The sequence below is a fragment of the Sturnira hondurensis genome, unplaced genomic scaffold (assembly GCF_014824575.4).
Source record: "Sturnira hondurensis isolate 20B ecotype Veracruz unplaced genomic scaffold, ASM1482457v3 Scaffold0002840, whole genome shotgun sequence".
NCBI lineage: Eukaryota > Metazoa > Chordata > Mammalia > Chiroptera > Phyllostomidae > Sturnira > Sturnira hondurensis.
This window is the reverse complement of record NW_028075471.1, coordinates 11,718,058-12,614,778: the sequence shown is the minus strand read 5'-3', so window position 1 is coordinate 12,614,778 and position 896,721 is coordinate 11,718,058. Positions and strand designations below refer to the sequence as shown.

General features: G+C 40.7%; 1 protein-coding gene, 1 long non-coding RNA gene and 2 other non-coding genes across 20 annotated transcripts; 1 reads left to right on the top strand and 3 right to left on the bottom strand.

The window, feature by feature from the left end:
• Nucleotides 1-134,318: 134,318 nt before the first annotated feature.
• Nucleotides 134,319-158,150, bottom strand: LOC118983422 (uncharacterized). The gene is made up of 3 exons (XR_005065723.1): nt 157,386-158,150; nt 145,726-145,731; nt 134,319-134,333 (listed from the first exon to the last, which is right to left on the bottom strand). It is a non-coding gene; the product is annotated as an uncharacterized LOC118983422 (long non-coding RNA).
• Nucleotides 145,136-759,609, top strand: MAGI1 (membrane associated guanylate kinase, WW and PDZ domain containing 1). Of its 17 annotated transcripts, none has more exons than XM_037040903.1 (25): nt 145,136-145,485; nt 519,334-519,450; nt 631,301-631,420; nt 648,760-648,966; nt 653,387-653,588; nt 664,652-664,734; nt 668,637-668,672; nt 674,160-674,217; nt 676,571-676,695; nt 679,154-679,246; nt 683,814-683,996; nt 684,546-685,166; nt 717,312-717,343; nt 726,708-726,924; nt 730,404-730,487; nt 734,357-734,448; nt 736,438-736,630; nt 738,978-739,268; nt 742,154-742,354; nt 749,531-749,624; nt 749,757-749,817; nt 750,688-750,831; nt 753,133-753,271; nt 755,282-755,370; nt 757,254-757,411. In XM_037040903.1, exons 1-25 carry the CDS (start codon nt 145,173-145,175, stop codon nt 757,308-757,310), a joined length of 3,852 nt encoding a protein of 1,283 aa, XP_036896798.1. In that variant the 5' UTR covers nt 145,136-145,172; the 3' UTR covers nt 757,311-757,411. The 17 variants fall into 17 exon arrangements, with proteins under 17 accessions (XP_036896798.1, XP_036896797.1, XP_036896783.1 ...); XM_037040902.1 differs by having other exon boundaries at nt 742,151-742,354; XM_037040888.1 differs by lacking the exon at nt 755,282-755,370 and having other exon boundaries at nt 145,137-145,485; nt 668,634-668,672; nt 717,312-717,358; nt 757,254-759,609.
• Nucleotides 212,412-212,517, bottom strand: LOC118983724 (U6 spliceosomal RNA). Its single transcript, XR_005065782.1, has one exon. It is a non-coding gene; the product is annotated as a U6 spliceosomal RNA (small nuclear RNA).
• LOC118983706 (small nucleolar RNA U13) lies at nt 303,700-303,805 on the bottom strand. Its single transcript, XR_005065772.1, has one exon. It is a non-coding gene; the product is annotated as a small nucleolar RNA U13 (small nucleolar RNA).
• Nucleotides 759,610-896,721: the final 137,112 nt, after the last annotated feature.

Sequence of the window (896,721 nt, the reverse complement as noted above, 5' to 3'; positions counted from 1 at the left end):
AGGGTGATAGTCAGGGTGAGGATAAAGGTAAGACAAGTTGAGAATCAAGTTCAGGGAAGGCTTGTGAGTGGGAAGATCAGAATCAGTATTAGCTCTGAATTATCAGAATCAGTTTGGGTAGATGGTCATGGAGAATGTAAGAGTCATGGTGGGGGTCAGTTTGAGGGTCAGTATCATGACAGCTTTTGGGACAAGGTCAGTGTGAGGCTCAGGATTAGGGTGAGAGTAAGAGTAAGGTTTAGTATGTGTTCAAAAGAGGATAAGTGTGAGGGTCAGGGTACTGAGAATATGAGAGTAAGGAACAGGCTAAAGGTCAAGTTAAGTTATGTGAAAGGAAGAGAGTTAGTGACAATGTAATTGTTGCAGTTAGGGTCAAAATCAGGGACACAGCAAGATTTAGGGTCAGGATCATGGTGAGGATCAGTTTTGGGTGAAGAATTGCTTTAAGTATCAGGTTGATGGGGTGAAGGATAGTGTCAATTAAGCATCAGTATCAGAGTTACTGTGTGGATAAACATCAGATTCAGTGTTAACATAAACATCAGGGTCAGTGTCATGGACAAGGTCATGGTCATGCTCCATGTGAGGATTAGGGTAAGCTTTAGATTCAGAGTTAGGTTTAGGGTTAGAGTGGGGTAAGTTTCACATGAATGTGAAATTGAAAGTCATGTTCAGGTTAGGGGTCAAGTTGGGATCAGGTTCAGTGTGGGGGTCGGAAAATGGTTATAGTAAAAGTCCTGTTCACGTTTAGGCATACAGTGAAGATAAACTTCAGAGTCTACATTATGGTCAGAGGCAAGTAAAAGTCAGGGTGAATGTAAGCGTATGTATGAGATTCAGAGACAGGGTCAATATGAGGTTGATGGTCAAGCTCTGAGTAGAGTGTAGGGACATGATGAAGATCAGTGACATTGTCATAGGGTTAAGGTGATGGTTAGTTTCAAGGTGTAGGTTAGTCTAAAAATCAGGTTGAGGATCAATTTTAAGGTCAGGATAAAGACATGGTCAAATAAGCTTCACAGTCAGTCATAGTAAGGGTTAAGATCATAATCAGGATAAGGAGGAGTGTTGAGACTGAGGTGAGGTTCAGGGTAAGGATAAAGTTCAGGGTGATACATTCATGGTCAGGATCATGGTCAGAGTAGGGTAGTCTATGTGACAGAGTTAGGGTGAGGTTTAACATGAGGTTATCAGGGTCAGCTTAAGTGTCAAGTACAAAGTAAAGGTGAGAGTAAGGGTCAGGGTAAGCATCAGAGCTGTGGTGAGAGCGNAACTGTTAACTGTGACAAAAAGTAACTTCTGTAGATCTGTGTATAAAATAACAAGTCATTTTACAGAAAAGGACTAAATTCTAATTTTAAATTCTAACAACTTTTTTGCTACATATGTACAAGTTGTAATAAAGAATTCATACCTTTGCCCTGGCTGGCATAGCTCAGTGGATTGAACTCAGGCCTATGAACTAAGGGGTCGCTCATTCAATTCCCAATCTAGGGCACATGCCTGGGTTGCAGACCAGGTGCCCAGTATGGGGCACATGAGAGAGAACCACATATTGATGTTTTTCTCCCTCTATTTCTCCTTCCCTTTCCCTCTCTTCTAAAAATAAATAAATAAATCTTTTTTAAAAAGAATACATATCTTTTTGTAGATGTAGAACACATGTTAGGTAGTAATTTAAAGATTTAAATGGCAGCTTTAAAATATAATTGTCAGTATACTAAATAAAGCAATATATAATCTTAAATTTATTATGTGAATGAACTGTACAACTTTCAAAAATAAACAAAAGTTTACATCCCATGCATGCATACACCCATGTCTCTCTGCAGTGCTTGTACCAGTATAATCAAGTATTTATGCTAAATACTATCTTTAATACTGTATTTTTTCTCTAGACATAAGAGACACCTAGAGTACAGAAAGTTAAAAACTACCCAGATAATTGTTATGAGTATGTATCTCATATTACTAAAAACTTTGATAAGGAAAATACAAGAATATATGTATTACTATCCAAAGGTATTTGCGCATCTTGTTAACTCATGGATATGTATGTGTAAGGATCAAGGTCAGAGATATGGTGAGAATAAGGGTAAAGTTCAGGGAGAGGGTAATGTCAGAGCCAGCATGAGAGTCATAGTAAGGGTAAAGGTCAAATTACTGTTAGAGAAAGGTGAAGGGTCAGGGTAAAAGTTAGTTTTATGGTCATGGTCAATGTCATCTTGTGGGACATGGTGATAGTTAGGGTAAAGTTTGGGATCAGATAAGGTTCAGGGTCTGCTTCAGGATAAGGGTCAAGGTTTTCATGGTAGGGTGATAGTCAGGGTGAGGATAAAGGTAAGACAAGTTGAGAATCAAGTTCAGGGAAGGCTTGTGAGTGGGAAGATCAGAACCAGTATTAGCTCTGAATTATCAGAATCAGTTTGGGTAGATGGTCATGGAGAATGTAAGAGTCATGGTGGGGGTCAGTTTGAGGGTCAGTGTCATGACAGCTTTTGGGACAAGGTCAGTGTGAGGCTCAGGATTAGGGTGAGAGTAAGAGTAAGGTTTAGTATGTGTTCAGAAGAGAATAAGTGTGAGGGTCAGGGTACTGAGAATATGAGAGTAAGGAACAAGCTAAAGGTCAAGTTAAGTTATGTGAAAGGAAGAGGTTAGTGACAATGTAATTGTTGCAGTTAGGGTCAAAATCAGGGACACAGCAAGATTTAGGGTCAGGATCATGGTGAGGATCAGTTTGGGGTGAAGAATTGGTTTAAGTATCAGGTTGATGGGGTGAAGGATAGTGTCAATTAAGCACCAGTATCAGAGTTACTATGTGGATAAACATCAGATTCAGTGTTAAGATAAACATCAGCGTCAGTGTCATGGACAAGGTCATGGTCATGCTCCATGTGAGGATTAGGGTAAGCTTTAGATTAAGAGTTAGGTTTAGGGTTAGAGTGAGTGTAAATTTCACGTGAATGTGAAATTGAAAGTCATGTTCAGATTAGGGGTCAAGTTGGGATCAGGTTCAGTGTGAGGGTCTGAAAAGGGTTATAGTAAAAGTCCTGTTCACGTTTAGGCATACAGTGAAGATAAACTTCAGAGTCTACATTATGGTCAGAGGCAGGTAAAAGTCAGGGTGAATGTAAGCGTATGTATGAGATTCAGAGACAGGGTCAATACGAGGTTGATGGTCAAGCTCTGAGTAGAGTGTAGGGACATGATGAAGATCAGTGACATTGTCAGAGTAAGGGTTAGCGTGATGGTTAGTTTCAAGGTGTAGGTTAGTCTAAGAACCAGGTTGAGGATCAATTTTAAGGTCAGGATAAAGACATGGTCAAATAAGCTTCACAGTCAGTCATAGTAAGGTTTAAGATCATGATCAGGATAAGGAGGAGTGTTGAGACTGAGGTGAGGTTCAGGGTAAGGATAAAGTTCAGGGTGATACATTCATCGTCAGGATCATGGTCAGAGTAGGGTAGTCTATGTGACAGAGTTAGGGTGAGGTTTAACATGAGAAACCTCATGTTATCAGGGTCAGCTTAAGTGTTAAGTACAAAGTAAAGGTGAGAGTAAGGGTCAGGGTAAGCATCAGAGCTGTGGTGAGAGCGAGGATGAGGGTCGAATTTAAGATTAGCAATCAGATTCAATGTTCTAGACATGGCCAGGGTGTGGCTCAGGGTCTTGTGAAGGGTAAAGTTCAGGGTGAGGTTTAGGGTCAATGTTAGGGTCAGAGTGAGGATAAGATTCATGGTCAGGTTTAAGGTCAGTGAGAAAGTTAGAATGAGAGCCATGATAAGGGTGTGGGTCAAAATCAGGGTCAGAGTGAGGATAAAGGTCAGTGTCAGAGTTAGGGTGAGTATAAGGATCTGAGTCAAGATAAGCGTTGAGGTAGGACATGTGTAAGGATTTGGGTCCAAATGAAAGGCAAGGCCAAGGTTAGATTAGTGTGAGGTTCAAAGTAAGATTCAGGGACAGAATGAAGGTAAGGGTCAGATAAGAGTCAGGATAAGGGTCTGAATGAAGGTAGGGTTAGGTTGAGAATCTGGTTCAGGGTCAGGAGCTTATTCAGCACCGAGTTAAGACTCAGGTTGAGGGTTAGGGATAGAGTCAGTGTGAGGTTCAATTTAATGGTCAGAATTCAGTCATGATGAGTGTCTGGGTCAAGATCAAGATCTTGGTGAGGGTCAGGTTCAGGATCTGAATCTTTGTGAGAATGAACTGTGGTCTTCAGAACTATACCTAGAACAGCATCCACTTTTGTGTTCCTGCAGCCCTCCTAGCAATTCCTTCAGGTCTATTGAGCCAATGCCCTGGGCTTGGGCCCAGATTCCTAAAGGCACCTCTTCATTCTCTATATGAGAAGTAAATAACTACTCAGAGCTTCCCTGGTCTTTCAGAATATCCCCTCATCTTCAGGGTGAAGCAGTACTGTGCGTGGCACTTCTGACTGTAACTATTACCCTCATGCAGTGACTTCTATCTGTGCATCAGTTGCAGGGACAAAAACAGGGCAGTTGGATTCAATGGTCCTTTCAAACTCTGTGGGAACATTTCAGGCACTTACCTTTCCAAATCTCAGGCCAGGCTTCTGATGCAGATTGCAGAATAGTGTTTCTCAGCTTTTAAAATCCATGTCCCCCACTTCTGGTCAAGCTGGAGGTATTGGTAAACACAGCTTACCTCCTCACACAACCACAACAAAAATTACAACTAGACAACAAAACAGCTATCACCAAAATTGTCAGAAAATTAAGCTGTATGGAAGTCTGACAACCAAGGAATCAAAGAAGTCGCATTCATCCAGATGGGTAGGAGGGGCAGAGATACACAGAGGTGTAGAGACATGGAGATGCCAAATGGGTGGTCCCACACCCACATGTGATGGCTAAAAATTGGGAACGATACCTCAGGAGTGAGGGATCCCAGCCCCAAACCACCAAGCCCAGGGTTCCAGTGCCAAGAATATAAGCCCCTATAGCTTCTGGCTGTGAAAACCAGTAGGGGTTGGGGCAGTGGAAGAAACTGTCAGATTCTCAGAAGTCTCCTCTTAAAGGGCCTGCAGCAGACTTAGAACTTACGCAGACTTCCTCCCTCTGGGTTTCAGCACCGGGAAACAGCTGGAAGGGCACCAGTGGCATACAGGGAGAAATTGAAGTATCTGGCACCAGGATGAGTGCTGGGGGGCAGCTTCCTCCTGGACAAAACTTCAGAGGTCAGGCAGTGGCATTGTCCCCTTTCTGAGCCCTCCCCCACACAGAGCCATGGAATGGCAATACCATATCTGAGACTTCATCAACCTGGTTCACACAGGTTGCCCCACCCAGGAGATTACCTAAGTCTCTACCCCATCCAACTTACTGGTGCACTTTTCTACAATAGGCCATGCTACTAAAACAGGGTCAAAGCAGCTCTATGTAATACATAGAAGCGAACGCAGGGAGGCTGCCAAAATGAGGTGAAAAAGAAATACAGCCAAATGAAAGAACAGAATAAAACTCCAGAAAAAGGACTAATGAGAATGGAAATAAGCAAGCTATCAAATGCCGAGTTCAAAACACTGGTTATTAGGATGCTCAAGGAACTCATTGGGTACTTCAACAGCATAAAAAGACCCAGACAGAAATAAAGGTTACACTAAATGAAATGAAGAAAAATCTACAGGGAACCATCAATTGAGGGAAGAACGACAAAATTCAAGTCAATGATTTAGAATATAAGGAAGAAAAGCATTCAACCAGAACAGAAAGAAGAAAAAAGAATTTTAAAAAATGATAGAATAAGGAGCCTCTGGGAATCTCCAAGTGCACTAGCATCTGAATCATAGAGGTGCCAGAAGAAGAGGAAGAGCAAGAAATTGAAAACTTACTTGAAAAAATAATGAAAGAAAACTTTCCTAATTAGGTGAAGGAAATAGACATATAAGTCTAGAAAGCTCAGAGAGTCCCAAACAAGTTGACCCAAAGAGGACCACAACAAGACACATCGTAAGTAAAATTCCAAAGATTAAAGATAAAAAGAGAATCCTAAAAGCAGCATGAGAAAAGCAGAGAGTTACCTACAAAGGAGTTCCCATAAAACTGTCAGCTGATTTCTCAAAAGAAGCTTTGCAGGCAAGAAAGAACTGGCAAGAAGTATTCAAAGTGGTGAAAAAGCAAGCATCTATGATCTAGATGACTCTATCCTGCAAAGCTATTGTTTAGAATGGAAGAACAAATAAAGTGCTTCCCAGACAAGGCAGAGCTACAGGAGTTCATCATCACCAAACCATTATTATATGAAATGCTAAAAGGAATATATGAGAAAAAAGAAATCAAAACTATGAACATTAAAATGGCAATAAATTTACAACTATCAACAATTGAATTTAAAGAACAAATGAAGCAAACAAGCAGAGCAGGAACAGAATCATAGATATGGGGATCATTTGAAGGGTTGTTAGCTGAGAGGGGGAAAGGGGAGAATGAGGGGAAAGGTGCAGGGATTAAGTAGTACAAATTGGTAGGCACAAAATATAAAGGTGCAAAATATTATGTTAAGAACCGTATGGGAAATGGAGAAACCGAAGAACTTATATGCATGACCCATGAACATGAGCTAAGGGAGGGATTGGGGGTACTGGCTGGAGGGGGGAAAGGAAGAAATATTGGGACAACTCTAATGCATAATCAATAAAATATATTTTAAAAATAAAATTCATGTCCCATATGGCCTAAAATACAGGTCATGATCCCATCTCCCAATTAGGCCCCTATGTCCTGGGGACCCAACTCAACTCCTGCCTGCCTTCCAGGGTCACGGAGATTCTGCAGAGCTTTAATTTCCATGATTTGTACTATGAGAGTAAGATTTAAACAATTTTTCCAAATATAAAAATTATAATAATAAATCTGCTTTTATAATAGCAAGCTCTCTTGGGCTGTCCCTTTCAGGTCTCCTCTCACTTCTCTTTTAGGCATCTCTGCTCTCATATCATTTAAAGATATTGATAATCTGCTCTACCACTGACCCTGTTCTTTTTCTTTTTGCCCTGCTTATCTGTGTGTGGTGTCAGTTTTCAGATGAGAATAAGAGTTGCTGTTAAGGCTCTATTTCTAATATATCCTTGAAAGCGGAGGTTGACTTCTTTGAGCTAAAACAAAGCAAACTGGCAGAAAAGAGAAGAGACACACAGCAGAGAGTCATCCTCAGTGAGAGTAACACATCTCAGGATGCTTGAGCATGGACATGCTGAAACGTGCACATGCATGCACACACATGTGCACACATGCACATGCATAGCATCCAGGTCAAAACAAATAAAAAGTAATACAGAGGTCCAGGGAAAGAAGGGGAAATGCTTGGAACATGATAGATACTCAACACATACTGTTGGGGGGGAGGTGGGGAAAGACCATAAGAAGAGAGGAAATGAGGAGGGAAAGCACTGAAGTTGGAGTTGGGACCTTAAACTGAAGCTTGGCTCTGCTTGATTTATTTAACTTAGTAGAAATTTGAGCTCAGCCTCTCTGAATTTTAGGTTTTTTCCCCTTGAGTGGGTGTAATATTTCCTTCCCAACTAATCTCATAAGATCACTGTAAAAATCAGGTAAAATGATACTTATGGAAGTACTTTGTAAACTGAAAATGCTATAAACAGTAAAGCCCAGCATCATTATAAGAGCTAGCATTTTGTAGAGTGCTATTTACCAGCCACTAGGACTTGCTATACTTATATTAAAGCATTTAATCTCACAACAGTTTTGCAGGTATAAACTATTATTCCTCTTCTCCATATGAAGAAACATACAGAGGTATGGTAATTTGCTGGAGGTCACACATCCAGTAAGTGGTCAACTTGGACTTGAACAAGGCCTGCTGAAGTCCTAGAGCCAATTTCCTTAGCCATTCTGCCACTTAATATGTACCCAGTGCCTTTACACACACAAAAATAAAATGAAATCTTCCTCTCAGTGTTAAACAATATTGTATCAGTCAGCTTGAGCTGCCATAACAGAATACGGTAGACTGGGTGACTTAAGCAGCAGAGATTTATTTTTTCACAGTTCTGCAGAATAGAAGTTCAAGATCCAGGTGTCCACAGGATTGGTTTCTGGTGAGGACTCTCTTCCTGGCTTGCAGATGGCTGCCTTCTTGCTGTTACCTCACATGGCCCCTTCTGTGTGCATATACTCTCCTGGTATCTCTTCCTCTTTTTATAAGGACACAAATCCCATCAAATAGGGCCCACCCTTATAATGTAACTTAACCTCAGTCCCCTCCCTAACAGCCCTATCTCCAAATACATCACATTGCTGGGTAGAGTTTCAACATGTGACTTTAGGGGGAAGGGTGGAGGGGAATACATCTCAGTCCATAACAAATAAGTAATAGAAAAATATCCTGAAAAAAAAAGTTTGTCTACATTCCCCCCAAAGAGGGAATTTCTAAAATCCCGTCAGGTCAACAGAAGCAAAATTCTTCAGCTCTCAAACCTGCCCAGATAACTGCTGTCCCATTAAGCAAAGTTATAAAGGAATGAACATTCTCTCCTGCTTGGGAGCATTCAGAACTGAAAGGCCTGTCCCTTCTGCCCCTCTTGCCAAGGATTACTATTTATAGTTTCTGGCACTTTGTGGTCCAAGGAGTAAAGATTTCTCAAACCACTTCCATGGCTTTGCAGCGTGCTACCCCTATCCTCCCCCACCACACACACACAGCCATTAGAAACTATTAGCCCTGGTTCCCATGGGGTTGGAGGGTGGGCAAGAAAAGGGAAACAAAGAGAAAGATTTACAGCAAACAAAACTGCAGGACATTTTTAAGTTTCAAAGGAAAACAAACTGTGGTTTTATCTCTGCAGTGTTTCCTGCTGAGTTTTGCTCACAACCAAGCCTTCCTCGTCTTCTCCTGAAAACTTATCAAAAAAATGATAAGTTTGATATTGATGAAGTTTGATATCAATATTGATATTGATATCACTTCATATTGACCTTCATTCTTGAGTCCTGCTTCACAGAGGTGCTGATGAGACTGAGGGCAAAGACACAAAGGCCAGACAGGTTTGTTGCCTGGATGCCAGAAACCATTAAAATGTTTTACAATTCATCTCTTTACTCATAGCAAGTAATGATAAATTACCAGCATCAATCTATCGAACAGTGTCAGGCTTCAGAAATTGGGAACCATATGCTCACATCATTGCTCTGTGCAAATAGAGACTCTAAATATACATCAATCTGGAAAATTGCATGAGTACTTATAAAAATGTGCTTTTGTCTCCCCACATGTATATCAATTCAATATATTAATAATACTGAATACTTCCGGCAAAGATGGAGGCATAGATAGACACACTGTGCCTCCTCACACAATCAATATAAGGACAACAACAATGTAGAAACAAAAAGCAACCAGCACTGACAGAAAATTGAACTGTATGGAAGTCCCACAACCAAGGAGTTGAAAAAACATTCATCTACACCAGTAGGAGGGGTGGAATCTGGCAGCCAGGTAGAGAGAAGTCTCTGCAAAGCAGTGGCAGGAAGAACCAGCAAGGCAGTGGATTGTGGAGGGGCTCAGCACACAAGGAAGCTGGTGGACCAGGTGGTCCCACATTCATGTACAGTTAAACCAGGAAAAACTGGGAAGTGAGACAGACCACTCAACTCAGGGTCCCATCATGGGGAAATAAAGCCTCAAAACACCAACTGAAAACACCTGTGAGGGTTGAGGTGCCAGGAGAGACTCCCAGCCTCACAGGAGAGTTTGTTGGAGAGACCCTCGGGGTCCTAGAATGTACACAAGGCCACCCACCCAAGAATCAGCTCCAGAGGGGCCCAATTTGCTTGAGGGAAGCAGTGGAAGGGACTGAAATCGGCAGAGAGTAGAACAAGCACCATTGTTCCTTCTTAGATCCCTCCCCAACATACAGCATCACAACCCAGTGACTTGGCTGCCCTGACCTGGTGAACACCTAAGGCACCACCCCTCACAGTGTGACAGGTGCAACCAGAACAAAAAAAATGGCCAAAACAGAAGAACAGATCAAAGCACCAGAAAAAATACAACTAAGTGACAAAGAGACAGCCAACCTATCAGATGCACAGTTCAGAACATTGGTAATCAGGATGCTCACAGAATTGGTTGAATTTGGTCACAAATTAGAGGAACAAATAAAGGCTACACTAAGTGAAATAAAGGAAAATGTACAAGGAGCCAATGGTTATGGGAAGGAAACTGGGACTCAAATCAGTGGAGTGGATGGGAAGGAAGAAAAAAGAATGAAGAAACAAGAATTCAAAAAAATGAGGAGAGGCTTAGGAACTTCCAGGACATCTTTAAACGTTCCAACATCTGAATTATAGGGGTACCAGAAGGAGAAGAGAAAGAGTAAAAAGGGGAAAACTTACCTGAACAAATAATAAAGGAGAACTCCCCCAATCTGGCAAAGGCAATAGACTTCCAGGAAGTCCAGGAAGCTCAGAGAGTCCCAAAGAGGTTGGACCCAAGAAGCAACACACCAAGGCACATCATAATTACATTAGCCAAGATAAAAATGAAGGAGAGAATCCTAGAAGCATCAAGAGATAAGGAGACAGTCGCCTACAAAGGAGTTCCCATCAGACTGTCAGCTGACTTCTCAAAAGAGACCTTACAGGCAAGAAGGAGCTGGAAAGAAGTATTCCAAGTCATGAAAGGTGAGGACCTACATCCAAGATTGCTCTACCCAGCAAAGCTTTTATTTAGAATGGAAGGGAAGATAAAGCACTTCTCAGACAAGGTCAAGTTAAAGGAGTTCATCATCACCAAGCCCTTATTATATGAAATGTTAAAGGGACTTACCTAAGGAAAAGAAAATAAAAAACATGTACAGTAAAATGACAGCAAACTCACAATTATTAACAACCACACCTAAAACAAAAACAAAAGCAAACAACTAGAACAGGAACAGAACCATAGAAATGGAGATCGAATGGAGGGTTAGCAACAGGGGAGTGGGAGGAGGAGATACAGGGGAAAGTTGCAGAGAATAAGTAGCATAGACAGTAGGTAGAAGATAGATGGGGGGGGTAAGAATAGTATGGGAAAGGTAGAAGCTAAAGAACTTATAAGTATGACACATGGACATGAACTAAAGGGGGATGTGGGTGGGAGGGGGTGTGCAGGGTGGAGGGAAGTGAAGGGGGAAATGGGACAACTGTAATAACATAATCAATAAAATAAAATAAATATAAATCTAAATTAAAAATATACTGAATAATACCATGCTGCAGCCATGCACAAAATTCCAAACTGTAGGTTTAGTTTGCAAGTTTAATGATGGCTATTTATAATCATAAAAAGGAAAAAAGTAGCCCAGTATTCAAGAGTTCTCTGGAAGATAGAATGAAGCTTGTATGTTATAGTTTTTATAGCTGGATGGTAGAGGAAAGAGAGAAATGTGGTCGAGCTTGATTTATTTCTGATAAAAATTCTAGATGGGTGTTCAGCCATCTGGGGCATAAACAAATATTCTTTACTTTGGGAACTTTCTCTGTGTGACTGTGAAATAACTCACACCCCATATTTACTCATAGTGCTAATTTCACGTTTTCTGGAAAAAAAATTAATATATTTTTAAAATTTCTCTGTTACTAAAACTTCCTTCCTGGTTGCCATAGTCAACATTAGAAGTTCTGAGCTTCTAAGACAGCAAGACTTAGAGTTGCATTTCAAGTCAACAAATACTAAGGCAGAAAAAAAGACAGCTGAAGGAGTATGTATTAAACTGACAGTATGGTCATTGGTTAGGGCCACGTTTGAACAGTTCATCATAATTTCTTTTCAAAGGTTTGAATTCACTGAAGTTTGTTAGAAAACATGTCAAACTGCTTTAGCTTTTCAATTTGGGAAAATATTAAATACATAACAGAAAAATATAAGAAATGCAAGCATCCTTTCCAACCAAAATGAACAAATGATAACATTTTATCAACTTTTCTTCAAATCTTTTCTATAAAATACATGACAAAAGTTGGAGATAAAGTTGAAATTCTCTTCATGTCCCTTGCAAGCCCCATTTCCTTGTCTGTCTCCCCCACTGCCCGCCTGCTCTAAGGTGGCTAACACTACGAACTTGGAATGTATCCTTTGACCACAAATATATGTAGTCACCAATTATGTAAGGTGTTTTTGGTATGTCTTTAAACATATATTGCTTGGTATGTCTATAAACATCTTAGTGTATAATTCTTCAACTTAATTTTTCATTGTCATTGTTCTTTCTTAAAGGCTTTTCTTCTATGTTACTTGCTGGCATTGAAAAATATGTATTAAAACTTAAAAAGTATTTCATTGTGTTCAAGTACAGTTGTCTACATTTACCACCCACCGCCCCTCCAACCCCAGCCATCCCCACTTCCCTCCCTTGCTTCAATCCCACCTTGGTCTTGTCCATGTGTCCTTTATAGTTGTTTGTGAAAATCCTTCCCCAATTCCCCCCATTATTCCCTCCCACCTCTCCTCTGGTTACTATCAGATTGTTATTAATTTGAATGTCTCTGGTTATACTTTGCTTTGCTTGTTTGTTTTGTTGACTAAATTCCACTTAAAGGGGAGATCATAGGGGAAAAGGGAATGGACTCACATGAACAAGTATAAAAGACACATGGACAATAACTAAGGGTGGGGGGTGGTAAGGGGAGGGAGGCGGGGAGCATGGGGTGGGGGGCGGGCAGGGTTGGGAATATAAGACAGAAACCTGTACTTGAACAAGAATTAAATAAAAATTATATTAAAAAAAAAAGGGGAGATCATATGGTATTTGTCCCTCACTGCCTGGCTTACTTCACTTAGCATACAGCTCTCCAGTTCCATCCATACTGTCACAAAGGATAGGAGTTCCTTCTTTCTCTCTGCTGCGTAGTATTCCATTGTGTAAATGTACCATAGTTTTTGGATCCATTCATTTACTGATGTGCACTTAGGTTGCTTCCAGTACTTGACTATTGTAAACGGTGCTGCTATAAACATTTAGGTGCATAGGTTCTTTTGGATTGGTGTTCCAGGGTTCTTAGGGTATTATCCCAGCAGTGGAATTGCTGGGTCAAAAGGCAGCTCCATTTTTAGTTTTCTGAGGAAATTCCATACTATTATCTATAGTGGCTGCGCCAGTCTTTTTTCCCACCAACAGTGCACTAGGGTTCCCTTTTCCCCACATCCTCTCCAATATTTGTTGTTTGTTGATTTGCTTATGATGGCCATTCTCACCGGTGTAAAGTGGTATCTCATTGTGGTTTTAATTTGCATCTGTCTGATGGCTAGTGAAGCTGAGCTTCTTTTCATATGTCTCTGGGCCTTCTGTACGTCATCCTCGGAGAAGTGTCTGTTCAAGTCATTTTGCTCATTTTTATTGGGTTGTCTTCCTGGATGATAGTCATGTGAGTTCTTTATATATTTTGGAGATCAAATCCTTGTCTGAGTATCATTGGCAAATATGTTCTGTTCTTATGCCACTACCAGGCTGTTTTGATTACAGTGGCTCTGTAATACAGTTTCATATCAGGTATTGTGATTCCTCCTACTTTGTTATTTTTTTCTCAAAATTGCTGCAGCTATTTGGGGTCATTTATGGTTCCATATAAACTTTTGGAAATGTTTGTTTTATATCTGTGAACTATGTCATTGCTACTTTAATAGGGATTGTGTTGAATCTATAAATTGCTTTGGGTAGTATGGACATTTTGATGATGTTAATTCTTCCAATCCATGAACACGGTACATGCTTCCATTTGTTTGTGTCTTCCTTGATTTCTTTCTTCAGTGTTGTGTAGTTTTCTGAGTACAGGTCTTTTACATCCTTGGTTAGGTTTATTCCTAGGTACTTTATTTTTCTTGTTACTATATAAAATGGGAATTTTTTCATGATTTCTGTTTCCGAAATTTCATTGTTGGTGTACAAAATGCCTTGATTTCTGAATATTAACTTTGTATACTGCTGTTTTCCCAAGTTCATTTATTAGGCGAAGTATTTTTTTGTGCAGTCTATAGGATTTTCTATGTACACTATCATGTCACCTGTAAACAATGACAGTTTTGCTTCCTCATTTCTGATTTGGATGCCTTTTATTTTGTCTTCTTGTCTGATCTCTATGCTTAGGACTTCCACTGTTGAATAGCAGTGGTGAAAGTTGACACCCTTGTCTTATTTCTGATCTTAGTGGGAAAGCTTTAAGTTTTTGCCCATTGAGTATGATGTTGACTGTAGGTCTCTAGTATATAGCCTTTATTATGAGTAGGTATGCTCTCTCTATTCCCACTTTGCTGAGTGTTTTTATCATAAATAGGTGCCGTACCTTATCAAATGCTTTTTCTGCATTTATTGATATGATCATGCCTTTTTTGTCTTTGCTTTTATGTGATGTATTACATTTATTGATTTGTGAATATTGTATCAACCTTGTATCCCTAGGATGAATCCCACTTGATTATGGTGTACCTTTTTAACATATTGCTAGATGTGGTTTGCCAATATTTTGTTCTGGATTTTAGCATCTGTGTTCATCAGTGATACTGGCCTGAAGTTTTTTTTTCTTTGTTATGTCTTTATCTGGTTTGGGGATTAGGATTTTGCTAGCTTCATAAAAAGAGTATGGGAGTTGTCCATCTTCCTGGATTTTTTGGAATAGTCTGTGAAGGACAGGGGTTAGCTCTTCCTTAAATGTTTCACAGAATTCTCCTGTGAAACCATCTGGTCCAGGGCTTTACACGTTGGAAGTTTTTTGATTGCGGCTTCAATTTTGTCAGCTGTTATTGATCTGTTCAAGCTTTCTTCTTCTTCTTCATAGAGTTTTGGAAGATCATATTTTTCTAGAAATTTTTCCATTTCACCCAGGTTTTCAAATTTTTTGGCATATACTTCTTTGTAGTAACTTCTTACAATCCTTTGTATTTCTGTGGTATCAGTTGTAGTCTCTCCTCTTTCATTTCTGATTGTGTTTATTTGGGTCCTCTCTCTTTTTTTCTTGATGAGTCTGCTTAAAGGCTTGTTGATTTTGTTTATCTTTTCAAAGAACCAGCTCCTGTATTTACTCATCCTCAGAACTGTGCTTTTAGTCTCTATATCATTTAATTCTGCTTTGATCTTGGTTATTTCCTTCCTACTACTTGTTCTTTGCTGTCTTTGTTGCTGTTCCTCAAATTCTTATAGGCATATGGTTAGGTTGTTTATTTGAAATGTTTCTGTCTTTCTTAAGTAGGCCTTTATTGCTATGAACTTCCCTCTCAGGACTGCCTTCGCTGTATTCCGTACGTTTTGGATTGTTGTGAGTTCATTTTCATTTGTTTACAGAAACTTTTAAATTTTTTCCTTGATCTCATTCTTTACCCACTCATTGTTTAATAGCATGCTAAATGTGCCTGTCTGGGATGCAGCCAGCAGGGTCACTCTGAGCTCATCCAGAGCAGGTGCGCCTTTGGAACCCAGACCCCAGCTGGGGCCACCAAGGCTAGACAGCAGATCATGGCAGGATTCCTTCCTTATAGATGATTCCCATTTGCCTACATAGAAGCTGCCTTCCCTGCTTCCCCAAGTCCAGCAAATGCCAGGCTGATCAAGCGTCCAATTCTCAGGAGCTGTCTCAGTTGGAAAACACCAAACAAAGGTCCATCTTTGAAGTGACCCAACTCTGCTAGCCAAAATGCCAATCTGAAAACTCAATTCTATTCAGTCCACTCACGTTGCCACGTGCTTTCCTGTAAGTAGAATGAAAGAGCAGCTGTCCATTAATATGATAAAGCAACAGTATCTTCCTTGCTGGCCTGTACTAGACTGCAGTTAAAGTGAATGAGCCACAGCTATTTCTAAAACTCCAGCACATAGGAGATATTCATAGTAGTGAACTATTGAACTCACTTTGTGCCTAAAATGTCAGATTTACTTATCATTACTCTTCAAGGGGTGAGTGTACAACCTGAGAGGAGTTCATGGGTGAACCCATCCAGGTCACCCACAGATCTCACTCTTTCCCATCCTCAGGTAATCAGGGAAGAAGATGGGTACATTGTGAGAAATAAAGGGGTTCATAGCAAAAGTTCCATGTGGGGCAAAAGGCAACTGTGGAGATCAATATGGAGGGGACAAGAGATGTTGCCAAGGAAGGATAAGAGGTCAAAGGAAGGGTAAGAGGGCAAACAATGAGAGAGTGAAACTAGAATATGTTGTGAGCTGTTGCTGGAAAAAGTTTCAGTATCTTCACAATTTTGCTGAGGGTCCTTAAACGCAAAGGCTATTTATTTAGTCCAGTGGCCTTGGGGAAAGTCTTTTTGTTACTTGTCATTTTCACTAAATTGCTCAGACCTATAAGACAATCTGTGTTCAGTCTAGCTCCATCAGCAGTTCAAAAATTCTGCAGGGCAGAGATCATATGAGCTGACATTCACTGTAGTACCCAACATATGAGTGTTCGCAGTTCTCGATGAACCCAGTTAACCATCTCTTTCCCTCAGTCTAGAGGGCATTTCTTTTGATAAAACATGACAGGCTTCCAAAGCCAAAGGACAGCAGAAGATTGTAGCAATTATCTGGATGACTCAGGCCATAATCTCACTTTTGCCTAAGTATGATCTTTGCCTTAATTATCTTAATAGCCAAAGGGATGCTTTATTCTTGGAATTCCAAAATTATAGGTCTAAAATGAGATCTAAGCTCATTTATCATCAGAATCATAGGCTCAGTTGTGTGGTAAAAAAAAGGGACCAGACACCTCTAAGTATAGGAGACTATTTCGTGTGACATGGGCCAAGCTCCCACTCGGAAGGTCAGTGGAAAGCGAGATCTGATGCACAGAATCCATGCCCATGGATAGGTTCTCCCATGGGGAATCAGGCCTGCATTGTACTTAGGCTGTTATGAGACTTGCTTTTGCTAAAACTCCCTCACCCTGAGTTGAAGCAGAAGTGCTTACTGTAACTTCCTAGAGTCTGTGCTAAACCTCCCCAGTATGAAGTGTAACTGGTCCAAACACTTTTCCCCTTGGCCTGCTATTGCGGTCTGGCCGCAGCAGGGTCCAGGGATTCCTGAAAGGTGGGTAAGGCATTGGCAATGGGTAACAGATGACAACATGCCTCAAAGGACAGTGAAGCTCTATTCCGTTTATTGCAAGTACAAGCAGGTTTTTATATTTTCTTTTTTGGTAGTGATTAACATTTACAGGTGCATAGCATGATCAGTTAAGCAGAAAAAATCAATACAAAGGTAACCAGGAAAAGTACACAAGTTCCCATAGTGTCAGTTATGTTAAACAAAGATTGTTTTGACCAGGAGAACCATTAATCAGACAATTTGAAATAGCTCTATGTACAGAGTTTGAATGTCTTATTGTTTATTAAAGTTCTCAGAGTTTGTCATGGGGCAAAAGGTATGCTAGACCGAGAAGAGGTTAGGAAATTCATTATAAGCTGTTGTGATATCTAGCTTAGCTATCTATCTTTCTGTCTAAAATGTTTCTTTATGTACTATGGACTCTAATTCCTTGGTAATCATTTCTATGTGCTTAGTTTGTAGTAGCTAACCAGCTTCTCCTGTTTTTTTACCTAATTCTAATTGATATATATTATTTTCAAGGTAAAGGAGGGGCTGTTACTCCAACAACTTTTAGACATTCAGGGGCTATTTCATTAGAGGGGATTTTTCCATCCTTTCAGGCAGTTCTGTGGGGAATACTAATGTTTTCCCCTGAACTGTCCTTTCCTCTTGGGTGATTTTCACAGGAATAAGTAAGTACAGTACAATGCCTATATTCAGTAGCAAGAGTAAAATAATTAAAATAAAACAGCCAATTGTTAACCCATTCTGGATGCCACGTTCTCTTCTGTGGAGATGAATTCCTTGAACTCGAGTCCTCCATGCCCAGACCTTGTCAGACAACATGGTTGGAAGAGGACGTGGCAGTCTGCAATATTCTTCTCTTTGAAGTAATTAGCAACATTCTTTCCTTTATTTTCTGTAAAGGGTAACCACCTAAAATGAACCTGTGCATAGCAAATGAGGACCCTCCTCAATGTAATGTGCCCAGAAAAGCAATAAAAGGTTGTCAAGGAAAGGGTCAGGGTGCTCTCCTCTTGAGAGAGTGGCATGCCATCCCTTTTCCTCCACAAGACTCAGTAGTCCATGTGAATTTGTCTCATGTCTCATCCATAATGTTGTGGACTCTACAAGCCAGGGTCCACGCCGTCTAAGCTTTCTTGTTTATGGGCAAGGAAGAAGATTTCTCAGCATCTTCCCTCTCTCTTCACCTTATCACTTATACTCCTTCCACAATTAAGGCAACCAAAAATAAAATCCTCATCAGATCCTACAAAATTATGAGGGGTCCCTTAAGGCAAAAACAAAAACAAAAACAAAAACAAAACAACAAAACATAAAGTCCCCTTGGATTCTTGTCTTCAAAAATATCATTTATTTTACTTGGATATAATATGATGTTAGACTTTGAGTCGAGTAAATACAAAAGTCTGAGATCTGCCTTTGCTGGCATGACTCAGTTAGTTGGAGCATTGTGCTGTAAAGAAAAGGTTGTGGGTTTTGTGTCAGGTAAGGGCATGTATGGAGGCAAGCAAGCAATGTTTTTTTTTTCTCTCTCTCCCTCTCCCCACTTCCTCTCTTTGTAAAATCAATACACATGTTAAAAAAAAATAAAAGTCTGATATCTTCTAATCTCTAACAACTTGGTTTTTGGCTGACAATTTTTCCTCAATACTCTAAAATTTCAGGTAATATTCTGTAATTGCAAGTACATTTCAGAAGACGAATTTGATTTTTTTATTTAATCAATAAGATTCAAATGTATTTGTGATTTACTAGGTTCCAAGGCATTCTCTGAATTTATTGTATAAAAGAGCAATGTGTTGTAGGAAACTCGGACGGTCACTTATAAAGGATGCCACCATCTATAGATTCCCCCACATTTACCCTTCTGGCTGTAAAAATGGTCATCATTCCTTGTCTATTATGCTTATGTAACATCTCCACACTTTTCTCAGGTTCAGTGCAAGATGCCAGAATACTAGCTCCAGTTTGCTTCTTAGAGAACTCTGTGCTGTATGTATGCATAGGTAGCTTTTCAAAACAATTACTTAGAGGTGTAACTTACTCTTATACAACAGCAAATACACAATGAAACACTACTTTTGCAACTTGACAGGTATTTTTCTTTCAAGATTAAAAATGTTATTCAGGTGTGTTTTTTCAAAGATTCCATTTATCTAAACACCATGTTCAAGCAAAAGGATCAAAGGCACTTACGTTTTTCTGATATTAAAGAATAAAGGTTTTGTGTGTATTTTTAACTTTGCCATGATTGCCATTGTGATGAATGCTTTCTGTAGACATGTACTAGATCACCTAATCTCATAGGTTAAATAATTGAATACTCAACACTACTTTCTGTGTACATTTATTTTTATATTGCAGATGAGGGAACATCCCTGGAGCAGTTCAGTAACTTTCCCAGAGAGTAGAGGGGCTGGAGCTTGGGGTTAGAGCCAGATCCATTATAAACCAACAGCCAGGTTTGCAAATAAGTGTTGTTCTTGGTGTATCAATTCCACCTCATTTAACAAATAAGCCAAGATGAGAAACCACTCACTTTCTGGGTACACTAGTGTGAGACTAGGTAGATGGAGAGGTACTGACTACATCTTTAAGGCTTCAAGTGCCATCCTCTGCAGAACAATATTTAGTGACTTTTCATAATGCATTTTCATAAGCCTGACAACATAATCTGGTTTTGGTCTTCATTTAGAGATAATGATTAATATTAATAAGTGCTCCACCACCAGTGTCTTTTCTGAGAGCCTTATCACAAGAATGAGTGAGCTTCTAGAAAGTTTGGTTCAAAATGGAAATGTTGGTATAAATGCAATAGTGAAAAAACACAGGTGTACTTGGGGTTCTAACTTAGGTGCAACTTCCCAAACTACTCTTATCCCCAAGAGTTTGGGGAGACCATGAATTTTCTGGGGAGAGCTGTTTGTCAGCCAGAAACTTCCTATCATGGAAGAATTAAATAAGTCTCATTTTGTGAACAGGGGCATCCTGTCTGTTTTCTGCTGCTTCTTCAATATTGAAGACTTAATATTGAAGTCTGGAATAAGCAGACTTATTCCAGGAAGTGCCAAAGGTTGCCAGCAAACCAGCAGAAACTCGGAGAGGGGCAGGAACAGCTTCTCCCTCACAGCCTCAGAAGGCACTGCCCCTGCCCACACCCTGATCTCATACTTCTAGGATCTGAATGTGAGACAATAAATATCTGCCATTGAGCCACCCCGTAGTCAGTGCTTTGCCATGGCAGCCCTCGCACAGTAGTCTAGAGCCAATGACCAGTCTTGCCTGGAGTTGACCCGCCCTAAAATTTTTCAATTTCCTGAACCAATAATGTTTTATTCTACTTAATTCGGTTGACTTTCTAGCACTCCCTATGTAACATTCCTCTCAAACGCTCCATCAACCCATGGAGCACCAGAAGAGGGGACCAAAGTGGTGATAGAAATAAAAGTGTGTTACCTGGGAGAGGGCGAGGGAGCTGGGAATATTTAACAAGCTGAATGACAACTCAAAGGCAGGAATCAAACAGAAGTAAGGCTATTGTCACAGAAACTCCTCGTATAAGCTCTGTGAGAGCAGGAACATTTCTCTGTGGTTCCCTGCTGTATCTCCAGTGCTTATCACATAATAGCTGCTCTGTAAATACTTGATAAACAAATGAAATGAAAAAATCTCAGAGTCCTTAGGTGCAAGCCATAGAGCTTCTTTAACAAAAATAAGGTGGGGATGTATTAAAAAGATGTTGACTAAACCAAATAGTTGCAGAGATGACTAGGGAACTTGACTGGTACACACAGCCAGGACCATAATCAAAATCATGCCACAAAACCAGTTGTGGGGACTCCGCTGCTGCTGCACCTGAACACTGGACATCTCACTTTGGGCTGTATTTGTCATTGTCACTCATGATGGAGAGAAATATTTTATAAACACTTCATAGTCTGAGCTTGGTTGACCCATAACGACCTTCTGGTCCATAGAAATAAAATATTCATGTTTTCAGGGGCTAGGCTTCATTTGGGATAGTTCTGCGACCAACTGTTCTGACAGGAAGGACTGCTTTCAATGAAGCAATAACATCTATGATTCGCTTGCTCAATGCCGGGCTCCCAGTACTAAATGATCTTCCCATTTAGTCATTCCAACAATTCCAAGGCCATGTGATGTGCCTACTATGTGTCAGGCCCTGGGGAGTGGTGTATGTATGGAGACTGAATTCTGCAACGACATCTATTTATTTATTTATTTATTTGCAGGGACATTTAATAACCTTGGTCACGTTATAAAATCCCTTTGTGCCTCCATTTCCCAGTTTATAGACTTGGACTATTAAATGACCTACCTCATAGATTCATATTAGAACTATATGAGGCACCCCTCAAAACCCAGATTTATTTATTTTAAATTGTATATTTATTCTTATGTTTAAATTTCAGTCACCTTCAAAGTACTCTCCATTTGATGCAATATACCTATCAATATCTTTTTTCACTGCTCAAAATATTTTTGAACTCGTCAATTTTGATGCCTTTTACTGCTTTCGTCATTTTTTGTTTCACCTCTTCCACATTTGTGAGCCATTTCCCTTTTGAGGACTTTTTTTTAAAAATGGAGAAACAAAAGGAAGTAACTTGGCAAGATTGGGTGAATAGGGAGGGTGGGGCATGGGAGTCATGCTGTTTTTGGTCAAAAGCTGCTGAACACTCAGCATAGTGTGGGCAGGTGCACTTGTAACTTACCCATCATGAAATGGGCAAATGCACTGAAAGGGGGTTCAAAAATTTTTCACTGAAGCCGCACATAGCCTCTTGCAACAATGCCAGCTGGTTCATTAATAGACATGGGTTTCTAGAACACTTGTCTAATGGGGAAAGCCTGTACTGCAAGGGGCCCACCTTCCAGAAGATAATTCCCTTTTTGTGGAGGTCCCCCGGTATTACTGAGTTAATAGATACAAAGTAGCTGGGAGGTGCTCGGCATATAGTACCACATGCTCCTCATCACAATCCTCAAGGCTAGTGCACCATTTTGCTGAGAGTAGTAAAAGTAGTCATAGAGTGGTTGGTCCTGGATTTGAGCAGAACTCCATCTGACACCAGATCCTAAAATCTTGGACATCAGCAAGACTGACAGTAGTAGCAAGCTGTGTTGAAATGCTTCAGTCATACCTGAGGTGTGAAAACCATAGGGAGTTTTAGGCAACAAATTACCAAAATTTTTAAAATATTTGTTCTGCTCTATTTTTGTATATGCTTACACAAATGTCTTAGCAACTTCAGTAGTTTAAAACAACTGATTAAAAAATATAAAGGCAGCCCTGGCTAGTGTAGCTCAGCAGATTGAGTGCGGGCCTGTGAACCACACGATCTCAGTTCGATTCTCAGTCAGGGCACATGCCTGGGTTGCGGGCCAGGTCCCAGCAGGGGACTCACAAGAGGCGGCCATGCATTGGTGTTTCTCTCCTCCTCTCCTTCCCTTCCCCTCTAAAGATAAATAAAATCTTTAAATATATATATATATATATATATATATATATATATATAGGCAAATAAAAGCACTTGGTTAGCATCTTGTTTAGAACCTGAAGGCAGGTTCCCAGGCTGGAAAGGAGGAAATGTGGGTTGCCCGGGTATGAGCTTCAGTGCAGCAGAGTTGGGTTGGACTTGGCCTAGATCAGCAGCAAGTGGGCCTCAGCCTGTGCTGCCCATCCCAGTAGGAACATGAGGAATATTCCTGAGGTAGGAGATAGCATAGGAAGGACTCTGAGACTGTACTGCTGTTGCTGACCAGCATCTAACATCCTGGTTACCAGGAGATGCCTTTTGGCACTTAGGTAGGAAGAAGAGTAAACCAAGGCAGGAAGGAGAGAAGCCGTTGAAATTCTATGTATCTGTTCCACTATCTGGGAAAGAAAGCTTTTGAATCTGCTTTTATCTCAAGACCTGAAAGGCTGGAAAGAGCTCACAGTACCCAAAGGAAGAAGCCCATTAATATCTTTGGGTATTCACAACCAACCCCTCCCAAGAGTGGGCACCCCTTTTACCTGTCAATCAATATTTAACCCCCTCCCCTGCCATCCTGCCAACTATATAAGTCCTCAGAATGAAGGACTGGGGGCATTTGCTACCCTGGCCTTTGGCCACCCTTGCTTTGGCCACCCTTACCCTGCTTTGTCCTGAACCTAGCCTTTCACCACCCCCACCTCAGCAAGGCCCATCAATAAACCCTGCTTGCATGCTAATAGATTTGCTGATCTGTAATTTTTAATGCATTGGCAAGAAGAACCAGGCTTTTCTCATTAACATTACTGCCCTTCTCCCCAGTAAAATATGCATAAAATTTCAGAGGGTTCATGGACCTCTGGAACCTATTTACGAGTTTCAGGTGAAGAACCTTCTCCTTGATTAGTGACTCTAAAACTTTTTAAAAGCCTGCAATAATTTTGTTTTAGTGCTACAAAAATACGATAGTCCACCTGTGCACTTGCTCCCAGTGTCCAGGAGGAATCTAATATGCACAGGCCTATGTGTAAAGGTACATGGAAACTAGATTTTCTTTCATCCAGCAAATATTTATTGAGAGTCCACTAGGCATTTGGCAGTTTCTAAAAGTTGGTGATATAGAAGTAAATGAGATGAACTAGGCTCTAGTTCTCATGGAGTAGACATTCCAGAGGCAAATTTGATACTAAACACAAAAAGCAGTATACAAAACAAAGTAGGATAAGGTCACCAAAAGTGACTGGTGGGTGGCTCTTTTAATGAAATGAGCAGGGCATGCTGGGGAGTCATTTGAGCTGACACCTAGTGGCAAGATGGAGCCAAATGTGAAGATACAAGAAACTGCACTCCAAGGTACAAGAAACAGTAAGTGCACAGGCACAAAGTAGGTAATGTACTTGGTCTCACTGAGGAATAGAGACAGGACCCACTTAGCTGGCATGCAGAAAATTAATGCTGAATGTGAGGCCTTAGTAAGTCTGTAGTGCACTAAGTTAATTTCTGAATGTCAAATTTGAATGAGCATTAATGACTACTTAGTAACTATTTAATAGATTTTTAGGAATAGACTTTCTGTATAATGAAAATATAAGAAACCAAAAGTCCTTGTAAAAAAATCAAGAAAGAACCAGTATTTCTTCAATTATTAAAGACCTTATCAGGAAGACCTATGGGCTGTTGATCAATTTTTAGGAAATGTTGAGCTACATGACTTTTTCAGGCTCAAAACCACCTCTATCAGCCAGAAGCTTAGGTTTGCCAAGCTTTTCAGCCCCACTTCAGCCCTTGCCTTCACTTGACCCATCAGATCTTCGACATCTCTAAAGTATGTTCCAAACATGTGCCTACTTTGGGAGGGAAGGCAAAATCCTGTGTTTCCCACATTCCATGTTTGGGGGGAAATAAGACTAATTACAGTTTTGACAGTAAAGTCAAAGCCCCAAAAAGAGTTTCTAAAGATGCTTTTAAAAGATAGGTTTTTCTAAAGATACCACCACTCCCATGAAAAGAGAAACGTAGAGAAAAATCAGCTTGAGAAAACATCTGCAAGTGTTTTGCCATGCCTCAGAATTTAAGGATTGTCACCATAATGGACTTATCTTAGAGCAGATAAAACCAAGGGCAGTGAATAAATAGTGAAGTGTCTGTCACCCCAAACAGCAACTATTCCACTGCAATTTAAACAAAACATCAAGGGGCAGTGGTTCCCTCAAAGTTCTAGCTATAAAGTAAAGCAAAAAGCTGGTTGCACTTAACTCTGGGTAGCTATGCATTTTTAACCCATACTGAAAGAATACAGAAGTCTTTGGGGTTATTATTTAGCTCACTCAGAAATTTAATAAATTGAACACATTAGCTTAATATCAAAGGAAGAAAAATTGAAGGTAATCCCCACTATCAGGACATCAAGGCTGCCAGACAGAAGTGAATGAACTAATTCTTATTATGCCCTTAAAGACATATGGAGAGACTAAACAGTTAGCTCTGAAGAACCATTACTGCAGTTTTTATATTGAGTGTTTGACAAAGGGCTTTCATATATTTTATTTGGTCCTCATAATGTCCTTATAGTTAGCATGTTAATGAGGAGTCTCTTCGGTTGTAAGTGTAAGATATGTAAACTTAAGCATGTATAAGCATAAAAAAGAATGTGTTGGCTTATATAAAATGTGTTACATTCAAGCCTGGCTAGATTCAGAGGCCAAAGTACCTCTCCACCTCTCTCTCTGTCTGTTTTTCTCCAACCTTCTCAGTATCTTGGCTTCATTTTTTTTAGATATTTATTTTTAGAGACGGGGGAAGGGAGAGAGAAGGGGAAGGGAGAGAGAAGGAGAGGGAGAGAAACATCAATGTGAGAGAGAAACATTGATCAGTTGCCCCTCCCATGTGCCCCTATCAGGAACAGAACCCACAACCAGGGCATGTACCTTGACCAGGAATCCAACCCATGACCTTTTGTTTTGTGGGATGACGCCCAACCAACTGAACTACACGGGTAAGGGCTTGGCTTCATTTTTTTAACACATTAATGTCATCCTTTCCTATTGTAGATGGCTTACTACAGGCAGCTAAAGCCAACACCTATCTTGCAGATTTCAGTTCTGGATAAAGCAGAAATCAAATTGTGTGGAGAGATTCTAAGTGGTCTTGCTTTGGCCCTGGACTCATACCTTGAACCAATCTCTATGGACAATGGAATGGTTTACTGTCATTGGCCAGGCTCAGGTCTATGGGTAGTGGATGTGATTGACAGTCCAACCAGAGGCACATGGTATTAGGGTTGGGGGTACTATTTCAGCAATAAAAGAGGAGTGCTGAGTAACAAAAGCTACAAACAGGCAGTGCCAATACTGGTTGCCCCATTTTTAGATGAAAAAATTTTAGCACTAGACTTGCTCAAATTAAAAGTGTCTGTTAATGATGGCCTCAAACTTCTTTAACAGAAGATTAAACATTCCATTTTCCAAGATAAATGAAGTTTCCAGTACACAGTAACACAGTGAATTAAACTCACATCAAAGTAAAAGTCTGTTACAAGATCCTTCACTGAGAATCAGTCTTACTTAGGAAGATAAGTGCAATGTGTATAAAGGAGGAAGGGTATGTGCAGTAAGTAGAGTTATCTGAATCCTTTCCATTTTCCCTCTAGACTGCAGACTTTTTAAAGAAAGAATCTGTGATTCCCTTTTTTGTAGCCTGCAGAGCTTGGCACTGATAGCAAACAGCAGTAAATGTGAGCCGAGTAAAGAGAAAAACATGAGCACCCTGTGCTTGTCCTCTTTTCCTGGGTAAATGTACACAAGTTAATATGTCACCTTCAGTGCTTTGTCCACTGATGGACAAGACTGCCCTTCTGCACTGGCAGAAACTGAAGGTGTTCAGCGGGGATTTGAGAGCAGTGCAAATAACCTAGAATCATGAATTTACAGATTATAGCTGAGTTTTAAATACCATATGATTCAACTCCTCTAATTTTATATATCAGAGAATGGATGCCATAAAATGCGTATCAAGCCCCAAATTTTCTGTGGGGGGAAGAGGTAGAAAGAAGTGTGTGGGTTGCTGTCCTTGGTTCTGAACCACTCCTCCATGCAAAGGTGCTTTTTCTAGTATCTGACACTTGTTCTCCTGTTCAGCCTCCCCTGGTGCTATGAGTTTTTATGTATTTTTGTTTCCTGGAAAGTATAAATTATTTAATACCTCCTAGAAAATATAATCAAGCCTTGTATCACAATATATAGGTTATTCCACAAATCTTTGATAGTTTCTGCACTTTTCTGACAATTATTCACTCTCTCATTCCCAGGATCTGTTTATGTCACCCAAAGTGAATCAACTTGCCCCAAGTTCATAAATTAACTAGAGGTCTCAGGACTCTTGAGCCCTCTGTTGGGTTCCCTACTACCCACGACCACACTTTACTATCTCACTAATATCTAAAAATTATATTCCAGAAGTCTTAAGATTTTTTGGTATTGCCACCTGCCTTAGACACCTGGGTGTTAATTACCTATGGCTGCATAACAAACCACCCCCAAACTAAGGGACTTATGACAACAAATGTATATTACCTTACAGTTTCTGTGGGTCAGTCAGTAATTCAGAAGCTTAGCTGAGACATTCTGGCTGAGGATCTCTCATGAAGTTGCAGTTAAGATATCAGCCTGAGCTTCAGCCAACTGAAGGCTTGTTGAAAATGGACAAGCTGTTTCCAAGGTGGTCTATTCTTTTGGCTGTCAGGATGATAGGTGGAAAGCCTCAGTTCTTCACTGTGTGAGCCTCTCAAATATTTACTTGAGTGTTCTCACAGTGTAGCAGCTGGCTTCCCCCAGAATGGGCACTTCAAGAGACTGAGGTAGAAGTAACCATGTCCTTTATGACCTGGCTTCTAAAGTCATATACTGTCACTCCCACTAGCCCAACAAACCAACCTGATACAAGGGTATGAACACTAGGAAGCTCTTTGGGGGCATCTTGAAAGCTGGTTGCCACAGCTTCTTTTATGCATTTTTATCATAGCTTTCAACCCACCATATTATCATTACCTTTTAGTTGCACACCCTTCTGTGGCAGACACAGTTGTCTGCCTACCGATAGTCATTATTCCCATTCTCCTGAATACAGAACCTGCTTTTGTTAAAGTATTAGAAAGCACTTTTTCCCCATGGGTCAGCAAACTATGGCCCATGGCCTGTTTTTGTATAATCCATGAGCTAAGTATAGTTTAAACATTTTTTAAATTTTATAAAAATTAAAACAAGAAAAGCACGAAACACAGACCACAGAGTGCACAAAAGCCTAAAATTTTTTCTGCATGTCCCTTTTAGACAAAGTTTACTCCTTCCTGATCTAAGTCCCTGATGATAATCTCATTCCCAATTGTCCTAATTTTGGCATGAAACAGATAAGGGAAGCCTACCAGACACTGAGAATCTTCTGCAAAGGAGTTTTCTACCTCATAAAAAAATACAGATACATGAGAAGATGTCCCTTATGCCTGTCATCCACCCTGCTATGGGGGGGGGGGGGTATCTGGTGAGAATGGAACTGGGGCAGCTGTTTTGAAACTGTGAGGGGAAAGCCAAAATTATTATATTCTGGAGCATCAGACCCAGATACCTGACATTAAGTTGTTCAGTTAACCAATCCTAAAACACCCTACTTCCAGATTTATGTTGTATGGGAAAATTAAAACTATCTTTAAGCCATTATCTGGGATATTTGTCACTTGCCACTGAAAACATTCTAAATTATATATACTTCCCTGTAGATAGTGAACTTTAGAGGGCAAAATGTATGTTGATCACAGAATCCCTTATTTCTACAATAGGCCTGGCATAGAATAAAGTTTTAAGTATTAGTTGTCTAAATCATAGTTTCTCAGTGTCAACACTACTGACATTTGGGGCTGGATAATTCTCAGTGGTGGGGGTTGTCCTGTACAGTATAGAAGGTAGCAGCTTCTCTGTTGCCAACCACTAGATGCTATTAATAAAATGTCCCCAGATATTTCCAAATGTCCCTTGAGGGGCAAAATCACTCCCAACTGAGAGCCACTGATGTAAATGAATGATTCTTAGGATACTAATTTCTATCATAAATTATTATGAAAAACTTCAGATTAAACATAAGGTTCAGTCAGACTGTGGTGAAGGCATAGAGGTCTTGGAGACAAGGGGTAAACTTGAGGGGGATAGTTGGGACCATAAAGACAAAGGAAGAGTGGAAGAGGGCACTGTAATCTCAGTGATGTCTCAGGCTGGCAGGGCTCAGACATCACCACTACTAGCTTCTTTTCTGGTCCTTTCTAGTATGTAGAACTTACTGGAGCATAATGAGAAAAGTTTCTTGATCAATGTCTTACACTAGTCCTGGGGATCACAAAGGATCAGATGAAAAGAAATGTGATCTTACTAATGATGTCCAGAAGGTTCAGGGAGACTGTAGCCCTTTGGGGTGAAGGTTTTGATAAAGGATGGGTGGAGGAAAGGAAGATTAGAAGATAGCACACAGCACTGACCTGTGTGGCTCAGCAGGTTGGACGTCCTCCTGGAAAACAATGGGTTGCTGGTTCAATTCACAATAAGGGCACATGCCTGGGTTTCATCCCTGGTTGGGGTGTGTATGAGAGGGCAACCAACTGATGTTTCTATCCCTTTGTTGCTCCCTCCCTTTCTCTCTTTCTCTAACAGTAAATAAATAAATAAAATCTAAAAACAAGAGAAGAAGAAGATAGCTCACAAAAATGGTTGGAAAACCACAATGCAATAATGAGAAAAATATGTCAGTATAGCAATGTGGTTCCCTGCAACATGTCTGTCTCTTTTGAAAATACAACAGAAAAGTTTCCATCAAACTGTTTTCTGTCACTTCTGGCCCCTGACAGACTGTGGCATATGCAGTGTGGTTTATCTTTGGAGTCTTCCCACTCAACTTCACCAAATGGTGGTTGTAATTATGTCAGTAAATGCCTCACAAATGACAGCTTTTTTCCTCCTTAAAAGAGTGAACACTTTCACAAGAATGTGGAGTAGACCACAAGGAAACATGTGCTGCAGGGCTTTTTGGAAGAGAAGTTAGAGAATGCAGTTCACCACTCTGGAGGCTGAGTTCCTAGAAAGAGTCTGGAACAATGAGGTGAAAAGCTAGAGTTCCAATTCAGGCTCACCAGGTGCTAGCTTTGTGACCTTTGCTAGGCAAGCCCCTCCATTGCTCTGAGACCTGGTGTTCTTAGCTGTGCATTAGGAGGATTAAACCAGAACGTCCACATGAAACAGCTTTCTTAACTGCAATAATCTAGCAAAAGTGTTTATTTGGAATCAAAGAATTGCAATTCTGGATTCTCAGGTTTGGGTAGCCATCCAAATAATGACCCACTGGGGACCAAAAACCAGAGGTATTTTTCTGAGAAAAAAATCAATGTTTGCACAAGTTGTTTACAAAGAGTTATGAGTATGCTGGAAGAAAGCTGGTTTTGGGAAAATATGAGTGGTTTATGGGACTAAGTAAAAGTGCTACTGTAGCATGTTGCAGGTGTTCTTCATAGAGTCCTTGGAATAGTTATGATTCCGTCCAGTTCATAGGTTCATGTCTCCATTTGGTGAAGATGTTCATAAACTCCATCTCCTAAATGGCCTCCTAGCTCCATTTAAAAACCTGTGACATAAATGGCTCCATTTTAGTTCACTTTTGATGCTCTCTTCCCTAGTTCTTGACCTAACTAAATCCTACCTGTTCTTCAAGACCCAGTTTAAAAGTCAGTTTCCCTATGATACAGGGTGAATTGTGTCCCCCTCATTCACACATTCAAGTCCTAACCATCAGCACCTACTTGGAGATAGAACTTTTTAAAAATTGATTTTAGAGAGAGAGAGCAAGAAGAAGGGAGAGTGAGAGAGAGAAACATCAATTTGTTGTTCCATATATTTATGCATCCATTGGTTGATTCTTGTATGTTCCCTGACTGGAGATTGAACCTGCATTGTTGGAATGTTGGGAAGATGCTCTAATCAACTGAGCTACTTGGTCAGGATCTAGAGGTTGAGCCTTTGACGTGGTAATTAAGGTGAAATGAAGACATATGAATGAACCCTAATCTAAGATGACTGGTGTTCTTAGAAGAGATTAGGACACAAACACACAAGAAAGAAGACCATGTGAAGGTAGTTGTGTGCAAGCTAAGGGGAGAGGCCTCTGAAGAAATTGTGGGGATTCATAACAAGTCACCCCAAGATGTGCAGATTGTTTTGTGCTAAAGGCAACTTTAGTAGCTACAGGCTCAAGAGAAATTTCTGCCCCTCCCTTAACCACCTAGAAGAACTTGAATAGAGACCTTACCCACAATAAGACATTATCACTTATATGGCAGGGAAAGTCTTGAATTTATCAAACACCTGTTCTTTTTATCATCATGCAGTGATTCTTTGAAGCTCCCCAGGTGTATTACCACTTACCTAGCTCAAGATGTTTTACACACCTAAATTTTCCTTTGCATCTCTAAACCTCTCCTGCGTGTGGGGTCTCTGACTCTGTCATGAATCCAGGGTTCCCATACATACGCATGTATTAAATTTGGTTATTTTTCTCTCACTAATCTGTCACATGCCTATTTAATGATTAGACCAGCCAAAAGATCCTTGAGGGTAAAGACAAGTGTGTGCCTCCCCCACAACCCTCCTGAGACCTTGATCTTGGACTTCTAGCCTCCAGAACCATGAGGAAATAAATTTCTGTTGTTTAAGCTGATCAGATGGTGGTACTTTGTTACAGCAGTCCTAACAAATTAATATACCCCAGGAGACCTTCAGTGACTTCCTGGAGACCAGCCATGATGTTTCCATACCATTCTTTATTTTTCTTTTCCAAAAACATCAGGTGGAATTGTCTGCTTTATGTTCTGTCTCCTCCTTAGTGTGTGGGTGTATATGGGTTGATGGGATGGCTTGAGGGGTAGGTGACTAAAGGTCTTGAGTCCAGGAATGGTCTGTCTCTGCATCATCAATACCTGTCTGAATGTATATGGACATATAGAGGGCATGCAGTATGTTTTCCATAGATGGATAGATAGATATGAATGAAGAAATATCATGTCAGTTATCCAGATAATTTAGACAAATATAAACTCTTTCATTGAAGAAAACATGAATTTGAAGCAGCATTTTCATAGTTTACCTAAGTTCACTAACTTCTAATAAAAGTATCTATAGATATCTATAGTATCTATAGTATCTATAAAGTATCTATAGACCTATGAAGTCACAGATTTCAAATATCCATCAACTTTGGTCCTAAAATCATTATCAGTCAAAGAAAAATTTCTGGTGGGTTTTCCATTATTTATGTATCTTGGCTCTGGGTTTTGTCATTTCTGTACCCCAATTCCCACAGGAGTCAGGAGAAGATTGTGAAAGGAGAAGATGAAAGAAAAATGAAAATTCTTGTGCATTTGGGAGTCCATAAATATCTGATCTTGGTACCTCCTGTTAGAGCTCAAACCCATTAATACTGATTGGCATGCAAAAGCAACGGGCCACTGTTTTTCATGTAACCATTGATTTGAGTGCACATTGACAGAGTTTAAAGGAATAAGTTCAAAATTAGAGAAGTTCTTTCAAAAAATGGGATCCTAGTTTATGCTTTTAGTAATTGAAATCACCCACTAGCATGCAGGCTAGTTCATCTTTTTTGATAGTAACAAACAATGGAAAGCCATGAAAAGCCAGAGGATGCAATTGTGGGGAGAAAGAAAGTTAAGAGCTTGTGGGACTTCCAGCCAAGATGGAGGTGTAGGTAAACAAACACACTGTGCCTCCTCTCACAAAATAAAGACAAGAAAAATTTAGAAACAAAATAACAACTGGAACTGACAGAAATTGAACTGTATGGAAGTCAGACAGACAAGGAGCTGAAATAAACACATTCATCCAGACTGGTAGGCAGGGTGGAGTCAGGCGGCTCAGCACAGAGGGGTTGAGGCACAAGAAGTGGTGACACCAGGCACGCAAGGCATCTCAGGTGTGTGAGATGGCAGCAGGCGGACCCTGGGCGCACAGGCAGTGGCTGGAAGACCCCAGGTGTGGAGTGGCAATGGGCAGACCCAGCAAGGCAGCAATTGTGAAGCAAGGCACTGCATACAATGCAGCTGGCTGACCGGGTGGTGGACTCACATTTGCATGCAAATAACTGGGAAGCAAGACAGATCATGCAACCCAGGGTCCCAGCACTGGGAAATAAAGCCTCAAAACACCTGTGGGGATTGACATGCAAGGAGAGACTCCCAGCCTCACAGGAGAGTTCGTTGGAGAGACCCTCAGAATCCTAGAACATACACAAGACTACCCACCCAGGAATCAACACCAGAAGGACCCAATTTGCTTGGGGGAAGCAGTGGAAGGGACTGAAATCTGGCAGAGGGTGGAGCAAGCACCATTGTTCCCTCTCAGACCCCGCCCACACACACAGCATCACAACCCAGTGACTACATTGCCCCAACCTGGTGAACACCTAAGGCTCCACCGCTATGTGACAGGCGCGACCAGACCAAAAAAAAAAAAAAATGGCTGAAACAGAAGAACAGATCAAAGCTCCAGGAATAATACAACTAAGCGACCAAGAGATAGCCAACTTGGCAGACAGACAGTTCAAAGCACTGGTGATCAGGATGCTCACAGAATTGGTTGATTTCGGTCGCAAATTAGATGAAAAAATGAAGGCTACAATAAGTGAAATGAAGGAAAATGTACAGGGAACCAATAGTAATGGGAAGAAAACTGGGACTCAAATCAATGGCATGGACCAAAAGGAAGAAAGGAACAAACAAACAGAAAAGAATGAAGAAACAAGAATTCAAAAAAATGAGGAGAGGCTTAGGAACCTCCAGGACATCTTTAAATGTTCCAACATCAAAATTATAGGGGTACCAGAAGGAGAAGAGGAAGAGGAAAAAGTGGAAAACTTACTTGAACAAATAATAAGGAAGAACTTCCCCAATCTGGCAAAGGAAACAGACTTTCAAAAAGTCCAGGAAGCCCAGAGAGTCCCAAAGAAGTTGTACCCAAAGAGGAACACACCAAGGCACATCATCATTAAGTTACCCAAGATTAAAGATAAAGAGATAATCTTAAAAGCAGCAAGAGGAAATGAGAGAGTTACCTAAAAGGAGTTACCATAAAGTTATCAGCTGATTTCTCAAAAGAAACCTTGCAGACAAGAAGGGGCTGGAAAGAAGTATTTGAAGTCATGAAAGGTGAGGACCTACATCCAAGATTGCTCTATCCAGCAAAGCTTTCATTTAGAATGGAAAGGCAGATACAGTGCTTCTCAGATAAGGTCAAGTTAAAGGAGTTCATCATCACCAAAAGCCCTTATTACAGGAAATGTTAAAGGGACTTACCTAAGGAAAAGAAGATAAAAAACATGTAGAGTAAAATGACAGCAAACTCACAATTATTAACAACCACACCTAAAACAAAAGCAAACTAAGCAAACAACTAGAACAGGAACAGAACCACGGAAATGGAAATCACATGGAGGGTTAGCAACAGGGGAGTGGGTGGAGGAGAGAGGGGAAAAAGGTACAGAAAATAAGTAGCATAGATGGTAGCTAGAAAGTAGACAGGGAGAGGATAAGAATAGTATAGGAAATATAGAAGCCAAAGAACTTGTATGTATGACCCATGGGCATGAACTAAAGCAGGGGAATGTGGGTGAGAGGGGGTGTGCAGAGTGGAGGGGAGTGAAGGGGGGAAAATGGGACAACTGTAATAGCATAATCAATAAAATATATTAAAATAAATAAAATAAAATAGTATTTGAAAAAAAGAAAGTTAAGAGCTTGAAAGTACTTCAGTTCTATCAGCTTTGTCAGCCAAGTGTTCCCTTTAATTATTATTGATTTTTTTCTGTTCTTGAAAATTTTCTATATTGTATTTGTAGTAAACTCTCTAGTAGCTACATTTATTACATTCCCTTGTTTTCCAGGTGTCTTTTTTATTTCTCTATATAATCCTACTTTCTTTTAGGCAGGCCTGATAATAACCAAGCTACCAGGTGAAAGGGTTTTCAAGGTGTGGGTGGAAAAATGTCCACCTGCACAGTTTCCATTTTACAGGATGGTGCTCATGTAACTAACCTAGGCCACAAGATGGGATTTTTAAAAAAAACTTAGGTAAGAGTAAATATCTCCAAACCTTTAATTGCATAGTATGTTATTAGCTAAATTATGCAAACCCATACACCCTAAATCAAAGACATGACTACTATAAAGAGAGTTACCTTTGGTTTCAAAACTCACTTTAACAAGCTATGAATCACAGGTTGATTTTAGAGGTAGCAAAAGTGATTAGTAGCAGTGGAATTTTTGGCCATTTATTATTGATTTTCATAATAGTTTTTTAACCCTATATGGTCAATTCAAGTTTGTCACAGAGTATTGTGCACATAGAATAATTCCTCTTAAAGTATTGCAGGGGAAAAGAGGACAGTGTATTGGGAATACATACCTGATATTTAAAATTATTTCCCTTGGGCGGAATTTATTTTATTTTAACTGAATAGATCAGTCATCCGACAGAGTGTTGGCTCCAAGCACCTTGGTGTTTTGGGATGGTGGGGAAATGGGAGGCAGACTGATCTGTAGACAAAGTCAATAAAGCAAATTTTACAAGTTTCATTGGTAATATTTTATGAATGCAGCACAGGAATTGGATAAAGTTGAGAGAATCAGGGTCAAGACTCAATTTTTGCCACTTAAACCCCATTTCTAGCCTCAGTCTGTTCATAAGTTCAAATGAAGCTTCATGATAACTACCTTATCCTACCTTTTGAAGCTGGCACAGAGCCTAAATGAGATCGCAGAAGAGCTCCTTCCAGTTTAAAGTGCACAAAAAGCTAAGAAATTACAGGCTTTCTTGATACCAAAAGGCATCATTAAATTAAAAATGATAAAGGACACAGAAGCCTCTCAGAATAAATGTCTGGAACCAGAATCTTCCAGGATTTACCAACCCTGGCCAATACATTAGAAATTAAACATCCACTACCACAGGAGGGAACTTAGGTGAATGTAGAGGCCCTTTCCCTGAATGTTAGTTAAGAATTAGGAGCTTCCGATCTAGTTCAAGCAGAGTGTGCTTTATTGGTTCATAAGTAAGGAGCTCCTGCTAACACACTAGCATAAAACATCCTCTGGAGAATCAGCCCTGGCTTTTTCTCTGGAGACCACAAACTCAAAATAATTTACATGGCACAAAATATATTTCTTCCATTCTGTAAAACAATAATGAGAAACAGCACGCTGGGTGGGAAAATGAGGAATTGAAAGGATGCAAGGGCTTCAATCTTCATTTCATTAGGCTCAAAGTTACTTACACTTGTCAGGCCCAAATTCCCTAGAAGGCAAAAACCAAAAGAACTCAGGTTTGCACAGGGCCTCTGAGGTGGGGCTGCATGTACATGGTGCCAGCATTTGCCAGCCAGTGGGTCAAAGGTTCACTCCCAAACTGTGTTGATTTTAGCTCCTGAAGCAGAATTTGTTCTATGTGTCACTGTATACTCTTGCAGTCCAGCCTCCCTGGAGGGAGTCAAGCCACTGCCCACTAGCCATTCGAGGAAGGCTTGACAGGCTATGTTCCTCCCGGTGCCCTCAACGAACATGGAGTAGCTGTGCCATTACAGTGCTTAGGTCCTTCAGCACCCCTCCATGCTGCCCCACATTCCAGCATGAGTATGGGGAAAGGGTCCCTACACTGTTGAACCTGGTCCCTTGGGTCCCAAAGCACCCTGCTGATTCGCAGAATCTTCCCAAGTCTTTGAGGAACTTCTAGTACTCTGGAGTACCTCCTGTCTTCTCTGAGACTCAAGATAAACTCATTGGCAAGGGTGGACAACAAAATTCTCTATTGTCCCTACTGCACCCCCCCCACACCGTATATAGATAGATAAATAAATCCTTACTTTCCTGTAGCCAATAAAACAAAAGCCACCTTACAGAAGAATTTGTGAATCAAAGACCTACAAGAATCAACCACTGATAATGGAAAAGAGAAGCAATATCATCTAGGTATTTACTTACAGGAATTAAAATCAAATATCTACACAAAAACTGGTACATATTTGTTGAGAAAAATATTATTCATAACAGCTCAAAGTGAAAGGAACCCAAATGCCTTTCAATAGATGAGTGGATAAATAACATGGGGTTTATTCAAATGATAGAATATTATTAAGCTACAAAAAGGAAGAAATGCAGATACATGCCACAGCTTGGATAAATCTTCAACATAGCATACTAAGTGAAAAAGCCAGATACAAAGATCACATATTGTCTGATTCCACTCACATGAAGTGTCCAGAATAGGTAAATCCACAAAGAAATAAAGGAGACTGGTGGTTATCCAGGGGAAGGGGAAAATGGGGAGTGACTGCTAACAGGTATGTGGTATTTTGTGGAATAAAAAGAACGTTTTGGAATTAGGTAGTGGTGATGGTTGTACAATTCTGTGAATACACTAGACATAACCTTTAAAAGGTTAATTGTATGGTAGGTGAATTGGATCTCAATCTTTTTTTATCCTCACCCAAGAACATGCCCATTGGCCTTAGGGAAAGGGTATGGAGAGGAGAGGGAGGGAGAGAAACATCAATGTGAACAAGAAATATTGATGGGTTGCTTTTCATATGCACCCCAAACATGGACCAAACTCACAACCTAGGCATATGCCCTGACCAGATTCAAACCTGCAACGTTTCAGTTTACAGGATGACAACCAACCAACCAAGCCACACTGGCCAGGTCTGGATTTTTTTTTTTTAATTTAAGTGAGCCCTGACCTGTGTGACTCAGTTGGTTGGGCATTGTCCCGCAAAGCTATAGGTCTGATTTGCAGCCATAGCACATAACTAGGTTGCAGGTTCAGTCCCTGGTCAAGGTGTGTGTGAAAAGCAACCGATTGATATTTCTCACATTCATGTTTCTCTCCCTCGCTTTCTCCATTCCTTCCCTTCTTTCTAAAAACAAATAAATAGAAGATGGCAGCATAGGTGAACACAGCTAACCTCCTCACACAACCACATCAAAATTACAACTAAAGTGTAGGACAGCCATCACTTAGAACCTGCAGCAATCACATTGAATGGAAGTCTGACAACTATGGAATTAAAGAAACCACATCTATTCAAACTGGTAGAAGGGTCAGAGATGCAGAACAGACTGGCCCCACAGACATGTTTAGTGGATAAAAATTCAGGAGGGGTATCTTGAGAACAAGGAATACCAGCCCTACACAAGGCCCCTCAGTTTAGGGTACCAGTGCCAAGAAGATGAGTCCCCATAATTTCCAACTGCAAAAAACAGCAGTGATTGACTCAGTAAAAGAAACTTCTGGAGTCCCAACCAGTTCCTCTTAAAGAACCCACAAACAAACTTACTCAGACTCACTCCCTCTGAGCTTCAGCACCAGGGTTGCAGTTTGAAAGGCACCCAGAGACATACAGGTAAAAACTGCAGTGGCTAGCATCAAGGAAAGAGCTGGGGAACAGCTTTCTCCCAAGCAGAAAGATGGGCAGAGCCCCAGAGATGGCAGGCAGATACCATGTTTAAGACTCCATCAACCTGGCTAACTCTGTTTGCACTGTGCTGGAGATCCCTTGAGGTTTCATCACACCCAAATTGCAACTGTTAACAGTGGCTTTTCCATATGAATGACTGGTCTTGGGTTGTACTTTATAACTTCCTAAATCTCAAACAAGCAATAGCCAACCTGAGTGAGCTGCCAGCTCCCATACCTCTTGCTAAGTGTCCCCAGCACTGGCAGCAGCCAGCCTGAATTCATAGCTTGGCTTCATCTGGGAATCTCCAAGCCCAGCACAAGTAGCAGCCATTTCAGATTGCTCTATAACTTAGCCATGGTAACCCTGGGCAAAACACAGGTTGGGGCTGAATTTGGTCTGCATCATTTGGGAAATTTCAGGGCCTATGCACCCAGTGGACAGCTACGGGCTATGCCAGAGTACTGCTATCCTGTCCCTGCACAGCTGGTTCTCCACAGAGGACTCAGGCTGGTGGACAGTGATCATAGCCAATCCGTGCAACTAACTTGCCTGGATAAGTCCCTTCCATTAGAACAGGATCCCTTGCCAATAATAGGTTATTGCCAATAACCTGCCAATAGCAACTACAGTTCAACTATGAGAGAAGGGTGTTCTCAGCCCACAAGAAGAGCACACCCAGCTTGGATGATGTGGGAGGCATGCCACTGGACCCTACAGGACACCTACTACATTAAGCCATGCTACCAAGACAGGGAGTCATAGCAGCTCTACCTATTACATAGAAACAAACACAAAGAGGCTGCCAAATTGAGGAGACAAAGAAATATGTCCCAAATTAAAGAACAAGTTAAAACTCCAGAAAAAGAACTAAACAAAATGGAGGTAAGCAATATATCACATGCATAGTTAAAAATACTGACTATAAGAATGCTCAAGAAATTTAGTGAGGACCTCAAAAGCATAAAAAAGATCCAGTCAATAACAAAGGATACACTAATTGAGATAAAGAACAGTTTACAGGGAAACAACAGTAGAGTTAAGGAAGCCGAGAATCAAATCAATGATTTTAATCATAAGGAAGCAAAAAACAACCAATCCGAATAACAAGCAGAAAATAGAATCCAAAAACAAAAAACAAAAATGGGGATAGTGTAAACAACTTCTGGGACAACTTCAAGTATTTCAACATTTGCATCATAGGGGTCCCAGGAGGAGAAAAGAAAGCAATAAAATGGAAATCTATTTGAAAAAATAATGAAAGAAAGCTTCCTGCCTAGGCTGGTGTGGCTCAGTGGATTGGGTGCTGGCTTGTGAATCAAAAGGTTCCTGGTCAGGTCACATGCCTGGGTTGTGGGCCAGGTCCCTGACTGGGGACATATGAGAGGAAACTGATGATCAATGTATTTCTCCCACATCAATATTTCTCTCCCTCTCTTTCTCCCTCCTTTCCCCTCTCTCTAAAAGTAAATAAATAAAATCTTTTTTAAAAAAAAAGAAAAGAAAACTCCCTTATTTTGTGAAGGAAATAGAAAAGCAATTCCAGGAAACACAGAGAATCCCACACAAGATGGATGCAAAGAGGTTCACTCCAAGACACATCATAATTAAAATGCCAAAGGTTAACGATAAAAAGAGAACCTGAAAAGCAGCAAGAGAAAAGCAGAGAGTTACCTACAGGGGAATTCCCATAGGACTGTCTGCTGATTTCTCAAAAGAAACTTTGTAGGCTAGAAGGGACTGGTAAGAAATATTCAAAGTCATGAAAAGCAGGGACCTACGGCCAAGATTGCTCTACCCAGCACAGATGTCACTTAGAATCAAAGGGCAGATAAAGAGCTTCCCAGACAAGAAAAAACTAAAAAATTTCATCATCACCAAACCATTGTTATATGAAATATTAAAGGGACTTATTTAAGCAAGAGAAGAAGATCAAAACTATCAACAATAAAATGGCAATAAATACATACCCATCAGCAATTAAATCTAAAAAACAAACTAATCAAACAAGAACAGAGATAGAATCATGGTTATGGGGAGTGTTTTGATGGTTTCCAGATGGGAGGGGGATGTAGGGGAATGGTGAAGAAGTGAGGAGATTAAGAGGCATAAATATATTTTGCTGGGTATACTGTGCACTTTTTTGTCCAAATTTTTGAGGGAAAAATAAGGATGCTCATTATGCATGGATAGTACAAATTCCCACTCATGATTCACAACATACATGGGAATCAGTGCTAAAACTTAGATGCACATGACACACAGCAAAACATGGTAGGTAGTTACAGAATAGCCATGGGGATGTAAAGTACAGTATAGAAAATGGTGTAGCCAAAGAACTTATACTCATGACCCATGGACATGAACATGGTTTGAAGATTGCCTGAGGGTGTTGGGGGGTGCTGGGCAGAGGGGGACAAATGAAAAAAGTTTGAACAAAGGTAATAGCATAATGAATAAATGTTTTTAAAAAAGAATGAAGCCAGCATAGAGGCAGGCCATGACCAGGGATGAGAGACAGACAGACATACCTCCTGACATGTTATAAACACCTGCACCCAGCCATGTCTGAAATTTATCCCCCTGGGCTATTCAGGTACATGAGCTAATAAATTGCCTCTTTATTATTAAATAAATAAATAAATAAAGTCTTAAAAAACATTAAAAAATTTTAAGTGAAAAATGGGGAAAAAGAATCACTAGCTCTCTCTAATTCCTTCTAACAAAGCCAGACTTGGGTTCAACAGATTCATTCTGCTACACATCCCCCCAAAGATAGCAGTGATGAGGGCAGCATAAATAAGGCTGCCCTGCCCCCAAACCCTTCACTGCCTACTCACTGATTCCTGAGCCTCTCCTGTAGAGTCATGTTCTAGTCGAAGGGTTTTTGTTTGTTTGTCTTAAATCACTGCCTGAGGATACATTTTATTGATTTTAGAGACAGGGGAAGGAAAAAAGGGAAACATTGATGTGAGAGAGAATATTAATTGGTTGGCTCCCATAGGCACCCCAACCAGAAACCAAATCCACAACCTACATACGTGCCCTGACCAGGAATTGAACCTGCAACCCTTTGATTATGGGATGACACTCCCACCAGCTGAGCCACCTGGCCAGGGCTAGTCTAAGTGTTTTAATATTTTGCTCTTACTCTACATATTTATGGAGTAATGTCTAGTATCAATCTGTTCTCTAAATGAAGACAGGAATAATACAACTCTTTCTCCCCTCAATGGGTGTCTGATTACCATGGTTTGATGGAAGCGTTGCAAAAATGAATCATTCTGTGTTTAATCTGAAATTCAAGGCTTTTTATCTCTTTGACTCTCTTATTTGAGTAGAAACTTTGAAAGATATCGGCCTTGCACATGGCCCTCATTTAGCAAAATATCTTGTGGACATAGAAAGTATTATGTAGTCATTTAGTAGTTTAATACTTACTTTGAGGGAAGCCAGAGACAGAAGTCTGAGTCAGCTGGAATCAGGCATTATTCATAGAAACAAACAAGCAAACAAACAAACAAACTCACACATTTTGTAGCCAGAATGCTTAGATTTGAAGTCCAGTTTTATCATATGGCTTTAAGCAAATTATATAAGTTTTTTATTTTAAATTTTAATATATTTTATTGACTATGCTATTACAATTCTCCCAATTTTTACTCCCCTTTATTTCCCTCTGCTCTGTAGCCCCCTTCCACCATCATTCTCCGACCTTAGTGCATGTCCATGGGTCACACATACAAGTTCTTTGGCTTCTCCATTTCTCATACTATGCTTAACCTTGCCCTGTCTATTTTCTACCTACCATTTATGCTTCTTATTGCCTGTAACTTTTCTCCCACTGAAAACCCTCCATGTGATCTCCATTTCTGTGATTCTCTTTCTTTTCTAGTTGTTTGCTTAGTTCATTTTGTTTTTCTTGGTTCAGTTGTTGATAGTTGTGAGTTTGTTGTCATTTCACTGTTCATATTTTTATCTTCTTTTTCTTAGATAAGTCCCTTTAACATTTCATATAATAAGACCTTGGAGACAATGAACTCCTTTAACTTGATATTATCTGGGAAGAATTTTATCAGCCTTTCTATTCTAAATGATAATAGCTTTGTGGGATAGAGTCATCTTGGATGTAGGTCCTTGCCTGTGTTGACTTGGAATACTTCTTTTCAGCCCCTTCTTGCCTGCAAGGTTCTTTTGAGAAATCAGTTGATAGTCTTATGGGATCTCCTTTGTATGTAACTATCTCCTTTTCTCTTGCTGCTTTGAAGATTCTCTCCTTATCTTTAACCTTGGGTAGTGTAATTATGATGTGCCTTAGTGTGTGCTTCCTTGGGTCCAACTTTTTGGGACTCTGAACTTCTTGGATTTCCTAGAAGTCTATTTTCTTTACTAGCTTAGGGAAGTTCTCCTTCATTATTTGTTTAAATAAGATTTCCTTTTCTTGCCTTTCCTCTTCTCCTTCTGGCACTCCTATGATTCAGGTGTTGGAATGTTTAAAGTTGTCCCAGGGGCTCCTAAGCCTCTCCTCACTTTTTGAATTCTTATTTCTTCATTGTATTCTGGTTGAATGTTTATTTCTTCCTTCTGTCCCAAATCATTGATTTGACTCCCTATTTCTTACCCTTTCGCTGTTGGTTCCCTGTAGGTTTTCCTTTATTTCACTTTTCATAGCCTTCACTTTTCCCTTTTTTTTGGAACCGTACTCAACCATTTCTGTGAGCATCCTCATTATCAGTGTTTTGAACTCTGCATCTGATAGGTTGGCTATCTCTTCATCACTTAGGCACTATTTTTTCACTATCTCTTCATCACTTAGTTGTTTTTTCTGGAGCTTTGATCTGTTCTTTCATTTGGGCTATATTTTTTTTTGTCTGGGTGCATCTGTTGCATAGCAAGGGGTGGAGCCTTAAGTATTCAACAGGGTGAGGCAACCCATGTTGCTTTGTTGTAGCACTATATATTGGGAAGGTATTCAAGAGGAAACAATGCTGCTTGCTTGGCTCTCAGCCAGCTTTTGGCCACTTCCCTTGCTATCCACAAGTAAATTGGTCCCTTCTGGTGCTAATTCCTGGGTGGGTGATTTTGTGTACATTCTAGTACCCTGGTGGTCTATCCAAGGAACACTTCTGTGATGCTAGGAGTTTCTCCTGCTGCCTCAACCCCCCACAGGTTTTTTCAGTCAGAGATTTTTGAGGCTTTACTTCCCTGCACTGGAATCCTGGGTTGTGTGGTCTGTCTCACTCCCCAGTTTGTCCCTCCTGGTTTATTCACAGGCAAATGTGGGACCACCCACTCCACCAGCCACTGCCTTGCCTTGAGTCTTCTCCACTCTGGCTTCCTATCTCTACCCCTTCTACTGGTCTTGATGAATGTTTCTTCTTTAACTCCTTGGTTGCCAGATTTCCATACAGTAAACTTTTCTGAAAGTTCTGATTATATTGTGTTTTTAAATTTGTTGTTGTCCTTTTTTTGGTTGTACGATGAGGAGAAAGAGGGGGCAGTATCTACCTACACATCCATATGGCCAAAGTCTATATAAGCTTTCTGTGCCTTGATTTCCACAACTGTAAAATGGGGATATTATCATATCTACCTCAACACATAGAGAAATTATATAAGTTAACACATATTATCATTGTATATGTTAAATTAAATAACAATACATACAGAGATTTTAGAACAGTGCCTGACCTGTGGTAAGCATTCAATAACATATAGTTATTCATCCCTTAGCTATTGTTATTTCAGAGAATGGCAAGAGAAAAGCCTGCCCTTTGCTGTACCTTTCTATGGAAGACTGTTGGAGAAAGCCCAAGAGGCCTGAAATTGAGGTGAACAGGTGACCTCCTCCCTCCCACAACATTTCCTCTACTTTGCCTGAAGGCTGCATGCATTACTAGGTAGGCCCCCAGAGCAAGCAGAGGCAGGTGGCTCCCAGACTGTGCTTTGCCCTGGGCCACTTAGAGCTGCTTTAAAAGTTTCCAAAAGAGGGCTCAAGAGGTGGCTCCATGGCCTGGTTGTCCCAAATCCAGCCCTAGCTAAGTGTTCTGCATCTCCCAATTGCCCCCCAACATCATAAAAAGCAAAGGGAAAATTGTGAAAAACATTCTGAACACTACTTTTACTGCTTTTTTATAAACAGAACAATCATATCATGGCACTATTGTTGACTTTTTTTGCAGTATGACAGAATAGGACACTCTAAGGGGCAACTGGAAATAACCTCCCCACGCCTTGCCCTATCTCCCCACATTGTATTGCCATTTCTGAATGCAGTTACCACTGTCTGAAGTTGTCTTCCTGATGTTCTTGTTTGCTGTAATGTAGAACCACTGATACTGCCAAATGAGGGTTTCAGGAGGGCATGGCTCTTGTCTGTCTTTCTTGTCACCACTGTATCCCCAGCACCTGGAACAGTGGCTAGCACAAAGCAGGCATCCAGTGACTCTTTCTGGAATGAATAAATGGGGTGAGCACCCCAGTGCCCAGAACTGTGTCTGTGTTCTAGACAGGTCTCTACCAATGATCACCTCTCAGAATTACTCCACACCCTACATCCAAGATTATTCTACAAAGTAAGGGGCATGTCAGAGGCTCTCTCCCACCCACCCACAGCACAAACTCATGACATCATAACTGATTAGACCTGGAGTGGACTCCTTCCCTAAGCTCAGATATTCATAATTTCTTTCTTGGAAGTTTAGGTTTGGCACTCAGAGACTGTGGTTAATAAGAGTTTATCCTTAAGGTCAAGATGGAAGTGTAAGTAAACACACTTTGCCTCTGTGCACAACTACAGCAAGAATTACAATAGACTACAAAACAAATACCACCCAGAACCATCAGAAAATCAAGCTGTTTGAAAGCCATACAAGCAATGATTTAAAGAAGCCACATTCATTCAGATGGGTGCAGACAGGGAGGCATGGAGAGGTACAGAGAGGTGGCCGAACAGTCAGTTCCACATTCATGCATTGTGGATAAAAATCTGGAGGGATACCTCAGGATCAAGCAATCCCAGGCTCAGATCATACCACCCAGCCCAGGGTTCCAGGACCAGGAAAAAAGTCCACATAACTTCTGGTTGTAAACACTAATGGGGGTTGGGGCAGTGGAAGAAACTTCAGGATTCTCAAGAGACCCCTCTTAAAAGGCTTGCAACAGACTTAGGACTCAAACAGACCACCCCCTCTAGGATTCAGCCCAGGGCAACAGCTGGAAGGGCACAAGTGGTATACCACATACAAGGGCATAAACGAAAGGGAAGAAAGTGAAGTGACGGGCAAGGGGGTGTGTGCCAGAAGATGGCCCCCTCCCAGGCAATATCCAGAGCCAGGCAGCAGCATTATCCCATCTCTGAGCCTTCTCTCACACAGAGCCACAAAGTGGTGAAATAGGTTGCCCTGCCCTGGCAACTACCTAAGGCTAAGTCTCCACCACACCCAATTTACAGGTGCCTTTTCTACAACAGACCACTGTACTAAGACAGGGAGTCAAAGCAGCTCTGCCTAATACATAGAAACAAACACAGAGAGGCTGACAAATTGAGGAGACAAAGAAATATGACCCAAACGAAAGAACAGAACAAAACCCCAGGAAAAGAACTAAACAAAACAGAGATCACCAAACTATCATATGCAGAGTTCAAAACACTGGTGATCAGGATGCTTTAAGATCATTGGACACTGCAACAGCATAAAAAAAGATCCAAGCAGAAATGAAGGCCACATTAAGTGAAATAAAGAAAAATCTACAGGGAACCAACGACAGAGGGGATGAAACGAAAATTCAAAGCAATGATTTGGAACATAAGAAAGAAAAAGCACTTAATCAGACCAGCAAGAAGAAACAAGAATTTTTAAAAAGAAGAATAGAATAAGGAGCCTCTGGGATATCTCCAAACGTACCAACATTGAATCATAGGGGTGCCAGAAGGAGAAGAGGAAGAGCAAAAAATTGAAACCTTATTTGAAAAAATAATGAAAGAAAACGTGCTTGATTTGGTAAAGGATATAGACATATTGGTCCAGGAAGCACAGAGAGTCCCAAATAAGTTGGACCCAAAGAAGACCACACCAAAATACATCATAATTAAGTTACCCAAGTTTAAAGATAAGACATGAATCTTCAGAGCAGCAAGAGGAAAGCAGACAGTTGATTACAGAGAAGTTCCCATAAAACTATCAACTGATTTCTCAATCCTTACAGGCAAGAAGGGGCTTGAAAGAAGTATTCAAAGTCAGCACCGGCAAGGACCTACATCCAAGATTACTCTATCCCACAAAACTATCACTTGGAATCGAAGGGCAGATAAAGTTCTTCCCAGATAAGATCCAGTTAAAGGAGTTTGTCATCGCCAAGCCCTTGTTATATGAAATGTTAAAGGGACTTGTCTCAGAAAAGGATAAAAACTATGAACAGTGAAATGACAACAAACTCACAACTATCAACAACCGAACCTAAAAAACAAAAACCAACTAAGCAAACAACTAGAACAGGAAGAGAATCACAGAAATGGAGATCAAATTGAGGGTTGTCATTGGGGAGGGCGAAAGGGATGAATGGGGGAAAAGTTACAGGGAATAAGAAGCATAATTGATAGGCACAAAATAGACAGGGAGAGGTTAAAAATACTATAGGAAATGGAGAAGCCAAATAACTTATATGTACAACACATGGACATGAACTAAATCAGGTGGAATGCTAGAGGGTGGGGAGTGCAGGGTGGAGGGGGATAAAGTGGAGAAAAAGACAAGACAACTGTAATAACAGAATCAGTAAAATTTACTTTTAAAGAAAGTACAAAAAGAAAAAAAGCAGAACAGTATAGGAAATGGAGTAGCCAAGAACTTATATGCATGACCCATGGACATGAACTAGAGGAGGGGATTGCTGGAAGGAATGGGGGTACCAGGCAAAGAGAGCAATGGGGGAAAATTGGGACAACTGTAATAGCATAATCAATAAAATACACTTTTTAAAAAATAGTTTTTGCTTAAACTAAGAGGCTATGTTGGTCTAGTCTCAAGTATGAGCAAAGCATAAAGCGCCAGTATGCAGCTAGAGTAAAAACAATTGCAGGGAGGCAGTGAGGAGATGAGAGCAGAGGGAGGTGGGGATAGAGAGAGAAACAGGCTGCTGAACTTCTAGCTCCTCACCTGGTCCCCTAGAACCTGATTAGGCCTTCAGCCTTGCTTGTTCCTGTTGGTCCACATTAGTTTGGCAGGGTTTCTATTTCTTGCAAACAAATAATTCCTGACTACAAAACCCTAGCACATAGAAGGCATTCATAAAATCTTTGTTGACTTGGATTCATTTTTCATTCATTAATTTGCTCACGTATTCAGCAAATCATTACGGAGCTGGACACTGAGCTACAAAGTACACATGAACCGGTATGCAAAAAGTAGACACCATCTCTGCCCATTCTGGCAGGGTGAGAGTCATTAATCAAATAAATACAAGAAGAGGAATAGTGAATTTAACTCTGTATCACACACTGCTTGCTCTTTTCTAGGTATGGTGGTAGGTTATACATAAACACCTATGTCATTGTTGATATTAAGGGGACCACAGTCTGCTCAGAATGGGAACACTCATATTGTTTTTTACCAAAGAACTGATACACATTTTATCTGATTTTCTCCTTAGATTGATTGCATGACATTGGTCTTAGAAGATGACTGTTTTATAAGCAAGTTGGTAAAACTGAGCCCCACAAGTGTTAAGTGACTTATCTAAAGCCATTGAAGCTGGTCAGAGGTAGAGCCAGAACTTAGGTGCTGTATCTTGTCTCCAAAGCCCACTGTTTTTTCTTTTCCTCCTCCTACAAAATGTTGCCTCTTCTGTGAGGCTCCAAGTGTGCACAAACCATAAACACTGTACAGCCTTGCAGAGGGCATCCAGGCAGGACTTGGCTGGGCTATTTTTAGAATAAACTCTCCCCAAATAATGCAGGCAGCACAAGGATGAGACATTTAGTCGGCTCTCTCTGCTGAAGCACAAACATGTGGTCTTAGAGAGACTCCCAACTGTGCTGGGGCTTCGATGGAGGCCCAGGGTCTTCCTGGTGGGCAGTGCCAAAGGCTGAAGTTTGCCAGGCTGCCATCCCTTCCCCGAATCTCCTGACAGCCAGGCTCTGGGGCCTGGGCTGCAGACTCAGGCACTGGCACTGCAGCGAGACGATGAGCAAGCTGGTCACACAGAGCTTCCATGAGGCTCACACTGGCTCATCACGATTATATCACAATGCTCCACAAAATCGTGCGAACCTGGGGGATTTCATTTCCCTCCATGCTTACCTCCCATTGCTGACAGAAGGATAAAAATAACCTCCTCAGAGCTATAAAAATGAATGTCAATAAAAACCCTCAGAGCTCAGTTGGTACATTGGAAGCCATAACCCTGTCTTCAGACAATCTTTCCTCAGAGGAAGATGAGATCATGAACTAACTGGGTTTTCATTTGACTTTTCCAGGCCAAGCCCAGCAGAGAAGAATGAGAGCTGCTGCCAGATCTCCCCAGGACCTCCCATGCACTGCGGTGCCTTAACTCCCACCAGGAGATGTATTCCAGCCCAGTGCCAGCTTCCGTGACACTACTTCTGGGGTCAGGCTGCGCTGGTCCCTGAGAGCACCCTGTGGTGCTCTCAGTGAAATCTAAGTTACATTCTGTCACTGTTTCTCACAGCACGGTCTGTGGAACACCTGCCTTCAGGTCAGCTTCATCAGAGTAGACATTAAGGTGACTGGATAAATCAATACTTCAGGGCAGGGGCCCCAGGAACCTTCCTTTTAAACATGCACTTCTACTAATTCTTAAGTATGATAAAGTTTGAAAACCACTATTCTGTCCTGTATGTCCCCCTGCCAGTGTGTCAGAATATGCTGCAGGTAAGTCAGTGGTTCAATCAGCTGTCCTTCTAGGTCAGTGGTTCTCTCCTTTGATACTGTCAACATTTGGACCAGGTAATTTTTGCTTGAGGGCAGGGGGTTGTCCTGTGCACTCACAGCACATTATAAGACATTTAGCACCATCCCACAATACACAGGTAATAACTACCTTCCAGTTGTGACAACCAAAAAATGGCTCTAAGCATTGACAAATGTCCCCTCCGGGCAAGACCCTCCTGCTCTTCACTGAGAAGCACTGCTCTAGGTAAGAGGTTCCCAACCCTGGCTGAGTGTTAGAATCGCTCAGGGATCTTATCTTTGTAAAAGTTGGATTATTGCACCATACCCCCCAAACTCTCATTTGTTTGATTAAGGTAGAAGCTAGGCACCTATATTTTCAAAGTTTCTCAGGTATTTCTAATGTGTCAGATTTGAGAACTACTTCTCTAGGTAGATACTTGGAGGCAAGGGCCTATTCTATTATGAAGCATGGATGGAACTATTTGAAGGCCCATGTACCATCAGGACCAGGCATGCAGATTGGACAATATGAGCCACCTCTTCCAAAGCTAGCAAATGGACAACTCCAGCCAAATACATTCTAAATTCTTCCCACCTCACCCAATATATAAACAAATTTGGTCAAAACAAGCTTAAAAATAGAATTTTTCCTGATGGCTGGGGGAACAGATAACCTCTTTTCTACTAAATAGTATGGTATAGAGATATGACAGCTGAAGAAGCTGCAGTCATCTTGGCACCGCCAAGGAAAAGGAAGTCAACCGAAGGAGCGAAAGGGCACTCAGAGGACAGCAGCTCGAGGAGGATCACAGGAGAGAGAACGGGAGCCTTGGTCCACTTGTGCGTGAATGCCACCCTGTCACTGGCCTTTTCAGTTATGTGACAAAGTAAATCATCTTTATTTTCAAGTAAGCCTGTTTGAGCTGGGTTTTCTGTTACAACTAAAGCATCCTAACTAGTATACCACTCTAAGTCAATATCCTCTTGCAGCATGATATTGCTTGAAGACTTGCTCCTTAAAGTGTGGTCTTTGCTAGAAATGCAGAATCTCAAGCTCCTCTCCAGATCTACTGACTCAGAAGCTGCATGGTAACAAGATGCCTGAGTGACTCATGTGAACATTCAAGTCCCTGAAGCAGTGACTTAGATAATCGATCTCTCAAGTACTGGACTGGGTGATCAGGAGACAATGATAAGTAAAAAAAAACAGACATGATTACTTGGCTTCTTTGTCTTGTTAGATGCCCTATTTTATACTTGGCTACACCTGATCTTCATCAGTTCATTATTTCACTCATTCAACAGATATGTAATTAGCACAACACTTATAAATTCAACAAAATTAACAAAAATATTGAGAAATAAGCAAAGAAGTGAGAGGGGGCAGTATTTTCCTTTAAAAAGCTCACTGTCTATTTGAAGGAAACAGATAGTACTTAATCACAAGCAAATGTTAAGATGCTACTGTGGAGAGATGCTTGGGGCCATGGGGGAGGATTGATGTGATCAGGGTGGTCAGACAAGCCTGTCCTGATGAGACCTGAAGGGTGAGTAGAGAAAGTTGGGACAGGTGGAAAGGGGAATACCCAAGGCAGAAGAAAGGATGACACATAGGTCATTCCTATTCAGAGAAAAGAAGGGCAAACTCAATGAGCTTCCAGAGGACAGGGGGCTTGGGATGCTGAAAGCTGAACTGGAGATGGGGAGGTTCCCGATGGGTTTGGAGGGATGGTTAAGGGCCAGGCCTTACAACACTTTAAGATCCATGTTAGGAAAAAATAAAATTGATCTTAGGAAGATTTCTCCTTTAAACCTCAAACTGTCATGAAACTGTCGATGCATTATATTTTAAATTCTCTTTTATTATGGTAAGAAAACTTAATATCAGACCTACCCTCTCCACAAATGTCTGCATATACTATGCATTACTGTTGGCTGTAGGTTGACAATGTTGTAAAGCAGATCTGTAGAGCTTATTTAATTTTAAGGAAACTTTATTCTGGTTGATTAGTAATTCCCATTTCTCCTTCCCCAGCTCCTGGAAACTACCATTCCACTCTGATTCTATGAATTTGACTCTTTAGATACGTCGAATAAGCAGAATGAGGTAGTGTTAGTCTTCCTTTCACTTAGCACAATGCCCTCAAGGTTCATCCATGGTGTTGCATTTTGCAGATTTCTTTTTAAAGGCTAAATAGTACTCTCTCGTGTGTATGTGAGTATATACATATGTGTGTGCATACACACACACAACATTTTCTTTATCCATTCTGTCAATGTCCATCTGTCAATGGGCATTTAAGTTTTTTCCACAAATTGGCTGTTGTGAATGATGCTGCCATGAATATGAGAACACTAACGTCTTGCCAAATCCTCGTTGTTATTATTTTGGCTAAATACTTAGAAGTGGTTTGTTGGATTACAGGTTAGTTCTACTTTTAACTTGTTGAGGAATAGCTACAGTGTTTTCCACAGTGGTTATACCATTTTGCATTCCCACCAACAGTGTGCAAGTGTTCCAATATCTCCACATCCTTTCTGTCCCTTCTTTTGGGGGGGGGGGTCTTTTTTGATAATAGCTACCTTGACACATGTGAGGTGATGTATCATTGTGGTTTTGATTTGCATTTTTCTGATGACTAGTGATGCTGAACATTTTTTTCATATATCTCTTGGCCATTTGTATGTCTTTGGAGAAATGTCTAATTGAGTCCTTAGCCCAATTATCAGATCATTACTATTACTACTATTAGTACTACTGAAGTTGTAGGAGCTCCTTATATATTTTGGAGCTTATTCTCTTATCAGATAGATAGTTTGCAAATATTTTCTCCCTTTCCATAGAATTCCTTTTCACTCTGTCGATTTCCTCCCTTGCTATGCAGAAAGTCATCAATGAATTTAATACAGCCCCTCCCAGCACGCACAGCTTATTCATTGAGAATGGTGCAAAACCTGAGCCCTTCCTTCAACATCTGTGATCTTATCTTTCTCCCTCTTTTCTCAACCAAGCAGAGTATACCAGCATAGTTTAGCATGTTCACACCATTCTTGTTAGTTGGGGCTGACAGGCAAAATGAAGCAGTCAGTCAGGCTGACCTGGACTGAAGAAGTCTTTACATCTTTGCTGCAAGGACCACTGAAGGTAACATCATTATTACTTGACTCTCAGCACTTTGGGCCACACACCTTGGCCCAAAGGAGGTCATAATTAGTATGTGTTGGCTGAATAACCTAGTTCAGGTTCCTTAACCATAGTGAGTCGGTTTCCCTGTCTGTAAATAGGATACTAATAGTACCTGTGTTCTAGGTTGTGTTATAGAGGTGACTCTGTGAGTACACAGCACAGTGGAAGGCATATGCCACATTTTCCCCACACCACACACAAATACATGCTCTTGAGTATGCATGCATGCACACATACGCATACATGGAATCCCAAAGGAGATAGAATGAGCAGCTAATTCCCACCACCAGCTACTGTGATCTAAAACAGAGAGCCTATTATATATTATCCAATAAGTTTTGGATAATCCAGATGGTTTTGTGAGTGGATGAAAAGATGTCCTCACTTACTACTATTTCATAGTCTCTGACTCAGTCTCGAATTCAGCCTGTTAATAGCTGCTCTTCTAGGTGCCATAGCACACATTTTTAAAAATTCATACTTCTATCATTTTAGCAGCTCAAAAGCTACCTTTTAACAAATTTATCTTTGTACTTCAAGTTCCTTTGGCTTGGAGATAAGCCTTTGTCATAGCCTCAACTTGGATTTCAGTGCCTCTGTATGGATCCATAAATGCGGAGGCTATGAATCTTGGAAAGCCTTGGGTTGGGTCTAGGCAAGACACAGATATGGCTAATGGTCACTCTCCTAATTCTCCTCCTCCCTAACCATAGACCTCTGACATGTGCTAGCCTGTGACCTTGGATAAGTTACTCAACCTGTCTGCATTTCAGTTCTTTGAATAGTAAAACATTGATCATGAGAATTATGGTAGAATGGTAGAGACAGGTGGATGGACCCCAGTTGAGCTGGGGCAGTCCTGGATTGTTTCCATTATTGCAATGTCACTATAAAAGTGTTCTGGCCTAGCAGTTAAATTAAATAGTTATTTTATTAACAGCACAGGTTTTTGCCCAGACTGGCATGGCTCAATCAGTTGGGCATCACCCAGTAAAGCAAAGGGTCCCTGGTTGAACACCCAGTTTGGGCACATGCCTGGGTTGCAAATTCGGTCCCTGGTTGGGTGTGTACAAGAGGCGACTGATTGATGTTTCTCCCTCACATCAGTGTTTCTCTCCTTCTCTTTCTCTTTCCCTGTCTCTCTCTCTCTTTCTCTCTCTCTCAAAAGCATTTGGAAAGCACAGGTTTTGCAGTTGAGCCAACTAAGATTTGAATGACAATTTCATCCCTTAGTATTGTTAGCAAGTAACCTAACATCTCTCTATCTCAGTTTGTTTATCTGGTAGATAGCGATAATAATGTTACTTTCCTCAAAGGTTATTATAGGAATGAAAACAACCTAGGTAAGAACACAGGGGACAGTAGTTGTCACCACCCTCATCCTCCCATTGGAGACTAGCCTTCAGGACTCTCTCAGTTTTAGTGTGAGAAATGCACCTCAAAGTCACATAAGCAGAAAAAAGCATTTAAACATAACACAGATGTCCAGGGGTTTTGCTAGCTTTATGTGCTGCAAGGCTCAGGTGCTAAATGATATCATCAGGAATTTGTGTTCTTCCTCCGTCTCTTAGTTCTCTTTTCCTGCATGTTGGCCATGTCACCAAAGCCTTGCTTAGATGGTAGAACAGGGAGCTGCTGAGAGCTCCAGATCTGGTGTTTAGAGATCCTGATTTGAGGAGGAGAAAGAGCCTTTATTTCCAACTATTCATGTTGGTCCTTAGAAAAGAGGACTGATTCCTATGGTTCCCCTGGGGTCCGGTATTCACCTAACCCCATATCCAGGGATACGGAGCATGCCAAATGCCCAGCCTGGGTTACATGCCCATCACATGGCAAAGGAAATGGATACCGTTGATTAATTTTTTCATCATGCAGAGTTGGAGAGAAAATGTTCCCCAGAAGGAATGGAAGCTAGACAAAAAACAGATGCCTACCACATATATCTTTAACAAAGGGTTGTTAAATTGCACTTGACCCCTAAGGCTTGTTGAGAGAGTGGTCTCTGATGTAGACACATAGAATTTATTTCAATTTCATAAGGAGCAAAATGAAGAAAATAATGGATTTGAAAAAGTAATTTTGTTCAAAATACTGAAACCACACAAGAGAATGTAGCCCATAGCAGACAATGTATCTTTGTAACTCAGTTGGTCTTGCTGCTGCTTCTCCATTTGTCCAGTGCATCCCTTATCCTCTGCTCTCTGCTCTGCTTGGGGTCTTGAGACTGGTTCAGATCAGGGGCAAGAAAGCAAGGCTAGGTAATGTACTCAGACTCTGCCTCACCAAGGTCCTGTCAGTCTCAAGCTCTCCAAGCTCTGGAATCATGTTCCCATCCCACTGATGGTTGGGAACTTCATTATGCCTGGTGGCTTCCTTAACTCTTGACTGCTTCTCTCCACAAAGGGATTAACTCAACTCCATTCTCCTTGTTTAAACTCTCGAGTATGCCATCTGTTTATGGCCAAGATTTGAACCCATAGTTTGCCTACATTAGTTTTCTGTTTTTCCCCAGTTATAAAAATAATACATGTCATTGTAGAAAAACATGAAAATACAAAAATAAAAGAACAATCATACCTAATCTTACCCCTAGATGTGATGATTACTTACATTTTGAACTATGACCTTCTATATTTTATTCTTTGCATGTAAATATATACAGAATGGGGAAAAAGTAGGCTTACAGTCATGTGAACATGAAAGTGTTTATTCTTGTATTATTATTTATTATTATCTTATTTTCCATATGAACAACCTTAAACTTACTTTTGCTCTACTCTGTATACGTACACAGATTTTTTAAAAAATAAAACAAAAGTGGAATAATTATTAGGTTTAAATTTTTTTAAGATTTTATTTATTTATTTCTAGACAGAGGGGTGGAGAGGAAGAAGGGGTGAGAAACATCAACATGTGGCTGCCTTTCTCTCGTCCCTAAACTGGGGACCTGGGCCACAAGCCAGGCATGTGCCCTGACTGGGAATTGAACTGGTGACCCTCTGGTTCGCAGGCTGGCACTCAATCACCTGAGCCACACCAGTCAGGGTAATCATTAGATTTTCCAATGGAAAGTTCTCAAAGGACAAAATGTGTAAAAATAGTTAACTATTCCTGTAAAAAATAGGTAATAGGAAGCTAATGTTTTTGGATTCTATCTCAATCATATAAAAATTACTTCATGTTTGTAGAACATTATTATTAGTATTATTATAACTTCACCTTTTTCCAAACAATTACAAATAATTATTTTAAGAGTTCTCTCATAAAGAAGTGATTTACCTTTTGAATTTTACTCAGGCTAGAAAAAATCAATGTGGGGAATTTTTTTGACTAGAACAGTTTTCCACGAATTCCTTTTTACTATCATACTAGAGGAAAAAAGAGAATTGAAATGAGATGGAAAATTTTCTAATTTCTACTTCTATCTGGAGGTGTTATATTTAGCTGTAAATGAGAACATAACAGTTTTTCTAGGTATTTCACTTTGAAAGAATTTTTAAAAACTTGCCAAGTGATGATGAGTATTTTTAAAAACACAAAAGTTATGTATTGCACACTGAATGGAATGCTAATTCAGCTACACCTGTTAACAAGGAAAAAGGATCAGGGACTCTGTATCATGGCAAGAATTGTCTTATAACTAGACCCCCAAGCATGGCTGGAACCACTCACAATGTCCTCAGCCATCAGTAGTTCCACAAAGTCAATGACCGTGAAGGCCACTTCAGTCTCTGGTGTGGACTGAATACTTGTGTCTGCCCAATATAGATAGTGAAGTTCTACCCTCAGTGTGATGGGCGGAGAGACTTAGGAGGTTATCAGTTTATGAGGTAGAGCACAGATGAGTGGGATTAGCACCCTAATAAAAAGAGACCCTAGAGTTCTCTCCCACTCTCTGTCACGTAAGGGTACAATGAGAAGCTGGCTGTCTACAACCTGGAAGAGGATGTTCACCGGAACCTGACCATGTGGCACCCTGATTGCAGACCTCCAGCCTTTCTACTGTGAAAAATTAATGTTTGTTACTTGAGCCACCCAGTCTACGGTGGTTTGTTGCAGCAGCGCCAAGTGACTAAGACGGTGCCCTTTAAAATGAATATGACCACATTTATAGATCCAAGTAATGATCTAAGATGAAGTGTTTATCCACCAAAAAGAACTGGGGAAGATTTATTCATGCAAAGCTTGTGGGGCATTTAGACTCCCACACAACCATTTCTGCGATCTGTTTTCTTCACTTTCTCCTTTCAGATGACACACATTGCCCGCCTCATAGTTTCTAATATTGCTTGGAGAAGACATGGTGGATATAGATTCTCCCCCTTGCTAATATACAGTCACCAGCCCCATTAGTTCAGTTCTTTAAACCACTTATTTTGCAGTAATTCCTAAGAGATTCCTTCTGGATTGCATCATCTCTCTGACTCATCCACCTCTGGCCTCAGGGCCCCAGAAAAGTCTCAGCCAGTGTGTACCCTACTTCTTGGACTGGACCCTTCTACCTTACACAGTCTTTGTCAATGTTGTCAGGAGCCATACTCTTTATGCTAGGGTCCATCCTATGTGTTAAATGAATTCATTTGAAGGTTCTGGAGACTGCTCCTTTCTAAGCTGCATTCATTGAAGGATTAGTTCTTCCTTACCTATTTGGCACCTATTGCACAATCTTCCGCTAATGGCATGTAGATTTTAGTCTTCGTCTAGGTGTTTTGATGGTGCTATCCACAACCTGCCTCGTCTCTTCCCCCTCACACACACACTCACGGCCCACAGCATCGTGCATGACTCAATCAGCACATTCCATTCCTCAATACACGAGGACTGGTTCAGAAAATGTGGAAGGGAGTGCAAAGCAAGGGAATTTTGAAATAGGAGATATTCCCCACAGCTCATAGTTGGGGGAAGGGGAAACGCAGATGACCTGGCTTAAGATACTTTTCATAACGATGGCAAGGTGATAGCAGTGTCCTTCCTGAAGGGAAGCAGGCTACTGTCCCAGGCAAAAGGCATAGAGACTTCCAGAGAGTGTTCAGGACCTCTTGACTCAGCCAGGGGTGTTGTACTGTGGCCTGAGAGGCAGGGGGGTGGAAGCCTGAGGGTCACTGAGGCACTCTTGCCCTGACTAAAGATGGAAGCTGAAAGAATATAAATGATATGGGGGAACTGGCAAATGTAGCACATTGTGGGAGGAGCTGGATAGGAGGTCACATAGGAAGCTCTGGGTCAGGATTTAAAATAAGGGCGGTCTGAAAGAAAAAGAGATCCTGTCATGCCGTCTATAGTGAGAGAGGTGCTCCTTCTGCTTCTCTGAGAATTCCACCACAAGGGCTGGTCCTCCATGGGAGAGAAAAAGATGCAGCCATGTACTTTGAAAGGGAGATAGCCATGAGGAGACACGGCTATGCAGGTTGCACTGTAAGAAGCAGCCATGTGGTCTGTAATAAGGAAGGAGCTGGAGTGAGAAAGAGGAGAGCCACTGGGAAACCCGCCTGGAGAACCCAGCAGCAGAGGTGATAGACCTGTGAGAGAACCAGACAAACCAAGCACGGGTTTGTGGGAGATGGCGGAATGCTGAACTGTGGCCAGAATGCTAAGACTATTGACTTTTGCTTCTCTGAAGGACAAACAGAGAAGCCGCTTTCTTGGGACGTGTGCCTTCCCGGACTTCACCATGACCCGGTGTAACATGGCACCTATTTTTCCAGGTTATTACATGTAGGTTAAGGACAATGTACCTCAGATCCTGAAGGAGAGAGCTGCTGCAAGGAGAGGATGGAGACTTTGAATCTCACCAGTGTACTTTCCAGAGAGGATGGAGAAATGTTTGTGCAGCTGGCTTAAGAACAGATAAGGACATGGGGAACTCTCGGGCTTAGTTTTGGCTTATAGCTTGGTGGGGAGCAAGGGAAGTGTTGGGTCTTGTGGGAGAACAGAGCTCTGAGTAGAAGTGCTCCCAGACCCCTCAAGGTTCGAATTCTATGAATAAAAACTTGTTTCCTTCCAACGGTAATTGTTGTGTCATGCATCAAGAATCCACGTGCACAGGCCCTGGGTTGCTGGGTTACAAATGCACATTATCTGAAAGAAGTCAGAGGGATATAATCCCTGACCTTTTGCCAGGATGATTAGGGAAGAATCTCTTTTGGTGGACTTGAATGTGTTAGTATGTAGACATAGAACATCAGCGAACACCAGCAGGGACAGCACACTATAAACGAAGCCAAGACGGAAGAAAGCAGACCTGACAACCCTACCTGAGCATTGTTGAAAAAGTGACAACTGGCCCAAAATGGAATTACGATGCTAGGCCCACATCATCAAACCAAGACTTAATACCTAATCTGATTGCAGTTTTGGCCTCTCTCAGGAATGTAACCTTTAACTAGTCAGTTTGGAATTACCTGGTCAGCCTGGTGAGGCAATAGGCCTGATACACCACTGCTGGAAGCAATCCACTCTTCCCGGGGAAACTTCCTCTTTCCACCCTCTCTTATTTCGTACAGGTCTCTGGAGCTCTTTCCTGTTTGCTAAATGGGATGCTGCCTATTTCATGGATTAAACAAAGCCAATTAGATCTTTAAATTTACCCAGTTGAATTTTGTTTTTAATAGCTTCTAGAAACAGCTATACCTAAAGCTCTAAATTTCTCTTACATGAACCCACAAGATAATAAACTACCTTTTTGTATGTGCTTAAACATGAACAGATTTTTGTCACAACTCAGTGAGAAGGATCAGCGGCAAATAACATTTATTAGGTTAAGCTCGGGGCCACAAATACTTAATTTAGTATTTTTCCTCTCATCGTTCAACAATCCCCTTGTTTTCTCATCTGTCTGCATTACTGCCAGCAATAATCTGCCTGACCCACAGCTTTGATGTTAGTGCAAAAGAAATACTCAGGTAGGAGTAAATGAATGGCACTGGGAATTCATTAATGCTTCTGACTCTCTACTGTCATCTCTTTTTTCTGATCATAATATTTATCTTTATTATATTTTTCCATTACCATTGTCATCTTTTAAATAGGTTATGCATGTGCAGCACAGCAGTTGACCATCCCTACTGCTTATTTCAGTTCTGTGATGAAGTGGCCCAGGCCTTCATTGTTTATTTAGGCGATGCAGACAGCCTCTCTCTAAATCCCAATTCAATCTCCAGTCACTGTTTTCAGGCTAGGAGGTCTAATGACTGCAAAAGAAATGTCCGCTGCTCCATATGGTACTATTGAAAGAAAATTGTTCCCAAAGAAATTCTTATCTCCTGACTAGGGCCAGGGTTGCTAAATCACAATAAATTACGGAAAAGGAAATTACAAATGTGCCTTTCTCTTTACTGGAGACATTGTTTTATCACAACTGTCAAGTCAAGCATACACCTATTTTTGAAAAGCTTTTTACATCTTCGAATGAAGCTCATATGGAGAGATAAGAGGTTGCATAATTATAGGAGCTAATGGAGCTCTGCTTTGCAAGGCAAAGGCAGGATTTCACTGTTACTTTTTTATTCATAGATGCACCAGCAGGGGATGGAGGGTAGCAAAGGCAGTTAAAAAAAAAAGGAGAGAGAGAGAGAGAGAGAGAGAGAGAGAAAGCTATGGCAACATACAGTTAAGAGAAACAACCAACAAGATCACGGAGACCTGGCAAGAGAATAAGAATCTTGAAAAGGAAAGCTGAGACTTTTAGAATTTTATTCCCCTGGGGCAGAGAAATAGAGAAAGTGACCAGGAAGGGGTAGAGATCTAGGATTCTAATTTGTTTCAACTAAATAAGCACAGTTGATCCATCGATGTTGATGTAAACTTTGATGTTTAAATGTTGCACAAAACAGGCTGTTTTTCTTTGGCTCCATTACAGGTGGTTTCAATGGACTCGGTTCCTGCTAAGTCATAGCTCACCCTGTGGATGTGCTTGCGAGGCCAGCAGGGGGCGCGCAAGATTAATGGGTGGGTTGCAAGCTTTGCAAGGCCACCTCTTCCCTGATGGAGACCTCCCAACACACCTTGTGTTGGGGAAGCTCTTTCTCCATTACTCTTTATCAACCCACCCCCCTTTTTCTACCTTTTTCCCTAGCCTCCCCTCAAAACAGCCACACTCTCCAAATCCAAATAGTCTGACTGGTTCTTTACCAAAGGGTTCACAGGGTCACGTTCTTTTGGTAGATCCCATGATGGAAGGGAAAGAAAGGCCCCAGTGTGGATCAAGAATTAAATATTATGTTGAGTGAACCCTGGCTGGTGTAGCTCAGTGGATTGAGTGCCAGCTGCAAAACAAGTGGTCACTGGTTCCGTTCCCAGTCAGGGCACATGCCTGGGTTGTGGGTCAGGGTCCCTGGTGGGGGTTGTGTGAGAGGCAATCACACATTGATGTTTCTCTCCCTCTCTTTCTCCTTCCTTTCCCCCATCTCTAAAAATAAATAAAATCTTTAAAATAAAAAAAATTATGTTGAATGAAAGAATTTTGAAGGCCAAGTCAAAAAAATCTATGATCTAATGTTAAATAAAAACAACAGGTTATAAAACTGGTAATGGTAGCTGGTAATCTGGTAACTGGTAACTGGTCATCTTTATATCAATGTATAAAGATTTTTTTTTAATTACAGCAAAGATAAAAATTTGTTAAATTAAAAGTGGTTGACTTTGAGGTGTGATGTGTGTATATAGGGATGGCATTTCAGGAATTTTTTTGCTTCATTCTGTATTTCATATGTGTGTGTGTACCCCTCCTCTCCCCACACGCTGTGTGCAGTCAATGTATAGTACACAGCTTTGATAATCACAGGGAAAATTAAAGATTACAAGTGCTTGTGTATATTTCATGTGTTCTTATGCAATATTCTCTGCTTGAAAACACCATAGGAAAGTTCAGGTACTACGGAGCACCACAGAAGGAAAGAAAGAAACTGAGCTCTTACTGAGTCCTGTGTGCTAAGGACTGTACTAAAAGCTGAGGAATAAACAGATAAATTAGACACACTCTGTGACATCAGGAAACCTACAGTCACTCACCTTGTCACACTGGCCCCATGAAGTAGATAGCACAGTCATGCAGCACTGAACAGTGGGGACACTTCTGAGGTATGCATCTTTAGGCAATTTTGGTTTTGTGTGAAAAGCTTAGAGGCCAGGTACAAAAACCTAAATGGCATAGCCTACTACTGTAATTGTATGGGCTACACTTCTGTAGGACTCACGGTGCAGAAGGCTGGTTTCCACCGGCACCACCACACATACACAAGTAACTCACTGTACTGCGGCTATCTTGTCACCAGGTGATAGGAATTTTTCAGCTTCATTATAATATTAGGGGCCACTGCTTTCTTTATACGTGGTTCCTCACTGACCAAAATGTCACTATGTGGTACTGTCTACAGGATCCTCAGTTTGACAGGCAGATTCCTATAGGTAAATGACCCAGGGCCACTTAACCATTATATGGCTCATTGGAGTAGCCCTGGATTTTCACCTCCAAAGACTCTCCTCCTTCCCAAATTTGAGTCATCACAAGAGCCGTAATTTTTGCTATCTACTACCTCACAACTATTACCTGGGTTATTTAATTAATGTTGTTCTTTATTTCAGCCTATTTTTAACTAAAATTTATTTTAAAAGAAGCTTTTCCCTGCTAATGTAAATATAAGACAGAATTATGTTCTGTAAATAAAAGATAACCATGAAATAAGCAAAATGAAAAAAAAGAAAATTATATACTTGCCCTTCTGGGGAGGCTTTGAAGCTCTCTTTGTTATATAATAGCAAGCGGCAAGTTCAAGTGAGAAGTTAAAGACACACTACCACCCTACTGAAGCTTTCTCCTGGACACAATCAGAGGGTCTGAACAAATGCTGGAAGGGAGGAGCTTTGTGTGCAATTTAATGCATATCTTAATTGATACCAACCTTAATTTCTTGATGGCTTCAAGAAATTCAGTATTTAGTGCAGAGCCAAGAAAAATATTTCAGCCAAAGCAGAACAGAGAAACCTAGCAGTCAGAAAGACAAGACTGAGTTCAAAGACTATGTAAGTCAAATTTCACTACCATGAATCTCAAGATTATGGGAGAAGCCTTTTTTTAATAACAAATTAATACTTTGAAACATCAGCATTAACTGGAACATGAAACTAAAAGCAATTTTCTTGAGAATAAAGAAGCATTTCTCATGTTTGAGAGGTATTCCATGAGAAGACAGTGCATTAAGAGAGAAAGAACGTCAATTTAGGAAACAAGTACATGTGTACTCACACCTACTCAGCAGTTTGTTACATGTATATCATACATGGTGAGTTTTTCTGGGCTTCCATTTGTTTCGTCTATAAGCTTGGGAAAAGGTGTGACTGGCTTTCTATCATGCAATGGTCATTTGCATAATATCTTAGGTTAAAGGGTAATTTTATCAAAAAGGTAAAGTAATGATTCCCATATAAATAAAAATGAATACCTGGTGAATATTTTATTTAATTTATCAGCAAAAACTACAACTCACTCAAAGGAGAATTCAAAGAACAGAGACATAAATAAATGGGAATGCTAAAATAAATGTTCCACTGAGAGAAGAGCCAGTCATTTCTTTCATTTACTCCCAAGTATTAATTTTTCCTTGCACTTACAGTCCAGACCTGGTCTGCAGAAATTAACACAATTTTTGCAAATAGCAGATTTATAATATAAGATAGGTGAACTGGAACAAATTATTCTCCTTTAAAATATTACCAATGTTGATGATTCTGTGGTAATCATCTCAATAATGGAAATGATAGGACAGGAAAAGCCTCTTCTAATTTTAAAATTACAAGAGTCTATCATCTAGCAGATTATAATGTTTATTTCTATTTTACTAAAGCTTAGTTTCAAAAGGTCAGAAGTAAATTGGAAACCAATCTGTAATAACAGTAAATAATTTCTGAAATTAAAATGCAAGAAAAAATGAGTGGATAATAAAAAAACAGAAGTAAACCAATTTTCAGTAAAATCTGAATTATATAATCCCAGGTTTTCCTTATTTAAGAAATGCTCACAAAGAATGACACAACCAAAGGTGAAAGATGACAAAAGCTCCAACTCAATGTCCTGATCAATGGCAAAGTCATTTCTGAGAATTTCTTCAAAGTGACCTACATAATTTTTAACTCATTTCTTTCCAAGTTCTTAAACAAAGAGTGTCATTTTTATACAGTAAATAAGGTCATTGAAAGTGCACTTGCTAAGCAAGTGAGTCCGTTTGTGAATGTTTGGAAGTTGATTTCTCAATTTTATTTTGCACTCAGATTTCCAATGAATCTCTATAATTCTCTTAACATGTCAGCACTGCCCTTAAGTTGGCTGGTGTTTAGAGTCTGTGTAGGGCACTTCCCAGTGACAGACCAACAACTCAACAATCCTGTCTTAGCTGCTGACACCCCCCAAGCCCTCCAATAAATTTAGCAAACAAAGCAAAGGAATATAAATGACATTTCCTTCTATTCACAAAAACTTCAATTTTTATGTTTAGTAATAAATGCAGTGTTTAACTAGGATTGGAATTTTAAATAGGCCAGTTGTTATTTACCACGGCCATGTAATAAAGTGTCAAAGGTCATCAGAACAGGATATCTGTATTCAATGAAAAAAGATAAAGGTTTTGTTTTCCAACTGGAGGGAAGCCTGCTAACACAGACTTCTAAGTATCTACAGCAGCCCTCAGCACAAAGGGTGATTTTCATGTTCTAGCCCTTCTCTCCTCCCTACTGTGGGTGACAGAAACAAACATTACAATATAACCATGTTGAGTGTCCACAACGTGTGGAATCTTACTGGCATCTTCTTATGATCATATTACACATATGCATTTTGTTTCCCGTCTTACGGGAAGAGGGTAGCTGCTGCTCCGACACTGGAATGTTGAGCCTGTGTGGGTGGTAGTTTGGGAGCCTGGGTGACATCAAGGCTTCACTTGGAACACCTTCTTGGAGTGTCCCATCTCATGACCTTCCTTCCTCACAGACTTCTCTATCATATTCTCATTATGATTCTAGCACTGTCACTTCAACCTTTGTCTTTGTATTTATTGGAAAAGGCGTGACTTTGGAGAAATACTCACCCCTCTCCCTTACAGAAAAAAAAGATATTAGAGCTTAGAGAGGTTTAGGTTGCATATGTAATAAACAGTCAATTGAATTTGAACTCACATTTACTCAGTTCCTGATCCAGTGCTCTTTCTTCCTCATAAATTACCTCCCCACTGAAAAATAATTTGGTAGTCTTTTAAAAACTGATTTTTGCCCTGGGCAGTGTGTCTCTGTAGATTGGGTCCAGCCTGTGAGGCAAAGGGTCACTGGTTTGAATCCTGGTGTAGGGCACATGCCTGGGTTGCAGGCCAGGTCCCTGGTGGGGGGCGCATGAGAGGCAACCACACATTGATGTTTCTCTTTCTCTCTTTCTCCTTCTCTCACCCTCTCTAAAAATAAAAAAAATTAAAAATGATTTTACATGTTCGTTGTAAAAATAATGCAAACTATGTAGGAAAATGCAAAATAACAAAGTAAAATTTACTCAAATTCCCACCATATACTGACTAATACTCATTTTCTAGTTTAATGCATCTTAAAAAATTGCAATCATCCAGTAATTACATTATTTTATATCTTTCTATGTTTATTAAACATGATATTAACACCATTTTCTTATTAAATACTTTAATAATATGATTGCTAATCATTGTAAATAATTCCTCTATAATAATGTATGAGTTTATATCATATATATCATACAATAATGTATGAGTTTATTTAGACCACTGAAGTGACATTTTAAAACAATCTTGATTATCAAAATCTTTTATCTTAGATATTTATTCCATAAGTAGAATTATTATATGAACAAGATATAGAATTCAGAAATTAAGGACATAGGATTTAATTATTAGCAGTTGCAAAGGGAACAGTATAAACAGCAGGCACTCCTTATACATAGAAGATAAATACCAAAAAAGTTGTATGTAATAAAGACATTAACAGTATCTGAATCCATTATAATATAGGTTTCTTACAATTAAAAAGAAAAATTTCCCACTTAGGCAACACTTACACTGTACTGAATGTCCAGATGAAAAACACAAAGTCACCTCATTTGGATGCGGCCGTCTACACAGTGTTGAGTGCAAGCATTGGTGATCTGGGCTCAGAGCCGTTTATCTCCGAAGTAAAAGGAAAAAACAGTCCCACAACACTGTAAAATGATATGCGATGGAAGATGCTTTAAACATTTCTACACGGAGTGTAAAAAAACACTGGTATGTGTGACACGAAGTGGTCTGTGTAGACCCACAGCACTCACTGACATTTTTCCACTCTCCTCTCTGTTGATGCTCATGAAAGTGGACTTGGAGTCACCTGCTCTTGCCAGTCTAACAAGAATTTTGAGGAGCCACCAGTTGCCAAATTGCACAAAGGTATTTCTGTTTGTGGCTACTAGGTAAAGGACAACAAATCATGGCATAAAAGCATTGGGGGAAAAGAACTGGCAGTAAGTTCTCAGCAGTCTCAAGAAAAAATAAATGCAGTGACATCTGAACGCTTATTGTGGCCAACAGACCTCATAGATGTAAAAATCACATTTCTCCGTACAGCTAACTTACAACCCATGAGCACTTGAGAACCGTGCTAACACTGTGTGAATTAGGATGTAACCCATAGGCAGACTGTGTCATCCAATACCACTGACAGTCTCTTGAAGCCAAAACATCAAGCCCTCACAATGCATCTTCTTTAATAAAACCTACCCTCACTAGACTGGTGTATGAGGTGAACAGACCGTCTCTACAATTTCTCCCTCTGTTATATATAAATTGCCCTCATCTGGCTAATTTCCCTGATTTTTTTTTCATTAGACTTTGCCACACTTAAAAAAAATAACCAAAATGCCTCTCCACCCCATTACCCCATGATCATATCCTTGTTATTGCCAAGGAACAACATCAACTTCTGCTGTGTGTGTAAAGGAAAGGAGAGGGGAGGGGAGGGGAGGGGAGGGGAGGGGAGGGGAGAAAGAGAGGAGCCTGAGAAGGAGAAAAGGCCCCATCACAACTTTGAGAAAATGTTTAGGAAAAATAAGGCTGCTTTATTCCACATCTAGAAAGCTGGATTTTGTAAAACTAGGCAGACACTGTTCTCTTGTCCCAAATTAAGTTATAAGCAACAAAAGATCAGTAATATTGCTATTAATCTTGGCAAGGTTGCCTTTGTTTGTCATTTAGATTTCAGCATCAATGTCACTTCAGCATCAATGTCAGAGAGCAGCCTCTGACTTCTAGGTGTAACTAGAATCTGAATTACTGTAACCACTCCCCTCATTTTACTCCTTGCATAGCTCTCATGGCTAGCTGGCACTTTCTGCAAGTGGGTATGTATGTGTAAGTGGGTAAGTGCTTGCTTTCTGGTTTTCTGTTTGCTTGCACACCAAGGACAGCTTCAAGAGAACATGCGCTTATCAGTCTCATGGCAGCAGCACAGCCGCAGGTATTGCTAGTGGCTTACTCAGGGATGCATTTAATTGTCCCCAATTTTGTTTCCACAAGCAAGTAGCCTATTAAAGGAAACAAACTAACCACAAAAATGCTATGTTTCTTAGCTCCCTTGGCCACTGCTAGGTGGACAAGAGACAGGTAAGAAGATACAAGCAGGGATTGTTGGGTGGACTTTTCAGGAAAGCAGATCATAGGGTAAGGTATCCCCTGAAACATGTGTTTTTGCTTCCTGCCTGGAAAGCAGACACCGCTGAAGGGGGAGCAACAAGCCTGGAACCACAGGGGAAGGCAGAATCAGACGGGTCCCTGGAGAGTCCTTGGAGCCACTGTACGTGTTACAGGACTGCCTGCGTCTAGACTGCTAATCACACGAGAAAAATAAAACCTTTATTTGGTTAAAGTCATTGCTTTTGGCGTTTCTATCTCTTGCTATCAAGTCATTCCTAGAAGATATATAGCAGTATTCCTAGTGCTTTGAACAGTTCCCAGCACACAGTAGAAGTTCAACCTTTATGGGAGCGAGAGGAGAGCCATTTAAGGCCATTCATAATCAAGTCTCAATAAGTACATGTTGGTGCTTGTAGATGCCAATCATATTTTTCATCTCTAAGGATGATAAATCTATTGACAAAGACATAGGAGAAAAATGGAAAAGTCCATTTTAAAAATGAGCTTTCACTCATTCATTTAGTGTTCAATGAACTCCTACTATGTACCAGGCACCAAGCTGGAGAGTGGACATAAAGCAACACATGTACAGACTCGAGTTCCTGTGCTCCTGGTGCTTCTCTTTAGTGAGGGAGGAAAGGCAATACACAATATACCTGTGTGTGTGAGAAGCTGGGTGGCAATTTAAAGAAGGCAATTAGAAAAGGCCTTCCTAAGGCGTCATCTGAGTATAGATCTGAAAGGGTGATGTGCCAATATCAGAGGACAGAGTGCTCTAGGCAGAAGGAACAGCAAGCCCATATACCTCAGGTTACCATTTTAATGACAGGCTGAAGTCAGATTGTCAACATCCCAGTCTTTTTGCCTGAGGGCTTTTCTCTGGACACTGGTGCCTGCTTTGCTCCTCCACATACTCCATGCACACACACTGACTCTCTGGAGGGCTAACCCCTGGGAGCCTATTGCACACTGGCTCCCAGACTTTGCCAGTGGATGAGGTCAACCTCCCACAGGGGAAGCTGGCTTGTAGCACAATTTTATTAGCCACCTTCCCTGTCCTAGCTCCCTTCCCAATGTCTTAGTCAGGGGTGTCCAACCTGCAGCCCGTGGGCCACATGTGGCCCAGGATGGCTATGAATTTGGCCCAACACAAAATCGTAAATTTACTTAAAACCTTTGTTTTGCTCATCAGTTTTTGTTAGTGTTTCTGTATTTAATGTGTGGCCTGAGACAGTTCTTCCAGTGTGGCCCAGAGACACCAAAGTTTGTACACCCCTATTAGAGCATCTTCTTCACTTTTCAAATGAAGGATTTACGCTGTAATCCTTGTCTCCAAGTGTGTTCCTGCAGGGACAAACCAAGAAAGGCCCCAAATTTTGGCATGCAAGGAGGCCAGTGCAGCTGTAGCTGAGGAGGGAGGTGGGGAGGGAAAGGAGTGGTAAGAGCGGACGTCAGAGAGTCAGAGGTCACAAGGCACAGGTCTGTGGGATGCTCAGACTGGACACCAGGTGGGATGGGAAGCTACTGCACGTTTGCAATGACGTGTCCTGTCCTATATTCTCGATGCTCATTCTAGCTGCTCTGCTGAGAACAGTTTGTAAAAAGTGGTAGTGTTGGAAGCAGGAAGATCTCTAAGGAAATGGTCACAAGTGATACAGGTAATAGATGATGAGGGCTTGCACCACAGTGGTGGTTCACGGCTGTGAAGCTGGTCAGAACAAGGCCTAGACACAAAGCCAAAATGATCTTCCTGTCCCTCCACACCTCAGATGAGTTTCTCCTCCAGAGAGAGCAGATGAATCATTGTGTAACCTTTTGTAAAGTATATTAAACATCAGTTGAATTCAGTATGTATGATGCCAACAATGTGCAAACATTGCTGAAGCTACAATTTGGAACAGATAGAACCAAGTAAACAGATTTGTAAGGCAAGGGCAACTACATTGGGACCCAACAGAAAGACATACACATGTGAACCAAAACTCATCTACTGAAGTGTTCAGAGTAATCCTATTACTCAAAGCCTCAAACTGAAAACCTCCCAAATATCCATAAGTAACAAAATGAATAAATTTTACCACGTGGATACTATGGGATACATGGCAATGAGATTGAATAAACTACTATAAACAATAACATATATAAATCTCACAGGCATAATGTGCAGAAAAAGAAGCCAGATACGAAACATAATTCCATTTATATGACATTTAAGAACCAGCAACACTCATCTATGCTGTTCTAAGTAAGGAGAATTCTTTCTTGGATAATAACTATTTGAGCAAGAGAGGAGCACCCAGGTGTTCGTAAGGTCTGTTTCCAGGGCTAGGCGCCGACTACCTGGGTGTGAACATGTTGTGAGAACAAAAATTCACTGAGCTGTGCACTTTTTTGCAAGTTTATGACCTATCAAAAATGTTTCAAATTCTGAAGTTCTAGAACATTTCTACACACACCTAAGTATGCATATATAAATGCAAAACTGACTTTGTATTAGGCAAAAAAGTGACAGCTGGATTATGCCATTTGTTCTGGAATTTTGTCTATTAAAACTTTATGCCAAGCAAAACAATCAACAGGTGATTTATTCTCTGAATCTTGCATGCACTTGCAATCAGAAATAACATTGAATAGGAAATAATTACTTTATTCTCATTTTCTTTCCATTACAACTGCCCTCCCCTGAAACACACATCCACACTGTGCACTGAAGTATGCCCCCCAGACCATGAGGACCGCTGCAGGTGCAGACCACTGCAGGAACCAGGCAGAAGAAACACCCACTGCTGCCTGGGGGTGGGGGGGGATGTCTAGAGGAAACTCTGTGAAGTGCGAGAATACTGGTTTCCAGCACAGGGACCCATAGTTCAGGGGTCCGTAGTTCAGGGGGTCGGTTATTAGAGGAAATAAGAGTGATGAACTAGAGGAGAGCTCACACTCTGGTGGGATTCTGTTACTCTGAACATAAGTTGTCTTATTATTTATGCTTCAATTTATCAAACTTCTGGTCATTTCCTCCAGCTCTGCAACAGCCCTAGGGGCTGAGAAGACTGAAATCCTCTTCAGAAAGGCCCAACCCTCTCTTCCTACACGACACGGCACCTTCTGTTCGCCAGCTCTTACCTGTGTGGCTGCAGCAGTAGGTTCACACCTCTCCACACTGTCTGCACCAGTTCATCCACCAGCCGAATACCATCGACAGACCTCCAGCTACGCCAGAGGGATCAGAAGAGTCACCAGCCCAGCCCACAGTCTGTGCCCACGAGATCATGAGATATAATAAAATGTCGGTGTTTTACATCCCTATGTTTTGATAAACAATGGCAATTTGATTCAAGTAGTGAATAATTGAAAGGAAATACACTGACTTTTTAGATTTTGGAAAAGACTGAGAAACTTATTACCCTCATGAGACTTACTGAATAAGATAATGGGAGTGGATCATAAAGAACCACTGGGATAAACATTTAACTTTAAACTTTGGTGATCCTGGGGCTCAGTCTTGGGTCCTCTGCTCTTCTTTGAACACTCACTCCTTTAGTGACTTTTTTTTTCAGTTTCATGGCTTTAGACATCTCTATGCCAATAACTCCCAAATTATGCATATATCTCTAGCCAGGACCTTTCTCCTAAGGCCCAGATTCACTTTTCAACTACCTCCTCAATTTCTTCCATCTGATGTCTAACAGAAATATTAACACTAACAAGGCAACACCACGCCCATTCCTCCCCTCTACCCCTCAATGCTTGTATGTGCAGTCCTCCACATCTCAGCGAATTCCCACTTCCTCTAGCCAGTTGTTCAAGCCAGAAACTTTGGAATTGTCCTTGCCTGCTCTTTTTATCTTACTGTCCATATCCTATCCACCAGAAAACCCGTTGGCTCTACTGCCAAAATGTATCCACGCTCTTTAAACTTTTATGTGATGGTCAGGCAGGGGTGGCCACAAAAAGAGACACAGGAAAGGTTCAGAAAAACAAAGTCAAGGTCCTAGGAGCACAACGCATGACACACCACACAAAGCCCTGTGAGGAACCAGGTTCTGGTCTAAGGGCTGAAGACAGGGGTATAGGGGAAACATTTAGGCAAGAGCCTTTATTAGAGTTTCTGCAAGGGATGGAAGGCAGGGAAGGATAAACAGTTTGAACAATTTTTTCAGACTTCAAACTATAAAGGTAGTCTCTAGTTGCAAGGTATCTGGTCTTGGGATGATTTTTTTCCCTATTTATTTATTTTAGAAAGAGAGAAGAAGTAGAGTCGGGGGAGAAAGAGAGAAAGAGAAACATCAGTTTATTCCACTCATCTATGCATTCATCAGTGATTCTTTTATGTGCCCTGACTGGGGATCGAACCACTATCTTGGTGTATTGGAACAACTCTCTAACCAAATCAGCTATTCAGCCAAGGCAGCCTTGGGATGATTAAGGCAGAGGAATATTGCCTTCTGGGGTGCAAGGGCCAGCTAGGTGAGGAGAAAGTATGCCTCTGGATTGTTCAGTTTACATCAATGACACACTGAGCCCTTTGCTATCTCTAAGAATTGATTAGCCTAAAAGGAACAATACCTCTGGGCCAGAAAAATTTTTTTATCATCATAGCTTTCAGAAAATAAAACATGTAAATAATACAATCCAGACCCTAGTCACTGCTAATACTTCTACTGACAATACCGTGGTCCACATCATCATCATCACTCACGTGGATTAAGCCAATACTTGGAGCCCCTGGCGGATGGAGGCCCCTCTGAGTGAATGGGAACTGCGCAGGGTGCCAACAGCACCAGTCACAGTGACATCACACAGAGTCGCCCCTATCACCCATATCATCTGACTGCACGTGTTCAAGTGCTTTCCCTTGCAGCACAGGCTCCCCACTCATTCAACAATCATAACATGAGCACCTATTCCATACCATGCACTTTCCAGGCATTGTGGACACAGGGTGAGCAAACAGGCTGTTCTCATGAAACTCATGAATATGCTCCCCCCATAATTTAGACAGGGCTATGACAGGCCTGGAATTGGCAGTGACCAGATCAATTCTTTGCCTTAGTCACACATGACTCTTCAAGTGTGACTAAAAATTGTTTTAAGTTATTTCTTTCTACTTTAAAATATTCGACCAGTCTCCAAATGAATAGGAAAATATAGAGAGAGTATAGGCTCTGGTGCCAATTCCAGTTTTGGGAGAGGGGGTTAGTTCCTCACACCAACCAATTCTCTGCAATAGCAAATGGGGGTCCTTCAGTTGAACTCCATCCTGACACTCTGCCTGAAGATAGCATCTGATTCCACAGCTGAAGTGCTCAGTCTCATAAGTCTGACCCTCATCTTTCAGACGCTGATCGTAAGCCTGCGTTGTGCTTCTGACTGACTAGCTACAAAGTGGGGGTGCCAACAATTCCTTCCAACTCAGGAGACTGGTAACAAGACCAGGTCACATCAGAGATGCTCGTAATGCCCTCCTTAGGTTTGAGTAATTTGCTAGAGTGGCACATAGAACGCAAGAGAAACACTTTTCTTTCTAGATCGCTGCCTTATTATAAAAGAATACGATGAGGGTATATCCAGATGGAAGAGCTGCACAGGACAAGTCATGGGGGAGGGGGCATGGAGCTCTCCTGTCCTGTCCTGGTTTATCACTCTCCCAGCATCTCCACATTCACCAACTTGGAAGCGCTCCAAACCCCACACTTTCAGGATGTTATGGAAGTTTCGTCATGTGGACATGACTGATCATTAACTCCGTTTTGAATACTTCTCCCTTCTCGGAAGAATGGGGGTGGACAGAAAAGCCCAAGTTTCTAATGATGGCTTGTCTTTCTGGTGACCAGCCCTCACCAGCAGTGCATCCAAAGTCCCCTCACTGGAACAAAAGATACTCCTTTTCTCCAGGAAATTACAAGGGTTTCAGGAGCCCAGTGTCAGGAATCAGGGTCAAAGTTCAAATATTACAGTAACAGATGCTTTTAGTGTTCTTATCACTTAGGAAATTACAAGGGTTTTAAGAGATCTGTGCCAGGAACTGGAGGCAGAGACCAATATATATTTTGTATTACCTCACAAAATATAAATATATACATATATGTATATGAAGTCTGTCTGAAAAAAGTACAGTCATTGTTAATATAACAAGAACAGTTTGCACGATATCAATGCAACTTGGCAGCCAAGGAGAGTGGACTGGAATGTGCATGTGTGAACAACGACAACTTCATTGTACTAGTCAATGGGGGCACTGCATGCTGTTGAGTGAGCATGTGTACTGTGTGGCTGTCACATTCAAAATGACTGAGTGAGTAAACCAAAGAATCTGCATCAAATTTTGCATTAAGCTTGAACATTTCTCCATGGAAACTATTTGGATGATTCAAAATGCTGCAGCTATGGCCAACTGGTGATTGGCAGCTTCATCACGACAATGCACCCACTCATGCATCACATCTTGTGAAGAGTTTTTTGGCAAAACATCAAGTCACCCAGGTGACTCTGCCCAGCTACAGCCCAGATTTGGCACTCTGCAACTTCTGGCTTTTCCCAAAACTAAAATCACCTTTGAAAGGGAAGAGATTTCAAACCATCAATGAGATTCAGGAAAATATGATGGGGCAGCTGATGGCAATTGGGAGAATTATGTGAAGCCCTGAGGTGCCTACTTTGCAGGGGACTGAGGCATCATTGTCCTACATACAATATTTCTTCTGTCTTCTTCAATAAATGTCTCTTTTTTTCATAGCACATGGCTGGATACCTTCTGGACAGACCTTGTATATATATATATATATGTGTGTGTGTGTGTGTATGTATATATATGTGTGTGTATATGTATGTATTTATATACACATATATGTATGTATTTATACATATATATATATATATATGTGCACATAAGAGTATGTATGTATAAATAAATACATTTCTGAGTTTTTTTCTTTTCTATCCCACCTTAAGTGTTGAAGGGACTCAGGGTGGAGACTATCCTAGCTTATCATGTTTTCTTCCTTCTTTATCTGCTTATTTCTGTGGCTGATTTCACTGGATGTCATGGCTTTAAAATCCACCTACTTCTTTGTGGACAGCTCTTGGTGAAAAAAAAAAGGAAAAATGGTAGTGGAATCACTTAGTTCTACATACTAGAAGTGAAGGAGAATATCAACTCAGATTCCACTTGAGGGTACAGTCTTATTCGTGAACTTAGAGCAGAAATTAAAAAGCCTTTATCCAAAGTGAAGTCTCCACACTGAGTAAGTGCCCAGGGTAACAAATTGATTATCCCGTCTTTTTTTATTTACACAGGGACATTTCCCACGGGAAGAATTAAAAAATATAAATGTGCTCCACTGGCCCACATGTAAGACAAGGCTCTCTAGCCCTCTTGGGCTTCTGTGAAGTAACACATTTAAACACCGCTCAGGTTAGGGCTGTTGCTCTCAGCTGGAACTCTTTTATCTCCAGGAGATATTTGGCAGTGCCCAGAGACATGTTTCATCCTTAGAGCTGGAGGGGAAGTATCACTGCCCCATATTGGGTAGAGGTCAGCGATGCTGCTAAATATCCTAAAATGCACAGGACACTCCCCAGCAACACAGAAATGATTNGTGTGTGTGTGTGTGTGTGTGTGTATATGTATGTATTTATACACACATATATGTATGTATTTATACATATATATATATGTGCACATAAGAGTATGCATGTATAAATAAATACATTTCTGAGTTTTTTTTCTTTTCTATCCCACCTTAAGTGTTGAAGGGACTCAGGGTGGAGACTATCCTAGCTTACCATGTTTTCTTCCTTCTTTATCTGCTTATTTCTGTGGCTGATTTCACTGGATGTCATGGCTTTAAAATCCACCTACTTATTTGTGGACAGCTCTTGGTGAAAAAAAAACAAGGAAAAATGGTAGTGGAATCACTTAGTTCTACATACTAGAAGTGAAGGAGAATATCAATTCAGATTCCACTTGAGGGTACAGTCTTATTCGTGAACTTAGAGCAGAAATTAAAAAGCCTTTATCCAAAGTGAAGTCTCCACACTGAGTAAGTGCCCAGGGTAACAAATTGATTATCCCGTCTTTTTTTATTTACACAGGGACATTTCCCACGGGAAGAATTAAAAAATATAAATGTGCTCCACTGGCCCACATGTAAGACAAGGCTCTCTAGCCCTCTTGGGCTTCTGTGAAGTAACACATTTAAACACCGCTCAGGTTAGGGCTGTTGCTCTCAGCTGGAACTCTTTTATCTCCAGGAGATATTTGGCAGTGCCCAGAGACATGTTGCATCCTTAGAGCTGGAGGGGAAGTATCACTGCCCCATATTGGGTAGAGGTCAGCGATGCTGCTAAATATCCTAAAATGCACAGGACACTCCCCAGCAACACAGAAATGACTGGCCCCAAATGTCAAGACTGCTGAGGTAGAAAACCTTGTCTTCTTCCCCCAACCCTCTCCATCCCCCAAATAGAGCTCTCATCCCTTCAGTGACCTTCTAAATTACACAGTCAAGAAGCTAGTAGCTTGTACAACAAGCTTTCAGTATAGGTCTCAGTTTCTGAAGGAGTTAATCTGTGAAGACCGCCCCTGATAAAGTGCACCATCTGGTATTCATACATTTGTATAGCCCGCTGCTCTTGAATCTAAATGGCCCCATGACTCATTTTAACCGGCAGAATATCACAAATGTGACACTGTGCCAGACCCAGGCCTATGCCACAGGAAGGCCTGTTTGGCCTGAGTGAGGTGCCATATAAGAAGCCCAGACTCTTGGCTAAGGAGACCAAACAGAGAGGCTTCCATAGAGAGGCCATGTGGACAGAGCTTTGCCACTGAGGGGAAGGACAGAGTGCCCCAGCTGAGCCAAGGGATCCCGTTCCAGTTAAGACATTAGCCAAGTGAGCCTGCTGAGCACCCAAATAACCAGCCCAGTGGATGCTACGGAGCAAAACTTGCCAGCTGGGTGTAGTCAGCTCACAGAATTATAAGAAATTTTTTAAAAGGCTGTTGTTTAAGCCACTAAGTTTTGAGGTAGTTTGTTGCACGGCGATAGACAAATAAAACTGTTTCTTTATCTTTAAAATGAGAAGATGGGACAAGATTGTGATATCTCAAATTCTTTTTAGCTTCAAAATCTTTGATCAAAACAAAATCTTATCTGGAAGCACAATATGTGTATTAAGAATGCTTTTTTTGGATGCAACTGACAAAAACCCAACTGAAATAATTCAGACAAGAGTGGTTTGTTTCCTCACATGGCAAGAAGCGTGAAGCCAGATGTTTGCTGAAATTAGTTCAGTGGCTCATTGAGGTCAGAATCAATGTTGTTGTGACTCCAGGCATTCATTTCATGCTTATGGCCATATGTTCACAGGGCTACTAATGTACAGTAGTGATGCACATAATGTTGGCCTTGAAAGGAGGAAGAAAGAGGAAAAGCAAGGTCAGTATCAGCCACAGGTGTCTCCTTTTAATAAAGAAGTCAACATTTCACAAAAACTTTAGCATCAAGGACTTCCCATGTTTCATGAGGTAATGCTGGGTCACATGCCGATCTGTTACTAGCCAGCAAGACTGAGAAATTAAGGGACAGAATTGTCGTGAATGAACATACTCTACAGCTTGAAGGCGGGATATTACCATTGCACACAACATCAGGGTAGAGGAAGGAAAGATTGGGGTATAAATATTGAGCAATGAATACCTAGTTTCTGAAACAATGTGAAAAGCACGAAAATTGAGCTGATTGGACTGAATTACAGGAGGAGGGGTATGATTTCTGTTCACTCAGCCTTCCCTTTATTCACTGTTGCCCCTAGCACAATGAGACCCTAAGGGGGCCTCCAAGAAGACCACAGAACTTTAGACAACCAAGTCTAAAAATCATGTGACTGTATCTTGATAGATCTTCCTGCTCTTACATTCTAGAATCTGTACAGCCAATTAATGTAATTTGTGTCAATATGATCACATTTCTGTTTTTATAGACTCTTTTTAAAAAATATTTTATTTATTTATTTTTAGAGAGAGGGGAAGGGAAGGAGAAAGAGTGGGAGAGAAACATCAATGTGTGGTTGCCTCTCATGTGTCCCCTACTGGGGACCTGGCCTGCAACCCAGGCATGTGCCCTGACTGGGAATCGAACCAGCGACCCTTTGCTTTACAGGGCTGTGCTCAATCCACTGAGCTACACCAGCCAGGGCTGTTTTTACAGACTCTTTGAAAACAGAGTTAGATGTTTCAAGATCCACTGAGGCTGTTTCTTACTGGAGATGAGTCTTTTAGTTATATTTTGATTTGGTTGTATTTCCAAATTCACAGACTCACAGTAAACAAGTATGTCAAGCTCAGTCAAAGGCCACCTAAATCATATACTAATTTAGTTGCCTAACGGATCATGTTCTATGTCCTTTGGAGAAGTCCATTTGCACATTGCTTTTTTTTTAATGCCACGATGGAGTTTAACCTTTTTAATGAAACAAAAAATAATCACACGTAAAGCTCCCATTCAGATTGGTGGATGAAAGAAAGGGAGGTAGGAAGAAAGAATGGATGATGGAGAGGACAAAAGATAACCTCTCAGAGCGTCCTGACTGACATCCAATGGGGAGAGAGCAGGAAAAGGAAACGATCATTCAGGTTCCTGAAGTGAGAAAAACATCCCTATATTAGGAGAGCTCTTGGCCAAAGGTGAAAGGAGGCTCCTTTCTCCCCCATCAGCTTTTGTGATCAATTAGCTCATTTTGTTAAATACTAAGCAACAGACTCAGAACTATGAGAGACAGTTTTTGTTAGAGCAGTTTATAACAACATCCCTTTTATTTTCCTCTCAAAATGACAGTAAATAACACATTGAAACAGATCTTCTATACCTTCTCAGAGTCTTCCCACTGCCCCTTCCTCTCTCCTTGTTGGTGCCTCATTCACAATGGGTTATTCTTCCACTTCTAGAGAGAGGATCACTTCTGAGTGGATGCCAAGGGGTTAGATTTTACAAAAGGAGGAGAGGATTAGGTTCCCATGGACCTTGGCCAGTGAGAAATGGGACTTGGTGGCAGAGAAACAGATAACTTTCCCTCTCTTTCCTCACTACTACTTCTAAGCACGCCGCCTCCAAGTAACTCTTGCAGAAAAGTACTGTGTGCAAAGCCAACAAATCTGGTGAGTGATCCACATGACTCTTCATGACTGGTTCACAGTGCAAGGCATCACGATGTTTCATACCTTTCCTTGCCTGGCTTCACTTTTCCCACAGCATAACCTCCCTGAGTTTGAACCTTCTAAATCAACGTTTTAGTGCCTTACACGTGGCTGTCCAGCTAGAGACCAAAGCATTGGAGCTAGGTGCAGCTATTTGACTAAGTTCTTGCCAAGGGGATGTGAGCAGAACTGTAATATACAAGTTCTAAAGTCTTGTTCTTAAAAACAATTTAGTATACAGTTTCCTTTCACTCTCCTGCCTTCCTTCTTTTTCTCCCTCTCCATCACCCACTCCCCGCTGGCTGGGAAGCAGCAGCAATTTAAATAGTTTGGGAGTATACAAATCAGTGATGCCTGAGCTGTTATGCCAGTATTGGATCATTCATCACGGAGGTTTTAAGTGAGAGAAAGATAAACTTTTATATTTACAATGAAAATGAATTGGGTGCCTCAAACTTTGCCTCAGGCCGTCTAAAGAATTCAAGCCAAGACCAGTAATAATCAGATATCATCTACATTTTGTTTGCCAGCTTTCTTCTTATGAACATTTTTCCCTTAAATTATACTAAATGCCCTGACTGAACAGAAGGTGCTACTCTGCCTTAGGGGGTTGCAAAATTCTCTACACGCAGACCAGCCTAGTCCATTCTGAGGAAGCAAGTGATGGTCTGGTGTGCATCATCCTCGCTGAGTCATCCTGGCTTCCTGTTACCATGACTTCACACCATCCTAGTTCCGTGGTTGAAAGTCAGAAAATCCCCCAGAACTGGGATGCCTGAAGGTCAGGATCTATATCTTTTGAAGTTAGTTCCAGGGATTTTTATACAAACACACTGTTCATCTACAACCTACATGTTAGCCAGAGTCAGCACTTACAGAAACAATATCAAAAGAATGGTGGGACGGGTTACAATTTCCCACCATTACAATTTTCCACTGTTACATTAGGAGGGTAGACACATCTGAAAACCAATTCTTCTTTAAATATATATATATATATATATATATATATATAAAGATTTTATTTATTTATTTTTAGAGGCAAGGGGAGGGAGAGAGAAAGAGAGGGAGAGAAACATTAATGTGTGGTAGCCTCTCACGTACCCTGCACTGGGAACCTGGCCTGCAACCCAGGCATATGCCCTGACAGGGAACGGAACGGGTGACCCTGTGGTTCACAGGCCTGCGCTTAATCCACTGAGCCATACCAGCCAGGGCTAAGTATATTTTATTTATTATGCTATTACAGTTTTCCCAATTTTCACCCTTTTATCTCCCCTCCACTCTGCACCCCCCAACCCTGCAGCATTGAGCAAATAATGAAGGCGAACTTCCCCAATCTGGCAAAGGAAATAGACTTCCAGGAAGTCCAGGAAGCTCAGAGAGTCCCAAAGAAATTGGACCCAAGGAGGAACACACTAAGGCACATCATAATTACATTAGCCAAGATTAAAGATAAAGAGAGAACCTTAAAAGCAGCAAGAGGAAAGGAAACAGTTACCTACAAAGGAGTGCCCATAAGACTATCAGCTGATTTTTCAAAAGAAACCTTATGAGCAAGGAGGGCCCATGTTTTCATGGGTCAAGCACCACAGCTGTAATTCAGACCCAGCTTTTCCCCTTCAGGGTGACTTTCTTTTATATCTAAGGTGATTGACAGATGACATCTAAATGCAAGCATTGATCTTCGGAGAACTGAGGAGCTGGTTTTCTTTATCTTCAAAGAGAAATGTGACAAAGATAGAAAGCATGCTCAAATTCTCATGCTATAGAGAAACACAGACTTAAGAAGCTTTCTGGCATCCATTCATTTCCTCTAATAAAAATGACTAAATGAACTATTTGGAATGGACTAGCCTGTGCCTGGCAGTGCCATGGTCTTCTGTTTTCAACTCTTTTAATATAAAAGAAAGACCACAGTAAGACAAATGGTCAAGGTCTTGGCCTGCTGAGCAGGATCAACCCAAAGTCCTCTGGCGAAATACCAAAACCTAAGGACAATATATCCGGAAATATACAGAGGTATCAAACTCATTTTCAATGGGGATCACATCAACTTAGTGGTTGCTTTCAAAGGGCTGAAATACTTTCTGGACTGTACAAATGTAACTAGTCCTTAACTGCTAAGGAGTTGAAATTACATTTGGCCCTTTGAAGGCAACTAAGCGGTTGATGTGGCCCCTGGTGAAAATGAGTTTGACACCCCTGGATTAGAGGGATTATGGAGCTGATATAACAAGGAAAAATCTTGGCCCTGGTTGGTATGGCTCAGTGGATTGAGCACTGGCTTGTGAACCAAAGGGTCACTGGTTCAATTCCCAGTTAGGGCACATGCCTGGGTTGCAGACAATGTCCCCAGTAGGGAGTGTGTGAGAAGCAACCACACGTTGATGTTTCTCTCCTTCTCTTTCTCCTTCCCTTCCCCTCCCTAAAAATAAATAAAATCTTCAAAAATATATGAATTTTTAAAAAGCATGTTGATAAAAACAATAAGATGGTGTCTATATTCTAGAACACTTGTTCTCCAATAGTGATCCCTGGACTAACAGCATTAGCATCACTTGGGAAAGTGCAAATTCTGGACTCCAACACAGCCAGATCTATTGAATCAGAAACTCTTATAGTAGATTCTAGTAACCTGTTGTAATAAGCATTCCAGGTGATTCTAATGCATGCTAAAGACTGAGAACCACTGGTCTAGAAGAAGCAGAAGGTTGCTATGCATATTTATAAAGCATAAGTGAGAGCAATGTTTCCCCTTTGTTATTCTACCACAGTCCAGGGTTATTAGTTTACAGTTGGCCAGTAATGGAAAAACCCAGCCACAATGATCTTAGGCAATTAGCAACGATTACTTCTCAGAAACTTGGATAGGGCAGGTTCCAGGACCTATGGTGAAGGCTTGACCACCACATCTTACGATTCTTTCTTGGATGTGCTGTGTTTTCAGCCTGGCTGTCAGGCAGCCGTTGCTGTTCCATGGATTATATCCAGACATAACACATCAGAGGCAAAAAGGGCCATTGCCTCTGGTATCTTGTCTCTGCAGTAAGAAAACCCTTTCTAGGAGCATCCTAGCCCCTAGCAGTCCTTCCTCATTTCTCACTGGCTAGACCTGGGTGTATGATCATTCCTCAGCTAATTATGCGACAGGAACAAGAAAGCTATAATTAGCTTAAATTAATCAGGATTCCCCCTGAGCTGAAGATAGGTTCACTGTCCCTGTAGGATGGGGGCTGAACAAAATTGAGGCCCTGCTGGTAAAGAAGAGGGGAAATGGCTTATGAATAGGCAACAAACTGCTACACTGAATCTAGGCTAATAACTACCTTTTTACACTTTTCTATAAAATGAAATTATTCATTACGGCCATGAGTAACTTATTAGATGCGTTGGAAATGGGGCCTACTGTGCTTTGTTTAGGTTTTTTCCCAAGGGTGTTCCTTGTTTTGGAAACAGCTTCCGAGTCTCAAGAGGAAGAATTGTTGTCATGCAAGGTTTTTCTTTCTTTTTTAAATATTTTGAATTTATTCCTCCTTTAACTTTTAAAACACTGTTATAACTGAATATTAAAACAAAACAATAGCAAGTAGTGAGCATATTATGATTATACTCCTACTCTCCTTTACTATTGCATATAAAACGCCAGCAGTGAGTGTCACTAGAAAGAGGTCTGACACTGACCGCCACCCCTAGGACGATGTTCAGCATCCTCATATGCTTCTCCACTGTAACAGTGCCATCCTTCCTGATTTGGGTCAAAGGTCATCAGTTCTGCCTGGTCCATTTCATCAGCCTCTTCTACTTTCTTCCTTTCAGGTAGAAGTTTTTTCCTTAGAAGATTGACAATATTGAGTGCTGACAAGACTGTGGAGTAACTGGAAATATCAACCATTGCAGGTAGGAGTATACATTGGTACAAACACTTTGAAACACCATTTGGCAGTATCTACCAAAGCTAAGCACACACTTGTCTTATCAGCAGCTCAAACTGGAAGCAATCCATATGTCTAACAACAGAAGAATGGACAAAGAATTTGTTGCATATGCACATAAATGAATACTACACAGCAGTGAAAATAGCAAGCTACTGATACTTCCTACTTCATAAATACACCTCACAGATAAAAGATTAAATGAAAGCAGCCAGACAGAAAATATACTTCTGTTATATGAAGATCAAAGACAGCCAAAATTTATCTATAGTGATTGAAGTCAAAATAGTTTTTGTTTACACTGAAAAAGAAAAACTTCATCATTCTACCAGGCAAATGGAATTAGAACAGTATAGTATTTGCAAATAAAAAGAAAACCACATGTATAGAATAGAATAGAGTCTAAAATAGACTCAAGTGTATATATGAAAAATTAGTACATGATGAAGGTGACATCTCAAATCATTAGGGCAAAATACTTTAAAAATATATTTATTTTTTAATTTTTAAAATATTTAAATAGTTTTATTTATTGAGAAAAAGACATCAATTTGTTTTCCCACTTATTTATGCATTCATTGGTTAATTGTTGCATGTCCCCTGACTGGGGATCGAACTCCCAACCCTGGCTTATCCAGATGATGTTCCAACCAACTAAACAAGCTGGCCAGGGCCAGAAGAAAGATTTTTAATAAATGGTGCTGAGATAACTGGCTAGCCAACTGTAAAACATAAAATTAAATTCATAATTCATACCATACACAAGAATAATCTCCAAATGGACTAGGTAGCCAAGTAGAAAATGGAAAAATCAAACCATAGAAGTACTAGAAGAAAATATGGCTGAATTCTTCATTAACAGTAGTGTAAGAAAAGGCTTTCCAACAATGACTCAAAATCTAGAGGCAATAAAAGCAGTATCAGTAAATGTAAATATAAACATAAATATATTTGACTATGTAAACATTTAAAATTTTCGTGACCAAAAAAATGATAAACAGAGTCAAAAAGACAACTGACAAAGTGGAAGAAGATACTCTCAACACATATCACATAGCTCAATACTACTAAAACATAAAGAACATTTAAAAATTCACTTTAGAATAATATAACCAAAGAAGGCAAAAGACCACATGAACAGACCACACACATGAATAGCCTTTAACCTTATGAAAAAAATGTTCAAACTCCCTCATAATTAGGTAATTAGAGAAATGTAAATTAAAACAACATTGAAATATTCTTTCTTACCTATCAATTTTTGAACATTAAAAATTATGATAACTCATTCTGTTAGCAAGACTGTGGGGACAATGGCTACTCTCATACGTTGCTGATGGAAGTGCACACTGGTGCAAGCCCTGTGTATGGGACTTTGGAACTATCTAACAAAACTCCGTATGCACTTACCTTTTGACCCAGCAATCTTCTTTCTAGGAATCTCTACTGAAGACACATCTTCAACAATACAGAAGTATACATGCACATTTTTACATCACAGTTTGTAGTTGCAAAATACTGGCTAATTACTTACATGACCAAATATAGAATGGTTGAGTAGCCAGGATACGTCACAAAGTGGAATGCTATGTTGCTGTTTAAAACAAAAAGAATGAAGAAAGTCTTAATGAACAGATAAAAAGTGATTTCCAGAGTATGTTTTAAGTGAAAAGAGCAAAGTACAAAAGAATATCTGTATATATTTCCAGAGTATGTTTTAAGTGAAAAGAGCAAAGTACAAAAGAATATCTGTATATGCCATCTTTCATGTAAGAAAGAAGGAGATAGAAGAAAATATATGTGCATCTGCTCACTTCTACAAAAGAAATACATGACAGGTAAAATGAAAACTAATGAAAATAGCACCCTACAGCAGATGCTCATGCATGGGGTGGAAAGAATGGAGAAACGGGGTCGGGGGTGGAACAGATGCAGGGGCAGTGACCCTTATGAGCAGAGTGCTGGAGTCTAGAACCATTTTAGTGTTTGCATTCTCAAAATATAAATACATAATTGAAATCAACAAGGATGTGGAGGGAAGCTAGTAGAATACAAATAGTAACAAATGAACCTGTGTTACTCCTGAATGACAGAATGACTGGAGGTGAGAGGCACACCAACTTTTTTTTTAAGTAACTTCTAGAAAACAGTATTTCACTATGTGTTATAACACTAAAGAACTGTTTTAGACATGGGTTAGCAATTTGGAGGCTGTCTTAGAGTATTCAAGGACTGAGCAATATATTATAGATGAGATATGGGTTTCTCACTGCCAGAGAAAAGAGTTACAAATAAGAAAATGAGGTGCTGGCTGGCATGGCTCAGTGGATTGAGTGCCAGCCTGCGAACCAAAGGGTCACCAGTTTGATTCCCAAGCTGGGCACATGCCTGGGTTGCCAGCCTAGTCCCCAGTGGAGGATGCATGAAAGGCAACCACACATTGATGCTTCTCTCCCTCTCTCCATCCCTTCCTCTCTCTAAAAATAAATAAATAAAATCTTTAAAGAAAAAGGAAAGTGAGGAAGAATAGAATGAGCTTTGTGGTATTGGATTGGCATTAGAATCATCAGTATGAACCCATGATTATATATTACATTTGCACACACACACAAAGCTACACACACAGGTAGCTGTAGAAATAAATGTAGATGTGTGTTAGTATACATGTATATATTTCCTAGTGCATTCTGGTAAGGGGATCCAGAGCAATGAAAACAATGACAAAAGTATAGCATATGGAATACAGTCAATGGTATTGTAATAACTGTGTATGGTGTCAGGTGGGTACTAGAGTTATCAGGGGATCACTTTGTAAGTTCCATAAATTGTCTCATTACTATACTGTACACCTAAAACTAATATAATATTGTATGTCAACTGTAATTTAAAAAGAGAAAGAAACTTCCAGCCAAAATGGAGGCATATGTACATATACTCTGCCTCCTCTGATAACCAAAGAAGAAAAACAAAAAAATTAAAAACAAAAATTAATCCAAACTGTCAGAAAATGGAACTGTATGGAAGCCTGACAACCAAGGAGTTAAAAAGAAATATTCATTCAAACCGCTAGGACAGACAGATATGGGCAGCTGGAGTGGAGAGGACTTGTAGCAAGGCTGCGGCTGGAGGACTGAGTGAAGCAGCAGCTGGTGGAGCAGGTTATCCCACATTTGTGTGCAGATAAACCAAGAGGAACAACTGGGGAGCGAGACAGACCACGAAACCCAGAGTTCCAGCGTGGGGAAATAAAGCCTCAAAACCTCTGACTGAAAAAACCTCTGGGGGTTGAGGCAGTAGGAGAAATTCTCAGCTTCACAGGAGAATTCACTGAAGAGACCCACAGGTTCTGAGAACATACACAAAACCACCCACCTTGGGAATGAGCACCAGAAGGGCTCAATTTGCTTGTGGATAGCAGAGACAGTGACTGGAAGCTGACTGAGAGCCAAGCAAGCGGCACTTTTCCCTCTTCAAACCCTCCCCCACATTCAGGGCCACAACACAGCAATGTGGGTTGCCCTGACCTGGAAAATACCTAAGGCTCCATCCCTTATTACACAACAGGTGTGCCCAAACAAAGAAATATGGCCCACATGAAAGAAGAGATCAACGTTCCAGAAAAAATACAAAAGCGACAAAGAGATCAACGTTCCAGAAAAAATACAAAAGCGACAAAGAGATAGCCAACCTATCAGATGCAGAGTTCAAAGCACTGGTAAACAGAATGCTCACAGAAATAGTTGAGTATGGTTGTAAAACAGGACAAAGTGAAGGCTATGAAAAGTGAAATAAAGGAAAATGTACAGGGAACCAACAGTGAAGAAAAGGAAACCAAGACTCAAATCAACGGTTTGGAAAAGAAGGAAAAAATAAGCATCCAACCAAAACACAATGAAGAAATAAGGATTCAAAAAAATGAAGAGAGGCTTAGGGACCTCTAGGACAACTTTAAATATCCCAACATCTGAATCAAAGGAATACCAGAAGGAGGAGAGGAAGAGCAAGAAAAGGAAAATTTATTTGAAAAAATAATGTAGGAGAACTTCCCCAATGTGGCAAAGGACATAGACTTCCAGGAAGTTCAGAGAGTCCCAATAAGTGGGACCCAAGGAAGCACACACTAAAGCATATCATAATTACACTACCCAAAATTAAAGATAAAGAGTGAATCTTCAAAGCAGCAAGAGAAAAAGAGACGGTTACCTACAAAGGAGTTCCCATAAGACTATCAGCTGATTTCTCAAAAGAAACCTTATAGGCAAGAAGGGGCTGGAAAGAAATATTTGAAGTTGTGAAAGATAAGGACCTACATACAAGATTACTCTTTCCAGCAAAGCTATCATTTAGAATGGAAGGGCAGATAAAGTGCTTCCCAGATAAGATCCAGTTAAAGGAGTTCATTATCACCAAGGCCTTATTATATGAAATGTTAAAGGGACTTATTTAGATAAGTCTTTCCTTTTTCCTTTCTTAGGAAAAAGGAGAAGATCAAAACTATGAACAGTAAAATGACAACAAACTCACAACTATCAGAAACAAACCTAAAAAAAATAAACGAACTGAGCGAACAGCTAGAACAGGAACAGAATCACAGAAATGGAGATCACATGGAGGGTTATCAGTGGGGAGGGGGGTGAATGGGGGAAAAACTACAGGGAATACGAAGTATAAATGGTAGGTAGAAAATAGACAGGGGGAGGTTAAGAATAGTATGGGAAATGGAGAAGCCAGAGAACTTATATACAAGACCCATGAACATGAACTGAGGTGTGGAAATGATGGTAGGAAGAGGGGTACAGGGTGGAGGGGAATAAAGGGAAGCAAAAAATGGGACAACTGTAATAGCATAACCAATAAAATATATTAAAATGTAAAAATTAAGATTAAAAGTTAAGAAGTAAATAAAAAGAAAGACAAAAGAGCCCTGGCTGGTGTAGCTCAGTGGATTGAGCGCGGGCCTGCAAACCACACGATCGCGGTTCGATTCCCAGTCAGGGCACATACCTGGGTTGCAGGCCAGTTCCCAGCAGGGGACTCATGAGAGGCAGCCATACATTGACATTTCTCTCTCTCTCCTTCCCTTCCCCTCTAAAGATAAATAAATAAAATATTTTAAAAAAAGACAAAAGAAAGGAAAGAATGATGTTCTGGTGGCAATGAGTGTATGTCATTCACAGATCATGGTCTCTATGCCATTCCCCAACAAAAGGAACCAGGGGTTTTTAAAACAATGGTTGATTCCAGGGCTGGAGGAGAGAAAGCATGAGATGATCTTGGAACTGCTCAAAAAAGGTGATGGGACACCTTGAATGGGCACAGGAGCCAACATGAAGGCACTTCCAGTAGCCAAAGCTGGGACAATTTGAGCTGTAAAATAAACACTGATGGTAATGCATTATAACACATAGAATAAAGAAACTTGCATTCATATATAAACTGATATTATTTAAAAATTAAATAAAGAAATATGGGGAAGGGGCACCTCTTCTTTACAGCAGAATTCCAGTTCATAAATGTAGAAGAAATGATGACATTAGACAATCACCTTTGTCAAAGAGTAACAATGGATGCTAAAATTAGCAAGTAAATGTGTGATAAGTAATGAGGTAGTGGCATAGTCTCAAATATCGACTAATGAGATATTTATTAATTAGAAAACAGAAAATAATAGCTTTACAGTTGAGAAATCTGGCAGACAGCACCTCTGCCATGTGTTCAAGATAATATTGGTAATTATCATGTATCTCCAGATATGTGGCACAAGAGGGGCACAATATCATGGCAGTGGCACCCTTGTAAAAAAGGCATGACCTCAATTTAATCATGAGGGAACATCACACTAACCTAAATTGAGGAACATTATAGAAAACAATGGACCAGCCCCTTAAAATGTCAGGAAGTATAGGAAGGATAGAGGCACTGTCCCAGAGTGGGGTGGACTAAAGAGCTATGGCAACAGGGTACAGTGCATGAACCTGGCTGGGATCCTGGCCTAGAAAAAGAACACTAGTGGAATAATTGGGATAAGGTCTGTAGGACAATTAGCAGTATTTTATCAATTTTAATTTCTGGGGTTTGACGATTGTTCTGTAATTAGAAAATACATTAACACTTGGAAAAAGTGGGTGAAGTTGGTAAGCAGGAATTTTTTGTTCAACTTTCAAGATATTTTTGGTAAGGTTGAGATTATTCCAAAACGAAAAGTTACAAAAACCAGAAAAGAATACTGGTTCCCCTTGGGTACCAACTGGGAGGCATGGGAGGAAACCTGGGGAACTGGAAATAGTCTCCATCTTGATCTAGCTTGGAGTATGTTGGCACATGCACATTTAAATTTCAGTGAGCACTGTGGTCAAGGTTCATGCACTTTGCTGCAGGAATGTTATTCCTCAACTTTTAAAAAAAGTGTTTAAGAAAAGAATGAAATGAACTTTGATCCAGAAAAACTGATGAACAAGCTCAGTGATTCACATTGACTCGGCTCCTCATAAAAACCCAGACACATACTACTTACAGTCATGGTGCTGTCAGTGGCTATTGCAATTCCCAGGACAGACCTCAGATGTGACATTCACAGCCCAAGCCAGCGTTTCAAGAGTGCTTACAATTGGCAGATGCTGTGTGAAGTGATTTTTTTAATTTCATTGATTATTCATGAGAAAACATTGGAGATTTTAGTAGCCCCCCCCCCTTTAAGATGAGGAAACTGAGTCTGAGGTGTGAGAAGACATTGACCACCCAGGCAGGAGCTGGCAGAGCCGGCACTTAAAGTCAGATGTGTCTGCTTCTCAGTCCTGATGTTTCCTGCTACCCCACACTGCCTCAGACATGATGATTTTGACTTGTATTTTTAAAAAATGAATTCCAAATCATTTCCATGGTTATAGTTGTTCAGCCTGTACTATGGCCATGACTTCATGATTTTTAGCTGCACTATTGCAAAAAAGAAAAGTTTAGGAACTTCACTCTTTCTAAAGAAATGTGATTTCAAATGTTTGGTGAAAGTCTTTAAGTTTAGTTTTTTATCAGCTTGATTCATTTTTCTTCTTTTCCTAACTTTTAAACTTCACTTCATTAACTTTCCTTTGAATTTAAGTTGAATGCCTATTGCTAATCCTAGTAAAATAACAGAACAAGTTCAGACAGACTCCCTGTCGAGTCAATGGGTGATGATAAAGTAAGTCCTTTGCAGAGTACTGCTTTGTATCTCTTTCCTACACATATTACAGACTGGCCTATTGCACCTCAAACATCTCCTATTCCAGTTAGTCCAGGAATCCTGAAATCATCTCACTCAAGCCACATTGTTTAGTGGGGCCATCTGTGGGGCAATGCAATCTGGGGTTTAAGACAACAGACTGTAAATCTGAAATACCTAGGTCAAGTCCTGATTTTCTCGTTCTTTTAGTGGTATGGGATGGCCTTGGGCAAGTTATTCCAGTTCCTGAAAGTCTAGTGTCCTCATCATTAAAATGAGATGACTGCTGTGACTACTGCTGCTACTACCACCGGTACTGCTACTACTAGTACTGCCGCTAGTACTGCTAATGCTACCACCGCTAGTACTGCCACTGCTATTACCACTAGCATTGCCACTTCTACTAGTACCACTAGTACTATATCCACCACTGGTATTGCTACTACATTACTGCATTATTAGCGGTAATGCTACTACAATCTATTGTTCTTGAGTTGCAGGAGTGGAAAACAAGGTCAAGCATGTAAAACACTTTGCATATTCTTTGGCACATAATTGTTGTTAACTATTATTGATTGCTGGCACTAATTCAAGCTAACTGCTATTCTACTCAGTGTTCTACTGCTCACCCAGGTGATTGTATTGAGAACCTACCATGCACAAGGCACTCTGAGGGACACAAGGAATGATCCTTTCATTGTGTCAAAGTGAAATGATTTTACTCTGGAATTCATTCTAAAGATACTTGATGTGCATCTACAATGTGCCAGCCATTGTATCAGGTTTGAGGGAAACAGTGGCATATAAAAGTCCCCATGCTCCTGAAACTTAATATTCTACTGGGAGGAAACAGGCCAAAGAAAAGTAAAGAAAGACAAGAAGATTGCAATTAGGGCAGCAAGTGAGCAGGTTTGTGTGACCGAGAGTACTGACAGAGAGTACTGGTTGAGTTGGCACAGCCCCCTGCTCCTCGCCGTCTTTCTGCCCTGACCTGGCTGAATGCTTATGTGCCCACGGAGTCCGAGCAGCCACTTTGGACAAAACGTGGATGCGGAAGGTGCAAGGTAGAGGGGCCTCCATCCTGGCACCATGCTGCCCAGCTTCTCTTGTCCTAGCCACTGCTTTTTTGTGTTTTAGTCACTCACAGCCAAGCTTAACAATACCCCCAAACAATCACTTATTCTCTTCTGAGGACTTCTCTGCTTCCAACCTTATCAAATATGGAAATCTGGAATAAAAACTCATGAAAGTAGAGAGAATGCCATGAAGTACAAACTAGTGTTAACAATTTAGACTTATTTTGTATGTAAATTTTTTATACTTATAGTAACCTGTGAATCTTTATTCCTATTCATAAACATCAAAGTAACTTTATGGATTATTTACTTCAAGCCTCATTCAAAAGATGAAAAATCACAGTCCCAGTAGTCAAGCAGCTTCTTAAATAAGTGGCCCTGCCAAGCTTTGACCCGGGTGTGAGAAAGCCTCAAGCCGCCTCCTTCCCCTCCCCCATAGTATCTCGAGGGTCAGCAGGAAAGCAGAGAAAGTGAACAGAAAAGTAAAGAGAACCATGTCAAATGATAGGAAAAGTATTAAATAAATGGCTTATGATTAAAAGGGGACAAAAGCAAGAAGAATGATGAAAATAAAAACCTGGTGGAAGCCCCGCCTCCATGGTCCTCTTGGTGGCCTGTAGTTCTATTTTTGCGGGTGAGGCACTGCCCAGAGCAGGATTCCTTCCTTACCTAGGGAAGAAAGCTCTCACACTTCGCTGTATGGCTGTCTGACCAAGTCTGCCCAAGTCTGACCACTGATGCTACTATTTTAAATAGAGTTTTACTGGCACAGAGCCATTTTCATTCATTTATGTGTTGGCTCTGGCTGCACTACAATGGCAGAGGTGAGCAGAGACCCTAAAAGCCTTATAGATTTACTTTCTGGCCCTTGACAGAAAAGTTTGCCAACCTCAGCTCTGTGGTATGGCTACAGCTTAAAAATGTTCCTGATTCTACCATAGCAGCTCCCCTATGCCATCAAGCTAAAGCACTGGGAACAATACTAAAAATCCATTCCAAGATTTTTTTCTATTTCTGAACATATGCATTCAAGGGAAACGCTGAACCTCTGTACGCTAAAGAAAACTTTACATGCTCAGCTAAACTAAACCTGCCTTTCCCTCCTGTTATGAGTGATCAGTCTGTACACCAGGAGACGCCACCGAGGATCTTGTTAACACATGCCCTTGAACGTGCCTGCCATGTTGCTTAAAATATGTCTGTAGCTTTAATTCAGTGTAAATCCACTGGAGTCATACTCCACTGAGTCACGATAAACTAAAGTGAAAGAAAATGGAGCAACTTGCCATAAGGAAGATGGCTTTTAGAACACAATCGGTAAATAGAGTGGAAAGGGCATCTCGGCTCTACTTTCGAACCAACAGGAAAGTACAGTGACCCCATTACTCAGAGCAATGTTCTCATACACTTACTCTTGGAGGGGGAACCCAGGGTTTGAATCATCTGGTAATGCACTTGCGTCGAATCTTGCAGATTTGTCAAAGGCCATAAATGAACTGTGGTTTTATCTCTTTTTCTATTTGGGGCCAGCTCTATTTTTCATCCACAGGATAAGCCACTTGAAACAGAGAGCACAGCTGGGAGGGGAAATGATCCTTCCCAAGAACCCTGAGCTCTGGGTGCGGGCCCACGCTGTTTAAAAAATAACTAGGTAAGGGACTCCAGATGCTGCCTGCAACCAGGATTTCCCTGAAACCTCCTCCAAGACAGCAGAAGCAGAAGGAGCTGCAACATTTAGTGTGTTTCTGGGGAGACCCTTTTGGGTGAAGTTTGGTTTCTGCATTGGTTCATGGCGGCCACACACATGGATGTTTGACTCCGTGTAATCCTTTTCCTGGGTAATTTCAGTCACTTGTCATTTCCGTTTCCTCTTGGCTTCAGTTGTGTGGTGGAGAGGCTTTCCTAGGGGATGCACGATCAATCTCCTGCAAATTATTCACTGGGCGGATCATGCCAGGCATGTTTCTAATCCCAGCTGGGCTTCCGAATGCCACCCAGCATGATCCCAGCAAAGCACTCCTCTGTCATTTTGTGTGCTTGGGAAATGGAAGCCAGTTTGAGTTAGTCAACTCTGCTCTCCACCTAAGAAAAAGAGCAGTATCAGATGATTAAGAAGAAAGTCTTTAGGAATAAGACACATATGGATCTGAGCATCAGTTTTGCCTCTCACTGGCCATGTGGCCTGCAGTCAGTTACTTAACTGCTCTGAACCTGTTTTCTCATCATTAAAATGAGGCGGCAATACCCACCTCCCAGGTTTGCTGCGAGGGTTAAAGAAATGCACATATACAGAGGACTTAGCTCAGATCCTTGGAATAAATGTTCATAAATGAGAGTAAAGTTCCTGCCTAGAATGGTGAAGAAAATAATATCAACAAAACGATAGAAATATGATCCAGAAACATTAACAGACAGCTCGCAGAAAAATACATGTCTCTTACCCATGTGAAAAGATGTTTGATCTCACCTATAATAGAATACTGCAAGTCAAAACTATACAAGGATATCATTTTTCACCTATCAAGTTGGCAAAAATTCAGTTCAAAAATTGCACAATGTGTTCTGTAATAAATAGTGGAATTAGGCACTTTCATGCATTGCTGGCAAGAAAGCAAAATAGTACAACCCTTTGGGAAGCTCATCAGCAAATCCCATCAAAATTAAAAATTCATTTACTTTTTTACTCAGTGATTTCACTCCTGAGATTTTTTTTACAGCTATACTTAAACTAGCATGAAGTAAAGTGACAGATAAGCTCCATTATTGATTGCAGAGTTGTATGCATGTGTGAACAAGAGGCTGGAAACATCCAAGTGTCCATGCGGAAAGGAGCACATAAATAAACCATGGCATTTTTACTCAGTATTACACAGCTGTGAAAAAGAGAATGCAGTTCTCCATGCCCCGTGAATAATCGTTGTTTATTCATCAGGACAGCTAGTACATGAAAAAGGCAGGATGCAAAAGTAATCCACATAGTATCCTCATTTCAATGTACAGAAAGGTAAATAAAAAATATATTTATAGCCCTGGCCAGGAGGCTCAGTTGATTAAGGCATTGTCCTGATGCCCAGGGGTTGTGGGTTCCGCCCCTGGTCAGGGCACATACAAGAATTAAACAATGAATGCATAAATGAGTGGAATGGTAGATCAATGTTTCTCTCTCTCAAATCAAGAAATTTAAAAAATTTTAGTGAATATATTTGTATTTGTTTATGTCTGCATAAAAATGAACAGCAGGAGGCTGTGCAAATCATAGGAATGGTTATGAGTAAGAAGCTAACAGTGGGAAGTTGGGTAGATGGGGGTCGAGAGTTAGAATAAAACTTGTGATTTTGTTTTTGATCATGTGACTGTATCATCAACTCAGATATTACAACCAAAATAAAGAACACATTTAACAAGGTGTAAAATAAATAAGGACTTCCAAAATCAGGAGCTATAGTTACATTTTCTTTCATTTTGAACATACTTCTGGTCCCATGATGGGTGGTAAACCTTGAAGACAGGGCATGTCCTGTGCAATACTATAACCTGGGTGGCCAGCCGTGTGTCTCACTCTCAGTCAGGTAATTAAGTGCACACTTTTTACTGAACCAATGAATAAAGGAATGACCTTGTGGATTTCAGGTACAAAGACAATGATCATTAGTCGACTATGAAAAACAAAGAACCAAGGAATGACATGAAAACAGGGACATTTTTATTTTTAAGACAGGAAGTAGAAAGTGACCACTGAAGTAAGAGCTCAATGACCTAAAAGGGAAAAAAGAAAGCTATAAATGTATTGCTCTGTGAACTCTATGGGTTACTTTAATGCATCTTCCTCTTAAGGATTTACATTTGAAACCGAAACATGCCCTCTCAACAAACAGGCTGGGAAGGAGGCACTTGCCTCCCCCATTGTGTTAAACCTGTGTGGGGGGAACGGGTTAGGTCGAAGAACATGTTCCTCCACAGAACATTCCACTCTTTCCTCATGACCAATCAATCCCCTAGGAGGAGCAGGGAAAAGATGGCCCCAAACAAATGACTGATAAAATAACTTCTATGCCAAGAAGCCAATAGAACAATGGGTTCATCCACATTTTTACTTCCTGGTCTACAATAATTTACATGAAATGCCATCTACCTTAGCACAGGGTGCCTGCCTGAAAGACTGGGCACCTGTATCAAATAGAAGGCCCAAATAGAACAACAGTCTCTGTTCTAACCAAACAGAAGAGTCCTTTCATAAATCACTTTCAACCTATCAGAGACCTTCTACTGAATTTCTTTTAAATCCCGGCACGTTCTCCTTTTCCCAGAGAGCCTGCCCTGCTTGTTGCTATCAAGACCAGAAAAAGACTCCAAAATAGCCGCAATAAACCTAGTGATCAGTCTACTTCTCTCTCATTTCATCCTATAACACCCTTTCATAAATGTTTCAGGAGGAAATATTTAAAGTAGCCAATGTCCTCAGAGAGTCTCTAGCTCAGGAACTGGCAAACAAATGGACTGGATGTGGTTACCCCTTGTTATCTTGCCTAGAGCAGGCATTACTAATTGATCAACTCTCTCTCTCTGAGCTTGCTTGAAGTCCTGTGGTACTTCTCGGTCCAAAGTTTCAGGTGACCTCTGTTAAGGAGCAGCAACAAACATGCAAGACGCAATAGCCCAATCCAATCACTTTTAAAACAATACAACTGAATCACAGAGGAAAAAGAGCCTTGGCCATGGTCACACAGTGGGTCAGGGATGCACCTGAAACATATTCCTCAGTAGTGTCCTTTACCGACACCAACACATGACTTGCACTCAGAAAGTGAATTATGAGTCTGTTGTATTTGTGTAGTTTCCTTTTGTTTTTCAACAGAGCTATCTTTTTCCTTAAAAAAAAAAATCCTTGCACATCAAAATGATCCTGGTTTTTGAAATAAAGAATTTACTAATCATTCCATTACAAATGATTCAGAAGTTCCTCATATCTGCTATTTAAATATAGTTTTGTTTCAGTGATAATGATCATCTTTTCCCGTTAAGTATGCTTCCTCGTCAGTGAAGGAAAGGTAATTGTTATTAAACAGGAAATGACTTCTCATCTGGGCTGACACAGGACTGTATGATGAGCTCGGACACACGAACAACACCCTCCGCTACAGCTGCACGGTGACAGGGTAAAGCCTCGGTGGCTCTTCAATCAATTTGTTACGGTGTTTGTTACATTTCAACTGGGTTTTATTTTTTCTTTTGCTTCTGCAAAATTCCTTAGAATTATGGAATGCCAGAACCAGATGGGACCTTACAATTCACCTAATTAACCAACAATGAGAGAGCGGGAGAGTCCTGGAAATGATTTGCCCAGGGTAACAGAGAAGGCCCGGGTCTCATAATTCTCAGCTCCTTCTAACCCAGCATCCCACAACCCTGAAATCTAAATGAGCAATTCTCTGTCTAGCTGATAATCCAAAACACACTCAGTTCACTAATCAAGCTTCTCATACTATTATGTGCATGTGAATCGACCTAGGGATTCTGCATTTCTAACAGCTCCCGGGTGATGCAAATGCTGCCAATCAGTCTCTCTTTAGTCAAAAGAGAACCATCTGCTTTTAGTAGAGACTCTTTATCAGATTCCAAACTAGTAAACCACATATGATCATGGTGTCAGTCAGGTTATCTCAGGCTGTTAAAAACCGGAATACAAATTTTTATTTATTTATTTAAAAGAATTTATTTGTTTATCTTTGGAGGGGAAGGGAAGGAGAGAGGGAAAGAAATATCAATGTATGGTTGCTTCTCATGCGTTCCCTGCTGGGAACTGGCCTGCAACCCAGGCAGGCACCCTGACTGGGAATAGAACCGTTATCCTTTGGTTAGCAGGCCCACACTCAATCCACTGAGCTACACCAGCCAGGGCCAAATTTTTATTTATTATGATTATTGCTTGTTAGAGAGGAAGAAGGAGGAGGAGGAGGGGAAAGAAAGAAAGAAAGAAGGAAAGAAAGAAAGAAAGAAAGAAAGAAAGAAAGAAAGAAAGAAAGAAAGAAAGAAAGAAAGAAGGAAGGAAGGAAGGAAGGAAGGAAGGAAGGAAAGAAAGAAAGAAAGAAAGAAAGAAAGAAAGAAAGAAAGAAAGAAAGAAAGAAAGAGAGAGAGAGAGAGAGAAAGAGAGAAAGAGAAAGAAAGAGAGAAAGATCAGTTTGTTCTACTTATTTACACATTCATTGGTTGCTTCTTACATGTGCCCTGACCAGGGATAAAACCCAGAACCCTGGCATATTGGGACTATACTCTTAACCAATCAAGCTACCCAGCCAGGGCTGGGATACTGTTTACACAACAATGAAGACCTACAGGAGAAACTGGCTACTTAAATGAATCAGACTTGACGAGATACAGAAAGAAGCAAATTCATTTCTCCCACTGCTGTTCTCCAACCTTGTTTGCTGAGTTCTCTCCTACCCCAGGTCAACATCTAGGGCAGATTCCACAGCCTGTTCAGGAACAGTCAAGTCGTAACAATCTCACATTCAGGTATTAAAATGTCCAATGCAGTTTTAATGTGAGAACTTCAGTGTCTTACCCAATGTAAGCTTTTCTCTGCAGTAGTTGAGGTGTAACTCCAGATGGGAAAGCAGAATTTTTGTTCCTCTCCTTACTGGGCCTCCAATTCTAATCACTCTCAGCTATTGGATCACACAGACTTGGGGCGCTGAAAGGGAGAAGAGTTTATCAAAAGAGGACAGTATTTTCTTCCTAAACTGGTGACATACAATTTCCAACACTGGCCTCTTCCCTTTTGGGACAGTTTTATGTTCCTTAGAGACTCACTGCCCCCCTCACCAGCCCAGAACGAGGGACTCTGACAGCACCCTATTTTCTTAGTCACAGCACTCTTTCACCAAGAGCTTGTGTGTCCTCTCCTGGTCTGCTCTGGGGTACAGCCCATACTGTGCATTCTGCCACATTCTTCTTTGGGGAGGGGGGTCTTTAATGAGATTCAAACGAGGTCACCAGTGCCTGTGGGCACCCGCATTCCTGGCTCACAGCTTATTCTCCATCTGCAAGGGGGCTAGAGAATAAGGGATGGTCTCTCACCTTAAAGCTTTTCCACGTAAGTCGGGTTCTGCCCTCCACCCCTACCCCCACCTCCAGGAGAAACTAGTCATGTTGTTCTAAATACATTTTCATTACTCTCCAGTAGGTGACATTTTTGCCTTTTTTTAAAAAGAATATCACTTGAAGAACTGTATAGTATAGAATGTTAATCTATAGGTCTTAAATTCCTAGAGGTGTGTATTTTAGGCTGAAGCATGTTTCCTGAGAACAGAATGGTTTTATATTTCTAATAAATTATTGCTAATCTTATTGGCATAAAGTTTGGGTAGATAGAATCAAATGATTCTTTCAATTCAGTTAATTATAGCAGTTGAGCACCCACTAATATCCAGGCACTCCTTGAAGAGTTAACAGCCTACAATTGCTATGAATTAATAATAAAAGTATTAATGGAATTTTAGTAGGTAACATTTTAATTTTTTCCCATGAAAAAATGTATTTTATGGAACATTAATCTTGTGGACCATTTATATAGTAAAAAACCAACTTATATATTATTACAGAAAGAAGCCCATAATACATTTAGTGAAAAATGTTTATAGAAGAGATTATATACAGTACATATGTATATATATATCATTTGTAAGAGTATAAGCCATAATGTTAACAAAAATGATCATTCTGAATATGGGAGAGATTTTGCTTACTAATTTATTCTTCCTATATTTCTGAATTTTTAAAAAACTATATTATAATACATTTATAATCAGAAAAAAAGGTGATTAAGAAACAAATCATGATGCCATGGAATTAAATCTTTACTTTTTTCCTTCGTAGGTGTGTTTCTGAGAACCTGCAATATCACCCTATCCAATGGAAATACTATGTGAGCCACAGGTAAAATTTTATTCTGGTAATAAATACTCAACCCAATATATCCAAAGACTATCATTTTAATATATGATCAATATAATACCACTGATGTATTTACATTCACTTTTTCCCTAAGTCTTATATATGCATGTGTTGTTGTGCCACATAATAATGGGACAGCCAATTCTGTTTTCTGGAACCTTTCCACTAGCTTTTGTACTTCAAACAGACAGCAAAATCATTAAAACATAACCAAGCAAAAGAAAGGCACACCCATGAGTTAACAGCAATTATTTTTGGAGAGTCTTTAGTTTGTAGGTTTTTAATTTCTTAAGTTGTTTGATTCTATTCAAGTAATTGTGTATTCAGAAATCTTTTAAAGATTTCTGAATACACAAAAGACCATTGAACAAAAGACCACTGTTGTTCTGTTTTTGTTTTTTAAAAAAAACTGTGTCTCCAAGGGTGTTTTCCCTGGATAAACACACCTTGGGCAAACTCTTACCTCTTACTCTTATTGCTAATTTCATTCTCTCTTGTTGGGTCAAAAGTCAGAATCTTCAGTAGCTACAGTTTTGGCTGGTCTCTGGAAGCAGAGACAGTGAGACAGGAATAAAAGTTTGCGTGTGTCAGAGCTCACTTACTGCACCCTTGAAGAACGACCAGAATTATTATTGAGCTTCTCTAAATAGTCATAATGACATATCTCAAAGGTCTAAATCATTCTAGGGTTATTCCTCTCTTTCTCCTTCTTCCCCCTGCCCACAGTAATATCTCCCGAAGGATATATTTATTGCATGGCCAGCAACGAGAGGGATGGTGTAATGTGGACCTCACAGTGCAGTGTAACAGGTGGGCCTGGGTTTGCTGTCTATGGGCTTCCATTTCCCCTGCTGTAAATTGGAGATTATAATATACAACTTACTTCATAAAATCACATCATGATTTTAGGGTAATACTTTGTATTATTGTAGTGATATTTTGTATCAAGTATCTTATACATAGAGAAAAATACATCCATCCTAAGTGCAAAGCACAATGGATCTTCAGAAATTAAAAATATACTCATGTGACAATCACCTAGATCAGAAACAACGCTTTCAGTGCCCTAGGAGCTCCCTTCCAGTCTCTACCACCAAGATTAGTTTTCTCTTGCTGTGTAACAAACAAGTTTCATGTATTAAAACAACACAATTTTGTTATCTCAGTGTCCTTAGGATTCTGGGCATGGCTGAGCTAGCTCTTCTGCTCATAAGGTGGCAATCAAAGTGTGAACTAAGGCTTGGGTCTCATCTGAGGGTGGACTCATTTTGTTGGCAGGATTTAATTCCTCTTGGCTGTATGACTACAAGTCCCCATTTTCTTGCTAGCTGTTGTCTGTACATTACTCTCAGCCCCTACAGGCTGCCTGCAGTTCTTGCCACGTGACCTCTACAGATAGTTCACACCATTGCTTTCTTCCAGGCCAGCAGTAGCTTGCCTCTCTGACTTCTGTCTCTGACTTGAAAAGCTCTCCTGAGAACTTGCCTGATCGAGTCAGGCCCCCCCAGAAAAATCTCCTACATGTTTAGGGATCTTAATTTAAGCAGTGACATCCCACCAAATCACAGGTTTCACCTGTATTCAAGGGGCAGGGATTGAACAAGTTAACAGTAGGGGCAAAGATCATGTGGCCACCTTAGGGTTCTGCCGCCACTTCATCCTCTAAAGGTAACCACTATCTGATGTCTAACATGGGAGTTTTAGCAATTTTTGAACTTTATAAAATGGAATCATACAGTTTTCCTTTTGTGTCTGCCTTTTTTGGTTCAGCATTATGTTTGTGAAATATGCTCCTTCTTCTGTGTGTAATTGCAGATGGTTTATTTCCATTGCTGCAAATGTGAATATACCACAATTTACTTACCTGTATAAAAGTTGATGGGCCTTGGTGTTGTTCCTGTCACTAACAATGTTACTATTTTTTTGGTAAGCACCTGCACACATCTCTGTTGGATGTATATTGAAGAGTAGATGGCTTGGAAACTGCCAAACAGTATTGCAAAGTGGCTTTACCAAGCTGTATAACCACCAGTAAGGCTGTTTTGAGGCTTATAAAATAAGATTATGGTAAAGAACATAGGAGAGGACATAGGATGTAGTAACAACTAAATAAAAACTAGTTTTCTCAATACTAATTAATTAATGCTGTGTGTTCTCTTCTGTTACACTATTAAAGTCTTCAAGGTATGTGTATATGGTTTATTGATACACCCTAGTGCCTCACCGAAATGTATTAAGTAGCCCAAGAAATACATCAATGTTGAATAGCTTCCTGATCAAGAAAAGCTTCTTCAGACTTGCATTGACTTTCCTTTTTCTGGCCTTGGCACTGAGGTACATAGGAGGGTTCTGAGGGATCCCCATTGCTCGGGACGGACATAGTCTGTATAGGCCTCACTGAGGAGGAAGTTTCTTTGAACAACAAGCAAGCTGGTGAGATCAAAACCAAGCGCCACAGTGTTTTGCATACAATAGCTATTTCTGGAACAAAAATACTCAGGTTGTGTCTTTGTAGGAAGAGATTTAAAGACAGGTAGTTCAGCTGGTGGGATCATCAAAGCACAAGAAATACTTTGCTTTAAACCCTTGTCTAGGGCCTGGCTGGTGTGGCTCAGTGGACTGAGCGCAGGCCAGTGGACTGAAAGGTTACTGGGCACAAGCCGAGGTTGTGGACCAGGTCTCCAAGTCGGGGGCTTGTCAGAGGCAGGCGATCTATGTTTCCCTCTCACATGTTTCTCTCCCTCCCTTTCTCCCTCCTTTCCCCCCCTCCAAAAAAATAAATAAGTGAGTAAAATCTTTAAAAACTTTACCCAGGGTAAGATTTTTGTCTTAATTAAGACAGGAAACTCAGGCCATTTAGCAGCAAGAAAATGCTAATCTTTTGTACTTACTTATCTTTTTTATTATTAGTGAATCTTTTTTTCTCTTTTAAATATTTTATTTATTTATCTTTAGAGGGGAAGGGAAGGAGAGAAGGAGAGAAGTGTCAATGAATGGTTGCCTCTGGTGAGTCCCCTGCTGGGAACTGGCCTGCAACCCAGGCATGTGCCCTGACTGGGAATCGAACCATGATGGTGTGGTTCACAGGCCCGTGCTCAATCCACTGAGCTAAACCAGCCAGGGCTATTGGTGAATCTTTTATTAAACCCAATATTAATGTAGCTCATACACCAAATGTCAGTGAATAAATACATAAAAGGGTGCATAAATGGATTTTTAAAGGATTTTTTATTATTTTTTTATTCATAAGAGAGAGACTGACTTTTGTTGTTCCACTTATTCATGCATTTACTGGCTAATTCTTTTTTTTAATTTATTTTATTTTTATTTTTATTTTTTTAAATATTTTTTTTATTTAATTCTTGTTCAAGTACAGCTTTCTGTCTTATATTCCCAACCCTGCCCGCCCCCCGCCCCATGCTCCCCGCCTCCCTCCCATTTCCGCCCCCCACCCTTAGTTATTGTCCATGTGGCCTTTATACTTGTTCATGTGAGTCCATTCCCTTTTCCCCTATGATTCTCTCCCCTCTCCCCTCTGGACCCTGTCAGCCTGCTCCCTATTTCAGTGTCTTTGGTCATATTTTGCTTGTTTGTTTGTTTTGTTTAGATCCCTGTTAACGGTGATATCATATGGTATTTGTCTTTCACTGCCTGGCTTATTTCACTCAGCATAATGCTTTCCAGTTCCATCCATGATGTTGCAAAGGGTAGTAGTTCCTTCTTCCTTTCTGCGGCATAGAATTCCATTGTGTAAATGTACCATAGTTTTTTGATTCAGTCATTGACCAATGGGCATCTAGGTTGCTTCCAGCTCTTGGCTATCGTGAATTGTGCTGCTATGAACATTGGGGTGCATAGGTTCTTTTGGATTGGTGTTTCAGGATTCTTAGGATATATTCTTGTATGTACCGTGACTGGGCATCGAACCCACAATCTTGGGGCATCAGGACAATGGGCTCACCAACTGAGCTACCCAGCCAGGGCTAAGTGGATTTTTTTTTTTTACTGTAGAAAAAAACACTGCAAGAAAACCAACCAAAATAAACAATGTTTTTTATGGTAGTCACTAGAGATAAAAAAATGAACAAGAAAATCTATTTGCAAAGTGGAAAATATTTTTAATGGTAGTCATCCGATTTCTGGCATGCTAAATAAGGAAACCAGATCAATAGCATCCCTTAAATCTAAACAGGTAACCTGTTTAAATACATAGCATCATGCACAGCACCAAATGCAGGCATGCCACCAGCCTTCTTGCTGCACCTTCACTCCAGAGTGCTTTACGTCTCATTTTTCAGGTGATATTCACACAACCATATAACACCCACAGCACTTTGCTTTCTGGTTGTGAGATTTTATCTATCTATCTTTTAAAAAAGATTTTGTTTATTTATTTTTAGAGAGAGATGAAGGGAGGGAGAAAGAAAGGGAAAGAAACATGCATGTGAGAGAAACATCAATCAGTTGCCTCTTGTATGCACCCTGACAAGGGACCTGGCCTGCAACCCAGGTATGTGCCCTGACCAGGGATCAAACTGGTGACACTTAGCTTCACAGTATGATGCCCAACCAACTTATTCACACTGATCAGAGCTCTATTTCTTTCAAACTTATTACTGTCTTTCACACTTCTTATCTTAGTTTTGATGGTAAATTGTTCATTTTCAGCCTTATTACCTTAGTTTTGATTTTTCCATAGCTTCTTTTATCCTCCAAGTTTATTGAGAAAAAATTGGCATGTATTGCTGTCTAAGGTTAAGGCATGGCTTTGGCCAGGTAGCTAAGTTGGTTAGAGCATCTTCCCCATATGCCTTAGGTTGTGGATTCACTCCCCAGTCAGGGCACATATAAGAATCCATTTTTTCAACCAATGACGATGTAAATAAGTGGAACAACTAAACTTCTGGTCAAGGTGGAGGTATAGGTAGACACACTTCACCTCCTTGCACAAACACAGAAAGAATACAACTAGATCTAAAAACAAATAACACTCAGAACCATCAGAAAATTGAACTGTATGGAAATCCAACAATCAAGGATTTAAAGAAGATACCTTCATCCAGATGGGTAGGACAGGCAGAGTTGTGGAGTTAGGTGGAGGGACACAGAGTTGTAATGTGGCACAGAGAGGCAGCACTGGTGGAACAGATGGTCCCACATTCACATGTGGTGGATAAAAATCAGAAGGCATACCTTGGGAGTCAGTCATCCCAGCCCCAGGCCAGACTGCAGAGCCCAGAGTTCTAGCACTGGGAAGATAAATTCCCATAGCTACTGGAGGTAGGAACCAGTGGGAGTTGGGGCATCAAAAGAAACTGATGGATTTTTCAGAGACTCCATTTAAAGGGCCTGCATGACCTTAGAAGGTATGCAAACTCTGGGATTTAGCACCAGGACAACAACTGGGAGGGTGCCAGTCACATATGGGAAGCGGATGAAGTGACTAGAAATGGGGCAAGTGTCAGGAAAAACTCAAGGAGCCAGGCAGCGGCACTGTTCCCTCTCTGAGCCCTCCCCCCATACAGGGCCACAAGCAGTGAAGTCGGTTGCCCTACCCTGACAATTGCCTAATGCTCTGCCCCACATATTTTACAGGTGCCTTTTCTACAATAGGCAACACTACTAAGACAGAGAGTTAAAGCAGCTCTACCTAATACACAGAAACTAACACAGGGAAGATACCAAATTGAGGAGACAAAGAAATATGGCCCAAATGAAGGAACAGATCAAAACTGCAAAAAAGAACTAAACAAAATAGAGATAGCCAACCTATCAGATGCAAAGTTTAAAACACTGGTAATCAGGATGCTCATAGAAATGATTGAGTACGGCCACAAAATAAAGAAAGAAGTGAAGACTACACAAAGTGAAATAAATAAAAATATACAGGGAACCAACAGTGAAGGGAAGGAAGTCAGGGTTCAAATCAACAGTTTGGAACAAAAGGAAGAAATAAACATTCAACCAGAACAGAAAAAAGACACAAAAATTCAAAAAAATGAGGAGAGGCTTAGGAACCTCTGGGACAACTTTAAGCTTACCAATATCCAAATCATAGGGATGCCAAGAAGAAGAAGAAGACCAAAAAATAGAAAACTTATTTGAAAAAATAATAAATAAAACTTCCCTAATTTGGTAAAGGAAATAAATGTAAAAGTCCAGGAGGCTCAGAGAGTTCCAGGCAAGTTGGACCTAAAAAGAGTCACACCAAGACACATCATAATTAAAATGCCAAGGGTTAAAGATGAAGAATCTTTTTAAAAAATATTTTATTTATTTATTTTCAGAAAGAGGGGAAGGGAAGGAGAGAAGGTGAGAAATATCAACGTGTGGTTGCCTCTCGTGTGTCCCCTCCTGGGAGCTGGCCTGCAACCCAGGCAGTGCCCTGACTGGCAATCGAACCGCAATCCTTTGCTTCACAGGCCCACACTCAATCTACTGAGCTACACCAGCCAGGGCTAAAGATGAAGAATCTTAAAAGCAGCAAGAGAAAAGTAGATAGTTACCTGCAAAGGAGTTCCCATAAGACACTCAGCTGATTTCTCAAGAAAAATCTTGCAAGCAAGAAGGGACTGGTAAGAATTATTCAGTGATGAAAAGCAATGACCTACAACCTAGATTATTCTATGCAGCACAGCTATCATTTAGAATGGAAGGGCAGAGAAAGTGCTTCTCAGACCAGGCAAAGCTAAAAGAGTTCAGCATCACCAAACTATTATTACGTGAAATATCAAAGGGACTTATTTAAGAAAAAGAAGATCAAAACTATGAACATTACAGTGGCAACAAATTCACAATTATTGACAACTGACTCTGAAAAAACAAGCTAAGCAAACAAGCAAAGCAGAAACAGAATCATAGATATAGAGATCATTTGGAGGGTTATCAGTTGGGAGGGGAATGGGGAAAAGGTGCAGGGATTATGAAGCATAATTGGTAAGTACAAAATAGAGAGGGGGAGGTTTAGGATAGTATAGTAAATGGAGAAGCCAAAGAACTGATATTCATGAGCCATGGACATCAACTAAGGCGTGGCAGGGGGAATGCTGGATGGAAGGGGGTACTGGGTGGAAAGGGGCAAAAGGGGAAAATTGGGACAACTGTAATAGCATAATCAGTAAAAATATATTTTAAAGAAACAAATGGATGTTTTTCTCTCTCTAAAAATCAATTTTAGAAAAAGGTTAAGACATACAGCATGGTGGCTTGATTTACATATGTTGTAAATTGATTAATACAGTAAGTTAACTAACATCCATCTTGTATAGCTAAAAAGAAAAGAAAGAAGAAAAGGAAAAATAGATTTTTTTGTACTTAGTTTATTTTCTTATCCAAGAGTTCATGCATGCTAATTGACTCTTTGTAACTATTTGTCATTATTCCTAATAAGGGTGATGAGTCACCAGGTTCAGCTGCTTGCTGCAAATCCTAAGGAGGCCAAGTCAAATGAAAGGGAGTAGCATTGTGGAACTCTGCAAAACCAACCATTGGCTAAACCCAAGTTCCTGCCTAGACCAAAGCTCTTCAGAAGTGGGCCAGACTTTAATCAAGGGTCAGTTAAGCCCCTTTAAACTTACAGTTCCTCTTTTGTAAAATAGGGCAAATAAAGGCATCTATCTTATAGGATATCAACATTAATTGATTTAACAGATATTTAATTCCCAATACTGCCAGGCTCTGTAAGGAAATTGATAAATACTTATTAAATGTATCATGTATTAGCTATCATTATTTTCAACACTTAATTATTTACATATCAACTATCCACTTTGTGGGAAAGTATCTGAAAGATCTGGAGTCTCAGCCATCCTCATGCTCCCCCTCTCAAGCTCGCTCACACACATATACACACACACACACACGAAAACATATACCCACTGACGACCCCTGGTGTGAATCCAACTGCTCAAGCCTATGTCCTCAATTACTGTGGTCAGAGAATGCGAACTAATTTTATGATCAGCATAAGTGCTTCCTTATTAGGAAGCCAAATATGTCACATTTCAAAATCAGAGGAAAGTTTTAGGAATTAACTGTCATTTTGATTTTCTGCCCTGCATTTTCCCTTTCATTAGTTAAGAACATTAGGAGGCAGACTTCCACCAAGATGGAGGTGTAGGTGGAAACACTGTGCCTTCTCCCACAACCAAGTTTGAATACAACAAAGGTTTAGTAAACAAAGACACAGCCAAAGAACAGAAAATTGAACTATACGGAAGTCCAATAACAACAAACCGTTCAACGGGACCGGTAAGAGGGGCTGAGCCAGCAGTGGAGCAGGGTCGGGCAGGAAAGATTCCCTGACCCAGGTGACCCAGGCAGCACGGACCCAGTGTGGGATGTGGGACAGACTGACCGAGGTCGAACATTCTTGCGCAGTGGGACAGAATGCGCGGGCCCTGGTGACTGTGGCACCTGCGGCGGCAGCGGCGGGAGCGGCGGGAGGGGGCAGATGGAACAGCCATTGCTCCTCTTTGACCCGGCCCCCACGTACAGCATCACAACCCAGCGACTGAGTTGCCCGGCTCTGGTGAACACCTAGGGCCCCACTCCTGATACGTAACAGGCACAAACAGTCCAAAAGATGGCTCAAGAAGAACTCAAAGCCCCAGAGCCAATAATTCTCAGCGACCAAGAAATAGCCAGCCTCTCAGATGCACAGTTCAAAACACTGGTCATCAGGATGCTCACAGAGCTGGTTGATTATAGTCACAAATTAGAGGAACATATGAAGGCTAAACTAATTGAAATGAAGGGAGATATCCAGGAAACAAATAGTGATTGAAAGGAAACTGGGACTCAAATCAATGGAATGGACCAGAAGGAAGAACGGAACATTCAACCAGAAAAGAATGAAGAAACGAGAATTCAAAAAAATGAGGAGAGCCTTAGGAACCTCCAGGACATCTTTCAATGTTCCAACATCTAGATTATAGGGGTACCAGAAGGGGGAAAGAAACAGCCATGAGTGGAAAACTTATTTGAACAAATAATAGAGGAGAACTTCCCCAGTCTGGCAAAGGAAATAGACTTCCAGGAAATCCAGGAAGTTCAGAGAGTCCCAAAGAAGTTGGACCCAAGAAGAAACACACCAAGGCACATCATAATTACATTAGCCAAGATTAAAATGAAGGAGAGAATCCTAGAAGCAGCAAGAGATAAGGGGACAGTCACCTACAAAGGAGTACCCATCAGACTGTCAGCGGATTTCTCAAAAGGGACCTTACAGGCAAGAAGGGGCTGGAAAGAAGTATACCAAGTCATGAAATCCAAAGACCTACAGCCAAGATTGCTTTATCCAGCAAAGCTTTCATGTAGAATGGAAGGACAGATAAAGTGCTTCTCAGATAAAGTCAAGTTCAAGGAGTTCATCATCACCAAACCCTTATTATATGAAATGCTAAAGGGACTTATATAAGAAAAAGAAGATGAAAAATATTAACGGTGAAAGGACAGCAAACTCACAGTTATTAACAACCATGCCTAAAACAAAAGCAAACCAAGAGGACAGCTAGATCAGGAGTGGAACCAGAGAAATGAAGAACACCTGGAGGGTTAGCAACAGGGGAGTGGGAGGAGGAGAAGGGGGGAGAAGGTACAGAAAATAGCATAGACGGTAGGTAGAAAATAGGTAGGGGGAGGGCAAGAATAGTAGGGGAAATATAGAATCTAAAGAACTTGAGACACGTGGTCATAAACTAAGGGGGAGAATGGTAGGGGAGGGAGTATGTGGGTGGAGGGGAATGAAGGGGGAATAGAACTGTAATGGTATAATCAATAAAATATATATATTAAAAAATAAATAAAATCTTTAAAAAAAGAACATTAGGAGGCAAATCACTAGACACATCTGAAAGTAGACATTCATTTCTACAGCAAAGGTTTTCATTCTCTTCTGTTCTCCTACTCCCCCATCTCCTGTCCCCACCCCACTCCCTAGTTCCTAGGACTCTACATGAGACTCTACATGAGACTATTTCACTACTAGACTATTAGTGAAAAAAACATTTCCGGAATGCTATTTTTTCTTTGATGGAAGAATCTTCAAATTTGCTACTGGGTTGCCAAATAAACTACAAGACACCCAGTTAAATTTAAATTTCATATGAACAATAAATACATTTTTAGCAAACATATGCCCCAAATCTGCATGTGAGATATATTCGTGCTAGCAAATGATTAGTTGCTTACCTGAAACTCAAATTTAACTGGGTGTCTTGTACTTTTATTTGCTAAACCAAGTAACGCTCCTCCAGTTACTAGTTTTCTGACCTAGAGCAAGTTACACAAACTCTGTGTTTCAGTTCTCTCATCTGTAAAAAAAAAAAAGGAATAGTAAAAGCACATTCTTCATGAAATGGCTCTAGTAGTACTTGTATTTTTCAATAAAATGTGTCTGCTTCTCTTCCTCCCAGAAACATGGTAGGACAGCCTTTTCTTTTCTGTGCAGTTAGGTGAGCCAATGGAAAGTGAGCAGAAGGAATATGCCACTTCTAGGTAGAATTTTTAAGAACCAGTCACAACGTACAGCTGTTTTTTCCACAGCTGTTTTTTCCACAGTGGCTTGCTATTTGCCAGGTACAGTCCGGGTACCTGACAGTATATGGAAAGGAGCCCTACCCCCACCCCACTACACACACACACACACACACACACACACACACACTGACCCAAGGAAGACGTGGTATGAAGGAGAAATGAACACCTACAGATTTAAACACTTTTATTTGCTAAACCCAGTCACACTAAAATTTGGGGATTATTTGTTACTGCAGCATAATTTAGCTGATTGAGTGTTATTATGAAGATTTCATAAGTAAATAATTGTTAAGCATTGAGATTATGCATGACATATAGTAGTCATGACATGAGCACTTATTAGGTTAAGAAAAAGTCAGGAACACTCTTTTGACACTAAAAAGAGATTGAGACAGGCCTTGTTTGCTGTCCAAGTTTTGGTAATAAACATTTATTGTCCAATTTTTTTTCTCCAGGCCTGAGAAATCAAATTCCCCTTTCTCTTCCACAGCATTGGGTAATAAACTTGGTAAAGTCAGCAGCATTTAGCTTAGGGAATTTCTTTAATCATTAAACAGAATTTTTATGTCTAAAACACTCTTGATATGGGTCTGCTCAAATTGCAGTGTGGGTTGTAACAGAGTTGTAGACTCGACTGCAGCTGACCAAGGCTGAACAGCCTGCAGGAGCCAGCCGCATGCACAGGGATTCAGAAAGGGCAGAGGCCCCCGTCCGAGGGGAGATGGTTCGGTTAATGAGTGTCAGAGGCATGTAATTCAGGCCGCAGTGCTCGTTCTGATCTCTCAGCACAGAGAATCACATCCGTAAACAGACCAGACTTGATTTGATGCAGCACTTTCAATCCCCAAAGAATTCTGGAAGTGTTCCGAAAGAATGCTCTTTACTGGCAACTCAGCCATGTGGAAGGCAAACAGGGGGATGTCATGTGTCCATAACTCAGGCTTTGAAGCTTCGTTACAGTCCCTGCCATCCAGAATGGGCTAGCTTGACTGGAATGCCAAGTGACTCTTCTCTGTTACAACAAATATATACATTTTTTTATATTTCAGATGAAAAGAAGTAGAGTTCATGTCAGACTCACTACAGTGATATCTAAGTATATGTGGATATACATTTACTTTCATACACTACTGAAATAAAACTTCACCAAATATTACCTACCCTTATAGGTAATGTAGTCTGAAGTTATCTGTTTAATTTCCCTTATTTTAAAAAGCTGATCACAATCTGATATGTCGATTTTACAACCAACTTATGTGTAGGATTTTAAATTTTGAAAGATATTTCACTAAAAGATAGTGAAAGGGAAAGACTCAGACACGGTGGCACGTCAATCATACCACATGTTATGACCCTAGGACAGCCACTTCACCTTACTAGGTCACCAGCCTGGATTCTTTCCGTTTTAACTGGCTGAGATTTTGATGTGTGCTACCTGTGTCTAGATCAATACAAAAATATGCTGAAAACCATCTTCATATGCTAAGACTATTTTGCTATTTCTACGTTGATTCAAAGTTGGGGATACAAGTAGGGAGAAAGGTCATGTCTCTTCAGTACTGAACACAGCTTTGGGTGGACACTAAACCAAACCAACCGCCCCCCATTTTTGGTTGTGTGTAAAAAACCCACCCTCCATTCAAATATATACACAAGAAATTACTGGTTTAAAGAGAAGACTGGTCCGCAGGCCGAGGTGGCTCAGAATGCTGAGACGGTGCTGTGGTAACCCATCATCTGCCACCTCTGGGCTCTACTTTCCTCTCTGCTGTGTTCATTCTTTTCTGTTATAGACAAGTGCCCTCTGTGTGGCCTGAGAAGATACTCATTAGCAGCTCTAAATTTCAATTCTTCTAGCCCATTATCCCAAAGGAAAAAGCACCTCTCTCCTGATTGTTTCAGCAAAAGCTCCAGGCTCCTTGTTATCCCAGCTTGGGTTACACACTTATTCCTGAAACAATCACAGTGACCAGGATAAGACATCTCTTCAGCTAGTCAAGTAGGGGTCACGCGCCAACCCCAGGAACCCTGTGATGATGTCAGACCAACCAAACTGCATGAACTTGAGAATGGCCAAAAAAAAAAAATCAAGGGGCTTTTTCCAAACGTTAGGGGCAAGAATTTTAAGTTGATAATTTAAAAAATGGCCACTGCTGATTTCTACCTACACGCACCACACACAAATCTGTATCCCCTACTCAGCCTCAAAGCACAGAGCAGAAGCTGGCCTTCTACCACTGCACTTAGAGAATACTTTTCATCAAGAGAAATCCTGATGTTTTTCTCTCCAATCACTTTCAGAAGTTAGAAACTGTCACAAGGGATTCTCTTAGTTTTCAAGTGGAAAACTCAATGTGCCATGAACTTCTGGTCATTGGCCTAAAAAGTAAAAACTCTCTTTGGGTCTTTAGAAATCAGCTCTCCAACTTCACGTCCATGACTTATAATGTCGTAATTGCCTTCATGGTTGTACTGCAGCTGCCTCTGCAAACACAGCTTAAACGAGCAGGTCACCTTGGATTAACTAATGTATTGTATTTCCAACTGATTGGCTGAGCTGCCTGAGTCTTGCACTGCAAAACATACAGAAGGAAAACACATGCACATGAAACAACTTTGACTAAACCTGACAAAAAGGAAGAAAGCACATTGGAGAAAGATGATTTGGGTGTGATTATTTGTCTTCATTGTCCTGAATACCATTTGTCTTCTGGGAAACAGTGCAAAACAGCGCTGTTTTGCACTGTTTGGGGAAACAAAACAGTGGCTTTGGGAAACAAAGCTGTGGCTTCTGGACTCTGCAGACATCATGGCTGTGCATGTGAGGAGATTAACTTTCTGAAACACAGAAAAAGACAGTGTAAGCAGTAGGATAGACTCTTTCTTTTGGCCTATTCCCTTCTCAGCCCAGACCACCAGGGCCAGAGTTTTGGCTTTTGTTTGTTTGCTTACTCTTTGTTTTCTTTCTAGTTAGCTTGGAGTAGATGTGGGGCTTTTTGTTGTTGTTATTTCTCATAGAATACTTCAGTGCCGACGGAGACAAGGCAACCTCGCCGTGGCACAAGCACATTTATCACCTCCCGGAAACTGACAGTTTTGATTTGACAACACTGTTTTGCCTTGGGCTTAAAATACAAAATGCAATAATTATCACTTTTATCAGTGCTACATATAAAACAAAGAAACTAGTGCTTTTCCCACTTTTGAGAACATTGCCCCTCCCTTCTCTTTGGCTTCTTACTTTTTTCAGCCTTCACATCTTGGCCTAAATGTCAGGCCATAGTTTCTTAAAAATTACACATAAGCAAAAGTAAACAAAATTACCATACAACCAAGCAATTCCATTTTTAGGCATGTGTCCAAGAGAAATAAAAATGTATGTCCAGACAAAATCTTATACATGAATGTTCATAGTAACATTATTCATGACAGCCCAAACTGGAAAATATCCAAAGGTTTGGATGAAAAAATGATGTCCGTGTGGCTCAGTGGACTGAGTGCCAACCTGGGAATCCGAAGGTTGCTAGTTAGATTTCCAGTCAGAGTGCATGCCTGGGTTGCAGGCCAGGTCCCCAGTTGGGGGCGTGCAAGAGGAAACAGATTGATGTTTCTCTCGCACATCAATGTTTCTCTCCCTCTTTTTCATCCTCCCTTTCTCTCTCTAAAAATAAATAGTTAAAATCTTTTTAAAATGTAATATTGCCATATAATGGGATATTATACAGCCGTAAAAAGGAAAGAAGTACACATAGATGCTACTATAATAGGCAGTTAGAGATAAATGTGAGCAGAGCAGGAAAGATGGGCCAGGTGCAGAGGGTCACCAAGGGGAGAGCCCTAGGTGTTGAGCAATGGGTAGAACTACAAGCCCTTGCATGACCACTCCCTTAAGCATTAATCCCTGAAGATGACATTGGGGCCTCAGCTGTGTTTCAGCTTCAGGCCCAGAAAAGCAACATCAGGCAGAGCAACAGATGTGGCTAACATGAACCAGCTGTAATGACTAATGACACTCTCCCTTGGCATCAGACAATCAGTGGAGGCCATGACCCTGAAAGGACACACCTGGAAAGCTAATGAGTATTCTATTGAGATCTTCCCCTGAGACCTCCAGATAAAAGCCCACAGGATGCAGGACCAAGTACCTGGAGGGGCTCTCTCTACGGAGCATGCCTTTCCTCACCCACTTCTTTCCCAGACATTCTCATTCTCTCCTGCTCTCACTCCAAATGCCTTTCTTTTTCTGTAACTTGTTTCCTGGGCCCATTCCTTCTATGGCTCACTTATTCTTCTGCAACTTCCTAAATAAACTTTCTCTTATGGTTTGAGTCTCAGCTCTGAGCCAGAACTGAACAACTGAGGTTGCTGAACTGAGGTTAACGCCCGGTGCCATCTTTCCACCACCAACACTATAACATGCATGAAACTTTAAAAACAAATTATACTACATGAAAAAAGCCAACAAATGTAGAATTGTGCGCCTAAAACCTGTATAATTTCATTAACCAGTGTCACCCCAATAAATTCAATAAAAAGGAGACAAAAGTAGATTAGTGGTTGCTCATGGCTGGAGGAAGAAACAGAAATTCACTCTAAATGGGAACGAGAGATCTTATTGGGTTTATGAGGATGTTCTAAAATTGAATTTTAGTGGTACTCATTCAACTCAGTAAATGTAATAAAAATTACTAACTTGTATAATAATAATAACAAGGCCAGGTCTTTCTTAGCCTGAGATTAAATAAAATGCCCTGGCTATTCCTTCCCTTGGCAGCTACTTTAGAAAGATTCATTACATTGCACAGGGTTTGGATTTGGTCTCAGACACAGGTGGGTTCTAGTCTCAGCTGTGCCACTTCTAGCACAATCTTGGACAAGTTGCTTGCCTTCCTTAAGTTTTTATGACTTCAGGAAACAAGTATATCAGTATTAAATTATTTTCCATAGTCTCAAAATGTGGTCTATGTTTGTGTCCTTTCTACCTGACCACACCACACACTCGGGACCTGAACTTTCATCCCTCCTGCCCAGTGTGACAGCACAGATCTGTGGGCACTGCAGCACAGTGGTGAGAACTCTGGGGCCAGGGTGCTTAGGTCTGAATCTGCTCCCCAGCTGCGGGACCATTGGCAAGTTATTTACCCACACCGTTACATCATTGGAAAATGATTGTGTGTGTGTGTGGTGGGGGATAAGATTCTTGTGAAGATTAAAAGAGATGATGCACATATATGATGTAACACAGGAGCTCCACATTGGGGAGCTGCACTTGTTTTCATGATATTCTGAAAAAACCACCCTGAGGACCAGCAGATGTTAACACGCTGTGCACATGCCATCTACTGCTCAGGTTACAGGGCAGCACCAATGGCAGCAGATCAGTGCCAGAGAGACTGTGCCCTACTTCCAGTCTTGGTGCTACTTACGGGGTTAAGGAGGGAGTAGCATGTGAAAATTCTACCCTTTTGTGATAAACACAGGAGCCTTGAGGCATGGGGGCCTGGAGGGGGCTGGGACATCCAGGTACAGACTGTTTTCCTTGTTCCTAATGGCTGCTGGGCAGGCAGCCACCTGTTCTCTGAGGTGGAGGGGCCATGTCTTCAGTTACCCCCCCCCCCACATGCCAATACACACAGACAGTGTTTAGAATAGTGTCTTGCCCATAGTAAGTGCTATGTAGGTGTCAGCTATTATTTGTATGGCCCATATCTAGACAGCTACAAATAACATACATCTGCTTTTCCTTTTACTTCCCAGAAGTGTTTGTGTTCGTTTCAGACAGGCATCGTCACCAGCCAGCACTGGTAACACTCTTCAACAGCAAAAGCTCACCTTCATTTCTGAAGAACCTGGTTGTCTGTGTTTCCCTCAACAGATTCTTTCATCTTTCACCTCAGATTCTCATCAAAGTAGGTTTTCTTTTAGTAACAACTCAACAAACTCTTTTGTACTACCATTAATTCTATTAATTTATTCATTAATTCATTGAACCATATATTTCTGTGCACTTGACCCTTGAACAACATAGATTTGAACTGCATGATCCACTTCTATGTGGGATTTCTTTCACTATGTACTATAAATGTATTTCCTCTTCCTAAGAATTTTCTTAATAATATTTTCTTTTGTATAACTTACTTTATTGTAAGAATACAGTATATAATAGATATACAAAGTATGTGTTTTTCAAAAATTGATTTTTAGAGAGAGAGGAAGGGAGACAGAGAAACATTGATTTGTTGCTTCACCCACCCATGCGTTCTCTGGTTGATTCTGCAACCTCAGTGCATCGGGCTGATGCTCCAACCAACAGAGCAACCCAGCCAGAGTTACCAAACATGTGTTAATGGACTTTCCATGTTACTGGTAAGGCTTCTGGTTCATGATAGGCTATTAGTAGTTAAGTTTTTTTTAAAGATTTTATTTACTTATTTTTAGAAAGCGGGGAAGGGAAGGAGAAAGAGAATTAGAGAAACATCAATGTGTGGTTGCCTCTCATGTGGCCCCCACTGGGGACCTGGCCTGCAACCCAGGCATGTGCCCTGACTGGGAATCAAACCAGCAACCCTTTGGTTCACAGCCCGCGCTCAATCCACTGAGCTATACCAGCCAGGGCAGTAGTTAAGTTTGGGGGAGTCAAAAGTTATACATGGATTTTCAATTGAACCCCAAATTATTCAAGGGTCAACTGTACATTAATTGAATGTCAAATGTGTGCCATTGTGCTAGGAGGTGGGCATCTGTATTCTTAACAACATTCCCAGAGTTCAACTTACAAACCTGCTTTCAAGGACCACTGCCCTGAGTCACACGTGGCAGGGAGGGAGAGTGGATTCAATTAAAGGCAGGGAGATGAGCTGGGAAGTAAGGGGTGAGGACAGAGCCAGGCCAGGAATGTGTGGTGAACAGAAACGTATTCCCCAGGATGTTCACATTCTAATCGCTTGAACATGTGAATGTTACTCGGCATGGTAAAAAGGACCCTGCAGATGTAATTAAGGATCCTGAGAGGCAGAGGCTGTCCTGCATTATACAGGTGGGCCCAAATTGTAATCACCGTATCCTTATGAGACTGAAGGAGAGGGAGATTTAAATGCAGAAGAGGAAGGTAATGTGACTAGGGATCCAGTGAGGTGGGGGGAGAGAAAAGGTGATGTGGTTGGAGGAAACAGCCGTGAATAACAAAATGCAGACAGCTTCCAGAAACCATAATGGGGGAAGAGATAGATTTTACCCCACAGCCTAAAGAAGGAACTAGCCCTTCTGATACCTTGATGTCAGACCTGTCAGACTCATTTCAGATTTCTTGCTTCTAGAATTATAAGAGAATAAATTTGTGTTGTTTTATGTCATTACACTTTTGGTTATTTTTCACAGCAGCCATACGAAATTAATACAGAGGATTTTAACAAACTAATACAAAAATATGTAGGAGTTTAAGTTTTAGCATTTTATTAGCTATGCAAGGTAGAAAATAAAGAGTAAGAGAGAAGAGGAGGTATCAAGAATGAGTGTACGGCCCTGGCTGGGTAGCTCCGTTCGTTAGTGCGTCATCTCCATCATCTCCATAGGTCAAGATTGTGGGTTCGGTCCCAGGTCATGGCACATACCAGAAGCAATCAATGAATGTCTAAGTAAGTGGAACAATAGATTAATGTTTTTTCTCTCTCCCTCTGCCTTCCCATCTCTCTAAAATCAATAAATTAAAAAAAATTTAATGAGTATAGATTTCTAATCATGGGTGGTTGCTGCTGACATCAATATTGTTGTTAAAATAACCACTAACATCAGCTCAGGCTCAAGTGCCTTATAAAAAAGTGTCTCAGTTGGCTACAAAAAAAGACACAGACTAATGCAGCAGTCAATATTTCTTAAATGAGTAAAGCCTCATTAATTGTGACAGAGGCTCAACTCAAATTTATGTTTTCTTCTTTTTGAGGAGAAAGAATTTGGGAAGCAAACGAACAGTCTAACAAGATTACCAGGGGGAATATTTAAGCTGCTAAGAAAAACAAACTGCTTTGAATCACCTTCAAACACTTGATAAGCACTATTTGCAGTCCAACTGATTTGTGAATTGCAAGTCATTCGAATTCTTTATCAAACAAGTGTCGGGGCAGACCAGGGAATGCTTTTGTAGCCTGGTTCTACTTCCTGGAAATAATAAAACTGCTTCTGTTAAAATATTTTATCATTCTAACCTTCCACTGTTCCTGGCTGGCTTTCCTCTAACAAGGTGTCAGACAACTACACTTGGATGGATCTTTTTCTTCAGAGCTGCTCCCTCACCAACTACCCTTGCCACGTATTTGGGAGTTCCCAAACCCAATTCCAATGTACGGATATGTGTGTGAGGGAGAGGGGTTTCCCCACATCACCAAGCAGTCCCAGGACACCAACTGGGTGTTCTACAATTCAACTCATTTTTGACACTATCTGCCTGGAGACACCATCTCGGGTTCACAAGCTAAGGGTTCATCCCACAAGTTTGCCCCCATTCCTCTTCAGACACCAGTCACAAAGCCCGAGGTGTTATCTGTGCTTCTTACTGACCAGGTATAAATCAGTGTTTCCCACATCCTCCTCCTTGGGTCTGATTAATTTTTTAGAGTGGTTCAAAAACTCAGAGAAACATATTACTTACCAGATTATTGGATTATTATAAAAGGGTATAACTCGGGAAAAGCCAGATGGAAAAGATGGGTAGACCAAGCATGGGGAAGGGGCATGGAGCACTGCACCCTCTGCAAGTGGGTCACTCTTTCGGGTACCCTCACATGTTTGCCACCCTGGAGGCTCTCTGGACCCTGACTTCTTTGGGGGGGGTATGGAAGCTTCATGACTTAGGCATGTTTCATTAAATCACTGGCCATTTGGAAAATGACTCAGTCCCCAATCTCTACCCTCCTCCCCTCTACAGAGGTCATGAGTGGGACTGAAAGTTCCAACCCTCAAATCACATGGTTGTCTCCCCTGGCAACCAGCCCCCTCATCCTTACTTGGGGCCCCCAAATCACCTTATTAACCTAATAAAGGCACCAAAGTTTTAGAAGCTCTGTACAAGAAGTGAGGACTAAGATCAAATATATATTTTATACCTTATCAGGGAAAACCCAGGGCTGATCCTCAAAACTACCTGTGTCCCATGTCCCAATCCAATTCGTCACCAAGACCTAACCATCTCCATCCACTTTACTTTAATGCCACCTTCAAAATTCTAGTCCAAGCTACCATTAACCATTACCTGGACAGGGAACAGGTGAAGAAACTGTAGCTGAAACTGTTCCTTCTCTGGTTTCCTGAGTGCATTGGATGCCTTGTAATTCAGCCTTCTGACAGTTGCCAGTGAGGTTTATCAAAACAAGCTGTAGCTTCTAGACTAGAGTCACATTGAATGGGTTTATTAGCTATATAGGGGCTTTAGCTCAGCCATACTCTTGCTGAGCCTCATTGTCTTCACCTACAAAACTGATAGCAGTCACTGCCTCTGAAGTTTCAGGTGAGGATTTAGTGAAAGTAAAGTGCTTCCCTTGGTACCTGCAAATAACAATGCTCAGTAAATACCAGGCGTGGTTACTATTACTACTCGGTTTGTGTACCAGCCAGTGAATTAGGACAATCTCACCCCAGTGATTATAAACATATACAGGTGTAGTGTACAACACACATTCATCTGTCTGTGTAGGTAAAACACAAATGGAGGTTTATGTCATCTTTGCTTTCCCATATTTTTTGAGGCCAGCACAATTATGAGTAGATGAAACCAATTACATTATAACCAGTCTAAATCACATATATAAAAGCAGTATTTAAAGTATGGGTAAGTGGACCATTTCAAGATTCTTCCTTTAGCTCTGGCTGAGTGGCTGAATCGGTTAGACTGGGTTGCAGGTTCCATCCCTGGTCAGGGAACAGGGGATTCAACCAGTGAGTGCGTCAATGGGTGGAAAAGCAGGTTTCTGTTTCCTTCTCTTTCTCTTTACTTTCATCTCTTTCTCCCTAGGATCAATAAATAAAACATTTAAACGATTCTTTCTTTAAGGAAGTTAATGAAATTTCTTTCCTACATCTAACATACTGTTTCCACTTATTCTATGGCCTCTGTTAAAAAAACTAAAGAAATAAAATTCAACTATACATAGAGTGGGCTATTAAGTATTCAGAAGAGCACTTAATCAGAATGTTAAGAAAGAAGTTAATTTTTAAAGGTTTTATTTATGTATTTTTAGAGAGGGAAAGGGAGGGGCAAAGAAAGGGAGAGAAACGTCAATGTGTGGTTGCAACCCCCACAATCCCTACTCAGGATTTTGCCCACAATCCAGGCATGTGCCCTGACTAGGAATTGAACCTGCGACCCCTTGGTTTTCAGGCCAGCACTCAATCCACCAAGCCACACCAGCCAGAGAGAAAAAAAGAACTAAAAATTTAGTTCTTAAACTAAAAATTTAATTTTTAGCTGATCAGATATAAACAATGAAAAGTCAAAAAGTAATGGCTACCCTGAAATCTCCATTAACTCTCTCTAAACACAAATGTGTGCCTTTATCTCACAGCAGTTCTAATCACTCAAAATGTGCTTCAAGCTGAGTAATTCAAAAGCAAAATCGCAGACTTCCAGCCAAGATGGAGGCATACATACATACATTTTGCCTACTCACACAACAAAAACAAGGACAACAACAAATTTAAAAACAAAATATAACCAAAACTTCCAGAAAATCAAACTGTATGGAAGTTTGACAACCAAGAAGTTAAAGAAGAAACATTCAACCAGACAGGTAGGAGAGGTGGAGATGAGAAGCAGCCAGGATGGAGAGGACTTGTGGCAAGGCGGTGGCTGGAGGACAGGGGTGGGCAAAGCAGCACTGGCATACAGATAAATGGGGAGGAACAACTGGGGACTAGACAAACCACACAACCCAGGGTTCCAGCATGGGGAAACAAAGCCTCAAAAACCTCTGACTGAAAAAATATCCAGGCATTGAGGCAGCAGGAGAAACTCCCAGCCTCACAGGAGACTTCACTGGAGAAGCCCATAGGGTCCTAAAATGTATACTAACCCACCCACCTGTGAATCAGCATCAGAAAGACACAATTTACTTGTGAGTAGCAGAGGAAGTGATTGAAAGATGGCCCACAGCTGAGCTAGCAGCATTGCTCCCTATCCAACCCCTCCCCCACATTCAGGGCCACAACACAGCAATGTAGGTTGTCCTGCCCTAGCAAATACCTAAGGCTTCACCCCTTACTACATAACAGGTGCACCAATATGAACAAATATGGCCCAAATAAAAGGACAGATCAAAGCTCCAGAAAAAAATACAACTAAGTGATGAAGAGATAGCCAACCTATCAGATACAGAGTTCAAAAAACTGGCAATCAGGATGCTCACAGAAATAGTTGAGTATGGTCACAAAATAGAGGACAAAGTGAAGGCTATGAAAAGTGAAATCAAAGAAAATGTACAGAGAACCAACAGTGAAGGGTAGGAAATAGGGACTCAGATCAATGGTTTGGAACAGAAGGAAGAAATAAACATTTGACCAGAACAGAATGAAGAAACAAGAATTCAAAAGAAATGAGGAGAGGTTTAGGAACCTCCAGGACAACTTTAAACATTCCAACACCTGAATCAAAGGAGTACCAGAAGGAGGAGAGGAAGAGCAAGAAAAGGAAAACTTCCCCAATCTGGCAAAGAAAATACACTTCCAGGAAGTCCAGGAAGTTCAGAGAGTCCCAATAAGTGGGACCCAAGGAAACACACACTAAGGCACATCATAATTACACTACCCAAGATTAAAGATAAAGAGAGAATCTTCAAAGCAACAAGAGAAAAGGAGAGAGTTACCTATAAAGGAGTTCCCATGAGACACTCAGCTGATTTCTCAAAAGAAAACTTACAGGCAAGAAGGGGCTGGAAGGAAGTATTTGAAGTCATTAAAGTCAAGAACCTACATCCAAGATGACTCTATCTAGCAAAGCTTTCATTTAGAAGGGAAGGGCAGATAAAGTGCTTCCCAGATAAGGTCAAGTTAAAGGACTTCAGCATCACCAAGCCCTTCTTACATGAAATGTTAAAGGGACTTATCCAAGAAAAAGAAGATAAAAAATAGGAACAGTAAAATTAGAACAAATTCACAACTATCAACAACTGAATCTAAAAAAGCAAAAGCAAAAACAAAAACAAAAACAAACTAAGCAAACAGCTAGAATAGGAATAGAATCACAGAAATGGAGATTACATGGAGGGTTTTCAGCGGGAAGGGGGAGGGAGGAGAATAGGGGAAAAGGTACAGGGAATAAGAGGCATAAATGGTAGGGACAAAACAGAGAGGGGGAGGTTAAGTATAGTATGGGAAACAGAGAAACTAAAGAACTTACATGTATGACCCATGGACATGAATGAAGGTAGGCAGATGATGGTGGGAGGGGTGGTACAGGGTGGAGGAGAAGAAAGGGGAGGAAAAAATGGGACAACTGTAATAGCTAAATCAATAAAATATATTAGAATTTAAAACTTTAAAAAGCAAAGTCTCTCAGAATCATATTTTGCAGGAAAACCTCATTAAATCAATGTGAGGGAAGTTTTGTCCAAAGTAAAGAATATTTTGTTTTTTAAACTATTAACTTCCCCCTTAAAAAAAGAGATTTTATTTATTTTTAGAGAGAGGGGAAGGAAGGGAGAAAGAGAGGGAGAGAAACATTGAGTGGTTGCCTCTCACAAGCCCCCAGAGAGGGACTGGCCTGTGCCTGAGGCAGGTGCCCTGACCAAGAGTCAGACTATCAGAACTTTGGTTTTGCAGGATGACACCCTACCCATTAAGCCACACCAGTCAGGGCCAAAGTAAAGAATACTTTTCAATGAAACGCCATTTTATTACTTTTAAAGGACTCAGGCATGGAGTTAAAATTTTTAAAAAACTCAAAGGACTGAAGAGATTATGATGGCTACTCCCCCCTACTCCATTTTGTATTTCAAAATAAAAACAAGTAAATAAAAAGAAGACCAGAGTTTACTTTCTCCACAAATGCTACATTATTGATTTTTCCCAAATATTACACATTTAATAACTTTTCAAAAAAACTTTTAGTGAACCTGCTTTGCTGGTGCCTGAGTCCATTTGGTCTGCCTACCAGGGAATTGCAACTGTAAGGAACTGTGCCTCTCAAACAAATCTGTTACAGGCTAGACCAGGATTCAAATCCCAGCTGCATCATTTGCTAGCTGTGTAATGCTAGGCTAGTTCCTAATCTCTGTCAATCATCTTGTGTGTGGTTGAAATGTAGTTGTGTGGGGATTAGAACAAGTGAACAGAAACATAGTGAGTGTCCCCTAAATTGGGTAACTAAATAATAGTACACAGCTCTTTGCAATTACCCATCACCTGTATGTAAACGATGCCTACGCATACTACTATTGATTTCATTAAGCAGCTGAAACAGGAACCCTTACAACTGTTTATTTTGTAAAAATTGGTTTCGCATATTCAGACAACAGAGAACTTTTAAAAAACTTCACAAATTTCAATTCAGCAGATTTTAAGTTCATTAATTGTTGGTATCCCAAAGTGTGGAGAGGAGGAATGAATAAAGAAGAAGATTCTTTGTGACAACCATTAAAAATAATGGAACATAACATCATGTCTGTGGATTTTAAGCATTTGGGAAATAAACAAAATGTTCTCCCCAGGAGTACGCTTGATGCCTTCTGGGAAAAGCTACTTTCCTGAGAAGGCGAAGGCTGTCAACCGCTCAGTGATTTCGTGCCCTGTCACTACATGGAGAGGATTAAAGGGGGGGGAAGAGGACATGCTGCTGTTGAACACACCTGAGTACACTTCCTGTCCCCTGTGAGAGTCACTGATTTAACAAACTCTTTGCTGGATATACTGAATACCAGCGCATTGTGTTAGAGCCAGGAGTGTTCAAACTTTTGGCGTCTCTGGGCCACACTGGAAGAAGAGTTGTCTTGGGACGCACATTAAATACATTGTGACACATAGTCACAAAAAAAATCTCAATGTTTTAAGTAAATTTACAGTTTTCGGTTGGGACACATTCACAACAGTCCTGGGCCACAAAAGGTCTGCGGGCCAGGGGTTGGACACCCCTGTGAGGACACAGTGACCAATGAGACTCATCTACGGTCCTCACTCATACGGAGCCTACGCGTGTGGAGGGGCAGAAAAGGTGCTTTTGAGGCCATTTCTTGGGCAGCGGCAAGTGCCAGGCACTGCTTACACACCACACGTGCACGGACTGCCCCGCGCTGCTGAGTCGGACGCCATGCAGTCCTCATCTCCTCTTTTGGTCGCCATCCAAAGTTGTTTACCGGAAAACAGTAACAACCAACATAACACCTACATTTCTCAAAAAAAAATGTCCATGTCATCTGTTTTAAAATGTCCCTGTGTTCTCCCAAAATGCTGATGTCATGAAAGACATAGAAAGGGTAAGGGGTCGATCAAAATGAAAGGGGGCGTAATAAAGAAATAGAATATGCAATCTTGGTCTGAATCCCGTACTGGAGAGAAAAAAATGCAGTAAAGGTCCTTACTGGATCAGTCAACAAAATTGGAATATGGCCAGTAGATGAAATAAAAGTATTGATCGGTGTTTAATTATGTGAAGTAGGTATATGTGCAGCGGTTATGTAAGAGGATGTCCTGGTGCAGAGGGAAGAAACACAGGAGAATTTAAGAGAAAGCTGGCCTGGTGAATAGGACTTAACTGCACGTGGTTTGGGAGCCAAATTTATATAAGACACATGAAAGGAGCAAAATGTTTGCAATGGGTGCATCTAGGTAGAGCTATATGAAGCTTTTTTGTACTATCTTTGTGAGGTTTCTGGATACTTGTATTTATTTACAAATAAAAGTTGTAAAACTTTGTAAATTTAAAATGTAGGGTCCCTCATAGCAGCACAAAGGTAGGGCAGAAAATTCCAAGCACACACTCTCTGCAGCTGGACATCATTAAGGATGATATCCTGTTGTGACCAGATATTAAAAGTTTGCTCTGCTATGGTGAATTTCTATGGATCTGGGCAATAAAATGAAACATTCTTCCAGTCTAGGATTTTATTATCATTCCTCTGAGAATGTATGCTTGGTCAGATATTCTTTATTTTGGCTCCAGGTCATCAGCAATTTCAGAATGTGTTTTGAAGTCCATTCATCTCTGAGCCCATGCAAATATTGAAAATGTCATTAAATTATGAAGCAGAACTGAAAAGATTTTTGTCTTGAAATTCTTTCAGTCCATTTCTATTTCCTCTCATCACTGGGAAATTTTCATTTGATATCTGAAATCCCTAATGAGCTTAGTCTCTTGATAGCTCAAACGTAACTGCCCTGATTTAAAGTTTTTCTTTAACAATGTGATTTATGCTCACTCACACACATATCTCAGCAGGTAAGGGGTTCAAAGAGCAGTCATGACTTGGGACTTTGTGAGAAATAGTTTTTTCTAGGCTCCATTATAAATGAGAAAAACAATTCTTACCTCAGAGGGGATGATGTAAGAAATAATTATCATTTGCAAAATGCCTCAAGGTCTTGAGATGAAAGGGCCATTTTGGTGTTTCAGACTCTCATTCGTATTATGGGCTTACATTTCTTTTATATTATATAGAGCACAGTCATGTTAAATGAAGCATTTCCTTAGAATCCTGTGAAGGTGGTTGCCTCATTTCACCAATTAAGCAAATTCACTTGTCTTTGGCCACAGGTGGTGTTTCTATCTGCAGAGGGAACAAATTCCTAGCCATGTTGCTACTCACTGGCTTACTGAATGAACTTTGCTAACTTCACTTTACTATTTTACTTTTACCCTCATGTTGCTATTTTAATTCCATTATACAAACTACTCTTGCTTTAGTACATTTTAATAATAACAGCATTGCCCAATAAATTCTACTGTCTTACTTTGCTGAGGCTGCTGTAAAAGTATCATAGACTGGGTAGCTTATAAACAACAAAAAGTTATTTCTCAAACATCTTGAGCCTAGAAGTCTGAGACCTGAGGGCCAGTATGGTTAATTTCTGTGAGGGCCCTCTTCTGGCTGTGCCCTTGCGAAAGAGAGGAGAGAGCTCTCTGGAGCCTTCCCATAAGGTCACCCATCCCATCATGAGGACTCCATCCTCGTGACCTATTTACCTCACAAAGCCTCTACCTCTGAATTCCATGGGAGTTAGGATTCGGGGGGGGACTTAAACATTTAGTCCAAAACACCCACTAATATTTACTGAGCACCTGTCATGTGCTAGTCCCTGAAAGTTGCTTAACAAATAGACCTAGTCACTGTCTCATGAGGCTTAAAATCAATCCAGTGGAGAAGAAAGACAAGAAATAATAATATAATAAATATTCCATTTTAAAGTTTGACATAAGACAAATAGGAAGTAAAAGAAAAGACCTGAAATTATGAAGATGGGACTTGACAGCAATTAACTTCTGTGAAATCTTTCTAGTTCTGTTTGTAATAAATGTGATCAGATTTCCTCATAGGTAAACATTCTAATAACACACTCATTTGTCAGAAGCAATGTGTCAAGGCCACAGAAAAAGTTCAGTCTCATTTTGTTAGTAATTGTTATTTTCTTAAAGTTTTAATTTTTTAAATTAAGTGTATTTTAGTGATTATGCTATTACAGTTGTCCCATCTTTTCCCCTTTGCCCCCCTCCGCCCAGTAGCCCTGTTCCCTCCAGCAATGCCCAACGCCTTAGTTCATGTCCATAGATAGTGTATATAAGTTCTTCGGCTTCTCCATTTCCTATACTATTCTTAACCTACCCCTGTCTATTTTGTACCTACCATTTATGCTTCATAATCCCTGCACCTTTCCCCCCATTTTCTGCCTTCCTCCTCCCCACTGATGACCCTCCATGTGATCTCCATTTCTGTGATTCGGTTCCTGTTCTACTGTTTGCTTTGTTTGCTTTTGTTTTGTTTTGTTTTTTTAGGTTCAGTTGTTGATAGTCGTGAGTTTGTTCTTGTTTTACTTTTCCTATTTTTTATCTTCTTCTTTTTCTTAGATAAGTCCCTTTAATACTTCATGTAAGAAAGGCTTGGTGATGATGAACTCCTTTAACTTGACCTTATCTGGGAAGCACTTTATCTGCCCTTTCATTCTAAATGATAGCTTTGCTGCATAGAATAATCTAAGTTATAAGTCCTTGCTTTTCATCACTTTGAATAATTCTTACCAGCCCCTTCTCGCCTGCAAGATTTCTTTTGAGAAATCAGCTGAGTGTCTTATGGGAACTCCTTCGTAGGTAACTATCTACTTCTCTCTTGCTGCTTTGAAGATTCTTCATCTTTAACCCTTGGCATTTTAATTACGATGTGTCTTGGTGTGGCTCTTTTTAGGTCCAACTTGTCTGGGACTCTCTGAGCCTCCTGGACTTTTACATCTATTTCCTTTACCAAATTAGGGAAGTTTTCTTTCATTATTTTTTCAAATAAGTTTTCCATCTTGCTCTTCTTCTTCTAGCACCCCCATGATTCGGATGTTGGTAAGTTTAAAGTTGTCCCTAAGCCTCTCCTCATTTTTTTTGAATTCTTGTTTTCTTTCTGTTCTAGCTGAATGTTTATTTCTTCCTTTTGTTTCAAATCATTGATTTGAATCTGGGCTTCCTTCCCTTCACTGTTGGTTCCCTTGTATTTTTCTTTATTTCACTTTGTATAGCCTTCACTTCTTTCTTTATTTTGTGGCTGTACTCAATCATTTCTGTGAGCATCCTGATTACCAGTGTTTTGAACTTTGCATCTGATAGGTTGGCTATTTCCATGTCACTTAGTTCTTTTTCTGGAGTCTTGATCTGTTCCTTCATTTGGGCCATATTTCTTTGTCTCCTCAATTTGGCATCTTCCCTGTGTTAGTTTCTGTGTATTAGGTAGAGCTGCTTTGACTCCCCAAGTGACACACCTGGTACGTTATAATGGGCGGAGCCTCAGGTATTCACCAGGGCAGGCCAACCTGCTTTATCACTTTGTGGTGCTGCATGCGGGTGAGGAGTCAGAGAGGGAACCATGTCCCTTGCTCAGCTCTCACCCGTTTTTCAGTCACTTCCACCACTTCCCATAAGCGACTGGAACCCTTCTAGCTGCTGCCCTGGTGCCAATTCCCTGAGTTGGTGGGTTGGTGCATGTTCTAGGACCCCGTGGGACCTTTAAAAGGACTCTCCTGAGAGATCGGCAGTTTCTTTTGCTGCCCCAACCCCAACTGGTTTTTACAGCCAGAGTTATGAGGCTTTATTTTCCCTGGAACTCTGGGACTCGCAGTCTGGCCTGAGGCTGGGATCACTCGCTCCAAAATTGTCCCTTCCAGTTTTTCTCTGCCGCATGTGAATGTGAGACGCCCCATTTCACGGGCTGCCTTGCCACACCACACTGCATCCTCTGCCCTGGCTGCCCATCTCTGCCCCTCCTGTCTGTCTGGATGACTGCTTCTTCTTTAATTCCTTGGCTGTTGGACTTCCATACAGTTTGATCTTCTGGCTGTTCTGGTTGTTTTTTGTTTTTAGATTGGTTGTTATCCTTTTTATGGTTGTGTGAGGAGGGGAAGCGTGTCTACCTATGCCTCCTTCTTGGCCAGAAGTCTAGTGTTTTAATATTTTTGAGAATATGATGGAATTGAACAGTGCAACTGTAGAAAAAATGCAAATGCTGAGTCAAAATTGGTTCTTAAATACTTCATTGGTAAGATTCAAGAGGAAATTAAACATTTTTCAAAAGAAAAATAAAGAACTCTACAGTAATGAATTTAGGGACACAGCATACGACCTACTGTAGTCCCTAAGAGAAAGCCTAGTTATTTACTCAATGCTTTCTACATATAGGTACTTATTACTATATCATATTTGTTGGGCTCATATTGTTGTAAGGACTTACTCAGATTAGTTCAAATAATGTGGTGATGTTGTAAGGCCCTGCAGAGAATTTTGGCAATCAAGAATTTTGGCTCTGCGGAAGAGTGATCTCAAAGGGATCCAACAAACAGAATACTCAGCCTGAAAGGTAAGAACAGGACCCATAAAGACCTGGACTCAAACGAATAGAAGATTTCTCTAGAGCAGTAGTTCTCAAAGTGTGGTCCTTCGATCACCCCATCAAAATCATCTGGGAACTTATTAGTATTGCAAATTCTCGCCTCCTCCCACCCCATCCCCAATGAATCAGAAACTCTGGTGGTGAGACCAGCACATGTTCAAGTTTGAGAACAAATACCCTAGAATGAAAGCCACTCCCTGACCTGGGTAGCCATTGGATTTGAAAACCTTGACTAGGGGTTCAATGGTTACATGATTCAGCTACTACTCTCCTTTGGTTTTGCTTCCTTAGCTGCCATGTATCTGTTTTCTCTGTATGTCAATTCAAAGAGAGAATCTGATTGGTAAAATGTTGTTACCATCATTTCTATTGGACAAAGCTCTGGAGCCAGGCCTGCTCATTGGCCACCAGCCTTGGTGGTGGCTATAGGGTAGAGTTATAGCCACTCTAACCTATAAAGTGGCTGCCTTTAGGTCCCATGCCCATGTCTGGTCTAGTCAGCTGCAGGGAACCTACACAGGCACAAACACTGGGTGAATGACCTGGAGCTGTGTCTTGCAGTAAGACATTGTGGGGAAGGTTCTCTCTTGAAAAGGACTGTTGGTCCCTTGTGTTTTTTGCTTACAAATATTAAATGATCCCTTCCAACTCAGAAAGGACTTTTGATCCTCCTCCTTTCCTGCCCAAGAGATTCAAACAGAGAAACCTGCTTCAGGAAGGAGATGTTAGCATTTTGCTTTAGTCTAATTTGAATTAAGTATGGTAAGCAAGAGGAAGTCAGGCAGGTATCTGTTAGCTAGACACAACATTCTCCCCGGGGCCCCAGCAACCATGTCCCATTGTTCCTGAGCTTTCTAGCAAGGATTTTCCTGCCAGTATATGTTCTGCTCTTCCTCAACTACCTGCAAATCACCCATTCTCACGTCTGAAATCTGATACCCTCTACCCTCCCCTTCCTCTTTGTTAAAAAATACCTTATATACCCAATGTTGGCTCACTGTCTTTGGAATTTTCATGGAATATTCATGTCTATGTGAATTCCCCATGCACATGTTAAACTTTTATTTTCTCCTGTTAAAATATTTTAATTACAAAAAACAGATATGACCCCTTCTAAGACAGTCCAAGACTAGCTGGTTTGCACTGAAACAACTGTAAAGCTGTTACATTTAAAGTCCTTTGACTACTAATGTGTGTAAATAACCACAGAGGATGGAATAGTCCTTCTTATTAGAAGTCCTATTACCTTCTCAAATAAACATGCAATGTTAGGCTCTCAAGGTAAGAATCAGCACCCAAATGTTCCCTGGCACATAGTGGGTGCTGAATAAATATTTTTTGAATAAATGAATGGATGGATTCATGAATGAGAAAAAGGAGTCCATCTATTTGTAGGGGAAAAGAGGTTTAAGTGCCAAAGAAGGCAAAAAAATAAACACTCAATTTTTAAATTATTTTCCTCAGGGTCTGAAATTTAATACTTTTGTTTCCACAGCCCATATTTATATAGACTATTGTTGAGAACATGTTATTCAGCTTTCAAACAAAGGAGCATAGACAATGCTTGTTGTAGCTTTGTATGTAATTGCTAAAAGTTGTAGCTTAAATGACTTTCCATAGAAAGTCATTTGTTAATTTGTTAATTTGGGGGGGCAGGGAGAGAAAGTTGTTATTCCATTTATGTATACATTCATTGGTTGATTTTTTTCACGTGCCTTGACTGGGAATTGAACCCACAAGCCTGGCATGTGAGGACAATATTCCAACCAACTGAGCTACCAGGCCAGGGCTCCACAGAATCTTGATTAAATAAATTACAGAACCAAAAATGGGATGATTTGGAGCTATTTCATAATTTTAAATGAATTTTCACAGAAGCCTGTGAAGGTGTTGACTAATGTTGCTTCATTTTACTGGTTAAACAAACTATTTCTGGCTCCTGTTCACAGGTAGCAATGAAATGGAGAATTAAAATGTCCAGCCATGTTTCCATATTTAGGAATCAGCTAAATATTTTCTGATATGAATCAGCCTCTGAGATTTATTTCTAAGCCAAAAAAAACAAGGGGCTAACAGCAAATTAAAAGAGAAATCTGCCCTGGCCAGGTGGCTCAGTTGATTGGAGCATTGTCCCCTACACCAAAAAGTTGTGGATTCGATTCCTGGTCAGGGCACATGACCAGGGCACATGCCTAGGTTGTAGATTTGACCCCCAGTTGGGGTGGGTATGGGAGGCAACTGATGGGTTTTTTCTCTCTCTCTCTCTTCCCCTTCCGCTCTAAAATCAATAAACATATTCTCAGGTAAAGATAAAAAAGGAGAGAAGTCTATGTACAGAATATTTTAGGAAGTTTACATGTGAAACTGTGTAAAGTAGTTAAAATGTTGCCTTTGGGAGGGAACGTTGTAGAGTATTGAAGAGTGGAATGGAAACCCTCTTCTCACTGTGTGCCCCTTTTGACTTTTGGCATTTTTTTAAAATATATTTTTTTTACTTAAAATTTCATTAATATATTTAAGGAATTAACTCTTGGAAGATCTCACTTATAACATTTAAGAGAAGATGTCATGGAGCAATTCCATCCACAGTTTGGTTTCCTTTATGTGCTGCTACATATAAATATAAATATAAATATAAATATAAATATAAATATAAATATATCATTTTGATTATGATCAAATATATTTAAATATAAATATAAAAATATAAATATAATTTTGATTATGATCAAATATATTTTGATTTTGTCAAATATGACAATATTTGTCATTTGATTATGAGGTTCCCGGTGTTTTGGGGATTTCACTGCTCTTTCCCTTTAATTCTCTTAACTCAGGCCTCTTTTGAATTTGCGATAGTCCCAGGCTGGTGTTTAGTATTGGTGGCAAAACCGGCCACCTCTGACTTAGGCCCTATAACAGTCTAGAATGAAGAGAGCATTTGTCTGATTATTCCAAGTGCAACAACCAAGGTTCATACCAATGAACCAGCCTAGGTCCCCTGTGCAGTGTTGAATTTGTGCCTTGGACAAGGTGAATAAAATGAGCTTAGAAGCTACACCTGGGATAACCTGCTTCTGTTTTGGGGAGGGAAGACTCACTTCCCCAGAACCACAGGTATCTTCAAGTGGAAGCTAAGGGCTGTAGAGGAGGAGGAAGGGGGAAGTGGGAGTCTGAAGACAAGTGTTACGTCTGCTACCCTAGTCCCCAAAGACATATATGATGCCCAAAAGACTGATCTTTCATCCTACAAAATGAGGACTTGCCTAATCTCGGCACTCTGTCCCAGAGCTCTGTTATACTTTATTTCTCTCACAGTGAAGATGGCTAGGCAATCAGTTTACTGAGTGGACAACAGGTATCTTAGGTAATGCCACACACGTTCTGGAAATGAAAGAACAATGTTGTTTTCATATCTGATAGTTTTACTCTTACTACTATGCAAATGAGCACCCATGAAGAAGGGCACTGTTGCCTGATAATGATGAGAACTCTGCTCCATTCAAATATAGCCAAGGTTTCGAGGTGCCATGTGGACGCTGCTTCTCAGTGGGAGGAGTTCTCCATGGTCACATTCAGCTTTCATCTATGGTTCTTTTAATTAATTAGTTAATTTATAAAATCCTCACCTTAGAATATGTATTGATTTGAGAGACAGAGAGAGAGAGAGAGAGAGAGAGAGATGTGAGAGAGAAACATTGATTGGTTGCCTCGTGCATGCACCCTGACTGGTGATGGAACCCACAACCCATCTGGGATGCATATGTGCCGCATTTGGGAATCAAACCCACAACTTTTTGGTGCATGGAATGACACTCCAACCAACTGAGCCACCCATCCAGGGCTATCTATGGTTTTGAAAGAGAAAATACAGCTTGGAATATTGCTGAGTCTACTGGGCTTTTCTTTAAAAATTTTTAAAAATTGATTTTAGGAGGAGGAGAAAGAAAGAGAGAAAGAAACATCAACTTGTTTCATTTATTTATGCATTCATTGGTTGCTTCTTGTGTGTTCCCTGACCAGAGACTGAACCTGCAATCTTGGTGTATGGGTAGACACTAACCAACTGAGCTTCCTGGTCAGGGCCCTGGCTTCTTCTAAATCCAGAATTTGGCAGAACCAACTATTCATAAAATCCAAGCTGCGATTTCATTATTAGGGTTTCAGATGGATGTTAGGTGGCTTGAGATGTACACCAGGCAGGTAAATGTACCAGGCTGATCTGTTGCTGTGGACCTCACGCACTCTGGGCAGGAGGGACGCAGTGGTGACAAGGCAGGGGCCCAGCCCCCAGGGGCCCGCTCCAGCACAGAAGATAGACTGTAGACATATTTACTTAAACAGTTGCATAAATACAAACTGTGGAGTGCCTGTGGGATGTGTCCCCTATGAATATCTTCCAGCTTATTCAGGTTGCTTTCCCATCATTCCCTGCAAGGCAGATGCCTGGATCTTTTATTTCTTAGAACTAGCTCTATTTCTTTCCACCCCTTTAAACACACACTGTCCCCTTTACAGGAAATACCCCACTGTTTCATTCTCCTTCACCAGGTAACCTCTTCTTCTTTGGATTTCAGTTTTAAACGATGTTTCCAAAGATTGGATCAGATATCCTTTCTAGGGCTTCAGCCCCAATTGTGTTTCTCTCTTGGTATCTACACCCCTCAGAACTACATACTTATTTGGGAGATATGTGATTACCACGTGGCTCCCCAAATAGGCTGCACGATCTGTGAAGCAGAGAGTCTTGTCTGCTGTTTTCAACCTTGTGTTTCCATGCCACACCAAGCACACTGCCATGCAGGGCCTTGGCCTTTGCTGTTCCCTCTTCCCAGAGCTTTGTCTCCCAGAGAGAGCCACCAGGCTCATTTTCTCTTCCTGACCTCCTTACACACAATAGCAAATCCCACTTTGGGCATCACGGTTCCCTTTTCCACCTTCATACCACCTATGCTATTGCTATTTAAAGACTATTTTCTCATTTCTGTATTACAACAGTAAAACATAAACTCTGTGAGGACAAACCTCTCTCAATTTTTCTCTCTAGTAGCTCAAATGCCCAACAGGTATTAGATGTTCAATAAATATTTATTCAGCGAAAGACTGAATGAACCAGTATCTAGTGCTTGGCAAATGGTTAGCACATAGCAGGCACTCAGTAACTATTTTTGAATGAATGAATGCCTGAATGAAGACATACATACACTACTAAAAAAAATATGGGGCCTTTACCCTAGTTGGAGGAGTCACATAAAGTACCTAAAAGAATAAGGGGCTCTCAGTCATTTTGATTGTGTTAATCCAATAGGCCAAATGTCAGTCAAATTTTGTTACAGTTGTGGTAAGACATGAGCAGGGATGAGAAGTCTCGTAAAAACGTGCATTCCCCAGATCTGCATTTGACCCATTCTGCTGCTCTTCAACATGTATCTATTCACTCAGCTGGCAGCCTTTGTCATCCCACAGTTTCTTGCCAAGAACAGAGATTAAAAGTGTCCTATCCAGAAATTAGTGTCAGGGTTGACCAACTGGAAGCCAGACCCTAAAGCTGTTTCTCAGCATTCCTCAGGTCCCAGGAGAGCCAGAGAGGACAAGGAGCAGGGTTGGAGGGCTGAGTTCTAGAAGTGTTCTCTCACTTACCAAGGCTGAGTTACATGGGGGGAAGAACCGTTATGTGGTATAGAGTGGAGGGAGGATCCTGTGTCAGCCTTTTGAAAGATGAATTTCACTTGCCTCTTTAAACGTTTTGGCCTTTTTGGTAACTAATGATACTAAAGCAGCTTCATGGTTTCTTTTGGAGCTGTGTTAGGATTTGCTCCATAAATTACCTAAGAATATGCCATATGCAAATACCAGAAGAAATAGCAGTCTGGATATTTGTGGCAACAGCTGAGTTATCCTCAAGGGAAAGGGTAGAGTAGGAATCTTTTTTATTAATTGATAAAGTATTTCTTATTAACTCCTAGATTCCACACCTGTTTTTTTACTTGGGAATAGGTTGGGGCCAGCTTAGAAATTTCAGTAATAGCAATTTAACATAAATTTTATTATAACTTCACATAATAGTTAGAGTGGATTGCTAGCCTCCTGTGGAAACTATTTTAAAGACCTGTTCACAGTATCACTTTCCTGGGATGTAGAAAGCCACATATGGAGATAAAAATCCGATTATCTCCCCAGACCGGATCACTTTACTTTCAATGCAATGATCACTAGGAAGATTAGCACCATTCTTTCACATACAAAGGAAAAATATAAGGAGGTAAATATTAATCATCATCACTGTTAGGCTAAGTGACAACTTACATAAAGGTATTTCATCACAGCCCTGACTGCTGTGGCTCAGTGGGCTGGGTGTCCTCCCAGGAAACAGAAGGCCATGGTTCGGCTCACAGGTTGGTGCACATGACTGGGTTGTGGCTTTGGGCTGGTCAGGGTGCGTGAGAGGCAACTGATCAATGTTTTTCTCTTGCTTCCATGCTTCTCTCCCTCTCACTCCCTCCTTCCCCTCTCTCTAGAATAAGTAAATAAATACTTAAGAATATATATTTCATCACAATAACAGCAGTAATACACAGTTAATGGATGAGGACAGTGAGCATCAGACAAGTTATAACACCTGCCTGAGGACATCATTATGAGAGAGCACGAGGCTTTGGTTCCAGAACTACCAGTTAAGGAAGGCCATGCTCTAAACAAGATGCTGTACTGGCACCAGTATTTCCTGTGATACTTCAATTTTTTCCTGTGTGTTACCTTGTTCACCCTAGAACATTTTACATTTTTTTTATTATATCACAATTTTTCATGGTGTTTTATTGAATTTAGATTAAGTGTGCATAACATAAAGTTCACCACTTTAATCATTTTAAAGTGTCCAGTTCAGCCTCGCCCAGCATGGCTCAGCTGGTTGAGTGTCATTCTACAAGCACAAGGTCACTGGTTGGATTCCCAGTCCAGGCACTTGCCTGCTTCTGGGCCGGAATCAGGCGGGGCACATGCGAGTGGCAATAAATCAATGTTTCTCTTACACATCAATGTTTCTCTCCCTCTAGTTCTCCCTCCCTTACCTTCTCTCTAGAAATAAACAAATAAAATCTTTAAGTTATACCATTCAGTTGTGTTTAGTACATTCACAAGGTTATGCAACCATCACCACTATCTAGTTCTAGAACATTTTTATCATTCCAAAGGGAATTGCATTAGGTAGCACTGTCCTTCCCTCTTTCTCCCAAGCTCCTGCTCACCACTAATTTATTTTCTGTCTCTATAGATTTGTCTATTCTACACATTTTGATTTCATATTAATGGGATCATACACTGTGTGGTCTTTTTGCATTCATCTTCTTTCACTCAACATCATGTTTTCAGGGTTCTTCACGGTAATACTATATATTACTACTTTATTCTTTATTTTTTTAGTTGAATAATATTCCATCATATGGATAATCACATTTTGTTTACACATTCATTCACTGATGGACATTCAGATGGATTCCACCTCTGGCTATTGTGATATTTCTGCCATGCACATTCATGCACATGTTTTTGTTTGTACACCTGTTCTCAGCTCTTTTGTGTATATACCCAGGAGTGGAATTGCTGGATCATATAGTAATTCTATGTTTTACTTCTTGAGGAAGCACCAAACAGTTGTCCATAGTGCCTACATCATTTTATAGTCCCACTAGTAATGTATAAAGTTTCCAATTTCTTCATATCTGCACCAACATTTCTAAATCTCTACTAAAAAATTATACTCATCCTAGTGGGTGTCGAGTGGTATCTCACTGAGATTTTGATTTGCATTTCCCTAATAACTAATAATGTTAAATAGCTTTTCATGTGCTTCAAAGTGTTTTTTAAATAAACTTAATTTTAGATTTATGGAAAAATAGTGAAGATTACATAACAACATTTTAAGAACACAATCTCTCCACCAAATATACCAGAAGGCATATTTTGAACTAGTCCTTCTTTAGTCCTTCTCTACTTTTTCTAAGAGATTTTGAACTTTTTGATAGAGAAATCTATCATTGGGAAACATTATAGTTATTAATGAAGGCTCTGATACACTTTTTATTTTGCCTACAAATGGGGTAGATAGTATTACAGTAACATTAGAAATTGATAAAGCAAGGTACATCACAGTGTGATTAAGACCATGTTCTGAACATGGTATGCATACTGGTATATCATCTCAGACAAGGTACTTTATGCCTTTGACATTCAGTCTCTTCTTCTGAAAAACGGGAATAGCATCTATCTCACAGTGTCATTATGAGGATCAAACAAGAAAAACTGTTGAGAGTACTTACCTGCAGTGTTTGGAACCCAGAAAATGACACATATACTTTGTTTTCCTTTTTTTTAAATCCTCACCCGAGGACATGCTTATTGATTTTAGAGAGATTGGGGTTGGGGGAAAACATCAATGTAAGAGAGAAACATGGGTTAGTTGCCTCTCATACATGGCCAGACCCAGGACTAAACTCACAACTGAGGCATGTGCCCTGACTGGGAATTGAACCTGCAACTCTTTGGTCTATGGGACCATGCTCCAACCAACTGAGCCACACGAGCCAGGGCTGATTGCTTACTTTTTAAAGAAAAGAGCAATCACGTAATTTGTCTGTGTTCCCATAGAATCCCCGTTTCCTCATCTGTAAAATGGAAATATTAATACTCCCTGTCTCATAGAAAGAATTAAATAAATGCATCATCTAACGCATTCACCAGACAGAGCACCTGACACAATGACCACTCACCCAAAAAGTGTTAACCACCACTGTCTATTATGGTCATGATTTCGATTAAGACAAAGACAAATTATTGTAAAGATTTAATGAGATGATAAATACAACGATTTAAGAGTGCATGACATATTGTAAATAAATATTATAATATAAATGTTATTCTTCTTTTGATTTGTTTTTCAACCATTTGAAATGTAAAATCATTCTTAGCTCACTGGTCAGTCAGTCACAAAGAGAAAGGTTAAGGAATGGATTTCACTGTGGACCATAACACCTGGCACACTGTATCGCACACAGAAAGAACAAACTTCATGAAACTTTTGTTTCCATAATGTGTATAGATATATAAGTGTGCTGGGTAGAGAAACAAAGTGCATTTCTTATTCTGAACAGCAATCGCGAAAATTTGAAAACACTAACCTAGAGAAGGATCTTAGCTATCTGGAGAGCAGCGTCAGGAAACTAGTTTGCCTTAGCAAGGGAATCACACAGCTTTGGTCATTTTAGGCTCTAGTGGTGTCAATTCAAAAGGTAAAGTCATATCAAGTAGTATGTCAAAATAAAATGAATAACTGCAAGGGAAATTGAGTCTAGTCTAAAACAGAGTACTCTAGGATTTAAGCTGAAAAAAATTGCTGTCTGTCCAATTTTTGCTCCCATCACTCAGCTATGAGTGTTCCCAGCACTCTCAGGACTCTAGAGGAAAGGTCAAAAGAATAAGGCCAAATATCTGAAAAATGCAGATGCTATGAGTTTGGAAGCAGAAACATTCCCAAGCCTATGCCAGCTTGTGTATTCACTAAGGCAGAGGGCTAACTTAATAATTAAAACTGCCGCGTCTTCCAACACTTAGCTTAATTCAGCAGTTCCCTGCTGCACGTATAATCCTTGGGGTACCCTGATTCGGCACGCTGAACTTCTCAGACAGGAGTGTCAGGCGTGTTCAGAACTCAAAGATGCTACATTTGGGCATTGACTCCACGGAGAGTTTGCTCTTGACCACTCTGGGTTTGCCTACGCCTTCCCTCGCTCGGGCAGTGGGCTGTAAAAATAGGTTTAAAATTCTAGGAATGTGCTCAATCTGAAAAATGAATTATACATTTTTGGAGGTGGTTCCTCATATATTTGCCTATTAGATTTTGTGGGGAACAATTTTCCAAAGATGGCACAGTTCAAGGATCAAGGTTGTACAGATTCCAGATGGAATAATGATCCTGAGTCATCTTCCAAAACTCTTACCTAGTGTTTGCTAAGTCAGCTTTGTATCCAGAAAGTGTTGTGCTTTATGGAACCACATCTTTGCCCTGTGGGTGACTGAGCACTCTGTGAATGGCTCCAATAAACACACCTTTGAGTACCATAATGTGATCATAAAACTGGACTTTGTCCTTCACTTTTAAAACAATTTGTATTTTAATTGTTGTTCAAGTAGTTTTCTGCCTTTTACCCCCATCCCATCCCACCGCCCCCAGCCCTCCCCGACTTCTTAAAATACTATTAAAGTAAATTAGAGAGGGAGGAGGCAAGGCTCTCTCCTAACAATGGTACCTTTAACAATCCTCCCTAATGAGCTATCCTCCAGGATCACCCCAGGCTCCCTGTCATTGAACTTACCAAACACAATTGCTTTCTTATCTGAGTACCCAATTAGGAGGTAAACATCCTCCAGAAAAAAATTATGTCCTTTAGTTTTGAACTATCAGTTCCTACTAGGAACTGATGAAATAAGAATTTAATCAACATTAGTTGAATGAATGAAAATACTATGCTGCATGAATGAATATCAACTGTCATGTGCCATCTTGGAATATTTAATTTCCTGTTTCGGTATTGCCTCAGAGAAACTAAAACTCATTTTAAAACAGTTGAAATCAGTCTTATGTAATTTAACACAGCATCTGTGTTAAACAAGTGAAACACTTGACTGGCCCCCTTTGTGAAGGGTTGGACCCTGAACAGCTGCCGGCCTCAGCAGATCTTCAAAATATCTACCCAAATGTGGCCCAACCACTGCAGCTTTGATCGAGATTGAACTGTCAGTACATTTGAGTTCTTGGGACTCTTTAACTATAGGAAAGGTGACCATGATAAGAGCCTACAGAGGACCCACCTTGCTGGGGTTTCCCTGAGTCTCCCCAAGTCCACACATACTCTGCCAGGCTTGATCAAGCAGCTGATGTGGCTTGTGACATGTGTTTATTGTCAAAGCCACTGAAAAGTAGGCAGATTCTACCTCTGCCCTCAACAATGAAAACTGAAAGCTGTAATATAGACTGAGATTTCTCTATTGTTAGTGACAATCTACTTTCTTCTGACATTGTTAAACCTAGATGATGCAAGCTGCTTGTGGCTATCCATTCCGGTCGCCTGGAGAAGGCCCATCTGGATGTAGTAGGAGAGCATGAGAGCGACAGAGCAAAGCAGAGACGAGAGTTACAGAGTGGAGGGCAGAGCCATGCTGAAGACTAGTTTCACTTCTAATGTTGCCAGTTATACAGGGTAATACATTTCCTTTTTTGCTTAAGCTAGTTCAACTGGGGTTGTCACTGGTAACCAAAACATCCTAATACAAGTAATTACTTTAGCCCCCTTGAGAATCTTAAATGATCATTACTAGCACATTGGTTAAACACATTTTGAAACATTCAAAGAATGGAATATTGCTGAGCCATGGAAAACGATAAATATAGCTCTATTTCTACAAATAGGAAAACTGATAATATATTGGTGAATGAAAAGGATGATTTTTATTCCAGATATTACCTATAAATCTCAAAAGGTGTGTGTGTGTGTGTGTGTGTAGAGAGAGAGAGATAGAGAGATAGATAGATAACTGTGTATTTGTTTTGGCCAAAGTCCAGGAAGAGATATAGCCAAATGTAAAAAGTACATATCTCTAGCTAATAGAATCTTGAATATCTTAATTTAATGCTGCCTTTTACTTATCTATTTTAAAATTGTTTGACAAAAACATATCAGTAGGGTTTTAAAAAAATATGCTTATTCCACCCTTCGTTTCAGTGAATTCAGTTCTGTTTTGGTAAAATAACTTGTTCAAGATATACAATAAGGAAGAAGAGAGATACTTTCAATAATAAAATCCTGTGCTCTTTTTAAAAAATTTATTTATTTATTTTTAGAGAGATGGGGAGGGAGGGAGAGGGGAGGGACAGAAACATCAGTGGGTGGCTGCCTCTCACATGGCTCCAACTGGGGACCTGGAGTGCAACCCAGGCATGTGCCCTGACTGGGAATTGAACCAGTGACCCTTTAATTGGCAGCCTATGCTCAATCCACCAAGCTACACCAGCCGGGACAAAAATCCTGTACTCTTTAAGCACCTATCATGTTCAAATTACTATATTGTCATAGAGTTGGTGATAAATTGAATAAAAGAGATACAAAAGTCTATAATCAAGAAAAAACAAATGTCCTGTTCTCAAGGAAATTAACAAGATTAACAAATATATTTTCAGTAGAATTACGCAGGATAACTAATATGGGATACGTAGGGTTTTTTTTTTAGTTTTATTTATTGATTTAGAGAGAGAGAGAAACATGGATCCACTGATACAGACATTCATGCACTCACTGACTGACTCTTGCATGTGCCTGACTTGGAATTGAACTGCAACCCTGGTGCATCCAGACAGTCCTCCAACCAGTCCTGAGCTACCAGGCCAGGGTGGAATACATAGTATTTTATGCAGCTTAATCATTTTGGAAATTTTAGGAGAGATTTCCATAATAAATTCTTGGGTTTCTAAAATTTCAAATCTTCTAGTTACCAATATTAAATTCTCCCATGGAAGTGAAACAGAACATAAGTCAAGATTAAATTCTCTTCCTGGAGTTCCTTCTCTGGGGTATTAAAATAATAGTGTATGTGTGTTGTCTAGGAAGGTCATAAGAATTAAGGTTTTACTTATTCTTGCCTAGCTGAAAGTACTAAAAGGAGAAAGAAATACTGTGGTCAGAGAAAACTACCCAGCTGCCTTCTGTGAGGTTCAGAACAAGTTACCGAGTGAGTCATAAAAATGCCCTCACTGCCTGCCGTTTACCTTCTATCTGACCTAATGGCATCAACCTTCTCTTTTTCTGAATCACCAGTTTGGAGTTAGTTACTATATAACATAATTATGTTGATATCTATAATGTATGCCTTTTCATGGCATTTTCCAGAAAAATCATTAAATGATAACCAATTCATATGTTTTTCTTTGCCTCACAGCTCACCAATTTATTTTCCATCCTCACATTTTCAGAAAAACGAGGTAAAACACCACTTAAAACTGCAAATATAAATTTCTTTAATCACAAATGGAGAACTTTGAGAAGAAATATATTTGGGAAAAAGAGAAGAAATGCACATTTTATATTTGTGGGTTGTTCTCTTCCCCTTAGTGGAACTAGCTATATGAAAATAAGATCTTATGTGTAGAGTTACAGTTTAGTTCTTATCTCAATCTACTGTGCTTATTAAAAGTTCACTGTTGAAATGCTAATGTAATAAGAGTCTAAGAATGTTTAGCACATAACCAGTACCACATCCTATAGATCGCCAAACACTTTAGAAATGTTTGTAAATTAATCCTGCTTACATTCTGGTAAATTATTCAATATTCAGAGCCCACAGATGGGGAATAGGAGATTGGATTCCCAAGTGGAACACTGTATTTATTCACATTAAAGGGAAGAGATAGGAAAAAACTTAGTGTGCCCACACTGTGACAGATTTAAGAGCCAAAAAAATACTGTTAGCCAAATATGCTACATGGCAGGAGGCCACAGCCAACACTCTCATAGTACAGTGTTCTGGGCACAGGTTTTGGGTCATGCCTCTGAGTTGATGTCCTAGTTTTGTTACTTCCAAGCTCTTGGGCAAGTTTCTTTACTTCCCTAGCTTCACTTTCCTCAATTGTAAAATCAAGGTCATTCATGTAAGATCAAGGTTATACCTACTTTACACAGTTGTTGTGATGCTTAAATGAAATAATGCACTTAACTATCCTGGCACAAAAGGTAAGCTTCAAAGTTTGGTATTTTATGGCATTATTTTCCCCATTGGAATGTATTACCGAAGTCATAGCCTAAGTGAGAGAAGCCAGAGCACTAGGACCCCACTTCACATCTTTTCAAGACCAATCTACTTAAAAATGAGATAACTACAAGCTCTTTCAAGAAAACAATCTGTAAATACCGTTGGTTCTAACCACCAACGGTATTTACAGAGCCTATCTAACTAGGCTTTGTATCAAAGGCCACATATCCTGAAGTTTAATGTCACTCTTCATCTATGTCCTCATGTATTCGTTCAACAAAGATGTATGGTGCACATTCCACACAAAGCCTGGGTTTAGGTGCTGAGCATTGAAAGGTTGAATTGGACATATATATCTGCCCTGAAGTTGCTTTGGATAATGGGACACGGGAAATGGACCAGGTGAAAAAGAGTAGACAGAAGAGGTCAGAGAAGGGGAGTCTTCAAAAACTTAGTGCCTGAACACTGGCAGTCTTAGCCGCTTTGGAGCATCAGCATACTTATGTGCTTGGATTCTAATATGTCTCTCTGTGCATCTCTCCCTCCTGGCCTCTGTACCCTCAGGTATCCCTTCTTCGCGTTATGTCCCATCTAAAATCTGAACGGTGAGAAATTCACTCTAAGTTCTTTCTCCTTTTCAGCTACAGGACAGCTGCAATCCTAGAGGGAAGATGATGTGCAGTGGGAGGAAGCACAGAACACTTGGTCTTGCCCATCCTTTGGACTCCTGCTGGTGGGAGTGAGTGCACTGGGGAAACAGAGAGGAGGCCACTAATTCTAGGCAGGTGGGGGATTCCTCCGCAAGCCATCAGACTACTAGAATATGGAGCGGTGGAGACGTAAGCTTTAAAGCTTACTAGTGATTTGTAGGGGAATCTGAGACTCCACTCTAAGGTGGTATGCAAAAATGTGCTTTTTTGTGGGGGGTTCGATTCAACAAAATTGTTCATTAACTAAGTACCAAGCACAGTTTCAGGAAATAGGAATATATCAATAAACCAGATTGCCATGCTCCCTGCCCTCCTGGAACTTACACTCTAGAGGAAGATGTGCAAGGGGTTTGTTCTCCCAAAGCATCTGTGATGTAAAAAACGTTCAGGAATCAAAATGCTAGATCTGTGGTTCCCAACGCTGTATCCCAGCATCACTTAAGGGGAATCTTAGAAGTCCTCAGTTTCTGATGGGCTGGATGGTTGTTTGGGCTTGAGAAGGTATGTTCTGAAGCTCCCACTCATTTTGATCCCGTCAGGTATGAGATAAACTGATTGCTTCTGAGAAGAGTATGGCAATGAAATTTTCCTCACCAAGAAGTGCCAAGAAAAACTGGCCAGTCCCTCCTTTGACAAATACTACAAGGCAATGGAATTTTCAGTTCTGGATATCTCAACAGAGAAGCATCGACGTTCTTCCCTTATATTGATTTGCTTAGGTAGCCCCCTCCAACAAGTGCTTTAAAATATTTAAATGTACTTCTATATACTAATTTAAGAAAGGAGAGGAAGAATTATCATCGCCATCTAATTTGAAACCCCAAATGATTTCCCAATTCCCTTCCCATATATTGTGATACTACTACTAATAGTAGCAGTTTTGATTATACGCCACCTAAAAAGTATTCACTTTACATGCCGGGCACTTCACAAGTGTTCGCCCATGTATACTACTAGAAACCATGTGAGGTATTGTGATGCTCACTTAACGTAAGAAACGAAGGTTCCCGGGGTCTAGGAGCTCGCTCAAGGACACAAAGAGATTGGACCAGTGGGAACCTAAACCCGGATCTCAACCCTGGCTGCTGCAGCATCCCACCCTACTGAGAGTCCATTCCACTCGCCTCCCTTATTGAGCACTTGGACTCTCTCCTGTGACCAAAGATAAACAAACAAGTTATAAATTACCGAGTAAAAATTTTGCTTGGGAAAGTGTACCGCCCAGACCGACTTGGGGAGTATTCGGGGAGGGCAGGCTTCGGGGGCAGGGTATTCTTTGTCCGCAGCTCCCCGGCTCCGACAGACTCTCACTGCACTCCTCCCCTCCTTCCCCCGCCGCCCCAGGGCGGAACCCACCCCCGGGCTGTAAATTTCAAGAGGTGGCTGCCGCGCCTACGCCCCCGCGGGCGCCAGGACGCGGGTGCAGATCCCAAACCCGCGGGTGATCCTTATCTCCGGGCTGGGGAGCGAGTCTGCAGCCTTCCCGAGTCCGCCGGAAACTTGAGCCGGGGGTAGAGATGACTGACTTCAGAAATCTTTTCTGGAAGGGCATTTAAAAAGCCCCCAACGCAGTATCACCATCTGGCTTATTTCCCTCGTCTACAGTTTTCCCTCTGTCTTAAAAAGTTGGCCCAAAGTTTAAGGGTGCGGTATCTGTGCGTGGGAGTGTGAGACGCGGTCCCAGAGGACCCCCGCCACCTCCACCTCCTCTAGCCATAGAAAAACCCAGCTCCGGGACCCAAACCCTCCCGCGCCGCGTCGGAAGCAACCTCCGCGGGCCTCCGCGTATTGGAGGAAAATGTGGGGGGGGTGTGGGGCTGGGCGGTGGACCAGCTGGGCTGGGTGACCCCTAGCAGGACCAGCCCACTGGCCGAAGGCGATTAGGAGGTTTAGGCCCGGAACAGTGTGTGAGTGTGAGGGTGAGGTGTAAGTCTCCCCCAACCCCCACCTGTTTGAAATGGTTTTAGAATGACAAAGCCAGATTAAACTGTTTCAAAAGTTGCAAACAGTTGGAGTAAAACTCGTGCTCGTCCCCCTAGCTCCAAAGGGATTTGCTGCGTCCGGGGCACTGAACGAAAAGGAAGGGATAAGAAGGGTGTGAGAGAGAAGGTAACTTGCCTTTCTCTGGAGAGTCGGTTTTAGGACCCAAAGGGAAGCACATTGGAATCTCGCTTATTGGGAAGGAGGGGTGGGGCGGGCTGGCCGGCAGACGACCGCGGGGCGCATGCGCGCGCGTCTCCCCTGCCGGCCGCTGCGCTTGGCGGCGCGGAATAGAATGAACTGTAACAAAACAAGCCGAGCCTTTGTATCTGCTTAAAGGGGCCGCAGGCACTTCCCTCCTGTCCCCCACCCCCCACCCCCACTCTGCAACAGCGTCTCCCGGGCTCCCAGCAACTGGCTGGAAGGGCTTCCCTCACCCTCGGGAACAGCCCGCCAGCGAGGACAGGAGAGCCAGGCTGGAGGTAAAGAGGAGACTTTGCATTTCTAAGAGGCAAGAAAGAAAGGAAGGAAGGAAAAAAATATAACACAAGGGGCGCAGAGTGGACTCTGGTCCCGAGGAGCACGATCCGGCGCCAGAACGTGGACCGAGAAGCACCGGAATGCAAACAAAGCTCGCGGGCGCCGGTGCAGGGCTCGCGAGGAAGCCCAGAAAGTTTGTTTTATGATGGCTTGAGTGCGCGAGTGTGTGCAGGGGAGAAAGGCTGCCAAGTTTCTCTCTCTCGTTGCGTTATTTGGAGGGAGATGTTTCTCCCATGAACCAGTGGGGGCTTGGGGGCTGCGCTGTGGGGGAGCACCTGTCTCTCATTTCATTATTTTTTCGGGGGGGGGGAGGGATATAACTCGTCATGTCGAAAGTGATCCAGAAGAAGAACCACTGGACTAGTAAGATTCACGAATGCACCCTGAAGCGGGGACCTCGGGGCGAGCTGGGGTTGACGGTGCTGGGGGGCGCGGAGAATGGGGAGTTTCTGTATGTCGGAACGGTAGCAGCGGCCGAGGCGGCAGGGCTTCCAGGCGGCGGCGAGGGCCCCCGGCTGGGCGAGGGGGAGCTGCTTCTGGAGGTGCAGGGGATCCGGGTGTCCGGCTTGCCCCGCTATGACGTGCTGGGAGTCATCGACAGCTGCAAGGAGTCCGTCACCTTCAAAGCCGTCAGACAAGGTAAGACTGGACACGCCTCGGGTTTGCTTCCAGAAAAGGGGAGCGGCCTGCGGAGTGTCTCCTTCCCCGCAACCCCCATTTAGATGTCCCTCTTCACTCCTCTTAGGGCAGCTTAGGGGGGAAATTGAGGCTGTGAGCCCAATGGTAGGTTAAATACACAAAGTTGTGGAGAGGTTGCTGGTAATTTGCCCACCTGTGTTGGGAAGAGGGGGTTGGACTTGCGCCGGGGAGCGGGGGTACTTTTCCCTGGCTGCTTTGCCAACCTGTTATCTCGGACACCAAGTGCAGCGCAGCTACGCCTGCGCCTGGAGGAGAGTTGGGGAACTGAGGCTGGGGCAGAGGGGAGGCTCTCCTGGCTCCTTGCGGGAGCACTGCAGCCTGCGCAGTGCTGCGTTCTTTTGCCAATTGTCTGAGTGCATACCTAGAGAATGGGTATGCACGAGGAGAGGACCTATGATTGTTGGACCTCCTCCGTTAGAAAATCGTTTTTATCCTGCAAACCTCCAGGTGGGTTGGGGTGCTGGATGTTCCTGAGCCAGCCTCCTGAAGATCCTGCACTCACCCCACAGCTGGATGACGCATGTGTCACCTCCGTGTGGCTGCGCAGCAAGGCGTGGGGGATGGACTGGGGGAGGGAGAGGAGGGTTACTTCTTACTTAGCTCGAATCAAGCCCCTGCCCATGCTGCCACTACTATAGGTACCAATCGCCGTCATCATCACCATCGGTGAAGGTGATAAGGGTAATCACTATTCATTGTTAACTTATTGCACGCCAGACTCGGTAAAAGTCTTTTCTTGCATTATCTTGTTCTGAGTCACAAGAATCTTGAGGTCGAGTTCTTATAAATCCCATATTCCAGATAAAGAAACTGGGACTGACATTGGTTAGGTTACTTGTCTAAGATCACAAAGATACGGAAATGAGGGGTTGAGCCCTGCTGCACAGCCTTAAGCATTGAGAAGGAAAAGGTGGGGAGCTGACCTTTGGGGAGGGGAGAGACTGATTTGTGAGGAGGGAGTGGAAACAAATTCCTCTCAGAAGTGTGTAGAGGAGTGATTGCCTCTTTGATGGCTGCAGGTCATGGGGAGCCCGTTAAATCTCAAACGTGGAGGCAGGGGGTTGTTCCTGTATCAGCAGTAAAGGCCTGCCTGGTACTATCCAGTGCCATGACACAGTTCCTCTCCTTAAAAGGGCTGGTGGAGGTGGCAGAGTGTGGTGAAAAGTTCCCATGTGTGCCTGGTATGCAGGGGTAACAGCAGCTGGAGGAACACGTCTAAGGAAAAAAAGTCTGGCTGGTCCTGCCTTGGAAGTGGGCCTGTTCCAGATGACAGAGGAGACCAGGTGGAGTAGACCTGGCTTTTTACCTTTGGGAGCTGAAGGGCTGACACTTAGCCGTGGAAAGCTCCTTCCATTTATATCCTCAGTTTCCACTTGAACACCTCTTTTAAGAAGAAGCTCTAGAGAAACCAGCCAGGGTGAACAAATTCTTCTTTCTCTGGGGTCCCATAAATGTGTACCTTGTAGTTTTTCTTTATTCTGAACTGTGAGTTAGATCTTTTCTTGCCTCAATTGCATACAAGGTAGTAAGTTCACCAAGGGAAAGGGTGCTTCATTCATTGGTTATCTCCCCAGACTTTGCCTGAGGGCCAATCCCTGGCCTCACCGGGGACTATGTCCTCACAGCTAGCTGTAAACTGGCTTTCTTGAGGTTGTTTCATAAACTGATATGTGGAAAGTATGTAGAACAGTGCCTGGCACATAGTAAGTGCTCAATAAAAATTAGCTGTTACTGTTATATTTAAATTGAATTTGAGCAGTTATTTATTTCTAAGTCTAGCTTTTAGTGTTAGAAACTTGGCTTGAGTTTCTTTTGAAACTGTAGAGGAAATACTTGGTAAAATCATTTGATGGGAGCAGCTATAGGTCTCAGTTCAGAGCCATTTCTGGAGAAAGGACTGGAAGAAGGACAGCCAAGGGTACCATCTAGTGGGGGACCTCCAGGTGTCCATTGGGTTTTGTGTGGGAGCTGGTGTTCCACATCAGGGTGCTGCATGTGCTGAGCCTCTTCCACCAGTTATCAAAGATCTGAGACGCATTGTCCCAGGGCTGCCTTGTCAATGAACTTAGCAAGGGTTGGTCAGATAATCAAGTGCCTTTGAGGTCAGACACCTCAGGGCTAGAAGGAAATGGTAGTGTCTCCAGGTGTTATGTTATTTCCCTTCCCTGGAACCTTCGTACTGCACAGGAATGTTCACCGCAGGTGCGCGTATGTAAAGCAACTCATCCTGTTGGTAGTGGGATAGAATGAAGATGTGAAGGGAGACACTCGAATGGCCTGGAATCCACTACAAAATGAAAGCTACTATTTCACGTGATAATTACATGGGCATAGTTAGCTCTTTAACGTTTTTATTACAGAAACATGGCACTATAAAGCATTTTACGGGTCTTCTGTTCCCTCTTTTACATTGAGAATATAATTTAAATCATGACAGAATTGCTCTTATTGTGTCATTACTGTGTTTTAATCATATCAGATTGTCTCTTACTTGGTACATAGTAAAAGAAAATGTTACTTTGGTGTTGTCTGCTCCCTGAGCTAGCTACACCCAGGGACCCGGGTCATTGTGGGTGCTATCTACATGGAAATGCCATGGTCTTCTTCTGGGAGAAGATTCTGCTGTTTCTGTTTAATGGCAGGCCTCTGGAATAATGCACACACCAAAATAGTCTATAGTAAACGGTATTACATGGAGCAGGACTGGATTGTAAAGGAATTAAGCTAAATGGATCTACCAGGTTGGAGTTGATTCATTTTAAAGGGAGAAGACAGTCTTTTTTTTTAATTAAATGAAAGACTGATTTTTTTAATTAAAGATTTTATTTATTTATCTTTAGAGGGGAAGGGAGGGAGAGAAGGAGAGAAATATCAATGTATGGTTGCTTCTCATGGGTCCCCTGCTGGGAACTGGCCTGCAACCCAGGCATGTGCCCTGACTGGGAATTGAACCACGATCGTGTGGTTTGCAGGCCCGCACTCAATCCACTGAGCTACACCAGCGAGGGCTGGGGAGAAGACAGTCTGTCACAAAGTACCTACAAAAATTTATATATATATATATATATATATGTGTCTGTGTGTATATATGCTATATAAATGTTATTTTAAATATAATAAAGCATATATGTATACTTTATATATTTACCTATGGTAAAATGCACAATCTTAAGTCTATGATTTGCTGAGTTTTGCCCATGTATATGCTCATGTTACATTCACCTGGATTAGGATATAGAACCCCAGAAATTTCCCTCATGTTCTTCTCCCGTCAGTTCCCCCCACGTCCTCCAGAGGCAAAGGCTATTTGATTTCTTCCACCATCAATTACTTGTTTTTGATACTATTTTGTAAATGAATTTATTGGGGGTGGCCTTTGTTAATAAAATTGCATAGGTTTGAGCCCTGGCTGGTGTGGCTCAGCGGATTGAGCGCCAGCCTGAGAACAGAAGCGTCGCTGGTTGGATTCCTGGTCCGGGCACACGCTTTGGTTGTGAGTCAGGTCCCTGGTTAGGGGCCTGTGAAAGGCAACATTACCTTGATGTTCCTGTCCCTTTCTTCCCTCCTCTCTGAAAATAAATAAAAATCTAAAAACAATCAGAGAAAATAAATAAAAATCTAAAAACAATCAGAGAAACAATTCTATAATACATCATCTGTATATTGTGTTGTGTGTCCACCACCCCACGTCACATTTCCTTCCATCAACATATAGTCCCCATTTATGAATTACTGTAGTTCATTATTGAAAGTCATGCAAATGAAATAATGTAGTGTACATGTACTCTTTGTGTCTGGCTTTTTTCACGCAGCAAAATATTTTTGGAGATTTCATATTATTGTGTGCATCATTGTTCTTTTTTATAATCGAGTAGTATTTCCTTATACATGCATACCAGTTTGTTTATAGATGTATATATGTTTTACAGAGTTTATTTATTTATTTATTTATTTATTGAGAGAGAGAGGAAGGGAAACATTGATGTGTGAGAGAAATATTGATCTGTTGCTCCTCACACTTGTAACCAGGGTCCCAGCCTACAACCCAGGCATATGTTCTGACCCAGAGTCTAACTGGGGACTTTTTGGTTTGTGGGACGATGCCCAACCCACTGAGCCACACCAGTCAGGGCTGTGTGTGTGTATTTAGAGATTTTTTTAATATAAATATTTTATTTATTTATCTTTAGAGGGGAAGGGAAGGAGAGAGGGAGAGAAATATCAATGTATGGTTGCCTCTCGTGTGTCCCCTGCTGGGAGCAGGCCTGCAACCCAGGCATGTGCCCTGACTGGGAATCAAACCGCGATACTCTGGTAGACAGATTTTTATTTATTTATTGTTTAGAGAGAGAGGGAGGAAGGGAGAAAGAGAGGAAGAGAAACATTGATCTGTAAAGGAAATATGGATTGGTTTTCTCTGTCAGGCCACATGGCAGAGAAACAACCCAGGCATGTGCTCTGACCAGTGTGACCTTCTGGTTTTCGGGATGACACCCAACCCACTAAGCCACACCAGTCAGGGCAGTTTGTTTATGTTTTTGCTCATCAATGAACATTTGGACTGTTTATCATATTTTGGCTATTGAATAATAGCTAGATGAATAAAGCTGCTATAAATGTTCCATTTGCTCCACATCTTTGCTAATCTTTTATCTTGTCTGTTTTTTTGAATTTTAGCCATTCTAGTATATGTGGAAAAAGAAAAAAACTAAGGAAATTTTGCTATAGGATGTAGCTAGTTTTTACTAAGCACTTACTTTAGAATGTGCCAGCTCCTAGGCTAAGCTAATGCTGGATGGGTATTTTGTTCTTTTTTCCTCATAACTTAGATGTTGGAAACTAAGGTCCGGAGAGTTTGGGTGGCTTTTTCATGGGTTGTACGAGTGGCAGAACTAGAGGTGGAACTTGGCTGCATTAGAGTCAAAAACCCATACTCTTAATTTACTGGGTCAGTGGGTCTCAAAGTGCAGTCCCCAGACTACTTGCATTATTATTGGGTTGGCCAAAAAGTCTGTTTAGTTTTTTTTCTGTAAAATAAAAGACAGATTTTTCATTTTCACCAATAACTTCATTGATTTGAAAATTTTGAGTATGTTGGCTATTTCCTGCTATTGGCCTCTAGTGGGTAGGGGCCGGGGTGCTGCTAAACATCTCCCAATGCATAAGACAGCCCCACAGCAAAGAATTATTTGACCAAAATGTCAATTGAACCAAGAAACTTTGCAAACCACTTTTGACACGTTCAGTCAGTCACAGCACCTTCTTCATACACTGCACCAATCTTTGTTTTTGTGTTTCAGTTGTGTTTTTTCCTTTCTTTAAATACTAAATCATAATATACTGAAAATGTTGCGTATTTTCTTTCATCTTCAATAGTAAAATGGCTGCACAAAAATTCACCAATTTTGATAAGTTTTTTTTTAAATGTATGCTGGTATGACAGCTGTCACACTAATCTATCAAAATCGCTTCAGATGAAGTTACAACTGAGCACTATTAGAGCCATCATGTGGAAAACATGTAATGGACTTTTTGGCCAACCCGGTGTCATCTGGGAACTGGTTACACATGCACATTTCCTGGCCTGCCCACATCCTCACTGATTCTGAAGCTCATGGGGGTGTAGCCTATGGGGTGTTTTAAAGAAGCCCTTGGGTGATTCCGATGTATGCTTAATTTTGAGTTACACTGCTCTAGGGTACAGACTGAGAGTGAGAAAATGACATTATCTGAGGCAGAGGACCTGGCTTCCAGGCTCGCCAGCTAGCACCGTAACTCTGGCAGGTCACCCTCTTTGGGCGCACATTTCCTCTTTCCAGAAAGAAGTGGGTTTGCCCCTTCAGGTCTTTTGCAGTCAAAATGCAACCATTCCATGAATAACCCAGACTTGAAAAGTTTAAGATAGTGTGATTGTAGTTTCCCAAACTGGTAATATTATAGGTCATGCTTACATATTTTTATAGGTGAATTTTGTGGCTTTTCAAATTACCCAGGAACCAAAATGGTCGCTCTACTTTGTTTTTGAGACAGAATGGAGACAATAAATAAGACACAATTTAAAAACCACAGCACCACCACCTGGCCCTTTTCTCACCACAATGAGGGAATTATGACCACACACAATTGAATATAGTTCTTTGTGCTTTTTTGGTATTGTTTTGATGTTATGTGTTTATTTTGACCCATTGGAATATATTACAGTAGTTTTCTAACAAAGTTCTCTTCTTATCTTAAAACACAGTGCTTTGTCTCTCTTGGTTTCCCACAAATTCTGCTTCAGTGTCTTTGGTCTTGCTCTTTCTTCCCCCCAGAGTGTCACAAGATTGACTCCTCTCCTAATGTCCCTTCAGAGATACCTTCATTGAGCTCCTTCTCCCAAGCTGTTCTGCTAAATGCCTACCAGCCAGCTCTGGTAAAGGGGAGGTCCTGCTCTGTGGCATCACTGAGCTGGGAAGAGCTGAGAGTAATCAGTTCTGTGAGAGTCCGCACTCTGCTGACCCCTTGGAAGACAGCTCCTGGAACCCTGTGCCATTCTTCTTCCTGTTCGTGTCTTTATAGCCTGGCCAAAATTTCACAGTATCTTCTGTTTCTTCTGTATTGTCTGTCTCCCCTCCCACTGGGATGCAAGGAACAGGACAACAAGTAGCTTTACTGGCTTGTTCACCCCTCTATTTCCCATTGCCTACAATAGTACCCATCAAGTCATAGGTGCTCACTAAAATTTCTTGGTTGCGTGAATGAATTTTCCAGTGTTGCTTCCTAGGTAAGTGCAGACTAGTCCATCCGCAACATATTTCCTGTTTTTCTCCCTATTTATCTTTTATTTCTTCTCATTTAGGAACATCGTATGTTCATTTTCTCATCACCAGATCTTCCATTTAGCTGGTTTCCTGTGTCTAATAATTTAGACTGAGCTACAAATAAATAAATGACTGATAGGCTTAATGAATTATATTTAAGTATTTCTGTGTTGACTCTAACTGGACTTTGTGAAGTGAAAATTCATATGTTCAGCAGGCAGGATAATGAGGGTTTTTCTGGTGATGTGGGACTGGACCTGTGTTAAGATCCATAAGAGTGACACTGTACATTTTTTTCCTTGTAGTGTTGTCTCTCTCTGTACAATTTTTCCAACAAGAGCAAATCAGATCTTTGGTACAGAAAGTCTGATTTTTTTCCTTTCCTGCTCTTAAATTGCTTTGTTTGTCTTTTTTTTTTAACTTAAACTTTCAAAAATCAATCCATGTTTGTTCCTGGTGCCAGAAGACCACTCTCTGAAGGATATTTTTGGGTTATACTTTGGAACATTCCATGGCTTTTACAAAAAATAATGCAAGGACAGGCATCTCAACGTGTGCATTGTTTCCGGGGGCCACCCTTGGCCAATGGCTGTGTTATTTAAAAATAGATTAACTTGACCTTATGATGCAATGGCATACAGTTGGTTCACTGCATTTGTTGGCATTCATTCCCCAGCTAGTTTTAGATGGCAGAATTGATGATATCCACCAAGGGGAATTAAGTGGTTTATAAGCAAAAACATTCTGACATCTCCTTACCACAAGGGTTTATGCGAAGGATGTTGCTTTATAAACGATGGTTATTTAATGCAAAACACCCGTCTGTGATGTTAGTGGTCTCTTCCTTGAGTTTGTATATATGTGTAACAGGATATACTGATTTTGTATACGCTGAGAATAAAGGCTGTCAAATTTGTTAAGGGCTGACAGTCACATCCTAAAAAAGTAGGTTACTGCGTTCCTGTCTGTCTGCATGCAGCTCATATGTGAGATCCATAACCTTGAAAAATCCCTAGTAAGTACTGGAGCTTTGCTACACTGCATCCTGTGGGTGTCTGCATTCATGTAGTATTTCTTGTGAATTTGTCATGGTGTTTCCACAGCCAAACCCCCATGATGTCAAGGACATGCTTGTCCTATCGACGACTTCTGCTTTATAGTCAAGTGTCCTGGGTCGGGTCCAGTGTGTTTGTATGTTAGCTTTCCTGGGGGCGTGTGCAAAAGTAGAAAATGTAATTTAAACAATGTCTTCTATGATTAAATCTTTTCTTTTTATAGATAAGTAATTAAATAATGGAATAACCCGTTATTTATAGTCATTTCTATAGTTCCTATCTCAGAGTGAAAGCCCAAGTCCTTACAGGGACTAGCGGGCCCCCCTGATATGGCCCATGACATTCCTTCTCTTCTGTCCTGTCTGTGATCTTCTCGGTGACACCTCTTCTGACCTCATTAAAACTGTAAGTCCAGTGCCACTTGTCATTCCCTATTCTCTTTCTCTGCTTTGTTTTACTGTATATTTGTAAATAATTTCAAAATAGGTAACTTTCTTGTTCTGTTTGTCCCTTCCCTGAGAGGGCAGGGATGTGTTCGATTCTCTTCCTTGCTGCCTCCCCAGCACTGGGAATAGTGCCTAGTGCCTTGTTGTTGTTTAAGTATTTCCTGACTTCCACTGTCAAATTTAGAACTAGAATAAATCTTTGCCCAGCTCAGTTGCCTTTAAAAATTTCCAATATTTGAAAGTCTCTGACAACTTAGGTGATTCATAATGGATCATGTTCAACTTGCTAAAGGTTTAGCATTTGCAGCCTCTGACTGGAGCAAAGTAGAGCTTAGCTGATTAGTATAGACAACGAGGACTTGAATATTCTTGAAGACAATGAGTATCGCTGGCCTTGTTGCTGAGTGTCAGGGGACTTTGCAAACTCTGTCAGCCTCAGATGGACTGTGAGAGGTTCTTCCGGGACCATCAGCGGCTGTGTGTAGAGACTTTTCATCTTCAGTGTCGTGAGAACAAGTTACGTAAGAAAATTACGTTCTTGCATCTGAGGTGTCTTTACTGCCAGTGGAGGCGTTTGGTGTGCATTTAATGGGATGCAGTTATGTTTTCCACAATAAGGCAAATCTTTCAGCCCATTATGAGACAAGCTTCTAAGCTCTCTTTATGGGCAGTGGCTTCATGGTGCAATTAAGAGGCACTTACACCCTGATTACAAGCCGTGATTCAAAATTATTACAACATATAGTCTTAAAAGGGCTGCAGTACAGTTAATAGGACTGTAAGGTAATCCACAAATATCAATTCCTCAATGTGTTGTAGATTCACAGATTTTGGACTTAGGCTGGCCAGGGTTCGAAAGGCAGGCTTTTCCACTCGTTAGCTCTGTGACCCAGGGCGAGAGTCTTCACCTTTTTGCACAAGGATTTCTCCCTCTGAAAATAGGAAGAAGAATGATACCTACTTCCTTGGGCTGATGGAAGAACATCGTGAGATTTAAGTAAACCACCTGGCACAGGGCCCAGCACATAGTGAGTTCTCAGTGAATTCTGAGTTCTCAGTGGCTTCCATTATTATTTGAATGTTCCCTGTCAGAAAGTGTTTGGAAGAGAAGAATTTCTTAGGAGATGGAGATTGTGGTACACAATTCTCTGGAGAGTGTTTCAAGTTTAGAAAAAAACCCTTATTTTTCCTCATGATTCAGATGCTGTTTTTTTTTAAAGGCCAGGAGTGGTGTAGTTCAGATAAGTAAGAAGGAGACCCCCAGACCTCATCAAGCACAGGTGGAGTTCTCAGCTGCCTGAACGTCTCCCACATTGTTGCTGGTGACAATTGATTCTAGTGATTGTCACCAGGTCCCAGGTTGAGGTAAGGCATAAAGGAGGGACAAGTTCTCTCCCTATTTTCTGGAGGTCTGGGGCAGTAACCCCGAGATGATCCTTGAGAATGTCCTTTGTTCTTTCTGGCGTCATACCTAGGTTCCCAGAGCTTAGGGAATGGCTGGGGAGACAGTGGAGCTTGGTGTTATAAGGGTTTGGAATCCATCGGACTGGCTGGGTTCAAGTTCAGGCTCTGCCAATTCCCAGCTGAGTCACCATGGGCACATTAACCTCCCAGGACCTCAGTTCTTTCAGTTGAAAAAGGGAATACTATCTACTTCATTGGGTGGTTGTGAGGATTCAGTGAGAAAATGTGTGCAAAGCAGTCCTTTGCTTGGCGCCTAAGGAGTGCTTACTGAAATACCTTCACAGGAATTAACAGCTGTGATCATTTTCACTTGTGAGATGGAGACTCATCAGTGAGTTCTTCTAAAGCAGTGTTCTCACTAGGGGAAATTTTTGCCCCCAGGGGACATTAGCAATGTCTGGAAACATTTTTGGTTGTTAACAACCAAGGGTGGGAGGTGCTACTGGCATTTAAGGAGTAGAGGCCAGGGATGCTGCTAACCGTGCTACTGTGCACAATATAGCCTCACACCAGAGAATCATTAGCCCCCAATGGCAATAAGGCTGAGGCTAAGAAACCTGCTGTATGGTACAGCTTTGTGGTGAAGACTGGGGATCTGATTTAGGAGTCACAAACTAATAGTCAAAGTATTATTTGTCGATCTTCCTTTTTTATTTAAAATTTTTAAAAATAATTAATTAATTCATTTATTTATTTTGGAGAGAGGGGAAGGGAGGGAGAAACAGAGGGAGGGAAACATCAATTTGTGGTTGCTTCTCATGCGTCCCCTACTGGGTACCTGGCCCACAACCCAGGCATGTGCCCTGACTGGGAATCCAACAGGCGACCCTTTGGTTCTCAGGCCGACACTCAATCCACTGAGCCACACTAGCCAGGGCTAAACACTTTTTTTTTTTAGTTAAAATTTTTTTCAGTTACAGTTTACCTTCAATATTATTTTGTATTAGTTTCAGGTGTGCAGCTCAGTGGTTAGACAATCATATACTTTATAAAATGTTCCCCCTGATATTTCTAGTACCTACCTGGAACCATGCATAGTTATTTCAGTATTATTGACTGTATTTCCTATTCTGTACTTTATATATCCCTGCCTATTTTGTAATCACCAATCTGTACTTCTCAGTCCCTTCACCTTTTATATCTACTACCTTCCTGCCTCTGATCTTCTGACGTGTCATTGACACCCAGTTAGGGTTTCACTTGGGTAGATGAGGTCGGTCTCATTTTAGCCATGAGAAAATTAGATGGAGAGGTCAGTGATGTATCCTGGCTCCCCGGCAGCTGACATAGGTGAGATTCCTGGTTCTAAAATTTGTATCCTTGGTTTTGTCCAGGAAAAGGACCAGGTCCTGGGGCATGTAGTCTAGACCACCAGCAGTAGGGCCAGATGGAGAAGACAAATGTGTCCACCATCCTGGGTTCTTTTATAATGAGTTTGGAGAAAGAAGACATAAGTTGTTTTGAAAGAATTTGCATTGGGGTGGGAGAAGGTGAAGCAGAAAAAGCTCTGGGCCAGATGCATAGTAATGAACTATTTGCTGCTTCTGGATTGGTTGTGGGCAACAGTCTGGAAAGTTCATGCATAAGCAAGATGTGGTGTCATCTGGTGGTCGGCTAATCCTGTTAGATAAGAACTGAAATAGCTGCCTGGAAGTGGATTCAACGTTTAAATGTACATTCAGGTATGTGAGCACTCTGTTGGTTTTGGCCCGTGGCTGTTAACTGATTAACTCTCCTCATTTCTTCTTCCCACCCTCAGCCTGCTGTAATTTAATATAGGACATTTCAGAATTTTTCTCTGGTAAGTTTCTGTATCAGCAATGTGTTGACTCCATGTCCTTTGACTGTTGCAGTCAGTGTGGGTGCACTTCTTAGAGGCCGTCTCATTGTTGCCTGAGTGCAACATGCCAGGTGGTCCCACCGAAGACTGTTAGAAGTACAACACTGATTCCTGAAGTACTTATCTGCTAGAACACACGGCGTGCTGCTCCCGAGTTTCAAGCGATTCTGCTCATTTGCCGTCTTCTGTTTCCCCTGATCTCCCTCCCAGTCCTGCTGATTCCTTCCTCCCCTACCCCTGCCAAACATTGGACTTCAAGAGTCACAGTAGGGTCCTGGATATAATTGCAGACTTGCCGCTCTTCTGTACTGGATTACATGTTTCTTGAATTCTTGAAGGCAGCATCCCTGTTTTTCAGCTCCTTGTCATCTCTGTCCTCAGTAGGAATTCAGTTAGTATTTGTTGAATTGAATTCTTTTGAGGGTAACGAGTAGGCATACTTTTAAATTAAAAAAATTCTTGCCTAAGATCCTGTTGGCTAGAAAATCCATGACTTATTTTTAAGGCATATTAAATATACTTAGCCATATGTGTGACTTTTCTGAGAAGATTTAAGATGGTTGTCTGCCAGTTGTAGCATTTTGAACTGTATAGAAAATATTGAATTAATTGTGTTGAAGGTTGCAGAGGACCTTTATTCTGGCCAGTTGTGTTCAGTGATTGAACCTATTGCTTATGTAATGTGGCCACAGAAGGCATCACTTTTGGCTTGATTTAAGTAGAGTCAGTATTTTACCACCTGGATTCTTGGCCAAGCTTTATGATTTACATCTGATAGGGGAAGCCTGTGTGTTTCCTCCTCTATTAGCCCGTTGAAGTCTGTGTAACTTGGTTAAAAATTCAAAATTCAAGATCAAGTTGTTAAAAAAGAACTTACTTTGGTTTGGAGCATGTGAGTTTTTTATTTTTATTTTTTTAAATTAAAGCATAGGCATCTAGATTACAGTTTCTAATCTTTTTTAAAAAACCTTTTAAAGATTTTATTTATTTATTTTTTAGAGAGAGGGCAAGGGAGGGAGAAAGAGAGGGAGAGAAATATCAGTGTGTGGTTACATCTCATGTGGCCCCCCACTAGGGAACTGGCTTGCAACCCAGGCATGTGCCCTGACTGGGAATTGAACTGGCGACACTTTGTTTCACAGCCTGAGCTTAATCCACTGAGCTACATCTGCCAGGGCAGTTTCTAATCTTTTTTTTAAAATTTAATTTATTTATCTATAGAGGGGAAGGGAAGGAGAGAGGGAGAGAAATATCAATGTATGGTTGCCTCTTGTGCATCCCCTGCTGGGAACCGGCCTACAACCCAGACATGTGCCCTGATTGGGAATCGAACCGCGATTGTGTGGTTCGCAGGCCCATGCTCAATCCACTGAACTACACCAGCCAGGGCTCTAATCTTTTAAAAACTCAAATAGTATTGTGACTTTGTGTGGCTGTCAGTCACTACCCATAGTTGGTCTGTGCTTCCACAGCTTATGTTTTTTCTGGTGAAATTTAATTTTGTTCCCTCATTTAAACAATGTGTGCAATATAGGAAGATGTGAATGTGAAAGAAAAATGTATCCACATTGCTCATCCACTGCAGAGAAATACAATGTGTTAATGGTATTTATACACACACAAACACACATATGTAAAACACACACAAACATATTAGATATGGTTTTTTGATAGACTTTTTGGGTGTTTTTCTTATGAAAATTGGATCATACAATGTATAGTTTTTTAGTGGGATTTTTCTTTGTCCCTAACAGTATAGCATGGGTATTTTTTATTCCCTACTTATATAGCTACCATTTCAGTGACTGGAATCAATTTTTGCTTGTATGATGACATATTAAACCATGTTTTGGTTGCATTATAATGTATTAAACCATTATATTTACTATATTATAATATATTAAAGGATGAATACTTAGGCTATTTTCAGTTTCTTATTTTTCACACACATTGATGAATGTACTTATACATATATTTTAGTGAATTCTCTAAACATTTTCTTTGGATAGATATCTAGGATTCTTGGCCCACATGAATTTTATCTTTTTAAGACTTAAATTCTTACCATTATAGTGCTCTTCAGAAAGCATGCCAGCTTGAGTTTGTGAGAGTCTTATATTTCTTTACTAATCTCAGTTATAACAGATTCTACCTAATAATAGTCAACACAAGCTCAAATACTGAGTAGATATGTTAAAAGACATTAGGGAGCAGTGGGGTCTGTGGGGAACTGGAAGGTCATATTTTGTTCAAAGAGAGCAGTTGCCACTCAGCTTCAGCTTATTGCTGTCATGTGAGAACACTGGCCCAGTATTGCCAGCTTTTTCAAATTTTCAGGAGAACCCAGGAACTTGAGTTTGTTAAAAAACGAACTTCGCCAGTTTCAAAAGGCTGGTTCAAAGTTATTTCAAAAGCGTGGATGAACCAAACAAAGCACATCTGGGAGCCATATTTGCTCCTCAGGCGACAAGCTCGCAACCTCTTATTTATGTATTTGTCTCTCTCATCTGATGTCTCTCACACTTCATCTCTGTAAGAGCAGTGATCATGTTTCTTACCCTGTCTGTATTCTCAGGGCCCAGGAGAGCGACCGACTTGCAGTGAGGGTCAGTGAGTGTGTGTCAGAGTGGATATTAAGTTCCAGAAGTGGTCTAGTTTGTCACTCTGGTCCATGGAAGTTTATTTGGGGCCCACCTGGTGATAGCTCCTCCACTTTAATTGTGAGGAGCTGGGGAGAGGGTATATTTTGACAGCTGATCATAATTCTTGGGATACTTTATCTCATGGTTCTGGTCTGCTGACTCTTAAAACAGGGTGCAAAATAGCATCCTGATGATGACATTTATATGAATATGTACTGGAAATATATAAATATATATGTGTGTATATATATTAAGGTGTATATATATGTATATATTTTTTTCTCTGCTCTTAAGTGATTTTACTGTGAAGTATATGACTTTACAAATAAGAGAATTAATGAATTTTATATACACCTTTTAGGGAGGTTTGGTTTTAAATATAGTAGGAAAGTTCCTAGTAACATGACTTGTTTGCACATTCTACAGATAAATAAGGACTCTGACCTTTATTCCAAAAGTGGATGTTTTTAGAACTTGATTAACCTCTAATATCAGTGGGCATCTGTTTTTCAGGGATAGCATTATATGGTAGAGTTTTGTTCCTTGAAAACCAATACAGCCCTTCTTGCTTCCCTGTGTGTGTCCTGGACCGTCCTGCATAATTCATGTTGAGCGCTGGGTCTGCAGCTGCGGGATGGCAAAGGGGACTCAGGTAATTCATGCCAACTTGAGTTTAGTCACTGCAGTTTGTCTATCAAGGAGCCAAGCAAGGAAGGGTCTCTGGAGACCCACACCTGGAGCCCCTCCGGGCTGTCAGCAGAAGCTGCATTATTGCCTCATGGCATGTGGTGGGATCCCCTCAGACTGTACCACACCATCTTGTGAATTTAGGGTGCGGAAAGCTCCAGGTGCAGTCCAGCAGCTAGCCACCCGTTCTTGCACTGGGGTGGGCCACATTCCTTGTGCCTTCTGAGGGGAAGGAAATATGTGTGCCTGGGTGGTAGGTGTGGATATTCGCACCTCAGAGTTTCTGTTTGTCCGTCTGCAGCTGTGCCCTGCTCAGGTCCAGACACAGTGCCGGTGTCCCCTGCACTAAGGATTGCAGCGGTCTCTTCAGACACAGTCCGAGGCCATGGAACTTGTACTTCATGGACACAGCAAGGTTCTATTTGACTTTTTAAAAGATTTTGTTTACTTATTTTTAGACAGCGGGTAAGGGAGGGAGAAAGTGAGAAAAACATCGATGTGTGAGAGAGAAACATCCATGAGTTGCCTCTCTTACACCCCGCCAACCTGGGGACTTGGCCCACAACCCACATGGGTGTTCTGATGGGGAATTGAACCAGTGACCTTTTGGTTCACAGGCCAGCATTCAATCCACTGAACAACATCCATCATGGCTCTATTTGACTTTTTAAAAAATTGTGGTAAAATATACATAACAAAATTTACCACTTACACTATTTTTAATTGTGTAGTTCAATGATATTAAGTATGTTCACCTTGTTGTACAACTATCACAACGATCCATCTCCAGAACATTTTCTTCATCCCAAACTTTGTACCCAGCAAACACCAACTCCCCTCCCCCTGTCCCTGGCAATCACTGTCCTACTGTTTGTCTGTAATTCAGACTACTCCAGGTACCCATATAAGTGGATCATACAGCACTTGTCCTTTTCTGGCCTCTTAGTTCACTTAATATATGTTTTCAGGGCTCATCCATTTTGTTGCATGTGTCTGGATATCCTTCCTTCTAAAGGCTGAATAATATTCCATCCTATGTATGTGGGGTACTTGCTTATCCATTGATCTGCCAGTGGACATTGGGGTTTTGACTTTTTCTGTCTGATTTAATCTTCTTTCTGCCCTCAGAAGCAAGGGCAGTTCGATTTTCTCCATGTCTTGGCTTCCCTTCTGCTTTTCTTCCTCTTGCATCGCCGTGTCTGCCCTTCCCAGGTCTTGCAGGGCCACCGATTGCCTGATGTTTCTAGTCGTGAGGATGGGGAATGTTTCCTTGTCATCTCTTTGGAACTTAGAGCAGTTTGGTAAGGGTATGTATGTTGGTCGTCTCATTTGAGGGGCTTTAACCCCACAATCAGCTTTGACCTGGCCAACATTCCCCCTTGCTGGTTTTGAGGCATATGATCAGTAGTTATGCTCACAGGCTTGCATTTCAAGTAGCTGGGCTCAGGCCCAGTCCCACTGCTCACCTGCTCTGTGACCTTGGGAGCGTGATTTTCCTGTGACATAGTGATAAGAACACACCTTGTATGGATTAGGGAAATGTTACAGTGAAACTCTCAGCATGGAACATAGAGCAGAGGCAGTGCAGAATAAATGCTAGTTGTGATAGTCCATTGGTCAGTTTTCCTCTTTCGAATCTGATAACTTTAATTTTTTTTTATTTATTGGTCATAGAGAGAGAGGAAAGAGGGGAAGGGGAGAGAGAGAGAGAGGCAGAGAGGGAGAGAGAGAGAGAGAGAGAAACATTTGTTGTTCCACTTATTTATGCATTTATTGGTTGATTCTTGTATGTTCCCTGGCTGGGGATTGAACCCACAACCTTAGTATATGGGGACAACATGCTAACCAACTGAATCTGATAACTTTTGATTTTAGGTTTGTGGAGGCACTGAACTGACTGTGTAATGGACTCAGAACAGTTCTGTTTAATATGCTGGAATTTTATCTTCTTTCCTGGCACTACCACCTCCTTTTAGATTTTCTGCAGCTGAATTTGTTGGACCAAATTATAGGGACCAGATTTGATAGAAACACATTCTAAGTATACTATCTGTATGTCTTCATGTTATTTCCCTTAGTTCTCTTTCTTGGGGTCTGAATTTAGTTACGACTAACTTTAAATGAGTAGTGCACAATGAAATGATTTTGGAGTCTTTAGAATTCTAGAGTGATTGGTGTCAAGATAGGAGGGTAGCGAATGCACACGGGCATTTTGCAATAAACTGGATGCATGACTGGGTCAGTTCTTTTTTTAATTGATTCTTTCAGCTGTGAGTGAGATGAAAAGGGAACAAGTAGACATTTATTGCTTATCAAAATTTATGCATGCTTTAATCTCATTTAATCCTTAATGTATGCTGTACTTTGCTGTAAGTGCTTAAAGAACTCTATCACGTATAGATGCTATCATCGTCCTCATTTTGCAGATGCAATTGAGGCTCAGAAAAGTTAAGATGTTTTCTGCTCCTGCTGGTGATGGCAGAACTGGGAGGCAAACCAGGTTCTAATGCAGGAATGATGGATACACTTAACAGCGCCGGGAGGTGGTGACCGTGTTTTCACGAATCAGTGACCAAGTGGACTTCTCTGAGATCAACAGAGCCAGAACTTCTGCCCATGTCTTTGATGCCATGCCCCAAGCTGATTTTGATTTACCACAGCCGTCTTCATTGCATCGCGTAGTACATGTCCAGTACATCTTTCCTTTCGCATTTTCCCAACCCATTTAGGAGAAGTCCTACAAATGATGCAGCACACCAGTGTGGCTTTTGTGGGGAAAGATTGTGCTTACTGGCAGTCCCACTGTATTTCTGCTTTCAAATGACCCAGGACCATGCCTCAGTTTCTTCATCCGTAGAAAGAATACTGTGCCATAGTCATAGATGTGAAGACACACTGCTGGATTCAGTGAAGTTAGTTACTACATGAAGATCCAGCCAGCACGAGGATGTGGTCTCTCTGCTCGTTGTGTCCCCGAGGAGTGAGGATTCACAGTGACCCACCGTGGGGCCAGGAGTTCCTCACAGGGTGGGCATATTCAAGACTCACTTTGACCCAGACAGGTTTCTTTTCTCAGGGCAGTGTGCCACCGTAGAACTGCAGGAGTATGTTTTTGGACCTGCAGGTTATACAGTGTAGGTCAAGTACAGGATCCCCTTGACTGGAAGGACATAGGTTGAACCTGGCCTTGGAGACCTGAAATTTGTCCTCCATAGGATTGTTTCATTTGTCCTTGCCCTAGGGGCTTATTTTATTTTTAAAGTAAATACAAAGTGAGGTAAAAGGAGATTTATAGTTGTTCGTACAGAAAAAATAATACAGTAATTAATAAATAATAATACAAGAATAAACTATGTTGGGTGTGCTCACAACTGTAAACCTACCTTGCCCCACCCTATATTTGGTTTCATGAGTCGGGAGGTGTGGTGAGGGCTGGGTGGATGAGGGACAGGCATATTCGAGTAGTGATTGCACTAGGTCGCAGGATTTTTCCCCTCTAAAAATCCAGTCTGCGCACATGTAAAGGAGTTTATATTTTATGAAAGAATCTGTATGTAAGTCAGACTAGGAGGTTTGGGGACTCTGCTGACTTCTGTTTATAAGGCGCACATACTCTGGAATGTGTTAACGGGCCTCTAGAGTCAGGCAGCTGTGGTTCTGAATCCCCTCTTCATCTCTGGCATTGGTGAGATTTATAAGGTCTTCAAGTCTCAGTTTTCTTATCTGTAAAGCACCTTCCTCACAGAATGTTTGTGAGGATTACATAAGATGGTGCATGAGAAATATTCATCAGGGTGCATAGTACTGAGTGCTCGGTACCTATTAACTATCAGTATTATTATTTGATCCAGTGAGTGATGGTAATTAGAAGCTCCATTTAAGAGCCGTGAACACAGACTTAGAAGCAGGAAAATTCCTAGTACACCCATGGCTCACATTATCTGGAGATGAGGGAACGTGCAAAAAAGGAATGGAATGAGATAAATGCTCCCTTTATCAGCTTTGCAGGATTTCAGAAGTATTTATTAACTGTTGTTCTTGATATGACTTGTAAAGTCTTTTTGGAGAGCATTTGGTAAGAATCCATCATAAATGGTAACGTTTTCACCTCATATTGCCATCACTAGAAATCTATTCTCTGGAGACACTCAGGCCTGTTGAAGGTGGGTGTAGTGCTATGTTCTCTATAGCATTGCTCATAATGACACAAAATATAAAGCTGACTTATACGAGGTCTCTCTGGAAGATATGCAGCTGTGTAATATGAATAACAGAGACATTTATTGAAGATACAAGATACGGGAAACATTATACACAGGACAATGACACCTCAGTCCCCTTCAAAGTAGGCACCTCACGCAGTTCTCCCAATTGACATCAGCTGCCCCATCGTGTTTTCCTGAATCTCATCTATGGTCTGAAATCTCTTTCCCTTCAAAGGTGATTTTAGTTTTGGGAAAAGCCAGAAGTCGTAGGATGCCAAATCTTTGCTGTAGGAATCTGAGTCACCTGGATGATTTTGTGTTTGGTCAAAAAATTCTTCACCAGATGTGATGCGCGAGCGGGTACATTGTCACGATGAAGCTGTCAATCACCAGTTGCCCATAGCTGCACCCTTCTGAATTATACAGATAGTTTCTATGAAGGGATATTCAAGCTTAGAGCAAAATTTGATGCAGATTCATTGCTGTACTCACTCAGTCATTTTGAATATGATGGCCACACAGTCCACATGCTCACTCAGAGGCATCTGGTGCCCCCACTGACTAGTACAGTGAAGTCATCATTGTTCATGCATTTGCATTCCAGTCTACTTTCTTTGGCTGCCAGGTTACACTGATGTCATGGTGTGCAAACCACTCTCATTATATTAACAATGGCTGGACTTTTTCTGGATAGACCTTGTATGTGCCATGGGTGATTAAAAGTTATGGCATCTCCCTATAGTGGCATATTCTGCTGTGAATTAAAAAGAATGAGGTTGATCATGTAAACATCTTTTGGTATATGTATTAAATTTAAAAAGCTAGAGATAGGGCAGCATCTACAGGATAATTGCACTTGTGTAACTAACTGTTCACTGAGTGATGTGGGTACATTTTTGTGTGCAGAGAGCTGTGCCCTTGGCAGCCTCTGAGTAGGGTGGCCATATGTCCTAGTTTGCTTGAGAAATACCCGATTTACACCTGTTGTTCTAGCCTAATTATTAATAGTGCCCCTTTCAGTCTTCGGTGTCTTAGTTTGGATGATGAATCATATGGTTACCTGGCCTTCCTCTGAGGATTGGGATTGGGACAAAAGTAATGGAGACTGACTGTTACACCTGTGACTTTTTGGTATAGTTTATAGCAGGCATATATTATTTTTATAAGGTAAACTGGGTATTACGGCCCTGATACATTATGTAGTGGTTCACCACGGAGCCGCCCTATGTGGTCATTAATAAGGAGGAAGTTACCGTTTTTTTGGGGGGGGGGCATCAGATATCTGAGCATGTACTTTGTTCTATTTAAATGTCTTCAGTTAACTCATTAAAGATATTTGTGGTCTGAGAAAAGTACTTAGCATTCCACATTAATGTGCTTTTTTAAAGAACTACTGGGGATTTTTGTATTTCCTTCTTTCATTTGGCTCCCAGGTCATTGAATTGAAGTTCTTCTTTAGAAAAACAACACACCTTTCAAAAAAATGTAGAAATCGTGGCCTTCCCCACCCCCAGGTTCCTCAAACATAAATTTAGACACAATGGGAGTCAAAATTATTAAATGAGCTACATACAAACTATTGACTTAGATTGGGATTTAGAACTGGCTGGGTTCCCTGTTTCTTTGCTTCCCAGTAAAACCCTAGAGGAAATGGGGATGGGCGGGAAATAGCGGACTTAAAAAACAGCAGTGATTCAGATTCACGAGACTTCATAGACACCTTTGATGTGCCAGGCACTATGTAGGCGATTTCTTATCTGTAATCCTATTTATTCTTTGCTAAAACTCTTGGAGAGTATTGTGAGTACCATTTTTATACATATGGAAACTGAGGCTCAGAAAAGCTAAGTACCTGACCCTGGTATTTGGGAATCAAATCAGGCTGCTTCGATTTGGAATTTTAGTGTTCAGTTCTCTCCACTAGTGTTTCTCAACCTCAGCACTGTTGCCATTTTGTGCTGGGTTATTCTTTATCGTTGGCAGCTGTAGTGGATGTTGTAAAATGCCAGCCCCATCTCCACCAAGTTGTAACAACCAAATAATTTCTTTAAGAAAAAGAAGATAAAAAATATGAACAGTGAAAGGACAGCAAGCTCACAGTTACTAACAACCACACCTAAAACAAAAGCAAACTAAGAGGACAGCTGGATCAGGAGCGGAACCAGAGAAATGGAGATCACATGGAGGGTTAGCAACAGGGGAGTGGGAGGAGGAGAAGGGGGGAGAAGATGCAGAGAGTGACTAGCATGGACAATAGGTGGAAAGTGGACAGGGGGAGAGCGAGAATAGTAAGGGAAATGTGTCACAAGCTAAAGAACTTGTGACACATGGACATGAACTAAAGGGGGGGAATGGGGGAGGGGGTATGCAGGGTGGAGGGGAATGAAGGGGGGGAAATGGGACAACTGTAATGGCATAATCAATAAAATATATTTTTAAAAAGTAGCTGAAAATCCTATTAGTTGATGAATGGCGCTTGGCAAATTGTTGAAGAGGTTAAAAATGCTAAACTAAGAAGACATTTCTTAATTTATTATTTTCCCCTCCTTTGTCAGATACTATTTTCTCTTTGCCCTGGTCACTCCGGGATGTGCCATAACCACAGGACTTCATTCAGAGCTATAACAAGAGGCTTGAAAAATGCTGCTTAGAATATTTTGTGACGTATTAGTGGTATTGGGCCATTGTGCCACATGTGGGTCTCTTTCTCAGCCACTTCAAGGCTCATTCCCGGGAAGCCCCTTTTAAGTGAATTAAAGTAATTAACAAAGGCTCACCATTTGCTTGTTATCTCTCATCCATTCCTGCCTTTGCTTTTCTGGAATTAGCTGATTATTACTGAGCTTTAATGTCTTTTGTTTCTGTTTCAAGAAAAGGCTGGTGATTGGTGACTTCTCATTCTATCTCTTTCTATATTTATATTTGTAAGAACAACTTGGGATGAGTGTTTTCTACATAGATTATAGTGTGTATTATTCAAATTTAGTGGATTATGGAGTAATTTGTTTGCCCCATGATAAAAAAAATAGTTTCTAATATATTACTTGTCCAGGAAAAGTTTTAGTTCAGCTTTTGAGAAATGAAAGCCTTTGTGCATTTTAAAGTTAGGTGCTTCAAGTTAGCCGATTGTTTCATTTGCTGTCATTCTTTTTAATTTCAAAGATAAAACTTTCAAACACCCATTTTGCTCTTATCCTAATTAAAACAAAAACAAATCGGGTGTAGAGCAGTTCGTATGATGTAGGGAGAATTAGAGCTAAGGAAAAAGGAAAGATTTAGTGTCTGTTGGGTATCGTATCAACTCTGTAAAGAGTTCAGTTTTTTTCAAATTTGCATATTACTTGAAAAATGAGAAGCGAAGTGGTATAGTACTATTTCTCCTTCCAGTATTTTGGTGAAGTATATGATTTGGATCACTGGAAAGCAAACTGGGATGGAGATTTGCAGACAGGACATTTGTTAGGGAATGTCTAGGAATCAGCCCGTACAGAGGGGCTGGTTGAATTGTGAGGGAACTCAGCGGAGGCCCAGGCTGACCTGCAGCAGCTTGGGAGTTGAGATGGTTCTGCAGTGTTGTCTTGAGTTGAGACGAGAGGGCCCACTTGTCAGGTCAGCTGACCCTTCGGTGTGGACTCTTTTGTGATGGGGATGTGACCTAGGAGGAGGATGCTCTCTGCAGTCATTACTGGGGGCCCTGGAGAAGTAGCACAGTGTTCATTGCATATGAGCGCATAATGCAGGCGTGTGTGTGAGTGTATTAATTTAATTGACACCGTCTTCAGTAACTTGGCCGAAAACACACATCTGGGAAGTGGATTTGTTTTGTTTTCAATTCACATTTGACTAGTTCCCAGACCTCTGCTTCTGCTGCTGTATGACTGTTGGAATGGTAGTTGCCGTAGAAAAGAGTGCGTTGGGCAGGTCCTTTCCTTTTCATGTGGCTTTACATGTGTCTGCTATAGTGTGGACACCCTTGAAGTTTGCTGAATTGGCTTTCTCCAAGATACCTTTTGCCACAGGTATGAAAGGAAAGGTAAAATCATTTGTCCTAAATGAGTCATCAGCTGGAATAAAAGTCTGAACTCTAGCCCTCTATTATATTCCCCAGCCAGAGGTGACTTTGAGCAAATTGGTGTCTCTCCAATTCCCTGGGGAGACACTTGACTCAAGGCCCTTTACCATTTAAATGCCACAGGTAACACTTGGCTTCCTCTGAGAAAGCTAACTCCAGGCCCTGTGCTTTACTGCTGGCTGGCATTGTGCACACCCCCTACAGCACTGGAATCGGACCAGCCACACACCGTTTCCTTGTTGCTTTAATCACTGCCTGCAAATCCTGAGGGCAAAGGTGTTTTGTAAATACCAAGTTGGTGGTGTCTGCGGTGTGCACAAAATAGAAGGATAGACAGTTAGTGGTTGAATAAAGCAGGGATTAGGCAGTTCCTACAACGAGTCCAAACAGAAAATTCAGAAGAAGTTAGTGTACATTTTACCAAAATTTAGTCCTTAGGGATTTTAAGGTAGGTGGCCTACTAAGGACACCTCAGTCCAGCCAAGCCATGTGTAAGTGGGGAACTTTTATGAAGTCCACCTGTTTCAGCCTTTCTTACCCTTTACCTGCTTCTACCCTTGGTCTAGGGGAGGGTTCCTTCATTCCAGCTTTAACTCAGTGAGGGTTTGAGTGCACCAGGCCTTGCTGCGAATCCGTGAACATCACCATGATATCGCCATGTTTCAAAGAGCTCAAGGTGAGTGGGGGAGCCATTTGCGAGCTGCCAGCTTGCTGTGGGGGTGATGCCCACTGGGGGCCCCGCGGAGTCAGAAGCCTGCTTAGAGCCGGAGGCACAATTAGAGCCTGAGCAAGTGACTGATCCTCCTTGTCCTTTGTTGTAAACAGGAGTTAATAGCGGCACCCACTTCATAGAGTTACTGTGACGACTTAAAATAGTAAATGTGAGGAGAGGGTTTAGCATCATTACATGCCAATGATTATTCTTACTTAATACTTGTTGTTTAGTTTCAAGAGTTAATATTCTCAAGAGGACAGGTTGAGAACCACAGTGCTGGGTAAAGTTCATATCTCTTTTACTGAGGCAAAATTATTTGTTTGACTTTATGAGAAGTTTTAAAGACTATAAAACTCCGAATAAAATCCTTGGCAATTTTCTTTCTTAGAAAGTGGAAATTTGTGTTATTTCGCATTCATCAGTGGCACCAACAGTGTCTTGTGAGGTAATTCTCATTGGCTGTTATTTTTTGTGTAGGAGCAACATAAATACTTTATGTTGGTTGTGGGTTTTGGCCTGGCGCATGGCTGATTCTTATGACCAGTCGGTGATAATGGCTGAATGACTGTGTAGATTTTTTTTTCCTGCAGTGTGATAGTGGCAAGTCACTAACCGTAGTGACGAGTAAAATTGAGCAGTTACTTTCCCAGTTACTTACCTCTCTGTGAGTCTCATTTTCATTAGCTGCATAGAACCCGTGGATATCTAGGGATCCTGACTGACTGACTCTTGGAGCATTTCTCATTCAAAGAAATAAAGTCCAGGAGCCAGCAGAAGTGATTCTGATCTTATGCCTCTCAAAGAACATTTCGAGGAACTCGGGTTCATGACTTACAAGATGTCTTTCTACTCTGCCTATTTGTCTTCAATTCAGTTCTTGGGACTTGGTAGATGCCTGGAAAGTGTCACTCTGTGTTCCTCCCTCTACCAAATCTTTCCCGGCACCCTTCCTGTGTCTCTTCTTCTCTTTTTCTTTATCCTTCAGCTGCTCTTTTCTTATGTCCCTTTACTTTCCCTTCCTCCACCCTCACACGTTGATTGCCTCTATCTGCAGAGTAAGACACAGGGGAAGGAGTAGGAGAAGGGGAAGGAGTAGGAGAAGAAGAAAGCAGCTAGGAATGGGGCTGATGCTGAGCGGGCAAGGCCAGATATTTTCTTAGCAGGTGAGGAGAGGCAAAGAAGTTGTGAAGATTTGATTCTTGAACAACAGGAGTGGGACTCTTACTTATAAAGTAAAGATGTTAGCTTAATACCTGATGGTGATCCTGGTTAGTGATACAACTGGAAACCTAGAAGATAGTCCTGTTGTGTCCTTGAAATAGAAGAAGAGGCTGGGATGTGGTTTTTAGGTTTAAGAAGGGAAAAAAGGTACTGAAAATCAAGGTATGGGATGCTCAGTGCTGACCACCTCCTCTGCCTCCCTTCCCTTCCTGTCCCCAAGAGCAGGACTGCTATGACATGCTGCTGCATTATTGAAGACTGAGGTCTCTTCTGCAACATGTCCAAAAGTCATAGGTCACATCAGCTGCAAATTAAACCAAATCCATGGCTTTGCATATGGGGCTGCTTTATAAACAGCTGCTCTCTGTATTCCATTAAAAATAAAAAAAACCTATTTAACATGATGAATTCATAGTTTCATAGATTTCATCTCAATGTCTTCTGAACTTTGGAATTATAATTTAGCAGATGTTTCAGTACCCTTGTACATTTAAATCAAATGTCAATAGGGTACAGACGGAACTAAGCTGTAATAAAACAACAAAGGTACGTGTGTCGAGGACCCTTCCAGTTGTTACCGGGACTAGTGTTTGTCATCATCACTTCAAAGGCAGGTTGGTGGATTTCTCATTCTTCTAGCTCTGGGCTGTGATCTTTTGCCTACAAAGTGTTTGCTTTAAATCTGCAATAGTCAAAGATGCCCGAGACCCAGATTTTTGCACTCAAACTTGTTTGAGGGGTTCTTTGTCAGTGGTGGTGCCATGTGGCAGATTGCATTTTCCAAAGATGGCTGCAAAACTATCTCCCATTCCACATGCTCATCTTACAACATGACCTTGACTGTCCTCCCCACATATCCCTGCTCTTGAACCTGGTCAGACCTTTGTGATTGTCTCACCAACAGAGCGTGACAGAAATCATACTGTATAACATTTGAATCAAGACCATAAAAATGCCATGTATGTCTGCATTGCTCTCTTGGGGTATTATTCTTGGAACCCAGCCTCCATGCTGTGAGGAAGCCCAAACTAGACCGTGCAGAGACCACATGGAGGGTTTTTTTGTAGGTGTTGCAGGTGATAGCTAGTGTCGACCTCTAGGCCTGTGAGTGAAGATGTTTCCTGATATTCCAGCACCTGGATGTCAGGGCACCCCCAGCTGAAGCCAGAGACACCATAGAGTCCAACCTTTTCCACTGCACTCCACCTGAATTCTTAAACCCCAGAACAATAAAATGATAGTTTTATACCCCAAAGTTTTGGGGTGGTTTGTTTTGGAGTATTAGTAATGAGAGAGAGAGAGGGGATGAGAGAATGAGAATGGATATAGAAAAAAGGCATTTCCTTCAAATGAAATCCGAATGAGATTCCCCATACCCCAGTTTGTTTTGGGGGAATATAAAGCAAGGCCTTATGAATGATTTCAGCTTGCCTCTCAGGTATAAAGGAAGTAAACATTGTCAGCTTAGAAGAGGGTAGAGGAAGATTATTATGTTGTACTCACCTTCTCTTGGTACTGTTCTATTATTAGAAACAAAAAAGTGAGAATTAGTCACCAGGTTAGCCTTAAACACACAAAGCATGTTGGTTTCTTGACATCCCATAGACCTGTTGTGTTCCCAGTTGCTTCATAACTTCCTACCCATGATGAATTTTCTAAACTAGATTTAATGGATATTTGGTAAAGAGTATTCTCTAGTAAAGAATCTTGGGCAAGAAGGGACCTTAGCAGTCACCTCATCTGTTACCTTTATCTTACAGAAACCCATGTCCAGAAAGAGTGGCTAGCCTGAGCTCTCCCAGCTAGGTAGAAGGTCCAGGTTTAGGCCCTTGACAGTCATTGTATAGGTGGCTTTTTTTTACATGCACGAGAGCTAGAAAGTGGCAGAGCTTAGACTGGGGCTGTGGCCTCCTGGTTCTCAGGACAGTGCTTCTCCTAGACATCACACTGTCTGTCAGGACGAGTGGCCTAAAGTAGGGTTTTGTGTCAATAAAGGCTCTATCTACATTCACACAAAGATTCCCTGGGAACTAATGCATTCCTTTCCTAGTGCATTAAATTTTTTTTATCTGCCTGTGAGTGATAGGAACAAATAATCTGACATAGATTTTTCCCTTTTCTGTAATGTAATAGTTTTCTCTCATGCTACTGCCCCCTTTAACCTTAGGAATCAAGCAGGCAGATCTATACTTGCCATCACACTGTGACTGGGTGGCCATTGCTGTCCTGTGTTCTGTCTTCATGTGCAGTGCCCACGGCTGGGGGGAAAGGGGCCGGAATGGAAGGAAGAGCTGGAATCGGCATTGATGGCCTTCCCGTGATGCTGCTGTGCAAGCAGGAGGGTCTTTGCGGGTTTGCATCAGGGGTCCTGTTCATCTTCACAGTTGTACAGATGTCAAAGGTATCATTTCTCTGTTCATCCTGTTTATGGCAGACAGGCCCAAGTAGTTCAAGGGGAAGTTTTGCCTAATACATGAAAGAGATTTCATATTGCCTCTGTGTGTGTGGTTATCGTTAATTCCAGTCCTGTACTAATTCTCCTTTTAGTGTCACTCATTAGAGGTAATTTACCCACCTGGACAAGTAGCCTTTCCCATGCCAGGTAAGTATCAGAGAGGCAAACTTTGAAGTGTAGTGAGTCAGTTGCACCACTTAAATAATAGTTATATTGGGATGGGTGAGTAGTAGTACCTGCTCATTTTGGAGAAGACACAGGTCTTCCTGTCCTTCGAAATGTCTTAAAAGTAAGCCCTAATTCTTGCCTAAGACCTATATCCTTACAAATAAAATGAGAGATGCCATGTTCTCTTCTGTATATTTGCATTAAAAGGAAGCAAAATATCAAGTGATTAAAATTGATAGCTTAGGGGATCCTTTATTATAGAGGCATTTAACAAAATGAGGTCTCACCTCACCCATCAAGACATTTTTTTGCCAGTTTGCTTTTTGTTTCCAAAAATGCTAATTACGGATGTTTTATTTCTAAGCTAATTACTGAAATTCATATTTTGTCTGAGGGAGTCCCTTTACCTGCAAGCTCCTTGTATTTCTTTATGAGACTCACTCTACGAAATAGAGGCAGCAGCCTCACGAACGGCTTGTGAGGGTCTGAGCACCCTGGGACTCACAGGAAGGACTGAGGCAGGAAGTGGTTCAATAAGCCTGTTGGGAACAAGGACAGAGGCCAGGGGAAGGTTTGGACCTTGCAAGTCATCTCTAGGTAGCTTTTCGTTTGATCTTCATAAGTGGTTCCAATGTCCACCTTTTTCTATGAGCTCACAGCTTGGCCTGTGGGCAAGTGATTATTTTATTAAAATTGGCACAGATGTCCACAATTTTCCATTGTTCTTCAGACTACTTGTTTTTGATTAGGCAAACACATTATTATGAAATGGACAGGAAACAGAATCTGAAGGGCAAGTAGGAGCAGTGTCGAAGGTGCTGATTGTGTGAGTCATGCAGCACGAGGACAAGTCATCTTCATGTCTTACCCATGCTGACTGCAGTGCTTTGGAGCCTCAGTTTCCTTCTCACTCACTGGACCACTGGGATGAGTAAATGAAATAGAGGGTGTGCAGCCCTTTAGACAGGGCCTAGCATGTATTGGATTCTCACTGAGGTTGGTGAACTGAGAGAATAAATATTTGCTGACCTTTTATAGAGCCTGATGTGGAAGGTTTAGGCCATGATATGAAGTATCATCCTCTTGCTGACAGGAAGTGACATTCATCAAGAGCCCAGTGCGTGCCAGGCCCTTGTACTGTTTAGTCCCTGCACAGGAGGCCCCAGGTCGGGAGCCGGGTTCTCGGCCCACCTGCTTCCTAGTTGCAATACTCCAATTTGAACACCTTTCATTTTGTCTGCCTTTGGGTGTCTTAGGTTTTATTCCCCACAAAGCCCATCATGTGTTTTTATGTAGAAGTATCAGAGTGTGTGTACAGAGGGTATTTTTGCCTCAGACGTATTAAGGTTTTTTGAACCTACTTTTAGTTCAGTAAGAAAATTTAGCTGGGGTAGGAAGAAAGTGAAGGGAAAATAGGGATTAAAACTGAACATTCCCTCCCACCCTGTTCCCTGACTCTCTCTGGAATCCTTAACAGGCTTTCCGGGAAGGAATATCAGGCTGTTTTCATTACTAAAAGAGAACAAAGCCCACTGGACAGGAGTACATTTTCTGAAGATATGGTTACTTAAGTTAACTAAAAAGTCAAGTTTTTTTACTTTTAGTTGAAATTATCTTCACTCTGTTGTTGACACTGGCTATATCAGGGGCAGATAAGTTACTCATTCGTTCATTAGTGTGGTGGGGAGCTCAGACTTCTCACAACTGGGTTGTATTTTTGAAACAGGATGCTGTTAGTTCTTGATAGCAAAAGGACTGTGGACCACTGGCATATCCTGTCACTTCTTAAAAGGGAACTTAAAAACTTGGTAATAAAGAAGGGAATAATCCAACGTTATTACATGCATCAAGAAATGATTTGAGCTTTCTGACATAAGAAAAATTATGGACTTTCCATGTGGCCTGGAAAACATTTTGAATTAATCTGATTTTAGGTCATTAAAGTATATATTAAGACAGACTTGTTTTATTCACTGAACATTTCACCATAAGGTTCTGGGTACTCTGTTAGGTGCTTCCATATTTTTTCACCCTTGGAGGAGGGGAAGGCATTGATAGATTATAACCATCTGCTCACATGAAATTTTGGTATTTCATATGTTTAGCACATTCAGATTGAGAATATCGATACCATAGATGAGAAGCATATTGGTCTCATATTTACTGGTCCTCTCCCCTTTCTGTCTGTCTGTCAATCCACCCCCCAATCTCTGGCCCAATTGTAATTTCATTAAAAAGGGATTCTTTTATAGCCACTGCCTTGAATAATAAAAGGTGAGAGTGAAAAGGTACTTATGAACTGTAACTGGGTTTTACCCCATTTAGCTGTGATTCTGTTCTCTGCTAAGAAATGAAATAATTGTAAGTACGAGATGTAAGTGAACTGTAGACCTCCTTCCATTAAATGTTTCAAGTACTGGGAACACATCAACAGTAATCCTATGAAGCTATATGCCTGGAAAGTTTATAGCCTCGTTTTTATGAGCTTCAAGGCTTTTTGCATTAGATGAAAGGAATACTACTGCCCTATAAACATTGGTATCTTAGGAGCTTAAAACTTTCACCAGCATTTCAGGAAAGAGAGGGTAAAAAACCCCCCAAACAAAAACCCAACCATCGTTGGTTTTAGGATAACCTACAAACGAAGAAATGGTGGTTACCTTTTGGTGTTACCTTTTGGGGGCTTCAGTTTCTGATCGTGTTCTTTTTTACACAAAGGGGTATATTCCAAAGCAGAAACCAAGCTTAAAACTTAAAATATTGCAGAATTTCACAATTAGTGGATTTTAGAAGTACTTAGTGATTTTTTTCATGGTTAATTCCTTTGCTAATTTGTTGATAACAAGTGAATTTGTTTCAGCAGGTATTCATTGAGAGCTTGTTGTATCGATCATGTATTGGCATAAGAATATTTTGTAATAAATCACCAAAACTTTGTGGCATCGAGCGTTAAGTATTTATTCTCACACTCCTGGGTCTACAGATTTGCTGGGGAGCTCTCTTCTGTCTTATTCTGGGGCCCAGGCTGGACTGGGCAGTGGTGTGTGGGGCAGGTTCTTCTGGTCCCCTGATGCAAAGCTTCCAGAAGGAAGAGCAGGTAGACAATGAAGCCTGGTCGTGGAGCTGACAAGATGCTGCCATTTCAGCGCATGTCCAAGGCACATCAGGGAAGTACATTGCTTCCACAGAGGTTGGAGGAGCAGGGAGAGAACCTTTGTCAAAAATAATCTAATCTACCACACCTACTATTTGCCATTTCTTGTGAGACTAGAGTTACAATGGTGAACAAAATTGAAAAAGTCCTTCCTCTTAGGGATCTTATATTCTCATTTTGGAGAGTTGGGTAGAGAGAAAAAACAGTTAAACGCATGAGCAAAAACACATTAGTTGAACAAGATAATCTCAGATAGAGGCTGGGTGATGTGGTAAAACGTGACTGGGTAAGATGTAGTCATACCATATTTTGTCACTTTTATTGAGTTCTTTAGGTCTGATGTTCTTCCCTTTCTAGTATGACATTGCTGTAGTTTTATATAATTTTTGGCAAATATGAGTTTGGGTTTGTGGATAAGGTGGTGGAGGCTTTGGTGGTTGGGATTTTCTGCGAAGTTTTGTACATGCTGGTTAGTGTAAGTGTGGATGTCTGATGTCCTTCGAAGGGGAGATCTGTGCAAACATCCATTTTAGTTACCTCCTAGATCAGACACAGTGGCCTAGAGTGTGTGAAGTGCTGTAGGCTACATAATCTACAGAAGAAAATCTAAGAAATTGTACATACCCTAATTAAATTTCTTCTTCCGTTAAGCAAAATGAGGAGCCAACAGGCTACTGGCTTTTCAGCTGTGAGAAACTGGGACTAGAATAGCCAACAAGGTGTACATCAGAGATGATGTCATTGGAACTGTGTGGTAAAACCGGAGTTGCCTGTTAGGATGTAGGCATGCTAGGCACTTGATGAGTGAACTTTTACCCTGGCTGGCTGGGGCCCTCTCACAGTTCAGGGTTGCTGATACCATCAGAAATAGCCCAGAAATAATAGGAGGAAGCTTCCTGAGTTCCCAGTACTCTGAGGGTCCCAGCTGTTCGATGCAAGCTGGAGTGTCTCGTGCTTTACCTGGCAGAGTGCTTCTGGCTCAGAACAGGACATGTGGGAGTTCTCCACCCAACCTTGACAGACGGGAGTGGAAAGGAGCAAAGCTGGTGGAAGTCTAACTTCATTTTTGGTTGCTAGACTGTCAGACTGGGAGGGTAACTTTAAGTTGGGGATTTTTTTCCCCTTAGTTTTTCATTTATAGTTATCACTAAATATATTCTAACGATGGAAAATTATGGCTTTTTACTTGCCATTTGGCAGCTGTGCCTGTATCTTTTTTTAAGTTTTTTTTGTGTATATTTTAAATTCAGTAAGATTTGAATGGAGTGGAATTATGAGGCTTAAAACAAAGTTGTCTCACTGTTAATGTAGGGTTAGCTGTAGTATAAAAAGACAAGTTATAATAGTAGCTAGCAATTATTGAGAGCTCATTGGGTGCCTTGTCCTGGAAGAAGCACTTGACAGACATAGTATCATTTTCTTTCTATCCTTCTAACCACCCTATGAGTTGGGCGCTATTACAGTTCTCGTATTATAAATGAGGAAGCCGAGGCTCAGAGAAGTTCAGCGGTTGCCCAGAGTTACCTAGCTAATGAGTGGAAGGCTCCAGATTCTAAGCCACCCCTGCATATTCCAGGGCCCAACTTTTTAGAACTCTGGTTATTTTCCTTTACTTTTTGAAAGAAGAAGAGCCTTTTAAATTGGTGCACAATCTTTCGTCTGAAAGAATCTATTCTCAGGCTTCCCAGAGCATGGACTTAGGTAGACTTGAGTGCTATGGAAACGATCGCACCTGAATAATTACGAATGGGAATAGGAGGGCCCAGCTGTGCAGTGCGTTCTCAGCTGGAAGAAATTATGGGAGGTTAAGTTTGCTGTTTTAGGAATGTGCTTGCTGGTTCTTTTATTTTCCCTCCTTTCCTGACTATAGCTGGAGTAGGATTTGAATTAATTGTTTGGGGCCTGGTAACAGACTTTGGATCTGACCCCCATCTTTAAAAAACCTTAAGGGAGCTATAAATTCCTACATGGAAAGTGGGCGAACAGTGTGTCCTCTTGTTTCTATCAGTGATACTGTTTGAAAGTATTTTTAATTTCTAATTAACTTGACCTTTCACAGGGACCAAATCTGTTTTTTATTTCTTGGTTCCCCTGTGTTGGGACAGCTCTAGCCACTTACCTTCTAATGACTCATTGTAATTATTGGCTATCACTGAACCCCTCCAGACAGGCCCTGTCGGGTAGCCAGTCCATCCGAGACCATATTGCATTTGTTATTTATGTTGCTGCTTATCTCAGCGCCTTTATGGAAATGTGTTTCTTATTGTCTCTCTGCACTAGGGAGAAGCCAAAGCTAAGTGACTCATCAGAGGGTCATGGTTCCTTCCGTGTTTGTCTGGGGCCTGCAGTGTGTAACCACTGGGGATCCGTGGGGAACAAGGCAATATTCTTGTTCCCCAGAAGCTTATATAATCGTCCTTCCTTGTCCATGGGGATACACCTCAGGACCCCCAGTGGATGCTTGAAACCACAGATAGTACTAAACCCTATATATATAATGTTTCTTCCTATACATACATACATACCTATTTTACATTTTAGTTTGTAAGTTAGGTACAGTAAAAGATGAACAGCAGTAAGTAAAAATAAAACAACAATTATAACAGTATACCGGAATAAAAGTTATGTGAAGGTGATCTCTCTCTCAAAAATCTTATTGCAATGTACTTGCCCTTGTGATGATGTGAGATGGTATAGTGCCTATGTGATGTGATGAATGAGATACTCAAAAAGGCAAGCCAATTTAAAACCTATGCATTGTTTATTTCTGGAATTTTCCATTGAGTGTTTTTGGACCATGGTAATTGTAAGTACCTGAAACCGTGGATAACGAGGGACTATTGTATGTTAGTGAAGGAGCTTCCTATCCAAGAATTCCATGCCCCTCCCATTTAGCACCTGACAGTTGAACCCTTTGTAAGCATCACTAATCAGGTTCAGCTGTGCAGGCCGTTCTAGCTGGGACCTCAGACTTGGGAGTGTGGAAGGCATTTTGCTTGGATGCTTCAGCCCAGTAGATAGCATAGGGAGCTAAGATTGAGCATCCTGCCATTCACTGTCCAAATTCCTACATGAGAATTTTGAGAATTGTGAGAAATAATTAAATGGTGGTTGTTTGTTCTAAGTCACTTACCTTTACATAGTTTGGTATACAAAAGATAACAAAAATGTATTTGGGGGATGTTTAGCTAGCACCAAGCGTGGGACCATCACTGGGCTGGTCTCTCTCCCTCAGGGGGCTTAGTGTATGGGTAGGTAGAAAGATATTTGGTACATTTTTCCAAGTTAAAAGTATTTTGGAAAGGGTAGTGGGCTCTCACAGGATGCTGAGTTCTAGAGCATTTTGTGTCGGAATGTTCCCTTTGTTCACCACTTACCATTTTGTCCGTTTAACTGCCTCCCAGCTGTGGGCTGTTCTCTTTCGTTCACATGATGACACACTTCTGGAGAGCAGGGAGGGAGTTGCCGATGTCCCCTTCTAAGGGAGCACAGACTGGAAACTAAGACCATGGATCTTACACTCAGGTGGGATTTGGTTGGCATTGACTAGTTGCGTTATTTGGGAGAATTTTACTTAACGACCTTGAGAGGGGTGTATGTGTGTGTGTGTGTGTAAGCTGTAGATAATGTTTACCACATGGAGTCTGAAAAGTATGTAAGATGATGTAGTGTAGGGTCTGATGAGGTTATATTTGTTGTTTTTTTAAAAAATATTTTTAGAGAGAGGGAAAGGGAGGGAGAAAGAAAGAGAGAGAAATGTGGATGTGGGAGAGATCCATCAATCACTAGAGTTTCACATGCATGCCCCCCACTGGGGTCCTGGCCCTCAACCAGGCATGTGTCCTCACTGGGAATCAAATCTGGGACCCTTCAGTTTGCAGGCCGGCACTCCATCCCCTGAGCCCCACCAGCCAGGACTGATGAGATTATATTTGAATTTAGTAACTCACAGGCTTACTGTGATCAACTTTCATTGAATTTGATTAGAAAAATGAAGTGTCTCCCAGAGGAGTAAAGGCTGCAGTGGTAAACAGTGTTTGGGGGCAGGCGGTGGAACCTAGAAGAGTAGTACTTGGCACTGGCGAACACCCCTCAAGCATTTGTTGAATGATGATCAGTGTGTGGTCTGTTTCTAGGTCAGTAACTGTTTAGTCAGGACTCATTGGTTCTTCTAGTTGCCGGTGGGTTAACACGACACACTGGCCTCTAGCTACCTGGGTTCTTGTTCCGCCAATGTAGGCCCACATCCTGTGGGGTGAGAGGCAGAACTGTTAGTTCCAAGTGTCATGGGGAAACTGCCATCAGATGGGTTGTCAGGAAAATTGTGAGGAGTACGCAAATTAGTAATGTGTCTTTATAACCAGCTCCATAAGCTCTGTTGCAGTGACACTTCATTAAATGGGATTTTCACTTAGACATTTCATTCCCTTCCTGGAGCATCCGGGAATAAACCTGAAATGATGGTCAGACTCTTGGAAAGAGAAGAGGATTTGTGAAAACCTGATAAGGATGATGTCCTTCCTTCCGTTGGTCCCCTTGCTGGCCTGTGGAAAACGTCGTCCATGGACTGACCAGCAGTGTCAGCATCTCCTGAGAGCTATTATTTTATTTATTTATTTTAAGAGAGGGAGGGAGAGAGGGAGAGAAACATCAATGTGTGGTTGCCTCTCAAGTGCCCCCTATTGGGGACTTGACCCAGGCATGTGCCCTGACTGGGAGTTGAACCTGAGACCTTTTGGTTTGCACTCTCTGGCACTCAGTTCACTGAGCCTCACCAGGCAGGACTCCTGAGAGGTTATTAAATAAAGAATGTCAGTCCTCTGCCCAGACCTACTATATGAGAATTTGCATTTTATCAAGATTCCCAGGTACTACCTTGAGGCAGTAAACTTATGTTTGGGAGGGTGGTTGGAAAGATTTGGTTAGAGGATCCTGGTATTGAAGGGAAGAAATGTGATGACTGTTAAACAAAAAGTGTTGCTTTTAGGCAGGTGAGATACAGTTGCTACTACACAATGAACTTTGATCACAGAGCTGTTCATTGTTTTGGCTCAGATTTTCTTCAGTACCCAGTCAATGTTATTTCATTATAGGTACTCAATGTTCCTGGGGACAGAGAGCAAATGCTTATGTTGAGTTACTCATGGGATGAACGTCTCTGTCAGGATACTGATGAGGTAGCATTTCCGTAACTGCATCCAGTCACTTTGGGCTGGGTTATTCCAAAAGTGACATTTATGAAGTGCCTGTTAAATGTCAGTTACTGTATGAGGCACCTTCTGTACATTGTTTCATTCAGTCTTATACCTTCGTGAGAACATGGAGGTTTTTTATAGGGTTAACTTGCCCCATAAAACGTCACACCTCCCATGGCATTGGGAGTGACTTTTACAACTGGTATCAGTGTATGATTTAGGGAAGAACCTAAGCCAGAAAAGAGTCTACACCAGCACTCACATTTGCTCTATCAGAGCAAAGTCTGAAATGTAGCGGTTGGTAAATATTTGAATTTAATTGCATCAGAAGCAGGCCCTGAGGCAGTCCGCTAGAGTGAGCTCTTCCAAGCTATTTCTTCAATTTCCCAGGAACGAGAAAAAGTGGTGTCTCATTCTGCATTTCCAACACCTGGATTTCTTAACTACAGTGAAGCTGTGAGAAACACGTTTACAGTACCACTGAAGAACAGTAAAACATGACATCTGAAGCAAAGGCCCCAAATGTGAGTCAGTTGGAAACCATCTTAACAAGTTTTTGCCACATTTGCATATTATTTCTAGAGGATTGGCTTGTGTTTCTGTGACTGAGTCACTTAAAAATTAAGTTTTAAGACCAAACTTTATATCACAGTCATGAATGGAAACCCACACTGTTTGCCGAGAGTGTAACACATGTGAGTCCAGGCTTCTGAGCCTGAATCCCATTGTGTCCTCATTGCAGTGTGCAGTTAACCAACAGTGATAGGTGACAAAACCCCTACAGTTCCAGACTGTGACCTTCTGAGGTCTGAAATTGGAAGGGTGGAAAGAGAATTAGAAAGGAACTAATTTTCTCACAATGTAATTTACTGTTTTTCTGGTTCTGTATGTATACCGTCTAAATTCTTCTGCACATGGGTGGATATGACTGAAGATAAATAAGTTTACACTGTTGAAATTCTTTTATTTTTAGTTTTTAAAAAATAAATATTTATTTATTTTTAGAGAGAAGTGAAAGAAGGGAGAAGGAAAGGGAGAGAAACTTCGATGTGCGAGAGATACCTCAATTTGTTGCCTCTTGCACACCCCCAACTGGGGGGTCCTGGCCCACAACCCAGGCATGTGCCCTGACTGGAAACTGAACCAGCAACCCTTCCGCCCCTGGCTGCCACTCAGTCCGCTGAGCCACACTAGCCAGGGTGGAATTCTCTGTCTAAAACCATCTCTGAGCAGGTTGTCCAGATGACAACAACTTAGGCTTCAGGAGAGTTTACTGTACTGAAGTTCACATTTATCACGTGTCTGTGTTAGGAGGCAGACTGGCTCAAAGATCCATAGTGCCCTGGCAGGCCCAGAATTTGAGGAATGAAAGTGAAGCATATCCCCGAAAATGGCCTGACAGTTAGGTTCTTAGGGGTCTAGGACAGGGATGTCAAACTAATTTTCACTGGGGACCGCATCAGCCTCGTGGTTGCCTTCCAAGGGCTGAATGGAATTTCAGCTCCTTAACGGTTAAGGTGTAGTTACATTCATACAGTCCTAAAATTATTTTGGCCCTTTGAAGGCAACTGTGAGGCTGATGTGGCCCCCAGTGAAAATGAGTTTGACCCCCCCGGTCTAGGAGTTCTCAGCTGAATGAGGAGGGTCTCCCTTACCACGGGCCATTCTTTGGCAGGCAACCATGGTAGGTGGCACTATTTATAAGCGACTTGTGCATCTGTCTAATGAAACAATCCTGAGCAGTTGATTTCGATGTTGTTCTTGCATCTGCAACCTCCTTGGCCTTTATTAACCTTTCCATTTCTGCCTTTGGCACAATGCTTATTTCCTACTTACCAGGTGTTGGTAGTACTTGGAGCAAGATGCAGAACTTGGCTGTGTCCTGGTTGACTCCTGTTCTCTCTTTCTCTTCCTTGCCTCACTCAGGTCACTGCAAAGGTCCTGATGCTGCTCCCTCCTGTGCCTGCTCCCCGCTCCCCGCTCCCCTGGAACCCTTGCAGCGGAACCCTTGCAATTCTCCTCGTTAGATAGCTAGACTTTGGTCATCCTTGTACTGATCTGTGGACCACCTGCACTATTTTTTACTTATATTTTTCTTTGAATAAAACGCCTTTTAAAGTTCAGTCTGTAAAAATAAAAAACATTATTTTTTGTACCTTGTACATGTGCTATTGGGAGCAACCTTTGACCCCTAGCAGTGGTTCTTAGCTAAAGTGTAACATTAGAGTTGCGGGGTGGGGGGAAGAGATTAAAAAATCCTGATGTATGAAGCTACACCAAATAGGTCAGAATTTCTGGGAAATGGGACATAGGTATAGAGAGTTTTTCTAAAAAGTTTCTTGGGGGGACTCTAATGTGCAACCAACCAAAACTGAAAAACACTGAGTCCGGACTATGGTCAAATAGTGCTAGTATCTTTAGTTTCTACCCACTTTAATGCATGTTTTACTCTATTTCTATATTAATCCTCTTAAAAGTGTCTTTTTTGAGACTTACTGGTTAGATAGAAATCGTCATGGTGCTCTGAATAGTGCCGGCACTCAGGACATTTTAAATGTATAGTTTTGTGATACAGCATTGGAATGAAAGTGAGGAGACTTGGGTTCTAGACTTAGTTCTGCCACTTATTAACTTGGTAATGACTACATCATCCTGAGCCCTGGTTAAGTCTGTTGTCAAATGAGAGATTAATGTATGCCGTTGATATTTCTCAGAGTCGAGTATAGGTCAATGAGAAAATGTATTTTCAGCATGTTCTGTCAACTGTCTTAAGGGTATCATGGCATATAACTCTTATTAAGGCTGGGGGATGATTAAACAATAGGGAAGGATTTGGAAATATATTTCATGCTAGTGGTAATGATTTAAAAATGACTTCTTACTGATTATAATTATAGAATATAGCCCATTTTTTCACTCTTGGGCTGCTCACAGTCCTCAGAAAAGGACAGCTGGGCTTGTCTGAATGCTTGTTGAACAGCTGCTGCTGACTACAACTAAAACAAAAACACAGCCTGACTGCAATATCTAGAGGTTCAATTCCCTTTCACTGTTGTTTCCATGTGTTTATTTGTTTTTACCAGTGTGGGTTAGTTGGCTCCGGATTTGCCCTCATTTGTGGGTGGAGTCCTTGGAAGTTGCATGTTCCCACATTATTGGTAGAAATCTTGCTTTGCAGCAGGCGCTGGCTCAGATGGAGTGATTTGGGGAAGAGAGACATCACACTCCCCATCTCCCACTGGACTTAGGGGCTGTCTGGATTCCCCCTATACCTCTGCCAGTTGCTAACATTGTCCGGAACACAGTTATGCCTAATTTAACCTTCAACTTGAAAATAGCTGGCCACTTTGGCTTTGGGAACCATAGGCTGAGAAAAAAGAAGGAGGAGGCATCTCAGACATAAATGAATACCTTGAACTTTGGAATGAGTGTAGATTTCAGTGACTTGGAGAGATTTCTGAATATTTCCACTACTTACTGACCTAGGTTTTTTATTGGATTGGAAAGTCGTAAGTTCACAATGGTAAGCTGCAAAGTTGAGAAGTTTTTGGTTTTGTTTTTCAAACTCTAAAAAAGTGTCCCGATAATAACTCACACCTGTCTCATGTCGTCAGCGCGTTTTCAGATCCATGATCTCATTTCATTTTTATAACAATATGAGGTCATTGGGAAAGGAATTTTCCTCATTTTGTACAAGTAAATGGTGGTGGCAGCTAGGGTTCAGAGTTAAGGAAGGGAGTCAGAAGGTAAATGTTTTGAGTCCTGGCTCCCGCCACTTGTTTAGCTATGTGCCATGGGGCAAATTACTTACACTCTCTGAGCCACATTTTCATGGACTATAAGAATACAGTTCATGGGCCCATGAATAAAAGGGTAATGTGGGGAAAGCCTGGCGGCTTAGCACAGAGTTGCTAGTTAATAGCTGAGGTTCAGACTGGTTAAATGACTTGCGTGGAGGACTGGCCCACGGGACTCCTGCTGTCTGACACTGGAAGGGCACCTGTCCCCACCTGCCCGAGAGCTCGCTCGCTGATGAGAGCCTGCGCTTACCCTCTCTTAAGTTTATGACATTTCAATTTAAATAATTAAACTTACAGGAATTAAAATGAAATGAAATAATAAATTTAGTTCCATAGTCATGGTAGCCACATGTCAAGAGCTCAGCAGCCACATGTGGCTGATGGCTACCGTATGGGATAGCTTGGCTAGATAGAGTGCATTCGTCACTGGAAGTGTTACTGGATGGTGTTGCTCTAGCAGGTAGGTGAACCGTGTGGCCCATAGTTTGCCTTTTGGGGGATTTGCTAAAATAGGGCCACGAAGAATCTTGGAGTTATGCTGACTAATGGTTCTAATCTTGGCTTTTCCACAAATTATCTGATTGACAATAATAGCTCCCTTACAGACTTCTTGTAAATCTTATATGAGATATTGTGTGTAGTAACTGCTCAAAAGATGGTATATACCTTTTATGTATAGCTTACCACTTGTCACAGGGCTTGTAGGTGGAGCATCTAGGTCTGCCTTAACTGCATTGCACCATCTCCTGACCTTGCAACGATGGAGACCTTAATTATGCCATTCAAAACAAGCAAGTAAAGGGATATTTTTCCTGCAGTGCTGTTTTGGCTGGAGCTGGGTTTAATCAACAGACAAGTGCCTTCACTTCTTGGCCCACTTCCCTGGGCATCTGGCCCTTTTTGAGTGACTTTGGGAAGAGGTCATGACTTAGGGAGAGGCTTTCCACGACCACTTCAGCCTGAGACCAGCCTGTGGGTTAATTCCCACCCTCTGCTTATCTCAAGGATTAAACTTGGCTAAACTTGGGCAAGCGGCATGTGCCTTCTCTTGTGTGCTATTTCATATGCAAGGTGCAGCTTCAGAAAAAAGGCAAGTTTCTGTTCTGTTACCCTTCTCCTCCTCGCCAGTGAGACAGTTCACCCCCTGTCGTGGGCAGGGTTTGAGACACTTGGGAAATTCCCATGGTGTATTCATACAGGGAAGACATGCCAAAACATGGCTATAAAAGTGATGGTGTGTTTTAAATATTTATGTCCAATAAATTAGTACTTGTAATGCATACATAATATGCCATGTGGACTGACCACCATTATTGGATAGTTATGACTTCATAAACAGTATTAATTATCAACGTCTTGGAGCATGTATAGTCCAGTCATGGGGCTCGTGTGTAAAGTTGTTATGACTGCAGTGTAATTTCCATCTTGTCAGTAGGTCAGAGTCCCAATGTCTAAGCTTAGTATGAGAATTTGCCAGATGTCTGTGACTGAGAGGCCCCAGGACTAAAAGCTCTCAGAAGCTCTCATGATAGGCCTTGTGAATGCAAGGTTTATATTATAAAATATTTTGTAAAACAATTTTAACAGCCAGGAACATGGGTATTTTCATGTGTGGGGTTTCATAAAGAAGTGGGGGTCAGGAAGCATCATAAAAAAAGCTGCTTGCTTCCTAACATGGACAGAGTTGGCAAAAGTAGGTTTTCAAGTTGTAAGTATGTGAAACAGAGTTTATTCTTGTATTATCCTTTTGCGTTAACAAAGCTATTGTAATAATCAGGACCTGCATGTCTTTTTCCATAGGAACAACTGTAACCCTACTTTTGCCCACCCCTGTACTTCCTTCCTTTCTCTTTGTTATGTGGATTGGTGATTTGGTTCTCTCAGCAGCTTCAGTAGTCACTGACGTACGGACTGCTGGTTGTCTGCTAGTCTCTCCATTGAAGCTGTGAAAATTAAATGAAGTCCTTTTAGTCCAAGAATGTAGAGTATAATGTGGCTCTCCAAGGTCTCTGTGAAATGACTGTTAAGCCACTGAAATTTGGGACTTTGCTGTCTCTTAAATTGCTCACATAATTTGGATGAAAAGAATTTGAACAACTAGACTTAGATGGCATGACTCCAAATTTGAATCCACTTCTCTAAATAAATTTTCTTTTTAGATAAATATTGTGTTTAAAAAAATCAAACTGAAGGATTTAGTGGGCAGTCTTTTAAAGAAATTATTTCCTTGTCCCTCCTCCCAGTTATCTTATTATTCCTCAGGCCCTCATTCACGCAGTCACTCAGCACACCTGATGTGGCTGGAAATGGTAGTTGAGAGCAACCACTTCCCCGCATGGGTACCTTTGCTGGATTACTTAACCTCTTTGTTTTCGGATTTGTAAAATGAGAGTATTCGTTAGTACTAATCCCAGAAGTTAATTACCACAGGTAGAGTTTAGAAGGTGGTGGGAGATTTAAATGTGTTAATGAATAGAAGGTACTTTGAGTAATACCCATTGAGGAAGTACTCAATATGTTGTCATTATCATTTTCTGTTATCATCCTCATTCTTTCATCCACTTGCTCCCTTATTCATCAAACGGTAATTAAATGCCTTTTTATTTTATTTATTATTTTAAAAAAAGATTTCATTCATTTATTTTTGGAGGGGAAGGGAAGGCAAGAGGGAGAGAAATAATCAATGTATGGTTGCCTCTCGTGTGTCCCCTGCCGGGAACTGGCCTGCAACCCAGGCATGTGCCCTGACTGGGAATAGAACCGCGATCGTCTGGTTCGCAGGCCTGTGCTCAATTCACTGAGCTACACCAGCCAGGGCTAAATGCCTTTTTAAAAGGCAGTGTGATGGATACTGGGAATCTGGTGGTTAATAAAGAGGTGATTTGCATTCATGGACTCTGAACCTAGCATTTACTTACTTTTTAAAAAATTTTCTTTACTTTTTGAAAGTTTTCTTCACTAAGATGGGAAGTATTTATTGAAACTGCCATGGCCATTTTTCATGTTTCTATCTCCTTTAACCCCTTTTTGGTACCTGCTTTTAAAAATTACCCCCTTTAAAAAATTTTTAAAATAGTTTTTTCAAAATCTGCCATTTTATTCTCAGATTAATGTGCCATGGAGAGGAGGAGGGGTTTTTCCCCGTGTTTTGCAAATGGAGCAACTTGAGGACAGAATTGTGGTTCACAGTCAGGGTCAGAGTGGGGCCTGGGCCCAGGCCTTCTGCCTCTGAGTCCAGTTCTCTGCGATAGCCCTTCCAACCTCATTTTTGGTGCTGATGGCAACCTCAGTGTTTCCTTGTTTCTTGAGCAGGTGTCACTTTTGAGATGCTTTGTGAGCCCCTTGGGTTCTGTGATGAATTGGGTTGCCATACTCTTACCGTGAGCATGTAACTAGAGGAATACTGAGAGTGTTTTCGGAACATAGGACAGGTTGTTCTTAACATTGTCTGTATGGGAGGTGGCAGGTCAAGGAAGCATTCAAGTTGAGACTTTGTTCATGAATTTAATCTCTTCTACGGTTGGCCCAAATGGCCATAGTGCCCCTTTTGGTAGCCTGATCATTTGGTCACATGCAGGGATATTCTCAGTGCCTAGTTGGAGCCAACCGATATTCAGGCACCTCCTTGTCAGAAATGTACATGATATACTATTTGGTAAAGTTAAGAATGCATATCTTTCTCAAGTCTCTTTGAAAATTCCTGTAGATAGTATATTCTGAAGGGCTCAGTAGAATTAGAATTATAGTAGTATGACTAATAAACTGTCTTAAGTTGGACTCTGTTATTTTTTTTCCTCCCTGGTACTGGGGAAGCTAAGTAGACTTCATTTCCAGTATTTGATTGTTTGTTTACTAACTCTTGGTTTGGAGAAAATGTCCTGTTGTCTCAGAACAACAGGTGCTATGGTCATAAGAAAGCAGTGAGTTCAGACAGTGAGTTGGGATAGACCCAATTTAGCTCACATTTTTTGCATCTCTGAGATGAGGTGAAAAGGATAGAGATATTCTGGAAAAACCAAGAGAGGGTGGAATGTAAAGTTGAAAAATTAAAACTTAAACAGTTAAAATAGTGCCCATTTGAACATGCTCTGTGACTTGACTTAGACTCTTAGTCAAGAAAAATGTAGTAAATGTTGCATATATTTGTAAAGATATCTACCCTGGTTTATAGATTCTTTATTCTTCATTGGCTTTTGGATAATCAGCTCAAGGGCAAGGGTATAGGAGACGGGGAGCAAATGTGTTAGATGAACATACATCATTAGTCATTGACTCCCCATCCTGGGCAGACATAGCTGCTCAGTTATTTTCCCACCAAAGGTAGATTTGTTTGCAAAGTTATTCTCACATGGAATTGGCACGTGAAATGCAAACTGTATGCTATTTATGACATGACATTTTTTAATGATGTGGTCCAGATTTTACCCATATTAAATAAACTTTTTAAATCCTCACCTGAGGATATGTTTATTTATGTTAGAGAGGAGGGGGAGAGACAAAGAAGGGTGGGGAGAGAGAGAGAAAGAGATTAATTTGTTGTTCCACTTATTTATGCATTCACTGGTTGATTTTTATATGTGTCCTGACTGAAGTTCAAACCCACAACCTTTTAGTGTACAGGACAATACTCCAACCAACTGAGCCACCTGGCCAGAAATATTAAATTAACTTAAAAGAATTATTGCCTACCTTGACCAGTGTGGCTCAGTTGGCTGGGTGTCCTTGTGCAAACTGAAAGGTTGCAGGTTCAATTCCTGGTCAGGGCACATGCCTGCGTTGTGGGTTTGGTCCCCAGATTGGAGTGGGTGTGTGAGAGGCAACCAATTGATGTTTTTCTCACACATCTGTGTTTCTCCCTTCCTTCCCCTCTCTCTAAAAATAAGTAAAATCTTTAAAAAATTATTGCCTTAGTAGAAGAATTAATGTTTGCAGAGATCCTTAGGTTCAGCTGAAAAGGTTCTATAAATACATTTATAACCTATACTAATTTTATCCATAGATGACTTGGGGAGGTGCACCTGAATTTGTCTCTTTCATCTGAATCTGGGTGAATCTCTGAGCTCTATTAGCAAAAGTATATAATTAAGGTAAAGGAATTCTAGCAGAATAGCCAGTCCTAAAATTAGATCTTGCTTTGATGCTCCCTGGGTGCAAATGCACACATCCTTGGTCCTTCCACCTTGCACGTGCTTGACGTATTTTTCTGAGGCGTGTATATTCCTTACCAGGATTTCAGCAAGTTTGGTTCTGGCTCATATTCAGGAATTGAGATTGTTTTCTCCTGTGGTTCATTAGCCATGTTTGAAATGTCAGTTGGAACCTTAGAAACTTGTTTGTATAGATAGTCTTTTAAGGATAAGTGTTACATTATTTATATTTAGCTTATGATAGCCCAACAAGCTGTTTCTTCTTTCCAGCCGTTTTTGGGTTTACCCTTGGAGTATTATGTTGTATTCATCAGCTGCCCTTTCTTTAAGTGAAAGTAGGCAATGCAGGTGAGGGCTTTTAAGCCTACCTGTCAAGGAGTACCAGCGCAGCTACAGATTCCACTCTGGCTGCTTTGGGATGGGTCCCTGAGAGTCCCTGCTGTCACTAGCATGCAACCCGCCTGAGGATTGTGCTTTAGTATCCTGAGCAAAGGGGAGGTAATAGCAGATGCCTACCTCGTAAGGTTGTCATGAGGATTAAATTGAATAACATAGCAGAGATGAATGTGTCAACTACCCCATGAAGCTTAGGATGTGAGCAATTAATCCAAAGAGATGGGCTGTCAGGTCAGGGACTAGTGTATGACAGGTAAGGCACTTGCCTTGGGTACCAAAGTTAAGGGGTACCAACAACCCCAATAATCAAGGTAACATATTTTTAAAGAGTTTATATATTGTTTTTAGAGAGAGATGGGAAGGGAGGGAGGAAGGGAGGGAGAGAAACATCGATCATTTGCTCCTAAGTAGGGACTTGGCCTGCAACTCAGGCATATGCCCTGACCAGTAATTGAACCGGCGAACTTTCAGTTTGTGGGCCAAGGCCCACGCTACTGAATCACACTAGTCACGGCTCAAGGTAATATTTTTAAAACTCAGAATTAATGGAAAGGTTTATGATGAACAAAATATCAAATTTTTAATATAGTCAGGATCCAGCCCTGCATTTGTATGTCCCTGCCTTACTCTTCACACTGTAATCCCCGTCTTGGTGGTTGCTCTGGAATGCTCTTGTTCAGGGCCAAGGGCTTGGCAGCCTTTTTTAGGAATGGTAATCAGTTTGTACTAATCCACTTTGTAGGCCAGTTAATTCTGAGTCACCAGCACATACTTTCAAGATGACTGGGACCAAGAGTGCAGTTGAACCCTGGAGTAGTGCTGAGCCCGCAGTTTGTCAGGAGACTGCTTCTGAACCCCTGGTTCCATGGCCTGCTGCCAGGACCATAGAAGCTGGGCTGCCCCAGACAGTGGAGAAATTGGTGTGTGCTATTAACACATAAGCTATTCACTTATTAAGAACTTCTTTGGACTCCATGTCATCAAGGTAAGGTATAGCTTTCAGTTCCTAAGCTGACCTGCATCCTGAAAACAAAATAAGGACCAAGGAGAGAGAAAGACTATTCCAGAAGAGCTATCAATTTTTGCTCATATTCCTGTGGATATTCTAAGGCTGTCGTGAAACAGAGGTATGTCATTAAAATTCCCTGAAGTGAAGAGAGCTATGAGTTTTAGGAGCATGTCACCAAAGAAGCTATTCAGGTTTCCATGGGGTTGCTGGGCTACATTGCTTTGAGGAAAAATAGTACTATCCTGAAGTATAAGAATAGCTAAAACCGCATGTCCCACTGAGCTGTCAGCCAACAGCTCCTGGAGGAGCCCTTCCCAGCCGCTAGAAAGGTTTTTGTTGGATAGCGGCTTGATTAAGCAACAGGCTGCTTTCCAGCCCTGGGAATGTGATCTCTCGAAGATAGAAATATTATGGCCCAAATAGAAGCTGGAATAGCAGGACAGGCTTTGTAAGTGGAGGTTGTGCCTTGCTGGATAAATTACTGTAAGAAAATTGATCCGGGCTTAATGTTCAGTTCTTATTTATTGTTCCAGAGATCTTGAAATTTTTGTGTATAGCTGTGATAACAAACAAACAAACAACCCAAAACTGGCTGTTCTCTCTAACTTGACTCCTTTCTCTGGAATTTAAGAAAATGAGTGGCCCTGGCTGGTGTAGCTCAGTGGACTGAGCGCAGGCCTGCGAACCAGATGATCGCGGTTCGATTCCCAGTCAGGGCACATGCCTGGGTTTCAGGCCAGTTCCTGGCAGGGGCCAGGTCCCAGCAGGGAATGCACGAGAAGCAACCATACATTGATGTTCCTCTTCCTCTCTCCTGCCCTTCCCCTCTAAAGATAAATAAATAAAATATTAAAAAAAGAAAAAGAAAATGAGTGACTCAATGAAATGGACATTTGAATGAAGAAAGAGGTACTTTTTGGATCCTTACCATCATTGCTCTGTGAATGAAGTGGGGTAGGGCTGAGTCACTGTGCGGGATGACTTCAGATTATACTTGCAGTGAAGAGGCTGAGAACACTGGAGGAGGATGGTGGGGGGTAGGGTCCCTGAGCTGGAGGTATTTGGGGATGATAGGAGGGAAGGAAGTGGGCCTGGTGTAGGAGATGAGTGAGCTACTTCCTCTTGCTGTTCTTCCAAGTGCTGAGCTCTGAGAGATGCAGCTGAGCAGAACAGAGAAGGTTCCTGCTTAGAGGGGGAAGGCAGATGGAGGTGGTAGTTGAAGAGCACAGATTCTGGGGTCACACACTTTGGATTTACATCCCAGTTTTACTACCTGGTAGCTGTGTGTTCGGCAAATTACTTAACCTCTGTGGGCTTCAGTGTTCTCGTTTGTAAGATGGGGCTAATGCTTTTACCTGCCTTTTTGGGTTGTTACGAGAACTAAGGTGCTTGGAACTGTCCTGGCACCCAGTAAGTCTTACACAAATTATAAGTCTTGGTTTTTATTAACTGCTATTAGTATAGAGCTTACCTTCTTATGTATACCCATATGGTATACATAATAGGTAGATAATAGGCATGCTAATAAAATAATGCAGCTAAAAATAGCAGCTGGCGATAGGGATAGCGGGGGGTGCAATATTAGATAGAGTGGTCAGGGAAGGCCCAGAGAAGCTGATATTTGAGACAGGACCTGGATTCCAGGGATTTGCCCTCTGAAGATGTGGAGCAGAGGGAGCAACACCAACAGAGTCCCTGAGGCAGAAAAGAAGCCAGTGAGTGAGGAAGAGCCAGAGGACCAGTGTGGCTCCAGTGGCACAAAAATGGGCGATGGCTCGAAGACAAGGCCATGGCCAGATCATGCTTGGCTTTGTGGATTGTGGAGATGAAGTTGGAATTTATGGTAAGGATGGTGGGTCTTCAGCTGAGCAGTGATCTGGTTTTGAAAAGGCTCCTTTGGAACCCATGCCTGAGTGTGGTCTCAGGATGAAGTCAGATGCAGCGCTGGCAGGCTGAGCGTAACATCCTTCCATGTGTGATACTGGGGCATGGGGTGTCCGCACACCACAGGGTTAGACTCTGTGGTGAGCTCTGGGGTCCTTTCCAATGCTGAGATGCCTAAAGCACAGATTAAATGGAAGCAGACCTTATAATGCCACCACACCTTTTAAGTTAAGTATTGAGCATCTCTAAAAAGGTCCAAGGTTAAGTGCTTTAATTGACATTTTGGTTTCCTAAAATTGGAATTTGAAATACTGCCCGTTGGAGTGGTTTCCATTTCTTTTTAACTTGAAATGTGCAATTGATTTCTACTTGAAAATACCTGTAGGAGATACTGCTGAGAAGGTTTGAGGATGCCCTCTACCTGTTGTTTCTTTTTAACAAAGCAAGTGTGAAAGCGTGTGATTTGATTAGGGCAGGTAATAAAGCGTCTGCTAATTTAGGATCATGCTAAATGATCCTAGATTTTTTCCTCAAAGATTTATTTTTCCCTCAAATATTTTATTTATTTATTTTTAGAGAGGGGAAGAGAGGAAGAAAGAGAGGGAGAGAAACATTGATGGGTTGCATCTCAAATACCCACGACTGGGTACCTGGCTGGCAACACAGGCATGTGTCCTGACTGGGAATTGAACTGGTGACCTTTTGGTTTGTGGGACAACACCCAACCCAGTGAACTAACTGTACCAGTCAGGACATCCTGCACAACTTCTAATACTTCTTCATGGTCACTTGTCCTTTGAGCTAAGTGTGTTTTGATTGATTCTTGTATGTAATTAAGTTTGTTTTAAAAGAGTAGCCCAGTCAAGTGCAAGAATAATGAACTGTAGTTCATGATAATTTGTTTTTGTTTTTTTTTTACCACCAATAAGCTCATCAGTGACAAAGGTTTTTAAAGTAAATTTTGTAGGGTCTACATTTTAACACTGCCCCCACCCCCATACACACATTCTGTTTAAAGGTAGTCACGTACAGTAAATTCCATTATTTGAAGGTGTTAGTAATGATTTGCTTTTTTAAAAAATTGATTTTATAGAGAAAGGAAGGTGGGGGCGGGGAGAGAAAGAGAAAGAGACAACAATTTGTTGTTCCACTTACTTATGCATTCATTGGTTTTATCTTATATGTGCCCTGACCAGATATCAAACTCTCAGCCTTGGTGTATCAGGGGTTGTGGGGCGGGGGCCGTGGGGGGCAGTGCTCTAACTGACTGAGCTACCTGGTCAGGGCCTAGTGATGATTTGCTTTAATTGTGAATAACTATGACTCAGCAGCTCTTACATGAACACATATGGGCTGACTAGGGAGGGCCCACTGAGTCGGCCGCCCACACAGAAAGATGTGGTTGAGTTCACCAAACATGCTGGCTTTTTAGCATTCAGAGTAGAACTATGATGAAACACTTGCAAAGGGCAATTTTGAAGGAACCAGGAAGGGAAGCAGCCATAAAAAAAAAAGTCTGCCCTTTGCAGGAGAGGCCCCATCCATCATTCAGCTGCAACATGTTCAGCCTGGCGTTTGTCTCTTCTTAATTCTAGTGCAAAAATATAATTTGAGGTATTGTGTATTAATCCATGCTGCCCATTGTCCCCATCCTCTGGAAATATTTAAAACGAAGAAGAATGTGCCAAGTAAAGTTACCCATGGGCTTGATCCTGTCAGGTAAGAGCTCCAACTCAGGGGAATCAACATTTGTCAGTTAGGACTTGAATTCAGTCCAAGTCTGAGTGACATTTAATTACAAGTGAAGGAGAAGAGAGAAATCATTGCGAAACTTTTCATGGTGTAAAATCCATCTTCTAATTCAGACTTGGATAATATGGTGTTTCAGAAAAGTGTTTCCTTCTATTTTATGCCTTACTAAAATGTTCTGCCTGTACACAGGCTATACACAGGCTAGAGGTGACAGACCATTTTGTGGTCTAAACTCTTTTTTTTTTTCCATTTAGGCCTAGCCTTTGCTCTAGAAAGAGAGAGGTGATTTGCAGAATTTACCGTCTGGGCACTGGTGTGTTTGCTGAGCCAAGTCCTGAATTTTTAGCATGGAAATCAAGATTCCCATGAGTAGAAGTTAGGTAGCAAGAACATTTCAATCATTTTTGGTATAGGAAAAGGAGTTGATATTTCTCCTGGATAATTCTTTTCTTTTTCATAGATATTTCTATTTTTATCTTTGTGATATAAAATGGATGGTTTGTAGAAGTTTTTGCAGCTGCGCAAAAACAACTCTGCTTACCGTGCTGTGTCAGTTTTTCTTTGCCTGAGTTTGGCTCTAGGATTTAGAAGATTTGATGATTTCAAACTTTACAGCCTGCAGAGAAGTCCCCCAATGGTTCCTGCTTCCTGTGATTCACACCCTTATACAGTCTTTTCTCACACTCTCCTAGATGTTCCTTGTGACCCCTAGTGTAGTGACCGGCAGAAGCGATGGTATGCCACTTCTGAGATTGTTATAAAATGAAAGACTGCCTTCTGTCCTGGGCAGTTTTTCCCTTCCCCCTCTCGTAGGTCCCTCCGTTTGGGGGAAGCTGTGTTGCGAGCATCCTAGTGGAGAGGCCCATGTGGTGAGGGATTAAATGAAGCCCCTGTCAACAGCCTAGTGAGTGAGCTTGGAAGGGTATTCTCCAGACCCTGCCAGCCGAGGCTGACCGCATTGCTACCGACACTTGGGAAAGGTGTGAGAGAGCTGACCCAGAACCACCAAACTGAGCCTCTCTGGGATTCCTGACCCACAGACACTGGGAGGTAATATTTTTTAAGCTAAAAAAAAAAAATTGAGATACAATCGACATACAACATTATATGCTAATTAATTTCAAGTATACAGTATAACAATTTGGTATTTGTATATATTGGAAAATGATCACCAATTTATGTATGTTTCTTCTGTTCATTCTCACAAGGTGGTATAATGACCATCCCTATTTTCCTTTTAATGAAAGTAAGATTAAACACACAATCCAGAAATCCGTGAGAATTAGAGTTGAGTTTCAAACCCAGATGTCAAGGTCTTTGTTACTCTGCTATTCATAAATGTATATACTTATGTACAGTTGCTGCATGTTTCTGCAGTTTTATAGTTTTGCCAGGACACCTTTAGTTTCACTGTTTGCTGTGTGTAAACAAAGCCCTTACAACATGGTTCGGCCCAGTTGGTGTCAGAGTATCATGTAGGCTGCAATAGTCAGAACTTTGAATGGAGTATCTTATAAAATTGTGGGTGACAGACACAAAGGGACTTTTTGGTACTTTATTTGTCAAGGTGCTAAAGATGAAAAAAAAGGAGGAGGAGGAGAGTGAGGAGACAGGAAGAGAAAATACCAGATTAGAGGCCTCAGGAAAATGTACTTCATCTCATTAAATTTTAATCAGTGTTAAGACAGGGGGCTGAGACGAGTGGGCTGATACCTCTTGGAAGGGTACCAATTCCATTACCTCTTGTCTTGATAAAGGTATTTGGCACCTCCCTGGAGGGCAGGACACTAGCGATGTTGTTTAGAGAACAGGACTTTAATCCAAGCACCACTATTTACCAGATACGTGGCCTCAGTCAAGAAGCCTACGCACTTTTGAGCTTATTTTCCCATGTATGAAATTAGAATAACTTAACATGCTTATGTTGTTTTGAGGATTGAGTATATACATATACTTGTACGTGCTCAGTAACTGTTAACCATTAGTAGTTGATTTTAACGTCCCTTGCTTGTCTGATTCTCCCTTCTCTTCCCCCTCATTATTTTTATCATGCGCAGCTTCTCTCACCCAACCCTAATCCTCCAAAGGGGTCATAACCACTTTAGCAGGAATCCATGAAATGTCAGCCTGACTAGGAACTTTAAATAAAAATCAGGGAACAGATGGTTCTGGGCAAGTAAAGTGCAGACAGGGCTGACCACCCAGGAGGATATATAACAGAAAGTAACTTCAAAGGAATAACTACTTAATTAATTAGATTGCAATTTAAATTAAAAAACACAAATGTGTTTGTTATATGCATATGAGGTACACACTGGGCAATGGAATGTTACTGCATCAGGAAGTGTTTAAAATTGCTAAGGTATAATCAGCAAAATTTCATCATTTGGTGAACATTTTTTAAAAAAATCTTCAGTGGAGGACTTTTTTTTTTTTGCTTTCAGAGAGAGAGAGAGAGACAGGCAGACGGACAGACAGACAGACATTGATATGAGAGAGAAACATCGATCAGTTGCCTTCTCATATGCATCCGAACCACGGATCAAACCTGTGACCTGGGCATGTGCCCTGATGGGGAATTTAATCTGTGACCCTTTGGCCTATGGGATGATGTTACAACCAACTGAGCTACACAGGTCAGGGCTGGTGAACATCTTTCTAACAATAGTGAGGCAATTTGAATTTCTTCTTCTTTTTTTTTTTTACAGTAGCTAACCATTTAAATTTACAACAATGAGTTTGTCATAAATCTCATTCTTAATGGTCTTCTGTCTTTCACTTCTTTTTCTACCGCTGTTGTGTGTGTTCCCACTACCTGCTGCCTTATGTCCTGCTGGTTTTCCAAGCAAGTGATGGGTCCACTTTGTCATGTGATGTGGCAGATTTAGGGATCAGTCAGGCTGCTGGGATGGAGGCAGTGGGACTGAGGGAGCCTTGACTGATCCCCTTGCCCTTATTCCCTTGAGTCAGTATTTTCTGAAGTGCTCTCCTTGGCCCCATAGGATGTTTTCCCATTTGCCCCGGCATTTACCTTCTGCTCCTTCTTGCTGGGTACACTAATGTGCTGGGTACACTTGCTGGGTATACTAATGATTATTGAGTGTGCTCAAGAGGAAGCTGTGCTGAGCTTGGGCCCTAGTGGGGTAGGGAGTTTATTCCTACTGAGGGGAATAAAATTCCAAACCATCTCCCTCCTTGGCTGCTTGGTGCAGAGGGGTAGGGAAGATGGGATTGGGTGTGGAGCTGTTTAAAGCCCAGGCAAGCAAATTGTCAGGAAGCTGGGCCGGGCTCCCCCTAGCAGGTTACAGGGAGGCACACTGTCCTGTGGAAGTGAGGGTGCTTGAGTCAGCTCCACAAATCTCTGTGTGATGACAGAGCTCCTGTGAGCCCACAGAGTTTCCCTGGTTTGATTTTTTTGAACTGCATACAAACATGTGCTTGACTTGGATGCAAATTTAATTTCCTTTCTGGGTGAAGGGCCTCGGATAGTAGAATATGTTGGCTGACAGCTCCGAGTGACTGCCAGGGGCTGCTGAAAGGAGAAATTTTAAGAAGAGAATGTTTTTTTAAAACTTTATTTATTTTTATTTTTTTAAAATTTATTTTAACTGTTGTTCAAGTACAGTTTTCTGTCTTCTACTCCCATCCCAGCTCACCCTAAGAGGAGAATGTTGAGTGAGGCCTGAAGTGCTTCAGGGAGCATTTCAAATTGGATCCTTTTACAATTAGATTGTCTCCAGGGATGATAATGAATTTTGAGGGGTGCCAGGATGTGTTTTCCTCAGGTTCAACACCACTTAAAACCATAAGCCACAGCCCCTTAAGAATGAAGCATAATTCTACGTTGGACCCGCCTTCTTTAAGGCTCTGAGGCCTAGTGGGCGTTCTGAATCACGATTCATAAAAGTACATGGTCCAGGGCATTGTATTTAAAAGAACTAATATATCTGTAATTCAAGAATACACCTGGTTCTTAACTGCCCTTGTGGCAAATATTCATTATTCTTTTATCATTCTTTTGGTTGCAAAGCTATAACCATTGAAACTCATTGTATCAGGTAGCTCTTGGTATAAACTTGCTGTGCAACAAACTGCTTCCCAAACCCACAGCCTATGTCTTGCTCACAGCCAAGATGTCTTGCTCTCAGTCATAACTTTGTGGGTGACTCTACGTTAGGCTGGTCTTTGCTCTAGAGTATGGGGTTGGGTTGGGGTCTGCTCTATTTGTTTCTTCTTTCTTCTCTGATTAGTAACTACTCTGATGTATTCTGCTCATGGTGAATCACCAGAGTGAAAGAGGGCTAGCAGACTACAAAAGCACATTTGAAGCCTCTGCTTGTGTCTTGTCATGTCCAGGAACGTTCCATTGGCCAAAGCAGAATCCCAGAATGCACGTCAATCCTGGGATTCATGGTGCAGGGAAGTGTACTCCGTCCATCTCAGAAGGACCTGAGAAGTCGCATGGCAAAGGGCATGGATGTATAATTTTAACACAGGGAAGGCATGAAGAAGAGTGAGGCTCTGTTTACTGTACTGTGTTAGGCTTTCCCAGTTTGTTCCTTCTCCCTCCTTCCCTCAGACTCCCTCCTTTTCTTTTTCCTTTTTTTTTTAAAAAAATATTTAATTTATTTATCTTTAAAGGGTAAAGGAAGGAGAGAAGGAGAGAAACATAAATGTATGGTTGCCTCTTATGCGTCCCCCGCTGGGAACTGGCCTGCAACCCAGGCATGTGCCCTGACTGGGAATCGAACCGTGATCGTGTGGTTTGCAGGCCCGTGCTCAATCCACTGAGATACACCAGCCAGGGCTTCTTCTTTCTTTTTTTTTATAGTAAAATACACATAATATTAAAATGGCCATTTTAACTATTTCCGAGTGTACAGTTCTTCCTGTGGCATTAATTACATTCACATTGTTTTGCAACCATTGCCATGGTCCATCTCCAGAACTTTTTCAACTTTTTAGAGTGATACTGTGTATCCAAACACTAACTTCCAGTTTCTTGCTCCCCCACCCCTAGCAACTGCCATTCGGCTTTATGCCTCAATGAATCTGACTACTCTAGTCATTGCATATAAGTTGACTCATACAATATTAATCTTTTGACTAACCTGTTTCACTTAATGTAATGTCTTCAATATTCATCCATGTTTTAGCATGTGCCAAAATTTCCTTCCTTTTAGAGCTGAATAATATCATTATAAGTCTATGTCAGTGGACACTTGGGTTACTTACATTTTCCGGATTCTTGCTTTTTAACAATATTTTAAATATTTTTTAATTTTTCAGTTATAGTTGACATATAATATTATGTTAGTTTCAGGTATATAACAGTGATTAGGCATTTATATTACTTAAAAAGTGATCACCCCAATAAATATCTTACCCTTCTGATACTCTACATAGTTATTACAATATCATTACTATTCTTATTTATTGATTTTAGAGAGAGAGAAAGGGAGAGAGAAACATCAATTTGTTCCACTTATTTATGCAAGTAATAAGCATAAATAATGTGCCCTGACCAAGATCACATAGAAGAAGCCAGGATCAAACTTATCACCATGAAATATTGGGACAGCACTATAACTAACTGAGCTACCCAGCCAATAAATACTATAATATTATTGACCATTTCCCCTATGGTGTATTTAACATCCCTGTGACTATTTTGTAACTGCCTATTTGCACTTGTTAATCCCTTCGCCTTTTTCACCCATCCCCACAACCCCCCTCACATCTAGCAACAATCAAAATACGCTCTGTATCTATGAGTTTGTTTCTGTTTTGTTTATTTTATTTTTTAGATTCCACATGTAAGTGAAATTGTGTGGTGTTCGTCTTTCTCTGTCTGACTTACTACACTTAGCACAGTACTACTACTAGGTCCATTCATGTTGTGGCAGATGGCAAGATTTCATTCTATTTTTTATGGCTGAATCATATTCCATTTACATACACACACTTCTTAATCCATTCATCTTTTGAGGAACACTTAGGTTGCTTCCGTATCTTGGCTATTGTAAATAATGTTGAAGTGAACATATGGATGCTTTTGCCTTTTTGAATTAGTATTTTGCATTTCTTCAGTAAATACCCAGAAGTGGAATTGCTGGGTCCTTCTTTGTCTCTTGTTATAGCCTTTGTTTTTTTAAATATATTTTATTGGTTATGCTATTACAGTTTTTCCCCCTTCGTCCCCTTCTACCCAGTACTGCCATTCCCTCCATCAACCCCTCCCTTAGTTCATGTCCATGGGTCATACATGTAAGTTCTTTGGCTTTTCCATTTCTCATACTCTTCTTAACATCCCCTTGTCTACCTTGTACCTACCGATTTTACTTCTTAATTCCTGCACCTTTTCCTCCATTCTCCTACTTCCTTGTCCCAACTGGTAACCATTCAAATAATCTCCATATTTATGAGTTTGTTTCTGTTCTGCTTGTCTGCTTAGTTTGTTTTTTAGATTCTATTGTTGATATTTGTGAATTCATTGCCATTTTAATGTTCATAGTTTTGATGTTCTTAAATAAGTCCTTTTAACATTTCAGTAATAATGGCTTGGTGATGATGAACTCCTTTAGCTTTACCTTGTCTGGGAAGCACTTTATACCTTTCCATTATAAATGATAGCTCTGCTGGATAGAGTAATCTAGCTCCTTACTTTTTATAACTTTAAATATTTCTTACCAGTCCCTTCTAGCCTGCAAAGTATCTTTTGAAAAATGAGCTCACAGTCCTATTGGAGACTCCTTTATAGGTAACTCACTGCTTTTAATATTCCAGGATATTATTTTGGATGTGGATATCATTATTGCTATCTAGAGTTATACTTTTAACCCATAAGCATAAATAAAATAGTTAAAAACACTTATATAGATATGGAATTAGTACTACCCATGTATAATGCACACCCTTATTTTTCCCTCAAAAATTTGGCTAGCAAAGCTTGTATTATGCATGGCAAAACACTGTAGTTGTAATTTGGATAGAGTTCTGGGAGGAGGTGAGCACAGTGTTTACCTCCTCTCCTTCTTGACTGGCCACTTTCCTGTTCTTTGCTGTTGAGGCCTCATTCTGCCTAGACTGGAGCCCTCTGACTTTGTTTAATAATCTTTTCCTGGTTGCATGCTGGGTCCAGCTTTGTCCATTTATGTACTCATTAATTCAGCAAATACTTCCTTAGTCCCTACTACAGGGGGGTCTGGCGCAAATAACACCCTTTTTATTACAAAATCATAAGTACATAATTCTGTCTTTTATTACAAAATCATAAGCATGCAATTCTGTAACGAATATATCACACTCAAGCACACCATATGGCATTTTAGGTGAAATGTTCAAGTTAAAACTATAAATGATCACACCCATATTATTGCTGTACCAACCGCACTCAAGCAGGCGTCCCTCCTGCCGGACCCTGTATGTCCCAGTGGCTGTTCTAAAGGAAACTGAACTCTCTCAATACCTAAAGTTGTGCTGTCCTGTTTGGTAGCCAATAGTTACATGTGGTCACTTAAATATAACTTAATGAAATGAGATAAAATTTCATTGGCAATGGTAGAATGACAACTCTCTACTTCTGAAAACTGCCCCCTTAAACCCACGAGTCTATCAAGGTGTCACCTTGTGAGTTCAAGCTTGCCATAGTTTATTTGTCAACAGGCCAGCCAATCAGCACTTGCCCTCCCTCAGCGATTCAGAAGGCAAACTGAGCAGGTAGGTTAGCTTCTGTAGGTCATTGGCAACTTTGCTTCCTAGAGGTATTTGGCAGTGGCTGGAGAGGATGTGATTTTCACAGCTGGGGAAGAGGGAGGTCCATCAGGCATCTCACCTAAACAGTCTATAATGCACAGGACAACCCCCCCCCCCCCCCAGCAAAGAACTCTGTGACTCCAAAGGCTCCTAATTCCAAACATGAGATATGTCCCTGCTCCTGATGAAGTGGTTACAAAGAAGGACAGGGGACCGAGAGCCATGCTTTTGGCATGTAGAAGAAGCTGGTTTGCAGTGAAAGAAAATGAAGCCACAGGACTGGAGATAATCCCGACCAGGTTCCCGTCTCCGCTTTCTTTTGCTGGGGTTCTGTCAAGAACCTTAGTGTTATAAACCTTCACTCTTTCACTGGAAGTATTTTGAATTGGGTTTGTTTAGCCTTTTGCTAAATGCTTCTAACAGAACAAGTTATTTAGCAGTTCTGTTCTTTAGTTACATCCTGTGTAAATTGAGTATTAGATTTACGGGAGTCCTGTGAAGTATCTAATACATAGGAGGCATTTAATTGCAGTAGGCTCACAGAGATGTTTTGACTAAACATCACATAAACTGTTAGATTCTATGTGAGTCAAATATTTTAGAAAAGCAGTGGGGCCTCATGGTATCTTAATAGAGGTTTCTGGGCTAGTGCCGATCTTAGTCCTACGTGTTTTTACTGGTAACCAAGGGGCATCAGTAAAATGTCTTTTCAGAATCTTACCATCTCAGCATGTAGATGCGGTATCTGAGGAATTTCTGCATTGCATCACTTGAAAGATCTATGTGTACTTAAAAGGAAGACCTGTGATTTTAAAGAAGACTGAGTTTNCCCCCCCAGCAAAGACCTCTGTGACTCCAAAGGCTCCTAATTCCAAACATGAGATATGTCCCTGCTCCTGATGAAATGGTTACAAATGGACAGGGGACCGAGAGCCATGCTTTTGGCATGTACAAGAAGCTGGTTTGCAGTGAAAGAAAATGAAGCCACAGGACTGGAGATAATCCCGACCAGGTTTCCGTCTCCACTTTCTTTTGCTGGGGTTCTGTCAAGAACCTTAGTGTTATAAACCTTTACTCTTTCACTTGAAGTATTTTGAATTGGGTTTGTTTAGCCTTTTGCTAAATGCTTCTAACAGAACAAGTTATTTAGCAGTTCTGTTCTTAGGTACATCCTGTGTAAATTGAGTATTAGATTTACGGGAGTCCTGTGAAGTATCTAATACATAGGAGGCATTTAATTGCAGTAGGCTCACAGAGATGTTTTGACTAAACATCACGTAAACTGTTAGATTCTATGTGAGTCAAATATTTTAGAAAAGCAGTGGGGCCTCATGGTATCTTAATAGAGGTTTCTGGGCTAGTGCCGATCTTAGTCCTACGTGTTTTTACTGGTAACCAAGGGGCATCAGTAAAATGTCTTTTCAGAATCTTACCATCTCAGCATGTAGATGCGGTATCTGAGGAATTTCTGCATTGCATCACTTGAAAGATCTATGTGTACTTAAAAGGAAGACCTGTGATTTTAAAGAAGACTGAGTTTTAATCATTTGGAAACTGTGAATCAACTTAATTTCCAAAAATCAAGAGCCTGAGACTTTGCTTTTTATTACTCAAGAGTTCCTTGATAGACTGTCCATGGAAGTGACCCATTTTTTTTCCCTGAAGGTTTTAATCAGGAGTAGTCAATCTATATGAAAGTGAGCTTTAAAGTCCTACACTAATGTACAGTATTTTATGGGATACCGCTAATTGTCATAGCTCCTTAGAAAATAATTTGGTACAAACTCACAAACAATACAATAAATACACTGTGAAGCTATACAAAATGTCCTTTCAGTGGGCTGATTTGGGATATCCATATGTAATGACTTTTATTTAAAGTAAAAAAGGGAGAATAGATGTGGAATAAAAAATTCAGATGGTACAAAAGAGTGAAAAGTCTTTGATGCCCTGACTTTTCCTAGATGGTTTTTTTTCTCTAGAAATTGTTTATACTATTATAAGTATATTCTTTTCCTCTTCCCTTTCCCTCCTTTCTTGTAATAAAGTTCACAGAAAAAATAGAAAGCAGAATATATGTGTGTATATGTATATGTGTACATGTATGCATATATACATTATGTATCCTTTGATGATATGTATGTATCAGTTTCCACTCATTATTTTCAGTTAATATTTACAGCTGTGTTTTGGAGTCCTTTTTCCATTAGCACTGAGATTGGTTTTATTCTTTTCAGTGACTTAGGTGCCCCTTCATGTCACTGTTCCATACTCAATTCATTTAACCAGTCCCCCGCTGTTGAGCATTAAGGTTCTTTCCAACTCAGGACCTGTTGTTTTTAACAAATAATGCGGCAGTGGGTAATATGTTCTTGTACCTTGATCTTTATGCACAGGGAATTGTATTTATTTATAAAGGAAAATCCCAGTAGTAGACTTTCTGCTTGAAAATGCAAATACATTTTATGGTTTTATTACACTGCCAAGTTGCCCTTCCAAAGTAAACCATTTTCTACTTTTACTACTGTATATGGACATGCCTAAAACTTCATCCCCTTGTTCCTTATCATCCTTTCCTTCCCATGTCTGTCTTCCCTTTCAAGCCCCCAGCACCAGTCTAGAAGGTGGGAGGCCTTCAGTAGAAGGTTTTTCTCAAAGAAGTATTTGGACGCAAGTCCAGGGCACATTTTGGACAGATGCAAGTCTGTCCACTTTTTGAGCACTGCTAGGACTTTCTCCCTGGACACTCACTTCTGTTCTCCTTGTTAATTGCCAGCTCAGCTGCATCTGGGTGAAACCCCTTCCTCACCCTTCCCTCCCTTTCATTCCATGGGAGGCTTTTAAGTGCTGGTATTTCTCTCTAGCACCTGAGAAGTTGAAATCTTTTCACTTGTCTTGGGTATTTGCCAGCACTAAAGATAGGCATGGTTGGCCCACTGCATTCTTAGCCATTTCAGGAGAAGCAGAGTCTGTTTGCCTGTACAGTGTCCAGAAACGGTTTCCAGATGATTGCTTTGGCCCGGCATTTCCATTGACGTTTTCACGGGGGAGATGGTTTCTCTCGCTGAGCTGGTGGGGGACCTGGGTTTCCAGCCCTCATGGTTCTCTATCTTTCCTAGCCCTTGACCCCAGTTGGAGTCACCTGTAACTTGATTCTGTGGCCTGTAGAGTGTAACTGGGACACGGTCTTTTTAATCCTCTCACCATGACATTATTGGCAGAGCCTGTCTTGAGCGGCCTACCATTTTTGAGCATGAAGTGATATTCTGAGCTCTTCCTTGCTGTCCTCCCAACATTTTATTATGAAAAATTTTAAACGTACAGCGAAGCGGAAATAATTTTGTAATGAACAGCCGTATGCCTACTAATAGATTCTGCCATAAATATTTTACTCTACTTGCTTTATTATGTAGCTAACCCTCTAGTCAGTATTTTGGGCTCTTTTAGTGTTTTTTTCTCTGGCATTTCACAGGCATTGCAATACGGGGGAGTGTGAGCTGTGGAGCCAGACTGCCTAGGTTTGATTCCTGTCTCCACTGTTTAATCCTGTGATCTTGGGCACGTTACCAAACCTCTCTGTGCCTCATTGTTTTCATCTGTTAAATGGTATTAATACTAGTGCCAACTTCATGGGGTTCTGTGAGATTAACGAGTCGGATGTCTGTAACACTTAGAACAGAGGCTATCCATATTAAGCATGTAGTATATGCCATAAAGTAAATGCTAAGTTAATATTGATTTAAAAGATTTTTGTGGGTTTTCATGGATTTTAGGGGAGAAGCCACTGTGTGTCCGATACTATGCCCGATATTTTAGGTCCATTGTTTCATTTGATCCTCAAATTATCTCCGTTTTCAGATGAGCAGCCTGAGGCCTTGCGCGTGGCAGCACTGGGATGCAGTCACAGGTCTCTTGCACTTCAGCCACCGTCTCCAGGCTTTTCCCTTTGTCTTTTACCCTCACGGTGGAGACATTGCAGGAACTCTGTGAGGTGGCCGTGATCTCTGTTGTTGGGGAAAAAAGAATCCTTTCATCTGAACTCTGGGAAACAGGTACAAGCACCCAAGGTTTTACTACTTTTCTGTGACCTTGAAGGTCAATACTGCCGAAGAAAGAACGCCTTGCTGTTTTTGTGTCTCGCTAACACACTTTCCCTTCCATTAGCATTTCCAGTTCCAGGGCCTGCTGTCTGGAGTTCTGGCTGACCTAGCCAGTCGGAATTTCCTCGGGTGTTTGGCAGTGCCTTCATCTGTCAACTGTTTAACGTCTCAGATGCTAGAAAATTACTGCTAGTTTGCCGTCCAAACTCTTTTGTTGAAAATAGGAAATAGGAAAATAATATCCCTACCGACTCTCTCATAGACCTGGATGTCTTGAGGAGAAGCCTTGCCCCAGTTGGTTACGTTAGGGTAGGGGTGTCAAACTCGTTTTCACGGGGGGCCACATCAGGTTTGCAGTTGCCTTCAAAGGGCCAAGTGTAATTTCAACTCCTTAACAGTGAAGGAGTAGTTATACTTATACAGTCCTAAAATTATTTCAGCCCTTTGAGGGCAACCATGAGGCTGATGCGGCCCCTGGTGAAAATGAGTTTGACACCCCTGCGTTAGGGTGAAAGTTTTGGCCTTGGTGAGTAACATCAGTGTCTCTGAGAAGCGGTCCACTGTAAGCTATGTTGAGCATATACATCCGCGGTACAGGGAAGATTGAAATAAAGCCCTCCCATTTTGTCTTCTCATTGGAGTTCCTGCCTCAATTCAGGTTCAGTGCTTTGCCCTTTCCCATTAATTCCAGGGGCCAGTGCGACTTTAACACTCCTCAAAGTTTACTAATTTCCCTTAATAATTGAGAGGCTATAGGTCTTAATATCATTTGGCTTTCACTGTATTTTCTTTGAGTTGCCTTATTTTTATGGCAGCTAATTCTGTATGTCTCCTTAGAAATGATAGAAGGTTTTCATTTAAAGTACATTTCATTACAAAAAAGAAACGTTTTTAAAAGTCAAGATGGAATAGTAGAGTTAGTACTGAGTTGTGGCAAAAGTCATGAGGATGGGGTGCAAATGATGGAAGTTTTTCAACGCTAATCAAGGGTGTCCAGCCTATGGCCCGAGGGCCACATGGGGCCCAGGATGGCTATGAATATGGCCCAACACAAAATCGTACATTTACTTAAAACATTGTGAGACTTTTTTTGTGTGATTTCATGTCACAATATATTAATGTGTGGCCCAAGACAACTCTTCTTCCAGTGTGGCCCAGAGATGCCCAAAGGTTGGATGCCCCTGCACTGAATGATCCCCAAGGTTGTCTGTCTGGACTCCATTGACTGGATGCTTTGGACAGAGGGAACGTTTGTCAGATATGAGGGGGGATACCCCACAAAAACCCAAATTATCTTCTGGAGGGTGGGCCCCTTGTAGTACAGGCTCCCCCTGCGAGGTGACTGTTCTAGGGACCATCTGTATCAGTGTACTAGCTGGTGTTGTTGTGAGAGGCTGTGTTTGGCCCCAGTGAATTTTTTTGAAGACTGTTTCAATGCGCCTGCTCATACCTTTCTCAGTGTTCAGCAGTTTTTGACCAAAACCGGCATGACCCCCATGTCCCAACCTCCCTGTTTACCCAATCTCTCCCCAGTCACTTTTTTTTTTTGTTTCACCAGATGAAAAAAGTCCTCAAAGGGAAACATGGAAGAGGTGGTAAAAAATGGCAGAAATACTAAAAGACATTAAAATCGATGAGTTCAAAAACTGTTTGAGCAATGAAAAAAAATGTCTCAATAGGTGTATTGCATCAAATGGAGAAAACTTAGAAGATGACTGAAATTAAAATGTGTAAGAGTAAATACACAATTTTTATAAATAAATTCTGGTTATTTTGGGTCCTCCCTCATAGTTGCATCTCTTTTGGAGATGCTCAGTGGGAAACCATTATATCCTGCATTCTATTTCTTGGCTAAGGAAAATGTGTGTGGTAAGTTCTGGCCTCCTTGGAAGGTTTTAGAGCAAGGCTAATTATGCCCTGGGGCTTTTTGGCCAAGCAGACTTGTTTTCATGAAGCGGTCCTTGGTATAATCAGCACCCAGAATAGGTGAGTTGGATGCAGAAGTTTCCAACTTCTTATGGAAATTCTTCACATTTTTTTACTTGGCCATACATCCAAGAAATGGGTACTGTAAATCTACTAGACTTGGGTGGCTTCCGAAGGCAGATGAAAATCAAAAAGTGACATCCTCAGGGAGTCCCCTGAAGGAGAATGCGGGATACGCCTGAGGGTGCACTGTTCTTAGGGATTTTGTTTAGGGAGGTAAAGGTGTGCCGCTACTCAGAAAATCTGTCTGAGCTGAGCTAGTGCTAAATAACCTGACGTTTGGAAAGGAGGGAAGGTAAGGGGAAGATCCTTGCCTTGGAAGGAGGACCTGTATGAAACTGGTATGAAACTGTTGGCAATTCATGGAGCCTCTTAAGAGTGGGAACAAATGGGAGGGGGTGGGGCATGGGGGTGGGGTTTTGAGGTGTGTGTGTGTATGTGTGTGTGTGTGTGTTTGTGTGTATGGGGGGGGAGAGAGAGAGAGGTTGAGATTGAGAGATTGAGGGATTCTCAGGTGGCTGTAAGGAGACTTTTCTTTTTCTCTCTCAGTTATAGAGGAGCCAGTGACTCGCGCCCCTTCTCTGTGAAGAGTTCTCTTTCTCTGATCGACTCCCTGACCTAGAGATCTGACACCTGTTGGGAGGGTGAAGGTGATTTATAGGAGCCTCTTTTTCGTTCTTCCTGCTCCTATCGTCTGATTTTGGTATCAGCATGGTGGGGCGTTCCTCCAACAGTATGTAGCTGTGCTGTCAGGTCAGTGGTTTTGCTCCTCTCTAGTACTGAAGGTCTTTAGGTTTTCCCATGGGTCTCTGACACTAAGGTAATTACTGGGGACCGAGTTTCACTTTGTAAAAGGGAGAGTGAAAGGACAGTCAGGGCCTTGTCATGGCAGCTACTGGGTTAATAGGTGAAAAGTGTGTTTGTTTCTGTCTACAGGGTGGTGTGTCATGGTGGCTTTGCTGAGATGTGATGTAATGAGGGCTAATGTGAACGCTCTTAGAAATGCTATTAAAAGGACTCAGGAATCCACTGTATTTCATCGGAGGCCTGGCTCAGCCATTGGCCAGCCTTATGGTCTCAGACAAGTTGCTTAAGTTTTATGACCTGCATTTGTCTAACATATAAGAAATGTTGACCTTGAGTTAACAAGTTTTATTAAGTACCTGCTGTATGCATGGCAGGGTACTAGATGTTGAGATAAATGGTGAAAAAGGTGGACAGGACTCCTGCCCTTGTGGTCTTTCCCCCTCTCATGTAGGATGACTCTAAGATTTAAGTAAAACAGTGCCTGTAAAGAGCTTGGCATAGGGCTCTTCTCAAAATTGTAAAGTAATCATTTTGGAAAAGTTTTGAACTGCTCATTCTACCTTGGGTTGTTATTATTTTAACAGCAGAACTCGGAACAAATTACTTATTTTATACATAGTGTTTTATTTTACTTTATTTTTATTACTAATTATTCAAATATATTTTATTGATTATGCTATTACAGTTGTCCCATTATCCCCTCTTGACTCCCCTCCACCTTGCACACCCCCTCCCACCCACATTCCCCCCATTTGTTTCATGTCCATGGGTCATACATATAAGTTTTGCTTCTATATTTCCTATACCATACTTAACCTCCCCTTGTCTATTTTCTACCTACCATTTATGCTCCTTATTCTCTGTACCTTTTGCCTCTCTCTCCCTGTCCCACTCCCCCGCTGATAACCCTCCATGTGATTCCAATTCTCTGATCCTGTTACTGTTCTATTGTTTGCTTAGGGTTTTCTTATTTTTGCTTTTTTTAGGTTCAGTTGTTGATAGCTGTGAGTTTGTTGCTATTTTAGTGTTCATAGTTTTGATCTTCTTTTTCTTAGATAAGTCCCTTTAACATTTCATATAATAAGGGCTTGGTGATGCTGAACTCCTTGAACTTGACCTTATCTGGGAAACACTTTATCCTTTCATTCTAAATGAAAGCTTTGCTGGATAAAGCAATCTTGGATGTAGGTCCTTGCCTGTGTTGACTTCAAATACTTCTTTCCAGTCCCTTCTTGCCTGTAAGGTTTCTCTTGAGAATCAGTCTTATGGGAACTCCTTTGTAGGTAACTGTCTCCTTTTCTCTTGCTGCCTTTAAGATTCTCTTTGTCTCTTTAATCTTGGATAATGCAATTATGATGTGCCATCACGAGTGCTTCCTTGGGTCCAACTTCTTTGGGACTCTCTGAGCTTCCTGGACTTCCTGGAAGTCTATTTCCTTTGCCAGACTGGGGAAGTTGTCCTTCATTATTTGTTCAAATAAGTTTTCCTTTTTCCCCCCCAATTTTTTTAATTTAATTATTTTTCAAGTACAGTTTTCTGTTTATTACTCCCATCCCATCCCACCCCCCGTGCTCCCCCACTCCCTCCCATTTCCACCCTTCTCAGTTGTTGTCCATGTATTCTTTATATATGTTCCTTTAAATCCCTACCCTATTTCCTCTGAAATTCCCTCCTCTCTGGTCACTGTCCGCCTGTTCTCTATTTCAGTGTCTTTGGTTATATTTTGCTTGCTTGTTTGTTTTGTTGTTTAGCTTCCTGTTAAAGGTGAGATCATATGGTATTTGTCCTTCAACACCTGGCTTACTTCACTCAGCGCAATGCTTTCCAGTTCCATCCATGCTGTTGTAAAAGGTAGAAGCTCCTTCTTTCTTTCTGCAGCATAAAATTCCATTGTGTATATGTACCATAGTTTTTTGATCCATTCATTTACTGACGGGCACCTAGGTTGCTTCCAACTCTTGGCTATTGTAAATTGTGCTGCTATGAACATTGGGGTGCATATGTTCTTTAGGATTGGTGTTTTAGGGTTCTTAGGATACAATCCTAGCAGTGGAATTGCTGGGTCAAAAGGCAAGTCCAATTTTAGTTTTCTGAGAAAATTCCATACTGTTAAAAATATGGAACGCTTCACGAATTTGCGTGACATCCTTGCACAGGGCCGTGCTACTCTTCTCTGTATCATTCCAATTTTAGTATATGTGCTGCCAAAGCGAGCACAAGTTTCCCTTTTCTTGCTGTTCCTCTTCTCCTTCCGAAAGTCCTATGATTTGGATATTGGAATGTTTAAAGATGTCCTGGAAGTTCCTAAGCCTCTCTTCATTTTTTTGAATTCTTGTTTCTTCCTTGTGTTCTGGTTGAATGTTTCTTTCTTCCTTCTGATCCACACCGTTGATTTGAGTCCTGGTTTCCTTCTCATAATTGTGGGTTCCCTGTAGATTTTTATTTTACATAATGCAACCTTCATTGCTGCCTGGGTCTTTTTTATGCTGTTGAAGTACCCAGTGAGTTCCTGGAGCATCCTGATAACCAGTGTTTTGAACTGTGAATCTGATAGTTTGGCTATCTCTTTGTTGTTTAGTTGTATTAGTTGTATGTTTTCTGGAGCTTTGAACTGTTCTTTCATTTGGGCCTTTTTTTTTAGTCTCAGCATGCCTGTTATGTAGTAAGGGGTGGAACCTTATGTGTTCACCAGGGTGGGGCAACCCATGTTGCTGCCTTGTGATGCTGTATGTGGAGTTGGGGTCTGAGGGGGAACAGTGCCCCTTGCTCCGCTCTCTGCTGATTTTCAGTCACTTTCTCCACTGCTTACAAGGAACTTGGGCCCTTCTGGTGCTGATTCCCAGGTGGGTGGGTTTGTGTATATTTTAGGACCTTGTGGGTTTCTCCAATGAACTCTCCTGTGAGGCTGAGTTTCTCCCACTGCTGCCTCAACCCACACAGGTGTTTTCAGTCAGGGGCTCTGAGGCTTTATTTCCCTGGACTGGAATCCTGGGTTTTGTGTTCTGTCTCTCTCCCCAATTGCTCCTCTTGGTTTATCTGCATGCAAATATGGGACTGCCCAGTCTGCCAGCCTCCGCTTTGCCTGCCCCAGCCTTCCAGCTGCTGCCTGTCCTCGAGTCCTCTCCGCCCGGCTACCCATCTCCACCCCTCCTACAGGTCTGGATGAATGTTTCTTCTTTAACTCCTTGGTTGTTGGACTTTCATATGGTTTGATTTTCTGTCAGTGTTGGTTGTTTTTGTTTTTAAATTTGTTGTTGTCCTTGTTTTGGTTGTATGAGGAGGCACAGTGTTTCTACCTCTGCCTCCATCTTGGCTGGAAGTCTAGAAAGACTATACACAGTGTTTTAAAAAAACTGATATTCTTTGATGTTCTTTTTTGCCTGCTCAAAAGATGAAATGTAATTTCACTGCCCATTGTGTCATGATTCTTTAATCAATGTGTTGATATAACAAAGCTCATCTTCCTAAATAACTGAGTTGGAAAGTACATTTGTGTGTGTATGCATGTGTGTGTATGCATGTGTGTGTATGTGTGCATGCATATCCTGGGAAAACTCGAGTACACTTGAATAATTTCAGAATAGTGTCTATAAGAACAAACAAGCCACATGTTCTTATTTCTTATCCTGAAACTACCAATATGGGAAAGATAGAAGATAAACAACCCTTTGATGAATATTATGCTAATTCAGGTCATGGAAAGTGCCCCAATTGAGGAATAACCTTTTCCAAGTAACTTAGCTAATTGCTTAGGTGCCTCCCAAGCTCTTAGCTATAATCCAGCAATTTCCTGTATTCTTTCTTCTGGCACAATGGAACATTCATGGTGTTTTCTGGGTAGAAACTAGTAAGGGAAGCCTGACAGGAAGGTCAGTGGGAAGAGGGATGGAGTCTGTCCTCATTGGAAAATTTGTTTCCTGAAATATGTAGAATGACGTGATTGGATGCAGTTCTGAATTATCAGTTCACCTCCTGACTGGATGGGCGATGGGGATACCTGGTTTCCACGTAGTGCCTTCTGAGAGACTGTCTAGTCCCTTAACCTTCTTTATCTCATTGGGATCTGCAAAACAGCTCTTTTAACATTATTTCCTAGCATGCCCAGCATAGTACATATACAAAGGTATTTCTGCTGTTAAAGCCAGCCATGCAGAATGCCACAAAGCAGTTTTCAGTGGAAGTTTTGTTTTGCATTGCTTCTTTAAAATTTTTTCTTTTTTCTTTCATTGATTCTAGAGAGGGAAAGGAAGGGAGAAAAAGAAGGAGAACAACATTGATGTGGGAGAGAAACACTCCTCAGCTGCTTCTTGCAGGGACCCCGACAGGGACCAAACTTTCCACCCAGGCATGTGCCCTGACTGGGAATTGAATCCATGACCTTTCTGTTTGCAGGGTGATGCCCAACCAACTGGGCCATACCGTCCAGGGCTGCTTTGTATTATTTCTTAACTTACATCAGGAATCTTCAAGATCCTAGTCAAATACCTAGTGCTGACAGTGTACAGTTCATGTGTTCATGTATAGTGTTGCCTTGAGGACCTAGACTTGAGAGTAACAATATTAGTAACTACCACACAAGAAGGGATTGACTGAATCACAGTATATTCAGAGAGGAAAGGGGAAATGCATGCTGGGTAAGTAGTACCAAGCCCAAGATGACTTTTATTTCTATACATTTGTGATGAATAGTTTGTTTTTTAGTACTCTTCCAAGGGTGTTTTTATTAATTTTGGAGAGAGAGAGGGAAAGAGAGAGACAGAGAGAAAGCAGTATTGACGTGAGAGAGAAACATCAATCAGTTGCCTCTTGTACTTGCTCCAACTTGGGGTCGAACCTGCAGGCTAGGTATGTGCCCTGACTGGGAATCAAACCTGTGACATTTTGGTGTGTGGGACGATGCTCTAACCAGCTGAGCCAGGTGGCCAGGGCTGTGTTGAATACTTTTTTGATTGGATAGAGACCACTTAGTTTTCTCTTTTTCCTTTCCGATGTATCTCAGCAAGTAGAAGTAGCCTGATGCTGGGATATGCTAGATGGAAAGAGGAGTAACTGCACTGTTTTTGTCCCTAGAAGCATGGTGTCATGAAAGTTCAAAAGTTATTCTAGGATTTCATGTTATTTCAAATCATAATAGGAGCCTGATTCATCCATCTAGCATACCCCAGTGTCAGGCTCTTTGCCATCTATCACTATTTGCCTGCCTCTTCTGCCAGGCTGGCCTGTACTCTGAGCTACCTATAACATGGAAAAGACATATGAGTCCCTGCCCACCAAGAGCTTAGAGCGTAGAGGCACAGTGGAGAAGGTCAGCAAGAGTGATGGGTTATTAACTGAACACAAAGGAGTACATGTAAGTGGGGCATTTAAGCTAATTTGTCAGAATTTTTTTCTTGAAGCCGCATAGGAGGAGGGATAGGGAAATGATGTGGAAACAAAGTGAAGAGTTGTAGGGAGAAGTGAGAGAACTGAAATGGGTGAAGGGTACGAAGAACCACCTTCCTGCATAGTTCTGCTCAAGGGCAATCTCGCATTTTGTGGACAGTGAGACCCACAGTTCCAGCTTCAGACCTGGATGATTTTCTCCTCCATGATTTCCGGATTAAATATTATCATTAAATCATGATTAGGTACTTTTCACTCTTCAGCGTCATTCCGTAGGACAGACTTGCTTTTTGTTTGGCAGCCTCACTTGATAAAGGGACCAGTGACATCTTAGTTGTCCTAGAATTGTTTGTACTTGTTACTTTGTTAGAAACTACTCTAAAGACAGATGTTTGCCCACCCTTCCCCCAGCTGTCTTCTCCAAAATATGCCGAAACCCTCATGAGGAATCTGTGAAATGTAAACTCTCACTTGGTTGTTTAAGGGTCAGTGAGGTAGCTGGAGGTTTCCCCAGGAGAAGGCTGAAGCAGAATTGTCTAGACATCACTCTCACCTTATCTAGGTGAGTCTTTCTCGGAACTTTTCCACCTGGGAAAGGAGGCTCACGGAAGAATCAGCTCGCCTGTCAGAAACTACTCTGGGATGAGTTCAGATCACTCCGGAAATGCACTGCGCCGCGCCTGTTGGTTTGGGAAGAATGGAAAGAGCTTTGTCTCTGTTTTTGTTGTTATGAGAAAATTTATTCATTTGCCCATTAAGACTTTATCAAGTGCGTAGTAAGCACAGACATTGCCCTTTGTTTTAGAGAATCAAAGATGGGCCGAAAAGGGATGCTCTTTGTGATGAATCAAATAATTGTGCAGATAAGGGTATAATGACAATTTGAGTACAGAGTTAATAGGAAAGGATCAACGGTCTAAAGAAGCAGAAGATGAAGGGACTCAACACAGGGGAAAGGGAGGCCAGGCAGGTGAAGGTTGGATGCAGTGAGCTGGAGGTAAGTCTGAGGTCTTTTTGAGAGTTGACCAGAGATGAAGGGGCTGGGGAAGAAGCAAGCTAGTTTAGTCAGTCCCAGGGTCTGTATCTTTCAGAGCTGTCATGCCCTTGGGTTTCTGGAGAGTTGTGCTTTGGCAAATGTAACAAGCACTAGAATTCTTTCTACATTGGTCAAGGGACAAAATGAGTAGTTTTGTTCACTAGGACCATGGGCATTGGCTTTTTACCTCAAATATATGGGCCATGTAGTATAGAGCCCTGGTGTCTTCTGTAGGACTACTGCAAGTAACACTGTGATGGACACAGAATACCCAATTTTACACTGGCTCAGTGTGTTTTGTGCCAGAACACTAAATGGCTTCATTATTCTAACAAGAGTTACACTTTCAAACCCTAGGCACTGTGAGTGGATGCCTGTTCTTGAAATGGATTGCATGTGTGTTGATACCACAGTAAGCAGGTGTTTATTGAGTACAAACATTGCTTAAAATACTGTTGAAGTAATTTCTCTATGGAATTGTTTCTGCATGTTAGGAATATTAAGCTAGTGTAAGAATGTCTCTCATTGTGCTACTTTTTTTTCGTTCAGACCTTAACACCTTTGTTTCGATTTACAGGTTTTAGGAATGACTTATTTTTCAGAGAGAGGTAGAGAAGTCCCCTTTCTCCATGGGGGGTGTGTTTCAGGAGCCCCAGTGGATGCCTGAAACTGCCTGTGGTACCAAACCTTATAAGTACTACGTATGCATTGTTTCCTGTGCATACATACCTGTGATAAAGTTTAACTTTGTCACAAGTATTGAACTTCTAACTTATTTAACTTTAAATAAGTCACAGGATGAGATTAACAACAATAATTAATAATAAAGTTTGACAATTGTATTAATAATATACTGTAATAAAAGTTCTGTGAATATGACCTCTTTCTCTCAACAGATCTTACTGTACTGTGCTCACCTTTTCACTAAAAATAAGTACTCTATGGCTCTTTTTGGCATGTTTGGATTGCCAGCATCACTACTCTTGGCCTTGGGAACATTGTTAAGTAAAGTAAGGGTGACTTGAACACAAACACTGCAATACCTCGACAGTGGATGTGGTAACCGGTGTGGTAACCAAGATGGCTACTAAGTGACTAATGGGTGGGCGGCATCTGCAGTATGGATATGCTAGACACAGGCATGCTTCACGTCCCAGGTGGGATGGAGATGGTGTGGTATGAGATTTCATCAAACTGGTTAGAATGACATACAATTTAAAACCTACATGTTGTTTATTTCTAGAGCTTTCTCTTCCATGTTTTTGGACTCGGTGGTGGACTGTGGGAAACTGGAACCACTGAGAGTGAAACCGTGGACGAGGGAGGGCTGCTGCGATAGGAAAGAGAGCCACAAAAATCATGAGTATGCAGTGGATGTGTCGAAGTGTCAGCCGACCAGGGTAACACAGGCCCAATCTGGAACTAGAACAGGACAGCAACCAAGAATGTCCTGTGGGTTCTGAGTGGTGTGGTTCTTGCGTTGACACTGTTCCACGAAGCAAGAGGTGGCCAGTTCGACTCCTGAGTTGCTAGCTTGGCCCTTGGTCAGACCGGGTACAAGTGGCAGCTGATCGATATTTCTTTCTCACATTGAGGTTTCTCTCCCTTTCTTTCTCTTTCCCTTTCCCTCTTCTAAAAATAAATAAAATAATTGGAAATAAAAAAGAATGCCCCTCAGGGATCACTACTGACCCCGCCCCCATCCCTCAAAGTAACCGCTACCCTGACTTCTGTCCCCACTAATGAGTTTTATTTGTTTTGGGACTTAGTGTGAATGGATACATTCATTCATTATGTAGTCTTTTGCATTGGTTTTCCTTCCTCAGTGTTATGCTCAACATAGGTTTGTCCATGTTGCACAGTTCACAGCTATAGTTCATTCATTTTCATTTTTGTAGTGTTACAGCACGAAGATAGCAACATTTGCTCACATGTTTTACTTTTGATGACATTTGCATTATTTGGAGTTTGGGGGTATTATGAATAATGCTACTAGCATTATGACTATACATGTATTTTGGTATACATGGAATGTACTTGCATTTCTCTGGGGATCAGGTCATAGAGTATAATTTGTCTAATTCTAGTAGATAATTCCAAAGAGTGTTCCCAGGTGGTGGTTCCAGTTTACATTTGCGCCAGATACGTGTTTCCATGGTTTAACATTCTCAAATCTTTAAAAAAAAAAAGGCAACTCTGGCCTGTGTGGTTCAGTGGGTTGGGCCTCGTCCTGCAGACCGAGGGGTTGCTGCTTGGTTGCTGCTTCATTCCGTCAGGGCACGTGCCCGGCTTGTGGCCAGGTCCCCGGTTGGGGCATGCGGGAGGCATCTGATTGATGTTTCTCTTGCACATCGATGTTTCTCTCCCTCTCTTTCTCACTTCCTTCCCCTCTCTCTCAAAATAAATTTTTTACATCTCAAAAACAGTTCTCATCAGCACTTAGTACTGCTAATCTTTTCATTTTAGCCATTTAAAAGTATGTCTACTTTAAAAATAATCATTATGGTGTCTTTGTCTTTTGTGGAAAAGAAGTGAAGCTGAGCTTTGGAGCCCAGAAACCTTGAATGAATTTCTCTTGTACCCTGGTTGAAGGACCACTCAGGGACTGTTTGTGACCTTAACTGAGTGTAGGGCAGTCTTCTTTGACTTTAACTTCCAGAATATGACCAGGGTCCAAGAGCCAGTGGCAAACTATGTGAACTTACATAGTTATTTAACCTTTATGAGCCTCAGTCTCCTCATCTACAAAATGGGAATAACTTTTAAGTTCCCCACAGAGTTGGTATGCAGAGTATATAAGTAAATCCACTGAAAAGCACGTACTTCCTGCCCCATAGTCATTATAGAAAAGAAGTCATGAGGCTGCTGTGAGTCACAGGAGGAAGAAGCTGGCTGCATTGCTTTGGGACACTCTGATATTTATTTTAGTTTATCTATTTTTAGGGGGAACACAGTTATTGCACTCAGAGCGTCAGACGTCAAAACCCAATATATTCTTTGTGGAGCTGCCCCATTTGTTTGATGTTCCTGTGGCTCTGTGTTGTTTTGAAGGATGGCATGTTTATGGCTCCGAGGAACCGTAAATACTTCCGGAGCCCAGGGCCACTCTGGATTTGTGTGCAGCCGACCCAGGGCCGCACGGAGAAGGAAACCATCTTCAGCTCCTGTTTTGACACAGAGGAGTTTTGTTTTTCCTTTGTCAATTCTCTGCATCCTCCACCGAGGACAAACAAACTTTCTATCCCTGGCAAATATTGTGACTGGCAGCCTGTGTCCTTGTTTTTTCCCTCTTTTACCATTGCATGGTGACCGTGGGTGGCATTTTAAAAGATCGGGGGTTGTCATTCTGATATTTGAAAGAGAGTTGTCACAGTTCCAGAAATGGAAAAGTGATGTCCAGGGAAGTGAGAACAAGATAAAATTTTTCTTTCGAGAGAAATTGTGAGGTATTTCAAGGAGGAAAAAAACAGGGGAGTCGTGAAGGCGGTTCACATTTGCTCCCCTGAGTACCCAGGTTTATCATCCCACCCCCTGAGCCTTAACAGAACTGCATCAAGGGCACGGGAGCTTTGGTTCAGGTGGCTCAATTCCTGGCTTCCCTCTGCCGGCCTCACTGGCCTTTGCCTGCTCGGCCCGGGACACTCAGCTTGAATCCAGGTGCAGGCCATGTGCAGCTTCCCAGAGGTTGACCTGGTGGACTTTCATTTGTAATTAACTAAGGTTATTTTTATTAGTTGAAAAATATATACCTAGTATGTTTTCTTTACTTATTCCCTGTCTTTCTTTTTTAAGAGGAAGTAAGGTAAGGAAAGAAGAGGCAGACAGGAGTCTAGAGGGTGGCACGGCAGCTTTGGAATTTACACTCAGGGTGTGCCTCCCTCCTCGTATCTCTTAATTACCTGCAGGGTTTCGGGCAAGTTCCTTGATTTCTCTCAGCCTCATTTGTTTCGTCTCTTTGTGGAGATGGTTACGTTAAAATGATAAATGATACAAAGCAACACTTGAGAATTGCGAAAATAGTAACAGCTGCCGTTACCTAAAGTACTTGCACACATCAGTTCTTTTAATCCTCACGACAGCCTATTGTTCGTGTGCTCCAATGTGTAGATGGGGAAACTGAGGCAGAGAGTGTTTACGTAACTTGACTAAGATTACTCAGGTAATAAGTGGCAGAGCTGGGATTTGAATGGGGGGTAGTTTAGGTGTAGAATCTGTCCTTAATCACCATGTTGCTCTTATTCCACTGTCCCTCCAAAGGACACCCCCATCTCTCTAGAGATAACCATTTCATAGTCTGCCAGAACTCTTCCTATGTAATTTGAAACAAACCTGGGATCCTGCCACTCACTGTATATGTGATCCACCTGCTTCATGATACGCTATGCCACAAACGTTCTTCCGTGGCAGCACCTATAGCTCTCCCGAGGTAACAAATTAACCTTCTTGGCAGGAGCTCGCCATCTGGCCCAGCCTCGGCAGGGCTGGCTTTCTTTCAGAGCAACCCCACTCTGGCTGGCGGGCAGCCTGGGGACTGGCTTTCTTTCCCACAAAGTAGCTTCTGAGAAAAACTGTGGGAAACAAATGACTTCAGAGGTTTTTAGAAACAAAAGTGCAAGCTCTAACAAATTTCATCTGGCCCCAAAATGTTATTACACAAAATCTTTAAAATATTTTCTTATAGGATTATTCCCCCAAGGTTGTTAATCCGAGAATGATCCAGGCCTATTAGTCCTGACTTTTTGCCCCTGATATTGGAGTTTTTTGTATTTGAGTACCAGAGCATGGGGGTTGAGGTAAAAATATTTCTCTGGAGGAAATGAGGTCATTTTATTTAATATTATAGCTACCACTGGGACTCTATCATTCCAGAAAGAGTATGGCAGTTCACACAGCCAAGAGAAAGCTTTTAAATTAGGAGAAAAGACTTTTAAAAGGTAGCAGCAGATTTTCAGAGCCACAGTATTTATCGATTGTATCTGCCCTAAAGATTCTTGCTGTAGTTAAATTTTACCTAACAAGCATTGTCTTTCTAGATGAATGGTATCGTAATATTATCTGCCTCTTTTTTCCTGTGGTTGGCATTTAAAGCCATTTTACTTTCCGTGTTAAGAGTGGCAGTTAGCGAAAATGTTCCTGTGTTGAGATTACTGTGTGAGAAAGGGAGGCTTCTCTGGCCCCAAGCAGCAAGGAGACAAACCTTCACTTGTTCCAGGGAGGAAGGAATGTGGCATTGTGTACTTGCCTCCCTGGATACACCTGTAGGGCTGGTTTTGCTGATAAAACCTCACTGCTCAGCACTTGACACAGGTTGCCTGGGCCCTGGCAATGGAGAATCAACAGTGACTGGACCGAGCAACAGAGGTTTCTGTGTCCTCTTGCTGGTTAAGTCCGGAGTATGTGTGTAATCTCTCTTAAACTGGTGTGGTGAGGTCGAAACTTGGCTTATCACTGGGCCTAGATTCCCCTGCAACATATTTCAGATAAGGGTGGAAAAATGCCAGGCCCAGCATTTGCTGCCCTAAGGTACAGAGGAACTTTTATTTTTCCTTACAGACAAAGAAAGGCATTTGTTTTAATTTTGAAAGCTGCTTGTGAATAGTCCAGAAGGCGCAAAGGTGGCCTTCCTTACCCCATCTAGGTTGAATTTTTCAGCAAGTAATTTAGGAAAGGAAAGGGGGGGTGCTAACCCCCTTTGCTCACTTGCAATGATTTAGCCTTGAGGTTCCATTGTTTGGTATTGCCAGGCTCCTTGAAAATACCTTAGGCAAGCTAGCTGATCTCTGTTGGAAGTCCACCTTGACCTCGGGCAAGTTGCCTAGCTTTTCCCTGGGTCTCAGTTTTTCTCATCTGTAAAAAGGGAATACTAATAAAAAGTAATGGCCTTGGCTGGTGTGGCTCAGTGGATTGAGCGCTGGACTGCAAACCAAAGGGTCACCAGTTCAATTCCCAGTCCGGGCACATGCCTAGGTTGTGGGCTAGGTCCCCAGTAGGGGGCACTGGAGAGGCAACCACACATTGATGTTTCTCTCCCTCTCTTTCTCCCTCCCTTCCCCTCTCTAAAAATAAATAAATAAAATCTTTTAAAAAAAGTAATAAACTCGTAGGTTGTATTAAGGATTAAGATTGTAATATTTGTAGTTCTTAGAATAGTACCTAGCACAGAAGTGTTGTAGAAGTGTTTGTGAATGAAAATGAAATGCTATAATTATACAAAGTGCCACCGAAATCTCTGTGGTCATTCTGATTGCCGAGCATTCTGACACACAGAAATTAATCATTAGATTAAAAGAGTTGGAGGGTGGGTTTTTTTTTTTTTTTGGTATGTTGTTAAAACTTTTCCCTTTTAAATGTACATTCCTTACCGCTGTTCCTGTCCCTTTGGAGGGTAAAAGTATTGGTGGAAAAAACAAGTGCAGGCGCTTCCTCAGAGTATTGGTTTGGTTGTGGTCAAAAACAGGAATTATGAGTCATGAACTCCAAATTAACCGGAATGAGCCAAGGTAAAATGACACCTCAAGGATGGGGTTCATCTTTGACAAACAGACTCCGGAACTCACCGGGTACTAAAATAACCCTCTTAACCTGGAGCCCATGCATCCCCCAGGGGGCCTGTGGATAGAGTGAGGGCATTGTCCATTTGGGTGGGGTGAAAATGACATCTCCTTTTTCCCTCACCCCTAACTGAACTTGAGCGTTTCCTTCTATTATGAATGTAGGCAACAAACCACAGCAGCATAAACAATTCCCAGGACTTTGTCATCCATAGAAACCTTACCTATTTTAGCATGGCATTACAGTTTGGTTGTGCGTATCAGTACTTAGAAGTTACACTAGTTGTTAGATTTACCGCTGTTTATTGGTATTCAGTGCCTTGACTTAGAAAAAGCACAGTTATAATTTTAAGTATTTTTAAACTGTATTTCAGTATAATTGGTTTCCTATGTATTCTTGCATATGTTATTTTATTCATTTACATATATCACTCTGAAAGGATCACAGATTTCATCCAGCTGTCAAATGAGTCCAGGCACAAAAAACATGGCACAGAGAGTTTTCAGGGAAAAGTTCAAGCTGATTGAATCTCTTGAGTGGGGCTGTCTAATAGGAATACGATGGAAGCAGCATGCAACTGAGAATTTTCTAATAGCTACTTTAAGAAGAATAAATGTCCCTGGCTGGTGTAGCTCAGTGGATTGAGCATGGGCCTGGGAACCAAAGGATCGAGGTTCGATTCCCAGTCAGGGCACATGCCTGAGTTGCAGGCCAGATCCCAATAGTGGACACATGAGAGGCAACCATACATTGATATTTCTCTCCCTCTCTCCTTCCTTTCCCCTCTAAAGATAAATAAATAAAATCTTTAAAAAAAGAAGAATAAATGGAACAAGTCACATGAATACTAATAATTTAATTTTAATAAGATTAATTTTAATTGGTTACATAAATGTAATAACCGGTTCAACTGAATCTATTCAAAATGTCATTTCAAGAGGTAGTCAATATTAAACTACCAATGAGATATTTTATATTTTTCTTCATACTAAGTCTTTGAAACTAGGTGTGTGTTTTTTACTTGGAGTACATCTGATTTTGGATGTTGTCAGTTTCCTTGGTAATGCTTGGGTCTGTACTCCCGTTTAACAGAATTTAGTTGGCAAAGTAGATTCAGGTCCAAATACAATGAAAAGTTTTCCATTAACTTTGGAGTCATTAAAATTTAAGTCAGTGAAGTTTAAAGCCTTGACTGGTGTGGCTCAGTGGGTTGGGCGACCTCTGGCAAACTGAAAGGTCACTGGTTGGATTCCTGGTCAGGGCACTTGCCTGGGTTGTGGGTCAGGTCCCCCGATGGGGTGTGTGAGAAGCAACCAACTGATGTTTCTCTCACACATCTATGATTCTCTCCCTTTCTTTCTATCTTCATTCCCCGCTCTCTAAAAATAAATAAATAAAACATTTAAAAAAACTCCAAAAGATAATATTATTTTAAAAAAAACATTAAATACAATTTACAATTCAGTTTGACAGTCACCCTGGCCCCTGCATGGGGCCCACAGCAGCCAGCTGAACTCCTGAGTCGGACAGGAGAAAGCAGGGAAGGGGCTTCCGGGGGACTTCGGTGAGACTGCAGTGTGATCCTTTGTTACCTTGTACAGTGAAGCGGGAGCTTGTTGGGATCCTCTCCTGGAGGTGTCCCCAGCATTCTGCCTGTCCCCAGACTCTCACTTCAATAAAGATAACACCGAATAGACTCTGGCTGGGGCTTTGTGTGACTCAGAGAAGGCTTTTGCAGATCAGCAGGGGGTGGAATTTTATAATTTCCATTTCGGCCTTTGAAGAGGGATTTACAAATTCTTGGAGAGGACAGATTCTATTTTTTTCCTCTTGAACAAGCTTTGGCATAATAATAGGATTTAATCTACATATGAATTTTTAGGGCTTTGTTTGTCTTACCCCATCCCCACCCACTTGGTGTCCTGCAGGACTTGATTGCATCTTGTGCCCTTCCTTTCTGGATTCCAGGTTGACCTTCCTTGACTGTCATTCACTACCTAGGGCAGGTGTAGGCTGGGTCTTAATAGTCTTTTAGGGGCTCAAGAAGATCTGCAGATCCCCATGGGGGACTTTGCCCAGGAAGGTGCTGTGAGGCTCCATGCTTCCCACTGGCTCGAGTTGTTAAAAACGCCTTTTCCTTCCCAGAGGTGAGTTTCCAAAAGTAAGCTAGGTGATTTCAGCCAACAGTAAATTAGTCACTTGGGCAGTGAGCTCTACTTTCATTTGCTAATGTGTGGGTCAGATTTGGATACTGGATATGGCTTTTTCTTTTTCTTTTTTTTTTTTTTTGATAAAACTGACAAGTTCTGAAAAAATTATGAATCAATAGAGTTGCTACTCCTGATCCAGTTTGCAGTTTCTTAGATGTCAAAGTGTAGAAACTCGGGGTGAGGAAGATGTGGAGGACGTTCTGATAATGCCAGTAGGTGAATTCTGCCCACCAGTAGTAACTCCTGGTGGATTTTGCCCTTTGGAGCGAATGTTAAACCTTTTGGCCCTTAGAAACCTGGATCCATACCTCGTACCTCAGCTGAATGTTATCCTGTGGTAGGGCTTCTGAAACAGAGTAAAAGACTTATTTCCTGCTCTTGAGGAGGTGTAGTCTTTGTAAAACGAAGCTGTAAACTTGGAAAAGTCTAAATGCTGATTGAGACAGGTTTGTCCATGGATTCTTTTTTTTTTTTTAACTCTACACCTAACAGAAACTTAGCAATTTCCCTCTAACTAGTAGTAATAACAACAGAAATAGAATTTACTGATTCCTCCCACAAATGTTTAGTGGGTGTCTGCTCTGCATGAAGCGCTGTTGTAGACACAGCAGCCAGCACAGTGGGCACACAGTTTGCCTTTGCAGCTGTGGAGCAGGTCTGATGTGGCACCTGCACACTGGCATGTGAGCGAGTCGAGTGGGTACATTTTAAAGGTGTATGTTGTCATGGCTGCAAAGGAGGTATGCTCAGGAAGTGAGCAGTGCTCTGAAGAACACAGATAGGTCAGGTGCGGACAGACTTAAAGGAGAGACAGTGGCCTGCCTTGCTTATTTTTTTCTCTCGTCTTCATTCATGCATTCTGGTCTTGTCATCTTGGGATGTGTCTCTGGGCCCTTCGAGGAGACTGGATGATGCAGTTCAGTCACTTGCTTTGGGACGGAGAATTCAGCTGCGTGATTCATTGGTAGTTATCATACTATCATCTTTGTGCCCTGGAGACTGTAATTAAAGGGCTGCTAAGAGATGTTAGGATGCTAAAATCAAAACAGATTTGAAGTGGTGAAAACAATTTAAAGCAACTTCAAACTTAACCAGTTTATACAGTCGCTTAAATATTACTTGCAGGCATTGTCAATATAAAAAAATCTCTACCGTAAACCTGTAGAGAATTTTTATGAGTTTATTTGAGCCAAACTGACAACAATTGTGGGAAGCAAAATCTCAAGGGATTGATCAAATGCTCCAGAGATTGGCAGTTTTGCAGTTTATTTTATACATTACAGCCAAAGGAGGAGGCATAGGGGTTACATGAAATCCATTAGTGATAGAGGAGGGGAGGCAGAAAGCAAAGTGGGGAAACCTCTGGGATTGGGTGAACAGTGAAAGGAGTAGACACATGTTTTTTTTAAAAGAGGTAGTTACCGGGTGGTTACCCATCACAATGAACATGACGTCAGTAACAGTGGGGATTTGGCCCTTTGCTCTAGTGGTTGTGCCCTGAGGGGTCTGGGGGAAAAGAGGAAATTACCCTGACATTCCAAAAGTGTGTTACTGTGGATGCTGAAAAACAACAGGCAGGCTCAGTTAAGGTACAGATTGGCCTTTGTCAGGGGAGCGACAAGCCCAGGGCAGGACTACACCCATGACCTGCTTTTAGCTAGAACATTTTAATTTCAGACCATCCGTGGTTGGTTACTTGGGGTCTCTGAGTTTGTAAGCTGTGGCTGGAGACGGATGTCTTTGCTTGTGGCATGCATAGGGACTTGTTTTTCAAATGTATTGAATAGTGTGCCCTTATTTTTTTAAAGGGAAGATGTCCAAAATTCAAACATGGATTTTGATTTGATTTCTTTCTTTCTTTCTTTCTTTTTTTTTCAAAATTAGACCTACCAACTTTATAAAAATTTTTGGGCTCTTGAGTCTAACACAAACTGTAGTTTAGTGAGGCTGGCCAAAAGTTACCGTAAACTCTAGTGGGCAGTTTGGATTCTATTGTAATGAAAGGGCAAAGGCAGAGGACATTTTTCTCAGGCTCTTGCAACAGGGAGAACTTTCATTAGTGAGTAAAGTCTTAAAGTAGAGAGAGAAAACGTGGAATTTTACAAAATGAGGGGATCACTGGGAAAGGGTGGAGACCTGCAGTGTGGCCCTTTGCGGTTAGTCCTCTCTCTGAAGACACAAGGGTCTCAAAGGGAGGGCGCATCTGGAGCAGGCTCCTCTGCGGGAGTTCAGGCCTTAGATCAGGTTCAGCATGGTCAGAGCGTGGCTGCCAAAGCTTTTAACAAAGGTTTCACTGACTACAGCTTTCCCTTAAAAGCTTCAACAATTCAGAAATGTGCATTTATAGTTAATGTAATATGAGCACAATAATTTTATGATAGATTGTTTCAGTGTACTCATTTGATGATTTTTAAAATATAAATATGGGATTTTTAATCCTTACAATCCATCTTATGCCTGAATTTAGAGAAATGCTATTGTTTATTCACCCTATTACCCCATCTTAGTTTGATCATCTGATTTGCTGTTCTTTTGGGGTTTTAGAAATTCCAGTCCCAGAGTTCCTTTAGATACAGCCATGAATGTGAAGGGACGTAGTGTTATCTTTGCATTTGTTGGTTTGCTTTCAGGAACTGTTTGCTGTGGCTTATGGTTCTAACTCTCCTACAACAGTAGGATTCTGTTTTCTTTAGGGACTGAAGGCAGCAAAAGCTGGGGAATTATTTTACATAACAATCAGGATAAAATGTTACTTATGTTTAAATTACTAGGAGCCTAAAGGCCTTAGGGCACCAGATATAACACAATAGAGAAAGGAGCCAATTTTCCTTGACACTGAATTGTAAATTGAAATTAATTCCTATAAAATACCTGAGGTGAAACACTTTAGTGGTAGAATTTTGAGTATAATCTTGAGCTTTCATGGTTTTGCCATTATGGATTCAACTTCAAAAGGGTGTTGTATACAATCATCTGCTAGAGAAAATGTTCTAGCTGTTGACTTTTTCCTGTAGTTCCCTACTTTGTAGGTGAAGAAATATTTCAATATTTGAAATTCCTATGTGTTTGGCTCTGTATGGCTTGTATCTTTTGTTTTTTATTTGCTCGTGCCTGGTCCTGTTTCGTCTGGAGTCAGAGCAGGGAGGGCGGTGCACTGCTGCGTGTGCGTGTTCAGGATCCCATCTTTGGGGAGTGGCTGACTGCGAAACGGCCAGGCCTGCCTACTGGTGGGCAGATGACATAACCAACAGCTCACCAGACGCCTTGCCAAGACAAATAGGACTGAGTTGTCCCCGTTGGTGGCAGCTTATGCCTGTGCTGGATTCCATTCCACCATTGGCTCTACCTTTCTCTAACCTGGAGAAGCTCGAAACTTGTATCCAAAAAAAACCACACACACACACACACACACACAAAGACTAAAACATGAGATAGTGAAGTTTTAATATTCCAAGTCTGGAAATAAATGATAAAATTCAGGAAAGCTAGGGAACCAGTTGTACCTGGCACAGAGTTCAGAGGTCAGTGTCAACAACCAGAAAGAGGTGGAGGAGGAATTGCAGTTTCTAAATGTCCCTTCACTTGTGTTTTTGGAAGGGTGAGGTAACACATTTTGTGTTCTCTTTCGTCACTTTTTCTGACTTCTAGTTCTTGCCCTTAATTCCCTGGGAGGGCACGCAGGCTTGGCAGGAAATGCTCGGGCCTCATTTTCGGAGCCCTCTCCAGGTGGCTGCTGGCCCTCTGCAGCCGGCTAATTCCACTCCCTTCCAGGGTCCCAGCCGCAGGCTGACCTGAGGGTCAGCCCGAAGAGCTGTCGCTTGTGTTTTTCTTCTTATGTAAAAAATAAATTAGACAGCAGGGGCATTTTGGCCCTTGATTTTTCCCAAATTTATGTGAGAAATAGAATTTAAATTTAAAAGAATTAAAAAAAACAATTACCACCCTAATGCTTATTTTACAAGTGTGGCTTTAGTCACTGCTCTGTTTTAGCACCTAGGGCAGAACTTGGCACATAGTAGGTACCCAGTAAATTTTCATGGAATGAATGTATGGTCCACAGTCTGCTGGCTCAGAAGCTTCTGGGTGGTCACTGCAAATGCAGATTCTTGGGCATTCCCTGGGCCTCCGGGATCAGAATGTCTAGGAGAGAGGCCAGAGAATCTGCATTTTAAATAGTCTTCTCCAGTTAGTATGTCTCCAAATTTGAGAACAGCTGACCTAATACACCATTTCTAGTTTCACTGTTGCTTTTCACACGTGTACTGTAATGTGACGATCTTACTGCCCATTACCAAGTCCACTTTCCCTACCTCACCCCAGTGATGTTGTGTAATGAATATACCAAATATAACAAATGAATGCCAGTACTGTGAATATTTACCCAGTTATTATATACTTTTTGATTATCCAACAAAATTGGCACTCTCTCTATTTAACCAATTCCCTATTGTTGGATAGCCCCCAAATTTGTTATTTTTTGAATCCTACAAAGAATAAGAAATTTAGGCATATAGTTTTTCTTTTTGTGAGCAGGCAGTATTTTTCTAGAAGTTTCTTGTAGAAAAGAGATATAAATATCCAAAGGACTTCCTTTATGGTTTTAAAATGTGTACTTATTTATTTAAAAGACTTGAAAAAGTTCTAAGTGAGGTAATGACTGTTAACTGAACTTATTGTAGTGATCATCTTACAGTATATACATGTATCAAATCATTGTGCTGTGCAGCTTAGTGAGTCCAGTGTTATATGTAAATTATATCACAGTAAAACTGTGGGGGTTAGAAATGCCAAACATCCTCCCACCTCCAAATACACACACACACACACACACACACACACACACCATCCAGTGCAGCGTCTGGCACGTAGTAGATTGTCAATAAATACTTGTTGAATAGACCAAAAATAAATGCGTGAGTGGGACAAAAACAGGAAGGGCTCTTCAAGCTTTTAGCATTTATATAGCACTCTCAATGCCTGCTGTCTTCCTTGTTTAACTAGTACATTTCTTTTTAACAGAAAAACAGTTGGGACCTCTTTTTGTGTAATGTTCACTAAGAAATTTTAAAACAGCTCAGTGGAGTAGAGCAGGGATTCCTAGGCACTGCCCTTGGGTTAGGCCTAGGTTGGGCACTCTGAGACAAGGACAGTGTTTCCCCTGGTACTCTGTTGTTTTTTTTTAATTTGAGAAATAAAATTTAGCTACAGTTTCTTAAGCTAGGTGATGCTTTGCTAATCTGTTGTAATGGAAGAAAAATGTTTCCAGGTCACAGGTAAGTTTGGAGCCTTTGGAGTTATATGTAATTATTAGATTTCTTAAATACAGAATTTCTTAAGACTTGTATTGTTTTGGGGGTATATGAAATAAACTGTTTCCCAAACTTGTTTGACTATGGAACCCTTTCTTTAATGTCTCCTAATGTCACTTCTCTATAGAATACTCTTTGGGGAATAGTAAAGTGCTATTTTTCAAACTGTAGGGCAAGATTCATGATTACTGGTAGTGAAATCCGTATAGTGGGTTACAACCAGAATTTACATATACATAAACACACACAGATATTATTGCCTCACATATGGTAGGGTATCATTTCCCAAAAGGTGTTTTGTAGGTTTGTGAGAGTGTTCCGAGAGTTCACTTGGACATTTCAAAAATGTTCCAACAGAAGAGGACATTTCAAAAGGCTTTCTTCATCCCTTCCCATCAAAAGAAAAACAAAACAACATGAAAAGACAGCCAATTTGACATGAAGAGTTCAAGCACGAACTCTGTAATTTCTAATTCAAAATCAGTAATATTAATTTTGTTTATTCAACAAACATGTAGTACTCAGCATGTGGCGACACCATTGTGAATATTTTACAAATATTAACTAATCTGATCTGCATAACATCCCTGTAGGGTGTATGCACTTCTGTTATTATCCCCATTTTATGGGTGAAAAAAGTGAAGTTCTTGCTAGCATTCTTTATGATATAATTAACTATAAAATAAGAAAGTGAAAGTAGTAATTACTTTAGTATGTATAACTCTGACCTCCTATTTAGTCATGGTAATTAAGAATCAAAACCAGAAGCCTAGCCTGTTACAGTAGAGTTGTGATCGTTGGCGATGTTCTTTCTGGCCCCGTAGTAATGGGGCTGAGGACAAAGCAAATTATGTTTAGACCCTAGAACAATCAAAGGAAGACCATTTAAAAGAAGATGATTTTCTAGAATGAATAGAACTTCTTCAAAGCTGCTTGCTCCTTTCTGGCCACTGCACGTGATAGCCAGTGATCCTCAGTAAGGAATATTCATCAGTGTCAGGATTACTCCTTATTTTGCACCTCTCTTTCTTGCAGGTGAGTGTAGAAGTGACATGTCTCAGTAATTATAACACAGTGTAAATAGTGACATGCTGAGTGGTGAGGTTCCCAGCCACAGGAGATGAAGGTGACGGGTTTAGGATGCACTACCCCCAAATATTGCACCTTGGCTTATATTTCAACCGGAAGGAGCTTGGGAAATGGCATTTGCAGGAAGGACTCTCTGCCCTTCCCCTGAGGAAGGTCATATGACCCATACCTTGACCAGAGCTGAGCCATCTGGTCAAGGATGAGACACTGGGCACCTGGAGCATCCTTATCTCCTGAGATGAAGGGAAAGACGCGGAGAGGAAAGAACAGTCTTAATGTGCCCTAGTTCGTTCCCGTTTGCTCATATCCTCTGCCACAGTGTCCAGGACTCCACTCTTCATCAAGTATTACCGATGGAAATGGGGTTCTTCCATGGAGTTGCGAGAAAAAATTTCTAGGAACTGAAGTATAGGAGGATGAGGTGTAATAGTAAGATTTTTTTGGAGCCCAAGCTAACACAAAGGACTGTCTCCAGGTGCCCAGTGTCTCGTCCTTGACCAGATGGCTCAGCTCTGTCCGCTGTGGTAGATGTTCAGCCTTGTCTTCACCAAGCCCAGAAGAAGGGCCAGGATCCAGACATGTGCCACTACTGGCATCAGCAGGGTATCTGAAGCTGCTATAGTTCAGTTCGAAACATGTCAAAGCTTATTCCAGCTCAGCGTCTGTCCCTGTCTGGCTAGTTTAGTCTCTGTTCCCTGCTGTGCTCTGGCTGGTGCCATTCTTGTGCGGGGCGATGCTTGGAGCCTCACAACTGCTATGAGAAAGAATGCAAAACCTCACAAACTAACTCGCAAATATGTGCTACCGAGAGGGGCCTTTCTTAAACTTCGATTATGTTATCTCAGGCTTGGGAAGGAGCTGGTTGTCTTTCAAACTAGCCAATCTCTTTCCTAATCCTTTGCCGGCTCCTGCTGAGACCTCCCCGTAGCCAATCCCTTTCTTAGATCTTCCAGAGGTCTGTGCCCCTTATCTAATCCGATCCTTTTCCCAGGCTAGATACCTTTCCTTTGTGGTCATCATCTTGGCTCACGTGCATGTGCCCAACCCAGGAATTGCACTCCTTTGTAATCCCCCCTCATGGCTAGCAGTGTGCCTCCCACACTCCACTCCTGTTTGGAAAACTGGTCTTGGGGGTGGACAAGTCCCCTTTGGTGGAGGATGTGACTGTCCCCTTGGGGTCTGAAGCTTTTCCTTGGGGTGAAGCTGTACCTTCAGAGTTGATCAGGTTTAGATTCAGCCAGTTTTGTTCCCTTCTCTTTTGTTAATACATCTAAGTAGCTGTGTTTGCTAACGCTAGCATTAAAAAACTCAGGTTGAACTGCTTCCTTAGGAAGGGTTTTAATTTCCTTAGGAAGGCTCCCACGTCACTTAAAATTTATATGAGCCCAGGTTGGGTTGCTCAGTTGGTTAAAACATCCTTCCAATTGGCCAATGTCATGGGTTCTATCCCCAGTCAGAGCACATGCAAGAAACAACCAATGAATGAGTAAATAAACGGAACAACAAATAGATGTTTCTCTCTATCTCTTCCACTTTCCTCTCTCTCTAAAACCAATCAATAAAAAAAACTTACCTGAAATAAATTTGTATGCTTTTCTCCTGTTAATGTTTATCTGTCTTTCGACCCAGATCCCTGGCTGAGAATTGAGAAGAGTAGAAGGAAAAGATTTTTTTCTTCCACCAGAAAGCGGAGTTCTCTGAGAAAGTTAATGCTCTTCCTTTAATGCCCCGTAACTACTGGAAAACACTGTTGATTCCTAAAGAGATTATTTTATCTGCTTCTGAGAGAAGGCAAACTCAAGAGCTTCTGACTGGAGCTGAGGCTCTCGTTCCTTGGTGTTAGCGTGGTGGTTGTTCTCCACTGGCTCTGTTTTGGTCCCCAGAGGACATTTGGTGATGTCTGGACACATTTTTTTGTTGTCACAACTCAGCGGGTACTCCTGGCACCCAGGCGGTAGAGGCCAGGGATGCTGCCCAAACATTCTGCCATGCACAATACGGTTTCCCACAGCAGAGAATTATCTAGCCACAGTGCGAATTGTGGAAGATTGGGAAAGCTTGCTTCAGAGCCATTCAGTGTAGTTCTTTCTGTCTTAGTAAACTGTCTTGGTGTTTTAACTGGGAGCCATAGAATTCGGATGATCGCGTCCTTGATTTCATTAAAATTCTTTTTCTTGGTTGGATATTGTTTCATGGCTATTTGCAAGTTTCCCGGGGCAGGGGCCGCAGTGAAGAGAAGAGGTAAGAGGTGGTGTCCGTGGGCAGGAAAATTGTTGAATTTGGACGGGGCTGTTTCCGGTTTGGTGTTTGTGAGATGTTGAGTGATCAATGCAGAAGCGTGCGCTATGAACAGACTAAATTGTGGTGACATATTTCAGGCTGTCCCAGGTTGGGGAGTGTGATAAGCCCTTTGCATATGTTTTGCTTCCTCATCATATCCAATACAATTCAAAATCTTACCTGTTTTAAAGATGAGGAAAGAATCCCAATAGACTCCCTAATTCTTTATTTAAGCGTGGCATAAATAAAAAATTCTTTGACAGGGCATTCCTAGTGTTGCTGTCCTTGTGAGCTGTGCTTTGTTCTGGAATAAAGAGAAGTGAGGTTTGGAGAATTCCTTCCCAAGTGCAACTCCGGTGAGGGAGGGCCTTCCCTCCCTGCTGGTCACCTAGCCCAGCTCTGGACATTTGGTTGTCAATGATGTGGATTCTGTTAGTAAGAGCCAAAGGGGTGGGAGGGACAATGGGCAATCTGCAGCCTTTCACCACGATACTCAAGGATTCCTTTCTCAAAGATTTTTGTTGTTGTTGTTTTGGTCACGTAAGATTCTTCATTCTTACTTTGTTTTTCTTTATGACCACAGACTGTAAAATGATCCAGACACTAAGTAATAATATGAGCAACCATTTATCAGTGGGCCACACTGTGCTCACTGATGTTCAAAGAATATGAGGAATGTCAGCTTTGCTTCCAAATCCTCATTAGCCCCAAACTTGACACCATCACTGCTTAAATCTTTTTGCTCCCCAAATCAATCACCCTCTGTTTTTGCAGGGTTTTAGATGCAGATGACACATTTTAGGGAAGATCAGAGGGGCTGCTCTGAGTGGTGGAGAAGGAGGAGTTGGTATTTTATATAGCCCATTATCACTCCAACTTAATAATTTAGATGGGCTCCTAATTGAAAGTTCACTATTGAAATATTTTCTGTGAAGTTAGAAAATGAACCATCTTCAAGACTATTTGATGGGAGTAAAAGACAGAAAACTGTACTCGAACAACAACTGAAATAAAGAAATTAAAAAAAAATGAGGTACTGATACATGCTACAACATGACAAACAACATTAATTAACCTTAAAAACATTATGCAAAGTAAAAGTAATGAGTCATAAAAGGCCACATATTGTATGTGGTCATTTATATGAAATGTTAAAAAAAAACCATTTGACAGTGTTTCTTTGGAATACTTTTAAATGATTCAGTGCATCTGTAAGGAATTGTACAGTCTATAGTTGTGTACATTTAGCTGTAGTTTGTCCAGAATTAGTAGTGGTAATCTTTCTGGTTATTGATTGTTTTCCCTCATAGTATAAACATGAAAGAGTATGAAATAATCTTGGTAGTAAAATGTAGTTTGCAGGTTTTTAAATAATAAGACTGTACATTTTGCTATTTGTCTTCCTGCCCATAGTAATAGCAATGTGGAAATACTCAGGACTTGAAAAAGGCAATTATAAAAGGGAAATAAATTCAAAAGAGTGGTGATCTGAATAGTCCATTTGCATGTGTGGTCTGTTAATTTAAAGAATAAGTAGATGGGTTTATGTTGTTCTCTTTAGTGACATAGTCAATGAAATGATTTGAGGGGTAGTCACAAAAGTATTCCTAATGGCTAGAGTCGCTTGAATTAATGAGTTGAAGAGGACAGGATGTAACAGGGGCAAAGAGTTCTCACTGTTCACCTACAATGGCTTTGACCTCAGTAAAAACGTGCCCCGCTCTCTGCTCCAAGACTCAGGCAGAACCTTCTAGTCTTTGAGGACTGCTGTCCCTTTGTGCTCTGCCATCTTACCACAATAAAGTGATTTCAGTGAATCAGTCTCATTTCAGGAAATGCTTACTGAGTCTTGGGAAAACTATAAATAAATCTTATGTCACTGTTACACTGAAGAACAAGTACATCTTGAGGCATTAGATAATTAGGCTGTCCTGCCTATGTTCCATACACGCAGTCTGCCTTCAAAGGTGCATGTGTGATACTTTTTATTTTATTTTATTCTGGGCTCTAAATTGGCCTGTCTAAATGCAGAAAGGCAAAAAGTAGCAAGTCTCACAGAATACAGGTAGTGGGGAGCTTGTCATTTTGACAGTGTCATAAGACTGAAGGCAGCATTCGGAGGTTGGTCACCCTGTCACAGGCTCTGTGTAATACTTGAATTGCCTTGAGCAGATGAGTGAGAACAGAGCCTTTGTTAAAGGCTTTTAAAAAAGGCCGCTTCAAAATCTAGCCACCCATCATCGTGTAACACTTCAGTTAACTAAGGTAAATTGAAAGAAATTATTCCTTTCCACAGATCAAGTTCTTCATTTCTCAGGGAAGCACTGTTTTTATTTTTAATTTGGATAATTAAAAAAATGCTCAGCAGCTTGAAGTTTATCTTCTTTGTACATATGTGAACTTGAGAGGAAAGTGTGATTATATTGACATTTAATATGGAATATACTTCTTAAGGTTAGGGCACATGGTAAAATATTTCATTTTTAGAAGAGTATTAACGTTGCTCATACTCTTGATTTTGACAATGTTTTTCTAAAAAACCCTAAATAAAAATAAAGTTAAATGAAAAATAGAAGAATTGCAATATATACATATACATATACACATGTATATATTTAATTAGATTGACAAGGCCTGATTTCAGTAAAATAACTTCTGGGCTAAAGTAACCATCTAACAATTTTATGCACTTTTGTTATAAATTTATCTCTTTCCCCATCTTTGAATTAAATATCACCCTTTGCAATAGCGTCTTGTTTGCCAGAAGTTGATCAAGTTGGAAGTAAAAAATAAATAAAATCAAATAAAAGTGTGGCTTAAAAGTTGTATTTAGCAGGTGAGGGACAGTGAGTTGTGGGTGTGCGTATCCAGAACAAGCCGTATAGACACACAGGGGCACAGGTGCCTCAGGTTGCCATGGCTGCCTGTGGCCATGTGTACACCCATCAGCTTCAAACTGGCCTCCAGGGGGTGTGTTCTTAGCTCTTTCTCTCCCTGTGGGCGATCAGATCACCTCCAGGAAAAAACTGACTTCCAAACAGTTTCCTGTGAGCCAGCTTGGGAAGGAGGGGATTTCCTCTGCTGAACACTGTGCCCTCTCATTCAAAACAGACAAAGACAGCGAGCCTTGGAAATTTGAGGGAAAAGGGCAAGGGAGATGTGACCAGGAAGAGCAGGCTGAGATCTGCAGACGGTTTGAAAGCATTTTCAAGGTATTAGGCTGCCATTCTTCTGACAGCTCTTGAAATCTCAAGCAGTAATACATTGCTATTGGAATTTAGATGGCAGAACATGGGACTTCCTGCCCTTTGCTGGTTTACTTTCTTGATGAGATTCTCTTTGTGGTATCACCACACTGGTGGAGGCTGTGCTTTTGGTAAGCCTTACAAACCTGTTCATCTTAAAGATGAAAGATGCTGTTCACAGAGAAAATTAGATATATATCTTTTAGCAGTTAGATTAAAATTTTGCTGAATTTTCTTGACTTTATTTTTGGTTGGCCAGGTAAATATTATTCTTCTTTCCTGTATTGGTGGCCCCACCCCTAGGTCTCTTTGCTTGCTACCCTAACTTCTGAGTCCCCTCTGTTCTATCTTTGCTATTTAAAAACAGTCAAGGAACAGGGTATTTTGGAGAATCCTCCCTCCATGACTAATCAAATTAATTGAAATGTACCCACTTCTCAGGTGAAAGATAACATATATATCTACATAAGAATTGATTTACAGTTGACCTGCTATGGATCGCAAGTCTCTACTGAAACATGTATGAATTCTGACTGCTATTTTTGCCCTTTAAAAATATTATTATTATTTTTTCCATTACCATATAGTCCCCTTATATTCCCCTCCCCACCACACTGTTGTCCATGTGCATGAGTCCTTTTTCCTTCTGCTCAATCTCTCCACCCCTTAACCTCCCCCCACACACTAGCTGTCATCTGTTCTCCATTTATCGGTCTGTCTCTGTATTGCTTGTTAGTTCAGATTGTTTGTTCATTAAGATTCCACATTATGAGTGAAATCATTTCATATTTGTCTTTCTCTGACTGGCTTATTTCACTTACCATAATGTTCTTCAGGTCCATCCATACTGTTGCAAAGGGTAAAATTTTCTTCTTTTTTTATGGCCGAGTAGAATCCCATTGTGTAAATGTCCCATAGTTGTTTTATTTGTTTATGTATTGGTGGACATTTGGGCTGCTTTTATATCTTGGGGATTGTAAATAATGCTGCAATGAGCATAAGGGTGCTTATGTTCTTTCAAATTGGAATTTTATGTTCCTTCAGATATATTCCCAGAAGTGGGATCACGGCGTCAAAAGGCAGATCCATACTGCTTTAATTTTAAAATCTTTAATTTTTTGAGGTATTTCCATACTGCTTTCCACAGTGGCTGCACCGATCTGCATTCTTACCAACACTGCAAAAGATTTTCCCTTTCTCCACATTCTCTCCAGCACTTGCTGTTTTTTGATTTATGCTGATAGCCATTCTGACAGGTGTGGGGTGATATCTCATTGTGGTTTTTATTTGCATTTCTCTGATGATGAGTCATGTTGAGCATCTTTTTATATGTCTATCATCCATTTGTATGTCCTCTTTGGAGAAGTATTTTTCAGGTCCTTTGCCCATTTTTTAATTGGCTTGTTTGTGTTTTTGGTGTTACATTTTGTAAGTACGTTATAAATTTTGGGTATTAACCCCTTATCGGCTATATTGGCGAGTATGTTCTCCCATTCAGTGGATTGTCTTTTTATTTTGTTGATGATTTCCTTTGTGTGTAAAAATATTTTAGTTTGATAAAGTCCCTTGTGTTTACTGTTTCTTTTGTTTCCCTTGCCTAGGGAGATATATCTGATAAAAAAATTCCTACGAGCAGTGTCTGAGAATTTGCTGTCTATGTTTTCTTCCAGGATATTTATGGTTTTCGGTCCAACATTTAAGCCTTTGATCCATTTTGAATTTATTCTTGCCTGTGGTATAAGAAGGTGGTCTAGTTTCATTTTTCTACATGTATTTGTCCAATTTTACCAACACTATTACTATCTTCTTTTTGCCCTGCCTTAAAAACAATTAAAAAATTTGTAGACCCTTGGAAAACTTGTTGGCCTAGGCACAATGTCTGTGGTGCTGATGGATTATGATAGTTTTTCTTAAAACCTTTCTATGGCTCTTCATTGATTTCAGGATGAAGGTCAACATCCTTAACGTGGTTCTGTATGATCTGACCTCTCTGTTTTGCTGCCTAACAAAACCACCAAAGCTTTGTGGTTTAAAAAAATAAAAACAAGCCCTGGCTGCTGTGGCTTTAGTGGATTGAGTACAGACCCTGCAAACCAAAGGGTCACAGCTTTGATTCCCATTTAAGGCACACGCCTGGGTCGCAGGCCAGGTCCCCAGTAGGGGGCACCTGAGAGGCAACCACACATTGGTGTTTCTATCCCTCTCTTTCTTCCTCCCTTCCCTTTTCTCTAAAAATAAATAAATACAATCTTAAAAATAATAAAAACAATAATTTCTTATTTCTAATGATTTTTTGGATTGGCCAGATAGTTCTTGGGCTTGTTTTACCTGGGCGGACTCATCTTTTATGTTCAATGGGAAAGGTGACTGAGCTAGATGGTCAAGGTGGTTTACCTCATTGCCTGGCCTTTGGTCCTGGCTGTTCACTGGGGCTATCCTGGTTCTTGTCCGCATGGTGTTTTTATGCCCATTAGGGCTAGACTGGCTGGCTCTCTTACTTGGTGGTGGTGTAAGCATTGCAGAATAGTGAAGGTAGAAGCAAGGACACTTGAGGCCTACGCTATGGCAGTCACACCGTCACCTTTTCCACATCTTATTGGTCAAAGCAGGTCCCACATTAGCCGAAATTCAAAAGGTAAAGAAACAGACTCCACCTCTTGATGGTATTTGTTGTAGAGAATTCGGTCTGCCAAGCCATGCCTCTGCATCTCTCCATATGTCTCCTTTCACTGCGTATTCTGGCCACTAAGTTTTTTTAGTTCCTTAAACTCAGTGTGTTCTTCAGCTTTTGGCCTGAAAATAAGTATTTCTCACCACCTGGAATATTCTTTCTCACCTGTTTTTTCCAGCTAACTGCTGCTCATACTAAAGATCTCAGCTTCATTGTCACTTAATGAGGGAACTCTTGCTTGCCCATGCCCTAGGCTTAGGGGAATATAATTCCTCTTCTATGATCTAATGATTCCCTTCGCTTTCCTTGTCATAGTATCACTCATCGCTCTTAAGAGAATGATACTAATATTATTATAATTTTATTATTATTGTTGTTATATTTTTATCTTTCCTGGTAAACTTCAAGCTGTAAGAGGCAGGACTCGTATCTATCTTGTTCTTATTGTGTGTGTAGTACCCAGCCCAGTGACTGGCTTATAATGGCTGGTTTGAGAGAAATACTTGTAGAATGCAGATCAAATTGGTGCAGATTCATTATTCGCATTTGCTCTCAAGATGATTTTGATGTTCCTTTTTAGAATATTTCATTCCATCCCCGCCATCCTCCTTTATCCCTTTCTGCTCAAAGAAATAGCCCAGTAGAAGAGGAGTTGGTGATATAATTAGGGTAGAAGCCTTTCTCTTAGACTTACTAAGCCATTAGACCTGCTAAATCACTTGCTAACATCAAATGACTGTTCGGAAAAAAAATCTTACCTGTAGTCTATAAAATAGGTGGTTACAGATACTAATTTAAGAAGGACTTTCCCTGAGCTCATCCACCCTATTATTTTCTCCTTTTCTGCACCTTATTGCATTTAGAATCAGCTTGTCACCCTAATTGCTCTCTAATTATTCCATGTGCAAGTCTCAGCTTCTCACCTAGATTTAACTCTTTGAAGAAAAAGGAATATGTTTTATACCTCATTTATTTCTTTCTTCCCAGTGCATACATACCATCATAATTAATTAGTAAACACTGGCTCCTCTGAGATGTCTTCCTTCTTTTTCACTCCAAACACTGTATTTCGTGTTTTATTTCAGAGTTTCAATGAGTGTATGTCCCAATCTGCTTGGTTGTGGTAGCCAAGCAGATTGGAACACTGTGAGGAGCTCACCACCCTCACCCCCACCTCCAGCACTTCCTGTACTCCTGCCGGTTATAGTTCATTCTCACACTGAAAGGACTGATTTTCTAAAATAAAACTGCATCTTCTTTATTTTGCATACTTTAACTTCAGAGCAAAATAAAGAAGAACAACAACAATCTCTACAATGTAAGAGGACTGACATTTGAGTCAATAAACTATGGTGGAAATGGCAGCCCGCCACTCCGAAGGCTAGGTCATTAGAGGTATTGTGGCTTCTGCTTTGCTCTTTTGGATTACCTGCTCTGGGGTGAGCCAGTTTCCACATGATGGGGATGTGAAAGCAGCCTTCTGGACTTGTCCCCGTGGCGAGGAGCCCGGTTCTCTTGCCAACAGCCATGTTATGAGCTTCTGAAAGGTAGATCTTGTAGCACCGATAAAGCCTTCAGATGACTGTAGCTCTGGCCAGCATTTTGACTCAGTGACACGAGAGCTCCTGAGCCAGAACCATCATGCTGAACTGCTCCCAAGTTCCTGACCCACAGAAACGGTGTGAGATAGTAAAGTGAGATTGTTGTTTTGGGCTACTACACTTTGGAGTAATTTGTTACACAGCAATAGAGAACTAATATGTCAACCATTTTGCATTCTCAGTGGACTCTTAAGAAAAGAAGTTAGCCTTTGTCTGCAACTGGATTGGCTGTGGTTAGCTCTGGAAAAGGTCCTCCCGCCATGTGTATTTATACAATATAACTAGTTATTGAAAGAAGTGTGATCTTCAATGGGACATTTAGTCAGATGCTACTTAGAGACAGGTAGGATGGTCTCATCTCTCATGTTATTCCTACATCATAAGATTAAAACTTTGAAAAGATAGAGTTGTTTAGTAAATGAAGCTGCTCTAGGATAGTATAGAATAATGCTTTACCTATACTTAATCATGAATCAACTTTGGTTGTGAGTAATAGCATGAGAAGGAAGGAGAATTTATTATTTAGAAAGAGGAATGGCTCATGAAACTCAAGCGTAAGGATGGAGTAGGGCCTCAGGAAGGTTCTGGAGCTGGAATAGAAAGTTGCAAGGACTCTACTTTGCCTCTTCTTTGCCTTACATGTATTTCTCTCTAGATCTTTGGTTTTCCATCTTCGAGGTGAAATTTGGAAGCACTACAGCCTCCTAACTTATTATGTGACAGTTTTAGTCACACAGAGGTTCTGTGTTCTAGTTATCCCCAAAGAATTTGGTGGCTAGATGTTCATTCCTGAGCCAGTCAGCGATTGTGTGTGAGGACAGGTAGAGATGGGAGGGTGTTGGGGGTGAGGGATGGGCTACCAGGAGCACATTCCTGTTGATGGAATGTGTCTGTTGAGGGGAAGATGGTAAAGGTGATAAGGTTCTAAAGCAGGAGCCTGTGAGACCAGCAGGCACTTGGAAAGGTATCTGCTACCAGAGGAGAGAACTTGGTTTGGAAAACTTGCTGTACCGTCTCAGCTTTATAGAGCAGCAGATTTTCACCTTATTGTTATGCAAAGCAGCGATCACCGAGAAAGCCTATCCTTTCACGTGCCCCCTTCCTCCTTCCTTCTTAGATCCTGGGTTTATACCTTTTACAACCAAGGGCTTTAGTATTTGAGAGTAAAATAATACTACATACACCCTAAAAGTCAAAATCAAAGACTCTATTGATAATGTGCTTTTATGATATTTATAAGGGAAGTCAGTGTTGTTGACCATTTATAACTGTCACCTGTAAATATGCATTTGAAAGAGTAGAGAGAATAAGAACTAATATTGTTCTGGTCATTTTGAACTTTAGTATCTCTTGGAGTTTGGGCTGAATAACTGAGACAGTTCTGATGTTTTTATTTATCACATAGGACTTAGGGTAAAGATATCTGAAATACTTCCTTGTGAACAGTATAACAAAGTAATTTCAGTACAGCGCAATTCCATAGGTCTCCATCAAGACCTTCTTTGCATTGTTTTAGGCAGAACAGAAGAGAAGATGAGCAAGAAAATGATGTAGAGATTAGATGTAAAGTGTGCAAGTTTTGAAGTGTTCTTTACTGAAAAATAAACATAATGAAAGCTTTTGAAGTGTTTGTAAATATTTCTGTCCACAAACAGGTAATTTAATGAGATTCCAAAATGCTCAGATTCCCAATATCTTAATTTATTTCTGTGGTTTATTTTTCTGCAAAGTTTGGCAACTCCAAGCTTCAATAAAGTCTTTTTATATGTGGTGATATTCCAGTGGGGAGAGTGTATTTTAAAACACATGGTTTAATTTGTGTCATAAGGCTTTTCTATGAGTGTATGTCTATGCTAATTATAGGGCTATGAAAAGTCAATTGTGAGAAAATACATGTGGATATTTTCACTGTGCTGGACCCAAAATTGTGTGTAAATTCACACATAATAGCAGGTTTCCTTGTGCCCTGGGAATAATGTGTAAGTTTTTACCCTGTAATGTAACATGAAAAGAAGTTGAAGAAAACATAAGAATGGAAGTGGTGTTTTGATAAACACTCCATCTGATTAGAGGAAGCTAGTAGTAAGGACCAAAATAAAATGGGAAAAACTTAATGCTTCCTTTGGGTACAAGCATATTTTTTTGTTATACAGAGTTTGTTTATAACAAGCTCACCTTTACATACTTGAAGTGATTTACCCTTCTAGGGCAGGTTTAAGGTGCACAAAAGTTTTCCTTTTGCTGATGAAGGAGCTAGAACTTGGTCTAGCTGCTTGCCCCGTTACATCAGGATTAGGACATGAGAGAATGGACTAGAGTTTAGCACTTCTGACCCAGCCCATTTCCCACTTATAGCCCTTTGGTGCCCTCAGCTTCTTACTCCAAATAATTACCCTGAGTAGGTTTGCTCTGAGTCCCCTTTGTTGTGGGATTTATTTTAGTTTTTCACTTTTACAGCTTTTGCAGCATGAAGAGATCTCAGCTGCTGTTGCCTCTAATTCTGTTATCAAATTGTAGTCTGGGTATGCTGGTTAATGGTTAACAACCTGCTCTGGGCAGGGAGTGCTGATTTGCAGTGTTTGCCCATTTCCATTGTGTAAATACTCCCACAAAAGCCAATATGAAGTGACTAATGTTCAGGCACAGAACACAGAGCTGGGTAGAGTTGCATACAGTTGGCTCTTTGGTGTTAATACAGGTGGCTCCTGCCACCACTGAGTTCCATACACAGTAAAATATGATGACTGATATAATAACCAAAAATGAGGGTGGATAATGGTTCATTGGGATTAGGAGTTTTAAAAGCTCTTTTACTCCCATTATTTAAGGAGCACAGTCTGAAATAAGTACTGTTACTCATCCCAGCCTTTATTTCTAAGTACTTGGATTCTCATTCTTGTTAGTCATCTCGGTAAGATCTGAGGTTATCCAAAACCTCAGAGTGGAGTTGGTTCTCAGTGGTATGTCTGAGATTCAAACCCATGTCTTTCTGATTTTAGGGTCTACATTTGTAATTATTGTAAAATATAAATAATTATTTAACTGTTTAAAAGTCAATTGCATTTCCCATAAGCGTTTTCTTTTCCAGTTGTAAATATCCGCAATTTTTATGAAATAACTCACTAGTTTATTTAGGTGAATGAGCATCTGCTAGGTGTCAGGTGTTGTTCTCTGCACTAGGGGTGTATCAGGGACCCAAACAGTAAAATATCCTTGTCTTGGTGGGGGGAGGTAGACAACAAATTCATGTAAAAGTAATGAATGTTGCTGTTAGTAGGTGAAAAAAATTAAATTAGGTGATACTATCCCCTTAGATCACTTCATTTTCAGACCTTGCGCCTTTGCTGACTGCCTCTCCTGGAAAGGATGTGCTGCGTTCAGCTGTGTTTCCTGAGCACCAGGTGTGGTCTGCCTGGCTCACTGCAGGCAGGGCTCCCTTCCCCTTCCTTCCCTTGGTTTGGTCCTTAATGGGTAAAGGCCCTTCCCTGTCCTTGGAACCGTGTCACATTTTTGGCTGGTGTTGATCTTGTGGTCGGCCTAAAACACACATCTGTTTCCAACAGGGACACCTGCCAGCCAAGCTTGGTTTTCCTCAGTGTATCATTTTACCATTGATCGAGTGAACCTACAATCGGTCCTTTATATTTATCTCTGAGGTTTCTCATTATGTAAAAACCCTGCAGGGGCAACTGATTTATTGGCAAACAAATCGGCATTTGTGGCATCTCTGTTTTTTAATGCTCCTTGAAGCAATGTTTTCTAAAGTGCAGGACTACCTGTTATACGTGAGGGATTGGCATTGAATCTCACAGTGAGGTGGTCACTCCCCCTTGTAAGTGTATGTGATAAGGTTGAGATGGTCTCCTTTGGTGCAAATGGGTCTTTAGTACCTTTAAGCCTTGCTGATATACCTGTTGAGAAAAGGCAAACAGAATGAGAGGGAAAACATGCCAATCTTGGACCTTCTACAAATGACAGTTTTTAGCTAGAAATTAATAACATTCTTTTATTTACATTGTATTTTTTAGAGCTTCCTTTTAGTTAGAGTAGGCACTACTGATTTTCATTTTGCAATAGTGAAATAAAATTAAATCTATTCATGTTAAAATGTGTCATTTAAGCAAATATGCATAAAGGATAGGTGTTTTCCAAGTGTGATACATTATAAACTTGACTTTTCAATGTCTGAAGCTTGGTTAATATTTGTCTAATGCTGCAGGGTCAGAAGTAGACATAAATCCTTTTACTAGCCCAGGTCAAAAGATAAGAAACAACATTTTAAAACCTAAAAATATCTCACCATAATCATGTAGTTGGAACAGTAGTTAAGAGCATAAACTTTGGAGCCAAGCTCTTGATTCAAATCTCTTTTTTAAAAAAGATTTTATATATATAAAACTTTAAGACCTTCCAGACCTTTAGATATATATACACACATGCATACATACATATATATGACCTTCCAATAATACAAGACCTTTCAGACCTTATATATTTTATATAATAAATATATATTTATTTATTGGCATGCTGGGTATGCTGGTTAATGGTTAACAACCTGCTCTGGGCAGGGAGTGCTGATTTGCAGTGTTTGCCCATTTCCATTGTGTAAATATATATATCTATATATTTTTTTAGAGAGGGGAAGGGAGGGAGAAAGAGGGAGAGAAACATCCATTGGTTGCCTCTCACATTCCCCCAACAGGGGACCTGGCCTTGCAACCCAAGCATGTGCCTCCACTGGGAATTGAACCAATGACCATTCAGTCTACAGGACAATGCTCAGCCCACTGAGCCACACCAGTCAGGGTTTGAATCCTTCCACTGCTAGTTGTACAATCTTGGGTATGGTACTTAATATTGTACTTGGTGCCTCAGTTTGTTCATCTGAAAAATGGGGATATAAGTATTTACCTTAGAGGGTAGTTGTAAGCATTAAGTTAGTTTATGCATTAAGGATAGCTATACCTATATAAGTGTGAGCTATTATTATTTTTTAAGGGGATGATGTTCTTCATTCATTTCCATCAGTCTAACCAATATGTCCTAGCTGTTAAAGGAGTATCACTTAGTGTTCTAGGTCATGTACATTGAAAAAGAAATAAGCCACATTGTATTAATATTAAACAAAGTTACCATTGTTTTTCTCCCAGTTTCTTATTGGAGAATTATGTTTTCGCTGGCCTTGGGTTGTTTTTACTTGTTCTTGTTGGGTCAAGGTGGGCTTTTTTATACAAAGTCTGGGCAAGGTACCGTTCATTGTCACTTTGACCTTTAAACCAATTTCTTATATATATAAGTAGTATGCAAAAACACCCCTTGGACTGAGGCCTTATATTACTTTGGGATTAAATTTCAAAGGAAATTTCAAGGGTGATTCAGTAGATGAGGAACTGGAAATTTAAAGGCGGCTTAAGTATGGATCGGCTTTCTCTTCTTCTGCCATCTCATGGTTTAATTAAAAATTCAATCTCCTGGATTATTGGCTAAGCACTTGGAAGGAGGCGGAGAGAGACGCAGGCTTGAGAAGCATATCCCTAGGTAAGCGGTGTAGGACTTGAGGTCCTCTAGTGATGGAAAGTGTTTTGTGGGACAGTGACAGGGTCAGCGTGGGGAGGTGGGCAGACAGGTGTAGGAAAGACTGGAATACATAAAGCTCAGTCGATTTATCGATTTGCCTGTCTTCTCAGAGGATTTTATGTGTGAAAATCTGCCACAATGCTCTAAAATGTTAAATAATAGTAACAGTTAACTTTAATTTAGCACTTACTTAGTATGTGCCAGACATGGTTCTGAGCACTTCACTTCACGTGTATTGACTTGTGACATCCTCACAACAGCCCACGGAGGAGGACTATGTACATGTTCTCATTTGATATATGAGGAAACTGAAGCATGCAGTGTAGGAGGTAGGGTTTCCTGAACTTACCTGATCAGAGACAGGTTCTGTGAGGCACCTTGTGAGATGAGAGACCTGGAAACCTGCTCTGATGCTCTAGCAAAGTGACTCTCACTTAGATAAGTTTGAATGTAGGGTGGCCTCACTCTGACCTCACGGTACTCGGCCTCTGGTTTCTGCCCGGGAAATGATGGCTTGTCTTAGAATCCTTGCACTGCATAGACTTGTCTCTCATGATAGTCTTGCTTGATTTGATGCTAGAAATTCTTGAAGTGGGACTCATATATCTTAAAGTGGCAGGTTTAATTTTTCAACTTGACAGTCTCCTGGATGGAGGGAACAGATCCCACTTCTGCACCCCAGCCCTTCTTCGTTTGAGAACTTGAGTAGTATCTCTTGAAGGTGAGGACTTGATATGTAGAAAGGGAAGGCAGGTTTGAATAGGGCCTGTGATCCTACTTAAGTTAATTGAAAGGGCATTGGATTAATAAGCCATTTAAATTTTCCTTCAATTAAAAGAATGCAAAAAGGGTACACACTGCACCAGGTTTTAAAATGCATGCTAATTCATTGAGAATCAAAATGGCATTTTAACAGATGGTCTTAACTTCATTTATTTATACATTTCCTTTTATTATTTTGGTGTTATACAAGTGACGAAATCATGTTGGGCAAATTACTGCCTTGCTCCCCTCTACAGCTTAGTCTAATACTTAAAAATCTCTTCAATGATTTCCTGTTACTCTTAATACAAAATCCAAATTCATTAATGCTGTCTGCAGTATCTGGCCTCTGGCTGCTGTATCTTCAGGGCTGACGCTAAGTTCAAATTGCTTCTTTGTGGGAATGAGAAAATAACACATGGAGAGGGCTACACCTTTGCCCCAACACGTTCCTTGGCCAGGTGCCCTTGTGAGGTGCATGGCCTGCACAGCTGCACAGGACTGGCCAGCCTCAGCTCATATCCCTCACAACATCCGTCATGCCCCCTGGGTAATTCTCATCACGCTTAAAAGGACTTGGTGAATGTCTCATTCTTGCTGGAGGGTAACCCCAGATTGTCATCCTGGCTGCTGCTGTATCTCTAAGAACTGGCAAATACTGGGCACCTAGTAGGCTCTTTATCATGTGTATTGTTTACGATGTGTATTGAATGCAGGCTTGACAGTTGCATGCATGGGTTGGAGGATGGGTACAAATGGAATGGATAGAGCAAGCATAGGTCTTGCATTGAAGAATGCAAAAGATCTCATTAGAGATTTTTTGCCTGGAACACATGGACCTAGGATCTTAAAATCAAACTTACAGACTGGTATGGAGAAATTAAGTTTTATCTAAGGACTTCTCGGCCTTCAGGGAGGCTGTATTTTGAAAAGCTCTTTTGTTGTGAATCTCTTGTGTTCCACGTAATCAGATGTTCCTGCTAGGAAGAAAAAGTATTATGTTTTATTGTTATCTGTAGTGTGACAAGATCTCAGCATATACATATTTGCACACTGGGGCTTCTCATGACTGTTGGAAGCGGCTGGGATTACACTAGTGGTTATTTGACACTAACCTGGTGATCTTTTGACATGTGGTTATTAATACTATCTTGCTGTTTACAGACTTTCTTCAGGCTGTAATGTTATATCACATCATCACCTTTCTCTTCCCAGGTGTATTGGTTTCCTAGGGTTACCATAACAAAGTAGGTGGCTTAAAACAACAGAAATTTGTTTTCTCACAGTTCTGGAAACTATAAGACTGAGATCAGGTGTCCGCCCGGGCCCTGCTTCCTTTGAAGGCTCTGGTAAAGACCCTTTCTTAGCTCTTCCTGGCCTGGTTGCTGGCAGTACTTGGCATCCCTTGGTTTGCAGCCTCATCATGCCAATTATGCCTCCCCACGGCTGCCTTCCTTCTGGGTCTCTGAGTGTCTTCTCTCATCTTGTAAGGGCAACAGTCACATTGGGTTTAAGGCTAACCCTAGTCCAGTGGGACCTCACCTTAATGGACAATGTCTGCAAAGGTCCTATTTATAATTAAGGTCACCTGAAGTTCCAGTTGGACATGAATTTTAGGGGAATGGGGACACTATTCAATTCAGTACACCAGGTTTCACCTCTTTTCCGTAGTGGCCAGTCCATGAGTTTAGGTCAAGGCCCTGTTGTTTTTTGTGTGACCTTGTGCATTCATGCCATCTCCTACAGTCTCAGTTTCTGTAAAAGGGGACTAGTAATGGTACCTGTTTCTTAGGAGGTTTTGAAGATTAAGTGAGGTAATGCAGAAAGCCATGTAAAATGTTGCCAGTACATGGGAAAAGCATTTAATATACTTTTGTTATTATTTCTTTCCTTTATTGGAAGCCAAATCTAAAGATATTTTCTGTTTTTTTTGTTGATTTTCCAAATCAATTCTGACTTTCTGTTTTGATCCGTTAACTTTTATTAGTAGGTTGTAGCCAATTATCAATTATTTTGATTGGTTGTTCTTTGGGTGGATCGATCACTCCTTTAGGAAGGTTTCAATAGAGGTAAGAGCTTCTTGTGTTGATTAGAGATTAGAGATTTCAATAGAGGTAAGATTGTATTGATTAGAGATTATTCCAATATGGTGGTAAAGTTTTTAAGAAAATTGTAAGTCAGTGCTAAAATATAGACTGACTTAAGAAAGTTGTCTTTTCATATCAGATTCTTTTGGCTAAACATTGGCTTGAGCTGTATTTGGGTTTTTCCCATTTGGCAAAACCATGTTAAGTAATTCTGCAGTGGGTACAAATGGTAATAAAAGTCAAAGAAATATGTTTGCATTTTCTGTGCAATTATAATCTGAACTGAACTTCGTTTGCTAGCCCAATTCTATTTCGTACTTAGTAAATGTAATATAAATTAAAACCTTTGTATCACCTGTGATAATTCAAGTTAATGTTAATTTTCATTTTGTTCTGAAATGTAAAACTAACATGTTGTTAAGAATCTGTTTAAGAGGAAGCAAAATAGACAAAATTAATTATACCATATTGTTCTAAAAATATTTTTAAGTTCCAGGAGAGAATGAAGCTTATAAATATGGAGTGGCTTGAGGTGCTTGAATCTAAAAGAACAGAGATTAGGGTTCCACCTGACCTAGGCATGATAGCCTCAAGAAGAGATGGTTCAGGATTAGAAATTCATATGGTGTTTGTATGTGACTGACAATATGACTGAAGATCCAGTATGTAGCTTAAAACTACAGAGAAGGTCAGTGTGGGAGCCCTTGTTCTTAAAGATCACTGTCTTTAATGACTGTCACAGAGGTCTTGGAGAAATGAAGGGCATGGTCTGAAGTGCATGGTTAGAAGAAGAAAACACAGCAGAATGGAGTTGGGTGCAGGGTTAATACTAACCGGGTGAAGAGTCAGTATGTGTAAATGAAGGGCGGTTTGTTTTCTGTAGCCCAAAGAGACGTAAGCAGAATTCTGCCAAATAATTGATGACATGCAAAGCTCCCTAAAATGAGATGTGATCACCTAGAAATGTGGTTCTTTCACTGATAACCGAACTTCCCAAGCCCAGGCTGGGTCATTCCAAGCAGAAGTTTACAGTGGACTCAAAGATTGGATTCGAAATTGGGCCAGGTGACCACCTAGATAATGAGTTTCCAGGATGATGACCAATGGGATACAACTGGAGAAAGTGAAAAGGGGCACAGGGATTGAAGGTTTGGGGTATTTGTCTAAGAAGTAGAGTTTCGATGTACAAGGCAGTAGCTGGATTTTAGGGAGGAGGCCAAGAGTGGGTATGGGAAAAATTATTCCAGCAGTATTTAATGGTCACTGTTAATAAGACTAAAAATTGTGGAAAATTGCATTTTTTAATAAAATAATTAAATGTATTCTCTCTAGGGAGTTGGGAGCATTTTTCTAACTTGACACAATGAATAAAACATTGAGGGGAGGGGTAGAAGGGGAGAGAGAGAATGAGAATGAATGAATGAAGGAACGAACGGGATAGATGGGAGTATATACAAGTTACCTCCTGGATGTCTTTTCTTGTATAAATATTATGGGGGTTAAGAAATGGAAAATCAAGTTTTTGTTACATACATAATTTTATTTTATTTAATTAATTTATCTTAAAAATATATTTTATTGATTATGCTGTTACAGTTGTCCCCTTCCCCCCTTCTTACCCTCCACCCTGCACACCCCCTCCCCCCCACATTCCCTCCCTTTAGTTTATTTCCATGTGTCACAAGTTCTTTAGCTTGTACATTTCCCACACTACTTTTGCCCTCCCCTGTCTATTTTCTACCTATAGTCTATGCTACTTATTCTCTGTACCTTTTCCCGCTCTCTCCTCCTCCCACTGCCCCGTTGCTAACCCTCCATGTGATCTCCATTTCTGTGGTTCTATTCCCGTTCTAGTTGTTTGCTTTGCTTAGTTTGCTTTTGTTTTAGGTGTGGTTGTTAATATCTGTGAGTTTGCTGACTTTTTACTGTTCATATTTTTTATCTTCTTTTTCTTAGATAAGTCCCTTTAACATTTCACATAGTAAGGGCTTGGTGCTGATGAACTTCTTTAACTTGACCTTATCTGCAAAGCACTTTATCTGTCCTTCCATTGTAAACGAAAGCTTTGCTGGATAGAGCAATCTTGGATGTAGGTCTTTGCCTTTCATGAGTTGGAACCCCCCCCCCCCCCCCCGCCCCTTCCTTCTTGCCTGCAAGGTCTCTTTTCAGAAATCAGCTGATAGTCTGATGGGAACTCCTTCGTAGGTGACTGTCCTATCTCTTGCTGCTTCCTGAATTCTCTCCTTCATTTTAATCTTGGGTAATGTAATTATTATGTGCCTTCGTGTGTTCCTCCTTGGATCCAGCTTCTTTGGGACTCTCTAAGCTTCCTGGACTTCCTATAAGTCTGTATCCTTTGCCAGATTGGAGAAGTTCTCTTTTATTAGTTGTTCAAATAAGTTTTCCACTTGCTCTTTTTCGTCCCCTTCTGGTACCCCTATAATTCGGATGTTGGAGTGTTTAAAGATGTCCTGGAGGTTCCTAAGCCTCTCCTCATTTTCTAAAATTCTTGTTTCTTCATTCTTTTCTGTTTGGTTGTTCCTTTCTTTCTTCTGGTCCACTCCATTTATTTGAGTCCCCAGTTTTCTTCCCATCAGTATTGGTTCCCCGTACATTTTCCTTCATTTCACTTAGTGTAGCCTTCATTTGTTCCTCTAATTTGTGGCTAAAAATCAGCCAATTCTGTGAGTATCCTGATCACCAGTGCTTTGAACTGTGCATCTGATAGATTGGCTATCTCTTGGTTGCTTAGATGTATTGGCTCTGGGGTTTGGTCTGTTCTTTTGTTTGAGCCTTTGTTTTTTTTTGTTGTTGTTGTTGTTTTTGTTTTTGGTCTGGTGGCACCTGTTATGTAGTAAGGGGCAGAGCCTTAGGTGTTCGTTGGGGCAAGCCAATTGCTGGGTTGTGATGCTGTATGTGGGGGTGCGGTCAGACAGGGAGCAATGGCCCTTGCTCCTCTCTCTCGGATTTCAGTTTCTTCTGTAGTTGGTTCCCAGGTGGATGGGCTTGTGCACATTCTAGGACGCTGTGGGTTTCTCCAACAAACTCTCCTGTGAGGCTGGGAGTCTCTCCTGGCACCTCAACCTCCACAAGTGTTTTGTATTGGTGCTTTTAGGCTTTATTTCCCGGTGCTGGGGCCCTGGGTTGCATGGTTTGTCTTGCTCCCCATTTTTGCCTGGTTTATCTGCGTGTGAATGTGTATTCACTGTCAGCCAGCGGCCTTGAGTGCCTCACTGGGTCTGACCATCGCCACCCTGCGCCTGGGGTCTGCCAGCCACCTTGCATGCCTGGGACTGCCAACCACTGCTTTTTCCTGCTGCAACCCTTGTGTACCGCCACCAACTCCACCCCTCTTACCGGTCTGGATGAATGGTTGTTGGACTTCCGTACAGTTCAATTTTCTGTCAGATCTGGTTGTTTTTTTGTTGTTTCTAAATCTTTATTGTTCTTAATTTTGGTTGTTTGAGGAAGCATAGTGTGTCTACCTATGCCTCCATCTTGGCTGGAAGTCTCATAATTTTAGAATGAGAAGTCAGCATTTTATCTCCTCGGATGAAAACAAAAATCTCCTTCAAATTCAATGAAATTAATTCACTCTTCTCCAAAGGAAATGCTGATGAAATCCTGTTGAGCAAGTGTCATAAAGACTGATAGTCTTCCCAGATCAGTGTTCATCATATTACCTGGTTTCCCATGCAGTGAAGGCCCCAGTAGGCACTCAACTGTCTGCAGAATAATATGAGACTCAAATTTTATCCCTTTTCAGCTAGTTTTCATTTTGTTTTGGAAAATGAGAAGCATTATTCTTCCTTAAGAAAAACAGAACTGCCTGTGATAAAGTTTAACACTTCAACACTTTACAGGCATTCTCTTTATCTTACATTTGTTTGTAGGTGGGGGCAATTTGAGACTATGGGCAAAAGGAGACTATGTTAAATATTCTGATTTTAAGCAATTGAATTTAAGCTGACATGTTTAGCCACCAAACATTAGAATGAGAGCAACTCATTTGTTGCCAAAAGAGAGTAGTTGAAGAATGTTGTGGAGCTAGTGTTTTCATAGATCCTCAGAAGGGAGCAATGAGCAGGTGAATGTTTTCAGCCCCAGATTTGTAATCAAGATAAGAAAAGTTAAGAGTGCTGAAAATTGACTTGACTTAGGGTGGTGAACACATAATACAATATACAGTTCATGTATTACAGAACTGTACACCCAAAACCTATATTTTATTAACCAGTATCACTCTAATAAGTTAAGTTTAAAAAAAGATTACAGAAAATTAACCTGATATAATTACTTAAGTTTATGTTTAAATCGTCAGTGTCTTTCTGGGCATTTAATAAAAATGCTTTAAGTATAGGAATTTATTTGTGATGATTCAGTGTTGTCACTGTTCTGGATTTTGGCTATTCTAATATATGTGTAGTGGTAACTCACTGTTGTTTCTCTGTAGCTTTTTATTTTTCAATTTTAAAAGTGATAACATTGCAGAAGGATAGAGAAAAAAGCAAAACCTCTTAACTCTCATCCTTAGAGTTAGTGGTTCGATGTATATCTTTCTAGCTATTTTTTGATTTATATATATATAAAGAAATACCTTTGGCCAAGTTTACAAAATAAGAATCAGATAATTTAAACACTTTTGACATTAGTAATGAAATGTAAGAAAACACTTGGCAGTCCAGATAAATTTTTAAAGTCAATGAGAAATTTTCAGGGTGATTACAATTTTGAAAAGATAAAAAGGGTATTAAATAAAAAGATAAAAAGACAGCAGTTCCTCCCTTAACGAGCTAGCTTCCCCTCACTTTTATCAGTGGGCTCTTCTGGAGCCTGTGTGTTGTGTGTAAAATACATATTGCAGCATGCATTTGAAACAAATGGTAACATATCCATGATTTTGCAACTAGCTTCCCCCCCCACTGGCAGCACACTTTGATTCAGTATAAACCAAAGCTTGATTTGCTAAGCTCTGAGCCTCTTGCTTCCAGGTTGCTTAATTATTTTTAGAATTAAGGAAACAAATGAACTGGGGTGTCCATAGGGAGGAAAGACGGGAAGCAGAAAATACCATTAGTTACCTGATAGTCATCATTTTACCAAACGAAGAGAAGGCAGTTTTCAGGAAAGCATATGGAATATGGCTCTTGGTGGAGCTACGTGCCTCTGGAAGGACACATGTGGGTAACCACAGGGGTGATTCATGGCCAGTGCAGCTGTAAACTTCTCTTTTAATTAGGGAGGAAGCACCTGTGTGTTCTTACTTGATAAGTTTTCCTCTTCCCAGTTCAGTTTCTTCAGGGATTAAAAAAAAAGGGGGCCCAACAAGTTGGAATTGAAATGTTCTGTAGTGGAGAGCATTCAATATCTTAAAACAGGCAAGAATACAGATGATCTGCTGGAAGACGAGGTGAGAATGGTGAGCTTAACGGGTATGAATTATGGACAGCAAGTGACTGCGCATATTGCCTCTTGTGTGTTTGGACCTGCGCATTTGATTTGAGTGTTTCTTTTACAGAATTATTGCTAAATGTTTGCAAGCTCTTGATCAACATTGAAGCCGTTGTTCAAATTTGAACAGTATAGAGTTGGGTTTTTTTAAAAAAAAATTATCTCCTCTGGGCATTTCCTTGAGATGGCACCAGCATCTCTTCATGACTTCTGGAAAGTGGCTGAGATTGGTCACATGGTAAGGAGCTTTTTACAAGGGAGTTTTCAGCATCATTTACCCAACAGTTTGCCGGTGAAGTTCACTCTACCCTTACCTAAATTGTTCTAAACATCACTTGTAGTAGTAACTGAAATATACCTTGTAAAAACAATGATTAACTACTATTTAATGACATGCCTGCTTTATGCTAAGACTGTGTAAGATGTATTCCTCTGTAACCCTCACTACTTCCCAAAGGATCTGGCTGGCATTATCATCTTCATTTTTTAGATGAGGAAACAGGCTCAGAAAGGTGACATACCTTGCTCAAGGTCATTGAGCAGGCATTCAACTCAGGTATGCAGTGTTGAAAGCCTGTTATGTTTGCACATACACCCTGCAAATATTCATCCACTATAAGCAAATATATTTGACACATCCGGATGATACTTTCTACTCAGTGATTTGTAAATTTAATGTGCTCTTCGGGCATTTGTAGAAAAGTAGGTTCAAACCCTCCTAAGGATGGTAGCTCTCCTACAGTCTTAGACTAGCGTCCCATGGGCAGAATTTGGACTGTACCTGTTCTGTTTTTTGGGGTTGGGGCAGTGAAGGAGGGAAGCATTGTGTTTTAATTGTATTGAGCACCAATGCCTCAAGGCTTGGCTTGTACCTTCCAGTTCTTCCTTAGTCCCCATAAGTCCTCATTTTCTTAGGCCCTGCCTACTTCTTCCCCTAAGTCTATCTGCATGGCTCGTGATGGAATTTGAATTTGTGATGGCAGAAACCATTAAATTGGGAAATATAACAATTAATGAGATTTATTAACGAATCAATTTTTGTCCTGAAATAACCATTGCTGGTATTTACATTACTCAGTATTAAACAGCGGGTTGACTTTACTACCAATTCACTTTTAACATTTTCACAGAAGGCCTTTTGTTCGTAGAATTTTTCAGCTTCTTTAAATTTGTTGAGTGTCTGTCTGCTGACCTGTGGGTAGAGTCATATGGTGCATTTCGTGAAGACTGATGTTTTATTCATTCTAATAATGTGCCCTGAGGTGACTTATCATCAGGGCATCTACTGAAGAAAAAAAAATGAAAGCAAGTTGGTTGTTTGTTCATAAGCATTAGTTGAAAAAGGAGGGTCTGTGATTTTTTTCCTCTCCTCCCTCCAGCCTTTATTTTTTTGCCAGTTGATTGTCCAGCTTAAATGAATTCCATTCTGGCCCCACATGATTATCTTCTAAATTGTGAAGGTTCCTCAAGGGCTCTGGGACTCCTGGACTGGAGAACCGGGGTACAGGGTCAGTGGTGGGACTCCCCACACCACTGTTTATGGACACCAGCTTCTCTAAATGTGATATGTTTTGAAGAAATTTCTCTTCCATGTATTTTCTTTAAAAAAACCCCAGCAAAACAGATTTTACCTACTTATTTTTAGACAGAGGGGAAGGGTGGAAGAAAGAGAGGAAGAGAAACATCAGTGTGTGGTTGCCTCTCCTGTGGCCCCTACAGGGGACCTGGCCCGCAACCCAGGTATGGGCCCTGACCAGGAATCAAACCGGCGACCCTTTGGTTCACAGGCCTGTGCTCAATCCACTGAGCCACATCAGTCAGGGCTGTTCCTTGTGTTTTCATCCTTAAATATCTTCTGCCACATTATTAGTGTCTTTCCATTGGAATACTTGTCCATAGGATGCGCTATACAAATACGTTTGGGAAGTGCTTTTAATTCTAATACCTACTTAGGAATTTGAAATATATAAGATGTTAAAGGCTCTGAGCAGGAGCATATTTAAGGAACATATTTAGTTTTGCCTAACACAGTGTCACTCAAACTTAATTGACCAGAGAATCTGTACTTCCTGTATACCACCTCCTGTCCTACAAAACAATCTGTACCTATTAGCTTTCTACAGCACACACTTTGACATTCCCTCTCTGGAGAAAGTGCCTAAGAGCATGAAACCATGTCTTCATTTTTTTGAGGGGGCCATGGCCTAATTCCAGGTTCCTTTCAATGGACCTATTTTATGAAGTGCAAGTTTGTCAAATATGAACTACTTTTTCTTTTTCAGCTAAGACATTGAAGGTTTATTTTTAAGGAAATGGTGCCATGCCTGGAGTCACAGGTGAGTGCATGCTCAAAGACCTGGCTCCTTGACGGCTTCCCGGGGATGGGTTGTACAGGGGTAAATCCTGAATCACAGTGGCTAGATGAGTCGGGGTTGTGGGCTCTGTGGATTGGCTGGGGCCAGGGTAGGGAGTAGTTGATCATTGTATCAGGTCTTGATGTCAGCCATGGCATTGTTCTGTCTGGTTTCATGAGTGTGTGGTCCATAGGGTCTAGGGTCCTTCTGTTTTCTCCGGCCTGGGGCCGAAACGCAACTGAAGTCAAGATGTACCTGAGGCTTTGTTCTTAAGACAGTTTGATGCTGATCAGAATCTGATGTCTTAAGGACTTAATGATTAAGGAGCAGAGTGGATGAACAGAAGGGAGAAAGAGTCATGTTAAAGAAATGAGTTTCTGAATGGTTACAGTTGCCCCATTTGTTTTGGTCATTCCTCACTCTTGAGGATTATAGGACAGCTGGGTACAAGTTCAGTCAAGGGTGAGGGTTAGTTTGTAGATCAAGTCAGATTTGTCTGCCCATCATGCCTCTCTTACCCTCTCAGTGTGGTTCCTGAGCCTCAGGGGGGAGCATTGTAGGTGTTTAGTTTAAAATATGAACAATTATTAATGAAGAATTGAAATTAAAGGCTTGGTAGATTCACAATGTCTATGCTAAATAAAAGGTTGTATCATTCATTCCTCATGGTGTCTGGTGGGTGACATCACCAGGTGATATGGGGACTGTGTTTCTCTTTTGATGACTCGTAATGACTGATGCTGCCGTGTATAGCAGCATGTTAGACACACGTGTGTGAATGTCAACTTAGATGGACCTTCTCTACCTCCTCTGGGTATGTTTGTTCTCGTGGTTGTAAATCTTTCCTACATAAAATAATTCCTTTTGAGTCTCATTGTAATCCTGTGAGGCAACTAAAAAAATGTTTCCCCATCTTATAAGGAAACAGGTCCATGGAGATAAGTAACTTGGTGTGTTAGTGCAGTGAATTAGGTTTTCTAGCTGCAGGTGCCCATTCTCTAAACTAACTCGACTTGTTGTGTGAGTTGAAAATACATGTATGTTACCCAATTTTTTAAAAGCCACAAGTCAGAATTTGTTACTTTGGGGCGCTTGTTTATTAGACAAAACAAGGAGCTTGACTAAAACCAGATGTGAGTTATTTTTAAGCATACCCAAATCCAAGTGATCAAATACAAATTATTCTCCACTTGCAGTAGTTTTTAATGCCTGGCTGCTGGGTTCTTTCCTCCATGCTGTTTCTGTCTCTCTGACTCCACTACCATCTGGTCAGAGCAGCGTATAACCCAGCCCCAAAGTCTGGGAACATGGTATGTATGATTCAGGCAGTGCAACTCTCTTCTTTTCTCTTTCTTTTTTAAAGAGGACAAGTTTAAAATTTTTTTTGTTTATCTGAAATAATGGACTGTTGCATTTAACTCTAAATAGTTTGTAAGACAGGGCTCATGGGCATTCAAATAGTTAGAGTTTCATAACCAGACCCAAGAGATTATATGGTTGTGGTTATTAATGGCCAGTCAAGAAGTAAAACTTCCCAAGATACAGTTACTTTCAGCCTTCCCCTCCCTGCTCTCTCCCTGCATCAAGTATTATCATTATAGTGGTTAGGAATTTAGGTTTTTTAGGAGTTTGTTCATTTAGTAGCTGTGTATGTGTGACCTTGGGTAAATAATCTCTTTTTAGCCTCGGTGTGCTTACCTGTGAAATGAAACAACTCTTCCATCCTTGTGTGCCATTTAGCACAGTGCTTTACATATAGTAAGTAGTTTGTAATGAGTAAAAAACCCTTTTATCACCATCTAGGTGGTAAATTCAGTGCTGGAAAGTCACAAGTCAGTGGGCTATAAAAAATTATGCTTTTGGCCCTGGCTGGTGTAGCTAAGTGGATTGAGCGCAGGCCTGTGAACCAAAGGATCGTGGTTCAATTCCCAGTCAGGCCATATGCCTGGGTTGCAGGCCAGTTTCCAGCAGGGGACACATGAGAGGCTACCACACATTGATATTTCTCTCCCCCTCTCCTTCCCTTCCCCTCTAAAGATAAATAAATAATAATAATAAAATCTTTTAAAAAGTTTAAAGAATTATGCTTTTGTATTTTATTTGGAAACATAGGGTAAATGAAAAGTAAGAGTACACGATAGGACTTACATGATTTTGAGAAGAGAAGGTCATGGTGTTGGGTTAGTAGCTTTGAGGGGCTTGAAAATAATCAGGGGCCGGGCTTTTGTACCTAGGTACAAGAATGACTTTGGTAAGCACATGAGTTTTAGATGTTTTAGTTGCAAGCAGCCCTAAAAAATCTACCCTGAATTTACTTTAAATAAAAAATAAACAGATGTGTTAAAAACAAATAATAGGAAGAAAGCACAGATTATAGAATCTGAGGGACACCTGAAAAATGGGAACAGAAAGGTAGAGAGACTGGGCAGCTCCAGTCTGCTGGGTGGAGGGGAGCTGATGTACCACCTGGAGGATGAATCTGTGCTAGCCATTTTCTATTTGAGATTAAAAATACATGAACAAATGTTTGAATTGTGCAGCTTGTGTAAAACTCCCAAGCAGAGCAGCCTGCCTGCTGGTCCCACGACCCATAGCTAGTGAAGAAAGGATATTTTCTTTGAACAACACTGGCTTGCTCCTACCAGGAGAAGGGAAATGGATGATGGATAGCAGTGGTCCACCATGTATGAAGGAAACCTAAAAGCAGAGACTCACCCACTATGGTAGATAGATGATGCACAGATATTTCATTCGTGATCAGGATGTTTGTGTCTAGAGAATAATGGAAGGATGGAGAGGTGGTTTGGGATTATGTCCTGAGGATAATGGGAAGCCATTATAGGGTTTTGGTGGAGGTTAAGGGTCATTTCCCATTTTTTATAGCAAGCTATTTTAAATAGTTTTAATAAGCAGTATTCTTTTCTTAGATTGGTTATCATTTCCCCTAGCTACCTCATATCTCTATGTCCCCTGTCATACTAGTTTTTGCTGATTTACTTACTGTTTTCCATGAATTTCTTTTTTTTAAATCCTCACTCTAGAATATGTTTATTGAGATGCTTATTTTTTTATTTTGTTTAAGAGAGAGGAAGGTGGCAGGTGGGGAGAGAGAGAGTGAAAGAAAGGGAGACATCCATGTGAAAGAGAAACATCCATTGGTTGTCTCCCGCGTGTGTCAGCTGGGGGTGGAATCTGCAGCCTAGGTATGGGCCTTGATGGAGAACTGAACCTGCAACCTTTTGATGTATGGGACAACATTCCAACCAACTGAGATACTGGGTCGGGGCTACACAGGTTTTTTTTTAAGGGTGTTTGTTTTTACCCTGGATAATACATTTGACAGATTTGTATATTGTCAACACAACATTGTCATTTTTTTTACATACTGGTTTTGAAATAGGTGGTGTATTTTTTATCATGGGGATAAAAATCTCCTTCCAACTTTGACATTCTCAGTCGTATCTCTTGACAAAAGTACTCCTTAAGTCTTCAGATTTATCTATTGTTTTATATTGTTATTCAGTATATAATTTCTCCAAACATAGACCTATCGTTAGGAGTTTGTGTTGTGTAGGTATTATCTGGCTTTGTGTATTTTGTTTGGAATCCCCAAACTTCTGAAATCTGACAGCAGCTGCTTTGAGAAGAGGTGGACTGTAGAACACCATTTCCATACTAACACTTCATTGCAGAGGAGAGATTTTGTGCCTGTGAATACCGTTAGAGGGTGGTCTCACGGGGAGGTCAGGCATCACCATCGGAAAATACCCTGCAGTAAAAATCCACACACTGTCCTTGGAAACAGTCACATTTGAACGTGCTTTCTAGTCATGCCTGGGATTGGCATTGTAGAGGGCCATCTCTAGAAAATGGGTCATTTTTTCAAAGTTGGAAGACATCCTGTATATTTTATAGTCATGAACTTACCACTTTTATTAAAACATTGTTGTGCATCAGCAAAGCATGTGGGGGAAGGAACAGGCTCTGCATTTCAGCTCGTGTGTTACAGACGGAAATGAGGGGCCTGTGAATGGTCATTACGGCCGATAACTGAGAGAACCTTCTAGTGATAAGGCACCTGGGTAAGACTAATCCAAGTTTTCTGGAGGGGAAATTGCACAAGGAGTCCTCATACACTTTATGTTGGACAGCTTAGTTATCAGTTTTCCTATTTCGTAAAGGGGGCTATACTGGAGATAAGTTGTAGCCACCGTTAAAAAGTCATTCCTTTTAGAAACATTAAAGTTTGTCATGGGCAGTATTGGTGGAGGAAAGAGTGTTAAACAGCAGGAAGAAACACTGGTGTTTTGTTGTTTGGAGGACATTTTCCGTGTGCATTGCCTTTGAGTGCTTCTTACTGTTTGCTACTCACGCACTAGCAATCTCACCAATATTCGGTGTCTTCTCTTATTTTAGCTTTATTTCCTTCAGGGTATATTTGTTTATGATAGGTGTGGTTTATTTATTGTGTTAACTTTGATTCGTTCTTCCTTTAATTTGGGCTCATGTGGAGGTTGCATGTCCAGTGGCTAAGAATCTCAGGTAGTGGTACACGCTCGAGAGCAGGTAATGCAGAGGGTGACAGGGTATTCCCAGAAGGCCTCTCTGAGGAAGTGGTGTTTGGGGTGAGACACAATTACAGTTCCCACCCAGGTACACGGACATTTGAAGAAAGGGTGAATGCAAAGCAAATGACAAATGTCAAAGCATTGAGCCAGGGACAAGTCTGAAAAAGCCACTGTTTGAGGAAAGTAATTGTGGCGGAGAAAGAATAGCTTGAGTCAGGCTTAAAGGACAGTGAAGTGCAGTTACCCATTAGGAATACTGGTGACGCTGAACGAGGGCTCAGGGCTGGACCACGTGAAACACCAGGTCTGTTGAAGACTTCAACCTGAAAAATGTCAAGCCTTTTGGTTGACCGTTTCCACAGAGCAGAGTAGTCTAGATTTTAAAACAATATTTGTGCTTGCTTTGAGTATGTCCTCTCTGCTTTAAAATACGCTTATATTTTGTTAGCCGGAGCCTGACTGGCAGATCTGTTAGGAGATCTAGGAAGGCGAATCTAGGAAGGCAGTGGAGTGAAAGTAGTTTGCAGGTGGTGACCTTCAAAGGATGTGGCGCCAGAGCCCGAGGTTGGAGTCTGCCTGCTGTCACTGACGGCCTGTAGGGCTTCTGACACGTAATTTGACCTTTCAAAGGCCTCAGTCTGCAAAAAGACAGTGATAGTCATCCACCTACACTGGATATCTGAAAGAGAAACGGGAGGAACTTACATAAAGTGTTTATTATTAACAGTATTACATAACATGCCATATTGGAAACCAAAGGGAGATAAGTAGTAATATTCTTAGCAGTTTGAAACGTAAGATTAAGGACCCTCTGTAGAACTAATATTATTTGATATCAAGCTGTTTTTTTTTTAATCCTTAACCTTCATCGAGTGGAGACTGTTCCCATGCTTTTGTTTTGTTTTAAGTAAATGAGAAACAAGACTCATCGTACTGAATTTGTGGGTCAATGCTAGAGACAATAGGGGAATCTCGTTTTCCTCACCACAGTTCTAGTGTGGAAGTACATTATCAAGTTCTCCTTTGTAAAACTTACTAGGAAGACCACTTTGGCTTAGATCATACTTACACTTTTCTTTGTTTTTGGTATTTCCTTTGAGAGCTTAATGAAAGCATTGTCCTCCGTGGGTGCTGAGGCCGCAGGAGGGGCCTGGGAGCCGGGGGGGGGGGGGGATATGGTTCCTTCTGCCCATTGCACCTGTCCCTCGCTCTGCAGAGCCCTGCGCCATAACTCTCTGGTCTTCTTGCTGTCCTTCAGACTGGGCTGAAACCTTTCCTTCATTCCATGTCTAATGCTAATGTCTCTCTAAGCCTACTCCTGGTGCTTCCATCTTCATGAGGCCCTCATTTGCTCCTCTGACCCACCCTGATCACTCCCATCCCTGAATTTATTTTAGGCCATGCATGTCCGCTTCCTACTCAGTTCTACATCAGTGATATTTTCTCTTAATGTAAGATGCTATCATTATTAACACATGCCTTCACGATAAGAGCATATTTTCGGGGAGAAGAATGACACACCTCTGCATTATCAGGTAATGCCCGATGCGTGTTTCAGTACATTAAAAAAACCAAGTGAGCACAAGTAAGGTTATGTTTTTAATCAGGAAATACTTTGTGCGCAAACCATTCCAGAAATTTCGTCATTGTAAGAACTCTCAGCTCTCCCTTGTACCCAGAAGCAGGAGTAGCTGGTAGACTACAGCTTGTGCTTTCCCTGCGCCCTCTGGGCAGTGCTGTGCTAAGCACCTCTGTAGGCCTGCGCCAACTGTTTTCCTTCCCCGGGCACAATGGTATAAATACAGAAATTGAGTGTCAGCATTGAGGAATTTAATAATAGTTTTACAGAGCAATTGTACCTCGGTTGACTTTAATAATAAAACTAATTATGAGTTTGTGTTTTCAGCTTTCTAATAATTCATTTTTAGTGTATATTGATACTTTTGAAAACAAGAAACGGCTGGTTCTTCCCCACCGATAGTTTGAGAACGAGTTGTCTGAAGTGGTGGTTTTCAACCCTGTCTGCACATTTAGGCTCACCTGGGGGAGCTTGTCGGGTCTCCCTGTGCCAGGGGACTTACTGCATGTTAATTAAATCAGAACCTTGGTAATGTGTAACCCAGGCATCAGTATTTCTTTTCTCTTAAAGTATCTTTTCCAAGCTCCCCTTCTTACTGTAATAGGTGATTAAGGGTGAGGTTCTCTGTATAGTGTATCTGACATTTTGCTTAGGGTTGTGTATTCTTGCTGATTTCCACAAAAGACGGGACTTTCTTTTTCCTGTTACTTGCTTAAGCTGTGTCTCAGAATGCTATCCAAAGAGGAGATGGGGCGCTTCTGGAGATGGTTAGCACCACCACCTTGCCTGTCTCTTCACCCTTATCCCGTGCCAGCTGCTTCATACACACCTGGGAATCGGTTCATGTGCCTGCCCTCGTGGGGCTTCCCGTGTCGGGGGATAGGGAGATGGGCTGTAAACCCGGTGTGACCCACATGGGTACGGGCCTGTGTGAGGCGGCGTGGTTTAAGGCCTGGAGAATGAGAAAGAGCTAAAGATGGGAATAAGAAAGAAAGGGCACTCTGGGCTGAGGGATGGTGGGAACAAAATCCTAGAAGTGGACGGACCTTGGAATGTCTCATGAGGTTGGGCCCAGGGAGAATGGTGGAAACTGGATTAGGAGGAGCAGTAGAGGACAGGCCACAGGGCCTTGAAGGCCATGCGAAGGGATTTGAAATTTGTCCGAAGGACAGTAGTCAGCTGTTGGAGGACGTTAAGCAGGCAGCGAGCTTCTTGTCCCCCAGGTTGTTATCTCCAGAGGTTGCATAACCCTTTGGAAATGCTGTAGGTAAGAAGGGCTATGAGACTGGGTGGCCTTATTGCCCTCCTAATCCTGAGACTCTGATTTCAGGTCAAGCATGCTAACTAGAAGATAAAGCAGTGCAGGTCACTCTGGCCCTCCCCAGCTCTCTTTGCTGCTGCGTACTTTGTAGAACTAAAAGCCATCAATGTGATTGTGTTTCTGTGCTGTCTGGGATTAGTTGGAAAGGTGAGAGATGAATCCAGAAGCTATTACACAATCTAGATGACTTCCCAAAGACTCTGTACTTCTTTCTAATTTGCTAGATATACATGGTTCCACAGAATTTTACATTATTGTCTGATTTTAGGCAAATCGAAAGTTAGGCTGTTTATAAAGAACATTTAGGAACTTTGAATAAAGCAAACCTATTGGCAAGGAATAAAAACAAAAACCTTTTAGGAAGTACCAGATGCCCAGGGAAGGGTATGTGTGTGTGAGTGTGAGTCTCTCTGTGTGTGTGTGTGTGTGTGTGTGTGAGAGAGAGAGTGTAGAGTTTCCTAGATTGCATTGTGCTTAATAATGACATTTCATGACTATTTTCTTTCTGCTAGGAATTTAATTCTTACTTTGTCCTGTGAAGTGGGCACTACTATTATCCTATTTTGTGGATGAGGAAAGTGTACCCTAGAGAGAAGTGACTTGCCCAGGTCACATCTAACTAGGAAATGGCGTAGTCAGAATGCAAACCCAGGTCCCACAGTTTGAACTCCTACCCACGCTTCCTGCACTGCCTTTAGACTTCAGTTAAAGGGACCCTGGCTGAATGTGGACAGATTCCGTGGCTGTTGTTACCCAATTGGGCCTGTGGCCTTGTTGGATCCATGTAGTGACCCTAAAGACCCTTTGGCTCCCTTCCTTCGATCTTTAATTTATAATTCTCATAAAGCTCCTTAGGGCAATTTTGGTTTTTACTCATATTTTCCTAGGTTAATAGTAACGTTAGAAGGTGGATAACCTCTGGTCTGGTCTATTCTTAAACTAGAATTGAGAGTGTGGTTCTCCCAGGTTGGGGAGCATGCTCAGTTTGCTCTACTCAGGTGCCAACGGAGGTCAGGCAGCCCCGCCCCTTTCGCCCCTTTCTCCCCTTTCGCCCCTTTCGCCCCTTTCTCCCCTTTCGCCCCTTTCGCCCCTTTCGCCTAGTTGCTGGAGGAGCCCTGCCTGCCTCATCCTAATTGGAATAAGGGGGAGGGAGCCACAGGCAGGTGCAGGTAAGAGATTCGGAGCTCTGAGCTCACGTTCCTCTGTTTCTTTACAGCCAAACTTGGCTCTTCTGCTTGTGATTACTGCAGGCCCTGGGTGCTTCCTGCAGGAATGAATGACTCCATAGGGGGTTTGTTTTACTTAATCAAGGGGCCTGGGCTACTCCTGCCTTCTGAAGTCTCTGTCTGGGCTGCTGACTCCCTGCATTGCCAGGAATTTCACTGTGAAGGAGCCATCTTGGCTCCTTCGGTTGTTTTTCTACTCTTTTAAAGTTGGGCTTCGTTTAGAGGGCGTCAGTCTGTGGCTCCTGTCCTTGTTAGGCACTCTGGGGGTCGGAGCAATGTTGGGGAGATCAGTCCTCTGGGGAGATCAGCCCAGAGCTTTGAGAGAGTTCTGTCCTTCAACTTTGCTTGTCTGCCTTCCTTTAGTGTGTATAGTACTAACATTCCAACCTATGAGATTGTTCAGTAACAGAAGCAAACTGAAATATCCATCCCCTACTGTCACTATATTAGAAGTTGTCATTCATTCATATCAGAAAATTCTCGCAAAGGGATTTATTATTGTATTCTTTTGTATTTAGTGTCTTAGTGGAAAATTTGGTTTGTTGACCTTTTGGAGGGAACAGTCTTGGGAGTTCTGTGTGGTAAAAGTGGTTTTTTTTTAATTAGTAAGAATGACTTTTAAAACTCAGTAGATATCTCTTGAAGTAGAATGAGCATGCACTAGTAAAAGGAATAATAATTGGAACTCTGTGGGATAGCAGGCAACTGTGGGAGGTTTTAGGCATTCTTGGATATATAAATGCAAATTCGTGGAGGTCTCTTAGGAAATGAGAACAGTAGAATTAGTTTATACAAAATTTACCAGTTTTCCCAGAAACTGAGGATTGGACCAGAGCCCTGGTATAGCCTGAAGAGCAGTTATTTGTGTATGTATTTAGATGATTTTTTCCGTTCTGAACTTAACAGAAATATTTTTCAAAATGAAGAAAACCTCGCCATTGCAGGTCGTCATATTCCATGGTGTTAGCAAGCGGTGAGTGGGAGAATGTTTTTAGTCGAAATCTCAGAACTTTATCTCAGCCAACTTTCAATTGCTTCCCTGTACAGCATTTTGCCAGAGTTTCAAACAAGACTGTGCAAGGAAGGAAAAGAATGTGGTATTCGCAGATACTGAAACACTGTGAACACAACTGATATTCTCGCCAGTTTAGTCACTCCTCTGACATTCCACAGAGGATGAACAGAACTGTCATTTGTATGTTCTCTCTTAGTTTCCATTTCTTTGGTCTGGCCCTACATCTGTTCAGGGCCACCCTGGGTTATTTGCCCTTCTTCTTCCTGTGGCCTCATCTTGTTTTTTTTCTTCTCTGTTGATTATTTTTGTTATAGAGTCTTCTGCGCAGGACTTATTATAGAGTTTTCTGTGAGTTGCAACTTGTGTAATGTTCTTGAGCCCAATAGAAAGAGGGTGCATGTGAGTATTTTATGGGTATAAGATACCTCATGGATACCCAAGCTCAGGGATGTAGTCAAGCCTTAGAAACACCCTGGGACCCAGGACTTTGGCCTTGTCAGTTTTTTCTGTAGGTATCTGTCTTTTCCCCCACAATGTGCTCTTGCTTCATTCTTCTATTGTTTTTTCTTAATTTTTTTAAAATTTATTGATTTGGAAGAGAGAGGAAAGTGGGAGACAGAGGTGAGAGAGAGGAGGGGTGGAGAAAGAAACATCAATATGTTGTTCCACTTATTTTTGCATTCATTGGTTAAATATTCTTCTCTTAAGATAGACTACCTACCATAGCAGCACTTGGCTGCCCACAGCTCCCAGCATACATTTCTTCCTCTCACAGTCTCAGCCAGACTGAGACTGGGAATCTTTTAGTCCTAGTTGTAAATTTCAGGGGGCAGAGCTCTGATTGGTCCATAAGGGCCAGGATCAACAAACTGCCAATATAGTGAGTTCCATGTAAATATGGTGGCTAGATGTGTGTCTGTTGGAGGTGTGTCTGTTGTACCCAGTAGATAGGAGTGCGACAATGGCTAAAAAATTGGAGGATGGGGCATCTGCCCAGGAACACTGTGGTTTTCCACAATTGGGTTTTATCCTTGCTTGTTGGACCTGTTACTAAGTTCCTTCCCATCCCAATTCCTACTTTAGAACCCAGTCAAGCAATAGTATTTATGTGCATGGTGTTGGGCAACCAGATATGGCAAATTAATTGCATCCAGTATACTATCACTATGTAAGCATTTATTGAGTGTCTACTATATACTAAACCCTGTTTCAAGTCTAAAATTAGACACCTAATTCATGCCTCATTTCATTTTCATCCACCCCTTTATAACCTCTTTCCAGTGATAACCCTGTGTTTTCTGTCTACCTCTCACCCATATTTATTATAGTGAGTGAGAAATCATTTGCAGGTTGGTTAGTGATATTTGATTTATACCTTTCTTTTCCTGGATAGTGGGTATGATTTTTAAATAGTAATGAATACAAAGCTGATCTGAAATTCTTATGGGCCTATATTTAATTATTCTTTTTTATCTAAGCATACAACTGATTAACTGCAAGATATGTGAAAAACCTCCCTTTCCCTATTTATTTGAAAGCAAGATGTGGATTTCTGTGGCTTTAGGGCCATTTCAGTCTTTGGACTTGACCAAGCCTTATATAGTATCTAGAAAGTTAATGCATCAGGGAGAATTTGTTTTGATTTATATTTTTTAATCCAGTTTTAACTTTAATCTGCCTTTGGAAGTCCAATTCAAAATGAAAACAAGTTAAGTGAAGTATACTATACATTGTATTAAAAATCTCTGTGGGTCATTGGTGTGTATAAGGAGAGTTAACATTGGTACCGAGGTCCTTGCTATAAATTAATTTTCCAACTTAAAAAATAAGGACTTGTTTCTTCTCTTTCCAGCCTTCTCCATGTATTCCTCTGGTACTGCTGTTTGTAAGGGATTTTAACCCAGTCATGTCAGAGGGTTGGTGGTTTTGGCACGGGTGACATTTCCGTGATCTCACAGCGCCTCGGGAAGGATCTCTTTTTTTCTGAGGTTGACGTTCCTTCTCTGTCTTCCTGTGATCTGTTTTCATTTCATGGTAAGCCTGATTTCTTCAGATGAATGATCATAAAGGTACATATTGTTAGTAAGAGTTATGGAGAGAAAATGGACTTAATAATTGTGAACTTCCTGCCTCTAATGATTGCTTTCTTGGAGCTGAATCTTTTCAGTGGGATTTCACAGTGTGAATGCATTTTCTGTTTTTGAAAGACATATTGACAATGTATGGCTTTGTCATTGGCTGCTATTGTTTTTATTCGTTGTTCTAGGTCAATATATTTTGGGGGACTATGCATAATAAATATTCCCAAATAGTAATAGGAACTTTTGCTGAAATGAATCATAAAAAGGAAGGAGCCATCAACTCACTCCTATGTTTGGTACTTACCAACACTTTGAATTTCAGGTTATCTTTTTGTTTTTGTTACATAATCACACACACACACATATGTGTTTATACAGGCCAATGTGTGTATTTAATTTTTGCATGTAAATGCCTACATTATATGATGCCACACTAAACTTGTATTTTATCGCTTTTCCTTAGGTGTGTATAGTAAAGTAATATTTATCCTCACCTTTTCTCCCTACACCCTTTTTGAAAAAGAGTTTTCAATGGGCTATTATTTGGGAAGAATAAGGGTTTGATTTTGTATGGCATAATCAACATGGGATTTCTGGGTGAAAACACATGGCAGAAATAGATATTTTGAGGATACCTTTTGAATAAGGATTCTATAGAAAGAATCATTGCACTGACTGGTATATCAGACTTTCTAGATAATGGTTAGGCTATTTGAAGCATTCATTCTTAAGAGTTCTACAGAAAGAAGGAGCTACTGATGGCTTTTTATGGAGTTAAATATTTGGATTTGGGCTCCTGAAAACAGTACACTTTTACAAGTGCTCTATGTAAAAAGCATGTTGGTGAAATGCTTAAATCAGAGGTGTCAAACTCATTTTCATGGGGTGGGGGGCCACATCAGCCTCGCGGTCTCCTTCAAAGGGCTGAATGTAATTTTAGGACTGTATAAACGTAACTAATCCTTAACAGTTAAGCAAGAGCTTGGTACTGCCGCTGGATAGAAACAGGTGCCAGGCTAGATAAAACAAGGTGGGGGGCTGGATTTGGCCCCGGGGCCTTGTGTTTGCCACCTGTAGCATAAATGCTTTCTAATGCAAAAGAGTACTGCATATTTATTACAGAAATATTAGAAAGAATAGAAAAAAAATCACCTGTAATTCCACCAATCAAATATAACCAGTGTTACCCTTTTGGTATATGTTATTTTAGATATGTATGTGTGTATAAAATTTAAATTAAAATATGTACATGTTGCTATTTGAATTTCTATTTTCTAATGTCGTGCATATGTGCCTTGTCAAAAAAGAAACCCAAGTGGTTTTACACTGTCATTTTTAAGGGTTGCTTAGTGTGCCGGGGTGTGCACATACTATCTAACTGCTTCCTTAGTGTTGGTTATCTTACTTGTTTCAGGTTTTCATGTTTCAAGTAACTTTGCGATGAACACCCTTGTAGCTAAATCTTTGCCCAACACTTTAATAATTTTCCTGGAAGATCTTCCCAGAAGTGGAATTTCTGGGTCGAAGACTTTGATGTGTCTGCTGTGAATAACTTTCTCATCAGCACTGGGCACGGTTGTGCTGTCATTGTAGTGACTCTTGTTGTTGTCATTATTTAACATCCCGATGGCTTCACTTTTGTGACTGGAACCTCAGTTTCCTTCTGTGCCTAAGTGTGTTTATTACTCATGTGTTAATTTGAGATCTGTTGCAACATTTGCCTTTTGTCCACTGACTTTAGGGAGACAGATACCACAGCTGGTATAGATGTGGTCTGTGTGCAGCTTCCCACTGTCAGCCAGGCTGTTGGGTGTCATTGATCTGATTTCCTCTGAGCATCCATTCGTGAGTGTTGCAGTGGGGTGAGTCTGTGGTCCTCTCTTGCCCTAGAGGTGTCCTGAGCAAGTGTTTCCATCTTTGAATAGCCTGAGCATCTCTGGGCTTCAAGGCAGCTAAGGAATGCTGAATAATTAATTGGTTTCCAGGGAGATATTCAATGCTATTGTTGAATATTCTTTTGGGCTTAGTGCCAATTATTACTGAAGGACTCTTTCAGAGGATAAAAGTGTTTAGTGTTTTGACAGTAGAGATGGGCATTGTTTTTCAAGGTTAACATGAAGAGAGATTTGGCATAATTTTGGAAGACGCTTCACCATGTCGATGATTTTGTTTTGGTTTTAGTCATTAACTACCTATTTGGCACTTCAAACTGTATATGATTGATTTGGGTCAGGTTATTCCCACTCATAAAGAAAGGCGTAGGATAGGTGGTCGTTAGTCATATCAAGATTCTTGTAGGGGTTTGGAAAGAAAAACCTGACCAATGTTTAAAGACAAAGTGAGTATTTACTATGCCTTGCCTTCTGGAATGAACGATAGTAATTTTGAGAATTCCAGTCTCTGGCTCTGAGGTGGCATTTTATTCTGAATCCTCAAGATGTTACTTGATCAAACCCAGACCAATAAGTGCTGTGTGTGTGTTTCATGTTGTATTCTTTAATACCTGGTCAAGGTGTTGGGTGGAGAAAAAGGGATTGAAAAGAGGCACTGGGTTTTTAAAGGAGCAATTCTGCCTCTTCTCCTTGCTGCTAACCCATTGAGGGAGACAGGGCTGATGCTGACGCTGTATTCACTCCAGCGGTGAGACAAAGGATGGATGGGCCTATTGTTGAATTATGAAAGAGTTTGTACATACTGCTCAGTTCCCCAGGAACATCACAGATACCGAAAAAAAGAGGTGTCTCGACTTGTTGTAATAAATACATTATGAAATGTCTCCGTTTCTCATCATTGTGATTATTAGTTCCATTTGGAAATGTTACAACCATGGGTGTGTGTTATTTTGACCTCAGCGAAGGCTCCATAACAACAGTGAACACTCACACTGCAGGGTTTCAAAAGGCAACAAATGTGGGTGAGGTAAGCGTCCTTGGCCTGCAGTAAAGCTGGGTTGTGAAATTTCCTGTACCAGAAGAGACATTCATAGCTGGGACCGGCACTTTCAAGGCTGTCAGTCCTGACGACTGAGAACACCCCTTTTTGACTTGTCATGAGATGGGTTGGCCCATGGGGTTGCTCAAGCATGTCCTGTTTGGGCTTCACTGGATGCTGGCACTGCTGTCCTAGGTGGTTCCTGTTCATTCCAAGGACTTTAGGTGCAGAATGCTCTTGGTATTTATTTCTCTTTTATTACACTAATCCTCAATTAAAAGCAAATAGGCTTAGTATTGATAAAGCTAAGTATATAATAGGATTTCTAATTGCTAACCTTCCAGAATGTGTTAATTCATATTTGGATATTCTTTTAACGTAACTTTTGTGGGATGATTTACTTTTCTTTATTTTTTTTAAAAAAAACATGCATGTGTCCTGACTTTCATTGAAGTAGAGCACGTTTTCAATGACATGTTTTTGAAACGATGTAATGGAAATCCCATAGAATTTGGAGTCACACAGGCTTGGTGTAGCATCTTAGTGTTGTGGCTTATTAGTTGTGTGACCTTGGGCAACTCACACAGCCTTTGAACCTCGATTTTTTCACTCATTTTTAGGAATCATATTGCTTTTTTTAGGGATTATGGCAGAAATTGAGTTAAGTGACAATATACTCTTCTTACAGAGTGACTTGGGCACTGCTTCTGGGGATGAACGGGGTGGTGGTGTCTGTGTTTTTTCTCTTTGAATCTGGGGGCTTGTGGCTATGGTGGAAGTGGCACTATGAAAATTCCAAGACAGGATTGTACAAGGGGACATGTCTTCTCCCTGATGGTCTTGGGACATTTGATTTTGGAACATAGCCAGTAGGCTGTGAGGAGGCTGAAGCAGACTCATGGAACACACTGTGGCTGGGGCATTTCATTGGCTGTCCCCTGCCGAGGCCCTGGAGGGTTCTAGCCCTGGATCTTGAGTTGCCTCTTCTTCACTGTGGATGCTCCAGGCACCAAGGAGCAGAGGCGAGACATTTCCACTGCACTCTGTACAAAATCCTGAGTCAGAAGTCATGAAAGATAAAATTATTGTTGCCTTTGAAAATCACTGATGTATAATTGACACATAATATGATAATAATTTATATGTACATAGATTGTACCTATGTACAATCATAGGTATAATGATTCCATATTTGAATATATTATGAAATGATAACCACAATAAGTGTGTGTGTATGTGTGTATGCATGTAGTTACCATGCTTTTTTAATGAACCACACAAGATGGGCATTGAGATTATAACCTGTTGAAAGCTATAAAGTTTGTTGGCACATTTGGCTTTTATAAGGAAGATTGTAGTGCACACCCATATACAGGTGTGAACATCCTCATACCAATTCCTGTGATTGTATGTCCATAGATTTACATTCTACTTCTGCTTTTGGTTTTAGCTCTGGTGGCACCTCCTCCAGGCAGTCCTACCTGACAGCCTGTTCCAGATCCTCCTATAGCTCCTTTCTTCCTGGTTAAGTGCCTCTTTTCCTGCTTCTTTTTGTACCACACACGTTTGTATCAAAGTATGTCAACTTTATTTTCCAGCCCGCCCCCCCCCCCAAGAGTTCTTTGAGGGTAAACATGGCTTCCTTTATATTTATAGCTCCACATGACACATTATAGATGCTCAGTACATATTAGTACATAGTAATTCATTTGTATATAATTCATGTGATTCATACATCTTGTATATGAGTGTGTAGATGATGGACAGATGGACGTTTACTAAAACTGAAGTCTTTATGTCTAACTTTGCCTCCTATTACTTCTCTTGCATAACACAAAATCTAATCAGAACATGGGTGTTGCATCTTGGGGTTTATATTTCTCTTTCTGGCTTTATTTTCCTCAGCTTGTGGGTTAAAATTCAGGAACGTATTTCTAATACTCTTTCACTAGATTAAGGGGAAATGTAAATGTGATGGTTCGAATTGTTCAAAGTTGTATTGTTTTTTGATAGTGTATTACTAGGAAAGTGAATAATAAAGTATTTTAATGTCAGTGTTAATTTATTAAATCCTCACACATTTTATTTGACTTAGCCATTTCTGACTGCCTTTGTTATGTGTTAAGAAGTGTATATTTATTTTATTACCAGTTTAATGAGATAAAAATTCAAAAGGGGTGGTACTCCATAATTGTTATCCAGTGACTTTGAATAACCTACACCTTTGTTTTCTTCTGGTTGCATAGAAAACAGAATGTCCATTCTACTGATTCCAAGGTATGCATTAAAAAACCAGAGAGCTCAATGGTGTGTTCTCTGGCCTTTGGAGCCTATTGCCCTGTGGAGTTAATAAATGTAAATTTACCCAATACTTTAGCTCTCAATAGATGGTGATGGCCATTATTATTTTTCTTTTCTTATTTTAAATAAGTTTGCATGGTTGTTATTTTAAGGCCTCTCAAGTTAAACTCTTCTGTTTTCCTGACATTGAAATATGACATTTGTCTCAAGTTGCAGCTCCCTGGTGAGTGTTACTCCTCTGCATCACTTGTGTTTAAAATTGGTTGGCATGAGCTTGCAATTTGTTGACAGTCTCTAGCAGTATTAAAAATAGTCCTTATTGTAGCTCATTATGTATGTGAGTAGCTGAGAGGACAGAAAAGTACGACTTTGCAATGAAAATGCTTGCAGGTATCCCTAAGCCCAGAAGAGGATGGAAGGTCTCTGCTGATCCAAAATCTGCAGCAGAAACTGCACCTCTAATTGCTTTTTTACATTGATGGAACTTTCTCTTCTCTCACACATTGTCCAGTACATAATCAGGTGTTTGTCTCCTATGCTTCGTTAATGTAGCCATTTCCCTCTGACCTGGGGCTAATTTAGTTGCTCTCCCACTCTACCAGGCATTATATTACCTAGGTCAGTGGAAAGATCACTCTGGATAGGGTGATGGTTTCCAGTCTTGTAGCATCTATGGAGTGTATGTTAAAAAAACCCCAAAATTCAGATGCTCACTTAATATCAGTTGTACTTTTAGAATCTGTTAGTTGTGTAAAAGTACTATGAATCCAGTAATGCCTATTATGTATCATATCCGTATGATATCTATTACATATATATGCATGTATATAACATTTATGTTTTAATTACATTATATATTTAGCATGTAGATCATTTTTGACATACATATAGAATCCCATACCCCTTGGAATAACTTTTCTCTCCATCAGATTTTGTGACCCACAGTCTATGGAAGCATTGGCTTTTAATGTCTTGTGCATCTTGGGCAAACTTATGTTCTCTTGTATTACTATTATTTTTAGAATGGGGGAATTAAAAGCTTTGGAAACATGTTAGAATTAAATGTGTGTGTGTGTTTACGAGTTGTAAATTAATTTTTGCATTTCGATAGTTTCTAAAACTGCTTTCATTGATATTAGAAATTTTATCCCATTTACTCCTTAAATGCTTTTATTTTCTGCTGCCATTAGCAACTTTCAGTGCACACTAGCTTAGCCTCCGAAGGATGCATTTGGATCTTCTGAGTGATGATGGGTTTCTTGAATTCTCTGGTTGCCAGTGTTAGACATGTATTAAGTGCCTGTTATATGCTCAGCACCTTCCTTGGTTCTGCCCTTGGAGATGAACGATACAGTCCTTCCTTTCTCTGCCTATCTTTGAATACCCTTGGGCTTTTGTAAGGTTGCTGAGATTAATTCTAGATGCTTAATATGGCTTCTTAGATCATGAGTTCCATGAAGATTAGGAGCACTCTTTTGTAGGAAAATGTAAAGTTGATGATGTCACACAGTTATGTGGCTGATCTTTTTACCTTTATAGTAGTGAGAATGTGATTTAGCTGATCAACTAGGTATACCTTTAATAAAAATTGGGTATTGCTAATCTAAAGAAGTGTTATTTGATGGTGTTTTTCATGAAATACAGGATACTGTATTGGACTAATGGCAGCCTGAATGATATAGTCAGTTATTGATACTGTATTATACAAACTCTCATGGTTGCTAATGTTCAGTGTATTGGACATTAACATATATTTGATATGCATCATCATTCAGTATAGTGTAGTTATGCACTTTTCTGTGTCAGTAAGTCCTCTGCAATGAAAGAATGCCTAAATTTGATAATGGGCTGCCTGCTAATGGACATCCTAATAAGGTCTTGATAAAATTCAGAGCTTGACTGAAGCTTAAAGATGGGCTTAACATCCAGGTTGAAAACACTGTCCTTCTATAGATGCCAGTGGTGACCTGTGATCCTGTGTTTAAAGTCTTAACCAGACAAGGAGTGCTTGTTTTTCTGTCCCTTTAATTTTTCATGTTTTCATTTTTCCTGTTTACCATCTCTAAGAGAAGTTATGGTATCTGTTAAAGTTAAGGAAGTTAAAGAAATAGATTTCTAGTTTATGGTGTGCTATAGTTTTTTAATGTATAGTAAAAGTTACAAGTTTATGAATTTATTTCTTTGAATTTGGAAGATTGTGGTTTTATTTGTAGATAGAAATTTCATTGTCTTCCCTGCCCCTGTCATTTTTAATTTCAGTATAACTTACAGAGTTTTAAAATATGCTTTTTTGGTAGTCTTAAAAATATTAATAAAGTAATACATGTTTGTTGCAAAGGTATATAAAGAAGAAAACTACGTTTTCTGTTACTTCCCTCTGTCCCCAACCAAAAATTCTAATCCTACAGAGGTAAATGATTTAAGATATATTTTTCAGTTTTTTTATACATACACATATACATATACATATAGTCTTTGGGATTTTTTAAAAAAATGGCAGATATTTTACTCTTGTCTGAAAATCTTTCTTTTAACTTAAACTATCCTTAATCAGTATTTTATTGTGAGTACACCCAATATTTTTATGTGTTACAGAACCCTTTGACGTTAACTAGGTACTGTATTAAATGATTAAGAAGTGACAGCTAATTTCGAGATTTTTTTTTGGAAGAGATGCATGAGATCAGATTGGAGAAATTAAATAGCTGACTGGTTCCATTGTAGTCAAGTTTTTTGTTTATCTGCCAAGATAAAGGTTTGACTGCATTAGCAGACGACCCCAAATTATAGTGGCTTCAATATGATGGAAGTTGACTTTTGTTTTATATAATGGTCCAGTCCTATAATAGTCCATGGCTAATGTGGTGGTTCTGTGGAGATGGGAACTTGGGTTCTATTCCATTTCTGCTCAACCATTAAGAGAGTATTATTGTCTTTTTTAGCCTCCATGTTCATGGGAAGGGAACAGGGAGGGCAGGTCTCTTGACATGTCTTGGAAATTACACACATCTCTCCTGCTCACATGTCATTAGACAGACCTCGTTCACATGGCCATAACCAGATGCAGTGGGAGACTTTAAGCAGGGCAACCATATGCTCATCTGAGGATTTGGAGGATGGGGAGAATGCATTTTAGTTGGCAGCTCATAGTCTTTGCTGAAGAGTATGACTTTATAATTTTGTCCAAAAGGAATCTTGAAATATTAACATTTTGCAATTAAGTAAAAATTCCATTGATGTACCAAATAGAGGTGAAAAAATGATTTTCTATTTAATTTTTTCCTTGTTTTTGTCAATTTATGTAATTTGTAAAAAATATAATTTTGCTAATAATGAGACTTTCACATGTGAATAGTTTCTGCAGAATAGATGCAAAGTAAGATTTTTCTTAGGGAATGAAACTATGTAAAAATAGGGAGATTTGGAATACAGCAGTTTATTTCTCAGTCTGATTGAAGTTTGGCCTGTTACGGTTCTAACCTATATGTAAGTGTGATGCATGATTATTCTGAAGTATCTTTGCTTTAGTTTATCACTCTTGCTTGCTCTACTTAGAAAATACAGATAAACTAAACTGTGATACTTCTACTCAAGATAACCACTGTGCAATGTTTGGTTTTTAAATAGCATATGTATATATGAGTGTGTGTGTATAAATGTATATGCAAATGTGTGTATGTTTATAGATACACACATATATGACCTACAACTGCATGAACGTTTGTCCCATAAGTTTTAACTATTGCACAGCTTGAATTTTTTTAACCATATGAGCTATGGAATGATGTCCACAGTACATGTAAAGCATCAGTTTTTTGGTCACTATTCAGATACTTATTTTACCAGTGTTTTATAATTTACTTAGTGAGTTTTATTGGTGAATATTTAGGTTTTCTTTGAACTTCTGATTTTATAAACAATACCATGGTGAATAGGTATATACAATGCTGTATATTTATCTGAATATTTCCTTGAGACAGCTATTCCATGGAGTTTTGCTTGGTGATGGAATTTGTATTTTTTAACGGTTTTTGGTGCATATCATGTTTATACAAATTTACTTACATTCTCTGCAACCCTGGAGTTTTATTTTTTATTTAAATCTTTGTTAACCTGATAGCAAAGTTCATTGTATCATAGTTCAGTATTTTCATAGGGAATTGATTCAAATTGTCTTAAATGTATTGTTTAATTTTATCCCATGCTTTGAAACTATGGCTTTTTGTATTTGAGGGAGGTACTTTTCTTCACTGTTTGCCATTTTCGTGTGTTTCTAGATGGTGGTGTAGTCAAGGTCTCCCTTTGTTCTTCCACTTCGTGTCATACAGTGTATCCTTCCGCGGTGGTAGTGAGCCTGCACTCAGATGCCTCACGTTCTTATGTTCTGTCATTAGCGTCCTGTGGTATGTGATCGTAGACAGCAAATGGCAGGGGTGGGAGAGGAGGCTGGTAGGCTTAATTTGGACAGGCCCCTCATTCTGTTGTATTGTAAATTCCGGAATTGCATTAGTTGCCCATCAACTTTAGATCCCTTTAATAATACAGCCTTCCATTCTTGTTTTCTCCATTTACCTTCCTCTTTTCAATCTCATCCTTTTTCCTGTCTTACTTGCTATTATAATCTCATTTTCTTTCACTTATTTCGGAAACAATTTTGAAAGAATTCTTTCCTTTTTTCTTTTTGGTAGTCTGGGGAATTAATACTGAAAGCCTTATTTCTTCTTAATAAACAAGAGATGTACTGTCTCCACTTGGTTTACTTGGAGAAGTCATATTTTACCAAATGGCCATAGGCGATTTATGTATTAAAAAAAAACCAAGATGAACTGTTGTTACAATTGCAGCTACCCTTTCTCCTTCTGTCCGAGGGTGAGAGATGGAAGGTAAGAACATGGAAAGGGTTAGAACAGTAGCAATCCTGATGTGTATCATGTGTTTTACAAATGGATATTCTAATACCAGTGTTCAAAGCAACAAATCTCTTCCAAAGAATATCTTTTGAAAAGTGTGAATATTAGCAATTCAGTAATTGACACATTCTGTTTAAACTGAATGGTCTTATAGCAGTAGAATCTTTGAGCAAATTGCCAGTTTCAGTGGAATTGTAGACATAAATCTTTGTTATAATTGTTCCAAGTACTTGTTTGTCTAAAAAGTATTAAAGTTTTCCTTCCTGTGACCCACCTGGCTTGTGAAAGAGATAGTCTTGTCCTTTGGGTCTCATTTCAGAATTATTATTATTATTATTTGATTTTACTGTTCTTTTTGACAAGTGCAACTTCTGCATGGGTGTATTTTCTGAAAGATTATTTTCTACTCACTGAAGTATCACAAATCCATCTTCAATAAAAGTTATGTAATGAAATAACAAAATCCTTTTTTATGGCTCTCCCTGATTTTTTGGCTTTTTCTTTAAATCCTCACCCGAGGATAAGCATATTGATTTTAGAGAGAGGGGGGAGAAGGGAGAGAGAGAGGGATAGAAACATCGATGTGAGAGAGAAACCTCTATCAGTTGTCTCTCATATGTTCCCTGACCGAACATGCAACCTAGGTGTGTGCCCTGACTGGGAATCAAACCCACAACCTTTCAGTTTACGGAATGACACTCCAAGCAATTGAGCTACACTGGCCAGGGCTTGGTTCATTTTTGATGTATGCGTTTTAACTATGTTTTTCTCATGAGAGGCCATTGTATTTTCAGAGCTGAACTTTAATCTTTTTAATATATCTTGACCCACTAAATAACTGGAATATGAAAGAAATTGGGAGGATAAACAGTTGTGTAAGTTGCTGTTGTGGGCTCCCTGAATGCTTGTAAGATGAATGTGTGCATTTTCTGCATGGAGGGGTCAGTGCACATCCCCTTTCCTTCCTCCCCTTCCCCTCTTATTCATTCTTCCTCCCTCCCTCCCTCCCTTCCTTCCTCTTTCCCCACCCCTTTTATTGGAAAAAGTCCCTTTCAGTCTTCACAGGACGGTCAACCAAGGTTCTCTGCCTTCTGATGGGAGAACATGTGACTTAAGCTAAGCCAATCAGACTCACTCTTCCTGAAACTGAAATGAAACCGAGTAATGTAAAAACTACTGACCCAGAGGTGAAAAAGGGCTTATCTCCTCCTAACCAGATCTTTAAAAATATTTTGGTTCCCGTCCTTTTTTAAGGCTGTTTCTTTAGCTTTTTATTTTATTTTGTGGCCACCTAAGAAACTTATTTTTTTAGGTTAGCATTTGTTGCTGTTGCCAGCAGAGAAGCCTGTCTGGAATATATATCTCATGATGGTTCGAAGGAGCTTTTGCAGGAGCCAGGGACTTGCCCCAGTGCCTGGAGCAAACTCACATTACTTCACCTTACAGAGAATGATACACAAATTAGAATGATCATCTAGGAATTAAAAAAATCAATCACTGCTAGGATGGAATGTTTCTTGTAGCATTTTAATGCAGTTGTTTCTTGTTGTCAAGCCAGTTGGGAAGTCTGTCCCAAACAGAAGGTTGTTGGGGAATAGAATGAGTTATTTGTATGATCCACGATTGAAACCTGGTGTCTTCTTGCCAGTGCTAGGATGGCACTGTCACCTCCCGCCCTTTCCTCTCCAGAGGCTCCCATGCCTTTTTGACCAGTGCTTACTCGGGTGCGAAGAATTTTGAGCTTTCTCTCCCATTCAGCTCACCTGCTAGGAAGTGGATCTGGATGAATTCAGAACACAAGGACTGAAGCCCTGCACCATACATTTGAGAACACATTCTCCTGTATATTTAGACTTTCATTAGGCTAAGTACAATCATTTGATATGAGCTTACTACAAATGTAAGATGAGCTCATTACACTCACATGTTAGTCCTAACTTTCTAGGATCACAACCAGATTGTCTGGGTTGGATCCTGGGTGCTTCTGAATTCTCCAGTACACTTTAGAGACAACCTCATGTTCACACTACAAAATGGCTCTTCATAGCCCTTGGCCAAGAGGAACAGCTTTATTCCCTGCCCCTTCCCCCAATTTTTCTTTTTCTGCTAAGATTTTGGAGGATACCTGGTAATAGACTAGAGGTTGGCCAAAGGATCCAGCTTTCCCCAGAAATACAGTCAGACTTAATTTCCCCACATGTTTTATGTCATGTGTCTGAGTCTGGTGGGTCTTTGGAAAGCTGGTCCCCTTGATGTTTATTTTCTTTCTTGTTACCTTCACTTTTCTCTGGGGTACCCTAACAAGCTTACCTGGTTTCTCTGATTTCAGTCTCCTCCATTCAACTTTGTTAATATGGCCTGAATAATTTTTCTAAGAAAATTCTTTGATCATAATATTCCTATGGTGAAGAATAGCGAGTGACTCCCTGTTTCTCTGCAGGGGCAGCATATCCTAGTGGTCAAGGACACTGGCTCTGGAGCTTGACTGCTTGGGTGGACAACTGTTTACCCCCTCAATTTACATTCATCTGTAAAATGGGAAACAGTAATAGTACAAGTTCGGCTGTTGAGAGAATTAAGTGACTTGATACAGGGTGGGGCGAAAGTAGGTTGACCTGTGTTCATGTGGAAAATAATACAGTAATTAATAATGGTATAAGAATAAACTCTGTTTCACATAGTTACAGCTGTAAATCTAGTTTTGCCCCACCCTGTACATCTTGAGGGGTATAATTATTATCATCTGTCTTGACTGTTGTACCTGGGACAATGAGAGCTTTGCATGTGCTGGATATTTAATCAGTAGTTGTTGGTTATCAAAGTGGCCTTCCTTGTTGTAATTTCTTTGGTTAAGTTGGATTAGCACTTGCTCAGCATCTCGTATGTGCCATATACTGTGCTAAATTTTGTCAATAGTGTATTATGAGGTTGGTTCTCTGCAGTAGCTGCCAGTGAAGGTCATCTTGAGCTCCACTTACTCCGCGAAGAACGTGAGTCTTAGAAGGTTAAGCCCCAACGTCATGCTGCTTTGCTCGTGAGGTGAGGGAGGAAGAATCCAAACTGAGATCTGTCATCTCCAAAGTGGCGCTCTCTGCTCTTTGTTCCTTTTGCTCTGTTGAGGCGCTAACAGGTGGGGCCATGGACATTTGGCCTGTGGTGTGTCTACTTTCAAATTTCCAGTTGCTGCATAAGAATTGGGCCATCTCTTGTTTTTGTAATTAATGTAAAAGCTGCAGTGTAGACTTCAAACAACTTAGAAAAAAACACAATCTTTTGGAATAAAATTTCATCTGTGTCAAAAGAACAAACAACTTTTAAATACTTATAAGCAATTTTTTGAATTGACTGAATCATTTTAAAGCAGATTCAGTGGTATATCTTGGCAGAGAGTGTAACACTGCAGTGTTTTAAAAAACAGGGTCATTCTGAATAATCATTTTGTAGGCACAGAATGGAAGGCAGAAGGTTGTTTATTGACTTGCGAAAGGCCACCTGGTATATTAACCACACAATTGGCATTTAAGCCCAAGTCTTTCAACTCCTTCTGTGCAATGTCTGCCCTGTGACCATCTTGTCCTTTAAGACAAGAGTGATTTTAAATTTATATGTGATGCTTCTTGGGAAATGAAACCTGTCTGAAATGGTATTTGGGAGGAATTGACATGTCAGGCTGGCAGGCATCTGGCTGCTACGTTTGGAAGAAGAGATGGAGGAAGATTGGTTACTTTTGTAACCATTGGGTGCCTATAGTTTGTGGATTATTTATAATTTTCAGTCTTGATATAACTGTTATTCCTTCCACCTGGGACAATCCACACCTTTTCTGGTTCTCATCTCCTCAACCCACCTACTTCAGTCTTAGTTACAGTTTAGTTCTTAGCTTAAAACTCTCCCTTGGGGAAACTCTTTTTCACCACTCTGATCTTTTCTCATTTGATCTCATCAGTGTTCTTTAGAAATTTCCTCCAAAATCCTCCTTCATTTTCTCCCTCCCTTTTCCAGTCACAAACATGTCAGAAGTCGACTTTTAATTATTCCTCTTGGCTCTACTGCCCAAGACATTTTTTTTTATGGGTGCAGTCATGATCACCAAAAATTTCTGAATGAATATATTCTACTACTGGTACAGAATATGCAGAATGTCCCCAAATATCCTGTCTACATAGAGACCCTCTCTCAAGTAGAGGATTTCGCTTGCTTGTTACTTACCCCCACCATTCCTACCCACTTAAATACAGTACATTTTTTCGTGACCAGTCAGTACTACCCTTCAGTATTTGAATAAATTCTTTAATGTGACTTCCCTTTTACGAGTGAAAAGTGCATGAGGGCAGTTTTAGTTTCTGTCTTGGTCATTGTTATACCTCTACTGCAATGTGCAGAACGAAGTAGGATCTTAGTAAATATTTGTCAGATGAGTTAACATTTCGATGAGTACATGCAAATGTGCAGGGCGTGGAAGGCTGTGGGTGAAGAGCAGAGTAGAAAGGTGAATCCGGCCAACGAGGAGCTTCTAGTCCCGTGGACAAGACAAGTAGTAAATGATAAAGTTCATTACAGGATTGACTGAATTGAAGTTTAATGGATAGAGCAAGGAAAGGGCTGAGTTGATGTCATTGACTAAGGAGTGATTGATTTCAACTGGGCTAAGGGAAGAGGAGGTGGACCTCACAGAGGAGATGACATTTAGCTTGGCCTTGAAAGACAAACTAATTTAGTTTGTGGGAGCTGGGGAAGGTGCCACAACATGACAAATTACACTTGTGTTTTTGCAGCCCTGGCCCTCTCAAATGGTCTCTGTCTAATCAGGGCCATAGAAAGATCACAGGGTTGGGAATCAGGAAACCTGAGTTTGCTTTTCTGTATCTCACTGGACTTCCGTATTGCTCACTGGACTTCTGTATCGATCTGGACTTAAGTTTATGAGTAACAGGAGGGTATTGCACATGACCTTGAAGGATGAGCTAAGACCACAGAGTGTGTAGAGGAACCACAACCTCTTGGGCTCTGGGTGTGTCACCCACTGCATGAATCCAAGGCTTTGTCAGGGTGGGTTGGGCCTGCTTAACTTGGATGAGTACTCATAGTGAATAACCACATTTTACCCATTGATCTGCCCTTGAGGCTTTGGTCTTTGTTATCCCTTCCTATATGTGGATTTGGGAATGCCTGTTGGCCTGTAGCTGAAATACCGATGTCAAGTTATAAGATACTTGGAAACTGGGGAATGAAGAAAGGAACAAGGCAGAAATGGGGACAAAACTGCATATAATTACAGTGGGGTCAATGGCCTTTACAGATCTCAAATTAGTTTGTTTTAATTATAGTACGTTCTGAGAACAGTAAATGTCCCGAGTATAAAATATAATTTCCTTATGAAATTGCCACACCTCTTTCCTTTCTCTGTTGGGAAAATGAGAAGTTTAGTCATTAGATAATCTTTGATTTTTTTCTTTTAGTTATAAAATATTATGGATTTTTCAGTGGAAGTTTGAGTAGGTGTTAATAAGTAACGAACATTGGTATGGGGAAGCACCTCCTTTTTGTTAAAACATTATTGTCTTCCCCTTTCAAAAGAGGTCTGTAATAAATTAAGTTTTCAATTTTACTGTTTGTCTCTTTATCTGGCCAACTGAAGTAGCAATCTTGGATTTTTCTCTTTTTCACTTTTTGCCCTCAAGGAATTTGCTTTCTGTTCGACGAAAGGAATCAAAGTGATGAGTTGCCAGGTTATAAAAAGCAGCTGTTTGGTTAATTATTTTTTTCTACTGTGTACATTCTTCTGTCTTCTTAGGAAGGAAGTGTTCAGTATACACACAGTAAATTGCAGGAGTTTTGCGTGTATTTATGTGTCTCTGTGTGTATGATTTTGGTTTGATTTAAGTTCTCATTTATGATGGCAGGGATCTGCTTAGTGGCAAATGTTCATATTTTTCTCTGTGTATTCACAAAGCACTTGTTGAGTATGAACTTTGCATTTAAGGCTTGAGAATTGTCGGGATTCAAAGAAGTAAATGGGTCCTTCTTTGAGATAGGAAAATAGACAATAATGCTAATCAGCACCTATTTAGTTAGTTCTTAGTGTCTGCCTGCTGAGAGCGTTAGAAACATCACTTATGCATTTAGCAAATATTCATTAATATACTTACTTTGCACCATCTACTGTTGTGGATACTGGGTGTACAACAGTGAACAGCACCCAGTCCCTGCCCTTGTAGAGATGAGGGTACAGGGGAGGAGTTAAAATGAGACCCAGAGATGTTTCATTTTCCATGAAAATGTGAAAGAGGATGAAAATGTGCCATTGTTAAATATGTATGTCCCGAGTACTATCTTGATTTTTTTTTTTAATTTAGGAGGTTACAACTATATTTTTGAATTTTCCTCTCAGTACAATGACTTCACTGTGATTTTTTCTGGTGGAGACCAATTCAGGCCCTTTCTTCCCGCCCTGGCTGCTGTTCAGTCAGGACCATCTCCCAGTGGTCTGTGGTTTCCGGCTGCCCATCAGCTCCTTAGATGTGATGTCTGTAATGCCTGCCTCTGTGCCATGGGCATTGGCTATGCTGGTCCTCCTCCCCCTTCTGTCAGAAGGGGCTTGTTTTGGGACAATAGGGGCTTGTTTTGGGACAATAGTGCGTTCAGCAATAGTTCTTGTTTGTGATCATCCTGCCAACACATCTCTCTCCTTCGGTGCTGCCACTTCCAAATACCTGATGTTTTAGCTGAATTGCAGTCTCTCAAACAGAGGAGATGAGACGGTGTGTGTACACACCATAGCCCATAGTGGCAGCCAGGGGTCACTCTTATATTGAGTACTACCACGGCAGTGACAACAACCCTCCTGCTACTACTGTTACTGCTCCATGGGTTTTTAAGGAATTTTAATTTTTCTTCCAAGACTTCTTTTTTTTTATCACATAAACAAGCCAAGAGATAATGTCATATATCCCTCAAGGATGATAAGAGGAAGAGTAGAGGGGAGAGGAGAGACTGTAATAGTAATAAGAGTGATCTCTGCAGTCAGACTCATTTCTGCCACTTAAGTTCTGTGTAACTTAAGACAAAATTGTGATCCCTTCTTGGGCTGCTTTCCTTATCTGTGAGATGGGAGTAATGATGTTCACTTCTTAGAATGTACCAGGCATTTACCCACACTGTCCACTTCAAACCCTTTAACGCTCTTTTGGGCTGTGGGAATCATCATTATTCCCAATTTACAGATGATTTTGAGTTCAGAGAAGCAAGAACTTTGCCTGAGGACAGTCAGTGTGCAGGGGGGCTGTGACCGGGACACAGGTGGTCTGGTTGCCCAGGGTTGTTATAACATGGGATGCTTTGAGCATGATGTCACTTGGCACATTGTAACACTTATTCCATGTGTAATAACATGATCACAAGCTAGTCTTTAATCATCAAAGAAGCCTGCTTCTTCCTTCGTGGAGGTCACCCTGACTTCTCTGCACAGCACTTTTATTCCCGTCTTGACATTCTGTCTGCTGCAGCTGGAGTTGGATCTGGTCTTCTCCAGTCCTTGAAGCAAAGGTAGGGTGATTGCTTTTTAGAGGTTTGACTATTGATCCTGGGACTCCCGGTGAACTGAAATTGCTTCTATTCATTCTCTGCTTCCACCTCATTTTTCTGGCTTTGCATCAACAAGTTGAGAAATGTTCTAGGAGGTTTCAGCCAGTCTCTGGTGCATTGGTGAGCTGACTCACCTCCAATTAGACTGAGGGCCTGCCTGGTGGGGATACTCTTGTTTACTTGAGGAGCTTTCTTTTTTAAGGTGGATTGATGGCAAGGAATCCATTCGGAGTGAGGTCTGTGTTGACTTTGGTCAATCCAGCTCCAGCTGGTGGAGCTCTGGCTACAGGAGCAGGCAAATGCAGCTCAGATAGGATGAACGGTGAAGCATTGGAGGAAGAAACTGCCAAATGCCAAAACCAGTTCCCACCTTCAGCTCCTCTGCCTGCCCCACCTTTTCCATAGATAAACTGAAGGCAGCATCTGCTCAGAGCTGGCCATTAAATCAGTCCAGCAGGTTCCTTTTGGCTGTGATTAGGAGCAGGGCGCTGGGCTGTTTGTAACCAGGCTGACAGTGTGGAAGCTGAGCACACTGTTTAAATGGTCACAAATGTGTTTTGCCACCATGGCAGAAAAACTTCCATTTGTCTCTGGTGTTACTCGTCTGTTGCTTTTATTCCTTCTAATTGTAGATATAATAAACACTTATGTGAGAACTGGAGAGAATAATAATTTATTTTGTCTTTATTCGGACAACCAAAGAATGGACCTACAGTCTTACATCCCATCCGTCACCTCGAAGCCTGAACACTGTTAGTGGAGAATTTCCCCCACAGTCAGGTGGCTCTGTGTATGCTGTGGTCCTGTTCTGTGACCAGTGATTCTGTTCTTGCAGGAGATAAGATTCTTTTCTGATGACTGGAAAGCTTCTGAACAGTAGTTAACTGGAAAATCCAGGCGGCTGTTTTGGTGGGAAAATGTTTCTCCTTTTTCTAACCTTACTAAATCTGTGCCTGAGAGCTAGGGCACTTATTCCAGGGGTGAAGCCTGCACTTTGTGTCTGGTTATACCCTAAGGGCGTTTCTGGGGAACCGTCCTGTGGTTGGAAGTGGAGAAAAGCACATTAACGTATCTGTGGGATTTTGAGAACTGCTCATACTTAGAGGGAGGCTGCCGGTGTTTATGGCTCTGCCTTCATTACAGTGTGCCGGTTACGTGTTGGGGGAGAGAGTTGAGCTGTGTAGGTTTCGTCTCTGGTGTGGGGCGAAGTAACTCATGTTGGTGATTATGTGAAAAATGACTTAATTTGTTGAAGGGTATTTTCTAAGTCATCTCTGAGATGATTCCATCTCATAATGATTCCATGGGGTAGATTGTGCGCTCAGTCCTCTGAATCCCAGCTCAAACTTGGACAAGGGTTTTATTTTATTTTTTTTTTTAAGATTTTATTTATTTATTTATTTATTTATCTTTAGAGGGGAAGGAGAGGGAGAGAAACATCAATGTATGGTTGCCTTTCGTGCATCCCCTGCTGGGAGTTGGCCTGCAGGGAACCAGTCTGCAACCCAGGCATGTGCCCTGACTGGGAATCGAACCACAATCCTCTGGTTCGCAGGCCCGTGCTCAATCCACTGAGCTACACCAGCCAGGGCAAGGGTTTTAATTTTGTTTTAACTTAATGTTTTTTAAGTAGTACATGTAGATAATTTTAAGAAGCTTGAAAAGTATTTTTAAGATTTATAACAAAAATAAGAGCCCCCAACATCACCCCTCTGCATGCTTCGGTAGGGCCCCTCAGAGAGTGCCCTCTTTAACTCTGTAAGCTGCTGCTTCTGGTACTTCCTTCCAGATTTACAAACCAGTTTCAAATGTAGGTGTTACCTACTCTTGTCCCTAGTAAAAAGTTGAGGTTTCATCTTCTTACTCCACCTAAAATGCACACTGTTCTTTCTCTACCCTGCTAATAATATCTGCATGTCATTATCAGCATTTTTAAATGGGTAAACATTCACAGCCATATGGTATAGTGTCATGACTTTGTATGGCATTGGTAAGTTCTTTGCTTTTCTACTTGGTTTTCCTTGTGTTCACCTCTAATTTTCCCCATGCTTTACAGCAGAACTGAAAAATGCTTCCAACATAGCAAAAATAATGAAAGAATCCTTCAGTTCCTTAAAAAAAAAACAATGCGAAAACAAAACATGCTTGGAGGCTTTTCTCCTATTGTTTTCTGTGCTCTTGTTCTGATCTGCACTGGGGTTTTTCTGTGTCCATTCTACATTTGTTTCCCTGAAGCTTCCCCTGGCAATATCCTTGAAAGGCAAAGGATCTTGACCCCTCTCAGTCAGCATTCCTCATCCACACTCTGGGGGTGTTATCTGTCTCAGGGAGTTATTGTGAGAATTGAATGAGTTAATATAGGTAAGCCAGTAGCATGAAGTAGAGTTCAGTCAGTATTAGTTACTGTTACTCTTTTTCTTTTTTATTATTCTGCTCTTCTGCATCATGTTATACTGTGATCACTAATCTGCAATGCATCTATAATAACGGGGAAATATTACAGTTGGGAGACAGCTACAAGGTAACCCTTCTCTTTACCGCGAGACCGAGAGGAGAGGTATGTGTCTCTGCCAAGGTCATGGGGCCAGTCTGGCACAGAGAGGTAGAGCAGAAAGAACTAGACCTCTGCCCCTCTTACTTCAGTCACAGTCAGGTGTTCTTTCTGTTTTCTTATGCTGCCTCAGTAGCCTGCAGGGTATTTTGTTTTGTTTTCTTTCTATTTTTAAAAAATGTCATAGCCATTTCTTGTCTCCTAATTTCTTTCTTTTAAAGAATAGAGAAGAGCTTCACTGAGGTGTAATTCAAATACCATACTGTTCACCCACTTAAATTTTATAATTCTATAGTTCTAATATATCCACAGAGTTGCAATTATTACCCAAATCTAACTTAACGTTTCATCATCTCAAGAAGACATGCTAGACCCTTTTGCTCCTACTCTACTAATTCCTATCCCTATGCAACTCCTAATCTACTTCCTGTCTCAACAGGTTTCACTGTTGTGGACATTTACATGTAAATGGAACCTACAGTATAAGGCCTTTTGTGACCAGATTTTTTTTACTTAATACAGTGTTTGCAAGACTCATCTGTGTCAGCCTTGGCTGGTGTGGCTCAGTGGATTGAGCACGAGCCTGCAAACCAAAAGGTCACCAGTTTGATTCCCAGTCATGGCACATGTCTGGGTTGTGGGCTAGGTCCCCGGTAGGGGGTGTGCTAGAGGCAACCACACATTAATGTTTCTCTCCCTCCCCTCCCTCCCCCTTTCTATAAATACATAAACACATAAATAACTAAGTTACTAATCTTTTAAAAAAGACTCATCTGTGCCAGTGATTTTCAACCTTTTTCATCTCATGGTACACATAAACTAATTACAATTCTGTGGCACACCCAAAAATGTATTTTTTGCCATCTGACCAAATAAAAAATAGTTTTGGTTCATTTACACCAGGGTGATATTGTTGTGTTGACTGTTGTCATTTTCTACATTTGACACTTGAAGGCAAAGAAGTCGGTCTCCCTGGCTGAATAGCCAGGTATTGCACGTTTCAAAAATTCTTGCGACACAGAGATTGAAAATTGCTAGTCTACATTGTAGCCTGTATCAGTACCTCCTTCCTTTTTATCGCTGAGTAGTTTTCCATTGTAGAGATACACATTTTGTTCATTCATCAGTTGATGGACATTTTGGTTATTTCCACTTTTTGCCTCTTATGACTATTAATGTACAAGTTCTATGTGGATATATGTTTCCATTTCTCATGGGGATATACCTAGGCGTGGAATTGCTGCTTCACCTGGACCCTCCACACCTAACCTTTGAGGATCTGCCACACTGTTTTCTGAAGCAGCTGCTCTGTTTTACAGTCCTGCCAGCAGTGTCGGAAGGGTCCCATTTCAGGCATTTGGAGTGGTGTCTTGTGGTGTTTGTTTGTATTTTTCTGGTGGCTAATGATATTGAGCATCTTTTTCTGTGCTTAATGGCCATTTGTATGTTTTCTTTGGAGAAATATTTATTCAAATGCTTTCCACATTTTAAAATTGTGTTGTCTCTATTAGTGAGTTGTATAGTTATATATATGACATATATATAGTTATATATATGTCATTTATGTATATGAATGACACAGTGCCTTAATGATTGGTTGTATGACTTGCAAATATTTTCTCCTATTCTGTGGGGCATCTTTTCACTGACTTGTAGGTGTCATTTGCAGCACAAACATTTTATTATCTATTTTTTTTCTTTTGTGTTGGTGCTTTTGGTTCATATCTAAGAAGGCTTTGCCTAACTCTTAGTCTTGAAGATTTACTCCTATATCTTCCTGAGAGTTTTATAGCTTTAGGTCTTATACAGTGCTTAGGTCTGGGATCTATTTTGAGTTAGCTTTTGTGTATGGTGAGAGGAAAGGGTTCTGCCTTGTTTTATTTGCATGTAGATATAAAATTGCCCCAGTACCATTTGTTGAAAAGACTGTTCTGTTCTCATTGAATTGTCTTGGCACCCTTGTTGAAAATTAATTCTGCAGGGGTTTTCACATACTGTTACGCTATCCTGCTGTCCCTCAAAGTGTGGGTGACTAATATAATAATGTGCCTGATAATAACATGAATGGGTTCTAACAATCTCCCCTGTGTGAAATCTCTGTGAGCAGAAGGAATAATCATCTTGGGGGAAGCATTGTAGGTCAAATAAGGGGAAGGTAGAGAACCAAAGTATAATATTGTGCCAACTAAAATCCATCAGCTGTGCCAGAAAATACGAACTAGGACTCAGTTTCGAGGATTACCAAAAGAACGTGATGTGGCATAAGCGCAAGCTGCCGAGCTGTGGATGAGCGTTGCGGCAAACCTGTGTAGGCCCGAGGGACTGAGAGATGCAGAGAGCAGCAGATGCGCTTGGCTGTGCTCCACTGGGCGTGCCCTGACCCACACTGTTCCCATTCCTGCACACAGGGTTGTCTCAGGTCTTGGCCGGGGACAAGTCAGCACCTCCTGCACAGCACCAAAGCCCAGCAGCTTGGCTACTGCCCCAGAGGCCTCAACACCTCTGCAGTGAAATGGATTTAGATATTTGTATTACCTTTGTTCTTTTTAAAATTGAGGTCTAGAATACATAAAGCACACTCATATTACATACAGCTTGGTTACCTTTGAACCCATGCATTCTCGTGTTGCCATGGCCCGGATCAAGGTCTGGAAGCACCTCTGAAGCTTTCCTTGCGCCTCTGCCTTCTCAAAGCTCCCTTCCCAAAGAGGTCACATTTGTTTGCCTACGTTTGGAATTCAAATAAATAAAAACTGTATAGGAAGAGGCTATGCACTTACACTCCACAGTGTAATTAATATTCCCTTATATGAATGTACCGTACTATTTATTCTTCTGCTCATAGGAATCTGTGTAGCTTGTATTTTGGGGCTCTTTTTGGTTAAAGTGCTGTATTTCTTCTTGTCCTGGTAGTGCGTCAGACATAAGCCCTCATTTCTTCTGCGCATTTACGCAGGAATGGAAGAGTTAGGTCGGATGGTGGGTATGCATTTGGCTTTAGAAGACACTACTAAGTGTATTCTGGTTTTTGATCCTCTTCTTCTGTTCACATCCCTCTCTAAGCTCTGGCTGAGAGTATGAGTGTGTTGCCAGGCAAGCATAGGTCACAGAGGGGAAAGAGGAAGAGAATTTGATAGAGACAGAAAGGGGTGGAAGGTCAGGTAATATTAAAGAAGACTGTGGCAGTTAAAATGTTAGGTGGGAGAGTATTAAGGGAAGAGAGTGAAGAGAATGACTTGGAGACAGTAAAAATTATGAGTCAAGAATACAAGTTTTCAGTCTGGATTTATTTTTATTTTTTATTTTTTGATTTTATTTATTTATCTTTAGAGGGGAAGGGAAGGAGAGAGGGAGAGAAATATCAATGTATGGTTGCCTTTTGTGCGTCCCCTGCTGGGAACTGGCCTGCAACCCAGGCGTGTGCCCTGACTGGGAATCGAACTGCGATTCTTTGGTTTGTAGGCCCGCTCTCAATCCACTGAGCTACACCAGCCAGGGCCAGTCTGGGTTTAAATTGGAGATCTTCCGCTTACTACTTGTTTAACTTCAGGAAACGTACTTCACCTGAGGCACATAGTTCTTGTCTGTAAAATGGAACAAATAGTAAGAACTTGTATCATAGCCTGAATATGAGCAGGAGATGAAGCATTGCCTCAAAGTCAGAGCTTACATTTATTGAGTGCTTCCTAGGTGCTAGTCACTGTGCTGATGTATTGAATAATTAGGTAATTTAATCTTCACCACAACTTGTGAGTTACGGACTTTTATTTCCCAGTTTATCAGCTAGGAAGCTAAAGGTCTGAGAGGCTCAGTAATGTGCCCCCTGGTCACAGAACTGGCAAATTAGTGCAGTGGGAAGTCTGATGGGTTGACATTGACACATTTATCGATTGTAGAGACTGTGGGAGTACACTGACACGTCCTTGCTTTTAGACATGAGCAAGTGAAGAACCATTGTGAATACAGGCAGGATAAATCACCATGCGATTCATCCAGGCTTTTCTGGAGTCGTCCAAGAAGGAACGGCGACTGTTGAGATGAAGGAGAAAGGAAAGTTGGCAAATCTCTTTCCGTAGTATGTAGCCTCATCTCCGGGGCAAGGTTTTGAGTTTCTTTCCCAGCACTCACGAGAACAGTTGGCATTGAGGTGATGTGGAGCAGTCCAGACCCCCTCCTGCCACTTCTGCCTGAAGTCCCCCAGCCTGCTTCTTCCGTAGTGTGCTTCCTGAGAGTGGTCGCAGGTGAACGTGCTCTTCTTTTCCCTCCCCTTTCTCTTTCTGTCTGCGCTGTGGTGGGCTGGCCTGCTCTCACATCACCCTTTGGCTGCTAACTGCTTGGCCTATGAGGTCTAGTACTGGCCTTCTAGGAAGTACCGAGGATTCCATAGTTATTTTTCTTTCTTTTCCCTTCAGCAATTCCCCAAGCCTCTTCTCTTAGTGCTATGCTCTCCCTGGGATGGACCTACTGTGTGTGGCCACACAATACCAGTACTTGGAGCGAGTCAGACATTACAGAGGTGCATGAAGAAAATGTTCACGTGCCCTGACTGGTGTGGCTCAGTGGGTTAGTCATCCCGTAAACCAAAAGGTCGCTGGTTTGATTCACAGTCAGGGCACATGTCTGGGTTGCAGGCCTGGTCTCTGGTTGGGGAGCGTGTGAGAGGCAACCCATCGACATTTCTCTCCCTCTCTTTCTCCCTCCCTTTCTCTTTCTCTAAAAATAAATAAATAAATAAAAATTTAAGAAAAAAACAAAGAAAATGTTAACACATCTCCCACCCCCTAAAATCTCAATGCTTCCTCGGTCCCACCCCAGGTGCTATCAGGTGACTGTCTTTTCACACCTACAGGAACATATAAAAGTGTAACAATCATAGCCTAAAATCTTCCCCACCTAAAATGATAGTGTCCTTATACACACAGTCCTGTCTCCCCTTCCCTCCTCTTCTCTCCTCTTTTCTGCCTGCCTCCGCCCTCCCCCAAGCCCCTACCAGCTGCTTCCCTACTTGTTCTTCCTGGTTCCTTTCCTCCTGTTCCCTACTCCCCTCATTTCAGTGAGTTGCTAGTCCGGTCCAGTCAGTGTGCCAGGGCCAAGGGACATAAAGATGCATGCAGCACTGCCCTTACACCCTGGGAGATCAAGGTCTTGTGCGGAAGTCAGATGTGAATTGTTAACTGCTACGAAGGTTTTCTTTTGTTTGTTTTGCTTTGTTATCATCTGTACAGTCCTCCTCATTCACTTAGAATGAAACAGAAGGGTCATTGGAGGCCCAGGCCTGTTGCTCCAATACTGAATTGAGCTTGGCTCCTGGGAATTAAAAAAAAAAATCCTAGTGTTTAGGCAACCTATTAAGCTAAGTTCAGTTCCTACCCTTCCCGTGTTTGTTTACTGATAATTCCAGACATCTGTCACCATTATAGGCTCCTGCCTAAAAGAAATAAATGCTCAGCATTTCTCATAGAATAAATAGCTACTTCTTAGAGGAATTGCATCTAATGAAGAATGGCTTTCCTGACCGTAGAATTGGTTTGATCTGCTGGAAGGTTAGCAGTCTATGGCTCAATATATGAAGCCAAGTAACAGTCTACAGTGTGGATTTCATTTTATGGGTTAAAGAACTGGGAAGCTCAGGAACAACTACAAAGGACACATGGACAAAACCAAGGGGAGGGTAGAAGCAAGGGAGGGAGGTGGGGATGGCTGGGGTTGGGGGCCAGTGGTAAGACAACTGTAATTGAACAACAATTAAAAAGAGGAAACAGGGAAGCTGCACTGAAGGCTTTCCCTGTGCCGGGCGTCACACCAGGTGCTCCGTGCTGTGTCTGGCCCTTGTGTGCTCAAGACCGTATGTGGAGTAGGTAGCACTGGAATGGCTGGTTGCAGGTAAGGAACATGAGGCACCAAGCAGTGAGAACCTGCATTTCAGTTCAGCTCAATTAGAAATATTTGTGGCATACCTACTATGTGCAAAGCTGTCTTATAGGCACTTGGAATGCATCAGTTAAAAATAGAGTCTTGCCCTTGGGTAGTGTGTATTCTAGTGGGGGTGGGTGGGCGGCATAGGATAGATGATAAACGATAAACGTAATCAGTGAGTGAGTGAAGTATGGTAGAAGTTGGTAAGGGCTGTGGAATCAAGAAAAGTAGAGCAGGGTCAGGGATTAACAATATCCGGGTTTAGTAGATTATGGTATTAAATGGAATAGTCCAGGTGACTTCATGGGGAAGTGGCAAGTCCAGTAAAAAGTGCAAAGTAGTCAAAAGACCCCTCTGTCCTCATTTGGCAAGGCTTTGTTGAGCTGGGTAATATAGGAATGGCTTATCCATCAGCAGTTTTTTGAAGATCATTTAGGCTCTGTGAAGTAATTAGTCATTTCAGGGAATGGTGTGGACAGATTTCTGTGGAGTTCGGAGGAGGAAAGACTGGCTGTCAGTCAGCACTCTCCCAGAGACGTATGCTGAGCCCATGCTCCATGGGTGGCCCGTGACACATGAGATTCTGAGATGTTGTCCCAGAGCACTGAGAACCTCTCCGTGAGGTACAGTGAGGCGATTAAAGCCTTGTCTTCAGAGTCAGACTACCTTTTGAATTCTTCCTCTGTGAAATGGGAATGTTAATGCTTGTGCAGAGGGTTATTGGTACGCCGATGTAAGGATTGTGGACAGCGTTGAATGTGGAGTCTGACATGTGTTGTCACAGCAGTGGTCATTGTTGTTCATCCTCATCTGCAGGATCGTTTGAGGTTTTACTCCGGACAGGATGGCTTGGGTGACAGTGAGTGGCACAAAGCTTCCACGCTGAGGCCAGGTGAGAGGAGTGTAGTAGCAACCCTCTGGCACATCCCCTTCCTCCTCCCAACACAGGCCAACTTTCCAGAACAGCATATGGACCAAAAGAACCCCCGGGGATTTTTCTCAGCAGGTGGATGTGTAAACAAACGACAGGGCCTGGAAGGGTGGCTTGGGGGTTCCTGATAGATCAGCAGTTCCAGGAGTCCTCCCTGGGACTGCCATCTGTTCCAGTCATCCCAGACTTGCCTTATCTCGAATCTACAACCCTAAGTGGAACTCAGAAAAGGAGAGTGAAGGGCAGAGGTCCCTGGGGCCGGGGTGTGGGCAGTCTTCCAGGGCGGCTGCTTGCTGTACAGCCCACTCACGTCCTTTGAGATCGCATGGGTCTGACCTGGTGATGCGAGAGCTCTTTATGGATCCAGCTCCTCAGGAATCATCCCATGACTAATTCACATAACCAGAAAACACGGCTGCCAACCGTGTGCCAGCTACTGTGTGGTGCTCAGGCGAATGCAGCTGGCAGAGGCCCTGTCCTCAGGTCGCCCCTAGCCATTTGGTAGTGATAGTTCAGGGGTCACCTGTGGGAGCTCATGGTTGGGCGATTCTAAGCACTAAGTGCTTGTGATGGGTCAGGTGGCTTTCTAAGCACTTTGTATGGGTTAAGTCATTTAAATGTTACAACAACCCCGTGAGATAGATACTGTTATCTCCAGTTTACAGATGGGGAGTAAGGCAGAGAGCGCTTATGTAACTCTCCCAATAGTGAACACTTAAAATATCAGGACATTTTCCAGACATCTGAGTTTTCAGCTTCTTTTTAAAAGGACCTGAGATGAATGGACACGGCTGGGCTCTGGTCTTGCCGGTGACAGCCAGTGGCAATTGGGTGTCTGCTTGTTCTGCTGATGGACCGTCCTCACCATCATCTACTCTGTGATACCTCCGTTTTCTCAGTGCTGGTTACCTGGCCTCTTTCGCATGTAGTGAGCAAACTTGAATTAGTTGTTTTTTAAGTTTATTTGATAAATATTGTGGCACTTCAGCCTTACAAAACAATCAGCTTCAGAAAACAGTCAAGTTCAGATGCCTGGGAGGATGGGGAATGTAGGACAGATATAGTGGGCCGTGCCCACATGGGAAATACCATCTTAAACATACAGATGAGATGCCACATCTGTTAAGTCTAGAGTCCAACTAGCATGGGCTATTCTGTTGTGACCTGGTCTTTCAAAACTGGCTCTTCTATACCCCATGGTTTTTTTTTTTTAAATCACATACCTCATTCTTAAAGAAAAAAATAAATAAAAATGTAAAGGTAGGCAATATCAACCACAACTACTTTCGTTCTCTTTTTAAAGATTTTATTCATTTATCTTTAAAGAGGAGAAGGGAGGGAGAAAGAGAGGGAGAAAAACATCAATGTGTGGTTGCCTCTTGAGAGCCCCCTGAGGGGGACTTGGCCACAACCCAAGCATGTGCCTGACTGGGAACTGAACTGGTGACCCTTTGGTTCACAGTCTGGTACCCAATCCACTGAGCCACACCAGCCAGGGCCACAACTACTTTTTATATTTATAGATAGTATACATTCACTTTACATGTCTCATATAGTTTTATATTCTATAAAATATTTATAATTTAATAGAATTTTTACATGTTTATACATATAGGGTGTATGTTTATATTATAAAATTTGAATCAAACAGTATATAGTGTTTTGAAACTTATTTTCTTCTCAGTAATGTATCATGAACATTATTCTATGTCAGCACTTGCATTTGTGGGTTTAAAAGTTTGTGAAGTGCTTTCTTTTTGGTGTACCATGATTTCTTTCTTTAACTGTTTACAATATTTCCAGATTTCTATATTGGCACACATTCTAGGTTATTTATTTGGTAAATTTACAGCAGAAAATTGTACCACCAAAGGGTATACAGTTTCCCCAACTTCTGTTTTTTTATAAACATTCCTAAATACGGTCAAACCTCAGTTTTCAAACATCTTTTGGCCTTGACCAAGTTGTTTGTGGAAAAAAAATCTTGGTTGTCTAACATAATTTCGGGTTTCGATTCTCAACCCGACAACACTTTCATGCCAACACCTGTATGACCAGTCACGTATCTTTTAGGCAGCAAAAAAGGGAGATATGGTTTTTGAATAAATTGCTTCTTGAACAGTTTAATGGAATGAATTAAATTTGAGAACTGAGGTTCCACTGTATTATTAAAGCCTCTACATATGTCTGTTAAATGTCTGTGTACGTATATATGGCAAAGTTACAGATGCTTTTGTCTGATGTATCGAAGGGATGAGCTTATGTCCATTATTGTCATAATCAGCATATACTCTTTTGTTGTTGCCATTTTGTGATGTAGTTTGGATTTTAATAGAACCTGTAGGTAGAACCTTCACATTAGTCCAATATTTCCAGTGCATTGACATGAAAAACCACCTGGTTTTCTCTACAATGTACTGGCCGACACTGAGAAACTGGAGTGGAAAGTGCTGTTTTCCCCAGTTCTGACGTAGCTGGGTAGTGCTGGATGTGGCTGGTCTGGCCACAGGCCCCTGCCCTGGGCTCCGCCACCCTGCTGTGGCTGACGGACAGCTAGGACAGTCCACACTTGGGCCTCACAGCTGCAGCAAAGCAGAGAGGCAGGCTCCTCCTTCACCTGCTCACAGAATTGTCCATTCTGTCCAGCACTTGGGGGGAGAGTGCCCTGGACTGTACCAGGGACAAAGATGAGCCTGGAATGAGTGGGGTCGTAACTGCCCCCCATATAGATACTTTTACCTTTGCCTAGAAAAATGCATTGTTGATATTTTGTGTAGTACCATCCGGGGGTGGGGGAAGTGAGAGAGAGAGAGAGAATGTGTGTGTGTGTGTGTGTGTGTGTGTGTGTGTGTGTGTTGATAGGTGGGCACAACATTTTTCCTCCATACAACAGGATTACGCTGAAAATGCTATTGATATTATGTAACCTAATTTTTCCAGTTATAGGTATATTATTTTTTCATGTATATATTCTATTGAATGTTCATTTGTTCATTCACTAACCTATTTAATAATAAAGAGGAAATACTCTACTGTCATTCATTTAATATTAGTAGGAGAGATAGATAATAATCAAATAATCATACTGCATCATACCAGTCCTGAAGGAAAGTTGCTCTGTGAGTGAACAGCAGAGGGGACTTCATCCCCGAGGGCTGGCACTGTATCTGTGACCTGAGGTACCAGATGTGGTGGTGGAGTTAGGATGGAAAAAGAGGGGACTCTACCCACTTTTCTGGTGATAACATTTCCATTTACAGCTATGTCATGATTTATGTGACAGTTTGTTTGGTGAAGGCAGGAGTAACGAAGGCTAACAACATTCACCACTCACTCACTGTGTGGCAGAAGCTTCAACTATGTGTGACAGATGCTGCTCTTGCCTTGTTTTCTAGAAGAAAAACTTGAGCCGAGGCGGTCATTTGCTGAAAACTGGAAGAACCAGGATTCCAAACCCAAGCTGGTCTTAGCCCAGCTCCTGAGCTCTTAACCACTACGGCCTGCCTCTTGCTGGCTAGCCATGCTGTTATTACAGGGATGCAAAGGAAAGAGAAGGTGAAAAGACAGCCATGTCTGAAATGAGGTGAGGAAGAGAAGAATCAAAGATGAAAAGATGTCATGCTTGGGGGCTTGCTGGTGCAAGGCATGTCCATGTGGTTTGGTGCACGAGGCCTTCCGAGGTCCACATCTGCCACCACACAAGGCCAGGCCCTGGTTTAGCGCAGGCATTGCACATGCCTGTTTATCCTGCTCTAAAAGGGTTTTCACTGGTTCCTCTGTGTCGGTTGTTAAAGGAAAGTTGGATGCACATTTTACATAGACAAAAGTAGGCACAGTCTCTGTGACTCAGCCATTGAGCCATGTTACTCTTCATTGTGAGAGCATCTCTGTTGCAGGGTGTCCCTCCCCTCTGCAAGCAAGCTTCCCCTCACCTTGAAGACCAGGTCGAATTGCCCCCACTCTGAAACTTGCCCTAGCCTCCTGGTCAGAGGTGGTTTTCCCTCTTCCCTGTTCATGCTGTGCTGTTGACTCTTTTTATTGTGACCTGTTCTGGGGTCTGTTTCCTCAGTTAGGGTATTAACAGTCCCCAGTATCTAGTGTTCATTTATACACAAGAGGTTAGGAGAGCTGCACACTTTCCGTGGGGATGAGTTGTCCATCATTTCCCTCTGAATATACAAAAGTGGGTTTGTGCACATGAAGTGTTTAGAGGTCAGAGAGGTGACACAGGATGACACTGGCCTGGCTGAGTCAGAATTGGTCAGAATCGGTAAGTAGGTGGTGGTTAGGCAAGTGAGTTCACACCTGGTCTGAGGAACTGTTCACTCCATTTTGTTGAAAAAAAGCCCTTTGTGTTGGCAAACAAAATATTCACAGGGGCTGTGCTTGGGCCCCAAGTTTCTCCTTTGTGACCTCTGCTGAGGAATATAGCATGTTGGAGAAATCTTTGAAAACTAGGAGCGGCATAAACAGGATGTAGGCATCCTCGCATCTCCCCCCAGTTGAAAGACTAGGGAGAGGAGAGCTGGCTTTCTGTCACCTTTAGTCTGAGGGTGGAGTTGGCCCCATGGTCACAGTGCTGTGGCTGACTGGCTCACCTCCTTGGAAATGCTGCTGAAATGAGGATGTTTATGAAAGCACAAGCGGTGCCCAGGCTTGGATTCTGTATGCTACTTGGGAAGTAATGAGAAAGCGAGGGGAAGTAATGATTATTGTTTGATGCTTTGAAAATGCTCAGACAGTATATTTGTCATGTCAAACCCAGTTCAAATTTATGAAGGACAGCCCCCCTCTCAAAGCAGCTGATGCTAATGGAAGAAGAGAGAAAATTACCCGCTGTTAGCCCAGTACACTCACACACACCCTGCTCATGTCCCCTGAGCATTCTGTTCAGTGGCACCGTCGGCCTTAGGGAGGGCCAGCTCCGAGCACAGTCCCAGAGGGCCCTTGCCTAGGACACCTGGCTGAGGATGCCATCACCAGGGCGAATCCCCATAGCCCCTGTTAGAAAAGGACCCAGATCCCTGTAGTCTCCCCCGAGGCCTTCTTCCCCTTTTGGGGTAGTGTGGAGGGATGGAAAGCCTGGAGGCTGCAGACCCACATACACTGGCGGCCTGTTGCCCAGCTCTTCGACTTCCAGTTCTGTCCTGCCCCATTGTCTCCATCTGTAAAGATGGCTCTGTCAGTAGTGCACTTGTCTACAGTTCTGGTACAAGGACTAAATAGAATGACATACTTAAAGCATATAGCAAGCAGCTGGCACATGGCAGGCATTTAACATATAATTGATCTCTTCTTCTTCCCCTTTTTTGAATTGGTACGAATTTCTTGCTCTGTAAGTTTGAAGAGTCCAATTGCATTTGTGATAGATGAGCTAACTTGGTGTTAGTTCATTCAGAAATGAAGATGTATTAACTCTGAAATAATTGTACAAGTCCCTGAGAAAATAGGATTTGATTTATAACTATTTTAGTGTAGGTGCAATTTGAGATTGTATATTTGCATAAAATAATTCTTGAAAATTTCCGTGTTTGCCCCCTGATCACAGGTGAGGGTTTTCTTGCAGAGATGAGAAAAGCAGGCCTTTGGTGGTTTTAAAAAGTAAAGCCTCAGGGTCATAATGTAAGTGTCCTCTTTTTTCCTCTTCTCAAAAGACAGATTGTCTCAAATATGCCCCATGAAAAGATAAAAGAGTACGGTAGAGTTCAAAGTAAAGAAATTTTTGATCCCTGTTGGGGGTGAAGCAATTATTTAATTATCTCATACTAGAACCTTGTTCTTATTATTTCATATTTATTAATAGCATTGCCCAGCCAAGCAGACTCGCAGATCAACAAGATTAAAAATTAGTTGAATGCAGCATAGGCCCATCGATGTATTGTCTCCATGGCAACTGGCTTGTGTCATAGATGTGAGCCAGGACATTTTTCCTAATCACATTGTTTAGCTCTGTAACTTACAGCATCACATCTTATCACGTGAACGTGGAGCAATGAGTTCCTTCTGTAATCATCTAGAAGCTTTTGCTATGAATTTCTGTTCAATGGTAATGATCACACTTATATTTAGGCCATTGTTAAAATACCGAACTTTTTATCATCATTTTAGAATTAACAGTGTTGAAAACACTACATTTTCATGAACCTTTATTTAATCATCAAAATGTGTGTAGCTGGGCCAATTTGTTCCCTCCTTCCTTCCCTTTCTGTCTGCTCTGAAATGCCTAAAGGAGTGTTGTCAATGTTTCCTTTGTGAAGAGAATCCAATACAGGTAAAGTCAAGCAGGACCTACCTGTATCCATCCCGTCTGCATGGGTGGAAGACTGTACCACCACCTATCTGGATTCTTAACTGCAAAGCACTGTCCCAGAGGGTCCTTTCATGCCATTTCATGAAAGGCAGCATTTCAGGTTTATGGCTTTTTGGTTTGTAGGAGAAGAAAATAATTTTCCCTTTACCCTTCTAGACTTTTGGCCGAGACCCTCCCTTCTGTAGTAAAAGGCAGATTCATAGCAGAAAAACAACAAGTTTAATACTTTCATATACATGGGCGATACCCAGGAAGACTGAGTAACGCCATGAAATGGCCCAAGCCGCCACCTTGCAAACCGTCTCCAACTGAAGACAGAAGAGAGACGCTGTGGGTGGGGAGAAGGCCAGGAGACAAGGGTATGAATATTTGCTTCTGGGCTCCTCCACTGATGTAGATAGTTTGCGTCATCTTCCTCTTCCTGGTACACAGAGCGAGACACTTACACGTGGAAATTTCTCTTGTAAATATAAATGTCTCTTATAAAAGGGTAACTTTACTCAGTTTTCAGAGCTCTTATATGTCTGTCATTTCTTTTTTTTTTTATTTTATTTTATTTTTTTTCATGTCAGACGGGTAATGTGCCAATGTTGTAACAAGGTTTGTGGGAGGCACATGTCACACACAAATGCATGAACACCCAATCATCACGCTTATGAACTACAAAAGGATCTGTGTCTGTCATTTCTTAAAAATAACCAGTTCAAGATAATTCTGTGCCAGAGAGGCGTATTTGGGGAGGCATGTGCTGTCCTTTTCAGGTTCTTCCTTGGTGGAAATACTGGACAAAAGAGCTAAAAACCACAGCTTTGCTGATCAATGTCCTACAATACATGATAAGTAAGAAAGCCCTCTGGGGAAGTCAGTGCCATTCTGCTCTGAACTGTGCTTTCTCCCATGTGAATTGGGGGTGGTGCCAATGACTTTGGCTGAAGTCATTCGAGGATTAGCAGGTTTAAATTAGAAAATAGCTGTGATAAAGTGTTCTGCTTTGCAAACAGTCTTAGGTGATAATTATGTAGTTTTATACATTTTTAAGCCGTTAAATATGAAAAATAGGACATATCTGAAATCATAGATTGCTTGGCATCATATTTGTATTTTGATGTTTCATGAACTCCAAAAGTCTTAGATTCTGTGCCATATTTTCACGTTTCTCCCTCCAAGAAACTGCTTGCCAGCCCTCACACAGACTTGTTCTACTTGCAGCTCAGAATGCCGCTGACCGTGACTCCTGCAACTGACCCAATGAACTAAGGCCAGCTCTCACTGGGAAATAGGGCTGCCCTTCTGCCAGGCGCATCTTGTGCGTCTGCAGCGGCCAGGAGCCCCGCTGAAGCTCATCACCTCTGTTTTGGTTCACTGATTCCTGTCAGGTGAACAGAGCAGTCAGGTTATATTGTTTTTCTTGTGAGCTCTGTATTTTTGGTAGACTAGTTGACAATTTCTAATTATGTCACTTGGTTTCGAGAGAAGGAAGGCTGGCTCTTTGAGCAATTTGCAGTCCCCTACCATTGGCATCCTTGAAACCCCAGCTCACCTCTGAACTCCCCTGGAGGGAGAAGGTGCTGTTCCTTCATGCTGCTGGCTGTGGCGTGCTGCTGGCTGTGGCGAGAATGACTCCAGCTTTGCAGACCTGTTGAGACCATGAGTTCCCTGCCCCACAGGGAGTTCTCAGGGTTGTTCTGGGAGCTGACCAGTGGGGGTGTGAGGGAAGGGTAATGAGTTATTTCTTGACAGCTCCCTCTGTCTGGTCTCATGGGAAAGTAGCCAGTTCCACCTTAGGGCTCAGGAGCTGAAACAGGACTTAGGTCCAGATGTTATCTTTATAGAGCCAGAGGTCCAGACCCTGTGACTGTTAGTCAGGGCTGGGCTCCTGTCTTCTGCCACCGTAGGGGTTGCTGATTACCTGGGGGAAAGGCTAGGTCTCTGAGGGGTTTAGACACACAGATGATTTCTAGAGCTAGGATTTAACGCTAAATTTGGTGAAAGGCGTCAATACAGTGGGGACAAGTTGCTCTTCAAAAAGTACTATTGACATGATGACTTACCATATGATATCCTCACTTACTCATCCGGAACATGTAGGAATGGAGAGGAGAAAAGGCTGGTGTGTTCTCCGAGACTCCTGGTTTTCCATAGTACTGCAGCATTTTGTCACCTGATGGGAAGGTGACCTTGTCATTCTCTTTGCGGGGAAGTGTGGGCAGGGAGCAGCACCAGGCTGCATGCAGTTAGGACTAAATTGGATGGGGCACCCGAGTTCCTCAACCCAGTCCTTTGGTAGACGGTTCCTTGAAGAGGGGCACCTTCAGTGTTTGTCACCATCTGCCGTTCATTTTTAGCTTCTACCTGGGAAGGCATGTTTCAAGGTTGGAGGAGTTAGGAACGAAAAAGCTGAACCCATGAGGTATCTGATAGGTACAGGAAGTTGTGAGCATATGAGGGGTGTTGAGGGAAGACCTGCACTCCATTCCTCTGGGTCTTCCGCTCTCCCTCCATTTCCTCCCTCTCCCCCGGCTGAGGGCTGTTTCCTGCACACTCTGCCTGGACCTGCCGTAGCCATTAGCCACATGTGGCTATTTAAATTGAAATACCAATATATGAAAATGAAATACAGTAAAGAAATCCTCAGTCTCTCAATCATCATGGTCAAATTTCATGTGCTCTGTAGCTACTGTAAAGGCCAATGCTCGTCTAAAATATTTCTGTCATGGCAGAAAGTTCTGTTGTCCTGCATTAGAGACAGTACACCCTGAATAGCAAAGCCTGTGTGTGTGCACGCCTGTGTGTGTGCTCACCATCAAGCCTTCCGTGCCGAGCCACAGGTCCCTGGCCCCTGAGAAGCTCCCGGTGACTATCTGTGACATGAGCAAGTGAGGGTGTCCCCACCTGGTTCTTACACGTTTACATGTGCCATCTGCCTCCTTCTGACTTCATTAACTGGATTACATTTCCTCACAGTTCTTCGATGCTGTTAATATCTTGTCTGCAGATCTCAAAGCAGACATTTCAGAAGCCCTTTTTCATTTTGCAGACCTACCGGTCTCCTACTCCCTTTGACACTTTTTACTGGGCACATCCTGTGTGCTGGCTAAAGGTGGGAAGTGCTTCAGGTATACAATTCAGTGCAGGCTAGGTGTTCTTCCTGAAGGTGTCTTACTGGAGGACGTGGTGGGAAAGCTGGGGCCTGCTGGTTTGTGTAAGTTAAGACACTTGCCTAAGAAGAGCCAGCCCTCAAGAATGCTGCAGAGCCAGTGGGCACACCTTTATCAAAACCTCAGAGCCCCCAGATGGGCGTCCTCTCACTGTGCCCTTACTGCTTCCCCGTGAGTCAGTGTTCTGACTGACCTTAGAAGCCCCTAGGGCTCTGTGTCAGGAATTGTGTTGGGATGATAATACAAAAACTCTAAAATAGTAGCCCAAACAAGATCAACATTTCTCCCAGGAAATGCAAAGTCCAGGGGATGTGGTCCAGAATGTCAGGTGCACGACAATATTACCATGTGTGCTTTCTGTCCCGCCATCCCTCTATCAGGCTCTTATCCTTACCTCACAGGAGGCTCCTGGGAAGAAACAGGAAGGGAATATGGTCTTTTAAAGAATTTTTCTTCAAGTTTCACCCAATAGCTGTGCGGACACCTCACTGCGAAGGACACTGGCACATGCAGTCTATTAGCTGGCCACTCTGCCTCCCATGAAATTGCCGCTGCCCTCCACGAGCACCGAGAGAAGAGTGAGCTCCGGGCTGTCGCCTGCAGCCTGTCACAACCTCATGGTGATATATGTTCCTTCTAGAGGCTGGGAACTCACACCCCTGTGGATTTGGGCAGGTTTTACTTGATCAGCCCAGATTTAATTACTGATTTTTATCCTTCAGGTGTGGCATATCCCCTCTGTTACTGAAACCCCAATTTTTTCTTGGGGTTTACATTGGCACAAAGAAATGCACAGACAGGAGTTTGTAGTATAGAAAGAAAACTTGTGTAATATTGGATCAGCCAGTATAGAAACCAAGCTAATGTGTGTAAGATACAGGTTATATAGGGTTAAACCACAAGACACCATGGGTTAGAAGCTCAGGGTTGTTCTGGGAGCTGACCAGTGGGGGTGTGAGGGAAGGGTAATGAGTTATTTCTTGACAGCTCCCTCTGTCTGGTCTCATGGGAAAGTAGCCAGTTCCACCTTAGGGCTCAGGAGCTGAAACAGGACTTAGGTCCAGATGTTATCTTTATGGAGCCAGAGGTCCAGACCCTGTGACTGTTAGTCAGGGCTGGGCTCCTGCTTCTGCCACCGTAGGGGTTGCTGATTACCTGGGGGAAAGGCTAGGTCTCTGAGGGGTTTAGACACACAGAGAAATGATTTCTAGAGCTAGGATTTAAAGCTAACTTGGGTGGAAGTCATAGGTACTCTCAGTTTCATCTCCAGCTGCAGCCTGCGTGTCCCCTCTTGTGTGATACCCAGCAGAGGGGTGACCTACATATGTTCCCTTCCAGGCCCCTGACCAGAGGGGTGCTGTTCAGACTGTTGAGGTGCCAGATTCTCCCTCAGTTGTGGGCTTTGTGCATTTCCTTCTCTGGACTGAGGTCCTGGGAGGTGTGGAAACTGCGGGTTGTGGGTGCAGTCCAGCCCCATGACATAGCACCCCAGTTAGTTGGCAGAGACTAGCTTTGTTTTCAAGTCGGTGCTTTGTTTGTAGAAGCCACTTCACGGGGTGCCCTCGGGCGGAGGTCCAATGCAAATTCCCCCAGGTGTTGCTCCTGGAAGTGGGGTTCCTAAGACTAGCTTTGAGGTTTTCTGTGACTGTATTTGAAAGTTATTCATTTTGCAGAAAGGGTGGTCCTTCTAAATCTGGCCTTTGAAGTCAGTTTTTATTTATCTGGTAGGCTCTTTATTTAAATTATGTGGAAATTGTGGTTGTGGAACTGCGGGCATAGGGATTCCGGAACTTGGTGAATAGAGAAAGATGCGTATCATTCACTCACTCACTCATTCATTCATTTAAAAAAATAGTTGGTTTATATATAAAGCACTAAGTTACAGGAATGGCCTACATTTTCCCTTTTATTGAATTTATTGGGGTGACATTAGTTAATAAAATTATATAGGCTTCAGGTGTGCAATTATATAATACATCATCTGTATATTGTATTTTGTGTTCATCATCCAGAGTCAAGTCCCCTTCCATCTCCATTTGTTCCACCTTGACCCCCTTCTATTTCCCCCAGCCCCTTTCTCCCTGGTAATCACCGCACAGTTGTCTGTGTTTATGAGGTTTTATGTCTGTGGTTTTTTACTAATCCCTTTCCCCTTTTCACCTTGCTCTGCAACCCCCTTCCTGTCTGATAGCTGTCAGGGATGGCATGTTTTGCATGAAAAGAGAAAGTGTGTTGCATTTATGTTTCTTTGTTTCTGTATGCTTAAAAATATGCACAGTTGTAAATAGGCTAGAATTTTAACACCACCAAACTGTTTTTGTCAGGTATTTTAAAGGGTTCTGCTTTTGTTTCCTTGACATCCAGCCGCCCTTCTTGGACAAGTCTGAGTTTCATTTATCGATCCAGAAATGCAGCCTACATTTCTCTGATATTACCCTGAGGGGGGAGGGCATTGTGGGCAGAGCAGAGAAATGGGTAAGACACATCAGAACACCCCAGCAGCTGAGAAAAGTGTGGTGTGTGTTTTAGATTTTTTGGTATTGAGATATTTGAGAGAGGGTACTTGTGTTAAAAATTTTATCAGCACAGTGTAGCCATACAAGAATGAGCTAAGCTGTTGACCCTGTTGAAACTGGAAAAGGCACGGACATTCAGGCTGCCTCTCACTACCAAACCCAATAAGCAATGACAGCGATTGAATCTTTATAGGCGCTTTATTTAGATGATAGGTGATCTGAGAAGATGGCAGGTTCATACCCTAACAGACCATCTTTCCTTTTCTTTCCAGGCCAACGTTTTTATAGCCAGGAAAAAACAAGGTGCAGTGAGGGGTTTTGAAGTTCACGGAGGATTAGGTGAAAGAAACTGCAACATTCCTGTCCTGGGCAGTTAGCTGTTCCCAGGGGCAGGTGATCATCAGTCTCTTCCCAGAACACAAAGGCCCAGATGTCTCCACTTGTCCCCAGGCTGTAATCTTCAGCAGTGCCCCAGGAGGTCGCCTGTTTTCCCAGGAGCCACTATGGGCCTTATTTGTAGTTTCTGAAACAAAAGCTTTAACATATACATTACTTTCTAGGCTTATAACTTTTTACCTTAAACTAAAATTTTCCAACTTTTGAGTCCCCTGTCACTGGCAGGAACGCACGCATCAGTGCATTGCAGAGTGCCCTTGTGAACCTGTTCCTTCGTATCACACAGTCCAGGTAATGTTTACAGTTTCCATTCAGCTGTTTGCGGCACCCGTGTAGGTGGGGCTATCTAGGGAACATCATAAATCTCAAGAGTCCTTTTTGGACCTTCAGTTATGAATCAACACAGGATGTTGACGATGTGTCTCAACAACCACAAATATTTTCTAATACTTTGCCAATAATTTCAAATATGTGTGTCAGACATGTTTTCTAACAGGTTTTTAGAAAGTGGTAATGGTAATGGATGTGTTTATATACACACGTCTAGTGTTTGGTTTCACCTGTTAGGTAGAGTTTCACCTTTGATCCACAGTCCCAAACATAATGCTGGGACAGTGGTTAAACATACAATTTGTTTTCTCATTATCCTCCTCTTCCCTTTCTGGGCAGGCTCAAATCTGATATCCATCCCAGGCAGTGGGTGTTCCCATTACTAGATGCCGTGTCACCTGGAATAACCTTGGCTAGGATTTCTTCCTCATATGAAGGAGAAAAAAGGCAGGCAGGTATAGGACCCATTGACCCAGGGATGCCTGGTGTTTAGGCTGGTCCGAGCCCCACCTGGTGGAGGAGTGGAGATCTTGCCCTCAGCCAGGTGCTCTGGGGTCCTCCCGCCATGGCTCAATGTGTTGTTCTCTTGCTTCCCTACATAAAAACCTTCCTCACACCATCTCAGCTTTTGGCCTTGTGGAGGCCAAAAGGTCATTTTCCTCTTACCCTTTTAAGTTCTTCTGTTTGGGCTAATAATCAAATTAACATGAGACAGATTAACAGGAGAAAATGTCCAAAATTTAGTATGGATTTACATGGTGGGGGCACATGAGACTATGAGACCAGTTTACACATTGGGCTGCGGAGGTTTATGTGCCGTCTGGAGCTAAGGAGAAATGGGGGGACGTTGTCTGGGAGTTCCGAGGGCAGGGAGGCGGTTCACATGGAGGGGGAAAGCAAATGTGGCTAAGTGTTTGCTGGGCCATCTGGAGCAGGGAGACGCAGAGGGGACTTCCTCGCTGACTATCACACAAGAGTTCATGTTCCACTAGAGTTCTCTGTGATGATACCTCCCTTCCTCATGCTGGTCCTCTATCTAAACTCCTTTTAGGCATTTAGGGAGGAGATCAAAGGTTTTTTCCAGAGTCTTTGTTTCTTAAAAATAACCAGCTTACAACCATCAATATCCCAAAAGACATATTTTGGAGTGGTAAACTGTGGTCCCCCTCAGCCTTCATTCACACGCCTCTCAAATTTTTCTCCTTTCCTCCTTTTCTTGTAGATCAAACTGCAGCTTCTTCCTCCCTGTGATGCACATGTCTTCAATCTTTTTGAGTAAACGTTGTTTGATATCACTGAGTGTAAACATTTGATTTCTGCTGGTATATTTTAGAAAATATTTTCAAACATACATTGCCTCATAAGTTTAAACAATAGTCCTGCCTTGTCTGTGGGAGATAAAGCTTCACGACCCCCAGTGGGTGCCTGAAATGACAGAGTACTGAAACTTGCATATGCTATGCTTTTTTCTATACATACATTCCTCTATAAGGTTTAATTTATAAGTAAGCCACAGTAAAAGATTAGCGACAATAACTAATAATAAAATAGAACAATTATAACAACAAAAGTTCTGTGAATATGCTCTCTCTCTCACTCTCTTAAAATATTGTACTGCACTCACCTCTTCACTTAAAGGAAGCTATTTTGGCTTCTCTTTGGCCTGTAATTCAGATTGCCAGCATTGCTACTCTTGTGCCTTGGGTCATTGTTAAGTAGAAGAAAGGTCACTTGAACACAAGACTGTTATACTGATAAGTGAGACTGGAACTAATGATCAGCAGTCAGGGAGCATTAACAGTGTAGGGACACTGGGCAAAGGGATGATTCACATCCTGGGTGGGACAGAGCGGGATGTGTTGAGATTTCATCATACCACTTAACAACAGCGTGCAATTTAAAACTTATGAATTGTTTCTTCCTGGAAATTTTCGCTTAATATTTTTGGACTATGGTTGACTGCAGACATTTGGAGCTGCTGAAAGTGAAACTGCAGATAAAGAGAGATTACTGTAATGTATAACTTAGCCTAACAGATTTTCCCTGACTGAAGTCTGAAAATTACACCGCGCCACTACTAACTCAACAAAATCCAGGAGTCACTGAATAGAGAAAGAAGATAATAAAGAGCTTTGTGAAAGTAATAGAAATTACTTTCCCACTGCCCTTACTACCATGCAGAGCACTTCTGCATATATAGTGTTTGAGAATGTCAGTGATGCTCACATGGCTGTTAGTTTTGTCACTGGTATAGAAATGTGGGCACTCACCAACACACCACAGAGCAAGCACTTCCTCTGTGCCAAGCATTGTGCCGGGTCCTGGAAACAACAGCAACGAACAAAGCAAAGTCCCTGCCTTCTTCTGGGCAGGGTTTTAAAATCAAGGAACCATGATGGAGGCCTGGAGAGATTAAATGATGGGGCCAACTTGATGCAGCAAAGTAGGGAGGGCGTGGACAGTGCACCCTCAGTGTTTCCGCGTCTGTGGCTCTTCTTCCTCAGTCTTGCTTATCCGTCGTTTCCACCTCTGTGCCCCCCGTAAAAACAGGCCAGAATGCTCAACCTTAATTTGACCACCTGAGTTTTCTCCCAAAAGTTGACCCAGGATTTATGTAGTAATCTGTTACGTATCTTTGTTTTAAAGTAAAACTCTTTTAGATGATGTAATGCCCCTCCCCTGTATCTTACACCCCAGAAAGATGTGTCTTGCTTATTTTGTGCTTATGGCTGTCTCTGCATTAGGGTGGCCGACCATGCTGGCTCGACCTGGGGTGAGGGTGCTTTTGGGATGCAGACTTATCTAAAACTGAGACAGTCCCAGACTGTCTGGTTGGCGGGGACTGAGTGGTTTTCCAGGTTTGCAGGACTTCGTGTGTTAACACTGGGTAAGTCTCAGACAAATTGGGACGAGTTGGTCATCCTGATTGCACACTGGCAGTGAAGGGGCCGTTCACCGTAATGGAGAACTTGACAGAGCACGAGTATCTGAGGGCAATCCCCAAGGAGGGAGTTAAAATCAGCATTATTGTTGTACAGCAACTGGGTATCCAGATGAGTTTGGCTGGTAATATTTTATTTCACTTCTAATTTCAGTCATTTTATAAGAAAATATAACAGAGCCCTCAACCATCGTTTGTTAATTTTTGATGTGTGTTTTTGCTTTGTACCAAACTAGTAAAGTAACTTATTTATCTATATTGCAAAGAAGTTCTCTAGTTTGAAGCTGAATCCTGTGAGGGAGAGCTGGTTTCCTTGGGGTTAAATATTTATACTTTCCAAAAACCAATGTGGAATCTTCAGTGGAACCTGAAAAGAAGGAAAGAAAATGCTTATTGATTTCTATTTTAGTTCAGTTAAGTTCCTTCTCTATTAGGTGTAAAGTGAAATATACCTCCAGTGTACCTTTGCAGTACTAACCATGTTGTACCCGTCTAGGAGAAGTGCTTGTCCCTTAGGAAGGAAGAGAAAAGGAAAGATGGAAGGAAGAACAGGTTACTCATTGAATAGAGTTCACTTATTGACATCTTAGCATTATTTCATTTACTCTGTATAAGCAGCTTATGAAGTAGTCCATCAGCAGTATGTGCAGTAGCAGACACAGCCGCCCCACAAATACCAGGGTTGTAAAAATAAGGTTTGTTTTGGGGTCAAGATGCATGTGCATCAAACATGTCAGTGGGTGGCGAGTAGGCCTGCTCGTCCTAGTCACTCTGACTGACACAGAGGCCTCTTCCAACATTGCAATGCACAGGGAGAAGCACGCTCTGGATGGTCTTGAACTTGTGGTCGTGTGTTTAGACTGGAAGAGACACACCGCACCTCTGCATACAACTTATTGACCAGAACTAATCATACAGCCCCGCCTTACCTATCAGAGAGGAGGCAGGGGTGTGTTTACCTTCCCTATTCCTGAAGGCTGAGGCAGAGGGCCAGAGTGCAGGAAGTCTTTTGCATTTTGAGGTAGGGAACCTGGTGCTCAGAGGATTGAGTAATTTGGCCCTGAGCACTCAATGTGTGAGAAGCAGGGTTCAAATTCAGGACTCAAACTTTGGTCCAGCAGCCAAGCTCTTAAACACTAGCTACACTGCTGCGTTTCCCCCCATTCTCTCCACCACAGATTTTTTTCTCTCAATAAATTTCAAGGTTAGTTTCTTCCTTTATTTAAGGATGTTTATTGATTTTAGAGAGAGAGGGAGGGAGAGGGGGTGGGCAGGTAACATTGATGTGAGAGAGAAGTATCGATTGGTTGCTTTGCAACGTGCCCTGACTGGATTTGAAACCTGCATCCTAGGTATGTGCCCTGACCGGGAGTTGAAGCCCTAACCTTTTGGTGTATGGGGCATTGCTCTAACCAACTGAGACACACCCGCAATGACAATTTCTTCCCTTCAATAAAAACTTCCAGCTTAGAAGGAAAACATACACACACAAACTGCATACAACATAAACTTGGTAACTCTCCCAAAGAAACTGTCATTTTCTTTATGCAAGTCATTAATTTCCGGTTCATTTTGCTTAAAGATTGCCTGTCAGCTCTTCGTAAATGTGTTATGGTGAAGCTGAGCAATAATGGGTCTCTGGGTGAGGGAAAATGTATCAAAGTAATGAAGTGGGTTGCCAGTCTAGAAGACGTCAATTGGAGCATCTAATTAAGATTGTCTGGAACCAACAGAGGCTGTGAAACATTTTAGGTCACTTCACTTTGCCCACCTTCAACTATCCCTGCTGTTACCCATTTGGTTTTCTTTACTTGAAGTTTCATTCAGGATAACACACACAGTTTCCATATTTACTGCATTTCTAGTTAACTCAGAGACATGTGGTTGGAAAAAGTGGATTTCTTCCAACTTTTTTCTTCTTGATGCTGGTCATAAATTTGGCAAGTGTCCGTCCCACCCTTTGGATAATTCTTACCCTCTGGTTATCCCTTTGGTGCTTCCATAAGGGAAGAACATGTAGTGTTTCAGAGCTACCCAAGGGCAACTGAGGTTAAAGTAAGAAATCAGCAATGTTTGAGCACCTGGTATGTGTCCAGTAAAACTGCACCTTGACTCACTAGGACTGCCAGCAAAGGAGAATTTTAACATGACTGCCTTAGTTAATGGGGTTCAAACGTTCATTAGAACTCATCCATTTTCATGTACTGTGTGAGGATTAGTCGCCATCATGGCCATCAAGGTGGAGGGAATTGCAGCATAGTCAGGACTATGCGAACAGACAGAATTGCACTTAAATCTTAGGTATGCTGCGTATCACCCCATCCTAGTTCTGGGACACGTTCCAAATTTAGTTTGAGTCTCCATCTATAAAATGGTGAAGAGCCCAGTACTTTGTGGCATTGCATCAAAGTACATTTAACTTACATGAAAGCATCTTTTCATCCTCAGCCTGATTGAATGCATGATGTTGGTGGTACCCAGGCTGTGTGTAAGTCCAGGGCATTCACACTGTCCTGGGTGTGAGTCTTGGGGATATTTTCTATTTTTTTATCCTCACCCAAGGACGTTTTTTTTCATTGCTTTTAGAGAGAGAGGAAGGAACAGGGAAGGAGAAGGAGAAAGCAATTGAAAGAAACATCAAGTAGTTGCCTCCCTTATGTGCCTGCAACCTAGGTATGTGTCCTGACTGGGAATCGAATCCACCACCCTTTGGTTATGGGACGATGCTCCAACCAACTGAGCCACACTGGCCAGGGCGATATATTTTCTATTTTTAAGGGAGTGCTCTAAGAGGCGAGAATATTTCTATTTAGATAAAAACTAAATTTGTTCAGCACTTCAGTTAGAATTACATGAATAGATTATAAATTAATGATGACTGCTTTCTTACGTAGGGTCAGTTTCTTTGACAGCAAGCATATTACTCAGATCTTAGTTTTTTGGCTCATGGGGACTTAGATTTTTAGAGGAAAAACCACCAGGTGGTGCCAGCCATTTTCTGATTAAGGGAGAAGAAATACAAACCCAGCTAAGTAGTTTCCATCCCGGATAACATTAACAACTTGGGATTTCTTAAGGCATTCCACCATCTGTCTCAGATTTAATGTTATTAAGTACATTGAAATTCTTGAGCTTTAAATCCTCATGTCAAAGGCTCTGTCTCTGATTTGTGATTTGTCATGCTATACTCTTGTAGCCTATAGGATTTTTGTATTTATAAAAAAAAGCTGCCTGTAGTGACCAGCTATTGCTTTTTGGACCCTCACATCATTAAGTGGCAGTGTTTAAATAAGTACCCACCCTTGGGTAGTAAAAATTTGGTTCAGGAAGTAGTTTAAGTAATTGTTTTAAAATCAGTGTGAAGAAATGTGTTTGGTGTTTAGTAAGCTGCTCCTCTTTTTAACCTGCAAGGAGAACAAATCAGTGTTTTCTTCCTTTGGAAAAAAGAAAGTTCTACGGGATAAAAAACAAATAAGTATCCTTGACAATTCATCCTTCCTTTCACAAATACGTATAAAATGCTGCCTCGGGGGAGGCAGTGTGCTACAATGGCTAGGACCTTGGATTTGAATCCTAGCTCCAGCCATTTCCTAGCTGCGTGAATGAAGTTGTTCAGACTCTCAGGCCTGCTGTTACCACATCTGTTGTGGGAATAATAACAGGACCTGGTCCGGGTTGCGATGAGGGAGAAAGCATAGCACACATGTTTCTACAGAGTAAATGCTCAGAACATGTTGGTGACCGTGCATGTTGGTACTTTGAGCCAGTTGGTACTTGGGATTACTATAAGGACCCTCATGGAGCTGCCCTTACGTATGTCATTAGTGGCAGAGCATCATTTATCACTGACAACCTACATGGTCCAGACCATGCCTCTGGTTTTGTAAAGGAGAACGGGTTGCTTAGAGAGCTTACACACCTTCCTAAGGTTACTCGTAGGTCAAGCTGCATTGGTGGCTCAGTCTTGTAGGCTTGCCGTGTTGCAGAGTGTAGGGTGAAATTTCCCTTTCCAGCTGTTAATTCACTGGAGAACACGTTACCTCATGGCTTGCTTCTCAGAATGACACTCATTCCAGACAGCCTGGAGTCAGCATTAGAGCTTCTAGTGAGCAGGTTGGAAACAGTACTTTTCCGTACCCGTTGCCTTCTGTTAGCGTTAGCATGCAGTGGGCAGATGCTGCATGCACAGCCACCTGGTCGTCCACGCACCTGCTCAGTTTCCCCGGGCTTTCAGCTGGTCACGCCCGGGGCTGAGTGTGGCATTGTTACCACTGCCTTGTAGTTCCGATCTCTAAATTTAGTAAGAGAATTAAGCTTTTTAAGCCTAGTCATCTACCTACTTTTCATCTCTGAACTAGATAAGGAGGACAAAAGGCTCTGATAGGCCTTGCAGGTTAATCTGTCTTCTAGACCACAGTAAAATGTTGAGTGGCATTATGAATGATATTGGAAGCAAAACAGCAAAGCTTACCTTTTGTAAATGACTATGAAGCTTCTAAAATTGAAGTGGTGATTATGGCATCGCCTGCAGTTGGAAACTAGAGAAGGCTGAGACAGGTGAGGGTCAAGAGCTAAGAGCTGCCCTGTGAGAGTGAAGGTAAAGCATCACATTCTTCCATCTGGCAGTGCAAAGACATAGCGAGGACATGGCACCTGTGTAATCGTGAGTGACATGGTTGGGACATGTGGCGATGGTGGGGCTCTGTTAGAAAGTTAAAGTGGGTAATGTAAGATCCAATGTATTGGTGATGATAACGGTACTGAACAGGTGACATGTATTGAGTGCCAGGCATTGTGCCAAAGTTAAGCATACATATCCAGTCCAGTAAGGTAGGTCTTGTATCGTATTTTATATTAGATAAAGGGGTTAGTTGACATGTATAGTAAGTGATGGAGCAGAAATAAAGTTCAGAGTTACTCCAGGGCCCATCATCTAACTACTGCACTGTGTTCCCAAGGATTTCAATTGGCAGAAGAAAGAAAGGGCTGAGCAAACTTACACACAGTCACCTAGAACGCCGATGTCTCCCTAACCTTGAAATCTGAAGTGAGAGTGGACTCGTGGCTTCCCCGTTGTGTCCTTTAGAGAAAGAGCGGTAAATGATAATCAGTGTCACTCCACCCACCATCTGGTTTTCGTGCTTTCAGAATAGGCTGAGATCTGCAGTGGGAAGCACCCCGTCAAATAAGACCAAGACCTATGTGAAGTGTGTTCCACTCACTTTCAAAGCTGCGCTTTGAGAACTGCTGCTCTGGACCTCTGTTCCCCGAAGTATGTCATTGATACTGGTTCAGTAGGACCTTTGTCGGAGATACTTGGTGTGTGGAGAGAGTTTTGAGGTTTAGCAGAGCTCCTTTGCGGGGTTCTCAGAGCTTTCAACATGGCAAGAAACCCTAGCGTTCTCCAGGAAGAGTGCATAGCTTGTCAAAATGTTTTTGACCCTGAAACTCTCTTACAGAGCTCCTCTGAGACAAGTGTTGAAAACATGTGAACAATTTGAGCTTTAATTCCCTTTGCTTCCATTACATTTGGGTTGCTTTAATGCGAAAAATACTCCGCAGAGAGAAGGCATGATGATGACTTCTACGTGAGGGACCTGATGAGGAGAGCTGGAGTGAAGGGTCTTCTGTGGGCAGAGGCTCTCGGAAATGAGTGAGTGAAGTGACAGCTGACTCAGTCTTATTTTGGCTGTGGAGGCCTCTAGCTGGGCAGATTCGTTAGTTATCTACTTCTGTATAACAAACCACGGCCAGGTTTATCAGTTTACAACAACAAACATCTTGTATTTCAGTTTCCGTGGGTTAGTAATCTGAGCATGGCTTAACCTGCTGCCTCGGCTCAAGGTTTCTGCTGAGATTGCAGTCAGGCCGCCGTCTGTTGGGGCTGCAGTGTCAGCTCAGGCCCGACTGTGGTGGTTCAGGACTGTTGTTCTAAGATCATCTTGTGGTTGGCACGCCTCAGTCCCTGGCCACAAGGACCTCTCCACACAGCGGCTGTGTAATGTGGCACCTGACTTCTTCCAGAAAGAAGGATGGGAGAGCATGACGAAGAGAACCTAAGACAGAAGAAACGATCTTTCATAACCTACCACAAGAGTGAAAATAGGGATGCATTTTTCTCGGTAGAGGAGACATGCTTCAGTTTTCAATTGTGGTGAGGAGACAGATAGTTGAACAAAAAGCTGCTGTCTCTCACTGGACATATTTCATGGTCCATGAGTAAGCAGAGAATAAAAAGGCATATATGGAAATAAATCAGGAACAGTTGGCCAGCGTGATTTTATACCCTGTTGCCACCCCAGGAACCCTGTGGGCTCTGAAGCTTAGTAGAAGGAAGGAAGGAAGGAAAGAAGGAAGGAAGGAAGGAAGGAATTACATAGCAGCATTTTGCTATAGTCCAAATTTTTCTTTTAGTAGGAAACAATAATAGGTTAAAACCACACATTTATAAAATGCAAGGGAGACAGAACTAAGAGGAGAGAACAGGTGTGAATTTATTTGCTTGATTAAACCTTTCCTACTTCCTCCGTTACCAGAGTGTAAATTATGGTGTTACAAAAGGTGGTATTGTTTATTTGCTATCTCTTATCACTCCAGGGAGGGAAAACTCAACTTCTTCCTGCTCCCTAGGAAACTGCTCCATAACTCAGAGCTGCAACATCTGTTTTAATGTTAACGAAATGGCAGTAAATTTTTATTGAGGCCAAAATTTCTGTTTAGGGAGGTCTGGAGCAGGAAGTGGGAAGGTGGAATGATAAAAATGCCTACAGTGATATTTAAATATTTAGTTATTCAAGTATTTCATTACTGGGACTGGCTTCCCTTGTGTCTACATTATCAAAATAGATGATGAACCTGTTTTTGAAATGAACTGCTGGTGTTCCTCCTGCTGTTGGTGTTGGCTCATTTTAGGTCAGTTGTGATCTGGATCATTTGTTCCCCAAATGTGAGGACCCCGCTCTCTGTGCTGGGTGTATTGTGAAATGTCTGGAGAACTTTTTGATTGTCACAAGGCCAGGGATGCTGCTAAACATCCTACCTTACACAGCAAAGCCGCCATGCTGAAGAATCATTCAGCTCTAAGTGTCAAGAGTTTCAGTTTGAGAAACCCTAGGGAAGCATGAGATTTGGGGTTAAGGCATCAGATAATAACATCAGAAAGGACATGATAGATGAGCAAAGTAGACCAACTTAGATTAGATTGTTGACAAAACCCTGTAAGTCTAAAGGAGAGAAAAGTGTTGCATAAGAGAGAGAAAATGGCAAATTTGAGTTACTTCATGCTTTATGTTCATATGCATTTTTTACATAATGCACACTGTTACCAGGAAGCAGGAGCCTGGCTGGAGCTTGGCTGTGTCTTGGGTGATCGGCTGGTTGCAGTGGCTGTGTATTTGACCTAAGCAAAAGACTAAGGCACCTACTGGTCGTGGGTGAGCTGCAGGGATGGATGTTGTGGTGGTGTGACATTGCAGATGTGTGGGCATTGCAGAATATGGCGGGCAGAAATCCAGGAGCCCCGTCCTGCCTCTGGGAGGTGGGCCAGCTGCTTGCAGAGATGACAGACAGTGCCCAGCATGGAGGTGCAAGGCCAGGGAGGTCTGCGCCCGCCTGGGAAACTACATTTTACTTGGGATTATTTCTAGCAGGAGTGTCTCCCAGGTCCCACCTGTGTCTCCATGGAACTGAGATATCACAGTGCTTCACAAGGAAACATACCTCATTCTGTCTTCCCTGGACTTTCTCATATTTTTTCTTTCTTTGCCTTCCCCATCATGTAGCCAGTGGGCCTCACCCTCTGTTTTAGAGATCGTTTAAGAAACTAGTGAAACTGCAGAAGCATTACACCATGCATGCAAAATTAGATCAGCTTTTTTTTTTTTTGGTGACCATTCAGCCTATTGTGAAATAGAGCTATTTACTCTCCTGATTCATGGAGTCAAGTTTTCAGATTTTCCAATGAATACATCATCTTCGTTCCGCTTTGTGGTGCTGTGTGCTCTTACTCAGGATGAGGCATGCCTCACTCCTGTCTGGGTCACACACTCTGCTCCTGGCAATATTGAGCTGGTAGACCGCAGCAGTGTGTGCCTGAGGTAGTGTGGGTGACGGAGAAGCCACCAAAGTACAGTATCCTGATGCTGGTGCTCGGGTTGCACAGGCAGTGCCTAGCTTGTTTGTAGCGATGGAAACTTCAGCTCTGCTTCCACCTATTCTCCATCATACCAATTTATAATTGGAGCAGGAATAAATAAAAAGCTTAATGTAATTCACAAGGGAGAAACAGGGCTGTTGAACAGAAGGGCTGAATTCTGGCTTCAAGCACAGGACAGGAGAGCCTATATATGGTACAGTGGGTACTAAAATTATAAATATAAATCATTAAATCTGCCAAATAATGGCCTATAAATACTTAGTGTGAAATAAGAATGTTCTCATTTACATTTAAGTATTTTAAATGTCTTAGTATTTCACCGTAAAAATGTAATATTAATGCAAATTTTATTTGGCAATAAAAGTAAATACACCAGAGTTATTAATTTCTTGTACACAGTCATCTATTTTCAAATATTGTCTTACCATGAATGACTTTTATCCTATTCATGAGTTCTATTTGTTACAATGGTAAGAATCAGAAAGTCAGAAAATGCAGGTGCATGGAATTAGAAAATGCATTGGCTTTGGGTTGAAAGTGAATCTTTTCTCCATTGCTTGATATCAATTAACTTGCTGGTGCATTTATTGTTGCTATTAAGAGGCCCTTCTGACACTTCTCTTCCTTCCAGACACATCTACCCAGTGAATTTTAAAATATCCTTATGATGTAACTATAATCCCTTGTTTCCTTGATGTGAGTAAAGTGATTACATAGTATCTAGCACATAATAAGCCCCTGGATAAAAAGAAAATCAATATTGTACCAAAGAGATACCCTCAGAAATACTACAGCCATATCAAAATGGAATTCTAAAAATATTCAGGTAACCCACGGGAAGGCAGAAAAAAGAAGAGAGAAAAAACAAATAAAAAATAAAATGGTAGACTTAAGCCCTAACACATCAGTAATTTCAAATGGTCTACGTGCGTAGATCAGTTTCACGACAGAGACTGGCAGGTGGACAAAAACAGAACCTAACTACACAGGTGTTCAAGACACTCATGCCAATGTAGTGGCATAGCCAGGTTCGGTGTGAAAGGATAGCGAAAGATGTATCTTGCAAACAAATAAAGAAAGCAAAGGCGGCTATATTAATATCAGATAAAGTGTATGTCAGAGGAACCAAAAGAGGGTCATTCCATGAAGTTGACATAACAATTCTAAGTGTTTATGCACCAAACAACAGGTCTGCAAACTATGCGATGGGGAAATAAAAGACAGATCCAGCATAATTGCAGTTGGAGAGTTCAGCATCCCTCTCAACAACTGATAGAACAACCAGAGAGATTTTAAGGGCATTGATATCGAATAACAGCATCATCAGCCATGAGGATTTATAAAGAACACAGTAAAAGTTCTTTTGAAACACAGGTCATATACCAAGAGTGTCCATCCCCTGAGCCATAATGCAAACCTCACTAAATTAACAAAAAACAACTGTATCATACAGAATACGCTCTCCAATCACAGTGGAATCAAAGTAGAAATCAGGGAAAGATAGCTCCAGCTCCTTGGACTTCCTGTAGTGTGCCTCGAATATGGTAAGACCGTTCACACCATTTGTAGTTTCTGTCGAGAACGTTCTTCCCTTAGATATTTTCCTAATTCTTGTTCATTCTGAGCACTAAATTCAAAACCACCTCAGAAACTTCTGTATTTACCTTATGTCAAGTAACTTCTGCCTGGCCCTCTTTCTACCATCTTCCCCCATCCCTCCACTTTTGTATCGCTTTGTCATTTTCTTCTCAGTTGTTATTACTATCCGAAGCTACTTATTTTGTTCATTTCCTTATTTATTAGCCAGTATTATGCACAAGAATCTTGGCTCCAGAACAGTAGGAAATACTGTGCTACACAGTATCCCCAGGCCCAGGGCAGAAGGTGCCGAGTGGACAGTGGGTTTGTATCACCTAGGTAGTCACGCATACTGTACTTACCTAAAGATGCTCTCCTGCTGTAGAAAGCCACAGAGGGTCATTTGTGAAAGTTAGTAAACAAACACTTTCCTGCATGCAAATGGAACACAGAGAACCAGCTTCTCGGGTTGGCTAGCATTTAGTTTCATGTATTTGAGAACCCCAACAAAGGACACTGTCATGGAAGCGTGGATTGAAATAGGTGGGATATGCTCAAAAGCATTCAGAAGTCTGCAAACTTAATGTGTGGAGAAAGGCATGTAGTTCCCTAAAGCTTGTTGTAATAATGAAATCAGAATCTACACCAGTGACTTTTAAATTCATTGGGATTTAGAAATGGATATTCTTTAGTTCATGTGGCACAGCAAAAATTTGTAAACAGATAAATGATTAACACATAGTGGTTACCCTGTTAAATAAGTATTTGAACGTATAAATGCACATTTGTGCAAAGTCACCTTCAAGGTTTTGGTTTTTCCGTTTTGAATAGGAGTTGAACATATGCTGTTGGGTGAGTTGGGAGGTTGTAAATCACGGGTGTTGGAAGCTTGGCAGGTCTAGTCCTGGCTTTGTCACTGACTTTCTTACTGGGAGATGTTGGAAAAGTCAGTTCCCTACCAGCCCTACTTATCTCACCCATAAGGATGGGAATGATGGGAGCACCACTGTAGAGTAGTAGCAAGGATTTTAAGAAAAAAATAATGCTTGTTTAATTTGTCTCTTTGACATAATTATATACTGGGGGAAAGCTGTGTGTAAGCGTCAAGCCACCACCACAGTGGATAATAATCAGACTTGAAAACTCAACAGTATCCATAATGGTGTACATCTTCATGGAAGTAGATAGAGATCCTGCTGGTTACATTTAAGGCATATGCTTTGCCTGCTTGATAGTCATTGCAGTAAATATGAAGTATCTCTCGTGTGTCTGGGTGGGGCCAAGCTGTGGAGACAGAGAAAAGAACAAGAAGTCTGGTCTCTTAAAACCAGAGAGAGATGGCCAGAGAAATGAACAGCTACAAAACACATGGTTATTTCTGGACCAGAAAGTCTAAACTCTTGTGGCAAAGAGCTAGGGGAGCATCTAGCTTTACCCATGGGTCTGGAAGGATGAGTGATGTTCCCCTGATCAAGGTGAGGCAACCAGGCAGAGTACACATGCAGAGCAGGTGGGCATGGAAGCTCCCCTGTCCAGAGAAGTGCTAGGAGTTTGGCTACAAAGGATTGCCTTTAAGCCTGTTATTATTTTCTAAACTATAGGAATGAATAAGCCCATCCCTAGTAGTTTCATTTTCTGTGTTTAGTCTTTTTTTTAGCAAAATATTATTTTTATTTTTTAATTTTATTTTAATTGTTCAAGTACAGTTTTCTGACTTTTACTTCTATCCCAGCCCTTCCCCGCAGTGCTCCCCAATTCCCTCTCATTCCAAATGCACCTTAGTTTTTGTCCATGTGTCCTTTCTTTAAAAAAAATATTTAATTATTTTCAAGTACAGTTTTCTATCTATTACTCCCATCCCATCCCCACCCTCCCATGGTCCCCCCTCCCTCCCATTTCTACCCTTCTTAGTTGTTGTCCATGTATCCTTTATATTTGTTCCTCTAAATCCCTCTCCTATTTCCCCTCAAATTCCCTCCCCTTTCCCCTCTGGTCACTGTCCCCGTGTCCCCCATGTGTCCTTTATATTTGTTTCTGTAAACCCTACCCGTTTTCCCCTGAAATTTTCTCCCCTCTCCCCTCTGGTCACTGTCAGCCTGTTGTCTGTTTCCGTGTTTTGGTTATATTTTGCTTGTTTTTTTTTGTTTTATTGTTTAGGTTTCTGTTAAATGTGAGATCATATGGTATTTGTCTTTTACTGCCTGGCTTATTTTGCTTAGCATAATGCTTTCCACTTCCATCCATGCTGTTGCAAAGGATTCCATTGTATAAATGTACCATAGTTTTCTTTCTTTCTGCTGCATAGAATTCCATTGCATAAATGTACCATAGTTTCTTGATCCATTCATTTACTGATGGGCACTTAGGTTGCTTCCAGCACTTGGCTATTGTAAATTTTGCTGCTGTGAACATTGGGGTGCACAGGTTCTTTTGGATTGGTGTTTCAGGGTTCTTATGATATAATCCTAGCAGTGGAATTGCTAGGTCAAAAGGCAGTTCCATTTTTAGTTTTCTGAGAAAATTCCATACTGTTTTCCATACTGGTTCTACCAGTCTACCATTCCAACAGCAGTGCACTAGGGTCCGCTTTTCCCCACAACCTCTCCAACACTTGTTTGTTGCTTTGTTTATGATGGCCGTTCTGACTGGTGTGAAGTGGGATCTCATTGTGGTTTTAATTTGCATCTCTCTGATAGCTAGCGATATTGAGCATGTTTTCATGTGTCTCTGGATCCTCTGTATGTCTTCCTTGGAGAAGTGTCTGTTCAAGTCCTTTGCCCACTTTTTAATTGGGTTGCTTGTTTTCTTAGAGTGGAGTCATGTGAGTTCTTTATATATTTTGGAGATCAAACCCTTATGTGAAGTATCATTGGCGAATGTGTTTTCCCATACAGTTGGTTCTGTTTTTATTTTATTGTTTGTTTGTTTGTTTATTTATTTATTTATCTTTAGAGGGTAAGGGAAGGAGAGAGGGAGAGAAATATCAATGTATGTTTGCCTCTCATGCGTCCTCCGCTGGGACCTGGCCTTCAACCCAGGCATGTGCCCTGACTGGGAATCGAACCGCAATCGTGTGGTTCGCAGGCCCGAGCTCAATCCACTGAGCTACACCAGCCAGGGCTCTATTTTAATACTGTTTTCTTTAGCCATGTTTTCTTTAGAAGCTTTTTATTTTGACGAGATCCCATTTGTTTATTCTTTCCTTTATGTCCCTTGTTCTAGGGGACATATCAGTAAAAATGTTGCTGCATGAAATATCTGAGATTTTCCTGCCTGTGCTCTCCTCTAGGACTTTAATGGTGTCCCGGCTTATATTTAAATCTTTTATCCACCTTGAATTTTTTTTTGTGTGTGTATCATGTAAGTTGGTGCTTGTGTTTCACTTTTTTTGTATGTGATGTCCAGTTCTCCCAACACCATTGGTTGAATAGGCTATTTTAACTCCAGTTTGTCTTGCTGCCCACTTTATTGAATATTACTTGACTGTAGACACTTGGGTTTATTTCAGGGCTCTCTGTTCTGTTCCATTGGTCCATGTGCCTGTTTTAATGCCAGTACCAGGCTGTTTTGATTACAGTGGCCTTGTAATACATTTTGATATCAGGTATTGTGATCTCTCCTACTTTGCTCTTCTTTCTCAAAATTATAGCAACTATTCAGGGACATTATGGTTCCATATAAATTTTTGAAGTATTTGTTCTATGTCTGTGAAATATGCCATTGGTACTTTAATAGGTATTGCATTGAATCTGTAAATTGCTTTGGGTAGTATGGACATTTTGATGATGTTAATTCTTCCTACTCATGAACACGGTATATGTTTCCATTTGTTTGTGTCTTCCTTGATTTCTTTCTCCAGTGTTGTGTAGTTTTCTGCATATAGGTCTTTTACCTCCTTGGTTAGGTTTATTCCTGGGTATTTTGTTTTTCTTTTTGCTATATCGAATGGGATTTTTTCTTGATTTCTGCTTCTGCTGTTTCATTGTTGGTACACAAAAATGCCTTTGATTTCTGGATATTGACTTTGTATTATGCTATTTTGCCAAATTCATTCATTAGGTCAAACAGTTTTTAGGTAGAGTCTATAGAATTTTCTATGTACATCATCATGTTATCTGCAGTTAATGCCAGTTTTGTTTCCTCTTTTCCAATTTGGATGCCTTTTATTTCCTTTTCTTGTCCGATCACTGTGGTTAAAACTTCCAATACTATATTGAATAGAAATGATGAAAATGGACAGTCTTGTCCATTTAAGGTTATTATTGATAGGTACTTATTTATGGCCATTTTTGTACGTGTGTTTCTTTCTCTCTCTCTCTTTTTCTTCCTTTCCTTAAAGTAGGCCCTTTACCATCTTTTGCAGAGCTGGTTTGGTGGAGGTGTATTCTTTTAGATTTCTTTTGTCTGGGAAGCTCCTTAATTGGCCTTCTATCTTGATTGAAAGCCTTGCTGGGTAAAGTAGCCTTGGTTGCAGTCCCGTGGTTCTCATGACTTGGAATATTTCTTGCCATTCTTTTCTTGCTTGGAGTGTTTCCATTGAGAAGTCAGTAGCTAAATTTATGGGGGCTCCCTTGTATGTTACTTCTTGTTTCCCTCTTGCTGCCTTTAAGATTCTCTCTTTGTCTTGAAATTTTGCCATTGAATTGAGCTATGTCTTGTGGTGGGCCTCTTTGGGTTCCTCTTGATTGGGACTCTCTTTGTTCCCTGGATTTGTGTGACCTTTTCTGTCATCAAATTGGAGAAGTTTTCCATCATTACTTTTTCAAATAGGTGTTCTATCCCTTGCTTTTCTTTTCCTCCTTCTAGTATCTCTATTATACAAATATTATTACATTTCATATTGTCTTGCATTTCTCTTAATCCCAGTGTATTCTTTCTGTACCTCTTTTCTTTTTCTTGCTCTTTCTGGGTATTTTTTTCTACTTTGTTGTCCAGCTCACTGATCCAATCTTCTGCTTTATCTGTCCTGCTTTTGATTCCTTCTGTTGTGTTGCTCAGTTCAGATATTCTGTTTCTTTCTTCATTTCCTTTTGCTCCTTGTTGATAGTTTTTTTATTTCCTTTTTAATTTTGATATAGTTTGCAGCAAGTTCATTGTAGTTTTCCTGTAGTTTCTGGTAATTCACTGTGAGCTCATTGAGCTTCCTGATAACCATTGCTTCGAACTCAATATCTGATAGTTGAGTTGCCTCTATTTCATTTAGCATTCTTTCTGAGTGTTTCTCCTTCCCCTTTATTTGAGGATTGTTTCTTTGCCTTCTCATTGTTTGTGAGACTCTTCTTGTTAGCTTCCGCTTCTTAAATTGATTTGTTCTGGCTCCCTGGGTGTGAACTTCTGTGGTAGAATACCAGTGAGATTCAGTGGTGGAGTCTCCTTTGGGTATCTTGGTGTTCACAGCTTCTACCTATTTTTTGTGATCAGTTGGAGGGAGAAGGCAAAATGGTTTAACACAGCAAGAAAGTTTTTTATGATATTTACAGTAGCAGCTGCTAGAGAAGAGAGAGGAGGTTCTTTGGCTACGTATACTGCTAACGATGATATTCCACCCAGCTAGCCACTTTTTAGAAAGGATGGAAAGAAGATAATACTCTTGTTGGGGAGGGAAGGCTTGTGAGTTGTATCTAGAAAGCAGTGAGGTTGTGGGAGGTCAGATTCTGAGGTAAGGTAAGAATGAAGGATAGTAAATAAGTGTAGTATGTGAGAATAAAGTTAACTACTACAGTAATAGAGTTCAGGAGACTATGAAGTGGGCTAAGATCTGGGAGGGGTGTTGTGTAGCGTTACAATAGTATGGAATAGCTATTATTTACAATAATATTAGAGCAACAATCATATGACAGAATCTATGAGATATAGATAACAGGAATTGGGAGTATAGACCCTTAAGTAGTATGCTAATGCAACACAAGTGACGTGAAGGACAGTAAATTAGCAATATACTATGAATGAGAGAATAGGGGAAACCTGTCAAATGATACAATATAAGCAGCCAAGCAAGGAAGACTATACAGAAAGAAGAGGAATACAAAAATACTGTTAAAATAAAAGATGTAAGAATAATGAAAAAATAATATTACAAATATGCAATAACTTGCAGTTTCTCTGTAATATCAAAGTGAAGTTTGTCTCACTGTCTCAGCTGTTAGGATGCCCCTTCTTTGGGTCCGACTCTGGTCTTTTCACAGTTCCAGGGTTTTTTTGTGTGTGTCACTTGTGGGTATTTAAAAAGAAAAAAGAAAGGGGGGGAAGCAGAAGAAGGAAAGAAGAAGAGATAAAATTGGAAAGAAAGGAAGAAAGAGTAAAATAGAAAGAAGGAAAGAGAAGCAAAAGGAATCAAGAGATATTTAAACCGTAAGAATTAAAAAATAAAAAATTACTTAAAGAAAAATCAAACAAACAAACAAAGAACCTCTGGCTGGTTTCAAAGGGGCCAAACCAGTTGTTCTGGTCTTGCTGGCTGCAACAGGCTGAGGGACATTGGTATTGCTTTTCTCCCTTCCTGACCTGCACTCAGTCAGCCTCAGGAGTACTCTCCCCAGAGCTAGCCTGGCACCTCTTTGCAGGGCCTTGGATGTGGGCTCCGGCCTTCCTAAACATGTGCTCACCCTGGGTTTACTGGTGTGGGCTCCGAGTCTTCCACAAAGCACACTCTCCCTGGGTTGCGGTCACGGGTGTGCAGCCAGGCCACCTCTGGTTGCATGGGTTCCTGCGTGTACTCTTCCTAGGGCTCTGCGTGGGTGCTCACAGCCCCTGTGTGTTTGCCACTTAGTCCTCATTCCCCTCTCTGCAACTGCCCTGGTGCTTCTCAAAACTTGTTTGGCTGGGGAGGGAGCCATTGACCCAGCTTTCTCCCACGAGCCCTGTGGCAGACCCAGCGAGCGGCGGGCTTTGGGCTGGAGCCTCCCTGGTCCCCGCCCTGATCCCTGGGTCCTTATTATCCTGAAGTACTCTCCTTACCATCTGGTTTTTCAATGTCCACTACAATTTTTGATCTCCTATTTTCATATATGCTGAGGTTCTGTTGGCTGTTTGCTCATTTCCTCTGTAGATTGGCTAGGTTTTTCTCCCATGTGTAGGGGGAAGTGGAATCTGCTCCCTCCTACCATGCCGCCATCTTCCCTCTCCTGTTTAGTCTTATTAAATATGCTAAATGCCCACTGACGTCTCACTATCATTTTGAAGATTCTCTCCTAGCTCCCCCCTTGGCATAATTTTGGGCTTAGCCAAATTGTGAGATACAAGGACTATACCAAAATGAGCTGTATTTGTAGGAACGAACATAGCAGACATCACTTCTGCCAATTAAGTGTGGTGGTGAGTGGGTCTTCAGCGGGGTTTATGTTGGTGGCTGAGCCCTCGTTTCCTGTGCAGCCATGGTAAACATTCTTCTGCGGGCAGACAGAGGTGCACTCAGAAAGAGAGGTGGTTGGGAACATCACAGAGAAAAATGCACTCAGGAGGGATGAAAACAAAATGTTAAAAATCTGTTGCTAAATGGCAGTCTGAAGTCTCTCAATACTCTCTTATAAGCAAGGCTGCCACAATTAATACTTGACATCCCCATAGTCCAGGAGTGAATAAAGTATATAAATTAGAAAATTATGGTGTACTCTTCATTGCAGTGTGGATCTTAACATCTGTGGTGACATGCTTCAGATTTGCCTTTTTCATTTAAATCTGCAACAGACACTTAAAATACCTGGCACCTTCCTTTTTTCTTCCTATCTTGTTTATGTCAATGTAGTTCAGTGTGAGCATTTTATCTAAAATTACATTCATGCACATAGGTTTTTTCCAGTAGGTGCTTCTCAAATTCTGCCTTGCCAAAATCTTTGTGGAATTTTGTTTTTCTTTGTTTGGGGCTTTCCTGCCCAAATCTAATAGCAGGAGTCATTTAGTTTTTTGCTTTTTTTTGTTCAGAATCTTGGCGTTCTTTCCCGTGGCTGCATGCCACATGTCAACAGTTAGAGGGCAATCTTAAGTGTTCCATTTTGTGTACTTTGGAAGAAGAACGGTCAGGTCCATCAGTGTGCTTGGTTATGGCGAGATGCTTTATCTCTGTACTTCTTTCCTTTATACAGTCTATTCTTTAAAGTATGAATGAACGTAACCTCACTAGTTCTGGGTTTCAGTGCATACTTCTAGTTTTTGTAAACAGTAATGTTACTTAAATGATATCGAAATTTCTCTCCAGGTTGCCCTGATCTTCCTCATAAGTAGAACTGAGGAGAGACTGAGGCTTGCTAGGGAAGCCACACTTGCTCAAGGTTGTCCGTGGAATTAGGGGGAAGTTTGAGAGCAGTGGGGCAGATGATTCTAGTTCCGTGCTAGAAGTGTGGAACATTATCAAGCATGAGAAGTCATGGCTAGGGCTATTGCTACTCCATGTAGCACGCATGAATTTAGGATGCAGAATCAGGTGTGGACTTGCTCCTCAATTCACAAATGAGGGGAAAAATCTCAAGTTCAGAGAGGCTCAGTTACTGGCCTAAAGATGCATAGCTGAGTATTGACAGTTTCTACATGCCAGACTACTGTTTACTTTTAAAGATTTTAAAAGTTACTATATAACCTTCCTAAAACCATTTAAGGTCAACACCTCTTCAGTATTTCCTGCTTGCTGGCTTCAATTTAATACTATAATCCTTTCACTTTCTTTTACACCAGAAGTCACAAGTGGGATTTGTAATAAACAATGGAGGTATTGTCATCTTTTCATACATTTTTTAACCCATAATAATAAATTGGAAGTACTGTTCTCTTGAAAAGCTTTGGGCAAGTGTTTCAGTGAATCACATGGAAACATCTGATTATTTTTAATTGACTGCATACTATACTGTCACTCGTGAACTGCATTGGAAATCGATTTCAAATGTTAGTCAGCCTTGTTGAATTGGTGTTGGTAAGGTGTGTGATACAGAGTCAGACTGGGAGCCTGGTGGAAGTAATTCCCACTGAGAGGTGATGTGTGTGGTAGCTTATTGGTTATCTGTGATTTAATATTTAGAAAATTATTTGAATTCATTTTCTTTGTTAAAACTTATCTCATGTTTTCCATGAGAACTTTCACTGGAGTCGTGGTTAAATCAATCATGGATTGATAATGAACTGAACCATACCAGTCATAGCTGCCCCAAGTTTTTTTTCTGGTAGTGACTTTTTTTTGAGTCATTCCTATTATTCCTTTTGTAATATATTTCTCAAGTGTTGCTTTAGCAGTACATAAATAGCCTCAGGTGGATGTGTAATTGTGAGAAAATCAGACTCATCCTTTAGATAAAAATGACCAAAAATGTGATGCCCTTGAGGTACCCTGTGCCACATATGGGCCAGGACGCTGATGGTGTACTTAGTCCAGGACTCTGGTTTTCGTATTATGGGTCTGGATAGTGCTGGTGGTCAAGACACAAAGGGACATTTGCACCCACGTGTGTTCCAGGTGTTCTCTGTATAAATAATTACCTCATGTGTCCGGACTACAGTTTTTCACCTGGATGTTGATGCTGTTGTGATTAATAAGACAGCAATTCACTTACAAGCACTGGTGAATCCAAGACCAGATTTGGGAGATTATGCATTTTATTAGTCCACATTACTGAAAGCACAACTTTCATGTAGGATCTGTGCCTTTTTTTTAAACCATTATAAATGCTCCTTGCGCTTGAAAAACTTGGGATCACAGGTCAGTGTTAATTATCATTGCCTTTCAGAGTGGTCTGGGGTGATTTACTATCAGTATCTTTGGTAGTGATCTCTCAGAGACTGCCCAACACCAACTGCTGTTTTCAGCATCACAGGTGGGTTCTGCAGCAACTTTTACTAAAGCGGGTTTGTAAGCAGTAGAGCGCTATGTGAGTATTATGCTTCCTTTTGATTTAAAGAACTAGGGCCTAGATGTTGAGAAATGGGTTCATTTACCCTGAGACTATCTATTAGTTTTCTATTGCTGCCAGAACAAATAACAAATTTAGTGGCTTGAAGCAATACAAATTTAGTTTACGTTTTGAAGGTCAGGAGTCTTCCATGGGTGTCACTGGGCTAATATCCAAGTGTCAGCTGGCTCTGTTCCTCTTTGGAGGCCCTAGGGTGAGATCTCTTTTCTGACTCAGTTGGGTGGTTGGCAATATGCAGTTTGTTGTGACTGGAGTGGTGAGATTCTGTTTCCTTGCTGGCTGTCAACCAAGAGCTGTTCTCAGCTGCACAAGGCCACCCATTTTCTTTAGCTCGTGGCCATTGTGAGTCCATCTTTATAGTCAGCCACAGTGGGCTGAGTTCCTTTTGCTTCTGGGAATCTCTCCTCCTCCTGTCCCCCATCTCTCTCAGCAGGAAAGGTCCACAGCTTTTAAGGACTTGTGATTAGGTGGTGCCCACTGGTTAATCCTGGATAATCTCCTCACCTCAAGGTCCTTTATTGTGTTTTCGAAGTCCTTTTGAAATGTAACGTATTCACGGGGGATGTGGGCATCTTTTGGGCATCATTATTCTGCCTACCGCAGCCTATCCATTATTTGACTTTTAAACTTGAAACCATGTTAATTTACTTAGATTTTTGCCCTTGGAATTGGAGAGCAGAGCTTTAATCAATCACTCACCACACAGCAACGTCAACAGTGCTTCCACCCTCCTAGTCCCCCATCATAGCACTCAAGAAGAGCCATTTGAAGAGGTCCAGCCACCGATTTGAGATTACACTGCCCCCAGAGAACAAAAACAATGCAGAAAGGGGCTCTAGCTGTAGATAAGTTACTACTTTCGGTTTCAGCAGTGAAAAATCTTACCATGGTGGGGTGGGCCTCCTTCCTCCTAGTGCAGCTTTAGACTTAGCCTGTGATGTTGGAACTTGATGGAGAAGTATGGACCTCCTGTGACCTTTTGAGGAAATCTGTTAAGATTTGCTGAGTTAACACTGGAAAGCAGAACTAGATAAGAACTTCCAGCTTTAGATGCAAATAGAAATGTTCCAGGTTCAGCCCCCCTTAAGCTGACTTGAAATCCATTTCTTCTTTGTTGCCAAGGAAGCAGATGGGCCCTTGTCACTGCAGAATGACGCGGGGTTAACTAATGTAGCCTGAAACCAACTCTGGTGAAGCGTGTACTTTGTATGAGTGGGTAGTTACTGCTTTACCTGGAAGGAAGTGCTCAGGGAATTTTGGGGATGGATTGAAGTCTCACATTCTAAGAGTAGATGTAATAATGATGCTGCTTCTTTGTACACATACCCCTTTTTAAAAAAAAGTACCGTAGTCAATTGGAAGGATTTTATGGGACATTAATTTATACGTTACATAAATGTGGGTAGACCTGCACTTCTGAGTACTGAAAATGAGATGGGAGAAAGCTTACCCCCCTGTAGTAATTATGTCAGCAGTCATAGGAACTTCCTCCATGCCAAGAGCGAACAGCTTGGAACTAGAAATTTAGTGTGTTGTGGAGGGAATGTAGATGAGTAAGCCTTGAAGTGAAGATGCACCTGCATGTCTGTGTTCGACCCCCTTGACATAACATCCTAGATCAAAGGCATTTGAAGGTTTCCATGGAGGCCTGCTTTGAGGCGGAAGAGTAGTGCTTAAGAGAAAGGCCTTTGGAGCAAGGGCGATTTGACTCCGCAGTTAAGTAGCTCTGTGACACTTCTGCATTATCTTATTTTGCTGTGTAAATTCTAATGATAATGTTGTCTCCTGAAGAGACCTTTTTTAAAAAAAATAGTATTGCCTGCCCTATGCCTGGTATATAGTAAAGTGATCAAAGAACGGAAGTAACATATTTTTTTGACCATAAGACACACCAAGGTTTTAGAGGTGGAAATAGGGAAAAAATTGAAGTAAAAAATGTGGTAAAATATTTACTAACATAAATAACATAATATTTCACCAATGTAAATGTAAAGCTACATTTGAACTGTAAGTCCCAAATTTGGGGGGGGGTGCATCTTATGGTCCGAAAAATAGAGTAGTCCCCTCCCCCTATCTCTTTCCTGCCTGCTGCCTTACCTCCCAGTTCAATATTATGGTATTTTTTGGGCTGTAAGACACACCGACCCACCCCCTTCTAATTTGGGAGGAAAAGGGGGGTGCATCTTTAGTCCTAATGTAGCTTTATATTTACAGTGGTGAAATATTATGTTATTTATGTTAGTAAATATTTTACCACATTTTTCTTTAAAATTTTTTACTTATTTTCCTCCTCTAAAACCTAGGTGCATCTTATGGTCCGAAAATGTGGTAACTTTCTAAAGTCCAACACATCTTTTAGGCTTTTGGTCATGAATATTGCTGTTTTGTGCTTGTATCAGGGAGAATAGAATATGTGAAGGAGAACTACCAATGTTAGTTGTAAAGATTTAGGTTTATCACCAGCACTGAGTTTTTGGGGATGGACTGGATAGAGAAAATTCTCATTTTTAAATTCTTTATGTGATCAATACCCCCTGGAGCTATGCAGTGTGTTGACCCTGGAGGTGGAATACAATTGCATAGAAAATCTCAGGGTCCTTGAACTATGGGACAGACATTGAAGCTGGGAAAATATAAATTTAACATGGATAAATTATTTCTGTCTAACATGGTGGCTGATGAAAAAATCTAGACTTCAATTTCTCAAAAACTGTGCAGGCTGAAAGTATAAGTAGCAGGAAAATGAATAATGGCAGCATTAGAATATCGCCCAAAGAATAAAACAAAATATTGAGTCCACAATGATAACGATAAATGATAGAATAGATAAATAAATGAGGAAGAAGAGACAAATCTACCTTGCAGAATAATTTCAAGTACTACAGGTTGATACTTCCACCTCTAGAGGAGGGAAGCTTAACTTGCCTCCTAAAGTGTGGTGTGGGCATAGTCACTCACATGCAAAGCTTAGAACATGGGGAATGAAAAACCAAGACTTCACAGTGGAGAAAGCTTGCAGACACCACCTAAACTAAGTGGTCAAGGTCAGCATCATCGGCGATGGGCCATGCTGATCGCACGGACTCCTAATATGATGTTACAAAAAGGATGTTTCACCCTTTGGTATTCTTTCCAAAACATAACCCTAGTCTAATCTTGAGAAAAACATCAGAGAAACCCAAATGGAAGGTCATTCTACAAGATGCCTGGCCAGTATTCAAAACTGTCAAAGTTAAGAAAAACAAGGCCAGTCTAAGAAAGTTGAATGGGGAAAAAGCAATTCCTTATTGATCAGGTAATTACCCTGGATTATGGCACCCTCAAGGGTTATGGAATGTGGCACCTTCTTGAGAAGTAGGAAGCCTTGTCAAAGGGCAGGACGCAGGGAGTGGCACCATAAATTCATGTCAGGTTAGAGCAAGTCAGGGAACGTGAGGGGAAACGGAAGAATGTTGCCAGGGGCAATGCTAATAGAATGGATCAATTTCTGTTTATTTATTTATCTATTTCCTCACCTGAGGACATATTTATGGATTTTAGATAGAAAGGAGAAGGGAGAGGGAGAGGGGTTGGGGGAGAGAAACATCCATTGATGGCCTCACACATGCCCTGACCATAACCAAATCCGTAACATTCTGGTGTGTGGTCCAGTGCTTCAAGCAACTGAGCCACATTGGCCAGGGCTGCTGTCCTTTATGTTTAAAGACGTTCTTATTCCTCTCACTAGCGTTACCATTGGTATTATGTTTAAAAGGCTTTGGAGAATAAACATTTGAAATGTGAAGTTGGTCATGTGTCCTGTCTTCAGAAGCTACAGCAAAGGATTTTTGGAGGATCAGCTTGTTAGAACATCCTGATGGCAAAACTGTCGACATCCCAATACTGTACCTTTAGAGTGATTAGAGAGGGAGGGATTAAGAAAATCCACACTAATAAATGTCAGGTTGGGCTGTCTGGTCTTCTGAGTTGGGCACAGAATATACCAAATCTTGAAGGATGTAATCAGTGTATATAATGATAGGAAAGGTTACTAAGAAAAATACTCTTTTTAATTATCGATTTTTTTTCCAAAGTGTTACCAGACTGAATAGCCATACCTAATTGGCCCAGAGCAGATGAAGGTTCTTTTGGGTGAAAACAACTTTTGAAAAGTTACAGAGAAATCTGATATCAAATCCATTTCAGAACATTTTAAAAATAATACTCTCCTCTATTTCTTATTACCCCAGTCACATTCATGTGTAAGTAGCTCATTATGCTAGTATTGCTAGTATGATAATCTCCTCTTATTTAAGTTTTGTTGTGGTCCCCTATTCATTAGGAAATCATAGCTATTCATTCCAAAAATTTTGGAGTGTTCAGAAAAGTAGGATGAAGAAACTAGAATTCACTCATAATCCTACCACTCACCAATAATATGTTTTTACCATTTCCATGTATATTTTTTCTGAATTTTTTCTATAAGGGTATGTGTGTATTACTAAAATGGGCTCATAATATAAAATACTTATGTGAAAAAGAGCCCTGATTTGATCCCTGATTTCCATGGTATATATACACCACCACCATGGTGGCTGCCCAGCTTCATACCAGTATGAAGTACGTGAAGCGGTGTTACTGTGTGAACCAGGACGTGCCAGCCTAAGCACCACACTGCTAAGGCGAAAGTTTTAAACAATGGATTTTAAGGATAGTTCTTTAGGAGAAGTATTGTTTAGGCACTAAACAGATTCTCAGAGTATTAAGAGATAAGAGAGACTGTCAGCTAGGGGGGGAACATGCCTGCTCCTCGCCAAAATGTTTAATTGATAACCTATCAGACTCTTTTTCTTTCACTGCTTCTTTTAGTTTTTCAAAACTAACCTTGTGCTTCGATTTTTAATGATAATCTTTTAAAAAAATATTTAATTTATTTATCTTTAGAGGGGAAGGGAAGGAGAGAGGGAGAGAAGTATCAATGTATGGTTGCCTCTCGTGCGTCCCCTGCTGGGAACTGGCCTGCAACCCAGGCATGTGCCCTGACTGGGAATCGAACCTCGATCATGTGGTTCGCAGGCCCACACTCAATCCACTGAGCTACACCAGCCAGGGCTAAAGATAATCTTTTAAAACATCTTAAACCAATATGTTGTTTTAAAGTAGATAATGTATTTCCTGTGTCTTTGTGCATTTTGAAGACATTACTCTCCTCTCTACTCCATGGACCTTATCTTAGGTTGTTAGTGTGTGTCTATTTGCTGGCATGGGCTAGGAACTGTAGACCATGCTTCTCCCAGGGAGCATCTGTAAATATTCAGTGTCCATTTAATCTCAAAATATATTTTAATATTCCCATGGATGCTTTGGTGTCTGGGAACAAAAGAGGTAAGATGGAAAGAAACATGGCATTTTCAGCAAGGTTAAATTATTGATAGACAAGAAGAAAAAAGACACAGCCTCTAGTAATATTGCCTGCTTTGATTAAAAACCCTAAGCTCTAAATGCTACATTAGATATGAAAGGTATTCAGGAGGAAATGGAGGGCTGATGTGTCCGTTTCTTTGTTCATGAATTAATGAATGGTGGAAAGAGGTTGGTCAGCTGACAGCAGACTGATTTTTGAGGACAGTGGTTCTTATGCAAAAACCCTTTCAACAATCCATTTGGCTTGTACATGCAACTTTCTTAATGTCTTCACGATCATTCATTTGTTTTTTAACAGCTCCAAGTGTGGGAATTAACCTTGGGCCTCGACCTGCCCATCCTTGTTTTCTTCCATCCATGCAGTGGTGGGATGCGTTCATTTACCCCTTGTAGCAAGTGCACAAATGACCCGTGTTGCTTTGGAACTTGCGAAGAGTCCTTGGTCAGCAAGGAAATGGAAAGTTGTTCAGATGCGACTTGCAAACAAGACCCACTATTTGCACACCTGCAGCTCTGGCAGTTAATTGTATCTCTCCTTCAAGATCCCGAAAGGGCTTGGGGTGAAGGCAGGGCAGGGAATGTCAAAATCATGTCAAGTTCCAAATTGGCAGTGATGGTGAGCAGTCATAGGTGGCTCAGCTAAATAACTTGTGATCTTATTTTAGTGAAAACAAATTCTTTAAAATTTTCCATGGAAGAAAATTGGTACAATAGTAACTTTTTGATTCTGTTGTACTGGGCATTATGAAGGGCACTTTATGTTTAATTCTAACACCAACTCTAGGAAACACTTAAATGTTCTTCATTTTACCCGTGAAGACACGGAGGTGAAGAAGGTTTCAACAATTCATTTAATGCCCTACCATCTGGTAGATGGCAACCCAGATTCGTACCTGGTCACTTACATTCTGGAGCCCAGTGCACACTTCTGCCTCTCACCCGGGAACACTGGAGAAGGGCTGTGCCAGGCATATGTCCGCCTTTAGAAATGTAAGTGCCATCCTCAGTACCTAGTTCTGGCTTATAGTACAGATTAAAAATTTATAGGTATAGATATCATATATACTGTATGAGTATAGTATAAACAAAGACTGATCACTATGGGTAGGGTTTTCCCCCACTTTTACTCCATTTACATAATAATGGAGATTATGTACTAAGCTGTCCGTAGAGACAAAGAGGGCCAGAATAAAAAGATGCTTTGGACAACAGCAGAGTATGCAGTGTGTATGTCAGTACCAACAGGCTGGAGAAACTTTAGCTTTATAGGACCCTCCACGTAGCTGCTACTGACCTTGGACTAGTGAAATGGATAATATGAAGTAGTGAGAATGTTCTCGCCTTCATTTAACAAATATTTCTTGAGCCTTTCTTTGTCAGAAACTGGGAATGTAACAAAAAACAAAATGGCTAAGACCCTGCTTTTGTGGAGCCCAGTTTCTGTTCCCAGAAAATGAAATGGAACATAAGGAGACTGAGAAGTATAATGAACCCATCCCTGTGTGCCCCACCCACCCCCTCTCCTCAGTATTGTCCTTCCTATTTTGGAGCAATTTGTAGATATAATTACACTTCATGTATCTTTCAATATGTGCTTGTAAGAAAGAAGGATTTAAAAAATGTAAAGTTAAAAAATTAGCTTAATATCTTACCAAATATCCTGTCAATGTTCAAATGACTAATTATCAAATGTTGTAAAATAGTTTTTTCTCTTTGAATAAGGATCTAAATAAGATCTCCATTCTGTGATGGAGTGATTGGTCCTTTATTCTTCTGGTTAAGTTCCTTCTGCATTTCCCTGCTCCCACCAAGTCTCCCTCTCTCTGCAGGTTAGTTTTGAAGAATGTGGGTTGTTTGCCATTTCATTTCCCACAATGTGGACTAGCTTGCCCCTCCTCCCATTTCAGTTCTCATGTTCCTTGATTCTCAGTGTTTTCTGTAAGTTGGTAGGTACAGATAGACACTTGCTACCTTCCTTCTTTGGGTGAATGGAAAAGGAAGTGATATGGTCAGGTTGAGATGATCCCTTTGAAATGTAAAAATAAAACTAGAAAAAAGAGTAATTGTCTCAGGGTTTGTTAGCTTATTGCAGCCCTCATTCCCCTGGCACATGCCTTAGTAAAGTTTGAGTCTACTTTTTATTATGTACCATCAACGCTGTGCTCTTAGCTGCTTCTCTTAAGTTTTGCCTCAATCCTAATACGCTAAGGCGCAGGGGCACTAAGGAAGCCCTTTGCCCAAGTAAATTAATTACAGTTTATACCATGTTTATGTTGTAGTGATAACCTGTTTTAGCTCCACATAAGAATCAAGCTTCTTACTGCATAACTTCTGAGAAGGTTGACGTGGGGAAACAGTGGGGAGTGGTACACCCAGGAGTGCTGCCTGTATAGAGCTTACAGACAAGGGTAGAGGGCACCAATCATATGACCAAATACACTGTAGCCAGTGTACAGGAGCCTCCAGTGCCTGAAATGGTGCAGGAGAATGACCTAGTCCTAGTGAGTCCATAGAAGGACCCAGGATCCCTCAGGGGCCCTAGTCCACACTTTGAGGACCACTGGTCTAGATCATTATGTTTGTTTCCTTAAATTCTGACATTCTGTAGTTCTAAGATTCTGCTGCAGAAGCTTAGACTACCTAAATTCCATGTGTAGATCGGGAGTTTGTAACCAGCACCCACTTCCTTGTCTTCTAGTAAAAAGCCTCTTAGATTTATGTTGAACCACCATGCGCCCTTCTGCTGATTTGACCTCCCAGCTTCTGGGGTGGGCATGTGGCATAAGACTGGGCAGAGAATCCCATCTCCTTGGCTGTGGTGATCGATTCAGAGATGGGCCTGTGACCTAATCAGAAGCAATTAGAGCCATTACTGTGAGTTTTGTCGATGCAGTGGGAAAAAAACGTACTGCCTCTTTTCATTTGAACTGGAGATGGTGTTGGCCTGGAGCCGCTCTCTCCATTGTACCGCCGTATAGCTCCTGAGGATGGAGCCCACAGAGATGAAAGCAAGACAGTCTGATGGTGCAAACTGTACCTCCTGACTCAAGCTGTGCCATGCTGTTAAGTGACATGTTAGTTATGTTATTTGTATAAGACAGCATAGTTCCTGGGGTTAGAGGGCTTGAGTTAGTTTGACTTTGATTTCCTGTTTCTTAGAAACCAAAGAATCCCAACTGATCTGCATGCATTTGGGGGTCCATACATGGGCTTCAGAAATTGCATTCAAGCTTTTGTGATACTCAGGAGGCATGACCCTATAGCCTCATGACCCCAGAAGGTTAAGGACCCCTGATGATGTTTCTGAACTATAGTGGAAGCTGTACACTTGACTTAAAGAGATCACTGCTCCGTCACTACCCCTTCTGCCCAGTTCCCCCTGTGACACATCACAATGTGACCGGAGGACGAACCTCACATGTCAGTGAGCAGGCTTCTACACCTGTTCCCATCTGTGGCATAAGCACCAGAGACCCATCTCCAAGGATCTCCCAGAAATGGTAATTTTATGCAGTGCAAGCTGAAGGCAGAAAAAGAATCGTTACAGTAAATAACACTACCTTCAAGTATAGGTTTTGTTTTTTCCTCTCACTTTACTTGCTTGTACAGCAGTAAAGATTTATTTTTGTTCAGGTGCTGATTGTTGGACGTTCTGGTGGGTCTGTTTAAAGGTTAATCAACTGATTGATAAATTGCAGGGATGATACCCAGAGGGGTCTAGTGGGATGCTTCTTGAGTGACATATCTGTGCATAGGTGGCATGGATGCTTAAGATATGTAAATCTGCTACACAATTTCTGTATGTGTACACAAGCTGCATTTATTCTTTAACTGTGCTTTTTGTTGTGTGATTTTGGGGCAGACTCACATGGATGGAATCAACATTGTGGAAAAAATGAGTTAACTCGATTCAGGGGATCTCCAATTCTGGCCCTCAGTGGGCATGTGCTGATCACTAGAATGAGGAATGTGAGGGTGATGGGTGGAGGCAGAGTGCATACAACTTAGGGCAGCTAATTTAGTAATTATAAAGTAGCTCAAACCCATGTTCTCGTGTTGGGGAGCATATACATTGTCAATAAAGATGGATTGAATTACTAAATGAATATGTCTTCCAGCATGAATTAAGTTGAATCAACATTATTGATTTTACATTGAGCTCATTAAACTACATTCTGGGAGGCAGTCTGCAGGAGTTTTCTGCTTTCTGGCTTCCTCCCCACTCCAATCTCCTCTGTCCCAGCTGCCAGAACAATTGTCCCATAAAACTGAAGTCTGGTTCTACCATGCTATCCAGATAAGAGTCAAAATGCCTGAACAGGAAATACAAGGCCTTCAGTGGTTACCTCTGCTCATTCTCTGGCCTCATCTTGAACACACTCCTCTCCCCTTGAGCTTACTGAACAACTTCTTCTCCTCCTCCTCCCCTCCCCCTCCCCCTCCCCTTCTTCCTCCCCCTCCCTCTTCTCCTCTTTCCATTGCCAAGTAGTAGTGCATGTCATTTTGTGGGCCAGTGATGCTCTTAACTTTTTTTACCCTCTGCTCCTTCTCTTGGCTACTTAAATTCATCCTGTGGGTTACATCAGTCTGGAGGGCCATTCCTCACTCCCACATCTGGGTGGGACCCCCACTGAATGTTCTGACAGCTGGGAGTAAGCTGTAAGGACCCTGTACTTATTTCCTTTACTGCCTTTATCAGCCCTTATTCAGCCATAAATGTATTGTATTGTATATGTATTGTTCCATCACACCAAGAAACTTAACAAGTTCATTACCAGAACTGCAGTATCTGGTATGGTGCTTGGTAAGTGGTCCCTCAATAAATGTTTGTGGAATTAAATGTTGGGGATAGATGTACAAAATAGTACAGTAAGTTCTGTGGTAGAACAATGTATGAGAATCCATAGAGGATAAATTAACCCACATTTTCTAGACTAGGACAGTGTTTGGGTAATATAGAATATAGTGCTAAAAGAATTAAAAGACTCCAGTTCTTTTTACATTCTACTTAGAAAAGGAGAGAGAGACTGCCTCATAATTTCATTTAGTTGTTCTCTGATTGCAGTTATTACATTGTGTGTTTTGGTTTTCACTGTCTAACTAGAAAGGAACACTTAGAGGAACACTTTCTCTTGCATTGGAAATGACTATTTTAGGCCAGTATCGCAGTCCAAATTTGTTTTAGGATTTGCTTTTCTTTTTTGTTAGACCATTTATCTTCTTATATATTTGCTATGTCATTTGTTTAAAAACACAGGCACCCTTTTTCTTTTTGTGAGTGTCATAAAAATGGTACTCACCAAGGCCAGAGCAGTGAGCATTACTTCGATGAGATGGAGTGGAATAGGCATAGTCCAGGAGCAGGTGTCCTCAAAGCAGGTGATGAACTGAGCCCCTGTGACATATTCAGTGTCACTGATCACTCTCCCTCTCACTTTTCTAGTAGCTACTCAGTGGTTAGTCTGGCTTCGTTTTGGAAAATGGGAGGAAGTTCACTTTTATTATTGAATTAGTGAGAAGTGTATTAGTAAGTTTTTTGGTTCTTATCTCCAGACAATTTAATTTACCAGATGAAGCTCTTGCCTGCTTTTAAATTTGTCCCATGCCCAGGTTTTAGCATGACGGTGTTGGAAAGATAAAAGTAGAACCATAGGTGATGTTTCCTTTTTGAAAGTGCTACTCAGAATATAATGTCACTTTAAATTATGGAGGTATTCACATGTGCTTACTTGTGAATTAGCTAAGGCTAATTAGCTAAGGCTTAATTAGCTGAAGTCTTTTCTAAATTGAATTCAGACATCTGATGCAAAGTTTGGTAAATCTGAGGCTTTCAAAAATATCATTTTATGGCAAAATTTAGGGAAACATATGCATTTCTGCAATTAGTCCACTGAAATGCAGTCTTGTAACATAAATGAAGTGCACAGCTTGGCACACAGGCATGTAATATACATGTAAAAACTCTTATTCTACTAAAAGTGAGATGTATTGATAGCTTTTCTAGATGGTAACTTATCTCTAAGCCCTTATATTCTTCAAGTATGATTAACTACAATATTAAAGATACTGGATGAATATATTCATAATTGCTCTCATTATATTATTAACTAATCCAGTAAGTTTCAACCTTTTTCGTCTCATGGCACACATAAACTAATTACTAAAATTCTGCAGCACACCAAAAAGTATTGTTTATTTTGCTGACCTGCCAAAACAAAATTAGGTATAATTTTGATTGATTTACACACACACAAAATAATAGTGAGCCTGGGTGGTGTAGCTCAGTGGATTGAGCGCGGGCCTCTAAACTAAAGGATCGCAGTTCGATTCCCAGTCAGGGCACATGCCTGGGTTGCAGGCCAGTTCCCAGCAGGGGATGCACAAGAGGCAGCTGTACATTGATGTTTCTCTCCTTCCCTTCTCCTCTAAAGATAAATAAAGTCTTTAAAAAATAATAATAGCGATTATCTACCCTTTTTGCTCCAAAGTGACTTTTTAAAAATCAGGAGCCTATACTTGTATATAAGAATTTCTGTTGGCTGCTGTTATTTTTTACTTGACAGTCTAAGGCAGGAATGTCAAATTCATTTTCACTGGGGGTCACATCAGCCTCACGGGTGCCTTCAAAGGGCCAAATATAATTTTAGGACTGTATAAATGTAACTACTTCTTAACTAGGGGCAAAGAGCCCAACGATGCTGCCAGGCAGAAACAAGGTGCCAGGCTGGATAAAACAAGGCTGGGGGCTGAATTTGGCCCATGGACCTTGTGTTTGCCACCCATGGTCTAAGAGAAAAGAAGTTAGTGTCCCTGACTAAATAGTCAGGTATTACATGTTTTAAAATTTCTTTAGGCATACCAGTTGAAAATTCCTGAATTAACCCAATGAGTATGTATTTGCAAAATTGAAGTAGTGTCAGAGATTTATGAGCACACATCCTAAATTCATTTCTTTGCATTATCATCACGATACAGTATATATGATGGCCATGGCTAGCAGCTGGTACTAAATCTGTGGAATTAGCTTTATATGCAGAACATTAAGAATGATCCTGAAGAGTTGTGACCTCAGAGCATATCTGGCTGAACACATTTGTCCTATTTTCAAAGGCATTAGTGCTTTTGTTCCTTCTTAGCTCCTCACAGAACCTGAATCATTAATAGAGGCCCATTCTGGAGAAGTGGTCCTGTTAACTGCGGACAGTAAGAGCCCCTCAGCTTTGCCTCTGGGCTTAGAGTGGGCATCCCTCTTCACCCATTTCAAACCAGTGAAGTGAGGCACATGGGTGTCCAGTACAATAGCATTGTTTTCGTGGGGCTATTTAAGTTTAAATTCATTAAAATTTAAAATTCATTTCCTTAGTCATGTGAGCCAGTATAGCTAGCTAGTGACTACTATCTGGGCAGTGCAGGTTGTTGGATATTTCCCTCACTGAAGGAAGTGTTTTCAGACTGCAGCTCTAGAGATTTCCAAAACCTCATTTGCTCACTTAGCTTCTATTACCATTTAAGTTCAGCCTCAAATCCTTCCAGGTGTGGTCTCTAGGACTCTGTGCAAACATCTCCCAAGTAGTGTTTAAAAATTCCTGGACTCAAGCCAATTGAAATCAGAATGGTTTGTGTGTGTGGGGGGTGAAGCTCTGGCACCAACATTAAAAAAATTCCCTTAGTGATTCCCGTCACCTGCTAACACCATTCTAGATAATAGCATTTTATTTCTTTGATGTACAAATCATTGTCCCTTGAACTTGGTGCACCTTTTTTCAAAGTACCTCCTTTGGAACCTGCTTGGAGAGAGACAATAGAATGTAATGTCTTGGGAGCCAAGCGACCCTGGGTTCTGGCTCTTACCAGCTGAGTGACTTTTGGCCAGTTACTTAACCAGTTTGAGCTTTTGTTACCTCATGTGTAAAATGTAGATAATAGTAGTACTTTTCTTGGAGCATGTGAAGATTAATTAAGATAAGTATATAAAAGAGTTGTGACAGTTCTTGGCATATAAGCCTTAATATTCTTTATAATAAAATATATTTTATGACGCATAGAATAAAATATTTAAAACATATTTATCATGTAATTTTATAATATTCTTTCTAAGATAATACTACATGATTTGTCTTCATGAATTTTTCCCTTCCTGTCAGGGAACTTTTAAATATTCTCCTTACTGTATGCACTGGGAAATCAAGATGGGGATTTGGGTCCCAGTGTTAAATGATACCCAACACTGGTACCATTTAACCAGTGTTGGGTAGATGTTTGGGGCAGGAAGGCTTCTAGAGAGTCTGTTGTATTTACCACAAGTTGCTTTCTCTGCTTTCTGGGTTAACATGGTAGAGCTGCTGAACGGGTTTGAATATGAATGCTCTTAAATGGGTGTTCTCTCTTTAGAATGACTGGGGCTGGCACCACCTCCATTCTTAGAGTGGCCAACAACTGGTTATTGGCCCTGGCCTGAATTAGGCAAGACTATCTTATTCTCAGACCAGCGGGCCCAGCCTTACCAGGTTTTGAAGAGAGAAACTCCTTTCTAGTTCCTAGAGTCACTGAGACTCCCATGAGGTTGCACAGAGAGGTTTGATGGAGGGGCAGATGTCAACTCCTGCTGTTTGATGCTAACGTATTGAATGAACCATTTTGAATAGGGGCTCTCATGGTTGCAATTGACTGGGAACTGTAGCAGGTAGGACTTAGTGATGTATCTGTGGGTCTGTGGGTTGATTTCCCCAAGTCAAAACTAAGATGCAGTTAAATTTTGTGAGCTTCATCCATCCTTTTCCTCTCTGTAGACACTAGTATTTTCTTTCAAAAGGTATGTTTTTATAAGCTGTCCATTGCAATGACAAGACTCTGAGCAACTGGTTATAAAAATGAACCATTTTATGTCTGTGTTTTAAAATGATCACATCATACTACTATAGAAATGAAACCTGAATTATCATCATTTCTCAAAGACATAAAACTCTCAAGCTCCACTTTTCCCCATAAAGGCATCTGAAAGATTCTGTGATACTCGAGTGTTCTTTGAGTGCTTCTGTGATTGGGGAAAGGTGACCCTTTGGGGTTAGTGAGGGTGTGTGGTTGCTTAAGAAATGAAGTGCTTGCTTCCTTAGGAACAAAAACAAAACAAAACAGAACAAAAAGCCTGTACATTTTGAAGAGGGATTCTTTTTGGCAAGACAGGCAATTTTTAACTATGTGTATAAAATGCTTGGATTCATGGATGCCTACGAAGATGTCTGAGCTGATGTTGGTTTCAATGGTTACATTAATGGAAGTGAGGGATTACTACTGGCTAATGTGAAACTCTAAGCTTTAGGCTGATATATATGTATTGAAAGTACTTCCATTATGGAATATTGTGTATCAGATATTGAGTTAAAAACTTTTACATGAATGATCTCAATTAACCTTCATTACCATCCTAGGAGGGAAATTTTGTTATTGTTTCTTTATGGAGATGGAATCAAGAAGGTTACACCATATTTAAGAGTTTATTAGGGATGAAAACCTCCATGTATATCAGGAAAATCTGTGCCTTTAAGTAGTAGGTACTAAAGACCCACCCTTCACTGGAACCTATTAGGTCTTTGGGGAGCTTATTACTCTTTTCAGTCTTTATGGTACATAATTTATAACAGTTGCAACATAGTTTTTAGTGCCCAACCATTTTTTGTTTCTTAAGCAATAAAACAGGGCTGTCAAACTCATTTTCACTGGGGACCACATCAGCCTTGCAGTTGCCTTGAGAGGGCCGAATGTAATTTTAGGTCTGTATCAAAGTATTTTAGGACTGTAACCACTCCTTAAGAGTTAAGTAAGAGCTTGGTGCTGCCACCAGATAGAAACAAGGTGCTGGGCCAAATAAAACAAGATGGGGGACTGGATTTGGCCCGTGGGCCTTGTGTTTGCCACCTGTGCAATAGAATAATTTCATTACACATAATTTTAGGTGGATGCCTAGTAGGTGATGCGTGGTAAATCTGGGATGAATGGGGAAGAGACCCATCCATGGGAACTCCCCACTCTCTGCTGCAGGAGATCTTTAGCTAGATCAGCCACTCCTTGAGCTGATCTAGCTAAAGGTCAAAGTGTGAAGAACCCAGGGCTTAAATATATGTATGTGTATATTTCTGGGAATGACTCCACCATGATGGGATCATTAGTTGGTTGCCATTTTCTCCCTGTTATAAGGCCATTTTATGGTTTTCGTTGTCTGGAACACCTGTGCTCCTCCAAACGCTCTGCACCTTTCTGATTATATGTGTAGGGTAAATTCGTAGAAGTGGAATTGCTGGGCCCAAGGTGTTGCATATTTTAATGAAGAGCACTAGAAAGTTTAAGACAAGTTACTCTTCTACCAGCCAAGCTAGAGACTTTTTCCACATCCTCACTATCACTCAGTAGTATATATTTTTTCTGTGTAACTGCCCATTTGATAGGTCCCAAGTAGACTCTCATTGTTCCCATTTGACTAGTTGACTGCCAGTGAAGGTGATTATGGAATCTATCACCTTCCTATTCCCTTCTTTTCTCCTCTGTTCTCTGAAGTTGCTTTTGGTCAACTTTTGCTTGAGGGTACAGTCATGCTTTGCTGTAGGATTTCTTTGGTTGGGTTGATGGTGAACAGTGAAGGGTCTTCAGATGTTACCATTCTCGCTCAGCGATGCTGGATTCATGGAAGAGCTGGGAGGAGTGGGGGTGTGTGTCTTGGTGAGAAAAGGAGAGGGGGGCTTGGAAAGCAGTCCCAGAATGCCATGCCTCTCACTCCTGGATTCTTTCACAAGAATGAAGATGTGTTCATTTCCTCAAGTGCCATTGTGACTTTGTATTTTTCCCCTTAATAAGTATAAATCAACATTTTTGTCTTTTAAAAAATGTAAACCAATTTTAACCAGTCACTTTGTGTCATTAATTTTATGTATTCTAAAATAATTTCAGAACGTAGAATGCCAAGTGCTATGGTTGACTCGTAATTATCCTATGATTTTATTCAGTCTTTGCTCACAGAGAATGTTTTTGTGGATTTACAGTCAGAGCATCATGTAACTTCACCTCTGTAGCTCTACTTGGGAGCACTGGGTCAAGAGCAGGTACTTTATCATATTTTAATAGCAATAATAACAAAACTTGTCATTTCTAGAACATCTACTTTGTGGTATTATATTGCACCTATGCTAAATCAAAAATGAGAAAAGATTGGCCAGCCTGGCAGTACATTATTATTTTCTCCTTGCATTTAAAAAATGTTTTTAAATGTTACTTGTCTAGTGAAAGGTTTTCTGAAAGCTCTTTAGATAGTTTGGCCTTGAGTTACAGAGATACACAGATGAGTTTCAGGCTGGATTAATTCAGAGATCATGAGATTACCATATTTTGCCATGTATAAGGTACAGTTTTTTTGACCAAATTTTTAAGGGAAAAATAAGGATGTACATTATACATGGGTAGTGCTAGTTCCATATCTATATAAATGTTTTTAATTCTTTTATTTACAGTTATGTGTTAAAAGTGTAACTCTAGAAAGCAATAATGATATCTGTATGCAAAATATACCCTGGAATATGATAATTGGTTTTGTTTCTAAGTATAAATACATAAATAATTGAATGAAAAATTAAGATGAAAAATTTTTCCCCCTGAAAGTTTGGGCCAAAAACGTGGGTACATATTATACATGCGAGCACATTATACACGGCAAAATATGGTAAATTTTCCCTCCCCTCTCTTGTAACTAGAAGCCAAGCTAACCATTTTCCTAGACAAATAAATATTTTTTACGTACAAGGGGAAAATAATAATGTACCACCAAGCTGGCCAGCCTTTTCTCATTTCTGACTCAGCATAAGTGCAATATAATAGCACAACGTCTGTGTTCTAGAAATCCTAACTTCTGTTAGGGTAATTTTCCCCTTCCCTTCCTCAGAGTGTCTGTGGGAGTTTGCACAAAAAGAAACAGTTTTGTGTTTATAGCTGTGTGTGAGTGTGCTTGAGTGCACATGTGTATGTAAATATACAAAAGATTTTCACATTCTCAGGAAATTAGAACATTCATATTCAGTTACAATGAATGAACTAGCTAGCAAGGAAGCTGGCTTAAGTGAAACAAGAAAAAGAGAGGGGATCTTTATTACATTGGGGTATCTCATGCCACTTAGGGCAAGAATGAGCTGGTTCTTGGAAATAGACTGGAATCTAAACCTGAAAAACCACGAGGACTTTCTCCCCCTGGTCTCTGCTTTTTTGTTTTGCTACTTTTTCTCTCTCTCTGTGGAGTGGCTTTCATGAGGAAAACATGAATAACCCTTAACTCCTTATACAGTTCCAGCCACCCATGGAGACTGACTAGCTGGCTCTCAGTCATAGTTCACATTCCCTGGAAAGGCTCTGCATTGCCAAGCTTGGGTCAGATGACTGCTCTTGGCCAGTGCGGAGCTTGGATTCCCAGTGCAAACAGGGTTGCCTTGCATGCCCCATGGAGGTCTGGCAGAAAGGCTCCTGAGAAGAGGGATCTCTTTTGGGCTTGGCAGGCAATCCAAAAGATGTCCAATATAATATGAAAAAAAAACAACCCAGCAATTAGACACTAATATCCTAGACTCTAAGCAGGAAACATTAGCAAATGTAGTCTTCATTGTTTGCTCCTGTCAGTAGAGACTGAATGATAAAAGTGAAGGGAAAAATACCATAACAATAGACGCTCAACACATATTAAGAGGCCAGGATGGAAAGGTTGCGTTGTGAAACTGTGTGGAGGTAAATAAAGTATATACAGCACACTTTTGCTTTCCTGTATACACACTTAGGTATTGTAGAACAGTTTCTGTTAGCCGAGTCTGCAGTGACTACAAATCAATTATTCCTTGAGAAGAAAAGTTTTCTTTGTGTGTGATATGGACTGAATGTACATGGCCCCTCCAAATTCATGTGTTGAAGTCCTCACCCCAACCTGGTGTTATTTGGTGGTGGGGACCTTTGGAAGGTAATTAAGTTAAGATAAGGTCCTGAGAATGGGCCCCCCGTGATGGGATGTGTCCTTATAAGAGGAGAAAGACCAGAGTTTACTCTTTCTTCACCATGTGAGGACACCATGAGGAGGCGGCTGTCTGAAAGCCAGGAAGAGAGCTCTCACCAGGAATCCAGTCAGTGGGTACCTTGATCTTGTACTTCTCTGCCTTAGGAACTACAAGAAATAAATTCTTCCTATTCAAGCTACCTGGTCTATGGTATTAGGACAGCTATAGTTGACTAAGACAATATGTAGGCATTCATTAATTCTTTGTTTAAAACCAATGGATTCGAGATCCGAACCAGTATGTATTAAGTGCCTACTCTGTGCCTGGTATTTACAAGGTAATAAGGATATTTCCCAGAGCCCTCCTAAATACAGTCTCGTGGAGGAGTAGGGTAGAAAGAATAAGCATGTACATGAAGAACAAGACAAACAAAGTAAGATATGTAGGTGCCACGAAGAACATAAATAGGTTGAGAATCAGGGGACCTGGGGAGGGAATAGGGTTGTTTCCATGCCACTATTTACAGACTGTGAAAAAGACGTCTGATGAGACGACAGGAGATCCAGACTGGAAGAATGGAAAGGATTGGGCGCACACCTTCCCATGTGGAGGGAAGGGCAGGCAGTCTATACTGCTGAGTTGTAATGAGCAAGGCTGACTGTGGTATGAATGAGGCTGGGAGATCAGAGCCTATGAGATGGTGAGTTGTTGTTGTTGTTGTTATTATTATTAATATTTTAACAAACCCACAAGCTTCATAGTGCATTTTGTAATACAAGGCTTCTATGACAACAAGCATGTACGTCTGGGGATGAGAGGTACAGAGGCCTGTGAGGTCACAGTGAAGGCAGCATCTAACTTTCTGCAGGCAGGGTGCAAAGCAAGGAAGACTGACAGCTGTCCCAGGCTGGCCGAGGTGTGTCACCAGGAGGTCTGGATGCCAGAGGGATGAGTTTCACCTAAAGCATCCGTGCCTATGGGTGTCTTGTCACGACATTCAGAGAGGCGTGGGTTGAGAAAGTCAATGCATAGGACATACGTTGAAACTGGAAAACGGGTCCCAAGGTTGACATTTAAAAAAATGTGTATACTATAAGAAAATAACTGTAGTGAGTGTTTAGTGAAGTTGCTAGGAAGGCAGCTATGTTCTTCGAGTGGTAATGCTACTTGTGAGTTATCCTGAAGTTTGGGTAGCCACATCGTTAGGTACGTGTGGGTGTGAGTGTGTATTTTGTGTAAGGAGGAGAGTGGTGGAATTTGAATTTGTATCACCCTGATCTTCTTGCCCTGTGTTGAGATTGGGCTACTTGGCTAGCCGAGGACTGTCAGTGCTCCAACGGAGGGCTGCCATCTTCCCAGGAACCGACTCCTTAGTGTCACTGAAAGCGAGGGATCCTCAGAAATTAGAGAAGGAAAATATTATCCGCTCATTTGATTCTCTCTGCGGAGCCAAGCTGGAGTTCATTTTCCATTCGTTGAGGTTACTAGTTCCTTGTTGGGAGCAGTTTCTTACTTGAGTTCCTAATCAACACTCTGATGGAACTACTCATGTTTCATTTAACAGTCTGTCTGGAAATAACCTTTTGGGGGGATGGCTAGTTCAGGTAGAGGCATTACTGCTACACAGATTGGCCTTTTAGGCGTATGGGGTAGAAATTGTGTAAAAGAGAGAGGCCTCCTGCCGACTGGACTTCAGAGGCACACTTGCCTTGATGGCATGATTTTGAAGGCCATTCGGAAGAAAGGTCCTCTTAGTCTCCCCAAAGTGCACAGTATCTGAAATCCCACCATTAGCACGCATGCTTTCCAGTTAAGGTGACTTTACCTAATCATTACAGGCAAGAATGATGCTGGTAGAAACTTCATGAATGAATTCATCTGTTGGCTATGTTTCTGGCAGAGATAAAACCATAAGATAATTGGGAAAAGAGATACTGAATTGAAGGAGAGTGATAGATGATAGATGGAGTGCGTGAGGGAGGGGAGCCCAGATGGGCACACAGGACACGTGGGAGGAGCGTTGGGGACGGGTCACGCAAGGCGAAGGCGTGCAGAAGGGCAGCAGTGGGAAAGGAACCCAGCTGAGTTTTGAAGACTGTGAGCTTTTCTAGAAAGCAGAACGTGTTTGCTATTGTATTTGCATGACCAGACTGACCTGAATGTGCACTTTTTTTTCTTCCTGCATTGCATCCCTTCCCCTTTACTTGTGCACCTGGGTGCCGCTTCTCCCAGGGCAGTCTATCCCGTACTGTGCTGCTTTCTTCCCTGGCTCCCAGACTCCACGCTGCACATTGCCCAGGTCAGCAGATGAGTGTCTGGGCTTCAGCTTGAGTTGGGTTTTCATCATAAGTGAAAGGGGCCCCCCCCACCCCCCGATTGTTCAGGATTTCTGCAGAATGTGGGGTTGAGCAGAACAAAGTAAACAGCCATTGCAAAGTGTTTCTAACCCCCACAATTAAATTGTTCTTTCCTCCCCTTTGATGTCTCTTCTCTGCCACCTTTATTGCCCCCACTTCTCTGACTTGTAAATGCTCTGTTACTTACATATTGCAAGGGAACTTAAAATGGACGGCATCTGAGAACTGAATTTCTCTGACCCTGCTAAAGGTTTATATGAATTCTTTCACCTACTTATTTATTCTCCCCTTGAAAATGGTAATAACTGTTCCTGTGCCCTGATGGCCTTAAATTTAAATGTATATCTACATTTGAGCTGCAGAAGTATCTGGAAAGAAGCTTTGGGTCCCAACATGGTCAATTACCCCAGCTTTTAGAGCGTGTCGTCCCTGTCTGTGATGGGAGTGCCCTGTGAAGACTCACACAGCACTTTTACACCACTCTGGTATGTGCATGTGTATGCGGCCTAGTATTTCTGTGTAAGTACATTTCTTAATAACAGCCCGTGGGCCGGTCTTGACCCTAATCATGGGCTCAGTTCTTTGGAATTCCCAACATCCAGCTATTTCTCTCAGATTAAATATCTGTACCTTAGATCATTCTCACCCTGGGTATCGCTCTCCTGTTCCCACCGTAAATCTCCCTTTGTTCCTTTCCTTACCCCCTTGGGTTACCCATGAGCCACGTTGTTCGTATACTTCACATGTCCCTGACGAGCTTCGGCTGGGAAGGTCATGCTTCTGCTAAGGGAGAATTCACTTACACACCCCTTCCCCCCAAATCTGGTTCTACTTAAAATGAGATTGGAAAAGCCGAGACCCATTCAGGACCTGAGTAAGTCCAGAGTGACGGGAGACCGGAACAGTCCCAACTGGTGAGGTGGTTAGAGCATGAGGCTGGAATTCTGCTGGTTTTATGAGGGTCTCACAGTGAAGTGGGACCCAAGAGTATTTAACCTGCATCGGGTACTGCTGATTGTATGTCAGCCGTTTATGTTATTTTTGTTCCCCTCCCCACAAATTCATTGTACCCAAAGTAATGGAGACTCAGTTGTCAGAGCAGTCTCATTTTAACTCCTGCTCCATCAGAAGATCCAATTATATGACCTCAAATAATTTACTCAATCTCTCTGGACAAAGATTTTGTACCTGTGACATGGGACTAATGGTATCCATCTTGAAAGTTGCTCTGAGGGTTATTGAGATTATATGAGCACATGAAGCATATGTTACTAATAGAAGCCACACAAGAGTTCCCTGTCCAGCAGCGGTCTGCTTCCACTGCCTCTACACATCGTTTATTGTGTCCTTTGCGTACCTTGTTCTTCATTTGCCTCTGTTTGGAACAGCCTGGTGCTGTGTGGGAAGAGCAGCCTCTGTGTGGAGGTGGCAATGTATAGCATGGTCGGTAAACTTGAGGATTTAAAAGTTAGATCTAGGTTTGAACCCCTGGTCAGCCTCTTACTGTTTGACAGTGAGTGGGACATTAACTGTTGAACCTTAGTTTCTTTATCTATAAAATATGAAAAATTATAGTACTTGTCTCATAGGGTTGTTTTACAGAATAAAGTATATTTACAGTTCTCAGCATAACATCTGATACAGAACACTGAATAGGTAGAGATTACGAGTGTGTTTTTTTTCTTATTACTGCTGTGGTTACTGTCCCCATCATCACTGTCATCATCATTGTCTGTGGCAGTCATCATTACAAATCAGTTGTTTTTAACCAAGGTCTGTTTTTTCTTCCAGAGGACGTGTCCAGACACGCCAAGGCGTCTGCGCATGTTTTTTGATAGTTTGGTGGGGATGCTACTGGCATCTAGTGGGTAGAGACTAGGGGCGCTGTTAAATAACCTACAGTGCACAGCACAGCCTCCCAATAAAAAAGAATGATCTGGCACTGGCCAGGCAGCTAAGTTGGTTAGAGTGTTGTCTCGATACACCAAAGTTAGGGGTTCAATCCCTGGTCAGGGCACATAGAAGAATTAAACAATGCATGTGTAAGTAAGTGGAACAGCAAATCAATGTTTCTCTCTCTCTCAAATCAATAAATAAAAATGTAAAAGAGAATGACCTGTTTCCAAGTGTCAGTAGTGTTGAGGTTGAGACACACCGATGTAAATAAAGTGTCCACACTAGTCACTGGTAACATCTGGAAATCTTTTCTTCATTTTGATGGTTTGGCATTACTGTGTTTCTCTACGCCATCTGAAAAATGCTGTTTTGCAAAATGACAAATTTAGAACTTTCTTCCTTTTTTATCTGTGTTCTGTGCCAAGCAGAGTCTGTGCCAAGCTGTGTTGAGGAGCTGATAGTGTGAGACTTCTCTGGGCGTTTATGTTGGTAAGACAGATGTTTGCTTTTCAAACTTCTTGAATGTTATATGTGGGACTTGAATGTTCTCGGAGTTGTCCTAGAAGAGGTGGAAGTGGGCTTTAGAGATGCCTTACACAGTTTGTTCTGGGTTCTTGTTAATTTAGCATTATTATCTTCATGATTTAGGTGGCCTTTATAAACTTCAGAAAAACATTGTGTGTGAAGCACTCATGTTGTCATTCCTGTGTAAAAGGAGACCATGAGGTATTTTGTTATTTGCAAAGTCTGTTTAATGAGTTATTTTGCCTTCTAACATTGTGATAGATTGACTAAGGTTTCATAAATGGAACACATTTTTTAAAATGTTTCTTTTTTTAATCCTCACCCAATGATGTGTTTATTTACTTTTAAAAAGATTTAATTTATTTATTTTTAGAGAGAGAGGAAGGGAAGGAGAAAGAGAGGGAGAGAAACGCTGATGTGAGAGATAAACATCTATCGGTAGCTGTACATGCCCCCTCCAGGGACCAAACCCTCAACCTAAGCATTTGCTCTGACCTGGAATCAAACCGGCAACCTTATACTTTGTGGGAGAGTGCCCAGTGAATGGAGCCACACCAGTCAGGGCTTGTGGGTTTCTTTATTGAGTTCAGAGACAGAGGAAGGCAGAGGGGGAGAGAGACAGACAGACAGACATTGACCCCTACTGGGGATCGAACCCTCAACCTCGGTATGTGCCCTGATCAGTAATTAAATCTGCAACCCTTTGCTGTATGGGACAGTGTTCCAACCAACTGAGCTACCCGGCCAGGGCACAAATGGAGCAGTTTTAAGATGAGGATTTTGAGGTTGTACATTGTGTCTCATCTGAGTGTGTTCTTATTGTATATTCTATTTATAGTCAATAAACATGTGAATAAAAATCATTTAAGCATTGACTATTTAGAATAAAGGTATTACAATTAAATCTGTAATACACTTGCATGTTCATGATGCCCATTATGATAAATGTCACTGATGTAATTTTAGCCCAGAGTTAAATTTTCATATTCTGATAGAATGCTGTTAGAGTCCTCATACTATTTTGAGTTCATATCACTTTGCCAGATTAAAGATATTTGCTCTCCCTAATTTAAAAAGTCAGCATATGTAACCATAGTTTTACTGAAAACCCCCTTCGCTTTTCAAGTAGCAGAAAACAAAGAAACAAACAAAAAGTGGATGAACATGTTATTAAAAGGATAAAGGAAGTGATATAGAGGGAGTCTGTTGGGGGCACGGAAAATGCTGTCTCTGTCTTTACCTGCATGAGTGAAACAGCAGGAAACATCCAGGTGTGGACTTGAAGTTTGTGTTCTGCATCATGGGGAAGTTAGATGTCAACAAAAGGTGCGTGCGTACACAGAGGAGGTGATTTTTTGAGGAGAGTTGTGAAGAGTGTGTTAGAGTCATCAAGGAAGAAAAAATGGTCAGGCATTCAGTACGAGGTCTCAGTTACCCATTCTTTCAGCCAGCTGTTCATTACTTACTTAATGGAGTGTTAGTCATATGCCAGGCATTGGGTACTGGATGGAGGCTACAGGATGAACAAAAGAAACGTGGTCCTTGCCTGAGCATTGCCGCCAGCTTACTAAGTTTTCATTGATAGGAACAATTGGCAGAACCACTGGTTTCTTGTACCACTATGGAGTGCACGGTTGAGTGGTATCTCGTAATCTTTGGAGGCCTTAAAGTCACTGCAAAGGTCCTTTTAAATTTTTCTAAAGTTCTCTCACACAAATGCTGTAGTCCCCCTTCCATTTAGTTTTGATTATATGGATAACTCATTAATTCATTCATGTGGTCAAAAATTAAAACCCCAAAGTCAAAGGGAAAATTGCTTCTATCTCCCTTTCTCCCCTCGTTGCCTCAACCAAATAGAATTAAGAATTCCCCCGTTAGATGTAACCATTTCATTCAGACCGCTGCTGAGAGAGATGGGAGGGCTCAGGGAGGAAGGAAGAGAGGGTTTGCTCAAGTTCTGAAGACAATGTCTGGCACATAGTAGGACCTCAAATAAATTTGAATTGAATGGTTATTTTTTAAATTAATGCAGCTGCTTTGAGCATTAATAAAATAGGGACTCAGTGAATTTCTTGATGTTTTTTGTTTACATGTATTTTCTTAATCTACTGATATTAAAATTTTAATTACTGTCATGATAGGTTCCACTAAACTCGAAAATGTATCTGCATATTTGGAAAAGTTGGGAGCTACTGAGCTGGAGTGTAGAGCAAATGGTGGGGGAAGTATTGGAGAGTGAGGCAGGCTGCAGGGAGATGGATAGTGATTGGGGTTTAGGGCAGGCAACCCCAAAATATGCTACTTTGACATGTGATTGTATTGAATTAAAGTTACTTACTTAAGAAACAGCTGCTACAAGATCAGTCTGATCTTCCCTGCCCTTTACCCCCGAAAGCCAGAGCTAAGTCACCCATGTGAAAGCATCCTCTTTCTTGTACCAGGAGAACTGAGGGTGTCCTTGTCAGCGGCCTTAGGGAATTCAAGGCTGTGAAATCAGTACAGACTTCTTTACTTCTTCATTGATTTGCTACCCTGAACAAAACCTGTAGTTTTTTTGTCAGATCTTCACAAATAAGTGTGGGTTTTTTTTTTTTTTTTTTTNGAGAAACAGCTGCTACAAGATCAGTCTGATCTTCCCTGCCCTTTACCCCCGAAAGCCAGAGCTAAGTCACCCATGTGAAAGCATCTTCTTTCTTGTACCAGGAGAACTGAGGGTGTCCTTGTCAGCGGCCTTAGGGAATTCAAGGCTGTGAAATCAGTACAGACTTCTTTACTTCTTCATTGATTTGCTACCCTGAACAAAACCTGTAGTTTTTTGTCAGATCTTCACAAATAAGTGTGGGTTGTTTTTTTTTTTTTTTGCCTAAAAAAGTATATAAGCAGCCTGCCTGGGTCACTTCTTGGATCCTATTTCTATGAGATATGCATATGTATAAATATTTTTTCTCTGTAAATCTGTCCTGTGTCTGTTTCATTGTTAGACCAGCCATTCAGAACTAAGAAGAGGAAGGGGAAAATTTCCCCCCTCCCAATAACACTCAGATTTGTAGAGATCTTCCTCAGACCTTGGTGATGTAGAGCTCCAGTCAAGTTTGCCTATGATGCTACTTCAGCTAAGTGATCCAACTGCCAAGATTTTTCTCCACATTTGTTAGTCACGTTGATGGAATCTAAGATCTCAGAGACCTGGCATTTTTCTAGAATGTTATGACTTGGCATTCGATCTCAAGACTTAGCTGGTTTTATCAGTTCAAAGCTTTGCGCACTCTTTTCTTTTTTGAAAACCAGTCCTGTGTGTGTTAGATCTGGAAGCACTCAAGCCATCGGTGTTGACTGCATCAGTGCTTTTGTATGACTGGAAGCTAAACACCTGCTGTTTTTGAAATCTATTTCCCCCTTGAATTTTTATGGTAGTTTCTTGCCATTTCAAAAATGAATTTTCCATTGGAAACTTTTAGATTTATGGTGTTAGCCAAAAAAAAGCTTTACCCAGAGTTGTTCTTTATCTCTTCATAAATATCTAAAATAGAAACCAGTGGGGTTTTTTTGTTTTTGTTTTTTGTTTTAGCAGTTTCCAAGATATGTAAGGTGACTGAGAAGAGGAGTTTATTAAGAACTTCCAGAGAAATTTGCCTGGATGTTGCCTTTGGCCACGACTTTCATCTCATCTCTTACTTTCATTGATCTCTTACTTTCATTGGTATCTTCCAGCATTAGGGTGTGGTCCAGGAAGGGAAGGATATAGGATGCAAAGCATAATTTGTGTTGGGAAAATGCATTTTATCCAACATGCTGTGGCCATTTTGCTCCATTTTGAGCCTGTACACTTCCGTGCAGGCTCACGGAAGTGTGTCATCAGTCCGAGGGGAAGGTTGGTACAATCTGTGTCAAAGAGCCAGCATCAAATAGCAGAAGTGGAGTGGATTTTGTCTGTGCACCATTGGTAGAGAAATATATCTGTATAATATATTTTCTTTATCTCTTCTACTGTTAGACTCTCTGTTAGAGTGTGGTGTGGACAAACTGAGGGGAGAAACCAGGGGCAGACAGCTCTGGCAATCCTCCCAGACAGGTACAGGTCTCTAGCCGTTTCATTCAGCCTAGCAGTGGGGCAGGTGTTTGCTCCCATATTTTCATTCTTCTCTCTTGTAGGTAGCACCCAGATTCTTAGGCTAAAGCCTTGAAGTTTGCTCAAGGTAATGCCTCAGTCAGTGGTGAGGTTTGGAAAATTGTTCCTCCTGTCCCACCTGTAGCATTCTGAGATTCTGGGATTCAGAGTGGAAGGTGATTGGATTAATGACTGACTGTTGGTGAGAGCTCTTGTCATTGCCACCATTGTGTGTGATTAACCTATTTATACACCATTCATTTGCTTTCTTGCCTGGGCCTGAGAAATTTTGTTAAAGATGGTCACAGATAGATTCAGCCCATACCATAGTCCATCTGTTCTGGCTAAATGGGCTTCTTGCCTTCAGCTAAGCCCACAGGGTGCCTAAATGGTATATATCCACTTGAAAATGATCAGACCCTGCGGTGATTGCCACTCCGAGCCCTGCCATCCAAAGCCCCTGTCTTCCTAAGCTTGGCTTCCCTACAGACAGTCTTCAAAGGGTGCCTTAGCCACAAAAGAAACCTGTTCCATTTAGCTGGCTGCCTGAAGAAATCATTAGGATCAGAATTTCACCTTAACATTAACTACTTTTTCAAACTCAAGTGCAGTGGTCGTTTTTTTATTGTGGTGTGCTTGAGTGGCACAGAGGCTGAGAATACAAGTTCCAGGGCCTCACCTTAGAGGCCCTGGTTTAGGAGGATTGGAGGGGAACTTACAACACTGTTTGAAGGCACCCACAGGCAGAGGTCTTGACTATGGCCTCGGCTCCCACTGCACTGTTATTACAAAGGCCTTACAGGAACACCAAGGGCGGGGGCGGGGGGTGGATATAAATGTATCAATGTGTCTATCCACATGGATATATATATAAATAAAAGTAAATTGTTTTTCTACTATGAAAGTAACGTATGTGTAGAAAACTTGGTAAATGGAAAAGCATGAAGAAGAGAGTAAACACTACCTACAAGCTATCAATAGAAATATTTATCTTATTGTTCATTTTGGGGGAAAGATGGTAAATCCTCCATCTCTTCCTCTCCTCTTTCCCATTTCTTCCTATTGGTTGTCCTCTCCCTCTGCCCTTGTGTGTTAAGAATATGTAATTATATATCTACTGATAATTTGATAATTTTTAGAGAGTCTCGCTTGTAAACTTGTTCCAATTACTGTCCCTTAAATATTGTCCAACATTAATATTTTTAACCCTGTGCTTTTTAATCACTGTCTATCATGTCACTAGGGCTAGGCTCCCTGAAGGTCAAGACCTCATTTTATTCCCAGCTGAGCCCAATGCCTGCAGCCGTGCCCATAGGTGATACTAAGTAAATATTTGAACCGTATCAGAATGTATGAATCATAATTTATGTAACCAGTCTGGTGTAGCTTGTCATTTAAGTTTCTGCCCAGTGAATATATTTATATATAGACTATATGTATTAGTATATTTATCCAACCATTTTCTTGAGAAAATTATACCTCAGGGTGGAATTCTATATCAAAGTGGAAACATCAGACTAGAAATTTTAACACAAAAAGAAACCTATTCAAATTAGCTGGAGCACAAAAGAAAATTTACCAAAGGATCCACGGGCAGCCCTTAAAGGCCAAGAACTAGGAAAAGAGCAGGCGCTGTGGGGACCTGGCCTGGTTGGTAGAAATTCGGGAACCAGGGTCCCACTTTGCATTTCCTCCTTTTCTCATTTCCTTTCATCACTTTTGGTGTCTACCCTGTTTTCCTTCTCCTCCACACCAACTTCTGTGCTTTCACACGTACAGGGTGGAAAAATGGCCATCACAGCCCTGGCTTTTTGGGATCTGTCAGCTACAGGGGTGTCCAACCTTTTGGTGTGTCTAGGCCACACTGGGAGAAGAAGAGTTGGTTCTCTTGGGCCACAAATACACAAACACTAATGAAAACTAATGAGCAAAAAAAGAGTTTTAAATAAATTCACAGTTTTGTGTTGGGCTGCATCCATAGTCATCCCGGGCCACATGTGGCCTGTGGGCTGGGGGTTGCACACCCCTGAAAGGCCTACAAGCAGACACCTAGCGTTGTGTCCCAATTCTGAATGCTGGTAGAGTGTCTGATGGGCCCAGCCTGGGTCACTTGCCTTTGGTCTGGGAGATCATGGGTTCCTCCTGTGGAGGCCGAGTCTGCAGTCGTCAGGGGCCCAGAGTGAGAAGTTGACAGGCTTGGAGGGGACAGCAAGCATAGTGAAGGGTGTCTGTGGCAAAAGCGTGGCCTGTGTAAGGCATGTTGATTTGAACATTCACTTATTGCACCCATCTCTTACCACCGTGGAACTCACAGGCTTGCCTGTGTTCCCCAGGGAGCTGAGATTGTTGGGGGATGTGCCATAATGCTTTTGAGTCAAGGCTACTATCTTCCCCACTTTATTAACTTAAGTTTAGCATTTTTTATCCTGTGGCCAATTGAACACGACTAGGACAATGTTATCGTATCAAGTTCTAAATCTATGTGTTTTGGGAAAAATAGGCTGTGTTTTTGTCTCACCTGTCGTGTCTTCTGCTTAACCAATGAAATGACTACTCAGTTGGCTTCGTCAAAAGAAGGACCATTACTCGATTTCGGAGGGGCTGGATTAAAAGCTGGCTGGATCTGGGATAGTGAAGGACTAATTTAGGCAGACCTGTTCTGGGCAAACGTTTTGATAGGCGGCCTCAGTGGGCTTCTTCTTCTTTGTCTTCTTTCCAATGACATAAAGTGCTGTAATTAATAAGGCAGTAAGATAGATTCAAAGGTCAAACAAAGCATTTTATCTTTTGTTTTTGTTTTCCCTTATTATGGTCCAGAGGTTTCATAGTTTTTATTAATTTTGAATATTGCATCTTGATTTTTAATGTTGGGTTTCTTTGGTGAAATTGGGCTGAGGGTAAGCTCGCGTTGGCTCTTGGGCAAGGTAGAACTGCTGGTCTGGAGTAAAGGAGACTGGAGTTGGAGTCCAAGTCCTGTTACTGAGTTCATGACCTTGGTTCTTTCCTTCTTTTTGAACATCAGTAATATTGTTTGTAAGACTGGGACGAGAACACTTATGTTGTGGGATGGTTGTGTGCTTGCTGGGAAAAACCGCACCTGGAAACTCTTTGTAAACCTGTAAAGTGCTCTTAACATACATGTGACTTGTGAGTCTTCCCCAAAAGGGTTTTTGGAGAATTTCTCACAGTTGTTTTCTGTGGACTTAACTTGGGCACAGTTGTGTGACAACATGGGTTAATTACTTTTTAAGGTTTCTAGTTTGACCTCAAAGAAATTTAGAAGGGTCTTGAAAATGTGGGGGGCTTTACAGGGTGGTTTCCTAAGGATCAAAATGTTTATTACATTTTTAGTGATTCGCCCGGGCTTACCTCCTTAACCTCTCTTAGTCTCTGTTCCATAGTCAGTATCAATCATACTGAACTCTCTTATTTTTTGAATTTGCTAAGTTATCCTGCCTCCAGGACTTTGCACAGGCTTTTCCTTCTGCCTTGGGTGACTTTCCTACTCATTTCAATGGCTACCTCCTTCTTCCAACTTCCCACTATATTACTGCATGCCTTTACAGTTATTATTAACCACCCAGGGTGACATTAGGAGTTCATCCTCTGTGTTCCCACAGCACCTTGGGCCTACCCTGATACTCCACGCTCTTCTCTTGTTGCCCACTTGGTGGCCCGTCTGGTTTGCAGGGCTGTGAGCTCCTAGAGGGCTCATGTGCCTGTTTGCTGGCATATCTCCAAGCACCTAGTTACATGGAGAAATTTTTAGACATATAAATGAATGATGTGTGGGAGTTAGTTCCCTTGTCGCTCAAGTCCAAAAGTGTTTTGGCATTCTATTTTAAGTTTCTGGGCTGCCTGGAACCAGCTAAGCATGACGTCTTTGTTTTGACAGTAGACTGTTCACACACAAAAAATGGCAGAGAACGCTTTTCGAGCTGTTTATTGTCCGGTGATCTGGTGTCTCATAGAGTGTGTGGCTGTGAAAATGGTCTAGTGCCTGATAAACTCTGCAGCAGCTCACCCTTCCCCTGAGTCTGCAACAGCTCATTCTTCACCTAGTTGTTAATCTCAAATGAAAAATGCCTTTAACCATTATGCCTAATTTTTGTGGTGTTGGAACTTAGTGTCAGATGTCATTTTTGCAGTTGTAAGTGGCTTGTGTGGAGAGGAAATCAGGGCCGGAATTATTATTGTCAGTGTTCTGGCGTCCAGACAGTGCTCTGATGCCAGACCGTTTGAAAAGGAGATGGTTGGAGGGGAATCCAGTTTCCACTAATGAAATGTTCTATGCTTGTGGTTTATTAAGAGATGCATTGATTGAAGACCATTAAGTAGGAAGACCAAAGATAACTCATTGAGCAAGTGTGTCAGTCAATATTAAGGGGTTCTTGGCCAAAAAATGATATTTAACACTACAGAATGTCTCTATAAACTTGTTTGAGAGAGATTTATTCTGTGAAATGACTGTGCTATATTTATTTGCTGTATAGATGAAGGGAGATAGTTTGATGTGGGTTTCAAGGCATTGTAGATAATTTTTTTTGAAAATTGAAGAAATGCATATATCACTCATTTTCATTTTCTCATCCATTTGATACATATTTATCTGGTTCCAGTTATACCAGGCATTGTTCTGGGGGCTGGAACTAGAGAGCCGAGAACCAGAGACCAAGTATTTATAACATGTTTCATTTCTTGGAATGACTTGTATTATCTTAATGAGCTTATGCTAAGTAAATAACTTTGTATAATGCGTTGTAGGGCCAGAAGGAAAAGAAATGAACCCAATGTTTTTCTATCTACCGCTTATCTATTACTGAATTTTAAACATTTACTTTTTATCTGTGTTTGTCATGATTTGTTCGGCCCATCATCGACTAGGGTAACACGTTGGTGTAAATGTATCAGATGGAACATGCTCATAACTGCCTCGCCCCCACCCCAGGCTGTGCCCTCATGCTCACACACAAGGCTGGGAATGAGGTCAAACCGGTAAATGCTGTGTTACCTGGGTAATTTAGCGCCTGCTCATTCTGTACTTATGAAGAAAGTGCCCTCTTGTGGCTGACTGGTTGTTTCACAATTCTTTCTCAAATACCTGCTTTCTTATATAAAAATTATGTATTAATTAAAGGACACGTATGGAATGTATAAGTTAAATGACATTTTTAAGAACAGCTTTATGAGATATAATTAATGTACCATCCACTTCATCCATGTAACATGTACAATTCAATTTTTTAACTACTTTTTATTGTTGTTCAAGTACAGTTGTCTCCATTCTCCCCTGCCTCTCCCCTGTACCCCGGCCATCCAAACTTCCCATCCTTGATCCTGTCCACTTTTGGTTTTGTCCATGTGTCCTTTACAGATTCAGTGTTTTTAAGAGAGTCACAGGGTTGTGCAACCATTGCCACAATCAAATTTTAGAGCATTTTGTCGGCCCCGGAAGGAATCCCATACTTATTAGTAGTTAGTTATTCCTTGTTCAACCTGCCCTCTCCTGTGCTAAGCCTTAGGAAACCACAAATCTATTTTCTGTCTGAATCAGTTTGCCTATTCTAGATAAATGGATACAAATAGATTCAGACAACATGGGGTGTTTTGTTAACTGGCTACTTTCATTTACCTTGTTTTCAGGTTGTCTATTTTGTAACATGTATCAGTACTTCATTTCTTTTTATTGCAGAATAATATCCCACTCTATGGATATACCACATTTTATTTATCTATTCATCAGTTGATGGGCATTTGGATAGTTTCTATTTTTTGACTATTATGAATAATGCTACTAAGAAAATGTATGTATGGGTTTTTGTGTATGATTTGTTTTGGGTATATATGCAGGAGTGGAATTGCTGGTCGCATCATAGCTCTGTGTTTAACTTTTTGAACTCCCAAACTGTTTTCCAAAGTGGCTGACTCATGAGGGTTTTCATTATTCCTTTTTTTAAAAAAAATTTTACTTATTTATTTTTAAAAAGAAGAGTGATAGAGCTGGCCAAGATGGAGGCGTAGGCAGACACACCGTGCCTCCTTGTACAACCAAAATAAGGACAACAACAATTTAGAAACAAAAAAAAACAACCAGTACTGACAGACAATTGAACTGTATGGAAGTGTGACAACCAAGGAGTTAGAGTAGACCAGTTCATCCAGACCGGTAGGAGGGGCAGAGTCGGGCCACCTGGCGGAGACGGCTTGCCGCAAGGTGGTGGCTGGCAGACCCCAAGCCCACAAGACGGCGGTGGATGAACGCAGTGAGGCAGTGGATTGTGGGCAGGTGCAGCGCACAAGGTGGCTGGCAAAGCAGGTGGTCCCACATTCACGCAGAGATAAACCAGGCAAAACTGGGGAGCGAGACAGACTACACAACCCAGGGTCCAGGTTGGGGGTATAAAGCCTCAAAACACTGATTGGAAACACTTTGGGGGCTGAGGTGCTGGGAGAGACTCGCAGCCTCACAGGAGTGTTTGTTTGAGAGACCCACAGGGTCCTAGAATGCACACATGCCCACCCACACAGGAACCAGCACCAGAAGGGCCCAGTTTGCTTTGGGCAGAGAGCAGAGCAAGTGCCACTGTTCCCTCTTGGACCCCTGCCCCACATACAGCGTCACAGCCTAGTGAGTGGGTTGACCTGCCTGGGCTCCACCCCTCACTAAATAATAGGCCTGTCAAAAAAAAATAGGCCCAAACAAAAGAACAGATCAAAGCTCCAGAAAAAGTACAACTAAGCGATGAAGAGATAGCCAACCTATTAGATATATGATTCAAAGCACTGGTGATCAGGATGCTCACAGAATTGGTTGAATTTGGTCACAAATTAGATGAAAAAATGAAGGCTATGCTAAGTGAAATAAAGGAAAATATACAGGGGACCAATAGTAATGGGAAGGAAACTGGGACTCAAATCAATGGAGTGGACCAGAAAAAGGAAAGAAACAACCAAACAGAAAAGAATGAAGAAACAAGAATTCAAAATAATGAGGAGAGGCTTAGGAACATCCAGGACATCTTTAAACATTCCACATCTGAATTACAGGGGTACCAGAAGGGGAAGGGGAAGAGCAACAAGTGGAAAAGTTATTGGAACAAATAATAAAGGAGAACTTCCCCAATCTGGCAAAGGAAGTAGACTTCCAGGAAGTCCAGGAAGCTCAGAGAGTCCCAAAGGAGCTGGACCCAAGGAGGAACACACCAAGGCACATCATAATTATGTTGCCCAAGATTAAAATGAAGGAGAAAATCCTAGAAGCAGCAAGAGATAAGGAGACAGTTATCTACAAAGGAGTTCCCATCAGACTGTCAGCTGATTTCTCAAAAGAGACCTTGCAGGCAAGAGGGGCTGGAAAGAAGTATTCCAACTCATGAAAGGCAAGGACCTACAGCCAAGATTGCTCTATCCAGCAAAGCTTTCATTTAGGATGGAAGGGCAGATAAAGTGCTTCTCAGATAAGGTCAAGTGAAAGGAGTTTGTCATCACCAAGCCTTTACTGTATGAAATGTTAACAGGACTTATATAAGAAAAAGAAGATAAAAAATATGTACAGTAAAATGACAACAAAGTAACAACTGTTAACAACCACACCTATAACAAAAACAAAAAATCCCTANACACCAAGGCACATCATAATTACATTAGCCAAGACCAAAATGAAGGAGAGAATCCTAGAAGCAGCAAGAGATAAGGGGACAGTTATCTACAAAGGAGTTCCCATCAGACTGTCAGCTGATTTCTCAAAAGAGACCTTGCAGGCAAGAAGGGGCTGGGAAGAAGTATTCCAACTCATGAAAGGCAAGGACCTACATCCAAGATTGCTCTATCCAGCAAAGCTTTCATTTAGAATGGAAAGGCAGATAAAGTGCTTCTCAGATAAGGTCAATGAAAGGAGTTTGTCATCACCAAGCCTTTACTATATGAAATGTTAACAGGACTTATATAAGAAAAAGAAGATAAAAAATATGTACAGTAAAATGACAACAAAGTAACAACTGTTAACAACCACACCTATAACAAAAACAAAAAATCCCTAAACAAACATCTAGAATAGGAACAGAGCCACAGAAATGGAGATCACATGGAGGTTTATCAATGGGGGAGAGGGAGGAGCAGAGAGGGGGAAATGGTATGGATAATAAGTAGCATAGATGGTAGGTAGAAAATAGGCAGGGAAGGGTAAGAATAATATGGGAAATGTAGAAGCTAGAGAACTTATAAGTGTGACACATGGACCTGAACTAAAGGAGGGGAATGTGGGTGGGAGGGAGTGTGCAGGGTGGAGGGGGGAAAATGGGACGACTGTAATAGCCTAATCAATAAAATATATATTTTTCAAAACAGAAAAGAGTGATAGAGAAATACCAGTGCATCAGTGTGTGGTTGCCTCTTGTGTGCCCCCTCACTGGGAGTTTGGCCTGCAACCCAGGCGTGTGCCCTGGACTGGGAATCGAACTAGTGACCCTTTGGCTCACAGGTTGGCACTTAATCTGCTGAGCCACGCCAGCCAGGGTGCTGGTGTTCTTTTTTGGTGTTAACTTCCCTGGTGGATGTGGAGCGGCATCCCATTGTGCTTTTCATTCCCGTTCCCCTAAGGTGTGCCGCACTGACGTTAGCATATTCTTATGTGCTCCACATAAGGTCACTTCTTTGAAGAAATACTTGACTGATTTTTTGAGTTTTTATAAATTCTACACAATGGATCCTTTCAGATACAGGTTTTTCAAGTATTTTCCCCATTTTTCTGGGCTGTCTTTTTACTTTCTTCATAGTGTTATGTAAATTTTGATGTAGTCCAGTTTATCTGTCTTTTTTTTTTCTTTAGTTGCTTATACTTTTGGTCATATCTGAGCGAGCAACAGAACCATTGCTTAAGTCAAGGTCGTGAAAGTTAGTTCTGTGTTTCCTTTAAGGGTTTTATAGTTTTTTTTTTTTACCTGTTTTATTAAGGCTTATGATCCATTAAATTACTTATAACTAGTGGCCAGTAGTAATGGTATCTGCCTCGTAAGTCCATGGGAGGACTTAATGAGATGATAGCTATACCCGGGTCAGAGTAAACACTCATTGAATGTTTATTGTTGTGGTTATCTGACCTGGAAACATACCAGATCTACTAAAACAGAGCCTTTCCAACCATCAAGGTTATACCCTAAACTGCAATTGTAAATATCAATTACTCGGGAAGGCAGATATTTTGAGGAAAACAATCATAATAAAGTGCAACTTTCAAAAGCAATTTTTTCTTTTGCTAAAACAATACATATAATTCCTTTTCAAATAGCTGATATTTTCCCCTTCCAAGAGGTTTTACAGAAAGATTCAGTAGTTAACTTCCTGTATCTGTTTCCTTCTTAGTGCTGTAACCAATTTCCGCAAACTTAGGGTCTTAAAACATACAAATTAATTGTCTTACGGTTCTATAGGTTAGAAGGCCCACAGGGTCTTAATGAGCTAAACCCAAGCAGTCTGTAGGGCTGTGTTCTCTTTTTGAGGCTGTAGGGGAGAATCTGTTTCCCTGACTTTTCCACTTCTAGAGGCTTTTTCTTTTAAACTTCTTTTTTATGGTTGTTTAGGTATAGTTTCTCCATTTTCCCTCCACCACGCTTCCCGTCCCCACCAGCCATCCCCACTTCCCACCCTGATCCTGCTCCCTTTGGTTTCATCCAGGTGTCCTTTGTACATGTTCCTGAAAACCCTCCCTCACTTCCCCTGCATTGCTCCCTCCCGCCTCCCCTCTGATTACTATCAGTTTGTTCTTAATTTCAATGTCTCTGCTTGTATTTTGCTTGCTTGTTTGTTTTGTTGACTAGGTTCCACTTATAGGTGAGATCATATGGTACTTGTCTTTTACCTCCTGGCTTATTTCACTTAGCATAATGCTCCCCAGTTCTGGTTTTTCTTCTGTTTTCAACGCTAGCAATGTTGTATCTTTCTGTGCCTTTTTCCCATAGTAGTGTCTTTCTCTGCTTCTTCTCTTTTACTTTTGAGGACCCTTGTGATTAGATTTGTCCCACTTAGATAAGCCAGGATAATGTATTTTAAGGTCAGCATAATTAGCAACTTTAATTCTCCTTTGACATATTGTAACCCGTTCACAGGTTCTGGAGATTAGGACATGGACATCTTTGGGGGCTATTGCTCTGCCTGCCATACTTCTTTCTTTTTTTTAAATTTTATTTTAATGGTTGTTCAAGTACAGTTTTCTGCCTTTTATGATTGCAGTAAACTCCTATCCCAGCCCATCCACCCATCCCTCCCCACACACTTCTCGATTACAATTTCTGTCAGCTATGGTTGCAGAGTTTTGATAGCCAGGGGTGGTCTAGACTAGAGTGATGAAATGACTGACATGAAATGCATCCCATGCCAAACTCCATGAGACAGTGAAATCTACCAGTCCACTCAGAGAAGGTTCTCTTCATGTGCCTCTGTTTCTACAGAGCAGTCAGATAGCTCAGCTTCCCACGGATCCCTGTGACTTTAAGAAAGGTACCTAAACTGATTTTGTAGCCTTGGAGGGGGCAGAGCGATAGAGATGGATGAGAATTGAGCTAAAGTTATCAGCAGGTACCTGTCACGGGAGTTGATATTCGGGGTGTTGCCAACGTTGGCTTCAAGCTGTTATGGTCTCATAACAGCTTTTCAGTCATGAGATGAGACTGAATTATCTGTGAGTTTAATGTCCAGTCAATTTCATTATATCCTTGGTCTTTGAAAATTTGCAATTGCTATATAATTGCTGTAATAACTCATTTGATGAACCTAGTTCCATGAAACTGATTTTTTAGTTAAAGAGTCTACCCAGTCCCTGATCAGGGTAGATAAGGCGGTTGTGAGGAGGAAGCAGTCATGGACTCAGACGATCAAGGAAGCCTTAACCCAGGGCCTGGCACTTAGAATTTCTCCAAGAATGGTCTGGAGTAGCATATGATGTTCCAACATTTGTTCTTTTTTTTTTAAAGATTTTTTTATTTATTTATCTTTAGAGGGGAAGGGAAGGAGAGAGGGAGAGAAATATCAATGTATGGTTGCCTCTCGTGAGTCCCCTGCTGGGAACGGACCTGCAACCCAGGCGTGTGCCCTAACTGGGAATAGAACCGCGATCGTCTGGTTTGCAGGCCTGCGCTCAATCCACTGAGCTACACCAGCCAGGGCTAATGGTCCAACATTTGTTCTTGATGCGGTTTGCAGCACTGTTCTGTTTTCCTCCCAAATTTTTGAAAATAAAAAATGGAATCACTGAAACATAAAATGCTAGAAATACTGAAAAATGTGAAAATCACCTGTAGTCACAGCCCTTACAAAGTGTTAAATAAGCAGTGTTTCTACACGTCGGCACCATGTGGGCTCTAGATTCTTTTCCTCCTGTCTTCTCAAAGCACTGTTAACAATGTGGTACTCATCCCTCCTTAATTTTTCTAAGTTTTACCAACAGTCCACCCATGCTCTTAAAATATGTATACAGGGTTTTTTTCATCCAGTTGATCACTATAATGATTTTTAAAAATTATTAGAATCTTTTTAAAAAATTGATTCTTCCCTCCGAGTGAAAATTTGAGTTCAGGTGTTAACACCTGGTGGCCCTGAGTTGCCTTGAACCTGAGCACTAAAGCTCTCCATGAATAAGTGTGTGAGTTAGCCGTCCGGGATTCCTGTTTCATTACTTTCAGATCTCCTTTCTTGTCCTTTCAGTGTTCTTAGTATTGTGGTTGTAGAACTTTTGCTTTAAATTGTCTTCAGTGCTTTTGCCGGTCCTTAGAATAAGTTAGTAATTTTAGAATTAAATATTGACCTAAATTAATCTGTATATGTTTGATAGGGGGAGTCTTTCTGCCTTCCTGCTTGAGTATTGGGTGGCAATAACATGGAATAGACTGCCCTCCCATCTCCCTGCCTGTTATTACACATTAAGGTGACAGCACAGTCGCAAACAGCGAGTGCCACCCCTTCTCCAAGTTTATTGAGTGTATTACAGCTGTCATTCTTCCCATTCGTAAGTGCTATGATTTGCATGAAAATTCATGCTCTCCTCACATGTAATAGGTAACAGATCTAGCCAGTAAGGAAAAGGTTAGAGTTACTTGTTACTGCTTGGCCTAACAACATATACTTGTCACTTTCAAAAGAGAGATAGCTTTTGGAGACCTTCAGGAATCAAGAGCTTTTCCTCCACCGTGTGAGTAAAATTCATTAGACTGATTTTCAAAGGCTTGTGTTCCCACAGGAGAACCATAAATCCTAAGCTGAAATTTTCTGGGAAGGGGCAGAGGCTATCAAATTAATGGATAAATCTATCAAGTGACTGCAATTCTTGCTCTTAGCAGAGTCAACTTTACCTTCCAAAGTTCGTTTTAAATGGCCTCACAGTTTTGTATGCCAGGAAACACAGGCAAAGAAGACCACAGTGCTGGGTTGAAGATGTGTTATATCTGGAGAAATGTTGAGTGCAAATATATAGCACCGGAAAGAGCCCCCACCTGACTGTCTTTACCTTGGGCTGAACCCTTTTACAAGCCAATTGGGAACCTTCTGTATCATTGAAACCATCATCAGTCCCTTTGTCCACATCTGCATGGAGAAGAGGGCCCCCGCCATGCACGAATGCTGGCCGAGCTCGGGGGTGATGGATAAGGTCATCTTAGCAGTAAGGTGTGCTGAAGCAGAAGCTTCAGAGTGGGGAAGCATGAGCACACTGACAGGTCATTCCTGTGGAGTTCTAGAGCATGGCCAAGCACTGGACAACTGTATGGAAATTCAAAGATTTTCATTTTGTTGGTGAACACGGGGTTTCTTAATATCAGCGTTATTGACATTTTGGACCTTGTTGTCCACGGCTGTGCACTGTAGGGTATTTGGCCACGTGTGCAGCCTCTGCCCTTAGATGCCCGTAGCTCCTCCCTAGTTGTAACCACCAGTTCTGTGTCTGGATATTGACAGTGTCCCCTGGGGGCATACTCATTCCTGCAGAAAATCTTGGGAATACAGTAGAATCTTTGGAAATTTGTTATGTCAACCTGAGCTGAGGTGACAGTTTGTCTTTTTAAAGTTACCGAAAGTAAAGATAAGTTTTGACTGGTTTATTCATCTTTATATTTTTCTGTTTGGCAAGTTTTAAAGAGATGGGCATAAAGTCTGTCAATCTGAGTTTGATTTCTGGCTCTGTGACTTGTGTGGCCTTGGCAGGTGGAGTGGCTCACCTGCTGCGTGTCTTCCCCTGTGTAGTGTAAGTGATGGCATCAGTCTTCCTGGTCCTGTGTGAGCATGAAATTAGATCATGTGTGGGAAGGGCCTTTGATGGGGCCTGGGTCTTGAATCAATACTGTCTTTCTTTTAATCCTCTCCTATATTTCTCAAAAGGCTTTTCTTTTAAAATTAATATTTTTTTGTTTTTTAAATGAAGATCATGCCATAAACTGTTGCATGTGGCTATCGTGGTTTTTGCAGATCATGATATTTGAAATTGCTTCATATACTGTAGGTGCTCCACAAGCATTAGATGCATGAAGAAATGATACACACATTAGTTAGTATGTACCACCTATTTAATCATGATGTCACCAGATCCTCAAATGACACTACGATAATGCTAGCTAAAATATATTCATTACAGTGGGACCTGTAGCTTTTCCTATTCTGTGTCTCTTGTGACCATACGCATTCATTTCTGTGAGCATCCTGATTACCCGTATTTTGAACTCTGCATCTGATAGGTTGACTATCTCTTCATCACTTAGTTGTATTTTTTTTTTTTTGAGCTTTGATCTGTTCTTTCATTTGGGCCATTTTTTTTTTTGTCTCTGTGTACCTGTTATGTAGTATGGGGTGGAGCTTTAGGTGTTCACCAGGGTGGGGTAACTCACGTCACTGTGTGTGGCATTGTATGTGCAGGGAGTCTGGGAGGGAACAGTAGTTCTTGTTCAGCTGGCTTTTGGTGACTTCTTCCACTACCCACAAGCAAATTGGGCCCTTCTGGTGCTGCTTCCCAGGGTGAGTGGCTTTGGGTATGTTCTAGGACCCTGTGGGTCTCTCCAGTGGACTCTCCTGTGGGGCTGGGAGTTTCTCTTGCTGCCTTAACCCACAGGTTTTCTCCATCAGAGGTTTTGATGCTGTATTTCCCCCACACTGGAAACTTGGGTTGCACAGTCTGCGTCACTCCCCAGTTGTTCCTCCCAGTTTATCTGCATGCAAATGTGGTACTACCTGCTCTGCCAGCTGCTGCCCTACCACACAATCCTCTTCACCTGGCTGTTCGTCTCCTCCTCTCCTACCTGCCTGGATGGATGTTTCTTCTTTAACTTTATGGTTGTCAGACTTCATACAGTTCAATTTTCTGCCAGTTCTGGTTGTTTTTTGTTTTTAAATTTGTGTTGTCCTTCTTTTGGTTGTACAAGGAGGCACAGTGTTTCTGCCTATGCCTCCATCTTTTAAAATGATTTTTAGTTGTCATTTTTCCTTTGCTTTTTAGTCCCCTTTCTCCCCCCTACTGCCTTTCCCTCTCTGTACTGACCGCCCTCCCCTCACCCCACCTGTCCATGTTCATGAGTCCCTTTTCCTTTTTGAAATGAAACCATTTGAGAACTAGGGAAAGCCTTTGGTTTTTGCTGTTTGCTTTTCCCCCCATACATACCTGATTCATTCACACACTCATTTGTCCTTTACTGCATCTACCCAGTGTTTGGTGGAGTGTCTGCTCTGTTCTAGGCACTGTGCTGGGCTCTGCATTTGTGGGAGCTTAGGAGCAAGGAGAAGGCACAGGCCTTGTTGGAACCAGTGGTGGAAATCAGGAGCACAGTTCAGCGCAGAGAAAACCAGGGTATGAATGAAGCAGCCAGTGCTGGGTGTAAACAAAAGTGGCTGAAAATGCAGCAATGGTCTGAAAGGAAGAGATCGAATGACTCTTTGTTCATGAATCACACAAATGTCTTTCAGCTGCTCTGGGCTGGAGGCCGTGTGGATTCATGTTTTACATTAAATGTCTGTGGTTATTTTTTTTTGGGGGGGTACCATTTTTTGTTGCTGTCATGAATTTTTTTTCATCATTGTGCCTGAAAGCTGGCATTAATTACTTTAGCTGTATGTCTGCCCAGAGATTTCCTGTTGCTGCCAAGAAAACCAAATATTCAAGGAGAGTCAGAAAATCACCCAGATGTGTTCCATTATGATTTAGAAATCAGCTTTTACAACACTGATGTCCAATTTATAACTTAATATGTTTGAGAAGGAGATCTTTTTTTCTGTGTGCGTGTGTTTAAAGCTACCATTTTCAACATGATGTTTTTCTGGGACTCAAGAGACCTTGAAAACTTTTTGGAACTGTATCTTCCATTCTTTCACCTTATCACTTTTTTTGACATTAATGTTTTTGTGGCTTTTTACAAATAATTTTAAGTAGGATTTAATTAATGGAAGTTAAAACATTCAGAAGCCATAAAACCCCAGTTGTCTGATGCCAGTAGTGTTTCATGCAGCAAGTAGTAAAGAATGTTGCATTGGTTTCTTTTATTCTTTGGCTACCACCTATGGAGAAGGCAGAGTAGTGCCTATTTATATTGCCAGGGACTAGTAAAAATTGCAAGCTGTGTAGTAAGAGTGACAAAAACTATATTCATGTAATTTATTCTATTAGATTTGGGTTGTAAATTCTATTTCTTTAACAAAACAAATTCTGTTTAAGTTCTTTTTTAAAAAAATTCTATTTATTTATCTTTAGAGGTGAAGGGAAGGAGAGAGGGAGGGAAATATCAATGTATGGTTGCCTCGTGCGTTCCCTGCTGGGAACTGGCCTGCAACCCAGGCATGTGCCCTGACTGGGAATCGAACTGTGGTTGTTTGGTTCGCAGGCCTGCACTCAATCTACTGAGCTACACCAGCCAAGGTGAATTTCTTTATTTCAGAAGTAATTTGTGTCATCAGAGAACAATTAGAAAATGCCATTAAGAAGACATATACTTGCCAACTGTTATAATCGCAATTAATTGTAGATTTTCTCTATGCATATCCTTTGATATATAGACTGTGAGATCTTTATTATAGGAGACTGTCTATTGTGATGTTTGTTGCCATTCACCAATGTAAGCAGCAGTAGTTTTAAAGGGTGGGGGAGGTGGGGAAGGACAGAATTATTACATCACAGATTTTAGAAAACTAAGAATAAAACATGCATTTTGGATCAATAAACTGTATTCATCCTATATTAATATGACCCTTTTGGATGATAATAAGAATGATTATGATAAAAAGTTATGGATAGTACTATTGAATTCTTACCTATATGCCAGGCACTATGGGCTTTATATATGTTGTCACATAAAATTTTCACTAGTGCCCAATGTTAATGTTTTTATCCCAAATTGGTGGAGAAGAAACTGGAGCTTAGAAAAGCTCAGGAATTGACTCCTGTAGATCATCAATAGCAGGTGCAGAATTCAAACCCAGGTTTACCTGGTTTCAATGGCTGATTTCTTACTATTATCTCCCTGCCGTCTAAGCTGAGCCCTGGAACTTGGGGCCCCTTATTAGGTAAGAACATATGCTCAGTACCACTTGGCTCTTTGGTTGAATTTCTTGGCTGTTACTTAACATCACTTGTGGTCTTTAAATTCAGTGTAGTTGTTCACCACTAAATGGAAAAGTATTTTAAGCATGCTGTTTCTCTTAGTGAAGCAGACCAATGTCAAGGTGAAGAATGGGTGCACGGTCCATCCGTAGACTGTGGGAACAAAAGCTTGGCAGACTCTGAGTTTTTAGGAGACAAGTACTAGCAGGCTTCTGGGAAAGTATGTGAGCGCTTATGAAGGGTAGTTTCCACCAAAACCCAGGCATTCAAAATAAGAAGGAACTCTTTGCCCTGACATTTTAAATGTTGGACAGATTTTCATTTCAGACACTAATTATGTAGGAAGCAGTACAGGAAAAAAAACTGGGCTCATTTCATGTTTTCAATAAATTCATGGGTGAAAAAAATCACAGACAGATCATACAGAGATCAATAATTTTGTGATAAATATATTTTATGTCTTGCAAGTGACACCAAAGATGATAATGACTACTTTATTCTGCTCAGGACTTCTGTGTTTGTCAAAAGCAGAATTTTTTGCCCTGGCTGGTGTGACTCAATGGATTGAGTGCTTTCCTGTAACCAAAAGGTTGCTGGTTGGATTCCCAGTCAGGGCACTTGCCTGGGTTGTGGGCCACGTTCTCAATTGGGGGCACATTGAGATTGTGCCAATCTCTGGCACATTGATATTTCTCTCCCTCTTTTTCTCCCTCCTTTCCCCTCTCTAAAAACAAACAAACAAATAAACAAACAAATATTTTTAAAGCCCCAGAATTTTGGTTCAGCCAGAATTTTATGCTGAAAGTAGACATTTATAACAATGGGAAATTAACTCTGATGTTAGACTAAGTCTTTATTAAATACCATTTTTTTAACTTTTGTTATTAGCCGGAGACTCTGAGGCTGTAAAAAACAAATGTCTATGTGCCAATAATTATTGGGCAGTTACATTATGGAATTCTGGAGTATGTAATATCTGCAACAGAGTTATTTATCTTTTGGAGTTTTCTCTCTTCCTGCGAATTCTTTCTGTTCTTTGGAAGAAATTATTGTAATTTATAACTCATTGAAAAACCACAAGTAATTTGTATTAAAAGGTAAGTACAATGGGATGCAAAAATTCTAATCTTTTCATCTAATTACAAAAATGTCATTAAAATTAATGACAAATATAACCAATGCTAACCAGCCTAGTCAAGGCAATCTGAAACCTGGGAAGGGCAAATTAGAATACAGTTACATTTTCCTTATGAATTCAACATATTCTCCAGAAGGCAGTCTTGTGACTGTGTAGATCAAAGAGCAAATTGGGAGTGATTGCAGCCTATTAGAACTCCAGGGCCTGCTCACGAGCACCACAACCTGAGGAACTTTCCAAGCCAGGAGCTGACGTTAACCGATCAGGGTGATGTGGTTAGACCTGGGGTCAGGGTGTTCTGAGGGAATCTGCCAGTGACCCTTTCCTACTCATTCAGGCCATTAATCTTTGGAGGTGTTGGCTGTTGTTTTAATATATTATTCCTTGGTCATAGTGCTTCAGGACTGGTGAGAACATGGGAGTTCACGTGTATTTTTTAACTTTTCATTTTATGGGGGTAAAAGTAATAACAGCTAACACTGATGGACTATTCCAGGCTGGCACTTTTCTGAAAACTTCATACATATGATTTCATTTATTTCTTATAGTAGCACTGCCATGCTGGCAGCTTCTCTATTTAACATGTGAAGAAACTAGGCCCTTAGGGTTCAGTCACTTTACAGATTTTTCAGAGCTGGGAGGCCATGTCTGGTAGGAGGAGTCTGGATCCAAGGCCAGTTCTGCAGACCCTGTAACCTCCCAGGTACCACCGCTCCACATTGTTTCCCCTCCCTAAATTCTTGGGTCATTAGCTGTTTTCTGTGCACTTTTTCTGTCATCCTTGCAGGCAAGAAATCCCCACCAGGCTGGGGATTTCAGCAGTTGGGGCCTGGGTCGCAAAATCAGGTCCCTGCACAGGTGTTGTCCCAAACACAGACTGGTGTACAGAAGCCACCCCTGGCTCCTCTGAAGGCTGCCAGCTTCCCAGTTTCGGAGTCTTTCTAGGACTCGCGAACGTTCTGTTCTCTGCTTCCTGCTCGTGGCTGTGTTTGCTTCAGTCTCAGGAGAGTGGTCTCCGCATGACGGCTCCTGACTCACTTCCTTGTCACGTCTAGTGGTCCCAAGGCAGGAGGTGCCCTGCCAGCACCATTGTCATTCTCTGCCTAGAGCTCAGTTGGCTCAGTCAGGTCCCACGTGTACATCGGGGTCGATCGGCCACCCTGGCTCCTGTGACAGTAATAGCCAGGTCCCCGATGGACGGCTGTCCCGGATCCCATGGCATCCCATGAAGAATGGATAGAGGCAGGGAAGGAATAGATCCTCCCCACAGTCTGACCTTCCTGATGGGTAGATCTTTGAGTGTAGAGTCATGAAGTAGAGCCACAAAGTCTCTATTTTGAGGAGGAAAGAGGAAATTGACCCCTACAGGGAAGGAGTCTGGCCTCATATGTAACTTTCTTTTAAAATATTCACAACCATAAATTATGGTATAGAATCATAAAATATACTTCAGACACAATCTGTCCCTGCTTCTTAAAGCATGTTCCAAGCACCATTGGAAATTCATGATTAAGGTTGAAATAGAATAAAATAGTCATAGTCTTATTGAATAAAAAATTAAGTTTATTAAGTATTCCTTTGATCAAAGTTTTTAAAATATTTGATTCTTACTATAGCTTATTTACTTTTGAAGTCTAGAAAAAGAAAAACAATATAAACTAATAGCAAGTAATTATTAACACATTTAAAAAAGGTTGGCTATATCTTTCTTTGATTTAATGAGGTTTTTAAAAAACTTTGCAGGTATGTAATCTAATAGTTATCATTTTATATTATATTGTTATAAAATTTTTCCTGTATTTATGATGAAATAAAATACCTCAGTATTTCCGTATATTCTTATCCTGAAAAGATTGAAAACCATCTTCAAGACTTTTTCCTCACATTGACATATCATCTGAGCTGATTTTTGCTTATTAGTCGTCTTTAAGTTGACTTCATTAAAAATAACCCAGTTTACTAAAAAAAGAAGACCCGTCCATGTACAGAGAACCAGTATTTTTCTAATATTGAACACCTGTTACACTCATCTTTTACCGTCCTTTTCCACTCCCCCTGTGGGAAGCGAACCACACTTTGAGACACGCTTGAGGCAAACAGGTGTTACTTACACAAGAAGTGAACTGGGACACGTGGAGTGACTTGCTTGTGCCAAGGGCTGCTGGGCTTATTCAGAGAAAGGACAGAGCAGCAGGCTTCCTCCTAGCTCTGTTTCTTAGTCTGCCTGGCAAGATGGGTCAGAAATTAAATGTATTGAGTGATGTCCCGTGATAACTAAAGGGCAGCGATGGTCACCATTACACATACTCCTGGTAATTAGTTTGATCAATTTTGATACAGAGATTGGAAATCCTGATAACAGTTTCTCAGGAGGCAGTCTTCTTTGGAATTGGGAGATGGTATAGAGTCTGGGAAAAGTTGAGTGACGTTCAGGGTCTTGCCCCAGGGTCACATTTGTGCAGGCAGGAGTTTAGCCCAAATGCATGGTAAGCACAGAGAGCAGTTTGCCTTCTGATGTGTCAGTATTTTCCCCTGTCTCCCTCACTGCCCTACATCCCAATAATAAGGTGCATGAGAGCTGCAATAGTGGCATGAGCCCCAGCTACCAACATCCTGAACACTACATGAATCTGCAACTTGAAACTTTCATTGGGCATTTGGGTGTGCCCAAGGACCCTGTTGGATACAGTGACTTTTGTCAGAGGTTGTGACAGGAGAGTTCATTTCTTTTTTTTAAAAAATATTTTATTTATTTATCTTTAGAGGGGAAGGGAAGGAGAGAGGAAGAAAAACATCAATGTATGGTTGCTTCTCATGCATCCCCTGCTGGGAACTGGCCCCTGGGGGGAACTGGCCTGCAACCCAGGCATGTGCCCTGACTGGGAATTGAACCGCGATCGTCTGCTTCGCAGGCCTGCGCTCAATCCACTGAGCTACACCAGCCAGGGCTAGGAGAGTTCATTTCATGGGTGGTGTTTGAGCCACATTACTAGAGATTGATGCAACATGGGGAAGCTGTTGCCAAAGGCCCTCCACCCCCTACAACCTGAACTTGAAGGCTTCCTTTATTCTCATTCTGCTTCAATTTCTTCACAAGTCAAACATGGATATGAAATGGATTGCACCAAGATCAAATGGGATGGATAATGAGATGAAAAAATTGCTTACGGTGGTTGGAACTCAGTGTTTTCCTTAAATTTAATTTTATTTACTTTAATTTAATTTTGCTCTTGTTTTCACAACAGTTCAATAAACAGTAAATATGACATTATCCTGTATGGATGTGCTCTTAAAAAAAAAAGATGAGCATGCTGGTTTTGGAGGCACTGTTACCAAACCATCTTTGGTTTCCAGCGATGTATGTTATCAACATTGGTACTTGGATCTTCCCATCAAAGAGGAATCGGATTGGTGCTTTATAATCATTCTATACCCAGGGCTTTTTTTTAACTTTCTTTGCATGTGAATCCCCTTTGAATATTGTTCAAGTGCAGTTTGTACCTGAGGTGGGGCCTGAGCTTGTGTATGGTGTGTGTGTGTGTTTTTTTTAATCCTCATCTGAGGATATTTATTGATCTTTGAGTGAGAGGAAGGATGAGGGAGACAGAGGCATTGATATGAGAGAAAAACATCGATCAGTTGCCTCTCATACATGCCCCAACTGGGGATCAAAACCCCAGCCTAGCTCTGTGCCCTGGTCGGGTGTAATGGAAAACAGGTCCAACTGCCTGTTGCTATGAAAGCCAGTGCTTGAGAGGCAGGGGCCAATGTGAAGGAAAGTGGTTTATTTGCAGATGCTGGCTATCTGGAAGATGGGGGACTCATGTCACAAAGCCCATCTCCACCTTTCCGTGGAGGCAGAGGCTTTTATAAGGAGGGAGAGGGGAACAGAGATCAAGGAAGGAGGTTGCAAAGTCCTCTACGTGCAGACCAGCACAGCCCATTCTGATAAGGCACATGGCGGTCCGGTGTGCATCACCCTGGTTTAGTCATCCCGGCTCCACGCCATTCTGGCGCCATGGTCGAAGGTCAGCAAATCTCCTGGAGCTGGGATGTCTGAAGGTTGAGGTCTTTATCTTTTGAAGTTAGTTTCTAGGATTCTTACACAAACATACTGTTGATTTACAAGCTAACATATTTGTCAGAATGAGCACTTACAGAAACAATGTCAAAAGAATGAATGGTGGCATGGGTTAAAATTCCCTGTTACAATTTTCCACTGTTATGAGAGGATTGAACCTGCAACCTTTTGGTATATGGGATGATGCTCCAACCAACTGAGCAACCCAGCCAGGGCAAGATTGTGTACTTTTTAATAACCTCCCTGAGATACTGATGCCTTTTGAGCAGCAAAACCAAGGGCATCTACAATGTGAACTCATCCTGCAAAAAGATTAATAGGAAATACACACATGTGAGGATTGTATATACCTAAGTAATCATTTGGCCTTGCTTATATATCTTTTCTCATAAAAAAGATTTGGCAACTTTTAAAGAATATCTTCTTCTTTTGTTTGATGGTAAAGCAAAATTTGACTTCAGGGTTTGCCAGTTTTTCCCAAGGTGCTTCTTGTTGAGAAGTTGTTGGCTGTAAAAGGAGTTGTTTATCTGTATTTCAGATAAACTGAAATACATCAGTTGATCTAGAGCTGTTCACCGGTTTAAGTCCCAGTGTTCTTAGCACTGAGTTTGGATAGCCATGCCTTCTCAGAATCCAGTGGCTTCCAGTAAGATGGAAAATCTGCATTGCCCTTGGAGTTTAAAAGAAAATATTCCTCATGCTGCACAGTTTTTATTTTTTAAAAACATGTTGTACACAGTTTTCAAAAGATAATGATTTCTTATGTAATGCAGTGTAGTGTGGTGTAAAGTAGAGATATAAAAATTAAGCTCTAGGAAGTTTCAAAGGCACACTCCTGGGCACTCTACCTTAACTGGAACAAATGGGCCTCCACTGCTGCATTTTTTTCTTTGTCATTTATTTAATAGATGTGGCTAAAGTCATCCTCACCCACGGATGTGATTATGTGAATCCTGCAGGAGTGATTAGGTTTCAGAGAGCATTCTAATTTTCTCCCGTTCTGTTTCAATAGTGTGTGTGTGTGTGCATGCTTTAGTAAAGCAAAAAATTTTTTTAAATTAAAAAATTTGCAGCAAGTGACCTTTATTTGACCAGTTCTTGAATTTGGTACGGTGGAACCAATGTTCCTAAGTGATTGTTCCTGCAGTTTGTGTGAAGGACTCTGGTAGGAAGAGGATGCTTGCCTCATTCTGTTGTCCGGGCTTCGTCCCTGGGTGTGCTTTCCTTGGTGGGAGGAGTGGATGGATGGCTTTGAGCTTCCTAAACAGTATAAAATACTGTTCATGCTGGTCAAACAGAGCATGTCTGCACTTGGTGTTGCCCATTTCCATTCTGCCACCCCTGTGATGTACTCCAGACCAAACACGAGCAGAGACTAGAGACCGAATCTTAGGGAGCAGATTAACTTGCCCAAGAGGGTGGTCTGTTACTAACCAGAGCTGGATTAGAACTCAGCCATCTTCGCCTTGAGGCTAGTGTGTTTTTCCATTGCTTCATCACAGCAGTAGGTGTGATGATGATTTTTTTCACTTTAGCAGGCCACATCCCCCAATTTTGCATTTTATCCGGAAAATTCCTTTGTCATTCTGTTGTCTTCAAGCTCTTGCTGGTGAGCAGTAGTTGCTAACCATGGTGTCATAGTTGTCTAGGCCATGTTTTTTTAAAAAGCACACGTACAGCTTTAGCGTCTATTCCCTGAACATATTCATTAGAATATTAGTATTTTTCAAATTCTAAAATGTGTAACAACATATCAGTTTCAACCACTTGACTATAGGACCCCCCGACCCAGTTGTTTTGGGGGGTGTATCTCATTAAATTTACGCTTTGAGCTAATTTAGGAACATTGTTTTAAGTATATACCCAACACTCTACTGCTTGAGGCAACCATTGAACCTCTTCCAACCTGGTTTCAAACCTGATTTTCGCCCACCTCTCCTTTGCATGAATTCAGTTTGTGTCCCTCTTAAAACGTGGCACCAGTGTGGATTGCAATAGCTCAGGTGTATTCTACCTATTGCCCACCACAGCAGGACTCCTCCTCCCTTTATCTAGGTCCTATACTACATTGAAAGCAAACAAAGCTTATTAAAATCCCCACTTCTGAGTTGAAGCAGTTATCCCCCAACTTACCCCGATGTTTTCTGAGGATTAACTTGTGCTGTGTCTTGTAGAAAGAGCTGTGCTGCATATGTGAGGTTTAATTAATAGTAAATATATTAGGAAAACAAACGCAAATATCCACAGCTGTTAATTATGCAAGCAGGAAAATGTTAGGTATAGTTCAGCCCAACCTGTTCTTCTCAATTTAATAAGTAGCAAGAATTAAGCCACACATGGGACTGAGGTTTGAGATAGTCAAGTCAAATTATTTAGTTAAGAGTGGCAAATACTTTTGTTACACCGTCAGGGTCATGTACTTATTAACAATTTAGGTAGGTGTTGCGGAAATGTGAATTAGTTTGTATGGGCATTGCTTTGCCTACAAATGAAGTTGAGAAAGACGAAAATTCTGAAAAATTTGAAGATTGTCCACTGATTTGCATGAGGAAAAACTGAATTGATTTTACAGGGAAGGAGTCACTAGCATTGCCCAACCAGTGATTAAATTCTCTACAGAATTAATTCTAAAAAGCTATACAGCTTCTAGCTGAGTATTTCTAAAGTCCAGTCTCAATAGTTCTTCAAGCAACTTTTTAGACAAGTTAAAAGATGGTGGTACAAAGGCACTTATAGCTTGATGGATTTGGTGTGTTAGGCTGTCTTGGGCTTTGAATCCTGATACTTTTTAAAAAACCATTTTATTTATTTATTTTTAGAGAGGGGAAGGCAGGGGGAAAGAGAAGGAGAGAAACATCAATGTGTGGTTGCCCCTTGCATACCCCCTGCTGGGGGCCTGAACCCCTGCAACCCAGGCATGTGCCCTGACTGGGAATTGAACCAGCAACCCTTTGGTTTGCAGGCCAGCACTCAGTGCATTGAGCCGCACCAGCCAGGGCTGAATCCTGACACTTCTAATTTTCTAGCTGAGTGACTTTGGGTAAAGTACTTAAATATTTGCAAATTCATTTTTCTTTATTATGTGAAATTGAGTTAATAACACTTTCTAGGTTGTTAAGAGCAATAATGAGACTCTTGATCTTAGTGTCCAATTATTGGTGAATTTATTGGTAAATTTATAGTTGTCACCATTACCAATTGGTGTGATAAAGTTAAGTACTGGTACTCTGTCAAATGCAAATCAATCCTCCTAGTAGCGATCCTGTTATGGGGTAGGCAGCCTTACCTTTGGTGTCAGCCCATTTCCTAACACAGAAGCTATAAATGGGACTTACCGTATTTGCCAAAGATTTGCATTCTAATGGAATTGATGTCATATATTATACTTCTAAGAGGGAGCAGATAAGTCAGATAATGTTTGTTTCTAATTTCTGTAGCACCAAGGATGCAGTGTTGTGACAGAAAGTATGCACTGTGTGCCTAGGGCCACAGCCCCTTTCTGCAAACTATCCTCACTGTTTGGTTCACTTAACTAAGTTCATACGATTTCTTTGGTGACTGTGTCCATGTTTCTGTCATATTCTTGCTTCAGTGGTGGAATCCCAAGGAACTAGTACACAGTCTGTTACCATGTTACTTTGTGAGCCATGTAAGAAAGGCATGAAAATAGACAGAACAAGAGGTGATATATTTTTATGTCTAGAAGAACTCAGTAGGCCCTGGGCATGTTCTGAATCTGTGTGCGTACTTATGATTATCCCAGAAATAAATTAATTTCTGAAATCCTTTAAAATTTCATGTTAAATGATACTGTTTGTTTCCTCACCGTATCCTAAAGAGGACACTTAAAAAAGAAAAAAAAAACAAAACCCAAACCTCTGATTTGTAGTTGATGTCTGCTATTTGCAAAATGTAGGACTTTACTTTTTTTTTTGCTAAGTATTCTGTCAAGTTAGGTGATCCTTTCAAAAGGCCTCAGTTGTCAGACCTTCTTTAAAACTTTAAGGTAAATTGAACTTTGACTTAGAGCACAGGTGGCGAACACAAGGCCCACGAGTCAAATCCACCTTGTTGTATCTGGCCTGGCACCTGGTTTCTGCCTGGCAGCATCGCTGAGCNTCTCTTTTTTAATGCCCCCCCCCCCCCAGTTAAGAGCCATTGCATTTCTACAGTCCTAAAATTACATTCGGCCCTTTGAAGGCAATCACGAGGCTGATGTGGCCCCCTGTGAAAACGAGTTTGACCCTCCTGATTTACAAGATAGACCTTAATGAGATAGCCAGATTGTTCTAAGCAAAATGGCTTTATTGAGGAATATGAACAATTGCAACTCAGAACATTTGGTCTAATAGTGAACCCAGCACAAGTCTACAGGAACAAAGGAGGGGAATGCTCTTTTATGGACTTGGGAGGGGCTGTGGTAGACAGAGTCGGTTGGAGGAAACCAACCAAGTGGTTGGTTATGACCGTCTCCCGTTGGCTGTGCTGTTACTGGGCAAGGAGGAGTCCTTCCCTCCTGATTTGATTATGTTAGCTCTGTTTACCTATAATTTTCTAAATTGTGATGAATTACTTTGTACTCCAATTTGTTGTGGACCACTCTGCCTGGTTTCAGTAGCTGTAACTCTAGCCACTGTGGCTAAGGATGAGCGAGTGACCTCTGGAATGTGAGCTGCAGGAGACAAAGCTTGTCTCTGGTAGCAAATGCTGCCTCAGTTTTCTCTCCCTGGCCCCAAAGCATGGCCTATGTTGTTGACAGGTAAGTCTTGGGGGAGCAACCTAAGCCAGACATGGTCACTTGGGAGGCCATCATGGAAGGACTCGGGGAGCTGCAACAAAGAGCGAGCAAGAGACCTGTGCCCCTGGCTATGTGACATAGCCCGANTTGCCCCCCCCCCCCCCCCCCGACAGTTAAGAGCCATTGCATTCGGCCCTTTGAAGGCAATCGCGAGGCTGATGTGGCCCCCTGTGAAAACGAGTTTGACCCTCCTGATTTACAAGATGGACCTTAATAAGATAGCCAGATTGTTCTAAGCAAAATGGCTTTATTCAGGAATATGAACAATTGCAACTCAGAACATTTGGTCTAATAGTGAACCCAGCACAAGTCTACAGGAACAAAGGAGGGGAATGCTCTTTTATGGACTTGGGAGGGGCTGTGGTAGACAGAGTCGGTTGGAGGAAACCAACCAAGTGGTTGGTTCTGACCGTCTCCCGTTGGCTGCGCTGTTACTGGGCAAGGAGGAGTCCTTCCCTCCTCCTGCCCTTCCTCCTGTGGGAGGCAAGTATCGCCACTTCTCACTGAGACTCAAGGGGTCGTCCCTTCCTCTGGGGGGAGAGTGGTCTTTCTCGGATGGCATGTGTGTGCGGTTTCTGTTACTAATTTTTACGACAATAAAAAGTGGAGAGCCCCATTAAATAAAACCCGCATTCCTTTTTAAAAATGTTTGTTTTTTTGAAATCATGGTAAACCAGAGTGCAGCACCCCTTGCCGTGTCAGAGCTAGACATTCAGATTTTCCTTTCCTTTTGCATAGTGAGGGAGGGAGTGGGGGAGAGGCAGGGCAGAGAGAGAAGGAATCACAACAGTGAGTCATGCTGGGCGGGCTTAGTTAATTGTGCGGCTGAGAAGATCTTGATAATCCAGTATCATGCCGTTTTGACATCTGTATCATTTTTTGGGGGGGCATAGAAATTTTGCTAACTTTATTGTGGTGTTTCATGTTGATTATAAAAAGAACAGAAAGACCATCTTACTATCCATCTATAACCCTTGTTCACAATCAGGGTTCTTTTTTCCCTACAAAGTGTGTGTGTGTGTATAAAATTAAGGAATATGCATACATTCCCAACATGGAGATGGTGCTGTCTTGTTACCTTAGTGGAGGGTCATGTTTAAGAACATAGACTCTGAAGCCAAGCAGCCAGGGTTGGATTTTTGGCTCTTGCACTTTGTGGCTATATAATTGGGCAAGGTACTTTATTTCTCTCTGTTTTCCCTGTCCCCGCTGGGGTTCTGAGGATTAAATGAACTACTATATTAAAAGTGCCTAACAAGTAGAAACAACTATATAAAAGTAGTTGTCATCGTCATCGCCTCACTTAGCTCATTTTTCCTTTGTAATGACTGCATATATCCCATCGTACGGCTTTTCTGTTGTTGATTGAATCACCCCTACTTTTCGGTTCCAAATTGGGCTGCAGTGAATATTCTTGTACATTCACTAATTATGTCTCCATTTAGACCACATTTTGGAGGTGGTAGTATGATGCAAACTACATTAATAACATACAGAGAATGCTGCTCTGTTTCTTTTTCTTACCCTAGACAAGAGTTAAATCCTATCTCAGCTACTTACTAGCTGTGTGACCTTGAGTGAGATATTTAGTCTCTCAAGATCTCAGTTTGCTTTTCTCTGTAATGGAAGGGAACAATAGTACCTACTTCAGTGGGTGGTTAAATGGATTAAATGAGAAAAGCACTTAGCAGAGTTCGGGATCCATAGTAAATATACTAGACATGATGTAACTAACCAAAGAAGTGGAAATAAAGTTGCTTATAATGTTGCTTCCGTAGAGCCTGCTCATGGCTGTCTAGTCAATGAACAAATAAGCTGTGAATGAGTCAGTCTTTTCTCGGGATTATTATGAAATAAAATAATAGTGGTGTCCTTCTGAGAGCTGCACATTTTTTCTGTTTGGGTTTCTTCCTCCCTGCTCTCCGTACCTCCTATGTCCATCTGCTGTGCAGTAATGAATGAGAGTCCCAACGGAGGCTAGATTGTGGTCCAGGAGTCTCCTCTGCTGCCTGTGTCTCTTTTCCATCACCAGAGGTCTGCAGCCAGTGTGCAGAATTTCCGTTTCAGAGCAGAGAGAGATGGATGTTGAAGGAGCTGCCAGTGGGAACCCCCTCCTGGGACACATTACTGGTTCTTTCTGGAGAGGGAAAAAGTGGAACCACTTGAGCTGCGGTTGTTCATGGGTTGCCTGCCTGAGGGGACCTGGGTATTTGTAGCACTTTTTACCTGTTGAAATGCAGTCATTCTGAGGTGTCATGAGCACTGGGTAAATGCCAGTGAGTTACTGTAAAGATCCCGCACTGCCCTGTTGACCTCATAAAACTTTCTGGGCTCACGTTCCATTGTGCTCTTACGGAGCCATGGGTCCAAAGATTTAAGCAGCCCTTGTGTCATGTCTCTCTAGGCCCATTTAAAACAAGATGAGAAATGCAGTGTTTGTCTCATCCAGACCATTTTTCATTTCTGTAGTACTGCCTCCACACCTGACTTCTTTGCACAAACACTTGGAGGTCTAGCAATCTGGAAGGAAGGAATCCCCTACCAAGTGGCACCGCAAGGCAAACACATGAGTTTTACCTGCGGCCACAGACATCTGCTCTCCGTGATTACCACGGCATTGTGCATTCTTGGCTCTTTCTCGGCTGGATAATGATCAGGTTGGCTGGCAGCAGAAAGACTGCTTTTGCAGCATCATGCATTTGGTTTGTGGCTTGTGTTCAACAAAACAGCTCTCTCCTCTTAACCTCTGCCTTTGCCACTAGAAAACAGACTTAAAAGCATTTCAAGAGGTTAGAAATGAAACCTCATGCAATTATTGTAGGAAATGGCTTGACGGTGTTAGGATTTGGTATTTTGCTATAGTTCTGCAGAGTCCTTACTGACAAGACTACCCCCAGGTTTACAGGAACTATGATTTAGTCTTACAAAAATATCTGGTTTTAATCTCCATTTGCCTTCCCTTGCTGCACGGGAGTCTCTGTTACCACCTTACATCTAATAATTATTCCTCTGATTTAGTTTGTGGTCAGATGGTGGAGTTGTATTGCTATAATGCCTAAAGCTGTTTTTTACAAATACACCATCTTTTGCCTTCTACATCTCAGGGACACTGGAAATTGTACTTGCCCAGTGAGAGTCAAAACAAGTTGAAGATTTCAAATCATATGTGGTATTTTGCTGTGTCTATCCTATAGAAAAGGTCTGTGTTTTCATCACCAAATACCTGCCTATTTCAGTGATAGTGATCCCAGATTGCAAGAAATTTCTTAACCTCATGTACTTTCCTTCATGATAAGGCAGTGTCACACGCTAGCCCAGCCTCACCGCCTGGGCTTAAATACCAGCTCTGCTACTTCGTGGCGATGGGACCTGGAACAAGTTTCTTAACCTCTCTGGTGTCTAATTTGTACTTTGTAAATACAAATAGTAATGACCCCATAGAACATTGTCTGACACATAGTAAACAGTGATTAAATGTTAGCTGTTATTAATCAGCAGACGTTTGTTGTCAGTCTCCTCGAGCTGGGCACAGAGCGGGGCGTGTTGGATAATGGTGATGATGGTCTCAGCAGCCACAGTAGTGATGATGGTTCAAGTTCACACGTGCAGTGTGCCGGGCACTACTGTGTAAAGAGTTTGACATGTGTGATAGCATTTGAATCTCAACAGTTTCTATGAAGGAGGTACTGTTGTAATCTTAAATTTGCCAGGGAAGTTGAAGGTTAGAAAGGTTTCTAACTTTTCATTGGTCACAGCTAGTGAGCGGTGGAGCCAAGATTTGAATCCAGGCTGTTTCTAGGACCTTGAGTTTTAATTTTAGTGTCACATTTTTACTCACATAAAAATGAACTCTATTTTGAATCTAATTCACCTGTTCACTATCCCCTTAAGGAGACATGTACTCAATTTAGCTGGCAAAAAGATGTCCACACATTTGTTAGCCATGCCTTTGCCCGCGCCTTGTCTTTTATAGCAGAGCAGGAAATGAAGGCACGTGCCAGAGACGTGTTTCTTCAACCCTGTGTCCCATCTAACCTGAAAGCAGTCTCTCCTGTGGCTTACTCTGCTCATATGCCACAGTGGATGTTTCTGGTGTTGGCTTTCCCCTCCCAATTTGGGGTTGCTTACTCAAATATCGTTCTGCTGTGATTCCACACTTCAGCTGAGATCTCACTAGCAGCAACAGCAGCAGCAGCAGCAGCAGTCTGTGCTTGAGAGTTCATGGTATGCTTAGTACAGACCTGAGAGTTCTGTCTCATTTACGCCCCACAGCACACCCCCACTTCATAGGTCCGGGAACGGAGACCTGCACAGGTTAGGTAACATCTGTGAACATTTGGCATTGATGAGGAAGGCAACAATTTTAGCAGCTCACGTGCATGTCACAAAACCATTCTAGAGGAGAACCTCATTCTGCAGGAGGGAAAACCAAAATTAGGGACGAGACTTAATTCCCTGCTGTCCTTTGCATACACTGGGAAAATCCGGACAAACCACTTTACTTCCCTCATGCTCACTTTCCTTCTTCCACAGTAGGCGTGACACCTCCCCTTTTGTGGGGCCGAGGTGAAGTATACGATGTAACATACAGGAAACTTGCAAATGTTTAGTGGGTTTAAGATGTGAACTCTGCTAACATTCATAAGTGCATGTGTTTATTGAGTCTTATTTTTAAAAGTGTGGAAGTATGTAAATATTTGCCCATTTTCAGACTTATTGAAGGTATATGTTTAAGTTAGTGAAAAGTTATACGTCAGAAAGTTTACTCTTTTGTGAAACACTGCTCTCAGTGAGTGAAGGCAACAAAAATGCTTTTGATTTCTCCAGGGCAGTTTCTCACCCTTGATCCTGTAGACACTTTGGGTTGGGTACTTCCTCACGAGAGGTTTGGGTATTGTAGGGGGTTTAGTGATATCCTTAGCCTCCGTCCATTAGATGTCAGCAGTGTCCCCCTAGTTGCGATAACCAAGAATGTCTCTAGACCTTGCTAATGTCCCCTGAGGGCGATAGCAACACCAGTTGAGAGCCCTTGGTCTGGGATTCTATACTGGCAAAGAAGCAGCTTAAAAGGAAATATACCGCACACTGGGTAAAATGTGATAATGGGCTCGTGTGGACAGTTTGTGAAATCTGGCCCACTGTGGACCAAAGGGACTTTCCCCCTGTGTTTCAAGAGTGCCTTTCTTGGGAAGGAACTCCATGTGATTATAGGAAAAAGACAGTGAGACAGACCGGCTGTCTAATGTGTGGGAAGTTTTGAATATAATAAAGTCAGTAGTAGGACATATCTTTGAAAAAGATGAATAATCTCTTCTTCTTGGCCTTCCCTTTGTTTATATTCTGCCCCCTCCCTTCCATGCTCTGCCTTAATTCCTTTTTTAAAAAAGTTTTAAATTTTTCTATTATATTTGACATACAGTATTAGCTTCAGGTGTATACGTCCGTGGTTAGACGATTATATAATTTACAAAGTGTTCCCTCTGATAAATCTAGTACCCACTTGGCCCCATACATAGTTATTTTAATATTAGTGACTATATTCCCTACGCTGTACTTTGCAACCCCATGACTATTTCATGACTACCAGTCTGTGCTCTTTAATCCCTTCATCTTTTTCAGCCAGGTCCCCAAGTCCCCTCCCCTCTGTCAACCATCATTTGGCTCGCTGTGTCTATGAGTCTGTTTCTTTTTATTTTATTTTATTTTATTGATCATACCATTACAGTTGTTCTATTCCCCCCTTCATTCCCCTCCACTCCCACACTCCCTCCCCCACCATTCTCCCCCCCTTAGTTTATAACCACGTGTCTCAAGTTCTTTAGATTCTATATTTCCCCTACTATTCTTGCCCTCCCCCTATCTATTTTCTACCTACTGTCTATGCCATTTTCTGTACCTTCTCCCCTGGGTCCGGGCTACCTGCACGCCTGGGTCGGGGGTCTTTCCTGCCCACCCTGCTCTGCTGCTGGCTCCGCCCCTCTTACCGTCCCCGTTGAACGGTTAGACGTAGTTGGACTTCTGTATAATTCAATTTTCTATTCTTTGGCTGTGTCTTTGTACTCCAAACGTTTGTTGTATTCAAACTTGGTTGTGGGAGAAGGCACACTGTTCCCACCTATGCCTCCATCTTGGCAGAAGTCCATGAGTCTGTTTCTGTTTTGTTCGTTTATTTTGTTCTTTAGATTTCCCGTATAAGTGAAATCATCTGGCACGTCTCTTTCTCTGTCTGACTTATTTCACTTTGCATAGTATTCTCTACATTCATCCATGTTGTTACAAATGGTAAGATTCCATTCTTTTTATGGCTGAGTGATATTCCACATACGAACCACATCTTTATCCATGCATTAATTTATTGGTGGTCACTACGCTGCTTCCATGTCTTGGCTATTGTAAAGAATGCTGCACTGAACACAGGGGTGCATATGTCTTTCCGAATTAATATTTTTGGCTTCTTTGGATAAAAACCTACAAGTGGCATCACTGCGCCTTTCTTTGTCTTTTGTTAAATAGCCTTTGTTTTAAAATCTGCTTCATCTGTTATAAGTATTGCTACCCTAGCTTTTTTCCCCCATTTTCATGAAAAATCTTTTTCCCCCCTTGCTTTCCTAGCATAAGAAGGTGATTGGTTCAAGAATTCCATTTTAGTTGATTCTTTCTGTGCCTCTCTGAGAGACTCAGCTAGGACTGAGAGATTCATCTCCTTGAGAATCAATACACTCTTGAAGTCAGCAAGTGTCCTTTTTTGGGTTAGAATCCACTTCCTTACACTCTAGGATCTCAGGCGACTATGAGCTCTGTGTGTGTAAGGTGCTGAAACATCACAGAAACTGGCCTCTCAAGTCAGCTCCTCCTGAGAGAAGTTTCTGGCAAGAGAAGAAATGATCTGAACTATCTTTCTGAAACAGAATGTTTATCTCTATTTTTCAAAGGAAATTAGATGGTTCATTTAGTTAAAATTCATGTGGTTTTTTTTCAAGATCAAAGATGAACATTTTAACTGGACCAGAGAAATAAGTATATTTTCTTTTCTCCCCTCTTTTTAGTTTGTAAAACAATTTATTTGAGAATTCCTTCTTATGGATTAGGTGGCAGAGAATCTGACAGAGAAACCAAAATACAAGTAGTTAGTTGCCCCTGCATAATGTGAACCACTTCTGAAAACATGCTTTAAGTCACTAGGAGGGTATGGTTTTCTTTATAGAAGTTTAATTTGTACTACATTAAAAGATCGACTGGTTATATTGTTACAGTGCTGCCTCCCTCCCTCCCTCTCTCTCTCCAGCATCGTCTCTTTGTTTCCGTGTTTCAGAGAATCTCTTGGCCGTAAACGCCCTGTTCCTCATCCCAGCTTTGGCCCTCTAAAATGGTTATAAATTAGAGCTTGTTTCAGCTCAGACTCAGAGAAGATTAAATGAGTCAGTGTAGACAATGAAATATGTTCTTGTGTCCACGTTACTGTTAAAAAATGTCAAATGGAAAGCTACAAGATTTGAGAAGGGCTTTAAAATGATTTTACAAACTTTGCATTGAAAAGGTATGGTACTCAAAGCTATGATCGATAATGAGATTTTAAATATATCTTTTTCAGTGTCTTAAATAGAACGATCTCATTATGTTTTATTATTTTTTAAAGCTTTTTTATTTATTGATTGGGGGATGTTGAGAGAGAGAGAGAGAAAGAGAGAGAGAGAGAGAGAGAGAGAGAGAGAGGTTGTTTCACTTATTTACACATTCATTGGTTGGTTCTGTATGTGCCCTGACTGGAGATTGAACCCACAACCTTGGCATATCAGGACAAAAGCTCTAACCAACTGAGCTACCCAGCTACGGCAAGAGTTATTCTCCTGAATTAAAATGCTTTCAAAACTGGCTTTCCATGTAGAGGTTTAGATAGAGGGTACCCCTTACCACAGAACTCTTCTTTTCATCAAGGGTAGATAATAGAGTTAAGTGTCCTTTGTGTGATGGTATGTTCATGAATGTGGGTATTATATTTTAGTTACGACTTAAGTCTAGACATTGTGTGTAGTTTTTATTGTAGCTCTCTTCTCTGATTACTCTATCTGTATTGCAGATAATATCTACCTCAGAATGTGTCACTTGGGAATATGACCACGATTTTTTATAAATGTCACTTATAGGAAGAGATTATGCCACCATGATTCACTTTGGAATGTTTGTAGTGGGCCAGTGACATATCCCGGGATGCACAGAGGTGCTCAGGAAAGGCTTGACAGCGGGTGCTGCTGGCTAGCTGCTGGGTCACGATCGTAAGGCACGCTCATGCTGTCTAGTCCTGGAGTACTGTTGCATTTGAGAGAATAGTTCCAACAAGAATTTTGTCTTTTTCCCATGTTTTATGTGCTATGGAAGGTGGTCCAAAATCACTGACCACATGGCAACTCTCACTGAACTCTTTTGGCCTCCACTTTCTCTCGTTCTCCACTCTCAAGGACTTGACTGGCCGCCACACCGTCATGCATCACTCAGCCAGGCTGCCCGAAATGTGCATGATTTTGCCCAGCAGTCGTGTTTCCGCAGCCTGCATTCTAACTTGATTTTCCCCTGGGAGGATCCAGTAGCAGAAAACTCTGTCAGATCGTCCTTTCTCTTTTTAGCAAGTGGGAATGGGGGGAAACCCAGTTGAAAAAAGGGAATGAAACTCCCCCTATTGATGTTCTTACTCCACGAATATTGTGCGGTTGTTCCCAAACTTGGAATATCTTTCATTGTGAAAGTTGAAAGTATTTTAAAGATTTAAGAGGAGAGCTTATTCATTAGTGGAGGCGTGATAATGATAAAACTATATGAATTTTAAATGAAAGCATTAGAAATGACAGGTTTCGAATTATCCACATTCAGATTATTCATTGTTTGTATTCCAGCATAATAATTCATTAAGTTGCCTTCTGGGTAACAGTGTTCTCAAAGTGGTAGTATCTGAAATAAGTTGGCACAGGGTTAGTGAGATTTTATTTTAATAATTATGATAAGTTCGAAGAATAGTCATTGTCTTCATTTTTAAAAGACCTAGTTGATTGCAGTAAGTTAATTTCGTTATTCACATGAGCAAATGTTAAAACATTACGATAACCTTCCTGCAGGCCATGAATGTATATCATTGTATCCTTGGGTCTCATTTACATTTTCTTAGAAGACATTGATTTTGTATGCTTATATGTAAATTTCTGCCATCTCATGCTGAATTCCCTCTCGCACTGGAGGAAGTTATTTCTAATACCACCTGCACTCTTCCCTGTATGACTCCACACAAAAGGATGATTTTTCTTTCAATAACCTCCCACATACTGGTGCAAGGATGCCATCAGAGACCGCCGATACACGGGAAAATCATGGGCTGGACCTGGTCAGAAATGACAATTCCACCGAGTGACTTAATCTTTCTAAGCTCTTTCTCTGTAATTGTCTAAAGGAGATCATTACCTCATTGGGTGAATTGTTGTTAAGCCTTAATTGAGATAATGTGTAAGTTAGTGAAGCCACTATGCAAAACAGTATGGACATTCCTCAAAAAATTACAAAAGAACTATTATATGATCCAGCAATTCCACTTCTGGGTATATGTATACCTGGAGGAAATGAAATCACTGTCTTAAAGAGATATCTATACCCCCGTGTTCACTGCTGCATTCTTTGCAATAGCCAAGACACGGAAAGAAACCTAAGTGTCTCTTATTGGATGAATGGATAAAGAAAATGTGATATATATATATATATACAATGAAATGCTATTCATCCATAAAAAGAAGAAAAGCCTGCCGTTTGTGACAACGTGGATGGATCTTGAGGGCATTGCGCTAAGTGAAATAAGTGAAACAGAAAGAAATACTGTATGATCTCACTTATATATGGAACCTAAAAATACTTGATTCATAGAGACAGAATACAATGTGGTGGCTGTCAGAGGCTAGGGCTGGGGGAAGTGGGTGAAAAATGGAGAAAATGTAAATTCATTGTGTTTTGGTGTACAATGGGTGTTGAACAGGTTCCCCTTTTTTTTCATATGGAAGCTACTCTCTTAAATAAACAAACAAAAACCCCAGCAATCAATTCCTATGTACTCCAAATTGGTTTAGCCTCCAAAACACTTCCCAAACTGGTTGACTCGGAATTTGCCACACCTTTCTCTATAACTTCGCGTACTTGGTGGCAAGTAACGAGAGCAAAGAATTGGAAAACCAGAGGGACTTCTCTTAAGTTCTGCTTTTTTCGGATGCTTGGCACTGACACTGCTCGGGGCAGAGGGTTGGCGCTGGTTGGCACAAAACTGGTTTCCTTACGGCAGTCCTTTCACAGTGGAAAGGCAGACTGACAACACCAAAGAGTGCCCGGTATACATCCAACAGAGTGTTTGTTTTGGGTGCTTGTGAAATAACTTCCTTGCTTTTGAAAAATGATGATGAGGATAAACGTCTGAGGACCAACACAAGTGAGTGAGCACAGACTTGGGTGAACGTGTGTGTGCGCCCTGAGGATTAATGTCTTTGATAGATGTCTTCAATAGTTTGGTTTTTTCATTTCATCCCAAATGAGCTGTTTATTTTTTTCCCTCTTGCAACTGTCACTGTAATGGGGATGGCCATTAACTTTTAATGTGCCACTGTTTTTACATCGGATCCGGGCATATTTGCTGGTTCACTGTTCATGGTGATGATCCAAATTACCTATCACAATAGGCAATGCTCTCTGCTTTTATGCTTTAAAGTAATTGGTTAAAAAAAAAGTGTTACTGTACTATAGCAATAGCCATCATTGATAGGTTTCAAGTGAACAGTAAATGGTGTATGGAAGAGAAGAAAGTGCTTTGGGAGGAATATTTGAAGAATAATTAGAAAGATTTTGTGTGATTATAACTAATGAAGAGGGAAAACGAACTTATTTGTTCTGTGAGACATTAAGTACTTGCTCAAAAATTGCCCGAATCCCTGTGGCCATGGTTCTCTAGTTCTGGGTCTCCCACTTCTCCTGGAATTTCAATTTGCCTTGTCCTCTTCCCTCCTGAATATCACTCCCAAGGAGTCAGTTTGTGTGGTGGTGAAAAGAATGGTCTTCAGAATTCACCAGCCTGTGTTTGATCCAGGCTTTGCTACTTGCTAGCTGTATAACTTGGCATACATTACTTTACCTTTCTAATTATTAGTTATTTCACAGATGAAATGGAGATAATAATTATCCCTATGTTAGAAGAGAGACTGAGGATTAGTAACATTTTTGAGAATTTACTTGAGCAAAAGTGAGTTCAGTTTGGGCATAGCCAATCTGAAAGTGGGTAGGAGTGCGTCACCCACAGGAGCCCGGGTGAGACTTCTCCAGAGAAGAGGTTGAAGCAAAGCCAGGAAATGGATTGGCTGTAACTTAAGCAGTTGCCTTATTTAGGAAAGCTATTTGTAATTGTTTTTCCTTTGGTTTCAATTTCTCAATCTTGAGGCATTCCCAGCTTAGGTTTTGAATAGTTTATGTAGTCTAAGTCTTTAAAGCAATCTCAGTTTACAGACTCTCTTGTTTAATTAATTTACCCTACTTCTGTGAAGATTCAGTGATAAAATAGACATAGGAGTGCTTCATCTTAGTATTTTTTCTTGGTTTTTCTCATTGGGTGATGATGGCAGTGTGTCTGGACCACCACAAATTTCAATGACCTTAGACAGTTTAGAGAGAGAGAGAGGCAAGGGAGTGGGGGAGAGGAGAAGAGGGGGGAGTGAAGAGAGAGGGAGATCAAATGCTTCCCTGTAATTCTCAGACACTCCGTTTCGATCCAGGATATATGTTTTTTTCCCTGGTTTTCTTGTATTTGTTTATTTCTGTCATCTTTGTCAGTTCCTATGGCATGAGCTCATGCTTTTTCTATTTTCTTCTACGGACTGTTTAAGAGAAAATTATTGACTCTTGTTAAAACAGCACTTAAGACTGTTCAGGAGGATTGCACTGAGGGTTTACAATAGGGGAGAGAGTTAGGGCTCACCTCTGACTACTAGGAGGACAATGGGCATTCATAACCAGTGAGCAGAGTTGGGGGTGGTCAGTGGCTGGAAAATTACTGAGTAAACATCACGGGCAGGCGGGGCTTCATGATAAACAGACTGTGTATTCTGGCTGAAGGGAGGCCAAGGTGCAGACTTCAAGGGTTGGGGAATGACAGGAGTCTTTGCTATAATGGAGCTGGGCAGGCCAAAGACAAGACCAGGCCAGGATCACGGCCTGGTCAAGGGGAGTCTTTGTCAGTATACAGAGATACAGGAAGGCCTGGTCGTCCATCAGAAATAGATGCCTGCTTGTCACCACCCCTTTAGCAGCTTCGTGCTGTATGCTAAAAACCATACCTGTGGGCTTGCATGTGTAACTGTGCAAGATCATTTCCAAATTTTGTGGAGAACAATCATTTTGGATTAATTACATTGTTTAATTTTGAGTTTAAATTCCATTTATGTAGTTGCCATTTGTAAAGCACTTTACCATACATTATTTCACTTATAAGAAATCCAGGTAGGCATTTCCCCTACCTTAGAGAAGAAAATTGAAGCTTACAGAGGTTGACTTGCCTAACGTTATACTCAAGTGAAAAAATCTAAGTTTTAGCTCCAGTTGTTAAAGATACCTTTAAGCCTTTAATGACTTCTTTAAAGATAAATACTGTTTAAAAATCCTTCTGTTAGACATTCTTAATTTGTGAAAGAACAGAATAAAAAAATTAAAAAATTGGTTAGTGATCACGTCTTTTGACTCTAAATATTATACATCTTATTTTAAACTGTAAAAGTGTTACATGAACTTGAGTGTAGGATTTTTATGTATTTCCATTAGGGAGAGAAAAATTATGTAATACATGTGTGTATATAACAGATGCACGTACACATTCTTACATGCATACCATCCACATCTGACTCAGCAATAGCCTCAAAGACCAGTTTCCAGTGACCTTTGGAAAGAGCCTTTGTCATCTGTCTCTCTTTCATAAGCCCACTATTAAATGACATGATCATCATCTTGTTCTCTTGGTAAGAAGTACAGCTAGGAATGTTTTTTTAGAAAGCAGCTTATCAGAACTGTGTGGAACAGTGGCCTTTTCTCCAAAGGTCAGTGTAACATCGTAATCTTAGATTGAAAAGGGACATCAGAGTAGACAAAGGGAGACACTGTTCTTTGAATCTGACCCTGCCACATAATGAAAACGCTGCAGCCAGGCTGTGATGATACATTTTTCTCTTTCTGTTATCACTCCACTGTCCAGCAGGGGGCAGGACAGTTTCTTTCTTCATGAGCCATTGCTAGCTGAAGATCCTTATTTTTATTTCAGAGCATCTCTGAGCTGGTTAGGGCAAGTGTAAAGGCAGAAGTGTAATGCACATTCATTTTTTCTTTTGAATGAAGAACTAGTATATATCATTTTAACCAATGTTATATACTCATTGTTTATATTGTATAGTTCATAGCTTTGTGTGTGTGCCTGACACTTGCGCATAGAAAATGTATTAGCTACATCATTCTTCATAACAGATTCATGCTGTTATTTTTAATCCCCATTTTAAAGATAAGGTAACTGAGGCTCAGAGAGGTAATTTGTCCACTGCATGTTATATAAAGAAAGATTCAGAGATTTTTTTATAGGTGTCTTTGATAATTCATTTCAGTGTTCATTGACACCTCCTGTTGTGAAAATCTTTGGCTACACACATTCCAAGTGGTACTTTATTTGTGTTGATCCAGAACAGTGAGGTATGTAAGAGCCTTTCCTTCAAGGTCTACTTGCTTCCCCCCTGGGGACTTTCAAATTTTAGTATATGTCAATAACCTTAGGGAGCTTATAGAAAATTCACATTCTGTGACCCAAAGATTCTAAAGCAAAGTATCTGAATTTGGTCCCAAGGATGTGCATTTTCCACAGATACCTCAAGTGAGACACATATAGGCTGTCCATTGACCACATGTGGAGAAACTCTAATCTACATAGCAAATTCTGGGCTACTTCTGATGTTCAGAGGCACTAGTTATATTGCATGGGTTTCTGAAATGTTTATAAAGCAGTATGTGTTAAATTAACCACAATTTAGAAGACCCATGTCATGAGGTCTTTTATACATTTTATGAACGCATTCTCTTGCTCATCTGTTAATGCCAGCTTCTGTCTGGATGGTGAGCACTACTTGGGAGGCAGTATTCAAGATTCATTCCTCACCTCGCCAGTTCTAAATCCCAGTTCTTCGATCGCCCTTTTAAAGGCTGTTTTCCTCTGTGGCATTTGTACCTCCAGATAGCTGTTCCTGCGTCCATCAGGGACATGTGGCAGAATTACAGGGTGGTTGCTTTGCATCCCTGACCATCATTTTGCCAGTTACCCGCTCCTCTTGTTCTGGTGTTTGCCTGAGGGCATTGCCTTCTGACTTTAATTGGTGGCATGTGTCCTGGTTTCAGCAACCGCTGAACCCCTTCCTGTTCTGCCTGCCCCTAACCAGAGCCTTGGCTTCTCTGAGGCTGGATTGCCCCGTGTGCTATGGACTTCCTGACCCTGTCTGTGTTCTATCATCATTTTGACTTTAAATGCATGACTTTAAATGCTGTTCTATCATCATTTTGACTCCCCCTAAAGTTATGGCGCAAGTGGGAAGAGTATGTTCCATCTATATCAGCTGGACCTTACCAGAGCGGGGAAAAACAAAACTTTTGAAATAAACATTTGGAATATAACCTGAGGCCTCCCCTTTGATTGTGTAGCCAACATTTGATTAAGTAATATCACCTCTTCCTGGATATAACGTTTAACCTTACTCACATAATAGATGATTGGCCAAGAACACAGCTTTATAGCTGATTTTGGTCATGATTTATATAAACCAGAGTCAAAGTCATCTTATTATTTGGTCTGATGCTCAGTTACAAGGACAGCTATGACAATAATAGTAACAACAGGTCTTTTTAATTGCATACAGGAATTCAGTATTCTTTTATTTAATCTGTACCACTACCTTTTTGTAGGGTTTGCTGGCCACCAGCTTCTGCTCTTATGTGACTGAGGTGTAGAAGCCCATTCACATTTCCATGATAGAGATTTGGTTGTTTACATTGTGCTTCTCCCTTTTATTCCATGCATCCATTTATTCCCAAAGCCCATCAGTGCTGTTCCAAAATATCTCTCCACCCGCTGATGGCAGCCTAGCTCAGGATGCCGTCGGGACTGCTGTCATCCCCTCCTGCCCACTGTCCAGCCTCTGCTTTCGTCTCCCTTCTCAGAACTTCTTTGAGATCCTCTTTTGCTTCTGCCCCTTTGCACATGTGGTTCCCCCAGTCTCAACACTGTTGTGCATTCCATCCTCCTCCTCATAATCTGGCCAAATGTTACTTGTCAACCAGCCTCAATTTTGACAGCAGCTCCTCCAGAGAGACATGTTCCTCATGTCCTTCCTCTGAATGCTAATAGCGTCCTTTATCTCTCTCATAACATACCAAACTCTTTCTTTTTAACCAGTTTCTTCAGATTGATCACCAGGTACTGTATGTCAGGTCTGGCATACAGTAGGGGCTTATCATTTGAGTGGATGAACAAACAGCCGAACCTAGCCTGCCTGTATTGTGTAGCGATACAAAGCTGTAGGTAGAAAATTATTATATATCATCCTGTGTCTGAAATGACACATAATTGCATTTGCCTTGCATTTTGCACTCTTTGGGGGTTATTGCTCAGTTTTTTTATTCCTAACCCAGAAGAGAGTTGGAAGATCTGAAGGCTCATACCCTGCTTTTGGCTTTGCATTGATCATTTCCAGAAGACTTGAACTTGAGAATTGAAATGTCTTTGCACTCATGGGCTCAGTTTACTTCTCTTTGCCATGGGAGAGTGTAACTTCAGTGGGCATGAACTGGCTTCGTGCTGCTCCTCTCTGATTCTTTGAGGATATGTTTTGAATAACCTGGTATGTATTTTTCAAAAATCTTAATTCTCCTAAATTTGGTCAGAGCAAGTATGAACAGACTCAGTGTCTAAATTCTGCTACTAAGTTGCATCAGCCCTTGCTTGTAGCTTGACTGTCTCTGAGACTTTCAATGTTTTCTTTGTCCCCTTAGATGTCTTTATTTGAGGAGACTGGCATCCTGTTTCTGGCAGTAAGGCTAGAAAACGGTGCGTTGTGAACAGCTTTCTTCTTACAGCCACACCTCTGCTCTGATCCCCACCGCTTCTCCTGGTGGTGAGAGGTTTCGCAGCCTCCCTCCCTCCCCAGCTTCAGTTTTGTATTAGTGCACGTTTGTTACAATTGATAAATCAGTATCAATATATTATTTAAAGTCCAAAGTTTAATTCGTTATGCTCATAAATATACTTGAGAACACAAACGGGCTTTTGTTTTTTGTATATCTTTTTAGAAATTGAAACTGATAAATTATAAATTATAACTGGCGTTTCTTTACATTTTTGCCAATCTTTATATTATGGTCTTGTTTAATAGAAGACAGCTGGCGTCTAATAATTGCTTCTGCTTCAGTCTGCTGTGATGTCACTAGTCACAGAGCTTTTAGAAAACACTGTATACTGGTGAGAACATGAGAGTGAAAAGGTCGTGTATGTGGGAGTATTGTTAGGACGTGGTTTGAGCTTGTGATCCTCCAGAAGGGCCTTGGGGGCCCCTGACCACATGCTGAGAACCATACACCCAGCCGGGGCCTCCTTTAGCTCCTGTCCATCCTTTAGGTCACAGTTGGGATGTGTGTGGTTGTGGAGGCCTCTCTTACCTTAGACCAGACCCCTCGGTTCCGCCTTTCCATCACACACTGGCTTGTGTTAGAATACCTGTATTTGCTAGGAGACTGTGAGTTCTCCAAGGGCAAGGATTGTTCACTGCTGTGCAGTGTAGTCCTAGCACAAATGCCCTTCATGTACTTATTGAATCAATGATCCACTAGGCAGAAGAAATGGAGACAAATATACGTATTGCAATTTACTAGTAAAAAGGGGAAAAGAAGCCTGCACATAATTTATTTCTACACTAGACTGAAGTCCTTGATGACTGGAATCATGCTTTTCCTCTGTGTATCATTAGCAGGCATAGTTCATGCTCAGTAGATGTGCTGAGTGAATGGATGGATATTCAACTAGTGAGTGGATGGATTTAGGAGTTAGATGGGATTTCAAGAGGGAGTTGAGGGTCCATTTGATTATTTGAGTATTGTGTTCTGGAAATGACTAATTACACTGTTAATAATTGCTGTCAACTCTGAGTTATGTTTGACACAGTGACTTCACATACTTGCATTAGAAGCACTTATCGAGTATACATCCTAGATGGGGATATTGCAGCAAAACAGTCTGGACTCAGGGATAAATGTGTATTGAATTAAGAATTCTATCTCCATGTGCCATTACCAGCCTGCCACGAGAAGAAGAAATCACTGATTAAATTTGTGGCTTAAACGACTAAGAAAGACATAGAATTATGCCAATTGAATTTTAATGTGTGTTGTGTGTTTGTGTTTTTCAGGTAAGGAATTACACTTGGTTCTGCCTGGTTGCCTAAGGAATTTGACAGATGCTGTCTTCTTGCATTTGTTCGTAACCTGCCAAATCATGCAAAATACACTCGCCTGCAAAATTAGGGCTTCAATTGTAAGTAAAATGCCCTGTGCTTTTTTTTCAGTGCAGTGGAACTTGAGGTAAGCGCTATGGAAGATACTTTGGACTATATACGTTCTCTGTTAGGCTGATTCCAGAGTGCAGTCTGACATACGGAGCACTGCTTGTCAGCACTCATCCCCACAGGCCGCGGAGGCCCCCGTCTGCCCACTGCACCTGTGTCTGCCCTGTTCAACCTGCGGGGGTGCCTTCCCTCACATCTCACCCCTTGTTTCAAACACAGAGCCTGACGATTTGCCATATATAACATTTTCACTACAAAAAATCACTTACAGAAAAATATATTTAAAGAGTAGCAGTTGTAGATGAACCTTCAAAGCATTATGCTAACTGAAATAAGCTAGACACAAAGGCACCAATAGTATATGATTCCGCTTACATGGAGTCTGCAGAGTAGGTGCATTCATAGGGACAGGTTACCAGGGTTTGGGAGAAGGGAGAGAATGTGGAATGACTGCTTAAAATTATAGAATTTCTGATTTAGGTGATGTAAAAGGGCTTTCCTACCTGTTTCACTGAGATGTTATTGAAAATATTTTGCAAATAAATAGTGGTGATGGTTGCATGCCATTGTATATAAAATGGTTGCATAACTATTGAATAGAAAATCCAGCTGATTTCAGTATATTAATTTTGTGTCCTGCTACTTTTATGAATTCATTTACCAGTCCTGCTAGTTTCATGGTGGAATCTTCAGGTTTCCGTATGTACAGTACCATGTCCTCTGCAAAAAAGACTACCTTTTACTTCTTCCTTTCCAATTTGGATGGCTTTAATTTCTTTTTGTCTGGTTGCTATGGCTAGGACTTCCAGTACTATATTGAATAAGAGAGGTGAAAGTGGACATCCTTGTCTTGGTCCCATAAGTATTTTTCTATGCCATTGAAGCCTTTGCATCAATACCGTCAGCTGCATAACAGTTCATTCCAATCAAACACATTCAGTAAAGACCAAGTGCCACCACGATCCTTCTCAGCCTATTTCTGTTTGTGCTGATATCTCCCTTTCATTCATTCATTACCAGGTAGTTCCTGACCACTCATTGGGCGCCACCTGCCTGCTGGCACTCTGAGTGCAGGGGAGCGAGGATTGGGCCTCAGTAGTCCAGTCACATCCTCGGACCTATGCCAAGTAGTTTTGTGCAGTGTATTTTGGGAGATACTGGGTGGATGGTCTAGGATTCCATAGCATTCCTCTGGTCCTAAAAATCCTCTGACATAGGACATTCAATTCTAATACGTGAAAACTATCTGGAAGTAACCTGGCCATGAATAAACTACTGTAAGTATTTTCCAGAGTTAGCTCTCCTTTTTTTCTGTTAGTGGATGCTCGTATTTTTGACCCCTCCTAAAAGGTAATTTGTAATATAATGAACAATTTGAAAGAGGTGTTAAAAAACAACAAAAAACCAAGTGCTTCTCCTTACCAGAATTCTGGGGAAGAAGTATGAAGTATCATTTTTTTAAGAAGTAGAAGAACAAAGCCCACACACGATGACTGTGTCTTCTAAATATATATTTTTCTTATGTGTAAATTAATTCTCCCCAGCCTTTCTTTTCTTATATTAAACTGCATCCCACTCAAGATTTGAGAACCAACATAAGAAAATGAATATATACTAAATATAGATACAGAAAAATTATTCCAAGAAAAGCCTTAATGAGACAAGTGGAAATGTGTTTTAGATTTTTTTAAACACTGGAAGAGAGAGTATTAGGACTGCTTTTGAAATATTTTTCTTGGTTGATTTAGAAGGGGGATGGTAGAATGTGAACTGAGTGGATACATTCTTAGGAATCTTCTCTCTCCTTACTGTATAGTACCAGGCACATAGCAGAAACTTGATATGCAGTTCAATAAATAAATAGGTTGTGAAAGAATAGAACCTTTACACTAGGATATTGAATATTATCACCACAGGAATGAAGATACATTATTTTACTACATGATCTCAAGAAAATCGGAGTGGTGATAGTGGGATGGTGTGACTCATGTTTGTATGCCTGTATGTATGTAAGCAGCCAGGAACGCATGCAAATAGCTTTGTATATAGAGCATTTAGCACTTTTTTCAGCAGTTGATAAAATAGGGCTTATTTTATACTACCTCTCATTTACTGTCTTTTCTTCAAAAGCTAATCTTCATATCTGTTTCCAAACATTTATGTGGGCAGATGTTTCAGAGTTTGTTTATAATCATTTTCCAGACATATTGTCAATCAGCATGTTTCTTCAATTAACAGCAGATTCTTAAGCCTGTTTTCTGCGTTCTGATAGTATGACAAGTTCTGTTAGGTTTTCAGAGATGCAGGGAGAGAGAAGCTTAACCAACTCAGCAGAATCCAGTGCAAATCTGATAATGAATCTCAGGACAGTTCTTATAGAATGGAATTCCTGAAGAGGGTGAGAGCACATGAAACAGTTTGGCTGTAGGTATTTTCTTGAATAAGATGATGCTGAGCCATTGTGCAATTACCATTCTGAGTACTGAGCAATGCACACACATTTACTCACACATGGTAATTTACATAAACCTCTGAAGAGTTCTGTGAAAAGACATTGTAATCTTTCTAGATGAGAACAGTTTCAGAGACCATAAAATCTGCCAACATCCACTTGAAAAATTCATGGTACAGGTCACAGTTCACACCCTGATACATCATATTCCAAAGCCCTACTTACTGTCTCTAAAAAAAGATCTGTTGAAATGAGAAGCATGTTTGGGATATGTTTGATTTTTTCTAAAAGGAAAAAAATACACAAGGGCACAAGCTTTGTGAGAATCATCTCTTTAAATTAAATGTGATTATGTAGAATCTTTGACATGGTATCTGATGCACCCTTATTGCTCCCTAGGTATTGCCTATTGTTGCTGTTGTTCTTCTCATTGATACATAACAACAGAAGCCTTTGAAGAACAACCTTTGTTGCTCTTACACTTGATACAGTGGGCATGACATTTAGAAATGGGTGGGAGTCAGGCTGTCCAGATCCAGGTTTCAGCGTCACAGTGGGAGTGTGACCTTTGGCCAGCTCATTAACCACTCAAAGCATCACTGGGACAATAGGGATAATAATTTTTCTAACCTCCTGGCATTCATGCCAGGATTAAATCAAATGTCAGGGTGATGTATGAAATGTACCTTGCACAATGTCTAGCACATAGAAGATGTTTTTAGTGTCATTATCTGTCATTAGTGTCATTAGCAGTTGATCATTATATAAACCTTAAAGGCTCCCCCAGTGGAAGCTGATCCATGGTGTTTCCTGGCAGAAATAAGACTGTGGGCTGTTAGTTGGTCGTGTGTGTGTGTGTGTACAGAGCTGGGAGTGCCTCTGTTTTCTGAGTGTACTGTCAAGGGTTTGGATAAACACAAAAACCATCACAAGTCTTCTTGGAGGATGTTGACAGGATGAGTGCTGATTGCAATGCAAACTTGTGATTTAAACACTTTGGTACTGGAGTGAGGAGATGTGGCCTGAAGCCATTGACCCAAAGGGAAAAGAAAACTGGAGGGCTTTTGAAAACACTATTGCTTGCAGTGAGTTTTTCTCAAGTTAGAAAATTGTAAGGGAATGCAGAATCTATCTTTAGGAGGTTTAATGAGGCTGGTTCCTTGGGCTAATGTAAGTGTGTGTTTTCAGTAACCGGTTAAGTGAAACTTCAGACTTGTACCTTCACCCATTTCCAACCCGTCACATGGAGCTGGAGTGATGTTCATAAGCAGAATCAATGACCTCACTTCCTTGTTTAAAGGAAATGAGGTCATTCCTTTTATTGATTCTAATTTGACATGACCCCAGCTGCCTATTCATCTTAAATCTTCAATTCTTACCTTTCTGAAGAGTTGGAAGGCCTGGCTACATGTGGCAGCAAGTGGCTGTGAAACAGTAGTTGAAGCGTGCGTTCGAGTCCCACAGTTCACTGATGCCACTCAGCTGGAGCTGAGGGAAGGTGACCTTGGTGTCTTCAGGACAGCGCTCCCTGGCCATGGTCCCATAGTACTCTGCTCTCTCTTACTGGAGCTGTTCAATTGGAGCAACTCAACATAATTGTCTTGGGTCATTTGGGTTGCCGGCGAGGAGCACGTTACTGGGTGCTAACTTGAGGAGTACTTGGTGACTCAGTGGATTAGTTCTAAAGGTTGACTTGTCACTTACCTGCAGAAATTGCTTTTGTTACTCATTTTTGACAGTCTGTCAATCTGTTCATCCATCCACTCATCCATCCACACTCATTTTAAAAGGCTTGAAGCAATAATCAGGTGTTTGTAATGTTTGGCGAATGATGTGGTCTTTGAAGTTAATAGTATCCTGTTAAATGGGAGCTCGGTTCTTGTCATCCGGGGCTGTATTGATCTAAAAATCACCACCTGCAGTTCCCAGGTAGGTGAGGATTCTTCTCTTTCTGGAAACTTCTCTTACAGATTTGAGATAGAATGATATAAATGAAAGTCCTCTGGTGATGAGAATTCAGTTTAAAAACATCAATGTTAATTCCTGGAAACTCTATGTGTATGAGTTCTAACTGTTGGAGCATCTTGGGTAAAGATGTGTGGGTTTGGTTGCAGCTTGGTACTCACTGGTGGTGTGAGCTGGGTCAGGCCAGTTAATCTCCAGGGACCTCTGTGAAATCTGACCATGAGGATACAAACAGCAGCCTCATAAGACATCTGGAGGATTTACTGACATAGTCCCTGTAAAGTGCCTAGCACAGTGCCTTTAACATTCTAAATATTTAATTGATGGTTTAATATTATCTTTACTTGTATCGAAATGTGTGATTTCTTTTGTTATAAATAAGAATTAGCAAAGGAATGTTCTCTAATTGTGGGGTCTCCTTGGGCAGTATGTGTTACCTTTGTTTGGTCTTCAGTGGGCTGTTGACAATAATCACCACTGATTTTGCTGCCCTGGTGCCTGACAGTTACTTTTTTATAGCAGCTCGGGGAGTTTCCACTGGGTCAGGATGATCCCTAGCAAGAGAAGGGGATGCCTACCAAATTCAGTGCTGTCTGAGCACCAATGGAGTCATCACGTTGCCCTTGTCCCTTTGACAACATTCCTGATTCTTCTGATTTATAATTTCTGCATGATATAGCAAGTCCATGGAATCCCAGTGTCCCACACTTCTGATTGGCACAGTCTTCCTCTAACTGCCCACCTAACCTTAGGTATTACTTCCGATATTTGTATTTTCTGTTGACCTCCTGTCCTTAAAAAAAATCAACGTAACTTTAAAAAATGGGCTTTAACCACTTTAAAAAAAGAGGCTTGAACAATATAAATTTCTGCTTCCATTTGCCTATTATTAGAATACTTCCAGACAGCAATTGATAAAGTGAAATTTTAAACCAAGCAGTCTGTATGGCTCCCATTCATTCATTTTCGGGGCAGGGGTAAGAAATGCTGGGAATATAGCACAATTTCAGTGGGAATCCGAAGAATTCTTTGGAGGTTAAAGGATATCCATAGATCTTTAAATTTAACTTTGTATCTCCTTTAGGAGTATTTTATTATTAAATAATCAGTAAAGATTTGGCTAGATTTTCAAGTAAATTACATGTACATGTACATGCATTCTTTAATATATATAGAGAGGAACTCTCATGTGAATTGGCAGTGGTCAGTAGGATAATTTTAGGATTTGTTCTCTCTTCCTTACTTGCTTCGTCTTTCTTCTTTAGAGCTGTTAATCTAGATTTAATACTGGATTTAGCACCACAGGAATTTCTAACAAATGCATAAATATATTGAAAGGGATTGGGTCTTTTCATTAGATTTTAGGAAGTCTCCTTCCTTCAGGAGTCTTCAGAGGTCATGTATTTAAGTTGGTAATAGCCAATAAGGAGTTTCTAATGCTGAAATAGAGATTTGACTAGTGATAACCAAGGTTATATAGATAAGACAATCTATTTAACCTGTAAGTGAAAACAATTTGGCATCTTGTCAACTTGTTCTCTTTTGCTGAATCTATTCCACATCTATCCCATGGTCTGTTGGCTGTAGAGAAAATGGACTGGGTATATGCACTCGTTTTTTAAAGAGTTAAGTGGATGTAAGAAAGGGCCATTAGGAAGGAAAGATTGGAGTTTAAATCTAACCCAAGATGGGAAAAAAGTAGCAGTGGGCATTAAGGCTGAAACAGGTTTAACCAGACCTAGACTTGCTTTGGTCTCCCTTCCCTGGGAGAGGATTCGTGACGGCTGTGGCGATGGGGCCTCCTGCATTGTGTGACTCTGTTCCATTGCCTCCATTTCCTCCTCGGGAATGTCATCTAACTATCTGTCTTCTGAGATTTTGGACTGAGCCAGGAGGAAAAGAAATGACCCAGAATATTAGAGCAATTAATTCATGCTTTAATATGCCATAGAAAGTCACTTTGTTTCTAAATTAAAATGAAACACCCAAACGAAGGGACTGTCTGGAGATTTAAGCACTCTTCAGATGACCATAACTGCACCATCTATCCCTATTAACCAGATGCCTTTTGATAGGACGAATGTCATTGGAGGAGAGATGGATGAGTTTTCCTTCTCTGGTTTTTCTCCTGGTTTGTAGTTACCATCGGTAGATGATCTTGTAGCAGATATGTCTGCTCTGGTGAGCTGAACCCAATCTATTGCCATGACTTCTTTTTCCCAATACAGTTATGAGGTAACTTAAACATATGGAAATTATTGTGTAAAATTTTTGACTTTTCTTCTTTAAAAAAATTAGGTGATTTGCAACAGTGGATCCACGTAATCAACAAGAACCTCTTTCATGGATGTGAGATCTCCCAGTTTGCCACAGTCCTTATTATCCCCTAATGTTTTATGTTTTTAGATTTTATTTTATTTATTTTTGGAGAAAAGGGAAAGGAGGGGAACAAAGAGGAAGAGAAACATTGATCTGTTGCCCCTGGCATGCCCCCCAAGTGGGGACCTGGCCAGCAAACCTGGTATGTGACCTGACTGTTAATTGAACCTGTGATGTACAGTCTGTGGCAAGATTTTTGCATAATTTTCTTATAATAGTTGAAATGTAAAAACCTACATCTTAAAAGTTCAGAATCTTATGTGCAAGAAATTCTGATTTTAAATCAATTTCACATTCTTCTTTGCTAAAATCATCAGTGAATAGGAAGTGTACAATGATGTGAAAATTGAGCAGCCCCTCTTTTCCTCCTATAATGTTGACACCCTCCAGAGGGAAATAGAGAGCAGCTTGAGGATAGAGTCTGGGGCTTAGCTACCAGTTTGGAATAATTCAGAAGCCTTTTTCTTCCTGTTTTCCTTACATGATAATCCTGGGAGTAAAGAGAGTTCTTGGAACATATGGGAAGAGGGATGAACATTGTACTTTCTGCTAGGATTGTTATTACTACCCCTAGGAATCAAATAAGAAATGTGTGTGTCTAAACTATTTTTGCAAGTCTTTGTGTTTTAAAAAAAATATTTTATTGCTGTTCAAGTACAGTTGTCTCCATTTTCCTGCCACCACTCCTCCCTATCCCAGCCATCCCCACCTCTCACCCTCAATCCTACCCACCCTTTGGCTTTGTCCATGTGTCCTTTATACATGTTCCTGAGAATCCTCCCCCCTTTTCCTCCCATTATTCTCTCCTACCTCCCCTCTGGTTACTATCAGTTTGTTCTTAATTTCAATGTCTCTGGTTATATTTTGCTTGCTTGTTTGTTTTGGTGATTAGGTTCTACTTATAGGTGAGATCATATGGTATTTGTCTTTCACTTCCTGACTTATTCACTTAGCATAATGCTCTCCTGTTCCATCCATGCTGTTGCAAAGGGTAGGAGCTCCTTCTTTCTTTCTGCTGTGTAGTATTCCATTGTGTAAATGTACCACAGTTTTTTGATTCATTCATTTACTGATGGGCACTTAGGTTGCTTCTAGCATTTGACTATTATAAATGGTACTGGTACAAACATTAGGATGCATAGGTTCTTTTGAATTGGTGTTTCAGGATTCTTAGGGGGTACTCCCAGCAGTGGAATTGCTGGTTCAAAAGTCAGTTCCATTCTTAGTTTTCTGAGGAAATTCCAAATGGTTTTCCACAGTGGTTGTACCAGTCTGCATTCCTACCAACAGAGAACTAGGGTTCCCTTTGCTCCACAACCTTGCCAGCACTTACTGTTTGTTGATTTGGTTATGATGGCCATTCTGGCCAGTGTGAAGTGGTATCTCATTTTGGTTTTAATTTGCATCTATCTGATGGCTGTTGATGCTGAGCATTCTTTTTCATATATCTCTAGGTACTCCGTATGTCCTCCCCGGGAAAGTGTTTGTTCAGGTCCTTTGCCCAGTTTTTTAAATTGGGTTGTTTGTCTTCCCGGAGTAGAGTCATATGAGTTATTTATAGATTTTGGAGATCAAACCCTTGTCCGAGTATCATTTGCAAATATGTCTTCTCATGTGGTTGATTCCCTTTTCATTTTGCCAATGTTTTCTTTAGCCATGCAGAAGCTTTTTATTTTGATGAGGTCCCATTTGTTTATTCTTTCCTTTATGTCCCTTGCTGTAGGGGACATATCAGTGAAAATATTGCTTCATGGAATATCTGAGATTTTCCTGCCTATGTTCTCCACTAGGACTTTTATGGTGTCGCAACTTATATTTAAGTCTTTTATCCATCTTGAATTTATTTTTGTATATGGCATAAGTTGGTGGTTGAGTTTTGGGTTTTTTTGCATGTATCTGTCCAGCTAGTCTAACACCATTTGTTGAAGAGGCTACTTTTACTCCTTTTTATGCTTTTTCCCCATTTGTCAAATATTAATTGACCATAGGGACTTGGGTTTTTTTGGGGGGCTCTCTATTCTGTTCCATTGATCTATGTGTCTGTTCTTTTGCCAATACCAGGCTGTTTCCATTACAGTGGTCTTGTAATATAGTTTGTTATCAAGTATCACGATCCCTCCTACTTTGTTCTTCTTTCTCAAAATTGCTGTGTCTATTCAGGGTCATTTATGGTTCCATAAAATTTTTTGAAATTTTTGTTTTGTATCTGTGAAATATGTCATTAGTATTTTAATAGGGATTGCATTGAATTTATAAATTACTTTGGGTAGTATGGACATTTTGATGATGTTAATTCTTCCAGTCCATGAACACGTATCTGCTTCCATTTATTTGTGTCTTCCTTGATTTCTTTCTTTACTGTTGTATACTTTTCTGAGTACAGGTCTTTTACATCCTTGGTTAGGTTTATTCCTAGGTACTTTATTTTTTTTGTGGCTATAACTAATAGGATTTTTTCTGATTTCTGTTTATGATATTTCCTTGTTGGTGTACAAAAATGGCTTTGATTTCTTAGTATTGACTTTGTATCCCACTGTTTTGCCAAATTCATTTATTAAGTGAAGTAGTTTTTTGGTGAAGTCTATAGGAATTTCTATGTACAGTATCATATCATCTGCAAACAATGACAGTTTTACGTCCCCCTTTCCAATTTGGATGCCTTTTATTTCTTTTTCTTATCTGATCACTGTGGCTAGAACGTCCAATACTATGTTGAATAGAAGCGGTGAAAACAGACATCCTTGTCTTGTTCCTGATCTTAGTGGGAAAGCTGTTAGTTTTTGTCCATTGAGTATGATGTTGCCTGTAGGTTTTCATATATGGCCTTTATTATGTTGAGGAATATTTCCTTTATTTCCACTTTGCTGAGTGTTTTTATGATAAATGGGTGCTGTACCTTATCAAATTCTTTTTTCCATATCTATTGTTATGATTGATATTGATGTGACATATTATGTTTATTGATTTGTGAATATTGTACCATTTTTGCATCCCTGGGATGAAACCCACTTGGTCATGGTGTATGATATTTTTTTAGTGTATTGTTGGGTGCAGTTTCCCAGTATTTTGTTGAGGATTTTAGAATCTATGTTCATCAGAAATATTGGCCTGTAGTTTTCTTTCTTTGTTGTGTCCTTCTCTGGTTTGGGGATTAGGGTGATGCTGGTTTCATAAAAAGAGTTTGGGAGTATTCCCTCTTCCTGGATTGTTTGGAATAGTCTGAGAAGAGTAGAGGTTAGCTCTTCCTTAAATGTTTTGTAAAATTCTTCTGTGAAGCCATCCAGTCCAGGGCTTTTGTGTGCCAGAAATTTTTGATTACTGCTTCAGTTTCATCTGATGTTATTGGTCTGTTCAGGCTTTCTGCTTCTTCCTCATTCAATTTTGGAAGATTAAATTTTTCTATTTGTCCATTTCACCATGGTTTTCAAATTTCTTAGTATGTAATTCTTCATAGTCATTTCTTACAATCCTGTGTATTTCTGTGTTATCAGTTGTAATCTTTCCTCTTTCATTTCTGATTTTTGTTTGTTGGGTTCTCTCTCTTTTTTTCTTGATGAGTCTGCTTAAAGGCTTATCAATTTTGTTTATCTTTTCAAAGAACCACCTGCTGGATTTATTGATCTTGGAATTGTGCTTTTAGTCTCCATGTCATTTAATTCTGCTCTGATCTTGGTTATTTCCTTCCTTTTACTTCTCTGAACTGTCTTTGTTGTTGTTCCTTGAGTTCTTGTAGGCATAGGATTAGGTTGTTTATTTGAAATGTTTCTGTGTTTTTTAGGAAGGCCTGTATTGCTATGAACTTCCCTCTCAGGACTGCCTTCACTGTGTCCCATAAGTTTTGGATTATTGTGAGTTCATTTTCATTTGTTTTCAGAAAGTTTTTGATTTCTTCCTTAATCTCATTTTTGACCCATTCATTGTTTAATAGCATGGTATTCAATCTCCATGAATTTGAGTGTTTTAGAGGTTTTTCCTTGATGTTGCTTTCTAGTTTCAGTCCCTTGTGATCTGAGAAGATGCTTGATATGTCTCAGTTTTCTTGAATTTTTTAGTCTTGTTTTTTGTCCTACCAGGTGGTCTATCTTTGAACATATTCCATGTACATTTGAAAAGAATGTGTACATTACTTCTTTGGGATGGAAGATTCTATATATATCAGTTAAGTCCATTTGATCTAGGGCATTGTGCAGTACTGCAATATCCTTGTTGATGTGTTGTTTTTAAGGTCTGTCCATTTTTGACAGTGGGTTGTTAAAACCCCAGACTATAATTGTGGTGCTGTGTATATCTTTCTTGCAGTCCTCCAAGATTTTCCTTATATATTTGGGTGCTCATATATTGGATGCATTTGTGTTTATAATGTTTATGTTTTCTTGATGGATTCTTGCTTTGAGTATTATGGAGGGTCCTTCTGTTTCTCTTTTTATGGCCTTTGTTTTGAAGTCTATTTTGTGTGATATAAGTGTTGCTACACCGGCTTTTTGTTTCCTGTCCATTTGTTTGAAATATATTTTTCCAATCCTTTGCTTTCAGTCTTTGCAGGTCTTTTGTTCTCAGGTGGGTGCCTTGTAGGCAACATATATGTGTGTCATGTTTTTCTTATCCATCCAGCTACCCAATTTCTTTTTATTGGAACATTTAATGCATTTACATTTATGGTTATTATTGGTAGGTACTTAATTCATTTCCTTTTTACTTGTTTCATGCCTGTGTTCTTCTCTCTCTCTCACTCTTTTTCATCCTTTTCTTAGTGGAGTTCCTTTAGTATATTTTACAGTGCTGGCTTGGTCGAGGTGTATTCTTTTAGCCTTTTGCTGTCCAGGAAGCTCCGTATTTTGCCTTCCTTTTTAATTGACGGTTTTGCTGGAGAGAATAGTCTTGGTTGCAGGCCTTTCCTTTCCATTACTTGGAATATTTCTTGCCATTCTTTTCTGGCTTGGAGCGTTTCCATAGAAAAGTCATCTGCTAGTCTTATCGGGGCTCCCTTGTATGTTACATCCTGTTTCTCCCTTGCTGCCTTTAAGATTCTCTCTTTATCTTGGAATTTTGCCATTTTTAATTATGGTGCGTCTTGCAGTGGGCCGCTTTGAGTTCCTTCTTATTCGGGCCTTCTGTGTTTCCTGGATTTGTATGACCTTTTCTCTCATCAAATTAGGGAAGTTTTCCATCATTATATTTTTTAATAGGTTTTCTATCCCTGCTGTTCTTCTTCTCCTTCTGGTACTCTTTTTTTTAAATATTTTATTTATTTATCTTTAGAGGGGAAGGGAAGGAGAGAAGGAGAGAAACATCAATGTATGGTTGCCCTTTGTGCATCCCCTGCTGGGAGTTGGCCTGCAGGGAACCGGCCTGCAACCCAGGCATGTGCCCTGACTGGGAATCAAACCACGATCGTGTGGTTTGCAGGCCCACGCTCAATCCACTGAGCTACACCAGCCAGGGCTTTGGTATTCTTATTATACGGATGTTACTACATTTTATGTTATCCTACATTTCTCTTAATCTCTCTTCATTCTTTTTGAGTATTTTTTCCTTTTTTGTTCTTTCTGTGACTTTTTTTCTACCTTGTCCTCAAGCTCTCTCGTTTGATCCTCTGCTTCATCTAGCCTGCTTTTGATTCCTTGCACTGTGGTTTTTAATTCAGAAATTGTATTCTTCATTTCCTCTTGACTCTTGTTGATAATTTCTACTTTCTTCTTCATGTTGATAACAGTGTTCAGTATTTTCCTCATAGATTCCCTATAGTTTTTGATAATTCTCAGTGAGGTCATTGAACTTCCTTATAACCATTGTTTTGAACTCAGTATCTGATAGTAGGCTTGCCTGTGTTTCATGTAGCATCCTTTCTGAGGTTTCTTTCTTTCCTTTTGTTTGGGTTTTGTTTTCTTTTGGCTTCTCATTGTTTGTGAGACTCTTCTTGTTAGCCTCTGCTTCTTAAATTGATTGTTTGGACCCTCTCAGTGTGTCGTGTGAACTTCTATAGTAGGAGACCTGTGAGATTCAGTAGTGCAGACTTCTTGATCTTCTGAACTTGGTGCTCTTGAGATGCTGTTTCTGTTGCCTCTCTAGATGTAATTGGGTTTTGATTGTTGTTGAGTCATTCTGTGGTGTGTTCTTCCCTCCTGCTGGCTGACTGAGGGTCATTCTGCCCACTACGTCTTGTGTGATGTTATACAGGTGCAGTCAGTTAGTGCTGAAGCTGGTTCTTCTGTCTGTCCAAGGTTATGAGGCTCCTCTCTCAGTATATTGTGTGGTAATTTGTTTTGGATGATTTCTTCACAATTTAGTTGTAATTCCAGATTGCTCCTGGGAAGAGGATAGTGTGGCTTCCATTCAGTTCTCCACCGTCTTGCCTTCTACAGTCTCGGTGTCTTTAAATCAGAGTAGCCGAATACCACCTGCATGTGTGTTTTGCTTAGCTTCTAAGTGCCAGGCAACTGGACTGTGATTCTAGCACAGAGATGCATCAAAAGAGGCAGGAGCTTTTTCACTCTAGATTTTGTTGTCTCTCTTAGATTTATGACCTCTTCGTGAGGCAAAGTATGAATTAATTTTATTCCTGAACAAGTAAACAAGAGCTGATTTGCTTAACAGATTTACATGGTTACCTTCTAGTAGGCAGCAATATCATTTAAAGGGGTAGAGTTTCGCAAAACTTAGAGAGTTGTTTATTAATTTAATTAAACAACATTTAATTATCATCCTAATATTTTATATGAACCCCCACCGCCAATTATATTACACTGGCCGTTGGTAAAATTTTGAAACTCATGCTTCCCTGTGCTTGTGGACCTAGGAAGAAGGGAGATTTTACGTTATAATCCAGTTTTGGCTATGATCAATTTTTAATGCTTTTCTTAGTATCAGGCCTTGATTTCTGGGGATAGGTATGTACAGTTTGCTTGATGCCTGAGTTATAAGAAGTAACATTTACTATTTAAAGCACTGAAATTGTTAATTTATGCACAATAGTTTAAATTTCTTTATATGCTGCTAGAATTCAATTTTGGCCAGATTGCTGCCACACGTTAAGTTTGGCTATGTGATGGCATGTTTAGCTGTAACATGGCAAACACACACCTTCATTTTCCTTTGGAGCTGTACTAGTCTGAGGACAGGTTTCCTTCGTTGGAGTATTTGTAAGTTTTGCGTTTTCTTTACATATCACCCATTCAAAATGGATATTTAAATCACCTTTCCGGAAAACTGGATGAAATACCCTGTTGCACTTTGGTTACCTTTTGAGTTATCTAATCAATGAATTGTGGAGCTGGAAGAGATTTCCAGAGGTGATTTCATTCATCCTGCTTGTTTTCAGTGAACATGGTAAAACTTGCTATGGATATGTTACCTCTCTAATGAAAAACAATGAATGAAAAATCTGAGGAAAGTTCATGATAAGTCATTTTTTATAGCCCCGACACTTCAGCTTCTCACAATATTTAAGCTTTAGAGCAGACTGAAGATGTGAGGTTACTTTTCTCCTTTAGTGGCTGTTTGTTTATGCACAGACATGCACTTCCATTGTCTGAAGCACCTGTGGGATACACTACTTCCTGGCCTCCCCAGCAGCTAACCCCACCCAGTTCCTACAGTCAGCACCCTGATTTGTGGCTAGCCAGCACAATTACTTTGTCTCAGGTAAAGCAGGCCTGACCCCAGTGCTGCTTGATGAGTCATGATTGGTCTCAGCCAGTCTGCTTAACCCATTCGCTTCCATAGCAATTGGTCTGGAGTTGTTTATGTGACTCAACTCTGCCCAGTGACACATAAGGGAAAGTGGGAGCCAGTGCCTTCCTGGGAAAAAAAAGACAGGGACTCTCGAAAATAAATTCTTTTGCCTCTCTTGTTTCTTCTTTTGAAGGAAGATACTTTGCTTTATAATACAGCAGCTACATTGTAACAATGAGGAAACAAGCTTGAAGAAGAAAAGTAGAATCTAGGATGGTGGTTAGAGCTGCGTCTTTGACAACATTGTTGAATAGTTGTGTTGTCGTTAGGGACCATCTCCTTCCAGATTTCTATGAGAAAAATAAACCACTCATTATTTAAGCTACTGCTATTCAGGGATTCTCTTATTTGTAGCCAAAAGCATTCGTAACTGACACACCATCTAAAAGGCAAATTATGTAATCGAGATGTTTACCAATTCAACTAGATGAAAAGACAGCCGTATTTTTTGCCTCAATATGCTATTCTGTAAATATTATTTTTCTTTTGGCTTGGAATGAAAGACAGATGTTGAGAAATGTAATTAGACTTGGTATGTGTGGCCAAGTTTTAATTTTTAATTGAGCATGGGGCCCTAAAATATTTGGCAACAGAAAAAAAATAATCCGGGATTTCTTATTTAATTGAATCATCCTATGCCACTGAATCACCGAAGATCAGAGCTAGCAAAATTACATTGCATGGTGAATTTAGTTGCTGTCTTTTGTTGCTAACGACTTGTTTTAAAATCTAGTCCAGTTTTCTGCTTGTGACTGTAGTACTGTATATGCAATAAATTGACTCAGAGGTTCTCGCAGGAGACTCTGGTTATGGCTGCAGCAGCTGAAAAGGTCAGGGGGTGCAGTGCACTTTTGTTAGTGCTGGGATCCTCACAGGTGGGTTCCAGAGAGGGCCAACACAGGCTTGCTGAGGGACTTTGGCCTTGCTGGGGAGGTGCTCCGTAGGTTCAGGATCATTCATTTCTAAAACTGAATGGCTGGAGCTTAATCCATTTACGAGTTTAGAAAAAAAATCTACAAGTGACTGGCTAAAATGTCTGATTTATATTGTTTGTTGTACACAGTGTTATACCCAAAATATTAAAAATACTGATTTCATGTGCTTTGAGCCAAAATCAATCTTTTCTGTGAACTATATTCTACAACTAGCTAGAATTACTGAAAACTTTCAACTAGGTAATATTTTTAAATTAATACATTCATTTACTAAGATGTAGGCATAGATAACCTCAAAGTCTGATAACATAATAGAAATTGTTTGGTGGCCTCCTATAATAAGTAGATGAGCACTTTGTGATTAGTGTGTTGGTTCTGTATATTTCTATATAGTTTGTTCTCTTCAGATTGAAAGTACTCCTCCATCCCCACCAATTGTATGTTTTTTTAATTTAACTTATATATTTTTAAAAGATTTTCTTCATTCATTTTTTAGAGAAAGGGGAAGGGAAGGAGAAAGAGAGGGAGAGAAATATCAATGTGTGGTTGCCCCTCACATACCCCCAGCTAGGGACCTGGCCCACAACCCAGGCATATGCCCTGACTGGGAATCAAACCAGCAACCCCTCGGTTTGCAGGCCTGTGCTCAATCCACTGAACCACACCAGCCGGGCCAATGGTATGGATTTTTAAAAAATTATATTTTATTGATTATGCTATTACAGTTTTCCCATTTTTTCTCCTTTACCCCTCTCCATTCTGCATCCCCCAACCCTCTAGCATCCCCCCCTTAGTTCATATCCATGGGTTGTACATGTATGTTCTTTGAATTCTTTGTTTCCTATACCATTTTTGACCTTTCCCCATCTATTTAATGCCTACCAATTATGTTTCTTCTTCCCTGTACCTTCTCCCCCATTCCTCCTGTGTCCCCCCACTGAAAATCCTCCATGTGCTGTCTATTTCTCTGATTCTGTTCCTGTTCTAGTTGTTTGCTTAGTTTATGTTTTCATTGTTTTTCTTCCTTCCTTTTTTTTAGGTTCATTTGTTGATAGTTGTGAGTTTGTTTCATTTTACTGTTCACATTTTTATCTTCCTTTTCTTAAATAAATCCCTTTAACATTTCATATAATAATGGCTTGGTGATGATGACTCCTTTGACTTGACCTTATCTGGGAAGCACTTTATCTGCCCTTCCATTCTAAATGATAGCTGTGCTGAATAGAGTCATCTTGGATGTAGGTCCTTGCCTTTCATGATTTCAAGTACTTTTTTCCATTTCCTTCTTGTCTGCAAGGTTTCTTTTGAGAAATCTGCTGATATCCTTATGGGCACTCCTTTGTAGGTAACTCTCTCCTTTCCTCTTGCTGCTTTTAAGATTGTCTCTTTGTCTTTAATCTTGGGTAACTTAATGAAGATGTGCCTTGGTGTGTTCCTCTTTGGGTCCAACTTCTTTGGGACTCTCTGGGCTTCGTGGACTTCCTGAAAGTCTGTTTCTTCGCCAGATTGGGGAAGTTTTCCTTCATTATTTGTTCAAATAAGTTTTCAGTTTCTTGCTGTTCTTCTTCTCCTTCTGACACCCCTATTATTCAGATACTGGAACATTTCAGGTTGATCTTCAATTCCTTAGATAAGTCCCTTTATCATTTCTTATAATAATGGCTTGGTAATGATTCCTCAGCCTCTCTTTATTTTTTTGAATTCTTGTTTCTCCATTCTGTTCCAATTGGGTGTTTATTTCTTCCTTTTGTTCCAAATTGTTGCTTTGAGTTCTGGTTTCCCTCTTGTCACTGTTCGTTCCCTGAATATTTTGCTTTATTTCATTCATTTTTTTTTGAACAAGCTCAATCAATTCTGTGAGCATTTTGATTACCAGGGCTTTAAGTTCCCCATCAGATAGGTTGGCTGTAGCCTCCTTGCTTAACTCTCTTTCTGAGGTTTTCCACTGTTCTTTCATTTTGGTCTTATTTATTTTGGTCTTATTAAGGGGGTAGGGGTTTCGGTAGTCACTGGGGCAGGGTAAATCTCCTTGTTGCACTGCAGCACTGCCTGTGGGGGCGTGGCCAGAGAGGAAACAGTGCAGCTCGCCTGCTTTTAAGGAACTCTCCTGTGAGACTGGGAGTTTCTCCCTCTGTGGCAACCACCATAAACCCCAGTCACCTCTGAGTCTCAGTTTCCCCTTAAGTCAGCCCTGTCCCCACAGTCTGCTGCCTTACTGCAGTTCCTCTCTGTCTGCCACTTACCGATCTGGTTGTTCTCTTTGTTTCTTCAATTCAGTGGTTGTTGGAGTTCCATGCAGTTTGATTTTTCTGGCACTTCAGGTTGTTTATTGATTTTAGATTAGTTGTTTTTCTCCTTTTGGTTGTGCAAAGAAGGGAAGGGTTTCTACCTACACCTCCATCTTTGTTTGCACTCCAATCATAAGTTAATTGCTAATTTGTAGACCAGAGTTTTTTATTGGATAAAGCTGAATACAGATTCAGATGACCAGTTCTAAATTTTTACAAGCTCTGATGTAATAGGGTCAGAATTGATTGCTTTACTGTTGCTTCTTTTTAATCTCAGGAGTTTTTAAAAATAGTAAGTTATTTTGTGAGGAGTTGTCGTGTGGGTGTAAGAACCAAGGTAAAGCATTACTGTTTATTTTAATAATTGACTTTGATACACACTTGAGTTCTACTGGAGGAATCGTGTTTACGTAGTTGAAATTATAAGTTTTATCACCAAGTTTTTTTTTTCTTTAGATTCAAAAGAAGGTTGTTGAAAACAGTAGCACCCTAGGCAAAATACTATTAAAGCAGATGTGTTTTTCTTTGCATCGTTTCTTTGGGATGACTGTATCTCTTCTGATAATACCGTGTAAAGGGTGAAGTGCATCCGTGTGACATACATCTGTTCATTCCTAGCTGGTGAATCCTGAGTGAGACTCCTTCCTCCAGGATTTGGGTTTTGAGAACCTGACTTTCAAGGAGGCGTCTGCCATTTTGGTGTGAATTACACCACTTTGAATTACACCACATTTTGGTGTGAATTACACCACTTTGTTGCTGTAGCCCCTTTCCTGCCGGTTTTTTGATTTTTCATATAGTAGCACCCACTTGTAACCATAGAAATCATGGCATGGCCTTTTCCTGCTAAAACCTGCTGAGTAGATTCCCTTAGATAAACATCTAGGTTTGTTACCCTTGGGCTGTGCAGCCCACATGGTCTGTTCCTGCCTGGGCCCCTGGCCTTCTTGGACAATACTCCAGTTACAGCTGCCCTGTTCTCAGCTTCCCTTCCATTCATGTCTATTCAGAGCATTGGCATCAGTTTGCCTGGTGAGGAAATTTCTTTTCCCAGATCTTTGCCTTGTTGTCTTTTTTCTGGGCTTTGAACTTAGCACCTACATCACCCCCATCTTTATCACATTACCCAGGCTGGTATATCACACTTAAAAGCATAACATAATTTTAATTCTGAATTTATTTTATATATCAGCATTTTTGTTGTCCGTCTCCCTCTGTGGAAATGGAAGTTCCAGCTTGCCTACTTTGTTTATTCATCTTGTTTGTCTGCAAGGGAGACCAGGTTTCCCAGTGCCTGGAGCACCTGTATACATTCATAAATACTCCTTGAATAAAATGAAAGGAAACACAAACAATGTACATACATACCTGGGATATTTTAGAAGGGAAAGGGAGAATTAATTTAGGCCATCCAACTATATTATTACTTCTCTTGGCCACAGTCAGTCTACTCTGTTATAAAACATCTGCCTCATTAGGAACTCCATCTTGGAATGACTCCCCTTTTCTTTTTTAATTTGCTATTAAAATAATTCAGTTGTAACTGAAGTGTTTATTGAAGCCCCTTCATTCATCAGGTAACACAAGTTAAATGTTTAAAGAAGCCACTCCCAAACCATTTTGCTCATTATTAATCCTGATGAAACTTCATGAAAAAGAGTGTGCTGCCCGAAAAGTTGGTGAAATACAGTGGTGTTATAGTCCTTTAGTAGATGCCATTAGCGTGTTAAAGAATTTTTCGAACTTCCTTAGTGATGAAACCTCTATTACTTGTTTCTCAAAATTTACAGTATTTGGCCACAGAATCTCCTCTATCCCTGTGTATTTTGTTTTCTTCCCAACTCCTGTTAACATTGTGTGGAACTGACTATATTCTCTCAATGTGTCTTCCACTTTTCTCAGGTCATGGCTGAAATACACAGTGGTGATATCTGCATGATCCCGGGGGGGAATTTAGAGCCCTGACAAGATGCACATAGAACTCATAGAATGAGACTGTCCCGAGGCCTTCAGCTGCCTGACTGTCCACCCAGGACCCCGAGGGCTAAGGGCATCGGTTGATCTAGGAACGCTGGTTGAGGAGCTGTGCACACTTGTGGATAATGACCTATAGAATTTATGCCTTCTTTCACATTGGTGTATCTAGAAGACTAATTCTGTCTGTTTTTGAGATATCATCTATGAACTGAGAAGTGCATTATTTAGAGATTTCTAGGCTTTGAGTGTTGCAGAAACTTGGTGCCCCTATAAGAAAAATGGCAATTTATGCCTGCCTGATGGTCAGGTTATCAAAGAGCTGGTAGAGTTTCTAAATGCAATTTCCAGTTGTAGGAAAATGTGCATTGCAATAGTCATCCAGTGCGGGAGCTTTGGTGTTTTACCAGATTGAGTGACTGGCATCCCACACACTGAATATTCTTTTCTCCTAGACTCCTGTTTTGGCATTAATTAATCCAAAAGCAAGCCTTCTCATTGTGAAATATTAAGCTAAGGTGTTTTATATAAAGTGCATTGAATTATTTTATTCTCCAGGTGGCATAGTTTAAATAAGATGGAAGTACAAATCTAATAATCAACCACAAGGCTATGTCTATTTTATACTGTATAGCTTCTTTAAAAAAGACTGATTCATATGCTACAGTAATTCATTTAATCTCAACAAGCCTTTGCATAATTTTATATTTCTGTACTATACTATTTTTTGCCAAGAATCTGTTCATTTTTCCCTTGCTAGACTGATTTCAAAAATGTTTTGAAAAGCAACTAGTCTGTTAACCCTTTATGTAATAGTTCTTCTTTTCCTTTTTTATATGACTAATTAAATGACCTAGAATCAAGTTTTTTGAGATGAGTTTCCACATATTTCCATTGTGCACAGACTTGTCTAGAGTTGGAGTAACCACTTTGCAGGGTTTTGGTTAGCTAAGTGCCAGATCACTTGTGTATGATCAGCGACTAAGGCTGTGCCGCGACCATCTAGGTTGGAATGAAGTGTGGTGCCACTCGTTCCCAGATCTGGCCAGGGAGTGAAGGATCCACTGATTCCTGCTGATCCACTCCTTTAGCTTGTCTCACTGAAATCCCTGTATTCTTCCTTTTTCATGCTATGCCAGAGGATCAAAAAGCTGGCCCCTATGTTTGCTTTCCAGCCTTTGTTTCAGAATAGTTAACGATATAAACATAATTGTTGTGGTATGATCTTCAAAGATTTGGTAGAGTTTAAAATCTGCTCCCCAACTGTTGGAAGTTTTATAGCAGCTTTTGCTGACTTGAGACAATGGAACACATTCAGCAAGATGTAGAACACCACGTGGGTGGTACTGTAATAAACGCTTTGGATGTTTATTCATCTTTTTATCTGTGGTGTAAGCTCAACTGTGATACTAACATTGAGGTAGATCCCAGTACTCCTTCTGTTTTCACATGGAGACAGGGGACACATGGAAGTTAAGTGATCTCTTCAGGGTCACATGGTGATCAAGCCAGGTTTCAAACCCAGGCATTGTGGTTACAGAGTTCACGTACTTAATCATTGTATTATCTCATCTCAGTTGAATGACTTAATGGTAAATTGGAAGGGACACATTATCGAGCTGTGTTACATTGAAATCTTATTTGAAAGGGTTTTCTTCTCTTTTTTCTTTTTTTAAGTAGATTGAAAAACTGAGTTCTTTGACTCAAATCCTGGGCCTTGGGATTTTTAAAATAAAGTATGGAGATTTGAGCTGTGGTTTTCATAAGTGCTATGTTTTTCATAGTGATAATTTATTTAACAGATGTTGATTGAACACCTAGTATGTGCCAGGCATTGTCCTAGATAGTGGAGATTCAGCAAAGAACAAAAACAGGGGGAAATTCCTCCTCTCAGGTAGCCTATACTCTAGTGGGCAGTATGGATTGATCTTCTGAGCGAGGTATGCAGTAAATTCCCTACCCAAGACTTTGTAACTATGACTGTACTCAGAAAAATCAGAGTCCAGTGCCTAAAGGACTGTCCTCAGGACTGCTGAAGGATAACTTGTGCAAGTCATTCTGGCAAGAACCTCGGAGATGAGACAGAATCACTCAGACATCTCCAGTGTGGTGGTGATTTTTTTTTGTTGCTATGGTAACTGCTTTTCTTAGCATCCCTCTCCACCACTACATCATAATTTTGACAGGGAAATGTGAGTTTATGTATAAACACATGTGCTTTTACAAAGCCTGGTTGTGGTAGAAGCTCTAATTTGTGTATTGTCTTTTTTAAGATCCACAGTGTTCAGACTAATTAAAGCTATCTATACAGGCTTAAGCTTGTCAGTGCTTTGCTTGGAGTATCCAAATGGCTTTGTTTGAAATGATGGTATGTCTGCAACTGATGGCAGTTTTACTGTATGTATATGTGTATATATATATATATATATATATATATATATATATTCATAGGTACACCTAGAAAATTCTCACTTTTTCTAATCCAAAACACCACTTTTCACACAAAGTTCTCTGACACACTGCAGCTCACTGAAATGAAATACTCAAAGCTCTAGAGAGGCCCTCCTATGTGATTAAGATTTTATTACTCTAACTTTAGCTCAAGTTCTCCGCCAAAACTGTGATTATGATGTGCATTTTAGATATTGGATTTACTAACTTTGTCATTTTTTGTTGTTGTTGCTAACTTCTAACATCAATGAGAAATCACTGCTTAAAGAGGAGGCGTGTGTCAGAGAGGCACCCATTCCAGTTTATTCTGTGTGATGGCTGAAGTGACTGGGTGTGTCACTAATATAGCGCCTATAGAATCTGGGCCCCTGTGTGACGCTGGTTTGAAGAGCATGCAAGGGGTCCTGAGACTTTGAGGACTGGTGTTCCAGGGCTTTCCACAGCCAGAGGGGTCAGGATATGCCCCTGCTGTGCTTTCTACCCCTGCAGATTCTCAGCTTTCTTTCAGAGCCACCTTGGAGTGTGGGAACACCAGATACTGGACATTCTGCATGAAAGGTCTGGTATTCAGGTTTTTGGAGATGTAGCTCTTTGTTACACATACACACATACACACATACACACATACACACATATATGCACAGTCTTCCTTTCCATGGTGCAGTCGCTGTGCTATAGGGGTTTTCACCGCTAGCTACACTCTAGCCTGTCCCATTCCTTTCGTCAGTGCATCTAGGCTTTGTTGATCATTAGTCCCTAGTCTAAAGTCTAAGCTAGTTTTTTGCCTGGGCATCCCCGACATTGTTTTCTGATTCATGACCACAGTCAACCTCAGTCCATCGGAGATGTCCTGATAGTCATCATTCCTGTTCAGGAATCTTGGGGCTCCCAATTCGTGTTTACAGCCTTCCTCAAGAATAATGGATACCTGCTTCCAGTATCTGTAAAGTCAAAGATGTCGTTCCGCCTCCCCGCCCCCAGGACCCCGTTCTAGATGCCGCAGTGTCAGGAAACTCACAGGGTGACGCTCTTGTTTCTGTCCAGAAGTGTGGCCATCTGGAGGGCTGGATTGTATTTGCGCATGTGAGACTTCTGCTAACATTTAATTTGTTAGGAATTTCTTGAGGCTTTTGATATCGTGTTAATGTTTTAGCATTGAGAGAAAATCTAGTCTTTATTGTCCAAGACTTTAACATCCAGGTAGAAAAAGGTGAGCCTAAAGTAATTTGCTATATTTGCTCACCTCCTCAGCTGTTTCCAAGAGCTTTCACATTCAATAGGTCATTTAATCTTTAAAAACCTAAAACACCAACAGAAAACCAGGTGAGGTACGCAATGTTCAGTAAACCTTGGAGAGAGTACTTGTACCATGATTTACTAAATTCAGTTTCCTAATCTGCAAAATGGTAATACTCTGCCTACCTCGATTACACAAATTGGTTGATGAGTTCCTAACTTGTGGGAAATACTCTCATGTGCAGTAACACAGGAGAAGACTGTGAGGGAGCCAGTGACCAAGAGTAGGGACGTTTTAGGAAGAGAATGGAGGACAGTCAGTGAAGGCTTCCCCGTGGAGGGGAGGAGGGGATGGTAGGAGGGCATTGCAGGGAAAAGAAACAGCATGCCAGAGTTGAGAAGCACTATGTAAGTAGGAAGTTAAGTTGTTTAGTAGGCTTCCAGCATGTTTCTTTTTCCTCACAAGCCTCTTCAGTAATTATTGAGTCTTTGTAATCCCGATTCCTTAAAATATGCATAAGAAAATCATGGAGCTAGTGTGCCATGATTTAATTCCATAAGTAGCCATTGCTACATTGTTTAGAAAACATCAATAGAGAGTGAATCCTTTTGAGTAAATTAATGTTTTTTCTTTTATATTTCTGTTCATGGAACCACCTTCTTCATCACTCAGAGGTGTGCGTTTGCCTCAAGAGATAAGGATTCTTAGAGCAGAAAGTAAGAATCAGTGTTCAACTTTTTAAAAAAAAAATTTTTATTTATCTTTAGAGGGGAAGGGAAAGAGAGAAGGAGAGAAATATCAATGTATGGTTGCTTCTCATGAGTCCCCTGCTGGGAACTGGCCTACAACCCAGGCATGTGCCCTGACTGGGAATCAAACTGTGATCGTGTGGTTTGCAGGCCTGCACTCAATCCACTGAGCTACACCAGCCAGGGCCAGTGTTCAACTTTTGACCAAAGTAGCATTTTCTGAATCCCTTAAGCCTCCATGACCATTATCAAGAACTAGGACTAGTGCACTTGCGTGTCAGGTTCAGTGTAATTAGAGTGACCATACTTGCCACCATACTTGCCTAGGATGGCTCTGTTCATGCACATTATCCTGCCCTATTATCAATAGTGCCCCCTTCACTCTCAGATGCTTTCTGGCTCAGATGATGAATTATGGAGAAATCTCTGCCACAAAGAATGTGGAATGAGAAGGATCTGAGCCCTTAAGCCCCAGTGAACATGGGAAAGGAGAATGCAGTTGACATATTCATGCTTTACTTTCTCTCCCAAGTTCGAATTCCAATGATTGTGTTTTGGAGTGTAGGTGGATACTTTAGCTAAAATTGGTGATAATAGTTTTGGTCTCACTGTCCTTGGAACCCTAGGAAGATGACAGTATAGGGTCACCTCATGGAGACAGGTTGGCAGCCACAGGATAAGAATGGTATGCTGGGTTTAGGCTGAGAAAGCCTGAGAGATCCTGTCAGTCTCGAGCATCCTGGGCTCCCACCTGATGTGAAAGGCAAGTTGACATGTTCTTTGGGGGGATATTTAGAAAACCAGAGGATTTGTCATGTGGGAGACTTAGGGAACATGAGATAATAGCCTGGAGGGTATAGCCTAAGTAGGCTGGACAGGGGTTGATTGGAAGGTAGGATTAAGACCCAGACAGCTCACCAGAAGTTGGAAGAGTTCAGGTAGGATGGACTTGGGAAAGGGAGGACACAGGGCTCTGTCTGTGCTTGGAGAGCAGAGCTGAGTCACCTGGGGCTAAATTCAGTGTCCAGCCGTGGGTAAACCTGGGGCAGTAAGATGCTTCAGGGCAGAGAGCAGGGGACCCAGAGCTCAGCACAGGGCCCTACTCCTCACTGCTGTAATATTCTGGAAGCCTGCCCTGCACCGGGCTGTCTCCTTGGGCATTAGAAGGCATCAGAGGGCAATGGAGAGTGTGCAGGTTTGCATTCTCATCAATGGGATGGATTTGTTCTTTGAAAATGTAAAAACTGTATCCTTGTGCCAGGCAGTGCTCTGCATCCCGGGGACACATCAGTAAAAAAAAAAAAAAAAAGGAAGTGGAAGAATCCCTGCCTTTGTGGGAGTTAACATTCGATGGCTTTACTCAAGGACCTTGTTCAGATCATAAGAAATTGAAATACTGTTAACAATAAATTAATGCTACTTGGCTATGGGGTGGGGGAGGGAAAAGGAGAAGTTTAAGGAAGACTAAATAAACTAAAGGGAGTTAAGCTGCATTTAGTCTTGCTTTCTGAATAGAAACATTAAAAAATTTGACACTAAAATCATAAAATTAACAAAAAACTAATTATGTAAAAAGAAGGGATTGTGTGGGTAAATTATAGTATATCTTCAATAAAATACTATGTATTAACAGTGATGTCATAGATTAATATTAATTGGAATAGAACTATTCACAATGTGTACCGTTAGTTATAAAAAGCTAGTTATAAAGTAGAACAAAATATTCTATTGCTTATTAAAATATTTAATGTATATTAAATATGTTTTATAAAAGTGAAACTATAGTAAGTCCAGATATGTGTATATATTTATACATTGCATATGTTTTATATAATACATTATATAACCACATGTACCTTATATTCAGTCTGAACATATCCATAGCAGTGTGTTTATACAGATTAGCTTCATATGGATGCACTATTCTTTGTGGATCTCCTTGTATTTAGCTGTCTTCTGATGTTTCTCTTTTGAATATATAATGCTTTGCTTTAAAGTTATTTTTCAGAGGATTTCTAAAGAACATGTTTAGCGTCCAGCAGTTGAGGGCATTTGCATTGTGTTCTTTCTTTGTAGGGCTGTGTGCTGCTGGGTGGACATTTGGTGAGGGGGAGCAGAGCCGGGGCGGAGGAGCAGAGAGAGGGTAGGGGGAGTGGATCCATGCTGTCTCTTAGGGAATTGTGGGAGGAATGAAGGAAAGAAGAAGGAAGGAGAAGCAAACAAAGGAAGGAAAATACTGTGGCTCAGTCTGAAAGAACAGGTAGAAGTCTGTGGAGGATGCCTAGTGATATCTGACCTGGGAAACATGAATCCTGGAATGACCAATATGTTGTTTCTGGGGGAGTCACGTAAAAAAGATTTCAGCCCTGGCTAGTGTAGTTCACTGGATTGAGTGCGGGCTGGGAACCAAAAGGTCATGGGTTCGATTCCCAGTCAGAGCACATGCCTGGGTTGTGGGTCAGGTCCCCAGTAGGGGACACATGAGAGGAAACCACATATTGATATTTCTTTCTCTCTCTCTTTCTTCTTTCCTGCCCCTCTCTTTAAAAATAAATAAGTCAAATCTTTAAAAAAAAGATTTCACTTTTTATGTTGTCCTTCTTAGTGCTATGTTAATTTCCAGGTTCATCTACCATGTTTATATGTGAATCTCATAATGGTTTGACCTCAGTATGTGCACAGAATCTGTATCCTTGATCAACAGGCCACTTTGACTGTTTGTAGCAGAGTTATGAGAACATGAAGAATTGTGAAGTCAGGGCTCATTACTGGTGCTCATGCTTTGTAGAGAGATGTATGATAGAAGTGATTTGAAACAATAAAGCAGATACTCAGCATTGCAGTTGATCCAAGATTTGTTCATCCCCCTCTCCTTCTGGACACGTGTACTGTGAAGAGAATTGTATCAGGTTCTCAGCGTGATCCTTTTTCCCACCATTTCTGGAAGCTACATCTTAGATCCAGCCACAGTGCTCCTGGCAATGCTGTAGAGCTTGCCTCTGTTTGAGTGACTGCTCACAGCGCTCTTAGAAGGAAAGTCTGCATTGACCAAATTCATGTCACATATCAGACAACACAGATATATCAGTTGTATTTCATTGTGACCTCCTGGAAAAGACATTGATGGGGTATTAGATTAATATACCAATCAATTCATAGTTTTCTGTGGAGGTGTGGAGATTTGTGCATGGAAGGTGTTGTTATGCAGTATGCATACAACCTCCAGAATAGTGTCTTGTCCATTAGGTTAGACAGAATCTACTGCTATAGCAGAAACTTGAAAAAATTCTTTCTTACATTGTTTCCTTTTTGGTGACTGCCTTCCACTATTGCATGATAGTGTATGTGGAGCTGGGGCTGACTCAGCCCAGGGGTGGGTATGTGGCCACGCTCTGCCAATTAGTGTCGTGCTCTATCCTCATGGCGATTAGACTCATGAACTGCGACTAGTTCATGAGTCAGCGTGTGATCCATGCTGGCCAGTTAGAATCAGTACAAAGACTTTTTGCCAGACCTGTCAGAGAAGGGGTTTCTGAGATGGAAAGTTGTTACTTGAAGCTGTGTGTAGCCACATTGCTACCATATTGGGACCTCTTACCTGAGAATAAAGCAAAGCAAAAATAAGACATGTAGAGAAAATGTGAGACAGAGCACAATTGACATTTGGGCCTGGATAATTCTTCATTGTAGGGGGGTGTCTTATGCAATGTAAGATGCTTAGCATTCCTGCCTCTACCCACTAGATGCCAATAGCGCAATCCCCATGGCACCAGACGTGATAAGCAAACATTTTTTCTAGGCATTGCCAAATGGCCTTTGATGGACAACATGGTCTCTAGGTGAGAACTACTGATTGAAACCCAGATCTCATTGGGTTTGAAGATAACTCTTTAACTTCTTAGTCATTTGTACTCTATTAATTTTCTGTTGCTGCCACCTGTGTGACCCTGCTCCTGGCATCATACCTGTGACTAAAGTCTGGAAAGGTTCTCCCCGTTTAAGGGTTTATGTGATTTGATCAGCCCATCCACGTAATCCAGAATCATCGTGCCATCTCGAGGTCCTCTGCGAAGTCCCTTTCACCATGTGAAGCGACATTCACACATTTGGAAAGTAGACCTTTGGGTGCCACTATCCTGTCTGCCGTATATACCGAGTTTATGTTTTCTGGAACTAGTTTGACTTGACTTTCAGTTACTGCAACTGAGAGTTAGCAATGAAATGTCTGAGACCTAGTATTTGAAACCTCTTTCTCCATCAGGTTGCGGTTTTTAGAATCAGATTTTTTTTGCCCCCTTGTTCCCTCCCCTCTTCCTCCTCCCTTGTCCCTGACAGAAAGCCTGGTACACAGTGTCCCTCCATGTGGACTCATTGCTTGTGGGTTTATTCTTTCCATTTGTTTTGGGTCCCTAGCGGAGAATTATTAGAAGTTCTACTCCATGAATTGTTAGGCAGGGCGCCGGGAGAGAGAATGCAGAGAAAGGAAGTAAACATTCCCTGCAAAGATAAGCAATTAGGTGATTTTAAAGAGCTGGGGGTTTCAGAGTCAGGTAGCAAGGAACAACTGTAGTTCCCCACTGTTCCTACCACTCTGTGAAATAAGGTAGTCTGTTTCTGTGTTGGCCTAATTGCTTCTCTTTGGTTCTTTTGTTTTCTGTGCATTGCACATCGAGGCAGGTGGCTGATAAATTAATCCTGGGTTGAGAAGAATTTATTATTTTTATTATTCTCAGATCAGTTTCTCAAGATTAAATATTCAGCGTTTCTGCCTTGTGTGTTCTGGAGACTGGGTTTTCTAACAGGGAGATGGCAGTAATCCCTTTGGGATTACAGTTCGCCCACCTATAGCATATCTGGCTATTTCTACTCCACCTTTCATGTCCTCAGAAACCCTCCAAGAAACCCTCAGGCTGGCCCTGCCTGTGACCCTGCCTCACTACTGGGTAGACAGTGTCTGTTCCAATAGCACTGAAGGTAAGGACCAGAGGATGCCTTTCATTTAAAACAGTCCAAGGGAGCCTGAATGGTTCAGCTCAGCAGATGCTCTCTTGGAACTTGATGTTTTGGTTTTGCAGGCACCAGAGGATAGAGGCTTGAATCTCACATATGTTTAATTGAAATGTGGAACTTTTGAAATCTGTACTCTCACAAACTGCTTCTAGCGCCTTTAGTTGCCTGAAGGACATCTCCAGCCGATGGGAGCTGCTCTGCTTTAGTTTACAAAATTTACAAATCCAAGCCAGAACAAATTCTACAACCTGAACTTTTCCTGCTTTTTTGCTTAAGCAGCACAAAGTCTTGGTTATAAAATGGAGTGTTTGCCTCTAATAAGTGCACATAAATATTTCATTGATGCAGTTATCTTTGATGTGATGTAATTTCACAGCATGGTTAGTGCCTGGGACAAGTGATAAATCTGCTTCCTCTCTCCAGATGATTTCTTTTTTAAACAAACAAAACATGTGTCTGAAACTGTGGTGCATGTATGTACAAGTCTCTCTGTACCTGCCATTTCGTTCCCTGGATGGGCCATGTGACCCTAGGAGGAAGTGGCAACAAGAGAAGAGAGTGGCGTTGCTTTTTGCTGTCAAGATGAAATAGACAAATGCTGGTCCAGTTGGAATTTCCAAATTCCCAGCCATACACTTAATGAAAAGTGCATTTCAAATTCTGTGCTTTTGCTGTATATAACAAGAGTTAGCAAGTTCCCCTGTGATTCTCTCCTCTCTATCACAGGGGAAAAGGGGGAGGACTCACATGAACAAGTCTAAAGGACACATGGACAATAAGTAAGTTGGGGGGCAGAAATGGGAGGGAGGTGGGGAGCACGGCAGGGGCAGGGCTGGGAATATAAGACAGAAAACTGTACTTGAACAAGAGTCAAATTAAAAAAAAGAGAGTTAGCAAGTTCCACTTATACCTTTGCTCTTAACAAAAACTGGCCAGGAGAGAAGGAAGAAAATAGTACAAGGGGACCAAGAAATCCTTTATGACCTGCTAAAAATTATACCTGCTGCCTATGCACTTTTTACTTTTACTTGGGTTACATAATATCAGCTGATAAAAGTGACGTGTCCTTGAAAAAGTGCCCTTTGCAAAGCATTGCTGATTAAAACTCACTTGTTTGCGATCATTTTTCTTTTTAGGTACGTCTCCATTTTGAGAGCCAATCTATGCTCTGTACCGTATTTGCAAGTTTGCCAGTCTCTTTTGGTTCTTTGACTCTTCCCTCCATCCCCTTTTCTCTCTCATCATCTTTTATCTCATTCACCATCATCTGTGCTGCTTTGAAAGCTGTGTCTGTGAAAGCTCTTTCTGGCTTTGGGGGAAAATAAAACCATTAATACCTATAATCTCCAGTGATGAGGAACAAAAGAAACTTGTAGGCTTGGTGTAATCATGAACAGAAATTTGGGATGATTTAGATTGGTATCGTGTGGTATATTTCATGATGGTGATACCTACAAACTGCCATTAAAAGAGATTACTGCCAGAGAGGAAGTGACTCAAGACTTAACTGTAGAAAACTAAGCTAAGGCTCACTGGTGATTCTTGAAGGACACTATTAGAATCAAGGATTTTATTCTACACAAGCTAATGTTTACCTAATATTGTTTCATGGATATTGACAGAAACCATTAGACGCTTGGGTCAGAGATAAAGGATGTAATCACCCCCAGCACCCAAAGCAGAATGAGCATCATTTTGTGTCTGCGTTCAAGCTCCCCGAATCCCAAGGGGGTTGATGCAAAGGAGCCCCAGTGGGTATTGTACACACTGGGTTTGCTTAGAAGCCAAGGAACCATGAGCTTGGGGAACCCACTTATTTTTATGGAAAACCTGCTCTCGGCCCTGGAGGGAACCTTGACCTTATCCCTCCAGACTGCTCACTGCAAACACAATTCTGCTTGATAGCCCAGGCAAAGAGTAGTCAGGGCTTAGCATTCTTAATGGGGACAGTAGGTGTTCAGGGCCCATGGTGGATTGCTATGCCCAGGAGTCCCCCAAGTTACTTTCATATGTTATATCAGTAACACCACCTGCCATTTACTGCACATCACTGCACACCAAGAACAGTGCACATGCTCTGTATGGGTTAACTTGCAACAACCCAGTGTAGAAGTGAGTCGCTTTATAGATAGGCTAACTAGGACCTAAAGAGTGTAAACAGTATTGCCTCTTCTGACCACTGCCTTCAAGTGAGACTGTTTCTGTTATTTTCTGCTTTTAGCCCTTTGTATGTCTCTTTATTTTTCCTCTCACGATGTGTCCTGTTATTTAAATGTTCTCCTTTATCTCTGCCACTGAAGTGAAAGCTCTTCAAAGGCGAGGACTTTATTTTGTTCACCTTTGCTTTTCCTACAGCTAGATTAGTACCTGGTGGTATGTGGGAGGCGTGGGGTACATATTTTGAGACTGTGCCTGTTTTGAACCTGAGGGTTTTCTCAATGTTCAGCAAAGTGCCTGTGACCTAGTAGATGCATGAAAATATTATTGAATGAATAGATAAATGAATGAATGGGTTTGCCCTAATGCTGAGTCATGGAATCAGGACTTGAACTGATGTCTGTCTGGCTCTGAAGCTTTGTTCTTAACTATTATTAATCTCTGCCCTCTTCAATTAGTAGTGATATCAGCCCAGTGCTCAAACATCCTTGGGGCTTAAGATTTTGTATGGATTGTTTTAGTGTTTCCTATAAGGCAGGCAGTTCACATTATTTTTGAAGCAGTTAGAAATGAAAGAGATTCATTTATTTTTATGTTTTTAATCGCTCTTGCAGCTTGATAGGGAGAAAGCAATGCCCCCACACCCCCCGCAAAAACCAATGGGTGCCTCATAGAACAAAAAATAACCATTTTCCTTAAATACTAGTCTCTCTCTCGAGCTCCCTGTGGGTGACAGCATAGAAGGCTTGACCAAGAGTGATGAGTTGCTTCCTAGCCTAGTTTCCATGGTGATGGTTGCAGCTTTAATAGAGCTGGTGTGGCAGGGAGAGGAAGTGTGAGACAGGGTGATGATGTTGCATTACCAAGTAATGAAAGCCTTTATGACCACAAACAGCAGGGTTTGCAGTCAGTAACAGTGGACAGAAACTGGCTCGTGGGTGGAAGGAATGGGACCTGAAAAGCTGTTTTTGCCTGTGATGCTTTCTCTCCTCATTGCATTTTTTAGAGGGTTGCCTATATTAGGGACCAAGAGTTGACAGTAGGATTAATTCTGTGACTTTGACTTTCCTGAATGCATGTTTGGTTGGGGAATCTACCAGTGACAGAATGGAGGTAGAATGACGTTCCCCTGCTGATGTTCCCAGGGACAGCCAAAAGCACTTACAGACAATATTTGTAGAAATATCCCAGAAAGGATTTCATTGAATAGATATTGTTAGAGTGCTGTTTAGGTAATATATTGCTACATAAGAAACCATCCCAAAACATGTGGCTTACGGCAACAATTTTGTTATTATCTCTGTTGATTTAGGGGCAGCTAGTTATTGTTTCTGGTCTCTTATATGGTTGTACTTCAGAGGGTCACTGGGGCTGTGGGTTTGTCCTGTGGGACCGCTAACTCACACAAGTGGTGTTGGTGTGGCTGTTTGGACTGTTGGCTGGAGCGTGTGCTCGAAGCCTCACCATGTGGCCTGAGCTCCTCATTGCATTGTGGCTGGGTTCTAGCAGTGAGTGTCCGGGAGAGAGGAACTGGAAGTCTCTGTGCTCTCAGCCTGGAAACAGGCCCAGCTCACATTGCAGGGGAGGCAACACAGATCCTACCTTTCAGTGGAGAAAGTTCCAAAGGCTTTTTATGTTGTGTTTTTAAACCACCACAAGTGCGAACTGTGTGCTGGACACTTTGAAGAAACACACCCTCTTTCTGTCCTCATGTAGTTTATAGTCTGGGAGATAGACCTCAATCTAACAACATCAAAATGGTAGGTAAATTGCAGTATGGCAAGGGTGCCCTAACAAAATACTGCAGACTGGGGATCTAAAGCAACAGAAATATATTTTCTCACAATTCTGGAGGCTGGAAGTCCAGGATCACTGGTTGGCAGGTTTGATCTCTCCTGAGGCCTCTCTCTTCGGCTTGCAAGTTCTACCTTCTCAGGTGTCCTCACCTGGTCTGTATTCTATGCATACACATCTGTATTTTAATCATCTTTTTTTCATAAGAACATCAGTCCTGTTGGATTAGGGTTCACTCATATGACCTCATTTTATCGCGATTACTGATGCGGATGCTGGCCTTCAGGGTCCATGTGTTGTGGCTGTGAGAGACAAATTCATAGGAACTACAGAAGTCCTGTGGAGAAAAAGGGACAGCATGGCCACTCTCTAAGAGAGAGGGCCCAGCCCCTGTCTGGACAGGCTTTTATTGCTTTTCTGGGTACATTCCATTAAGGATGGTCCTCATTTACTATGCACAGGTTTGCTGTAGGTGACTACCTTTTACAAATAACAAAGGAAAGAATGTTGCTAATTACTTCAAAGAGAAGGATGTTGCAGACCAAGGGGAAAAGTGGTTGAACAGGTCACACTTCATACTTGGCAGGCTTAGCTCAGATTTTAGGAAGTTACAGTAAGCACTTCTGCCTCAATCAGGATGAGGGAGTTTTAGCAAAAGCAAGTCTCATAGCAGCCTAGGTACAATGCAGGCCTGATTTCCCTAGGGGGAACCTATCCATGAGTATGGCTCCTCTGTGCTGGACCTTGTTTGCCACTGGGCTTTCCAAGTGGGAGCTGGGCTACATTCCCACGCCACTTGGAATGGTTCCTTATAGATTACCTCTTTAAAAATCCTGTCTCCAAATACAGTCATATTTTGAAGTCCTGTGAATTAAGACCTCAGCATTTGAATTTTTGAGGGACAAAGTAGAGCTCAAAATAGGGATTTGACTGAAGTTTTTTTTTTTTTTTTTGCAGGTTTTTTGTCTGTATCTCGCTATGGATGTAAACTCAAATTTCCCAGTTTTAAATCATTTGGGACTCTCTCTGTTTTTAGGGGTTTCTTTTCAATTTTGTTTTATGTTGAGATAAAATGTTTACATTGTTTCAAAGGAACATTTACGAAGTATATTTAAAGAAGTCTAGCTTTCAGATTTTCACGTCATTTCCTCTGGCGGTCATTACCTGATTGATCGAATCTCTATGCTCGAAAAGAATTTATGTTCAATGGTCATGGCATTATGGAGTTTGCACTGATTGTTACACTAGGAATTGTTTTTCCTCTCCTAGTCTGCCAGCTCCACGAAGGCAGGAACTTCCCCCATTCATTGACTGCATCATCCCTGAAACCTGTTACTGTGCAAAGGACATAGTTGGCCTTTGTTGGATGAATGTGCATCCTGGGGTTCAGGATATAAACTTAAACCAAAAGGTTTGAAAATTATCTGCATAGAAGTCATGAAAATAGGTGGGAACATCAGGAGGAATGTGTATGAAAAGAAAGTGTAGAAGTTCCATTTATATTATTCGGAGTTCTCCAGAGACGGGGAAGGAAAGAGGGTGGGAGAGAATGAATGAATGGGAACTGGCTCACATGGCTATGAAGGCCAAGAAGTCCAGTGATCTTCTGTCTGCCTGGACAACCAAAGCTGGTGGTGTAGTTGAGCTTGAGTTCAGAGGTCTGCGAACCAGGGCTGGTACCTTTGGTGTCCTAGTCTGAAGTCCTGAGAAGCACTGATGTCAGTTCCTGGAGTCCACAGGCTCCAGGACCAGGAGTGTGGATGCCTGTGGTGGGAGAAAATGGATGTCCCAGCTCAAAAAGAGAGAGAGAATAATTCCCCCTTCCACTGTCCTTTTGTTCTATTGGGCCCTCAACAGATTGGATGATGCCCACGCACACTGGGGAAGGGAGATCTTTTTTATTCAGTGTATTGAGTCAAATGCTAATTCTTCCAGAGACACCCTCATGGATATAACCAGATAATGCTTTAGTAGTTCTTGGAGTATCACTTAGCTCAGTTAAATTGACACATAAAATTAACCATCATACCATATTTAAGGGATACAGCAAGGAACATGAGCAAAAGAAAAAGCAGTAGTTAGAGAGAGGATGGGAAGGTAGGACTTCAAGAAAGTCTGTGTCTTTGGATGCCCAGGAAGAACACACTCAAGTGCATGGTGAGAAGTTAGAAAATGTTAGTAGCAGTTTGCTTCTAATGCTTGATTAGTTGTGTGGCCTTGGGCAAACTGGTCTCTAAAATTCAGTTTCTCTATATTTGAAGTTAGAATAATTGTGTCTCTCTGCAGCCATCTACCACACGGGGCGTGGGCACTTCAAAAGCAGTCAAGGTGTTGGGACAAATCTAGAAACTACTGAGTGCTCTAGAAATGTAAGGGGGAAAATGATAGTCAAAATCAAGAATCATTTAACCTTACCTGGTTTAAGACATGTCTTTTAAATTGTGACTCAGTTGTCTCCCTCCTGTTCTGTTATAGAGTGGTATTGGGTTGGCCAAAAAGTTTGTTTAGTCTTTTTCCATAAAATAAAAGACACATTTTTCATTTTCACCAATAACTTTATTGATTTGGTTATTTTGAGTGTGTCGGCTATCTCTAGTGTGGTTGATTAGTTACTCTCAGTTAATGTCTCAATTTAGTTCCTATCAATTTCAACTGGTCTACCCAGCTGTGGAGCGTCATCCAGTGAGAAATGGCAGGAAATTTTGCAAACCACTCTTAACATGTTTGATCAGTCACAGCACCTTCTTCCTACACTGCACACATTTTTTGCATTTCAGTTGTGTTTTTACCTTTCTTGAAATAATAAAGCATAATATGCAAGAAATATTGTCTTTTCTTCCATCTTCAATATTAAAATGGCTACACAAAAATTCACCAATGTTGATAAATTTTTTAAGTGCATACTGATATGACAGCTGTCACAATACAGTCTAACAAAATTGTTTTGGATGAAGTTAAAGACAACTTAAGCACTATGAGAGCCATCTTACAGAACAAACTAAATGGGCTTTTTGGCCAACCCAGTATTTTTTTTTCTAAACCATGATTGAAAATTCTTGTGGAACCTTGGGGAATAACTTCTTAACAAACTTTTAATGATGAGGTGATCTACAAACAGAATGTTTAGAAGTTAAAAAGTTAAGATTTTATTTGCCATAGTTCACTCTTTTCCCACCAAGCAGGCTTTTTGGACAAGCTTTAATCATAAGACCATCAGTTTTGGACACAGTTATTTTTCACCGCTTAAAGCACACCAACTATTTCTAGGCAAGTGCTATATTAGTTATGGTGTATATTTCAATTAATATAGAGGCTTGAGTCATTCAAATTTTTAAAAAATTGCTCGACCAAAGCAGATCTTGAATATTTAACCTGTTACATGCAACACATGAAGTGAACACCCTTTTGTATGCTGACTGAGGGGTCAGAATTGGTCATCAGCTTGCTTACATTTCTCATGGATAAGACAAGGGAAAGTAGGTAATAAATGCATCTGGCCTTACTAACAACTCACATGGCAAAGAAATGAAGTAAGACTGCTGATGCTGTTTTTTCTTTTTCTCTAATTTTGCATCTTATTTCCCTAAAGCTTGTCTATGATATTTCTAAAAGAGACTTAACTATTTTGTCCTCAATTTGGACCTTTCAGTGACTCTTAAATATGGAGGGAGACCTCAGAAGTATTCATAGATGGGGATGAACCAAGTCCCTTTTAAAGACAGGAACTTGTCAAAAGACATAGCTTCAAATAAAAGTTTTCTTAAAACTTCTGATGGCCCTGTAATCCAGTGTGCTAAGCATCAGACTGGAAACAAAGAGAAATACAGTTTTCATTTTCTGGAGTATTGCTAACTGCCCTGCCTTGGAGATTGGGTGAAGAAATATATCTGGCTGCACATTTTTCCCTTGCCCTTTTCTTTACTTGGAAAAAACTGAGCAATGTTAATGTGAATGCAGAACAAATTTCTGTCACACAAAAGGCAACAGATATATGTATATGTGTATATATATGGCATATATGGAATATATGTATATATATGGCATATATATATATATATATATATATATGGCATATATTTAATATATATATATCTTTGTTTGAAAATTACTGACCAGTTTTAAATTTCTATCATGGCAAAACTGGGATGTGTGGGTCTATCTGATCTTTTTTTTTTTTTTTAAATTAGAACAATTTGTTGACTCTTAGGAAATCCCTGACTTCTTCCTTTAAGGCTCCAGGGCCTGTTGAGCATCGAGAAAGAGGGTGAGAAGGTGGGACATTATTCTTCTCTGCTTGGCTGGGCTTCCCCTCCTTCCTTTTTCTTCATATGCTTCAGACAACTTTGCCTCTGGTGGGAAGAAGAGAAAATAGGGAAGGGCTAACTGAAAAGAATGGCAAAGTCTCTGTGGAAGCTGCCACAAGAAATGGAGTGCCATCTCCTGTGTATTCTTTCTCTTTCCTTCCTCTTCTTTCTCTCTTTTCTCTTCTTTCTTTTTTCACCGTCTTCTGTCCTCCCTTTCTCTTTTCTCAATTTATCTTCCTCCTTTTTTCTCCCTTTCCCACTACCAATAGCTCACTTGCCAGCCTCACTGTTTACCAAAGCTCTAATTAGAAAAAAATAAGTGATTGATCATTTCTCACCAAATTTATTTTTTTAAAGGTAAAGCTTTACTAGAGCAGTGACAAAATAGCATCTCTCAGCGAGTCTCTCTTTAGCCCATCTATGGCCAGACTCTCCCCATCCCTGCCCCTCCCTGCAAGTGAGCACCATGGCTGCCCCTCTGAGCACGTTCTCTCTCTTCCTACAGGGACAGAGAGCTTTGCCCACACTGCTCACTTTTATTTTTAAGGGGCCAGAGGATTTGTAATGTCAGTGAAAGTGGGCCTTCCTCCCCTTGTGACCTTCATTACCTTCTCTTCATTAGTTTTGTTCATTTTTAAACTATTTCCATATTTAATTGAGATTGATTTTTTAAGGGGGGAAGCTAGGTTGAAGCAATGTTGAACCTCAGTTTGGAGAAAGTTTAGGTGTGGGAGAGGCATTGATTTTGTAAAGACTGCTTGTAAAGATTATTTTTCAACTTACAGAAAGTGGGTTACATCTATAGGTTTGATTATTTTAGTAAAGATCATATATACAGAATTATACCCTATTTCATGCTCCTTGATAATGAAATGCTTTTTAAATATGTATCCATTGATGGTCTATCAAATGATGCTTAACTCTGTGCATATTTGGTTGTATATTCTTCACACAATCACTGCCCCAGATCAGATTGGCATGGCCATAACCTTGGGTCTTAACAAACCTTTGAATTGTCAATATTTTAGTGATTTGCTTTTCTCTGGTTCAGCTACTGATGTAGTTTAAAGGCTTTACTGAGAAAGAAGCTTGAGAGGGAAGTTTGAAATCCCTGGCTGGCGAAATGTCTTTTTATCTTTGTGGCTTAATAACTCTCCTCTAGGGATTCTTTGCCATTTTGATTGCCTGTTTTGATTGTTTTCAAAGTGACTCTGTGTGGTGTAACATTAACCCTACAGCATGTGAGTAGTGAAATATTTATATAATTTGGAAGTGTGAAGTGGCGGGTGTAGTTTGAAAGTTCTACCTTAGCAGCCCTGCTGGTCAACAGTGGAGAAAAGTCCTATACATCTAAGGTTCAATCCAACTGTGAGGGGTAGAAATTCCTGCACCATCTGTAGTCACTGAAGCAAATACACTCATGTTTGATCAGGGAGCTGTCATCTTCCAAAACCCTTCGCCAGGTCTTCAGTTTATTGTACTGCTGTGCTGAGACAGTGGTGCACTTGAAATGATGACTAAAACCCATAGGCGATCTTGGTGTGTAATTTTTTTGCGTATGCCACGCAAGGGTGGAATTATAGGACTGGATTTAAAGAAAATTGAGCATCCCAAATCAAAGCCATCAGTGTCTTCCTGTTGAAATTATAATAAAATGCAGATACTTATTACCACGGTCAACAGGCCCTGTGGTATCTGGCCTCTTTGTGCTTTTCAGCCCCATCTCATGCTACTCTGACACCAGCCATCACCACACTGTAGTCAACAGAAAGGTATGGTGCTCTCGGACTGACTTTGTCTCAGGATCCTTGCCTTTCTTGAATCTCTGTCGTCTCTCCCATGCCTGGATCTTCCTCATCTTTAACTCCACTTAAGGCTGTACCAGCCTGGACGCCTGCTGACGCCCCAGGCTCCCCTTTGCCTGTATCATATGGCTGATTCTATCCTAGCTGACACTGCTTTCTGGCTCCTGGAAACGGGGGGGCCTTGGCTCATTTTTGACAGTTTCCCCATTTGTAGCACTCTGCTTGTTGCGTGGGAGAGCTCAGTGCACGTTTGTTGAGTCGGTGAATGGAGCCTGGATAAACTGAGGAAAGACAAAGGTTCTAATATGGCTCCTTGTTCTTTCTGGAATAGGTGCTAAGCATTCCAGCAAGGCTTTAAAAATTCTGCTCAGATTTTGCTCATTCATGTCAACAGTTGCCATGGTTTTGCTATTTCAGAGCTTTGCTTTTTTTTTTTTTTAACAAATTTTGTGCTTTCAGACAGAGGCATCAATTGGATATAAAGTTAACATTATTTTGTTTTAAATCTTATCCGCAAAGCAAAGTAAATGTTAAACTGCCTGTGTATTGTCTGTCACACCAGTGGACTTTCCAAAAGAGCATAACAGAAGTGCTACTATTGCCATTACATCTATTAGAAAAAACGCTCAGAGAACTTTGTTTGGTTCTACTGAACTCTGTGTTTAATAGAATGTACTGAAAGTCCTGTCCTTTATAAGCATGAGTCTAGCTTGTACTTTTAGAGAAGAATTTGTTATCTCATGGACTTGGGATACGTTTTGTGATAAAACTACAATTCAAGTAGAAACATGCTGCAGTGAGGAAATAATCTCTTCACCATAAGATTTCTCTTTGTTAATTAATAAGAATATCAGTGCTAACTTCCCATTAGGTTCCTTATTAAAAAGACAGTAGCCCCAAACCTGTTTATTAGCCCTGTGAACAAGAAAATAGGGTGTGAAGATGTCTAAAATCTATTAATCCGAAGCCGTAAATTGGAGGTTCTGCAACTGAATATGACAGTCACAAGCTGCCCATGTAACAAAGAAGCATCACTGTCAAGGTTGTTTAGATGGACTTAGCTCCTTGCACAATTGCTTTTTAAAAAATTGAGCTGAAGTTCATGTAACACAAAATTAAGCATTTTAAAGTGTATGCACATAATTGCTTTTTAAGGAATTAGGTATGTAGTTGGTTTTGGTCCTTTTAGGGGTTTTCAAGACACACACTTTCTCTCTTTAAATGGAATTTTGGTAAATTTCCGAAGTACCACATAGCTGGCTTTGGTATGCCATTGAATGCTAGCTGCTTCGTGAAATTTCACAGAGCAGAAAAAATACTCACTTAAGCTAACATATTCTAAAAACATTAAAGTACTTAAAATAACACTTTATTGCACAAATATAAGCTTAGAAATCATATTCTCTTACTTCAAGCAGACCTTGGTAACAACATAGCTTGACTTAATACCATGAGGATGAGAACTTTTGTAAAATCTACTGAAATTCTCTGTATCATTGTCCTACCCAATATTTGAGTGAAAGTAATGCGAGATGAATTGTGAATGATCCTTAACCTCCGCAAAGGTCTTCAAAAATTTAGCCAGGCAGAGACATTTTTAATTGAGTGGGGATTTGGGAGGGTCCCTGAGGAATCTGTGCAACAGCAGAAAGCCGTATTTTGAGTTTAGAAGGAAAGTAATAGGAATCATTGGGAAGGGCAGGTAAGTATGAGAAAGAGCCCACTGAGCAGACTTCCTGCAGAATGGAATGAGATGGGGTCTGGTGCGTGGCTAACATTGAGGAGAAATAGTCTCACCCTAGAGAAGCATCTCCACAAAGGGTTAATTCTGTAATGCTACTTGCAGCATTAAAAATGAATCCAAAATATGAGTCATTATGTGGTCAGGAATTCAGAAAGTACTGATCAGTGAGTACTGATCAGAAAGTACTGGTGCCCAGGAATTCTCAGGAACTGATTAAAATAACTATTGGAAAACTTATTTGAACAAATAATAAAGGAGAACTTCCCCAGTCTGGCAAAGGAAATAGACTTCCAGGAAATCCAGGAAGCTCAGAGAGTCCCAAAGAAGTTGGATCCAAGAAGGAACACACCAAGGCACATCATCATTACATTATCCAAGATTAAAATGAAGGAGAGAATCCTAGAAGCAGCAAGAGATAAGGGGATAGTCACCTACAAAGGAGTTCCCATCAGACTGTCAGCGGATTTCTCAAAAGACACCTTACAGGCAAGAAGGGGCTGGAAAGAAGTATTCCAAGTCATGAAATCCAAAGACCTACAGCCAAGATTGCTTTATCCAGCAAAGCTTTCATTTAGAATGGAAGGACAGATAAAGTGTTTCTCAGATAAGATCAAATTCAAGGAGTTCATCATCACCAAGCTCTTATTATATGAAATGTTAAAGGAACTTATCTAAGAAAAAGAAGATAAAAAATATGAACAGCGAAAGGACAGCAGTTATTAACAACCAGACTTAAAACAGTTATTAACAACCACACCTAAAACAAAAGCAAACCAAGAGGACAGCTAGATCAGGAGTGGAACCATAGAAATGAAGAACACATGGAGGGTTAGCAACAGGGGAGTGGGAGGAGGAGAAGGTGGGAGAAGATACAGAAAATAAGTAGCATAGACGGTAGGTAAAAAATAGATAGGGGGAGGGCAAGAATAGTAGGGGAAATATAGAATCTAAAGAACTTGAGACACGTGGTCATAAACTAAAGAGGGGGAAGGGTGGGGAGGGGGTGTGCAGGGAAGGGAGGGAATAGAACCACTGTAATGGTATAATTAATAAAATATATTTAGAAAAAAAGAAAACGGACCTACAATGGCATCTCTAAATTTACAGACTGCATAAGCCCCATTGACTTAATTTGTCAAATGTGCAAGTTCTTGATGCCAAGTCAGATGAGAAAAAAATCCAAATCAAAATTACCTGTCTATACCAGGATAATGGGAAACAGGAGATCATGGGCAGGAGAAACCTGGTAAGTGGTAATGTCCAAAAAATCCCGAGGAAGCATGTGCAAATGAGGCAAGATAGGGCAGCCAGTCTGGTTTGAGCCTCCCACTGGGGAGGGGGGTTGCTCGTCCCTGGGTGACTAGGCTGAGTTGAATCCTGGGGCTGGGGCTCATTTGGCAACAGTTGTGTCTAAGAAAATTGGAAGGTGTTGAAGCTTGCAAACAAACTGCAAATAGACGACACAGTTCTGTTCAGGAAGGGAATAATTTCACCTATTCATGTTGATGAGCCAAAACCTAAAAGAAATGAGGCTGAACACATAGCCAGCTGGACTTGTAGAAAGTTGCTCCAGAAATGGTATGTTCCTATGAGGATTATTACCGGTGACCCCCTTTCTTATTCTCTAGTTCCTCATCCCCTTTACAGGGAGGTACTTCATTACCTGAGGCTCCTAAAAAGCAACGTAAGCGGTAAAAAGGCTGTTCAGAGATTGCCCCATCCCCCACAAACCCCCACAACTTTCTAGGCAAGTAAATTCCTTGAAACAACTTCAAGCCCATTAATGTGTAAGAAATCCCCAGCTACCACCCACATTAATTCCCGGGTTTGTTGGAGGTTAGATCGCGTTCTATGGACACACGTCACTGTCATTACCAACCTAGAACTCATTTCCCTGAGGTTCGTGTACCGAAGCAAATCAGTATGTCACACCCTCCCTTTCACTGCCATGGATAGCATCCCCATCGATGGCAGGGCGGAGTCACCTCCTCGGTGTCATCAAAACCTGAAATAACCTGCCACTTTATATCAGCCTGACCTTAGGCAAGTTTTGCACAGTTTTGAGTTTGAGATGCCTGCAAGATATCCAAGTAGCAGCGTCTTAGTGGCAGTTGGTATGTGACAGTTTCTCAGAAGAAAGGTCCAGCCAGGAAGACTTATCAGCATAGAGATAATTGAAGACTTGGGCTTGGATAGAACCACTTAAAGGCACGGCCTCTAATGAAATGAGAAAGGGTGTTGGGTGTATATTTAAATTTTCTTGGGCAAATTTTTGTTGGATTTTTATTCTAATAAGTGAGAGAAGTTGAGCAGGGCAGTCTTGCTAGCATTTGCATAGATAATTGACTCACCGGTCACGGGTCCTCACTTTCACAACCCACTCCCGAGTTCAGTGATTGTCCTCATGGCGTTCATTTCTCTAGTGAGACTTACTCAGCATTAGAGCAGCTGTTGGATTTTCTCATCTACTGGTTCAGCAGTGCAGCAGCAAAGACCAAAAACCAGCCACCCTCTGCCCCAGCCGTCTGGACCCCATCGTGTATGCCCCTTCTCAGTGCCTCTGGTCCAGATTCTGCTCGAAAGTATGCTTTGAAGGCAAGTTCCTTCCATGATCTTAGAGGATGGGGCGAGCTCTGCGTCACAGAGAGCTAAGAGAATGAAGTTCCTCATCATCATATGTTGAGCCCAAGCTTTTAGGAGGGGAAATTTAAAAAATAAACAACAACAAAAAAGAGATGCTAATCTATTCATGTGTTTGACAAGCATGTATTAAAGACCAAGGCTTTCTGAGGTACCCTTGTTGCCAACACAGACAAGGTCTTTGCTTTCAAGGTGTTGAGGTCTGGAAGAGATATATAGATAAAATAAATTAAATAATTACAGATGATTTATAAGTATTCTGATAGAAAATAATTAGATGGTCTTCGTTAGCCAGAGAAGTCTTCTCAGAGAAGGAGCCATTAAAATGAGTCCTGAAGGGTGCCAAGGGCACAGATGTAGGAGAATAATCAAGAAGAGTTAAAGAACAAGTGAAAAGGCCAAGGAGGAGAGGGCTCCATGATTCTAGAAAGTGACAGGAATGTGCCGTCTGAGAGGTGTCTTCTGGGGTAGCCTGCAGTTGTCCTGTGACAAGTTACAATAGTGACCCGAAGCCATGGTGGCACTGGGCTGCCCTTCTTCCCTTTATAATCCTTATTTCAGAGGCCTAATGGGTACTCCCCAAAAGTGGTTTGGTGTGTGTGTGCCCTGATTTTTAAAGAAGCAGGGTGGCAAATGTCGGCATGTAATGGGGCTGAGGGCTTTTAAACTGACACCTAACAATATTTCTGTATAAATTCTTTTTGACGTTTGGATTTAATGCTGCCTTTTTTAGGCTTGTTTGTGAACATTTGAACTGAATACTGATCAAAAACCTCTCTGAGATTTGTCTTCTCCACTACAGCCAATGTTCCAGCCTGAGCATTGAGCCAGGAGGGTGATCAGAGCTCTATTGTTTGTATTTGGATTTCCCAAGAGCCACATCCTAGGGAGGGGGGAAAAAGAAATAGAAAAAAATAGGCATGGGGAATATATGCAGGCACTGTGTGTGATTTTCACAGCGCTTGATAAGCTGAAATCTGGTCTCAGAAAATGTCCAAATTAAAATTTTCTCATGGAGACCCGTGTAGCCATTTTCCCCTCTGTTTTATTCTTTTGCTTATAATGACTATAATTCATATATTTCTTTTTGTTGGAAGTGCACAGCTGTGATTCAGAGCAGAGCATCAGTGGAAAAAAAAAAAAAGGAATGTCTGCGTCTACCAGAGACCATGTCTTGGCAAATGAAGTCTGCATTCTGTACCTTCCTAGTCCATCTTTCTTAGTCCTGTGGTAAAAAGTGCCTTTATCTGGGGTCTGTCTTGGAAGCTCATGGGAGCTATAAATATGATAGGAAAAAAAAAGTAAATCTTCCATTGATTTCTACCTGGCTTCAAGTTCAGGCTTTATTCTTACAAATTGTAGATTTTTAGTTAAGTTACTTTGTCTATTGAGTCCTCAGCTATTTTATTTGTAACTGGAAATAAATATAAATGTCGTAGGCTATTGTGAAAATTAAACAAAAGGTACATAGTACTTAGCACAAGGCCAGCGATTACTACTGCTAACCTGTTCCTATAAATTGTCCTCAAGCCATGTTGTGGGCATAATTTTTGTCTCTGGAATTTGGTAATGAGTGCCTTGATGGTGGACAGTTGATTAAGTGATTGGGGACCCCAGGTGTCCCTGTTCTGTAGACTTGGGGAGTGGCTAGAGCACTTAGGCTCTGCAGAGCTTTGCTGCATGTTGTGAGTACTCACATTTGCACTTAATAGTTAATTAACACAGGCACTGACTTCATTAGAAGCAATTAAAGAAACAGCTTCAGGTAAAGACTTTTTTTGAGATTTCTGTACATAGGGGTGTTAGACTTTCACATTTTCTATACTTCAAGGGTTTTCTATACAACATTTTATTGTCATTTTTTAATTTGCTAATTCCTGCTAATTATCAGAAAGGCTACCTGAAACAATCACAACATTAGGATGAAATTAGATATGGTCATTCAGTTATAAGTACACCCAGGGCAGCCATGGAATACAAAGCTTGATTAAAAAAAAAATATTCCAAACATTAGATCCATTTGTGATCGTTTCTAGCCAAAATGACAATTCCTTTTAGATGTTAGGGTAAAATATGCTGTTTATTATTTAAGGGCTATCTTGCCCACCTTATAGTCATGTTTTTAATTTACCAGCCAAAAGAGTAAAATTATGCCTACCTAAAATAAATTCTAAAATCTCACAACTTCCTTCAGGGCAATAGTTCTCAAACTTGAGTGTGTGTCAGAATCCTTTGAAGGGCTTATAAAAATACAGATTTCTGGGCCTCCACTCTCAAAGCTTTTGATTCAGGGCGTCTGGAGTAGGGCCCAAGAACTTGCATTTCTAGCAGGTGCCCAGGGAGTTCTGATGCTGAGTGTAGGGACCACACAAGGAAAATTACGGCTTCAGGGAAAACTTCTAACGGGGTTACATGGGAGAGCTCCCTGCCCATCTTGTTTCTTTATTGCATGTGTTTCACGATGAGGTACATTGCTTTTTGCTGAGAATCCGAATGTGTATTTCTGTTTGGCTTTGTACCCACAATTGTTTCAGATTGCAGAATTGGGTTTATGGTATCTGTCAGGAGGGTAGCAAGGTGTTAACGCTCATTACGTGTTTTGATGGGTGCATAAGCTGTTCTTTAGGTGGAAATAGGCATTACTCACTTTAATTATGAGTGGGAATTCATTCACTCACTCACTCACTCACTCATTCATTCATTCAACACATTTATTGGGGACTCCCGTGCATCAGGTATATTCTAAATGTGCCAGATACTCTGTGAATGAAGAAGATAAGATTCCTTCCCTAATGGGGTCTAGGTACTGGATGGGATGCAGGAGGGGTGGAGGGAGGAAGCTGACAATGACTACAATACATGTCAAGAAGAAAATGTAGTAAAGAATAAACTGGATGGAATTACAGGTGACCATGAGAGAGGGCTATTTTACATCGGACGAGCAAGGGAGGCCACCAGGTACTGTGATAGTTGCTGCATGCAGTGAGGGGTCTGAGCTCATCTCATGGATGTTTGGGGAAGGAGGCTATTTGTGATGGAGGAAAGTCTTTCAGGACAGGGAGGCAGGAGTGTCCTTGATGTATTGAAGACTAGCAAGGAGGTCAATGGAGTTGGGACCCTTTGAGGGGAGAGGGAAAGGGGATGATGAAGGATCCATGGATTTTCTTTTGAGTGAAAAGAGGGATCGTGGAAGGGTTTTGAGAAGCACATTGATGCCCTGGCCAGTGTGTGTGGCTTAGTTGGTTGGATGTACCATCCCGCAAACTGAAATGTCAGAGGTTTGGTTCTGGTTAGGACACATGCCTAGCCTGACTGTTTTGGACCCTGGTCAGTTGCATTTGGGTGCATATAAAAGCCAACCAATCGATGTTTCTTGCATCGGTGTTTCTTTCCCTCTTTTTCTCCCTTTTTTCCATTCTCTCTCAACCCCCTCCCCTTTCCTCTAAGAGCAATGAAGGAATGTCCTCCGGTGAAGATAAAGTACAGTGAAAGGGTCTACTTATCTTTGGAAGAAGGAGCAGTCAGGCTTCTTATGGTGAATGGAAGCAAGGCGTCCCAGGTGGTGTAGGATGAGTGATTGGTGAGTGAAACACTGGCAAACTTGTCACTTTGTACATGGCAGACACGACAAATCAATGGCAGAGTCCCTTCCTGGGGGTCTAGATGTTGATGGGGATGACCTCGCAACACAGCCTGCAGGCAGCTCTGAGCCTGGAGTGTGCCCGTGAAATGAGATCTCTGTCTGTTCCAACAGTTCATACGTCAAATGGCTTATGAATGAATTATTTATCCTTAGAAGAGGTCTCAGCATCTGTTCCAGATTTGTTCAGTCATCCACAATATATAGGGTCCAGCAGAAGTAGCACCTGCTTGAGTGGGGTTGGTAGGATAGCAATATGGGTGTAATAAGTTATGGTTTTAATTGGAATATTTCACCTAAAATGTTGTATGGTGTGCTCCAGTGTGATATTGTCATGTTACAGAATCACATGCTTATGATTTTGTAATAAACACGGGGGCGTTATTTGTGCCAGACCTTTTATATTGAACACTGTGAGGCCGACAATAAGAAGTCCATAAGTCAATAAACAATCATCTCAGATCCTAAGCGCTATGAAGAAAAATGGTGTGATTGCGATCTGAAAAATGAAATCTGGCCATTTAAATCACGAGAAGGGCTTTTGTGCCAGGGAGCAGCACATAGGAGGTCCCAGTGGCAAGGTGGACTGGAGGGCAGGGTCTAGGGCGCATTTACTCTTTCCTCTGTCCGTGCTGAGTGTGAGCTCTGCAGTGTGCTCCCTGTGACGTGATTGGCAAGGCTCTGGATTATTTGATAGGGGCAATGCCTCCATCAGTTTTGGACCTCCTAACACTCTCCCACACCAAATACCACTTGTCTCCTGATTTCCACTTTGTCTCTCTCCCTCTAATTCAGTTCTCTTTTAGCTTCCTTTTCCCATCTTACCAGTCACCTGTGTTGAAGAGAATTTTCTGGGGGAAGATATGAAAATAGGTTTCATATGACATTTATGTAGTAAAAAACTTCTTAGTTTTTGACCTTTTTTTCTTCCCCTTTTCCTCTATAATTATTTTTTGTGATAAATACCCATCTAATATACTAAAATTTTCCTTAAGCACAAGTAACTTTATATACAAAATACATTGCTCATTTTGTACCCTGATGTAGTAGTTGCTAAAATGTACATGCAGAAAATGTCGTTCAATAGGAAAAATAATATATAAAGGAAACCAATTATTTCAGGTTCAGAGAGTCATTCATCCAGAGTAGTGAGTAGTAACAGAAGTATTTTGTCATGGAAGTCTTTAGTTGAAAATAATAGATTTCTGCTTTTTAGTACACTCATTTTATTGGGCATTGCTTTGACAAGCACAGCTGAGGGGTTAGTCACAGGAGCAGGAATTAGGGGAAGCATCAGAGCACCTGCTATTTGCAAGGCAGGAATTTCCAGATGTGACTGGGCAAGAGCAGAAAACTCAGCCGGAACCAGTCGTCAGTGTTGTCTGTAACTGTCTGCATTAAAGGGGCTTTCAAGTAAGTCCTTTCTGCTCTCTAGGCCCTGAGGATGGCTCACTGAGCTTTGGTTTACTCATCTATAAAATAGAGTTGATTGAATTCACCTTATTGGGTTGCTATAAGGAGGGGCCTGGGGTGGTGGTGATGAGAACAGTTCACGTTACGAGCACTTAGGACCTGCCAGGCATTTTCCAAAGCACTTTACAGGTATCAATTCAGTTACTCCTCACTATAGCCTGGTGGGTGGCCATTGGTATCCCCGTGTCTCCTCTGAGGAAACCGTGATACTAAAAAGGTAAACAAGTTGCTCAGGGGCACCCTGCTGAGTCCAGTGTTCATGCAAAGGAAATAATTGCAGTTGCTACTGTTTAAGTTTGACTTTAAAAAAACATAGTTTAACTATATTCCAGAGTATAGGAGGTCAGGTACTTAATCTCTTCTGTTTTTTTGTAATTTAGTTTTCTAGCTCCATTTCGTGGCAGTAATTTGCATCTTGGTTTTTCTGCTGGTAAGAAAAGTCTGTTTTTACTTTTTTCAACCCCTGTTTTCCCTTAGAGCACAGCATCTGCTGTCCTCTTGGGCCAGGCCTTCTTGGGGCCCTCCAGGAAGACTCCCCTTGATTTCCCTATGGTGATGGGGGAGTAGACATTTCAAATGCACCAAAAAAGATCCTCCAGGACTTTATGATCTTGAGCAATCCCTCCACTTCTCATTTTCCGTGTTTTCAGAATCCCACTTGGCTTTCTTGAAAACATGGCCAATTCATGTGTTATCTTTTATGCTCCAGGTGCCTTGGAACCCAGTAGTGTGTGGGCAGTGAGGACAAGGGTGCAAGTCTTAGCTTTGTGTTTAAAGGTCTCAGCCCCCATGTTTACAAAATGGGGGTGGTAGTGATGATGATGATGTCGATGGTGATACTAGGTTTCATCCATTTATGTGGATCTCATCTCTTATCGCCTCTTAGGGTTATGTGAATTATACAAAACTATATAGGGTAATTGAAATCTTCTCAAATAATATACTTCAATTTCTATGTAGTCTACTTTTTCCTCAATATGTGGTTTTCCTCATGATGTTAATTCTTACTCCCTCTTCTTCCCCTTTATTCTGTGTATCCAACAGTCCTTTCACCCACCTACCTGTCACCCATCTTTCCATCTGTTCGTCCCTCCATCCTTCTGAGCCTTGAGCACTACCTTTATCAAATGCCCTCCGAGGCTACAACAGTGAACAAGACAGGGGCAGTGCTGCCTAAGTAGAGCTTACTTTCTTCCCCACTCAGCCCCCCTTGTGCCTATAGTTTAAACAAGTTTTTCATCCTGTAGGTTGGGGATCAGAATTGGGAGAAGTGATGGCACATTGCATGGTTTTCCAAGAACGGTGTGTTGGGTTGCAGACAGAGCTCTTTGCATGCCATTTCAGAAGAAGGTGCTGACTCATTGCATGGCTAAGAGGTTGAAAATAGAGGATGAATTTGTCCAAAGGATACCAAGCACACAAAAACATATTTGCAAAAGAGGGAAAATAGAAGAAATAAAGATAAGGCATCGCTGTCAGAGGTATTTAAAATAAAGATAAGATAGACAAATGGTAATGTACTTGGAAGAAATAATAAAAACAATGAAGTTATGATGAAGAGAAGAACATTGGATGTAAAAAAAATCAAGGAGGTGGTCTAGAATCTCATCAATATTAGGCTATGCAAAGAAGTGAGACAGGCTTGTGACCATGTACAATGTTATGGCCATAAAGGCGTTAATCTAGATAATGATGATATATAAACATATATCATTTACATATATGTTTCCCTTATTTTGTTTGTTTTCTGTCCCATCTGCCCTCTAGATTTTTTACTTACTGCTGTAAGTGTGTCTGTATCCTCAGTGTCTAGGACCGTGCCTGGCACACAGTAGCACTCCGGACTTTTGAATGAATGAATGAGTGAATGAATGAATGAATCTCTGCTGAAACTTAGCATGCAGTAAATTAAAGAATGGACGATCCTACAGTTTGTAAGAACCTGGGACTATTTAACAGTTTGGGCAGTGTCAGAATTATTCTATCAGAACATAACTCTGAACAGTCCTACAAATTATGGTCTTTGTTGATTCGGGAGTTTCTGATAAATGTGTCAGAATTGATTTTCTGGGAGTAGAGAAATGCTGAGCTGGTGGGACTAGGCTTGCACCCCTGACTTCAGTTGGAGCGATGCTGCTTTTATCTGATTTACGTATCTGACTTCTATGTAAGATCTGATTTGAAGAATGGTTTTCTCTACTGAATAGTATAGTATTAGGTTAGAAAATTCTTTAACTGCCACACTGCTCTAGGAGTCTCCTGTTTGGTCTCCCCTATCAGCCCTTTCAGGCCTTCTCTACACTGAAGCCATAATGTTCTTTCAAAGTTTGAACCTGACTGTCACCTGCCCCCACCATGGAAAGAACCTCAGAATGCTGTTTTTAACTACACAAAATAACATAATATTACAAGGAAAATAATTATGTACAGTTAGCTAAATATGTTAAATAAACTGGTAGCATAAGGATCATAGAGGTAACATATGAGCTTCTTTAAATGGCTTAAGTAACCAAATCTAGAGTCAGGCATAATAAGTCTGTAATTTCAAAGTATTGATGAACACAGATTAATTTCAAGGTGTCTGCAAGAACCTCAACATTATATGAAAATGCCACTAATTTCTGTTGGTGAAAAAGTTGCTGTAATACTACCATGACCTGTTGCCTACATTCATAACAGAAGAAAATGCTGAATTTTAGTTAAAAGTAGTGAAAACAAGAATGTGATTTTTTTTTCTGTTCAAGTTCCCAGCCCTTGGAATATGATCTTATTAATAACTCCTTCCTTGTCTTATACTCTACAACTTGGCCTCTGATGTCCTCGCCAGCCACAGGTCTCCCATCACACTGCCTTGCTTTCTGCTCCACAACCACACAGCTGACCTCTGGTCTTACATTGTTCTTCCTCACAGGGCATTCACATATACCAGTTCCCCTGCCTCCAATATACTTCCCATCCCTCCTGTCATTCCATCTCAGTTCAAGAGTCACTTTTGCAGGGAAAATCTTACTGATCTCCCCTATGAGGACACTCTCTTCTGCTGTTAAGTATCTATTGTTGAATCTCATGCACCAACTCAGAGCTGCACGTCTGGGTTTATTTGTGTGGATACTTGATCAAGGTCTGTCTCTCTAAACACAGTTCAAGCTTTATGCATGTATGAGTTTGTCAGAGTTGTCATAATAACGTATCCCAGACTGGGTTATTGAAACCGCAGAAATTTATTTTCTCACAATTCTGGAGGCTAGATGTCTAAGATCAAGGTCTCAGCAGAGGTGATTTCTTCTGAGTCTTCATTTGTTGACTTGTAGATGACCGCCTCCTTTTTGTGTCCTCATGTGGTCTTTCCTCTTTGTGTGTCTCTGTTCTAATTTCCTCTGATAAGGACATCAGTCATCTATCCTGATGACTTCATTTTAAATGAATCACCTCTCTAAAGACCCCATCCCCAAAGACAGTCACATTTTTTGATATTGGGACTTAGGCCTTCAACATAGGCATTTGGCCGGGGTAGGGGTGAAGGCACAGTTCAGTCAATAACATGAGGGAAGGAAAGAAATCTGATTTTGCTAACAATTCTTTCCCCATCATGTAGCACAGCACTTAGCTCAGAGTAGACCGTCAAGAAATAGCTACTAGATGAATGAATATGCATGTGAACATGAGTTAATGATGCCGTAACTTGGTTGACCATTGAAACATTTAAAACATGTGTTTGTGTCACATGTTCTAACACTCAGCTTATTCTTTGAGCTCTCTTTTTCTGTGTTCCCAAGTTTATACATTTGATCTAGGAATGTCCAGGTTACATTTTTAAAAAGAAATCTCATGTGCCTATACTTATTTACTTGATTCAGCACAAATGATGTTAGAATCATGCAATTAAATCACAAATACAGAATATTTAAATTTTGACTCTGGAGTGATTAGTTAACAACTTGAATTTTACTCTATTCTGAAATGCAGCACTTCGATTTGATAATAGCTATTTGGTTATATAAAATAGATTTTCAGCTTTGATGAGAAACTGATTAGGTTGGAATTGGTTTGCATCTGTTTTCCGGGTTGGTTTCAGTCTGGTTACACTTACCTTCTCTGCCCCCCCCCCCCCCACTCACATATAGCACAAGCAGCCACAGCAGTCTCAAACACAAAATTGAGAAATGCCACACAGTGCTGACGGCATGACTGCTGAAAGTATATTATCTTGGGATGTGCTGGGGTAGTAGGATTCAAACTCTGTTAGTGTTTGGAAGTCAAGGTGCTTACATTTTTATCAATGCAGCAACCGACTGGGGAGAACAAGAATAGGGTTGTGCTTCAGAGGGAGGTGGTGGACCCTTGCGTGCAGTGCTTCCCTAGTGAGATGCTCCTGGGTATTGCTAAGAATAAATAAAAATTATAATAAAAGAGGCCCTGGCCAGGTCCGTTGGTTAGAGCATTGTCTCCACAGGCCAAGGTTCTGGGTTTGATCGCTGGTCACAGGGTGTATGCAAGTAGCAACCAATGAATGCATAAATAAGTGGAAAAACAAATAGGTGTTTCTTTCTCCCCTCTTTTCTCTCTCTCTCTAAAAATCAGTGAATGAAAATTTAAAAATAGAATAAGGGGAAGTTATGTACTGAAAGAGCCTTGGGAAACAGGTTTCTAAAAGGCAGAACTGCACAGAGCCCTGAATATGCTAATGCACATTGTCACTTCCCAAGGGGGGACTACAGTATGCAGGTTTGTACACACACTTTTCCCCAGACTTTTTCATTGAGAGATTGGAATCCTGAGAAACAGTCTCTGAGATGGTCTTTCTAGATGATCTAAAATAGCTCACAGGTCTTGTTGGTTTGGTACAGGTGGTATTTTTATCACAATGTTGTCTTTACCATTCAGGATATCCTAGTGTTTTATCTTGGTATTTCACAGGCATCGCTCCAAATGTGTTGTTAAAATAGACCAATATAATGGTTGAAGTTTTATAGATCTGTCTGTAAGTTTATTACTAAACTCAGCGATTAAAAAATAAAACATCTATTTTTTTGTCACAGATGCCAGATAGCCAATTCCTGTTGGCTTTAGTGAAAAATAGTGTATGAAAGCATCAGGAGAGAGTTGTATTAACTAAGAGTGTGTCATTAGGATTCAGCCCCAGCCCCTCTGCTAGATTTTCTTTTGTCTGTAGTCATTTGATTCTTCAGGAAGAGCTTTGCCTGGGTAGCAAGTGGACTTAGCAGGTCTACTCCTATAGCTTTTGCAGTGCAAATCAAACAAAGTCCAGACTGAAATCCCTGGCCTGGTTTCATCCTGTGACTCTCTTCCTCCCACCCACTCTCAGCCCTCTGATGAGCAAGCCTGGGACGTGTGCTGTATCATGCCAAAGTGTAGGGCCAACCCCACTGAGACCACAGGCACTGAGCCAGGGTGAGGACATGGGAGGTGGATGCCCAGAAGTAAATGGAGGTGCTGTGGCTCAAAGAATATATATCTGACAGGAAAAAACAACAGGTATTCCCTTCAGCTGCCACTTCAGTTTGTTGACTTGTCAAAACCTCTTTTGCTGCATGTTGAAGGAAAAATATTTCAGTTAATTGGCATTCTAGTTAGCTAAGCTGCAGCTAATTCAGTTTGTTAGGTAATTAGGTGTGATGGAGTCAACAAACGGGAGAGATGTCACTGAAATAAAACCGACAGGACCTGATGAGGGATTCAGTGTGGGGACACATGAGAGGGAGGACTCAAGATGACAAAAATGGTCCATGCGATGACTGGACCAGGAGCCTCCTTGTCTGTGAGCCTGTCCACCAGGGTGACTGTGTCTGTTTCATGTTGGTGTCACCATGACCTGGCATAGTAAATTCTCAATAATTATTTTTACTGTTGTAGAATAAGGGGATTGTTTTTTGTTGTTGTTGTTGTTGGGAGGGTTGTCTTCAACTGAAATAATAGAACAAAGGAGAAAGAGCAGATTTAGGAGAGAAGATGCTGAGGATGACTTTGAAGTTAAATGCATCGGAGCTGCTTGTGGGACAGTGGCATTTGGGACCATGGGCCCCAGGCCCATTGCTTGTGTCATGGGAAAGTCCAATTTCATCTACTTCAGTTCAAGACAGAGCTTTCTCTCATTGACTGTAGGCATGTGTCCTTATGAGAGAGGGGCGGTAGGTGGGATGCTTTATCCTGTAATGACACAGTTCAAGGGAAGTGTTTTCGGAGCATTCATTTTCACTTCAAGTTGCTGATGTCTGGGCCTTAGAGGGATGATGGGTTTTAAATATTTCCTTTTGTGAGTGGCAAATTGCTTTCGATGCCCTATTTTAGTGACATAACATCATATTGACTCAATGAAGACAATTTGGGGCCAAAAAATTGTAGTGAAGGAAAATTCACATTTGCGTTTTTTGTAGTCAGCTGCATGCAGTTCAACAATTTTTCAGGGCTGGGGATATTGTAGAAAAGTTACAAATAGAGCTGGCAACATGTAAATAATTTCTTCCTCAGTAGTTCTCAACTCAGTGACTTCTTGTTTTAAAATAAATACATTTAGTGTTCCTTTTATCATCCCCAAGTGAAATTAATAAATAATGCTAGGGGAGATCTACCCCAAACCCCAGAATTTATTTATAAAAATTTGTGTATTTATTCTTGCATGTTTAAATTTCAGTCACCTTCAAAGTGCTCTCCATTTGATGCAGTCCACCTGTCAAGACTTCTTTCCCCTGTTCAAAAGGGTTTTGAACTTGTTGACTTCGATGCCTTTTAGTGCCTTTGCCGATTTTTGTTTCACCTCCTCCACATGGGCAAAAATGTTTCCCCTTGTGGACTTTTTTCATCTGCAAAAACAAAAGAAGTTGTTTGGGGTTAGTTGGTGAACAGGGAGGGTGGGGCATGGGGATCATGCCATTTTTGTTAAAACCCACTAAACATTAGTATGGTGTGGGCAGGTGCACTCAGAAATCACCCATGATGAAATGGGCAAATGTATTGAAAGAATCTTCAAAAAAAAATTCACTGAAGCTGAATGTAGCCTCTCGCAACAACACCAGTTGGTGCACTGATACAGATGGGTTCCTAGAACACTAACCTAGTGGGCAAAGCCTGTACTGCTAAGCACCCACCCTCCAGAAGATAATTCCAGTTTTTTGAGGGGGATCTCCTCCTCCATCCTTCAATTGACCTAATTCCTAAAGTCATGCAGTGACCTAATTAATTATAGAAAGTAAAAAAAGGGAAGTAATTTATAATAAATGACGCACGTGCTTCAGTCTAAGTTCAGAAGAGTCCTGGTGAAATGTAGATTGTGACTAGCAGCTCTGGGACCTGAGAATCTGCATTTCTGACAAACTCCTAGGTGACACCAGAACCACAGGTCTTAGACCCCACTTTGAGTGGCAGGGTGCTGGAGGATGTATTAAAATATCAGCTGCCTGCACATCCACACAGAATCCCTGTGAGTACCTCAGCTGTAAAACCAACTGCTGCAGGTACATGCAGTGGGTTACTGAAAAGGGGAGTGGGTAATGCCATTTTCAGAAATGGTGAACAAACCTTGGTGAAGTTCCCAACAAAGAAGAGTAGCAATTCCTTCTAATGTTACACAATTTTGTGTACATTTTATTTGAAACTGTAAAAAACATGTTTTGCATTTAAGTGACCCAAAGGAAGGTTCTAGGCTCACATGCTTGGCAGTCCTGATGCATCATAGCACAGTTCTTTGAGACACCCCAGCCACCGAATCCCAGGTTGCCTCCCCATTGCTGAGGCAGCTTCCTTCCTCACCATATGTAGAAAACATCCCACGGATTTCCAAGATGCCTCCTGGGAGGACCTACCATCTGTTGAGAACTTTGAACCCAAAGACCAATAAAAAGCAAATAGGCCACGGGGAGATTCATGGGGTGATGTGAAGACCTATAGTCTATTTAAGCAGATTGCCCCACAATCCAGGAAATCCAGGAAATGCCACCCCATGTGGCAGGCAGAGTGGTACATTCTTTTCAGTGGTGTTTTTTCTACTGTTCACTTTGTTGCCCTAGTAGTGGGGAAAAAGTTACTGTGGCCATATTTGCAGCTGACAGATTTGTTTGGCACCACATTGTGAGAGGTGTTAAGTGGAGGCCTGTGAAGCATCTGAAATAAATGAAGATAATTTGGGGGAAGAAGAAAGTTAGTGTTAATTTCCTGGTAATCGCAGACTGATATGTGTTTTCCCAGGTCAGTCTCCACGGATCCCGGTGGCCCTGTGTTCCCAACACCAGAGGCCACTGTGTCTCCCGGTGTAGAGGGCAGTTCTCAGGGCTGCATTGCCCTCTAAAGATGGGCACTGAGAGCCTTATTTCTAAACTAGAAAAGGCAAATTAACTGGATACAAATTCGAGTATGTAGAATGGGTTTTATTAAGTTGCATCACAAGAGGTATTTTTATTCAAGGGATGATCTTTTCTAAATTCAACTACTTACTGCCTCGCATGGTTTCTAAAATATTTATGCCCTCAGACAAACTGCATTCTTTGATATTGTGCTTGATAAGAAATATATATGATAGGAATGATTCCCCCCCTTTGTTATCAAGCATTTTTAAAACCACTGAAGTGTAAAAATAATTTATTCATAGTAGACTATGTGAAAAATAAATTAGAAATTTGAGAGTAAAATTAAAAAGCAAGTAATAAGCCAAGCAGTGACAGAGAAATACCACATAATCTCACCTATAACTGGAATCTAATCAACAAAACATACAAGCAAGCAAAATACAACCAGAGACATTGGAATAAAGAACAATCTGACAGTAACCAGAGAAAAGAAGAGAGATGGGGAAAATAGGGGATAACTGGGAGGAGGAGATCAAGGAACATGTACGAATGATAAACATGGACAAAGCCAAAGTGGGTGGGTTGGAGGGTAGGAGGCAGGGAAGGGTGGGGTGGGGGGCACGGTGGGGTGAAAATGGGAACACATGTACTTGAATAACAGTTAAACCGGAAAAAGCAAGTAGCAGTATGTGTAGTCTCACCACCCGGAAATGACAACCACTATAAGTACAATCTTAATGTTTATATTTAAAGCATAAATATACAGGCACAAGCTCACATTTTAACAAAATCAGTGTGGGTCCACTAGGTTTTGTATGTTAGTATTTGTACTTAATATTATGTTATACTATTAAGATACTTTATTGTTAGCAATTATTATTTTGTTAATGGAAGAACTTTAGTTAAATGTAGATTCATGTGTAGTTTTATGAAATAGTACAGCAAGATCTCATATACTTTGCCCAGTTTCCACCAATGTCATATTTCACTAAACTGTGGTATAATATAGCACCCAGGACATTGACGGTGATTCGCTCTACCAGTCTTAGGCAGATTTCTCCAGTTTTAGTTGTACTCATTTGTGTGGATATTTGTATTTAGTTCTGTACAGTTGTATCACCTGTATAGGTACATGTGTTCACCTCCACAGGCAAAATCCTGAACTGCTCCAGCACCAAAGACCCCTCCTGTTCCTCTTTATAGCCTTTCTCACCTCTTGCCCGCACCTAACCCCTGACAATTGCTAATCTTCCCTTGAGTTCTAAAATTTTGTCATTTCAGAAATTTTCAGTTAATGTAATAATACACATTAACATTTTGTGACTGGCTTTTTTCACTCAGTGTAATTATCTGGAAATTCATCTAGGTTCTTAGGAGTATTTATTGTGTATATATACATATTTTTATATGTACCACAATTTGTTTAACCATTCATCTGAAAGACATCTGGGTTGATTCTACAGGTTTTTTTTCCCTTTTCTGAATGAACATTTTACTATTTTTTCTGGGATAAATTTATGAGAGTGCAATTTTGGTCATAAGTTTAGTTACAAGACACTAACAAACTGTTTCTGAGGTGGCTGTGCCATTCTGCATTCTCACCTGGAATACGGGGTGTAATGCAGTGTTTTCACATCCTGACCAGTGTTTGGCGGTGCACCCATTTCATTTCATCTATACTGGTGTGTGTAGAGTTATCTCATTGTGTTTTAAGTTTGCATTTCCCAATTGCCTAATAACATTGAACATGTTATCATGTGTTTGACATGTACATTTTCTCTTTAGTCAGATGTCTGTTCAGATCTTCTTCTAATTTTTTAATTGGATTTTTAAAAAAAAATGTTTGAAGTTTGAGAGTTCTTTGTGTGTTTTAGATACTAGTTTTTTGTCATGTGAGTTGAAAAAATATATACAAATGGAGCCCCTTTAAAATGGAGCCAGAGCTGCCATACCAGGGGGCCTGCCCTGCATGACTTAAGCCTCAAACCTTTGGATGTTGAAACAGGGCAAAATATCTTTGGATTGTGCCTAAAGCAACCTCACGTCCCATAGAACTATTTGCAAGGATAACAAGAAAGCAGGAATATGACTGCCAGACTAATGATTATTGGACTGGAAATTTTTAAAAATATTCAGAATTGGGATCACTATGTTATGTAATCTGCACCAATAGAAATGCCTTTCTTCCACTGATGTAGTTATTCCCTTTCTCATAAACACCCCTTGCCTTTGTCTCCTGATTAGAACACCATGTGGGCTTCCTTCTGAATCAATGCTTGCTGTATAGCTTTGATCTCAAATAAATGCTCATTGCCTCTTACTGTGAAAGGCCTTTTATTTTTAGGTTAACATGTGTAACATTTTCAAATATTTTTCCCAGTCTGTAGGTTGCCTTTTTTATACTTTTCAAATGGGCTTTCACAGAGTAAAAGTTTTATATTTTGATAAGATTCAAATAATAAATTTTGCCTTTTATGGCTCATGCTTTTGGTGTCAAACCTAATATTATTATATTTTACATTTAAGTTCATGATTCATCTTGAGTAATTTTTGTATGAACTATGAGGTTTAGGTCAATATTCATTTTTTTTTTTGCCTATGGATGTCCACTTCTTCTAGCACCATTTGTTGAAAAGACTATCCTCTTGCCATTCAGTATTTTTGTGTAGCTTTGTCAAAAGTCAGGTATATTTGTGTAGGTATATTTCTTGTTCTATTGATTTATCTCTATTCCTCTGCCGACACCACACTGTCTTGATTACTGGAGCTTCATAATAGACCTTAATATTGGGTAGACTGATTCCTCCTACTTCATTTTTCATCATCGGCATTGTTTTACCTATTATCAGGCTGGATTGCTTGTGGTGAGGGGTCCTCTTTTCCGGTGTTACATGTCTGTTCGTGATGCTGATTTTCAACCCTGGACTCATTTTCCAGGTTTTCCTCCAGAGGACATTTTGTTTTGCAAAAGGGGCATTTTCCCTTTCCCGGGAATCCTGTCTTTCTTTTTTTCTCTGAGTGTCCTAAAAATTAAACTGTGAATGATTTTATTTATGCCTGCCCAAACTTGCCAGACTTTTAAACAACTTGCCATGGGCTTGTTCTGCTTTTGTATGATCTGCTCCCTTGGGCATCCAGTTCTTAAGCTCTTTTTATTTTGTTCAAGTTTATCTACGTGATTGGTATTTGGGATGATTACCCACTGGCCATCTAATAGTGTTCTGTTCAAAAAGCAAGATGGCTTTGAGTTGGAGTGTCCGTGAAGTTGAGCATAAGTATAAGGGCTGTGGGTCAGCCAATGTTGACTTAAGTTTTGGGGAGTTACCTTCTTTGGAAAATATTTCTGAACAGTGTGGAAGCAAATGATAGTGTTAATTGTAATGCCTGCCCTCATTGAATATATAAACATATGAAGAGGTTTCTTCCTAAAAATATTTGGGTTGTTCATTTAAAGTGAAAATGGTATCACTCGCATTCAAAAATAATAGCAAGATAAGCTCATGATTTTCCTTTCTCTGAGTCATGTAGGCCCTTGTTACTTTTCAAGCTGTCTGAGGGAGTAGCTAGTGTGGAGATGTTTCTAGATTATGGTCTACAAGTGAGACCCAGGCCTTTGGAAGAGAGAGGGAATAAATTCAGGGAGAAATGATTTGGAATTATTCTTTGTATTATAAATACGGAATCGATGTTGTGAAGTTTCTGTGATGGAGTTTTAGCGAGTAGACCAAGGAATACCTGCACTTTGTTCTCAAAGTCTCTGAGATACTTAAGCACAGGTGATGAGTCAAAATATAAGAACATAGTTGCTTTGCTGTGAAGCCCCCCTGGAGGTCTTCATTATGTACATCTGGACCTATGAACTTGTAAACTACTTTCCTGAGCCCCACCGGTGCTCCAGAATGGCTTAGAGTAAGCCCATACTAGTCCTTGTTCCTTCCCAAAGCCCAAAAGCAAATACCCGATCTTTCCACAGAATAAGGTGAAAAAAGTCATACCATAATTTTCTGGTTTGCCTGGAACACCTATGGTGTACATCTCTGGGTGTCCCAGTTTAATTATTTCATTCTTGAGTATCCCTATTTGGATGATAAATTTTGTGGTCACCATAGTCATAACACATTCAATTAGAGACAATACAAGGAAGATATGAATAATAAGAATCTGCCTAATGCTTGGTGGAAACCCACCCCGGCCTACTGTCCACTGCTGTGTCTTGAACGAGGTGTTTGGGGTAGGCATGGGAATCCAAGGGAGATACCTGCAGACCTCTTCTGCCTACTTGCTTGCAAGAGTAAGAGTGTACAAGAAAAAAAAAGAGATGCAAGGCCCCTTTCTATAGGAAGACCTTGCTGCTTTTTTTACCTATTAGGAAGGGAGAAAGCTTTAGGATCTGCCTTCTTCCCACTTCATCAAGAGAATAAAGAAGGCCAGAATATCAGAGTTGTCTGGGCACACCCTTGTCCTACTGCCCAAGAGCCCCCTGGAAACTTGGGTGATGGGGAGGGTTCAGCAGCCCTGTGCTGTGAGACTTCTGAAAAGCAGGTGAAACCTCACCTAGCATTAGAGACTGCTAGCATGCCCTTTACCCTCTCCAACCATCACAGCACTCTTCCTGGAGGGTGGTATAAAGATGAGAAACAGGGGCTTTCTTTAAAGCCACACCTGTTCTGCTCATGATGCATGTTTTTTGAACCCGATCATTCTTCCACCTCTAAGGAGTGTGCAGTGACATAATTTTGAGCAGAATTAGGGCAACTATAGAATTTTTGGTATAGAATTTTTAGCAATATTTTTAAAGCACCTAAGTAATGATATGAGCAATTTATAATATTTCAAAAAGTGTCATGTTAGAATGAAATTAAATTGAAATCCTAAAAATTTTTATTGAGAAGTGTTTGTTACTGTTTATTCCAGCATAGCTCAGGGCTAGGTGGGACGTTTGACATTTTAGGTATAAGTTCACACACTTGTCATTTAACTCAAGAAGAAACATCGGAATGCGGATCTGAGAGTTACTTTCTATAAACATGCCTCCAATTCATTCTAGTTTATGAGAAAAATATAAAATAATTTGCAAACCTGAACTTTTGATTATTTTCTCGTGACATCCTTTCTACCCTGTGGGCAAATAGTAGGGTTTGAGAATTACTGACCAGGAGTGGAGATGTTACTCAGTGTGAGCCTTGAGTCATCTGTACAAGTAACATGCAGAGCTTCTGATAGAAGACTCCCCATGATCCTGTGCTTTGGACTTGTTCTCTTCTTTTCTGATGGATTTTCTGGTTGGTTTTTATTAAGCTGTGGGAATGCTGTTAAGGAAATGATAAGATTTGTCAAAGAATCCCCAGGGAAACCTCAAGAACAGTTCTTATCACCCTGGATGCCTGTGAAAAGATGGTCCTAAGATGAAGTAACCACTAAGCATTCAATTTTAAGACATGGCTCACTCTATGTAATTCATGTATCAAACACAAAGCAAATGCAGAATATTTGAGACACTTAAGTCTACCTCATTCTTCTTTTTTAGCTCAAGGATGTAGGCAGGTAAATAGAAAACATTTTACCCTGTAAAAATGGCATTCTGTATGGGGAAAATTGCTTTATTAGTCCGAACATAGGCTTAGCTGACGAGACATCAAACAACATGATTGAGGAGGAAAAGCTGAGCAAATAAAGATGGACATAAAAAAAAGAGTTCTGTAACCACTTAGGCCATCATTCATGTCGAGTGGCTTCTAAGGATTTATTTGGGTGTCAATAAGGATAGGAGGTAACTATCTCCGAACTGAAAAGGTAAATTGAAATCAGTAAAAAAATCTCAAAATTTCTAGAATAAGTAAGCATGTGTGGAATTTTTCAGGTTTTCACAAGTCTGTTGAATTTCAGTGTTGGGGAGAAATTTTATACCCATTGACAGTTTTCTTATTCAAAGTGTTAGCACAACAGGCTAACAAAATATGAAAAGAACAGAACTGACGAGCAAATTAAAAAAAGATGTCTCTGAGCTTCCTCCTTTTAGCAAGGCAAGCTGTGAATTCCTGTCAGTGTAACCAAATAAGAGTGGATTCCCTGTGTCTGCAGAAAGTCCAAAGAGCAGGGTGGACTTGACGAAGTATCTGTTGTCTCGCCCTTCTGCTAAGACCGAAGGATATCTGCATGTTCCCTTAATCCTATTATATTGTTACAGGACCTCAAGTAATACTTGTTTTTCTTTCTCTCTTTTTTAAAAATTATTTTTTAAAGTTTTATTGATTTGAGAGACCGAGACAGAGACATTGATTTGTTGTTTCCACTTACTTATGCATTCATTGGTTAATTTTTTTGTATGCACCTTGGCAAAGGATTGAACCTGCAATTGTGGTGTATGGGAATGATGCTATATGTCAACTGAGCTATCCAGCCAGGGCTAACACTCACTTTCTTTTATTAGCAAGGACCATTGATTTAGTTTCTGGGGCTGCAAGGTGGATACTTAAAGAAAATGCCAAAATACTACCATTTTGCAGTATGAGATGCAATTTTTTTTAGTAAGAAGGGAACACACGTGGCTACCAGTAATTAATAGGGTGATGTCTGTTCTTTGGTGCATTCTTTTGTGGTTGGATTAGGCAAAGGTGCCTGCTTGGCATATGAAGAGATTTGCCTTTGGACATGTATATAGAAGAATATGAGATAGTGGAGTTGCCCCTGAACTGTGCTGCTAACCGCAGAGAGCTGTGAGGTGTACAAAGTGGAGAGGCAACAAAGCGATGATTCTTGTATGTGATGAATCTGGGTCCAATTCTGACTTTTGAGACGCCCTTTCTGTTTCCAGTACTGACAGTTTCTTTACATTACCTTGGGCACCCTTCTCAAATCAGACACTTTTTTTCCTGTTTTTGTCAGTTGCAGGATCCACCCTTTCTGTGTTGAGTCATCAAGCCTGGTCAAGTCTTCTTTCACTTGTCTGGGTCACCGTGGCCCCCAGCTGTCCTTGCTGGCTGCCTCATGACCCCAAAGCCTCTGCCTTAGCCTTTCTGCCTTCAACTGGCAGCGTGCCCTGGCCCGACCTTCGCTGCTCTCCTTTCAGAACTTATTCCACCTTGCTGCAAGTAATATATCTCAAAAACAAAACCCTTTAAAAAGGAAGACAAAATAAAATAGTAAATTTTAAAAGGTCATAAAAGTTGTCTCTTTACCCTGTTAAGCCTTGCTTCAACTCTAAAGATCTAGTTTATGCTTTAATAATAATGACATGAGTGCATTCTCCTCGTTAATTTTGAACCATCCTGACTAATGTATCTCCTTTTTATCATTTTCTCCTCCCCACCATGAAATTTTTATTTTCTATAGGACCCTTCCTAGCTCACAATAAAATACAAAGTACATTGGAGACACTGAATTAATAGTTGTTGAATGAAAATACATCTAGTAAAATCCCTTTGAATAGCTCATTAGTAATGAAGTCTGGTAAGTGTCTGTGTGAGGAGCCAAGTGGGATGTGCCATTCTGTATTGTCAACACAACAGTATTGTCTCTTCAGAAGAACACGATTGGTTTTGTGTGGTTCACTAACAAATTCAAAGGATGGTGTGACCATCTGTTTTCTATCGCTTCTGAGGGAAGAACAAAAGGATTAGCTTCTGAGCTAGGATAAGAAGAAGGGGGGTAGATAAAAGGAAAAATTTTTCACTGTTCAGGCTGTATAACAATTGACTGGATTACACAAGAACTCCTCCTTCCCTGCAGTCTTCACAGAAGGAGTGTCGTCTTTGATGGAGGTGGTACACGTAGCCTTTCCTAGGTGATTTGTCTGGGCTGCTCCCAATTCTGTGTTCTTCATTCAAGGGTTATTTTCTTATTTTCTAGTTTTTTTAATTACAAAATAATCTTTTAATCTGTGAGTTTTCAGAAAATAATAAAGTAAAATGTGAAAGCCTCTGCTTAATATCTTTCCCCAGAGGTAACCATTATTAATGATTTGATGTATGTGTTTTCATACTTTTTACTTTAAGTGTGGAAACATATGTCATGACTTTCATAAAAGTGCAGCTATACTAGTGTCCATCATTTCCTTTAGTTTGCCTTTTTCCTCTTATTAGTGTATGTATATCTCATTTTTTAAATGGTTACTCAGAATTTGTAGTATAAATGTACCATAATGTTTTTTGGGGGGATGTTTCCAAAATTCATTATTACATAATTACTACAAATTTCCTTGTGCTTTACTAAAAGTGTATCGAGAATATGTGCTCAATTTTATCACTTGCTTTCTTTACACTATATGTTGAGGTAATGATGTGGGTTTTTTTTTTCCCTTTGAACTATTGCTGTGTGGGGGGTATTAAAGTTTAAAGTCATTGAGCAAGGTAAAAATTGACTTGCTATAATTATCTTTGAAAACCCATTAAATCATCCCCATTTCTATTCTAGCATTTCTTGGTGAGAACAGCTCAGTCAGATTTTCCTCCACTATTGGAAGGGATTGTTGTTTCTTTGGTTGAACCAATGAAATGGTTGGCTTGTGTTAGAGAAACATCCTTCACCAAAGATGATTATTCTTGGCTATGTTGTTCTTTTATGTTTTGTTTTTAGCTAAGTTATACAGTTAAAATTCTCAAGTTAGATGTATGTATGATGCTCTACCATTGCATCAAACTACTCTAATAGATCTGTTGTCTTGCCTTCAATTTGTGGATTGTCCCTACATGGTATGTTGCTTTTGTTTTCAACATACTGTTGCATTCACTGTGCTATATTTTTACATGCATGCATATGAGTTTATCTCTGTATTTTTCACATATTCTTTTTAGATAACTTTTATATATGTTCTATCATGTACTATTAATAAATGTTCAAGCAGTAGTTTTTTAGCACCCCCCTCCATATTTATATTGTCATTTATGCCTTGGCAGAAATTACTTTGAGACTGATGAGTATAGCTTTCCAAATTGATTTATCCTGACCAAGCAGCTTCTGTTATCCTTGAAGTTTTGGGGGTTCTGTTTCTAAGGCTGATATGCTGCTGTTTTAAATTATACTGAAAACTGCAAACATGTGGGGCTTTTCACTGACCCTTGCATCACACATGTCAATGACTGTCATAATTTTATTTTTTATTGGCCTCATGAATCTTAGTGGCCACACAATGTGTCTGAGACCAGGGTGTAGTTGGACATTCCTTAAGGAGATCAGAGGGCAGCGGGTGAAAATGTTTCTCCTCTTCTGATTCTTTTGTCGTCTGAGATTCTGCAGAGCCAGCTACTAGAAGAATCCTAGGGCAGTGCAGCCTCAGCATCTCAATGGAGAGCTCTCCATCAGGAACCAGGCACAAAAGCAAATTGGGGATTCACTTCACAGTATCTGCAGGAGGTTTCAGGTTTATTTATTTGTTAACACTAAACACATCTATCAGGGGCTGCAGTGATGAAGTTAATTCTCACTTTTAATATTTGATTTGCAGCTGATCATTGCTTGGAGCTGTCATTGTAGTATAAATTTAGACTGCTGATGTGCCTGGGAAGTGCACCAGGTCTGAATTACATCACTGGTGGGGTGCTGGGGGATGAAGTGGGGATATGGTATGGTGGAGGGCGCACTGGAAACTTTATCTATTTTTTTAGTAGTGACTCAGGGAGCTAGGCTATGTTGAAATTTGTCTGAGAACGTAAAGCCTTGGAAATAGCTGCTGCAGAAAGTAGAGCAAGTTGAATTTTGTCAGTAATGGAGAAAGAAGGGGTTATTCTTGTGATACTCAGCCTCTGACTCTGTGACCTTTTCCCTAAAAATACAGTTCCCGTATGTGGAGTGTCACCAGTCCCTCATGGGACTGGGAATGTCTGGCACCATGGGGAAGAAATAAAATGACTGGTCTTGTTCTGGAAAATTTGAGAGCTTATCTTCTTCTGTTTTCAGGAATTGACACTGAAGGCCTCATGCCTGTCAGGCTGTGGTTATTTCTCTGTACTGGTGTGTAAGCTTGTCGGGCTTGTCAGAGTATAAAAGTCCACAGGCCACCAAGTGGGGAAACTTTTTTTCTTAATATATGTACATGTAAAGGGAAAAATGATGTTTTGAAGACTTAATTCTCTTTCAGAACAGTTTTAGGTTCACAGCAAAGTTGAGAAGATAGAGTTTCTGTATGTCCTCATCCCTCCCCACCCCACAGCCTCCCCCACCAGAGTGGCACATTTGTTTTCATGGGTGAACCTACACTGACACGTCCTTGTAACCCAGAGTGCATAGTTTATGTTACGGTTCACTCTTGGTGTTGTACATTCTACGGGTTGGACAAATGTATGATGGCATGTTTCATCATTATCGTGTAATACAGAGTATTTTCACTGCCTTAAAAATTTTCTGAGCTCCACTTGTTTATCTCTCTCCCTCCTTGAACTCCCCACCTTTTAAATGTCTCCATGGTTTTCCCTTTTCCAGAATGTCATATAGTTATAATCATAAAGTATGTAGCTTTTCAAATTGGCTTTAGTAATATGCATTTAAGATTCCTTCATGTCTTTTCATAGCTTGATAGCTCATTTCTTTTTAGTGCTGAATAATATTTCATTTTCTGGTTGTATCACAGTTTATTTATCCATTCACCTACTAAAGGATGTCTTAGTTGCTGCCATAGTTTGGCGATTATGAGTGAAACTAGTAGAGACATTAGTTTGCAGGGTTTTGTGTGGACATAACATGTATTTTTTGACTTCTTTGGGTAAATACCAAGAGCCATGGTTGCTGGATTGATGGTAAAGAGTACAGGTTTGTCAGAAACTTCCAAACTGTCTTCCAAATGATGACCATATCATTTTTCCTTTGTATCAGCAATAAGTGAGAACTTCTGTTGCTCCACATTCTTATCAGTATTTGGTGTTGTTGTTGTGTTCCAGATTTTGGCCATTCTGATCCCTGTGTAGTGGTAACTTGTTTGTTTTAATTTGCATTTTCCTGATGACATATGATACGGGGTATCATTTCACATGCTTATTTTGTATCCATACCTCCTCTTTCATGAAGTCTGTTAAGTTCTTTGGCCCATTTTTATTTTCTATTTATTTATTTTTTAGAAGTTTTATTTTTTAATACTCTGTTGTTTATGCTATTATAGTTGTGCCAATTTTCCCCCCTTTCCGCCTTCCACTCAGCCCCTCCCAGTCCCTCAGGCCATCCCATTTTTATCCATAATAATGGGTCAGGCAAATATGTTCTTTTTTAAAGTATATTTTATTGATTATGCTATTATAGTTTTCCCAATCCCCCCATCCCCCCTCTGACATGCATCCCAACCTCCAGCATTCCATGTCGCCCTTAGTTCATGTCCATGGGTTGTAATATAAGTTCTTTGAGTTCTCTGCTTCCTATACCATTTTGACCTCTATACCATTTTTGACCTTTCCCCATCTATTTAATGCCTGCCAATTATGGTAGGCATTAGATATATATAATATATATAATATATAAATATAAATTATATAGTTATAATTCAATTATATTCCAAAAAATATATTTTAAAAATTACCCAGAAAGAAATAAAAAGGAACACAGAATGCCTACCGTAACTGGTAGGCATTTCTGTGTTCCTTTTTATTTCTTTCTGGGTAATTTTTAAAATATATTTTTTTGAATATACTATTACAGCTGTCCCATTTTCCCCCTTTATTCCCCTCTGCCCTGCGCACCCCCTCCCACCCACATTTTCCACTTTAGTTCATGTCCGTGGATCATACATATAAGTTCTTTGGCATCTACATTTCCTGTACTGTTCTTAACCTTCCCCTGTGTATTTTCTACCTACCATTTATGCTACTTATTCTCTGTACCTTTTCCCCCCTCTCCCCCTCCCACTCCCCTGTTGATAACCCTTCATGTGATCTCCATTTCTACGATTCTGTTCCTGTTCTAGTCATTTGCTTAGTTTGCTTTTGTTTTTGTTTTAGGTGTGGTTGTTAATAACTGAGTTTGCTCTCATTTTACTGTTCATATTTTTATCTTCTTTTTCTTAGATAAATCCCTTTAACATTTCATATAATAAGGGCTTGGTGATGATGAACTCCTTCAACTTGACCTTATCTGAGAAGCACTTTATCTGTCCTTCCATTCTAAATGAAAGCTTTGCTGGATAGAGCAATCTTGGATGTAGGTCCTTGCCTTTCATGACTTGGAATACTTCTTTTCTGCCCCTTGGAATACTTCTTTTCTGACTTCTCAAAAGGTCTCTTTTGAGAAGTCAGCTGACAGTCTTATGGAAACTCCATTGTAGGTAACTGTCTCCTTTTCTGTTGCTGCTTCTAAGATTCTCTCCTTATCATTAATCTTGGATAATGCAATTATGATGTGCCTTGGTGTGTTCTTCCTTGGGTCCACCTTCTTTGGGGGCTCTCTGAGCTTCCTGAAAGCCCATTTCCTTTGCCAGATTGGGGAAGTTCTCCTTCATTATTTGTCCAAATTAGTTTTTAATTTGTTCCTCTTCCTCTTCTCCTTCTGGCACCCCTATAATTTGGATGTTGGAATGTTTAAAGATATCCTAGAGGTTCCTAAGCCTCTCCTTATTTTTTTGAATTATTGTTTCTTCATTCTTTTCTGGTTGAATGTTTCTTTCTTCCTCTGGTCCACACTGTTGATTGGAGTTCCAGTTTCCTTCCCATCATTATTGGTTCCCTGTACATTTTTCTTTATTTCACTTAGCGTGGCCTTCATTTTTAAATCTAATTTGCAACCAAATTCAACCAATTCTGTGAGCATCCTGATTACCAGTGTTTTGAACTGTTCATCTGATAGGTTGGCTATCTGTCACTTAGTTGTGTTTTTACTGGAGCTTTGATATGTTCTTTCCTTTGGGCCCTTTTTTTGTCTTGATGTGCCTGTCACGTAGTGAGGGGTAGAGCCTTAGGTGTTGAGCATGGCGGGGCAACCCATGTGGCTGCATTGTGACGCTGCATGAGGTGAAGGGGGTTGTGAGGGAACAATGGTGCTTACTTCACTCTTCTGGATTTCAGTCACTTCCCCCACTACCCACAAGCAAAGTGGCCTATTCTGGTACTGATTCCTGTGTGGGTTGGCTTGTATAAGTACTAGGATCCTGTGGGTCTCTCCAATGAACTCTCCTGGTAGGCTGGGAGTTTCTTGCTCTACCAGCAACCACCTCTCCAGGTCTGCCAGCTGCTGCTTTGTCGGCCAGCTAGTCACGTCCACCCCGATTGCTGGGTCCATCAGCCGCTGCTTCACTTGCCCCCGTTTTCCACCGCCTCTTTGCCCCGAGTCTTCTCTGCCCATCTGCCTGTCTCTACCCCTCCTACCAGTCTGGATGGATGTTTCTTCTTTAACTCCTTGGTTGTCGGACTTCCATACATTTCGATTATCTGTCAGTTCTGGTTGTTTTTTTTTGTTTTAAAATTGTTGTTTTTTGGTTGTGCGAGGAGGCACAGTGTGTCTACCTACACCTCCATCTTGGCTGGAAGTCTCTCTTTCCAGGTAATTTTTTTATTTGTTTTTTGATCTCATTGATAATCCATTCATTACTTAATGACATGCTTTTTAGCTTCTATGTATTTGAATGTTTTTGAGTTTTTAAATCGAGGTTGAGTTCTAGTTTCATGCCATCGTCATCCGAAAAAAATGGTCTTATTTTAATTTTCTTGAATTTGTTAAGACTTATTTTGTGTCTTAACATGTGGTCTGTTTTTGAGAATGATCCATGTGCACTTGAGAAGAATGTGTATTCTGCTGTTTTGGGATGAAATGTTCTGTAAATATCAATTAAATCCATTTGATCTAGTGTGTCATTTAAGGTCACTTTTTCCTTGTTTTTTTTTTTTTTTTTTTTTTTCTTGATGATCTATCTATTGATGGCAGTGAGGTGTTAAAATCCCCTACTGTGACTGTAACATATTGATCTCTTCCTTAATGTCCACCAAGGTTTTCTTTATATATTTAGGAGCTCCTATATTTGGTGCATATATGCTCATCAGGGTTGTATCACTTGTTGGATTGATTTCTTTAATATTATGTAGTGACCTTCTTTATCTCTTGTTATGGCCTTTGTTTTGAAGTCTGTTTTGTCAGATGTATTACTATCCCAGCGCTTGCAGGGAGTATTTTTCCATGCTTTCACTTTCAGGCTGTGGAAATCTTTTATTCTGAGGTGGGTCTCTGGTTGACAGCATATATATTGGTCATATTTTCTTATCCGTACCTTATTCAGCTACCCTATCTCTTCTGACTCCTTTAACCTGTAGGGTTTGGCGGGGGCGGGATCTGGGAAGCTCTTTTTTTTTACCTTCAATTTTAAATGAAACCCTTGCTGGATAGAGTAGTCTTGGTTGTAGGTCCTTGCTTTTCATCATTTTGAATACTCTGGCAATCCTTTCTGTTATAAAGTGTTTCTGCTGAGAAACCAGTTGACAGCCTAATGGGAGCTTCCTTGTAGGTAATTCACTGTGTCTCTCTTGTTGCCTTTAAGATTCTCTCGCTGTCTTTAAACTTTTCCATTAAAATTATGATGTGTCTTGGTGTGAGTCTCTATGTATTAGATAGGTCTGTTTTGACTCCCCGTCTTCATGCATTGATCATATATGGTAGGAGTTCTGTGGGATCCTGTGGTGTAGTCTCTTTGATCTCCTGAGGTAGATGCTCTAGGAGTGTCTCTTGTGGGGTTATGTGGGCTCTCCTGTTGTATTTTTTGTTGGTCAGTTCCTCGGTAGGGTCTCCACCCTGGCTGGCTGGCTAAGAGGCTAATTTTCACCACAACTTGAATGCTGTTGTAGAGCTCCTGACAGAACATAACAAAACTGAACAACACAAAAAAACAGTGGAAAAACAAGTAAAAAAATACCCAGCATCAGCAAAGTCAACAACAAAAAGAAATAAAAAGAATATGAGAAGACTAAAGGAAAGAAAAATGATTATGAGAGGAGAGAAGAAGGAAAGACAAAAAATAAGAAATACAAAGAAAAAACGTGGAAAAAGAAAAAAGAAATAGAAATAAAATAAGGAAAGGGCAAAAGAAGAAAAAGTAGAGTAAGGAAAAGTAGAAGAAAAAGAAAGAAATGATAAAAAGGCAATGAAAAAGATAAAAATAACAAAAATAATGGAAAAAACCAAAATGGAATTCATCTCAGCAGAGCTTAGTGCCTGCCTGCTGTGAGCTCCCTTTGGGTGCTACTCCAGTGTTGTCTGATGCTGGTGTCAGCCAATGTCAGCTCATGTCCATGTCTAGCCCTCCGTTGTGTGTTTGAGGGTACAGGTGATTCACAGCTTGTCGCTGCCTTGCCAGGCTTGGCTGGCTGCTGTCAGGATACGCCAAGCTGAGATCCAAGGCTGGCTCTTATCAGCACAGGGCAAAGGGTGGGTCTGCAAACAACCCAGGGCACTGCAGGGTCTGCCTCTGCCTACTGGACTGATACTGTTTCTGAAATGGCTTCTGGCTGGATCAGGAGGATGGGCACACTGGATTTCCTGTTGTGGGGGGAGGTGCCTTTCAGACTTCAGGGAAGATAGTGGGTGTGTTACCCTGCCCTCGGGGCTCACCTCTGAGTCTGCCCTGGACTATTTCCTTTTATTTGTCAGGACAGAGCTCCTAGTAGGCAAGAGGGTAAAGACTGGAGCCCAGACTTTGGAGAGCAGGAGTGTGTTTGTAACAGGTGTTGCTATAGGCACTCCTGTGAGAGAGAGAAGTACTAGTCCAGTTCACCGGAAAGTACAGAGAATGGCCGGCCACAAAGCTGGTCTCACCCCATGAGTGTGCTTATGTTGCTGTCTCCTCAGCAGGGGTTGAGATGCAGAGTGGGGGGGAAAAAGCTGCAAAGATGAGAGGAGCAAGTGGTATCCCGCAGGATGGGGTAATTGTTTTCCCCAGGCTGATTCCCCTGGGAGGAACTTACTCTTTTTAAGAAAAATGGCTGCTGTGATATCGGAAGATGACCCCTGACAGGGATCCCAGCAGCCTCAACGTCTCTCCCTAGTGCCTCCCTCTCCTGACTCTCCTCTGGTGACTCCAGTTTGAGTCACTGCCCACCCTTCACAGGAGCCCAAAAGGTGATTGGCTGAGAATGAAAAACCTGTGCTTTGGCCCCTTAAAAAATGTGGCTCTGTTTCCAATGGAAACAGAGACAGAAACCCCGCTGCCTTTCACCACTGAATGGTACAGGGACTGCTGATTCTGCTGTGGTGCTCCATGCTACCACATGGGGTCTGGGGTCCAGGCTTCACTCCTCTCAGGGGGCCAGTTCCCACAGCTAGTCTATCCATAACCTTGGCCTGTTGCCTGTGGGAGTGGGCTGGCCCCTTTCTCTACCCTGCCCTTCCTACCAGTTTTGAGATGGTTTCTGCCCATCCGTGTTTAAAAGCCTCCTCTTCAGGTAGTCTTCTTCAGGTTAGTAATTCTGGGTGACTGTTCTCCTCTTTAGTTTTATTTCCAGTTTAGTTCTGGGAGCAAATGCAAGAATCTTCCTACTCTGTTACCATCTTGCAACCCCTCCCAGCCCATTTTTAATTAGTTTTTTTATTGTTGAGTTTTAAGAATTCTTTGGATATTTGGATCTTAACATTACTTTTGAGACTTCTTTTGATACGGTCACTGCGTATGTCTCTACTGTCACCTTTTGCGCCACTCCTGAGCTCTAGCCAACTGATTTGCTGTGTATGCTTCAATATGAGGTGGCCCCCCACATAAGACCTTTTCCGATTTTGCTAATGACAGGAGTCGGGGAGGAACTTTAATTTTTTCAACTTGTGTATAAGAGCTTTTAGGAATATAGATGAAATAGGAAATGTCTGTTTATAATGTTTAGTAATTTACGTGTGTATTATATAACATAATAGAATTATTACATTTTCTGTGCCCACACTTTATAAGAATGTGCACCGGAAGATCACCTATAGAGAGAGGAGTGAGGCTTGTGTCTGGAGGTCTGATGGCCATTGATGCAGAAGCTGCCGGGGCAGGGAGCATCCTTTAAGATCCTGTCCAAGGTTCTTCCTTGCCAGTAAGGAACCTGAGGCTGAGCATGGGCACTGCAGGCTGTGGCAGAGCTGAACTTAACTTTATTCAGATTTTTTTCAAATTGGGGCAGGACTATTTTGGGAGATCATTAGTATCCAGGATTACGTTGAAACCAGAAGCTAAATATGGTTAACCAAATGACTGATCAGTTTAACCTGAATATTTGGTGAAAAAAACAAAGCAAACTGTGAATACTCTTTACAGAGAATCAGCGGCATGGATTACTCTGGTATATAGCACAAAATTCAGATAAAATTTCAAGTTAAAATATTATGTATCAGGGAATTAAAATACCAGTTACTTTAGACTTTACCTCCTGATCGTTACAGGGAATCCATTCAGGGTCTAGCCATGTTAGAAGTACAAACATCAGGAAAAACGTTTTAGATTTTCTGTACTACACCGTTAAGAATAGTCAAAATACGCCTCTCCACATGGAAAACTTGAGTGAAGGCACCTTGATCCAATGTGAACTGAGAAATGTAAAAGTGCAACACTGTCTACCAGCAATAGATGGCGGTAGTGGTTTGTTTAGGTCATGCCCTGTTGGGTTTGGGAACAAGTGCTTTTTAACACCTTTTCAGAACCTGTCTAACCCATCAATTAAGAAGATAGGATAAAAGAAAGCAATTATTCCTACTTGCTGGCAGCATATCACTTAAAATCAATTATTTCCTTTCTTATGTTATTCCATACTCACCGAGAAAGTGGGAATAATTTCTTTAGTGCTTTAACATGAAGTAAAGTCTACTGTTGACAGGGAGTATTGGTAGCACGTGTTTACAGGAACGGATCTGCAATTACAGCTACTAATCTGTTTCTACTAAGTCGACTTAGTGGTATCTGATCATCTCTTAGTTAATCAATGGCATAGAGAAGACGCATGGTGTTAGAATCCAGGAAATCTCCCCTTTCTCTTCCCTTCCTGCGGTTCCCTTCTGTTAAACATTCTTGCCGGGATTATTTCCCCCTCCCACTTAAAGAATGATGGTTGTCATTGCTTCTTCAACAATCTCAGACACTTTCACATGTCTAATTTGGGATTAAATTCTCACATCCCTCANAGTAAAGTCTACTGTTGACAGAGAGTATTGGTAGCACGTGTTTACAGGAACGGACCTGCAATTACAGCTACTAATCTGTTTCTGCTAAGTCGACTTAGTGGTATCTGATCATCTCTTAGTTAATCAATGGCATAGAGAAGACGCATGGTGTTAGAATCCAGGAAATCTCCCCTTTCTCTTCCCTTCCTGCGGTTCCCTTCTGTTAAACATTCTTGCCGGGATTATTTCCCCCTCCCACTTAAAGAATGATGGTTGTCATTGCTTCTTCAACAATCTCAGACACTTTCACATGTCTAATTTGGGATTAAATTCTCACATCCCTCAGGTGTGAAGTAGAAACCAGCCTTTTTCTGGCAATGATCCTGCCCCAGTCTGTGTCTCTGATGAAGATTGTAAATCTGTCAAAGAATCTATCTTTGGTCAGGTCGGGTCATAGTTATATGAAGACTGGAACTGTACAAACCATTTTCCTCTGTGGATTTGAGCCCCGGTGTGCAGTGTGGGGTGAAAGTCTGGCCAGGAATAAAGCTGTGGGTATCAGGTGGTGTTCCAGGTGGACTGGTAGCAGGGAGAGGCCTCATTCACAGTCTGGGGCTGTCTGCTCAGCTGGTAGGTAAGGGCTTTGAGGCACAGAGAGGGCCAGTAGTTTCCCAAGATAATATAACAACGCATTGGCGGCAGATGTCTTCTCTGATAGTTTTCCTGGGCCGTCATGCTGGACCCCTAGAAATTCTGATTCCCTGAGGCAGTAGTAGGGCAGTAGTAAGATTAAGCATGAAGATTAACCATCTCCACGCTTAATCTTATTTTTAAAAGTATCCCACGGCATTATGAATATATAGCCATGTTCCTTCATTTGCAGCAGAGGCTCTCAACCCGGTGCAGTTTTGGTCCAAACGGAACATTTGGCAAACTTGTTGGGGTGAGTGTTTCTTATGGGTGACACCATTCTTTGTCACAAATGTGAATGGCTTCTGGTATCTTGTCAGTAGAGATCAGAGACGATGCTAAACATCTACGGTGCATAATGGTGCACAGCAAGGGATTACCCAGGCCAATGNCCCAAGATAATATAACGCATTGGCGGCAGATGTCTTCTCTGATAGTTTTTCTGGGCCGTCATGCTGGACCCCTAGAAATTCTGATTCCCTGAGGCAGTAGTAGGGCAGTAGTAAGATTAAGCATGGAGATTAACCATCTCCATGCTTAATCTTATTTTTAAAACTATCCCACGGCATTATGAATATATAGCCATGTTCCTTCATTTGCAGCAGAGGCTCTCAACCCGGTGCAGTTTTGGTCCAAACGGGACATTTGGCAAACTTGTTGGGGTGAGTGTTTCTTATGGGTGACACCATTCTTTGTCACAAATGTGAATGGCTTCTGGTATCTTGTCAGTAGAGATCAGAGACGATGCTAAACATCTACGGTGCATAATGGTGCACAGCAAGGGATTACCCAGGCCAATGCCAGTCATGCCAGTCTTGAGAGGCGCCCGATGTGCATTTCTGGAGTTTGCCAAACTCCAGGTCAAGTTTCAGTTCTTACTGCCTCTGTGACCCTAGGCAAATTACTTGATCTCTTCAAGCTCTTGAAGTATTTCCATCTGTAAAATGGGCATAGTAACAGGATACTTCACAGCCTCTTGAGGAGTAATATAAAGTACTTAAAACAGGGTGTGGCTGCTAGGACATTCTTAGTAAACATTAGGTGTTATAATTGACTATCATTATAGTGCATGCCTTTTTGTTTTAATACAACATCATGTAACGCCTAGCTAAAATAGTGAAAAAATAGTTCCCAAATGTAGACATTTACAAAAAGCCTTCTGACACTTTCTAAGGACTTAATATAGGCTTGTTGATTTAAATTGAAAAATATGTTTGCCTGCTTGCCTGCCTGCCTGCCTTCCTTCCTTCCTTCCTCTCTCTCCCAGTATTTATCTGTAAAAGGGATGAGTAGCAAATATGCACAGCTTCAGGGCAATGGCTATATTTATCCACATTAACTGTGGAGATAACTGCATTCTGGGAGCAGGAGTAAAAGCAGGTAAGTCCCAGTGATGCTCAGAATGACCACAGGGAAAGCAGTGCTCACCAGGTACCAGATTCCCAGTTGCTCTTCCTTTCCTCCTGTGACAGATGAAGATAGATGAAGGGGCAGGGGCATTGGGTGAGTTTGGGTCTTACTTCTGGTATTAACTAAGTTGTAAACAGCTTACAGGCAAATTCCTTTGTTGGGTCTCTTCTATAGGCCATAATGACTTGCGTGTGCCAGACATGTTGCTGGCACTTCATGAACATTGAGGATTTGGGGGCAACCTCGGAATTTTTATGTAACATGCATAAAGACCAGGAATTCAAAAGACCTAGTGTCTACTTGAGTTGCATTAAAAATATATTAGTAATGTTATAATAATGATAGCAATTACGCATATGAGGTCTGTCTGGATAAAGTCCAGCCATTGTTAATATAATAAGAACAGTTTAAGTGACATCCATGTAACCTGGCAGCCAAGGAGAGTGGACTGAAATGCTCATGCCTAAACAATGAGGACTTCACTGTACTAGTCAGTGGGGCCAATACGTGCTGTTGAGTAAGCACATGTACTGTGTGGCTGAGGCATTCAAAATGACTGAGCAAATAGAGCAACAAATCTGCATCAAATTTTGCAATAAGGTTGAACATTCCTTCGTGGAAACTATTTGGATGATTCAGAAGACCACAGCTATGGGCAACTGGTGATTGGCAGCTTCATCATGACACCGTGTCCGCCCATGCATCACATTTTGTCCAGAGTTTTTTGCAAAACATCAAATCACCCAAGTGACTCAGCCCCACTGCAGCCAGATCTGGTACCTTACAACTTCTGGCTTTTCCCAAAACTAAAATCACCTTTGAAAGGGGAGCGATTTCAGACTACTGATGAAATCTGAGAAAATACAACGGGACAGCCAATGGAGATTGGGAGAACGATGTGAGGTCCCAAGGTGCCTACTTCTAAGAGGACTGAGGTGTCATTGTCCTACATACAGAGTTTCTTGTATCTTGTATCCTCTTCAATAAATGTCTGTTTTTCATACTACATGGCTGCATATCTTCTGGACAGACCTCGTGTGTGCATGTGCCTGCGCACACAGATAACATGTATATACATAGGTGTGTGCATGAATATACACATGCATGTATGCACATGAACATGTGCTTATGTGTATGCACACATGCATATATGTATGAAATGCTGGTAAGTGTTTAACAACTGACTCAGGCTTTGGTGAGCCTGACATCACTGAACACAGAACAGAGTGGCTGTCATGAACCAGTACAACCAGCTTCAGTACATGACTGCTTAATAGCACTTGCATGTGCCAGGTACTGTGCTAAGAGCTTAAAGTAGATAGCTCATTTAAACCTCACGTCAGACCTCTGGAGGTAAATGTGCTATCATTTCCTTCATTTTGCAGATGCACAGAGTTTAAGCAACTAGCCCCAGGTCACACAGCGAGTAAGTGGCAAAGTTAGCATGGGGATTCAGGCAGCCTGGATTCAGAGTTCATTCTCTGTACCTCAGCATTACACTGTTATTGCTCAGAAATTCTGATGTTATTCATTTAAATTGTCCTTAAGGGTCTGAAATTCTGATAAGATGCTCCATCCTCCTGGCTGTTTTCTCACACACATGGGGTCCTTTCTTCCCCAGCCAGTGCCAAGTACACATCACAGTCCTCATGCAGGCATGTCTCTCCAGTGGCCTTGGAGAGTCTAATTAAGTTTTACCTTCTGGCTGCTTTTCTCATGGGGTTGGCCACGATGGAATTCTGATGAACCGAACACTTCTCTGTGTTATGTTTGTTCTTCTATTTAAACCACTTTGAAATCTTTCCCCACTTTCCTTGCCCACCTGTCCACAAGTCCCACTTACCATTTCGAGTTGTCCCTCAAGGGACGATAGCCCATTGCTCCCTTGCTCATGGAAGCTCTGCTGGTGTCACTAAATAATTTAGATAAAGGCCTTTGAAAATGAAAATCTCTTAATTTGAAGACTTTTCTCCTTTGTTCTTATTCCAGGCTGAGGGAAGCCATTTTACTTCTTCTGCATTTTTCTTGTATGAAAACCTTCTTTTCTCATGCTCATCTCTCCCAGTGGGATAAGCGTATGTATTTCCAAAAGCTTCTCCTCAGCTGTATTACCTATGTGGGACGGATATTGTCATGGAGGAAAAGGAAGTGGATCCTAGTGCTCGGCTCCTCCAAAGGGTAGCCCTTAACTGTGGTCAGGCAGCAAGTGATTGTAGCTGTGGAGTTTCTGGAGGGGCCTGAAACTGTGTGGTGATTTGTTTGCTGTGAGTTTTCCATGGGAGGGAGGAGAGTGAGGAGTTGTGGAGGGTCTGAGAACACTGAAAATGCCATTGGTGGTTTGTTTTATCGTTCTCTGTGGCCTCTGTTCTCTGGAATTTATCGGTGCCCAAGCCTGGGAACAGCTCACTGGAACATACTTTAGATATGTTTTATTCCAGTCTTGTCTTCAGGGCTTCTCAGAGCTTTTATTACACTAACATGTGATTGAGTGTGTACAAGATTTCATCCAGCATTTTCTAGACTCACCTGTGGTAGGATTCTTTCTTCTCAAAGCACTCTAAGTGACTATGTTCAGCAGAGCCGCCTCTGGGGAACTCTGTGTTGGAGATAAATATTGTTGGACATTTGGGGATGATCCTAAGATCTGCCCTGAGCATGGGTCAGTCATTGTTCTTTTAAGAAAGTACATTTCTAAATCACTGTTTCCAAGTCTGAGTATCTTTTAATGCTATTTGTATATTGCTCTCATTACTAATGTAATAGTACATGGTAAACAGACGCATAAATGGAAAGCTTTAAAGGGGTGGGATATTAGAACAAGGAGTTGATGACGAATCCATGAATTGACCAACACGAGTCTGTATAACCATTGTTAGTACAGAAAGACGTCTGCCTCAGCAGGTAGACCTCTGGTTAGAATTTTGGGTGGGGTCACTTTTTGAATGACCATATAGAAGGCATTTGAATTTTTTCTCTTAATAGTTTAAGGAATTGTTGCCTTGGAGCAAGGGTGTAAGCCAAAGAATTTCACAGCATGAGCCTTGTATGACTGTGGGCAATGCTCTTTGTCATACAAATCAAATTCAGGGTGATGCTAAAAGCCAGGGTGATAGTTCAGTTTTGTTAGAGAGCATCATATATCACTCACAGCGACTCATAAACATAGGTCTGTGGATGAAGAGATTGAAAATGTTCTGATTTCTTGGCCCTACTACTGAAAACTTTATATCAAGAGCTGTGAGATGAAGCCCATACATATGCAATTTTTAACTATGACCCAGTTACAATTGATCCTTTTTTTTTTCTTTCAGTAGTCATACTCTATAAACTCACCAGGAACACTGAATTGGCAAATACTAAGCTATTGCTGCTAGGGGGAAAAGAGGGATAAGTTCCTTTGAGCTCCTGGCCACAATGTTATCATCACTCAATATATATCCTTGTTTTATCTGTGATTCTATTTAAAGATACTTTATGTAATTTATGTTTCATACAAATCATACTTACAGTGTTTCTTTATAGTGAAACCATAGATGAGAAAGATTTAACATTATCCTGACCCTGGATTACATGGTTGTAAATTTCTTTGGCCTTCAGTCTCACAACACTGTGTACTATGCTTTTTTTTTTTTACTGGTTATCATCTCAGGAATCCACAAATTGGCAGATTTTCTCTTGCTTTTTATGGATGTACTTTCCTGTTAAAAACATGGAACTTATGGCCAACATAGCATAATTCATGCCTGAATGAAGGTTATTTACTGTGTGCTCACTCTGAAAGGCTCATCACAGTTTTGTCCACTTAGGAACTTGAGCCTTGCACTTGAGAACCATTTAAAATAGACCAAATCACAAAAAAAACCCCCACAAAATGTGAAAACATGCCACTAAAAAGATGTGAAAAAGGACACTTGTTAATTGGAAAGCTGAAACAGGAAAGCAGAGTTTGGCTTTTTTTGATCTTACTAATAACATGCACATTGGTTGACTAAAATCTTTCGTTGCTCTGTGTGGGTCTGTAAATGGCCATAAAAGTGCCATAAGTGTTGATTTGGGGGTTACAAATAAATTTTAGTGGCTGGGGGTTACAAGTAAGTTTTAGTTTAGTATGCACAAATACATACTAAGAGTAAATAGGTTTGAATATTTCTCCATATGAAGCTAAGTTGGGGAGCCACTGGTGAGACAGAATTGAAACCCTCTTCCAACCCTTGAGAGTGGTGTGACCTTGGGCATGTTTTTCACCTGTAGATTGTGGCAATGTCAGATGCCAGCTCATAGGATTGCGATGTATATAATACATGTACACTGAATAAATGTTACCTTTTGTGTTGTTGGCAGTAATAGTAGACTTGGCATCAGTAAATCTGATGGGGCGTCTGGATCTCTGCTTTTCCTTCCATGCAGTGCGCGCTGCCACACTTGGCAGAGCGCTTGTGAGTGTTTCGTGACATTCTCTAGGTGAGAGAATTCCGTCCGCTCTGACGCCCATCACAGGACCTGTGGCAACAGCACAGAGCAGTATGAATGCAGTATAGCCTTTTCTTAATGATGATGACAATCACTTAGTTGGGATTTACATTTTATAATGGATATGATAAATATCCATTCTGAGGGTGTAACATTTCGAGTTTAAAACCCCTTCTGCAACATTGACATGTTCACAATTTTTGGTAACTGTAGTCATCATTCCTTTGCTTTAGGCCAGTGGATGTGGTTTTGGTGCTGGGGGTGCATTTGGTGATGTCTGGAGAAATTTTTGGTCAGACCTGGGGGAGGTCCTACTGGCATCTAGCGGGTGCAGCCCATGGACACTGCTGAGCAACCTGAAATGCACAGGACATCTGTCCACAGCAAAGAACTATCGGACTCTCACTGACAGGGGTTCCAACAGTGAAAAACCCTAAACTAAATTTGAAGGTTTCTTGAAGGCAGGCTCTGGGGCTTCTTCGCCCTCCTGAAGTCTGACCCAGGAGTGGATACCTATGGCCCCTCAGTAGCTCAACCTCTTGAATGGATCTGTAGCCCTTTGGTTTAGGCTGTATGACCTCCACATTTTAAGATTCAGCTCTTTGACTAATCTCCTCTTTATGATTTTATTATTTTAAAAGTATCAGTTGTGCCATATTTCCTATGTAAGGAGAACACAAACAATAATATAAGCAGTGTACTAAGGGAACTGGGGCCAGGGTGCAGACTGATATCAGTTCTCAGGAGGCCAGTAAAGACGGTGGGAGTAAGAGTTGAGGCATTTGTATAGCAACTGGGCAGCACTGTGATGTTTGTCTTGTAAGTGCAAAATATTGGTCTGCAGCAGTGTGGGTGCTTTAAACCCTAGCTGGCCACCTCTGGTAGTTTGAGAAGCACAGGTCAACAGCCCTGGGCCTCCCACTTCTAAGATTTCACAGATGTTGACATTTTGTTATATAAATTCATGTTTGGATCTCTGTTTCAATCACACTCTGTCACCTTTTGCTTTTTTTTTTTTTAAGGAATAAAACATCGTGGACGTGTTTATTGAGCTTCCAGGATATGCTAGGCACAGGCAGGTGCCCCTCCTTAGGCCAGGGTATTCTTTGCCCTGCCCAGCCGCCCACTGTGCTCCACCGTCCACTCCCTGCCCCTCCCAGATGCTGGAATCTCAGGAAATAGTCAGAAGCAACTAGTAGAAGAACTATAAACTGGAAGATAGCTACCACAGTGACCTCTGAGAAACCCTCTTAGATCAGGGGTACTTTGTTTCAGTCAAGTTTTATTGGCACACAGCCATACGTACTGTCTGTGTTGCCTCTGGCCACTTTCAAGCTCAAAGGCTGAATTGAGGAGTTGCTGTAGAGTTGCCATAGTGTGCAAGCCTGAAATAATTACTGCCTTGCCTTTTACTGAAAATGGTTATTTTTCTGTAGTTTAGAAGAGTACTTTTTCATCTACAACCAGGCTAGGCTGCTCATTTGCATTTGCCTATGTAAATAATTTGGCTTCTTGGAAGTCCAGCTTGTTAAAGATCGGGGGTTGGGAAGGAGGAATCTAATCAAATCTTTTGATTTAAATTTTTTTCCTCCTTTAATTCACCTTTTAGTTTCATCTGATTGAGCATCTGTCCTGATCTGGTTAGTGAAGTTCTTGATAATGCCTGTTTTTTCATTATGTTAGTGCCCTGCTTTTTTGTGGTTGCAACAATAATGGAATACAAAGATGATTATAAGAATAGTGACAACAGGTAAAAGTTACAGGGGCCAGGTGCTGGCTATAAACCTTATATGCTTTGCATCATAGCAAATCTGTCATCCCCTATTTTCAAATGGGGAAACTGAGTCTCAGAGAAAATGGGTAGTTTGCCTAAGTCTACCAGACAAGAAGGAGCAGAGTGGAAGTTTTGACTTGACCTGAGTCAAGTTTTAATTCTTTAAACAGCAGGGCCTATTGATTATTGATGTGTGATGTGGCTTATGTTTCAATACATATTTTAAAATGTTAACATTCAGACTTTTTTTTTCCTGAAAAACCACCGTGTCATTTTAAATGGCTACTTTCTGTGGAATTTATCCTTGTTTATTTATGAAAATAACTTGTGTATTTAATATGCTATTACATCCATAGCAACATATAGACTTTTTATTGTGTTGACAGGAAATCATTTACCCTGTAATTTACATAAGATAATGGAGTTATATTTGACATTTGCTTCTTTCCCCACTCATTCCAGATTTCTAGAATGGGGATGTGGAAAGGCTATTTCTGCCCCAATTAATCTGGTTGCCAGCCATCCAGTGAGCAAATGTGCACAAGAACATGCATTTGGGTTTTCAACTTGTTTTTAATTTTCTAGAGCTCTAAACTGATGTCAGGGAAGATGGTTCTGTGTCCTGAAGGGTATCTAATTTACTTGAGGAAATGAGTATTTATGCTGGAATCTCAGGGTATAGTCTAGAGTTTTGTTTGATGTGCCTATGAGGTACCAGTGTGATGAGTGTTTTTGTTTGAACTTGATGCTCTTCTTGCTAATTGGGGAAATTAGGCCCATTTCCCCCTAATGAAACCTGGAAACTTTTTCAAAAGACAGTAATGTTTCTTTGTTCCCCAAGAATGTGGTGATTTCAGAGTTGTCAGAGGGACAGTCATTTTGTGTAATTAGACCAAACAAACAATGAGTAAGTATGGGTATTCGAGTATTCACCTTGTCTGAGTTTTCTGGGTTGTCTTGTCTGTGCCCCTTGGCTAGCCCAGGACTTCCCTAGCCTCTTGTACTTGACTCTGGTTGCACTTATCACAATTGTGATTATCTGTGTTATGTAATTGTTTATTTAATGTCTCTCTCTACTGCTGAACTATGAACTCAAAGAGGGTAAAGCTCTCATCTGACATATTTACCTTCATGGCCCTAGTACCCTAGTACAGAGTGGGTGAGAAAGTACAGTCACTAGTGATTTTTTGTGAAATAAGTGAAAACCGTGAAGTCTTACCTCACCAAAAACATTAGATGCCCTTGTAAGCTAACAGCCCACCTTCCCCATGTCCCTTCCTTTCTTTCTCTTTTAACTCTTTTTTAAAAAAGTTAGACTTGCCATAGAATATTACAGTAGTTTCAGGTGTACAACATAGTGATTAGATATTTATGTACCTTATGAAGTAGTCATAATAAATCTAGTACACACCTGTCACTGTATATAGTTATTATGGTGTTATTGACCCTGTTTCCTATGCTGTACAACACATCCCCATGAGTTATTTTGTAAGTGGAAGTTTGTATTTCTTATTTATCATCACCTTTCATTCATCCTCTCTCCCCCTCTACCCTCTGGAAACTATCAGTTTGTTCTCTGTTTTGCTTTATTGTTTATTGTGTTTATTAGATTCCACATGTAAGTGAAATCATATGGTATTTGTCTTTCTCTCTCTGACCACCACCTCTTTCTTGTACTTACCTCACAATACAGCATAGAGGAATCATTTTATGATTTAACCAGTTAGATGGAATAGCTGAGTCATTTCTGTGTGGTCAGCTTGGAATTGGTATCTTTCAGTGTTGCTCTGGGCAGGCTGTAAACCATGGGCTCCCTGTAGCACATGGACAGACTGCAGCCAGACTCTGGGAACCTGCCTCCCTCACCATGCGCTCACTTGGAGGCTTAGGGTGTGAGAAATGGAGAGCAGGGGCCAAGGTCAGTGTGACACAGGGGGTGAGTGCTTTGGTACCCTTGACTCCAGAAGGAGAGCAGAAATGGCTGGGATGATTGTACCTCACAACAGTGGCTACAAGCTCCAACCTGGGAGTCAGTCAGACAGACTCTGAACTTCCTGTCTGGATGACAGTGAGCACATTATTTAATCTGGTTGAGTTTCATTTTTCTCTTCTACGAAATAGAGATAAAAATAGGACCTACCTGGTGGTTGTTGGGATTAGATCAACATAAAGGACTGGCATGAAACATGTAAAAAAAGAGCAATTATCATCAATCCTTAAAGAAAGGAGGTGTGGGTATAAATTCTGGTTGATTTCTAGTATTGTGTTTTTATCCTGATATAGTTATATCAAGGTACAGGGCAAGAAAATAACAGATTTAGACCCCCCCCCCCCCCACACACACACACAATCTTGTGTTTTGTAGGTATTTTATTTGTTTTTGGCACTGGAGAGGAACTTCCTCTGCAGTAGGAGGACAAAAAAAATGGCTTCTGAGCTGATTTAAAAAATGTGAAGCTGGGGTTGGGGAAGAGGGATGACATGTCTCACAGCCTCGCTACTCAAAGAGTGGTGGTCCGTGGGCATCGGCATCACCTGGGTGCCTCTAGCAGTGCAGAATTTCAGGGCCATCCTGGCCCTACAGAACCAAAATCAGCATTATAACTAAAAGCCTACATGACCGAGAGGCACATAACATTTGAGAAGATCTGTCCTAAAGAATTCATTTGGTCATTATATTAAGTTGATTACTATCATGATGGTGTTGGAGGACAGAGAAGGTAAAATCTTTAAAATTAATCTCGATTATTAAAATAGCATTTTACTTAACCACTTGGTTTTAACTGAATCTCAGACTGGAACTTGTATTCCTACTCTGATATTTGGTTTATCATGTCCATATTAAAAGTCAACAGTGACATTTATAAAGAGAACTTTACAACTCTCCACAGCCCAACAGGAAGGTTTCATAAGTGAATTTTAGCTCCTCCCTTAAAAAAAAAAAACCCCAAAAGAGAACTAGAATCAGTTACTGTATTTTTCGGACCTTGAGACGCACCTTGGTTTTAGAGGAGTAAAATAAGAAAAAAAATTTTTGAAGCAAAAAATGTGGTAAAATATTTAATAACATAAGTAACACAGTATTTCATTAATGTAAATGTAAACAGAACTCAACAGCAGCATTAAAAACTATTATTCCTCCCACATGGGGAGCGCATCTTATAGTTCAAAATAAGGTAATTCTAATGAACCATTACCTTATTCTACCGTATTACAAATTGTTCTTTTTAGCATTAAATCTTTTCCCCCAGGAACTTGTGATGAAGTTGGTGATTTTCCTCGATGTGGCTTCTATGTCATTTTAACACCCTGGCATGTTGAATTAATGCTAACCCCTAAATTGTTCCCTGTGTGCACACAGTGATTTGCTGATCAATATGGTGCTAAAGCATTTTACATGTATTATCTCAATTAGCAATGACCCATTAAGGAAGGCAGTGTTAGGTTCGTTTGATAGATGAGGAAATTGCTCTCGGAGAATACACGTGTCCTTCCCAGTAGTATGCTGCTGTTTTCAGTGGCAGAGTCAAGATTTAAACCAAGGTTTTAGTGCTGTTCTCACTTCTTTTGGATGGAGGGGGAGAATTGTGCAAGGGGGCTTATTTTTGCTGGACTTTGCTCCAGACTCGGAAGCAGGTGTCTTTGCTATCTGATTCTGGCTGCACAAAGCTTAGGCTAATGAGGAGGCAGCCGAGTAGATATTTTAACAGAAGCCTGACTTCAGCCAGGCGGTGAAGCCAGGTGGGTTTCACTGCACTGTCACTCCCCAGTTGCTGAGGGGGCAGGAGTGGGGTTCCAACTTATTCTTTCCTTTAACAGGAGTGTTCATTTGGGAAATTAGTATGTTTTGCTCCCTGGATAACTAGCAGCAGATGGCTTCCACATTTCTTGCTCTGTGTATGCAAAATTGAGGGCACTTTCCCTACCCTGTTATATTATTTTCTGTTTGTTCTGTCTGGATCAGCACATGCTTGCTCTGGAGTTTAAATCCCAGCTCCAAACTTACTATGCACCTTTGGAAAAATTCCTAGCCTGCCTCGGCCTCTGTTTCTTTCTCTTTAAATCAAGGGATGGTAGTATTTAGCTCGTAGGCATATTGCAGTGTTTGAAGGCAGGGATACTTATAAAGTTCTTAACCCAATCCCTGGCACACAGAAGGCACACATATTTAAGCCAGATTAAATATTGGCTATTGATATTATTGTTCTTACTCTCACTATCATCATGTTTGCTGCCGTGTCACTTTTTGATACTTCCTGGTGTTTCTATGTTTGTTGTAGAACACACAGATAGTCTTTCATTGATTCCCATTTTTATTAGCTAACTCTGCTTCATTGTTCTCCTCTGCAATAAGAATTTTGTACAAAATGTTTCCAGGGTTTTTTTTAACTTGGTAGTTAATCTTAAATTCTGTTATCCTATTTCATATTCCATAACATTTCATATGCATGGATTTGGAATTGAGAATCACTTAAAGACGTATATTGTTCTGTGTTTAAGGGTGGTGTGGCATATAGGATTTGACCCCTGTGAATGTGAAATATTCTTTGAAAACTTACATCAGACTTCATTCACCTCATTTCCAGTATTAAACTTTTTGGCTGGCCTACTGGAAAACACGAACTGAGCAGACACTTGTCATATCGTCATATGCAGTTTAAGAGACAGTAGAATTCATCAGAAGCCCAGGGGCTTTGGGATAGATGCATGTTTTCCAGCTTTTGATTAAGAAGAATGAGTTTTCTCAATGTATTACCTAGAATTTCCTTGATAATTTTAAGGGAAACTTAAAAAATTAAGTCATTAAATTTAATTTCTCTTGCTCTGATGCAGACTTGGCAACATTAGAGGATTATATTTGTATTAAAAATTGAAATCTGGAATGGTTAGCTGGGAGATCCAAACCTTTATGAATAGATAGTTCTAATGTTTTTGACACAAAAGCTTTTTGGGTTATCAGTGAACTTATGGTATAACCAAGCTTTGAGAAGAGACCAAAAAAAAAACCAAACCCAAACCTAAGAAGATTATTTCTTTGTTAAATAATAACACTTTTCACACAGAATGTGCAAGAGTCAGAACACTAGAATTCAACTGCATAAATTCAAGCACAATTTCTATTTCTTACCAAGTTGTATGAACTTGGGCAACTTTCTCAAATTTACTGTGCCTTATTTCTAAAAGAGCAATAAGGATAGTTCTCATTTCAGAGTGGAGAGGATTGAATTAACTAATGTATGTGAGTGCTTAGCATAGTCCTGTAATAAAATGTTGTTATTGTGGTAATGGGTGATGCCAACTCAAAATTCTCATCTACATGTCAAAGTGAACAAAATGGAAAAACTCTCTGCATTAATAAATCTGTATGAACTCTTTTGTTCCTTTAGTGGATGGAGAAACAGAAGGGCTCTCTATTTTCTCATGTATGTTTTGCTGGAGTTTGACTCTGCTCTAATTCAGAAGTCACAGTTAACTGTGTATGTAATAATCTGCACACTAACTCTGTATGGCTGGGTGTAGATCTTGCCTTTAATGAGTGCATTGCTTTATATATTATTAAGCCTTTATGGGTTTTCAGTGAAGTGTTTTTCACTGGTGGTGAGATGTTCCCCCAAAACTCCCTTCCCTGTGTTTATACTCCCAGTGGTCATTCTGCTGGAATGCCAGTGGGTTGAGCGAGAACCCCCACCCCCAAACACACACACTCCAGCCATCACATTGGTAGGGCAAGGCATGTGTGTAATGGATAGAACTTGGAAAGGCCCCTGTAATTATTACAACGGGTCTTGCTGTTCCAAGACAGCAATTTCATCTTTTGAAACTGATATGAAAGGAATGGGGTACAATAGTGAGTCTTTTTCCTGTTTAAATTTAAGTTATTTGGCAATTGTGAAATTGCATATAACTTAATTGCATATAATCACTCCACATGCAATCTATGCTTAACATTCTACATTTATAAAACTACTGGGCAGCAAATTTCAGTGTAGTTGACATTCTTACACCCAAAGGCCCAACACTCAGAAACTTGGGAAGACAAATTCAGCGGCCAGGAGGAGACTGAGCAGTTGGTGGTCTACATACGTCTGTTCATTTTGTCCTGACCAAGATTCATGCTGTGGCTTTGAAGAAGTAGAGTTAAGAGTAGGTAAAATTTCTCATGGGGGTACATCACCATACCCATAATGAAAAAAGATGTTAAAATTAGACAGTCACTATGCATGTCACTAGCACACAGAAAGAGTCCTAATCATGCATGTCAAATGACGATGTGAATTGGAAGCTTTTCTTATTCAAGAAATAGGAAATAGTGGCAGGGAAACCTTTGCACAGATTGTCATAAGGCATCCAGACTTTAAAACTGTTCCCCATTTGTTTATGTTCACAATGTCCACATCTCTCTCTCCATCTTTAACACACACGCTAATGTCCTGTTGCAATCATGAACATTTTTTACCAGAAATTCCTGTTCTTACCTTTGTGTATCTTTGTGTGGGTGTTAAACACTTTAGGGACGATTGATTGGGGAGAGTAACTTGTGAAAACAACAAATAACAACATTTTCCATCCTGTGTTCCATTTTCTAGACACAAATACCTGTAGCTGAGTAGAATAAGGGCAAGTGACCAGTCTTTCCATTCTAAAACAATTTGATGCTAACTTTGTGTCTGTTCTATATCTAGGTCTACATATAAAACTTTTTTTTAAAGTTACCTTTTAGAGTTTTTATTTTTCATATTTTATTATTGATAGAAACTACATGGGAGCGTTGAACATCAAATTAATTGTCTCTAGTCTCACCATCCAGAGATGCTCCTGTGAACCCCTGGCTGTATTTCTTCTTAGCTCATTTGTCCATCATGGAAGTCTGTGCGTAACAGCCCACTCTCCCTCCTCCCACCCGTGGAAATGTGATGCATATGGGTGTGCAGACTTTGAACATAGTTGGAATTGTGTTTTACATTCTGGAGTCACATTATAAAGAACGTTTATCACCAATGTAACTTCCCCAGCCTCCAGTGCTGCCAGATTTAAACTAACCTTAGCCTAGCTCCCTCTCATTGTGTTGGGGAAGGGAAAGTTACAATCGAAATTCAGAGAAACTAGAGAGGTTGATTATTGGGCTTTGAGCTCCCAAAAGTCCAGGTGCTGGCAGTGTGGAATGATTTTTTTTAGGTGCAGTTTTAATTATCAATGATTGTAGCTTCATGAACTCTTTTAGTATCAAACTCTGCATAGAGTGTATTCCATTCCACATGACATTGTTTTCTGTTTCCCTCCTCACCCTCAGGTTTATATTGAATCATGGTCCACATACACAGAAGCTCAAAAGTGTTTGGGTTTCTTTTAAGCACATTGGGAAGACCATGAAGGAATATAAGGTGGAGAAAAACAACCAGATTTGTGCTTTAAAAAAAGTGTATGTATGTGTGTGTGTGTGTGTGTGTGTGTGTATACACACACACACATACATACATATATTTGTTGGTAGTGGTGGTGGTGGTGTTGTTGTTCCAGCACCATTTGTTGAAAGGTTGTCCTTGCTCCACTATTGCTTTGGTTGCTTTGTGAAAAGTGAGGCGTATTTGTGTGAATATATTTCTGGGGTTTGTATTCTGTCCCGTTCATCTACATGTCTGGCTCAACATCAGTATTATACAGGCTTGGATACTTAGCTTTACGAAGTCTAGAAATTAAGTATCCTGATATCTCCAACTTTCTTCTTTTTTAAAAGAATTTTGCTATAACAATTTCTTTGCCTGTCCATATAAATTTTAGAATAATCTTGTATATATCTACAAAATACCTTAATGGGATTTTGATAGGAATTGTATCAAACCTGTATGACAGTTTGAGGAAAATTGATGTCTTTGCTATGTTGATACTTTCAGTCTATGAATTGCCATATATCTCCTACTACATTTCTTTAGGTTTTCTTTCATTTATTACATTGCTGTTTTCCAGTTTTCAGCAAACTGGTCCTGTACATGATTTGTCAGATTTACACATAAGGATTCCATCTTTTTGAACAATTGTAAATTATATTTTAAATTTAGATTTAATTGTGTTCATCTTTTTGAACAATTGTAAATTATATTTACAATTCCATCTTTTTGAACAATTGTAAATTATATTTTAAATTTAGATTTAATTGTGTCCATTGCTAGTATATAGGAATACAACTGATTTTTGGATGTGTTTCTTGTATACTGTGGTCTTTCTAAAGTCACTTATTCATATCAGGAGTTGTTTTTCTTTTTCAGTAGACCCCTTGGGATGTTTTATATAGATAATTGTGTCATCTGCAAATAAGGATGGTTTTATTTATTCCTTTCTGGTTTGTTTGCCTTCTTTTTCCCTCTCTGGTCCCTTTGGCAACACTCTTGCCAGACCTCCTAGCGTTTTGTTGAGCGAGAGGGTAACGTCAGCCTTGTGCTATTTCCCATCGGGGCTGGGAGGGGTGGTTAGTTAGGCTTTTGCCATTGAGTATAAAGTGGTTGTGGGTTTCTGTACATGTTCATTATCAATTTAAAGAAGTTTCTCTCTTCATAATTATCTGAGAGTTATTGTCATGAATGGATATTGAATTTTACCAAATACTCCTGGATCTCTTGATATGATCGTGCGAGTTTTCTTCTTTAGCATATTAATATGTATTGTGGATCATAGTGACTGATTTTTGAATCTATAACTGACCTTGCATCCCTGAAACCTCATTTGGTCATGATGTAGAATTCTTTTTATATATTGCTGGATTGCTACTGGGAATTTCTTTGTCAGTCTTGCTAGAAATGTATCTGTGGTTTGATCTTTTCAGAGAACTAGCTTTTTGTTTCATCTATATTTCTCCATTGTTTTTCTGTTTCCAATTTCATTGATTTCTATCTTTATGTTTGCCTTTTTATTTTCTTTTTCTGTTTGTAGTACTTAAGGAAATAACTGAGATTTTGATTTGAAATATTTCTTTTCTAATATAATCCTTTGGTACTACATATTTTTGTTCTCAACAGCGATTTAGCTGAGTCTCACAAATTTTATGTTGCACTTTAACTTTTCATTCAGTTTACTATATTTTATTTTTCTTGAGACTGTTTTCTTTTGGCTCATATTTTTTAAAGAATCGTATTGGTTTGTAGTTTTTAGAGGTTTTCTTATCTTTTATTGATTTCAAGTTCAACGTCCTTGTGGTTAAAGAATATACGCTCTATGTATGATTTCAGTTTTTTAAGGATTTCCCATAAGATTATCAGCTGATTTCTCAACAAGAAGGGTTTAGAAAGAAGTATTCAAGTCATGAAGGGCAATGACCTACATCCAAGATTGTTCTATCCAGCAAAGCTATCATTTAGAATGGAAAGGCAGATAAAGTGCTGCTGAGATAAGGTCAAGTTAAAGGAGTTCATCATCACCAAGCCATTATTACATGAAATGTTAAAGGGACTTTAAGCTGAGTAATTTTTTCCTCTGCCCCCCTTTATTATTCATTGATTTTAATTTGTAGTTTTAAAATTTCTCTTTGTTTTACCTTTATAATATCTCCTCTATTGTTTTTGGTGAGACCTTATACCTTTTCATTGTTTCAAGTGTGTAATTGCTTCTTGAATCAATTTTACAATGAATGTTTTCAAATATTTGTCAGATATCCCAACATCTCTGCCTTCTCAGTGTTGTTGAGATTTTTCTGGATCTTGTTATGATGAGTGATTTTCAATTAAAATCTAGACATTTTGGATATTATGTTATGAAACTCAGAACCTTTTTTTGTTTTTAATCCTTACTCAAGGACATTTTTTCTTTGCTTTTAGAGAGAGAGGAAGGGAGAAAGGAAGGGAGAGAGAGAAACACTGATGTAAGGAGAAACGTCTATTGTCTGCCTCCTGTATGCACCCAGACTGGGGATCAGACCTACAACCCGGGCATGTGCCCCCACTGGAAATGAACTTGCAACCTTTAGCGTACAGGACAGTACTGCTCCAGTCTGAGCCACACTGGCCAGGAAACTCTGAATCTTACTTAAGTTTTCAGTTTCCTATAATTTGACAGAGGAAGGGGCTGAAGGCTTGTTGCTTGAATGGAAGTCTAGGCAGGGTCATTATTCTTCTTCCTTTGATGCTCAATGCAGGTGTGGAGGCTTCTTATTACTTCGGGTGGGCAGGAGTTGTGACTTCCTGTGGGACATATGGGGGAGGAGGGAGGGAGGAGAAATGTTTGCTTCAATCCAGTGGCTTGAAAATTCTGTTTCTCTGCCCTGTGTTCTCTGACAGCACCCTGACGTGGAGTGGGGAGATTAGACACCCCATCATAGTCTGGACAGCATGGGTAGCTAGGCTCCCTGCTCCCTAATTTCTGGGTTGGGTATTGCTGGGACTGTAGTATATTTTCCTCTGATATTTCGCTGGAGAAGAGCAGTTATTATTCTTTGTGCTGTTAGTCTACATCTTTTCTGGTTCTTTAGCCAGAGAAGTCAGGCTTTTCTCTTCTCTTTATGTCTGATTCATTGGCGTTTGCCACTTGCCAGCTCTTCGCTCTAAACCCTGGGATATCTGAGGCATAAAGAAAACCCACAGAACTTGCCTCTGTGCTGGAGTATTTCCCGGAGGGTCCCAGCTTGTCTGCCTTCCTCTGTTTACATTTCCAGACTTCTTGCTTGTCTTACAGGTAACATCCAAGATCTGTTGTTGCACTCGGGAGAAATAGGCGAATGTCTCTCTTCCCCATCTTCTCAGAGCGGGAGGTATTCCCCTTTACTTTTTACAGGCAGCAGGTGAGATATCAACTTGACTCTATAATCCAGAACATCTAATAATGAGAATTATTGAGATGACATTAGATATTCCTATCAGCATGGTTTTAAAGGACACGATGACTAAGAAAGTTAGTTGTTTGTATTTCTGCAGTTCTTTTCTTTCCAGCCCTTCTGAGCCTTGAACTGGGAAATTGCTGATAGAAGGGCATAGAGGGTGCAGAGCCTGGTAAATGAATAACCAACCCACCTGTTTGGCCTGTGCAGTTCAGAAAGTCATAGGACATCACCAAGTTTGTTGTTCTTCTCTGTGTTTACTCTATGTACCAGATGCTGTATTTAAGCCAAGAACTGATTTTGAAAATATTTTTCTACTTCTGTTGTGCCAAACGTGTTCTTAACATATTGTTAGGCCTTGTTCTACTGAAGCTTTGCAGAGCCGTCTGTTTCTTCCGGCTGGTTGGGCTTGTACCAGTCAAACATTGGACCCTTGTTTGGGAACAGAAGGCTTCTCTGGAGATAGCACAACGGATGTTTCCGTTCCCAGGCAGGTAGCACCTATCAAGTGAGAGCTGGAGCTTTTATTCTTTAATTGTTATTCCTTTATATACAAGACTTCATTTTTGGCTATGTTCTGCTCAAGCCTGTTCGACTACATTTTCTTTCCAGAATCTTTCTAATTATGAGGAGAAAAGCAAATGTTAAGCTAGTCTTCCTTCAACAAGAAAAAAGAAGAGAAGCATAACAGCTTTATTTTCATAATTTCATTTTGCTTGAACTTTTAAGTTACCAGTGTGTTTTCAGTACATATAAATACAACATATCAAGGTTATAGAGAGTGTGGATGTTTAGGTAAGCCAGAATAGAAACAGTTTACAGAAAATTTTGGTTTCTGGGTGAAGAAAGGGTTTTTTGTCAGGCTTAAATATTTTTAGTTTGCTGATGGAAAAAAAATTAAACCCTTTTCATTCATTTCCTGGGAGTCTTTTGGAGAGAGGGCCCAGCTATAACAGATCCTGTACTCATGACCAGTGGCAGAATCATAGTTCATTAAAGGAAATTGATCCTCTGCACGCTGAAGGTACATCAGGATCTGGGAGTGATGCACATGGCCATTCAGTTGGTGTTACTCCTTGAAGAAACCTTTTGAGGTAGTACATGCTCAGCGTTAGCTTGAGTGTCGAATCCATCAACGTAAGAATTGCTCGATTCACATCAGACACATTTGAGTTGTGTTTCATGTGCTGGAGCCTTCTGTGTGTTCTTTCATCTTCTCTATCTGTTTCTAAATGTGTGGTGCTGTGTTCAGCCTCAGCCTTAGAGGTCAGCCTGTGCCTCTTGAAGTCATCAGAGGCAGAATTTCGGTGAGGGAAAGCCCCCCCCGCCGCCTTGTGCTCTTGTAGCCCTTTTCACCTCACTCNGTGTCGAATCCATCAACGTAAGAATTGCTCGATTCACATCAGACACATTTGAGTTGTGTTTCATCTGCTGGAGCCTTCTGTGTGTTCTTTCATCTTCTCTATCTGTTTCTAAATGTGTGGTGCTGTGTTCAGCCTCAGCCTTAGGGGTCAGCCTGTGCCTCTTGAAGTCATCAGAGGCAGAATTTCGGTGAGGGAAAGCCCCCCCCGCCGCCTTGTGCTCTTGTAGCCCTTTTCACCTCACTCTTTGTCACCAATTACAGCCAGGGGGTTGACCTGTGGTCCCCTGCCTCGCTCCCATCCCACCCTTTACATCTGATGTGTGTCCTTCAAACTAAATGTAAGTATCTCACCGCTGTTCCCAGGGAATTGGTATGAAAGGGAAAATGTGGCTGAACCACAGTGGGACTTCAAAGTCCAGGCCACTCAGGGTCCCCTGATTCTTGGAAATAGGTTTTCTGCCCAGCGAATTTGTGGTTTCTTCCTTAGGGCTGGCAGAAACTTAGTGTAAATTCCCAGGATCGTGACTCTAAGAGGATGTTTGGGGTTTTTTAGTTCCCTTTCCCCTTGATGTTCTTCACTCCTATCCATCCCATCCTGCTTCTGATTCAGAATCATAGTTCTGCTTTGAAGGTCAGGGCACTTCATCCTAGGAAATCTGATAGGATGCTCTATAAACAGAATGTTCTGAGTAGATATTCTCACATTTAGGGGATCCACTGAGAATCAGGACCAGAGAAGGAGGCTCGGCTTAGAACCCTGGCTGTTCACTGGAGTTACTGGGGAAGAGGCCCCACCCTGCCCTATGCCCTCAAAGGAAAAAGAGCCTAGTTTCTCTCCACAGATTCGTAATTGGGCGGAGATCCAGGCCTCAGCAGGTGTTATTATTGCAGATGTGCCCCAGGTGATTCCAGTGTTCAGCCAGGGTCAGACTCCTCCCTTGTAGGCAACGCCCAGTTACCACTTAAATTCTGAATAAACTTGCCTGGTCCCATGTTACTAGAACATTCCAGGATCAAAGGAGCGAGCAGTTCTCTGCATTTGTTGGAGCCATGTCAGGGAATCCAGGGAGCTGAATTTCTTCAGGTCCTCACTACCACTCTCAATCATTATCACCTAATTTTCTTTTTTAATATGAATTTATTACAAAGTAAGAATTCTCAATTGTGGTTTAGCGTCTCCCTAGAGTATAGACTGGTCTCAAGAGGCATTGTAAAATTTACATAATTTTTATTAAACAGTTAATTTATTTAATTTTATTAAATTTATTTCATTTCTAAAGGTCAGTTTCTCTCTGGAATTTCAGGGCGGGTCTGAAACAAAGCAGGGAAGAGTGGGTGTTACAGGTTCCCAGAGGCTGAGGTGTTGATAGGCTTGTTTGTTCCTCTGACAAATGTCGGCCCCTTCTGTGAACGGGTAACTCCAGAGTGCAGGGGGATTGCTTGCCCAGCAGTGGGTCAGTAACTGGGTTTATTAGCTCAGCTGGGATCTTTGTTGCAGTTTAAAAATTGTTATTTCAGAAGTGGGGTGAGTACGTCTCTAGATGAACAATATAGTTAAAGGAGGAACTTGAAAGAATTCACTGGCTACCAACCCTCTTCAGAGTAAGCACGCCAAGGTGGCGTGAGTTAGCTTTGCTCCCCCACGTGGGGGAGAAAGCTAGAACAGGATGCTATAGAGCAGGGGCCTGTTAGGATGACTGATGAATTTATTAGCTAGGAGGGTGCTTTGTCAGTTTTTCTGAGAGGCACAGTCAAATTAATTTTGGATGAGGACACTCCAGGGAGAAGGCGTTGCTGGAATGGAAAGGTGAGACCAAGTATGAGATTTTCAGAATGGGAGAGACCTGTGAGATGGTGAAATCCCATTCATTCATTTCCAAACATGTGAACCAGGCCAATTTATTAGAGATTCCAGCCACATTCGTTCAACACCTATTAAAATGTTCCTTGCTGTGCTGGAGCTAGAAAGAGGCAGATGATGTATTAGTGTTCCAGGAAAACAGAGCCAATAGGATGTCTGTGTGTATATGTATATGTATCTATATTTAAAGAGATTTATTGTGAAAAATTTGCTTAGACCATAATGGATAAGTCCTCACATCTGCAGATGGCAAGCTGGAGATGCACAAGAGCTGGTGGTATAGCTGTAGTCAGAGTGTGAAGGCCTGGCAACCAGCAGAGCTGATACTGTAAGTTTTAGTCCTAAGCCTTAGAAGGCCTGAGACCCAGAAAGAGTTGATGTTTGAGTTCAAAGGCAAGAAAAAGCCAGCTCGTGTTAGCTCAGGCAGGAGGAATTCCCTCTTACTCCTGGGAAGGTCAGCCCTTTTGTTCTATTCAGGCCTTCAACTGACTGGTTGAGGGAGGGCCACTCCACACCTGGGAGGGCAATCTGCTTTACCCATTATATTATTTCAGTGTTAAAAAAAAGTATAGCCACAGAAACATCCAGAATAATATTTGAGCAAATATCTGGGCACTCCATGGCCCACTTAACTTGACACTTAAAATTAATCCTCACAAATGACTTCTCCGAAACAAATATGACACAGATTTAGGTGTTAAATGTAGGTATCTTACCCTCACCCATTGTTCTATCTATTTTATTATGCTATTTGCTGACTCATCTGTAATAAATGAATAGTACATACAAAAACTCAGGAAACTTGGTAAATTAGACTTCATCTTACCAAAAGAACATCATCAAGAAAGTGAATAGACAAGACACAGACTGGGAGAAGATATTTGCAAAATGTACTTCTGACAAAGGACTAGCATCGAGGGTACACAGCAGTGTATGACAAGCTGTTTCACAGCATTCGTCACCAGGGAAATCCAAATTAAAATAATGAACAAACAATGTGATACATATGTGAAGGACATATAAATAAATGGTTAAGTAAAGAATGCATGCCAGTTACCTTGATGCCTGGGCTAGAGGAAGGAATGTGGTTGTTTGGTCCTCTGCACCGTCGGCGTAGTTCACTTGAAACTGCAAATCCTGTCTTTTCGTTTGCACACCTTTGGCCATTCCGAGTACTGCCAACAGAAGTGGGTGTGTCAAAGCAATGTGGTGATAACATTTAGGTTTTAATTAATTTGCTGTCTAGTGATATGGAAAGGCTCGCTTGTCTAACTTGTTTGTTTTATAAACTTAGTCACCATCACAAATCTTCAAAAAATATCTCACCTTGAGAGCAAACCAAATTTCATAAAAGTTTTTAAAAAATATGTTACTTTCAAGTCAGATGACGAAGGGGTACCTAACATTTATGGAGCATTATGTGTGTGTTCTCAACTCTTCCTCATGAGAGCCATGTTGGTACATACTGTCAGTATCCCCATTTTACGGACTGGGACTCCGAGTGATTAAGGCATCAAATGGCAAAGTCAGGGTGAAAACATAGGTCCACCTGGTATTGGTCTAGCTACTGCTTGTATCATTTTAATTAGTATTACCATTCTTTATTCATCCACTCAATCATTAAGTATGCCAGCTCCTCTAAGTGGAGAGGGTGTCAGCTCTCATATGAAAACCTCCTGGTGGGGAAGTGACAGATAACAATATTTAAAAAAATTATTTCAAAGAAAATGGCTCTGAGCACAGTCGACCAGAGCAATGAGACCATCACTGAGGAAGGGCCCCATGCAGCAGGCCTTGTCAGAGAGGCCTCTGCTGAGCCACTGGAATGTGAGCTCAAACCTCAGATCCTAGTACTGAGCTCCCCAGCCTCAAAGTCAGCAGCCATGGACCAAAAGACATGCATATTTACATGAGCCTATGCATTGCAAATACGGTTTTCACTAATATGGGCCCTTTTGTAATACTCTGTTCTAATATGCTCTGGGAGCTAAATGAAAGAAAAAAGAAATTAACAGTTAACCAATAACTGTCTCTGACTGCTGTTCATTTACTTACCTCTCAGCATGGGACTGACCCGCTAGGGTTGTCACGGTAATTGCGTGGGCTGCCAAGAACAGAGGTGCTGATGTCTAGGAGGCTGTAACAACAGATTTGTTCATGCAAGATGTCCATGGTCCTGTTGAAAGACACTGAGTGAGTCATACAGTAGGCTTAAGTTTGTGTACTGAAGTCTTGCACGTTGAGGGCCAAAGATTGTTTGGCCAGGTCTGAGTTCTTTAGTCCTTTGATTCCACTTGGGTCTCTGCTGTTCTATGACAAAGGCCGGGACTTTGCACTGATTCATTACATTCTGTGCTTTCCCTCCTGTCCTCTGGATGTGTGGGATGGCAAGACAGGAAATAGTTCAGTTCGTTTTTCTCTACTTGCATACAGACTTTAAAAAGCTGGAGCACTTTGGCTTGCTGGCCTGCTTACCGGTCAAAAAATGAAACACTCTTAAGAGTGATGTTGATGAGCAACTGAAGAGCCTGTCAGAGGGGAACCCAAGTGAGCTGAGTGATTGAACTGCCTCACATGAATCACTTCCATTGTCAAGGTGGGCATATGGCCAGTGAGTGTCCTGATTACTGAATGGCTTTTATAGCCCCATTATTTATAATCACTTCTGAATAGCAGCTGAAAGACTCCAGTGAGATAGAATGAAAATAGAATGTAAAAATGATCATTGCTTATGGAATTATGGAGATTAGAAATATCTGATGATCAATCTATGGGGTGAGAACTGTCTCTCCCAAATATTTTTCAGCCAGATGTACTGTGCACTACACTTTCTGAAAATGGGAACTGTGGTGAATCTAGAGAGATGAATCTCTAAGAATTCTTACCGTAGTGGGTTTGCAACATACAAAAGAGCCCGGGAACCCTGCACACAGGCACATGTGTGTGTTCAGTGCACCATATATATATTTTTAAATATAAATGACTATTTTATGCACTGGCTAGTATGGCTTAGTGGATCGAGTGCCATGTTGCAAACAGAGAAGTCATTGGTTTGATTCCCAGTCTGAGCACATGCCAGGGATTTAGGCCAGGTCCCCAGCTGAGGGTATGAGAGAGGCAACCAGTCAATATAGTGGTCCTGCACATATAGACGTTTCTCTCCCTCTCTTTCTCCCTCCCTTCCCATCTCTCTCAAAATAAATACATAAAATTTAAAAAAATTAATGACTCTATTCTGGAATATTTAAGATGGAAAAAAGTTGCAAAGACAGTACAGAGTTCCTGAATCTCATTCTACTCATTTTTCCCAAATGCTGGCATTTTGGTACCATGGTACATCTGTCAAAAGTAAGAAGTTTATATCAGTATATTAGTAACTCTGCTCTTAACTCAGATTTCACCAGGTTTTTCCACCAACGTTCCTTTTCTGTCCTTGATCCAGTGTAGGACTCTACGTTGCATTTATTTGTCATGTCTTCTTAGACTACTCTAGTCTGTACCAGGTTCTTGTTTGTCCTTCATTTCTCCATGACCTTGGTAGTTTTGAAGAATATCATTAAGTGAATTTAACAAAACTGAGTTTCACCCTTCACGGCTGGTGAACCTCTTGTTTGGAGTCACGCAGGTGAAGCGGGAAAAGTGTAGAACTTTGGGAGGAACACCTGGGTTCTAAGCCTGCATCTGAGCACTTCAGCACTGAGAGTCTCACTTCCCTCATCTGTTTAAACATGGGAATAATGCCACCATTCTCATTGAGTTTTATTAGGTATAAATGAGATAATACTCAAAAAGCAGTTTATGATAAGGGACCAATTTATAATCATCAAAGGGAAATTTGTATTTATAATGTATGAGTTTTCTATTCTGCATATTTGTATAAACTGGAGATCAACATCAGTAATAAATTTTATTCCAGGAGTCATTCGATAGATTTTTTTTGAAGGCTATCCAGGCCTTTAAAATTAAATTAGGTAAGCCCTGGCTGGTGTAGCTCAGTGGATTGAGCACGGGCCTGTGAAGCAAAGGGTCACTGGTTCCATTCCCAGTCAGGGCACATGCCTGGGTTGCAGGCCAGGTCCCCAGTAGGGGACACATGAGAGACAACCACACATTGATGTTTCTCTTCCACTCTTTCTCTTTCCCTTCCCTGCTCTCTAAAAATAAATAAATAAATAAAATATTATAAATAAATAAAAATTAAATTAGGTAAAATTACTTTACCTTCCAGAGGATGTGGGGAGGGGGTAATTTTACCATGGTCAGTATTTCTGTGAAGGTCTCTTCAGTGCAGACCTGCGGTTCACTTTCCCACTCCTTTTCTAAGGGAATCGTTTTCACATCCAGAGCTTCCTGTACATGTGCACACACACGCACACCCTGACAATATTGGAAAAATGTAGCATGTTTTTTGATAGACACAGGGCTCTAGAATGGGGTGGCAAAGTACAACTTGTGGGTCAAATCGGCCTGGTTTTATAATATCATTTTATTACCATGGGGCCGTGTGGTCATTTACATATTGTTTAGGGCCGATTTCCTGCCAAAAATGTAGAATGGAGTAGTGGGAACATAAATCTCACAGCCTGCGTGCAAAGCTTAAAATATGTACTATCTGACTGCACGGAAAACTTTTGTGTGTCCCTGCTCTAGATTCCTACTGATGCCTGGGATGTCTTTGTTCGCATTCTTGCTGGGCTGGTACCATGCGATTCTCTCTTTTGTTTCCATGTTTGAAAGATGTTTGAAAGGGGTCTTGTGCTAAGAATAAACTCCTAAGGATGCTCTGCTGAGGGGAACTGGTCTCACCTTTTTCAGACCCATCAAATGGTGCAGATATAGCTGGTGGTCCCTGTTCTCATAATCCAGCAGATGTTCAAGTGTACTGTATTGTAACCCTGTTTGTATGAGATGGGCCCGGTTTGGGTCAGAGTGCCTGGAACTTGGGTCCCAGCCTGCGGTTGTGTAAATGATATCAGACTGTATTAGAATAGTTTGTGATCCAGATTATCCATACCTGTCTGAGAATAAATTAGGGTGAGGCTAGGTGGCCAGGGCCACAGCTGCATCAATTGCTATGGATATTCCAGGCTCTGGAATGTCAGTGGGATCCCAGCTTGCATTTGCATGAAACCATTTAAAACATCTTATTTGTCAGCAATGTCCTAAGGCCTTGATGGCTTCTGGGAAGGAACCTTGCTTGTGTGATATCCCTGCCTGGGTGTTCTCTGCAGGCCAGTGCTGTTTAGATGGACTTTCTAGTTTCTGCAAATGTTAGGTGTTGAGAAGGATATCGGGACAACGTTACAATGTGATAGTTTGGATGGGAAGTCAGTTTTTGGTTTCTATATTGAGATTCACAGAGATATTTTCTAGTGGCATGGTATATGTGAAAATGCTTTTATTTTACTTTTTTTATTTTGAAAAAATCCAAACCCTACTGCTGTTGAAAGAACAGCACCACTGTCACCAAGGCTCACCAGCTAGTCACTTCTTCACATACTCATTCCGTCTCTCTCAATTTGTACACACTTTCATTTGGCCAAATTACTTGTGTGGTAGGACAATCTGCAAGCCTTGGCTTCTTCTTCTGTAAAATGGAACAGGAAATAGAACCAACCTGGGTTGGAGTGAGGTTTGTGAAGTTGGTGCTGAGCACAGTGTCTGCTCTGTCAAAAGTGCGTAAGAGATGTTCACTGTGATGACTGGAGTCTAGCAGTGCATCTGAGGAGAGTTTTAGTTAGGTCTCAGTGGACTGTCTTACACATTGGGTTTTCTTTTATTTAGAGTTATATATGTTTTTAAAGATTTTGTTTACTTATTTTTAGAGAGGGGGGAAGGGAGAGAGAAACAAAGGGAGAGAAACATCCATCAGTTGCACACACCCCATCGGTTCGGGAACCGAACCCACATCCCAGGCATGTGGTCTGACCAGAAATTAAACCAGTGACCTCCTGTTTTGTGGGACTATGCCAGCCAGTTGAACCACACTGGTGAAGGCATAGTGTTTTCTTGAAGGGCACACACACATGGACAAATGGAGACACACTCAGGAACACACGTGCTCAGACCCCACTCACTGTTCTGAGTGTAGAGATGGGTGACTTAAGCTTTCAGTGAGGCCACTCGGCTGTTAGTTGGTTAAGGCTGGTTGTAAACTCATGTCACCTTTGTTATTTTGCCAATGTTGCTTTCTGATTTCTCTATGTAAATCTATGTTTTTATTTACTTTTGAACAGATATTACTCTACTACACTAGTGTAGTTGGAATAAATATAAAAAGTGAAAAAACCTGGAAATCATTAAAAAATAGAGGTGATAGAATTTAAACCTTGCATTTCTTCCCATGCATAATTTGTTATGAAAAGATTCTCCAGGAGAAAAAGAACAGAGTAGGCAGTCAGAAAATAATAAGTGAATGTGCTAGCAGAATGTTTTGTGCTTGTCCATGTGGGGAGTTCAAGGTCCGTAGTAGTTTCTGGAGCTTCATTTCTAGAGTTTCTAGAGCTTTCCAGATCAGCACACACAGATCTGTCCTGCAGTCTCTATTTCACATCATAGACTCACTGCACAATTTTTTGTTCATTTTATTTAAGTTCTACAGAAACATGCCTGAAAGAATAACTGTCTTTGAACCACTAGGGGAACGAACAGGTTTACTCTCTGCATGTCTGACTAGGGACCACCTGCTTGGAGTCATTTCTGCCATACCTGTTATTATAAGGTGTTATTATTAGCCCGGTAGTAGAATGACAATAGTGAGGTTTGCCAGAGATGGGAAACATATGTGAGAAATTGGCCAGTAGACTCATTCTCAAAGTGTAGCTGCACACGTTTTCTTAGGGGGCTTTGCTGTGGCTTTGACCATTGGTTTGCTAACTTCAGAATCTATTAGAATCACTTGGAAGGCTTGTTGAAATGTAGATTGCTGAAAGGGACCCCCAGAGGTTCTAATTCAGTGAGTCTGGGATGGAACCTGAAAATTTGCTTTGAACAAGTTTCTGGGTAATGCTGCTTAGGCTAACCTTGGAGACAGTGAATACCCACTACTTCACCTTTAAGAATTGCTTAAGGAGAATTGTTCACCTGGAGGTGCAGGGCCAACATTTAGGCCAGGTGTTAGCCTAACTATGTCTTGTAGGCCACATATGCTGCCTGTTTTTGTAAAACATAAAATTTTATTGGAAAACAACTTTGCTTACATATAATCTATGGCTGCTTTTAAATGACAAAGGCAGGGTGTAGTAGTCGGATGGAGTCACCATGTGCTCCCAAAGCTGGGAAATATGTATCTGGCCCTTGGCCCTTTATGGAAAAATTCTGCTGACCCCTAATCTAAACCAACACTTTCATGTCATTTGAGAGAAGGGGGCTTGGAAGTAATTCGGTAAGGAACTGGCACACTGAGTCTTCCCAATCCGTGTGTTTTTAGAAGCAAGGGCTTTTTTGTTTGTTTGTTTCTCTTTATTTTTTTTACTTAAATATATATGGTCATGGAATTGCATTCATTACTTCTCAAGAGCCTATCTCCAAATTAATTTCCATATTCAAATCAGCAGTTTTCTCAAAATGAAAAGCAGCATAGTTTTATCATCCATGTTGCCTCACTAATATAGTGTTGGTATATATTTGAAGTATAGGTAGAAAATTTTAAAATCGCACAATTAAAAGGGGAAATTTATTTTTATGTTTGACACTGTAATGGTCGGATTAGTGATATTGTATTTCTTTTTGACTTTAGAAACTGGCATAACCTTTTTGAAAGCAATTTGTAACTGTGTGTCAAGAATATTTAAAATTATATTCATATTTATTGCTCTAGTAATTCCTATTTTAGGAAATTTCAGCAAAAATTTATATTCAAGATTTTTATGACAGCATTGTTTATACTAGTTTTTTAAAGGATATATATGTAAATGCCTATTAACATGAAACTGATAGTAGTATGATGAATCCACATTGCTACTTTGGAGCCATTTAAAATCAAGCTGGATGAAGGAAAGCTGATAAAATCTTTTTGGAAGGAATTTGTATCAAAAGCCTAAAACGTTTTTATCTTTTTAGTCTCAATATTTTCATTTCAGGAATCATGAAAAAAATAACCAGAAATACAGATAGCATTTATACAAGAAGATTAATCACAGGGAATGTATGCATAATAATTGGTAATAGTTAAATAGGCTGTGATGTAATGAGAAAATAAAATAGTATATAGCTAATAAAACTATATTTTTGAGCACTAGTGGTATATTGGGAATGCTCTGAATTCAGTGTTAGGATATTTGGATAAAAATGCACGTATACAGCACAGACTTACACATCTGAACATAATAGCAACTCTTTGTACCATCAGACCTGTTCATCACCAGGTAAGCACAGACATTGGATTCATTTTGACCTTTGCCTTGCTTTGCTGTTGTTCTTCATCACAGTAGCAAACCTTCTCAGTTCCAGCTTTCAGTGACACCTCCTCCCTGTCCCTCCCTGCCCTCTTCCTGGAAGGGGCATCTCCTTGTCCCAGCACTCCAGGTCAGTGATCAATTCCATTGGCTTCATCCTGTCACTTGCCCCTACATCTGACCCACCGCACAGTTGTAAAAGTCATCTCAGAATTTAGACCACACCTTCCCCCATCCCTGACTAAACTCACTTCAGTGGATTTCTACTGAGCTTGGAATAAAATGCCACCTCTTTATCATGGCCTGTGAGGCACAGAGCTATCTGGCTTCCGTGCCTCCTTTTAGCCTCAGTCTGTGCCACCCCTTGTCTGAGTGTCCTGCCGTTCCTCCAACATGCTGACCTCTTTTCTGCATCCAAACCACTTGTACATGCGGATCCCTATGGGTAAATGCTCTTTCCCCACATTGTGCAGAGCCAGCCAGCCAGCCAGCCAGCCCTTTGCCTTCCTTCAGTTCACATCTTAACAGTTGTCTCTGTCTGGAGGCCAGTCCTGTCTGCCCGCCAGTCCCCGCTCAGGGATTCTGCACTGTGCTCTTGGATCTGAAGGGCTGGACACACTTAATAAATATTTGTTGAATGAGTGAATGGAACTCCTCAAATGTCTAAGTGTATTGTAAGTATGTAAGTATGTACAATATATGTGTATACACACACAATCAAAATGTTAAGGGTGATACAAATCAAGTTACATCTGGTTTTAATTTTCTTTGTACTTTTGTGTACTTTTAAAATATTAAGTAATCTATATTACCTTTTTATTGTGGCAAAGTATGCATAACGTGAAATTTATCGTGCTAACCGTTTTTAAATTTACTGTTCTGTGGTAGTAAGTACCTTGTTGTGCAGCCATCATCACCAGCTGTCCTCACGCGTTTTATTTTTCCTAGTGGAAACTCTACCCATAAATCACTAACTCCTCAATAATTTATATTATTTTTACAGTTAGAAAAATGTATCAGAAAGAAACAAATAGCAAACATCCTTTTCAAACAACACTCATTTCAATATATTTTGGATTGCAAGTTTGAGTGACTGTAAAACCAGTTAATTTGGACTTCAATTTATAGTTTTGGCTTTAAAAAATTATTCTCTCCCTGACTGGTGTGGCTCAGTTGGTTGGGCACCATTCCACAGAGCAGGTTGCTGGATCAATTCCCGGTGGAACACATGCCTGGGTTGTGGGTTTGGTCGCTGCACGAGGTGTGTACGAGAGAAACTGATCAGTATTTTTCTTTTCTTGCTCCCTGCCTTCCCCTCTCTCTAAAAATAAATAAAAATCATTAAAATTTTTTTCTTTCTAAACCTAAACTGCTGAACTGCAATAGCTTCACCACAGTGCAAACTATTTGTTGCCTTAATAATAAGCCAGGCAGTGAAAGACAAATACGATATGATCTCACCTTTAACAGGAACCTAAACAACAAAACAAACAAACAAGCAAAGTATAACCAAAGACACTGAAATAGAGAACAGACTGACAGGGACCAGAGGGGGAAGGGGAAGGAATTTCATGGGAAAAGAGATTCACAGGAACAAGTATAAAGGACACATGGACAAAAACTAACAGGGGTGGAAATGGGAGGGAGGTGGGGAGCACTGGAGGGGCTGGGCTGGGAGTAAAAGACAGAAAACTGTACTTGAACAATAATTAAATTAAAAAATGTCTTTTCTACAACTATAATCATGTCATGGAGAAATGTGTGCTAAAGCAGAATCTTCTGGAAGTATGATTAGTTTAATATTCATATGCAAGTCTTCCTCAACATTGCAAATGTGAAATATAGTAAAGCCTAAGTTCTAGTTGTAATGGAACACTATTCTCTGACCAAGTAGAGGTGGGCCGTCTGGAGCTCCCATGGCACAGGGAGAGTTGTGTTTGGCCTTCTTGGTCAGAACCAGATGAGTTAAGAGAGCTGAAAAGTGTTCTCACTGAAAACCCAGTTTCTTGACCATGAAGATTATTTCTACTGACTTACATTCTCTTTTAGGAGGCAGATATCAGATCAAGCAGAGTCCCCTCAAAACCTGTCACCTCCAGTGGGGAGCACTGCTGGGGGGGGGGGCAGGGCAGGGAATATAAAACAGAAAACTGTACTTGAATAAGAATTAAGTAAAAAAATAAACATTTAAAAAAAACAACCTGTCACCTCAAAAATGATGCTTCTGTTTGATTGAGCAGAAAACTGTGCAGCATAGGAGAGGAAAGGTTGGGAAAACGGCACCCCTCAGTTTTGTTAGGGGATCCTTTCATGTTGAAATAATGACAAGCAAAATTTGCAACCTAAATAATTGGTAAAGGAATCATATCAGATTCTTACCAAGAATAACAAAACAACTCACTAGGAAAATGCACAAAGAATATGAACAGGGAGTCACAGGAGAGGAAATAGACAAAAATATGCAATGGTCAATTTCACTAGTAATCAATAATTGTAAATTAGTGTAACAGCAGGTTGCCATTTTGTCCTAATGACTGTTCACATGAAAGCCTGCTTACCAAGTTGGCTTTTGGCTGGAATCTTGGGAGCTCGGGTTTTGGAGGGATTCTCTCCATTGACTCAACTGTGCTTTAACTTTTTGGGCAAAAGATACGGTTTATGCTTTCCTTCTAAAAGTTTAGTTTTGTTTCATGTCAGACACACGCTGTGTACCTGAGTGGTTCCTAATAAAAACTGTGGGCCCTGAGTGTCTAATGAGCTTCTCAGAGTGTCAAATGAGCAACACTTCACAGGATTGTCATAACTTCTTGTATTGGGAATTGAGTGTGTGACTCCTGTTGGAGAGGACACTGGGAAGCTGGCATCTGAAGGCCTTTGGACTTTGTTGCCCTGCCAGACTTTCCCGTCGCTGCTATGGCTGTGCACACGTCTGCCGTAAAAATCATAGCGCTGAGGCAACCTTATCCCGCGTCCTGTGAATTCGGATGGGGAGTCAGCAGATCTGGGGGTGGTATCAGGGACCCCTGCTACACTAATAATAGTAACGCCACCCTGATTGTGGGGAAGCAGGACCTCCAAAAATTGTTGCTGGAGGTAAATTGGCACCTCCATTTTGGAGAAGAATTTACCAATATCTAGGTAAATTGAAGATGTTTATGTCCATTTCCATATTTTGATAGTCTAGAGAAAAAATTAACACATTGTTTTTTAATATAATTTTTTAAATTTAATTATTGTTCAAGTACAGCTTTCTGTATTTTACTCCCATTCCAGCCCACCCCCCCCCCCCCCAGAACACATTGGTTTTTAAAAAAGGCATTACAATAGTATTGCAGAAATGGGGCTAGCCCAATATTCTATGAAGGAGAAATATATTTTGGTGTATTTTTAAATGAAATATTATACAACATTTAAAACAACAAAAATTACATCGACTGACATGGTTAAATACCTGCAAACTAATGCAAATTTAAAAAGCAGCAGTATATTGATTTAAATGTAAAAAAACAGAATTCCAGATATATAGATAAAACATTAAAATATAAAATGGTAAATCTTTCCAATTTATAAAAAGATATATCATAAAATGTCTCAAATTAAGCTCTGAATCCTTTTCCTGGAAAAAGTCCCTTATATCCCTGATGGATGTTTTTCATTTGCAAAACAAATCTTGAATTTCAGAGTGTAGATGCATGACAAACTCCGTCTTGCAATTTATTATTTCATTGGCTTATTGCCCTTGACAATTAGGAGAAGATTTATAGACAGGTCCCCTAAATAACTGGCAATTAATTTGAGATTAGATGCCAAAAAGTACAGTGTTGCTAACGTAATGCAAAGGTTGAGGCTTTTCGCTTACAAATGTCACGGAACATAGAGTAAATGTTAACAGTCAACATAGTTAACCCTGCCCTTTGGCACATTCGCAGTAGAAAGGAGTTTTACTTCAATGATCATAGACTATAGCTGGCTTGGCTAGTTTTAATGTAAAGCTCAAGTGTAAACCAAGTGTGTCTATGTCTTAATGCCTTCCAACCTGTAAGTCCCTGGTTTATCTTGATGGGAATGTCATGTGTGAGCCTTCAGTATATATAGGATGAAAAGATACTGTATCCTGAATCATCTTTGGAATTTTGCTTTCAGCTCAAGCAGTACATTTGGATCCCATAGACATCTCTGGTATTCAAGGCTCAAATGATAATTGTCACTGTTTTTAATGTCCAGCACTCTGGTCTCCTAAGGGGAATATAAAACCCTAGATTCTAGGTAATAGAGATTTTGCTGGTAAACATTGTTATCCTTTTGGTCAAATTCCAGAGTGCTTTACACCTAGAGGTAGAGTTGGCAGATATGACTGTCAAATATCAGTGATCTACCAGTTGGTCTTGTTTCCTGAACTTCAGTTCCAGAACAGTGCCTGGAATATATCATGTACTAAGTGTTTGTTAACCAGTTTACAAATGTCCAGAGCATTTGAGCACAAGTAGTATTTTCTTCCCTTTCAGAAACTCAAAAATATCATGCAATCCATGTTTCGCTAGTCCTGTATTCTGTTTTTCACTATTTCTAAGCTAACAGGACAGGTTTTAAGTTTAGCTGAAAATTTTCTTTTAGGTAACAGTCTACCTTTGGACTGATACCAGTTCTTTCTCTCTTGCCTCAGTTGTCCGTGCTATATTCTCATAATGGTAATTTCCATCACTTATTGAGTGCTTTCTCAGTGCCAACCTCTGCGAGTCTCATTTAATCCTCACAACAGTCTTGTGATGGAACTACTGTGACACCGTGCTCCATTTTTGCAGATGAGAAGAGTACAGTTCAGAGGTTAAGCAGTGCTCTTGGGCTCACTAGTAATAAACAGTGTGTCCAGAATTTAAACACAGGGCCATCTTAACTACCAAGATTTATTCTCTTTCTTGTGGTTCAGTTTTCTAATAATTTAAAAACTAAGTATTTAGAACAGTGTCTACCACAGTCATTCAATAATTGTGTTTTAAAAATTTGAAATAGATCTTATTATAATTTGCATATTATAAAATATATTTGTTTACAGATAAATACATAGTTCTGTAAGTTTTGACAAATGCCTAAACATGTGATATCACTATAATAATCAAGATATATTTTACTGGCATCTCCGCCAAAGAGGTTTCTTATGCTCCCCCTTTTTTAAATATTTTATTTTTGCTGGCTGGTTGTAGCTCAGTGGATTGAGCGCCAGCCTGTGAACCAACGGGTCGCCAGTCTGATTCCCAGTCAGGGCACAAGTCTGGGTTGCAGGCCAGGTCCCCAGTAGGGGGTGCACAAGAAGCAACCACACATTGATGTTTCTCTCCCTTTCTTTCTCCATCCCTTCTCCTCTGTCTAAAAGTAAGTAAATAAAATATTTAAAAATATATATTTTATTTTGGAATCAGTGTGCATGCAGAGGTCCCATGTACCCTTCACCCAGTTTTTCCCAATTATAACATAACTGCAGTATAGTTGCAAAGCCAAGAAATTGATGTTGATACACTCCATAGATCTTAAGTCCCTTGTGCCCATTTGCAGTCTTCGTCTACCCTCAGGTAACCACTTAACTGCCCTCTGTCACTCTCAGTCCGGCTAGCCTTTACTAAAACTGTTTGTAAAGATAGAATTGTACAGTATGTTCTTTTTTTGTGCCTAGCTTCTTTGCTAGCATTATATATTTGAGATTTATTAATATTATGTATATATGCCTTTTAATTGTGGTATAGCATCCTATAGTTTGAATACAGTGCAGTTTGCTTATTGGGCTATTTCAAATTTGGGACTATTGCGTAATGAATAAAGTTGTAGTTACATTTACAAGTTTTGTGTGTGTGTGGACTTGCTTTCATTTTGCTTGAGTGGAGTGTAATTGTTGGGTCATTTGGTTAGTTTAGGTTTAACTTTATAAGATGCACTTAAATTGTTTTCCCAAGAGAATGAACCATTTTACTTTCCCACCAGGAGTATGTAAAAGTTCCATTGCTCCACAATCTTGTTAACACATAAGATCATAACACATAACACATCAGTCTTTAACTTTGCTGTATTAGTGCGTATGCCGTAGTATCTTACTGTGGTTTCAATTTGCCTTTCTCTGATAATTGTGGTATTGAATATCTTTTCATGTGCTCAATGGCCAATCATATATATTATTTTACAAAATGTTTGATTAAACCTTGTGCCCATTTTAGAGGGGAGGAAGTAGGGTGTGTGGGTGTTTGTCTTCTTCATTCAATAAATATTTGATGATGCCTGCCTGGTGTGGCTCAGTTGTTTGTATTGTTGTCCCATAAACCAAAAGGTCATGGGTTTGATTCCTAGTCAGGGCATGTTCCTAGGTTGTGGGTTTGGTCCCCAGTCGGGTGTGGGCAACAGGCAACTGATAGATGTTTCTATCTCACATTGATGTATCTCTCCCTTTCTTTCTTTCTCTCTCTCTCTCTTCACCTCACTGTAAAATCAATAAACATCTCCTTGGGTGAGGATAAAAAAAACATAATAAATAGACAAGCAAATATCTGATGATTAATTGGATATTAATTGAATGACCTAAGCTTAACTCGAATACATGTATCTTCTTTTTGGCCACTTGAAACTGTAGGCATAATACAACTCAAATAAAATAGTTCATATTTTGTATCAGTATCTTCTAAAATGATCAACCATGGCAGGGAACCTTGTTGTGAACACGGCATTAGAGTAAAGATCAGTAGTTTCCTGCCCTAGGTAGGATATATCATCTTCCTAACTATTCCTGTCATTCTTGTGACTTACTTTTATTGACCATGGGGAAGTTATTGTCTGAAGACATGAATATTGTGGTTTACATGGATACTGAATTACTGCATTGTTGCTCTAAGGCTAGAAATGCTCTTACCTAATTTTTATCTTGTGTAAATTTGGAAGGACAATCTGAGCCTTGTCATTTTTTAGCTATCACTGAAGTGTCATTATCCATAAGAATGAATGTTACTTAGGTTGATATTCAGGCCTTCTGTAGATGCTATAGACTATAATTTGTATTTATAATTAAAAAAATTTAGTTACCTTCTTTCCATGGCATATATTTGTAACTATAATTTTTTAGCATTATTTTTGTTCTTTTACTGTAGGGAACTACAAAGAAAAAAACCCAAAGCTCCACCCAATTAACTACTGCTTAAACAGCAACATTAATAAAAAAGAAATATATATTTAGTGTTTATAAATCAACACAGGATAGTGAGATCTCTATATTTCTATCTGTCTATATAAGGAAGAGTGATATCTCATTTATTTCCCTTGCCCAAGACTTTCTTCCTGAAAAAAGCTGTTGTTAAAACGTTCTGATGAGAGAAACATCAAGGCTTCCAGCCAAGATGGAGGCATAGGTAGATATGCTTTGTTTCCTTCCACAAACAAAAGAAGAATAACAACCACTTTAAAAACAAAAGACCACAAGAAATGTCAGAAAATTGAACTGTATAGAAGTCCAACAACCAAGAAGTTAAAGAAGAAACATTCATCCAGACTGGTAGGAGGGTGGTGATGGGCAGCTGGGCAGAGAGGACGTGTGGCAAGGCAGTGGCTGGTGGACCAGGTGGTCTCACATTTGAGTGCGGATAATCCAGGAGGAACAACTAGGGAGTGAGACAGACCATGCAACACAGGGGTCCAGCACTGGGAGAAGAAAGTTTAAAAAATTCTGGCTATAAAATCCTGTGGGGGTTGCAGTAGTGGGAAAAGCTGCCAATCTCACAGGAGAGTCTATTGGAGGGGCCCACAGGGTCCTAGAATATACACAAACCCACTGGGAATCAGCATCAGAAGTGCACAAATCAGTCGTGGGTAGTGAGGGAGATGAGTGGGAGCAGAGCAAGGGCAAGCAGCATTGTTCCCTCTCTGACCCCTCCCCCACATACAGCACCACAACAGAGTGAGGTGGGTTGCCCGTCTTGACAAATTCCCAAGACTCCACCTCTTACCACATAACAGGTGTGCCAAGATAAAGAAAAATGATTCAAGTGAAAGGACAGAGCAAAACTGCAGGAAAAAAATAAGTGACAAGGAGATAGCCAGTCTATCAGATGCAGAGTTCAAAACACTGGTAATTGGGATGCTCACAGAAATGACTGAGTACAGCTGCAAAATAAGGGAAGAAGCGAAGGCAATACAAATTGAAATAAAGCAACATACACAAGAAACCAACAGTGAAGGGAAGGGAACTGAGACTAAATCAATGATTTGGAACAAAATCATTTGGAACAAAAGAAAGAAATAAACATTCAACCAGAACTGAATGAAGATACAAGAATAAAAAAATCAAGGAAAGTCTTAGGAACATCTGGGACAACTTTAAACATAAAAATATTCGAATCATAGGGATGCTAGAAAGAGAAGAGGAAGAGCAAGTAATTAAAAACTTACTTGAAAAAATAATGAAAGAAAACTTCTCCAATCTGGCAAAGGAAATAGACTTCCAGAAAGTCCAGAAAGCCCAGAGAGTCCCAAACAAGTTGGACCCAAAGAGGAACACACCAAGACACATTATAGCTAAGTTACCCAATATTAAAGATAAAGAGAGAATCTTAAAAGCAAGTGGAAAGGAAAGAGTTACCTCCAAAGGAGTTCCCTAAGACTATCAGCTGATTTCTCAAAAGAAACCTTGTAGTGAAGAAGGGACTAGAAAGAACTATTCAAAGAGGCAAGGATCTACATCCAAGATTACTCTGTCTAGCAAAGCTTTCATTTAGAATGGGAGGGCAGAGAAAGTGCTTCCCAGATAAGGTCAAGTTAAAGAAGTTGCTCACACCAAGCCCTTATTATATGAAATGTTTAAGGGACTTATCTAAGACAAAGAAGAAGATCAAAACTATGAACAGTAAAATGACAACAAACTCACAACTATCAACAGCTGAACCTGAAATAATAAAAACTAAGCAAACAAGTAGAACAGAAGCAGAATCACAGAAATGGAGATCACATGGAAGCTTATCATTGGGAGAAAGGTACAGGGAATAAGCAGCATAATCAGCAGGTACAAAACAGACAGGGGAAGATTAAAAATAGCACAGGAAATGGAGAAGCCAAAGAATTTACACGCATGACCCATGGATATAAACTAAGCGTGGGGAACGCTGGAGGGAAGGGGGTACAGGGTGGGGGATGGTAAAGGGGAGAAAAATGGGACAACAATAATAGCATAATCAATAAAATACACTTTAAAAAACATTCTGGTCTCCTTTTCTTAATTTTATTTGTACACAAGGGGGATGAGACAGCATGCACTCTTGTACATATTTTCCTACACTACCCATACATAAAGATCTAGCTTTTGCACAGCATTTACTATTTAGATGAACCACTTTAACTTGTTGATCCCTGGTGGTGGTTTCCATGTTGTTTTAAATTTTATTTATTTGCTGTTACAAAAATGCTGCAATGAACAAGGCTGGATACTCTGGCAGACTGTTGCAAGTATATCCATAGGGCAAATTCCCACCAGCTGGATCCCTGGGCAAAGAACATTTTTTAATTTGTCATCTATTGTGAGATTGTCCTCTTTAGGGTGTTGGCCATTTTCCTTCTTTCTCTAATAGTGTCTGCAAATGTCTGTGCCACATACTTTTAATATAATAACCTAGTGTAAATGCATAGGCTTCTAGTATTATGTGAAATGGGCCCCCAAATTGATGCTGTTTTTATGTTGCTTTATCATTGTTACATTCTTGCTGGCTTCCTCTTCTGCAGAGAAAAACCTCCACTTAGTCCTCCTGATGACTGAGGGTGGCTGAATAGAAGGGCTCCCTGTGGCTTCCCCACATAGCTCTCAGGCTGCTTGGCCTCTGGGAAGCCCTGTTGTTGATGTGTTTTGTCTGTTTTATACATTTCCTGCAGGAGGAAAGCTGAACAAGGACCTGCGACACTTTCTCAATCAGCGATTCCAGAAAGGGTCTCCCGATCACGAGCTCCAGCAGACAATAAGGGATAATCTGTATCGCCATGCCGTGCCTTGTAAGTAGCCAGTTTGGGCACCTTACTGATGGGTGGGTGTGTGAAAAGTAGAGGGAGAGAGGAGAGCTGGTCTGGAACATGGGACAGCTTGCTCACTCAGTGGCTCCGTAAGTCTGGGAATCATAATCAACAATGGGACGCACAGAACAGTGCGAGGTAAATTACATGGCTTTCAAGTATTGGCTCTGCCACTTACTGGCTTATAATGCCAGGCAAGTTATATCTCCTTTAAGGTTCAATTTTCCCATCAGTGAAAAGGATATCTCAGTGAAACTAATAACTTCATAGAACTGTTATGAGGAGTAAATGGGATGAGGTATGTCAGTTTTGCTTCATGTGGGCAGGGTGTAAGGTTCCGTAAATGTGAACCATAATTGTTATTCAAGGCGTGGGCCAGGCCTTTGGACTAAGAACTGAGGGAAGGGGGTACCTATGAGGTAGATTATTGGCAGCTCAGTTGCGATGAAGTGTTAGCATGTGCTACTCAGCTTCATCCCTGTACAGCCAGTCATAAGGCAGGAAACCTGCAAAGACATAAAATTATTTAATTTCATTCAAAATAGAAGAAAGAATGATTCTGGAAGTTTTCTTGTCTCCTTTCTATTACCCCATCCTTCAAAGTTTGAAATGTCTTTTTAGAAATACTGTATTTTAACCAGGAAAAGAAAGGAAGAATAAATTGAAGTTCAAGATACCTTGCTTATTACTATGATTTGGTTTTCTTTAAAAGATAATATTTCACAAGAAGCATGCTAGAGTGCAAATATTTCCTGATACTACTGCAAAATAATAAACGTAACCTAATTGAACGCATGCCACAGCTCTGCAAGGACTTGGATCGTGCATCTAGACTGGGACCTTCAGAGATCAGATTCTAGAATAGAGCCCTGCCCTCCACTGTACTTATTGAAAGAACCAAGGCTCCCAGAGAAAGAGAGGTTGACATCAAGTGACGTGGATCAGTGCCCCACAGTTGCTCCTTTCTGCAGAGTGGCAGAACTGCACCGGACAGAGAAATGTCATAATGAATTAATGGGAAATTCTGGCTCTCATTTCTCTTGGGCTTTCAACATTGGAATTGAAAGCTATAATCCTAATAGTATCCTAATAATAATTCCTTACACTTGAATTAGCAATCATTTTTAATATTAATCACATGGGTAAAGCAGGATTATCATGCTATTTTTGTAGATCAAGAAACCAAGGCATTACTAAGGTAAGACAATAAAAACAGGCTTAACGATGACCAGGGCCTCAGGTCTCCTGCCTCTGACATACTGTCCAATTTTACTCTTAGAAAAGCCTTTTGAGACCCTGGTATTTTTAATACCAATTTTGTAGATGAGGAAACAGTCATGGAGAGACGAGGTAACTGCTAAGTGGCACCTCTTAAGCCATCAGGGCTGTTTCTGTGGCTGGATTGCAGCCGTCTCTGAAGTTCTCTGGGTCTTCAGTCTGAGTGCAGTTTTGCGGAATCATGATGGTTCTCTGTGTAATTTTTTCTCTACTTAGATTCCAATTTAAGAAATGGGAAATGAAGCACACGAGCACACCATTTCTTGATGCATCTGTGGTGTTACTATGGTTACATTTTTGGCATGCTTTCCCATTTATGTTTTCCACTGATTTTATTGCACCTGACTGTGAGCTAAATGGCTTGGTTGTAAGCTTACCACTATGTAGGAACTGGAGCACAAGTGGTCTCAGCCTTTTAAAAACTGTGAAAAATCATGTTTTACCCTTTGCTTGTATGAAGGCCTTGGTGTTGATGTTGCATTTCTGTGAAACCAATAAATTGGGAATTTGGAACATGGAAATGGTCTTCCTACTGAAAAAGAAACCCAAATAGCATTTCATTTTACATTTCCTTCATAAAATAGAAAGGAAATTCAGAAGAGGTCTGTTTCCGAGTCTGGTGCAGTGTGTGTGCCTTTGAACATGAGGAGGCCAGGCAGGACTTAGGATTCTGTTATAGGCTCTCTGTCTCCAGCCACGCTTGTGTTTATTTGGATTCTTTGACCCATGTGACTTGTAAAGCAGAACCTCTGTACCACGCTGTCATGGTAATTGGTTAGGAAGCCATCGATCTGGAGAATGGATTTTCCTGGTATGTATAACCATACCATAGGGAAACAAGCTCATGTAATCTCTGTTTCCCAGAACTTCCTGTTGCTGCTACTTCAGTGACTTCGGTACTTTGAAAAGGGTTGACCTCATGAACAGGTGCTTGCCCTCTGGGCTAGCATTCTTTACCTATACATTTTAGGAGGCTCACATTATCATTAGAAATGAATAAATAAAGGTTCTTTGTTCTCTAGTTCTTTTCAATGTCCTCTAGTGCAGTAGAGCCTTAGGCACACCATGATGGTTTTACCATTGAGACTCTGTTTCAACCTCACCCCTCAGCAAAGACAGGGCAGGTAATGGTAGCCCCATTTCACAGGTGAGAAAATGAAGCAGCACACAAAATGAAGCAGCACACACCCTCTTCTAAAGGCCTCGTTACCTACATCTCATTTAGTGCTATTTTAATTTTAATAGCTTTATTGAGATATAATTCACATACCATACAATTCACCCACTTAAAATATTCATCCAGTGTTATTTTTGTTAGTTACTATTCTCCATCCCCATTTTATTCAAAAACGTTTTTTCCCACAGTATGAAAAAGGTCATTGCAGTTGACATATGATTATACTTACCATTGAAAATCACCACACCCCCAAAATAATTATGACAGAAAAGAAAACTAGAAGCAGAATGAGTCAGAAGTCCTGATGTGAAGGCTGGGGCTGCTGTGTAGCTGTGTGGCCCTTGCAATCATGTAAGCCCTCTGGTCTCATTTACGCTTCAGTGAAATGGAAGTAGAAGCACCCACTGCAATCACTGCCTCCCCAGACACTGCCTGCAACCCTCAGAGATGGGTCCATCACAGGAGTCAGGCTCCGGTAAGTGAATCACTTGCCTGGAGTCACATAGTTAGCAAGTAGCATGGTCAGGTTTCAGACGATTTTAAGTCTCATGCGGGATATAATAAATAACACTGATTAGAGCAGTAGAATGTGGATCATTGAGAATGGAAGAAAAAAGGAAAGAAGCTTCCCATTGCTGAATTTTATAGTTCTGGTTGTTTAAAATGATGGGGTTTTATGTCTTGGGGTAGGGGCTATGTACGACACTGTATCTTAAAAATAAGTATTTCCCGAATTTCAGGAAACTCATGTATACAATGAAATTTTAATAATTGCTAATGATTATTTAGCTTTTAAAAATCATTATAGGATTCTCTTGGGATATCTAAGTTTATCTTATTTTTCATTAGATCTCTTCTTAGTATACTTATGGAAAACCACCTTTAAATAAATCGACTTGAAATGTATGTAAATGTCATCTGTGTTGCTCACTTCTCTGATTCCTCAGAACCATCTGGATAATATTCCTGTCTCCTGCCCCCAAATTTATTTAAGTTCTCAACCTCCTCTCCTTCAGTGCTTCAGCTGTATGAACTTCATCAATTCCCCAAACACACCTGGAGTCTTTTTATAAGTGGGTATATATTATTTCTCTAACTTTCCACGTGATCAATTCACAGCCTTCTTTTAAGCTTTAACTTAGACACCACTTCCTCCATGAAGGCCTCTGTGGATTGCATCTACTGCTCTCCTCAGTACTCCCAGAATCATCTTCTGTGACTCCCATTGTACCTCCTACATGTTTGTCTGTCCTATTAGAATCTAACTCTTCTGAGGTTGGGGACTGTAGCTACCTCAATGGCCAGTCTGTACCTAGATTAGTGACTGGACCATAAGATGAGTATTTGTTGAATGAATGAACAAATGAAGAAATGGATAAAGATGCTCTTTGTTTTTCTGTTTTTGTTTTTTTCATGGCTACTTCGCATTTGGGAAAAACAGCAGGGCTGCTTCTGCCATAAAGGTTTTAGGATAAAAGGCAGCTCAAAGGCTTGAGCCCTGCCCTGGCTGGTGTAGCTCAGTGGATTCAGCACGGGCCTGTGAAGCAAAGGGTTGCTGGTTCGATTCCCAGTCAGGGCACATGCCTGCGTTGCAGGCCAGGTCCCCAGTAGGGGACACATGAGAGGCAACCACACATTGATGTTTCTCTCCCATTCTTTCTCCTTCCCGTCCCCTCTCTCTAAAAATAAATTAAAAAAATATTTTTTTTAAAAAAGGCTTGAGCCCCTACATGGCTGAGAAGGCCTCCACTGATTACTTGACTGGTAAGGCAGGCCCAGAGGGAAAGTCAAGGCTCTTGTGAGCTTGGAGCTGCAGTGCCCATTCACACTGCTTTGATTACAGTCTGGGCACCCTGCACCTTCTGCATTGAGCCTTCCTGCTTTATGACTTCTTGTCTGAGCTGGTATGACATCTGAGATGCTTGCTTTGGAATGGCTGCTTTTCCTGTGAAGATAAATGTGTCACCTGACATGGCTTTCATTTATTACACTGTGGCTGTCGAAACGAGATACTACTCATCCTGTAGTACTGGTTCTCTGGAATGCTGAATGATACCCGCCCCCCCCGCCCCCCCCGACCTCTTCTCTGGGCTCTAGTCTAAGGAGCTCTCTTTCTTTTTATTTTTTATTATTGTTCAATTACAGTTGTCTGCATTTCCCCTCACCACTCACCCCCAACCCAGCCAAATCCCTCCTTTGTTTCCACCCTTCCCTTGTTTTTGTGCATGTGTCCTTTATACTAGTTTGTGAAAACCCTTCCCACCATTATCCCCTCCCACCTCCCCTCTGATTACTGTCATATTGTTTTTACTTTCAGTGTCTCTGGTTATATTTTGCTTGCTCTTTTCTCTTGTTGATTATGTTCCAGTTAAAGGTGAGATCATATGGTATTTGTCCCTCACCACCTGGCATATTTCACTTAGCATAATGCTCTCTAATTCCATCCATGCTCTTGCAAAGGGTAGGAGCTCCTTCTTTCTTTCTGCTGTGTAGAATTCCATTGTATAAATGTACCAGTTTTTTTATCCACTCATTTACTGATGGGCACCTAGGTTGCTTCCAGCACTTGGCTATTGTAAATTATGCTGCTATGAACATTGGGGTGCATAGGTTCTTTTGGATTGGTGTTTCAGGGTTCTTAGGATATAGTCCAGCAGTGGAATTGCTGGGTCAAGAGGCAGTTCCATTTTCAGTTCTCTGAGGAAATTCCATATTGTTTTCCACAGTGGCTGCACCAGTCTGCATTCCTACCAACAGTGCACTAGGGTTCCCTTTTCTCTACATCCTCTCCAACACTTGTTTGTTGATTTGTTTATGATGGTATCTTTATTTTTCAACCAAAGTTCATCTGAAAGAGGAAAGAATAGATCACTTTTGTTCTGTAGCTTAATACTTTGTTGTTGATCAAATTATACTGATTGTTTGATGGTTTTACCATGTCAGGCTCTGCCTGACACTAAGTCCATTGTAACCTGTATAAGAAGCATTCATCATGGACTTAAAGGAGTTTTCAAGGGATTAAATTGCTTAGATCTACAAGACAATTTAAATTTCATATGATGGTAAACATAAAGGATCCTAATTTATTTGTGCCATTTCTAAACATATTTGAACCTATTAATTTCTCTTAAGCATAGCTATTTCCAACACTGCTTGCCAAAAGTCAACCCATTCTTGAATTTGAGCTGATGACATGAGCTAGACCAATTTATCAGCAGGGGGCCAGGATAAAGAACTGGGCGCTGGCACTGCTTCTCTCCTGGAGTGTGTATCCCCATGTTCAGGTTGTGTTTGATATGAGTGGAATGCTTCAGCAGTACTTCATGAACCAGACAGTTCCACAAGCATCCCTGGAACTGATCAGATAAAAGTCACTGGAAACATCTCACTGTGTGCACTGCTCTTGTCCTCTAACAAAACGAAGTGCTGTCTACAACAGGTATCGCTTCAGCCTTTACAAAGCCTGGCCTGTTGTAAAACTGTCACCAGCAACAATAATACTAGCTCTTCAGTTTCGGCCTCTCCTACTGTGTATGAGGTACCCTGCCATGATCCTTATATATGTGTCATCTCTAACTCTGGCCTCATGGAGGGCACACAAACTATTAGAGGTCTGAACTGAAGCCCATTTGTCTCTTCCATCCTGCCTCATTTCTATTCAATTAGACATGTTTGTTGCCTATAACACAATCAGTATGTCTTCATTAATTCTCCATTGGTTCTCAACTCTTCTCTGCCCTTAACTTTACCCATCAATATTGTATTTTCTCCTGTGTGCTGGCTGGTCTGTGATCTTAAGATTCCTCTTAGTCTCGGACTCACTGCCTTACTCCCTCCACCTAGCCTTTCTTTCCTTCTCCATCAAAACATATTTGTTCTACATCGGATCCCCATTGGGTTGTCCTCAAAGAAGCCAAGACTTAAAACAAAGAAATGAGTGGTTCATACTGTGGTAGAGGGTTCTCGTTCTACATAATATGTATATTTTAACAGATGACTTTAAATGTGATGCTGCTAAAAACAGTCAATATAATGGGATGTTCTGCCAACAAAGCAGATTCATGGGTAGGGTTGAATTCTTATGCTTTTCACTTGTTATTGTACTTGTTACAGTGCTTGGCCCAGCATTATATAAATAGAAAACACTTTAAACACAAGATTGCCTGTATCAAGGGAATTTTCCCCTCTGCTTGCTGGATCGCTTCTCATACAGTTTCCTGTTCCACCAAATATAAGCTGGAGTATGATTTGTTTTACAGAGTAATACAGTAGCCTAGGTAAGGAGTTTTGTGCCAAATTAAAAGAAACATGAGATTAGAAAAATTACTTTTTATTTAGATATAATTTGGAATTAGGATCTGGGCTCAGGTAACTATGAACAGATTTTCTTCCACCATTCACCATTACTGATGAATGTTGGGAGGGGCACTGAGGCTTGTGAGGGAGGTGGGAAACTTCTCTGTTACTCTGCTAACACCCACCAGATAAATGCCAGGAGCACACTGCATGTTTGTGACAACCCAAAGCACAACGGCACTTCTCATTTCTAGACTGCCCCCTTAAGGAGCACTGAAGCACCAAGGTAGAATCTGTACTGAGTTATGCCATCAGTGAGTTCATGAGGAGGATTTGGACATTCCTGAATCAGACTCTTCCTCTTTTCCTTGGGGCTAGAACATTCAGGTGTGATGGACTTTCAGGTATGGTGGGTTAGAGTGGTTGGTGGGCTCAGTCACTTCCTGGTTTTGTCGACTTGAGCGAGTGATTGAGACTTTGCGGGACTCCATTTCCTCATCACCATTACTGATGTTCATGAGAAGTACAGAAGCTCCCAGCAGTGAGCACAGCACGTCGCAGGTCCTCCCTTAGATCAATTTTCTTTCTTTCACGCCTTCTCTCCTTTCCTTTCTAGCGTGACTCCTCAAGCCCACATTCTCTCTTTTTTCTTTTAAAGTTCTCATTAGGCTTTCGTGCCTCATTTATATGACACCCTCTGTCTTTTTAATGATTTGTATGATTCTTTTGGGGGGGAGCAAGCTAAGTTTAAAAAATAATTTTCTCTAACATTTGTTGAGTAACAACCTAACACTAGAAGCTAGGCCAGAACATATGAAGATTACTCATTGGATGATCTAGCCAGGAGCAGGCATGCTTGAAACAGCACTTTCACTGCATTTTCCCAGCATCAGCTAATTTCTCAGTGTTCTTTTTCTTTGTGTTTCTCATTATATGTTGTTACCCTAATTGCCATTGTGTATTTGCTGAGTAGATGAAGTCATTGGGGAAAAAAGAAAGAAACACTACAAACTTAAGAGTTCATAACAGTGGACTTGATTTGTATGTCCAGTGTTAACAGACTCACATAAACATGGTTTGGCTGGTGTTCTTTGTTCGAAGGTCCCCAGGAGTGGAGAAAAAGGAGAGGACATAGGAGTTTAGATGTAAGTATAATTAGAGATAATGTAATTTATAATCTTCTTATGAAAACATGTTAGACCTGCCTCACTGCTTAATAATAATATCTATCATTAATGGAGTGGCTACTCGATGTGCCAGGCACTGTGCGAAGTGATTTACAAATTCTACCCCTTTCAATCCTCTCCAAATGCTGAGAGGAATAGTCTTATCGTCCCGTATTATGAGCGTGGCAGTTGAGGTGTGGGGAGCTCAGGTAAGTGGCTAGTTCAAGGATGCAGCTTACTAATAAGGGAACCCAGATTCAAATCCAGTTTAACTGCCTCCAAGAGACTAAGCTCTTGGTAAATTTCTTTGTGTGCAGTTCCCTTAGAAATTCATGTATTGAATTTTTAAAAAGAGTCTTAACAACCTATGGATTAGTCCTTGGTTGAGTCTAAGATACTAAAATATCTGTGTGGTAGTCACATTAATTTATTTAATTGCCTTGTAATTTTAGCTAATATTTTTCATCAAAATTTGTTGCAATTATAAAGCAATTTCCACAGCAGTTTATGCAGGGATATGGACATTTTCACAGTATCCTTGCCCTCTATTATTTACGAGATGGTTTTACCATGTTTTAGCTTTCCAAGAGGCATTTAAATAAAAGAAATAAAGTACAATATATTTTAAAATAAATCTTGTATCAAATATGTTCAATAAAATATTATAGATAATTTTCTAGCTTCTGTAATGGATTATGCACATTTGTGCTAAGGTCCAGCCAGGGACACTTCACCAGCCATATTCTGATGGGCTTCCAGAAAGTCCCATGGGAATGCACTACCCAAATTATCACCTTAAGTTTAAATAAGAATATGTCACTTGTGTTATTTCAGCCATAATATGGGTAGACTTCACTCAGTGACCTATTTTCCTGTTGCATTTAAAAATAAGCAATTACATGTCCCTATTTTTAGGAAATACACTCTAATGTATTTAATGTAAAGGACCACAGTAAATGCAGCTTGCTCTTGAATGGCTGCAAAACATTAAAAATGGTTAAAAATGTATTATGTTGGGGGGGGAGAAAAGGAGAACAAATGACAAGCCAATAAGCTAAAAAGTCAATATTAGGTGAATCTGGGTGAAGTGTACTGTTCTTATTTTACAGCTTTCTATAAATTTGAAATTATTTCTAAATATTTTAAAAATAAATTCATGCAAAACATTAAAAAGCAATCAGTATAATTTGGAGAAAGGGATTACATGTGAGTGTTATCTTTTTATTTTCCCCCATTATTCATTATCAGTGTTTTTAGCGTATAATTGAGATTTTGTTATTGAAGTATAGAAAGACTAGCCTCAAAGACATTGTACATATATTATTATTATTATTATTATTATTTTAACTTTTATTTACTGATTTGAGAGACAGAGACAGAAAGAGACAGACATTGATTTCTTGCTCCACTTATTTATATATTCATTGGTTGATTCTCATATGTGTCCTCACCGGTGGTCAAACCTGCAACCTTGGAGTATCAGGATGATGCTCTAACCAACTAAAATACCCAGCCAGAGCCAACATTGTACGTATACTGAAAAAGAGATTGGCCACTTATGGAATACCAAGTATATGCTAAATATTTTCATTATATTTTCTTATTTGGTGAGGAAACTGACACATAGCAGTGTTCAGTGAGTTGCCTCACAGGTGTGGAATGGGACTGGAATGTACATCAATGGACTAGAGCTTCCACTAGTAACCACCACCTTTTATTTGCTCATGTATGTGTACATCTATATGTATGGATATGTATACACATACTGACTATTTTTAGAAAGAAAGAAAAAATATTTTAAATGGATCCAAATATCTGCTAATGAGATTCTAGGTGAATATAAAACTATAATAATTATTATTGCTAACATATTGAGCACTTGCCATGTGCTAAGTTTTATTCCATATTCGCATAGCAACTTATTCAGTCTTTGCAGTGGCCCTGTAGTGTAGATGGTGTTGCTCTCCAAATTCAAGGAAATTGAGGAACAAAGAGGTTAAATAGCTTGCTCAGGGTGTCACAGATGTTACGTGCTAGAGCTGTGGTATATTGTTCTAGAAGTTTTACTCTTAACCAGTGGCTCATGTTGCCTATTTTATAGTGCCAGAAAAGATTTTTTTTAAAAAAGAAGAAAACATATACCTCTTCTTTGAGGTGGTGTCTTCCCTTCTTTTTCTAGATACTTTCTAGTCTTAGACCCCATGAAAGGCACTATATTGTACAACTGCAGAGGGCACCATGTAGTTCATAATCTGTGTGAATGGTGCCCTGGCAGCAGCACCCTGACTGCATGGTTTTATTGCAGTGGCTGAGTTCTCATTGTAGATACTCAGCTAGATGGAAAGCCTGAGAGGCAGAATCAAATTCCATTCATTCGGGAGTTAGGTACCTCAATCATGCTCTCCAGATATGGTGAAGTGGTGCCTTACACACCAGAAGCCTAATTCAATCAGCTTGGAAGAGCTCTCCATTCTTTGTTCAGCTAATTAAAGGCTGGAGACAGTATTAGAATTGGATCTTATTGGGTAGTAACTCTTATTTCTTTCATTTTTATTTCTGTCAATCAATTGACCCATGTAAGTTACCCTGCCATTCTACATTTCTTCCATTTATTTGTCCATTCGACAAATATGTAGTAAATACTAATACGAGCAGGTAACATTTCTGGCTCTCAGAGAGTTCTCAGTGTAGTGGGGAAGACAAATAGGAGGCAGCTATACCAGAGTAAGGTAAATCCCATGATCAGGAAGTCCAGGATGGAATGACATACAAGGACCAGCACCAACATCTTGAGACCAGTGACTCAGTGTGACTAGGAAGTTATATAAATACCAAAGGAGAGGTGAAATGAAAGCAGTGGAACCTCTTTCCAGGAAGATTCAGGAAAGATCTAACCATGTGATTGTGGGCAGATTAACATCTCCAAGCTCAACTTCTCTTTAAAAAGGAGTCTGTTTAGGGGTATTAGGTATCTATTAGGGGTATAATAGATACATTAAGCATCCTAATTTTCAGGCCCAGTCTCTAGAAAATGAAGTCCTTTGGATGATCTTTGCTCCTGATGACCTCTTAAGGCTTGAGAGACCACTTAGGTTTTTTAGTCTCTTGAAATATAAAAACAACAACTACCAATGCAATAGTACAAGTTAGGACGTAGTTTTAATGTTTGCATTTAATTAATCCTTTTACCATTCACAAAACAATGCAATACAATTATACTATTCACTCTTTGCAAGATGTATAAGACATTAACTTAAGGTGCAGTGAAATCAGTAATAGTCTGGTAACAGACCCCAGGTTTAAATATCTTTTATTCTTTTTAGTGTATCCTTATAGCTGTGGACATAACTTTATTTGAAGAGAATGAAAGTCTAAACTGGATGCCCTTCATGACCAGGAGACCTGGGTCAAATGACTTTCTTGTCCTTTCCTTTTCTTGGCAATGTTGAGGGATAGGAAGGGCTATGGGGTGACGTCTCTGAACCAAGGCTTGGCTATTTCCCACCTGGCTTCTGCCGCTTCTTAATGGAAGACATCTAAGCAGGGCAAGTGACAGTTCTCAAGGGCTGTATAAGCCAGCAAGATGGGTGCTGCCAGGATGCCAGTGTAGCCAGGGCACAGCCTTCTCCTTGCATTTCTCATCACTCCTGTCATCAGAAGAAAACTCTGTTTCTGGACCGTGTCTTCTGAGGTTGCCACATTTCTAGTTGGGACTTCTCTGCGCTCGTGACCTGCCTAATTGAAGTGGAGCCGTGCGATTGCCTTAAGTGCTTTGCTTTGAAATGTGAGTCAAAATTTGGTTATGCTAGAAATGAAGTAATTTTCAAGGTCAACAAGCTGCTGACCTGTAAAAGATTTATTACTTTGGCTTTCTAATCGCGATTGCTGTACATAAACGAACTTGACATTTTTCTCCTTTCCTGTTTAATAGGATGACATCATTACAAACAGATCTTATAGGATTGGTAGGAGCTACAGCATCTGTCTTTTTTGTTTTCATCATCATTTGATCTGAGGAATGTACATTTCTTATTTCTGTCTTCAAATGGTTTTACACAGTCTCTACTTCACTTAATTAGTGATTTGGGGGGAAAAATACCACACCTACTTCAGTGGAATTTTGAGGAAATGTTGCCCGAGTTGTGGATAAAATGTTCTTTATGTGTATGAGATGACTTGAAAATGAAATGCCATCTAAAAGCACCAGGGCAACTGAAATCCAGCCTAAGTTCTGGCAGTGTTGCCTGCTTGACCATAACTAATTCTAGGAATCTACAAGAAAGTCTTTAACCCAGCCCTCCCAGTTTTTTCCCAGGGGATAGAACGTTGTGGCTAATAGAGGTCTGATTAAGTTTCATGTTTGCTGCTGAATCTGTCCTTCCATAGACCCCCAGCTGAACCAGTGCCCATTCTCTGACTCCTTTATTGCGCTAGAATTAGACATCCCATGCACATCTTCTGCATCTGGGATCATGTGGGAGAATTTCCCATCTTCTTAGTTCACTGTAGATGTGGATCATTTCAAAATTGAGAAACACTGTCAGATATAACTAAACAAGTATGCTAACTCTAAGAAACATTGATGACATAAAAAATAACTTGTTCATAATAGCACTTGCTGTTTTGTTTTTTGTTCCTTTTAAAAAGATTTTATTTATTTTTTAGAGAAGGGAAGGGAGAGAGAAAGAGAAGAGAACCATCATGTGTGGTCGCCTCTTACGCACCCCCTACCAGGGACCTGGCCTGCAACTCAGGCATGTGCTCTAGACTAGGAATTGAACCAGTGACCCTCTGATGTGCAGGCTGGCGCCCACGCACTGAACCACACTAGCCAGGTCATTGCTGTTTTATTCTGAAATCATATTATATGCTTTAGGGGCTTGACTTGCCTGCTGTATCAGTCCTCCTCTCTCCCTTCCTCTCATCTTCCTCCCACTTCTCTCTCTCCATTTCCTTCCCCTCTCTCTTCCTTTTCCTTCTACCTCAAACTGGTATATCTTTCCCGTCTTTCAGACTTGGCTGGAATAGCATGGCAGTTATGACAGTTACTGGAGCTGGGCATATTTGGGTCCTAACAGAGTTTTCTTAAAACTTGAGGTATTAAATACACATAGTAAGCTCTATAAATCTTAAGTGCAGAGCTTGATGTATTTGTACATGCACACGTACATATATATGCTCCCACATGTACACAGGTATGCATCCATTCATGTAACAATTACCCAGATAAATACATAGACCACTTGAGCTTCCAGTAGGTCCCGTCCTGTCTTCTCTTACTGAATATTTCTCCTTCCCAGAGGTAGCCATGGTTGTGAATTATCACCTTAGATTAATTTTGCCTGTTCTAGAAGTTCATATAAATGGAATAATACAAACATGTATTCTTCTGTTCAGAATAAGCTTTTGGAGGAAATTCACATGTCCTAGAAGTGATTGATGTGGCAGTGAAAACTAGCACTGAGCTCCCTTCTCTGCCTGGTGCTCATCCAAGTGCTTTGCCCTGTAACTGTCTCAGTCTTGGTAACAGTCCTGTGAGGCAGGAACTCTTTATTCCCATTTTTCTGGTGAGAAAGTGAAGGTGTAGCGTGGTAGAGTCTCTTAACCCAGAGCCAGGTGGGTTGGAACCTGTATCAGTGGTCATATTTTCACAACATTTAATTGGCCTGATTCCTGATCATTTCCCTAATTGCTTTTGAATTGTCCAGTGAGGTAAATTCTTAGCCCTTTTCTCACAGTTGTTTTTTAAAAATTGCTAGTGAGGAAGTGTCTATACTTTGCTGCCATGCTAAAGTGTGCCCCAAAGACCCTGCATAGCTTGACCTGAAGGTTGAGAAGTCAGGCACCCCTTGAAGAAAGGCTGGCTCGGGACCTATTGGTTTTAATTTTTTGTGTGTGACAAAAGAGAGTTCAGAAGAAATGCAATTAAGCATCTCTCCTGGTTTATGTTGGAGACCACACAAGCTCAGAGAGGCTTGGTTTTTGTGATCAAGTATGTACTCTGATGAAAAGCAAGTAGGTTTTCATGGACTCTTTTACTTCTGCTTTACTTATGCATAGAAACCTGGTCTTTGGAGCTCTGGTTGAAAATAATGTCCAAACCAAATGAGGGCTATTATTCTCCTGCTATTGAAGACTGGGGAGCTATCCTTGAATTCTCCTGAATAAAACCTTCCTTCTTCCTTTCATAGAGAGAATGACTATTGTATTTTTGTTCCCTTCCATGCAGTCTCTTTGCAGCTTCCTTGCAAAAAAGCAATTTAATTTATACTGCACAATCCTTTTCTTGTGGAAAACTAATAAAATACAAATTCCATTTTTTCAACATTAGGTTGTGGCTAAAGGTTTTCAAAAGTTTTTTTCTTTGTCTTTTCAATCTTCACTTGGGGATATATGCACTGATTTTAGAGAGAGAGGGAGGGGTGGGGGAGGGAGAACAGGAGAGGAACACCAGGGATCAAACCCAAAACGCTTTGGTGCATGAGGCAATGCTCCAACCAACTTAGCCACCCAGAGAGGGTGGATGTCAAGTTTTAAGTAGCATCTGCTTTCTTTCCTTTTCGTCTTTGGTAATGATTGAAAGAGTATGGTGTAAATGTCCACATGTATTATGTTCATGGTTGATAAAGAAACTATTCTCACCTGACTGATGTGGCTCAGTGGATTGAGTGCCAGCCTGCAAACCAAAGGGTCATGGGTTTGATTCCCAGTCTAGGGCACATGCCTGGGTTGTGGGTCGGGTACTAAGTGGAGGACATGCAGGAGGCAGCCACCCATTGATGTTTTCCTCCCTTCTTTCTCCCTCCCTTCCCCTATCTGTAAATAAATAAATAAATAAATAAAAATCTTAAAAAAAAAAGACACTATTCCCTTAAGGTTTCTTTTTTCTCCCTCAAACCAAAAATATAAGCTAATGCTTCACATGCAGCTCTCAAGGTATTTTTACCTTCCTAAAAGTAGATGTGAAAGAAGCAAAAAGCAAAGGAATATGTTTTTCTTTCAAGGCCTCTGTGTTCACTTTTTCTGACAGGTTGAGTGATGCCCGGGATGCTGGTGTCTGCACTTTGCTAATTGAAGCCCTGGGAGCTGTTCCACTTTGCAGGTGTTGCAGGAGTAGAGGATGGGGTTTTCATTTGGTGCAGACAGTTTACACAGAGATGTGATCATAATAACGAAAGTAGTAGTAAGTGATATTTAGTGAGCACTTTTCAGGTGTGATGAACTATGCCAGGCACTTGTATGCATTATCCTCACAAGTAGGTAGGTTTTGTTCCATTTTTTCCTCCATGGAGAAACAGGCACAGACCTGGAAAGTAACTTATCCAAAGCCACACAGCAGGGACATGGAGAGATGGGTTGGAACCCAGTGAGTGTGATTGAGAGTTGAGTCTTTGACCATGAGTGACCAGAAGATCAAGGAGCGTTAGAAATGCCCCACACCCTTGGGTGTTCAGGCAATGCGCAGTCAGACATCCACACACACAGTGACTGTTTACTAAGTAATGACTGTACAGGAAAAAGCTTTTCTCATCTGTGAAATCCCACTGTCTGCATTAGAGGAAAAGATCTATTACCTTCTTACTTAAACAGCTCTGCAGTCCCACCACCTTTCCACTCTCATTCTTAAATCTGCTTTCTTGTCACATGGACCTCCACCCATTTTGAATCAAGGGTCTGCACTGCCTTTCCCTGCCCCCCACCCACCCCACCCAGAAAGAGAAGTGTCCCTTGCTGCTGCCTCCCTTTACCATTTTCTTATTATTCTTCACCTCAGAGCCTCCTCCAGCCCCTTCATTCCCTTCTCTTTGAATTGTAGCAGGTAGTGAATTTCTGGAGGCTGTTGCACCTGACTGTGGAGCACCTGGCTGAGGGAAAGGCAGGCAGTGGGCTGACTTTCTGCTTTGACAGTCTGGGCATCCTCTGCCTGTGACAGGAGTGGCTTCAGCAGGTTCCACGGACGGGCCATTTGACCAGAGAAAGCCTACCTCTCCAAAGCCTGTCTCAATAAAGTTTTCTCACCCGGGGGGGGGGGGGGAGGGGAGCAATGTCTCACCAGGAACAGTACAGAGGTAACACCTGGGATCTTACAGCTTCTTTAAAGGGTGGGTTTGAATGACATAGAGATAAGCAACAAAGAAACAGCTTGATTCTGAACCAGGTTCCATCCTTAATTCTTGAAGTGGCTGTTCCTTGAACGTGTATTCTTCAAATTAATATTCTAAGCCTCTCCATCAACCTTTATCTTAACTCCACAGAAAATATTATTTCAAACATGAGAGTTATTATCTTTGAAATTCCCTCCAGACTTGGGGAAAAGGCAGCATGATAGAAGAGGCAGAGTGGGTCCCGTGGACGCTCCCTGGAAGCTATCTGCCCTTGGTTTCCTGGAGTCAGAGTTGCACCCCTAGCCAAGCGATTCCTCACTCTCCCTGCCCTGCCTTCACTCACTCATCCACACGGCCTCCAGCATCTTGCCAGTGGTGCAGCCCATTTCCTGCCTTCCCTTCCCTGGGGCTCCCAGAGGGCCAGGCGGGCCACGGGGACCTGACGTGCCTGGCCCCAGATACAGCGCCCACCCAGCTCTGCTCCTCCTGCCCCACAGGTGCGGCCTTAATCCCCCTGGCCTAGATATCGGCAGCCTCTAGGAACCCGGGCTCTGTGATGTAATGCTCTTTTTTTCACACTCCCGGCTTAAATACAGATGGAAATTGTTGTCATGTGTTAGAAATGTCGCCAGTAATATAAAAGGCGCAAGCTTGGGCATCTTCTCTCCCTTCTCGCAGGGTCAGCTGCTTCTGCTGCCAGAGCTTTCTTCCCTCGCAAACCGCTCTGTGGTCAGGTGGCGGAGGCGTCCCCTACTCGCCTAGGAAGGGGTTCGGATCCCACCCCCGCCCCCCGCCTCTCTTTACAGCCGCTGCAGAGCCGAGGACGATCTTGGTGGCAGGCTCTTTCAGGCTCACAAAGGGAAGGATTAATCTTGGCGATCTGGCTGGGGTTTGCAGGCAAGTACAAGTGGTCCAAGATTTCCCCCTCGCCAACCCCGCTGCCCCTTGCCCACCTCTGGACTCGAATGCTCCGCCGCTGGAGGAAGCCTGGGGACAAGTAGGCGGTGGCAGAGGCGCCCCGTCGCTGGAGGTTTGTGCTCGGGTTGTGGGAACATCCATGTAGGTGAAGATGTGGTGTGTAGTGTGTGTGTGTGTGTGGATCAGGGAGGAGGGGCGGCTAGAAACCAGGCCAGCTTGGTAGGGCCAGATGGCTGAGGCTGCATTTTAATTCACCCGGCAGGCCCCTTTGGCCGGGCAGGGTAGGAGGGGCGGGGGAGGGGTAGAAAAAGTCGGGTCAGTGGGTAGGGAGAGGCCGGGCTCTGGAGCAGATGCCTGGCGAACAATGGGGCTTTTGAAGGGGATGCTGGAGGAAGTGTGGCGCGAGCTTTGTATCGCCTCCTCCGCATTGCAGGTTGGAATTGGGCAGCTAAATTTTAATGAAGTGCATTCCAAAGTGTGCTCGTCAGTCTGGGCTTTTGGAGCGAGGGGCTCAGTTCAATGGAGACTGGGGGCGGTAGGGGGAGGGGGCCAGCGAAATGAGTTCCCGATGGATGGTAAAGGAAGAGATGAAAGCCTGCTCAGTGTAGAGGGCAGGGGAAGGAGAGGGGGGAAATCAGTACGTCCCCGTGCATATTAATAGGCTCCAGCAGGTGTTGGTAAATGTATGTTGCTGCATTGTTCCGGCCCCCAGGCTGGGAAGGCTGGGAGAGGGAGAGCGGCTTCTGCCCAGCAGTCGCGGTGGCAAAAGCCTTGGCACTTTGGAGGGCTTTTCGAGCTCCCGGGAATTAATAAAAGAGGAAGGACCTGCATCCACACTCCCTCCCTTTCCCCCCATTTTTTTTAAAAAAAGAATACACTTGCAGAAGGTGTTTTAGGTTTGTTTCCTGGAAATTAACACTGTGTATCACAGCCCTGTCTTATCTGTAGGCATCCAGAAAATAGGAACTGGAAGTCAGGGTCTGGTTTGCTGAGTGTTTGGGAACTGAAAGGCCAGTCTCCCTATCTTGTTCTTGTAAGTGAATGGGCCAAGCCAGGAAGACTGGGGGGGGGGGAGGGGAGTTTAAGCCCTAAGTTCTATTGCCCCGGGTACCTGAAAGCAAGAAAGCCCTCATGTCCGTGGTGTTGGTAGATACACTTTGTCTCTCAAACAAAGGGAGTGGATTTGTACCTGGGTCAAATTATTTGGGGGCACATGTAGCCTTTTTATAAGGAAGGATTAGGTATGTAGTGCCCATTCTCTTTCTTAGAGTTCACTATGCTTAGGGTTCTGTCACTTGAGAGTCTTAGGAGACTACTCAAGAGTGTGTGCTGGCCAAATAGCCCTCACTGGGTTTGTTGTTGTTGTTTGTCTGACATTCATTGTGAACACGTATTCAGTGCTTTCAGAAGATTCAGACATATTTGTTAGGAGTGCACTATAAAACTGGAAGCTTTTGCATGAGGGCATTGTGACTTTCTTATATTAAAAATATTTAAGTGTGGGTCTATGTACCATGTACACAAACCCATGTATATTAACTGGGTAACCCACAGAATAAGATATTGTCATCCTGGGAAAATAAATGCATTTCTTAGCTGAGCAAAGCTTGTGTTTTAACATCTGTAAGGATAAAAACTTCTGAAAATTAGTGTTTTATCATAACTTTGGAAGCCCTCGAGTATTGATTGGATGTGCTTTTAGGTTCTTTTCAGGATTTAACTTGCACTGTAACTTGTCAACAAGACGCAGCTCATCACTTGCTAATGAATTTTAGTGCTGTTGAAAGCTCTAGCAGATTAATGATGTCAACAGCGACTTGATTCCTCCATTTCTCAGCCGAGCAAACAGGAGCAGTCTGCTCTTGCCTCCCAGAGCGCTTCCTCTTCTGGTTTTGGGAAAGGGGGTGAGGCCCAGGAGAAGGGTCTCCGCTGAGGACACTTAGCTCTAACTGCCACCCCCACCCTCCTGGTTTGCGTTTCTATGTGGTTTCTTCCTTAGGCCGCATATTTCAGGCTGTATTTCTGTGACAGCATTTTTTAAAATTGGGGGGTTTTAGTATTTGTTGTGCTTGTAATAAAGAGGAATGGGGTCAGTTTGTTGTTCTTTTCATTTAAGTATGGCTCTTAAACGGGTCTGTCGCTCCCTTTATACTTGAGTCTTTCCAGCCAGTCCTTGCTGAGCAAAAAGCATGGGCGGTCAGTCGTGTTTATTATGAGACCTCCCCCAGAGGAGACCAGAGACTCGCTACCTTTTCAGTTAACAGTGGCGTGAAAAAGCAGTTTATAATGTGGCTCAGGTGTGTCTGCTGGACCCAGGTTCTCCAAAAACTTGCACATGACAGTTTTATTAACAGAAGGGATGTCCCTGAACCACTATATTTTTCTCACACCTAGCACCATTGTGTGATGAACAGCTATACACTTATGTATAGGAACAGAAATTGTACCCACTTGTTAAAGGCACCATAAGCAAAAACTCTAGCAGATACTGCTAAGACACATCTAGCAGAGGCTTCTAATAAGGCCCTCCTCCTCTCCACCTTGATTTTTATTCACTCTTGGCACATGGGTGTGGGTAGAGGAGAGGAAAAAAGGGGAAGGGAATGAGATTTCCATGTTGAAAAAGGAGCCTATCACCAGGATTAATTGAGTTACTGAAAAACTGAATTCTGACCTTGTTTCTATGCCATGTCCTATAAAGTAGGTAATGTGATACCAACTGTGATCGCTCATTTAATGATCCCAGTAACAATGCAGACGCATGAGTTCTTCTGAGGCTGGCTTATTAGAGTTACTGTAGGGAAAATAATTTGAGAGACACCTATGACGAAAGGTAAAAGGATTTTTAAAGTTAAATGTAAGTGTGGAAATGAGAGTTTAAAAAGATGTCCTTTGCTCTAGTCAAAACATTTCGCGTTTTTCCTTTGCAGCCATATATTTACCACAAGATCTAGTTAGTTTGGTAACCACCATTTTGTCAGCATGTTTGTTCCTTCTTTTAAAAAATGTTTCGGAACCCAAATATTTGACTGGAAGCACATCCCTTGCCGTCATACGGACACCCTCTGGCACCAGAAAATCTGTCATAGCATTTCTGAGAAGTCTGGTAGGGAGAAGAGGCAGCGATGCCGACCGTGAATTCAGTCACTCTGTGGCTGGCTGTGTCTGAGAGCGGGGTCAGCCCCGAATGACTTTCAGGCTTTTGAAGTGGTATAAACCCTAAGTGCAAAGATCTTGCTGGCCTTCCTTTACTGATCAGGTCTTGATGACACATTGCTGCCATTACTGGCCACCAACACATCTACATGGTTAATTTAGGTTGCACTAAGCCAGGAAGATGATGCCCAAACCGTGCTCCTTACTAGCGTGGGGAGCTGCTTTGCATCAGTAAACCCATTTGATGTGTGGTTCCATGTCACCAACAATGGCGCTCAATCTGTTCAATCCCCTGTAGTCTAACGAGTTGATGCCTAGACACTACCTAGGAGTCTGGGTTCCCACCCTCCATCCAATACAATCCTTGAACTGCTCTTAGTGATTTTGTTCCTCCTCATAACAAGGTTGACATCCCTTAAACTTTCAGTATGCTGTCAGATTCAAGAGTAAAAATAGAATGGAGAAAATACCACTTAATTTTTACTAAGATGTTTGACATCTTAAGCATGAGAGTAAAGGGGAAGTCTGAGCTTGAAAATGAATCAGTCACTGGGTGCCCTGGCCCACTAACTCTGGTGGAGCATCGCTCTGATATGCCAGGGTTGTGGGTTCTGTCGCCTGTCAGGGCGCATAGAAGAAACAAGCAATGAATGCATGGATGGGTGGAACAAAAAAGCAGTGTTTCTCTCCCTCTCTTTCTCTCTCTCTTGCTCTTAAAAAGCTCAATACATAACATTTTTAACAAAAGAAAGAAAATGAGTCTGAACTGCACTGAACTCTCTTGAATGAAAAGATGCTTACAGTTTTAATGTTTGTGCTTATCTGATTTGAAAGGGCAGCAAACAAACATAGTGCATGTAACTCTGTTTTGTGAGTAGTGACACCTCTGTCAGGGTGGGGGTATTTCTGTTTTTTTTCTACATCCCCATTCTAAACACAGTGCTTAGCACATACGTAACATGTGTTCAGTAATTCTTGAATGAGTGGATGAATTGAAAACTTTTCCCGGTCAGTGAGATGTTGGGGCTCATTCCTAGAGTGGAGTTGCTATTACCAAACAGAGCAAAAAGCGTAATCCCATGAAAAATTGTTTTAAAAATAGGGAAAAAGGAAACAGAGCTTTCCCTTGTATTTAGTGATACATATTCTTTTCTATAAACTAGTTTATCATGTAGTTCTACCGGAATAAAAATCATTTAAATTTCTATTCACTGTTTAATTGATCTTAAAGGTTGATGCTGTACTTAAAAGGAGATTAAAGAATCTCCTTTTCTCACTCCCTTTCCTGAGTTATCAAACTGGGTCTATTTCTTTGCTGCAGTAAAGATTAGATCAGTGGGAATCTACAAATTTAACAACTATATGAAATACTTGCCTATAAGACAGTAAGTGCCATAATTTTTTAAAAAGATTTTATTTATTTTCAGAGATGGGGGAAGGGGGACAAACGGGAGAGAAACAGTGATGTGTGAGAGAAACAATGATCAGTTGCCTCTTGCACTGCTTCAGCTGGGGACCTGACTCTCAACAGAGGCTTTTGCCCTGACAGGGAATCGAACTGGTGATCATTAGGTTCGCAGGCCTGTGCTCAGTCCACTGAGCCACACCAGCCAGGGCTAATTTTCTTTTAATTCTGGCACAGTGCTTTAAAAGGAGAGCTGCTTTAAAAATACCCACTGATTATAGATAGAGATCTGAAGGGGAAGCAAAAAAAACCTCTAAAACATTTAACTCCTTTTTATGAGGCTTAACACTCCAGCTTACTGAGTTTACTGAGGCTCTTGCTATTTCTTTTTTGTAGCTTTTTGGACCCTTGAATTCACTACTTATGTTTTTACATGAAGTTGGTCTCATGTAAGAACTAACTTTCTTTCTAAATGTGTGAGTGCTTACTGTGTGCCAGGCACTTTTTAGGTATTAAGGGTAGTGCAGGAAACAAAACAGACACCCCCCACGCTCCTCATACCACCAGGGACCCTCTTAAAACTTGCATTAAAATCCATGTTAATTTAGTGTTAATAAGATCAGGGAATAGAGAGTAAAGTTGAAGTGATTAGTCACAATCAGATCTTTCAGTTGTATGAATTTTGTTCCTAAAATTATTGTGGATGGCAAAACTGAAGTTTGCTTGATTGCCTGCAAAAATAGTTAAGCAAAATGGAGTTGTATAGAATAAAATTAAGTACTAACCCTCACTCTTCAAAAGTAACTATTACATATATATATTTCATTTGGTTTCTCTCTAAACCTTTTTGCATTAACATGTACAAAGATTTTTCTTTCAAAGAGAATAGTGTCACACTCTACTTCCTATTCAATCAATAAGTCACTTTTCTCCCCCACCTAAAATTGTTATCTGAATACAGTAATGTAATTCTTGGTAACCACTGCCTGGTATCCAAAGTGTAGAGGTGACGGTTGGTATAATTTAATTAGCCATTCCCTGGATGGAGAGATTATAGATTGTTTTCATCTTTTCGGCATTACCAACAGTTCTGTAATAACTACTGCTGTACCCTAGTCCACCGTGGTTTTTCTCGTTGCCATTACCTAAGGGACCTTTCCACATTAGGGTATGTGTGCCTGTTTCATCCTTTCTAATAATAACTGGAGCCTAAATTGATTAGATGGCTGTTTGCTAGGGCTGGTTCATTTTGGTTTCACAAAAAGTCTAATATATATGTATTCGTTTAGCAACTATTTATTTAGCAACAGTTATGTGGGATAAAATTGGGCAAAACAAATGAAGATCCCTTGTGGGGTTTATATTCTGCTTAGGGAGACTGACAATAAGTAGTAATATACTAAATAAATAAATAAATAAATAAATAATTCTGTATGTTAGAAACTGGTAAGCCCTGACTGGTGTGGCTCAGCGGGTTGAGTGCCAGTCTGCAAACTGAAAAGTCACTAGTTTGATTCCCACTCAGGGCACATGCCTGGATTGTGGGCCAGGTCCCAGGGTGTGCAAGAGGCAATCAGTTATTTCTCTCCCTCATCAATGTTTCTCTCCCTCTCTTTATCCCTTCCTTTCCCTCTTTCTAAAAATAAATCAAATCTTAAGAAGATGAAACCGGTAAGTGATATTAAAGGTGGGGACAAGAGCAGAGTTAGGTGGTCAAGACTGTGGAGATAAGAGTATGTTGCCCCAATTTTAAATAGGGTTGTCAGGGTAGATCTCGTGGGGAAGGTAGTATTTAACCAGAAACTTGGATGAGTAAAGGCAGGAGCCATGTGTGAACCTGGGTAAAGTACAAATGCCCTGTACTTAGGCAGAAGAGCAGAGGCTCTGCTCAAAGGCCCTGCAGCGGAAGTGGCTTTTGCATTGTGTGAGGTGCAAAGGCCCTGTGGCCTGGAATAGGGGGAGCAATGCCAGAAATATGGAAGGAGAGGTCGGAGTGTAAGAGAGAGCAGACAGATTATGCCAAGCATTTTAGACCATTTAAACTTTACTCAGAGAGAAATGGGAACCATTGCAGGGTCTTGACTGGGATAGTGACGTGCCTCAACATTGAAACAGTCTAACCTTAGGTAATGTGTTAAGGACATATGGAGAGTTGGGAACAAAGGACATCATTAGGAAGCTGTTACTGATGGTGGCTAGATCAGAACAGGAGTGGCAAAAATGGTGTAAAAAGGGGTTGCATTTTGAAAGTATACCCCAAAGAATTGTCTGATGGATAAGATGAAGGCTGTGCAAAGACAGGCATTGAGAATGACTCCAAGGTGTTTTTAAACCTGGACGACTGGAGGGGCAGAGCTGCTGTTCCCTGCATGGGGAATGCTCTGCTGTGCCATCTTTTGGTTAAAGATCTGGAGTTTCATTTGCACTTTGTGAGTTTAAGATGTCCATCTTTTAGATGTGGCAGTGGGCTGTCAGGAAGGCAGCAGGCCTAAAGTGTGAAGCTTGTGGAGAGCATCACTATAGCCGGGTTCTGGTGGTCACTTCCCAGTTTGGGAGTACCAGGAGCAATGCTAAAAGCTGCGTCCTTACACACAGGGCTGGGTGTCCAACTGTGGATCTTTCCACAGGTTAAAGTCCTGGAAATGGCATCACCAAGTTTAAGAGGTGGTGCATTTTAGGAGTAGAAAGTATTGCCAAATTACCCCCAAAGGAATTGTATAATTTGCATTCCCTTCAATCTGTACAAATTATTCATTTCCCTTTATCATTACCAAAACCGAATATAATCTTTTCAAGTTTTGCCAGCTTGATGAGTGAAAGATTTTTTTTTATAGATTGTACTGATGAGCTCATGTGTCTTCTGGCCTCAGGCTCCATTTGGATTCTGGAAGACACAGGAATTTTCCCCACTCTGTGAAGTTTTGCTCATTGTGGGCACGTGGTGACCAGGTCACACAAGTACGCCTCAGAGATATTGCAGGTTCAGTTCCAGACCACCCTAATAAAGCTAATAACTCAATAAAGTGAGTCATGCAAAATTTTAGGTTTCCCAGTTCATATAAAAGCTATGTTTACATTATACTGTAGTCTATTAAGTGTGCAATAGCAACATGTCTAAAAATATACATACCTAACTAAAAATGCTTTATTGCTAAAAAGTGCTATCATCTGAGCCTTTAGTGAGTCATAATCTTTTTGCTGGTGAAGGGTCTTCCCTTCACTTTGTAAAAAAACACAAAAAAGTGACATGCAATAAAACAAAGTATACCTGTGTTTGGTCGGACAAACTATTTGCTTGAGGACTTATGCTGTCTGCAAGAGGATAGAACATATTTACCATTGTTCAAGCAGGTAATGAAAGACTAATGGGGAGACAGCTAGGTTGATGTTTTTAAAGTACACCTTTAAAAGAGGAAATTTTGAGTTAAAACATCCTGAGAAAGAACAATTCATTCTGACATTTGGAGAAGTTTTAATAGCAGGTGTTGAATTTAAATCATTGGCATAACCACAGTAGTTAGAATGTTAAGAAAAATCAGATTTCTTTTAAGTTATACAAGGTCAAATGACAACCAGGTTGGAATATTTGTGATTTGTTTTTACAGATTAATGAAACAAATAATTGCTATGACCCAGCTATGTGCTGCATTTTGCTAGATCCAGGGGATACACAGATGTGCAAAATACAGCCTTTACCCTCATTTAGGGTCCAGTGGAGTTGATGGTGGTGAGAAATGCATACCTGGCAATGACAGTCCAATGTCACGTGCACCATAAAAGAATGTAAAGGTCTTTGGGGAATAGAGACTGGCCTGACTGTTCAGATTCCAATCAGCAAAGGTTTTGTGGAAGAGAGATGGATTAGTTGTAGGTTTGAAGGACAGACAAGAGTTTGCCAGATGGACAAGTGGAGACCTTATATGAATAGAACCCAAGCATGTGCAATTATGGCACAAGAGGCTAGTATTTCTGGGAAGCATCAAGTTCGTTGGTTGTTGAATGTGCAGTGGTAAGAGTTGGAGCGACAGGCAGTGGGACAGACACAGAGGTCCTTGTGTGTCCTGCCAAGGACCCTGGAACTTATCCTGAGGGCAGTGGGAGTATTGAAAGAGTTTAGGCAGCAGAACAGCATGGTTCTGTTTGTATTTTTTGTAAACCACCGTGGTACTGTGGTAGTCATCTGAGGAGGGGGTCATCAAACTGTGGTCCTTGGTCAGAATTGCACTTGCTGCCACTTTTTGTTAAAAAATTCTGTCAGAACACAGTCTTTTGCCTGCATACCGTTTACGACTGTTTTTCAGCAACAGTGCTAGTGTTGGGTAGTTGAGACAGAAACTGTATGACCTTCAAAGCCTAAGCTATTTATTACATGGCTTTTACCGAAAAACTTTGTCGACCCTTGATATATGGGTTACTTACTGTCCATACAGGAGGGGCATCAGGGAACCTATGGTCAAAGTAAAAGTACAACTTAAGGCAAAGGAGAAAGGGAGAAACCCAAGAGGTATTCAGGAGAGAGAACTTAGTGAGAGCGGAATTGGAGGTAAGAGAGGAGTCCAAGATGGCACACGGTGTCCTGGGAAGAGTGATCAGGTACAGTGGAAAGTTGCAGGGACATCTTCATGGAAATGTGTGGCAGACTGTGGGGTGAATGAACCTGGGACTGGCACAAGTGGTTGTTCAAAATGTGGAGTTTGAGTTTGGACCTGCTTCCACCGAATCTTGGTAATACGTAAAAGTCCGGAAGCACCTTATCCCAAAGCCCGGTATAGTAACCTGTTCTTGACACGAACCCCACCTTTGCCGTTTTCAATGTTTCTTGACCAGTCAGGCAGGCTTGGCCTCATGTCTGTACACTCCAGGAAGCCTTCTCTGTAGACTGCAGGCTGTGCACTTGGCACTGTGACCTATCCCTGCTCTGAACCATTGCATAGTTTCAGAGCAGACTCTTTACTGCCCACATGGTTCTTTGCTCAAGTAAACATTTCTTATTTCCCTATCTAGAACATCAAGGCTAAGTTCAGGGTCTCATACTTTTTTCTGTGCCTACCAGGTTTACCATGAAATCACAATTTAGGTATTTAAATATTGATTTCTTAATGACACAACCTAATAGTCAAGTGATGGGGCAAAGGAAACTTACCCTGCCTTTTATATCACTCATTCAGGCATTGAACAAAAATTTATTGGGCACACTGTGTATGCCAGGCACTTTGCTAGGTACTAAGGGTACCAGGATTGTCCTCATGGAAGTTGTATTTTAAGAGTGGAAGACAGACAATATACTGCCTTCTGTGCTTTTCTAATTCCTAAAGCTATGAAGCATAATACTGCAAGAGAACTCTGAGATTTTGTTCTTGCTCAGGTCTCTTATTTTGCAGATGTTTAAATTGCATAGAGCTAGAACTTGAACTACCCATGTCACCAAGAGAGTGGTGAGACTTTCATCTGGGTTGTTAAGATTGAACCATGTGATTGATTCCCAGCCAAGGGTATAGTAATTCATTATTTTAATACACCTTTATATACAGGGAATTGCTTGTCATCTTTACTCTGGTGAGTGTTGTTTCTGAAGTATTTCTTTTTCTATCAGTATAGCCCTACTGGACTGCAAAAGCACTGCCTTGATGGGTTCTAATTTAGGGAGGAGTGCTTCGCCCAGTCCATATTCTTATCTTGTATAATGTGCTGGTAACTGTCTTCTTGAAAACAGACATGGAAAATGAAGGAACACAGGCTCCGGCAGGTTCCTGTCTTCATCTTTACAGGAGTTTTGAGAGCATCACTTCTCATTTCATGCTTTGGATTGCTTGTGATACAGGGTTTTGAGTGAGTCTTTGGGGGACAGATGAGCCAGAGCTAGAGGGCAGTTCTCAAAGGAGCCTCTAAGGAGAGCAGGAGAACCGGCCTTGGGGCCCCAGGGGAGAGCCAGGTGTGTGCTGGAGAGTGGAGACCTAGGGGTCTTGCTCTGCCCACACTGACTGACAGCCACGGTGAGCTCCTCTCCAGCCTGCCAGGTGCTTGTAGAATGACTGGCTGACTGATTGGTGTCCTGTGTTAGGTGTCCTTGTGTTATAATGTGTCATGCAAAGAAGTGGGGTAGAGGGTGTGGTAAATGTCCAAGTGACAGTAAAAAAGCACATGGTAAGGAAAGATTTCCAACACAATATCTTATTGGGGAATGACAAAGGATGACAAAGGGATTGTAACCAAGACTTTGACCACAGAGCACTTACCAGCAGTGGATAAGGATAGAAACTCCCAGGCAATTGATCAGGTTATTCTTACGATGTGTCTCTCTCACTGAGAAATCAGCAAGGTTTTGGAAAATTACAGCTTCTTGGCAGTTTCTCCTCTGTGAAGACACATGTTCGCTACAGCCGATTTTGTGACTTATTACAGGCTAAGGAGAAACCCGCATCCCCATTCCAGAAACGCCCTGCCCGCTATTTGCATTTCCCTGCATGAAGAGTGAAGGTGTTGGAGCAAACTGAGTTGCTTGCCAACCAGAGGTGTTACAAAAAAAAGTCAGTTACTTGCCAGTTGGAAAATATGCATGTTTTAACATTTTGTCATCAAGAAAACTTCTTGTAGTTTGAGATGGTTTAAGCTAGCTGAGTTTTAAGTAGTTTAATGTATTTATGAGAGGTGTTTAATTTTTTACGTTAAAAATCACAACTTTTGAAATGAATTTTATTCATGTTTTGAATTTAATTACAATAAAATTTGCTCATTTTACTATACAGCTCTGAGTTTTAACAAATGCGTACAGAATGGTTTTGTCAACCCCACCTCCCACCTCTCCCATCTCCAGGCAACCACATCATTTTTCTATTCCTAAAAATTTTACCTTTTTCTGAATGTCGTGTAGTTGGGATCATATAGTATGAAGTTTTTGCATTTAAGTTCTTTCCCTTTCAGATTTATCCATTGTTTTTTGTTTGTATCATTAGTTTGTTCCTTTGTATCGCTGCATAGTGTCCCATTGTGAGACTGTACTAAAATATGCTTACCCATTTGGACAGTTGAGTTATTCCCAGTTTTGGGAGATTATGAGTAAAGTCACTAACGGAGCTTCCAAAGAAGGCAAGGGAATAGGCTCAGTCCTTCAGGGAAAGAACCGAGTGTGTATTGGACAGGTTTGTGGTCAACAGTTTTCATTCTCTGTGGGTGAAAACCTAGGAGTGAAGCTGCCATATTGTACAGTGAGTGTGTTTAACTTTGTAAGAAAGTGTCAAACTCTTTCCCAAACCAGTTACCATTCTGGACTCTCCCTTAATGACACTTAAGAGTTCAGTTGCTTGCACCTTCACTAGCATGTTCTGTTGTCAAATTAAAAAAAAAAATCCCCCCAGACTTTCTAATAGTATGGTGGTATTTCATTGTAATTTTAAATTGCATTTGCCAAATGATTAAAGATTTTGAACATAATTTCATGTGCTTATTTGCTATCTATATATCTTCCTTGGTGAAGCGTGCATTCAAATGCTTTTTTGTTATTTTATTATTTTTAAAGATTTTATTTATTTTTAGAAGGAGGGGAGAGGAAGGAAAAAGAGAGGGAGAGAAAAATCAATATGTAGTTGCCTCTCACATGCCCCCTACTGGGGACCTGGCCTGTAACTCAGGCATTTGCCCTGACCAGGAATTGAACTAGTGACCCTTTGGTTCATAAGCTGTCACTCAATCCACAGAGCCACACCAGCCAGGGCTTTTTTTGTTATTTCATTTTTTATTTTAGAGAGAGGGGAAAGGAGGGAGAAAAATATTGATGTGAGAGAGAAACATCAGTTGGTTGCCTCTGTACACACTACAACCAGGGACTGAACCCACAACCCAGGCATGTGCCCTGACTGCGAATTGAACCTTTTGGTTTTTGGGACAACACTCAGCCAACTGAGCCACACTACCCGGGGCTATTCAGATTCTTTATGCATGTTGTAAATTAATTGTGGTTCTTCAGTTAGGAATTTTAATGGCATGCACAAACCATTGCTCAATCCTACTAACCATTGATTTGTCTAATTTGTTTAAAATACCATGATGATATTTTCAAACATTGTATTTTTTAAACATTTTATTTACTTTTAGAGAGAGGGGAAGGGAAGGAGAAAGAGAGGGAGCGAAACATCAATTAGTTGCCTCTGGTACACTCCCTCACAGGGACTGAACCCACATCCTGCAACCCAGGGATGTGCCCTGACTAGTAATCTAACCAGTGACCTTTCACTTTGCAGGATGACGCCCAACCAACTGAGCCCCTCCAGTCAGGGCCAGACATCTTATTTCAAACATTAAGCTTATGATAGGAGTTAGACAAATCTGGGCTTAAAGCCTGACTGTCATTTACTATCTGGATGACCTTGGCAAGTCCTAATACTCAGTTACCTTATCTCTGAATTGGTCTTAATGCTTATTTGCTCATGGTTGTTAGGTGAATACCTTGCATAGAACCCAGTGCATATTAGGCATTCACTAAATGACAATTCTTCTTACAAATGTTAAAAGTTTTACTGACTCAGGTGAATTTATGTAGCTATGTCTGCCTTCCTCACAGTGGATGAGTAGGATTCATGAGGGCAGGTCCATGTCAGGTTTAATTTACCATTGTGATACCAGTGTCTGGCACCCCATATATGAAAGGCCTGGATGGCCTGGTTGAATGAATACATGAACGAAGAAAAGAATGACTACTGTTTGTGCTCGACTCATCAAAAATATCAGAAATACAGTGTTATAGGCACCATCCGGAATCTAGGAGTATTTGTTGAGTTGTAACTTTATTACATTTTTTATTAACTTTAGTGCTGTAGTCATTGATATCTTTTTATTCACACACTTCAATTTTATTTCTGGAGGCTGAAGCCATAAGGATTTGTGATGCCATGTGCTTTACTCTTCTTCTCTCTGCTTTTATATGGATTTTCAAAGGCCAAAAGGGCGATGGTCCATGACAGGTTCTTAGCTTTCTCTTCCGCTTCAAGGTGATATCTGCAAGTAATTGCAGAGCAAATCAATTGCTTCCCAGCTCTTTGCCAAACACTGAGTATCAATCATTTCTACTGGAGGTTGCTGCCAATTATTTCTTGGCTGTTCTTAGAATAAGGAATATGTTATAGGCTGGTCTTTTCTTCTGTCTAAGAAACCAGGGTTGTAGATACAGCACCAGGGTTCCTATAATGTGACCCCATTTTTAAGAAATCGCCAACTTCAGCAAGGTACTTTCAGAGTCTCACCAATTTCAGCAGTGGTCTCCTGAAAACCATTGTTGCAGCTGGTCTCTGCTGAGTCAGGTGTTAGAACTAGACCAGAATATCTCATGCCATAGGCTGGGAAATACTTGAAACCAATCTTGCACTGAAAGTTAACTTTAATCCAGATTGCTTTCTTTTGCAAAAGTAGCTTTCTGAGGTCATGGAAAATGGAAATAGGGGATTGAGAATGTCAGAGTGTGTATACTCTGTGATATGTTAATTATTTTATGTTCCACTTAGCTACCAACTTCACAAGGCTGTTCCTGTGGAAAGTTCTCCAAATTGAGAACTTTCATATGTAATCCATTTCATCTCTAAGAAACTAGTAGAAAAAATATTCTCATCTTCAAGGAAAAAAATGACAAGAGCTCTTCTTGGTACAGATTTGCAAAGCAACTTTCTCACCTGGTGAATTACCACCTTACCTGAAGGTGTTTTTAGTTCCTCTTCATTAAAAACTTGGTTAGAACATTATGCTGAATCCTTAAAGGGCCCTGTTATTCTTAAGCGTCATCTTGGTTGTACCTCTTAGAACACTAGGAGCTGGAATACAGCAGTGCAATTACAATGAGAAGGTAAATACCCTTGAACTTCCTCCTGCTTCTAACCTCCTTCTTGTTTCTATTCAGTTTACCATTTGCTGTTGTTGTTGGCATAGCTGTTTCAAAATATCTTGTAGTCAGCACATTTTACCATTTGCTGTTGTTGTTGGCATAGCTGTTTCAAAATATCTTGTAGTCAGCACATACTTGCTCTGTCATGAATAAGAAATACCACAAAAAAAGGTAAGGAAGTCATTGGAATTCAATGAAATGGGTTCAAGTTAGAGGTCACAGAAACACACATATTTGTAAGTGAGGGAGAAAGGCTAGCTTGGCTATACTGAAAAGCCCTTTCCTACTGTGATGCTGCCATATTTAACTGCCTTACAAGAAGCTGTTTTGAAGCTAAGAATAATGAAAATGATGTCAGTATAGCTTAGAAGACTTTTAAAAATCAGTTATAACATCTTTCAGTGGTATTGTTACAGACCTGGGGGGGGGGAGTGAATGATATACTATTACTGAATGGACCCCACCTTGTGCTCCAGGGTTCCCCCACCTTGTACTAGGTTTGCCTTGCCTGCCACCAGGGAAAGACATCTATCAATGCTAGAGATTGGTGAAAAGGAAAGGGTTTATATATTCAAAGAATGATACAAACTTAAGAGTAATGACTTACTGTCTTCACTGAGATCCCAAAGTCCTTTAGGATACCCACAAACACACAGTCCTTTCTCCTCCCTGCCCAATCCAGGGTACCGAATCTCCGAAAAAGAAATAGAAGTCTGTGGTTCTTCTCTGCCCAAGCCAAGTGGTCCCCAAAAGACTCTGGTTCTTCTCTGCCCAAGCCAAGTGGTCCCCAAAAGACCCTGGTTCTTCTCTGCCCAAGCTGCACAGTCCCAACCAGGCATGGCTGCTGTGCCTGGGTTTAAATCCCAGCACCAGTTTTCCTCTGCAGCCCTATCTCCGACTCCTCCCACAATCAGTTACACGTGCCAGCATTCCTGTGTTCATCCAGCTTTACTGGGCCGCCATAGTAAGTCCAGGCAGGCGTGGCCCCATGGCACGGAACCAATCATGTCCAAGCTGTTATATAGGCTCTGTAACTAGGAGGAGGTGCCTACCAGTTACATGGGTTGAAGTCACTCCAATCCTTCTGGCTCAAAGCATGGCCACAGCTGTTTAATGTTGCTATGGAACCAGTTAAAGGTTATAGATATGTTAAACAACCATTCTAGAGGTTGTCTGCAAAACTGTTGCTGTGCAAAACAACTCTCAATGGCCCTGCTCCGTGGGTCCCATCCCCCAAGCTCAGACTTCTAGGGGTGAGGACATCCTATATATTTTTTTTCTAATATTTCTGGACACCGAGTTCTGGACCCCATTACAAATCCCTATTTGCACCCCCCACTGGCTGCACCCTTGTACAGTATGAATCTGAGAACAGCAGCATCCTGAAAAAGAAGGAGCATACTGCTGTCAGTATGGTAGCCACGACCACAGGCAACTGTTGGAGTGCCTCACATGGCCAGTCTGGACTGAGATAGACTGTCAGAGTGACATAAAGATATGCTAGATTTAAAACACTAAGTTTGGAGAAAGAAGGTAAAATATATCACTAATATTGTTTCATATTGAAATTATAGCAGTTTGGATATATTGAGTCAGAGTAGATAATTGAATTAATTTCACTTGTTCCTTTTTAATGTCCTATAAGTTAAAATTATACCTGTTGTTCACATTATGTGTTTACTGAGCAGAGCTGAAACACTGCATGTGACCATGGTTGTGGAACTTGAAGTCATATCTCAGGTGCTGTTCACTTGCTAATGAGGCATTTCCATCTTTGGAAAATTCACATTCAGGGACACAAAGCCTGTGAGAGTTCTGGTGGATCAGAGGGTCTTGGGATAGATGATGGCTGAGGTTCCTTTCCTGGATATTTGGGCTCATGGCAACTTTGTTGTGAAGTTTAAAGATGACGAAATGAGGTCACGAGGTCACAGTACAAAGGAAAACTCAGCAGTTTCTCGCTGCCGTCCATGGGTGTGTTAGTTGTTGACCTTGTTCTCATGCTCACAAGCCATGTCAACATTGCTGAGCCTCTCTTTGGGGCAATGTGCCCAATAGGAATTCCAAAGGGCTATCAGCTGAAGTGAAGTGCTCTTTTGGCATGCTAAGAGTCATCCTTCTCACTAATGTTCCCAAGAACATTGAGGAAAGTCTGTGTGCACTGTTGCCATTAGGAGGCTATGCAGAGCAGACCCAGGGTTGGGTCCTCTATATCTGATGTTCCTTCTGTGTGCTAGGGAGGATCAGAAGCTCAGAAACAACAAGAGTTGTTTTTCTTGTCAACAGGGAGCTTACTCATTCACCAGATACTGAGTGCTTACTATGGGCCACACACTGTTCTGAGACTAAAGGCAGCAGCAAGAGAGCTAAGGTCCTGGCTTTGGGGAGCTTTCATTCTGCTGTAGCCTGTAATTTAAAACACTCATTTGGAATGAACTTGTGAGCTCTGGGGAGAGGGGTGACTTGGGGAGTATATAGCCCAACCCATTTTTTAAAGCAAGGGTAAGTGTCATTTTACATTTGTAATCTACTGTAGGGGGCTAATGCATTGCCTCACATAGAGTAGGCAGCTTTTGTGTCTGCTCGTTTATTCAATTAATATTTATGAAACACATGCTCTTCTCTAAGCACTTTTCTAAGTGTTGGTGGTATATTGGTGAACAAAAGAAAAATTATTGTTCTCCAGAGCTTAAATTCCACTGGAGGGTGAGTAATGGGGAGTCAGACAATGGCCACAAAATATAAGTAGGTCACTTATATGGAATGTATGAAATTGATAAAAACTACAGAAGGACAAGGAACATTAAGAGCAAGGTAAGAGCTATTGGGAATGCTGATGGGAGATGGGTGGCATCTGTAAATGAAGCACAATTGGGAAGGTAACATTTTTTTCAAGAGATGGAGTGGAAGGTGTCAACCTTGCATGTATCTGGGAGGTTGGGTAGTGGGGGGAACACATTCTAGGGAGAGGGGACAGCCTGTGTACTAAGCCACTTGTCTGAGGAGCAGCAAGGTGTCAGTGTGCTTGGGCCAGAGTTTGTAAAGAGGAGAAAGGGCATTAGAAAATGAAGTCAAAGATATAACAGAAAATTGGGTCGTGTACAAACTTCACTTTTACTAGAGGTTTTGACCAGGGAACTTAAGTAGTCTGATTTATGCTTTTGGTTTAATTTTCTAACATATAAGAAAATTTCCCCTAATCGGTATATAGTTCTGTGATCTTTAATAAACATGCACAGTTATTTAACCACTATCATAGTCAAGATACAGAGTCCGTCATCATTTTATTTCTCCAGAAAATATCCTTGTGCTGCCACTTTGTTGCCTTAACATTTTAAAGGACAATTTGGAGTGGTCTTTGGCTATTAGTGAGGAGACAGGCAAGGGTGTTGAAAGGCCCTTTCCACAGAAAGGGTCTTTGGGATGGCCATGCCATCATCAATGTGAGCAGTGATGGCTGCCTCCCCAGAAAGCGTAGGAGGTGCTCAGATTCTGGGTCAGTTCTGAAGGTAGAGGTTTCGTGGGAGGTATGAGAGAAAGAGGAGAAAAGGATGACATCACGATTTTTGCCCTGAGACAAAAGGAAACCTGGAGTCATCATTTACTGAGATGGGGTGGGCAGGTTGCAGGTTTGAAGGGGAAGATTATCATTCAACTATGGAATTTGGGTCTCACTGTATATTAGGTATCCAAGCAGAGATACTGGAAGGGAAGTCTGCTGAGTTGAAATGCATAATTCATATTTCGAAAGCAATGTATACATTGTGAAACAGTTGGAAACAAAACTGATTCTTACAGTCTTTAGGATTCCGAAGTGCTTGAGTAATCTCATCCACAGGATTGCTGTCTTCCATGTCTTTGCTATTGTCCTTAAGTTCTATTCTTTAGCTGTATATTAGCAGAAAGACATACATCTTTTCTATGCAAGGAATACTACAAAGTTGAGTGTGATGATAGTGGTCCTGGTGTTTGCTTGACTTATTAACTGAAAAGATGACCTGTGGTAGGAGTGAGGAAGAGCTGATTCTGAGCGACTCTTTACTCCACTGAAGCGCGTAACTCCAGCAACTTCTGGTGTTTGGTGACTTTAGGGTACTGTATATTGATTTACTTATTTATGGGGTCTTTAGCTATGAATGCACTTGAGTTGAAGAAAAGAGACCCAAAGGGAAGGCTAAAATTAAAGGCAAGATGTGTTCATTGACAAAAAAAGGGATACAAAATTCTGTATATGGTCTAATCTCAAATTAGATTGAATACATTGTGAACAGAATATGGTAAAATGTAATTGTAAATGTAGCTAAAATGTAAATCTATTTTGCAAAATGATGGGAGAGTTTTGTTTCATTTATAATACTTCCCCTTCTTTTGGGGATTTTACCAGTGAATATATTACGTGTGTGTATATTTATATCTATCTATATGTCTATATCTATGTCTGTATATATCTTTTCATTTATTCAGGAAATGTTTATTCAGTGTTAGATTCAAATCTGGGTGGGGAATAGACAAATGAACAAGACAGAAAGTAAAAGGTTTTGCAATGTTAGGGAGCTCATAGCCTTGTGATATCATTATAGTTTTATAATTATAAAAAAGATACATTGATTAATGAAGAAGGAATGCAGTTGAACTTGTGTCGTTGGGTTTGTTGTGTACCAGTACTGAGTGCATGTTTATGGCTCACTCTGCATCCACGTTTCTCCCTGTTGTGGACTCAGAGGAGCAGGTATTTGTGGCTGTGTGACTCTGAGCTGCATTTCTAGAGCCACGCATATTGTGGCTCATCTTGTTGCATTGGGGTGAGGGATCTCACTCCCCTCATCGTGGGGAGAGGCTGCATGAGGAACATGTGCCATGGTTCAAATGGTCCTACCCCGGGGCAGAGGAACCCATCATGGTTCCTTGGCAGAAGCTTTGGCGAGGGGTCGCACCTGCTGTCAGTGTGACCTAAGACAAGTCACCTGGCCTTTCTAAGCCTGTTACCCCACCTGCTATCTCCAGGAAAGCACCTGGGAGAAACATGTGGAATCTGATACTTGGTGCCTCCCGCATCTGCACAGCAGAGGTGTTGGACAGCAGCACCTGGACACGACTTCAAGATTGTTCACCTAATAGATATTTACATGAGCGTAGCTATCGGACCTGCCTTCCGCCATGGCCTGACCTGTGCCAAGTCTGTGTTTTGTGTCAGTGACCCAAAGAATGAAGCTGATTTGGGAGAGCTTGCAGGGAATATCTGTTTTCACTGAGAGACTTGGACAGGGAGATTTCATTTCCCCTCATGACTGTTTCTCCATTTAGGTTTAAATTCATGTAATGGAATTGGCACCCAGCTCTCATATTAATTGATGACCGGCTAGATGCCAAAGTGGGAACAAAGAGAAATACGAGTGGGTATTTGATACCTCAAGGTTTGGAATCTTTAAGGAAAGGAATGTTTTCTCCTACTTTCCTGTACTAGGTCTCATAGCTGGTTGAGTTTTTATTTTCCACTTTTCCCCCTTTCTTCTTGTGTGAAAATGTTGATATGGTGACTTCCTTTTAATTTCATCAAATACAGTATGTCCAGAAGCAAAACGAAACCGTTTCCATGTGTGATTCCTGGCAGAAATTGTGCGATTTCATCTCAGGATGAAACTGTGAATTTGTGGGAAGCAACATGGTATGAGTACTTAGGGAAAGCAAGAGGAACACATACCCCGGCTGCCAGAGTCCCCTTTGTCTTGGCAGCTGGAGGAGATCAGTAGCAATTTGTGGGAGATTTGTGGGAGCTGAGGCTCCCAAGGACAGAGTCAGTTGGTCAGTGAGCAGGCATGCTGGGCAGAGCCACAGGGTTTTCCATCAGAGTCACATTTTTATGCATCCAAATTGCACAGGGGTGTGTGTGTGTGTGTATGTGTGTGTGTGTGTGTGTGTGTGAGAGAGAGGGGGGGGGCAGAGAGAGAGGAATAACACAAGCAAGAATGAACATAGATGAAATAGTGTAGTGGGTCCACTTGCCAGGAGTAAGGGTGACATGGGACATATAATTCTGCTGTTTTCAGTGGCCAGGAGAGTCTTAGCACCTCCCTGAGCTGAGGGTGGCTTTGCTGGTTAAAGACACACATTTTGTGGATAGCATGGCTCCTTCAGTGTAAGCCAGCATCTTCTTCATCCAGAACTCACGTGAATAAATGGTGAGCTGTTCCACCAGTGGCCACAAACTTGGCTGAGCTGAATTTATAAAGAATAGAAAGTTATATTATTTCATGGACAGTCTAAAAGATTTTCAGGAGCAACTTGGACTATTGTTCAGGGCTGGGATTAGGGGAAGCAAGTGAGACACTCACCTGGGACAGAGGATTTCAGAGGGTGATAAAAACTTGGTAATTAGCCCTGGCTGGCGTAGCTCAGTGGATTGAGCATGGGCCTGCGAACCACACGATCGCGGTTCGATTCCCAGTCAGGGCACATGCCTGGGTTGCAGGCCAGTTCCCAGAGGGGACTCACGAGAGGCAACCATACATTGATATTTCTCTCCTTCCCTTCCCCTCTAAAGATAAATAAATAAAATCTTTAAAAACAAAACTTGGTAATTGAGAGAAATATTTCTATGTGATATTTAAATTCTAATTATTTTAAATAATGATAGGATCAGTGCTACTGATTTTTCCCCCTTTGCATCAGGCTTCAGTATGGCTCAGCATGGTACAGTTAACTGATCTTGTTTTTGTTTTAAACTGATTTTGCTCGCCATGAAATTTTTTTCTAGTAGTTTTGATTTTTATAAAATATTGCATGAAAATACTATTTCTCTTCATTACTGTGTTTTACTGGCGCTTTAAATTTTGTACACCAGGATTGTGTCTTACTTTTTTACTCTAGTCTGGCCCTGTTTGTGGTATTTGCCTTAATTTCTAACTTTAGAAGCCCTGGGTGAAATATGATTCCAGGGGACAAATAGAGGATCTTGGGGAATTGTGTTCAAGCAGCTCAATTCTCCTGGACAGTGGTTTCCCACCGGTGTGCCGTGGCACACTGCTGTGCCGCAAGAATTTTTAAAGCATGCAGTACCTGACTATTTAGGCACTGGCCTCTTTTCCCATAGATTGTCAAATAAGAAGTGACAACACACCCAACACAACAATAGCTGTCTGGTGTGAATAAATAAAAATTATAACTACTTTTTGTCAGGTTGGCAATAGATATATATTTTCGGTGGGCTGCAGAATTTTAGTACTTTGTGTGCCATGAGATGAAAATGGTTGAAAATTGCTATATATCAGGTTGTCCAAAAAGTCCACTTAGTTTTTTTTTTTGTAAAATAAAAGACATTTTTCGTTTCCACCAAAAACTTTATTGATTTGGTTATTTTTAGTATGGCAGCTATCTCCCGTATGGTATAACATTGATTGTTCTCAACTAATGTCTCAATTTGATCGCTATCAACTTCAACTGGTCTATCAAACTATGGAGCATTGTCCAGTGAGAAATCTCCAACACAAAACTTGCCAAACCACTTGGATGTGTTCAATCAGTCACAGCACCTTCTTTGTGCACTGCACAAATCTTTTTTTGTGTTTCTGTTGTCTTTATACCTTTCTGGAAATAACAAAGCATAATATGCTGAAAATGTTGCATATTTTCTTCCATCTTCAATATTAAAATGGCATCACAAAAATTCACCAGTTTTCATGAGGTTTTTTCCCCCCTGCATTTATTTATTTACTTACTTATTTACTTATTTATGAATTTTAATTGGTGTTCAAGTACAGTTTTCTGTCTTTTACTCCCATCCCAGCCCATCCATCCAGCCCTCCCCCCTCCCATTTCCACCCCTCCTAGTTTTTGTCCATGTGTCTTTTATACTTGTCCCTGATGAGTTTTTTAAATGCACACTGATATGACAGCTGTCACAGTACAATCTAGCAAAATTGTTTCCAATGAAGTTAAAGACAACTAAGCACGACTAGAGTCATCTTATGAAAAAAACCAAATGGACTTTTGGCCAACCCAATAGAATATTAACTATGCACATAAATTGAACTCATTTTTATGTGCCATAATATGTAAGAAGCTAGTTGCACATTCACCCATTTAATAGCTATTTATTGAACACCTGCTGTTTACTCGGCATTATTGTAGGTGTTGAGGTTACAGTGATACGCAAATTAGACAAAATCCAGATATTGTAGAGCTGGGATGTTTCCCAGTGGTAACCACATATCTTCTCTAGTCCTCACAACTCTGTGATACAGATACAGTCTCACAGTTTGACAAGTGAGAAAAATGAGGCTCAGAGAGTAACCCTAGCAGCAGAGAACTGAGTTTGGCATTGTCTAGCACAGAATATAGGGTTGAAAGGATTCAGAGAAAGTCAAACTTATTATGACATGGGCTTAATGAATAAGAATCTTCCTGCAATATGTGATCTGTATATTTGTTCTGCAAGGAGAACCGTATGTGAACATAAAATTTAAATGCAAGACTAGATATAGCCAGCAATACAGAACTCATTTTTTTTTTATTTTGGCAAAGCAAAAAATGGCAGAGAAGGCCGGGCCAGAAAATAAAGGTAAAACCATACTTGCCTGCCTTAATCAGCAGCATCCCTCAGACCTCTGAGATGTTAAGGAGGGTACTAGCTCCAAGCTCCTTTAACTCAAATCCTTTATCCAGGCTCACTGAGGAAAGTGCAGTGACCAAGGCAAGGTCTGCACAGGGTTGCTGTGGATCATCACTAGTTCCATGCTAATATGTCACATGCATCACTGTGTTAGTGTCACTGTATAGATTATTCTAGTGCCTTTAACAGAAATTCCAGAGGGCTGCTGTTAGGATGTTTAAACATCATTGTTGAATGGGTTATTAATAATTGTTACTTGATGGACCGGAGAGTCTGTCCGTTTCTACAAAACAGTATGGTGGAATTTTGATCAGGATTGCATTAAATATATATAGGTCAATTTGGGGAGAATTGACCATTTAAGAAATATTGACCAGGAACAGTGCGTATCTTTTTAAATTTCTTTCAGTAAATTTCTAGTTTTCATGCAGCTCATTCACATCTCTAGTCAGATGTTCCCTGAGTATTTGTTACAATTTTGGTGCTATTATAAATGTATTTAAATATTTAATTCCTCATTACAAATTGTAAGTATATAGAAATATATACTTCTACTTGGACTTTTGTATATTGATGCTATCTTCTGAAATACTTCTAAAATTGCCTATTCAATTGTATTGCAGGTTTGGTCAGATTTCCTACATAGATCAGAAGTCAGCAAACTTTTTATTAAGCCAGATAGTAAATATTTTTTATTTGTGAATCTTTGTGGCAACTCTTCACCTTTTCCCGTTGTTGGTGAGGAGGCTGTGAAGGCAGCCACAGGCGACACATATGTGGATTGGGTGTTACTATGTTTTAATACAACTGTATTTACAAAACGGCCACGGTTTTCTAACCTTTGACATAAATAAATGTGCTTTCTGGAGACATAATACAGTTTTACATCTTTCTTTTTCAGTCTGGATGCATTTATTTCCTTGCTTTATTACACTGGCTAGAATCTCTAGAAAATGTTGAATGGAAATGGAAAGACAAGATGTCTTGTTTGCTCTTTCACAGTTAAGTATGATGTTAGGTTTCTTTTTTTTTTAAAGATTATTTACTTATTTATTTATTTTTAGAGGGGAAGGGAAGGAGAGAGGGAGAGAAATATCAATGTATGGTTGCCTCTCATGTGTCCCCTGCTGGGAACTGGCCTGCAACTCAGGCATGTGCCCTGACTGGGAATCGAACCGCGATCGTGTGGTTCGCAGGCCCATGCTCAATCCACTGAGCTGTACCAGCCAGGGCTTTGATGTTAGGTTTCTCATAGATTCCCTGTATCCGGTCAAGGAAGTGTCCTGATATTTATAGTTTGCGAAGGTTTTTTTTTGCTTTACCAGCAATCATTGTTGAAGTTTGTCAAATGCTTTTTCTGTGTCTATTGAGATGATCATATGGTTTTTCTTTTTAAATTATCACTGAAAAATTATATCAATAAATGTTTCTATGTTAAACCAATATTGCATTCCTGGGATAACTCCCTTGGCTGTGATTTATTATCCTTTTTACTTATTGTTGGATTTGATTTGTTAATATTTTATTTAGAGTTTTATATAAATATCTATGTGAGATATTGTTGGGCATTAGTGTACAGTTTGATTCTATTTGGTTGAAAGGAATAAAAAGAAAAACTATGTTTATGTAGTTTTGTATGAAAGGAGTGAATATAAACACCAGCATATTTACATTGGTTATTTTGGGATGTATTTGAGGGAAAGGGACAAGATAGTTAATTTTGCCTTCATATGTCTGTAATATGTCTACTTTTAAAAATATGAAAGACTAGCCCTGGCTGGTATGGCTTAGTGGGTTAAGTGCTCACCTGCAAACCAAAGGGTTGCTGGTTCGATTCCCAGTCGGGGTACATGCCTGGGTTGTGGACCAGGTCCCAGTTGGGGGTGTATGGGAGGCTACCATGCATTGATATTTCTCTTCCTCTCTTTCTCCCTCCCTTCCCCCTCTCTAAAAATACATAAATAAAATTCTAAAAAACAACCTCATCACTTTAAAAAAATTTTTGAAAGCTTAAATTGAAATTCATGGGTAGGCTAAAATTCTGGGAACCATGTAAGTAGGAGGGAAACAATCTGTTTCTGGCTGGCGTTGGATCCTCCCTAGAGCTGTTGAACAAATCCAGTACACTCACGCATGGTCTGGTTTTCCTGTGGGAAGGAAAGTAGTGTGGTGGGCATGGGGTTTTGTAACTAAACACGCCTGACCTTGGATCCTGACTTGCTATGGGCCTTTGATTTTTCTGCATTTAAAATAGGCATAATAATGACAATTATTGTTGTAAGGATAAAGGGTAATACAAATAAACTAGCACATAGAACATTTTCTAAAAATGTAATCTCTACTACCACTATTGCTGCTCCTATTGATAGAATCAAAGAAATTCCAGGTCTCTAGTTTAATTTTACAATCATCGCCAAAGTCCAGCCCCCATGTTTGAAAAGTGATCTCTAATGTCTGCTTAGCCACTTTGAAGGATAGATGTTTACAGACTTAAGTCTTCACTCTTCCACGGTGGGGTCAACAATAACGTCCCAGCTGTTTGTCTAGCTTCCCCTCATTTTTTCCCGCACACCATGCACTAGCAACACTGGCTTTCTTCCTGTTCTTCTAACATCTTTAGCTTGTTCTTAATTTCTTGTATTTTCATTACATTTCTCTTAGCCTGGGAAGCAAATCCAGCTCTCAGTCCATGTAACCTTAGATCATTCTTTAACCCCTTGGAGTCTTAATAATGCTGTCTCCTTGTATAATACCTGTAAAGTGTTGAGGATGGTACCTGGCACATAATAGGCACTCAATACTATAAACCTGTCTGATCTATCTCATCCTCACACGTCAAAAATAAATGGGATCAGTACCTTCCTTGTTTTATATATTACTTCTCTGTTACAAGATAATTTCCTTTTGCGTCCTTTTTTCTTAAATGTTGCTTTTCAATTTGTGCATATGTGATTTTTTTTCTTTGTACTCACCCCCAAAATAGGACTTTTATTTTTTAATCTTTTCTTGTGAGGTTGGGTGTATTTGTCTAAAGGGGCAAAATGATTTTAAATCCTCCCTTTATAGATCAGATTATCGGTACTGTCTTAGAGCTATATTTGATCAGCATGCCATTTGTGTTTTCATTTAAAACCTGCATACGTCACTGAATGGGACAAAGTCAAATCTGGAGATTGGTGACATCTCTGAAAATTGACCCATTAATTTATAGCCTTTGGGTGTGGATATCTATTCACCATGCCTCCTCCATTCTCGGGGATATCATCGGAAAATGCCTTTTGAAATCCAGACATTCCGCTGTGTTCCTTGACCTGTGGTCTAATACAGAACCCTAAGAATTACTCAAAGAAGTTGATCGTTTACAATTTTTTCTCAGTAATCCCATCTATCTCAATAATCATAATAATCATTTTGAAGGGTACATTTCAGATTCTTATTAAGTAGAAAGTAGGAAGTTCTGTTTTATAACCCTGGCTGGTGTGGCTCAGTGGATTGAGTGCTGACCCACAAACCAAAGGATCACAGGTTCGATTCCCAGTCAGGGCACATGCCTGGGTTGTGGGCCGGGTTCCCAGTTGGGGGCATGCAAGAGGCAATTATACATTGATGTTTTTCTCTCTCCCTTCCCCTCTATAAACAAACAAATAAATCTTAAAAAAGGAAAAATTCTATTTAATAAAGCCCTCTGAAATGTTAGCTTACACATTTAATTGAACATCATCTCGGTGCTCTTATAAATAACACTGCGTAATTTTCTTTCAGTGATAGGCCTTCATTATACGTATTCGTAAGTTAAACAAACATTTAAAGGACATTTATTTTCTTAATATTCTCCAAATACAAAATTTGAGGGAAAGTTCCTATTATATGTTTGTATTGCCTTGATCAAAAGTTACACAAAATACTTCACATGCAGTTGAGTAAAGGGCAAAACATAAGATAATGCCCCTTAGTTTCAAACACTGTGATTTTTGAAATGGAAGTTTCCAAACAATCCCTAATGTGGGTTGGTGCATTGGATTTTTCACTTGCTGGAACATATTTCACATTTAAAATTTTAATGCAAAACAGCCCTGGCTGGTGTAGCTCAGTGGATTGAGCGCGAGCCTGTGAACCACAGGATCGTGGTTCAATTCCCAGTCAGGGCACGTGCCTGGGTTGCAGGCCAGTTCCCGGTTCCCAGCAGGGGATGCACAAAGGCAACCATACATTGATATTTCTCTCTCTCTCCTTCCCTTCCCCTCTAAGATAAATAAATTTTTTTAAAATCTTTTTAAAAATTTAAAAATAAAAAAATAAAATTTTAATGCAAAGCAATAAAAAGCAAACTGGTTTATTAGTCTCCAGAGGAAGAGATGACCTTTCTGTTCACTGTATTAAAGGAAACAAAATTAGTAAATGCACCTGATTTTTTCAAAACACATGAACCTACTTTTCCACAGATACAGTTGCTAAACTCAAATTTGTTATTCAGTAGTCAAAAAGTTTTGTGTGCATACTTTAAAAAAATTAGTAGTTCTTTTGAACCCCTGAATTTAAAATAGACACCAACAACTAGACAGCTAGAAATGGAGTGTAATGGTGGTAAAAGTTGAGTCTTTATTCGTATCTTGTTCTGTTTTCTGTTCTTAACTTCATCTGCTCCCACCCATTCCGAAAGTAAAAAGAATATGATAATCAATCTAGATGTACCCATCACCTACTTTAACAGTCATCCACCCTTGGTCACTCTTCTTTCATCTGTACATCTCCTCTAGTTTACTCCTTTGCTCACTCAATTATCCTGATACAAGTTCTGGATCTCGTATAATTTCATTTGTAAACATTGTGGTGTGTTTGATATGGTTTCTAACTCTTATAGGTAGAAGGCCTTTCGTAATATTTGATATTCGTTATTTTTTAGTATAGCCTTTTATTCCATTCAGTTTATAATGTTTTTATTGTTATATTTTTAATTTGATTTGATTAAGTATGTGTTCCTTAAAAAATATTGTAGAAGTGACAGCTCACCTCTGTGTCAAGAGGGAGAATTGCCTCTCACCTTCCTTCTAATGCTGCCAGGCCCTCCTTGTCTTGTCCCAGCTGAGTACTCCAGTGAAAATAGTACAAGTCAGTATTCACCACACGTCTGCCTGAACATTTTTCACCTCAAAGGATCATAAGAGAAAAAATCCTGGGATGATATAAACCAAAATAATGAGTGTGATTATTTGAGTTATGGAAGGTTATATATTTTCTTTTACTTACCTGTATTTCTGATTTCAAAATGCTCATATATTTGTTTTTATAAATGAGGAAGGCTTTTTGTAAACTTTTTGTTGTGTTTAAATATAAGTGACACAATTTACCACTTTAATCGTTTTAAGTGAACAATTCAGTTCCATTAAGTGCGTTCACACGGTTGTGCAAGCACTACCAGCATCTGTCTGTAGAACTCCTTCGTCTTCCTAAACTGAAACTATGCACTCATTAAATGACAATTCCTTGTTCCCTTCTCCTTCAGCTGGTGGTAACCAGTTGTCCTTTCTGTCTCTCTGAATCTGACGATTCAGGTACCTCATATAAGTAGAATTATCTAGTCTTTGTCTTTTATAGGGGCTTAGTGAACTTAGTGTAATGTTCTAGATGTTAACCCTTTGTAGCATGTGTCGGAATTTCCTTCCTTTCAGGGGCCGAATAATATTTCAATATATGCATATTTTACCACATTTTTTATTTCACTCATCCATTGATGGACATTTGCATTATTTCCATGGTTTTTTGTCTTCTATTAAATGGGTCCATTGCTTTATAGTTAAAAACCTTTTCTATCCATGTTTTATCTGAACCTCCAGAAAACTTTGAAGGTGGGCAGGGGTCACTGGACTCATTTTATAGATCTGGAAACTGAGATTGAGAAAGTGTTTAGGCCTGCAAGTCGATATAAGGTACTTAGATTTGCAGACAGACCTCTGGACTTCAGCTCTAGTATTCTGACAGCGGTACACCAGCTCTGCATCCTGGGTCACATGCTAGAGGGCTGCCAAAGCCAGCGTGGTTTTCTCTTTACTTAATGTAAGGGTCTTATTGGCTATTTGGACGGGAGTGTTCCACTGTGTGACACAGTCACGAGGATTGGGTATCATTCATTATGTGCCAGTGAAAATCATATCCACACCTTTTATGAATGCTTCCTTGCTGGGGGGTGGGTGAAAAGGGAGGAGAGGCAGAGTTAGTAGGCATTACCTTTCTATCACATGTGTGGGGTCTAAGACCTGCAAACTGCTTTCTATTCACTCCCCCAATTTAGATGTAAAGTCATATGGACACTGCCTGTAAGTAGTGTTTTCAAGTAATTTCTATTATTTCAGAGTTATTCAATGCGACAAAAGATGGTCTGCATAAAGTGAATCTGTCAAAAAGAAATCTTCCTATATACACACCACACACACCATCCTTGGTTGGGGGGAGGGTAAGTAGGCTACAGGACATTATCTCTAGATTGGTGTCTGCCATGGTCCATTAGTCGCCATGGAGAGGGAGAAGGATGTCTGTTCCTAGTGACCACTGGGATCATCACTGTGAATTGACTCTGATATGCCCTCTAGACAGAGCAAGGCTTAGAATCTCTGCTCAGAGACTGGATCTTCTGTTTTAGGAGAATGGAGGGCTCCATTCACCCCTGCAGAGAGAGCCCATGTCATTGAGCTGGGAAAGTTCTGGGCTTTTCATCCTTAGTGAGTACCAATCTGCTGGTCTTAGGTAGAGCTGTTGCCCAATCTGGCTCTCTGACTTCCATCCATCTAGTGTTAGGCTTCATGAGTTCATAGATCATGCAATCCTAATATACTGGTCCTCATAAGAGGTGGTACCCTTTGTTGGGCACACCCGGCACACTCCTGCTGGGAACTCCTGACATGAGACATGAAGCGTGCAGTGGAGAGTGACAACAGGGGTGGTGGGGACTTGGGAGCACTGGGGCACGAGCAGCTGTGCAGGCCCATGTTGCCAGGTCTTCTCCATTTTTTAAGGCAACTAATTATTTTTAACTGAATTAAAATACATACAATACAAAATTTACAATTTAAATCATTTTTAAGTGTACAATTCAGTCGCTTTACATTCACACTGAGTGTACAAGCATGTGAGATACACTTAACTGTTTTACCAGGAATCTCCAGAACTCTTCATCTTGTAAAACTGAAACTCTCTACCCATTCATCACATAGCTCTCCATTCCCCACCCACCAGCGCCTAGCGACCACCATTCTGCTTTCTGTCTCTAAGAATCTGACTCCTCTAGGTGGCTCATATTAATGGAATCAGATAATATTTGCTGTTTTGTTACTGGTTTATTCTACTTAACATTTTCAAGGTTCATCCATGTAGTTGCATGTGTCAGGATCTCCTTCCTTCTTTAGGCTGAATAATGAATGTTCTATTGTGTGTATATTCAGCATTTTGTTTATCCAGTTATCCACTGATGGATACTTGGGTTGCCTGGCAACTAAATTTTTTTTTTTTAACAGAATTGAAAGCACTTTGTCAACCAGACAAAAAACTTCTCAGCTGGCTGAATTTAGCACATGCACTGCCATTTTGTGTTGGCTGCGCTACATAGATAATAAAATAATATGTAGGCATTATTATTAACTCATTGCTATAAGTCATAGAAACCTTGGAAGCACGGAGGGTAAAGTAACCCTGGAAATTACACTAATGGGACAGGCCTCCGTCTACTTACTTAAAGGCTTGGCTAATTTTCTAAGCGAAATTTATGAGGCATTATCAGAGACTTTTCAAGACTCCCAGCACTTACGTTTCATACTCACTGTGGTTCACATTCTAAAGGAAACTTGGCAGCAGTCCTCCTCCTCTGGGAACCACCGTACAGAACCTTGCACGGAGCTTTGCTCTAAGCGGGCGCTGAGCAGGTGCACAGTGAATGAACGAACACATTGCAGTGCTGGGAGCACAGTCCCTACTACCCAGTACACTGTTGGCCAATCACCAATCTGAGTGGAGCCTGGGCGTAATCAAGCCACAGCTCCCGCTCATGTGCTGTGTTCCCTGACTTGAGGATTCCCAAAGATGGCTTCATTCTGTGCCCTGATTTTAGTACAGTTGAGGATTGACTTGAGAAACCAGAGCAAGGCACTACCTAGATTGCTTGGATTGATGTAACAAGGCCTATCTAACCTCCATTAAAAAACCAAGAGGAAAAAAATTGATTTCCCAGTTAAAAATGATTTTGTTTTTACTGCCACAAAGCTTGGGATCTGAACTGGGGTGAGAAGGGGGAGTGAGATGGGGAAATAATTCCTGCTTTGCAACCAATAAGAACACTGCTTGCTACTTACCCAGATGGCTAAAGAACTTTTGAAGAGTTGGTCTTACATAGGTGTTTGACTTTCAGCAGCCTTTTGCTTTCACGTTAATGCCCTCTGGTTGTGTCAAATAGGTTCCCTTAGAAAGGTGCTCTTAAAGGTTCCTGTGTTGGTGTTGATGTGGAAGCTGATGCCAGGATTTACATCTTGACATCCCTTTGAAGGAAACCTTCAGTTGCTAGAACCTAGAGCAGTCTCACTAGTGGAAATAGGACACCCAGTGGACCATGCCCAAGCAGTGTGTGAAGTCCCAGCAGTCTGAGCAGCCTTTGCTGCTTCCCACCCCCCTCTTCCTTCTTTTCTTAGATTCAGTCAAAATGTTAAGGACATACTTATAGGGCTTGCTATGAAATGCTTTTAAAATTATTTTTTAAATTTTAGCATCAGTTTTGGGGGGCAGGCACTCCTTTTCCCAGTATCACGGTGGCTGTGGAGGGATAAGGGCCTCACCTTTAGGCTTCTTACATGACCTCCAAATGCAAGTGGATATATGAGCCACATACATATAGTCACAATATACCTAAAGACAAACCATGATTTTTATAACCATTTGTGCATATTTTTGTACTGAAGGCCTCAAAAATTGTATGTATCCTGGGCCTCTTCTGACATGTCAGACACCCCATTGATTTTGTCTGCTTTCAAAGAACTTTNATTTTAGCATCAGTTTTGGGGGGCAGGCACTCCTTTTCCCAGTATCACGGTGGCCGTGGAGGGATAAGGGCCTCACATTTAGGCTTCTTACATGACCTCCAAATGCAAGTGGATATATGAGCCACATACATATAGTCACAATATACCTAAAGACAAACCATGATTTTTATAACCATTTGTGCATATTTTTGTACTGAAGGCCTCAAAAATTGTATGTATCCTGGGCCTCTTCTGACATGTCAGACACCCCATTGATTTTGTCTGCTTTCAAAGAAACTTTGCCATTAACACTGCCTATATTGTATGCTGGGTTGCTTTTTGGTAAATGCCTAAACTCTTTTGTACAAGCGTATGGTCCACACTCCCAAACAAACAAACCACAGACCTCAGTAACATTAACCTGGGAGGACTGACCTCTGAGCTAACATGCCACATTAGCCAAAGCCTTAAGAAATGTGGAAGACAAGATTACCACAGGTTGTTAGTATGAAGTATGTACTTTTTTCTCTGTTACCATTTGCAGTTAATGTGACTATCACAGAGGTCATTTGTGTTCATTGTAGAAAGAAATTACAGGTAAGCAAAATAGGAGAAACCAAATCACCTTGAATCTCACTACTTAGTCCCTGTTAATGACCTGCTGCTGCTATTTTTCCCATCTTTCTTCTGTGTGCATACAGGTGACATGTAGATATGTAACATATCTGTCTATAGTAACCAAAATTACCTTTCCCCCTTTTTTTCTATGTAAAACGATGTGACATCTTTCTTTTCCAGTTCCTGTAACTGCCACATGATTGTTAAGGGCTCCCTCTCATTGTACTGGGTGATGGATTTTCACTTTCTGCTGGAGGTGATGTAGGTTCTTCCACAAATGATTCTTAATGAGAGTAGCAATCCCAAACCACCACACTGTCAGGCTGACAGATAAGGATCTGGAGATGTTAAATCAACCCAAACACTCGGACCTCCCAACCATGAGTGCAAATGACTATGGTATGCTTTTACTCTTTTAAACTTGTGGAGTATTTGTTGTCCGTGCCTGTTCCAACATATTTTTTAATTAGTATTGGCATGCTGGATACGGCTATGTATTGTGGTGTTTTTTTTTTTAAAGATTTTATTTATTTATATATCTTTAGAGGGGAAGGAGAGAGGGAGAGAAACATCAATGTATGGTTGCCTTTTGTGCGTCCCCTGCTGGTGGTTAGCCTGCAAGGAACCGGCCTGCAACCCAGGCATCTGCCCTGGCTGGGAATCGAACCGCGATCGTCTGGTTCGCAGGCCCGCGCTCAATCCACTGAGCTACGCCAGCCAGGGCCTGTATTGTGGTTTAACAGTAAGGGATATGATGGGCCATTGATAAAATATTCATTTTTCTATTGGAGTTAGTCTGTGTCTGATATAGGTCACAGCATCTGATAATAAAAAAGGAAAAGGGAGAAGTCTTAAATCATGCACACCTTTTCTTGTTTGTCATTAGAGATGTGTTTAACCCTTTAACAAATTGCTTCTGCATGTGTGTGTACATGTGTGCATGATTGCATACGGGCTTGTGTTGATGCCTGTGGGTGTCTTGGTTTAGAAAGAGCTAGACAGTATCTTGGCAGTTCCACTGGTCTTGATGGAAGGTCTGTTGTTATGTTCTCTGGGGAACCAGTAGTCTGGGTATGTAGCCTTCTGGCTCATCTCTGTTTTTAAGTTGTTGTCCCACTTGGTCTGAAGCCTTTGGAAACATATTGTGTTTCTGCCATTGATGAGTTGGTTGGCACTGAGGGACGAGTACATTTATTCTCTCGCAGGCATTTAATGATAAACCATTAATGCTGTCATTTAAGAGCATTTTTGACAAGTAGTCTCTCTGCTAAAGACCTTGGCTGCAGGTTAGAATGCTGTAAGGCCATCAAAATGTTAAGCAAATAAATCTGTAGGTTTCTATTGAACATGGGACAGGGCTGTGCCTATTTTTAATTGTCCCAGGGGATTCAGGTATAGGCATTACTTGGCCTGCTCTTTCTTTTCTTTCCTTTCTTACCTTTTTTTTAATTCATGTTAGTATTGTAAATTGCATGACAATTCTTATCTACAGTTATTTCAAAATTTCTGCAGGGAGTTACTTATGGGGGATCTTTCTTTAAAAAAATAAATCTCCTTCATTCTTATGCCATCTAGTCCTTTGCCTTGGCTAGATCTATTCAGCGAACAAGAAAAGTCAAAATTAGATGTGGAAGACAGCCAAATGCAAGGGCAGAGATGGCAGTGGAAATACCAAAATCAGGGCGCTTGCGAAGCCCGTCGTGATTGTAAAAGGAAGGAAAGAATCTTTAAAATAGATTTGTCCTGCCTTTTTTTCCCTTAAAAGATTTGTTATCTATTTTTGTAGTCTTGTCTAAGGCAGGGGAGCTGGTCCAGGATTCATGAGGTTACTTGCCAGCCCTGCACACTAATGGTATTTCTATTGGTTTTTACTGCTCCAGTCAGGAAGGTGACTTCGGTAGGGGAGAAGGAATGCAAAGGGATACGTGCAGGAGCTGGGGCCATCCACTTGGCCAGTCGATACTTGTGTCTCATGGCAGCCCAGCCTGTAGTTGCAGGAGTGCTTACTGACCACATGGCCTATTGCTGGAAGCTGCCTTTGTTAAGTTCTTCCCAATGCTGTGCACTAGTACCTACCTGGCAGGTGAGAAGGTAAAGACTGGGAAGGCTTGTGATCACAATAATGAGTGTGAATACAAAGGCTTGGCCCAGTGTTCTGACAGAAGTATGTATTCAGTAATAATTGCTCGTTAGCAATGTTTATATTGAATTTAACAATGCGTGACAACCCAATGAGTGGACACAATGCCCAACCCCAATGTACTGGTGAGAATGTTGATTCTGAGGAAAGTGTAGTGCCTCACCCAAAGTTACCTCGTTGGTAAGTGGCTGAGTCTGGATTCAGACCCAGGTTGGAATGATTACAGAATTTGTGCACATAGGCACTGATAATATTAGTCATCAATACCATTTGTTAATGGGTGCTTGGTTTTTGCAACTATTTTATAGACATTTTCATTTAACCTCATGACAACCTGCTGATGTTAGTCTTATCTGACTTAACCCAATATTCATGCAGCTTACAAGAGATGGGATTGAGTTTTTAATTCAATTCTAGATTCTGTCTTCAGTGCTGTTTTAGTCATTTCAGTCCCAGATACCCAGGAATTGAAGACAGTATCATCTATAATTTTTCCACAACCAGGTCCTAATTTTGAAGTGGAGTTTTCAACGGGGAGGAAAATCAACTGTGATTTCCTCTTCAGTTCTCTCTGAAACCTCTCTACTCTCCTCACACCCGGTGAAATTGGAGGCTAGTTAGAGGGATTCGCCGCCATGTCACAGAGTGAGCAGCTGGAATGCCCCTGCTCTGACCAGTGCCTGCGAGAGGAAGGATAGGGAGAGAAGTGTCCACATACCAGTCGCCCCTTCTGCCTGCCAGCACAAATAATGGGTGTACTGAAATTAAGCTGGCTGTGATTGGGGGGTAAATTTTTAATCACCATGACCTGTTTTCTTATCTGTAAAACTTGGATGATAAGATTGCCTTTATAGGGTAATTATAAGAAATAAAGTATATCAGGGCACCTGAGACCCATGGCATCTATTTTTCTTAATGCCAACCAGAACCCATTCTTGTCCTTCTATGAATTTTGAGGTCTGCTTCACTGAACAAATGTTCATAAAATACGTTAGCCTACTTCTGTAATTCACAAAACATATTTATTTAGCAAAGCCTTGACTGTGGGATTTTACTTGAATGGCAGTTGTTTCTGCTAATTGATTTTTTTTTGCATACAAAGATGAACTGGATAGAATATTTGGAAATGTAGGTATTTTCTGGATCACTTTTTTCTTGTTTGTGAAGCCCTCGATTTTGTTTTGTTATAAAACAGATTCATCTGTGGGTTTCAGATATCCATTCTTTCAAGCCCGACAGTTCCCAGGGTCAGGCTGTCCTGAATGTAGACCTTTGAAGGTGGGATGTGTTTCCTACAAGAAGAGTGGGAAGCAAGTGGCGCTGAGGTTCATGGCTGGACACCTCTTGGCAGTGTCAAGGTGGTATGTCTGGCTGTGGGTACTGGTTTGCTATCACAGAGGCTGCGAGTACAGGGCAGGTCTGGTTTTCTGGTATCTTCTGTTCTTCCCGGCTTTTTTTTTTTTTTTTATGTACAAGGTTTATTCATCTTTAACCCAATTCTGTGGCTGGATGGTGCTATTATTACACTTCCTTAATTTATTACTCATATTTGTAAGAATACGAGTAATAGTATTACTCATAATTCCCCAGTGGGGAATTAGGAAAGTATACAAGAGCCTTACCTATAAAGGAATATTTGGTAGCCTCCACGAGTCCAGAAATCCAGAGAACCTTTCTTACGGAACCAGCTTACTCTTCGTTCTAAAAGGTGCCAAAAGCCTGCTGACGGTCCATATCAGCTAGTAAATTGCTGTATTAGTTATCACTTTTATGTAGCAAACTGGTGGTGGCTTAAAACAATAAGCGTATGTCACCTCATACAGTTTCTGTAGGTCGGGAGTCTGGGAATGACTTAACTGTGTGGTCCTGAGCCAAGGTCACATGAGACTGTGGTCTACATATCAGCCTAACTTGCTGCGGTCTTCTAAAGGCTGGCTGGGCTGGCGATCCACCTCCAAAGTGTCTCACTTTTTGCCTAGTTTGTTCTGGTTGTTGCCAGAGGACATGTGGACTTCTCCATAGGGTCACTTGAATGACCTCATGACATGAGAGCTGGCTTCCCTCCAATGAGAGACCAAAGAGAGAGCTAGTTGCAAGTTGTAATGTCTTTTATGATATAACTTCAGAAATCACACTTCATCATTTCTGCAGTATCAGAATAGCCCCGTTCAATGTGGGGGGCCATTACATAGGAGCTTGAATACCTGGGGGGCAAGAATCAGTGGGTGACACCTTGAAAGTGGGTACCTGCACACTTCTCTTCCTACTGCGTGCTTTCCAGGAGTCACTTGTTTATTCCAAAACCTGCTTATACTTATTATATTGTTATCATAATGGCATATACTTAAATATACATAAACCAATGAAATATAAGTGAAAAAAAAGAGATGTGTTTCCTTGAAAACTTATTTAACGAAGGTTGGTTGCTTAAAAATTGTTCAATCATGTTAGAAAAGACTATAATAAATATAAAGAGAAGTCATTAAAAATATAAAGCACTCAGCCCTGGCTGGTGTAGCTCAGTGGACTGAGCACGGGCCTGTGAATCAAAGGATCGCTGTTTGATTCCCAGTCAGGGCACATGCCTGGGTTGCAGGCCACATGAGAGGCAACCATACATTGATATTCCTCTCCCTCTCTCCCTCCCTTCCCTTCTAACGATAAGTAAATAAAATCTTTAAAAAATATAAAGCACTCAAATAGCTTTGCAAGTGTCTTTCCATTATTACTTCATTTCAATTTGCAAATGTTAGACTCCGAATTGTAAGTATACTAGTATATACCAAGAAAGATTCTTTAGAATCCCAAAAAAGGAAACTGGGTTCAAAAAATGTTCTTAATCTAATTTAAAAGATGGATGAATTAATGAATGCTGTGTGTGTTAAAATAAGATACTTTATGTACCAAATTTTTTGGAACGTTAAGACATACTGGACCGTAAGGCACACCTAGGTTTTAGGGGAGGAAAATAGGAAAAAATTGAAGCAAAAAAATGTGCTAAAAAATTTAATAACATAAATAACATAGGCCACTGCCATCCCTGCCCCAACAGCAAGCCAGGTAAGCTACATTCAGGCTGTAAGACGCAGCCTCCCTTTCCTCCCAGATTTGGGGGTGGGGCACATCTTATAGTCCAAAAAACGCAGTATATATATGAATAATTTTTAGGATTTCTTTTGTGGAACTCTTTTGATTAACTTACTACATGCTAGTTTCACACTTTTTGGAGAGAAGGCTTTTAATGTATGAGATGTTCTACAGGTTCTTTCTTACCTATTAGTACAAAAAGAAATTCACCACATTCTTTTCTTTTAAGAACCATATAAATCAAGGCATTGCAAGAAAGTTCTTGCAGTATCATATTTCATCAATTCTGAGATTTGTTTTCTGCATTTTAATGTTTGAGAAATTGAAATGCATTCTGTCATCATGGCATGTTGTCATTTAATTGGCAGTATTTTTCTGCCTTACTGCTTCATAAACTATAACTGTTGTCTTATAGTTGATTAAACATGGTCGTTTTTATGATTTTATTTTCTTGAGAATATGTTAAATACATGTGGATTCCTTGTTAGAATTGAGGTGGGCGTGTCTCCCCAGATGTGGTTTGGATAACTTAGTCTGTCTAAATTTATTGATGACGTTTTCTAAAGCAATGACCTGATTTAAAAAGTGAGAAACTCCATTCTGCCTTTTTAAAGTGAAGGTAGTAAACATCACATCTGTGTGTCTAAGTTTCCTCATGTGTAAAATGAGAAAGTTGAAATAAATTGTGTCTAAAGGCCCTGTCATCTTGAACATCTCAGATTCTGGGTCTTTTTTAGAGGAAAATAGAATTTAATTGTTAATGTGTTGGGGGTGGTCAGATGTGTTTTATAACAGAACGAAGGTCGTCGACCCTCTGCAACACACAGTGTCCGTAAGGGCGTATTCCCAAAGTTTGCCAGTGATTTCAGGAGTTAATTGACCACCCAGATTCTGTTCCTGAACAAATCGGGCCAAGCACACGCTTGGATTTTGCTTATTGAGTTTGCAGTTTTCTACATTAAGATTTTTTCTTCATTAAACGTATGTAAAGTAGAACTCTCTTAGTTCTTCTGAGTTTATGGATTGTTCATTAAGGCTCAGCCCTTTGCTAATAATACCCTCTGCCTTAATCCATCTGGAGTTCTGACTTGTCGGTGCCCTAGCCATAGTCCGTCCGGGTGCAGTACAACTAGTAAGGGAAAGAATCTCTCAAAATACTTTAATAAAGGGATCTATAGCTCAAAGCTCTGTCAAATAAGGAAGATTTATTGAAAGAAAAAATCATTGTGATACTGTACTTTGAGTTTTCTTAGTAGTGTTTGAACATTTATAAAAGCTTTGCCTGCTTGGAGATCCAAAGGCTCAATAAAACCCCCATTTATAGAGTCCATTAAAGAAACAGGAAAGCGGAAGATCTAACATTTAAGTGCCTTGCACAGCTTGTACTTATCTCTTCTCCACATAACAGCCATACTAGTTGTGTTGTGCCCATAAGAATTACTGAAGGAACCATGTACTGGCATGTACATCTTCAGAGAGTGGACTTGATTTGTACCGATGCAAACACTTACCTCAGTAGGTCACCTTCTTTGGTGCTCAAATCAGCAACCTCAGCAGTTGCCACCTGGGTTAATCACAGCAGCATTCCCCTCAGACTCTCCAGGGTTTGGAGATTGGACATGTGTCTGTCACTGTCTTTAATGGTCACCGTGACAGGAAGCTCTCCTCCAAGGACAAACCTCAGCACTGTTGCTCTGAACTTGGTGGCTTTCCTTCCTTTTTCGTGCACAGTGCCATTTTTTTGATGTGTCCATCTTCCCATATTGCATAATGTAGGGAATGGGAAACAAGTCACATTTCCTCTAATTGTATTGAATTAATTGGCAGGTGGCTGGCATTTCTAGACTCCAAAAGGGCCTTAAGAATTCAGTCTAGCAGCGTAGTCTCTACTTATTAAAGGGCAGAGTGAATGGCAGGGATCCACTTTTCATCACACCATCCTGATGTACAATTTTAATTTAAATGGGATTGATTTAATAGCAGTGTTGTATCACTTTCTCTGGAGTAATAGAAAACACTGATAGGGGCCAGGGAATCCCCTGTGTACTTGTCTTAAATCAATCTTTTCAATGTCACAATGGGATGGTATTAATTATTTTTATTCTGCATAAGAAGTTTGGTATTTTGCCAAAAAACAGCCTTGATGTTACATTTGTTTTATTTTATTTTTTCCAGATTTACTGAGGTAAGATCTACAAATACAAATTATATATATTTAAGGTGTTCAGTGTGGCATATTGCATTATGAACTGATTACTAAAATCAAGTTCAAACATCCATCACCTCACACAGTTACTTTTTGTGTGGGGTGAGAATACTTCAAAAAGATCCACACTTAAAAATTTCAGGTATATGGAACAGGGTGTTAACCACAGTCACCTTGCTGTACATTTGATCTCCAGAACTTATTCATTTTATAACTTAAAATTTGTACCTTTTGACCACCCTGTCCACATTTTCCCCCATCCCTCAAGCCCCTGCAGAGCCCTGTTCTGGTCTCTGGTTCTGTGACTTCTGCCGTTTTAGGTTCCACATATAAGTGGTCGTACAGTATTTATCTTTTGTGTCCAGCTTGTTTTATTTAACCCGCTGTCTTCTGGTGTATCACGTTCGTTACAGGTAGGAGGATTTACTTTTTTATGGCTGAGTAATATTTATGTAATAATTATGTAATGTCATAATGCATATATATACGTTAGACATTGTATGTACTTTTTCACATTTTCTTTATCCACTCACCTGTGGATAGATACGTACTCAGGTTGTTTCCACATCTTGGCACTGTGAATAATGCTGCAGTGAACATGGGCGTGAGTACAAACGTCTCTTTAAGGAACTGACTTCACTTTCTTTGGATGTATACTCCAAAGTGGGATTGTAGGACAATTCAAATTTGTTTTAAATCCTGGTTCATCGCCCATGAGCCATGTGAACTTTTGTAAGCCCTCTGAGCCTCCATTTTCTGATCTATATAAAGGGGAAAACCCCTTCCTTGTAAGAATTTGGGGCAGATTAAAATAAGTAATGGGTTAAATAATAGTGTAGCACCTGGCATATACTAATTAAGCACCCAAAGAATTTTGGAGATAATTTTAACAAGGAGCAAAGGAAAAACATTTTTTTTTACCAAATTTAAAGTAGATCTAGACAAATGTTTTCATATAGAAAATTGGTATTTTTGAATACCAATTCAAAAATTGGTGTTCAAATCACATGGAATCAGCCAAGCGGCTGATTGGAGAATCAGCCAATCACGTGGAAATGTCCCTCAAATTTTTAGGTAAGGTTGTTTAAAGTAGGTTGGAGGTTCAGGTAAAAAAAAAACAAAAAACAAAAAACCCCAGCTTCTTATCCATGATCCCTGATAGGATAAGAAAGAATGGCTAAGAAAAGGGTAAAGATGCTTAAGTCCTCTGCCTTGGAACACAGTTAATTTCAATAGTGATAAGTGACAAAACCTTTCTGGTAATTTTCCTCAGGTAAAATCCTCAGAATTTACCTTCTGAGGGAGGTATCCTCAAGGAGATATTAAACTTGGGATCCCTCACGTCTAAGTTCATTCATGAAAGTGAACTCCAAGAAGAGTGCTGCTACTTTCATTGTTGTATGACTTTTTTTACCCTCACCTGCCATGAAAAGAATTTGAGCTCTCTGGTGTGCAGTGTGTGTGTGTAACTTGATCCTTTAGTTTCCTTGTGAGAAGCCCAATTTACAAGAGGTGTAACACTTGACAGTGAAGTTCCTAAAGCTTTTTGCTGTCATTGTTCTCCTTAGTTTGCTGTCGTCTGCATTAGAGCCAATATGTGCATTTGTGGGATCATAGCCTTTTATAGTGGAAGTGATTTTAGGTCACATGAGCTTGTATAGTCTCTTTCTTGAGTTACTGGGTAGAATACAGATTCATAGGCACCTTCTCTGGAAATTCTGACTAGATAGATGGGGATGGGTCCTAAATCTGTATTTTTTTTGACATGGTAAAAAATTTAATGGCATAGAAAGATGGTCCCAATATTTTTAAGTGAAGTAAGTTGGTTACAAGACAGAATATACATTATGATTCTTAAATAAACAACATAGGTTTGCACATACATACACATATCCCACATGTTTGCTTTTGTTGTCTCTAGTTGGTAGAACCATGGATGAATTTTGTATATGTTTTTGCTACTTTGTGTATTTTTTAAAGCAGCACTACAGTTGAAAATGTATATTTGAGGAATGCTGGACAACCCTAGTCTCTACAGTTAATCCAGTGGAAGTACTGGCCAAGCCACTGATTCTTGGAAGTCTGATAAACTAACCTTGAAAGTGACGTATACCATCACTTCTCCTACATTCTATTGTTCACGCAGAGCACCCCTAGGACACTGTGGGTGGAGAATACAGGAGTTCAAATACCATGAAATGTGAACCAACCAATAAGGGCTATCTGGGAGGTCACCAACTCACCGAGTCTGGAGGATTGTTCTTAGGTTTCTCTGAGAAGGCTGTTCAAACTGAGATACAAAGGATGAGCAGGTTGAGGTGGGGTGGGGGGCATGGTAGAGAGCCATTCCTGGGTGGTTAGATCATGGTATGTTTTGACACTAAATAAAAGCTGGCATGAATAGAGAAGATATAGCTGGGGATCATGTGCTGGAAGATGATGCTGAAGAGGTGGGCAGGGACAGGACCACACATGTTCTTTAAAGTCTAAGACTTTGTGGTTTTTTTTTGGAGACTTAAATTGGTGAGTGACATGATCACATTTACTCCTTTGAAAAAAAGGAAGAAAACATCATTTCTTCCTACTGTGACCCAGTGTGGAAGCTGTTATCGTTGTCCAGGCTAAAGAACATGGGAGAGGAGGACATGATGAACGTGATGAACATGATGAGTTCAGGGGAAAATTTGTCAGAACTTAGAGGTGCAGCTCAGGGGTCATCCAGGATGATCGCAGATGTGCCGACTTATTGAATGGGATGTATGGAGGTGACATTCACCAAGAGAGGGACCCCTGGAAGGGGACATGATAGAAATGACCCTAAACCGAGATACCACTGCATACATTGAGTAGCTGTATCAGGTTGTTCAGGTATGGAGATAAGCAGGCAGGTCTTTGCCAAGAAAAATGTAATCCCACACTGATTCACAAAAGCACGCTGCACATTTAGTACCATATGACAGGTGTTGTTTTTGTTTTAATTTATGTGAGTCGCTGAAGTTTGGCAATGTATAGGGAATTCCTGGTTTTTCTCTTTTGATTATCATTCTTGTTCCTTAAAGCAAGTTTTTGAAATCTTTTAAATCTGAGTTTAATTAATTTTTGAAGCAGTTTTTAGGGCATATTTATGATATATTATTTCAGGTCTCCATTCCTCTTTCCTTGTATCTCCAGAATGAATTCACTAACTTGCTCCCACACACACAAACACACATATACTCTTATTTGTAAAAGAATTGTGACATGTCATAAAATTATAATGTTTGAAAATCCAGGGGGATCAGGAGCTGATTATTCTTATATTCTAGGCAAGGAATATCTTAATTGAGCACTTACTTTGTGCCAGACTCTGTGTCAAGGTCTTTCATATTTTTAAAAATGGTACCTTCTTTCACCCATCAAAGATTTACTGTCCAGCAAACATTGTTCTAGGAACCTGTTACATACCAGGCAATGGACTTACCATCTCTCTTCTCCCATCCTTTCCTTTGAGTGACAGAGAACAACAGCCATATCCTGCCCTTGAGCAACTTATACCATGCCATGGGGACCTGGATACAGCGTGGCCATAATAGACAAGATAAGGCCCATAGGTCTTGCCTCGTAGCTATTGTTGTCTTGTTTAGTTCATTGCTTATTTCCAAGCCCCTGGAAGGACCTAGCATGGGATAGGCCTACAGGATACATTTGTTGAAAGTAAGAATGAGCAAGACACCATGTTTTTTTTCCTTAATTTTTTATATTGAAATAATTGAGATTTGGAGAAAAGTTGTGAAAATAGTATGGGGAGTTCCCATATAGCCTCTACCCAGCTCCCTTAACATTAACATCTTATGTAACCATGGTACAATGATCAGAACCAGAAAATTAGCACTGTCACAACACTGTTTAGTGAGCTGACGAGTATTTGGATCTCACCAATTGTTTCTACTCATGCCCTTCTTCTGGTTCAGAATCCACTCCAGGACCACACACACTGCCTTGATTTGTCATGTCTCCTGAAATCTGAGACACTGCTGCCGTCTCTCCTTGTCTTAGGCTACCTTGACATTTTCGAGGAAGAGCCGCACTCAGTTGTTTTGTAAAATGCCTTCGATTTAGGGTTATCTGATGACTGAGGGCTGACAGAGACTTCACACTGGAAAGGACCACATGAAGGAAATGGGGCTTTTGGTGGGCTGGACAGCAGGGTGCTACTTGACAGAAAAATGGGAAGAGGACCTTTCATGCCAGGAGCATGCTGTGCAAACCTATCTCTCCTGGAGCCTTTGGTGTTGTGTTGGGTTTTCTTTGCACGTGCAAGTTAATGGGGAGCCTTAGCTGACTGGGTAGGAGTTGTAATCACTCCTTGCGATTACAATCTAGCCACCACCGTGCTCCTATCAGCAAGTCGGTCCTCTTGCTGGGGGCTCAGCCCAGCCACCAGACGCCACCTGCTGTGCTGTTGGACTCAGGCTTTGGCTTCCTGGGTTTTAGAGATGTGCTTCATCATCGTTTTATCAGACCTTAAGCCCTTTTCCATCTGGGGACATAAGGCTTTATAATTATTTTATGTGTCTTATTACTATTATATTTGCTACGATTTAGCAAGCACTAGATGCCAGATCCAAATCCAGGCCTTTTCAGTGGGGAATGATACTATCCTAAGGGTGCAGACATTGGTCCTTTGGGGGAGGGGTGAAGAAATCTTACTTTTTTAAATGTATATGTACAGATAGACATGCAGGATAGACATATTTAGTACATAATGTATATGTACTAAATAGACATGCAGGATACCTATAACATTAAAATTTTATGGGGGGATTGATTAGGAGAAATAAAATCTAAAAAGGCTTATTGGTAGGATTGATAATGAAAAGAAGGTTGAAAAACATTGATTTAGGCCGATTTGCTTATATTATCTCATTTAAATTTACAGCATTACCTCATATTAAGTGTTCTTATTCTCTCCATTAAAACATACAAATAAGGAAACAAGTTTAGTGGAATTGAGTACTTTGCTCAAGGTAATAGAGCCCAGGGTAGACAAGGGATATCCTAGATTCCAAGGCCAAGGTTCAAACACTGATCATTCCTGTCAGTGGGTAGCCTTATTCATATTAAAAATGAGTTAGCCCTGTCTGAAAGGCTCCGTTGGTTGGGGTATAGTTCCTTTTACTGAAAGGTTGCGTTTTCTATTCCAGGTGGGGAAACATGCCTGGGTTGGGAGTTTGGTCTCTGGGGCATGGACAGGAGGCCGTCACCCGATGTTTCTCTCTCACATTGATGTCACTCTCTCCACACCCCCATTCCTCTTTCTCTGAAAATCAATGGAAACGTGTCCTCCAGTGAGGACTAAAACAAAGAAAGCAAGTCAATAGAAAAAAAAAACATATGTATCCTAAAATCAAGGAAAACTTTTCTAGGCTTAGTCATTCATTGGAATTCCTTGTTATATTACCTTGTAATTAGGGTAAATAATTGCGAGTCAGCTCCGTGTACACTTGCAGTGATGTTAGGATTCTACTCAGGGACAGGCATACACTGACATAAAGGCAGGGCCTTTTGTCTGTTCCCTGCTGCATCTTTAGTGTTCAGAACAATGCAACAAATACGAAGTGCTCAAAAAATATGTGTTGAATGAATAAAGGGGAAAAGGATGTCATAGTTTAAGAAAAAAATTCAAAGCCAAACTGAATTAATTCTGTTTTGATGTTAGAGCTATGATGTTTGCACTTAAAAAAAATAAACACCAACCACCAAACTATAGAAGACTCATACCTACCACAGGGAACATTCAGTTCTGGGTGGCCAGTTGAGTTTAATACAGAAACCACCTTTATCAACTCAAACTCCGCATGTATAACTTAATGTCATTATATCTTGTTTGGCTGAGAGATTAAATCAGACTTAATTTTCCCATCCATTTTGAGGGGCTTGAAAGAACCCACAGTGTTATTCTTTGAGATAGACTGTTACTAATACAATTGGGTGAGATATAAAGCACCTTCTTTTCACAGTTGAGTATTAAGGACTATTGAGCTGTTTCTGTTTGAGGTGGGGACTCAGCCTACCTGAGATGTTTCATTGCACTGGACACATGTGCAAAACCCCGAGTTGTATGAGGATGTGCAAGAAAATTTGAGATTTCCTCTCCCTAAGAAGTTTTACTTTAACCATCTGTGAACAAGAAACACATTAGTCAGCATATTACACAAAACTTAAAGTTCATTTTATAATCTTTACTGAGTCCTAACACATGCATCTGCTTGAGCTGGGTTGAAGGTTCAGAAGTAGCTACAAAACTGAGTTAGACTTGCCAAACTACACCCTTACTGACAAGTGCAAATGTCAGTTTTCAGAGATCCTTAGCAAGGTATGTAATTCAGAGGGTCAGGGCTCAAGAGAAGGTAGCATGGCTCAAAAGAAGCCCATTTTAACATGTATGAGTAGAGATAGACAAAAGGATGGTGACATCACACCGAGTCCTCATTTTCTTGTTCCCAGTGGCATTTCCCAGCAGCACTAAGAGGGATTGTAAGAAAATCTACCACAAGTGCAAATGAAACAAAATTTGTAGAGCTCCGAATCTGAGTGGTTAGGGATTTTGCTGGCTGCTTCAAAGAATAAATCACCCCTGTGTTAGACCAAGCTTCTTTACAATGTGGGTTCAAATATTTCTTTCTTTAGTCACATTTCTTAGAGTTCTATGAAGTGACCTTTTTGTTTCCCTTTGCATTTAATTCTTCTTTTCCCACCCCCTTGAAGCTCATAAGGCTTGGTGTAGTTAGATAATAATTTGGGGAAATAGGGTTATCTCTCTCATGCTCTCTCTATCACTCTTCCCCCGCCCCCAGCCCTCTTCATGGAGAGGTGGGTGCTTCAGGGCTTCAATTACAGGTTTTCTGCCACCTAACACTCTGCCTTTGAGGACACTCAGCAGGGATGCCCTCTACTACAGACACTCCAGTCCACACATTGAATGACCTAATGTAATTATTTAAAATCGAAAATCACTTTCCCTATCTCAACCCCACCCTACTCCTTTGAAGTTACTTAGACATTGCTTGACTGCATCTCGTCAGAATCAGGGCTCTCTGATGAGCTCTACACAGCAAAAATTGTACCGGCTTTGCTTTTGACACCCCCTCATGTCAAATCCTTTTCTTGTGGCAACTTAAAAAAAAAGTAGACACCAATGAATGCGATATTACTCTCTCATTTGGCTAATGCATTTCCACACCCTTGAGGGGAGGCCTGTTTCAAACTTACATTGTGGATTTTATTGTCCTGCTTCTATAATTCACATGGAAAAATCATTTTAACATTATGTAAAGTATGTCAAATAATTGCTTTTTGGCTTTCACCTTGATAGAGAATTTGCTGTCCCAGGCAGTGATGTGAGCATGCCAGGGGCCAAAATCAGTGTAGTCAAATCAATTATTTCCCATGAATGCCCACTCACTATTTCCACAGTCCACCTGAAATTATAACCAAAATGTTGTATGAATCAAAAGGATGAGGTGGCCTGAGGTGACAAGTTCAAAGGGGCTCTCTGAGTTTTTTTCTTTTTTCCTGTGGTCCTAGGAGTCCAGTTCTTTCTTTTTGGGGGAGTGGGGAGGGCAGTTATCCTTGCCAAAGAAGAAAATAGTCGCCTTTCAAAATTCAAAAGGCATGCTCACTTGGCCTTAGAGTTTACAAAAGGCAGTAGCAGGAGGAGACCAAGACCCAAGGCTTTGCACTGGGACTGACCTGAGACATTGCTTCAAGCACCTCTTAGTTGAGTAACCTTTGGCAATTATTTAACCTCTCTGAACCTCACCTTTCTCATCTTTCAAAAGGAAGACAAATAGTTACCCCTTTCTTGGGTTGCAGGAGGCTGAGTTGCATCCCTATTGTGGCTGGAGCATAGTGCTAGGATAGATTTTAAGGGACCTAGGGTATGAAGCTGAGGTGTTTTATCTTGTATTTCATGGGTTGGCGGCCAGTGTAAGTTTCCAGAAGAGTTGAGGTATGACCGAATGTCTGTTGAACAAAGTGGGAGGGGTAGACTGTAATGCCATCACGGTGCTTTCAAAATGGTCTGGACCAGTAGAGAGTATTTTTGGCCCATAATAATCATTTAATAAAATGGCAGGTGCTATTTAAAAATTGTTATGATAAGGAATATAACTAGGATGGTTCAGCATTATTTCTGCTTTATTTTAATGGATAAAATACCTGTCCTGTTTGACCCTCGATTTCAGATCCATTTCCAAGGCTGGGCCCATATTTCCTTGGCCACCTGGGGCCAGGATCACGTGACCTCCTTTTCCCCTGCGGGGTGCCCTGAAAGCAATATTTATCCCCCACCCCACCCCCCTACCCAGACTTTGTGGATAGGGCGGGCGGGAAGCCTTGTACTCCTGAGGGATCCAGCGGCGGCCCCCGAGTGTGAATAGTGCGCATTGACGACGCCGCCGCCACCCTAGCGAGCTCGCGGGCTTGGGGACGCTGGAGCTTTGCCTCTGCCTGCGGGCCCCATAAAAGGAGCAGCTGCTGCCGGGGCCGCTCAAACGCGCCGGGATGAGGCGGGTGGCTGCTGAGTGCATTCCTGGGCTCTGGCAGTGACTGAGGCGGACCTCGGGGCCCAAGGGGCCAGCAGGTAACCGCGCGCCGCAGGCAGGTTTTGTCCTTGGGCTTGGAAGTGACAGCCGGAGGAGGGGAGGGGCAGGGGTCTGGCTGGCTGCGAGGAGGCTGGGCAGGGATGAGAAAGAGGGGAAGACTGAACAGGGAAGGAAAGGGAGGAAGGAAAAGGCGGTGGGGGGAGGGTTGGGGAGGGAGGAAGGAAGGAGCCTAGCCGGGGAGCAGCTCGGAAGCGCTGCACTTGTAGCCACACCGGACGGCCAGGTTCCCCACCTCCGACCTCTCCCCGCCAGCAGGCGCGGTCCGCACGCCGGCCCCGAACGTTCCCGCGCGTCGCGCAGGCTGCAGCCAGCCATGTTTTCTGGGCGAGCTTCCCGGCACGGCGGAGCGGCGGGCCAGCGCGCGGGGACAGCCTCGGCGGCGGCGTGGGCGCAGGTGAAAAGAGATGGGAATGGCCTGACTCCTCCAGGTCTGCGCTGCTAGGAGTGGGGGTCAGGGGGAGGATGCTTTACTTTGCCTCCATCGGTTGAGAGCCAGGCTCCATTCCCCCTCGCTGCCTCCCATTCTCGCTGTCCCCACTTGACTGGTCTGCTGCACTTAATGAATTGTTGGCTTCCTTTCTCCCCACCCCCGCCTGTATTTTGAGCTCCTTTAAGAGTGATGTTAGCATAAAATTGGGATCAGCTGGAGATAATGGAGAAGATCTGAGAAGAGTTCCTTGTATGCAGAGCCCCATTGTAGAGCAGGCTTCCTCTCCCACCCAGAGTCTCTGCAGGTCCCCCAAACAGAAAGATGGATGTTAGGCCACCGAGCTCTTTGGCTTGTCTGTCAGCTGCCCCATCTTCTCCCCATTGGGATTCTTCCTCTGTGAGCCCAAGGCAGCTCTGAAGCTGTGAGGGCTCTATTTCACCTGGATACCCCCGATACCCTCTGGCTCTAGTTTCCATGGCTTCCTCGCCCACTCACAGGAAATGCAACTCTCCTCTTGACCATCATACTTTGAGCAGAGTTCCTTCCTTTACACCAAATGACATACATCAGTGGGTTGCCTGTATTCTAGTCTGGGTTGGGGATTTATTAGAGACCCTTGCGGGGAAGTCTTAGGTAGGAATCTGGGAATTCCTCAGTTACTCCAGTTACTCCTCAGCTGAAAATTGTCCTTAATTTTCTCCTAATAATGTAGCTTCATGATTGGACTTTCCTACAAGTGGGATGTTCCAACCCCAGGCTCTGTCCTAACGTGGTCCAGCAGTGGTTTGTATGTGGGACAAAGCATGTAATTGTTGGTCTGTTATAGAATGAATACAAGCAGTATAACCACAACAGCTAGCGGTATGGAGGGTGTAAGCACGGGCCACGTACTGTTCTTGGCTCTTTACACCTGTTGTGCTCCTCAATGCACATGGTCCATCAAGAGTCCCCAGTTAACATAAGCAGAAGTACAGGGAGGTTAGTTTATCCAGTGTCCACAGCTGCCATGTGGTTGTGCTGGGATTTGAATCTGTGTAGAGCTCATGCTCTTCACCGTGGAGTCAGATAGATTTAGGTTGTATCTTGGATTCAACATTTACAGAATTTGCTAGTTAACCTGTATAAATCTGACATGGCATAGTATACAATAATGAGTATAAACACCTAGCATATAATTAATAAAGTTATTATTAGATGTGTCATATTTGCAAGAGCACGATGCCATAACTAGTTATAGATTTTAAAGCAGAGGCTACCTGTGCTTATGTTTAACTCTCACTTTGGAGCTAATGAATTTGCCGAAATACTGAGACCTCCTAAGTCTCCATTTTCACCTCTGTAATATGAGTTGTTCTACAACCAAATGAGAAGATGTGCTTGAAACAGTTACTACATGGCCTGGCATACATTCTGCTCAAGAAATGTTGCTGTTGGGCTTATTATTATTATTTTTGTAAATCAGTATAGGCTACTGCATTGGGTTTGTTTTTGTTTTGTAATATCTGGATTAATATGGTTCTGCATTACTCCTTGGACTGCAGGTCATTATATACTCATATAATACAAATCTTAGCTTAAGGAGTTTGTTGGCACACATGTAAACCCATACACATGTTCTTAGGCATGTTTGCCTGAGTGTGTGCCTGCGCACAGGCCCACATGCACATACCCAGAATGTCTACACTCGAAATTATAAGAACATGGTGAATTCTGAGTTCTGTAAGAGCTCTATTTCTCTTGGCAGAGCAATCACTCAGACTTGTAAGGGCTAGGGAAACATCAGAGTTAATTTTAAAGCTGTCTGAAAACCAGCTGGGAGAATTAGCACCACACCTAGTGGCTGCAAGGGGAAAAAAAGGATTGACTGGGACATTTACTGTCTTCATAGATTCTTAAAATCGGTTACACATTCTACAAAACTTACAAATAACCAATTGGAATCTTAACTTCAACAATTCTAGAATGAGTTTCTTCTCAAATATGGTTTTATAGATGTTGGTAAGTGAAAAGAATTCTTTGAATGAAAGTTTCAAAAATACATTGTTGATATAAATTAATGTGTTTTTTAACATAATTGTTCTTTCTTTAAAGATTTTATTTATTTATCTTTAGAGGGGAAGGGAAGGAGAGAGGGAGAGAAATATCAATGCATGGTTGCCTCTTGTGTGTCCCCTGCTGAGAACTGGCCTGCAACCCAGGCATATGCCCTGGCTGGGAATCGAACTGCGATCATATGGTTCGCAGGCCCATGCTCAATCCACTGAGCTACACCAGCCAGGGCAAATTAATGTGTTTTAAACAGCTGTTTAGAGTTTGACGAAGGAATTTGTTTATGAATGAAGAAGATGCTGTAAGATCAATGTTTATAAAACAGAATATGTGGACTGGAAAACAATCTAAATGCCCATCAATAAGGGACTGGTTAGAGAAATTGTAGTACATACTTAAAATGAGGTGAATAGACCCCATAGAAATAATGAAGTGTTGCGTGTGATGGTATGGAATGGACCACTGCAATACCAAGTCCATGTTTAGTACCTCCTAGAACAGTGCTTACTACTTAAAAGTTGCTTCACAAATAATTGAACAACTGAGTGATTAGTGTTCACTGAGACAAAGCAAGGTATTAAACAGTGTCTCTAGTTCATTGCCATGTATGTTTTTAAATAAATGAATTTATGTGTCTGTGTACATGTAGAAAACAGTGGTTGTTTTTAGGGAGGGACTGGGGGGCTGGAGGGGAGTGATTGTGTTGATCGGTTGGTTATTTGTAACAGTCACCATTATGAGCATGTTCTAATTTAAAAAAATCAGAGGGCCTGATTTTTCTGAATTTGTTTTTAATTTTTATTCTGCGTAACTGATCTTTCTTATTACCACTTTACTATGGGCTGTTTAATTTCTTTGCATTGTTTAAATACTGCAACCCTTTGATAGGATGATAAGCATGGAAGGGGCGCGGGATGTCTATAGATGGAATTCCTCCATAAGGGGTACATCGTCCTGCCTGCGAGTGTGCTCATGAAGCACACCTTATTGTTCTTTGTAAGCCTGCCATGCACTAGACGGAGTCTGGTCCTTTCGGGAACTCCATAGACATTTCAAAGTGAATGGATGGCTAGAGTTTGAGTCACCCAAGAATTTATAATTTCATAGCAATAAGGACAGGTCTCAAAGTAAGCAATTTTTTGCTTCAAGATGGGTACTTCCTAGCCTTTGAGAAGCCTCTTACACATACTTCTAGAATTCTGACCTCTTGTATAGGTCTTTGCTCCAAAGTGCAAGATGACCCATGAGCATGCAGGAAGAAACTATCTCAAGTTCAATGCATGCACAGTTTGAAAGTGTTACTTTAAAAATACCCTATGTAGCCCAAATGTTAAAAGTATTTGCTTTCTCTCATTGCTTGATTTGTTTTGACTGAACCATTGAAAGTTAGTTGCCCACAGTATGCCACGTCACCTCTGCCAACGCTTTTCTTAAATTCTTAAGCTTCTTTTAAGGTACTGTATTTTTAGATAGGTGTTACATTTTTCATTTCTTACAGAATTTTAAAGAGCAACATTAGAGTTTGGAAGAACTATCGATTTTGCATTGTTATTTGAATTTTTAGTATGTGTGAATTCCTAAGATCTGAGTCTTTATTTCCATTATCCTTGACCATCTTAGTAAACCAAAATAATGCACACATGTCTATTGTAGCCCTCCAAAAAGAGGTACTGATCCTTATGTCCCGGAAGTGACCCATATAGATGACAGTGATGGTGAAGGTGTTAGCAACATACTAACATGTCATGGCAGGTTATACGTCATTCTTATGTATTACTTAATGCAGAAAGTAACCGTATCACATTTGCATTATGTTTGTTATCACAGGTAACACTAATCACACTGATTTTTCCTCACTGTTTCTAACAGCATTGTGGGTTTGGCCTGCTACTATCTGCTAGGCTTTGGTGATAGATCAGGACGGACCACTCATAATCATGTCTTAACACAGACAAAAAACTTACAAATTGTCTAGACCACAGAAATGACCAAACATTTCCCCTGCTTCTTTATGACTGACTTCTGCTTCTTTATTTTTGCAACTATATTTGTAGCATTGCTTCGTCCCTGCTGTGTTCCAGGTGTGATTTATTAGGATACACATGCATTAGAATTGCCTCCACTTCTGAAGGGAAGTCCAGACTGAAGCCCTGTTTCCTTGAACCCTTCCTCAAATCATTTGAAGCAGCTGGACACATGCCCAACTCCTGTAAAAGCCCATTGCAATCGATACTTCCTGCTGAGTACCACCAATTCCCCGTAGGGTGCATTCTCCTCCTTGCAATGAGTCATTAGCCCACTCTTTCAACTATAGTATGTTCTTGATAGTCTTTGAAGCATTTGCTACTTGTTGCTTAGAAAAAGAAGAACTTTTTCAGAAGTCTTTGAGAAATATTTTATTTTTTAAGATATTTTATTTATTTACTTTTAGAGAGAGGGGAAGGGAAGGAGAAAGAGAGGGAGAGAAACATCTGTGTGTGAGAGAAACTTCGATAGGCTGCACATCCTGAGCCAGGGACCTGGCCTGCGACCCAGGTATATGCCCTGATGCACCAGGAATTGAACCAGGGACATTTTGGTTTGTGGAATGATGTCCAACCAACTGAGCCACACCAGATGGGGCCTTTGAGTAGTATTTTAAAGTGAAACACAGCATTTTGTTTGTGAAGTAGTAATGATGCATTATAAAGAATCTGAAAAGTACTAAAATTTTCAAGAATAAAATAAAAATTTACATGAATTCCATAACCCAGGAATAATCATTATGAACCTTCAGCCATATTTCCTCTACACACACACACACACACACACACCCATCTACATCTACCTCTACATCCCTCTCGATATATTCATATGCACACATTCTTAAATTACTCTGTCTAAAATCATCAGTTTTTCCTTGTTAACTATTGTGATCAACATCTTCATGTTTTAATGTATGTTTAAATTTTTGTTTAGTTCTTTTGGATAGATTTCCTTAGAAACATAGAAATGTAAATACTTGTAAAAAGTTCTCCTTAAGTATTGTGTAGTTATTTTTCAAAGATTTTATCCTGAGATTTGATAATCAGTCTTATGGTACCTGGGGAGCCCGGGAATTCTCTGCCTCTTTTGCTGTTCCCAGCATCTGATTCCTTCTTCTCTTTCATGCACACTGGGTTTTACATGTTACCAGCATGGCTGTCTTTGCTGTCACCATGTGGAAGGGAGAGGGACAAATCCCAGTGAAGGAGGATTGTTGTGCATTCGTGCACCCCAGTGTGTATGAACTATATTCTTCCAGTACCATTCTACGGCCAGATTCTGATTAGTCAGTACCTCTTCCTCAGTACCTAGCAGGCAGCTTTGTAAAATAGGCTGTCTGGTAAATATTTGTTGTCTATGTAGATGAGAGTCCTGTTTCTGACTTAAAGCAGCCTGCAATATTAAGAATTCTTTTAATAAACTACAGTTCCCTTCTAAAACCAAATGTAAGAGTTTGTAACTACCTACATTTTGACCTTACATTCATTCTGTCATCCTGCAAGTGCTTACTGAGGGCCCCCTCTTTGCCAGGCACTCCTAAGGGTACTGGGGGTATAGCAGTGAGCTCAACCAAATTTCATGGATACAGAAAGTAAACCTCAAGTAAATGTAAAATGCCAAGGAATGCTATATGCTGTCGTGTAAAATAACAAAGCTGGTGAGGAGATAAGAGATTCAGGGGGTTGGTGTTTATTTTGGATAGAGTGATCCAGGAAGGCAAATAAAAAGTAAGAAGTCTCTCTCCTACTGGTTGTGTTTGTTGGTCCAGAATATTCATTAGAGCTTCGATGTTAAGGAACATCTAACTACCAGTTGTCATTGTGTGTGGCTGATGACTTTCTCTTTGATGACAAATACTTTCTCTATATTAATTGATCTCATATTCCTATTGCTCTCATGAGTTAGTTATTATACCTCTTCAATTGAAGTGTGTGAGGAGTGAGAGAGGTTGAATTACCACCCTAAATTCACACAACTCCTAAGTAGCAGAGTTGATGATACTCAAATCCAGACTGTGTTTAAGTCTAGAGTTAGTTCTTCCCTAGGTTCCTGAGACTACGAAGGAATAAGCACTTGTAGTCAAAACTACTGGTAATAGGTTAATTAGAAACCATTGGTACGTAAACTATATTTGTATCCATGACAGGCCTCTCTTCATATGCTAACTAGCTGCCCTGGGTCTGCTGAGTATAGAGGAAGCCAGCTCTTTTTGTGTCTAGGAACAGCCTGGAAAGGCTCTGCTTTTGATCCCAGTTGGGCTAAAGTGAGTGTTTTAACATATGTTTCCTTACACCCCATTATTGAGCACATTTGCTTTGGCCCAGGATCACAAATGCGGATACAGGTTAAAAGGACACCGGCATCTTTTTTGTGGTGCAGGTTCCCTGGAGAATTAGGGATATCCATTTCAGACGGCCCCGTGGCAGCATTGTGGGGAAGAGGGTTTTCTGTTTGATGGTTGTTGGTGTATGTGTCTTGTTTAATGAAAGACAAATATTGAGGATGGAAAGGAGGGAAAGTGGCCTCTCTGGGTCTGACTGCCACCCGCAGGTCTCTGCAGCTCTGCCGCGAATCTTGCCTTCCCAGAGTTAGATGGCAGCATACGTCTAGCGGCTCTGACCAGGTGAAGAGAATTGCTTTGAGACCGTAATTAATTTTTTCATCTCAATTACAGGCTACTTTTGATGTGTTTTATTTTCCAGATTTCAAAGAGCTTTCGTAATATTACAGATAAACCCAGCCTAACTTAGCATGACTCCACCTGTAGGGGATTTCTAGATATGTGTATTTCTTTCAGAAAATGCTTAACAAATATTTCTGGATGAGAAAGGTAAATTGGTGTTTCACTGATAGTGTGCTGTGTACCTTTTAGTCTGACCAAGAAATTGCCCGCTGAGTCTATCCCAGTTGAAGCCTCATACTTAGCTGAGGCATTTTGTTGGTTGTGTTAGACTTTGGAGGCTGTGAGGCCATTGCTGTCCTGATTCCTGTCATTCTGCCCTCTGGCTTCACCCTTATGCTCCACCTGCAGGTTACGGAAAGTGGCAGACAGACACAATTGTGACTGTGTTTAAATGATCAGTAACTTCATTCTGTGTCTCATTAAATGTACAATTTTCAGGGTGTGGGGAAGAACATGGAATCCTAATTTGACGATTAGTTTAACAGTGATTGTTTCCTTTGCATTTACTTAATAATCTAGTGACTCCTCAGTGTAAATTGAAAGATGAAAGCGTTGTTTTGGGAATACATACTTGAATTCAGTATTGGTGTCCTGATTTTTGCTTTTATTTCAAGGTATGTTTGGGCCCTAGGGACTGTTGTTCAGAAAGCATCCTTTTCTTCTCTGCTCCCCCCTTTGATTCTGTTTTCCTTCCAACAGTTGTTTATCAGACATTAAGCTATGAGGAGACAAAAGAGAACAAGTTATAATTCTTCAGTATGGACTGTTGAGCAGGGGGAGAGATAAATGAAAAAATAACAATAATCCAGTGTGGTAAATGGCATGAGATGCCACACATCATGCAGAAAATGCAAACTCCTTTCATGGAGAAAGGAGTGGTTGTTTCTGCCTGTAAATGCTGATAATGACTAACGCAGAAAGGTGGGCTTTGTAGCATCAACAGGAGTTTGCCAAGACAGGTTACGTCATGAGCAAAAGGTATGTTGGCATAAATGTTCATGGTCTACTCATGGGCAATATATAGTGGAGTATATCTCTTGTTTAAATGCATGGAATGAATGGTGGATGATGGCCTGTGAGCTTAGAGAAAGTAGGTGAGGGTATGTTGTGAAGGATCTGAGAGCTGTGAGCCTCTGCTGATCCTCAGTGACACCGATGTTTCACTTAGAACCCTTTGCATTAACATAGTGAGACAGAATCTGAACTCAAGTTGACTCAAACAGAAAAGAGAATTTATAGGTTTATGTAATGAGAAAGTCCAAAGATACGTATCTGCCTTCAGGTGTGGCTGGATCTGGGTTGCTGTTATGAATCTGTCCTTCTACCCCAGCTGTACCCTTTGCTGTGTTGGTTTCATCAACAGGCTTATCCTTGGTGTGATGGGATTAATCCTGGCAGCTTTAGACTTCTATCCTTGTGCTTAGCACCCTCCCTGAAAATGAGTTTCATTCTCTAATTGGTTACAACCAAAGTTTGAGATTGAGTCCAATTGGATTAACTGGAGTTATACCACCAGCCCTGAATACTTTGGTGGAGAAAAGACTGTGTTGATTAGCTAGGTCAGGGTGATGAACGGATCTCAGGAGCTGAGAGCTGGTTGCAGAAAAAATGGGGAATGGAGACTAGTTAGACCAAAACAGTACATTTCCCATACTGTCAGTTCTACCCCACACGATGAAAAGGATTGGCTCCTTTGAAAGTACCCTGGAATCCTTTCTGATTTATTTTACCATCATAACAGCTGTAAGGGGGCCAGCAGAGGCTCATCCTTTTTGTGGAAATCTTTGGGAAGGGTAGGCTATAGCAATATTTGTATTCCTTTTTAAAACTCACATTTCATTAGCAGATTCTATGTTATTCTCTACAGGGTTCCTAAGAACCTGGAATGTAGGAAGCCTTGAAGATAGGAACTTCCAGTGTGCTAGGAATTATTATAAAAAGATGAATCCTGCATTTACAGAATTTAAACTTGGTGGGGGAGATAATATCAGAACAAAAATAATAATATATAGTGAAATGAGAGTACATATAAAACAGAAAATCAACAATCTATAAGGAAAAAACCTATAAACAACAGGTAAAGCTCTCCAAGTGAAGAGGGGTAAGGGCGTGAATCGGCCTGTTGCATTTGTTTTCAATTTCCATGTGCCCCTCATGGGGTGATTGCCTCACCAAGTCCATAAGATTTTAGTGCTTATTATGTATTTTTTTAATTCAACATAGTCCTTGAATTCAAGCCAGCTTTCTCAGCTGCTACTTAACTAGAGAAGCAGCAATCAATGTGATTTTGACTATAAGCTGTCAAGACAAAAATATTGAGGTGTCACAATTAAGATAGAGATTACCTAACTGATCTCTATTTTAAGAAATATTAATTTTAACTTTGCCAAATTTAAGCCTTAGCTGTTTTTCTTTGAATCATTCCTCGTAGTCAAATGCATAAATAGCTTTCAGCTGAATGAATGGTGGTTGAATGTCATTGATAGTTTTATTCCATTATAAGAAAAAGAAAAGGAACATTTGGGTTACTTTCTGGGTTTAAAAGATTACTATGTTTTTTGTTTTCCTGGTGTGAAACAAATGTGTATGCTGATAGAAATATAGTTGAGGTCTTAACACATTGTTATGGATGCTATTTCAAAGATCTCTCCCCTTCTCCTTTGAACATAAACTTCACTCCGTGGGACTGTAGGATGTATAGCTTTCTTCCTCCTCTCTCCCTGTGGCTGTCTCTAGCATATTAACTGAATCAGGAGCTTATGTCCGAGCTGCAAGAGACAAAGCATTCATGTGGTTCACTTCTTTTACAGGAGAGAGAATGAGATTGTTAAATTTCCTCAACCTTAACAGTGATCTTCTTTTGAATCAGATCTTCCCTTTGAAGAGTTGTTCATGTGATGCTTTTAGGAAAAAGGAAAATTGTTTTAATGACCTGACATTAGAAATATCCACTAACATCAGACTTCCGTTTCATCTTTCAAATAATTTTCAAAGTCATGGTTAGGGGTGACAGTGAAATCCCTTGGGGAACAAGAACAACTCCAGAAAAAAAAGCTGACCTGGGCTGGCATCTCCTACCAGTGGTATTGGATTTGCCAGGGTTATTTTTGCCCTTGGCAGTCTTCTTCCTTCCTAATTGCAGGGCCATATGGTGCCTTGTCCCCCACATGGAGAGTTGGCACTTTTTCTCCACTCAATCTCTGTTCTTTCTGCTACACAAATTATCTGCCATGGTGCTGTGGTTGAACAAACTCGTCCTTCCCCACCCCAGAGGCTTTGGAGACTCTGCACCGTAAAAATCAGAGGTGAAGCCTCCTCTAAATTCTGTAGATTGGTGACCAGCAATAAAAAAAAAACAAAAACAAAAACGAAACAAGAGATAGTGAAATGAGGTTGCATTTTGGAGGTAGCCAGGCTGGGGTTCAAATCCTGGCCCACTCATGCTATTATTATGTCATTGGTCTCACTGACAAACATAATGATACTAGCATTTATGCCAGGCACTGCGATCTTTTTCTGATCTTACTTGTTTGTCATATCAGCTCTCAGTGAACTGAGGTTTGGGATGGTTATTAAGACACGTTTGTCAGAGTTATAGGGCTCATGCCAGTTTCAGACTCTGTCTTTACAAATCCTATTTTCTTAACCAATAGTACATTTTCACTAAAATATTATTTAATATTAAATCATGCTTTGATTCTGTGTTCCAACTCATACCATAATCTGGAAATAGGACCATTAGTGATGATGCTTTTTATAAAGCATCCAAGTCTAGAATTTACTGAAGTGATTGGTACAAGCTTTCACAAGTGTTCTTTAGACAGTTGAGGCTTTTGGATTGGATGGATGTGATGTGTGGCAGAGCCTCACAAGACTTTCCAGGTTTAATTTTCAAGGCTTCCATCTTGAGTAGAATTAGACCAAGAAACTGTCTTAACCGTGTAGATAATTCCTTATTCAGATGCACAGAAAATGTTTCGGTGGAGGAAATTTGTTAGGAGTTGTCTCTTGTGGGAACATTTGTCCTCATCAGAAGGACTTGGTAGAATCCTACTTGTTACCCTTCTCAGGGAGTAGAGTCTTTGAATTCTGGGGAGTGATTTTTAAGGAAGGATGGTACAATCACAGACCTTCTCAATAATTGGGTGTTCAGTGACATTTTGGAACTGTGTTTTGGAAGATGTCCATACTTTGTGATAGTCAGAACACTAACATAATGATTGCGTTATGTTTCAAAACTACAGTCAAACAAGAAAATAATGGGTAACGTCTAAGCTTCTAAGTATACACAGAGCAAAATTTGCTATCAACTTACTATCTATTCCTTGAATATTTAATGATATGCTGAGAAATGTGGAATACATTATTGCCACATTGTGAAGCCCCACCCCTACCCTAGACAGTGACTGGGTCTCAGTTATCTTTGTTTTCCAGTGTCTCCACCCAGTAGGTGTTTAATAAATGTTTAACTGAATTAAACCCACTAATTTGAGACGAGAAGGTCACCAGTATGTGGAGAAAAAACACAAAACCAAGCCATTCATTCACCATCCCAATGATCAGTCAGTCAAAAGATGAGTATTTCCTTCATTTTGTGAGCCAGGAGCTGCTCTAAATGCTGGGGAGTGCAGAGGACCCAGCCCACCCCGAAAAGCTGACCACCGGTGAGAGGAGACTGACATTAAAGAAGTAAAGTGATTCATTATGCTATCAAGGGCTACAAAGAAGAAAGTATATAGCATGTGGTGGAAACACAAGGAGGCAGACGAGGGTCCTATTGAATCAGGGTGGTCAGGGAGGCCTCCCAGCATTTGAGGGGTGTGGTGCCATTTGAGGGGAGACTTGACTGATGAGAAAGAGGCAGCCATGCACAGATCTGCAGGGAAAATTGTTCTGCAAAGAAGTGGGGGGAGAACTTATGTTAAAGTGTCTTAAACAGAATAGGAGAGCACTGTTTCTCCCTCACATTAACAATATGGAGGTAAAGAATCCAGAGGTGATAATGGACCCAAATTCCTTCTGTGTTCTTGCTCTGCCTTCCATGGCTTCTGGCCCCTTCTGTCTTGCTGCTTTCATTTTTCCAACTCCGTGCTCCAAAATGGCTGTCCAAGCCTCAGCGTTTACTCAGCAGCCTAGCTGACCAAGGCAGTGCTCAAGGGAGGTGTGCTTTCTAGATTTCAGGTCTTTTTTCCTGAAAGTCACAAATAATGTTTTTGCTTAGATCCCACTGGCTAGAGTGTAGCCCCCTGTATCTACATCTACATCTGTATCACCCATGGGCAGGCTGGAAATGTAGCCTCCATTCTAGGATACCATGTGGCCACGAGAAATTGGGAGTTCCTTTATTAGGGAACAGTGGGAGAATGGATGTTGGTGCAAGGTCAAGTAGCAATCCCTGCCACAAACAGCAAGTGCAAAAAGGCTTTGCCATGTTCAAGCCATTGTGACTGGAGATTAGTGAAAAGAGTGGAGACAGATGAGGTCAAAGATGTTTGGGGGTTTTTAGGTTATTGTTAGGATTAAAAAATTTTTTTTCCTTAATGGAAAACCTTTGGAGCATTGAATGGAAACCAGTGGAATAGAAGATCAGATGATTTAATTAAGGTTTTAGAAAGTTTACTCTGACTGCTATGGAAAATTAACTGTATGTAGGACAGGAATGAGAAGAGAGACATATGGAAGGAGGATATGCAGATTTATGGGAAACGATGATGGTGGTGGATTATAATAGAGCTATTGGCAGCTGGGCAAGCTAAGACAAGGTCAAGTTTTGAGTACCTGTTGGGTATGGGTGTAAGGCACAGGAAAAATAAGGGCTAATTACTGAAAACTTGGAATGTATGTGCACTATTTGAAGCACTTTAGTGTATTGACTCACTAATTTTCATAATAATTCTATGCATAGGTCCCATTTATTCTCATTTACAGATGAGGAAACTGAAGTATGGGAAAGTCAATGAACTTGTTCAAGGTCACTTGGCAGTCTGACCCCAGGGAATGTGCTCCTACTGCTGCTCTCTCTGTAACCTGGAGGGTGATGCTAGGTGCTTCACCTGAGTGGCTGGGTGCCCCGTGGCTCATCGCCAGAGATGCATGGGCATATTGGGGCAGGAGAGCAAATCTGTGATTGTTCAGTTTGGGCCATGTTTCTTTTGGTATTATTAATATTAATAACTTTTAATTTAGAAATAATTTAAGACACACAAAAAGGTGTAGACATAATACAGGGAGCTCCTGTGTATATTCCTTCAATAACAATGTCTTCATCAGGTGCTATATTCTAAGATATTTCAGAGATGTTAGAGTTAAGTGGAGATTTCACATAGGCAGTTGGATGACAGGCAAGTCTGTAGCTCTGACTGCAACTCTAGTTCTAAATTTGAGGTATAAATTTGAGATTCATCGATATATAGATGTAGAACCATGAGTCTGGATGGGAGCAACTGGCAATGAATTTCCCACAGATGTAGGCATGCCCTAAGAGAGATTTAATTCATGCTTGGAACCTACTTACTTAAAAGGTACCTTTGATTATACTACCTACGTGCCAGGCACTTGGTGGGGATTATGTCATTTAATTCCCACAGTAACTCAAAGGTATGGGGATTATTCTCCTTTTTTCTTTTTTTTTTTTTTGAGAAGCAAATAGAAGTTTATGGGAACTGCAAACAGTAACATGACCAGTTGAGATGCCAACACTGCGATATCTCTCTCCAAACCTGTTTTTAACCACTTTGATAAACCATTTGGAGAAACTTTATAATAAAGACAGAAATCAAGGTCAGTCCCAACATTTGCTGATTCAATAGCATGGGGGACATTGGTGATAGGTATTCAATGACCTTCAAGGTAGCACTCTGAACACTAAAAAATGCCCTTCTTTATTTTAACCTTGGATGACTATGGGGCTGATTTTCCCTCGAGTGTGCACTTTATTTTTGTTATATCCAGGATACTACTTCATTCATTCATTTATTCAGCAACATTTATGGAACCTTGAGGGGAGCTAAGCACTCTCCTGGATATCTGGGTAACAAAGGTAGGTGGAACATGGGGGAAACACAGGTCATTTAAGAGATTATAAATGTGAAGGTGGGAAGAGTCAAAATCCTCTAATGATGGAGAAAGAAACAGGAAAATCCTTAACCAAACAAGTACTGTGAAGGCTTGCCGCAGAAGTTGCCTTCTGTGGGCACATGTGTGTTTAATGTAACTGCCTATTAATCCTGTTACCTATGTAGAGTTCAACCTTGAAGAATGAGGTGATTAGTGGCGCTCACCCTCCAACCCCCTATGCAACCCCAAATCCATGTGTAACTCTGAACTCTCCCAAAACTTAACTACTAATAGCTGACTGTTGACTGGAAGCCTTACCAACAGCATGAACAATTGATTAACACATTTTGTATGTTATACTATACTCTTTTACAGTATATTCTTTTGTAGAACAAATTAAGCTAGAGAAAGAAAATGTTAAGATCATAAGGTAGAGAAGATACATTTATAGTACTGTACTATATCAATACCATAATTTTAATCATCTGATTACAAAATTGAATCATCACTGTCAGCGCCTACATAAATATTATCTTTTATGATACAAAACACTGTAGATGTTACACATATTTTTAACACTAGACATTAACACTAGACATAGTATCTTTTCAAAAATGAAAAGTTCCTTTTTTGAACTTTTTTCTTTTTAGTGTATTACTCCTAACATTTTCCCATTTAGAAAAATGTTTGCTCTCTAATATGTTAAGCAGATTTTATTGATTATGCTATTACAGTTGTCCCAATTTTTTCTCCCCTTTATTCCTCTCCACTCTGTACCCCCCACCAGTTCCCCTCACCCTTAGTTCATGTCCATGTGTTGTACATGTAAGTTCCTGGCTTCTCCATTTCTTATACTATTCTTAACCTCCCCCTCTCTATTTTGTATCTAACATTTATGCTTCTTATTCCCTGTATCTTTTCCCCTATTCTCCCCATATCCCCTCCTCTCTGATAACCCTCCATGGGATCTCCATTTCTGTGATTCGGTTCCTGTTCTAGTTGTTTGCTTAGTTTATTTTGTTTTTAGGTTAAGTTGTTGATAGTTGTAAGTTTGTTGCCATTTTACTGTTCATATTTTTGATCCTCCTTTTCTTAGATAAGTCCCTTTAACATTTCATATAATAGTAGTTTGATGACGATGAACTCCTTTAACTTGACCTTCTCTGGGAAGCACTTCATCTGCCCTTCCATTCTAAATAATAGCTTTGCTGGATAGAGTAATCTTGGTTGTAGGCCCTTGCCTTTCATGATTTTAAATACTTCTTTCCAGCCCCTTCTTGCCTGTAAGTTTTTTTTTGAGAAATCTTCTGATAGTCTTATGGGAACTCCTTTGGGAGTAAATGTGTCCTTTTGCTGCTTTTAAGACTCTCTTCCTATCGTTAGTCTTGGGTAATGTAATTATATGTGCCTTGGATCCAACGTCTTTGGGACTCTCTGAGCTTCCTGAGCTTCCTGGAAGTCTATTTCCTTTGCCAGATTGGGGAAGGTCTCTTTTATTATTTTTTCAGATAACTTTTCCACTTCTTGCTCTTCCTCTTCTCCTTCTGGTACCCCTCTGATGTGGATGGTGGAACATTTAAAGTTGTCCCAAAGATTCCTAAGCCTCTCTTTTTTAAAAAAATCTTGTTTCTTCATTCTGTTCTGGTTGAATGTTTATTTATTCCTTCTGCTCCAAAGCATTGATTTGAGTTCTGATTTCCTTCCCTTCACTGTTGGTTCTCTGTACATTTTTATTTATCTCACTTTGCATAGCCTTCACTTTTTCCTCTACTTTGCAAACATATGCAACCATTTCTGTGAGCATCCTGATTACCAGTATTTTGAACTGTGCATCTGATAGGTTGGCTATCTCTCCATCACTTATTCTGTTTTTGGAGCTTTGCTCTATTCTTTCATTCAGGCCATATTTCTTTGTCTTGGCACACCTGTTACCAACCTGTGCAGTTCAAAACCCGTGTTGTTCAAGGGACAACTGTATTTAGGTACTATATCTATGTATGTATACATACTATATGTTTGTGTATGTGTGTTTATATGTTTTCGGTGTATATCTATGTATTAATTTGTGTGTATATTTAAAATCTATTCTACTCCATAGTGTATACTCAAAATAATTGAAGACAAATGTTCAAGCAAATACTTGTACATGAGTGTTTATGGCAACACACTATTCACAATAGCCAAAAGGTGGAAACAACCTAGATGTTTATCAGCTGATGATTAAATAAATAAAATGTAGTATATTCACACAAGATAATATTATTCAGCCATTAAAAGGAAGAAAGTACTACATACTATAAGAAGATACATACTAACACATGAATGAACCTTGAAACATTATGCTAAGTGAAAGAAGCCAGAAACAGAAGGCCACATGTGTACTGTGTGGTTTCGTTTATAGGAAATATCAAGAGTAAACAATTCCATAGTAGTTGTCAGGAAATGTGGGGAGATGGGAATGGGAATGAATGGGTATGGAGTTTTCACTTGGGGTAATCAAAAATGATTTGGAACTAGATAATGATGCTGACTGTACAACATTGTGAATGTGCTAAATGCCACTGACTTGGACAGTTTAAAATAGTTCAAATGGTGGAATTTTTGTTTTTATATTTTACCAGTATAAAAATATATATTCAAAATCTTTTGCTTTAAAAATGGGAACTGAAATCCCCGGATTTCCTTTTGATTTTTAGAAAAGAGAGTATTCTAATAGGGTAAGTAATGGCAATATTTTGGATAGCTGAAAGTAATCTACTGGGGCAGGGGTAAAATTCACCTTGGGGAGAAGGAAATGGGACTTGACATTTGTTACATATTCACTCTCTTCCAAGCCCATGTGAAGTGCCGAACTATGTTATCAATTTAAATGACCCCAACAGTCTTTTGTTGTGGGGGACATTTTCTCAATGTTACAGATTCAGAAGTTGAGGTGGAGGTAGTCCTGGAATCCGTCCAGTGTCTCACAGAGTGAGATGCTGTTCCTATGAGGGTTCTGCTCTGAGGGGCCAGGCACCCCTTCTCCTTGTTCACCCGTGGGGATTTGAGGCCCTGAGGCCCGCCTTGCCATGGTGTAGGTATCGAATCTGGTGAATGAATGGACGAGACCTTCAGCTAGGTAAAAATGGCACCATGTTTCCTGGCAGTTGGACCACTTTGAAAAGACTGGTTTTAAGGAAAGAGATGGAATTCGTGCTGTTAGATAAATCTGTATCAGTTGACATAAAAGAAAAGTCAGGAAAAATATGGTATTTCTGTTTTAAAAAGTATTTAAAGCCACCTAGAAATCAAGGTGATTCGGTCCTTTTATGATGTGAGGGGAAAGGAGAAATGTGTAAGCAATTTGGGTTTAATTTATGGTCCTCTTAAAGCCTTTGTATTTTTTCAGTTAATCAAACAAGGCAGTCTATAAAAATAACTTTCACCTTGGCCGATGTGGCTCAGTTTGTTGGGACATGGTCCTGTAAAGCTAAAGGTTATAGGTTCAATTCCCAAACAGAGCACATGCCTAGGTTGCCGTTTCAGTCCCAATCAGTGGTTCTCTCTCGCATGTTACTCTCAGTGGTTCTCTTGAGAGTAATCAGTGGTACTCCCAATCAGTGGTTCTCTTCCCAGTGGTACTCTCCATGCCCTTCCCTGCCTTTTCCTTCTCTCCCCTGCCCTTCTTTCTAAAATCAATAAGCATGTGCTCAGGTGAGGATTAAAAAAATACTTTATGTGAAGATCAGTCCTCCCCATTTTTTGCAAAATTGCCACTTGCCACTTGCTCTCAACTTTGAAAACAACATTACATATATGTAGATGTGAGACTCTAAGGGCCTTCATGCTATATCCCAAGCTCAGCACACGTGGATGCTTCCTGGAGAGTATCCTGGAAAGAAGGTGGCTGGTGTGACCAACAGCGCTTACTTTTCCCTGCAGGTTCCACCTAAAAGCAATGATTTAAGACAGCTGTTCAAGAAATCTAGCAAATCACCTGGGGAAGCAGAGAATATATGGGAAAGTTAGCCTTCCTGTAATGTAGGGTGGGACAAAAGGAGGTTTACAGTTGTTGGCATGGAAAATAATACAATCATTAATAAGTAGGAACACAGGCATAAACTGTGTTTTGTGTATTCGCAACTATAAACCTACTTTTGCCCACCCCATACAATGATCATTCCAACGGTTTAGAACCTGCATTCTTAGCTTTATGTTTATGCTTTAGTCCTGGAATTAAGAAGCTTATACTCTTTTTTCCCCTCGCTTATTCCTTCCTGCTGGTGGCCTCTAAAATAAGTCCCAGGCCTTAATGTTAATGATTGATGTCAAAGCTAGGATCTAACAGCTGTGGGTTTGATAGCCACTTAATTGTTTAACCTTTAGAGGACTGTGGGAATCTTTAGTGCTCCAATTACCCATATTGCCCATTGAGGAGTATTCCCACCACACCACTGAAAGAGTCAGGTCTGTCAAAGGTAGCCCAGAAATTCTCTTGGCTGTGCTTCACCTTATTTACAGCAGTGAAAAGATGGGTCAAAAGCAGGGTCCTGCAAGTGAGGAGGGGATTAGGCTGTTCAAGTTGGTGAGTGATTGCAGGTGTATGCAGTGTGTGACCAGAATAACTGAATGGTGTTTTCATAAAGAGGATAGTTTCATTATCACATTCTTGTTTTAATACTGTCATAATACCAGCTGGAGCACATATGATCGAATTTGCATGCAGATAGGAATTCTGGACAGCTTGGTAGCGTAATTACTGCATCACATACGTTGTTAGTGAGAGCTGGAGCTTTTACTGGAGGTGTGCTCGTGGGACCCATCTCCCTGACTTTGTTAAGTTTCAAAGGATATACAAGCAAGCAGTATCCATTTCAGTGATGCCCCATTTGTTTTACAGGCAATAACTTCCCAAGTTACCTTCATGTGTGCAGTCCTTTTGGCAAAATATGGCAATGATGTCAACACCTTTACAGTGAACTGAGCAACATGGAGGGCAGGAAAAGAAACCAGATATCCTGTTGCATTGTTGGAGTGCAAAACCAAAATAGATATTAACTTGCCGTTCTACTTCATTAGGGTAATATCAATTGTGATGAAAATAGAGAATGTGAGATTAGTTTTTGAAAACTCTTAGATGTATGCGAAAGATTCTATGCTGCTTTTGCAAAGATCAGGAAGCCTTTTTTCTATATACATTTCCTAAAAACTGCCATCTCTGCCTGGCTATGACTTGGTAAAGTCACTGAGGTCCCCAGGAAAGTGAGCAAGCCCTGATTCCCTTCCATTCTAGTGTGGCCGGTTGTGGAACTGAGTGGTGTCCGTTCGTATCACTTACATCAGGCATTGTGACTGAACGTAGTAGGTGTGTAGTAAATATTTGTATAATGAAGTGGATTCTTGTCATTGAACCTGAGGATATTAAGAATTAGGCACATTCTATATCACTGATAATTATTTTGTTTCCTTTTGCTTTTTCATAAATTTTTACACATCAGAGTTTCTTTGTGATTGAAATACTCCATGACATTAATTTCAAAAGATAATACAATGGAGCATATAGATGTATTTCAGACAATAGTCCATGTTTTAAGTTAAGATGTTGTTTTTTTACCTTCTCAAAAGCTACTTTAGTAGACTTGAAACCTCACTATTCTAAACTTGGTATTAACACTTCTCAGATCCTTCAGTGACAACAAAATATTTGAGTATCATGAGTTTATCTCAATTGTATAGATTTTCAAAATATTCCTAACATTAGCTGTTGATTTCGTGAGGACAACCTCAGTATAGCAAGTAGTGTGCTTGGGCATAAAGACAGTGAGGAGAGAGAGGAGAAAAAACAACTAACTGAGACTTGATGGAGTTAGTGAGGAAATCCCCTGGAGCTGCTGATTGAGGGAGGTGTTCTGTTCAGCACAAGTTGGAATTTTCCCCAAAGGTTACCCACAAGTGAGGCAGCTGTGTCATCAAGGCAGAGGAGCTGACTGCATCTGGGGAACTTGCCAGAACTTGGGCTGCTGAGGGTCGTGAGCTGGAAAGGGACCACGGACTTACAGGGAGACGACTGTTTCAATTTGAGTCTAGAGATGCAGTTCCAAGTAGGTGTTTAAAATCATGGTTGAGGAAGGTTAGAGTTGATGGAAAAGGAAACCATTTCTAACAAACAGCACAAATGAACCTCTGTTGTCAAATATTGTTTCTGGAAGACATATGTGAGGCTGCACCTTCGAGACCTGTGGTCATGACAGTCTGCAGGTTTTGATGGGCTGGGCTGGGAGCTCTGCCAGTTTTCCCAGTACATTTTCTGGATCACTGCCGGGCCCTTGTGGATGGACGCTGACCTCCAGAGGCCGCCCATGCAGCTGAAAGCGTCAGAATATAAGTGACCACAGGGAGTTCTGCGTGGCTGGACTTTCTGTCCAAATACCCACCTGTCATCCTCTGTTGTTTGCCTCAGCTTGGTTAATAAAGATGACGCCCTTTGCTACTTGCTTGTTTTCACAGCGGGCCGAGAGAGCAGGTTGTGTTGACACTTGTGGAGTGGGTCACATTTGCTCCATTTCTCTGTGTCTGTGTCATATGTGATCCCATCCCATTCTGGCAGAGCCAAGTGATTTTCTGAGTGTCCAACATTTGCCCTGGAACTTTGACAGAAAACAGCTACATGCCTGTCACTTTTCTATAAGCCAGAACAGAGTAATAGAACTGGAGTCTAACGCTCATTAATTCCTGGGAAGGGCCAAGCTCTATGCTAAAGAAACTTTTCTTATCTCTGAGAATGCTCAGAAAATTTTATGAGCTGCTGCTTAGATGTGAGGACTTTTGTCTTACCTGTGGCACTTTGTTTTTCTTCTTAGGAATTTAGGAGAGATTCCACTGTTTCCAAAATAAACACAGCAGATATTTTCCACTTGGTGGTATTATCTGTTTTCATTGTTCACCACACTTTGTGATTTGAGAGTGTAGATTAAAATTTTAATTATAAGTGGTTGCTTTGGAATATCAAAGCTATCACAGAGGCCAAAACTATCCTTTCTTTCTTCTTTCCCTCTTTCTTTTTCTTCCCTTTTGTTTCTCTTCTTCCCTCTCTTTTCCTTCTCTCTTGCTTGCCTTCGCTGCCTTTCTCATTTCCTTCCTTTCTTTCTTAAAGCTTCATTGAGCATTTGTTTTGTAGCAGCTACTGTAGTAACTTGCAATCTGTGATTTACGTGATCTTGAAATTCAAATTTCTGTTGATGTCAGGAGCAAGAAAATATCGTCAACTCGAGATTCCCCAGGATGTGCACTCCGGAAATATTTATGCTGGCTATCTTGAATGATACAAAATTCTGAAAGGGATATTTTAGCCCCTGTGACAAATTTACGTTTGCATTTTAATTTCAGCCACTATTTCCGGTTCTTGCCGACACTGAGATTCTTTTCTTAGAATACTTAGGCAGTTGAGTTCTAACTTACAAGTGAGTCTATTTCCAAGCACATAGGAAAACAAAATGGGTTAAGGTCAAGGTTTCCCCTGAAAGTCTCTTCACTTGGGCAGTGTCTAACACTGTGTGGGGCAAGGCGGTCACTCTCAGATGCATGTGGATCAGCAGCCAGTGGGAACACAGCCTCTCACCCTGGTCACTCAGGACGGAAATTCACTCCACCCCACGGAAGTGGAGAAACAACAGCGCTCTTTACCTTGTTTTTCTACCTCACATCCTTTCTTTTCTCCCTGCCCCCTTTATTTTCTGACTCTACTCGTGAAGTTTGCACACATTAAATGGTGTTTATAGTGATTGCCCTCTAACCCTTTCTTGGACCTTCGCAATGATGGAAGTAGAAGCATGGTCTCAGTAAACATCCAGAGCATCTGAGGGAGAATTTTCTGCTCTTGAGATTAAATGGGAGACATGCATTGTGTCAATAACACCACTGACTGCGTATACATGAACAATCTGTTGTGGTGAAAAAGGCTCTATTAGAAATGATATATATGCTAAGACCCCATTGTTAGCCCTCAGGGGATATACATGCTGGTTAAAAGAAGTACACAGGTCATTTCAGTGGAGGCTGGTAAGTCGTGTGGTGCGTGGAAGGAGTGGATGCTACAAGAGCCCGTAATACTGATCCCCAGCCTTTGGATGTCCGCCAAGGATTCTTGGAAGAAGTAATGTCTAAGCTGAACCTAAAGCTAAAACAACATGCAGAAACCCAGCTGTAGTTGGTAGTATACTGTTTTCCTATCGAGGAATAATAGGTGTAATCTCTCCAAGTGTACACAATCAGAGTTGGTGCCACATTGAGCTAAATCAGCCAAGACTTCTCTGCCTCTGGTGCACTTACTTGGGGAGAGTGTGCAGAGAGCCAGGAATGCGAGAATTGGGGTCTGATTGCTGACAGACATGACTGGATTAGAAAAACTTTCAGGAATTCTACAGAATTTAGGTTTTTCTTTTGTGGCATTGGAAAGCCATTGGAAGACTTCAAACAGGGGAATGACATACCAGTGGGGAGCACAAGAAATGGAATTTATTTATTAAAAAAACTATGCGTTTGTTCTTACATGTTTAAACTTCAGTCACTTTCAAAGTACTCCCCATTTGATGCAATATATGTATCAAGATGTTTTTTTTCTCCACTGATCAAAACAGTTTTGAACTCATCTATTTTGATGCCTTTTAGTGCTTCTGGTTTTTTTGTTTTACCTCTTCTACATTGGCAAAACATTTCCCTTTGAGGGATTTTTTTTTCATCTGGGGAAACAAAACAAGTCGCTTGGGGTGAAATCGAGTGAATAGGGAGGATGGGGCACAGGGGTCGTGAAGTTTTTGGTCCCAAATTGCTGAACACAGTGTGGTGCAGCCAGGAGTGCTTGTAAATCACCCGTCATGAAATGGGCAAACATGTTGAGTCTTCAGAAAAATGCACCGAAGCCGAATGCAGTCTCTCACACTAATGCCAGCAGGTACACTGACACAGATAGGCTCCTAGAACATTCACCTGCCAGGGGGAGCCTGTACTATAAGGAGCCCATTCTCCAGAAGATAATTCCAGGATTTTGGGTGGTCTCCCTTCATAATTAGATTTGTATTTGCTATTGCTATTGATGTCTTCTGGGTCAAGAAAGTGTATCCTACCTCATAAATCATTGTGAAATTTCACCTTAATCTTGGCTTTATGGGAGGAGAAAATAAGAAAAAGAATCTTTTCTTGACACTAAAAACATAAATAAGCTGCCTATGGGATTAAGGAAAATGGTACTAAAAGCCTGTTGTGTTTTTTGCCCCCAAAATGTATGCCAGGGAACACTAGTCTTGTGAAATGCCCAGTGAAAGAGGAGTTGGATAAAAACCCTCATTAAATATCAGCACATTAAGGATTTCTGTGAAGTCTTGCAGTAAATATTTTAATTGGATTAAACCCAGTGCTTTCCAAAATCATTTGACTCTGATCTCTTTATTTATTTATTTATTTATCTTTAGAGGGGAAGGGAAGGAGAGAGGGAGAGAAACATCAATGTATGGTTGCCTCTCATGCATCCGCTGCCGGGAACCGGGAACCGGGAACTGGCCTGCAACCCAGGCATATGCCCTGACTGGGAATCGAACCGCGATCATGTGGTTCGCAGGCCTGTGCTCAATCCACTGAGCTACACCAGCCAGGGCTGACTCTGATCTCTTGATTGATGAAAATATGTTAACATTGGCAGGCCCCACAATGGGAGAAAGCAAAGTTCTCTGTGAAGGCCATTGTGAGAGTGAAGGAGGAATGAAACTGGTGTTTTTTTTTCCTTTCTGATAGTATGTTCCCTTTATTTCTACCTCTCTGTAGCAATAAAAAGGGTTTTGGGAACTCATTTTAAGCTTATGTAGCTATAAAGAAGAATAATGGAAATGATAGTGGAACACATCCCAGATACATTAAATTCTGTTGAAATACTCAATGAGTTTAATAGCCACTACAAGTTTTTAAAAATAACAAATTTCTCATTTATGCTTCAGCAGATAAATGGTGACTTCCTTGTAAAAATGGTGAGTTTTATGACTATTAGTTGGTAATGAGTTTCTAACACATTTCAACATTTTGTAGTTTAAAATGAAAACTTGACTCTTGATAATGCTCTTGTGCTTTAAATTACTCATTAACATATGATAAGGAATGTAACACAATCTAACAACCAACAAATAGGAAGTTAAATCGATTTAACTCAGGTATGCATACTTACATTAAAATAGTAAATCTTCATTGTTCATGAATATTCATTATATTTTGCATACTCACTCACCTAAAGTGAAAATATTGACCTCAAGTCAATGTTTATGGAAATCTGTATTTCACAAATGAGTGGCATGTTGGTGTACATATTGAAACATTTATTAAACCAATTCTAAACATCTGTTGTACTTCTATACCGTGGGGTGTTGATATTTTTTAAGCAACATTCCTTTTCAGTGAGCATCCTTCTAATGATGTATCTTGAAGTCTTGTTGTTTATAGAGATATATGGAGTGGGTTGTTCTGTTTTGTTATAGCTATTAGGTCAGAATTTTATTGCTTCTGGCTAAATGCCATAGACAGACTCTTACTGTTAAAATCTACTCTCTGTTCAGTGTAATCTCCAATAAAGTGGAAGTGTATGGGGCTATCTCAGTGATCTGTTGTCAAGCCCAGGTTAATAAAGTGGTAACACGATCCTTCTGCTTGAATCTTTTCCACTGTGTGGTCCATGTCAGGTCGCGTGTCTAGGGTTTGGGAATGGCATTGACACTCATTTTCTGCAGGAAAATTTTGATGGAATGATAAAATTATGTTCTTTCTTTTATGAATTTACAAAGTCTCATAAACTGGTGCCATTATAGTTTGATTCACTGAGTTAGCTAAAGTCTTTGCTAAAATAGATGTGAGGACGTTGAAATTGGGGGAAGGTGTGATGAGAATTGGGACCAGTTGGCTCCTTTCATTCACACTGAGCTCCCCAGTCACCAGGGACTTCTGAGAGACTGTTTGGCAGACCTTTTACCACACCCTGAACACTGTTCTTGCGTTTAGAAGGTGTGTGGGTTAAGAACTGTGGTGGTTGATTTCTCTGGGACTAGTTCTTTTTGCACATGAGCTCTTAATGTGATGGGAATCAGGGAGTCTTGCCCCAAAAGCTTGCATTTTCCTCATATATTCAGTGGTATAGTGCCATTTTTAAAAAGGTAAAAAACCAATCCTTCTGTTAGCTCATTGTTTTAAAGAGTACTTATCGTGTATCAGGCACCAGCAAAACATTTTACATATACTACCTCAGTATAACCTCACCCCATCTCAAAGAACCAAGCCCTTTTATGAACCCCATTCACAGAAGAAGACACTGAAATTCAGGGGGGAAATCCATTAATTTGCCCAAGGTCAGCTGTTAAGTGGCACATCTGGGTTCAAATGACAAATGGCTGTGACTTGAAAGCCCAAGTTCTTAACTGTATTAATATAACATCTCCCCAATTAGTGCTTAGAACTTATTTGTTCCCTTATGGCTGGTCGAGGCCCCCAGGAATTTTCTATCGCTGTGTCACAGACCACCCCAGTGCTTACTGACCCCAAACAATAACAAACATGTATTTTGTTCATGCATCTGCACTTAGGCCAGGGCTCAGTGAGGTAGCTTCTGTCTGTTCCAGTGTGAGTAGACTGGCTGGTTCACATGGAGCCCGAGGGTCCACCTCTATGCTGGTTGACTCCTGGGCCTGCAGGGCTGGGCTGGCCATTGCCCGAGAGCCTGGCTGGGGCTGTTGGGGGCAGGGGTGGGTAGCTTCAGTTCTTCCTCACCTGGGTTTCTGCGGCTACCATCCAGTGTGGCAGTTAGTTCTAAGAGCAAGTGTTCTACCAGGCCAAGTCAGAGGCAGAGGCTGCAAGAATTCTTCTGACTATCCCTGGAAATAATAGTGTCACTTCTGCCATATTGTCCTGGTCAAGCAAGTCACTGAGCAGATACAGATTCAAGGGGACTCCGTGTTTTAATGGAAGGGATTAGTGGCTCATTGACCCTATCACAATCTATTGCTTCAGTTACTCTGACATTCTCTTAACTCTTGTTCCTCTTTCTGTAGTGCAGTATGGAGTTTATTGTCAACCCAGCACATGCAGTGACCTCTTTAAAATCAGTCTGTAAACTCTCATGACACTCCTGGTGAAAACCCTCCAGTGTCTTTCCATCATTTTCTGAGTAAGACCTGAAGTCCTTATGGAGGACTACATCTGGTGGCCTACATCTCCCTTTGTTATTAAATCTATGTTATCTGTCTCATATAAAATTTTACTCTTACTGCATTCATTCTGCTCATTACTATGACTCATACACCAAGCACTTTCCTGCCTCAGGGCATTTGCATCTGCTGTTCTGTGCCCTGCCTAGAACACTTGTCTGCGTTCTCTGAGTGATTCCCACTTTCACTATGTTGAGACCTGTGTGCACATTTTACCTTCTCAGTGAACCCTTCCCTGACCATAGAAAAGTATATATAATTCTACTTCCATCACCCAGAATTCCCAGTCACTCTTATTCTGCTTTTTCTCCTTTACATATTTAATTAGCTTATTTATTGTATATTCTTTACATTCTACATATTTAATTAGCTTATTTATTGTATGTCTCCACCCATTAGAATATAATCTCCATGAGGACAGAAACTTGTGTGTGTTTGTTGCTGTTGTTGTTTTGCTGTATCCCAGCACCTTGAACAGCACCTGGCACATAGTAGGTGTTTAGTAAGTAGTCATTGAATGCACAGAGGACATGATTTTAATATAGGTTTTAATTTTTTATAGTATTGATGTTTATGAAGTTTTTAAATTTATGACCATAACTTATTGTCTCATGATGCTATGTGACATCATATTTGGCTTAACAAACAGCCATTTGTGTTTCCAGGTCACACTGAGAAGTTCCAGGGTGGGACCACACTAATTCCCGTTTTCTCCTACTTTTTCTTCCTGAAAACATTAAAAGGGATTATTGCCTTGTGAGGTTTTTAAGCCCCAAAGTACCTTTCTATCAATAAATAATAGTGTAAGTACTGCATGCCCAGGCTGTGCTGGGCACTGAGGACATAGTGGGATGGACATAAAGTAAGTCCTCATGGTGTTAGTATCATGGTGAAAGAGGGAGATAACTAAGTGTGTGTCAATACATCAAGCCCTTACATGTAGTGAAAAGCGCTGTAAAATAAATCCACAGTGGTCTGTGAAGGACAGTTAGAGGGAACTAAACTGCAAATAGGATCAGGGAAGGCTTTGGGTGCAATGTGGTCTATAGGCTGAAACCTAGACAGCGGCTTCTGGTTAGTTTTAAGCTACTCACTACAGGAATCATTCATTCACCTAATGTTTATTTAGAACACACCATGGCTAGATACCATTCCAGGTTCTAGGGATTGGGCAGGCACAAGACAGATGAAGCCCCTGCCCTCATGGAGCTTGCATTCTTGTGTAAGAAGGTATTTTCTAAATGTCATTTATAATCTACAATTAAAATATAGTGTACTATTTTATAATATATTAGTCAGGGTTGGAGCAAGAGAACAAAAACAACATTAGGGATTTCAACAGATGACTCGGTGACATTAAAGGGAATTGGTATTGGAGATCTCAAAAAACAGAATGGAAGCTGAGGTTCCATAAAGAAAATAACGCCGTGGAGCAGCCTGCGCTGTTGGGGAGGAAGGACAAAAATGGGGTCCTTGGGGTTTAACTTGGGAGGCTCAGAGGCAGACCCAGCTAACTGGGAGCTCAGACTTTAAAAGTAGCCCCAGCTACCCACCCGCCCCACCATGCTGGCACCTCTCAGATGGGGTAGGGTTGGTTCTGGGAGCTGTGCCCTAAACCAGCTGCTAATACCAGGTCAAGGGCCCTTGATTGGGGACACACTGACAGCAAACAGCAGGAAGAAGCAAGGCCCTCCTCCCTTCCTGCCTCCTATTCCTCCTCAGTTGGCTTCTATTGCACAAGAGTCCTGGGAAATACAGTTCGCAGATTTCAAATTCTAGCTTCACAAAGCTGTGTGTGGAAGGGCAGATTTGGAGCTGAGACTGCTTTAATAACCAGAAAAAAATGATATGTGCTGTGGAGAAAGTGTAAGGGTGGAGGGGAGCGGGAGAAGGCTGTTGCATTTTAAAATAAGGCATTAGGGATCTCCTTACTGAGAAGATGACTAGTCTGCTTGGGCTGCCATAACAAAATTCCCTAAACTGGTGGCTTGAACAGTGAGAATGGAAGTCCAAGATCAAGGTGCCAGCACGGTTGGTTTGTGGTGAGGGCCCTCTTCCTGGCCGGCAGATGGCCCACTTGCTGTGTCTTCACATAGCAGATGGGGGATAGTGCTGGGGGCAATAGAGAAGAGGAGAGGAGGAGAAAGGGAGAGACAATAGGAGAGAGGGGGAGGCAAGAGCTCTTTCTGGTGTTTGTTTTTGTAAGGATACCAATCCCATGATGGGCCCACTCTTGGGACCTCATAGAAACCTAATTGCCCCTCAAAATCCCCACCTTGCCAATGCCTTTATGTTGGGGTTAGGGCTTCAATGTGCAAATTCAAGTGGGGGGAGGACAGAATTTTGTCAGCAGCAGTGACATTTGAGCAAATACTTGACAGAGGTTTGGGAGTCTCCTCATTCCTAGAGTGTTTTAGGAATGAGGAGACCAACATGGCTGACACAGTGACACATAAAGCCATAAGGGAACACACTTTAGAGCTCAGGTTTGAATCAGAAAATGTTGAGTTTTAATCCTAGTTCATCTCCCTCTTTAACTATGTGATGGCCTTAATCAAGTTAATATGTCCTTTCCAATCCTCTGTTTTCTCACCTGAGAAGTGAGGATATTAAACCTATGCTCATGGTTGTGATAAGGTCTCAGGGGTGGGGGGGGAAGAATGTTCAAGTACTTGCCCAGTGCCTGACATATAGTAAATGCTCACTAAAATTTGGTTGTGCTGGTGATAATAGTAGACCTGTATTATTAATTGATCACTTGCTATTAACTGCTTCTGCTCCTGCTCCTCATTACTTCAATGGCTGTTACTACTACTAGTAATAATAATAATAATAATAATAATACTTATTTCATGACCCAGGGCTTAATACCTATGGCAAGAAATTGCTTCTGATGAATTTGGGGATTTTTATTATTCCAAACCCTCAACCCCATCTAAAGATTTCTGAATTGTATATCAGTCAGTACTTCATTTTCCAATAAATTTAGCGATGTTTCTCACTTTTATTTTCAGTACTCACGTAATCTAAAGCAGGTGAGGGGCAGGGGTGCTCATATGCTTTCTTCTTGCAAAGTATTGGCTTGTGGTTGAGTGTGGATTGTAATGAACCCTACAGTGGTTAGTGGCAATTCTGGGACCAAGAATTTCCCTGAAGACTCCAGGACTTCATCCCTGAGCCTGGAGTGGTCGCAGGGGCTTTGGATCCCTCGCTGTTGATAGTGTCCATTCCTAGATGGTGGAGATGCTTGTCTTTTTTTGTGCTTTTCTGTGGGTTCTACATTTTCTACAACATGCATTTTTTATATCTGAAGAGAAAAATAAGAAATTAAAGTGTTATTAGTTTTAAAGTTACCCACTTTCAGGTCCAATTTTGTGAATTTTTTTATTTTCTACTGCTATGTGGAGGGGAGTATAAATATCATAAATTGACATTGGCTGGTGTTATTTTAAGGGTTTAGAAAACCAATTTGTTTTCTCTTAAATGTCTCATTTCCTGTTTTACCTATATAAAACCAAAATTTTCTTCTATAAAATTTTGTGAAGTCTCTAACTTTACAAATGAATAGCTTTAATCTCTTATTACTTGTTTCAAATGAATTCTATATTGAGATTAGAAGTGTTCTGAATTTCTCAGTGGCTCATTTAAACACCCATTTGTTTTTGTCTCTTTTTAATTTTGGTTTGTTTTGAGAAGCCAAGCCTGTAGAAGGCCTTGGTGGCAGCATCAGGATTTTTGACAGACTTTGACTCTTTGTTCCCCTCTGAACAACCGTGTGGGCTTCCCAGAAAATGAGAGTGTAATTGCTGGGTAAATAGGTTGGGAGGCAGGTATCTGATGAAAATTCCGTGGAAGAGCCCCAGGATCATCTATCACATCACCCGCTGACAGGGGCCTAATGGCAGTCAGACCCCACTGCCAAGTCCAAGAAATAAAGATCGTTTCTCCCCTCTCCTTGCCCTTGATCAGCAGGTGCTGTTGACAGGGATGATGAATTAGATGAAACCCAAGAGAGAGAGAACCAATAAGCATTGTGTGATAGGACACTTGATTTATATATTTATATTTATATATATATATATATATATATNCAGGGGCCTAATGGCAGTCAGACCCCACTGCCAAGTCCAAGAAATAAAGATCGTTTCTCCCCTCTCCTTGCCCTTGATCAGCAGGTGCTGTTGACAGGGATGATGAATTAGATGAAACCCAAGAGAGAGAACCAATAAGCATTGTGTGATAGGACACTTGATTTATATATATATATATATATATATATATATATATATATATATGTGTGTGTGTGTGTGTGTGTGTGTGTGTGTGTATGTATGTATATGTGTATGTATATATGTTAAATAAAGCAAAGCAGAAACAAATGAAACCACTCAATTTTTGCCTTTGAAGAATAGATTATATGTATGTCCCAGCCAAAATGGTGTTATCTTTTAATGATTTGATCTTGAAATTCCTATCTCTAATGAAAAGTTGTTGATTTGATTTTATCTGGACTCGCATTAGGTCTAGTTTGTGTCGATGATAAGGACATCTTGGGTCCTTCACCATTGATAGTGTCCACTCCTAGGTGGTGGGATGCTCGTCTTCCTTTACTCTTCTGTGGGTTCTGCATTTTGTACAGCATGCATTTTTTCACATCTGAAGAGAAAAATAAGAGATTAAGTGTCACTGGTTTGTGTTTGTGGGAGTCTGGAGGCTTCAACTGATGTGGCCATCTTAGAAGGCAGTGCACTCATTTAACAAACATCTCTGAAGCAAGGCTTGTTTGAAAGTGCCAACTTCTATCAGATGGAGCCATAGAATAATTATTGTTTTATATAATAATTATTCCTAGTGACTTATAATAATAAAGATTTCTACTTGATTCTACATTTTAAAAACTGGCTACTTCATTCCTGGCTGGTGTAGCTCAGTGGATTGAGCACGGACCTGCAGACCAAAGGGTCGCTGGTTTGATTCCCAGTCAGGGCACGTGCTTGGGTTGCAGGCCAGGTGCCCAGTTGGGGGCCACATGAGAGGCAACAACACACAGATGTCTCTCTTGCTTTCTTTCTCCTTCCCTTCCCCTCTCTCTAAAAATGAATAAATAAAATCTTTAAAAAACTGGCCACTTGTTTTCTCATAATACACTTGATACTTCATATACTGTTCTAATGAAGTAACTTTTTAAAAGAGTGAATGTGGGTGAAAAACAGATTTTTAGTTTATCACATCAGCACAGGCTTCTATTCATTATTGTCCTTGTTTTCTAAGCATTGGTACCTTTTTATAAATTCACCTCTACAAGCTACCTAATTTGTCTTAACAGTCAAAGTGAAAAATAATCATATAGGACTCATCTATTTGAAAAGTGTAGTCTGTGACATAAAATGTACCAGAGTTATGGCCAGAGAAATACTGCATAATAAGAGAATATAATTGCTCATTGAGAAGTGAACTAATTGCAGTGAAGGCAATTACAGTTAATCAACAGGGTCTAGATCATTTTTCAATTGTTCCAAGTTCATACTTTCTGGGGTTCTGACTTACAGAGATATTTGGAAACCATTAGATGAGGTAATGGATGGTCCCAGGCTGGGGGGAATCAAGGCGGTAATTCAGTTTTCTGGGAACCTGCTGATGTCATCATTTCAAGCATAAGTTGGCTCATGAGCCGTTGAGTTGCAAGAGTGAATTCAGCTGCCTGGGAACCCCCCCTCCCCCATGTTAAGTGATGTTCAGATGCTCAAGTTTCTGTCTTTGCTCATAAAATACTTTATGAATGGTAGGGTTTTGGGTATCAGTAAAGCCTTTTCAGGATGAATGCTATTATTTAAAAAAAGGAAAAAGCACATGTTTTAAACTGGAAAGAAACATCCAATTGTTACACACTTCACTCAGTAACCCTTCAATGCCATGCTGAACTGCAATCCTAGAAATTTTACTGTTCCTTCTCTTTTATCCTATGAAAACAGTCATACATAGCAAGGAAGCACATAAGTGGTACAGTAGTATGTATTTCATTGGTACAGGCTTCATATGCACGTTACACAATATTCCCTTTTGTTTACTTTGACAGGCAGTACATATACTTGATGGGAGCCAAAATTCAGTCTACACAGTGTTGACTATCTGGCCATATGCCTGAGAAGGCTTCCAGAAGTAGCGTGCCTAGGTCGCCTGGGAACCAGTGTATCACCAAATCGATATGAACTGCTTTTCTCTTACATTCATCGTGAATTGCTCTTATGATTACATTGTTTAGTACTAAATTTATGTTGATTTCTCTCTTTATAGCCACACAGTATTTGCTAAACAGTGTTTGTTGAATGGTTATATATCATGTCCATTCTGTTAGAAGTTAATCATGAAGAATAATAATGATAACATGAAATTAAGGGACTTGAGGTCCTCAAATTAAGACATTATATTCCAACAAAGTCATTTTCTTATAGATAGATGCCAGTGCTCAATGACAAATGGTGAACTACAATTAAGGTATTAACAGAATGTGTTGACTTCGTGATTTTTTTTTTCAGATTTTGTGATTTCTTGTCAAAGGTTAACCCAAAGCTTTGTAGTTGTGTACATTTGCATGAGCTTTGGAAAATGGTGATTACGGAGAGAAAATTATGTGAAGATAGGGAAAAAATGCCCCTCTTGGGAGCATTGAATTAGTCATTATATGTAGAAAACCTATGTAATGTTAGCAGGAGAATAAAAGATCAATAGCTAGCTTCTTTCCTTTCTTTAACAACTGTTTTCCTTCAAAAGCAGAGTGGCTGGTGCTGATGATGGTGCTTTCGTTGTTACTAGGGCCAGTGTTTATTGAATTCAGACTGTGACCTTGCTGAGCATTTTGTATATGTTGTCTTTCATAATCCTTACCCAACCATATGAGGCTGGTATTGTTAGAGATGAGGACCAATACCTGAAATGTTGAACTTGGCTGTGGTTGTACAGTTTGTAAATATCAGAGCTGGAGTTTGAACTCAACAAGTCTGATTGTTAGATTTTTGTAACAATGTCTCCATGCTCATTCTGGAAGAACTCTGAAACCCTGCAGTTTTTAGGAAAATACCATAATGTGGTCAGTAATTTCNTATATCATGTCCATTCTGTTAGAAGATAATCATGAAGAATAATAATGATAACATGAAATTAAGGGACTTGAGGTCCTCAAATTAAGACATTATATTCCAGCAAAGTCATTTTCTTATAGATAGATGCCAGTGCTCAATGACAAATGGTGAACTACAATTAAGGTATTAACAGAATCTGTTGACTTCGTGATTTTTTTTTCAGATTTTGTGATTTCTTGTCAAAGGTTAACCCAAAGCTTTGTAGTTGTGTACATTTGCATGAGCTTTGGAAAATGGTGATTATGGAGAGAAAATTATGTGAAGATAGGGAAAAAATGCCCCTCTTGGGAGCATTGAATTAGGCATTATATGTAGAAAACCTATGTAATGTTAGCAGGAGAATAAAAGATCAATAGCTAGCTTCTTTCCTTTCTTTAACAACTGTTTTCCTTCAAAAGCAGAGTGGCTGGTGCTGATGATGGTGCTTTCGTTGTTACTAGGGCCAGTGTTTATTGAATTCAGACTGTGACCTTGCTGAGCATTTTGTATATGTTGTCTTTCATAATCCTTACCCAACCATATGAGGCTGGTATTGTTAGAGATGAGGACCAATACCTGAAATGTTGAACTTGGCTGTGGTTGTACAGTTTGTAAATATCAGAGCTGGAGTTTGAACTCAACAAGTCTGATTGTTAGATTTTTGTAACAATGTCTCCATGCTCATTCTGGAAGAACTCTGAAACCCTGCAGTTTTTAGGAAAATACCATAATGTGGTCAGTAATTTCTCATCTCACACTTGATTCTGGTTCATATATTAGAAGAATTAATAGGGGGAGCTACAAAATTGGTGAAGAATGAATCATTCCATGAACATATTGTTTATGGAAATGTAACAATGTACCTACTAAATTATGATATTCTTCAAGACACTTTTTTCTATCTCTGCATCTCTGTAGTTTAATATTATTTTTAACAGCTTTATTGATATATAATACATATTCCACAAAATTTACCCCTTTAAAGTGCACAATTCAGTATTTTTATTATATTCCTAGAACTGTGGAGCGACTGCAACTACCTAATGTTAGAACATGCTCATACCCCCCCCCAAAAGTCATTTGCAGTCACTCTTAATTTTTTAAGCTAAAGAGAGAAAGCTGTCAAATATTAGAAACATTCGATATTGTTTATACAAAGTAACCTAATCTGTGGAAACTCGATTTCTTAATTAGCTATAGCTTTTCAACTCAATAATCCATTTTCTTTCCTATGCTTTTGAAATTATCTGGTTGAACTAATTAGAATTTGTACATTCAATTTTACACAATCAATTTCTGTCATTAACTCAGATAAAGTAAAAAGGATTACGTATCAAAACAGAGGTTTGTCTGGTCTCATCCACCTTTACTTAAAGAGCCTGCAGTATTAGGACGTGGCACTGATTTCTGGGGTTCCTTTCAGGAAAGATGCCTCAAGATAACCCTCCCGAGAAGTTGATTAGTGATAAACATGTCTCTAGTGTTGGAGGATTTTTATCTTTTTTTTTGAATACTGAATATTTGAAATGAATCAAAATGACAGCTTAAAAACTTTCACTCTCCTGTTGTTAATGAATGCAGTGGTTTCCATGAGCCTACGTGTACCAAAGTTTTCTCTCTCGGATAAAAGAGAAAGAGTGATTAATAGTCAAGTTCAGGTTAGTGCTTAATTTACAGTTTCCTGTTCAATGGATTCTGGCATAATTTACCTCATTATTCCGGTTACCTTATTACTCCGGGTAAAAGGTAGTAAGACAATTTCCGAAAGCTTGGGTTTGGGATCAAAGAGGTCATGGGAGAGAGACATTCTCTCCCCCGTGCTCAGCTCCACCAGCGTCCCCTTCCTTCCTTTGATAATGCAGGTGAGGATTCGTTCACCCTCAGGTGAAAGCTGTGAAGATTCAGCTGTCCTCCTTCCCCGGTTTGTTCCCCCACTCTACGCTGGATACAGGGACCTTTGCTGCGACGTGGCAGCATCGTCCTGGATTCAAATCCTAGCTCTGCCGCTTACCAGCTGGTTAATTTGGGGCAAGTCAAGTCATCTCTCTGCATGTTTTCTCATCTGTGAAGTCCGGGCTAGTGGTAGTGCCTACCTTACAGGCTTGCTACAAGGTAACACACATAAAGTATAAATGTTGGCCAAAGTACAGATTTCTTAATATGAACAAAATTTAAATGCCTTAAGTTTACCAGAGATTTTGTGTCTTTGCACCGGAGTCCATTTGTAATCATGTAATTATTCTGTGATATAGTCAGGGGCAAAGGTTGCCTTGTGGTTTGACAAATAAGGACATGTGAGTACATAAAAAAAGGAACTGTCCAAGGTCAGTGGCATCATTTATTTAGTAGCTGAGCTGAAACTAGAACTTGATTCCTCTTATTATCCAGTTCTTTTCAGTTGCTGCCTCCATTTATTTGGGGGAGCTGATTGCTTGCCAAAGGCTTTCATAGGAAAAATATACCCTCATTTTGTATCGTTATGTGATTCACTCAGCATTCATTGGGTGGATCTCCTTAAAAGGTAGCATGTTCAGACATCTCCTAATAACAGGACAACTGGCTTCCAAGAAAAGGATGTATGGACAGTTTGAACAGTTCCATTTAGCTGTCTTCAACTGGGCGGTTCGCTGGACCTGGCACTCAAAAATGTCTCCTTTCTCTTCATTCTATCCTAAATCACAGTTGTAGAGAAAAACTGAAAACCAGATCAGTTGTTTGCCATCCTTGATATCTACAGCACTTTTCTGAGTCATCGGTGTCATGGAGTAAATGCCAGGTCCTTACTTATTTCAAGTGTTGTAGGTGGGATCGGTGAATGAGATTTCTATACCTCCATCATACAGTGTTCCTGTGTGCAAGATGGAACCTAAAAGGGTCTTCTGATCCCAAGCATGTGAGTTGTAGCTGCCATGAAATAATTATCTTTACATACCCACTGTTGAGCAGTTTGGCAGTATTCCACTCAAGACATGCCTAGTTACTGAGTATTTTGTATGAGTGTCCAGGATAGAAAGATAAGGGTACTGCTTCTGACCGTTCTTAGGAGGCTTGGGAGGTTTGGAGAGGGACGATCCTCAGTCAAAATGGTGTTTCTCAAAAGGGTCAATTTATGTTGCCTGGATTCTTCAGAGAAACAGGACCTATAGTGTGTGTGTGTGTGTGTGTGTGTGTGTGTGCACATGTGTGTAGGTAGAGACACTGGTTGATTATAGGAATTGGCTCATGTGGATACAGAGGCCTAAAGTTCTTCTTTCTGCCATCAACCTATTGGAGAACCAGGAGAGCTGGTGTACTGTAGTCTGAGTCCAAGATCTGAGAACCAGCAGAGCTGATGGAATATAAGTACTGGTCTGATTCCAAAAGTCCATGAACCAGGAGCCCTGTAGACTGGGGGCAAGAGAAGATAGATTGCTGTCTCAGCTCAAGCAGAAAGAGCAAATTTGTCCTTCCTGTGCCTTTTTGTCCTATTTAGGTCCCCAGTGGATGAGCGGATGCCCATCCTTACTGATAAGGGTGAACGTCTTTTCTCTGTGGACTTCATGCTAATGTCTTCAGGAAACACTCTCACAGACACACTCAGAAATAATCTTTTACCAGATAACCAGACATCTTTTAACACAGTCAGGTTGACACATGAAATTAACCTTCATACCTGTGCAGAGTCCTTGGAAGTGAGGAAGTGAGAGGCCGTAAGTCATAATCACCATGTGGAGCATTAAAGAGCCCATTGAAAGCTTCAAAACTTTGGTTCTAGCACCCCTGGGATTAGGGTGCCCTTCTTTATTTCTTTTTATTTTAATCAGTCATGTCCTTTTTTAGTTGCTTTCCCATGTAAGATGAGACATCAATTCTTACTGGACACAGGCCCAGTAGACCTGAACTCTTTGAAGACAGGGACCTTACCTTTTCAGCTTTGTTCTGCTGGGAATGCAGCACAGCTGGTGTGTGAGTGTGAGTGTGTGTGTGTGTGTGTGATGCTCAGTGACTCAAATGACAGTTTGGGGCACATTCATTCCTCTGACCATTCTGAGTGACACAGCTGTCCCATCCAAGACCAACGGTATTATGGGTTTTCACCGCCACCCCCCCTTGCACACATACACCAAGTTAAGCCACAGAATATTTCCAGACCTTTCTGTGGCTCCATGACCACCTTGTCAAACTCTCTCCTGTTCCCCCATTGGAATTTTTTACACTTTAACATCCTCCTGTCACCCAGGTCTTCTCACATATGGGTCTCTTTGATGGGACCACTGAGAGCCTTCTGGAGTTTCTCCTTAACATCACTTATTGTTCATTATTGTGCTTACTTGCTTTTATCCTCCCCACAGAAACTTTCACCTTTCTCAGAGAATGGTCTGCGTCTGTCTTGCTGACCCCATCATCTTACACACTGTGTGGCCCATACATAGTAGGCACCTTAGAAATAGTTGTTGAGAGAATAAAAGAGTGCAAGCGTCCATTAGAAAGCAGGTGATATTAAAGACTTATACTCTTACCAAGCCTCAGAACCGTGAGTTACTGAGCAATTTCCTGGCACCTGATAAGCGCTTAATCAATAGTAGCTATTAATAATATTATTGTTCTGTGTTCCTTAATGAGGTGGTACTTTCAATAGTCATGTTAGGGCCAAGCCTTGTGCTTCCTATCTTTAGCTTTTTTCTCCCTCTCCTGAAATGCTTTCCGGTTGTTCCTGTTATGCCCCATAGTTACAGATAGTCAGCTCAGACCCCCTTTTCCAAGGGACATGAATGTGAAAGGACACAAGCAAAAAGCCAGGTGACCTTGTGTTAAACACAGGCACATTGTCTTAGGAGAAAAGATCTGTTGGTCTTCTTTCCCAGTTGCCTGAGGATACTTCATGTTAACCGGCAGTATTAATGACACAAAAGCTTCAGTAAACGTGAGTGCATTTTATTTAAAAATTCTAGGAAGATCACAAGCAGTGCACGTGCTAATGGCTACACATGTAAATGCCTGGTGCCACATTGGAGGCACAGAGTAAAGTTGCTAGTGTTTTGGGCCCCTAATATGCATAAGGCAAGTACTTGTCAGCAAGTCAGGACTTGTGAGCATTATTTCCAAATCGCTGAGGAATAGAAAGATTTACATCCTTACCGTGATTGATTAGGCTGCCTAAGAAAAAGGCTTTTCATTTCCTTAGCACGTGAATTTGAGAGTCACCGTGCATGTCTGTTGTTTGTGGAGTGGTGGTCATTGTAGGGATGCACCATTCACCAGTTCATGGAGAATAGTTTGTACTAGACATGCTATAAGGTTCGTGTTTCTGGGAGGATGGAAAGAGGACAAGATCATTCGTGAATTCAAGCCAAGGACTTCCCTTCAAGGGGGTGGGCATAAAGTTTGCCTAGTTGTAGGGTGTATGCTCCCTCCATTTTTTAAAACAGGATTGAAATAGTACACAAGCAGGACAACTAGCCAGACACGAGGCTGCATTAACTGAAGGCCAGAATCCAAAGAATGACGCATGTGAGACTTTGATGATATTTTGTGTGAATACACAATAATACATATTATAGCTGTGTTGTGAGCATAGAGATTTTCACCATGATCGTATCTTTAACAATGGTGTTGAGATTCACATCCCAGTGTGTAAGCCAGCCAAATCAAAGTCGGCTGAATATCAACTACACCTGTTGTTTGTTTCGGATGCTTAACTACACACTGGACACTGATGAGGTCGGCAGCAGGGGAGCCTGGTTGGGTGCCCACGCAGAACCCTAAGGTGTAGATATTTTACTAATAGGTGTGTAGCAGTTAGTATTTCCTTTTTACATGAATGAAGGTATGCATTCAGTTTATTTTGAAGGGAAGCTACTGAGTAAACACCACTGCTGGCCCTGAGATTTGGCCAAGGTGTTTGAGTAGGGAGCTGAGTGAACACCGTGTTCCATTGCCCTCCATCTCCATCCGCTGAAGGATGAGGAGCATGAAGCTGCCCTGGGTATCTAACCATGTCAAGCAATGCAAGCACTTGTTTCACTATGGAAAATGATCTTTTCTTAACATGGAGTTGAGGTAACTATAATTTTTGAAGACTTAGTGTTAGATTTTGATAAGCAGGACCCAGATTAAGGCAGTATCTGGCAATACTGAGTATTAGCAACTTAATTAATCTCCATAGGGTGACGATTCCTCTGAAGGCAGCCTGGCCTTGACACTCAGTCTGGCTGGGTGCTTGCCAGGACCTGGTAGTGTTGGGAACATGGGGCCAAAGGAATGGCGTGGCAGGTTCTCAGTGCTCGGGTAGTTTTGTTACCTCAACTCAACATTTCAAGAGAATTTCCAGTTCAATAAAGAAAGAGAGCAGGTGAGCTCCGAATGTGGTTTCCTTTCTGTAGCTATGGTTTGTGGAGTTGGATAAGTAAGGTCACTTTCTGATTTCCTCTGCCAGAGCCACTCAAGCCAGGTACGTTAAAAGTTTATGAACCTTAAAATGAGCTTAAGAAGCAAGCAGCCACTCAAGTTTTAAGGGGCAGATTTTGGGGGGCATTGCTAATTCATACTGAGACATTCAGTAGGGCATAACTCAGATTAATTAAGTTATTATCTGGGGGCTGAAAGGGTTGATAGTGTAGTATTCATTACTCTGGTACAAATCTTATAGGTATTTTAAAACTTAGAAAGAACTCTACTTAAGTGAGTTTGAAGTTTAAAACAAAGTCAGGCAGAAAAGTAGTACCACCTTATCTCCACTTTATTTGTAGTATGTTCCCGCTAACGACTGTAAGCAGATATTGTTGACATAGATTCTGTCTGTCTGTGAGCTGGGAAACCTTGGAAAATACGTTTATTTGATTCTGTATTTTTGTGCATGCTTCTGAGTAGACTAAGTTATTATTGAATATACTTGAGTAGTATGCCCAAGAATTAGGTCTGTCAAGATTCCTTAAACAATTATTTTATTCAATTTATAAAATGCTAAAACAACTACATACACATGATACAATTCGATGTGAGAGGTGTTCAAATAATCATTTCCTCTCTTCCCATTTCTGAACCCACACTCCAAAAGTCATCACTGTTAAAGTTCTGGTATTATTCTACCCTTTTAACTATTTATTAACTCATAAAATATGCAGAGTCCATAGGACTTTTTTTTTTTCAATAAAATGCAGTGACATTTTTGCATTTTGCTCTATGATTTGTGTTACCACTCAACATTATGGACATTCCTTCTGGTAACTGTAGGTCTAACTATCCTTTACACAGTGCACAAAATTTTAAGGATGAAAATACCTATTTTACTCAGTGATTTCTGTATTAGTGGGCACTCGGATGTTTTGTTTTGGAGGCTGCTTTTGTTTGGGTGTTGTTTTCTACAAACCATGCTGTCACAAATATTGAAGGAGGTTTTATTTCTAAGACACCAGAGCCGATAGGAGCCACATAGAATTTTTAGTACAAAACAGAGTTAGACTAGATAATTTTTCAAAATATATGAGTTTTTAAAAAGAAACCTTCCCTGTGTGAGTATAACATCTGCTATTTCATGTAAGTATGATCCTTGCTACTATTTTGAAAACAGAAGTGCTTTGTGGGATGTGAACCAGACCCAGTACAGTGCAGGCAACTTGCCTGTGTGGTTTAGGTCTGCACTGACCAACCTGGTCGTCCCCCAGGCACATGTGGGTCTTTAAATTTAAACTTCTTAAAATTTAGTTTCTCCTTCACAATTGCATTTATCCATAACCACATGTGACTAGCAGCTAACCACGTTAGACAGCACAGATAGGGACCACTTCTATGACAGCAGAAAGTTCCTTTGGACAGTGACGGTTTGGAAGAAGGAATGCCAAAGTGAGACTGTCTATGTCCAAATCATCATGCTGCCCAGCTTATTTGTTATGTGACCTTAGGCAGGTTGCTTCTCTGACTTTTAGCTTCCTCATCAATAAAATGAGTATAATAGCGATCCTTACTTCTGCCTCTCTTGTGAAGGTTATATACAATAATCTTAAGTGCCTAACGCCTTGCCTAAGAGTAACGTAAGGAAATACCCAGTAGATGGAAGTTTCTATTCTTTTCTTAGTATTTGATCATCTCTTTCCCTTTTATTTTTGAAAATGGGAGGTGGCCACTGTATTTATTTACTTAAAGCTAATAATGAACAAGATATTATTGGGCCAATTTCTAGCTAGATGAGCAGAAGGCAGTGTTGTAGGATGTAGAAAAACCCCAGTTTGTCAGCCTGGTGATTTTTTTTTAATACGCTGTCCCTGAAAAACATGATAGAATTTGTTTTACATCTCTTCTGCCAGGAAATAACCCTCTGGCTTTGTTAGAAGCTTGGTTTGTAATAATTGTACCCACCCCAGATGGCTTCTGAAAACCCTTTGAAATGCCATCTGCCAGGCGTGTGTCCAGCAGGCAGCCTGTCATTCTGCTAGAAGAAAAGAGGAGGCAGGGTCTCCTTCCTCCCTCACATTGTTGAATGGAGCCCAGTTAGGTTGGCCCAGACCCAGGGCATGTTGCTCAGAGGGTAACTGGGAGTAAACCTCCTGCAAGCCTGCAGAGTGGGAAGGGTTTGTCTGGTAACAAACCCTGAAGGTTTGTGGGCGGAGACATGCCCACCCCCTCCCCCCACCCCAGAGGCCATCCAAGGATATTCATTGACATGGGAAAATGATATCTGCTAGCTTCATTTTTCTGTAGCTTTTTTTTGAAGTTTGCCCTTATTTTGAATCCTTTCAGGAAATGAAGACTCAAGGGTTGATTGTCTGGTTTGATAAGACTTAAAAAAAAAAACAAATCTTTTGTTTGGTTTTGTTCATGCTCATTATTAGGTGGGAGTGGAGTAGGGGTGGGTGGGTAAAGTTAATGGCAACATACAGAACCTATTTAGGACAGATCCTTTCACAGCAAGTTTCAAAGAGATTCTGTTCTTGCCTCGCACTGGAATTTCCCAGTGTGATGTTTTACAAGGAGCTGGCTGAACAGCCTTTCCACTTGATTCCCAGCCACCACACTCCCATGCTTTGCTCCTAACTTGCTGGCTGCTGCCTCTGAGTCTCCATCGAGGATCTCCCTTCTTTGCCCAGTTTCTACAGACTGTAAGGTGTTAGTGTGCAACCCAAACTTTCCAGCTTCCTTGTTTCTACACTCTCTGTCCCTAAATTGGCTGGTTTTGTCTCTTGCTTTAAGTACCATTGGTTTACTGATCACTCCCAAGTTTATGTCCCAACCTTCGGTCTGATCTTCAGATTTATACAATCAACTATCTACAGCTCTCTACACCTCAATAAGCATCTCAGACATTATCTAAGAGTTCACTTAATTCTTTTTCCCTAAAAATAATTTCTTCCATTTTCTTAATCTCTATAAATGGCAGTACCCATTTGTCCAGACCAAAATTTAGATGTTAGTCTGTATTCTTCCATTTTTCTTACACACTGTATCTACTCCATCAGCAAATTCTCTCAAAGATAGAGACCTCGCATGGCCTAATGAGTTGATGCACTTTTAACATGTCTATGCTGTGGACTGCATTACTGCTGGTTAAGATACGCAGTAATTTGTGATAGAAATCTGAGTTCTTTGTGCCACCTTCTTTCCACTGTTCTTGTCCTTGCCCTGGTTTCTCTCCTGGACACTGTAACAGCAGCTAACTGGCCTAGGTGCTTCTGTTCTTGGCTGCACACCCCTGCCACTCTGCCCATAGACTGTTCTCTGTAGAGCCAGGTGATCTTTTAAAAATGAATCATGGCATCACCCTGCTCAAAATCCTCTAGTGCAGGGGTGTCCAACCTGCAGCCTAAGGGCTATGTGCAGCTCAGGATGGCTATGAATGCAACCCAACACAAAATCATAAATTTACTTAAAACATTATGAGATTTTTTGTGTGTACGTTTGTGTGCCACAGTGTATTTGATGTGTGGCCCAAGACGACTCTTCTTCCAGTGTGGCGCAGAGATGCCAAAAGGTTGGACACCTCTGCTCGTGGCTTCCCATCACACTTGGAATAAAATAGGAAATGCTTTCTGCGGCCTGCACCACCTGGACCCTGGCTTTCCTTTCTAATTAGCCTCTTTTCCATTGCTGGGCTGCAGTTTCTCTGGGCCTTAACCCCTTCCTGGGGTGGTCTTCCCATCACCTGTGCAGAGCTTTCCATTTTGATGGCACCTCCCTAGCCAGGATTTTCCCAATCACTTCTCTAAAGTCACTCTCTACTCTCCACCTTCTTTCAGTCTTCCAAAACACTTTCAAGCCCTTTACTCTATGTTGCTCTGAAACACTTTCTAATACTTTAACCTATGTTTCCTACAAAAGAATTCTTTCTGGTTGAAATTAAATGCTATGTATATTTCCATATCTATTTTCTATCTTTCTTTTTTTAAAAGATTTTATTTATTTATCATTAGAGAGGAAAGAAAGGAGAGAAGGAGAGAAACATCAATGTATGGTTGCCTCTCGTGAGTCCCCTGCTGGGAACTAGCCTGCAACCCAGGCATGTGCCCTGACTGGGAATCGAACCGCGATCGTGTGGTTTGCAGGCCCGCGCTCAATCCACTGAACTACACCAGCCAGGGCTATTTTCTATCTTTCATAGTAAAATATAAATTCCATTAGGGTAGGGGCTTTGTGTTGTTTCACGGGTGTTTCTCGGTGCCAGAATTAGTTTCTGACATCTGTTGGGACCTCAGAAAATAATTATTAAATAGATGGAAAATAAGGATCTATGTAATGATGAATATATAAATCATTTGAACTCGAAGATTCTACTAACTTATTTAATTCTAACAATACCATAAACAATGTTACTGTTTATAAGCTATAATATCTGCTAGTGATTATTGAGCTAAGTACTCTAAAGGATATTCCACGCAATGCACACAGTAAGCCTGTGGTGGAGGTCCCACTATGATCCCTGTCCTGCAGGTGGGAAAACTGAGAAGTAGCAGAAGCTAAGGAACTTACCCAGGACCACAAGTTGGGGAGCCAGACTGTGAACCCCTTGCTCACACTCCAGACCCCTGCTAGTCTACACCACATGATACTCTTTATGTTTCTGGAGTTCCTACTAATGTGCCTGATCCGGGAAGTTGAAAAGTTGTGAGCTACCTTAAGGGACTTCTTTGTCATTGCATGCCCAGGAAGTCAGAAATGGGGACAAACTAGGAAACAGTACAGGAGTGGACTTCTGAGTACTGCACAAGCAGGCTGTGTTACCAGACGGCCCCAGTGTGCTAGGTATGGTAAGCAAAACATCTATAATATAACCATTCTATGGAAAATTTGCCACTATTGAAAACACTCAGATTTTAGATATTAGAAAAATTGGGCTTGTTTTAAAATGTACTTATTATCTTGGGTAAAATATGCAAAATGTGTTGGGTTTTTTTTTTTGATTTAAGAAAATTATGGGTATCCACCATAGGTGTGTGGATATGATCAGTCATATAGGTAAGTGATCAGAGACTGCACTGTACTAGGAACATTAGAGTAACTAGGTATATACAGTTGGTTATTTAATTGCTTTAAAATTCCTAGGAATAGAAGGAAATCCCCGCCTTCTGTATACAAAAATATTGACCTTAAAGCTGCGTAGATGATGGTGACTTTCAAAAGGAACTATATCAATTATATCCCCTAACTTGAAGATGGAAGCAGAAATCATGTATTTTGCTGTTCTGTGGGGGTTTCTTCCGGGGTGGGGGGGGGGCTTGGTCTTTCATAATATTTAACATAGATTCTTCGTATGCTATACATAATTGCCTCTTGGTTATATTCTTTTCTTGGTTTCTGTGTAAACCACGCACCTCCACATTGCTTCCACACTTTCTGTCGAAATTGAACTAAAATGGTAGGTCTATGCCTAGCACCTGAGCTGGGTCACTTAACATTTTCTAGGAGCTCTCTATTTATTATTTCATAAGACGGGTTGTTCTGTTTATTAGTCATTGCCAGAATAACCAGCTTAATTCAAGGGGAGAATTTTCTAGGAAAAATGCAGTATCCTTTCTCTGTAGTCAAAACTAGGGGTGGCCTCTTTTTACCCAACACATTAATTACATGGAGAGCAGCAGCATTATTCAGTCCCCAGGAGATACCAACCGCAGATCTTGGGCAATCGCATTTCCCTAGTGATGTGTTTATGCAATGGGTGTCATTTTCATCAAAGGGCTTATTACATTGGAACTTGCCAGATGTACTGAGGAACACAAGGATCTTGAGGACTGTGATAAAAATATAAACCCCTCAGGCTTTGAGCTTAAGGTGGATACCTTTTTAGTACTTACCAGAGTCCTCAAAGCTGCCGATGGTGAATGTTGTATAAAATCCAGTGCACGTTCTTCACTCAGTGCATTTTTGAAAGGATAAAACTCTCCTTGGGTTACCACACTGTGCTTGGTTTTCTCCTGTCCCATTTGAGAGTCCCAGGCACTGGCCGGTCGAGGTGAGGATGTCATTCTGTTAGACATTGTCTTCATCAGGTCCCCGCCTGGGCAGATCAGTCTCAGAGTCTTCAGTACTTACTCAACAGGTTATTTTAATTACACCTGGATGTGGAGCTTCCTGTTTTAGGTGACTGATGGTTTCTTGTGTCTGTGTCTGTTCTGCTGTAGGCACAACCCGGTCTCGGAGGGAAGGAGAAGTGCCTGGCGTGGACTACAACTTTCTCACTGTGAAGGAGTTCCTGGACCTCGAGCAGAGTGGGACTCTTCTGGAAGTCGGCACCTATGAAGGTGAGCTTGTGTGTGCCAGTGACAAGGACATCTCTCTCCTGGCACTTCAGCAGATCCAGGGCTATCTAGGCAGAAAGGCTTTGTGAACTAGTGCAGTCTAAACAACTAATATTGCAGTTCACCTTAATGTGAATATTAAAAGGCATGAAATAAAACTTTGTTTAGCTCTTTAAAAGTAGTTTTGGGGGTTTTTCTTCTGTGAATTTCAGATTTAATTTATTATTTTAAATATATATGTTTTGTTTTTTAATATGAGTATGTATAGTATTAGAAGGAAGATGAACAAGAATCGTGATCAGCCCCCAAATGTGACATTATTGGTAGTGTTGTTTTAACCTTGAAGGAATGAAATGTCATTTTTACTGCTAATTGATTTTTAATGGATTTTTTGAGTAGATAATACATTTGCATGGTTCATAAAGCAAACTATTTCAAAAATATTCAATAACTAATCTCCTATACCTGTTTTCCACTTGCCTAATTTCCAGTTCTTTTTCCTCCCAATATTACAATCAGTATTATTAGTTTCTGATTACTATTCTGAAATTTCTTTGTAAATACAGATATGTGTGTGTACATACACATATGTGTTTTATGTGTGTGTGTTCATATTTCTTTCCTGTTTTACCTAACAGGTAGTATATAATACATACATGGCATTTGGAACCTTGCTGTTCTATTCAGTAGTATGTCTTATAGATCTTTGCAATTCAGTTAAAGAGCAATTCTTGTTTTCTTTTTTAGTGGTTGTATTATCTTTTAGTATAGGCATACCATCATTTATTTAACTGGTTCCTGTTGGATAAATATTTTTAATATTCTAAAATACTATTGCATTGAGTAGCATGGACATGAATCATTACACACAAGTGAAAATATATCTATAGGATAAGATACCACAAATGAGATTGCAAGTTCAAAGCCAAATATGGGGGGAAAAATTAAAGTTACATTTTATGAAACAGTATTATAGCTTGATTGCTCTGTTGGGTATTATTATTTGAGACAGGAGGATATAATATGATACTATTACCTAGGTCAAATTATTAACTTAGTCAAATTATTATCATATCTCTTTATGAATGCTGAACATTTGGATTTATTGGATGATTACAGGGGCATTTTCAAGATTGACTTTAAAAACAAAGGGTAAATACAAAGTTGACTGTTATTTTATTAGGGAAATGGCCTTGATATGAGGACAGACCTTGCTCCAGGCAGTGGCCAACAGTTAAGTGGTGATGAATCTTAGGTGTGCTGCTTTCCAAATTATGACCATATAATGGACATTGTTTAGATGTGAATCAAATTTCTGATTGTGAACTCAGGAATATTTCCTTTGAGCATTGCTAATTATCAGTTGTTTTAGTATCCTTTTGGTTGAGGGGCTAGGAGGGGATATTAGAATGCCCAAAGCAAGATGCTTCATTAAGAACTAGGAGTGAGGGGAGGGGAGGGAGGAATGCTATAAACATCTTCTACATATGGTCTTATAGATGTGTATCTAGTTAAAAATCTAACTGGCTGAGGACAAAACAAATGTGAATCCTCTTTTGTTAGCAGAAAATGAATAGTGCTTCTCTGGAATCAGTGACTATGTCCACCTGAGGAGGTTGAGTCCCTTAGCATAAAAACCACCCATTTGTATTTTGGGAGACGTTAAGACTAAGAGTGGTTGTGCAAAGCCAAAGAGTGTGGCTTTGGGCCATTGGGCTGAAAGAGAAAAGAATGTGACCTGGACAACAGCTGGTCTGGGAAAAAAGGAAAATGAACTCATTTGAGCTGTTTATGTTGCAGGTGACACAGAGGTGGAATAATTTTCTTTTCCCATTTAATTTTACTGCTCTGACAGAGGTAGTTATTATCACCAATTTTTAGATGGGGATGCTGAGACCAAGTAGCACTTAGGAATTTTCTCAGGGTTGTACTTTTTCAAGGCTGTACAGATAGTTCCAGAATATTAGAGCCAGGAACCAAACCCAGCTCAGTTTGACCTTCACATCCCATACTCTCTTCTGAAAATCCTTAAAAAGGACTATCCTAGCTGTAACAAAAAACTTGGAAAAACAACCCATTAGTAGCTCAACTTAACTTTCTGGTATGTGGCAACACAGAGATATTTTTCAAAAAATGTCTGATCAACTTCTGGCCAAGATGGAGGCATAGGTAGACACACTGTGCTTCCTCCCACAACCAAAACAAGGACAACAACAATTCAAAAACAGAAAACAACCAGAACTGACAGAAAATCAAACTGTATGGAAGTCCAACAACCAAAGAGTTAGAGAAGACACATTCATCCAGACCAGTAGAAGGGGCAGAAATAGGTAGCTGGGCAGAGAGGGCTTGCAGCGAAGCAGGAAAGGCCACACAACCCAGGGTCCCAGCGCAAGGAAATAAAGCCTCAAACCACTGATTGAAAACACCTGTAGGGGTTGAGGTGCAGAGAGAGACTCCCAGCCTCACAGAAGAGTTCACTGGAGAGACCCACAGTGTCTTAGAATGTACACAAACTTACCCACATGGAAATCAGCACCAAAAGGGCCCACTTTGCTTGTGGAAAGCAGGGGAAGTGACTGAAATCTGTCAGAGAATGGAGCAAATGCTATTGTTCCTTCTTGGACCATTGCCCCACATACAGCATCACAACCTAGCCATTGGGTTGCCCTGCCCTGCTGAACACCTAAGACTCCACCCCTCACTACGTACCAGGCATGTCAAGACAAAATAAATGGCCCCCAAAAAGAACAGTTCAAAGCTCCAGAAAAAATACAACTAAGCGACAAAGAGATAGCCAATCTATCAGATGCACAGTTCAAAATACTGGTAATCAGGATGCTCACAGAATTGGTTGAATTTGGTTGCAAATTAGATGGAAAAATGAAGCCTACACCAAGTGAAGTAAAGGAAGATGTACAGGGAACCAATAGTGATGGGAAGGAAACTGGGACTCAAATCAATGGTATAGACCAGAAGGAAGAAGGAGACATCCAATCAAAAAAGAATGAAGAAACAAGTATTCAAAAAAGTGGGGAGAGGCTTAGAAACCTTCAGGACATCTTTAAACATTCCAATATTCGAATCATAGGGGTACCAGAAAGAGAAGAGAAAGAACAACAAGTGGAAAAGTTATTTGAACAAATAATAAAGGAGAACTTCCCCAATTTGGCAAAGGAAATAGACTTCCAGGAAGTTCAGAGTCCCAAAGAAGGTAGACCCAGGGAAGAACACACCAAGGCACATCATAATTGCATTACCCAAGATTAAAGATAAGGAGAGAATCTTAAAAGCAGCAGGACAAAAGGAGAGAGTTACCTACAAAGGAGTTCCCATCAGACTGTCAGCTGACTTCTCAAAAGAGACCTTATATGCAAGAAGGGGCTGGAAAGAAGTATCCGAGTCATGAAAGGCAAGGACCTGTATCCAAAATTACTCTATCCAGCAAAGCTATCATTTAGAATGGAAAGGCAGATAAAGTGCTTCTGAGATAAGGTAAGATAAGGGAGTTCGTCATCACCACGCCCTTATTATATGAAATGTTAAAGGGACTTATCTAAGAAAAAAAGATAAAAAACATGTACAGTAAAAAGACTGCAAACACAGTTATTAACAACCACATCTAAAACAAAAACAAAAGCAAACTAAGCAAACAACTAGAACAGGAACCAGAACCACAGAAATGGAGATCAGTGGAGAGCTATCAACAGGGGAAATAGGAGAGGGAGAGAGGGGGAAAGAATAAATAGAGGGATACAGAGAATAAATAGCATAGATGGTAGGTAGAAAATAGACAGGGGGGGGTAAGAATAGTATGGGAATGTAGAAGCTAAAGAACTTATATGTGTGACCCACAGACATGAACTAAAGGGGGGGGCAATGTGGGTGAGAGGGGGTGTGCAAGGTGGAGGGGTGTAAAGGGTGGGAAATAGGACAACCGTAATAGCATAATCAATAAAATATATCTTTAAAATAAGTCTGATCCTCTCATATGAAACAGGCTGTCATTGAATGTTGCTTAACTATTTTGGAGTTGAAATTTTCCTATGTCCAAGAGTAATCCATTCCATTTTAAGGCATTTGACTACACTGTATTTTAGTCTTTAACCTTTTAGCTGTATAATTTACCCACCATATGAGATGGCTCATTTTTGGGGACTAACTGGAGTCTACAATGTTGATTCTTATAAGCTGAAAGCAAAGTGGAATTTATATTAAATGGCAGGTTGTGTTACAAGAATAGGCCTGGCGAGAGTTCTGAGAGCTTCCTCTGCCTTTGTGTGCCCCGGACCACCCCTTCGTGGTGGCTCCTGTCTGCTGGACTCTAAAGGGATGCAGACTCTCTCGCCTGGGTTTGAATCTCGGCCCCTCTGCTGTCGAGCTGTGTGCCTCCCCCAAGTGGTTAATGCTCCATGTCTCCACTTCTCTTTGGAAAAATGAGGATAACAATCATGCCTCATAATAGGGAGGATGAAATGATACAATAGTTGGAAAGGGCTGAGCCCAGTGTCTGACACATGCAAGCCTTCAGTCAGCATTAGCTCTCGTACTGTTCATTTACACATACGACTCATCCTAAATTGCCACCTGGGGGCATTCCCTTCCTCTTCTACTGGTCAGCGAGCCAACAGATTTGCCAGGAAAATAGCTTTATGTACTTTTCAGGGACTCACCATCTTGTTTCCCTGCTCATTTTTTCCCCCTTGGCTTCTCCTGGCTCCAGAGAGGAAAGCTATGCCACAACAACACAAAATACTCTTTAAAGTAAGACACTTGAAACATTTTTAAGTAAGAGTAATAAATGTACGTGAAGGAATACTTCCTACTGTAAGGAACTTACAAATATTTACGTCCCATTGCTTCCCCTTCTCCCCGTAGGTCACCACTGTTACCAGATCTAGTGCAGAGATTCAGAGAACTTATGCATAAATGACATGTACATATGTGTTGTTGTTTATTTCACTCTGTGCTTGCCTTTCACACTTACGTATCTGGAAGATCTTTCCACATTACCCCATACAATTCCACTTCATGTTTTATAAATGTGATGCAGTATCCCAGTGTGTAAGTATATGTAATTTATTTAACCGGTTGCCCTGTAGTATCTGGACACCTATGTATTTTTGTAAACATGCTACAGTGAGCATTCCTGTACAGTATTTCACTACACTTTTGAATACATCTATAGATTAAGTTTCTGGCAGTGTAGTTTTAAGGCAGGACCTTTTAAACAAGTACAGTTTGTTTCAACGAGTATATATTGAGCATTTACTTTGGGTCATTGTCCTGAGCCACAGAGTTTGATGTCCAGGGCAGAAGACCAAAGTAGCTCTGCATTGAAGGTGTTTAGGCATTTTAGTTATTTATTTTTGCCTACACTTGTCCAGTGTATGCTCTGTGCTGGATGCTGTTCGAAGGGTGTTATATTCACTAACTGACTCAATGGCCCAACAATCCTGTAAGGTAGTTATAATTTATCCGCATTTTACAGAAGTAAAATAGGAGGCACAAAAATGCCAGTTGTCTTTTTAAAAATAATTTTTAATTTTTCAATTACAGTTGACATACTTATCCCTTGAGTATTTCATGCCAATCCCTTCTGGCCTGCAAAGTTTCTGTTGAGAAATCAGCTGGAAGTCTAATGGTAGCTCCCTTGTAGGTACCTACCTGCTTTTCTCTTGCTGCTTTTAAATTCTCTCTGTCTTTAAATTTGGCATTTTAATTATAATGTGTCTTGGTGTGAGCTTCTTTAGGTTCATCTTTTTTAGGACTCTGTGCACTTCCTGGACTTACTTCTTTTGCCAGGTTTTCCATCATTATTTCTTCAAGTAGGTTTTCAACTTGCTGCTCTCTCTCTTCTCCTTATAGTACCCTGGTACTGAGAATGTTAATATGCTTGATACTGTACCACAGGCAGTATCTATTCTCATTTTTTGTTTGTTTGTTTGTTGCTATGCTAAGTGGGTGTTTTCTGCTCCCTTATCTTCTAAATCATTGATTCAGTCCTCTACTACATATATATAATCTGTTGTACTATTCATTTCTGAATGGTTCTTTTTTAAATGTTTTCTGTCTCCACTTTTATGTGTCCTATCTCTTTATTGAAGTTCTCATTAAGTTCCTCTTTTCTTAATCTAAGTTTGATGAGAATCCTTATAACCAGTGTTATGAACTCTGCATCTGGTAGATTATTTTTTAAAGGTTTTATTTATTAATTTTTAGAGAGGGGGGAAGAGTGAGGGGAAGAGAGGGAGGGAAACATCAATGTATGGTTGCCTTTCACATGGCCCCCACTGGGGTCCTGGCCTGCAACCCAGGCATGTGCCCTGACTAGGAATCTAACCAGTGACCCTTTGGTTTGCAGGCTAGCACTCAGTCCACTGAGCCATACCAGACAGGGCCATTTCCTTTAGTTCTTTTTCTGGAGTTTTGATGTGTTCTTTCATTTGTGACATGTTTCTTTGTCTCCTCATTTAAGCTGCCTTTCTTAGTTTGTTTCTATATATTAGGAATAGCTGCTATGCCTTCCAGTCTTGGTAGAGTGGCCTGTGGGGCCCAGTAGCACAGTCTCCCTGATCTCCTGAGACTGGTGATCCGGGAGTGTTGCTTTTGTGGGCTGTATGTGGCCTCCTGTTGTAGATAAGCCATGATTGCTATTGGCACATCAGTGGGAGGAATTGTCTCTCAACCTGAGTGGTTGCAAGGACTGGCTATGACTACAGTGGAGCTATTGTTCAGGATTTGCTTTAGCGAGGCTCTGGTGCCTGCTGAGTGTATCCTTTAGGTGTGTGGTTTGTGGAGGTGGTTGGGTGGTGTTCGTGTGTTGTCTGAAGCATAACAATGAGTGTGTTGTTTCTGGGACCTATTTGGAGGGTCTGTGATGTAGGCCAAGTTCAGTCACTGCCTGTGCCCTGCCCCAGGCTACTTGGTATGAGCTACAAAGTGATCTGCAAATGGTTGTCACTTGTGCTAGGCTTGGAGGTTCCTACAAGAGGCTAAGCTGCAAACAGAGGCCAGCTACTGCTTGCTAGTGCCAGGCTTGGGGCTGATTAGCAAGAGGTTTGGGGCATGCCAAGGTCAGTTGCTGCTTGTTTTGGGTTTGTGGATCTTTGAAAGGTTTTGGGAAGTTCTGCAGCATGAGCCAAAACAGGCCATTTGTATGAAAAACCCACTGAAAGCAACTTGGATAGGCCCACAAGTTGGGTGGGGTCGGGTTTCATAGAATCACCAGGGCAGGGTGAATGGTATTAGCCAGGTTCATGGAGACTCGTTGATTTGGTGCCTACCTGTCTCCTCTGTATGGGGAGGGTTCAACAGAGGAACAATGGCCTCTGCCAGCATTGTCTGGGAGAATATTGTCCCTCCAACCCTCACCCTGAAGCTAAACAATTGCATGTCTCCCCATATGTTTCATGCACCTTTCTAGCTGCTGCCCCGGTGTTAGAGCTCATAGCAAGTGAGCTCACCTGCTCAGAGCAAGTCTGTGTACAGGCTCTAAGAGGAACACATGGACTCCAGCATCTTCTGCTTCAGCCACTATTTCCCCTGTATTTCATAGGCAAAAGCTATGGGGAATTCTGTTCCAGGCACTGGAACTCTGGGCTGGGGAGCTTAATGTGGGGCAGGGACCTCCGCAGCCGAGCTGTCCCTCCTAATTTTTAACACTACACATGGACCACGCATAGGACCAGCCCATTCTGTAATTCTGCCCCTTCTATCAGTCTCATCATGACTTCTTCTGTGTATCATTAGTTATAGAAGATCGGTTCAGCTAGACTTCAGGTGGTTCTCAGTGATGGATGTTGTGTAGTTTAGTTGTAATTTTGAAGTGGTTGTGGGAGGAGGTGAATGCCATGTTTGTATACTCTGCCGTATGGACAAGAGGTCTCAGTTACCTTTTTTAAGTCCACATGGCAAGTTTCAGTTACAGCTGGAATCCAAACCATGGCAGTCTAGCTCCAGGGTCCATACTCTTCAGTCCCTCCATCTCGTGAGGCAATTGAATTTCATCAAATTTCAGGACAAGTGATAATTGTTCTGAGAAGGGAAGAATAGGGTGCTCCAGAAGCTGGTAAAAAGATTGTCATCTAATCCCAAATCAGAGTAGGGTCCCTTAGAAAGTGACATTTGAATTGAAGCTTGTCAGAAGATTTCATGAGTTTAAGTGACAGGCTTACGAGTATGTGTCAGTTCAAAGTCAGCACGGGCCATGACACCCGAATCCAGAGAAAGCAAGATGACGAACAAAGACACGTTTAGAATGATGTGTCCTCAAGAAGGAGGGGCAGGCAAGGCACCATGTCCTCTCTCTCTCTCTCTCTTTTTTTTAAAGAACCAGTGCTATCCAATAGAACTTTAAGAGATAAAAATGAATGCTCAGTATTCTGAGATGTCCAACATGATAACCACTAGTCACATGTGGCTGTTGCAACTGAGAAACGTCATTATAGATTTAATTTAGCAAATCTCACATGTGCCTGGTGGCTGCCATATTTTACAGTGCAATTCTAGAATAAAAGCTTCTGCAAGGAAGTGCAAGGACTTCTTCAGAAAGATTTTTCCATTCTCACCAGCTGACTTCAGAGAGCTGAGTACATCTCTAAGTGTTAAGCTCCTTTTAAAAAAGTATTATTTTAAATTCTCCCTAAAATAATGTCACTACAGAGGAGTAATGATCTTCCTCTGTGAATACACTTAGCGGCATGCGATATGGCAGACAGGTAGAGTGAACCAATGAAACCTCAAGGCCTGATAACCTTTTTTTAGGCCTAATATTTGTTTGGGGTTTGTAATTGCAAGATTGTAAGATTTTAAAGCTAGAAATGTGTTAGTGTTTATTCCTCAGGTTATAAAACTAAGATCCAGAGAGCCTGGTCAAGACACTGAAGGGAATTGGGGCACAAAGCCTGGCCAGATGCTTGTCACCTAGGTCATGTCCCAGGTAGGACTTGAATGCGAACATTTCCTGTGTCTGCTGCCTCAATATTGACATGCATTTTATAGATTCTGTTTCAAATTGTTCATTCATTAAAGATGAATGCCCTGCCAGATATGATCATGGTCCTTCTGGGTCTTTTTTTTTCTTCTGGGTCTTAAAGTCTAGTGCATGAAGTGCATTACTTAAATAATTACAGAAATAAAGAGACGATTGTAAATGTTAGGAACTATAAAGGAGACTCTGGGATGGAGAGATTTGATCTCTGTGGATCTGGGAAAAGCTTCCCCTGTAGAAGTAATGTTTGAGGTGAGCTCTAATGGTTGAGCTGGAGTTGAGTTGCTAGATGTAGCAAATAAATATATAAAAGACCCAATCTGGCATTTTGTTTGGCAACCCTAACTGCAGTGAGTTTTGGATCACATTGGTTGTGGTGGTGGTAATGAGTCAGCTAATACAGGAATACTTATGTGATTGAAAAGCTGGACTAGGTAAAGTATTGGTTATCATAATAAGGGGGGAAAGAAGCAGGTGATGATAACCCTCCGAGGATGACTAGGATGACTCCTAGTTTCTTCTGTGTATAACTGGATAGATGCTCTTACCATTTGCTAAAATGTGAAACACTGGAGAAGGCTAGGTATGGTGGTAGGGGGCAGGGGGCTCCTTGGTGAAACTGTCCAACCCCACCAGCTATAATGCCGACCATCATGTAGACCCCAACAGAATAGAGGAGGCTGGTTTTGGTTATATAAGGAACCCAACTATCACTCCTCACAAGGCAAAGAGCTCAAAATTGATTTCCACTCTGCAACTGAAACCAACTTGTCTTTCTGTCACTAGACAGAATCAGTATCAAGACAAGTCAAGGCAAAGAGGACAGGAGTAAAGTGTCTTTCCTCTTTGGTCCAGTTTCCTAATGGTGGCACTCATGTATTTGACATGGTGCTGGAAATCAGTTACAGCAACTCCGTTGTGCCTTGCTTTCAGTTTTTTGTTTTTCCTTTTGACATTTTCTCTCAGCAAGACAAGTTGCTGCCTCAGCCAGCCTGTGGGACTTCTCCAGGAGAAAGTTTACAAGGGACAGACTCTTCCATGGGGGAGGTTCCAAGCATGCCAGTTTTTACAAATACTTCTGGGTAGAAGAGGCTGATTATGCACTCTGAGCACTGCAGAGGTTTTTCCCTGGGCTTGGAAGTGTAGTGCCAGTGTGACATTTCAAATTGAAATTAAGGGTTGCATATTTCTGCATGCTAATTAGAAGGGGGATGTCAGTATTCAATAATGTTATTGTTTTGCTTCCTAGAAGGTCTGCATAAAAGCAGCTGCGTGGACATACTTTTGGGGGACTCAGATAAAGAAGGGGTGAAGAGAGTTCTTGTTTGTCATTAAAGAAAGTGAGACGGGCTGGAGTCCTGCTCTTTGGCAGGCCTTGGAAGCTTCTGTTATAATAAGCGCTGTTGGCAAACTCCACCATTGAATGGCCTCTGTTGATAATGAAAATAACCAGAGGGAATCTGTGTTGCTATTGGCTGTTCCTCTGCATAAGAAGAGGAGGAGGCCTGGGGCCAGGGACATTTCACTTGCTTCCCTTATTCTGAGAGCCCAGAAGATTTTTGGAGTTGAGAGCATCCATGTTGAAGACACATAAACCTGCGTGTAAATACCAGTCATCACTTACACATTGTATGAATTTCAGTTTCTTTATATGAAAATAGAAATACTCGTGACATTTTTCTGTAGCATTGTTAATGAAGATTAGAGTAAGTGGATATAAGGCTAGTGGCATTTGGTAGGTACATAATACATGTAACTTTGGTTAATTTTCTCTGAATATGTGTTTTGATAACAACACCCTCTTCTACAGTGTAAAGCTTTTATCTGCCTCCAACATCGGGTACAATTTAAGACTGCTGGGGTTTGCTACATGCTAACCTTGTCCCAAGCACATTGCTGAGTACTTTATATATATCACTTAACTTAGTCTTCACAAAAACCCTATTAGATGGGTGCTATTCCTGTGTTTATTTTATACCAGGGGAACTGAGGCTGGGAAGAGGGAGGTCCCTTACCTGCTCAGGGTAACGAAACTATTAACTTACATTGCCCTCTTTGGTCTTATATTTAAAGCCAAATGACTCTGGCAAGAACAAACATCTAATTATAGGATGTTGGCTTATCGACCTTCTGTGCACACAAATCATAGTTCTGTGGGACAGAGCAGGTGGGAAAGGGACAGCGAAAAGAAAGTGACAAGGATTTTGTGAACGATGTCATCAAGTGTTGAGTTAACAAGGGGTGATGGGAAGTGATGCCAGTCTGAGGTGATTGACATAATTGGACTGAAAAGAAACTACTCTAAGTCATGCTATTAAAAACCAGATCCACGGCATAGCAACTCATGGCTGTCATTTGTGGGTGCTGTCTCCATGTGTTCAGTTGCTCATGCTACAAAGAACTCCTGAGTGACCTGGCACCGTGTTAGGCATGGGGATGCGGTGGCAGATGTCGTCCCTGCCCTCAAGGACTTCATAGTCCACAGGTGAGGACAGGCATTGATTAATCAAACAGTTTGATAACTACAGCAAAGGGAGTTGGGAAGGAGAGGCGCCTAGTTCCCTGAGGACACACAAGAGCCTCTGAGAGCAGTTCTGATCCAGTGTGTGCGGTCAGATGCAGTCCCCGCGGATGAGTTTGTGACAGTGGGAAAAGAAGCAGGAGGAAGGGTGCTAACCAGAGAGAGGAGCAGGTGCAAGAGCTGTGAGGGGAGGTGGGCACAGCTTGCATGTGGGGCTGAAGGAAAGCCTGTGGGATTAGAGCAGAAGGAGCAGTGGAGAATGATTACGAAAGGTGCCTGCAGAGCCAGGAAGTTTAGGTGTGCACATCCTTGGGCCAAGGTGAAACAGACATGCTGGATGTCTGTGTCTTTACATCCTCCGCATGGACCTGTACACCAACCCCCTACCCAATAAAACTGTATTTCACCCCTTGGGGCTGACATTGCCCCATTAGAAATGTATGCTCTAGATTCTCAGCTATTGGTGATCATTACCATCATATTCTTCTCATTTCTAAAAGCTTTTTCTATAATAAGACAGACAAGTTTCTTTCCCTCTCCCTACCTGGGACTGATAAACAAAGGGCCCGAGTGCTGTTTACTGTGGACCAGTTAGCTTGAAGCTAAGAAGGGCATTTCTGCTGCTTTGGGTCTCAGTGTTCTTCATCCAATGTCCTGTTCGTTTACCTTACTACGCAAAGGGTAGACCATGGGCAAGCTGCATCAGCGTACCTGAGTGCTTGCTATAAACTCTGAATTTCAGGCCCCGCCCTGACCTACTAAATCATTTAATGTATAACTTTATTGTTTGCACAAAGCTCAAGAAAACTGATGTATACCATGCAGAGCAATTGTGAAGATAGTGTTTTAGTCCTATTTTTACATTTATTTCCGGTGCCTAGCATAGTGTCTGGCACAAAAAGCTTCTCTGTAAGGAAATAAATGAGTGAATCCTAAATTTGGACAAAATAAGAGGTGGTGTAGATTTGATTCATTCTCACTTAAAACTCAGGGCACAGTTCTCCTTAAATATTTTATCAAGCTCTAAGAATTGATTTGCAGTCCCCATTAATTTTTAAATGCATATCAGAAAATGTTTTCTTTGGCTTGGTGGTGTCCAGAGTTTCTGCCTGTAATTAAGACCATCAGTGGCTTCCCGCACAATGTGCCTTGCCCTTCCCCTCTGTCCAGCTGCCATCCCTGTTGTGGTTGAGTTTTATTGTAGAGCCAGTTCTGAAAATAGCAAGAGAGACACACACATTCCCACTTGGGAGGGAGCCCAGTCACCTCTGGGGGTGCGTGTTGGCTGATGTGGAGACTGGGGGAAATCTGGCTCAGGTCTCCTAGAGACTGTACAATCTGCCAAGTGACAAACCAAATTAATTTTTAATCATTTATAATTCCTCACATGATTTTTATTTAATACCATTAAGTGATCCATGTATTCTTCACACTGAGTCTCGTGTGCATGCTCTGTAAAAATTATGTTTCTGCCCTGGCTAGGCTTGACCTGATTATTTATGACCAGACAGGAAACTGTTGATGAGGTCAAGAGTTTTGTGGAAGGAAGGAGATGTGAATTCAAATTCTGCGGAAGGGGGCGTGGGGATTTAGCAGGTAGAGTGAGAGAGTGAGTAGGGTATAATAGGGCGGTTGAGGCAGTGGAGACCTCTGGTAACTGGCAAATTTGGAGAAACTGCATAATCTGAAGCATTCAGTTTTTATAATAAATTCAGCCACTAATTCATAATTATTTTTTTAAATATGAAGTTTCACATCTGCAAAGGAAAGTCAAACACTCTGCAATTAGAAACCACTAAGTAGAGGGGTATAGCTCAGAGATAGAGCATTTGACTGCAGATCAAGAAACCCCTAAGTAGAAGCCTTTCTATAAGGTTGTAGTGATATGGAAAGTGAGAAATGCTGGAGCGATTTGAATGACAGCACCATCTTCGGTTTGCCACAGCGTATAGTTTACAGGACACCTTCAAGGAAGTTATATTATTTGACCTTTATGATAATCCTGTGAGGTTGCTAGGGCTGGTGCTGTTTCAGAGAGAAATTTCCCATTTCACAGAGAAAGTATTAGATTGAGTGTGAAAAACTTGCCCGAGGTTATTTGCTTATTGGTAGATTCTGTTGCTCATTCCTTTGTATCAAGGAAAAATACTTGCCTACTGGGTGACAGGCACTTGAGACACATTGTCTCATTAATCCTCCCAATAAGTGTAATAAGCTTCATTTTAAAAATTAGAAACCTACACCATCACCATTAATAAACTTTTATCAAGCCTCAGCCTAGTGGCTGTAGCCTGGGCTGAAGCTTCAAATGGACTACCTTGTTGTATCCCCATAACAGATATTCTAGGTTGAAGCTAGGTACTCTTAGAATCCCAATTTTACAGAAAAGAACAAGGTTTCCCCAGAATGGCGAACTGTCTGTGCCCAGAGCCACCCCAGTGAGCCGGTGGGGAGGCTGCCGTTTGAACGACCGCGCCAGTGGCAGTTCTCTGAGTACTGCAGAGGCCCCTTTGTTAGATTCACCCACGTGAAACTGCTGGTGTTGGCAGCTTGTCTTCTGCAGCAGCAATTTCGACCCAATGAAACGCACCTTATGTGTCTCCAGTCAATCTTAAACTAATTTCCAGAAACAGGAAACAACTATGAACAGGTAGATTGTTTGGGGGTGTTTTTGTGTTTTTAGCTGTGCTCAGAAATCTGCTAAGCATGTATTAACTTAAGAAAAACCCTGAACTTGAGAACTGAGGAAAATCCACATATATTTGTTAGATTTAGGTACAATTTTTTTATTTTCCAAACATTTATTTCTGTCATAAACTAAGGGTTTCTCAGTTTTAATTGATGCCTAAATGACAGTATTTTTATGAGTGTTACTTCAGTTTAATGGCACTGAAAATTCATATGATTGTAAAATTATAATTATAAAATTATGAGTTAAGGGACTCAAACTTCAGTCACATCTTTCAGTGGAAGACTCTTATTTGTGTAGATGTCACCTTAGTTTAACTTGTTTATGAAAAATATGCACGATGTTTTGGTATAGTGGGAAGGAATTAGAATTAAATTCAGTAAAGCTTTCTTTCAATTTTCTGTTCACTGTAAAGATTTTTTTAAAAAAATAGCTGCTTTACTTTCCTAAATCTCACTAAAGGTGTCCTGTTAATGGAAAAGGCCTGGGACGTCCTCCAGTGTCCCCTCTGTAGAAGTGCAAGCTGAGTCTGGGCCGACATATGTGTGCCTTCTTCCTTGCTCACACCCATTAGTTCCTAAAAATACGCATCGGGTACCATTCTTCAAGCTAGTTCTGCTCAGTCCCTGTACCTTTCGAGTTGGAAGCCTGAAAGAAATTTAAGAGATTGATACATCTATCGCCTTTTGTGAAAGAACTGCCGTGCCTGCTCACCAGAGTGTGTATGAGGTTGATGTCTGGTACCCTTCAAATTCAAACATGGTGCCGTTTACCGTACTGCACTTTTAATTTGAGTGTTCATCATTCCTCTACTGACCAGCATTACATCCTGTGAAAAAGTAGGTGTGTGTATCCATAAATTTGGTTATTCAAAAATATTTTAGAGAAATAATACTAATTAAACTTTTTAATTATAAAGATACAACTTGATGGAAGCAGGTTCTCATCACTTGTGTATCATGAAGAGCAACACCTCACTGTCTTCTTACCCTTCATGCTTGTGTAATAGAACATGTGTTTTTTAAATATATGTTTTATGTTACTAACAGAGGTTAGACAATGGGAGGAGATCGGGGCGGGGGGCATGTACAGGGTTTCTTATGATTTACAAATTCTGTTACTGGAAAAAAAAAGGGAGGTTAAGCTGTCTGCCGCCATCAAAAGGCAAATTCATGAGGCCGATACTAGTGAGAGAGTAAAGAAGTTTGACTCAGGTACAACATGATCTTGGATAATGATGGACACTTGTCTCGTAGCTCATGTCCTCCACAAAACCAAGACAGAATCCAGTGTCCAGAGTTCCTGCTTCAATTTAAAGTCCAGTCCTGAAGAGCCTGCAGCAAGCTGTTAAAGGTGGCCCAGCTTGCTCCCAGCTGCTTTTCATTTCCGTCTCCCTCCTGGAGGCTTCACGTGGAGCTTGCATGGCCATGGGCGATTGGGCTGCCAAGGCCGCAAGGTCACACACACACACAGGCTAGTGTGTCCCGGGTGGGCAAGAGGGAAAGAGAGTCAGGTTCCCTCCCGGAGGCCATGGACCATGTGGCCCATGGAGAGAACAGACAAGTCCTCTGTGCAAGTCCAGATCACAAGTAAGAGTGATGAGCAAGAGAGTTTCATTTCCTGGAATTATATTAACTTAGGTGTGGGATCCACCAGGTGGCTTCTCAAAATGACCAATCAACTTCCCATACTTTCATATGCTTAGGGTGGGTACACCTCCCATCCAATTCCTTCTTTCCCCAGACTAGACTGACAGGCCTCTTTGGTGTAGCACCTCCCCCTGCTGCTATTTTGACTTCTGTGGTGCATGTGCCTGCCTTCCTCTAGTCCTGTCTCCAGTCTGGCCCTGGAAGGGGCAGGGAGGAAGGGCTTTTCCCAGGCGCAGTGTAAGAACCTTCCCCTACCATCAAGTTGGCTGCAGGGAGACTACCTGGTTTTTGACCAGCTGTCCACCAGTAACAATTCTATTTTACTAAGCACAGAATAACAGCACTGGTTTAGGATTTATTGAAGGGCTCAATGTGATTTATTATCTTGGGCTTATTCTAAAAGACATGAGATGGTGAATGAATCAATGGTGTTCTAATGTCGATGTTTTTTTATCATCTAGTCAGGGAATAAGCTGTATTTTTAAAACTTTGGCCACCTTTACGATTTTGTCCATATCTGAACATAATATCTGCTATTAAAGTGTTCTTTGGAAAAGCTTACTTTCTAACTTAAATTTTCAAAAGGAAGTGCCTCATAATCATTGCTATGTTTTACTCAGGAGATTAGTTTCTTATTCCATATAATTGCTTTTTTAAACTTTAAGTTAAAAAACTCAACTTTTAAAAACACTGTTTTTTTCACTTAACATTTAAAAATGAACTTTATTTTACTATCATACTTTACTAGTTAGATTTTTTTCTAGTACATGTTAATATACGCTCTTGTTTAAAATGCTGAAACCACCCATGTACTGCTCAGAAGCACATTCTGTTTAGAGCTGAACCAATGTCTGGGAAAAGTGGCTGAAAGAAGAAGGGTAATTACTAAAAGAGTGACCCGTAAGGAGTGCCACTGTTGACACAGTTTTCTGTTTAAACTTGGCAAGGTCGAATGGCCCTCGGAGTCAAGCCTGCCATTCTGTTAAAGAGGCGCCCTGTGGTGGTCACTGTCCTTTTTAAATATTGCCCCGGTTCCCTCTCGAGGAGCCCCCTTATTAAGGCTAGATGACCTCTACTCGGTTGGCCTGTAAAGGCACAGGCAGTAATGAATTTTTTATTTTCTGTGAGGCTCATTCTGAATGGGATTCAGCTTTTGGCCAGTGCATATGTATGTAAAAAGGTGACCAACCGAATTCAAATGTAATGAGGGTGAAGTGTGCTATTCAGTGCAGCCTCCTTCGTTTTGAACCCTAGTGAGTTCTTTGCATGAAAACAATGCAGCTTTCCTTCTAGCTTCTGAAATCGTCTTGTCTGGCTGGGTAGGGCAGACATCGTTTCCAACCCATTTCAAAAATGAAATATAGTTTGTTTGTTTTTTTCAGTTTAAATACATATTTTTTAAATGTGCCAAGAGGTTTGGATGTAAAGTCCTGGGAAAAAAAACCAAAGTATTCTTTCTGAAACATGCAAATGTGTCTTTCTGTCACCTAGGAAACTATTATGGGACACCCAAACCTCCTAGCCAGCCAGTCAGCGGGAAAGTGATCACAACGGATGCCTTGCAAAGCCTTCAGTCTGGCTCCAAGCAGTCGACCCCAAAGCGAACCAAGTCCTACAATGATATGCAAAATGCTGGCATAGTCCATGCGGAGAATGAGGAGGAGGATGACATTCCTGAAATGAACAGTAGCTTTACAGGTAAAGACCAGATGACACTTGTGTCAGCGGACTCGGGGAAAATGGGCAGTGGGAGGCTTTTTGTGAAGAATTATTATTTCCTGAAAGAGAATTTGGAGGGTCACCAAATTCAAACTCTGACCACATAATGTTGGAAGAGGTGGTCTTTTCTCTGGTCTGTTTTTCAAGCTTCTTCACAAGACTATTTTAACTTCACCCAAATGTCTTAAGGGGGCCTAAGAGAAATATCTGTAGAAGGGTGTTGAGAATAATCATACTGTTTCTGTCTCTTTAAAATTATATATATTATACAATGTATATATTATATATATAAATATGCACATATATATGCATATTTGTATTTTGTTCATTTATTTCCTGGCCTTGACACTGTGCTATAATTATGGCTGATTGCTTATAAAGAGACATACGAGAATTTGTTTAACAGTTTAATAACAATTGATTTTTTATGGAAGGCTAACATTATCCTTTTACATCATACCTTTGTAAGTAGAGATACAGTGAAAATATATCACTTGTTCTATTAACACAGGTGAATTTTACTATGTGCCCTAGAAGGTGGAAGATAAGAAATAGGTGATTATATCTTACACATGCATTCTATATTATATAGCATATATTACTCATTGCATTATCTATTTACATATATTCAGGGCTTTCTACCCCCACACTTAGGTATGTGTATTTTATGGAGGGATCTTCAAAGAAAGGCCTCTCTGGGTAGGACTGTATAGGTTGGGTCTTGCGTATTTCCAGGAGGGACCATTCACAGAGGCGTGATATGTGTTCCCTGAGTTGGCGCAGTGACCATAATTGAAAATATTTTCTACTACGTGGGGGTTTGACCTTATATAGTAACTCAGAATGTAACAACTGCAAGATATGTGAGTTTCTACAGTTTTATTACTTAGACCAATGTATTGTTTCTTCTATTTTTCTTAAATATTTTCTTTAATATTTTAGGGTTATAGTTCTCAAGGAGGTATCCATTTTCAGTGTTTGAAATCTTCCTCTCTCATAGTGGCCTCTTCTGACTTCACCATATTCAGTCATTATTTGGTTAAACTTAACCCCAATAAAGGGGAATTACTTAAATTCTGTATTTTCTTCTTTGTACTACCAACTCTGATAGGATATTTAGGGAAGTTTGTGTTATTTGAATGTTTTCTGCAGCCTGTATAGGCCTCTCTGAGGTTTTCTCATTCTTTAAGCTCAAAAACCTAAAATTCTTCAACATGTAAAAACACTTTTGATGGCTTTATTGTTATAACAGTAGCCCAAGCCCTCTGCAAGAAGCATTAGAAAAAGAAGGAGGAGACCTGGATTGGTGTCCCTGCTTGGTTCCTAAACATGACAGTATCTACTTCCCTTATTGCTAAAATGACTACCTAGGATTAAATCATGTCTGTGTGCTTCCTTTCTAGCTCTCAGAATTTGAGTCCATGAAAATTTTTATTTTCCCAATTAGAATCGGTTAGGCCAGCGGCTAACCTATAGTTACAATAGCTAGAAGAAATTTGCCATCTTTTATATTTGTCTATTGAAATCAGGTGATTTCATCCACTTTAAAATAAATATTTTATCCATTTATACTTAGTAGCCCTCATTGATGCAAGAACAAATTATTTTGAAAAGTCAATATTTCTTTTAAAAATAGTGAAAATTTTAATGTCTTAATCCTTCAACAAATAAGAATAATGAATTATGATATAATTCAAAACACAGATGTGGGGACAGAAGCAGAAGACCTTTGGAGTAACGTGCAGTGAGATAGTTCTGCCAAGTCAGGTGAATGGTCCCTAGGAAGCGTGTGTCTTTATTTGTCCTTCATTTATTAGGCATATGTCTTGATAGAAAGCACATAAGGGTTTTTGACTGTAGGTCTTGATGCTTTTCCTATTTCTAACAAGTAAAATCTCTTATCTCTAGATGTCATGCCTCAAAAAATCTGTTGCCATAAAATTTCCACTTGAAATCCTGGCATCAAAGAAAAACTTCTGGGCCCAGATCATCTTTGCTAAAGTCAGTCTGATCGTTAGTTTCTGCACCAAAAAGTGGCACTTGGCAGACTTTTGGGTGCCTGTCTTAACAGCAAGAAAACCGATAGGGTGCACAGAGAACTAACTGTCTCTGTCTCTGTCTCTGTCTCTCTGTCTCTCTCGGTATAGATATATATATAGATGTGTGTGTGTGTGTGTGTGTGTGTGTGTGTGTGTGTGTGTGGTGAGACATCCTCAGTGTGTAAGGAATGTGTTGCTATAAGGCAGGGGTGTCAAACTCATTTTCACTGGGGGCCATATAAGCCTCAAGGTTGTTGTCAAAGGCCAAATGTAGTTTCAGAACTATATAAACATAACTACTCCTTAACAGTTAATATAGAGTTCAGCACTGCTGCCAGGTAGAAACAAGGTGCCAGGCCAGATAAAACAAGATGGAGGGCCAGATTTGGCCCGTGGGCCTTGTGTTTGCCATGTGTGATGTAAGGAATATGTTGAATGAATGCCCCCTCGCTTACCAAACTACAACCAGTGACAGGTGGTAAACTGTGATACACTAATTCATAAATTCTTTCAAATAATTGATACTGCCCAGTCAGTGATATGTGCATCAAACTGTGTCAAAGCATTTGCACTCTGCACCACTTTCAGTGGCAATCTACCAGCCATTTCGAGCATAGAGTTACAATAGCATAATGAGGTCTTGCATGTTAATGTGTCTCCTGGTGATTCTTATGTACCTTCCAAAGATACGCTAGCAATGAATATGTGTTGGCTTCTAGAGAAGTAAGGAAGAATCTGCTCATTCTTCCCAAGTTATGAATTTATTTTTTACTGATTAGTAATTTCAAAATGTTTCTTCTCACTTGGCTTAATTTCCCCTTTTTCTTCAAACTTATTGTTTTTTTAAATCTACACTCCTGGATATAAATTATAAAACCAACTCAAATTAGTTTAAGTAGCAATGGGCATTTAGGGGACCGTGGGTAGCCCTGATTTCACAGGCTCCATCATGGTATTAGGTGATTTTCTGTATCTTTCATCTCTGCTTTCCTTTATGTAGGCTTGTGTCTCAGGCAGGTCTTCACAAACTGTGTCAAGAGGGTTACCAGCACCTACGGTACACGAACCTATCAACATGATAACTTCGGCCTCAAGAGGCCACCTTGATAAGAGCAAAACTTCCATGCCTGGCATTTATTGGTTTGCCTTGGGTCATGCACCTGATCCAGTCACAAAGACAAGAGTGATAGGAGTGTGTCTTGGGCCCACCACATAAGCTAGGAGTGCATTTAAGGCAGTCCCCACCTGGGTCTAGAGTAGAGGGAATGGTTTTAAAGGGGGATCTGAGTGGTGGTACCAGAGGAGAGAACAGATGCAGAGTAAGGAAAGACCACAGCCAGCCTCCTCAAAGGTTTTGTGGTTTGGGTGGCAGTGGCTGTTTCATGGGCTTGACATCCTCCATCCAACTTTTGTTTACCCTTGTTCTCATATTTGTCATGGAGAGCTACTGATTAGAGAAAGATTCCATTTACAGCCCTTCGTTATTCCTCAGTTTGCATTCAGGAAATCAGCAAGTCTATAGGATAATCACTAGGGGAGAGAGAAAGAAACTACTTCTGATTTTATGTTTTCAATCCCCCTGGAGGCTGACATTTAATATCATTGGCCTTTATAAAAACTCAACATTAATGTCAACATTGCCACAGTTTGTGGATGCTTTGGTGACATCACCTCTTGGTGTTTCTAGTGATAAGAAGGCAAGCAAACTCATACTTAGAGCCTTCTTTTAAAACCCAAGTTAAATTCATCCACCCACATAATACTGTTCTGGAGTAACTGCCTTGGTTTTCACAGGACCATTCTCCTCACTTTTGCAAAATATACTCTGTGACTCACTGGTGTAGCTGTCTCTAACCTCTGAATTTTATGTGCTTTCCAGCTTGATTTGTGAGTCTTTGATCTTTGCTACTATCTACCAAAAATGCTTTAAATAACTTATATGAAATGGGCAATACTTGTGTTTTCATCATGGACTTCGTTCTTGCATTCAAAAGGTCCTCTGAGTCGTGAAGCCAAATGGTGCCTCCAGAATGAGCGTGCATCTGAGTCTGCGTTTTGATGACCTTCTAGTTTAAGGGTTTGTCTTTAGTCATGATGTGTCTTCTTTGACATGGCCAAGATGGTGAACAATGCGTTATTTAAACTTGCTTTTCTCTTATTTATTTTTAGGTAAAATATATTTGGTCCATCATTTTTATGTTTTATATTTAGAAACCCTTATCTAAATAAAACAATATAGTCAATGGTCAGAAAGTAGGAAAGGATGAGGGCTTTTAAATGCTCACAGTGTTTGGGGTAAGGCCCCAGGTTGGGGTATAATTGATGATTTGTTTTTCCTCTCTCCCCCCATGACGAACTAGCCGATTCTGGTGATCAGGAAGAGCGCCCTCTCCAAGAATCAACGCTGCCACCTGTGAATAGTAGCATCATCGCTGCTCCCATCACGGACCCTTCTCAGAAGTTCCCACAATACCTACCTCTTTCTGCAGAGGATAATTTAGGTCCTCTACCTGAAAACTGGGAGATGGCCTATACCGAAAATGGAGAAGTCTATTTTATAGAGTAATGTATACCATTATTTCTACCTGAATCTCTCCCTTTCTTTTATTCCCCTTCCTTCCCTCTCTCTACCAACTACAGATATAGATTTAATCTGAAAGGATGGATCACAGGCTGGTTGCATTCTTTTATGCAATATAACAAGCTTTGCACACAAAAAAAGGCAATTAGCATATCATCCTAGTCATTGAGCCTGATTGGCTTGAGGAAACATAAGGTTGATAATATACCTAAAGGTTAGAAAACTAAATTATGGTGTATATATAAATCATGGTCTAATATATAAAGAGCATATTTAACCATTAGCCATTTGTTTCTGTGAATATGTATCAATAGATACTGCTCTATGTATAGTCAAATTCTGGAAGTATCTTAGTACTTGAATTTGCATAAGGAATTTAAGGAATTTATTTTCTAACCATATAATACATTTCTGGGTAACTTAAGTATATGTTCCCATTCAAATATACAGGGTCTGGCAAAAATAATGCCCCTGTTTTATTATGAAATCTTTTATTACAAAATCATAACTGTCATTCTATAACATGATATCACATTCAAGCACAGCATATGACATTTTAGGTGAAAAGTTCAAATTAAAACGATAAATTATGACACCCATATTATTACCCTACCAACCACACTCAAGCAGGTATTTCTTCTGCTGGACCCTGTATATTTGACCATATATTTTACAATTAGAAAAATCATGATGATAAGACAGTATAATTTTCTTAAAGAAGTAAGAGTGAAGGAAAGGCTTGGCTCTCAGAACACCCTCTTTTAGAGCCAACCCAGGAAATTTGAGGTAAGTGAACTAGAGCTCTTGTGTTATCGTCCATCCTGAAGGAGGGGCAGTCAGTCCACACTTCTGCCTTCATGTTAGTGACACATGCGTGTTAGTGACAGGCGTGGAAGACGTGGTCCTTTCCTTGGAGCCCGAGATGCAGTGGTGAAGAGCATGCCTAGAAAGTCATGTTGTTTCCCTTACTAGTTGTGTAACCTTGGAAACTTGAGTTTACCTCTTCGTATCTCAATTTGCCGTATCCATCTGTATCCGTAAAAGATGTGAATATTATGAATCATTCCGTCCTTGTCAGATTGTCATGAGAAGTTGATGAGATACTGGCTATAAAATACTTGAGCTAATACTAATGAGTGAGCATTATTGTCACAGTTACCATTCCCATCATCATCCTTTGGTTATTACTGAGAATTTTAAATCTTGTTATAAAAATGGATTTCAACTGTAAGCTTAGGATTTTGTGCTTAACTTTTGCAATAAATTACTTTTGAAATTACATCTATTAGTAGGAAAAATTGTGTGGAGCAAGGGGAAATACAACAGGAATTCCTGATACAGAGTAATATGTGAAACTCATATCCTTGGAAAAGAATGTACCAGTAATTTTTGCTAATGTTTGACTTCATAAATTTGAAAAAAGTGAATTGGTTATTTTGATGCTTGGTGAAGATATTTAGTGAACACCCAACACTGGGTAACTTTTAGGAGACTGCAGTAATATGCTTACTTTATGTAAAAAAGATTTTTTAATTTAATTCTTTTTTTTTTTAAGAAAGAGGGGAAGGGAGGGAGAAAGAGAGGAAGAGAAACATCAGTGTGTGGTTGCCTCTCACGTGACCCCCACTGGGGACCTGGCCCACAACCCAGGCATGTGCTCTGACCTGGAATCGAACCAGCGACTCTTTGATTCTCAGCCTGCACTCAATCCACTAAGCTACACCAGCCCGGGCAATATGCTTAATTTTTATAACCTGGTTTAGCTTTTTACTGATGGTAATGTTTTCTACAATATTAGACATTTACCTAATAGTTAATAGAAAAATTATGCAAAACTGTGGCTTTCAACAACAATGGAATTTTGTCAGAAGCTATCAAAATCTGTAAATATTAAGTTTTAGATATGCACCATTTATATTTTAGCCTAAATTATATATCCTGATTAATGAGTTTTCAGGTTTCCTTCATTCTGAAGAGCTTCATTTTAGAATATCTTGCCTTGAATAGCAAAGTTAAATTTGTGTAGACTCAGATGTACCTGGTTTTATGTATGACCGTGGGTATTTATAGTTTATGAGGAATCTAGGAAATGCTGGAATTTGAAGGAATACTAAAAATGAAGCATGGGCATAATATAGAAAACAAATGTAAGAATACTTTGGAATGGAAGAAAAGGCAGACTAGCTAGGAGGCTTGGGAACAAAGGAAGTTTTTACCTCATGTATCCCAAGCTTGGACCTGAAGAAACCAGTAACCCAGAAATACCAAGTGAAGACTGGGGGAAAAAAGCCCCACTAAAAGCCTGCTCTCTCTAACCAAAGCACCAGGAAAGGGTCATCCCACAAGAGGGAAAGTTTTTCTTCAATAACTACTGTAGTCTAGCCAACAACACAGAAAAACCTGTGGCCCTGTGCCTGCCAGCAGAGGTCAGGTGGGGACCTAGTCCCCTACCCTACCCTCCATAGGCTGAAACTAGGAGCCCAAACTTCTCTGCCACGGTGGTGTCAAAATGGCACAGAGAAAGCTGCAATATAACATTGCTTGTAGCCAAACATTAATAGACAACCTCAGTCTCCCTGTCTGGACACAGTGGAGGCCATGTGGGGGAAAGCGTGGACCCTCACCCTGACCTAGAAGTAATGAGGCAGCCTCCTCTTCCCTATCAGGTGGTTTCCAGAGGAGGTCTGGTGGAGAGACAGTACTTTTACCATCATCCAGTGGTAAGAGGCCCCCATCCCACAGAGTCAGCGGAACCAAGTTGGGAGCAATAATGAGGCACTACTACCCTCCCAGTCATGCTGGGATCAGCAGAGACCCAGAGGGGAGCTAGAACTCCCAGCTTCACCCAGCAGTAATAACAAGGAGCTCTTCTTCCCTTTGGGTGTCAATGAAGGCCAAATCGGGCCGCTGGGCTTTAACCCCACTCACAAGGAATGGGTAGCGCCATCTCTTCCCCTGCTTGAGCAGTGTCAGGAAAACCTACTAAAACAGAAGGTTTAAATGTGCTCTAGAATGCTATACCTAGCACTCTAGTGTCCCAAGTGTCCAGGTTTTAATAAAAATTCCCTTGTACCAAAATTCAGAAAAACCTCAAATTGAGTGAATAAAGATAACCAGTAGAAGCCAACACCCAGTGGCAGATGTCAGCATGATCAGGCAAATTTCAAAGCAGCCATCATGTAAGGTCTTTAATGAGCAGTTACAGACATGCTTGAAACAAACGGAAAAATAGAAAGTTTCAGCAAAAATGAATTCTCAGGAAAACAACAGAAGTTATAAAAAATGGAAATTTTACAATGGAAAAATTAAATAACCAGAAGAAAAAGCTCAGTAGATAGAGTCAACAACAGAATGGAGGGGTGAGCAGAAAGAATCAGTAAACTTCAAGGTAGAAAATACAAATTGCCCACTCTGAACAACAGAGAGAAAATGAACTGTGTAAAATAATGAAAAGAACTTTGGGGGGCTTTGGAATAGTAATAGAAGATCTAATATTTGTGTCCTCAGAGTCTCAGAAGAATGGAAACTGAGTGGGGCTGAAAAAGTACTGAAAGAACAAAATTCTCAAAATTTGCCCAAAGAAATAAAACTATAGAGAAGCTCAGTGGATGCAGACAGCCTCACTCCCCCCAAGAAACTATACCAAGATACATCATAGTCAAACTTCTGAAAACAAAGAAAAATCTTAAGCAATGACAGAAATAATATATGGCTTATATTGGTGAAACAATTCAAATGACACTGTATTTCTCATCAGAAGCCACAGGCCAGCAGGAAGCAGTACAGCATTTTTCATGTACTGAAGGAAAAGAAAGATAAACACACAGTTCCGTATCCAGTGAAAATAAAAGGAAATGAAGACATTTTTAGATGAAGGAAAACTAAGCATTTGCCACCAGCAGGCTTGTACTAAATGAATGGCTGAAGGTTGTTCGCTAAACAAAAATAAAATTATAATAGAAATGTTCTTGGAACATTAGAAAGGAAGAAGGAACAATGAAAGAGTGAAAATATAGGTAAATAAAATACATTTTTCCTCTTAAATTTTCTAATTAGGTGTGAGAGTATAGCAAAAATTATAACATTGTCTAATATGTTTTAAGTGGATGTAGAGAAAATATTTAAGACAATTTTATTATAAATGAGGGAGGGAAAGAGATATTTATGTGTGTGTATTATTGTAGCAGACCCTGTCCAGCAGAGTCCGCTTGTTGTGGCTGACGACGAGAATCAATGCACAGGCGACAACAATCCTGTGTGGAAAAAGGGAACAGGCACAGCTGCTCCCTCAAGGGGAGAGTTCCTCTGGTGCCTCAGCCACTCCCTCAAGAGGGGAGCACCCCGACCCTTGCCTAGACAGGCTTTTATTTTCCTAAGGTCTTACATCAAAGAAAGATTTATTATCTATCACATAGAATATTACTGTCTACATTCTAGGTACAATTAAGGAAATAAATAACATATAGAGGGGAGTGGCAATGAGCTGATTAGCTCTGTCCTTGAGAGAGCTCACACAGGCTTTGGAAATTATCTTGAAGATAGATAATACACATTTGTTGCTTTAGACCAGGTAATGGAGTTTTACCAAGAGCAAGCCATACAGTCTGTATTTATTTTCTAGGCCTGATTCCCAGGGGAAAACTCGGTTTGCAAGTCTGGGTTCTGCCCACCACTTCGCATCTGTAGGTTTTCCATACAGAACTGAGTCATATTTGCCAGGCCAAGACAAACCGGTCCCCTACATATTATATATATATATANTGGCAATGAGCTGATTAGCTCTGTCCTTGAGAGAGCTCACACAGGCTTTGGAAATTATCTTGAAGATAGATAATACACATTTGTTGCTTTAGACCAGGTAATGGAGTTTTACCAAGAGCAAGCCATACAGTCTGTATTTATTTTCTAGGCCTGATTCCCAGGGGGAAAACTCGGTTTGCAAGTCTGGGTTCTGCCCACCACTTCGCATCTGTAGGTTTTCCATACAGAACTGAGTCATATTTGCCAGGCCAAGACAAACTGGTCCCCTACATATTATATATATATATAAAACATATGGATTAATGGCTAGATATGTGACTGTATATACTGAGAGACGATATATTCAGTTTGTTTGGGCTGCTGTAACAAAAATAGAATAATGTGGGGGACTTAAACAACAGACATTTCTCACAGTTCTAGAGGTTGGGAACTTCAAGATAAAGGTGCTGGTAGCTTCTGCATCTGATTAGAATTCACTGCCTAGTTCACAGATAGCTGTCTTCTCTCTGTGTTCTCACATGGTGGGAAAAACAGGCCAAATACAAAACAAAATGAAAGACTTAAGTCCTAACACATAAATAATTGCATTAAATGAATTTAAATACAACATTTAAAAGATAGAGAATGGCAGAGATTTAAAAATATGACCAAACTATATACTGTCTACCAGAACTAATTTCAAATAAAAAAAATTACTGGTAAGTTGAAAGTAAAATTTTGGAAAAATATACCTTACAACATTAATCAGAAGAAAGTAAGAGTTACCTATTAATATCATATAAAGTGGGGAAATCTCTAAACACTTAGAAACTAAACCGCACACTTCTAAATAAGCTGTGGGTCAAGCAGGACATCTCAGGGGAAATTTTTAAAAATTACATTGACCTGAATAAAAACGAAAATATAAGCATCTCAAAATAGGTGTGATACAGCCAAAAAAGTGATGGGGTGGGGGGCAGTGGTGGGAGGAAAATGGAGACAACTGTACTTGAACAACAATTTAAAAAGAGAGAGAGAGAAAGGTAAATTTATAGCATTAAGCACATATATTAGAAAAGAGGAAAGGTCTCTAATAAACCATCCAAACTCCCAACTCAAGAACCTAGAAAAAGAATGGCAAATTAAATGTGAAATAAATAAGTGGAAGGAAATAATAAAGAACAGAAATCAGTAAAATTGAAAATGAAAACAGTGGAGAAAAATTAATGAAACAACCCACTGATTCTTCAAAAACATTAATGGAATTGAAATACCTCTAACAAAACTGAAAAAGAAAAAAAAAAGAACTTTGAGCAGACACAAATTACCAATATTAGGAATTAAACAAGAAATCACCTCAGACCTTGAAGACATCAAAAAGATAAAAGGTAAGTTCTGCATACATAAATTTGGCAACTTACACGAAATGGACCACTTCCTAGAGAAGCATGAATGAACACAACTCATTCAATAGGGAATAGGGAATATAAATAGCCTTATAACTATTAAGAAAATTACTTTTTAATTTAAAAACTCATGAAAAAGAAATCTCCAGGCCCAAATGGTTTCACTAGAGAACCATTCAACTGATTAAATTTCTACACTTTCTTCCTGAAAATAGAAGAGGAGGATACTTTCCAATGTTTATGAAGCGAGTGTTACCTTGTTACCAAAAACAAGGGCGGTCCAAGAAAAAAAGAAAACTGCAGAGCAGAAACTTCGTGAGCATATTAATAGATCAAATATCTGTGATAAAATATAAGCAAATGGTATTCAGTGATTTACAAAAAATTATATACCTTGACCAGATGGAATTATTTAAGAGATGCAAAACTGGTTCAATATTTGAAAATTTAATCAATATAATTTGCCATATTAAGATACTAAAGAAAAAAATAATGTCATAATCATCAGTGCAGTAAGAGCATCTGACAAAATTCAGTACTCATTCACAATAAAAATTCTCAGAAAAATAAGAATAAAGGGTAATTTTTTGATAAAGAACCTCTACAAAAAATGTAATGCTACTATTATACTTCATGGTAGAAGAAAATATTTTTCTTGCAAGATTGGAAATAAGCCAAGGATATTAGTTAGCTCTCACTGCTGGTACTCAACACCATGCTGGAATTGTGGACAGGATGATAAATCAATCAAAGGAAATGAAAGACATACAATCGAAAAGGAAGGAATAGAATTATTTCTCCTTGCAGATTATTGTTATAGAAAATAACAAGAAATGTACAAAAATTTCTAGAATGAGTGAGTTCAGCAAAATTACAAGATAAAACATTAGCATACCACTATCAGTTGTATGTTTATATACTAGTGATGGATATATGGACAAAATTCAAAGTAAAATATTTATATTTACTTAAAAAAACTTCAGTTTAAATCTGATAAACCGTACAAGATTTTGTATGTTGTAAACTACAACATACTGATGAAAGAAATTAAGCCTGTATAAATGGAGAGACATACCCTTATGCATGGATCAAAAGACTCAGAATTGGTACAGTAAAGGTGTCATTTCTCCTCAAATGAGTATACAGATTTATTGCACATCCTCCCAAAATCTCAGTGACATTTTTGTTAGTATAGACAAGTGTATTCTAAAAGTTATATAGGAAGGCAAAGGAAGCAGAATAAGTAAAACAATTTTGACAATACAAGAATAAATCAGAGTTGTCAGTCTATCTGACAGATTTAGTAAATAGCCACAGAAACAAAGTATTTCTGAAAGTGGTGTTGATGGATAAACACGTATGTCAGTGGAACCCAGAAACTGACTCACATATGTGTTCACCTGATTTTTAACAAAGATGAGAAAGCAATTTAATATGGGCAAGATAGCCTTTTCAATAAAGTGGAAGTAAATTAACGTCAACCTCCACCTCATACCTTATACCAAAAAAACCCTCAAAATAGGTCACCATACATTTAAATATAAAATATAAATGGAAAACCTGTAACAAAATATATGGATATTTCCTAGATTAAGATCTGAGAACAGGCAAGGATTCTTAGTTTCACATCATACACATTATCCCTAAAAGGAGTAAATGGTAGGGGGGACAAAGGGGATATCTGCAGTAGTGTCACTGTTTAAAAACAAAAATAAGATGAATAAATGATAAATTCAGATTATGAAAATGAAAAACTTTTGTTTAAGAAGAGACCCTGGTATTGGTAAGAGGATGAAGAGTCGAACTATAGACTGGGGAGAGTATTTGCAAATCCCACATCTAAAAATTGACTGCTGTCAATTTAGAATGTATAAAGAACTCTGAAAACTCAACAGCGTAAAAAATAAAAATCCAAGTAGAAAATAAGCTAAAGACATGAACATAAATTTTCACTGAAGTGGATATACAGATGGCAAGTAAGTACCTGAGGAAATGTTCAACATCATTAGCTGTTAGGGAAATGCAAATTAAAACTACAAAGATATTATAATGTGCCCATTAGGATAGCTAAAATAAAAAGGAGTAACAGCACTAAATTATGGCAACGATGCAAAGAAACTAGATCACTCAGTGATCTAGTTGGTATGTAGAATTGTATGGCATTCTAAAAAACAGCCAGGCCGTTTTTTAAAAGACTGAACAGGCAACTACAATATGGCCCAGCAGGTGCACATTTGGCCAGAGAAGTGAGCATTTATTTTCACTCACATGAAAACCCATGCATGAATATTTAAGTAGATCTATTTCAAATATCAGGTTGGCCAAAAAGTCTATTTATTTTTTTTCTGTAAAATAAAGGACAAGTTTCTATTTTCATCAAAAACTTTATTGATTTGGATATTTTGAGCATGTTGGCTATCTCCTGCATGGTATAACGTTGACCGTTCTCAGTTAATGTCTCAATTTGATCACTGGCAACTTCAGCTGTTCTACCTGACCTTGGAGCATTGTCCAGTGAGAAATCTCCAGCACGAAACTCTGCGAACCACTTTTGACACATTCAGTCAGTCACAGCCCCTTCTCCATACACTGCACAAATCTTTTCTTTGTGTTTCAGTTGTGTTTTTATCTTTCTTGAAATAATGAAGTATGATATGCTAAAAAATGTTGCATATTTCTTCCATCTTCAATGGCTACACAAAAATACACCAATTTTGATGTTGTTTTTGTAAATGCACACTGATATAAAAGCTGTCACAATCTAACAAATTGTTAGATTTGTTAGTTTGAACAATCTAACAAATTGTTCTGAATGAAGTTAAAGACAGCTAGGTGCTACTAGAGCCATCTTATGGGAAAAAACAAATGAACTTTTCTGCCAAACCAATACCAGAAACTGGAAATACTGAGATATCCTTCAGTGGTTACTATGGTCCATTGATGCTATTGAATACTACTAAACAATAAAAGATGTACTGATGTAGAGAGGTGGGCAAAAGTAGGTTTATATGTGTAGTGCAAATTAATAATACAATAATAAATAATAATACAAGAATGAGTTCTGTGTTTCACATACTTACAACCGTAAACCTACTTTTGCCAACCCCAAATGATTATATAATGTATGGTTCCATTTATATAACATTTTCCAAATGAAAAAATTATAGATTGGCAAACAGATTCGTGGTTGCCACTATTTTAAAATTGGTTTTATAAGGAGAAGTTAGAAGGGCACCAGGTATGGGTGTGAGAGCAGTGTGAGTGATCCTTGAGATGGTGGAAAATATTTTGCATCTTGACGGTCTGAACATCAGTTTCCTGAATGTGACATTGTGTTGTACTGTAGTTTTGCAAGGTGTGACCGATGGTGCAACAGGGGAAAAGGCAATGTGGGACTATCTGGTGGTTGTTTTTCCCATAAAGGCATGTGAATCTGCAGTTATCTCAAAATTATTTTTAAGTGTTTTTCTTTTTTTAATCATACACACTCTTCCCTTCCAGCAATGACCATGTTTCCTGTCTTACCGTGCAGGGAGAGTGCAAACCCTGGGTTCTAGTGCTAGATTCCCTGGGTTTGATCCCCAGGTGTCCTTGTATCAGCAGCGTCCTTGGGCAAATTGCTTCCCGTCTGTGTCCTGAGTTTTCCTATCTGTAAAATGGGGAGTAATCATTTCAATATTAATAATACTCCACTCATAGGGTTATTGAAAGAAATAAATTGTAACATGTGAAAGAACAGATTCTGGTAGTTGTAGGTAAACAAATAAGTAGTATTGGTGGTAATAGTAGTTACTGTATTGCCTTTCTTTTAACCCAGTTGGGATGACATGTTACATACAGTTGCACATTCTGCTTTTCACTGAAGGATGTATTTGCAAACATTCAATAAGATTTTATTCTAAGATAAAAAATTGTGGCAGTTTTTAAAAAACATAGTCACAACTTAAACTTTGGAGTTCAAAAAATTTTAGGTTATGCGTAAACTTCAAAAATTTATTTTTAGTTTTTTATTTTCATTTCCAGTTTGCAGCATGAACTCCTGGATTTGCAGCCCTCTGCCCTCCTTGTTTGTGTGCACGGAGTACACTGGGTGCTCAGGCACAGCTGCCCCCCACCCCGCATTGATCTGTTGGGGCCGATTCTGCCAGTCATTCTCGTGACATTTCTAAGACAATTAAGGCCAACGTTCTTTGAAATGTTCCCGTATTCTTCAGACTTTCAAGGCCCAAATCAGTGTCTGTTCAGACATTTCATCTAGAGTTATACCTTCCAGAAGGCAGTTGGGTATAATGTTGACCTTCTTGAAGGTTTTTCTTGGCCCAGGATTTATTTATGTTAAGTAATTTTGGGCTGCCTTTGCTAGATCTGAATCATGACAGTAGGCACTGCAATTAATGATACATGTTAGCTGCTTCGAGCTACTTGTATGAATTGTGGGGGTTTCCCAATGTCATGAGAATTCTTGTGTAGTAGAATGAATGAAATAGCAGCCTTCCTTGTGAATTCCAGTATTCAAGATTTAAGTCATAGCAAATTTAGAATAAATTGGAGTTTGCTCTTCAGCAGATGTGAAAACTAAAATAAATCTAGGTAATGGTGGACAGTATGGACAAGGTGTGTCTTTTGGAACTCTTTTTTTAAAAACAAAACTGGTTTTGCAATTTAAGCTTGCAATAACGGAGTGATTATACCTTGCATAGGTAAAAAGCCTGCCCGAGATCTTCCTTAAGCTGTGTTATAATTCCAAATTTGGGCTCTCCTCTGGTCTGGGTTTGTTGTGAAAGCATTTTTGATTGGTTGAAGAGCAAATGTTCAAGAGTGTAAAAGTCTTTTGTCATTGCTTTTCCTCTTTGCTTTTCCTTTTCAAACATATTCTTGTTTTTGTTTCTGGATTTCAGTCATAACACAAAAACAACATCATGGTTAGACCCTCGGTGCCTGAACAAGCAGCAGAAGCCCCTGGAAGAGTGTGAAGATGATGGTAAGGGGCTCAAAAGGTCTCGGTTTAAATGCATTGGCCATTTGTTCACACATGCATATTTTAGAGTTGTAGCAAGGTCAAACCAGCTTTAACAGTGAGTTTTTAAAAGGTAATCCATCCCTGGCTGTTGTGGCTCAGTGTATTCAGTGTGGGCCTGCAAACCAAAGGGTCGCCGGTTCAATTCCCAGTCAGGGCACATGCCCGGGTTGCAGGCCAGGTCCCCAGTAGGGGGCATGGGAGAAGCAACCACACATTTATGTTTCTCTCCCTCCCTTCTCCAGTCTCTAAAAATAAATAAATAAAATCATTTTTAAAAAAGTAATTCAATTTCTAATAATGCACTGAAGTTTCCAAAAGTGGAAGGGACATCAGTAGAATTGTTCAAGAGAATAATTTATTTATACAAAAAGGCAGGTACATAGTCATATTTCCATTGGAAACAGAACTTTACACAGTCAGAAACTATTTAAATGAAGATACAATTTAAATGATACATTTTAAATAAATCTCTGCCTTCAGGAACTTGAAGGAAACTCTATAAAGTCTAAGAATAAAGACTTACCTATTGAGCACTAATCCTCTATTACAAAAGTCTTGAGGGGGCAGAATATTAGCTTTTCTTAAACTATTGATGTTTTATAACTCTTATTTTCCCAGTCTTAACTTGGCGTAGCAGGTGTGTACAGCCTTTTGGATTCTCTGGGCCACACTGGAAGAAGAGTTGTCTTGGGCCACACATTAAATACATGGTGACACATAATCACAAAAAACATCTCATAATGTTTCAAGTGAATTTACAACTTTGTATTGGGCTGCATTCATAGCCATCGTGAGCCGTGTGCAGCCTGCAGCCTGCAGATCGGACACCTCTGGTAGGGAAAGCAGATGCTGACTCGTCTGGGAACTTCTGTAACTCTGAGTATATCCTAAGTGCATGAAAAGTGTATTTTTCCAAGAAAGAGGCTCAGGTGTCACTCAACCCCTACTGTCCTCGTTAATCTCAAAAAAGAACCAACTGGCTGTAAAAGTAACCATTTTAAAAGTTTATTTCAAGGCTTTGAGATTTCTAGTTACTTTTCCAAAATGAAAAAAAAAAAGTAAGATGGAACGCTATGTTTCTTTTCAGTACACTGGAGTCTTGCCCAAATTCTACCAAAATTACTTTTTGACGTGGACGAATTAAAAGGGAAATGGTTTGCTTTGCTACTCGGTTTTCATTTCTTATATTTGAATTAGTATAATTATTGAATACATATTACATTGTAAGGTAGTGAGATTTTATTAACTTGCCCTATGAGGCAAGCAGATTGTTATATGTATCCTTGAGGTTTGTTTGAAAATGTAAGCCAAGAAAGTATAATACTGTCAGAATGTTGTACTCCAAGACCCTCCCATTATACATGGACTGGAGATTATAGGAAGTGAACATAGAATTACATCTTCATATTTACCTTATTGACTCTGAGTAGAAATACAGATCCTTTGACTGACAGGGCGTGACTGAGATGCTCATTTTATTGGGGTTGCTTGGTCTGTCCCTGAAGAAGGAATGGAATAGGTATGGTCAACTGCATTGTTTTGCATGTTTAAGGCATAGTGGGCTATCTGAATATCCAAATATTCTGTTTGATATATAATATATAGGTGACCAATTTTCAAAGATCAGCACATAAAATACACTTAACCATAAAACTGCATGGAACAAAATTTAAACTTTACTTGAAGCCTGGTTGTTTGGAAGGCATATGTAGGCATTGTTATTACTGTAGGGTCTTTCATACCAGTATCCGTTATAGCTGTATGGGAACATATGAAAATACCTGTTAGTATAATTGTATAAGTTGTAAAATCTGGTAGTTTTTACTGAGAAAAAGTATTAATGCAGTGAAAGTATTAAGTAGAATTACTCAGTGGTTTTGTTACCAAATCTAGTAAGTTTTAATTCTCAGGTTTCCTATTGTTGCTATAAATGTTATTTCCTCTGAAACAAGTATGTATTCATACCAAGCGTACTTAGTTTAGTAATTATCCCTTCAACGTTATAATCCCTATATTCTGTTTCTAGTAGAAATCATATGTATGTTCATGTGCCTGTATACAAAACAGTATAAATATATAACCAGGTTATCTGGTTAAATATATTAACCAGATTGTCATGGTGGGAGCCTACACCATGACAAGTATGGGCTCCCATACCTGCATTTTCTGTTGCCGATTAACACAAAGCTGCCTTGTATTATTATTTATATCATGACACAAAGAAGAATAACATTGCTGGTCATAGTATTGTTCCTGTGTTTCTTTCTACTCTCTGTGGATAACATGCTGCATGCCAGTTCGATGTGCAGGTCTCTCTCCTGAAAAAACTCTTAAATCCTACACCTGTGTATTGAGTGTCTTCTACATGTCATGTGTTCTGGGAACTTCACATGTGTGAGTGAACACAATAAACAAAAGCCCTGCTCTCGGAGGACTTAAATTCTAGTCATTTTTCACTCTACGTCTTCTTGTTAAATTTTGCCTGTCCTTCAAATTATAGCTCAGGGACTCTTCCTATGACCTTGCCCCCAGATATGACTAGGTCACTCCTTTGTATGTTTTATTCTAGAGAACTTACCATAGTTTTAACTGAATTTTTATTTGTGTGATCTGGACTTGTCTCCTCCTCCAGGAGGACAGAGATGTGACTGTGCTCATTTCGGTGTCTCTGTCACCTGGCATAGTGACTGGCACATGGTTGGTCTCACTAAATAATTATTGATGAAATGAATAAATGCCCCCAAAGACATTATTAAATAGTATCTAAATGAGCATTTCCACCTAAATTTTTATGTAAATCATATTCCCTCTTTGTTGAGATATAATGCCAGCATCAGAACTTACTGTTTACAATTGTATAGTCTTTAAAAACTATATAAGTTGTTTAGGGCCATGTTGGTTGTAAGTCAATAATTGATTCATCATCAGTTTGAGAAGTGTTTTGTCCCTATTATGTACCAAAGCCACACTAGGCATGAGCCAACTGCTTTACTGAAAACAGGTTTGCTCCCTGGATTTGTGGAGCTTACCATGGAGGGGACGGATGCCACCCCACAGCTGTGGAGACTTGGTGTATGAAGTGATTTGTGTGTACAGGCCTGTGTTCTCCCCACAGGCAATGAAATGTTGTACTGACAACAAGAGGGTGTCTAGAATGGAAAGGATCTTGACTTGTTTTACTCACTGAAGTTACCGAGAATATTTTCATTTGAATATTTCTGTTTGACTTAGAAATATGTAAAGTAAACTTCCTCCTTCAGGGTAGCCTTCAAGCTTTGCTTCCCTAATGTACATCATCAGACATAATTCATCTTTCTATCCCCGTTTAAAAGATCTTGAAGTGTAGCTCATTTTACAATCTGCATTCTCAGTTTGACCTCACCACTCATTGTTCAGGCAGCAGTATCATTTATAAGTAATGCTTTAATTGTGAGTGTAATTACCTTGATGATTAGAGGATCATTGAAGTATTAAAAGGACTGATATTGAAAGGTCTAACAGCTTTGTTTGCTTGAAATAAGGCCTGTAATATGTGGCTTTTTGCTTAAGAACAATGCTTAAGAACATTGAAACTGCAAAGGTACTTACCATCTTTTACCACCAATCAAACCCTATTTCGATATGCAAGGAAATGAGCTGTATAGTTTTGTTGCCAGTACCACCCAGCTCCTACGGTTTTATGATTTACACTGAGGTCTCGAGTTTGTTAGCTAAGCCAATGAAATAAGCCACATTACAGGTAAGGACAAAATCAAGTGATGTGTTTGCTGCTGTTTTTCGGAGAGGAGTTTCTTTCTTGGTGCTGGTGTCTGAATTTTTCTTTCTCTCTTTTCTGTCTCATTCCTGCTATTCCTTTGGAGAAGAAGGGGTCCACACCGAGGAGCTGGACAGTGAACTAGGTAAACCCTCCAGCCTGCTGCTGTTGCATGACTTGTCCTGAATGGTTTTGTCTCCAATGAATTGCTTAACCTCTCACTTTCTTTAGTTTACACTTCTCCAAGTATGATTTTCATTCCAGTTTATCCACGAAAGGTCAATCTTGCAACACGTGCCTAACTGCAGGCATCATGCAGAGTTGTAGTAAATTACGTCTGCAAAGAAAAAGTCTGAGTGAATTGAGAATACAATGAGAGTGAGCAAATAGTTACTAGGTATTCTTGTATATTGAAGATTAAGAAAAAACTGAGGGGAAAGATCCTTGCCTTGTCCCTTGAACTCTCTCATGTAACCCATCTCGGCCTCATTTCGTTGTTTGTGTGGTGTGGGTAGTTATCTACATAGGTAATACAAAAAAAGCAAAGCAAAACAAGCAAAACTCTATCAGACTAATCCAAGGAGTGACAGTAACTTCAGTGATTCTTAACTGAATAAATAGTTAATATTTTCAGTATTATGTTGTTATTAAGTCATTGGCCACATGTTTGTAACTGTAGTTGAATGGCTTGAAAACCAGATGCTGTGTTTGGTTGTGTAGACCACTTTCCATAGAATGTGTGTATCTATGTAAATCGAGTTTTTACTGCCCCAGCTAGTGTAGATGGGAAGTAATTTACATTAGCAGAAGATGCCAAACTCTTTTATCTTTGCTGCTGGAACATATTGAATGCTGTTCCCTAAGTTAGCTGTTTTACAGTTCGGCTTTGAACAATGTTAATATCAGTTTGCATTCCATCTGATTCCTCCCCAGAAGGATAGATGAGAAAGCTCAGATTCTGGCTAACTGTACAAGAAAGCCTTGGCTGATTAAAAATTGACCATAGTATATTTTTAAAATAAAAAATTATTTGACATCACTATGAATGGAACTATAGTGAGATCATTGAATCAGCCTAGCATTTTCAAGATTGCCTTAACTGAAAATAATATTTAATAGAGATGAGTATTTTCATTCAGTTTTGTTATATAGATGAAGGTAATCATAGTTGACTAGAGTTATGATATACTAGAATTTAGCTCTGCTCTTCTTCATGTTTAGAACAAATCCTATGGTAATTGGTGGATATGCCAATGATGGTTGATAACCATTGATAGATCTATTTTTAAACATGATTAATAAGTTGTCCTTGTGATCACTATAGTAGGAATGACTTGAGGTTCAACCTATGTAATAGAACAATTGAGCCCTGGCTGGTGTAGCTCAGTGGATTGAGCGCGGGCCTGCAAACCACATGATCACGGTTCGATTCCCAGTCAGGGCACATGCCTGGGTTGCAGGCCAGTACCCAGCAGGGGACCCACAAGAGGTAACCACACATTGATATTTCTCTCCCCCTCTTTTCCCTTCCCCTCTAAACATAAATAAATAAAATAAATAAATAAATTTAAAAAATAGAAAATTGAAGCTAATTTTATTTTTTAAAAACTTTCAGTCCAGTGATATTAGATAAAGTCAATGAAAAAGAAAGAACTAGGTTTTCCAGACATAAAATGAGTGCGTTAATCACTTGTTGAACCAATTGGAACCACTCTTGCTGCCTGTCTAATATGTGTGTGTGGCTGGTGGAAACAATATGGCCCAGTACTCAGCACAGTTTAATTTGCTTCTGTGCAAGTCTGAATGTTGAAAGAGGCGTCTTTCCTCTTTAGGAAAGAGGTGCCTGTTTTCTTTTGCCCCAAGTAACTGTAATATTGTTGCAATTTTCCCATGATCTTATGGACTCTAACAAATGAATTTGAGCGGCTGCATAGTATCCATCATGTCTGCAGTTCTGGGTGGTGGTTTGGAAACAGGGGACTGTCTTGTTAAGGTTGCCTGGCCTCAAATCTCCCCTCACTGGCTTCATGACCTGGGGCAACTCATTCACCTCTTAGCTTCCCTTTCCTTATCTGTAGAGAAGCTGAAAGAGGACCTCCCTTGGTGCTGGTTGAGGAGACTTGATGTGTTTTAATATCTGTGCCTGTGATCAACTCATATTGTTTTTACCAGTTTTATTATTTATTTTTAATTGTATTTTCCCATGACCATTTAGTTCTTTTATACCTCTCAATTTTATTATTTATTACCAAATTCCCTCTTTTCGGACTTTTCAATACTACCTTATGGTACTTTTTGCCTTTAGTGTGGGACAGGAGAGGAGCTTATATACTGTAGAAATGTCCCAAATGTGTCCTTGTAGGTAAAGTAGAAAAGAGGATTTTCTACTCTGATTTTTGCCTGCACATGTCCACCATAAAGAGTGGTGTACACACACACACACACACACACACACACATACACACACACTTCTTTTGCATTCACTCCAGAATCTGTTGATAAGCTCATTGTCCACTTTTGTAATAAGAGGATCCTGATCTTAAGCAAGGCAACTAACTATCAGGTTTTCAGGGAAAAATTCAATTCCAGGTTTGAAAAGGAAACCCTCTCTATACATATAGTCTGCCTCTGAGAGGTAGGGTGTTGGCATGGGTGTTGGAGAAAGATCATTTGATTATAGAGTTGTCATTTCTTAACTCTGTTGTTGGATCAGGGTCAGTAGCTCCATTATGCACTTTTGGTTTACAGGATTTGTGACGTCCTCTGTGATAACCAATATCTCCCTAGAAGTGAAAGGCACGTGCAACCTTCTTTTGGAATTATAGGGTATTCTTATGCTGAAACCAACTAGGAGAGCTTGAGAGGAGGAAATGAAGTATCTTCATTTCCTTTCAAAACTGTGTCACAGTTTTGAAGTTTATCTCTGATTATGAACATGACTTTCAACCTGTATGCTGATGAATCCCTTTGGAAAAGAACTTAGAACATTTGACTGGTCCATGTTTACTTTTGTGGCAATGATTAGCACAATGCGAGGTTTACCAAGGCAAGAATAGCAAGCGGGCCATACAGATCTGTCCAGTTCCTCATCTCCTTTCCCAGAACAGCTATCTGAGCCCATGCGCCAGCAAGGTGCTATGCAAAATGTTTTACAAACATCCCCGTATCATCTGCAGTCAACCTTTGTGGTAAATCCAAGAGGAAGGCCTGCTTCCAAGATGTTGAATAGTCCAACTCTCCAGATCTGTGAGGTGCTGGAGCTGAGGTTCATCTCAGACCTGGGCAACCCCATGGGCCTGGCGGCCTGGCCTCTGTGACAGGCTGTTCAGTCTGAACTGATGTCCAGCAGTTGTTAAACGAGGCAGGGAGGGCAGTGTGGCTCTTTGGGCATCTTCAGAGTGTTGAGTAAAAAAAGTCACGTCATCTTTTTCTAAGCTTTAACATTTTCTATTTTCAATTTTTTAGAACTAAATGGCAAATTAAAGGACAAACATTTCTATTTTAAGCAGCAGGGGACTAATTCCTATAATTAAATTAATTGACATTTTGGAAGTGAGAAATCAAAATCTTCCTTTTAAATTTTAAATGAAGTTTCATTGAAAAACGGAAAAAATTTTGGCATTTGCTAGTCTGTCCCAGAAGATGTGTTTAAATTTATAAGAATCCAGAAACCCTCAGTGACCAGCCTCATTCTCTTTGTTGACTGGGTGACAGGACCAAGTCAGGAGTGGCACCTTGTGCCCTCTCAGGCCGCCATTGGGTGCTTGGTGTGTGGAGTTTGAGCCGCCTGCTCAGATGGCACACTTGTGGATTATCTTCATGGCCTGGTGCCTAGCACATTCTCAAGCAGACAGTAGGCACTCAACAAATGTTTAACTACTAATAGTGGAATGAACTGAATTTTTATCATTTTCCCTATTTTATCTAGAGATAATAGAGCCAAATGTGTAAGGCTGCAGAGTTTGAGAAGAGACTTGGTTCATTAAGCAGAGTGTGGACCCTCATACTCACCCGTTCTTCTGCCCCCCGCCACAGCAAGCATAGGACTGTGCACCAGGTTGCATTGTTTAATATTCAGTTTCCTAGCTTTTGGAAATATTTTTCTGGTTCATTTTAATTTAAATGGTAATTTCCAGCTTTTTAAGGGGAAAGCATTTTCCCAGTATTTGATCTGTATTAGTTCACAAGACTGGGTATAAAAATGCAAAGTTTTATCAACATCTGCAAATTGGACTTTTCTTTGCATTTTTAGTAGTTTACATCTCCCAGAATATGAAGACTTATTTAAAATCCACTGGGTTTTTTTTTTATTTAGAAGAAAGGAGGAAAACCATATCTCTTTGTTTGCAAAACCTGTGAAATTAATGTGTTTTGATGTACAGGCAAATTTGAGCAAAACATAAATTTTAAGCAGTTGGCCTGTGTGTTTGGGTGACGTGCAGGACCCCATTTCAGTTGGAACTGTTTGTGACATATGTAAGCCTTGGTGAAATAGTCACTGTTTGAAAATAGTAATCAAATGATTCCTTGAATTTTAAAAAATCTAATATTTCAAAATAAGTGACATTTCAAGAGTTTGTAATATTCCATTCAAGCTGGTCTTAATGGCTACTTCCAGGGACAGTGGATGACTTTGGAGCACTGTTTTATATAAGCTTGCCTTAACTATGTATCTGTGTGTGTATCTGGGTGGCTTTCGAATTAGGTTGAGTAGTTGTTCTCTGCCTGAAAGAGTTGCTTGACGACACAAAACAAATAGCCTGGTTGCTTCTTTCACCAAGTCAGATGATCTACTGCAGAGGGCCTTTTCACAGTAGATTCTTGTGACAGAACTCACTGTTACCCAGCTAATCAAGTTCCAGCCTTTGATACGAAACCTTACAAAGTGAAGTCTAGTAGAACACAGTTGAGTTTACAGAAAGGCATGTGCATGTGCCAAAACCATTTACCACCATATTTAAAGGAAATAAAATCTAGTTAGTTCTTGGAGAGCAGGACCTGTGTTTCTGCTTTTGTAGGCAAGCTGCTGGTAAAGATAGGCCTGCCTGAGTGTAGCGATCTGAGTGATGGGTGCGTGCAATTCAAAAACCCAGTGCAATGTGGACATTTTTACTTACTCAGTAGCATTGTAATTAGGAATAAGGAGAAGTTCAGTTGTAAATTTTATTTTATTGCAGGAAGAGAAAAATAGCACTATTTTGTTGAACATGAAAAGAAACTAATTTTTATTGAATTTGCTTTTGTGTTAACATAGTGTAAAAATAAAATTAGAAAACTATAAATATTTAAAATAGCAATTAGGCATTCAAGGCAAATTTAACTCTGTTTTTATTAAAATCTCATTTAATAATTGACTTAGAACAAAGGCACCTGGAACTACATATTATTAAGCTTCATTTGCTCAAGTAAAATATAAGTAAATACTTGTTCTTCATATAGAAAAATACATTGATAAAATAAAAACAATGGTTGCTTTGCTTTTAGGACACACAGCTTTTATTGTATTTAAAATACTTTTATGAGTTTTGTCTTTTGCCTAACTTGTTGAAAATCCCTAGGCTCTTTAAGAATATGCTCTTCTAAGAAAAAAGGAATATGCTCTTCTTACTCTGAATATTCTTTTACTTTTCAGAACTGCCTGCTGGTTGGGAAAAGATTGAAGACCCTGTCTATGGTATCTACTATGTAGAGTGAGTGTCCCTTGATCCACACTTTAGTTTGTGCCTTCTGTCATTATGTACATTTATGCTGTTCAGAATTTGCCATTATAAAATATAAAGTAAATAATGATAATAACATAATTTTATAATGAAAATATGTCTACTTTCATGAATGAGAAACTATTCAGCTAATCTGGAGGGAGCAAATTATATTCCACAATTCATGAGGGCCATAGCTGTGTCTTTTGTGTACCACTGCATTACTGAGGCCCAACGTAGTCCTGGTATATGGGAGGTGCTTAGTAAGTGTTAGTTGAATGGATGAATGAGTGAGAAAAGCAAAAATTTAATAGACCAAATGAGTAGGGACTATTTCAGGAGGACGACCTGATTGCCTGCATTTTGCCCTGCCCAAGTCTGAGCTTGTCAGAATTACTTATTTATTCATTCAGACTTTATTGGGTCAGACAGATCTTAATAATGTATGAAATGTTGCCAAGATAAAAAAGGAAATTGAGGACTAGCCTAACCTGCAAGGTCTTGTATGCCTCTTTGTCTCTCCTGTGCCTGAGGACCATACATGTGGTTCCTGTGCATTTTTAAGAGTCTCGAGCCCTCATCATGACCTCTATACTGTGCTCCTTATTCTAGCACCAGCCACAGACTTTGTCTTCCTCCAACCTGTTGGTTAGTAGGATGACACCAATGAAAATAAAAGAAACCCAAGTGATTAAACATTGAATAAATATGCTTTATATCATTTCCTCTGCGGAAGATGAGAAATAACTAATAAAAGATCCTTTGAAAGAAACAAATGCCATATGAATGTCCTGTCATCATAATTCTACCTGCCACAATAAAATAACTGACAGGCTTTCTGTCCCACACGCTGTTGGCAATGAGAAGTCGTTTGTGTAATATCCTGGACATAAGAGCATAGGATGTGAAAACATTGGGTCGTAAAATGCTCAGCATCTTATTGTAAAAAATTATGCGTACAATATAGCAAGTGTCCTTGGCCTTTACTCACATTGCCCACTATTTTCCTAACAGGGAGGATGGTGATTTGGGGCGTCAGAAAGGCAAGCTCAGTCATTTCTCTGACCTTTGTAAAATAAAATTCCTTTGTGTGCTCAACAGATCATCCTTCTCGCACATGTACAGTGAGGTTCTTGCCTAATTGGGGCTCATTTTGAGTGCTTCTTCAGCTGTGTATTAACCGAAAAGGAATGGGTAACACAGCTTTGATGAAGAGATTTGGTTTAAGTGGCAAGTTGTTTTCCGACTCTACGCTTTGCCTTCCTGTATCTTTTCAGATTTAATGCCTTGTTAATGTTAGAGTATGTATTAGCATGAAATTGTCTACAAGAATTAGGAAAGAAACAAGCTGTCCTACAATAGAAATTAAGGGTAGTCTATCCAACTTATTCGATTCTAAATAATTATATAATTGTTATGTTCCCAAATTTCTGATGAAGTATGATTTTGATGAAGAAAAGTACGAATAGGTTATGCTCATGTGTATTTATATAATTTGTGTGTACATATACCTACACTAAATATGGCCATATCAAAAAACCATTTATGTATTCATATTGTGTGTTTGTGTGTGTGTGTTTTGCCATGGCCTTATTAGTTTTAGGACCATCTGAAGTATGTGGGTCTTTGTCACTTTGCACATATCACACTTAGGTTAGTTACATTTGGAGTCTTTTTGCCTAAGGCTTATACTTTTAATCCTGACCCCATGTCTGTTGATCAGAATAGTTGACAGATGTTGTACAGTACTTCTTTGAACTTTACTGTTTGGGTGAGTGCAGATGCATCCATGAATTCTGTCATGGAAGGTTAGACGGCAGTTCTGGCATCATATGTTACCGAATCCTCACATCTCTGTTTTAATCTCATTTTTAAATAATTCTATAATGTATTTCTTGTTGAATTAAAGCAGTTTACCCCATCAGGTGATTCCTTGAGCATTTGGGAGTTCTGGGATTTGAAAGCAGGCAGACCTGAGCTTGTCTGCCTCTTTACTATTTACTAACTTTGTTATGTTAGGTGAGTTATTACTTAACTGCTCAGAAATTTACTTATTTTAATCCATAAAACATAAATAATAATAATAGGACTTAACTCCTGGAATTTATTAAATATTTTAAAATAAAATGTGCATAAATCTTACAACACAATTCTGGTACATACAAGCAGTCAGTATTGGAAATCATTGTTCTTTCCTCTACCTAACTGCACACTTGACACAAGATGGTCAGCAACTCAGACCACCTGCTTTGCTCAGGCACTACTCATGGGAGTTCGCCTGATTGGCATTTTGCTTGTGGGATGAAATGCTTTCTAACTAGGTACTGTCTGCCTCCTGCTCCAGCCACATCAACAGGAAGACACAATATGAGAACCCAGTTCTAGAAGCCAAACGGAAGAAACAGCTTGGGCAGCAGCCACAGCAGCCGCAGCAGCAGCAGCCGCAGCAGCAGCAGCCGCAGTCAGAAGGTTTGCTCTCTTCCCATCTATGGGCTGAGGAGTGCAGGGCAAAGCCTTGGCGCTGACACCCCCATGTGGTCAGAACTGGCCTGCACGGTCAAGTCCTCCTGCTGCCCGGAGGACTTGATGTCCTGCTCGGAGGAATGCAGAGCTGCCAGAGTCCCTGCCCTAGAACCCAGATGGGTCGGTCAAGTGGGAGACCCCATTCACAGGCACCAAAATTTCCACTTTAATTTAGAAAGGACCTTTAATTTAGATTGGAGAACTTTCTGATAGTGAAAGAATTTTTTTTTCCAGCAAGCTTTGCATAGCAAATGGAGTTTAAGTCTAAACCACTGTTTAGTACCTTAGCGGGAAGTTACCAGGTATGAAACTGACTTTTGCTTTTAGTGAGATTACATGCAAATATCACAAAAAACTGATGATTCGGCAGCTTTTTAAAAATTGCAAGTTAATTCATGCTCTCTGTAAAAATATGAACAATTCAGGAGCGTAGAATATGAAATTTTCCCCTACTTGTTCCCAACCCATTCTTATAGGTAAAAACTGCACATAGATTTTCTAGGGATATAAAAATATGCATGTTTTCGCAAAAAATAAGATAATATTTTATATGTGTATTCAGTGGGTTGGCCAAAAAGTTTGTCAAGGTTTTTCGTTTCTCTGTGAGATGGCTCTAGTAGCACTTAGTTTTCTATAACTTCATTCAAAATGATTTTGTTAGACTGCATTGTAACAGCTGTTATATAAGCGTGTATTCACAAAAAAACTTAATCAAATTTGGTGAATTTTTGTGTAGTCATTTTAATATTGAAGGAAGAAAGTATACAACATTTTTAGCATATTATGCTTTATAATTTCATGGAGGGTAAAAATGCACCTGAAACACAAAAATAGATTTGAACAGTATATGGAGAAGGTGCTGTGACTGATTGTGTCAAAAGTGACTTGCGTAGTTTCATGCCGGAGATTTCTCTCTGGATGATGCTCCATGGTTGGGTGGACCAGTTGAAGTTGACGGCAGTCAAATTAAGACGTTAATTGAGAACAGTCAATGTTACATCACATGGGAGATAGCCAACATGCTCAAAATATCCAAATCAATAACATTTTGGGTAAAAATGGAAAACGTGTCTTTCATTTTATGGAAAAACCTAAATGAACTTTTTGGCCAACCCAATATTTAAGTTTTGTGACCTGTTTTTTTCACTTAAATATATTCCTTGCACATATTTCAAAGTTGGTTAATATTGACTTATCTCACACTTTTGAATGGCTGCCTTATAGTCTATTATATAAATGTCACCACTTCATTTAGCCATCTGTTTATCAATAGATGCTTAGGCTCTTCCCAGTTTTTATTCCACTCTTTCAAAACAATCGGCTTAATACACTCTCACTATAACACATGAATGTCAAGTATAGCACTTTTTATAATATTGCATATAATAAAAATAGATCATAGATGGAAGTAGGCATACTTTTTCTGCAAATGGGCGTGCAGCAAATTTTGAGGCCTCTGTTCATGCAGTCTCTTTACGACTCCTCATGCTGTCTGTAGCTGGGTAGGAATAACTAGTATATAACAGGCAGGCCTGTTTCCCAGTGCTGTCTTATATCTAGACACTGAAATTTAGCCTTCACTTAATGTTCATGTGTTATGAAATATCCTTCATTCTGTTTTCAACCATATAAGCCATTACGGACTCACAAGCTGTATAAAATCAGGCATTAGGCCCAGTTTGGCCCTTTGGCTATAATTTGCTAACCACTGCTAGAGACTATTTTTTAGAGAGATAAAAAGAGAGAATGCTCACCTATTGAAAAGTTCTTTCTACCTCAATTTCTTTTCTATTTTTTAAAAAATATTTTTTTAATATTTTACCTCAGCTGGTAAAACTTAGTAGTGTTAGTGGAGTTTGGGGTATGGGAATGTTCCGTTGAGTATGTGAGCTGAGCTGGAAAGGAACTTTAGGGTAAATGTCAAGGGTCACTCACTGAGTTATTTCTGGGTCTCCAAGGGGAACGAGACTACAGTGAGGGACCAGTTTGGAGTTCAGAGATGATAGGAGAGAGCACCTTAGCACATTCACTGTCACTACCTCGGCTGGCTTAGCAGCCAAGCCCATGCCTCAGCTGTGTTACATAAGTGTTTTCCTTACTGGGCTGACTTTAGTTGCCTGGATCTTTTCAGATGTTTTTGACTTGGTTTCACTTTGGAGTCTCCAGCCAGAGAAAACTAGAGATTTATTGATTATATCATAATATTTCTATCCACAAGGTCTTAGGAAAAAAAGGACAGAGAGAGAATCTTGAAATTCTTAACATAGAGTAGAATCAAATACCTTTTTTTAAAATACCTTTTAAAAAAAAAAAGGTTATTGGCCCCTGGTTTTATTGGTTTGGGCAGTTTTATAATGAAGAAAAAGGTGAATCCTAAGTGAGCTATTTATTTCCTGTCTTGCAGAATGGACAGAAGACCATTCCTCGCTCGTGCCTCCTGGTATTCCCAACCACCCCACAAGCAACCCCGAGCCTGCCAGAGTTGCTCCACTTCAGGGTAAAGGGTTTTTATAATCACATCTTTGTTTCAGCTCAAAAACCTGATTTTTAAAGGCACTTTAAGGAGTGGAATCTTGTAACTCCCAACTCATTCTTTTGATAGTAAAAACCATAATGATTGAAATTCTAAATATATCACTAATCAGAATTGTCAGAAAAAGATTAGAAACTCTTCTCTATGAATTTCTCCAGCTATTTGTAGTGCTATAAAATTAATGACTACTCGTCATCAAGGATCCATTAAGCCAGGATTTCTCAACCCCCGCACAGTTGACATTTGGGGCCAGATAATGCCATGTCGGGGCTGTCCTGTTGGATGGTTAGCATACAGGGTCTCACCCACTAGGCTCCAGGACCACCCTCTCCCTGTTGTAACAATCAGACGTGTCTCAATGGTGTCATCCAGAGTGGTGAACCATTGATTGAGAGACCACAGATAGTTAACAATTTTGTTAAATACGGTAAATTGAAAACTAAGCATTAGATATTTCAAGATTCTAGTCAACATATTTGCTTTTACCCAAAACTTTTCTGTACATTTAAAATGGTTTGATACTGTTTTACATTATCATCTCTGATTCTTGCTGCAGTTTTGGCATTTATACACGTTTTACATTTCGTGGGGGCTTACTTTTCTGTAGTCACAAAAAGTTTGATAACCTAGAGAGGCTCATTTTTGAAAATTGAAAGCTCCCAAATCTTGCTACTTTCAGGCCTCATTACTCTTCAGTGTTAAAAAAGGTTCTCGGGTTGTTTAATTTTTTTCTTTTAAATAAGAAAAATAGAACAAGCATCATATTTGATAGAGTTGAGGAAGGTTTGTGGTACAAAACTGTTAAAAAGACTATAAAATGTGTTCTCCATTTTTAGAGAGATATAAATAAGTAGAATAAGTATTTTCTCTAATTTTGATTCCTCCATTATAATTATCATAAGAAAGAAATTGTTTCCCTGGTAGCCGATATTGTCATGAGATTGGTATTAATATCAACTTATGTAAAATAATTTCTGCTGGTTTGGGTATACTTTTTATGATGATAATGGTTTTAATAAAGATATAACAGTAGGTAATAACATTAATTAATATCAACATGATTGTGGCCTTCTTCATATTTTTAAATATAGAACTTTTTCAGCAGCCTCATGTTGTCTCATTTCCCCCTCTCCTGGTAAGTTAGCTACACTGCCTCTTCAGTGCCTTGAACCAGCAGAACTTAGACCGCGTCAGAGCCTTTGCATATGCTATTCCCTCTGCAGCTGTCTTTTCCTGCTGGTGTGTGCTAACTTCTACCCATCTTAGGTTATTGCTAGATTCTTCTTTTATATTCAGTCTTCCCAACTTATTCTCATTTATAGAATTTAACAGTTTATAATTGTTTCTTTGTGTTCAGCTATTTGACAATAGTTTTCTCTTTAGACTTTAAATCCCACAGAGCAGGAGACTATTTCACCATAGGGTATTCCAAACTAGGCAGAGTTCCTTTGATACCAATTCATTGTGGAGTGAAAGAATGTAGGTGTATATACGTACATGCATACATATATACTAAGCAGCCCAGCTTCCTTAAAGAATTGTCTTAGAAGTTAAATAAATAAAGCTTTAAAGGTTCAAATCTGGGTGCCTAAAACTTAGTGCACCGATGAGGTAAGGGTCCAAAGTTACTTACCTGTGTTAGAAGCTTCATCTCAGATTCCTTCTTCTTTCTTCTAGACCTTCTTTCCTTTATTTTCTTCTTTGACTCTCTTCATTCCCAGTTGGGTTTGGGATTTGGGAGAGACTCACTGCACTCTCCCTGGGGACCATGTAGATTCTTCCAGCCATTCTCCTATGCATCTCCATGCTGAGCCTGGTCTTTAACAGTTAATTGCACCATGGAAGCTATACTGGACAGCGGTGGTGTCCAGGGCCTTTACACAGTAGTGCCAAGAATGGTTCCAACCTGACAGGGAAGCAGCCACCTAAAGGGTGTTCAAAAGCAGATTTGAGGACCAAGATGCAGAGGATTCTGATTCACTGAGTCTGGGGCAGGTTCTGAAAATGAGTATGTTTAATAAAGAGCTACACAGTGAGATTATCTCCCATAACCAGATATTACAACTGGCAGCTAACCAGGACCTCCTGGAAAATGGCATGTACCACAGGGCTACAGCAGAGAGAGCTCCAAATTCACTGCTTGTGGGTAGAAAGACATTGCTTTTCCCAAGCTTCATTAGCTGATGACCCTCCCATACATAAAACACAATAAAATGTGCATAGGTGTGAAACCCTCTGATCTTCCCTCCCTTTGTTAAGCCTTGAAAAGGAGATCGGTGGTCAGCTTCAAGCTTCAGCTAATGACTATAATGAATTTAAAACATACTAAGCTCAAAATATGTTAATGCCCTTTAAAAATTCATTCAGATAAACTGCCGGTACATTTTCACCTTTTCTAACTTTGCCTATAATAAGAGTGGAAAGCTTAAACACACACCCACCTCCTCTAGCCTTCTCAAAGACACGTTAAATCTCATTTCTTTGTGCTGCTGTTCATTTACTCATCCAGTGCATGTTTTTGGAGCACGTAAAATGAAAGGGACAGTGCTCTGCACACTGGCCGTACAAGAAGAGATCCGCACAGAATTTATATCTAGTGGTCCCATGTGTGTGCACATGTGCTGCCCCCACACAGGGGCAGGGACAGTGAGCCAAAATGCCAAACCAGTAAGTGAGACATAAGACTGTGTTGAGTGGCGATAAATGCTAAGAACAACAACAGAAAAAACAGAAAAGGGGATTGGAAATGTTGGAGAAGGCATTGCAATTTTTCATATAGCGGTCAGGAAGGCGTCTCTGGGAAGGTGATGGCTACTGGTGTCCTAGCGGTGTTCCCAGTATGCCCTCGCACAGCCTATCCACACACACCACAAAGTAATTTTGGGGGGTCATCTCACTTGTCCTCACTGGGTGATTGCCATGGCAGCTATGAATCATTACCATGCCATGACTCCCGCAAGCCTTGGCTGCAGTTTGCATGGCCTCCTGGTGCCTTGGCAGACAACCTTACACGGGGAACCTGCTGTGTCTTTGCTTCCTTTAGCCATGGTGATGGGGCCTGTCAAGCTTCCACCAGCCTTGGGACTTCCCCAGAGAGGAGGAGCTTGAGAAGCAGACTTGTGACTCCAATTTAAGAGGCAATTTAAAGAGCTTCTCTCTGTAAAAGCCTGAAGCTTTTGAAATATGCAAAGCTTTTGAGAAATGATATATGTTCCCAGAGACATTTTTTAAAAAGTCCTTTTAGTTAATGCTAACCAAAAATAACTTTCTGGGTGCCAGGCTCTGGAACAGGAGTTTTGGAGATTTTTTCTCCTGTTTTTTCTTAAATTTTTCCTAACATCTTTGATAGGAAAGACACAGGGCACATAGGGAAACTGTGGGAAGGACAAGATAGGAAGTATAATTAGGAGAATTGAAAGAGTCTGAGCTTCTGGGATAACCAGAGAAATTCCAGTAAGTTTCTAAATTACAGTGAAATGCCAACTAACAAAACACAAAACTGTTGGTTTCTGTACAACATGTTTTTTATGAATGTTTTCAAGAAAATTCAATAAAACCTTAGGCAGCATGTTTGGAGGTTATTTAGCTATATATCTGTCAATTTATTTTAAATAAAACAACTGAATTTGGAGTTATATGACTCTTGTTAGTGAGTATTTCACTTAGTTTAGGTTTTTACTTTGTTTTATTTTTTAAAATATTCCAAACCACTTTTCTAAACTTCTTTTATTTTTTAGTTTATTTGATTTTTGATGTATGGGTTTGAACTTGGGGCCTCATACATGACAAAGCATGCACTATACCACTGAGCTACCTCTAGACCCCTACATTTTTTTCAAACAATGCATTTTAGCAGCGTACATGTCTAGACTATTTAACAGATTGTTAAAAGTTGCAAATTAACGGAAAAAATCAGTTGAGTTTAGAATTTAAATCAAAGTAAAATTATAACTCTTTTCATTTTGAAAGTAGTGATTGTGATTTGCTAATAATTTTTAGCAAATTATTCTTTGTGACCATAATATGCTTCTTAGTATTGTCTATGTTTTTTCAGGAGGAGTTTTCTTTTTAATTAAAAGCTAAGCATTTTGCTGATTTGGTTTTACAAATGGGAGCCAACCTCAAAGCAATACATTAGAAGCTGTATTGCAAAGTATAAAAAATAACAACACAAGAGACGCAAAGCAAAGAGGCCCACTCTTTCTGTGAAGGGCCCTGTGGCAGCTCCACTGCTGTCAAACCACGTGAACTGAAACCATGGGCAGGTATCAGATGATGGACATCAGCTTGATTCTTCTCTTCGATTTCCTTTTGGATCTCCATGCTGACAGGCTGTCAGTTCCATGTGCCCCTCCTTAAACGAAGGGACCAAGAGTCACCCCAATTACGGAAATCGAGAGAGGACTCTTTTAGACACTTAGGTGCCTGAGTGCCCCAGCACAAGAGCTTGGAGAATTATCTGTAGTATCATCTCATATATAGTTCACCGTTTCACTCCTCATGACTTTATACTTTTCTTGTTTTAATCTAGGCAAACCCTTTTTTACACGAAACCCTTCAGAGTTGAAAGGCAAGTTCATTCACACAAAGCTGCGGAAGAGCAGCCGTGGCTTTGGCTTCACAGTTGTTGGAGGGGATGAACCTGATGAGTTTCTGCAGATCAAGAGCTTGGTCCTAGATGGTCCTGCTGCATTGGATGGCAAGATGGAAACAGGTAGAGAAACCGCATGACCCAATAGCATTCCTTGTGTGGTAAGACTTCTACCCAGCACTCAAACAGGACCAAACAGCAGCATGATTTCATGAGTTTATAAATCTCCTGTGAAAACTTCACATGAGCAAACTTCCTACTCTACGTAAATGCATTCCCTGGTATAGAGGAAAACCTTAGAAGCCATTTCAACTTTGGGGAGCTCTTCAGGTGCTGTTGAGTAGAGTAAAGCAGTAATTTCCTAAAATTGTAGATCTGTTTGAGTAAATGAATTCTGAACTTGGATTTCTGCAGTGAGAATTTGTTCTAGAAGAAAGCTCCAATGTTCTTTTCAGTGATCTTATATTCTCACCAGCAGGGAAGACACTGGATTCTAAAAGAATGCCTTATTAGCCATTAAAATAAGTAATAGAAGTAGTCTCTTTGTGTCCTAGTATATACCACCCCCAAATTCAGCTTCAGTTCAGTTTCCTATTGGTAGGCATTTATATTATTATGTTGATATAAATTTTCTGTGTATTTTTTTAACCCCCAAACTTTTACCTTTTGCAGGAGATGTAATTGTCAGTGTGAACGACACTTGTGTTTTGGGACACACACATGCACAAGTTGTGAAAATCTTCCAGTCCATTCCTATCGGTGCCAGCGTGGACCTTGAACTCTGCCGAGGTTATCCGTTGCCTTTTGACCCAGATGACCCCAATACGAGTTTAGTGACCTCAGTGGCCATTTTGGATAAAGAACCAATTATTGTGAATGGGCAAGAGAACTATGATTCACCTGCCAGTCATAGTAGTAAAACAGGCAAAGTCAATGGCATGAAGGACGCCAGGCCAAGCAGCCCAGCAGACGTGGCTTCAAACAGTTCCCATGGTTACCCCAATGACACTGTCTCTTTGGCTTCCTCCATAGCCACTCAGCCAGAACTTATAACTGTTCATATAGTCAAAGGGCCAATGGGCTTTGGCTTTACTATCGCAGACAGTCCAGGTGGGGGCGGCCAAAGAGTGAAACAGATTGTTGACAGTCCAAGGTGCCGAGGTCTGAAAGAAGGGGATCTTATTGTGGAAGTGAATAAGAAGAATGTGCAGGCTCTGACTCACAACCAGGTCGTGGATATGCTGATCGAATGTCCAAAGGGAAGTGAGGTCACATTGTTGGTGCAACGAGGAGGTATGTAGGTTTATTTTGTTCTTTGATTTTTTTTAACCCATAACCCATTGTCTGATGTAACTAGTTTTCAGTTGGCTATTTAGGACTTTTTAAATGTCGACTTTTCTACAGTTTTTATTTAAATGTTTGGAAATGCATTCAAAATATTTTCTGATTTCTTCTAATGCTAGCATCTTTAGAATAAAGGTCGTGTTTATACATTAGGTTACGTATGTGCAGCTACGGTGATACTCTTAAATATAAATCAGATTGTGTCTTTTAATGACCATTAAGATTTAAAAACTTTTATCCTTTAGTTCTCCTGAACCTGGCCTGCCCCGCATGCGTGTGAAACGTGGCTCCTGGCCACTCTTCCCACACCTTTCTCCCCTGCTCACTATGCTCTAGTTACCTGGCTTCTTTTCTGAAGTGCCTTTTGAGCTCCAGGCCCCTCATGTCTCAGAGCCTTTGCTCTTCCTGGCCCCTCTGCTTGACATGCACTCTTCCCAACTCTTCCCTTGGCTGGCTCAGTCTCATTCACTATCACTTCTGAGAGAAGGCTTCACTTATCATTTATCTTAAATAGCCCCTAACACCTCCATGGAGTCTCTACTTCATTACCTCATTTCTTCATAGCCTTTATCATGATTATCACAAGTCATTGATTTGTATATTTATTTTTTGCTGCTCTCTTTTTCACTAGAATGTAAGATACATAAAGCCAGGGACCATGTCTGAATGTAGATAGCTCTATCCCCAGCCTTTAACACAGTATCTGGCTCCTGCTAGGTATTCATGAACATATAGGTATTGAATGAATGAATGAATGAATGAATTAGTGTATGATTGTCTATACTTGCAGGAACAGCAGCTCTGCCAATTTTATTAAAAACATATCTCAGCATACCCATGATTTAATGAAGTGGTTAAAGATCTCAGAGAAGTGAGAGATGCCAAGTTTTGAGACGTCAGACCTCCTCTTTTCCCCTGCCTTCATACTCCACCCTTGTTCTGCCAGAACTCCCAGGACCTCACACTGAGGAATATTTTCCGCAGTGTTGAAGTGTCTTATTTCTAAATATGTACTTGTGACTAGTCTTGATTGATCACCTCACACAATGTGCCTGAGATTGATAGTCCCCTCAGTCCTTGCCAACATGATTTGTTTCATGCATAGCATATTCTGACCCTCTGAAAAGCCATGAGGAACCAGGCTTTCATTTTCTCCTGGTTCCATTGCAAGAGTGGCACTCGTTTCTGTCATAGCAGCCCATTCGCATGCTCTTGTGAAGCCGTGCATTCTGTGATTGAAATGATTAGTGTCATTGGAAGGAAACCCAAAATTCATAGCAGCTGTCTGTGAGAATTGAAATGCTCGATCTTTCTTGAGCAGTTATAAAAGCTCTTGTGCAGATGTGATTCTTAAAAATGTTTCCACCCATACAACTTTGAAGTCTCTTGTGTCTAGATCACTTGCGTGTAAGGATAATGATGATAATACTTGGCACTTGCACATAAATCAGCAAATTACAAAGCACTTTCATACTGTCACACACCTCTCATTTTTACCATGTCCCTGATAGATAGGAAGGTGCCAGCCCGTGGTACGACAGAAGTCCATCTCCAGTCTGTAGTTTGCAGTCTGGTACTCTGCCTTACTGCACTCTGAAAAATACTGATTTTCACATAATTGTTGATTTCTGTAGTTAGCAACTTGGAAAACGTTCAGCACTCTTTAGTTCATTGGGGCGTCTCTGATTCTGCCCCTGCGTGTTTGACCATCACAGAGCAGTCTGCTCCGCTACCTAATGTATTTGTCCTTCTTTTGTCAAAGTGTTCAGTTTACCTTTATTTGTTAGATTCACTTTTAAGGGGACCAAAAAATACAGTCTCCTCACAGTCTATTAACTGACAGTGATTACTGGAATCATATTACAATGAATATGCCCAAACTAGCAACAAACTGATTATAAAAACATATCTCTTGATTTCAAGTGTTTGCATTCTCTCTTTTTAATTTCTGAGACCTTCTTTTTATCAGTGCCATTACATTTTATATTCATTAAATGAATATAACATTAAAGTAATATGGAAAGACCAAGAATATACTGCATCGGTAGTCAATATCTGCATAGTTTACTCCAGGAACTTGATAATTTAAGATAACTGTAACATCGGCAGTCTTTAAAATACGCCGTAGGCCTTGTGTTTGATTTACACGTGGGACAGAAAGTGTGAACATGTTCAGTTGGCAGGCCAGAGTAGCTACTATTAATCTTTCTAGACAACATATAAATATATCTGTTTCTGCCACACATTCGTTATTTGTATCAGCACTGTCATTTTAGTCACCTGTCCTGTATGGTGGGTGCAGCCGAGAAGGTTTGATGAGGCAGCAAAGACAGAAGCTCAGTTAATGAGAACATAAATGGACATTTCACTGATTCTTTCTCATGAATCTCAGGTCATAACTCCAACTAAGCAGATTGATAAACTCATTAAATCCACACCTTTTGTGAATCTCAGGACTTAGGTCTGAGGATGAGGCTTTCTTTGCTTTAAAGAAATGCCTTTTTCTACTTTGGAGTATAACTGGCTACATTTGTAATTTGTTTAAATTTTTAATCTCATAGTTCACTTTTATCCTTTGTCCTTGTCAGAATCAGGTACATCTTGGCTTTAGGTATTTTTCATCTTTTCCACCCTCTTCTCCCAACCTGGAAATCAAACAGAGATTGAAATATCATTAATCCATTTCTGTAGTCAGTTTCCCGGGTCAGGCCGGGAGTTGCTGGGAGTGTCAATCCATATCCCTGGCAGCTGGGACCATTGCTGATTTGTTCATACATCTCTTCTCTGTAGACATCCCTGCCTACTGGTCTGTCAGTCAAGTTCTCTGCGGGGCAGCGCCTTCCTCCCGTGCCTGGCTCCCAGCTTACCGTGCCTCTCTTCCCTCCTTCTCCCTGTGCTATGCAGTCAGGAGAATACTTTGTAGTCATTTGTTTTTTAACAGCATTTGCATTCACATTGCCTGTCTAGTGACTTTTTTTAGCTTTTTATTTTGTTTTTTTCCGAATCAGATTTATTGGGGGGGGGGTAACACTGGTTAACAAAATTGTACAGGTTTTAGGTGTACAATTATACAACACATCATCTGTACAATGTATTATTTGTTCACCACCCTAATGCAAGTCTCAATCCATCACCATTTATCCCCCCATACCCTCTTCCAATCCCCACATGGTTGTCTGTGTCCATGATTCATTCTCTTTTTTTCCTTTTTGCTCAATCCCTACATTCCCCACCCAGCACCACCCTGCAGCAGTCCCCCTGTTCTCTATCTGTGCGTCTCACCTATTTTGCTTGTTAGTTCATTTTGTTCATTAGATTCCACATATGAGTGAAATCATATGGTACTTGTCTTTCTTTGACTGGCTTATTTTACTTAGTGTAATGCTAAGTCCATCCATGTTGTTTCAATGGGTAAAATTTTCTTCTTTACAGCCATGTAGTATTCCATTGTCTAAATGTACTGTAGTTATTGTATTTATTTTTAAAAGATATGTGAAAAGTTTATTTCTTTTTAAAACATTTTTATTGTTGTTCAAGTATAGTTTTCTGCCTTTCTCCCCTACCCCTCCCTGCCACCCTGTCTCCCTATCTCCCTCCCATATTTCCACCAACCCTTGTTATTGTCCATGTGTCCTTTATACTTGTTCCTGAAAACCCTTCACCCTTTTCCCCTGTAATCCCCTCCCCACTCCCCTCTGGTCACTGTCAGCCTGTTCTCAATTTCATTGCCTTTGGTTAAATTTTGCTTGCTTGTTCATTTTATTGATTAGGTTCCTGTTAAAGGTGAGATCATATGGTATTTGTTGCTCACTCCTGGCTTATTTCACTTAACAAAATGCTCTCCCGTTCCATCTATGCTGTTGCAAAAGGTAGGAGCTCTTTTTTTCTTTTTGCTGCATAGAATTCCATTGTGTAAATTTACCACAGTTTTTTGATCTACTCATTTATTGATGGGCACTTAGGTTGCTTCCAGCACTTGGCTATTGTAAATTGGGCTGCTATGAATATTGGGGTGCATGCATAGGTTCTTTGGATTGGTGTTTTGGGGCTCTTAGGGTATAATCCCAGCAGTGGAATTGCTGAGTCAAAAGGCATTTCCATTTTTAGTTTTCTGAGGAAATTCCATAGTGTTTTCCATAGTGGTTGTACCAGTCTGCAATCCCACCAACAGTGCACTAGGGTTCCCTTTTCTCCACAACCTCTCCAACACTTATTGTTTATTGCTTTGTTTATGATGGCTATTCTCACTTTTATGAAGTGGTATCTCGTTGTTTTAATTTGCAAGTCTCTGATATCTAGCAATATTGAGCATCTTTTCATGTGTCTCTGGATCCTCCGTATGTCCTCCTTGGAGAAATGTCTGCTCAAGTCCTTTGCGCACTTTTTAATTGGGTTGCTTGTCTTCTTAGAGTGGAGTCCTATGAGTTCTTTATATATTTTGGAGATCAAACCCTTGTCTGAGGAATCACTGGCAAATATGTTTTCCCATAAAGTTGGTTCTCTTTTCAATTTAATGCTGTTTTCTTTAGCCATGCAGAAGCTTTTTAATTTGATGAGGTCCCATTTGTTTATTCTTTCCTTTCTGTCCCTTGCTTTAGGGGACATATCAATGAAGATTTTGCTGCATGGAATGTCTGAGATTTCCTGTCAATGTTTTCCTCTAGGACTTTTATGGTGTTACTACTTATATTTAAGTTTTTTATCCAACTTGAATTTATTTTTGTGTATGGTGTAAGTTGGGGCTCGAGTTTCAATTTTTTGCATGTAGCTAGCTATCCAGCTCTCCCAACACTATTGGTTAAAGAAGCTATTTTTACTCCATATTCTGTTTTTGCCCCCTTTGTTGAATATTAATTGACTGTAGAGACTTGGGTTTATTTTAGGGCTCTCTGTTCTATTCCATTGGTCTATGTGTCTGTTCTTATACTTAAATGTACTATAGTTATTTTATCCACTCATCTACTGTGGGCACTTGGGTTGCTTCAAAATCTCGGCAATTGTAAATAATGCTGCAATGAACATAAAGGGTGCATGGATTCTTTGAATTAGTGTTTCCAGTTCTTTCAGGTAAATTCCCAGAAGTAGAATAGATAGGTCATGGGCAGTTCCATTTTTAATTTTTTGAGGTATCTCCATACTGCTCTCCACAGTGGCTGCACCAGTTTGCATTCCCATCAACAGTGTGCTCCCCATGTTCTCACCAACACTTGTTTGTTGGTTTATTGATGATGGCCATTCTGACAAGTATGAGGTGATATCTCATTGTAGTATTTGCATCTCTCTCATAATTAGTGAAGTTGAGCATCCTTTTATGGTCTATTGCCCATCTGTGTGTCCTCTTTTGAGAAGTATCTCTTCATGTCCTTTGCCCATTTTTTATTTGAATTGTTTGGGTTTTTTGGTGTTGAGTTTTATAAGTTCTTTATAAATTTAGATACTAACCCCTTATCAGATGTATGGGTGAATACATTCTCCCATTCAGTGGGTTGTCTTTTCATTTTTTTAAGACTGTGTTTATTTTCAGAGAGGGGAAGGAAGGGAGAAAGAGAGGGAGAGAAACATAGATGTGAGAGAGAAGTCAGTTGGCTGCCTCTCACACAACCTCAGCCAGGGACCCAGCCCGCAACCCAGGCATGTGCCCTGACTGGGAATCAAACCAGCAGCTCCTCAGTTCACAGCCCAACACTCCATCCACTGAGTCACATCAGCCAGGGTGGGTTATCTTTTCATTTTGCTGATGGTTTCCTTTGCTATACAAAAACTTTGTAGTTTGATGTACTCCCATTTGCTTATATTTCCTTTTGTTTCATCCCCTAAGGAAATAAATCAGAAAGAAAAAATATATTGCTGTGAAAAATGTCCCAATATTTCACTGCCTATGTTTTCTTCTGGGATTTTTATGGTTTTAAGTCTAACATTTAAGTCATTAACCCATTTTGAGTTTATTCTTGTATATTCTGTAAGGTGGGCTAGATTCATTTTTTGCATGTTTTGTCCAATATTCCCAGCAGTATTTATTGAATAAACTATCTTTTACATTGTTGTATAATTTTGCATTGTTTGTCAGATACTAATTGACTATAAAGTTATTTCATGGCTCTCTATTCATTCTGTTTCATTGATCTGTATGTCAGTTTTTTGTGCCAGTACCATGCTGTTTTGTTAACCATGGCCTTGCAGCATAGTTTGATATCAGGTAGTTGATTCCCCCAGCCTTGTTCTTTTTCTCAAGATTGTTGTTGCTATTCGGGGTCTTTTGTGGTTCCATGTAAATTTTTGGAATATTTGTTCTACTTTTGTGAAACACTTCATTGTTATCTTGGTAGGAATTGCATTGAATTTATCCTTTGCTTTGGTTAGTATGGACATTTTAATGATGTTAATCCTTCCCATCCATGAGCACAGTATATACTTCCATTTATTTATATCTTCTTCAGTTTCTTTCTTTAGTGTCTTATAATTTCCAAGTACAGGTCTTTTAACTCCTTTGTTAAATTTATTTGTAATATTTTTTTCTTTTTAAAGCAACTATGAATGGGATTGTTTTCTTATTTTTCTTTCTGATAGTTCATGATTGGTATATAGAAATGCGACTGATTTTTTGGATATTTATTTTGTATCCTGCTGCTATCCTGAACTCATTAATTAGTTCTAGTAGTTTTTTGGTGGAATTTTTGGGGTTGTCTATATACATTATTATGTCATTGGCAAATAATACAGTTTTACTTCTACCTTTCCAATGTAATACAATTTTACTTCTACCTTTCCAATGTGAGAAGTGTTTATTTCTTCTTCTTGTCTGATTGTTTTGGCTAGGACTGTAGTACTATGTTGAATAGGAGAGGTGAAAGCAGACATCTCTATCTTGTTCCTGATCTTAAGATAAATTCTTGTAGTATTTGCCCAGTGAGTATGAAGTTGGCTATGGGTTTGTCATATGTGGCCTTTATTACATTGAGTTCTGTTCCCTCTATCCCCACTTTGCTGAGAGTTTTTGTCGTAAATGGGTTCTGGATTTTATCAAATGTGTTTTTGCATCTATTGATAATGATCGTGTGGTTGTTATCCTTCTTTTTATTTATGTAGTATATCACATTTTGATTTGCAGATATTGTAACAACCTTACATCCCTGGAATAAATCCCACTAGATCATGGTAAATGATGTTTTTAATGTATCACTGGCTCTGGTTTGCCAATATTTCGTTGAGGATTTTAGCATCTATGTTCATCAGGGATATAGGCATTGGCCTATAATTTGTTTTCTTTGTAGTATCTTTATTTCATTTTGGAATGGGGATAATGCTGGCCTTATTAATGGGCTTGAGCATCTTCTCTTGAGTTTTTGGGAATAGTCTAAGAATGGTAGGTATTAGTTCTTGAATGTGTAGTAAAATTTCTCTGTGAAGCCATTGGTCCAGGACTTTTGTTTGTTGGAAGTTTTTGATTACTGCTTTAGTTTCACTAGTTGTAGTCTATCTATTCAGATTCTGTGATTCTACCTGATTCCGTTTTGGAAGACTGTATGTTTCGAGGAATGTGTCCAGTTCATCCAGGTTGTCCAATTTGTTTGCATATAGTTATTCATAATATTTTCTTACAGTCTTTTGTATTTCTTTGGTGTCAGTTGTTACTTCTCTTTCTCGTTTTATTTATTTAGGTCCTCTCTCTTTTCTCTTTTTTTCTCAGTGAATCTGGTTAAAGGTTTGTCAGTCTTGTTTACCTTTTCAAAGAACCAGCTCTTGGTTTCATCTTTTTTATTTTTTATTTTTTAGATTCTAGTTTGTTCATTTCTACTCCAATCTTTATGATGCCCTTCCTTCTACTCACATTGGGCTTTGTTTTTTGTTCTTTTTCCGGTTCCTTTAAATGTGAGGTTAGTTTGAGCTTTTTCTTCTTTCTTCAGATAGGCCTGTAAGGCTGTGAATTTCGCTCTCAGGACTGCTTTCACTGTGTCCCGTAGATTTTGAGTTGTTGTGTCCTCATTTCATTTGCTTCACCCTGTCTTTTGATGTAATCCTTGATCTCATTGTTAACCCATTCATTGCTTAGTAACATGTTATTTAGCCGGCATATATGTATGTGTTTGTAAGTTTTTATCTTGTGATTGATTCTAATTTCCTACCCTTATGGTCGTAGAAGATGCTGGATATGATTTCAGTCTTCTTAAATTTACTGAGACTTGTTTTGTGTCCTAACATGTGGTCCATCCTAGAAAATGTTTCACGTGCACTTGTAAAGAATGTATACTCTATTGCTTTGTGGTGAAATGCTCTGAAGATACCAATTAAATCAATGTGATCTAGTGTGTCATTTAAGGCCACTGTTACTGATTTTCTGTCTGGAAGATCTATCCATTGATGTCAATGGTATGTTAAAACCCTTTACTATGGCTGTGTTACTGTCAGTCTTCCCCTTTATGTCCATCAGGCCTTGTCTTATATATTTAGGTGCTCCTATGCTGGGTGCATAAATGTACAAAAACTATACACTTTTGTTAAATCGACCCCTTGGCCATTATGTAGTTTCCTTCTTTGTTCCTTGTATAGCCTTTGTTTTGAGGTCTATTTTGTCTGATATAATATTGTTACCCCAGCTTGTTTTTCCTTTCCATTTGCATGAAATATCTTTTTCTATCCTTTTACTTTAGTTTGTATGTCTCTTTCATTCTGAGGTAGGTCTCTTGTAGACAGCATATATATGGGTCTTGTTTACTTATCCTTCACCTACCCCATGTCTTTCAGTTGGAGCATTGAAGCCATTTACATTTAAAGTGATTATTGATAAGTATGTATTTACTACCATTTTATTCTTTTAACTATGTTCCTCTGTTTCGTCTTATTATTTTTAAAGGTGGTTCTTTAACAATTCTTATAATACTCATTTGGTGGTAACAAACTTCTTTAGCTTTTCCTTATCTGGGAAGGTCCTTATTTCTCCTTCAATTTTAAATGAAAGCCTTGCTGAGTAAAGTAGCCTTGGTTGTAGGTCTTTGATTTTCATCACTCTGAATATTTCATACCAATCCCTTGGCCCCTGAAGTGTTTCTGTTGAGAAATCAGCTGACAGTCATGTGGTATCTCCTTTGTAGATAACTGTCTCTTTCAACTTCTAAGATTAATTATTTGCCTTAATATTTACCGTTGTAATTATGATGTGTCTTCATGTGGGCCTCTTTGAGTTTGTCTTGTTTCGGACTTTCTGCATTTTCTGGAATTGTATGTCTTTTTTCTTCACCTGATTAGGGAAGTTTTCAATCATTATGTCTTCAAATATGTTCTTGATCCCTTGTTCTCTCTCTCCTTGTGCTACCCTTATGATGCCGATGTTTTTACATTTTGTGTTGTCTCAAGGTCCCTTAAATTATTCTCACTTTTTAAAACTCCTTTTTCTTTCTGCTTCTCCAAGTACATGTATTTTTCTACCTTGTCTTCCAAATCACTGATTGGATCCTCTGCTTTATCCAACCTACTGTTTATTCCTTTTGTATTCTTCATTTCTAATTGGTCTCTTTTTATAGTTTGTCTTTTTTATGCTTTTGAGCATCCTTATAACTATTACTTTGAACTCCATATCTGATAAATAGCTTGCCTCAATTTAATTTAGCTCTTTTTTTCTGCAGAATTCTTCTGGTCTTAATTGGGGCATGTTGTCTCCCCATTTTGGCTGTCTCTTTTTCTTGCTTTGTGTAAAGTATACCTGCTGTGACTCCCAGTCTTGGTAGGGTGGCCTTATGTAACAGGTGTCCTGAGGGATCCAGTAGTGCAGTTTCCTTGATCACTTGAGCTGGGTGCTCTGGGAATGTCCCACGTGTGTTTTGTGGGCCCTCCTGTTGTAATTAAATCTTGATTGCCATTGGCTTGTTCATATTTCAGATCCACCCTCTGGCTGGCAGACTGTGAGGTTCAACTCTGACCACAGTGTGCAAATTGCTGTGCAGGTGCAGACCCCATGAAGCAGAATTTGCCTAAGCAAGCTTCAGTGCCTACCAAGATCTCTCTTTAAATATGCTGCTGTGCTACTTGTAATCTTATTGAAATCTGCACTATTATTTCCAGAAGCTGGCCACTGAGCAGAACAGTGTCAGATGCTGACTATGATTAGCTCTAAGCAACCTGTTAGAAGCTATAAAGCAATCCAAAGTTTGTGACTGCTTCTGCTGGGCCTGGGTGCATGTGAAAAGGACAAAGTTGTGCACCAAGGCTGGCTTTCACCAGCACTGGTCCCAGGCCAGATCAGCAAAAGTCCCAAGACAACTCAGGACCCTCCACCTCCCTCTGACTGCAGGCTGCTTATCAGGCTTACTCACTTAGAGCTTCTGGTTCACTCCTTACCAAGGCATAAGATCCACAGGGTGGGACAAGAGGGAGTCCAGACGGTGATTGTATTGCATTCCCCCAGGTTAATGCCATAAGGAGTTGTGTGCTCCACCAAGAAAAATGGTGTATGCGGTATCAGAGAATGACTTAGCACAGAGGGCCTAGCAACTGTCCCTTTAATTCCCTCCCCAGAGTCATAAACCCCAGACTCTCTTCATGTGACTCTAGTCCACTCTGCCCTCCTCTTGCCAAAGCCCAGGATGAGTGCCTGCAAACAAAATTTTGTGCATTCGCCCTTTAAGAGGGTCCCTGTGTCTTTAGCCATCTCTGCCTAGCAGACAGAAACTCTGCTGCCTTTCACAGCCAGGTGTTACGTAGTTGCCTCTTTTGGTTCTCTAGTGCTCTGGGCTGGAGAGCCCCACTTGGAGCTTAGACCCCACACTTCTCACAGGGAAACCCACTCCTAATTTTCAGTTGGTTATTCTGGGTGATTGAATGTTATTTATTTTAGTTGGAATTCCAGTTTGGTCCTGGGAGGAGGTAAGTGTAGTGGCTATCTACTCTACTGCCATCTTGGATCCCTAGAGACTTTTTTTTAGGTATTTGGAAAATTATTCTAGAAGGTGATTACTGTTTTAAAATACAAGGTTGTTTTTAGTTTACTAAGATAGAGAATTTGTTCCATAAAGGTTTTTTTTATTTTGTAAAAGAAAAGAAAGGGTTTTTTTACTTTGTAAAAATAGAAGAGAAAGGTTTTATATGAAGCATATAACTACCTCTGCCCTTCTGCATAAAATATTATGTGCCCTGACCAGTGTGGGCATCTCCCTGCGAAGTGAAAGGCTTTGGTTCAATTCCTGGTCAGAGCACATGCCTGGGTTGCTGGTTCAGTCCCTGGTTGGGACGCATTCGAGAGGCAACTGATAGATGTTTCTCTTTCACCGCGATGTTTCTCTCCCTCTCTTTCTTCCTCCTTTCCTCTCTCTCTAAAAAATAAATAAAATCTTTTTTAAAAATTTAAATAATATTTTATGTATTTGGCTAATTCACATCAATTAGCAGGTAAATCATTCTTTAAGATATAATTTGGTTTGATTCAGAATACTCTGTTTCAAGACAAGATTCGGCAATACTTTATAAAATTGGAAAACTTATGTTTTGGTTTTCAGAGAAAGTGTGTATCAAAAAGAAAGCTACACTGGGTGTGTCTGGAGCCAACCTCTAGTTCAGACTCTGCCCTTACATCTCTATACCTCTGACAGGTTACTACTTCTACCTGGAGACTCATTTCTTTATAAAAAATAATGAGTGGTTTGAACTAGATCACCTTTAGGGTAACCCCTTTGGTTATAACCTTATGCAAAGAATGACCTCATGATGTAGAAAAACAGAATTTAACTGAGTAAATTTTATGGATCTTACTGACTTTATTCAATGATTTGTGAATTGGGCAGCATCCTGTCCAATAGCCAGAAAGGAACTCCAAGGAGCTGTACATGGTGGAAAACTTTTACAGGCAGAGGGATCAGGGCAAGAAATTTTAATATTAAAAATGGAGTAGTTTTGCTAGGTCACCTTTGTTTAGGGGATATCAGGGGTCTATTCAGGCAGATCACCTCACTAGTGATAACTAGGTAATTTTGGGTTGACTGGTTTAAGATTCCATTCTTGAGAGAGGCCAAAACCATAATTAAATGATCACAGTCTGTGTTTGGCGATATGGGGCTTAGTATAAGTGACTCCATTTTGGACTTATTTTTAAGATTCTAGAGCCAGATGGTACAAGTTTAAATTCTAGCTCCTATCTTTACTAGTTTTGTGACCTTAGGCAAGTCATTTCAAAAAATTGGAAAGGTAATACGTACTTTGCACATGCCTGCACATGATAGAGATAAAAATAAGATAGCATTTGTGATCATTCCTGACATAAAATTAGTCACATGATAAACCACTGGTATTTTACTAATATTACCTAATACTAGAAGCAACTGGCTAGGGTTGGCTTTTTATTTACTAAAAAGATAAAATTAGCCCTGGCTGGTGTAGCTCAGTGGACTGAGCGCGGGCCTGCGACTCAGACAATCGTGGTTCGATTCCCAGTCAGGGCACATGCCTGGGTTGCAGGCCAGTTCCCTGCAGGCCAACTCCCAGCAGGGGATGCACGAAAGGCCACCGTACATTGATGTTTCTCTTCCTCTCTCCTTCCCTTCCCCTCTAAAGATAAATCAATAAAAAATCTTTAAAAAAAAGATAAAATTAAAACAGCTCTATCCCGGACCTATCTTAACCTACAGTATCTTCATCTCAGTCCTTGACCACCTGGCAGCTGTATGTTTTGAGAAGCTCTGCCGGTTTTTCCGATGCGCTGCCCAAGTTGTAACCAGTGTTAGGCTCTTGCCCCATGGATCCTTCTAGTTTTGATTCTATGACATATAACTGAGGGAGAAATAAGTTTATAAAAACAATAAACAACTACTTTCATTTCAGAGTAATATCCTTCCTTTAAAGTCCACTTTATAAGAACCTATTTCTCAGTCTTCCCTAAGGTCTATTTCAGCTCCCAAACTCTACATGTTCTGACTTCTGATGAAAACAAAAGGGAGGACTTGATCTCCGAAGTGTTCATTTTGAGCACAGCCTCCCGGTGGCCTTTGCTGATCACAACAGTAATAGAAGTGATGTTTTGCTTTCCAGTTTGCACAGACTGTATACAGAATGCTTTTGTCAGGTCACTAAATAATTTTAGGATATGAATATAAAGTAATGAAATGCTAGCATTCCGCCTTGGACTCACATCCCTGGTACCTCAGGGGAAATAGCATGTGGTGAGGTCTCAGTAAATCCTGGCTAAGTAAATTAAACTTGCTTCACAAGTCACAATAGAAAATTAATGATAGAGCTTTGTAGTCATACCTCATAACTGGAGAGAGATGATAAAGAGATGCTAAAAGCAAATATTAGATATGCAAATGGTGGTGATGGTAATGATACTGTTACTACTGTCATCCATGAGTACTTACTGTGTGCCAGGCTTGTTACTGTGGTACAAGCCATACACCCACAGAACACCTCACAACACCTGTTGTTGTGACCACACCAGAACTGCTACCAGTTCGCAGTGTGATTCTGAGTAGGCCCCTTTGGGCAATGAAGGCTGTGATGGTTGGTCTCTATGCTAGAGGGTGGAAAATTGAGAAGTTTTTGTTTACAGTGTCGAAAGGGGTTTCTGGTTTGGTTGGAAAAGTGTGTATAAACCCCTTGTAATAAAAACAATAAACACTTTCACAATGTGCCAGCAATCATTGGCTTTAAACATATTTTTATCTCATAATTCAAAAGAACACTCTAAGATAAGGAAAATGTTAACTCCATATTAGACTAGAGGACTATGAGACTAGAGAGGTTCAATGATTTATCTAGAATCACAGAGCTGATTATCGGCAAAGCCAGAATTTGAACCCAGGAACTTAAATCATAGAGACTGAATCTTTAACCACTATACTAAGCAGCCTTATGTGTTACCGGAAAGAAATTCCATTCCCCTAATTGTTAAGAAATACAACTTGCACGTAAAGGGATGAATACAGTCTGAAGTCTATGGGCAAGTTAATACCACTTAAGGTTCATCCGGATTTAATGATGGTATTTAGTTAAATAAATCATCACTGATCCAGATAGGAAAAGCAATATCTAATCTTCTCATCTAAGCCCATCATTAGCATTAGACCCTCTTTGTGTATGTATTTTTTCCTTCTGAAATGATGTACAACCATCATAATCAGAACCACAGTGAACTGTGTGCTGGACATCTAAACTGGGGTGATCAGGCACCTCTCCTCTCTCAGCCCTTGGTCTTTGACTAGAGAATGAATTGCAAATTGCACTGCTAAAGTATTTAACTGCCAGAATCTCTCAAATTAAGCCTCAAGGCCTCTAAAAAGGGAACTCAGGTTGCTTGCAGAGTGATAGCCTAATAGTTCTGTATATGAACACCGACACACTGTGTCAGCATTCCATCTGCATGGGCCCGGGCTCCCTGTGCCTCCCAGCTCTCCCCTGGCCTCCACCAGCCATCGTCATGTGGCACCTGGCCTTACATGGGCCTTGCAACAGGTCTCAGTGCTTCCCGAAGGCCATTCCCAACCATCGTGACTTAACATCCTCTGGATCAAGTCACTCCTCGCTTCAGAATGTCTTCTCATCATTCAGAGTGAATTTTAAAGTCTTGTGCCGGGACCTGAGTGCTTGCTCTTTTGCTCACTCTCTATTTTCCCTCTTCCAGAGAGCCACACAGCTCATGCATGTTCTTCAGGATTCTGCTGAAAGGCCCTCTTCTCTGAGAAGCCTGCTCTGGCCTGTGTAGAAAGTAAAGTAGCATCCACCACGGTCATTCTCTGCTTCCTGCTTCTCCCTCCTGGCACTTAAACTTCTTTGTGCTCTCCTCAAGGGCAGAGGCTTGGTCTCAGCCATTCCTTCCCCCCCACCACCTACAACCATCCCTGGAACATTATAGGCATTCAGATAGTCATATTTGTTGAACGAAAATAGAAATTAATACCTGGCTTTTTGTTTTCATAAACATCAGTACTCAAGAGCGCTTTCTAAAATGAATATCATCATTAGAGCTGGAGGAATGGACAGGAGAGATCGACCACCTCAAAAGCACACAGTAGAAAGTTGACAGCTTGTTTGCCTTCAAAGGCTGGGCTGTCTGTCACAGGCTGCTCTACGTGACAAGGAAATGCAATGGAGAATCACATCATGGACTCATTGGTCCGATTAAGCATGTTCTCCAACATCTAGCACAGCCTTCACTAGCCACATGTGACTATTTAATTAATTAAAACTAAATGCCGAAGCCCTGGCCAGGTGGTTCAGTTGGTTGCAGTGTTATATCATACACCAAAAGGTTATAGGTTGGATGCCTGATCAGGGTACATACCTAGTTTGTGGGTTTGGTCCCTGGTTGGGGCTCATAACCTAGGTTGCTGGTTTGGCCCTTTTCAAGGTGGCAAGTGAAACATGTTTTCGGTCTCACAGGATGTTTCTCTCTCTCCCTTCCTTTCTCTCTGAAATCAATAAACATATCCTCAAGTGAGAATAAAAAAATATATAAAAATAAAATTAAATGCGGTGTAAAATTCAGCTCTTCAGTCCAATTGGCCACTTTTGAAGAGCTCAATGTGGCTTATGGCTACCATATGGGACAGTTCAGTCACAGACCATCCCTGCCCTCTCGGAAAGTGCTGTTGCACAGTGCTGCTCTATATCTATAGAGCTTCATTATCTTACTCTCAGAAGTGAGATGGTGAATATCTCTTATTTTACTCTTTCTCTTACTCATATACCTTGGAATATAAGGAAAATGTGGAATAGAAAGCAACTTCGTGGTGAATGGGGTTTTGTATACAGATAATGATAATAATAGGTCCTATTTATTCAATTCTTTCCACCTGCAGGCACCACTTTAAGCTCTTTAAACTTGGTAGCTAGATGTTAAAGGGTCACAGGGAATTGAGACCCAGAAAACTTAAAAGACTTGTAAAATATTAGCACTTGGGGCGAGACAGCTTATCAAATTTTAATGGAAATTACAGGGCCTTCACATATACTGAAGACATTGTTCAGAATGACTTCACATATATTTTTTGACACTGTTCAAAAAGCTTAATTTAGGTGATTTTGTTATATAAAATAGCTTTAATCCAAAAAGTAGAAGAACCTTTAAAACACAAAATTCACCTTAAATTCTTACATATAAAGTAATGTATAATCTGCCACACGAGCTATCAGCCACAGAAAAAGATGTTGCAGTCTCCTGGGAGCATATATCTGATTCGGTATCTCAAACTAATTGGCCTTCCTGCTTATGACGGTGCTTAGTTTTCTAATAATTTTGGAAGTCAAATCCTCTAGTTAGATCCACTGCTGCCTAATATGTTTCTAGGTATTATAAGTTGTTCAAGTTAAGTTAGCAAGCTTCTAGTCCTTCCGCAGTGCTGACTGGTAAAGCAGTTACCTTTGCTAGTAAGGAGCCACTAATATAGTTTTCAGTTGCTGGTTTTTTGTTTTTTTTTTTCATTGCATGGTTTACAGTTATCAAGGATTTTATTTCAGAATTTTTTATAGAACGTTAAGTCATATTTATATTTGAGATGACTTACAGCAAGAGATGAGACAAATATAAATGTCTCTATTTTGGGTCTGTATTTCATTATATAACACACAAAAAGTCCCCCTCACTTTCAGCGTCTTAAGAAATTCTTGCTCTTGGTCTTAAAATTTTTAAACTGAGACAGCATGCACAAATGTACTAGGAGAGATGCATAGACCTCCTGTGCACCATTTCTCAGGAAATTCTTTTTACCGCCATCTTCTCAAAATACTAGGAACTGGCTACTTTTCGTTTTTTGTTTTATTTACATATATTTCTTTTTAACAGAAGAAACAAGATATTTTTTAGACTTTTTCCCTTAAATTTGGGTTTATTTTCTGCCTTTATTTTGGTCCCATATAAAAATTAAATTTATGTTCTACCTTTACTGTGGTTCCATATAAAAATTAATTTTGTAGTGAACGCCTCCTTTGGATGGTGTCTCCCCTGTGAAAAGTCTCTGGCATGAGGAACATAATGACAGCTTCTCCCTTCTCTGACACTAGTTTTGCAACCTTATTTTGCTGAGTGTCTCTTTATTGCGAGAGAACATACGCTCCTAGCCTCTCCTCTGAGTATTTGTTCAGTTCTGACCATTTAAAAAACTTACCCGAGGAAGAGTTTACTGTATGTAACATTTTCTCACCTCCTTTCATTGCCCTCCAATGAAATCACACATTCTTTACCACCATCTGGAGTGAAGTGTTTGCCACGGTTTCTACAGAAGCTGTCATTGCATTGCCACCTGCAGGTTTTTAAAGAGTTCCCCAACTTACACCTTACCTGGTATTTTCCCTGCTTGTATTCCTGCTCAGATCCTAATCGTGTCCCCTATTCATGAACATAATCCTTTTTTGGTTCAGAAATCTCACTGATGGAATCCTAAGGGGTTTGAGAATAGTGTTGGGTCCTTAGGAGTGTTGTTTCCATGGGCAACATGCAACATGCCTTTTTTTGTGGCAAGTTGCTACCTGGCTTTTTTCATACTCGTTTCTTTTAGTGTTTCTAACGTTCTCAACATTTTCTGTTTCTCACCATATGTGGTAAACAGCATTTATTTTTTTCTTTCACTTAACAAACGTCAGCACCCTGTTCGTCTTCCATTATAGATAATGGCATGCAAGCAAACATCTGGAAAAGTACAGTGTGGTCAGCCATATCCTCCCCATTTTCCCCTGCCTAATTATTTTCCCAGAAAGCTCACCTGATATATCACCTTTACCATGCAAAATTCTAATACACTATTTTTTTTTTCATTTTAACATTTGAGGCAAGGTAGTTTGAGTGATCCTTTACATGGTAGAGTAGCAGACATAGTAGCTAGGGAACTGAAACTTGGCCAATAATAAGACAGCAATGGAAGGAATCCCTTTCTCCTCCTGTTGTTGGGTATCAGTTCACCTCATTCGGCCACCTGAGTCTTTATTATACTTTTATTTTGGCAGTTGGCATAGTCAGGAGGCTTGTCATAATGTACTCATCTAAAAAATTATTTTAAAATGTGTTCTTACACTTACATAAACTTATTTTTTTAATCTTTGGGAACTAGTTGGAATTAGGTCCCTGCTTCTTTAGATATTTATGTAAATTCTAAATTCTACAATTTTCTCCATGCTTACTTTTGCCATACATATTATTTACCAAAATGGGAAATGATTGCATTAAAAATAATAGCACTGCCCATGAATTAATGGGACTGATTTTTTTGTGTAGTTTGCCCCTGCAAAACAACCATCTCTGAGACCCTGGTGATTGGAGGAGGAAGAAACAGCTGTTTTTATCACAGTGTTTCAAACTAGGCACTCTTAACCTCCTGGACTGGATGGTTCTCTGCTGTGTGGGCTGCCCTGCATATCGGCTATTTAGCAGCCTTGCTGGCCTCTCCACCCCCCCACCCAGAGGCCAATAAGACCCCCATCCTACCCAATGGTAACATCCAACAGTGTCTTCAGATACTGGCAGATGTCCCCCAAAGGACAACATCAAACTTGATTGAGAACCATTGTTTAGCCCCATTGACACCCATCTGTTTTGCTTATTAAAAATGCTGTGTTCTAGTTTTTGTAGGTGCCAATGAAATCAGTTTATGGATTATTTTTTGTAGAACTTGGATGGGAGAAATTTCATGTGAGAATTCCCCCATTTCTTCTCAGTCGTTGCTTCTGCATCACCTCAGTAATGGAAGCAGCCATTTGGCCAGGTGACACAACCTCCTTTCTGCCGCTAGCCAGCAGTGCAGGTTGGGCCAGCCATGGACAGTGTCCCTGAGCCTCTGCGTTGTCATCTGAAATATGAGGGGAACTGTGCCTTCCTCTACTTTGTAGTAAGCATGGAACAAGACCCACAATTCTACCCTGTCCTGTTGGAGGGTTTATTGTTCAATTGGATGGCGCTCAAGAGAAAGGAGATGAGGAAATACTCAGGTATTCCTACTGTTTTAGTGTAATATTCTGGGCTCGAGGAAAGATAAGGCAATAAGGAAGAGCCTCAGGGGAAAAGGTAGCTGGAGACGTGTTCCTTCTGGTCTGTGATGACATGATTTCCAGTAAACAGGGAAAGGGGAAAAATTAGAACCGAATAGGTTTTTCATGAAGTTAGTTTTTCTAAGGTAAAGAATGATCCTTTACAGATGATATCCTTCCTATCTTTTTTTTGGATGATATAGGCTTTTACTTATGGGAAGGTGGTTGATTATTTGCCTCTCCCTATTTAATGTTTCCTAATTTACAAAATAAAAAAAATTGACAAATTGTGATCAGTTGCTTAACTTATTTTTACAAAAATTTTCTGGTCTGTGCAATCTAAAGTTTAGGAGGCCTGGGGGAGGCTGGGAAGGCAGAATAGGAGTTGGAATGCGCAGGAGTGATGTGTGAGTGGGGGACTGGGATCCAGAGCAGAGGTGGGCGGTGGGAACTCCGAGCTTTCTCTGCCCACTGCTCCCAAAGCCTCTTAATTTAGGGAGCAGCTGAGTTTGGGTTCAAGTCCAGGATTAGATTTCATCACTTGCCTATGTGTTGCCCTTACATACTACCTTTATGGATTTGACTCTTTTATGAATTCTTTTGTTCTGAGGAATGTTCTCCAAAAGCAAGAGAAAAATTGGGTAAACTGCAAATTTACTGTGCACCGGATATGCCAAAGTATCTGGCTGATTTCTTGTATGTACAAATCAGTCTCAAAACTTTATGGCAACTTTTAAAAGACCATTTCTATTGTACAAGTATTTGCTCGCATGAAGTTCTCCATCTACCTTGATTCTCAGTTTGATTAGAGCCTCATTTACCTAGAAAAATCAACAGGGAATAGCCAGAATCCAACAGGAGAGAAGCAAAATTACCCTGGCAACTTGATCGCCAGTGTGAGAAACTTGTTGCGTGTCTTCCTCACTGTAAAAGCTTACTGGGTCAGCACACATTTCATTGCCAGCGTGAATTTCTTTTACTTACCCTTCCCTGTGGACAATACAGAGTACTCCTTCAAGGCAGTGCCCTTGTTCTTCTTGGATACGTCTTGTTCCTGGATAAAAAATTTCATTAAATAACCATCCAGTTCTTGAATTTCCCCTGCATCTTAAATATACATGACCTGTAAAAGTTATTTTTAATTGAGATTCATCCTGACTGGGACAGTGTGTGTGCTGTGGTGTGTATAAGTGAAATTGATTCCCCTCTTCTGCCTGTAAGCAAATCCAACTGGCAAAATGAGTATTGACTCACTGAAACCTGAAATCTAATAGTTGAAGAGAGTATAAGCGTCTGCTTGCCATAGCTATCTGGGGCAGTGATTCATAAGAAACTGACAAAGTCAAGGAAACAGCTTTATTTCCTCTGTATTTCACATAATCACTAAAAACAGTTCAGATATTGTTTCAGAAAGAGGTTTTTCAAGACATTTAATATCTCCATGGGAGACGGATGGGGCCCTTCATCATAAGTCCTTTGCTCTTTGGAAAAACCTGACTCTTCAGTAAATGGTTCTTTAGGTCTGACTTCCAGACACTTTGAATAATGCAGTGCTACAGGGTTTCCAGCGTGAGATCACCTTGCCTTTGTTGGCCATGACCAGTACTTTCTGAGTCTATGATTTCCTAAATTTAAGAGATTGGGATAAAGTTTTATATGATGCCAGGGTTGGCTTCAGTGCAATTAAACAGTTTGGTAATAAAGTTAATTGAAGTGGCTAAATAACAGATGCCCTTATGAAGAAAACAGGAAAATATCCCTCCTATTTTGCAAAAGTACATTGCAACAGAAAAGTGATTGTCACACCAATGAGGTTGTTAAAACTCCTCAAGAGATTCATGGATTTGGCTAGAGAAAAAGATCTGAAATGTTCTTTTTCATCAGTAACGTTTGAGTGCGTGTTTGCTTTTTGTGGGGAATGATGAGGCGTTTGGAGCTTTTTAACTCAGTGTTGTCATAAAAACGCTTTTCTAAGGAAAGACATGAAGGTGTCCTTAAGCTTTTTTAGACTTTCAAAGAATCCCCAAGAACATATCCATTTACTGAGGCTAAGAGCTGTAGGGTTGGGGTTTCTTTCTAGGCCTTCAGTTAACTTTGGACTTGAGCCATCCGTTGTGATAGGAATTTAGGACACAAGGTGGCACAGCAGAACCTTGCTGTCTCCGTGGAGGGATGCAGTGGTGCATTGAGCTAGGCCTGGCAGCTCACCAATAAACCAGGGAGCAGCCCAAGGATTAAGAGCTGTGAAGTAGTCACAGCAGCGATAATGGTGATCAAAATAAAGGCCAAGCGGCCCCTCCCTTCGCTGCAACAGCTCTCCCTGCAGCCCTCAAGATATAAATTCACTTCATAAGCCTAACACATTCCCACATTTATTCAAAAGATGTTTATTGAGCTGAGCACTAGCCCTAGAATAAGAGACTAGGTCCCTGAAATTGAGACAGTAAACAAGTAAATGATAACAGTAAATAAAATAAACAATTGGTTTTATTTTTTAAACTTTTATTTATTAATTTTACAGAAAGAGAGAGAAACATTGATTTGTTGTTCCACTTACTCATTTCATTCATTGGTTGATTCTTGTATGTGCCCTGACCAGGGATCACACCCACAACCTTGGTGTGTTGGGACAGTGCTCTAACCAACTGGGCTACCTGGCCAGCGCATAAACAATATTTTAGAGAGTACTAGGATCTGTGAAAACAAACTGGGCTGTGTGAATAAAATGTGATAAAAAGCATCACTTCAGATCTGCTGATGGCCTGTATCCCTGGATGGTTTCTCTGAAGTGATATTTGAGGTGAGCCCTGGGTGACAAGAAGCTACCTACACATCACTGTGTGGGCACAGTGTTCCAGGCAGAGGGAACCGCCAGTGGAAATGTCCAGAGGAATGAAAGGAATTAGCCCAGAAGTAGAGGGTGCCAGCCTGGCCAGAGCAAATGAGTAAGGAGAAGAGGAGAAGGAAGTAGAATGAAAGAGGTAGGCAGGGTCAGATCAAGGAGGGCTTTGTGAGACAGGAGAAAGAATCTGTATTTCATCAAAACTGTGCTCAGAAGCCACTGGGGCGTGTAACTAGGAAACCATATAATCTGATACATGCCATAGAGAGATGTCTCTGAGTGGATGATTAATTAAGGGGGTTGGAGAATAAAGCAGAGAGCCCAGGTTTTAGGCTCTTGAACTCATTTAGGAAAGAAAAGTCAGTGACAGTGGAGATGGACAAACATGGATGGAGTCAGGATATGTTTTGGAGATGTGTGGTGGGAGAGATTACAGATGTTCAAGAACCTGGCTGGTGTAGCTCAGTGGATTGAGCATGGGCCTGCGAACCACACGATCGTGGTTTGATTCCCAGTCAGGGCACATGCCTGGGTTGCAGGCCAGTTCCTAGCAGGGGACGCACGAGAGGCAACCATTCACTGATATTTCTCTCCCTCTCTCCTTCCCTTCCCTTCTAAAGATAAATAAATAAAAATGTTTAAAAAATAAAAAAAGAATATTCAAGAAGTGTGTATGTTTCAGGGGTTTGGTGTCCTATGAAGATAAAATTTAGTATATCTTTCTTGGTTCTATGCCTAACTTACATTGCTAAAAATAAGCAAGTAGGAGATGGATCATCTTAAAAGTCAGTAATCCTGAAATAAAGGATCATGGCATATATATATGCCATGATCCTTTATATATATTTAACCTGGAAACAGCTCAGCACCAATTATAGTGATAGGTTTCCCTTTGGGGCCAATGACCTTAAAATAAGGCCTCACACAGCATCCTGTTTTTCCAACCCCAAAAAGGAATACTTACGTTTTTTTTTCTTTCAATGAGTTATTTTGAGCTATTGTTTCATATCCTCCCCACCCCCACAACCACCACCCATATATCCCATGCAGCTAAGAATCCAACTTTCAAGTTTAGAGGAACTGACTTGGAGCTTCCAGGATACAAGTTGTCTTCCCTATCCCAGGGAGACCTGGATGAACCGTGGATAAGAAGAATGGGTAACAGGGCCAACCCTTAAGCAGTTGCTCAAAAAGCAATTCAAATGTGAAATGTAGGTGGCAGGAAGTCAAGATCTAAGTCTGGCAGCTGGGGAGTCTTCCTCAGAAATAGAAGCACTTATGGGCTGAAGTAAGACCTTATGCCCGAACAGCCTAATTATGAATATTTTCAACCCAAATAGATCTAGAGAGCTTTCCTGGAGCCATTTGAGAAGCTGGTTTAATTCCACCCTTTAAAAAGGTAGATATTGGTAGAAATACTCCCCAGAGAAGAAAGACTGGCCTCGTGCAGGTCCATCCTGACAAGTTAGTGGTCTGTTTCAGTTGACGGTTCTTTTCCTTCCCCTTCTAGAGAGAAGACATCGTAGCTCACCCTACTTTGTCACTCCGTCTTTTCTCCACCCTTAGTTTTGTAAACAGTCCTCTTATCAGGGAGTGTTATAATACATTTACAAGCTAGAAAAAGTTTCTTACCACTTTCGAAAGAAAGAACTTCATATGACCAACCAACCTGTTCATTTGGCAGCTTTAAAGACTTGCTTTATTTCCCCTAAGTCAGACACCTATGTTTTTGAATAGTCAATGATTTGGGTACTGCCATTTGGAATAAAGTATCCGAGACGTGAGAAGAGCTCAGCTGGCTATGCTTAGACTTCCATGCCATCTGTGAAAGGAAATTCCTAAAATCACATCACAACTATGGGTTGATGTCCATGGATTCTAGGAAGCTATGAGCAGAATTTTCTACAAATGCATTTAGTAGGTACAAACAATGTTGTTTTAATTCCTTTATAGAGGGTTATGATCCAAAACAGATTGAGCACCTTCGAATGAGACAGTTTGGTGTTTAAAAGCACAGGCCCAGCATTTGACCAAGTCTCTTCCTAACTGCTCACCTGACTATGTGACCTTGGCCATGTTATTTAACCGTCAGTGTCTCAGTTTCCTCATCTGTAAAATAGAGATGATGTTAGTACTTAACTCAGACAACAGTTACGAAGTATATACCAATGTCAAAGCTCCCAGTTCTTGCTAGTTATTTTTGCACTCAGCCTTTTCTTTTCTTTTGAGAAATGTAAAGAGAAGCCAACTTTTCGACCCTTCACAGTTTACTTTACATTCTTTTGAGTCAACAACAATAGGACTCCATGTTATTTCAATGACATCTTTTCACTTTAGACCATTTATCTCTCAGAAACTGTGTGATGACAGTTTACCCATTTTACCTAGTGTTTTGAGCGGCCCAAAGTATTAATGACTTCAGGTATCTCCTCACCTGTATCAGTACAAGGCTTATGACTTTCAGGTGAGAGGTTCTGTAAACCATTAGTAATCACCAGCTTCGCAAACCATTTATTTCTCTTCAGGACTTATTTATTAGGCCATATATACTGTGTAATTGAGGCAGACTTCTCCATAGCTTTAAAGCTATGCAATCATATTCTTAACCTTCTTAATAAGAAGCCAACTGACACAACATTGGGAGTTACTTATTTAAACATCTTAAGTCCAACCATCTCTCTAAATTGTGATGGCCATAATATATCATAATGACCATTATAAGGTCCCCAAAGGAAAGAATGTTTTCATCTTTTTGGAGACATTGGTCTGATGCCTCTATTCTTGGCACCTGGTATCATATTTACATTGAAAAATTGTACCATGGGGTTGATTATGACATTTGGCCAGAGAGAGGAGAAAAAATGAAACATGTTTAAACTAAAACCATTTTTTCATTTGGTTTTATAGATTCAGTTCTGTGATATATACTGTTTGTAAGGTCCTTCAATGAAAAGGTACTCTAGTTCATACTTGGCCTTAAGTTTATGCTGGCACACTGATTTAGCTTTAATTTTAAAAATTAAAAATACCTTAAGAGACTTTGTCGCCATTATGCAATGAAGCGTCAATCACTGCACACTGCTTCAGTCCCTAACCCTGTGTGTGACTCCGTGCTGGGCCTCTTTCATTTTTCGGCTCATCCCTCTGACCCTTCTTTACATTGGATTAGCTTTCCTTCCTTGAGCTCCAGAGAGCAGTGTGCTTCTTTCTGTCGTGGCCTGGGCACTGACCACACTGAATTATAACTCACTTGGCTTCCTTCTCTTTTAAAGGATAGAGCATGAACTCGTCCAGGTCAGGGCCATCTCTGATTTACCTTTATCTCTTCAGGAATGCTTTATCTGACAAATGGCAGAGCTCAGTAAATCTTACAAGGTTGAATAGCCACAGAGTCAGTTCCTTCTCATGACTCAGGTGTTGGCTCAGATACTGTCTCTTAAACAAAGACATGCTTGAATGCCCAGTGCAGCGAGCTCTGCATACCAAGGACAGCCTGTTCGTTAGCCCGTTTTACTTTCCTCACCCAGGTTATCACTCTGAAATTACTAAATTGCTTATTCTCTCTTTCCCCACAGAACATGAGGACTGTGGGAAAAGGCTCTCATGGGCCTTGTTCACTGCTTTATTTCATACCCACTCCTTGCACATAGTAGGCCCTTGCCACAGTTTGCTTAAATGAATGAGTGAATTTTCCCCATTTTTCTTCCTGCCCTCAGTGGGGAAAGTTAGGACTGACTTTACCTACCTTTTCCAGTTTTCTGGACTGTCCTTAGCATTTTATTGGTAAGATTAGGACACTTAAAATTTATTTCATGGTTTATATATTACGTATAAAACAAACAAAAAAACTAGTTGGCAGAGGATGGTACACACAGCTTCTTTTTATAAGGGTTGCTGGTCACTAAGGTTCATTGTTTAGAGCCACTGGTTTGCAGTCAACCATCAATTCTGCATTTCTGGGTAAATCATGGATTTTCTCACTCTATTTTTTCTGCACCCCTCTCTATATCTCTTCTTCACTGAATTCTGAGTATTCTGCTCCATCATCATACTCCTCCTCAGTTACCTATAAGATTCATTATTTTTTTAGGCAGGAGCATTTTGCTGATAAATACTAGTGTCCTAGTGTGTTCTTTAATGAATTTTCTCTCCTCAAAAAAATTTTTTTCTCAATGTGCCCTTTAGATCTTTCCAAGAAAGAAAGGGAGAAGCAAGCAATGAAACGTTTCCCTTTCTGTTTGACTGTTCTCACTGTCGCTTCTACTTGTAGATACAGTATTGTACATATACCGCCCTTATCAGAGGCACAAACTTTGGTGGTGTGATCTCGCCCTAGGGATGGCATCTAACACCATAGTGATGTGCTTGGGCAAGGATTATTTAACCGGAGGATTGTAGGACCAAACAAAATGGGCTTCTCAAGGCCACTGGTTGAGATTTCAGAGTCTCCTTAAAATAATATGCAAAACTGTGTGCTTCTGTACAGCTTTGCTTGAGAGAGGCTCTTAACAGCTTCTAATTCTAATGTCTTCAATCAAGCCATGGACCAGTAATTTAAAAGCACAGACAATTGAGTAGAAATGGCAGTCACTGAGTCAAGAAAGAGCTAGAACTCAAGTTACTTTGTAATTTAGCACTGCGCCAAAGCCAGTGAGTACACACCACGATCCAAGCACACTCAGGATAGCTGCAGTACTCAGTGCTTAGCTGTTCATGCTTCTAGCTGTGTTTTATGTAAAACTTAGAAAACTTGGAAAATACTGAAAAGAAGACTTGATCACCTATTAATTATAGCATTCAGAAACAGTATTTTAATGCATTTCCTTCTAGTCTTCGAGTATATGATATGTGCATGTGATTATATTTCTAAACGATAAATTTATGTTATATGGTAGTTTCTGTGCTGCTTTTCATGACTTATATCATTACCATTTTTCTACATCACTATTCTTCTTTGTACTAATTTTTAGTGGATTCATAATTTTTCAACTTATTGATATAATAATCTGTTTGCTTAATCCTCTGTTCATGGAAGTTCATATTGTTTCCAGTTTTTAATCTTCTTTAAATAATCCTGTGTTGAACATCTTTGTAAAATTTTTTTCTTTATGGATTTTAGAAAAAGAAGAAGGGTGAGAGAGATAGAGAAACATCGATTTGTTGTTCCACTTATTTATGCATTCATTGGTTGATTCTGGTATGTGCCCTGACTGTGGATTGAACCCACAACCTTGGCATGTGGGGACAATGCTTTAACCAACTGAGCTACCTGGCCAGGGCTTGCAAATCTTTTTTATGTAGATCTTTGAGACATTTTAATTATTTCCTTAATATAAACTCCTAACAATGACTTTATTGAGTTAAACTTAGCTATGATTTTTTTGTGTGTATCCTGCATTTAGGATTATATATTGATAGATTGTAGAATAAGAGAGAAGGCTAGGGGTGAGAGGTGAATGCACTCAGGAGTAGCCTTGTCCTCAGGAGTAACCGAATACCATCTCCTAACCAAGTTCTCAGAGTCTTCTGCTTTCAGTGGCTTTTTGGTGGTCTCCATGAACTGCCTGTCTCTTTCACGCTCTGTTTCCCTAGATGGATATATGTCAGTTCCCTACTCCTTGCACATTGCATTACCTGATTCAGGTGCAATACAGTTTTTAATGCAGCATTTGCTATGCAAAACTCTGAAATATCTCATGTGTTCAGTGACATGTGAATTAGTGACATAGACACAGTGTTTGTTAGAATGCTGAGGGAACCAAAATGATAAAGTAGATTTTTATGATTTATTGATCCTCTTCGCATGTGATAGTGACTTTAGAATTCACCCCTTCTTCGAAGCCCTTTGCAGAGTTTTCTTGATTCTGTTAGTCAGTGAGTTTGGTAGACATTCTCACTTCCTTTAAACCCAGAAAAGGAAGTAAGGTTCAGGGAAGTCCTATCTCTTTCCAGACAACTCAGGTTTTGCTCATCTCTGTGCTCACGTGGTCATGCTTGACCTCTGTCTGGTTCCCAGGTAGCGCAGCTGAGCTATCCAACATCATTCTTATTCTTCCCATTTCCATTTAGTCAACAGGGAAGATACAAGTCTTAATTTCAACAGAGTGCTTAAAGAAACTCTATGCATAGAAGTAATAACTCTTGAATGTAGAGGTCAGAGAGGGCTGTACAGATTTAAAAGTGCAATAAAATGTCCTGAAATTTTACGTACTTAACAAGGCAGTGTAGAGTTTTGTTTATTGTGGCATCTTTATGTATACATATATGTGTATTTATAAATGAATAAAGCTTTTCCTGTTGTAGAAAATAAAATAAGTAAAAAAGCCATCCTGGATCCCATGAGTTAAATAACAGTGCTGTTTTGGTGTGTAACCTTTGAGTCTTTATTTCCAAATGCATATGTATTCTGTTATATTTTTACTTTTTTATATAATTGTGTATCACCATTATAGAATTTCACCAAAATAACATTTTCTATTTAATTATATGAGAACATGTTCAGGGGCATAGCTTTATGGCCTTGATATTTAAAAGGAAGGAGTTTCCTCTTCCTTGTGTTAATTGGTCAGATCCCAGTCACTAGCAGACAATTAGCCTTTTGTTTCTCCGAAGGGACATCTTATTGGAGGGAACTTTAAAAATTCAGTTCCCAGGCTTTTCTCACTTCTGTAAATCACACTTAGATTCATGCTTTGAACATACACTTCCCTTTTAAAGTTTTCTGGGGTCCCTTTGAAGTAGCATTTGCCACCTTCTAGGCTCTCAGAGCAGACGGTGCCATCCATGAATTCTCTCTTTCTTCTGCCTCTTTTCAAAATCCCCCTTCCTTTTCCTGGAGGGAGCAGACGAACCAGGTAAGACAGGTGCTGTTTCCACTGATGTGCTTCCTTATGGACCATGCGATTTATACAAAATCTTCCCACTGGGAACACGAAGTGTGCGTTTGTCCCAAGGAAAACCACCTCTGTGCTGTGAAGTTTGGGACTGAGCTTCTTGCTGTCATCCAGCCGGCGTGTGGTGGCCAACAGTTAACTCCCGCCAGACAAGGGCCACATCCTCTGAGTTCTAGGCCTTGGAGGATTCTGCCAAACGGTGACCTTTTTTTGAGTGTGTTCCATTAGTGTCCCAGCTGTTTTCAATCCATCTGAATAGTTTGGGATAAAATAGATTATCAATTGTATCAGAAGCTTTGTTCCAGCGTTCATATTAATTACATTTTAAAACCTAATGAATGCATGGATTCCAAACAAATCTTTGTTGTTGTTTTAAAGCAGTCAAGTGGAGTCCCCTGATTTTTGACTTTCAAAATACTAAACTGTGGCCGTTTATATCCTGGAAAAAGTGTGGCTTTTTAAAAAGTAGGTTTTCAGTAACTAGTAAATAAACAAGAACAAATTCCTCTTTAAATTAAAATAAGTGTGTTTTCGTTGTTGTCAGATACAACTTGCGTCAGCTGAGCCGGGGCCATCAGAACATGCTTCAGACAGTGAATGGTGGAAGGGCCATTAATTAATTAGTGGATATTTTAAAATTAATATTTCGTTGTCTTAGCCAGATGTGAATATGGTGTTTGAGATAAAGAACTAATTTCAGGCTAAATTCTGCCTGAACTAGACCCTGGATCCCTGCCTTTCCTTGTGCACCAGAAGTGTCCAGGTTACCGGTCCGCCGTGGACGGTCCTGGAAGGCAGCTGCTGCGCCTGTGTCCCAGTGCAGTTAGCGCCTGTCTCCTCCCGCCCCTGCCGCTCTGCAGCCTGCTGCTCTCACTCAGCCTCGTGTTTCAGAAACCATCCATGTTGTTACCCACAGCGATGGCTCATTTCTTTGAACCTCTGCATACGACTGCTCTATAGGTTGGCTGTACCACAGTTTATTGAGGACTTCCACTGGTTTCCAGGTTCCCTTTATACCAACAGTGCTGCAGTGAGCATCCTTATACAGGCACCTTTGAACGTGTGTGTGTGTGTGTGTGTGTGTGTGTCTGTCTGTGACGGAGAAGGAAACGCGCCCTTTACTTCACGTGTGAGAATCTTTAGAGGCCGGGCATTTAAGTTGGCCATAGTCTTCTGAACGACTAGCAAAGTGTGGGGGGGAGCCGTTTTCCCTGACTCCTCTCACCTCGTTGGACACATGCTATACATTTTTGTAGAGTCGTAGGGATCCTGGGAAAGTGTAGCTAACTGCAGTGAAACCCTGTTCCCTTTAATTAATGAATAAGGTCAGTCTGAATTGGGAAAAGTCTGAACTTTAAGATGTGTTATATAATTTTGAAATACACAACACCACGAACCACACTAATATAACTTGATAAAATTAATTAAGGATATCATATTAATGGATAAATAAAAACACAATAATTATTTTTAAGAATAATGGCATATCTAAATTGTCCAACACAGTTCTTCTCTTCCATGGGTAAAATATTTCCCCTACAATATGTCTTATATTTTAACATGCTAGACAAGTGATTTTGGCTAGAGTACAAAAAAAAAAAACAGAGCCACCTCCTTCCTGAATGGTGTCAGTTAGCAAAGGAAGAGAAAAGGGAAGGGCGATGGAGGGCCTACCCCTTATCAGGCATGAGGCTTTTAAAAATTCTGTCTACTTATTTACCATAACAATCTTGGTGACTCTTGCTATCTCCCTTTCATAAATTAAGGCACTGAAGCATAGAGGGCTCTGAAGCAGCTCCCTGAACGTTGCCTCTTGAGTCTACTTGACTCAAAAGAGTAATACTCTCTATACCCTATTGTAGTTTCCTTAGATGTGGTCCTCACACCCCTGCTGGAATATATGTTCATATGCAGATTCCTGGGCCCCTGCCAGGTGAGGCCCAGGGATCCTGCGTTTTTAACAAGCTACCAGGGGCACCTTAAGCACTCTGAAGTCTGAGAGCCGCTCAGCCAGTCTGCGATCACCTCATTCTGGTGATGTGACAAGCCCTGCCAAAAGAGTGCCCTGGTGCCTTTCAGGGCCCGTGACCCCGCGCAGGCCTGAACTGCAGTGGGCACAGTCCTCTTGCTCCTTGGCACGGCTTCTTCCTTCCTCACCCACTTCTAGGGTTTTGCGCTACTTGCACTGAACTTAAGACTGGCTCATGCTTTGTCAAGTCACTTCACAAAGAATAGGCATCCTCACGCTAGATGGGGATCATTTTTCTTCAAAAGGTTGAAATTTCCAGTGCAGAATCATCAGATCCCAAGGGTGTCTTTGGTGTCTAATACAGATGGAATCTGCATTTTGCATTCTAATCCTTGCTCAAACCAGAACAGAAAAAAAAAAGAGGGCAGCTTGCAGAAATGTTTACCTTTGAAACACTGTTGGATGCCTCAATTATCCTTTCTATACCTCCTTTGCTACACTCCCCTGGGGGCATATTTCCCATGCTCTGCCCCATCCCTCCAGACTTGCCTAGAAGTGAGGAGATCCAAGGTCCCTTCCAGCTGTCTTACTCCCACTAAGAACAGGGTTTTGGAAGAGCCAGCCAGGTTCCGTGACCATCTTTGTTCCCTCTGACTTCCTCTTTCTCCATTATTATCTTTTCTGTCTCAGCTCTGTAAAATTTCTCTTTTTCACTCCCCAAGGACCTGCTGTCCCGGGGAGGGGCTGGTCCTAGCTGGGTTCTTTCCAGCAGGCTGAATAGGAGTTTGCTTGGATGACTGCTGCGCACGGAGAGGCGCGTCCGGGATCCAAATGGGGGTCCTAGACCAGTTCACATTTATGTTATGTGCTGGCGAAAGAGCATCGTCTTTGTTTTGGTGTTCTCATTATCCAAATAAAAATGGCATTTCCTCTGCTGACAGGCAGAGGAAAAAAGAAAGAAAAGACCCTCTCAAAAGGAAATAAATAAATAAAATTTAACCATATACTCCACTGAAATTAAATATACACCCCATTCCTATGTTCCTATTGGTCCACTTCAATCGACAAGTGGATCGGTGGAAAGGAAATATCCTGGACTTAATTGTAAGTTAAGTCTCTCTTAATCCAGAAGAGCATTTGAGATTCTGTCCAAGTGTTCAATTTCCCAGGCCGCCGAGGTCTGTGAATTTCTTTTCCCAGCCTCCAGGCTGCTGCAGTACAAGTCAGCATAGCTAATGCAGATAGATCTCCTGCCTCCCGTCTCCTCCTCCCCTGCTTTGATTCGATATGAACAGCCTGGTAACTCCAGTGCTGGGGAGGAATCTGACATAACTCTGCAGATGGCTAGGTTGCCCTAAAACACCTGGGGGTTGTTCTTTCAGGAAAAGGTAACATTTATATGCTAATGACTCTCCCCCCCCCCACCCCCCACCCCTCCTTGTTGCATTTTTTTCCAGGACTGCCAGTTCCTAAGAAGAGCCCTAAGTCGGTAAGGACTTGCCAGGTGCTTGTTTGGGGAGTGGGGGGCTGTTGGTGGTGGGAGGGGATGCTGTCTGGCTTGACTCCACTAAATGTGTGTGTTTCAGAACGGATGGAGAGACAGGAGCCTGGCTCCGTAGATTAAGTTCTGGGGATCTGTTTAGTATGGAAGGTATTTGGGTTTGTCTTTAACTGTCTAGTGATTCTGGGAAGGCTGCGGGAGCCGGGATAAAGAATGCAGGATTGGGATCTTCTGTATATAAATGCATTACAACTCTCTTTCAAATGGATGAGTTTCTTAGATGTTTTAACTTGAGAGAAATGCTATTGTTTCCTTTGGGGAGGAGAAGGGAAGAACAGCTCCATCTGCTTCCTGGGTAGCCTTGCTCTCAACTGGTGTTTCCAGTCGCTCGCATAGGTAGACGCTCCCCCGAGCTTTCCTAGGCACCGGATGATTAATGATTCACAAAATTAAAAAGCCTATAGGTTTAAGGAAGAACTGTTCTGCCCTATATATGTGTCCATGCTCGCATGGAACAATGTTCACTGCCCCAGCACTGAGAATAAGACATTTCCTTGCTGTGAAAGTCCTTTGTTGTTTTGCTAGCTTTAGCAGCATTATGCTGCAGGTATAGGATTCTTTAAAAAAAAAATCAATGTTTGCTGTCCTCTCTAATCTGCTTTCCCTGAAGATGCATTGCCTAGTTGACACGTTAGCTAATAGCTTAGAGGCTGTAGTGTTTTGATTGGTGGTGTGAGCTTCTCCCAGGGCACTGACAACAAATTAAAATTACTTACCCACTCAAAATCAGGAACCCCAATGCCTGTGAAACTGATCTGGGTGGAAGAGGCTTCCCAATTCATTGGCATTCAGATAAAGAGCAGCCACTTCCATGTAGCTTAGAATATTTGGGGGAGGGGGATTTTACAGTTTCCTGTCACCAGGAAAGGAGAACCTTAAAACTTTGTGGCTCATGGCACTGCAGCTGAATTCTCTCCACCTGCCTCCAAGCCTGGCAGCAGGAGGCGGAAGTTTTTTAAGGAGATGAGAGAGGGAGTTTTCTGCATTCTGAAGCCCTGCTCCCAAGTTCTCCTAAGAGAAAAACTGCAATAATTGATGTGATTGCAATGGCTTAGTGCCCTGGTGATTGGGACACGTGACTTCAGGGCTGCTTCCCTTGTCAGTTTGTGTTAATGCCCGGGCAGAAAAGTGCTGGTAGGCACTGACCACGAAGCCAGAGCCTGTCTCTGTGTGTGTGTGTATACACACGCACATGAGTCTTCCCATCCCTGGGTCACAGCCAGGAACCTGATCAGCCTGCAGAAAAGAGAAGAAATCTGGAGGATGTATCACATGAGCTTGGGTTAGTGGGAGCCACCCCCTTCTCTCCCACCCTCAGCCATGCTACCCGATAGACTTATTTTACACACCCACATGGAACAGAGTCTTGGCCAGGAGCACACTGAGGGAGAGTCAGCAGTTTTGCACAGGCAGCAAGACATCAGGTGGCATCGTGTTCTTTTTGTTCTGCATCCCATTCAAACTTACTGTGCACTAGGATTTTTGTAGATTCGTTTGCAACTCCTCTTCCCCGAAGTGTTCTGGAATTCCTTGCTGTACTCAAAGGTATCAGACAGGCCTAGAGCCTGCATTCAGGGTCAGCTGAAAGAATTCCCTGTGACAGTTTATTTTTGTAGAAGCCATGTCATTAGCAAGAGCAAGCCAATTACTCAGACTGCATTCCTAGGAAAAGAGCTTTCTCAACTGCTTTGCCCACAGTCTGCTGGCTCTTAATTACCTCAAGCCAAGAGGCTGGAGTGTTGCTGGGTTAGAGAAGAATGAGCCCCCAGCTTGGAGGCTTGTCCTTACCCAGTATCTGTGCCAGGACAGGGATGATGGTTTTCACAGCACTGCTGGCACATTCTGGCACCTGCTGTACAAAATTTGGGGTGTTTCAGCCAAGGTCTGCTGCTGCCAGGGGAGTATGGCTGACATCTGTGGTCAGTTGGAGCACTGTACAGGTGGGCCAAATGCTGTTTCCCTTTCCCAGTCTGAATTTCGGTGATTTCCTGCCAGAGAGACAGATGAGTATGGGGTTTTTCCAGTGGGGTCTGAGGGAATCCACAGGGATGCTGCAGGTCTCGTTCCTGGACAGCCATTCACGTAAGGACAGGCAGGGCCAGGTGTGCAGGCTGTGTACTGAAATGCCTGGGCGGTGATGCGCTTAGATTCACCGTCAGCTCTGTGAATATACTGTCTTACCCAGCAACATGTGTTTTTCTCTTTTCGTAGAGGCTCCTGACAGTGTTGGCTTGCTCATGGGACTGACAGCTTTTTTTTGCCCTCACACGTTTTTAAAAAAATAGTACTTTTAATAATTAAGTAGTTGGGTGTTTACTAGAACAGAGGGATTTATCTTTTTGATCTGGGTTCCCCTCTTGGATGGCCTTGATAGTTTACTCTTAATAAGCAATTTCACTTACTGGATTTAGTTTAAATTTGACTTTATGGTTTGTATACTCACTGGGAACAATGGCATTGTCTTAATGAAATTTTATCAATTAATTTTATTTATTTATTTATTTATTTATTTATTTAATAATTTTATTAACACTGGGACATCCATAACACCAGAGATTTTCCTGCCAAATGGCAGAGACAAGAATAAGACATACTCGCTGTCAGGTTTCAGATCTTGCTAAGAAACCGATTCTGTGTCCCAGCATAATAGTCTTTCTGACTGGAAACTCGTGTGACAGTGTTAGATCACACAAGAGGGTCTAGATCACACACGAGGTTTTTGTGTATAAGAATTTAAAACCCTACATATCATAGAAACCCCTGAATTTTAAGTTAATATCCATTTATGTTTTCTCACTTGTTCATTTCTCACTTGTGCTTCTGTCTCTCCCTTCCTTCATTTGTCCACTTGTCCATCTGTCCAATTGCCATCTATTCATTTATCCACCCATACATTTACCTTTTATTCATTAATTCAAATATCCATTCATTTACTTAGCAAATAAATGATGAACCTACTAAGCGTCAGGTTTTGTGTGCGGCACTGAGCATGCTATAATAAATAAGATGTCATGGTACCTTTGTTTTTGAAGCTTACAAACACAAAATTTATTGATTGTTACTTTCGAAAATTGATTCATTGTCACAAATCACCAAAATGTTTTAATGCTTCTGTTCCAACAATAAGTGTTAACTGAATACCTTCTGTGTCAGACCAGTGCCAGGGTACAACAAGAACTAAAACAGAAGACAGTCCTGCCCTCCTGCCGCTGAGGAGAGACCAACAGCCTCACAAACAGACAGATCGACATAAACGCTCCTCACGGACCTTAAAGTCTGATGAGCATATACTTTCACAAGTTGACAAAGCAGAACCAAGTACACACTTAATGGAAGTCATTCAGCTCCAAATTGCAATCACCTAAGTTCCATACTCCTAGAAAACCATAAAAAAGACCCAAAATTGAGTTAGGTGCTGTATTTGAGCTGTGGCGTTCTTTCAAGTTCACTGGCAGCCTGAGCAGTGTAGGAAACCACATTATGTACTGTGTCAGATCAAAGAAAGCATACCATGTTCATTAAGGAGATACAGTGTTCTCAGTTACTAAAAAATTTCTCATGCAGAGTTTTCACAAGGGCGTCACGGAATTGGAGTTAAGGCAGTCTCTCCAACAACCTCTTGCAAATGCAGCAAGTGGAAAGCTAGCCCTCGTGACAGGTTTCTGTTCCATCGTCTTCTGTTCCTTTCCCCTGGGAAGGATGCTAAGCACTTCCCTGACAACTAGTCACTAAGAGATGTCAGGGAGAGCTCTCTAAGACACTGTGCACTGTGAATGAGTCCAGACTGGCTCACCCGGTTTTATGTGTCCTTCCTCTTTCTGAAACTCTCCTGGTTGTCAGCAGGACTCTGATGCCGCTTGTCCTTCAGCCAGAGCAGTGGTACAAACCATCCCAAGTCCCTGCAGGCTGCGAGGTGAGGAGTAGGTGGGAGAGGGACCTAAATAAGCCTCCTTGTCTCTCACCTCCCACAGCAACTCATAGCCCCCACCCTTTGCATCCCTAGAAAATAGACTTTGCACTTGTGTTAGATGCTTTACATTCAGTGTGAACTAAAATTCATTTTTGTATCCAATCAATACCTCCCTTTTCTTCCCCATTAACTCCTCTTGCCTGCCTTTTTGGGAGAAGTTGTTTGACTTGGGCCTATAAATAGTAAAAGAAAGAGTCAAAAACAAGGGCCATCAGCTGCTTTGCCTTGTGTTTGAGTCTCTGATTTCCGTACAACCTTTAATGACATTGGCCTAATATCTCATCAGCACTTGGAGTTTTTCCTGTTGTCCATGTAAATTGCTGCAGTGGCCTTCAATCTTGGCAGATAAATGAACTGTAAATAATTTTGTTTTAAAATGTATCGATTTGTCATTTTTAAGCTACATGAATTCTTTTCATCATTAAAGCTCCTAAGTGCTGTCCATATTCATTTGCTCTTCCAAGCAAATATTTTCAGCTTACTTTACAAGTACCTTCATTTCGAAATGATTCTGCGAAATACTGATGAGCTGATTTTCTTTCCCATTTCCGTTTATAAAAACCACTGCATCTTCCCAATCCCCCTGGCCTGTCAGTAGTAAGGAAATCATTCCTTATAGGGAGATTGGTACAATTTTAGTTTTAAAAGTCTCACGGTTAGTATGTGGCCAAGGACTTCTATGGAGTTTTCAAAATTAAACCCATTTCTTTTTTCCTAGTTGGTTCTGATTTTATATTCAGAAATTAAACTCTTGATTCAAAAATATCAGCACAGTGACAACAGAGCATTGGAAATACTCGCCTCAATACATGGCAGCCCTTCCCAACCCGTTACCGAAGCCAGGACCTGGGAGGTGAATGTCCGTGTTTGTGAGATCTCGCCTTCCTCCTCCCGCCCCTGTCCCCCGTTCAGTCCATGAGCAGTCCCTATTGACTCTGGCACCAAATGTCTTTTAACTTCACTTGTCCCCATGGTTTGTCACTACTACTCCCATCCTATAGACCTCGTTGGGCTCCTCCCCGGACTCACAGTAGTTTCCTGACTGCTCTCTGCTTTCACTCCTCTTGCCACCAATTTTGACACCGCCCAGCAGCCAGACCAGACTTTCTGGATGCGAGGTGGCTCCTGGCACATTCCTGCCTTCCTGTTACTAACACAACTCCTCCTCCTCTGAACTAAGAATGAAACTCAGTGTCCTTAGAGTAGCCCACAAGGCCCTTACACTATTTAGTCCCCAGGCTCATCTAAGACTGCCCCAGCCCCTTCCTGTGCCACGCTCGCCTTCTCTCTGTTCTCAAACACTCCAAACTCATTTTGCTTTGAAGACTTAGCACATGCTGCTTCCACTAATGGAATGTTCTTTCGGAGGCCTCTTGTTACCTAGCTAAAGGGCACTGCATTATGTTGGTATCAGTCTGTTACAATTATTTGATTGATATTTATCCATACATACAAACACACACAACCCTACATACACACAGAGGTATGTATTCTAACAGCTCGGCTACCATCTCTTTCTTATTTACACATTGCTTCCCTTAGAATCCGACTCACAATAGGTGGTCTATCTGTACTTGTTGGAGGAGGGAATAAATATATTGCAGCTGGTTAGTTACTCAGGAGGAGGACCCAGGCTGGGCGTCCTGTCTTTGTTGGACCCGCTGCTCCATCCACCCTGGTTCTTAGTTTGCATTCATGACTGCAGCGGGCTTGAGAGTTTATCTTTGTCTACAGGTATTTGTCTTCGGGCCAGTTTTTCACCTAGAAAATGAGGTGAAAGCCAATCACATTAGATGCAGATCTGATCCTGATCTCATAACTAATTCAGAAGTGAGTGTGTTCTCAGGCCCCACGTCTTCCGGGACGTGATGCAGCCTGCTGAAGGGCACGCCAGTTGCCTGTGATTGGAGAGAGAAACACAGACGCGGCTGGCTTTTCTCCTGGACAGTTCTGAGCTCTGACCTGAAAAAAGACACCGCCAAAGCTAATTATTATGCTCACAGAAAATAAAAAGGCATACTTTAAAACTTCCATAGAGAGAGAACATAAAACTTCAGAAAGCCCAGAGTGCCAGCTAAATATTAAATACAGAATGCATCTTCAAATTAAGTAGTTTTCATAATTGAACTTGAGGAGAAACAAAGTGAGCTCAGTCTTACCTGGGGGAAGATCCCACAAGCATCCAGACCGTTACCTGTATTTAACCTTCCGTGTAGATGCAAACGTGCCAGTTCACGAAAGCCCAGTGCAGGGCGGCAGTTTTTAAGGCACGTTCTCAAGAGGCCGCTCTGCTTTTTCTTCTCCAGATTTAAGAACCAAGTTTAGATGGCACTGAAAAGGGTTGAAGACGTGCCACTTGATTGTGAGGCAGGTTCTCGAACTTGTTCCCAACTGTATCTGTCATTTTGTGTTAAGTTAGATCTATGTGACTCATTTATTGGGGAGGTAAGAAGGGGCATTAAAATTTAAAAAATGGCTCAAACTTCTAGTTTGAGTGTCCACTAGACTTCATTTACACCTCTGTTTATAGCAAAGCTACATCTTCATTTAATTGAAGGAGGTCCAGTCCTCCATGCCAGAGATTAGTTACACTAGGCCAGCTGTTGAAGGGTCTTGGGGCCCATGAGGAGATACGCAGGCTCTGTGTGCATTGTGGGTGCGCGTGGAGTGGAGAAGTTCATGTGCATTCTCAGCAGGAAAAAGGCCGTCTTTATCAGACTCCCTCTGGGGGGCAGGGTCTCCAGAAAGATTTTTCTCCAGTTCAGGAAGAGGGAACAAATGGAAGAGGTTAAAGTTGAGGTTCCAGGGACTACAGAGTAACCCCAGGAAGGAAGAAGTGCGATGTGCCCCTCAGGGAAGCCTGCAGTGCAGCTCACCTGGGTCCCCATGAAATTTTATAAAGAGTAGTGTGAACCTGAAGGAGACTAGAGCTTCAAAGATTAGAGAGACTTAAGGGCAAACCGAAGGTAGTGTCAGGGAGACAGACCCCACAATGTGGCATTTACTACTTATTTGAGGGACCAAGAGAGGGTGGGCATTTGAAGGAAAGTAAGCAGCTCCCAGGGTAAACTGGGAGGTCCTTTATTGAATTATTTGCTCTTGCGTTTAAAGTCTCCTTCCCTCACCCCAGAGGTGAGCAAAAACAAAATACCACCAAAGTATAAAAATAGAAGTAATAATCCCCATTAATTTTTGTTACCAAGGTTAATTTCAAAATGAAAATAGCTTTAAATTTTCTGTCAATGATAAAAAGCATTCTCTGCATTCTGATTAAAAGTAGGCAATACACGAAAGTAGGAAGCGGGAGGAAAGCACACCTGGAATCCCAGGTCTTTCAGGTTATGTTAATGTGTGTTCACACCCGAATGGGGCTGGTGCTGCTCCTGCTGGTTTTTAAAGACCACCCTGGTAAAGATCACAATGATGAGAACAACAAATTCCTGTGTACTTGCAAAAGAGAATGGAGATTCTATCCGACACTGATGTTTTCTGACTCTGAAAATCTTCAGCATGCCCTCCAGGGGAGCAAGAAGGCAGGGATTGACTCTCTGGGGCAGAAATCAGACAGCTGGCCCTGAAGAGCTGAATTGAGTGTGCTGTGAGGGAGGATGCTGTTGGAAGTTGGCAGGACCAGATTCTATTCCAAGTCTTTGGAATGCTGATCCACCCAGGTCTGAGACGAGTCATTTATCCTCAAAGAGAAGGATGATTCCTGGGTTTTTGATGGTGTTTGTCAGCACCCAGACCACGCTTTTCCCAACATCACCCGCACAGAGTGTGTCCCAAGTCAGACCCCTCACACAGCCTACCAAGACCTCTCTGCTAGTTTAGAATATGGTCCTCAAATGTCTGCCACAGACACAGAGAAGAAAATTTTCAGTTGTCTGTCTTACCTTTATTAAATGCATGCCCAATTTTCCTCAACTTTGAATCCTTGCCAAAGCCTGATTTCAGATTGTAAGCTGTAATTGTCGAGGGCAAATGAAGCTTTTGTCCTCCTCCCTGGGCTTTCTTCAGATACTTATTTTAAATTAAGGACTGGGTGGAGAGGGACAGAGAGACCTGAGTTTTAAATGAAAGGGACCTTGGAAATTTCCATCAATATGGGGAGTGAAAAATGGAGGCTACCTAGGGAGAAAGCATGGAACTGTTGGTGAGACTCACTGAAGACCAAGGAGAAGATTTTGATTCTGTAAATGACTATAGAGACCCAGAATGCTCTGGGCCAAAGATCTTATGAAGTAGTTCAAAACCATAAGCTGTACAAGAGCTGTAAGAGAGGACAGAGATGCCCTTTCCTGTCCTCTGTCCCTTCCGGATGCTCTTCAGCAGGTCAGTGTAGGGACCTCGTATCCATCAGGTGCGGGACAAGATCTCGGGGTTTAGTTTTGGATGGGAGAAACCAAACAACTGCACTTACAAACCTTTTACTGGAGAAAATAAAAACTGAAATTATTTCCTATCCTCCCCTTAGTTTTTGCTCCCCATTCAAATAAAGAACATTTCATAAAATGGGAAGGGTCATTTACTGGGCATATTTTAAGGAACTGGGAACTGCTTATTTTGTTGAAGTTTAAAGTCTATTCTTTCCCTTAGAATACTTTGTTCTCTCTGGACAGAGTGCAGATCTGAGAAGGCTGACCCCTGAGGTCAACCCGTGTATAACGTGCCAACAGTAGTATCAGGAGATGCAGGCGTGAAGCGATGCCAGCAAAATTAATCACCTAAGAATTATGAAAGCTCTTCATGTAATAGTTATTTATGTACTTCCGAGTTGAAGTGCACACATAGTGATTTTAAGAGATCTAATCTCCTTTTCTTAGAGAAAAACTGATGGCAAACCCTTGGATAACAGAAGGGTATTTCATCACTGAAAGAACAATAAAAGATATGGAGCCCCAAAATGTTTTTAGCACTGATTGTATTTCTTAAATATCATGGGCTTACATTTAACTACTAGTGGTATTTTGTGTCACAAATTTTGTGAAAAAATGAGGATGTTAAGACTGATACATCTCATCATAAATGATCCCAGTGTCTTAGCCAAGAACCTTTGATGAAAATTGGATTTGTTTTCTGCCACAGCCCAGAGGGCAGTACGGTTTGTGATGATGTCTTTGCATCTGGTCCACCCCCTCTCTCTTAGCCAATGACTTGGGGTTTTGTCACATTCAGCGTTAGCTGGAGGAAGGCGGAAGCCAAATTGTTGTTGATATGTTTGTGTATGTGTGTGCACAAGTGCTGAACAAAGACAAACTGGTGGAAGACACCCATTTAGAGAACCAACAGTAATCTTCTCTTGCCCTTCTCACTCGCTTTCAGCAACCTCTGGAAAGAAAAGACAGCCAGAACAGCTCCCAGCACAGTGTTTCCAGCCACCGAAGCCTGCACACGGCGTCCCCCAGCCACAGCACACAGGTGCTCCCCGAGTACCCACCCGCAGAGGCCCCGGCTCCAGATCAGACCGACAGCACTGGGCAGAAAAAGCCAGATCCGTTCAAAATCTGGGCCCAGTCCAGGAGCATGTATGAAAGCCGACGTGAGTAGCACTCTGCCTGCTGCCTTTCCTCGACCCCACCCCAGTGCTTCAACTTTCTCTGGAGGCTTAATTAAAAATAGATTTTCAGTGCGTAGACTGGATAGAGGTGAACCAAGGTGAGAGGTGAAAGCTTCTGAGCAGTGGAAGAATCTGCTGGATAGTCATGGGGGCTCCATCGTGTCCTCAGTTTGGGGAGGGGTAGATATGGATGGCCATCAAATAAAGGGCCTGGATAATAATGGATTTCTGTTTCATTTCAGTTTAAAGAAGTAGCAGATAAGAGCTGCTGTCTCATTAATTCTCTCCTGCACGGAGATTGCAGCGTGCTCTTGTGAAACAGCTCTGATGGACAATAGAACATAAATATGATTGGTTTGGATGGCAGGCGTAATAAGAAGAAATTAAGTTCTTTCTTAGCAGTTTCTTAGTTTTTAAGAATACTGGTAATTTTTTTAACCAATATTATCCGTCTTTCCAAACATTCCCCTTAGAAAGAAAAAAAATTTAGAGTGGTTTGTACTTTAATTATTTATCCTGTGGTTTTAAATGTGTTCCTCTGGCTTTACATTTTCAGTAAATATGAGCTAGTGATGGCCTGCATCATAACTTTTTGATTCTTATAAACAAAATACTAACTTCATCATGAAGTGATTTCCAAAGATTGTCCATCATAAGAAATATTCATTTAATTTATCACTGCTGAAAGTCCCTAAAATGCTTTAATCGGGGGGCATACACACAGGTCCTTTTTTGGCTGTTGCCATTGCTGACCTTCCTCCTGAGGACGATCAGTCAGTATGAAGTTTCTGTGGAGGTCACGTACTTCATTCTCTCTGGTTGGACTGGAGTGAGAGAGAATGTTTAAGGATGGAGGAGGCATTTGGTAAAGGGTCTGATTAAAACTAGCAGGGAAAAGAGAATTGTTTAGCCCATCCTCTTTGCCCCATCCCCCTCTGCACAGGTGTGCCGCCTCAGGCAGACCCCCTGGGGAGTGAGGCAGGGCGGTGGGAGGCGGCCCGGCTCCCGCACACCCCCTCAGACGTAGTTGGGAAGCATTTCCTTGGCTGGCAGGAGCAACTCCTCTGGGACCCAGACAAAACACAAAATGGGAGCAAAGCCAGCATCCCTGTCTGAGAAGGAAAGCTGGCCACACTACTGGGTGCATGTCAGCAGTTACGTGGCACAAGGCAAGTTGGAGTCTAGCTGATTATCAAGTTTTAGAAGTCAGTCAGGGGTCCCGCCATCATTTCCTCCTTAGGGAAATACTGCTCTTTTCTCCTAACACTGTGTGGGATTAAATAGGCTGTTCTGGCTAAGGGTTCTCTGTGCCAACAAAAGCCACATAATTCGAGAAGGGATTTATTTCATCCCTGGACTGGAAAGACCCCCAGAGTAACCCTGACGGCCCCTTTTGGAATGTCTCTCATTAGCAGTAGTTACTGAGTTATGGACCTGAAGTCTTTTCTCACTGCGTCTTCTCACAAACTGTAGCAAGTTCATTGAAGAATTCTTTCCCAAAGAGGATGTTTTAGAATTCTCTTCACATTTCTCTTTAACCATGTGGCTTCTCCAGTCAATGGCCCAACTTCTGTTGATGTTGAGATACTGCTTTATGGACTGAGCCTCTGCCTTTCTCAGTACAGCACACATTTAGGACTGAGTTCCCCATGCAGGAATCTTTTCGTGATAAAATAAATCGTATTCTGAAGTGCTAGCAGGAACATCGCAATGGACAGGTGATGCTAATGCATCCAGTTAACAGGAAGCTGCAGCTCAAATGCCATTTTTACCCTGATAGAAGGGAAATTTCTTCAGAATTTAGTATTTAATCCATTTTTTAGATGTTTTCACCCCACTCCCCAAACAGTAAGAATCTTGCCACAGCCTGCCACCCTAGGCATCAGAATTGCTCGGGGGGCCGGCAAACTGAAATGTCGGGATGGGCCGGTTCTGCGTCTTCCCTTTCTTTACCATCTGGAGGATCTAGCATCAAGATGAGAATCTGTTTCTTTTTGGTGATTGGAGGCTCGGTAATGGAGTGATTGTAGATGTGCAGCTGATGTGAAGATTCACTTAGATTTCTTCCTTAGCTGCTCAATGAGAATAACAATGAGACTTCCCCCCCCAATGGCAATTATTCTGAATCTGTCACAGATTTTTTACTTTTCACAGTACCTGTGACTGAACCTACATCAGTCTTGCCTTTTATTTAGTATTTTGCTTCATCCCCAACACATTTATGACATTCCCTTGGTTGTTTATCTTGTTCTTTTGAAGAAAAACAAATGTGTAACCTAAGATGTGATTTGCTGCCCCTCCCCACAAGACTCCCAGAAAATTGAAGTCAGCCATAGTACCTTAAGTGTACCCTTCATTTATGCCCCCTTTTAGGGGAAATATATTGTCCTTGTATTTCATTTTATTGTGAAGGGCGATGTGAAGATTATTATGGTTGATCCAGTTCTTTCACGTGGTCTAACCACTGCGAAAAATACCACGTTCTTGCTGCAGCCGTCCTTCAAGACAGCAGTACCACATGAGTCAGTCTGGAATTACAGATGTGTTGTAAACCCCTCTGAAGGGTTTAAATGTTTAATTAAAAACAAAGGCAAGTATGGAAGTCCTTTAAAAGCCTCATTGCCAGTTTCATGTTTTCTACAGGTAACATCCTTACTGTATGCGTGTTTTGAAAGATTACATTAATGTAATCTTATTAGTTAATGTTCAGGACCAGCTAGTATCCACTAGTGTTTACTCTGAAAGAAAGTCTAAAACTTCCAGTTGAAATTTTGCCTGTTTACAAACTAGTTTGGAAAGAAATATCTAAGCTGTCGCATTAACCAAGGTAAAGCTGTACTGCTTACAAATTTGGGGCTGGTGGGCCGGCTCCGTCCTCAAAATGAGTTTAAGGAGCTTGAGTACCCTTCTAGATTTTAAGAGCTATTATGACAGTTCTTATCTGTGTGTGTTCAACCTTGGCCAGATCTGATGATTTTTGCTTCCAAATAAAAGACCGTCCTGATTGGACTGCGTAGAATTCACCTGAACAGGTATTAGCACAGGAATGAATTCCATCAGGAATAAATAAGTGTCACAGTGTGGCCGTTAAAAACGTATACTTAAAATTTTTAAAGGAAATAAGTGTTTAGATGACTCTAAAGTTCATGACATGATTAAAACAAGGTCATACAAGAATGTATACTTTGGGGTTTAATTAAATATGAAGAGTCTTAGATGGTAATGGGAGTTCAATGAAATTTTCAACACTTCAATAGTAAATTCTAGCTTTTTGACAAGAAAAGCACCATGGGATAAAAAATAATGCAGAATCGAAGTGTACTCTTTTAAACTTCACAGCAGCCATGACCTTTACTGTGAAAGCTTAACTGCATGTTCCTTATCAATCAAAATGAAATTAACATGAACTAAGAGAAAGCACATGCATTAAGCTTTGCAAAATTGTGAAATTAATATTCCAGCTATGTCACCTTCTCCAGCATCGGGATTGAGCAAGGGTGAAAGAGAGAGAGAAATCAATTCCACGAATTTTGGAGAATGTCAGAGTAAGGATTCACTGAAATTTTTTTCTTCATTATATCCATCCTGTTTGATGTTCCCATTCGTCTGGGGGAGGCTGGGGAGAAACTCAGAAAGAGGAATGCCATGAACAAAAACGTTTTGCTATTCTTGTGGACCAGGCATGGACCAAAGAAAAGATGAAATAAAAAGTGATGGGCATGTTTTTGCTAAGTCTGAAAATGTGTGTTCTGTAGTAATGGAGACACTGGGAGGTTTCTCTGCAAACCTGGTGATTCCATTCTTTCTAATTATCAAAGGAAGTCTTTTGACCACTTTAGTGAATTGTTGCTTGCATTAACAAAGTAGATGAACTGCTGAGATTGTCTCCTGTGCAAGGGCTTAAAAGTGGAGAAAGCTGGACAAGGTTTTCCTAGCCCTTTTTATTTAGCCTCACTGAAAAGAAAAGCAAAGTGATGAAAACATCAGAAAGACGGTTCGACCCTGCTCCTTCCTAAAAATGTAATTATAATAGAATCTTCCTGAAATCAAGAAGAGAACAAACCCTGTGTGGGGAGTACTTTAGAAACCTCAGTGCCCCTGGCAGCTGAGGATGCAGAAAAAAGAAATTCTGTAATTCTCTACGTGGCAGCACCGATTTATCACCCAGGTCACGTGCTTGTGCACCTGGCATTTGGGTGGTGGAAGGAGAGTAGAACTGTTAAAATGCCAAAGCTAAGGTGCCGAAAGACTTTCTTTGCAATATCTCTGTGTGTTGGTGTATTGTGTTTGTGTCTCTGTTTTTCTGGCTCATCACTGGAGTCCTCAACAGTCTTGGTGTCATTGGGCCTCTTGTTTTTCAACAGGAAGCTTTTTAATAAATTTGCCCTTTCCCATAGAGAAAAACAAATGCTTTTTTCCTGTGGACTAATCTGTATGATAAACCGAAGTCAATTGGCTACAACCACCTACACTGTGCTAGCTTATACCTAACTGAGCTGTACAAGGCAAAAACTTGCTACGTTTGGTGTCATTGTGTTACAGAACAGACACACAGGGCCCTGACTCTGGAGGATGGTATACTCATACCATCCAGACCACCTACTGGGCTCAATTGTCTGCCACCAATCAGAAAGACATCTCTCAATGCCAAAGATTTGTGAAAAGGAAAGGAAATGTTTATTTAATGCAGACTTAAAGTAGTGATCTAAGGTCTTCATTCAAATATCAAAGTCCTTTAGGATATCCACTTATACACACAGCCCTTCCTTCTCCCCCTGCCCTAATTCAGGGTACTCAGGAAAAGAAGCAAAAGTCCAGGATCCAGGCTCCTGCCACTGTCTGCTGTGTCGCTGCCCAAGCAGGATCTCTAATTAATCCAAAGTCATGTGGCACCTTCTCATGGTCTACTGGCAAGAGTTCTTTGTACCCATTTTTCCAGTTAAAGTCTTTCCTGCTTCCCAGGCCACGTGGCCAAAGGGAGCACCCCAAAGCTGCAGGGGTCTGCACTCTGGCCAAAACTGCATGGTTATTTCTTCCACCAGAGCCAAGAGGAGGTCCTCACTCTGCCAGAAGCGCGTGGCTCTCTCTCACATGGCTGCCGTGTTTGGGTTTAAATCTCTACACCAATCTTCCTCTGTACCCCCATTTCCAAATCCTCCCACAATCAGTTACGCCTGCCAGCATTCCCGTATTATTCCAAGTTTATTGTGCTGCCATCATGAGTCTGGGCAGGTATGGCACCATGTCCTGGAGCCAGTTTTCTCCAAGCTCCCACACAGGTGCTGTAATTCCTGTAACTTGGGGGAACTGCCCCCCAGTTACCTCTTGGGAAGAGTGACTTCCATCCCCCTGGCTCCAAGCATGGCCACAGCTATTTAACATATCTAAGTGACCCACCAAAGGCTATAGATATGTTAAACGACCATGCCATGGATTAAGCTGCAAGGCTGTGGCCGAACAAAACAGCCCTGCATGTTCCTGCTCCATGTGTCACACCTGTGGGGGAAGGGGGAAGGACATCTTATATGTCTCTCCAATATTTCCTAGACACCTTGAGTTCTGGACCCCATTCCAGATCCCTTTTGGGGGCCCCCCTCTTGGCTGCACCCTGTATCAATTGCAGGACGAGTGTTCCTGGGTTAAATGATGCTGGGGGAAATGGGTATGGATGAGCTGCAGTCTGCAGAGTCCCCGTCCTTGTTCACAGACCCAGGCCGACTCTACCCGGTCCCTGGTGTTGCCTGGGAAGCCCCTTAGCCTGTTTTGGTAATAATCCTCCGCTTGAGTGAAACGAAGACGGAGACCTAACTTGATTTAATTTGTAGCTTCAATGAGTCCATTAGAGTAAATACCCTTTAGCCAGCTACTCAGGCAGAAAGAAAATGTTGCTACCTTCATATGCTCAAGAAAATATCATTCTCAAATCGTGTTTTGGGAGTGCCATGATGTAGCTTAACTCTGTGTCCCATGGTGTCTTACAGCTTAGCCTCAGCAATTACAATAAAAAAGCATTGGATAAAAAGCACAGTTGAAATCCATGGCATTAAGATAGCTCAAGCAAAATACCAGATTCAAACCTCTCTGATGTGTATTTACCTGTTTATTTAGCTGCTTTTTTCTTGGTACATTAAGTCCCTATACATTTAAGCTTGTGAACAAGTCACTGAAGAGGGACATCTCTCACTAGCTTGAAATGTGAACACCACTGCCTTCTCCCCTGTTCTATCGTACAGAGTTGGAGGTGATAAGAGCTAAATTCTCAGGCCTATACACTGCTTCAGCCCAAAATCCAATAACTTAAATAAACCAGAAAGTGTGCAGAACAGTATTTGAAATGCTTTAAGATTCACTGCCACTAAACTATATTTTTCTCTTTAAATAAAAGATATGTCGCTTCGCAGACTATAAAACACTATCTATGAAAATATTAAATAAGAATTAAATAGAAATAGCCCTTTTATTACCTTAGTTAAGTAACAATGGCATATAGAACAATGTCATGTGCAGCAAGCATGTTTTTATGAAAATTGCTTTTATTTTTATAAAACGAGGTTAAAAAAAATTTAAACCCTGAACTGTTGAGTTTTAAAAGTGAAATATCAAGTTATTTGATAATAAACGAATACTTTGAATGTTGAAACACTACGGCAAGTTCAGGAGTAAAGCAGTCAGTCATTTTAACAATGAAGTATGGCTCATTATGATTTTGTTGTCACCATAAATCTTAGGCTATGGAAGTCTGGCTACTTTTTGGTAATAGTGCTGAAACTGTAGTAAACTTTGCAAATTTGGAAATTTTAGGATGTTTAAGACTAACCTTTTTTTGGCAAAAATGATCTAACAAATCAAATTACTGGCACTACTGGTCTTGATTACTTCAAAGGAGAAAGAAGTAATCCTTTTTTTTAAAGGGAACGCACTTTTCTGCAACCTTTTTGTCTGTTTTCCAGTTGCGATAACATCAGGCTACTTAACGGGCCACCTAAATCCTCTGAGCCAGCTCCTGCTTCAGAGGTCGCTCTGACTCGGCATCTCTCTCTCTTGGACACGGGCATCCACAGTGCAGAGCAGCACATAATTATTTTAATTAAGTCCCCTTGCAACAGTCCCGAGGAGAGCAGTCAATGCTGATTTCTGGCTTAGTCAGGGATCATGACTTGGTCTTGATTGGGAATTATCGAACAGTTGCTTAGTCTTTTGAAAAAACTTAGGACTCCATGACTATTCTCATTGTTCACTGTTGCCCAGCATCCTCATTACTTCACATCCAGATTCTGATGTTGTCTTGTCTGTGTTAGAAAACTGTCATGTGCTCAACACCGTCAGTGTTGGTCCTGTAACTGTGTATGTAACCTTAGCAGTATGATTGCTTTGATCAGAGGAGTAATCTCTCTTTGCCTTCTGCCCTCTCTAGGTCCAGATTACCAAGAACAGGATATCTTCCTCTGGAGAAAAGAGACTGGGTTTGGATTTAGGATTCTTGGTGGAAATGAACCAGGGGAACCTGTGAGTCTTTCGTCTCCCCTTCCTCCGGCTCCCAGTGTTCTTTTCTAACACTTCAAAGCAAATTGGCAGCAGTAACAAATGACCGTGATTGGAGTCCCTCTAGGTGGAGCACTGCTTCATCTCAGGCAGTGGTGGTTTTTCCTTAGAATGTGCAGAGATGTTTTTGTCCTGAGGGAAGAGACTAGTCTTACAGAGTTCATCTACCTGGTGGTAGCAGAGCCAGACACTAGACCCTGAGAATTGCAGTACAGAAAGACCGGGTATTTTATCATGAATGGCACCAGTGGGGAGAAGGGGAAGCTAATATTCAAAAGGCCGAACTCCCTGATGGCATGTAGGATACAGGTTATATAGGGAAAAATCTCAAGACACCGTGGCTTAGGGGTTCAGGGTCGTTCTGGGAGCTGATTGGTGGGAGGTGGGGTAAGGGTAGTAAATCATTTATTTAGGTCTTGAGCACAGCTCTGAGGTCTGTTCCGGCATCCCTCTGTCTAGTCTCACGGGAAAATAGCCAGGGCATCGTTCCACTTAGGGCTCAGGAGCTGAAACATAACTTAGGTTGAGATGTTATCTTTATGGGACCAGAAGTCCAGACCCTGTGATGATTAGTCAGGTCTGGGCTCTTGTCTTCTTCTACCTGGGGGAAAGGCTGGGTCTCCGAGGGGTTTAGACACACAGGGATGATTTCTAGAGCTAGGATTTAAAGCTAAATTTAATCAAAGACATAAGGACCCTCAGTTTCACTAGATCCTTTCTAAAAACCTTATGTTCACATATGTGAAAATAGGGAGCTAATACATCTGAAGTGCCCATCAAAGAAAATAAAACCAAAAAGCAAAGTACGAATTGGTATCAATTAAGAAAATAATGGCCTGATCCTTTGGCCAATTCTGTCAGATTTGCCACTGCCTTTGTGTAGTGAGTGGAATCAGCAGGGAGAGCACTTCTCAAGGCGTCTGGAGAGATTAGGGAAAGTAGGACCCCGCCTCTCTTTACAAAAGAAGAGAAAGAATCCTAAACAAGAATCAGGAGACATTTAACCTCTCTGGGCCTCCTCTTTAGAATGAATTTAGAATTATATCACAGAATTCTTTTGAAAGGGGAAAGATAACTAAAAAAAAGTATTAATTTCCTCATCATAATAAAATATTATTAATTGAGTAATTACTCTGTTCCAGATGCTATGCCAAAGGCTTTTAACATACATTCGCTCATTTATCCTTCAAATCCATGAATTTATCCCCCTGTTTCAAATCAGCAAATGAGTACACAAAAAGATTAATTAGCTTCCCCAAGAGTATAGAGCTAGTAAATGGAAGGACTGGAAAGGGTCTGATTCCAGAGTCCATATTTGTAACCAATCTTTTTGTCAAAGTTCTTTGTAAATGATACAGGTCATGCAAAGGTAGCTATAGCATTATTACCTAGTGGAAGGCAAGGAAAGCACAAATATTTCAACTAAAGTTTAGTGACTGGTAAATGCAACAGCAAGGCCCTACATAAAGACTTCTTGGGTGCAAGTGCCGGGAGTACAGAAATGGGAGTGTCAGACCAGACTTTGCTTGATTCATTGCTTTATTTAACAGCATTTATTGTGCATCTGCTATTGCAACGCACAGTGCTTGATTTTAAAGAAAGTAGTATTATAATTAGCACAGTTTTCTGAAAGGGGGGTCCTTAGGTAGATAGAAAAGGAACAAGGATTTTGCAAACAAAAGTGACTTATTTCTGCAAAGGAGAAAAAGAGAATTGTTACCACAGATAAGTGCCAAGGAACCAAATAAGAAAAAGTTGTTTTTCCCACCTTGTAAAAACTGTTGTGGGACTAACACAGTGCCTAATATGCAGTGGGCACTCAGTGAATGGTTCTGGCATGGATGCAGACATGAGTGCATGAATGGATTAAAATGTTCTCAGAGATGTGAAGGCTGTCAGTATAATAGCAAACCAAAAGGTCAACATTTAATCTATCCTCCAATTACTCAACAGATTTATATTGGTCACATCGTACCACTGGGTGCTGCTGATACGGATGGCCGCCTCAGGTCGGGGGATGAATTAATCTGTGTGGATGGGACACCAGTAATTGGAAAATCACACCAGCTTGTGGTCCAGCTTATGCAACAGGCCGCCAAGCAAGGCCATGTCAACCTCACAGTACGGCGTAAAGTGGTATTTTCAGGTATGTTTCTCATTCTTTCAGACAGAGCACTGTCACTTCATGTACAGACAAGGACCACTTCCTGCATCTACCTCCCGAAGCATCTGTTTTAGCAAATGTTTGCAAATGTGACTAAGTTCAGCATTTCCAGATGGTTTGTTTCTCCCAAACTCTGCAAAACTACTGTCACTCAAAAGTACTTCAGTGTGCCGTCTGTACCTGTTCAGCAGAGACTTCTAGGAGAAGGTTAGTTGGAACTATATTCCTTCCCTCCGCACCTTGCCAGCTACAGCCTCACCGTCCTCTTCATCTGATGATAACTTTCAACAAAAGAGCTCACTGTGACAGGCAGGAGCACTGTAACTTCAAATTAAGAGAAGAAAAATTAGGTTTGTAACACAAAATAAGCTCATAAAAATGTATTACTCTGTTGTTGACAGTAATATTTATTAATGCAAGGTTTTTTTCTCCTCTGTAAGAAAGGTATAAAGCTGCCCCTTTCTAGGTCATACTGAATTCATTCCTCCTACAAGCTTCCAAGTACTTGAGTTCTCAGAATACGACATATCCTTTCCAGCCCAACTCAAATATAACCTTCTCTGTGACACCCTCAGAGAGTCCCCCTTCCTCCAAATGCCTCCACATTTTGGCATTCCCTTCTTGCCATTCTTGTGAGTCAGGGTTTACTCCTGTATCAGAATCTGCCAGTTCAAGACCGTGTGTCAGTCCTTGCCACTCACTCACCAGCTTCCTGAAAGCACGCTGTTGGTGGTCAACCGTTGTCTGCAGCCCCCACCTCCAAATGTCCAAGACAGAACCCAGGAGGCTGCATAAGCAGTGTTGTATCGGTTGAGTTACTGAGGAACTGTGATATGAAATAGTATGAATTCTCTGTAGTTTTAATATTAGTCGAACAAATACTTATCAGATAAAATCAACTGGCACCCTGTCCAAAAAAAAAACTAGTATAAGTCATTTAAATGGTGTATAATTCATTACAGAATGAAATGTCAGGTTATAGTGTGAGTCCTGCCTCCTGCAGCTAGGGGAAACAGTGTTAATCTGTTAGATCCCTCGTGCTCACTTGTGGTCTCAGAATCTTTCTGCAAATAGTATTCCATGCCACCAGAAGCAGTCAGTCACAAGTAGCTTTTAAGATGTGATGAAAACGTTTTAACTTCACTGGCCTAAGTAAAAATAGTAGAGCAATGTGATTTTTGTCTATTCCAGAGTTATTTTTAAAATCTTAAATATTTGGGGTGTTTAGCTTTGAGTCAAAGATATTAAATCAATGAAGAGACAAACTAGTCACAAAAATGCAAATGTTACATAATTCAACTTTCGTGTGGCACCTAGGACACTCAGATTTATAGAGTCAGAAAGTAGGATGGTGTTTGCCAGAAGCTAGGGGAGAGGGAAAGAGTCATTGGCCTCTAATGGGTACAGAGTTTCAGTTTTGGAAGGTGGTGACAGAGTTCTGGAGATGATAATGGTGATGGTTGCACAACAGTGTGACTGCTTAATGCCACTGAACTGTACACTTAAAAATACTTAAAAGGATAAATTTTACGTTTCTATTTCACTACAATAAAGAAGGATTCTAGGAAAGGGCACGATTTCTTGAATAAATGTAGTCTTATCCAAAAGCTGTGCACAACACATTTTGTTTTTGGCATGAAACATAAATTGGTACCACCAGCTATTGTGGCGGTTTAGGAGTGTTTGGCCCTGTCACCTGACAAATCCATCAAACTGGGACTTTATAAAATGGGAATGCTGAGAGAGGCTGAGGGATCCAGTGTGTGATCAGCGCAGATAATTGACACCTGAAAACTAGGAAGTATACCTCTGACAGGTGTTAGATTTCCCACAGGATGGCAACCTCAACGGTACTGTCAATTTACAATCTCTTGCCTGATGGAAAACTCAAAAGCAGAAACTGTTTGGAAAGCTGAGTAGGCTGAGACAATATTAATGTGCCACCCTGGGCCCTTCTCTGAGGCAAGGATGGGGGTCGTCCTTGGTGTGGGCCACACCTGCACTTCCTCTGGGTTGCCTCTGATTTGCACCCGGGGACACTTCAGAGTGCTGCAGCTGGAGTCGGGGTGTGGATATTGACCCATTAGTGCGCTGTTGATGAGCAACGATTCAGCTGTCCTTTTTGGCATTTTTCCGTGGGTCAATGTCAGTAAATACGGAGAAGTAAATACTTTCCCCAAGAAGCTGTTTGAAATTCTTCAGTGTTCTTTGAGGCCGTGTGAACCTCCTGACCTCTTGCCCATGTACAGTTGGGAGAGGAGGAGGAAGGATGGGCGGCATGCGCTGAGCTCAGCCAGGTTACTGAGAGGTACATTTCTCGTTTGCACAGCCCCCAAAGCAGAGACGGAGGTGCCCTCGCCAGCCTCTTCCCACCACAGCAGCACACAGCCCACCTCCCTGACCGAGGACAAGCGCACCCCACAGGGCAGCCAGAACTCCCTGAACACGGTGAGCTCAGGCAGCGGCAGCACCAGCGGCATCGGCAGTGGCGGGGGAGGGGGCAGCGGTGTGGTGAGTGCGCTGCAGCCCTACGACGTGGAGATCCGGCGCGGGGACAGCGAGGGCTTCGGCTTCGTCATAGTGTCCTCAGTGAGCCGGCCTGAGGCAGGCACGACCTTCGGTGAGTGCTGGCAGCTCTTCCCCAGTGTCATTAACAGAAATGCTTCCCTGCTTTTTGCTTCAGGTCATTAAAGTGTTAATTGGGGGTGCAGTTTATTTGGTAGCTTTTTCCCTCCTAGAGGTCGAAGGGGTTTTTTGGTAACCATTTAGCAGCCAATCTGAACACCTGTAAACACCCACGCAGCAACCTAAAGCACACGTGTAATCTGCACCAAATTTGCAGAACAACCCCTTGACAGCATAGAGAATGAGATATTCCTGCCAGGGAAAACCTTTTGTAAGGTCCTGGGTGAGATAGCATTGATAGCAGTAGCATTAGAAAGCCTGAGAGTTTTTAAAAGAAACATATGGCTATAAAAAATACCCTTAGGAAAAATCAACTGTAAGCAATAACAGTAGTATATGAAATGCCCTTTCCACTGTGTCCTTTTCCTACTCTATCCCCATCTGAAATTTTTAACTTTAATTTTAAATAGTATTTTACTGTCACCTGATTAGGAGTCTAATTGAAATCTGAGAGTCATTCGTCTTCATTGCCCATGAATTCTAACAAGGGCGATTTCCCCGTCTCATCCACGTGTTAGGGATTTCAGCAGAGTATAGAGAAACACAGTTGTCACCCTCTCAGAAGGTTAACTCTCTGATGGGTGCACCAGCAGACACAAGGAGGAAAGCAGATGATTCCAAGAACTACTAATCTATGAATCTGTTTCCAATTGAATGGATTATAAATATGTAGTCTAAGAATGATCCACATTCTTCATTGGATCAAAAGTCATTTGTTATTCCCCAAGCATATTTGCTGATATAATGGGAGGCGGGAAGGGTTGTGCAGGCTTTGAAGTGTACCTCAGCTCTGTCCCCAAATGACTTACCCAGGAGTCTGAGGACCAGTGGCCCAGGGCACTTGCTGGCTGAGTTCAGCCACAAGTTCCGTCCCTTTAGCTTTCTGCTTCTGGAGAACACCCTTGCCTCTGTCTGCTGCTTCCTGCTAACGCTATTTGCCCTAAGGCTTATCCACAAGGAGACAGTGAGTCAGCAGGTCTGTGCATGTGTGGCTGCAGTAACAAGTCCCCGTTACTAACATTGCTTTTGCGAGCTACTTTAATAATCCTCGGGTAGGTGACATGACATCAAAGCAAGGAGCTTTTGTTTTTAAAATAATCTTGGAGACTCTTCTGCTTAATTTAAAAATAAAAAGAAAGGCAGGGGGTGTGAGAACTCCCAAGTGAGTGTCCCCATGCACCCTTTAATGTTCTTAGGATTTCAGAATTCTCAGTTTCACTTTTTAGAAGGAAGAAGCAGGTATGTCAGGAGGTGGGAGGCTATGTGCTATTTAATGAATATTGAATGTCTTCACTCACCATTGGTCTTTGATTGTTTTCCTCTGGTTCTTACAATGAATGAATTAAACTGTCCCTAATACCTTGCATGAGACTTCTGTTTCAAGCTAGGCAGAGCTTTCTGCATACCTGCTGTTTGATACCCTTCTCATTTGGGTTGTCCTTGGAGATGGGCTAAACTTAAGACCTTGACTTTGAGTATGAAACTTTCCACCACACCTGCTTGTTAGATTCAGGGGAAAAAGTGTAACTTCCTTTTAAAATAATTCTTTTGCCATCATGTTACATCTAATAATAAAAACTCGGGCAAATACACTGAAATTCAAATGAATTACAGTGTATTTTCCCGTACATTTTATCCTCAAGGTCCAAATTGTGCTGGAAGACCCCACTCAGTTTCCGTGTCGTCCACGTTAACTTCGTTACCCTTTCCCAAGGGTGGCTCGACTGCAGCACTGTCTGCACAGTCCCCAGAGAGACAAAGTCCCCACATCGGTGAATGTGTGTGAGAAACTTGGAAACTAACACACAGTTAGCTGAAAACTCTGTGTCCTTCTGCAAGGCCAATTTTCCACCTCTCTTAGAAGGTATCAATGTCTCTTGGTTGAGACATTGTTATCAACCACATGGGATCCCTCAACGTGCACAATAAACCTGCCTCTTCAAATGCACTCTCCCTGGTTTTTAGTATTATAGGTGGGTAGTAACTGACCATGTGAAAGGAAATGATTAAAGGAAAACTGCTCAGGAATGATTTGAACCTAGCTTTGGAACACGGCCTCCAGTGTGAGTAGGAACTAGATTTTTATATTCTTTTGAGCTTTTCGGGAGGATAGAGGATGATGTCAGAGCTCCTGAGCCGTTTGGGCCCTACCCTTGGAAGTACACAAGGTAGGCTGGTTGATCAAGGGTCATAAAAGCAAAAGTAGGTGTCAGGCTTGGGGGCTTTCTTGGCTCTTCTCTAGTTTTCTAAAGCTTTCCTCATCCTGGCTAGAAGGCAGGAAGTTTAAGCGTTTGTCCAGTAGGTGTTTTCAGATGGAATTTCTGTTGCTAGCAGACTCTCATGCCTCACCAGACTCCCAGTGATTATTTTTCTAAATGGAGAAGGAACAAAACATTGGCAAAAGCTTAAACAACAGCTGGCAGCAGGGAAGTGACCCAAACACAGAATGCGTGAAGCATCGTCCCAGCTCTGGGTTTCACATTTGCAGTCCCAGAGTAAGCCAATGGCAAGTTATCTTGGGGCTCTTCAGAATCTTTGAAGTCGCTAAGTATCCCAAATTTTATAACTGATTTAAGTAGGAGCACTGGGGTTTTCCCCTGGAGTCAGGGGAGAACTGCACGTGAGGGCAGTAGCTTTGTACATGGATGCCTTGAGTGTTGCCAATGTTTTGACCATCAACGCAGAGCTCTCCTTTAATAACATTTGCTTAATGCTTTAATTAATTAACAACTTAACCTTCTCTTTCTCAACCCTTTTTCTCCTCCCTGTACTGTATTCCCACATAACTTAAAAAAAAATTAAAACTCAATATCAAAGCAGGCAATGCATGTGTGGCTATGCCTCACAAAATAGGTCGGATTATTGAGGGGAGCCCTGCTGACCGATGTGGCAAGCTGAAAGTAGGAGACCGGATCTTGGCGGTAAATGGCTGTTCCATCACCAACAAGTCCCATTCAGACATTGTCAACCTAATCAAAGAAGCAGGAAACACAGTTACCCTCCGCATCATTCCTGGGGATGGTAAAGTATACCTATTGTGTCTCTCTGTGTCTCTTTTTCCTATGTCTCTGTCTCACGATCTCTTTATCAGTCGTGTTTGTGTAACTGAATAGTACTGATCTAAGGCAGCCTTGTCCGTCCCTAAGGGAGCATACCCATCAAACAGATGTGAGCCATTGTTACCAAACCTCACCTCACCCTCTCCACTTCATCCTGTAGCCCTTAATACCTGTCTTGCTGCAGATACAAACATTTCAGAACGTCTTCAACTTTCCCCAGTTGATTTTGGTTTGGGTGCCCTTGGCTTTAAAAGAATACAATAGTTTGAATACAGGTGGTAGAGACCTCCTGATGTTCCATCTGGAAATCACTAAGAGTTTTTCTTTAAAAAATTACCATATTATACAGTATAATATGGTAATTTTAATAATATGGTGACATCATAAAGTCTACACAATGACAGTGCAGAGCCAGCAGTGGGGGTTTTGTTTTGTTTTGCTTTTTCAGAATAAGTGAATGTATCTAATTTTTTATTTAATTTGGAGAGTCTTAGGGTTTTATTTAGCCTTGATTTGTTTCTAATTTTTACATATGAATGAAGAAGGAATTACATCTCTATTTTTATTTAATTACAGTTTATCTCTACATTAAACTGCCTGTTCTTCTTTGTTTGGTTGGTTAAAGTCAGATCTTTGGTTCTTTTCCAGCAGTGGTGATGTTCTCCCCACCCCACCCCCGCTCCCTGGTATATTTGGCATTGTCTGGAGTGAGAGCTTGTGGCGTATAATGGGTAGACCCGGGGATGTTTCTGAACATCCTACAGTACACTGGGCAGGTGCCCCCACAAAAGTTATCTAACCAAAAATATCAGTGTCCACTGTATTACTCATATTTAATGAAAATGAAGTTGATTCAGTAATGTCACTAAGTATAGATTTTTCAGAGAATTAAGCCCTGAATATTTACCTCATTTTAAGTAGATTTGGCCCTTGGAAGGAAACTGATTACCTGTCCCCAAATATTTCCATGTCTTTTTTTCATTTTTGCTATGCATGTGATAAAATAAAATATACATTCTAGAAGTCAGTATTTCTCAAGAAGAAGTATGGTTTTATAGAGCTAGTGTGATAGAAATGTTATGCCACTGATGTGTAAAATTTTAAAAATTAGAGATATTTATCTAAACATAATTCACCAGATGAATGTTCTTATATGTGAATTGTTAGAAAGTGAGCTTTATAATTTAGCATTTGGGTAGTATAGACTATACAAAATAAGTAAATCCAAAATCAAACAATAATACTGAAAATTGTTGGTTCCAAGAAGAAAGAATTTTCTTTGCACAAAAATACCCCATACCAAATGTTGGCGGAAAATTAGCTCCTTGAATGATGGTCTCCTGCAGACTGCCTCAATTGCACAGTTAGTAATGGACCACCTGTTCTGGAGTCCATCCTACCAGGTCACCACACTGGAAAGCTATTATAATTTAGGAAAGTGATCACAAGATGATAGAGCATAAGTTCCTTGCAGAAAGGATGAAGAAAACCAGAAATGGTTAAGAGAGACAAATGTAGTATATAAATTTAGACACATGGAGAGATTTTTAAAAAACTAGTCCAAAAGAACTGGACACAGGAGCTGACTTACTGAATCTATATTGGTCAGCCTTAATGTAGAAATGACAGCATCCAAAGGAAAGAAAGCACTTCCTTGAGGAAAGGGCTTGGCAGAAAAGTTTGAAGTCAGGAAAAACAGAAATACACAGAAGCAACTTACACTACTGTGCACAGACTAAGCGTTGACTTGATTTTTTAAAAGTGCAATGGAAAATACTTTTGGAAAACCTGAACAACAAAAAATATAATGCAAGGTGAACTATCCAATGATAGTTATCAATGAAAAGACATTTTTAAAACTTGAGTATTTCAAAAATGTAAACTTCAGATAGAAGTATCTACAGAGAGTCTTGTTTAGAAGAAGTAAACGTTGGAGTTGATACAATATAGTTAAAGACTGATGCACTGCCAAGGATGCAATTTCATGATTTCATCCAAGATAATAAGGAATTTGTTGCCATGGTAACAAAACCCTCCATCAGTTATTGTGTAAGTGTTGGAGGCCAGAAGTCAGTCAAGTCTGGCAGAGGTGGGCTTGTGATACTCACCTTGTAACTGGGGCCAAAAATTGCTTTCTTGGAAATTAGCACTGAGGCAGGAGAGTTAGAGTTCTGGGCAGAGGCTGGAGCCACCCAGGAGGGTTTGCACTTTAATGAAGGGAAATGCATGGTGGTCCCACTTCCTCTCTGTGAAAGCAGTGTAGACAGGATGGAGTGTAGGGGAAAGAGAGGTGTTCTCTAGTCTCCATCAATTCTTTCACTCTGATGTTTAATTCATCAGGTAGCCCCCAAACAGTTTCTTTTGTGATCCTCATGAGGAGACTGAATTTCTCAATCAGAATGATTTCTAAAGCTCTTAGAAATCCATCTTGTCCATTGACCTGTTCCCAGAAATCCTAGGAGGCATTTCAGGAGGATGCACTCTTGGCTGGCCAGGGCTTGGAACCCCCTCCAAATCCACTTCTTTATCTTACTCATGCTGCCTAATTCTTTTTTTCTTACCATCGTTCACCTGATTTTTTCTCCAACTTCACGTATTTGGGTCTATAGTTTTCCTCACTTCTTTATTTTCCATCTTGCTCTCTCCACTCTCTTTCTCTCTTTGCCCGCCCCCTCGAACAAAAGCTTGTGATATTCAGATGTTGGACAGGCCTAGACCAGGGGAGGCCTCACCATCTCTGCTTTTACTATATCTGGGACCAGGGTGCAGGTGGAATGGGACAGGTCCTTTTCTCCTATGTGATAAGGGTACGAGATCGGAGGTACATAATGGCATCACAAAAAGGCCCAGAGAAGAGCTGACTATACTGTTACTAAGCAAAGCTCGAATGGAAGTACCTGCTGAGCTAAAACCAGCCCATGACTATACTGAACTGGAACTTGAAATCTGACAAATTGGACCACATGTGCTTCCTACCACTTGTGTTCTGTAGAGATGGTCTCTGAAGTCTGGATGGAAATGAGACTTTAATTAGGTAAGGTAGACCCTGAGCGAGCCAGGCTAACATGGAACCCTCAGACTGAGTCAAGTTCATGATGATGAGAATATTTGTGAGCTTAAAAACATATTACTTAAATTATGGCCATAAATTTGTAGTGCTTATCACTCTGATTCAAAGTATTTGCTTAAATAAGAGGTAGGGCTTGGCAGCACAGCTTATCACTACTTCCTTGGTGAAGGCACAGACTAGTGTAACTATCTTAATAGAAGGCTCTGTGGACGTGATGCCAGCATGGACTCGGGCAAAGAGGACACGGTCCCAACCACACACAGTTAAAGTTTCCCAAAGGCTTCCTTCAGATGTTTATTACATATGCGTTTGTGCATTATAATATTTATGAAAGGAATGATTGTATCCTTTGTTGATTTGCTTGGCTTTGTACTGTGAATTCTGTATGGGAAGCTAATGATATTACCATGGAAACAAGGTTAGAACTGTAATCTCTTGTCACATAGATATGTTCAAACCCCAGATAGACACTTGTCAGAAGTCAGTTCCCTGATTCAGCACAGCACTGTGACGGCACCTGGAGAGCTCACACATGCTTTTCCTGGTGCACAATTGCCGTGCAAAGTATAATAATATCCATTTTCATTCCTCTGAGGGAGCTAATGTAAGTGTAAACACTGTTTAATAGAGAATGTAGGGCACTTTCTGTCATGTGTCATAAAAACAGCCAATCTGGCCATCTACCTTGGAGTTTTAAAAGTCAAATATATTGACACTCCTTCATAGAACTGCTGCTGGAGCCTACTCTTATATCAGGCTCTTCTTTTATATTTATTATAGGCAATAAGTTGTACTTTGGAATACAGCTATGAGTTTATGGTAGTGGATTTCACTTCTCTATTTTAAAACACTGGGGGGAATTTCAGCTCTTAAAGTCTTGGTTCATTCTAAACGGAAACTTAAAAGTCGCCAGACCTTGGGCATATTGCCTGCCTTTTCCAAGCCTCAGTGTCTCTATCTATAAAATAGGGGTGCTAATTACACTTGTTTCATTGAGTTGTGAGAATTAAACTAAATAATGAAATGATGCATGTGACACAGCACCTGGCACAGTGTAAATTATTAGGAAATGGTGGTTGTTCTTAGATTAAGAGAAGCGACAAGGAAATTCAAGAAGCTCAAATAGGCATTTGCATATTGATTTTTGTTTCTTTTATAGATTCTAGAAAGAGAGTAAGGGAGGGAGAAAATCATCGGTGTGAGAGAGAAACATTGACCAGTTGCCTCTTGCACGTGCCCCAGCAAGGGACCGAATCTACAACCTAGGCACATGCCCTGATGGGGAATTGAACCAGGCATCTTTCGGTTCATGGGAAGACACCCAGCCAACTGAGCCACGCTGGCCAGGGCTGCATATTAAATGTTAATTTTTTAAATGCTTAAAAATTAGCTTCATCCAAAACAGATTTGCATACAAATCAGTGAAAAAAACAAATAAATTATAGATGGTAAATTAATAAAATAGTTCTGGTAAAATGCATATTGAGTAGTTATCTTTTATATCTCAGCAATCATGGAAGCAGCAGAAATAGAAAAATTGTTTGAGATGTGATCTGCCTGGAGAACTCTGGCTTCCAAAACACACAGGCACTCTGAAGCGAAACCCCCACTCAACTCAGTAGTTATAATCATTGTAATTACAAGAGAACATCCATTTTGGTATCCTGACTCTGTTTTCCCTGTGGCCCGGTTGGACCACCTGTGAATTCCCAGAGTCTCCATAAAGTTAATCACAGTGAGCAATATCAGGTTTTTTTAAAAGGTCCAAAACAAGTGTTTATGAAATGCCTGGTGAATCATAATGAGAGGCTGTGCAGTCTCAGCCCTTTGCACACGCACAGTGGGCATACTTTGTGAAATATCTTAAATTTAGCACCTTGATTGTACCAGTTAATTGCAATCATGAAAATATGCTTTTAGTATTATGATAATGGTAATAAACACAATAAACCAATAAAAATTGCTAAGCATTTTGGGGGCGGCTTTTTACGTTCTAGGTACTATCACACACACTTTTCTTTCAGATCATTGTTGCAATTCTCTAACGTATATCTGTTCTCCCCCATGTGCAGTAGAGGAGCCTGAGGCATAGAAAGTTTAACTTTGCTAAGGTCCCAGCCGGTAATCGCAGAGCTTGGGATGCAAAGCCAAATAGTCCTGACTTCAGAGTCTGACCTACCACTTACTGTTATGCTAAACTGCCTCCCAATAAACCTAAGAAACCTCACCTCCCCAACTCAGAGGGTTGCAAGGCATAGCGACACGATTAGAGATTTGGAGGAGCCCTTGGAAGAGAAAACACAGACATGCAGGAACCTTTCTCTCTGTTCGCCTATGACCTATCACCCTTAATTGAACACAGGTTTCTTTTCCTTCAGAATCTGCAGAAACTTTTGGCAAAACAGGTTGGGAGAAACATTGTCCTAATGCAGGAGCAGGATACACATTTCAGTTCACTTGATCTAGTTGCATTTTCTTATTAACTTGTATGTTAGCTGTACCAATCGTGGGCTTTATGGCTGGAATACAGACTGTTAAAATCATATTTTGACTTTCTCATTGTGCAGATAATTTATACGAGTTCCACAGTAGTAAATAAAAAGTAGAAGCAGTGGCAGGGGCCAGCCCTTCAGGAAATAAGTATTCAGTGCTTACTGTATCACAGGTGCTGTACTAAACATTTCATACATTTCCAAGGGACAGAAACTAATGTTGGTGCCCCCTTCTATCAGATGAGGAAAATAAGTCACTCAGCTGATAAGTGAGGAAAGGAGGATTTGAACCTGGGTTTCAATCTCAAGCCCATGCTTTTACCAATTGTGTGTAAGGAAAGTGAACACATAATGGAAGATAGACCACAAGTGATTGGGATTTGAGGGGAGTCTTTTCACACAGGACTGCAGTGAAAAGATATGTAGTCCAGGTATCCCAGGTGGGGATACTTAACATTTCCCCACAGAAATTTTGTTGTGCATCATGGGTGATATATGTGTTTGATAAACATTAGAATGCCTCCTATAAGCCATAGGACTTCTAGAAACTTCTAGATTTCCTGACACACTGTGAATTAAACAGGCATTTGTGGGCTAATCTTAGAATGTAACCACCATATTTAGCATTTTCTTGAATAGAAAACTTATGCCATGTTCCAACAGTCAGCCTAAAAATAAGTGCAACCTGCTCATAGTTGCTTGCTGTCTGCCTTGATCATGATGAGAAATTATTCTTAAAAGAATATATAATTATTACTATATGAATGATTACATTCTAATGTGTGCATTGGTGTGCAGTGTATAGACATGTGCATGAATGTTTCCAACATCTGGGTCTCCACACTTCTAGAGATTAATGAAGTTGCATATGAATGTGATTAGTGGAGAAGAAAGTCAATTTACATAGGAATATAATCATATCTATTATGTTAGGGTGGCTTCATAATTTATACAACTTATATTTACAAGCTCTAGCTCTACCAAGTGCCAATTTTAAAATTAATTTCTCATGAGTGATACTAGACGAGATCTGTCAAGAACTCCACATTTTCCATTGTACTTCATTGAACGCAATGGGGGAGAAGGTAGACAGTGTGTTTTTAACAAGACACTGCACATTTCTAAATTTGATATTCACATGAGGAAATTAAATTCATTAAATATTGCTAATAAATTGCAGGAAATGTTTGGAAAGATGTTTATTACCAGCCTGTGAAACTCTAGGAAGTAACTTTGGTGCAATACAGTCTTTTGATGGGACTGCTATGTGTAACTGGTGGGGGAGGAGTGAGAGACTCCTGCCCTGGCTGCAGTTTTAGGGGAGTATTTTCTTGGGCAAACTATTTCCCTTGTCTGATTAGAAGAAGGAGAATGGGGTTTACATGGCTCACATCATAGAATATCTTAAAATGGTACTTTACCGTCTTAATTATTTACAAATTCAAGCCAGAACTGCTTGAAATGGTGACAGAAAAGCCCAGTTTGTCATTCAGACACGGAGCTTGTGGATACCTCCTAGTGTGACAGTGTCTTCTCTGGGGCCCACATTTCATTGTGCTCTGTTCTCTTCCTACAGAGTCTTCGAATGCCACTTTGCTAACCAATGCAGAGAAGATTGCCACCATCACCACCACACACACCCCTTCTCAGCCAGGGGCCCAGGAGACCAGGTCAGACAAGGCTGCGGTTTCTTTTGTTGGTTTAAAGGGAGGGAAAGTAACTGCTGGCATGGTGACATTCATCATTCATTCTTTCTCAGTTTCCCCATGGGCTGCTTTTATATATTTCTTTCACTTTGGCAGGAATACCACCAAACCAAAGCCAGAATCTCAGTTTGAGTTCAAAGCACCCCAGGCAACACAGGTGAGGGCCGTTTGTCTTTTTTCTGTTTGCTTTGAATGTTTCCTTCCAGCTTTCTGAAGCTATTTTTATGAGATATCTTTTACAAGATACCTCAATGAAAATAAATAACCTTTTGTGAGGCAATGCACTAAATATGGACTCACATTTGATTGTGCAGGAAATGACATTTTATTTTTCTACCTTTGAAAAATATTTCTAGATATCCTTTTCTTGGGGGTGGGACAAAATAAAAAGCTGTAATTGGTGACCAATGGAATAGCAGAACAGCTGATACCTGCTCATGGTATTCCTAATTGCACTTATGCTGAGATGTCTTTTTCTTAAGGTGTGTCTCAGACCTGTGAATTTCAGGTGGAACCCATAGAGCAAACAACTATCCCTTATAGTGGTGATGGAGGGTGTGCAAATAATAAATAGCAGGAGAAGCCAATTTGGAAAATATTGTATGATGCAGAGTTAAGCAGGTTCCTTTTTCACTAGCCTTCCAAGCCTTTAGGTATCCTAATAATGAGCACTACTGGCGTTTTTCAGTCATTGGACAAGGAGGCTGAACATCCTGCAATTTGCAAGGTGTCATGTGATGAATTTTCCTGCAGTAAATGGAGAATTGCAGCCTCACTGATTGAACTTTTAATATATGCATGTTCACACGCAGTCTACAGGCACACTCATGGATGTTTTCAAATTCTGGATCTCCAAACCTTTAAGGTTAATGAACATTAATAAACAAGTGAGGATCACCAAGAGGGAGATAGTGATTATGGCTTTTGGTCAGATCATCACAATAGAGAATGTTTGGGAAGAGATGGAGAAAAATATGTGTGGATACAAGTTCTCCCAGAATGATTACATTTAATTTTTTTTAAATAGGAGCAGGAGTTTTACACTGTGGAACTGGAAAGAGGAGCCAAGGGATTTGGCTTTAGTCTTCGAGGGGGCCGGGAATATAACATGGACCTTTATGTTCTACGCTTAGCAGAGGACGGTCCTGCAGAAAGGTGTGGAAAGATGAGGGTAAGTCGGAGGGGGAGAAAGAAGTCAATGTAAATACATCATCTGTAGTGAGTTTTTGATATTATGTGGCTAGAAACTTCTTTGTGAGAATTACTTTTGTACAACTTTCAGGGAAGTCGAAGTGCATGACTCCTACCCTAGTGTAAATGTCTCCCTGAAGCATAGTTAGATGTAGCTACCAAAGTTCGGTGAACTCTTTCAACTTTTGGGGGTTGGAAGAAGGATTGAAATTACTTACAAAATTATTAAAGGAGATGTTTTCTGAATATCATTTCGTACTTGTTACACTTAATCTCATGAGGCAGACCTGTCACTTCATAGGAATTCCTGGGTGTACCAGGATGCCTAGAAAGCAGGAAAGCTCTGTAGTTCTGTAGGTTTTGGGTGGTGAGCTCCATTTGGTCGCAAGCTAGTCGCCAGCCATCTTACCCTAGCTTTAGGAGCATCTGACTCTGCCTCAGCAAAGGGACAGTCACTCCATGGCATGAATATCCAGGGTCACTCTGTAGTAGTCAAAGCTACAAAATTTAAATACAAAAATCCACTCTGTTCCATTTAGATATCTAATATCTGTTATTGCATATGAATGCGTTGCTCTCCTTGGCAGGTTAGACGACTAAAAAGAAAAATCATCTGCTTGCTATAGATAGGTCACATAGATTGAGATGCACACATAGGAAGCAATTGGAGCAAATTTGAAAAATCAGGAGTCAGGTCAGGAAAAGGAAAAAGTGAATGAAACTGGGCCAGGGCAGAAAGAGGAAAAAAGGGACCAAGGGTAGGAAACTTAATACTCATACTTAAGACACAATCTTGAATTTAAATTTCTTCAGATTGAATTTTTTCATGAGTATTCTTTTCCATTGGAGAAGTAGACCACACAGGTGGCTTTAAAAAATTAAACTGTGAAAAGTGTTACATAATAAAAACACAGTTTCCTGAATCAAACTGTATATCAGTTTCTTCATGCACATACATGCACCATTAGTGCCTATGCAAGTCAGTGTACAGGGTCTGGCAGAAGTAACGCCTGGGTGAGTGTGGTTGGTAAGGTAAGAGTATGGGTGTAATGATTTATGGTTTTAAATTGAGCATTTCACCTAAAATGTCATATGATGTGCTTCAGTGTGATATTGTTAAGTTACAGAATTACATGCTTATGATTTTGTAATAAAAAAGGCATTATTTGTGCTGGACCCTGTATACTGGTATATATTTCTTTTGTTTAAACTTCAAACACATGGGATATGCTTTTTCATGTTTTTACTCTCTTAAAAGAGTTTCTGATCGAATGAAATACTATGATCATGATATTTTATATAACGCTGTATAGATCACAAGACATGTTTGCATGTATTATCCAATTTTAAATCCTCAGCTTGGTAAGCATGGGATACTATCATCTCTTCTATAGAAGAGGAAGTGAACTCTGAGAAATTAAAAGGACTTGGGCAAGGTCACTTAGCTAACAAATAATAGGCTCAAATTCAGGACTTTAAAGTCCAAAGCCTTCTAGAATATAAGTTCCATGACAGCAAGGATCTGGCCTGCTTTTGTTTACGCCTCTATCTCCAGTGCCTGGAATAGAGGCTAACACATAGTAAATGCTACAGTTAATATATCAGCCAGATTGCCATCTCATCTGAAGACTCTGCTGGGGAAGGACTTGCTTCCAAGGTCATTCACCGGGTTGTTGGCAGGATGCAATGCTTATCAGGCAGCTAGCCTGGGCCTCCCATATATCCTTAGCATGGACTCCACAGGGCAGCATGCATCAGAGTGAACAAGTGAGAGAACAAATGAGGGTGACAAGACAGAAGCCAGAATCATTTTGTAACTTTATCTTTGAACTGACCTCTCATCATCTTTGCCACCTTCTGTTTGTTAGAAGCAAGTCACCAATTTCAAACCACATTCCAAGGGAAGAAAATTACATAGGACGTGAATACAAGGAGGTGGGGATCATTGGGGGCTATCCAGAAGCTGCTTACCACATCCTCCTTTCTTCAACAATTAATATTCCCATACTGTTTTATTAGTTTTCTCCTTAATACTTAATACTATCTGACATAGATGGAATTTTCTAATTTTCTTGTTACTTGTATTTCCCCCATTAGAATATCATCTCCATCAGGGCAGGGATTTTTTCACCACTGCATCCTAAGCCATAGATTTTCTAGTGTACATCCAATAAATATTTAGGAAATCAATAAATGAAAGAATTTTGAATAATAAAACACCTCAGTAGCTAGTGAAACTCTTTTGTGATGTTCTCACTTTGTTCTCTCTTACTTTGAGCAGATCGGTGATGAAATTTTAGAGATCAATGGTGAAACCACCAAAAACATGAAGCATTCTCGGGCTATAGAACTGATTAAGAATGGTGGCCGCAGAGTGCGTCTGTCTCTGAAGCGGGGAGACGGCTCAGTACCAGAATATGGTGGGTCAAACTATGAAAACATTCCTTCCTTCCCTGGCATGACTCCATGAATTTGTCTCCAGAACTGCAGCAGCAAAGTCTTTTTGTTTCCCCTATTCACCAGTGTCTTACCAGCCTTTCGCACCATGTGATTATTTGCCTCGCTTGTTCTGAAATCTCTACACATTTCATCCTTTTGCTTGCTTACATGGACTGGGGCATGGCCTAAGACAAGATCTTTATAGCCCCCTTTCTGATAATCAGAGAGAACATTTTGTCTAGTCCGACCAAGAGCGAAGGAATGATTGTTTGAACTGTGCCAAACTGTTTCTCAGATCCAATTGTTAGCACAAAATGACTATACTCCTTTTAAGAAGCAGGAAAGCAGGTTTCCTGAGTGATATGTTGAGGCACAATTCCTTTTTTTTCCTTTGTGGTAACTTGATGTCTTATTTATGAGACGTGAAACTTTGAGATTATTTGGGGCCTTGCTCATCTCCCTTTATGCTCTGTATACAACACTTCCCCCCTCTGGTTCCTGCCCCAATCCAGACCACCTGAGTCCACCACTAGAAAACAGACGAAACTGTTGGTATGTTAGCCATATGATGTGAAACGATAAAGGGTGAAATAGATTCCCAGTGCTCATCATGAGGGAAACACATGATTATACCTTTCCTATGGGGAAAGCCAGATTATACATAGATTTCCTTTGTCATATCTATAGACATGATTTGACTAAACAGCAATGATCTCTACATAGCTTAGTGCCCTGATGGCAAAATATTATATATTATAATAATGTCCTGTTTGAGATTCTTGTTTAAAAATTAAAAAAGAAAAAAAGCTATGCCCTAGATGTAGGGCTTTTCTTCCCAACCAAAGGTCTACAAAAGTTTCTATAGAAACTGTGATTGAATGGTCCCCACGTACATCAGTCCCCTTTATTAGGGATTGTATCTGTTACCACCGTCTATTCTGAAAGTCATTCTGCACAATTCCCAGTTGCATTTGGAACTTGAGATCCTTGATTCAGATGCAGTTCAAGGATAAGATAACTCCTTTGAAGGATAGTCTTCCCAGGTGTTAGACATCCATACAGGTGCAAAGTATGAGGGGCCCAAGGTCGGGGATGGGTAGTTATCAGATCAGGCCCCCTCAGATATGGGCAGCCATGCACGGGGAAGGTAGTCTGACAACACTAAGATGTTACAGCTGTGCGTACTGAACCATTGATAGGTATATTGATGCCACTGAAACTGTGTAACATTGTTTCCTTTTCTGTCTTCCCTATGCTTCTGTTGGATGTGATATTCCATTTGAGAGTCACCGTCAGTAACCTGTGTACCCTCTCAAAACCAATGTCTGTTGCACTGAGGATGAAAATCCAACACTAACAGATGTTCTTTGGGCCAGAAATAAAGATAATTTAAATGCTTGGTTTTCCAAGAAGGGTTGAACATGTTAGGGTTGTGCTGCTGTAATGTCTCCATGTGTCATTTGGACTAAATCTCTCTAATTCTATTGATTAGAGTCACAAATGGGTTATAATATGTTAAGTTCCAATATTTTTCTGACTTGATTGGAACCTGCTTCTCTGTGAGGCTATTTTTGTAATGAGTTTTTTGTACTTAATTTAACTGCCGCGGTCTTAAGGGGGGTGGGAGGGACTTTGTTCTTTTGTTGTTTATTGTTAATGCTTTCCTATGCCAGCCTGTCATTGTTCCAGTTGTTTGAAAAAAAAAGAAAGAAAGAAAGAAAAAAGGATGCATCTATTGTCTGGGTCCTCGAGTCACCTTATATGGCTGTCTAAAAACGTCACTGTTCTCTGATTGCGGTCTCTGCAGCCTTATTTGAGTGTTGCCTTAGACTGTCTGACTGGACAAATAAACTCTCTTTGCCCTATGTTAACAAATGCAGATTTTTTTCTTTCCTCTTTGTTATAGGGAATCTAAATGTTCAACTTTTTCTCTTTCTCTTTCTCTCTCTCTCTCTCTGACTGTTCTTGGTGCTGGCCCCTCCCTTCTACAGCGATGATACCTCCTAATATCGCTGCATGTATGAGAAATGAAAAGCTCGGGGAGGCTTGCTTCTACCTTATGGGCCATAATCAAACTACGGTTTGTAGCTCAATCAATACTAGGTGTTTCTGTGCTGTGGCCTAATTTCCTCATTGCTTCTGCTTAGCTCTATTTTGATATGTTTGGCAATTCATTCTGAGCACCCTGCGTTCTTTGAATTGTAAGTACACCACTGACCCTGTTGAAGTCTTGCTGTCCCTTATCTTAAAAGTTAGGTGTAAGAAACCCCAAGGTTAGATTTATGATAATGATTTAAGCACCTCCCCTCACCCAGATCTTAAAATGACTTCTATTCATTTCAATAACCTACCTAGCATTTAAAAGAACAAACATTATATCACAGAGCACTCACCTAGGTATATAGGTACATAGGGCTTTGCTAGACAACAAGATGAGATTTCCTGCTTGAGCAGTTATCTCTTGGCAAAGGGCGGCCCATGGGCCAAAACATGCACGGCATGTTTTTGCAAGTAAATTTGAGTAACACAACGCATTTTGTGTTGTCTAAGGCTGCTTTTACACTACAGTGCCAGAGCTGAGTAGTTGTAACAAATTATATGGCCTTAAAAACCAAAAATATCTATTCTTTGGCCCTTTACAGAAAAAGTGTGCCAGCCTCTGCTGGCAGAATATAGCCTCAAGGCTCTGTTCCTGCTTTTGTTAACACCTACCCAGGGTTGTGGGAAATCATTCTGGAATCACATTGCTTGTTGCTTCAGGAAAGGTCCTTACAAAGCATCCACTTTGTCTCTATGACTGTCCCCCTGGTTTGCCCACCAGGCTGCAGCACAGCATCCCTGCTGCCTTGCCTAAAATGGTGTAGTAGTGTGTAGGACCTATTGGGTTTAGTGGTAACAAAGCAGCCATGCTTTGAAAGAGTTCTCATAAATTCAGCATGCTGCTAGCTACATGTGCACTGTTATTTTAAATAGTTTAATAGTAAACAAAAGCCCATGAGTGTTGCCCTGCTTTCACATCTGTAGATATCTTGATGTTGTAAAAAGCAGTCCAGCAGCTCCATGGCTCATGGCTGGAATTATGGCTGAGTATAAAGAAAAGTGTCTCTAAACTTAAGACTTTATCTGAACTCCATCTGATGTCAGCTGTGTCCCTCACAATCTCCCTTCCACTCGCTTTTATCTGTCAGAAGACTCCATATTTTAAAAAGTTTCTTAAACTCACACAAAATAAAATAGCTGAATAAACATGTGCAAGGGCAGAGAAAATGTTTAATGGACCCTCACTTAATGTCACCGTTGCTAGTTGTCCACATCTGGTGGTGGTGGCTCCATACAGCCAACCCCCACCCTGGATTATTATTATTTCCTAAATAAAAATATTTTAAAATACACATATACTGTGCATATATTAAAATGCCTAAAGCCTAACTATACAGTGCAATGAGTTTTCACCTGTGTGCACCCATTTAATTACCACCCAGATCAAAATATAGGCAATTAACATTCCCCCAGAGAATTCCCTCATGCCCAGATCATTTTAAAGCAAATTTTAAAAAGTATTCTTTAAAGGAAATATTTTCTTTCCCGGGGGTGGGGGGGAGGGGAGGGGTGGGTAACGGAGAAGGGTTAGTGGGTGGGGGAAGAGCAAGGGGTAAAGTGGGAGCATTTGAATACCTCTAGACAGACAGACTATTGATAAGGGCATGCCTTTAAGTTATAAGTTCCTTTAATCATCTATTTGTTGAGTAGAGAGAACAGTAGGCTAGACCCTAAAAGCCATGCGCACTAGTTTTTAACCGAACTAGTTGCAGTTACACTTAACCGGGACCCAGCTGGCTTTGATTCTGACTGCTTTTAACAGTTGTGTGTTTGTTGTCACTAATGAGAGCTCATGCGTGGAAGTGGGGACAAGAGCCCAAGGTTCTTCTCACCCAAATGTCGCTCTCATTTACTTTCCTGCAGACCCCGGCAACGACCGGAACGGCGCCTCCGCCGGTGCACAGGGTGTCCCGGAAATGAGGCCCGGGCTGGCACAGGGTGTCCCGGAAATGAGGCCCGGGCCGGCTGGCCGCCGGCCGCACCCGCCGTTGGAGTCCAGTTACCTACCTGATCTTCACAAACCATCACCACATGGGGAAAAGCGGGCACATGGGAAAGATTCAAAAGGCAGCCGAGAGTATGGCAGACAACCCAACGAGCATCACACATGGAACGGAACTTCCAGGACACTCGACAGCGGGGCTTGTCGACCCAAGGACCGGGCGCCCGAGGGGCGAAGAGAAGCCCCACCTGAGCGGCTGGTGACCAATGGCCCCGTGAGGAGGTCCCCGGAGAAGCGGAGGGAAGGCACCCGGAGCGCTGACAACACATTGGAGAGGAGGGAGAAGCACGACAAGAGAAAAGAGATTTCTCCTGAGAGGAGGCGAGATCGGTCACCCACCCGCAGAAGGGACAGCTCGCCCGGCCGCCGTAGAAGGTCTCTCGAACGGCTCCTGGATCAGAGAAGATCTCCAGAGCGAAGGAGGGGGGGCTCGCCTGAAAGGAGAGCAAAATCCACTGACCGCCGGAGAGCGAGGTCCCCCGAGCGGAGGCGAGAGCGGTCCCTTGAGAAAAAGAACAGAGAGGACAAAGTCAGCCACCGAGAAAGAGAAGAGCCGAACCTGAAGCAGGATGCCAGCAGAAGTTGCAGACATGCCCCGGAGCAGAGAAGGAGGCCTTACAAAGAATGCAGCACCGACCTCAGTATCTGAGCTCTGAGTCACATTCCAACCTTTACCATGTCAAAGGTTCTATGAGGAAGGTCACAAACCTGAAATACTTTAGTTTCTTACCTAATGAAGCATCTGACACCTGATGATCCTATGAATAGCAACAAACATTTTATGCATTTCAAATCTTATAAAAAAATATATATGAAAAGTGTTGTGCCTGATGTATAATATTAAAGAACGTATTTTTAAATGCATACTTTTTTGGAAATTATTTGCCAAATGCTGCCCCAAAGGGATGTGTAAATTTTGTTTCTACATAAACTGTAGAATTGTTAAGAATTGTTCCCTTTTTTGGGCAATCTCTTTCTCTCCTGGTTAAATAGGGCTGTTGATCATTTTCTCTAAGTAAGGGACGTTATTAAGTTTAATTAATTTGATATAGACTGTTATGTAATGATGTAGTGCTATACTGTAGTTAGGAGATTTCCTTTTAAATAGAAAGGCAAAGCTGTATTTGTAAAAGCTGAGAACTCTTTGAGATGGGTTAGGATTGCCAATGATCCTAAAATCAAGCAAACTGTATGAAGAGACTACTATCAAAAATGAAGGATATTTATAGCAAACCTACACAGCACACACAGAAACGTTATGTTCTTGAGTCATAGTTGGTTCAGAAAACAGTTTGGATTCCCCCTGGCCATAGAAAGGCATAGAGAGGAGAAGATTGGCCACCATTATCGAAGTGCAGATGGTCAGGTTCATTAGCACTACCAACATCTAAGATCTCATTAAGGCAGTGCTGTCACAGCTTCTGTGACTACTGGAAGGAATGGACAACAAGCACCTTCTGCATTGTCATGTCTGATTTGAGGCTTAAGAGTAGGTGGAGTGAGGGACAATGTGCCCAGTGTGAAGGAGCCATAAAAGTCCACAATACAGAAGGTCATGGCTGCCCTTTGCCAAATTGGGGAGAAGGGAATGTGCCTTGGTGGAGTTCGCTCTTCGTTGACTTTTAGGGTTGGAGGTGCTTATTCTTAGAAATGCTGATTTCCCTTTGAATCCGTAACTGTCTCCAGAATGAATGAAGGAGAACGGACGTGATCTCAATGGTTGTAGATCTAGTTGGCAAACTTATGTCTTCATGACCCTGTCCTTTGAATTTCGTGACAGCAGAACAAAACAATGATTTTCCTTTTTAGAAAAGACCTATTCTTTTTGCAATCCCACATAAGATGTAGTTGGGTTGGCTATAGCCCTGGGAAGTGGTTGAAATGGATTACTGCCTAGCTGAGCCAAAATGTTTGCTTGTACTTGTTGGACCACTATAGCAAACCGCTGCTTATGATACATTGTATATTTCTGTAGTACTGTGTTGCATTTTCCATACAGACACAAAACTTTGTGAGTCAATCACTGTTGTTCTCATGGTACTGTTTAAAAAAAAGGGAAAAAAAGAACGAAGAAAACCAGCCAATCATTGTCTGTACAGAGCTAAAAATTGTAATTAATAGAGCCTGTTTTTTAAAAAATGTTGCCTTTTTTTCCTTGTATAAAAGAGAATTTATGACAAAAAATTTAGATGTGAGGAATGTGATGTGTTCATATTTCTGAATATGGAAAAAATTAATTGGGGTATATTTTAATGTAAACTAAATCAGGTATGTAAAGCTGTTTTAAAGTGGAAGACTGTATAAGTAATTCTCTAAAGCTTTAGTCGGTTTGAATATCATCATTTCCTCCATGGTGAGCCTGCTTGTGAATTATTAAGCACTTGTTTGCATTCTGTTCTTCACTCATTTCTTGCAATGTGCTATGGATTTAATGCTGTTTCTGTATTGATGAAAAGCAGTATGCGGGCCAATCTTTTTATAAAACACTATGCATATATAAATATTACATTGTTCATAGCTTTATTTGACTTATGGGTGTATGCATAACATTGGAATGAGTAGCTGTAGTTGTGTGGACATTCACAAAACAAGTTCATTTCCTGGAACAGACACAAGGAACATTCTTTATCTAAAAAAGAGGGAAAAGTCTGTGACTGCTATTTTTTCAAAGTTTTCTATAGAAAGCATACATTGAGCTGTAGCAGTAAGGCTGAGGAAGAATACAACTGAATAATGATGTTCTTTTTCATCCATTTCCAAAGAGCCAACTTGGGGACTTTATTCCTAAGGTTCTGTTGCTAGGGATTTTCTCACTGTTTCTAACAAAATCTTTGTTGTTAAATGATCGATACTCTCAGTTGTGGTCTAGAGTTTTAAATAAATGAAGTCAAAGTAGATTTGGGGAGTACATCCTGAAAATATTTTGATGTCTTGTCCTCAAAGATGACATTTGACATTTTAAAATCTGTATGCTACCCACCTGCGCCTATCTCAATCTGAACACTTGGTGTGGCAGTTTCCTCCGAATTCCACACAGATTTGCTTTGGAAATAACTGTACTGTACCAGGACTATGCACTAAGCAAAAAGATACAGTTTTCTCTGAACTACTGTAACCTTAAATTGGAGACTGATTCTTATGAGCCTACTTTCCCTGATCCCCCACTTCATGTAAATGTCTTGATGAGAGATGATGGATGGGTATTTTGTATGATGAAATCAAACCGTTTAGAAATTTTTCTCTCACCCTTTGCACAGTTAAGGCCTGGAAGAATGTGGGGGGAAAACTCAATACCCTACTTGTATTTTTTAAGTTTCTTTTGTGAAAGATTTTTAATGCATTTTTAATGTAAAAATACATGGAAATGTATGCATTCCATAACCACTGCTGCTTCTGGATTGATACCTTTCTTGTCTCCGTGTTGTCTCAAATGTATCAGTGTCAGGTAGTCAAGTGAGAGTGTCTGGCTCCAGCTGGATGAAATACACCATTCCTTTCACAGAGAAGGAATTATACCCTTGTGGCAGTGTGGGACCTAGCTACTCAAAGTGGTCCATCGACCAGCTGCCTCATTATCACTGCAGAACCTCTTAGAAATGCAGGATCTCGAGTCCCACCCTGAACCAGTGAAATCAGAATGTACATTTTACAAGATCCCCAGCTAATTTGTATGCTCAGGAAAGTTTGAGCCACATGGTATAGCATAGAACCCTGGTAATAAGAAAAGCCTTCAAAAACAAAGAGCATTATTATCACTTCTTACCTGTGATTGTGGGCAAGTTCCTTAACTTCTTTTTAAGTTTCAGTTTCCTCATCTTTAAAAGGCCACTGCTCAGATTTGGGAAGAATAAATGCAAAACGGTTAGCACACCTCTGGCAATCAGAAGAATCCTCAGTGAAAGACATTTTTTTTTGAAGAGGAGGAATTATCCGTATGGCAATCAGTATTCTATTTATTTTCCAATCAAAATAAAGAAATATTTTCTTACTCAAAATGGAGAGGACAGCCTTCTATTTTAATGAAAAAGTTCACAAACAATATGGCTCAAGCTATTTCACAAGTGTAATTGCGCTCACCAGAAGCTGTGCTGTGAAAGTTAAGACAAAAATAGTCTAGGAGAATAACTCTTGGAGATAGAGATGAATGTGGAGTTAGACATGCTCCTAACTAGTCATACTAGAGGAAAAATTTAACCCATTAGTGAGTGATCTAATATATGTCTCAGTTGATCCTGTAGTTTCTAATGACATTCCAGGTTCCCTCACTCAGGTTTTGGAATTTTTTTTTTTTCAGTAAAACTTAGTAGTTAGCTTCCTACAGAACCTAGATTCCCGGGCATTCAAAGGGGTGTTGGGGTTAATAGCAGGCCTTCCTACAGTTTGTCTCTTTTGCTGTATTTTGCTTTGTTTTGTTACCAACGTGATAATTATGGACACTGCTCACTTTACTAGTATCTTTTCTGTTAAAAGTGGCATCTGGAAATGGGCTCTGGCTTAACTGACAGTGGAAGCTGTTTGTAAGGCCCTATGTCACACAAGTTCTTTGCCTGCCATAAATAGCCACATGAAAAAAAATTGGATGTGACTCAGTCATAGCTCTCGGGGATTTTTTCTGCTGGTGAGCAATCAGAGACCACCTTTGATGATCTGCATTAATTGTGAAAGGAAGAGGCCTTTCAAGTTCCTCCAGGTGGTTTTTCTCATAATCAGGCAGCATGATCAACATTGAGGGTGGGGTGTTCGGCACAATGAGATCTTACTGCTTTGGGGATACACGTCATTTCAAGCTTTGAAGCTGGGAAATGACAAAGCTGGGCACTTTCCAGCATGATTATTTGAGGTGTCTTTGAAGGAATGGGCTTTCTATGAAAAATTCTTGATTGGTCTCACCTACTGAGGTCTTTATGCCTTGTGCTCATTATCAGGAACAGGAGTATAGTTTTTTCATTTGTTTTGTTTTTCTCAAGTTGATTTTTTTATGTTTTATATTGTTCAAGTACAGTTTGCTGCCTTTTCTCCCCACAGCCCCAGCCCTCCCTGCCTCCTTCCCCTTTTCCCACCCCCTCTTGTTATTACCCATATGTCCTTTGTAGAGGAGTATGGTTTTAGTTCCCTGATGTGAGGTGATCACTGCATCACCACATCTTTTTGAAAGAAGATGGATTTAAGCAAGGTGGTGTTACCAGTAGATACTCAAGTACTGCGTGCAACTGCTACCCTCTTTCATCTTTCCACTTCATTGTGATGTGCCAGGAGGTCCACTTGGTCTTTGCAGCCTGGACCTCTAAATACCTCACTAATATGCACTGTCCTGTTGAGTATATTTACCCCTTAGGGAATAAAATATCTTTGATCTCAGAGGACCATGCAGCTGAACAGAAAATAGCTCAGATAGGCTACTAATGCTTAATGTACAATACACAAGGCTTAATACTAGATTACTCATTTTTGATACTTACTGGGGGCTGACTCTGCCAGGTACTTGGTGGGACTAAACAGCTTCCTGGTTTTGAGAGCTTATCATTTGGTGGGGAAAGACAAATGCCTATAAACCACACACAGAGTCCTCTGAAGGTAAGTAACGGGTGTTAGATTGAGGAAGGTTATAATTCCAGAAGGTGGAAAAGGAATGAACTGGTGAAAGGGAGTCTGAAGCCCGGAGCCTGTGACAGACTGTGGTGCAAAATGGAAGGGCTTACACCAGGAAGGGTCGGGCTGGCCTTGTTTGAATTTTGGACTTAAGAGTAATGGGAGACCTTTGAAGAGGTAAATGGGGCCGCCAGTGAACTCTGTGAGCTCAGCCAGAGGATGGTGGCCACCTAAGGTTTGAGCTTCGGAAAGGTGGCCTCAGAGCAACACAGAGGAGGTTGGGACTGGATCCATTTAGGCTCTGTGAGCCTAGGGAGCAGCCTTTAGGAAAAACCAAGGTCAGACAGAATTTCTCAAAACCGAAGTCTCCAGGCCCATGTTTACCATCCTCTGGTTTATGATGCTATCTGGTTTTCCCTAGCTTTAGAAAGTCCCACTTTTTTTTTCAGATCCTGGTTTCAAACCTTGTAATCTTGTTTTCACCTTTTTGTGAGATTAACGACATCTTTCTCAATCTGTAGGAGCCCAGTTATTATATCATCTTCGTCAGATACTCGTCATGTTTGAGTATTGAGAGAGGGACGGCTCCTATGATATCCTACTGTGAGAAGCAGGGTTTTTTTTTAATTTACAAAACTATACTTATAATAAAATATTCAAGCATGTTAGGAGAGTATAAAATAAAAAGACAGGCTGTCCTTACCAGCTAAAATTCCTGAGCCACAGAAGTATCTCTTGCTAATAATTTGGATTTGACACTTTGTATCTTTTTCTACTTATATATAAATGTATATACAGTAGTACCCCCTTATCCACAGTTTCACCCTGCTGTTTCAGTTATCAACTACAATATTAAATGAAAAATTTCAGAAATAAACTATTCATAAGTCATAAGTTTTCAATTACAGACCATTCTGAGTAGTGTGATGAAATCGTGTCCATCACACGTGAACCATCCCTTTGCCCAGCATTCTGTAGACACTCCATGTCCATTAGTCACTTGGTGTCATCTGTCATGGTGACAAGACCAGCCATCAGGGTATCATCGTGGTTGTGTTCAAGTTACCCTTATTTTGGTTAACAATGCCCTACATCACGACAGCCATGGGTGATGCTGGCGACTCAGATATGCCCCAGAGGACCTGCAAAGTGCTTCCTCCAAGTGAGAAGGTGGAAGTTTGTGACTTAATAAGGAGAGGAAAAAGTTGTATGCCAAGGTAGCTTAGCTCCACAGTAAAAATAGATCTGTCTGTGAAATTGTGGAGAAAAAATAAATTTGTGCAACTTTTGCTATCACACTTCAAATCAAAAAGTTATGGCCACAGCACATAAGTGCTTGGTTAGGATGGAAAAGGCATTAAATGTGTGTGTGGAAGATATGAATGGAAGGAGATCACATTTATATAACTTTTATTACTAGGATATTGTTACTGTTCTTTTTTACTGTGAGTTATTGCTGTTAACCTGTTACTGGGCCTAATTTGCAAACTAAACGTCATAGGTATTGTAGGTACAGGAAAAAAACATAGGACATAATAGGGTTCAGTACTACCTGCAGTTTCAGGCATCCACTTGGCATCTTGAAACGTGTCCCAAGCAGGTAAGGGGAGGCTCCTATACCTAGTTTGGGGTTTTGTTTTTATACCCGAAGAATGGGTCATTAAGTTCAGTCTGTTTTATGCAATGTACCTTTATCTCATATATTGTGGGTGGTTGTCCATGTCACCACACACACACACCCCTATTGTGTATATAGTGTGTGTGTATATATATATATATGTATGTATGTGTGTGTATATATATATATATATATATATATATTCTCATATACCAAATTTATTCTCATTCTCTGTATATCTGTCTCCCCTCTCCCGGATTATGGCAGTGGCTCCCTTGCTGCTCTCTTGCCCATCCACCCACAGACTCTTCACCCAGCAGCCAGAGCAATTCTTTTTAAAAGGCCTTGTGTGGTCCAGCCTCTCCTTTCCTCTCTGACCCTTCCTCTCCGACCAGCTCTGCTCCAGCCCTGCCCCAGGCACACTCCCACACCTTCTTGGGGCCTTTCCTTTAGCCCCCCACCCTGCCTGGATAGCTCTTTCCCCAAATGTTCACGTCTGACTCCCTCAGTTACAATCTTTGCCAAAATCTCACTCTTCCAACATGGCCCACCCTGACCGTCCTGTTTAAAATTGCAACTTGATTTCCCTTCTTTGTTCTACTTTTTTCCCCTCCATAGCTCTTATCTCCTTCTAACATGCTGGGTAATTTATGTAGGTATCTCTGTTTTTATCACCTGTCTTGTCTCCCTCTATAACCCGGGCTGGTTTACAGTCGTGCCACCTCTGCAGTCACTCGAGGCCCTCACTCAGAGGGGCCCTGGGTTTGGTTTCATGCTCTGTGGTCACTAGATTGAAATTTTAGTAATTTTTCAGCAAAGAATACTGCCTTTTCGATTTGTACTGGGTCCCACAAATTATATAGCTGATCTTATCTACAAGGTAAGTTTCACAAAGGTAAGGATCTTTGTCCTGAACTCTGGTGAATTCCAAATTGCTGGAACAAGGTCACATTTATAGTCAGTGCACATAGTAGGCACTCAGGAAATAGAACAATTCTGCTTGGTCTCTCTCAGCAGTTCATGCCCTGAAGTTGATCACCGTTATCTAACTAGTCCCTTACGGATACAAACACATGCTGCAGTGAGCAACCTTACATGTAAAACTTGGTACCTGCAAGTGGTTTGGTTTAGATACTTTTGAAGGAATACATTGTGACTCCTAGTTCTTTTTTATTTCTGGTGACACTGATATTATTGAGGGTTTGAATGCTTTCATTGGAAACAGCTGTTTCCAATGTACTTGCAGGCTTCAGAGCTACATATCTCATCACATGAGAGCTACCAAGCACAGTGAAGCCACTAAGCCCAGTTCATAGCTGTGACTACACATTCAGATCACCCGGGAGCTTTAAAAAGGCCTAGGCCCACCTTCCAGAGATTCTGATGTAATCAGTCTGGGTGTGACCAGAGTGTTTTTACTTTTTATTTATTTATTTAATCTTTATTGTATTTGTTTACATTACCTTTTAGTCCCCTTATACACCCTCCCCCCAGCAATCACCACATTGTTGTCCATGAGTCCTTTTTCCTTTTTTACTTAACCTGTCCTCCTCCTAACCTTCCCCCACCAATCACAACTAGCTGTCATCCTGCTCTCCATCCAAGAGTCTGTCCCCACAGGTGATGGTAATAGGCAGCCATTACATTTGTCATCTGCTTTAGTCTCATAGACTGGGATTTAATGGATCTGCTGTGCTTCTTTCTCTTTATATTGCTTACCATTGCCTGGTTTTAGTTTGCAATATAGCAGCAGCCCCAAGGATAAATGGTTAGAAAGTATTTTTCTCCAAAGTAAACTCAACAGTCTTCTGATTCCAAGAAGTTATTAGCAAAATATAAACATAATGCACACATGTGTTTCGATTATGAATTCTGTTCTGTATTCCTGTCACCACTAAACTTATTCAGTAATAAGGATAATTGAGAGATGTCTACATTCTTGACAAGAGATCAAAGCACTATTATTTATCCAAGATTTAGCCAGAGGACTTTTGTAGTAGGCAGTTAGGCAGGAGCCGAGTAGGCACGATAAGCCAGGTGAAGAGACTCTCCTCTCTCTTTCTCTCTCTCTCTGTGTGTCTCTCTCTCTCATGCCTGAACCTCCCCTCCCTCTTCTGTCCCCCAAGGCAAGTATCTTTCTCCCTCTAAGCTCCAAGGGCCCTTCTACTATTTCTGAAACTTTCTAAAAAATCTTCCCTTTATACTTTGACTTCTTTGACTCTGAACTCTTTCAAGCCGAACTCAAGTACCGAGGTGGCCAACACCACTTTTCGCCACTAACACTTTCACTTAAATTACTTTGAGAAATACTTTAGTGGTTTTATTAAATGGGACATGTGCTGTGTTAAAACCTAGTGAAAGGGGGAGAATATCCCATAATTAGCGATCAGCAGTCATACAGATAAAAGACTCTTCCTAACAAGTTTTCCTGGAGTGTTTGTGAGGCGGCCCCCACAATTACTTCAGCAGACAATTTTGGGGCTGAAAGTAATTGTGTCCTGGCTGAATAAGGAGGATGTGACATTCCTATGACCAAACAACACATGTGACTTAAAATTTAAGGGAAACTAGCATTATGCTAAGTGAAATAAGCCAGTCAGAGAAAGAAGTACCATGGGATTTCATTCATATGTGAAATCAGTTAATAAACTAACAAGCAAAATAGAGACCGACTCATACATAGAGAGCAGGCTGACAGCTGTTGGGAGAGTGGTTGGGAATGGAGGGGTTGAGCAAAAAAAATGAAAAGGAGGAAAAACTCATGGACGCACACAGTAGTACGGTGATTGCCAGGGCGAGGGGGGGCGGCGGGGGGGCGGGTGGAAGAGGATACAGGGAAGATAAATGGGGATGGAAGGAGACTCGACTTGGAGTGGTGAGCACACAATCGAGTGTATAGGTGATGTGTTGTGGGACAGCGCACCTGATGCCTGTATAATTCTAACCAGTGTCACCCCCATACACTTAACAAAAAGGAAAAAAATGTTAAGGGGAACAAAAGTCTTGGGAAATATACTGCTAGGAATAAAGGCAACCTACCTAGAATCCAGTGTGAACAGAAGAGACTCTAACATCGACCCAGGCCAGTGGTGCAGATTCATTCCTGATACTTCTAGCCCTACCTCTGCACCAAAGCAAAACTCGAATAAGGTTGAAATGGGCCTGAAATACAAGACTAGTAGTATCCCTCACTCATGGGCTGCTAATTGTCGCAAGACCACTGAAAATTTTATTTATCTTCACAACCCATCAGTTTTATAGGCCTCCCTATGGCCACCCCACCCACAAGGAATTTTTTGAGGCAGGCTCTTCACTTATCCTTGGAAATTATTTCTTAGTTGTTCTTAACGTACCCTATTATCGCCTGGAATATATAGTGTAGTTCAAAGCAGTTTGCTATTAAATACTTGCCTTTTGGAGCCATGGTGCTGGATAGGCGGTGTCAAACAAAAGCAACAGACAGCCCAGCCTTTCTGGAGGTTAGGGTCTCCAGAAAGACAAGCATTGTCTATTCCCTGTGGGATAGACAAGCATTAAATCATTGAGTGAAGTGATGGTAAGACCTATGGAGTTGTATGTGATGCCCATGACTGTCTACAAGAGGGAGTGTGGTCTGGGTGGGGCAAAGAAAGGAGGAGGCAGGCCTGGCTTTCTGAGGAGAAAGCCCCACCTGGGCGATGGCCCCATGCTCATTCCTGGAGGGCAGCATGTCCCAACCAGTGGGCCTAAAGATCTAGCGTGGCAAGGAAAGACAAGAGAGAAGCAAGACCTGGCAAATGTCTGAGTCTTAGGGAGAGAGGCTCGCTGCCTATTCCTGCTGGGAGAGAAGAGACTAAATTCACCACCTGTGAATTTACACTCCCAGGTCCAATCCTAAAATAACTCCTGTGACAAAAAGCAGTGAGAACAGCCGCATTCTAAATCTCTGTAATCCTAAAATCTGGAATAACCACAAACATAAGCAGGGAGAATTCTGTGTTGGTCTGTCTCCTTTTTACAAAGGAGCAAATATTTATTTCTCCTGCAAGAGCCAACATGTGGGTCAGGGAAAACATGCCTAGCATGGGACTGCCTTGGCCGCCAGTCACTCTTTCACAGGGCGAGTCTTATTGTAAGCTCCCCACAGGGAAACTTCCTGTAGCTAGATGGGCAGAATGATTGCCCAGTGTCATGGATCCCATGAAATTACCCGGTCGGGGCTCTAATGTCTGTTCCTCTCAACCAATTCTGGTTTTATCTTAGTAATCTATTTCATGGGGGTTTTATTACTTCAGTGTATTTTGTCTGGATTGCCTATTTCTATTTTCATTTTTATTACAAGTTTTTCTCTCTCTTCCGGAATTCTATTGAGAAGAGTTGAACGAGAGATGTCAAGGTCACATGCCTAGAGAATGAAAATGTCTTCATTTTTCTTCCTATTAATGAACTTTAATTTGCATTTTGAGGAAGGGGTTTTTCTTTTGTGATCCTCCCCCAACGCAGCATCGCGGCACATTACCTTCAAATGTCAGGAAATTGTCTGGTTCATTTATAGTATTTAGATTAAAAGGATTCCATATTCTCTATGGTTTTATGCTACTTTTAGGAGGGGCCAGGTGTGGGCATCACTGAGAACATAATTTGGGCTTTGAAAAGACTAGGGCAGCAGGTGAGACTTTTAAAAAGCTTAAATTTTTATTTTTTTATGAAATAATTAACAGATACTATCTTAGCTTTGTTTTTAAAAAGCGCATATAGTATAAAAGCCCCTTATGGCCTCCCAAACCCCAGCCTCCTCCCAGAGTCCCTGTAGCCAGATCAGGGCTCTTCTCCCAGACACATCACTGTGCCTGTGCACATGCATATCCACACACACAGCTTTTGTCCATGGGGTGCGCAGGTGACAGTGCACCATAATGTACATATGGTTTGGTGGTGGTATTTTCTTCTACTTAATACATCGTGTAGATCTTCCCACATTAGTGAGGATCCTTGTGCTTTTCTCTCTCTCTCTCTCTCTTTTTTTAAATTCTGCATAGTATTCTGTAATGTCTTATTCTGCTCAGGCTGCCATAACATGATCCTATAGACTGAGTGGCTTGAACAACAGCAATTTATTTCCTCATAATTGTGGATCCTGGAAGTCCAAGATCAAGGTTTAGGGTTGGTTCCTGGTGAGATCTCTCTTCCTGGCTTGCAAACAGCCACCTTCTCGCTATGATCTCACATTGCCTTTTCTCTGTGCATGTGCACTCCTGGTGTCTCTTGCTCTTCACGTAAGGGCATCAGTCCTGTCTGATTAGGGCCCCTAATGACCTCATTTGACCTTAGTTACCTCCTTAATGGCCCTATATCCATACAGTCACATTGGGAATAAGGGCTTCAACCCATGAATTTTGGAGGTACACAATTCAGCCCACCCCTTTTACTTTATCTGCCATGGGATAAATTCATTTACATTGTTTAAAGCTTAACTACAACATGATTTTGCCTGATTGGTGTAAAAGACACCAAAATTTCCTTCATCTTTGGGGGTGTGGGAAGATCTAGAGAGAGGGAATGGAGATGAGGAGGGATAGGGAAGCAAAAGACTGATTTCTAAAAGACTGATATCCCATTATTCAATCTCATCAGCACACCGAGTGTTCAGCTTCTTCACCCCTGCTAAGAAAGTGGGAGAATCTGGCATCTGAGGATGGAAAGTTGGGGAGGCAAGCAGGGCATGTGTGGGCTACATGCCTTCCTAGAAAATTAGCATTGCCAGCAGGTAACCTGGGAAGACTGCCAAACTCCAGGCCGCAGGGAGACATCCCCAGGCCAGTTTCCAGCCACTACCCAGAGCTGTCCAGCAGTATTTGTACCCACTCACCAAAATGCAACATTTTCAATTCTGCACACCTTTGGGAAACTTCTGGGTGCATATACCTATCACCTTATGCCATGATAAAATCTGGAATTCTTTGTTCATTGAGATCAAAGAGTAGTGACCCACTGAAGAAACAAAAAATTGCTTTCCTGGTAAATCAAGAGCCCCCTGGATATGTGCAATACTGGACAAGAATAACTTGACTTCTCTTCTAAGCCAGTGGTTCTCACCTAGGGTCAGTTTTGCCTTCCAGGGCACAGTTAGCAATGTCTGGGGACATTTTGAACGTCAGAACTAGGGGAGGGGAGGGTGGTGTGCTATTGGCATCTAGTAAGTACAGGTCAGGGATGGTTTTAAACATTTTGCCATGCTCAGGACAGCCCCCGAAACAAAGAATTATCCAGACCAAAATGTACTCAGCAGTGCCAAAACTGAGAAAAACTGCTCTAAGCCAAATGATAGAAATATGCTGGGGCATTGCAGTGGGGCAAATAATTTCAAAGACTATTGATATCTTAATTTTTTAACCCTTATCCAAAGATATGTTCATTGATGTTAGGGAGAGTGAGAGAGAAACATTGATGTGAGACAGAAACATTGATTGGTTGTCTCCCATACCTGACCTGAACAGGGATTGAACACTCAACCCAGGTATGTGCCCTGACCTGGAATTAAACCAGCAACTTTCTGGTTCATGGGATGATGCTCCAGTCAACTGGGCCACCCGACAAGGGCTTCACACCTTAATTGTGCAGAAGATGTAATTCTTAGATAAGCCCAAATTCCTCCAAAATTGCTGATTTCAATGTTTCTTTGAAAGGACTATCTTAGTAAATAATTTCCCTTTTTTGCTTTCAGACTCATACTGAAGCAGTTGGCTAAATTTCTCAGTGGTAACACTCAGGATACTTAGAGAACAGCGTGTGACATCAACAGCCAACCTGAGTTCAGTTGCAAGTTCAGTTATATTACTTCTCACTATCAAATGGCCTTGACTTAAATTTCAGCCACCAACTGAAGCTTCTTCACCTTGACTCAAAAAAAAATAATAATAGTACATGCTTCAGCAGGTGTTACAAGGATTAATTAGTTAACTTTCGTAAGGGGCTTTTAAAATAAATAATTTGCTTTGAGTTCTAACTATTATACTTAGGCAAATTAGAACTTTTCAGTCATTACTAATGGCTTTGATCCTGCCTGTCTTCTCACTTGCCTAAGCAGTTGGTTCATTGGGAGGAAGGATAGTAGAATAAGCAGTCATCTCACAATGGAAAAATGCAAACCTCTTCTGTGATGACTATTTTCAGATTCTCTTTTAGTGGTGTGATGAACAGAAAAACATCCCCAATGGAAATGAAAATCCCTTCGTGGTGATGGAGGACTTTAGGGTACCACCTCTGAAATACCAGTAAGTAAATTACAGAAATGCCGTGTTCTCTCACTCACATTCATTCATTCATGCACTGTCTCTTCCTTCCACCTTCCTTCCCCCAGGCTACCCTGCCCCCAGCCCCAACAAGAGGATACCGTGATTATGAGACTGGTAGAAATGTCTCAAGTAAACCACACTTATGTGAGGGACATCTTTATTTTCTGTGCATGTAACAGGGTATTGAGTTGGAGATCCCACAAAATGGAGAAAATCCCCACAGCTATTGCTTGGGGGATGAGGGAAGTGGAGCAGGGCCACTGAGAACTACTTTGCTTATCTGAAAAACTTGGCCAGTGTTTTAATAACATTAAAAGCTGTGCCTGCCTGGGAGCCAGGGAGATGGGCGTGACTTTAACGCAGGAGGCGATGCAGCCAGAAGGGCTTAGAGGCTTGGAGGCGGGTCCTACATCATGGGCCATGCTTGCCTGGACTAACAGTGGCAGTTGAGAAAGGAAAAAGAAACCAGACCACGGGCAGGTGTGATCCAGGGTGGGAGAAACAAAAAATGGGGTTATGGAAAAAGATCCATGCTGGGATTTAACCCCAGGCGTGGCAGCCATGCTGGGGCTTTTTACCACGTGGTTTGTGAGTAGAGAGGGGGCTCTCTTGGCCAGGCGGCTCAGAGAGCAGGAAAGCAGGATGTAGCAGCCTTGTGGCGCTTGAAGGATTTCCCAGCCCACCATGAAGGGGCAGTTTGGGATTAAGAATGGGAGCCTTGCTGAGTTACGGACTTCTGTTTCTTTTTCTGAACAGAAAAATACTGCTGACTGGCCTTGGTTTGGCAAGGGGAGGCAGGACTGTGTGTGTACAGTGTTTGGGGCTGTTTTAAAGGAGCTTAGGGATTTAACAGCAACATTACTCTAAACCTGCAGAACTCTTGAATAAACAGTTCCTGTCCTTTTTTCCAAACACTGGCATTGAAAGCCACAGTTCCTTTCAGCATCAGGCAAAAAAGAATCTATTTCAGGTGAAATAGAATAACAAGACCCCCAGGGGCAGGGAGGGTTTTCTGCAACTTGTAGATGTTATCTTTTAACCCCTGGGAGTTTGCTTCCTTCTCCCCTTTTGACTATCACCATTGTCACTGGCATCATCATCTTATATTTTCATATCATTTTGTAGCTTGGAAAAAAATGGAAGTCCAAATATTCCAGGCACTGTTCTGGGGGCTGAATTCAACATCTCATCCTCACGTCTCCATGACCTAGCTGCCATCATCCCCAGTTTGCAGAACTGAGGCTCACAGAGGCTGCTGTCTCGACCACAGCTGGGAAGTGATCATCCCGGGACTGTTTCAAAAATCAATATTGTATTCTTTCTAGAAACTCATCTAAAAGAAATTTTACTGCCCCCCTTTTCCTATCCAACTTTTGTCCTCCTGAGAATCTAATAGAGAAGATGGCATTGTCTCTGTCCTTCAGAGAAAGAGATGAGGAATTGTCCTGCAAATACCAACAAGTCCATTGGTGAATTCACCTTGCTTATCTCTCACACACTCCTCACCTCCTGCAATTTGGCTTCCACATTGACCCCCTGTGATTCTGAGCCCATAAAAGCCCCCAGTCCCAATACACAGGCTCAGGGGAACTTCCTCACTCCTGCAGCCCCCAACACAGCTGATCACATCCTCCTTGACTCTCCCTTTGGCCTTTGCTGTTTCCTCTCTCCCCCTCTGCCTTGTATCCTCACCACTCTTTGTGGTCTCCTTGACCCTATGTATGTTAAGACATGATAGCTCCCCTCAGAGAACCATCTTGTGCATTCTTTTCTATTTTAGTGATTTTATTCTTTTCTACTTTAGTGATTTGCGTGGCTTAGATCAGTGGTTTCTGAACTTTGTTGCATATGAGAATCACCTGGGGGAGCTTAAAAATATCCCAGGGCCCAGATTCCACTATAGACTAATTAAATCAGAATATCTAATCATCAGTGTTTTTTAAGGTCTCCAGGTAATTCCAAACTGCAGCCAAGTATGAGAACCAGAGGGAAGAATCTTCCTCTTTGTGACTCTTAAGTGTGTGCCTTTAGCAGAGACCTTGCCCCTCAGTAAGACATGTCTCCACCTGTGCCCTTTATTCCATGGACACACCAAATTCAGCTCTTTCAATCAGTAGGTTGGCTAATTTAGCAAGTAAAAATACAGAAAGCTTCATACATTTGTATTTTAGACAAACAATGATTAGTTTTTAGTGTAAATATATTCCAAATACTATATGGGAATTAATTATCCTAAAAAATATTTGTAGTTTATCTGAAATTCAAATATAACTGGGCCTCCCACATTTTATCTGGCAGCTCCACAGAAGACAAAACAGTAGTCTTTGAATTGCCTCTCTGCCTGTGTCCCTTGGCTTCACCATCCTTCTAACCACCCAGCGCTGACCCTCAGAGCCTCTTTGACCCAGGTGTTTCTCTTCCAGCCCCACATCCAGTCACCAGCTCTTCTGACTCATCCTCTGCAATCCTGAAATGCTTCTTAAATCTTGTTTTCTCACTTCTTTGCTGTTGCTGCTGCTGCGCTCATTCTCTTGATGTTTCAGGATTATGTTAGTTTTGTAACTGGACCCTTTGGCCTCCACACTGTTTCTCTGATGATCTGCTTCCCATAATGGGCCAACATAACTTTATAAAACACAGATCTGACCGTGTCCCTCTCCCGTGCACAAGGCAGTGTGTACCCTTCAGAATCAGACCTGGACCTAACTTTCTGGAAGCTCTCCAACCTCAGCACCCCAGGCTTAAAGAAAGCATGGCCTGGTACTTGCCTCTTCCATGGCTGCTGCGTGGCCCCAAATGCCATCACCTTCCTAGCAAAATAAAAGCAAACGAATCCAACAAACCCACCTTGGAGTCATCCTTGTCACCTTGTAACCCATTAGTAGCTCCTTAGACTTCCTTAGAACTCTTACCCTCTGTCAACCACTTCTCCCCACTCTTACCACAGACGTTCTTTCAAGAGGCCAGCATCTGGAACCTGGACTAATCCAATAGCTTTCTAATTGATCTTACTTCTTCCACACTTGTTCTCTTCTAGTGTGGGTCTTCTTAGCAGTAGGTCAGATCTTGTCCCTTATCTGCCTGGATGGCCTCTCCCTAATTCATCATACCCACTGTGCTTGCTGCTTATGTCAGTCATTCCAGTGCACACCAGCTGGACTTCCAATGGTAAGAACCCAGATTTCGATGCCTGTGAGTTTTCTCTGGTCAGTGGAGCCAATTCTTACCATGTAGCTGCAGGCTGGCGGTGCCAGGAAATTAACATCCCAGCCCCAGCAAGCCCTCAACCAATGATTGATAATCTTTGGGTTTTATGACCCACACTGTGTCTCAGAGTTGCCCAGCAGGATTAAGCATCAGTTGATTACAGTAGCAGTTTGTTAACTCACTTGTTAACTCCCCATTGGTTTCTCCTGGTCACTGTCTACTTTTCTCACTCCTGTGTTGGCGTTTCCTGGGACCACCTCCCAAATAAGCTATTTGCTGTCAAATCGTTAACTCAGGGTTTGTTACTGAGAGGGTTCCCAAACCAAGACAGCAGTAAACACTTAGTAGTCTTTTCTTGGTGTGAGTTTATTAATAGCCCTTGTGTTTGATGAGTAGGCAAACATAAAGAACCAAAGGGCTTTGCAAAAGTAGGAGTGTTTTGAATGATGCCTCTTTATGATATCACAAGCTTGACTGCTTTCCCTCTTCCTGACACTCATCCTACAGCTCAAGAGAATTGCTATGATAAGCATTTTGGACTTGACTGAACAACAACCAACTATTCCTTAAGTGCCCCCTTCACCCATTAAACTCAGGGCCCTGGAAACTATGTTTATGGTTTCTAATGCTGGTGATAGATGATTGGACCAGAATGGCCCTCTGACCCAGCCTGGATGAAATCCATTCTTTCAGAAATATGGAGTTTGGACGTGGATACTTTAGTTCAGCTAAGAAAAATAAAACACAAGCACAATGGGATAGCCATCCACCCCATATTTTCTATATGTGAGGGAAGTCACAGAAAAAGCTAGTTTTGCAGAGAGAGGGAGTAAATCAGGGAGAAGTAAGAAAACGGGAGGACTGTCCTGGCTCCTGGCTAACTTTCCAGTTTCCTCCTGAAGCTCAGTAGCATCTCTGTCCAGGGGTTCTGAGAGATGATCTGCATCCTTATTTAAAGCTTTTAAAAAATGCTCTAGCTAGTTCAAGTTGGTCTCTGTTACTTGCAGCCAAAGGGTTTAAATGAATACAGTTTCCATGGAGCTTGCTAGCTTGCTACAAAAGAAGTGAATCATCTTTGGTGTGCTTTCCTAATGGAAGACTTTTGTTCAGATTACTCAGGTGACCTAACAATATGACTCCTGGCCCAGAAGAGGACTATCATGAAGGATGGTGGGGGGCAGAGTGCTTTGTGTTTAGATTTACTGACAGGCTTTTGTTTTTTGGATCCCCCCCACCCCCCGCCACCTTTAGTTTGCCCATCCAACTGGAGAATTTTGGCACCATTTTACTTCTTAAGACTTCTGGGTTTTGTTAAATACTACCTTTGGAGAAAAAGTATATTTTCTGGTGATCACCCTTGGAATGATAAAATACTTCTCTTAATTGTGGTTAGAGAAAATAAGCAATGATGTCTTTTGGCTATTCTAAAAACATGATCTTTGGAACACAGGATTTCAAAGACTCTGAATCAATTAACTGATTTCTCCCACCCTTCCTTGTTTAAGTGATGCTATGAGGTATTCTAATCCTGCAGCAGCAGACCAGGAATCAGCTGTTATTGGAGTGGCCACAGTGATTAAACCATCTGCACTGAGAACCCAGTTAATGGTCTCTCTGTACTCGTCCCTCTGCCCTGAAAGTGTACTGTTCCATTTCCATGTGATTCTGGGCTAGCTCTGTGACTTGTTTTAGCCTAAAGAATGCAGTATAGCCCTGGCTGGCGTAGCTCAGTGGATTGAGCGCGGGCCTGCGAACCAAATGATCGCAGTTCGATTCCCAGTCAGGGCACATGCCTGGGTTGCAGGCCAGTTCCCAGCAGGGGACTCACCAGGGGCAACCATACATTGATGTTTCTCTNGTGATTAAACCATCTGCACTGAGAACCCAGTTAATGGTCTCTCTGTACTCGTCCCTCTGCCCTGAAATTGTACTGTTCCATTTCCATGTGATTCTGGGCTAGCTCTGTGACTCGTTTTAGCCTAAAGAATGCAGTATAGCCCTGGCTGGTGTAGCTAAGTGGATTGAGCATGGGCCTCTGAAGCAAAGGGTCACTGGTTTGATTCCCAGTCAGGGCACATGCCTGGGTTGCAGGCCAGGTCCCCAGTAGGGGACACATGAGAGGCAACCGCACATTGACATTTCTCTCCTACTCTTTCTCCTTCCCTTCCCCTCTCTCTAAAAATAAATAAATAAAATATTTTAAAACAAAAATGTAGTATAAATGATGGCATGACACTTTAGAGCCTGTGTCTCAAGAAGCCTGGCACACTTCACTTGCTCTCTTGCTCAGTCGGTCCTGCTCATGCCATGCCATGCCATGATCACCCATCCTAGCTAGTATGCTGAAGGATGAGAGACCACATGGAGTATACTCAAGGCATCCTAGTCAGGGTTATCTGAGGCCAGCCAGTCCTAGCCAGCTCAGTAACTGACTGTAGACACAAAATCAAGCCTGACAAAGATCAGCAAACCAGGTCCACTTGGCAGAAGTATCTAGGTGGTCTATAGATTTTGGAGAAGTGAAAGATGGCTGTTGTTATATGCTACTAAGATTTGCGGTGATTTGTTATATTTCTTCATAGTGGTAAAAGATATAGCTGATATGCTACCAAATATTTTTTGTTGCAATTACAAATGCTAATGTTCTAACACAAAATTTGAAAAAGAAAAAATATTATAGTTCGACCTTTATGCATTACTGTAGATTTTAAACAGTGCTGAAGGCTATATTCCATATGATTTTCTCAATATGGTTGTATTGTATATGTGGAAGTCACTATACAGATGACTTTGCTGTTACCTGAGAGAGGTTAATCCTACAGAACAGAGCTTGGCAAAATGTGTCCATGGGCCAGATACCACCCATGGCCAGTTTTGGGGAAGGAAGTTTTTATTGAAACACAGTCACATTCATTTGTTTACTTATTGTGGTTGCTTTTTTTGCCACAGTGGTAGTTGTATAATTTTGATTATATGACTATAGAGACTATACGGCCTGTGATGTCTAAAATAAATACTATCTGAGCCTTTAGAGAAAAAGTTTGCCAGTCTCAGCTTGAGAATATCTAAAATGAAGTTTCTGTGTGCTAATAAGTGGAAGAGATGTGCCACACGAATGAAGAGGCAAGGGCAGAGAAAACAGCAGTTTGAGACGAGAAGCAGAAACCTGAAGTTGCAGAGGTAGGTTCTCCTAATGGCAGCTGCCCCTGCGGGGTGCGGGTGCTTCTCACACGGACACATGGACACCCGCTGCCCAGGGAGAAGCAACGGGGGTTGTGTAATTAATGACCAGTAGCAACTTCTCTACTGAACAACAGGGGTCTAGGTTGTTCTAAGTATAAATGTCACCTTTAAACTCCTTGAAAAAACCACTTTTTTCTGTAGTCAGCATCTCAGAGTCTGCAATCCTTCTCTCTAGAGTGCAACGTTTTTGGGATGTAAGAAACCGTAAAGAAAAATGTTATAAAGAGATTGATTTCAATTAATTTTGCCACTGATTTGCTGTCTAATAAATAAATAAATAAATAGAGGGAGAGTCATAAAGATTAATGAAGTTTCTCAGAGATGATGGATGCCAGATACTCAAATAATTCCTCCTATCAACTATCCCATGTTAGCATGGAAATATCAGGAGCAAAAAGCTATGGGTAAATGTCGTGAATAAACTTGTATTTGTCTTATTTGAAATGCATGAGGATAATGCATAATTTAAATGGACAGTTCATAAGGCTTTGTAAAATAAGTAATTCTATGTTGTGACTGTTCAGGTGTGCCTGCTTCACCTCCCCTGCCCACCCCCCACACCCCTTGAATCTTCTTGCTGTATTGATCTAACTCTTGCTATGGGCCAGCATTGTGCAAAAACACCACTCGAATTCTGGAGAAGCATGTCAAAAGACAACACGTCCAAGTTGGCACTCTTGGTTCCGCCACCCCAATCTCCTTCTGCCCAGTCTTCCCCAGCCCAGCCCAGCCCCACACAAGTTTCACACCTCCAACTTGTACTGTTCCCCTTATTTCTCCCATCCAATATATCATCAAATTCTGCCAGTTCTTCCAAAGCAATATAACCTACGTCGGGCAACTGCTGCATGTCCCCATGCTATCATCACAGTCTTCAGCGATAGCATCTCTCCTTAGATACCTGAGCAGCTGTCCATGGTTCTCCCCTTTAGGGTCAGTTCTCCCGTAGCAGCCAGAGTGATTTTTCAAGATGAAGATCAGGTCAAATCCTAAACTTCTTCCTGCCATCACTTAGGCCTTGAATGATCTAGCCCCTCACTGCTTCCCTGACTTCACCTTGTACCCGTTTCGTCTTCCCCGATTTCAGCCATCTAGAAGATGAACTTCAAACTATGGGCCTACCTCTCTTTCCTTCTTCAGCCCTGAAGAAGCCATTGAGGCTTCTTTCCGTTCTTACAAAACACGGGTTCATTTCCACCCCTTTGCACTTGCCCTTCCTTCACCTGGAAGGTTCTACCTCTGGACAACTGGATTGTTCTCCTCCCTTTTCTCCAGTGCTTCTCAACGGGAGCAGCTTTGCCCCACAGAGGTCATTTGGCAAGTGTCTGGAAACATATTTGTCACCCCAAGAATGGGTCCTATTGGCATCCAGTGGAAAGAAGCCAGGGATGCTGGTAAACACACTGCATTACCCAGGTCAGCCCATGACAAGGAATGATTCAGCCCCACATGTCAGTAGTATTGCTAATGGGAAACCTGGTCCTACTCAGTTCTCTGCTTAATTGTTTTCTCTTCAGGGAAAGCTTTTGACATACTCTTTAGGGAATAGCTTTTCCCTCTTCTGGCCCCACTCATTTCATATTCCCTTATCCAGCATAACACTCCATGGAATTAGAGCATATATTTATACTTTTTGTCTCTTGCCCTCACTGGAATGTAAGCTTCCTGAGGGCAGGACATCCATCTGGTTTACCACTGGTTTTTCAGTGTCTGAGCCAATGCCTGGCACAAAACAGGCCTTCAGTAAATGTTAATAGATCTCTGAGGTTTGGACAGGTTAAATAACTTGCCAACGTCGCATGTGGCTAGTAAGAAGCAAAGCCACCCATGTGTTTATCAGTCCCTTTAAAATGCTGCAAAGACACATACAACCCAAAGAACAGCTTAGTGTTGATTATTCAAATGCAGCTTTAAGATAATCTTCTCACCTCTCCCTTCTAATTTTTCACACTCACCCCATGCCTTGTTGTAAGTCTGTCCTACATAGAAATTCTAGATCCATTAAAACCCAGATTCTCTGACCCTTTGACAAAGGCTTACTTCTCTATTTTTTCTCACTTTCCTTCCCAATAAAAAAATGGCTAATACACAGGAGATGTCAATGCGAGGCAGCTAGAAGCCAGATCACCCCCAAGCTGTCAGTCTGTCAGCAAACCCACCGTCAATACTGGATTGATTGCTTGTTTAATCTCAAGATCTCTGCAGCTTTTCCCTCCCAGACAAAATTACAAGTTTCCTTCAGCACCAATTTGGCAATGATNTAACTCTGTCCTACATAGAAATTCTAGATCCATTAAAACCCAGATTCTCTGACCCTTTGACAAAGGCTTACTTCTTTTTTTTTCTCACTTTCCTTCCCAATAAAAAAAATGGCTAATACACAGGAGATGTCAATGCGAGGCAGCTAGAAGCCAGATCACCCCCAAGCTGTCAGTCTGTCAGCAAACCCACCGTCAATACTGGATTGATTGCTTGTTTAATCTCAAGATCTCTGCAGCTTTTCCCTCCCAGACAAAATTACAAGTTTCCTTCAGCACCAATTTGGCAATGACAGAGGAGGCTTGAAATGGTTATCCTAACTTAAAGTGTGAATTTCTAGGTTTTTTATGAACAGAAAATATTGAGTGTCCTCTGTTCATGCAAAAGTATGAGCTTAAAAAGTCATTTATTTCTCTATCTTGACTTTTCTGTACCATAAAATGACTTCAAAATTTATTTTTCAAAGACTTGGCATTTCTATATATTTTTAAAGATTTGATTTATTTATAGGGAGAGGGGAAAGGAAGGGGAGAGGGAGAGAAATATCAATATGTGGTTTCCTCTCATGCACCCCCTACTGGGGAACCTGGCATGCAACCAAGGCATGTGCCCTGACTGGGAATCAAACCAGTAAAGCTTTGGTTCGCAGGCCTGTGCTCAATCCACTGAGCTACACCAACCAGGGCCATTTCTGTATTTTAATTTTAAATGTTTTCATTTAGGGCTTTGCCCATTTCTCTTAAGTTTTCTTGATCCCACCTCTGCTCCCCCAGTCCACACACACACACACACACACAATGACTAATCCCTTCTGATGCTGAATGAATAGCCATGGTAACCGTGAAAATGATCTTGACCCTGGAGAACCAGTTGTCACAGGGAACTCTTAGCTGGTTGTCACCGAGGTTGCAAAATGGAGGAAGCCACTTCCTCCTTGAAGGAGGTCCCTGACTTTGGCTATGGGCCTATCTCTCCTTCCTTATCAAAAGCTGTGTGCTTTTCATGGCATTGAAGTCTGTCCCTTAAAGAATTAATTTTTGGCAATCTTTTTGATGTGTGGCTGAGCACTTCAGTTTCTCATTGGGGATTTCCTGTCAACCTTGAACTCCAACAGACACTCTGGCTGGGAAAGCAGCCTGCAGGCTAGCCTGACTCCAGCCTTGCTTATCCAAATTACCTTTCCTTTAGAAGACAGGCTGCATTTGGTCCTTCTCCATAACCCCCCTGAGGTCTTCCATATCAGAAGCCTTGAAGCTCTTTGAATCCCATTTAGGTAGCTGTTGTGTTGGCTGCACACTTGAAATTAGCCAAGTCCAGGAGAAAGTAACTAGGACAATTAACATTTCAAGGAGGAGGTGTATATTAAACATGAAGCAGGATGTCACAGGGTGGGAAGAATTCAAACTTTGGAGGAGGGCCTGGTTCAAATTTTATTCTACTGTGAACAAGCTGTGTGACCCAGGCTAAAATCTGGGCTTCCATTTCCCCAACAAAATGGGATTTAGAATTTGGGGAAAGATCAAGAATAAAGTGTGTATAATGCCTAATAAAGTGATTGACATATAAGATAGTAGGGGCATTTTGTATTTTTACTAAAAACCTTACCTATGCAATATTTCTTTTCTGTGAAAACCCCAGTGTTTATGTTTTCATCTAGAGACAGTCAGTGATTGGGTTCTAACAGGTTTCTTCTGCTACCTACCTCCTGACCCTGGGCCACAGGCTTCCCCCTGAAATGCTCCCATTTAAGGAATCTGAGGTGTCTTCAGTGTGTTCACTAACGTGCATCCCATCAGCCTTGTGGCCTTGTGCTGTGCTGAATTATTTGAGTCATTGACCACATTTCTAGTCTGATTCTCTGAATACTCTGGTTCTGCTGGTGATTGAATTCCCTCTTCCCAGCCCATTCTGCTAGTCACCTGGTGGAAAGCATTTACAACTGGCTTTAAAAAACTACAGCCCCTGCCTTGGTAATGAGTACTAAAGCTTTGCAAAGTGCTATGAGAATAAAATGTTATTACCCATAGTCCTGAGAGGTATATATAATAATTTTGTGCTCATTTTATAGATGAGGAAACTGAGGCCTAGAAGCCGTTTGCCCAAAGTTTGATGGGTGGATGGTTAAATCCAGATTCCCCATCCCCATGGGCCTCCCAGCTGTGGTAGGAGAGATGCACCATTGTCTGGAGCTGCAGAACAGTCTGACATTATGATAATGTTTGCCCTCATTAAAGCACTGCCTGAAAAGCTTGTAATGGGTAATGTCACCAGGCCACAGCCCTTCAAATCGGGGTAGTTTTTCTGGCTCTCTTCCACCATGAAGTTGGTAATGGCTTTTTAACAGAGGACCTGAGTGCCTTTTGGCAGAGTATGAATAGATAATAATGATGGAGATGTTGTGAATAATAGCAGCTAATACTTATTTAGGGCTTGCAAAGGCCCTGGGTAAGTGTTTATCAGAGGTGACCTTATTTAGCCCTCGTTTAATGAGCTTCATAATAATGCCATTCAGAATTTGGTCTTCCTATCCCCACATGAGAGATGAGGAAACTCAGGCAGAAAGGCAGGGTGATGTGGATGGAAAGGCCAGCATGGGAACTTGGCTCTTTCTGATTCCAGAGCCCATACACTTAACAACTTTAGGCTGCCCTTGAAATAATAGCCTAAACTTTCAATGAACAAACACATCAAGTAAAATTCATCTGTCTATTGGATGTCCTGTACTCTGTTAGGTGCTGGACAGATATCACCGTCCAGCACCTAACTGGACTGGAGAAGCAATGAGTTTGTGGGGGAGACTAACAGGTAAGCAGATCAGTTTAACTCCACCAATGATGTGCCATAGTAGACGAAGCACAGTGCACAGCAAACACTTGGAGAAGAGAACATGTAACCCTTTCTGAGAATGTCAGACTCTGTCAGAATGTAGAGACACTTGAGAATTAAAGTTTATTTGGAAGAGAAGCAAAATATGTTCCAATATGATACAGTAGCACATGTAAAAGCATGACAATAGCATGGCATACCTCTGGAAACATTGATGTGTATGTGTGCATGTGTGTGTGTGTAACACAAAGAATAAGGAAGGGAGGGGAAAGGAAAGTAAAATGTAGAAAAATAATCTAAGGCAAGACAACGAATGACATTTTGTCCCAATCTTAAAATTTGAACTGGTCACTCAAATAAGAACACACAATGCTCTGGACAGGGGTGTGCCAGGATGAGATACAACTGTTGGGAGATCACTCTGTTCACTGGAAGATGGACAGCCAAGAGGAGTGATGGTAGGGAGCCTGGTCAACAGGCTATTGTCAAAGTCCAGCAAAAAATGATGTAGGCCAAATATGAGACTGGTGTGGAAAAAATGATGTGGGAATTAGGGTGCAAAGGAAAGAGGATTGTGGGACAAGCTGGGCAGAGTTTGTTGGCCTAGAAGTTGGGTAGGGGTGATGAAGAAACTGAGGTGAGAGTCATGTGTCAGCTTGGGAGAAAGGGCAGTGGTTTTACTATTTGTCAAGATAGCAAACAATCCACTTCTGGGTATCTAACTGAAGAATATGAAAACACTAATTCAAAAAGGTATCTGCACTCCTATGTTCATCACAGTATTATTTACAAGAGCCAAGACATAAAAACAACCCAGATGTCCAGTGACGGATGATTGGATAAAGAAGATGTGATATATATATATATATATATATATATATATATATATATATATACACACACACACACACACACACATACAGTAGAATACTACTCAACCATAAGAAAGAAGGGAAACTTGCCATTTGCAACAATATGGATGAAGCCTGTGAACTTATGCTTATAGGTCAGAGTAAGACAAATACCATACGATTTCACTCATATGTGGACTCTAAAAGAAGTAAAACAAATGAAAAAACAAAGCAAAAAAACCCCTGATGGATACAGAGAACAGATTAGTGGTTACCAAAAGGGAAGGGGTTACAGGGTGAGCAAAATGGGTGAAGGGGGTCAACTGTATGGTGATAGATAACGACTAGGCTGCTGGTGGTGATTGTTTTTAGTGTATACAAATGTTGAATTATAATGCTGTGTACCTCAACCTTATTAAAAAGTAAAAATTGTATGAGAAAAGATGGGGTGGAGAATTCTTAATAAATTACAGGGATTTTTCTTTGTATTTAGTAGGAAAATATTCTGATTTCAAATTAAAACTTAATTTTCCTCAAATTTACTATTCATCTTGTCAAGTAATTTTTTAAAAAGCATATTTTATTGATTATGCTGTTACAGTTTTCCCAATTTTACCTCCTTTATCCCCCCTCCACCCTATACCCCCCAAGTCTCCAGCATTTCCCCTAGTTCATGTCCATGGGTTGTACATATAAGTTCTTTGTTTTCTATACCATTTTTTGACCTCTTTCAGTCTATTTAATGCCTACCAATTATGTCTCTTCTTCCCCTGTACATTTCCCTGTACTATTCTTCCCCTCACCCTCTCCACTGAACACCCTCCATGTGATGTCCATTTCTCTGATTCTGTTCCTGTTCTAGTTGTTTGCTTAGTTTCTGTTTTTGTTGTTTTTTTTTCCTTTTATTTTTTAGGTTCATTTGTTGATAGTTGTGAGTTTGTTACCATTTTACTGTTCATACTTTTGATCTTCCTTTTCTTAGATAAGTGCCTTTAACATTTTATATAATAATGGCTTGGTGATGATGAATTCCTTTAACTTGACCTTATCTGGGAAGCACTTTATCTGCTCTTCTATTCTATTTTTTTTTTTATTTTTTTTTATTATTATTTTTTTTTAGTATTTTTTTTTATTTAATTATTTTTCAAGTACAGTTTTCTGTCTATTACTCCCAACCCGTCCCACCCCCCATCCTCCCCCCTCCCTCCCATTTCCACCCTTCTCAGTTGTTGTCCATGTATCCTTTATATAGGTTCCTCTAAATCCCTCCCTTATTTCCCCTGAAATTCCCTCCCCTCTCCCCTCTGGTCACTGTCAGCCTGTTCTCTATTTCAGTGTCTTTGGTTATATTTTGCTTGCTTGTTTGCTTTGTTGTTTAGCTTCCTGTTAGAGGTGAGATCATATGGTATTTGTCCTTCAACACCTGGCTTATTTCACTCAGCATAATGCTTTCCAGTTCCATCCATGTTGTTGCAAAAGGTAGGAGCTCCTTCTTTCTATTCTAAATGATAGCTTTGCTGGATAGAGCAATCTTGGATGTAGGTCCTTGTCTTTCTTTCATGACTTCAAATACTTCTTTCCATCTTCTTCTTGCCTGTAAGGTTTCTTGTGAGAAATCAGCTGATAGTCTAATGGGCACTCCTTTGTAGGTAACTCCTTTCCTCTTTCTGCTTTTAAGATTGTCTCTTTGTCTTTAATCTTGGCTAACTTAATGATGATGTGCCTTGCTGTGTTCCTCTTTAGGTCCAACTTCTTTGGGACTCTCCAGGTTTCCTAGACTTCCTGAAAGTCTATTTCTTTCACCAGATTGGGGAAGTTTTCCTTCATTATTTGTTCAAATAAGTTTTCAATTTCTTGCTGTTGATCTTCTCCATCTGGCACCCCTATAATTTGGATATTGGAACATTTTAAGTGGTCTCAGAGGTTAGTAAGATTCTCTTCACTTTATTTGAATTTTTGTTTCTTCATTCTGTTCTGGTTGGATGTTTATTTCTTCCTTGTGTTCCAAATTGTTGGTTTGAGTCCTGGTTTCCTTTCTGTCACTGTTGGGTCCCTGAATATTTTGCTTTATTTAATTTTGGGTATCTTTCATTTGTTCGCTCATTCTTCAATTAAGCTCAATCAGTTCTGTGAGCATTTTGATTACCAGGGCTTTAAATTCTCCATCAGATAGATTGGCTATCTCCTCTTCACTTAGCTCTGTTTCTGAGGTTTTGCACTGTTCTTTCATTTTGGCCATATTTCTTTCTCTTGGCACAGCTGATACACTGTAAGGGGGCGGGGCCTTAGGTGTTCACCAGGCGGGGCAAACCTCCTTGCTGTGCTGCCACACTGCCTTTGGGGGAGGGGCCAGATAGGGAACAATGCATCTCACCTGCTGGTCTCTAGAGCAGTTTTCAACAAACTCTCTCATGTGAGACTGGGAGTTTCTCCCACTGTGGCGACTGCCGGAGTCCACAGCCTGCTCTGCATCTCCTTTTCCCCTTAAGTCAGCCCCTCCTGCACAGCCTGCCACCTTGCCACAGCCAGCCCCACGTCCACGGTCCACCACCTCACCCATCAGGTTGTTCTGTTTGACTATTTCTTTAATTCCTTGGTTGTCAGAGTTCCATGCAGTTTGATTTTCTGGCACTTCTGGTTGTTTATTGATTTTAGATTGGTTGTTTATTGGTTTTAGATTGGTTGTTATCCTCCTTTTGGCTGTGAAAGGAAGTGAAGTGTTTCTACCTATGCCTCCATCTTGGTCAGAACTCCTCAAGTGATTTCAGCGAAAATTCTGTTAGATGGTTAATCAGAACAGTGGCATGTTAACTCAGTGCTTCTTTATGTAAAGCATTAATTACAATGAAAGTATCACTATGATGATATGCAATATCTAAAAATAGCAAATATAAGAGAGGAAACAGGTTCAAGAGAAAATACTGCATTTCTCTTTGTTTTTATACTAGATGGCGATATCCAGATATATCTGCAGGAAGAGTTTAAAGTTCAAGGGAGAAATCTTCTGAGTGGACACACACTAGGCTGACTGTCTAGCTTTTCCCAAATCTCCCAGTGACCCAGTCAGTGTGACCTGCTCATAGTCAGAGCTCATCAGTGTAAGACAGTAGTTCTCAGCCAGGGATGATTTTGCATTACAGGGGCATTTGTCAATGTCTGGAGTGAGTACTACTGGCATTTTAGTGGGGGAAACCAGGATTGCTACTAGATGACCTGCAATGCACAGAACAGGCCCCATAGTGAAGTTATCCTGACAAAAATGTCAACAGTGCTGAGGTTGAGAAACTCTCATGAAAGTGCAGAGATGTCTCTCTCAAGTAGGGCCAATTAGAGTCTTTTCTCCAAAGAACTGGAAAACCCAAATGATAGTACTTATAGGTGGAAGGCTGTTGGAGCCAAGTCACATTTGGACACTATTCCAGAAGGGAGGTGAGTAAACATCTAAAGAGGTTTTCAGCTTCTCTGGTTGTTTTGTTCTTGTTTTGCCTCTGTATATTATTCCTTTTTAAATTTTTTTATTGATTTGACACACAGTGAGACAGAAAGAGAGAGAGATTGACTTGTTGTTCCACTTATTTATGCATTCAGTAGTTGACTTTTGTATATGTCCTGACCACGGATTGAACCCACAACTTTGACATATCAGGATGATGTTCTAAGCAACTGAGCTACCTGGCCAGGGCCATAATTATTAAGATCCTCTAATACATTTATTTTATGTTTAATTTATGCTTTTGTTGGTCCAAATTTGCTAATTACCCAAGAACTTGTATGAGTTAGTACTCTTGTTTGTCAATGACAGAGATCAAATTTAAGATAGTACTAGTAAAAAAGAATTATTAGGTTGTGACCTAGGAAGTCAGGACCTTTATGCTGCCTTCAGGCACCTTCAAATCCAGGATCTCCTATAATGTTACAAGGATTTCTTCCTCCTCCCTTCCCTAACTTCTGCTTGCATTTGGTGTTGGCTTTGGATCTCTGCATTCTGTAACCAGGAGAAGACATCAAGAACATGATAGGTAAGTGCAGAATAAGCCTCCCTTCTCTTCAATAACAACTGTTATCTTATTAGGGGAATAGTTGGTGTACTGTTTTTATATGCAGGGGTATTAATTGTTAAAAATTGGAGCTGAAAGCAACCTTAGGCATCTGCTATAACCTGGTTATTTCCACTTCAGCAACCCACAATGCCATACACTGCCATTGGTGCCCAGTGCCAGTGATGTTGGACCAGGGACACCATGCTATGGTGTCATACTGGAGTCTGACTTGGTGGGCAGGGATAGAGAAGAGATCCTGGAGTCACTGTGTAGTTTGAGAAACTCACCCAGAAGACTTTCATACACTGTCCATCCATGCTATAAAAAGGATTCCAACTTCTCCTATTGACTCAGAGGTGTTGAGTTACTTTATCAATGCTAGTTAGTAACTAGGTCTAGAAGTCATGGCTCTTGAATCAAATCTGGGGTTCTGTGGAAGACACTATTGTGTACACACCACCATTTATATCATCTTCCCTCAAATACCCTGATACCAGTAGATCAAGTTCTAGTTAATGGAGTAGAAAGGATGCATGAGCACCATTGTAGGTGCTGCTGACCCACAGGCCTCCCACACACATTCCTCCAGGCTCTTTCCTTGCCAAGTGGATCAAATGAAGACAGCTTCCAGGCACTCATGGAAGTCCTTTGCTGGTAATGGTAGAGCTCTTCCAGTCTGGACCCACTAACGACTGCATGAGAAGGACCCCCGCCACCCTATTTACCTACTCAGGCCTGCTTATAAGCCAGAAATAAATTGTATTATGTTTGTGCTACTATGTGCTCTAGGGTCTATTTGTTACAGCAGTTAGCCCACCCTTAGCCAGAAGTTGTTACGTTGTTTTGCTATCCCAGGCTCATTCCATTAATGGGTTTCTGTGGTTTCACGAATAATAATTTCTTCTCTCAGTTTAAAATAGAGGAATTCTGACTTGATGGTGTTCATATTTTGAAACAGATATCAAGCTGTTCATCTCCCTGTTGAATTTCCTGTGTGAGTTTTACTTGTCCTGATTACAGAAACAATGAGGAAGAATGACATATTTCTTCAAGATCTCCAATAAGCTACAGTGAGACTTAAATTAGAAGCAGAGAGCCATGCATATTTTTGCAAGGAAGCTTTAAACTTCATCACAATAGTTTTTTTTCTTGTTTTACTATGGCCCTTGGCTCGCAAGGCCTATTCCCTCAGGGTTGTTAGCAGGCTGTTTCTATTTTTGAGGACTCTCTATTTTCCTCCTTGCTTAGTGGCTCAAAGACACACTCCAAATCAGTTCTTATGATGAAAAGGGAGGAAGCTTGCTTCTGCAAACCTTCTCTGAGAGTGCCTGCCACTCAGGAAAGAGCCTCAGGAGGCCATGACAGTGGGAACAAATGAAGCCATTACATAGCAAGAACCTTAACAACACAGTCCAGGTTCAGTACTGCTGCTGCTTGTTGGCCCTTTCAATATGCCAGTCTGTGCATTACAGACACTGTATTGTGTCATCACAACATTATTTCAAGCAGCTGTTACTGCTTTATTTCACATGTGAGAAACTAAAGCTCATCATCCTGAAATAGCTTATCCTATTTAGCAGTGGCTCTGAAGCCTGGAGTTGAACTAGCTGTCCTGGCTGTAAAGCTTAAGCCCAGAGCCAGTCTAAAAGATTTCCCTTACCACTCACATATATGAGAAGGCAAATGAGGAACTGAGTTCATTGAGGTTAGGACTTTGTGTTTGAAGAGTACATGGTGGGAAGGGAAGTTTGGGGTGAAGTAGAAAAACGGGATATTTTATAGGTTGGCAGAATTATGGGTACTTGCTGATGGAGAGGGGTGCTGTGTTGTGCTGTGGGACTGTCCATAGAGGGGGCACAGTGACTTTTCCATCAACTGAAGGTCTGATCCAGAGATATGCTGGAGTCCTCGAATCTGAGGTTATCTAGTCTGAGTTGCTCCCAGGGAGCAGTTTGCCCTTCCTGAGTCAACTCTTGGTGATGCCCAGTTCGCATCTGCATACTGTGCAAGCCCCGTGCTTCATTCTGTGCTATTTTCCCTGTCATCTTATTCCTCCATTTTCCCTTCTTTCAGCATTTATCCTATTTGTGAGTGTCTTAGATTGTGTTCCCCAGGAGCTGACCACAAGGTCAGCCATTGAGTACAAGTAGTTTATTTGCAAAGTGATCCTAGGAAGCACTGGGAAGGTGATGAGAAAGTGAGACAAGGAATAAAAGCCAATACAAGGTGCATTAGTGAACAGAGTACCTCTGCTGGGGCCCGTTCCCAGGGGGACAGTGTTGGACATCCTCAGAGGTGTTCCTCAGGAGTGTCACTATAAGCTGAGTAACCAGTGCTGAGGATGAAGGTGTGGCAACAATGCACCGGCTGCAGTGGACATGGTGAAGAAAACAGTGTCTGGGAATGAGGAGGGTCATGTTTATGCAGGGGGAATGGGGCAGAGCTAACAGAGCCCCAGACTAGGAAATCAGAACTGTCTTCTAATCCCAGTTCTGACTTCACTCACATGGGTAAGCTTGGGCAAATAAATTTCCCTCTCTGGGCCTCTGATTTTCTCATCTGTAAAGAAAGGATCTTAGAGTGAATTATCCTGGAGCCCTTTTCAGTTCAGAGAGTTGAAGGGCCTTTGAATCAAAGTCCTGAGATGGACTCAAAGAAACACGTCAATGTTTGCCACCAGCATCTTAACCAAAAGGACACATTATAATAGCTCCCTTCTACTGAACAATTTGTCTGCACCGAAGACTAAAAAGCTTACATGTGGTGTTTTATTTCATTTTCACAACAGCACTAGGAAAGCAGGAACTGCTTTCATCTCTGTTTCATAGAAGAGGAAAGAGTGAGGTTGACTAATTTGTCCACAGTGCCTGGATAGTAAGTGATATCGCTGGGGTTTGAGCTCATGCCACTCCGACTCATAAACACTACGTTCCGCTGCCTCTTAGAGCTTTTGTGGTGCTGGACCAGACGTCTGTGTTATAGAATCATGTCACTTGTGTATGTACGTGGAAGCACAATGGAACCCTTAGTTTGGAATGTGTAATGGAACATATGGCTTATGAACGCAATGGAGATTGGCCAATATCACAAGCTGTATCCTAGAATGGCATTTTATAACTAAAGTAACCTTTTTCCAACATCATCATCATTGTCATGATTGTCATAGCATCAATACCTTTTTGATGACACACTATATGTCTGGTACTACCCTTAGTGCTTTACATTTGTCAACTTGGTCAATCTGCAAAAAAAAAAACCCATGAGGTAGGTACATGAGAAAACTGAAGCACAGAAGTGTAGCTTTGCTGGGTATCATGGCCAAGTAATAGCTAAGAAGTGGTAGAACAAGGAGTCTGGTTTCAGAGATCATACTCATTCCTTGAGCATTAGTTTAGCTTTCTAGAGTCTCTAATGCTCAGCCACCTTGGCATTTGCTTTTGCATGGTGGCCTGCTGAGTTAGAGCTCAGACTGGATTTCACTGCCACTCTGAAAACCAACAGAGGAAAGTAACTGAGAACCACTTCAGAAAAGATAGTCCAGTGCCAATATGTGGCTTAAAAGGGAGCAATTTCAGGTTTTCTTTGTTCCCTGGTACATTCTACATATTGCAACTGTGCTTGACTTTTCTTCCCACCCATTCAGGAACATGGCATGTGTTTGAGTCTTTGTTATTGTTCAAAGTTGTGTTGCATCCCCGTGTTCACATGGTATCTCTACTTCATCTGCTCCCAGTTACTCTTGAACTGGGCCAAGCTAGATTGTCCTGCACACTAGCCAAGTCCCATTGGTAAAGGTCTTTCTGACTTCAGGCCCTGAGAGCATTCTCGAAGTGAAGACACACAGGACAAGAGCTGTGATGAGTCTTCCCCTAGTTATTCTGTATTTATTCATTCATTCTTTCATCCTACACTTATTCAAGAATGGCACACCAGTTCATGGTCAGTTCTCTGTCAGGCACCGTGAAGGACATAAAAGGTGAACAAGACTTATTCAGAATTCTCAAAGATCCACTGGTCAGCTTTCTAAAGTATGGAATGGAGGTATAGATAAGGGAAGAGCCAATTAATCATGGAAGGAAATTAGGACACAATCCTGTTACTCATGAAACAATGTTAAATAGTAAAAAGTCACCATGTTAAAGATTTGGCCTTCAGAAAACAGTAAGAACATTTTGGCTATGAAATACCAGAAGTATTCCTTAGGTTAGAAAAAATAAGGGTTAAAACACATAAAACTTGGCATATCTTATTTTAATTTATACCCACCTGAGGATATTTTTTCATTGCTTTTAAAGAGAGGAAGGGACAGAGAAACATCGATGCAAGAGAAACACTGATTGGTTGCCTCCCACACGTGTCCAGGCTGGTGATCATTTGGGCTGGATCAGGGATCAAACTTGCAACCTAGGTATGTGCCCTGATGGGGAACTGAACCTGCAACCTTTCAGTTATGAGATGCTGATGCTCCAACCAACCAAGGCACACTGTCCAGGGCATGATACGTTTAAAAAATAAATACCTTTTAACTGTAGATTAAAAGACCATCTTGGGTGTTGTTTTAAACTGTTTGCTTAAAATTTTCCCTTTAGTTATTTAGTAGGGCTAAAAATTAAGTCAGGTTGCACAGGTAGCTCATTTAAACTCAACCTCTGATCTTGGCTTTGAGGGCTCTTGAGGCTTGTTGTCAATCAGGGATAGATACAGTTCCTTAGATGGATAGATACAGTTCCTTTTATTAAGTACCTAGGCAGTTTGTAATTAAGCAAGAAGAGGGAGAGAGACTGAGGTGGTTTCTGAAGGTGACAGTTACAAGTGTTGAAGTGTGGACTCCCTTCATCAGTGACAGATCTGTTTGTCCTCAGGCCAGGAGAGAACAAGGCAGATAGGGTAAAATAGGTCCTTTCCAGGGATGTTTGCCCACCCTGACCTCTTCAGGTGGCTTGGCTGGATTATTTAAAGAGCATTGGGGGTATATATGGAAGGGATCAATAGTGAAGCAGTATGTGGGTCCCATAAGGTACTGAAAAAAATTGATAGACATTCAAACTTGTGACTTTTCTTCCTGAGTTGACAGGAATCTTCAAACTGTAAATGTATATCATGTTCCTGTACCTGTTTGTCCTATACTATGACTGTCAACTATTATTGACATTACAGTGCTCTGTCCATCAGTCTTGATAATTGGTCCACTTACCCTTCTCTGATCCCCAAACACAACGAGAACATTTTTCCCACTTCTATCTTTATTTCTGATAGTTGTGTCATATGCCTGTTATCTATGAAGATTGACAAAATAGAGTTCTGAGTTCAGGGGGCAGTTTTTATGTGGTAGAGGTGATACTATAGCAACTCATTGAACTACAGACCATCTACTGGGCAAATTCATCACTTTGGAAGAGCAAAAAAAAAAAAAAAGCCAAAATGAAGGAAGAAAAGACTTTGAAGGATACAGTATGGATCAGCCCAGGCAAATAATCTCCTGGGAGAATTCTTCAGGCTTTGACAGATACTCCTCTTGTTATACACAGGTTTTTTTTTTTAAAAAAAATGTTTTTCAAGTTCAGTTGTCTCCATTTCCCCCCATCACTCCCCACCACCCCACTTATCCCCACATCCACAAGCTGATTTAATTGATCTCTAAATCATCAGATTAATTATAGTAATTAATTTTCAGTAGTGTGAGTGAATATTTCAGAACAGTGCTGGCCGAGAGAACTTTCTGCAACGATGGAAATGTTCTACATATGTGCTGTCCAATATTGTAGCTGCCAGTNTCAGCCCAGGCAAATAATCTCCTGGGAGAATTCTTCAGGCCTTGACAGATACTCCTCTTGTTATACACAGGGTTTTTTTTAAAAATTGTTTTTCAAGTGCAGTTGTCTCCATTTCCCCCCATCACTCCCCACCACCCCACTTATCCCCACATCCACAAGCTGATTTAATTGATCTCTAAATCATCAGATTAATTATAGTAATTAATTTTGAGTAGTGTGAGTGAATATTTCAGAACAGTGCTGGCCGAGAGAACTTTCTGCAACGATGAAAATGTTCTACATATGTGCTGTCCAATATTGTAGCTGCCAGTTACATGTGGCCTTTGAGCACTTGAAATATGGCTAATGTGACCGAGGAACTAAAATTTTTATTTTACTCAATACTCATTAGTGTAAACTTAAATGTCAAAAGCTACATGTGGCTGGTAGCTTTTATAGTACATGGTACCCCTCCAGACAGACCCACTTGCTGTAGTAAAGTAACCAAAGCATTATTGTATTGGGTCACTTAGTGTAGGAACAAAGAGATTCCTAAAGTACCACAGTCGCTGAGTGTGTTTAAATGATGGCTCTGACCATGTGCTTGTTTATCCACTCTTCATTTGATGAATATTTATTAATCAGCCACCGTGCACTTGCACTTTTCTAGGTGTGGAAGATATAACAGTGAATAGAATGGAAAGAAATCTTTGTCTTCATGCAGCATGTATTTCAGTGGGGAGATGTCCCCACTAAATAAATGATGAACACATTATCAGCTGATGACAACTGATACTTATAAGGCAGAGAAAGGGAAGGATGCTGGAGTTGCAGTTGTGAATAGGAAGGCTAGGGAAGGCCTCACTGAGAAGCTGGAGGAGGTAAGGGATCAAGCTGTAAAGTTACCTGGTGAAGGACCATGCCGGCTAGAGGAAATTAGAAGCTCAAAAGTCCTGAGTTGGGAGGTTTCTTGGTGGTTTAAGGAATAGTATGGTGGAAAGGAGAGTAGCTGGAGATAAACAAATGGTGAAAGTTTGTACCTGGGTGGAGGCCGTGGAGGCGTGTATCTGTTGCCAGTAGCACTGCAGCATTTGCTAACAATTTAGACGTGACCTGCAACAGTAAAAGAGGAGTTTAGGATGATTCCAAAGACTTATGTCCAAGCAAATGAAATGACGGCATTGTCATTTACTGACATGGTGGACCCTATTTACAATGTTATCGTGACTTTTCAAGAGGTTAAATCAGAGATGGTCAGTACCTGGAAATGAACCATCATTTCTTCATTCTGGATTCATGGTGACATTGAACATGGGTTTGAATGTGGCCTTAGCATCATTCTTGACGTAGTTCTCCTGGAAACAAATAGGTGTCAGACAAAGCTGGCACTCAACATGAAGGCCTCACTGGGTTCGGTTATACATGTGACTCATTTTGGATGCTGGGGAAATGTGTGACCCATCTCATGAAGAGTTCTAACCAAGAAATGACTTAATTTCTACAAAATATAGTTTATCCTATTAACATACCTCAATTCTGCACTATTTCTTACCCTAGAGATCCATCCAAGAAAATGATTGGCAGAGTTATGCGGTTGTCTCTGGAACCCTCTGTCGTTTTTTATTATATCTTTCATTGTAGAGTGGAATCTCTTCTGATGTGGGCCTGACTTACGTCACTTAGCATGATTCTGTGAAAGGCAGGAGACATGTTCCATTTATATCCATCTGTCCAGTATTTGGATGATTGTCAATGATCAATAGGTTAATAACTTGAATGTTTTTGAATTAACAAAGGACCTGATTTTAAGGTGTCCTTACCACATTAAATAACAGCATTAAGTTTTTATTAAGTACCTAGCTATGCTAGGCATAAGATGTCTAGTAGTGCAATCATGAGCACACTATGAGTAATATTTAATCATAATTAAGCCAATATTTATTAAGAATGTACTGCATGTCACAAATTGGACATTGGTACACAATGCTGTGGATTGTATACCACAGCAGTGACCTTGCTGTGGGTCAGTTCATTCTGACCTTCAAGTAGCTCAGAGTATCACAGTAATGCTCTCAGTTGAATGTAATGGTTTCATTGAGTATCACAGATTGACATAAGCGTGCCTCTTGAACATAGCTCTCAGAAAGTCACCTTGTCCGATTTTCTATTCTTAGGCGTGTAGGATAATATTCTTCTCACTGTCTAGGTGAACAACTGTGGGCCAAAGAGCATTACTAACTTCCCCAAAGACACACACCTGAGCCTTTATAGATTTATATTCTCAAATGGAACAATTTTGCCCTCCAAGAGACATTTGGAGGGCAAATGTCTGGAGACATTTTGGCTGTCACACTGGGAAGGTGTTACTGGCATTCACCTCAGAGGGGTGAATTGAGGCCAGGTGCTAGTACATATCCAACAGTGTACAGGTGAGCCCTGCAGCAAGGCCATCGTGGAGGCCCAAATGTTATGAGCACTGAGGCTGAGAACCTTGGTTTTACTCCTGCCAAGTAGATCAGAACTTGCTTCAAATCTGAAGGAGAGGATGAAGCATGAAGTCTAAATCTAGACACATACAGATGACACAAAGCCTCTTTACACTGTGAGGACTCCCTGGGTACACTCTGGACAGTGTGGGAATGTTTGTTTACACAGGTGCTCTCAGTGGCCTAGCTTGGCTTTCATCTTATGCCGCTTCTTTGGACTTCGTTTTGGCTAGTGTCCGTGTGTTCTTAGTCAAACTGGATGGTGTTTGTGCAGACAAAAATCAGGGGGGTTGCTTAAGAAAGAAAAAGGAAAAACATCTCTTTGCTGTTTTGTTGGCAACTTGCTATTGACCTCCTAAGTGAAGCCCAACAGAGAAAAGCGAAGGTTTCAGTGCAAAGGCATTAGGTTCATGGTGATGAACCCTGACATGAGTATGGCCTGTGCTGACAATTTGTAAATTCTCCTTCCTTTGAAACAGATAAAAGAACAACTTTCAAAGTCAGGACAATGGTGAGGGTCAGAGAAAGACTCAAAAAATACTTCAGTCTCTCACTACATGAGTGGGTCTTGAAAAGAAATCTTTTAACCTTCCAATGGCTTCTTGACATGCATAAAGTAAAACACCAAAGTTCTTACCATGGCCTGCAAAGCCCTGCCCAGTCCTCTGACCTTTCCCTCCCTCATACCCGCTCACTCCCCTCCAGGCCCCCTCTCTGTTCCTGTAGCACATCAGGCATAGCCCCACCTCAAGGCCTTTGCATTTGCTGTTCCCTCTGCTTGGAATGAACTCTCTTCCATCATTACCTAATCTTGGAAGTACTATCCCATCACTTTTGCCACATTTCATTTGTGAGAGTAAGTCACTAGGTTCCACCCTCACACAAAGGGAGAGGGTTACACAAGGGCGTAGACACCAGGAGGCAGAGGTCATGGGCATCGTTTGTGTTAGCAGCTGCCAAGGGGCTGAATGCAGACATACTTAACATTTCCAGCAGTTTTACATTGATATCCAGTGTCTTTTATCTGCCTGAGTACACAGTTAGCGTTCTCTAGCCCATTATATGCATCCTTTCAATAAATATGTGTCAAATGCATATAATGTGCCCAAAACTGTCCTGGGTGCTGAGGGACAGCAGGGAATAAACACACAAACCAAAAAGTGTAAATTATATCAGATGATAAAAAAGGTAAGAGAATAAAGATGGATGTGGAGGGAGGAGTTGGCCTCTTTGAGCAGAGACACGAAGGAAGCAAGGGAGCAAGGCGTGTGGGGGAAGGAAGTTCCACGCAGAGGATTTAGAAGACTGTGGCTTCTTTTCTGACCTGCACATTTTCTCTCTGACTCTTCTCACTTGCTCTGCAATGAAGTGAGCTGCCCTGCTCTGAGCTGCCCTAGGGAGAGGCCGATGGGCGAGGAACCAAAGGCAGCTTCAACTGACAGTCAGTGGAGAGCTGAGGCCCTCAGTCCAAGAGTCCACAAGGAGGCCAGTCCTGCCCACAGCCATCAGTGGATGGTAGTGGATGGTAGTGGACCCTTCCCTGTGGAGCTTGAGATGAGACTGCAGGCAACACTTGGAGTAGCTCTGTGAGAGAACATGGGCCAGATTCACTAGTGCCAAGGTTTCTGACCCACAGAATCTGTGAAAGATAAATGTCGTTATTTTAAGTTGCTTAGTTTTGAGGTAATTTGTTATGCAGCAATAGATGATTCATACACATTGAATGAGTTCTTAATCAGAGTTCCCTTACCTGTAAAATGTGGATAAAAAATGACCCCTTATGTACAGTTGCTATGGGGACTAAAGGAGAGAAAGATGAGTAAGAACTGATTTCTGCTATCGAGGAGGGTGAAGTCCAGGGGGAGGTTTTATGTCAGCTGTGGTGCATGCATGGGGGCATGGGTGGGAAAAGCACACCCAGAGCAGAAGTCGCATAGACAAAGGTGTCGTGACAGACAGTGCATGGTAAGTAGTCCGAGGCCCAGGAGTTTATGGAAGCAGAGGCACAAAGTGAGGCTGGGGCCTGACCAAGGCCAAATACTAAAGAGGACATGCACGTCCTGAGAAGGGCACTGAGGTGTTTCTTGGTGCATTGATGTGTTTTGAGTGAGCACAAGAATATAGCGGTGGCAAAAGCAGGTTTACAGTTGTTCATAAGGAAAACGGTACAATAATTAACAGATAACAATATAAGAATAAACCCCGTGTTTCATGTGCTCGCAACTGTAAACCTACTTTTGCCATACCCTGTATGTTGGAAGGGCCTGGGACCATAAGGGAATTTAAGTTCTGAGCCAATAGGATACATCCTTAAATTGCTTTTATTTTGTATTTTTAAAATGCATGAGCAATGTGTGTATTCTCATTATAAACAGTTAATTTAGAAAGTGAAATCATTCTTTTTACTTTTTTTGTATTTTCTTTTTTTTAAGATTTTTAAATTGTTATTTTATTACAGTTGTCCCAGTTTATCCCCCTTTGCTCTCCTCAGCCCATCCCACCCCCTGATTCCACAGTCAGTCCCCGCACTGTTTTTATGTCCGTGGGTCATTCATATCTGTTCTTTAGCAAGTCTCTTCCCCTTCTTTCCACTATTTTCCTCCTCCTCCCACCCCTCTGGTCACTGTCAGTCTGTTCCATGTTTCTATACCTGTGGTTCTATTTTGTTCCTTAGTTTATTCTGTTCATTAGATTCCTCTTATAGGTGAGATCATATGGTAACTCTCCTTTTCTCTCCCCAGGGGTATCCTAGTTTCAATTTGTGCATTACAACCCTCACTGGGACACAACAACCGGTGATATGTCAGAGCTGGCTTCTATCAGTGCTTGTGTTTAGGGGCATCGCATCGGTAGCTTGAAATTGGCCGTATTTGTGCTATGTAAACTGTCAAAGAATACAAATTAGAGCTCCCCCTGCAAATAATTTTTTAGAAAGATACCACTTGTCATGTATATCTATATCTATAAGGCCCTTTTCTACTTATTTACATGTAGACATTCATTTTGGACTGTGAGCTAGAAAAATTAGTTAAAGGTTTAGAGCATGAATCCTGGAGTCTGGCAGCTTGAATTCAAATCCTCTCTGTTCTCTGCTGAGTTACCTTGGCTGAGCTGAGCCTCAGTTTCCTTCTCTGTAGAATGCACATAATAGTAGAGCCTAACTCATTGAGTCATAGTGAGAAGAAAATGAGTGAACATATGTAAAGGACTTGGAACAGTGTCTGCCACCCAGTAAGCTTCCATAAAGTTTAGCTAATGTTTTTTTGCCTAAGCAGGGTTATACGTAGGTGAGTTCTACAACTTACATTTTTTTAAACAATGCATCTTGGAAGAATTAGAGGTTATATTACCTTTTTTAAAAAATAAGCTTTTTATTTTGAGGTGATTCTAAGTTCATATGCAGAAAAACAAAGAGATCCTGTGTGTATTCTTTCACAGTGTCACCCAATGGGAACAGCTTGTAAAACTGAAGTTCAATATCAAAACCCAAATGCTGACATTGTTACAGTCAAGATAGAGAACCTTTCCATCACCACAGGGACTCTGTGTCAGCCTCTTACATCTGTACCTCCTCCTCTCCTGCCCCCACCCCCTTTGTCAAACCAGCAATTATTACTTTGTTCTCCATTTCCATAATTTTGTGACTTCAAGAACATTTTATAAACAGCATTTTATAGTATGTACCATCTTGGGATTGACTCTTTTCACTCAACACACCTCTCTGAACATGCATTCTGTTGTTAGATGTATTAATAGATAGTTCCTTTTTTACTGTTGTATAGTGTTCCATGGTGTGGGTATGCCAGTGTTTTTTTGCCTTTGTTACCAATTGAAGGATGTCTTGCTTATTTCTATTTGGGGCTATTAAGAATGTTACAAACATTCATGTACAGGTGGGCCGTGAGCTTCCTCCGCTCCAATTTCAGGATGTGTAAAGAGAAAAGGAAACCTAGGATATTGGCTGCCATGCCATCTCTCCGATCGCAGACCCCCAGTGGGTCTGCCTTCTTCATTCCTTTCCAAGTTTCCTTATGTTTGTTTTATATATAATTTTCAGTGTTTTTAGTTATATTTATCAAGAGGAATAAACAAAAGTATGTCTACTTATTTTTCCTGGAGGCAGAAGTCCCAGTATCCTTTCTAATTGCTGTGTACCAGCCTGTAGTATGAATGTATGGATATATCATAATTATTTCATCCATCTTCCACATTTTCCCAGAATTTTACTCTAGAAACCATGTTCCACTGAATGGCCTTGTACACCCATGAGGATATTTTTCTATGGTATTAATCAGAGTGGAATGAGATTGCTTGGTCAAAGGGTATAAATTCTTATATTTAGATAGATACTTCAAAATGTGCTCCAAAAAAGACTTACCCAGTTTACACTCTCTTCTGGGTAATACCTTGTGGGCATTGAAAGCCAGCTCTACCCTCACCTGATGGTTAGTGAATGCAGGTGGAGTAAGTAAGATATATCTATTGTGGCCTGGATATAAACTCAAATATTGGCTCATCTGAACATAGAATGTTTAAAATGGTGGATGGAGGCCTGATGAGAGGCTTGTGTCACAGCTGTTGCTCTAGTGTACTGTTGGGGACCACTCTGCCCGGTTTCAGGAATTGTAACTACCTCCCACAGCTAAGGATGAGTGAGTGACCCCCAGAATATGAGCCACAGGAGACAAAAGCTTGTCTCTGGTAGCAAACACTGCCTCAGTTTCCTCTTTCTGCCCCCAAAGCATGGTCAGAAGTCAATGATAGGTAAAACTCCTCACAGAGAGAGGGGCAACTTAAGCCAGACTGGATCACTTGGGAGGCCATCACGGAAGGACTTGGGGGGCTGCAACAAAGAGCGAGCAATCGACCCTTGCCCTCCCAGCTATGTGACATAGCCCGAGTCCTTCTGTACTCTGGGAGAAGTGCTTCCTGGCTCTAATCCACTTAAGCTTGACAACCTGATGGGGAGGGGTGTAGCTCCTTGCCTGGCTAGAGCAGGATCTGGGGAAATCAGGCACAAGAAAGAATTCCTAAAAATTCTGTGAAACTTGCTTTGCTAAGTGTGCTTTCATTCATATATTAAGGGTCCGAGCAGGAAACCCTAAAGTTCCTGCAAACCCCCTTCCTGACAGACTCGGACTCAAACTAAACCCTCAGATTTCTTTGAAATGTTATCTACTGTGTGATTCTTGCCACCCTGTATTCCTGTGTATTACAACCCAATAAAAGCCCTCGGAGGAAGGGGTTCAAGGCCTTTTTCCTCTGAGAAACTGGCCACCTCTCCTCCCCGAGCAGATCATGTCTTGGTAGTGTTTACTTTCATGGGGAGTGTTTACCTCCCCGTGGCAGACGGGGAGACTTAAGGGCAGAAGTCGCTCCCACAGTGTACTAGTGTACTAGTGGTGAGGCCTTCTTGATTGGATGAGAGACCTGTGCCCACTGATCGGAACACTCAGATCCAAGCCCTTATACCTTCTCTCAAACTTGAGACAGAGGGTTTGGTCAGCTGGGAAAATTAGCTTGGGTTCAGAGCCAAGGAGAAACCAGGTCACTAGTTTAAAGCTGTGGTCTCACTAAAGTCAGGGAGAACATAGGGAATGCCTTTGCTGTGGAGAAAGGAAGAAAGTTGAGTGGTAGGAAAAGGGGGAGTGAGGCACCCAGGGAAACAGAACCAAAGCCACGAAGAAGTAATCAGCCCAAATGGGTCAGTTATACAGACGTATATCCACATGGCAACATGTAGACACATTCCTGCAAGACAGCAAGGCCGAAAGTCACACATGTGGGTAAGGGACATTGGAGAGAGGCTGAAAAATCAAACTGCTAGAAAAGCCCTGAGATAAATTGCCAGTTTTTAGGTGAGAATAAGATGAAGGAGAAATTCTGGATCTGATTCTTGACAAAGGGACAGGATTTCAAAGGAGGAGTGAGAGAATTCTAGAAGGGAAAAGTACTAATAGTGTGAATTTTCTGTGTGACAAACTTAGGAGCTTAAAGCAACACACATTTATTATCTCATATTTTTTTGTGGGTTAGGGATTTGGGTGAAGCTGATGGGATTCCTTGCTCAGGATATCAGAAGCCTGCAATCAAGGTGTTGACAATGGCTGGGATCTATCAGAGACTCAACTGAAGCAGGATAAACTTTCAGGTTTCATTGAGTTGCTGGTAGAATACTTGGGGCTATAGGCTTCATGACAGCTTGCTTCTTTAAAGTGAATAATAGAGATGGAGGATAAAGGGGGATAAAGAGAGAGAGAGAGAGATTGATTGATTCCAGTCTTACACAGTGTAATATATCCCTTCTGCCATATTCTGTTTGTTGAATGTACACACCCAAGCATAGAATAATACAAAGATGTGGATGCCAGGCACATTGGAGATCTCAGTGGACACATTGTACTCTCTCTGCCATAGTAGCAAAGAAAATTATTGAGAGATATTAGAATACAGTCATCCCTTGCTATATTGTGGTTTACTTATTGCAGCTTCACTGTATCATGGGTTTTTTAAAATATATATGTAATTCTGTATCATAGAGTTTTCACTATATTGTAGGATTTTGTGGTATATAGGTAAGGTATTTATATAATATTTATGATTTTAATTGTTTTTGCCTAAAATTTAAAACAATATAAAAATGTTAATTCAAACATATTTAAATAATATTAAATCAAAATAAAATACAATTTGTATTCCATCAGTGGATGAATACCATACTGTACACAATGGAAATGCAGTATGCCACTACCACCTGCACAAGTTTGCCAACGTGAGATTGTAAACAGCACACTACTGGCTGATGGAATGGAAGGTGACCAACCACAGCACTGTGTTCTGTATCCTGGTTGCTGATTGGCTCAGGGACCATGGCATCAGTCTGTTTTCTCTCCCAGACTGTGCCCATACGTTCAGCATCTCTCCTTGTCCACTTCATATCAATGTCTGATCACTGCATATAGTGTTGCTCTGTGGTGTTGTGTTTTTGTGAAATTTTATAAAAGTTTGAATTTATTTCAAGCCCTATGATGCCACCCAAATGTTCTGCACCTTCTAAGGCTTCTGGCAGTGAAGCCAAGCACCAGAGGAATATGCTTACCATCAAAGAAAAGGTGAGACTTCTCAACATGGTAAAGGAAGGCAAAAGCTACATGGCTGTAGACCGCCATTATGAGATCATCAAATCTACTATTTGTTACATAAAGAAATACGAGAAGAATATTAGGTCTATGGCAACAATGACTTTTAACAAGTCTGCAAAGAGGGTGGTCACTTCCCACAATAAGGCCATTGTGAGGATGGAGTCTGCATTGGCTCTGTGGATAAATGACTGCAGGAAGAATATCTCACTGGATACCAACACCATCTGGACAAAAGCCAAGAATCTTTATGATAGTTTTATGGAAAGCACTGATGTTCACGACGGTGACGAGGATGAAGAGGAGGAGGATGACACAGAAGCAGGATCATCGAGTGCTTCTCCCACCAGACCAACCCCATTCAGTGCCAACAAGGGCTGGTTTGACAAATTTCAGAGATACTTTGGACTTAAGAGCATTTCTCTGCATAGAGAAGCTGCCTCTGTGGACCAAAAGCAGTGCCAGCAACTCCCCATAACTATGTTCATCACTTGGATGAAGAGATCAGTTACGCCTATGCCTTTAACGGAAATAGAAGTTCCAGCCCAGGGCAAAGATACTGCACCACTTCATGAAGTGCCTGATGAAGTGGTGCCTTCGGAAGAGCTGTGATGCTCTTCTTGGTTGTACAGTCCATCTATCTCATCGTCATCACCTTCATGGCCATCAGTACTGCACAGCTACGTAATTCATGATCTTCATCATTCAAGTTGTAGTATACTTCACTGGTGAATACCCATATAAAATTTTATATATTGTTAAAATTACATAGTTCAAGAGTGTAGAAAGTGTTTAAGAGTATATGAAGTGTTTATAAGAGTGTCAGAAAGGTTAATAAGAGAGTGAGAAAGATTTGTAGGAGTGTAGGAAGGGCTTATAAAGCCTTAAAATACATATTAATAATAAAATAAATATAATGCCGCTACTTCTTGGATCTTCACCTATTGCAGAGATCTCTGGAATATAACTCCAGTGATAGGCGAGGGATCACTATATTGGGTTCAAAAGAAAAGGAAAGAGATAAATTGGCTGTTAAAGAATGTTGGAAATCAGGATGGATCTTAACTTTAGAGCTACATTCTAGGAAACCTTGAGGTCTAGTCTGAAAGATTTATCTTTTGGCATCGTGGAACTTATTAAAGGATATTTCTATCCTTGGCCCCATGTTGTTTCTTGAAGCCAGCATCCTTGCTGAACAACCCATTTTTTGTTTTTAATTCTCTGCTCAGATACCCATTTTCCAAGCAGTCATTTCTTTTTAGATGTGTTTAATAAATAAAATGGCAATTGGGACTTCTGGTCAAGATGGAGATGTAGGTAGACATGCTTCACCTCCTTGCACAACCACAAGAATTACAACCTCAAAACAAAAACACCCAGAACTTCCATAAAATTGAACTGTATGAAAGTCTGACAACCAGGGATTCAAAGGAGTCATCTTCATACAAATATGTAAGAGGGGCAGAGTCGTAGAGTCAGGGTGGAGATCACCCAGTGTGGCTGGAGAAGTGGCAGTGGCGATGGTGCAAAGGGTGGTCCCACATTCATGTGTAGTGGATAAAAATGAGGACAGATACTATGGTAGTGAGTGACCCCAGCTCCAGGCCAGACCACCCATGCCAGGATTCTAGCACCGGCAAGATAAAGCCTCATAACTTCTGGCTATAAAAGTCAGTGGGGGTTGAGATGGCAGAAGAAACTGCTGGTTTCTCAGGAGGGTCTGTCTAAAGGGCCTGCATGGACTTAGAGCATATACAAACTCAACCCACTTGGAATCGCCACCAGAGCAACAACTAGAATGGCACCAGTTGCATATGGAAAGTAGGTGAAATGACTGGAAATGGGGCAAGTGCCAGGCAAACCCCCCAGAAGCTAGGCAACAGCATTGTCCCCTCTCTGACCCCTCCCACCACACAAAAGCATACAGCTGTAAAATGGGGTACTACACCCTGGCAAATACCTAAGGCTCCTCATATACAACTTAACAGATATGCTAAGACAAGGAGTCAAAGCAGCTCTACCTAACATACAGGGGAAAAAATAAAACCCACAGGGAGGCTGCCAAATTGAAGAGACAAAGAAATATGGCTCAAATGAAAGAACAGAACAAAACTTCCCAAAAAGAACTAAATGAAAATGACATAGCCAACCCATCAGATGCAGAGTTCAAAATACTGGTGGTTAGGGAGCAGGAAGATGGCAACAGAGTAGGAGGGAGCAGATTCCACTTCCCCCTACACGTGGGAGAGAAAAATCTAGCTAATCTATGGAGGCACAGAGAAAACAGCCAACAGTACCCCAGCATATATGAAAATAAGAGCCAAAAATTGTAGCGGACACTGAAAAACCAGATGGTGAGGAGACTGCTGCAGGGCAATAAGGGCCCAAGGACCAGCACAGAGACAGAGGTGGCTGTAGTCTCTGCCTGGTGCCTGGCGCCTGGTGCTGGGTCTACCACAGACTCCCTGGGAGCAGCAGGCTTGCCACAGAGTCTTTGGAAGAGAGCCGGGTTAATTGCTCCCTCCCTCCCTGGCCAAGCAGGGTTTGAGCAGCACTGGGAGAGACCTGGTTGCTTGAAGTTGCAGAGAGGGGAATAAGGAAAAACAGGCAAACACACAAGGGCCGTGATCACCCACAGAGCCTGTGGTTGTTGGCTTGGGAGAGTTGAGAGACCCGCAGAGACACACACTGACCCTGATAGTCACTGGTCTAGCTGGAGAATTGGGCTGTGCAGAGCAGCAGGCTTGAGTACGAGGAATTTCTCAAAAGGTAAAACTTTGGGGGATTCTCCTGTGACAATTTCTCGGCCTACTCACCACCCAGCCAGGCAACAGCAATCCCAAGGTTAGGTGGAAGCCCCTCCTTTCCCCCATAGCACTGGGAAGGGTTCATGCCCAAATCCACGGGACCTAGGCAGACTGGCCAGGCTTGTGAGCCCTCACTCCATCCCACAGTCCTAACCCCTGGGGAAAGAGTGCTCTAAAGAAGACTTGGATCACCCCCATAGGGTGCTGGGGAGAGGCGCTGAACTAGCTCTTGGGAGAGTGCTCACAAGAATGGCTGAGCACACCTCGGGAAGGGAGAAAGGCCACATCAATCACCCCTCAGACTGCTGCAGCTGGCAAGACCAGAAAAACCGGTCTGGCCAGTTTAAAACCAACAAGAGGTATTTTTTTAAGTAATCTTTTATTTATTTTTATTTTATTATCGTTTTATCTTTCAATACCTTTTCCCTCTCTTTCTTTCTTTCTTTCGTTTCATTCCTCCTTCCTTACTTCCCAATCCTCTCTCTTCTTCCTCCCTCCTCCTGCCTTTTCTTTTTTTATACCCACAAGTGATACAAAAAACTTGGAATTGTGAAAAAATCAAAGTTGGACCTAAAGGGGGCACATCCCAACAGTTGAGACAGTGAGACAAATTACACTTTGCTATTGCAGAGAAACTACAAGTTACTGAATATTTGCATTATTATTTTTTCATTATTCTTACATCTTTTATTTTAATAGTATTTTTGTATTTCTCTTCTTTCTGTATAGTCTTCTTTGCTTGGCTGGTTATATTGTATCATTTGACAAGTTTCCCCTGTTTTCTCTTCCACAGTGTATTGCTAATTTACTATCCTTCACTTCATTGGTGTTCCTTTAGCACACTACTCAAAGTTCTATACCCCCTATTCATGTTATCCAGATCACATAGATTCTGTCATATGATTGTTGCTCTAATATTATTGTAAATAATAGCTGTTCCATACAATTGTAAATACTTCACAACATCCCTCCTGGATCTTAGCCCACTTCACAGTTTCCTGAACTCTATTACTGTAGTGGTTAACTCTATTCTCCCACACACTACACATATTTACTATCCTTTACTCTCATCTTACCTCAGAATATGACCTCCCACAACCTCACTGCTTTCTAGATGCAACTCACAAGCCTTCCCTCCCCAACAAGAGTCTTATCTTCTGTCTATCCTTTCCTAACAATGGCTAGTGGGGTTGAATATTATGGTTAATGTTACACATAGTCTAAAGATCTCCTATCTCTTCTCTACCAGCTGTGACTATAATTATCATAATATACTCTCCTGCTGTCATAAACCATTTTGCCTCGCCCTCCAACTGATCACACAAACAGAAAAGAGTAGGTGGAAATGGAGAACTCCAGGATACGCACTGGAAGAGGAAACCCAACAACAAAGGAACCACCAACAGATAACAACAGAAGAAGGTGAAGGAGGAAGTGGAAACCACACAAACCTCAACCCAGGACCTATCTGGAAATACGACTAAATAGTGGAGAAACTACCCAGTACAAACAACTGAACAAGACCAAAAGAGAATCTTCATAACCTTGTACACATGGTAGAACTAGCCTCAACACAACCTGCTCTCACCAATACAACAAATTACAAGAGGTCATGGACAGAGAGACCATCAGTAAACCACCTGGTGGGAAGGACCCAAAAAGAAAGACCCCAAAACAATCAAAACACAAAGACAAACACAGAGCCAACTTATAGGACAGCCCAAGACAAGTGAGCTTGGGAGATCAAGGAGACCTCACCACTGAATCTCATAGGTATTCTACCAAAGAAGTTCATACCATAAACTCAGGGAACCAGAACAAATCAATTTAAGAAGCTGAAGCTAACAAAATGAGTCTCAGAAACAATGAGAAAACAAAGAAATAGTCACCAGATGAAAGGAAAGGAGGAAGCCTCAGAAAGAATGCTAGATGAAATAGAGGCAAGTCAGCTATCAGATATTGAATTCAAAGTACTGGTTATCAGGAAGTTCAAGAGTTCACAATGAGTTACTAGAAAGTACAGGGGAACTACAATGAACTCACTGAAAACAATAGGAACATGAAAAAGGAAATAGAGACTATCAGCAAGGGCCAAGAGGAAATGAATAATACAATTTCTGAACTGAAGAACACAGTGGAAGAAATCAAAAGCAGAATCAACAAAGGAGAAGATTGGATCAGCGAGTTGAAGGACAAAGTAGGAAAAAACACCCAGAAATAGCAAGAAAAGGAAAAAAAGGCTCAGAAAGAATGAACAGGAATTAAGAGAAATGCAAGACAATATGAAATATAATAATATGCATATAATAAAGATACCAGAAGGAGAAGAAGAAGAGCAAGGGATGGAAAACCTATTTTGAAATGTTATGAGGAAAAACTTCCCAACTCTGATGAGAGAAAAAGTCACACAAATCTAGGAAACACAGTGAGTTTCAATGAAGAGAAACCCAAAGATGCCCACTTCAAGCCACATCATCATTAAAATGGCAAACTTTCAAGACAAAGAGAGAATCTTAAGGGCAGCAAGGGAGAAACAGGAAGTAGCATACAAAAGAGCTTCAATTAAGGCTAGTGAATGACTTCTCAATGGAAACACTCCAAGCAAAGAGAATGGCTAGAAATATTCCAAGTAAAGAGAACCAGAGGCCTGCAGCAAAGGCTACTTTACCCAGCAAGGCTCTCAATCAAGATAAAAGGCCAAATAAAGAGCTTCCAAGACAAAAGAAGTCTAAAACAATATACCTCCACTAAACCAGCACTGCAAGAGATGCTAAAGGGACTGCTTTAAGGAAAGGAAACAAAAGAGAGAGACAGAGAGGAACACAGGTATGAAAATGGCAAAGAATAAGTACCTATCAATAATCACCTTAAAAGTAAATGGATTAAATGCTCCAATGAAAAGACATAGAATAGCTAAATGGATAAGAAAGCATGACCCACACAGATGTTTCCTACAAGAGACCAACCTCAGGACAAAACACCTACATATACTAAAAGTGAAGGGCTAGAAACAAATTTTCCAAGCAAACTGACAGAAAAAATTAGCTGGGGTAGCAATACTCATTACAGACAAAATAGACTTCAAACAAAGGCTGTAAAGAGAGACCCAGAGGTTACTTCATAATACTCAAGGGAAGAATCCATCAAGAAGACAAAAACACTGTAAATATATATGCATCCAATATCAGAGCACCCAAATATGTAAAGAAAATCTTAAAGGATTTCGAGAAAGATATTGACAGCAATACAATTATAGTAGGAAATTTTAACACCACACTGTCAAAAATGAAGAGATCTTCCAAACAAAATATCAACAAAGATATTGTGGCATTGAATGATACTCCAGATGAAATGGACTTAACTGATATATATAGAGAGCCTTTCATGCCAAAGAAGCTAAATACACATTGTTTTCAAATGCATATGGAACACTTTCAAAGATACACCACATGATAGGACATGACACAAGCTTCAACAAATTCTAAAAAATTGAAATTATACCAACATTTTTTTCTGACCACAAGAGACTGATACTAGAAACCAACCCCAAGGGGGGAAAAACCCAAAACACTCAAAATAACGGAGATTGAATACCATGCTATTAAACAATGAATGGGTCAAGATTGAAATTAGGAAAGAAATCAAAAAGTTTCTGGAAACAAATGAAAATAAACTCACGACAATCCAAAACTTATGGGACACAGAGAAGGCAGTCCTGAGAGGGAAGTTCATAGCAATACAGGCCTACCTTAAAAAGATAGAAACATTTCAAACAAGCAACCAAACCCTATGCCTATAAGAACTCAAGGAACAACAACAAAGACAGCCCACAGCAAGTAGAAGGAAGGAAATAACCAAGATCAGAGGAAAACTAAATGACATAGAGACTAAAAGCACAATTCTAAGATCAATAAATCCAGGAGCTGGTTCTTTGAAAAGATAAACAAAATTGACAAGCCTTTAAGCAGGCTCATCAAGAAAAAATAGAGAGAGGACCCAAATAAATGCAATCACAAATAAAAGGGGAGAGATTACAACTAACACTACAGAAAAACGAAGGATTGTAAGAAATTACTATGAAGAACTGTATGCCAAGAAATTTGAAAACTTATGTGAAATGGATGAATTTCTAGAAAAGTATAATATTCCAAAACTGAATGAAGAAGAAGCAGAAAGCCTGAGCAGACCAACTGAAATTGAAACGCAAAATTGAAACAGTAATAAAAAAAACTGCTGACACACAAAAGCTCTGGACCAGATGGTTTCACAGGAGAATTCTGCAAAGCATTTAAGGAAGAGCTAACCTCTATCCTTCACAGATTATTTCCAAAAATACAAAATGATAGAAGACTCCCAAACTCTTTTTATGAAGCCAGCATCACCCCAATCCCAAAACCAGATAAAGATAAAACAAAGAAAGAAAACTTCAGGACAATAACACTGATAAACATAGATTCTGAAATTCTCAACAAAATATTGGCAAACCACATCCAACAATACATTAAAAAGATTGTACACCATGACCTAGTGGGATTCATCCCAGGGATACAAGGATGGTTCAATATTTGCAAATCAGTAAATGTAATACATCACATAAACAAAGGCAAGCACAAAAATCACAGGATCATGTCAATAGATGCGGAAAAACCTTTCATAAGGTACAGCATCCATTTATGATAAACACACTCAGCACAGTTGGAATAGAGGGAGCTTTTCTCAACATAATAAAGGCCATATGTAAAAGACCTACAGCCAACATCATATTCAAAGGGCAAAAACTAAAAGCTTTTCCACCAAGATCAGGAACAAGACAAGGCTGTCCACTTTCACCACTTCTATTCAATATAGTATTGGAAGATTTAGCCACAGTGATCAGACAAGAAAAGGAAATAAAAGGCAAACAAATCAGAAAGGATGAAACAAAACTGTCACTGTTTGCAGATGACATGATAGTGTACATGAAAAATCCTATAGACTCAGCGAAAAAGCTGCTCGACCTAATAAATGAATTTGGCAAAACAGCAGGATACAAAGTCAATATCCAAAAATCAAAGGTATTATTGGATACAAACAATGAAACAGCAGAAGTGGAAATCAAGAAAAATATCCCATTTGATGTAGCAAAAAGAAATATAAAATACCTAGGAATAAACCTAACCAAGAAGGTAAAAGACCTGTATGCAGAAAACTACACAACACTGAAGACAGAAATTGAGGAAGTCACAAACAAATGGAAACATATACTGTGTTCATGGATTATAAGAATTAACATCATCAAAATGTCCATACTACTCAAAGCAATTTATATATTCAATGCAATACCTATTAGAGTACCAATGGCATATTTCACAGACATAAAACAAACACTTCAAAAATTTATATTGAACCACAAATGACTCCAAATAGTAGCTGCAACTTTGAGAAAAAAGAGCAAAGTGGGAGGGATCACAATACCTGATACCAAACTGTATTACAAGGCCACTGTAATCAAAACAGCCTGGTACTGGCATAAAAACAGGCATGTGGACCAATGAAACAGAACAGAGAGCCCAGAAATAAACCCAAGTCTCTACATTCAATTAATATTCAATAAAGGGAGCGGCAACATAAAATGGAGTAAAAATAACCTCTTCAACAAATAGTGTTGGGAGAACTGGACAGCTATGTGCAAAAAAAAATAAAACTTGAGCACCAACTTACACCATACACCAAAATAAATTCAAGGTGAATAAAAGACTTAAATATAAGCCACAACATCATTAAAGTCCTAGAGGAGAACATTGGAAGGAAAATCTCATTGGAAAACATATTTGCCAACGATACCTCAGACAAGGGTTTAATCTCCAAAATATGTAAAGAATTTACACAACTCCACTCTAAGAAGATAGACAACCCTATTAAAAATGGGCAAAAGACTTGAACAGACACTTCTCCAAGGAAGACATACAGAGGATCCAGAGACACATGAAAAGATGCTCGATATTGCTAGCTATCAGAGAGTTGCAAATTAAAACCACAATGAGATACCACTTCACAAAAGTCAGAATGGCCATCATAAACAAAGCAACAAACAACAAGTGTTGGAGAGGTTGTGGAGAAAAGGGAACCCTAGTGCACTGTTTGTGGGATTGCAGACTGGTACAACCACTATGGAAAATAGTATGGAATTTTCTCAGAAAAGTAAAAATGGATATGCCTTTTGACCCAGCAATTCCACTGCTAGTATAATATCCTAAGAACCCTGAAACATCAATCCAAAAGAACCTATGCACACCAATGTTCATAGCAGCACAATTTACAGTAGCCAAGGGCTACAAGCAACCTAGGTGCCCATCAGTAAATGAATGGATCCAAAAACTATGGTACATTTACACAATGGAATTTTACACTGCTGAAAGAAAGAAGGAGCTCCTACCTTTTACAACAGCATGGATGGAACTGGAAAGCATTATGCTGAGTGAAATAAGCTAGGTGGTAAAAGTCAAATACCATATGATCTCACCTTTAACAGGAACCTAAACAACAAAACAAAGAAGCAAGAAAAATATAACCAAACACACTGAAATAGAAAACAGGCTTACAGTGACCACAGGGGAAAGGGGAGAGAATTTTAGGGGAAAAGGGGAAGAAGGGTTTTCAGGAATAAGTATAAAGGACACATGAACAAATACTAAGGGGGGTGGAAATGGGAGGGAGGTGGGGAGCAGTGGTGGGGTGGACTGGGATGGGAGTAAAGACAGAAAACTATATTTGAACAACAATTAAAATTTAAAAGAAACAAATAAATAAATAATATTATTACATTTAATTCTCCCCCTCTCCATTGTCTTAAGGGAGAGTAATGTGGGAAAAATAGGGACAACTGCAATTGAATGACAATAAAAATTTTTTATTGCTTAAAAAAAACAGTGGTGATTAGGATGTTCAGGGAACCCAGTGAGTATGTTACAAGTATATAGGAGGAAATAAAGGTTACATTAAGTGAAATAAAGAAAAATTCACAGGAAACCAATAGTGAAGGGAAGAAAGCAGAAATTCAAGTCAATTATTTGGAACATAAGAAAGAAGTAAACATTAAATCAGAACAGAAAGAAGAAATAAGGATTTAAAAACATGAGGAAAATATAAGAAGCCTCTGGGACGTCTCCAAAAGTACCAACATTTAAATCATAGGGATGTCAGAAGGAGAAGAGGAAGAACAAGAAATTGAAAACTTATTTGAAAAAATAATGAAAGAAAACTTTTTTAAAAAATTTATTTATTTACTTTTAGAGGGGAAGGGGAGAGGGGGAGAAACATCAATGTATGGTTGCCTTCTGTGTGTCCCCTGCTGGGAGATGGCCTGCAGGGAACCTGCCTGCAACCCAAGCATGTGCCCTGACTGGGAATCGAACCACGATCCTCTGGTTCACAGGCCTGTGCTCAATCCACTGAGCTACACCAGCCAGGGCTGAAAGAAAACTTCTTCAATTTGGTGAAGGAAATAGACATACAAGTCCAGGAAGCTCAGAGTCCCAAAAGAGATGGACCCAAAGAGTACCACACCAAGACTCATCATAATTACAATGCCAAGGGTTAAAGATAAGAAAGAATCTTAAAAACAGCAATAGAAAAGCAGAGAATTACTTACAAAGGAGTTCCCATAAGACTATCAGCTGATTTCTCAAAAGAAACCTTGAAGGCAAGAAGTATTCAGAGTGATGAAAAGCAAGGATCTACAACCAAGAGTACTCTGTCCAGCAAAGCTGTCATTTAGAATGGAAGGGCAGATAAAGTGCTTTCCAGACAAGGTGAAGCTAAGGGAAATCATCATCAAGCCATTACTGTATGAAAAGTTAAAGGAACTTATTTAAGAAAAAGAAGATCAAAACCATGAACACTGAAATGACAACAAACTCACAACTGTCAACAAATGAACATAAAACACAAAAACAAAAACAAACTATGCAAACAACCAGAAAAGGGACAGATTCATAGTTATGGAGATCATTTGAAGGGCTATCATCTGGAAGGGGGAAGGGAAAGAATGGGAGAAAAGGTGCAGGGCTTAAGAAACATAATTGGTAGGTACAAAATAGGGGGTTGCTAAGCATAGTATAGGAAATGGAGAGGCCAAAGAACTTATATGATGATTCATGGAAATGAACTAAGAGGGGGGCTGCTGGAGGGAAGAGGAGTACTGGAGGGAGGGGTCAAAGGGGGAAAATGTGGGACAACTATAATAGCATAATCAATAACATATACTTAAAAATAAAATCACAATTGCATTGTAAAGTGAAGTATCTATGTTGAATTAACCTTGACCATTTTCTATGGTTTTGTCATTTGGGGAGTTGTTGAAGCCAAACACACAAACTCATTCTGTACTGAGAAGCCAGACAGTATATAACTTCTTCACAATTTTCTCTAGAACAACTTGTGCAGGACTACCTGTAGAGAACAGAATGTGGAATTTGCTAAAAGCTTCATGTCTCTATCCTCACCTATGGGTGTCTGTTTAAGGAGCTATGTTAGAAAAGACAAGATTCTTGTGGAAATATTCAGAAAGATAAAAATTTATGGAGATGTAGCTCATCAGACTATGTCATAAGTAGGCCTCAAATATTAAAGAAAAGATAGAAAAATAACAGCAGTGCCAAATGAGAAAGTTCTGTGTAGGCAGAATTTCTAAGCCTCTAAAACAGTTATTTGTACCATTTTAATTGTGAAATGTTTTGTGAACTTTCATGTAACAGTGGTGTGTTCCTGTGAGTATACTTGGTTGATAAGGTATATATTGGCCCAAATTAAACCTTTACAATAAATTTATAATTTACTAAAAATCAAAACCACATTGATGATTAAACTTTTTTTTTTGTCTGTGTGGTAAGAACTCCTTTGGGAGTTTTATTGAAAGCTCTGAAGTTTTCTCCTGAAAAATGTTTATAGGCAAAAAATTACATTCAGCTTCAGGGGTTCATGAGCCCCTGGGGACATCTGTGGATTCTACATTAAGAAACCTTGCATTATATATATATATATATATATATATATATATATATATATATATATATATACATACATACATATATTTGCAAAAAATATATATGATGGTGGGTGTACCTATTGGATTGAAAAATAACTGATGAGTGAGGGAGACATACAGAGACAAAGAGAAAGAGTTGGAGAAAAGCTCACACATGCAGACACACAGAGAAAGAGAGAGAGACAGAGGAAAACAGAAATAGAGAGACAGTGAGATAGATATAGAGAGCAGCAGAAAGAAAAGGATGCAAACAGAGGGAATCAGAGAGAGATTCACACAGTGACAGAGAAACAGGGAGAGAAGGAGAATTGGGAACAGTGATAGAGGCAGAGAGTCAGTTGGTCAGATTGCTGTGGACACTGATAGGCAAGCATGAGAGAGGCTACTTGAGAGGCAGAGAACTTGCATGCCCCTGAGCACTCAGGGGTGCTTCTGCCTGACGACCAGCGGTAGGACCAGTTATGTGCTTTATCATCCTGACTGGGCTCTGACGGGGTTGGTGGATGATTAAACAAAGAGGCAAGATCTGCTGTGTGAGTTACTTCCTGGGTACAAATTAGGCGGTTCAGAAAAGACATCAATCTAGGCTGTGTGCCACCATTTGTTAAATACTTGTCTAGGACAACACTGATGGGCTAGAAGGAATCAATACCTCTCAGCTTTCTAGGAGTTTCTGTTTAACTTCTGAAATGTTTTGCTGAACTTTTGGAAATGTGTTTATCTCATCTCACCATGAACGGGAAGATAAACATTTAAAACAAAAACATGCTTTCAACTCTTCCCAGAAATTTGCTGAGGTTTTTCTGGATACCTGGTCTGTGTATACTACTCTTTGGGGGGGGATCAGCCAAGGCCAGCATTAACATCAAGAGAGAAATGGAAAATGTGATGTGCACAGAATTACCCACTGGTTCCCACACAGTAAAGGACTATAATTCATGAACTGAATGTAGCGCTTTTTCATGTCTTGTAACATGAAAGTACCTGGAGTTTCAGATCTTGCTCAGAAAAGTGATAGCTCACGTCTTAGTACATGTGTCCCTGATAAACATATGCTTTGAGCAGATATTCAGTCTCTTCTACCTGCTGAGCTGATGAAAACTATAAGAAATTTATTGGAAAGCCTCCTTTTCATGTGTCATCATCACATGGCATTAGGATCTCATTTGTGTCAGAGGAATGAGTTACTGTTCAATCAAACCTTAATGCAAACAGTTTTCCAAGCACCAAAATTAAGCATCTATGCTTCTGTCTATGCTGGGACCCACTAATTCGAGAAACTCAGGATTAGTGAACAGAAGGAGAAACCAAAATAAGCTTGATGAAATATAGTCTTTAAATAAAGATGAAAGTTTAGTAGATACTTATGTTATGAACCATCTTGAAGGGATGAAAGTTCACAATGATCATCCAGGAAAGTGCCTGACATGAAAGGATCCGAAAGACAATTCAGATGCAACAACAGCCTTGACTGAGGTACCTGGGAATAAGAACTGTGTCTATCTTGAGGATATTATTGAACATGTTAAATTCAAAACAGTAACTGGCTGTTAGTATATACTAAAAACATATTTTTGATAAAAGAGTAAACAAATGAATAAAAGTAGTGTTTTGTTAAAATGAAATATGAATGCCTTAAAAGAAGGACCTAGAAAATGTTTCACCATACAAAAAGTATTCATTTTAAGGAGAAGGTTAATTGACTGAGAGATTTCAGAAAATCAGTAGTTCATAACATGAAATAGATATAGTTAATTCCATGACTGGAAAAGCATTTAAAAGTATCACTTGTTTTTTTTCTATACTTTGAGCCCTCTATATTATTTGCTCAAATAAAACTCTTTGCCTTGATGAGAACTCAGTTTAAGGACCTTGACTCTTTGGTAGCAGAACGGTAAGTCTGTGAAATTCAAACATACATGTGATATATAAAGCCCTTTAGTTTTCTAGTGAGATTAATACTATTCCAACAATTGTGATGATTGTAGGAGCAGCTATTGATAGCATTTTCCACTTACTCTGTGCTGCACACTGTGCTACATGTGTTACACGACTTTAAGCTGTTATTTAATCACCAAAGAATCTGCTTTGCTAGATATCATCTTTATTTTCTTTATGAGCATGAGGTTCACGGAGGCTCTGCTACTTGCCCAAGGTCATTCAGCTAGATTGGGAATGGAAGTTTATGCAGAAACACATTTCATTACATTCCCAATTACTTTTATTTGCAAATGTTAACTTCAATGCTAAGCTAATTTGTCTGTGACATAAATACTTCACTGTCTGAGAATGTCCTAAATGAATTCTTTTATTCTGTGCCATGAAATATTTGCATGTGTGTCAGTGTTAATATTAGATTATTAACTCTTATGGGAAAAACTGGCTCCCTGAACCTCTTTATGGAGTGTCTGGCTTTGTGTCCCCAGAGCCTGACATGTAGAATGCTCTCCATAACTTATCCAACAGGTAAATACATGAATGAGCAAATGTCACATGTAAATTAGGATCTTTCTTTGGGCTCATCAAATCACTTTTATTGTGTAAACAAATTTGTGCCTTACATGCTCATTATACACAAATTCAAAAATAACAGGAAAAATGATTAACAAGAACATCACAAAAGCTTTTGTAGTAGTGATGAGATGCATGGTTCTGTTCTCTCTCTTGGGGCCAGTGGTGGGACCTGCAGCTTGTATCTCATTTCCAATTGAACACTGAGATTTCCAAACTCCTTTCAGAGTAATTATAAAGGACATCTTGGGGGAGGGTATCCTTCATAATTTTTCTCTCACTATTCCCCAGACTTTTACTACAGCTATTCCTTGAGGGCTAGTTAACATTTCATACTACAGTAGCCCATTTCCTTTACTATTCTTAACTCCTTTAATATCTGTGTCCGTGTTCCATTACCCATCCCCTCTAGACTTTCTAAATGTAAAACTGTAGATGGTGGGGACAATTCATCTCCAAACTTCTTATATATTAAGAATAAGAAGAATGAATAAGAAGCTTATTCTTTTTAAAATATTATATTTATTTATTTTTAGAGAGAGGGGAAGGGAAGGAGAAAGAGTGGGAGAGAAACATCAGCGTGTGGTTGCCTCTCATGTGTCCCCTACTGGGGACCTGGCCTACAACCCAGGCATGTGCCCTAACTGGGAATTGAACCAGCAAGTCTTTGTTTCACAGGCCCATGCTCAATCCACTGAGCTACACCAGTCAGGGCAAGAAGCTTATTCTTAAATGAGATCTTGGATTTTCTTTTATAGGTGCCCAGGAGGAGGTCTGGATTGGTGTATCAGGATTGTATCTGACTGCTTGTGTGATGCTTAATTTTTTTGGTGTGTCAACTTGACTAAGCCACAGGGTTAAACATTATTCTGAGTGCATCTGTGTTTTGGGGTGAGATTAATATTTGAGTTTGTAGATGAGTAAGCGGATTGCCCTACCTAGTGTGGGTGGCCTTGAGCCCATTTACCAAAGGCCTGAGAAGAACAAAAAGGCTGACCTTCCTGCCAGTAAGGGGCAACTCCTCCTGCCTGAATATTTGAGCCAGAATTTCTATCTTTTCCTGCCTTTGGATGTAAATGGAAATATTGGCTTTTCTTAGAGGTCAAGGCTGCCAGTTTTTGGACTAAGGCTTACACCTTATTCCTTCAGCTTGCTGACTGCAGATCTTGTGATGCCTCAGCTTCTATAATCATGTAAGCCAATTCTTATAATAAATCTACCTATCTCTATCTATCTATGTATCTACCTAGCTATCTATCATCTATCATTGTCTACATCTTGTTGGTTCTGTTTCTCTGGAGAACACTGCTAATACAGCTTGTAATAAAAAAAAGCCTATAAAACTTAAATAAATAAGAAATCTGACTTCTGCCAAGATGGAGGCATAGGTGGAAACACTGTGCCTTCTCCCACAATCAAGTTTGAATACAACAAAGGTTTGAAGAACAAAGACACAGCCAAAGAACAGAAAATTGAATTATACGGAAGTCTGACAACAACAAACCATTCAACTGGGACGGTAAGAGGGGTGGAGCCAGCAGCGGAGCAGGGTCGGGTAGGAAAGATCCCCTGACCCAGGCACACAGGCAGCCTGGACCCAGTTGGGGTGCGGGGCAGACTGACCTCAGTTGCACATTCATGCACAGTGAGACGGACCATGCAGGCCCCAGTGGGCGAACCTAGTGGTGGAGGGCTGACGGCGGTGGCACACTTGTGTGCAATGGGACGAAACGCGTGGGCTCAGGTGATGGTGGCAGATGCGGCAGCAGCGGTGGGAGGCGGCAGACGGGATCTCCATTGCTCCTCTTTGACCCCGCCCCCACGTACAGTGTCACAACCCAGGGACTTAGTTGCCCTGCTCTGGTGAACACCTAGGGCTCCGATCCTGCTATGTAACAGGCACAGCCCAAAAGATGGCGCAAGAAGAACTCAAAGTCCCAGAGCCGATAACTCTAAGTGACCAAGAAATAGCCAGCCTCTCAGATGCACAGTTCAAAATACTGGTCATCAGGATGCTCACAGAACTGGTGGATTATAGTCACAAATTAGAGGAACATATGAAGGCTAAACTAATTGAAATGAAGGGAAATGCACAGGAAACCAATTGCGATGGAAAGGAAACTGGGAATCAAATCAATGGAATGGACCAGAAGGAAGAACGAAACATCCAACCAGAAAAGAATGAAGAAATGAGAATTAAAAAAACGAGGAGAGGCTTAGGAACCTCCAAGACATCTTTAAACATTCCAACATCCGAATTATAGGGGTACCAGAAGGGGGAAAGAAACAGCCACGAGTGGAAAACTTATTTGAACAAATAATAAAGGAGAACTTTCCCAGTCTGGCAAAGGAAATAGACTTCCAGGAAATCCAGGAAGCTCAGAGAGTCCCAAAGAAGTTGGACCCAAGAAGGAGCACACCAAGGCACATCATCATTACATTAGCCAAGACTAAAATGAAGGAGAGAATCCTAGAAGCAGCAAGAGATAAGGGGACAGTCACCTACAAAGGAGTACCTATCAGACTGTCAGCAGATTTCCCAAAAGAGACCTTACAGGAAAGAAGGGGCTGGAAAGAAGTATTCCAAGTCATGAAATCCAAAGACCTACATCCAAGATTGCTCTATTCAGCAAAGCTTTCATTTAGAATGGAAGGAGAGATAAAGTGCTTCTCAGATAAGGTCAAGTTCAAGGAATTCATCATCACCAAGCCCTTATTATAGGAAATGTTAAAGGGACTTATCTAAGAAAAAGAAGATAAGAAATATGAACAGTGAGCCCTGGCTGGTGTAGCTCAGTGGATTGAGCACGGGCTTGCGAACCACATGATCGAGGTTCGATTTCCAGTTAGGGCACGTGCCTGGGTTGCAGGCCAGTTCCCAGCAGGGAACTCACGAGAGGCAACCATACATTGATGTTTCTCTCCTTTCTTTCCTCTCTAAAGATAAATAAATAAGATCTTAAAAAAAAGAAATATGAACAGTGAAAGGACAGCAAATTCACAGTTATTAACAACCACACCTAAAACAAAAGCAAACCAAGAAGACAGCTAGATCAGGAGTGGAACCTTAGAAATGAAGAACACATGGAGGGTTAGCAACAGGGGAGTGGGAGGAGGAGAAGAGGGGAGAAGGTACAGAAAATAGCATAGACAGTAGGTAGAAAATAGGGGGAGGGCAAGAATAGTAGGGGAAATATAGAATCTAAAGAACTTGAGACATGTGGTTATAAACTAAGGGGGGGAGAATGATGGGGGGAATAGAACAACTGTAATGGTATAATCAATAAAATATATATATTAAAAAAAAGAATCTACGTCTCTCATATGAGAAGTAGTCTGGGAGTAGGCAATACTGGCTTGACATGGCAACCCAGTGACGGAGACCCAGGCTCCATCTGTGTTCCTTCTTTGCCTATCCACGTGGCTTGCTCTCATGCTCATAAGTATGCTTATGCCTGCTGCACATCTAGGAGCTGCATCTGCATTCCAGGCAGGAAGGTGATGGAGGGGTAAAAGGCCAAATGGGCTTGTGGGGAGTCTCATACAGCAGCATGGCTAATACCTTATTGGCCAGATGTATGCCACATGGACACTCTGGCTTCTGAGGGTCTGGGAGACAGACTATAAGCTCAGTGTATGACTGCCACCGATACCTTTTAGGTTCTGTTAGGAAGAAGGGGGGCACATATTGGGTAGGGCACTAGTAATATTCTCCACAAATTGTTAGGTAAGTATATTGAAATCAAAAGATTTCAGCACTTCACTGCCTTTGAAGATTATGTAGATTCACAATTAATTTGAAATTAAATGTTATATGCAAGTTTCTCCAAGACAAGTGCCTCAAAAAATAATTTCACTTAATAATGCAATCACACTTATATTACTGTTCATCTACAAAATGCCATGCATACTGTCACTGCTTTCTGTGTGCTATTTCTTTTGATTCTATTGTCTCCATTTTACAGACAGAAAATGAACCTCAGATGGAGTTCATATAAGCCATTTAAACTGCACAGCAAGCAAGTAGAAAAATCAGGTTAGAATTCAAGTCCATCTTGCCCTTACAAAATCTTTATGAAGCTCTTGTTCTTCAAGAAAGAATGTATATTTCATATGTGATAACATATGTAATTTAAACTTGAATGCTTACTTAACATGGTATTTTGTAATTGATAAGCTATTGTAAATATCAGTTGATCATATCAGTTTTTCTAGTTGCAGACATTGAAAAAATTTTAAGTTTTGGTTATTGTATTTTCTTTGTTCATGCAAGTTCAATTTGGTTCTTTTTAAATCTACGACACACTTTTTATAATTCCCTGTACTGTTCATTTATTTTCAAATTTATCTTTTATTTAATTAAATATAGAAACATAACTTTTTATAATCCATGTCTGTAGTACATTATTTCCTTATGTACTTGCTGTCTGTGTGCTGCTCATTGCCCATAAACAACTATTTGTGTGTGGGGTGGGGTGGGATGGAAGGGGTGGTGGGAGTGTAGTTCCTTATGATTGAAGAACTACTTTAATTTGAAATAAGTTTATATGTTTTGACCATTTAGGTATTACAAAATTGGGGCTGTACATCCTTTAAAAAGCCTATCCATGGTTTACATTTTCTTAGGGACAGTTCTCTCTTTCCTCCTTCTTTTCTTTTCTCTTGCTCTGCTCATTGCCAAGGTACATATCTCAAAAACTACTAGGGTGGAGAAGAGGGGATGAATATACTCCTGATTTATCTTTTCCCTGATGCGGTAGCCTTCTGAGACCTCAAGTTAATGCATCTGGCAGGTGGTTTACAGACACACAAGACTGAGTGGGCCCCCTGCTTTAAATTTTGTTCCCTAGACCACACAGTAGTCTAGGGAAACACAGCTCAGTTTCTTCCCTATTTGCAAATGGCTCCAGTGCTAAAAGCAACTATGAAGTTTTCCATTTACCTCTTTTATTTTAGAAGTTATTTAGTATTTCCTTTTTATTTTGTCAGCTCTTCGAGGCTGTTAAGAGGATTACAAATGTTTAATGCAGTGGTTTTAGTTTTTTTCATTATAACCTGATCTGTTATTACATCTCATCAATTTTTAAAGAATCATCTTCAATAACGTTTTCCTTTTTATAATCAGAAAAATAAGAAGTTCAGGAACTTTAAAACTTTATGTAACTTATATCCTATTCTCTCTCTCTTCCTTTCTTCCTTTCTTTCCTTAACTGAAATCATTTCTAGTTTCTTGGAATCCATATCTTTTCCCAAGGTAACCATCATCTTCGGAGTGCGAAGGGGAGATGAAGTGAGCAGATGGTAACCACTGCAATGAAAGTTGGGCCTTAACCCTTGTCTTTATGGGATGTGGGATTCTATACATAACTACCATTTTTCTATAAAATCAACCAAATTGGCTAACTTACTTAGCTTATTTAACATTTTTCCATAAAGAAAGTGATCTAAGCTGTATTAATCTGGCACAAAAACCAAAGATATCTATAAAGAGGTAAGTTTGGAAGGGAAGTATGAGCCACCCACTTCCTTAATATGAATGTAATTCCAGACTGCATAGATTTTGCAAGTCTTAAAATGAAATTCTGTAATTTTAGCCTTCATTAACCTTTAGTTGTATTATTTTCATGCTTTGTGAAATGCACTTAGGCCCTCTGTTTGGTTATTATGGGAAAGTTACATAAGATGTGTTATCCTCTGTTTAATAAATTTTGTAAGATTATGACTTCCTCTCTTTCTATTATAAATGTTTTTTTCTTTCTTTTTAAATTCTCTGTGGTCCTCTTTAGACACTTTACATTTATTACTCACCTGACAAATACTCAATGTACCTTTTTTCCTAAATGGAGATAGTTTTGTTTTTATTTTCTCATTATTTGGGTAATTCATTCCTGTGAAAATGCAGCAAACCAAAGTTCTTCTTTGCAGCATTTTCCAGAGATAATTTCTATTGCTCTATTTATAATTTTAGTAAATACTACTCTAAAGTTCTGTATATTTTCTCTATACAACTATATGTTTGTATAATATATGTATTTATATTTATTTATAACATATATACACACTTTTATGAAGTGTGTATATGTGTATGTGGATACACACATATATAGTCATAAAAATGTGACCACACTTATTTGATTCTATGAATATGAAAAAACAGACTGTTCTTTTCCAATAAAACATGTGTAGCCACATCTGTCTCTAAGGGTTGGCAACATTCCTTTCTAGATTAGATAACCTTTGCTTAGCAAAAGACATTAAATAGGCCATTTATCAACAAAATGATGGGCTCTGTACAGGTCCTCAAAGTAGAAAAATGAAATAATGAGAGCTAAATTCTTCTCATAATGAAATATGAATCTGAGAGCTCTCAGGAGCCACTGTGAAAAGAGGCAAATGGGGCTTGGAGGAAGGCGAGCTAGCCAGCAAGTTGGCTAGAGACAAACTGAAAGCCAATGGCAGTTGCAGAGGGTTTAAAAAAAAAAAAAAAGAAAACATGGTGGATCAAATCCAGACTTTAGTCGGTCTCTGTAATGAGCAATAACCCATTCTTTTACCACTGCTCAATCACTCTTCCCTAAAACATCTACAGAGGAGCTTATACATTATCTTTTGTCTTCATACTCTGTGGTGTGACGGCAATAGAATGTATCCAATGTGGCCTGACACCCTTCAAAAAAAGTGCAAGCAAGGAAGGGATTCTAAGCAAAGCAGGAGAAGTCAGCATGAGTTAAAAATTGGAGCCAAAGCTGGTAAGAAGACATGTAAGCTGGGACTCAAACTCAAACACCAGTTCTTGGTCCCAAGTGTCCTGAGCATGGAAGCCTCATCCTTCCCACACAACAGCCCCACTTACCTTATCTATGTATATAGTCCAGCAGCAATGTTATTTCCCAATGAGTATTGCATCCATGGTCATTTAGGGATTTTTCAACTCCCTACTGCATCCTCATACCATACCTGTTCTGGAACTCCCCAAAGCAGCTTTGATGGGCTATTAGCAAATGTCACCTCTTTCTTTTCACCTCATATAAGGTAGGGCATTTTGAGTCATTCTTATAATTATTCAAAAAGTAATGTTTGAGAAGATTTGGGTGATGGCAGCTTCAAATGTTAGAAATGGGACTTTCTTAAAGTGCCTGGTATACACTAAGCCCTGAAAAACAGGTTATTTTTTTTTTACTTTGTATTGATCCAAGAAGCTATTACAAGGGGCAAGGGTGATGAATGGGGTTGAAGAAACAGAGATTGGTAGAAAAAATCTGTGTGGTGCTATTAGGGCTTAGATTTTCTGTTCTACTCTCTCAGTCAGAAGACTACCCTTCCCATCTATCCCTGACAAGGGACTGGATATTTTTTCTTCTGGACAAATTGAATTGAGAAGTACCTTATTTTGTCATCATCCTTCAACTAGCCCCATTCTTGTATAAAGAGACTTCAATTTGCCTTTTTACTATCTCATGTTTTAGTTGAGAAGAGCAAAGGATCACCACACTTTTGAGAAAAGCCTTCACCTTGGTAGAGAGAGACATTTTCAACAGTAGCAGTGACAACATCAGAGAGTAATCAATATCCTCAGAGATATTACAAGATATGGCATATATGATGTGAGAATAAGATGATGTAAAAAGGAAAAATCTAAGAAAGAGAAAAGACTTTTAGAAGTTAAATGCTGAACTGAAATGAAAATGAAAGTTGAAATGAAAAGTTTTAGCCCTGGCTCTGGCTGGTGTGGCTCAGTGGATTGAGAGCTGGCCTGTGAACCAAAGGGTTGCCGGTTCAATTCCTGGTCCAGGCACATGCTGGGTTGAGGGCCAAGTCACTGGTAGAGGGTGTGCAAGAGGCAACCACACATTGATATTTCTCTCCCTCTTTTTTTCCCTCCCTTCCCTTCTCTGTAAAAATAAATAAACAAAATCTTTAAAAATAAAAAAAGTTTTCTAGAAGAGCATTAAAATAAAAGAAAAAAATGGACAACAGAGAAAAGATAAGAAAATGAGAGAATGATTCCAGGAAGCCAAAGATACAAATAATAAGAATTTCAGAGAACAAAACTAGAAAAAAGAGGAGGAAGGAAAACATGAATTAATTAAGAAAAACATCTGGAAGTGGAGGCAGTGAGCTCCAGAATGTAAGGGACCCCTAAGAAGTGGTTTTTTAAAAAAATATACATTTTATTAATTTAGTTTTAGAGAGAGGAAAAAGGAAGGGGAGAGAGAGGGAGAGAAACAGATCAGTTGTCTCTTGCATGCTCCCAACCAGGGACCTGGCCTACAATCCAGGCATGTGCCCTGACTGGGAATTAAACTGATCTGCAGCCCGGCATTCAATCCACTGAGAAACACCAGCTAGGCTGCCCTCAGCAGTGTTGTAGTTTAAATAATGACCACCCAAATTTGTGTTCACAAAGAAGATAAGAAAGTGATCTTATTTGGAAATACAGTCATTGAAGATATAATTGGTTAAACTAACATGAAGTTGTGCTGAGTTAGAGTGGGTCCTAAATCCAATGGCTGGTGTTTTTATAAGAAGGCCATGCAGCAACACACAGAAAAGACATACAGAAAAAGGCCATGTAACAACAGACAGAAATGTCAGTGATAGAGCTATAAGCCAAGGATTAGCAAGGATTTCTAGCAACCACCAGATGCTGGAAGAGGGGCATGGAACAGATTTTTCCCTCAGAGTTTCCAGAAGGAACCAAGTTTTCGACATCTTGATTTCAGACTTCCAGCCTCCTGAAAGCGAGACACTAAATATCTGTTGCTTTAAGCCACCCAACTGTGGTATTTTGTTACTACAATCCTAGGAAACTAATACAAGTCCCCAGCCCTATGTATGAAATTAGACCCACACTTAAAATTAAAAATCAGAATGTTTTAAAACCCCAAATTAAAGAATGAGTTCTAAAAGCTTCAAAAGGGGAAAAATAAGTTACATATAGAGAATCAGGTGTCAGGATGGCTTCAGATTTCTCATCATCAGCAACACTGGAAACTCAAAGCAATGGACCAACAAAATTAATTCATGAATGAAACTAATTCTCAAGCTAAAATTGTACTCAGTCTCTCGAATAAGAATAGACAAATGACACTGTCACACTTACAAGGACTCAAAATATTTACTTCCAGGGTAGCCTTCCCTAGGAAGATTCTAGAGCGTATGCACTTATCAACACTTGGTAAACAACAACAAAAGCAAACATGGTATCAAGAATAGGTACTCCCACACAGGAGGACTACAAAGGAAAAGACCCAGAGTTTCAGTTGATCAGCAGGCCTGGATAGGAAAGTGCAGAATGGAGAAAAGGGTGGAAAGGTCTGGGAGGAAGGTGTTTGGGGAAGAAAAATATGGAACTGCTGTGTTTAAAGAAATGGAAATATTATTCATAGGTGTGTGGCAGAGATGTTGCAGCATTTGGGAAATATTAACAATTTGTCCTTAGAGAACTTTTTAACACAGGGAAAATGGTGTGTTCTGGAATGACTGATAGATAGTACAATGATATTAAATCAAGTAGACTTGACTTCGAGTGATTTAGGAGATTTTTCATGATAATTTGTAGTACAGAAAATTTTTTCCTTACCAACTAAGAAACTAACCCATGGAGATAGTACTCTGCAACAAAGGAGACTGTAGTTGCCAGATTTAGCAACAACAAGCAAGCAAGAAGGTGAGGAAACCATCAAGAAAAAAAAAAACCCAAAACAAAATACCCAGAAAAACAAAAAAAAAACAAACAAATCAGGATGACCAGTTACATTTCAATTTCAGATAAACAATACTTTTTTTAGTATTAGTAAGTTTCAAATACTGCATTAAATATGCTTATACTAAAATATTGTTCATTTTTTAATATGAAACTCAAATTTAATAGAGTGTCCTGTGTTTTATGTGGCAACCCTAGCAGAGGTTCAATAGATGATTGTTACACCCCTTAAAAAAATCCATTATGAGATGTCATCCAAGAATTATCAAAACCTGCTGGCAATCCATCTCTATTTTAAAGCTCTATCAGCTTTTAGGATTAATGAGTCCCATAAGGTGATTAACCATCTACAGCTCTAGAAGAATGTCTATCTATGCTGCTTTGTCTTACATTTATCTGTAGGTTGATAATGGCCAACTAATGACTTGGATGGGAAACTTTTTGAACAAATTCAGGTACAAGTCATGGTAAATAAATCTGATAGTATTTTAAAACTTTGGTGGATGAATAAAGGATATATGAAATTAAATATCACATCTGAATAAGTTGGCACATGGTACAGGGTGGTGACCCTGTCTCAAAATTGTCAGATATGAAGTTGATCTTGTCCTCCCTTTGAACTCAGGCTCAACATCTTAATAGTCATGGCTGTCACTAGTGAAGCTTTTATCCCATGTCAGCCCATTTTTTTGTTAGAGTTGTTCCCTGGGACCTCTTTCACCTTTAATATAATTGCTGAGTAATTCATTCTCTTCATTGACAATTAGCTGGTCAGGATTGGTATGCCCAGTTTTCAAATTTTTTCCAGAATTCAACACTTCAAACAGCCTGGAGAAATCAAAGAAGCTGTAAAGTGGTCAATTGTGTGACTATGTTTTTCAATTATTTCCAGCATGGTAAAGATTATATCTGTAATGGACTTATGAGTATTAAATCTCTAAGTTTATAAAGTGGTGTTTTTTGGTTATCAAAGAACTGTTTTCTGAGACTAAATGTATTCTAGCATATTACTTCCCTAGCTTATGCTGTTTTTTTTCCCTCCTTCCTTTCATTTTTAAAAGGCAGAATCATTTCTCCTCCTAATTTCATCTCTTTGATTTCTCATATCTGTTTGAAATGTCAGTAAGCTTCTCTGTCCCAAGATTATCAACTTCTAAATGTTTTGTATCTTCAGCAATATTATTCCTTTCATTTTTCAATTTAGTGTGTTTCACTTTATTCATTTTCTGATTATTCACCTCAAAACTAAAAAATACAAAAGTTTGTTTGTATATATGTGCATATGTTTCTAAAATAATAGATTTCTTGGTGGAGGACAGAGATACTGAAGTAAGTGGCTGGATTTTGTTTAAAGATTGTATGGGCAGATCTGAAAAACAAGGAGATGTTTTGGAAAGTAGACAAGATTAGAGAATATAAATACAGGTACTGCATTCGTGTGTGTGTGTTTGTGTATGTAATTCTGAACTGAAAATAATTTTGTGGTGGAAAGAGCCATAAAGGTCCAATTCTAGCTTGATGATCTTCTCTCTATGTAATCAGGACTAAGTCACTTTAGCTCTCCTGATCCACAATTTCTACAGCTTTACAACAGTGACAACAGTATCTATTCTGTAGATTAGGTGCAAGTGAGATGAGCATCAGCTGTTCGTTGTAGCATTTTCCACAAACTTATTACATTATAAAATGTGGCTACTTAGAAAGCACTCTCACACAACAATATGTTTTTGGTTAGTACCATGCCCACCTCTCAACCTTATGAAATTGGCAGAAAATAGCTCCACCTTAGCATAGCTGAATTACTTTGTGCCTCAGGGCTTATAGTTGGACAAATAGGGCTTAGAATTGGGGGATTTGGATGCTCTTTCTAATATACCACTCCACCTCATAACTACAATGCTAAGGAGGTTTTTTTTTTAAAAAATCATCTGCTTTCTTTGAATTACTTTTTAAAAATCCTCTGAATTGTGCTTTCCTTTGATTGTCTGAGACTAATGGTCATTTTTTTAAAGTCTCTCTTATACTTCTGTTAGCTTTTGAAAACTTTTCCTTTGTAAAATGTATCTCTGGACTCTCTCTGGGCCCACAAAGAGTGCAAAATGGTCAGAAAACATCACATTTGAAAAATGATGGAAAATGATTCATTATGCTACATGTTGATGAGTGTATCTGTGTTTTGGAATAATGAGAACATTTGTTACTGCCTACTGAGAGTGAGAACTGTTATCCTGAATTACCAGGACAGGAAATACTTTGCAGTCCAGTCATGTGGGGAGGGAAGTGGAGTTAGATGTGGAGGCAGTCATAGTACACTCCCGTTGAGTTGCCAAGTGGGTTTCTTGAAGTTTATTTTACTTTACTTTATTTTATTTTTTTGGTGCCCTTTAAGAGTGTCCGTCAAGATGAAACCAGGTTTCTCTTATCTGCTGCTTTGAGACCTCACATAAACAAGGTTAAGTGCTTCCAGTGGGCAGGTGTGCATTTGCCCAGGGGCTTGTCTGTAGTTTTTATCCCTGACCTCTAGTAACTCTTCTCAGTTATTATGAAAGTATGTCACTTTAAATGGATTTAGCCTGGTAAGTGTGGAACAAATAACCATGTTTTATGGGCAATTTTCTGTTGGGGAATTCACTGACTGTGGCAGAACTGATCAATTGCCTAAGAAAGACCTGGGCATTTCTTTTTTGCCAAACCAGAACCCAGATTTTATTTGGGCAGTAATGTGTCTGGGCCTGGGGGCAGGGGGTGCATTATGATTGGTTTAAGTTATACATTTACCACTTACCCTTGTACTAAGATAACCTTTGACACAGTTCTAGCCCATTAAGCATAAATGAAAGCCTGCTGAGGCCTCTTAGAAAGCAGAGCTCATGGACACCACCCTTCACTCTTTCTGCAGAGTGGTTGTGGTGTCAGAAACTATAGCAGCGAACTTGTAACCATTAGCAAACAAGCATGATGACAAAAAAAAATGGTTACCATAGGGATCAAAGTGAGCAATTATCTACTTTTATGCTTGTTGTTTGAGCCAGGGAGAAGTTGGGATTTCTATTACTTTAAGCCCAAAGCACTCTTAACAGCCTTGTTTGGTTATTACCAGTGGGGTAGTTTTTACATCTTTTTTTGACTTTACCCCTTTATATCATGCTAATTTTCTAATTCCTGCTTTGGATTAATTTTTAAAACTTTGATTCATCCTTCCCATGGTATATATGTGGCCGCACAATTAAATAAAGAAGTTATTGAATTCAGAAAGCTTGAATGTAATTATCATCTGTTTCAGAGGTGTGACTATCACTGAGACTTTTGAAGTCTCAGTTTTCTCATCTATAAAGTGAGGATGATAGTGATAACCACATCAACAATAATGATAATAGTAATTATAGCTACTTGCTGTGCTCATTTGTGGAATTCCAGGCGCTGAGCTAAAGAAATTTATTTGTATTATTTAAGTCTTCTCAATATAACTACAATATAAATAGTTAAAAAATTTCTAGTATGTAGATGAGAAAACTAAAATTTGTAAAATTTAAGTGACTTGCCAAAGATTATGTGACCTCGAGCTTACCTTTTTTACATTATTTCCTCAATGTCGGAGTTAGCCAGCCTCCAAAAGGGGCCCTGCTGCTCCTGGCCTCTGGACACCCTTGTGAATGACCTCCCACAACATTCCAGCTTTAGTCCCTGACCAAGACCCCACCACAGAAGGGCTGTTGTCAATTCTATGATCAAGTTATAAAAACGGTGTCTTTGATTTTGGGCTTTCTCTCCCTGCCATCATTTGCTGGGGCCACAGTGGCAGGAGAGGCCAACTGCCATGTTGTGTGCAATCATAGAGGTGTATAGAGCAAGTCCATGGAGGCACCAAGGTCTGCCAACAGCTGTGACCGCCTGCACCTGGAAAGCAGCTTTTCCAGCTCCAGGCAGGCCTCAGATGCCTGCAGTCCTGGCCACCAGCAACTTCATGAGAGACCCTGAGTCAGAATCAGCTAAGCTGCTCTTGAATTCTTAATCTACAAAAATGGTGAAATAATAAGTGTTTGTTGTTTTAAGATGCAAAGTTTTAGAGGTAATTTTCTATGGAGTAATAGACAACCTATATTATCACCTTCTCAGGAAATCTTTCCCTGATTACCCTACTTAAAAACTGTCCTTCCTTTCCCACTCTTATCACAGAATTCCTTAGCTCTTACCACCACCTGGTGAGGGCTTTGAGGACCATGGTGTCTTGTCTGTATACTCAGAACCCAGAGTAGTTCATGGCATGTGGTTGGAGTAATCAGTATTTGTGGAATGAATGAATGACTGTCCTGCTCTATAATCTGTATTCTTAATGATCTCTTACCCTGCCTTAATGAACTGTCTTGCCTGGTTTCAGGAGCTATAACCCCACCAACAGCAAAAAGGCCCCAGGGGTAGGGGACCTTGGGACCCTAAGCCACTAAGAAGACAGAATTTATTCTCCCAGATGAGGCACAGCCTCTGCCCTCTTTGCTTCACCCTACTTGGCCCCTGGTGGATGGCTGAATAGTCAATAATGGGTAAGATTCCTCAAGGAAGGAACAACCTAAGACAGGCATAGTCATGAAGGGGCCATTAGGAAAGGATTTAGGGGATTGTTGGAGGAAGGACAAAAGACCCTCACCCCTTGGCTTTATCATAGCCCGAGTCCTCATTCTGTCTGAAAAATTCTCCTAATCTCTTGGCTGCCTTGCTTCCCCTATCTGATTCAAGCCTGAAATAATGCCAAAGAGGAATGTAGCCCTGTGCTGGAACTGGTAGTTCCTGACAGGGGGTGATCAGGCCTAAGAAAAAAATGCATAAAGTCCTATGAAACCTGCTTTGCTAAGAATGTCCTCAATTTAAATGTTAAGGGTCCAAGCACAAAATGAGTTTGTTTCCCAAGATTTTACAGCTGATTGATGTCACCAGACCCTGACTCAAAAGGACCCCTGCAATGCCAGAAATCATACCTCCTTTCTTTGGTATGCATCCCTATGCAAGCTACATTCAATAAAAGCCCATTGCGGGAGAGGCTGAAGACCTTTCTCCTCTGAAAGACTGGTCAGCCATTCCTCCCTAAGCAGATCATGTCTTGGTAGACTTATTCTCATTTGCGGTGGCCAGAAGGGCTCTGCAGGACAGAGCACCCCCACAGTCTTGCTGTATAATCTGTATACTTTTTAAAAATTTCTTATTTTATGTATTGATTTAAATTGTTGTTCAGTTTTCTGAACAAAAGTACAGTTTTCTGTCTTTACTCCCATCCCAGCTCACCCTCCCAGTGCACCTCACCTCCTTCCTATTTCCACCCCCCTTAGTTTTTGTCCATGTGTCCTTTATACTTGTTCCTGTAAACCCTTCTTTACCTTTTCCCCTGAAATTTCCTCCCCTCTCCCTTCTGGTCACTGTCAGTCTGTTTTCTATTTCAGTGTTTTTGGTTTTATTTTGCTTGCTTCTTTGTTTTGTTGTTTAGCTTCCTGTTAGAGGTGAGATCATGTGGTATTTGTCTTTCATCACCTAGCTTATTTCACTCAGCATAATGCTTTCCAGTTCCATCCATGCTGTTGCAAAGGGTAGGAGCTCCTTCTTTCTTCCTGCTGCATAGAATTCCATTGTGTAAATGTACCATAGTTTTTGGATCCATTCATTTGCTGCTAGGGACCTACGTTGCTTCTAGCACTTGGCTATTGTAAATTGTGCTGTTATGAACACTGGTGTGCATAGGTTCTTTTGGATTGGTGTTTCGGGGCTCTTAGGGTATAATCCCAGTAGCGGAACTGCTGGGTCAAAAGGCATTTCCATTTTTAGTTTTCTGAGGAAATTCCATACTGCTTTCCATAGTGGTTGTACCAGTCTACAATCCCACCCTTTTCTGCACAACCTCTCCAACACTTGTTTGCTGCTTTGTTTATGATGGCCATTCTGACTGGTGTAAAGTGGTATCTCATTGTGGTTTTAATTTGCAACTCTCTGATAGCTAGTGATATTGAGCATCTTTTCATGTGTCTCTGGATCCTCTGTATGTCTTCCTTGGAGAAATGTCTGTTCAAGTCCTTTGCCCACTTTTTTAATTGGGTTGTTTGTCTTCTTAGAGTGGAGTCATATAAGTTCTTTATATATTTTGGAGATTAAATCTTTTTCTGAGGTATCATTGACAAATCTCACATGGTTGGTTCTCTTTTTATTCTAAAAATTTTTTTAAGCCATGCAGAAGCTGTCTATTTTGATGAGATTCCATTTGTTTATTCTTTCCTTTATGTACCTTTCTCAAGGGGACATATCAGTAAAAATGTTGCTGCATGAAATATCTGAGATTTTCCTGCCAATGTTCTCCTCTAGGACTTTAATGATGTGGCTTATATTTAAGTCTTTTATCTGCCTTGAATTTATTTTGGTGTATGGCATAAGTTGGTGCTTGAGTTTAATATTTTTGCATATAGCTGTCCAGTTCTCCCAACACCATTTGTTGAAGAGGCTATCTTTACTCCATTTTATGTTGATGCCCCCTTTATTGAATATTAATTGACTGTAGAGACTTGTGTTTATTTATGGGCTGTCTGTTGTTTCATTGGTCCATGTGCCTGTTTTAATGCCAGTACCAGGCTGTTTTGATTACAGTGGCCTTGTAATACAGTTTGCTGTCAGGTATTGTGATCCCTCCTACTTTGCGCTTCTTTCTTAAAATTGCAGCTACTATTTGGGGTTATTTATGGTTCCATATAAATTTTTGAAGTGTTTGTTCTATGTCTGTGAAATATGCCATTGGTACTTTAATAGGTATTGCATTGAATCTGTAAATTGCTTTGGGTAGTATGGACATTTTGATGATGTTAATTCTACCAATCCATGAACATGGTATTTGTTTCCATTTGTTTGTGTAGCCCTTGATTTCTTTCTTCAGTGTTGTGTAGTTTTCAGCATACAGGTCTTTTACCTCCTTGGTTAGGTTTATTCCTAGGTATTTTATATTTCTTTTTGCTACATTGAATGGGATATTTTTCTTGATTTCTGCTTCTGCTATTTCATTGTTGGTATACAAAAAGGCCTTTTATTTCTGGGTGTTGACTTTTTATCCCATTGTTTAGCCAAATTCATTAATTAGGTCAAGCAGTTTTTTGGCTGAGTGTGTAGGATTTTCTATGTACACTATCATGTCATTTGTGAACAGTGACAGTTTTGTTTCCTTCTTTCTGATTTGGATGCCATTTATTTCCTTTTCTTGTCTGATCACTGTGGCTAAAACTTCCAATACTATATTGAATAGAAGTGGTGAAAGTGGACAAGATTGTCTTGTTCCTGATCTTAGTGAAAAAGCTTTTAGTTTTTGCCCATTGAGTATGATATTGGCTGTGGGTCTCTCGCATATGGCCTTTGTTATGTTGAGGAATGCTCGCTCTATTCCCACTTTGCTGGGTGTTTTTATCATAAATGGGTGTTGAACTTTATCAAAAGCTTTTTCTTCATCTATTGATATGATCACGTGATTTTTGTCTTTGGTTTTTTTACATGATTTATTACATTTACTGATTTGTGAATATCGAACCATCCTTGCATCCCTGGGATGAATCCCACTAGGAATTCATGGTCTATGATCTTTTTAATGTGTTGTTGGATGTGGTTTGCCAATATTTAGTTGAGGATTTTAGTGTCTATGTTCATTAGTAATCCTGGCCTGAAGTTTTTTTTCTTTCTTTGTTGTGTCTTTATCTGATTTTGGGATTAGGATAATATTGGCTTCATAAAAAGAGTTTGGGAGTCTTCCATCATTTTGGATTTTTGGAATAGTGTATAAAGGGTACAGGTTAGCTCTTCCATAAATGCTTTGTAGAATTCTCCTGTGAAACCATCTGGTCCAGGCTTTTTGTGTGTTGGGAGTTTTTGATTACTGCTTCAGTTTCATTTGCTGTTATTGGTCTGTTCAGGCTTTCTGCTTCTTCTTCACTGAGTTTTGAAAGACTATATATTTTTTAGAAATTTGCCCATTTCACCTAGGTCTTCCAATTTCTTGGCATACAGTTCTTCATAGTAATTTTTTACAATTGTTTGTATTTCTGTGGTTTCAGTTGTAATCTCTCCTCTCTCAATTCTGGTTGTGTTTATCATAATCTGTATTCTTAACAGTCTTGCCTTTACCCTTACATGTCTCACATGAAAAATAATATACAACAATATCTACTGAAATGTCTGGCTTTTTTTGAATCCTAATGACCCTTTATTTAGGAGAATGCCAATTTTAAGCAATATATCTCTCAATATTTACCTCAACTATACATGTCATTTCAGTCTAGAAATTAAAAAAAATGAAAGAACTTTTTGATATGATGTCTATCATAACAAGAGATCTGAATTCTAATGCCAAGTCTATCTCTTATTTATTTGTGAATTTGAAGAACAAAGTCTTTTCCATCTTAATCTTTTCTAATTTTTATTTAAACATGTCTTGTTATTCAGCTTTGAGTTATTCTACAGAAAAAAGGAAGTCCTTTAATAGTTTTCTTAATAATTGTGCCTATTCCTTCTTCATTTATATTCTAAGTTTTGCTGCTGCTGCTGATCTTAGGGAAAAATATAGCCCAGAAGGGGTATAATTGCTTGGTCTTGTCCTCAGGGCCAAAAGTTAAAGGACCACAAACTACATATTTGAAATATCACAAAGCTAGATTTCACAGCCTCACATTGACAACACAGTAGAATTTTTTGAAGAATCTGCTGAAGGTTTTGATCTAGAAAAACTGCCAATCTAATGAGGCTTTATATTCAAGGCATTATCTGAGGCAACAAACCCTTTTCTATGGCAGGTAGTAGAACTGAGTGTGATGTAACAGCAGAGTTCAATCCAAGCTAACAGTTTTAGAAAGAATTGTTTAAAACATACTTCTTGGCTATTCAATACCAGCTATTTGTCCTCAGTTCTTTGTTCAAAAAGCTTTCACAATATTTAGGCTATTCCCTGCTTTTGTTACTATTCAGCTCTTTTGTTCTAAGTAGCTTACACCCTTCAAGACTCTGAGGGTGACTTTTTGTCAAGATTTTATGTTAATGGCTATCTGGTAGCTTGTGGTCTTTGGCTCACAGTCTTTCTTTCTGTTTCACTGTTAATTTTTATACTATATTTTAGGATATAGAATTCAAGCTGCTTCAGAAAATATATTTTCAGAAGATCTATTGGCTGATCTAAGTGAGAAGTGTGGAGACAGAGCTCAGATGTACTTTAATCCAGAATTTATGATACCACTATATACCCAGGTACTTTTCTCTGGGACTTGCTTGGCCTTGACCCCTTCTGCATGTCAGCTTCATCCTAATATTGGTTTTCTCAGGGATGCAAAAATTCCTACTGTTACTCAAGTTCCCACTTCAGCAAATCATATATCCAGAGGGACAATATACACCTACTTTTCTGGATTTCAAGCGCAAACATGAGGATCTGGAATAGTTTAAGTCACATGCTGGGAAGAGGCTACTTACTGGTTGACATCTAATATGTAGTCTCCCCTTTTGTCCTAGTGATAGAATTTTAACTGGACACATATATGCCTGACCAAAGATAGTACTTTCCACCTTCTTTGCTGCTAGCATGGCCATGTAACTGAGTTCTAGCCAATGAAATGTGAATGAAATTATTCTGTGCGATTTTGGCGTTTTGCCCCTAAAGTAAAGAAGAGGAAACATGGGAGCTTTCCTAATTGTAAGCAGTCTTGCAACCATGCAGACAAGAGCTGAACTCTAGGAATGCAAGAGCAGTAAGACAGAAGCAGCTTGGGCTCTTGGTGTTCCTAAAGAGCAAAGTAATCGTACCAGTTTAAGTTTTATGTGATAGAGAAATAAATTTTGATTTTGCTTAAGTCACTGTTAATTTTGCATCTCTGTCCCATTTATAGCCATCTCCTTTTAAAACACCTATGCACTCCTGAGCCAATTACTAACCAGGAGGATGAGATGTGTAGATTGGTTCAGCTGAGGTCACATGCTCCTCTACTGAAATTTGGGGTGGAGTCAGCTTCGCAGAACCATGTGGATTTCCAAATGCACATGGGAGGTTGTTGTGGAAGGAGAGGGAGGGAGCATGGGACACTGCCACCGGTTGTTCACTAAGCTTTCATTTTCTTTTTCTATTATTCTGTTTTAACTTCCATGACCAACTATGTCTGCAACTCAGATACTGTTGTTGGTTTAAGTAGCCCAAACAGATGAACAGACAACAAAAACTAGGAAGTGGTCATAACATTTTAGAAAATGGTTACTCTCAAATGATGATTTGGTTACTGCTGTGAAGAGAGAGCTGCTCATTTGGAAGGATGAGGGAAAGAATAAGATGCATGTCTTATTTTGATTTTAGTATGTTTTGTGAGTAGAAGCTATGTCTTAATCATAAATGATATGCTCAGTATGTGTTTGTCACTTGAATGTGTTCAATTACTGCAGCATTGAGAATTAAATAGGCTCTGCAAAGTGAATCCTAAATGTGCCATTAACCAAGAAGAATGGGTGCAAGGAATAGACTGTAAAAATATGGAAATCACTGTTCCTAAAAGAGAATAAATGTCCCCATTGGCACAAAAGTATAGGTTTTATGACACTTGAATAACAGGACATAGTTGTATTTACCATTTTTATAGAGAGAGAAACAAGAAATAGGGATAGAAAAATCTTAGAGTTGACATTCCCCAAGTTCACCTGCTTCTATTTAATTTCATGGTTTGCTTGCTCATCTGGAATTCAGGAATAGGGTATTTGACATACTGAGAATTTGTTTTAAGTACATATTTCAGGGCAGGAGGTCATGGGGGATGACCTGGAAGGCAGGTCATTTTCCTGCTTTTCCACACATATCCTAAGGAAATCCATTTCACAGATTGACATCAACTGTTAACAAGTAGCATTGCTTACCTTCATACCCTTCCTTGTGTAGAAAATACGTTTTTTTGGATTTCAAAAGACATTGTCCTTAGATTTCTTGTCTAGAGTTAAAAAATATCTTTGATAAAGTTAAAAATGTATATTAAAAACATAGGAAGGCTAGTGGAACAAGACCCCAAAAGTGCTCTGTCAAAAGGATAAAGCAAAGGAACCATACAGAGCAGCCTGCAGCAGATAGTGAGGAAGTTGCCTGCAGCAGATAAGGAGGAAGTTGCTGTGAAGGTGCTAGTGCTTATATTTGCATAAGAGCTCCAGCTATGTGCATTGTTTGAACTAAATATTTTATAATATGTCAACCTTAGACACATATCAGTCAAAGCACAGAGCTTTTGCTCACTGTCTCTCTTTCCACTGATGTGTGAACAATGTGCTTCAAACACTTGTCTAAACAAGGTTCACTGGTGCTCCAGGCAACAGCAGTAACTGCTGGGATACCATGCCAGAAAAGGTGGTAAAGAGTTTAGCAGTTGAATAGTTCCAACAGCATGTAAATTCTGGGCCAGGAATGAACATTTACTGGGCATCCTTGACTTTGGATGCTGTGGATATATTAGCCTGAGTTATTAATATAGGGGTATCAGTACCACATGTCTTGAAAGGCTTGCTGGCATCAATGAAGTGATAGTTTTATTGGCACTGAGCTGACAGCCACCTGCTTGCAGCCCTCAGCTCTGGCAGTTTTTACAGAGTATAGGGAACAACTTCCAGTCTTGGTTAGGTGACCTTCTGAGAGCAAAGTTTATTCTCAGTGTTCCCAGAAAATCAAATAGAGCTTTTACTTGGTGCAGTGAGTCTGCGCCAAACATGTAATGAGACCACTTAAGTAACTCCTGCTCTGAGCCTACATGAGAGTTGTGATGGGAGCTTTGGCTCTGGACCACACAGAGAGTGCTCTGTCCCCTTTGCAGTGCTTGTGAAGTTATGCCTGGCATGAGCTAGGGAACCAGGAATGGTCATTAATGGACAGCCAAACATTTTGGAGAAAGTAAGATAAATTGAAGGGGAGTTTCATCACTGACTGTATCTGTCTAGAAAGCTCAAAACATTTTAAAAGAGTGGTAGGCACACAGTACAACCATGATTTATAATGGAACTAAAATTAATATTCGAGTGGTCTTTAAGTTTGAGCAAAGAAAGTTCTTGACTTTGATGCAGGAAATCAGCACATGGAATTAGTCCCTGCCTACTGAGTTATACCTGGTTCCAAATCAGTTAATACTGCAGGAAAACAATTCTTTGATTTCTTTGATAATGGAGAGAGACTCAGAATTGTCTACCTGAAGGGCAGAAGAGGAGGCATGGTGGAGAAAAGGCAGCTACAGTTAACTCCCTGCCAGAGTCATCAGGATCATGGTCCTTTATGGCTGGGGTTTCTAAAATCTTTTAATCTTCAGAGCCCCCTGGAAAGATTTAGGCACATTTATTCCTAGCTACCCTGCCCCAACTTACTGAAAGGAGGACTTGGGTGTGAGACCTTAAAATAAAGTCTTGAAAATTTTTTCTGCAGTGGTTCTGAAGACTGGACAGTCTGACAAGCATGCCTGGAGCAGCACTGCATAGCAGTGAACTTTTTGGACTCTGAGTCAGACTGTATAGGGTTAATCTCTGCTTTGTTGCTTCTTAGCTGTGTAAGCCTAGATTGGTACCTTAAATTCTCTGTACTTCTGTGTTGTTTCCTGTAAGATGAGGGTAGTAATAGTAACTCCTCATTGTGCTATGAGTGCAGCATAATGCCTGGAATGGAATCAATATTCTATATAAGTTAACTATTATTATTAGCTATTAGGGCAATGTTAGTTTTCAGGAGCCAAAGCTATCTACATTTTCTACATCCATCAAAACCCAAAATGATAATACTAATGATAATAACTAAGAGTTATTTAGTATTTACTATGTACCAGACAATATGAAGTCCTTTTTGATAAAGATCTCATCTCCGCATCACAACTACTTTTTAAAATAGGCAGCATTAAAATGAAACTAGACTACGAACTTATGCCATACACCATAAAAAATTAAAAATGGATAAAAGACTTAAATATAAGTTGTGATACCATAAAAATCCTAGTGGAAAACATAGGCAGTAAACTTTCAGATTTCAGATATCTCATGAAGCAATATTTTCACAGGTATATCTCCTAGGGCAAGGGAAATAAAGGAAAAATAAACAAATGGGACTACATCAAATTAAAAAGCTTTCACAAAACTAAAGAAATCATCATCAAAATGAAAAGGGAACTGACTATATGGGAGAACATATTTGCCAATGATACATTGGACAGAGGTTTAGTCTCCAAAATACATAAAGAACTCATATAACTCAACACCAGAAAGACAAACAAACCAATTTAAAATGGGCAAAGGGAGATCCAAGATGGCAGAGGAGTAAGTGGATGCATCACTAACCTCCTCCCATGACCAATCTGGAATTACAACTACAGCATAGTGAAATCATCCTGAATAACCAACTGAATGCTAGCTGGAGAGAAGCCTGATAACCAAGGACAGACAGAACAAACCACTTCACCACAATGAAACTGGTAGGGAGTGTGGAGGAAGTGCAAGAGGGCTAGCTGGGCTCCCAAGGGTGGCAGCTGCAGTTCTGGAGGGGTATGTCAGTGGCTAGGGGTACCCCCTGAGAAGTGTGAGATCTAAACCTTGAGCTGGACTCCCTAACCTACAGAACCAGAGCCAGAAAGGAACCCAGATAACAGCCAGGTGTGAAAAGCAGCAAGGCTTCTGTCTTCCAGGGAGAAATGGCTGGAGACTCAGAGAGCCTGTTAAAGGGCCAATGCACAAAATTCTGCTTGCAGCCACTTACCCTGGGCTCCAGAAGAGGGAGGGGAGAGTGGACTAGAAACGATTAAGGAGAGTCTGGGTTTGGTGTTTGTGGGGGGAGAACTGAAGGAAGTGCTGCCAGGATCCCTGTGATGAGTCATTCCCCATGCTGCAAAAGCCCATGCTGCAGAAGCACTCCTTTCCAAAAGGCATCATCAGCATTAGGGGGAAGCAATAGCCCTGCCCACAGGGATTACTCTACCCCCACCCTGTGGAGTTTAGGCAGGGCTGCTGATTATAGCTTGAAGATGTATCACTAAATAACAATGAAGACAGATCTCTGGGAGCTCTCAGAAATATTAGCTGACTCTCCCAAGGGCCTGGTGCTGATAATAGCCAGCCTTGGTGCACAGCCTCATTCTTTCTGCACACAAACAGTCCCAAAAGAGGGAGTAACATACTGTGGATATCTGGTACTTACAAACCTGACCAGGGCCAATCACAAGCAGCATTGGACAAATGTCTGCACCAGAGTGCCAATCTACCTACTACTTAGAAACAAATGCAAAGAAGTAGCCAAAATGGGTAGTCAGAGAAACAGACCCCTAAATGAAAGAACATGAGTACTTTTCAGAAGAAGAGCTAGATGAAATGGAGGCAAGCAATGTTCCAGATAGCTTAGAGTAATAATTATAAAGATAATGAACAGCATGAAAAAAGATATAGAAACCATAAAAAACACCAGTCAGAAAAAAAGCATGCAATATCTGAAATAAATAATACACTGGAAATAATAAACAGTAGGTTAGATGAAGCAGAGCATCGAATCTGTGATTTGGAACAAGGTAGAAAAACACCCAGGCAGAGCAGCAAAAAGAAAAAATAATTTAAAAAAATGAGGAGCGCTTAAGAAACGTTTTGGACAATATGAAGTGTAACAACATCTACATCATGAGAACACCAGAAAGAAAAGACAGTGAACAAGGGATGGAGAATGTATTTGTAAAAATAATGTCTAAAAACTTCCCCAATCTGAAGATGGAAAAAGACATAGAAGGTCAGGAAGCTCAGAAAGTCCAAAAAAAATTTGAACCCAAAGAGGCCTAGACCAAGACACATCATAATTAAAATGACAAGGCTTAAAGACAAGAAAAGAATCCTAAAAGCCACAAGAGAAAAGTAGGTAATTGAATACAAGGGAGCATCAATTAGATTGTCATCTGATTTCTCAACAGAAACATTTCAGGCCAGAAGGGAGTAGAATGAAATTTTCAATGGGATGAAAAGCAAGGACCTACAATTAGGGGTATGGGGTACTTTACCCAGCAGGGCTAATATTTAAAATTGAAGGGGAAATCAGGAGCTTCTCAGATAAGAAAAAGCTAATGGAGTTGTCAACACTGAACTAGTACTGAACAAATATTAAAGGGCTTGCTTAAAGAAGAAGAAAGAGAGGAAAAGGAAGAGGAAGAGAGAGAGGAAAAGGAAGAGGAAGAGGAAGAAGAAGAAGAACAACAACAACAACAACAGCAGAGGAAAATAGTCTAACATTAAAATGTCACTAAATGTGTATCTAAAAATAATCACTTTATATGTAAATGGCTTGTGTGCTCCAACCAAAATACATAGGGTAGCTGAATGTATAAGAAAACAAGACCTGTATATATGATGCGTCCAAGAGACACATCTCAGACTGAAAGATACAGAGTAAAAGTAAAGGAATGGAAAAAATGTTTCATGAAAATGGAAAGGAAAAAAAAGCTGAGGTACCAGTACTTATACCCACAAAACAGACTTTAAAACCAAGGTTATAGTGAGAGACAAAGAAGGACACTACATATATAGAAAGAGAACAATGCAACAAGAGGATATAACCATAGTAAACATTTATACACCTAACATAGAAGTGCCTAAATAGGTGAAGCAAATCTTGGTGGACATAAAGGGAGAGATTGACAGAAATACAGTCATTGCTGGGGATTTTAATACCCATTGACCTCAATAGATTGATTTTCCAGACAAAAAACCAAAAAGAAGATAGAGGCCTCAAACAGCATACTAGATCAAATGGATTTTATTGATATCTTCAGAGCACTTTACCCCAAAGCACCATAATAAACATAATTCTCAAGTGCACATAGAATGTTTTCTAGGATAAATTAGTGTTAAGACACAAAAGAAGTCTTAATAAATTTAAGAAGATTGAAATCATATCAACCATCTTTTCTGAGCACAATCCTACAAAACTAGAAATCAATCACAAGAAGAACACTGAAAAACACTCAAAAACATGGAAGCTAAATAACATATTATTAAACAATTAATGGGTCAACAGTGAGATCAAGGAAGAAATCAAAAGGTACCTTGAAACAAATGAAAATGAGGTCACAAAAGTCCAAAATCTGTGGGACACAGGAAAAGCAATGCTAAGAGGGATATTCATAGCATTCCAGGCCTATTTCAGAAAACAAGAAAGCTCAATTAAACAAACTAACTTTACACTTAAAAGAACTTGATAAAAAACAACAAAGAAACCCAAAGTAAGTGGAAGGAAAGATATAATAAAATTATAGCAGAAAAAAAAACAACATAGAGTCTAAAAAATGATATAAAAGAACAATCAATCCAACAATTGGTTCTTTGAAAAGATAAACAAGATCGACAAACCTTAAACCACACTCATTAAAAAAAAGAAAGAGGACACAAACAATAAAATCAGAAACAAAAGAGGAGAAATAATAACTTACACCAAAGAAATACAACAGATTGTAAGAAAATGTTATGAATAACTATATTCTAACAAACTGGACAATCTGGATGAAATGGGTAAATTTCTAGAAACATACTATCTTCTAAAACTAAATGAGGAAACATCAGAGAATCTGAATAGGCAGACTACATCTAGTGAAACTGAAGCAGTAATAAAAAAAAAACTCCCAACAACAAAAAAAAAAACCAGGACTGGATATCTTCACAGGAGACAGCTTACTCTAAGCTATCTGGTACATTTAGATTTGGTATATTTTATCAAATATACTGAGAAGAACTAACTAACACCTTTCCTTCTCAAGTTATTTCATAAAATTCAGGAGGATGAAAGGCTCCCAAACTCATTTTACAAGGCCAGCAGTATCCTAATTCCAAAACCAGATAAAGACACTACAAAAAAAGAAAATTATAGGCCAATATCCACCATGAACATAGATGCTAAAATCCTCAGCAAAATATTAGCAAACTGAATAGAGAGATGCTTCGAAAAGATGATACAGAATGATCAAGGGGGTTTCATTCCAGGAATGCAAGATTGGTACAACATTCATAAATCAATAAATGTAGTCTACCACATAAACAAGATGAAACATAAAAACCATATTATTATTATCAATAGATTCAGAAAAAACATTTGATAAAACCCAGCACTCATTTATGTTAAAAACTTTCAGCAAAGTGGGAACAGAGAGAATATACCTAAACATAATAAAGGCCATATATGACAAACCCACTGTCAGCATCACACTCAATGGGAAAAAATTACAAACATTCCCCTTAAGAGCAGGCACAAGATAGGGATGTCTACTTTCACTTCTTTTATTCAACAATAGTACTGGAAGTCCTAGCCACAGCAATCAGAGAAGAAGAAGAAATAAAAGGCATCTAAAATGGAAAAGAAGTAAAACTGTGATTATATGCATATGACATGATACTGTACATAGAGAACCCAAAAGATTCCACCAAGAATCTACTAGAACTGATAAATGAATTAAGCAAAGTAGCAGAGTAAAAATTAATATCCAGAAACTGGTTGCATTTTTATATGTTAATAATGAACTAACAGAAAAGGAAATGAAGAAAATAATCCCAGTCACAATTGCTACAAAGAGAATAAAATACCTAGGAATAAACCTAACCAAAGATGTAAAAGACCTGTACTCAAAAAATTTTAACACACTGTAGAAAGAAATTCAGGAAGATACAAATAAGTGGAAGCACATACCATGTTCAAGGATAGGAAGAATTAACATCATTAAAATGTCCATACTACCCAAAGCAATCTATAGTTTCAATGCAATTCCTATCATTGTTCCAATGATGTATTTCACAGAACAAGAACAAGTATTTCAAAAATTTATATGGTACCACACAATGTCCTGCATAACAACAGCAATCCTGACAAAGAAGAACAAAGTTAGAGGAATCACACTACCTAATATCAAACTATACTATAAGGCCATAGTTATCTAAACAGCATAGTAATGGCATAAAAAAAAAGACACACAGAGATCAATGGAACAGAATAGAGAACTCAGAAATAAACCCACAGTTTTATAGTAGATTAATATTTGACAGAGGAAGCAAGCACATACAATGGGCTAAAGATAGTTTATTCAATAAATGGTGTTGGGAAAATTGGATAGATACATGCAGAAAAATGAAACTAGACCATCTTCTTATGCCACATACAAGAATAAATTCAAAATGGATCAGAGACTTAAAAGTTAGACCCCAAACCATAAAAATCATAAAAGAAAACATTGGCAGCAAAATCTTGGACATTGCTGATAGCAATATTTTTTCCAGATATATCTCCTCAGGCAAGGGAAACAAAAGAAAAATTAAACAAATGGGATTACAACAAACTAAAAAGTTTTTGCATAGCAAGGAAATCATCAAGAAAATAAAAAACAATCAACAGAATGGGAGAACATATTTGCTGATACATCTGACAAGAAATTAATATCCAAAATTTTTAAAGAACTTCCAAAACTCAACACCAAAAAACCTAAACACAATGAAAAAATGGGCAAAGGAGCTGAAAAGACACTTCTCCAAAGAGGACTTACAGATGGCCAATAGATGGCCAATATCAAACAACTCTCAATCTCATTAATCATCAGAGAAATGCAAATTAAAATCGCAATGAGATATCATGTCACACCTGTCAGAATGTCTGCGATCAATAAATCAACAAACAACAAGTGCTGGTGAGGATGTAGAGAAAGGGTAACTCTTTTGAACTATTGGTAGGAATGCAGATTGGTGCAGGCACTGTGGATCTGCCTTTCCACCCAGCTATTCCAGTTCTGAGACTATATATGAAGGAACCCAAAACACTAATTCAAAAGTACTTAAGTACTCTTGTGTTTATTGCAGTTATTTATGACTGTCAACATATTGTAGCAGCCCAAGTGTTCATCAGTAGATGAGTCAATAAAACAACTATGGGACATTTACACAATGAGATATTCTTCGGCCATACAAAAGAAGAAAATTTTACCCTTTGCAACAGTATTGATGGACCTGAAGAACATTATGCTAAGTGAAATAACCCAGTCAGAGAAAAACAAATACCATATGATTTCACTCATATGTGGAATATAATGAACAAACTGAACTAACAAGGAAAATGAGAACACACTCAGCAGTATGACAGCTGGAGGGGTGGAGATTAAGGGAAGGATTGAGCAAAAAGGAAAAAGGACTCATGGACATGGACAACAGTGTAGTGATTGCAGGAGAGAGAGGAGTGTAAAGGGACTGAATAGTAATGGAACAAATACAATAAATGTTAAATTAAAAAAATATATATATATAAATTAAAAATGGGCAAAGGATCTGAATAGACACTTCTCCAAGGACACACAGATGGCCCATAGACATAAGAAAAATGCTCAAAATCACTGGGTATCAGAGACATGTAATTTAAAACCACAATGAGATATCACTTCACACTTGTCAAAACAGTTATCACTAGTAAATCTACAAACAACCAGTGCTGATGAGGATGTGGAGAAAAGGGAACCCAAGTGTACTGTTGGTGGAAAAGCAGACTGGTTCAGCCACTGTGAAAATGATATGGAATTTCCTCAGAAAATTAAAAATGGAACTACCTTTTCACACAATGATTCCATTGCTGGGGATATACCCCGTAAATCCTGAAACACCAATTCAAAAGAACTTAATGCATCTCAATGTGCAGAGCAGCACTCTTTGCAATAGCTAGGAGTTGGAAACAGCCTAAGTTCCCATTAGTAGATGAGTAGATGTGGTACATTTACACAGCTGAAAATGGAATACTACACAACAGAAAAAGAAAAGAATTCCTGCCTTATGTGACAGTATGGATGGAACTGGAGACTATTATTCTAAGTGAAATAAGCCTGTTGGTGAAAGGCAAATATCATATATTCTCACTTATAAGAGGAATCTAATGAACAAAATAAACTAACAAGCAAAGTAAAACCAGAGGCATAGAATCATGAAATAGATTGACAGTGTGAAGAAGGAAGGAGGTAGGTGGGCACTGTTTGAAAGAGGGTGAGATATATATATATATATATATATATATATATATATATATATATGAAGGACCCATGGACATGGACAATGGCTTGGGGATTGGCTATGGAGGTGGGTGTAAGGCTGAGAAGAGGGGACTGGAGGTGGGGTAGAAGGATTGGGACAACTGTAACAGCATAAACAATAAAAAATTTAAAGGCAGAGTAAGCACATTATTATCTCTATTGTTTAAAAGAGGTGTATCAGTCAGAAAAGTGAAGCCACATGCCCTGAGTCCTAGTCCTTACAGACACTGTGAGCCAGTGCTAGGATGTGAACCCTGGACCATCCAATTCAAGCCCTCCTGCCAAAAAAGTGCTACCTTCCACCACTGCTGCACCTGTCCTGAAACTGTCCTCTAGAAAAAGAGTTTCTACACCTATAAAAACCTGTGTTCCCCGAACACTTTTAACTGTTTTCTGTGTATCTGTACCAGCTATAACATTGTTTAGTAAAGCCTTAATGTTCTTTGTGGTGTTTAATGCTTTTTCAAATATCAGTCATCTCCTGCTCCATTGAGAATTACTGGTCTTGAACATGGTTTGTCTGTTTCACATAATCATGCCCTTGGTAAACTGACTACTCTTACTGTTTCATCTATACCAACACTGCAAGCCCCTTAAGGACAATGAGTTTTTACAGTTCTCTGTTTGCCTTCTTTAGGGCCTGCCCTTAAAAAAGGAAACCCTGTCATATATGAGAGATGAATCTGGAGTACATTATGCTAAATGAAATAAGTCAATCACAAAAGGGCAAATATTTCATGATTCCACTTATATGAGGTATCTAAAATCATCAGATTCATAGAAACTCAGAATAGAATGATGGTTGCCAGGGGCTTGGGGAAAGGGAAATGAGAAATTTCTTTTCAGCAGGTACAAAATTTCAGTTATTTAAGGTAAATAAGTTCTAGAGATTTGCCATTCATTGTGCCTACAGTTAACAATACTATATTGTGTACTTAAAATATATTTAGAGCTTGTGATAAGTATTCTTACTACAATTTTTTAAAAATGGGGATACTCTAATAAATTTAAGGTAAAACTGCCTTATTGAGTTGGCTTGAACTGCCTCACTTCGCTTGGTCTTTCCTGAAGATGACACTTCATTGTTCTCTAACATCAACAGTGTTCTTCAATTGTAGACATTTCATAATCTCTTTTGTGTCTAGTGCTCTATATCATCCTTCTTAGCATTCATCACAATTTCTGAAAACATATTTATCTGTGTTTCCTTGACAAATGTCTCTCTCCACTCCCAGACTGTCAAGTCCATGTCTATTTTACACATTACACATTCCCATTACCTATTAGTGTGCCTGGAATTCAATAAGTATTTGCTGAATAAATAGATAGCATTAGCATTCTTATATTGTGGAGAATAAACACAGAGAAAAATAACAACTCAAAGGGACTCAATCATGAAAAGGGATTTACTGACTCACAGAATTGAAAATTCAGGTATAGATTCAGGAATGGATGAAGAAATTATTGCATCCAAGTACCCAGTAAAGATCAAATCTCTTGTCTCCATCTCTCAGCTCTGCTTCTCTCTTTCTGCATAGGCTAATCTGTTACCTTATGGTGAGTAGACTACCACTGGCTGGCTACAGGATGACATCCTTACAATTTAGTCATCTTGGACTAAAAAAAGCTGCTTTTTCTTTACTTTTTCATCAGAAGTCCAAGACTTGAATATCATTGGTCCAACTTGAATAGCACACACATTTCCTGAACCAATCATTATTACCATGTGGAAAGATTTGTCCAGGCTTTGGTCATGTTCATCCCAGGTCAAGGGAGGATGACGGTCAGCCATACCGGAACCATAATGTCAGAGATAGAGGATGTATTGTTCCTCCTGCCAGAATCCCGAGGCAATGTCTAGAAAAAGAATGGGGGCTGGATAGACAAGACTAGCAGCTATTCACTGTGGTGTCAACAGACCTCTAAGACTGATAAGTATCCACAAAGCTAAGAGGTAGAAACAGTGTTAGAAAGGAAAACTAATTGGCCTGAAGGATTCGGTAGATCAACAGATAAGACACAGAGCATCATACTCCAAATTAAAGACAAAATGGTGTGTTGATTTACTTTTCTCTTCTCTCCTAGTAAGAACCCCACTGTAGGTGTGAGCTGTGACCTATTATGGAGGAGTACATGGAACTGGGAGGCCAGTGAGGAAATACAGTGCAGTGTAGAGAAGGACTAACTAGCACCAGCCTTTGCAGAAATGTTCTCTGTTAAGCAGAACTGAAGATACCTTCTTCCATGATGTCAGAGCATCTCTCAAAGTCAACCAGGTATTCTTGGAGTCTATGTGTCCTACTAGCTTCTATTTTCACTATGTTTCCTAGGGACCTCAAGAAGGATCCAAATGATGGGTGGTGGCCCAGTTCTTTACATTTGGGGCTTTAACTTACTCATAAAATTCTATGGATAACATATTTATCTATAACTGGGAATAGCAAATACTTGCCCTTCATTTAGATTAGTAATCCTTCATCTTCTGCTATAGAAACTGATGGGTGGGGCAAGGAAAGTAGATTCCTGCTCTACCTGCTCTCTAAAAGGGTCAGAAGTTCAGCCAACCAGACACTCCTGGGACTTTAATCTTGAAGCAGTGAAATAAGCATAAAGAAAATATTTGAATAAATTTTCACAGCCATTGATGGCCATGATGGCAGTGACAAGAGCAGTGTCCCGTACAATATCTAACCAGACTAGTTCTGAAGAGAGAGAGCTTCTGTGCTTTCTGCTTCCAGCAAATCAGCTCCAGAGCCTTTGCCATTCCCAACCTCATTTCCAGCCATCAGTTGTAGGAACCATTAACATCCTTCCAATTAATTCTTCTGGCTAAAGGTGGTCACTGTGGTTTTTCTTGCTTGCAGCCAGGAATCCTAATTGATACCTTTGTTAATTTTTTTTTTGCTTTACCTGTGTTTTATAGGTAAGGAATTCTAATTTCAAATTCTTCCACCTTGTATAAAAACTTCCACCTTAGGGTAAAGCCACTTGGCTGGAGTCAGGAAAACTAAAGCCCCAGTTGGGTAGCTATTTAGCTATATAATTTCCAGGAAGTTGTTTAATGTCCATCTCCGTTTCTCCACCTATATAAAATGGGAGTAGGAAAATTCTCTGCTCTTAGGGATGTTGTGAGTGCCAGTGAGAGAATGTGGCAGAGAACTGAAAAGCAAAAATTCCATATAAATTATAAATATGAGATAGAATTATGTGGATCATCCATGAGTGGATGAATTTAATTCTTCAGTGTTTCAACTTTATTTTGCCTGCATTCATCACACTCTATTTACTGACATGGGACTCATGCATTAATTCTGTAGAGATTTATTAAGTGTTCACTTTATGCTAGGCACTGGTCTCTAATTAGCATTTTGTAAGGAATTTATTATTTGTTCTGTATCTGTCATCTTCCTCCAGTTCTAAGGAACACACTACTCAGGTCTCAGCCTTCGAGACAAAGTTATTGACTAGTTTCCAGGTGTCTTGCCTCTTTTGCCAAGAGACATTGTTTCTCTTCCTGAGGGCTCACTGGTAAAACCAAGGCAACCAGGAAGTAGCCTTTCTTTATTACAGTCTTCTTCCTTTCCTCAAAGAAAAAAATATTCAACTAGGTCAGTGGCATTTTTGGTGTCCCATTTCCCCCTAGCAGCTCCTGGAGGTGTGCATGCTGGTGGCAGATAAGGCCATAAACAGTAAGACTCTGATGTCAGTGTGGATTGGAAGAGCAAACAAGGGGCCAGATGGTAATTTCAAACATCAACACCTGCTAGCACCGCATTTTGGAAAAAAAAGAAAATCTTTATAACAATGTTATAAACATTTTGGCAAATACAAAAAGGCAAAATACCATAAGAACTATTTTGAACTAATGAAATATTTCTTTCCAACAAAAAATCAATGAAAAGTAAGAGGAAAAAGATAAGGTCTTCAGTTCATTAAATGAGCACCTGCATATGTCCTAAAATCAAATTTATCTGACATACATTAGGACCTACATTGTGTGAATGGCAGGGCAGACTTTCAGAACGTGGTTGCAGTCGACAATAATGGTTGGAAAGCTTGGCAAATGGGGCTTGCCAGGAATGTGTTCAGGATCCCTTATTTTTGTAGGAGCCTAAGTAGATAGACCCTTCTTTCCTCCACAGTGGAATCAATTTGCTGGGAGATTGATTTGCCTGCCTTAATAGAGATACAAAACTATCTTCGAGGGCTAATATCTAGCTAATTCTTCTGATTTTGGGTGAGAGCTGATGCTAAAAAGCTACTTTAAAATGTTGACTACTTATAATTATTAAGAGAACACAGAGGAAGGAAAGTCTCCCTGCTGCATAATTGTTCATAGCGATTCAATATTCTGGCATGCCATTTCTACCCTGTGCACAGAGGAACGGGCATAAAATCTTATATTGAGAGGGGCCTTTAGCCTTTGTTCCACGAAGCTGATTATTTCGTTGGAGCTGGACAAGCCTGCTGGGACTAACTTCAGTTTACCACTTATAAGCATGCCTTTGAAAAATACGATGCACTGAGATGTGGATTCACAAAATGTAAGACCTATATTATGGACCTTAGAGACTATCAAGTTAAGCCTCTCCCTCTTTTCCAGAAACTACAAGCTAGAGTACCTAACTGAGCCCTAAGATTGTTACAAATGTCCCTGGAACCCAAGACGTTCAGAGCTTCAAAATCCTTCCTCCTGCCACATTATCTATCTATTCTTTTAAAACAAAAAATTGAAATACAGCACAATTGTAATGCTTGATGACAGTGGCTCTTTCAATCTAAAGGTGAAGTTTTTGCATCTCTTTTATTATGGATTACTTTGTTTATTTAAATAGATTGCTTTCTAAAGTAACACGGAGTGGAGGAAGGAAGAAGCAAAGGTCGTTTTCCATAATACATTTCCTGTGAGAGCAAACAGAGAAGAGAAAACTAGAGAGTGGGAGAGACAGCTTCCTGAAAGAGGCTCAGTGGATTTGATGACCTTGATGTTCCTGCTATGGTTGTTATGGAAACAGGAAAGTGAAATTATGGTTGCTATGGGACACTGAACTGAACCAATCTCCATCACTTACTGGTCACTCCACTCTGGAACTCAGAAATCCACCAAAGCAAGAATAAGTCAGCAATACAAATTTTAAAGATTGAGCTGAAATTCAGCTATATTTAGTAGTATTTGTTCTTGAAGAAAGTCATGATTTTATAATCATTGGGACAATTGTTTTAAGGTCTTAAATGAGTTAAGTGTGGTAAAATCTTCCAAATGGAAGGAATGTTCATGTCACCAAGTTTGCAAACCTCCCCAGGCACCATGACATTATTACATCTCTACACCAATGATTCTTGAAACAGATAATATATTCACAGTGTAAATCTTTGCCTCAAGAAAGGTCAACATAATTAGTGAGGAGAAACCTTAGGCTATACCTGAAAATGACTAATGGCTTATTAAATGAAATGTTTCCATGTACCTTCTTGGAAAAACCATCAGTGACCATGTCACTGACCCGAGCAGCGACCTTTACTTTTCCTCTTAAAATCCACAGTTTGCACAGGATAATTTGTTGACTGAATAGTGCTGTGGGAAACGTGGACACCAACTGATTACGGTACAACCAATTGCCTTGTTTCAGTGCTTAGGACAGCAACCACAGGCATAAGTCATGCGGTGACAGTATCTTTCCATATGGCACAAGTAGGCATTCAATACATATTTATTAACTGTTGAGTGGATCACAGGAAGGTATAGACTACTGTATGACATACCTGTGGGTGGGTAGTGTTGAATGGTCCCTGTCCTTTAACTCTTCCGCTCTCACTCTCTCCTTCTTGCCCTTTCTTCTTTCCTTCCTCAAACATTTTCTGAGTGTGTCCTTTTTGCCAGAATCCTGGCAGTTGCTTAAAATACAGAAATAAATAAGGTTAAGTCCTTAGCCTTCAGGGAGCATATCCACAGTGGCATCATGAACTTGTTAAACAAGTGATAAGTGTGAATAGATGTGCTAAGAGTGCTAAGATGCAATGGGAATAGAGGAAAAATGAGGCTGTTGGGAGAAGTCACTGTCAGCCTTCAGTGGGGCTTTCCCTTATGGTGTTCTCTTGGGGTGCATGGGAGAACTTCTTTGCATGTGTAGCTTTAATGACTTATGAAGTGTAGATTATTTGGAAAACAGAGGACAGACAGAGTAGAAGGGTAAGAGATTTATTGGGGATATTTCGTATGAAAGGTAGGAGGAAGGCAGAAAGACCAGGCAGGGAAAGGCTTCGGATCGTGAAGCCAGGCTGACACCTGTGAAAGGTAAAGAGAAGACAAGAGTCCCAGAGTACAGAACAGCCCTGAGAAAGCCTTGGCCAGCCCAAAGGGAACATTGGTAAAAAGATTACCTATGCCATCATCATGCTTGAACATTGGATCTTGTGTTGGTGAGTTCTGTGCTGTCATAGCATCTGTTGTTGGCTGGGATGTGCCTGGGACCAGGGACCTTTGATGAAGATTTAAGCAGTCAGATGATACCCACAGATGGAAACTAACAGCTGTCTTTCCTCTTTGTCTCTCTCTCTCAAAAAAATATAAGATAACTTTCTGGACTTCCGCCAAGATGGAGGCATAGGTGGAAACACTGTGCCTTCTCCCACAACCAAGTTTGAATACAACAAAGGTTTGGAGAACAAAGGCACAGCTAAAGGACAGAAAATTGAATTATATGGAAGTCCGACTACATCTAACTGTGCAACTGGGATGGTAATAGGGGCGGAGCCAGCAGTGGAACAGGGTTGGGCAGGACAGATCCCCCAACCTAGGCACGCAAGTGGCCCAGACCCAGTCAGGGTGTGGGGCAGACTGACCGTGGTTGCACATTTGAGCACAGTGAGACAGACCACGCAGGCCCCAGAGGGAGGTGAGGGCTGACGGCGGTGGCACACTTGCGTGCAGTGGGATGAAACACGTGGGCCCAGTGATGGTGGCAACTGCAGCACCTGTAGCTGCAGCGGCGGGAGGCAGCAGGCACCAGACGGGACGCCATTGTTCCTCTTTGACCCCGCCCCCCACATACAACGTCACAACCCAGCAACTTAGTTGCCCTGCTCTAGTGAACACCTTAGGGCTCCAATCCTGCTATGTAACAGGCACAAACAGCCCAAAAGATGGCGCAAGAAGAACTCAAAGTCCCAGAGCCCATAACTCTAAGCGACCGAGAAATTGCCAGCCTCTCAGAAGCACAATTCAAGACACTGTTTATCAGGATGCTCACAGAACTGGTTGATTATAGTCACAAATTAGAGGAACATATGAAGGCTAAACTAATTGAAATGAAGGGAAATGCACAGGAAACCAATAGTGATGGAAAGGAAACTGGGACTCAAATCAATGGAATGGACCAGGAGGAAGAACAAAACATCCAACCAGGAAGGAATGAAGAAATGAGAATTCAAAAAAAATGAGGAGAGGCCTAGGAACCTCCAGGACATCTTTAAACATTCCAACATCTGAATTATAGGGATACCAGAAGGGGAAAAGAAACAACCATGAGTGGAAAACTTATTTGAACAAATAATAAAGGAGAACTTTCCCAGTCTGGCAAAGGAAATAGACTTCCAGGAAATCCAGGAAGCTCAGAGAGTGCCAAAGAAGTTGGACCCAAGAAGGAGCACACCAAGGCACATCATCATTACATTAGCCAAGATTAAAATGAAGGAGAGAATCCTAGAAGCAGCAAGAGATAAGGGGCCAGTCACCTACAAAGGAGTACCTATCAGACTATCAGCAGATTTCCCAAAAGAGACCTTACAGACAAGAAGGGGCTGGAAAGAAGTATTCCAAGTCATGAAATCCAAAGACCTACATCCAAGATTGCTTTATCCAGCAAAGCTTTCATTTAGAATGGAAGGACAGATAAAGTGCTTCTCAGAGAAGGTCAAGTTCAAGGAGTTCATCATCACCAAGCCCTTATTATAGGAAATGTTAAAGGGACTTATATAAGAAAAAGAAGATGAAAAATATGAACAATGAAAGGACAGCAAACTCACAGTTATTAACAACCATGCCTAAAACAAAAGCAAATCAAGAGGACAACTAGATCAGGAGTGGAACCATAGAAATGAAGAACACATGGAGGGTTAGCAACAGGGGGGTGGGAGGAGGAGAAGGGGGTAGAAGGCACAGAAAATAGCGTAGATGGTAGGTAGAAAATAGATAGGGGGAGGGCAAGAATAGTAGGGGAAATATAGAATCTAAAGAACTTGAGACACGTGGTTATAAACTAAGGGGGGCAGAATGGTGGGGGAGGGAGTGTGCAGGTGGAGGGGAATGAAGGGGGGAATAGAACAACTGTAATGGTATAATCAATAAAATATATTAAAAAACACATAAGATAAAATTTACCATCTTAATCATTTTAAGTATTCATATTGTACATCAGAGGTCTAGAGATTTCTCATCTTGCAAAATGGAAATTCAATTTCTATTGAACAAGTACCCTCTTTCCTTCTGGCATCTGCCATTTTATTTTCCATTTCTAAAAGTTTGACGTTATTAGGTACCTCCTATAAGTGAAATTATGCAGTGATTTGTCTTTTTTGGGCTGGCTTACTTCACTTTAGTATACTGTCCTTAAGATTCATCCAAGTTTTAACATTTCTCAGAATTTCATCCTTTTTTTCAGCCTGAATAATATTCTATTATATAGTTATTCCACATTTTTGATCCATTTGTCTGTGGACACTTGGCTTGATTCTACCTTTGGCTATTGTGAAAATGTTGCAATAAACATAGGTATGCAAATATTTCCTTGAGGTGGCAGAATCTTTTGAAAGGAGAGCTGAGGTGTGCACCTCTGTGACTGCGGCACTGTTGTAGAGTTCACATCTCTTTCTGAATGAACTGTCATAATGTGTAAGTGGAGGTGCCCATTGTTGAGCTGCTTGGGAGAAGCTAGATGCTTGACCGCTAGGCAGTCATTTTAATAGCCAAGGTTATTCTAGTAGCTGCTTTTGGGCTGCTCTTTCTCTGAGAAATTGTCTGTCTCCACACACAAAGAAGTGACAACCTGCAGTTATATCACATAACTATCCTCCTCTCTGACTCTATCAGATTGGGTGAGGACAGACATCTGAGTAAAGTGAGTCATTCTATTGGTGCTTAGCCAATCAAATATAAGTTTTTCCAAATGCCTTACTTTATTTAACTCTCACAGTGACTTTGCAAAATGGGCATTCATCACTTTATAGATGAAGAATCTAAGGCTCAGAAAAATTAAACAACTTGTTTAAGGATCAACCAGCAAGAAAGAGCTGAAGCCAGGACAGGGTCTCTGAATTTTTACTGTGTACTGTGGTAGGAGTAAAGATGAGGCCCTGATCCCCAAGAAGCCTAGGGCAGAGTGGGGGTGGGCTTAAGATGGAGGTGTTGGACAGAAACAAAATACATCCATGCAAGTAATACCAGGAGAATAGTACCTGATGCTCTCAAGCCAGTTTAGTGTATAAACTATAATCACTACAGTAGCTTAGAAAAGAGTCAAAGTGGGTCTGGAGATTCTCAGATTACATGATGGAAAAATGCACATGGATGAGTATCTCACATCTCCAGGAGAGGTCTTACTCATGAGCAAAATGGAAATAAGAATACCTGCTCTGCTTTCTTCACAGTAATTGTGTGGGATCAAACTGGTCAAAGTATATTATAGCACTTTGAACTATTCAAGCGCTTTTCAAATGTGAAGAATTGGTTTTATAAATAAGAATGGTAGGATTTATACCAGCAGAAATATAAAGGAAGAGGAAATTCCATGAAGGGAGAAGAACATGAGGGCAGACAGAAGTAACATTTTTTTGGTATCTCTTACTTGTATCTGAATCTGTATCTGTACTTGTATACCTGTACCTCCTTCTCCCTCTCCTTCTTCATCTTTATCTCCATCTCTATCATCTCTAGAGGTAGAGATAGATACATAGAGACATAAAAATATATAGATGGAGGTATTGACAAAAGTGGGATATAGGAGGGAGAATGAGGAAGGGACAAGATGAGTGGGGTAAGAAAACTCACCTGACTTGATAGAAATTTTTTAGGATTAAAAAAATAAAACTATAAATTGCAAACTATCTGCTAATGGCAGTGTTGAATCTAACTACCATGGAAAAGTATTTGGATATGTAGTGAACATATGACATTTCATTTTGTTTCCAGTATCCAAGCCCTGTCTTCTTCATGACAGACTGTCCTATCATGGTAGTCCTTTTTTGGGAAGCTGAAGAGAGCTGTCATAGTTTGAAGACAGATGTTGAGATAGACATTTGCTTATAGGTGGTTCACCGGAGAGTGCTTTAGGAGCAACACCTGCAAGAGAATGAGGAAAGGACTGGGAGAGGATGGCATTGAACTGTGATGTAACATAGTTTGCATTAGAGTCTCCAGCTGCCACCATCACTGGCTCTAAGTCTAGGGTGGCCCTTCAAAGATGTCCCAAACTGAGGCACAGAGATCAGCCTTTGTGTCTCCGTATCAGCCAGCCATTAAATGCAGACTGCCTGCAGTAGAGGGTGTACCCTTGGGTGAGGAAGCTCCTCCCAGTGGAGGGTGATTCCTCAGGAAAGACTCACCTGTAAACTATCAGCAGGCAACATCCCAGGAGATGGGGGCTAGGAAATGAGGGCATGGGTCATACACCACAGCCCTTACCCCTGGAGCTAGCTTTCCTGTTTCCTTGCTGCCTGGCTGCTGTGGCATGTGTACAGGAACTGGCTCAGCTCATCACATTCTCTAAGGACTTGCAATCTTATCCAAGGACACAAAGAAGGTATGTTAGTATCCACATTGGGTACAGCAATGATAGGTGTGAGTTGGGGGAAGGGACACATAGACCAGGAACATGCAGGGCTGTTTTGCAAAGCCACAGCCCTGCAGCTAATCCATGGCCTGGTCATTTAACATATCTATAGCCTTTGGCGGGTCACTTGGATATGTTAAATGGCTATGACCATGCTTGGAGCTAGGGGAATGAAGTCACTTCCCCCCAAGATGGGACTGGGGGGCAGATCCCCTGAGTTACAGCGCCTGCGTGGGGGCTTGGAGGAGATTGGCTCTAGGACATATGACCATACCTGCCCAGACTAACAATGGCAGCTCAGTAAACTTATAATAATACAGAAATACTGGCAGGTGTAACTGATCGTGGGAGGAGTCGGAAATAGGGGTACAGAGGAAGATGGGCACCGGGGGATTTAAACCCAGACAAGGCAGCCATTGAGGGAGAGACACGAGGTTTCAGCAGAGTGCAGACCCCCTCTTGGCCAGGTGGAAGGGAAGACCACGCAGCTATGCCAGAATGGAGATCCCTGCGGCCAGGTGAAGAAGAAAGACGCGGCTTTGGTAGAAGAGGCCCACACGGCTTTGGCGTGCTCCCTTTGGCTGAGTAGCCTGGAAAGCAGGAGAGACTTTGACTAGAACTTGGTACAAAGAACTCTTGCCAGTGGAAGGTGCCGCATGACTTTGGATTAATTGGAGATCCTGCCTGGACAGGCAGACGACGCAGCTCACGTGCCAGCGGCCTGAAAACGGACGTGTGCTCTTTTCCTGATTTACGGTACCCGGAGTTGGGACAGTGGGAGAAGGGAGCGCTGTGTGTGTGTGTGTAGGTGTATACCCTTAAAGACTTTAATATTTCAAGGAAGGCATTAGGCCTGAATAGCATTAAATAAACATTTTGTTTCCTTTTCGCAAATCTCTGGCATTGAGAGATGTGTTTCCAATTGGCGGCGGACAGAAGGACCTTAAGATTTTAGTGTATCGGCCTTGGGAGGGGTCCCTATTTTCTGCAGCAGGTTTTGGCATCCCTCAGTGGGCCAAGTATTGCCCCCCCTCGGACCCTTTGTTCGGTAACAGTTTTTGGCGAGCCAGCCAGGAGGATAATTGTCCGTGGCAGACCGAATCCCCTCAGGTGCGAGAGAGTGAGGCTTTAGAATTTTCCCAGTCTCTGAGGATTTCTCTGCGCTCTTGAGGGCATCGGCCGCCTAATCACACCCGGAAAGGTGAAAAGGAAACAAAGCAGGCAGGGAGCAGAGACGTGAAAGTGTTTGGGTTGAAAACTTGGTTTCTGACTGCTCTTTTGCAATAATGGAGCTGGAATTGTGGGCGATAGCAGGGGAAATACCTGGTCTTTACGCCATCTGTATTCTTTTTGCTCTGAATCTTTGTTTGCTTTGTTGGAATTGTGTGAGTAGTTCTACAGAGGAGTGTGTAGTGGTCCAGAAGGAGAAAGGGGTCTCAGAACCCCTCTCTGATAGTAGATCACAGGAGGAAAAAGATGATGAGGAAAGAAACCTCATTAATGCTCTGAACCTGGGAAATGAGGGACCCCAGAGAGTGGGAACTCCTGTGGTGATGCTACCTTCTGGGGAGGTGAGGCCCACTACGGCTTCTCCTGCCCTGCAAGTGGGAGAAGTCTTCACCACGGATTCGCAGCCTCTGCAAGTGGGCTCTGCACACCCACCGCACCAGGGGTTGGCAGGGGCCGCCTTGGCTCCTGAAAACGGAGCAGCAGAGCCCCCACCTTCACAGGTGGGCGAAGCCTGCTTTCCACCTGCATTGGTGATGGCAGCTTCAGTGCATCACTCCCAATGGGTGGAGGGCGGCTTTGTGGTGCCCCCACACCCATGGGTGGAAGGGGCCTTGGGAGCTTTCGGGGCTCCTGAAGCCGGAGTCCTAGGACCTTCACAGTTGGGTGGAACCAGAGTCCGGGTGCTGCCATTTTGGGTAAAATGGATGAGCCACGTGAGTGCCCCACCATGGAGGGCAGAGCATGCATGGGCGTCGCCATCTTGGACGACCCCGCATGCGTGGGTGCCGCCATGTTGGATGATCCCACGTGCATGGGCTCCGCCATCTTGGAACTGGCTAAGGCTTCTCTTTAGATTATAGGCTTGTATGCTGTTGCTGTGTGGGCACTGCAGCAGTTAGGTTTTCTGTGTAACTGGTTCTGATAGTAATGGCTCTGGTTTTGAAGGTCACGAACTGTGGTCTGAGAGTGACCATCTGATTTATAGGGTGTTTGCAAGGTCTAAGTTTCAGAAAGGTGAAAAATGTCCCTGCGAATCTAGGGACTTTTAGTGGAAGGTACCTGTAGTGCTAGGGACTTTTGGCTGCCACATACTGAGTTTAAGTACTGAGTTTAGGTATAGTTCTTCCCGTGTGGGGAAGGAACCAAGATTAAAAGAGAATGATGGTTAAATCTAGATGAGTAGAAATATGTATAAAGAATGTGAAAGTTCTAAACCTGGAGTAAAGGAAACCTCAACTACTTGTTTTCTGGTTTGGTGGGAAGAGAGCAAATTTCTCACATGTGTTCTGTTTCTGATCAGAAACCTGTATTGTAAGGCCTAGGAAAGGTCACCTGTATCCGGTTGGGGAGAATGCCTTTGCCACCTGGGACCCAGGGAGGGTCATTTGGGGCTGATAAGTGTTTCAGCCTGAGGCAAAGGGCATGTCTCTGCCATGAGACCGGGCCCGAAGGAGCGTGTCTCCGTACCTGAAGACCTAGTGAAGGTCACCTGTAGCCGGTTGGGGAGAGTGCCTTTGCCACCTGGGACCCAGGGAGGGTCATTTGGGGCTGACAAGTGCTTCAGCCTGAGGCAAAGCAGCATGTCTCTGCCATGAGACCGGGCCTGAAGGAGCATGTCTCCGTACCTGAAGACCTAGTGAAGGTCACCTGTAGCCGGTTGGGGAGAGTGCCTTTGCCACCTGGGACCCAGGGAGGGTCATTTGGGGCTGACAAGTGCTTCAGCCTGAGGCAAAGCAGCATGTCTCTGCCATGAGACCGGGCCTGAAGGAGCATGTCTCCGTACCTGAAGACCTAGTGAAGGTCACCTGTAGCCGGTTGGGGAGAGTGCCTTTGCCACCTGGGACCCAGGGAGGGTCATTTGGGGCTGACAAGTGCTTCAGCCTGAGGCAAAGCAGCATGTCTCTGCCATGAGACCGGGCCTGAAGGAGCATGTCTCCGTACCTGAAGACCTAGTGAAGGTCACCTGTAGCCGGTTGGGGAGAGTGCCTTTGCCACCTGGGACCCAGGGAGGGTCATTTGGGGCTGACAAGTGCTTCAGCCTGAGGCAAAGCAGCATGTCTCTGCCATGAGACCGGGCCTGAAGGAGCATGTCTCCGTACCTGAAGACCTAGTGAAGGTCACCTGTAGCCGGTTGGGGAGAGTGCCTTTGCCACCTGGGACCCAGGGAGGGTCATTTGGGGCTGACAAGTGCTTCAGCCTGAGGCAAAGCAGCATGTCTCTGCAGTGAGACCCGGCCTGGGGGAGCGTGTCTCCATACCTGAAGACCTAGTGAAGGTCACTGTAGCCGGTTGGGGAGAGTGCCTTTGCCAGCCAGGACCCAGGAAGGGTCATTTGGGGCTGATAAGTGCTTCAGCCTGAGGCAAAGCAGCATGTCTCTGCCATGAGACCGGATTGGAAGAGAGCAAGTCTCTACCATTGGTTTTTCTTCTGATCAGAAACCCTGCGCACCTGAAGACCTAGTGAAGGTCACCTGTAGCCAGTTGGGGAGAATGCTTTTGCCACCCGGGACCCAGGAAGGGTCATTTGGGACTGATAGGTGCTTCAGCCTGAGGCAAAGCAGCATGTCTCTGCCAAGAGAGCGGGCCTGAAGGAGTGTGTCTCTGTGAGGCACCAGTGGACGCATTGGTGCAGGGGAATGCCTCTACCTGTGTATTGTTCCGAAACTCTGTGTTCCAGATTTTGCTCTGTATCTGCTCTGAAAAGGAAATTGAGGATTCCAGAAAAGGTTGAAACTTCATACTCTGTGAGGAAGTGAATAAGGAAAAAGATTTTCCATTATGCTTTGTATTTTTCTCCCTACCTGATCCCTCCAGAATTTGGCACTCTGAAGGAATGAATAATGACGTAATGTTTCTTTGCATAAAACCAGTAAGACCAGTCATTAACAGTGGTTTTGTTAACCAGGACTTTGACTGGAATGTCACGCCTGTAGGAGGCATGTATGGGTTCTGGTCGTCACCAGAAGGCCCTGAGGAACTGGGATTGACTTGCGAAGCTAGCGAAAGCCCACAAGAAAAGCCTAGTACTTTGGTTGGTTGTGCGGTCCATGCCAGTCTTTCCGGGGAAGAAACGAAGGTTGTCTTCCTGAAAGATGGCTAAAAGGAACCTGTAGGCACAATGGAGGCTCAAGGATTTGAGTGAAACGACCAGTACAGGCGAAGCCAGATGGCAGATGTGTGGCTCTGCTTCTGTGCCCTGAGGGGCGGACTGAGAAGTCAATCGAAGGGTTCCCTGTGTGAGTTCCAGCAAAGCGGACTTAAGGATCCTAAGTGATCCAGATTGCTCTTAGTGTGTTTATGCAAACGAACAGGCAAAATCAAAAGCAGGACCCAAAGTAGTCCCTGTAATAACAGTGAGGGTGATCTTAAGGAGAAAAATTATAGTTCAAGGAAAATCACAATGCTCAGTACTAGACATCAGAATGGCACAGCTAAATGTCTTGAAAGTTTTTAATTAAAGAGTTGAAACCAGGTTTGTAATGTCACTGACGATGTACAATTTACAGGTTCGAAGGACCTTGCAATGGAATGTCTTCCCAAAAGTCAGTCTCACAGGCGCAGAGAGTGGTTTGGGGATTGTTGTGTGAATTAACCTGTGTGTTCTTCTGTTTTCATAGGGTGTATGCCTATGACCTGCCTATGCCTATGAGTGATTGGTTGCGATATAGGCCTCATTTAAGGAGCCCATCTTCCTCATCGCCCCCGCTAAGACTCAACGGTTTGGCTAAACTAAGTAGTTGGGTTGGTGAAGGGCTGGGGCAGTCTGTGGGCTTCAATTTAGAACTGATTTTCCCTTTTCTGTCTTGATGGCTTGGACAGAAAGGGCCCAGAAATCTGAAAGGAGGGAAATCTTAACGTATTCCCCTCAGCCCAAGTGAAGTGTAGTGGGCCACAAGAGTCTTGGATAGGTGTAGCATGCCTTGTACACCTTCCTGTAGATAAGCCATTCTTTACTAAAGTCCCTGCCTTTGTTATTTAATAGTTATGATTTAATTGTGCTTCCAATTTCTTGCCTAATCTGTACCCTCCAGAATATGACCTGACCAGAAGGCCAACAGTCCAGTAACGCCAGCCTTTGGACACCAATCCTGCAACTTCCTGGTGACAGCCACCTGACCAGGATCCTGTAAGGTCCTTCCCCTCAGAGGAAGGACTCCCTCTGTGCTACACCACCCTCCCTTTCAGGGCATCCCTGACTCAGGGCTAGGTAGGACAGCGTCCATGTCCAGCCGGAAGCAGTTACAAGAAGATGAGACCTTCGTCCATGTTCCTTTATATGATTATAAAGTGGGTGTAAATCTGAAAGGAGGGACTGATACAGGGTGCAGCCAAGGCGGGGCCAGAAAAGATTTGGAATGGTGTCCAGAACTCAAAGTGTACAGAAATATTGGAGGAAATATTAGGATGTCCCCCCCCCCCCCCCCCACCAGGTGTCAGTTGGGGGAAGGGACGAATGGAGCAGGGCCATTGAGAGCTGTTTTGCATAGCAACAGTTTTGCAGCTATCCTCTGGAATGGTATTTAACATATCTATAACCTCTAACTGGTTTGATAGATATGTTAAAGAGCTGTGGCCAAGTTTTGGGTGAGGGAGAAGTGAGTGACTACCCAGGCGAGAATTGGGAGCTGCTTCTCAGAGAGGGCCTGCTTGAGAGCCATGTGGCTTTAGCAGAGTGGGGGCTAACCAGGCTGGAACTGGGGCTGCTTCTCGGAGAGAGTGCCTGCGAGAGAGCCATGTGGCTTTAGCAGAGTGAGGACCCCCTCTTGGCCAGATGAGGGGGAGAGCCACGCTATTTAGAAAGATGTAGACCCCTGTAGCCATTAGGAGGGAGAGCCATGCAGTTTCAGCAGAGTGCAGACCCCCTCTTGGCCAGGTGGAAGAGAAAACCACGCAACTTTGCCAGAATGGAGATCCCTGCGGCCAGGTGAAGAAGAAAGACGCGGCTTTGGTAGAAGAGGCCCACACGGCTTTGGCGTGCTCCCTTTGGCTGAGTAGCCTGGAAAGCAGGAGAGACTTTGACTAGAACTTGGTACAAAGAACTCTTGCCAGTGGAAGGTGCCGCATGACTTTGGATTAATTGGAGATCCTGCCTGGACAGGCAGGCGACACAGCTCACGTGCCAGCGGCCTGGGAGAAAAACGGACGTGTGCTCTTTTCCTGATTTACGGTACCCGGAGTTGGGACAGTGGGAGAAGGGAGCGCTGTGTGTGTGTGTGTAGGTGTATACCCTTAAAGACTTTAATATTTCAAGGAAGGCATTAGGCCTGAATAGCATTAAATAAACATTTTGTTTCCTTTTCACAAATCTCTGGCATTGAGAGATGTGTTTCCAATTGGCGGCGGACAGAAGGACCTTAAGATTTTAGTGTATCGTCCTTGGGAGGGGTCCCTATTTTCTGCAGCAGTTTTTGGCATCCCTCGGTGGGCCAAGTATTGCCCCCCCCCCTCGGACCCTTTGTTCAGTAACAGCAACAGTAAGCATAATTGTCTTTTGGGGTTTATGGTAGTAGTAACTGGCCAAAATATTGTAACCCGGCTTTCCAGTGTCCCAGTCTGCTGAACATTTTCCAATCCTGCTTGAATTTCTGGTTGATTCTGTGAGTTTCTGATTTGCTTCTAGAATAATGATTATCTATACTAGTAGATTAGTATGAAGAATATGTCTATATAACAAGATACAAGATATTGGTATGAAGAATATGTCTTTTTAACTAGATAATAAGTTTCTTATCACTACATTTCTCTTCTTTAACCCCAGAAAAGGTGGGGATACCAGTCCACCCAAACAGCTATACTAAATTAGCAATTTGGTGGACTATGTTTGATAGAGAACTGGTATCCATTATGTATACCTCTTTTGTGTCATAGTCTGAAGCATATTTGCAAAAATGAGTTTTCAGAAGGTGGATCTAATTAAGTGGGTTAGCCAAATCAATTGAGAAAAAATGTGAAGCTTTCACTGGGCATATTAAAAGTCCTTATAGGGCCAAGATGGGTGAAGTTAGATTAAGAAGTAGAAAAGTGGGTTAAGACCACTGTGGCAATTCTGTTGAGGTTTTGGGGTAATTCAGAGTCTAAGGCTGAAGGGCGTGGGCAGAACATGAGGTGGGATGAGGATGCTGTGGATTCGGGAGGCAGATACCCTCAGGCAGCAGCACCCAGAAGTCATTCTAAGAAGTGGAACAGAAGGGTGAGAGACAGGGGAGTAGCTAGAGTCTTAACGACAGCATGTTTGGGGTGCTGAAATCTTTAAATAATGGCTTAATAAATGATGGATTAATAGGGAGATCTCCAGTGAGAAAATCAAAGTTCTTAACCAATCAACTGATACGTATGTAGAGAGAGGGCTCCCTGGATCACTAAAACTTGTTAGAGTGTACTCAGCAGAGCAAGTGGTATTAAATGTGGGGTTAAACTGCTTTGCCTGTAGACTGGATTGAAGGCAAATCAGCTCAAGTGGGTCCTAGTCATCCAAATGCTATTTCTTTTGGAGTGTGCCTGCTGGTAGAGGAAATGGATCCCAGCAGGAGCAGATTTCTGAGCACTTAATCTCTCAGTGCTACTGCAGCAGCATTGACAGGCTTCAGATGACCAGGATAACATTTGGGGTTTCTGCTTCTCAATCTCTTTAAACAAGCTATAGAGGATACTGTGAAAACCACAGAAGATGCTATCAAATTCCCTTTGGGGGAGGTGGTGTTGCATGGCAGTGGGCTTTGGAATGGGAAAGGAATATTCTCTGAGTAGGATGGTAAGAGAAATGCTTATGGAGGGGGTCATATTTAGGATGAGACCAGTGAAATCAGAAGGAGCCAATCATAAAAAGAGGTTAGGGATGAGGCTGGGGGAAGTAGAGAAGAATGTTCCAGATATAGAGAACAGCATAGCAAATGTTCTGAGGGAGGAAAGAACTTGGTATATTTGAGGAACTGAAAGATGGTCCATATTTAGGCAGTTGGGGGGAAGAGAGTGGGGAAATTGGGGAAGGGGCCCATTATGTTTGGCCAATTAGACCATGATACAAAGTTTGGCTTTTACTCAAAGTGCAATAGGAAACTGTTACAGAACAGACCCAGGATTGGGGGGTGAATGATGTACTACTGTTACCGAACAGGGATCCAAGGTAGGGGGCAATATTTGGCCTACCCAGGGATGCCAAAAACTGTTATAGAAAACAGGGGCCCCTCCCAAGGATGGTATACTAATACCATTAATTCAAAACCTTGTGGCACCTTCTCACAGCTCACCAGCAAGAGTCCTTTCACCCCTTTTCTTCCAGCAAGGTCTCTCCTCTTTCCTAAGCCATGTAGCAAAAGGAAGCACCCCAAAGTCACGTGGTTCCCATTAGGTATGGCTGCTGTGCCTGGGTTTAAATCCCAGTGCCAATCTTTCTCTGCAGCCCCATTTCCACATGGCTCCATGACATGAAGCCAATCGTCTCCAAGCTCTCACACAGGCACTGTAACCAGAGAAAGTTGCCTCCCAGTTGCATCATGGGTTGAAGTCACTCTTATCTCTGTGGCTCAAAACTTGGCCACAGCTATTTAACATATCCATGAAACCAGTTAAAAATTACAGATATGTTAAATGACCATGCCAGAGGTTAGCTGCAAAACTGTTGCTATGCAAAACAGCTCTCAATGGCCCCACTCCATGTTCAGACTTGTGGTGATGAGGACATCATATATATATTTTTTCTAATATTTCCTGGACATCCTGAGTTCTGGACTCCATTACAAATCCCTATTTGGGGGCTTCCAGGCTGCACCCTATATCAAAACCATTGAGATTTTTTAAAGCAAGAAGTAACATCATTAGATTTCTATTCATAAAAGCCACCATGGAGAATAGATGAAGTAAACAAAAGTGGAAACAAGCAAATCAATGAGGAAGCAATTACAAACATTCAAGGAAGACATGGTGATGGCTTGGTCTAGGGTGGTGGTGCCAATGGAAGTTGAGAAAGGCTGATGGATTAAGAATATAATTAGGAGACAGAAAAAGGAGGATCTGCTGACTGACTGGCTGGTGGAAAGGGGCCATCAGAAGGGTACGAATTCAGGATAACAACCAGGTTTCTGTCTTAAGCTACTCACTGCTGTGTGGTAGAGAACTGTCTTGCTTGACTTCTAGCAATTGGCCTGATTTTATTCTCTTGAGTTCTTGACCTTAGAACTCATCTGATTCTCTTAAGTTAAGATCTTAGTTACTGCTTTTCCTCACCCTCATGCCTGCTAAGTGTCCAGAGTGAGTGGAGAAAACAGCTATTTCCCTGAGCAAGTTGTGCCTCTTACCAATATAATGAAAAAACAGCTTTTTTTTTTGTTACCAGCTCCACATGACCAGCCTTTCTCACATGCAATGCTGAATTCTTGAATGATTTAGAACTGGCTCTTCCCACTCAGCTCTAATAGAATGCATTGCCTGTTGATTATCTCAGACACAACTTAACGCTCTTAATTTAAGACTCCTTCAGTGCCATTTCAATTAATGTGTTGATGAGTGTGCACATTAGAATGGCCAAGCACAAACAGGATTTAATTGATTTAATTTGCATATTTCTTTCTGAAAGAATTATGTGTTGTAAATTCACTCACTGGCAGGACTTGACTACTGACACTTCCTTTGTGAATGCAAAATTAGCTTTTTTCAAGATTTTCCCAAACCAGGTTGCATTTAGATCACTGAAGACTCTAAGTGTTTGTTTCATCTTTTTAGAGAAGGGTTGTGAAGCCTCTTGGGAAATGAATGCAAGCTTGGTGGAAGGCTATGAGTACAGCTAGATTGCTATGGTAGGATCAAGAGTCACAGAGACAAACGTCATCTTTGAGTCATCTCCAGGAATCTTACAGAAATTGTTTTGGGAGCTGAAGTCAGAGTATATGATTCTTTGATAGAAAGTATATTGGAAAAGAGAGCTATTTTATCATTCTGGGCAAAGATATATTTCTCAGAAATCTTTTTTTCATTGTAATTTATTAATTTTTTATTGTTCTATTACAGTTGTCCCAATTTTGCCTGGCTGCTCTCCCCTGCCCTGCCCTCCCTCAGCTCCCGCAGTTAATCCTCACCCTGTTGTCCAAGTCCATGGGTTATTTATATTTGTTCTTTAACTAGGCCCTTCCCCTTCTTTCTTCCCTTATCCTTCTGCTCCCTCCCCTCTGGTCCCTGTCTATCAGTTTATTCCTTGTTTCCATGCCTCTGGTTCTATTTTGCTCATTCGTTTGTTCTTTTCATTCGGTTCATGTTATAGGTGAGATCATATGGTATTTGCCTTTTGCCATCTGGCTTATTTCACTTAGCACAATACTTTCCAGCTCCATCAATGCTGTCATGAAAGGTAGGAATTCTTTCTTTTTTTCTTCTCTATAGTATTCTATTGTGTAAATGTGCCACATCTTTTTCATCTACTCATCTATTGATAAGCACTTAGGCTGTTTCCAGCCCTTGGCTATTGCAAATAATGCTGCTATGAACATAGGGGTATATACATTCTTTTGAACTGGTGTTTTTAGTATTCTTAGGGTACAATCCCAGCAGTTCAATTGTCAGGTCAAAAGGAAGTTCCATTTTTAGTTTTCTGAGGAAATTGCATACTGTTTTCACAATGGCTGCACCTGTTTCCATTCCCACCAACAGTGTGCTCCCGTTCCTTTTTCTGTACATCCTTGCCAGCACTAGTTTGTTGATATGTTAATGATGGCCATTCTGACAGGTGTGAGGTGTTTTCTCATTGTGGTTTTAATTTGCATCTCTTTGCTAGCTAGTGATGTTGAGCAGCCTTTCAAAAGCCTATGAGTCTTCTGCATGTTCTCCTTGGAGAAGTGTCTGTTTGGGTCCTTTGCCCATTTTTTAATTGGACTGTTTGTCTTCTGATCATTGAGTCGTGTGAGCTCTTTACATACGTTTGAAGATCAAACCATTGTCCAAGATAACATTGACAAATATGTTTTCCTATATGGTTGGTCCTCTTTTCAGTTTGTTGATGTTTTCTTGAGCTCCACAGGTTTTTAATTTAATGTAGGCCCATTTGTTTATTCGTTCCTTTATTTCCCTTGTGCTAGAGGATGTATTGGCAAAAATATTGTTGCATAGGATATCTGAAATTTTATTGCCTATGTTTTCCTCTAGGACTTTTATGGCATCACAGCTTATATTTAAATGTTTTGTGCATTTTGAGTTTATTCTGGTATATGGTGTAAGTTTGTGATCTAATTTTATTTTTGTGTGTGTACCATTCCAGATTTCCCAGCACCATTTGTTCAAGAGGCTGTTTTTACTCCACTTTATGTTTCTGTCCCCTTTGTCAAATATTAATTGACCATAGAGACATGAGTTTATTTCTGGGCTCTCTATTTTAACCCATTGATTGATGTGTCTGTTCCTTTTTAAAGTTTTATTTTAATTGTTGGTCATTACAGTTTTCTGTCTTTTACTCCCATCCCAGCCCACCCACCTAGCCCTCCCCCCATTCTTTCCATTTCCACCTCCCCCCTAGTTTTTGTCCATGTGTCTTTTATACTTGTTCCTCTAAATCATTCCCTTTATTCCCTGAAATTCCCTCCCCTATCCACTCTGGTCACTGTTAGCTTGTTTTCTATTTCAGTGTCTTTGGTTATGTTTTGTTGTTTAGGTTCTTGTTAAAGGTGAGATCATATGGTATTTGTCTTTCACTGCTTGGCTTATTTCACTCAGCATAATGCTTTCCAGTTCCATCCATGCTATTGAAAAGGGTAGGAGCCCCTTCTTTCTTTCTGCTGCATAGAATTCCATTGTGTAAATGTACCATAGTTTTTTGATCCATTCATTTACTGATGGGCACCTAGGTTGCTTGCAACTTTTGGCTATTGTAAATTGTGCCGCTATGACCATTAATGTGCATAGGTTCTTTTGGATTGATGATTCAGGGTTCTTAGGGTATATAATCCTAGCAGTGGAATTACTGGGTCAAAAGCCAGTTCCATTTTTAGTTTTCTTAGAAAATTCCATACTGTTTTCCATGATGGTCGTAACAGTTTGCAATCCCACCAACAGTGTACTAGGGTTCCCTTTTCTCCACAACCTCTCCGACATTTGTTGTTTATTGCTTTGTTTATGAGGGCCATTCTGATTGATGTGAAGTGGTATGTCATTGTGGTTTTAATTTGCATCACTCTGACAGCTAGCAATATTGAGCATCTTTTCATGTGTCTCTGGATCCTCTGTATGTCCTTCTTGGAGAAGTGTCTGTTCAAGTCCTTTGCCCATTTTTTTAACTGGGTTGCTGTCTTCTTAAAGTGAAGTTGAATAAGTTCTTTGTATATTTTGGAGATTAAACCTTTATTTGAGATATCATTGGCAAATATGTTTTCCCACATGGTTGGTTCTCTTTTTCTTTTAATACTATTTTCTTTAGCCACGCAGAAGCTGTTTATTTTGATGAGATCCTATTTGTTTATTTTTTCTATATGTCCCTTGCTCTAGAGGACATATCAGTAAAAATGTTGCTGTGTGAAATATCTGAGATTTTCTTGTCAGTGTTCTTCTCTAGGACTTTAATGGTGTCATGGCTTATATTTAAGTCTTTTATCCACCTTGAATTTATTTTGGTGTATGGTGTAAGTTGGTGCTTGAATTTCATTTTTTTGCATGTAGCTGTCCAGTTCTCCCAACACCATTTGTCGAAGAGGCTATTTTTACTCCATTTTATGTTGCTGCTCCCTTTATCGAATATTAATTGACTAAAGAGACTTGTGTTTATTTCTGGGCTCTCGGTTCTGTTTCATTGGTCCATGTGCCTGTTTTAATGCCAGTACCAGGCTGTTTTGATTACAGTGGCCTTGTAATACAGTTTGGTGTCAGGTATTGTGATCCCTCCTATTTTGTTCTTTTTTTCTCAGAATTATAGCAGCTATTCAGGGTCATTTATGGTTCCACATAAATTTTTGAAGTGTTTTTTCTATGTCTGTGAAATATGTCATTGGTACTTTAATAGGTATTGCATTGCATCTATAAATTGCTTTGGGTAGTATGTACATTTTGATGATGTTAATTCTTCCAATCTATTAACACAGTATACGTTTCCATTGGTTTGTGACTTCCTTGATTTCTGTCTTCAGTGTTGTGTAGTTTTCTGCATACAGGTCTTTTACCTCCTTGGTTAGGTTTATTCCTAGGTATTTTATATTTCTTTTTGCTATATCGAATGGAATATTTTTCTTGATTTCTGCTTCTGCTGTTTCATTGTTAGTATACAAAAAGGCCTTTGATTTCTGGATATTGACTTTGTATCCTGCTGTTTTGCCAAATTCATTAATTAGGTCAAGCAGTTTTTTGGCTGAGTACATAGGATTTTCCATGTACACTATCATGTCATTTGCAAAGAGTGACAGTTTTGTTTCATCCTTTCTAATTTGGATGCTTTTTATTTCCTTTTCTTGTCTGATCACTGTGGCTAAATCTTCCAATACTATATTAAATAGAAGTGGTAAAAGTGGACAACCTTGTCTTGTTCCTGATCTTAGTGGAAAAGCTTTTAGTTTTTGCCCAGTGAGTATAATATTGGCTGTAGGTCTTTCACATATGGCCTTTATTATGTTGAGGAATGCTCCCTCTTTTCCCACTTTGCTGAGTGTTTTTATTATAAATGGGTGCTGTACCTCATGAAAAGCTTTTTCTGCATCAATTGATATGGTCCTGTGATTTTGTGCTTGCTTTTGTTTATGTGATGTATTACATTTACTGATTTGCGAATATTGCACCATCCTTGTATCCCTGGGATGAATCCCATTTGTTCATGATGTGTGATCTTTTTAATGTATTGTTGGATGTGGTTTGCCAATATTTAGTTGAGGATTTTAGTGTCTCTATTCATCAGCGATATTGGCCTGAAGTTTTCTTTCTTTGTTGTGTCTTTATCTGGTTTTGGAATTAGGATGATGCTGGCTTCATAAGAAGAGTTTGGGAGTCTTCCATCATTTCAGATTTTTTGGAATAGTGTGTGAAGGATAGGGCTTTTCCTTAAATGCATTATAGAATTCTCCTGTGAAATCATCTGGTCCAGGGTTTTTGTGTGTTGGGAGAGTTTTGATTACTGCTTCAATTTCATCTGCTGTTATTGGTCTATTCAGGCTTTCTGCTTCTTCTTCATTGCACTTTGGAAGATTATATTTTTCTAGAAATTTGTCCATTTCACCTAGGTTTTCAAGTTTCTTGGCATACAATTCTTCATAGTAATTTCTTACAATTGTTTGTATTTCTGTGGTGTCGGTTGTAATCTCTCCTCTTTCATTTCTGACTGTGTTTATTTAGATCCTCTCTCTTATTTTCTTGATGAGCCTGTTAAAGGCTTGTAAATTTTGTTTATCTTTTCAAAAAACCAGCTCCTGGATTCACTGATCCTTAGAATTGTGCTTTTAGTCTCTATGTCATTTAGTTGTGCTCTGATCTTGGTTATTCTGTTCCTTCTGCTTGCTCTGGGCTGTCTTCATTGTTGTTCCTTGAGTTGTTGTAGGCATAGGGTTAGGTTGTTTGTTTGAAATGTTTCTATCTTTTTTAGGTAGGCCTGTGTTTCTATGAACTTCCCTCTCAGGACTGCCTTAGCTGTGTTTCGTAAGTTTTGGTTTGTAGTGAGTTTGTTTTCATTTGTTTCCAGAAACTTTTTGATTTCTTTTCTAATTTATTCTTGGCTCATTCATTGTTTAATAGCATGCTATTCAATCTTCATGATTTGAGTGTTTTGGTTTTTTTTTTCCCCTTTGGGGTCGGTTTCCAGTTTCAGTCCCTTGTGGTGAGACAAAATGCTTGGTATGATTTCAGTGATCTTGAATTTGTGTAGGCTTGTTTATTTTCCTATCATGTGATCTGTCTTTGAAAATGTTCCATGTGCATTTGAAAAGAATGTGTATTTAGCTTCTTTGGCATGAAGGGCTCTATATATATCAGTTCAATCCATTTTATCTAGGGTGTTGTTCAATGCCACAGTATCTTTGTTGATATATTGTTTGGTAGATCTGTCCATTTTTGACAGAGGGGGTGTTAAAATCCCGTACTGTAATTGTGTTGCTGTAAATATCTTTCTTGAAGTTCTCTAAGATTTTCTTTATATATTTGAGTTCTCTATTTTGGGTGCACATATATTTACAATCTTTATGTCTTCTTGGTGGATTCTTCCCTTGAGTATTATGAAGTGACTTATTGGGTCTCTCTTTATGGCCTTTTGTTGAATTCTATTTTGTCTGATGTGAGTATTGCTACCCCTGCTAATTTTTTCTGTTTGTTTGCTTAAAAAATTCACTTTTAGTCTGTGTAGGTGTTTTTTCCTGAGGTGGGTCTCATGTAGGCAGCAAATATGTGGGTCATGCTTTATTATTCATTCAGCTCTTCTATGTCTTTTGATTTGGGCATTTCATCCATTTAATTTTAAGGTTATTATTGATAGGTACTTATTCATTGCCATTTTCATACCTGTGTTCCTCTCTGTCTCTCTCTTTTGTTTCCTTTCCTTAAAGCAGTCACTTTAGCATCTATTGCAGTGCTGGTTTGGTGGAGGTGTATTGTTTTAGACTTCTTTTGTCTTGGAAGCTCTTTATTTGGCCTTCTACCTTGATTGAGAGCCTTCCTGGGTAAAGTAGCCTTTGTTGCAGGCCTCTGTTTCTCTTTACTTGGAATATATCTTGACATTCTCTTCGTGCTTGGAGCATTTTGATTGAGAAGTCAGCCACTAGCTTTATTTGGGCTCCCTTGTATGTTACTTCCTGTTTCTCCCTTGTTGCCTTTAAGATTCTCTCTTTGTCTTGGAAGTTTGCCATTTTAATGATGATGTGGCTTGAAGTAGGCCTCTTTGGGTTCCTCTTGATTGGGACTGTCTGTGTTTCCTGGATTTGTGTGACTTTTTCTCTCATCAAAATCGGGAAATTTTTTCATTATAACATTTCAAAATAGGTTTTCTATCTCTCAATCTTCTTCTTCTTCTGGTATCTGTATTATATGCATATTATTATGTTTCATATTGTTTTGCATTTCTCTTAATTTCTCTTCATTCTTTCTGAGCCTTTTTTTCTTTTCTTGCTCTTTCTGGGTGTTTTTTTCTACTTTGTATTTAAACTCACTGATCTGATCTTCTCCTTTGTTGATTCTGCTTTTGATTCCTTCCACTGTGTTCTTCAGTTCAGAAATTGTATTCTTCACTTTCTCTTGGCCCTGTTGATACTTTCTATTTTATTTTTCATGTTGATATATTTTGCAGTGAGTTCATTGCTGTTCTCCTGTAGTTTCTGGTAGCTAATTATGAGCTATTTGAACTTCCTGGTAACCAGTGCTTTGAATTTAATATCTGATAGTTGATTTGTCTCTATTTTCCTAGCATTCTTTCTGAGGCTTCCTCCTTTTCTTTCATTTGGTGATTGTTACTTTGTCTTCGCATTGTTTGTGAGACTCTTCTTGTTAACTTCAGCTTCTTAAATTGATCTGTTCTGGCTCCCTGGGTTTATTGTGTGAACTTCTTTGTTAGAAGTTCAGTGGTGAGGTCTCCTTGATCTCCCAAGCTCACTGGTCTTGGGCTGTTCTATAAGTTGGCTCTGTGTTTGTCTTTGTGTTTTGATTATTTTTGGGTCTTTCTTTTGTGGGTCCTTCCCACCAGCTGGTTAACTGATGGTCTCTGTGTCCACAACCTCTTGTAATTTGTTGTGTTGGTGAGAACTGTTGTGTTGAAGGTAGTTCTACCATGTGTACAAGGTTTGAGGATTCTCTTTTGGTCTTGTTTAGTTGTTTGTAGTGGGTAGTTTCTCCACCATTTAGTTGTATTTCCAGATAGGTCCTGGGTTGAGGTTAGTGTGGTTTCTACTCTCTCCTTCACCTTCTTCTGTTGTTATCTGTTGGTGGTTCCTTTGTTGTTGGGTTTCCTCTTCCAGTGGGTATCCTGGTGTTCATCACTTCCACCTATTCTTTTTTTGTGTGTGATCAGTTGGAGGGGGAGGCAAAATGTTTTATGACAGCTGGAGAGTATTTTATGTATTTAGAGTAGTAGCTGGTAGAGAAGAGATAAGAGATCTTTAGGCTGTGTATAGTGTTAACCATAATCTTCAACCCAACTAGCCACTTTTAAGAAAGGATGGACAGAAGATAAGACTCTTGTTAAGAAGGGAAGGCTTGTGAGTTTGATCTAGAAAGCAGTGAGGTTTTGGGAGGTCATATTCTGAGGTAATGTGAAAGTAAAGAGTAGTAAATAAGTGTAGTGTGTGGGAGAATAGAGTTAACCACTACAGTAATAGAGCTCAGAAAACTGTGGAGCAGGCTACGATCCATGAGGGGTATTATGAAGTATTTACAATTGTATGGAACAGCTATTATTTACAATAATATTATAGTAACAATCATATGGGAGAATCTATGTGATCTGGATAACAAGAATAGGAGGTATAGGACCTTGAGTAGTGTGCTGAAGGATCACAAGTGACATGAAGGGCAGTAAATTAGCAATACACTGTGGAAGAGAGAACAGGGGAAACCTGTGTAATTACATAATACAACCAGTCAGGGCAAAGAAGACTATACAGAAAGAGGAGGAATACAAAGATACTATTAAAATAAAAGATGTATGAATAATGAAAAATATGCAGCAACTGTGGCTTCTCTGCTATAGAAAAGTGAAATTTGTCTCTCTGTCTCTATTGTTTGGATGCCCACTATTTGGGTCCAACTCTGGTCTTTTCGAAGTTCCAAGTTGTTCGTCTCACTTGTGGGTAAAAGAAAAAAAGGGCAGGGCAAGGGAAGAAGAAGCCATAAGGTTGGAAAGAAAGGAAGAAGGAATAAAACAAGGAAGAAGGAATAAAACAAGAAAGAAGGGAAGAGAGGAAAAAGGTATGAAAAGATAAAATAATAATAAATTTTTAAAAAATTACTTAAAAAAATTTCTTGTTGGTTTCAAACTGGCCAAACAGGTTTTTCTGGTCTTGCTGTCTGCAGCAGGGTGAGGTGATTGGTGTGGCCTTTCTCCCTTCCCAATGTGTACTCAGGCAGTCCTTCCAGCGCTTTCCCAAGAGCTAGTCTGGATCCTCTCCATAGCACCCCTCTCAGGGGATCCTGATCCTCTTTAGAGCACTCTTACCCTGAGGGTCACCACCTGGTCTCGGGTGTGGTGCACACGCCAGGCCAGGTTGCCTGGGTCTCACAGGTTTGGGCACAAACTCTTCCCAGTGCTATGGGGGAATGCAAGGCCTTCTGCCCAACATCGGGATTACTGCCTGGCTGGGTGGAGAGTAGGCCGAGCTGCTGTCACAGGAGAATCCTTCAAACACTTTTCTTTTGGATAAATTCCTTGTAATCAAGCCTGCTGCTCAGTTCAGCCCAATTCTCCAGCCAGATGGGTCACTTTCGGGGTCAGAGCCCTCCACTGTGCCTCTCAAATCTCCCAAGCCAGCGACCCCAGACTCCGTGGGTGATCTCGGCCCTTGTGTTTGCCTCTTTGTTTTTATTCCCTCTCTGCATCCTCAAGCAACCAGGTATCTCCCGGTTTTGCGCAAACTTTGCTTGTCCTGGATGGGAGGGAGGTGATGACCCGGCTCTCTCCCAAGGACCTTGTGGCAGGCCTGGGGCTACCAAAGAGTCCATGGTTGACCTGCTCGGTGCCAGTTGCTGGTCAAGGCTGCCGCTGGCTCCTGTCTCTGGCTCCAGTCTCTGGGATCCTACTGTCCTGTAGCCATCTCCTTACCGTCTGGTTTTTCAGTGTCCACTACAATTTCTGGTTTCTTCTTTTCATATATGCTTGGATACTGTTGGCTGTTTGCTCTGATCCTCCGTAGATTAGCCAGGTTTTTCTCCTATGTGTAGGGGGAAGTGAAATCCGCTCCATACTACCCTGAGCCAGCCCAGAGCAAGTAGAACACTGGGGCAACACTGGGCTCTGGGCTCAGTGTTTTTTATCATAAATATGTGCCGTACTTAATCAAATGCTTTTTCCACATCTATTGATGTGATCATGTGATTTTTGTGCTTCATTTTGTTTATGTGGTATATTATGTTTATTGATTTGTGAATATTGAGCCATACTTGCATCCCTGGGATGAATCTCACTTGATCATGGTGTGTGATCTTTTTAATGTATTATTGGATGTGGTTTGGCATATTTTGTTGAGGATTTTAGCATCTGTGTTCATCAGAAATATTGGCCTGTAGTTTTCTTTCTTTGTTGTGTCTTTTTAAAATGTAATATAATATAATTTAATTTTTAAAAATTTGTTTTCACATTTTTTATGTTGTTCAAGGACAGTTGTCTCCATTTTCCCCTCACCACTCCACCCCACCTCTGGTTTGGGGATTAGGATGATGCTGGCCTCATAAGAAAAGTTTGGGAATCTTCCCTCTTCTTGAATTTTTTGGAATATTTTGAGAAGGATAGGGGTTAGCACTTCCTTAAATGTTTTGTAAAATTCTCCTGTGAACCTATCTGGTCCAGGGCTTTTGTGTGCTGGGAGTTTTTTGATTACTGGTTCAATACCCCTAATTATTGTCATTCTATTCAGCCTTTCTGATTCTTCTTCAGCTTTGGAGGATTATATGTTTCTAGAAATTTGTCCATTTCGCCCAGGTTGTCAAATTTATTTGAATATAGTTGGTTTTAGTAATTTCTTACAATCTTTTGTATTTTTTGTGGTATTGGTTGTAATTTTTCCTGTTTTGTTTCTGATTTTATTTATTTGGGGCCCCTCCCCCAACCCCCTTGATGAGGCTGGTTAAAGGCTTGTTGATTTTTTAAAATCTTTTCAAAGAACCAGGTCCTGGATTTATTGACCCTTTGAATTGTTCTTTTAGTCTCCATGCCATTTAATTCTGCTCTGATCTTGATCATTTCCTTCCTTCTATCCCCTATGGGCTTTGTTTATTTCTGTTCCTCTAGTTCTTGTAGATGTCAAGTTAGATTGTTTATTTTAAATTTTGCTATCTTTTTTAGGTAGGCATATGTTGCTGTGTGCTTCTCTATCAGGACTGCTGTCACTGTATCCCATAGGTTTGGTGCTGCTGTGTGTGCATTTTCTTTTGTTTCCAGAAACTTTTTGGTTTCTTCCTCTATCTCATTTTTAACCCATTCATTATTTGATAGCATGTTATTCAGTCTCCATGAATATTAATGTTTTTAGGTTTTTTCTTTGAGATTGGTTCCTAGTTTCAATCCATTGTGATCTGAGAAAATGCTAGATATGATTTCAATTTTCTTGCATTTTTTGAGGCTTTTTTTGTGACCTACCATGTGGTCTATTTCTGAAAATGTTCTATAGGCATCTGAAAATAATGTATATTTTGCTTCTTTGGAGTGAAAAGTTTTATATATATCAGTTAAGTCCACTTGATATAGAGTGTTATTCAATGCCACAATATCCTTATTGATTCTTTTTTTTTCTTATTGATTCTTTGTTTGGAAGAGCTACTCATTGTTGACAGTAAGGTGTTAAAATCCCCTACTAAGAGTGTGTTGCTGTCAATATCTTTCTTGAAGTTCTTCAATATTTTCCTTATGGGTGGGTGCTCCTATGATGTGTGCATATATGTTTACAAGGGTTATATCTTCTTCATGGGTGGTTCACTTAAGAATTATATTGTGTCCTTTATCTTTTTTATAGACTTTGTTTTGAACTCTATTTTGTCTGATATAAGTATTACTATCTCAGATTTTGTTTCAGTCTGTTTGCTTGGAATATTTTTTTTTACTCCTTAGCTTTCAGTCTGTGTGGATGTTTTTTTCTGAGGTGGGTCTCTTGTAGGAAGCATGTGTGCAGGTCGTTTTCTTATCCATTCTGCTACCCTATGCCTTTTGATTGGAGCATTTAATTCACTTACAGTTAAAGTTATTGTTGATAGGTACTCATTCATTGCTATTTTCCCCTTTGTTCTTATGTTCCTCTCTTTCTCTTTTTCTTCAACTTCTTAAAGCAGTCCCCTTAACATCTCTTGCTATGCTGGTATGGGGGAGATGTGTTCTTTAGGCCTTTTCTTTCTAATCTAGGAAGTTCTTTATTTTGCTTTCCATGTGAAATGAGAGTCTTGCTGGGTAGAGTAGTATTGGTTGCAGGCCTTTGCTCTTCATTACTTGGAATACTTCTTGCCATTCCCTCTGGCTTGTAGTGTCTCTGTTGAGTAATCAGTGTGTACTTTTATCTGGGCTTCCTTGTATGTTACTAGCTGTTTCTCCTTTGTTGCCTTTAATATTATCTCTTTGTCTTTAAATCATGCCATTGTAATTATGATGTGTCTTGTTGTGGGCATCTTTGGACTCATCTTGATTGGAACTCTTTCTGCTTACTTGACTTGCATTTCTTTTTCTCTCATCAAATTAAAGAAGTTTTCTGTTATTACTTTTTCAAACAGCTTTTTTTTGCCTTGCTTTTCTTCTCCTTCTGGTATTCCTTCAATATCACTTTATTACACTTCATATTGTCCTGCAGCTCCCTCAAACCCTCTTCATTATTTTTTAGTCTTTTTTCGTTTTGTTCCTCTGCCTGGGAATTTTTTTTCTGCCTTGTTTTCCAGCTTGCTGATTTGCTCTTTTGCTTCATCTAGCCTGCTTTTCGTTCCTGGTACTATGTTCTTCAATTCAAAAATTGTATTCTTCATTTCCACCTGGCTTTTATTTGTAGTTTACATGTCCTTTTTCGTGCTGATGTAGTTCACAGTAAGTTCCTTGTAGCTTCCCTGTAGTTCTCACTGAGCTCACTGAGCTTCCTTATAACGATTATTTTGAACTCAATGTTTGATAGTTTTCTTGCTCTATTTCATTTAGCACTCTTTCTGGGGATTCCTCCTTTCCTTTCAATCAGAGATTATTTCTTTGTTTACCCATTTTAGGTACTCTTCTTGTTTGTTTCTGCTTCTTAGGTTGATCTGCTTTTACTCCCTGTCTTTGTGGTATGAACTCCAATGGTAGGAGACCTGTGGGATTCAGTGGTGCAGTATCCTTGATCCCCTGAACTCGATGATCTTGGAATACCCTTTCTGTCATTAATGTTAACCCTGTAGTTGTAATTGGATTTTGCTTATTGTTGGGTCATTCTTTGGTGGATCCTACCCTCCATCTTGCTGACCATGAGTCACTATGCCAACCACATCTTGCAGGCTGTTGTGCAGGTGCACTGTTTTTTCTTTCTGAATTCACCTCTGGTAATGTCAGGTGGTGACCCAGTCTGGCCTTAGGCAGCCTGTTCAAGACTACCAGAGAGCTAGTCTGTGGCTGACTCCATTGTGGTTAATCTGGTCACTGCAATCAGCAGTCAGGCTTAAGCACCATAGCATGGTGTAGAGTTATTTCTGTGGGATGGGCTATTGCTTCCTCTCTGAGTGGTGTCACTTGGAGGGGAGTGCTCTGCCTGAGCAGAGTGGTTCCTGAAGTATGGGGGATGATTCAGAACCAAGGTCCTGGTGGCAATTCATTTTTCTCTCCAAAGCCACCATCACCAGCCTCTCCTCAAATGTATCCAGCCCATTCTGACCGCCCCCCTCCCCTTTGCTGGAGCCCTGGGTAAATGGCTGCAAATGAAATTTTTTGCATTGGCCCTTTAAAAGGCTCTTTGTGGTTCCAGACATCTGTCCCTGGTGGAGAGAAACTCTGCTGCTTTTCGCAGCTGGATGTTATCTGAGTTCCTTTTGGGCTCTGGTGCTATAGGCTGGGAAGCCCAACTTGGAGTTTAGACCCCATACTTCTCAGGGGATACCCCAAACTGCTGAAATATTCCTCCAGCATTTCAGCTGACACCTGTGGGAGCCCAGTCAACCCTCTCACGTTTCCTCTGCACTCCATACCAGTCACATTGTAGTGTACTTTCTTCTGTTTGTCCAAGATTATAAGTCTCTCCTATTATTTTTCAGTTCTTTATTCTGGATGATTTCTCTGCAATTTACTTGTACTTCCAGATTAGTCCTGGGAGGAGGTTAGGGTAGCTTCTACTTACTTCTCTGCCATCCTGGATCCCCTATCTAATCTGGATTAATGATGTGGTCTTGAGACTTCAATTTCATTTACCATAAATTAATCCAAAGACCAAATCACTGTTCAGTATAACTTTGTAAATCAAACGATCACTTACCTCATTACCAGTGACTATAATATTTGGAGAATAAAATGACAAACTTGGTGGATGGATATTTGTGGTTTGATCACTCAGTATCTATATACTACCACTTGTCCTTGCCACAAAAGCTCTATTATGTTCTAGAGGACCCAGTGAAGCTGCCTCCAGAATGGGTCTAAGGGTGGGGTATATGACCCAGGATGCACCCATCAGTACATCATTCCATGTGTCTTAGTTACAGGTTTGATGCAGCTCAAAATAGGCTATCATGCCAAAAGAAGCAAATCTGGGGTTTTGCTTGACTATTAGGAAATAAACTTTCTCTTAGCTAGGCTTGAATGAAAAGAATGATGAAACTAAAGCTGCCTCAACCATCTGATGAACATGTGGAGCTCAGAGAGAACTAACCTGGGAATCCATGGAGATACTGCTGAAAGCAGCTGGGTTTCTGGAGTGTTCCAGGTGCACAAACCCCAAGCCAGCATCCCTCACTCCCACACTCACACACACTATTTCTCAGAAATCTTGAGACTTGCCTGGATACTGTTGGAAGTTTTTAGATAGGGGAATGTATAAAATGGAAACAGATGGAAATCTTATATTTCATATATACATAGGTATGTTAACTATACGTTCACATAAATACAAACATTTATATAGCTGATAATTACTAAGTATGCATCAGTACAACTATTTCTGCTGAGGAAATACTGAGATATCTCCATAGAACTTGGTAAGGAGCTGCTGGCCTTGAGTGTTCCTCTTGTCATTCTCATGACTCTCAGTCTCCCTGTGATCCAGCAGCTGAGTGGCAACATTTGACTCTTGGAGGGTGCCTCCTTGAATGGACCCCTTGAATGGGGGGGTATTGAATGGACCCCTTCCCCATTCCTACAGCCAACATGTTCCTTCTGATTAGTCTGAAGTTACAGATTGCTAACAATTTTGAATATCATCTCTTTGTGTGTGTGTGTGTATAATTATTTGGCATCTGATCTTATGTTGAATTTTTAATTAACTCATTCATTTATCAAAGACTAATTGAATGCCTACTGTATGTTAAATAGTGTGCTAAATTCAAGGTATATGAAATTGACTTAGATATTCCTTGTGTTCAAGGAGTTCAGTAGAGGAGTAGAGAGTAACACTTAAATGTGTAAGTACATGATAGAAGAAAAGGGAACTGCAGGATTAGTGAGGGCTCCTAACTCTGTCTGGAATTATGTTGATATGAATAGTCAGAAAGACTTCTTGGAGAAAGTAATATCTGAGTAGAGTCTTACAAGATGAGTGAAAATTACATTTATAGAAGAGGAGGGTTAAGGAGGAGTATTTCTTTTGTTTCACTGGCAGAAAATGTCCAGAGTGTTGGGAGAAGACAGTGGGGTCAGACCAGGAAAGATCTAGAACATGCAATAATTATTATTCTGTATACACAGCTTCCCTTCTGTTAGTTGAACATGTCTCTTTCTTCTAGGTTACTGTACCCCTGCTCTCAGGCTGGTAGGCTGGATGTGATTGACTCTCACTTTATGTTATTTGGAATGGATATGTAATAGAGGTCTGGCTAAATGTATCCTCTTTCCCCTTGGCACATTGACTGGTTCAGTGACCGGCAAAGGGCCCAAGTCAATTCACTAAGAATTAGCTCCAAGACATATAATGAGTATATGAGAGTTTTCATTCTTTCTGCTAGTGTTCTAAGTAGATCAGCATCTGGTGGGAAGTTTGTGATTGTGAGGGGAGCCAGCCAACACTTTGGAAAACAGTTGAGACCTGACAAAAACAGATTCCTAATGGATATCATCTGATCATTAGGATTTCACATGCTGATGCCCATTGACCCTTGGCTTTCAGGTAAAGTCAGGTCAAGGTGAGGTTCTACATGCACAGGTGAAAAGATCTGACTGGTACATCTTCCAGCAGAGCAAGTCACCAGGATTTGTGGGTAATGCAAGTTAAGAAGCAAGTGGATGTACAGAACTTTGCCAAGAATGTGAAGACAGAAATATCATAGAAATGGGAGGAGAACCTTTTTTTGCTTGTACTAAGAGCTCTCTGCCAAGGTGAATATGGTTTATTCTTTTAAGCAAGTCTGAAAACAGAGTCAGTCACCTTTGAGTACTGACTTGGCACATAGATTCCTGTTTCTGTTGAAGTTGGTAATAGTCAATCCATATAATCTACTTTCCATTATTTTATTTGTTTAAAAACATTTTTAAAAAAAAATCAGTGGTTCAAAGGGAAATGCCAATGAGGCACTTTTTATAGCACTACTGGATCTGAAGTAGTGGATTTTTATTTAAGGATGTTTTATTATGATGTCTTAAGACACTGTACTGTCTTTCTCTTTGACTAACATCAGTTTGTCTGGGGACCACTTCATTTTGTCATTTTTACTTTGCTTTTCATGGAAAGATAATTTAATAATAACATGGTAATATCAACAATAACAATATTGACCACTTACTCTATGCCAGAGACTATTCTAACTTCTTCACATACATTTGACCTTTGAGTATGGTGACCATTACTAACCCCATTTTAGAGATGAGAAAACTGATGTGTAGAAAGACTGAAATGTGTTCAAACTCATCAAACTAGTAAGCACTGAGCTCACTTTTAATCTACTTTTGTGAGAATTATTTTCTATTGAATATAGGTCCATAGAGAAAAATTAAACTTCAAAGACCTATATTCTTATGTTCTCTGACATTCATTTTATATGATTTTTAATTTCTTAGTCTTTTGACTATGTCTCATTGTTCTGTACATCATGTTTATGTCAGTAATTTACAGGGTGGCTCATTAACAGAAAATAACTTTTGGGGGGGCAGCTCTGATGACCAGCCTCTCTAGCCTTCCCCCAACCTGTTGAGAGTTACTGTTTTTCATGGGTCATTTTGCAGAAGTATGCAGCTGATATTTTATCCTTGGTTGCTTAATAAAAGCAATCAACATGGCAGTCCTTAGTATTTCATGGGAACTTTCCCCAGATTTCTCAACAGTATATAATGAATCTGCCTACCAGAGGAGCAGCATAGAGGGACTCTCTTTCTTATAGATAGGAATTTAAAAAAGTGTTCACAAAGAAAACCCAGGGCATCTGAGGCTTCCTGGTGCTACTACTGCATCATGTTTCCACTCAATGGCTTTAAGCTCTGTGGTTGTTAACCCTCAGCACCAGGACCGAAGCAAATGCTAAGAGCCTGTGAAAACAGCAGGTTTAGACCAGGTCAGATTTTTGATAGGGATTAAATGTAGGCAAAAATTAATCTAAAGGAGCATTCTTGCAATATGCCAAAGCAAAACGTACAAAATAAGACGAAATCCCATACGTATTTAAAATTTAAATCCTTTGTAAAACATGTGTGAGGCAAGCCTCTTTCTTACTTTTATTTTTATTCATTGAGAGAAAATTGTTTACACCCACAACGCGGATTTCATGCCCTGCCAACTAAAAACAAAATATGACCAAAAAAAAAAAAACTTTCCTAGGAGAACCATTCTCAGCTTGTTACTAGTGAGGAGAGTGCAGAATAGCTGGTGGTAATGAAGTGATTCCCCGAGCAGCAGCCTCCTGTGTGAGAACTGCCCACCTTACCATGAAGAGTGCTGCTTCGCAAGAGAGTTTCCAGTTACTGTTGTGTTTGAGGGAAGGCAAAACTTCTTGGCCATTAACTTCCTCAAAATGGTTGGTTCATCCCTTAAGTGTACCCAGGCTGATTTTCTAAAAATAGCTGGAAAATTGTATACAAGTTTGTAATTTTCTTTTAAGTTTTTGTACAATCTGAGATAGACTGAGTTTGAAAAGCTATTTAGGATTTCAGAATGTAAAATGCCTCTGAATTTTGGCAGATTCTGTAATTTGGAACAACCCTCTCACTTGTGACAACCAGGAATCTGGACAGAACATTATATATAAAAATTCTGTTTGAAGGTTTAATAGAGCTAACTAGGTTATGGGAAATTAATGGGCTGAGATGCCAGAGACAGAAGCACTCTAGAAAGGGAAACCAGCAATTTTGGCTGCCTGAACTCCAGGGGCACTCACTGATTGTGGAAGAGGCATCAGAGGACTCAGCACTGCTTCTGATGGCCTGATGGGACTAGGGGGACAAAAGTAGGAGTTCAGCACCCACTAAGGGTAGAGAACTAGTAAAGGGTATATATAATAGGTGAGAAACATAGAGTCTGCAGTGCACCTTTGAATTAATTACCTAAGTGGCTCCTATCAAATTGGATAGAAGTGATTCTAGATTCTCAATGCCTCTAGTGGCCTGACAAAAGTAAGTGGAAACTCCTCTTTGGAAGAAGATAACAGGATTTCTCAAATTATTTCTGTGAATAATTTTTCAAGTACATTTATATCCACAGATAACCAGGTATACAAAGAGACTACACATGACTAAATTCAAATAGAACAATAGAAAGTAGAGTTAAGTCTTAACCCAAATGTTAAAAAGATCAAATGGGTTTCAAAGTCACTATACTTGAAAAATTAAAAATTTTGTCAGGAAACTGAAAAAAACGACACAATAGATTTTAAAAGAACCAAACACAAACATGAGAATTGAAAATTATAATAGTCAAACTTAACATCTTAAGAGATGAGTTTAATAGCAAACAATATAAAGATGAAGAACAAATCCATCAAATATAGTATATCAGAATAAAAAAGTGTTATCTCAAACTGTTGATGCCCATCAGTGAAAGTGCAGATTACTCCACTAAGCTAGATTCCATTTCTGTAAAAAATTCAGAAGAAAGTTTCTGGATCAAGGGATTACTTTGTAAGTTGTATAAATGTCTAACCACTATGCAGTATACTTGAGCTAGTATTGAATATAAGCTGTACTTGAAAAATAAAAAAAGAAGAAACTGTTTTTGAGCATTATTTTTTATTTTATTTATTTATTTATTAGATTTTATTTATCTTTAGAAGGAAAAGGAGAGAGGGAGAGAAATATCATTGTATGGTTGCTGCTTGTGTGTCCCTTGCTGGGAACTGGCCCCTGCTAAGGACTGGCTTGCAACCCAGGCATGTGCCCTGACTGGGAATTGAACTGAGATCCTTTGATTCGCAGGCCTGTGCTCAATCCACTGAGCTACAGCAGCCAGGACCCTTTTTGAGCATTATTAAAAAATTATGTCAGATAACATCACTGATCTGGGTCCAGTCACAGAAAACAAAATAATTGGCCTCATTTAAATAGAAAGGGATTAAACATAGAAGCATTTAGGAGCTTACGCCATCCTTGGAAGGACTGGAGGAGCAGGCTGTAGGCTGGGCTCTCATGGAGTGTTTCCAAAATAACATTACAAAAGTGGTTTACTGAAAGAGCTGCTACCACAGCCATGATGAGCAAGCTGTTGCCACAGCTATTGGCTCCAAGAACAGATTGTCTCAGCCATGACCCTTTCCAGCAAATTAGATGCCCTAAACTATTTTTCTTTTTGCCCATGAAGCTGGATCCCATCTATAATTATCTCACCAAAATGCCTCCCTGAATGCATTTGCCAGGATAAACAACATAAGTCGTTAAATTTTGCATGAGTACGTCTTCTGCAGAGACTGCCTTGTGCACATCTGAGCAGCAAGGGAGTCTGGGATGCACAGTTTCTAGCTTTCCAGCCTCTAGCATCCAGGAGGGCATGGTACCAAGGGGGTTGGAGTGGAAAGTCATGAGCTAATCTGCACAACTTACCACATCTCTTATTCTTCGTTGCCTGGTACCACATCATCTTATTTCTTCTGAAAACAGAATTTATTTACTTATTATTTTTTCTGTGAGGAAACAATTCACTCAATGATAGACACTGATTCAGATCTGTCAATTAGATGAGCATGTCCCCTGGACACAATAAGAGTCTTCTCCAAGGTTCTGTGGCCGGTGGTATAAAAAAAAGCTTGTTATTACTACTGAGAAACCTAAACATTCAGAATATGAATGTGGCGCGGCTAACTGGTAATTTGTCACCATGGAAAGAGGACATATCTGAAAATGAAGTCAGATTCAGGAAGATGTGAGTAATGGAGAGAAATACAGAATTCCTTTGATTTCAGCTGAACCTCTGGATCAAAGTATGCCCATCTACCAACCTATGATTTCTCAGTTATATGATCCTAGAGTTTCCTTTTTGCTTATACTAGTTTCAGTTGCTTTCTGTCACTTACATTTCAAAGTTCTGACTCACAATTATGTGAATCAACATATTTTGATGTGCACCCTCCTGTATATATAGATAGAAACCACCTCTTTTTGTAAAAATGACCATAGAAGTTGTATAAGATTATAACATCATATTTATTACAGAAATCCGCATTTCATTGGTAAAAGTTATGTGGGAAGGATTCTGAAAGGCTCACTTTAGGCATGAATTGGAGCACTTTGTGGGTGAGAGTTTGGACAATTTAGCCCTTTGTGGTAGGAGAATGGATAAATGTGCTTGTATCATTTAAATCTGGATTGACCACATCAGCAACAAATATTAGATTATATCTTGTACTTTTCTCAGAACTCTTTCTAACAGCCACTATTTTAGGTGTAAGATTACTTTACTAATTCATTTATTCATGCAACATTTTGGAATCTCAATTCTGTGAATGAGTACAGTTACTTTTTAAACAAAGAGGTGGCTATATAACTCTACTATTTACAAATTTTAATGGCTTCACATTGCTTTGAAAAAGGTCAAATTTTGGCTCCTTCTCTTTTTTTAAAATATATTTTATTGATTATACCATTACAGTTGTTCTATTCCCTCCCTTCATTTCCCTCTACCCACGCACTCCCTCCCCCACCATTCTCCCCCCTCTTTAGTTTATAACCACGTGTCTCAAGTTCTTTAGATTCTATATTTCCCCCACTATTCTCGCCCTCTCCCCATCTATTTTCTACCTACCCTCTGCTATTTTCTGTGCCTTCTCCCCCCTTCTCCTCCTCCCACTCCCCTGTTGCTAACCCTCCATGTGTTCTTCATTTCTCTGGTTCCACTTCTGATCTAGCTGTCCTCTTGGTTTGCTTTTGTTTTAGGTGTGGTTGTTAATAACTGTGTGTTTGCTGTCCTTTCACTGTTAATATTTTTCATCTTCTTTTTCCTATGTAAGTCCCTTTAGCATTTCATATAATAAGGGCTTGGTGATGATGAACTCCTTGAACTTGACCTTCTCTGAGAAGCACTTTATCTGTCCTTCCATTCTAAATGAAAGCTTTGCTGGATAAAGCAATCTTGGCTGTAGGTCTTTGGATTTCATGACTTGGAATACTTCTTTCCAGCCCCTTTTTGCCTGTAAGTTCTCTTTTGAGAAATCCGCTGACAGTCTGATGGGTACTCCTTTGTAGGTGACTGTCCCCTTATCTCTTGCTGCTTCTAGGATTCTCTCCTTCATTTTGGTCTTGGCTAATGTAATTATGATGTGCCTTGGTGTGTTCCTTCTTGGGTCCAACTTCTTTGGGACTCTCTGAGCTTCCTGGATTTCCTGGAAGTCTATTTCCTTTGCCAGACTGGGGAAGTTCTCCTTTATTATTTGTTCAAATAAGTTTTCCACTCATGGCTGTTTCTTTCCCCCTTCTGGTACCCCTATAATCTGGATGTTGGAACGTTTAAAGATGTCCTGGAGGCTCCTAAGCCTCTCCTCATTTTTTTTGAATTCTCATTTCTTCATTCCTTTCTGGTTGGATGTTTAGTTCTTCCTTCTGGTCCATTCCATTGATTTGAGTCCCAGTTTCCTTTCCATCGCTATTGGTTTCCTGGACATCTCCCTTAATTTCAATTAGTTTAGCCTTCATATGTTCCTCTAGTTTATGACTATAATCAACCAGTTCTGTGAGCATCCTGATAAACAGTGTCTTGAATTGTGCTTCTGAGAGGCTGGCAATTTCTCGGTCGCTTAGAGTTATGGGCTCTGGGACTTTGAGTTCTTCTTGTGCCATCTTTTAGGCTGTTTGTGCCTGTTAAGTAGCAGGATCGGAGCCCTAAAGTGTTCACTAGAGCAGGGCAACTCAGTTGCTGGGTTGTGACATTGTTTGTAGGGGCGGGGTCAAAGAGGAACAATTGTGTCCCTACTGCCGCCTGCCGCCGTGGCCCCCACCTGCGAGGCAGACACCACTGTCACCACACCCACATGTTTCGTTCCACTGCACGCGAGTGTGCCACCGCCGTCAGCCCTCCACCACTGGGTTCACCCCCTGGGGCCTGCGCGGTCCGTCTCACTGCGGGTGAATGTGCGACCGCGGTCAGTCTGCCCCACACCCTGACTGGTTCTGGGCTGCCTGTGCGTCTAGGTCGGGGGATCTGTCCTGCCTGACCCAGCTCCGCTGCTGGCTCCGCCTCTCTTACCGTTCCCATTGAACGGTTCGTAGTTGTCGGACTTCCGTATAATTAATTCAGTTTTCTGGTCTTTGGGTGTGTCCTTGTTCTCCAAACCTTTGTTGTATTCAAACTTGGCTGTGGGAGAAGGCACAGTGTTTCTACCTATGCCTCCATCTTGGCGGAAGTCCTGGCTCCTTCTCAATCCAAGCCTAAATGGCCTTTGATACCACAGCTCCTACCATTCTTTCTCAGAGTCTGTGTGGCAGATAAACTGTGATAGTTGCCTCTTTCTTAATAAGAATTGTACCCCTGCCCTTATTACCACCAACACACTTATTCCCATGAAATCTCTTGAATTCAGATGTGCTTCCTTGCCTGATCCTTTTTCAAGATTTGGATCAGACAGCACTTATTCCACGAACTGATTTTTACATTAAGATCATATTGTCCCTTGAGCTCCCAGTGTATTTTTTCATATTACTCTTCTTTGATTTATCATAGTATAATAAAGTATTTCACATGTTTTTCTTAATTATACTATGAGCAAATGTGTATTCTGTTGACTTTGTTATCTTTAGTGCTCCAAAGTAACTGGGTCATTTCCTCTATAATATCCTCACATTTCTTTGCAGTATTTATCATGATTGGAATTTTATAGCTGCTAACGTGACTTTTGTATTAATTTGTGTCTTCCTTACTAGATCAGCAGCCTGACAGAGCTAGGATCAAGACTAATTTTGACTTATTATCAAGACTGACTTATTTCTATGGCTTAATATAGTCCTTGAAACATAATAGGTGCTAAAACATATATTGAATAGATGGGTGAAATTTTATTTAATAAATCAATCAATCATGGAAAATAGAATGTGTTAATCTCCTTTAGGAGTATTAGTAGTTTAAAAAGAGGACTTAGGAGAAAATCAAGCTTTTTTTTATAGTAGAAGAATTAATAATGTCAATAATATGAAATTTCAGGATGATTGGTGATTAAAAATAGTATTTATGTACTACACCTTTATTTATTTATTTATTTATTTTATTTGTTAGGTCCTTTTAAAAAATCATTGTTCAAGTACAGTTGTCTCCATTTTTCCACCAACACTTTCTCCCACGACAGCCACTCCCACTTCCTACCCTCAATCTTTCCCCATTTTGGCTTTGTGCTTGGGTCCTTTCTACATGTTCCTTAACTGTTGGGAACTGCCCTGCCTGGTTTCAGAAGCTGTAACCCCCCATGGCTAAGGCTGAGTAGGAAGACTTTGGGACCATAAGCCACTAAGGAGACAAAGCTTATCTCCCTGGCAGGGTGCCACCTCTGCCCCCTTTTACTTCACCCTGATTGGCCCCGGGTGGATGACTGGTTAGCCAATGATGAGTAAGTTTCCTCAAGGGAGGGATCACCTAAGACAGGCATGGTCATGAAGAGCCCTCAGGAAAGGGCTTGGGGGGCTATAAAAAAGGGGGTGGTGGACCCTCACCCCTTGGCTTTGACATAGCCTGGGTCTTCATTCTATCTGTAAGAAGTCTCCTAATCTCTTGGCTGCCTTTCTTCCCCTGCCTGACTTAAGCCTAAAATAATACCAGAGGGTGGTGCAGTACTGGGCAGAAACAGGCGGACTTCCCAGGGCAACCAGAAATCCTGTGAAAACTGCTTTGTTAAGAATGCCTTCAGTTTTTTGATAAGGGCCCAAGCATAAAATGAATTTGTTCCCCAAAGTTTTATAGCCCTTTAGCTGACTGACCTTGACTCAGAATAAGCCTTCATAGTTCTTTGAATGTTGTCTATTGTTTGATCCGTACTGCCTGACAATGACTAATGAGCTTTACCTGTATTCCTATGAAAATTAAACCCAATAAAAGCCCATTGAGGAATAGGCTCCTGGCCCTTCTCCTTCGAGAGATCTGTCAACTTTCCTCCCCAAGCAGATCATGTCTTGGTAGACTTATTCTCATCTGTGGTGGATGGGGGGGCCTGCAGGTGGAGCCCCCCCAAGAGATGATCCTTCCCCTTCTTTCCCTTGTTATATACCCCCCACTGCCTCCCCCCCTGGTTACTATCAGTTTGTTCTTTTCCTTATCCAATCACCTATCAAAGGACACTATGGTTGTTTTTATGTCTTGGACACCATAAATAATGCTCTGGTAAACATAGGCGTGCATATGTCTTTGAAAACTTTTTAGGTAGATATCCAGAAGAGGGGTTTCTGGGTTGTATGGTAACTCTATTCTTAATTTTTTGAGGAATCTCTATACTGTTTTCCATAGTGGTTGTACCAGTTTACATTCCCATCAGCAGTGAGTGAGGGTTCTTTTTTCTCCACATTCTTTCCAACACTTGTTATTACTTGTTGATAATAAAAAAGATGTGGTACATATATACAATGGAATATTACTCAGCCATAAGAAAAGATGAAATACTGCCATTTGTAACAATGGATAGATCTTGAGACTATCATGGTAAATAAAGTCAGACAGAAAAAATTAAGAACCATTTTATTTCACTCATATGTGGGATATAAAACTGAAAGCAATAAATGACCAAACCAGAAAAACAAAGAAACAAAATCTTATAGACACAGACAACAATATGGTGGTTACCACAGGGAATGGGGGTGGGAGATAGTAAAGGGTAAAGGGGGTCAATTATATGGTTACAGAAGAAGATTTGACTTTGGATGGTAGGCACACATATAGTGCAACATACAGATGATGTATCATAGAATTGTACACTTAAAGCTGATATAATTTTATTAACTAATGTTACCCCAATACATTTAATACAAAAATAAAATAAATAAAAACAGTGTTTAAATTTCTATCTTACAGAAAAGTTGAAGAGACAGTACAATGAACTTGTTTTCCTCCCAAAACTGCTTGAAAGTTGCAAACATAGTGTCCAGTCATCCCCCAATATGTTAGAGTACACTTGACCTAAACAAGAACATTATTTTGTATAACTACACAATGACCAACACAACATCAGAAAATTAACATTAATAAATGATCAATGCAGACCCCAGCTCATGGAGTCTGCCACATTGTGGATGAGGGACGAGAAATTCACACAGACTACTGAGTCCTGTGAAGGAAAATGGACAGCATGGTTTCTCAAGAGAAGAAAAAAGCCTTGGCCCTTGCCATGACTGGCCTTTATTTCTTTTCTGGGCACATTACATGGTGGTCCTCATTTACTATGCACAGGTTTGCTTTAGGTGGTTACCTTTTACAGAAAACAAAGGAGACAATGCCACTAATCACATCATAGAAGAAGGATATTGGCAAATGCAAAAGGAAAAGTGGTTGAACCGGTTACACTCTATACTGGGAAGGTTTAGCACAGACTTTAGGAAGTTACAGTAGGCACTTTTGCCTCAATTCAGGGTGAGGGAGTTTTAGCAAAAGCAAGTCTCATAGTGGCCGAGGTACAATGCAGGCCTGATTCCCCATGGGAGAACCTATCCATGGACATGGATCCTGTGCATCTCCAAGTGGGAGCTGGGCCCACACTGTGCAGAATGATCTCTTATAAATGACAACCATTTAATCCATAGGCCCCAAGTTTTATCAATTGTTTCATTAATGTCCTTTATAGCAAGAGGATCTAATCCTGGATCCCATATTACATTTGGTTATCATGTATCTTTAGTCTCTTCTTATTTAACAGTCTGTTGGGTTGGCTTTATTTAGGGGGTGGATTTTTTTTATTGTAGTTTAAGTACAGTTGTCTCTATTTTCTCCACACCATGCTCCCCCACCCCACCCATCCCCACCTCCCACCCTCAATCATACCCCCCTTTGCCTTTGTCCATGGGTCCTTTATACTTGTTCCTTGATGACCTTTCCCCTTTTTTGTCTTATTATCCCCCTCCCTCATCTCCTTTTGTTACTGTCAGTTTGTTCTTTATTTCAATGTCTCTGGTTATATTTTTCTTGCTTGTTTATTTTGTTGCTTAGGTTCCACTTATAGGTGAGATCATATGGTATTTGTCTTTCACTGCCTGACTTATTTCATTTAGCATAGTGCTCTCCAGTTCTATCCATGTTGCTGCAAAGGGTAGGTATCATTTTGTCCTTTCTGCTACATAGTATTCCATTGTGTAAATGCACCATGGGTTTTGATCCACTCATTTACTGCTGGGACTTAGGTTAGGTTGACTTTAAGATAGACATTTAATATGTTGGCCTCCATTTGTACTCTTGAGCCAGGCCCTGCAGACATTCGGGGTGGACTCAGATTTCCCTATGCAGCCCACTATTTAGGTAAATACTGAAATTTATGATTATCTTGAAATATAAAGAAAACTCAGACATTATTTTCAAATTCTGTACATTGCAGAGGATTGCATTTGTTTGTACAGTAACCAGGGGGACCTCAGACGTCTCAGACAGTCTTAGGGACTATCTTGGGCTTCTGTGAACACTATCTTCTCTTAGTGAAAGTCTGATGGCACTGGACAGTTAAAGCTGGACTTCAACAAACAAAAATTTGAATAAACTTGAAAAGTGAGCCCAGAGTTACCAAGAAGAGAGACACAGACTGAGAGGTGCCAGAGGGGAGGAAGGTTGGGGGACTGGGTGAAAAAGGTGAAGAGATAAAGCAAAACCAAAACAAATCAGAACTAAAACAAAAACAAAAACCAGATACCGACAGCAGTGTAGTGATTGCTAGAGGGAAGGGGCAGGGTGGGGGAGGTGGAAGAGGGCAAACAGGGAATAAATGGTGATGGAAAGAGATCTTACTTTGGGTTGTGAGTGCATGATACAGTATGCAGATGATACATTATAGAGTTGTACGCTTCAAATCTGTATGGTTTTATTGACCAATGTCATCTAACAAATTAAATTTAAAAAAAAAGAAAAAGAAAAGTGGACCTAGTGTTTAGAGCTGTCCAGCTTATTGTTTAATCATTTTCCCAGTGGCTGGTGTTGACTTTCATGTAGTCTGAGCTGTGGAATTGAATTTAAACAGTGCAGTATGCTCCCTTCTCGAAGGAGCTGACTGATGTTAAAAATTGTCTTCACTTTACCCTTCTCTCCATTGATTGAATGTGGGTTTTTTCCTTATCACAAAAGCAATACATGTTCATAGGAGGAAAAAAATGAGCCAAAAGAAGAAAATAAAAACACCAATAATCCCACCGGACAAGACAGCCACTGATAAACATATCAGTTTATATATTTAGAGTCACTTGGGGGCCTTTTAGGAAATATAATTTTCCCTCTTTGTCCATGGGGGATACCTTACAATACCCCGGGCAGATGCCTGAAATCATGGATAATACTGAACTTCATATATGCTAGATTTTTCTTATACATATATAACAATAATAAAGTTTTTTTTAAAGATTTTATTTATTTATCTTTACAGGGGAAGGGAAGGAGAGAGGGAGAGAAACATCAATGTATGGTTGCCTTTCATGCGTCCCCTGCTGGGAGTTGGCCTGCAGGGAACTGGCCTGCAAGCCAGGCATGTGCCCTGACTGGGAATCGAACCACGATCCTCTGATTCGCAGGCCCGCGCTCAATCCACTGAGCTACACCAGCCAGGGCAACAATAATAAAGTTTAATTGAAAATTAGACATAGTAAGATATTAACAATAATATCCCATCATAAAACACAACAATTATAGCAGTATACTGTTATAAAAGTTATGTGAATTACATTTTTCTCGTTCATTCTCTCAAAGTCTCTTATACTGTACTAATGTTTTCACTTATAGGAAGCACTTTACAGCTTCTCTTTGGCATGTTCGAATTGCCAGTATCACTGCTCTTGTGCTTTGAGGACACTATTAAGTAAAATAAGGGTGACTTAAACACAAGCACTGCATACCTTGACAGATCTGATATCCAAGATAAATACTAAGTGACTTCTGGGTGGGGAGCATGTTCAGTGTGGAGATGCTGGACCAAGGGATGGTTCTTCTGTGAGAGAGTGAGACAGCGTAACATTTCATCACATGACTCAGAACAGCACACAATTTAGAACTTATCAATTGTTTATTTCTGGAATTTTCTATTCAGTGTTTTCAGACTGTAGTTGGCTGCAGGTAATGGGAACTGCAGAAAGCAAAACTGTAGATAGGGGCAGGTTAGTGTACAGTTGCCTGTGTGTTACCCTGGAGATGCAGACTCAAGTGGCCTGGTGTGGGCCTGAGCTGCATCATTTTAAAATATCGTAATGTGCAGTAAAAACTGCAGGTATAGATATTTAGTATATAAAATGTATATTTTACCAAAATCGTAAATAATAGAGTGATATAACCTAATTTTTAACACTGACAGTCTATTACAAACATCTTTCTGCAGAAGGATGACATACCTAAGCTCCATTTTTTGAGGCCTCATACTATGATTTAATGTTCTTAACCATTCCCTTGTGGTTAGATAAGCAGAATGTTTTCACCTAAGCCAGACGTGGAGTTGGGGGTTGAGAGTGTCAGGTAGGAGCAGGAAAGGCATCAGAAAGCTCAGTGGTACAGAGAACATGAAACCTAACTTGGCTTTGGTTATGACACAT

What these genes read in the sequence shown, in the direction of transcription:
- MAGI1 (XM_037040886.1), top strand. Translation starts at nt 145,173, where the DNA reads ATGTCGAAAGTGATCCAGAAGAAGAACCACTGGACTAGTAAGATTCAC. An exon ending in GGAAGAGTGTGAAGATGATG is followed by an intron (nt 664,735 to 668,633) that starts GTAAGGGGCTCA and finishes ATTCCTTTGGAG; the next exon opens with AAGAAGGGGTCCACACCGAG. An exon ending in TGAGGCAGGCACGACCTTCG is followed by an intron (nt 739,269 to 742,150) that starts GTGAGTGCTGGC and finishes TCAATATCAAAG; the next exon opens with CAGGCAATGCATGTGTGGCT.